Source organism: Taudactylus pleione, unplaced genomic scaffold (assembly GCF_031769625.1).
Source record: "Taudactylus pleione unplaced genomic scaffold, aTauple2 ptg000216l, whole genome shotgun sequence".
Taxonomy (NCBI): Eukaryota; Metazoa; Chordata; class Amphibia; order Anura; family Myobatrachidae; genus Taudactylus; species Taudactylus pleione.
The window spans coordinates 557,326-1,534,083 of record NW_028284618.1 but is presented as its reverse complement, the minus strand read 5'-3'; the positions used below and the strand labels follow the sequence as shown (position 1 = coordinate 1,534,083).

The window sequence follows — 976,758 nt, the reverse complement described above, 5'->3', positions numbered from 1 at the left end:
TTTATCTACACAAGGAAATAGTATAAATGTTTTTTTTAACATTTTGAAGTAGAAAACTTTTGATTTTACTTCCATTAGCTAAAACAATGCATCACAAAAATACATTTTTCTTTAACATTTTGTTACAGTTATAAGACTCCAGTGGTCAGTCACTAGACCTACTCTTTTTCCACCACTGTGAACTCTCTGGGCAAAATTTACCAAGCTGTGGGTTCTAAACTCCAGTGGTTTGGTGGTGGTTTGACGTCAGGTTCCATTCTGTTCTAATCCCCGGGGGTTTGGTGGGGGTTTCGCAGCAATTTATAAATGACAGCCTTGTTCTATTCTATTCCAAAATGTGTTTTGATGGCAGTTTTGCAGCGGTTTTGGCCCTAGTAAATCTGCAGATAACAAAACCGCCACCATACCGCAGTTAAAACAAATTTTAGAATAGAATAGAGCAGGGCTGTCATTTAGAAACCGCTGCAAAACCGCCACCAAACCCCAGGGGTTTAGAACAGAATAGAATCCGCCGTCAAACCGCCACCAATCCCAGGGGTTTAGAACCCGTCGCTTAGTAAATTTTGCCCTCTGACTTCATTAATTTCCCCCTCCCTCTTTCCAACCACCATCTGCTGTCCTTGGACCATTCCCTAACTTCATCACCTCTTACCCTAACAAGGTTTCTCTCACCAAGCACAACTTTGATGATCTCAGCAAACTATCGTACTTTAAAAATCTAACCCCCCCCCCCGACCCATCAATCACCTTCAGACTTTGCTCCCCAACCCTGGCTCTCTAACCTCACTTGTTTCTTTCTAAAATGCTCCTGCACATCTAAACAGTACTAGAGGAAGTCAGGCACTCAAACTAGCTACTTCACTCTTACAGCTCCGTTCAATCACACACCAAACAGTCTTACTTTAAGTTTCTTATCATCTCCCGGCCATCTAACCCACCCTGCCTCTTTGCCACCCTTAATGTGCTTGATTGCTCAACCAATTCCATCTTTCCTCTCTGCCCTTAACTCTTCACTACAAAATCAAAGCTATACGCAATCCTATCTCGTCACCCCTGCCTCCTTCTGTCAAATTGCTTTACTCCCACACCTTCCTTCCAAACCTATCCATCTTCTCCCACACCATCAGAGACAATGTCTACATACTTTTATCGTCATCTCCCCCTCCACTAGCTACCTTGACCCCATTCTTTTCCATCATCTCTGCTCCATCTCTCAAGATGTTTGCTTTCACATCACCCATCTCTTCAACCTGTTCCACTTTTATGGTTCAGTACCCACTTCACTCAAACAATTTCCTTATGCTGTGACTCTCACATTTCATCATCATCATCATCATCATCATCCGAAATGTACCTGCAGTGCCTCTCACATTTCATCATCATCATCCGAAATGTACCTGCAGTGCCTCTCACATTTCATCATCATCATCATCATCATCATCATCAGAAATGTACCTGCAGTGCCTCTCACATTTCATCATCATCATCATCATCATCAGAAATGTACCTGCAGTGCCTCTCACATTTCATGATCATCATCATCAGAAATGTACCTGCAGTGCCTCTCACATTTCATCATCATCATCATCATCATCCGAAATGTACCTGCAGTGCCACTCACATTTCAACATCATCAGAAATGTACCTGCAGTGCCTCTCACATTTCATCATCATCATCATCATGAGAAATGTACCTGCAGTGCCTCTCACATTTCATCATCATCAGAAATGTACCTGCAGTGCCTCTCACATTTCATCATCATCATCAGAAATGTACCTGCAGTGCCTCTCACATTTCATCATCATCATCCTCAGAAATGTACCTGCAGTGCCTCTCACATTTCATCATCATCATCATCATGAGAAATGTACCTGCAGTGCCTCTCACATTTCATCATCATCAGAAATGTACCTGCAGTGCCTCTCACATTTCATCATCATCATCAGAAATGTACCTGCAGTGGCTCTCACATTTCATCATCATCATCAGAAATGTACCTGCAGTGCCTCTCACATTTCATCATCATCATCAGAAATGTACCTGCAGTGCCTCTCACATTTCATCATCATCATCATCATCAGAAATGTACCTGCAGTGCCTCTCACATTTCATCATCATTATCATCATCATCATCATCATAAGAAATGTACCTGCAGTGCCTCTCACATTTCATCATCATCATCATCATCATCTTCAGAAATGTACCTGCAGTGCCTCTCACATTTCATCATCATCATCATGAGAAATGTACCTGCAGTGCCTCTCACATTTCATCATCATCATCATCAGAAATATACCTGCAGTGCCTCTCACATTTCATCATCATCATCATCATCTTCAGAAATGTACCTGCAGTGCATCTCACATTTCATCATCATCATCATGAGAAATTTACCTGCAGTGCCTCTCACATTTCATCATCATCATCATCATCATCATCATCATCATAAATGTACCTGCAGTGCCTCTCACATTTCATCATCATCATCAGAAATGTACCGGCAGTGCCTCTCACATTTCATCATCATCATCATCATCTTCAGAAATGTACCTGCAGTGCCTCTCACATTTCATCATCATCATCATCAGAAATTTACCTGCAGTGCCTCTCACATTTCATCATCATCATCATCATCATCATCATCAGAAATGTACCTGCAGTGCCTCTCACATTTCATCATCATCATCATCATCATCATCATCAGAAATGTACGTGCAGTGCCTCTCACATTTCATCATCATCATCATCATCAGAAATGTACCTGCAGTGCCTCTCACATTTCATCATCGTCATCATCATCATCATCATAAATGTACCAGCAGTGCCTCTCACATTTCATCATCATCAGAAATGTACCTGCAGTGCCTCTCACATTTCATCATCATCATCAGAAATGTACCTGCAGTGCCTCTCACATTTCATCATCATCATCAGAAATGTACCTGCAGTGCCTCTCACATTTCATCATCATCATCAGAAATGTACCCGCAGTGCCTCTCACATTTCATCATCATCAGAAATGTACCTGCAGTGCCTCTCACATTTCATCATCATCATCCTCAGAAATGTACCTGCAGTGCCTCTCACATTTCATCATCATCATCATCATCATGAGAAATGTAACTGCAGTGCCTCTCACATTTCATCATCATCATCATCATCATCATCATCTTCAGAAATGTACCTGCAGTGCCTCTCACATTTCATCATCATCATCAGAAATTTACCTGCAGTGCCTCTCACATTTCATCATCATCATCATCATCATCATCAGAAATGTACCTGCAGTGCCTCTCACATTTCATCATCATCATCATCATCAGAAATGTACGTGCAGTGCCTCTCACATTTCATCATCATCATCATCATCATCATCATCATCATCATCATCAGAAATGTACCTGCAGTGCCTCTCACATTTCATCATCGTCATCATCATCATAAATGTACCAGCAGTGCCTCTCACATTTCATCATCATCAGAAATGTACCTGCAGTGCCTCTCACATTTCATCATCATCATCATAAATGTACCTGCAGTGCCTCTCACATTTCATCATCATCATCAGAAATGTACCTGCAGTGCCTCTCACATTTCATCATCATCATCAGAAATGTACCCGCAGTGCCTCTCACATTTCATCATCATCAGAAATGTACCTGCAGTGCCTCTCACATTTCATCATCATCATCATCATCATCATCATCATCATCATCATCCTGAGAAATGTACCTGCAGTGCCTCTCACATTTCATCATCATCATCATCATGAGAAATGTAACTGCAGTGCCTTTCACATTTCATCATCATCATCATCATCATCTTCAGAAATGTACCTGCAGTGCCTCTCACATTTCATCATCATCATCAGAAATGTACCTGCAGTGCCTCTCACATTTCATCATCATCATCAGAAATGTACCTGCAGTGCCTCTCACATTTCATCATCATCATCATCATCATCAGAAATGTACCTGCAGTGCGTCTCACATTTCATCATCATCATCATCATCAGAAATGTACCTGCAGTGCCTCTCACATTTCATCATCATCATCATCAGAAATGTACCTGTAGTGCCTCTCACATTTCATCATCATCATCATCATCAGAAATGTACCTGCAGTGCCTCTCACATTTCATTATCATCATCAGAAATGTACCTGCAGTGCCTCTCACATTTCATCATCATCATCAGAAATGTACCTGCAGTGCCTCTCACATTTCATCATCATCATCATCATCATCATCATCATCAGAAATTTACCTGCAGTGTCTCTCACATTTCATCATCATCATCATCATCAGAAATGTACCTGCAGTGCCTCTCACATTTCATCATCATCATCAGAAATGTACCTGCAGTGCCTCTCACATATCATCATCATCATCATCATCATCATCATCATCAGAAATGTACCTGCAGTGCCTCTCACATTTCATCATCATCATCATCATCATCATCATCATCATAAATGTACCTGCAGTGCCTCTCACATTTCATCATCATCATCATCATCATCATCAATGTACCTGCAGTGCCTCTCACATTTCATCATCATAATCATAAATGTACCTGCAGTGCCTCTCACATTTCATCATCATCATCATCATCATCAGAAATGTACCTGCAGTGCCTCTCACATTTCATCATCATCATCAGAAATGTACCCGCAGTGCCTCTCACATTTCATCATCATCATCATCAGAAATGTACCTGCAGTGCCTCTCACATTTCATCATCATCATCCTCATCCTCAGAAATGTACCTGCAGTGCCTCTCACATTTCATCATCATCATCATCCTCAGAAATGTACCTGCAGTGCCTCTCACATTTCATCATCATCAGAAATGTACCTGCAGTGCCTCTCACATTTCATCATCATTAGAAATGTACCTGCAGTGCCTCTCACATTTCATCATCATCATCAGAAATGTACCTGCAGTGCCTCTCACATTTCATCATCATCATCAGAAATGTACCTGCAGTGCCTCTCACATTTCATCATCATCATCATCATCAGAAATGTACCTGCAGTGCCTCCCACATTTCATCATCATCAGAAATGTACCTGCAGTGCCTCTCACATTTCATCATCATCAGAAATGTACCTGCAGTGCCTCTCACATTTCATCATCATCATCATCAGAAATGTACCTGCAGTGCCTCTCACATTTCATCATCATCATCATCATCATCATCATCATCATCAGAAATGTACCTGTAGTGCCTCTCACATTTCATCATCATCATCAGAAATGTACCTGTAGTGCCTCCCACATTTCATCATCATCATCATCATCATCATCAGAAATTTACCTGCAGTGTCTCTCACATTTCATCATCATCATCATCAGAAATGTACCTGCAGTGCCTCTCACATCTGATTGGCTCCAAATTTATTCTGCAGCAGAACAACGACCCCAAACATACAGCCATTTCATGAAGAACTATCTTCAGCATAAAGAAGAACAAGGAGTCCTGGAAGTGATGACATGGCCCCCACAGAGCCCTAATCTCAGCATCATCGAGTCTGTTTGGGATTACATGAAGAGACAGAAGGATATGAGCAAGCATACATCCACAGAAGATCTGTGCTTATTTCTCCAAGATGTTTGGTACAACTTCCCTGCCGAGTTCCTTCAAAACTGTGTGCAAGTGTACCCAGAAGAATTGATTTGATTTAGATTTCTGTTCATTCACTTTGCATTTTGTTAATTGATAAAATTAAGCTATTAACACTTCTATTTTTTTTAAAGTATTCTTGTAATGCAGCATTTTTTCCACACCTGCCTAAAACTTTTGCACAGTATATATATATACATACATATATATATATATATATATATATATATATATATATATATATATATACAGAGAGTCTGTACTATTGTAATATTATTTTAGATTCATCAAGCTTGCTTTCTCCTAAGAATTCAATTCCTGTACATGACACTGTACCTGCATCTGCCGAGTACAGTAACTAAGTATAACCTATTTTCGTTCAGAATTCAGGCAAAATCAGTTTAATATTTAGGACTTAATCACATACATAGTGGCTGGAAAAATGAATAAAACACACGAAAACTACAGTGCCCCTTAGATGCCTTTTAGTGATGTTTTTTATGCATTTATTATGCACATTTGATACTTGAGAAATGTAACTGCAGTGCCTCTCACATTTCATCATCATCATCATCATCATCATCATCATCATCTTCAGAAATGTACCTGCAGTGCCTCTCACATTTCATCATCATCATCATCAGAAATGTACGTGCAGTGCCTCTCACATTTCATCATCATCATCATCATCATCATCATCATCATCATCAGAAATGTACCTGCAGTGCCTCTCACATTTCATCATCGTCATCATCATCATAAATGTACCAGCAGTGCCTCTCACATTTCATCATCATCAGAAATGTACCTGCAGTGCCTCTCACATTTCATCATCATCATCATAAATGTACCTGCAGTGCCTCTCACATTTCATCATCATCATCAGAAATGTACCTGCAGTGCCTCTCACATTTCATCATCATCATCAGAAATGTACCCGCAGTGCCTCTCACATTTCATCATCATCAGAAATGTACCTGCAGTGCCTCTCACATTTCATCATCATCATCATCATCCTCAGAAATGTACCTGCAGTGCCTCTCACATTTCATCATCATCATCATCATCATGAGAAATGTAACTGCAGTGCCTTTCACATTTCATCATCATCATCTTCAGAAATGTACCTGCAGTGCCTCTCACATTTCATCATCATCATCAGAAATGTACCTGCAGTGCCTCTCACATTTCATCATCATCATCAGAAATGTACCTGCAGTGCCTCTCACATTTCATCATCATCATCATCATCATCATCAGAAATGTACCTGCAGTGCGTCTCACATTTCATCATCATCATCATCATCATCAGAAATGTACCTGCAGTGCCTCTCACATTTCATCATCATCATCATCAGAAATGTACCTGTAGTGCCTCTCACATTTCATCATCATCATCATCATCATCAGAAATGTACCTGCAGGGCCTCTCACATTTCATCATCATCATCAGAAATGTACCTGCAGTGCCTCTCACATTTCATCATCATCATCATCATCATCATCATCATCATCAGAAATTTACCTGCAGTGTCTCTCACATTTCATCATCATCAGAAATGTACCTGCAGTGCCTCTCACATTTCATCATCATCATCAGAAATGTACCTGCAGTGCCTCTCACATATCATCATCATCATCATCATCATCATCATCAGAAATGTACCTGCAGTGCCTCTCACATTTCATCATCATCATCATCATCATCATCATCATCATCATAAATGTACCTGCAGTGCCTCTCACATTTCATCATCATCATCAATGTACCTGCAGTGCCTCTCACATTTCATAATCATAATCATAAATGTACCTGCAGTGCCTCTCACATTTCATCATCATCATCATCATCAGAAATGTACCTGCAGTGCCTCTCACATTTCATCATCATCATCAGAAATGTACCCGCAGTGCCTCTCACATTTCATCATCATCATCAGAAATGTACCTGCAGTGCCTCTCACATTTCATCATCATCATCCTCAGAAATGTACATGCAGTGCCTCTCACATTTCATCATCATCATCATCCTCAGAAATGTACCTGCAGTGCCTCTCACATTTCATCATCATCAGAAATGTACCTGCAGTGCCTCTCACATTTCATCATTAGAAATGTACCTGCAGTGCCTCTCACATTTCATCATCATCATCAGAAATGTACCTGCAGTGCCTCTCACATTTCATCATCATCATCAGAAATGTACCTGCAGTGCCTCTCACATTTCATCATCATCATCATCATCAGAAATGTACCTGCAGTGCCTCCCACATTTCATCATCATCAGAAATGTACCTGCAGTGCCTCTCACATTTCATCATCATCAGAAATGTACCTGCAGTGCCTCTCACATTTCATCATCATCATCATCATCAGAAATGTACCTGCAGTGCCTCTCACATTTCATCATCATCATCATCATCAGAAATGTACCTGTAGTGCCTCTCACATTTCATCATCATCATCAGAAATGTACCTGTAGTGCCTCCCACATCATCATCATCATCATCATCATCATCATCATCATCATCATCATCATCATCATCATCATCAGAAATGTACCTGCAGTGCCTCTCACATTTCATCATCATCATCATCAGAAATGTACCCGCAGTGCCTCTCACATTTCATCATCATCATCAGAAATGTACCTGCAGTGTCTCTCACATTTCATCATCATCAGAAATGTACCTGCAGTGTCTCTCACATTTCATTGCCTCAGGCCTGTGTTCTGATACCCATTATTGGCACATTCCATTCAGCTATATATTCCCTTCAACTTGTTTTGTAAAATACTGCGACAATAATGAGTGTCTGCAGGCAACAGTGAAGTATGGTGGAGGTTCCTTGTACGTTTGGAGCAGTGTTTCAGCAAATGAAGTTGGGGGATTTGGTCAGGATTAATGGTGTCTTCAATGCTGAGAAATACAGGCAGGTACTTATCCATCATGTAATACCATCAGGGAGGCGTCTGATTGGCTCCAAATTTATTCTGCAGCAGAACAACGACCCCAAACATACAGCCATTTCATGAAGAACTATCTTCAGCATAAAGAAGAACAAGGAGTCCTGGAAGTGATGACATGGCCCCCACAGAGCCCTAATCTCAGCATCATCGAGTCTGTTTGGGATTACATGAAGAGACAGAAGGATATGAGCAAGCATACATCCACAGAAGATCTGTGCTTATTTCTCCAAGATGTTTGGTACAACTTCCCTGCCGAGTTCCTTCAAAACTGTGTGCAAGTGTACCCAGAAGAATTGATTTGATTTAGATTTCTGTTCATTCACTTTGCATTTTGTTAATTGATAAAATTAAGCTATTAACACTTCTATTTTTTTTAAAGTATTCTTGTAATGCAGCATTTTTTCCACACCTGCCTAAAACTTTTGCACAGTATATATATATACATACATATATATATATATATATATATATACAGAGAGTCTGTACTATTGTAATATTATTTTAGATTCATCAAGCTTGCTTTCTCCTAAGAATTCAATTCCTGTACATGACACTGTACCTGCATCTGCCGAGTACAGTAACTAAGTATAACCTATTTTCGTTCAGAATTCAGGCAAAATCAGTTTAATATTTAGGACTTAATCACATACATAGTGGCTGGAAAAATGAATAAAACACACGAAAACTACAGTGCCCCTTAGATGCCTTTTAGTGATGTTTTTTATGCATTTATTATGCACATTTGATACTTTTCCTTTTTATCAGTCCAGTGTAAAATAATGGAATAGAGCATGAATAGTGTAGACAGTGTAATCATTTTAGAATTCTACAACTGATGGAAGAAGCTATAAGGGTTATATCATTATTAGTGCACATTTCAGTCTTCAGTTATCAGTTATCACAAGCGCATTCACAGTAATTAGGTGGGAATGTGCCCTACTGCTGACAACTAATTATGTCACTGTGGGCCTGATTCAGAAGAGAACGCAATTCTCATATTTTCACAGTTGGCTGATGCTTTGTGTCTTAGACACACTGCACGTGCCATGTTGATTTTGCGATGGCGGTCGTAATCTGGTTTAGGATTTGAGTGATTGACAGACAGTGGTTAATTGTGGGAGGTAACGGGGGGGAGGTGGCTAAAAACCCAGGTGTGTCATGAATGTTTCAAGGACGTGCCACAGCAAAGACTGCGTCCTCATATACGCAGCTGTACTGGCCCCGGTGACTTAGTTGTGACGGACATTCTGAGCAACCATAGGGTTGTTCAGAGGTCCGATGGTGCAAACGCTGTTCGTCCGATGTTGAGTCCCTGTACAAAAAGCAGCGGCTGAGACATATGCATATCTGCGTGCAGCAGCGACACAATTAGTGTCCACCTCTGAATCCGCACCTGTACCACAATGATTTACTGACATGATTCTAAAGGACACCAACAAGCATACGTTACATGTAATCGTTACCTGTTTTATGGTAACCAAGTGAGCCTGTTGTGCCATCCTAAGCTGACAAGCTATTGAAGAATAGTGCTTAGTAAATAGAGTAATATTGGCCAGCTGGCACTGCGCCACTACGTCACATAATCTCATACAGTATTTACAAAATACAACGCAAAAATATGTAATAAGGTATAGTATGAAACCAAGATTATGATCTAGATTAGCACCAGTGGAGGCTAAATTCACATTAAATTGAAATAATACCAATAATTGATATAAACTCTAAATATTTTAAAACAGAATTGGATCTGCAGCAAACCTTAATGGCTATGTGTGGTACCCTCATTCAGGAGTAGATGGATTAATTAAAGGCAAAAAAGTTTGCGCTGACCTCTTTCTGTATGTACAGTATAATGAGCCAGGATTGTGCAGCATATAAATTTTTTCACATTTATTTTGCAAATCCAGCAACAGTAAACATACAAAATACGTATAAATTCCTACAATATAATACTAATGAGTAACTTGCAGGTGTTCTTTCAGACTACAATCCATTGGGAGCTGCTTATGTTGTTCGGACAATCCTAATCGAAGTGACATATAGACTAACAAATAAGTCATTATGGTCTATGGACTTCCCTACATACTTATAAAACCTGCAGTGTACTGTGGATGCTCCCATAAACTGATGCACTGTCTCTTTGCCATATATTAACTGTGGACTTTTATACGGACCATTAAATACTTAATGTGTTTTATTACTGCCGATGAAAGTGCAGAGAGATCAGTTGAATTCATGTGCACTTATTGATACAATTCTTACAATTGCATTTTATGAGGGAAATTATATAGATACATTGTGTATAAAGTGATTGTTTTACTACTGTGCTACGAGAACTTAAACAGATATACTGTGTTCTAATCACTCAGTATTAGATTATAGGATTATATACGTGTTTTGTATGTTTGCTGTGGCTGGATTTTCAGAATATATGTGAAAAGTACATACAGAAAGAGATCAGCGCAAACTTTTTTGCCTTTAAGATATGTCTGTTCTCAATGGATACATGGCCACTACCAGACACAGATGAAATACCGACATGCTCAGAATGTCCACAAAACAGTGGGTGCCGGAGGTTCGGTGATTACTTAGCTCTGTTCAGCTCCGGAGGTACATTGGTGTCTTCTGGGTCCGGCGGTGTCAAATTTTGCTGAGTTCTGGAGGTGTCATCTGATCCAGCAATGCCGGTTGTGAGTACGCTAACCCCTATTCCTAAACCTAACCTTCCTCCTGCAACCTAACCCTAATGTCGGCATTCTGCAGATGTCGACATGGTCCATCATCAATGTCAACATAACTGTCAACATTCTGGTGTCAATATTATAACTGCCATCATTTATCTAGATGCAGTCAACATGATGACTGCATCCAGGACCAAGGAATAAATACACTGGTAAGGTCCTTTGTCAATCAGAGTTTCATTCACGGACACTGTTGAAAAAAACCAATCCCCAATTACCGTATGCCTAATTTCTATGTTGGATTATTCTTCTGGAGCAAGGAAGAATAGGGGGCACCATTCAGTATTGGTGTTCCCTGTGTCTGTAATCTGTCTTGGAACTGGAGGCTCAGTAAAACCACTTTACGCGGTGTGCACTGTGGTTGCAGGACAGTTTCTAAATGGTAGATTACTCTGGCTAAATAAATGTAACATTTACTTATAATGTTATAGAGGATGGAAATAGAGTCTTTTATCTCATCCTTGTCTTCTGCAGTGATCTAGAATCATTTTTAGTCAAATTAAAATACACGGTGCACAGTTCTGCGCTGGGCACAGAAATGTTATTTGCTGACAACGAAAATAAATGTATTCTTTGCAAAATGTCCTTGTCTTGGGGCTATTAGTCTAGTCAATGGGTATTGATGATGCATATTTTGTTAAACTGTGACTTCAAATCAGATTTGTAGTTTACAATTATAGTTATAATCTGAATTTTAGGTTAAAAAAAAAGAACTGCAGCCAATTCTGATAGCATGAGACCAGAATTGTAATGTTATGGTTGACTACTATCCAGTGCTTATATAAGCTATCCCAAAGAAACAGCATACTTGTTTTATTACCATTTATATTGCTCTTAGGAGTACATTTACTAAAGTGAGAGTTTTTAGAAGTGGAGATGTTGCCCATAGCAACCAATCAGATTCTAGCTATTATCTTCTAGAAAGTGCTGGTTAAATGTTAAGTAGAATCTGATTGGTTGCTATAGGCAACATCTCCACTTCTAAAAGCTCTCACTTTAGTAAATTTATCCCTTACTGTCTACAATACCTTAAGCCGGGTACACACTGGAGCGATGTCGGGCTGATATGCCATTTCGTAACGACATATCGCCTACATGGCTCAGTGTGTACACAGGATTGCGCGCTCCCGTGGTCGCTAGCGACGGTCGCCAGGTTTGATGTGCTGCACATCAAACCTAGCGATATTGCTAGCAGCCAGTGCATTGTTAATGAATGACGTAACTGTGATCGTTCCGTCGTTCATTAAAATCGTCCAGTGTGGACGCACAATCACTGTTCACGGGCATCCGTTCCAATGTTGGAACGAATGCCTGTCGCTCCAGTTTGTACCCAGCCTTAAGATATTCCTATGCTTATGGGGAACTGATGACCAGAGCCGATATCAGGGATAATCAAAAAAGACGGGCCAGATGTTCTCACAATTCAAATATGTCTCTTGCTGCAAAGTATGCTTAAATATTTTTTTCCACACTCCCAGATTCATTATTGGTTCATATAAGTAGAATTGGAAAATTGTGCAAATAAAGCTCATCTGAAATCCACTGTGGGTCCACCATTGTTTGGGCTGAATCAATATTAAGCTTATCAGTTCATTTGGAACCAAATACACACCACTGGGACATGAAGCACTTTAGCACAATTAGCATACAAGACAGGCTGTTTGTCATACTAGCTGGACTGATTAGTATGCTAAATAGCATGATTAGCATGCTAGTCACCTGACTTACCACAGCTTTCCCCAGGAGAGAAGCCATCAGATTGCCTTGGTTGAGTAGGAATAATAGTCACATTGCATTTAACAATATATCCTCCAGAATTAAAATATTTTCTGTTGAAGATTAAACTGGAAAAGTGGATTTGTGGCTGGAGATATAGGCTACTTACTGACCCCTGTCTGGATCTTCAACATCGGGATGCCGCTGACCGATGGCTTCCCATCCACCAACCAGTGAGGGCCCTGTGTTTTCTAAGGGTGATATAACACAGAACTAGTGTTCTGCAGGTAATACTCTGCCTTTTCCATTACTGTCTATGTCAGTGGCTCCCAAACTCAGCAATCAAGGCACCCTAACAGTTCAGGTTTTCAGGATATCCATCGCACAGGTGACTTAATTAGTACCTCAGTCAGTTTGATTATGCCATCTATGCACAAGAATGGTTACCCTTAAACCTGGACTGTTAAGGTGCCTTAAGGACCGAGTTTGGTAACCCCTGGTCTAGGTAGAGCTGCAAAAATGTTCATATGGGTTGGGTACTGGATGCTGGTGCCTGGGATCCCCACAGGGTTAAGATACCAACAGCTGTCAGTAATTGTCTTAATGCTTCTCCTATCTCTACCCCTATACCTAACCCTCCCCCCCACACCCTAAAACTAACCCTCCTTGCCTAATGCCTAAACCTCCCCCTCTAGTGCCTAAGTTTAACCCTTCCTGCCTAGTGCCTACCCCTAACCCTCCCCCTAGTGCCTAACCCTCCCCCTAGTGCCTAACCATAACCCTCCCCCCTAGTGCCTAACCTTAATCCTCCCCCTAATGCCTAACCCTCCCCCTCTAGTGATTAAGCCTAACACTTCCTACCTAGTGCCTAACCCTAACCCTCCCCCCTAGTGCCTACCCTCCCCCTAATGCCTAACCATAACCTCTATCCCTCCCCCTATCCCCACTACTTACCACGGGGATGCCTGCCGGCAGTCGGGATGTAGGTGTTGGGATTCTGACCCATGTCAAGATTCCGGCGCCTGCATTCTGACCCGCCAACAACCCGCACGCCGGGATATAAACTACATCCCATTCATATCATGTGACTGGCCTAAAAAATAATAATAGTCAGATGAAGAGATACAATGATACACTAGCAACTTGTAGATCTGTCTCATCTTAAGCTCAGTCTAACGGCTGACTCTGATGTATAGCCATTCAAATCAACGCAAAACATGATAAATAAAGCTTAAATGCAATGCGATTATTGAAAGTGAGACACCTGGGCTTCAGTGATGTCTGCTTGTTTTTAGCAGTGATAAGTTGGCTGTAGAAGTCTGAAGCGTATTCACTGTGAGCTCATCACAACCAATCAGATGTTATAATCTATGGCAGTGAAAATACCCTCTCTTGAAACCATTCCCAGATATTCCTGTCCAAACCATTACTTGTCAGTGCTCACAACTGTGTATCAAAGGTGATTTATGTAGGATATCTGCCAATCATTCTGCTTTCTATAAAACTGCTTTCATTAAATGCTAGTTACTTGCATACAATTCCTCAACTCAAATACGTTTTTATTTAGGCTTTTATTATGTTATTATTAAAAAAAGGGCTGGTATAGAATGAGTACTAGGAACAGCTTGTGATTGGCTGATGCAAATACTCTGCCCATACTGATTGGTTCTGTCTTCCACATTCAGGTTTAGATTACGCTGTTGTGTAAGCAAAGTTTTTTTTTTTTATTGTTTTATGTTTGCAAGATGGGGAGTTGTTTCTGGTCTTTGTAGTAGTTTAATTGATACCTATTATTTAGCACAAGTGGGATTTTCTGTGGCATGGAACTGGCATAATACAGACACATATGCTATGGTTGCCGACAAAACGCATTCTAGCTCTGCGTTTGGACTTTTATTTTTTCATGTAATATATAAACATTTTGCGATTAACTCTGCAGCAACCCCAAAGAGAGAACAAAGAAAAATGTAAATTCTTAGCTTGCCCAAAACTGCTTTTTAGACTGATGTTACTAAATAATAAATAATATTTGTTATAAATGTTTTGTATTTGTATGCTAATAAATAAATGTCAATATTTTTTTTATTTTTTTTTATTGAAATTGTATACCTTTATTGAATTATATATGTATATTGTAATTAATTTCCTTTTTTAAAATATACACATCTTTGAGCTGCACTAAAATGACAGGGAATTTAGCAAGAAACAAAACTATTGTAATGTTCTACTCACAAGTGGTTTCTAACCAGCAAAAAATATCTGTTAATATTGATGTTATCCAGCTGTCAGTGAATATAATAACCTTTGGGATCACAATATATAGCTATTAATACATGCATATGAAATAATATTGGAATACATTAACAATAATAATAGTGTAACTATATACACACAGGGCTATGATATTATCTTTCACAGTTGCTAGAGTCTTAGGGGTAAATTTACTAAAGGTCGATTTGGCTTTTTAGTGATTTGAGGTGCGATTTTCATTCGATTTGTATTCGATTTTGCATTTGGGTATTTACTAAAGGCCAAATTGAATGTAAAATCGACTTTCAAATCAAATTTTAGTCAAATCGACCTCAAATTGAACATCGGGAAGACATTGGTACTTTTACATAGCCCAACACACAAAACCCTTATTTATTATCATTCAATTTGAAATTGACCTCAAAATCAGACTTCAAATCAAACTTCAATTTACCAAATGAATAGACCTGCTTCATGCTTTTGTTTTTAGCATGAGCAGGTCGTATTGACACAGATACATGCAGACATCAGTGAGATGCCTGCATGTATCTGACCGTAAAAAGCAAATAAAGAGTTAAATGTTAAAATAAAATGACGCGAGGTCCACCCTCAAAACACAACCAGCCCCGGACTTTTCAAAACCAGTCCTGTTTGACTAAGTACAGGGAAAAAATCACATAGGGTCTCCCTGTTCGTAGTTCAACCAGCACTGGGCTGTGGGAATCAGTCCTGGTTCTGGAATTACAGGGAAAAATTTGTGTATGGTCTCCCTGTAATTCACAGAACCAGCCCTGGACCCTTTCTAGCAGGGAGCTGATGCCACAGCCAGGGGAGCCCTATCACCAGGCCCCCCAGCCGCAGCATCAGGCCTGACCGCTAGTCAGCCCAGTCCAGGGATCCCTGGGGAGTTGGGGACCCCTCCAATAAAGGGGTCCCCATCTACAGGGCACCCCTAGCTTAGGCTGATAGTCCGGCGCTATCCCCACCACCCCTGGATGGTGGGTGGCGGTTTGATTGTGTTAATGTAGTGAAAAAAAAGAATATGTTTAACATTGTCTTTACAGTAGAACTGCAGGTCCCAGCAAGCCTCCCCCGCATGTCGGTACTTGGAAAACCACAAGCACCAGCAGGCGGGGCATTAAGGGCCCACTGGGACCTGTTGGTCACCTGTAAAGAAATGTTGAAAGAAACACACACACACACTGTACACAGTAAAGTTTTAATCCATACATACATACACATTCACACATACTCACCTACATTACCTGGAGTGGCCCCTTGTCCAAGTAGGCATCCATGGTCTTCTTAAAATAAATAAACGAAAAACGCCACCCTCACACTAAGCAATAACCATCCTAACCAGGATGATTATTACTTCCCGAATGAAGCGCTCAGACGCGGCTTCCTCCTTTAAAGGTCCGTGTCTGAGCGTTCATTGGCTGAGAGAGGTCAGCCCCCGCCTCTCAACCAATGAACGGCTCCCTCCATTGAGCTCAATGATGGGAACCGCAGTACAAACTGTAGTTATCCTGCGGCTCTCCATTGAGTTCAATGGAGGGAGCCTTTCATTGGCTGAGTGAGGCGGGGGCTGACCTCTCTCAGCCAATGAACGCTCAGACACGGACCTTCAAAGGAGGAAGCCGCGTCTGAGCGCTTCATTCGGGAAGTAATAGTCATCCCGGTTAGGATGGTTTTGCTTAGTGCGAGGGTTGCGTTTTTTGTTTATTTATTTTACCCACACCCTAAGAGGTTAGGGTTAGGGGGGGAGGTTAGGTTAGTAAATAGAAAAAATACTCACCTATTGGGATCTTCACTGCCGGACTTCCGCTGTCGGCCGGTGGTAAGTCATACTGATTCCACTTGCACAACCCCTTGCCCCTAGTTTCATCTCTCTAGGTGTAAAGTAGGGTAAAGAGTCATAAGCACAAGATCTGTCTGATTCTGGTAAGGGAGAGGGGTAGATATTTTGCAGTATTTTTTATATCTAGAGGGCTGTGTATTGTTTTGTTTTTCTTCAGATTTCATATCTAAATCATAGCAAGATCAACATATTTGTCCCACATGCAGGGCCGGTCCACCCGTTACGCCAACTACGCAGTCGCGTACGGCGCCAGCCAGCAGAGGGCGCTGCTAAGTAACTGGCCTGCAATTCAGTTTCCGGCATGGCCACAGGCACGTTCCGTCTCCCCTTGCCCTGCCTTCATCTCTTCTATGTAGGCACGCTGTGCAAGCAGAGCAGCTCAACGTGGCGTCATAACGTCGCCCGGCGCCACACACAGGCGCCCTCCCACCCATCTGACCGGACTGCTTGTGTGCTGCTTCACCACTGTGACTGCTTGTGATGAGGAGCTACGCTGAAGTGCTCCTCATAGGAATCCCACATTTTTTCTTTAATGAAGGTGAGCAGTGATCACCCACCCGTCAGGCTGCCTGCCACTGTCTTGGAGCCAGGGGGTTGTTGCAGCCTGGAAGGTGGGGGGGGGGGGGGGGGGGTGGGCATTAGTTTAATAATTCAGTAGGGTTTTTTTAAAACTCCCAAATGTTTCTGGTATATTTACAATGTGTGTGTGTGTGTGTATAAAGTGCAGGCATTACCATGTTCATTGGAAAACAGCTGTTGGGAATTATATAATATACATATATATCTTATTTGCCTACAGTAGATCTAGAAACTGGTAGGGGAAGCCAGTGGTGAGCAAGAGATAGCAATGGTGTCTGTAAGAGCTGCATGCAGAATGGAGGAGAGTGGAACCTGAATGGAGCCTTAATGTCACTGGGTCAGCTGTAGGGCACAAGCAGCAGATAACATTGGGCAGGTATTGAGGAAGGGAGAACTCTGGCAGCTTGAACAAAGCCAAGGTCTTGAGTGGTGAAGATGGGCCAAACTGAAGCAAGCCTGGACTTATGTTCAGACATTCAGAAGCAGAGGAGGTCATGGTAGTTGGATGGACTAGTAGGCCCTGCTATAAAGAAGAGGCCCAGGTCAGTGTGGAGATGGAGCTAGAAAAAGGCCAAAACCACAGACTTGATTATTGTTAAATGTCAAAGTGAGAACTGGAGCAGGTAACGAGTGGTGGTGGGAGGATCCAGAATGAAAGAGAAGGCAGATAGGTGGGTGAGGAATCTGGGCTACTCCAGATGAATTTAGGGCCCAGATAATGGTGGCTGCTAGGACCCAGTGAAGAGCTCATCGGCAGGCTTGTCCATGCCTGCTGGAGTCCATCTCAGAGGATCAGAAATGCCACCCCTGATTACCGCATTCTTCAACAGAACTTATAGAATAGAGTTCCGATTCATTCCCTCCAGAAAAATAGCACTACTTATGATATAATGTTTTTATCCTATCACCTCTGTCCACTCTTTCCTATAGGTCTATAGTTATCAATTTAATCTCTACTGCATGTCTTCATGTAGTAGAACAACATATGGCATCCACCAATCACCTGGAATTATACCTGTCAGTAGCAAATGGTTAAAAAAAAGTGTTTTTAAGGTTGTTTTAAGCAACCTTAAAAACATAACATTTCTCATAACATTTTAGTATCTATATCTTGTCAGTAGGACAGTATTTATTTATATAGCGCCAATCATATTTCTAAGAGCAGTACAGAGAATATCTACATCAGTCCCTATCCCAGTGGAGCTTACATTCTAAATCCCCTATAACACACACATTGGTCCACTGTATGAATCCAAAATCCAATTAACCCTAATAGCATGCTGTTGGACTGTGTGCAGAAATCAGAGCATAAACACATAGAGAACATACAAACTCCACATATATAGAACCCCAGCAAGAGCTGAACCCATGTCCCCAGAGCTGTGAGACTACAGTGCTAACCACTGTGTTGCGCTATGGTGCATATTCCTACATGCTACTGTAGTTAATTTTTAACAGTAAACACGTTAAAAAAAATTTATTTAGGTATCTTTCATCATATCCAACCACTTTGGGTTTTCCATCCTTTTTTTGTTTGTTTTTACATCAATGAACATAAAACAAAATCATGTCACCCTTATTTTACTGTCTGAGCAATAGTCTCATTCACGAGATTCTCATTCACCAAAATGGATAACTCATAGGGACAACGTTGCTAGGATTTCCATAAAGTCCATCCCTAATAAGGAAAGGGATCTTCTGATTGGACCAATTTAGGGATTGTGGGAGGAGCCACATGATTATGTGATCGTGGGAGCGTAAGTAAGTAGGGTTTTATTTATCTAACATTTTGTCTGCCACAAACTATTTTTTTTCATTTTGGTTGCTGTTATCCTTTATTTAATGAATATCTAACATGCATTGTGTGACTATTTCAGAGGTTCCCAAAGTCCACCATTACAGTCCACGTTTTAGGGATATCCATGCTTGAGCACAGGTGACTTAATTAGTACCTCAATTAATTTGATTTAACCATCTGGACTCAAGCTTGGATATCCCTAAAACGTGGACTGTAATAACGGACTTTGGGAACCTCTGGACTATTTCATATGATCTGAAATTAACAGAATAAATTAAATTAGAAATGTATATGTCACATTATGTCACCGTAATTGCTGTACTTTACTAAAAGCATTGTGTACTTTTATACAGTACCTTAATCCCTTATTCATTTATAAATAATATTATATTATCATATAACAGTGATTTAATTGTTATGATTTTTCAATTTTTTAACTACAACCTGTATATATTTTTTGATTATATTATTATAAACCACTGATTATATTTAGAAACCACTGATTATATTAATATTTCCCTACAGTCCCATAAATGGACATTTGTTTGCTGCAGCCTATAATTATTTAGTTTATAGCTTGCAGTCATTTTATAAAAGCCAAAAATAAATGTGCTTACACTGACAATGACGACGGCGGTTCCCAGATGCCGGCAGCGAGGAGGAGCGCAGTGCTTATGATAAAGTCGCCAATTTCATACCAGTGCATTTGTTCCCTCTTAGAGAAAGCACAGGCTTTCGGGCACCCATCCATTTAGTCGTTCAGCAGTGACAAAACTCAGCTCACATTTATTTGCTAGGAAAATGGTGCCAGAATTCTGCCGTGATTAAAAAGAATCTGTAGAAAATAAACTGAACAAGTATAATCAAACCAAAATAAATCTACTGATATGTGAATACCTGGTTCCACTCACTGTACAGTTTCCTGGGAAATGTATGTGCGCTCAGGAGCCAAAACTGTCAAATAAATGTATTGCAAGGCAAAGCTTTTACATAAAGAGTGAGATGCAGATACCAGGGCCGAAACTAGGATTTTTGTCCCCCAGGACAAGACAGTAATTTGGCACCCCCCCAGATTCTTTTTATTTTTGGCCCATAGTAATGCCCCCTGCAGCAGTGCCCCTATAATAATGCCCCCTGCAGCAGTGCACCTATAGTAATGCCCCCTGAGGTAATGCCCCTGTAGTAGTGCCCCTGTAGTAGTGCCAATATAGTAATGCCCCTGTAGTAGTGCCCATATGGTAATGCCCCTAGAGTAGTGACAATATAGTAATGCTCCCTGCAGCAGTGCCCCTATAGTAATGCCCCCTGCAGCAGTGCCCCTATAGTAATGCCCCCTGCAGCAGTGCCCCTATAGTAATGCCCCCTACAGCAGTGCGCCTATAGTAATGCCTCCTGCAGCAGTGCCCCTATAGTAATGCCCCCTACAGCAGTGCACCTGTAGTAATGCCCCCTGAGGTAATGCCCCGTAGTAGTGCCAATATAGTAATGCCTCTGTAGTAGTGCCTATATGGTAATGCCCCTGTAGTAGTGACCATATAGTAATGCCCCCTGCAGCAGTGCCCCTAAACTAATGCCCCCTGCAGCAGTGCCCCTATAGTAATGCCCCCTGCAGCAGTGCACCTATAGTAATGCCCCCTGCAGCAGTGCCCCTATAGTAATGCCCCCTACAGCAGTGCACCTATAGTAATGCCCCGTAGTAGTGCCCATATAGTAATGCCCCTGTAGTAGTGCCAATATAGTAATGCCCCTGTAGTAGTGCCCATATGGTAATGCCCCTATAGTAGTGACCATATAGTAATGCCCCCTGCAGCAGTGCCCCTATAGTAATGCCCCCTGCAGCAGTGCCCCTATAGTAATGCCCCCTACAGCAGTGCACCTATAGTAATGCCCCCTGCAGCAGTGCCCCTATAGTAATGCCCCCTGAGGTAATGCCCCGTAGTAGTGCCCATATAGTAATGCCCCTGTAGTAGTGCCAATATAGTAATGCCCATATGGTAATGCCCCTATAGTAGTGACCATATAGTAATGCCCCCTGCAGCAGTGCCCCTATAGTAATGCCCCCTGCAGCAGTGCCCCTATAGTAATGCCCCCTGCAGCAGTGCCCCTATAGTAATGCCCCCTGCAGCAGTGCCCCTATAGTAATGCCCCCTGCAGCAGTGCCCCTATAGTAATGCCCCCTGCAGCAGTGCCCCTATAGTAATGCCCCCTACAGCAGTGCACCTATAGTAATGCCCCCTGCAGCAGTGCCCCTATAGTAATGCCCCCTACAGCAGTGCACCTATAGTAATGCCCCCTGAGGTAATGCCCCGTAGTAGTGCCCATATAGTAATGCCCCTGTAGTAGTGCCCATATAGTAATGCCCCCATAGTAATTCCCCTGTAGTAGTCCCCATACAGTAATGCCCCCATTGTAATGCCCCTTTAGTAGTGCCCAAATAGTAATGCCCCCATAGTAATGCCCTTGTAGTAGTGCCCATATAGCAATGCCCCTGTAGTAGTGCCCATATGATAATGCCCCCATAGTAATGCCCCTGTAGTGCTGCTTACACAAATAAAAACAATAGTTACCTTAAACCCCGCTCCTGTGTCCACCGCCGTCTGATCCGCCCGGCTGGTCCTCGGAACTATGGGAGAGACGTCAAGACGTCTCTCCCATAGTGCGTGTGGGGAGAGCCAGAAGCTGGAGTTCAGGAGAGATCTCCAGCCTCCGGCTACCGCTGCGCTGCGCTGCAGGGAAGGAGCCGGGCGCTCGCTAGTAACACAATCTCAGCGGGTGTCTGGCTTGGAGCTCCCTTCGGCGACGGACTGGAGGACACTGGTGGTGGGTGCAGTGGCACACCCGGTGTACGGTCACCTCCAGCCCCCAATAGTTGCGACCCTGCAGATACTATTGTATAACACTGATTACTCAAAGCATGTTTCATGGACTGAGGGCCTGATTCGGAGATGCCCGCTGATGCCACCGCAGCTGCAAATTCATAGGCAGCGACTTTGCAAAATATGGATTTATATTGAAACGCCCACCGGTGGCTTTGCAAGTCCAACTGGCTACGAACACAGATGCAGCCTCGGTCGCAGACCAGTCGATAATCGGCCTTCTGAGTAAGCCTATGGTCGCACAAGATGGCCGTGGGAACTGAGACGCCGGGGCAGTTTTTACTGTGTATGGGATCACAGCAGCAGGCTGAGACTCCCCATAAATGGTCGCGACACGTCTATTTTTGAGTCACCACCCCCCCTTCCCCATTGCCACCCACAAACGGTCCCTACCTATCAATTACTTTGTGAATGAATCCTCACTGCGAGCGACAAAAATGAAACTTGACGCATGCACAGTTTGACTTAGGGGAGAGATGCTCTAAGCCTTGGATATGGATAATAAGGAGATAAATAAAGTACCAACCAATCAGCTCCTACATCTCCCCCTTGGACACATGCGCAGACCACCGATAATCGCTACTACGGAAACATCAGCATTGCGTCCACCCCTGGATAAGGCCCTAAGTTACCAATACGAAACCGGTAGCTTTATACTTGTATTGTCAGAATATATATATATATATATAAAGCGCAAACAGCAGATGTAAACTGTAGGGAGGTGTGATGATTAATTACTCAGTGTTACAGAGAAAAGGAGAAGCAAACCTTCATTTGTATCTACTCTTAAATAAGGATATGTTAAATCAATACGAGATATTATATTGTAAAAACTGGGGCTTGGGCGACCTACAGTACAAGGCAGTGGTTCACAAATCTGGTGCTGCAGGGCACCTACAGGGGAGCCACGGGTTGATGGTCCACTACCAAGTCAAACATTTTATGATCAATGTGATGGGCAAAATCAGTGCTGGTGGCTGGCAGTCATGAAATACAGAAGTGTCCTCCTACATCTAGCCTCAATACGCCACGCAGCGCGATATGCCTGGCGTGAGTGAGCCGCCAGGTCCTGTGCTACTCTGCTAGTGTCGGGCATCTTTTTATTTTGCCGAAAATGCATCTAAGTCACGATGCGATGTGACTAGGACGCACCAGGAGACTGTGCTGATTAATCTGGTATGCGGCACTTGTATATCTGTGTGTGACAGAGACTGAATACGGAACTTGAGTTGGAAAAAAGCTGCGGCCGCTGCATCGTAGCACTTCACATGCTGATTGAGAGACTCACACAGATATACAAGTGTCACATATCAAATTAATCAGCGCAGTTTCCTGGTGCGTCCTAAAAATGACACAAAAAAAAGATGCCCGGCACTAGCAGTCTCATGGGATCAGGAACGCCAAAAGGAGCTGTTTGATGTGACTGCAGCAAAGGCGAGTGAGAACACATCTATACGTGGATAAACAGAAGGACAACACTGTCCACCACACAACTGACCTAAGGATTACAGATAAGCACAATGTACTAAATATAATCATTTTTGCTGAATTTCTCAGTAAGAGACTAATATTCTAGGGCATCGTGATTCAAGAACATTTGGGAATCACTGATCTAATGCAAGTTAAGTCATACATGCCTACTCTACTGGCCGGGAGGCTCCCGAATCTTGGGCGCTGCTTCCGGCAGCCCGGAAGAGCAGTTACAGTAAGTCTGTCGGTCCTGCACTGCATCCTCACAGTACCACCCACTTCCTGAGTAAAGTCAGCAGTCCAGGTGGCCGATGACGCGATTCACGCTGAATTGCGTCATCGTGGCCACGCTTTACAATGACGGTAATCTTTGCATTGTATAGTGGTGGGGGGAGCCACGATGTTGTAATGGCACCGTTAAGCACCCTGGACCATCCATCTATGTCGCGCCACGCCTCTTGCGTGCCTCATCATGCCCCCTGACTGCACACCCGATTTGCCGACCTAGCTGCCTTCTAGAGGGCATCCAGAAAATAGGCTAGTATAAGTTAACTCCAACAGAATGATAAAGCTCCATCCTTGGAGTTTAATACACTTCATTGTGAAAATGAAGATGGTGTGCTGGCATAGGGATCAGTGATCCTTACAGTACACTGAGCATGCTTTCAGCACCATGACAGCATACTGTATGCACAACATTGGAGCCCAGGCATTCAAAATGATGACGGCAGAGAAAGAGGTAGATGACGCAACTATATACGTTTGCTTCTTGTCTGTATTGTAATAGACATTTAAATAAAGAGCATTTTTATATTCAATACTTAATCATTTTAGAAACAGATTTACAATACATCATTATCTAATTCCGTGTATTTAGAATTTGGTGGAAGGAAACTGGAGAAGGGGCTCTCTTTGGCCTCTTTAGTTTTAGAGTTGAATTATTATGCTCATCAAGGTCATTGTGATGCTGCGTGAGAGAACATCTAGTTACAGGAAGCAGCAATAACCTTCGGTAACTCGACATCTGTAGTTATAAATAGAAATTGCAAAGAGATTATAAAGAACAGGTGCATTTTAACAACACCATAAAAGATGGAAAACGGTAAAACAAAAGTATCAGAGGAATACGTTGCAAAGTTATATTATCTTAAATACTTCATAATATACATATGATATAACATATAATATGCTCATGATAAATGCAAAGTAGACATACTGTGTTTTCAAATATTTATTCAGTAACTGCTTTGACAGTCATAGTGTCGACATGAGAATGCCGACATGTAATGTCGACGGTGGCCCAGTGGTGACTTACCGTCTCCTGGCAGCTGCAGCGACTCCAGCGGCATCTTCTGGGTCCTGGCGGTCATGTGATCATGACTTCCAAGTGAGCACTCCGATCCTCCCGCGTTCCATTAAGTATTTCCCTGCTATACCTAACCCTGATTCCTACCTCTAACCTTCCCTCTAGTGCAGGGATGGGGAACCTCAGACCCGGGGGCCATATAAGGCCCGCGGAATCATTTGGTCTGGCCCTCTGAACTTTTTTCTGCTAGCCTCATCTGGCTAGCAGAAAAAACATGGCACCCTGCAGCCAGAATCTATGCAGCAGTGCCGCCTGGAGCATCCTTAGGACGCTTCAGACGGTCACACCGCTCCCCTTACAGCTCCCCGGAGCATCCTCAGGATGCTTCGGGCATTGCTGTAATCACTGGCGATTGTGGCCCCACCCCATGTGACATCACAGAGTGGGTGTGGCCTGCACCAGGCCCGTGAATAATGTTATACATATCAAAATGGCCCTTGGCAGAAAAAAGGTTCCCCACCCCTGCTCTAGTGCCTAAGACTAACCTCCCCCACCCCACAGCCTAACCCTCCCACCCGCAACCTAACCCTTAATGTCGACATTTTGACAATCTGCAAATGTTGACATGCTGCATGTCAAAATTTCAACAATGTCGACACTGTGGTGTCAGAGTTGTACGCTAATGTTGCCGCTACTGCGAATTTGTATACAAAAATATGCATACAAATATCTAGATACTCCCTTGCACAGAGGAATGTCAGGCTTGTAATGCTTTGCCATTATGCTGAATAAATAAGCCAGGAAAGGACATACTGTACCTGGAATATGACTTTGCTACTTCAAAGTCCATCTGAGCCCCAATTTATTTCTATTTGAATTTACCTAAATCTGTGTATAACAGTATTTTCTTGTATGGATTAGCAGGGGTGTATCTAGGGATCCGAGCGCCCCTGGCAAGGTAATGGACTGGTGCCCCCCTCCCCCCATAATTTCAATAAGTGTCCAGGGTAGTCCCCTCTATGCAGTGCCCCCAGTAGTAGTCCCCTCTATGCAGTGCCCCCAGTAGTAGTCCCCCTTATACATTTCCCCCAGTAGTAGTCCCCCCCCATAACATGCCCCCAGTAGCGGCTCCCCTATACAGTGCCCCCAGTAGCGCCCACCCCCCCATAAAGTGCCCCCAGTAGCGGCTACCCCTATACAGTGCCCCCTAGTAGCCACACTCCCCCCATGTGCTGTACCAGAAAAAAAACACACAGAAAAAAAAAAAGCAACTTACCTGGTCCCCGCTCCTGCCAATGTCTGCCGCTGTCCACTCCTCCGGGCCCGCTCTCACTCTGCACTATGGGATGGGAGAGACGTCATGACATCTCTCCCATCTCCTGCTGCTGGGGGAGCCGGAAAGCGGAGCTCATGAGTGAGCTCCAGCCGGCTCCCTCCGTGGACGATGCAGCAGCCAATGAGAGTCTGTCTGACTCTCATTGGCTGGCTGCTATAAACAAACACACAGCTGCCGCTGACGGCTGTGTGTTTATCTCTGTGTAGGGCAGACCGCTCTCACTGCAGTCTGCCCTACACTTGTGGGCCAAGCCCCTGAGGTTTTCCACACATTAGCTGCTGGTGGCACTGCCGGACAGCGCCCCCTCTTTGGCCGGCGAGTGCCATCCTGACCAATGGGTAGATACGCCCCTGTGGATTAGTTCTCAGTAAAACATAGAAAGAGAGCAGTTCGTCAGTAGGGTAAGGAGCACACATGGCACCAGAAAGCGAGCGGATAATATGAGCTACCTCAGATACATATAGAAATTAACATTGGAAAGATGAAATTTGTCACACAAGGCTTGGAGATTGTGCAAGATGCCATCCGGCACCCGATTATTGAGTATCCAACCTGCCACGGCCCCCGATAATTGAGGATCCAACTCGCCGCGAGTGGCGTCAGTGGATACATAACTACCGGAGCAATTCAGTATTGCTCAGATGCGGGGACAACTGCTCTGAAAAGCAGCTGTCCCTGCCATCCCCTAACACTGCTACCAAAGTAACAGTGTTACTTACCGGACTGTGTCTGCCTCCTGTGCATGCATGAACTGAGATCATGCATGCGCACAGCCAAAGGTCGTGATGTGCGGAGGCAGTGGAAGGTTCCATTTGGATCCCTCTTCACAATCCCAAAACTCCCCCCCCCCCCATTGGAAAGAGCTGTGCCCCAGGAATTAACGTCTTCTGAAGATGATGTTGATTCTCGGAAGAAAACTTTCTGTGTAACCGGCCCATTAGTGATGATGATTAGGCCCCAGTGTGAGAAGATGGTGTGAGAATGGTGATAGGTACATTATACAGTATGTTGTATTTTATTAAAAGGATATGAAATGCGGTGCTGATCTAGATGATGTGGAAGGTCAGCGCAAATATGTCACTTTTGTGTGTTGGAATATTTTTCATATTGGTAGAAATGTGATTTCCTTTACTAAATGTGCTTGATATGAGCTAAATTGGCACTTTGGAAAGTATAAGGTGAGCTCTGAATTCCCCCACCTATGAAATGTGACAGTCAGGTTCTCTTGGAAAACTCTCTACAGCTCCCTAAAGAGGGAATACACCCTAAGTGCACCCACCCTATGTGCACCATCTCACCCTATGTGCACCATCTCACCCTATGTGCACCATCTCCACTGGTCCGAATAAATCTTGGAAATGATCTAGTTCTGCACAACGAAGCCTGATCTTTACACGTAGTGGTAGATTGCTTTGTAGAATAGTCTTTAAAATCAGTAAATGTTAACTGGGCAACTTGAGATCTAATTATTGCAATAATTGAATCAATTATTTAACATTGAGTCAATGATGTGTGACTATTGCGCCCATTACCTTTTAATCGTTACTGAGATCTGTTAGAAAGTATTTGCATGTTATTAGCTTATTTCTGATCACTTAATTGATTTAGTAGATTAAAATTTATTTATTTAATTTTTTTGTTTTTTTAATTTCAAAGTTTTTTCTGTGTTATTACCTTGTAAGTGCTGTTGAAGACAATGACCTAGATTATCTACTATGTAATAATGCACGCTCCTCCTTCTTTTATTGGATTTCCATGTACAGTAACCTGGAATTAAAAACTCAATCTATGGATTAATTAAACGTATTTTTTATCCATCAGTTCATTCATTCAGTCCCCATTCTTACAACAGGAAAAATTTATAAGGATAAAAAAAAAAGTACATTATCACATGGCTGGAACAGATCATTTTGGCAAAACTATAAAGAATGTACAGTAATATAAATAATGCACAATACAGGTAACTTACTAGCAGAGGATACGCTAGAGAAATTGTATAAAGTAAACCATTTTGATGGACTATGTTAAAATATTTTTTTATTCCTTTTTTATTTTTTTTACATAATGGTTTTTTTTTGTGTGACTTTGGTAAGCTGAGATCATATCCACAGAACAATGACATTTGTAGAAATTCGAGCTTCCCAAAACTTTTCACTCACCTCTACCTGTAAGTTGTTGGGTGAGGAGCACTCTGGCGCTACCTCTATCCTCAGTGCAGACAGGTAAGTTGAGCAAGAAGTCTCTGGGATCTGCCGCAGCTTTGACATGCACTAAAGGGCATGCGTGTTGTCTCCGCGTGTCTTTCTCCCTGGTATTCATGCCGACAAGATGTAAATCTGAGACTAACATAATAGTCATGCAGAGCCTATACTAACATCGCAAGTACACTATATCACCGTCCAACACTATAGTGTGTGGTCATATGACTAACATCTGCCGGTGCATTTTCTGCTCAGACACCCAGCGCACAATGCACAGCGATACCCCAAAGCTCCAGGCTGCTTCTATATGCTACAGTTACACCTGTCTTATCCCTGTGTTTTATGCTACTATTTGTTCTACCTGGTTCAATAAAACTAAGAACAAGTTCAGCTGTACCACAAGTGGACTTACTGCAACCAGCACCAAACAACTATACAACAAACTCAACATCATATATACTTTGGCCAAGTGTTTATCGTCCGGGTGGGTAAATTGTTTGGAGGACTACTGCATCCAACATCACCTGCTATGCACGCACTGCTACACAGTTCTGCTACTAGCTTATGAGCCCAGCAGTCTCAATTTAATAGGCTTTGGATCCCCATACACCTACATATATTCTGCTAATATAAGTAGGGATGTGCACCGATCCCCATGTTTTGGTTTTGGATCTGGATTGGTTTTGCCAAAACCTCCATTCCGTGTTTTGTTTTTGGTTTTGGATCTGGATTTTTTCTTAAAAAATCATAAAAACATCTAAAATCACATAAAATGTGCCTGTTTTTGTTCCTACAGTATTTTTAACCTCAGTAACATTTAATTCCCCTAGTATCCAGACAATTCTGACCACCTCACAGCTCACTATATTGTTTTCATCAATTTTAGGCCCAAAATTTGAACCAAGCTAGCTGGCTGACTAAGCTAAGCGGCAGCAGTGGGCGGCACAAACACGTGGCAGTTCAATTTCCAACATAGCACATCAGGAAACAAATGCTTTTATTATTCAAGAGAGGCCTGAGGGAGTTGGAGTATGTATGTAGTTGAAGGCAGGGACAGGAAGGGTTGATTGTTATAAAATTTAATTTCATTTTTTGATTCCGAAGTAAATTTATGAGGGAGGAGGCATATACAAAAAAATATTTTACTCATTCACATCAGTCCTTGCCCCAGAAGAATCCTTGAGCACCATGCCTGCTGCTGCTGCTGGGAGTGGATTTTCTCATCCCAGAAGAGGACCAGGAAGACTTCTAATAGTGCTTTCCACATGAAAAAGCATTTCCCAACCTGTACAGGGACATTAAAAAAACATAGTTAGTTAATGGCCTCCAAACTGCCACTTAACCAGCACAAAGATATTAAGGGGTAAATTTAATTGACTAAAGTGAGAGTTTTTACAAGTGCGTTTTAGAAGTGATATTGCCCAAAGCAACCAATCAGATTCTACTTAACATCATTTACCTAGCACTTTCTAGAAGATAATAGCTAGAATCTGATTATTTGCTATGGACAAGCAACATCACTTCTAAAACTCTCTTCTAAAAACTCTCACTTTAGTAAATTAAATTTACCCTTTAAGGCCTTACATTGTGTCTTTCTTGAGAATCCTGCGCCTGCTTCTGTGGCTAGGAGTGGATTTTCATCCCAGAAGGGGAACAGGAAGAGTGCTTTCCAAAAACAATTGACTGTTAAATAATCCTTTGCAATCCTTCCGTAAAAGCATTTCCCAACCTGTACAGGGACATTAAAAAAACATAGTTAGCGGCCTTCAGTTCAAACTGCCGTTCTACCCACTGTCACCTTAACCAGAGCAGATATTGTGGACAAGCGGAACAGAGCAGCAAATGCAACATTTAAGATTTAAGGTTTAAGTCTTACATTGTGTCTTTCTTGAGAATTGCTGCTGATGGGAGGGGAGTTTCATCCCAGAAGGGATGAACACATTGTTTTTTCTTCCCAATGGACACAGATCTGAAGAGAAAGAGATACATGTAAATAACTACTGGCAGGAAAAAGAGGCAATTTGGAGGCCCTTACACAAAACTGCCTTTGCTTTACTTGAGCTGCCCACCTTCCAGTGTGTACTCAGAATTTTTAGCACAGCCGGGAACCTTGTCAGTGATTGGCCTGAGACTGCTTCCCCAAAATGTGGAAAAGATGATGTCCATCAAAATTAACCACAAATTATACGACAAAGACCTTTACCGTCAATTATGTGCAAAAATTACAGAGACACCTGTAATGGTGGATTCCAGCGGGGACAAATTAATATTGTGTGAAGAAGATGATGTATACATCACCCCAGATAATACCATCACTCAAGCCTATATCGTCATCCCAACCTGTGTTGTGTATAAATTACAGCTGCGCTCCCTGTTAGATTGGGGATTAATTGTCCACTTTAGTGGATGTGAGCTCCATTTTAGTCCATATCATCACCACACCCCCTACACATCTTCTGACCTGGGATACAGGAGGAGCAGCTGCACTCTGGAATACGGTTGCATGGAGTTGCCCCTCTGACTCGCTGTAATTCAGGTAGAGGGACCATGGGTAGGAACTGGGAGTAGGGACACTATAATCAGAGAATGCAATTTTAGCTGCTTTAGTTTATTCTATTTTTTAAACCATATCCTCTATTTTCACCTTTTGAAAATGTTTATGCAGATCACAGCTTAGGTGTTTGTGATGTCTTGGCTAATGCGGACACACACAGAAAAAAAACATATTGATTAATTAATTTTTGGGGGCACTTGGGAGGGAGAGCACCCGAACGAGGAAGCAGCCTCTTGATAAATGACACAGGCAGCACCCATGCGCAGCTACATTGCTGGTGATAACTGTAACTAATGCACACACAGAAAAAAAACACATTGATTAATTATTTTTTTTTTGGCACTTGGGAGGGAGAGCACCCGAACGAGGAAGCAGCCTCTTGATAAATGACACAGGCAGCACCCCTGCGCAGCTACGTTGCTGGTGATAAGTGTGCCTAACATGCACACACACAAAAAAAACCCAGATTGATTGATTAAATGAATTAATTTTTGGGGGGCACTTGGGAGGGAGAGCACCCAAACGAGGCAGCAGCCTCTTGATAAATGACACAGGCAGCACCCCTGCGCAGCTATGTTGCTAGTGATAAGTGTGCCTAACATGCACACACACAAAAAAACCCAGATTGATTGATTAAATTAATACATTTTTTGGGGGCACTTGGGAGGGAGAGCACCCAAACGAGGCAGCAGCCTCTTAATAAATGACACAGGCAGCACCCTTGCACAGCTATGTTGCTGGTGAAAAAGGGCTAATGCACACACACAGAAAAAAACACATTGATTGATTGGATTCAGTTTTTTTGGCACTTGGGGGGGAGAGCACCCCTAAATGAGGCAGCAGCCCCTTGATAAACTACACTGGCAGAATCCCTGTGCAGCTACGTTGCTGGTGATAAGTGGGGCTAATGCGCGTGCACACACACAGAAAAAAACACATTGATTGATTGGATTAATTTGGGGGGGAAAGCACACCTGAACAAGGCAGCAGCCCCTTGATAAATGACACAGGCAGCACCCTTCGCAGCTACACTGCTTATAATTGTGGCTAACGCGCACACACAAAAAATATATATATTTTTTTCACACTGGGGGTGAAGAGCACCCCTGATGGACAGAGCACCCCATGGACAACACAGCAGCACAGCCAGCCAACCAGCCCCTATGGACAACAGCCAGTGCGCGCCTATGGACAGGACAACAACCAACCAGCCCCTATGGACATTAAGCAACCAGCCCCTGACAAGTGACAACAGTAGCCAGCCCATATACACAGCAACCACAGCCCCCTCCTTCCTCTTCACTCTCCACAGCAGGAATGAAAATGGCAGCGATCGTGGGACCTTTTATACTATCCAAAACCTGTGAGAATCCAACAGCGGGATGATAATGTTTTGCCTCGTTTTGAGATCTGAGTCAGGCGGGAAAACCCGAGCTAACTCGGATCTCGGCACAGATCGCTAAGTTCGGGTTTATTCGGATCTCTGAGATCCGAACCCGCTCATCTGCAAATTTGGTACTTATCGTATACACAGTCAAAATTTCTGCAGCTCCCATCCGGTGGCTTGTTTAGGCATTCGGATTGCACAGTGACAACTGACTGAGGGGAGAATATAGAAATCATTGATATTTATGGAATCTAAACTCATTGTGATTTTGTGCTGTCCAGAAAATAAAGCTGCAAATGGTATTTTGTCCAGCCAGAACATTATAAATAATTGTGAGAGATACGTATCCTATAAAGGTTCCTATAAATACCGATGTGTATACTATAATGACCGATGTGTATTCTGTAAAGGTACCTATAAAGACTAATGTATATCCTAGAAAGACCGATGTGTATTCTATAAAGGTTCCTATAAAGACTGATGTGTATTCTATAAAGAATCCTACAAAGACTGATGTGTGTCCTATAAAGGTTCCTGGTGTGTATCCTATAAAGGTTCCTATAAAGACCGATGTATACACTATAAAGGCCTATTTGTAACCTATAAAGACAGATGTGTATCCTATCAAGGTTCCTATAAAGACCTAATTGTAAGCGATCTATTAAGACAGATGTGTATCCTATAAAGGTTCCTATAAAGACAGATGTGTATCCTATAAAAGTTCCTATAAATACTAATGTGTATCCTATAACGGTTCCTGTAAACACTGATGTGTATCCTATAAAGGTTCCTATAAATACTGATGTGTATCCTATAAAGGTTCCTGTAAATACTGATGTGTATCCTATAAAGGTTCCTGTAAATACTGATGTGTATCCTATAAAGGTTCCTATAAATACTGATGTGAATCCTATAAAGGTTCCTATAAATACTGATGTGTATCCTATAAAGGTTCCTATAAATACTGATGTGTGTCCTATAAAGGTCCCTATAAATACTGATGTGTATCCTATAAAAGTTCCTATAAATACTGATGTGTATCCTATAAAGGTTCCTATAAATACTGATGTGTATCCTGTAAAGGTTCCTGTAAATACTGATGTGTATCCTATAAAGGTTCCTGTAAATACTGATGTGTATCCTATAAAGGTTCCTGTAAATACTGATGAGTATCCTATAAAGGTTCCTATAAATACTGATGTGTATCCTATACAGGTTCCTGTAAATACTGATGTGTATCCTATAAAGGTTCATGTAAATATGTGCGAGGTCCAAATGAAGCTCCACCCCTTTTAAAACAAAGCCCCGCCTCCCAGTCGTGCTAAGCTCCGCCCCCTGTTTCATCTGCTGAGCTGGTGACACTGACAACAACTTGACAGTAACGAGGTACTGTACTATAGCTTACTGTCCGAGAGGAGCAGAACGCCAGAACAGGTAAGAGATGGGGGAGGTATTGTACTGTAAGCTTACTGTCAGAGAGGAGCAGAACATCAGAACAGGTAAGAGATGGGGGAGGTATTGTACTATAACTTACTGTCAGAGAGGAGCAGAACATCAGAACAGGTAAGAGATGGGGGAGGTATTGTACTGTAGCTTACTGTCAGAGAGGAGCAGAACGTCAGAACAGGTAAGAGATGGGGGAGGTACTGTACTGTAGCTTACTGTCATAGAGGAGCAGAACGTCAGAACAGGTAAGAGATGGGGGAGGTACTGTACTGTAGCTTACTGTCAGAGAGGAACAGAACGTCAGAACAGGTAAGAGATGGGGGAGGTATTGTACTATAGCTTACTGTCAGAGAGGAACAGAACGTCAGAACAGGTAAGAGATGGGGGAGGTACTGTACTGTAGCTTACTGTCAGAGAGGAGCAGAACATCAGAACAGATAAGAGATTGGGGAGGTACTGTACTGTAAGCTTACTGTCAGAGAGGAGCAGAACATCAGAACAGGTAAGAGATGGGGGAGATACTGTACTGTAAGCTTACTGTCCAAGAGGAGCAGAACGTCAGAACAGGTAAGAGATGGGGGAGGTACTGTGCTATAGCTTACTGTCAGAGAGGAGCAGAACGTCAGAACAGGTAAGAGATGGGGGAGCTACTGTACTATTGATTACTGTCAGAGAGGAGCAGAACGTCAGAACAGGTAAGAGATGGGGGAGGTACTGTACTATAGCTTACTGTCCGAGAGGAGCAGAACGTCAGAACAGGTAAGAGATGGGGGAGGTACTGTACTATAGCTTACTGTCCGAGAGGAGCAGAACGTCAGAACAGATAAGAGATGGGGGAGGTACTGTACTATTGCTTACTGTCAGAGAGGAGCAGAACGTCAGAACAGGTAAGAGATGGGGGAGGTACTGTACTGTAGCTTACTGTCAGAGAGGAGCAGAACATCAGAACAGGTAAGAGATGGGGGAGGTACTTTACTGTAAGCTTACTGTCAGAGAGGAGCAGAACCTCAGAACAGGTAAGAGATTGGGGAGGTACTGTACTGTAGCTTACTGTCCGAGAGGAGCAGAACATCAGAGCAGGTAAGAGATGGGGGAGGTACTTTACTGTAAGCTTACTGTCAGAGAGGAGCAGAACATCAGAATAGGTAAGAGATGGGGGAGGTATTGTACTGTAAGCTTACTGTCAGAGAGGAGCAGAACATCAGAACAGGTAAGAGATGGGGGAGGTATTGTACTGTAGCTTACTGTCAGAGAGGAGCAGAACGTCAGAACAGGTAAGAGATGGGGGAGGTACTGTACTGTAGCTTACTCTCAGAGAGGAACAGAACGTCAGAACAGGTAAGAGATGGGGGAGGTATTGTACTATAGCTTACTGTCAGAGAGGAACAGAACGTCAGAACAGGTAAGAGATGGGGGAGGTACTGTACTGTAGCTTACTGTCAGAGAGGAGCAGAACATCAGAACAGAAGAGATGGGGGAGGTATTGTACTATAGCTTACTGTCAGAGAGGAACAGAACGTCAGAACAGGTAAGAGATGGGGGAGGTACTGTACTGTAGCTTACTCTCAGAGAGGAACAGAACGTCAGAACAGGTAAGAGATGGGGGAGGTATTGTACTATAGCTTACTGTCAGAGAGGAACAGAACGTCAGAACAGGTAAGAGATGGGGGAGGTACTGTACTGTAGCTTACTGTCAGAGAGGAGCAGAACATCAGAACAGATAAGAGATTGGGAAGGTACTGTACTGTAAGCTTACTGTCAGAGAGGAGCAGAACATCAGAACAGGTAAGAGATGGGGGAGATACTGTACTGTAAGCTTACTGTCAGAGAGGAGCAGAACATCAGAACAGGTAAGAGATGGGGTAAGAGATGTAAGCTTACTGTCAGAGAGGAGCAGAGTGTCAGAACAGGTAAGAGATGGGGGAGATACTGTACTGTAAGCTTACTGTCAGAGAGGAGCAGAACATCAGAACAGGTAAGAGATGGGGGAGATACTGTACTGTAAGCTTACTGTCAGAGAGGAGCAGAACATCAGAACTGGTAAAAGATGGGGGAGATACTGTACTGTAAGCTTACTGTCAGAGAGGAGCAGAACATCAGAACAGGTAAGAGATGGGGGAGATACTGTACTGTAAGCTTACTGTCAGAGAGGAGCAGAGTGTCAGAACAGGTAAGAGATGGGGGAGATACTGTACTATAGCTTACTGTCAGAGAGGAGCAGAACGTCAGAACAGGTAAGAGATTGGGGAGGAATTACACCATCTCTTACAAGTGATTCTCTATGTGCAATACTGTTTTAGTGCATTGGAGTGTGATCCTATAATAGGCACATCTAGGAACATGTTGTGTGTACAGTAGCTCATGCACATTTTTTCGTAGCTCATAAATTACCATATAACACAGATAATATAGAGAAGGCTCCGTGTGTCAGAGGTAACACTGATTCTTTGCAGGAGGGCATCCACATTTGTGACAATGAAACAGAAACCAACATAAACACCAAAAAAGTCTTTAGGCCGGATTCAGAGATGGACAAAGTTCACATTGGTGATGCAGGAAGCATCTGAGGTAAAAAGATGCCACCTGTTGGCATCACAGATCTGAGTTCTGCATCCTAAGATGCAGCAGTGGATCATCTGTGAGACCATCAGCAAACTGAGAAACCCTGAGGTTACTCTGTTTGACCCTAGTAGCTCATGTGCGTGTTTATTTCCCGGCATATGGGGCGGAGTGGGGAGGGGGGCGTGATTGCATCATCATGACCCCACCCCCTACTTTACAATGCCGGTAAACTTGGAATTGTGTAGCAGGGGCAGGGCCAAAATGATGTGATCACGTCTCCCGATCCGCCCCTAATGCTATGTGTTAAACCCGCCCGTGCCCCCCAATTCTACGCCATGGCCTCCCGCTTTGCTGACCTGGCTGCTCCCTCCTGGTGGAGACAGCCAGAATGTCCCCATGCATGCTATAAAGTGGTTGAAAGCAGACGCCAGCTATGCATTCCATGGAGATAGCCACACCCACGTGACAGGCCACACCTCAAGTGTAGTCCCTACAAGCACTTGCCCACCCATCCCCCACATCACTAGTCACACTGCTGCAGAGCTTGTCCTAACCCCCTGCAGTGGCAAACAATAGGTCCTTTACAAATTCCAGCTCCAGGCCCATGTGAACATTAATCTGGCACTGCCGATGTGTACCCTATAAAGGTTCCTATAAAGCACAACGTGTATCCTCTAAAGGTTCCTATAAAGCACAATGTGTATCCTATAAAGGTTCCTATAAAGCACAATATATATCCTATAAAGACAGATGTGTACTCTATAAAGGTTCCTATAAAGACAGATGTGTACCCTATAAAGGTTCCTATAAAGACCGATGTGTACCCCAAAAAGGATCCTATAAAGGCCGATGTATATCCTAAAAAGTTCCTATAAAGACCTATGTTTGATGTATAAAGACCGATGTATATCCTGTAAAGACCGATGTGTACCCTATAAAAGTTCTTATAAAGACTGATGTGTATCCTATAAAGACTGATGTATTCCCAATAAAGGTTCCAATAAAGACCGACGATCAGCTTCATTCACCATGTGGTCACTGAACACTGACACAAGCTGCCATATGGAAAGGGCAGATAAATGTGCAGTAGGTACGATCAGTAAGGTTAGTAAGCTTTCTCAGGTTAATGTGCAGTGACCTATTGGAACAGGAAGACCAGGGTGTTATGAAATAAAGTTGACAAAATTGTCTTTAAAAATGTTTTTTTTTAATAACTGGTGCTATACACAAGGTAAAGAATTAACAAATGCTTAGAGATAAGCAAAATTGTCATAACTGTTCTGTGGAATTTTCACCTCATTGCACTTTTGGGCACTGCACAATTTGCTAATACCACTGTCATCACTGCTCTGTTTGTAGGTTACACTGTACATCTATCAAAATGTGGAATTTAGAAATACCACACAAAAGAGCAACAGAAAAGAGGAAGATTGTACGGCCGGTCGGCACCACACTCCACTGTGAATTCGTCTATTTTACCACAAAATTTGATTTACGTGAAAGTCCGCTGCCAATTTCCTCATTTTTGAGAAAGTGATATGATTTGTAAAGCAATTTACCAGAAAGATTACTATTGTTCCAGTATTGCCAATCATTCCAATTGCTACATGATATGCTCATCTCAATTTACAGAGAATAGGAGACTGGTCAGGGAAAGGAGGTTTCACAACGTCAGTCATCTACATTGTGTTTGTATAGCATCTGTCACTTTGCAGAATAAAATAACCATTGTCAATATAACATTTGGATAGGATGCAGGATTGTTACCAAATGCAGATTCCAGGTAAGTACAGGATAATTTGTCTTTGTTTAGTGACAGCATTGCAGGTATGTGTTTTATTTGTTTATAGTATTATTAGCTTATTATAATGATTGCATACTTTTGCTTATCTTTATACGCCTTTCTAGTTTCCATTCATGCAAACCATAATCACCAAATGTACTGATATAGTGTTGAATTCATGTCTGTGTTTGCATTAAATACAAAGGAAAGGCAAATGATTCAGTACCAGGATTTTTGAATATTCCTGACCTGCATCCCCTTACCCCACAGAGGCAGAATGGGGTGGGAAGCCGGGGCATTTTCCCTCCACCCACCAGAGTCAATAGGTCACTATTGTGGCACTAAACAACTCCCACCACATATAATGAACCCTATATACAATAGACCTTTATGGGGAAACAACCTCCAGTGCCAATAAATTCTCCCCAGGGGCATTAACCGCCCCCAGTGGCACTTACCTCCCCCACATGCTGAGCACAGCGGAGCCTGTATCTCAGGTGGGACAGATGATCAGTTCCTCTCTGCTGCAGCTCATCTCTTTGCACTTGAGCTCTAGAATGCTGTTTGCGCGGCATTCTGGGGCGCAAATTTGGCAGTGATGTTGTGATCAGTGACCGCTACACCACTGCCAGGGGGGTTGGATGAGAAGGAAGGAGGAAATCATTTTACATATGTGCAGAATGGATTTGGGATGGAGCAGAGTTGCACGGTTGCATGGTACGTTGTAGAGTCAGCGAAAGCCCAGAGGCAGCGGGTGCACCCATGCAGTTAAGCATTAGTAAAGTTATATTTTGAAAACTAAAAAAACTCTGCTATATTTCTTATCAACACAAATGAAAATGTATACATGTATTGGGTGATTTGAAAATAAGCCTTATTATTACCAGCAAAGTGTCCTGTCATTGTAGCATTAGAACTTTACACCATTTCAGAAATATAGGCCCTCATGCAGAGGTGGAAGCATTGCCGATATTTGCAGTGTTGAGTGATTATACAGTATTTGTACTGCACATCTGCAGGAGCCGCACTGGGCATACACCAAGTTTCATTACCGTCGGCAATCGCAGTGAGGACTTGGATGCAGAGTGAGTGACAGTGAGGAAGAGTTTGTGGGAGGTAACCGCAGTGGTGACTCGAACGCAGGCGTGTTGCGACCGTCCCGGAGGTGTGCCTGTGACTGCAATTACTAACATAGGGCCTCATTCATCAAGGGAGTTTTATCATTCACAACATGTGATAAACTCGCTGTGTATGATAAATGGTGCTCCAGCCAATCAGCTCCCAACTGTCATTTTTCAAACAAATGACAGTTGGAAGCTGATTGGCTGGAGCACCATTATCATATGCAGCAAGTTTTATCATTCGTTGTGAGTGATAAAACTCATTGATGAATGAGGCCCACAGTGGTTAAGGCTCCGGCGGCTTACTTTCGATGGGCATTCTGAGTGACCATAGGGTTGCCCAGGACATCGATGCTGCGGCCGAAGTGCCATCAGTGTGTTTGATGTTTTTGCTTTTTTCCTGGATGTGATACGCCGGAGGTGGACGTCTCTGTGCAAAAGACATCAGCTAAGTCATTAGCATATTTTCATAAGTCTGCTGTGTATATAGAATCGCAGCCGCAAAAAATTTTGCGTCCCTTTCTCGATCAGGCCGCAAGCGGCGAATCCCACAAACTGCTAATTTGCATATTTTTGCACAAACGCTGCGTAAGTTATTGCTGCCGCCATGGTATTTTAGCCTAGCCCTGAATCGGGGTTACAGTCCGTTATCTTACGCACAGTAATCTTAATAAGAAAAAGACAATATTTTCTATAAGAACAATTTAACTCCATTTTTTTTTTAATCTCAGTATATTCACGTCTTGTTGCTGCCATGCTGGCGCTGGAGAACCTCGTACATGGTAATTTTCTGATCAACTAAATTGTTATTATACTAAACCTCAACATATTGTAATTTCCAGAATAAATATGCTGGCTAAAAAAATCTAATAAATCCAATTCTTCTGAAAATATTTTAAACAAAAAAAACAAAACAAAAAAAAAAACCCTAACAACTTTTATAATAGAATCCAGTACCTGGAACGAGTCAGTGCCAATGGAACTCTTATGGGAGAATGTAATAGGTTGCAGGTTTATAGAGACAATATTGTAGGAGGCTGTCTCCCAAGGACAGCTTTTGTCGAGTTTCGGGGGAAACTCACCGAATGTAATAGGTTGTGAGTTAGCCTCTAACTTGGTAGCCGTTAGGCGATAAGTGGTGGGCTAAAAACTCTCACTCGCTATTTTTTTTTTAAAGCCTCACTAAACTCAGCCGCAGGATCCATCTCAACTTCTAAACTTCTAAGCAGTTTGTGACACAAATGTATTGCAAAAACAAAGCAACCAACAATTATGTCGCAGGACAACACTGTAAAGACATCAGGAACGGCTTCTAAGGACCCCAAAGCATACTTGCAGACTTTCTGGCTACTCCTTCTGGGAGGGAGCAGCCAGATCGGCAGGGCAGGGGGGTGTGGCCAGCAAAAGAGGGCGTGCTGTGGCCGATGACTGCCGTTTGTGGGCGTGACGGGGTCGGGGTCATGCGATCACGTGATTTTGGCCCCGCCCCCGCTGCACAATGCCAATAATACAGGCAATGTGAAGCATGGGGCGGGGCCAAAATGACGAGATTCAGTGTGAATCGCGTCATCCCCCCCGCCCCCCGCTGCGGGGGTTTTACAGTTAATCGCGGGGGGATCAGTGGGGGCTGGGAGGTTTGATTGCCTTTCCGGGGGAGCGGGAGCTGCTGCCGATTATCGGGAGGCTCCCGGCCGAATTGGGAGGGTAGGCAGCCCTGCCCCAAAGGTGAGTTCTATAACTGTTCTGCTAGTGATGTGCAATGCTTAGTAACTTTGTACTGCTGCAGTAATAGGATTTGTGAGTGGTATTAGTAGCCAAGGATGGGTTCCATGGATCTCTTACAAAAAGTATACAAAAACTGTTATTACTTTATTTTATTTTAAAAGAAGGGGAAAATAGATATTATGATATTTACATTTTTTTACACAAGAAAAAAACTCACCCAGCAGCCAGTGGTGTGGAAATTCCCCTGCTCAAAATTACAGAAAGACACTAATTGCTGCAAGATATAAGAAAGATGGGGAGATATTAGGGCAGTACGTTCAGTTTGGCATCACTCACAACCTAAACAATCACAAAAGGATTATTCCTACCCGCAAAGTGGTGTGAGTGACACCTGAGTGCAGCCGATAGCACCCAGGACAATTGGTATCTTTACTAGGGTATATAATCTATAATCTCCTGTCAGTCAATCTCACTCCGATGACTTGGAACAAACATCTTGAAGGAGTTGACTGAAAAACCGTCACAGCTGCCACTTTTGGCTTCAAAATTATCACGGGAAAATATAACATACCCAACGTCATTTAAAACAAGACCTGTTATATGTTGCATAAAGTGTAGATGAGCGGTTCGGTGTTACTCTGTTCTTTCTGTCATATTAGTGCAAGTTAGGATTTATCTGTTTGGTTACTCAAAACACGTGATAGCCGGACAGCCAATAAAATTCTATTTTCAGATCCCAACTTAACAAGCCATCTCTAATAAAGGGGGGAATTCAATTATTTGTGGTATTTTACCGCTGGCCAATTGATCCCCCGGGCTATATCAATTAGCCCAGAAGTCGTAACTTATTGGGGGCGTGGCCTAATCATGGGTAGTGTGGCCACACACCCCTTCTGAAAAAAATAAATATCCTGCTGCTGAGGAGGGAGAGCGCTTTGAACCCTTCAGCCGGGGGTAAATCCAGTGGGGCTATGATCAGTGTGATCACACTCCCCCAACCCCACAGAGGAGACTGCTACTGCTGCTCAACAGCAGCAGTCTCCCTGGTCCTACAAAACACATAGGTTCGTGTGTTAATGCTTATCCTATGTGGTTTTTTTTTCAGGTGGTAAAATGGGAACCAATTGAATTGGGTGTTAAACAAAATGCAGTTTTTCACACCTGAACAAATATTGGGTCTAATTGAATTCCCCCCAGTTTTTAGTATTAACCACCAGAATATGTAATATTCTGAATATGATTGTTGTGCTTCAATCAAAAGGACCTTTTAACCAAAGAGCGAAAAGTCCCATTGCCAGCAAATACTGGTAATCTGCAGTTGATAAGGCTGATATTTGCTTCACCCTGCTTCCCGCCAGCAATAACCCTTCTGGTGAAGGCCTATTTATCAAGTATGGTGGTCGTGGTCCTTGTGTAACACTGACACATACAGAAGCCAAAAATGTTATGTACTACAAACATTTTCAGTCATTTTTCTATAAATGAAAAGGGCTACTGCCCAATCCACATTATATATACGTGGGAGAGGGTGTTCATTAAGGCCCAGGCGGAGGGAGACGGCTCCTATCAGTGGAGAGGAGCCTGAGAGAAAGAAGATCAGCTGAGTGAATTGAATTCTCAGTAGAGAACACTGAGGTGGGCAGCCGGTTGATATGGGTGAAAGCAGATTGGGGGGTGGGGTAACAAGGTATATACACTACTTGACCTGCCATAAAGGTGCGCAGCTCTGACTGAGTGCTCACTTATATACACTTTCATTGAATTTTAACAACCAGTGCTGTCTCCAAGCTTGTCATCCTTATTATCAGCACAGAACTCGTACCAGGGGAAAAGCAACAACTTCCAAATCACAGACTACATGAAGAGTATGAATACGACCTTACTCTACACCAGCCCTCTCCTTCCCTCCCCCCACTACGGCGTATTAGGATGCACCATTGGATGCACCATCGAAGATTGCACCAGTCCCATGGAGACGTAGATTCTCCGTCTGAACAGAGACACCTGTGTCATTGCAAATAGTGGCAGTCGCTAACCGTGACCGTCTGGCTAGCTTCCCCTCTCCCCCCACCAGCCAGAAATGCCCATTAACATTGTCTCTCTCTATGTCCAAATTCGATCTATGTCTTCTGGTAGTATCCATCGGGACACAAGCGCAGGGTGACTCGGAAGCATACGCAGTACTTACAACATCGCCCAGCTGTATGAGTATCGTCATAGCGCGCGGTTAGCCTGCACCTCTGACTCAGATCCATGCAGAGCTACACTGAGCAGATGCGTCTCAGTTTGCATACAGACGTAGATAACTCCATCCGCAGTACAGTATGTGAAAACTCATCTTGTGCTTTTGTTTTAGGCTTCGTCCAACTTTATGTGAGCCCCTGAGTCAGCGGAGACTGGATGACATTTTTTTGCCATTTCCACTTGATATTGTAAATCCCGCCATTCATAAGGTCAGCATGCTGAGGCTCACTTCATGTTCTTATACAGTATGTAGCCCTAAAGTTATTGGTAATGTGTAACAGTAACAGCATACAGTACAGTACACTGTACATATACTGTGCGTGTTCTGTTTTACTATACTGTAAGTGCTTTATTGGTAACCAAGTGATAGCTGGCTTCCGGCTTCTTCCAAGGAACACATTTACAGCTGAATTCTGCTCACATTATTAAGCAGATAAGAAATATGGGACTAAACCAGGAAAATAAAAATAATCTCTTTAGAAAACTCCATGTAAGATATACTCGTATAACTAGCTATACAAATCTATGAAAATGATAAATAACTTACACTACATTATATCATTACTACTATGGCCCGTATTCATTTTGAGGCTAAAAGCCATTTCCGCGTGTTTTTGGCGAAAACTTTTCGCTGATGACGTCATTTTCGCCTGTTTTCATTTTACTCCGTATTCATTTTGAAAGACTTTCCGCCTAGACAGAAAGTCAATGCAATGTAATAGATGGAAAAGTTTCTCCTATGAATAGGAGGCGGAAAAAAGTGCAGAATTGGGGTTTTGGGGTGCAACGTTGCGGGAACCCCCGTGCAGCCTTCAGACAGTCCCCCAAAGGTAAACTGTGTCAAATTTAAAAAAGAACCACTTAGGACACCCCAAAAAATTACTTTGAATTTGGGGGCATAAAAAAAAATGTTGGGGGACAAAGTTAAAAACTAGGGAAGTTGACTCTGGGGGGTCCCCAAGCATGCCCCAAGTGTTTTTTTTATTGCAGGTGCTTGCGGCAGGTGGATTTTTCACGATTTTTTCAACTTAACTTTAGCAACTTTTAAATATGCTGACCCCCATTTGCAAGTACCCCAAATTTGCTGGGATAAGTTATTTTATGCAAAAAAAACCTCCTGAATACTATTCTGCACCATGTGTACAAAAACGCTATTTAGCAGCTATGCTATTGTGCCCGTTTAAAAACACCAAATACCTTCAGCAAGCCAAATCAGGGGGTACTATAGCTAACCCCCATGTCAGAGCATCTTTAGGGGGGGTGTCAATCTGATATTCCAAAATCTGACAGTACTTTCCGTCTGTTCAAGTTTCGCCGGCTCCCGTTTTCGCGTACTTTCAAATTGAATACGGGGTAAAGTGGGCACATGCGCGATACTTTTCCGCCTACAAAACACGCGATGCAGGCGAATAGTCTGGGAGGCGGAAAAGTATCGCGGGTCCGCTCTAACTGAATACGGCTCTCTATCTGCTTTTGCTGTCTGGAAGCTGCCATGACGACTTTTTAATGTGCACTGAATATCAACTGTAGCCAGTGTCGGACTTTGGCACTGAAGGGCCCACCAGGGAATGCAGTGGTAGGGACCCAAGCATAAGGGGTGTGGTCAGCCACACCCCTTATGGACTTGGCAAACCATTACAGAGGACATGCAAAGAACAGGACCCCTTTACAAAGGAGGGGATAAGATTGTGTCAAGACCACCCACATTTATTGGCAGCAGGTTAATCTTGGGGTAGTTACCATAGAAACAAACCAAGCACCTAATTTCATCTATGATCCTGCTCCACTAAGCTACTGACCCTTAGAAGAAGGGGCGGGTGGTACCTCAGATAGTGGGGCCCACCGGGAATATCCCCTGTACACCTGTGGGCCAGTTCGACTCTGACTGTAGCAGACATCGCCAATAACTGGGCAGTTTTTTTTTTATGTAGTTCCCAAGTTACTGATTTTAGGTGTGGGATGGAGCCTTACAGAATATATGGTCTTGTGCAGCAAATAACCACAGAATGGTTTTGTGTACCAAGGAAGAGCGAGACAATACAGTAAATTGTCCTCTACAACAAATGTTTTCTTCATTTTATTTCCGCTTTAACACTAATCCTGATGTACTGTATAATATAGGAGACACCCATGACACAAAAAAAAGTCAAGTAACTTAACAGATGTCTGTGTTAACTACGTAAACAAAAAATTGAGAACTTTATTGGATTCCACCCATACTGTGATGACATTGTGCAGCTGTTAAAAGATGACAGAATTATCACACACCGAATCTGTTGTTTTTTTTTTTTTTTCTTTTATCCACCAGAAGATTTCCAACATTAACCGGTCAATTACAGAACTAAAAGTAAAAGTTTTTTTGTTTATACATAATTAATTTTTAAGCATTGTGGAGTGTCTTAAGAAAAACATTTACTAAGCAGTGTTAGGAGACAGAGTGAAAAGTGATAAGGTACCAGCCAATCAGCTCCCAACTGTCATCTCACAGGCTGTGTTTGAAAAATGACAGTTGGGAGCTGATTGGCCGGCACCTTATCACTTTTCACTCTATCTACCAACACTGCTTAGTAAATAGACCCCTAAGAGGGTAAATTTACTAAAGTGAGAGTTTTTAGAAATGGAGATGTTGCCCAAAGCAACCAATCAGATTCTAGCTATTATCTTCTAGACCAGGGGTGGGGAACCTTTTTATTGCCGAAGGCCATTTTGATATATATCACATTATTTGCGGGCCTGGTGCAAGCAACACCCACCCCCCGTGAAATGTCACATGGGGACAGGGCCATAATCGCCAGTGATTACAGCAATGCCCGGAGGAGCCTGAGGATGCTCCGGGGAGCTGTGAGGGCAGTGGTGTGACCGTCTGAAGCATCCTAAGGACACTCCAGATGGCACTGCTGCATAGATTCTGGTGGCAGGTGCCATTATAAGCACCCTGCTAGCCAGATGAGGCTAGCAGAAAAAAGCTCTGGGGGCCATACCACATGATTCCGGGGGTCTTATACGGCCCCAGGGCCTGAGGTTACCCATCCCTGTTCTAGACAGTGCTAGTTAAATGTTAAGTAGAATCTGATTGGTTGCTATGGGCAACATCTCCACTTCTAAAAACCCTCGGTTTAGTAAATATACCCCTAAGGGTCCTTTCATGATACCTTATTGGCCCATTACACATGTGGAAACGCTAGTTGGGGCAACAGGAGCAACAGTGTACGAGGAGGACACATCTGTATATACAGTATGGTATAAAGCATATGCATATACATCTTCTCTGTCCTAACTGTGGAATCTATAAGTACTGATATGTTGATGGTGTTTTCTACGGAAGAAAGGTATGCTGCGCATTTCCAGTTGGAGGGTCGGGTGTATACATTTACTTTTACTTTTATGGGATGCGTCTGGTGGGACACAGCTCTCAGCATTCATGGCCGTCAGGACATACAGTAAGTTCTGATTGTTGGTACAGACCCTCAGAATCAGAGTTGTCCTGCCTAAATCGGGACTGTCTTCAGGTACCGTACGCTTTAATTTCCATTATGCAAATCTGACTGTGAAGTGCACTGCGTCTCCCTGGAGTGCATCAACTTAGGACAAATGTTACAGAAAGGCAGTGTCGGACTTTGGCATGAAGGGCCCACCGGGGGCATGCAGTGATAGGGGCCCATACTTTGGTGTGTGACCAGCCTCCAGAGGGGGTGTGGCCAGTCTCCACAGAGGCTTGGCTAACCATTAGAGAGTGCATGGTCTGGGCCCCTTTAAATATATATTTATATAGTAAATACAGATAGTGCATGCATGATAATGTATCAGATTAACAGCAATGCATTATAGAAAATACACCATAGTCCTGTGCAGTATAATGTAACATATGTATAATGTATTATTCAAGTGCACAGTCTGGAACCTGATCCCTAGAGGAGGGGGTGGGCCCCGAGGCAGTGAGGCCCACTGGGGGTTTCCCATGTTATCCTTTGGGCCAGTCCGACCCTGCAGAGGGCCAAACATGCCAATTTTCTTATCACTGACCGATCTCTTCTTGGGAGGAAAAATATAATCAGATGATGTATAGACAGTATCCCCTGAGTCCCATCTCTTTAGCAGATTTAGAAACACTAAGTATTGACAAGCATGTGTGCATCCTACACACGCTCCAGGGTACTCGCACCATGCACACGCTCCAGGGTACTCGCATCTGACACATGCTCCAGACGGGCGTATCTATAATGGGTGCAGGGTGTGTTGGGCACACGTGTCCAGGGCACCCACGCCGCACACCCTGCACCCATATTTTTAATACTTACCTCTCTGGAGTTCCACGTCGGCGCTATCAGCGCTGTAAAAAGCATTTGGAAAATGTCCGCCACTGCCTATTTCCCTGCGTTTTGTACAAGCACTGTAGAGAAATCGTCAAAAATTGTGGCCATTTACATAAAATGAGAACATTTCCAAATGTATAAACATTGCCAAATGTAGCATATACACAGGGCCAGATTTGTCATAGACATGTAACCCAGGTCCCAGCGCTCATCTTGGAGATATGGGTCCCAAAAGATAAGTAATAGGGGAGGGGGCGCACCAATGCCACATCACGACTGCTACTACTGGTGAGTGTTATAATAACCATATTTTATCAGTATGGATTGTCATTATACATTATACAATGCCATTACTGAATTCCGAAAGTGAACAAACTCCTTAAATCAATGACAATGTCTAATATTAAAATAAGATTGCCTGGAATGGGGCTGACTGATGTCAACAAATTGTCTCCTGGAACCTATACCAGAGCATAGCGACAGGATGTTAGGAAGCGCGACAGTGGCTCAGGAGATCAGGTGGCACCACAGTGCCACCAATGTATTACATTAAATCAGCCCAGCTTGGGTTTTGCCTGCCTTGTACGTAACATAACAACCTGGTTATCATGTATCATAGGTACTGTACTTCGGGTGCAACGTACAAGGGGCACTGGGCACTTTAGCTACACCACTTTGCAGAGCTAATATTTAGGACATTAGCTTTTTAATGTAAGAGAACTTGAATTCATCGTTTAGTGGTCCTTTACTTACCTCTAACCTTTCCACATTGTACTTATCTCTCATTATAGGCTTCTGACGTACATAGCAGAACAATGAAAGAAATCCCTGGAGAGACTTCATCTGTAAATTAAATGTGACATTTAATTATGTGCTGAAATTCCCAACAGAATATATTACAGCAATTAAAAACATCTCATGTGCTGTTCTAACATGGACACTAATCAGTAGATACATTGATGAATATCATTTAAATGAACTGAAGTACACTAATACTAATATAAATTAGAATCAATAATATGTAAGAACATTTCATTTAAAAACAATCTGCTGACATATTGATCAATAATACAGGAATAAGAAGCTGAACAAGCTTATTGATATATCAGCAATAAACAACATACTGTATACAGGTATTATCAGGACCGCTGAGAGCCGCGGCGGGCCCGGGTAATAGGGTGTGTGGCCTAATCGAGGGAGGCGTGGCCACACCCCCTTCCAGAAAACAAAAAAGATTTGCAGCGCCTACTCAGTGGGGAGGGGGGCGCTCCCCCCCACAGGCATAGGAGACTGCTGTGCTGCTGTGAGGGACGGGGAGCGGCGCCGGACCCGGGCCGCCGCCGGGCCCCTCAGGATGCCCGGGCCCCGGTAATCTGTACTCGCTCCCCCCCATCTCTCGGCGCCCCTGGGTATTATTACCCCTATATTAGTAATCTTGAAGACACACACACCTGTAAATCAACCATCTCACATGCAATTAATTACTGAGAAAAATAAGTCCCTAGATTTACTGTGTGGTAAATGCCAGGAGCATGGAGGGAAGGGGTGCAGGTACTAATTACCTAGGATTGTCTGAGGAGCACAGCAGCTGGGCCCGGGCCAGCTGTGAAGGAGAAAAGCCCCAGGATTTAGGACATACATGCCTACCCTCCCAGAATTTGCAGGAGGCTCCCGATTTTTCAGGCAACCCCCCCGCACCCCTGGAAGGGAAGGCATTTCTCCTGCATTTCTGCCCACTTCCTAGTGAAGTGGGCAGAATGGTAAGCATTTCCGCGGCGATCGCGGGTCTCCATGTAGGGGGCGGGGATTAATGGCGCGATTCTTCATGAATTGAGTCATTTGGCCCGCCCCCTATTTAAGTTCGAGCCAATCGCGCCAATTTCACATGAGGGGCAGGGCTTAGTGACATGAATTGCCAGGCCCCACCCCCTTCACCACCCTCCTGTTTTTCTTACCCAGGCTTCTCCCAGGAACAGAAAAAAATAGTGGGCAAGTATGATTTAGGGGTCTATTTACTAAGACTTGGATGTCTGTGACATGGCAGTGACATGTCACTTTCTCTCCATCCAAGGCTTAGTAAATAGACTCCTGAGCCACATCCACCTGTATCACCCAGGTCCACCATACGTCTCAGTGGCCCTGGTAAGATGACCTCTACTTAAAGGCCTGTTCATTAAAGGAGAAAATGAAATGTCTCAGAACTTCTCCATGCCATTTCATTTCTCTTTTCCCCTGTCCATTCTATTGGGATGTAGTCGCCATTCCGGCGTGCAGGATGCCGACGGTCTAAATTTTAGTGCCGAAATCCCAACAGGATGGGATCTCGGCACCAGTATCCCGACCATCGGCATCCCAAAGGTAAGTATCGGGGTGTTAGGGGGAGGTTAGGGTGCAGGGTTAGGGTTAAGCACTAGGGGGAGGGTTAGGGTTAGGCACCGGGGAGGGAGTGTTAGTATTAGGGTGCGGGGAGGGGGTGGTTAGGTTTAGGCACTAGGTGGGGAGGTTAGGTTTAGGCACCGAGGAGGGTGTGTTAGGATTAAGGTACGGGGAGAGGGAGGTTAGGCTTAGGCACTAGGTGGGGGGGGTTACGGTTAGGCACTGAGGAGGGAGGGTTAGGGTAGGGGTTAGGAAAACACTTACCGTTTGTTACTATGGGTGTTGGGATTCTGGCGGTCGGGATGCCGCTGTCGGTATTCTGACCAGCACCATCCCAACAGCCGGGATTTCATACCCAACTCCATTCTATTGTAATATATATTTTGCATACAAATGCTTCACATTTACTCAATCAAATAAACAAAAAATAAAAAAAAACTGAAATACCCAAGGTATTCACATTGAAGTTAGTTATTTTCGATAAGTACTGTAGTACCTGCCTGGGCAGTGTTTATTTATGGAGGGCAGCTGTGAATTGGAGGCTCTGGAGAAGAAGCAGTCTCCTCCTTGCCCTTTGTGCCACTGCACTGCTATACAGCGGCCAGTGGTAGTGGGCAGAGGAGAAGTTTTACAGGTGGTGATGATCGCACGTATCGCACCCCTCCCCTGGATCTGCACAGCAGGACAATGTTACCCTCAGCTCAGCAGCTGACCCAAGCCCTCACCAAGCCCCTCCAACCACCCACGCCCGGGTAAGATGTACACACTCCCTCCCCTGTTTGTGCTCTTATGTTAGTAGTAGCTGGGAAGACTGCATCTCCCAAATTGTGTGCAGGTTGTTGCTCTGTGGCTGAATGTAAAACAAGAGTGAAGAATCATGGTCACAGAGGGTAGGTGCTGTCTCCTGCAAGAAGAAATACAACAAAAGAACAATATGTATTACAATCCTTTCTTATTACAGGCAGTTAAAAGTCTCTGTGATGCTTATGTCAGAAGCAGACAATAAGTAGGTTATATAATATACAGTAAAAGAGACGAATTCTCAGCAATACAGTATATATGAATTCCATACATGAAGCAATGTTACAACAATGGGCTCTATGTAGATTAACACTTCCAGGACCTGAGTTACATAAAATAAAATAAATAATATAATGTAGCGTTATGATGTGATACACCTTAAAATAGAAACTCTTGTTCTCCCTGCCTCTCTGAGGAGTAGCTTTACAGTGTTAGTTTTGTATGCCACAATCGCAGAACACAAAACTTACACAATCGCATCAGCTTAGATAAGTACATTTCATAAGCATAACAAAAATGTTTGTTGTTTGTTATGAATGCAGGAAATACATTCACAATTATTATTATTATTATTATTCTTTTTTACACTAAAAATAAGTACTTTTAAAAAAAAAAAATAATGGTCATTTTCTCTTCTGTAATAATAGAAAGGAACATATGGCTGTAGGGTGGGATGTGCGAGCGGCCCCTTGGGTGGCACTGTCTCTGCCCCATTTGCCTTGCATATGGCTAGTAGGATGCCTTAAACCGCACCCTGCTGTCAGTACCGCTGCTTAATTGTTGCTCCAAGTGTCAGAAACACATTCTGGGCACGCACCCTGCAGTGTGAAGAGCTGACCAGAGAGTCCGGCAGTTCTCCACTTTCTGCTGCCGGGGTCCCTGCCTCCTACGACAGGGCCGCAACTAGGGGGGGTCTAGAGGTGCACGTGCACCGGGTGCCGGTTTGAAGGGAGTGAAAAAAGCTAACTCGAGGTGGCTTTGGGGCTGCAGACTCAGAAAATGGCCATCCAAAAATGGCCACCGCCAAAGAGGAGACACATGCTAGAGGTCCTTACTGGCCCTCTAGTGTCTATCTCCTCCTTGGCGGCGGCCATTTTTGGATGGCCATATTCAGCAAATTCCATGCGGACTAGCATGTAACCCCTAGCAATGAGCATGTAACCCCTGACAACGAGCATAAACCCCCTGTCAATGAGCATAAACCCCCTGGCAACGAGCATAAACCCCATGGCAATGAGCATAAACCCCATGGCAACGAGCATTAAACCCCCTGGCAACAAGCATGAAACCCCATGGCAACGAGCATGTAACCCCTGACAACAAGCAGGTAATTTTAAAGTAATTAGAAGCCTTAATGTGAGGTATAAAATGGTGTTGTGCAAATATGTAAGTGGCACTTTGGTAATAGGCATTACAGTGTGTGGCATAATGTGTAATGGGCATTATGGTGTGTGGAATAATGTAAGTCACTATACCAGGGATGTCTGAGTAGTGCACTGCCTTATGGAGGAGCAAGGACAAATCCAGGTACAGGAAGAGAGGGGGCGCAAAATTGCTGCCTTGCACCGGGTGGCAGATATCCTAGTTTCGGCCCTGCCTACGACATCACATGTTTTGGGTGACAGGGCCAGTACAGGGAGGCATTGAGCCCTGCTCCGATGCTAAAAGGAAACCTTAAGTATTGTGAATAGATGGCTGCAACTTCATATAATAGGTATGATGAATGAAGTCAGCTGGAGAAATCAATCCGGCATTAGTATAGTGGCTAGCTATTTCTCCACGTGTCATCATCAGTATTGTATATTGTAACACCTGCACACTTACATGAGTGGCTTCTAAAATTTGTATCTGTATCTTTGTCCAGGACTAACACACTCGCAATTTCTTGAAGACGTCTTTACAGTACTCGCCTGTCCCTTCCCCTGCTCACTCCTACCTGTCAAAATACTATGAGGGAGATTTATCAAAGCTTGGAAAGAGATAAAGTGGAGAGAGTCAGAGGATTTGCAAGGAGGTATTTCTATATACAGGGGCGCCGAGAGGGGGGGCAGCAGGTACAAATTACCCGGGCCCGGGCTTCCTGAGGGGTCTAGCAGGGGCCTGAGTCCGACGCCGCCTCCCCCTCCCTCACAGCAGCCACAGCAGTCTCCTATGCCTGTGGGGGGAGCAATCACACTGATCACGCCCCCCTGGCTTTGCATCGGGCTGAGGGGGCTCAGAGCGCCCCCCCCTCCCCAGCGCGCAGTACTGCTTCGCAGAGCTGAAAATCTTTTTTTTTTCCCCGAAGGGGGCATGGTCACGCCTCCCGCAATTACGTCATGCCCCCTGTTACCTGGGCCCGCCGTGGCTCTTTGCGGGCCTGTCTATATATATATATACTGAACATATTATATATACTCTATATATATATATTTATACAGTCTATGTATATATATATATATATATATAAAAAAATTTGCAGTGAGCTGGCACTCCCTTGTGTGTATTGATTAACTGTGACCTGGTGTACTCCACATATACTCGTGGAACAACGGAACAAATTAATAAGTAACATCATTTCTCCAAATGGCAGCACTTGTGTCGACTTCTCAAATCATTCACGTAGTCCAGTGTTCGCAAATACGCGCTATATCGCGTATTTGACCCGGGATTGAGCACTTGGGACTCTTAAAATGTAGCCAGGTCCCCTGGGACCCGCTGTGCTGTGGCCAATCCCTGACAGCTGGCTGAAGCACAGTGTGTCCCCCTGCAGAAAAAGACACAACGCTATTTATTATAGCAGCCAATGAGAGTCAGATAGACTCTCATTGGCTGTTGCTGTGGAAAGCCGTGCTGGGATCAAGTGTCTGATCCCAGCATCGGCACAGCTGCAGGGGCAGGCAGAGGAGATGTGTCCCCTGAGGGACACATCCGTGGCCGGCGCTGGGACAGTGTGTTTGTTCCCAGTGTCGGTTAAGCCACTGTTGCGGGAACCTGGTGAAGGGACCGCCTGGTCCCTTCCACCAGTATAAGCGGTAAAGTGGCAGCGGGAAAAGCTTGGCTCTGGGCGCAAGCTAAGCGGAGCTCGCTGCCCGGAAGCCAAGAAACGGTGGCGGTTGTTTGGCACTGGCTGCGATCCAAACACAGCTCGCAGTCCAGCAGTCAATAGGAGGCAGATGCGACGTGCCAATCATGCTTGTCACGTCGTAGCCCCGCCCACTTGCGGCATCTTGCATTAGATGCCGCTGAGCAGGAAAGTTCAGTCCGGTGGCGGAGGGGAGGAGTGGAAGACCTCCAAAAGAGAAGAGCGTTGCGGCAACAGTTCCGGCGGCCGTGCAAGAGCCCAGAAGACCACGTGATCAAGGAGAAAAAAGGAAGATGCGGCACCGCTGGCCAGGACGGGCCAACGGCAGAAGAATGAAGCTGAGGACCGGAGAGGGGCTGTGGGGGAAAAAGAGCTAACAAAGCTCCTCCCACAGCCTCTTCCACGGTACCAGTATTCGGCCTTGGGCCACCGGTATTTAACCCTTCCCTAGACCACCAGGGTTGTTGGGCACTAGGCCCGTGGGATAAATTCAGGCAATAGGCCTGTGAGTATATAGGTGGCCACAAAGCCCAGGCTACATAGGGGGCAATAGGCCCAATTGAAGCTATCTACCCCACAAATAGGTGTGAGTGACTTGGGCATTAGGCCCAGGTCACTAAACGGCAAATAGGTGGGCCACTACTGGGGGCAATGCATAGGGGTCAACTACTGGGGGCACTGCATAGCGGGGACTAATACTGTGGGCACTGCATATGGGGGGCTTACTACTGGGGGCAATGCATAGGGGGACTACTACTGGGGCAATGCATAGGGGGTCTACTACTGGGGGCAATGCATAGGGGGACTACTACTGGGGGCAATGCATAGGGGGACTACTAGGGGCAATGCATAGGGGGACTACTTATGGGGTCAATGCATAGGGGGACTACTGGGGCAATGCATGTGGGGACAACTACTGGGGCAATGCATAGGCGGACTACTGGGGGCAATGCATAGGGGGACTACTAGGGGCAATGCATAGGGGGACTACTTCTGGGGTAATGCATAGGGGGACTACTAGGGGCAATGCATAGGGGGACTACTTCTGGGGGTAATGCATAGGGGGACTACTAGGGGCAATGCATAGGGGGAATAAGGCCTACTATACAGTGAAAAGCTAAACAGCCATCTCTGCTCGTGGGCCGCAGTGACCGGCATGGCATGTATTCACACTGCAGGGAGAGCTTTCCTTGAGGGCAACCCAGCATCTCCTTGAGTGCTGGGGATACCCCTTACAGTGATGAAAAGGGGACGCATCTCAAGGACACGTCCCCTTAACTAAATGACCACTCCACTTTTTTGGGTGCGCTCAAAAGGCGCGCGGAGTGTCCCTTTCTGAAAGACGCCCCCTGCCTGCCCTAACAAGATGACTAGGGCATTGCAGCAGATATCTGGAATATCTGCTGTGGTCTCCTGTACATACATCCCGGTAGTTTTTAATATTTATATACCACCTCTGAAAATGGTTGCCTTCTAGGATATACCACATATATCCTTTGATAAATATGCCTATTATTACCTAAAGCGTTATTCATAGGCTAGCTATACTAACACTTTAAAATGGGACACACATGAATTAATTACACAGGTTCTGTGGCTGGCTGACTTCATGCCTGGATTTCACCTGGTTTTAATGAGCCACAGAACCTGTGTAATCCATGAATGTCCCAGTTTAAAGGGATGATATGATAAGCCTACGAATTCACTATGGGTTTTGTGAACAGACAAGTCATATTACCTGAAATATCATGGAGGCATTAAAAAATGCATTAGGGATATCTGATGCTGTTGGAGGTATCAGATGGGCATTTTACTGTAGTCGGCATGTTGAATATAAACGTTTCAGAATTCTTTTGTTTAGTTCTCGTGTCAGGACACAAATAATACAATAAGAAAGCTTACCTTAAATACACTCTAACACCCATATGTGAACGCCTTATGTCCCACTTAAGCACAGCTGTGTGGATGTCTGGGATTAATTAGTGATAACCCGCCACCAAAGTTAAGAATGTTCGGCTACGGAAGCCTGAACAAGTCAGAAAAGCTCAAATTGCATTTTCAAATATCTAAACCATATAACTTGATACACATGTTCTATAAATAATTTCATAAGCTAGATGTCACATAGTTGCTTTATGACAGATCCGAAGATCCTATTTAGCAACAATGTGTGTCAAAAGAAACATAAAATTGCAATATTAGTCACATGAATGCAGGGTTAAGTGTGGTGCTAATTATCTTATTAATAATTGGCTTAATGCAAACTTGATTACTGTATAAGAAAAAAGGCTTTAACCCTGCATTCATGGGAGCTGCGCGCACATGCAAAAGCTACGATCACAGCCTGTTCGAACTCCAAGGGTGGCCCGATGAGACGGAGACAAAGCTTTCCATCTCACAAAAAAACGCAGCTGCGTTGATGGATCGGCGCTGGGGAGGGCGGGTACTCAGAAACCCACCCTGTATGCACCACTGAGAGATAAAGTACTAACCAATCAGCTTCTAACTGTCATTATACAGGCTTTGAGGTCTATATACTAAGTGGATAAAGGGGAAACGAAAAAGGCAGAAACATTTCCTGTAGATATCATTTCTGAATATGTACTAAAGGGTTTTCTCTGCCTTCAGCCTGCTAGCGCTAAGAGCAGGCTACAATAGCGCACTGCCACAGGGACATATGGCAGCTCTAAGAGAGAGGTCACTTACCATCAGCTACAGCGTCGGCTTCATTACCTTTAGCTGTTGTAATATGCCTCTCCTCACTGTAGAAGCCGGTAGTGGCCTCTCTGTCACTTTGGCCGCTTGTCATTAAAGTTTTGACTAAAAACATCCTCTCTGCTGCAGCTGTGCGGGACGGGGGATAGGTGAGAACACAGTGCAGTTATCACAAAATGTGTCCCCGCTGCCACCGCCGAAGGGGTGACTATAATGTTCACTCTAGAGAGTGTGTGTGTGACCATACAAGAGCCTCAAACAGCAGATAAAGGGGCCCAAATATCACCAATCTCAAAAAACAATTCACAGAGTCTGTGTTTTTTTCCCCAATTTAGAGATTCCACAATCCACCAGTCTGCGCCCATACATTACAGATAGTTTTCAGTGATTTGCAGATAATTTTCAGCAAATCACAGATCTGCTAATCTTGAAAGGCTCATCATTTTATTAGTAACGGTCAGTAAATCGATTGATCGTCTCCATACACTAGCAATCTACAGCACCGATTGATCGATGAAATTCAACATGTTCGATAACCTGATTTAGCGATCCCGATCACTCGTCTGCAAAATGACAAATTGATGTATCGGGTCCTTAAGTCCAGGGACGTGCGGTCAGGGTAGGCATGGGTGGCTAAGCCTCCTCTGTCATACTCCCTGTCAGACTGCAGAGTTTTTACTATAAAAATTATTAGAATAATACAGAGAAGATATTTGTAACTTATAAATATCTTCTTTGTATTATTCTGATCCTTTTTATAGGCAAAACTCACCAAAATTTCAGCACTCCCTGGAAATACAGAGAGAGACGAGAGATGAGGCAGTAAGAGCTCAGCCTCACCTCTGATCGCTTAGATACTGCGTGGAGCTTTGGGCTGGGCCATGAAACAGCCAATAAAACACAGAGAAAGAGAGCTAATGGAGGCATGCCTCACTGTGAGGTGGTGTGCCTTGAGCTCAGATGGACACCTCTGACAATCACGTGACCGGCCCAGGAAGTACTCAGGTATTGGAGGTCAGCAGCAATGAGGAGGGAAGGAAATTGGCATATGCAGACAGAGAAAACACACAAAGGAGAAAAAAGTGAGGAAGGTCTACTGCTAGGGGGAGATCTGCGTGTCTGGGGGAAATCTTTTGTGCTAGGGAGGATCTTCTGTGCTATTGGGAGATATGTGTGAGGGGATCTATGCTACGGGGAATCATTGTGGGGGGGATTTGTGTGAGGGGGGAGATATGTGCAAGTGGGGAAGGTTCGTATACAGTATGTGTGTTTAAATCTGGCTGTGATACTAGCCAGTGCCTCCCCATCCATTGACCTCACCGCACGTCACTGCTTAAATCTCAGTTGATTTTATGACTTCATTATAACCTGTTCAGTCCGTTTCCTCCCTCTGGCACCTTAGGTTGTAAGCAACCTGTTTCTGCATGGATAAAAGTGATTGATGAAAAAAACTACTAAGATACGGCTCTATAATGAAGGGACATTTAGTGCCTGATTCTGAGGCACAATTCCAGATGCCCTCTGTCAACAGAATGTGAAAAGAATGATAAAGTGACTGTATGCCCCTTATTCTGAGTTGTACGCAGCTATGTGATCACATCGCCCCACTCCTCACCCATCACCACAATCTTCGGCACTAATACCTACCCCATGCTGGGTGAGTTTGGCGTCTGCTCTGCATATGCAGAATGGGTAGTTACTATGGCTACACATCCATGATACTTGCACAACATAGTTCTCTTACGTGCATACGCCCTGTTGCCTCACAATTGCCATCCAGTAACTCCGAATCGCTTGTAAGTTTGAAAAGATGAGGCCAGCAACACATGGGCTGTACGATACATATCACCAGGTGAGACTATGGCGTGACTCACAATCAGACCCTTCGTCTGAAAAGTTCAAAAGTAGAAATTAAACTTTTGTGCAAAATATTTCTCACACTAATACAATAACATCCAGTTAGACTCGATGGATCAGAGTGGACATTTCAAATCGAAACTACAATTTTCGTATATTAGAGCGCGCCATCGATAAGCTTCTTCTCATGGATAATAAAGCAGCTGAATACCAGGAACATTCCAAGCATAGAGACTGCACTGCCGGTTGGAGGTTCTGCTGATGGAGTAGACTTTATTGCATATGATGTTGCTCTGGTGTCTTAAATTTCACAGTATGTCATAATATGTCACTGTCTATAATTATTGCGTTTCAATGTTTAATATCAATCTATAACAATCATATTTCAGTGTGCCCATAGGATGCAATAAAGAATACTTCACCTGCACAAAACTTACAGTAAGGTTGCAATTAATAACGCAGCACTTTTTTTATGCGATCCTATATTGTCTTCTCCAGACACAGCCTCGTGGACATGTTATTTGAGGTCGACCAGTCACTTTTACACAATGTGTTTTTACATTGTATGTTCTTGGTACAACATAACCTCCCATAAGTATCAATTCACTTTACTGAACTGGGCTATTGGGAAGCCGGTCAGCTCTAACAATGAGCAATTTGTGCTGACCTTTCTGTAATATCTCCTGGATGACCTAGCTGGCAGGGTGAGGCAGGGGAAAAGACAAGCTTGCAATGCATCACTATGAACCCTGCATGCTTTATGACTTATAAATGTTGCACTACACTACGCTGCTAAAACAAAAATGGATTATGATGAAATTAGGGAAAACTCATAAAACAAAATTACCTTGATTCCAGGACAAATATGAGAAATAACCACCCCATTATATGCTGGCGAAATGTCCCATTGCAGAATGTAATAAAGACACAACAAATGAAATAGATATGATAATATTCCATAAGCTGCATACACACATATTGATTTGCTAAATGAACGATTTTAGTAAACGTTTTTAATTCATTTTTTCAAGGGAAAAATGAACGAAAATCGTTCACTAAAATCATTCATTTACCAAATGTAATGAACGATTTTTACAAACTACAAACGAATTTAGATACTTACCTTAATGAAAATCGTTCAGTTGGACAGTCAGAATGGACGATGAACGATGAATTACAAACTACAAATGTGAACGCGCATGAACGATTATCGTTCATCGTTGTACATCTGAAACTGAACGATTTTTTTAAACAATTGAACGATAACGATTAAATTATAGTTAAATCGTTGAAAAAATCGTTGTGTGTGTATGCACCTTTAGTAATACATTGGTGGTGTGAATAAATATAACTATACACAGCGGTGAAAGATCTATTTCTTTTATGTCACTATTTGTGACTGATATCACTAGTCAACACAGATAATGGCCCTCATTCAGAGCCGCTCGTTAGCGGCAGTACGCTCGTTCCGAGCGATGTTTGCACATCTGCGCATGCGTACGGTTTTTAGTACGCATGCGCGAACCAGTCAGTGCGGCCAAAAATCGTTTGTACGCTATATAGCGAGTGCCTGCTATTTTGAGTGACAGAATGAGGCATATGTGGGTGGTAACAGGGGAAGGTGCTTGAAAATGGGGAGTGGAGATCCGAACGCAGGCGTGCTTAAAGGTCAAAACGGGCGTATTATGGGTGTGCATAATTAATACAGCAGCGTCATTGACCACGTCACTGGGTTATTTTATAGCCAGAACTGCTCGCAAATTTGTGGTAGCAAACACCAACCACAAGAATAGCGAGCAGTTCATACGCTGGTCGATGTACTCGATTAATCTAATAAATAGCGGACATGACGTATGGTGCGAGCGGCCAGGGGGCGTTTTTAACAAATAAACGAGCGTATGTTTTGCTCGCTCGTTCAGACTTAGAGGTGTGAACAGACTGCAATTTGCGAACGGATCATTTGAATAGCCACCCCTTGTTTTTGAACGAACGACCGCAAATAGCGAACGGCTCTGAATGAGGGCCTATATCTTTCAGTATGGCTGCACCATGTTGGGGCCTGCCTCATTCATTCCAATGACAAAATAATATACTTCACTATATACATACACTGTGGGCCTAAATCAGAGATGTGCCGAAGCCCGATGGTTTACGTACATCTCCAATGTTTGTCGATCTGCGTATGCCGAGGATCTGTACTGTGCATGTGCAGGTCTGTGTCTCCGACAACGGTTCCAGTGCCCCCTAAGCCGCAGTGTGATTGACATGCTGCGGCTGTTTTGGGGAAAGGGGCGACAACGCCTAATGTCCCATTATGGGGGCTTGCAGGACCCGTTTTCTGGGCATGATGAGGCCAGTGGCTGTGTCCATGGAAGTAGCCTTACTGGACCTGGCAAACTTAAAACACCGTATTTATATAAATTTGCCAATTTAATACCATATTCAGAGAGATTTTTTTTGTTGGGTTCCAATATAACATGAGCAGACATTACACTTTATAATGAAGAATAACGCTCTGGCTTTTATACTGCTTTCCAATGAGCATCTCAACTAGGTGGCTTAAGTAAAGAAGTGCACCTGTCAAATTCTGTAATTTAATGTTTGAAGCCTTTTTTCATTTTTGTTATACAGGGCAAAGGGTGCAGAGTAATGCCAGAGTACAAGGTGTTATAATCTGATTATAAGACGAGACGTGGTCTCCACCAGCTCAGAGCTTGTGCACAATCCAAGTGTATTTGTTAAAGATAGATGGATTTGTGTCCTCCTCCTGCAAACCAAGGCGTACTGTACCTCTAAAAACTTACCTTCTCTCTTTACCTCATTTTAATCACCGTGCTTCGAAAAATTTTATCTGGTTTTGGCAAAAATAGGTGCACTGGTTCACATACTTAATGAGGACCGCCCAACTCTTACAATTGGCCGATGCAAACTTCTGCTCCTTTGTAAAGGTCGAAGTCTTACTCCGACAATCCATACACCTTGGCAGCAATCAAGACACACCGCGGTTTTATTTTAATAGGAGCGGTTAGTGGTAATTTTTACAAATAGGGGCATTTCAGATAGGGAAGAAACTTGTTATTGTCAAATGAGACATGAAAAATAGACTTAGGTTAGGATATTTGTAGATGTAGGGTATATCTGGAAATGGGCCGGTTATTAATGTGGCTGTTGCAGACAGGGGCGCCAAGAGGAGGGGAGTGGGTACTAATTACCTGGGCCTGGGCTTGCTGGAGGGGTCCGGTGGGGACCCATCCACCACTAACCCCCCCTTCTTGCAAGCCCAGCACATGTATCACACTATTTGTTATCACTATGTTTATTTTGAGTCACTAATACCCCTTTTACACCGAAGCTAAAACCCAGGTTATTGGTCCGGCTTCAGTGGCGCTTGGAGATGACGTCATCTCCAAGCGTCCACTTTCACGGCGGGAAAGCCGGGTCTATGCAGATCCGACTCGAGTGTGAGCGGCGCCGACTCGGGAATATCCCGAGTCGGCGCCAGCTAAATTCCGGGTCTGATCCGGATAGGAACTCTGTTCCAACTCCGGGTCAGACCCGGAATTTTGGTGGAAAAGGGGTATTAATGTGGAGGAATTATTCAAAGTCCTTTTGCACATCTGATATGAATTATCCTGGATAATGGACACACATGTTATTCTAATGCATATGATACGTGTGCATTTGGAATCACTTCAATTCACCAAGTTTCACACAGAAAAGGACATTTTCCGGTTAAAGCACTTTTATACCCCTTTTACACCAGAGCAAAAACCTGGATTTTTGCTGTGTCTACCCAGGTCGCAGCTCAGTGTAAATGGGTCCCTGAAAAATAACCTGGGTCAAGTGACCCTGCAATCCAACCCAGGTAGCTACCAGGGTTGGACCCAGGATGGACCCGGGTAATGGTGCAGTGTAAACGGTGCAACCCGGGTTATCTGACCTGGATCATGCCTAAAATGAGCTGATTGGTGGCTGTGGAGCAGTCACCTCCCACTTTTAATGACCTCACAGGTTTAGCAGGGCAGACCTGAGTTCAGTGTGAACAGGGCTGACCTGGGAGTAACCCGGATGAAAGGTGCAGTGTTATACCCCTTTTACACCAGAGCAAAAACCTGGGTTTTTGCTGGGTCTACCCGGGTCGCAGCTCAGTGTAAAAGGGTCCCTGAAAAATAACCTGGGTCAAGTGACCCTGCAATCCAACCCAGGTAGCTACCAGGGTTGGACCCAGGATGGACCCAGGTAATGGTGCAGTGTAAACGGTGCAACCCGGATTATCTGACCTGGATCATGCCTAAAATGAGCGGATTGGTGGTTGTCGAGCATTCACCTCCCACTTTTTATGACCTCACAGGTTTAGCAGGGCAGACCTGAGTTCAGTGTGAACAGGGCTGACCTGGGAGTAACCCAGATCAAAGGTGCAGTGTAAATGGGTCTGACCTGGGCCTGACCAGGGTTGGAACCATGTCCAAAAACCCAGGTCGGACCTGGGTTTTTGGTGGAAAAGAGGTATAAATGGGTCTGACCTGGGTCTGACCAGGGTTGGAACCATGTCCAAAAACCCAGGTCGGACCAGGGTTTTTGGTGGAAAAGAGGTATAACCCGGTAATTTGCAGAACAACACAGGTTTTTTTCTGTGTGAAAGGATCAACCCTGCTTTTTACCAGGGTCGGAGACCCGGTATTATCGACCCGGGTTGACCCTTTCACACAGAAAAAAACCTGTGTTATTCTGCAAATTACCAGGTAAAAGTGCTTTACCCGGTAATTTCCTTTTCTGTGTGAAAGGGGGGGTAAGTCTTTAATTGGGAAATCCACCCAGCATTTAAATGCTGGGTAAAATCTGGGTTATTTCACACATTCTGTGTGAAAACGGTATTAATTATTACACTAGAATGTGCTATTTGTCTTCATCTTTTTCAGAGTTATTACCTATTTGAATTACATGCCACTGTGAAACAAGCTGCCACCTGAAAATCAGGGAGTGTTTTATGCTCAACCTCTAAGCTAAGAGACTTTGGGCTCTATTTATCAATCTTTTTTTTTAATAAAATAAGGTAAAAATGGAGTTTTCACACCCTTTTGACACTATTTTAGTTTCAGTGGAATGTATTAGCACTAGGGGTGTGCACCGGCCACTTTCCGTGTTTTGTGTTTTGGTTTTGGATCTGGATCTCTCTTCGTGTTTTGGATCTGGATTGGTTTTGCCAAAACCACCCTTCCGTGTTTTGGGTTCTGGGTTTTGTGTTTTGGATCTGTATTTTTTTGGAAAAAAGCATAAAAACAGCTAAAATCACAGAATGTGTGGGTTATTTTGTTCCTATGCTATTATTAATCTCAATAACATTAATCTCCACTCATTTACAGTCTATTCTGAACACCTCACACCTCACAATATTGTTTTTAGGCTAAAAGGTTGCACCGAGGTAGCTGGATGACTATGCTAAGCGACACAAGTGGGCGGCACAAGCACGTGACCAATCTAGGAGTGACACTGCAGTGGCAGACAGGATGGAAGTTTGAAAAACTAGGCCCCAAACAGTACATAATGCAAAGAAAAAAAATAGGTGCAAGATGGAATTATGTTGTACGGTATAAACAGGACATGCACACATTAGCAAACCAATGATTTCAGCGCCAGGGTCTGCCACACGACTGTGGCTGAAATGATTGGTTCGTTTGGGCCCCCAACAAAACAAGTTGCCAATAAATCTGTCCCTGCACAAACTGGCTCTGGAGGCAAGATCTCGTCCTCATCCACTGATTCCTCACCCTCTTCAGTGTTGTGTACATCCTCATCCTCACAGAGTATTAATTCGTCCCCACTGGAATCCACCACCACAGGTCCCTCTGTACTTTCTGGAGGCTGGTCTCCCTGGAAGAACTGATAATTAATTTTGATGATCATCATCTTCTCCACATTTTGTGGAAGCAGCTTCCTACGCCTTTCGCTGACAAGGTTCCCGGCTGCACTAAAAACTCTTTCGGAGTACACACTGGAGGGAAGGCAACTTAGGTAAAATAGAGCCAGTTTGTACAGGGGCCTCCAAATTGCCTCTTTTTCCTGCCAGTACAGGTATGGACTGTCTGACATGCCTACTTGGATGCTGTCACTGATGTAATCCTCCACCATTCTGTCAATGGTGACAGTATCATATGCAGTGACAGTAGACATGTCAGAAATTGTTGGCAGGTCCTTCAGTCCGGACCAGATGTCCAAACCTGGTCCTGCCAGCCCTGCATCACCACCAGCGGGTTGCTTAGGATATCTAAGTTGTCTCCTGGCAGCCCTAGTTGTGGGAGAAAATGAAGAAGGAGCTGTTGATGTGTCATTTTCCGCTTCAGCTGACAGTGTTTTCACCAGCAGGTCTTTGCACCTCTGCAGGCTTGTGTCCGCCGGAAAGAGAGACACGATGTAGGCTTTAAATCTAGGATCGAGCATGGTGGTCAAAATGTAGTGGTCTGATTTCAACAGATTGACCACCCTCGAATCCTGGCAAAGCGAATGAAGGGCTTCATCCACAAGTCCCACATACCAAGTAGAATCACTCCGTCTTAGCTACAGCTTCAGTTTCTCCAGCTGCTTCTGCAAAAGCCTGATGATGGGAATGACCTGACTCAAGCTGGCAGTGTCTGAACTGACTTCACGTGTGGCAAGTTCGAAGGGCTGGAGAACCTTGCACAACACGGAAATCATTCTCCACTGCGCTTGAGTCAGGTGCATACATACCCCCTCCTTTGCCTATGTCATAGGTGGATGTATAGGCTTTAATGGCCTTTTGCTGCTCCTCCATCCTCTGAAGCATATAGAGGGTTGAGTTCCATCGCATCACAACCTCTTGCTTCAGGTGATGGCAGGGCAGGTTGAAGAGTGTTTGCTGGCGCTCCAGTCTTCGGCATGCAGTCGCTGAATGGCGAAGTGGAAAGACATTTTTGGGCCACCCAAAGCATCTCCTGCATGCCCCTGTCGTTTTTCAGAAAATTCTGCACCACCAAATGTATAGTGTGAGCAAAACATGGGACATGCTGTAATTTGCCCAGATGTAATGCCCACACAATATTGGTGGCGTTGTCAGATATCACAAATCCCCAGGAGAGTCTAAGTGGGGTAAGCCATTGGGTGATGATTTCCCTCAGTTTCTCTAAGAGGTTGTCAGAGGTGTGCCTCTTACTGAAACCGGTGATACACAGCATAGCCTGCCTTGGAACGAGCTGGCATTTCTGAGATGCTGCTACTGGTGAAGCTGCTGTTGTTGCTGCGTAAGGCAATATATCTACCCACTTGTCCACATGTCCGTGGTTAAGTGGACATTGGGTACAACCGCATTTTTTAGGACACTGAGGACACTTTTTCTGACGTTTCTGTACATTCTCGGTATCGCCTGCCTAGTGAAGTGGAATCTAGACGGTAGCTGGTACCGGGGACAAGCTACCTCCATCAATTGTCTAAATCCCACTGCACTAATGGCGGATACCGGACGCACGTCTAACACCAACATAGCTGTCAAGGCCTCAGTTATCTGCTTTGCAAGAGGATGACTGCTGCTGTACAGTACTTCATCCTCCTTGCAAAGTACTGTTGGTCGGTCAATTGCTTAGTAAAACAAGTAGTGGTGTTCCAACTTCCTCTCTGGGATGATGAACGACTCCCAGCAGCAGCGGCAGCAGTAGGCGTAGCAATGCAGGATCCTCCGGAGGAATCCCGGATAGGAGAGGAGTCAGTCATGCCAGTGACATGGCCTGCATGACTACTTCCGATCCTGACTGAGGAGGAAATTGACGAGGAGGCAGTGGACGGTGCGGTTTGCAGGCACTTGGATACAACAGGACAAAGGGATTTAGGTGTCCCTGGACTGCTTATGGTCTTAGCCACAGTTTCTGAACTTGGCAGTAACACTTTATGAACGCGCTGCAGGTGACGTTTAAGGGAGGATGTTCCTAGGTGATTAACGTCCTTACCCCTACTTATTACACCTTTACATATGCAACATATGGCTAGACAGTTGTTGTCCGGATTTGGACTGAAATATTTCCAGACCAAAGAGGTGGAATGTTTGATCTTCTGCCCAGGCATGACTGTGATGGGCTTTTTCATCCCACAGACAACAACTGTCTCCCCCAGTGCCTGATTTAAACAAGCCACATCACCATCAGAATCCTCATCAACTTCTTCCTCAGTGCCAGCTACACCAATATCCTCATCCTGTTGTACTTCAACGATGACATCTTCAATTTGCATATCAGCAACTTAACTGTGGGTGCTTTTTCCAGCACTTGCAGAGGGCATGCAAATGGTGGAAGGAGTCACCTCTTCCCGTTCAGTGTTGGGAAAGTCAGGCTTCGCAACTGCTGCCACACTTGGACTCTCCTTGGGGTTTTGTGATATCTTCTTAGAACGCACAGTTCTTCGCTGTGCTTTTGCCAGCTTAACTTGTTTAATTTTTCTAGCGGGAGGAGGGCTTCCATCGTCAAGTGAAGCTGAACTACTAGTCATGAACATAGGGAAGGACCTTAGCCGTTCCTTGCCACTCCGTATCGTAAATGGCATATTGGCAAGTTAACGTTTCTCCTCAGACAATTTAAATTTATTTTTTAAGGTCATTTTCCTGAACTTTGGCATATGGGATTTTATATGCCCTCTACTATGACATTGGGCATCGGCCTTGGCAGACAATGTTGATGGTATGTCATGACTAGTGGCAGCAGCTTCAGCACTTGGAGGAAGTGGTTTTTGATCTTTCCCTATTTCTATTTTATTTTTATGGGACAAATTTTTGTCCTCCATTTATGTGATATTGATACGTGTGGCAAAGGCGCACACAAACACAGAAAAATATATATATAATATATATATATATATATATATATATATTATTTTTTACTTTTTGGGTTACACCACCCTTCAACAGATGAGCCAGCCGGCCCTTAACTTATGACACAGGTGCACGCTTGGCGCTACTACTTTGTTGATGCACGTGCGGCTAAGGCACACACAAGTCACAAACACAGAAAAATATATTTATTTTTTTTCGGCACTTTGGGGGTTACACCACCCTTCAACAGACGAGCCAGCCGGCCCTTGACTTATGACACAGGCGCATGCTTGCCGCTGCTACTTTGTTGATACACGTGCGGCTAAGGCGCTCCGCACACAAGTCACAAACACAGAAAAATTATTTTATTTTATTTTTTCCGGCACTTTGTGGGTTACACCACCCTTCAACAGATGAGCCAGCTGGCCCTTGACTTATGACACAGGCGCACGCTTGGTGCAGCTACTTTGTTGATACACGTGCGGCTAAGGCACACAGCACACAAGTCACAAACACAGAAAAATATATATTTTTTATTATTTGGAGCACTTTGGGGGTTACACCACCCTTCAACAGATCAGTCGGCCCTTGACTTATGACACAGGCGCACGCTTTGCGCTGCTACTTTGTTGATGCACGTGCGGCTAAGGCGCACACGAGTCACAAACACATAAAAATATATATTTTTTTCTGCACTTTGGGGGTTACACCACCCTTCAACAGACGAGCCAGCAAGCTATTGACTTATGACACAGGCGCACGCTTAGTGCTGCTACTTTGTTGATGCACGTGTGGCTAAGGCGCACACAAGTCACAAACACGGAAAAATATATATTTTTTATTATTTGGAGCACTTTGGGGTTTACACCACCCTTCGACAGATCAGCCGGCCCTTGACTTATGACACAGGCAGAAGCTTTGCGCTGCTACTTTGTTGATGCACGTGCGGCTAAGGCGCACACAAGTCACAAACATAGAAAAAAATATTTATTTTTTTTCCAGCACTTTGGGGGTCACACCACCCTTCAACAGACTAGCCAGCCAGCCCTTGACTTATGACATAGGCGCACGCTTGGTGCTGCTACTTTGTTGATGCACGCGCAGCTAAGGCGCATACAAGTCACAAACACAGAAAAAGATTTTTATTTTATTTTTTGGAGTACTTTGGGGGTTACACCACCCTTCAACAGACAAGCCAGGTGGCCCTTGACTTATGACACAGGCGCACGCTTGGTGCTGCTACTTTGTTGATGCACGTGCAGCTAAGGCGCACACAAGTCACAAACACAGAAAAAGATTTTTATTTTATTTTTTGGAGTACTTTGGGGTTTACACCACCCTTCAACAGACCAGCCGGCCCTTGACTTATGACACAGGCAGACGTTTTGCGCTGCTACTTTGTTGATGCATGTGCGGCTAAGGCACACACAAGTCACAAACATAGAAAAAAAAATATTTTTTTTTTGGCACTTTGCCGGTTAAGGTGCGTACACACTGGGCGATAAAGTGGATGACTGAACGATAACGATATCGTTATCGTTCAGTCGTCCACTTTATCGTCCATTTTTAAGCCCAAAAAGATGAACGATAACGACGACGCGCGTTCCTGTGGGTCGTTCGTCATCATCGTTCATCGGGCTGACATGCAGGCCAACCTGACGATCTCATCAGGTTGCTGCATGTCAGGGAATGGGGGAGAGAGCCCGGCGCTGAACGATATCGTTAATGATATCGTTCAGCAGCTGTGCTCAATGTCATAAATGACATTGAGCACAGCCTGCCGGGGACACACTAGACGATATCGCTCAGGGAGCATATCGTCTAGTGTGTATGCACCTTTACACCACCCTTCAACAGACTAGCCAGCCGGCCCTTGACTTATGACACAGGCGCACGCTTAGTGCTGCTACTTTGTTGATGCACGTGCAGCTAAGGCGCACACAAGTCACAAACACAGAAAAAGATTTTTATTTTATTTTTTGGAGTGCTTTGGGGGTTACACCACCCTTCAACAGACGAGCCAGGCGGCCCTTGACTTATGACACAGGCGCACGCTTGGTGCTGCTACTTTGTTGATGCACATGCAGCTAAGGCGCACACAAGTCACAAACACAGAAAAAGATTTTTATTTTATTTTTTGGAGTACTTTGGAGTTTACACCACCCTTCAACAGACCAGCCGGCCCTTGACTTATGACACAGGCAGACGCTTTGCGCTGCTACTTTGTTGATGCACGTACGGCTAAGGCACACACAAGTTACAAACATAGAAAAAAAAATAATTTTTTTTTTCGCCACTTTGGGGGTTACACCAGCCTTCAACAGACCAGCCGGCCCTTGACTTATGACACAGGCGCACGCTTGGCACTGCTACTTTGTTGATGAACGTGCAGCTATTGCACACACAAACAGAAAAATAAATATTTTTTTGCACTTGGGGGGAGCACGCCTGATAGACAGAGCACTCCCTGGACAACACTACAGCACCCCTTTAGGACTACAGCCTTTATGGGACAACAGCACTGCACAACACATTCCAGCCAGCCCCTATGGCCTTTGGACACAGCCCCTATGGACAACAGCAGCATCATCACAGCAAACCCCCACCCTCCCTCTTCACTGTCCACAGCCGGAGTGAAAAATAGCGCCGACGCGGGGACCTTTTATAGAATCCAAAACCCGCGATAATCCGACAGTGGGATGATGCCGTTTTGCCTTGATTTCAGATCCGAGCCAGGTGGGAAAACCCGAGACAGATTCGGTTCCCGTCTTGGATCGGGGGGGGGGTGGGGTTGGGGGGGTTCGGATTTCAGAAATCCGAACCCACTCATCCCTAATTATCGCCGGCTCATGAACAGAGGCACTCTCACTGTATTTATTGCAAAAAATACAGTGAGAATTGTGTGATGAGGATTCGCAGGGACAGAGCATTCTCACAAACTCCGTCCTTGCTTGAGAATGTTGATACAATCTCGTGATAATTCCTAAATTCTTAGATGAAATTATCACACTACAGTCCGCATTTGAAATTTGCATTTTTTTGGACTTAAGCTGGGTACACACGTAAAGATTTTCTGCCCAACCATCCAACTAGCTGATTGGTTGGAATGAAAATCTGGTAACGTATGGGAGTAAATGATCAGCAATTTGCTCCTAAATGCCAGTAAACAGATGAAAATGGTCGGTCAGACCATTGTTAAATGTTTGATCTAAACAATTTGTTCAAACAACAGTTTTTGTCCATTTTCCGGCATTTGGGAGCAAATTGCTGATTGTCATTTGCTTTCATACCTTACCAGATTTTCATTCCAACCAATCAACTAGTTGGATGTGTGGACAGAAAATCTTTACGTGTGTATGCAGCTTAACACTTGATAATTTATATTTGCTCCACTGCTACCACTCACTTTACAAATAACTCAGGTGGCGGAGGCCAGTAACCAGAGAGAGCTGTGTTTGCTTGATCAACGTGATCATACAGTGCGAATCAGAAATGCAACTGAAAAAATGGGAAAGAAAAAAATGTATCATTGACTAAAATTAACAATCACTCTGACTCGATCCGAGTCAGGCTTGACTTTTCCCGCCTGACTCGGATTTGAAATCGAGGCAAAACGTCATCATCCCGCCTTCCGGGTCTCGCAGGTTTTGGATCCTATTTAAGGTACCCGCGTCGGCGCCATTTTCTCACTCGGCAGTGGGCAGTGAAGAGGGAGGGTGGGAGTTAGGGCTGGCTGGGCTGTATAGTGTAGTGTAGTGTAGTGCAGAATAGTGTTGTGCTGTGCTGTGCTGCGCTGTGCTGCTGTTGTCCATAGGGGCTGTGTCCACTACTTCAAAGTCCATAGGGGCTGGCTGTGTTGTGCTGTGCTGCTGTTATAGGGGCTGTGTCCACTACTTCAAAGTCCATAGGGGCTGGCTGGACTGTGTTGTGCAGTCAGTTCTCCATAGGGGCTGTGTCCACTCCAAAGTCCTGTGCAGTGTCCCAGTCCTAAAGGGGTGCTGTAGTGTTGTCCAGGGGGTGCTCTGTCCATCAGGGGTGCTCCCCCCAAGTGCTGTGTTTGTGAATTGTGTGCGCAGTAGCCGCACGTGCATCAACAAAGTAGTGCCAAGCGTGCGCCTGTGTCATAAGTAAAGGGCCGGCTGGCTTGACCGTTAAAGGGTGCTGTAACCCCCAAAGTACACTACAAACCAACTAACAAAATATTTTTTCTGTGTTTGTGAATTGTGTGCGCAGTAGCCGCACGTGCATCAACAAAGCAGTGCCAAGCGTGCGCCTGTGTCATAAGTAAAGGGCCGGCTGGCTTGACCGTTAAAGGGTGCTGTAACCCCCAAAGTACACTCCAAACCAAATAACAAAATATTTTTTCTGTGTTTGTGAATTGTGTGCGCAGTAGCCGCATGTGCATCAACAAAGTAGTGCCAAGCGTGCGCCTGTGTCATAAGTAAAGGGCCGGCTGGCTTGACCATTAAAGGGTGCTGTAACCCCCAAAGTACACTCCAAACCAAATAACAAAATATTTTTTCTGTGTTTGTGAATTGTGTGCGCAGTAGCCGCACGTGCATCAACAAAGTAGTGCCAAGCGTGCGCCTGTGTCATAAGTAAAGGGCCGGCTGGCTTGACCGTTAAAGGGTGCTGTAACCCCCAAAGTACACTCCAAACCAAATAACAAAATATTTTTTCTGTGTTTGTGAATTGTGTGCGCAGTAGCCGCACGTGCATCAACAAAGAAGTGCCAAGCGTGCGCCTGTGTCATAAGTAAAGGGCCGGCTGGCTTGACCGTTAAAGGGTGCTGTAACCCCCAAAGTACACTCCAAACCAAATAACAAAATATTTTTTCTGTGTTTGTGAATTGTGTGCGCAGTAGCCGCACGTGCATCAACAAAGTAGTGCCAAGCGTGCGCCTGTGTCATAAGTAAAGGGCCGGCTGGCTTGACCGTTAAAGGATGCTGTAACCCCCAAAGTACACTCCAAACCAAAAAAAAAATTATTTTCTGTGTTTGTGAATTGTGTGCGCAGTAGCCGCACGTGCATCAACAAAGTAGTGCCAAGCGTGCGCCTGTGTCATAAGTAAAGGGCCGGCTGGCTTGACCGTTAAAGGGTGCTGTAACCCCCAAAGTACACTCCAAACCAAAAAAAAAATTATTTTCTGTGTTTGTGAATTGTGTGCGCAGTAGCCGCACGTGCATCAACAAAGTATTGCCAAGCGTGCGCCTGTGTCATAAGTAAAGGGCCGGCTGGCTTGACCGTTAAAGGGTGCTGTAACCTCCAAAGTACACTCCAAACCAAAAAAATAAATATTTTCTGTGTTTGTGAATTGTGTGCGCAGTAGCTGCACGTGCATCAACAAAGGAGCAGCGCCAAGCGTGCGCCTGTGTCCCATAAGTAAAGAGCCGGCTGGCTCATTTCTTAAAGGGTGGTGTAACCCACAAAGTGCACTACTCTCCAGCAAAAATAAAAAAATATTTTCTGTGTTTAGCCGCACGTATATATCAAATCGATATAACATAAATGGAGGACGAAACTTTCTCCGATAAAAATAAAATAGAGAAAGATCAAGAACCACTTCCTCCTAGTGCTGAAGCTGCTGCCACTAGTCATGACATAGACGATAACATGCCATCAACGTCGTCTGCCAAGGCCGATGCCCAATGTCATAATAGAGGGCACATACAATCCCAAATGACAAAGTTCAGGAAAATGACCTTGAAAAAAACATTTAAATCAGCTGAAGAGAAACGTAAACTTGCCAATATGCCATTTACGACACGGAGTGGCAAGGAACGGCTAAGGTCGATCCCTAGTATGTTCATGACTAGTGGTTCAGCTTCACATGACGATGGAAGCCCTCCTCCCACTAAAAAAATCAAAAGAGTTAAGCTGGCAAAAGCACAGCGAAGAACTGTGCTTTCTAAGAAGATATCACAAATCCCCAAGGAGAGTCCAAGTGTGGTGGTGGTTGCGATGCCTGACCTTCCCAGCACTGGACGGGAAGAGGTGGCTCTTTCCACCATTTGCACGCCCCCTGCAAGTGCTGAAAGTTGCACCCACAGTCCACTTGCTGATATGCAAATTGAAGATGTCACTGTTGAAGTACAACAGGATGAGGATACTGGTGTAGCTGGCGCTGAGGAGGAAGTTGGCGAGGAGGATTCTGATGGTGATGTGGTTTGTTTAAATCAGGCTCCGGGGGAGACATTTGTTGTCCGTGGAATGAAAAAGCCCATCACGGTCATGCCTGGGCAAGGTCCTTCAGTCCGGACCAGATGTCCAAACTTGGTCCTGCCTGCCCTGCATCACCGCCAGCGGGTTGCTTAGGATACCTAAGTTTTTACCTGGCAGCCCCAGTTGCGGGAGAAAATGAAGAAGGAGCTGTTGACGTGTCACGTTCCACTTCAGCTGACAGTGTGTTCACCAGCAGGTCTTTGCACCTCTGCAGGCTTGTGTCGGCCGGAAAGAGAGACACCACATAGGCTTTAAACCTAGGATTGAGCACGGTGGCCAAAATGTAGTGGTCTGATTTCAACAGATTGACCACCCTGGAATCCTGGCAAAGCGAATGAAGGGCTTCATCCACAAGTCCCACATGCCAAGTGGAATCGCTCTGTCTTAGCTCCTCCTTCACTTTCTCCAGCTGCTTCTGCAAAAGCCTGATGAGGGGAATGACCTGACTCAAGCTGGCAGTGTCTGAACTGACTTCACGTGTGGCAAGTTCGAAGGGCTGGAGAACCTTGCACAACACGGAAATCATTCTCCACTGCGCTTGAGTCAGGTGCATACCCCCTCCTTTGCCTATGTCATAGGTGGATGTATAGGCTTGTATGGCCTTTTGCTGCTCCTCCATCCTCTGAAGCATATAGAGGGTTGAGTTCCACCGCGTCACAACCTCTTGCTTCAGGTGATGGCGGGGCAGGTTCAAGAGCGTTTGCTGGCGCTCCAGTCTTCGGCACACAGTCGCTGAATGGCAAAAGTGCCCAGAAATTTTTCGGGCCACCCAAAGCATCTCCTGCATGCCCCTGTCGCTTTACAGAAAATTCTGTACCACCAAGTTTATTGTGTGAGCAAAACATGGGACATGCTGTAATTTGCCCAGATGTAATGCCCGCACAATATTGGTGGCGTTGTCAGATATCACAAATCCCCAGGAGAGTCTAAGTGGGGTAAGCCACTGGGCGATGATTTCCCTCAGTTTCTCTAAGAGGTTGTCAGAGGTGTGCCTCTTACTGAAACCGGAGATACACAGCGTAGCCTGCCTTGGAACGAGCTGGCGTTTCTGAGATGCTGCTACTGGTGACGCTGCTGTTGTTGCTGCGTAAGGTGATACATTTACCCAGTGGGCTGTCACAGTCATATAGTCCTTAGTCTGCCCTGTTCCACTTGTCCACATGTCCGTGGTTAAGTGGACATTGGGTACAACGGCATTTTTCAGGACACTGAGGACACTTTTTCTGACGTTTCTGTACAGTCTTGGTATCGCCTGCCTAGTGAAGTGGAATCTAGACGGGATTTGGAACCGGGGACACACTACCTCCATCAATTGTCTAAATCCCACTGCACTAATGGCGGATAACGGACGCACGTCTAACACGAGCATAGCAGTCAAGGCCTCAGTTATACGTTTTGCTTCAGGATGAATGCTGTCGTACTTCATCCTCCTCGCTAAGGACTGTTGGAGGGTCAATTGTTTAGTAAAAGTAGTGGTGTTCCTACTTCCTCTCTGGGATGATGAACGACTCCCAGCAGCAGCAACAGCAGCAGCGGCAGCAGGAGGCATAGCAATGCAGGATCCTCCAGAGGAATCCCAGATAGGAGAGTCAGTCATGCCAGTGACATGGCCTGCAGGACTACTTCCGATCCTGACTAAGGAGGAAATTGACGAGGAGGGAGTTGACGGTGTGGTTTGCAGGCGCTTGGATACAACAGGACAAAGGGATTTAGGTGTCCCTGGACTGCTTATGGTCTTAGCCAAAGTTTCTGAACTTGACAGTAACTTTTTATGAACGCGCTGCAGGTGCCGTATAATGGAGGATGTTCCTAGGTGGTTAACGTCCCTACCCCTACTTATTTCACCTTTACATATGGTACATATGGCAAGACAGTTGTTGTCCGGATTTGGATAGAAATATTGCCAGACCAAAGAGGTGGAATGTTTGGTCTTCTGCCCAGGCATGACCGTGATGGGCTTTTTCATCCCACGGACAACAACTGTCTCCCACGGAGCCTGATTTAAACAAACCACATCACCATCAGAATCCTTCCTCGCCAACTTCCTCCTCAGCGCCAGCTACACCAGTATCTTCATCCTGTTGTACTTCAACAGTGACATCTTCAATTTGCATATCAGCAAGTGGACTGTGGGTGCTCCTTTCAGCACTTGCAGGGGGCGTGCAAATGGTGGAAAGAGCCAACTCTTCCCGTCCAGTACTGGGAAGGTCAGGCTTCGCAACCGCCACCACACTTGGACTCTCCTAGGGGATTTGTGATATCTTCTTAGAACGCACAGTTCTTCGCTGTGCTTTTGCCAGCTTAACTCATTTGATTTTTTTAGCGGGAGGAGGGCTTCCATCGTCATGTGAAGCTGAACCACTAGTCATGAACATAGGGAAAGACCTTAGCCGTTCCTTGCCACTCTGTGTCGTAAATGGCATATTGGCAAGTTTACGTTTCTCTTCAGATGATTTAAATGTTTTTTTCAAGTCATTTTCCTGAACTTTGTCATTTGGGATTGTATGTGCCCTCTACTATGACATTGGGCATCGGCCTTGGCAGACGACGTTGATGGCATGTTATCGTCTATGTCATGACTAGTGGCAGCAGCTTCAGCACTAGGAGGAAGTGGTTCTTGATCTTTCCCTATTTTATTTTTATCGGAGAAAGTTTGGTCCTCCATTTATGTTATATTGATATATATACGTGCGGCTAAGGCGCACACAAACACAGGAAATTATTTTTTATTTTTGTTGGAGACTAGTGCACTTTGTGGGTTATACCACCCTTTAAGAAATGAGCCAGCCGGCCCTTTACTTATGGGACACAGGCGCACGCTTGGCGCTGCTCCTTTGTTGATGCACGTGCAGCTACAGCCCACACAACTCACAAAGCGGGAAAAAAAAGAAGATTTTTTTATTCTTTGTGGAGCGCACTTTATTTTATTTATTTATTTATTAACAGTTTCTTATATAGCGCAGCAAATTAAGTTGCGCTTTACAATTTGAATCAAGATTAACATTATACTGGGTTGTAAAAGACATACATACATGACATACATAAGGGTAAGAGGACCCTGCTCGCAAGCTTACAATCTATAGGGAAATAGGTGTTGATAAACAAGGAGAGGTGCTATTGCAAATTGGTCCAGCCCGATTGCAGATGTACTTTGGGGTTACACCACCCTTTTACAGACAGACGCACGCTTGGCGCTGCTCCTTTGTTGATGCACGTGCAGCCACAGTGCACACAATTCACAAACACAAAAAAATATATATTTTTATTTTGTTTGGAGTGCCCTTTGGGGGTTACAGCACCCTTTAACGGTCAAGCCAGCCGGCCCTTTACCTATGACACAGGCACTACGCTTGGCACTACTTTGTTGATGCACGTGCGGCTACTGTGCACACAATTCACAAACACAAAAAAATATATTTTTTTATTTTGTTTGGAGTGCCCTTTGGGGGTTAGAGCACCCTTTAATGGTCAAGCCAGCCAGCCCTTTACCTATGACACAGGCGCATGCTTGGCACTACTTTGTTTATGCACGTGCGGCTACTGCGCACACAATTCACTTTGGGGGTTACAGCACCCTTTAACGGACAAGTCAGCCGGCCTTTTACTTATGGGACACAGGCGCACGCTTGGCGCTGCTCCTTTGTTGATGCACGTGCAGCCACAGTGCACACAATTCACAAACACAGAAAATATTTTTTTATTTTGTTTGGAGTGTACTTTGGGGGTTACAGCACCCTTTAATGGACAAGCCAGCCGGCCTTTTACTTATGGGACACAGACGCACGCTTGGCGCTGCTCCTTTGTTGATGCACGTGCAGCCACAGTGCACACAATTCACAGACACAGAAAATATTTTTTTATTTTGTTTGGAGTGTACTTTGGGGGTTACAGCACCCTTTAACGGACAAGCCAGCTGGCCTTTTACTTATGGGACACAGGCGCACGCTTGGCGCTGCTCCTTTGTTGATGCACGTGCAGCCACAGTGCACACAATTCACAAACACAGAAAATATATATTTTTTTTGTTTGGAGTGTACTCTGGGGGTTACAGCACCCTTTAAAGGACAAGCCAGCTGGCCCTTTACTTATGGGACACAGGCGCACGCTTGGCGCTGCTCCTTTGTTGATGCACGTGCAGCCACAGTGCACACAATTCACAAACACAGAAAATATATATTTTTTTTGTTTGGAGTGTACTTTGGGGGTTACAGCACCCTTTAACGGACAAGCCAGCCAGCCTTTTACTTATGGGACACAGGCGCACGCTTGGCGCTACTTTGTTGATGCATGTGCGGCTACTGCGCACATAATTCACAAACACAGAAAAAATATTTATTTTTTTTGCGTTTGGGGGGAGCACCCCTGATGGACAGAGTACCCCCTGGACAACACTACAGCACCCCTTTAGGACTGGGACACTACACAGGACTTTGGAGTGGACACAGCCCCTATGGACAACTGACTGCACAACACAGTCCAGCCAGCCCCTATGGACTTTGGAGGAGTGGACACAGCCCCTATGGACATCAGCAGCACAGCACAACACAGCCAGCCCCTATGGACTTTGGAGGAGTGGACACAGCCCCTATGGACAACAGCAGCACAGCACAACACAGCCATCCCCTATGGACTTTGGAGGAGTGGACACAACCCCTATGGACAACAGCAGCACAGCACAACACAGCCAGCCCCTATGGACTTTGGAGGAGTGGACACAGCCCCTATGGACAACAGCAGCACAGCGCAGCACAGCACAGAACAGCACAGCACAGCACAACACTACACTGCACTACACAACACTACACTACACTAGACAGCCAGCCCTAATGACCACACTCCCTCTTCACTGTCCACAGCCGAGTGAGAAAGTGGCGCCGAGGGTTTTCACACCCTTTTCACATTATTTTAGTATCACCTTTAGTTATTACAAGTCAATTGGAGTAGAATTCGTAAAATTCTACTCCAACCCCTAAGTATCACTTATTTTTTGTAAAGCAGATCGCATTTCCCTTAACTGTAATGGGAAATGTGATCCAACCAGAGTTACTAAAAATAAATGTGAAAAAAATATCGGGGAAAGCCCTGTGATAATAACGCCACCTGGAGGTGGCGTTATCCTGGGTCTCCCCCGGTTACCGGACTCCTGGCCTGCTCTAACGGGGAGAGCAGAGCCGGGAGTCGGTCCCTGTAATCAGCTGTGTGGTCTAAACAGACCGCAAGCTGATCACTGTAAAAAAAAAAAATTACTTACCTGACTCCAGGGACCGGTGATCGGGCCTCCGGTAATGACTCCCCTCCGGTCAGCTGGTCTCCCATAGTGCCCTGCTGCCCAGTCATCAGGTGATCGGGCCCCAGTGCAGTATGGGAGATCACATGACCGGAGGAATGGAGAACATCGCCAGAGGCCCGGAGCATGCAGGAAAGTGTAATTAAGGGAGGGGGGGTCATGGGGGGGCCACGATTGTGAGGGGAGGGGCTTAGCGCCGGGGGCGGGGCTTAGCGCCGGTGGGGGTAGCAGCAGCGGTCGGTCGACGCATGCGTGGGCACTTAACCACGGTATTTTTTGCGAAAATACCTTGATAAGGCTTCGGAGGGGATTCGCAGGGACAGAGCTTTATCACAAGCTCTGTCCCTGAAAGGGATTTGTAGTAAATCCCTGTGATATTGCCTGAATTGCGAATTCAGGCCCTGATTCAGACCCACTCGCAAGCGGCTGTCCGCTCGCAAGTGGGTCGATGGTCTGCACTGAGCATGCGCACGACGGAGGGAGCTCCGTCGTGCTCATGCACCAGACGCAACGAGCGAAGGAAAGTCCTTCACTCGTTGTGTCTGATCAAAGGGGGCGTGCTGTCGATGTTGATTGACAGCACGCCCCCTTTGGTGGGCGTGCCAGGGGCGTGCCTCCCTGACGGGGGCGTTCCCAAGGGAACGCCTCCCATCAGAAGCCGGACCACTGACATCACTAGTGATGTCAGTGGGAGTGATTTTGGCTCTGATAGAGCCAAAATCACTCCGGGCCTTGCGGTTGAAAACCTCAACCGCAGGCTCCGGCTCGCAGTTTCGATGGTCGCGATGGTCACGACCATCGCGGCCATCAAACTGCACGCTCATATAGGCTGTGGGTGGTGACCCACAGCTATACGAGCGTCCAGGAGGACGCTCCATTTTTATGGATGGCGGCCCTCATTCAGAGCGTGCGCTCTGCTCAGAGCGTACGGCTCTGAATGAGGGCCTCAGTCGGTAATATCACACTACAATCTGCATTACAAATGCGGATTGTAGTAAATAGAGCCCATAGAATCCAAAACCCGCCAGACCCGGAAGGCGGGATGATGAAGTTTTGCCTCGATTTCAGATCCGAGTCAGGCGGGAAAAGTCGAGCCTGACTCGGATCGGGGGGGCTTGGGGGGGTTCGGATTTCAGAAATCCGTACCCGCTCACCCCTAATATATATATATATATATATATATATATATATATATATATATATATATATTAGGGGTGTGCACCGGCCACTTTTCGTGTTTTGTGTTTTGGTTTTGGATCTGGATCTTTCTTCGTGTTTTGGATCTGGATTGGTTTTGCCAAAACCACCCTTCCGTGTTTTGGGTTCTGGGTTTTGTGTTTTGGATCTGTATTTTTTTTTAAAAAAGCATAAAAATTTGTAGGTTTTTCTGCTCCTATGCTATTATTAACCTCAATAACCTTAATTTCCACTCATTTCCAGTCTATTCTGAACACCTCACACCTCACAATAGTGTTTTTATGTCCAAAACGTTGCACCGAGGTAGCTGGATGACTATGCTAAGCGACACGAGTGGGCGGCACAAACACGTGACCCATCTAGGCGTGTAACTGCAGTGGTAGACAGGATGGCAGTTTGAAAAACTAGGCCCCAAACTGTACATAATGCAAAGAAAAAAAAGAGGTGCAAGATGGAATTGTCCTTGGGCCCTCCCACCCACCCTTATGTTGTATAAACAGGACATGCACACTTTAACAAACCAATCATTTCAGCGCCAGGGTCTGCCACACAACTGTGGCTGAAATGATTGGTTCGTTTGGGCCCCCACAAAACAAGCTGGCAATTAATGTGTCCCTGCACAAACTGGCTCTATGGAGGCAAGATGTCATCCTCATCCTCCTCATCCACCGATTCCTCACCCTCTTCAGTGTGTACATCCTCATCCTCACAAAGTATTAACTCGTCCCCACTTGAATCCACCACCACAGGTCCCTCTGTACCTTCTGGAGGCTGGTCTCCCTGGAAGAGCTGATAATTCATTTTGATGAACATCATCTTCTCCACATTCTGTGGAAGCAACCTCCTACGCCTTTCGCTGACAAGGTTCCCGGCTGCACTAAACACTCTTTCGGAGTACACACTGGAGGGGGGGCAACTCAGGTAAAATAGAGCCAGTTTGTACAGGGGCCTCCAAATTGCCTCTTTTTCCTGCCAGTACAGGTATGGACTGTCTGCCATGCCTACTTGGATGCTGTCACCGATGTAATCCTCCACCATTCTGTCAATGGTGACAGTATCATATGCAGTGACAGTAGACATGTCAGAAATTGTTGCCAGGTCCTTCAGTCCGGACCAGATGTCCAAACTTGGTCCTGCCTGCCCTGCATCACCGCCAGCGGGTTGCTTAGGATACCTAAGTTTTTTCCTGGCAGCCCCAGTTGCAGGAGAAAATGAAGAAGGAGCCGTTGACGTGTCACGTTCCACTTCAGCTGACAGTGTGTTCACCAGCAGGTCTTTGCACCTCTGCAGGCTTGTGTCGGCCGGAAAGAGAGACACCACATAGGCTTTAAACCTAGGATCGAGCACAGTGGCCAAAACGTAGTGGTCTGATTTCAACAGATTGACCACCCTGGAATCCTGGCAAAGCGAATGAAGGGCTTCATCCACAAGTCCCACATGCCGAGCGGAATCGCTCCGTCTTAGCTCCTCCTTCACTTTCTCCAGCTGCTTCTGCAAAAGCCTGATGAGGGGAATGACCTGACTCAAGCTGGCAGTGTCTGAACTGACTTCACGTGTGGCAAGTTCGAAGGGCTGGAGAACCTTGCACAACACGGAAATCATTCTCCACTGCGCTTGAGTCAGGTGCATACCCCCTCCTTTGCCTATGTCATAGGTGGATGTATAGGCTTGTATGGCCTTTTGCTGCTCCTCCATCCTCTGAAGCATATAGAGGGTTGAGTTCCACCGCGTCACAACCTCTTGCTTCAGGTGATGGCGGGGCAGGTTCAAGAGTGTTTGCTGGCGCTCCAGTCTTCGGCACGCAGTCGCTGAATGGCGAAAGTGGCCAGAAATTTTTCGGGCCACCCAAAGCGTCTCCTGCACGCCCCTGTCGCTTTTCAGAAAATTCTGCACCACCAAGTTTATTGTGTGAGCAAAACATGGGACGTGCTGGAATTTGCCCAGATGTAATGCCCGCACAATATTGGTGGCGTTGTCAGATATCACAAATCCCCAGGAGAGTCTAAGTGGGGTAAGCCACTGGGCGATGATTTCCCTCAGTTTCTCTAAGAGGTTGTCGGCGGTGTGCCTCTTACTGAAACCGGTGATACACAGCGTAGCCTGCCTTGTAACGAGCTGGCATTTCTGAGATGCTGCTACTGGTGACGCTGCTGCTGTTGCTGCGTAAGGTGATACATCTACCCAGTGGGCTGTCACAGTCATATAGTCCTTAGTCTGCCCTGTTCCACTTGTCCACATGTCCGTGGTTAAGTGGACATTGTGTACAACGGCATTTTTCAGGACACTGAGGACACTTTTTCTGACGTTTCTGTACAGTCTCGGTATCGCCTGCCTAGTGAAGTGGAATCTAGACGGGATTTGGAACCGGGGACACACTACCTCCATCAATTGTCTAAATCCCACTGCACTAATGGCGGATACCGGACGCACGTCTAACACCAACATAGCAGTCAAGGCCTCAGTTATACGTTTTGCTTCAGGATGACTGCTGTCGTACTTCATCCTCCTCGCTAAGGACTGTTGGAGGGTCAATTGTTTAGTAAAAGTAGTGGTGTTCCTACTTCCTCTCTGGGATGATGAACGACTACCAGCAGCAGCAACAGCAGCAGCGGCAGCAGTAGGCGTAGCAATGCAGGATCCTCCGGAGGAATCCCGGATAGGAGAGTCAGTCATGCCAGTGACATGGCCTGCAGGACTACTTCCGATCCTAACTAAGGAGGAAATTGACGAGGAGGGAGTTGACGGTGTGGTTTGCAGGCGCTTGGATACAACAGGACAACGGGATTTAGGTGTCCCTGGACTGCTTACGGTCTTAGCCAAAGTTTCTGAACTTGACAGTAACTTTTTATGAACACGCTGCAGGTGCCGTATAAGGGAGGATGTTCCTAGGTGGTTGACGTCCCTACCCCTACTTATTTCACCTTTACATATGGTACATATGGCAAGACAGTTGTTGTCCGGATTTGGATAGAAATATTGCCAGACCAAAGAGGTGGAATGTTTGGTCTTCTGCCCAGGCATGACCGTGATGGGCTTTTTCATCCCACGGACAACAACTGTCTCCCCCGGAGCCTGATTTAAACAAACCACATCACCATCAGAATCCTCCTCGCCAACTTCCTCCTCAGCGCCAGCTACACCAGTATCCTCATCCTGTTGTACTTCAACAGTGACATCTTCAATTTGCATATCAGCAAGTGGACTGTGGGTGCTCCTTTCAGCACTTGCAGGGGGCGTGCAAATGGTGGAAAGAGCCACCTCTTCCCGTCCAGTGCTGGGAAGGTCAGGCATCGCAACCACCACCACACTTGGACTCTCCTTGGGGATTTGTGATATCTTCTTAGAAAGCACAGTTCTTCGCTGTGCTTTTGCCAGCTTAACTCTTTTGATTTTTTTAGTGGGAGGAGGGCTTCCATCGTCATGTGAAGCTGAACCACTAGTCATGAACATACTAGGGATCGACCTTAGCCGTTCCTTGCCACTCCGTGTCGTAAATGGCATATTGGCAAGTTTACGTTTCTCTTCAGCTGATTTAAATGTCTTTTTCAAGGTCATTTTCCTGAACTTTGCCATTTGGGATTGTATGTGCCCTCTACTATGACATTGGGCATCGGCCTTGGCAGACGACGTTGATGGCATGTTATCGTCTATGTCATGACTAGTGGCAGCAGCTTCAGCACTAGGAGGAAGTGGTTCTTGATCTTTCTCTATTTTATTTTTATCGGAGAAAGTTTGGTCCTCCATTTATGTTATATCGATTTGATATATACGTGCGGCTAAACACAGAAAATAATTTTTTTTTGTATTTGGACTGGAGTGTACTTTGTGGGTTACAGCACCCTTTAACGGTCAAGCCAGCCGGCCCTTTACTTATGACACAGGCGCACGCTTGGCACTACTTTGTTGATGCACGTGCGGCTACTGCGCACACAATTCACAAACACAGAAAATAATTTTTTTTTGGTTTGGACTGGAGTGTACTTTCGGGGGTTACAGCACCCTTTAACGGTCAAGCCAGCCGGCCCTTTACTTATGACACAGGCGCACGCTTGGCACTACTTTGTTGATGCACGTGCGGCTACTGCGCACACAATTCACAAACACAGAAAATAATTTTTTTTTTGGTTTGGACTGGAGTGTACTTTCGGGGGTTACAGCACCCTTAACGGTCAAGCCAGCCGGCCCTTTACTTATGACACAGGCGCACGCTTGGCACTACTTTGTTGATGCACGTGCGGCTACTGCGCACACAATTCACAAACACAGAAAATAATTTTTTTTTGGTTTGGACTGGAGTGTACTTTCGGGGGTTACAGCACCCTTTAACGGTCAAGCCAGCCGGCCCTTTACTTATGACACAGGCGCACGCTTGGCACTACTTTGTTGATGCACGTGCGGCTACTGCGCACACAATTCACAAACACAGAAGATAATTTTTTTTTTGGTTTGGACTGGAGTGTACTTTGGGGGTTACAGCACCCTTTAACGGTCAAGCCAGCCGGCCCTTTACTTATGACACAGGCGCACGCTTGGCACTACTTTGTTGATGCACGTGCGGCTACTGCGCACACAATTCACAAACACAGAAAATAATTTTTTTTTTGGTTTGGACTGGAGTGTACTTTCGGGGGTTACAGCACCCTTAACGGTCAAGCCAGCCGGCCCTTTACTTATGACACAGGTGCACGCTTGGCACTACTTTGTTGATGCACGTGCGGCTACTGCGCACACAATTCACAAACACAGAAAATAATTTTTTTTTTGGTTTGGACTGGAGTGTACTTTCGGGGGTTACAGCACCCTTAACGGTCAAGCCAGCCGGCCCTTTACTTATGACACAGGCGCACGCTTGGCACTACTTTGTTGATGCACGTGCGGCTACTGCGCACACAATTCACAAACACAGAAAATAATTTTTTTTTGGTTTGGACTGGAGTGTACTTTCGGGGGTTACAGCACCCTTAACGGTCAAGCCAGCCGGCCCTTTACTTATGACACAGGCGCACGCTTGGCACTACTTTGTTGATGCACGTGCGGCTACTGCGCACACAATTCACAAACACAGAAAATAATTTTTTTTTTGGTTTGGACTGGAGTGTACTTTCGGGGGTTACAGCACCCTTAACGGTCAAGCCAGCCGGCCCTTTACTTATGACACAGGTGCACGCTTGGCACTACTTTGTTGATGCACGTGCGGCTACTGCGCACACAATTCACAAACACAGAAAATAATTTTTTTTTTGGTTTGGACTGGAGTGTACTTTCGGGGGTTACAGCACCCTTAACGGTCAAGCCAGTCGGCCCTTTACTTATGACACAGGCGCACGCTTGGCACTACTTTGTTGATGCACGTGCGGCTACTGCGCACACAATTCACAAACACAGAAAATAATTTTTTTTTTGGTTTGGACTGGAGTGTACTTTCGGGGGTTACAGCACCCTTAACGGTCAAGCCAGCCGGCCCTTTACTTATGACACAGGCGCACGCTTGGCACTACTTTGTTGATGCACGTGCGGCTACTGCGCACACAATTCACAAACACAGAAAATAATTTTTTTTTGGTTTGGACTGGAGTGTACTTTCGGGGGTTACAGCACCCTTTAACGGTCAAGCCAGCCGGCCCTTTACTTATGACACAGGCGCACGCTTGGCACTACTTTGTTGATGCACGTGCGGCTACTGCGCACACAATTCACAAACACAGAAAATATATTATTTTTTTAGCACTTGGGGGGAGCACCCCTGATGGACAGAGCACCCCCTGGACAACACTACAGCACTCCTTTAGGACTGGGACACTGCACAGGACTTTGGAGTGGACACAGCCCCTATGGAGAACTGACTGCACAACACAGTCCAGCCAGCCCCTATGGACTTTGAAGTAGTGGACACAGCCCCTATTAACAACAGCAGCACAGCACAACACAGCCAGCCCCTATGGACTTTGAAGTAGTGGACAACAGCAGCACTACACTACACTACACTACACTACACTACACTACACAGCCCTAACTCCCACCCTCCCTCTTCACTGTCCACAGCCGAGTGAGAAAATGGCGCCGACGCGGGTACCTTATATAGGATCCAAAACCCGCGAGACTCGGAAGGCGGGATGATGACGTTTTGCCTCGATTTCAGATACGAGTCAGGCGGGAAAAGTCGAGCCTGACTCGGATCGGACTCGGATCGGGGGGGCTCGGGGGGGTTCGGATTTCAGAAATCCGAACCCGCTCACCCCTAATATATATATATATATATATATATATATAATATTTTTACACACATATGTATGTGTATCACAAATCAATAAATACTAGTGTATATCTTAATCTATATTTATTGAAACAAATTATATGGACATAGATATAGATATATATATATATATATATATATATATATATATATGCTTTTATTTTGCTTTTATGTTTCATTAAGGGTTTGCACACAGTGACAGGGCCGATAATCTTAAAACGATAATATTGCTGACAAGAAAGAAGTGGAATCTTTAAATGGACAGATCTTGTGTGTTTCCTATGCACTCAGTTATTCAGCTGACAGGAATGTGCACAGTGCAGGAGTCCTCATACATTATTTGCACTATAGATGGCAGCAGGGTCTCAGAGCTTAGTACAGAGATAAACTGATTGCTAGATCACCAGCAGGTGTTTTCAGGATGCCTTGATAATACTGTGGCTTCCAGAGAATACAAACGCCCCGGCTAGTGGATACGTACCATGAAAATCCAATCAGTTGCTATCAGCTTCCTGTGATAGATTATACTCATTTATTTCCCTTCATTTTCTTTATCAGCTAACTACTCAGCTAAGTGCCTTTCATCTGTGTACAAATTCCTGTCCAAAGGCTGCCAGGCTGATTCCACTGAATTCTGCAATTTCCTCTCTGTTTACTGAAAAACTATACAGGTATTGGGTAAGAAGGTACAAATGTGGGGTATTACAAAATCATTAACAAAATATACTTGCTGTGATGTGAATATTAATGATCCCAAAATATTACAGATGATAACAGAATCTATCAAATAACCAATCAACAGAAGATTAACAAATCAAAGTCAGAAAAATCAGAGAGACAGAAGAAATCAGGTATCTGATTTTAATTCCAGGGTGTCCACAACCCCGGTGCATTAACCTCTCGCAGACAGTTTTGCAAGATGGAATTAGTACCTTAATACAGGGGTAGGCAACATGTGACCCTTCAGGTGCAGTGGAACTACACATCCCAGCATTCCCTGCCACAGTTTTTCTAACAGGGCATGCTGAAAATGCTGGCATGTGTGGTACCACAGCAGCTGGAGTTTCACACATTGCCTACCCTAGCCCGAAGAGATTTCATTGTAAGAGAAATTGATGCCAGGGAGATTTCACTATGAGGAATTCTATCAATGCTAAAAAGGGTTTGCCACCAAGGTACCCCAATGCCATCCTAATTATGTGGCTTCCCTGATGGCACCTATAGCATTGCCTTTTGATTTTGTCAAATCTCCAATAGGTCAACATCTCTAACACTGCATAAGCCTCAGTTATACCCCTTTTCCACCTAAATTCCGGGTCTGACCCGGAGTTGGAACAAAGTTCCTATCCGGATCAGACCCGGAATTTTGCCGGCGCTGACTCGGGATATTCCCGAGTCAGCGCCGCTCGCACCGCAGTCGGGTCTGCATAGACCCGGCTATTGCGGAGTGAAAGTGGACGCTTGGAGATGACGTCATCTTCAAGCGCCACTGAAGCCGGACCAATCGGCCGGCTAACAGCGCACTCCAGGTCTTCGTGACCCGGAGTGCGCTGTTCCCATAGCAGGGTTTCACGGGCTACGCCCGTGTTAAACCCTGCTAGTTATCTGGGTTGGATTGCCGGGCCACTCGACCCGGCGATCCAACCCTCTGCCCTTTTACACCAGAGAGCTGCGCGGGTTAACCCTTCAAAAACCCGGGTTTTAGCTACGGTGTAAAAGGGGTATAAGTTAGCGTTAGAGGTAGGCATTTTTTTGGGGTGGGGTGAGAAGTTATGTTTAGGTAGCATGTGGGATTTTAGGTAAAGGATAGATTATTTTTTGTAGTCAGGCTTATGCTGATTGGGGAGGGGGGAGTTTTATTATTATTATTATTATTATTATTATTATTATCCTTTATTTATATTGCTCCAAAAGTGTTCCGCAGTGACTCACAAACCACATGAACTTAACTGAACAAGACACCAGTGACTTACAGTACAATATAGGACAATGATATGCTGCATTAGCGATTATAACACTCAAATTAATCAGCAGGGAGTCAGCAATCAAGTGTTAGAATGCCCTTGTGGGAAGTAATGAGTAGAAGAAAGTATAAGGAGAAGTACATGTGGGAAAAGGACTATGCTTATGAGACTTTACAATCTAAAGGGGAGGAGCAGATAAACAGGCGTGACACAGATGGGGTAGACAGGGAGGAAAGAGCATGTAGTAGTGGATTAGGATGAGAGCTGATAGGCCTTGATGAAGTAATGGGTCTTGAAAGCCCGTTTGAAGTTTTGTAGAGAGGTGGAGAGTCTGATGGGGAGAGGGTTCCAAAGGTAGGGAGCAGCACTGGCAAAACCGTGCATTTGTTGAGCAAATTAGACGGGCCGGAGTGTGAAGGGAGATGAGGTCAGAGCTGTAAATGGGGGATGATTGGGTGAGAGTTTTGTAGGTGAGTGTAAGAACCTTGAATTGGGTTCTGAAGGGGACAGGGAGACAGGGAGCCAGTGTAGGGCTTGTAGGAGAGGGGAGGAAGATGTAAAACATTTGGAGAGGAAGATGAGCCAAGTAGCAGCTTTAAGGACAGATTGGAGTGGAGAGAGGTGGGAGTCTGGGAGGCCAGATAGGGGGGGGGTTACAGTAGTCCAATCTGGAGATGACAAGTGAGTGGATGAGGGTTTTAGTAGCATCCAAGGTGAGAAAGGGTCTAATCCTAGAAATATTTTTGAGATGGAAGCTGCAGGACTGTGAGAGGCTCTGGATATGTGGTTTGAAGGAGAGGGAGGAGTCCAGGATAACTCCAAGACAGCACACTTTAAGGCTAGAGGAGATAGTTGTGCCATCAATTGAAAATGAAATTGGGGGAAGTGAGGTTATGCGGGAGGGTGGGAAGATGATCAGCTCAGCCTTAGACATGTTAAGTTTAAGAAAGATAGCAGAAGAGATAGCAGAGAGACAGTTGGAGATGCGGGTGAGGAGAGAGGGGGAGAGGTCAGGGGAGGAAAGGTAGATCTGAGTATAATCAGCATAGAGATGATATTGGAGGTCAAAAGAGTTAATGGGTTTACCTAAAGAGGATGTACATATGGAGAATAGGAGATATCCAGGAACAGAACCTTGGGGAACCCCTACTAGAAATGGGAGGGAAGACGAGCCATGAGAGGAGACAGAGAAGGAATGATCAGAGAGGTAGGAGGACAGCCAGGAGATGGCAGTGTCATGTAGGCAAAGGGAGTGGAGGATTATAGTTAGAGCTGAACATGCATATTTAGGTTTCAAAAGAGATTTGGCTGTGGGTGTGCTGGTTTGGGTGGGGCTTAGTAATGTGGGTGCAGGGCTGAACACAGTGTTCACATCATTTGCTAATTGGATTAATGGTTGGTGGCCATCCCTATACACACCTAAACTGCTGAAGGACCTGTGGCCAAGTTAATGTCTCCCTGGTCTATTAATAGTTTGAATGGACTAGTTATAGGATACAAGTTAGTGGAAGGAGTAGCATTGACAGAAGCACTTCCTGTTTCTTGTACTGGGCAATGATAATTTCCAATCTCAGTTGCTCATATTTCTGAACCATCTTTTTAACTGACATCTTTCTGTGAAGCTGTTTTCTATGTCCTTTAATATTGCATTGTGCAAACAATTATTGTGTGTGTGGGAACCTTTAGTGTTAGGCTGTGGGGGCGGCTCTATGGAATGAGAGCAATTGCCTTAAGTGCAGTTCTTGACACTATAACTAGCAGCTCAGATTTACATTAAACATTACCCTATTTATCCCACCCTTTACTCTCTCTCCTGCTGTAGCTGTGCGTGGTTCCAACATCCACAGCAACCCTTCAGCTTGATATACATGCATTGAAACAATTCAGTTGATTAAGACTATGGATAACTGATTATCACATATAACTAAAAAATATACAAAAAAATGGGTAAATAAAAACTATAATGTCCAATGTGAACAGCTTATGGTCTATGCACCGCTAACACACAAGGCCTTGACCTATGAGGTCGTCTAACAATCAGGACCTGATAATCTGATAACTGTTACATTTGAACGATTGTCATAGATCTGCTTCTTTAATGAGCCTTCACATCACATAACCCACATCTTACACCTTCTGTTGCCTTATCCCATTAGCTAGTAGGCTCGCAGAAGCAGTCATTATTATATGTGGTGGAGGGGAAAGACAAATAGTCTATATACATAGACTCTGCAACTGCTTTCAGCGGCAATACAGACTGAAGATATGCCGCTATATAGCAAACAGGGGTTCCACTTGGAGGGTTTACTCCTCCTCACCGGCAGCTTAAGGCAGCCGGCAAGCATTTCCTCTAGTATGCGCATGTGTGGCTGCTGGTGTTTGATCCCCCATAGGTAGGTAGATGGTAACGCCATCTCAACATGGTGTTACCAAGTGATGAAAAGCAATATTGCAGTAAGCCTCCATCCCCATAGAGATTTGTTGGGATGGATGTAAGCAGTGGATCACCGGAATGTTGGCAAATAGAGAAAAGTTGACAAAAGTCTTTTCACCAATGAAAATAATCTTTTGATTCTCAAAGTAATGATTTTGATTACAGTATTAGTTATTTTTAATAGCCAGAATTTAAAACAGCACTTCAGTTACATCAGTGTGCAAAATAATAATATTAATGGTAGTCATAATAAATATACTAGGCAAATTCGGAACTGGGAAAGGCAGGGCCGCCATATTATCATCAGTCAAGAACCATACAAGATTCTATTACACTGGTACAGTATCTCACTCCAACACACTCAGATAATACTAAGCCACCCTGGAAGTTTTCTGCTTTTTTTAAAGGATGGTCCAAGTGTGGAAAAGTTTGTGAAAGCCATATCCAGTTGCATTAGACATTTGGAGGATAGTAACTAACCTTATATCTTAGATCATTGGACCTAGGTCTTGGAATGAGGTTACAAGCTCTGAAATGCCCTAAATCCTAGTCCCAAGTTTCACATTTACTTAAGATAGTCTGTATCCTTTTAACTGGCTAAAGTTGAATCACATGTCAGGTATAATGATAATCTGAGTGAAATCCACGGAACATATCTGCCAGGGGCTGGTACAACGGTAATGCTGTAGGGCAGTTTGGATGCCTGTAGATGTTCCTGGCAGTCCGAGTTCTGGCCAGCATCCTCTGCCTGCTTCTCTGCGTCACTCAACCATAAACAACTAGCAATGTCTTCCTTTCTCATTGGCCAATGATCCCAACCCATCTGCCTCCTATTGGTCAGTGAGTTTAGAGAGAGCCTGTAGACTGATTGGTCCAACCTTCATGAGCACAACTTTTGTCCACTGTGGGGGAGATGTATCAAGCTTTCTAAAGAGGACAAGTTAAGAAGTTGCCCATCACAGATTCTATAGAATATACTAGATAAATGGTAACTAGAAGCTGGTTGGTTGCTACGAGAAACTTCTCTACTTTTAGGTTTGATACATCTAAACCACAGTCTGTTGTTACCCAGAGCCCTTCCACCCTCATCTCGCCTTATTGTCCCTCATTTACTTTCTTTAAGCAAACTGTATTTGCTACCCCCAGGTAGTTCTGTATGTGCTGTGTCTCTGACAATTATTTGCACAGAGCAATGCTACTAGTTGTATAGGCTCCTTACACTTTATTTATTTGGAAAAATTTTAACAAAATTGAAATTATAAAAATATTAATAGGCACTTTGAAGATCCACAGACCTTATTACCCAGCCTGCAGCCTTGTACATGACTCACTGTGCTGTACTGCAACTCCTAGGAACCTTGTATGGTAGATGTAAAGCAGAAGGCTCATAATATAACTTGCTGTAAATAGTTATTAATTGATCCTTAAAATTGTCCATAATTACAACCTGGCTTAGATTAACATAAAAGTACTAACATGTCGGGCACTGAGGATTCTTTTGCTGGATGCTTTTAGGAGAGGCCTCTCCCAAGATCTACGCTGCAAAGTACCAGTTTATTGGTTACACAGAGACAGTGTTAGTCACGATTTAGTGATTTCAGCAATATATCCCCAGACGAGACTTATATTAATGTTCACTCCCACTACAAATTGATTTTAATTTCGTGGAATAAGCCCATCATTCGGTGGCTGTGCACACTGATTTTATTTTTTATTATTTAAGTCAAATCCAACAGACTTTTGATTCATTTCCATACAATCCTGGATAAAGAGACAAAAAGATAAAAAGAAAAAACTCACATATCTATACTAACATTTATTCATTGGGAAATATACCCCCTTTTTTATGCATGCCAATTTTTTTGTCTGTTTTTCTGTGGCCACAGTGGTTCGTTTCATAATTTTTGATGAATTTATTTTTATTTATTTTTTATTTCCTTTTGTCATCTATAGATTTTATTTAAGGTCTATTTAATATGTGAATTTTATTATATGTATTTTTGTGATTTCATGACTATATCTGCATACATTAAATTTAGACACTACTAGTGTCATTCAGCGCTCCCAGTTGTTTTCGTTTCTACTAACATAGAGGTCTGTGATTTCGTAGCTAATCTTCCCCTCCCGCAGCTTAACCCTCTCCCCGAGCCTAACCCTAACCCTTCCCCCTGCAGCCTAACCCTAACGCTCTCCCTAGTGCCTAACCCTAAGTCCAAGCCTAATACTTACCGTCGGGATATCAGCGGTCAGGATTCTGGCTCCGGGATTCTGACCTCCGGGATGCTGACAACATCCCTTTGAAATTTATAGTTCATGTTGGAGGTCACCCCCACCTAGTAGAATCAGGGAGCGGTGATCTGCAATCTCTTTGTTAAAGGAATTGCCTAAAAAGTAACAATACAAAGTAAAAGGTCATGACTTTTCAGATGGGATGGACTTCTTCCTCTTCAGAGTTGCAGGACAAATGATCACAGCTTTGTCAATGATCATTAACCGTTTCAGTAAATTATTTTATTGTGAAAGTGTTGCATTCTCTCGTGATTCATTTTATTTAGAAATATTCTCATAGTACTTATAGTATCATTCAGTGATCATAGTGTGTATGTATGACAAGGCCACCAAGTACCAACAGTTGTCTTTTTTCCCCTGTTCTAGTTTTCAGACCTTCGGGATAATGAGTTTCCAGGCAAGAGATCTGTCCTTCATCCTCACTAGCGTTTTGTGTTGATTTAGTGCCTCAGTTGGCCTTAAAGGTTCTGTATACTTGCCTATCCCTTGCTTACTCTCAACTTTATTTCCTTATCGCTACTTTTTTGAGGGCACAGAGAGCCACAAAGAGGCATATGACTGCTTGAGAGTTGTGTCTATCCACTGTGGCAGCCGGTAACAGGCATGTCGTACAGCGCCATAGGTTTGTTTATGGTCCTTTATACTACACAGAATTATAAGTATGACCTCTTTATAGAAACTTGGATTTATTTATGAAACTGCATTGATAAGTCTAATATGGCGATAAAAATTAGTTATTGCTGCAATTTGGTTAGAAACATTCGCCTTGGCAGATGTGCAATACTCAGTTCCTTGGGCGTTCTGGCTGTCAGTGGTAACCACCTTGCCCACTAGAGTTGCTGATTAATGCATGTACAGTGGACTGTAAGCCCATCTTGGACTTCCATCTCCACTTTTGGTGGAAAAAATTTATAACCAACCAGAAATTTTGTCATTCATTTTTTTCAGAATAACTGCTTTGTTTCAAGAATAACATCATCTTATTCTGCTGACTGCCCCTGCTATCACCATCCTGAGATGCTGCCAGAAATTTGTGGAGGTAGAGGTACATATACCGATGCAATCCTTCTTAAAGTGGCTTCGAGCCCATGGGGAGGCTATTGCCAGAGGTAGCCAGCAAATACCATTACCATACTCCTCAATAGTTACCACCTGCTGAGGGGCTCGTAAAATAACGAGAAGCCCTATCTCTGGAGAAATTACCTATTATGCTGAATTTAGGACTTATCTCCCTTTAATAAATAGAATTGTTCCAATTAGGGAAGACAACATGTAATATTTACAAAAATGTATGTAAAAAACATCATGCTATGAGAGTTAAAATGTTAAGCATCGCATACTAATGTTGATATATACTGATTTGCCCTATGTTATAATCTGTTTAAGATTCGATAGGAGCCCTGTGTTGTCCTTTGGGTATATTACTGACAGGAAGCCTTAAATGAATATTGCTGAAAGCATTTTCTAAAATATTATTTTGACTCTTTTCCGTACACATTTGTATATGCTATTAACGTTGCATTTAGATATAATAAATCTAGTACTTAAAATTTGGTGGCCCTTTAAATAGTGTATCCGAGTAGCTGCATCTTGTTCCCTAATGCAGTTCCTCTAACACGTTTAGCAGCGCCTTTCTCCCTTGACTTTAAGGAAAAATGACTCTCTTTTCCTAAAGTTAAAAAGGCGAAAAAGTAATTCAGCTTGAACGTGTTTAGCACGGAGGTGCCAACTCTCCAACAGCAGTGTGAAAATAAAGAATAGAAAAGTTCCTTTAAGCCAAAGGAAAGAGAAATGTGGAATAGGAACAAAATGCTTTCAGTGGATATAAGGTCATTAATCTGGAGCAGTCTACTGGGTGTCCTGGGTCATTGTCTCAGCTTGGATGGCCGCAAAAAGATATGTGGGGAGGAGGATGAGGGGGTATGGTAGAATACCAAACCACCTATTGTATAAAGAAAATCCACTTGACCTCTACTAATAATGAACATAAAGTAATAAACACAGCATTAGCAACCAATGACTGGATGCACAGAGAGCTGTGTAATGAGTATTATAAATGCAGCACATTGTAAAGCATGGTATTACAGGTTGAGTCTCCCCTATCCAAATATTCTGAAATACGGAATAATTTCGGCATGACTGAGATAATTAAACCTTTGATTTTTGATGGTTCAATGTACACAAACTTTGTCTAAGGCACAAATTATTAAACATATTGTATAAAATTACCTTCAGGCTGTGTGTATAAGGTGTATATGAAACATAAATTAATTTAATTTCTGTACACAAACTTTGCTTGAGCCACAACATTATTGAAAATATTGCATAAAAGTACCTGCAGGCTGTGTGTATAATGTGTATATAATACATAAATGCATTCTGTGTGTATATTGGGGTCCCATTCTCAAGATATCTCATTATGATATGCAAATATTCCAAAATACGGAATATTCCGTTATCCAAAATGCCCCCTGGTCCCGAGCATTTTGGATATGAGAGACGCAACCTGTATATTGCACAGTGCATAATCTAGTACAGATAATGTTTCTAGACTGTGAGCTACAGTGCAGTAAATGAATCACCTACAGAGAGATCAGATAGAGTCATGTATAGCAAAGAAACTTCCTAGCAGCAGTCAGGAATGTCCTGCATGGAAAGTGATGAGCTGAGTATTGTGTGTGTGTGTGATTTTAGGCTGGGAACAGAGGCTGCGAGCATGCAGCTGAAGAGGAGGAGGCTGGCTGGAAGGAGGAGGAGGAGGAGGAGGAAGGAGGGAGCATGCCAGTGATTCTTCTTTATTCTTTCTAAGAGCAATCAGCTTGTAAGGTGGGAGAAGAACACAGGCAGCAGCAGTGGCCAGGCAAGAAGACAAGAGGAAAAAAAAAAAGTGCGGGCGGCAGCTCTTGCTCTGCAAACTAAGGGATCTCAACCCATCACACTTTTGAGAGAGAGAGAGAGAGAGAGAGAGAGGTATGAGACATGCTTGTTCTCCAATTGTCTCAGCCAGTGCAAGTGCATCAGTTGCTCGGAGCAGTGAACAAGTGGGGGGAGGAAGGTGCAGTGTGAGGGCATGAGATAGAGGAACAAGGGGGGGCTGAAGAAGAGGGATCAGAGAGGTCTCAGCTTGCAAAGTCCAGAAGTGAGAGAAGGGGTACAACTCCTGCGCACTCTACTGCAGGACTATTTCCCAGCTCCTGGCATCTGGCTATGTGGATGACTCCTGTGCTTACTACAAAATGTGTGGGGGGGCATAGGTGATGGGATTTCTAACTGCATTGTTCCCCATCTCCTTTTCCTTTAATGACATCTGAGAGATACAGGAATCCTCGTCCGCCTCTTCTTCATTCAGCCAGGAGGTGTTATATTAAAAGTTCACTAAGGAAGAGAATTCCCACAGCAGGGGTCTAATTGGTCTCCATTCATTGTTCCTCTCTGACAGTTGTGACAGGATAATTTGTGGCCAGGAGTAACAGACATCCCAAGGAGTTGTCTTCTCTATACAGCCTCAGGATTGTGCCTGGACAAGTTACATCTGCTACACAGAGACCTGATGATCTTCCCCCCTCTATACAGACAATTGGGCATTTGATATCTGATTGCAGCACCTCACCCGGACCGGTCCTATAGGATATATTATTAGGAGATACCCAGAAGGATTGACATCACCTTGGTATTGGGTCCCTGGAAGCTGAAGAAGAGTTTGCCAGCTTTATGGGGAGGATGAAGAAACCCAATTATTTATTTGGAGTTTTATTACTTTGCAAGGTGTTGGTTGATGAGTGTCAGGTCACAGCAGCAGGACTGGAGCAAGGTAAGGGGGGGATTCTGATATTGGGATTATCTGTAACAATGCTGGAATGGGTACTGGACAGTTAATGTGGCCTCAGGGCGAGCTGAGTGCCATCAGGTACTTTAAACAATATAACAATATAACAGTTTCCATTAATGTCACCATCACAATAGAGAATAATTTCCCTGTGCAATGTGCTATAAGAAACCAGTATGAGGAATGTTGGCTGGGATTTATACTGGCTGCTGTACAAATGAGTCTTGCCTTCCTGTGTATAGAGCATAGGACACTTCAAGGCAGACTGCCCTGGAACAGAATTGCAATATAACATGTTCTTCACACCCAGTTATGTTTATGTGATAGCTAAGTACTGAACAAAATAATAAAAAACCCAATAAATTGTTATTTTGGGTTGTAGCTCAGATAGATAGATAGATAGATAGATAGATAGATAGATAGATAGATAGATAGATAGATAGATACTGAAGATAGATATTTCACAAATAAATAACAAACTTGTGATGAGCCTCCTATTTTGAACTGGTAGTCAATGGAAACTAGCACCCTTCCTTATTGGTTTAAAGCATGGAGTATGGTAATGTATATGCACACTGTGTTAGGCACAATTCTAGGTAAGTCCTACAAGTTATATACTGTAGTGCAACTTTGGTTCATTTTTGGGGCGTGAGTCCCCCTGGATTGTGTTGGCTGATCTGTCTCAGGGCACTGCATTATAACTAGGGATGTGCAGGCTCGGATAGGTTCGAGTTTGCACGTGGAGTTCGGATTTTTCCCTCCAAAAAAACGGAACTCAGAACGAGGCAAAACGTCATCTTACATGGACGAACATCATCATTCCTGGTCTTTTCTCCAGGAATGATGATGTTCGTCCATGTAAGATGACGTTTTGCCTCGTTCTGAGTTCCGTTTTTTTGGAGGGAAAAATCCGAACTCCACGTGCAAACTCGAACCTATCCGAGCCTGCACATCCCTAATTATAACACATTTTCCTTTATAACACATTTTAACCCTTCACTGTGTGTTTAATATATATGTACTTCACTTTTTTATTTTCATTCTTTATATGCAGCTGCAGCTGCTCCTAACTATCTCTTTACACTGCACTTTTCTTACTATGGTGGTGCCCTGGGGCAGCTTGGCTGGGCCAGTTTTGGGGGGGTCCTGCGCTCTGCATTTGAACCCTAGTATGTTAGGGACCTACCTGAAAGAGGTTACCTGGATATGGTGGGTAGGCCCATAACCTTGGCCATGATTATGCTAAAAACCTCTATTGACGGCAAAATTTTATTGCATTTATATATATTATTAATAAATTGGAGTTGTGCACCTGAGATTTGTCTGTTTCTGTGCCTGCAATTAAGTCTCATCAGGTAGCACCTCCCATTATATATAGTCAGGTTGTGCAGTCCAGAAATCTTTCCCAAATAGTCAATGGAAACCACTTGAAATATACAACTCTTATTGAATACCCACTGATCGAGAAAGTCAGACATGCAAAGTCAGAGAGAAGAAAACATCCATTAGTTTTTTTTTTCTTATTAACTCCATCCTAAGCTGTCGCCCTGTTGTTGTTACTACCTTGAATTAACTTGAATATTAAAATGTTATTGCCATCTCCTATGCAATTCACCTTTTCTCAGGTTTGTGGATCACTGCAGTTTTGCTGATTGTCGGATTAAACATGGAACCCAAAGGCAGAACTATGGGAGACAATGGAGGCGCCTGCCACCAGGCGCCAGCACTGAAGGGGCACCTCCTCCATTGCCCACAATCTATTCACCCCACTTAAGGCTGTAAATATGTACCCGGAGTGTACCGTCACGGCCGCCCAATATATAGCATTTTCCCTTTTTTTTTAGGGGGAGGGCACCAAATAATAACTTGCCTCCAGGCATCTGGGATGAACTTACGCCACTTCTGGAACCCATCCATTCTTTTATCCCAGATGTAAAGAGATCCTCATCTGGTTTTAGCTACAGTAAATGCTCATTTGCTTTCCCTTTAAACAAGTGAATCAGCCAAACCAGTTCATTTTGTTTCATTTTCTGCCTGTAGTCCTCAGTATACAGTGGCAGACTTTTATTAATGAATGACAAGCTTCATGGGATTTTAAAGTAATGAGGCACTAGTGGTTAAAATACCTCCAATTACACTAATCTTGTACGGTCAATGGTTCAGTTTAATGGCCTTCTATAATGTGCAAGTTGTTGAGAGTTAGGGAGAGCTTATGTGGGATCTATGTTAATCCTTCTGGAGTCAGGCTGGGGGTTACTGTTCAGGTCATCTAAAAAAATGTAAATAGCTTTATAACATATTCTGTCTTTTATTCGAAGTCTGCTGCCCTCTGTGTATTTCAAATTCCTAGTCCGTTCTCTCGCAAATTTGCATAATGGAGGCGTGACATAAACAACGTTTCTACTTCAGATTGAACTTCTTTGATGTGCAAGTAGAAAATGGCCACTGTATCATTGATTACTAACATCTAACACTCACTAAATAAACTTATTCAGTCATCGTTGCCATCTCCCCCTATATTCCTTTTGATTGTCCCAGTTTTGAAGGTTTCTCACTGGAACTTTAATATAGTCTCTGTGGAGGTCACTTTTAGCAAGTGCTATGTCTCTGGTTCTGCGTGTTTGATACAATTGAGAATCGTTATCCTGTAATATATAATTTAAAATTTTTATATTAGTTTTTTTTTTTTTAAATGCTGTAGAATTACATGTGATAGTGCTTGGTGGTAATCTGGCGTTGGAGATGATAACCGTGTATGCTGTGTATATGCTTGTAGAAGAGCAGTCTCAATTGTTATTTGTATCTGGAAAATACATTCAAATGTTGGTCTCTGTGCATCATGATATCATGGTTCAACAGATCTGAATATAATAATAACTTAGCAAATACACGTGGGAGGAAATAAAGGCATTATCTACCTTTGGGCTATTTCTTCTGTTTAAATCCCATCACCTAACTGCAGGGGTGCAACTAGGCATTTGAAAGCCCAAAGCATAAGTTTATAAGGGCCCCTATGTACCACCCAATGGTGAAAAATGTATATAACACATGTAACTTTAACAAGGAAGATGGGCCCCCCTCAGCTCTGTGCCCCATAGCAGCTGCACCCCTGTTTTATGATTGGACAGGAGCTGCAGACATCCAATCAGGTACCACAGTTACTCCACGCTTCCAGTCCTTTCACTTTGAACTTTTGTGATGACTTCATTCCACGTGCAAGAACTGGAATAAACAAGATACTTATCTCTTAAAGGCTTATACTGTAATAAGCAGAGGATGAAGTAATTCTTTTAGAATTTGCACAAATTCCCTTTTGCCCTGTTCTCACATTAACATCTTATGATGTAAAGGCTGAATGTACTACCCACACTGTTATACAGATAATTGTTTTTTTTATGTCGTGCAATTTATTATGTATGTTTAATGAATGTCCGCCACGGGTGCTTTGCTTGCCTATTTTAGAAAGTTGGTGTCCTATGAATGTCTCCGTTCTTTATGCACATCCAGAGAGTACAGCTGTATGAAGATTATACATTTGTTTAAGTTGTAAGATAATGTCAATTATATAAAATACAGTAACATATATTCAAAATGTAAACATTTTAGGGAAGCTCTGAACATTATATTTCCTAAGCTTCTCAAATTATTATGGACGATTAATGTATGGCATTGTAGTATACTGCCAGTGGTGGACTATACAGGGTAAGATGGGTCGACAAGATGATGTCACCCACCCTGGGTACCTACTGTATTATCTGTTTTCATTACTTTTTGAGCTGATTTTCCTTTTTATTTCTTTGGGGAATATTTTGTGTACTTGTATTGTTACAGTGGGTTCATGGGGAGTCGGTTTTGATTAGCTTATGATTATAGAGGCTGACCCTAACACTGGTATCCTTCCTGGCGGCTTTATAAATGTAATGTGGGATTATTAATGTAATGTTGGGTCTATCAATGCAATTTGATATTATTAAATGTGTGGGCTAATCATTTAATGCCAGGGCTGGATTGGTGCAAATGGGATTGTTTTATACATTTGAATGCTATTAATTTAATGTAAGGGCTTATTGGAGGGAAGGGCACCTAATTATTAAACATGGGTGCTATTGATATAATGACTAGACTGGTTGGCTGGAGAACGGTTTAGTGTGATGTTCATCTGTGCAAGAGATGAATAGTAGCTAGAATTTTTTTACAGACAGGGCCCAGCCAGGATCTTGCAAAGCATTAACATAGTATAAGCCATCAGCAGCAGCAGTCAGTCAAACTGTAAGAACAGCTAGAAAAACAACACCTCTGTCTTACTGTTCCAATTCTGTCACATAAGTCCTGTCCACTTACTGTATCTCTTGTCACATACTGTATGACCCCTTCTTCCTTCCTATTATCATACATGATATGTAGCAATGGGAGGGAGGGTGGGCGTTTTATATATCAGTTGAAGTAAAGGTTGAGTGCTTAATGGAAGTTACGACCAGGAGAGGTGAATGTGGCTGGGCCATGTGAGTCTCGACTAGATGACAGGAATAAATTAGGCGTCAGACCACACAGCTCTACATAAGTCACTACGTAATGTACTTTGACACGTAATTGAGACTTGTGTGCAGTAGATTCCCCTGATGCACGTCAGCCCATGGCCCCAGATCATCTTAATTCAGCACTGAGAGCCTGATTCAGAGCCGGACGCTCTTTCAGAGCGCTCGCTCTGAATCAGTGCCCTACCTCTCTTTTTTTAGAGCGGCCTCCTGGCCGCTCGCATAGCTGTGGGTAGCCACCCACAGCTATAGCGAGCGGCCAAAAAGATGGTCGCGATGGTCAAGACCATTGCGACCATCGGGCTTGCGACGAGACCCTTGTGGTAGGGTCTTGTCTGCCGCAAGCCCTGGAGTGCTTTTGGATCTATCAGAGCCAAAAGCACTCCCACTGACATCACTTGTGATGTCAGTGGGGCCGGCCCCAGACGGTAGGCGTTCCCATGGGAATGCCTACGTCTGGCCAGCCACGCCCCCGGCACGCCCACCAAAGGGGGTGTGCTGTCACTCACCATCGACAGCACGCCCCCTTTGTAGCAAGACCCATAGCGAGGGCTTGCCCGTCGCTATCCGAGTCTCGTGCATGCGCACGATGAAGCCGGGTCCGTCGTGCGCATGTGCACTGGCCCAACATCGACCCGCTTGCGAGCGCTCAGCGCTCGCAAGCGGGTCTGAATCAGGCCCTGAGTACGAGTTAGGTATGGGTGGAAAGATTATTCTACCAAAAACAAAACAAATAATTGGAAGCTTGGAAATAAAGCAAAAGTTTTTGTGAAAAATGTATATGAAAATATTACTCGGCTAAAACTATAAAGATCAGCTATAAGCATATTTATTGAATATGAACATGTATGAACATGTTTGTCACAGATTGCAGAGTCTGCATAATCACATAATTATGTAATGCTACTTATGGGTTATGATAAAATATCTTTGTATGTCTCTGCTTGTATGTATTATTTTCTCCAATGCCCAGAATTGGGGAGCTCAGTGTCACCTTCAAAACATACATGCCTACCCTCCCGGTTTTCGCTGGAGGCTCACGATTTTACGGGTAACCCCCCGAACCCCCGGAAGGGTAGGCACTTCTCCCGCATTCTGCCCACTTTCTAGGGAAGTTTGCAGAATGGGGAGAATTTCCGCAGCAATCGTGGGTCCCCGTGTAGGGGGTGGGGCTTAATGACGCGACTATTAATGAATCGCATCATTTAACCCCGCCTCCTATGTAAACGTGCACCAATCACGGCTATTTACCACAAAGGGGGCGGGGCTTAATGCCACAAACCGTCAGTCCCCGCCCCCATCACAACTCATTTGCTTCACCTCCCCAGACATCTCCCAGGGAGGGGAAATTAAAGGTAGACTACTATGCTTCAAAATCAACAGCAACAACAGTAATAATAATAATAATAATAATATATGTATTGTTTTTTCATCATTTTATAGGAGCCATAAGCACAATTTTTTTTTTGTTTAATTAGTTTCCTTTATTTATGAGGATGATTTGCAAAACAATGTAATCCATTTTTTCTGCTGCCTTAGGATCATACATACTGGTGTTTATTTATGTGCATTGAAACCCCCAGTATAAACACCATTGAAAATACATGTCAGTCATATTTGTGATTTGCATGTGGTTTATTAACCTTTTAACTAGTGTTGTAAGGTAAATGGAGGAAGCGTTTGGGGACATACAATACATCTGATCTCTAATGAAAACACAAATAGGTATAGAGTCATGTAAAACAATGGGTTCTATATTTAGATCCAGTTACGTGCATTGTACCCACACTGAAAATGTTAGTAAAACAAGTTCTTACTGCCTTATTGTTATTCAAAGTATTCAGCTTCTTTTTACCACTAAGGTACTTTGAGGAAAGATGCAACATTGTTACTACAATGTAAGAACTAAAAGTTGTCCTGGCCTGCCAAGTTCTATTACAGTTACTAGGAAGGAGAGGGAAATGAGAAAGCTTATGGCGCATATCCACTACACGATGAAAGAACGATTGAACAGTAACGACATTGTTATCGCTCAGTATACTGTGCAGTGGATAATGTGTCCACACTGAACGATATGTCGGTCAGAGCAGACACCTCCCTCATCCCCGAACATGCACAACATGACGATAGCGGCAGGTTGGCCTGCATGTTCAGGCGATGACAGATGACAACGACCAGTGATACCTCAGTTGTAGTACCCAGAAAACAAGAAGATTAGGACTGACAAGAACTCAAACTAACATCTATAATATAGTACTGTATTATGCAGGTAAGTATAAGGAAGGGGGGGGCTAATCGCGGGATGCGTGGCCACGCCCCCTTAAGAAAAAAAACATTAGTGTTTTTGCATTGCCACGGAAGGGGGCACTGTCAGCCGCCAGCAGGCTCCCAGTGCAGCGTGTGCTGGGCTGCTATGATATAGGAGCGGCGCCGAGCCCCCCAGCAAGCCTGGGTAATTAGTACCTGCCCCCCCCTCTCAGTGCCCTTGGTATTATGCTGCACATATTTATAGGCTTTGATACTCTGTGGCCAATTCATTTAGATGCGAGGGTGCGAGTTGCCGTGGAAACGCCAGCAACTGCATCGCAATTTGTCCCCATCGCGGCCCTGGACTCGTGGGTTTTTCTACGCAGCCCCACTGTGAACAAAAATCTGCGAGTCCAGAGGTAATTCGCGGCTAACTGACCCCACTGTGTTGGAGTTTAGGTTTGTTAGAAAAAGTGGCTATAAAGTTCAGTATTTGCTAATTATACATTTACTGAGTGGTGTAACTGCATTCAGTATGTGTTTCAGTAGCATTTTTCAAACAACAAACAAAACCTTATTTCTGTTATTACCAAAGAGCGTTCAGATTCAGTATTCACAATCCTGGCTACATGTCTACAGTAGGGTAACATCAAGCCACATAGATATACTTGGGGCGGATCATATTATTATCCTTCATTTATATGGTTCCACATGGGGTGCGCAGGTACGTCATAGACAGAAACAGTATGAACAAAACAAGAAGAAAAAAGAACAGTAGAGAGAACACTACATGACATGTACAGAATATTGCATGACATGTACAGAACACTACATGACATGTACAGAATATTGCATGACATGTACAGAACACTACATGACATGTACAGAACACTACATGACATGTACAGAATATTGCATGACATGTACAGAACACTACATGACATGTACAGAATATTGCATGACATGTACAGAACACTGCATGACATGTACAGAATATTGCATGACATGTACAGAACACTACATGACATGTACAGAATATTGCATGACATGTACAGAACACTACATGACATGTACAGAACACTGCATGACATGTACAGAACACTACATAACATGTACAGAATATTGCATGACATGTACAGAACACTGCATGACATGTACAGAACACTGCATGGCATGTACAGAACACTACATGACGTACAGAATATTGCATGACATGTACAGAACACTACATGACATGTACAGAACACTGCATGACATGTACAGAACACTACATGACATGTACAGAATATTGCATGACATGTACATAACACTGCATGACATGTACAGAATACTGCAGGACATGTACAGAATATTGCAGGACATGTACAGAATATTGCATGACATGTACAGAATATTGCAGGACATGTACAGAATACTGCAGGACATGTACAGAACACTGCATGACCTGTACAGAATATTGCAGGACATGTACAGAATATTGCATGACATGTACAGAACACTACATGACATGTACAGAATATTGCAGGACATGGACAGGGTTTATAAATATTGCTGCATCAGCAGTCATAATACCCAATTAAGCAGCAGGGAGGCAGAACCCAAAGGTTTGGTGCCATTGTAGGCAGTGGGGAGAGTGTGCTATAAAAGATCGACATTGTAAAGTGCTCTGTAAATCTAGATCATTTCAATACTGCATACTGTAGGTATCTATGGTAAAAGCCTGGCGGCTTGCACCCCTGGATAAATAGACAACAAAACCCCCTCATTTACCAGTCCAATATTTCAACATGTATTCTTCTCATCCTTCATACTTTGCTGTAGGTCTACATATGGATTAGTGATTTCTAAACTGTGTACACACAACATTTCCTAGTGTTGTTTAACTTGTTTCAATTTTCTCAACGTACTGTACTCACATTAAGCTACAGATGAATAATGTGCATACTTACAGGATTTACAGTGTTTTTTTTAGTTAGTCTGCTACTGGAATAGACTGCATACTATATGTCTGTTTATAGCCTAAATCTTCATAGTCTATTAAGGACATTATCACTCTATGAACTAAAATGTGGTTATTATCCTATAAGGTGGATAAGAATGATTGAGGTTATGGCCACAAGGGGGCACACTTTCTAAACCACAGAAAGGTTTGCTTAATGTATGGAAACAGTCACTACTGTAATCACTTAGGAAGTAACGGACTCTCAGCTCAGCAGAATAATATAATTGGCGACTAAGGAACCTCAATGATATTAAACATTTTGGGGTGATATTTTGAGCTATCTGCAGAAATACATATTTCTAATGAGAATACCTGAGAATTGTTGGTAGTTTATATGATAGTAAGTAAGGTTGTAACATTTTACTTACATTATGCAACTTGTTACTCATGTTTATAACATATATACATATATATATATATATATATATATATATAGCGGTCACAGGTTTATGGTACTGCATTTATTTCTCTGTTTTGCTTATGACAACTGGAATATCCCTGAGTCTGTTACTAATCCAATAAAAGCACAATATATGATCTTTGGGCAGGAACATAAAATAAAGGACCCACCCTCAAAATCCTCATGTAAGCCCAGTACTAGATACCTGGACTGGCATCTGCCATAACAAGGGGTCACAAGCATGAAGTCGGTCATGTTTAAAGTTATGTCTCTAACCCCATTACTATGCTTTAAATAATATTACAACAGTGTCGGCATTGTTGCACTGATATCATGCTGTCGACACACTCACTGTTGACAGCATGAACATCGACAATATGTATGTGCCATGGTGAAAGCTAGCCCCAGGCTGGTCAGAACAGGACTTAAAAATGCCATGTTGGAAAACTGGGTGGAGGTTTGGCAAAATGTGTGCCGCCTCCCTCTCAGAGGCTATGAACCCCACGGTGAAAGTCCCGTGGCTCTTCCTGACTCTCCTGGGCTCTCAGGGTTGGGGTAGTGAACAAGATCACAACCTCAGGAGGGGTCCCAGGATAATGACCTCCCAAAATGTTTGTTCATCACTTTATTAAATATAAAATAAAATCTGCTTTCTTGATCCGTTATGAGCGATGCTGCATCCAACTTTAGGTAATGGGGGGAGGGGTATATCGGAGGGAGCTTATATCTCAGAAAGGGTCTGCACTAATGGAACAGGTCCATTTAAATAAACTTTTGGTCTCAGTTGTTGGTTTTTGTCTTTGCAGTAGATAAGATCTGTATTTACCAAATAAGCAAAGTAGGCACATGGCCAGGGTGGCATAGTTCAGGGGGTAGCACAAGAATGGTTTTAAGCTGCTATCTATGTTTTCATCCCTGCTTTGCGATGGTCGGCTTGGATGGCTTCCATGTCCCAGGGACCTTGAGAACTGAAGAGGTACCAGACATGCAGCACAGCCTTGGCATACAGAATGCTCTGAGCAATTGGTTTCTCCTAAGAACTGTAGGTTATTGGACTCAGGACAAACAACAGTTACTCTAAGATACAGGGATGAGTTTCCGGGAATGGACATGGGATATTAATTTGGTGACAGTGAGTTCATCTATAAAAAATGTATACAGGTAAAACGGCAACACTGGATAAACACTGTTGATAGTATAAGGAACATCCATAAGTTTGCTAATAAAAAGAGCATTTGGAAGAGATGTCCAATCTTACAGACAGTAATGGTTGAGTAGAAAACAGGTGTGCGCATTATGATAATGTATTTGTTAACTTTGCTGTTATACAGTACAATAATTGCTTACTGTATATTGCTTTTCAAAGTTGACAAAAATAGTATTGTTCTTCATGTCTGCACTAGTGTAAGTCTTTGTATAAATACATTATGGGCCTGAATCAAAGTATCACAGCGAATCTCTACGCATGCTTAGCCCTGAACAATTCCACCAGTGCGCCTATGACTCGCCCTGGGAGCACTTAGACAATACAGGTATGTCAGTTGCCGCCCAGTTGCACACATTCAGCCTCACGCTGAGATGCAAATGACTCGCCCATAGTTGTGCAATGTTGCCTATGCTTGACTTAGACAAATGCGCAGTATGAAAAATCCCAAGGGCCGTTGGCAAAACGTACTTGCGTGAAACAGGAGAGTCAGGTCGTAAATCTTATTATTTGCCTATGAAAATATGACGACGGTACGATTTGCAAATTACAGTGTGGAAATGATCGACATCAATTGCATTTACTGCTCATTTTTTAGTTAACCTTGTGATATTGTTTTGGTTACATTAGGTCGTGATTCTGAGTCGGACGCAGAAGGTCACGCAGTAGCGTCTATTGGCGGTTGTCCGTCTCTGACTTTATGCAAATGTCAATATACGCTCCTTCCCTTGTGTACAGCCGTGCAGCTGAATGTACAAGGACTGAGATGACCACTTTTAGTGTCCGTGCGTGCTATTGGTGCGTACTCATTGAGCATATTCTCCGTGTAACGCATGGGCCAAATTACTTTGTAGAAATGTTTGTGCATGCGCAGTTGCAGAAAATCGCTCAACTATGTAACATCAGCATTACGTGCGGATTGCGTGTAGCTCTGAATCTGAACTAAATGTGTAAAGTTCCACAATGATAATATTTTTCATATACTTTTGTATTTCTTTTCTTCATTTATTTGTTAATGCTTTATGCAGTTTTAGTCCTGCCATTCCATTAACGAACTTTATAAAAATCTTGATTGCTGTAATGATTTTTACATAGAGATACTGGAATTTCTAATGAAACGATCACTTGATTACGTGTTAATGACATGTGGCATGGGATAAATACAATCTAGCATAATATGTTCCTGGATGTGCTGTGAATCTGCTTTGCATGCTGTGTGTTCTTGTCTCTTGTATAATTTACCCTGTGGACATATCCACTATGCTAATAGCCTGCTCTACGCTGATAATATTACGTGCTACTTACTGGAAAGTAGATAGCCGTTTACAGGACTTTATACGGGGTTGCACGTCTCATAACATAATTCATGAAATTCAGGATACGCTGGAGTGAAATGGATGCCTTTAGGGGCAAGCACAGGAATACTGGGAGTGAAACTTCAAATGTAAAATATATTGTATTGCATTTACATGAACAGTCACAGGGGTAAATAGCAGAATTTGTATGGTCGGTATTCCACCCTTACTTTGTCATATGTTGTACTTTTGATGTGTGCATGAATTATATAGATACACACACGTACCAAATGTATACAACAATTCTACCTCTTATCATCTGAAAAACATAATTTAATAAAATTCCATAGGTTCATACAGTAGTTGGATCATCCATTAGGCAGTCTAGGCCTCTGTCTAGGGACCAGGAGGCACTGAGGGGCCCAGAGTAACCAAACTCATTTTGATGTTTTTTTTAAAGGCCCCACGGGAGCCTTTAATCAGGCTCTTCTTAGGTTGTCCAAATAATTAATCCATCATTTGTATTTTGGTTTGTTTCTTGCCGGCCTGACTTCTTCTTCCCGTCTTTGTTTTCTACTGTATGTTTTCTTTCTGTACCTGGTCCAAAAAACACAACCCCTTCATTAGAGGAGAAACCATCTATTGTTCTTGCATTGTTATAAATGTAGGGTCCTATTTATTAATATATAGTATGCACTGCAGCCAATGCCTGATAGCTTTCATTTGCTACTTGCAGCAATGACTGAATTACCAGGGGTATTTAAGAATAAACTATTCTTATCAGAGAGCTGCTGTCCCGGCGAAGAGTCTGTAAGGCAGCGATGGGCAACTTACAGTCCTCTAAGCCCTCACTTGTTTCCCTCAGCTCCTTCCTGCTTTGTTGTATTTGTTTATTATTGTTTTTAAAGACTGTGATATGTTATTACATAGAGGTGTCTCTTTCACTGATTGAGAGCACTTACTACTGAGACCAGGGCCGCCGAGAGCTGAATGGGGCCCAAGTACTGAGGGGTGTGGCCAAATCAGGGAGACATGGCCACACCCCCTCCAGAAGAAAATAAGTAATTATAGTTTCCCTCCTCAGCAGCACTGCAAAGGGGGACTTCCAACAAGCCCAGGCATGGGTAAGAAGTACCTGCCCCTCCCCTCTCAGCGCCCCTGACTGAGACTAAATGTTATATGTGGCCCTTTTGAAGGTTAGATGGCCGCCCTTTGAGCACCGCAAAGTGTATAAGGTTGCCTATAACTGCTTTAGGGAAAGCTATAACTTTGCTACCATGCATGTGCTAAGAAAATTTCCGCCCATGTGCAAAAAGAATCAAGGCCAAGGTGAAGGAGAGGAACCGAGCATTCTGCCTGGTAGGTATCAGAAGATCCCACTCCAGCACTGCTTCACTCATAGGTAACACTAGTTTAATGGTTAAATAGCTCTTAGGGTGGGTACACACTAGAACGACCGCAATCGTGTAGATGGTCAGGACGATTTTCCTTCGCCCCATACCATCACAGATTGCTGGTACACACTAGCTAGATTTAATGAACGACAGAACAATACCTTGTTCCGTCCTTCATTAAAATGCACTGCCGCACACACAATATAATTTGATTGACCTGCAGCATGGCCAATCAAATGATCTTGTATATTGCACAACCTCGCAATTCCGCGCAATTGGGGGTACACACTAGATGATGTTTGTCGTCCCAATATGTCAAATCGTCCCTATATCTGTTAAATAGTCCCATATCAGTGTTCATAAATAGCCGCAATCCTTTATATTGCTGTAATCCCATGAAAACCTATACGCTGGTTACGCAGCTGAGTAGGACACACCAGCGCTCAGGAGGGATCTGTTTTTGCTAGACCAGTCCCCTGCCGCCAGTCCTCTTCTGCCATTGCTCAGGACAGGAGCTAGCAGGTAAGTGTGAGGGTCTGTGATAAAATGGGCTGTGATGAGGGGGACTGTGATGAGGAGGGCTGTGAGGGGCTGTGATGGAAGGGCTGTGATGAGGAGGATGAGAAGGACTGTAATGAAGGGGGCTGTGAGGGTCTGTGATGGAGGGGCTGTGATGAGGGGGGCTGTGATGAGGGGGACTGTGATGAGGAGGGCGGTAAGGGGCTGTGATGGAAGGGCTGTGATGAGGAGGATGAGAAGAACTGTAATGAGGGGGGCTGTGAGGGTCTGTAATGGAGGGGCTGTGATGAGGGGGGCTGTGATGAGAAGGATGAGAAGGACTGTGATGAGGGGGGCTGTGATGAGGGGGGCTGGGATGAGGGGGACTGTGAGGAGAAGGATGAGAAGGACTGAGATGAGGGGGGCTGTGATGGAGGGGCTGTGATGAGGGGGGCTGTGATGAGAAGGATGAGAAGGACTGTGATGAGGGGGGCTGTGATGAAAAGGATGAGAGGGATTAGGACTGTGATGAGGGGGGCTGGCTTGGAGGGCTTCATAAAAAAGAAGAATTACTGTAGCCTGTGTTGCTAAACAGAAAAGCTTCAGACTTGTCCTAAGTATTAAATGTATGGTTATTCGGCTCCTGTCTGGCTCCCAGCTTTTCTTGGCCTGTCTCTATTGAGGTTTTGTCTTGGAGCACAAATTCATAGTTTTCCAATGTTACAATATACTATTCACAATTTAATTTACAATCATCACTTTAACAAAAAAAAAAAAAAGTGGTTGGTGCTGTAATCATAGGACACATACTTAGTGTATAAATGTATCCGGAGAAAAAGGGAGGACAAAGGATTGCACATTGGGGCTTTTTTAATAACATGGTACAGTGAGCAATATTGTGCTAAAGGATAGGGTTAGTAGTGCGAGGCACTGCAGTGGCTCCAAGTCTTGGGTCGGGCTGGTTATCCTGCAGGTGGCAAATACTACATAGATAAGTGAAGCTGGCCTCAGTTGATTGCTCCGTCTTAGCATGGTAACAACCTACACTCCTTGCTTGTATTTTGTACCTGATTTATTAAGTTGATATCAGTAATATTTTCACAGGCAATTTTTTGAGTGGATTTGCATAGTTGGAATATGATTTATTATTGTTTTTGAAATCATTATAGTTTTCTTCCGTTCAACCCAGGCCCTTTTTGGACCTCTCCACCGGCTGATCTCGGAGGGGATGGTGAACAATCACACAGGGCCAAATTAACGCAATACCCATCAAATCTCATCATCATCATGGACCCGACCCGACCACTTCAGGAGAAAGTGTAGCGGGATTTGAGAAGGTGGCATATTCTTCCAGGAGTCCAGAAAACCAGGGGCGTGTCTATAATGGGTGCAGGGTGTGTGGTGCCCACAGGTACTTGTGTCAAGCGGGGCCAAAACCGCACACCCTGCACCCAGAGACTATACTCTGTGTATAGCAAAATGCATTGGCTCCTGTATGTGAGGTGCATGGTGACTGACACTGGGAGTAGACCTGGTTATTTTGTACCCCTTCCTATGCCTTCTTTGGCCCTGCTGCCATTCACTGCGCTCCTCACATAACTGCTGGAGGAAGCAATGTACGGTATGTGTCACTGTGCGCTTCCTCCTGCAGCCATTGCCTCCCTGCTCCCTCAAGAGAACAAAGCAGGTGCCTCTTCTGAGCTGTAGCAGTGTTTTGAGAGGGGTCTCAGCAGGAGCAATGGTCCCCAGAAGCTTGGGGACCAATCATCATTATAGATTCTCGTAGCGGCCTCATCCACCGCTAGACATGTATTCTAGATGCTTGATGTGTTTTAAATAGTATTTTAGTTTAATCTAATAGTGCAAGAAGAAGACATACAGTAACACACAACTTTTTTTAAGAAATGTTTCACTTAGAATAAGGCTGCTCAGCATATTACTCAAGTCAGATGCGCTCTGAGGGCTGTTGGAAAATTTTATATTTTTCCTAATTCACATCTCTGACTCGGCGTATTTCCCTTTCCTTCTTTCTTTTCAGGTTTAATCAGCGGTGATTCAGCTCCCTTTCTGTGGTATAACCACAGCCCTCGGAAAGCTTAGTCATCTGCATGGATGTTTTCTAAGCTTAATGTTCAATATCTGAATGTATGGAGGTGTTAGGTGGGAAGTTCATCGCTAGTTTCCATATTTTGTTTCCCTTCCTTAAATGTCATTCCAATGGAAATGTAGCACACAGAAAAATCTGTAGATAGCTCTTATCCTGTGACAAGCATGCCAAAATGATGGGAAATGAATAAAATGTATATGATAATACTTATACTGTAGTATAGATATTATATATTTATAACATTATATCAATAACATATATATAACCTAATAGCATACATTTGTGTTAACAAATACTATAAATATTTTATATCTTGTTATTTACTAATAAATATAACAAATTATTTAAATATTATTAGATGTTAATTATGCATTCATAAAAAAATTTATATAATAATTGTGCATGATCTGTCCTGAGAAGTATCCAAATACTTAGCATAAGATAAATAAGCACCTGTTTTTAATAGGAATTTTGTGCAGTCAGTTAAGGGTTAAAAATGTAGGGTGGGGTAGCTGTCAATGGGGCAGATGTATGGAGCTCTGGGAAATGATAAAGTGGACAGCGATAAACGACTAACCAGTCAGCTCCCAACTGTCATTTTTCAAACACAGCATGTAACATGACAGTTGGGAGCTGGATGGCTGGTACTTTATTAACTCTCCACTATATCACTTTCCAGAGCTTCATACATCTGCCCCATGAATTCTAGATCACCTGTCAGGTTAGTTCAGGGAGAAGTAACAGTTTCGTATAAAAACCTTTGGCTGGCAGCCATTTTCCCTCTTTCCAGTTTTTGATTCCCGCCCACTCACCCTATTGGCAATGGTTTGTATGTTTCTTATGTATTTTCGTTGGAATGTTTGTTTTTCTGCAGGTTCTTCCAATAAAAGGAGGTGCAGCTATACAAAAGGCAGTGCACCTCAGCGGCCTGTTAGGGTGCAACAGTGACTGGGGGGCATTTCCCCTATGAGAGCAGCGAGTCGGTCATTGCCTCAGGGATGGACCTGGCCTCTGTCTTGGGGTTGGACCAATGCTAGGCCAGTTTGGGTGAGGTGGTAGCTTCTAGTCCAGTTTGCATTATTTAAACTAATTTAATATTGAGCTGTGGCTGAGGTAGCACTGCTTCTTTTTGCCACCATAACAATTTCCGATTCTTTTAAAATATTTGGCTGCGACCCCTTCAATCCAAGCTACTGTCTCTGTGTCTTTATTTTGGTTAACTGGAATAATAAACCAATGGGTAACTTATCAGACATGCGCAGTGGGAACTGAAGCACATGCTAAGATAAAATTTATATAATAACATATTCATTTGCTCTATAATCTAATACATATAATTATTATTTTATACCGATGTGTCCACATAGGCTTATCCTCAAAGCACTCCACAGACTTTGTGACACCATGCAACCAATCAGCTTTGAAGTAGCATTTATCAATGACAGTCTATAAAATAATAGGTAGGAGCTGATTGGTTGCTATGGGCAGCTTTTCCACTGGATCACTTCTCCACACTTTTCACTGCTTGGTACATAAACCCCTTAAGCTAGAAACACACTTGTACAATTATACTTTCAATGCGATTTTACCTTCGATTACACTAAAGTTCGGATTTCCCTTTGTGCCGATTCATCCATACACAACTATACAATCTAACTTGCGATACAGGAAACTCATCTGTCTAAAATGTCTGCTGAAAAGACACAGAGCTGGCACTGCTGCTGGGGGAGTATGGGCAGAAACATTGGACAGAATAGTTGGCAGTGCCCACACACTTGTCTTTTTGTCTAATATTGTGCCATCGGATCAAAATTAAACTGCACATAAGGCCTGATCTTTCCACGCAACTATTGTTCTTCCAAGAAAATATGATTCTTAACTCTTAATATGCTGCATGAACAGGACGGGAATCAAAAGAATGGCCCTAGCATGGTATAGGTGTGTACCCAGCATTACAGAATATGTATGTTATTAATGCTCTGTTCTCTTAGATTCAACAGCTCTAGATCAAATTTAAAAATACAAATAGATACACTAAATATGTCTACATACTGTACACACCCCAGTCTGAGATAGAGCCAGATAACAGCCAGATGTACTGTAAATATGACAAAGCTCAACATTTTTGTTCCAGTGCTCAGGATCTATCCCAAAGCTCCAAACAGATAATTAGCTTTTCAGAATCTACTGCACACGTGTAAGATCCCCAGGACGGGATGTACTAAAAGATAACTGAGGTTTGGGTTAGAAGAACCGAGGGCACATAAACTTCTAGTCAGCGAGAAGGGTTAATAAAGTTAAGGGTGTTGGTGCTTGTTTTGACAGTGGGTCAGCAGCAGTGATAGGGCAAGAGGTTAGGGAGCATGTTATGTGAGAGATTGTGGGGAATCTACAGTCTTAACACTGCCTCTTAGAATTTGATCTCCCACCCACCCTCCCCTAATGTGTCTTGTGTCGGATTTATTTCATAATAGGGAAAGACCGGCAATATTGAAGCGTCCATCTTGCGGCAGTATGAGCGGTGCTCACCTCTCGGCCGAGCAGGATGAATGGTGCATTGGCATGGGTGTCGGAGGCCGCATCACTTGCTTTGAAAGGGATAGTTGACCCTTGCAAGTTTTAAAATCACACTGGCCCTTGTCTGGGATAGTTGGCCCTCATGAGTTGTGATATACTTTGGCCTAAGACAAGTGGACGCTGGTCATTTGCCGTTCTTTCTCCTGCCACCATACCTACCATTTTAACAAAAAGAAAGCTAACCACTTATTTTTTCAATGGCATAACTTGGTCTCGTGTGTTTATTTTAGTTAAGTATAGTTTAAGTTTATGGGTCACATCTATCATCTGACGATAAAGTTTAGGAAAAATGCAGCGAAAAATCCCAAAACTTTGACCGCATTTTCCATACTGTATGCTCTAAGCTCAAGAGCTTCGACCCGCTGGGCAATGCTACAGTATCTTCAGATGGTGGTGCCCAATAGAAGCTTATGGGTTTATTTTGGCATGCCTCCCAGTGTCCCCTGCTGTGTGCGTGTCATTCTGCGCATGCATAGAAAAGTGCCAGAGGGACTTTTGGGTCATAAATTCGGACGTACCTCTATCGCAAAGGACGGCTCTTACCGGGAGAGCTGTCCATTGTAATTTGAATCACATTTCTAGGTACATACCGGAGTAGTAATTGCTGGTGTTAAGTGTTAATTAATAGAATCCTATGGGCTTTTTATCTGGGACTTCCCGTAGAGGGATCCAATAGGGTCCCTCCCAGGGACCCCCAGGGCTCGCGCATGCACAGAAGGACTCCTGGGTCATAAACCTGGAAGTCCTGACACCACAAATGACAGCTCTTATTGACAGAGCTGTCCTTTGCTTAAACATACATGCATACGGCGTTACTAAACACCGCTATACATGCGATCAGTGGCGGGATGCATCGTATCCAAAATGTCCTGCAAATGCGCAGTATCTGTAAATAGACAACGGGCAGGTTATAATAATAGTTTGTCAATGTGGAGGAGTCTCATAGCTGATCATTTTTAAAAGCGTTTTAAAATGATGCCTGGGACACATTGTGGTCTCCCAAGCCCGTCCTGAGGAAACCCATAAGAGGCCAAGACGTGGGGAATCCCTGCAGAAACAAATAATATAAATAGTGCCATTCAAGTTCGTTTGTGCCATCGTGTTTCGTTCCTTAATGACTTCTGGTTTCAAAAGTTAGCAGATAATGAAGAGGCACGATAGTTGTCAAACTTCCAGCCTGTTCCTATGCGTAAAAGAAAGTCACTTGTGTGACTGTACATTGCAGTCTAATCTGTGATTTGTAAAGGAAAGTTTGTGCACTTAAACAGTGTTGCAGGGAACCAGATATCACGCTGGTGATTGAAGCTAGTCAGCGCTTAGGTAATGCAGCCGGAGCCCCTGCATCTGCGAACTACACTAACTTTTAAAAGCAGAAGTCATTAAGGAAGGATACACACAGGCACAAATGAACTTGAATGACACTATTTACATATGCATCAATTGGTGCAAAGTATTTATATGCACACAGACTTGAAAGATTTAATGTTTATGTTTGTATGCTTCGAGCAAAGCCCATAACTGTTTGACATTTTATCTTGATAACATTAGTAAAGTTTAATATGATTTATACCAGTTATCTAGCATATTACTGCGTGTATTTAGGGGATTGCAGGTTCTATCATACCAACCAATTAATACACCCAGAAAAGACAGCATCAGAACACACACAGCATTATCTGTTCTATTTTCCCAATCTAATTCTAGCACCATTATAAGAAGGGGAAGGGATCCCGCCAATTATCTGGGAAAGGACAGCTGGGATCAGTCAGATAGGAAGCGCAGTCATATACCCTATTGATTTAATTACACTCATTGGACTACAAGTGGAAATGCAGGTGAGTTGTGCACGACTCACCTGTAGTTACAGCTACACCCTGGAGCATGCACAGTAGTAAAAATATTGAGATTTGACCACATAGTGCAGTTGCATGTAACTTCGAAGCAGTCCCTATGGGGGGGGGATGTACTAAGCATCACATCCACGATATCGTACATTCCAACAATTGTCGCGTACATACTGACGATAATATCACCGGTATGTACCTAGAAATGCACACAGGATAGGTCTCCCAGTAAGAGTTGTCCTTCGTGATAGAGGGACGTCCGGGTTTATGACTTAGAAGTAGGGATGTGCGCCGGGCCATTTTTTGCTGGATTTGGATTTGGCTCTGATTCGTCGTCCGGCTTTGGATTTGGTTTTGACAAATCTGCCATGACTGGCTTTGGATCTTTTTTGTTTTTTGTTCCTAGAGTATTATTAACCTCAATAACATTAATTTCCAGTCATTTACAGCCAATTTAGACTACCTCACAGCAGTGCCCCATATACAGTGCCCCCAGTAGTGGTCCCCATATGCAGTGCCAACAGTAATAGTCCCCTTTATGCTGCATTGCCCCCAGTACAGAGTTGCCTACCTTTGAAGATCTCTTCCCGGGAGAAGCCCGGTTAAGAGAAGCAGGAGGGACGCAATGGGGGGCGGGGCCTGATGATTCACATCATTAAGCCCCGCCCCCTTGCGGTAAAATTGCCGCAATTGGCTAAAATTTGCATAGGGGCGGGGCCAAATGACGCGATTCATGTAGAATCCCATTTTAAGCCCGACCCCCTACACGGAGACCCACGATCGCCGCGGGTATTCTCCTCATTCTGCCCACTTCACTAGGAAGTGGGCAGAATGCGGGAGAAATGCCTACCCTTCCCGGGGGTGCGGGGGGTTACCCGAAAAATCGGGAGCCTCCCGCAAAAACCGGGAGGGTAGGCATGTATGCCATAGTAGTAGTCCCCATTATGCTGCATTGCCCCCTTAGTAGTCCCCCTTATGCTGGATTTCCTCTCTTAGTAATCCCCCTTATGCTGCACTGCCCCCCTTAGTAATCCCCCTTATGCTGCATTGCTCCCTTAGTAGTCCCCTTTATGCTGGATTTCCCCTCTTAGTAGTCCCCCTTATGCTGCACTGCCCCCTTAGTAATCCCCCTTATGCTGCATTGCTCCCTTAGTAGTCCCCCTTATGCTGCATTGCCCCCAGTAGTAGTCCCCATTAAGCTGCATTGCCCCCAGTAGTAGTCCCCACTATGCTGCATTGACCCCTTAGTAGTCCCCCTTATGGTGGATTTCCCCCCTTAGCAGTCCCCCTTATGCTGCATTGTCCCCTTAGTAGTCCCTCTTATGCTGCATTGCCCTCTTAGTAGTCCCCCTTATGCTGCATTGCCCCCAGTAGTGGCCCCTTACAAACACACACAAAGAAAAAGAAAAAACTTACCTGAATCCCCGCTCCTGCCGCGACCGCTGCCGTCCGCTCCTGCAGTCCGCAGCCGGGGGAGCCAGAAAGCGGAGCTCATGAGTTAGCTCCAGCCGGCTCCCTCCGTGGACGTAGCAGCCAAAGAGAGTCTTTCTGACTCTCATTGGCTGCTATAACAAACACACAGCCACCGCTACCGGCTCTGTGTTTGTTATGGTGTACGGCAATGTGCCCTACACTTGTGGAGCCCTGACATCGGATCCTCTCACGAGGATCCGACGTCAGGAGGATGACGTTCGGTCCTCATGAGGAAACGAGTCAGACAGGGAACACCCAAACAGCATTCGGGTGGACTTGGATCCCCGATGTTCGGAGCGGTTTGGATGAAACAGAATCCGAACTGCCCACACGCTCATCCCTACTTAGAAGTCCTTCTGGCGTTCTACTGCACATGCGTGGAATTACACGCGCATCGTGGGAGGTGCTAGGAGGATTCCCATTGGATCCCTCTCAGGGAAACAAGAATAGAAGCTCATAGGCTTCTATTGGGTTACATTATCTCACCCACCGTGTCCAAGCTGTGAAATGTCTCGCATTCCGGAGCTTGGTAAATATAGAAATGCAGCCAAAACGCAGAAAACATGGGTTTTCTGCATTTTGACCGCAATATAGGGTTTAGTACATCCCGTCCTACTGTATGTCTGAATTCCAATAATTATATGAAGTGGTAAATCATTGAATAAAAAATTTAATTTGGCAAAAATGATACAAGTGAAAATTAAACTGAGAAAAAAACCTTTTGATTCTTAAAACATTTTTATTATTCTACCTATTTGTATTTCTTCTAATGAATTCTGCTGGAATGTGTAAGGTATATTTCATACAGCAAAAAATATTTTCATTAGAATTTTCCTTTATCAAACTGCAATTTGCACTAGACTTCAGTAATGTTGTGGGTGAGAGTTCTCAGGTTATTCCTACATACCTTAATTAGCTTTGACTGTATGAATGACTAAATGTCTGCCCATAGCACTTCTGATTTCAGGTAAGGTCAAAACCCAACTGGAAACCAATTTTTCATCTGATTATATAATCCGTCCTCGTCATGAGACGGGAGTTAGCGCAGAATTAGAATAGCTCCTGTTTGTTTAATGATTATCTCTTGGCACGAGAGCAGGGTCAGGGGGCTGCCGGGTCAGCTCCAACACATCACAGAGAGGACCATCCACTGGACCTCACACTGGACCTCTGACACATGCAGCTACTGATATGAATGATAATTGCGCGATATCCCACTGAGGGATGAACTTCCACATGCAGCTGTCTCAGGACCATGATATATTATTAAACACAAAAAACGAATAACATGTACTGCATCCGGGCTTTGAGGATGATAATAACAGAAGAAAGCTAGTTTAAGCGTGAGAATAAATAAGAAGAGTGGATTTTTGCTGATGGCAGTGATTGACAGCCTTGTTGGGTCAGGTGACGTAGTGATGTCAGTGGGTCAGATGGTTAGTTTGGGCCTATAGGTGTTTTGGTAAGTGTGGTTGCTTTTGTAGTATATAAGGGAATTCTTTGTCAGGGTTCAGCCGCTTTTGCTGGATTTATGAAAGCAGGCTGAGTATCGATATCTTTGTGATTTTTGCTGTCTGTTTTGCCATTTCTTTGCTTGCACTGTCACATCATGCCCAGTCCACAGCGCTCTGCTCCACCACCCCGTCGGCTTGCTGACTTTGCCCGCCCTCTTCGCTCCGCTGCGGCATGGGGGCGGGAATCCACCCCCCCTTCCTTCACCAGCATGCTTAGCCTTAGTGTGCCCGTTTCCCTTGCCTTATCCCTGACCTCAGCGCTTCCAGCGGGAACACCTTCTGTCACAGTCCCCGCCAGTCAGATCACTCTCTCTCCCTTGTCTCCCTCTCGCGCCAGCGGGATTGTTGGTTTCTGTGGCTCCTGCTGGCAGCTCCACTCAGCTGCCCCTTTCCCCTCCATCCATGTCCGCATCGGCGGGAGCGTATGCTTATGTGGCTCCCGCTGGTCACGTGCATGGCCTCCCACGCCCCCCCTTCCTTCTGCTGCTCCAACACTTGTGTGCACTTCTCCTGCTGGCCACTCTTCTGGGGTGGCCGCCTTACCCTCGCCGTTAGTTAGTGTAGGTAGTGCTGGCCCTGGCGGCCCTGTCTGTGCAGCGGGCCCGGCAGCCATCCCACCCATGGTGGCCATTTTGGGTGGTGCAATCCCAGTGCCGCCCAGCCGTGCTGGTTTCCAACAGGGGCTTTTTTATAATTATTCTGCTACTGCCCCTTGACATCCATTTACCATGCCTGGTGCCCCTGGTCCTTTCCCCTCCTCTGTTGTTCCACAGGTGTCCTGGATGGCCTCTACGGTCACACCCCCTCCCTTTATCTCCTCTGCCCTGGTCGCCTCAATGCCTGGCCCTTCCTGGGGTCAGGCTGCTTGGAGCACCATCGATGGCAGAGCAGTCATCACTACTGTCTGCGGCGCCTCTGAAGACCCAGGGCCCAGGAGGTGGAAGCTTTTGTGGCAACGGACACAAGTGGACAATGTCTTCAATTGGCTCATGCGTACGAGTCTCACTGCGCATGCGTCCTGATGGTTACCGCTGGGGCTGCAGAACTTATTTGGACGCAGTGAGAGACAATTTCTGTGGCCATTCCTGGGAGGTAAAGGGGGGCTTGCTAGCTAGACGCGGTTGCACTGATTTCAGTGGTCATGTTCAGATGGACATCCTTTGTCTTCTTAATGCTGACACAATGTTCTATGGGGCAACCTATGTGCATCTTAATATGCAAAGCGGCAGGTTAGCACCGCAGCTGTTGGGCATCTCTCCATGAATTCCATCTGCAGTCGCGGCTGCATTAACGACCACCTCTGAATCAGGTCCATGGTTTTCCCACTGGCCGAGAAGCTGAACGTCACACACAGAGCAGTCATATCTCTGCTGTACGTTACTGCCTATCTGTCACTCTGTAACAGACCCACCACTGTGATATCACATTGCTTGTATCATTCCAAAATTGCACCAAGAATCGAACCCTAAATATTTTTCAGATACATCAAACGTCGATGTCCATCCCTAACCCTAAGCCACAGCATTTAAAGGCACACATCCACTAGACATCCACTAGACGACAGGCAAAAGACTGCACAATTACAACACTGTAATCGTGCAGTTGTTTGTCTGTCTGTGATGTGGCTTCACTGAACGAGCAGTCGCTCAGTGTAGGCACATCAATCATCTGCAAACATGTTGAACCTGAAGATATTGTCAGGTTGTACAATATATTTGTACGATGATAGATGTCTAAACGACCAGTGGGAGCGCACATCACTGGTCGTTTTAGACATTTTTTAATCAATCTGCAAACGAATATCGAACGATCGAACAATATCGTTATCGTTCCATCGCTCAATTTAATCGTCTAGTGGATGTGTGCCTTAAGTAATAGAGAGTGAGCGAATCTTTATCAGCACGTAGTTGCTATATTTTATAGTTTGACAATAAATGAAAAAATCCAGTGTTTAAAATGAAGAAAGAAGAAACAGAGCAAAATAATAAACAATAATGCAGCAGACAATACTAACAAGGGGCGTTCAGCCTGTAAATAAATAGTACAAAACATAACAGTATCAGAAGCAATGAGTGTGTGCTCAGTAGTGAGTCATACAATGTGGGTGTACAGCTGATGTAGCACATTTTGATCAGTGAAGAATAAGCACATATTATAAATACGTGCAGAGCAGGTATAACAAGGTAGGGAATAAAATATATACAATATGATAAAAGCTCGGCCAAACTGGCTGCACACATATCTGTCACTGCTCAGCGTCTCGCAACAAAATTCTGGAAAAGAGCAAAGTCTCCCCCCCCCCCCAGTTTAACGTGCCACAGACTTTGCGATTTGATCGCGCCATGTCTTGAAATATCCATTCTAGAGCCTAATTCAGAGACCTGATGTTTACATGCATCTCCGATGATTTCAGATCCGCGCATGCATAGAATGCGCACTGAGCATGTGCAGGTCTGAGGCTGCAGTGTCGCTGGCAGTGCCCCAAATGCCACGGCATTATTGACAAGCTGCTGGCATTTGGGAGCAGTGACTGGTTGGCAATATGGAGCGTTTAAAAAAAATGGGGCACGTCAGCCCAGTTTTCTGGGAGTGCCGAAGCCTGTGGCTGCGTCCTTAGAAGCAGCTTCGCTGGCCCCCGGCAACGTGCGGGATTTTCCCAGATATTCTGAGTAATCTGAGGGTTGCTCAGATGTCCAGTGGTCACGCACCCGATATTTATGTACACGACCCTGATGTTTTTAGATCTACGCAGGCCCCAAACACCGCAGCTTCACTGGCACCGGCAATGTGATTTTGCTAGACATCCTGAGTAAGTTGATGGTTACTCAAATGTCCGATGTTCACGCAGTTAATCCGATGCAGCGTTTTTGGATGCAGCAGGGTTACAGAAGACGGCAGTGGGCGTCTGTTAACTCAAGACATCTCTTTCGTACAGTCATTGCGTACAAAGACTGAGCTATAGCCTCCATCTCTGAATCAGGCCCTTATTCAACAAAATGAGCTTGTTCAGAGCCAGCAGTGCACAGCAGATTTGGCTTCCAGACAATGGGGTATATTTATTGATCTTCTGTCTGAGTCAGTCATAGGCCTACAATTCGGACAAGGGTAAAACTATACCATGGACCGTAACTAGGGTGGTACGACCTACGCCATGGCACAGGGCACCGCAGGGCACGGGGCGCAGTTTTGGCCTGTCTTTCCTGTTTATTATCATTCTCACTTGTAGCTTCCTCTTCTTTTATCCGCAGCATCTCCTGGCCGCCCCTATCTCTTCCCTGGTCCTTCCCCATGAGGCCATGGCCCTTTTTCAGGTGCACGATCTTATGTCCCTATTTAAAAAATGGGGGTGGGGGATGCCAATGCTCTCTCTGGCACAGGGCACCAAAAATTCTAGTTACGGCTCTGACTATACCGTTCTTTGGTAGGTTTCTTTACTCTCTCACTCCACTCTCTCTCATTCCTTACACACACCAGTTCCTTCCACCAATATGTGGCATATGGACTGAGACTCACCTCTCTGCCTCATAAAAAATTGCTTGTCTGCTTGTCTCTGCCTCATAAAAAATGGAAAAGCTTTCCAATGATGAACAATGTGTCTATTCCAAAAATCCAAAAGTAACATACAAAATCCAATAAAAACATCAAATAAAACACTCCAATGATCGCACTGAACAGGTAAGTGTGGGCCACAAACACACAAGCTACTCCTTACATGAACCCGGGAAAGTAAAGTGATCTCAGCTGATGTGGAAATGGTAGCCAGATGGAAGAAACACTACTCTGTCAGGCAAATAAAAGTCCCCCACCATAAACGCGTTTCAAACCTTGTGGTCCTTCTTCAGGATGTGATTTGGACTAAACAGGAAATCCTATTTATACCATTTCCTCTATTGGCCAATTAATACTAAAACAAGCTCTTTTTCCGCATAATCTTTCACAGATAACTATAGCCTTCTTCCATAGCTTGTTGACAGTGCAGTTTACGTATACAATATAAAAACATCAATAAAAAGTATAAATCAAATTAAAAAATCCATAATGATCCCCATAATTATACATGACATCTATAAATCCCAGGACAGAAAAAACCTTATGTCAGCTCCCCGTTAATATAATGAAACCAGAACTCTCTTAGTGATCCACCCCTGCTCTTAGAATCTCCACAGGATGGTCCTATTGTCACAGCAGGAAGTGTCCCCTCTTTTTATTATGCTGCTGGTCATAATTCTTTTAGAGATTTGTTCCATGCTTGAGTGATCCCACTATAGCCATCCACGTGTGCATCGGAGTTCTGCAGTCCCACTTCCGATAAACAGACAGGCAAAAACCGGAAGTCATTCATAGGTGGAACGCAAACACCGGAAATGGACCTCAGGTGGAACGCAAACATCGGGGAACCAATAATTATATAGAATCCATGCTCATCAACGATGCAAAACATACAAAAAAACAAAGGAAAACATATCACCATCAAAAATTGCAAACAAATTAGAATCACATAAGTATTACTGTCCATCCATATAGAACCACTTATAGAACTACATAAAAAAAACACTTTACTTCAAATTCTGCATTCAAACCTCTAGGAGACAGGGTTTTTTCTTAATGTATAAATGCTCTTAATTTCAGCTTTCGCTAATCTTACATCCCTATCATCAACTCGCCAAATAGGATGTATTACCTGTATCCCACAAAAAGCAGATAAGTGAGAAATATCACATGTATGTTCCTGCTTGAAGTGTAGTGAAACATTATGGGACACCATGCCCTTTTTGATGTTCAGTTAATCTTTCTTTCAACATACGTTCCCAGTATATTGGGATCCACATGAACACTCCATATGCAATATGCAATATCTCCTATGATAGATTATAAAATCATTTCATAAGAGTGATTTGTTTGTGTGGATCTGTAATGTGTAATCTCAATTGTATTACTTTTACACAAACAACACATGGTACACATCCCACATCTAAAAAAACCTTTAGATTTATTACTGTTAATAGTTTTCGGGATAGAGAGTACACTGCTAACAATCTTATCATTAATGTTCCTTGCTGTACGATAACCAAAACAAGGTTTATTCCCTATATATTTGGTAAGAATTGGATCCCTAGTTAGAATTCCCCAATGTTTCTTAATGATACTCTCCATCTGTTTATTATACTGCCTATGATAACACTGCACAACAATAAAAATGTTTCCGCTGTGAAAATAGTTACTTCTAATTGATTTCAGCATGCAAAGAATGAATGTGATATTTAAAACTCTCAGTTAGCTCTGAGTTCCGAGATATAGGCCATTTATGACGATGTAGGGATATTCCTAGTGAAGTGGGCAGAATGGAGAGAATCTTACCAGCAATCTGCGTTCCACGCAGAGGGGGCGGGGCCTAATGCCTAATGACCCAATTAAATGATTCAGTTATTTGTCCCCTCCCCTATTCAAATATATGCGATTCACAGGATTACCCACACAGGATAACTGTGGTGCACTGAGTGACAAGCATAGTGAGCGATTCCACTAAGACATTTCAGCAATGGAACAAAGATATCAGGGTAGGTGAATCACTACTGTTGGACAGTGACAAGAGATGCCCCAGAAGAGGAGTACAAGCGACAAGTAAAGAGAAAGCACCCCCATGAATAGGCCACTATATTACATAGTACTTTCCTATGCTGTATGTTTGTTTCATATGCTGTATGTTTGTTTCGTATGCTGTATGTTTGTTTCGTATGCTGTATGTTTGTTTCGTATGCTGTATGTTTGTTTCGTTTTGTGTTCTTATTTGTGATTGATCGAATTCAAACAACTGTTATTTATTTTCTATCAAGAAAATATCAGATTATTTTAAAATAGCTTTTCACTATGACTATATTACTAATGTACATACAGTATAGTGCAAGTAGTGTAGCTCACAAAATAGAGCTAGTAAAAACATTCTGAAATCATTTTAGTTTTTCTTGACCTCAAATTAGTAATGTATGGCTATTTTTAGAAAGGAAACAAATTAAAAGTATTAATTTGTTGTACAGTGTATAGCCAGTGATAAAGGGCATTTTAAAATTTTATTTTTGCCTGACAGCCATGACCCCTTTGTTTTCGTAGAACTGTCTCCCTACCTACCTTATGTGCTTGTGCCATGGTCGCATCAATTATCTCGTTATCATACACTTTAGAGGAAAATCATTCCTTAAAACTTATTGCTTGGGATTAATATACCTCCACGTCTGTACAATTTCTTCTAATTCTCTGAAATTGGGGGAATACTCCCCAGCCAATTCTGATGGTGATTACTTTCCGCATTAATAGAAGAATTACAGTCTGAGGGTTTCGTAAAATTCCTGTTTTTTATTTCCCTTTTAGACCATAAGGTCTAAAAAGTTGACCTTCTCCATACTGATATGAAACGTTAGATGAATATTCCATGAACTGTTATTCAAATAAACATAAAATTCCTCCAAGGACTCCCTATCACCCTTCTAAACAAAAAAGATGTCATCTATGTACCGCATCCTGCACATCATGCTGGCCCCAAACTCATGCCCACTCCAAATAGGGTGTTCCTCCCAGGATGCCATAAAGAGGTTGGCATAGGTCAGGGCCAGCCTGCCTATCGCAGTACCAAATAACTAAATATAATGAATCCTTGAACCAAAAAAGTTGTTCTTAAGGATCAAAGCAATCCCTTCCAAAAAAAACTCCTTATATGTATCTGAAAAATCTTCCTTATCCAAAAAAATCTTAGTAGCTGACAAACCCAGTTCTTTATCGTGTACAGAGATGTCACGTCAGCAGTAATCAGAAAACAGTCAGATTCTCACTTTACTTTAGTTAATCTACTAATGGTAGATATTACATCTTTAAGATATGAAGGAGTTTTATTCACCAATGGTTGTAAAGCATATTCTATAAATTGGGACAAGTTCGACAGTATGGAGTTTGTCCCTGCTACAATGGGTCCATAGTTTACAGGTATGGAAGGTTTGTCAATCCACATGTACACTTTATCACTTTCACTTATTGTACAATTAGATGTATATATGGCCAAAAATGTATCAAATTTCTTTATTATCCCTTCCGACCGCTAAGCTTTTTATAGGTACTTTCATCTGAGAGCTGTCTAATAATTTCTGAGTTGTAGTCATCTAAGTTCATAATCACAACCCCGCCCCCCTTATCCGCGGGCTTTAGGCCTATGACTGTCCCAGACAGAAGATGCATAGATATAAGGAGGTTTCAACTGCTGATTTTCTAAAGGGTGTGAATAAACACTGTATTCGATTTACAGACAGCACTTGTGAACTATTACATTTTTGTTTTCTGTAGTATATAGGGTTGGTGTTCCTAGGAATAGTACCTAGCAGCAGTCTTGGGCACAAGTTACTACCTATTTTCTTACATTCTCATGTCTTTCACCTGGTTTGTGTATTGCTGCTCTATCATTATGTTTACACATAGAGATAAATGCACCAGTTGTATTAAGGATGTATTAGCAGATAATAATAATGATGATTATGTGGATTATGATTTGCAAAGTGATATGTATAAATTAGAAATTGTTGTTAAAAGAAGGAAGATTATGGTGGGGATGGCCTCCCCCTGCACCCAGCTCACACACTGACCAAACACAGAGAGATTGCTGGGTAGTGATGGGAAATCAAGTTCATTTTGGTGATTAGTTCATTATGATCTAGTTCACTTAAAAGATTAGTTCAAAAGATTAGTTAATGTAGTTCATTTAGTTAATTTTTCACTGGCTCTGAAACACTGCTGAAAGAAGTGAATGGGAACAGTACTAGTCTATTACACATACAGTAGACTTTTCTACTACTAGCTCATTGTGGGGTCTATTTATTAAGCAGTGTTAGGAGAGAGAGTGAAAAGTGATAAGAAAGTGATAAGGTGCCAGCCAATCAGCTCCCAACTGTCATTTTTCAAACACAGCCTGTGAGATGACAGTTGGGAGCTTTTTGGCTGGCACCTTATCACTTTCTTATCACTTTTCAATCTGTCTCCTAACACTGCTTAGTAAATAGACCCCCTGTATGAGTTATAGTCTTGTTCAAATAATCAGATATTTTAATATGTATGATCTTTTAATACTTTATAAAAGCAATCACTTATACAACAAACTAGTAGTGACATGTTTAGCTCTGCAATGTTAATTAGGTTTCAGAAAGACCCAAACTCAGAATATTGTAACATGTCACTTTTAGAACACAGTATTTAGAAATGAAAACAGTAATTGGAAAAAAAATACTTTTACCCCAATCTTATTTTTTTTTTATTGCACCCATTAATGTCACTATATGCACACCAGGGCTAGATTAAAAATGGGGTGGATGGGACTACAGCTCCAGGCCTCCACATAAATATAGGCCTATCATCATTACAGCATTATGATACCCAGCTGCCTAGCTGGCATACAGTCTGCCAACATCATAAGTATTATAATTGCATTTCTGTTTTCATCACAAAAATATACAATTTTTCTATTTTTAAGTATTTATGGAGATAATGGGGTTGATAGTGTAGGGTTGGTACATGCCAGCTTCTGTCATTTATCTAGCACAGTCTCTAAAATTACAGAAGCTGATTGGATGCTATGGGCAACTTTTCCACTTAATCTCTCTTGAAGGTTTAATACATCTCATCCTATGGCTTGTGGAATAAACATAACTACAGTATATAGCAAGCAGCACTTAGCACTGTGTCTTGGGCTGATGGTTAATGTATCATGTGACTTGTGAACTACATGAGTTACTGATCTAATAGAGCTACTGAACTATATGAGCCAGTGAACTATGTACCAACTCCTCCCACTTGCTTTAGTTCCTGATAAACTAATCTTTGCCAGAGATGTGAACTAGTTCACTTTAACGATTAGTTAATTTTAAACAGTTCATTCATGAACTACCCATCACTGCTACTGGGAGAGACTGATGCTCCAAGCATTCCCTGGTCAGCCAGTGATAATGGAAGATTGAGGGAGGAGGAGCCAACCCGGAAGACTGAAGAGCTGCATGAGACTGTGAGTGTTTCAGAACTCCTGTAAAAAACTATTGATGTCAGTACCATGGGAGTGTAGAGGGGGAGGGGAGGGGGAGATCTATTAATGTGTGTGTGGTAGGGTCATCTATTAATGTGTGTGTGTGGAGGGCATCTATTAATGTGAGTGTGCGTGTGTGTGGAGGGCATCTATTAATGTGTGTGTGGAGGGCATCTATTAATGTGAGTGTGTGTGTAGAGGGCACCTATTAATGTGAATGTGTGTGTAGAGGGCACCTATTAATGTGAATATGTGTGTGTGTGTGTGTGTGTGGAGGGCATCTATTAATGTGAGTGTGTGTGTGTGTAGAGGGTACCTATTAATGTGAATATGTGTGTGTGGAGGGCATCTATTAATGTGAGTGTGGAGGAAATCTATTAATGTGAGTGTGTGTGTTTGTAGAGGGCACCTATTAATGTGAATGTGTGTGTGTGTGTAGAGGGCACCTATTAATGTGAATGTGTGTGTGTGTGTAGAGGGCATCTACTAATGTGAATGTGTGTGTGTGTAGAGGGCATCTATTAATGTGAGTGTGTGTGTAAAGGGCACCTATTAATGTGAATGTGTGTGTAGAGGGCATCTATTAATGTGTGTGTGTGTGTAGAGGGCACCTATTAATATGAATGTGTGTGTGTGTGTAGAGGGCACCTATTAACGTGAATGTGTGTGTTTGTAGAGGGCACCTATTAATGTGAATGTGTGTGTGTGTGTGTGTGTGTGTGTGTAGAGGGCATCTATTAATGTATGTGTGTGTGTGTGTGTGTGTGTGTAGAGGGCACCTATTAATGTGAATGTGTGTGTGTAGAGGGCACCTATTAATGTGAATGTGTGTGTGTGTGTAGAGGGCATCTATTAATGTGAGTGTGTGTGTTTGTAGAGGGCACCTATTAATGTGAATGTGTGTGTGTGTGTAGAGGGCACCTATTAATGTGAATGTGTGTGTGTGTGTAGAGGGCACCTATTAATGTGAATGTGTGTGTGTGTGTAGAGGGCATCTATTAATGTGTGTGTGGAGAAGGTCAAGTAATGTGAATGTGTGTATGTGGAGGGGATCTATTAATGTGATTGTGACAGGGGGATATAGAGTATTAGGGGCCTACTCATCAATTTTTACAAAAGAGGGTGAAAATGAAAATTTTCCCCTACATTTGTAAAAATTAAGGCTCAGGGCTATTCACTAAGCATGTAACCTAGGATATATCACTGATATTTCCTGGTTACAATTCTGCCCCGATAATTTCCACAGTCCCTTAGGGATGTGGAAATTATGTAATTCATCAAGTTCTGAAAAACATTTTTTTTTCAGAAGTTGACAGTGATAGTGTATGCCACCCTGTGATGGCGTACAGCATCCGATAACATGCACAAGCTCCAGTTTACACAGCAGCATGTGCAGCAGAAGGGATCTATTCAGATACATCCTGCGTATTTACTCACCTCCGCCGTCTCTGGCTGTCACTGGCTCCCTCCTGTGCTCTTCTGCTGGAAGTTGAAGGAAGCTCGTGTGGAGGAGGCAGCAGGGGGTGAAGGACACTGGCAGAGGCAGGGACAGATGAACACCGGCAGCAGCTGAGGGAATATGGGACAGATACCAGCCACTGGGAGGAAATGGAGAATGAATGTAAGGGGGTGAAGGAAACCACTGGGGGCAGGGACAGACGAACACCGGCGGCCCCGCCCGGGGGGGTTATGGACACCAATGGTTGCAGAGGGAAGAGGGGCCAGACACAGGCGGGTGTGCGGATGGACTAACACCAGTGGCCATGGGGGGAAGGGGGCTTGATGGACACTGGTGGCCGTGAAGATAAGGGTGGTTAGAAAGGATACTGGCTGCTACAGAGGGAAGGAAGGAGGGCCGGGAAGACACAAACAGCAGCGGGGTCATATAGAGCAGCAGGGGGAGGGTACATAGAGCAGCAGAAGCAGCAGTGGAAAAGGGGAGTTCTGGGTGGACACCAGCGGCCGTGGGGGGGGGAAAGGGGTCTGGGCACTGAGGTAATCCTTATGGATACCTCAGTGGTAAGGGGGAAAAGTATAACTTTTCCAAAAAACTGACTCCGCAAAAAGAGCAGTTTTTCGGAAGTGATACTTTTGTTAGGGAGGCATGATGAATGCCTCCAAAACATTTTTTAAACTCGCAGCGAGTTTAAAACATAATTATTACTTAATATGACTATAATTTTGTAATGATGAATAGGCCCCATAATGTGGCAGGGAAGAGATATATTAATGTCAGTGGGGAGCTTGGGTCTCAGCTCATAGGTATATATACACCCATAAGTGGAGCTAGACACGCCCATTGGGTGAAGCGGTCCATGCCCCCCTCAACGGCCTGCCACGCTATGCGTGTCGCATTCTACTGCCATCTGCAATCTCCCTGAAAGTGGATTTCAAAAGCAGACAAGTATAGTTCTGCTGCATTCATTCATTGAACAAAAGATTGGTTTATTTCCAGTCATAGTCACACTGTGTTCTTATGAAGGCAACAATGCCAGATCGATCCAAAAGATGTAGATGCAAATCAATAGCTGAACCTTTTGGTGGTGGCGGAGGTGTGTGATTGGGGGACAGACTTTAGCTGCAGACCTTTGATTGTGAATTATGGTTTATCCTCCTGCTCACACCCTCGTCCCCATCTGGCTTTTAGCCTAGACGGTGGAATTGAGAACCTCCAGGAAAAATAGCGCAGTGAATCATCCCCTGAGTTCTGGATAAGCGGAGTGGGCATGTTAAGAAACTATTTTTCTAGGTGGCAGTTTTAAGTTGATAAAGATTGTATTTCTATTTATGATGCTTATGGCAAAGTAAAAAGATAGTTAAAGTTCCTGGAAGCTCATAGCTAAAAAATTAGACAGTTTTCTATGGACAGTTTAAACTTGAAATAATCCATGAGCACTATGGGGTCTATTTATGGAGAGACAAAGGTGTCAAAGATGTATCTAGCTTTAATAAATAGACCCCTTTGAGTTTGGGTTTAAAGTCTCTCTCTCTCTTTCTTTCTTTCTTTCTTTCTTTCTTTCTTTCTCATCTCTCTCTCTCTATATAAATATATATATATATATATATATATATATACACAGCATATTATGTATAATATATATATATGTAAAAGTAAATAACACAATGCGCCTCTTAGTGCATTAAAGTATGAAAATCACTAGAGCACAAAGACATCAAACAAAGTGGCCCCCTACCAGTATAAAAGAAAGATAAGGCTTATCCGAAATCTCAGAAGGACTCCTTACATGAACCTCCATGAAACAATTCTTCTTTAAAAAGGTTCATGAGAATCCAGATATAAAAACAGACATAATGTAATTTTATTTAGGTAAAACCAATGACCAAAACATATAATGGAATTACACATACAAATTATATATTAATATATGGCTTAGTCGTAACATATCAGTTAAAGACACCATATACCCAACGCATTTTGTCCTGCCTAAAAAGCAGTGGTGACAGTCAGAATTCCTCAGGGGCATATGCCTCCTCTAATAAAATCAACTAATTTCAAAAACCTCAAATAAATGAGGAAGTCTGAAAGCCAGTATGATGGATTTTATAGATTAAGTCCATCCTAATGTCAAAAATGACAGTGTTACAAGTGTTCTTTTTGACACATGTAAAGGGCTCAGGGATGGAACCTATTGGTTCCAGTGACCCCATACTCACATGTGTTCTGTGGTCAGGGTGGGACATTGCCTACTAATTTTCACCCCGTCATGGGCGTCTGAAAGATTTTATGTTGGGGGGCAACAAAATCGTTCCAAGACCCCTGCGCCCCTCTCTTTCCCTCGCTCTCTCTTACCTGTTCCTGGGTGGCCGCGGAAAGTCGGGGGCTGTGCTTTATAGCAATAGGCTGCACAAAACTGCACTGCACAGAGGAGGAGGTGTCTTTTAACTTAAAGACCGCACATTACACCTCCTCCTCCGTACAGTGCTGTGGCCGTGCAGCCTATTACTATAAAGCACAGCACTTGACCATCAGCGACTGTTGCGCCTTTCAAATGTTTGGGGAGGCGAGCCACCCCCTTTGCCACCCCGTTCTGATGCCCATGTTCACCTTTAATACCCTGCTGGCCACAAATGCAAGCGTTGGTTTCTTCCACATACAGTTTCAATTGTGATTGCACACTGGTGTCAGGGATTCCAGTAGGTCACCTTACTTACCGTAGTTATATGTGATAAGAAATGAAAGGACATATAATAGTATAATAATTCATACTCAGAGTTGCTTCAGTCCTGGAGGACTATAATAGTACTTATCATGGTAAAACGCATAAAAACATAAAAAGAAAATATGAGGAGCCTATCATTTGAGGGGTAAACTGGGGCTAATGACATGCAGAAAAGATGTTTGCCAATACACCATTGTAAACAGGTACTTTATTTGGGGTCCCATTATAGTGTTATGGGGGCCTGTTAAGTATGGACCCAAGTAGTATTAAGTAATGGTCGATTCCCTGCTTGTACAGTACACTTGGAAACAATTCCTTACAGAATTGGGTAATGAAATATATTATCCGAGAAGCTGAAAACTGTTAAAAATCAAGAACTATTGATTACACTAATCATATTACCCTAATCAGTATTCATGGCTGGAAATGTAATTTTGCCCACATAAGTAGACTATGCAAATTATATTCTCATGCTAATAGAGAATATTAATCAAAATATGGAAAAACTGTGCATGTAATTTTATTCTTTTCAATTTTTGAAACTGCTGGGAGAGATATTATTATCATGTATTTCTTATTTATAACATTTCTTATACTGTTTTCATTAATACCTGGTATTCCTCTGTAGCACGATACAGTCTATAATGGAGAGTAGTGTATTATACAGTAGACATGATCCCTTGGACCCCATTGACTGGGACTCACACACAGAAATCACTGTACACTGTTGCCTCTTCCGCAACAAGTCAACGTTTTCCAACTATCTTTTATGGAATCTTACTGATGAAGTAAAATAATGCAAATCAGGGACATTGGGACAAAGTAGGTCACACCCTAATCAAGCTGCATCATGCCTCAGATCCGCACATATCACACAAGTACGTACCCATTTTAAGTAGACCACATCTCATTGGAGCTCAGAAAGTGAAGACTGTAGGTAGTTATTCAAATGATACTACTTAAAACTACATCCAGAAAATATTTTGGAATATTGATGTTTAAATATTTATTTTTATCCCATTATTAATCACAGTGGTTCTCAGACCTGGTCCACAGGACCCAACGCAGTTCACTTTGTTTAGCTCACCTTACAGGTGCAAAGGTGTATTTATTACTCACTGACACAGTTTGAAAGATCCACAGATGTAGCTAATTATTTCACTTGTAAGTCTGTGAGGAGATATGGAAAACATGCACTGTTTGGGGTGCTGACGACCGAGTTTGAGAAACACTGCATTATTGCAATCTAGAGGGACAACACATTGAAACCAGTTACAAAGTAATTTGAGGTAAAATGTCAGACTTATGATATATAACTGGTAATTATCTTACTCAATTTGTAACATCTTGATATGTAAAACAATTATATTTTTGCCATCTTTTAAACAATAAAGGGGTCTATGTACTAAGTCTTGGAGAGAGATAAAGTGGAGAGAGATAAAGTACCAACCAATCAGCTCCTAACTGTCATGTTACAAGTTATGTTTGAAAAATGACAGTTAGTAGTTTGGCTGGTACTTTGGGGTCTATTAATGTATGTTTGCAATATTGAATTGTTACTTTTCACTATATATTGCATCATTTTGATGCGATATATAGCAATTCATGTATACTTACCTATCCTGCGATGTGATCTGGTATCCAGAGCTCCAGCGATGCCGTCTTTTCCTACTGTCCTCTGCATGCGATTAGGCTCTCCTCTTCTGCACCGGCCACCTTGTCTCACTTCAGTGCTACGGCGGCCACAGGTGTGTGGCTGTACGAGGGAGGAATGGGGGCAGCAGGCACTTCAGAGTAAAGATGAGAGATTTGGTTTTACCGCTCATTTATAGTTAAGAGGTGGTGATCCGGCATATGTTGGGTCACCTTACTAATGGCAGTGGGGGTAGGACAAAGCAAGAGGGCACTGGGGCAGCAGCTGGCAGTCAGGAGGAGGTGACCCGACATACGCATATGCCGGGTCACCTTACTAATGGTGGCGGTAGGGCAGTGTGCGTGGGCACAGGGGTAGCAGCGGGCAGTCAGGAGGAGGTGACCCGTCATTTGCATATGTCGGGTCACCATACTAATGCCGATGGGGATATGGAAAAGCAAGGGGCACTGGGGCAGCAGCGGGCAGTCAAGATGAGGTGACCTGGCTTATGCATATCCCCTGGGCTCCTCTGATTGGCTGCTGTCACAGAAGAGGGTGGAGAGAACAGGGAGACAGCTGTCTTCATTGCTCTTCTCCCCTAACAAGCCTCCTTACACCGTCCTTGAGATGGCAATTTGTTTCTTAGAGGTGAAACGGAAAGCTGAGCTCGTACATGGGGAAGCGATATCTACACTAATCAGGGGCACCTCTGGTGAACTGCATGCAGAGTTTTCCTGCTCAAGAAAGAAAATGGTAGAAAATGGCGATGTCCAAAAACATGTAGTTCCATTTACTGACAATAGGTGGTGTCAAGTGTTTACATTCTTTCACTTCCTATTTATTCCACATTTTGGCTTGTAAGTTATTCTTGAGCCTAAATCTACATGCCATTAGACGGGGCAATACTGTATTGTCACATATTTGTCTAGCTTTGTAGAAGAAAGTTTGGTGGATTACATTCCAGATAAGGACATTCAATATGAGAAAAAATAATATTACTATAATATATTGTAGTTTATTGAGCTGCATTAGCTTTGTCATTCACATGTAGCCTCTGCCTGGTGCTTAGTTGCGATAAAATTAATATATAAGCAAATTAACTGAAAGCAAATTGTCTACAGTAGCTTCAGGTGCTTTTGAGATAATACATTTGTCGTTTATTTGCAGTAAAATCCTTTCGAAATAGAGGTTTAGTATTTGGTGGCTAAAATGCAGAACATAATGTAAATAGAATTTATTACTGACTTATACACTCTGCATATTCAGCGTTTCCCAAAAGTGATCTGTTTTATTGCAAATGACTGAGGAAATGCTACAAGCTTTTTACACTATTTAGCAAGACGTATCGTTGGAAATGTGTGAAAGTCATTTGCAAGAAATTGAAAACCTTAACAATGGAATTTCTTTACCATTACTATCAAAGTGATTGAATATCAATACATTCTAGACATAAAACAGACGAATCAGCAGAAAAGCTTTATGAGTTTTCAAGCAGACAGGAAACCTGGATACAAGAAAAGGTGACATTTATATATCATTGCAGTTCCCCCCTTGATAGGACTCCGTTGGGTCTTGTATCATTTCATATTTTAAATCTCTGTGATACAAGAGCCAAGAACAATTATTTCAAAACAATGGCTAATAAATAGCTGAATGTTTTATTGCAAAGTCATAAGTTGCTTAGGACAAAATTCAGAACAAAACAGTGCGGGTCATTTACAATACAGTGGTGGAGCACAAGCACCCTATTTCTTTATGATGGCTGGATGCGCTTGTTCCTCCATACAGCATCTTGTAAGCCAGGATGGTTTCTTTTGCATACACTTTCATGTCATATTTGGGGGCCTATTTATCAAGCTTAAAACCACATGGAAATTGCATATTTAAGAATGAACTAACTAAGAAAACTACAGTCAACATACTAACAGGGTTCCCAACTTTTAGCTCCCTCCTTCCGGGAGGGAGCTGTCAGGCTTCATCAGCGGGGCGGCGTGGCCGGGTAAATGACGTGAAAAGGGGACGGAGCATGGGCGTGACAGCGCGATCGCGTCATTGCGGCCCTGCCCCCTCTTCACAATGGCGAGAATAATGGCATTGTGAAGCAGGTGATGGGGCAACAATGACGCGATCCAGCGCGAATCGCGTCATCGGCCCCTCCACTGCCGGGGTTTATATGGTAATCAAGGGGGACCAGACGGGTCGCCGGAGACCGGGAGGCTTGCCTGCCTTTCCGGGGGGGCGGGAGTGGCACCCAATTTTCGGGAGGGTAGGCAAGTATGCATACAAAGGGGCATATTCAATTAGCTGTGGGAGTTCACCCGCGACTAATTGCCGGGCAAAAGTCCCGCGGCACGGGGAATAGCTATTCAATTTCCCCGAGCCGTTAAAAAAATAGGACTTGCGCGCGTAAACACACTGATTCCGAGAAAACGACGGAATCAGTGTGTTTTTCCCTCGCGCACGCGGCCGAATAGGCCATTTTTACGCAGATTTTAGCTCACACCTCCATGAGGCGTGAGGTAAAGTCTGGCTGCGGGGTCTCGCTCGCGGGTCTCGGGGACTCACTCATGAGGAATCCCTCCTAATTGAATCGTATCAGCGTGACAATTAGCCTCGGGGTGTTCTCCAGAGGCTAATTGAATGTGCCCCTAAGTGGTTGATGTATAAAGTAGAGATGTGCGCTGACCCCCGTGTTTAGGTTTTGGATCTGGATTAACTTTCGTGATTTGGGTTTGGTTCTGGTTTTGCAAAACCACCCTCACATTTTTTGTTTTTGGTTTTTTGGATCTGTATTTTTTTTTTTTTTTTTAAATTGATACAAACAGCTGAAATCACATAATGTGGCCCTTTTTTTGTTCCTACAGAATTATTAACTCAAAAACATAAATTTCCAGTTATTTCCAGTCAATTTTGACCACTTCACAGCTCACAATATTGTTCACCAACATAGGCCAAAGGCTGGCACACAGAATTGCATTGCATCTGTTTTATCCCACTCTGGGCCTGATTCAGAGCCGCTCGTAATCGGCCGCTCGTTCGCTCTGAGCGATGTTCGCACAACTGCGCATGTGTATGGTTCGCAATGCGCATGCGCAAACCAGTCATTGCGATCGGAAATCGTGCGCTCTTAAAACAACGAGGGGCTGCTAATTTGATTGACAGAATGTACCATTTGTGGGTGGTAACAGGGGAAGGTGCTTGAAAACGGGGGAGTGGAGATCCGAACGCAGGCGTACCTAACGATCAAAACAGCTTTTAATGAGAGTGCATAATTAGTAAAGGAGCGTCATCGACCACGTCACGTGGTTGTCTTTTAGCCTGAACTGCTCGCAGTGATAGCGGGAAGTAAATCCTACCACAAGCACTGCGAGCAGTTCAGATGCCTTTCGATGTTCCCGATTAATCTAATAAATAACGGAGATGATGTGTGATGCGAACGGCAAAGGGGCGTCTTTACAAAATAGCGAGCGCATTTTTTGGACACTCGCTCAGACATAGAGGCGTCAACACACCGCAAAGAGCGAGCACTCAATTTAAATATCAGGCCCCTTTTTAAGAACGATGTCCACAAATAGTGTCCAGGTCTGAATCAGGCCCTTTATTCCATTATTCCAGTGACACCAGCGATATCCACTTGGATAAATAGCCACAAGCAATTTATTTAGTTTCCAGGAAAGGAAGCATATAGGACATGAGAAAAGGACCCTTGGCTCTGTGTCACTATATTTCTCCACCATAACTAGTCATCGTTATTGTCCGGATATAATGCCGGATGTTCGCCGGGCAGGTTATTAGCAGGGAGAGCAATGGACTGGATCCACACATACTGTGTTTTTTTTATCTATCAAAGTGGCAGTGACAGGGAAACAGCCATAGTTCTAAAGAGACGCTATCAAGCAGAAAAAGTGTCTGCGGCCTTAAATCCAGAGAACATCATCCTTAGCGGGTCTTTACATTGATGGAAAAAGGCAATCGCTTCCCTGTCACTGGGGTAGGGTTTGCAGTGGCAATTAAAATGACAGAAATAAATGTTTTGTTTTTGCCAATCTTGTGTAGAAAAATGAATGTTATGTCATATAGATACTACAACCGTTGCTCTCTATAAAATGGAAAGAATAGCGTTAAAAACCTAAGATTACTAAAACAAAAGTATTGCAGTGTTGCAGATTGCACAAAAAGGTACTTTTACTTGTTTTATTTTTTGAGGCAAAAGAGATGCATTTTCCAGAGACAAATAGATTGGAAGTATACAGTATAGCAGTGTTGCTGCTGTAAGAAAAACATCATGTAGCCACTAAAATGGGAACATTGCATGAGATATGGTTCCACCTTGGAGCACGCGTCCCCCTCTCCCTCCCGCCCCTCCACTGCTCCCAACACAATCAAGAGAAACAGAGGAAACAAAATAACAAACATTCATCAAAATTATCTTGTTCCTCTGCCTGAAGACATCTTAACAAAAAACAAGGGGTGGAATGTTAGCCTGTGCGTAGTATACTAGCTTTAAGTTTTTACTTGAGAGAATAATAACCATGATAATTTAGCTATTCTAAGGCACCTGTAGGCATAGATTCGGCATAAGGGAAAGCTTCAAAAAGACCAATGCAGTGGATTATGGGAATGCATAAAGCATTTCAAAATGGGTTTTGCTCTTAAATTCGGTGTATTTAGATATAGGGGCCCATTTATCAACAGGTTTTATTATATGCAACAAGTTTTAAAACTCATTGCGTATGATAATGGTGTTCCAGCCAATTGGCTGCCAACTGTCATCTATTTGAAAAGTGACAGTTGGGAGCTGATTGTCTGGAGCATCATTTATCATATGCAACGAGTGTTAAAACTTGTTGCATATTCTAAAACTCATTGATAAAGTATGTGCACTTGATGTATGGCTTTGTGTTTGTGATTTTGGTGGTTGTAAATAAGCAGATATTATATGCTAAAATCCAGGGGATATGTATGCGATTGAGAGCAAAAATTAATCCGTTTAACCTTAAAAGTTGTCATATTTAAAAAGAGCAAAAGAAAAGGTTACTAAAAACATTCACAAATATTTAGGTTAAAGTTAACACATGTTAGCACAACCAAGCAATTTGCTTCTTTACGGGAATATTTATCACTAGATTGCATTGGGAAAAAATCGCCAAAACTTGTATTGCGGAATTTGCCTTTTTCACATGAATGTATGAAATGGCATGTGCCGGGACAGAGCTTGCGAAAAAGCCCCCAACTCTGCGAATAAGATCATGTTGCGGAGAATACAGCCTTCCGCATTCAGCGTGTGCCAGCTCCAACTCTAGCATTTGGGCATGCACAGCAGCACCACACCAATGCCCAACTCCCACCACCCCCACGCAGTATGGACAGATGGAGAACTGATGGATTAGTTACAGTACACTGATTTCCGTCAAACTAAGGTAAATATAATTTTTAACAAATTTTTATCATCATCATTATTATTATAATTATTATCTATTATTTTTTCCTGACCTGGATCACTGGGAAGCGTGCAGGATAGTGATACAATATGTTGCACTTCATTGCAGCTCTGTGTGTGTCGGGTTGTGCTGGGGAAGAGGCCGGGCAGAGAATCAGTGGACGGAGAAGGCAGGGATCTTAGAAGATCCCTCTCTCTATTTACAATCAAAGAAAGCCTCTGATGACGCCATCTAAAGATGACGTTAGCCATGTAGGGCTTCTTGCGACAACATTTCATGGTACAATCAGAATTATCTCATTACAGATAGGGGAAATGCGGTAAGAACACGGACCTGATCCTAATATTACATTTTTGTGAAATCTCCTTCAAAATGCCTGTAATACATTTCTGTAAAATAAGGGAGAAAATTGTAATTTTCTCATTATTTTAGTAAAAGAAAGTTATAATAAATATGCACCTTAAACAGGCTGTGGATTATAGCAATAACGACATCAACTTTTTAATATATGCTAGAAGTACGATACTTAGAGAATGTAAAACAACAAATAAATAACAGTAAATATAGCTGAAATACAGTATACTGTGACATATTTAAAAAATAATTATGAAAAAAACGGAGAGAATACAGAAGGTATAAACTTACATCCGAGTTTATTCATACTATGCCAGGGACTGCCATGGAAAGATGGACAGGTTACAAGGATTGTTTTCCCAAAGACTGACAGTAGCTATTAGGTCATCTGGTCTCTTTATAATGACTTTTTCTCACCCCCAGCTGATGTGGACATCAGAGCATATCTGTGACTCTCTAGCTAGGCTGATGTTAGAGCTTACACCCAGGAATCTCAGCTCAGTTTTTTAATCCCAATGCTTACAATGTTTTACAGAATATTCCTTATGATAAAAAAAACCCAGTTGTATCATTAATCAACCAAGTATAAATTCATCAATGTATAGATATCAAACAGAGCTATGTTAAGTTGATTAAATGAGCTAATAATCGTTTCCTCCCGTTCCCTGCATGACACATAGCTTTACTTAATATATGGGTTGTTTACGTCTCGCTATTTGTAAATGTGTGTTCGGTTACTACTAATATTGATTACAGGAGGTACATTTAGGAGAATAATGTTTTCCTATATAAGGTATAGGATGTTTCCATATGCTCCCAGAACATTTTATTATTATCCTTTAGTTTTATGGTGCCACAAGGGTCCAGTAGCGTCTTATCAATGAGCAACACAAACGAACAGTACAGTATAAAACAATGCAGGACAAGCACATGGTTTATAAACATTGCTGCATTTGCGATCATAACACTCAAATAAGCAGTAGGTTGGCAGCAACCAAGGATTAGGTGCCATTGTTGTAGAGATGTGTGGGTTCGTTTCCCAGAAAACCGACAACAACCGAATTTAAGGGTTCCGAGTCGAACTGAGTTCGAAATCGCTTTGGGGTTCCTAGTCGAACTGAGTCCCGGCTCAGTTTCACGGTCAGCTCGGAACTCGGTTATAAAAACTGAACTCTGGTTTTGGATTGCATGTAAACAGGTCCAAATTACATGATTTTAGCTTCAGTATTTTTCTTTTTTAAAGAAATACAGATCCAAAACCAAAACAAGTGAGTATGGTTTTGGAAAACCAAAACCAAAACATGAAGATGAATCCACATCCAAAACCAAAACTTGTAGGAAGTATGTGATAGTATAAGTAAGGGTAGGAGAAGCACATAAGGGCAGAGAGCTAGATGGCTTTGATGAAGTGGGTTTTTAGAGCTGGTCTGAAGTTTAGTAGAGAGGTGGAGAATCTATTAGGAAGAGAGAAAGAATTCCAGATTTACAGTAGGGAGCAGCACAGGCAAAATCGTGTCTTCTTTGTGTGTTGATTGCAGGTTCTGCTTTGGGACCAAGCCTTGGTTTTCTTATTAGGTGTTTTTACATCATTTAGACCCGACCCGACCCACGATTCCCATTTTTATCTTCCCATTCTGCCCACTTCACTAGGAATAGAGAACCCGCCCACTATTCCGGCGGTGCGGGGGGCTACCCGAAAAATTGGGAGCCTCCCTCAATTTCCGTGAGAGTAGGTAAGTACTGTATGTATTTACTTGTTTAATTCTCTGGTACAGTATTTATAGCACTTTAATGATTTTGTACTGCGGGGCCGGATTAAGGGCCACATGGGCATTGGGCTGAAAGTGTTCGAAGACTTACACTGAGCAGGGGAGGAGCTGTAACCATTACTGTGTGGGTGTGGCCAGAGACATATTTATGTGTACACCCCCTACATTATCAGCCCCAATATCTCCCCAAATATATAATAAATGACAAAGTGCATCATTTTGGGGCGATGTATCAAACCTTGGAGAGAGATAAATTGCCACCCAATCAGCTTCTAACTAAGGCTATGTTTGAAAAATGCCAGAAGCTGATTGGCTAGTACTTTATTTCTCTCCAGGGTTTGATACATCTCCCCCATTGTGAGGAAAATTTAAATACCATTTTAATACTTGTGATTTATGGATGACTGTGTGGCCAGCTAGGCATCTGATCATCATGCTTCCATGATGATGGGCCTAATTTTATGTGGATTCCTGTAGCTGTAGCTCCATCTGCCCCATTGTTAATCTGGCCATGTAGTTATCTTGTTATAATGCCACAAAATTCTTCACTTCTCTTTTTCTCATCTGAACAGCAGTATTAATTCACAAGCATACAGTAGCTTTTTAGTGGAGTAGACTCCTGGGGGTATATTTTCTAAGCCGGGGATTGTCAAAGCCACCAAAGGATTCAAAACAAATTCAAATAACATGCTGACCCATGCTGCATTCATTTCTGCTGCTGCCGCTTTAAATCCATCTGTCAAACCTGGCAATGATCGGCAGCTTTGACAAAAGTAAATGTACCCCCAAACCTTATGACAAGCTTGAAGGTATATTTAAAGAGTATCTGGTAGATCGCCCTCCACACAAAGTAGCTGATGCAGAGTGAGGGTCTCATTTATCAACGAGTTTTATCATTCACAACGAGTGATAGAACTCTCTGTGTATGATAAATGGTGCTCCAGCCAATCAGCTCCTAACTGTCATCTGTTTGAAAAATGACAGTTGGGAGCTGATTGGCTGGAGCACCATTTATCATACGCAACAAGTTTTATCACTTGATTGATAAAACTCACTGATAAATAAGGCCCTGAGTGCGATGCCAATTAGAATAACGTGTCTTTTGTGAATTTGCACTGTGCATGCTCAGGACAATGGGCACACACACGTGCCCATGCAGTTTTGCGTGCTTCTGCTTGCTCCCGCTTGGATAGGCAGATAGGGGCTGGATGGCAGCGTTCTATCTTAGGCCAAGTCCAGTACTGGTGTGTTCATGCAACTCTGCACAGATGCAGACGGGGGAAAATGTACATATACGTCTGAGAAAAAAATATTCATTGAGGTGCAAAAAGTGGATGATGATGTTGATGATGTCGCCAGCACTAGTGAAATACTTGTGATTGTTTGCTAACATTAATTGTCTCTTTCTACATGTGTTATGCTTCTGGAAGGGTGTGGTATGTTAGGTCGACATAACTCATGTCGACATGCATTAGGTCGACATGAGAATGTCGACATGGTCAAAATGTCTACATGGATGACATGTCAACATGATAGAATGTCAACCTAACTTCTCTGTGGCCCAGCGTTTACTTACCTGGTCTGGGCAGCAGTGATGTCTACAGCGTCTTCTTCCAGGTCCCAGATATCATGTAAGCACACTTCCGGCAACGTGATCTGATCCTCCAGCGTTTCGGTAAGTATACCTGACTTATCCATAACCCTGCACCTAGTGTCTAACCCTTGCACCCTTTCCCCCCATTATCCCGCAGCCTAAATCTAACCTCCCCCCCCACAGACTAAAGCTGGGTACACACTACACGATGTGTACCCAGCACGACATTGGTGGTGACAGGACGTGGCAAGTGAATACACACTTGCCGATGTGCCGGGTCCGATGGAGGGGAGCTACATGTCATGCTGCATTCTGCAGCATGGCATCATCAGCGACATCCCCTGGTGGCCCTGCAGTAGGACTGAGTGACCCACGGGAGCGCGCATGTTATGGGTACACACTAGACGCTGGATCGGACAACATACAGTCTAGTGTGTACCCATATTAACCCTGACATTCCCGACGGCACCTAATCCTAACTGTACATTCTGAGGATGTCGACCTGGTGCCTGTTGACATGTCGAACCATGTCAACATTCTAGTGTCTACAATGTGTCGACAATTTGAATGTCGACATGGTAAATGTTGACCATGTGACTGGATACCCTTTTGTGAGTGTTTTAAGCTAATTTTGTTTCTGCTGTAGTAGAGAAGCTTTTTTATTGATGCTTAATAGCGAATGCCTTTGTTCCACATAAGCAACATGGTTTAAATCATGGGGCCAAGTGGGAGCCTAATGTACCTGGCTCATGTCACAAACTACTGTACACACCTCACACTCTTCAAACTCCGCTTATACCTTATTTCTACATGCATTATTTTAAATGGGTTGGGTATGAGAGACCGGCAATCTGAATGCCTGCTGTCAAAATACTGTCAAAATACCGACCGAGTGGCATGCCGGTCCTCAGAATCCCGAAAGGGGGTGAGTAAGTATTCCAACCCTCCCCCCTTCACCCTCCCTTCCTGCATCCTAACCCTAACCCTGCCCCTTTCACCCTAACCCTCCCTAAGCCCAATCCTCCCCCTTTAGTGGCTCAACCTAACCCTCCCCCTTAGTGGCTTACCCTAACCCCCCCCAGTGGTGCCTAAACCCAACCCCCCCTGTCCGCAGCCTAACCCTAACCTCTTCCCTCCCACAGCCTAACCCTAACCCCTCCGTGGTGCCTAAACCTAACCCCCCCATGTGGCTAACGGCTAACCTTGCCCGCTATACTTATTTTCAGGATGCCAGCTGTCGGGATTCCGGCATTCGGCATCTCAGCTGATGTCATGATTCCGGCGCCGGTGTTATGGCCGCGGGTCAGGATTCCGGTGCTCCGTTTTGGACCGCTGGCATCCTGTGGGGCAGTCACCTAACAACCCTTTTAAATAATAAATTACTCTCATTTTGGGTCCGACTCTGTGTCAGTCCCAAAAAGCTAAATGGCTTTATGTTGGCTGGAACATATTTTGTAATGGAGCACAGAGAATTTATATTCTGAGCCTGTTTTCAGAGTTTCAAGGCAGCGCAGTTAGCTGCAGGAAAAGCATCTCGAAGACATCAGGGCGAGCGTAGGAAGCGTAGGAGCTGGAGGCAGGGTCTGGGATCTGTTGTCTGATGTTACCATCTACGGAGCACATCTTAAGGTTTGTATTTGATATGCATAGCTGTAGCTGTGTAACATGTTTAAAGGAAATGTAACCGACAGACATCTGAGCTGAATATTGTTTAGAAAGTCAGTTATCACAGTAAAACTTCAGGAACATCGGCATTACACTCACAATTTAACACAGATTCACGAAAGCTATATTTGTTCACTGTACAGTAAATTACATTTAGGACCCTGCCCCCCAAAAACAATTCTGCACCTTCCTTTCACCTGAGGCCAAATCATTTCCACTGCATCCCTAGCAAAAAGTAAAGTGGCACTTAAAATGACTACAGGGAGAGCATCTTCTGTAGGGCCTGGGTGATAGCTCATTAGAATTATTTGGGTGCTCCTCATGCCATTATTAGAGGAAGAGCGTCACATCATTACTCTGTGCTTTTGGTGGATCCCAATCCTACCATCTTCCAACTTTCAGTCTCTGCTCCTCAGCTACTGGCCCCATGTAGCTGCCACCCCATCTTCCTAGACAGCCGCTTGCAGTGTTCACATACCTAAAACAGTGGTGCCCTTGTATAACCCATTCCTAACGGTGTTGTCTCACTGCTATTGTTGATGCCAAGTCTCATAATTCTTTGTATTAAATAGTATAAAGACTGTCACATTCTAACTAGAATACAGAACCTGCTGGGAAATTTACTAAGCTGTATATAGTATATACTGTACTTCCCCTATGATAGTGCCTATAGTGCCCTTCACTGTGGCAGGCCCCTGCAATGCACTGGCTGCACCACCTCTAGTTCCACCTCTGGGCATGCTGATGAGCAGGAGGGGAACAATGGTAACAAAAAGCCGCTCGAAAGCTAAACACTTTATAAAGAGGCTAATAAAATGTAATTGCATTATCATGAGCTAAGCCATGGAATATACAGGAGCCTAAAGGACAAAAAGATATGGATGGATGGATGGTTACTGCTTGTAAAAAGCGTTTCAATAAGCCTTTCTTGTGCTTTAGTACAATAACTTGCTACGACAGCACTTTACTGCTACGTCTGGGACTCAATATGACTTTATTCTTTAAAATATTTAATTGTAGCAATAACTATTAAGTTTAAGAAACAAGATCAAATCCTGGTATTTTTTTTTTTTTTTTACTAATGTTCTCTTGTAAGTGCTTAAACTTGGCAAAATTATTAGGATAACAGTTTGAGCCAGTGGAATGCTGCAGATGTTCAGCAATTAATTCTGCAACATTGCTTCTGGGAATTGTAAAGTGCTCCAAGATTCCAGTTAGCTCATAGAAAATGTTATTACATCACATCTAGCTCCCCTGGACAATTTAAAAGGGCTTGTACTTTGTCTAAGAAGCTCACTAAATCCTCTCCCTTCTTAGTGATAGTACTTTGGTGGAGGTCTCTCCCCTGGGATTTAGGACCTCATTCAGAGTCGGTCGTTGCGGCCGCACGATCGTAAGGGAAAAGGGGCCGGATATGCAAATGATGCACTCGCAAGTTGCGTCCTTAAGATCGGATCGTTAGCTGGCCGACCAAGGGGAGGATGCAGCCGTAAGACAAAAAATACGCCCCCTTCTCGTACGCATTACACGTCATCTCCGGCCATATAAGGATTAATCGAGACCATCGGTAACCATCGCAACTGGTCATAGAGCTTAAGGTTGACCATACCCTCTCTTAAGCACTATGATCAGGTCAGTGTAAAACCCTCCCATGTCACGTGTGCCATGACACTACTTTGATAATTATGCACTCCCATTAAAAGCCGTTCGCATAATTAGGCACGCCTGCGTTCGGAACTCCACTCCCCCGTTTTCAAGCACCTTCCCCTGTTACCACCCACAAACGCCTCATTCTGTCACTCAAACTACCAACCTGGCTGTATTCAAGGAGAGAGAAATTTCTGATCGTAGCCGCTAGTTTGCACACGCGCATTGCGAACTTTACGCATGCGCAGTTTAGCGAACATCGGTGGCGTACGACCGTGCGGCCGCAATGACCGACTCTGAATGAGGTCCTTAGTTTCCCCAGTCACGATAAGACCCAAAGGGTACCAAATTGAAGGATCCGGTTATACTGTATATAATTTGGTACCCTTTGTGTCTTATCGTGACTGGGGAGACTAGACACAGCAGAGACAACCGATGTCCACTGCAGCACAACTCTATAGCAGTGGTGGCTCATAATGGTACGCTCAGCGCACGCCAAGGTCCAAATGGAAAATAAAGTCTTCACACATATTCGACAGCACTGTACAGAGTATGGTGTACTTAGGGGAAGAGGTATGGAGGAATAACTCTTGCACAGGATTTAGGAAATATTGTATAAATATTTATTTAAACTAGGGATGTGCAGGCTCTGATTAGTTCCCGCCAAATTCAGATTTTTCCCGCCAAAAGTCGGATCTCAGAAAGAGGCAAAACGTCATCTTTCATGGACAAATATCATCATTCCTGGAAAAAATTCCATGAAAGATTATGTTTGTCCATGAAAGAGGACGTTTTGCCCCTTTCTGAGACCCGATATTTGGCGGGAGAAATCCAAATTTGGCGGGAAAATCCAAACTAATCCAACCCTGTACATCCCTAATTTAAACCATCTATTTAATGATAGGTCTAGGATGTTAGCCTACCATCATATCTCCATGTTGGTGGTGCTCCCCGGAATAAAAGCCTTTAGTCAAAATACAATTGGATTCTGCACAGGCAGAATGAAGAGAAATTCCCTTGTGGGGGCACTATTTAGTACAGTAGTTCTAGTACAGTAGTTCTATGATATGGTTATATCTATTAAAACTTAACTTTTAATATGTACCCTTGTAAAATAATCAGTATCAAGTGTATTATTAAAATACAATTAAATACCTTTTAAAAAGGCGAAAATATAAAAAAAAATATATTCAAAAAACATATATATGAATAAATGGTCAAACTTCAATCTTGGACCCCCAACCACACTATATGTTATTATCCATATAGTATCATAGACATCACCTCTGTAAAGAATTAATTATCTAAAGTTGCATTTGTTCTGTGCAGCAAAATAACTTCCAAAAAAAGTTAGAAATGAATAACAACACGTATTCATTATATTTGAATAGTATTAAATAAAGTCAGATAGTTTTCTTGGTCTGCATAGATCTCATAAAGCAACAGTAACCATTCATCCAAAACAGCATATATTCCACATATTATAGATATAAGGCATATGTTCAATATCGAGGCGTGCTGATCATTATCATTTGATGTTTCTCACAATAAATGGACATTACACAGTAACATACCATCCAGTGAAATTACATCTATTCACAATCACTAACTTCACCCAATGCCAATTATATAGTCCTATAAAGGATATTCACCATCCCCTTGAAGCAGCACTGTGTGACACCTTGGTAATAGATATTGCCTTTATTCACGTGTCCTGTGTTGTAGAACAGGTTTAATTCTGCAGTAATATTTTCTTTGTAGGAACAGCAAAACATATTGTTTTGAAAATAATACATCAATCTATTGCTATATTGTTGCACAATCCTATAGCTGCAATTTAATAATATTTATGCAATTAGTTGTCTAATGAGCAGATTGCCACACATGTTTGGTTAGTTTCATTAAACCAGAGGTGATTAACTTCAATTATTATTTCTTATTAGACAGGCAGGTCAATTACACAGATAAAATAAGTAAAGTGAGACACATCAGTGTCCCCTACATCTGCTTTCACCCGTCATACAACATAGAAAGTATAGGACAGGAGATGAGAGAGTAGGACGACTAGTGTCTTTAGAAAATAAAGTACAGTGGTGGTGTGTTAAGGATCTGTATCGGGTGTTAGATGATCACTGATGCCATTGACATTGCTGGAATCAAATTCGCCCTGGGTGTTAGATGGTCCCTGATACACTCTGTATTGCATGGGCCAAATGCACCCAGATCAGTCAGACCACCACCAGAAAGAAGTAATGGATATCACCTTGAGGAGGACCTGCCTGTGGATACTAAGTGTGAGGGGTGAAAGAAGTTGTTCCCCGATGTTTTTTAAATATATATTTTTTTATATTTTTGCCTTTTTAAAATGTATTTTTGTATTTTAATAATACACTTGATACTGATTATTTTACAAGGGTACATATTAAAAGTTAAGTTTTAATAGTTATAACCATATCATAGAACTACTGTACTAGAAATACTGTACTAAAGAGTGCCCCCACAAGGGAATTTCTCTTCATTATGCCTGTGCAGAATCCAATTGTACTTTACAGAGTATGTTTGCCCATCAGTCCCTGCCCCAGTGGAGCTTATACTCTATATTCCCTAACTCATGCACACACACCTACACGCTATGGGTTAATTTGTGTCGGAAGCCACTTAACCTACCAGTATATTTTTGGATTGTGGGAGGAAACCGGAGCACCTGGAGGAAACCTGCACAAGTATAGTGAGAATATACAAACTCCACACAGTTTTCGCCTTTGTTGGAATCAAACCCATGACATCAGTGCTGTGATATATGACCTAGTTCTATGCTTTCTGGCCCTGTACATTGTTGTCTTAATTGTCTACATACTGTAGCTGGTCATTATTGAGCACCATAGAAAAGCCTGATTAGGAGAACACAACTCACAGCAGGGCTGCAGGGAGACGGGGGATGAGGGTGTCTCTTTTAAATGCCATGTTTGTAAACACATTTTTGTGCTTGGGTAAGGGCTGCGGTTTTTCCTAACAATAACAACCTATAATATTGTTGTAACTATAGCAACGATCCAACATTAAACTTTTTAAAGTCTAAATATTGGCTAAAACTTTTTTCTATGGTTTTCTAATTAGCACTCCTCAAGTTTTGAACGCAGGGTCAAATGATGAAGAAATTCCCATTTCATTAAAGAAGTTCTAATTAGGCCCCCGAGCACAGACCAAACAACAGCATTTTACAAGTAAAACCGCACGACGTCTAGATGCACAATAGATTTACGGGACTGCATTCAGTTAGTAACCAACAATTTTATTCTTGCAAAGGAGAATGTTTACATCCCGATACTTTGCCAAACGATCCTGATTTAAGTTGTTAATTATACTGAATTTCTTTACAAAGCGGTTACTCACAGTTTCCAGTTATCCTTCTTTTATATTCTGTATTCATTAATCTGCTGTATTCCCATAAGTGCAAAATGGGTACTTTGCATAAATTAAGTCTCTTTACAAAGGCATGAAATGGGTGAAGAATAAAAAAATAACAAACAGGAAAAAATAAAACAACAAAGTTTATCTGCAATAATAATCTTCAAAAAGACAAAGTCGTATTTGTGTAATTTCCGTTTAGTCGAGCTACTTTTGCATAGAATATTAATCATTGTGACTTTTAAAGGGACTGTTTAGCCTTGAGATACAGGCTCCCATGCTGACTCTGTGTCTGGGCTGCAGAGGGAAAAGTTTGCAATCCGGCAACTGAAACAGGAAAGTCACTGTAGTTATAGGATAATGTATTAATACCGCATTGCTACTCATTTTAATTGCTTTCTGGTAACGGCACCTACATTTTTATATCAAAATTAGCACAGAACATTGTTTCTTTTAATTTACGTACTGAAAAGAATGAAAATATAGGTAGTTTTATTTTGACTTAAACACAGTTTCTGACAGGTAAGGGGTTGATGTTTGTATGAAAGGCTGAGCTGACATAGAGGTGAGGGCCTCATCTCAGGGGGCAGAGCAGACACAAGGTACTCACCTTCTGGCTATCAGCCTGCCTTTCCGTCCTCACTCTCCTTTAGCTGTCAGTCAAAGGAGCGTTGACAGTTAACATGAGACAGCTCCACAATGAAAGCTCCATAAACTCATAAACATGCCAGAATTGTCAACATATCCTGGTGACACATCGTGGTGATCAGCTGTCCAGGGTCCTGACCGTGCTTTGTAGGCAGTGTCTTTCATGTGCCAACAATTTAAAGGTTTTCACACCCTTTTTACACTATTTTAGCATCACTTAAATGTATTAAAGGGCTTTTGGAACAGTTTTCAGAAAAAAAACTACTCCAATCCCTTCAATTTGCTTATTTTTAGTAAGCAAATCGCATTTCCCATACTTGTAATGGTGCTCCGGTGAGGTCCTTTGGGACTCTGGTCAGCTGGTCTACGGGCTCCTGCACTGTGACCCCGGTCAGCTGCTTTATGAAGGCATCTCAGTTTACAGCATTTAGCAGCTGACCGTGGTCCCAGTGCAGGAGTACAGAGAACAGCTGACCGGAGTTCCAGAGGACCTCACCGAAGCACTGATCACTGGGCAGTTAGTGTAAGCTGAGCATGGGGGTGGATCGTAGGGGCCATTACGGGTGATGGATCTCGGGGGGCAGTCCGGGAGGTAGAGGTGGCGAATGCGCGGTCACACTGTCAGGGTATTTTTTGCAAAAAATACCCTGAAAAGTGTGCGGAGAGGATTCTCAGGGACAGTGCCTTCTCGCAAGCTCTATCCCTGCATTTGATATTTCCTTGTGATGTATTCAAATATCGCAATGCAAATATGGCCAATATTATCACAGCCCATCCGCATCTTAGATGCGGAAAGAGAAAACTAGAGAATTATACCTCAATTGGAGTTATGAGCATTTTGGTACGGATTTCAATTTGTGCTCTCTTTCATGTGATGTTTTCTGATGACTTGAACATATGTTCTAGGAAAAGCAGATTATACTAGAACAAATGGATGGAAGTGTAGATAAATTATCTCTGTTTTATTTTTTGTATGCAAAAATGATAAAATAAAAACATTTTTATGACAATGCAACAGGTTGTCCAATCAGATAAAGAGAGATTCTCTATCTTATGCATGTAGTATGTTATTTTATTACTGTATGTCATAGATTTTAGTTTACCAATGGTAACAATGATTATGGTTAATCTAAGACATTTTACTCATTTAATAGTTTTCCAATTTGTTTGCACTTTATCGTTACAACAAGGTTATTATTATTATTATTATGCTTAGTATATTTTTAATATACTTTTGTGGTTAATATGTAAAATTCACATGAGAAACTCATGTCTCCTGCGGGTAACAATTATCCAAAGGCAGACCCATATTTTGGTCAAAAATCTATAACTCACAATCCTGACTTTTCTAGGGTTTATTATTTATGTACTATTTATTTATTAACATTTACTTATATAGTGACAGCATAGTCCGTTGCACTTTACGATAAGGAACAAAACAGTGATAGTATGAGAATGGGTAATCACAGACAGACAAAGAGGTCCTGCTTGAGTGCGTACAATCTATAGGATATTCCTATATACCCAGAGTGTCAGGATTGGTGGGGATGGACATACAGTATATAAAGGTAAAAAAAAAAAAAAAAAAAAACAGAACTAGATCCTTCTGACGTTCTGATATAAGATATATAAATTATTTGGCTGTTGTTGTAAGAAAGGGCTGGCATGACGATGAATAACAAAACCAGCAGGATAGTATGCAAATAGGAGATACTGTAATGCACTAAATGTAAACTTGTGATCTAAAAATCTACAAAAGCTCTATTTCTCCAGGCCAAAATTAGTATGCAAAAAAAAAAGATGTAACTGGGTTGAAAATACAATTAGTAAAACTATATAAATGCTAAAAATATAAATGCTGAGTGAGCAGAGAGAGAAAATGTGAATAGATACACAGCTGTCTTGTGGATAGGTAACAATACAGTATACAGTAATAACCTCCACATTAGGAACTAGTCAGTCCCAGATGGCATTATTGGGGATCTTCAATCAAGGAATATCTTTAAAATAAATGCCCAAATGAGCGAAGTAGGGGGAAAAGCGATTCACTCACAATACACAGTGGGCAACAGCAGGTTCTGGAGAAGGATAATTGCTTTATATAATCCAAATAGGGGCTATGTCAGCTCACCCGTGCCTTGGGAAGCAGCTCCTGCTGGCAGCCCTGTGTTGTCAGTCACGATCAGTGCCTTAGGAAGAAACCTCCTGACCTTGGATACATTGAAGATTCCACAATGCTAACAGTATAAGAACTGATAGATTGTATACCATGTTGGTCATCATTTTATGTTAAATCGGTAAGTTATCTAATGTCATCTCAGGGGGCCACCCAGAGAAAAAAAAATGTTTTATTATTAAAGATTTTTACTATTATTATTATTATTATTATTATTATTTATTTTGTACATATTTAATACTAGACTTTATTTTTTTTATTTTTGTGGGATCTGGAACTGGAAGTCCAAGTCCTGGCTTAAATGTTCCAGGGCACAAATGAGAGCCCATAAACTGTCTATCACCGGTAATCGTTGGCATTTAACTGGACTGGCAGGTGGTGAGGCTAATCTTGCCGCTACCCGCAAGTGTCGACGGATAGCTGACCATCGCCCATCTGCCCCAGTGACTTTATTCTTGACAAATAGCCGAAAAGTGAGATTATTTATTGCTGCGATTCAGAGGGCTTAATAAATAGACCCCAAAATGTGCTAAAAAGAGAGAGTCCTACTTTATTTTAGGGTCTATTAAATAACATTATGAGTTTTCCTGATGAGATCGTATTAAGTTAGGAGTTTGAAATGTTACTGAAAATCTTTTACCAGTTAGATACAGAACATTGATACTGGGATGTAAGCAGGGCTGCAATATACGGCGCAAAACTAAAAAAGGGTGCAGGGAATTTCATTTTTTAGGTTATTTGCTTAGTTGTAAGCTAAGGGCATCAGTTTCCTTCTTTTTCCTTCTAATGTCTCTGATTAGATACCTCTAAACGGGTTTGATACATTAAGTTGACAGTGACCCTAATGTTGACATGAAAATGTCAAGATAATCAGAGTCTCAATAATTTATTTGTACTGTATCTAACTCATAACACTAACCCTAAACCTTAACCCCTAATTCAAACCCTAACCTCTAAACCTAACGCTAATGTTGACATTTTCACTATGTCGATATTTCAGTATTTTGTCCATGTCGACATTTTCCAGATGTCCAGATCATAACTGTTGACATTCTACAGTAGACAGTTATGATGTCGACATAGTGAATGTTGACTATGGGACTGCATAACCTCTAAACCAGTAGATATAAGTTTTCGCAAATGTGATGTAAATTGTATGAACGCAGTTTATTTTGTTTTATTTGCCCACTATAAATTTCGGACCATGTATTCACTACCTGTACATGAAGCCGTTAATTTATTTACACGTATTGTCAGAGCTTTCTGGTTCAAGTCTATCTTTTCTATGATTATAACAGATTCTCTATATAATAATACTGGCATCTAGAATTTATAATGACTTATGCTAAATGAAAAGAAAGAAAAGCCACAAAGGAGGAGACCGGGGCGCCTGAAAATAAATTGCAAGGTGAAGTTCATTAAGCATCGCCAAGATTTGGTTAGCCAATAAAAATGTAAATGTAGCCTGTCTATTTATGGAACTTTCATATTAGCCCCAAACAAAGACCATTGTGACAGCCATGTAACTGTATTTTGCTGCTACAGTTTTACATTATATTGCTCTATTCTGCTATCATCATGAATGTATCACAACATAAGAAAAAAATGTTAAACACAGAAAGAAAAAGAGAGGACATTTACAACTCAAACCTACTAATAATTGTTTTAATAAGGCATTAGGGTGGATATAAAGAGGATGTGCATCTTTAGGTGGGTTATATTGATTGTGTTTATTTCAAGTATCATATTTATACATATTTTTATACATTCGGTTACTTATGCAGAATTAGATTCATTTTTTTATAGGGCAACAGTCATGTTGTGATATACGTAATGGTGCATACACATGGCCCAACTTAAAAGAACAATATAAACGCTAACGAAATGTAATGACCAAATGATGGTCGATGTGCGGGCACGGATGGTCGATATCGACCATCGCCCGTGCACGCTGGCCAACCTGGTCGATATCGACCAGGTTAGCCTGTTGATCGCAGGATCGTTAAGTTGTTAGGGGGCTGGTGCATGTTGCTGGATGTTCGATATCGAACATCCAGCACATGCAGGACGATCAGACAACGATATCTGATCTGACCGTGTGTACGGGCCATAACACAACCAGACTGTTAGCTCCCAAAAGTGACTGCACCAGACTCACCATCGGGGGCAGCAGCATGCAGAAATGACACTTTTCTCCCCCACTGCTTTCTCCATAATCAGAACGTTGGCAGCTTTTGGCCCTGTGTGCCAGCCTCACCCAGCTGGTCACCCTCCACACTCACATGTTAGCTTATTATTATTATGTAACTATCATTTTTCAGCAATTGTCTAAATTGATTCTGTCCTGCCATTATAGCTTGTACTAATTACTTATAAAAATAAATATTGAACTTTAAATGATAGAATGTTTGACTGTGGCCCTGTATTATTTATTATTGTATTTAAACGTTAGTACCCTTTGTAGAATGGATTTATGGATCACTGTCCCATGATACAGGACCCGTTTGTGTCATTACACTTCTACGGCTTATCAGTTTGAAACTAGAAAATGTAGGTAAAATGAGACATGGGTGTTTTTTGTGGCATCTTCTATGTATCACGCCAAACAGCTGACCAGGTGAATGGTTGGTTAAAACGAATAGGAGGGTTGCAGGTTTTCCATCCTCACAATCAGCGGAAACTGAAATGGTATGTGGGGTTATTATTGCAGGACAGGGCCCGGACTGGCCACCTGACACTTCTGGCACATGACAAAAGGGTGGTGGCCTAATGAGCCAGTCCGGTCTTAAAACCCGGCCGAGCAGCTCCTCCTCCCTGCGCTCTGCATGGCCTTGATACTGAAAGACAGGGGCGTGCCACGAGGGTGGGGTCCGCGTGACTTGCGGCACGCCCAGGTGAGACTAAACCAAACCCCTTTTGTGGTGAGGCCACGCCCCTTTTGCGGGGACTGCCACAGCTGATCTGAAGCCCCAGTCCGTCCCTGTTGCAGGTATGGGCCCTGCATGTTGTATGGAGTGTTTATCTGTAAATAGGTTGATCCATCTTTCTGTTTCCAACATGTGACCAGCACTGATTAGTACAGCTGTGTTTCATGTAATATTAGTAATGAATTAAACATATCACCTAAAGGATGGAAAGTATATTCTTGCATCACGTAACTTCCCAGCAATATACTATATATCATCTCTGGGAATCGCAGCATAGTGGCCCGGGGTTAGCTGCATGGTATCCAAGGATGTCTTAGCTAGGTATGAACGCTTCATAGTTATTTCAGGAAAAAGCTTAGATCTTTATTAATTTCCACTTGTGCAGTGACTATTTTTTTAAAGGCAAAGTACATATGAGTGTTAGTTTTCTGTGTATTGCACATCTATAAAGTTTATTATTATATACCTTTGAACACTAATGTAAATGCTAATCTCAGCATCCCTTTGTGCTCCACGTTGTGAAATAGTGTACGAGTGGTAAGACACCCACTTTCAGGCTGCGTGACCTGAGCATTTGTGTTGGAGATTGTGAACACTTAAAAATCTATGCCACATCGGTCACACCATAGACATTTGCAGTAGCCTATGGTCTACTCTAGCTACTCTCTCTAAATACAACTAAACATGGCCTGTAATATATTGGATTGGGAAGGAATGTGGCTGGTTTTTTGACACGCCCGTGACACTCCCAAAACACGCCCACGAAACGCCCTGTTTTGCAATCACTTTAGGATACCCCTCAGTCTCCACCTTGAAACGTCCAGGGATCGCAAACCACTTCTAAAGGGTTAGCAATGCCATACGCAGTTGCGAACGAGATAGGACACTGGGGTTCGCGAGTGCGCAGTAAGGGATTACTAACATTTTTGCTTGTGCGCAGAAGCAAAACCTCACTCAGATCCGTAAATATTGGCGATTCTTCTATCTTAGAATCAGGCGCAGAGTACGTTATCTTCAAGGAATCTTTAAGATGTAGGGATGGTCATCGACAGATTTTCTACTATTGGTCAATGGCTTTTAACCATCGGGAAGAAACCATTGATGGTTAAACCACGCAGCCATGCATCCACAATACTTAAAAACGATGGTAAAATTATTTAAAATTGGGAGGAAACCATCAATGGTTGCGGACTATTGATGGTAAATGACCATCGCTTTTCTGATGTGTAAATAAGTGCGCTTCTAATGCTCTGTTAAAGTAAGGGCAAAGTACAAGAGCCCTTTGTGTTTTTATCTTTGCCATTGTCTGAAATAAACCTGCTAAAGTAAAAAAATAAATAATAATTTAAAAACAAAATAGTTCTGAAGCAAAAGTTTAAGGTGCACAGAACAAAGTTATCTGCCCAAAGTTTCCCTGTAATACCTGGCTGCAGCCGTATATAGTTGTGTAATGTGCGATATTAAACAGGAAGACAGGTTTGTAGCACAGAGTGTCATTTACAATTACTGTAATAACTTAAATGTTTACAACTACGCAGCATCAGATTTGCAGCCCTATCACAGTGTGCAGGCCTCCAGTGGACAAGTTCATTAAAGTTAAATCAAACGGTTGGCATAGAGTGTCATTTTGGCGTTACAATGCACACTGTCTTAGTGTGCTGAAATATTGCTCTCTGAAAGATTTTTGTGAGTGCCATAAAGATAGAAATACCCAGGAGGGAATGCACAAGATTGTTACAGTCTTTCAAATATCATGCAGTATTTAACTGTCAACTCTCTCGGCATAGGAAAAACAAATACATTACGTTTTATTCCCTTGTTGATAGAGATTTTTAGAAAAGCTTTATAAAGTGGTATAGGGGCCTTTTCAGATTGCCTGTTGCCTATGAATACACAGAACAAGCCCGTTGAGCAGAATAGGTGTTATTGCTGGTACCTGGTTATTATAACAACAAACACTAGAGAATTCACAAGAAGGTAATTGCATTTTCATGCTATTTCACTTACATAGTTTCCATTTTTTAAATGGTTTCCAAGCACACATTGCAGTTGAGTCCATGCATCTCCATTCCTCACCCAAATCTAGGGATGGCCATCAACCATTGATGGTTTAGTTAAGATGACCGATGCTTTTGCTATCGATGGGGAATACAAATGTTGTATAAAACCCCCATCCCTTTACAGTATTATGCCGCACTTCTGGTCATTGATCATGCGCAGACCCAAACAATCAATAGTATAACGACTGGTGGTTTCAACCCAATCGTCAGTAACTACCGGCCATTATTATATGCCCCACTGATGGAAAAACCTACCCAAATCACGAACCTTGAAGGGAGTGGAGCTAACCAAAATGGGCAGACATTCCTTTCAAAGTGGGTGTTGTGTCTGTGAAATGTAGGCAGGTTTTCACCAGTTTGCGGACAGGGCTTATTTTGTCCCGTTTCTGCATGTCTAAAGGTGCCTACACACATGGCGATATTTTACCTGATCTGGCCGATTCCAATGCATCGGAACGACAGATCATGTAAAATATGTCCTAATCGTGAGCCCCCACTCATGATCACGATGCCGATGCGCGTCCCCGCTGGTCGCACATCACATCTTCAGATCTGCCGTGCTGTAGGGCAGATCTGACAATCTGGGTGGGACACGATGCACTGAACAAAAAGAAAGGATGCACGATGGACCGTTTGTACATACACCAAATCGTGTGCCAAATCGTGAGCAGGACTGCCAGGGAGCTGCTGGAGGAGTTTCAAGGGAAATCGTACACATCGTCGGATCGGCAGCATATCGCCATGTGTGTAGGCACCTTAAATGTTGGAAAGTATGCATCTAAGCATCTCATTCTTGAACACAAAGAATTACAATTCCCATAAGTGGGAACTCTATTATAATGCACTTCTTGCTTTTAGAATAATAAAAAAAGCTGGAAGGAAGGGTGTGTGACTGGTGCCGCAGCCCAGGGCGTAAAACCTTAGAGGGAAGAGTGGTGGCTTCCCCAGCGGCACCCTGGAGACAGCTCACCACCCTTTGCCACCTTACAGGGTACCTGGTGAGGCGCCCCACTGCATTGAAAGGCACAGGGTGCTTCCTTAGGACATGCCCATCAATTGACTTCCAGCTCCCAATGATCCCACTTTTGTTGGGTGATATCATTACGTAAAGTGTGCCAGGGATGGGGTTGCCAGCCCATGACGGAGAAGCACTGAGCACCAGCACTGAGAGTCCAATGACAAATCTTTGCATCCTGATCCTGTCCCGAGAAACTATGGACAGTTGGTAGCTACTGTATGCACTTATCTTGCCCATTCATTCAGTCATGTAGACCTAAATATCCATGCCACTTCTTATATTGCCTTTTATTATTATGTTGGCCCATCCCATTTGCTTAAACTGGCTACTTATTGGTGAATTTCACACCTGCAGGTAAGAGGCAAACGTATGTTATTTCTGTATGTAAGTAATCATATTGAGTAGTCTGTTGGTGTGAATTACAGTATTTTGGTATGTTTATTGCTATGTACAATAAGTAAGGTATTAAAGGACCCTGAACTAGACATACAGGGCCTGATTCAGAGCCGAACGCTCTGACCAGAGCGCTCGCTCTGAATCAGTGCCCTCCTCCATGAAAATGGAGCGGCCTGCTGGCCGCTCGCATAGCTGTGGGTGTCCACCCACAGCATATGCGAGCGTCCATGATGATGATGGTCGCGATGGTCTTGACCATCGCGACCATCGGGCTTGCGACAGAGACCCTGCGGTAGGGTCTCACTGCCGCAAGCCCTGGAGTGATTTTGGCTCTATCAGAGCCAAAATCACTCCCACTGACATCACTAGTGATGTCAGTGGGGCCGGCTTCAGACGGTAGGCGTTCCCATGGGAACGCCTCCGTCTGGCAGGCACGCCCCCGGCACGCCCACCAAAGGGGGCGTGCTGTCAATCAACATCAACAGCACGCCCCCTTTGGTGCGAGACCCGGAGCGATGGAGAGCCCGTCGCTCGCCGGGTCTCGCGCATGCGCACGACGGAGCTCTCTCCGTCGTGCGCATGCGCAGTGGGGGAACATCAACCCGCTTGCGAGTGTCCTGCGCTCGCAAGCGGGTCTGAATGACCCCCACAGTATCTAAGGCATACTTGCTTGCCTTCCAAGTGGTCAGGCAGTTTGTAGTGCAGTCACACATGACCAAACTGTGGCAAATCAGCTGCAGGGGGCTGTAGAGAGCTGTTTCATTGGCTGCCTGCACTTTTGTATTGCAAACACCTGTTGCTACTGGTGAAAGCAGTTTACTGCTGTTGTGGATCTGAAGCTGCCTTTTTCTTGGAGTTCTTGCCTGGTGCCGCTTATGACCTTTGTCTGCCCTTTTTTATGCCCATATATATGAGTTTCTTATGAGTTATTTTCGGATAATGACTAGCTGAACAGAAGTAGAATGTTTTATCATGTTATCACCTGCATTTTTGTGCATCTGTACACTGTTTTTTACGACTGTATAATGTAAACATAAGCACTTTAATATTTTTAATGTGAGTATGCTTTTAGAGTTTATATGTACTTCAATGCATCCAGCTAGATTTGCCTGCTGTTTATGATTGTAGTTTTGAATAATGTAAATATTAGCACCTTAGTGCTCTTTCAGTGAGTGTGCTACTATCATATTTTAGATTGAGTTCACTCTGTTGAGAGTTTATATGTACTTTCAAAGGTTTTTCTTTTTTTCTGACCATTTTTCAATGAATGACTGTAAGATACAGGCTGACCAGCTAGATTATCAGGTGTTTTAAGATCATTAGGATTGGTTTTCTTGCACCTTGTGATCAGAGAGAAACAGGTACTTAAATTGGTTTCAAACAGGAAATGACACCTCTTGACAAAGAGGGTAAGGCCCCTTGAAACGCGTGGGAGCTATCCTGTGTTCCAGGATCTGAGACGGAAGACCCGGATGGATTGCACTGTTGCGTGCTGACAAGTAGATCGCGTGTGTATTAGTTTAAACTTAACACAGACCTTTCCTTGCTGCCTCTGAGGACTGCAGCTTCACGGCGCAAGTGTTGTTTGGATTGTGGTCTCTGCACAAATTTCAACACCTCCGGTAGTTCCTGGACTTTTATTTTTTTATGTATTCATTCTCTGTACGGCCTTTTGTTGTTTATGGAATATTGTGTGAATAAATTACCTTTTCCCTACATTTGGATCTGGCCCTGACTGACATAACAACAAACAAAATCAAAGAAACCTTGATATGAATGCGGGACAGAATGCTTATGTGAGTGTTGCTGTTATTATATCTTGCTGTTTCCTACCCATTTGAAGAAAAGATACCTGGATGTGTATTGGAGACAGAATGATTATGTAAGTCTCAGTGTATTTACTACAGAGATACATTGTTTCAAAATCAAGGAGTCTGGATTTAAGCAGTAATCTCCTGAAGCTTGCTTTATTAAGTGCTGCTTTTTCACATTATTGGTTTTTCTTTGTCTGTGTGGTGTTTATAGGGGATGTAGTCAGGGTACTGGCTATTCCGGCCGCCGAAATCCCTATACTAAAAGCCCGCTAAAGATAGGCGGTGAAATCCTGATGCCTATCATTAGCCCCACGTCGAAATTCCTTCACCCGGCATACCAAACGAAGGTAAGCCGGGTGTCTTAGGTTCTAGCCAGTGGGGGGGATGGTTAGCTTTAGGAACCCCCCGGGCGGACTTAGAGTTAGGCATCCCCTGGGAGGGTTAGGTTTAGGCTAGGGGAAGGGGGTGTTAGGGTTAGGCACACCCGTGGGGAGGTTAGGGTTAGGCACCCCCTCGGGGGGGGGTAGGTTTAGGGCACGGGAATGGGGGATTAGGTTTAGACACCAATGGGGGGAGGTTAGGGTTAGGCACTAAGGGGGGAGGTTATGGTTAGGCACCACTAAAGGAGGGTTAGGGTAGGGAGAGGGGAGGGATAGCGTACTTACCAACCCCCGTCGGGATTTCGAACCGTCGTTCTTCCGCTATCGGTATTTGATCCGGTGGCTATTCAGCCGCCAGCATTACATACCGATTCCGTTTATAGCACTATTTGTTTGACACTGTCTGGTGGAAGTATATGCTGGAACTTGGTACCTGTTACTTCCTGGTTCTTATTATATATCTGTTCTGTCCAGAAAGATACATTATTATTTTTTGCTGTTCACAAGTAAAGAAGCACATGTGTTGCTACAATCTGAGTGTTGTATCATGTACAAGCATCATCTCATAGATGTAACACGCTGACAAGCACTATGTCTGACGATGACATCTGTGATCACTGGAGATACAGGTTTTTGCTATTTATAAAGGGCTGCCGCACAGATCTCCCACAGGGTTTTAAGTATAAAATTGGTATGCCCTGTTGGCTACTATATTGTAGCTACAAATTGTATATTTAGCTTAATAAATAAAAAAACAGCCAAAAAATGGCATTATCATCTGCGATCACAAATTTCACAAAAAGGGTATTCTCTGAAAGTCTACAGTCTTCTGACTACAACGAGATATAATTTGTGCACATGCTGCATAGAATAAATTATCGATATTGATGTTGGAAGTTGACAAGTGTAATAAGTGGGAAAGCCTTCAGCAGTGAAGGTGTTAAACTTACATGATACAAAAATGTATACTTAAACTAATCACAAAAAAGTCTTGTTAACACAAATTTTATTTATGTGTAACTATTTTATATAGGGGGTGACATTTTTAAAACTGTTCCTCAAAATATTTGCAACATTTTATATTATCGCGCTACATTTTGTATGTTTTGCCGGCTTTTGCTTTGCGTGTTCCTAGTCCTACGCCTCCAGAATTAATTTGCCACCATTGTCCCAGCTTTTAAGACTATAAATTCAGTGAAATGGAAATAGAGCAATACAGTGCGTGGAACTTGGACATTGTTTAGCTGGAACAGTCTGTTGCTATGTGAATCCATCTGACTGTCTTTGTTCTCTGTGTAGAAATGAAGCAATAACTTACAGTAGGTGGGAACAGACAAACACACTTACAATGACTATTTTTCTCTTTGTGTTTGTCTAATGTAATTATTAGCGAATTAGGGATTACGTTCATATAATTATTGTTATTAGAGGACTTTAGCCATCTTCTAGGATTTTGGGAGTAAGGCTGCTTGCCCAGCTCGCCACATAGTATAGTTCCAATCGCTGCAGTCAGGAAATGTTTTTGTAGCACCTGATTCAGAGCCAGTTGCGAGTCTCTTGCAGCTCAGTCTTCACGCTCTGTTGCACACGATCATTAGCAAGGCATGCATGATGCCCCGCTGGTTCGAATCTGCGTGAGGTCATCACAAAATGCCAGAGCGGCTTGTTATTGATAAATATATTTAAATAGCAGTAAGCACTCCTGTAAGAGTAATAAAACATCTATTGATTGCCATGTAGGTCATGATTTAATTAGAAAATAAAAAGCAAGTAATGGAAATTCAGATAGCAATAATGTAATGTAGCAGGTTGGATTCATATGGACAGCAAACGGCTTTGACATTGTGCCACAAATAAGCACATTGTACTGTGTATTCCCATTTGGTGTTCATGTAAAATTATACGTATACCTTGGGCCAAATGTAATAGGGGGAGAGTTTAGAAAATGTGAGAGAAAACTCACATCTTTAAACTCAGCCAATGTAATAAAGTCACAGAACATCATGTTTTTCACACTCAAAAAACTCTCAAAATTTAAACTCTCATCCAAGTGTTTCCTGTATTGAAAATACAACTCGATCGATGTAGTAGTGTGAGAGTTTTACTGCTGAACTCTCACATTTTCTAAACGCTCACCCACATTTGGTCCCTTGTGTTTGAATAGGTGCCTAACCATAACCCTCCCCCCTAGTGCCTAACCTTAACCCTCCCCCTAATGCCTAACCCTCTCCCTCTAGTGATTAAGCCTAAAGCTGGCCACACACTAGACCAACTTACATCCAACCAGCCAACTAGTTGATTGGTTGAAATTAAAATCTGGTAAGGTATGGGAGTAACTGATGATCAGCAATTTGCTCCTAAATGCCAGAAAACAGATGAAAATGTGCCGAAGATGGGGTATGCCTGCATGCGTCTGAAAATGGGGGCGTGACCTAATCACCATATGCCACGCCCCTAAGTGACATTGCTTGGAGGCGTGCCCGTATGGCACACCTCCCGTGTAACGTCAGGCTGGGGGCGAGCCCAGCACTCGTCACTAGCTGGGCTTCCCCCAGCCCTCTCCCGGCACTGAATGGTTGCCGCACCCATGTGTGCAGTATCCATTCAGTTACTCAGGGGTCTGGCACCGCCGCACAGCTGCGGCGGTGGGGGTGTCCAATCTCCTGATTTGACCACCCGCGGGACACTTTGCACCACGGGTGGAAATCGGGATGTTGGGAGTGGGTGGGCCCTCTATGGGGTGGTGCCCCTGTTCAACCGCTCTGGTCGAACACCCAAAGAGCCGGCCCTGTTCTACAGGCACTGATACACACCAGAGCCGATATCGTCTGAAACCAATTAAAGCAGCAATTATTTTGCCAATAAATAACAAGAAGTGCTGCCCATCCATTACATGATGTGGGGACGACGGCATGATTACAATGCCATTGTCTCCCGCGGGGTGAAGTGCATACACTGAACGTTCAGAAGTTCAGTGTATGCAGATCAATCATCCCCGAACATGGCAACCTGACGGCGGTTGTCAGGTTGACCGTCATGTTCGGGCGGTGATTGATGTTAAAAACGACCAGCGGGGGCAGCATCAGTGGTCATTTTTAACCTTTTACTGCCCGATTTGCGGGCGATTACCAAGCGATGGAGCGATAACGACCATCGTTATCGCTCCATGCTAGGTTTAATCGCCTAGTGGATGGGCAGCTTTAAGCACCTTTTAAGCATGCATATAACAGTCACTTTTCTATGCCACCCGACAACAAATCATTATCTCCTTTACAATTCTCTGGATGGCAAACAATGTGGCTTTCAAACAAACATGCAATCAATCTATGCAGGCTTACAGCTCAGTATGTTATGTGCTGGCAGAGTTGGCAGAAGGAGGTTGTTACAGTGCAGACAAAGGGCCTGATTCAACCAGGGTTGCAGTTGCTTATACGCATGCAATCGGCCAATTGCGTAAGCATCGCAGTGCGGGTCGCGAACCGGTCACTGTGATCGGAACTGCGATTGCAGTCACCAGGCTAACCCATCGCAGAGTGATTGACATGAAGTGCCATTTGTGGGTGGTGACATGGGGTGGGGGTGGTTGGGCGAATGCAGGCGTGCCAGTGCGTTTCAACGACATTGCAGGGGCATGCATAAATTAGCCACAGCGATACCATACGCAGCCTGAGGCCTCATAGCGTGCATTGAAGTTAGCAATTCCTGAGTGAGGTCTGACCTGCTTAACTGTGCGAATGGGTCTGATGTTACTTTATGTTACTGATTATTTTGCTATGTTGCCTAAGTATATGGATGTGAGTAAGGGGAAGTGGGCATCTTTATGTTAGGCTGTGATCACAATGCGAATGCAAACATTTACATATCACCGCTGATATTAGCAACTGCGTTGCATGCGTATAAACAGAATAGCGATCCTTGCTGAATCAGGCCCAAAATTCAGAAAGTTATTCTGAATCCTATCTAGTCACTACATCATGTGCCATGTACCAGTGGTTGCCATGGTATTCTAGAGTAAAACAATCAGTAGCAATCTGAGGGAAAAAAACAAACAAACAAAGGGAAAATGCTAAACACCAGTGTTCTTTTTATAGTCTGCTACAGGGATTTATGTTAAAATAAAACCACGCCTAATTTGTTTCATTGATTTGCTGCGTAGACCTTCCAGTATGCCGTTGGACTGGTTTAAATACACTCACACAACACAGGGAGAGCATCCCAGAATTTTCTCAAGGCCAAGGACTGGTGCCAGTCAGCAGCAATAACTATAATTATAAGCACATGACAGCATGCAGCTTTACACTATATAAGAAATCTGAAATATCCATGTTTGAGCATTTGAATTACAGTATGACGGTAATTTAGTCATATAAAGTTGATACAGTTAAGTGTATTTACATTGTTCTGGTGGGTTCTTTGTTCACAATGACACTGTGTTTTGATAGCAGGAATCTAACAGTTACTTAACATACAAAACAAATTTATCACAGCAGCCAACTGGCAGGAAATACAGATGGTGACACACCATGCCTTTTGGAATTAATTCAGCTGGGTACATTACAGTATGGAAAATATTCCTCAAGTAATTTTGCTTATTTGTAATGTGGAAAAGCAAAGATGTTGAATCCAATTGTAAATGTTGAAATTAATTTATCAGAAATATATTATTTGTTTCAAATGCAGAAATTCTTACCTGGGCTCATAAATAATCAGGAAAATGGGGATCATCCCAGTAGTACTGTAGTTCACAAAGTTGTTTGCTTGAAAAGTAAATAATTTTACTTTCTAATATTCCTATTTTGATTTTCATAGCACAGAGTAATGAGCAAACTATACTGTACACGCTTGCTCTCCCAGAACAGCCCTGGAGCTTCCCGAAAATCCGATGGTGCTTGCTGCCCCCCGCAAAAGTAGGCAAGTCTCCCGTATTGGCCGCCGCGCCCCTTTTTACTTGCTCCCGGTTGCTCCCACTTTTCAAGCAAAAGTGGGCGGTCCAGGGGGATTGTAAAGAGGGGCGCGGGGCCGCAATTATGCCGTCATGCCCCCGCACTGCCCACTTATGCCGCTGCCACAGGCCCTGCTGCACCAAACTGGCTGCCTGCTCCCAGAGGGGGCAGCCAGAAAGTCTGTAAGTATGGTCCTCACTAACCTATCCTCATATCGCGTAATAGTCCCATTTGGGAAAACGCTGCGCCATGCGCCCCATCGATCAGTATGCTGTACTGAATTTACACCTATTTTGCACCTCTAATATGATAAAAGCACAAAGTACACGTACCCCGTACACCACTAGAGGATTTGTTTACTATAGCAGTGCGATAGAGACGCTAGTCATAAAATAAAATAATGAAAATTAGAGACCGGCGGCCGATATGACTGAGCCGCAACCTTCGTCCTGCCACGCAGCATTGTGCGAATTTACACTGCCATGATTGTGAGATCAGTACGAATCCTAAGGCCTCAGTACACTACAATCCTGTTTATGTGAGACTGAAGGTGAAAAAGCTGCTGTGCAATGTAAAAAAGTGCAAAAGTCTGAAACTAGTTATACGTGATACAGTGCCAAAGTCACGCCATGCATCATATAGTGCAAAAACACTAGGTGAATAACTACACATCTGTACATGGTCACATTTATGGAAAATTATCTACATACTGTGTATCTGTGTAAAATTAATTGTGTTGTCTACAGCATCCAATCAAATCACAGCTGTCATTTTACTACTGCAGTCTACATAATGGATGCTAACATCTCATTGGTTGTTCTGACAACACCATAATTGTCATATACTTCAATGTTAAAACAGGGTATGGAATATGTGGAAGTGATGACTTGGGTGATTTTGGGCATAAATAAAAGCTGCATGCCTGTGATGCAAAAATGCCCACCTGTACCTCTGGCTGATTCCTTTTTTAAGATAATATATCCATTTTGTGGAGGATCAACAGCCCTGTTGCAATATTTAAAGTATGTAAGTATCATTATACGAAGAAGAACCCCTGTACATTGAGATCAGTAGGGAAGTTTTCAGCTATCATGTTTAATTCAGTTTTACTTGACATGTATGTAAAGATTCATCAACATAATTACTTCTCCAGGGAAACAACATTAAAGGATCACTCCAATTAAATTATACCCTTTCCAAATCCCTCCCACCAACTAGCTAAGCCCTTGGGTCCACCTTGCTTAGAATGTATTCACCTCTGGAGCAGCCCTAAAAGGAATTTGTGCTGGTTGTTGAGTCACTGCTGATAGGATAAGTTACAGAACAGTTCATTATTTAAAATATTAAAGGAACCCTTGCCCTATATTTGTTATTTGTATTTGGGTAATTGTGTAGAATGGGTGGTAAAGGACCCTAGGTGCTAAGTAAAAGTAATGATATATATTATATATGCATTCGTTTGAGGATTTTTCAAAACAGCGGAGAGCTTGTTAAAATGAAAAGAAAAAAATATAAAGCACAATAATGTATTATCTTCGAAATATAACGGAGCATACAGTACAGTTGCTTGTATGTCAGGTTTCCAAGATGCAAAGTAGGTACTAAGAAAAGGTTAATAATTAGCTCATAATAAGAAACACAGTTGTGTATTATTTCCAAAGTATACAGTTTATGATATGCCAAACTGTCCGGTAGAGAGGGACACCATAGATGTAAAAGATAGATTTATTAAATTAGCTCACAAAAAGCACAAATAAAAAGAACAAAGTTGAATAAACAATATAAACCTCTGAATACACACACACAAGAGTAATTTGTTGTTAAATAGAGCATATCAGATTCCAAGCAATAGTTAGGGTTGGATTGCAGTCAGGTTGGTTCCGGATACACCCTGCATGTTCACTGGAAATAAGTACCTTGCAGGTGTAGCATGTAGCAGCTTCTGACGCGTTTCGAGCTATAGCCCAATGCTTTTCAAGGCAGTGTATGCTGGTTCATGTGTTTGGTGTGAATAGGTGTGGCACCCCATCAAGACCCTGTGTACCTACTCACACTGATGTGCCCCTACATAAATGTTAAGTAATAATCTGCTTCCTGCCACTGTCTAATACAGACCATTATATAACTGTTTTCATTGAGGTTCAGGGACTCTTTGCACTGGCTCTCTCAGCAGCGGTGGACATTAGGGGACAGTGGGCCTGATTCAGAGTTAGGAATAGAGAGAGAGATAGCACTTAACTGTGTACCTGGGCAAACCATGTTGCAATGCAAGGGGTGCAAATACAATATTTTTTTTTTTCATGTAGGGTAAATACTGACTGCTTTTACATGTAGCCCACAAATACTGCACGGCTTTATTATTACTCTACACTTTAGATGTCAGTTTGGACACCTCCCTCCCAAATCTAAATCTCTCTGCACATTTTAAATCTGCCCCACCTGCAGTGCAGCATGGTTTCACCAAGATGATCAGTTGAGAGAGATATCTCTCTCTATTGCCAACTCTGAATCAGGCCCCGTGAGTACTGTGGCAGGCTCCAGGATTGAACTAGAGAACATGACAGTTGGTGGCTGCACTGAGGTGAGGTAACGAGCAGTGGGAGCAGAGCTGCACGGTGTGTGTGTGTTTTATCCAATTCTCAGCAGTTCTTCCCGGTCACTGATAGCCGTGAGCGGCTAGACGGACAGACAAACAGCGTCATTACAACTCCCTTATGGAAGTCCGGAGCAGCTGACAGGAGCAAGGTCTGTGAACACCTGCAAACACAACCTCACCCGCTATCCCCACCGCTCAGCCATCAGTTCTGACAGGACATTGTGACAGTTTGCATTAATGCTCCCTGGCCAGGCGGCATATCTCCAGTCTGCCCACATTGTTACTAAGGATGGCATTTGCCAATCGATGATTAGTAACCATCGATGATTTGCCTTCGATGGCCGTTGGTTTTGCCAACGATGACTGAGATCTGATGATTCTCCACCATTGTAAGAGGGAGCTGTGATGGGTTTTGTTCTCGGCGCAGGGTACCACATAGCATAGCTGCACCACCAACATGACACTTAGCTAGCCCCTGTTTTCCTGATTAGCCCCCCACTGGCCTGGTCCCCAAACAGTGCTGGCCACTGATGGTGTAAATCATAAATGTTTCCCTACCAAAAAAACACCTATGCCACCATAGATTTGGACAATTGATGGTTATCCATGCAATGGCCATTCTTAATTGCTACTGTATTGTTAGGGGACCCTACATCAGTTGATGATGACTTGCTTGACTATATCACCCTTCCCCCGATCATGAGACTGCCATTGTCACATGTAGTCCTGTTCTCACCATCACAGCTACTGTATCTGAATAGAAAGGTCAGTCACTCACCCCAATACAACCATATCCCTGTTCGATCCAAGTGTTAGAGGGGTCATATAAGTTGATAATAATTTGCAGCATGTAGCATATTGTTAATTCTCAGTTATTCTCAGATATAATTACCCGTTTTAGTCACTGCAGGGGGTCCCGGAGGTGCAGACTGCCCCGGGGGGACCACTCTGTTTGCAGTACCAGCTCCCTCACTGTGTCAGGAGCTGAGTGTTGAACGTAATGCTACAGTGCAGCACCCGGCTCCTGTCACTGAGGAAGAGTCTGTATTTTGGTGTCACCCCTCAGTGGGTGACACCCTGGTGTGGCCCGCACCCCCTTTGTGATGCCAGTGGGTGTGCAAGAGAAGTAGGTGATGAGAGCAGGAGGGAGGAAGGCCCTAGTCATGGAGGTTATGTGTGGCAGTATGGGGATGTAGTTATAATACCGACAGTCGGATTGTTGGCGCTGGAATCCCGACACCTGTCGGAATCCCAGCGCTGGTATCCTGGCCGCCGACATCCCGCCGGTAAGTAGTGGGGTTAGGGGAAGGATTAGGGTTAGGGGTTAAGGTTAGGCACTAGTGGGAGGGTTAGGGTTGGGCACTGGGGGGGGCTAGGTTTAGGGTGCGGGGGGAGGTTAGGTTTAGGCACTAGGGGGGATGCTTAGGTTTAGGCAGTGGGGAGGAAGGATTAGGGGTAGGGAGAGGGGGAGAGTTTGGATACTGACCGACAAGTGTCGTATCCTAACCCTGTTGGGAATTCTGACCACGAGGATCCCGAGAGCCGGCATCCCATACCCAACCCGTGGTATGATATGTCGACATGCTATAATGTTCACTATAATGTTGACGTTCATCCAAAATGTCGCTATTAGCCATGTCTACAGGTTCAGATTGTGGAAAACAGAAAAGAAAATGCAGGTGCACACTATGAGAATACTGATGGGCAAAACAATTATGATAAACTCTACAATTAACAGGGAGTATAAACGAGGTTCTTAGCACGTTTGGCCAAAATGTATGCCAAATAACTGCTTTTTGAACATGACAACATTATAGTGTGAGAAAAAGCAGACTCAGGGCGGGATGTACTAATGGCAGAAATGTTCTAAAAAGGCCCAAAAATGCAGTTTTCGGGGGTTTTACTGCATTTCTCAAATGTAGTAAGCATCGGATTTTGTCCTGTGGGTAATGCCATTGTCAGAGTTCAGCCAGGGATCGGCCATCCCTTACCGTCCCACCGGCTTCCTCTGACTTCCCGGGCAGTCGGGCGGCTCGTGCGGCGACGTGGGAGGTGCTGAGCATTCTCCCTGATGCTGTGTCCCGGGCGGCCTGATGCGCGGGGATCGGAGTCCCTGTCATGGGCACCGCCATGACACTTCCTGCTCTGACTGCCTTTCCTCCCCTGACAGTCTGGCCGGTCAGCTGACGCTGTGGACCAATCAGTGGGCTTCCAGGGGTATATTTCCGGCTCCTGTGTATCAGGTAGTTGCTGAACAACCATTGTCGCTGCTAGTGTTACTAGTGGTCTCTCGTTACAGGTTCCCTTGCTTCCAGTGATCTATTCCTGTGTACAGCTATATCGTTCATCTCACCAGTGCTTTACCACCTCAGCCTGTGTGCAGCTATATCGTCCATCTCACCAGTGCTTTACCACCTCAGCCTGTGTGCAGCTATATCATCCATCTCACCAGTGCTTTACTACCTCAGCCTGTGTGCAGCTATATTGTCCATCTCACCAGTGCTTTACCACCTCAGCCTGTGTGCAGCTATATCATCCATCTCATCAGTGCGTTACCACCTCGCCTGTGTGCAGTATACCTCCATTCCACCAGTGCGTTACCACCCCCACCTGTGTGCAGTATACTATCCATTTCACCAGTGCTTTACCATCACAGCCTGAGTGTAGTTATACGTACCCACCTCTCCAGTGTTGTAATCTCTGGCTGGCTCCGGTGCCACTACCCACCTCGTTACTGGACTCTGTGGTCCCTACCTACGTGTTACAGTATTGTATCGTGGTGCACTCTTTCTGACCGGCAACCCGGTAGAGTGTGTCCGCAGTGCACACTTCCTTGTACCTCAAGTACAGTGTCCCTACGTGCCCCTTACTGGCACCGACCCTTTGGGGCCACGAGTGTTCGTCTCTCCTTTTTCCCGCAGGCTTTGGTCACCTAGTCAAAGGACCGCGACCTGCTTACGAGGTGCAGCTCAAGCCCATATCCCGATTGGTGGGGTCACTGGCGAACACCATCTCGTGGGTTAGATTCCGCACCTTTGACTAGGTCTCGCCAACGACCAAGACCCGTGGATGCGGAGGTCGTACATTCAGGCCCCTCGCCTACGTTTCCTCCCGCAGCCTCAGGCCTCAGCTTCCAGAAAACCGCCTCCCAGCGTGACAGCCATCTTCAGATGGTATTACCCAATGGAAGCCTATAGGCCACTTTTCATGCGCAGAAGGATGTCAGAGGGACTTTTGGGTGTTAATCCCGGGATTCCCTCTATCCGAGGCTATCACAAAGGACAGCTCTTATCAGGAGAGTTATCCTTTGCGATTTTAATCGCATTTCTAAGTACATATCAGCATAATTAACACAGGTATGTACCGGAAGAGGCGGGATGTACCGCATTGCGGATGGGATGCTTAGTACGGTATACAATCGGGAAGCCGGCTGCCTTAATACCGGCAGCCGGCTTCCCGACTGTCATATCCCGGCGAGGGATGAAATGCCGGACGTCTAGATGTAGATGTCCGGCATTTCCCCGACGCCGGGAGACCGGCGCCCGGCATCCCGATAGAAGGGATGCCGGGCGCCGCGAGCGGACAGCTGCGGGGAAGGAGGGTTAGGTTTAGGCCACCCGGGGGGGACTTAGGGTTAGGCACCCCCTGGGAGGGTTAGGGTTAGGCTAGGGGGAGGGAGGGTTAGGGTTAGGCACCCCCGGGGGGGGGGACTTAGGGTTAGGCAGTTGGGAAGGGGGGGGGGTTAGGTTTAGGCACTTAGAGGGGGGATTAGGGTTAGGCACTTGGGGTGGAGGTTAGGGTTAGGTACCCCTAAGGAGGGTTAGGGCTTAGGTTAGGTTAGAGAATACTTACCTATCCACGATCCGGATTTCCAGCGCTGTCGGGCTTCCGCTGCCGGGAACTCTGCTAATGTCGGACAAGTGCTGCCGGGAATCGAACCATCATACCGATTCCCTTAGTACATCCCATCCTCAGTCACACACAGATGGACAAATGACACACATCAAATTGATTATCCCAAGCTAGCAATGTAGTTGTGTTATTTATGTGAATAAGATGCACATTTTGAGCACGAAAGACTCACCCGGGACCTGATGCACCGAGAGGGGCTATTTGCCGCACCTTGAGCAACAGTGTATGAGGACACATCTGTATACTTTATTAGCACAGCTAGGGGTAAATTTACTAAAGTGAGAGTTTTTAGAAGTGAGTTTTAGAAGAGATGTTGCCCATAGCAACCAATCAGATTCTACTTAACATTTAACTAGTACCTTCTAGAAGATAATAGCTAGAATCTGATTGGTTGCTAAGGGCAACATCTCTTCTAAAACTCACTTCTAAAAACTCTCACTTTAGTAAATTTACCCCCTATAATCATTAATAAAATGTGTATAGTGGATTGATTGAATGAGTTTGCTCATAATATTCCATTATCAGTATAGTACTTGGAAAAAGGTTACATGGGAGCTCTGACAAGATCACTCCTAGAAATTGGGTTCACCAAGCCACAAGCTGACACGTTTCATCACTCAGACTTATATATGTGTGTACTGTATTTTGCAAAGCACAACAATTAATCATGGTCCACAACTTGCCAGGTTCTGATTAAGTGGCTCAATTAACATACTGAATTACAAGACTGAATTACAAGACTTTACTGATAACTGAAATTTATTAATCTTATAAATGTGATTCTTTTTTTATAATGTTATAACAAATATAGATAATAACAAATTGACAGTATAAACAAATCCATTGACACTATTTTTTTGTATCATTTATGTTTAAATCAGAAACAAATGATTTGTAAATGTATTTAATGAAGAAGTGATAACTAATTTGGCAATGCAAAATCACTTTCGTTCCCAGATTCATGTATAGGTGCGATGTGCTCTGCTACTGCACCGATTATGTCTCTTGGTTGAAATGTTTATTTTGGAAAACCAATAAAAAACAAATTGCAGTAGAAAGACAGAACCTTATATAGGGATTATACCTCTGGCGGCATTATATCATTTTTAGGGGTGAGCGGGTTCGGATTTCTGAAATCCGAACCCCCCCGAGCCCCCCCGATCCGAGTCCGATCCGAGTCAGGCTCGACTTTTCCCGCCTGACTCGGATCTGAAATCGAGGCAAAACGTCATCATCCCGCCTTCCGAGTCTCGCGGGTTTTGGATCCTATATAAGGTACCCGCGTCGGCGCCATTTTCTCACTCGGCTGTGGACAGTGAAGAGGGAGGGTGGGAGTTAGGGCTGTGTAGTGTAGTGTAGTGTAGTGCTGCTGTTGTCCACTACTTCAAAGTCCATAGGGGCTGGCTGTGTTGTGCTGTGCTGCTGTTGTTAATAGGGGCTGTGTCCACTACTTCAAAGTCCATAGGGGCTGGCTGGACTGTGTTGTGCAGTCAGTTCTCCATAGGGGCTGTGTCCACTCCAAAGTCCTGTGCAGTGTCCCAGTCCTAAAGGAGTGCTGTAGTGTTGTCAAGGGGGTGCTCTGTCCATCAGGGGTGCTCCCCCCAAGTGCTAAAAAAATAATATAGTTTCTGTGTTTGTGAATTGTGTGCGCAGTAGCCGCACGTGCATCAACAAAGTAGTGCCAAGCGTGCGCCTGTGTCATAAGTAAAGGGCCGGCTGGCTTGACCGTTAAGGGTGCTGTAACCCCCGAAAGTACACTCCAGTCCAAACCAAAAAAAAAATTATTTTCTGTGTTTGTGAATTGTGTGCGCAGTAGCCGCACGTGCATCAACAAAGTAGTGCCAAGCGTGCGCCTGTGTCATAAGTAAAGGGCCTGCTGGCTTGACCGTTAAAGGGTGCTGTAACCCCCAAAGTACACTCCAGTCCAAACCAAAAAAAAAATTATTTTCTGTGTTTGTGAATTGTGTGCGCAGTAGCCGCACGTGCATCAACAAAGTAGTGCCAAACGTGCGCCTGTGTCATAAGTAAAGGGCCGGCTGGCTTGACCGTTAAGGGTGCTGTAACCCCCGAAAGTACACTCCAGTCCAAACCAAAAAAAAAATTATTTTCTGTGTTTGTGAATTGTGTGCGCAGTAGCCGCACGTGCATCAACAAAGTAGTGCCAAGCGTGCGCCTGTGTCATAAGTAAAGGGCCGGCTGGCTTGACCGTTAAGGGTGCTGTAACCCCCGAAAGTACACTCCAGTCCAAACCAAAAAAAAAATTATTTTCTGTGTTTGTGAATTGTGTGCGCAGTAGCCGCACGTGCATCAACAAAGTAGTGCCAAGCGTGCGCCTGTGTCATAAGTAAAGGGCCGGCTGGCTTGACCGTTAAAGGGTGCTGTAACCCCCAAAGTACACTCCAGTCCAAACCAAAAAAAAAATTATTTTCTGTGTTTGTGAATTGTGTGCGCAGTAGCCGCATGTGCATCAACAAAGTAGTGCCAAACGTACGCCTATGTCATAAGTAAAGGGCCGGCTGGCTTGACCGTTAAGGGTGCTGTAACCCCCGAAAGTACACTCCAGTCCAAACCAAAAAAAAAATTATTTTCTGTGTTTGTGAATTGTGTGCGCAGTAGCCGCACGTGCATCAACAAAGTAGTGCCAAGCGTGCGCCTGTGTCATAAGTAAAGGGCCGGCTGGCTTGACCGTTAAGGGTGCTGTAACCCCCGAAAGTACACTCCAGTCCAAACCTAAAAAAAAATTATTTTCTGTGTTTGTGAATTGTGTGCGCAGTAGCCGCACGTGCATCAACAAAGTAGTGCCAAACGTGCGCCTGTGTCATAAGTAAAGGGCCGGCTGGCTTGACCGTTAAGGGTGCTGTAACCCCAGAAAGTACACTCCAGTCCAAACCAAAAAAAAAATTATTTTCTGTGTTTGTGAATTGTGTGCACTGTGGCTGCACGTGCATCAACAAAGGAGCAGCGCCAAGCGTGCGCCTGTGTCCCATAAGTAAAGAGCCGGCTGGCTCATTTCTTAAAGGGTGGTGTAACCCACAAAGTGCACTACTCTCCAGCAAAAATAAAATAATATTTTCTGTGTTTGTGTGCGCTTTAGCCGCACGTATATATATCAATATAACATAAATGGAGGACCAAACTTTCTCCGATAAAAATAAAATAGGGAAAGATCAAGAACCTCTTCCTCCTAGTGCTGTTGCTGCTGCTGGGAGTTGTTCATCATCCCAGAGAGGAAGTAGGAACATCACTACTTTTACTAAACAATTGACCCTCCAACAGTCCCTAGCGATGAGGATGAAGTACGACAGCAGTCATCCTGAAGCAAAACGTATAACTGAGGCCTTGACTGCTATGTTGGTGTTAGACGTGCGTCCGGTATCCGACATTAGTGCAGTGGGATTTAGACAATTGATGCAGGTAGTGTGTCCTCGGTTCCAAATCCCGTCTAGATTCCACCTGCATCCTCAAAGCAGCAGCGACAAGCGTGCGTCTGTCTGTTAAAGGGTGGTGACACCCTCAAAGTGTGCTACACAAACAATTAAAATATTGTTCTTTTTTTTTCTGTCTTTGTAAATTGTGTGGGCTGTAGCCGCACCTGCATCCTTAAAGCAGCAGCGACAAGCGTGCGTCTGTCTGTTAAAGGGTGGTGACACCCTCAAAGTGTGCTACACAAACAATTAAAATATTGTTCTTTTTTCTGTCTTTGTGAATTGTGTGGGCTGTAGCCGCACCTGCATCCTTAAAGCAGCAGCGACAAGCGTGCGTCTGTCTGTTAAAGGGTGGTGACACCCTCAAAGTGTGCTACACAAACAATTAAAATATTGTTCTTTTTTCTGTCTTTGTGAATTGTGTGGGCTGTAGCCGCACCTGCATCCTTAAAGCAGCAGCGACAAGCGTGCGTCTGTCTGTTAAAGGGTGGTGACACCCTCAAAGTGTGCTACACAAACAATTAAAATATTGTTCTTTTTTTTTGGTCTTTGTGAAATGTGTGGGCTGTAGCCGCACCTGCATCCTTAAAGCAGCAGCGACAAGCGTGCGTCTGTCTGTTAAAGGGTGGTGACACCCTCAAAGTGTTCTACACAAACAATTAAAATATTGTTCTTTTTTTTTCGGTCTTTGTGAAATGTGTGGGCTGTAGCCGCACCTGCATCCTTAAAGCAGCAGCGACAAGCGTGCGTCTGTCTGTTAAAGGGTGGTGACACCCTCAAAGTGTGCTACACAAACAATTAAAATATTGTTCTTTTTTCTGTCTTTGTGAATTGTGTGGGCTGTAGCCGCACCTGCATCCTTAAAGCAGCAGCGACAAGCGTGCGTCTGTCTGTTAAAGGGTGGTGACACCCTCAAAGTGTGCTACACAAACAATTAAAATATTGTTTTTTTTTCTGTCTTTGTGAATTGTGTGGGCTGTAGCCGCACCTGCATCCTTAAAGCAGCAGCGACAAGCGTGCGTCTGTCTGTTAAAGGGTGGTGACACCCTCAAAGTGTTCTACACAAACAATTAAAATATTGTTCTTTTTTTTTCGGTCTTTGTGAAATGTGTGGGCTGTAGCCGCACCTGCATCCTTAAAGCAGCAGCGACAAGCGTGCGTCTGTCTGTTAAAGGGTGGTGTAACTCTCAAAGTGTTCCAAAAAATAAAAAACTATTTTTTTAATGTGTTTGTGACTTGTGTGCGATGTAGCCACACTTGCATCCTCAAAGCAGCAGCGACAAGCGTGCGTCTGTCTGTTAAAGGGTGGTGACACCCTCAAAGTGTGCTACACAAACAATTAAAATATTGTTCTTTTTTTTTTGGTCTTTGTGAAATGTGTGGGCTGTAGCCGCACCTGCATCCTTAAAGCAGCAGCGACAAGCGTGCGTCTGTCTGTTAAAGGGTGGTGTAACTCTCAAAGTGCTCCAAAAAATAAAAAACTATTTTTTTAATGTGTTTGTGACTTGTGTGCGATGTAGCCGCACCTGCATCCTTAAAGCAGCAGCGACAAGCGTGCGTCTGTCTGTTAAAGGGTGGTGACACCCTCAAAGTGTGCTACACAAACAATAAAAATATTCTTCTTCTTTTTTCTGTCTATGTGAATTGTGTGGGCTATAGCCGCACCTGCATCCTTAAAGCAGCAGCGACAAGCGTGCGTCTGTCTGTTAAAGGGTGGTGACACCCTCAAAGTGTTCTACACAAACAATTAAAATATTGTTCTTTTTTTTTCGGTCTTTGTGAAATGTGTGGGCTGTAGCCGCACCTGCATCCTTAAAGCAGCAGCGACAAGCGTGCGTCTGTCTGTTAAAGGGTGGTGACACCTCAAAGTGTTCTACACAAACAATTAAAATATTCTTCTTCTTTTTTCTGTCTTTGTGAATTGTGTGGGCTGTAGCCGCACTTGCATCCTCAAAGCAGCAGCGACAAGCGTGCGTCTGTCTGTTAAAGGGTGGTGTAACCCTCAAAGTGTGCTCCACAAACAATAAAAATATTCTTTTTTTTTTTCTGTCTTTGTGAATTGTGTGGGCTGTAGCCGCACTTGAATCCTCAAAGCAGCAGCGACAAGCGTGCGTCTGTCTGTTAAAGGATTACATCGGTGACAGCATCCAAGTAGGCATGTCAGACAGTCCGTACCTGTACTGGCAGGAAAAAGAAGCAATTTGGAGGTCCCTGTACAAACTGGCTCTATTTTACCTGAGTTGCCCCCCCTCCAGTGTGTACTCCGAAAGAGTGTTTAGTGCAGCCGGGAACCTTGTCAGCGAAAGGCGTAGGAGGTTGCTTCCACAAAATGTGGAGAAGATGATGTTCATAAAATGAATTATCAACTCTTCCAGGGAGACCAGCCTCCAGAACGTACAGAGGGACCTGTGGTTCCAGCAGGGACGAATTAATACTCTGTGAGGATGAGGATGTACACACTGAAGAGGGTGAGGAATCGGTGGATGAGGAGGATGAGGATGACATCTTGCCTCCGTAGAGCCAGTTTGTGCAGGGACACATTAATTGCCAGCTTGTTTTGTGGGGGCCCAAACGAACCAATCATTTCAGCCACAGTTGTGTGGCAGACCCTGGCGCTGAAATGATTGATTTGTTAAAGTGTGCATGTCCTGTTTATACAACATAAGGGTGGGTGGGAGGGCCCAAGGACAATTCCATCTTGCACTTCTTTTTTTTCTTTGCATTATGTACAGTTTGGGGCCTAGTTTTTCTAACTGCCATCCTGTCTGCCACTGCAGTGTCACTCCTAGATGGGTCACGTGTTTGTGCCGCCCACTCGTGTCGCTTAGCATAGTCATCCAGCTACCTCGGTGCAACCATTTGGACATGAAAACACTATTGTGAGGTGTGAGGTGTTCAGAATAGACTGGAAATGAGTGGAAATTAAGGTTATTGAGGTTAATAATAGCATAGGAGCAGAGAACCAACAAATTCTGTGATTTTAGCTGTTTTTATGCTTTTTTAAAAAAAATACAGATCCAAAACACAAAACCCAGAACACCAAAACACGGAAGGGTGGTTTTGGCAAAACCAATCCAGATCCAAAACAACGAAGAAAGATCCAGATCCAAAACCAAAACACAAAACACGAAAAGTGGCCGGTGCACACCCCCTAATCATTTTACCTTATGACTTCTCACCGGGAAACTATTTTACTCTCTGTCAACAAAACTTTTATTAATCCTCTAGTAACATATATACACACTCGAGCTTGTCCTCTGACCTCATCAGGAATTTTTTAATAAAACAGCAGGCCGTGAATCTGTACCAAGCTGTTATATTTGATAAACTCCCTTAGGGTTAAGGTTCAGTGTTCTGGAGTTTGCAGTCATTACTAGGACTATACTGTTGTTGTACATGAGTAATCTCCCATATTGCATACAAAATAATTATATCTTTAACACTGCAAAATCACAAACCCTAAAGCTACCATATTAATCAGGGCACATTCTCATTCCTTTCTGGTTAGACAATGCAGTGGTCTAGCATGCATATGCAGTAAAAAAAAAAAAAAAAAAAAAAAAAAAATATATATATATATATATATTGAAAATAGAAGATTAATCAGTGCCCCTGATGTTTAATCTATACAGCGGTTAAGGTACTAGTAATAAAACAGTACTATTAGTTAAATGCACTTTCCCATCCGGTTATAGGTGTCAACTTAGTACAAGAGATGTAAGAATAGTAGTGGTAATCTGCTATTAAGTGATAGGTTTTTAAACAGTGAACTTTGTGCAAATATATATACACAACCTACAACAGGCGGCACTCAGAGACTTTGGAATCAATAAAAAAAAGACTGTGCTTTAAAAGCACAGTCTTTTTTATTGTTTCCAAAGTCTCCGAGTGCCGCCTGTTGTAGGTTGTATATCTGTTGGGGGTGATGTCCTCCTGGGAAGGCACCGGAGCCAGTTACCTCGAGGTGGGTCTTGAGTGCCAGGTCACATATTTGTGTGTGTGTATATATATATATATATACTATATATATATATATATATATATATATATTATATATATAAGTATAGAAAGAACAAAGGAGGAATTAGACAACACTGTGGGCTGGATACCACATGATATATACTGCACCCAACACTGGCAAAGCTCCAATCTCGGCCACTTTCTCCACCAGGACCTGTACACCGTAGCCCTATGCCAGCAACACCAGCCCCGACACGCCAGTTCTGAGCCAGTTCGACCAGTGGGACCCTGTTACACCCATCTACTGTTCAAGAGAAGTCTGTCCAGAAGTGGTCTTCACGGAAGAATTGTGACGAAAAAGCCATTACAAGGCCAAGCGACTCAACTATGCACGAAACATAGGAAATGTGGTGCAGAAGGTGCTCTGGACTGATGAGTCAACATTTTAATATTTGGTTTTAACAGCCAACAGTTTGTTTGCTGAAGGGCTGGAGTGCGTTAAAAATAATGAGTGTCTGCAGGCAACAGTGAAGTATGGTCGGAAGTTCCTTGCAAGTTTGGGGCTGCATTTCAGCACATGGAGTAGCGGATTTGGTCAGGATTAATGGTGTCCTCAATGCTGAGAAATACAGGCAGGTACTTATCCATCATGTAATATCATCAGGGAGGCGTCTGATTGGCTCCAAATTTATTCTGCAGCAGGACAATGACCCCAAACATACAGCCAATGTCATTAAGAACTATCTTCAGTGTAAAGAAGAACAAAGAGTCCTGGAAGGGATGATATGGCCCCCACAGGTGCCTGATCTCAACATCATCGAGTCTGTCTGGGATTACATGAAGAGACAGAAGGATTTGAGCAAGCCTACATGCACAGAAGATCTGTGGTTAGTTCTCCAAGATGTTTGGAACAACCTCCCTGCCGAGTTCCTTCAAAAACTGTGTGCTAGTGTACCTAGAAGAATTGATGCTGTTATGAAGGCAAAGGCTGGTCACACTAAATATTGATTTGAATTAGATTTATCTTCTGTTTATTGACTTTGCATTTTGTTAATTGATAAAAATAAACTATTAACACTTCTATTATTAAAGCATTCTTACTTTGCAGCATTTTTTCCTACACCTGCCTAAAACTTTTGCATAGTACTGTATAAGTATATATATAAAATATATATATATATTAATCAGGATAAAATGCTTTATTTTATTTATATAATATTTTTCCCCACCTTTGCTTCTGCTAAGGATGGTGATGATGGACAGCCAGCAGTACATGAACCATGGCTGTCAATTTCAAATAGGATTTACATGGAGAAGCCTTCATCAGAGATACCCAGCCATAGCTATTGTCAGTCGGGGTGCTTGTAACATACGGAGAAGTCCTACAGTTGTTTTTGACTCTGAAAGATCATTTTTCCCATTCTTACATAGGTGCCTTAGGGAGAGCACATTCCTGATGATATGGTTTAACAGGCTCATATGTCTGATTATAAGCAAGGTAAATATAATAGTAGACATTAATGAAACGTCTGCAGAATTATAGTCTGTTTCTACCTTTTGTTTTCACACCTACAATTGTTTTGTATACCTTATATGTTCCTGTTTTCTATGTTCTATGTTCTCCACTGTGTTGTTGTGGCGAGGAGGAGGAAGAGGAGGAGGTTATTTTTATTTTGCTGTTTAGAAAACATCTGATTGGTTGTTGTGCACAATACCATCTTCTCTTCAAATTTACCTGCAGAACAGCTTTTCCTTAGGACGCTCAGTGCGGCTGTACAGACAGCTGAGGTCTGTGGGCGGTAATTCCGCAGCAATACTGGCTGCAGGCTTCCGTCCCAGGCACCTTGCTAGCCAGAAGCAAGGACTGTGGAGCAATAATGGTGCGCCCACAAAGCCCAGCACTCTGGGCCTGATTCAGACCCGCTCGCGAGCGCTCGCAAGCGGGTCGATGGTGGCCCAGTGCACACGACGGGCATACCGTCGCTGCGGGTCTCTTACCAAAGGGGGCATGCTGTCGATGTTGAGTGACAGCACGCCCCCTTTGGTGGGCGTGCCGGGGGCATGGCTGCCAAGATGGAGGCGTTCCCATGGGAACGCCTACCGTCTGGGGCCGGCCCCACTGACATCTTTGTTAGAGCCGAAAGCACTCTAGGGCTTGCAGCAACGAGACCCTACCACAAGGATCTCGTCGCAAGCCCGATGGTCGTGATGGTCTTGACCATTGCGACCATCTTCCTGGCCGCTGGCTATAGCTTTGGGTGGCCAACCGCAGCTATGCGAGCGGCCAGGAGGCCGCTCTATAAAAAACAGAAGGCCAGCCCTGATTCAGAGCGAGCGCTCTGTCAGAGCTCCAGCTCTGAATCAGGGCCTCTGTGTGATGGCACTGTTCTCACACACCTCTAGTTAACAGCCCTGTCAGGTAGCACCCATGTTTTTTACTGTAAATATATATTGATTTACAATGTGCACGAAGGACAATTAAGTCTCTTTTCCAACAGAACATTAATTAAGAAATACCCCTGTTTGACATCACTTTCTTGCATTGAACACTTTTTTTTGCAGTTCTTCTTCCCATAATGCATTTCAGTTTGCATGTGATGGCTGAGGCGGGTATTGGACTCCCCTCATCTCTGGGCCCCACAGCGACCACATCCCCTGCACTGACGGTAGGGTTAGGTCTTACATTAAGTGGGCTGCAGGACGTCTGACGTCACAACCATGTGACTTGCGACAAAAGAAGGAGAAGCAAGGCTCAGAACATGGGGACCAAAGTGTACCATTGAAGTCACGCATCGCTCGCCACTCTTCGGGAAGGTCACATAATTGTGATGTCAGAGGTCCTTCTGCCAACTTGGTTCTAGCATCAACCTTGACGGCTGTTCTGCCTCTGTGCCTACCATATGTATATATCCTGACTCTGTTTCCTTCACCTCTGCTATCAATTTATTTCTTATCACCACTTTCTTATCACAAAAGGTTCTCACTATTGCGAATTAGCAACAAGGGAAACTTTCATGTGTAGTTTTTCAAACTGTAACTCTTTATTATTTTATCATTCCAGCTCTTATTACCAGTGACGTACAGTGAGGTCAGTGGCTGGGGAGGCACACATGGAGATGTGTCTAAGTGCTAGAAGCCTGTCTCCCCCCCTACTTACTGTATCTCTCCCCTCACTACACTAAGCTTCAGTGTCCATTGATTCTCCTACCTACATCACTGTGTCTTCTCTTGCTGCTTAGCTCCGATCTCTAAACACTGCAGTGCACTTCGTGGTCACATGACACATCCAAGGTGTTCATCAGTGCTCAAAGCATGCCCCCCCATACTCAGAGGCATGCCTCTATAAGTTCTCTTTCTGTGCAGCTTACTGCCTGTGGTGTGGCTCCACCCCCAGCTCTACAAGTAGTATCTGACTATACAGGAGCGAAGCTGAGCTGTTGCTGCCTTATCTTTCATCTCCCTGCAGTCCCAGGGAGCTCCACAAAGCTGGTGAGTGTTACCTATAAAAATGATTACAATAAACAAAGAAGATAAGTTATAAATATCTTCTTTGTAATATTCTAAAAAATTTTATATCAAATCTCAGGAGTATGACAGGGGAGGCTCTGCCTCCCCTGTCTAGCCTGAATTAATGTCCCTGCTTATTACAAGCATTGTGCATAAGCCGAGAACGCACGCTAGCCAACGCATGCGCCGAGCTGCTGCGACAATATGCCAATCAATGCATACGTACAGAGACCGCAGCACACGATGCAGACGCCCAGTCCCATGTTAAACGGCCCATATTCCTTTACTCAAAGCCTGAAGAGTACGCAAGATAGCGTAAACATTGGTAACATTGAGAACCATTGACCACATTTGCATAATAGTGGCTGACCAGACCTTGCATAGGATCTTGGCAACTTCCTGTGTGCACGGAGTCTCATCACAGCGTCCGTCGCCACACTGGCTTATTTAAGGACGCCCTTAAAATGGCGTCCCAATGCACAGGCACGCCTGCATTCGCCCGACCACCCCGCAGTCACCACCCACAAACAGTATTTCCTGTCAATCAATATCGGAAGGGGGCTGCGTGCACGTTGCGTGTAGTTTACGTATGCATGCGCAGTATGCAAACATCAGCAAGTGCGTGTGTTCTCTCCTGTGCGTTCCTTGCTGAATCAGGCCCTTGGTGCAGGCTCAGTCTGATACGCTGGTAATGAAGTCAAGTCAGGTACGGAAATAATGTATTTTTGTAGTGCTAAACTTGTTAATTTTTCAGCTCATTCGCACATTGATTTCTCTCTCTAAGGGGCTTATTTAATATGCCTGCAGGTTACGGTGGAAATTGTTAGGTGATTTTTCTGATCGCCAGAAATTTGCAGTCAGTTCAATACAAGGCCCATTTCTGTCCCAGTGGTACGTTATTGATCCAACCCTAAGCAACCAAGCATAAGGCAATTCCATGCTCATTTGTAAGACAGAGTTACATCATTTGTTTTATATCAATATTATTGAGGAATAATATCATTATACTCAATGTTCCAAATAAATATGTTTTTTTTCATATGACACAAGTAAAACGATTGTCTCCAAAATAATGAAACAAACCCACATTTGCCCATTCATTATTCTGCAGTGAAATTTGTGATTTAGGGAACTATTAATTAGCACTATATGGGCCCGTTACACATGCGGAAATGCAAGCTTTCTGCAAGTTTTCAGTAATGGGCCCAATAATAATTAGGGACCCAATAGGGCCGTCTAGTATTCAGCAAGCCCTGAAAACAGAAATTTTTCGGAGTTTGCCTGCAGGTACCAAAGTTGACACTGACTCACAGCGCTACGCTCCTTTCTATGGGAAGGAGGTCTGGAGTTTGCGAAAAGGGATCCAAGCAGATCTTTCACAGTGAGTGACCTACGGGCGTGTGCATGCACACTGGGAAGCAGGGCCGCAGAGTGCTGGTCCAGGCCCCGGTACTTTTCGTTTGGTGTGGCCTAATTGCGGGAGGCTTGGCCATGCCCCACTTAGAAAAAAAAAAAGATTTTGCAGTGCCGGGATGTGTGCTGAACAGGGTGGGGGGAGCGTGATTAGGCACGATCGCCCCCCCATCACGACATTCAGAGGAGACTGCTGGGTGTGCTGCCTGGGGAGAGAGGCTGCTGACAAGAGAGAGAGGGGGTGGCGGCGGACCCTGGCCCGGGTAATTATTAGTAACCGATTCCCCCCACCCCCCTCTTGGCGCCCCTGCTGGGAAGACCCGGACACCAGTAAGTATCACTGCTGTGTTACTGATTACGGGAACAGCTGCTATTTGGAGGAGCTGTCCCCACAGCGAAGCAATGCTCAATCAAATTCTAGCTATTATCTTCTAGAAGGTGCTAGATAAGTGTTAAGTAGAATCTGAGTGGTTGCTATGGGCAACATCTCCTCTTCTAAAAATCCGCACTTTAGTAAATATACCCCTGAGGGTCTGATTCAGAGGTGAACAATAATGCAGTAGCGGCTGCGACTTTATGCTAATGCCACAGCCGATGGGCAGTCTACTGAGACACCCACCTGGTGTTGCTGTAATATGCTGCACATATAGTTGCACCATAACCGTAACAAGGGCTCTGAGCTGCCTGTGCTGCCCACCGTCACATGGAACTGTTATGGCATGGTACCTGCCTGTGGAATCCAAAAAATGCTACAGTCAGCACAGCCACAGAAATACTGGCTGCAGCAAGTCCGGCGCTACCATTAGGCAGCTGTCTAGGGCGCCGGCCACTAGGGGGCGCCACTGAGGCCGCCTACCACAAAAGTAAAGGATGACTCTGAAAGAGACACCCTTCTTCTAGAGTGACATTGTTTGCGACAACTGCAAGTCTTATTAGATGCAGCTGGCACTATCTAAACACTTTTCTCTGCTCTATGCTCCCTGGCCCTTACTTATTACATGTGTGCTGTACAGCCCCAGTGCAGCACTGCAGTTTCTCCTGAGTACCATCCGTCTCCGCTCCTGCCTCCCCTTCCCTCCCAGCCATACAGGAGTTCCCCTTCTTAGATGAGGAGCTGGCAACTGCTGCTAAGAGTGATAGGTCTCAGAAGGGGGGCTCTGGGGGCATATGTACCTACCAGGCCACTCTCCCTCAAGGACCCCCACTCAGTCATTATTTCGGCTAAACTGCCTTGTAAGCAGAAGGACGAGTAGAATGATGAGGCAGTGCCCCAGCAGGGGTTACCCAGCAGAACATACAACACTGACTCCTGCAATGTAACATAGGAGATAGGAGGGATGGAGCTGTAACAGTCCATTATCAGTGACAACTCCCAATAGGTAAGGTATGAAGGACATTAAATTATATTGTATTGCCCCAGTCTGTGGGCCTGATTCAGCAAGGATTGCAGTTGCTTATACGCACGCAATCGTCCGATTTTTGCATTCTGCTCATGCCTATGCATCACAGCGTGCGTGTGCGAACTAGCCACTGCGATCGGGACTTCGATCACTGAGGTTACGCAGACCCATGGCAGAGTGATTGACTGGAAGTGCCGATTGTGGGTGATGACGGGAGTGGTCGGGCGAAACGCAGGCGTGACAGTGTGTTGGAACGCCGTTGCATGGCCATGCATAAATTAGCCACTGCGATACCATATGCAGCCTGAGGCCTCATAGCGTGCGCTAAAATGAGCAATTCCTGAGTGAGGTCTGATCTGCCTTAACTGTGCGAATGGGTCCGATGGTGCTCGATGTTACTGACTGTTTCGCTATGTTGCCAAAGTATACGGATGTGAGTAAGGGGAAGAGGACGTCCTTATGTCAGGCTGTGTTTGCAATGCGAATGCAAACATTTACATATCATATCTGATATTAGCAACTGAGTTGCGTGCGTATAAGCAAAATAACGGTCATTGCTGAATCACGCCCTGAGTCTGTTTAACTGTATCTGTGTATATATGTGTCTCTCTAGATGTGTCTATGTAACTGTCTGGAGGGAGTTCAATTGTTTTTTTGAGCGTCTTAAGTAATGGGCGTCTACTATCTGTCCGTTTAGAATGTGTCTATGTAACTGTTTATGAGTGTCTGTGTAACTGTTTATGTGTGTCTATGTAACTGTTTATGTGTGTCTGTGTAACTGTTTATGTGTGTCTGTGTAACTGTTTATGTGTGTCTATGTAACTGTTTATGTGTGTCTATGTAACTCTGTGTATATGTGTCAGGATTGTGTTATGCTTGTACAACCTGAAGAAACTCCAATACTGGGAATTAGGGTTGGTAGAGTTGCATGTTTGTCTTTTCTCATGGCATATCTTTACACAGCCGCAAGTCTGACTTGTGAATGTGTACGACTGGGGGATTGGGGTGGGTGTGTATGTGGGGAACTGGGTGGAGGGTATTGGGGGGAGCAAGGGCAGTATTTACATATCTTTGGCTAGGGCAGCTAGAAACCTTGCACTGGCCCTGGGCTGCAGGGTGCCATTCCAGGCACCCTGCAGCCAGAAGCAGGGGCCGTGAGGCGGCGACCGTGTGCCCACGGAGCCCTTCGCTCTGTCTAACCCCTCTAGTAACGGTCCTGAGTTGCACCATTGACCAAATATTGGCCATACCATTGGACATCAGAGCAACGTGTCTGACGTTACAGGGGCACCGCTGCCAGTGGAACTGCATCTTCCTACCACCTCTAAATTTGGCCCTGAGTGGCAGGATCACTGTCTCCTACTGAACTGTACTGTTCTGTATAGATTGGCGGTATTATATATACATATTATCATGCATGCTAGATTTCTTAATAAGTTTTTTGTCCATTGCTTTTTTATGACTACGTAAAAAGTTTGGGGTATTTTTACTCATGATAATATGCAGTGATATTTCCACATTCTGATATTTCATTGAAAAAAAGAAAACATACAAGTCAGAAATCATATAACTACTGTATCATACAAATAGGGGAGGAATTTGAGGATATACACAGTCAGCTGCACCATGCATGTTACCTACTGTACATGCCTCATAAATCAAAATGTCAGGGGTACCCCACATTATTCCTAATGGGAATATAGGGATAAATTAGACAATGCCCCAATGCACCCAAACCATCCTGTTACCTGGTCAGGTTCCTTTTTGTTGCTGAACGGCATCACACATCCTATTTTCTGACCTCTTCGCCTAAAGGTACAATTAATTTCCCATATGCCCTTTATTACTGCAGTTGTATTTAAATGTATGCATACTAATGGCTTAAAGATAATGGCTTATCTTTATAATGTAGCTTATATTTAAGTTGTCCCAATTTAATGTTAAGGGCACCTTATTTTCCATGAATATGGTTTGCATGACCCCATTTTATTTAGTACACTGGAGAATGTAAGAATTAATGGAGAGAAAAGTAATTTCGTCGCTAGCTGCCAGGAGATGATAAATGAGGCCTGTGACACTTGTGAATGAGGATTAATGCAATTAAGTACCACAGCTGACCCTACTGCTTTTATGACAGTTAGCTTTTGCCAGATTGGGGGACTGTATTTCAGCGAGGTACTTGACAATTTAGACAGTAACCCCTCATGTGTGCACACATGTACATATGTACGTATCCACAGAACAATCCTGATTTAAAAAATTGGGACACATTAGAGAACCCCCAACAAAAATTATACAAAATGTTCAAAAATTGTAGCCCAGGGTGCTGGATAAGAACTTTAAATCAGTTTGGTTATAAAAATCAGACATCACACCATCTCATTCCTGTACACGGCCATTTCCTCATTCTATGGTTGGCTTATACTGTAATTGCATCTCTCTATGGGGAGTTGACCTACTGATCATATAAGAGCTCACACACTACACACAGGAAGTGTTATACGCAAACTATAGGAGCGTGTTTATTAGGAAGCTACTGAGGCATTAGGTTCCAGACCTAAAGAGGGCAGATGAAGACGTTACCCAGAGCAACCAATCAGCTTCTAGCTATAATTGTACTTGATACATGGTAGCTAAAAACTGATTGGTTGCTATGGGGACAAATAGGAAAAAAGAACCCAGGCGCTTTTTAGAGTTATAGAATCCTTTCAAACTCAATGCGGCTGAATGAGGTACTCATAGAAAATAGGTATATATAAGAAAAGCAGTCGCAGAGATTGAAAGTTAACAATTATTAAACTAAAGCAAATGAATCAAGATTAATAATGCATAACGTTTATTTATAAAAAAGAAAATCACACACAATTCACAGTAAAATTGTATGTTATATACTAATAATAATAAACTTGTAAAAAATTATGCACACAACTAGGCATTAGTTCATGTGTGACTACAGTAATGATCTCAGGATATGGCTCAGAATTTTTAAGTCTTTCCTCAGAGAAATAGAAATATGTATATAGTAATAGTCTTGTATTACAAGCCACTGGATGTTTAATAGGCTGAATGAGTCCTTATTGTGTTACCTGCAGACTCCAATCCTGTGCAGCATGGAGAATGAAGAGGGTTGCAGCACCCTAGTACCCGACTGGTACTGCGCTCAACCCGGCCAGCGGGGAGCGACTGACAGTGAGTGTTATTGATGAATCCTGAAAATAAGGAGAATACAATAAAGGGGATTATTCCCCATTCCGTTTATTCTGCTCCAGCAGTGCAAATCATAGGCAAGTTCTTGGAGAATGCCCCAGGGCGTACCTGATGCTCCTGTCCCGTATTCCAATGCCGCCGGGAATATAATGAGATCCGTTCTTCCTGCTCAGACTTTGCTGGATTCTGATGTGTGAGCGAGAGGCGTAGCGATCGGCACTTGGAGGCTTGTATAGCCGGATGTGGGCCAGGACACGGCACCGGGTCTTTTTTGAATCGGAGTCAGGCAACTGAGGTGAGCCGTGTCCTTGAGATCCTGAGACTGTAGGAAATCACCTACTTCTCCGCTTGTCCTCTTTAGCAGGTGTGATACTGTACGTCTTCCCCATGGTGATACATTCCCCACTATATATTTGCACGTAATCTATTTAAATAGACAAGGGTTTCAAAGCAGCCAGACCAGCGGCCGACATTTGACATGTATAGTGTTGCATGATACATATTAGCTAAGTGACTATATGATTGAGGTCTCACAGTTCCCAGGCAAGTATTGATGGATTGCTATGTCTCTGACATTTAAAGGCTGTTAAAGTCTCTCTTTAGTACCAATGTCCTACCAGGAACAGTTACAGCAGATGTGATGCGGTTACACAACTCAGCTTGTTCCTCTTGACAATCAATGAAACATGCTACTGCTACACCTTACGCTCCTCTGGATCAATCCAGAGTTCCCAGAGACTTGCATGTGTGATTAACTCACTGGCTGAGTGAATTTCCAAACAGTCGTTGTCACTTATCTTGCTACGTTTTTAGTCTTTTCGGTCTGAATTGTTTTTTTGCAGGAACATCTGTACACGCCAAGCTTAAATATATGTCTAATTAAAAAGAACTAAACCTTGTGTACATACAGTATCTTACAGCTAGCCTTGTAAATGGTGATTTTCATGTAGGGTTTGCAATAGGATTTGTCCAGGTTGTGTTTTGGGATTTTATTTATTCATATTAGACCTTTTGACCTCGCAAACAGGCTGTGCTTGATCAGTCCCCTTGCACCCAGCATCTAATGGTCAGGGTTCTTCCCTTTTTAATCACCAGGAAGTAAGGACTAATTAGACAGTGACCTTTTCTGATCGATGCTTGTGCAGCTTTGACAACGTTTTTAAATATTTTTACTGACGGTTTTATAAAAAAGCTACTGACAAACAAGATATTTTCTACAATAATTGCAAAAAGTAGCTGTTGCAGAATGTTCTCTTGCTAAATATGGTTTTCTGATCAAGCATCGACTTACAAGGAAAGATTTAGGAATACAGTAAACTTTACAATGACAAATGAATGTAACACTTTATTACATAATGTAAACGATTTTGGAAGACAGTACACTAAAATAACAAAGAAAATGACAACATCAACAGTTTAAGGCACAGCGCCATCTACTGGATCTCCAATACTGCTCATCAAGCAATGTCCAGCCTGTAGCTGTTGCCATAAATGAAAACCACTCTTCTGTAGCTGAGAGTCCATTAAACCCATTTTTCTCAGTATGTTGTGATGTCTTTCCCAAGGTAGAGGCATTCTACTGCTTAACCTTGCCATCTGCATTAAACTTATCTGAAAACGTCCATTTGCAGCTTATGGCTTTTCTCTCTGCTGGCAGGCCAGTGAGTATCCAGGTTTGGTTGTTGGGCATGGACTTTATTAGCTCTCCATCTGCTTTTATCCATTTGTTGCCTTCTCTTTCTCAAACAGGAGATATGTTTTCCCAAGATGTGGATCAACATACAGTATATTGCAATAGCTTTCAATGAGAGGCATACACGTGGTTTACCCTTGTCTTCACTCGTTGAATGATGCCCTCTGTTCTTGACTCGTGGCCTGACTCAGATGTGGATGGATTTAGCAGACACAGCAGCGATGCTAACATAGGCAGAAGCAGCAGGAGGCGACTCTAGTAGAAAGACGCCTTCTGCATGCTTCAGAGATCCACAGCTGCGTTTGAGGACATTGCCATCAGATCACTAGAGTGAACATCGGCCATCTGAGTAACCGTCAGGCTACGCAGGATGGCCGGTGGTTTCAAGGTGCCGGGGCCAGGAAGTGACCCGGGTCTCGGCACTTCAACAAAACAGAAGCGACCTGTGGAATGGACCCGGCTTCCGCCCTCTCAACGCCCCCAAATGGCCACAGTCTGTCAATCAGACTGCGACTCAGGAGGCACTGTGAGTGATCACGCAGGACCCGCTCTGCAAATGCGCCGAATGGATCCTGTGCATACGCAGATGCCCTACCATTGGATTTGTTTATAAACGATCAGGTTTGCATACAAAACCGAATCAGGCACATTGTACTGTCATCCATGGTACCTGTCCCTATACTCATCTCAATCATGTGTTCACAAGATGTATTAGAGGTCTGTTTAGTGTTGGATTTCTCATATGTATCTTAGTATAGTAATGCCATGGCATCATACTCTAAGGCTCCAACAAAAGTCATAATCACTTTATCTGTTCTTAGGTATAAGATTCTGTACTGTATTCTTTGGAACTCACTATATCCATGAAGAATCAGTTCCACAGCTCAGTTTTGTAGCTTTCTGAATATAAACACCTAAAAACTCTGACCTGCTATACGCTAGGTTTCTCACTATGCTAAACTTCAACTGTAGATTTATTCACCATTCTGTTGAATAACCTGTTTTGCATGTAATTAGCTGTCACTGCATCTACAAGTATTTTTTGGATGATCTGGAGGGGTGTGATATGTATTACCGCCGGTCGCATGGCGGTTCAATTCCCGACAGCGGCTGCCCGACAGCGTAGGAAATCCCGATCGTCCTAAAGGTAAGTATATACTAACCTAACCCCCCTAACCCTCCTTAGGGGTGCCTAACCCTAACCTCCATCTGGGGGTGCCTAACCCTAACCCTCCCTACCCCTAGCCTAACCCTAACCTCCCCGGGGGGTGCCTAACCCTAAGTCCCCCCCCCGTGAGCCCTAAACCTAACCCTCCCCCCCGCGCGGCTGTGCGCTGCGGCGCCCGGCATCCGCTCAATCGGGATGCCGGGCACCGGTCTCCCGACGTCGGGCAAATTACAGGCATCTACATTTAGACGCCTGTCATTCGTCCCTAGTCGGGATAAAGCAGTCTGGAAGCCGGCGGTCGGCACTTAGACCGTCGGGTTCCAGACTACATCCCATCTGGAGTTTATTAGTATGCAAAAGATCATTTTGGTCTGGGTTCTTCCTTTCAGCTACTTCATCTGGTATAGTGTATAGTATGTTAAACTGTCTTTTGATGCTCTATGCTATGTTGTCTTGAGAAATTCTCTATTTTATGTAATGTAAATTTACCTCCACTTTTACTTCAAAAGCTGAGTGAATCTTGCTCAACCTTGTTACTTGTCTTGTTACTGATTCTGAGTTGGGGACAAATCAAAAAAAGCATGTAACCATGCACCTGGAACAAACCATTTTGCAATGCAAGGGATGCAAATACATTTATTATTTTTGCATGCAGGGTAATTTCTGACTACTTTTGCATGTAGCCCACAAATGCTGGCCAGCTTAATTGTTACTTTGCAATTTAGATTTCAGTTTACACATGTTCTACTGACATCTAAATCTCTCTGCACATTTTACATCTGCCCCACCTGCAGTGTAGCATGGTTTTGCCAACGTGCAAAGTTATTTGCTTTGCTCCCAACTCACAACCAGACCATACTTGCCAACTCTCCCTCACTGTCAGGGAGACTTACTGAAATAGTAGTAATCTCCCTCTCTCCCGGAAAGAGTCAAGCTATCTCCCTGATTATACCTTACCCCCATTATGAAGCTGTTATATTAAAAAAAAACAGAGATATACATTCAAATGGGATCATAATTATCATTTCCCTGCATTGGTTATAAGGCACAATGGTCCCTATGCATTTTCTGAAAAGAACCCGTGTGTTTTCATCAACAAATAGATCTTACTAACTGCTTTTTCGGCTGGCTTACAATTGGATGTAAGTCAATTTTATGATGCCTCTCAGATGTAGCAGTACACGACCACTGTAATACGCCCTCATACGTGTTGTTTTCACAATCTCCCTGAAATGTTTTTTCAAAAGTAGGCAAGTATGAATCAGACCTATAGTTCTGACATTTTCAAAAACATCTTTGTTCTGCATTAGATAAGTGATTGTAAATGGTGTATAGTTTTCTGATTATGTAATTGTTGTCTCATAGTGTGGGTAGTTTTATATAGCATTGTGTATGAAATCATGTCATCTTGAGACTCCACTCTCTTTTATTTAAAAAATTGTTTCTCTTGTCACTTAACTTTTATGCAACAACTGCACCACGTAATTGCTGGACAAGCTGATAATATAAGATCCTTTGCCAGTCACCGCTTGTACAGTTCCTATATGGTTTCCGGATGTCTATGCTTCAGACATCTGTGCCACATATGAATGCAATTATTGTGTCTACGTGTGACTTTAAACCATACTTACCGACTTTTAGGCTTCCCCCCCAAGGAAGGAGCAGCCAGGTCGGGTCTCCCGTCACAGCAGATGGGCGGTGCGAGGGGCGTGGTGGTTCAATCACTTCATTGTGGCCTCCCGCTGTACAGAGCCAATAATACAGGCACTGTAAAGCGGGCGGCAAGGTTACGATGACGCGATTCAGTGCGAATCATGTCATCGGCTCCCCGGACTACCCACTTTTCCACAGTAAGTTGGCAGTCACGGTGGAAGTGCAGGCAGCAACGGGGTGGTGTGGGCCAATTCCGGGAGACTTGCCTAGTCTTCCAGGTGGTCGGGAGCACCACCCGATTTTCGGGAGGCTCCCGACCATTTCGGGATGGTAGGTAAGTTTGGTTTAAACTCACCTGTTCCTTTGGAGTGTTGACTCAATACAGGTGTTAATCTGCTTTGGCTTCTAGCTGTCACTTTTCCTCCATGCAGAATACTATACTTGGCATCTTGTAGATTTAAGGGCACATCCTTGACAGGTATTGCCAGATTGTTCCTCTATGTATTGGAGCACGCGGGTAGCCTGTATACCCAATTCCTTCAGCAATGATTCTACTTCCATTCGCAAGCTAGATCATCTCTTGGTGATACAGGTCAATTACTGTGAAGAAGTTTCTATCATCTGACTTGTTGCTCCCAAATTTTTGCACCAGAAATGGAACATAGGATTTTCTGTTGCTTTAAAAGCGCAGTTCCACTGATTTGTTCATGCATCAATGAATGTGATTCCTTATTGTGTGACTTTATAGTAGGGATGTGCAGGCTCGGATTAGTTTGAATTTTCCCGCCATTTCGGATTTTTCTGGCCAATAAAAACGGGACTCAAAAAGAGGCAAAATGTCATCTTTCATGGACAAACATCATCATTCCTGGACAAAAGTCCATGAAAGATGATGTTTTGCCTCTTTCTGAGTGCCGATATTTTTGGCGGGAAAAATCAGAACTTGGCGGGAAAATTTGAACTAATCCGAGCCTGCACATCCCTACTTTATAGTAAAGACTTTAGGAACCATTCTGGTGTTATTTTACATGTTGTCATGTTTGAGCTCCTTTCTATGCTTGTGTTCAACTATAAGCCTGGTTTTCACAAATTCTAGTGTTATTTCTTCATGTCTTGTTTTCCAGTGCACTGTCTGTGTCAGTGACAGCATGGAAGTGTGGCCACCATGTGACTACAATTTATGTCCTAAGAGTTGTGCAATTGTCACTAGTATTCCATTTTGTGTATGTTTGACTTTCTTATCCAGCTCCAGGTAATTAACTTCTAGGGATAAATTTACTAAAGTGAGAGTTTTTAGAAGTGAGTTTTAGAAGAGATGTTGCCCATAGCAACCAATCAGATTCTAGCTATTATCTTCTAGAAGGTGCTAGTTAAATGTTAAGTAGAATCTGATTGGTTGCCATGGGCAACATCTCTTGTAAAACTCATTTTAAAAACTCTCACTTTAGTTCATTTACCCCCTAGTCTTTTTGTAGTAATAACCTTCTACAAGTCATATCTGCATAACAGCATCGCAACCTTACATTTTCACAGCTGATTATTGCTCTCTTCAAATTATCCACTTTTAGTGTACGATCATAACATATCTTTAAGATTGTATTTTTCCTTCTTTACTCCTTTGAAATACAGTGTTGAGTTACTTGCTATTGTCAGATATTACTGAAAAATTGCTTGTATTCTTCTGTTGTGTTGTGCCTGGACTTATTGACCTGTTGCAGAATATGGTTCTCTTTTTAAGCATCAGCTTACAGGGATTAATGTAGGATAAACTTTATTGTGATCATTACATGTAAAACTTTGTAAAATAACGTGGTTTATTGAAAAACAAGATTCAGGAAAACCGCACACTTTAACAACAAAGAGCAACTACAACAGTGACAATTAAAAACAGGTTGGGTACAGGATGCTGGAGCTTGAGATTCCAGTGGCCAGAATCCCAATGCTGGCACCCAGACAGGGTTAGGATACCGAAACCTGTTGGCAGTGGCGTAACTTCATCCCAGGTGCCCGGAGGCAAGATAAATGTTGGTGCTCCCCCAAACGAAAATGTACCACCCCAGCACCTATGCCAGCCCCAGCTGCCGCCGCCCCCCCTCATGCATTTCCTTTTATATAATGCCCCCAGTAATGGTGCCCCTATGCAGTGCCCGCCTATGTAGTGCTCCCCAGTAATGGTCCCCCTATGCAGTACCTCCAGTAGTGAGCCCCTGGTAGTTGCCCCCAGTAGTGAGCCCCTGGTAGTTGCCCCCAGTAGTGAGGCCCCTGTAGTTGCCCCCAGTAGTGAGGCCCCTGTAGTTGCCCCCAGTAGTGAGGCCCCTGTAGTTGCCCCCAGTAGTGAGGCCCCTGTAGTTGCCCCCAGTAGTGAGGCCCCTGTAGTTGCCCCCAGTAGTGAGGCCCCTGTAGTTGCCCCCAGTAGTGAGGCCCCTGTAGTTGCCCCCAGTAGTGAGGCCCCTGTAGTTGCCCCCAGTAGTGAGGCCCCTGTAGTTGCCCCCAGTAGTGAGGCCCCTGTAGTTGCCCCCAGTAGTGAGGCCCCTGTAGTTGCCCCCAGTAGTGAGGCCCCTGTAGTTGCCCCCAGTAGTGAGGCCCCTGTAGTTGCCCCCAGTAGTGAGGCCCCTGTAGTTGCCCCCAGTAGTGAGGCCCCTGTAGTTGCCCCCAGTAGTGAACCCCCAGTAGTTGCCCCCTGTAGTTGCCCCCAGTAGTGAGGCCCCTGTAGTTGCCCCCAGTAGTGAGGCCCCTGTAGTTGCCCCAGTAGTGAGACCCCTGTAGTTGCCCCCAGTAGTGAGACCCCTGTAGTTGCCCCCAGTAGTGAGCAGCCTGTAGTTGCCCCCAGTAGTGAGGCCCCTGTAGTTGCCCCCAGTAGTGAGGCCCCTGTAGTTACCCCCAGTAGTGAGGCGTTATGACATCACTCCCATAGTACACTGCGGGACCCGGAAGACAGAGGGAGCTCCGTCCTCCGGCTGCCGCCAGGAGTTTCAATAAGAGACGGGCGCCCGCTGGTAACACACTCAGCGGGCACCCGGCAAATGGAGGGTGCAGGGGGTGCGACCGCACCCCTTGCACCCTCCGTAGTTACGCCAATGGAGGTGGAGCGCCGATCAGCGGCGCTCCTTCTCCATGCAGCTCCCGGGGACAATGGAGCCAGGTGCCCCCTTCAGGGCTGACGCCCGGCGGCAAATGACTCCATTGTCTCCGGGAGTTCCGCCACTGCCTGTTGGGTAAGTATCCTAACCCTACCCCTAACCCTCCCTCCCCACACTCTATACCTAACCTCCTCCCCTAGTGCCTAAACCTAACCCACCCCCCTTGTGTCTAAATCTAATCCTCCCCCCCCTAGTGCCTAACCCGAACCCTCTCCCTAACCCCACTACTTAACGAAAGGATGCCGGTGCCGAGATCCTGACTGGTGTCGGAATTCCGGCACCTGCATTCTGAGAACCGGAATCCCGACAGCCAGGATTATGACTACATCCCCTTAAGACACAGCACATGTATATATCATTACATATCATTACATACAGTTAATGATTATAAAAAGTTACTGTTGTGTTCATTTATGAAGACACATTTACATGGAATATTCTAATTAGGCATTATTTAAGGTTTCAATGCACCCAAACCCAGCATCAAGCATTTGACATGTATAGTGTCACAGGATACATTATAGCTAAGTGACTATATGATTGAGGTCTTGCAGTTCCCAGGCAAGTGCTGATGGATCTACTATGTCTCTGCCTGACATTTAAAGGCTGTTAAAGTCTCTCTTCAGAAAATCTGTCCTACCAGGAACAGTTACGGCAGATGTGATGCGGTTACATAACGTACTGAGCTCCTTCCTCTTGACAAGCAATGAAACATGCTACTGCTACTCCTTAAGCTCAACATTTTGAGAATCTGTCAACATGGATCGATCTAGATTTCCCCGGGACTCGCATGTGTGAACGATTCGCTGGCTGAGTGACTTTTCAAAGGGTGATCTCTGCCAACAATCATTGTCATTCCGCTTGCTACGTCTTTAGTTTCTTCCTCCTGAATATTTTCCTTGTTTGAAGATCTATACATGCCAAGCTTAAAAAATACGTCTATTTATTATGTTAAAAAAAGGAAGTTCTGGAACTGGTGTACAGTGCATATGTCACTTTTTCTTTAGAATAGTGATTTTTATGTTGATTCTGCAATGGGATGCTATGAGAGTAGGACTGGTAGCATTAGAATATAAGGGTCTTCAGGAAGGGAGAAAGGGCTATACAAGTTTCACTCTTTCAAAATATTTCCTTTTGTAATCTGTTCTGTATAGCAATCATGATTGGTGCTTGTTCTGGGGATGCCCTAGTTGGCACCCAGATTCCCATCTGGTGCTGGATCCATTTCTGATCTGGCCCGCCAAGAGCCATGGTAGGCCCAGGTAACAGGGGGTGCGGCCTAATCGAGGGAGGCGTGGCCATGCCCCCTTCCCTTAAAAAAAAAAAGCTGCGTGCTGGGGAGGGAGGGGCTCTGAGCCCCCTCAGCCCTGCTCAAAGCCAGGGGGGGCGCGATCAGTGTGATCACTCCCCCCCACAGGCATAGTAGACTGCTCTGGCTGCTGTTCAGCAACCACAAGCAGTCTCCAACTGCAGCACCGCACACGCTGTGTGCTGGGCTGCTGTGAGGGGAGGTGGCGCCGGACCCGGGCCCCCACTGGGCACCTCAGGAAGCCTGGGCCCGGGTAATCTGTACCCGCTCCCCCCCCTCTCGGCGCCCCTGTTTCTGATGCTTCTTTAGAATAGAATAGAATAGAATCTTTATTGGCCAAGTATACAAACGTCTACCCGGAATTTAACTCCAGTTACTGCATGTCAAAAACACACATATATAACAATTCACAGCCAATCATAAATAACATAAAAACCACACAGAAATGATTACCACAACACTAAGCAAATCCTCCCGTTAGTTATTCAGCAAACGAACAGCCTGCGGATGAAAACTTTTATAATGTCTGGAAGTTTTTGCAGGCAGTGTTCTATAATGTCTGCCTGACGGAAGTAGTTTGAACATGGGAAAACCAGGAGAAGGTGTGGTTGCATGGTTGTACCTATAATGGCTGCAAGAGGTGTCATTGCTTAGGGGGTCTCGTACTCAGCTCATATAGTTGTCTACCAAATTCCCCAAATTACCTGCTAAGAAATTGGTTTTGGCCAATTGTGGGGACTGAAAAAAGGGGACTCATCAGAGATGATCCCTGTCTTTCCTTCTCAGTACAGCTGCACACTAATCTCATCCATCTCTCACACTCCTGTTTCACACTCACAGACACAGCTGTGCTAATCAGTAAGGCCAGCGCTGTTGGTGAGTAGACTTTTCCTTGTTTACAGCCTGGGGACCAATAATTGAATTCCAAGAATAGGACTGTCTCAGAAAGAGTGCCTAAACTAAGAAGATCCTAACTCAAAGTGGAATTTTCTGCATTAGGAAGGTAGCAGCTGGTTGGTCCCCACCTCCTGCTTGGCATAATGTGAACTGGAGGCACAGGGGGTGATTCAGACCCACTCGCGAGCGGCAGTAGGCTCGCAAGTGGGTCGATGTTCCCCACTGCGCATGCGCACGACGGAGGGAGCTCCATCATGCGCATGCGCGAGACCCGGAGTGCGACAGCCAAGCTGTCGCTCCGGGTCTCGCACCAAAGGGGGCGTGCTGTTGATGTTGATTGACAGTACGCCCCCTTGGTGGGTGTGCCGGGGGCGTGCCTGCCAGACGGAGGCGTTCCCATGGGAACGCCTACCGTCTGAAGCCGGCCCCACTGACATCACTAGTGATGTCAGTGGGAGTGATTTTGGCTCTTATAGAGCCAAAATCACTCCAGGGCTTGTGGCAGGGAGACCCTACCGCAGGGTCTCCGTCGCAAGTCCGATGGTCGCGATGGTCAAGACCATCGCGACCATCTTTTTGGCCGCTCGCATATGCTGTGGGTGGTCACCCACAGCTATGCGAGCGGCCAGGAGGCCGCTCCATTTTCATGGAGGAGGGCCCTGATTCAGAGCAAGCGCTCTGGTCAGAGCGTCCGGCTCTGAATCAGGCCCACTGTGTACTGGCAGCTCTACAATGTGGCATATTTTGAACTGGGTGATACAATGTAGCATAATGAGAACTGGTGGCTCTGTGTGGCATAATGTGAACTGGGGCACTTCTATGTGGCATAACAATAACTAGTGCACTACTGTGGGACATAACAATAACTTGGGCACAGTTACTGGATAGTGCATAAAATGAACTAGGGCAATATTATTGGGCATAAAAGTTGACAACCTCTGTGAAGAGAGTTGTCTCTGTAGAAGCAGTGTGGTGGGGCCCCTCCTAAATGTTGCTATGAGGCCCACAAAGTTTTGGCTACACCACTGTGTGTTTGGTTCCTCAGTGGGAGCGTGGGACTGAGCTGCGACATTATAGCCAAGCATGGGGAAAGAGCATCCTTGTCCTCCCTCTTAAGGAACTTGTTGTTTTTAAGATGGTAGTGTTTGCTGTTGTTTAAGGTAAGAAGAGGATCCAGAAACCCCAAAAGAGAAAAGTGTCCCTTTTGGTGCAGGTTCTATCATATAAAAATAAATCCCATAGTATGAAATAAATTCTAATTTATTTTCATCAAAGGTAAACATGATTGGTCCTGATATCCATATAGTACATTAGAGTACATAAACTTTATATTGGTACAGTATGTAGACATGTGGCATAAACATGTTACAGATTTCATGGGTTCACTACCCCCTTCTTCAGACTTGGTTATTCTGACATTTATCAATTGATCATAAGTAAAGTTCTGATGTCGTACTTGTAATTTAGGTCATGGCACAGTCCTGGACCAAGAAGATGTAGCGTTTATACAGCAGCTTAACTCCTGATTCCCCCATCTCGTGTAAGCCAAGCACCATAGTCCCATAACAGGGAGCTACTGGCTGCTTATCCTCCATGACGGGGTTCTACAGGGGAATTTAAACATCTAAATTAGTAACATTTCATTTTTAATTCTCTATTTTAAATGCACCCTAAACTGGCACCTTAGGATGGCACCCTAGGCAACCTCATAGCTTCACCTAATGGTAGAACCAACCCTGATAGTAATGTCTGATTTTCCGTTACCTCTATTTATTATTACTGTAGTATGAAAGTTTATCTGTCAATAAATATATTCATGCAACCATATGCTTGGGCTGTGCAGTAACTGTCAGTAAATGTATTCATGCAACCATACAGTATGCTTGGGCTGAGCAGTAACTGTCAGTAAATGTATTCATGTAACCATACAGTATGCTTGGGCTGAGCAGTAACTGTCAGTAAATGTATTCATGCAACCATACAGTATGCTTGGGCTGAGCAGTAACTGTCAGTAAATGTATTCATGCAACTATACAGTATGCTTGGGCTGAGCAGTAACTGTCAGTAAATGTATTCATGCAACCATACAGTATGCTTGGATTGAGCAGTAGGATCAGCATTAACCTTCCTATTGCTGAAACCTTCTTTTACTTGTTCTAACCTTTATTCTTGCCTTGCCCTGTACTATCCTTCTGCCTTTTTCCTATCCTGCCCTATCCTTTTGCCTTTTTCCTGACCTGTTCTATCCTTCTGCCTTTTTCCTGTTCTTTCCTATCCTTCTGCATTTTTTTTGTCCTGCCCTATCCTACTGCCTCTATCCTGTCCTAAACTATTCTTCGTCTTTTCCTGCCTTGCCCCGTATTCCTGCTCTATGACTAAAAAGCATCGTTATTATAATATACTGCACATTTAGAGAAACTCTAATCCTAGGGGTTTTTTTAGTTTTTGCTCTCCAGTCTGCATGTAGATTTTATCATTCAGTACAGTTGCCATTATTTCTCTTCGCTTTGCCATGAATCATTTATGTCTTTCCATTTCTCTCCTGTCAATCTTATTGATGTGATAATTCACAGTACAATAGCCTGATGTCAGGGCCTCGTGACAAGAGAAATGTATGATATCACTGAGGCGGGACATGACACTTCTGAGGATGTGCTCAGTTGTGGAAAGGACAGGTGGTATCATAGCGGGTAGGAATAGAAAGCAGTCATGGCTCGCTGAGTCCTCACATAGCCTGCACAGGGGGATAAAATGAAACTAAGCGCCTGATTCAGAGATTTGCGCTAATGCCACCCCAGCTACGAATTTGTACGCAGCGGCTGTGAAAAAATAAATGTCGTAGCCGGGATTTGTATTAAGATGCCCACCGGCGGCTTTGAAAATCCACCTTGGTCGTAGATCAGTCAATTAGCGGACTTCTGAGTAACTATGGTAACGCAGAATGGACGCGGGAATGCAGACGGCGGAACAATTTTGACTGCGTACGGGATAGCAGTCGCAGGCATAGACACACCCCGAGTCGCCATCTCCCTGTTGCCACCAACAAACGGTCCCTGCCTGTCAATCAATCTGCAAACAATTCCTGAATGTGAGCAACACTGGTAAAGAAACTTGATGCCTGCTTAGTCCAACTCAGGCGCATGCGTAGATTACGATAATCGCTCAAATGACGTAAACAGCAGTATTGCACACATATCTAAATCAGGCCCTATGTCCATATATTTACTTTTGCTACTGTATATCTTATTAAGCAGAATCATTTGAGGTTACAGACTGTTAAATTATTGTTGTTAGAAAAGTCATAATTATTTTAACCCTCTACACAATCACAATTGTGACACTTCACACTACTAAAATAATTAAAACAAACATTTATTATTAGCCGAGTACTAGGTTTTTCAAAACAGCCATACACATTATAATCCTTTCTCACTATCCCAAATACTAGTAAATAAGTTGCATACAGTACTTTCTTTGGTAAAATTTATTTTTATTTGAAATACAGTATAATCGTATCCAACTATATATGATCAGTGAGAAAAGTTTTTAGACCATTCAATTATATTCTCTTTTTTTTTTCCATCATAATGTAACATTTATAGAACATTTTCCCATCCTCTCTGTGAGCATTTGGAACAGCTACTAAAGGTAACAGGTGGAAACATACAATTTATAGTTCTTAATTATATCAATTTTTAATTATGTTTTCACTTTCTATCTAGACAGTGATGCAATTATGCTTTTAAATTATATTAATTTGTCAGAGTTCCTGCACAGAAAGGCATTTGCAAATGTCATGTTCCTGCAGCACTGGAAACTGGTTTATATGAGGTCTGGATACAATGGAATTACTTTTCATTTCTGCTAATAAACAAATCAGCCTTTTGTTTTGGCCACTTTGCAGTCTACATTTAGCTATTTGCAGCCTACGTATTCTCAAAGGAATTAGATATAACCTATTCACATTACTGACAAAAAGTCTGAAATTTGACTACTATTACTATTGTTCATTTCTAGAGTGCCGATCATATTAGACAGAGAATATGAAATCATTCACAGCAATCCCTGCCCCAGAGGAGCTTACAGTCTAAGGGGGAGAAGTATCAAACATTCTAAAGATTAAAGAAGTAGACAAGCGGCGAGGTTGCCCATAGCAACTAATCAGCTTCTTGCTAGCATTTATGAAGTGCAATCTATGAAACGACAGGAAGAAGCTGTGATTAGGAAACTTCAATAGGTGCAAGCTATGGGCAACTTCACTCATTAGGAGGCTTGATCCAGACCAATTAGTTTAGCTGCTGTGGTACAATAGTTCTCTATAAACTCTGGGCTTCATCTAGATATGTGTGTGGGTGGGAGGGGGTGGGGTGTTGGAGTCCAGGTCACATGACTGAAGGGGTCCATACACTAGTGACAGGTCACCGCGATATTGCGATCCTGCAGCCCGGCATCTCAGGATCGGTGAAATCCAACACGTTTTCACTGATTTGCCGATCACAATCACAATATGATCGTGATTAGCAAATCGGTGAAATTTAACATGGAGAATTTCACTGATCCTACGATGGATCGTGGAACATTGATGGCTCCCTGTCGGCGTTTCCGACCGGTAGATCGGCGTTTCTGATCCCATCACAGGATCCAGCGATCCATGAGTAGGTGTATGGGGACCTTAAGATCATTTGTCTAGTGCCATGTAAATGCTAATAGCTCCTATCCTCTAAAGGGTCTCCCACAATATAAAGAAAATATGCAAATATGTGGTCCGCACATCTGAACCCACCCACCTATTCTCCTTCCTTCCTTCCTTCCTTCCTTCCTTCCTTCCTTCCTTCCTTCCTTCCTTCCTTCCTTCCTTCCTTCCTTCCTTCCTTCCTTCCTTCCTTCCTTCCTTCCCTCCCTCCCTCCTTATCGTTCTCATGATTTGATGTTCATCTTTTTGTGTCTGGTAACATTTAGATGAGTCTGTAGAACTTGTTGGCAAGCACTGGGACTCCAGTCTAAGCGTAATGATCTGTGTTTACCATTATTATTCATGTCTGATTTCCCCTGCTCCATTCCTTCTGCCCAAGGCAGAATTATGTCATTCACAGTTTCTAAAAAAAACCCACAAACATAAGAGACGTTATTTGAATTGAGAGAAGAAGCTTTATTCTGTGTGGCCATGGCTGGCTCCAGGGGTCGGAGCACCCTGTGCCGGCCCTGTGTGTGGCTTTCTGATGAATCAGGTATATTCCCGTTAACTGAGTGAAGTATGGTTTATATAAGTCTTTAGGACGGATGGGGCATCCCTACAGCTGGGATAATGACTACATCCCTTTAGGACATATCAACTATTTATCTGTCTGTATGTGATGGAATTTGAAATTTCGTTGAACAATATATTTGAAAACTAATCCCAAAATCTGTATAATATAATTTATTGAGCAGTGTATGTTGGTGTACTCCATGCATTTTTTCTGTCAATACAAATTTACTCTGAACCCGAGAAAAGCTCCTGGCGCCTTCTCCATTGTCCCTAATGATTCTAAACAGTTATCTGAGAATGTCTAATAAGGTATATTACATCACAGCATTGGCTCCACAATTGTTACTTTTCAACAGCTTTTAGTGTGGGGCCAAATATCTCTCATGGCGACGCTGTGTATGAGTACCAGGTTATTAGTCATGTATAAATGTATAAATAACAAAGCAGTAGAGATGTGCGCTGATTTGGATTTTTTTTTTTTTATATTGCTAAAAAAAAAAACCCAGCTAAAATCGTGTAATTTTTTTCAATCCAAAACCCAAAATTTGGATGTAAAATCTGAATTATGAACAGCGAGATCCGAACTGCAACTCAGAACTGTCCAAATCTCAGTAGATCAGAACCGCGGCTTAGATCTGTCCGGATAGACGAAAATTTGGGTGGATTCTGATTTCTGGAGAACCGAACCGCCCCAACTCTACAAAACACTAAAGCATATTGTAAATCATGCCTGAAAGATGTCCACCTATTTGTTTAATGATATTGGCATTACTTAATACAATAATACAATGATGATTAGTTTGTGTATCATACAATATACAGTACTGTATTATTTTTGAATTTCCATTGTCTATTATACAGGTATAATCAGGCATGTCAAGGCACTAATATACATTAAAGGGTCTTCAACAGGGCCACAAACATCATGCTAAACCCATTTTTGATTAAGCAGCTTTAAACCCCAGCTTGCGCCTCCTGTTGGATGGGCTTATTGCTGATTCTTACAAAGGAAATATATTTTGCAGTGAATAATGACTTTTTAAACGATAGTTGCCTACTGTCCCAGGAATGGCCAGGAGGTTGCTAAATTAAGGGGATCCCCAGCTCTCACACTCCACTTTTGTGAACATTGAGGGCATGATTTAGAGGTAAACTCAATGTCAGTGCCGCCTGCAGTTTGCCAATTTCTTAAGTCTACCCATACATCAGAGTCACCCTGAGAATGCATCCTGATGGTTACCCAGGGGCGTTTGAAGAGAGGAGGGGGCCCGTGTGCACTCCTCGTGTGGGGCCCCCTCCTCTCTCCCTGGTGGCTGGCAGGCGACTGACGCGGCTGGCCAGCACCGGAGTATTAGTAGACTCCGGGCACTAGAGTGTGCAGCCATTTTCTGGCGTTCTGTGCATGCGCAGTAGACTCCTGGCACACTCTAGTGCCCGTAGTCTACTGCGCATGCGCATAACATCGGAAAATGGCCACGGCGGCCATTTTTCCGGTTTTCTGAGCAGCAGTGACACCCGACGCGGGATCTCGGACAGGTAAGTTTAAGAAAAATATGGGTGCAGTGTGTGCGGTGCGGGGCCCCCCTGGTCACAGGGGTCCGTGTGCCCCACACACACTGCACCCATTATAGATACACCACTGTGATTACCGCTGAGAGACACAGAACAAATTTGTACCCAAGAGCTGTGGATTTCAGTGGGCATTTCTGAGAGGTAACAAGGGTAGTTAAGCAGATGCGGTCGTGTCGCTGACAGCGTCTGCATGTAAAGATGTTCACGCAGATAAATTGCATCGGAACGAGACTGACCTTTTCCAAGCAGTCACAGGGTAGCCACCCAGAAGCACCCATTTCACATACGGGGAGATCTGGATACCGGCGGCTCTTGTAATCTCCGTCAAGTTGCGTATACGTGATGCGGATAATCCGGAGCTGCTTTCAACACTTGGACAACCCAATCTGTCTCAGCTGTAACATCACTCACTGAGAAGCGTCCGATGTTTGTATTGTGTAATTTCCTTTTTGCGAATGCTATCTAGTCATCAGGTGAAAACCAGCAATATATAAAGGAAATCAGGAACTTTTTAAAATCTTTTCAAAAGTGAACAATAAACAGAACGTAATTAACAGCAACATACAGTATTAAACAATCACTGGCTCTGACTTGCAGAAGTATATCTAGGTTTACTGTATTGGCATTTAGCCACAAACTCTTAAGGAACTTATTGGATCAGACGATTGCACACGTAGATTAATTAATAAAACGGTCGGCCTTAAACTAATTGGATCCATTGCTGTTTCAATGGAGTCCTGGGGGCTTTCCAATTTTTAAGTAATGTGTTGAGCACATTAAAACATTAGTATCCAAGGAACAAATGCAGAATTTGTACAGGGTGGTTTCTGAATGCTTAATTTTAGAAGAAAGCAATGCACAAACATTGTTTTGTAGTGATTTTTCTATATAAATAACAAGGTGCAGAGTCAGAAAGTGTTGCTTATACATATATAAACATCTACAACCGAGTAAAAAAAATATTGTAGTTATTTTCCTGTTTATTTCAGGTCTGTATCTACTTTCCAACAATGCTCTCTGTAATGGTGTATAGTTATACACACGTAACGATTTTTTCAACGATTTGTCGTTAACGACGTCGTTATAGTTAAGTCATTCATAAAATCGTTCAGTTTCTGAGTTATAACGATGAACTAAAATCACAAATGCGCGCTCCCGTTTGTAGTTTGTAGTTTTCATTCATCGTCCCTTCTGACTGTCCAACATGACGATTTTCGTTCAGAAAATCATTCATGTTTGACAGAATGAACGATGAATGACGGCCACTCCCTGAACTGATTTTCTATTTCAATTTCATTTTACATCTAATTTCGTACATCGTTCATCATTCAGGAACTCGTTGAAAAAATCATTCATTACTTATTAAAAAATCATTCACCTTTTCAAGGGAAAAAGTGAACGAAAATCGTTAACGAAAATCATTGGTAACAAAAATCGTTACCTGTGTATGCACCATATGTCATCAAAATTACCTTTCTCACCCAACTTTGTTTTGTAGTCCCCTAGATTTCTCTTTTATCCCCCTACTTTTCTCTTTTGTCCTCTACCCTTTGATTTTGTCCCCTACCTTTCTATTTTGTCACCTATCTTTCCCTTTTGTCTCTTCACCTTTCTATTTTGTCACATAGCTTTATCTTTTGTCCCTTCACCTTTCTATTTTGTCACATAGCTTTATCTTTTGTCCCTTCACCTTTCTATTTTGCCACATAGCTTTCTCTTTTGTCCCCCTACTTTTCTTTTTTGTCCTCTACCCTTTGGTTGTGTCCCCCCTAATTTTCTCTTTTGTCAACTACCCTTCACTTTTGTGCCGATTACCTTTCTCTTTTGTCACCCTACTTTCCTCTTTTGTCCTCTACCCTTTGATTTTGTCACATACCTTTCTCTTTTGTCCCTCCACCTTTCTGTTTTGTTACTTACCTTTCTTTATGTCATCTACCTTTCTCTTTTATCTCTTATGTTTCTCTTTTATCTCTTACCTTTCTCTTTTATCTCTTATGTTTCTCTTTTATCTCTTACCTTTCTCTTTTGACCTACTACCTATCACTGTTGTTCCTTTACTTTTTTATTTTCCCCCATTAGCTTTCTCTTTCCTTACCAATTTTTTCCTTTTCTTCCACATCTTTCTTTCCTAACCATTGCTGTGTTTTTTTATAAGCCACACTGTCTTTGTTCTCTCCTAGCTCACTCTTCATCTTTAGATTTTTTGCAGTAATTATAGATTTCTTTTTCCTGAGCGTATTTAATAATCTTCTTCACTCAACTCTTTCACAGCTCTCTATCTGTTTTCCCAGCTTTTTTTTTCATTGTTCCTCCACTTCCAGACCCCGTACCTGGCTGTCTCCCTCCCACTTTGCCGCATTCCTTACTGATAGCAGTCCAGCAGGGTGTCATCCTTCTTTGTACTTCTTTGACTCTGCAGTGAGCTACAACCAAGGCAGCACAACGCAAGTCATATCGCCCAATCACAACATGTCCTCAGATTGGTCCACATGGTACAGTAGGTTACCCCACAAATAGCTCCTGTCTGAGACAAGCTGCTATAGCCAAGCACTGTACTGGGTAGAACAAAAAAAATGCTAACAGATGGTAGTTCTGCCCCTGACAAATAGGTCATAGGATTCAAGCTCTCAGGAAAGGGGGCAATATGATAATGAGACTAGAGGGGACAAATGCATTTTAGTATCATTAGCAATATACACAATACAAGTTTATTTTGTTGTAATAATGTCCTCAGCTGAAAGGCATACTTTCAGCCCATTCACTTAAGGCAAAATCAACCTGTATTAAACAAAATGAATGATATCTCCCTAGTAGACCTGTACTGTTAGAACACTGTCACCATGTTGAATAGAAGACATATACAGGGGCACTGAGAGGGGCATGCAAGTACTAACCTGGGCCCAGGCCAGCTGGAGGAGCCCAGATCAGTAGCACATCGGACAGGGAGAGAGAGGAGACAGCAGCTGCTCAGTGGCAGCAGTCTCTACAGCTGTGTGTTAGGCTGTAGAAGCTCCAGAGATGTTCCTCTCTCCCCCTGCAAGTGTTACAGGGGGGGGGTTGATCACACTATCGCCCCCACCCCCGTGGATCTGCCCCCTGACCGAGGGGGACAAATCTGCCCCATTACCTAGCACTCACAACACTGCTAAAAAAAATTGTGGAGGGGTGTGGGCTCTTCCCCTAAAATTTACCACGCCTTCACCCTAGTACCCAGGCCCTCCACAGCTCTTGGTGACCCTGGACACATACAGTAGTTCCATCATTATACGTACCTTTTCAGGACCAGGATAAAATACAGAAAATAGTAACTATTTTTAAGTTTGGCACAAATGTATAACCCCCATTGGTCCTACATCTACGGGCCCAGTAACTCTGTTTAGGGATAGCAGTTTAAGTTGCCTCTGTCATATGGTTTATTTTTTTATTCTCCAACCTACAAGCTATGATGAATAATAATAATAATAATAATCAACACATTTAAACTCCTTGTCCACTACTGCTAGTCACCACTAATTTGTGGAGGACAGGAGCCCAACAGAAAGGAAAACATTTTATTTTGGGCAGCTAGTGTTCGACAAATGAAAACTACCACGTTTTCACACACACTACACATACTCATTAGGGTTTTTTTTTAATTGGAGCCAGTTAACCTACCAGAATAATTTTGGAGTGTGGGAAGAAATTGGAGTGCCCAGAAGAAGCCCATGCAAACATGGGGAGAATATACAAACTTTGCACAGTTAAGGCCATGGTGAGAATCGAACCCAAGACCTCAGTGCTGTGAGGCAGTAATACTAACCATTACACCAACTATGCTGTCCATGCGCATGTTCGCCATATGGTTCCCACAGTTCGACCTCAACTGTCTGGTCAATTAGTATAATACCATCCTGATCAGGAAGATGTAACAGAGGCCTGAAACCAGGATTGTACTACGGAAATTCGGCAGTTGGGAGCACATGGAGAGGAGTCAACAAAGATGCTGGGACATATAGTTCAACAGCAGTTAAGGAGCCACAGGTTGGTTTAATCTTATTTATGGTCCTGCTCTTTATTTAATAAAGTACGTAGCAGGATTGTTAATATGAATGGCGAGCAGCAGTCATTAGGAGGCCTATAAACCGTCCCTCGTTTGTTCTTCCCTGCGACAGAGAAAAGCTTTAAAGTCTGCATGTACAAACAAACTCCATTCATTATCTCCCATCTTTACTGTTATCTCTTTGTGAAATACAGTAACTGACTAACAAAACAAAAAAAACAGTAGTTTATTAAGAGAGAGAAATGATGATGAAAACATTTTCCGCTGATTTGCGTTTCCTGGTAATTACAGTCTTTGTTTCCTTATCCTTAATTACAAATGTTTCATACTTTAAAGGATAGTCCTCACTTCCCCTTGACAGGAGGTATAATTCCATGCAGGTGAAGGTTAGGGCAGGAGATGAATCTTCCAATCCCTGTTTGGCAGCCACCATCCACTAATCCAGTGATTTTCACAAAATGATGTTGCGCGCACCGCGTTCTGCTCACACTCAGAAATTGCAGGACAGTGATAGCCATAGGTGTTACAGTACTTCACTGCTAAGCGTATCAGACATGCTGTCCCAGAACAACTACTTTGAAAAATTGGGCCAAACAAGTATTCAATCTTCCTAGTTTCTGCTATATCCAGCCATAAGGAATGATAATTAACAGTCGCACATTTTAATAAATACGCCCCTTAGAAGGGAATTTTGCTCTTTGCCAATATTTTTAGATGACCACAATTGTGTAACAAATACCAGCAGCATTCACTTTTATATAGTTCTATTGAACTATCTATTGGATTAGGAAGATCGCTCACAATTTATTCATACTATCGTGGATGTCGACAGATATGTTGATAGTGATATAATGTCGACGGTTTTAAAATGTCGACATTGGTATTGTCAACAGTCACAATGTTGACAGATATATTTTAGCCTAAAACTAACTCTAATTGCAGCTTAACCCTAACCTTATTTATAACCTAACCCTAATTATAGCCTAACCCTAATTATAGTCTAACCCTAGCCTTAATTGTAGCCAAACCTTAATCCTAATTATAGCCTAACCCTAGCCTTAATTGTAGCCTAACCGTAACCCTAACCCTAATTATAGACTAACCCTATCCCTAATTGTAGTCTAACCATAACCCTAATTATAGCCTAACCCTAATTATAGCCTAACCCTAGTCCTAATTGTAGCCTAACCCTAACCATAGCCTAACCGTAACATTAATTATAGCCTAACCCTAAATGTAGCCTAACCATAACCATAATTATAGCCTAACCCTAGCCTTAATTATAGCCGCACTCTAATTATAGACTAACTCTAACCCTAATTGTAGCCTAACCCTAATTATAGCCTAACCGTAACCTTAAATGTAGCCTAACCCTAATAATAGCCTAACCCTAATTATAGCCTAACCCTAGCCCTAATTGTAGCCTAACCATAACCCTAATTATAGCCTAACCCTAACCTTAATTATAGCCTAACCATAATTATAGCCTAACCCTAATTGTAGCCTAACCCTAATTGTAGCCTAACCCTAATTGTAGCCTAACCATAATTATAGCCTAACCTTAATTATAGCCTAACTCTAATTATAGCCTAACCCTAGCCCTAATTGTAGCCTAACCCTAATTATAGCCTAACCATAACCTTAAATGTAGCTTAACCCTAATAATAGCCCAACCCTAATTATAGCATAACCCTAGCCCTAATTGTAGCCTAACCATAACCCTAATTATAGCCTAACCCTAACCTTAATTATAGCCTAACCATAATTATAGCCTGACCCTAGCCCTAAATGTAGCCTAACCCTAATTATAGCCTAACCGTAGCCTAACCCTAATTATAGCCTAACTCTAACCTTAATTGTAGCCTAACCCTAAATGTAAATGTAACCTTAATTATAGCCAAACTCTAACCCTAATTGTAGCCTAACCCTAATTATAGCCCAACCCTAACCCTAATTATAGCTTAACCCTAATTATTGCCCAACCCTAATTATAGCTTAACCCTAACCTTAATTGTAGACTAACCCTAATTGTAGCCTAACCCTAATTGCATGTGTCGACCTTCACAATGACAATATTGTAAACATGTCATCACTGTATGTTAGTATCAACAATTTGGATGTTGTCATGTTATCTGTCAACAATCTAAACATAAAGTCTGTTCCCTACTATGGAAACATACAATCCGAATCAACCATGGAAAGTAACAAAGTATTTAATAATAACAACAATATATAAAAATAGATATGTGTATGAAAACAGATAAAATAAGCACTTAAAATAAATTATGCAATCAACCTTCCAATAAATGTGTAAATAAATACTGCACTGAGGAGGTAATATAAGTCCAGTTCTTATTCTGCACAATCTCTAAGTAATAACCCTTCACTATATTGCACTGAGTCTTACATTGTCTGGATGTGAATCCGTCCGATGAAAGGAGTATCCTCCAATGGTAGACTGAAATCCGGATCACAACTGCTGTAGGTAGAACGCCTGGGAACGCGGTCAGCATATACCTGGCGTCCGGCAAGATGTATATCCAGGAGCTCCAGTATGCTAGTAATAAGCATGGTATAGTGCAGTCAGCCTTTGGTTCACATCAGATCATGTTAGCCAGGCCTGCCGAGTCTCAGGAGCATCTGAGACTCAGTGGCAATCAGTCTATGACCTGGGTCAGCGGAATACTGAGTTTGGATGAGAGATGCAATCAGCTAGTGTGTCTTGCAGAGTCACTTGTTCCGTAATATGTGTGAATGAGTCTGTCTGGAAGGTAACAATGAAAAATGTGCTGACGTGTTTCTTTACCATCAGATAATTTCATCAAAGGACAAGGATCCGTTGTGTGGGTGGTGTTTTTTGGTAGTCAGTCACATTTATAATGTTGACACCACAATGTCGAAATGGTACAACATGTCAACAGGCACCATGGTGACATTTTCAGAATGTTGACATGTTCACAGTGTTGACATCTGAAATTTCTTCATGTGAAATGTCAACTTATCAGAATGCCGATGGTTAGAATTAGGCGCTTTAAAGAAAGGTTAGGGTTAGGCTGCAGGGTGAGGTTAGAGTTAAGCAGATTAGGTTGGTTAGGGTCAGGCGGCAGGGGGAGGTTAAGGTTAGATTGCAGGGGAGGTTAGGGTTAGGCAGCAGGGGGAGGTTAGAGTTAGGCGACAGGGGGAGGTTAGGGTTAGGCTGCGGGGGAGGTTAGGGTTAGGCACTTTAAGGGAGTGTTAGGGTAAGGCTGTGGGGGGAGGTTAGGGTTAGGCTCTGGGGGAGAGTTAGGGTTAGGCTGCAAGGGGAGGTTCGGGTTAGGCTCTGGGGGAGGGTAAGGGTTAGGCTGCAAGGGGAGGTTAGGGTAAGGCTGTGGGGGTAGGTTAGGATGCAAGGGGAGGTAAGGGTAGGGCTGCGGTGGAGGTTAGGGTGTGAGGAGAAGTTAGGGTTAGGCTGCAGGGGGAGGTTTGGGTTAGGTTGCGGGTTGAGGTTAAGGTTAGATTGCGGGGGGATAGATGGGTTAGTCTGTGGGAGGAGGTTTGGGTTAGGCTGCGGGTTGAGGTTAGGGTTAGGCTGCAGGGGGATGGTTGGGTTAGGCTGTGGGGGGAGGTTAAGGTTAAGGCTAGACACTAGAGGGAGGGTTTGAGGTATGGTTTAGGGATAGGGGAACATTAATTACCCGAATGCTGGTGGAACAAAGGTTTGCTTCGGCAGTGATGGTCACATGCCTGCTGGAACACGAAAACCGTTTTGGAGCCACTGCAGCCATCAGGAACAGGGACATTAGTTCAACATTCTATCATTTCGACATGTCATCCATGTAGACATGATGAATGTCGACATTGTCACTGTCGACATGCTAAGTATGCTGACATTGCGATCATGTCAACCTTATGCAGTGTCTTTTATTCCCAACTCAATTAGGTCAAATTAGTAGAAACATGTATAAAACATTCAAACCAGTTGGCTGGGATTCATTACTATTACAATTGAAAAAATACAAATAGATATATTTAACCCAGTGGCAGATCCAGGGGGGCGGGGGGGTTGCGATCAGGGCGATCACCCACCCTAACACACAGCCACTGTGACTGTGTACACAGTAGTATTGGCAGCCTCCTACCTCTAAAGATGGATTGAGTGATTGCATTCTGCAACGGTTACCTCAATGCATACATTTCTGAGCACAGGGACATGCCGCACCACGCTGCAAAAAGTGTTTGTTTTTCTCCCTAAGGGGGCATGGCCATGCCTCCCACGATTAGCAGGTGACACTGACAAGGATGGGAAACAGTCAAGGCTGCTGGGTATGTGCAGGAGGAGTGGCTGAGCTCGACGATCCAAGCAGACGGCAGACGGGCAGCCCTCCAAGGGACTGGTAGAGTATGGGGGTGCTGCCATCATGTATGTGTATCTATGTGTGTGTGTGTGTATATATATATATATATATATATATATATTAGGGGTGAGCGGGTTTGGATTTCTGAAATCCGAACCCCCTCCGAGGCCGATCCGAGTCAGGCTCGACTTTTCCCGCCTGACTCGGATCTGAAATCGAGGCAAAACGTCATCATCCCGCCTTCCGGGTCTCGCGGGTTTTGGATTCTATATAAGGTACCCGCGTCGGCGCCATTTTCTCACTCAGCTGTGGACAGTGAAGAGGGAGGGTGGGAGTTAGGGCTGGCTGGGCTGTGTAGTGTAGTGCAGTGTAGTGTTGTGCTGTGCTGCTGTTGTCCATAGGGGCTGTGTCCACTCCTCCAGTCCAAAGTCCATAGGGGCTGGCTGGACTGTGATGTGCAGTCAGTTGTCCATAGGGGCTGTGTCCACTCCAAAGTCCTGTGCAGTGTCCCAGCCTAAAGGGCTGGTGTAGTGTTGTCCAGGGGGTGCTCTGTCCATCAGGGGTGCTCCCCCCAAGTGCAAAAAAAAGAAATATTTTTTCTGTGTTTGTGAATTGTGTGCGCAGTAGCTGCACGTGCATCAACAAAGTAGCGCCAAGTGTGCGCCTGTGTCATAGGTAAAGGGCCAGCTGGCTTGTCCGTTAAAGGGTGCTTTAACCCCCAAAGGGCACTCCAAACAAAATAAAAAAATATTTTCTGTGTTTGTGAATTGTGTGCACTGTGGCTGCACGTGCATCAACAAAGGAGCAGCGCCAAGCGTGCGCCTGTGTCCCATAAGTAAAGGACCGGCTGGCTCATTCCGTAAATGGTGGTGTAATCCACAAAGTGCACTAGTCTCCAACAAAAATAAAAAATTATTTTCTGTGTTTGTGTGCGCCTTAGCCGCACGTATATATCAATATAACATAAATGGAGGACCAAACTTTCTCCGATAAAAATAGAATAATGAAAGATCAAGAACCACTTCCTCCTAGTGCTGTTGCTGCTGCTGGGAGTTGTTCATCATCCCAGAGAGGAAGTAGGAACACCACTACTTTTACTAAACAATTGACCCTCCAACAGTCCTTAGCGAGGAGGATGAAGTACGACAGCAGTCATCCTGAAGCAAAACGTATAACTGAGGCCTTACTGCTATGTTGGTGTTAGACGTGCGTCCGGTATCCGCCATTAGTGCAGTGGGATTTAATCAATTGATGGAGGTAGTGTGTCCCCGGTTCCAAATCCCGTCTAGATTCACCTGCATCCTCAAAGCAGCAGCGACAAGCATGCGTCTGTCTGTTAAAGGGTGGTGTAACCCCCAAAGTGCGCTCCAACCAAAATAAAATAATCTTTTTTTCTGTGTTTGTGTGTGAAATGTATGCACAGTAGCCGCACCTACATCCTCAAAGCAGCAGCGACAAGCGTGCGTCTGTCTGTTAAAGGGTGGTGTAACCCTCAAAGTGCACTCCACAAAAAATAAAAAATTCTTTTTTTTTCTGTCTTTCTGAATTGTGTGGGCTGTAGCCGCACCTGCATTCTCAAAGCAGCAGCGACAAGCGTGCGTCTGTCTGTTAAAGGATTACATCAGTGACAGCATCCAAGTAGGCATGTCAGACAGTCCGTACATGTACTGGCAGGAAAAAGAGGCAATTTGGAGGCCCCTGTACAAACTGGCTCTATTTTACCTCAGTTGCCCCCCCTCCAGTGTTTAGTGCAGCCGGGAACCATGTCAACGAAAGGCGTAGGAGGTTGCTTCCACAAAATGTGGAGAACATGATGGTCATAAAAATTAATTATCAACTCTTCCAGGGAGACCAGCCTCCATAACGTACAGAGGGACCTGTGGTGGTGAATTCCAGCGGGGACAAATTAATACTCTGTGAGGATGAGGATGTACACAACACTGAAGAGGGTGAGGAATCAGTGAATGAGGAGGATGAGGACGACATCTTGCCTCCGTAGGGCCAGTTTGTGCAGGGACAGATTAATTGCCAGCCTTGTTTTGTGGGGGTCCAAACGAACCAATCATTTCAGCCACAGTCGTGTGGCAGACCCTGGTGCTGAAATGATTCGTTTGTTAAAGTGCGCATGTCCTGTTTATACAACATAAGGGTGGGTGGGAGGGCCCAAGGACAATTCCATCTTGCACCTCTTTTTTTTTCTTTGCATTATGTACTGTTTGCGACCTAGTTTTTCAAACTGCCATCCTGTCTGCCAGTGCAGTGTCACTCGTAGATGGGCCACGTGTTTGTGCCACCCACTCGTGTCGCTTAGCATAGTCATCCAGCTACCTCGGTGCAACCTTTTGGACATAAAAACACTATTGTGAGGTGTGAGGTGTTCAGAATAGACTGGAAATGAGTGGAAACTAAGGTTATTGAGGTTAATAATAGCATAGGAGCAGAAAAACCCACAAATTCTGTGATTTTAACTGTTTTTATGCTTCTTTTTCAAAAAAATACAGATCCAAAACACAAAACCCAGAACACAAAACACGGAAGGGTGGTTTTGGCAAAACCAATCCAGATCCAAAACACGAAAAGTGGCCGGTGCACACCCCTTATATATATATATATATATATATATATATATATATATAATACAAACACACCACCAGCCCTAAAGCAAGAGTCTAGATCCGCCCCTGATTTAACCCCTTAAAAAAAATAAAGTTTAGGGGAATTCATACAATAATTGCATTTCAATTAATAATGTGTATACGACATATGCCAAAAATTGTTTCACTGAATGTCTTCATAACAAAGCAAGCAGTGTTTTAGCATGTGATAGCAAAATTGCGCAAATTTAGAATGCAATAGTAAATCTGCATTAATCGTATACAGTATGATCGCACTGACCAACATGTACAAGCTGAGTTTTCTAAAATTATTTAATCCCACATTATTAGAATAAATATCTCAATGAGTCCTCCTGGGTGTTAGATAATGCTTCATCTACATTTAGAGGTGGAAACTGTTATTATGTTTCAATAATTTGTAATAGACACCCATCATTCTTTCTAGTACTTTTTTGACATTCTAAACATGTAAACATCCTGAATGTCAACATTCATAAAATGTCGACATTATGATGTCAACATTTTAATTGTCAACACTCTAACTGGATCCCAAGGAATTGATACCATTTTAGATACATGACAACACTATGGGCCGTATTCAATTAGAGACAAAAAGCCATTTTCAGGCAAAAAATATTCGCCGATGACGTCATTTCGGCAGGCGGAAAAGTATTGCCGTATACAATTCCAAATAGTTTTCGCGGACGCGAAAATGTAATGCAATGTAATAGGCGAAAAAGATTCGCCTATAAATAGGTTGCGAAAAAAGTGCAGAATTGCGTTTTTGGGGTGCAAACATCGGGAATCCACTCAGCACCCTTGGGACAGCCACCCAAAGCATAACTGTGTCAAAAAAATCCACAAAAAACACCCCCAAAAATTACTTTGAAAAGGGGGCAAAAAAAAATCAAAGTCGGGGTACAAACTTAAAAACTAGCTAAATAAGCTTTTGGGGGGTCTGCAAGTATGGGGGAGGTGTTTTTTTGATTGCAGGTGCTTGCTGAAGGTGCATTTTTGATGTTATTTAAAACTTCACTTTTGCTTATTTGAACCGTGCTTGCACCCATTTTCATGTACCCCAAATTTTCTGGGACTAGTTATTTTTGCCTTAAAAAACTGCTAAATGCTATTCTTCACCACTTGTGCAAAGATGCTAATTAGCAGCATTGAGAGCATTCAAGTACCTCATACACCTTCAGTAGGTCTATTCGGGGGCATCTAGATTGATCCCCAATGTCAGTGCATCTTTTGGGGGGGGGGGTGTCAGGCTGATTTCCCCAAATCTGACAGCACTATTCGCCTGTTTGCATTTCGCCAGGTCCCGTATTTGCGTCCTTTGAAATTGAATAGGATGAAAAGCAGGGCCGCCAAAACACACGAAGTCAGCGAAAAGCACATTCCGCCGATGGCTAATTGAATACGGCCCTATCATGGTCAATACTGGCTGTATCAGTTCTATCTTATATAATGATTACAAACTGTTGGACCACAATACCCAGAGTAAAGCATGATGGTAAATTGTTAGCAGTTCAGCAAAGGATTTACATCATTATGAGATGCTGCCATGATGGCAAATTGCTGTCTTATGGACTAAGTATTTGCCACATTAGGGACCTACTGTAGACATAGTTTTGAAAAAAAAAATGTTAAGAGATCCAATAAAATTTTAAAAATAGAATGGAAAATGCAAATGTAAACATTTTAAGGTTTTATGCTCATTCATACAACACTTTTAGCATTTTATGGCAAAAACTTTTACATTCCCGTTCAGAGATAATATTACTCAGGAGTCTTATGATAGAAAAAATTGGAGTACATTGAAATGAGTGAAGCAGCCTCATAAATTAAAGAATGACAGTTTTTGGCATAAACAGAAACATAATTTAACGTGTTCCCTAGTTTGTTTGCTTGCGAAAATGTAATTCCAGAAATGTTACATTCTACCACATGCTGAGTATTATTTGCAACTGCCGAAATATGCAGAGATTTAAATATTCCCAACAATATTTTCTCACCTGGGTTTCAGCTGTTATATTTTTCATTCTTTTATATGCATTTAACTTCTATCCTTATAAACTAGTACTGCGATACTTGTTCTTTTATTTCAAGTCTAACCTCATTTATTCTGTGACTTTAGTAAGGGAAATAATACATGCTATTTATAATATATGATGTACTGAGCTGGTCAAAGAGATAATAAAGAATTTAGGACATGCATGCCTCTCGGGAATGTCCAGGTGACTCCCATGTATTTGTCAGCTTTACCGGACTCCACGTAGGCTCCTGAATCCAAGGACTGAACTTGATGAGTTGATTTGCGGTGGATATCGTCGCCATAATCACCCACTGCACAGTGGCGCAAATCACAGTATTCGATCAGTAATGCATTCATTATAAACCACGACTTCCTGAAAGTATTATCAGTTATTCAATAAAGCATTATTTTACTGCTCCATGAATACATTTCCATATTCGCACCACAAATGATCAGATTAGACAATGTTTCAGATGACCAGTGATTAGTGTAGAGAGGTATTTTAATTAGTCATATTAAAAGTTCTAGACTCGCTTTTTCAATTTATGTTACCATCTTGTACTTGACTGTCAAGTAGCAACACAAAAGTGAGTTATTAAAGGTAAAGAGTTATGTTTTTAATCTAAATGGCTGAAAATGGTTCTTTGTGATGCCTAGAATGGGGGTGTGAGGGATACTTTCCTGCATTTTCAAGTTTCCCCAGGAGATGCCAGGGGATAAGCGCGGGATGTATGAAGACATTACTTGCATCATCTTACATCCATCCCTACTGCATAATATCGCAATTTTCCATAATGATGCATTTTGCATTGAGTTAAGTTATCAATGCCCTGACTTATCCAACTTCAAGTCTCACGGATTTTCCAGGAGAGTAGGCAGGTATTGGGTGAGTGGGAGGAGCAATGAGAAGCACCAATCCAGGGTTTGCAGCTTCCTCTTGCTCACACACCCCCTTCTGGAGCCACTGAAAACAACTGTGTGCTGCAGCCATTAGTGTGTTGCAATTATTGTGTAAAATGGATTTGGTATAACAAAAAGAAAATAAACTATAAACCAGTCAGGCAATGCTGTAGTACTCTTTCAACTGTGTAACAAATGCATTGTGTAAATCAATGTGCAGTACTGGGATTCTAGTGGTCACTGTCACAAACAATATCTGAAAACGTTATCCCATAGTACAGTATTGTAAGAATGTGGCTGTAAGGGTATGCAATCGGGAAGCTGGCGCACGACTGCTTTATCCCGGCGAGGGTTAAATGACAGGCGTCTAATTCTAGACACCTGTCATTTTCCCGACGCCGGGAGACCGGCGCCCGGCATCCCGATTGAAGTGATGCCGGGCGCCGCATCGGACAGCCGCGCGGGGGGGAGGGTTAGGTTTAGGGCTCCCGGGGGGGACTTAGGGTTAGGCATCCCCCCGGGAGGTTAAGGTTAGGCTAGGGGGAGGGAGGGTTAGGGTTAGGCACCCCCGGGGGGGACTTAGGGTTAGGCACCCTGCCGGGGGACTTAGATTTAGGTGGCGGGGAAGGGGGGGGTTAGGGTTAGGCACTGGGGGGAAGGTTAGGGTTAGGCACCCCTAAGAAGGGTTAGGGTTAGGGGGGTTAGGTTAGTTCATACTTACCTGCGGACGATCGGGATTTTCAGCCATGTCGGCCTGCCAGTGACGGGATTTGAACCACCGGACTTGTGTCCGGCAGTAAATTGTATGTATTCCATCTGTAAGCTCCTTTTACAGGGCTTGAGACATGTGACATTTATTGCTGCTTGCCGATTGGTTCCTTTGTGTTGCTTGCACTGTGATTGGCCTGATCCTCCAGTACGTGATAACAGTTCACTGACTTATTAGTGCACCATAATCTATTTGAGCATTAGTTCGGTCAACAGTAAACCTCTGAAGTTTTACAAAAATTAAAATTTTGCCAGATTGATTTACTTATCTCTAGTTAGCGAGGTTACAAAAACTACCCAAAGACCATCAAGTCCAACTTTTTAAATATATTTAGGCTGCGTGTTGATGCAAATGAAAGAAGAAGGAAGAGCACAGCAAGTTACCTGTAAACCTATAGTGAATGGAGAAAAATTGCCAGCCATCCATATGTGGAGGGGATACCGCCGGCCATGGTGGTATAGGACTTTAGGCCATTTTAGAATGTTGCCCTTTTCCAGCTACATGAATGCCCCACTCTGAAGCTGCTGTACTGACACAACACTGTAGGGAAAACTAGTTTCCCCTATCACATGGAGGCACTGCTCTGACATCTTTTACATGTGGTAGGAAATGTGCAGCGTATCACTATGGGAGATTCAGGGGTAGATGTGCTAAGCCTTGGAGAGAGCTAAAGTGGAGAGAGCTAAAGTACCAACCAATCAGCTCCCAACTGTCATTTTTCAAACACAACCTGTAACCTGACAGGAGCTGATTGGTGGATACTTTATCAACATCCACTTTACCTCTCTCCAAGGCTTTGTTAATAGACCTCTCAGTGTTGTACAGTGCCAATGTGATAAAATGCCTATAAAGTTCGGAACACACTTGTGTACTTACCCCCTCCATCCTCCCCCCTCTCTGGGTCCTGCTTACCAAGCCGAAGGACAGATGCAGCACTGTGGGGTATGGGTGCTTCTCATCACTAAGCCTTGCACCTTGCGGCATAATGACATGCATCGTGGGTCGGGACTAAGATGACATGAAGTGTGAGGGGGGGCCTATTCTTTTGGGAGTCTGAGGGGCTCTCCAAAAATTCATAAGTCCCCAGACATTCAGGGAAAGTAGGCAAATATACTTCACGGAGAGGGGAGTTGCAGGTGGCCACTGTGTGTGTGCGCGGGAGGGGGGCTAGGGGGGGGGGGGCGGTTGATGTGTTCTGGCTTGAGCGTTCCATGTTAATGAAAACTATGGCTAACAGTTCACAGGTATGATTTATTTTAAGCCACTGTGTTAACACATTTCATAATCCTTTGCCGGAAAGGTTGGTCAAATGACACATTTATGAGGCAATCAGAGTAAGCCCTTTCACATTTGTTCGCTATTCCAGTGCAATGCAAAGCAGTCTCATTAGTAGACTCCTGCTCTAGATAGGGCAAGGGAGGAGGGAATACATGTAGCAGAGAGTGTTCGCTGCCGTCCTGTCATCTTGAGATTCTGTTTGAAGGAGCTGAGGAAATTAAATGAACTCTCTGTCAAAGTGTCTCTTTTCTCCCGTGTTTGATGACCCTTCTGCTGCGCTACAGTCTTAATTTTTTTTTTTTTAGAAACTGATTTTCATAGCTATCCAGGTAACATGCCCGGAAACCATGTAGCAGTTTTCTTTTTGTTAAAAATGTTGGGGGTATAGCTTTTAAAATGCAGATATAAACAGAAGTGATTTATTCACCTTGTATTATTTTCTTCTACTATCGCTGTTCCCTTTTAACCGTCTGCTCTGGAAATAAAATTATCAAACACTTAAAAAAACCTCAGGATTGAACTAAAAAAACACCACTGATGGGGGTAATTTAAAGGGACCAACGGTCCCCTAACTCTATAACATAATGACACGGGCTTGGCGATACAAACTCCCACGTAGTTAGTTTGGTTGCCCCCTTTTGGCAATCAATAACAGTTATAGTGTACAATGTATCACAATTGTGCAGGCTCAGTGACACAGACTACCATGCAGTTAGCTGGTGTGCCCCTTGCTTCTAGCAATCAATGGGGCATATTCAAGTCAGCATGCTGTGAATATCTCCGGAAGTTAGTCCTGGGGCTGTTCAATTCAGCGCGCTGTTTCCGACTATTACAACTTAAGTTGGAGAATGTCGGTTCTCGTGACATAACCTGGGTGTTTAGTTGCGAGAACCAGCATTCTCTGACTAAAGTGCTGGCCGCGAGGCTGTTAGGACTGCACTTAGCCGCCAAATAGCACTTTAGTTGAATTTCTCCTTGCATCCTTCAGTCGGCTTTACAGCGCACTGAATTGAATAGGTCTGGGACCAACTTCTCAGAGATCTTCAAAGTGCCCTATATTGAGTCGGCCCCAATAACAGTTATAGCGTGCCTTAGTGGTCTAATAGTCTCTCAAAGGCTGGGTTCTCGAGCGTACTGTATATAAATTAGGCAAATAAATAATACTTTATTTACAAAAAAGCATACAATGCTTAATTACAGAAATGTTGCAAATAAGAAGGTTACATGTTACATACATGTGTTGCAATTTAAAATGAACAGAAAATACACTTACAGAATTAACATGCAGCTAATCTATGCTGTGGCACAGTGGAAGTGATGGATCGGTCTCTTAACCACTTAACTGGAGGCATCGCATGTGATGCGACCGCAGCCAGTAGGGCTTCAGCTGGCAACGTTGCATCACATGTGACCGCGCCGCCCCGCTGCTTCCCCTGGCTTTTCGAGAGGAGATCCGTTCTGCACTTGGACCCACCAGAAGTGATGCGGCGGACTGTGACCGTTGTCATCACTTCCAGAATCACGCCCCAGAATGCTGTGTGCCAATGAGGGTTGGGAGGTATCTAGCATCAGTGGGAGTGGGGTAATATATATATATATAGAAATATTGACACTGGAGGGGGTAAAATAATTAAAAAACATACAGCACTAGTCACAGTAGGAGGGGGGCAAAGAAAAATTGTGTTTTTACGGGGTGGTTGGTTTAGAAAACAGGTATATTTTTTACTGCTAATGGGGTTAGGGGGGGTATTATTATTATTATTAGGATTTGTGACCCCCTGGGGCATCTATTACCTATAGGGGGTGGGAAATTATTTTATAATGGGTGACTATGGACATGGGGGGATGGGCAGGATGTAAAGCAGCACTTAGATATACATATAAATAAAATATTTAAATATATTAATAAAAAATATTTTTAAACTTAATTAAATAATTTAAAAACCCGACAATTTCTGTGCAGTTTACTGGGAAAGCATTGTCAGTTAAGTGGTTAATCAGATTGATACCCATAGGCTGAACATAGGACATGCTCATACTTTTTATCCCCTGTGCCTCCAACCTAGGATGTCCTAGCTAAGTCTCTGATGACTGGCTGACCAGGTAATTATATTTGGGACCAACCCAGAACTGATCACATCACTTTTACTTAAATCCAAATAATTGTTTATAACTCTCCCGGGGTAAGGACTACCTAAAATTTGTTTTTCTCACATTAATCTCTGTTATTTTAGCTGTAATATGAGTATAAATATGTTGCATTGTGATGCGAGAGTGTTGAGATGCCTCATATCTCTGAAGCCATATACCTGAGGGATATTCAAATAACACCTAACATTTTAATTGATTTCAGACATTTTTATATGATTTTTCAAGCTCTCAGTTATCATAGAAATATAAATTTTATGTTTAAACCCAGAACAAATATGGTGAAGCTTTTGATCTCTGCTCTTGTGTGTATACCTTTGCAGCCAGACAGCTCTTTGTTTCCCCATTTATATGCATACCTACACTACAAGAAATGGTTTGTGTACACATGGGCTTTCAGGTTAATGACATCTTCCTGCTGATATGGTTAATATAATTGAATGTACATTCAGATTGGCACTACCCCTAGACCATTTCTTTAGGGTTTCCAGAGGAACTAACATGCTAGTGGAAACTTTGCCTTGCTCTTAATTCAATCACCTTTGCTCTTATGACACAACTTAACAAAAGGCTCTGCTATGCCTTTATACATATACAAAAGCAGTTATCCTGTGAGCCATAGAAATTAACATTATATGGATCTGCATGGGGCAGAGTTTTACCAATACATAAACAAGAAAGATTATGTCCTAATATCTATATTCTATACACCTATCAATTATTGTTTTATGAATATTAAAGATGAAGTGGTTCATTGATATCTCTGCAAATTGATGCAGTGGATTCTCAAAAACAGTAGTTGGTGCCACAAATTCCCTGTTCTCCTCTGAGACATGACAAGAGGCACGTGGCCCCGCTCCACACATTGACCAGCTGCATCACCCTTCTGAGAGCTCTCCCAGCGGTGAAAACTTTAAGTTGCTGAATATGGTTTTGATACATCACATACATTTTTGTGCAGCTCTTTCGTTTTTTCTGCCTTATTACACAAGACACACAATACGACACTACATGTACACGTGATAAGAATATTTGTATATAAGTGTCCTGGAAAGAAATTCTGTTGAGCCATTTTGGGTCAATGACTTCAACTTTTGGTGGAACCAATATTGAACATTTTGAAATAATAATAATAACCCCTATAATATAATATTTACAAGCTTTATTTAAACCTGTTTGTGCTGTTTGAGATTAAATGTCCGCATTTTACAGATTTTTTTCATTTTTGAATTCAAATAGTGAACTTAATGATGTCGGGAGTTAAAAATGTGTTACAAACACTATACCATGCAGCAGGAGTGTACTATTTATTATTTATTTATTACCAGTTATTTATATAGCGCACACATATTCCACAGCACTGTACAGAGAATATTCGTCCATTCACATAAGTCCCTGTCCCAGTGGAGCTTACACTCTATATTCCCTACCACGTGCACACACACATACACACTAGGGTAATTTTGTTAGGAGCCAATTAACCTACCAGTATATTTTTGGAGTGTGGGAGGAAACCAGAGCACCCAGAGGAAACCCACGCGAGCACAGGGAGAATATACAAACTCCACACAGATAGGGCCGTAGTGGGTATCGAACCAACAACCTCAGTGCTGTGAGGCAGTAATGCTAACCATTACACCGTCTGTGCTGCCCTTACTAAGAGAGGAGGGTGACCCAGAGTCGGACTGACCCACAGGGTTACAGGGAAATCCCCGGTGGGCCCACTGCCTGAGGACCCCACCCCCTCCTCTAGGGATCATGTTCCAGACTGTCCACTGAATTGTACTGTACATTGTTACTCTATTGGAGGGTCAGTTACCTGGTGGAGCAGGACCATTGATAAACATAGGTTCTTGGTTTTCTTCTATAGAACCTACACCAATATTTGCTTAATGGTTAACCAAGCAACTGTGGTAGCTGGCCACACCCCCTCTGGTGGATGTCCACACCCTTCAAGCATGGGCCCCTGCTACTGCATTCCACCGGTGGGCCCTTTATGCCCCAGTCCGACACTGGGGTGACCCATGTGTATTCTCCGTACGGTCCACCTCCTCTCTAGTAGGCGGCACAAGGTCTCTGGAAAAATATTGCGGTGGGCATTTTTCCAGCTACAGTATTTTACTAATGCATGTGCGCAAATAGCCAGGAAAATGTCCGCCACGCCTTTTTCCCAGTGATTTGTGAAGCACTGCCATCTCGGGACTCCCGGAGAGGTAAGTATTGAAGAACATGGGTGCAGGGCCCGTGTATATTGTACACCCTGCACCCATTATAGATACGCCACTGCCATGCAGTCATTTAAACTGGGACAAGCTGGAACGCAAGCTAGTTAGTTGGCCTTGTCGAATTTTAGAGCAGATGGGCCGGCTTGAGAAAACCCCTTTCAAACTATTTCTTTTTAATCTCTTTTTAATTATTAATGGCAGCAGCAATAATACAATTAACTCTGTTATTGTGGTTCAGGGGTTAATACAGATTATATCTCTATGTAATTCCTTATGGTCTGTACTAGGTACATTCTGCTTTGTTCCAAAGAATACTGAAATATGAAACAGAAAAAAATTGTGACCTTTTATTTTGACACAGTTTGGCCATTACTCATATAATGCGCCAATGATCAGCCAACCAGAAGGTTACTTCACCTCTACATCATCCTATACGACTTTCTATGCTGATCGCCAGGAATATTAGTGCAGGACAAAACACAGTATGTTACTCTGTAGATTTACGGATGAAATAATAGTTTGTGTAGGAATATTGGGAAAGGGCATGAGGAAAACAAAATATTTAACATTAAATATTTGTATAACACATAAGTGTATTATTTATTATCATTATTATTTTTACTATCATCAGACTTCAGTGTGAGCTTTATACATTTGATGCTGCATGGGATTATAGCCTTAATACAGTACAAATTAATGTGTCAGACAAATTTATATTTTTAATGAATATCTTTACATTATTTCAAACTTGGAAATATAAATAAGTTGCAGCAATATAGTAACTTTATCTTGCAGAGTTGAGTATGTGTATTTATGAATTACCAAGCCCCCTATCCCTCACCTTTGCATTACATGTAAAAATGCACAATATAGGCATTATATATTGTATCATCCATCACATGGTCACATTATACAGGCCATGACCATATCAGATTATTCGGGGCTCTGTGCAGCTGTCACTGGTACCTGTGATCTAGTCGGCCTAGATTGGGACAAATAGGAGGTATTCATTGGTAGATTTGCAGTGTCTTATCGCCACTATTTGATGGAATAAAGAAATTAATCATCGCCGGGATATATCAAGTTACACCTGCAGGAACACGGGCTCCAAAGGGCATGCGGATCCCACTCCCGGTACTTTTCGCGGAGAGTAGCCCATAGGTTACAATCGCAAATCTCAACAACAAGCCCCGCCCACATCAGCAAGAACAAACAATGCAGCAGCCTGATGAGATAAATCGCTGTCGTAAAATGCACCTAAAATAGAATCAAGGTGCATTCTGAACTGTAAGGCTACGTATCAGTTCTGTGCCATGAGAAACCAGTAGTATGTGCCCCAGGTTTACTATAAGATACACAGTAGCATCTGCGCCTGGTATTAGGGATGGCCATCAGTGTGGTTACCATCAATGGTTACCATCGATTGCAAAATAGCAAGTAGCCATTGATGGTTACCAACTATGCAATGGATGACTATCGATAGTTTCGCCAACCGATGGTCATCCCTGTTGTTTTACTGACTGGCCTGTGGGCCAATCAGAACCTGTGGGTGGGGCTTCGCGGGTGCCAGAGGCAGATTTTTGGTCACCTTGTAAAAAAGACAACATTCGGTTATGCTTAGACATCAATGGGAGGAAACCATCTGGTTCTCCTCATCAATGGCAAAAACATTCGACATCAGCCATAAAACATCGATGATTATTAATCACGGATGGTCGATGGACATCCCTACCTGGTATACGACTAGAGATGTGGCTTGTCAGTGTTAGTGGTAAACTCTAAAGTTACAGGGCCTGATTCAAACCCGCTCGCAAGCGCTGAGCGCTCCGTCGTGCGCATGCGCGAGACCCGGATAGCGACGGTCATGCCGTCGCTCCGGGTCTTGCTACAAAGGGGGCATGCTGTCGATGGTGAATGACAGCACGCCCCCTTTGGTGGGCGTGCCGGGGGCGTGGCTGCCCAGACGGAGGCGTTCCCATGGGAACGCCTACCGTCTAGGGCCGGCCCCACTGACATCACAAGTGATGTCAGTGGGAGTGCTTCCGGCTCTGATAGAGCTGAAAGCACTCCAGGGCTTGCGCCAACGAGACCCTACCACAAGGGTCTTGTCACAAGCCCGATCATCGCGACCATCTTCCTGGCCACTCGCTATAGCTGTGGGTGGTCACCCACAGCTATACGAGCGGCAAGGAGGCCGCTCTAAAAATTAAGAGGGACGGCCCTCATTCACAGCGAGCGTTCTGTCACAGCGTCCGGCTCTGAATCAGGGCCACAGTCCCCTATTTGTACAAAATATAGTAAGTTATTGAAGTGTCATATACATAAGGTGTCTGGACAGTGTTTCCTAAACATATTTAAGTTGCATTTACCGCATAAAATACAATGCAAATACAAAATAAAAGTACTAAATAAGTTCAGTTAAATACAAACATCCATTCTGATTCTGTTAGCTGTTAGCATCGCTGCTGTGTCCTTGGATGCAGAAGGATGAGTCTAATGTAAGTAGACGCCTCCTGCATGCGTATGTGATCTGAAGATACATCCGAGGACGCAGCCATTGGATCATTTGTGAGACCATTGGCCATCTAATTAACCCTCAGAATACTCAGATGGCCGTCTCAGAACCGTAGCCGAGACCAGGAAATCTGCACCTTCTGACGCAGACCCTGGCCTCAGGACTCCCAGAAAAATGGCGGCGAGAAGCCCCGTTTCTGCGATTGTAGGCTGGGCCCACCCACTCCCTGCCCCCAAACAGCAGGAACTGAGAGAGAACTCGCAGTACAATACCAATTCTAACATCAAACCATCGGGTTTGTGTACAGCTCTGAATCAGGCCCATAAAGCAAATAATGTAAATAGAGTTTAGAAGCCACACGAAAATTGTATATAGTATCAGTAGGAGAGCGTCCCCTCTTTTCCTACCTTGCCTTAGGTAGGAAACAAAGTCACATATGATTTACACAACAATTGTACCAGAGGAGTTAACCAATGGATTGCTGAAAGCAAACAGACAAACAAAAACCAAATGTTTATTATTATTATTATTATTATATTATTTGGATAAAACATTAGCTAGATGTATACATTTTTATTGACACATTAAATAATAATGACTGCGTTCGTTCAACGACTGGTTGTCCATGATGCAGCACGTACAGAGGTGGGGGCTAGGTCAGTGTACCAATAGACTGATCGCCAGCCACGTGCCACTTTCCCGTTTACAACAGGATGTTGGCAAGGCTGCAGTCATTGCTGGTTGGAACTGTACCAGACAGACAATCTCCACTCTGCAGAAATGCTATCTTCCATGCTGTTAATTAAAGGAATTTAATTAAAATTCTGCTTGTTTAATAAACAACTATCTCTCCCCTGAATAGAAGAACCTCCTTAACATACAATATTTCCTTCCCGCTGTCATAGACTTCTCCATATAGAATATTTTATACAATGCATTAGACTGGACAAATTGCTTATTTTTCTCTGTGTAATGAAATTTAGCAGCAGCAAAAACACTTCGAAATGATATTCTGCAGATATTTAAATAAACATCTATGATCTTTTGTCTTATTTATTTTGTGCCCTGATGAATTAGTCTGGGAGCAGTGCCCTAATCACTGACATAATAATTAGCTCAATAACAATATTTGCATACTAATTGGCTTGTTTTGGTCCCATTTTCATGAAAAAGCACAATAAGGCATATGACAAGACTGAGAATGTCTGACTTTTTCTATTACTTATACTAACACAGCTGTACCTTGTGGTTATCTACCTTTTTCTACTAAATTTTTTTTAACAATGTTGACTCATAGTTGGAAACAATCCTCACCTAACCCACCCGCACCCACCAGGAGATAATGCATAACTTATGATATATTTCCAAGATGGAGTATATTATTGCTCTCCCAAATTATACTGTAGACACATTTCACAATGTTAGGGGACCAGGTACTGCCACCATAACGCCCAGCCTGTCTAACACCCACTGACCAGCTACCCTAAGTTTGCACTGACCTTATTTAAACAGTTGATCCCTTGGCTCAATATTACCCCCCCACCCCCTCCCTCCTTAATTTCTACCTCCCACGTCCGCACTGTGCAAGTCTTACATGCTGGATGGACCACTACCCACCTCCCCTGTCCCTCCTGCCCACCTAGATTCTCATTCTCGTCTACACCTTTCATCATTATTTTTATTGTTCAAATATTTTTGCTTTGTGTTCTGTCACTTGCAGTTTTTACACGTTTTATGAAAGCCGTTGCATCAATCAAGCAGAATTGTTCACTTTTTTTTTACCTTGAATATGATCTAAATGTGCTTAGCCAACGATATACAATGCTGAGCGCATATCTGAGCTGTTCTGTATGGATAACATCTGATAACCACCTGTCACTCCTGCCTCCAAGATGTCCTCTTGTGGTGCTGCTCAGTTATGGACCCTCCCCTGACAAGATTCTTTCCCAACCTCCCATTTATCAAGCGCTCATCAAGATTCACCTCCTAACCACAGCCTATCCTATTCCCACCTTACGCAACTCCTAAACGCTCTACTTGCCTCATTCACTCCGCGTCACTCTTGTCCCAGTGGTTTCTATTTTATCTATACTTTATCCCATCTAGGGGACTATTTAGTATTTATCAAAGCAATTTCTCATAAAATTATGGAAAACCCATAGGGCGGGATGTACTAATGTGAAAAATGCGGCAAATTTCATTTTCGGGGGTTTTACCACGTTCCTCAGCAGTACTAAGTACTGGACTCTGATGCATTCTGGTGCTTTATCCAGGTGGGTAATGCCATTTTCAGATGGCGTTACCCTATAGAAGCCTATGAGCTTCTTTTCGGGACGCCTCCCCTGAGAGGGATCCAATCGGATCCCTCCCATCTCCACCACACGGCCTGCGGCCTTCTGCACATGTGCAGACGGGCACCATGGAGTCTTCTGGGTGTTAAACCCGGAAGTCCCTCTCTCCTAGGACATTGAAAAGGACAGGTCTTAACTGCCGCGCTAGTCAACCGATGAGAGGCGGGATGCAATCCATCGCGGATGCACAGAGCCTGCCCGGTGCCAGAAACAACATTTCCCCCCTTATTTTTAAAAAAGGGTCATGGCCTCATGGGGAAGGGCAAATAAGAAATAGGGGAGGCCAGAACATACTGGGAATAAAAGAAGAGGAAGTGAGAATGATCATAAACAGAAAATTGAGAGGCCTGGAACAGCGCCCCCTGCCCTGCGGTGTCCTGTGCCATGGCACATGTTGCACCACCATAGTTACCGCCCTGCGGATGCAATGCTTAGTACATCCCGCCCTTAGTGACAGATATGTTTTAAGGTGGTATTCATCAAAGTATGGAGGGATATAAAGTGGAGAGAGGTAAAGTGCCAACCAATCAGCTCCTTACTATCATTTTTCAAACACAGCCTGTAAAATGAGAGTTAGAAGCTGATTGGTTAGTGCTTTATCTCTCTCTATGCTTTGATAAATACCCACTTTCCTAGTACCTAGACTGTAAACACACTAACACAAGCAGTGCCCCTTTGTATCATATCTGCTCCTCTATTGTCTACCTCCTAGGTACTCATTATTCTGGATTGTTGAAGCTGTATTTATATGACTTAATGCACCTCCTTTGTCTTCCTTGTAGGTGCTTGCCACGTCTTAAGCTGGGTACACTACACACTGACAGATATATTGGCTAATCAATTGATCAGCCAATATATCTGCTGCCCGTCGGCCAGTGTGTACCAGCGATATGTCTGTGAACGAACGTTGTTCACAGACATATCGCATTGGCTGTGCTGCACAGCCGATGGTCAGCTATATCTGCAGACCGCCCATACACACACAGCGGCAGCCGCAGGGAGGGGGGCGGGACCCGTGACTGCCGGGAAGATCGTATCTGCAGATCACACCACCTGCATATATATCTGCTAGGTGTGTACCCACCAGAATCGTTATTTATAGTGTATATGACATGTAATGCTGACTGTCCGGCATTGTGGTGTCTGTTTGGGGCCTTATAAATAAAACATCAACAGCTCTGCCTAGAAGATACAGGGCCAATATATTATTATGGCCTACATTTCTCACTGGTAAGGATAATTTGTATCAGGAGAGCGGCAGGTACTGACCTCCCCTGTATACTCCCCTGTCACCATGTGTGTCCCTACTACACCAGCTACACCTTACACCTCCTCCTTGGGCTCTCTGCCCCTGGACTCCACTACTCCCATTGTTTTCACTTCTCCAGGTGACCTAGACCCATTATCTGCACCAGCGCCAATAGCTACAGGTCTCAGCTTACGCTGAATATCTCCATTGCAGCCCCTTGCATCAGTGGCTGTGTTGAGATTTGTAGTGCTATTTGTTACTTGTCTACTGCACTGTACCGTACTGTTTTGCCCTGTACTGTCTTAATATTTTGTCCTCTGGACAACGTTGCTGACCACTTGTGGCACCCTATAAATAATGTTTATTAATACTAATAATAAATAATAATAAAAATAATAATAAACTGCCATCTGGGCCCCTACTACCTCCAGTGCCGCCAAGAGCCGCTGCGTGCCCGGGTGACAGGGGGGCGTGGCCTAGTCGTGGGAGGCGTAGTCACGCCTCCTTAGAAAGCTGGGTACACACTGCGAGCAGTCTCCCACTGCAGCCCATTACACAGCAGCGTATGCTGGGCTTCTGTGATGTAGAAGAGAGGGAGGGCGGTGCTGGACCCGGGCCTCCGCCTGGCCCCTCCAGCAAGCCCGGGCCCGGGTAATTTGTACCCGCTCCCCCCTCTCGGCGCCCCTGACTACCACCCCCAAGCATTCCCTACTACTGCTTCCACCACCCCAGTTGTGCCCATGCTACTACTACTACACATGCCATGGCATCATCTGTGCATCATTTGTGTCCCTACTACTAATACTAACCTCCAGTGTACCTACTACTGCTACACCAACCCACTTATCATTTGTCCCTACTACCACTCCCACCCACCTATTATGTGTCCCTACTATTATTACTACTAAATCTTTGGATGTATAATGTGAACTAATTATTAAAACTTTTATAGTTCCGGTAAATTATTAAAATTATTTTTAATTTTTAAAGATTTCCTTTTTTAAATAATCTTATTTGCTTTCATATATTTCATCCAATTTTGTAACTTATTTTTCTTTTAAGGAACGGATACACCTGCTCTAGTAAAATTTTAGTGATAAGTTTTAGTGACAAAGGATTTTCTTTATTGCTGCAATAAGTGACAATGACAACATTTTTGTTTACACTGTAGAAATCTCTTTGGGCCAAATGTAATAGGGGGAGAGTTTAGAAAATGTTAGAGAAAACTGTTACATTTTTAAACTCAGCCAATGTACTAAAGTCACAGAACAGGCAAACTCGCATGTTTTTCAGACTCAAAAAACTCTCAAGATCTAAACTCTCATCCTGGTGTTTCCTGTTTTGAAAATACAACTCGATCAATGTATTAGTGTAAGAGTTTTACCGCTAAACTCTCATATTTTATAAACTCTCACCCTATTACATTTGGCCCTTTATGTTAAACCACTTTTTGAAGAGCAGGCTGCTGCTCGTGGTCCAGTGTTGTGAGCTTGACCCCCGGGCTAATATTTGCCAGCCAGTCCCCGATGAGAGCTTGTACAAACTAATATATTAAAGGACCCTTTAAGTGGGCGAAGCTTCCATTATGTGCACATATAGACAAATAGCCAACTATTCATCCACTCAAAGGTGATGATGATAGAAATGATTCAAACTAGTGCAGTGGTTCCCAAACTTTCTCAGTTCGAGGCACCCTTAGGGTCTCCATAAGTTTTTCAAGGCACCCCTAAGCCAAAATAATTACAGAATAGTCCCTTTCTAAATAGAAATAGTGTAAACCTTTTAAAAAAGAAGAGAAAAAAGAGAGAAAAACCATGCTATTCTTACCCATTCTGACCCTCCGTCTCTCTCCCTTTGCCCCCTCGTCCCTCTCCCTTTGACCACTCCATGTATCTACTTTTGTCCCCTACATGTCTCTCCATTTGACTGGAACAAAGGAGAGTTCCTACACCGAACCTTGGGCATCCGATACCAACTGGTAATGGGTGACAGCTGACTATAAGCAGATAGGCCACACTGAAGGGGTAAAGAACGGGAGTGACAATGGAGTATGAAAAGGACACTAGAGCAGGATACAGGAAAGGCACCAGATGTCACCCTCCGATATATAGACACATCTGCATCCTCCAATATATAGACACAGTCCGTGATGCAAAGCACCTCACCAGGCTGCGCTCAGAGCAATTATAATCCAGCTACTGGTTCACTGCTACTCTCTCCCCTCCAGTGCTGTCTCCATCAGGCGCAACAGAGAAAATCCTCTGCTCAGGGACTCTATTCCCTCCCAGTGCCCTGTTTGTCTCCAGGGATCCTCGCTGGGCAGGCGCTGGTTGGGACTATCAAGTACACTGCCAGGGATATCCGGGTCCACAGGTCTATTCAGTAGAAGGGCTTCAAGACAGGGTCCGGTCATCATCGGCAGGTCCTGAGTGAAGTCTCCGGGATTCCGCCTCTCTGGTAGTCAGCTCCTCTTCCTGGGTCTTCTCCGGGGTCCTCCTCTTTGGCAGGCAGCTCTCTAGTCCCCTGTCCAGCGGCCACGTTAAGCGACTATGGGTCCTCAGCAGCGGCAGGTCCTAAGGGGGGTCTTCTCCCGTCAGCAGGCACACCTAAACCCGACTCTCTGTCTATCTTGATCCTCTGGGCGCCGGCTTATACGGACAGCTCCGCGTTCACCCACTTTCCCCTTCCACCTGTGTAAAAAAAAATAAATATATTAAACAAAAAAAAAACACTGGCCGGCCACGGCCGCGGCTCCACCGTGATAGTGCTGCAGCACCCCAGGGAGCTGCGGTGCACAGTTTGGGAACCACTGGACTTGTGATTAGTTGAACACCTCAATCTGATACTTTGGAACATATATACAGTCTTCCCACCTCCTATTTTTCAGGCATTTAAATGTGTAGTTTGTTTTATTGTTTGTTTAATATTTGTCATTAAAATTTTTTATTTGATTGGTCGTGACAGAAAAAACAGTTTTCATGATGACCAACATTACCCGTGGCAGGTATGAATCTGGGTGCCCTAGTCCCCTCCTGGTGGCAGGTCAGAATATTCTATTTTTGGGAGTGTTACACATTACAGCACAGCATCCCCAGCCCATTACAAACATGGAGAAGCAGGAACTGGCATCCTCACAGCTGTTGCTTGAACAATTTCACACACAACTTTATAAATGAACCTTTGTGTCAGGGGCGGATTAAGAGAGGAGGGGGCCCGTGTGCAGCCTCCGTGAGGCCCCACTCCTTTCTACTCAGCGCGGTTGCGAGTAGTCTCTGGCAGTGTGCCAGAGTCTAATGCGCATGCACGGATCTCTGGGAAAATGGTGGCCACGCCATTTTCCCAGTGATTTGTGCAGGAGTTGATGCAGGACTCCGTAGAGGTAAATATACTAAATGGGTGCAGAGTGTGTGCGGTGTGGGCCCCCCTGGACCCAGAGGCCCATGTGCACCGCACACCCTGCACCCATTATATACACACCATTGCCTTTATCCAACTATTGTCCCATCTGATATGAAGGCATTGTTTAATTCACACTTTGCATAATGGGTTTATGGATGACTGTATCTGATAATTTATATCGTGTTCCCGTCAAAGGGTAGAAAACTTTGGCTTACACTTGTAATCTCAATTTCTGTATACAGCCGAAGTGTACAATAAGCACATTACAGACTTCTTCAAACAAATTGATCTGCTTTTAATTACAAGTTAATGCTTTCCTGGTGCTCTATTTTATTGAAGTGATCATAACATAACCCATGATAGATAAGTTTGTTGGCACAGGCAGGGAAAGTAAGCGAGATATAGTATTTATTGCTGTGCGCTGTGTTTCTTTTTATTAGGGATAAAAGGAACATCAAACAGCTAAAGCCTTATCAAAGCCACATTGCAAAGCTTCACATTGAGTCTCTGTTTCTCACAGCTATGAACATTAGAAGGAATAATATATACACCAGAGGTACTGTATAAGTAAACAGGTCTGGGGTTTGAAAAATACAATACAGTAAAACCCTCCCACTTACTCTTTTTGGAATGGAGGGAATATGCTGTAAATTCATGTAAAAACTAAACTCTAAAGGTGCGTACAGACTGGGCGATTAAAGTGGACGACTGAATGATAACGATATAGTTATCGTTCAGTCGTTCACTTTATCGTCCATTTTTTTTACCTAAATGATGAATGATAATGATGAACGACGAACGATGCGCGTTCCCGCAGGTCGTTCGTCTTTATCGTTCATCGGGCAAACATTCAGGCCAACCTGACGATATTATCAGGTTGCTGCATCTGGGGGAATGGGGTAGAGAGTCTTGTGCTGAATGATATTGTTAATGATATCGATCAGCGGGTGTGCTCAATGTCATGAACGACATTGAGCACACCCTGCCAGGGACACACTAGACGATATCGCTCAGGGAGCATATTGTCTAGTATGTATGCTCCTTAAAGGTGCGTACACACTGGGCGATTAAAGTGGACGACTGAACGATAATAACGATATCATTATCATTCAGTCGTTCACTTTATGATCCATTTTTTTTACCGAAATGATGAACGATAAGGATGAACGACGAACGATGCACGTTCCCTCAGGTCGTTCGTCTTTATCGTTCATCGGGCAAACATGCAGACCAACCTGACGATAGTCAAGTTGCTGCATGTTGGGGAATGGGGGAAAGAGTCCGGCGCTGAACGATATCATTAATGATAACGTTCAGCGGGTGTGCTCAATGTCATGAACGACATTGAGCACACCCTGCCAGGGACACACTAGACGATATCGCTCAGGAAGCATATCGTCTAGTGTGTATGCTCCTTAGGACAATTTAAAATTAAAACAAAATATCAAATAAGCTATACTTGGACAAACAAAATGATAGTTTAACAATGTCATACATAGGGGCACTGAGAGGGAGGGGTGGCGAGGCCATATCAGGTCTATAATGTGCCATGTGCTGGCCCCGCCTCCCCAAACATGTGGTGTCATGATGTGACCTCAAAGGGGTGGGGTCACCGAGACCAGAAAGAACAGTATGCTACGGAGCGACTCTGCAGCGGTTTTCTAGGCTGCAGGGTGCCATTCCAGACACCTTGCAAGCCAAAAGAAGGTGCCATGGGGCAACGACATTGCTGCTCTTGGGACCTGCACCCTGGGCCGTGGCACTGCTCGTCCCAGTGGCGTATCTATAATGGGTGCAGTGTGCACGGGGCACACGGGCCCCCGGGTCCAGGGGGGCCCCGCACCGCACACACTGCACCCATATTTTTTTTAAACTTACCTGTCCGAGGTCCCGTGTCGGATGTCACTGCTTTTCAGAATGCCGGAAAAATGGCCGCCGTGGCCATTTTCCGGCGTTCTGCGCATGCGCAGTAGACTCCGGGCACACTTTAGTGCCCTGAGTCTAGTAATGCTCCGGTGGCTGGCCAGCCGCATCAGTCAGCTGCCAGCCACCAGGGAGAGAGGAGGGGCCCCGCATGAGGAATGCACACGGGCCCCCTCCTCTCTTAAAACGCCCCTGGCTCATACACTGCTAGTTCTGGCCCTGGAGAGGGGGTACAAATCATGCGGGCCTCTCTGGGGACTACTTTGCCACCCCGACAGCATTAGGGCCTGCCAGATGTCTCAGTTAATGTCTAACAACAATAGGTCAGTGGCAGTCGGACCTTGTGAACTATTATTTGTTATGGCCATGTTTGCATACTACATTTGATTTCTCTCCAGAGGAGAGAAAATATATATCACATATTAAAAAAACACATAAAGTCTCTATATTTAAATCATCCAGCACAAAAAACAATATTCTCTCATAATAAATCATATAAAAATAGAACAGACTATAAGCCTAATTCAGAGGTGGTGCTAATTCCTTCACTATAGTGTTCAGATGGGAGAGATGGAGATAGCCACAAAACATAATAGGTCGCACCAAAGAAATTAATTTATTATAATCAACACGACACAACCTTCCCTAATTATGATTACAATAGATATTCTATATAAATTTGAAGGGTGCTATCCCTGGACAATAAACCTAATAAACAACAAAAAAAAGGAGAGAAAGTAGTCCATATAATGGAATGCACTAATGTGTCATTGGATACTATAATATAGGTTTAAAGTATCATGAGGGTAAAAGTAAAGGATTGCAGGCATTTGGAATGGAGAAAATTCAGTTGGGCCTAAGAGGGGGAGACTTGTGAACTCCTTAAAAGAGAGGCTAGATTGATATTTTTAATGGATAGTGTGACACCTCAAGGTCTTAATGAAAATATAAACTTTTCCATGTTTCTATAAAAATATGAATTTTTCTCTTATATATAAATTTACCTATATACTTATAAATGTACTTTACCTATATATAAATTATTCTCTTTATGCCACATATTACGTTAACACTATTTATAATTTAGGTTAAGTTTTATTATAATATAATTTATTGCATTAGTTATGCACTTTATTATAAGGAAGGATTTTATTGTTTATTATAATACTTTATTGTTGGGCATAATCTGTAGTCAATAATTACTTTATTATTGCACAAGTATAAATATTTTATGTTTTTAGATATTTTATAATGGTAATATTTATTTAATTGAGATGTATCACTGTTAACATTATTATTATATACACTAATTCACAAATATTAAATGCTATAGTTATTTATATATTTTGAGACAGAGTTTATTTATGATATATGATATATTATATAGGGATAATAATGGGTATTTAATTTAGTATCTAGTCAATATTTGATAAATGTATAGGTTTGTATTAGGCACTACATATATGTATAATTTATATGTATTTTACACAATTAGATTATGGATTAAAACAACAATAATGTTATTTATTTAATAATATGGGCTATTTATGGTTATTAAACTAATATAGTAGATATTAATAATTATTAACAATAATATGATTATTTATTAATATATAAAATTAATTACTCACTGGTAGATCTATGATTGTTTTTATAGTTATAATTTATTTCTATTATATAATATTTATTATGCATGATTTATTATTGTGGTATATATGAGATATAATAAATAGGAAGGGTTAGATATTATTATGTAAGATCTATGGCTTTTGCCTAACATTGTCTTCAAATTTGAATGATTTGAGACCAATTAGATTTGCCTCTTCTCTTTTTTTCAAATGATTGACAGTTACTGATTGGTGGGTTGAAGTATAAAAAACCCGGGAAAAGTAACAGTTGGCTTGCCTATTGAAAAAGCTACAGCGAAACGTGCATCGGCGTTAGGCTGTAGTATAAATATGTGTGCCCAGTCAAATTGAGAAAGTAATGATATACTAATATGTGTCTTAAATTGTGAATGTACAAGCCGCTACTAACCTCCTGTATTAAGGGGGTCTGATCGCGGCACTAGCGCTGCACGCTGTGACTGCCAGTATTTAGGCATAGACTAGCCAGCAATAGTAACGGCTAATAGCTGACCGTGGCTACGGGGTCTGATTGCGGCAAGAGTGCTGCACGCTGTGACTACCAGCATTTAGGCAGATATTAGTCGATAATAGCAGCGGCTAGTAGCGGACCATAGCTACAGCAGTATCTCATATACAGCTAGTAATATATACTGTGTCTAAATATGTTAAACTATGTACAGTGATGCACTAGTCGGTAATATCAGCAGCTTACAGTGGATAGATAGCAGGGCAGATGTAAGGACATATGGCAGGTAACTAGCTAATGATGGATATGTGAATTAATGATTAATCTGAGAATCAAGGGATATACAGTGACTTTATTATATAATCATTTGTATCCTTACATCTAGATCTGATTATCAGAAACTATGTAATACAGAAAACAGGACGTGTTTTCTTAATATTTCTGGTTAAAGATTGGCTCTGTGCGGAGCAGTCTTTTTAGGATTATAATTAATGAGCAGTCTTGATACTAAATATATCACTGTTTAGTTTCTTCTTTTACAACTCAGATAATTCTGCCTGCTGCCTAAATTGATACATCAAATGAATAAATAGTTTCAATATTCCTATACAGTTTCTCACTGCATTGTTGGGACACATAAATACTACAGCCCTTATTTTAATGTTTTCCTACTTTACTGTCATTTTACTTTGCTGATTTTATATTATTTGTGTGTTTAAATTTATATTGAATAAAAGTTATGTTTTAATATTATAGTATCCAATGACACATTAGTGCATTCCATTATATGGACTACTTTCTCTCCTTTTTTTGTTGTTTAAGAGATGGAGATAGATTGTATACAAATTGTAGCAGAGGGTCTGATTCAGCAAGGAAAGCCGATGTGAATGCAATAGCGATTACACTTGCAGGCTCACTACGAAAGTTTGCTAATCCATCGCAATGCAATCTCAGCACAACATAAGGACGCCCACTTTACCATACACTTTACCATACACCTACGCAACAATTGGCCGATTGTGTGCATATTAGCAACTGAGTTCCCTGCTCAGGCCCAGAGTTAATAAAGTATTTGCTGGTCATAAGGAACAGATGCAGCATAGGAGACTGTATTAGAATAATGTGCAAGGTATTACCAGGATTCCAAAAACTTTAGGTTCTCTGGTTAGAGGCACCATGGTAAGATCACACAGCGCTGGTGGAAACTCATGTGCGCCGCTTTCCAATAAATAAATAGTTGATTTTCCAAAAGATGATTGTTTCTCTGTCAAACTTTTGGTGTAAATTTTGCGAACATTGTGGTGTGAAAGGAGTGCAGTGTTGAAATAGAAGACTTTCAAATTTTCTTCCAGAAATGTCTTGTTTGATTTCTTTAGTGTGTATCAGGCACTAGAATCATACTTGCCCACTCTCCCGGGAGTCGCGGGAGTAGGCAAATCTCCCGCATCCCGCCCACTTCCTTGTGAAGTGGGCAGGATGAGATTTTCTGAGAAAGTTGTGGGTCCATAAGGAGGGATAGAGCCCCCTCCTCACTGACTCACAAATCACTGGGTTTTCCTGTAAAAGGGGGCAGGGTCTAATGATGGCTAAAGTGAGGCCACGCCCCCCGGAGATGAGAGCAGCAGGTCCTCTCCGGGTGCTCCCGGAAAGGCGCCCTGAAAAGTCGGTAAGTATGACTAGAATTCTCTGTAGGTGTCAGTACAATGATCTCTGTATTGTATAGAAGTCAGTAGAATGCTCTCTGTATTGTATAGAAGTCAGTAGAATGCTATCTATATTGTATTCTATAGTAGCTATACAGAATAAAATACTTTGTGAATTATATAGCAGTCATTATCTCCACAGTGTATAAAAGTCATCAGAATGCACCATGTACCAACTCCACTTATAGTGGAGGAAAAGCCTCCCCTGCATCGCCTGCTATCATTGAGAAGCATGAGACGGCCACCACAATTGTTACTAAGAATAGCCCCCCTCTTCCCAGGAGAGTGAACAGCAGGGACACATGTTGTGCTGACTCCAATGTGCTCTCCCCCATCCGGTGCAAGCTGCAAAAGAGGATTTTTTATCAAACCTTTATTAACAAGAGGTCTAAGTGACAAATAGTTCTCTTCCTGCTTCTACAGTGAGGGGAGGCAGATAATGGCAGGTAGATGTGAGGAAGCCGGGGCTGGAGAAGACAGCTGTCAGTAAGCAACCATTCTCCTTAATAACACCTGGGACACTTGGAGCTGCCATAGGTGCCTATCGCAGCACTAATATTCTAGTCTACTAGTAGGCTGAAGGCAGAGAAAACCTTTATTACATATCGAGAAGCAATATGTACAATGGTTTTCTATGCCTTTATGTATTGTACAGAAGTCAGTCTAATGTTGCTTGTATTGTATAGAGCTCAGTAGAATGGTCTATGTATTCTATAAAATCAGTGGTCAGTAGAATGTTCTCTGTATTGTATAGAGCTCAGTAGAATGGTCTATGTATTCTATAGAATCAGTGGTCAGTAGAATGTTCTCTGTATTGTATAGAGGTCAGTAAAATGCTCTTGAATCATAAATAACTCAGTACAGCGTATTGTATCAGACACAATATTATGTAAGTCATTAGAAGAGGCTCTACATTAAATACCAGGGTTGTTCTTTTGGCATATTGCATATTGTCATATTGCTCATTTCCAGCTTTACTCTAGGAGGTATTATCGATAGAAACTGTTCTGCACCTCTATCTACATGTGCCTCCAGGTGAGTTAGCTCTCAATTTAGAAATATATAAATATATGTGCTATTATCTTGTAGCAGAAGAAAATGCATAAATATTTGACCCAAAGTGGGTGCTATTATCATGTAGCTTTATGACCACCAAAAACAGGGATTTCTTGGCGTAGCTGGTGGCTTAACTATATGTTTGCAAATATAGGTACTGAAGGCATGATTCACTACAGAAAGCACACATTTCAACTGCAATAGTATGTTAATCCATTGCAATCGCAATGAAATCTCATCACAACATAAGGACGCCCACTTTACCTTACACACATCTGTAATATTTAGCAGGACTGCAAAAGCATCGGTACAATTGAGTACCATCGCAGCCTCACGCACACTTGCACAGGCTCTGACCTTACTCAGAAATTGCTAACTTCCACGCTATGATACCTCAGGCTGCATAGAGCATAGCAGAGGATAATTTATGCTCGCCCCTGCAACGACGTTCAAATGCACTGGCACGCCTGCGTTCGTCCGACTACCCCCCCATCACCACCCACAAACAACATTTCCTGTCAATCACTCTTCAATGGATCTGTGTAGTCACTGTGATCGTAGTCCTGATCGCAATGGCTAGTTCGCGCACTGCGATGCATACGCATGCGCACAACGCAACAATCGGCCGATTGCGTGCATATTAGCAACTGCGTTCCCTGCTGAATCAGGCCCTGAGATCTCTACATTTACTAGCATTATATTATGTTGGGGAAAACATTTTCTGTCTGTTATTTCTTGTCTAGATTAAGCCCTCCCTTACACGCACCTATGGTGGTCTTTCTAAATTGATTTGAGCAGCTGACATTTTGTGTATTAATCCTCCATCTCCATTTTTTTTTAAGTAGATGAGGATTAGCCAACATTAGACCAAAAATTAACAACTGCACAGAGAAGTGATATGAGCAGGTGCATAGCATTCCATCACCGGGTCCCATATCAACATTTCGGAGGGGCAGAGGCAGGTGGAAATGCCAATCCTTTCCCTTCTGCTCTCTGAGCAAGGGCAGCAGTTGGCCTATGCCCATTGAACACAGATTTGGACTTTATGTACTCAAGCTGAAAGCACAAATGGGGCCTCACTGAGCATTTTCCGTCTTTACACATTCTCCTGAGCAGAACAGAGGCCTCCGGTGCAGATAGGAATCGCGTCTGTCCTTTCACCGCCAATCTGCATATCCACACTTCCCTCACACCTGTGGTAGTTTAATACTAAGGTTGATGTAACAAGCAGTGAAAAGAATGGAGAAGTAGGCCAGTGGAGACGGTGCCCATAGCAACCAATCAGCTTCGAGGTAGCATTTATCAAGGGTTTCCATACAAATGGTCGACAAAGCAAAGGTCGACATTGATTTGGTCGACACTAGGTCAACATGGAAGAAGGTCGACATGCCAAAAGGTCGATAGTACAGAAGATCAACCGGTTCAAAAGGTCGACTGGTTCAAAAGGTCGATATGAAAATGGTCAATACAGAAATGGTCAATGCATTTTTTTAAAATTTTAGGGTTAGGGTTAGGCATTTACCGGAGGGTTAGGGTTAGGCACCAAGGGGAGGGTTAGGGTGAAGATTAAGGTTAGAGAAAAAAAACATGTCGCTCCATTTCTGTGTAGACCATTTTCATGTCAACCTTTTGAACTTGTCGACCTTCTGTACTGTCTAACTTTTGTCATGTCAACCTTTTGCCAAGTCTACCTTTAGGTGCCGACCAAATTATTGTTGACATTTCTTTGTCAACCTTTTGTATCGCACCCTTATCAAGTACATTCTATAAAATGATAGTTAAGTGCTGATTGGTTGCTATGGTCACCTTATCCACTGGTCTACTTCTCCAGTCTTCACTGATTGATACATCAACCCCTATAAATCCAAATTGTTTTCTGGCGCACATTGTATTTCTCAAAAAATAAAGGTTTATTTTCCTTTTAACATAAACATTGTTAGTCTGGAGGAAATGTATGATTTGGTGTTATTAGTTTTATTTCAGGCATAAAGATATATGGAGTTTTGATCTGTCTTACTTAAAAGTGATCTTTGAGAGAGAAAATCCTCCTCTGGGCTGTACAGATGAATTATCTCTGGGAAAGTACTATTACTTTTATAAGATACAGAATACAAAAATGTAATTATTTTCTTTTCACCAGTTTTCCAGAGATAAAAGAAGAGCAGGGATTAGGAAGAAGAACCTGAGTGCATTTAAATACCAGGCCGCCTGATAGTGATAAAGGATTTCATACTACTTGCAGCTGAAAATATTATTTTGTGTAAAATGCAGCTATTCTGATCTACTAGATGATGAAGAAAGCTGTATGTAAGCCTTTTATGAGATTATTTCTGGTAATTCTCAAGAGGAAGCAGCGTCAGTGTTGGAATACAGTGTACCCGTCCCTTAAACATAGTGGTGGCAGCCGGTTTGTAGGTTCAACCACCGTTCATGATTCGTGCAACCTACCCGCCAAACAATTCCAATAAGGGATAGACAAAAGCGTCGTGACCTAACATTAAAGGGGTACCACCATTCTTAATGGATGTGGTTTATTCGCATATACAGTAAATAGGTTTTAGGTATATGGGGGTGTGGCTTAATATGGCATGAATTTCCATTTAAGACTCTTCGTAGGTGTAAAGCAGTTTATTTACTGGGAACTGGTCAGCTCACTGAGGCATGATGAGAAACAAAGTGAAGCATACAGTATACACCTGATTATGTATTGCCCAGGCAGTCACATACTAGTTTAGAAAAGTGTATCTTGACCAGAACCTGATTGAGATCCCATGGGGTCCTTGGCAAGATACCGGTATGGTGCCTCCCTTCCTCTGATCCATGCATAACCTACTATTTACATTAGGAAAGTGCTATACACACAATAAACACAAGATACAAGTACCAATTTATAAACACGCAGGGTACAAGAGCTTCTGCCTCTCTGATAAATGACAGAGGGAGGAGGAGAATAGGGCAGTGGTTAGAAGGTGAAACTTATCATTTAAAACCAAAAATTTTTAACAAAATGAAGCGGTCGGCTTCGGAAACTCGCCCACATTTCCAGGCGACCGGGAGTACCATCTAATTGTTGGGTGTTTTCCGGCTTTTCTACGAGAGTAGACAAGTATGACACATACTGTATGTGATAGAAAAACACACGTAAAGGGAGATTCACATTGGGAAGCACATGCATATACTGTGAGATGCAGATACACACACACACATATAGAGACACATACACGGGGATTACATAAAGATACACTCATACACAGGGAGGGTCACATTTAGAGATACTTCCATATACAGTGAGGGGGACACACATTTACAGGGGGGATTACATAAAGATACACTCATACACAGGGAAGGACACATATAAAGACACACCCATATACAGTGAGGGGACACACATTTACAGGGGGGATTACATAAAGATACACTCATACACAGGGAGGGTCACATATAGAGATACACCCATATACAGTGAGGGACACACATTTACAGGGGGATTACATAAAGATACACTCATACACAGGGAGGGTCACATTTAGAGATACTTCCATATACAGTGAGGGGGACACACATTTACAGGGGGGATTACATAAAGATACACTCATACACAGGGAAGGACACATATAGAGACACACCCATATACAGTGAGGGGACACACATTTACAGGGGGGATTACATAAAGATACACTCATACACAGGGAGGGTCACATATAGAGATACACCCATATACAGTGAGGGGACACACATTTACAGGGGGGATTACATAAAGATACACTCATACACAGGGAGGGTCACATATAGAGACACACCCATATACAGTGAGGGGACACACATTTACAGGGGGGATTACATAAAGATACACTCATACACAGGGAGGGTCACATTTAGAGATACTTCCATATACAGTGAGGGGGACACACATTTACAGGGGGGTGTCACATAAAGATACACTCATACACAGGGAGGGTCACATAGAGCCACACATACACAGGGAGAGTCACGCATAGAGACACATTTACCATAAGGGTCACACACAGCCAGGCAGACTGGGGCAGGCAACATTGTGTTTCCCTACAGTCTCCCCTCCCTCTCTCCTTGCTCTGGAGACAGAAGCACCCTCCTTCATGCTGCCTGTGCAATGGTCTGAGGCTGATGGTGAGCGATGTCACCATCGATAGCCAGCAACTGAATATAGATGGCTGATCCTGACGGTGAATCACAAATGCGTTTTGTGCCAAATGCATATGTTCAAAATACTCACCATCAATGTCTGATGGTTTAAATCCATCAATCATCGATGGTGGAGTCATTTTAAGGTAAACACTATCACATGCCAGTGTAGCCCTACCCCTCTGCTCAGGTTAGAGGAGCATGTGCTCACCATAGAGCTGCAGGAAGGAGCTGCAGTAAGGGATTTATCCCCACCATTATCCCTACCCCAAATTGGGAGAACTGCAGGCCCCACGCCACGGGATATGGTCAGGCAAATGTCTTTTTTTTTTTTTTAAATATTGATATTGACAAATTCTAAATAAGAAAAAATAGGACGCCCTGGGCACTAGGCAGCATCCTGCACTGCATAATAGATAACCAGGCCGTGATCTTGACAAGAGGCAGGCATTGTAATTGGTGTATAGACTGATGGGTGGCTGGTGCCAACTTATGAAAGAATTTTCCCAAGGTTGCAGCCAAGGAGAAGTTGAGGGCTTCCCAAATACCCCAACAAAATGATAATGTAATGATATTGCATCTTTGTCGCTAACAAGGGTATTTCTAAACCACAATGCAATAATCACAATATATCACTTGGCAATACTCCTTACCAGGGCTATTTTTTAGCAGGAACAAGCAATTCAGCTTGGATCGCAAGGCTGCGTACACATACCTGTTAGCTGCGAAAATATGCTAAGGAATGCAACCGCAGCACTATACCAAGACGCCCATCACTGTATAAAGCCGCCCACTTCTCATGACATACATCCGCAAGTCAGCAAAAACATCGGTAACATCGCACCCATACGCAGAGTTGTGGTTGAGCTTGACATGCCTCACAACCTGCGAAGCTTCCTGTTGCCATGTAGTGCTCTGGCTGCATATGCCGTCGCTGGGGCTTAATTATGCACACCCCTGTAACGGCATTTAAACGCACAGACATGCCAGCGTTTGTCTGAACACCCCCCTGTCCCCACCCTCAAATGGTCACTTCCTGTCAATCACTGTGTGAAGACTCTGCGTGTTCACTGCGATTGCTTCCTGATCACAGCGGCCAGTTCGCACGTGCGCACATGCACTGCGACTTATACACATGCGTAGAATGCAAACATCGGCTGGTTGCGTGCGAATGCAGCCTTGCGATCCAACCTGAATCAGGCCCTCAGTTCCTGAACCTCTCACTAACTATGACGTAATGTACTGGGCCAAAATTTTTTTTCCATAAGATTAGTTTTATTTCAAAGTCCCTTTTGAGTGCCTTCTTTTATAAATACTATATATATATATATATATATATATATATATATATACAATATATATACATATACAATATATAATTATTTTTCTACAGCTCCACCCCTATTAGCTGCATCCACATTTCCTGAACCTATTTTTCCAGAAAAATAGCCTCGCTCCTTACTCAAAACTGAGCTGATTGTAAATGAGAGAATGACCATTCCATGTAGGTATCATAAAGTAACAAGTGGTTTTATTAAAATATTGTATACATTTCTCAATGTCCTGAATATTATATCTCCTATTTTAGAGTTAATTATAATTTGCTTCACAATTTACAGCTAAACACTTATGGCATAATATACAATCATAAAATTGGCGTAGATGTATACTTAAAAAATATATATTTTTAATAAAAAAAATCATATAAAATATTTTTAGATATAGTTTGAAGCAGACACTTAACAAAAAGAAAACATAAAATAAAATTTATAACGCCAGTGGTTTTTACAGCGCGTTTCGCCGTTGGGTCCACTTACTAAAGACAGTGACTGTAAGAATGGCAGAGTTGTACTGATATAGGCAGATGTATGGAACCTTAATTGGTAATATAAGAGATGTATAGAACACAGGAATTACTGCCCGCTACACTATGCGGTAACCCCCAGAGGGTGCACTTAGCACAAATTTTTTCCTCACAGCTCCTGAGGATGTGTGGAAAAATCCCCGTTAAGCGCACCCTTGAGGCTTACTGTGCAGGTTAGCGGGCAGTGGTTGAACTGCTCAGGGCAGAGCTGCAGCTGTGTGGCAAGTCCCACATCTAATTGAATCTGCCCCCTAGTCATAGTTGTTTCAGTTATTAGAAGCAGGTGAGGCGAGAAGGAGGGGGCTCGACTGTGCAAGAGAGATGTAGCAAAACCCTCAAGATGGTTCGGCCACTCTCCATGGTGACGCACATCTTATGAAGAGGGTCCCCTGGCCTGTGGCCACCCACTAAGTGCTGGGGTCCGGCCCTTTTCTTCCTAACCCCTGATTAGAAGTTATCTCACATATCTACGGCCTGTATAGAAACCTGCAGCCTCATGCCTTTATAGGGTCAACGAAATAAGAAATGCTCGGTAACATTAAAGGCTTATAATTTAGAGAAAAAGATACATTATGCAACATATAAGACATTTCTAATACTTGTAGCTAATGATTGTTACCAGTTGTTTCAAATCAGAATTATTCTCAAAACAAGAGATCAGGTGATATATGTATGTACAGAGTGATGTAATGTCTTCGCTGGCACAATATAGCCCCATAAGAGTAAACATAATAAAGTATATTTATACGTCTGACAACACATGCAGTTGAGAAATTTCAGAATCTAAATTTATATGTCTCAGGACAAGACTTGTCTACAAGGACATTCATAGGAAAATAGGAAAAGTAATGTAACAAGCAGCTAAACTCTAATAAAACAATACACAAATGTCTCTGTGAAGTCAGTAATGAAATCATAATGAGGGTTTTTGTTAGTGGTACTGAATGTGGTTTTGTATTACTGTAGTTAGTGCATTTATATTTTCTAGGTGTACAGCTCACTGGATCCTAATGTAACACGCCTGATTTTTCTTATCTTCTTCGAGTGTGTTTTGTTTCTCTGAGCAAAATTCATCAACAAGGAAATGTAAAATAATATAAATGTATGTTGCAGGATAAGTGATAAAATAAGTTTATAGATGACAGCATACAGGACCTGATTCTGAATCGGACTCTGCAGCGTCTTCTGCATCTGTGACTTCATGCAAAGGCCGCAGTCTCCTTCCCTGGTGTACGCCCGTGCATCTGACTGTGCGAGGACTAAGACGCCCACTTTGAGCGCCTTTAGACGCTTAAATACTGCTCAGTGCGTCTTTGATTCAACCACCAGCCGCACCATCGTCTCTTGCGTCAGCCCGATGCTTGGTGCAGATTGTCAGTCAGAGTACGGCCTCCAGTGTAAGCGATTATGCATCTGAGTTTGCAACCAGTTCAGTGACGCTCCCATAACACGCCTATAAGACAATGTTGGCTGCCAGTCATTGTCCAGGAACGCCCAGTACATTTTCAAGACACTTGAGAGATGGCGCTTGTGAATCAGTACTGCGACTTGGTGCATACAGACTCAGGATGCATGGGCTCAACGTCGACATTACGGCCGACTCAGAATCAGGTCCACAGTCTTAACCTATGGAGAGACTTTAGATTCTAATCAGATTTGGGGGTAAATTTACTAAGCGTTGGTTACCAATGACTATAGATGGTGTTTATGTCTAATAAATGTGTTTTTACTATCCGTCCATGTTGGGCGGTTTTGTCGTCGGCTTTAACATTGAAAGAGACACTTCCTGGTACGTTGTTTACAGGGTAAAACATAAACATACCACATGCAGTTTCTACATCACAAACCCCCTATACGCAAATCAGCCCCCACCAGAACAAGTATTGCTACAGTACATGGTGAGGGTGTAGTTTGGTGGTTGGAGGTAGAAGGTGAGAGGTGAATTGTTAGAGGAGTTTGATGAGTGTTACTACGATTTCTGAAAGTAGCCTTGTTATTTAGGGGCCTATTCATGATGATAATTATCGGGACCCCGATAATTAACATTCTAACTCGCCGCAGACGCCGGAGCAATGCATCATTGCTCCGGCACAGAGACAGCTGGTGCGAAATCAACTGTCCCCGCGAGCGGCTTCACTGCTCCTTTCGGAGCAGTGATGCTAGTGTGCATGCGTGACCTGCTGGTCACGCATGCGCACAAGAGCCCTGATGACCAGTGGAAGGAATTGGACAGAGGCGAAGGGATCCCCCATAGTGAAGGAGCGGGTTGCGAACCCAGAGCGGGAGCAAACGCCATCTGATGGCATATTATATTTTTGGAGCTTGGTGTATGGGGACAGCGGGCCATTCCGCCAGAGGAAGGTGAGTAGGAGATTCCTGCTTTACCTTCTTGATGAATGACTCGATAACTTAAGTTTTACAATTGCAGGTGAAAATTTTCATTTTCATCTGCTTTTGTAAAAATTAAGTGATGATGAATAGGCCCCTTACTGAGTAGTCTGGTCTGAGTTTAAAGTTTGTCTTATTTTTTGTCTGGTGTCACTTTTATTGTCCATATTGCTGCACAAGGGGCTCATACCAGATACTGATAGAACATCGGCTTGGAGAAATGTTACCCCATTCCTCCGTACAAAACAGCTTCAACTCTGTTATATTGGTGGGTTTCCTCCCATGAACTGCTCGCTTCAGGTCCTTCCACAACATTTCGATTGGATTAAGTTCAGGACTTTGATTTGGCTATTCCAAAACTTTCAATTTATTCTTCTTTAACCATTCTTTGGTCGAATGACTTGTGTGCTTTGGGTCATTGTCTTGCTCCATGACCCACATTCTCTTCAGATGCAGCTCATGGATAGATGTCCTGACATTTTCCTTTAGAATATTCTGGTATAATTCAAAATTCATTGTCCCATCTATGATGGCAAGTCGTCCTGGGCCAGATGCAGCAAAACAGGCCTAAACCATGATACCACCAACTTGTTTTACAGATGATATGAGGTTTTTATGCTGGAATAGAGTACTCTGCTTTCTCCAAACATAACGTTTCTCATTTAAAAAAAAGCTCTATTTTGGACTCAAAATATTGTTCCAGTAGTCTTCAGGCTTGTCCAGGTGATCTTTAGCAAACTGCAGACGGGCAGCAATGGTCTTTTTGAAGAGCAGTGGCTTTCTCCTTGCAATCCTGCCATGCACACCATTGTTGTTCAATGTTTCCAGATGGTGGACTCATGAACATTAACATTAGCTAATGTGAGAAAGGGCCTTCAGTTGCTTAGAGATTACTTTGGGTTCCTTTTGTGACCATGCAAACTATGAGATGCCTTGCTCTTGGCGTGATAATTGTTGGTGGACCACTCCTGGGGAGAGTAATAATGGTCTGGAATTTCCTCCATTTGTACACAATCTGTCTGACTGTTGATTGGTGGAGTCCAAACTCTTTAGAGATGGTGTTGTAAATTTTTCCAGCCTGATGAGCAACAACAACTCTTCTTCTGAGGTCCTCAGAAATCTCCTTTGTTTATGGCATGATACACTTCCACAAATGTGTTGTGAACATCAGACTTTGATAGATCCCTGTTCTTTTAAAAAGACAGGTTATCCACTCACACCTGATTGTCATCCCATAGACTGAAAATACCTGACTCTAATTTCACCTTCAAAATATCTGCTAATCCTATTGGTTCACATACTTTTGTCACTCACAGATATATGATATTGTATCATTTTCCTCAACAACAACAAAATTAGCATGTCTAATTTTTTTGTCTCATTTGTTTGATTTGGTTCTCTTTATCTACTTTTAGGACTTGTGTGAAAATCTGAGATAGTTTTAGGATAAATGTCAGCAGAAGTATAGAAAATTCTGAAGGGTTCACAAACTTTCAAACACCAACATCATTAGATACACCAATGATGCCAGTCCTTTTCACCGTGTTAAATAACCAGAATCAAATTAAGGTCCACATGGGCAGATGACCAGTGTGGTGTGGCCAGTGAACTAATGCTGTCTATCCCAGCCCAGCCTTGTAGGTGACCTTGGACTTCTGCCATTGTCCTGTGGCCATGGGTGGGCCCAAAAGGGAAGTGTATGTCATCTAATGGATGATTGGGTTGGGTATGAGATCCCGATGTTCGGGATGCCACTGATCATAATACTGCAAGCGGCATCCCAACAGTCAAAATCCTGACACCCATAAGGAAATAAGGTAAGACTAACCCTTACCCCTACCCATCCCTCCCTGGTGCCTAACCCTAAACTCCCCCCTTGTGCCTAAACCTAACCCCCCCACTCCCCGCACCCTAAACCTAACACTCCCTTCCCTAGTGCCTAAGCCTAACCTCCCCGCACCCTAAGCCTAACCCTCCCCTCTAGTGCCCAACCCGAACCCTCCCCTAATGCCTAACCCTAACCCCACACCCTAACTCGCCCCCTAATGTCCGATACTTACCTTCGGGCAGGCGGGATTCTGGCGCCCAATCCTGGCAGGATTTCATTGCCGGTATTTCGCCCGTTGGCATTCTGCACGGAATGATCTGATGTCCTTGGATTTTGCGTCCGGAGCTATTCAATTATTCAGCATTTTCCCCATGCGGTAAACCCTTGGTTAACATCAGATGTGGTATAATGAAAAGCCTCACGGGAACTAAGATGCTTCTATATGATCACAGATTATTATGGTGATTTTTCATATCTTTATATTTCAAACTAGAGAGTACTTTATTCCTTGCAATATAATTGTTTATATACACTGACAAGCACTGAGCCCTTCCTCTCTCATCTCCCATGTGGGAAAACAAACTGTGCATTTATATATATGTTGTCTCCTGGGTAACTAGGTGGCTTCGATAAGCACCAGAGCCATAAAGTTAATGAAGGCTAGAGGGGAGAAGAAGGTACAGTACCAGGGCCGGATTAAGGTTTGTGAGGGCCCAAGGGTAACTAAGTTGCCGGGGCGTACTTCAATAAAATTGACTCCCACTCCCACAACTATGCTATGTTGTGGTGCCCCTTACCTTATATCCGGACGACACACTCTCTACTGAAACTGCTATCACAGACCCTGTGGTTGTCTCTCTAGTCAGATACTGCCCAATGAGATGACGCCGCCTTTTGATGACGTGTGTTTGGCTTTCTCTCCCCCTCCCTGGCCCACATGCAATGACAAGAAAGCTGAGATAGAAACTGTGGGGGGAGGCTGCGCCGAGAAGAAGTCTTGGTCCTCACTGCAGCAGGCTGCACTGACCGGACTGGCGCTCTCATTGGCTGCCTCAGGACTCACTACTTTATCTCTCTACAAGAGTTGATAAATCTCCCCCTAAATTCTGTATATACAGTTGGATTTTAGAGGCAATATATCCGCCCTACTTTGTTTTTTCATAAGTGGGGCATTCACATTAGGAGTGTATAGAAGACAAGTCTAGACGGTTCCAACAGAATTATTTTATCAGATGCCCAACCGAAAATTCATGAGGCATTTTGGGTCCAAAATCAATGTGCTTTGTAGATTTATGACAAAATAAACATTTAGGATGATTTCTTTTGGTGCTGGTGAAGGAGATGTCGCCGCCTGTGTTTACTTTATCTCTGTTTGCCAAGCAGCTCTGTTTAATAGGAATATTTGTCAGCAGTAATAAAATATGTTATGACCTTCCGGTTTAATAAACCGTAAAAACTGTCTATATCTCCTTTAAATATGGAGGCAGAGAAACAATAATTCCAGAAAATTGTTTACTTAAAAGAAAAGGCAATAGGAAAAGTGATTTATTTTGTTGACTGTTAGTACTCAGCACTTTGCAAAATACAGTCTCCATCATTTTTTATAAAACTTTAAAAGAACAAATGTGCACTGTGTAGTGTCTGTCTTTTATTTGTTTATTTTTGTTTATGGATTTATGACGCGTACACACAGTCAGATAAGCTGCCAGATTTGTACGATAACGATCCTATCGTTATCGTTTAAATCTGACAGCTTCTGGCCCCTGCAAATAACCAAACGATGGTCGATGCACGGCCACGTATGGTCATTATCGACCATCGTCGGTAGTCCGTGCAAGCAGGCATACCTGGTCGATATCGACCAGGTTAGCCTGTTTACTATAGGGTTGTTATAGTTGTAAGGGGCTTGCAGCATGTGTTGGATGTTCAATAACGATCATCCAACACATCGTTATCGTTATCTGATCGTACCCCCATCGTACCGTGTGTACGCACCATTAGTCTGTCCTTGATTGGATTCATTCAACTGTAAAGAAGATGTGGAGTAGATGATAAACAGATGGAAACCTCTTTAAGATTAATAAAGACAAGGTGAAAGATTTATTAAACCTTCTAAAGTGGAGACGTTTCCCATAGCTACCAATCGGATACTAGCTATATGTATCTAGTAAAGTCTCTAAAATGATGGCAAGAATCTAGGGTAACTAAGGTATTTGGAGCCCAGGACAAGATGAATGGGCGTGGTCATATACCACAAGTGGTGTGGCCACTGAAAAATGGGGCGTGTCAACATGACACACTCCCCTTACTCGTCACTCTGGGAACATTCCTTTCCATTCCATATGCACCTTAATGCCCGAGTAGTAGTGCCCCTCTTGCAATGCCCACTGTAATCATGCACTTTATGCAATGTCCCCAGTAGCCCCAGTAGTGCACCCTTATACAGTGCCCCCAGTAGTGCCCTATATTCAGTGCCCCCAGTAACGCACCCTTATACTGTGCCCCCCTATGCAGTCCACCCTATGCAGTGCCCCCAGTAGTGGTCCACCTTATGCAGGCCCCCAGTAGTGCCCCTTATACAGTGCCCCCAGTAGAGTCCACTATACATTGCCCCTTATGAATTGCCCCCAGTAGTGCACCCTTATACTGTCCCCCCTTATGCAGTGCCCCTTATACAGTCCCCCCTATGCAGTGCCCGCAGTAGTGGTCCCCCTTATGCAGGCCCCCAGTAGTGCCCCTTATACAGTACCCCCAGTATGCAGTGCCCCCAGTAGTCGTCCCTCTTATGCAGGTCCCTAGTAGTGTCCCTTATACAGTGCCCCCAGTAGTGGTCCCCCTTATGCAGGCCCCCAGTAGTGCCCCTTATAGAGTTCCCCCAGTAGTGATCCCCCCTATGCAGTGCCCCTTATACAGTGACCCCGTAGTGGTCCTCCCTATTGAGTGCCCCCAGTTGTGATACAGTGCCACTGGCCAGTAGTGCATAATACACACACAGACATACATACACAAAACACCGACTTATCTGAATCCCTGCTCCTGCCGCGTCCTCCCACCTGCTCGGTACTATGGGAGAGACACCATGACATCTCTCCCATCGCCCACTGCAGGAGCCGGAAGGCGGAGCTCATGAGTGAGCTCCAGCCCGGCTCTGGCAGTGGGCGCAGAAGCCAATGAGAGTCTGCACTTACTGCGGTCCGCACTACACTGACTGACTAGGGCGGACCTGTACCACGGCGCCCTGGGTACAAGCCCCGATGGCCCTGCCCTAGTTACGCCACTGGTGCGACATAATGTAAAAGGGAACATTGTGCCTTATAACTAATGCCGGGAAATAGCACTGATTATGCCATTTGAATGTATATATCTCTGTATTTTATAGAAAAACATGTCCATCCTAAGAAAGACACAGGCGCCACTCTGGGACTTGAAAAAACTTTTGTATTAAACACCAACGTTTCAGAGCCACACTGGCTATTTTGTCAATGTACAAAATATAAAAGCATGTTACTCACCTAAATAGAGGAGCCCGCTTACCGACAGCATGTCCCCGCATCCGAAAACCGGAAGAGACCACACTCGGAAGTGACGTGTGTGGGTCAACTGGCCCGGAAGTAAGTTCAGTTTCCATGTAAACCTACAGCGATACAACAGACACCAAAACTAGTATACTATAAACAGAGATCACAGCAATTTTGAAGAGAAGGAAACAGTGCTACACCAACAAAAGAAATAGACAAAGAAATAACAAAACACATACAGTATTTACATCAAAATGTAAACAATAAAAAAGATAAACAAATTAATGAAAAAAGCACAAAAATAAATATAGTCAGTCACTGGATAAATACTAACACATATCCTATAATGTATGGGAAAAACTAAATAATATTTATGAAGGTAGCTAATAATTAAATATAACCAAGTCTCCAATGCTAATATAGTCACTACTTTAGTTTAGAGCACTCAAAGATATTTTTTCATTGAGACCATTTGGTTGTAAAATATTAAGTTCCAGGAACTATCTGGTCTCCAAACGCAGCAACTTGGCAATCCTATTACTCCTACTAATGATCTCAGGATGTGGTCAATGGCTTTATATCTCAAGCTGGCCAAATTGTGATCAGCAGTTATGAAATGCCGGGCCACTGGTTGATCGATATTTTTTCCATCTAAAATGTCACGAATGGCCGACCAGTGAAGAGCCATTCTTTCCTTAAAGGACCTACTGGTTTGCCCCACGTAATACAATACGCAGGGACAAACAATGTATAAAACTACAAATTGTGTAGAACAGGTCAAAACATGTTTGATATTATATGATCTGCCCATATGTGGATTCTTAAAGGTGGATCCCGGAATCAAATAGGAACAAGTGACACAGTTCAGGCATCAGTAACATCCAGGTTTTTTGCATAGAAAACAGGAAATTACCTTCACTACCACCCAGGCCTGTGATGTCAGTTCTAACAACGTGATCTCTTATATTTCTGTCTCTATGGTAGGCTATTAAAGGTCTCTTATTTTTCAATGAATGTAAATCCTTATCTAATGCCACGATTGGCCACAATGCTCAGGATGCCCTTTGTACCACCGGGCTCATCTCTGTGAACTCAGTGATCCAAATAAGATGACCCTCATTTTTCTGTCAGATGGACACAACAGGTGTTGTCTAGACATAGATAACAACTCATCTTTTTGTTCCCGTAATAGCTTTAACGGGTAACCCAGATCAAAAAAGTGGTCCACAACAACATCTAATTGATGAGATAATTTGTCTGGATTACTACTAATGCGGACTAGCCGCATAATCTGAGATTTTGGTAATCCACGTTTAAGAGCTCCTGGGTGATGGCTGGAGTACTTCAATAAAGTGTTGCGATCCGTAGGTTTATAGAACATTTCTGTGGAGATCTCACCATTGTTCAACCGCACTTTATTGTCCAAAAAATCAATCTCCAAAGGATGACATTTACATGTAAATTTAATCGGTGTATCCTGAGAATTGATATTATCCATCCAAGCAAAAAATTCAGTTTCTTGACCCAACCAGATTACAAACAGGTCATCAATGTACCTTTTATATAATAATATCTTCCCTTGTGCAATAGAATGATGTAAAACAGCTCTTCTTCAAATTAAAACATAAAAACATTTGCATATGATGGGGCCACACTGGACCCCATCACTCACCCAGGTAATTGCAGGAAGAAGTGTCCATCATGTAAGAAGTAGTTCCAAGTTAAAACTAATTCCAATAACTGAAGGAACAGTGGTATACTGATATGTACCTGTTGGGAAGAAGACTCCATGAACTTTCTCATAGCAGCCATCCTCAGATTATGTGGAATAGCAGTGTATAGGCTGCTTATGTCCATCGTGCACAATAAGGCATTTTTCGGAATATTGCCAAGTTCTTGTAAACCTAATAAAAAGTTGGTAGTATCATTAAGTAAATATGGATGTAGTACAATCAGAGACTGCAGGATGGAATCCAGGAACTGCGACACCACCTGAAATAAGGAACCCCTGGCAGAAATGATCTGTCTGCCAGAGGGATTAGTTTGATTCTTATGAAATTTTGGGATGGTGTATATCACAGGCACCACAGGGAATTCTTGTATAAGGATCTTTGAGATTTTATCATTGAATTCACCTGTCTGCTACCAGGATGGTATAAAGTTCCCTTGTATATGGTTGTTGGGTCACCCGTTTGTATGTGCATACATCTGACAATTGATTATTTAATTCCGCCCTGTAAGCAGCAGTATCTAGAACGACAATGCTGCCACCCTTATCTGCGGGTCTGAATATCACATTGGTAAATTGACTCAAATTCTTTAAGGCTTGGTATTCCTGTTTGTTCAAATTCCTTTTGGACTGGTGTGGAACACTGACATATTTATCCACATCATCGTCCATTAAACAAGAAAACGTCTTTATGGAAGCATTGTTAGACATCGGATCGAACAATGATCGTGACGCTTTGGACAAGAAATCCACAAAGGCATTGTTTTGTGTGTCAACCGGTCTGGATTAAAAATGTTCTTGTAAGCGCAATTTTCTTATTTTTTATATATATAACAGCTACATAATGTGGGTAAGGTGCAATCAGGGATATTGCTAGACTCTTCAGGGAGATTGCTTCTACTTCAGGGAGTTTACCTGACAATCAGGAAGAATAGGCAAGTACAGATGCGCTCAGTTACATTGTGGCTAATCGTACCACAAACGTGCGCACGCATCGTGCCATTCAATTCCCTGTGCCTGCATACGCTTCGGTACGCTATGCCGCGCATTGTTCTTGTACAATTCATTCCTATGGATTAGCCACGTCAAAGGTAAGGGTGCAGCTGGGCAGATCTGTATGAATAAAAGTCTTTTGAAATAATATCTCCAGTTTGCAATGCTTTGTGATATACTAAGATAATCAATTTTCCATAGCAATCACTTTTAGAACTGCAAAGGACATTCTATATATACAACGGATATCTTACAGTATATAAAAAAGAAAATAGTGTTAATAATAAGAGTAGGGGTCCTTTACCTGCAATTTTCACTGTTACCTCCATATTGTCACTGACATTTGTTTAATCAATTTTCATCTTCACTGCAAACAGCCCTTTGACAACTTTAGAATCTCTATGACTACTGCATCATCCTCTTGTCCTGAGGCTACTGGTAGACTCTATATAAATAGGGGTGCGAATAAGGACTATGACCTATAGTAAAGTATAGTATATATATATATATATATATATATGTGTGTGTGTGTCTGGGTTTCCGCCGGGTGTTCCCGTATCCTCCCACAATTTAAAGGCATGCCACATAGGCTTAACCCGTTTGCACTGGCTACTTACCAGGATCGACCGACACCGATCCTGGCAATCCAGAAGTGATATCGGCGGGTGCTCCAATCCAGCGCCACCACGTCATTGTCCGGCCCCCAGGAACATATTTTAATCAAGAGAGGGAAGCTTAAAATTTTAGGAAATACTCCAATAAAGTCTTATTATAATTGAAAATAATATCAGTATTATTATTGTATACTGTATAGGTATTACCTAACGCATATACAGTCTGACAATTTTTTTTACCGAAGCCAGGAAACCTCGATAGTATTATTTTTGCTCATTTCACGATAGAGCAGAGTTTCCCAAACTCAGCCATACAGTCCAGGTTTTAAAGATATCCATGTTTGAGCACAGGTAACTTAGGCGTCTATGGGCTTGATTCATTACGAATCGCAACTGCAATTACGCACACAATCGGCCAATTGTTGCGATCTGTGCATGCGTATGCATCGCAGTGCACGTGCGCGAACTAGCCACTGCCTTCGGGACTGCGATCGCAGAGACTATGCAGACCCATCTCAGAGTGATTAACAAGAAGTGCAGTTTGTGGGTGATGGCAGGGAGGTGGTCGGCGTGCCAGTGCTTTTGAACACCGCTGCTGGGGCGTGCTTAAATTATACACTGCGACGCCATACGCAGCTCGAGTACACAGTGTGTGCAATGAAGTTAGCAATTCCTGAGTGAGGTCAGAGCTTGTGCAAGTTTCGCAGTCTTGCTAAGTATTAAGGATGTGTGTAAGGTAAGGTGGTGCTCCTATGTAGTGCTGCGACGGCATAGTGATTGCAAGATTAGCATATCATCACAGTCAGGCTACGTGCGTAATCGCAGCCGCGATTGAAGTTGTGATCCGTAGTGAATCAGGCCCTATGTACTAAAATTTCAATTAGCACAGGGAAACAGCCGCTCCAGCTGCGCCTGTTACCACTTTGAAGCAGGAGTCGGCTATTGCAACTGTTACCAAAAGTAGACCCGCCGAGGAGAGTGAATTTTAAAGCTGGATACACACTTAACAGATATATCTGCAGATAATGGTTGTTCATACACACTGAACAACCATCATCGGTCTTCTGCCTGCAGGTCCCACTGGCCCGAGTGGGCGTGTAGTGCCCCCCTCCCCACGGCCTCTGCAGCAAGTGTACGGGCAGTCGGTAGATCGCCCGTACACACGGCACAATGCCCCAATATATCGCTGTTTGCGGTCTGTTCACGCCTCTAGGTCTGAACGAGCGAACAAAACTTGCGGTCGTTTTTTGGGAAACTACGCCCCCTGGCCGCTCGCATCCTACGTCATGTCCGCTATTTATTAGATTAATCGAGTACATCGAACAGGGTATGAACTGCTCGCTATTCTTGTGGTTGGTTTTTGCTACCACAATTTTGCGAGCAGTTCTGGCTAAAAAAAAACCCAGTGACGTGGTCAATGACGCTGCTGTTTTAAATATGCACACCCATAAAACGCCCGTTTTGACCTTTAAGCACGCCTGCGATCGGATCTCCACTCCCCGTTTTCAAGCACCTTCCCCTGTTACCACCCACATACGCCTCATTCTGTCACTCAAAATAGTAGGCATTCGCTATTTTGCGAGCACATGAATTTCGGCCACACTGACTGGTTCGCGCATGCGTATAACGATCCGTGCGCATGCGCAGTTGGGCAAACATCGCTCGGAGCGAACGAGCTGCCGCTTACGAGTGGCTCTGAATCAGGCCCTATGTTGTTCACAGACATATCGCTGGTAAACACTGGCCGACGGGCACCTGATATATTGGCCAATCAATTGATCGGCCAATATATCTGCTTAACCTCCAACATGACCCTTTCCATCAGGTACAAATTGCTCTGCTTTTGGACTTCCCACCTAATTTATGATTGCAGCCACCTGTTTTGAGCCAGGTAATAGATGAGACAGGTGTTTCCCCACAGGTGTCTGCAATCATACATTAAGAAGGAAGTCCAGGAGCAGAGCATTGTGTACCTAATGGAACGGGTCATGTTGGAGGGTCTATATCTGCCAGTGTGTACCCAGCATAAGCCTACCCTTCAACATGACCCCTTCCACTCGGTACAAAATGCTCTGCTCCTGGACTTCCTACCTAATTAATGATTGCAGACACCTGTGTTGAACTAGGTAATTGATGACAAGGGTGTTTCACCACAGGTGTCTGCAATCATACATTAAGAAGGAAGTACAGGAAAAGAGCAATTTGTACTGGATGGAAGGGGTCATGTGGGAGAGTCTGCATAAGTCACTCCCTCAGCGGTAACAGCTGAGATCCCTTGCCCCTGGCTGGCAGACCCTGTTTGTGACTCACCCTGTCTCCTGGCTGGCAGCTGCAGCAGTGACCTTTTTTTATGTGAAAACTTTGTTAACAAATGAGCAAAATGACAACAAGCACTTCCTGCTTCTCCAGCTAAGGGGCATATTCAATTAGCTGCGAAAAGTCGGCAGCTTTTTGCATGCTGGACTTTTCGCCGTCATCGCTGGTTTTACCAGCGGAAAAGTTTTGCGCGCGTTACCGCTTATCCTTGTATTCAATTCCAAAGGACGCGAAAACGGGAACCCGGTGAAACTCAAACAGGCGAAAAGTGCTGTCAGTTTTGGGGAAATCAGCCTGACACCCCCCAAAAGATGCACTAACATTGGGGATCACTATAGATACCCCCGAGTAGCCCTACTGAAGATATTTTGGGTTCTTAAATGCTCTCAATAGCTGCTAATTAGCGTCTTTGCACAAGTGGTGAAGAATAGCATTTTGCAGTTTTTTGGGGAGAAAATAAGTAGTCCCTGCAAATTTGGGGTACATGAAAATGGGTGCTAGCATATTTTAAAGTTGCTATTGTGAAGTTTTAAAAAAACGTAAAAAATCCACCTGCTGCAAGCACCTGCAATCTTAAAAACTCCTGGGGCATACTTGGGGGCCCCCCTGGAGTCTATTTCACTAGTTTTTAAGTTTGTCCCCCAACTTTGTACTTTTCTCCCCCTTTTTCAAAGTAATTTTTTTGGGTGTTCTTAAGTTTTTTTTACAGTTTACCTTTGTGGGGCTATCCCAAGGGTGCAGGGTGGTTCCCGCAAGTTTGCTCCCCAAAACCCCAACTCTGCACTTTTTTTCGCCTCCTTTTATAGGCGAATCTTTTTCGCCTATTCCAATGCATTGACTTTCCGCACCTACGAAAAGACTTTGGAATTGAATATGGGGATAAGTTTTCTCCGGGCGAAATTACGTCACCGGGGAATATTTTTTGCCGGAAATGGCTTATCACACCTAATTGAATATGCCCCTAAGGAGAAGCAAATAACGGCAGCAAGAGGAGGCGTAGCCGGCGCTGGAGAAGACACCCAACGGTAAGTGACTTCTCCTCTTAGTAACAACTGGGGCACTTAGCGCTGCCATAGGTAGCTATTGCAGTGCAAGGTGACCCAGGTGCAATGCGATATTGTAGCCTGTACTTAGCGCTGGCAGCCTACAGACAGAGAAAATCCCTTTAGTACAAAAGGGGATATGTACTAAGCCTTGGAGAAAGATAAAGTGGACGGAGATAAAGTACCAAACATTTAGCTCCTAACTGTCACTTTACAGGCTGTATTTTAAAAATGACAGTTAGGAGCTCATTGGTTGGTACTTATTTATCTCCGTCCACTTTATCTCGTCAGTTTCACAAAAACAGCATTAAATAGATGAATGAATTGTCTACTTCACAGGTTATCAAACTCGGTCCTCTGGACCCCAAACAGTGCATGCTATCCAGGTCTCCCCACAGTATCACAAGTAAATAGTTAGCTCCACCAGTGGAACTTTTAAAATGTGTCAATGTATAATGAATTCACCTGTGCACCTGCTGGGTGATCTGGAAAACATGACCTGTGTGGGGTCCTGAGGGCCTGATTCAGAGATGGACACTAATGCGATGGCAGCTGCGATTTCCCACACAATGCAGCATCGAAAATATGCTAATGTCTGCAATGCTCACCGGAGCATAAAGACGGCCACTACTGCCTTCTTACTTGTTTGCGATAAAGCATACCAGCGTAAATATCGGTAACATCGATGCACATCGGCGCCCATCTTGGCTTTTAGGCAGGTCTGACCTGCCTCAGCCTTAGGAGCTCTTCAGATATGCAGAGCTGCGCGTGCACTCTCAGTGGCTAATTTGTGCACACCCATGTAACAGCGTTTAAACGGACAGACACGCCTGCGTTTTTCTGACCACGCCCCTGTCACCACCTCCAAACGCTGACAACCTGTCACTCACTCTGCCACAGATTCCTATGTGCATCTGCGATCGCAGTGCAAATGCTTTGCACGCGCAGTGCGGCTTATACACATGCACGATGGCAAACCATTGCTCAGTTGCATGCGCAATTGCCTCTGTGTCCGTCTCTGAATCAGGCCCTGACTTTGAGAACCTCTGGTCTACTTATTCCGGACACTGGGAGTGAACACAGCACAACACATCGAGTCATAGATCTTGTGGATTTGGCTTTATGAATTTAATGCAATCCCATCGATGTATAATTATTGGTGGAGCTTATTCCACCATTGTTCAGGCTCCATTGAACTGTGAACTGTGGGCCTGATTCACTACCGATCGCAACTGCAATTTCGCACGCAATCGGCCGATTGTTGCGTTCTGCGTATGCATCACAGTGCGCATGTGCGAACCAGGCACTGCGATCGGGACTGCGATTGCAGTGACTACGCAGACCCATTGCAGTCATTGACAGGAAGTGCCGTTTGTCGGTGGTGACAAAACGCAGGCGTGTTCAGCAAAACGCAAGGGTGCCAGTGCGTTTGAACGCCGTTGCAGGGGCGTGTATAAATTATCCACTGTGATGCCCTATGCAGCCTGAGGACTCATAGCGTGCGATGAAGTTAGCAATTGCTGAGTAAGGTCAGAGCTTGTGCAAGTGTGTGTGAGGCTGCGAGCGATGGTACTCGATTGTACCGATGGTTTTGCAAACTTGCTAAACATTATGGATGTGTGTAAGGTAAAGTGGGCGACATTATGTTAAGCTGCGATGGCATAGCGATCACAATGGATTAGCATACTTTCGCAGTTGAACTGCGTGCGTAATCGCTATTGCAATCACAGTTGCAATCCATAATGTATCAGGCCCTGTGTCACTTCATTCAGAAAGAATACAAGACCTAGAGATATTTGAAAACATAAAACGAAAATGAGCCTTATTTCAACAGTGCTCCTCCCACACTGTGATCTCAAATCAGCCAATCACGCCCCTGTTTTGCTGACGCCACATCCCATTCTGATATGACACTCCTCTTTTTGGATAAAAAAATATGAAGTGCCCTACGAAAAAAAAAAATTGGTCTATTATTATTGTGAGGTATGGAGAACAGAGATTCACTGGTATCATTTTATCTAATAATTCACGGTTTACTGTAACAAGTAATTTCCCAGCTTTATACAGTCAGCCTATTGTCCATGCCAACTAGAAATATTTTTAAGGTTTCCAAAAATGTCCAATACATTTCTCTCAATTCTGCCTATGGCCATCTTGTTTTATGCCTGTAATTTCTGGTATGTTTACAGAGCACTTTTTTTGTTCTTACGCATCTTTTTCTAAGAATGTTATTGTACAGTACTGTAGTTTGCATAAATGAATTAGTAAAAAAGAGTCATGTACTGTATACCATACTTGCCTACCCTCCCGATTTGGTCGGGAGCCTCCCGAAAATCGGGTGCTGCTCCCGACCTCCCGGGAAGGCAGGCAATCCTCCCGGCCCCCGGCGATGTGCCCGCACCCCCCCGCGCCTTTAGGTACAAACCCCGGCAGCAGGGGGGCCGGTGACGCGATTCGCGCTGAATCGCGTCATCATGGCTCCGCCCCGCTGCACAATGCCATTAATCACGGCATTGTGAAGAGGGTGCGGAGCCACGATGACGCGATAGCGCTGTCACGCCCCCATGCTCCGCCCCCAATGCTGCGTCATGTGCTGGGCCCCGCCCCATTTGGCCGCGTCACGCACCCAGCCCTGTAAGCCCGACAGCTCCCTCCCGGAAGGAGGGAGCCAAATGTCGGCAAGCATGCTGTATACTGGGCCGTAGCTAGGGTAGTGCGGCCGGTGCCATTGTACAGGGCACCACAGGTCAGGGGGCGCTGTTTGGGCCTGTCAAATTTCTGTTTATTATCTCACTTGTAGCTTCCTCTTATTTCATCCCCAGCAGCTCCTGGCCTCTCCTAACTCTTCCATTGCCCTTTTTTGGGTGCATTATGTCCCTTTGAAAAATGAGGGGGGCGCCAATGCTCTTTCTGGCTCAGGGCACCAAAAAGTCTATTTACAGCTCTGACTGTTATGAATACCCCTAAGTCCATATACCCAAAATGATGCTATTTAGCATTGTTAGTTGCACAAGAAATAATTGCTTTCCAGACTTTGAGTGTGGTTCCAAAGCACAAAAAGTTATTATTCACATAAAAGAATTTAGTTACACGCCTTGATCTAAATACAATTAGCGCACAATATTATGCATTCACAAGGTACAGTCGATACATACGCAAGCGCTCTGGATCCAGATTTCCTGGCATCAAAGGTGAAGCCTCCGTCAAAAGAAAGAATATGATGACTAACTACTGGACATAGAGCGCTTGAATATATACCGTACAGAGTGGGCAATACAATAGAAACGAGTTGGCATAATCCCATTGGTTCTTCCTCTTGGTTCTTCTGTTACGATACAGTTCATAGGTCAATTTGTACAGTAGTGGTTCAGGCCTCCAACGGCTCTTTGTGTGTGTTCTCCCGCCGATTAACTAATCAATAGACACTACATACAAAGTACATTCTATCACCTAATTCTCTATGATCCATAACTTGCAGACGCATGTTGTGATCTCCTTGCCGATGGAACCGGAGATCTGCAAATAAACAGTGGTATAGAATGGCACCAAACATGGTTGAATAAAACCTCTAATAGTAACCTTAATGCTAGGGAACCTTTTAGTGTAAGTGAGCACTGTGTAAGTGTGGGGATGTTAAGTAAAGATGCTAGTATGCGTTGTGCGTCTACGTGTGCTTTGATAAACAGCGCAACTGTGCGTCTTATATATTATATGTATGATTTAATGTGCGTATGGGGTATGGTAGGACTTTTAACAATATGCGGTAGCAATGCAGATGCACAACGCTAATAATAACATATTAGCATCGCACACAATGGTTTCATGCTGACGTCGCAAGATGGCGTCATCAGGGGCAACATAAGATGGCGTCGCCCTATATTAACTTGAGATCTGGTCATCCGACTTCAACACTGTATATACCCTATGTAGACATGGGGAGTGTCCAATCACTATTATTTACTGCACATAGTGTAGATATACGCATGGCCGGCGGTTCAAATACCGACAGTGGATTTAGGTAAGTAATGCTAACCCTACCCCCTCCCTAACCCTCCCTTAGGGGAGCCTAACCCTAACCTCCCCCCCAGTGCCTAACTCTAAGCCCCCGCTAAGTGCCTAAACATAATCCCCCCGTTCCCGCAGCCTAAACCTAAGTCTCCCGGGAGGGAGCCTAACCCTACCCTCCCCCTGGGGTGCCTAACCCTAACCCTCCCTTTCCCTAGCTTAACCCTAACCCTCCCGGGGGGGGTGCCTAACCCTAAGTCCCCCCGGGACCCCTGCAAATGTAACCCTCCCCCCGCGGCTGTCCACGCCCAGCGCCCGGCTTACCTTCGTTCGGTATGCGGGTCGTCGGGCTCCCGGCGTAGGTCTAATGACAGGCGTCGGTCATTAGTACCCTACTGGGATTTGACAGCCGGGAAGCTGGCATTTGGCATTTTGACCGTCGGCTTCCTGTCTACATCCCGTTATAACTGCTTTCCAAGCCTGCAATGATAGTATGCTAAATTTTGTACACAATTTTTTTTGCAAATATTAGAAATGATTTATTGCCTGCTTTTTAACCAAAGTGAATAAAATTAATAAAAGTATGCAATTCTCTGTAATCTAGGATGCTCATTATAATTTACATTGGAATGAATTACATGTCAAGAAAATCATGGTTGAAACGTCCAATAGTTACAGTAATTAAACCCTAAGGGTCTTCAGCAGCAGATACTTGTCTAAATGTTATGCCATTTTTTATCTCCAGTTCTTCATACAGTAGATATAACGTCAAATCACAGTTTTATATTCTTTCTTTTAATTATAAATTTAGCTCTGAAATTCCCATCATCCTGTGACATCGCTAATAATAGCTCAAGTCACCCCACCAGGTGGCTACAGCTACTGGTGACTCCAGGTTCCTAAGGTCTCAGCATTTATGTGGTACAAGTAGATGATAAAGGGGTCTATTTACTAAGCAGTGTTAGGAGACAGAGGCCCTGATTCAGAGCCAGACGCTCTGACAAAGCGCTCGCTCTGAATCAGGGCGTCTTTTTTTTTTAATGGAGCGGCTTCCAGGCCGCTCGCATTGCTGTGGGTTGCCACCCACAGCTAATGCGAGCGGCCATGATGATGGTCGCGATGGTCAAGATCATCGCGACCATCGGGATTGCGATGAGACCCTTGTGGTAGGGTCTCGTGGCCGCAAACACCAGAAAGCTTTCGGCTCAAACAGAGCCGAAAGCTCTCCCACTGACATCACTTGTGATGTCAGTGGGGCCGCCCCCAAACGGTAAGCGTTCTCATGGGAACGCTTCCGTCTGGGCTGCCACCCCCTGGCCCGCCTCAACATCGACAGCACGCCCCCTTTGGTGCGAGACCCGGAGCGACGGATTGCCCGTCGCGTCCCGGCGTCTCTGATACCGGATGTCCCTATCACTTGGTCAGAATCTGGGGTGCAGAACCCCAAAAAAGCCGGCGATAGCCAGCCACCCCAGTGAAGCACAGCAGTGAGAGACTAAAGTGTTAGTACGAGATTAAAGCCGTGACGCGGCCCGGAGGCTTAGCCATATCTTTGCAAAAATATGCAACTGAGATCTCTGAATTATCTACCACCATGTAGTTTTTCAAATCTTATTGCTGATATCATTCAGTGTGCTGGGGGATTACTTTTTGTTGTCTCTTGTATAGACTAACCCCTCCCTTACATGCACCTGAGTGATATTACTGAAGTGATTGAGCAGCTACCAACATGTATTGCTGTATTGAGAGGCATAGATGGGACAAGCGTTAGGAGGGCATGCTGGTTCTTGTAGTGCCATTAGGAGGACTTAGGGGTGACTCCAAGGTAAGCTGGCTCTCAATTCAGGTATATTTGTATGTGCCATTATCATGTGGCCTCATACTGGGGAACTATTACCCAAATTGGATATAGTTATCAGTTTTGGGGATGAGTTTGGGGTGCGGTGCCCCTCGGGGTTGGTGTGGCTGGGCTGCCCTGGTGTGGCACACATTAACACTTTATTTAGCACTTTCACACCTTCAAATTATATTTTTTCTATTATATTGTGTATATATATTTTTCTTAAATTAAATAAATGGTGATTAGTATACATTAGGTATCAGTGCTTAAAGTGGTCCTAGAGAAGTGGTGGAATTCACCTCTCCCCACCCCCCCGTTCGGCGCTCTCTCAATAAAGAAACAGTGCTTGCCTACAGCCTCTCTGGATCAGGCCCTTATCGCAGAATTTTTTTTACTGGGGGGGGGGTTAAATCAAGCTTTTGGAAACCTCCATGTAGAAATCCTGTATTTGCCTTCAGTTTGCGTTGTTATTCTCCATACGAAAGCATGGCTTCCCGCTGGTGTTAATCATTTGAGCAGAACTAAAAAAACAAAAACCAAAAACCTACTGTATTCCGGTGAAAACTCTTGTCATCTTTCGCCCTTTGATAAACCCCTCTGCATACTTGTATATTTCTGTGCATAGTGTACAGCATTTACATTTTTTGCCTTTATTCACAGATATCCTACAGGAAACTCATTAGTGCTATATAAAGTACACACAGTTGGGAGTGTTACATTGAGAACTCGAGCCCTGAGCACTGTGACCTCTCTGCGGCAAGGCTTCGGCTGACTCGTTATCCATTGTTGCTATCATCTGGTGTAATGAGCGTCTTTCCATTAAACTGCTCACACTTGTTATGATGTTGAGGATAGATCAGTTTCCTTGGGCAGAAAGCACATTTCAATTTGACCTCCAGTTTCTAGAAAAAGGAATTTTGTGTATGAAATAAAAAAAGACCTTTAAATCACAAAAGCTCTCCAGGTAATGGATACTAGAAACATATCATATGAATATAATGTCACACATAGGGCCCTATTGACTGGTAAGTGTGATCTGCTTCAAATTTACCAAAGCAAATTGTAAAACAAATACTGTGATAATAACGCCACCAGAAGATGGCGTTAAGTAGGGTTCAGCGCCCTAGTACGTTCCAGTCTGTGTGTCTGATAGGCCACAGCGCTGATTACAGTGAAAAAAACATTAGAAAAAAAACAATTACCTGCATCCAGTCCGGTGATCAGTGATCGGCACCATGATCCGGGCATCTGATGCTGTGACCCAGGAAACTGAGATGCTGTGTTCCAACCACAGTTTACTGCATCAGATGACTGGGAACAAAGCCAACAGATGACCAAATCAAGGAGGACCTCGCTGATCACCTTAACAGATGTTAGTGTAAACTGAGTGTAGGGGAGAGGTCGCAAGGGGGGGATGGTTGGGAAGCCGGAGGCGCATGTGCGATACCCACTGTCAAGGTGATTTTTGTGATAAATACTCTGAAAAGAGGGTATAGGGAGGAGGAGGCATCAATGTTGGCAAGTATGGGTAAAGGACTAGTACTAAACTTGGTAAAATAAGTTTTTCATGACTTCTGAGTATCAGCAGAAAAACGTATTATCAATACAGGTTGAGTCTCCCATATTCAAAATGCTTGGGACCAGGGGTGTTTTGGATATCGGAATATTCCGTATTTTGGAATATTTGCATACCATAATGAAATATATTGGGAATGGGACCCAAATGTAAACACAAAATTAATTTATGTTCCATATTTACCTTATACACACAGCCTGAAGGTAATTTTATACAATTTTTTAAATCATTTTGTGCCTTAAGCAAAGTTTGTCTACATCGAACCATCAAAGAGCAAAGGTGTCACTGTCTCAGTCATGCTAAATAAAATTCTGTATTTGGAATATTCCATATTTCAGAATATTTGGCTATGGGAGACTCAACCTGTATACACTGTATATATTCTTTATTTGCAGGCCTGAACATTGAGGGGATCGTGACACATACATACAGTGATATGAAACAGAAGCTAAACATGCTTTTGCTTAAATGAGATCATGGGGTCTATTTACTAAGCCTTGGATGGAGGTAAATTACCAGTCAATCAGCTTCTCTAACTGCCATGTCACAGGCTGTGTTTGAATAATAACAGTTAGGAGCTGGTTGGCTGGAACTTTATCTCAGGCTTGCCTACCCTCCCGATTTGGTCAGGAGCCTCCCGATTCTTCGGCCCCCCGGAAAGGCAGGGAAGCCTCCCGAAAGCCTGCGATCTCCCGACCTCCCCCAAGAAAAAACTAGAAACCCCCGCAGCATGGGGGGTGGTGACGCGATTCACGCTGAATCGCGTCATTGTGGCCCCGCCCCCTGCTTCACAATGCCGAAAATAACGGCATTGGGAAAAGGGGGCGGGGCCACGATGACGTGATCGCACGGCCCCGCCCCGGCTCCACCCCTAATGTGACGTAAATGGCCGGCCCCGCCACGGCTCTGCCCCCAATGTGACGTCAATGGCCGGCCCCGCCCCCCGTAGTTAGCCGACAATCAGCTCCAGCCTTCCGGGATCTTTATCTCCATCCAAGGCTTAGTAAATAGACCCCTATGAGAGGTGTGGGGAATGCTTGAGACATTGGGTAGGGGAATAACAGTTGTAGCTGCTGCTGTGGAAAGTGAGTAGATCTGTAGGGCAGTCGCCTCATCAGCCACCAATAGTAAAGCAGCTTATGGTGATTGGCGTTTCTGTGCAGCTGCCGGTGGTGTGGTACAGTACAGTTGTAGGAAAGTGCAAAGTGGAAACAGAAACTACCCATTTATTTAATTATGAACAGTTTATATAGCGCACACATATTCCGCAGTGCTTTTCAAAGAATATTTAGTCATTCACATCAGTCACTGCCCCAGTGGAGCTTACAATCTACAGTATGTTCACTACAACACATACAGTACATACACACATACACGCTAGGGTTAATTTTCTGTCAGAAGCCAGTTAATCTACTTATATGTCTTTGGTGTGTGGGAGGAAACCAGAATACTTGGAGGACACTCACAAACAAAAACCCCAGAAAGAACATACAAACTCCACATATATAGCGCCTTGGTGGGACTACAAACCAAAGACGTCAGTGCCCTAAGGCAGTAAGCTAATCATTGTGACAACGTGTAGAAGCCTTTTACAAGTCAGTCAACCATAACTGTGTTTAACCACTTATCATAAGTGAACTTTCATCCTCTTTTGACTTTAGAGATGACTGTTGTTTATTTGCTACATGTACTGTATTTAATGTAATGTCTGCTACTAATCTCTACCAAGAAAAAGTGGTTTCCTGTCTGATGCCACAATTATGTCACTGGTTCATACATAGTAAATGGATAGGCTGCATTCTTTGAGATGTCCATGGCTCCCAGAGATTTGTTAGGCTACATTCTCAGTGATGTCACGGTTTCCTTGTGAACTTGTAGGCTGCATTCTCAGTGATGTTACCGATTACATGCGAACTGATAGGCTGCATTCTCAGAGATGTCACTGTTTCCCTTTGAACTGATAGACGGACTGCATTTGATACATGTTGTTTCAACCCAGTTGCTGATTTTTCTACCTTCAAAAACCATTCAAATTTGGCACACAAAAAATATTATCTGTGGGTTAATATATCAAGCAGGACTCATTTCCAAACTTCCAGTTAGACACAGTAATCTGACAATTGCAGCTAGCTAAGCATTTTCTTTGCTTTGCTTTTCCAATTCAGCTTTTAGACTTGGTTGCACCCTGGTATTTCCATTACAGATTATTTTGTCAGCTGAACGTTATTCTTGATGTTCCTTTGCTAGATATGTGAGTGAGTTCCATAAACCGTTAAATGTTTCTATGCTTGTTTTCCGATCGTATCTGGATCACTGTGACATTGTGGGTATGTATTGGTTTCTGCCTGTGTTACATAGCATCCAAACTGAAAATATTATATTTGACGTCCAGTAGGAAATTATTATTTCCAGGAGGAAGAGATAGAGGTTGAAATGTTTCCTGAATTTAGCTGGAAAGCGACATTGGCCTTATTACATACACATGCATGATAACACCTACACAATCTCAGGGGTATATTTACTAAAGTTAGGTTTGTTAAACTCACCAATCATTGGCAGCTGTGACCGATTGCTTTAATATGGCAATAGGAATAAATGTTAAACAAACCTGGTTTAGCATTTATTTCTATTGCCGTTTTGAAACTATCAGTTAAAGCCGCCAATGATCTCCAGCCTTGACAAACTGATCCTTATATATTCCTCAGTGTCAATAAAACTGATTGGAAACTATGTGACAGCCGCCCATCCAGCTTTATTGATAACTTTACAGCGGACAAGGGTTAAGCACAGACACAGTGACAGATTGGAGTAGAACAATAGGCACCAGCAATATTGTGAAATAGAGAGTAGGCCAGGCAGTTTATTCTCAAGCAGGCATGCAGGTTTATTGGCATAACAGCGGTAACAGATATACCAATGGATATCAGCAGTAGTACAGAGTAAGCTGTAGTATAACTGGAGACAGCGGTGGTAACAGCGGTAATGAGGTACACAGGTACTTACACCCCAGAGGAACATGTGATGCATGTCCATGCAGCACATCACACAGATCAGAGATCATGCGCAGTAAGTGGTCTGGCGTCCATCTTGGTGAAGATGGCTGGCAGTGGTGGCTCCAGAGGTGGGGCTGCAGCACAGTCCAAAATTCAAATAGGGGAACCACACCAACTGCCAATACAGTTGTTGCCAAACATCGCCGGCTGGGACTCACTGGCAGTTGGTGTGGCTCCTCTATTTGAATTTTGGACTGTGCCTCTGGAGCCTCTACTGATGGCTGGCCGGATTCACTACAGGCAGGAGACAATGCTGGGCGCACTCCTCACGATCACCTCCCTGCAAGCGGTCCCTGGCTGTACACAATATAATTTACATTATCTTGTAGACCTTTTTGGTAAATGTCCTGTAACCGGAGGCAGGGGTTATGTGTCAAAACATGAACAATAAAAACATCAAAAACATATCAATATATCAAGTACTTTTTAGCTCACATTTCCCTATGAACATATGGCATGATTCAGGAATGTACGCTGTTCCGTTCAGTTCAACAATAATGAGCAATCTGCGCTTGCGTCTGAGTCACAGGGCGCATACCCTAAGGTACATTACACGCGCAGTCAGGTCCGCCTAGAGGGGGGTGGGAGCGGGTACTAATTACTCGGGCCCGCTGGAGGGGCCTGGGTCCGGTGCCGCTCCCCTCTCCCTCTTACATCACAGCAGCCCAACACTCGCTGCTGTGTGCTGGGCTGCACTGGATGACTGCTCACGGCTGCTAAGCTGCAGCTGCAGCAATCTCCTATGCCTGTGAGGGGATCGTTCACAGCACCCCCCTCTCCAGCGCACAGCGCCGCTTTGCGGTACTGCAAAAATGATTTTGTTTTTTAAGGGGCTGTGGCCACACCTCCCGTGATTAGGGTACGCCCTCTTCACCCGGGCCCAGCATGGCTGTCGGCGCGCCTGCTTGCAGTTTGATTTACAGTCAGGGAGCGTTTGTGGAGGTAACTGGAAGTGGCGGCAGAGAACACAGGTATGTCGCCACCGTTTTGGGGTGTGTCACATCCTTCATCTGCGATATTGTACATAGGAAAATGTCTCCAGCATCTCAGTTCCCGCGGCCAATCTGCGTGGCCATGGGGTTACTCAAAAGACTGATAATTGAAGGATCCGAGACCCAAGGCTGTACGCAGATGCTTTGGATTTGCAATGCGGCAGGTGGGCGTCTGAATATATCTCTTGGCATCTGCAGTGTTTGCATATATTCGCACAACAGCTGTGTATAGAATCAGTCTACAACTCTGAATCATACATGCCTACTCTCCCGGGAATTGTGGGAGGCTCCCGATTTTTCGGGTAACCCCCGAACCCCTGGAAGAGTAGGCATATCTCCTGCATCCCGCCCACTTCCTAGTAAAGTGGGCAGCATGGGGAGATTTTACCTGGAATTTTCGGGTCCGTAGGGAAGGGGCAGGGCTAAATGTTGCAAATCTTGAGATTTAGCCCTGCCCCCTCCACACGGACCCGCGGATCGCGGGTGTTTTCTGTAAAGGGGGCGGGGCATAATGACATCTATTGTCTGATGCTGCCCCCCAAGAGGAGAACAGCAGTTCCCCTACTGCTGCTCCCGGAAAGCTGCCCAGGAATGTCGGTAAGTATACTCCGAATCTGATTCAGAGATGTACTGTACGTTATTCCTATGTTTACGCAGTCGAGCGATTATTGGGCGACTGCGCATGTATTACAGTGGCACTGAGCAGGTGCCAAAGTACCTATGCTACTCCGCTCACTGTGAGGATTATGGACCATCTGTGGGAAGTAACCGGAGAGGCGACATAAAAAACAGGGAGCAGGGGAGCCCCGGCCATTTTCAGGACGTGTCGTAGCCTGCGTCTGCGATCCTGTACACAGATAAAGTGGTTCTGACATCTCAGTTCAGGCGGCCATTCTGCATGGCCATAAGGCTACTGAGATGGCCAATCATCGAATGATCTGCGACGGTGGCTGCATATCTGTATGCACTTCCTTGGATCTGCAAGCCACCGGTGGATGTCTCAATACCATTTCCTGCCGGCTACAGAAATAGTTTTGCGCAGCAGCTGCGTATGGGATCGCAGCTGCGAATACACTAGTGTCCACATCTGAAACAGCTATTATCTTCTAGAAGGTGCTAGATAAATGATAAGAAGCATCTGATTGGTTGCTATGGGCAACAACTCCACTTCTAAAAACCTGCACTTTAGTAAACATACCCCTTATGAGTACCTTGTTTTTATGCGCTGTCTGCAGGTCTGTCCACGTGTCAGATAGCAAAAAGTTGCAAACGTAACTTTTTCAGCCACAATAAACAATTGGTGGGATTAATGAATTTGACCCTAGTATACCGGAATTGGTATGACATACCGCTGGACTTAAGCCCGGCGGATGTAATACCGATGCCAGAAGGCAGAAAGCTGAAAATCCTGACTAAGGTAAGATTTAACCCTCTCCTCCCCCCCTAACCCTCCCTTAGGGGTGCCTAAACCTAACCCCCCCCAGGGGTGCCTATACCTAATCCCCCTCCACGCACCCTAAACCTAACCATCCTGGGGGGGTGCCTAGCCCTGATCACCCCCCCGGGGGTGCCTAACTCTAACACCCCCTTCCCCTAGCCTATCCCTAACCCTGCCTGGGGGTGCCTAACCCTAAGTCCCCCTGGGAGTCCCTAAACCTATCCCCCCTCCCGCAGCTAAGAGGTCCCGACGCCCGATTTACCTTCATTCGGTATGCCGAGCGTCGGGATTTCGCCGTCTGGATAATGATAGGCGTCGGTATTTCGATGCCTATCATTAGTCCCAGGGGCAGAACTATGGGAGACAATGGAAGCGCCAGCACTGAAGGGGCACCTTCTTCATTGCCCACAATATATTCACCCTACTTAGGTCTTTAAAAATTTACCCGGAGTGTACCGTCACGGCCGCTCAATACTCGGCACCTCTTCCCGGCACCTGAGAAGCCACCATAACCATATATTAGTGGAGGGCTCCGTGTCAGATCATTAGTTGCCGCTTCCATCTCTCTATATAGCCTGTCCCTGCTCATTGGTGTCGTTGCTCCTCAGCAGCTTCTTATGCCAGTGTGACACGTCCGAAAAGGAGATTTTTGGGGGATGTCCTGCAAATTTACTTTAGTAAATAGTAGGGGTGAGCGGGTTCGGATTTCTGAAATCCGAACCCCCCCGAGCCCCCCCGATCCGAGTCCGATCCGAATCAGGCTCGACTTTTCCCGCCTGACTCGGATCTGAAATCGAGGCAAAACGTCATCATCCCGCCTTCCGAGTCTCGCGGGTTTTGGATCCTATATAAGGTACCCACGTCGGCGCCATTTTCTCACTCGGCTGTGGACAGTGAAGAGGGAGGGTGGGAGTTAGGGCTGTGTAGTGTAGTGTAGTGTAGTGCTGCTGTTGTCCACTACTTCAAAGTCCATAGGGGCTGGCTGTGTTGTGCTGTGCTGCTGTTGTTAATAGGGGCTGTGTCCACTACTTCAAAGTCCATAGGGGCTGGCTGGACTGTGTTGTGCAGTCAGTTCTCCATAGGGGCTGTGTCCACTCCAAAGTCCTGTGCAGTGTCCCAGTCCTAAAGGAGTGCTGCAGTGTTGTCCAGGGGGTGCTCTGTCCATCAGGGGTGCTCCCCCCAAGTGCTAAAAAAATAATATATTTTCTGTGTTTGTGAATTGTGTGCGCAGTAGCCGCACGTGCATCAACAAAGTAGTGCCAAGCGTGCGCCTGTGTCATAAGTAAAGGGCCGGCTGGCTTGACCGTTAAGGGTGCTGTAACCCCCGAAAGTACACTCCAGTCCAAACCAAAAAAAAAATTATTTTCTGTGTTTGTGAATTGTGTGCGCAGTAGCCGCACGTGCATCAACAAAGTAGTGCCAAGCGTGCGCCTGTGTCATAAGTAAAGGGCCGGCTGGCTTGACCGTTAAGGGTGCTGTAACCCCCGAAAGTACACTCCAGTCCAAACCAAAAAAAAAATTATTTTCTGTGTTTGTGAATTGTGTGCGCAGTAGCCGCACGTGCATCAACAAAGTAGTGCCAAGCGTGCGCCTGTGTCATAAGTAAAGGGCCGGCTGGCTTGACCGTTAAAGGGTGCTGTAACCCCCGAAAGTACACTCCAGTCCAAACCCCAAAAAAATTATTTTCTGTGTTTGTGAATTGTGTGCGCAGTAGCCGCACGTGCATCAACAAAGTAGTGCCAAGCGTGCACCTGTGTCATAAGTAAAGGGCCGGCTGGCTTGACCGTTAAGGGTGCTGTAACCCCCGAAAGTACACTCCAGTCCAAACCAAAAAAAAAATTATTTTCTGTGTTTGTGAATTGTGTGCGCAGTAGCCGCACGTGCATCAACAAAGTAGTGCCAAGCGTGCGCCTGTGTCATAAGTAAAGGGCCGGCTGGCTTGACCGTTAAAGGGTGCTGTAACCCCCAAAGTACACTCCAGTCCAAACCAAAAAAAAAATTATTTTCTGTGTTTGTGAATTGTGTGCGCAGTAGCCGCACGTGCATCAACAAAGTAGTGCCAAGCGTGCGCCTGTGTCATAAGTAAAGGGCCGGCTGGCTTGACCGTTAAAGGGTGCTGTAACCCCCGAAAGTACACTCCAGTCCAAACCAAAAAAAATTTATTTTCTGTGTTTGTGAATTGTGTGCGCAGTAGTCGCACGTGCATCAACAAAGTAGTGCCAAGCGTGCGCCTGTGTCATAAGTAAAGGGCCGGCTGGCTTGACCGTTAAAGGGTGCTGTAACCCCCGAAAGTACACTCCAGTCCAAACCAAAAAAAAATTATTTTCTGTGTTTGTGAATTGTGTGCGCAGCAGCCGCACGTGCATCAACAAAGTAGTGCCAAGCGTGCGCCTGTGTCATAAGTAAAGGGCCGGCTGGCTTGACCGTTAAAGGGTGCTGTAACCCACAAAGTACACTCCAGTCCAAACCAAAAAAAAAATTATTTTCTGTGTTTAGCCGCACGTATATATCAAATCGATATAACATAAATGGAGGACCAAACTTTCTCCGATAAAAATAAAATAGAGAAAGATCAAGAACCACTTCCTCCTAGTGCTGAAGCTGCTGCCACTAGTCATGACATAGACGATAACATGCCATCAACGTCGTCTGCCAAGGCCGATGCCCAATGTCATAGTAGAGGGCACATACAATCCCAAATGGCAAAGTTCAGGAAAATGACCTTGAAAAAGACATTTAAATCAGCTGAAGAGAAACGTAAACTTGCCAATATGCCATTTACGACACGGAGTGGCAAGGAACGGCTAAGGTCGATCCCTAGTATGTTCATGACTAGTGGTTCAGCTTCACATGACGATGGAAGCCCTCCTCCCACTAAAAAAATCAAAAGAGTTAAGCTGGCAAAAGCACAGCGAAGAACTGTGCTTTCTAAGAAGATATCACAAATCCCCAAGGAGAGTCCAAGTGTGGTGGTGGTTGCGATGCCTGACCTTCCCAGCACTGGACGGGAAGAGGTGGCTCTTTCCACCATTTGCACGCCCCCTGCAAGTGCTGAAAGGAGCACCCACAGTCCACTTGCTGATATGCAAATTGAAGATGTCACTGTTGAAGTACAACAGGATGAGGATACTGGTGTAGCTGGCGCTGAGGAGGAAGTTGGCGAGGAGGATTCTGATGGTGATGTGGTTTGTTTAAATCAGGCTCCGGGGGAGACAGTTGTTGTCCGTGGGATGAAAAAGCCCATCACGGTCATGCCTGGGCAGAAGACCAAACATTCCACCTCTTTGGTCTGGCAATATTTCTATCCAAATCCGGACAACAACTGTCTTGCCATATGTACCATATGTAAAGGTGAAATAAGTAGGGGTAGGGACGTCAACCACCTAGGAACATCCTCCCTTATACGGCACCTGCAGCACGTTCATAAAAAGTTACTGTCAAGTTCAGAAACTTTGGCTAAGACCGTAAGCAGTCCATGGACACCTAAATCCCGTTGTCCTGTTGTATCCAAGCGCCTGCAAACCACACCGTCAACTCCCTCCTCGTCAATTTCCTCCTTAGTCAGGATCGGAAGTAGTCCTGCAGGCCATGTCACTGGCATGACTGACTCTCCTATCCGGGATTCCTCTGGAGGATCCTGCATTGCTACGCCTACTGCTGCCGCTGCTGCTGTTGCTGCTGCTGGGAGTCGTTCATCATCCCAGAGAGGAAGTAGGAACACCACTACTTTTACTAAACAATTGACCCTCCAACAGTCCTTAGCGAGGAGGATGAAGTACGACAGCAGTCATCCTGAAGCAAAACGTATAACTGAGGCCTTGACTGCTATGTTGGTGTTAGACGTGCGTCCGGTATCCGCCATTAGTGCAGTGGGATTTAGACAATTGATGGAGGTAGTGTGTCCCCGGTTCCAAATCCCGTCTAGATTCCACTTCACTAGGCAGGCGATACCGAGACTGTACAGAAACGTCAGAAAAAGTGTCCTCAGTGTCCTGAAAAATGCCGTTGTACACAATGTCCACTTAACCACGGACATGTGGACAAGTGGAACAGGGCAGACTAAGGACTATATGACTGTGACAGCCCACTGGGTAGATGTATCACCTTACGCAGCAACAGCAGCAGCGTCACCAGTAGCAGCATCTCAGAAATGCCAGCTCGTTACAAGGCAGGCTACGCTGTGTATCACCGGTTTCAGTAAGAGGCACACCGCCGACAACCTCTTAGAGAAACTGAGGGAAATCATCGCCCAGTGGCTTACCCCACTTAGACTCTCCTGGGGATTTGTGATATCTGACAACGCCACCAATATTGTGCGGGCATTACATCTGGGCAAATTCCAGCACGTCCCATGTTTTGCTCACACAATAAACTTGGTGGTGCAGAATTTTCTGAAAAGCGACAGGGGCGTGCAGGAGACGCTTTGGGTGGCCCGAAAAATTTCTGGCCACTTTCGCCATTCAGCGACTGTGTGCCGAAGACTGGAGCGCCAGCAAACACTCTTGAACCTGCCCCGCCATCACCTGAAGCAAGAGGTTGTGACGCGGTGGAACTCAACCCTCTATATGCTTCAGAGGATGGAGGAGCAGCAAAAGGCCATACAAGCCTATACATCCACCTATGACATAGGCAAAGGAGGGGGTATGCACCTGACTCAAGCGCAGTGGAGAATGATTTCCGTGTTGTGCAAGGTTCTCCAGCCCTTCGAACTTGCCACACGTGAAGTCAGTTCAGACACTGCCAGCTTGAGTCAGGTCATTCCCCTCATCAGGCTTTTGCAGAAGCAGCTGGAGAAAGTGAAGGAGGAGCTAAGACGGAGCGATTCCGCTCGGCATGTGGGACTTGTGGATGAAGCCCTTCATTCGCTTTGCCAGGATTCCAGGGTGGTCAATCTGTTGAAATCAGACCACTACGTTTTAGCCACCGTGCTCGATCCTAGGTTTAAAGCCTATGTGGTGTCTCTCTTTCCGGCCGACACAAGCCTGCAGAGGTGCAAAGACCTGCTGGTGAACACACTGTCAGCTGAAGCGGAACGTGACACGTCAACGGCTCCTTCTTCATTTTCTCCTGCAACTGGGGCTGCCAGGAAAAAACTTAGGTATCCTAAGCAACCCGCTGGCGGTGATGCAGGGCAGGCAGGACCAAGTTTGGACATCTGGTCCGGACTGAAGGACCTGGCAACAATTTCTGACATGTCTACTGTCACTGCATATGATACTGTCACCATTGACAGAATGGTGGAGGATTACATCGGTGACAGCATCCAAGTAGGCATGGCAGACAGTCCATACCTGTACTGGCAGGAAAAAGAGGCAATTTGGAGGCCCCTGTACAAACTGGCTCTATTTTACCTGAGTTGCCCCCCCTCCAGTGTGTACTCCGAAAGAGTGTTTAGTGCAGCCGGGAACCTTGTCAGCGAAAGGCGTAGGAGGTTGCTTCCACAGAATGTGGAGAAGATGATGTTCATCAAAATGAATTATCAGCTCTTCCAGGGAGACCAGCCTCCAGAAGGTACAGAGGGACCTGTGGTGGTGGATTCAAGTGGGGACGAGTTAATACTTTGTGAGGATGAGGATGTACACACTGAAGAGGGTGAGGAATCGGTGAATGAGGAGGATGAGGATGACATCTTGCCTCCATAGAGCCAGTTTGTGCAGGGACACATTAATTGCCAGCTTGTTTTGTGGGGGCCCAAACGAACCAATCATTTCAGCCACAGTTGTGTGGCAGACCCTGGCGCTGAAATGATTGGTTTGTTAAAGTGTGCATGTCCTGTTTATACAACATAAGGGTGGGTGGGAGGGCCCAAGGACAATTCCATCTTGCACCTCTTTTTTTTCTTTGCATTATGTACAGTTTGGGGCCTAGTTTTTCAAACTGCCATCCTGTCTGCCACTGCAGTTTCACGCCTAGATGGGTCACGTGTTTGTGCCGCCCACTCGTGTCGCTTAGCATAGTCATCCAGCTACCTCGGTGCAACGTTTTGGACATAAAAACACTATTGTGAGGTGTGAGGTGTTCAGAATAGACTGGAAATGAGTGGAAATTAAGGTTATTGAGGTTAATAATAGCATAGGAGCAGAAAAACCTACAAATTCTGTGATTTTAGCTGTTTTTATGCTTTTTTTAAAAAAAATACAGATCCAAAACACAAAACCCAGAACCCAAAACACGGAAGGGTGGTTTTGGCAAAACCAATCCAGATCCAAAACACGAAGAAAGATCCAGATCCAAAACCAAAACACAAAACACGAAAAGTGGCCGGTGCACACCCCTAGTAAATAGGCCTAATACTGTAGAAACCTAGGCCCTCATTCAGAGCCACTCGTAAGCAGCAGCTCGTTCGCTCCGAGCGATGTTTGCCAAACTGCGCATGCGTACGGATCGTTATACGCATGAGCGAACCAGTCAGTGCGGCCGAAATTCATGTGCTCGCAAAATAGCGAATGCCTGCTAATTTGAGTGACAGGATGAGGCGTATGTGGGTGGTAACAGGGGAAGGTGCTTGAAAACGGGGAGTGGAAATCAGAACGCAGGCGTGCTTAAAGGTCAAAACGGGCGTTTTATGGGTGTGCATATTTAAAACAGCAGCGTCATTGACCACGTCACTGGGTTTTTTTTAGCCTGAACTGCTCGCAAAATTGTGGTAGCAAAAACCAACCACAAGAATAGCGAGCAGTTCATACCCTGTTCGATGTACTCGATTAATCTAATAAATAGCGGACATGACGTCGGATGCGAGCGGCCAGGGGGCGTAGTTTCCCAAAAAACGACCGCAAGTTTTGTTCGCTCGTTCAGATCTAGAGGCGTGAACAGACCGCAAACAGCGAACGGTTCATTTGAATAGCCACCCCTATTTTCTGGACGAGCGAGCGCAAATAGCGACCGGCTCTGAATCAGGGCCCTAGTCACATATTCAGGGGTGAGGGCACAAATGATAACTTGCCTCCGGGCGTCTGGGATGAATTTACGCCACCGATATCATTAATCCCATACCAGGATTTCACAGTCGGGAAGTCAGCGGTCGGCATTTCGACCGCCAGCTTCCTGACTACATACCAGCATACCATTGCAACTATTAGGTGCTTCATTTTGTACTAGGGTTTTACATACTAGTTTGTTTACTAGACTGGCCACTCCTCAGGTGTGATGTCTGCTCCCATTCCCCGAGGTCACTGTGGAGCAGTGCGTAACAGAGATTACAAAGAGGGGATGTGTAAAGAATGATATAAAAATCAATAATACAGATAATAATGCAGTAAAGAAGAAATAGAAACTGTAGAAAAAAATAGAAAGATTAATTAAAATTATGTGATTTTAAAAGTGAATTAACAATGCTGGGCTACTGGCTGCTCGATGACCCAGCCAGATTTGCCCTCTCCACATGGTGACTTTGGGGTCTATGTACTTTGCCTTGGAGAGAGATAAAGCAGGAGGAGATAAACTACCAACCAATCAGCTCCTAACAGTCATTTAAAAAAAATAGCCTGTAAAGAGACAGTTAGGAGCTGATTGGTTGGTACTTTATCTCCGTCCACTTTATCTCTCTCCAAGGCTTGGAACATAGGGGGTCATTCAGACCCGGTCATTAGCGCCGATGCGCTCGGACCGGGTCGATGGCCCCCACAGAGCATGCGCACAACGGCGCCGGCGCCGTCGTGCGCATGCGTGAGACCCGCTACGACCGACAGCGCCGGTCGTAGCGGGTCTCGATCCAAAGGGGGCGAGCTGTCGATGTTGATTGACAGCTCGCCCCGTTTGGAAGGTGGGCCGGGGGGGCGGCATCCCAAACAAAGGCGTTCCCATGGGAACGCCTACCGTTTGGGGGAGGCCCCACTGACATCACTAGTGATGTCAGTGGAGAGCTTCCGGCTCAGGCAGAGCCAGAAGCTCTCCGGAGCTTACGACAAGGGAGACCCTACCATAGGGTCTCGTCGTAAGCCCCGAGAGACCATCACCGACCATCACCGGAGTGGTCGTTAGAGCTGTGGGTGTTAACTCACAGCCTAACGACCGCAACAGAGGCGGGCGGTCAGGATGCAAGTGGCCGCCCAGTTTCTGAGCGACCGCTTGCATCCTCCGACCGCCTCTGAGTGAGGATAGACCCCATAATCAGAAGTCCACCGCTCACTCTTTCCAACCAAACTCTGTTTGGCTAGTGTCTTTACTTAGGGCCCGATTCAGAGCCGGGCGCTTTTTGTGAGCGCTCGCTCTGAATCTGGGCGGACTGTTATTTTTGGACGGCCTCCAGGCCACTCGCTAAGCTGTAGGTGACCACCCACAACTTTTGCGAGTGGCCAGGCGATGGTCGCGACCATCGGGCTTGCGACATGACCCTTGTAGTAGGGTCTCGTTCCCGCAAGCTCCAGTGAGCTTCCTGCTCTAATACAGCAGGAAGTCCACCTACTGACATCACGAGTGATGTCAGTAGGGCAGCCTTCAAACGGCAGGCATTCCTTCAGGAATGCCTCCATTTGACCAACCACCCCCCTCGCCGCTTACTAAACGGGGCGAGCTGTCGATCAACATCGAGTGAATTTCTCGCTCGCTCCGGGGCTCGCGCATGCGCAGTGCTCCACCATCGACCCACTTGCGAGCGGGTCTGAATCAGGCCCTGAGCCTGCACATCTAGTCACTGCATCTGCAATGTACGGGGTGATTACAGAGGGATTTTGGTAGGTGCACAGCTGGTGTGGATACAGCGGAACACCCACCATGTAACTGAGGACTAAAGCCATAGGCCCAGGAGCCCCTCTACTCCAGTGAGAAGCGCCATGCCTGCCGACATTAGGGTGTGCCTGGGCACAAATAGCACACAATGTGCACATGCCTATAAATATGATATTTACTGTATATAGTGTGTGTGTCGGTGTGGGTGGTGGCAATGTAAATGCAAATAAGTACGTAATAGGCTTCTAACTCGAACAGCAGCTACTTTCCTGCATCGTCCACTGGCCATCCAAAAAAAAAAAAAAATGTACATTGTAATTTTGTCTTGATACGTAAATGCCCCAAAAATTACTACAGCTTACGGGGAAAAAAAAGCCTTTTCTGTAAAGAACCCTTCTTATCACATTCTCATAATCACTAAACTAGTCTACATTAAGGTCTACGTCTTCTGCGCCCATAATCAGCTTCATCCATTCCTCTACCATATCCTAACAATACTGCCAGCTGGAAGCACTTTCTGTCCACCAAGCAGACATCTGACCCGAGTTAAATTAATCATCACATAAACCTTGTGCTACAATGTATCAACTCTATTCTTTCTTATTGAATTATTATGACTCACTTGACTTTTTGTCAATCAATCCATTTGTGCCCATATGTCTTTTCCTTTTGTGCCAGCAAAATTACATCAGAGTTCTGGCTCTATGTTGCGCCTGTAGGTGATTGGCTTTGAATTACTGTGGTTTTTCCAGATAAATTATTATTGCTGTTCTGCCCTGTACTTTATTTTTATGCAGTAATAGAATATTCTTTTATTGTCTTTTTACATAGCAATGATTTTTGATTTGAACAATATAGCTACTAATTTGTGTGAAAATTAGGGGTCTGCACCGGCCACTTTTCGTGTTTTGTGTTTTGGTTTTGGATCTGGATCTGGATCTTTCTTCGTGTTTTGGATTGGTTTTGCCAAAACCACCCTTCCGTGTTTTGGGTTCTGGGTTTTGTGTTTTGGATCTGTATTTTTTTGAAAAAAAGCATAAAAACAGCTAAAATCACAGAATTTGTGGGTTTTTCTGCTCCTATGCTATTACTAACCTCAATAACTATAATTTCCACTCATTTCCAGTCTATTCTGAACACCTCACACCTCACAATAGTGTTTTTATGTCCAAAAGGTTGCACCGAGGTAGCTGGATGACTATGTTAAGAGATACGAGTGGGCGGCACAAACACGTGGCCCATCTAGGAGTGACACTGCAGTGGCAGACAGGATGGCAGTTTGAAAAACTAGGCCCCAAACAGTACATAATGCAAAGAAAAAAAAGAGGTGCAAGATGGAATTGTCCTTGGGCCCTCCCACCCACCCTTATGTTGTATAAACAGGACATGCACACTTTAACAAACCAATCATTTCAGCGCCAGGGTCTGCCACACGACTGTGGCTGAAATGATTGCTTCGTTTGGGCCCCCACAAAACAAGCTGGCAATTAATGTGTCCCTGCACAAACTGGCTTTACGGAGGCAAGATGTCGTCCTCATCCTCCTCATCCACCGATTCCTCACCCTCATCAGTGTTGTGTACATCCTCATCCTCACAGAGTATTAATTCGTCCCCGCTGGAATCCACCACCACAGGTCCCTCTGTACGTTCTGGAGGCTGGACTCCCTGGAAGAGTTGATAATTCATATTTTATGAACATCATCTTCTCCACATTTTGTGGAAGCAACCTCCTACTCCTTTCGCTGACAAGGTTCCCGGCTGCACTAAACACTCTTTCGGAGTACACACTGGAGGGGGGGGCAACTCAGGTAAAATAGAGCCAGTTTGTACAGGGGTCTCCAAATTGCCTCTTTTTCCTGCCAGTACAGGTATGGACTGTCTGACATGCCTACTTGGATGCTGTCATCCACCATTCTGTCAATGGTGACTGTATCATATGCAGTGACAGTAGACATGTCAGAAATTGTTGCCAGGTCCTTCAGTCCGGACCAGATGTCCAAACTTGGTCCTGCCTGCCCTGCATCACCGCCAGCGGGTTGCTTAGGATACCTAAGTTTTTTCCTGGCAGCCCCAGATGTGGGAGAAAATGAAGAAGGAGCTGTTGACGTGTCACGTTCCGCTTCAGCTGACAGTGTTTTCACCAGCAGATCTTTGCATCTCTGCAGGCTTGTGTCGGCCGGAAAGAGAAACACCACATAGGCTTTAAATCTAGGATCGAGCACAGTGGCCAAAATGTAGTGGTCTGATTTCAACAGATTGACCACCCTGGAATCCTGGCAAAGCGACTGACGGGCTTCATCCACAAGTCCCACATGCCGAGCGGAATCGCTCCGTCTTAGCTCCTCCTTCACTTTCTCCAGCTGCTTCTGCAAAAGCCTGATGAGGGGAATGACCTGACTCAAGCTGGCAGTGTCTGAACTGACTTCACATGTGGCAAGTTTGAAGGGCTGGAGAATCTTGCACAACACGGAAATCATTCTCCACTGCGCTTGAGTCAGGTGCATACCCCCTCCTTTGCCTATGTCATAGGTGGATGTATAGGCTTGAATGGCCTTTTGCTGCTCCTCCATCCTCTGAACATATAGAGGGTTGAATTCCACTGCATCACAACCTCTTGCTTCAGGTGATGGCGGGGCAGGTTGAAGAGTGTTTGCTGGCGCTCCCGTCTTCGGCACGCAGTCGCTGAATGGCGAAAGTGGGCAGAAATTTTTCGTCTCCTGCACGCCCCTGTTGCTTTTAAAGAAAATTCTGCACCACCAAGTTTATTGTGTGAGCAAAACACGGGACGTGCTGCAATTTGCCCAGATGTAATGCCCGCACAATATTGGTGGAGTTGTCAGATTTCACAAATCCCCAGGAGAGTCTAAGTGGGGTAAGCCACTGGGCGAAGATTTCCCTCAGTTTCTCGAAGAGGTTGTCTGCGGTGTGCCTCTTACTGAAACCGGTGATACACAGCGTAGCCTGCCTTGGGACGAGCTGGCGTTTCTGTGATGCTGCTACTGGTGACACTGCTGTTATTGCTGCGTAAGGTGATACATCTACCCAGTGGGCTGTCACAGTCATATAGTCCTTAGTCTGCCCTGTTCCACTTGTCCACATGTCCGTGGTTAAGTGGACATTGGATACAACCGTATTTTTCAGGACACTTTTTCTGACGTATTTGTACAGTCTCGGTATCGCCTGCCTAGTGAAGTGGAATCTAGACGGGATTTGGAACCAGAGGCACACTACCTCCATCAATTGTCTAAATCCCACTGCACTAATGGCGAATACCGGACGCACGTATAACACCAACATAGCAGTCAAGACCTCAGTTATACGTTTTGCTTCAGGATGACTGCTGTCGTACTTCATCCTCCTCGCTAAGGACTGTTGGAGGGTCAATTGTTTAGTAAAAGTAGTGGTGTTCCTACTTCCTCTCTGGGATGATGAACGACTCCCAGCAGCAACAGTAGCAGCGGTAGCAGTAGGTGTAGCAATGCAAGATCCTACGGAGGAATCCCGGATAGGAAAGTCAGTCATGCCAGTGACATGGCCTGAAGGACTACTTCTGATCCTGACTAAGGAGGAAATTGACAAGGAGGGAGTTGACGGTGTGGTTTGCAGGCGCTTGGATACAATAGGACAACGGGATTTAGGTGTCCCTGGACTGCTTAAGGTCTTAGCCAAAGTTTCTGAACTTGACAGTAACTTTTTATGAACGCGCTGCAGTTGCCGTATAAGGGAGGATGTTCCTAGGTGGTTAAGGTCCCTACCACCTACTTAAATCACCTTTACATATGGTACATATGGCAAGACAGTTGTTGTCCGGATTTGGATAGAAATATTGCCAGACCAAAGAGGTGGAATGTTTGGTCTTCTGCCCAGGCATGACCGTGATGGGCTTTTTCATCCCACGGACAACAACTGTCTCCCCCGGAGCCTGATTTAAACAAACCACATCACCATCAGAATCCTCCTCGTCAACTTCCTCTTCAGCGCCAGCTGCACCAGTATCCTCATCCTGTTGTACTTCAACAGTGACATCTTCAATTTCCATATCAGCAAGTGGACTGTGGGTGCTCCTTTCAGCACTTGCAGGGGGCGTGCAAATGGTGGAAAGAGCCACCTCTTCCTGTCCAGTGCTGGGAAGGTCAGGCATCGCAACCACCACCACACTTGGACTCTCCTTGGGGATTTGTGATATCTTCTTAGAACGCGCAGTTCTTCGCTGTGCTTTTGCCAGCTTAAATCGTTTGATTTTTTTAGCTGGAGGAGGGTTTCCATCGTCATGTGAAGCTGAACCACTAGTCATAAACATAGGGAAAGACCTGAGCCGTTCCTTGCCACTCCGTGTTGTAAATGGCATATTGGCAAGTTTATGTTTCTCCTCAGATGATTTAAATGTTTTTTTAAGGTCATTTTCCTGAACTTTGTCATTTGGGATTGTATGTGCCCTCTACTATGACATTGGACATCGGCCTTGGCAGACGATGTTGATGGCATGTTATCGTCTATTTCATGACTAGTGGCAGCAGCTTCAGCACTAGGAGGAAGTGGTTCTTGATGTTTCCCTATTTTATTTTTATCGGAGAAAGTTTGGTCCTCCATTTATGTTATATTAATTTATACGTGCGGCTAAGGCGCAGACAAACACAGAAAATATTTTTTTATTTTTGTTGGAGATTAGTGCACTTTGTGGGTTACACCACCCTTTAAGAAATGAGCCAGCCGGGTCTTTACTTATGGGACACAGGCGCACGCTTGGCGCTGCTCCTTTGTTGATGCACGTGCAGCTACAATGCACACAATTCACAAAGACAGAAAAAAACAGAAGAATTTTTTATTTTTTGTGGAGCGCACTTTGGGGGTTACACCACCCTTTAACACACAGACGCACGCTTGGCGCTGCTGCTTTGAGGATGTACGTATAGTGCACACAATTCACAAACACAGAAGAAAATATTTATTTTTGTTGGAGTGCACTTTGGGGGTCACACCACCGTTTAACAGACAGAAGCACACTTGTCGCTGCTGCTTTGAGGATGCAGGTGCGGCTATAGCCCACACAATTCACAAAGACAGAAAAAAAAGAAGAATTTTTTATTCTTTGTGTAGCCATATGAATTTATGGCTAAAAAGATACATGAATATAGGCCAGTGGTACAGGACACACACAAGGGTTAATATATAAATTATCTGAATGTTTAATAATAGGTTTATACTATAATCATTATAGAGAAATGAATGTAAATAATATAAATGTATGTAATTACATTTCCTTATTGTGAACATATAGGTCTGGGGTATTAGCCAATGCAGCGGCACAAGGTAGTTTAGAAAGCGCCAGAAATGGCATGAGCTCTGACCAGTGGCAGTTAGGTGGCCAGTGGCAGTTAGGTGGCCAGTGGCAGTTAGGTGTGGTAGGGATGCTTGTGTTGCGGGGGATATAGGGGTGCTGATGCAGCGCAGAGTCCAGTCTGCAGTTCCCCCAACAGTGCTCATGCTGGGAGTCTCTCTGGCACTACTTAAGGAGTGAGCACTAGTAGCGACAGCGGCCGGGAGTTCCAGCACTAAAGCCAGAGTGGGCATTACCTTTGTGTTTGCCGGAGACAGAGCTGTGTGTTCTGGCTTGGCTCCAGCGGTAAGCAGCAACAGGAAGCCGCATTATCGGAAGGGGCATCCCCTGATCTGAGGTCACGCAGGAGGCGGAGAGAAGGAGAGGCGGACCCTGATGTGTGAGCAGGAGCTGGAGATACGCTGACAGCCTGAGAGCTACGGAGTGTAGCCAGTGCTTCAGCAGTTTATACAGTGTAACCCTTTCAGTCCCTGACAGCTATCCAGAGTGGTTGTGAGTACTATAAAACCCCACACCACACTTACAAGCATCATTAGTAAAGCAGACTGGCATAATTTATAAGTATACAGCAGGGGATATATCAGAGAGAATCCCTTTCTTGTCAGCAAGGCACTATGAATTAAGGGATATAATACTGCTATATGCACCTGTATAGCCAACGCAGGAGAAAAGTATCAAATAGAAGGATACAATTCTAGCAAGACTTTACACGTCTATAGTACAGTGTGAATTCTGATCTCAAGTTTGGAATTCAGAATAGGAGTATTGCAGTAGATAAAGCACTGGCTACTACACTCTAGAGACTTATATGTATATCTTTATGTAAGTTACAGAGTCAGAGGATTTTCGTACATATATATAAGCCCTAAAAGGATGCATAAACTTGGATAAATCTGGGACTCATCCTATAAACTTATTCTTTTGCCTAGGATAATCCTGGATTCTACTCTTTAGGACTAAAGAGCTGCTCGTAAGCGGCAGTACGCTCGTTCTGAGCGATGTTCGGCCATCTGCGCATGCGTACGTTTTTTAATACACGTGCGCGAACCAGTCAGTGTGGCCGAAAATCGTTTGTTCGCTATATAGCGAATGCCTGCTATTTTGAGTGACAGAATGAGGCGTTTGTGGGTGGTAACAGGGGAAGGTGCTTGAAAACGGGGAGTGGAGATCAGAACGCAGGCGTGCTTAAAGGTCAAAACGGGCATTTTCTGGGTGTGCATAATTAATACAGCAGCGGCATTGACCATGTCACTTGGTTGTTTTATAGTCAGAACTGCTCGCAATATAGTGGTAGGAAAAACCAACCACAAGAATAGCGAGCAGTTCATACGCTGTTCGATGTACTCGATTAATCTAATAAATAGCGGACATGACGTATGATGCGAACGGCCAGGGGGCGTATTTTTCAAATAAACGTCCGCATGTTTCGTTCACTCATTCAGACATAGAGGTGGCAACAGACTGCAAAGAGCGAACGGTTCATTTGAATAGCCACCCCCTTTTTATGAATGAGCGAGCGCTAATAGCGTCCGGCTCTGAATCAGGCCCTAAGACATTTTAGTTGAAGAGACAGGACTCTTAATATAGACTCATCTTCATTTATTCTCTTCACAGAATTGACTATTATATATTTTAACTGTGAATGTTATTTACAGAAATCCATCAGTATAGTTTCATTACAGTATAGCAGATTTATTGCATGTGGAGGGAATGTTCATGGGAATTGTATTGTGATATTACCTGTATATTTATGCGTATACTTTGTAAGGCCTGATGTATGATGACAATATATGTATAAAAACAATAACCGTGTATAGAGCTACTTACCTTAAGGTATCTGACGGACATCTTTCATCGGGAAGCTGTGAAGGAAGAAAGGAGACAGGTGTTGATTTAAGTGCAATGTATAAATGTCGATTTATAAGTGCTGATATTTGAATCCAAACAAAACATTTCATCATACAAATTATATTTTAGGGCAACCCTAGGATAGCCCTTATAAAATAGCCTGGGTGGAGGCACACAATATAAGGATAAAATATATATATATATAGCTACCATCCTTAGAATTGGTGGGGCTACATTTGTGGAGCGCACATTGAGGGTTACACCACCCTTAGACAGACGCACGCTTGTCGCTGCTGCTTTGAGGATGCAGGTGCGGCTACTGCGCATACATTTCACACACAAACACAGAAAAAAAGATTATTTTATTTTGGTTTGAGCGCACTTTGGGGGGTTACACCACCCTTTAATAGACAGACACACGCTTGTAGCTGCTGCTTTGAGGATGCAGGTGCAGCTACAGCCCACACAATTCACAAAGACAGAAAAAAAAGGATAATTTTTTTATTTTTTGTGGAGCGCACTTTGAGGGTTACACCACCCTTTAACAGATGAGCCAGCCGGCCCTTTACTTATGACACAGGCGCACGTTTGGCGCTGCTCCTTTGTTGATGCACATGCAGCCACAGTTCACACAATTCATAAACACAGAAAATATTTTTTATTTTGTTTGGAGTGCACTTTGGGGGTTACAGCACCCTTTAACGGCCAAGCCAGCCGGCCCTTTACTTATGACACAGGCGCACGCTTGGCGCTACTTTGTTGATGCACATGCGGCTACTGCGCACACAATTCACAAACACAGAAAAAATATTTATTTTTTTTGCACTTGGGGGGAGCACCCCTGATGGACAGAGCACCCCTTTAGGACTGGGACACTGCACAGGACTTTGGAGTGGACACAGCCCGTATGGACAACTGACTGCACAACACAGTCCAGCCAGCCCCTATGGACTTTGGAGGAGTGGACACAGCCCCTATGGACAACAGCAGCACAGCACAACACAGCCAGCCCCTATGGACTTTGAAGTAGTGGACACAGCCCCTATGGACAACAGCAGCACAACACAGCACAACACTACACTGTACTACACTACACTACACAGCCCAGCCAGCCCTAACTCCCACCCTCCCTCTTCACTGTCCACAGCAGAGTGAGAAAATGGCGCCGACGCAGGTACCTTATATAGGATCCAAAACCAGCGAGACTTGGAAGTCGGGATGATGACGTTTTGCCTCGATTTCAGATCCGAGTCATGGGGGAAAAGTCGAGCCTGACTCGGATCGGCCTCGGATCGGGGGGCTCGGGGGGGTTCGGATTTCAGAAATCCGAACCCGCTCACCCCTAGTGAAAATCAGTTTTTATCCACAAAATTTCACCCGGGTAGACCATGGATATTTTCATTTCCTTCGTACCATCTTAATTTAAGTAATATGCTATGTTTATTTTATGCTTCTGGTATAAAGGAGCATGCTTGTATCAAGATTAAGGGGTCTATTTACTAAACAGTGTTAGGAAACAGAGTGAAAAGTGATAAGGTACCAGCCAATCCTCTCCTAGCTGCCTTGTCAGAGGCTGTGTTTTAAAAATGACAGTTGGGAGCTGATTGGCTGGCAACTTATCACTTTTCACTCTATCTCCCAACACTGCTTAGTAAATAGACCCCTAAGTAAATTAAGTTTTCTTTAGTCCTTAGCAGTGGCATCTCCAAAAGGTGAGGCTGCAGCGCAGTCCAATAATCAAATAGGGGAGCCACACCAACTGTCACTCCAAATGCTGCCAAGCATCACTGGCAGTTGGTGTGACCCCCCCTATCTGAATATTGGACTGCATTGCAGCCCCACCTCTGAAGCTGCCACTCGACCCAGACAAGGAGTTTACAATCCCACAGCACTTGGGACATATTGCTTTGTCACCCAATCACCTTGATGGAGAGGAAACATTTTACCACTTTTCACTCCTCTAAGGGGTTGAATTTTGAAAAATCCCTGCTCAGTGGTTGCTTACATTATGGAAGAAATATACCACCTGAATTTCATGTTTTTAGGTCAAGGGGTTTGGGCAGGGTGTTGACAAGTCAGTCAGTCAGGATATTGCACAGGGGGACAAAACATTTTAGCCCTTTTCACCCCCTTATGAGTCGGATTTTGAAAAATACTTGCTAGGTCGATGCCTACGTCATGGAAGGCATATACTCCCCAAATCACTTTCTAGGTCCAAGGGTTTGGGCTGAGCATTGTTGAGTCAGTCAGGACATGTGTTTACATACGTGTGTGTATATCAGGGGCAGAACTATGGGAGACAATGGAGGTGCCCGCCGCCGGGCTCCAGCACTGATGGGGCACCTCCTCCATTGCCCACAATATATTCACCCCACTTAGGGCTTTAACTATGTACCCGGAGTGTACTGTCACGGCCGCCCAATACATGGCAGAAGAGAAATCTAAATCAAATCAATATTTGGTGTTACCACCCTTTGCCTTCAAAACAGTAAATTCTTCTAGGTATACTTGCTGCACAAAGTCAGGGATTTTGTAGGATTATAGTCAGGTGTATGATTAACCAATCATGCCAAAAATTATCATCATATTCATGTAAGTTGTTTTTTTTGCCCAAAATTTGCGCGGTCGTTTTTCGCCAAATTGCACAACTTACGAATTTTTTGGGGGGTAATTTATCATTAGGGGGGTGTCCAAAGGGTTCTGACAGAAATCCCCCAATTTTTTGCCAAAAATAGGGATTTTGTATTTTTTTTCGCCTGGTCTGGAATGGAGAAATTTTCTCTCTAGTTTATTTTCGCCAATTGTGTTTTTGCCTGTTTTTTTGGCCAAAATATCGCCCTTTTGGCAAAAAAAAGTCAGCTTTTGACAATGGCAAAAAAAATGGCCGTTTTCGCCGCTGATTGAATACTGCCCAGAGTCACAGTGACACACATTTTCACACTGACCATGGTCTAGCACACAGACTCACAATAACAAGCAGATTCACACTGTCATGGAGTAATGCACAGACTCGCAATGACACAGATTAACATTGAAATAGACTAACACACAGACTCTTAGATGCACAATGATGTAGACAATCACAGAGACCCTCAATGACAGTCACACTGACATAGACTAGCACAAAGATCCACAATGACAGACTAAACACAGACTGTCAATGACACACAGATTCACACTGACATACTGTATGTAGGCTAACACCCAGATTCACATTGACAGATTTACACTGACATAGACTAACACACAGACTCACAGTGACACACAGATCCACGCTTGCATGACAGATTAACTAACTAACACAGACTCACAATAACAAGCAGATTAGGTTAACACAAAGATTCAAACTGATAGATTTACACCATACTTGCCTACTTTTGAAAACTAGTTTTAGGGAGATTATATTCAGTAATTAAATACGCTGCATGCGCCGTTGAGGGGGCATCTCTAGCTCCACCTATGGGTGTATCTATTGCCACTCAGGGGTGTTTCTTGCAGTGTCATTTCCCACTTAGCCCAACTCTCCAGGTCTATCTCCTCCGGCAGAGTCATCAACCCGCTGACCAAAATCTTCTGCCCCACACTGATGTTTTCTGACTCAAAAACACTGAAACGTCTCTGCCTCCCCTGTCCTCCAACTCATATCTTGTTTTCTGTTTTCTGTCACCCAGCACTGTATCACTTGTCACAGCACCCTATCTGTGGCACCCAGCAAAGCTCCCCCTCTGTCAACCAGTACAGCTCCCCCTTTCTGTCACCCAGTACAGCTCCCCCTTTCTGTCACCCAGCGCAGCTCCCCCTCTCTGTCACCCAGTATAGCTCCCCCTTTCTGTCACCCAGCACAGCTCCCCCTTTCTGTCACCCAGTACAGCTCCCCCTTTCTGACAACCAGTACAGCTCCCACTTTCTGTCACCCAGCACAGCTCCCCCTTTCTGTCACCCAGCGCAGCTCCCCCTCTCTGTCACCCAGTACAGCTCCCCCTTTCTGTCACCCAGCACAGCTCCCCATTTCTGTCACCCAGTACAGCTCCCCCTTTCTGTCACCAAGCACAGCTCCCCCTTTCTGTCACCCAGCGCAGCTCCCCCTCTCTGTCACCCAGCACAACATCCCCTCTGTCTCCCAACATATCCCCCCTCACCCAGTGCAGCTCCCCCTCTCTGTCACCCAGTGCAGCTTCCCCTCCTCTGTCACCCAGTGCAGCTCCCCCTCTCTGTCACCCAGCACAACATCCCCTCTGTCTCCCAACATATCCCCCCTCACCCAGTGCAGCTCCCCCTCTCTGTCACCCAGTGCAGCTTCCCCTCCTCTGTCACCCAGTGCAGCTCCCCCTCTCTGTCACCCAGTGCAGCTACCCCTCTCTGTCACCCAGTGCAGCACCTCCTCTCTGTCACCCAGCACAACATCCCCTCTGTCTCCCAACACATCCCCCGTTACCCAGTGAAGCTCCCCCTCTCTCTCACCCAGTGCAGCTTCCCCTCCTCTGTCACCCAGTGCAGCTTCCCCTCCTCTGTCACCCAGTGCAGCTTCCCCTCCTCTGTCACCCAGTGCAGCTCCCCCTCTCTGTCACCCAGTGCAGCTCCCCCTCTCTGTCACCCAGTGCAGCTCCCTTCCTCTGTCACCCAGTGTAGCTCCCCCTCTCTGTCACCCAGTGCAGCTCCCCCTCTGTCACCCACCACCACCATTACAGCACCCTCCCATGGCAGCCTGCACACAAATCAGCATTATCCCTGCCACTTACTCAACCCACTAGCTGAGATCCGTGTACCTGGAGGAGACGTCGCCCACTGCAGCACCTCCTCTGTGTCACCCAGCACAACACCCCCTCTGTCACACAGCACATCCTCTCTGTCACCCAGTGCAGCTCCCCCTCTCTGTCACCCAGTGCAGCTCCCCCTCTCTGTCACCCAGTGTAGCTCCCCCTCTCTGTCACCCACTGCAGCACCTCCTCTCTGTCACCCAGCACAACACCCCCTCTGTCTCCCAGCACATCCCCCGTCACCCAGTGCAGCTTCCCCTCTCTGTCACCCAGTGCAGCTCCCCCTCTCTGTCACCCACTGCAGCACCTCCTCTGTCACCCAGTGCAGCTTCCCCTCTCTGTCACCCAGTGCAGCTTCCCCCTCTCTGTCACCCAGTGCAGCTCCCTTCCTCTGTCACCCAGTGCAGCTCCCTTCCTCTGTCACCCAGTGCAGCTCCCTTCCTCTGTCACCCAGTGTAGCTCCCCTCTCTGTCACCCAGTGCAGCTCCCCCTCTCTGTCACCCACTGCAGCACCTCCTCTGTCACCCAGTGCAGCTTCCCCTCTCTGTCACCCAGTGCAGCTTCCCCTCTCTGTCACCCAGTGCAGCTTCCCCCTCTCTGTCACCCAGTGCAGCTTCCCCCTCTCTGTCACCCAGTGCAGCTCCCCCTCTCTGTCACCCACTGCAGCACCTCCTCTGTCACCCAGTGCAGCTTCCCCTCTCTGTCACCCAGTGCAGCTTCCCCTCTCTGTCACCCAGTGCAGCTTCCCCCTCTCTGTCACCCAGTGCAGCTTCCCCCTCTCTGTCACCCAGTGCAGCTCCCTTCCTCTGTCACCCAGTGCAGCTCCCTTCCTCTGTCACCCAGTGCAGCTCCCTTCCTCTGTCACCCAGTGCAGCTCCCTTCCTCTGTCACCCAGTGCAGCTTCCCCCCCTCTGTCACCCAGTGCAGCTTCCCCCTCTCTGTCACCCAGTGCAGCTTCCCCCTGATGTCACCCAGTGCAGCTCCCTTCCTCTGTCACCCAGTGCAGCTCCCTTCCTCTGTCACCCAGTGTAGCTCCCCCTCTCTGTCACCCAGTGCAGCTTCCCCCTCTCTGTCACCCAGTGCAGCTCCCTTCCTCTGTCACCCAGTGTAGCTCCCCCTGTCACCCAGTGCAGCTTCCCCCTCTCTGTCACCCAGTATTAGGTCTCTGTGGTTCCCCCAATTATTTATCCAGAATGCTCTGTTTCCACACAATAATACCTGGTGTAGTCTGCTCTTCTGAATTCAGAAGAGCAGACTACACCAGGTGATTTTGTGTGGGAACAGAGCATTCTGGATAAATAAGAGACCTAATACTTTGAAGGCAACTGTTAGTACCCCAAATTTATGTCTACTTGGGTGTGTGTTATTCTACACCCCACACATTCTGGTACGCTGCTATTTTTATCAGATTGTCTTTTTGTATATATATGTATTAAATTTGAATAAACTATGCTTCACTATATTGTGAATATACCTTCTTTTTGAGGAAAAATACCTATTCGTTTGAAGAAACGCTTTATTTAAAGAGGTTGAGAAGGTCTTTGAAGAGGACTGTGAAATATATTTTTAAGGACAAGGGCTCCTGGAATTTGCCTGTATCTTGGGAATCCCTGTACCCCGGAGGAGCGCAATTGACTGCAAGTTGTTCGTATTTCGGTACTTTTTTTCTGAAATAATGGAGGAGCCTAATGCTGGGTACACACTTAAGCATCCCTGGCCAACCAACCGCACCCGAAGACCAAGCGACCGATTTGGTAAGCTATACACACTTCCCAATAGGCCACTCGATATATCTGACCAGACATCACAAGTGGACGTGCCCAGTTGTGATATCAGTGCCGCCAGTGTACGGGTCGGTTTGTGGATCACCCGTACACACCAGCAGATGCGCAGGGCCGAAACTAGGATATCTGTCACTCGGTGCAAGGCAGCAATTTTGCGCCCCCTCCCTTCCTGTACCTGAAGTTTGTCCTTGCTCCTCCATAAGGCAGTGCACTACTCAGACGTCCCTGATATAGTGACATACATTATTCCACACACCATAATGCCCATTACACATGCCACACACTGTAATGCCTGTTACCACAGTGCCACTTACATATTTGCCCGACACCATTTTATACCCCACAGTAAGGCTTCTAATTACTTTAAAATTATCTGCTCGTTGCCATGGGGTTACATGCTTGTTGCCATGGGGTTTCATGGTTGTTGCCAGGGGGTTTCATGCTCGTTGCCAGGGGGTTTCATGCTCGTTGCCAGGGGGTTTATGCTCGTTGCCAGGGGGATTATGCTCGTTACTAGGGGTTACATGCTCGTTGCTAGGGGTTACATGCTCGTTGCTAGGGGTTACATGCTAGTTGCCATGGGGTTTATGCTTCTTGCCATGGGGTTTCATGCTCGTTGCCAGGGGGTTTATGCTCGTTGCCAGGGGATTTCACAGGAGAAGATGCAGCTTTCAGCATCTTCTCCCGGCAGCGCCAGCGTTCCCGGTGCTGGGAACGCTGTGTGCACTGCGCTGGCCTAACAGACACTAGCATCTGTCTCCTCCTAGGCGGCGGCCATTTTTGGATGGCCGTGTTCAGCAGAGTCCATGCGGACTAGCCGTCCGCATGGACTCTGCTGAACACGGCCATCCAAAAATGGTCACCGCAAAGGAGGAGACAGACACTAAAGGGCCAGCAAGGACCTCTAGCATTTGTCTCCTCTTTGGCGGCGGCCATTTTTGGATGGCCGTTTTCTGAGTCTGCAGCCCCAAAGCCACCTCGAGTCAGCTTTTTTCACCCGCTGCAATCCGGCACCCGGGCACGTGCACCTCTTCTAGCCCCCCCCCCCTAGTTGCGGCCCTGAGATGCGCACAATACATCTGCAAGATACAGTATATCGCATCTACCGTGCTGTAAGGTCGACACAAAAGTGTTCACAGATATATTGTGAGTACAGATAAGATGACACACTTAACAATATATCGTTAGTCAGCTGAACGAATGATATAGTGCATAGTTTATACCCAGCATTTGGTTGATTAGGTGTTAAGCTGGGTTCACATCATGCGATGGTGCAACCCAGCGATGGTGTGATGCAATGTAACGATACATCGCATGTGCCTTACACACTACAATCCGGTGTACAACGGCGCAATGCGTCGTTACATGCTGCATGTAATAGCACCGTATCATTCATCGTATCGTCCCATCTGCCCTGCAGAACACTGCCCGATGAACGATTGTGGAAAATGACGGATCAGGCGTACACACTATACGATGTTCCGCATTGGAACTATATATCGTACGATACATCGTATAGTGTGTACCCAGCTTTAGATAAAGCCTCACGCTATAATGTTGGGAGATCAGTGTGTTGGAGCATTACCAGGTTAATAGAACAGCTCAAACTGTTTTTGTCTGCACTGACAGTACTGAGCTCATGTCCAATCCCATGCATTAGAAATTCTCCTGCCCACGGTCTCACACTGGCAGCGCTGCTTAAACACAGCTGGAGGAAGCTGCTGAAATATCAATACTGCTATAGCTACACACTAATAATGCACACAGCTTCTCAGGCTCAGCAGGCTCCTCCATGTCACCTGCGTTTGCTACTCACAAATCCCTAACTCACAATGCACAGAACAATCAGCCGGTTTCTCTGTCTTCTCTTGTCCCAATATATATACAGTGCAACAGCCAGACCTAGCATTGCAGCCCATGTCCTCAAATTACTATATAAAGACCAGGACATGAGACTATCCCCTGTTTTATACAGAGTTCACTTTCACAGCTGAGTGATGGCGTCTTTTCTGTTTATTGGGTGAGATTATTTACAATATAGATGACAAATTCTGCACATTTTATAAACCTAAATTATGAATGCGGCTATTAACATTATAAATGAGTCTAAGATAAAATAAAAAATATGGAGATTGCATTTTTCATGGACATTGCTAGGCTCAGTCACTTACAATTACTCACAGGGAAGTGGCTGGAGTTATAACTGAATAATTATAGTGTTGCTAGAGCCAGACTACATGTAATAAACAGAAATGTCCTTTTAAGGTTCCTTGGATACATCCTAACATATACTGTGGATGAAACAGGAGAACAGCGTGAGTCCCGCCCCTTCCATCAGGATGAGAGGGGGCGTGATTCGCTTCACTGGGGGGATGCACAGCTGTCCCAACATGCGCTGGACCACCCTCTATATCCTATTCCTTTTGCTTTCAATGATGACTGCCTCCGACTGGCTCAGCAGTTGTGTAGGTGAGTCCCAGTGGGATCCAATCAATAGATCTACAGTCAGTGGCATCAGAACAATTTTATGTTGGGGGGCAACATAAAATTGTTCCAACACTCCTGCCTCTATGCCTTGCCCCCCACTTCCAACTTACCTGTTGCTGGGACGGCGTCCACGGACGGTCAGGGGCTGCAGAGCCCCTGCACTGCACGGAGGTGTAATGTGCAGTCTATAAAGACAGCACATTACACCTCCTCTTCCATGCAGTGTAGGGGGCTGTGCAGCCTATTGCTAGAAAGCACAGACCCTGACCGTGAGGAGCACCTTTCAAATGTTTGGGGGGGAGAGCCGCCCCCTTGACCCCCCCATTCCAACACCCATGTCTACAGTAAACAGGGTCGACAATGTCTAAATAGACACCAAAGCCCGTATTCAATTAGTTTTGCGTAAGCAATAAAGTTTCGCCTGATGGACTTTTTGCCTACATCTCGTATTTTAGCCGCGTACCCGCTATTCGCCCTATTCAATTCCAAAGGACGCGAAAACGGCAACACGCGAAGTCAGAACAGGTGAAAAGTGGTGTCAAAATCGGGGAAATCAGCCTGAGCCCTAAAAAGATGCAGAAACATTGGGGAACAATGTAGTAGTGCCCGATTAGCCCTAATAAAACTATTTGGGGTGCATAAGTTCACACAATTGCCACTAATTTGCGTCTTTTCACAAGTGGTGAAGAATGGTATAAAGCAGTATTTTTTTAATAAAATAAGTAGTCTTATCAAATTTGGGGTACCTGAAAATGGGTGCAAGCATCTTTAAATGTCTCTAAAGTGATGATTTAAAAAATGCTAAATTCCACCTTCTTAAAAGCACCTGCAACCCCAAAAACACTTGACCCCTCCTTAGAGCAGCCCCATAACCTTATTTCGCTAGTTTGCAAACTTGCCACCCCCACTTTGTGCTTTTTTGCCCCCAAATTCAAACTAAATTTTTTGGCTGTTCCTCACTTTTTTTTAGGGATTTTTTGACGCAGTTATCCTTTGGGGGGCTGTCCTAAGGGTTCTGAGTGGTTTCCCCACCTTTGCACCCCCAAATAAAAAAAAATACATTCTTTTCTCCTGCTAATCAGAGGTGAATCCTTTTCGCCTATTATATTGCAGTTTTCCGAGTATGGGAAAAGCTCTGAATCAGGACCGGTCTGCATAACTGTGGGTGACCACCCACAGCTATAGCAAGCGGCCAGGAAGATGGTCGCGATGGTCAAGACCATCACGACCATCGGGCTTGCGACGAGACCCTTGTGGTAGGGTCTCATTGCCGCAAGCCCTAGAGTGCTTTCGGCTCTAACTAGAGATCACTTGTGATGTCAGTGGGACCAGCCTCAGACGGTAGGCGTTCCCATGGGAACGCCTCTGTCTGGACAGCCACGCCCCCGGCCCACCCACCAAAGGGGGCGTGCTGTCACTCAACATCGATTGCACGCCCCCTTTGGTACGAGACCTGGAGCGACGGCTTGCCCGTCGGTATCCGGGTCTCGCGCATGCATACGATGGAGCCGGCTCCGTCGTGCATATGCGCGCTGGGCCACCATTGACCCGCTTGCGAGCGCATAGCGCTCGCGAGCGGGTCTGAATCAGGCCCAGAATATGGAGTTAAGTTTCCGCCTAGCGAAAAGTCGCAGTCAGCGATACTTTTTCGTGGATCTCAGCCTTTCGCTTCTAATTGCGTACTGGCCCAAATGGTAGACAGTCAATAGGTAGACAGGGACAAAAGGTTGACACACAAAATGTCAACATGGATAAGGATAGACAGGTACAAAAGGTCGACAGGGTCAAAAGGTCGACATTGAAATGGTCATGGTCAACACAAAAATTATTTTTGGATCAGCTGTCTCCACGCCGGAGCATTTATGAATTGCTCCAGCGCTCGCGGCGAGATGGACTATTAGTTATCGTGGTCCATGTAGTGAAATAAACATAACTTTATTGAAACATCCCATCCTCCAGCACAGAAAGCATAACGGTTGCAAGCAATTCTTCGCTAACTTCCTCCTGCACAGTACTTTCAGATAAAGTTATATTTAATAGGGCCTGATTCACTAACAATCGCAACTGCGATTACAATAGTGATTACACACGCAGTCTCACTGCGATAGTATGCTAATCCATTGCGATCGCTATGCCGTCACAGCACAACATAAGGACGCCCACTTTACCTTACCCAAATCCGTAATGTTTAGCAAGACTGCGAAACAACCGGTACAAATTAAATCGAGTACCATCGCAGCCTCACACACACTTGCACAAGCTCTGACCTTACTCATGAATTGCTAACCTCATCATACGCTATGAGTGCTCAGGCTGCGTAGGGCATCGCAGTGGATAATTTATGCACGCCCCTGCAATGGCGTTCAAATGAACTGGCACGCCTACATTTCCCCAACCACCCCCCCGTCACCACCCACAAACGGCACTTCCTGTTAATAGCTCTGCGATGGGTCTGCGTAGTCTCTGCGATCGCAATCCCGAACGCAGTGGCCGGTTCACTCACTGCAATGCATACGCATGTGCAGAATGCAACAATCGGCCGATTGCGTGCGTAATCGCAGTTGCGATCGGTAGTGAATCAGGCCCATAATCTCCTTTTCCATCTGCACAATATTCTTAACGGTTGATTTAGAAATAATATTGCAAACTTCCAACTTTTCTCTAACACCTCCACATAGTCTTACACATTTACATCACAGCAGTAAAAAGGCAGCACCCCCACTCCCCTCATTATAGGGGTACTTATTAAGGTATGCATTCGGGCTTCCTACGGTCTAAGTGGCGACCGTCTGCATCCCGATTGAAGGCCGGGGGGAGGGTTAGGTTAGGGGCTCTCAGGGTGGACTTAGGGTTAGGAACCACCCCCCGGGAGAGTTAGGGTTAGGCTAGGGGAAGGGAAGGTTAGGGTTAGGCACCTCCACGGGTGAGTTAGGTTTAGGCTGTTGGGAAGGGGGGGTTAGGGTTAGGCACTTGGGGGGAGGTTAGGGTTAGGCACCCCTAAGGGAGGGTTAGTGTTAGGGGGGGTAGGTTAGTTAGTACTTACCTTAGCTGCTGTCGGGATCTTCATTGGTGGCGGTCTTCCGGCATCGGGATTTGAACATGCGTCTGACGGTAAATCATGCCGATCCCCCATGGAATCCCCCACTTCATTACATACTGTATGGGGCTTTTGGGCAGATTGTGGCAATGTTTTGTCTGGATATTTTTTTTTACCTGTAACATTGTAACATATGTCTTTCCTTGGGTCAGGTCCTGATAGTTTTTTTTTTCTTTAAGTTTTTTTTTTTTAACCCTATACAGTCACTAAGTATTTGTAAACTAACTCAACTGCAGCTTTGTAACTTTTTGGTGGAAATATACGTTATATGTTATCCTATCTATTTTTTCAGTTGGTGATTTCAGATGACACAAATCAAGCGAGTTTATAAGATATATTCTAGTTTCTCCCATCCCTCTCCCTTTCCTATTTCCCACCACAGACCTGGGCAGGCGGCCAGGATTGCTGATACTTTTCATTTTCCTGTAGCAAGATTCTACTCTCCCCACAACAGAAAACCCTTAGTGCTGCACAGAGAAGCTGACAGCCATATATGTCACATGCCCAGCATGACGGAGCAAAGACACAAGAGAGGATAGATAGATAGATAGATAGATAGATAGATAGATAGATAGATAGATAGATAGATAGATAGATAGATATGTGTGTGCTCTATAAATTACTGGTAATAAATAATAAAATAATAGATAGATATGGATATATGCAAGTATTCAAATCATCGTAAAAACTGGTAAATAAGAGTTTTCAAAATAAATAAACTGAGCTTCACTTTTAAGAGATCACTGCACACGGATCTGGCATATGGTTACATCTTTACATTATGAAAGTAGGGATGAATACACGAGGGAGTGCCATGCGTCATAATAGATGTGGCAATAGTGAGAGCCTGATTCAGAGGTGTACGCGGTCTGTATGGCAATGCCGTGGCCGATGTATGTGTAATACCCCGCTATGGGGTCTATTCATGTACATCTGCGATATTGAATTGTTACTTATCACTATACTGTATTTCGCATCATTTTGATGCAATATATAACTTGTCTAAGTAGCAATTCATGTATACTTACCTGTCCTGCGATGTGAACCGGTATCCAGGGCTCCAGCGATGCCATCTTCTCCTGCTAGCCTCTTCTTTAGCCTCTTCTCTTCTTTGCATGCACCGGCCGCTGCACTTCTATCTTCAGTGCTGCTTGTGGGGCTGTGCAAGGGAGGAAGGAGGAGGAGGAAGGAGGAGAGAGGGCGGTTAGGGCAGAGGAGACCGGAGGCAGGTGATAGGAGCGGGCGGTGGGGAGTACTGGAACAGCGGCGGACAGTAAAGGTCTCGGTATACGCATATGCCGGGTCACCTTTGCGACAGGAGGGGGGCACTGGGTCAGCGGGCAGCAGGGGTAGTGCAGAGCGAGGGGGACTGGGCAGCAGCAGGCAGTCACGAGGAGGTGACCCAGCATATGCCCATGGTTCCTCTGATTGGCTGCTGCCGGTGAAGGGGGCAGGGAGAAGGCAGGGAGACAGCTGTCTGCCCTACTCTTCTCCCCTCAGGACGCACATTACGCCATCCTGAGTTGGAGAAATGATTTTTAGAAGTGAAACGTAAAGCTGAGCATTCCGTGCTTCTATGAATCACTCTCCCCATACTACTGTATGGGGAAGCAATATGAATACTTAGCAGGGGAACCGCTGGAGAAATATCAGATTTCTCAATGCTGATCCCTTCTATGTTTAAGGAGAAGCAGTGAAAAGCCCTTTTAGCACTGAAAAATGGCTTTTCACTGCTACATGAATAGACCCCTATGTGTGGTATTACATCTGATACTGTACACCGCATGTGTATGTCATTACACAGGCAGACAATTCCCAGCAGTCTCTCCAGCTGCTCAAGAGTTCAGGTGCAGGTCACATGACCAGTGTCAGGCCAGTGAGAGTTGGAAGTGAGCGGCAGTTGGCCGGTGCAGTTTGAGGTAATGGTCTGATAGTAGGACGCCGGCGCTGCTAAAAGGCTCCTGACATGAACCAGCAGCTGTGTGCAGGTGGTGTTACAGGGACAGGCAGCTGCGCTGTGAGGCAGAACGGTGGTGTCTTCTTGGTGCTGACAACTACACCTTGCCGTCGAGGAGACAGGTCTGTCTGAGAACATTCAGCCCTGGTATTAGATTCACCTTTTTCACCAGACACTTTCATTATACAGTACTAGCTGATGTACCCGGTTTCACCAGGTAGACCTTAGATATATACTGTTTCTATTTGCATCTCACCACTCTTATAACACATTAATCCTTCACTTCTATAGTAATTCATCACTGCTATAGTAAGACATTACCTTCCCCCACCTGTGTACTAACACATTCCACTCCCTCACCTCTGTAATAACACGATTTCCTCCCTTACCTCTGTAGTAACACCTTTCCGCCCCACGCCCGTGTTGTAACACATTCGACATTCACCTCCTTCGCATGTGTAAAAATACAATCCCCCCTCACACCTGTAGTAACACATTACCGTCACTTACACTTGTAGTAAGTTATTCCCCTCCTTCACCCCTGTAGTAACACATTATCCTCCCTCTCCCCTGTATTAACACATTATCCTCACTGACCTCTGTAGTAACACATTCCCATCCCTCTCCCATGTTGTAACACATTCCCCTCCCTCGCCCATGTTGTAACACATTCCCTTCACTCCGTAGTAACACATTTGACATTCCCCTCCCTCCCCTATGTAGTAACACACTTCCCTCTCTCACCTATGTTTTAACACATTTTCCTCTCTCACCTCTGTAGTAACATATTCTCTTTCTTCACCCCGTAGTACCACATTTGATATTCCCCTCCCTCACCTGCGTAGTAACACATTTTCCTCTCTCACCTCTGTAGTATCACATTCCCTTCCCTCACTATTCAAATAGGGGAGCTACACCAACTGCCAGTGATGTTTGGCAGCACTTGGGGTGACAGTTGGTGTTTGCATATGAACTGTGCTGCAGCCACGATGAGACAGTCAGTCAGGACATTGCACAGGGGGAGGAAACGTGAGCACCTACGTCATGGCAGGAATATACTCCCCGATTTTAATGTTTCTAGGTATATATATATATATATATATATATATATAGATATATATAGATAGATAGATAGATAGATAGATACATACAGTGTGGAAGACAATGACTATTCAAGACAGGAATTTGATACCAAAAATACAAAGGACAAAGTTCCAGTGCTACAAGGCTAGGGAATAGACTGGAGCTGGCTGGCAATAATTAGCAGGACCGTGTGTGACTTCAGAGTATCCACACTAGTATTATAGACTAGAACACTACCAGCAGGTTATGTGGATTGCCACACAACAATTCTTCGGCACCCTAATGGAAAGTTTATGTCAATGATTAACAGATTCACATTACCCCTGCTAGACTGCATTCTGCATTGAAATAGCCTGTCTGTATTTATGGGAGAAAGCACACTGCATTCGGTCAAGGGAGTAGCTCAAAATACAGTGTACAGTGGGGGGTGTATGCGACCCCTCACCTTTAAAGACATTGGCCCTGATTCAGAGCCGGACGCTCTGACAGAGCGCTCGCTCTGAATCAGGGCCGTCCTTCTCTTTATTTAGAGCGGCCTCCTGGCCGCTCGCATAGCTGTGGGTGACCACCCACAGCTATAGCGAGCGGCCAAAAAGATGGTCACGATGATCAAGAACATCTCGACCATCGGGGTTGCGACGAGACCCTTGTGGTAGGGTCTCGTTGCCGCAAGCCCGGAGTGCTTTCGGCTCTATCAGAGCCGAGAGCACTCCCACTGACATCACTTGTGATGTCAGTGGGGCCGGCCCCAGACGGTAGGCGTTCCCATAGGACCGCCTCCATCTGGGCAGCCACGCCCCCGACACGCCCACCAAAGAGGGCATGCTGTCACAAAGTGGCCGTCGCTATCCGGGACTCGCGCATGCGCACGACGGAGCCGGGTCCGTCGTGCGCATGCGCACCGGGGGTAACATCGACCCGCTTGAGAGCGCTCAGCGCTCACGGGCGGGTCTGAATTAGGCCCATTGTTCTATCTATCCTAAGGTAATATGTTTTCTACACCTTAGTCAAATATTCAACTTTAGGACCTATTCTTCAAAGAAAGTGTACCATCATTGGCCAGGCAGAACTACAGGCTTAGCCTGGGGTAAATGTATATTGCAGTGACAAATTATATTGAAGTGAAGCGCTATAGGAAACCACCAAAAGCATAATCCTTGTGGTTAAATCTTAAATTTTAAACACGTACATGTAAGATTATTGTAATGGTATCAGTGTTAACACTGGTAGTAGTTAGTTAGTGTAATGGAACCATGTATAGGATAGCTTGTCACTAAATGTATTGTAACTGTTTTCCTAAAATATATATATTTATATGTTATAGTTACATTTTCCCTTGCAGTCTGGTCACAGTAATTCTAGCAGATATTTAAGTAGTACATTGAAATAATAACTAAGGTTAGGTTATCATACAGTTATTTTGTAATTGTAATAATATACTGTGGCATTGTACAGTATGAAGTGTTATTTTTAGACAAATTCTGGTTAAAAATAAAAAGGAAACCAGAAATTGTCAGATACATAATTTCACTTATTGTGTAATTACTGTGTTTGAATTGGGGACCACCTATCTCTCTGCTATGAGGTGGGAAGAAGAAGGAACAGGAACAACTTAAAGGTGAGAAATCCCACTTGCTACAGATTCCGAAACTACAGTACACTAGGGGGTAAATTTGCTAAGAATCGAGAGAGGTCGAGATGACCATCTCGGGTGATTTATTGATTTTTTTCCCTGCTTGCAAATTTACTAAAGGCAAAGTCGGGTGAGTTAGATAGAGATTTCTCTCATCTCACTCGTAAAACTCGGGTGAGATAGCAATCTCGATTCATATCGCCATCGGGCCAAATCGGAAGTACTTTTCACCTAAAACATACATCTCTCAAATTTACCAAAAATCAGGATGACAAGCTCGGGTGAGATAGGAGCAAACTCTCTGTCATATCACTTTTCAAACTCTCAACCCCCTGAGCTGCGAGATGGTCAGAAACATACACAAATCATTGTGATTTGTGTATGTTTCTTTCTGTAACTTGTAAAAATAGGGATAATTTGTAAAAAAAAAAATTACGTGAGGTCCCCCCCCAAATCACTAACCAGCCCCAGCTTGCCAGCCTGTCCAGGTTCTTAACATTACACGGAAAAAAATGAATAGGGATCCCCTGTAATGTAAGAACCAGCACAAGGCAGCAGGGACAGTGGGCCCTTAATGCCCCGCATGCTGGTACTCCAAGTACCAGCATGCGGGGGAGGCTTGCTGGGACCTGTAGTTCCACTGTAAAGACAATGTTGAAAAATCAATTTTTTACACTACACCTAACATAACCTGCCACCCACCACCCAGGGGTGGCGGAGATAGCCCCGGGATATCAGCCTAGGCCTGGGGTGCCCTGGAGAAGGTGACCCCTTTATTGGGGGGGTCACCAACTCCCCAGATCCCTGGCCTGGGCTGTCTAACAGTCCAGGCCGGGACCATCTCGAATCTTAGTAAATTTACCCCTAGGTGGCAATGGAACTGCATCTTCAGATGCAGTTCCTGACACCAACATGCCTGCCGACATGCCCTCCGCCAATAGCCACCCCCTTGCACTGCCTAGGAACACAGATCCATATGCAATTCCAATCTGCATTCCCTGGTGGATTGGTGGTAACCATCAGTGCGTCTTGGATGCATGCGAAGAAGTAAAACATTGGGAGCTTGCATCTGGTCTTACTTGCATCCACCTCTGAATCACCCCCTGGGTGAGGCAAAACCTCTTGGGGCAGGCTTAGCACTTTTCTAGTACTGGGCGATGCCCAGCCTCTCTCCTTCCTCCTTTGACATGCACCAATTTATGGATTTGAATCCCACCTGTTTATCTTACGAAAGTGCCAGTTAGGGATAAATACACCTGTGCACCAGCTATGTGGTCTGGAAAACGTGAGCCATTAGGGGTCCTTTAGGACCGGATTGGTCACCCCTGTTTAACACCATTATTAATTCTAATTTGAACTAATGGTTTTGCTGCTACCTAGACAGCAGTAAAAGCTTTTTTGCAAAAGGTTCAACTGTCACTTTAAAAATAAATCTTGCAGTCAGAGAATGAGGTTAGAGCTTAATGCGCTCCTCATGTTTCCAGCACTCCGTGTCCAATGTGTCGGTCACAGATGATATACGACATTAAAACTCCTTCAAATATTATCAGCTTTATAACAGGTGACCAGCTACCTGTGACACCCTGACTCTTCGTGCGCTGTGGAATGTAGTCTGGTAACGCAGAAGACAACAGGTAGGAACGAACGCCTGGGCACACACTTCCCAGCAACAGATGGCTCAATATACTCTTTGCCAGAAAGCTTTACCAGTGTGGAAATGGCAGTGTCTAAATTGAAAACAGGTGGTAAAAATTTCACTTGGAGACTTGGCATCTGTGAGTAATCAGTTACTGTAGCAGCCTTGGTCAGGCACAAATTAGCTTCATTGCTGATGACATTTCTAATATCGTAAGGAGGATGCAGCTGAGCTTAATTACAATCATAGTACACAAAGTAAAAGGGCTGGTCACCTATGGCGCTGCGGTAATTCTGTACATATAACTGTGCTTTACAGTCTAAATTGAACTCGTTACACTCTCTAAATTGAGGTGACAGAAGTCAGTTGAAAAGCATGTTTTGTAGGAAATAGTAAAGCAACGGGACATTGTACAGAGACATTGCTTTATATGTACAGAGCCATATTCACATCCTTATCTGAAATGTCTTCAGTTCGGCCAAGCTTTAATAACATTTATATTTGTGAATGGTCTAACCCACAGGTTCTCAAACTCGGTCCTCGGGACCCCACACAGTGCATGTTTTCCAGGTCTCTTCACAGAATCAAAAGTGAAATAATTATAACCACATGTGGATCTTTTAAAATGTGTCAGTGAGTAATGAATATACCCACTGGGTGACCTGGAAAATGTGACCTGTGTGGGGTCCTGAGGACCGATTTTGAGAACCACTGGTCTAAGCAGATTCTCTGTGTTTCAGGTTTAATGTTGATGCTGATAACAACAATCTAATATTAACTTTTTTTTTAGTGTAGGTCAACTGACCCAGAATCCAGCATATTAAGATAGGTACACACTATAAGATTATCTGTCCACTCTGACTGGTTGGAACGAAAATCTGGTAATGTATGTGAGCAAATGACAATCAACCATTCGTTCCCAAACACTGGAAAATGAACATTAATGGTCGTTCAGAGAAATTAGTTAAATCCGCTTGATGTAACCAATTTGTCCAATGATGGGCTGAAATGGCAATTTCTCCACTTCTCCACTCTTTAGAAGGCTTGATTCATCTCCCATACTATACCAAGGAGAAAAAAAATATATTATTAAAATTAGGGATGTGCGCCAGACCATATTTGCTGGATTTGGATCTGTATCATCGTCCAGCTTTGGATTTGTATTTGCCAAACCTGCTGTGACTGGTTTTGGATTTGGATTTAGGTTTTTTACAAAAATTGCCAAAAAAAGGTAAAATCACATAATTTTTTTTTTTCGTTCCTAAAGTATTATTAACCTCAATAACATGAATTGCCAGTCACTTACAGTCAATTTAGACCACCTCACAGCTTACAATATTGTTTCCACCATTATTGGCCAAAGGCTGCAGTGAGCTGGTTGGTTACTAAGCGACAGCAGTGGCACAGACACCACAGTTTAAAGCACATTTATGAAACATTGGGGCAGATGTATGAAGCTATGGGAAGTGATAAAGTGCAGAGTGATAAACGACCAACCACTCAGCTCCCAACTGTTATATTTCAATCACAGCCTGTAACATGACAGTTGGGAACTAAGTGGTTGGTCGTTTATCACTCTGCACTTTATCACTTCCCATAGCTTCATACATCTGCCCCAATGCCACACATCAGTGGCAGAAATGAAAGGTAGTGCAAGATGGAATTGTCCTTGGGCCCTCCCACCCACCCTTATGTTGGATATTAAAAAGGACATGCACACTTTAGCAAACCAAGCATTTCAGCAACAGGGACTGCCACTTTTGTGGCTGAAGTGTTTGGTTTGTTTACAAAAAAAGCTATCAATCAGCTGAAGGCAACAGCTCTACAGTGAGAAGATGTCACCACCATTGCCATCCTCACCCTCATCAGTGTGTACATTAACCTCACACAATATGAATTCATCCCCGCTGGAATCCACCATTACAGAAGACTTTGTACTGTGATGTAATTGCCGGGAAAGGTCTTCCCCATGGAATTTTGAGTTCATTTTGAGGAACATCATCTTTTCCACATTTTGAGGAAGTAGCCTTCTACACCGTTTGCTCACAAGGTTCCCGACTGTGCTAAAAACTCTCTACAATTGCACACTAGGGGGTGAGCAGCTTAAGTAATGCAAAGCCAGTTCATACAAGGACCTCTAAATTGCCTTTTTTTCCTTCCAGTACTCAAAGGGACTCTGTCACATGTCTATTTGTACGGTGTCATGAAAATAATCCTCCACCATTCTTTGGATGCTGATCGTATCAGGTGTCACTAATGTTGGGCAATTCTTTTAGACCCGACCAGATGTCAAAATGTTGGGTTGACTTATCTGCATCACCACTGGGTCTTTTGGGAAAGCTGAATTTTTTCGGGCTGCTGCTGAAGAAACTGAAGGAGGAGACATCATAGTACTTGTGACACTTGCCAACTTGCTCACCAGTAGCTCTTTGCATCTTTAAGATCCAGGTCAGTTTGAAAGAAAGACACAGCATACAACTTAAACCTAGGATCGAGCACGGTTGCTAAAATGTAGTGATCAGATTTCAAGATCATGGCCACCCGTGGATCCTTGTGATGCGAATAAAGGACCTGAACTACAAGTCTGGCATACTTTGCTGATTTGCTTTGTTTAATCTCCTCCTTGAATTTCTACAGCTAATTTTCCAAAAGCCTAATTAGAGGAATCACCTTACTCAAGCTAGCAGTCTGGCTACTTCAAATGGTTTGAGTACTTTGCACAAGACAGAAAGTACTCTCCACTGTGTTGGGCTAAGGTACATTCCCCCTCTTCTCCCAATGTCATGGCTTGTTGTGTAGCTATGGATTGCTTTTTGCTGTTCCCCCCATCTGCTGAAGCATATAAAGGGTGGAGTTCCACCTTGTTACCACCTCTTGCTTCCGTTGATGGCAGAGCAAATTAAACTGTTCTTGCAGGTGCTGCAGTCTCCTGCATGATGTTGCTGAATGTTGAAAATGTCCCAAACTTTTTGTGGGCCACAGACAGCATCTCCTGCACACTCCTGTCATTTTTTAAAACCCTGCACCACTAAGTTGATTGTGTGAGCAAAACAGAGGATGTCATGGTGCTTGTATATACAGAGAGCTAAGACCCAAGGAGTCACGGTGCTTGTATACACAGAGGGCTAAGGCCCAAGAAGTCACGGTGCTTGGATACACAGAGGGCTAAGGCCCAAGGAGTCACGGTGCTTGTATACACAGAGGGCTAAGGCCCAAGGAGTGACGGTGTTTGTATACACAGAGGGCTAAGGCTCAAAGAGTCACTGTGCTTGCATACACAGAGGGCTAAGGCCCAAGGAGTTATGGTGGTTTTATACACAGAGAGCTACTGCCCAAGGAGTCACGGTGCTTTTATACACTGAGGGCTAAGGCCCAAGGAGTCATGGTGCCTGTATACACAGTGGGGTACAGCGCCAAAAAATATATTTTTTATAACATTTTTTTACTTTTTAAACTTTTAACTTTCTTGAAAGTTTTTTTCACTATTTTAAACTTTTTTTTTTGTACACACAGCCACTTGTGAGTCTCAACAATTTAATCAGCAGAGTATAGCGCATCATACATCAGCATACAGTGTGCCCCCTATACAGTCACTTTACCAGCACAGCCACTTGCGAGTCTCTGTACACAGTCACTTTCAGCAGAGCATAAGGCACCCTGTCTCGGCGCCTTATGTAGAGGCGATCTCTCACGAGAATCCGATCAGGAGGATGATTTTCGGCCTCGCAGCGGGATCCGAGTCAGACGGGGACACCCATCTTAAAAATTTATTAAAATATACTGTATATATTTTTTATTTTTTATATGTGTGTGTGTGTATGTATGTATATATATACAGTCAGATCCATAAATATTGGGACATTGACAGAATTTTCAGATTTTGGCCTCTGTTCACCACCACAATGGTTTTGAAATGAAACAAACAAGATGTGTTTTAATTGCAGACTTTCAGATTTAATTTGAGGGTAATTACATCCAAATCGGGTGAACGGTGTAGGGATTACAACAGTGTCAATATGTGCCTCCCACTTTTTAAGGGGCCAGAAGTAATGGGACTATCAACTCAAAAGCTATTTCATGGACAGGTGTGGGCTATTCCCTTGTTATTTCATTATCAATTAAGCAGGTAAAAGGTCTGGAGTTGATTCTAGGTGTGACATTTGCATTTGGAATCAGTTGCTGTCAACTCTCAATATGAGATCCAAAGAGCTGTCACTATCAGTGAAGCAAGCCATCATTAGGCTGAAAAATCAAAACAAACCCATCAGAGAGATAGCAAAAACATTAGGTGTTGCCAAATCAACTGTTTGGAACATTCTTAAAAATAAAGAACGCACCAGGGAGCTCAGCAACACCAAAAGACCCGAAAGACCATAGAAAACAACTGTGGTGGATGACAAAATAATTATTTCCCTGGTGAAGAAACACCCCTTCACAACAGTTGGCCAAATCAAGAACACTCTCCAGGAGGTAGATGTATATGTGTCAAAGTCAACAATCAAGAGAAGACTTCGCAAGAGTGAATATAGAGGGTTCACCACAAGATGCAAACCATTGGTGAGCCACAAAAACAGGAAGACCAGATTAGAATTTGCCAAACAACATCTAAAAAAGCCATTACAGTTCTGGAACAACATCATATGGACAGATGAGACAAAGATCAACTTGAACCAGAGTGATGGGAAGAGAAGGAAAGGAACTGCTCATGATCCAAAACATACCACCTCATCAGTGAAGCATGGTGGTGGTAGTGTCATGGCATGGGCATGTATGGCTGCCAATGGAACTGGTTCCCTTGTATTTATTGATGATGTGACTGCTGACAAAAGCAGCAGAATGAATTCTGAAGTGTTTCGGGCAATATTATATGCTCATATTCAGTCAAATGCTTCAGAACTCATTGGACGGAGCTTCACAGTGCAGATGGACAATGACCCGAAGCATATTGCAAAAGCAACCAAAGAGTTTTTTAAGGCTAAAAAGTGGATTGTTATGCAATGGCCAAGTCAATCCCTTGACCTGAATCCGATTGAGCATGCATTTCACTTGATGAAGACAAAACTGAAGGGAAAATGCCCAAAGAACAAGCAGGAACTGAAGACATTTGCAGTAGAGGCCTGGCAGAGCATCACCAGGGATGAAACCCAGCGTCTGGTGATGTCTATGCGTTCCAGACTTCAGGCTGTAATTGCCTGCAAAGGATTTGCAACAAAGTATTAAAAAGTGAAAGTTAGATTTAGGATTGTTTAGTTTGTCCCATTACTTTTGGCCCCTTAAAAAGTGGGAGGCACATATAGAAACTGTTGTAATTCCTACACCGATCACCTGATTTGGATGTAATTACCCTCAAATTAAATCTGAAAGTCTGCAGTTAAATCACATCTTGTTTGTTTCATTTCAAAGCCATTGTGGTGGTGAATAGAGACCAAAATTTGAAAATTCTGTCAAAGGGCCTGATTCAGACCCACTCGCGAGCGGCTGTCCGCTCGCAAGTGGGTCGATGTTATGGACTGAGCATGCGCACAACGGAGGGAGCTCCGTCGTGCGCATGTGCCAGACGCGACGAGTGAAGGAAAGTCCTTCGCTCGTTGTGTCCGATCAAAGGGGGCGTGCTGTCAATGTCGATTGACAGCACGCCCCCTTTGGTGGGCGTGCCGGGGGCGTGCCTCCCTGACGGGGGCGTTCCCACGGGAACGCCTCCCGTCAAAAGCCGGCCCACCGACATCACTAGTGATGTCAGTGGGAGTGATTTTGGCTCTGATAGAGCCAAAATCACTCCGGAGTTTGCGGTTGAAAACCTCAACCGCAGGCTCCGGCTCGCAATTTCGATGGTCGCGATGGTCTCGACCATCGCGGCCATCACAATGCACGCTCGTATAGCCTGTGGGTGGTGACCCACTGCTATACGAGCGTCCAGGAGGACGCTCCATGAAAATGGAGCCCGGCCCTCATTCAGAGCGTGCGCTCTGCTCAGAGCGTACGGCTCTGAATGAGGGCCAATGTCCCAATATTTATGGACCTGACTGTGTATATGTATATATATATATATATATATATATATATATATATATGTGTATATATATATATATATATATATATATATATACATATTATTACGATTCTGCTATTCTGGTTCAGTGTTGGGCCACACATATGCAGAAGGGGCCCCCAAATTTTTTTGGGCCCAATTTGGCGCTTTAAGACGGTATCGCACGGCAGCCATGGTGATTTTTTTTCTCATTTTGCTAAATAACCCTGAAACAGATTTTCTATCACTGACACGAGTGGCATGCTATTTGATTAATATGTCCCTTAAATTGGTATTGTCATCCACATATGAAACTATAAGACGCACGCCCAGAAGCATCTTGTTAAATTCTGGCCAATGTCTCCATCTGTCACCTTAACAGCACAGTTTTTTCATCAAGTTGCCTGCAGTAGTCACTTTTTATCATATCTATCGCTGTTTCCTTCGTTACTTAGAGGTTAATCTGTCATATCCTTGTACGACGAGTTTATTATAATTCCTATTACATATAGTATAGTTTTCCAGCCTCTCCCAAAGTATAGAGGCAGCAGCTATTTAACAATACTGAAACCATCTCTCTTCACACTGGACACAATGGCCTACAGCAGCGGTTCCCAAACTGGGTGCCGTGGCACCCTGGGGTGCCTCAGGGCACTTGCAGGGGTGCCTCGGGTTGGTGGTCCAGTCCCAAATAAAGTAATTTTTAGTCAGTGTGATATGCAAAACCAGTACTAATGGCTAGCAATCAAACCATGTCAACCTCTACATAACCGAACCTAAGGGTGACATATTAGCACAGATTACTTCTAATTTTTGCTGAATTTCTCAATGAGAAACTTTTGGCCCAGGAGTCCATGCAGTCCATGCATGGACTGCATGGACTCCAGCTAAAGCGGAGCCTCTGCCCCTAATCTAAGGGCTCATCTGTACCTGCTGCTCTATCTTGGGCTGAGCACCCGGCTGATCCGGGTAGCCACTGCACACTTGGACACTGCCGCACCATGTGCTGAAAGCACCTGGTTGCTCCCGCTAACAGTTCCTTCTGCCACTGGCGGTTTATACGGTTTGCATGGACTGCATGGACTCCAGCTAAAGCGGAGCCTCTGCCCCTAATCTAAGGGCTCATCTGTACCTGCCTCTCTATCTTGGGCTGAGCACCTGGCTGATCCGGACAGCCACCGCACACTTGGACACTGCCGCTAGTGGAGCTCTGGTCCCTGCATTGTTCCGAGGACCAGGTATCTATTACTGATTACCCATTTGGGATCTCAATGTGAACACACGCTAGTTATAGTGTGAAGAATTTTTTTGATTACATCCAGCCCAGGTTTATTACGGCAGATATCAGGATCCCAGGATGTATTTGTTTTAAATGGGAGTGCCTTACACCAGCTGGTAACAACGGGACTTATCAGTACGCTAATTGAGCCCCTTGCCTTTTTTTAAGGAATCAATTCAAACTACAAATAGATCTATTTGTTTTCTCTCATAGGGGATGCATGATTGATTTGAATATAAGATACTGGGGTATATTTACTAAGGTGCGAGTTTTTAGAAGTGGTTTTGTTGCCCATAGCAACCAATCCGATTCTAGCTATTACCTTCTAGAAGGTGCTAGTTGAATGTTAAGTAGAATCTGTTTGGTTGCTATGGGCAACAAAACCACTTCTAAAAACCCACACCTTAGTAAATATACCCCACTGTGTTTTTCTTCATATAATGAGATACATTGTTTGATTGCTACAATTGAGAACCTTGGATTTCTGGTTTAGATCCTCATTTCAATCTATGTTACGATACTGTACTTTTTATATGATCCATAAAGAGTTTTTTTAATATTGATGCTATCGATATCCTTCATTTTTAGTTTATATATTTATGTACTATATTATTAATTAATATTTTAATAATTTATTAAATTTTTTATACTATTCCTAGCAGCGCAAGACCTGTGTTTGTTTTTGTGCTTGTGCAGTGGAAAAAATGCTGATAATTGAGGGTGGCGTGATTTCAAAACCACTGGCCTATAGCATGAAATCCTAGCAGGGCTGAGGAAACAAGCAAACCAATGCATATAAAACATTTGTGTCTTGGATGGGTAGCAATGTTTTTGAATCTGAAAATTGGGGTTATTATGAGATCAGGAGACAGGGTTACAATGTTGTGAGCTTTTTTTTATTTATTTTGCTTATATATATTATATTCACGCAGTTCTACTGTCCTTAAAGTATTCATATGTTTGTTTAATTGTCATTTTCTTTGTTTCTACAAGAAACTTGCAGCTATTTTGTGTTGTTTATCTCTTTGTAGATTCAATGCTAAACTTTGTTACTGTGCATGGTACATAGAGATTGTTCTTATATTTTATGTTATACTTGAATGGCTCTTCTATTTGCCAAATAATTATGTTATTACCAAATATTGGTCTGACGTGAATTGGTTTTAAATGCTTATTTACTTTGTCGTGTTTCAAGTTTAAATTATCAATTGGTTTAATCAGGCTGCGAAAGTCATTAGCTTCTGTACTAATCATTTTCACACACAGCTGTTGATCTATTGGGTACAAAGCAAGTGTTTGATTCAGAAGTGTTCATGTTTTAATTTATAATGACATGTGGGTATAGCAGTTGACTGTCCATACAGTATGTGTTAGTTACTCTTAGAGATGTTCATTTAGGTTCTCCAGAAATCCGAATCCACATGAGTTTTGTGAATCCGGACAGATCGACTCGCGGTTCTGATCTTGCCACGTTTTGGAATCCAAATTACAGGTTTTGGATTGTAAAAATGTCTTAGTTTTATCTGTTTTAAAAAGCTTTTTCTCAGTATTAAAAAAAAAAAAAAAATGAAGATGAGTCCAGTTACAAAACCAAAAACACGGGGGTCAGCGCACATATTGCACTGTGGACTTGATTCAGACCTGCTCGCTAGCAAGCGATCGCTCGTTGCTGGCGATGTTTGGAAATGTGCGCATGAGTATAGTGCGTAGTGCGGGTGCGCAAAGACAGCCCAGTGGAATGAGTGACAGGAGAGGCCGTTTGTGGGTGGTAACAGGCAGAGCAGTAGTAACGGGGGAGTGGACTTGCGGACGCAGGCGTGCCTGAGTGTTTCAACGCCGTTTCAGAGGCGTGCATAGTTAACAGGTAGCGTCATAGTACACATCACCTGCTTAAATAATACACTGAAGTGCTCGCAGTGCTTGCGGTAGGGTACAGTCAACGGCATGCACTGCGGTCAGATCCGATGGAACCCGATGTACCGATGGTTGGATATACTTCCTGGAGATGACGTATGCTAATGGGCGGCTAAAGACAGGCTAGTGGGCGTCTGAAAACACAAAGTGATCGCCCGCCGATACGTAGTGGGCGTGCTTATACCTTGCCGTGCGAGCGGCTGCCTTGACGTCACTTAGCTGCATTTCCATACGCTGGGAGCAAGCGGTCGCATCTAGCGAGCAGGTCTGTATCAGGCCCTGTGTGTATACTATTATAGGATCGCTAACACCAATACAGTTTGAGGGAAATTCACCAAGCAGCATTTATTAGACAGTTCATCTAAACTGTGATAAGCTTATGGTAAAAGTGAATGCAGTTTGCATATGAGGAATGAACTGTGCCCAGCATGACGGACTGTGTGTGTGCCTCTCTGTCAGCCTCACTAGCTTTATCACGTCTTATGGTGGGTACACACTGGGCGATATTACTGAGCGACTGCACGATTACGACATCGTAATCGTGCAATCGCTCAGTAATCGTGCACAAATCGTGCACTTTTATGTCGGAAACGACCAGCGATGCGCACTCCCTCTGGTCGTTTCCGACATTGTCCATCGCCTGAACATGCAGCACAATCTGACGACCTCGTCAGGTTGCTGCATGTTGGGGAATAGGGGAGAGAGCCCGGCGCTGAACGATATCGTTAATGATATTGTTCAGCGGCTGTGCTCAATGTCATGAACGACATTGAGCACAGCCAGCCGGGGACACACTACACGATATCGCTCAGGGAGCATATCGTGTAGTGTGTACGCACCTTGAGGCAGTATTGTGTGAAATAGTTTCTACATGTGCCAGTCATACAGTAGGTGGGGAATCAATAATCGCTTTCTATATAATGTGGTGATTGAGAACCACGATGCTGCTGAGAAGTCTGCCGGGAGTGGGCCTGAGATATGCAGCAGGTAATTTATGTGTTGTGCTTTGGGAGATGTTGGTGGTGGTTAGATAGGAGGAATATGGAGAGAGTGAGGAGTTGCAGGACAGCTGGTGTAGTTATTTGTCTGAAGCTATATAGGGCCTTATTCAGAGTCTGAAGCAAAAGGACACTGCGACTTACTCCCCTTCATGTACCTGGGCCCAGTGCTTAAAGTGGTCCTAGAGAAGTGGTGGAATTCACACCCCTCCCCCCGGCACTTATTTAATAAAGAGACTGTGTGCGCCATAGACGCGCGTTGCAAACAGGGGTGTGGTCTCAAAATTAAAGGGGCGTGGTCACACAATAGTATCCCCAATTCAAATTACACCACACAGTAGCACAATCTTATTCACATTACACAGCACATAGTGCCCCTGATTCACATTACACCACATAGCAGTGTCCCTTATTCATGTTATGACACACACTATTGCCCCTTTTACACAATGCTCACATTAGTGCCCCTTATACAATGCCTACAGCAGTAGTGCCAATTACACATAATGCCCACAGCAGTAGTGCCCCTTATGCAATGCCCACTGTAGTAGTAGTGCCCCTTATGCAGTGGCCATAGTGCTAGTGCAGCTTATACAGAGCCCATAGTAGTGGTGCCCCTTATGCAGTGTCCCCAGTAGTAGTGCCCCTTATGCAGTACCCCCAGGAGTGGTGCCCCTTATGCAGTGCCCCATTAGTAGTGCCTCCAGTAGTAATGCCCCCAGTAGTAATGCCCCCAGTAGTAATGTCCCCAGTTGTAGTGCCCCCTGTAGTAGTGCCCCCTGTAGTAGTGCCCCCAGCAGTAATACCCCAGTGGTAATGCCCCCTGTAATAGTGCCCCCAGTAGTAAAGCCCCAGTGGTAATGTCCCCATTATTAGTGCCCCCAGTAGTAATGCCCCCTGTAGTAGTGCCCCCATTAGTAGTACCCCCAATAGTAATGCCCATATTAGTAGTGCCCATGGTGGTTATGCCCCCATGAGTAATGCCCCCAGTAGTTATGCCCCCTGTGGTAGTGCCCCCAGTAGTAATGCCCCCAGTAGTAATGCCTCCTGTGATACTGCTTCCATTAGTAATGCCCCCTGTAGTAGTTCCCCAGAGGAAATGCCCCCATTAGTAGTGCCCCATTAGTAGTGCCCCCTGTAGTAGTACCTCCAGTAGTAATGCCCCCAGTAGTAATGCCCCCAGTAGTAGTGCCTCCAGTAGAATTGTTCCCTGTAGTAGTGCTTCCAGTAGTAAGGCCCCCAGTAGTAATGCCACCTGTAGTAGTGCCCCCAGTGGTAATGCCTCCATGTGTAGTGTCCCCATTAGTAGTGCCCCTTACACAAAACCCCCCACAATACTTACCTTAAGCCTTGTTCCTGTGTCCGCTGCCGTCTGTCTGGCCGCACACTCCTCGGAACTATGGGAGAGACATCATGGTGGAGTGAACTCCAGCCTCCGGCTGTCGCTGTAGGGAAGAAGCCGGGTGCCTGCTGGTAACAAAATCTCAGTGGGTGCCCAGTATCTCCCTGCGGCGCCAGGCTGACATCCTGAGTTAGGTGGGCTGGAGGAGGCAGACTGATTCCGTCTCCAATTGGAACTGACGGAATGCAGTTCCACCCCATTCTGGCCCACTTTATCTAGTGCCTGGGCCAGACGCGGCTGGAGTACTAATATACTTGCCGACTTTTAAGTCTTCTCTCTGGGAGAAGCCCGGAGAGGAGACGTAGCTGGCCACTTTGGGGGGCAGGGCCATGCTCCTATGTCATTAGGCCCCGCCCCTGTCATGGCAAACTGCCGTGAAACGTGGTACCGCAAGGAGGAGGTAGGGTTAAATGATGTATATTTGCGTAATTTAGCCCTACCCCATCCATTCGGAGTCACGATTCCTGGTAATTATCTAACATAAATATAAGTTGGCGGGATGTGGGAGATCCGGACACTATTCCGGGGTTGCGGGGGGCTACTTACATTTTTTTAGCTTCCCGCAACTTCCCGGGAGAGTAGGTAAATATGAGTATGACTGGAGGAGAGGTTTCACTGAGAAAAGTTAAAATGCTACACAATGGGAACACAGGCCCTGATTCAGAGCTGGCCTCCTGGCCGCTCGCTAAGCTGTGGGTGACCACCCACAGCTTTTGTGAGTGGCCAGGTGGTGGTCGCGACCATCGTGGCTTGCGACGAGACCCTTGTGGTAGGGTCTCGTTCCCGCAAGCCCCAGTGAGCTTCCTGCTCTAAATAGAGCAGGAAGCTCACCACTGACATCACTGGTGATGTCAGTGGTGCCTCCCACAAACGGCAGGCGTTCCTTCTGGAATGCCTCCGTTTGTGTAGCCACCCCCCATGCCTGCCTCCAAAACGGGGCGAGCTGTCAATCACAATCGACAGCCGCCCTGTTTTGGTGCGAGACCCATAGCAACGGAGCGCCTGTCGCTGGCTGGGTCTTGTGCATGTGCACGCCGGATGCGGCGCATGCGCAGGGGGAAAACATCGACCTGCTTGCGAGCACATAGCGCTTGCGAGCACATAGCGCTTGCGAGTGGGTCTGAATCAGCCCCACAGTACAGTTAATGGCCAGATAGAGCAACTAATATAGGTACTGTAGTAGATTGGAGCATTTGAAATGCAGGGCAAAGCAGAGGCAAATAGGATTGAAAAATATCTGTGCAGTCTTCCACTTCCCCAGCTGACCATGAAGCATCTTCATCTGTGTAAAAGGAATGTGCACTGTAGTATGAAGTGATGTTTAATACACTGTTCCAGCAGTTTTACTGATTTTGCTTATATGGGAGTGTCCTTAAAGCATGACCAATCAGACACTGTCATCATCAGTCTTGCACCCACAAGTCAGACTCCTCCAGGCCGCTATAGGGTCTATGTACTAAGCCTTGGAGAGAGATAAAGTGTATGGCGATAAAGTACCAACCAATCAGCTCCTAATTGTCATTCTTTAAACACAGCCTGTAAAGTGACATAAGCTGATTGGTTGGTGTTTTATCTCCATCCTCTATATTTCTCTTCAAGGCTTAGGTGACCGCAGCAGATATCTGTAATAGACATACGCGCTCAGCAGACCGTTCACGCGCAATAGTGCACCCAGCTCCCGAAGTGAAGGGACGGAAATGAGCCCCTGTCCTTGCGGGTGGTTCTTAATACATTCCGGTGAGATCATTAATTTCTTATTGCTGTGAATAGTGGCTATAAGAAATTATAATTATTAGGTCCTAAATATGTCACATGACAAAGAACAATAAAACAGTAACTATGCATATATTATACATTATATTACTTTACAGACAAACATGACAACTCTGCACAGATCCATCTGTCCCATGAATTCATCACACTCCACCTTTCAGTGATTACTCAGCATACATGGGAGGGGACTTATAGCCTGCAGTTTGTGAACTATCATCTATCAGAACGAAGTATGCCTAGAACCTGGGGTGAGCCTTGGGGCCACAATCTAGTGGTGACTCGCTGCATCACTCCTTGCAGAGGTCCCTGCATAAGCTGAACACTATTACACTACAGGACTCAGGGACACCAGCATCACCCTTAGCAGTAGCGCTGGTTCCACACTCTCAGACAGTGACATCTCCCACAGTGAGTGACAGTTTGCTGAAATCATTGACCTCACTGACATTGTGTTATCCACCTCAGCAAAGCCAAACCTCTCTGAATGGGTGGAAAAGCAGGAAGCCAAGCAAGACCACATTATTCAGTTTCTGAAAGGTCTGTCTACCTGCTCGGATTCACATCAGGCATCATTTTCTATAAGCATCTGTCTCCTAAATCAGTGAGAAATCTAATTTAAGTTACAGCTTGGAAACTTCATCCCTTAAAATGCTACAGTCAGTCTATTGCTGCATTGTGAAGACTTCTCCGACGAGTCAGGTTGACTGGGCTTCCGCAAACCTGTAATGCAGTATGCAATTCAGGGTGGCAGACTGGCCTTATACAGTATGTTGCCTTGAATTATGAAATCCTTTCTGTGATATTGCAGCATAACTGTCACGCCTACATTATGTGTGAGTTACTTTATTCAACAGAAGTGTCACCATTCAGGAGTGGATTTTATGTGACCACTTTTGTTGTGATACAATGTTATGTGACCACTTTTGTTGTGATACAATGTTATGTGACCACTTTTGTTGTGATACACTGTTATGTGACCACTTTTGTTGTGATACACTGTTATGTGACCACTTTTGTTGTGATACACTGTTATGTGACCACTTTTGTTGTGATACAGCAGTAACACACAGGCAAAACAGTGCAGTGGCTGGAGAGGAATTCAGCCGGGTAATCAGGGAAGAGGAGACAGAACAATATACCCAGGCTGCATAAGCTGAGGCCGGTTACACATAGTCACAGCATTGGCTGGTGAGAATACTGAAAAGTCTCAAAATCACTGGACTAACAAAACTAGTAAAGCTGGGCACACATTATGCAGTTATCCAGGCTGTTAGATAAAATGTCTGTCTTTAGCTGGGTACACACGTAAAGATTTTCTGTCCAACCATCCAACTAGTTGATTGGTTGGAATGAAAATCTGGTAACGTATGGGAGTAACTGATGATCAGCAATTTGCTCCTAAATGCCAGGAAACAGATGAAAATGACAAGTTTGTTAAATGTTTGATCTATACAATTTGTTCAAAGAAGAGTTTTTGTCCATTTTCTGGCATTTAGGAGCAAATTGCTGATCATCAGTTACTCCCATACGTTACCAGATTTTCATTCCAACCAATCAACTGGTTGGATGGTTGGACAGAAAATCTTTACGTGTGTATGCAGCTTTACAGATCAGTGGTGGCTCCAGGAAGTTGGGGCCGATCAGTGCGATTGCCCCCACCTGTAATGCTTCTACTTTGCCCACAATCTGTGTATAGCAGCGCAGCCGCCCAACAGTGAGAGAGAGGGAGGCTTCTGCTTCTGAGAAACAGCAGTCTCCTCTCTCTCACTGCTGGATGTGCTACTACTGTATACTATATGCATATGGGCAACTATGCATTTTTTCCGCATATTTTTCTGTAGATCTGTATAGGTCTAATTTATTGTACTTCCAAATCCGTGTCAGGTCCTGTGGGGCTTAATTCTAAGGTGGAAGCAAAGTACAAACATTTTGTATCTAGAACAAACCATGTTGCAATGCAAGAGGTGCAAATACATTTATGTTATTTTTGCATGCAGAGTAAATACCAGATGCTTTTGCATGTCACCCACAAATGCTGGATATTATATTTAATTTTACACTACAATTTAATTTAGAGTTTGTACACGCCCCTCTCACATCGGACTGTGGGTATACACTGAGACTATGTCGGCACGATATGTCGTTTCTGGCCGAATCAGAACGACATATCGGCTGCATCACTGGTTGGCCGCGCTGCACATCCAATCGGACGATATCACAAGCGGCCCTGTTGCAGGTAATAAAGGACGGAACAAGGTATGGCTCCGTCGTTCATTACCTCATTTTGATGTGTACCCATGATCTGATACATCGGGCCGACATATATCGTCAGGATACACATCGCTCAGTGTGTACCCAGTTTTTAATCTCTCTGCACATCTTACATCTGCCCTACCTGCGGCGCAACATGGTTTTGCCCACGTGCAAAGTTACTGACTCTTTTTTGCTTTGCTCGCAACGCAGAATCATATCCTGTAACAAACTCCCAGAACCAGACAAAATTTTGCGCAGTCAAATCCAGCTCATACTGTTTTACTCATCAAATATCCAGCTTTAAAACAAAATCTAAGAATCTTCCATTTGACACCGTCTTTTGAAAATCTAAATGTTGAAGTACACACCGATTGGCTATTAGTAGCATTTAAATGCTTTATTCACACCAGTAGCACCAACAGTGTTTAAAGATAATGATCCGGCTACTGTATCTATAGGTTTTATGTTTGAATAAACTAATTTGTCATTGGATTTCTATTACATGAAGCAAAGATTCACAGAGGTAAATTTACTAACGTATAAACATTAATTGCTGTTAATTGAATGACAGTGTGTAATTAGAATTGAAATGCCAATGCAGCAGCCCTCTCTGGCTCCATCTACTGTTTATGAAGTGAAATGCACCATAACATACTAACATTAAAGATACAAAGTAGCCACTGCCTATTGCTGCCATAAGCAAGTTTATTTTTCCAAATAACACCATACATCAGATATAAATAATTTGGTACAAGATCTGCAGTATGTAAAATCGAAATAAGAAATATTATCTCTAAAGTTTTTATTCACCTAAAGAAGACATATCCTTGTTTTATTTTATTTATTTTTTTCATTAGAATGGCTGGAAAAAATCTGTTGCATATGTGATCATTTGCCATCTCTGCAAGTAATATTTGTACTAATATACAGTATACATAATGGGGCTCTGAAAGGCTGTACATAAATGTAGCATATTTGTTGATAAGGGAGTGCATTAATGTGCAGGCTCCAATATGTTCCTCTAGGGAGGCTTCATTCCCAGTTCCAAGATGGCCACCGAGGTTAGTACTGCGCATGCAGTGTGCCATCTTCCCACTATGTAAGAGTGACACAGTGGGAGATGGACATCTCCCACTTAGCTTAGACCTGTGAGATCAACGGTATTACCGCTGTTCCAGCATCCTGCACAGCTACCCGCTAGAGGTGGGCAATAAGCAGCCCTCCAGCTGTTGTTGAACTACATATCCCAGCATGCCTTGCCACAGTTTTAGCATTAACAAGTAGCAAAACTGTGGCAGGGCATGCTAGGATGTCTAATTTTACAACAGCTTGGGGACGCTTATTGTCCACCCCTACGCTAGAGCTATACACTCACTGGTTGGGAAGCTGTATTACACCCTGCTCTGCAAAAGCTCCACTCCATAACAACCAGCGTATAACAGTGAGTACAGCTGTACATCACCTATCTCCAAATAAACGATTCAACTGGTTAAGCAACTGGGCTGTATGTAGTGATAAAGCATTCCGCTGGTATGTGTATAATACCCCTTTTACACCAGAGCTCAAACCTGGGTTTTTGCAGGGTTAACCCGGGTAGCTCCTTGGTGTAAAAGGGGACAGGGTTGGATTCCCGGGTCGAGTGACCCAGCAATCCAACCCAGGTAACTTGCAAGGTTTAACACGGGAATAACCCATGAAACCCTGCCATGTAAACGGTGCAATCTGGGTCACGATGACCTGGAGCGCGCCGCATCCCATCCCCTTCCACACCGGAAGAGCCGGGTCACTACAGACAGCGCCGACCCGGGAATTTCCTGGGTCGGCACCGGCTAAATTCTGGGTCTGATCTGGTTTGGAACCCGGGGCTCGATTCAGACCCGCTCACTAGATGCGTTCGCACACTAGATGCATTTGCAAATTTCGCCAAGGCAAGCAATTGCACTGCAAGGCATTAGCACGCCCACTATGTCTTAGCGTGTGATCGCTCTGTGTATGCAGATGCCCATCAGCCTGTCTTAAGATGCCCACTTGCACACATCATCTGCAGGAAGTGTATGCAACCATCGGTCCATCGGGTACCATCGGAAGGGAACTCAGCTTCTGGCTGACCAGACCCTACCGCAAGCAGTGCGAGTGCTTCAGTGTGAAATACAACCAAGTGATGTGTACTATGACGCTGCCTCTTAATTATGCACGCCTCTGAAACGCCGTTACAACGCTCAGGCACTCCTGCGTTCGCACCTCCACTCCCCCGTTTATAGTGGCCAGCCCCTATCACCACCCACAAACGGCCTCTCCTGTCACTCATGCAGCTGGGCTGTCTCTTGGCGGCGAGCATAGGCTTCCCGATCGCTCGCACTAGTTCGCGCACAGGCATTGCGATGTGTACGCATGCGCACAATGCAGACAATTGGCTGGCTGCGTGCAAATGCATTCTAGTAAGCGGGTCTGAATCAGGCCCCCTGTTCCAACCTCCGGATCAGACCCAGAATTTAGGTATAACAGCAGTATAACTCTGCTATACCACTGCATCTGTACACACATTTCCAGCAGTATTTATGCCCATATGCTGAGTCGTAGGCATCTGAAGATACATCCCATAGGCAAATACAGGCTGGTTTCCGGTTGGCTGATAACCTCCCTCCCCAGCCCTCACTATGGGGGGTATTCAATTTGGAGTGAAAAGTCCAGACTTTTCGCTCCACCTCAGAGGTTTGGCAGAGGATAAAGTATTGGGCGTGTGCCCGCTTATCCCCGTCTTCAATTCCAGAAGCTGCGGAATCGGGACCCGGTGGAAAGGTAAGTATAGAAAAAATCAGGGAAGTTTCGGGAATTGATTCTGGCACCCCCCTAAAGATGTCCAGACATGGGAGATCACTATGGTAACCTCCATTTTTGCCTGCTGAAGGAGGTCAGGTTTTGTAATAGCCGCGGCAGGTGCATAAATGCGGCTTAAGAAGAAGGGATGAAGAATAGTATTTAGATTTTTTTTTTTAAATAACAATTTCCATCATGGGGTACATGAAAATGGGTGCAAGCATATTTGTAAGTCCCTAAAATTATTTAAAAAAATTCTTCAAAAATGCACCTGCCGCTACCACCTGCAATGAAGAAAACACCTGCCGCATACTTGGGAACCCCTCTGGAATAAATTTTGCTACTTTAGGATTTTGTCCCCCATATTTTTTACTTTTAACCCCAAAATTCAAGTTAATTTTTTGGGGTGTCCCGATTTTTTAAAAAAAACTTTTTTTGACACACATTAATTTTAGGGGACATTCCCAGGGATGCAGGATATTTTTTTTAAGCCTGCACCCCTAAACCCCAATTCTGCACTTTTTCCGCCACCTGTTGTGTGGAGAAAAGTTATTCCCATTTCTCTACAAAGACTTTTCACGAAAAGTCTTTGAAATTGAATACAGGGATAATTAAAACAGGCGAAAATGATGTAATCGGCAAGATAACGGGTTTTAGCCTCAAATTGAATACTGTCCTATGACTACAGTAGAAATAGTAATATAATAGAATGTTACTAGTGTTGCATGTTCTTCTCACTATCACAAATGAAATAATTAGCACCACCTGTGGATCTTTTGACATATGTCAACCAGTAATAAATCCACCTGTGCACCAACTAGGAGAGCTGGAAAGCCTGCACTGATATGGGTGCACTGTTATAGACCATCAATAGGGTTAATTATCAATGCCATATAATAATACACTATTCAGTGCATAAGGAAACCAATATGTTCATATATGTCCACAGCAGTGCTAGGTTCTGCTGCTCTCCCAGGGCGGTATTCAATTGTTTCTACCCCCCATCACGCCCGACTGAGCTATTCAATTTTTGCTCCTGTCGGGAGCGATAAGCTGCCAGCGCTCCATTTCAGCTCGCAGTCCCAGCGGGGTGCAAGCTGAAATGTGCGAAAAGTGACCTGTTTGTGCGCCCAAACATCACTTTTTGTGGTCGCACCCAGCACTTTGGTAGGGGGTAGCTGCTTAACGCGGCTAAACCTGACCACTTTGGGCGCGATCAGTGTGAAAAACGGCAATAATTGAATAGTGGCCCTTGATTTCCTGTCACTTTAGATGGGAGATCCGGACCGCGTAAACAAATGAATACTGCCCCCAAACTCTTGGACTTGCTCCAATGCTCTGGAATGGTGCCCACATCTGAAATAAACACATTCAGCTGAGGCAGGATGACCCTACTGCCGCATTTAATGGATTACTGTGATCGCTGGTCTTGTATATGCTGGAATTATGACACACAATACACTTTGTATGATGCATATATTTAGGGCCATATTCAATTTGATGGCGAAAAGGCCAAGGTCGGACTTTTAACCATCATCGCAGGTTTTTCAGGGATAAAGTATCGGGCGCGTGCCTGCTTTATCCCCGTATTCAATTAGGATCCAGCGAAAATGGGACTCGGCAGAAAGGTACAGTAAGTATCGAAAAATCCTGGGAATTTTCGGGAAATGTTCTGACAAGTTGGTCACCACATTAACACAGACAGTGATAGCAACACGTCTGTTCAGTTCACCATCCACACCCGGAGTGAAAAAGGCGCCGATCACCGGGACCATTATAGAATCCAAAATCCGCAAGAATCTGACAGCGGGAGGATGACGTTTTGCCTCATTTTGAGATCTGAGTCACGCAGGAAAACTCAAGCCTAGCTCAGTTCTTGCCTTGGATCTGGAAGTTTGGGTGGGTCTGGTTCTTTGAGAACCGGACCCGCTCATCTCTGCTTTAAATTACAGTGTTAAAGAAAAAAAAATGAAAAGTTAGGTGTAGAGAAATAAAAAATTGTCAATATGCCATTTACTACACGAAGTGGCAAGGAAAGGATAAGGCCTTGGCCTTTATTTCTAACTGGTGGTTCTGCATCTTATGATGATGTAAGCCCTTCTCCCTGTAGAAGTATCAAAAATGTTTAAATTGCTAAGGCACATGAACCAACTGTGTGTTCAGAAAAGTCCCAGATCCCCGAGGAGAGTCTAAGTGTATCCGCAGTTGCCATGTGTGAGTCTGACCTTTCTAATACTGTACTTGAAGAGGATCCTCCTTCCACCATTTGTGTGCCCTCTGCAAATGTGGGGATGAGCAGCACAAGTCAACATGCTGATGTAGAAATTGAGGATGCTTCTGTGGAATTGCACCAGGAGGAAGAGGATATTTCTGTAGTTGTCGCTAACAAGGATAATGAAGATGTTGATGATGATGAGGATGTTGATGCCGAGGATGTTGTTTGTGTAAATCAGGTAACAGTTGTTGCCCATGGTAGGAAAAAGGCAAAGCCCATTGCTGTCATTACAGGGGCAAAAGACAAAAAAATGCACTTCTCATGTGTGGAATTATTTCCACTCAAATCCGGACAACAGTTGTCAAGCCATCTGTAACCTTTGCCAAACAAGAGTGAGTAGAGGTAAGAACCTTATCCATCTAGGAACCTCCTCCCTGTTACGTCACTTGCAGCGCATTCATCAAATTGAAAAGGGTTTTTCAAATTCAGAATCTTTGGCTTAAAAAATGTAACAATTAGTCCAGTGTCACCTAGCTGCTCCCTTCTCTCTGTTGGATCCAAGCACCTGCAAACTTCACCACCAACGCCTACATCATCATCAACATCCTCAATCATGATCGGAAGTAGTCCTACAGTACATCCAATTTCATAAGAATGACCGTAATTCCTCAGAGGGATCCTTGAGTGCTACGCCTGTTGCTGCTGCTGTGAGTGGATCTTCATCCCAGAAGGGGACCAGGAAGAAGACTACTTTCAGCAGTTGACAAAACATTTGCCTGTCAAACAATCCTTTGCAATGGGGAACAAATGTGACTGCATACACCCAGTTGCACAGCAGAATACTGACGCCATAACAGCTATGCTGGTACTAGATGTGCGTGCAGTATCCGCCATTAATGAAGGGGTTTTAGACAGTTAATTGAGGTCCTGTGTCCCCGCTACCATGTTCCTTCTAGATTCCACTTCACTAGAATAGCAATTCCCATCCTGTACAAGATTTCCTCCTCCGAAATGCCGTTGTGCCCACTGTCCACTTAACCACAGATATGTGGACAAATGGGACAGGGAAAACTAAAGATTACATGACTGTGACAGCCCACTGGGTAGGTGTATTGCCTCCAACAGTGCAAACAGCAACAGCAGCTAACAAATGCCAGCTCATTCAGAGGCAGGCTACTGTGTGTGTCACCGGTTTCACTAAGAAGCATACCGCTGAGAACCTCTTAGAAAAACTCAGGAAAATCATTGCAAAATGGCTTACCCCACTTGGATTCTCCTCGGGATTTGTGATTTCTGACAATGTTACCAATATTGTACGAGCAATACATCTGGGTGAATTCGAACACGTCCCATGTTTTGCTCACACAATTAATTTGGTGGAGCAACATTTTTTAAGTAATGACAGGGGCGTGCATGAGATGCTCTCGGTGACCCGAAAGATTTTGGGACATTTTCGACATTCAGCAACTGCTTGTCGAAGATTGCAACACCAGCAAGTACTGTTGAATTTGCCCTGCCATCAGCTGAAGCAAGAGGAAGTAACTAGGTGGAATTCTACCCTCTATATGCTTCAGCGGATGGAGGTGCAGCAATGGCCTATGACATAGGGAAAGGAGCGGGAATGCACCTTAGTCAAGTGCAGTGGAGAATAATTTCTGTGTTGTGCAAGGTTCTCAAACTCTTTGAGCTTGCCACACGTGAAGTTAGTTCAGACACTGCCAGCTTGAGTCAGGTCATTCCCCTAATCAGACTTTTGCAAAAACAGCTGGAGCAACTGAAGGAGGAGCTGAAACTGAGTGAGTCCGCTAAGTATGTCGTACTTGTAGATCAAGCCCTTAATTTGCTTCACCAGAATCCAAGGGTCGTCCATCTCTTGAAATCAGATCACTATATTTTGGCGACCATACTTGATCCTAGGATCCTTGTGTCTTTCTTTCCGACGGACATAAATCTGGTTGGGTCTGAAAGAACTGCCTACAATTTGTGACATGTCTACCGTGACTTTGTCTGATACGGTCACCATTGAGAGAATGGTAGATGATTATTTTAGGGATAGCATCCATATAGGCATGTCAGACAGTCCGTTTCACTACTGGCTATGAAAAAGAGGCAAGTTGGAGTCCCTTACACAAACTGGCTTTGCTTTACTTCAGTTGCCTACCCTCCAGTTTGTACTCGGTGTAGAAGGTTACTTCCCCAAAATGTGGAAAAGATGATGTTCATCAAAATGAATTACAAATTCCACAAGGAAGACCTTTACCAGCAATTAAGTAAACAAAAAACAGAGGTGTCTGTAATGGCGGATTCCAGCGGGGACAAATTAATATTGTGTGAAGAAGAGGATGTACAAACTGATGGGGATGATGATGATGATGACATCTGATCTTACCTATGTTGTAAATGTAAAGCCAGTTTGTGTATGGGATTATTGCCACCAATGTCCACTGAGCATTAGCAGCTTGTTTTGTGGGGTCCAAACAAACCAATCATTTCAGCCACAAGTGGCAGTCCCTGTCACTGAAGTGATTGGTTTGTTAAACTGTGAATGTCCTGTTTCATATATATAACATAAGGGTGGGTTGGAGGGCCCAAAAACAATTCCATCTTGCAACTCTTTTCTTTGCATTATTTGCTGTTTGGGGCATTGCTGCCTGATATTTTTAATTTTATGGTTTATGAATGTCCAGAAATTGTAATGGCCACAGACAGCATCTCCTGCATGCCCCTTTTATTTTTTGAAAGAAAATTCTGAACCACCAAGTTGATGGGGTGGGAAAATATGAGCAGCAGCACAGAGCATCTTCCTGCCAGGATGTGTGCAATAATGTGCAAATATGTTTAATACAAAAATTAGTTCTGTATATTGGTCACATACATATTTACATGGTACATACAGTGCATAAAGCAGGCTGAGGTAACCTGAAGCACGCCACCTGTTGTTGTCAAATAACTTCCAGTAGGCCCAGCAAACATCACAGATGCTGGGAGTTCTAGTTCAGTCTGAGAACTACAGGCTACTTTTCTCTGATGTAAACAGCAAGTCTTGGTCCCATTATCCATAACAACCTCCCTGAGTACAACTATAAACTAGTAAACGTCTGTTTACAGTATGTTCTAGAAGCACCTCCACAAGCAAGGCCACCTCATGTTTAATAGATGTATAAAAAATTTAAAAACCTCCTCCAGATCAAAGATGTAATTTAGGAACTGAAGAACTTGATCCTAGATTGATCTTCTCTCATACATATTTTTAAGAATCAAAACATTAAAATAAATAAATTAAAAACTGATCCGTCCTTTCCCTGTCTTCAGTCCATAAACATATTCCAACTCCGTCGAGCCTCTGACCTAGTTAAGGAAAACATTCTTGGTTTGTAAAATTCCTAAGGGTTGTATAGTTTATTAAACTGCCATCCTGTCTACCACTGCAATGCCACTCTGTGCCGTCGTGCGCATGCGTGAGACCCGCTACGACCAACAGCCGCTTGCATCCTCCGACCGCCTCTGAATGAGGCCCTTGATACCTACGTATCTTTAAACAGTACACAATTACACGGACCACAGGCGAAATCCACCTTTGAGGCTAACTTTTGACCTTATTCTTATATATGTTGTCTGTTATATCACAGGCCTTTCTTTTGCAATATTTAGTTTTTTAATAATAATTAATAAAGGTTATATTTTAGATACAATAATTTAAGTAGAACCATACTTGCCTACCCTCCCGATTTGGTCGGGAGCCTCCCGAAAATCAGGTGCTGCTCCCGACCTCCCGGAAAGGCAGGCAAGCCTCCTGGCTGCCGCAGACCCCTCCTATCCCCCCCGCAATTCCATGTAAAACCCCTGCAGCGGGGAGGGGGGGCAAGGACGTGATTCACGCGGAATCGTGTCATTTTGGCCCCTCCCCCTGCTTCACACTGCCTGTAATATCAGCAGTGTGTAGCGGGGGCGGGGCCAAAATGACGCAATCACGTGGCTTCACGCCCGCAAACACTTGTCATCTGCCCGGCCCCGCCCTCATGTGCTGGCCACGCCCCCCTGTGATGCCGATCTGGTTGCTCCCTCCCAGAAGGGGCAGCCAGAGAGTCGGCAAGTATGGGTAGAACTTGTGCCCCAAACCATAGAGAGTACTTTCTTTCCTTTTTCCTATACTCATTTTACTCCCATGGGTGCACCTCCAAAAAAATGAGAATTTTTGGTAAATGATTACCACTATTAATAATTTAATTGTGGCGTATTTCTACCTTAAATCCATTACTTTTGTTGTATTTGGTACCAGGGCTTAGGGTATTCCACTTTCCCCTTCCTTTATTCTTATTTTAGTGAATGCAAATTATGTCTGAATTTTCGGTTAGAATTTCAGACAACAATGCATCAGCCCCCCAGTGTTATTAGATGGTGGTACAGACGGTAGCACTGATTAATACATTTATTATTAATTTCTCAAAATGCAATGAAGACCCAACACAGGCGAATTAAGCAAAGGAAATCTGTGCTCTTCACAGATAGCAAAAGCAACAGTGCCTAGGACACAATGGGGGCAAATTAATTTTAATCTTTATTTGATTGTTTCTCTTTGCAAGACTTACTGATATATTGCTTGTGCAAGTAATGCGGCTAATGCCATGGAATAGGGATGTTCAGCAATGCGGTATGAGTGCCAGATTCAGCAAGGATCGCAAGTGCTAAGACGCAAGCAGTCGGACGATTTTCTCAATGTGCGCATGGATATGCAACGCAGTGCGCGAACTAGCCACTGCGATCTGGGATGAGATTGCAGTGTGTATGCAGACCCATTGCAGAGTGATTGACAGGAAGTGCCATTTGTGGGTAAGGGGGCGTGATCGGGCGAACGCAGGCGTGCCAGTGCGTTGGGCCGGCATTGCAGGGGCATGCACAAATTAGCCACTGCAATACCATACGCAGCCTGAGGCCTCTGAGCGTGCGCTGAAGATAGCAATTCCTAAGTGAGGTCTGACCTACTTTAACTGTGCGTATGGGTCCGATGTTACCGATAGTTTCGGTATGTTGCCAAAGTATACAGATATGAGTAAGGGGAAGGTGGCGTCCTCATGTTAGGTTGAGATCACTTTGCGAATGCAAACATTTACATAACATCGCTGATATTAGCAACTGCATTGCGTGCATGTAAGCAGAACAGTGATCCTTGCTGAATCAGGCCCTGAGTATGTGGATCAGGTACACAATGACTAACTTAAATTATGATCATTATAACAGGGAATTTCTGACAGGGATTACTATTTGCTTCCTGAAAAGCAGATGCATTTTATAGAACACGCTTACAGTACAATATACACTGAGTGACTTACACCGGCAAGCCAAGCAATGAGTCCTTATGCCTGGTCCCTCATCACCGTATTCACAAATCTCAGCAAGACATAAAAATATATCTAAATAAATAATCCAAGCTCAGGAAAAAAAATCAATATTGAAAAGCCGCAATTCCCACATTTTTTTATTTATAACATAACATCCGGTCTCATCAGTTTTACATGTTACATTCTCTGTGGCACCAGCAAAAATAATGCAGTCACTTATGATGTGGATGTTTATAGACAGTACAGTATGCGCTCAGCACTCTGGAATTCAATTACAGCGTCTATGTAAAGCATTCTGGCTCTTGCACATAACAGGAATCAATGAAATATAGAAGAAATATGATGTGTAGTGTTGTTCTCAGTGCTGACATGAGTCTTTTACCCGCTTGTACTTCTCTCCAGGGGAAGAAAACAGTCTATAATAACTTGGTTCTGGTCTGTGCTAACTTTATATACAGCCATGAGTGTAAATAATATGGGTATTAAAGGTGGCTGCAGAATATGATGATCTTCCAGTGATTACACTGATGCTATACGGGTTATATTATATAAGTAGATAAGCATTACAATATATGTGACAAGTAATTGTGTCAGATGTATACTATTTCTTAAATATATGTATCATTAACTTCATATATGGAGCAACATTTGTGTTTGTATGTAATATGTATACAGTTTTAGTTTTAAAAAAAATATATACATGTGCTGAAATGAGCAGTATAAAAATGAAAGTGGTCACACTGTCACTCAATATATATAATTGCCAAGTTCTTATTGTGAAGGAACAATTTCTAAGATTTAAAAAAAAGTAGTTCACGAATAAGTCCCTGTTTGTTCAGTGTAGGCCAGCAGCGCAGTACTACTGCTCTTATTCTATGAATGTATTTTATACTATGTTTTCTAAGGCAAAGATCTTTAGGAGGTCATATTTATTAAAGAAGTACATATGTTTTTTAAAATAAAAATAATCACACTGTAATTTAGTGTTGGACTGGGACATAAAGGGTCCAACAGGGAGATGTAGGAGACCATGATTAAGGGAAGTGGCCAGCCACCACAGAGGAGGTGTTCAGCCATTCCTGGAGGTGTGTCCAGCCACCACAGGGGTTGTGGTCTGCAGACAACATGGTGACTATATTGCAGAGTTGGGCACGGGGCCACACCATGGGCAGTAAGCTGCAAAGAAAGAGAGCTATGAGAGGCATGCCTCTGAGTACAGAGGGGCATACCTTGAGCACTGATGGACACCTTGGATGTGTCATGTGACCAGGAAATGCACTGCACTGTTTAGAGATTGGAGCTCAGTCAGCACCAGCAAATGAAGACACAGTGATGCAGGTAGAAGAATCAATGGACACTGACATTTAGTGTAGTGAGGGGAGAGTTACAGTGAGTGGGGGGTGAGACAGGCCCTCAGCACTCAGACTCATCTCCCTGTGTGCCTCCCCAGCCACTGACTTCACCGCATGACACTGCTTTGTACTGTAGGTCCACCACGTGAAGTGATTACGGCAGACAACCTACTTGGCAAACTGTCCACAAGTTCATTGACAACAGCAGGCGGTATGGTTTTTCCATTCCGCCTTAAGTACTACACCTAGTAGTCACCTATGTCTCCCTACCTTCATATATATAGTGTAGGCGAGTGTGAGAGGAAAGACCCAGATCCTGTATACTAATATATCATACATGCCTACTCTCCCAGAAGTCGCGGGAAGCTCCCGATTTTTCGGGTAGCCCCCCACACCCCCGGTAGAGTAGGCACTTATCCCGCATTCCTACCCACTTCCTAGTGAATTGGGCACATTGGGGAGAATTTTCTGAGATCGGGGGTCCCCGAGTAGGGGGTGGGGCTTAATGACTTGATTCTAAAAGAATCACAACATTTGGCCCTGCCCCCTATTTAAATATGCGCTATACTCAATTTTCCCAGAGGGGGCGGCACTTAATGATGCGAAACATCAGGCCCCGCCCCCCACAGGCACCTACCTGCTTCTCCTCCCCGGGCTTCTCCAGGGGAGGAAAAATGAAAAGTAGGCAAGTATGTAATATATGTATGCATGCATGTATGTATGTACGAGAGAGAGAAAGAAAGAGGAAGAGAGATGTGTGTGTATAGTGTGATCATACTGTATAGTCAGTTACTTATGTTATATGATCTAGAATTAGTTCTTCTTCAGGTTAAATAAACTGAAGGGCAAACCTTAAGTACAAAGTATATCTATATGCGTTGGAAGGGCACACCTTTCATGGAAATAATGTATTAGTACATCTAACCTTCAAATAATTGGTAAGAAATGTCAAGCTTCAGCAGGCATAAGTAATAAAGTTCATTATTTTTCTTGCAGATAGTTTCTTCTGTGCTTCAGAAACTCATTAACCGTTTTCATCTTTCGGAAAAAAAAAAAGAAATTAAAAAGGCTGCAACTACAGTTCCCGCTTTTTGTATCATTTTTCACATGTCTAATTACTAGACTTTGTTCCAATGGTTTGAAGAATGTATTGCTACTTCAATTATTACATACCAGAAGCGATGTGATTATTATTTTAGATTAACATTTATGTTATGCATAATTTATAACTTTGGACCTTTTGAAATACAGATTTTTTTTTTTTACTCTTCTTATATGAACTTCGTAAATTTTTGTGCAGTTATTCCATAACTGCCTTAGCTTGTTCAGGAAACAATTTATATTTGGTCATGTATTTTTTGTATTTTTTTCTTTTCAGCACATTTCCAAATTTCATAAATAAGGATAAGCAATACATTTAGCTAGGATCAAAGGTTGGTGGGTTTTGGCCAATTATCTGGTTTCCAATTAATTTGCAAAATACATCACTGATAGAAGGTTATATTGCATCATAGGTTGAATTGCTCCAACTTTTACTTTATTTATTTTTTTAGTAAACTTGAAATTCTATAAATAAAATTCTACAACGTAGACAGTTTTTGCCCTAAAGACATCTTAAAAAAAAAAAAAAGAAAAAAGAAAAAGGAATCGAAAATTTTTTAACCATTGGAATTTTGCTCATCTCTTCCCTTAAAACCCATGGGAATTTCTGAACTCAGTGAACCTACAATGAATGGAAAACATGTATACTGTACATAACGTAGATGCTAGAGAAGGTGCATGGTAAATCAATGTTGCATCCATTATTTTTTCTGTTATTTATTCATTATTTTTTTAAATGTTCCCCTCAGGCTCTTTTACACACTCCCTCTAAAAGCTGTATATGAACTCACACTGCAGCACAGAAAACAATAATTCCTATTTCTTCAACCTCTATCTCTATCTATATGAGCTGAACATTACACACGATACAGCTATAAAAAAAAAAAGAGTAATAATTATCTGGCAGAAGCTTTGCTCAGGGGTCCTGGTGATCCATTCTAAACAATATTTCCAAGGTCTATAAGTTAACTCAGCTCATGTACCTACGCAATCAATTTAAATATGATATGATTTATAAGAAACCATGGCCCTTATGTACAGATGTGTCCACATACACTTATTCCCAAATCTAGTAGCCCTGTTTGGTGTGCCACCGAATTTGCAACTAAGCCGCCATACTTCTCGCCACGTATCGATGGGCTTAATCTGCGACTTTAAACCAATTCAATTGCGACAAAAGTAATTATCTAGTGGGCCTAGTACACTATAAGCGTCTTTGTATGCAGCTATGAAGCGAATAAGACGCTAAACTTAGGAAAATGTACAAAAGTTCTGGAATCGCTACCCATGACATAGAATTAAGGTCACGCTATGCATCTCGCGCCATGTAGCACAAAAAGGATAGGTGTAATGGGGAACTATCTGTAATCGCCTGCGAGTTGCAGGACCTGGCCCATTTCCGGCAATTTGGCCCATAGGTATAAATCGGCAATAACTTTAAATTGAAAACCAACCTAATTTTGCTTTTTAAATCATTGCCATTTTAAATCTACAGGCTAAATAATTGGAATTACAGGCAATTACATAAGGGCACATGCCCTGTATCCTATTGATAAAAAAGGCAATGATCATTGTTCTAGCAGCTATGGCAGTTTAAAGAATTTAGAAAAATGTGAGCAATATAATAACAAATAAATACAATGTATTATTTAAAAAAAAGAAAACAAGTTCTTTATTTTATAACTCTTTAGTAGCAAATCTGCACTTTATAATGCCAATTTGGTGCTGTTCTGAAGGTGGTAGGATTTGCCACAGAAGATCAAGTAGTCCTAAATATGTCTACTACTGTAACCAGGCTTAGAGCACTTACTGACTTTTACAAAATATAATTAAATAAAGGTAAAATATGGTTTTAAAAGCAACTCCAAATTAAACACAGAACCAATTAAGGACTTCTCTTGGATAGACATATATAGAGGAGTGTTAGTAAATCACCACAGCCGAGCAGTGTCTTCCATCCCATGGGCAGTATTTTTAGAGGAAGGTTTCCCAAAGCAAAACAAAAATCTGTTGCAAATATACTGATGGTGCAAAGTTCAGTCTAGTCTCATGGCACACTTGCCTACTCTCCTGGAATGGCGTTGCACTCCAGGCTGGCTGGAAGTGTAGGCAAGTCTCCTGGCCAGCCACCACCCTTCCACACCCCACAGCGGTCATCCACTTCCCTTCTCAGCCGCCCACTTATAGAATACAAGCTGATTACGCAATTTGCAATAAATTGTGTCCCCGCTCCCTGCTGCACAATGCTGGTAATCTTGTCATTGTGTAGCGGGGGCAGGGCCATGATGACGCAATCATGCAGGGGTTGCTGACGGTGTCCTCAGTACGTGGGGCAGTAGTGCAGGGGTGCTGGCAGTGTCCTCAGTGCAAGGTGCCGGCAGTGTCGGCAGAGCAGGGGTGCCAGCGGTGTCCTGAGTGTGGGGGTCCTGGCGGTGTCGGCAGTGCATGGGTGCTGGTGGTGTCCTCAATGCAGGGTGCAAGCAGTGTCTGCAGCGGGGGTGTCGGCAGCATGGGGTGCGGCCAGTGGGTGGTGACAGTAGCGGGGGGTGCCGGTGGTGTTTGCAGTGGGAGCAGCAGAGTTGTCAGGCAAGGGGGATGGGCGGCATCTTCCTACCTTCCTGTGCCCATTGAATTCAATGGGCTTAACGCAGATTGGCTCAGAGCCGTGACAGATGGCTTTCTCAGCCAATAAGCGTTAGGGCCATTGAATTTAATGGGACTTTGTAAAATGGGTGCTCGAGGCAAAACCTTGAAATCCGACGGCGGGATCGCAAGGTTTTGCCTCGATTAAGGATCCCAGGCAGACAGGGAGATCCAAGCAGTGTCTCGGATCCCCCTGGATCCCCGAAATTCGGGTGGGTCCAGTTCCCGGAGAACCAGACCCGCTCATCTCTAATTTAAACCACACTTGCCAACTCTCCCTCATTGTCAGGGAGACTCCCTGAAATAGCAGTAATTCCCTGTCTCCCTGAAGAGTCTATCAATCTCCATTATTGCACCCTACCCCCATTATGAAGCTGTTATATTTTTAAAAAGCATATATATATATATATATATATATATATATACACACATTCAAAAAGGATCATTAGTATAATTCCCTGCATTGGTTATAAGGCACAATGATCCCTACGGCTACATGTATTTTGTAGAATGTATTAGTGTGTTTTCAGCAACACATAGATCTTACTAACTGCTTTTGGGTGCATTTACATTTGGATGTGTCTATTTTATGACACGCCTCTCAGATGTAGCAGTACATGCCCACTTTACCGCCGCACTCATAGGTGTTTCTTTTACAATCTCCCTGAAATACTTTTTCAAAAGTAGGCAATTATGATTTAAACAGAAGCTGTGAGTGAGGAGGGATTTTGCCAGCCACAGTATCAAAGAAGTAATAATGCCCCTGTATAGGTCTCTGGTACGGCCTCATCTTGAATACTGTGTTCAGTTCTGGAGGCCATATCTCCACAATGATATAAATACATTAGAGACTGTACAAAGAAGTGCAACTAAAATGGTGAAGGCCCACCAACACAAAACTTACCAGGAAAGACTAAAATATCTTACTATGTATAGTTTGGAGCAGAGAAGGGAAAGTATTCACCCCCCCCCCCCTTTGCATTTTTCATGTTTTGTTACCTCACCACCTGGAATTAAAATGGATTGTTTGAAGATGTGCATCATTTAATTCACAGAACATGCCTACAACTGTGAAGTTGTGTTTTTTTTATATTGCGAATCAAACAACATTTAGGACAACATAACAGAAAACTTCAGCATGCATAACTATTCACCCCCCTAAAGTCAGTACTTTGACGAGCCACCTTTTGCGGCAATTACAGCTGCAAGTCGCTTTGGATAAGTCTCTATGAGCTTGCCACATCTTGCCCCTGGTATTTTTGCCCATTCCTCAAGGCAAAACTGTTCCAGCTCCTTCATGTTGGCTGGTTTCCGCTTGTGAACAGCAACCTTCAAGTGTGACCACAGATTCTCAATTGAATTGAGATCTGGGCTTTGACTAGGATATTCCATCACATTTAAATGTTTCCCTTAAACCACTCGAGTGTTGCTTTAGCAGTATGCTTCAGGTCATTGTCCTGCTGGAAGGTGAACCTCCATCCCAGTCTCAAATCACAGGCAGACTGAAACAGGTTTTGCTCAAGAATATGCCTGTATTTAGCACCATCCATCTTTCCCTTGACTCAAATCAGTTTCCCAGTCCCTGCTGCTGAAAAACATCCCCACAGCATGATGCTGCCACCACCACGTTTCACTGTGAGGATGGTGTTCTTGGGGTGATGGGATGTGTTGGGTTTGTGCCAGACATAGCGTTTTCCTTGGTGGCCGAAAAGTACAATTTTAGTCTCATCTGATGAGAGCACCTTTCTCCATACATTTGGGGAGTCGCCCACATGCCTTTTGGCAAACTCAAATCGTGTCTTCTTATTTTTATCACTAAGTAATGGCTTTTTTCTGCCCACTATTCCATAAAGCCCTGCTCTATGGAGTGTACGGCTTATTATGGTCACATGCACAGATACACCAGTCTCTGCTGTGGAACTCTGCAACTCCTTCAGGGTTACCTTTGGTCTCTGTGCTGCCTCTCTGATTAATGCTCTCCTTGCGGGGTCTGTGAATTTTGGTGGGACAGCCCTCTCTTGGCAGGTTTGTTGTGGTACCATGTTCTTTCCATTTGATGATGATGGATTTGATGGTGCATCAAAGATTTGGATATTTTTTTTATAACCCAACCCAGAATTGTACTTCTCAACAACTTTGTCCCTGACTTGTTTGGAGAGCTCCTTGGTCTTCATTGTGTGATGCCTCTTGCTTAGTGGTGTTGCAGCCTCTGGGGCATTTCAGTGTCACATGATCTGTCAGTATAAACACACCTTTATACTGACAGATCATGTGACACTTAGATTTCACACAGGTGGATGGAATTTCACTAATTATGAGACTTTTGAAGGTAATTGGTTGCACCAGAACTTTTGAGGGGCTTCATAGCAAAGGGGGTGATTACATATGCACATGCCAATTTTCAGAATTTTATTTATAAAGATTCTTTTTTATATATATTTTTCTCATTTCATTTCACCAAATTGGACTATTTTGTGCAGATCCATCACATAAAATTCAGGTTTCACAAAAAAAAGTTGTAATGTAACAAAAAAGGTAAAAAGTCAAGGGGGGTGAATACTTTTGCTAGGCACTGTATATCAAGGGTCGGCTCACAGGAAATTTGTAGAAAAATGACTTCACGGAAAGGGCAGTGGATAAATGGAATAGCCTCCCATCAAGGACAGTAGAGCAATTTAAACATGCTTGGGATAGGCACAACAATATACTTATAAAGAAATAAGGATCAAATAGGGTTGAGGTCACCAAAAGGCTAAAAATTCTATCTTTCATCACTTCTCTCATGCTCTAAGGGCCATGAAAAGTGCCATTTGGAGAAAAGTTTTCGGCAATTTACGCTTTTCGCCTGGGCAAAAACTCCATAGGCAAAAACAGGCAGAAAAGTTTCTCCAGTAAAAGGCAGGACAAAAGAAGTGCAAAATCCATATTTTGGGGTACAAATGTAGGGACTTGGTTCAGAACCCTTTGGACACCCCCCTAATGACTAATTAGTCAATATAAATGAAAAAATATCTTAATTCACCCCAAAATACATTATTTTTGGGGGCGAAAATTTAAAAAGTGTTGGAAAATGGGTAAAAAGTGGGGGGTCTGGTATTTCGGGGTGCTATATGGTTGGGACAGGTGTCTTGGGGATTGCAGGAGGCTGCAGCAGGTGTATTTTTGAGATTTTTAAAATCTTCAATTTAGAGACATCAAAATATACTAGTACTCATTTACATGTACGACAAATTTAACTACGGTACTTATTTTTCAGAAAAAAACATCATTGCTTTCTATCATTTCACATATGCACATATAGCAGCCCATTGCAACAAAATAAGGGTCTGATTCAGAGCCGGACGCTATTTGCGCTCGCTCGTTCACAAAAAAGGGCTGGATATTTTAATAGAGTGCTCGCTATTTGCGGTCTGTTGACACCTCTATGTCTGATCGAGCGAACAAAATATGCGCTCGCTATTTTGTAAAGACGCCCCCTGGCCGTTCGCCTCATACGTCATCTCCGCTATTTATTAGATTAATCGAGTACATCAAAAGGCGTCTGAACTGCTCGCAGTGCTTGTGATTGGATTTTCCTACTGCAATCATGCGAACAGTTCAGGCTAAGAGACAACCAAGCTGCTTTGTTAATTATGCACACCCTTAAAACGTCCGTTTTGACCGTTTCGCACGCCTGCGTTCAGATCTCCACTCCCCGTTTTCAAGCACCTTCCCCTGTTACCACCCACAAACGCCTCATCCTGTCACTCAAATTAGCAGGCACTCGCTATTTTGCGAACACATGATTTCCGACCGCACTGACTGGTTGGCGCATGCGCATTACGACCCATACGCATGCGCAGATGTGTGAACATCGCTCAGAGCGAACGAGCGGCCCCTTACGAGCGGCTCTGAATCAGGCCCTAAGTTCACTAAATACTTTTATTAGGGCTACTACTATTCTATATTGATTCCCAGGGTCTTTGAAGCTTTTTATGGAGTGCAGACTGAAAAAAAGAGGCAATTTTCGCTAGTTTTGCTTTACAAAACATTTGCCTGTCCGCGTTTTCACCTGTTTTACAATGGAATAGGGAGAAAAGCGTGTACACGCATGGAGAAAACATTGCCTCAAAACAGACGAATGAGGCGAATTCAGTCAGCTTTTCGACAGAGGGCACCTTTTGCAGCTAATTGAATTCGGCCCTAAGTGTGCATCATATATGTTTGTCACATGGCTTCACTCCAACCCCACCCTCAGTGAAAGGGAGCAATACAATAAGGCTTATAGTTATGCACCTACTGCTTCAAATGAAGGAATGTAGAGGAGTACAGGTTATTTATATTCTACATTTATTTATTTAATGTATATATGCAGTGTCGGACTGAGGCCCTGATTAAGAGCCGGACGCTATGAAAGAGCGCTCGTTCTGAATCAGGGCGTTTTTCTTTTTTTTTGTGCGACCTACTGGCTGCTCGCATAGCTGTGGGTGACCACCCACAGCTATAGCGAGCGGCCATGATGATGGTCGCGATGCTCAAGACCATCGCAACCATCGGGCTTGCGACGAGACCCTTGTTGTAGGGTCTCGTGGCCGCAAGCCCCAGAGAGATTTCGTCTCTAACAGAGCCGGAATCTCTCCACTGACATCACTTGTGATGTCACTTATGATGTCAGTGGGGCCGCCCCCAAATGGGAGGCGTTCTCCGTTAGGGCAGCCACCCCCGTGGCCCGCCCACCTAAGGGGGCGAGCTGTCACTCAACATCGTCAGCTCGCCCCCTTTGGTGTGAGACCCGGAGCGACGGATTGCTCGTTGCTATCCGGGTCTCGCGCATGCGCACGACGGAGCCGGCTCCGTCGTGCACATACGCTCTGGGCCACCATCGACCCAGTTGCGAGCACTCAGCGATTGCGACCGGGTCTGAATCAGGCCCTGGGGCATGAAGGGCCCATGGGGAATGCAATGGTAGGGGCCCACCGGATGGAAACAGTTTTGGCCAGCTGCATGAGCATTGCAGTGACCACCATATTATGCATGTAGTGTCACAGCGATCATATAATGCAGAGAGCGTCGCAGTGACCGCCATATAGAAATGTGCGTTTCAGGTTTTCTGAAAACTGAACACACTCAAGCTTTGAGATTCTGAGGCGAACCGAGTCCCAACTCTGATTACTTTAAGGGTTCCGAGTATAATCAAGTTCCAGCTCTGTTCTGCTGTAAATTCGAAACTTGGATCTATAAACCGGATCTCTGGTTATGGATTGCATGTAAACAGGTCCAAATTACTGATTTTAGGGGGTAAATTTACTAAAGTGAGAGTTTTTAGAAGTGAGTCTTAGAAGAGATGTTGCCTATAGCAACCAATCAGATTCTAGCTATTATCTTCTAAAAGGTGGTACAGGTTGAGTCTCCCATATCCAAATATTCCGAAATACGGAATATTCCGAAATACGGAATAATTTTGGCATGACTGAGATAATGAAACCTTTGCTTTTTGATGGTTCAATGTACACAAACTTTGTCCAAGGCACAAATTATTACAAATATTGTATAAAATTACCTTCAGGCTGTGTGTATAAGGTGTATATGAAACATAAATGAATTTCATTTCTGTTCACAAACTTTGTTTGAACCACAAAATTATTGAATATATTGTATAAAATTACCTGCAGGCTGTGTGTATAAGGTGTATATAACACATAAATGCATTCTGTGTGTATATTTGGGTCGTATTCCCAAGATTTCATTATGGTATGCAAATATTCCAAAATACGGATTATTCCGTTATCCAAAATACCCCTGGTCCCAAGCATTTTGGATATGGGAGACTCAACCTGTAGTTAAATGTTAAGTAGAATCTGATTGGTTGCTATGGGCAACATCTCACTTCTAAAAACTCTCAGTTTAGTAAATTTACCCCTAGGTGCGTTTTAGGAGTTTTTATCAATTTTAAAGCAATCCAAAACTGAATCTGAATCAAAACATTTGAGGGTTGTTTTTTTTCCAAAATGAAAACACAGGAGTCCTAGCACAGCTCCACCACTATATAATGCAGGGAGTGTCACAGTGACCGCATTATATTAGACAGGGAGGATCGTACTGACCGCCATATAATTCAGGGAGCTTCTCAGTGTCCATCATGTAATGCAGAGAGAATTGCAGTGACCGCCATGTAATGCAGGGAGAATTGCAGTGACTGCCATGTAATGCAGGGAGAATTGCAGTGACCACCATGTAATTCAGGGAGAATTGCAGTGTCCGCCATCTAATGCAGGGAGAATTGCAGTGACCGCCATATAATAATATCGGAACAAATTAAAGCACTTGCAGGAAGAATTGCAGTGACCACCATGCAATTCAGGGAGAATTGCAGTGAGTGCCATGTAATGCAGGGAGAATTGCAGTGACTGCCATGTAATGCAGGGAGAATTGCAGTGACCGCCATGTAATGCAGGGAGAATTGCAGTGACCACCATGTAATTCAGCGAGAATTGCAGTGACCGCCATGTAATGCAGGGAGAATTGCAGTGACCGCCATGTAATTCAGCGAGAGCTGCAGTGACTGCCATGTAATGCAGGGAGAATTGTAGTGACCGCCATGTAATTCACGGAGAATTGCAGTGACCGCCATGTAATTCAGGGAGAATTGCAGTGACCGCCATGTAATGCAGGGAGAATTGCAGTGACCGCCATGTAATTCAGCGAGAGCTGCAGTGACTGCCATGTAATGCAGGGAGAATTGCAGTGACCGCCATGTAATTCAGCGAGAATTGCAGTGACCACCATGTAATGCAGGGAGAATTGCAGTGACTGCCATGTAATGCAGGAAGAATTGCAGTGACCGCCATGTAATGCAGGGAGAATTGCAGTGACCACCATGTAATGCAGGGAGAATTGCAGTGACCGCCATGTAATGATATCAGAACAAATTAAAGCACTATTTTTACTTTCACTTGCTATGTTAATGTTTTAGTCCAGACAGATTACTATATTATTATTGCCTGGTATTATTTATATTAAACTGCGTTAGTCACAGCTGGGTCCAAAAAAAACCTGTCCTTCTTTGTAAAAATGATAACATAAGGTCTGAATCAGCAAGGATCGGAACTGCGATTATGTTCGCAATCGGCTGATTGTTGCATTCTGCGCATGCGTATGCATAGCATTGCTCATGTACGAACACTCCGCTGCAGTCGGGACTGCGATCACAGTGACTTCGCAGACCCATCGCAGAGTGATTGACAGGAAGTACTGTTTGGGGGTGGTGATGGGGGTGGCGAAATACAGGCACTCCAGTGTGTTTGAACGACGTTACAGGGGCGTGCATAAATTAGCCACTGCGATGACATACGCTGCTTGTGTACTCACTGCGTGCAACAAAGTTAGCAATTCCAGAGTAAGCGTGTGCAAGTGTGCGTGTGAGGCTGCGATGGTGCTTGATGTTACCAATGGTTTTGCAGTCTTGCTAAGTATTACGGCTGTGTGTAAGGTAAGGTGGGCATCCTTAGGTTGTTCTGCGGTGGCATAGCGATCGCAGAGAATTACCATATGTTCGCAGTGAGACTACGTTCGTAATCGCTATTGCAATCGCAGTTGCGATCCGTACTGAATCAGGCCCCTAGTTATTAATACATTATACATATAGGCATTGCAATTTCTAATACTTGGTAAATGTTTATGTTGATATTAATCTGTGTAATAGCATTTAATTTTGTTTTTATCAGAGCAGACAGGGAAGATACTTACAAAGTATATTTATTCTTCTCTTCTATTCCGTACAGAACCGCAGCCTAATTTAATGTTCTCTTGTACAAGTGAGACTTGACAAGCTCATAATATGCTTTGAATGTCTAAGCCGACACTTTCAATTATAAACTACATGTGCTGCTTCCCCAAGATACAGAGAGTCATTTAAATTTCATATATCTTAGCAATATTCTGTGTACTGTACGGCCTGTTTGTTGTATTTCTGTCAGCCTATATTTTACAAAACAAAAAATGATAAGCAGGGGCCCCACTAATCCAGGCCCCCCATGGTTGTGTCTGTTTTCTTCTACTGCTTCTACAGAATAGAGTGAGATAGTGGGTTCCAAATTCTAAACCACTGTATCAGGCATTGGTCTTACAATGGAATGGGATTGAAATGCCGGCGGCTGTTTAGCCGGTTCAAATCCCGACAGCATCAGCCCGACAGGAGGAAATCCTGACAGCGGCAGGTAATTCACCTAACCCTCCCCTCCCCCCCTAACCCTGACCCTCCCTTAGGGGTGCCTAACCCTAAACTCCTGGGGTGGTGCCCAACCCTAAGACCCCCCCAGGGGTGCCTAAACATAACCCCCCCTCCCCCGCTCCCTAACCCTCCTGGGGGGTGCCTAACCCTAACCCCCCATTCCCCTAGCCTAACCCTCCTCGCAGGGGGGGGCTAAACCTAAGTCCCCCCAGGGTTGCCTAAACCTAATCCCCCCATGATAAGTGCTAGGGATGGCCGGACTCACCTTGATCGGTCCGGCGTCCTTCGGCACATCGGCGGCGGGATGAAGATAGGCGTCGGTATTTTAACACCTATCTTCTGTCCCTTGCCGGTCTTCTGGCATTTAGTCCACCAGTCTATTAACTACATCCCCTTACAACATTCTGTGAAATTCCACTACTTCCACACTGTACGCACAGGGTTAGGTGGATAGCTGTGTGAACTATATAGTACAGTCGCTATAAAATATGGAATCAGCTGTCCCTGGCTCAAACAATAGTTCACACAAATTTCCTTGCTTATGGTTTGAACTAGGGGTGTGCACCGGCCACGTTTCGTGTTTTGGTTTTGGATCTGGATCTTTCTTCGTGTTTTGGATCTGGATTGGTTTTGCCAAAACCACCCTTCCGTGTTTTGGTTTCTGAGTTTTGTGTTTTGGATCTGTATTTTTCTTTAAAAAAGCATAAAAAACAGCTAAAGTCACAGAATTTGTGGGTTTTTCTGCTTCTATGCTATTATTAACCTCAATAACATTAATTTCCACTCATTTCCAGTCTATTCTGAACACCTCACACCTCACAATATTGTTTTTAGTCCAAACCGTTGCACCGAGGTAGCTGGATGACTATGCTAAGCGACACGAGTGGGCGGCACAAACACGTGGCCCATCTAGGAGTGACACTGCAGTGGCAGACAGGATGGCAGTTTGAAAAACTAGGCCCCAAACAGTACATAATGCAAAGAAAAAAAAGAGGTGCAAGATGGAATTGTCCTTGGGCCCGCCCACCCTTATGTTGTATAAACAGGACATGCACACTTTAACAAACCAATCATTTCAGCGCCAGGGTCTGCCACACGACTGTGGCTGAAATGATTGGTTCGTTTGGGCCCCCACAAAATAAGCTGGCAAGTAATCTGTCCCTGCACAAACTGGCTCTACGGAGGCAAGATGTCGTCCTCATCCTCCTCATCCACTGATTCTTCACCCTCTTCAGTGTTGTGTACATCCTCATCCTCACAGAGTATTAATTCGTCCCCGCTGGAATCCACCACAACAGGTCCCTCTGTACGTTCTGGAGGCTGGTCTCCCTGGAAGAGTTGATAATTCATTTTTATGAACATCATCTTCTCGACATTTTGTGGAAGCAACCTCCTACGCCTTTCGCTGATAAGGTTCCGGCTGCACTAAACACTCTTTCGGAGTACACACTGGAGGGTGGGCAACTCAGGTAAAATAGAGCCAGTTTGTACAGGGGCCTCCAAATTGCCTCTTTTTCCTGCCAGTACAGGCACGGACTGTCTAACATCCCTACTTGGATGCTGTCACCAATGTAATCCTCCACCATTCTGTCAGTGGTGACAATATCATATACAGTGACAGTAGACATGTCAGAAATTGTTGGCATGTCCTTCAGTCCGGACCAGATGTCCAAACCGGCCCTTGACTTATGACACAGGCACACGCTTGGCACTGCTACTGTGTTGATGCACGTGCAGCTACAGCGCACACAAGTCACAAAGACAGAAAAAATATTGTTTTTTATTTTTTGTGGAGCGCACTTTGGGGGTTACACCACCCTTTAACAGACTTATGGGACACAGGCGCACGCTTGGTGCTGCTCCTTTGTTGATGCACGTGCAGCTACAGTGCACATAATTCCCAAAGACAGAAAAAAAAGAAGAATTTTTTATTTTTTGTGGAGCACACTTTGGGGGTTACACCACCTTTTAACAGACAGATGCACATGCTTGGCGCTGCTGCTTTGAGGATGCACGTACAGTGCACACAATTCACAAACACAGAAGAAAATATTTTATTTTTGTTGGAGTGCACTTTGAAGGTTACACCACCCTTTAACAGACAGACACACGCTTGGCACTGCTGCTTTGAGGATGCACGCACAGTGCATACAATTCACAAACACAGAAGAAAATGTTTTATTTTTGTTGGAGTGCACTTTGGCGGTTACACCACCTTTTAACGGACAGATGCACGCTTGGCGCTGCTGCTTTGAAGATGCACGTACAGTGCACACAATTCACAAAACAGAAAAGAAGATTTTTTTATTTTTGTTGGAGTGCACTTTGGCGGTTACACCACCCTTTAACGGACAGACGCACGCTTGGCGCTGCTGCTTTGAGGATGCACGTACAGTGCACACAATTCACAACACAGAAAATAATAATTTTTTTATTTTTGTTGGAGTGCACTTTGGGGGCTTACACCACCCTTTAAGAGATGAGCCAGCTGGCCCTTTACTTATGGGACACAGGCGCACGCTTGGCGCTGCTCCTTTGTTGATGGACGTACGGCTACAGCGCACACAATTCACAAACACAGAAAATTATTTTTTATTTTGTTTGGAGTGCACTTTGGGGGTTACAGCACCCTTTAATGGTCAAGCTAGCCGGCCCTTTACTTATGACACAGGCGCACGCTTGACGCTACCTTGTTGATGCATGTGCGGCTACTGTACACACAATTCACAAACACAAAAAAATACCTTTTTTTACTTTTACTGGAGTGCACTTTGGGGGTTACAGCACCCTTTAACGGACAAGCCAGCCAGCCCTTTACTTATGACAAAGGCGCACGCTTGGCGTTACCTTGTTGATGCACATGCGGCTACTGCGCACATAATTCACAAACACAAAAAAAAAAATTTGTATTTATTTTGGAGTGCACTTTGGGGGTTACAGCACCCTTTAACAGACAAGCCAGCCGGCCCTTGATTTATGACACAGGCGCACGCTTAGCACTACTTTGTTGATGCACGTGCGGCTACTGCACACACAATTCACAAACACAGAAAAAAATTATAATTTTTTTTTGGAGTGCACTTTGGGGGAGCACACCTGATGCACAGATCACACCCTGGACATCACTACAGCACCCCTCTAGGACTACAACCTTTATGGGACACTGCACAACACAGTCCAGCCAGCCCCTATAGACTTTGGAGTGGACACAGCCCCTATGGACAACTGACTGCACAACACAGCCCAGCCAGCCCCTATGAACAACAGCAGCACAACACAGCCCAGTCAGCCTCTATGGACTGAGTGGACACAGCCTCTATGGACAACTGTAGCACAACACAGTCCAGCCAGCCCTAGCTCCCACCCTCCCTCTTCACTGTCCACAGCCGGAGTGAGAAATGACCCCAACTATCTCCTCTAGCCCCAAAGTGCACTGTCTTGGAGTTATCCTGGACTCCTCCCTCTCCTTCAAACCACATATCCAGAACCTCTCACAGTCCTGTCATTTTTATCTCAAAAATATTTCCAAGATCAGACCCTATCTCACCCAGGGTGCTACAAAAACCCTCATACACTCACTAGCCATCTCCAGATTGGACTTCTGTAACCTCCTCCTATCGGGCCTCCCCAACTCCCATCTTTCTCCTCTCCAGTCTGTCCTCACTGCTGCTGGTCGACTCATATTCCTCTCCAAATGTTCTACATCTGCCTCCCCTCTTCTACAAGCCCTCCATTGGCTTCCCTTCCTCTTTAAAACTCAATGGAAGTTTCTTACACTCACTTACAAATCCCTCACCCATTCCTCTCCCATTTACATCTCTGAGCTCATCTCCCTTCACTCTCCTGTCCGCCCTCTTCGTTCAACAAATGCACGCCGCCTCTCATGCCAACTGATTACTTCCTCCCACTTCCACCGCCAAGACTTTGCCCGTGCTGCTCTCCACCTTTGGAACTCTCTCCCTCTCCCCATCAGACTCTCCACCTCTCTACAATCGTTCAAACGGGCACCCAAGACCCACTACTTCATCAAAGCCTTCCAGCTCTCATCCTAACTTGCTGCTACATGCTCCTTCCTCCCTGTGTGCCCCAACTGTGTCACCCCTGTTTCCCTTTCCCTCCCTTTTAGAATGTAAGCTCTTAGGACCAGGGCCCTCTACCATCTTGTGCTTCTCCTTACTTTCATCTACTCCTTACTCCCCACTAGGGCACCTAACACTTAGTTGCTTATTTGGGTGTTATAACTAGCAATGTATATTATCCATGTCCTTGTCCTGTATTGTATTATACTGTAAGTCCCTGGTCACTTATTATTGTTATTTTATTATTACCAGTTATTTATATAGTGCACACATATTCTGCAGCGCTTTACAGAGAATATTTGGCCATTCACATCAGTCCCTGCCCTAGTGGAGCTTACACTCTATGGGCCAATTCAGACCCACTCGCTAAATGCGTTCGCACGCCGCCAAAGTATGCAAAACCTGTGATCGTACGGCAAGGCATTAGCCCGCCCTCTATGTCTTGGCATGTGATCGCGGTGTATATTTAGACGCCCACCAGCCTGTCTGAAGACGCCCACATATACACCTCATCTACAGGAAGTATATGCAGCAATCGGTAACATCGAGTACCATCAGAAGCGTACGCAGCACTTGTGGCTGACCATACCCTACCGCAAGCACTGCGAGTGCTTCAGTGTGTAAATCAACCATGTGACGTCTACTATGATGCTGCGTCTTAATTATGCACGCATCTGAAGTGGCATTAAGACCCTCAGACACGACTACATTCGCACCACCACTTCCCCGTTCCCATCGACCAACCCCTGTCACCACCCACAAATGGCTCATCCTGTCACTCAAGCTAGCAAGACGTCTGTGCGCAAGGGGCGATCGATTCGCGATTGCATGGACTGGTTTGCACACGCGCACTGCGATGAATATGCGTGCGCACATTGCAAACATTGGCAGGCTACATGCGAACACAGCCTAGCGAGCGGGTCTGAATTGGGCCCTATATTCCCTACCACATGCACACACATACACACTAGGGTTAATCTTGTTGGGAGCCAATTAACCTACCAGGATATTTGTGGAGTGTGGGAGGAAACCGGAGTACCTGGAGAAACCCACCCAAGCACAGGGAGAATATAGAAACTCCACACAGTTAGGGCCGCAGTGGAAATTGAACCCACAACCTCAGGCGTTGAGGAACACTTGTGGCACCATATAAATAAACGATAATAATAATAATAATAATAATAATAATGATAATGATGATAATTTTAGAGATGCATATTTCATGAATTGTATATTAATTATTTATATACACAAATATTCCACAGTGCTTTACAGAGAATATATTAGTCATCCAATCCCTATCCCAATAGTTTACGATCTATGAGGCTGATTCACTACGTATCACTATTGTGATTGTGGCTGCGATTACACACGGAGGTCTGCTGCGAAAATATGCTAATGATTGCAATCGCAAAGCCATCGCACAGCCAGCATAGAGACGCCCACTACCGCTATCTCACATTCGTAATACCTTGCAGTCCTGTGTATACATCGGGAACATCAAGTAACATCGGCCCCTCACGCAGAATTACAGCAGGTCTGACCTTTCTCAGAAATTGCTAACCTCATCGCACGCAGTAAGTCTCAAGCTGCGTACTGTATGCCGTCGCAGTAGCTAATTTATGCACGCCCATGCAACGGCGTTCAAACGGACTAGCACGCCTGCGTTTCTCCAACCACTCCCCCGTCACCACCCCCAAACACTGACCTCCCGTCACTCACTTTGCGATGGCTCTCTTTCTGCGTGAGTGATTGCCCTTCGATTGCAATGCTAACTCACGTACGTGCACTGTGGTGCACACGCATGTGCAGTATGCACCATCAACCGATCTGCGCACGCGGATGCAGTTGCGATCCGTGATGAATCAGGCCCTATATTCTCTATGGACACTAGGGTTCATTTTTTGTCAAACGCCAATTAAACTACCAGTATGGATTTGAAGTGTCGGAGGAAACCCACACAAACATGGACAGAATGTACAATAGTTTAAAAGGCAAATATACATTAAAGAATGGTAATTAGTTTTCTAATGCAAGTTAATCAGTCTAATGCAAGCTAGACAATCAAAAACATTTTACAAAACAAAGTTCCTGCTCATTTACACTTTTTTGGCAAACAACCCCCATGGTCACCTCAGATTGTCTTAGATGGAGAGAATAATTTATATATATATCTGGCTGACTGGTCAACATTAATGATACCACAATGGATCTAGTCATTTAACATTGAGAAATTCCAACAGTGGCCATAGGTCTGACGTTTAGCAATCAAGTTAAAATGTCCAGTTCTTAGTGGGTGCAGACACCTAGTTATTATATTCTATAGGTAAAAAGCTAATTCTTGCTGTGTTCAAGGGTGTCCACTGTCTGTGACCGTCATCCTCTATGTTGGATCATCTTGCTGACATCACTGGATTTGAACAGAGCAATGTGCGTGAAAGTCTATTTTGTTCAAATCTGTTTATGATCAGTTTGCGAAACAACAATAGTGGTCCGCCGAAGACTGATGACACACAAATCCCATCTCCAAAGATGGCAGGAGATTTAGGATAGCTCAGTGCTGTATACACATTACTAGAGAGTATCTAGACCAGGGGTCAGGGAACTTTTTTACCTTTTACCCCAAAATATATTTAGATACGCCGACATTACCCCCTTGATTTGAAAGGAAGGAAATCATATAGTAGTGCCCCCATATATTGCCCCTGTAGTAGTGCCCCCACAGTTATGCCCCTGTAGTTGTGCCCCCATATAATGCCCCTGTAGTAGTGCCTCCCATAGTTATGCCCCTGTAGTAGTGACATCTCTCCCATAGTGTGCATGGAGAGAGCCGGAAGCTGGAGTTCAGAAGAGAACTCCAGCCTCCGGCTAACGCGGTGCTGCAGGGAAGGAGCCGGGCGCCGCTGGTAATAACATCTCAGTGGGCGTCCCGCTTAGAGCCTCCCTGTGGCACAGCCGGGCATGCATATGAATCATTCTGTATTATAGAATGATTCATGTGCATGCCCGGCTGTCCGTCCATTACCCCCAGGAATTTAATTTTTACCCCATGTGAGGTAATTTACCCCTGTTCCCTGACCACTGATCTAGACAATATGTTTACAAATAGGTTTGGTGATATATTTGCAAAATAAATACTTTGGCGGTTATAAATTTATTTTTTCATATACCAATTAATACATATACTGTAGTCTTATAGAACACCTTGATTGCAATTATTCTGCTTGTGTTTCATTTTACTATATATTCACAGAGTTCTGTTGTGCCTAATGTGGATATCTTACTTTTGGATTTAATGGAAGCTTGAAAAGACATTTACTGCTGATTAACCACATTAATTGTATTATTTTATCTTAATTTTGCGCTTCTGTTTCTTACAGATGTGTCATATTCAATCAGCCCCATTGTGTCCGGACTCGATGAAGGTATTTCCGTGCACTTACAGACATCCCGACATCGGTGGAGGAGGCATTCTGTGGACACAAACCGACCCAGCTTTGGCCACGATTTCTCCGATGGTACCCGTCTGTCAGATTTATTTCTGGACAGTGGGAATGACAATGGCACCAACATTGAGGTGAATAATTACATATCAAAATTTGGTTTTGGTTTCTGAAAATAGATAAACTATTTGAAATCTTAATGTATTTAACACTGCAATTAACACTTTGGGTCCCATTCAGAGATGGACACAGTTAGTATCACCTTTGCGTCTTTATGCTAAAAAATGCAATAGCCGCAGGAGGTGTCTTGAGTTATAAGGTGCCCACTGCCAGCTTCTGTGTGGACGCAGCATCGGTTCAACTGCGTGACCATCGGACTTCTGAGTAGCTCTCAGGTTACTCAGGATGTCCGGTTAAATCACACAAGCAGGGACCAGTGATGCTGCGTCCCAAAGATGCAGCTATTGGCTTGGGCACACCCAGAGGCTATCACTCCCCGTTTTCTGTAACGTTTCCTGATGCAAATCTTGCTGTGAAGTTTGGGGCACTGCTAGCGACATCGCAGACCCAGTCCTGCACGTGCACAGTGCAACTTCTCAGCATACGCAGTTGCTGCCTTCTGGTGGGAATAAAATAAGCATATAGGGTTTGATGTAGACACACATGCTAAATGTCATAGTTGAGCGATTATTTGCTACTGCGCATTCGCAGATATTCTGGTAACCCTTACGCCGCATGCGTTACCCTGTGTGTACGCACCTATGCGCTGTTGCATTTGGAAACACTGGTAACAAAGAGGAAGAGGCAAAACCATGAGTGTTCCTGGGTGGTGACTGGGAGGTGGCCTGAAGTGAAAGCAAAAACTTCTGTTGCGTGGGCGCATAGTGGGAGTGTCACGGGCATGTCGGTGAAGGCAGCTGCATTCTCAGATGCAGAGCCGCAGCCACAGAGGCCATAGGGCAGGATGCAGTTAGGAAGCCGGCGGTTGAAATGCTGACTGCCTACTTCCCGACTGTTTAATCAGGGGCAAGAGACTAATGATAGGCATCAAAATCCCGACGCCTATCATCAGCCCCATGCCGAAATCCCGATGCCCGGCCTCCTGATTGTAAATAAGCTGGGCATCAGGAGCGGGTAGCCGCGGGGGGGGTGGGAATGTTAGGTTTAGGTGCTCCCGGGGGGACTTAGGGTTAAGCTAGGAGAAGTAGGGGCTTGGGTCAGGCACCCCAGGGGAGGTTAGGGTTAGGCATCCCTCTGGGACGGTTTGGTTTAGGGTGCGGGGGGGGGGTTAGGTTTAGGCACCCAGTGGGGAGGTTAGGGTTAGGCACCCCTAAAGGATGGTTAGGGTGGGGGGGAAGAGGGGAGGGTTAGATGGTTTACTTACCTCCGTCGAGATCTCCTGCTGCCGGCCTTCCGGCATCGGTATTTCATCCGCCGGGCTTAGGTCCTATAGGGCAGGTATAAGTGTCGATGGTGCATGAAAGGAAGGCTGAAAGTAATATTTGAATATTATTGCCACCGTGGCTCTGCTATTAGAGTCGTGGTGGCTACATGTGCCTTTGAATCAGGCCCATAGCGTTTATGTAATAGCCTCCGAGACACAGGGTTTAGCAAGATTCCTGCAAACTTGGCCATACAGTATCTTTAATATGGCAATCATTATTGTTGTCTTTTGAATGTTTTAAAATGATTGCCGCTTTAAAAAAAGGGGCAAATGGGCAGGAATCTCACAGGCTATTACATAAACCCCATAATGAGGTATTGTTACATCCATTTATCTGTGAGATGGAGATTCCCACTGGCATGTTCTGCATCAATAAAGGATAACATAGTAGGCTGGGTTTACACACGTCTTCCTATTCATCACAGTGGGATCTGGCAGGTACATGTAACACTTTTTTTTTTTTTTTTTATAACGTTGAATCAATGTTGCTGCTTTCTGCTAAACAGTTAATCAATAGTGTTGCAGAGAAAGCAGCTGAGTTTTTTCAATATTGTTTCTGAGCCATAAAAAGCCACAGAAAAATCGATAGATTATTGAATATGATTAGCAATTATAAATTAAAAATAAGTTTATGATTCCTCAGAATTTATTTACTGAGTAGTATTTCCTTGTTGTTCTTTGTAATCGTCGTGGCAACAGATTTGGCTTTGTTGGCAAATTTAAATGCCTCTTCTCTAACGGGCATATTTATCACAGAGAAAAAGGCGCAGGTGATGAAACACCCTACAAGCATCATTGCAGAACAATACTTGTTCTGTTGCCATCATCTCAGGATGACGGTAAAATAGGAAAATTGAATATGCCGCATTATTTGAATGAAGCAACTTTTTCAATAGACAACATATTTGAAATATATATATTTTAAATAGTTTGATCAACTTTTTTACAATTTGTCTTTTACAAGTTTGGCCTGTCGGTTGTATTTCGCATGAGTGACCTAGTAAGGCATATGCCTACCCAGTAAGACTAGCCTGGCAAAGTAGGATATTGAAAAGGCTCCTTTATCCCTGGTTTAATCAGCCACAGTCACAGGAGTTTAGGGTTATCACCACGTAATAATAAGAAGGCCTGTGACTGTCAATCTGTGGTACATTCACCTAGGACAGGACATCATAGAAATATTTAGAGGAGGGCCCAGTGATGTTTCATTCAGAAGAACAGCAGTGGTGGCATCATCTGATCTTCTGTGTGTCCAACTTATGCGCAGTAAAGCCCTTACCAGGGCTTCATTGCACGTACGCTGGACCAAGGCATGATGAGCGCATACTCAGTACTGTAGAGGCCCCTGAAATTTCTCTGAGAACAGAGCGAGAGCCAAACTCAACTCCAAGCCCCACTGCAATTCCTGAAGTGATAGCACTTCTGCCACTGCATAAACCCAAGTAGTGTCTCATCCAAGGTGTAAACTGTACAGCCATGGCCAAATGTTTTGAAAACGACACAAGTATTGGACACAAGTATTGGACACAAGTATTGGCTTTCACCAAGTCTGCTGCTTCAGTTTTTATGATGGCAATTTGCATATACTCAAGAATGTCATGAAGAGTAATCAGATGAATTGCAATTAATTGCAAAGTCCCTCTTTGCCATGACAGGATGTAGTCATGAGACCAGCATCCGCAAGGCCGCCGGGGTCTATGCTGATGCTGAAATCCCGACAAGGGTTAAGATATGCATCAAAATACCGACGCCTATCTTAATCCCGACGCCGGAATCCATAAGGACTCGTGCCCGAATGAGAAATGTCTGGGGCGTCTGTCCTGTTAGCCGCGGGATGGGGGGGTGATTTAGGGCAGTTAAGGGGTTAGCATTAGGTTTTGGGGGGGAGGTTAGGGTTAGGCACCCCTAGGGGGGTGGGTTATGGTCAGGCACCACTAGGGGGGTAAGGTTTAGGCACTAAGGGGGAAGGGTTAGGTTTAGGCATGGAGGAGGGGAACTTAGGTTCAGGAACTAAAGGGGAGGCTTATGATGTGGGGTGAGAAGTGTTAGAGTTAGGTTACATGAAGGGAGAGTTAATGGGGGGAGGGTAAGTATACTTTTCCGTCCCCTGTTGGATGCCGGCATTACATACCGATTCCGCCATGACAATGAACTCAGGGCCTGATTCAGAGCCGGACGCTCTGACCAGAGCGCTCGCTCTGAATCAGGGCCCTCCTACATGAAAATGGAGCGTCCTCCTGGATGCTCGCATAGCTGTGGGTGACCACCCACAGCTTATGCGAGCGTCCATGATGATGGTCGCGGTGGTCAAGACCATCGCGACCATCGGGCTTGCGACGGAGACCCTGCGGTAGGGTCTCGCTGCCGCAAGCCCTGGAGTGATTTTGGCTCTATCAGAGCCAAAATCACTCCCACTGACATCACTAGTGATGTCAGTGGGGCCGGCTTCAGACGGTAGGCGTTCCCATGGGAACGCCTCCGTCTGGCAGCCACGCCCCCAGCACGCCCACCAAAGGGGGCATGCTGTCAATCAACATTGACAGCACACCCCCTTTGGTGCGAGACCCGGAGCGACGGCATGCGCAGTGGGGTAACATCGACCCGCTTGCGAGCATCCTGCACTCGCGAGCGGGTCTGAATGACCCCCTTAATCCCAAAAACAACATTTCCCCTGCCACAAAAGGACCGGATAACATCATGTCAGTGATTCTCTCATTAACACAGGTGAGAGTGTTGACGAAAACAAGGCTGGAGATCACTCTGTCATGCTAATTGATTTCAAATAACAGACTGGAAACTTTAAAAGGAGGGTGGAGCTTGAATTATTGTTCTGTTAACCATGGTTACCTGCAAGGAAACACGTGCAGTCATCATTGCTTTGCACAAAAATGGCTTCACTGGCAAGTTTATTGCTGCTAGTAAGATTGCACCTAAATCAACCATTTATCGGATCATCAAGAACTTCAAGGAGAAAGGTTCAATAGTTGTGAGAAGAAGGCTTCAGGGCGCCCAAGAATGTCCATCAACCGTCAGGACCGTCTCCTAAAGTTGATTCAGCTGCGGGATCGGGGCACCCCAGTGCAGAGCTTGCTCAGGAATGGCAGTAGGCAGGTGTGAGTGCATCTTCATGCACAGTGAGGTGAAGACTTTTGGAAGATGGCCTGGTGTCAAGAAGGGCAGCAAAGAAGCCACTTCTCTCCAGGAAAAACATCAGGGACAGACTGATATTCTGCAAAAGGTACAGGGATTGTACTGCTAAGGACTGGGCTAAAGTTATTTTCTCTGATGAATCCTCTTTCAGATTGTTTGAGGCATCTGGAAAAAAACTTGTCCAGAGAAGGAAAGGTGAGCGCTACCATCAGTCCTGTGTCATGCCAACAATAAAGCATCCTGAGAACATTCATGTGTGGGGTTGCTTCTCAGCCAAGGAAGTGGGTTCACTCACAATTTTACCTAAGAACACAGCCATGAATAAAGAATGGTACCAAAACATCCTCCAAGAGCAACTTCTCCCAACCACCCAAGAACAGTTTGGTGACGAACAATGCCTTTTCCAGCATGATGGAGCACCTTGCCATAAGGCAAAAGTGAAAACTAAGTGGCTCGGGGAACAAAACATCAAACTTTTGGGTCTATGGCCAGGAAACTCCCCAGACCTTAATCCCACTGTGAGTTTGTGGTCAATCATCAAGGTGCGGGTGGACAAACAAGAGCCCACAAATTCTGACAAACTCCAAGCATTGATTAGGCAAGAATGGGCGGCCATCAGTATGTGACCCAGAAGTTGATTGACAGCATGCCAGGGCACATTGCTGAGGTCTTGAAAAAAAGAAGTGTCAACACTGCAAATATTGACTCTTTGCATAAACGTAATGTACATAATTTCCAATAAAAGCCTTTGACACTTATGAAATGCTTGTCATTTTACTTCAGTATACCATAGTAACATCTGACAAAAAGGTCTAAAAACACTGAAGCAGCAAACTTTGTGAAAACCAATACTTGTGTCATTCTCAAAACTTTTGGCCATGGCTGTACACATTAGGGGATACTTGTCATAAATAAATACATTTTCGGGGTCACTTGGTAAACATTAACCTTTATACAACAAAAAAAATGGTCAGAACTCTTTAATATGTCCAACGTCTATTTGCTATTTGCAGAGATAGTACATAAAAGTGAGCAGCTGTTGGCATTAGTATTACCTACTGTGTACAATTATTTCTCTGTTAATTGCAGCAGAAGGCAGCAAATGCTCAGAGACATGATTTGCTACATCTGAGCTGGCACCTTCTAGAATTTGTCATAACTATAAAGATTTATCTTTAGTTGGTTTAAAAATGCAATATGTGAATTTCCAGTCTGGATCATCCAGCAGCAATCAGGAACCTTACAGGGTATTACTATATATATATATATATATATATATATATATATATTTTCTGGGAACCTGCCCCTTGCGATTCTCCTGACACCGTCTCCTCTCCGCTTTCTACAGTAAAAACAAGATAAATACCAAACTAAATGGAGTTTTTTAGTTTTTATGCTACATTTATAGCATGTGGGAAAGTGCTACAAGAATTTTAACCATCAAATTCCCTGGAAGATAAACACTGAGAAGCAGACACACTGTATAGAGTTCAGTTACAGTTTTGAAAAATAGAAATATTGTATTTTTGTATAAAGTATTTATAGTATATACCCTTTCTGCAGTACTTGAAAAACAATATACAGTATATTGTCCATATTTCACTGGAAATCAAGTTATTATTATTATTATTATTATTATTATTATTATGGGAAGCAATCGGGAAGCCGACTGCCTAAATACCGGCAGCCGGCTTCCCGACTGTCATATCCCGGCAAGGGTGAAATACCGGGCGTCTAGATGTAGACGCCCGCATTTCCCGCATTTTAGGCTAGGGGGAGGGAGGGTTAGGGTTAGGCACCCCCGGGGGGGACTTAGGGTTAGGCACCCCCCCGGGGGACTTAGGTTTAGGCAGCGGGGAAGGGGGTGGTTAGGGTTAGGCACTTAGAGGGGGGATTAGGGTTAGGCACTTGGGAGGGAAGTTAGGGTTAGGCACCCCTAAGGAGGGTTAGGGTTAGGGGGGTTAGGTTAGGTTAGTACATACTTACCTATCCACGATCGGGATTTCCAGCGCTGTCGGGCTTCCGCTGCTTCTAACTCTGCTCTTATCGGGCTGCCGCTGACGGGAATCGAACCTCCGGTGGTATTTCATACCCATTCTATTATTATTATTATGGCAATATATTACATAACTGTACAATTAAAGTTAAAAGCTAAATACTTACAAGAGCAAAACAATCACAATTTTAGTGGCCGATCGGTGCCCGGGATCGCTCACAGTGCCCTCTAATCTGCAGCATGGGTGACATACTGTGAAAATGGAGGATGTCAGCATCGTTTTCTCGGGCCAGCCGAGGCCATTGCCTGCGTCTTCTAACGCAGCTTCACTGGCCCCGGCTGCCCATATGGCTGATGTTCACGCAAGTGATCTGATGTCTGCATCCTCGGACGCAGCAGCGGATCACAGAGGCCGGTAGGAGAGTATGTTTGGACAAGACTCCTCCTGCGCTAATGACACAGCAGCGATGCTAATTTGCTAAAATATGCTAATGCCGCAGGAAACATCTCGTGCTAAAAGCGTACAACTGTGAATGAGGCCCATAGGGTGATAGAGGCCCCTGGTAATCAGAGATTCATGTTTAATATAAATGATGCTCTGAATGGAATTCTCTCTACAGGAACACTGTCTTCCTCAAATAGACGTCTGTTGAAGGTCCCACCTTTTGCACCCCATCCTATACCTCATGATTGCTGCTTGTGCAAAAGTAAAAGCCACATTAATTCTTAGCCATTAAATGGAGCGGGTCAGAATATACTGTACCACGTAATTTCATACTTACCACCATTGTATCCTCCCCTATTGGAGTTCCCTGTGGGGGAAGTCCAAGCAGGACATTTGGGGTCTGTGATGATGAGTCTCACCTCATTAAGGGGCCTATATATCAAAAATATTTAGGGGATATTCCCCAAAACAGCTGTTTTCGGTGGATACCTGCAAATATTAAGTATCCCCTGAATGTTATATGGAGGGATCGTAGCAGAGATCTCCGATATTTGCCATGGTCCCTCTGTTTCCAACAGCAGGTTTCTATGGGGGCTGCAAAACTGTCAGATGTACCAAGATCTGGAATGCATAGTCTAGAAAAGATCAATGAAATTTGGGAGTCTCCTGGATATTCTGAGACTATGCAAGTATGGGTAACATGGAACGGGATCCGGTCTATAGATGGACAGTAAAAATGTCGCCAATGCCTAGATAGACACCAGACAGGCAATAGTTCGACAGGGACAAAATGTCGACAGGGACAAAAGGTTGACACACTAAGGTCGCCTTTTAAGAAGGTCGACATATACATTTGGGCGACATGGTCAAATGGTAAACACAAAAATTTTCGACAAACAAAAAATGGTCGTCACATTTTTTTTTTGTACGGTTAGGGTTAGGTTTAGGGTAGGCACTTACCAGAGGGTTAGGGTTAGGCTCTTACCCCGACTGTTAGGGTTAGGCACTTATCCTGACAGTTAGGGTTAGGCACCAGGTGGGAGGGTTAGGGTTAGGCACTTACCGGAGGGTTTGGGTTAGGCACTTACCGGAGGGTTTGGGTTAGGCACTAGATGGGATGACTAGGGTCAGGCACCTACCCCAACGGTTAGGGTTAGGCACCAGGAGGGAGGGTTAGGCAACAAGGGGAGGGTTAGGGTTAGGATGAAGATTAGTTTTAGAAAACAAAAAAATCATGCGTCAACCATTATTTTGTCAACCTTTTTTTGTGTTTAATCTTTTGACCCCGTCAATCATTTGTACCTGTCAACCCTCTTACATGTCGACCTTTACTGTGTAAACATTTTGTCCCTGTCGTCCTTTTGTCCCTGTTGACCTATTGACAGTCTAACATCTGGAGGTAAATTTATCAAAGGTCGATTTTGCATTTTGAGTGATTTGAGGTGCAATTTTCATTCGATTTGTATTCCATTTTGCTTTTAGGTATTTACTAAAGGCCAAATCAAATGTAAAATTGAATTTAAAATTTAATTTTTAGTCAAATCGGCCTCAAATCGACCATCGGAAAAACATTGGCACTTTTACATAGCCCAACACACAAAACCCTTATTTGCTATCATTCGATTTGAAATCGACCTCAAAATCGGACTTTGATAAATTTACCTCCTGGTGTCTATGTAGACATTGTTAACCTTTTTACTGTCTATCTTTCAATCCACACCCCATGGAACTGACTGTGAACAGTTAATGCACACCGGAAGCATTGCTAGAAGAGTCACTGTCCAATCAGGAGCCGTTTTCACCGTAAACATCCCTTTTTCACAACTTAAGTCTTGCTTTGGAAAATGTTCTGTTTAAGTACAGGTAACAATTGTAAAGAAGGCGTTGGGTTTGCAGGGACGGCCACTGTAACTTACCTTTTCATTGGAAATATTTACTCTTTATTCAAGGTACAATATATTTCTAAAGTGTCATATATCATTAGTAATAAGAGCGTTAGAGATGTCAGGGGCTTATGTAATACTTGCGAGATGCAGCTGCTGCAGGAACTCCTACCAAGCTGGTTTTGCCTTTAAAATGATTGCCGCTTTAAAAATACAGGACGACTCGCAGGAGTTTCTGCAGCGACTGCATGTTGCACCTTATTACTGTACATAAGCCCCATCATCTCAGAACCTGGCATAGCCATATATAAGATATAACATCAGAGAATATTTAATCTGACCGTTTCAGTAAATTTGGAATAAGCAATCATCCCATCATGTTTAACCTGAGTAGTCAGAATGTGATTACCAGACAGACTTTCAGGAAGCTGAGTGCGGCCGCAGTCAATAGGTGATTATTTCAAACCGTATGATCCTGCCAGACAAACATAATTATTCAACTCAACTACTGGGAAGGGAACAGCAATCATTGTTCTTTTATTATGCTAGAAATTTTGACGATGCCATTTGCTTTTTAGTAGATATACTGTACATCCTGGTCAAATGTGTGAAAACGAAAAAGATTATATTTATTTGTATTATTTTAAAACTTAATTTGAATTTACTGCGGACAAGGGTGCTGAATAGAACCCTAACGTCCTCACTATAATGTTTTATATATGTACATTATAATATACATATACTATTTGTTAAAAGTGAAAAACTTGGCATCGCGTAACAAAAAAAGGGAATTAATTGCTTTGCAGAATGAGGGAATATGGTGCTGCAGAGGGTGGAAATGTGCTGCTGCAGGAGGGGACATGCTAATACAGAGGTGAGGGGAGTATGTATTACAGGGTGAGAAGAAATGTGCTGCTGCAGGAGGGGACACGCTAATACAGAGGTGAGGGGGGTACGTATTACAGGGTGAGATGAAATGTGTTACGGGAGGAAGGGACATGCTAATACAGAGGTGAGGGGGGTACGTATTACAGGGTGAAAAGAAAGGTGTTACTGGAAGATGGGACATGCTAATACAGAGGTGAGGGGTGTTCGTATTACAGGGTGAGAAGAAAAGTGTTACTGGAGGAAGGGACATGCTAATACAGAGGTGAGGGGAGTATGTATTACAGGGTGAGAAGAAATGTGTTACGGGAGGAAGGGACATTCTAATACAGAGGTGACGGGGGTACGTATTACAGGGTGAGAAGAAATGTGCTGCTGGAGGAAGGGACATGCTAATACAGAGGTGAGCGAAGTATGTATTACAGGGTGAGAAGAAATGTGCTGCTGCAGGAGGGGACACGCTAATACAGAGGTGAGGGGGGTGCGTATTACAGGGTGACAAGAAATGTGCTGCTGCAGGAGGGGACATGCTAATACAGAGGTGAGGGGGGTATGTATTACAGGGTGAGAAGAAAGGTGTTACTGGAGGAAGGGACATGCTAATACAGAGGTGAGGGGTGTATGTATTACAGGGTGAGAAGAAAAGTGTTACTGCAGGAGGGGACATGCTAATACAGAGGTGAGGGGTGTATGTATTACAGGGTGAGAAGAAAGGTGCTGCTGCAGGAGGGGACATGCTAATACAGAGGTGAGGGGAGTACGTATTACAGGGTGAGAAGAAGTGTGCTGCTGGAGGAGGGGACATGCTAATACAGAGGTGAGGGGTGTATGTACTACAGGGTGAGAAGAAATGTGCTACTGCAGGAGGGGACATGCTAATACAGAGGTGAGGGGTGTACGTATTACAGGGTGAGAAGAAATGTATTACTGGAGGAAGGGACATGCTAATACAGAAGTGAGGGGGGAAAGTATTACAGGGTGAGAAGAAATGTGCTGCTGGAGGAAGGGACATGCTAATACAGAGGAGAGGGATGTATGTATTACAGGGTGAGAAGAAATGTGCTGCTGGAGGAGGGGACATGCTAATACAGAGGTGAGGGGAGTATGTATTACAGGGTGAGAAGAAATGTGCTGCTGCAGGAGGGGACATGCTAATACAGAGGTGAGGGGGGTACGTATTACAGGGTGAGAAGAAATGTGCTGCTGGAGGAGGGGACATGCTAATACAGAGGTGAAGGGGGTACGTATTACAGGGTGAGAAGAAATGTGCTGCTGCAGGAGGGGACATGCTAATACAGAGGTGAGGGGGGTACGTATTACAGGGTGAGAAGAAATGTGCTGCTGGAGGAGGGGACATGCTAATACAGAGGTGAGGGGTGTATGTATTACAGGGTGAGAAGAAATGTGCTGCTGCTGGAGGGGACATGCTAATACAGAGGTGAGGGGTGTACGTATTACAGGGTGAGAAGAAATGTATTACTGGAGGAAGGGACATGCTAATACAGAGGTGAGGGGGAAAGTATTACAGGGTGAGAAGAAATGTGCTGCTGGAGGAAGGGACATGCTAATACAGAGGTGAGGGATGTATGTATTACAGGGTGAGAAGAAATGTGCTGCTGCAGGAGGGGGCATGCTAATACAGAGGTGAGGGGGGTACGTATTACAGGGTGGGAAGAAATGTGCTGCTGGAGGAGGGGACATGCTAATACAGAGGTGACGGGGGTACGTATTACAGGGCGAGAAGAAATGTGCTGCTGGAGGAAGGGACATGCTAATACAGAGGTGAGGGGAGTATGTATTACAGGGTGAGAAGAAATGTGCTGCTGCAGGAGGGGACACGCTAATACAGAGGTGAGGGGGGTACGTATTACAGGGTGAGAAGAAATGTGTTACGGGAGGAAGGGACATGCTAATACAGAGGTGAGGGGGGTATGTATTACAGGGTGAGAAGAAAGGTGTTACTGGAGGAAGGGACATGCTAATACAGAGGTGACGGGGGTACGTATTACAGGGTGAGAAGAAATGTGTTACTGGAGGAAGGGACATGCTAATACAGAGGTGACGGGGGTACGTATTACAGGGTGAGAAGAAATGTGCTGCTGGAGGAAGGGACATGCTAATACAGAGGTGAGGGAAGTATGTATTACAGGGTGAGAAGAAATGTGCTGCTGCAGGAGGGGACACGCTAATACAGAGGTGAAGGGGGTACGTATTACAGGGTGAGAAGAATTGTGCTGCTGCAGGAGGGGACATGCTAATACAGAGGTGAGGGGTGTATGTAATACAGGGTGAGAAGAAAGGTGTTACTGGAGGAAGGGACATGCTAATACAGAGGTGAGGGGGGTATGTATTACAGGGTGAGAAGAAAAGTGTTACTGCAGGAGGGGACATGCTAATACAGAGGTGAGGGGAGTATGTATTACAGGGTGAGAAGAAATGTGCTGCTGGATTAAGGGACATGCTAATACAGAGGAGAGGGGTGTATGTATTACAGGGTGAGATGAAATGTGCTGCTGCAGGAGGGGACATGCTAATACAGAGGTGAGGGGGGTACGTATTACAGGGTGAGAAGAAATGTGTTACTGGAGGAAGGGACATGCTAATACAGAGGTGACGGGGGTACGTATTACAGGGTGAGAAGAAATGTGCTGCTGGAGGAAGGGAAATGCTAATACAGAGGTGAGGGGAGTATGTATTACAGGGTGAGAAGAAATGTGCTGCTGCAGGAGGGGACACGCTAATACAGAGGTGAGGGGGGTACGTATTACAGGGTGAGAAGAAATGTGTTACGGGAGGAAGGGACATGCTAATACAGAGGTGAGGGGTGTACGTATTACAGGGTGAGAAGAAATGTGCTGCTGCAGGAGGGGATATGCTAATACAGAGGTGAGGGGGGTACGTATTACAGGGTGAGAAGAAATGTGCTGCTGAAGGAGGGGACATGCTAATACAGAGGTGAGGGGTGTACGTATTACAGGGTGAGAAGAAATGTATTACTGGAGGAAGGGACATGCTAATACAGAAGTGAGGGGGGAAAGTTTTACAGGGTGAGAAGAAATGTGCTGCTGGAGGAAGGGACATGCTAATACAGAGGAGAGGGATGTATGTATTACAGGGTGAGAAGAAATGTGCTGCTGGAGGAGGGGACATGCTAATACAGTGGTGAGGGGAGTATGTATTACAGGGTGAGAAGAAATGTGCTGCTGGAGGAGGGGACATGCTAATACAGAGGTGATGGGTGTATGTATTACAGGGTGAGAAGAAATGTGCTGCTGCAGGAGGGGACATGCTAATACAGAGGTGAGGGGTGTACGTATTACAGGGTGAGAAGAAATGTATTACTGGAGGAAGGGACATGCTAATACAGAGGTGAGGGGGGAAAGTATTACAGGGTGAGAAGAAATGTGCTGCTGGAGGAAGGGACATGCTAATACAGAGGTGAGGGATGTATGTATTACAGGGTGAGATGAAATGTGCTGCTGCTGGAGGGGGCATGCTAATACAGAGGAGAGGGGGGTACGTATTACAGGGTGGGAAGAAATGTGCTGCTGGAGGAGGGGACATGCTAATACAGAGGTGACGGGGGTACGTATTACAGGGTGAGAAGAAATGTGCTGCTGGAGGAAGGGACATGCTAATACAGAGGTGAGGGGAGTATGTATTACAGGGTGAGAAGAAATGTGCTGCTGCAGGAGGGGACACGCTAATACAGAGGTGAGGGGGGTACATATTACAGGGTGAGAAGAAATGTGTTACGGGAGGAAGGGACATGCTAATACAGAGGTGAGGGGGGTATGTATTACAGGGTGAGAAGAAAGGTGTTACTGGAGGAAGGGACATGCTAATACAGAGGTGACGGGGGTACGTATTACAGGGTGAGAAGAAATGTGTTACGGGAGGAAGGGACATGCTAATACAGAGGTGACTGGGGTACGTATTACAGGGTGAGAAGAAATGTGCTGCTGGAGGAAGGGACATGCTAATACAGAGGTGAGGGAAGTATGTATTACAGGGTGAGATGAAATGTGCTGCTGCAGGAGGGGACACGCTAATACAGAGGTGAAGGGGGTGCGTATTACAGGGTGAGAAGAAATGTGCTGCTGCAGGAGGGGACATGCTAATACAGAGGTGAGGGGTGTATGTATAACAGGGTGAGAAGAAAGGTGTTACTGTAGGAAGGGACATGCTAATACAGAGGTGAGGGGGGTATGTATTACAGGGTGAGAAGAAAAGTGTTACTGCAGGAGGGGACATGCTAATACAGAGGTGAGGGGTGTATGTATTACAGGGTGAGAAGAAAGGTGCTGCTGCAGGAGGGGACATGCTAATACAGAGGTGAGGGGAGTATGTATTACAGGGTGAGAAGAAATGTGCTGCTGGATTAAGGGACATGCTAATACAGAGGAGAGGGGTGTATGTATTACAGGGTGAGAAGAAATGTGCTGCTGCAGGAGGGGACATGCTAATACAGAGGTGAGGGTGGTACGTATTACAGGGTGAGAAGAAATGTGTTACTGGAGGAAGGGACATGCTAATACAGAGGTGAGCGGAGTATGTATTACAGGGTGAGAAGAAATGTGCTGCTGCAGGAGGGGACATGCTAATACAGAGGTGAGGGTGGTACGTATTACAGGGTGAGAAGAAATGTGCTGCTGGAGGAAGGGAAATGCTAATACAGAGGTGAGGGGAGTATGTATTACAGGGTGAGAAGAAATGTGCTGCTGCAGGAGGGGACACGCTAATACAGAGGTGAGGGGGGTACGTATTACAGGGTGAGAAGAAATGTGTTACGGGAGGAAGGGAAATGCTAATACAGAGGTGAGGGGTGTACGTATTACAGGGTGAGAAAAAATGTGCTGCTGCAGGAGGGGACATGCTAATACAGAGGTGAGGGGAGTATGTATTACAGGGTGAGAAGAAAGGTGTTACTGGAGGAAGGGACATGCTAATACAGAGGTGAGGGGAGTATGTATTACAGGGTGAGAAGAAAGGTGCTGCTGCAGGAGGGGACACGCTAATACAGAGTTGAGAGGTGTATGTATTACAGGGTGAGAAGAAATGTGCTGCTGCAGGAGGGGACATGCTAATACAGAGGTGAGGGGTGTACGTATTACAGGGTGAGAAGAAATGTATTACTGGAGGAGGGGACATGCTAATTCAGAGGTGAGGGGTGTATGTATTACAGGGTGAGAAGAAATGTGCTGCTGCAGGAGGGGACATGCTAATACAGAGGTGAGGGGTGTATGTATTACAGGGTGAGAAAAATTGTGCTGCTGCAGGAGGGTACATGCTAATACAGAGGTGAGGGGTGTATGTATTACAGGGTGAGAAGAAATGTGCTGCTGCAGGAGGGGACATGCTAATACAGAGGTGAGGGGTGTATGAATTACAGGGTGAGAAGAAATGTGTTACTGGAGGAGGGGACATGCTAATACAGAGGTGAGGGGGGTACGTATTACAGGGTGAGAAGAAATGTGCTGCTGCAGGAGGGGACATGCTAATACAGAGGTGAGGGGGGTACGTATTACAGGGTGAGAAGAAATGTGCTGCTGGAGGAGGGGACACGCTAATACAGAGGTGAGGGCGGTACGTATTACAGGGTGAGAAGAAATGTGTTACTGCAGGAGGGGACATGCTAATACAGAGGTGAGGGGTGTATGTATTACAGGTTGAGAAGAAATGTGCTGCTGCAGGAGGGGACATGCTAATACAGAGGTGGGGGGGTATGTATTACAGGGTGAGAAGAAATGTGCTGCTGCAGGAGGGGACACGCTAATACAGAGGTGAGGGGAGTACGTATTACAGGGTGAGAAGAAATGTGCTGCTGGAGGAGGGGACACGCTAATACAGAGGTGAGGGGGGTATGTATTACAGGGTGAGAAGAAATGTATTACTGGAGGAGGGGACATGCTAATACAGAGGTGAGGGGTGTATGTATTACAGGGTGAGAAGAAATGGGCTGCTGGTGGAGGGGACACACTAATACAGAGGTGAGGGGAGTACGTATTACAGGGTGAGAAGAAATGTATTACTGGAGGAGGGGACATGCTAATACAGAGGTGAGGGGGGTATGTATTACAGGGTGAGAAGAAATGTATCACTGGAGGAGGGGACATACTAATATAGAGGTGAGGGGTGTATGTATTACAGGGTGAGAAGAAATGTATTACTGGAGGAGGGGACATGCTAATACAGAGGTGAGGGGTGTATGTATTACAGGGTGAGAAGAAATGTGCTGCTGGAGGAGGGGACACGCTAATACATAGGTGAGGGGAGTACGTATTTCAGGGTGAGAAGAAGTGTGCTGCTGCAGGAGGAGACATGCTAATACAGAGGTGAGGGGAGTATGTATTACAGGGTGAGAAGAAATGTGCTGCTGCAGGAGGGGACATGCTAATACAGAGGTGAGGGGGGTACGTATTACAGGGTGAAAAGAAAGGTGTTACTGGAGGATGGGACATGCTAATACAGAGGTGAGGGGTGTTCGTATTACAGGGTGAGAAGAAATGTATTACTGGAGGAAGGGACATGCTAATACAGAGGTGAGGGGAGTATGTATTACAGGGTGAGAAGAAAGGTGTTACTGGAGGAGGGGACATGCTAATACAGAGGTGAGGGGTGTACGTATTACAGGGTGAGAAGAAATGTGTTACTGGAGGAAGGGACATGATAATACAGAGGTGAGGGGGGTACATATTACAGGGTGAGATGAAATGTGTTACTTTGTGGGCAAGCGGGAGTATGCGCTAATACAGAGTAAAGTCTATTTACTAGGTAGAGAAATGCCTTATCTCCAGGGATGTTGGGTATGTTGGGTATGGGATGCCGGTGTTCAGAATCCCGACGCCGGCATCCCGACTGGGTTACAATGCCGACACCTGCCGGTAAGTAAGCTAACCCTACCCCTAAACCTAACCCTCCCTGCCCACAGCCTAAAACCTAACCCTCCCCTCTGCAGCCTAATCCTAACCCTCTCCATGCAGCCTAATCCTAACCCTCTCCATGCAGCCTGACCCTTACTTTCCCCCCACAGCCTAACACTCCCTATGCAGCCTAACCCTTACTCCCCCCCCACAGCCTAAACCTAACCCTCCCCCTAGTGCCTAACCCGTACCCCTATTCCCAATACTTACCATTGGGATGGTGGCGCCGGGATTCTGACTGTGGTCGGGTTTCCGGCACTGGCTTTCTGAGCACTGGCATTCCTACCACCAGAATCCTAACTACATCCCCTACACTTGGGTGTATTTGCCAGACATAGGGCTTCTGGCTGTATATTAAAGGCTAAAACCATGCTTTTTCCACAGAAAGCTTTCTCGTGAAGCTTAATCACGCAAATATCTTACTAGGGACTGACATGGCTTGCTCCATGTGACCACACCCACTAAATGGGATGGCCACTCCCGCTCTACTTTGCGGTGATGTACAGGAGTATATTTACTAAAGTGTGGGTTTTAGGAAGTGGGGATGTTGCCCATAGCAACCAATCAGATTCTAGCTATTATCTTGTAGAAGGTGCTAGATAAATGTAACTGTAACTAGAATCTGATTGGTTGCTATTGGCAACATCTCCAATTCTAAAAATCCGCAATATAGTAAATATACCCCACACACTTCTATCCTCCAGCGGACTAGTGATTACCGTAGATGGCAAAAAAATCTATGGTGGAACATCAGTGGTTTGCACTACTCAATGGCCACCACTGCTGGGGGGCACTGTGGGCCACTGAACAATCAGAATAAGGGGTGGGCTTAGCGAGCTGCCCAGGTGTGGGGATAATCTCTATGACATTAGCAAAAAGAAAAAAATATCGGGTCAGACTAATTGGATCTCTGCCATCAATGGCTAAACCATTGCCCTTCATTAGTACTGTGGACAATGTTGAAAGGGGATGCATTCAGAATACCGGCACCGACATCCCAACCGCCGGGATGACAAAGGTAAGTAGCGGGGTTGGGGGGAAGTTTAGGGTTAGGTTTAGGGGATAGGGTTAGGCACTAGGGTGAGGTTAGGGTTAGGCACTAATGGGGGATGGTCAGGTTTAGGGTGCTGCAAGGGGGAGGTTAGGTACAGGCACTGGGGGGGGGGTGAGTAGTGATCACCGGAGCAACAGAGTCAAAAGCAGAAGTAAGGGAGGCATAGTATAGGGAAGTGGCTTGTTCTTGGCAAGAGAGAGAAAGGATAGGGAGAGAAGAGAGTCAAGCAGGGAGGAAAAAACAACAGTGTCGATAGCCTCAATGTTATGCTTAGTAATGGTAGCCTTAGGGGTAGAGGAGGGCAGAGAGAGAGGGGGAAGTTTAAAGAGAGAAGGTAATGGTCATGGAGGGGGAATGGGGAATTGGAGTAATCAGAAATATCACAACGGTGAGTGAAGACCAGATCAAGTGAGTGCCCACTCACATGGGAGGGTGAGGAGGCCCTTTGGGAGACATCAAATGAAGATGTGAGGGTAAGGAGTTTAGAGGTAGAGGATTCTGTGGGAATGGCAAATGGAATGTTAAAAATACCTATGATAATGGAGGGAAGGTCAGAGAAGAGAAAGTGAGGGAGCCATGAAGCAAAGTTGTCAATGAATTTGGATTTGATAGCTACTCGGAGGTGTACTGGTTGGAAGAGGCGTATAGCATGAATTTCAAATGTAGAGAATGTAAGGGATGCTTCTGAGAGTATGAGTTGATATGAGTAACTGAGGGATAGAAGGACCCCAACACCACCACCATGGCAACTTCCAGGCCGGGGGGTATGGGAGAAGGTGAGGCCCACAGAGGAGAGAGCTGCCGGAGAAGTGGTGTTAGATGGTGAAATCCAAGTTTCAGTCATGGCTAGGAGATTCAGGGACTTGGAGATGAAAAGATAATGGGTGGGGACCAGTTTATATTACACTGGTGGAGTTGCGCTAGTTGGACTTGTAATTACAAATAAATACTTAACGTGGCAGAAATTAATTCAAGACAGCAAATAAATCTAACATATATTTAATAAACACACAATAAGCATGTCAATAGTGGTATACAAATGACATATAACAATCACCTTAATATTGTAAAAGTCTATACAGACTATCATGCATTACCATGGAACTTCTTAGTTCCTAATAAAAACCTGCATAACTGGCAAGTTTACTAAAGGAAGCAAAAAACATTAAAAAAAAATATATAAAAATTGTATATTTCATATATAATGTGACCAATCTTGATCTGACAGTTCTAACCCGATCAAAGTCCACATGTGAGAGTCCTAATATCCCCTTGATTCTACCTCTCACCGTCCTGAGAGATAATCAGGCGGTCATGTGTTGACCATATTACAGCCTCAGGATTTCCCCGTCAGAGGATAACCTTGTCCATTGGCCAGGCGGTAGGAGATACCAATAACTGCTATACCTCTTCAGGATATACAGGTGGATTATACGTACGCTTCAAATTAGCGTGAAGTCCATGTTTCCTAAATAACATTATACTGGTTACATCTTTGGAAATCATTTCAGCGTTACCCCTTGTTTAAAACCCAGAGGTAGGTTCAAGGGGATATTAGGACTCTCACATGTGGACTTTGATCGGGTGAGAACTGTCAGATCAAGATTGGTCACATTATATATGAAATATACAATTTTTATATATATATTTTTTTTTTGTTTTTTGGTTCCTTTAGTAAACTTGCCATTTATGCAGGTTTTTATTAGGAACTAAGAAGTTCCATGGTAATGCATGATAGTCTGTATAGACTTTTACAATATTGAGGTGATTGTTATATGTCATTTGTATACCACTATTGACATGCTTATTGTGTGTTTATTAAATATATGTTAGATTTATTTGGTGTCTTGAATTAATTTCTGCCACGTTCAGTATTTATTTGTAATTACAAGTCCAATTAGCGCAACTCCACCAGTGTAATATTTATGTTTGGGATCATCAGTAGGTGATCTTTTATTGGGTTTACACAGACCCATAGGAGTTTGCAGCTGTGGTCTATTCTTTAATTGTAGTTTATTAGCGCCAGGCTGTCATTTGGTGGGACATAAGGGGACCAGTTTATACCAGACCGATCTGGCATTCCAGAGGGCACAGGATAGAGGGACAGAGATAGTGGGAAAGATGTGAATAAGATTATCAGGGTTGCCATAGCGTGGAGGTGAGATTAATTTGGGGGACCGAGACGAATAGAGTTTAGTGATCATTTTGGCTCAACTGCTAGGAGGGGAACCTGTAGGAGGTGGGCAGGGAGGGAGTTTAATGAGATGTTGATGGAGGTGTGGTAAAGTGACAGGGAGAGGAGGGTGGAAGGAGAGATTAGCAGTTGGGGAGTAGAACCCTGGTGTGAGTAGAAGAAAATGAAAAAGGAGTAATGGGAAAAGAGAAGGAGGAAGGCAGACAGAGGAGGGGCGATAAGGGGAGAAGGAAATGAAAGAGACCAGGGAAAAGAATAAAGGTGGAAGCAGGGGGGCAGAACAAAGGTTTAGGTAGACACTGAGTAAAAGGGTGAGTTGAAGAAAACATGGTCATGGTGAGGATGAGTTGAATAGGGGAGTAAAACGGAAAGTAGGAGATTTCCAGAAATGCAAGTAAAAGTACAGTGAAAGAAAAGGTGTCAGCACAACAACAACAGTTTATTATTGAGTGGAATAAAAGTGGAGATTAAGTGGGAGCAGAAATTGAATATTAAAGTAGACAGTGGTACTAGTAACTAGATGATGTGAGACTAGGCAAAAGAGCTAAGGTTAAAAGACATTAGTAGGGAGTTAAACTGATTTTGGCACAGATACAGTATGCATTGAGATAATTATGTAAACCAGAGAGCCAGCACAAATAGAAGCAAGTGAGGCACAAGGTTTTTGTAGCGACCACTGATGAATGTCCTGGTTATGTAGTCAACTGGAACTTGTAGTAAAGAGATTTTGAACTCACATTTGATAAGCCAACTTTGTCCACAATAGTTTAGGTTGTGGAAAGAGTGAAGTTAAATTGTTTTCCTTCTGTTTCACTTCGGTTTAACGCCGGTATAACGCCAAAATTAGATTTAAAAAGTAAAGTGCCCTTTTGACTTCAGCACTTATGATATTCAGCACTACAGCCAAGGCCTACAGCCTAATGATGAACTATGATAATGTTCCCTGACACATGGGCAGAGCGATGGATAATATTTGCTCAGCTGCGAAAACATCGGCATAGCGTACAACTCTGAATCAGGCCGACAGTGCAGTTATCCAGTGCTGAGGATGGTGCATTACAAATCGCCATGCAGTCAGACCTGGATTAAGGGGAGGCACAGGAGACATGTGCTGCAGAGCCCCTTCTCTCAGGGGCCCCCCAGATTTTCATTACAGTTGCAGAGCAGGACTGCACTGCGAACTAGGGTTGGCCATCGACCATAGATGGTTTAGCAGCCATCAATGATCAGAAGCTGATGGTGAGTGATTTCACCATTGATGGGCAGCCAATGATGGTATAATATCAATGGCTGAGCCCGATAGTGAAACACGCGCATTTTGCACGTGCACCGACTGCGCATGTGCAATACACAAACCATCGATGGTCAACACTACTGTGAGCTAATAAAGAGGAGAGGGAGTTGGAGTCAAAGCAGGGAGCGGGGCTACTTGGCACTGTACAGTCAGTGGCAGCAGCATGGGAGAAAGGGAAGGAGCTATGGTCGCGATGGCTGCAATAGTGATCCCAGACAGCATCTATGGACGCTGTACTCTGATCACAGATACATGTAGGAGGTGTCTACAGACACCTTTTGCTGCATTTGTATTTAGTTGTATGGTATTACACAGCTGCTTCCTTGCAGCTGTGCAATACTGTCCATCTCTGAATCAGGCTCGCTGTACCTAGAGCAGTGGTTCTCAAACTCAGTCCTCAGGACCCCACACAGTTCACATTTTCTAGGTCACCTAGCAGGTGCACAGGTGTAGTCATTACTCAGACACTTTTTAAAAGATCCACAGGTGGTGCTAATTATTTTACTTGTGATTCCGTGAGGAGACCTGGAAAACATGTACTGTTTGGGATCCTGAGGACCAAGTTTGAGAAACTGTGACCTAGAGTGATAACTATCCAGCAGCCATCCTATAAGGTAAGAGGGATACTATATTGTCTGTCTGTCTATCTGTATGTATGTGTATACGTGTGTGACTGTACATATCTTTGCATGGGTGTGATTATGGTCTGCAGTGTCCCGAGGAAAAGTAGGAAGGGAACTCTCTTACCTGCTGTGCATGTGATGCATGTGATGTTGGGGGCAGCCCAGCTAGTGGGGAAGCAATGCACGTGCCCCCAGTGTGACAAGATATGGGGGTGTGACATGTGTCCATAAACCCTTACCATGTGCACGCCATAGGCTTGCGAACAAGGACTCCATCCATGCATCCCAAATGTTGCTCTTTAAGGGCCCCCCAGTCTTAAGTGCTTTGGGCCCCCCAAAATCTTGATCCAGCTAATTTCAGCATAGTGGAAGCGGGGCTACGATGACATGATTAGCTGATAAATCGTCCAACCCTTTTCATTGGGAGGGTGACCTGCTCTCCCGGGAGTCCGTGGGGACTTCCTGATATACTGGAGTCTCCAGGATGTTCCATGATAGTAGGCAAGTAGGATTTTATTTATACATCCTGCTTTTTAAAGGCTACTTTTAACACTCTTTCCTAAGGCCTAGAAAGGACTGTGAAATTCATTTTATTAGTAATTAGTTGGGATACCTGGCGTTGCCCGGGTTGAAGACTGGACCCTGAAATACATCTGCAGCCTTCATTTTTATACTTTGACCTATCCTATAACCTGCAAATTAGGAGTAAATGACAGTGCAGGCAGCGTATTCTCATACCATTTGGAATGAGGTTTATCAGGGGAATCAGTATGTAATACTGCCGGCCGCATGGAAGCCCGGCAGGGGTGAAGATCCCGATCGCTAATATAGATAAGTACCCCTAACCATTCCCCCTACCCTAACCCTTCTTTAGGGGTGCCTAACCCTAACGTCCCCCCTAGTGCCTAAACCTAACCCCCCCTTCCCCTAGCCTAAACCTAACCCTAAGTCGTCCCCCCCTGGGAGCCCCTTACCTAACCCTCCACCCCCGGCACCCGGCTTACCTTCGTTCTGTATCCCAGGTGTCGGGCTCCCGGCGTAGGTCTAATGACAGGATTTCGACACCTGTCATTAGTAGCTTGCTGGGATTTGACAGTCGGGAAGCCGGCGGTTGACATTTCGACCGCCGGCTACCTGACTGCATCCCATATCAGGGGCAGACTGACTTACAGAACAGAAATCAGTATAGCTTCCAAAATCACATGAGTTTCAGAAATCACTGCAAAATAGTTTGCTGCTGCTAACTTGTTAGCAGCTGCAATAGCTGTGATATGGTAGTGCAGCAGGAGGCATTACTCTTTCTGCATTCATTACTGATTTGAGCTGCATCCAAGGATTCAGCATTGGATAATCTGTGATCCCTTCGGCCGGCTGAGTGACCATGAGGTCATACAAGCCAGATGCAGCAGATGAGTAGAAGAGGCTAGGAAATCTCTGTCAGCCTATGGAGATCCTGGCCTCTCCACTCCCCCCCAACGGTGGCGACACGCCTACATTTAGAGAAACAGAGGCCTTTGGCGCCCCCTTCCTGGTAAGAAAATGCAGCAGATTGTCAAACACTGACAATATGCTGCCGGACCAGGTGCGGGATCACAAACCCGTACTGCACATGCCTAGTACCGATTGGGCGCATGGGCAGATTACCGATAATAGGGAATCTACGTGATCCATGTCACTGCATCTGCAGCTGAATCACCCTGAAATCACTCTGCAGACCAACATTAAAGACCGCAGGGCTGCCATAAAGAGAGGAATGCAGGGACAGGAGACCCGGTCCTGGACAGAAGGGGGCCCGCCCCGCAGTGACACTGTGTGGCTGCAATCAATCTTCCCTGCTGTTTGTAATCTTCGTATGCTAAACTTTGTCAGGATCAAAGATTGTGGATTGATTATGCTGTCTGCCACAGTCTGAATGTATCAAGTGCTGAGCTGCTCATGAGCCTGCCAGGCACTGTGACAGTGTGTGGATGAATCCACCCCCTCAGCCCCCGAACCTGTGTAATTTAAGAGTTTCCCAGTTTTACGGGATTGTGTGACAGTGAGTGGCCTGAAGATTTTCAAACCTAGACAAAAACCTAATCTTGGTCAAACTACACAACCACCCTAAAGTTGTCAGAGCTAGGTACAAATCTCTGGCTGTGCATAAAGGACAGACAGACAGACACACTTTGTTGCTTATTATATAGATATATTTATTCATAACTCTGGTTTAGAAGGTGGATTCCAAGCAGCTATCCCAATTTAAGGGCTTATACCATGTGGACAGGAATGGCGGACATGACCCTGCCATTATGTTATTTTGGAATGCCCCTGCTTTCTAAAACTTTGTTCAATGGCAGGGCCATGATGATGCAATTCAACGCATATTGCTTCATTAAGCCCTCTGGACCACCCACTTCATTCAGTAAGCAAACGCAGGAGCTTTGAAAGCAAAAAGAAGGTAACGGCGCAAGGTGTGTTTCACCATAAACATATAATAATCACCAAAATATGTATTTATAAAAATACTATAGAACCATTTGAATTTTAAATAAAATTACATCAATATTTAATATAAAATAGAACGCAGGAGGTTCGCCTACTCTTCCCGGAATCTGGGAGAGCTATCCAATATTCTGGAGTCTCCTGGACATACCGGAAGAGTAGGCAGGTATGGAGTGGAGTAAAGGGCAATTTGTACAAATCTCCACATAAATAATTTTTTTTAAGCAATTTGTGCAATTCACCATATTTGCTGCCATTCCAACATGGGACAAAAAAACGTGGGGTTCACCTGCTAAAGTGGTAGCCAGCGCTACCAAATAGGTGTCTGTCAGGATTCGGCCTAGGATCGGCCGTTACTTAGCCCAGCACCAGCTTCCCCTGACTTCTCGTGCAGTCAGACATCAGGTGCGGCGGCGGGTGACACGCTGAGGTTTCTGCCTTAGGTGCTTCTGGACTTCCATATGTGGCTCCATTTCTTGGTTCCCGAGGTCGCTGTCATGGGTGCCGCCATGTTGGTCTTTCTCACCTGACTGTCCGCTTAACCAATGGTAGCGTAGTCTTGATCAGCTGATGCTGTCATCCAATGAACTGCTACTGTAGGGTATATAACTGGGCTCTGGACACCAGGGAGTTGCCTGTGCAACGTCGTCACTTCCCATGTATGCTGTTTGTTATTCTGTTCCAGGTTCCTGTTCCTCATTCTCTAAGTTTTGCTACTACTTCCCGTTACCATCTGCATGTGCGTCTGGAGTCGCACGTTGTGTACACAGTACACACCACAGTGTACAATTACCAACCCACTTCTGGTGCTTCTGGAGTCGCACATTGTGTATACAGTACACACCATGGTGTGCAACTACCAATCATCTTCTGGTGCATCTGGAGTCGCACATTAAGCACACAATACACACCTCTGTGTACAAAGTTCCCCATCCATCCTCCAGTGCACCTGGACTCACACTCCGTGTACACAGTACACACCTCTATGTACAAATTAAGAAACCATCCTCCGGTGCATCTTGAGTCGCACATTGTGTACACAGGGCCTGGTTCAGACCCGCTCGTAAGCCCACTGCGCTCGCAAGCGGGTTGATGGGGGCCCAGTGTGCACGCGCGGCGTGTGCACTGCGCGTGCGCGAGCCCCGGAGCGAGCGTAAAAAGCACTCGCTCCGTGAATCACTACAAAAGGGGCGGCTGTCGATGTTGATCGACAGTTCGCCCCATTTTGTAGGGGGGGTGGCTTCACAAATGGAGGCTTCCATGTGAATGCCTGCTGTTTGTGGGCGGCCCCACTGACATCACCAGTGATGTCAGTGAGAGAGCTTCCGGCTCTATTTGAGCCAGAAGCTCTCTGGGGCTTGCGGCCACGAGACCCTACCACAAGGGTCTCGTCGCAAGCCCGATGGTTGCGATGGTCTTGACCATCGCGACCATCATCATGGCCGCTCGCAATAGCAGTGGGTGGTCACCCTACAGCTATGCGAGCGGACAAGAGGCAACAACTAAAAATACTTGCGCCTGCCCTGATTCAGAGAAAGCGCAGGCTTTTTGCGAACGCCTCTGTATCAGGCCCACAGTACGCACCACAGTGTGCAATTATCAACTACCTTCCGATGCATCCGGAGTCGCACTTTTGAGTACTCAGTAGTATACACCACTGTGTACAATCATCGCAACCATCCTCTGGTGCATCTGGATTCGCCCCTTATGTTCTCTGTTCTCATCACGGAGTACAATCACTGAACCACCTTCTGTAGCAAAGGATATACAGTAGTATACGTTAGTAGGTCTCCCAAGTACTTCTCTCTGGGCCATAGTGGTGTATTTCTCTCTGTTTCCCACTTGTATAGGGTACCTGACCAAAGGGCCGCGACCTGCTTGTTGGGAGCAGCTAAACCCATATCCCGCCTGGAGGGGTCACTGGTGAACACCTACCGGCAGGTTAGACCATGCGCCTTTGGTCAGGTCTCGCCAACACCCTATACTTGTGGATGAGAAGAACTTATATTCAGGCCCCTCGCCTCCGATTCCTTCCTCATCCCAGGACCACAGCTTTCAACCGCTCAGAAGGGGATTCCTCAGAGTCGAGCGTGACAGTGTCCCTACGCTAACAGGATAACCCACATAGCGGAGATAAACTATAATTCTGGAAACCAGTCCCAGTCTATTCCCCACAGAATGGAAGCCTTTGGGGGTGAAGAATGCAATCAGCTAACATCCCCCAATCTTCTCCCCCAAAGCCTTCAGTGCCGGGGCTTTGGATAGGAAAAGACTTAATTATTTTTTTTACATAAACTTCAATTAGAATCACAGTCAGAGAATTGAGAACTATCTCCTCTTATCTGTTTAGGCTGCAACTAACATAATTCTAATCTCCCAGGATATAAATGGACGGCTCACTAACTACCAACACAACAGCTTAATATAACCCCTTAGACTGTGCTCTAGACCCACATGGGCACTCTCACTCTCTGTATTACTAACCTACTGTGACAACTTGGTATCGCTGGCCTCCTAATTGTCCGTATATAGTTGTGACCTAATTTCTAAAGGTTTTACTAGAACATTACAGCAAATGGTTTAAAGTATGATCTAATTAGGCATTCCATTTCTATGAAGACGGCGTAACTGAACAATCAAGCTCAAATTAGAAGTTGGTAGCTCTGCAGCACTTGTCATCATGGTTGAACGAATAGGACATGCAGAAGATAATTTGGGATGCAGGAAACTGTGGAGCTGCTTTGATTTTTATTTTCGGTAAATGCACCTATGTACAAACATTGGATCGGGCCCCTGTTACAATTTCTGATGTTTGTGCAGACTCGGGGCCATTTAATGAAAGATGTATGTCCATTGTTTTTATTTGCCTATGATACACACACTTTCTCATATTGCACATGGTCACCAAAAAGTGTGCACGCATACATCCATAGTTTTTTGTGTAGCATCCCCCTATGGAACTGTTTATCAGTATTTGCTGGTATGCTTGCTAATTTATGTATGTATGGGGGACCTCAGAAGATATCTCGGTTATCTGCTGCGGTCCTCCGGTGTCAAACGTAAAAGCAGCTATTAAACTGCTATTGTTAAATTGCAAAAGTGATCTTAAAACTGTGGGAAGTTAAAAGTTTCCCTGAGATCTAGCTTAATGTATGTGAATATGGTGTTAAATTTGCATATCCTCCTAAAGAGATTAACGTTTTCTTTAAACACTTTAATGTAGCTGCACAATTATACCCCTTTTACACCAGAGCAAAAACCTGGGTTTTTGCTGGGTCTACCCGGGTCGCAACTCAGTGTAAAAGGGTCCCTGAAAAATAACCTGGGTCAAGTGACCCTGCAATCCAACCCAGGTAGCTACCAGGGTTGGACCCAGGATGGACCCAGGTAATGGTGCAGTGTAAACGGTGCAACCCGGGTTATCTGACCTGGGTCATGCCTAAAATGAGCGGATTGGTGGTTGTGGATCAGTCACCTCCCACTTTTTATGACCTCACAGGTTTAGCAGGGCAGACCTGAGTTCAGTGTGAACAGGGCTGACCTGGGAGTAACCCAGATCAAAGGTGCAGTGTAAATGGGTCTGACCTGGGTCTGACCAGGGTTGGAACCATGTCCAAAAACCCAGGTCGGACCTGGGTTTTTGGTGGAAAAGAGGTATTAGAGTGTGAGCATAAGGACCAATGAGAAGTGCCTGTGAATAATGCTTCTCACTGTTCTACCAGCTCACAACCCCATCGCACATTTTAGATGGTTTCCAGATATATTGGACTAATTGCAGAGCCTGGGGAAAAACAGATGCACTTAACAGCCCTGCCTTGGCTCTGTGAAGGGGCTGAGCTATATTGCTCCCTTGCTAAGGATGAGATTTATCAAGCTTTCTAGCAAACAATCAGATTCTAGCTATCATTTATCTAGTACATTATAAAAATGATAGCTAGAACCTGATTGGTCTTTAGGTTTGATACACCTCCCCTAAAGTGCTAGTGCTTAGAAAATGTTTAGATGTAGAATATTTGTGCAGACTTTGCGCATTTGATTATTAAACATCATTTTTTGCATTTTTCCATTTTAAAAATTTGACACAATCAGTTGGCTGTTACTCAACAATGTCAAACATATTCCTGGACTTCTTCAGGTATGCTGCTTGTACACAGGAAAAATGCTGAGAATTACATTTAGAAATCAGAAACATTTTAACGTGGAATGGAATATAACATTCTGGACGTGATCAGGATCAGGGAAAATGCAGTATAGGAAAGTACGGTGAGCAAAAAATTATTTGCATAAATATATAAATGTAATACTGTTTTGGAGTGGCTAAAAATGAAAATAAAATAAGTGACTTTTACAAAAAGCAATGAGCCCTCAAAACAGCTCAGGAACCAACACTGCAATGTACAACCAGCAATTCTGACTATTGTTATGATCTCTGCAGGTGAGATCACTTGGGGTAATGAAATCTCAGGTTTAAGAAAACTCAATAGACAACATATACCCCTTTCACACACAGCCTAAATACCTGGGTTTTTGCCGGTGCATGCACACCGAACCGGGTCTAGACTATGGGTTTTATTTACTAAAGTGCTGGTTTGTAAAAATGAAGATGTTGCCCATAGCAACAAATCAGATTCTACTTAACATTTATCCAGCACCTACTAGAAGATAATAGCTACAATGTGATTGGTTGTTATGGGCAACATCTCCACTTGTAAAAACCGTCACTTTAGTAAATATACCCCTATGTGTGAAAGGGGCTGACCCGGGTCGGAGTCCCAGGTTCAAGACCCTGCTCTGTATCATGGTCGGGGACTGAGGCCTGGGAAATTCACAGGTTGTTAGACCTGTCTATTTCCCGTGTCATTGATCTGAAAGGGGCAATAGGCAGCAAAACAGCCACTGTTGACTGAAATAATTATATATACTTAATAATTGCCGCAGAGAACACAGCAGTGATATTTATTACTAAGAATAATAAATGAGTGAAAGACAATGGGCCTGATTCAGTACGGATCGCACGGCTGTGTTCACGCGTACCCGGCTGATGCAAAAATTTGCTAATCTACAATCGCACGCCAACCACAGCACTATACCATTCGCACAGTTGTGGTTGTCCTGACCCTGCCGCACAAGCTGCTAAACTTCCTGTCGCCATCTAAACCTCTGCCAGCGTATGCTGGGGTTTAATTATGCACGCCACTGTAACGGCGTTCAAACGCACAGGCATGCCTGCGTTCCACTAAATCACCACCCCCAAATGGTCACTTCATGTCAATAAATATGTGATGGGAGTGTGTGCTCTTTGCGTTTGCTTCTCGGTCGCATTGGCCGGTTCGCGCACTGCGATGCATGCGCAGAATGCAAACATCTACCGGCTGCATGCGAACGCAGTCGTGCGATCCAACCTGAATAAGGCCCAATATACGATTTGGCCCTCTATCTCTAAATATTGCTGGAGAAACGGTGGATGCGTAGGGGATATCTTCCACGTATTTTGGCCATGCCCTCTTATCCAGCCACCTTAGACTCAGGTGTTTGACATGATTCATAAAGTGACAGGGGTTATGTATTTCAGCAGACCCACTAGTTGCCTTTTTCCATTTTTACCCGGATGACATACAGCAGCAATAGGGGTATAACTACATTATGGCCCACATATTGGTGACTACTAAAGCCAATATCGCGCAGCTTTAGAGGACCACCTGTGTACCTAGTATATTGTCTATCGAGAATAAGGTGCAAAAACATTTTGTCTTTGAGATGGCGAATTGCAAATACTCTGCTTCTGCCACAATCCCCATGTGAAATGGTTCAGATGTAGTGAATATAATAAGACTATTGATGTTAGGATTCTACTCTCACCTAGCTGTCATTCATGATGTTTTCTGTCCAGTATTTTGACGTTGTCAAACATTTATGATCATGTTGTGTAAATTGCTACCCCCTGTATTGTTTCCCCTCTTTTCTTATTGTATTCCCTATTTTTCATGTGTTTAAATTCAATAAAAAAACTATTTAGTAAAAAAAAAAGAGTAAAAGATTAAATACAGAGCAGGAAACAATACTGAAACAGCAAGGACCTCAGAGGACCAGAGTATACAATAGGCTGGGTATGGAGAACAGGTTGCAAGAAAAGGCAAAAGATAGCAAACAGGATAGTAGACAAGATAGTATGGGCAAGGCAATAGAGCAGTGCTCAGTGAACTTTTTTTTATATTTTACCCCAAAATATATTTAGATACGCTGATGTTACCCCCTAAATTTGAAAGGAAGGAAATCATATAGTAGTGCCCCCATATAATGCCTCTGTAGTAGTGCCCCAATATAATGCCCCTGTAGTAGTGCCCCCATATAATGCCCCTATAGTAGTGCCCCCATAGTTATGCCCCTGTAGTAGTGCCCCATATAATGCCCCGATAGTAGTTCCCCCATATAGGGCCTCCTTCAGAGGCGGTCGGAGGATGCAAGCGGTCGCTCAGAAACTGGGCGGCTGCTTGCATCCTGACCGCCCGCCTCTGTTTCGGTGGTTAGGCTGTGGGTTTACACCCACAGCTCTAACGACCGCCAGGGTGATGGTCGCGATGGTCAGAGACCATCGTGACCATCGGGGCTTACGATGAGACCCAGAGAGCTTCTGGCTCTGTCAGAGCCGGGAGCTCTCCACTGACATCATTAGTGATGTCAGTGGGGCCTCCCCCAAATGGCCCCCCCGGCCCGCCTTCCAAACGGGACGAGCTGTCAATCAACATCGACAGCTCGCCCCCTTTGGAAAGAGACCCGCTACGACCAGCGCTGTCGGTCGTAGCGGGTCTCACGCATGCGCACGAAGGAGCCGGCTCCCTCGTGCGCATGCGCACTTGACAAACATCAAGGCGGCCGTGCGGTCGTGGACCGTACAGCCGCCTCTGAATGAAGGCCTCAGTGCATCAGTAATAGTGCCCCCATATAATGCCCCTGTAGTGCCGCTTGTAAAAAAAAAACACTTATCTTAATCCCCGCTCCGGCATCCGCCGCCGTCCTATCCGCCCGGCTGCTCCTCGGAACCATGGGAGAGACGTCATGACGTCTCTCGCATAGTGCGCATGGAGAGAGCCGGAAGCTGGAGTTGAAGAGAACTCCAGCCTCCGGCTAACGCGGTGCTGCAGGGAAGGAGCCGAGCGCCCGCTGGTAATAACATCTCAGCGGGCGTCCAGCCTGTGGCACAGCCGGGCATGCATATGATGCATGCCCGGCTGTCCGTCCATTACCCCCAGGAATTTAATTTTTACCCCATGTGGGGTCATTTACCCCTGTTCCCTGACCACTACAATAGAGCAACTCATAGGAAAGCACAACAAACAGCTACTCAAGAAGGAGTGAACAGGACGCTCAGGAAGAGGCCAAAAAGTAAAGTGGGAGTGACAGTCTGAGGTAGGGATGGCCATCAGTGGGCTGTCCATCGATGGTTACCAATGATAGGTCCATTGATGTTTAGTAGCCATTGATGGCACTAAATTATCTATGGTGAACCATTGATGGTTTGCAGCACTCGATGGCCACTGTTGCTGGGGGGCACAGAGGCTTGCGTACCAATTAAAATAGGGGGCGGTGCATAGCGGCCGCTGGGGGTGGATCAGAATGATATATCGTATACATCTTGTAATGTGTATGCCTGATCCATCTTTCCCGGCCGTAATACATTACATTGTCTCATCTGCTGTCCTACACAGCAGATGGGACGATGCAATGAACAACGAGGTGCTGTTACATATATTGCACCAACGTATGGCGGACTATGCAGTGTATACAGCTTGCGCAATGTATTGTGGGTTGCACTATTGTATGGTGAGTATTCAGCTTAAGAAGCGGATAGCACTGTGGTCCTAATATACAAGTGTCTTGAAGGACGAGCAGTATGCAACTCCAAGCAGGACCATGAGAGAAGCAAGCCGCCGGCAAGTGATGTCATCACCAGCCGCTGTGGCATGCTCCAGTCAGATCCCCGCGGAGTATCCCGGACAGCAAAGGAAGAGAAGATCGCATGCTGCAAGAGTCCCAGAGTAACCCACAAGCAGTCAGGGACAGTAGCTAAAATATCTCGATCCCTCCTAATCATCCGGACATTGAATATCATTTCACCTCCTGCTCTAACATTGTTTTTAAAAGAGTTTTAAACATTGGAGTCTCTTTTTACCTATCCTAATACCCTCTTCCCCTCCCTGCTTGTCTTGCTGGCGCATACTGTTTTTATTAATTAATTAATTTATTTATTTTTATTTATTTTTTATTAATATTTTTTTTAAATGTTTTTTATTTTTTATTTTTTTAAAGCTTTTTTTATATTTTTTATTATTTTACTTATTTTATTTACTATTTTTAACATAGATCAATAGGAATTAACTAACAATAATACTTAGCGCTCAGTCATCCTAATACCTTGTCTAAATCGAACTATACTGAGCTAATTGCATATACACAGCGCAGCATACTATTATCTACCTCACATCAATATCATTGAACGATATATCTTTCAAATCGTCCAGTGTGTATGAACTTAACGACGAAGGATACGCACTCCCACAGGTCATTAACGATATCTCCAGTCGTCTGTACATGCAGCTCAATCTGGGGATATCGTTAACGATGCCATGCTGCCGAATGCAGCATTGCCCTAACCCCCCCTTGCCGTCGTTCGTTGTTGCTGGCATCGGCAAGTGTGGATGCACTTAATGATGCCGGCACTCCCGCTGGGCCCACCGCGTCCAATATCAGTGAATACACACATCGTTTAGGATTTACCAGGCAGCTCCTTATCGCAGCAACAGTGCGAGGTAAACTCAGCACAAATTGCAGCAAATGTAATTGAATTGTTGCACAGCTAAATTACCTTTCTGGATAAATAGGCCCCTTGGTCACTGCCAGTGGACTGATACTTCTACTCATCACAGCATTAATATTTTTTTTCTCCAAACATTCTTCAGTTTATGATTAAAAAAAAAACAAAAAAACTTTTTTTCCCTCTTTCATACTGATCACCCACCAAAATTAAGCCTACCCATATCACCCCAGAAATCTCATTTATATTATTTTTCAACTCCTTTCCACCTGTCCATAATAATAACCTCTCTCCCGGATCTTTATAATCTCCTTTCCTAATGTGGCAGTTCTACATCTTAATCACAGCCAGCGACAAATCATGATCAAGTGGTTCCAGCTTTTCTTTGTAATCTAGATTGATCACATTTTAGCTCTGGTAGACAACGGAAATATGCTGCCTTCAAAAACTGTCCTGGAAAGTACAGATGTGCGTAGACATTAGACACCCATGTATTAGTTTTAGGGATGTGCAGGCTAGGATAGGTTTGAGTTTGCACGTGGAGTTCGGATTTTTCCCTCCAAAAAAACGGAACTCAGAAAGAGGCAAAACGTCATCTTACATGGACGAACATCATCATTCCTGGACTTTTGTAGTAGTGCCCCCATATAATGCCCCTATAGTAGTGCCCCCATAGTTATGCCCCTGTAGTAGTGCCCCATATAATGCCCCTATAGTAGTTCCCCCATATAGGGCCTCCTTCAGAGGCGGTCGGAGGATGCAAGCGGTCGCTCAGAAACTGGGCGGCTGCTTGCATCCTGACCGCCCGCCTCTGTTTCGGTCGTTAGGCTGTGGGTTTACACCCACAGCTCTAACGACCGCCAGGGTGATGGTCGCGATGGTCAGAGACCATCGTGACCATCGGGGCTTACGATGAGACCCAGAGAGCTTCTGGCTCTGTCAGTGATGTCAGTGGGGCCTCCCCCAAATGGCCCCCCCGGCCCGCCTTCCAAACGGGGCGAGCTGTCAATCAACATCGACAGCTCGCCCCCTTTGGAAAGAGACCCGCTACGACCAGCGCTGTCGGTCGTAGCGGGTCTCACGCATGCGCACGAAGGAGCCGGCTCCCTCGTGCGCATGTGCACTTGACAAACATCGAGGCGGCCGTGCGGTCGTGGACCGTACAGCCGCCTCTGAATGAAGGCCTCAGTGCATCAGTAATAGTGCCCCCATATAATGCCCCTGTAGTGCCGCTTGTAAAAAAAAAACACTTATCTTAATCCCCGCTCCGGCATCCGCCGCCGTCCTATCCGCCCGGCTGCTCCTCGGAACCATGGGAGAGACGTCATGACGTCTCTCGCATAGTGCGCATGGAGAGAGCCGGAAGCTGGAGTTGAAGAGAACTCCAGCCTCCGGCTAACGCGGTGCTGCAGGGAAGGAGCCGAGCGCCCGCTGGTAATAACATCTCAGCGGGCGTCCAGCTTAGAGCCTCCCTGTGGCACAGCCGGGCATGCATATGATGCATGCCCGGCTGTCCGTCCATTACCCCCAGGAATTTAATTTTTACCCCATGTGGGGTAATTTACCCCTGTTCCCTGACCACTACAATAGAGCAACTCATAGGAAAGCACAACAAACAGCTACTCAAGAAGGAGTGAACAGGACGCTCAGGAAGAGGCCAAAAAGTAAAGTGGGAGTGACAGTCTGAGGTAGGGATGGCCATCAGTGGGCTGTCCATCGATGGTTACCAATGATAGGTCCATTGATGTTTAGTAGCCATTGATGGCACTAAATTATCTATGGTGAACCATTGATGGTTTGCAGCACTCGATGGCCACTGTTGCTGGGGGGCACAGAGGCTTGCGTACCAATTAAAATAGGGGGCGGTGCATAGCGGCCGCTGGGGGTGGATCAGAATGATATATCGTATACATCTTGTAATGTGTATGCCTGATCCATCTTTCCCGGCCGTAATACATTACATTGTCTCATCTGCTGTCCTACACAGCAGATGGGACGATGCAATGAACAACGAGGTGCTGTTACACGGACTTTTGTCCAGGAATGATGATGTTCGTCCATGTAAGATGACGTTTTGCCTCTTTCTGAGTTCCGTTTTTTTGGAGGGAAAAATCCGAACTCCACGTGCAAACTCGAACCTATCCGAGCCTGCACATCCCTAATTAGTTTTAGCAAAACCACCCTCAAGTGTTTTGTTTCGGATTTGGTTTTTGGATTTCTTTAAAATTGATAAAAACGGGTTAAATCATGTAATTTGAACCTGTTTACATGCAATCCAAAACCTGAGATTCGGTGTTTACATCCGAGTTCCAAACTTACTTGAGACTGAAGCCAGGACTCAGATCAACTTAGAACCCCAAAAGTGATCCGAGCCGGGACTTAATTAGACTTGGAACCCCAAAGTTTGGGTGTGTTGGGTTTTCAACAAAACCGTACTGCTCATCTCTTTTCGAAAGTACAGTAGAACATCAGTAGTACCTGCGTTGTCCTTTGGACGGTCCTGGCACGCACCCTTAAGAGATGCTTGGAGCATCCTTTGAGCACACTGGTTAGTGCTCTACTTCCTGTTGCTAGCGGCCTCAACCCCTCCGTGTGACGTCATGCCATCAAATGTTTGGTGGCGGGACCAGTACATGGTGGTAAAGAGGCCTGCTCCATCAATGTCTATGTAGTTCACTCAAAGGAACATAAACCTCAAATCATAACTGGTTCATATAGAGCCACTAAGCGCTCTTTCCAATTGCAATGTGGCTGGAAAAAAACACAACATCTGGCCCTTGGCATCATGTACTAAAATCCTTCTATCCTCTTTGTAAATACCCAGTCTTGTTTTATTACTACGTTTGACTTTGTTCCTAATTACAAAGCACTGTGAAGTTTGCTGTTGCAGCATAATACATGATGATAATAATAATAATAATAATAATAATAATAATAATAATAATAATGTGCCAGCAATCAGATTAATTAGCCAGAAATATAAAATACTGAGATTCAAGCAGACTGTCTCCAATTATCAATAGAAAAAAGACAATGTATATACTCTCAGACAAAAAGGGGGATGCTGGTCCCCCACTAAAAGTACAATAAGAAATATAAAGACAGAGATCGCTGGGTTTAAGTTATTTTGAATGTTAATAGTGCATAAGATATCAAATGAATCTGTTTTATTCAGTAAAAATAAATAAAATAATTAATAAGACTCATATATACTATAACAATAAAATAACAAGTCTGTTCACAAATGACAACATCAACCATACGTCTGCTGGCTGCTACTTACGGACTGCTTTTATGTGACTGCTTGCTTCATGAAGCTTATATCACTAATTCATAAATTAATACAGCTATTTCCATAATCCCCATACACCTGGGTTTGTGCACAGACTTGTTATGTTATTGTTATAGTATATATGAGTCTTATTAATTATTTTATTTATTTTTACTGAATAAAACAGATTTATTTGAAATCTTATTCACTATTAATGTTCAAAATAACTTTCCGTTAAACCCAGCGCTTTCTGTCTTTATATTTTTTATTGGCTCCAATTATCCACCTACAGACCGGATGGCAGACAGTAGAATCTGTACAATGATGTGCTGCCACCTATAGGAGACATATACATAAGGCATCCCATGACATAACCTTTTATAATGATTTTAATTAATGATATGCTTATAAATTGACATGGGGGCCTGTTTATTAATTATTGAGATATTGATCCGATAATTATAATTTCTTATCGCCACTATTCACGACCATAAGATATTATCTACTGCAGGCATGATTACAAGAACACATACAGGGACAGAGGCTCTGGTAGGTGCCCATCCCTGTGAGGTGTAAGAGTAAATTGCATGTGCGGTCCTCTCCCAGTACTTTTTGCGATCTGTAGCCCATAGACTGCAATGACTAATGGCTTCTTCAGATGGCGTTAGCTCCCGGGGCCAAGCTTCGGAATGCTTGGTAAATTCGGCAACAAAGCCCCCCCAGAGATTTCCATGGAGACTGCTTCTGCTGTTGAAAGTGGGAGACCACAGCAAATATCTCCCCCCCTGTAGATACATCCGGAGGATACATAATATTTGCAGAATATCACACAAATATTAATTGACAAATAGACCCCTTAGTACGTTGTACACTTGTTTGCAATGATGTAAGGCCCTGAATTACACAGGGTAATACGGTGGCATTATATATATATATATATATATATATATATATTCATGATCTATAAAGAGAGCTTGAAATAGACAAATTTGCCTTGGATTATATTGACATGAGTAATCATATAAGACGTGGTGCGTTCTGCTACAAATCCGTTGTCTAATTGTACCAGCTAATGCTCTTTAACTAGAATTTGTGGCAAAGCTTCTCTTCACATCTATTATTTAAGTTGATTTTGTTTTTTTGCCAGCAGGCTCACTAGTTTCTACTATATTATTAAAACTGATGTTGGCAGCAAATCTTTTGGATCTTCAGGGTTGAGGAGAATTTGACTAAGGTCAGAGTATTTGCTGTATTCATTCTTTAAAACCTGGGCCAGCCGGACATTCAGTACAGGAAATCAATTGGGTGGGGCTATAGCAACCAATTCACAATCAAAATATTAGAATGTTAAAACCTGAGCAAAGATTACAGTTCATTCTACTCTAAAGAGAATATTTACTAAACTGCGGGTTTTTAGAAGTGGAGTTGTTGCCCATAGCAACCAATCAAATTCTAGCTATTATCTTCTAGAAGGTGCTAGAGAAATGATAAGTAGAATCTGATTGGTTGCTATGGGCAACATCTGCATTTCTAAAAACCTGCACTTTAGTAAATATACCCCTAAGTGAGAGGGTTAAGACAGAATATAGTCAATCACAGCATCTAAACATCAACAGCAGCACAGAGTACTAATATGTTGTCCTACTGATAACTCTATTTGGAACCATACTTGCTTATCTTGAATATAAGTGTCAAGAGCAGTGGCCACAGTATTGTGGATCTGCCTGCTGCTGTACAAGGAATGTTTTTCTGGGAAGTAGTCAACAGTTAAAATCCTGATGCGCACTACACCAGCTGCGGGATCCCGATGGGTCAAAATGCAGACTTCATACGGTAAGTATTAGGATTAGGCTGCAGCAGGGGAGGGTTGGGGATAGGCTGCTGGAGGAGAGGGTTAGGGTACCGAAGGGTAGGGTTAGGATGTGGAGGAGTGGTGGTCATGGTTAGGCTACAGTAGGATGAGTTAGGGTTAGAGTTGGGATCAGGGTTAGCCTTAGAATAGTTACCGAAAATTACCTGCATTTTAACGGTCTGGATTCCGCTGCTGGCATTCCGACCATCGGGATTTTGACCGTCTGGATGCCGTACCCAACCCGTTTTTATTACTGTGATTTATTTATAGCACTTTTCATTTTTGTATGTAAAGTTTCTACACTCTTTGGGAATTTCTCACACGATATTATCTTTGATTAGTAAAACAGCAGCTGGCCGGAGAGGTAAGTAAACACAGAACCTCTCAGGTGAGCTAATTTTGTCAGCCCGGATTTGGAATATTGCTGATGCTAAGTGGACTCTTTCCTTTCTTGCACATTGTGCAAACGGCAATGCATGCGCACAAAACAGTCTGGCTGATTATGGACTTCATTGCCTTTTGAAAAAAACCTGCAAGAGGGGAGAAACGCGTTGAGATGTATTTGGACTGCTTTTTATCCACTTCAATTATATTCCATCATTGCACTTTAGTACCATTTGTATGACATTTTGGAAAGGAGATCTTGTTAGCAATCCTGTAACATACTTTGCATTTTAGTAAAAAGAGTAGACGAAAGCCAGTGAGGCTTAAGGCTATATGAGTCCAGGCTTTTTTGTGATTGGTTAGCATTTTAGCCCTGTCACAAGTTAGGCTAAACAAATACCTGACAATTATTCTATCGGTTTGTAGAGGTGTGGTATAAGCTTAGGTTATAAGCAGGCTGGTTTGAGTTTTGTTTGCACAATTTTGTTATTTTGGGGCCTATTCATTAACACATAAAATTCGATGGAGGTAATTAGGTTTAGAACTCGCATGAAGTTCTACCTAATTACAGGAGGAATACATCATTCCTCCTCCCTATAACTATCTATTTTTGCGATGACAGCTTTTCGGGAAATCGATAGTTATCCCTCTCTACACTGCATTACCACAGCTGGAATCCGTGCTGCGCATGCGCTGTTACATTCGTAAACCCAGCGCCTGCGCAGCACTACTTAGAGCTATGGTAATTTTGTGTACCACCTCAACCCCCCCTACCCCCTCCACTCACCTCCCCCCCGTCCCGCACTTACCTGCCCGCGCAGCAGCCTCCGGCTCCGTCCTGCTGGTCTGACACGTGGTCTCCCAGCAGACCACAGTGCAGTTTAGAAAAAAAAAAAGTTTTTTTTTCTAATCTTTTTTTGTGTTCTGCTGGGAGAACACAGTGTCCGACCAGCCTCCGGAGCCAGAGGACGCACCAGAGCGCCGGATGGAGACGTCGGGGGACCTGTCCAGCTTTAAGCAGGTAAGTTTCACCTGCTATTCGCCACCTCACAGTGGTGGATAGTACCTCCATCAAATTCCGAAAATACATAATTTTCGGAATTTGATGAATACCATAGTTTCCACATCCCCATACTAATGTATGGGGAGTGTGGAGATTAACGAGGAACTTAACCAGGAGATATAAGTGATATCTCCTGCGTTAAGATACTTCATGAATAATAAAATAACGTTATTTAAGGAAAATAGGCCCCTTTATCAACTAATTAAGTTTATCTCAAATCAGAGTAGATGCAGCTAGGTGCTACAACTCAGTGGCCATCTGAAGGGTAATTATCCTTTGAAGCGCATTACGTTTGTCCTGCCTATGAGGTGGGTTGTGGGCTCTTGTTTGTGGAGGCGTTCACGTAAAGGGAAGTTAGTCTTCCACAACACCGGTTGTGTGTTTGTAGTGCCTTCTTGGCTACCCATATACAATTACCAATTCGGTCATCAGTACCAACAAGTTGCAGCCATCAACCTTCCCAATGTGGCGTTACCACTTTCATTTTCTAAGGTTCATTTCAAAATACTATGGGTTCCATCCAATTAGGAACGAAGGGGGGCGAATTGCTGTTGGAATGGCATAGGAACACGCAATTTGCCCCCCTTGCGGCCCGATCTCACCACGGACTCACACAGAAATGACAGCTGCACTTGCGGGGGCAAGAACATCTCCTAATTGCATTGAACCCTATAAATTAAATTCTGCCATATATTAATTTTCCAGTAATTATCTGTAAAAGGAACTATCTGTTATTGGTCTTATTATTAATGCAGACAATGATCTCTGTTGCTTTCCTGGGTCAAGAAAATGACAGTTGATCTATTGTGCTACCTCCTACCTCTGCCCCCCTTAGCTGTGTAACTGTAATATCTTCCTGGTTGAGGTGCCGGACAGAAGCCCCAAAACCCTGTTAGCTGTCATCACTGACAAAATAGCTGAGGGCTCCATCAGTTATTCAGATTCCTGGCGTGGTTACAAGACCAAGGAACTAGAAGAATCAGTCTTCAAGCACTTCCAGGTAAATCTCAGGTAACTTTTTGTGGACCCAGACAGCAGCGTCCACACACAGAGCATGTAGAAATTATGTAGGGGTCCGGTCAAGTGGCGCAACAAAAAGCACAGAGGTACAGCAAGACAGCACCTCAAATCCAACCTAGTCAAATTTCTGTGGCTGGCGAAAACCGGGGAGAAAAAAACTTTCAAAGCCATCCTTGGTGCAATCCATTGATTGAAGGCTTCGGATATACAGTACTAAGTAATACTTAGTATTTGGTTAAATAGAATTTCAAAAATGCTACAAACCAAAATATTGTCTGCTATCACAGTCTGGACTGGCAGTTTCAGGAGAAGAAAACACCCCCCCCCTGGGACTGCCTGTGTACCTTGTGATTAGCAGGCAGCTAATGGGAAGTCACTGCCCTGTGGGTGCAGCCCCTAGGTGAAATCCATTGCTGGTTATTTCCATTTGGCGTCAGGATTAGTTTAAAGAAAGCAAAAGATCTCAATGCTGCTATGTGGAAATAGTGCACCCTGTCCATGATCCTGTGGAGGTTGTCCACATTCTGACTTGAGTCTCAGAGTGAGAAAAGTTTTGTCCATTAGAAAATCCTTATCAGTCACTTTCTGTAAAATATATATAAATAGGCTCCAGAGTCAGTCAGGTGAGGCAGAGTATCTGATGAATTCCTGGTAATCTTTTATTACTTATGATTTTTAGGGGACGATTCAATTCAGCGTGCTGCTGATAGCACATGGCGGGAGCTCCCGGAGCTATTCAATTCGGCACACTGTTAGGCCGACTAAAGGATTTCTTCTCACACCCACCTGAAAGTGTATACTGTAGCTCATGGACAAAATTCCTGGTGCTTTTCAACTAACTCTTATACCCCTTTTACACCTACTGAAATATCCCGGGTTGATGCACGTGAACGCGCAAAGCCACTTGATTTTAGTCGGTGTAAAACGGATCAACCCGGGTCCAGTGACCCGGGGATCCGACCCTGCTTAATTGCAGGGTTTAGCACTGGTTGCTCCCGTGTCACCCTGCAATGTAAACTGTGCAGCCCGGCTCACGATGACCCGGGTCGCACCGCATGCCGCCTGATTGGCCGGCTTCAGTGGCACTTGGAGATGACATCATCTCCAAGCGGCCACTGCAAGCAGCGCCGGCCCGAGCGGCACGAAGCAGCGCACCCCACCTGCTCTCCCTGCCTCTGGACCGCTGCAGGATAAGGTAAGTAGGTCGCGGAGGGGGAGGGAGACGTAAAAGCGCTGGTCACCTTCGCCGGACAGCCGGGTCAGTCCTGACCCAGGTCAGGTGTGAATGGTGCTGACTCGGGCATAGCCCAGGTCGGCGCCGCAGTGTAAAAGGGGGTTGTCCCGGGTCTGATCCGGGTTGGAAACATGTTCCCGCGGCTAATTGAATATGGCCCATAGATGAGCAGGGTATTGTAGACTGTTGTTTATTACAAATAGGGGCGTAGGCAGGGTGGTTCCACTGGAACAAGAGCTCCTGGTGCCAAAGTCACCAGAGGGCACCACGCTGGCTGAAGTTGGACTACGGTAGCAGCTGTCAAACAGCTGACTTCCTATTGGGTCCATGTTCTGTTGTGTTGTTTAGCCTGCCGGGTGCTGTGTTCATGAATGTGACATCACACGCAGTAACGTATGATGTCAGTGTTACACGGAGGGATAGAGGAGCTGTGTCGCACCTGGGAACAGAGGTATAGCGCGGAGCATGCCTATGCTATGGCGCCCTCCCTCCATTACTGACTTTTGCTAGAGATGGCGTGGGCAGCATGTGAGGCTAATTTCACATTTTGAAATGAAAACCAAATCATGTTGGATGGATCCAATTAATGCATAAAGATAATGCATCCAAAATAAGTGTGTCCCACTGTAATGGCATTCCATATTACCTTCTGGCATACCGAAAATGACCACACACAAGGGAATAATGATCGGCAAACGATGACAAACGGGCAACACCACAATGTGATCATCCTTCACCAAAATAATTGCCTTGTACAGCTCTGAAGAGGTAAAATATCCACATTAAATATAAAATCCATCTCAGTCCCGCCCTCTATGTCTTGTATTGTCCCCCTCCCAGCTCCCCATGCCTTGTTCTGTCCTCTCCCCCTTGGGTTAAGTTACCTCTTTCCTGTCCTCTTCTGCTCCTATACACTGCGGCTTCTCCAGGTACAATGCTCTGGGTGCCCTGGCCACATGCTACACCTCTGATTACAAATATCACTAGTAAGCACCGTATAGTACTTTATCACTTGCTGAATCATAGTTGGTGAATTATAATAATGCCTCCATGAGGTCCTGGAGGAAGAGGCCCAGGTGGGAGGTGTGGGGAGCGTGGTGCAGGAAACCGCATCTATATGGACCCCTCCCACTGCTGGTCTATACTATCAGGAGCCTGGGAGAGCGCAACCCAAATGCTGGAACAGCCACCACTCTGATCGACGGATAGTTCTGTCCTTTCATAAACCATATTGTTGGAAAGTTGGGAGCCATCTATTGTTTAAAATGCCATTAATATTAGTTTATTAGTTGATTTCACACAGTAGCTCTGCAAAAGCAACACTATCATGCTTAATGAATGCCTTAGGAAAAGACATTTGTGTAATAAATCAGGACAAGACAATAGCGTCTGAGAGAGGTAAAACATCAATCATACAACAATTGACATTTCTCCTTATTTTATAATTGACTTTACAACCTGACTGAATTTCTCTGAATTACTATTACTCTCTGGAGCATTGGTGATATGGGGCTGACAATTTGTGTCCAAATAGGTACGGTGATTGATTTTATAGGCCACTGATATTATAGGTCACAGGTTAAAGGTTAACAATCCTTGAGAGGTGGGCTTTTTGGCCGTCATATACTGATATAGAGCCTGATTCTGAATCGCGCGCAGATCTGAATGTGATCTTATATTGTTATTTTATTGACAATTCATTGTATTGTTTTGTGTAGCAAGTTTTAACAAATAGTGCATGCGCACTTGTGAATACACACATATTAATGTATCTTCAGGCAATTCTGAGACAAATGGATCTTGCCCATTTCTCTCTGTTCCTGAAATGGGCATTTCTGGGTGGCAACTGAGCGGCAGTTATAGGGACGCATGCTAAAAAAAAAGTCTCATGAGAGTATTGTAGGTGGGTAACCAGTGTTCTGTACTATTCTAAGTCCTGTGCATGGCAAAGGGATACCTGTTACAGACAGACCTCTTGCAAGTCGCAATACTAATGATGAGACCTTGCAGCTGCATATGGAATAACAGTAGGCAGCGCACCTATACGCATATTGATGTGTAACCGCATTAGCATATGGTTCCAAAGCTGGTTGCAGTGGATGTTCAGATTTGGGTCTACTTTGTCTGCAACTCAGAGACAGGTCCATAATGTGCAAGCAAGACTAAATATATAAAGTAATGGTCTTTACTCAAGTACAGTAGCTAATCAAAACTGGGATGTAGTTATTATTACGGAGGTCATGATGCCGGCGTTCAGCGTTAGGGGGAGTATTAGGTTTAGGGTTAGTAGTTAGAGCTAGAAACTGGGGAGAGGGTTAGGCTGCGTGAGGGGGGGGTACGGATAGGCCGCGGGATGGGTTAGTGTTAGGGGGACAGTTAGGTGTTATGGTTAGGCTACTTACCTTCAGGTGTCGGAATTCTGACCACAGGGATCCTGTACCCAACCCTTAAACTACCCTGGATCATGGGTGGTACAAAAACTATGGATCCCCCACTCTATACAGTTTTCAGTGATGTGTTACATATGCCAAGCTGGAAAGACTGTGTCAAACACACTACTCTGTGAAATAAAGGTCAAACATCCAAATTACTTAACAAAGTTTGTATCAGAAAAATCGCTGTTTTGTCATTTTTACTGAAAAAGCGTTACTCTTACTGTTTTCAGAATAGCTATTCCAAATGGGGTCATTAGCGGCTCTTGTACTGTGTTTGGCATTTTGAACTGATGAAAATTGAATAATTATCTTGAGAATGATCTTATAGACTCAGCTAGAAATGTATAGAATAGAAAACTAGGCACAGACAGCTGGTTCTGAAATAGTACATGCAGGGGAAAATGCGGCTGCACTGCTGGGTCACAGGAAATAACTCATTTTCATATATTTTCATTTGTGCAATTCATGTTAGAATAGTTAATTTTCCAAAATGCATTGCAATATAAACTGCAGTAATGCATAAAAACACCATACAATTCATTGACTATGAATTAAACACAATGAACTGATTAAAGCCGCCACTAACCAAGTTGCCATCTGTGAGTAGTTGGTACTGAGCCAAATGATCAGGAATCATGTACAATGCATAGGACATTTCCTTCTCTTACACGACTGAGAGCCGTATTCAATTTGAGCCGAGATGCGTTAAGTTAACCTGGCCCGGACTTAACGCCGACTTCGCCTGTTTTGGAGGCAGAAAAGTATTGCGCGCGTGCACGCTTTACCCCGTATTCAATTTGAAAGTGCGCATAAACGGGAGCCGGCGATATTTTAACAAGCGGTAAGTACTGTCAGTTTTGTGGAAATCAGCCTGACACCCCCCAAATGATGCACTGACATAGGGGTTTGCTATGGTACCCCCCGATTTGGCTTGCTGAAGGTATTTGGTGTTTTTAAATGGGCTCAATAGCTGGTAAATAGCGTTTTTCTATACCTGATGCAGAATAGTATTTAGGAGTATTTTTTCCAGAAAATAAGTTATCCCAGCAAATTTGGGGTACTTGAAAATGGGGGTCAGCATATTTAAAGTTGAAAAAGTGAAGTTGAAAAAATCATGAAAAATCCACCTGCTGCAAACACCTGCAATCAAAAAAACACTTGGGGAATACTTGGGGACCCCCCAGAGTCAAGTTCGCTAGTTTTTAAGTTTGTACCCCAACATTTTTTTTTTCACCCTCTTTTTCAGAGTACATTTTTGGGGTGTCCTTAAGTTTTTTTAACATTTTTTTGACACAGATTACCTTTGGGGGGCTGTCTGAAGGCTGCACTGGGGTTCCCGCAACGTTGCACCCCAAACCCCCAATTCTGCACTTTTTTAAGCCTGCCATTCATAGGCGATACTTTACCGCCTATTACATTGCCTAGGCGGAAAGTCTTTCAAATTGAATACAGGGTAAAACCAAAACAGGCGATAATGACGTCATCGGCGATAACAACGCAGATTGAAATCGGGCCTAAGGGCCGTATTTAATTGAGAGTGCCTTGACTTACGCCATCACTGTATGGTGTGGCATTTATACTGCTGCCAAGCGAGGTGCGCTGGAACGTTTTGTTAGGACTGCAGGAAAACTGATCAGGGTAAAGTTGCCTTGTCTTCAGGGCTTCTATGGGAAAAGTGCTTTAAAGAGAACTAGGGGTATTTTATCTGAAGCGAGCCATCCAAACCATAGGTTCTTTAATAGATTACCATTAAACAGACACTATAGAATTATGCTGATATGTACAAAGTGTCTACTTAATAGCTTTTTTCTTCAGCTGTGTGTATGTTAAATTGTCAAAATGAACTGATTTTAATTCTTATGTAAGAATGAGTTGTTTTGCTTGTTTGATGTCGGTATGTGTTACTGTTGCTGGGGTGATCTCATATTGTTATTTTATTGACAATTAATTGTATTGTTTTGTTTAATTACAATAAAGTTGTATTGTACTTATACAACAATACTTGCGGCCTATCCCCCCAATAACAGCTGTTTTCCGTGGGTATCTGCAAATCTTAAGGATCCTCTGAATATATGATGGAGGGACAGCTGCAGATATCTCCGGTATTTGCTACGGTCCCTCCAATTCTGAAAGAAGTCGCTGTCAGATTTACCAAGTCGCACTCCAGAGCTTAGTCCTGCCAGGTAACACCCTCTTCAGATGTCGTGAGTCTCTGTATCCTATGGGCTACAGTTCAGAAAAATGATACAACGTTCATACACAGTAGTGAGCAGAGGTACTGAAAGAGGAGGGAAATGATTGCATCAGTGATCATTTAACTTTTTACACATCACAGGGACACGCTGCTTTTGGAGCTCCTGTCCCTGCATATTTGTACATTACAGCAAAAACTGATAATTGATAAATATGTGCCTAAGGCACGATTCAGTCAGGGACAAGCACGTTATATTTATGGAGGGGGTTCAAACTCTGCCCTTCATTCAACTGCAAAAAAAAAATTATCTGCAAATAGTACGTACTGGATACATAGCAAACATTTTACATCCTATGCTAGAAAAGCTAGATACTGTAGCAAACATTAAATGTATATTTGAGGAGGGATTGTTATTTCCTTGAACAGCTCCTTGTTGAGTCATCGTAGTGCATGGTCTGATATTCTGACCCCTTCTCTGAGAGTAGTCTCCTTCTCTAATGCTGGGTACACACTGCCAGATATATTAGCCGATTAATTGATCCATCAATATATCGGGTGCGTGTCGGCCTGTGTATACCAGCGATATGTCTGTGAGCGATGTCGTTCACACACATATAGCGAGTGTGTACGGGCGGTCTGCTGGCCACCCGTACACATGCAGCAGAGGCCGCGGGGAGGGAGGGCGGACATGTACCCGCCCCACCCCCTGGCCAGCGGACCCACGGTGAAAGAGACAGATGATGGTTGTTCAGTGTGTATGAACGACCATCATCTGCAGATATATCTTTCCAGTGTGTACCCAGCTTAACTCACCTCTTGGTGATCAGTTGCAATGTGTGTGGTATATTATGCTGACATTTAGAATATAGACAATCATAATATAGACACCATAATGTTGACAGGTATTTATGAAGACAACCGAATTGTGGACTTGGACTATATGTCGACAATCAATATGTAGACAGTCAAAATGTCAGTGGGAGTAAATTGTAAACATGGTCAGAATGTCGACAGTCAAAAGTATAGACATGGGCACAATGTAAACAGTCAAAATATAGACGTGGGCAGAATGTAAACAGTCAAAATATAGACGTGGGCAGAATGTAAACAGTCAAAATATAGACGTGGGCAGAATGTAAACAGTCAAAATACAGACATGGGAAGAATGTAAACAGTCAAAACACAGACATGGGCAGAATGTAAACAGTCAAAACAGACATGGGCAGAATGGAAACAGTTAAAATTTAGACATGGGCAGAATGTAAACAGTCAAAATATAGACATGGGCAAAATGTAAACAGTCAAAATATAGACATGGGCAGAATGTAAACAGCCAAAACAGACATGGACAGAATGTACAACAGTCAAAACATAGACATAAGCAGAATGTAAACAGTCAAAATATATACATGGGAAGAATGTAAACAGTCAAAATATAGACATGGGCAGAATGTAAACAGTCAAAATATAGACATTGGAACAATGTAAAAAGTAAAAAGTGGGTTACGGACTATAGACAGACAGTAATTAGTTAGACAATGTCTAGATAGACACCAGATGTTAGACAGTTAATAGTTAGACAAGGATAAAAGTTCTACACAGACAAAAAGTCAGACACACTAAAGTTAGACATGTAAAAAGTTCGACAAGTACAAAAGATCGACAGGTTCAAAAGTTTGACATGAAAAGATCGACATATAAATGGTCGACACATTAAAAAAATTTTTTAGGATTAAGGTTAGGTTTAGGGTTAGGCACTTACTGGAGGGTTAGGCACTTACCCCAACGGTTAGGGTTAGGCACTTACCCCCATAATTAGGGTTAGGCACTAACTGGAGGGTTAGGGTTAGGCACTTACCCAGACAGTTAGGGTTAGACACCAGGAGGGAGGTTTAGGGTGAAGATTAGGGCTAAAAAAAAAATTGTCAACCATTTTTGTGTCGACCATTTTCATGTCGAACTTTTGACCCTGTTGATCTTTTGTACCTGTCGAACTTTTTACATGTCTAACTTTAATGTGTCTGACTTTTGTTTGTGTCTAACTTTTTTCCCTGTCTAACTATTGACTGTCTATCATCTGGTGTCTATCTAGACATTGTCTAACTAATTACTGTCTATCTCTTATACCACACCCGTAGAAAGTATAGACATGGGCAGAATGTAAACAGTCAAAATATAGACATGGGCAGAATGTAAACAGTCAAAATATAGATGTGGGCAGAATGTAAACAGTCAAAATATAGACATAGGCAGAATGTAAACAGTCAAAATAGACGTGGGAGAATGTAAACAGTCAAAATATAGAAGTGGACAGAATGTAAACATGGGGAAAATGTTGACAGTCATAATATAAGCAGTTGAGTTGATATCAAACCCAATATTGTACCCCCGTGACTTGTTTAAGTTAATTAATAAAATTATTTCATATTGATATTCAGAAATGCCCCAGGTGCATAACCTTACAGAGTCCATATATATTAGAGATGAGCGGTGCGGTTTTGACTTGGATCTTCTCTCCAAATTCGAATTTCAGAACGAGTCAAAACGTCATCTTTCACGGACAAATAATATAGCAGAAATAATGGTCTATTAATTACTGAACTTAATTCCTGTTGCACACATCAGGGGATTTCATTTTGCTTTTCCTGTCTCAGAGGCATATTTATTATTTACCAGTTTTTTCTATCCTATAAACAACGAATGCATTTACATTGGTTACGTCCAATTTCTCTGAGCTATTTATCAAAGTTTGCACATCAGAAAAGGAGCCGTTCTGGTGGTGCACTTTCCCAATCGTAAAGTCTTTAATTGAACTTAGTGCAGTCGTGAAAGACTTTCCCTTCTCAGTTGTCTTTGGGCCACACACGTGCAGAGTGTCAGAAGTACCCGGGACTTATGATGGTGTTACCTATCAAGACCGTGCTCTGTAAAGTTCAAATTTGGTAAATTGGCCCAGGCCGTAGTCCCCATTAGTAATAATGGGGCTGCAGGTTCCTGCCTTAGTTTGCCTAAAGCATTAGATATTTCTGATACCGCCTGCATTAGGCATTTGTTAAATAGCAAGTACAATAAAAATTGCCTAAACCCTGCAGACACAGCTGTTTAGGCATAACTGCACAGACGGTGTAATGGTTAGCGTTAGTGGTTAGTGCCTCACAGCACTGAGGTCGTGGGTTTGGTTCCCACCACGGCCCTAACTGTGTGGAGTTTGTATATTCTCCCTGTGCTTATGTGGGTTTCCTCCCACACTCCAAAAATATACAGGTAGGTTAATTGGCTCCAAACATAAAAAAAAATTAACCCTAGTGTGTATGTGTGTGAGCATGTGATAGGGAACATAGATTGTAAGCTCCACTGGGGCAGGGACTGATGTGGTTTACTATTCTCTGTAAAGCGCTGTGGAATATGTGTGCGCTATATAAATAACTGATAATAATAATAACATCCTCCTGTGCTAGACAAGTAACATGTAATGGTACAGTATATATCACTACACATTCTATTTCCTACACTATTTTGTTCCTTTATGATCACACATAAAAACAAAAAAGTACATTTAAAAAACTAGATTAATTTTCACTTTCTACAATGAGTTTCAACATGTTGACATTCTGAGAATGCTGACATGCAGTGGCAGCGCCAGAGGTGGGGCAGCAGCGCAATCCAAAATTCAAATAGGGGAGCCACACCAATTGCCAGTGATGTTTGGCAGCATTTGTGGTGACAGTTGGTGTGGCTCCCCTATGTGAATATTGGGCCATGCTGCAGCCCCACCTCTGGAGCCGCCACTGCTGACATGGTGCCTGTCGACATGTTGAGCCATGTTGACATTCAGGGGCGTTTCTAGAGAGGAGGGGGCTCGTGTGCAGTCTCCAACACGGGCCCCCTCCTCTCCGCCTGGTGGCCAGCAGCGGACTGAGCTGTGCAATGCCAGCGCCGGAGTTATAGTCTTTGGGCACTAGAGTATGCCCAGAGTCTATAATGTATGCACAGGTCACCGGGAAAATGGCCGCTGCGGCCATTTTCTCTGTACTGCGCATGCGCAAACAATGGGTAAATGGCTGCCGCGGGACTCCGGAGAGGTAAGTAATTATGGGTGCAGGGTGTGCGGTGCGGGGCCCGTATTTTCCACACACCCTGCTCCAATTATAGATACATCCCCGTTTACATTATCAATGTCGACATGGTAACTGTCAACCATGTGACTGGATCCCATTTCTCCCTAGTTTACGGTGCAGAATTCTTTTAAAGGTTTAGTGGTGCAGGGACTGAATAAAGTTGTCTGATGGCACTTGGGACCTGAGCTATGCAACTAAGTTGGCCATCTTGAAGTTAAATGTTCGGGGTGCATCGCCATCAAGGAGAAATGTTGATGCTACGTGGACCGAATATATTAAGCTAATATTGTGCAACGTGTGTTTAAATAAATATGTACATCTTTAATGATACAGTATGTTACAGTATATGTAATGGGCTGGAATAGTTAATGTCTATTGCTGCAGTTGTATATATGCTTTTATAATAGAGATGTGCGGATCTGGATTTCTGAAATCTTAACACTCTCGAATTTAGGGGTTCCGGATAAAACCGGGTTAAGGTTCGAGTTCACTTTTGTGACCCGGTTAGAACCAATTCCCGGTTCTGATCTGTTGCCGGTTCAGAATTCGGATTTAAAAACCAACCTCAGGTTTTGGATTCTGACATGTTAACCGTTTTTATCGATTTTTATTGATTTTTTATCGATTTTTATACAATTTTATCTGAATCCAAAACCAAAACACTTGAGGGTGGTTTTGCAAAGCCACAATCCAAAACCAAAACACAAAAATTAATCCAAAACGAAGCCAAAACACGGGGGTTCGTGCACATCTCTAATTTATAATGTATTTGATTTATAAGGTATTACTATTTTAATGGTCACAGCGTTCTGGGTCTTAACAGACATTTTACTGTTAAATTGACCGAACACATCTCATTAGCTTGAATGGACACCAGAGGGGATCCCGTGTGTAGAATTGAATGTGATTATTGTATCAGTAACAGACAGCAGGTAATTTGGAGTAAAGCACAGTTTGCTGTTTTTAGAATTTCCTGTACAAATGAGGAAGCATATAGTTTGATATTGATAATTATATTGCTTTTTAAATCCCAATATATAATTTGATTTAATGTGGTATCTTGGCATAGAAGCACCACAGGGGATAATTCCTTGTTTCCTATATTCAAAGGATGAACGCCTTTGCTGACAACTGAGCTAAGGGTCACTTTTTTAAGGCATCGTATCCCGATGCAAGATCAGAAATGTGGATACTGTGTTTCTGAACTGAACTTAATTGGTTTATAGAGGCTGGAAGCTAGTTTACCCACTGCCAACATGTGTGATGAAATGGGCTCTGCGGGCTCAGAAAGTGTGTGTGCATCCTTTGAGGAGTGTGGCATTTGTATGTTGTGATAATCCTAGAACCTTCAACTGGAAATAATCTACTGTTAAAAATATTTATTTGGAGCAAATGAACATCCAAAGACGCCTGCATCTGCTTGTTTCCTATGACTACCAGATAAGCTCCAAACACTTAATCATTCTCCGGCTGTCCTAAAGTTGAGCCCAGTGTGCCCAAGCACAGCCCTATGTCCGCTACCTGGGCCATAATAAGTGCCCAGTCAGGAATTGTCCTTCACCAAACAGGAGATATTGCAGCAGCGTGACCACATATAACCAGTAGGAAGCTGTTTCAGGTGCTGGTGTAGGAGCCTGGTGGTGGCAGGTTGGGTACAGGATCCCGGTGGTCACAATGCCGGCTCCGCAATCCCGACAATTAAAATCCTGATGCATGTTAGTAAGTATTCTAACCCTTCCCTTAACCCTAACCCACCCCTCCCGCAGCCTAACCCTATCCGTCCCCTTTGGCAGCCTAAAGGTGTGTACAGACTTGGCGATATTACTGAGCGTTTGCATGATTAAGACATTGTAATCGTGCAATCGTTCAGTAATCGTGCACAAATCATGCACTATAATGATGGAAACGACCAGCGATGCGCGCTCCCGCTGGTCGTTTCCGTCATCTATCATCGCCTGAACATGCAGGCCAATCTGCCGATAACGACGGACTGGCCATGTTCAGGAATGATGGAGGGTGCCTACACTGAACAACACATCATTCAGTATAGGCACTTCAGGAGATCAGGAACGACTGTACGATTAATATGTCGTAATCATACTGTCTTTCCTAATCGCCTAGCGTGTACGCACCTTTAGGCTAACCTTCCCTTCCCGCAGCCTAACACTAACCCTCCCCTCCTACAGACTAACCGGGATTCTGACTGTTGGGATTCTGGAGATGGTATTCTGACCATGGGAATCCTGACCGCCGGGATCCTGACCGCCAGGATCGTGTGGTGGTAGCTAGTTAAATCCATATGATGCAGTGGTAGGAGTCACTAACAGGGAATTGAGAGATAATTCTTATATTCCAAGAGTGGATCCACTTCGGTTGAAGAAAACATGACTTCCCTGCAATCTGTACTGGCTAGCTGAGTACGGCCACCCGATCACAGTATTGCATGCACAATATGTTGGTGTTATATGAAAATAAAGCAAACAAACAACTGTTCATTCTACTGTTATCAGAAGAACATATATTCATTTACCATACATTTTCAGTTTACAGCAAAAAATATTAATAAAACATAATAGTAGTATTAGCCTGATATAGCTCTGATTATCACCAGTTAAATTTTTTGTTATAGAGGATAATATTGGAATGGCCTACCAGTTAAAGGCATGACCTTGCAGAAAATGGTTGGGGCATGGGTAGATTGGATATACAGGTCAAGAGCATGACATACAGTAATCCTATCCTAATTTTCCAGTTGGGAATGCTGTGAGGGAATGTAGTTACCCTCCCGGCAGATGGCATAAGTTATACTTTCCAAATATATTGCAGTAATCAAAGACTGAGACACAAGGGCATACTGTATTTATTCATTATCTGGTTTTAAACCGATAATTTGTTATTGTCGCTATTCATGGCAATTAAAATAACACATGCAGCGGACAGAGGCTCAGAAAGGAGGGAAGTGGTCACCAATGTGATCACTTTACTTCTCTTCGGAACCCCGCAGTGCTACTACTGCACAAGTGGCCAATGTCTGCGAAGTGTGCCCCATAGGCTACAGCGGCTTTCACCATCTGAAGATGCTTTGCATTCCAGAGCTTGATAAATCGGACATTCTAGCAACCCCCATAGAAACAGGGGGCTGCTTCTGCTGTTGGAAATGCAGGACCACGGCAGATGTCAATGATACTATATCTACTGCTGTCCTTCCCCATTACATTCAGGGTACACTTAATATGTACGGGTAGCCCCCGAAAACGGCAAATATTATCCAGCAAATATTATATGATGAATAGGTCCTGTAAGTACTTACATCCGAGACTTTTATAGTGAATTATTAAACTTCAGTGAAATCCAGAACCTTTTATTAGACTGATTTATACCTAGCTTAAATGTTTCAATTGTATTTTTATATAATCATTTAAAACAGATGATCAAATACACTTCACCAAAGTTAAGCAAAAGAGGAGCAAAATAGTGATAATCACAATAAAATAATAAAAAGTGTTATCAATCGTATATAGCATTTTACTGACAATTAATTTTTTTTTATCAAGTGTTGGAAGGATTTAACCTTCAGAATGAAAAACGATTGCAGTAATTGTGCACACAAGGAACACAGGCCCTGATTCAGAGCCGAACGCTCTGACCAATTTCGATGGTCGAGACCATCGCGACCATCGAAATTGCGAGCCGGAGCCTGCGGTTGAGGTTTTCAACCGCAAGCTCCGGAGTGATTTTGGCTCTATCAGAGCCAAAATCACTCCCACTGACATCACTAGTGATGTCAGTGGGCCGGCTTTTGACGGGAGGCGTTCCCGTGGGAACGCCCCCGTCAGGGAGGCACGCCCCCGGCACGCCTACCAAAGGGGGCGTGCTGTCAATCAACATTGACAGCACGCCCCCTTTGATCGGACACAACGAGCGAAGGACTTTCCTTCGCTCGTCGCGTCTGGCGATTGCGCACGACGGAGCTCCCTCCGTCGTGCGCATGCTCAGTCCAGAACATCGACCCACTTGCGAGCGGACAGCCGCTCGCGAGTGGGTCTGAATCAGGCCCATAGTGCATTGTGTTATGCGTTGTTTAGTCTTGTCACTAATATGTTGTATTCAGTGCCGTAACAGGGCTCAACTGCTCCCTGTGCTGGCCCCGCCCTTTGAGTGCATGATGTCATTATATCGCACAGAGGGGACTGGTTCACCAGCTCTGGTAAGCACAGTGTTGACCGGAGCATCCTCAGTACACTCTGATTGGCTATTCAGACAGCAGTGTGGCACTGCAGAAGCAAGGGCTTGTTGGGCAGCAATGGGGGCAACCACAGAGCCCTACACTCTATGTGGGGGCACCACTCGCACAACCCTAGTTGCGGCCCCAGTTATAGTGTTACTGATGATTGTAACCTTATTAAACTTAAGTGAAACATTGTCCTTGGCTGAGTGACTCACTGATGGTTGCTACATTAAGACTTGTGACCTCCTTCTTTGCTGCCTTGGTGTGGGTATTGGATTAATCATGAATGTGTATAGTGTAGTATTATTGATATGCGGCAGCAGTAATAAGATTGCGTCCAGTGATTGACCTCATTGCTTCTCATTTGGGCAATGACATTTAATTGGAAAATGATAGTGATCTGTTTAAGCATACTGTAGGATCCTACCAACAGACCCTATTGTCATAGGATAGCCAAAAATAGGGATTACTGAGTTAAGGCCTCAACAAAATTGGGACATGGCTGAACTGGTCATGAGATTTGATGGGGGATGGTCAAATTATATCCCTGGAATGTTAAATTCCATTTAAATTTAGCCTGAGGCCTCCGATATTATACTATAGCCTTATCCTCAGACTGCAAAACCCCCTGCAATTCTTTTTATATACTGTAAAGCACATAGTATAGTTTTACAGGCATAGTTTTTGTGTCAAATAGATTACGTTGCACAGGGAGACAAAGTGGTTTTCTCAACATCAAAAGTAACACACACAAGTATTTGATCTGTTACAGTCGAAATTTTGAATGACAACCCGTCACTGAAGGACTCTCCCATGACTTATGTGTGAGGTCATGGGCTAACTCATAGCTGCCTACCCTCCTGTAATGTCTGGAAAACTCTTGGAATAGTGGGAAACCTCCCAGTTTACTTCCACGATCCCGCTGACCCTCCCAGTTGTACACATGGGTGCGTAGATGGTCCCCAAGAAATGCAGCTGGGTTTCCTGCCAGTTGCCAGAGGTCTCTGAAGGGTCTGGTTGCAGTGGGCATGGATGATCTCCATTTCTGTACAGGCTTCTCGGGTAGATAAGGTCAGTGGAAAGTAAAGCATTGTCCTGTCTTCCTGCCAGGGTAAATTATTATTATTATTATTATCTCACGACTCTGCACGTGAAAAACTGTACACATGACATGTGGGTGCGTGACTGTTCCTGAGTGATTGATTTTATATTCAAGTAATAATAGCGTGGTTGAAAACTCCTAATATACAGTGCATCCGGAAAGTGTTCACATCGCTTCACTTTTTCCACATTTTGTTATGTTACAGCCTTATTCCAACATTTAATAAATTCATTTTTGTCCTCAAAATTCTACACACAATACCCCATAATGACAACGTGTAAAAAATTTTTGGGGATATTTTTGCTAATTTATTTAAAAAAAAACCTAAGAAATCACATGTCCATAAGTACTCACAGCCTTTGGTCAATACTTTGTTGATGCACCTTTAGCAACAATTACATCCTCAAGTCTTTTTAAATACGGTGCACAAGCTTGGCACACCTATCTTTGGGCAGTTTCTCCCATTCCTCTTTGCAGCACCTCTAAAGCTCCATCAGGTTGGATGGGAGGCGTTGGTGCACAGCCATTTTCAGATCTCTCCAGAGATGTTCAATCGGATTCAAGTCTGGGCTCTGGCTGGGCCACTCAAGGACATTCACAGAGTTGTCCTGAAGCCACTCCTTTGATATCTTGGCGGTGTGCTTAGGGTCATTGTCCTGCTGAAAGATGAACCATTGACCCAGTCTGAGGTCAAGAGCGCTCTGGAGCAGGTTTTCATCCAGGATGTCTCTGTACATTGCTGCATTCATCTTTCCCTCTATTCTGTCTAGTCTCCCAGATCCTGCCGCTGGAAAACATCCCCACAGCATGATGCTGCCACCACCATGCTTCACTGTGGGGATGGTATTGGCCTGATGATGAATGGTGCATAACAAAACGCCTGGCATTCACGCCAAAGAGTTCAATCTTTGTCTAATCAGACCATAGAATTTTGTTTCTCATTGTCTGAGAGTGCTTCAGGTGCATTTTGGCAAACTCCAGGCGGGCTGCCATGTGCTTTTTACTAAGGAGTGGCTTCCGTCTGGCCACTCTACCATACAGACCTGATTGGTGGATTGGTGCAGAGATGGTTGTCCTTCTGGAAGGTTCTTCTCTCTCCACAGAAGAATGCTGTAGCTCTGATAGAGTGACCATCGGGTTCTTGGTCTTCCTCCCTGACTAGGGCCCTTCTCCCCGAATGCTCAGTTTAGACGGCCGGCCAACTCTAGGAAGAGTCCTAGTGGTTCCCGAACTTATTCCATTTACAGATGATGGAGGCCACTGTGCTCATTGGGACCTTCAAAGCAACAGATATTTCTTTGTACCCTTCCCCAGATTTGTGCCTCAAGACAATCCTATCTCGGAGGTCTACAGACAATTCCTTGGACTTCATGCTTGTTTTGTGCTCTGATATGCACTTACAAGTGTGGGACCTTATATAGACAGGTGTATGCCTTTCAAATTCATGTCCAATCAACAGAATTTACCACAGGTGGACTCCAATTAAGCTGTAGGAACATCTCAAGGATGATCAGTGGAAACAGGATGCACCTGAGCTAAATTTTGAGCTTCATGGCAAAGACCATGAATACTTATGTACATGTGATTAGTTTTTGTTTTTTTAATTAAAACTGCAAAAATCTCCAAAAATCTTTTTACATGTTATCATTATGGGGTATTTTTTTCCAATTTAGAATAAGGCTGTAACATAACAAAATGTGGGAAAAGTGAAGCGCTGTGAATACTTTTTGGATGCACTGTATACTGGAAGGAGTTTATTTAACTAATTAATGGTTATATTGCAGTTAGCTGCAGTACAACTCTGTACAAATGAATAGGCGTTCGGCATACAGATGTGTCCTCATAGACATATCCTTTTTGAGCCATATGACACGAGACGCATAGAGTGACTTAAGGTGCCTACATACTAGACGATATTTTACACGTCGCCCGATTTTGACGCATTGGAATGATACATCGTGTAAAATATGTCCAAATCGTGAGTGTCCACTCACGATCACAATGCCGATGAGCGTACCTGCTGGTTGTACAACGCATATTCAGATCTTCCCTCCTGCAGACAAGATTTGCCAATCTCATACACGATTTTGTGCACGATAGATCTTAAGTCAGATTGGACCCTTTTTAGCACCATATCGTGTCCTAGATAGCTGGGTAGCTGCTGGGGAGAGTAGAAGGGAAATAGCTCACGATATTGCATCGTGAGCACATCGTCTAGTGTGTACGCTCCATTACACTGTAGAAGCTTTCTGGGATGACTAATGAAATTGGATGAAAAATATGCTAATGTTAGCAGCGATCACCCGAGCATAAAGACGCCCACTGCTGCCTTCTTGCCTGTGTGCGATGACACATACCCACGTAAATATCAGTAACATCAATGGACATCGGCGGCCATCTTACCCTTTGCGGAAGGTCTGACCTGCCGAAGCCTAGGGGGCTCTTCTGACACGCAACAATGCACATGCACTCTCAGTGGCTAATTTACACACGCCCATGTAAAGGCATTTAAACGGACAATCATGCCTGCTTTTTTCTGACAACTCCCTGTTACCACCCCCAAATGCTGACAACCTGTCAGTCACTAAGTGATGGGATCCTCTGTGCATTCTTGATCGCAATGCGTTTGCTGCACACATGCAGTGTGGTGCATGCGCAATGGCAAACAATCGCTTGATCTGTGTGAAATTTGCATTAGCGTCCATCTCTGAATCAGGCTCTGAGTCTGTACACAGGCCCCCTCCTCTCATCTCCCCTGGTACCCATGCATTGTAATTATATTGCATTAGCAATATACGTGGCTTTACAAAAAGTAAATGTAGATAATCACTTGCGCCCTCACACTGGAGGAAAGCTGCATGTACCAGAGTGATAAGCACCAAATCACAGAAACAGTTATACCAATAAAAAAGGGTCCAAGCGCTCCACCTCAAAAAGATACAAAAAACCCGATTTTCACGGGCGAGAATCATAAATCTGGTACACCCAAAATTCGATGCACATATATAATAAGAAGAGAATTATTAATAGTAATAGTCATGTGATTTGAGGAAGAAATTTCCTCTAGATGGTCTTGACGACGATGATTCAAACAAAGGTTCCCAAAATTTCCCCCATATGCATTATATTGTACCTTTTCCAGAAAAGGACTCATATGGTACACAGTCACTTGTTATGTGTGCTTTTATTTCAATAAATGTTTTACTGTTTTACACTTGGGGGTCATTCAGACCCGCTCGTGAGCGTCAGGACGCTCGCAAGCGGGTTGATGTTCCCCACTGCGCATGCGCACGACAGAGGGTGCTCCGTCATGCGTATGCGTGAGACCCGGGGAGCGACGGGCTTTCCATCGCTCCGGGTCTCGCACCAAAGGGGGCGTGCTGTCGATGTTGATTGACAGCACGCCCCCTTTGGTGGACATGCCGGGGGCGTGCCTCCCAGACGGAGGCGTTCCCATGGGAACGCCTTCTGTCTGAAGCCGGCCCCACTGACATCACTAGTGATGTCAGTGGGAGTGATTTTGGCTCTGATAGAGCCCAAATCACTCCAGGGCTTGTGGCAGGGAGACCCTACCGCAGGGTCTCATCGCAAGTCCGATGGTCGCGATGGTCAAGACCATCGCGACCATCTTTTTGGCCGATCGCATATACTGTGGGTGGTCACCCGCAGCTATATGAGCGGCCAGGAGGATGCTCCATTTTCATGGAGGAGGGCCCTGATTCAGAGCGAGCGCTCTGGTCAGAGCGTACGCTCTGAATCAGGCCCTATGGCTATGTTCCCCTTATATTTTTTATGACATCTTCACGAGGAACAATAATGCTTTAAGGGACACGTAGTTTACTTATATTGAAGCATTCAGGATTGGATTATTTTTGACTTTTTTATTGAGAACCTTTATTTGAACCTTTATTTGAATCGTCTAGAGGAAATTTTCTTCCTCAAATCTCGTGACTTTTACTATTAATAGTGTTCTTCTTATTATATAGTCTCACCCGTTAAAATCGGGTGTTTTGTATCTTTTTGAGGTAGAGCGCTTGGACCCTTTTTTATTGCTATGACGTGGCATTAGTCGCAGTCTGTGGTGCATCACACAGAGCTATTTGTGGTAGTTTTAAGATACGTATACATATGATTGGATGTACAGTAATTAATAGTATCAGAACAGTGCGGACCACTACAGTATACTTATCTATTAATAACTATTTGCCTGTCTATCAAAAAACAATTCCACTGCCTGATTGGGACAAGTAGCAGTAAGTCTGTACAGACACAAGTGCACAAGGTTCTGAATGACAGATTCCATAACTGTAGCTCATTAATATTGAGTGATGTTTATAGAGACGCTGCAGATGATCAGTGCATAAATAGTCTCCCTAATTGAAGTTATTTATATATATGTACTATCCACCCACATATGTGGGCACTTGGAAATGTCTATAATACTGATATTAAAACGTTAGCTCATAACCAATAATGATTTCTATAATACTTTACATAAATGGTTTGAAATTTGAGTGACTGTGATTGCTGAAGTGATTGGAGTGTCTACAGACATTTATCCAGTTCCCACAGCCGCAGTATGTTAATTGTGGCACATAGGAGCTTTGTCTTTAACTATAGGTGGAGGGTACATTTGAGCATATATGAACTCATAAGAGATCATATACAGTACATCAAAGGAAGTGGCCTTATTGTGTGGAAACTGTGTGGATGTTGCTAATACAGTCCTGATAGACTGTCTCTTTAGACTGCAGCTGAATCAGTGGCACAATTTGTGAGATGTCCTTGTGCCATTTCTTCAAACTGGATAGTTACAATTATTCAGAGCAGAAACACCATTAGCTGTCTGGCATACAATGTAACAACTGCTGCAATACCAGCTCTGCAACACTGACATTTTTCAGTATCTTATTACCCATTTTAAGTGTCTAGATTTGAATCTAGAATATGTTATTGATTTATTTTTTATTTGAATATGTTATAGAATATGTATTGTTGTTGATTTCATGATTTTTACTGACCTATCATATAATTTGTGAAATACTGTACATTTCCCTGTCATAGACCATTTCAACTTAATTTTTACATATAGTGAAAGTTCTTTATTAGAATGAACACTAGTATTTTAACCCATCATTTGCCGGGTTGCTAGCTAGTGTGGCTGCCATATTGTCTTATCCCCTGTGTGTCTCTCCAGCTCCAGCCCTAATTGTTCTCTCCAGTCCTCCTGTCTCATGCTCCCCCCTGTGTATCTCCAGCCTCATGCTACCCCCTGGTTCTCTCCAGCAAAAATGCCACCCTTTTGTTCTCTCCAGTCTCACGCCCCCCTGTGTATACCCAGCCTCATGCCACCTACTGCCTCTCCAGCCTTATGCCACCCACTGCCTCTCCAGCCTCATGCCACCCCCTTGTTCTTTCCAGTCTCATGCTCCCCCTGTGGATTTCTAGCCTCATGCCACCAACTGTCTCTCCAGCCTCATGCCACCCCCTGGTTCTCTCCAGACTAGTGCAACCCCCCCTGTTTCTCTCCAAAATTATGCCACCCTGTGTGTCTCCAGCCTAATGCCATCATGTATCTCTACAGCCTCATGTCACCCCCTGTGTTTCTCCAGCCTTATACCACCCTGTGTCTCTCCAGCCTCATGCCACCTCAGGCAATTCCTTTGGTGTATGCGCCTTCCATCATGTTTTCTTGAAAGAAAACAGGTCGCAAAAAAAGATCAAGTTTTATATGCAGTTTCATTTTTACCCTATTCGATGGTACAATATCAGACAAAATATCAGACAAAAAATGAAGTGTGTATGCACTTTCAACTGTTCTGCTCACAAACCCCCAGCAGCAACGCCGCCTTTATGTCTTTTCAGCAGGTATTTTAGACAGATGAGTTTCCTGGATCACACGATAGATTGTAAAAGTGTGTACGCATGAATCAATACTTTGAACAGGACTTCCGAACATGTAATCGAAAGTAAAGTGCTGTAGCATTGAAATTATGATTGTACAAGTTTGTACCTAGCTTTAGATATTGGATGCTCAGACTTATTAGTTAAGAGTTAGGCATATTCAATGCATGTCTGTATTTCTTCCAAATTGACTTTCACCAGCTAATTATATGAATACTGCACAAGTAATCAGGCATTTAATCTTCTGAACAATACACCAGTGGGTGGGGCTAGACACAATGACGTCACTCTGGGTGGTGACACCAAGTGGGTCACCTACCAACCAAAATTGGGGTGTGGCCTTGTGACTACAAGGCCATTTCCAATTGTCTGCAGTTAAAAGGGCAGCACAGACGGTGTAATGGTGGCATTACTGCCTCACAGCACTGAGGTCATGGATTCAATTCCCGCCACGGCCCTAACTGTGTGGAGTTTGTATATTTTCCCTGTGCTTACGTGGGTTTCCTCTGGGTACTCCGGTTTCCTCCCACACAGGGGCGTATCTACCCATTGGCAAGGATGGCCCTCGCCAGGGGCGCCGACCAAAGGGAGGACACCACCCGGCAGTAGCCAAGGGGTGGACAAGTCCCTGGGTCCCAACAGTGTAGGGCAGACCGCAGTGAGAGCAGTCTGCCCTACACAGTTTGTAATAGCAGCCAGCTACTGAGAGTCAGACAGACTCTCATTTGCTGCTGCATCGTACGCGGAGGGAGCCGGCTGGAGCTCACTAATGAGCTCTGTCTTCCGGCTCCCTCTGCAGCATGTGATGGGAGAGACGTCATGACGTATGATGTCTCTCCCATGCAGGAGAAGAGCGGGCGGGACTGAGCGGACAGCGGCGGTCACGTCAGGAGCGAGGATCAGGTAAGTTTTTTTTTTTCTTTGTGTGTAGGGGAGGGGCACTGAATTAGGGGGTGGCCGCTACTGGGGGCAATTTATGGGTGGGTGCCCACTACAGGGGGCTCTGCATAGGGGTGGCCACTCCTGGGGCACTCTATAGGGGAGGCCACTACTGGGGGCAATTTAGGCACTGAAATAAGTGGTGGCGGCTACTGGGGGCACTTTATGGGGGGGGTGCCTGCTACTGGGGGCTCTGTATATGGGTGGCCACTACTGGGGACAATTTAGGGGGGTGGCCACTACTGGGGGCACTCTATAGGGGTGGCCACTACCAGGGGCACTCTATAGGGTTGGCCACTACTGGGGGCACTGAAATAGGGGGCGCCGCTACTGGGGCATTTTATGAGGGGGGGTGCCTGCTACTGGGGGCTCTGTATATGGGTGGCCACTACTGGGGACAATTTAGGGGGGTGGCCACTACTGGGGGCACTGTATAGGGGTGGCCACCTGCTGGGGGCACTGTATAGGGGTGGCCACTACTGGGGGCACTGTATAGGGGTGGCCACTATTGGGGGTAATTTAGGGGTGTGGCCACTACTGGGGGTCATTTAGGGTGGTGGCCACTACTGGTGGCACTGTATAGGGGGGACTACTACTGGGGGCACTGTATAGGGGGGGCTACTAATGGGGGCAATGCAGCATAGGGGGATTGCTACTGGAGGGTTACTACTGGGGGCACTGCATAGGGGGGGCGCCAGTCCATTACATTGCCAGGGGCGCTTGGATCCCTAGATACACCCCTGCTCCCACACTCCAAAAATATACTGGTAGGTTAATTGGCTCCCAACAAAAATTAACCCTAGTGTGTATGTGTGTGTGCATGTGATAGGGAACATAGATTGTAAGCTTCACTGGGGCAGGGACTGATGTGAATGGCCAACTATTATCTGTAAAGCGCTGTGGAATATGTGTGCGCTATATAAATAACTGGTCATAAAATAAATAAATAAATAATGATTTCTCCGAGCACAGTGTGAATTCCTCTGATGCAATCTTGTACAAAAATGAAGGATGTTTCTATTCTACTCAAAGCAGGTGGTGACCTGTCCATGTGATGTTTATTTTCTTTTTGTGAAACAGACACAGAAATATTAATAAATAAATTTTACATATTAAAAACTAAAGGGGGTATGTGAGATTTTGGAAATAGGGCACGTGGGTTGGGCAGGGGCGATAGGAAGTAGCTTTGCCTAGGGTTCCTGGAAACCTTGCACTGGCCCTGAAAGCGTTTTTATTTACACAATCTCCCTAAAATTACTTTTCAAAGTTAGAATGTGTGGCTAACCTTGGGCGGAGGAGGTAGGGTACTACAGGCCTGATTCCGAGTTGTACGCTGTGCCGGTTTTTACGCAATTGGCCGATGTTTTTATTACAGCACATGCATTTGTCGCACTGTGCATGCATCCTGATGCCTCTGCGATGTCGCTCTCAGAGAGGATTGACAGTTAGGGACTGATTGTGGGTGGTAACGGGGAGGTGTGGTTTGAAAAATGCAGGCATGTCCCAACTGTTTTATAGGCATGTCAGATCTGTGTCTTTCACTGGCGCTGGTGTCTTAGCTCGTAGCCATGGGGTTACTCAGAAGGTCGATGATGGTTTGAACTGCGACCGATGCTGCCTCATTATACTCAGTTGCTGTGACTTTTTACGCAGCCACTTGGATTTACAAACCCTCCTGTGGGCGTCTCAATACATATCCCGGCGGCTGCAGCATTTGCATATTAACTGCCAGTATAGGCTTAAAAAAGCATAGTTGCAAAGGGATAAGCATACTACTCTGATTAGCGTTCTACTCTGATTAGCGTACTACTCTGATTAGCGTACTACTCTGAAACAGGCCCTAAGTGCGGTTATTCAGCCTCTCCCACAAACATCTGTTCTGTCCAAATAGGATTTGGTACTGTATGTCCAATTTTAGACAAAAGAAATCTGTTGCGATCATATTATTATATAATACTTTGTTTATAATTTTTCTCCTAGGAGGACAGGGGACTGTGACAATGCAGAGGCATGTATTAGATAACATAATGGGGATATAAGAAATAAACCGCTCTCTGCTTTTCTAGAGATAACTGCTGTGATTGCATTCTGAAACATTTCCGGAGGCACTTTTAGACAATGGAGAAAATTGTTTACCAAACCCAAGCCACGCTCATAACAAATAAAGCAAATTAGGTAATTCTGCTACATATTATATAATAATGGGGTATTTAAAGCCTCGAATGATAGAGTTTGTAGCAATGATTATGTCAACATTATATTTTAATATTTTCAACCATATTAATGTCTTCCATTAGAGTGGTTGTTTATATACATACTAAAATCTTATCCTTTTTATACTTGTGTCACCAAAACTAATTGTGTCACCAGATGTTCTATTATTACATAGTTAATTGCTTACTGTAGTTTTTAGATGTAGCGCAAGTTGTATTAGCTTAGCATATATTTATTTTATATCCCATCCTTTTTTATATAACATTTTTATATGTGTACATCAATTGTTTATACAAGAGCTTATTGTTTCATTATAGCCACTCCGAATAACCAAAGGGGAAAGCATTGACTCAAACAGTGACCATATAAACATGACCTTGAGTCCACCATTATTTATTTTGTAGAAAGCCTAATGTGTTAGTATTAAATTCTATCCTCTTTTCCCATAGTTGGTAGGTTTTTCATTTCACTGAGACTCTCTGGCTGTTTGCCTTTGTCCTGGATTCTGGCCACATACAGCAGCTACAAGCATAAATAGGCATAAGTAGGTTTTGACTGTGCAAGTGCACTCTCAACCTTATTATTTAGGATATCTAATGATTTAATTGGTGTGTGTTACTGTTATTACAGGGCCTGCTTCAGCACGGAACGCAAGTCTGCATACGCACGCAAAAATATGCTAATGAACCCAATCGCAATCACTCCGCAGCACAACAAGCAGACGCCCACCACTACATAATGCCGCCCACTTCCCTTTACTCACATCCGCAATACCTCGCTAGACAGGGAAAACATCGGTAACATCGAGAACCATCGAACTCCATTAGCATAATAGTGGTTGACATGACCTCACATGGGATTTGGGCCGCTTCCTGTGTGCATCTAGAGCTCTGGCTGCGTCTTCCGTCACAGAGGCTTAATTATGCACGCCCCTGTAACGGCACGCCTGCATTTCTCTGACTACCCCCTGTCACCACCCACAAACGGTCACTTCCTGTCAACCAATGTGTGCTGAGACTACGTGCTCCCTGCAATCACTACCCGATCACATCGGCCGGTTCGCGCATGTGCACGAATGGGTGCGTGCAAAATTGCGCCTGCATTCCTTGCTGAATCAGGCCCACAATACCATGGAGATTGAGGGTAACATTACAAATGATATCTTAAGATACAAAAACCCCAAAAGTACTAATTGTAAATAAATATCCAGTGGTGATCATTGTAATGGAACCGGGGAACCATTCTCCTTAATACTTAAGAATTACCATTAGGAGGAAGCAAATTTGTCTTTGACAACAATACAATTCAACCTACACTTACATCAGCTTCCAAAAGTACAAGTGTAAGCTATGAAGATTCTACTCTCTCGTAACATCCTCCTGGTTCCCACCCACTTCCCTTGCAAAGTGGGTGGGGTCATATTGACAGGAATCATGCCACTACTCATCTTGCACTTGCCTCTTGTACCTACCCTCCAGGATCTCCTATGGGGGGTCCCAAATGTATGATGTCATGAATATGGGGGATATTTACCGAACCCTCTAAAGAGGATAAATGGAGGTGTAACCCATAGCAACCAAACAGATTCTAGATCATTTATGTCTATATAACTGAAATATATAATATACTAATATACTTACACATAAGGCTATTAACCAAACCATACCAACACCAACATACACTCACTCATTTAAAAATATCTCCCAAACCGACCTCTCCGCTCAGCACAAGATCTGCATTACTTGCTCCCATTCACAGTTACAGGACTTTCTTCGTGCTGCACCCACTCTATGGAATACCTTACCAAGCACAATAAGACTTTCCTCTAGTCTCCAATTCTTCAAGCGTTCCCTGAAAACTCACCTCTTCAGGCAAGCTTATCAGATTCCAGAACCCCCCACATAACCTTCATAGCTTCCATATCTAATTACATCTCCTTTCACAGTCCACACATAACCTCACACATCATCTTTCTCTCACATCCTCCTGATATTTGGCCGACATTCCTGTGTGACTGCATCATGCAGCCCACCAAGAAACTCTGCATTCTGGTTGGATCAAAATGCAATATATAGCACCTATCCTTATGTATCAATGCCTATTTCCATATGGATTGTAAGCTTACGAGCAGGGCCTTTCTACCTATATATCTGTCTGTTGTTACCCAGTTTTGTACTATTTATGTTTCCAATTGTAAAGCGCAATGAAATATGTTGCGCTATATAAGAAACTGTTAGTAAATAAATAAATATACTGCTGTAGCTTCAGAACTCCAATATACAAACTTCATAGCTCCAATGGAAGATAGTGCACTGATCTGCCGCTGTTTCTGTTATATATATTCATCATCGGTGTCATTTACTTTTTCCATCACTGTTTCTACCTACAGTACATATCACATTTCTGTACAGATACCTGTTATTTTTCTGTCAGTCACTGTCACGCAAGTCTCTGTTCTCCTGGTGCTGTCATTACAATTATATTCTCTACTGCCATATTCACCTCTGCATTGTACAGCTCTATTCTCATTACTAATATCTAGGTCCCTGTTTTATTATCGACTACATTTTACTTTCAGCTTATGTCATTATCCCACTTTTTCATCATCTTTATACAGCATTCAGTCACACTCCATAGTCACCGTTCAGTATAAATGCGATAGGTTAGATGTTTTCCTTATCTGGAATTAAGCATTACGACCAGAGCTTGTTTTGCCCTATAAGTGTTTCACAGTCCTAAACTTAATGTGTTTTATGCTTTTATTTTACTAGCTGAAAGTTTGGCTTTCTAAATATTTTAGACAAGCTAATGCACCGCAGTAATAGGAATGCAGGGAATGCAATGTCTCCCAATGGCACGGTCTGTAACAACATATAAACAACACACTTCAGGCACTTTCTAACATATTTCGGTAATAAAAACAAAATACTTCAATAAAAATGGGTTCATTTTATGAAAACCCCCAGGGAAGCATTTGTGTGGCCATGGAGGTGACTAGTAGCTTAAATCAATAAACGCGTCAAGCATAATAGAATGATGCTCGTCAAAATAGTCACAACAAAAGTTGACAATGTAGCACAGGCTCTGGCCACAATGCAGCTGTGCTGGTCTGTAATGTAACGCACCACTGGCGAAATCTTGATGACATCATCACATTAAAAGTATTGCATCTCTGTTCCCTGCACAAAATTAAGGCAGCCACTCGGTGGTGTGATTCAGAATTGTGCGTTATTAGCACAGCAGCTGCGTCATTGGAAGAAGCTGTTGCGTGAAATAATATGCTAACGCTGCAGGAAGCGTCTGGTGTAAACAAACGCCTCCTGTCAGCTTCTGCGATCTTCTTCTGTGTCAGAGGACGCAGTCATCAGATCACTTGCACGAACATCGGCCATCTGAGTGACCCTCATGTTACTCAGGATGGGCGTGTATTTCACGCTGCAAGGGCAAGCGAGGCTGTGTGGCAAGTTGCTGACAGTGGCCTCGGCATACACAGAAACTGGAGTCAACACCCCCCTGTTTTCTGGGAAGCTTGTGATCACCGCCCCATCCCCACCTCCAAATGGCTACAGCATGTCAATCATTTTGTGGATTAGGTGGCACTGCGAGCGATATTGCAATGCAAGATAAAAAACTATCGAAGTTGCACACAAACATCATGTTAGCATACAACTCTGAAATATATTCACAGGACTGCAGTCTATCAATTCACTAGGAGCAGCTCACATCCCTGAGGCATGAGGTGGGTCATGCCTCAGTGATGTTATTTGTTCATTGTGTACATCCCTGAGGCATGAGGTGCTTCATGCCTCAGTGATGTTATTTGTTCATGATGAATTGGTTCAGATGATTGCCTCCATTATGAATTCCAATTGATAGATCTTCAATAAAAAGGTTGACAGTTTCTAGGCAGACACCAACTGGTAGACAGGCAATAAGTTCTACAGGAACAAAAGGTCGACATGGTCAAAAGGTCACCATCAAAATGTCTGGAACAAAAAAATTGGTCAACACATTTTTTTGGTTTGTTTTTTAGAGTTAGGGTCAGGCACTTACTGGAGGGTTAGGATTAGGCACTAAGGACAGTTAGAGTTAGGGTTAGGCACTTACTGGAGGGTTAGGCACTAAGAAGGATAGTTAGAGTTAGGGTTAGGCACTTACTGGAAGGTTAGGGTTAGGCACTAAGAAGGACAGTTAGAGTTAGGGTCAGGCACTTACTAGAGGGTTAGGATTAGGCACTAAGGACAGGTAGAGTTATGGTTAGGCACTTACTGGAGGGTTAGGCACTAAGAAGGACAGTTAGAGTTAGGGTTAGGAACTTACTGGAGGGTTAGGGTTAGGCACTAAGAAGGACAGTTAGAGTTAGGGTTAGGCACTTACTGGAGGGTTAGGGTTGGCACTAAGAAGGACGGTTAGAGTTAGGGTTAGGCACTTACTGGAGGGTTAGGCACTAAGAAGGGCAGTTACAGTTAGGGTTAGGCACTTACTGGAGAGTTAGGGTTAGGCACTAAGAAGGACAGTTAGAGTTAGGCACTTACCCCAACAGTTAATGTTAGGCACCAGGAGGGAGGGTTAGGCACCAAGAGGAGGGTTACGGATAAAAAAAAAAAACAGGTGTCGTCATTTTTGTGTTGACCTTTTGAAAATGTCGACTTTTTGTACCTGTCGACCTATTGCCTGTCTACCAGTTGTTTACCTAAGCATTGTCAACCTTTTTATTTTTGTAGATCTTCTAATCCACACCCCTCCATTATGTGGTGGTAGACATAAGTCTTCTTTTATTAATTTCAATATTCAGAATGTCCTTATAATGCTGTTTTATCTATTAAAGTGTCAGTGAGATAAAAGTTATATTTGTAAGTTCTCATTCCTTGGATTGGTATGTGGTTCTCCAGGGGGTATATTCACTACAGATCGAACAGAGGGCCTGATTCAGAGCCGGATGCTCTAACCAGAGCGCTCGCTCTGAATCAGGGCCCTCCTACCTAAACTTGGAGTGGCCTCTTGGACGTTACCACCCACAGCTTATGCGAGCATCCATGATGATGGTCGCGATGGTCAAGACCATCGCGACCATCGGGCTTGCGATGAGACCCTGCGGTAGGGTCTCGGTGACCGCAAGCCCTGGAGTGATTTTGGCTCTATCAGAGCCAAAATCACTCCCACTGACATCACTAGTGATGTCAGTGGGGCCGGACCCAGACGGTAGGCGTTCCCATGGGAACGCCTCCATCTGGTAGCCATGCCCCCGGCACGCCCACCAAAGGGTGCGTGCTGTCAATCAACATCGACAGCACGCCCCCTTTGGTGCGAGACCTTGAGCGACGGCTTCCTCCATCGTGCGCATGCACGCTAGGGCACCATCGACCCGCTTGCGAGCGCTCAGCGCTCGCGAGCAGGTCTGAATTAGGCCCAGAGGCCCTGATTCAGAGCCGCTCTCAAAAAGCGAGCGCCCGCTCTGAATCAGGGCGGGCGCTTTTCTTTTTTAAACTGACCTCCTGGCTGCTCACATAGCTGTGGGTGACCACCCACAGCTTTTGCGAGCGGCCAGGTGATAGTCGCGATGGTCTCGACCATCGGGCTTGCGACGAGACCCTTGTGGTAGGGTCTCATTCCCGCAAGCCCCAGTAAGCTTCCTGCTCTAATAGAGCAGGAAGCTCACTACTGACATCACTAGTGATGTCAGGGCCGCCCTCAAATGGCAGGCGTTCCTTCAGGCCTCCGTTTCGCCAGTCACCCCCCCTCCCCGCCTACAAAACGGGGTGAACTGTCGATCAACATCGACAGCCACCCCATTTGTAGCGAGCTCCAGAGTGAGTTAATTTCTCACTCGCTCCAGGGCATGCGCACGCCACGCATGCGCAATGCACAACCATCGACCCGCTTGCGAACGGGTCTGAATCAGGCCCAGAAATCTGAATTTTTCACTCAAAATCGAATATAGGCAAAATATTGATGTTTTCCCATAGTCTAATAAAGGATCCTTTAATTTACTAACATTTTATTTGCAAATCAAACATACCGTATATACTCGAGTATAAGTCGACCCGAATATAAGCCGAGGTACCTAATTTTACCACGAAAAACTGGGAAAACTTATTGACTCGAGTATAAGCCTAGGGTGGGAAATGCAGCAGCTACTGGTGGTAATCCCCCCCCTGGTACAGTCCCCAGTAGTAATCCCCCCCTGGTAGTGCCCCCAGTAGTAATATCACCCCCTGGTAGTGCCCCCAGTAGTAATAACCCCCCTGGTAGTGCCCCCAGTATTAATCCCCCCCTGGTAGTGCCCCCAGTAGCAATATCCCCCCCTGGTAGTGCCCCCAGTATTAACCCCCCCTGGTAGTGCCCCCAGTAGCAACATCCCCCCCTGGTAGTGCTCCCAGTATTAATTCCCCCCCCTGGTAGTGCCCCCAGTAGCAACATCCCCCCTGGTAGTGCCCCCAGTATTCCCCCCCTCCCTGGTAGTGCCCCCAGTAGCAACATCCCCCCCCTGGTAGTTCCCCCATTATTAATCCCCCCCCTCTGGTAGTGCCCCCAGTAGCGATATCCCCCCCCTGGTAGTACCCCCCGGTAGTACCCCCCTACAGTAGAAAGAAATGTAAAATAAAAAAACACCTACCTGTAACCCCGCTCCTAGTCCCGACGCTGCTACAGGCTCCTCCGCCGCTTTGCATAATGGGAGAGACGTCGTCATGACGTCTCTCCCATTACCCACTGCGGGAGCCGGAAGATGGCTCCCGCAGTGGGAGCAGCAGTAGCCGCTGAGAGTCTGACAGACTCTCAGCGGCTGCTGATTACACCAAACACATTGCTGCCGGCTCCGGCGGCTGTGTGTTTGGCAGTGTGTAGTGCTGACCGAACTCCGTCCGGTCAGCACTACACACGCGGTGCAAGCTGTGACACAGTCTGCACCGCGGCCCGCATGGTACGCTACTCAGCAGCGTACCATGCGGGCATGACTCGAGTATAAGCCGAGGGGGTGCTTTTTCAGCACAAAAAATGTGCTGAAAAACTCGGCTTATACTCGAGTATATACGGTAAATCAAATTCAAAATGGAACTTCATATCCCCAAATGAATAGCATAATGAGACAGACGATTTGAGGTTCTGAACACAATTCTATTGACTGGAAATTGTGATGCCTTCAAAAGTTCCCAAAAGCATATGGGGCAGTCTGGCTGTATGAGTACTGGCTGCTCAAGGCTATGCTGTGCACCTACCTGTGTAATCAGGGGCGTAACTAGCTCTTTGGGGGCCCCTTAGCAAAAGAGCACACAGACCCCCCCCCTCCTCTATGTTGAGGTTCAGCTGACATAGCCAGACTAACAATTTTTTTTTATGTATGCAGTATATATATCCATATAAATGTGTGTATATATATATATATATATATATATATATATATATATATATGTATGTATTCAAAATGAGCATATTATATTTTTTAAGAAATTATAAATCACTCACTTTTCTAGAGTGGGAACAGTGTTTCCAATATTTCCCCTGTTAATTAGTGTGCATGTGATTTAGCCCAATAGGAAGTAATGAGATAGTTGAGTTCAATTTTGCATTCTATTTTGCATCCGATTTTAATGGGGGATTTGAGGTTCGATTTTGGAGGGGATGTCATAAACTGAACACAAAACCCTTCTTAAAATCGACCAAAATTTAATTCATTTGAAAATCGAATGCAAAATTGAATATTAGTAAATGAGGGATTTGTTAAAGAATTTTGCAGTTTGATTTAAAGTCGATTTTATCGATTCATAAAATCGAATACCGAATCAAATCTTAGTAAATTTACCCCCAGGTCTTTTTCTGTTGGCTCTCCTTTATTAGGCTCCTTCAATGGTTCACCTGTGCTGACAATAGTTAGTTCTGACCCAGTGTGCAAAATCTGCTTTTGCCAGTGTATATCTTTGTACTGTGACCTCAGATTGTCATTTGGATTCTGCTCTGGATAGGGCTACCTAGACATATATCCCAGACCCAGGTTATTTAGGGGGCACAGCCAAATACAAGAATTATGGCCATGCCTGCTTAGAATAATAAATGTTAGCTACTATCAGCGGCATCACTTACTTGGGTGACACCCGTTGCGGCTGGTGGGACTTCTTTCATGCACCTAAGGCATGCACAAAAGGGGGCGTGACCTCTTTCCACAAAGCCACCCCCCTTATGTCTGCCGATCTTGGGCCCCCCGTTCTCAGCACACAGTGGGCTTACCCAGCACTTCGGCAGCTGCTGGGGCAGCCCACAGCCTCTCCCCTGCCTCTCTTTGAGTTGCAGCTGCTTGGTGACACCACCCGATGGGGTAACACCAAAATAGCAGAGGAGCTCTGTGATGCCAGTGGCTATTTGCCATGGGAGGGAGGCTTCGTTCCTCCTCCACAGATGGACGCGGCCCGCGCTGGATCCTGGTAATTTGTACCCACCTCCTCCCCATCTTGGCACCTCTGCCTAACCCTGACCTTGACCTGTCGTTTGGACTTTATTCTGATTAATACCAACTTCTGATTCCTGTCCTAAAAGCTTTCTGTGCTTATTATTTATTATTTATTACAAATTATTTATATAGAGCACACATATTCCGCAGCGCTTTACAGAGAATATTTGGCCATTCACATCAGTTCCTGCCCCAGTAGAGCTTACAATCTATATTCCCTATCACATGCACACACATACGCACTAGGGTTAATTTTGTAGGGAGCCAATTAACGTACCAGTATATTTTTGGAGTGTGGGAGGAAACCGGAGTACCAGGAGGAAACCCATGCAAGCACAGGGAGAATATACAAACTCTGCACAGTTAGAGCCATGGTGGGAATCGAACCCACAACCTCAGTGCTGTGAGGCAGTAATACTAACCATTACACCGTCTGTGCTGCTTATCCAAATCCATCTTTTCTATGAAACTACCTCCCATCACCTCGTACCACGTTCAATCCATCTTGACTGAATCGCAATAACCAGAGCTAATAAGCTCATACTACATGGAGCTGGAAGCCCTGGGGGCATCCAAGTACCTGGGAGCAAATGTTGCTACTAGGAGACTTATAATCTGAGCACTTATTGCCCTAAAAGCTTTATGTTAACATATATTATGAAATTATGACCGAATCTAATGATTACAAACCTAATTGTAATTATATTACATGAACAATGTGCAAACACTTGTCTAATAGCTGTGTTTAGTTGGTTCTTTATATTGATTCTTTGGTGTTTGATGCCATATTGGAAGATTCAGCCATTCCCCGGTCCTGAAGAGGCATATTAATGTCCCCTCAGAGATCTGTGAGTCATATCATTTCTGACGATACAGCGGAGCAAGTCTCCAAGTGCCTCATTAACGAGGGCTTCAAGACAAAACCAATAAGTGTTCTGAAATGGAATAAACGAACAAATGGATAATAAGAGTAATGAAACAAAAGATTCACGTTTGGGGATTTAATAATTATTAGAAGTTGAGAAACCTGTTCTATTTACTGTGATAATGACTTACTGTAAATGTGAGTCATAAGAACAGACATTAGATGGTCCTAAATCTATGTTGTTTCAGGAACAGATACAGTATGTGCAAGAGAAGATCTTGGCCTTACTACTGTCAGCACGTGTAGGGCTGGAGTGTGAAACCTTTCATTATAGTGATGAGGGCTTACTGGATATATTTTAAATGATTGTATGATTTTCATTTTAATAATTAAAGGACATCACTAGTAGCTTACTGTATGTCTGCCTCTGTCCATCAGCCCCCCTGAAAATGTGTCCTTTTAATGATGCAACATGCAACAGCTGTTTTAGGCAGCAAGTCCGGTGGGCAGCAAAATGTAAAGTAATTCAATTTAAAAATGACAGTGTTCTTGATGCAAATGATACATTAATTATATGTACCTTGTTGATAGATCGAATAATACTTAAACATTCTAAAAAAAAATAATTTTAAAAAATTGTCTTTTGCAGATTGAATCATCAGCGTTTATGAGCCAGGCAGTTAGAGCTTATGGTATCTGCTACTGTATGTGCACTGAAGAGCAGAAAAAACTAGTTTGCAAACTCACCTAGTCCATGCCTGACCAACCTGTGGCTCTCTAGCTCCTGTGAAACTACATGTTTTACCAGCTGATTGGTGGGAGGCATACTTGCCGACATTCAGCTCCCTCCTTCAGAGAGGGAGCTGAATGTCTGCTGACAGCAATGATGAGGCATTGGAAGCAGGGCAGGAGGCATGACCGCGCGATCGCGTCATCGTGGCTCTGCCCCCTCTTCACAATGCTGAATATAACGGTATTGTGAAGCAGGAGGCAGGGCCACAATGACGCGACTCAGCGCAAATTGCGTCACCGGCACCCCCCTCTGCGGGAGTTTCTAGTTTACTTCAGGGGGGTCGGGAGGGGAGGCTTGCCTGCCTTTCCAGGGGGGCGGGAGAGGCACCCGATATTCGGGATGCTCCCGACCAAATCGGGAGGGTAGGCAAGCCTGGTGGAAGGGAATGCTGGGACTTGTAGTTTCACAACAACTGGATAGCCTGATCTAGTCACTGGTGTCCTGAACCAGATTGTAAATTTGTTAAATGAGTGTTTGCAGTGAAGATGACACTTGATTAAACAGAAGCCAGTGACAATATGAAGGACAGTGCAATTTCCAGGTGATGGACCCCTCCTCTTCTGCTATTAGTCACACTTTTTTCTTTTTCTTCATATAAGATTTCCGTTGCATATATTGACAATGTCCTTTGCGGCTCTAAAAGTGATTGCTGTGGAAATTTGATTATTTTAGTATACAGTATCACAAACCATTGCAAACTACTAGCCCTTGGAGTTAGATATTTCAAGAGACTTCTAATTTTTCTCATTTTGTGCTAAGCAGTGCTCTGTAAAAATACATTTGCAGGTTCAGTAGTCTGATCCCAGAAAAGCATGCAGTGTGATCCCATAGCTAATATAAATATAAGTCCAATTTGGTGATGCAGAGAAGTATTGGGGAATGTAAACGAACTTCACAAGCAATGCAATGCAAACACTGGTCATTTCACAGGCTGTACTGTACCTCTGCACCTTTCTACAGTACCTGTATGTACCTAACTGTGTGACACCATCATGGATTTACTAGACAAGATATAGCAGCTTTTATGCAAGATCATGATGACAGGTGGATCGTATACCTCTCTCAAAAGGATCACACATTAATCTTAAGGGCCCTAAACCAGCGCAGGGTGGTGCGAGATGTGCCCCGCAGGGCAGGGGGTGCTGTTAGGGCATGTACATTTTCTGTTTATAATCATTCTCACTTGTAGCTTCCTCTTCTTATCCCCGGCATCTCCTGGCTGCCCCTAACTCCTTCCTAGCTTACTACCCCTCCATCTGGCCACCTCCCCAAGCACCTTCAGTCACATCCTCTTTTATTTACACACACATTTCATAATACTGCCCTACCCGGGACTTAAACCCATCACCTCTCACATGGAGCTATCTGCCCCACAATTTCGGATAGCAGCCCATGAGGCTGCCATCAGAGATTGTGGAAATTTTGGCTTTGTGACTATGGACCTCATTCAGAGTCGGTCGTTGCGGCCGCACGGTCGTATGCCACCGATGATCGCTAAACTGCGCATGCGTAAAGTTCCCAATGCGCATGCGCAAACAAGCTGCTACGATCAGAAATTTCTCTCTCCTTGAACACAGCCAGGTCGTTAGATTGAGTGACAGAATGAGGCGTTTGTGGGTGGTAACAGGGGAAGGTGCTTGAAAACGGGGGAGTGGAGATCCGAACGCAGGCGTGCCTAATTATGCGAACGGCGTTTTATGGGAGTGCATAATTAACAAAGTAGTGTCATGGCACACGTGACATGGGTGGTTTGTACACTGACCTGATCGTAGTGCTTAAGAGAGGGTATGGTCAACCTTAAGCTCTACGACCAGTTCTGATGGTTACCGATGGTCTCGATTAATTCTTATATGGCCGGAGATGACGTGCAATGCATACGAGAAGGGGGCGTATTTTTTGTCTTACGGCCGCATCCTCCCCTTGGTCGGCCAGCTAACGATCCGATCTTAAGGACGCAACTTGCAGGTGCATCATTTGCATATGCGGACCCTTTTCCCTTACGACCGTGCGGCCGCAACGACCGACTCTGAATGAGGTCCAATGTCCCTATTTGAAGGAGGGAGGGGGGGGGCGCCAATGCTCTTTCTGGCCCTGAGCACCAAAGAGTCTAGTTACGGCTCTGCCCTAAACACCTGAGCTGTGAATCCCCCTTCTGCCGACACTGACACAATCTGCTGACTGGCAAGCAAAACCGCCTATTCGCAGACATATGGGAAATTCAACTTGTTATAAATATTCCAACCATTTCCAGGTCGGTATCAGGGAATCTAGATTTTTCAGCATGTTGGATATCCCCCATCCCCTGACGTCGGCAGAACAGGGAATTGCAGCAATCCGTCACGGATATATGGGACCCTAAAATCCTGGGTATAACATTTAATCAAAGAACGAGACACATATGTACAGTAATAACATATCTGCAGGCATTTTAAACAAGCGTTACAGCTATAATAAACAAATGTAACAACAAAGCATTAAGGAACTAGGGGCCACAATCAGAGGTCCGCATATGGCCATAGAGCCACCTGTTTCCCATCAATATTCTAGACACATATAAGGGGTCTGATGATGACTTGCCCTCAATTGTGCCTGAAATTGCAGGTGTAAAAATGCATTCACTAAAAAAAACTGCAATTGATGCAAAGTTGCATTTATTAAATATGTGCCTCGTTTATATCAGATATACATCACATGTTCTAACCATTTGTTTTGAATGATGAATTCATTATAAGGCTTCAATAAAACATAGGAAAGGTCTCTAATACATCAGATACAATTCTCTGTCTCATGTATGAAAACCAAAGGAGCCTTCAGCCAATCAGCAACAGTTTTCGTGTGCTTGTGCCTGTCATCATTGTAATCATCCTGTATTTGCATCTGCCCTCAAACACATGCAAATAATATGGCTTGCGTCTCTGTGCCAGTCCACAATGCACAATGTTATTACTAGGGATGTGCGCCGGACCATTTTTGCCGGATTTGGATTTGAATTTGGATTTGCCAAACTGCAGTGACTGACTTTGGATTTGGATATACACAAAGCCCACAGTAGTAGTGCCACTTATACAATGCCCCCAGCAGTGGTGTCCCTTACACAATGGCCCCAGTAGTGGTGCCCCCTATGCAGTCCCCTTAGTAGTAGGGCCCCTATGCAGTGCCCCCAGTAGTAGTATGCCCCCCAGTAGCAGTGCCCCCATTAGCATGCCCCCAGTAGTATGCCCCCCAGTAGTAGTGCCCCCATTAGCAGGCCCCCAGTAGTGGTGCCCCCATTAGCAGGCCCCCAGTAGTAGTGCCCCCATTAACATGCCCCAAGTAGTATGCCCCCAGTAGTAGTGCCCCCATTAACATGCAGTGCCCCGATTAACATGCCCCCAGTAGTAGTGCCCCATTAACATGATGACCATTTTCCTCTGTTTTCTGGCATTTAGGAGCAAATTGCTGATTGTCATTTGCTTTCATCCCTTACCAGATTTTCATTCCAACCAATCAACTAGTTGGATGGTTAGACAGAAGATCTTTACGTGTGTACCCAGCTTAACATTCATCATGTTGACCAGCTCAGCTTCTGGCTGCAGATCTGGGGAGGATCTAGACTTTTTAATTAGGTGGAGTGTTTTAACTATTACAATTAATGTAGACTCCTGCCCTTTCCATTACTGACTCCTCCTACTTCTTAGTCTATACTCTAATAATACAAATATAATTAAAATTAAAAAAACTAGTGTATATCATTCCCTGTATTAAAGTCAACATATCCTAGCTCTTGCTGTAGGAGATTCAAACTCCAGATCACAAGTGCCATAGTCAGACATTTAACAGGAGGGCTACTGTATCTGTAAATATGTAGCATATGCTTGCACCAATGTAATGATATCCTTCACTGGGACTTACAGGCATATTTATCAATATTATTTTTACTAAAATAATGTCAAAACTACTCCAAGTCCTTAAATTTGCCCTGCTATAATAGCGCTATCTGGAAATGATGTTATGAAGGGTTCCCCACCCTCCATTTCACCTACTCCAGCTCAACCCTCCCTGTCGGCTGACAGGGAGAGCAAAGTCCAGAGCAGACTTCTGTGATTAGCCTGTGTGTCTGATAGCCCACTGGCTGATTACAAAGAAAAAAAATAGAATAATAAAAAAAAAATTGTGTGCAGACCCCGGTGTTTTGGTTTTGGCTCTATTTCATCATCGTGTTTTGAAGCCACCCACACATGTTTTCGTTTTGGATCTGAATTTTATTTTATAAAAAAAACTAAATAAATAAAAACAGCTAAAAACATGTAATTTGGGCCTGTTTTTGTTCCTACAGTATTATTACTTTCCAATAATTTTCAGGCAATTTGGCCACCTCACAGCTCACATTATTGTTTTCACCAGTATTGGCCAAAGGCTGGCTGATCTAAGCAACAGAGAAGCGGCCCATAGATGTGTGTTTGTGGGGTGTATTATAATAGATAGACCGTAAAAAGGTCGACAATGTCATGATAGACACCAGATGTTGAACAGTCAATAGGTCAACAGGGACACAAGGTCGACACACTAAATGTCAACATTGAAGAAGGTCGACAAGTACAAATGGTCAATATGGTCAAAAGATTGAGACAAAAATGGTCGGCACACAAATGGTTGACACTTTTTTTTAGGGTTAGTTTTAGGGTCAGGCACTAGTAGGGACGGATAGGGTCAGGTACCTACCCCGACGGTTAGGGTTAGGCACCAAGGAGAGGGTTAGGGTGAAGATTAGGGTTAGAAAAAAAACAATGTGTCGCCCGTTTGCGTGTCAACCATTTTTGCTGACATTTTACCATGTCGACCATTTGTACAGGTCGACCTTCTACCATGGCAACCTTTTGTCCCTGATGACCTATTGATTGTCTAACATCTGGTGCTTATCTAGACACTGTCAAACTTTTTACTGTCTATCTATTATACCACACCCCACAAACACACATCTATGAAACATTGCAACACAGCAATGGCAGTCGGGATGGCAGTTTCATAAACTATGTGACCCCATAGTGCAGAAAGTTAAAGGACACCCTCTAAAATACACAAAATGGCAGCCTTCACCCCCATGTGGTGAGATGGTGACTGACGGACTCCAAGGCAGAGCAGGTGGCCGACCGAGGGAGTGACGGTGGAGCCCGGCATCTACCATGAATATACTTACCAGGTGAGCGGACTTATACACATGCAGCGGCTCCCTGGCCTCACTAATTGACAGCCGGTGTTGACGGTGATCACTAAGTCTCGCTCCTTTGACCATTCATTGTGCAGCAATAGCTAAAGGGCTGCCATTATTCCCACAGTACTGTAACTAATTCTATACAGTATGTAACTTTTTATTGGAGCAGCTGCCCGTTAAGGGCCAGGAGAACAGCATTGGAACTCCCCATAGAAGCAATTAGGAGTAACCCTGATCATATACTTTGTATAAATTTCAGTGCAACATTGATATATATTCCTGCTACTTTGTATCCCACACCTCATATAGAGAACAAGGAATGTAATAGAGACAACCAGAGACTCTCACTCACATAATTTGTGGAATATACAGCAGATGCTCCACCCAAATTTAACCTGTGGAAGAAGGTCTAAGAACTAATTTTATATATATATATATATATATATATATATATTCTTTCAAGTATTCTGCATGCAGAAATCGGTGACTGCAGTCATTTCCAATATCTTGTTGGAACCACTGGATTATAATGGTTTTTGTGAATTGAGTTTTTTAAAATGATGATATTGTACTTTATGTGATATGAGCACAGGATTATTATAGTCCCTTTTGAGAAAATTGCTTATGAAAGCATTTGTCCTTTTTACTATAAATACATTTATTGTTATATTACATTTGGACTTTGTATCTCTTTGGTCCGGGAAAGGCTTTTGGCACTATCACTCATCTATCTATGTGACCGCATAGAAAGAATGTTCTATTTAGTCAATAACTAAATCAGAGCCCCGAGAGCAGTACATAGAAATGGAGGTGGAGTATGTCGTAGAAGGCAGGTAAAGCACTGATTGATTGATTGATTGATTGATTAGGAAAAATAAATTTGAGACATGACCTTGTGAGAGCTGTTTTGCAGTAACTGAGAAGAGAAAAGGCTATCAAAAAATACATTGTTAATAGCCTAGGATTACTCAAAGGGTTGCAAGAGAAGCTGGCCATACTACCCCCTCCTTCCTAATTGTGTGCCACACACCTGTAGTACATTTATGAGGTGCACCGCAGATTGTTCATATTACCAAATAATACTAACTTTGCTCCATAATTCTATTATTTTTTTATATTTTGTGAGGCACCACAAATGTGTTGCAAATTAGTAATGTGTAAGAGCAATAACCAATAAAATAGACCTTTGCCAATGCCGCCAAACAGCCCATAATGAAAAGAAAAGTGGTGCATGATGGTATTGTCCTTGCGCCCTAATGTGTCTGAACACACAACAACCTACCTCACAGCGCCCCTAGTATAAGCCGGGTGGCACACTAATAATGATGTTATATTTTTGAATACACAATTTTTATACTAAATATGTTTTAACAGTGCCTGAACACACAGCAAACTGCCTCACAGAGCTCCTAGTATAAGAGTGGCACCCTAATAGTACTGATGACGTTATATTAGGTTTTTTTGCCCCAGTTGGTTTTTTTAGTAACACAGTGCTGCAGTACACTAGTATGGCGTTTTTAATTTGTGAGACACAGAGTGCTGCTGCCAGCCCACAGTACACAATGCCCCTGCCTTAATAGTGCTCCTAATTGACCCTATACCCACTCCCTCTCCCTTTGGTCCCCAGTGTGAAATTGTGTCCAATCACGAGGGAGGGAAGATTAAGTTTTGCCTCATTATGAGATCCGCACATGGCGGGAAGACCCGAGCCCCGCCTTTGTTCGACTCAGAACCCCTATGTTCATGTGTGTTCAGTTTCCATGGAAAATGAACCGCACATTTCTAAAAAAAAATTATTTCACTTCCCTGCACCAGGAGCCAGTGATCGGTGAGCTCCTCATTGTCTCAGGTCAGCTGATCGCTGAGCTCCTGCACAGTTACCACGGTCAGCTGCTCTGTCCTGTAAACTGAGATGCCGGTTCACAGTACAGTGCAGCTTATGGGCAAACCCAGGATTTTTACAGGGGGGTTTCCACACACACACACATATATATATATATATATATATATATATATATTAGTATAAGAGCTTTCTCACAAACTCTGTCCCTGCATGAGATATTTAATACATCCTTGCGATGTATTGAAATATCGCATTTTGTGAGGCATGTCAAGCTCAACCACAACTCTGTGTATGGGTCCGATGTTACGCGATGTTACCAATGTTTTCGCTGACTGGTATAGTGCTGCAATCGCACTGTGATATTCATTTGCATATTTTCGCTACATGCTGGTGCGTGCGATTGCAGACCTGCGATCCATTCTGAATCAGGCCCTTAGACCACTGCAGCTAAGCAGGTCTATGTAGTTAGCAGCTACAGGCTAGTAGGAGTTCTTAGGATCCTTAAGGTGGTCAGCTTCTCTCTGGTAACAGCAGAAAGCTGGCACAGGGCTGCCCAGAAAGTCCTTACGATGCTCAAGTTCTCCCTTGTCCCGGACAGCAAGCCCTCAACAGAGCTGCCTGAAGTGTCCTTAGGATGCTCTGGGTGCTCAACTTCTCCCTGGTCCCTGCAGTCCCAATCCCTCATTGTGCCGTCATGGTGTCACATGTTTGGGGGACAGAGGACCTGATTCAGACCCGCTCGCAAGCGCAATGCGCTCACAATCGGGTCGATTGTTAGGCAATGCTCACGTGCGGCGTGCGAGAGCCCCGGAGCGAGCGAGAAATAACTCGCTCCGGCGCTCGCATCCGAAAGGGGCGGCTGTCGCCCCATTTGGTAGGCGGGTTGGGGGGGTGGCTTGCCAAATGGAGGCATTCCCGAAGGAACGGTTGTCGTTTGGGGGTGGCCCCACTGACATCATGAGTGATGTCAGTGGTGAGCTTCCGACTCTATTAGAGCCAGAAGCTCACTGGGGCTTGCGGGAACGAGGGTCTTGTCGCAAGCCCGATGGTCGCGACCATCACCTGGCCGCTCGCAAAAGCTGTGGGTGGTCACCCACAGCTATGCGAACGGCTAGGAGGCCGGATTTAAAAAAACATGCGGCTGCCCTGATTCAAGGCGAGCGCACACTTTTTGCGTGCGGCTCTGAATCAGGCCCAGAGTCAGCACAGGGAGCATTTTTGCCCTGTTAGGGCCCTGTGGGAAATGACCTAGTATTTGCGGCTCATGCGCCCCTACTTTTTCAAATTTTGCTTTAATTTACGAACTGCATTTAAATTATGGACTTATGAAGAATCTGAACTTAAATATTTCATATGATGAACAAGTTATGGGGGTTTCAGAGTCATCTCCTGGGAAAATGATCAAGGCTCTTATTGAGCTGCTGTTTTATTATGATCTCTTGTTGGATAACACTAGCCATAATAATTGGATCATTCTTCAAGCTGACATGTGTATTGATTGCTGAGAGTTCAGGAATATGACCCCTTGCGAAATAACTAAAATTAAATATCCTGGAATACCATATTCTTGTTGCAGGATTACATCTTGTTTTACTCATGACGATTTTTCCTACTATATGGGCCGGCATTGTGCACCTGTTATTGTTATAGTCTGTGTTATTATAATCTTTGTTGCAGTTGGAACCATGTAATATTGATTTGTATTAACTACGTGATTTGCATTGACCTTAATAGATGTGTTGGTGCAATAAAATGGTAACAGAAACACCCAGGATACACCTGCGACGCTGTAATCGACAGAAAAATATATAGACCAGTTACTGAAATATTTATATCCTTTCCTACAATGTAATATCTTGGCATGCATGATACTTAATTGATGATCCGGAAACAGTGAACACCACCAAATTGCACTACTTTAACAAATCTATTATAAAATAAATTCTTTAAAAAATTATCTAAATAATCTAAAAGGTGACAGTTGCAGAACACCCAGACTAATAAATATTACCGAATACGATGGGTCCTTGCAATTAAAGGAAGGGGAAGTGGTGCAGTGTACATTGGTTTTGATTCAGAGATTTATGGAAATCCGAAGTTCACATACATCTCTGATGATTAAAGAGCTGCCTGTGTGCAGGAGACGCACTGGGCATGTGCAGATCAGGTCCTGCGATGTTGCTCACTGTGCCCCAAAACTGCAGCTTGATTGACATGATGCTGGCATTTGGGAGCGGCGATAGGGCAGCTGTGAGCAGCGTTCTAGAAAACATGAGGGTGCTGGCCCCATTTTTTTTATGTTTTGGGTGTGCCAAAGCCAGTGGCTGCATCCTTAGGCTCAGATTCACTGGACCCGGCTGCGTGATTTTGCCGCACACCCTGTGTAACCTGAGGGTTACTCAGATGTCCGATGGACACACAGTTGATCTGATGCTGCATCTTTTAACACAGCCAACAGATCGCAGAAGCCAGCAGTGGGTGGGCTTTTGCATGTTTTAGCGGCTAAAGTGGGACGGAACAGGGCAGAACTGCTTTCAGGCATTTCTATTTGGAGATGGAACCAGTTCTGCCTCCTTCAGCCCACCCAACCCGGCTTGTCAGCACTGCACCGCCCGCAGAAACTTTGTTGCCAGCGAGCACCAGAGGCTGGAGTTCACTCCTGAGCTCCAGCTTCCGCAGTGTTTACTATGGGAGATACATCATGACGTCTCTCCCATAGTTCCAAGGAGCGGCGGATGGCAGCAGACGCAAGAGCAGGACTTAAGGTAAGTATTGTGTGTTTTTTTTATTTTTGTGTAAGGGGCACTACTATTGGGGGGCATTACTACAGGGGTCATTACTACAGGGGGCATCACTACGGGGGGCACTAGGGGGTGTTACTACTTGGGACACTACTACTGGGGCATTACTACTGGGGGCACTACTACTGGGGACACTAGAGGGCATTACTACTGGGGGCTCAAGTGGGCATTATTACTGGGGGCATTACTACAGGGGGCATTACTACTGGGGGCACAACTATTGGGGACATTACTACCGAGGACACTACTACGGGAGGCACTACTACAAGGGGCATTACTACAGGGGCCATTACAACTGGGGGCACTACTACATAGGGGATTTCTACTGGGGGCACTACTAATGGGGCATTACCACTGGGGGCACTACTAATGGGAGCATTACTAATGGGGGCACTGCATAAGGGGGCATTACTACTGGGGGCATTGCATAAGGGGCACCACTATAGGGGGCATTGCATAAGGGGCACTGCTGCTGTTGGCATTTTATAAGGGGCACTACTACTGAGGGCATTATGTGTATTAGGGGCACTACTACTGTGGGCATGTGTATAAGGGGCACAAATGTGGCCATTGTGTAAAAGGGGCACTTCTGTGTGTCATAACATGAATAAGGGACACTACTATGTGGTGTATTGTGAATCAGGGGCACCATGGACCTCATTCAGAGTCGGTCGAAGCAGCCGCACGGTCGTACGCCACCGATGTTCGCTATACTGCGCATGCATAAAGGTCGCAATGCGCGTGCGCAAACTAGCCGCTACGATCAGAAATGTCGCTCTCCTTGAACACAACCAGGTCGGTAGTTTGAGTGACAGATTGAGGCGTTTGTGGGTGGTAACAGGGGAAGGTGTTTGAAAATGGGGGAGTGGAGATCCGAACTCAGGCGTGCCTCATTATGCGAACGGCGTTTTCTGGGAGTGCATAAATTACAAAGTAGTGTCATGGCACACGTGACATGGGAGGTTTTACACTGAGATGATCGTAGAGCTTAAGAGAGGGTCAGGTCAACCTTTAGCTCTACGACCAGTTCCTATGGCTGTCGATGCTCGCGATTAATCCTTATGTAGCCGGAGATGACGTGCTATGCGTACGACATGTGGGCGTATTTTTAGCGGTCCGACCGCATCCACCCCTTGGTCGGCCAGCTAACGATCCGACCTTAGGGACACAACTTGCGAGGGAATCATTTGCATATCCGGCCCCTTTTTCTGTACGACCGTGCGGCCGCTTCGACCGACTCTGAATGAGGTCCTATGTGCGGTATAATGTGAATAAGATTGTGCTACTGTGTGGCGGGAGGAGAGGCAGGTGGGTTGCGACAGAAGCGGGGCCTGATGGGCCACGTCATTAAGCCCTGCCCCCTTCGTGGTAAATTACCATGATTGGTGCTAATTTAAAATAGGGGGCAGGGCTAAATGACGCGATTCATGGATAATTGCGTCATCAAACCCCACCCCCTATACGGGGACCCGTGGAAATGGGGGAGAAGCGCCTACCCTACCGGGGGTGCGGGGGGTTACCCGAAAAATCGGGAGCCTCCCGCGAATTCCGGAAGGGTAGGTATTTATGGATTAGGGGGTTAAGGAGGGAAGGTTAGGGTACTTACCTCTCCCCTGACAGGATTCTCAGCATCGGGATGCCGCTGTCAGTCTTTTGACAGCAGGCATCCCGAGGGCCGGGATTTCATACCCAACCCATTGTGAAAAGCTTCTATAATCTCCTGCCCAATAGCATGGAGCAAAAATTAGATTATATTTTAAGAGTTCCTGTTTTATAATATTGTTGGTTGGTTTGTTGGTTACGCTGATTTTTTACAGATTAAAGTACAGTCATACCGCTTTCCACCTAAGTCCTAGGTCTGACCAGAGATTTGTAACACAGGGCCTGATTCAGACCCGCTCGCGAGCGCATAGCGCTCGCAAGTGGGTCGATGGCCAGGCAGTGCGCACGTGTGAGCCCCGTAGCGAGTGAATTTTCACTCGCTGCTGGACTCACTACAAGACGGGGCAGCTGTCGATTGTGATTGACAGCTCTCCCCGTTTTGTAGGCATGCAGGGGGGTGGCTCAACAAACGGAGGCATTCCTGAAGGAACGCCTGCCATTTGTGGGCGGTCCTACTGACATCACCAGTGAAGTCAGTAGTGAACTTCCTGCACTATTAGAGCAGGAAGTTCACTGGGGCTTGCGGTGGATGAGACCCTACCACAAGGGTCTCATCGCAAGCCTGATGGTCGCGATAATCACCCACAGCTTAGCGAGCGGCCTGGAGGCCGGTGAAAAAAAAAACCAGCCCGCCCTGATTCAGAGCAAGCGCTCGCAAATAGCTAGCGCCACTGAATCAGGGCTGCAGTTCAAAAATGGGTCAGACCCAGGACAGACACCTTTTCTACTGCGGCGCTGATCCGTGTTCAGTACCTTTCACATGGGTGCAGAGGACACCAGGAAGCCCTGTGCTAGGCAGCTGAAAATCTGCTTTAAAATATCAATGCAGAAAACAAGCAAAACTTTTTTAAAGTCTCATTCCCCCAATACATTATATTTTAAAAATAATAAATGTTGATATACTGTACTCAGTTGTGCATAGGAACTGGGAAGCGTTTTTGTCTTTCTAAAAGTATAGAACCAAACCTGCTCTATGCCAGCTATAAGATGATGCAAAATTCAATTCCTTGTGTAGTGGTGCTCTCTCTGCCCTTTAATCTCCAGTGATTGCAAAATACGCGCTATAGCAAAATCACAGGTAACATCTACCCCAAGTGCTGTCTACCCTTACCCCCTCCCTACCCTCAGTACTGCCCCAGCTGCTATCCTGTCCCCATCCCATCACTGCCTCAGTATTGCCTGCCCCTAACCCCCTCCTTGCCCCCCAGTACTGCCCTAGTTGCTATCTACCCTTACCCCCTCCCTATCCCTGGTACTGCCTGCTCCTAACCTCGTCCTTGCCCCCAGTACTGCCCTAGCTGCTATCAACCCTTGCCCCCTCCCTGCTTTCCATACTGCCCTAGCTGCTATCCTGACCCCAGCACTGCCCCTAACCCCCTCCTTGCCTCCCCTGTACTGCCCTAGCTGCTTTCTACCCTTGCCCCTTCCTTATCCCCAGTTTTGCCTGCCCCTAACCCCCACCATGCCCCCCAGTACTGCGCCAGCTGCTATCTACCCTTGCCCCTCCCCTACCCCCAGCACTACCTGCCCTTGGCCCGCTCCTTGTCCCCCAGCACTCTCGCAACTGCTGTCTGCACTTACTTCTATCTAGCCCTACAGTAGCTCTGTCTGCCCTTACTCCCCTCTAGCTCCAGCTCTAACCCAGCTTCTCTCTGCCTTTGCCCCCAGCTCTACTCCAACTGCTGCTTGCCCTTAACCCTCTCTATCCCAACTGCTACCTACCCCCAGCACTGTCTTAGCTGCTTCCTGCGCTCAACCCCCATAATATATGATGGGACCCAGAAACAGTGGAGTAGGACCCCAAATTTTCAAAGTGAGGGGTCCCTGGGAACCATATTTTGTTCCCGCTCAGTGCGATCACTGCTCTCATTATAATAATATTACTCTACTAAACTTAAATCTCATTTCTGCATTGCTACATAATGAGCACATAATTGCTACATAATGAGGAACACTGGTGCGCCACTTCTGTACTTCAGTTAGAGACTCTTTACTTCTCAGTACACTTCCCCACACAATCTTCTGCTGCTTTGTAAGTACGGCCATTCTGCTTCACAAGTTTACGCTCCCCGGTCGAAAACTAGGTGCAGAAGATTAAGGCAAGAGTAGGTCCGTTTTGCTTTTTGCAAATGACCACTTTAATGCTTCAAAGTTACCTTAAATGTGCAAATAAACTAATTTTGGTTCAAGCTTTTAACTTTTCCATGTATTTTGCCAAACACATTTTCCTTTATGTGATCACGGATTCATCACGGTAGGAAAAAGACAATGCCTAAATCTTGTTTTTCTTTTGGAATACAAGGACATTTTGGGGTTTTTTTCAGAATGGAAGGACATTTCGTACTGCTCTGTCTTCTGTTCATTGTTTTCCATACTATTGTTATTAATCCACGAAATCCCATCGAATGGCAGCCAGTTCTATTGGTTCCAGCCATCTCATAGAATGATTCCTAACACCACAGTCTGTTTGTGTGGCTCAGACTTTTATGTCCGTTGCCAAGACGTTTCCAGTGGGTGAAAGACAATGTGTACACAGCTTTTTAAGAAGTGTGCTCAATCTGAAAAAAAATCATTTTCATTTGTATGCCTTTATTAACTGCTAAACTTTTATTCTTTGTGAATGTGGGCTGTTTGCAGAAAAATATAATGTCATTTGTAGTTAACTATGCATTAGCTGGGTTTAAGTCAATAGATCTACACTGAAAAGGTTGACAATGTCTAGATAGACATCAAATGGTAGACAGTCAGTAGGTAGACAGGGACAAAAGGTTGACAGGTACAAAAGGTCAACACACAAAAGATCGATACGGATGAAGATAGACAGGTACAAAAGGTCGACAGGGTCAAAAGGTCCACATTGAAATGGTCAACACAAAAATGGTTGACATCTTGTTTTTTTTTTTTTAGGGTTAGGCACTTATCGGAGCTTTGGGGTTAGGTTCAAGGAGGGATGGTTAGGGATAGGCACATACCTCAATGGTTAGGGTTAGGCAATAGGAGGGATGGTTAAGGTTAGGCACCAGGAGGGAGGGTTAGGCACCAAGGGGGATGGCTTGGGTTAGGGTGAAGATTAGGGTTAGAAAACAAAAAAAACATGGGGCGACCATTTTTGTTTCAACATTTTTTGTCTCAGCCTTTTGACCCTGTGGACCTTTTGTACCTGTCAACTTTATTGTGTGTCGACCTATTTCCCTGTCGACCTTTTGTCCCTATCTACATATTGACCATTTGGGATCTATCTAGACATTGTCTATCTTTTTTTCTGTAGATCTTTTATACCAAACCCGCATTGGCTATTGCTATATAGATGACTCTTCAAATGTTTTTAGACATAAAAAAAGCAGATAAATAATTCATAATAGACTTACTTCATATTCTAAACAACAGTTGTATTCAACATTTATCAACCTAATTGTGGACCCGCACTGGTTAATTTCAGTGATAGTACCTTATGTCAGGTAAATATATATACGTATTAGACCCACACTCATATGTCGATTTTAATATGTTGTTTTAAATGATTCAATATATTGCTGAAGTGCTACCGTTAACTCAACTGTTACTGTAATTTCCTGTTAACTCCGTAAGTTACTTTTGTATAGGCTGAAGAAGACTAAGAAGAGTATATTAAACGGTGCACAAAATAGGGTCTATGTCAAAAAATGTGTTATACTGTATGTAATGTATTATAATTCAATGAATCTTTATTTGTTTCATCAAATTCTGTGTTCAATATGAAGGCGAAATATTAATTAAAAACCAAAAGATAGTATAGATAATAGAATTGTGTTAGAAATTTTACAGAAAGGTGCTATTACAAATCCTTTCACCGCTGGTCACTTAGGGGTAAATTTACTAAAGTGAGAGTTTTTTAGAAGTGAGTTTTAGAAGAGATGTTGCCCATAGCAACCAATCAGATTCTACTTAACATTTAACTAGCACCTCCTAGAAGATAATAGCTAGAATCTGATTGGTTGCTATGGGCAATATCTCTTTAAAAGTCACTTCTAAAAACTCTCACTTTAGTAAATTTACCCCTTAATGTCTTAATATCTATCCAATACAACTGATTAATTATTGTATATACTCCTGATTAATATTTCCATAAGTGTAGTATTCTTCATTACTAGGGTCACATTCACAATATCACTTCTGTTATCTTTAAGATGATTGTGTATTCAAATCAATCTTATAATTATGTGTATTATTATTATTATTATTATTATTATTATTATTATTATTATTATTATTATTATTATTATTTATACAGATCTTATTCAGGTTGAACAGTCTTAGTATAGTGGATAAGCATAGGATATAAACATTATTTTGTGTAGTGATTCTCTTTTAATGGTAATACTGGTATAATATATTTATGTCTGATATTGCTGGCTGGCTAATTCTGATACCTGTGTATCTATTGTGCCAGATCTCATATTTACATACATAAGTTTAGAAAATGTATTTGTGCTGTTTATACAAATGTTGCTCTTTGTGTCTTCCTTAAAGTTCAAATATAAGGTTTTTTTTTCTGTAACCAGCACCTCTGAGGGATTTACTGATAGAGTATTTATGATACTGAGACTTTCATTAATGTCTCCACTATCAGTGCCTCCTATCTATTTTATCAGTCCCAGGAGTATATTTCTCAATGGCTGTATTTCTGTCTGCAATATATTATACTATCTCATTCATCCACTTTATTATGAGATCCACTTATTACGTATTTGTAACCCCGTGGCTATCTTTAACATCGCCGCTATTAACACTTCTGTTCGACACTATCTGGAGTCATAATCAGTTATAGGCAATTTCACATATTCATTATTCTTAGCAATATTTTGCATATGATAATGCAGTGACCGGCGGCTATATAGGAAACACCAATGCACGTTTCTCCTGTCGGCTGCTTTGTCAAGGCAGTGCAACCAGAATGTCTCCCGTGTCCAGCTTTTATGCTTATGTCATGGTTCTCATTGATTTATTCTAGTGATGTGCAGGCTCGGATTAGTCCGGATTTTCCCACCAAGTTCGGATTTTTCCTGCCAAACATCGGGTCTCAGAAAGAGGCAAAACGTCATCTTTCATGGACAAACATCATCATTCCTGGATAAAAGTCCATGAAAGATGATGTTTGTCCATGAAAGACGATGTTTGTCCATGAAAGATGACCTTTTGCCTCTTTCTGAGACCCAATTTTTTGGCGGGAAAATCTGAATTTGGTGGGAAAATCTGAACTAATCCGAGCCTGCACATCCCTAGATTCAAACCCTAGTTATCTACTTTGTTTCTGATTGGTTGATTCAAATTCTTTGCTTAGCCAACAGATCCACTTGTGCAAACCAATAGCCTCTAAGGTAATAGCGCCTCACGAGTGGCTTTGTGCTCACAACAGCTGACATGATGTGAGTGTTATAGTGCCAGCTTTTAATTAGCCACGCTATTAGCCAACTGGAGGCCAGCAGTGCATAGGTCATACAAGAGGGGAAATGTATCAAACCTTCCAAGGAGATAAAGTAGGGAAGTTGCCCATAGCAACCAATCAGCTTCTAACTGTCACTTTATAGACTGTGCTAGATAAATGACAGCTACAGTAACAGCTGATTGGTTGCTATAGGCTTGATACATCTCTCCCGACACGAAGTTTACATCTGAACAGCAGTGCTGACACTCAAACCCCTCTCATCCTCCTCTCGCCATCCGAAATCATTACCCTTCCCCATCATTTGTATAGGTGTGGAGACTAAACATAAGTTCTCAGCACATTTTCTCTATCACTTCTGCCTGGATGCCATATTAAAAATGTCAAGCACCAGGCCGCAGGGAAAGTACTGTTTGGCCAAATGCGGCCTGCAGGCTGCCAGTTGGACACCAGGGATCTAGGTACTCACTACAATGTATATTTGTTTTTATTTCTCCTTTGGAACCGCTCTCTTAAGTGGCCTCACTGGAAATTGAGCTTATAATGGCATTAAGTGGACTGGAGATGTTAGGAGGCATTTGAGGATATTAAATTGCTTCTGGGCAAAACTCCAGCTCTCAAAAATTCCCGATTTCAGAATTTATTGTGTCTTCTGTGAAAACACCTTTTGGCTTGGATTTGTTGCTCTGTAATTATATTCCAATGGAGCACAATGATTTATTTAAATATAAACTTTTCCCCTAAGATACCAGCTATAGATGCACAAAAAGTTTTACTTGCCAGTCAGATGATCAACTGAGTCATGCCTCCTGTTGTGATAAGTGGAATACAGAACATACACACCCTGACTGTGAAGAGAGGACCTGAAATCAGCCAAGTCTTTCGCAAATTCAACTTGCGATGGAAATCCGGTGTGCGTTGCACAGGGGGCAGGAAGGTGATTGTCCCTTGAGTTGCACTTATTTAAGAATATTATAAGCAGGGTCAGGGCCATTAAGATATCCACAGGGCGAGGGTACATGATGGGAGCATGGCCTGGTCTGGGAGACGTGACCATGCTCTCTCACAAAAAAAATAAATATAATTTGTCCTCCTCAGTAGCTGGATCCCTTAGGGCCCCTCCAACAGGCTAGGGGCCAGGTAATTAGTACCTGCCCCCATCTCTGTGCACCTGATTATAAGATGCGGGCCAGCTCTGAAAGAATATTGAGGCTTTTTTCCATGCAGCATAGTCAAATGAGCACATACATGACTACCTGTGTGCAAATATACTGTAGCAGGTGTGGATATTTGTTACATATTACAAACTGCAGTTAGAGCTGCCGACCTCGGGCGTATGTTAATAAGGGAGACATAGTCAAGGGGTGGAGGCAAGGTTATACCTACCTGCCTCCTTCCTCTCTGTGTCCCTGGCTATAGCCATATCTTAGAGCGCAGAACATGCCATTCCTGCAGGAAGAGTGCACCGCCAAATCATAATGGTTAGCTACTTTTTTTTATATAATAGCTGCAAGTTGTGCTTAAATACCATGGGGGCAGATGTATGAAGCTCTGGGAAGTGATAAAGTGCAGAGTGATAAACGACCAACCAATCAGCTCGCAACTGTCATGTTACAGGCTGTGTTTGAAAACTTACAGTTGGGAGCTGATTGGTTGGTCGTTTATCTCTCTCTACTTTATAACTTCCCAGAGCTTCATACATCTGCCCCATGGTCACTTACTTGCTCTTACTCTTTGGCCCAAAAGTTTGACAATATAATGTCTTGGAAAGGGACCTGCATGTAACTTTAAATAATCTCCTTATTAGTGTCTCTCTCTGTACATGCACATTATATCAAATTCCACACTACTGTGGTGACATGGCATTGGTGACAGAGGCTCATTTACCACCAAAGTCAGTCCCCTTATCATGAATTAGGGGTACCCCATTCCATGCTTTCTGCTGCTAAGGAGCCTATTTATCTATATTCTTTTATTAACATAATGTGAAAACGGGTATTTTCACACCAATTCACATTATTTTAGTATCACTTAAATTTATCAAATGGCTTTTGGAGCAGTTTTTCGTAAGAAACTACTCCAAGCCCTTAAATTTCCATTATTTTAGTAAGCAGATCGCATTTCCCATACTTGCAATGTTAGTTAAAAATATGGGAATTTAGGTGAAATATCACACCACAAACACATTTTAAATACGGATTGTGGTAAATAGGCCCCTAGGACTCAGCAGTGGCCCAATTAGTACCATGATCACAAACTTTTTTTTACCAGAAAAGCAGATGTAATCCTCTTACATAACACTTTGCAGTAAAGTACATGCATGACATGAGGATGGCCATTAAACCAAATATTCTGTAAATGTGGAACATCGGTGTCATGGACTATGAACCTGTACTTACCTACACGGCCAAAAGTTTCTTGAACTCTTCTGGTATACATCTTCTTTTCACTTTTTTTTTTTTTTTTTTAACATAAAGATAAATCTTTCAGTGATTTTTTCCTAACAACAATAAACATGATAATTTACATTATGGCATTATGTGGTTATGAGTTTTGAGATGTCACAACGCAATATTAATTTGTATGCTGTTTTTTTCTGTCAATCATATTACCTGTTACTGTTTTTGCGTCAGTCCAACTGCCTGAGCCTCATGGAACGTAAAAGGCCAGCCAAAACCTGGAGGACAGCAGACATTTCGAGATGTGTACAACTCTACTTACAGATATACACTCTTTCTCCCGTGGCACACAGTTTGGGAGCAAGATACACCTCCATTCTGTCATCAGGCACCATGTGTTTAATCCAAAACCATGTAATGATTCTCTGCATTCTGATTGGTTCCTTCGGGATTACATTTACCAGCAGTTTTTAAGGATTATCAATAGAATTTGTCGACCCTGGACCCACCAAAGCTTGATGAATTTAAAGTATTGGCAATAAATTCATTTACAATGAAGCATTTTATTTTCTGACTTAGCATGAAACATTTTAAGAATTTCAGGTGCTTCATTTACTGTCTAATTGCATTGCAAAGTTTCAGGCTATGTCGCTCATTTCTATTATTTAATAGGTTAATTGTAGCTAAAATCTTTATTCTCAAATATCTGTATAAGCTAATTAACCTCAAGAAGATTATCCTTGGAACTATAAATGATTTTTGCCAGCTATCTTTTAAGACGGATAATTAATAATAAATAAATTATCATGACCTAAATGAATGAGATACTTAGTAACTCAAGAGCTGAATTCTTTGTGATACCTTGCATCATTTCATCAGTCAGGGTTATCATCCCAGTATGAGGGAAAAAAATTAAATGATAAGGGATCACATTTGAATATGACAAATCTGCATAGATGTGCTGAATATCTAATGATTCTTCTATTTACACATAGGTTTTGTTAGCACTAAACAATGATGTCTAGTGTGTGTGTGTATATATATATATTATATATATATATATAGTATAGATATATGTTTTGTGTCAACCTCAATTGTACTTGTTCTCTTTTAATGTATATTGTAAGATTTATACATCTGATAGTCCATCGCTGCAAATGGCTCCTCACAAATATATAGTGGTGATGATGATTATACATACTGTACATAGATCAAGCCACACTTATCAGGGCAATGAGGGGAGCAGGGGGCAGAAATGCCAGATTCTTCAAAGGTAACTACAATATAGTCACATTGCCCTTTAGCACACTATGGACCACTGTGAAAGAAAGTGATGTTATCGGGCTCAGGGGTGGGGAGGGTACTGATTACTTGGGCCCCAGACTTGCTCGGAGGGCCCGGTCCAGCGATGGATGAGATGGAATGCCCTCCTTGTAAGCGCATGCAAAGAAGAAGCATAGTATTTTAAGTCAAAGTTTAACAAGTGAGTGAAGCCATCTCCCTGATTGGCCACATCTCCTCTAGCACCCAGGCCCACCGTATGTCTCGGTGGCCCTGATCAGGCTACAAGTTGGTGGGACCAGTTCAATAAATACAGATCTAGTACTTCCAGTCTTTTACATAACACACCAAGAAACACTTTCATTATTCACGTCACTTATCTGGTAATGCTAATAATGGCTCTTTAATTCTCAAGGTACGTCAGCATAAGCAATTTCCAAATCATATTTTGTGACTAGAAATTAAGTTTCTCAGAGAGTGACTTATAATACATATTTCTGTGTTACAGGAGGATATGGATCATAAGTATTATATTTCTAGAATATTTGGTCCATTGGATTCTGCCAGTCGGGATTTATGGGTCAACATTGATCAAATGGAAAAAGAAAAAGTAAAGATTCATGGGATCCTGTCAAACACACACCGGCAAGCAGCAGTAAGTCATTTCCTATGCACTGGTTCTCTTGTGAGCTCATTACAATAAGGATTGGCAAACATTATATACATCTAATGTAACACTTACAAACTCACTGCAAGTACAGTACATTATGGGTCTCATTTACTAAAGTGTTTTATCATCAAAACGAGTGATAAATTTCACTGCGTATGAGCCAATTAGCTCCCAACTTTCATCTGTTAGAAAAATGACAGTTGGGAGCTGATTGGCTGGAGCGCCATTTATCATACACAGGGGTCTATTTACTAAGCATTGTTAGGAGACAGAGTGAAAAGTGATTAGGTGCCAGCCAATCAGCTCCCAACTGTCAACTGTTAGAAAAATGACAGTTGGGAGCTGATTGGCTGGAGCACCATTTATCATACACAGTGAAATGTATCACTCATTTTGGTGATAAAACTCTTTAGTAAATGGGGACATATATACTGTGTATATAAAATATTTCCATGATGCTATTTATGTTATTGTTATTGTTTAATAGGCTAATACAGAAGTTCCCAAAGGCGGTCCTCAAGGCACCCCAACAGTTTAGGTTTTAGAGCTATCCATGGTTGAGCACAGGTGGTTAAATCAAGTTGACTGAGGTACTAATTAAGTCACCTGTGGTCAAGCATGGATATCCTTAAAACCTGGTTTGTTAGGGTGCCTTGAGAACCGAGTTTGGGAACCTCTAGGTTAATATAACTTTTTCCTACATGTCTTCTAATTAAAAAAATAAGGAAAAAAAAATCACAGTCGGATGCAAAACTGCGCGCTGCCCATCTGCGACTTTATGCAAAGGCCACTACAGATTCCTTCATTATTGTATAGAGCTGTGTGGCTGGATGTGCGTGGACTGAGATGCATTAATACCGATTGCTGCGTCCTAAGATGCCACCATTAGTTGCACCATGAAACATTGCACCAGCACTATTTCAGTAATAATAACGCCGGTATGTACCTAGAAATTCACAAAGGGGTTTTTCGAAGATTTGACAGCATTTCACCCTTCAGGACATCCCATCCTCTGTGCATCCCACCCTCTGTTATATTACCATCCAGTCACTATCTGCTGTATGAACTGTGTGACTACACTGTGCTCACTTTTGCCCCCATTTACCAATGAAGCATAACCCTTTTAGCGCTCGCTAAAGGGGTTATTTCCTCGTTTCTGCTTTTAACAAACATTGGTAATCTAGGATTACCGCTGTTTGTCACAGCATCGCTCTTGCCATCTTTTAGATGGCGAGAGCGATGCGGTCCCCATTGCCGGCAGTGGAGACCCGGCGGTGCCTTTCCAGCTTCGGCGAAGCCTTCCAGGCACTGCCGGGTCTCAGAGTCATGCACATGTGCAGATGAACAGTCGCACATGCGCATAACACCAGAGACACTTTGCTGCATTAGGCTGCCAGTAGCCCAGCGGAGGACCTCACCGAGGACTTTGTGGGACCTCGCCAGAGAGGTAAGTATTGGTAAATACCAGTGAATTTATTGTTTAGTAACACAGTGATAAAAAACAACAAATTCCGCTGGTATTTGCCTTCATTGATAAATAGGGGCATCTGTTACATCACCATCCAATGTGACCAACAGCTCCATACTCTGTGTGACTGCACTGCGCTCACTCTTTGATATCACCATCTAATCACTGACTAACCTTCTCCATATGTGTGAGAGCGCTGTGCTTACTCTGTGATATCACCATCTAATCACTGACTAACCTGCTCCATATGTGTGAGAGCACTGTGCTTACTCTTTGATATCACCATCTAATCACTGACTAACCAGCTCCATATGTGTGAGAGCGCTGTGCTTGGTTTGTGATATCACCATCTAATCACTGACTAACCATTTCCATATGTGTGAGAGCACTGTGCTTACTCTGTGATATCACCATCTAATCACTGACTAACCAGCTCCATATGTGTGAGAGCACTGTGCTTACTCTGTGATATCACTATCTAATCACAGACTAACCAGCTCCATATGTGTGAGAGCACTGTGCTTACTCTGTGATATCACTATCTAATCACTGACTAACCTGCTCCATATGTGTGAGAGCGCTGTGCTTGGTTTGTGATATCACCATCTAATCACTGACTAACCAGCTCCATATGTGTGAGAGCACTGTGCTTACTCTGTGATATCATCATCTAATCACTGACTAACCAGCTCCATATGTGTGAGAGCGCTGTGCTTGGTTTGTGATATCACCATCTAATCACTGACTAACCAGCTCCATATGTGTAAGAGCACTGTGCTTACTCTGTGATATCACCATCTAATCACTGACTAACCAGCTCCATATGTGTGAGAGCACTGTGCTTACTCTGTGATATCACCATCTAATCACAGACTAACCAGCTCCGTATGTGTGAGAGCACTGTGCTCACTCTGTGATATCACTATCTAATCACTGACTAACCTGCTCCATATGTGTGAGAGCACTGTGCTTACTCTGTGATATCACCATCTAATCACTGACTAACCTGCTCCATATGTGTGAGAGCGCTTTGCTCACTCTGTGATATCACCATCTAATCACTGACTAACCTGCTCCATATGTGTGAGAGCACTGTGCTCACTCTGTGATATCACCATCTAATCACTGACTAACCTGCTCCATATGTGTGAGAGCACTGTGCTTACTCTGTGATATCACCATCTAATCACTGACTAACCTGCTCCATATGTGTGAGAGCGCTTTGCTTATTCTGTGATATCACCATCTAATCACAGACTAACCAGCTCCATATGTGTCAGAGCACTGTGCTTACTCTGTGATATCACCATCTAATCACTGACTAACCTGCTCCATATGTGTGAGAGCACTGTGCTCGCTCTGTGATATCACCATCTAATCACTGACTAACCTGCTCCATAATTGTGAGAGCGCTGTGCTTACTCTGGCCGGGATGTACTAAGGTTGCGGTCACCATTCCGCCAGTCGCATATGTACTAACATATGCGATTAGTATCGCAAAGGGCAGCTCTTGCGATGAGAGCTGCCCTATGCGAAGCAGTCGACGCCAGGTGACGGGGTCTCCGTGGGACCCCACCCCCTCCGAGCCCCTGGAGCTTCCTGCTGGTGACCTGTGCAGGAAGCCCCAAGCTCCTTCTCCTCCTCCCTGCACCCAGAAGATGATTAGGAGGAGGAGGCGGAGGACCCAGGAGGAGCGCAGGCCTGGAAAGCAGGTGAGTGGGGGCTAGCACTGGGCGACGGCGGGGCGGTGGCGAACCATCGGGAGCAGGGTGCGGTAAGAAGTGCATAGGCTTCTAAAGGGTAACTCCAGTTTTTTCTGGCATTACCCTCTGCACCGATAAAAGTGCGATGTGGTAAAAGCCCCGAAAACGGGGTTTTTACCGCATTTTTCCTTTAGTACATCCCGCCCTCTGTGATATTACCATCTCATCTCTGACTAACCTGCTGTATATGTGTGAGAGCGCTGTGCTTGCTCTGTGACATTACCATCTAATCACTAACTAACCTGCTCCATAGACTATCAGGGGTATTCAATTTAGAGCGAAAAATCTGTGCTGGACTGATTTTCCTGGGATAAAGTATCGGGCGCGCGCCCGCTTTATCCCCGTATTTAATTAAAAACGGGAGCCGGCGAAATAGGATCGGTGAAGAAAAACGGGATTTACCTGGAATAAATTGTAGGACCCCCCTAAAGCTGTCAAAACATGGGGGATCACTATGGGTACCCCCGTTTTAGCCTGGAAATGAAAGTCGGGGTTTTAAATAGCCATGGCAGGTGTTTTTTTTCTGACATTGAAGAAGTGATGCCGAAGAGCACTTAGGTTATTTTTTTTGTTTTTTTTAAGTGGTCCCATCAAATTTGGGGTACATGAAAATGGGTAATAGCTATTTTTAGGTCCCTAAAGTGTTTTTTTTTTAATTCTGCAAAAATGCACCTGCCACTAATAATCTATTCTAGAAAACACCTGCCGCATATTTGCAGAATAGCCCTGAACCTATTTCCCTATTTTTAAACACTTTTTTTTTCCTTTTTTTTTTCTCTTTCACCCCAAATGTTTTAATTAATTTTTTGGGGTGTCCCTATTTTTTTAAAAACTTTTTTTGACACAGTTATTTTTTAAATGTCATTCCCAGGGGTGCAGGCTATTGTTTTTAAGCCTGCACCCCTAAACCCCAATTCTGCACTTTTTTTCGCCACCTATTCAGTGGTGAAAAGTTATCCCCATTTTTTTTCAAAGACTTTTCGAACCTGCAATTTTTGCTCCAAATTGAATACCCCTGTATGTGTGAGAGCACTGTGCTTACTCTGTGATATCACCATCTAATCACTGACTAACCTGCTCCATATGTGTGAGAGCGCTTTGCTTACTCTGTGATATCACCATCTAATCACAGACTAACCAGCTCCATATGTGTCAGAGCACTGTGCGTACTCTGTGATATCACTATCTAATCACTGACTAACCTGCTCCATATGTGTGAGAGCGCTGTGCTTGGTTTGGGATATCACCATCTAATCACTGACTAACCAGCTCCATATGTGTGAGAGCACTGTGCTTACTCTGTGATATCACCATCTAATCACTGACTAACCAGCTCCATATGTGTGAGAGCGCTGTGCTTGGTTTGTGATATCACCATCTAATCACTGACTAACCAGCTCCATATGTGTAAGAGCACTGTGCTTACTCTGTGATATCACCATCTAATCACTGACTAACCAGCTCCATATGTGTGAGAGCACTGTGCTTACTCTGTGATATCACCATCTAATCACAGACTAACCAGCTCCATATGTGTGAGAGCACTGTGCTCACTCTGTGATATCACTATCTAATCACTGACTAACCTGCTCCATATGTGTGAGAGCACTGTGCTTACTCTGTGATATCATCATCTAATCACTGACTAACCTGCTCCATATGTGTGAGAGCGCTTTGCTCACTCTGTGATATCACCATCTAATCACTGACTAACCTGCTCCATATGTGTGAGCGCACTGTGCTCACTCTGTGATATCACCATCTAATCACTGACTAACCTGCTCCATATGTGTGAGAGCACTGTGCTTACTCTGTGATATCACCATCTAATCACTGACTAACCTGCTCCATATGTGTGAGAGCGCTTTGCTTATTCTGTGATATCACCATCTAATCACAGACTAACCAGCTCCATATGTGTCAGAGCACTGTGCTTACTCTGTGATATCACCATCTAATCACTGACTAACCTGCTCCATATGTGTGAGAGCACTGTGCTCGCTCTGTGATATCACCATCTAATCACTGACTAACCTGCTCCATAATTGTGAGAGCGCTGTGCTTACTCTGGCCGGGATGTACTAAGGTTGCGGTCACCATTCCGCCAGTCGCATATGTACTAACATATGCGATTAGTATCGCAAAGGGCAGCTCTTGCGATGAGAGCTGCCCTATGCGAAGCAGTCGACGCCAGGTGACGGGGTCTCCGTGGGACCCCACCCCCTCCGAGCCCCTGGAGCTTCCTGCTGGTGACCTGTGCAGGAAGCCCCAAGCTCCTTCTCCTCCTCCCTGCACCCAGAAGATGATTAGGAGGAGGAGGCGGAGGACCCAGGAGGAGCGCAGGCCTGGAAAGCAGGTGAGTGGGGGCTAGCACTGGGCGACGGCGGGGCGGTGGCGAACCATCGGGAGCAGGGTGCGGTAAGAAGTGCATAGGCTGCTAAAGGGTAACTCCAGTTTTTTCTGGCATTACCCTCTGCACCGATAAAAGTGCGATGTGGTAAAAGCCCCGAAAACGGGGTTTTTACCGCATTTTTCCTTTAGTACATCCCGCCCTCTGTGATATTACCATCTCATCTCTGACTAACCTGCTGTATATGTGTGAGAGCGCTGTGCTTGCTCTGTGACATTACCATCTAATCACTAACTAACCTGCTCCATAGACTATCAGGGGTATTCAATTTAGAGCGAAAAATCTGTGCTGGACTGATTTTCCTGGGATAAAGTATCGGGCGCGCGCCCGCTTTATCCCCGTATTTAATTAAAAACGGGAGCCGGCGAAATAGGATCGGTGAAGAAAAACGGGATTTACCTGGAATAAATTGTAGGACCCCCCTAAAGCTGTCAAAACATGGGGGATCACTATGGGTACCCCCGTTTTAGCCTGGAAATGAAAGTCGGGGTTTTAAATAGCCATGGCAGGTGTTTTTTTTCTGACATTGAAGAAGTGATGCCGAAGAGCACTTAGGTTATTTTTTTTGTTTTTTTTAAGTGGTCCCATCAAATTTGGGGTACATGAAAATGGGTAATAGCTATTTTTAGGTCCCTAAAGTGTTTTTTTTTTAATTCTGCAAAAATGCACCTGCCACTAATAATCTATTCTAGAAAATACCTGCCGCATATTTGCAGAATAGCCCTGAACCTATTTCCCTATTTTTAAACACTTTTTTTTTCCTTTTTTTTTTCTCTTTCACCCCAAATGTTTTAATTAATTTTTTGGGGTGTCCCTATTTTTTTAAAAACTTTTTTTGACACAGTTATTTTTTAAATGTAATTCCCAGGGGTGCAGGCTATTGTTTTTAAGCCTGCACCCCTAAACCCCAATTCTGCACTTTTTTTCGCCACCTATTCAGTGGTGAAAAGTTATCCCCATTTTTTTTCAAAGACTTTTCGAACCTGCAATTTTTGCTCCAAATTGAATACCCCTGTATGTGTGAGAGCACTGTGCTTACTCTGTGATATCACCATCTAATCACTGACTAACCTGCTCCATATGTGTGAGAGCGCTTTGCTTACTCTGTGATATCACCATCTAATCACAGACTAACCAGCTCCATATGTGTCAGAGCACTGTGCGTACTCTGTGATATCACCATCTAATCACTGACTAACCTGCTCCATATGTGTGAGAGCACTGTGCTTGGTCTGTGATATCACCATCTAATCACTGACTAACCTGCTCCATATGTGTGAGAGCACTGTGCTCGCTCTGTGATATCACCATCTAATCACTGACTAACCTGCTCCATATGTGTGAGAACGCTTTGCTTACTCTGTGATATCACCATCTAATCACTGACTAACCTGCTCCATATGTGTGAGAGCACTGTGCTTGGTCTGTGATATCACCATCTAATCACTGACTAACCTGCTCCATATGTGTGAGAGCACTGTGCTTGGTCTGTGATATCACCATCTAATCACTGACTAACCTGCTCCATATGTGTGAGAGCACTGTGCTCGCTCTGTGATATCACCATCTAATCACTGACTAACCTGCTCCATATGTGTGAGAGCGCTTTGTTTACTCTGTGATATCACCATCTAATCACTGACTAACCTGCTCCATATGTGTGAGAGCACTGTGCTTACTCTGTGATATCACCATCTAATCACTGACTAACCTGCTCCATATGTGTGAGAGCACTGTGCTCGCTATGTGATAACATCATCTAGTAACTGACTAACCTGCTCCATATGTGTGAGAGCACTGTGCTCGCTCTGTGATAACATCATCTAGTAACTGACTAACCTGCTCCATATGTGTGAGAGCACTGTGCTTACTCTGTGATATCACCATCTAATCACAGACTAACCAGCTCCATATATGTGAGAGCACTGTGCTCGCTCTGTGATAACATCATCTAGTAACTGACTAACCTGCTCCATATGTGTGAGAGCACTGTGCTCACTCTGTGATATCACCATCTAATCACTGACTAACCTGCTCCATATGTGTGAGAGCACTGTGCTTACTCTGTGATATCACCATCTAATCACTGACTAACCTGCTCCATATGTGTGAGAGCGCTTTGCTTATTCTGTGATATCACCATCTAATCACAGACTAACCAGCTCCATATGTGTCAGAGCACTGTGCTTACTCTGTGATATCACCATCTAATCACTGACTAACCTGCTCCATATGTGTGAGAGCACTGTGCTCGCTCTGTGATATCACCATCTAATCACTGACTAACCTGCTCCATAATTGTGAGAGCGCTGTGCTTACTCTGGCCGGGATGTACTAAGGTTGCGGTCACCATTCCGCCAGTTGCATATGTACTAACATATGCGATTAGTATCGCAAAGGGCAGCTCTTGCGATGAGAGCTGCCCTATGCAAAGCAGTCGACGCCAGGTGACGGGGTCTCCGTGGGACCCCACCCCCTCCGAGCCCCTGGAGCTTCCTGCTGGTGACCTGTGCAGGAAGCCCCAAGCTCCTTCTCCTCCTCCCTGCACCCAGAAGATGATTAGGAGGAGGAGGCGGAGGACCCAGGAGGAGCGCAGGCCTGGAAAGCAGGTGAGTGGGGGCTAGCACTGGGCGACGGCGGGGCGGTGGCGAACCATCGGGAGCAGGGTGCGGTAAGAAGTGCATAGGCTGCTAAAGGGTAACTCCAGTTTTTTCTGGCATTACCCTCTGCACCGATAAAAGTGCGATGTGGTAAAAGCCCCGAAAACGGGGTTTTTACCGCATTTTTCCTTTAGTACATCCCGCCCTCTGTGATATTACCATCTCATCTCTGACTAACCTGCTGTATATGTGTGAGAGCGCTGTGCTTGCTCTGTGACATTACCATCTAATCACTAACTAACCTGCTCCATAGACTATCAGGGGTATTCAATTTAGAGCGAAAAATCTGTGCTGGACTGATTTTCCTGGGATAAAGTATCGGGCGCGCGCCCGCTTTATCCCCGTATTTAATTAAAAACGGGAGCCGGCGAAATAGGATCGGTGAAGAAAAACGGGATTTACCTGGAATAAATTGTAGGACCCCCCTAAAGCTGTCAAAACATGGGGGATCACTATGGGTACCCCCGTTTTAGCCTGGAAATGAAAGTCGGGGTTTTAAATAGCCATGGCAGGTGTTTTTTTTCTGACATTGAAGAAGTGATGCCGAAGAGCACTTAGGTTATTTTTTTTGTTTTTTTTAAGTGGTCCCATCAAATTTGGGGTACATGAAAATGGGTAATAGCTATTTTTAGGTCCCTAAAGTGTTTTTTTTTTAATTCTGCAAAAATGCACCTGCCACTAATAATCTATTCTAGAAAACACCTGCCGCATATTTGCAGAATAGCCCTGAACCTATTTCCCTATTTTTAAACACTTTTTTTTTCCTTTTTTTTTTCTCTTTCACCCCAAATGTTTTAATTAATTTTTTGGGGTGTCCCTATTTTTTTAAAAACTTTTTTTGACACAGTTATTTTTTAAATGTCATTCCCAGGGGTGCAGGCTATTGTTTTTAAGCCTGCACCCCTAAACCCCAATTCTGCACTTTTTTTCGCCACCTATTCAGTGGTGAAAAGTTATCCCCATTTTTTTTCAAAGACTTTTCGAACCTGCAATTTTTGCTCCAAATTGAATACCCCTGTATGTGTGAGAGCACTGTGCTTACTCTGTGATATCACCATCTAATCACTGACTAACCTGCTCCATATGTGTGAGAGCGCTTTGCTTACTCTGTGATATCACCATCTAATCACAGACTAACCAGCTCCATATGTGTCAGAGCACTGTGCGTACTCTGTGATATCACCATCTAATCACTGACTAACCTGCTCCATATGTGTGAGAGCACTGTGCTTGGTCTGTGATATCACCATCTAATCACTGACTAACCTGCTCCATATGTGTGAGAGCACTGTGCTCGCTCTGTGATATCACCATCTAATCACTGACTAACCTGCTCCATATGTGTGAGAACGCTTTGCTTACTCTGTGATATCACCATCTAATCACTGACTAACCTGCTCCATATGTGTGAGAGCACTGTGCTTGGTCTGTGATATCACCATCTAATCACTGACTAACCTGCTCCATATGTGTGAGAGCACTGTGCTTGGTCTGTGATATCACCATCTAATCACTGACTAACCTGCTCCATATGTGTGAGAGCACTGTGCTCGCTCTCTGATATCACCATCTAATCACTGACTAACCTGCTCCATATGTGTGAGAGCGCTTTGTTTACTCTGTGATATCACCATCTAATCACTGACTAACCTGCTCCATATGTGTGAGAGCACTGTGCTTGGTCTGTGATATCACCATCTAATCACTGACTAACCTGCTCCATATGTGTGAGAGCACTGTGCTTACTCTGTGATATCACCATCTAATCACTGACTAACCTGCTCCATATGTGTGAGAGCACTGTGCTCGCTATGTGATAACATCATCTAGTAACTGACTAACCTGCTCCATATGTGTGAGAGCACTGTGCTCGCTCTGTGATAACATCATCTAGTAACTGACTAACCTGCTCCATATGTGTGAGAGCACTGTGCTTATTCTGTGATATCACCATCTAATCACAGACTAACCAGCTCCATATATGTGAGAGCACTGTGCTCGCTCTGTGATAACATCATCTAGTAACTGACTAACCTGCTCCATATGTGTGAGAGCACTGTGCTTACTCTGTGATAACATCATCTAGTAACTGACTAACCTGCTCCATATGTGTGTGAGCGCTCTGCTTAAGCTGGCCACACATCTAAAGATTATCTGTCCAACCAACCAACCAGTTGATTGGTTGGAATGAAAATGTGGTAAGGTATGAAAGCAAATGACAATCAGCAATTTGCTCCCAAACGCCGAAAAATGGACAAAAACTGTAGTTTGTTAAATGTTTGATCTAAACAATTAGTGCAAACTTGTCTGAACGACCATTTTCATCTGTTTTCTGGCATGTAGGAGCAAATTGCTGATCATCATTTAATCCCATTCCTTGCCAGATTTTCATTCCAAACAATCAACTAGTTGGATGGTTGGATGAAAGTTGGTCTAGTGAGTGGCCAGCTTTATTCTGTGATAACACCATCTAATCACTGACTAACCTGCTCCATACTCTTGATTAAATTTACTAAGAATCGTGTTTGTCTTCTATTTAAGGGGCCTATGTATCAAAGCTTGATGAGAGAGAAAATTGTGAGATATAAATCACCAACCAATCAGCTTCTAACTTACATTTTATAAGATGTGTTTGAAAAATGACAGTTAGGAGCTGATTGGTTAATACTTTTTCTCTCAAAATTTTATCTCTCATCAAGCTTTGATACATAGGCCCCTAAATCTGCTGGACATCACCGGCGGATTGCTGATGTTTTTGGGGGGTGAGATGATCAGCTAAACGGAAGGGATTAAATTAAACCAGGCAATTATAAGTAATAGCAATTCATTAGTGGTATTTACCTTGTTGGTAGGCCTAATACATTTTAAAGATGTTTGTCTTTTATAGATTTTTATATAGTAGTTGCTAGGCTGTGACTTTACCCACACAGGGATTGGTTTTACACACGTCAGGGCCTTACTTAGAGACGTACGCTAATGCAGCCGTCACTACTGCAAATTTGTACGCAGCAGCTGTGCGATACTGTCTCAGCCACCTGGATCTTTATAGAGATGCCCATCGACGGCCTTACAAATCCATGCGAGTTTGTGCAAAGACGCAGCACCAGTAGCAGATCAGATGATGATCGGCCTCCTGAGAAACCATACAGTAGCGCAGAATGGCTCACACGGGATGCAGTTACAGGCTCACATGCCCTAAAAATAGTCACAACGCGCTCGCGTTTGAGCTGTCAGTTCTCCGTTACCCCCACCAAACACTCACTGATTTTCAATCACACTGCGAGCAAATACTCACTGCGACAGCCGATGGTAATGAAAATTTGACGCATGTACAGTGCAACTCAGATGCATAGCAGACCACCAATAATCGCTCAACTGCGCCAACATGGCTGCTCACATTGGAGTTGTTTTTACACATTTTCGGACTCAGTCGCACACAAATGTACAAATGTCGCAAACCCCAATGGTCAGTGGGCCTGATTCAGACCCGCTCACGAGCGCTGAGCGCTCGCAAGCGGGTCGATGGTGCCCTAGTGCGCATGCGCAAGACCCGGGGAGCGACGGGGAAGCCGTCGCTCCAGGTCTCGCACCAAAGGGGACGTGCTGTCGATGTTGATTGACAGCACGCCCCCTTCGGTGGGCATGCCGGGGGCGTGGCTGCCAGGCGGAGGCGTTCCCATGGGATCGCCTACTGTCTGGGTCCGGCCCCACTGACATCACTAGTGATGTCAGTGGGAGTGATTTTGGCTCTGAAGGAGCCAAAATCACTCCAGGGCTTGCGGTCACCAAGACCCTACCGCAGGGTTTCATCGCAAGCCCGATGGACGCGATGGTCTTGACCATTGCGACCATCATCATGGACGCTCGCATAAGCTGTGGGTGGTAACCCACAGCTATGCGAGCGTTAAGAGGCCGCTCTAAGTTTAGGTAGGCCGGCCCTGATTCAGAGCGAGCTCTCTGGTCAGAGCGTCCGGCTCTGAATCAGGCCCAGTGTACGCTAGCTGTGCAGTTTTGCTGCTTCCAGTTGTTTTATTCAAACAAATAAGACACACATTTAAAGCAGAAAAGATGCTCAGCGCGGTTGTGTCGCACGGGACCTTGCACGCAGAGAGGGAGTATTTGGCGACTGAAGCCACAGTATAAAATAACATATATAAAGTGGAGCGCTCAAACTGACACAGTTGATGAGTCTATAATTGCTCTTTTATTAAAAAAAAGGAAAAAAATTTACGTGTTTACACATAACATAAAACATATACTCCAATATAAAAAATCTCTGTCCTGGCTTATACTGTATATGATTATTGTGACATTGCTATTGTCTTAGAGCCGCGGCGGCCATTTTCCCGTCATTTGCACATGCGCAGTACAGAGAAAATGGCCGTAGCAGCCATTTTCCCGGTGACCTGTGCATACTCTATAGACTCTGGGCACACTCTAGTGCCCAGGGTCTATAACTCTGGCACTGGCCGCGCACAGCTCAGTGCGCTGCCGGTGCCGGGCGGAGAGGAGGGTGCACGTGTCGGATACTGCACACGGGCCCCCTACTCTCTAGAAACACCCCTGGACACAGCTGATATTGGGAGTATCTTACAGCGCACCTTGTGTTGTTTTCACTAAAATAACATATCTGTACAATTGTTTAAGGTAGTTAAAAATGTGTTATTGAGCCTTCAAACACCACCATCTCTATGCATGAATAATAAATGTCTATATTAGATATTAATCTCTATTAAACCAAGTTAGTTTTGCCTTTTAAAATATTGACACTTTAAATGTAGCGGGTAAATCGACAAATTCGCCCTGATGCCTACAACTTGCAGGCTATTACATTTGGGCATTGATTTTATATAAATACTTCACCATCAACCATACTGTAGCAGTTTTGTTCATTTCTTTAGTCAGGGGACCAATGAGTAGCTGCAATTTATGTGATTTAGGCTTCTTTTTGGTCCTCCTGCTCAACCTCCTTCACTAAAGCAGTCACACAGCTCAGATTTTCATCCAGGGCTAACATACTAACCATGAGCCCCGGGAAAAAATGGCAGCAAAGAGCCACCCCCCCGGAACTCTTAAGAGGCATCTTCTGCCTTTTTAAGTACATTGGAATAGACTACAAAGTAACTATATGGTCAACTTAGTTTCCAGCCTGGGGTGTGCCCAGCACGTAACAGGGCTTTTCTGCGCCCTGTGCCGGATACGCCTCCTAAGCACATTACATCATGAGGAGGGGGTGGGGTAACTATATGGGAGGGGGTGGGGTAACTATATGGTCAACTTAGTTTCCAGCCTGGGGTGTGCCCAGCACGTAACAGGGCTTTTCTGTGCCCTGTGCCAGATACGCCTCCTAAGCACATTACATCATGAGGAGGGGGTGGGGCCGGCAGTGCCGGCAATTACAGCACTGTAAGAGCTGCAGTGCGAACATCTGGAATATCCTAAGGATGCTTTTGGCGGCACTGCAGCAGTGATTCTGAGTGCAGGGTGCTGTTCCAGACACCCTGCTAGCCAGGTGCAGGGGCCATAGGTGAACGGCTGTACCGCTCACAGGGCTCTTTATAGTGGCACTGCTTGCACACCTCTAGTTACGGCACTGGGTGACTCTCTCAACATGGTTCCTGGCATAGTCATACTATCTTGACTCCAGGGGCGGATTGGGATGGAAAACCAGCCCGGGAATTTATGGAAGCAGCCCTAATGGGGGTGGGGTCTGTCGAGGGGGTGTGATTCCTTCTCATAGAACCTGATTTTGAGTTGGACATAGTTGCAGCCGTCCTTGTGTGTTTGCGTCTGTGACTTTAAGCTTATACCGCTACAATGTCATTCCCTGGTGTACAGTCCAAATATGCAAGGGCTGAGACGCCCGCTTTCAGTGTCTAAGGAGTCTATTCACTAATCCATGGAGAGAGATAAAATGGAGAAAGATAAGTCCCAGCCAATCAGCTCCTAACTGTCAGTTTACAGGCTGTGTTTTAAAAATGACAGTTAGGAGCTGATTGGCTGAGACTTATCTTTCTCCATTTATCTCTCTCCAAGAATTAGTGAATAGACCTCTAAGACTTTAGACACCACCATCGGTTACACCATTGGAAACTTCAACAGCCCTATGCTAGGCGCAGATCATCCATCTAAGTATGGCCTCCAATTTGAGCAATTCAGCGTCTCTATAGCCAACCCCCTGTAACCACCTAGGAAAACCCAACACATTGCGACTGAATCTGCACTGCCACTCACACACAAAAATAAAAACACTTTGGCCCACACAGAAAAAAAAACACATTATCCTCCACAGGGAAAAATAAAAAAACATTGGTCCCCACAGGAAAATAATAAAAACACATTGTCCACCACAAAAAAGAAGACACATTGGGCTCGATTCAATTCAACGCAAATCGAATAGCACCAGGAAGAAGCTCCAGGAGCTAATCAATTCAGCACGCTGTTAACCCCGACTAAGGATTTCTTCTTGCATCCCTCCTGGGGTGTGAGCAGAAATCCGACGAAAGTACAGGCGCGATGCTGTTTTCTGCCCTTAGTGAGGTGGAAACAGCATCGCGCCGGGAAGTTTAATCGGAGAATGCTCGTTCTCACGACTAAACACCCTGTTTAAGACACGAGGTGCGGGAGAACGGGCATTCCCCGACCTAACAGCGTGCAGAATTGAATAGCTACAGGAGCTCCCTCCCTCCGCTATTCAATTCGTGTTGAATTGAATCGAGCCCAATGACACCCGACAGAAAAAAAATACATTGGCCTCCACAGTAAAGAATAAAAACACATTAGCTTCAACAAGAAAAAAATAAAACACACTGCCCCCACAGAAAAAAACAAACACATTGGACCCCACAAGAAAAAAAAACACATTGGTCCTCTACAGGAAAAAAACAAATTGGACACTGCAATAAAAAATTTAAAACACCTTGTCCTCCACAATAAAAAAAATAATAGGGTGCGCATTGTACGCCCCCACCAGAACTAGCACCTGGAGCACAAACTTCATAAACTCCACCACCGCTGGGGTCGGCATGGGAGTAGCAGTAGTGGGAAGCAGGATGGGAGTAGTAATAGTAGTGGGACACATGGGGCAGGATGAGAATAGTAGTAGTGGGAAGCAGGGGTTGAATGGGAGTAGTAGTAGTAGTGTGGATCTGAGGGCAGGATGGGAGTAGTAGTAATGGCAGAGCAGGTGCAGGCCTGGAGTAATAATAGTGTGGGGCAGGCTGGGAGTAGTAGTAGTTCAGAACAGGAGGCAGAATAGGAGTCATAGTGGAAAGCAGGGGCAGGATGGGAGTCATAGGGCAGGATGGGAGTCCTAGTGGGAAACATGGATCATTTTGTAAACAGCTGAAATGCAACCTACTTTGCAGGCTTTAGTAAAACATGTATAGCTTCCATTACCTGCGTGGTGGAGCTGGCGGCCGGCGACAGAGGTTGAGGAAAGGAGGGGACACGTAGTGGAGCCCAAGAACTTGTGGTTTGCTTCTGCTGTCTGTGTAGGAGGCTGGAGGTAGGGCCGAGGAGGGGATGGGGGTGGGGCCGTCAGTGTTGACTGACGCCTTCGGGCTCCGCAAAGGTTTATGGGAGGAACTGCTGGGGCTGGGCATGCGCAGCAGCTCCCCCGTCAGCCATTTTTTTATTTTTTTTTAACGTCATTAAGTTTTGTGCAGCTGAGCTGCCCGATCGGAGCTCATCTCCGATCGCGGCAACAGAGGCCTGGGCGAGGGGGAGGTTAGACTATTGAAGGGCAGGCCCAGGGGTCACCGCCACTAAGCTGCTGCTCTCTGCAGCTGCCCAATCGGAGGATCGCAGCAGTGGGACGGGGGTCAGTCATTGAAGGGTGGGCTGGGCGGCCGCCGGCCACCAAGGGGACCGGCCCAGCCAGAACTGGCCCAGCCTCCTAGGGGCCCAATCCGTCCCTGCTTGACTCCATCCCTCTATCTTGTCAGATTTCTATTTAAAAAATGCCATGCGCAGACCATACTTGCCAACTTTGCCTGATTGTCAGGGAGACTCCCTGAAATAGTAGCTATCTCCCTGGTTCCCTGAAGAGTCTAGCAATATATATATATATATATATAATTATATATATATATATATATATATATAAAAACACAGATATATATACATTTAAATGGCATCGTTAATATAATTTCCCTGCATTGGATGTAAGGCACAATGATCCCTATGGTTACATGCAGTTTTTGAAAGTATCAGTGTGTTTTCATTAACAAATAGATCTTACTAACAGCTCTGGGGCTCATTTACATTTGAATATAAGTCGATTTTATGACACACCCCTCAGATGTAGCAGTACACGCCCACTTTACCGCAGTGCTCATAGCATACTTGCCAACTCTCCCTCATTGTCAGGGAGACTCCCTGAAGTAGCAGCTATCTCCCTGACTCTCTGAGGGGTCCAGCAATCTCCCTGATTGTACATTACCCCCATTATGGAGCTGATATATTTAAAAATAAAACAGAGATATATACATTCAAATGGGATCATTAGTATCATTTCCCTGCATGGGTTATAAGGCACAATGATCCCTATGGCTACATGTATTTTCTGAAAAGTATCAATGTGTTTTCATCACCAAGTAGATCTTACTAACTGCTTTGGGTCTCGTTTACATTTGGATATAAATCAGTGTTATGACACGCCCCTCAGATGGAACGGTACACGCCCACTTTACCGCCGCGCTCATAGGTGTTGTTCTCACAATCTACCTGAAATGCTTTTTCAAAAGTAGGCAAGTACATACCTCCCAACATGACCCTCTCCAGGAGGGTCACAATGCTCTGGTCCTGGACTTCCCTGGTAAGAGGTGGAGCTGCAGCGCAGTTCAAAAGTCAAATAGGGGAGCCAGACCAACTGTCATTTCACACCATGCCAAACATCACTGGCTGGGACTCACTGGCAGTTGGTGTGACTCCCCTATTTGAATTTTGGACTGTGCTGCATCCCCACCTCTGGAGCCTTCACCAATCATAAATTACCAGGGAAGACCAGGACCAGAGCATTGTGTCCCTACTGGAGAGGGTCATGTTGGGAGGTATGCTTCAAGTATGGCGCAGACTATATATTCCGCGTAATGTTGAAGGATACTTAACACTTCAAGACTGTAAATCATGTGTCTCCTATAATGTGTAGCATGTCCTCCATTAGCTATTACTGCATGTCCTACTTTTCCTATCTAACCAATACTACATAGACACATGCAGAGCCTTTCGCTTTCCATTTCTGTGATGCTTCTAAAGGCAACACTTTACAGAAGGCAATATGCAACATGACTGAATTTGCTTTCCTCAGACATAAAGGTTAAACTATTTTGACGAAGGGAAGGAAATATGTTCACAGTATGCTAAGCATTTCCTGTTGCCGAAATTCACTTTCAATTACATCGGCTGCTTTGTTTCCATGACAACCCCTTCAAAATGGATGTTATTAGGAGCTAAACTGAAGTAGTATACTGAGGAAAAAGCAGGATATGTAATGAATAAAACAGACTCTGACATAAAACTTTAATTTAGCATTTTCCTCTGTATACAAAAATGACTTTGTGTCCTGTGATTGTCCCTTGCAGAGAGTGAACCTATCCTTTGATTTTCCATTTTACGGCCATTTCCTACGTGAAATTACGGTGGCAACTGGAGGTAAGTACATCTCCACTTGTCTTCTTGAGAAATTGTGTATGGATCTGCTCCAGGTCCTGAATAAAATAATATACCCATGGTGCTTCTTACTGTTGAGAACAAAAAGTAGCATACTTTTAGAAATCCATTCCCAGGAGAAGTTCGGAGTTTAAACCTGGGTAGAATAATTCACATGCTTCATAATAGTGAAATGATTGGAGGCTTTTAAGCAGAAAATTCATTTCTCACAGTTTTCTATCAATGATTATATTTTCTTTGCCTGTGCTTTCTGGATATATCCTAGGGAGCGAACACGGCATCCATTGTGTGTGAGAAAATTCGACATACATAATCTTCTATAAAGCACAACACTGTAAGAAAAAAATGTCTTGCAATATATGTGTTCTACCCTTTTCAGAATCTGGTAGATTTATTATTTTGTCTTTTTATTAGAGACATAGGGGTCTATTTACTAAGCAGTGTTAGGAGACAGAGCGAAAAGTGATAAGTCTGTGATAAGGTGCCAGCCAATCTGCTCCCTTCTGTCATCTCACAGGCTGTGTTTGAAAAATGACATTTGGGAGCTGATTGGCTGGCACCTTATCACTTTCTTATCACTTTTCACTCTGTCTTCTAACACTGCTTAGTAAATAGACCCCCCTAAAGTTTCAGAGCATGCCTCAAGTGTCTCTATAATATCTTGGAAGCTACTGACCTACCAGAAAAACTCCTGGTGTGACCTACGGCCAATCCACCCCTAGTACTTTATGTCAAACTTGCCCACTTTCCCAGAATGGCCAGGAGGCTCTCGAATCTCGGTGCTGCTCCCGGCCACCCAGAAGCATTCAAGTCTCAGGGCAGATGCACTAAGCCTATGAGAGTGGTAAAGTGGAGAGAGATAAAGTACCTATCAATCAGCTCCTAACTGTCATGTTACAGGCTGGGTTTGAAAAATTAGTTAGGAGTTAATTGGTTGGTACGTTATCACTCTCCACTTTATCACTCTCCAAAACTCAGTCCATCTCCCCCCTGATCCACTACCATGTCCGCCCGGTGCTTCCCACATCCTGAGTAATGTAGGTGGTACAGTCAGTCATGCCCCATGCACCGCCCAAATATGCCGAGCAACACCCCTCACTGTGCCGACTTGGCTGCCCCCTCCTGGTGGGGGCAGCCAGAAAGTTGCAGGTATGCATTATGTTGTACAAAGAGGAGCATTGTATTACAACCTATATCCTACTGTATATACTTTGCTATTTGTCAGTTATAGGCTTACAGGAAAATATTGCATTAATACTAACCGATATTATTGACACTTACCCTAATGTATACCGTAGGCTGAAGACACTATTGCCTCTGATTGGCCGATTCACCTCTATAACTGATTTAAGTAGTTATGTACATATATGATATTATTAATTATGTGGGTGTATATTAGCAAATTTATTTATTTTCTATTTGTACACCAACACGAGAGTTATACCTGGATATGAAAGTTATTTTCCATTATAATCTAAACAAATAGTAAATTAATATTTTTCTATCAAAGCCAACGTTAAAAAAAATGTGAATGCAAGTGTATCTGATAAAAGCCGGACCTAAAGCTGACATAACCATTGCTGGCGCACAGCTACATGCGTCTTGTGATTTTTCCATTATGTCTGTTACACATCTGACAATGCAATCCAATGTAAATGTAGGTTGTTGAAAATGCATCCTTTTAAAATTTGGCTAATGCCATTACATATATTGCTGGGAATTTGTACTTTAAACCTTTCACGCATTTATACAGTAACATGTATTTATGGTCGTCAAGATTTCTGCTACATATGCATTTTTAATCAACGTATAAAAGCGTTTAGATTCTTGTCTCTGTTACTCTATTCTGTTATCATGCATAGATGTCAGTGTGTGGGTGAATAAGATATCAGCAAGCCTGACAGCCAGTGCTAGGAAATCTGCGCTGGCCTTAAGTCATGAACTTCAGTCTGTCAAACTGGCTCTGTAATCACTGAGTAAATCAGCCTACAGATCTTATACAGTTTCCAAAACATTATGCATGTAAACTGGGCTCTGACCCCCCTCCCAGTCATAGAACCTGGTTGCTTGTCACTTCTAAATGCAGGTAATCTAATCCTCTGCGGATATGACAACTAGCAGTAAAAAAAAGATTGAATAAGTCTGAAAGTACTGTATGAAACACACTGTTATAATGTGTATCTATGGGATCACTTTACAGGAAATATAGAAATAATGTAATTTAAGGAGATGCCTATCCTCCAATTCACAATGAGATAGTCTGCATTCATTTGATTGTGTTTTCTGTTTCCTTATCTTGAAAAAAAAAAAACATAAGATGACCATTTTCTCTATAAGGGCTTGTTCATACAAGCAGGGGTGGATTAAGTGAGGAGGGGGCCTGTGTGCAGGCTCCGTGCAGGCCCCCTCCTCTCTGTGGTGCAGTATACTTTGACATTCTGCCAGGGCATGCACAAGTCTCCGGGAAAATGTCCGCCACTCCATTTTCCCAGTGACTTTGTAGAGGTGAGTATAATTATATGGATAGCTACAGTAGCATCTGATTGCCAGCTCCTCCAATTGATTTCTTTAGATTATTTGATAAATCTTCCCTTGAATCCCACAGTCATTGTGATTACCACATTCATATTATTGCACACAATAAACATCAGGAATGCTAACAAGGCATTTCTGTCATCATCATCATCCTTAGTGAGTTTGCTGTAGAAAGGGGAACCAAAAGAGGGTTGGGCGAGAAGGGACAGGTGTGATGCTTCACAATGGGTTGTGGCCATACACCCCAGGACCACTCAATGTCTAATGCCCATGTCTATAGTATGAATAGGTCACTCAATGATCCCTAAGTTACTGTGTGCATAAGGATCAATGATTCCTAGGTCACTGTGGGTGAGATGTATTAAGCTCTGGAAGTGATAAATTAGAAAGTGATAAACTACCCGCCACTCAGCTCCGATCTGTCATGTTACAGGCAGTGTTTGAAAAATGACAGGAACTGATTGGTTGGTAGTTTATTACTCACCAATTTATCACTTTCCAGAGCTTACTACATCTGCCCCACAATGTTTTCCAACACCCTTTCTAATAGATTACTGTCAGGGCCGGATTAAGGGGGGGGGGGGGGGCGACAGGGGCGGTTGTCACTGAGCCCCCACACATGGAGGGGCCCCCACTAGCAGTGGTGCGCTGTCTACGCCTGTGCTAGTGGGCACTGCATAGGGAGGACTACTACAAGGGGCACTGCATAGGGGGGACTACTGTAGGGGGCAATGCATAAGGAGCACTGCATAGGGGGGACCATTACTGGGGACATTGCATAAGGGGCACTTCTACAGTGGGCATTGCTAAAGGGGCATTAAGGTGAATAGAAAGAAAAAAAATCCTAGGGTGATGAGAAACGGTGGTATATAGGGGCCCCCACAAGTTTGTTGCCCAGGGGCCCCCACAGACCTTAATCCAACCCTGATTACTGTCATGCAAAGCTGCACTCCAAGGAAGGTCATCTGGCTCTGCCCATACTGAGTGAGGTCCTCGCACAGTGAAGGCAGGAAATCGAGGTCCAGTCTGTGTCATTAAGGTCCAGCCCATTTCATAAGAAGAATCAGCATGAACTGGATGGGTGGTCTACTTTCCCAGTAGTTCGGGAGGACTCCCTTAAATTTGTGTGTCTCCTGCACATACTAGAGAGTGTATGTAAATAAGTTAGAAAGAACTAATATACTGTAAGTGTATTTTTCTGCAAAAGGTAGGAAAAAAGTTACAATAACTCTAAGGGCTTCATTTAGTAACGAGTTTTATCACCAGAACGAGTGATAAATTTCACAGTGTATAATAAATGGTGCTCCAACCAATCAGCTCCCAACTGTCAACTGTTAGAAATATGACAGTTGGGAGCTGATTGGCTGGAACACCATTATCACTCGTTTGGTGATAAAACTTGTTACTTAATGGGGGCCTAAGTGTAGTGCCACCTTTTAAGTATCTTCTATAACAAATGCAATGCTGAAACATATCTGGTTCTGTTTACTCTTACAAGACATGTATACCTAACTAATAAGCTTGGCCTTAAAAATGTTACGCTGAGTGGTTTATATTCGCTGTCAGCACCTATGAAGGTGACTGTGTTTGCGCTGTGACATTAGAGAGCTGTGTCCTGTCACAGAGCTTTTACTTGTGTTAAGTTTACTGTGCATCAATTGTTTGAGGGGGATATGGGATTTGAACCGGCGGCAAATCAGCCTCTGGCTATTCATACCCAACCCATTGAGGAACATGAAATTATCGCCATAAGGATGTAACCGGGCAGAAAAGGTAATGATTCTTTGTCCTTACAATAAGAATATCACAAAAAGAGAGAAAGCAAAGGGTTGTCCTCCTATGTGGCGCACTTTTGGAAACTTATATAAAATATAACATCTTTATTGGATATACATTAAAAAAGTCCAAACGGAATTGTTTTCAGCGAAATAAAATAAAAAAGAGAAAATTGTGAAACTATTTGTAAAAAAGATGTGATATTAAAATGAGAGAAAAAGCCTTGCCGTGTGAGTTTATTTCATATTATTGTTGTCATTGATACCCATGCAATATTAAAGTAAGTAATATAATTTATAGGGCTACTGTCCAAAGTAGCAGCATAAAAACAGATAGCCCATAAGACTGAACGCGTTTCTCCAGGACTGGACTCCCAGTTTCTTCAGAAGGAGGGCATAAATAGTCTGTAATACCAGAACAGGTTTATATAGGCCTATGGGCTATCTGTTTTTATGCTGCTACTTTGGGACAGACTTACACTGAAGTGATCTCCTCCTTTTGTTCTGGAAACCATCCATATCCCTGGGAGCTTCTCACGTCACACCTATTTGGATACAAACCAACAGCGGCTGATGGCCATCCAGGCACGGACACAGACGCAGGGTGTCAGCCGACTTCATCCAGGAGCTTCAAACGGAGACTGTGTAACAAGAAGCCGCCCAAGGCTGAGGTGAGCCACAGGACCAGACGGGTATTATTCCACAGCATCCTCAATTATCTTTATACTCCGGCAGCATCTACATTAGCTGATATACAATTGGGAGGCTTCCCGACCGTCATATCCCGGCGAGGGATGAAATGCCGGGCGTCAGCAGACGCCTGACATTTCCCAGACGCCGGGAGACCGACGCCCGTCATCCCGATTGAAGGGATGCCGGGCGCTGTGAGCGGGCAGCCGCGGGGGGGAGGTTTAGGTTTAGGGCACCCGGGGGGGACTTAGGGTTAGGCACCCCCCCGGGAGGGTTAGGGTTAGGCCAGGGGGAGGTTAGGGTTAGGCACCCCCGGGGGGAGGTTAGGGTTAGGCACCCCCCCGGGGGACTTAGGTTTAGGCAGTGGCGAAGGGGGGGGTTAGGGTTAGGCACTTAGAGGGGGGATTAGGGTTAGGCACTTGGGGGGGGAGGTTAGGGTTAGGCACCCCTAAGGAGGGTTAGGGGGTTAGGTTAGTTAGTATTTACCTATCCACGATCGGGATTTCCAGCACTGTCGGGCTTCCGTTGCCGGGAACTCTGCTGTTGTCGGACAGGCGTTGCCGGGAATCGAATGGCCATGTGGCCGACGGTATTTCATACCAATTCCCATTAGCTCCACTGTGCTGTGCATACAGTTTGTTATAGAGACTTTATTCTCAAAGCATAATTCTATATATTGGATTTGACATTTCAAACATTTCCTATTAGGTGAGATCCCATATTAACTGGAATTTGTTTCCATATACCATCTGGAAAGATATACCTCAGAAGTGATACATTGGGGAGATTATTGATACCATTCTGTCAGTATAAGCAGCTTGTCCTTTTTAACTACACTGTTACAGATTATTTGTCTATCAGCGCTACCTTTTTCTTTTATAAAGGTAAGAGGTATGATAGGAGGTTGCACTATTGATGTGATGTCTACACATTACACCTCCTAAAGCTGCTTCTCCTGTCCTCCCCATAGAGATGCTGTTTGCCGATTGTGCGGAGAAGGCATGCACCTTGGTGGTGTGTCCTGGGCGGACAATTGAGGACAGTGGTGCAAAGCCAAGGTGTTTTCTTGTGTGAATTAGATGTGCTTCATAAATGATTTCTTCTAACTTCATTACAGCCATTTGGAAAGCTCTCATTTCCTACAGCTTTCTCTCTTCTATCTGCAGATTTAATATGATCACTGAAGCACCTGCTAAGTATGTTCTTATTGTTATTTCTTTAAAGGGTGTAAATAAATGAACTTAGACGGAAGTCAATGTATTCCTACACTTTATATATGGAAGGATATCATCTCTAGCCGTTACCTTCCCAAGATAGCTGATCTGCTGTACAAGGCAAGAGAAGGGACCCGATAGAGGAACATACTTACACTAATTTGCCTGCTAGCTTTTTATAATCTTATTCAAAGAGTTTGTGTGAATGAGCCAAGATCCAATGCGATTCACTTTATGTATATTAATGATGATGACAAAAGGGTCATTACTGAATGGCTGCAAATGGAATGACATTGCTTGGCAGTATCACATTGAAAATATTGAAATTAAATTAATAGCTTCCTTTAGAGTTATTCAAGATCTGAAATTGCCTCCGCACCTGCATTAGACAGAAGGAAAAGTTTCATTGCTTGTTATAAACTCCTAAAACACCAGCCGCAGTATCATCGGGAAAGCAGTGTAGGGAAATGATTAAGATGGAATTGATAAAAGTACTAAGATACGGATGTAGCAATGCTGAGGAATAATGCTTCCTTAATATAGTATGATTTCTACACTCGGAAAGTTTATCATACCTGTGATAAGTTTTATGTCAAGTATTGTGGCTAACAGCATGAATATTTGCAAATAAGAGAGGTCACTGTGTAAACCGCAGTTTACACCGAACGACATGCTAACCATAATTAATTATTTAAATACTTCATTTTAAGGGGTCTATTCATTATGTTAATTATCGGGGTCTGAGCTGACCCCTATATCTAACATACTAACTCGCAGCAAGCGCCTGAGCAATTCATCATTACTCCGGCGCGGAGACAGCTGATCTGAAAATCGGCTATCTCCCCGAAGCAGCTTCACTGCTTCTTTCGGAGTAGTGAAACTTATCATTGCTGAGTCGACTCACATAAAGCCTCGGTGTCTGGCGGAAGGAGCAGGACAGTGGCGGAGGGATCCGAAAGGAACCCTCTTTGCAACCCGGGACTTCTTCCCATAGGGAAGGAATGGGGTGAGCACAGAGGCCCTCATTCAGAGGTGGTCGCAAGAAGCGAGCGCTCGCTCTGAATGAGGGCGGCCGCTTGTCTTTTCAAGTGCGGCCTCTTGGTCGCTAGCTAAGCTGTGGGTTACCACCCACAGCTTTAGCGATCGACCAGGTTGATGGTCGCGATGGTCAAGACCATCGCGACCATCGGGGCTTGCGATGAGACCCTAAGGTTGGGTTTCGGCAACCGCAAGCCCCAGGGAGCTTCCTGCTCTGATCGAGCAGGAAGCTGCCCACTGACATCGCTGTTGATGTCAGTGCGGCCGCCCACAAAACGGCAGGCGTTCCTTAAGCCGCCCCTTTTGTAGTCAGCTCCAGGATGAGAGAATTTCTCTCTCGCTCCGGGGCTTGCGCACGCGCAGTGCGGCCGCTGCACAAGCGCAGGGCCTAAACATCGACCCGGTTGCGAGCGCTCAGTGCTTGCGACCGGGTCTGAATGAGGTCCAGAGTGTGGGAGCAAATGCCATCTAAAGATGGCGAATGCTCCCGCAGTCAAACTCCGAAAATATTGTATTTTCGAAGCTTGATGAATTTCTGTCCCCATACTAGTGTATGGGGACAGCGATACGTGTGATATCTTCTGCTTTACACTGCTTTTGTAGAAATTAAGTGATAATGGATAGACCCCTAAATGAGTGAATCAGCAGCCTCTGTGGTTTGAGTTGGAGGTAATTGTCAGTAACTTACAGAAAAAAAACACACATGAGGGAATAGCAGTAAACTGCAGGTGATTGACAGTTACCTCTGCTCAAGCCATAGATTCTGCATTGCGACATACAGTAACAATAAAAAAGGCCGGTAAGCCCCTACCCTAAATATTGAACCACCCCCAGAGTTAGACAGTCTAAGCTGGTTTCCCCTATAAATGGGAGACCATGTACAATGTAGCGCTGTTTTGTATGAACACTTGGGTGTGGTTAATCTAATATATTTTTTTGATTCACTCTGTAGAACTATTGATATTGTGTTACATGCTTATCACCACTTGCTACAGTATATGTAAGAAATTTATTTTTTTACGCTCATCTACTGAAAGTTTTACCTTTTTTTGTGCCAATATTTTTTTTTTAATCTATAATTCTCTTTTCTGACATTAACTTTAATTTAGCTAAATGTGCTGTCCCTTGCGGAAAACAACCACTGGCTGCAGGGCTCCCTTGTTATATATAAAGTCATCCACAGGTGCAGGGTCAGCTCTAGGGGTCGCACAGAGCCACCACCCATAGAGGGCGCACCCTTCCCCAACATCCCGATTTCAGCGAAGTGGCCCGCAGGTGGTCAAATCGGGAGGTTGGGGACTCCCACCGCCCCAGCTGTGCGGCTGTGCCTGACCCTGGAGTCTGAATGGATGCTGCGCATGCGCACGGCATCCATTCAGTGGCGGGAGAGGGCTGGGGGAAGCCCAACTAGTGAGGCTCCCCCCAGCCTGACGTTCCGTATGGCACGCATCCAAATAATGTCACATAGGGGGTGTAGCCTATGGTAATTAAGCCACACCCCATATTCGACCCGCGCGATGTAAGGGCGCCCTATTAAGAGCCGGCATAGGGTGCTCTGACCCCTGGAGCCGGCTCTGCACAGGTGCCTCTCTGTTGGGAGAGTGACCATCAAAATCAAAATTGCCTACCCTCCCAGAGGCTAACAGCACATGTTGAGAAAGTTCTGGTTGGTAATTAAATGGATTGGGAACCTTTGCACCCCAATGGTCCCAGCATAAAGGGCAAGGATCCCTAAGACCTTTGCCTAAATTGCATAAGAAAAAAGTTTCACAAAAATGAGACTTCAACAAAACCATATGCTTGAGCAGAAGCGGCACGGAGGGACCGCTCACCGGGCCATGAACCACTCTTCCACCCTCCGGGACATAGATTATCACTTGTGTGACCTGGGTGGTAAGTACTGTGTGTCCCAGAGGGTGAGAGGGGGTAGTCCGTGATCAGGTGGGAGCGAGGAGGTCCTGTTGTGGCACTCCCTGTGCCGGCTTCTGCATACGCCTATGAACAAGACACAAGACCCTTGGTCACTGAGTTATTTTTTTCATGAACTTTTAATAAACATCATACATATCTTTATAATAAAAAATAAAATCAATGCAGCGGTAGAAAAAAATATGGTAACTTGGTAAAAAATAAATTTAATTACCGGTAACCTAATTATAAATTCTCAAACTTGGTCTTCAGGACCCCAAATAGTTCATGTTTTCCAGGTCTCCTCAAAGAATCACCACTGAAATAATTAGCTCCACTTGTGGATCTTTTAAAATGTGTCAGTGAGTAATGAATACACCTGTGCACCTGCTGGGTGACCTGGAAGACGTGACCTGTGTGGGGTCCCAAGGACAGAGTTTGAGAACCACTGCTCTACATGCATCTTCAGAATGCACCTTATGGCATATTTTTATTATCTTTTATTTATATTGTGCCATCTAGCATCCGTAGTGCTATACAGGGAAAATGACTATAATGCACACAATCAATATACTATATAAAGGTTCAAGCAGACAGTGCAAAAGTAACAATCAAGTGAGGTATTAAGTTATAAACAAGTGTCAGTTATAAGCAGTAGCATTCGATGAGCCAGTGCCTTAGGAAGGGCGGAAAGATAGGATTATTAGATAATGTGTACCCAGCCCGAAATCTTCGGCGGTGGGACCCACGGGGGAGCCGGCATCGGCAAGTTCATACACAGCTAACGACATCCCCCGTCGGCTCTGCATGTAGGGACGACGGAGGATGACGCTTTCTTCTTACTTACCTACTTGTAGTTATGTAATCTCTCTTTCTCTTTAAATACATATGTGCAAAGGTGACATAACCCAGAGTAACTGATCAGCAGCTAGCTTTAATTACAGTCAGAGCACACAGGCAATGATAGCTGACCACATATATATTCAGGGAATGGGTATGATATACCAGCAGCTGAAGGCTGAAGATCTCGACAGGGGTGGTAAGTATACTATTCCTACCCCTCTCCCCCCCTAACGTCTCCTCTTTGGTGCCTAACCCTAACATCCCCCCCTAGTGCCTAACCCTAACCTCCCCCCAGTGGTGCCTAAACCTAACCTACTTACCGCACCCTAAATCTAACCCTCCTGGGGGGTGCCTATCCCTAACCTTCCCACCGGGGGTGCCTAAAGCTAACCCCCCCCTCTGTGTAGCCAACCCAAACCCACACCAGGGGGGGTGCCTAACCCTAATCTCCCCCCCAGGGGTTCCTAAACCTAACCTCCCTCCCATGCCTGCGATCCGGACATTCGGGATTCTGAAGTTTGGGATGCCGACGCTGGTATCCTGATCTCCTTCGGGATATCGGCGTCGGCATTTTGCCGGGGCGGCGATATTCCGGTGTCGTATTTCGGCGGTCGGCAACCCATCCGCCGGCAATCTATCTACATACCTATATTCAATTAACCACTTTTTATTTATGTAATGTATTTCCCTTTAAGTTTCTTCAATAATAAAAATTATGGATGTGGACGCTAATGTCATCGCAGCAGCAATATCTCACAGATCGTATTGTGAAAATATACTAATGACCCATTCGCCATCCAGTGCTTAGAGACACTCACTGAAAGCATTGTACATCCGACGACATGCACAAAACTGGAAACATCGGAATTAGGCTGCCATCAGCCTTTTAAGTCCAAGCGGTTGCAGGCACAGCGGGTCACCAGACACACAGAAGGCTCTCCTGAAGCGAGCAAGGACGCAGTTGCTAATTTATGCACGCCTAGAGAACAGTGTTTAAACAGTCCGAGGTGTCTGCGATTCCCTAACCACCTCCGTTACCTCCACCAAACGCTGACTACCTGTCACTCACTTTGCAAATAACTCCTCTACGTTAGTGTAATCGTAAAATAATCGCTGCGTGTGCACAGTGCGGCTTCCACGTATGCGCAATGACAAACAATCGCTTTATCTGCGTAAATATCATCATTGGGTCCACATTTGAATCAGGACCTATAACACAAACTTTCGATAACTGTTAAATAACTAGTTTTTACATATTAAGCAGTAATCATTTCAAGAACTTGCACTCCTCGATTCTGTGTAGCAAATTGCAGAAGACAGCTCCATCCAAAGACTCTCGTCTATTCCTCCTTGTATCAGCTCTCCAATTTATAAGGTAGATCACGGAAGGACAAAGGAATAAAAGACTAAAATTGCAATTTATACTGGAACATACTGAGGGCATCAAGATAATGAACTGGGAGATTTTTTTGTCTTGCATCAATTTGCAGCATAATAAGACAGAGGAAATGTATTATATGTCTCTTTATTGATCTTACACATTGTATCGTAAAAGAGAACAGAATCTATATGTTACACCTTCTCAGTAACATTTGTTAGCCGTTGAGAAGTCATTTATCAATGCCTGAGCAAATTGTAAAATAGCCACAATCAAAATGTTGTGTTCCCGAATTTCCTAGACAGGTGGCTGATTGTTCCTCACAAAAACATCTGAATCATAAAGTATATTTTTATTCACATACATTTTAATGGCATCAGGTTTCTATATCAAAGTAACATATTCACTATTTATTTTGTAATCTTATATACTGTATGCGAGTGAGTGTGCAATATATTAGGAGAGGAGATATGCAGGTGCATACTATAAGCACTAAGAATTCTAATGATTAAATTATTTATAATAAACTCCAACAATTAACATGGTTTTTAAAGTAAGGTTTCTTAGTACATGTTTGGCCAAAGATGTTTGCCCACCTACTACGTCACAGTGAATCTTATAAGGTGGGACCCTAAAGGGGCATATCCACTACAAAATATAATGAACGATTGAACGATAATGATATCGTTATCGTTCAGTCGTTCACTATACTGTGCAGTGGATATTGTGCCCACACTGAACGATATGTCGTTCAGTGCCGACACCCTCCCTCATCCCTGAACTTGAACAACCTGACGATACCGCCAGGTTAGACAGTAGGTTCGGGCGATGAAAGATGCCGTCAATGACCAGCATAACTGGTCATTGACGGCATATCCACTGCACGAAATTGCGAACGATGAACGATAATGATGTCTTTATCATTCAAATCCTCCAATTTATTGTGTAGTGGATACTTGGCATAACCATACTTGCCGACTCTCCCTGATTGTCAGGGAGACCCCCTGAAATAGTAGAAATCTGACTCCCTGAAGAGTCTACAAGAAAAAAAGGGAACAGAACAACAATAATTGCTTAAATTTGTCCTTTCCCCTCATAAACACCGTCAAAATTATTATTAAAACACTGACAATGGGGAGGTGCACCCAAGAATATAAATAAACATTCGAAAACACAAAAGAAAAAAGTATTCCTATATCGGGGCACTCACAAAACAAATTAATGTTCTGTTGAATCTCATAATACTTATAAATTCACTAACAACAATACAATAGCACTGACTAATCTAAAATATAACCTTTAATGATTCCTTAAAATGAATTTGCGAAATATTATTTTTAATTTTATATTTTATAGTAAACACAAAACATATATTGTATAAAAATTATTATAGTGTCATTCACAATATCAGATCTATTCTCATTTGTTAACTCATAACATCGTCAAGTTATTCATAATTCCTGGGTGTCTATAGGCCAGGGACATATATTGCCAATTTCTAATTGCTATATGCAAATAATATACATCAAGGATTTATTGAGAGTCTCACCAAATATGGATAGCCCTTATTAATTGTATTGTAAATCTCAACACCAAAAACCATAACCGGGATATTTATTATCAGCTATCATCTCTCACTTGATAGCTTGTACACACATACCACATACAGTGCTAATATGAACAGTGATGGGGAATTGCTCTATATCCCATAAGTATATTATAGATCCAAATCACTTAGAAAATATCCATAGCATGTACCAACCAAATTAGATTCTGGTATATGTGATTTCTAGTTGGATCCTCAATTAGTTGTTCATATTAGACACAGTGGCCCTCATTCAGAGCCACTCGCTAGCGGTAGTACGCTCGTTCCGAGCGATGTTCGCACATCTGCGCATGCGTACGGATCGTTATGCGCATGCGCGAACCAGTCAGTGCGGCCGAAATTCATGTGCTCGCAATATAGCGAATGCCTGCTATTTTGAGTGACAGAATGAGGCGTATGTGGGTGGTAACAGGGGAAGGTGCTTGAAAATGGGGAGTGGAGATCCGAACGCAGGCGTGCTTAAAGGTCAAATCGGGCGTTTTATGGGTGTGCATAATTAATACAGCAGCGTCATTGACCACGTCACTGGGTTATTTTATAGCCAGAACTGCTCGCAAAATTGTGGTAGCAAAAACCAGCCACAAGAATAGCGAGCAGTTCATACGCTGGTCGATGTACTCGATTAATCTAATAAATAGCGGACATGACGTATGATGCGAGCGGCCAGGGGGCGTTTTTATCAAATAAACGAGCGTATGTTTTGCTCGCTCGTTCAGACTTGGAGGCGGCAACAGACCGCAAAGAGCGAACGGTTCATTTGAATAGCCAGCCCCTTTTTCTGAACGAGCGAGCGCTAATTGCGAGCGGCTCTGAATGAGGGCCAGTGTTTGCTGCTATACAAACCAGCAGCAGTAATTGTGTTTATAGTACACAGAGCAGTGTGACACATATTACATACACTTCTAGCAAGTGTTGGTGTACATAGATTCTTGGACAGCAATTGCTGATATAAATGATTAGATGCTGATGGATTTAATACGATAGATGCCTCAGTAACACAGCGTTTCTGGGTACAGAAATACACTGATAAATAATGCTGAATGCCCCTGGGAACCTAACAGTATTAGTTCTCCTCTATCGTGCGAAAATATGCTAATTTGTGCATCTGCAAAATTAACTATATTTCGTTCTTAACTGAAGAGTCTAGCAATCTCCCTGTTCGCACCTTACCCCCTTTATGAAGCTGTTATATAAAAAAAAAACAGAGATCTATACATTCAAATTGGATCATTAGTATGATCCCTATGGCTACATACATTTTCTGAAAAAGTATCAGTGTGTTTGCATCAAAAATAAAGGATAATAATAATAATAATAATAATAATAATAATAATCAACAAGTAGATCTTTCTAACTGCTTTGGTGCTCATTTACATTTGGATGTAAATACAATTTATGGCAGATCTCTCAGATGTAGCGGCACACGCTCACTGTAACGTGCGCTCATAGGTGCTGCTTTCACAATCTCCTTGAAATACTTTTTCAAAAGTAGACAAGTATGTCCCTAACATCCCTAAAACTGACACATTAACTAATTTAGCTTGGACTTACCTTTAATAGAGCCCATTAAATGTGTGTACTGCAATGCAAAGGACCCATACCAATTAAAATCACCTGGGGTGCTAGCCCAAGAGAAGGGGTCTGACCAGGGCAGGGGCAAACGCAGGATTTGTAAGGGGGGGTTTCCAGATACAGATTAGCTCCCACCTGACAGCACTACCCTCCCCGCTATATATACACAATATATATATATATATATATATATATATACACACACAGTATATATATATTTATATATACATATGCACATATACTGTGTATATAAACAGTATATAATTGCCATATACATTCAATATATACCAATAGCACATAGTATACAACCTGTAATATAAATATACCCCACCACAGAAAATATTACTGCACAAACCCTGATGCAGTACTACAACCCACCTAACCCCCCCAAAAAATATTAGCTTATTAAACACAATACATTACTACATCCCCCCCAAGCTACCTCCCTTACCAAATAATAGGATTATAACCCCCTCCCCCCACCCTGATAATTTACACCTCCTAACCTCCCCCATAGCATCTGTTGGAATTTACCTGTGATTGCAGCACTGTAGTAAGCTCTGCCTGTCTGTCTTCCCTCACACACCGGAAGCTGCCTGCAAGGGAGAAGTACAATCCTTGCAGAGCAGAAAGGGGCAGGGACTCGTGGTGGGAACTGGATGGGGGCAGAGAGATGGCACTGTTTGCCGGGGAGGACATACCAGGAAGAGCAGGAGAGGCGTGGACTCGTGGTGGGAACTGGATGGGGGCAGAGAGATGACACTGTTTGCCGGGGAGGACATACCAGGAAGAGCAGGAGAGGCGTGGACTCGTGGTGGGGACTGGAAGGGGGTAGGGAGATGACACTGTTTGCTGGGGAGGACACACCAGGCAGAGCAAGAGGGACAGGGAGAGGAGACTTCCACTCTCCTAGTTTGCAGACACCTGACACAGGGTGAGAAGCTAAGTATGTGGACATTGCACAGGTCGGGCAGAGAAGCTCTACTTTTCTCTACTATGAGAAGGAGGGTCCAAACTCCGCAGCTGCCGCTAGTCAGTAGTCATAGTGACTGACACTGATGGGGGCCCGCAGCTGCTGATCCTAACATCATCCTGCAGATAATCCTGCCTGCTTTGTACTCGCAGGCAGGATCATCTGCACTCTGCGGGCTCCCTCTGAAGCCACTGCAGAGCTCAGTTCAGTTGACTATTCACCGCTGCTGAGTGCCCGCAGTTCCCCTCAAACTAAAGGGAGCTCTAATCTGAGCAGAGCTCTCTGTCTGATCTGATAGTGGCTGCAGCATCACTGTAGAGATGGAGACAGAGCTGTGTCCATCTCAAAAAAAAAAACCAGCCCATCAGGGGGGGTTTCTAGGTACTCGGAAACCCCCCCTGCGTGCGCTACTGCAGGAGCAGAACTATGGGAGACAATGGAGGCGCTTGCCGCCAGGCTCCAGCTCTGAAGGGGCGCCTCCTCCATTGTCCACATCATATTCACCCCACTTAGGGCTGTAATTATATACCCGGAGTGTACCGTCACGGCCGCCCAATACATGGCACCCCTTCCCGGCACCTGAGAAGCCACCATACTCTAGTGGAGAGCTCCATGTCAGACCATCAGCTGCTGCCTTTGTCTATCTATAGCCTGTCTGCATGCAAATTGCTACATTACAGTGTCAGCGGCTGTGACGGGGGGGGGGCACCAAATTATAACTTGTCTTCGGGTGTCTGGAATGAACTTACGCCACTGGGTCTCACCTTCAAATGTACCTTAAATACATACATACAGTACATTTAGGATAAAACACATGTGGGCAAACATCTTTGGCCAGACATGTACTAAGAAACCTTACTTTAAAAACCATGTTAATTGTTGGAGTCTATTAGAAATATTGTTAACACTAGAATTCTTAGTGCTTATAGTATGCACCTGCATCTCCCCCCTTCTATTCTGCTGTAGAACTACAGGTCTCAGCATGGTAGCACCTATTATTATGTTTAAGAGTAGGATGTGCAGCCCAGCCCCTCCTTTTTTCCTATTTGTATTAGTTATCTGCTATTACAAGCTCATTGGATTTTTTTTCATAGTAGAAATAATTTATATTGTGAGTCAGCAAGGATGTGGGTTTTTCACACTATTTTGAGAGTGTATGTATGTATGTATGTGCCTTTATATAGATATGAAAGATAATTTATTGGCCGTTGGATATGTGCAGGCTCGGCGACAGGGGGGGACTATGGGGACACCCGTACTGGCTCCTGAGGGGCCGAGGTCCAGGCGGAAACCATAGCCACCGCTGCCCAGACCCAGCTTCTTTGTAGATGGCCTGGCCAGGCATGGGCTCAGCTGTGGCCCGGGCCGGGCATTACCTTTACATTTGACTGCAACGCGGCGGCGTGACATCATAGCGATCGCAATGATTTAGCGTACTATCGCAGTTGAACAATAGCAATACTTGCTAAATCAGGCCCTGTATTCCTTTAATAAAGACATGTTCTCTGTAGCTTTGCATCCTGACATGTTTTAGTGATCCAGCATCATCTACAGTGACAATGAGACACCTGGGTAAATTTTCTAAATATAAAATTTTTTCTTTTTTCTAAGTGGTTTTAAAACGGTTGACAACACTGGCGCTCTTTACGTCTAATCAGCTGGATTTACTGCTGTGGTTTGTAATCCCTTCATTTGCATAAGGTTTAGGGGAAGCTAGCATGACTAATGATAAAAAAAAAAACTCTTCCCTTCACATACTGTATTAATATAAAAAGTGTGTCCCCGGTATTGTAAAAAGTGTAACAATTATAACAGGCCATATATATTTGAAAAATAGTTATAATGGGCCACCTTTAACTATTTAATAATTATAGTGTGCCCCCTATAATTTTAACAAAGTTATAATGGTCTACTTTAAAAAAAAAAAAAAAATATTATACTGGCCCCCTTCTTTATAATGTTACCCATATTTTTTGTAATATTATTGGCACCCACAAGATTTTGGGCAATTTAGCCACAAGATTTAAGACGGCAATAAGTTAAAAGGCAAAAATCAGGTTGGTTTTGCCCTAAATTATTGCTACTTTAATTCGAGTGGCTAAATCGCCAAAATCTCATTGGTGTCTGCAACTGTCAAGCTATTACTTTTACCCCATAATCATTCCTTATTTAACAAACTCCATTGCATAGATCCCCATTGTCACATGTCACAGACCCAGCTATGCTAACTCCAATGTCAGCCGCATTGCATGAACTAATTTGGCTGTCATATCGCACTAATCAAAGTTGCATCAACACTGCAATACGCACATTATATGTACAGGTATGTGCACGGGAGCCAGCATACAGTATGAGCATGGCAGAACGGGCAATAACCAGGGTCCCATCTGTTCGGTTGCCAGACAACATGTTTCTCCCTTCAATTATTTTTTGTGTCCTTTTCCATAAATATATAATTGTTGGATGCTAAGGGGTATATTTACTAAAGTGCAGGTTTTTAGAAGTGGATACATTGTCCATAGCAACCAATCAGATTCTACTTATCATTTATCTACCACCTTCTTGAAAATAATAGCTAGAATCTGATTGGTTTCTATGAGCAACATCTCCACTTCTAAAAACCTGCACTATAGTACATATACCCCTAAATGTTTAGGTATACAGTTTGAGTAGGCAGGGCGAAGACAATGGGGAGAAAGGAGAGACCTGGGACTGGGAGTGGAGACTACATGCAGGGGGAGAGGTAGGGAGCTGGGACAACATGGAGAGGAGTTGATTTGGGTAATATGAGCAATGGAAGAATTCACATGAGAAGGCCAAGAGGTAGCACATAGCGTGGACAGGCTAGTGTAAGGCAGCGGACGCTGTGTTAGGGCATGTGTGTGGATGGGGTTAAATTATTTTTTAAACATATGTTACTCACTTTCTCCAGCAAATTACACATCAGTTTCTCTTGTCAATCACTGAGCCTAATACCAGTGAGTGGAGGATACCCAGAGAGATGCATTTCTTCCCTCGAGAAAATGTTCTGTAAACAACATTTGTTATCATTAGTGTATATCTAGTGTGTTACTGCTGCGGTGTGCCACAGGAAGGGAGCAATTAGGTGTTGGACCAGACGTACGAGTATCTGGCTGTTGTCAATGTTATATGGGCTTTCAGTCACTGTGGATGGATAGTAATAACTCCATTTTATTTGCATGTAGCAAAATATTCTCATGTCTCTTAAGAAAATATAATAATAATAATATACTGTAGATCAGTGGTGTCAAACTCGGGCCCTTGAGCTGCAGTGGAACTACACATCCCAGCATGCACTGCCAGAGTTTTGCTATTAAGGCATGCTAAAACTGTGGTAGGGCATGCTGGGATATGTAGTCTCACAGCAGCTGGAGGGCCCGAGTTTGACTCCACTGCTGTAGATGCACTGACAAGCAGCCTGTTTAGAGAAACAAGTTCAGTTGATAAGTTCACTGTACACATCTGAAGATGTGAGTGTCCGAATGTGCAAGGACTGAGGCTCCCACTGTCAGCACCCATATGCGCAGTTATACAAATTGGTGCGTCATTAGATGCACCATCAGTTGCGCCATCTAAACTTGCACCAGTCCTATGGCAGGTGCAGTTTCTTCATCTGCGAGCGGTCGAGCATCTGTGTACTAAACCACTGTCACCGACGCGTGACCCTCCCATAACATAAGATGGACCATTTCCGTGCAAGCGCTATGACACCTCCCTGTCACCACTCACCTCCTCGCATTACATGATTCTGTTCAGCCAATGAGAGGATCTGTGCATTCGCAAGAGGAAAGCTGAGACGGCCACTGGTTGTACGCCAGCAGTTTCTACCACCATCACTAGTGTATGCACTGACATCAGCCCCATTCCAGGTGCAAGAGATCCGTTAGAAACAGACTCGCTGTGTGTGCGACTCAGAAACACATGGAGCTTTAGCTACACGCCCACAAAGCTTCCACAAGTCAGGGCAGTTTCATGTGATTGCATTGCCACCACCCAGTTCCCTCCCTGAGATGCCCAATTTCACAGAAAGAAAGATTCACCCAAGATCTGTCTGTCTCAGAATAGGACAGAGATACGCACAAATGTGTAAAATTGTATCTCTATGCAACAACTCGTCAATTGCTTCTATGCACAAAGATCCGTCCGACTCACAATCAGGCCCAATGGCTGGATAGAAGCAGAAGTACCTAGTGGGTTGAGCACCTGCAATGTGAAGCCGGCTTCCCCTTCCACAAATGAGTGTTGGTGCGGTGCTCCCTAGAGTCAGTACATCAGCACTGAAAACAAAGAAGGGACAGAGAAACTCTTTCTGGGGCACACTTGAGAAAGATTTTTGTAAATGTTAATACGTAGCATTTATTAAATACGGTGAATACGTTTATAACAGACAACAACTATAAAAAAAACAATCATATGTATAATATTCTCACCTGAGAGTTTATAGTAGCCAAAATAATCTAAAATATGACTAATAAAAATATATGATTATACCACAAAAATGTGTTGCCTCTTTTTGTATATGTCCACTCAGACAATTTCTACTGGTATATAATAATTGTTATATACTTGGTATTAACAGAATCCTATAATATGAAAAATTGCTGGATGAAGTCACTTAAAATGAAACTCTGAACTAACTTGTAGGATATTATATGCCGTTCAGTGTATATATATCCTCAGGTTACTCAGGATAGCCATGTATTTCACACTTCCAGGGCCAGTAAAGTTGTGTCCAAGGGTACAGCTACTGGAATCGTGTATGCCCAGAAAACGGGGCCGGTATGGCCCCATTTTCTATAACGCTGGCCGTCGCCGCCCCTTCGCTGTCCCCAAATGGCCGCGTACTGCGGTTTAGGGGGAACTGCAGAGTAGACTCTCCATGTATAGCCTTCTTTTTGGGATATACAGTACTGTGCAAAAGTTTTAGGCAGGTGTGGAAAAAATGCTGCAAAGTAAGAATGCTTTAAAAAATAGAAGTGGTAATTGTATTTTGTTAATTGATAAAAATAAACTAAGTGAATGAACAGAAGAGAAATCTAAATTTGGTGTGTCTACCCTTTGCCTTCAAAACAGCATCAATTCTTCTAGGTACACTTGCACACAGTTTTTGAAGGAACTCGGCAGGGAGGTTGTTCCAAACATCTTGGAGAACTAACCACAGATCTTCTGTGCATGTAGGCTTGCTCAAATCCTTCTGTCTCTTCATGTAATCCCAGACAGACTCGATGATGTTGAGATCAGGGCTCTGTGGGGGCCATATCATCAATTCCAGGACTCCTTGTTCTTCTTTATGCTGAAGATAGTTCTTAATGATATTGGCTGTATGTTCGGGGTCGTTGTCCTGCTGCAGAATACATTTGGAGCCATTCAGATGCCACCGTGATGATATTACATGATGGAGAAGTACCTGCCTGTATTTCTCAGCATTAAAGACACCATTAATTCTTTTTTTTTTTTTTTAAATTGAGTACATTTTTTATTTTAGTTTAAAAACATACCATACAAGCATAAAATTACATACATATTAAAATGTACATAACATGCATACATATCAAATAATATCAGTAGTAACAGGCATATACAAATAGTTAGAGTAGATATCTCATCCTACTGACTTGAGTGATTACAAAAAAGGAACAGAGTATAGATATGCATATAAACAGATATAATTTTCTTACACATACATACTAACTAATAACAGTTTACAACTGTGATGTACTTAGCACACTTAAAAAAAAATAAACAGTGTTAATGTTGTTATTATTGATACTGACATTACCGCATAATAGAGAACTTCCCAATAGAGCATTAGAGCCAATTATGAGTCACTGGGTGTCTCATAGAAACTAGATTGAAGCCATCTATTCCATATCTTCTCAAACTTAGACTCAGACTTTCGTGAGATATAAATATATTTCTCATGCATCACCGTAGAATTAACAAGTGATTTCCATGTCGCATATTCAGGTCCCGTAGAAGCCAACCATGATCTAGCTATGACAACTTTTGCCAATGTACACAGATTAATAACGTATTGGGTAGTATGTTTATCCAAAAAATCACAAGGTATTATTCCTAGAACACATGCACTAGGTGTTAGTATAGAGATAGGGACACCAGTAGTGGCCATAGTTTGTAGAATTCTGTTCCAGAATGTACTTATGACGGAACACTCCCAAATCAAGTGCCAGAAAGTACCACTGAGTATAGCACACTTAGGACAGATATCATTTATCCTTCCAGCAAACTTCATAAGCCTAACGGGTGTGAGATAAGTCCTATGCAGAATGAATAGCTGTATCTGTTGAAATCTAATTGATGCAGTAGAGCATCTCGGAGACCCCATGGCAAGGCTCCAGGACTCATCACTCACAGGACCCACATCAGAGATCCAACGTTCCCGAAGACCAGGAAGGTCCGAACAATGATGAGCGGACATAAGATAAGAGTATATACTAGATATAATTTTACGGGACCCCGTAGATAACAATAACTTTTTAATAGGAGAGTCTAATATATTTGGCGAAGAGTCAGAGAATTGGGCAGATAGCGCATGTCGCAATTGAAGATATCGGTAAAAATAGGAGCTAGGTAAACAAAATTCATCCCTTAACTGAGTAAAGGATTTAAGAATACCATTATCATACAATTGTCCCAAAGAGAACAACCCTTTAGAACCCCAAACTCTATCTGTTTGTAAATAAGACAACTCATCTAATGATTTGGAGTTCCACAGTGAAGTGTCTGGGTCTATACCTTCATACTTGACCATTTTTGAAATTAACCTCCAGATGTAAATAGCTTGATAAAACACAGGAGGAACATTTTTAGCGTATCCCTCTGCAAGTAATGCCTGTAGAGGGGAGTGTCCCGGCGAAGCCTGGGAGACCATTACAGATATCAAGTCACCCACCGGGCCACCCTGCAACCATATTCTCAAATGCGCCAATTGAGACGCAAGATAATATAATCTAAAATGAGGGAGAGCGAGTCCACCCAAATTCCGGGATCTAGTTAGAGTATTCAATTGAATCCTGGGACGCTTGTTCATCCAGACCAGAGAGGAGATCAAACTGTTTAGTTTCCTAAATATGGATAGTGGTATATAAATAGGAGATTGTTGGAATACATATAGGAATTTAGGCTGCACGATCATTTTTACCAAATTAATTGTACCAGTCAGTGTCAAAGGAAGTTTAACCCAGGTGCGAGATTTCATTCGGAGATATTCCAATAATGGTTGAATATTCAGAGAGATATAATCCTGCGGAGAATTAGTAACCCAGATTCCCAAATATTTAAAACGGTCTACCCACTTAAGGGGAAGAGGTATACTGGGAGATGCGGGAGGGGACCCCCTAAGTGGAAGTATGTGGGATTTCCCCCAATTAATCTTTAGTCCAGAGTATATACCGAAGGCTGTAATAACCTGGAGCATCGCCGGCATGGAGAGAACATAGTCAGCCAAAAACAATAAAAGGTCATCTGCGTATAAGGCCACAGTGTCATTTCCATTGTCTACCCGAAGACCCACTATATCAGGATGGGATCGCAGTACACATGCCAGCGGTTCCATTGCCAAAGCAAATAGGGCTGGAGACAAGGGGCAACCCTGTCTCGTTCCCCTAGATAAATGGAAGGAGGGTGAAACATAACCATTTATTGAGATCCGTGCACTAGGGGCCATATATAGTAACTGGACCCATTTGATGAAGCGTGGACCTATCCCGAATGCTCGCATAACTTCCCATAAGAACTGCCATTCTATGGAATCGAAGGCTTTAGCCGCATCTATTGACACTACAACTGATGATGATTCATCACCATGGGAGATCTGTAGATGTGTAAATAATCTCCTCAGATTCTCAGAAGTTGATTTCCCGGGCATAAATCCTGTCTGGTCTGGATGAACTATAGTAGCAATAACTCTATTAAGTCGCATAGACAGGAGTTTAGCTAGAATTTTAGCGTCAGTGGATATCAGGGATATCGGTCTATATGACTCTGGAAATAGGGGATCTTTTCCAGGCTTCGGAAGTACCACTATCACCGCCTCAGACATGGAGGCAGGGAAGATCCCCTCCTCAAACAAAGCATTAAATATGTCCAGTAATTTGGGAGCAAAAAATAACACATGTTTTATATAAACTTCAAGGGGAATACCATCAATTCCGGGAGCTTTGCCACTCGGAAATGATTTAATAGCTGTGTTAATCTCTTCAATAGTGATAGGGGCCTCCAATATGGCGCTGGCCTCAGTAGTAAGGATAGGAAGCTTGGCATTATTTACATAATTCCGCAGTTCTGCCTGGCTACATTTTAAATCAGATGAGTAGACATTCTTAAAAAATTTCAGGAACACATCCGCTATTTCAGGGGTTGTATCAACTACCAAGCCATCAGCTGATCTCAACTTAGCAATAGTGTTACTAGGTCTGTCTGAGTTAACCAAGTACGCTAGATAGCTTCCCGACCTGTCACTTTGATAATATCTGGAATGTGAAGTAAATAATAATCGACGGCTAGTTCGGTCCTGTAAATGAGTAGTCCATTCTTTTTGAGCATGTAACCATGATGCCCTGGAGGATTCTAGCTTATCCACCAGATATGACAACTCTAAAGCTCGGCATCTGGCTTCCAATTCAAGTTCCCTTTTCCTATAGAATAGTTTCAGCTCTGCCACCCTCTTTATCAGTGATCCTCGCATAAAGGCCTTGAATGCATTCCATATCATATCAATAGGAGCAGAACCCATGTTATTAGCAAAGTAGCCCTGCCATGCCGCCTCCAGTTCAGACCCCGCCCCCATTTGCAATAACCAGGAGGGATGTAGCTTCCAAAAATGCTGACCCTTATCTATTTTAATATCTAACTGCAAGAATAGCGGGGAATGGTCAGATATGCCCCTAGCCTTGTACTCTATACCAGAGATGCGGGGCAATAGGTTTCTGGAGACCAGGGCCAAGTCTATTCTGGAAAAAGAATGATGGGAATGGGAGAAACAAGAATATTGGTGTGTATTTGGATGTTTTTCCCACCAGGGGTCAATCCAGCCAATATCCGTCACAAAATTCGCCAGCCCTCTACCTGATGAGACGTGACAGGCGGAGGATTCACGCCACCTATCCATAGCAGGATTTAGTACATTGTTGAAGTCCCCAAGACACATAATTGGGGTATCAGGAGAGGAAGCTACAAATTCAGCTGCACGCTTCAAAACCTCATACGAGAAGGGTGGAGGAATATATACTGCTAAAATAAATATATTAAATGAATAAATGCTGCAATCTAAGAAAACATATCTCCCTCCAGGGTCAATTTTAACGGTATTGCAGACAAATGGGACTGTTTTACTTATAAGAACAGACACTCCTCTAGAAGAGGAGGTAAATGGGGAATGAAATGCCCAACCCACCCACGGTCTCTTAAGTGATAAAAGTTTCCCACCCACCAGGTGCGTTTCTGTAAGACAGGTAATCTCTGATCCATAGTGTCGCAGCTGTCTAAGTACTAAGGAGCGTTTTATCCTATCATTAATACCCCTCACATTCCAAGTCAATATTTTAGTCATATATAGGGAAGTAAAAAGAGTTTCAGGATATCCCCCAGCAATTTACTAGAAACATTGTGTAGACTGACAGAACGGATATATAAAGTCAATATGGCAATACAGTACATCACTTTACCAAACATAGAAATAATATCAAATAAAAATAAAAAAAGAGGAAATAAATCCTCCCAAATCCCCCCCACCCTGTACACCAACCCAACCAAGGCATACTTGGATCCCTAAACATTAGACTCTCCCTCCCTACAAACTAATAGTAACACAACCCACCCAGCTACACAATTACTCTGATAGCCAAAAACAAGCTGAGAGTATTAGGAGCAATGAATTCTAATGACCACCAAAGAACATGATGGGCTCCCCAGTATAGAAATAATATTGAAGCAACCGTACCATATTCACTTAAACTTATATGAACTGACATATTGTAGAGTGATTTTATAGCAGAAGTATTATATAGTGAATACTATCCTCCGTAATTTATTATTTATATCCAGTACCTACTTAGTGTATATATTGCAATCGATGAAGTAACATATTATATCTAAGAACATCGATTCCAAAAGCAATACAGATATATATTCACAAAATTATATATTATTCATAATCACTCTGGTTCCAATTGTCGAAGACCAGGTGATCTACGATCCAGCCAAGCCGCCGCCTCTTTTGGGGAAGCAAAGAACTTGGTCTCCCCATCCGCCACCACCCGTAGCTTAGAGGGGAAAAGCATTGCATATGATAGATTAAGGTCACGGAGGCGACGTTTAATAGGGAGAAATCTTGCTCTGTCCTTCTGTACCTCCACCGCAAAGTCTGGAAAAATAGAAGTTTTAACTCCATTTCGTTCCAATGGACCTTTAATGCGTGCTAACTTGAGAATAGTGTCTCGATCTTGGTAATGTAGGAGTCTAGCAATAAATGTGCGTGGAGGAGCACCAGGAGGCAAAGGTCTAGGAGGGACACGGTGTGCCCGCTCCACTGCAAATTGGGCTGAAAAAGAATCTCTGCCATAGAAATCGATGAGCCACTTTTCAAGGAAAGCCTCAGGGGCGGAACCCTCTTCTTTCTCAGGAAGCCCCACAATTCTCACATTATTACGACGGAGTCTGCCTTCAATATCAGATATTTTGTTCTGCAGAGTAGCCATTTGCGTAGTCAGAGAAGCAACTTGTGATTGTAATGGGGTGTGCAAGTCTTCTAGATTAGAAATACGGGTTTCTGCCTCTCCGACCCGTTCCCGCACCCGTTGTACATCATGTCGTAGAAGAGACAGATCAGACTGAACACTTTCGATTTTGTCAGCTAGTCTAGCTTCGCAGGAGGTGACTGCCTCCAGCACCTGCTGTAGGGTGACCTCCGAAGATGTAGTGGAACCCACTCCAGTGTTAGGTGCGACAGTTGGTTGTCCGGATGTTCCTAAGGGGGCAACGCTCAGAGGCACAGGTGGTGTTGATGAGCGGACAAAGCGCTCTAGTTTAGCCCCCGCCGCCGCACCATGTCCGGACTTTCCCATTATAACGCCAGACAATAATGTAATATCAGGTCCCTCAGTAGCAGTTCACTGCACAATAAACAATATCTTGAAAGAATGGTATTTGTAATAGGGATGCTATAAAGACTAGGCTGAAAGAGAGATCCAAGAGAGCTCAGTCACAGAATCATCCAGCTAGGTTTAATTAGTATATTAGGTGACGATACTGACTCACAAAAATTGCAGGGAGTATAGATCACGCAGGACACCACACTCCGAATGCCTCCTCTGATATAATCAGGAGCGGATACCAGCCACCTATCGGGGTCAGCAATGGCGCCCAGCACAAGCCCCGGCGGCGTCACGTGACTGGGAGGCCCAGTCAAGCATCAGGCCAGCACGAGGCACAGGGGACAGAGATCCGCACTCACCGGAGTCTTCTCGACTGCCCGACCACAACGAGAAGGGTCAGTCCGGATGTGGAGGTTACTCCCGGCCAGCACAGCCGCGTCTCAGCGGAGGCACCAAACAACAGCCGAGGCTCTAAAGTCCAGCAATGGCGGCGGCAGGGCCCAAAGTCTCGGCGATCCCGCCAGGCGCCGTATTCGGTCTCGACGCTCAGGACCAGCACAACAGTATCCCGGGAGGGTAAGTGCTCGATGGCGAGCAATTTTATCGGGGTAGCTGTGCGCAGGATAGATATGCAGGATATAGCACTGGGGAGCCTACAGGACCAGCTGCCTACACCAGATCCGCCGTGGCCACGCCCCAAGACACCATTAATTCTGACCAAATCCACAACTCCATTTGGTGAAATGCAGCCCAAAACTTGCAAGGAACCTTCACCATACTTCACTGTTGCCTGCAGACACTCATTATTGTACCACTCTCCAGCCCTTCGGCTCAGAACTGGCAGGAACCAGTGGGACCCAGGTACACCCATCTACTATTTGGAGCAGTCTGGCTAGAAGTGGTCTTCATGGAAGAATTGCAGCTAAAAGCCATACCTTTGACATGGAAACAAGGCCAAGCAACTCAGCTATGCTCGAAAATATTGGAACCGGCCAACTGCAGAAAAACTGCAGCAGGTGCTCTGGACTGATGAGTCAAAATTTTTAATATTTGTCTGTAACAAAAGGCAGTTTGTTCGCCGAAGGGCTGGAGAACGGTACAATAATGAGTGTCTGCAGGCAACAGTGAAGCATGGTGGAGCTTCCTTGCAAGTTTGGGGCTGAATTTCAATCAGAGTTGGGGATTTGGTCAGGATTAATGGTGTCCTCAATGCTGAGAAATACAATCAGGTACTTATCCATCATACAACACCATGAGGGAGGCATCTGATTGGCTCCAAATTTGTTCTGCAGCAGGACGACTCCAAACATACAAACATACATACAGGCAATCTAATTAAGAACTATCTTCAGTGTAAAGAAGAACAAGGACTCCTGGAAGTGATGATATGGCCCCCATGGGTGCCTGATCTCAACATCATCGAGTCTGTCTGTGACTACATAATAAGACAGAAGGATTTCAGCAAGCCTACATCCACAGAAGATTTGTGGTTAGTTCTCCAAGATGTTTGGAACAACCTCCCTGTCGAGTTCCTTGAAAAACTGTGTGCATGTGTACCTAGAAGAATTGATGCTGTTTTGAAGGCAAAGGGTAGTCACACCAAATTTAGATATCTCTTGTGTTCATTCACTTTGCATTTTGTTAATTGATAAAAATAAACTATTACCACTTCTATTTTTTAAAGCATTCTTACTTTGCAGCATTTTTTCCACACCTGCCTAAAACTTTTGCACAGTACTGTATATCCCAAAAAGAAGGGTATGCACGGAGAGGCTACTGCTGTATGTGTCTTGTGTCAAATATCAGTATAAAACATTCTTACAGTACAATGTGCTAGATCATTGCGTATTGTTCATGTAGATATCCCCTAAAACAGAATAACGTTGTGCTGTACTGGATAAATCCATAACTTAGAACAAATGAAATCTTAGTAATACAACTTCTAGTAGAAAACAGATTGTGTTATGACTAATAGCTATTTATTTGCAGTGTAAATTGAATTCACACAGACCATCTCTTTGCTTATTATATTTAGCTTTTCTTATTATGTGCTATGATTTTTTATTTTTTTAAAGTGTAGAATGAACATCTCTAAGGTAATTTTCTCCTCCAAGGACTTTTAACTTGATTGCAATTTCAAGTTCCTTTTCCATGTTGCGTACAAGGGACTGATTATAAGACGTTCTTTATATTTCTTTTTCCTTTTATTCTAAAAGGATTACATTTCTAATCATTTTTCCAACTGTTTGACGGGTCTTCTGGCAGATTGGATGTGTATAATTTGCTTTAATTTGTGCTAAATTACAGAAATTAGAGCTGCTTTATACAATTGTACTCAGCATCAATTCAACTTATCCCATTGTTTTGTGCAAAATAATAGAGTCAAAAATAGCCCACTTAGGGTTGGAGGCAGTAATGTTCCGGCTTGTAAAATAATGGTTAATACAGTGCATGGTATTATAAGATTTGGAGAGAATGTGCGTTTGACCCCTGGTTTATGTATTGCATATGGGATATTAGATTAAAATGCTTTTCCTTAAACATCAGTGGGCCTGGTGGTTAAGATGAATGATAACTGGGCATAGACTCGCCCGCATTTTATACACAGAAGAAGTAAATTAGCATATTTGCCCATTTGTAGAGTTACGCATACTTTTTTGTTCACCCGCACCATCTGTACACTTGTTTTAATACTGGTCGGTGCAGTTGGCATAGAGGTAGCATTACTGCCTCACAGCACTGAGGTCTTCGGTTCCGTTCCCACCAAGGCTCGATCTGTGTGGGATTTGTATGTTCTCTCCATGATTGCGTGGGTATCTGACGGGTGCTCCAGTTTCCTCCCATAAGTCAAAAACATAATGGTAGGTTATGTTTTTGCTTATGTCCAAATCTAGCCCACAGTTACATTGATGCACCCCCACTAAACTACCAGTTACTCAAGATATGCAACTGAAAAATGTTCGCCTCTGCATCGCCTGTACCTGCATAGACTTTGCTCCAGAGCTTGCGCGAAAACATGAAAGACCGGCATTTGTTCTACTCAGCATGTTTCAGGGACTGCAATATTATTATTTCCGCCTTGTACGCTGTGATCTCCAACTTCCCATGTAAGTTACCATTGCAGCTACCTGTTCAATTATTTAATTAACTGCATTGAAATCAATCTCAGTATCAGATGGGTGCACTGCCACTTTCTGATAGGAAACTGCGGAATTCTATAGAATTCATTCACATTGTCAGTGTATCATTAGAGTGTTTTCCTCTCACACCAGAATGATTCTGCTGTGGACACCACCAATTGTCTTCATTAGCAAGTCCTCAGGTAGCGTCTGAGTGTTGCTTAGGATTGTAGATAAGGCATAACATGCTGAGTTTAGGGCGACTGTGGTTTAATTTAAGGGCTAGACCAGAGTTTACCAAACTCTGCCATTACAGTCCAGGTTTTAGGATATCCATGCTTGAGTCCAGATGGTAAAATTGACTGAGGTGCTAATGAAGTCAACTGTCAGGGGTATAACTAGACCTAGGGGGGCCCCATAGCAAATTTTTCATGGACCTCCCCAGGTCTCCTGTCCCCCTTCCATCTGCCCTCCCCCCTCCACAACTTACCTCTCCTCCATGGTCATCTTCCTTCAGCATGTCCTGCGCAGGACGGGCACATCTCCTCTCCTGGTCAGCTCCAACTGATGCCGCCTCCAGCATCAGTCAGAGAGGAGAGACAGAGCTTACTGGGAGGGCAGATGTGCTTGCGCTGCGCAGCACACTGCTGACGGAGGATGCGGGCTGGCCTGCCAGCATAGGTGCAGGGGGAGGGCCAGCCCCCGAGGTGTCCCGGGCCCCATTGTAGCTGCACCTACTATAGTTACGCCAGTGTCATCTGTATTCAAGCATAGATATCCTTAAAGCCTGGACTGTAATGGAGGTGTCTGGGAAACTCTAGGCTAGACAATCAGGTTTTGAAACCTTAGAATAAAAAATATTAATCAACTGCAAGGCTACCCAAATGTTTTTGACATGCCACATTCACAGTTTATTTTTTGTCTCTTTGCCTATTCATGATGTTAATTATTTACTGGGGTCCGAACGGTCCCCGATAATTAACATTCTGTCTCGCCGCGGCTACCGGAGCAATTCATCATTGCTCCGGCACAGTGATAGCTGTCCCAGTAAGCCGCCTCACTATTCCTTTTCAGAGGAGTGAAACTTTTCAATGCTCCCAACGGAGCAGTGACGGGACTGCACATGCGTGACCTACAGGTCACGCATGCACACAAGAGCCCCGACGTCCAGCGGAAGGAGCTGGTTGCGATGCCGGATCAGGAGCATTCGCTATCTGAAGATGGCAAATGCTCCCGCAGTCAAGCTCCGAAAATATTATACTTTCGGAGCTTGATGAATTCTGTGCCCATACTAGTGTATGGGGACAGCGGGCCATTTCACAAGAGTAGGGTAAGCAGGAGATATCTGTGATACTAGTGTATGGGGACAGCGGGCCATTCCGCCACAGGAAGGTAAGCAGGAGATATCTGTGATACTAGTGTATGGGGACAGCAGGCCATTTCACCAGAGGAAGATAAGCAGGAGATATCTGTGATACTAGTGTATGGGGACAGCGGGCCATTCCGCAAGAGTAGGGTAAGCAGGAGATATCTGTGATACTAGTGTATGGGGACAGCGGGCCATTCCGCCACAGGAAGGTAAGCAGGACATATCTGTGATACCAGTGTATGGGGACAGCGGGCCATTCCGCCACAGGAAGGTAAGCAGGAGATATCTGTGATACTAATGTATGGGGACAGCGGGCCATTCCGCCACAGGAGGGTAAGTAGGAGATATCTGTGATACTAGTGTATGGGGACAGTGGGTCATTCCGCCAGTGGAAGGTAAGTAGAAGATATCTACCATATTTCCTGCTTTACCTTCTTCATGAAAGGCCCGATAACTTAATTTTTACAATTGCAGGTAAAAATGGGCCTGATTCAGAGCCGGACGCAATTAGCGCTCGCTCGTCCCGAAAATAGGGGTGGCTATTCAAATGAACCGTTCGCTCTTTGCGGTCTGTTCACGCCTCTAGGTCTGAACGGGTGAACAAAACTTGCGGTCTTTTTTTGGAAAACTACGCCCCCTGGCCGCTCGCATCCTACGTCATGTCCGCTATTTATTAGATTAATCGAGTACATCGACCAGCGTATGAACTGCTCGCTATTCTTGTGGCTGGTTTTTGCTACCACAATTTTGCGAGCAGTTCTGGCTATAAAATAACCCAGTGATGTGGTCAATGACGCTGCTGTTTTAATTATGCACACCCATAAAACGCCCGTTTTGACCTTTAAGCACGCCTGCGTTCGGATCTCCACTCCCCATTTTCAAGCACCTTCCCCTGTTACCACCCACATACGCCTCTTTCTGTCACTCAAATTATCAGGCATTCGCTATTTTGCGAGCACATGAATTTCGACCGCACTGACTGGTTCGAGCATAAGTATAACGATCCGTACGCATGCGCAGTTGGGCAAACATCGCTCGGAGCGCCCGGCTCTGAATCAGGCCCTAAGTGATGATGAATAGGCCCCTAAGTCTGATAAATACAGCAAATAAATAATAATTGTTCATTGTAATGTTCATAAATATGTAATGTTTTTAATTACCTTGCAGAGCTTGTGTTCATTTCTTTTCACTTAAATATTTAGTGGAAGATGTAAATTTACTAGAGGTGACTAAATTATTGCATACAACTGTATAATGATATGTTTCTGTTAATTGGAGTTGGTCTTATGGCCCTGATTCAGAGCCGGACGCTCTGACAGAGCGCTCGCTCTGAATCAGGGCTGTCCCTCTGAATTTTGACCACCGACAGCTATAGCGAGCGGCCAAAAAGATGGTCAAGATGGTCGCGATGGTCAAGACCATCGCGACCATCGGGCTTGCGACAAGACCCTTGTGGTAGGGTCTCATTGCCGCAAGCCCTGGAGTGCTTTCAGAGCCGAACGCACTCCCACTGACATCATTTGTGATGTCAGTGGGGCCGGCCCCAGACGGTAGGCGTTCCCATGGGAACGCCTCCGTCTGGCCAGCCACGCCCCCGGCACGCCCACCAAAGGGGGCGTGCTGTCACTCACCATCGACAGCATGCCCCCTTTGTAGCGAGACCCATAGCGACGGCTTGCCCGTCGCTATCTGGATCTCGCGCATGCGCACGATGGAGCCGCCTCCGTCGTGCGCATGCGCACTGGCCTAACATCGACCCGCTTGCGAGCGCTCAGTGCTCGCAGGCGGGTCTGAATTAGGCCCAATGTCCCATGACTTTGTCCAAAATTAGCCACTATCCCGGAATTTCTGGGAGACTCACAATTTTGGTGGAGAGAATCTCCGGGCCCCCAGGAATGCGAACAAGTCTCCCACATCCCTGGCTTTCCGAGTAAAAGATTACATTTTATACAAAATTGTGGCAAAAGGTTGTGGGGATGGGGCCGTAATGACTTAATTTGCTGCATCACGCATAATATCCTTATTGTATGAATTATTCCAATATGAGTTCAGTTCATTAAAGGCCAGTGAGACAATGTATGTCCATAATAGCTGTAACTGCTGACAATTTGGCCCTCACCATCTGCAGAGTGATATCTATTGGCAGTGTATAGATGGCAGTGTATAGATGACAGTGTATAGATGCTCAAGCCAGGCATCGGGATCAGTATTTGGATAAGTATAGTACTTACCATTTTAATTCTCTGGACTGTCAGTAGACATTTATGACATTTCAGATTTAAATATATATTTCCAGGGTCACGGTTACCCCTAACCCTCCTTTCCTAACCCTCCTTGCCTAACACTAACTTCCCCCTCCCCACACCCTAAACCTAACCCTCCCCCTTACCTTCGGGATGCCGGCGGTCAGGATTCTGGTGTCGGGATCCTGATGCTGTCGGGATTTCAGCGCTGGTAATTCGGCCGTCAGCATCCTGCATGGAGGGATGCTGACTACATCCCTTACAGACCTCTCTATCTGGCCTCAACATCTTTAAGGTCCTTCAAGTGTAACATCTCTAAGCAAGTGATATAATGCACACAAAGCAAAGGTTTGTTAGTGGATTTCAATAGTTCCGACGGCAGAAGACCGACCCGGGACTATCTTTAGCACCACGCCGAAATCTCGATGCCTGGCATCCCGAATGAGCTTAGCGGGGGATAGTTAGGTTGTAGCCGCGCGGGGGAGAGGGTTAGTTTTAGACACCCTGGGGGGACTTAGGGTTAGGCACCCCACAGGGAGGGTTAGGGTTAGGCTAGGTAAAGGGCGGTTAGGTTTAGGCACTCCCCGGGGGAGGTTAGGGATAGGCACCCCCCGGGAGGTTTAGGTTTAGGGTACGGGAAGGGGGGGTTAGGTTTAGTTTCTCCCGAGGGGAACTTAGGGTTAGGCACCACCCCGGGAGTTTTAGGTTTAGGCACCACCAAGGGAGGGTTAGGTGGGGCGAAAGGGGAGGGTTAGACTACTTACCGGCCGCTATCGGGATGTCCTCCCTTCAGACTTCCGGCGTCGGTATGGGAACCGGAAGCTATTCAGCCATCAGTATTTTAAGGGGTTTTGGAGCAGTTTTCATGAAAAACAACTCCAAGCCCTTTAATTCTCATTTCTTTAGCAAGCATATCGCATTTCCCATACTTGTAATGGGAATAGTGAACTGCTTAAAATGTACTAAGGGGGAATTGTGAAAAAATACCGGGTTGAGCCCTGCTATAACATCGCCATCTGGAGATGGCGTTAAGCAGGGTTTCCCCTGGTTCCCCAACTTCTGCTCCATCCTGAGCTGATGACTGCAAAAAAATTAAAAAAGTAAACCCCCCCCAAAAAAACCTCAAACACTTACCTGCAGCTGGGGGGTCTACTGCTCAGTGAACTCTCTCCTCCAGCCAGCCGGTCGCCGGAGCTCCTGCACTGTGACCCCGGTCAGCTGTGCTGTAAACTGGCATCTCAGTTTAGAGCACAGCTGAGCGAGGTCACAGACCAGGAGCTCAGAGACCTGCTGACCGGAGGAGAGAGCTCACCGATTACCGAGGGTAGTGTCAGCTGGAAGAGAGGGGGGAAGTCGCGGTGAGGGGGGGTTGAGGGGGTTTGCGGGTGGGGGGGGTCTGGCGGTCACACGGGGTTATCTTAGTAGTTACAAAACTACTTTAACCAACATAAAAATCATAATTTTTCAATCCCCCCTCACACTACAAATTAATAACCCAATTTTTCATTATAAAGAATAGAAACCACCATATTTCTACTTCAGGGTCCATAGGGTATCCACAGGATACCTTGGGGTATAGGTGTGACGTCAGTCGCAGGGCACCAAAGAGTTAAGCTTTCAGCCTCCCAGGATGCACTAGGTCCCCCTCCTATACCCCGCCCCCGGGCCAAGGCACCTCAGTTTAGTTTGGTGCCCGGCCGGAGTCGGGTGCACCTGTTGGAGTGGGGGCTAGAAGAGCCCCTGAAGCTTATTCTTCATGCAGCTGTGGCTGCACATCTGGATGAACAGCATGGACAGTCAGTCCTGACGTCCATGCTGTCTTCCCTACACCCCGCCGGTACCAGAACGCCGGTACTGATCCGGGGATGCTGGTGGGCGTCTGGGGTCACAGCTAGCGGTGACCCCAGATGCTCCGGACCATGGCCGGATTCAAGGGGGACAGAGGTAAGCAGCGGGGTCCCGCGGTGGGTCCCCGCTGATCACATGGTCCTAAGTCCCCAGGCAGGGGGCTCCCTGGGGACTGGCTGCAGCGTGGAGCCAGGCGACCAACCTGCGCTTCCACTACCCCCTGGGACAGCGGACCGCAGCAGAGCGGTAGCGCTGCGGCGTCCCAGGGGTTAAATGCATGCCAGGGGAGCGCGCCTTCCCTGTCTCACAGCCGGCGCCTCCCCCGCTGCACACAGCCCTCTCTGCATGCTGCCGACTGGTCCTGTGGCAGCGCTCCTCCCCCAGGCCAGCCTCCTCTCTGCTCCTCGGCGGCCATCTTCTCCAGAACGCATGGTGAACGCTGCTGGAAGCGCTGGACGGAAGCATCGTGGTCTGGGTCCCCCCGCATACCTCTCCTCCGCTGTGGTCAGGTCTGTGTATGCAGCGCTGTGTCCTACCAGGCCCTGTGTCTGTGTAGTTGAGTGATCAGCGCTGTTAGTGCAGGAATTGTTATTTTTCTGCATTGTATGTGACTGTGCTAGCGCTGCTGCCTGTAATCTTTTCTTCTCTAAACTGTCAGCTTTATTACTGTCCCTGTTCTTTCTGCTAAAGCCCTTGCGGTGCGGTGCTGCAGGGTGGTCTCTCGCCTATTTAATACTTAATTGGTGAGAGAGGTCACATACGTGGTGCCATCATGTCTGAAAGTGATTTTCCCCTCCGGCTACAGTGTACCACGTGCAAAGTACCGTTAGCGGAGGGGGAGGGTAGCGCGGAGGGCCTTTGCCGGCAGTGTTTGTCCATGGCGCGGCCTATTACGGTTACAGCACCGGTACAGGAGCCGCCCTGGGCTTGTTTCGCTCAGGCGTTAACAGCTTTAGTGGGCCAGTTAGCTCCGCAGCCCGCGTTTACTCCGATGGGTTTGTCCCAGCAGTCTGTGGTGTCGTCACCCATGCAGGGGTTCCCACGACAATTGGTGGTACCCCACAGTCTCCCTATTTCCCCGCTCCCGGGTTCTCAGGAGCCAGCGTGGGTTAACTCCCTGACAAGTTCTGTACAGCACTTGTCGGATGTGTTGCAAGGGGAGTCTGTGATGCGGTCTCATAAAAGGCCGGTGGCGTCTCTGTCCGCTCCTTATGAGGATGACGAAGGGACGTCTGATGATGGGGAGATTCTAGATCCTTACGATCAGGAACCTCTCCATACTAAGGACGCTGATGCTAAGTCCAAAGTATATATTCCTGGACTTATTCGGGCGGTCCGCACAGCCTTGGTGATTGAGGACGAAGTTCCCCCAGCGGCTAAATCTAAGTATGCCTTTTTCAAAGATGTGAAGGGCGATGCCACAGTCTTTCCTCTTTCGGGTCAGTTGGTGGACCATTTAGAGGAGGCGTGGAAACAACCTGGCAAAAGATACCAGCCGCAGAGACGCCTGGCGGTGGCTTATCCGTTCGCGGATAATTATTTTGCTAAGTGGGAATCCCCTCCACAGGTGGATTCTCACGTGACCCGTCTTGTCCGTAGTGCCACATTGCCGATGCCATCCATGTCCTCCCTTAAGGATGCTACGGACCGCAAGGTAGAAATCTGCCTGAAGTCCGCTTATTCCCTTGCAGGGGGGGCAGCACGGCCGGCTATGGCCATTTGCTGGGTTGCCAGAGCGATGGAGCGCTGGGCGGATTCATTAGAGGCTTCTTTTGAATCCGACTGTCCGGCCGATCAGGCGGAGTTGATTGGCAATCTCCGTGATTCGGCCACCTACATCAACGAGGCGGCTCTAGACATTAGTACTCTGGTGTCTAGAATTTCTTCAGCAGCGGTAGCTGCTCGTCGCACCTTGTGGCTGCGATCCTGGAAGGCGGACGCAGATTCCAAGAAAGGTCTGGAAGCGTTGCCGTTTACCGGAGAAGTTCTCTTCGGTCCGGATCTGGATAAGATTGTGGCCACGCTGGCGGCAGCCAAATCTGCCTGTCTCCCGTCGGCCGCTGCTCCTTCTGGTTCGGGACCATCGTCCTTTCGGTCATCTAGGGCCCAGGGCAGGCCCAAACCACAGTCGTTTCCTCGACAGGCTGGCCCTAAGAAATCGGTCAAGCCCCGGAAGCAGGCATGGAGTACCAGACGTCCGGCCCCCAAGCCAGATGACAAGCCTGCGGCCTGACGGTCCGGGCCTCCCTTTGGGGGATCCCAGGGTGGGAGGCCGCCTGCTACAGTTCGCCCAGTGTTGGTCGACCACTACGACAGACACTTGGGTTCTGGAGGTGGTTTCCCACGGATACGCCCTCTCCTTCCGGCACAGACCCCCGGCTCGCTTCTTCACCACGGGTCTCCCATCAGACCGGAACAAGGCTACGGAGCTGCGGAAGGTATTGCACACTATGCTCCAGGCTGGAGTTATAGTGGCGGTTCCATTCTCCCAGAGGGGCCAGGGTTTCTATTCAAATCTATTTTTGGTACAGAAACCCAATGGGTCATATCGTCCGATACTCAACCTCAAAGCACTCAACAAGTCTTTGCGGGTCCCGAAGTTTCGGATGGAGACCCTACGGTCCATCATTCTGGCGCTGGAACCTGGGGACTACTTGGTGTCATTGGACATACAGGACGCTTACCTGCATGTCCCTATTCTTTGGCGCCATCAACAGTTCCTCAGGTTTGCAATCAGCAGCGACCACTTCCAGTTTCGGGCGTTACCTTTTGGCCTGGCAACAGCACCACGTGTTTTCACCAAGGTGATGGCGGTCATGGCGGCTTCTCTGCGGCTGCAGGGAGTCCGCATGTTGCCGTATTTGGACGACCTGTTATTGGTGGCAGGATCTCCAGAGCTCCTGTTACGCCACTTGGACCTGACCATTGCACTGCTGCAACGGCACGGCTGGCTAATCAACTGGCAGAAGTCCACTCTAATCCCGTCTCGGAGGATTCTGCATCTTGGAGCCTTATTGGACTCGGGACAGCAAAGGATCTTCGTGACGGAGGACAAGATCTCTGCTTTACAGTCAAGGGTGCGCAGTTGTCTGCACAGCCGCCGGGTGTCCTTACACTCGGCGATGAGGTTACTGGGCTCCATGGTGTCGGTGTTCGACATGGTGGAATACGCCCAGTTTCACTCCAGACCTCTGCAGCACCTGATCCTGTCCAAGTGGAACGGGCTGACTCAGTCTCTGAAGTCCCAGACGATTGTGCTCACCCAGGAGGTTCGCCTGTCCCTTACGTGGTGGTTACAGACGACCCACCTCAACAAGGGACGTCCGTTCTGGGTTCCAAATTGGGTCCTGTTGACAACGGACGCCAGTCTTCGGGGCTGGGGAGCAGTTTCGGGTCCACACTTGTTCCAGGGCAGGTGGACGCCGACAGAAGCGGAGCTTCCAATAAATATCTTGGAACTCCGTGCGGTCTTCAATGCTCTCCAGCAGGCACAGCGGTTTCTCCAGGGTCGCCCGGTGCAGGTCCAGTCGGACAACGCTACCACCGTGGCCTACATAAACAGGCAAGGAGGAACTCGCAGTCGGGCGGCTCTCGTAGAGGTCTCTCGGATCCTGGTTTGGGCGGAGCGCAATCTTCCGGCCATATCAGCGGTCTTCATCCCGGGAGTGCTCAATTGGGAGGCGGACTTTCTAAGTCGCCAGGACGTTCATCCGGGGGAATGGTCCCTGCACCCGGACGTTTTTCAACTACTGGTGGACAGGTGGGGTCTTCCAGAAATCGACCTCATGGCGTCCCGGCACAACAACAAGTTGCCGGTGTACGGGTCTCGCACAAGAGACAAAGGGGCGTCTCTGGTGGATGCTCTGTCCGTCCGGTGGACGTTCCGGTTCGCATACCTGTTCCCTCCGGTCTCCCTTCTTCCACGGGTAATCCGGAAATTCAAACAGGAAGGAGGGACGCTCCTGTTGATAGCTCCCGCGTGGCCCAGACGGCACTGGTTCTCAGACCTTCAGGGTCTGTCCGTGGACATTCCTCTGCGGTTGCCGCTACGACCGGACCTTCTGTCTCAGGGTCCTTGCCTTCACCCGGACCTGACTCGGCTGTCTTTGACGGCGTGGCTGTTGAGACGGCCATGCTGAGGTCCCGGGGGTTTTCCAGCTCTGTGGTGCGTACCATGTTACGAGCTCGGAAACCGTCTTCCGCGAGGATATACCATCGCGTGTGGCATACGTTCTTCCAGTGGTGTCGACCGAGAGGTTATGCACCGCGGGAGTTTCGTCTGTCTCGGATTCTCGCCTTCCTGCAAGCGGGACTAGATCATGGGCTTCGCCTTGCTTCTTTGAAGGTACAGGTTTCGGCCCTATCTGTCTGGTTTCACCGTAGGATTGCTACAATCCCGGATGTGCGCACCTTTATGCAGGGTGTTCTCCGCATTCAGCCGCCCTTTGTTCCACCTGTGGCGCCTTGGGATTTGGCTGTGGTCCTGAGGGCTCTCCAAGGACCGCCGTTTGAACCACTGGGCTCAGTGGATCTTAAATGGCTAACAGCTAAGACTGTTTTCCTTCTGGCTATTGCTTCGGCCAGACGTGTTTCTGAGTTAGGGGCTCTTTCTTGTAGACCCCCTTTCTTGGTTTTTTATGGGAACAGGGCAGTGCTCCGCACTCGGCCCGAGTTTCTTCCCAAAGTTATTTCCCAGTTTCATATTAACGAGGAAATAGTTGATCCGGCCTTTAACTCACCGGGTCTTTCCGTGGGTGAGGCCTCATTGGATGTTGTGCGGGCCTTAAGGACTTATGTTGACCGCACTTCTTCGTTTAGGAAGTCGGACGCTTTGTTTGTCCTCTTTGGCTTCCGTAAAAAGGGTTGGCCTGCTTCAAAGCAAACTTTGGCAGCCTGGATCCGTATGGCTATTTCTGAAGCTTATCTTCATGAAGGCCTACCGGTCCCTCCTTCTCTGAAGGCTCATTCCACTAGGTCTGTGGGTCCTTCGTGGGCAGCTCGACGTGGTGCCTCGGCAGTTCAGATCTGCAAGGCTGCTACGTGGTCTTCTGTCCATACCTTCGTGAGGTATTACAGGTTTGACACCTTCGCCTCTCAGGATGCTTCCTTCGGGCGGCGGATTCTCCTTTCTGCACAGGAGCGTCCCCACCCTTAAAGGATACTGCTTTGGGACATCCCCAAGGTATCCTGTGGATACCCTATGGACCCTGAAGTAGAAAATATGAGATATGGTAAGAACTTACCCTTGTTATCTCTATTTCTACGAAGTCCATAGGGTTCCACAGGACTCCCGCCCTGTCGCACCTGTGCTGCAGATGGGCTTTGCTCTGGTCACCGGTTTTCCGTCTCCCTCTGGTGAGAATGTGATTCTTGTATGTGTCCAGATCTTTGTTCTCTCTCTTCCTTCTCCTCCTCCGGCCTATGGCTTGGTAACTAACTGAGGTGCCTTGGCCCGGGGGCGGGGTATAGGAGGGGGACCTAGTGCATCCTGGGAGGCTGAAAGCTTAACTCTTTGGTGCCCTGCGACTGACGTCACACCTATACCCCAAGGTATCCTGTGGAACCCTATGGACTTCGTAGAAATAGAGATAACAAGGGTAAGTTCTTACCATATCTCATATTTTATCAAGTTGCGGTTTTGCAAACAGTAAAGGTGACTCTGATAAGTGAGATAGCGGCCTATTTGGCCAAACAGCAGATGAGGGGGTTCAATATATTTATTATGAGACCAATCATTATGTGCTGAATAAAAGGACAAAAACATTAACTATTATTTTATGAGAAATTGGGGCCATACAAAATTAATTAATGACAGAGACAACAATTATTGTTTTATGATGTGAACACCATTTATAGTGTCATGAAATAATAACTATTGCCCGTCATCATTTTTTTCCCCCAATAATATTTCCAGCTTAATTATTCAATATTATTGCTGTTAATATAATTACACATTAATTTGGACCCATAATATACTAATTTAAATAAAAATGCACTGAATAGAGAATTGTTTTTTATCTTCTTTAGTTGTGTACACACTATGCTATCCGTCTTACGATATATCATTCCGACGAGTATCAGAACAATATATCGTGCAGACCACATAGTGTGTACGTCCAATTGCGCATGTATGCGGGTCGCTCATCGCATGCTTCCATCTGCTGTGCTGCACAGTAGCTGGGCAGATGCGAAGAACGACACCATGATGCTGCTAAATGCAGCATGGAATAATACCTTATATTTTTTATGACCAAATTGTCACAAATCAGGTTCTTAGTCCCCGTTAACGGGTCCGGTGGTATCATTGCCATCCATGCCCCTCCTTGTCACTCCTGGTGATTCTGAGACATTGGCTGGCACATCTCCACGTGGGCCTGGCAAATCCCTTCTGATGGTACCCGTGGTGGTGGAACATGGGTGCCACCATCTTGGATTTGTTTTTGTGACTACATCAACCTACCACGCTCACATGACCTGTATGACCAATAGGTGCTGGGGGTGCCTTATTTAAACCTCCTCTGCTGGCATGCACATTGCCAGAACAACACTGTTCTTCCTGAGATCAGTATCCTGGCTCCTGACTGCAGTGGCTTCCAGCTCCTGTACAGTTCCTGTTACTGTACCTATGGTTACCACTGCATTTACCACTGTATTCAGTTTCTGTTATCTGCAGTTACTAAGTGCACTCTGCTTGTTCTTCAGTCTACACTGCTCTGCATTCAGGTGCACTCTGCAGCTGACTAACATCAGCATCCACAATTTACAAGTGCTCTCCATTATTCACAGATTGTGCTACATTGTCTCCAGCTGCCTGCATTGTCAGTGTTTTCTGTATTTGCTTCAGTCCACATTCCATCAACAGGGCTTCCCTCTGCACTTCAGGTGTCATCCTACCTGCACCTTTGTCTACAATCTGTTCCTGGGGTTCACAGCATTCTTTGTGCCTACACCATCTACAGGCTGCCACAAATACACAGACCCACACTAATCAAATTAGAAATGTGAGGGCGCACGCCTCTATGTGGCCGGATTATGGCCGGCAGCCTTCCTATGGGTCCGCCAACACCCTAAAACTCAAGGTAAGTTGTATATAATAAAGGATACCTTTAATAGGCCTATCCCAGACCCAAAAGACAAGTCAATGCTGAATAAATGTAAACAACAATTTATTATATTATAAACTTCAGATGTAAATAGAAATCTAAATAGCAGTGCATGTAAAGCAATTTAAAATTGATGAATGGACTATTTCAAATCAATGATGTACGGTCTTATCCAGGATAGTATATAAGGAGCACCAGCTGTGTGTTCCAATAATAGACAATTCAAGGTGTTTTAAAGTATCAGTCAATCTTTGAATGCAGAAGATAAAAAAGTAACATATGCCTATGATAATGAAACAATGTAACACTTTCACTGGTGTGATGTTGCCAGCTCTGACCCACTTATAAATGTTGTTTACATTTATCCAGCATTGACGTGTCTTTTGGGTCCGGGATAGGCCTAATGGCGCTATCCTGTATTATATACAATTTACCACACTTATCAAAGACTGTATTAATTGTGCTGCTGGCACTCCAATCAGTGCATCTACAGACTATACCTGTACTCAGTCTCTACCCTGGGTATCACTATATCCATATCTGTTCATTTACTATATTCCATACCTACCTTATGTAGCTTTGGTCCTTATGTCTAAAGACTTAATCAAGGCCTCAAGCTTTGTAATCTCTCTTACCAACAAAGTAAGGGTCCCGTTCAGAGTCTACAAAACCCTAGTGGCATGGCAAAAATGTGTGGCCAGGTAGGCAGCTGGTCATGCTGCCATGATGATGGGCCTATTTTTATATGGAGGCCTTGAACTGTAGCTCCACCCATTGTTAATCTGGCCCTGCACATGCTGAGTGATAAAATTCACTGTGAATCACATAGTCATGGGTCCGGTTGCAGTATTGTACATCGGGGTCAAGGTTGCCCCCCCTCCTGAACCTCCCTCCTCTGGGACCTCCCCAGCAGGGATGCAGAATTGCTGGTAAGTATGATTATTATTATTATTATTATTATTTTTATAAAAAATTTTTATTTCTAGGGTACCAGAAGGGTCCTAAAGCAACAAACTGTTAGTAGTGGAGTTCTCTACTGTGCAGTCTCCAACAATGGCTCCTCAAGGGATACTTCATTCCCTTACCAAGATGGCCACTGATAGTGTATCTACACATGCGCTGCGGCATCTGGTCACTGTGTATGAGCTGAAAACAGGAGAGTATCTCCGGCACTGAGATGGGTACAAGCGCCCAGAACACTTCACTACAGAAGGAACACCTCAATATATAAGTGAGAAAAGAGGGATCAGAGCCTATAGAGTGTGTACAGAAGTGCCCCAGGCACAGCGGGAAGTGTGTAACAAATGCCAGACAAGCACTGAAGTGCCATCTTGGTCACATGTAAAGTAACTGAAAGCTGCTGCAGCACAAAGGGAGAAAAGCACAGTGCATTGCGAGTTAAATGGTGTCACAGAAAACATGTGCTCCTTATAGCGATATAATGGCTATAGGGAGCACAAGCATATGAATAACATCTATAATGGGTTTCATTAAACTAAAAGGTGCAGAAAACTACACAACATGGAATTTGCTAAGGAAATGCAACTTAAGCGGGAGAGACTGTGGAAAGTAAAAGTAGATCCTAGTGACAATCCAACCCAGATGAAGTAGAGAGAGCCATGGGTACCATAGACTTGACTGTAGAGCAACATGTATACTTAATCATACATGGAAAAGTGTAATTTAAAGACATGTGGACTGCATTGCAAGACAAAGGATAAAGGCCTCATTAGGAGAATAAACTTAAGATGTGTATTATATAGAGATGAGCGATTCAGATTCTGTGGAATCCGAACCACTCCGAACATAGGGGATTCGAGTCCACCTGAACCTTGTTCGGGTGTTCCCTGTCTGACTCGGATCCCTGTTCGGGGCTAAACGGCGGCCTCCTGATGACCCATTCTCGCGAGAGAATCCGACATCAGGGCTCCTCTAGTGTAAGGCAGACGGCTGTGATAGCGGTCTGCCCTACACAGACACAAACACACAGCTGCCAGTGGCAGCTGTGTGTTTGTACTAGCAGCCAATTAGAGTCAGGCAGACTCTCATTGGCTGCTGCATGGAGGGAGCCGGTTGGAGCTCAATCATGAGCTCTGTCTTCCGGCTCCCGCCACGCGTAATAGAGGAGAGCAGAGCGGACGGCGGCAGGAGCGGGGATTCAGGTAAGTTTTTTTCTTATTTATTTTATTTGTGTGCTTGTAAGGGGGCATGCTAATGGGGACACTGCTACTGGGGGGCATACTACTAGTGGGAGCCTGCTAATGGGGGGACCTGCTAATGGGGGCACTACTACTGGGGGCCTGCTAATGGGGGCACTACTACTGGGTGCCTGCTAATGGGGGCACTACTACTGGGGGCCTGCTACTGGGGGCATGGCTACTGGGGGGCATACTACTACTGGGGGCACTACTACTGGGGGCCTGCAACTGGGGGCATACTACTGCTGGGGGCATGCTAATGGGGGCACTACTACTGGGGGCATACTACTGGGGGGCATACTACTGGGGGCATGCTAATGGGGGCACTGCTACTGGGGGGCATACTACTACTGGGGGCATGCTAATGGGGCACTACTACTGGGGGCCTGCTATGGGGGGGTATACTACTGGGGGGGCATGCTAATGGGGGCACTTCTACTGGGGGGCATACTACTACTGGGGGCATACTACTGGGGGCCTGCTAATGGGGGCACTACTACTGGGGGGCATACTGCTACTGGGGGCATACTACTGGGGGCCTGCTAATGTGAGCACTACTACTGGGGGGCATACTACTACTGGGGGCACTGCTAATGGGGGCATACTACTGGGGGCACTACTAATGGGGGCCTGCTAATGGGGGCACTGCTACTGGAGGCCATACTACTACTGGGGGCACTGCATAGGGGGCCCTACTACTAAGGGGACTGCATAGGGGGCACCACTACTGGGGGCATTGTGTAAGGGACACCAATGCTGGGGGCATTGTGTAAGTGGCACTACTACTGTGGGCATTGTATAAGGGGCATTACTACTGTGGGCTTTGTGTATAAGGGTCACTACTGTGGGCATTGTGTAAAAGGGTCACTACTGTGGGCATTGTGTAAATGGGTCACTACTGTGGGCATTGTGTAAAAGGGGCACTACTGTGTGTTGTAACATAAATAAGAGACACTACTTTATGGTGTAATGTGAATCAGGGACACTATGTGCAGTGTAATGTGAATAAGATTGTGCACTATGACTCCTTGGGCCATAACCCACTTTGTAAAGAAGTACTGTGATTCTGCTGGCCGTACCCCACTGGGTTGGTGCACTACTTTTTATTTCTGCCACTGCTGTGTAGCAATGTGTCATAGATGTGCTTTAAATTGTGGTGTCTGTGCCGCTGCTTTGTCGCTTGGTAACCAGTCAGCTCACTGCAACCTTTGGCCAATAATGGTGAAAACTATAATTTAAACTGTGAGGTGGTCTAAATTGACTGTAAATGACTGGAAATTAATGTTATTGAGGTTAATAATACTCTAGGAAGAAAAAAAAGCCCAATTTATGTGATTTTAGCTTTTTTTTGTCAATTTTTGTAAAAAAATCCAAATCCAACGCCTGTAATGGCAGATTGGCAAATCCAAATCCAAACCGGATGACGAATTAGGACCAAATCCAAATCCGTCAAAAATGGTCCGGCGCACATCCCTAGTATTATATAACACAAACTTACATGAATGTAGAAGTATTAATGACTGTTTCTCAGAAGTTAGCATCTGTTGGTGTAAAGACAGAAGATGAGGAAATTGCAACAGCCATGCTTCAGAATCTAACACCAGACTTTGACTTCTTAGTCGTAGCATTGGAAGCAAACAGTGCAAAGTTGATAACAGACACAGGTAGAGCAAAGCTATTGCAGTTCCAGGTACGTGTACCCTGTAAAACTAGTTCTGAGACAACTGCATTACAAGCATGAAAATTTTGAAAATTTAAATTCAAGTTCAAGTGCTATAATTGCCACAAGATAGGTCACAAGCAATTATTGCAAACTGAGGCCCTCATTCAGAGCCGTACGCTCTAAGCAGAGCGCACGCTCTGAATGAGGGCCGCCCTCCATAAAAATGGAGCGTCCTCCTGGACGCTCGTATAGCTGTGGGTCACCACCCACAGCCTATACGAGCGTGCAGTTTGATGGCCGCGATGGTCGTGACCATTGCGACCATCGAAACTGCGAGCCGGAGCCTGCGGTTGAGGTTTTCAACTGCAAGCCCCGGAGTGATTTTGGCTCTATCAGAGCCAAAATCACTCCCACTGACATCACTAGTGATGTCAGTGGGCCGGCTTCTGACGGGAGGCGTTCCCGTGGGAACGCCCCCATCAGGGAGGCACGCCCCCGGCACGCCCACCAAAGGGGGCGTGCTGTCAATCAACATCGACAGCACGCCCCCTTTGATCAGACACAACGAGCGAAGGACTTTCCTTCGCTCGTCGCGTCTGGCGCATGCGCACGACAGAGCTCCCTCCATCGTGCGCATGCTCAGTGCAGAACATCGACCCACTTGCGAGCGGACAGCCGCTCGCGAGTGGGTCTGAATCAGGGCCCGAGAAAGGTGAATCCAGTGCAGAGCCAGAAATGTGATGACAAAGATCAGTCAGTCCTGAGTGTAACAGATAACCACAGAAAAGATTCATGGTATATTGATTTAGGTGCAACAAGACACTTCAGCTGCAATGAGGAATGGTTCACTAAGATAAGTGAGCGTTATCTTATCACAATTAAAGGAGCGGCTTGATTGAGGATTCCCAGAAATGGGAACAAATCTTATTGCAATTAGTATCCTAGAACAGGTTTGTAATTAGCTCTGAATAATCACATGGGATTACAATTATCTGCCAACATGATCGTCCACAGGAAATGTTACTTACAGTAAATAATATCTGATGCATTAGAACAGGAAGTACAAAATAGAGAGAGTTGGACGTAGTTTATAAATGGTTTTCTTAAGAATAGTAAGTTTGTTAATAACTGTACATTGCAATCAAGTTTTTACCCAGTCTGCTATTACTGATACGTTTTAAAAACTGCATGAAAGGCGCATCTTAGAGCTCTAATTCATGGAAAACGCACATAAAGTTTATTCATTTCAGCTCAGGCAAATTTCTAATATTATGATTTTTGTCATAGTCAAATAAAAGTTATGTAAATGTGAAGATAGGGTGTTTCATGCAGGGCTATTAAAGGTTTTTAGAAATATTCAGTATAAAAAAAAATAGAAATATTCAGTATAGAAAAGCATGAAGCCCAGTAGTTAAAGCAGCATAATGGATTTAGTTCATAACACAGTCACTAAGCCTAATGGCTAGAATACTTGTATTCTGCTCCACAATACAGATAAGGCTGATGCACTCCTTAATGCATGTTAATGAAGTGTTCAGTGGCTATGCAAGTGCATGAGCGACTCTAATGAATAATCCTGCTGGAGTGTCAGTGGATGGGGGTAGATAAATGCTGATTCAACCTTCTTCTCATCTCACAGGTTATACCAATTTGTTTGTTTGTTTCTTTTCTGTATTTGCAGTCTTACTGGCACACTGCCTGGTATCTACTAAACGGAAGAGAGCCTTTAAAAATTCTGCCAACGTAGTAGTAACATCATTGTTTGCAGCCACTGGACAAGCTATTTTGGAATTCAAGTTGAATCTACCATTCTTACTTTTCACTTATTATACTAAGTAAATAGCATTATTTTATTTATTAGCAGATATTTATTTACTGCAACGCTTTGCAGAGTATATTTCAGTCATTGCCAGCAGTCCCTTCCTCAGCGGAGCTTACACTCTATATTCCCTATTACACATAGGTGTGTGCAAGGTCTTCATAAGGAGGGGGGTGCATTTTTAAAGACAAAATCAATCAACCATGCATATAGAATATACCTTGGTCTGTCACTCCAAGGCTCAAATCAACATACCTGCTGGGTGTCCTCCTCAATTACAGCAATCTGCTGCACAACTTCAGTGAATAGGGATCGGCGGCACTCCGGACTAATAAATAGGACTCAAAATAGCTTGTTCATCAAGTTCAACGTTTCAATGCCTTTATTGTGGCTTCAGGAACAGCATGTTTATACATGACGTGCTCATTTTTTTATTGAGGAAAATCATACAATATCTCATATCTGTGAGTGGCAAAGTATGTGAACCTTTAGGCTTAGCAGATATTTTGAAGGTGATATTAGAGTCAGGTATTTTCAATCTATGGGATGACAATCGGGTGTGAGTGGACAACCTGTCTTTTTAAAAGAACAGGGATCTATCAAAGTCACAACACATGTCTGTGGAAGTGTATCATGCCACGAACAAAGGATTTCAGAGGACCTCAGAAGAAGAGTTGTTGATGCTCATCAGGCTGGAAAAGGTCACAAAACCATCACTAAAGAGTTAGGACTCCACCAATCTACAGTCAGACAGATTGCGTACAAATGGAGGAATTTCCAGACCATTCTTACCCTCCTCAAGAGTGGTCGACCATCACTGTATATGTATATATATATATATATATATATATACACACCTATATTTATATATATATATATACACACCTATATTTATAAATATATATACACACCTATATTTATATATAAATATATGTGTGTATAAATATATATATAGGGAAAATGAGTGGATAAAGCGCCAGTGAATATTATACCCCTACATCTTATATAGATAAGATGACTCATCTGCAAACAAGGCCCAGGTGCGGGCGTCAGCTCTTTATCAATAAATAACTAGTAATGGTAAATTGCTAACAGTATAAATATTTGTACATAAATGTTGATGTATATGTGTATATATATGTGAGGGTATATATGTGAGGGTGTGTATATATATATATATATATATGTGAGGGTGTGTATGTATATATGTGTGTGAGTGTGTGTGTCTGTGGTACAGTATCTGCATGTTTATCTTATTACCAAGTCCTATAAATATGGGTGGCGTACCTAACACTCCCACTATTTGCTCAAATCATCTGCATTCTTTCCCTATAAACTGTGTTAAATAAAAGTCATCTATAAATATGACTAATCTGCTTCTTCTAATCTTCAGCAGAAGAAAGGTCACAGATGGTCCCAACAAGGTCAAAATAAAAATGATTGCTTTGCATCTCAAACAACACCCAGCTCTAAGAATATGAAGAAACCAAAAGAAAAATACAGAGACAAAATATACTTTTCTCTGGCCCGTCAATTATCAATTATCCATCAATTATCCCTATTAATTCATTAATTTTACAATAGCATTTTACAGAGAAAAAGACTGGACTTAACAATCGGTCCTAAAATCCATAAATCCAATGCCCATTTCCAATCCATCTCACGCACCTGTCTAGTGATGTAACTAGAGACCCAATAGAACCATTTTTGTGGCACACCCATGCACATTTTACTTCACTGATATTATATATTCATTTGCACCTAATACAGTATGTTGGCTCGTACAAGACTGAGCCAATATGATGAACAATGTCCAAGCATAACCAATCTGATCTGCAGTCACCAAACGTTGTAACATTTTTAAGCTTCGACCTCAAAAGATGGTGAGAATTGCTGCAGGTTGGAGACTGCAGATCATCCTGAACTGTGATTGGTAGAAATTCTGGCTACTGCTTTGTTATTATTTCCAACAGCCAGCTGGTTTTTGAGACTTACGATAGGGGAAGCAGTCGTCATTCCTACCAATCACAGCATTAGTAAAATCAGATTGTTGGTAGTGCTGGATTTCTGTCCTCTCCATCCCCAACAGCAAATCAGTGCAAATCCTCTGTACAAGTTGATGTTAAGAGACAACAGTAAAAATAGCAACAGTAAAGATTTTTATATTCACTGCAAAAGGAGTTGAAGCTTGAAATTGTTCAGGACCCATTGCTGTGTATCAAAGTCCCCAGAGTGTTATAGTCAGGTTGAATTTGCTATAAATTTTATTTTTACGAAATTAAAAGCTTAAACTGTACAAAAAAATGTAAAATTTTTCAGACAGCCTCTTTCATATATCAATTTGTCAGACAACAATTCACTTTATGTTTGCCTTGTGTTGCATTTTGTATTTGGGAGCTGTAGACAGATTCATTCTTCTAAGTGGTTTTTGGAAGTTTTTGTTTTCCCAGGAGAATTAATGCCGGGCATCTACTGAGCCGCTTCAGCTTACAGGCTCTGTGATGTTGGGATAGAACATTTATATATTCTATTTTATCAGCCACTGTGGTTGAGGAATGCTCCACTTGTTTCTACAAAGTCAAACTACAGAGAAGATGGACTCATCATTTTACATTCATGAGGAAAACATTCACGGTAAACTTTTCACTCGAGCTGTTCAGTTTGCAGAGAGCTGAGGCGACAATGAAACGCGTAATGAGATATAAAAAAACTGTTAATGTTAAGCTTTATATATTGAATTTGAGCCAATGTTATAATGGTTCTAATTAAGTAAAATTAGTCGCTCTAATCTTTTTATCTGGTGTGTCAAACATTGGTGCTTGAGCAAGAACTTTTTTATGTCACACCCTTTTTTTTCTAGGAAGAGTTTGTCACACCCAGTAGTTAGCTAACAAATTTTGACCTTTGGGGCAAGCAGAAGTTAGTGGCCCTTGCTGCCATGGCAGTACCTACATGTTCACAATAATAGGCTGCCATAGGGAGGAATGCAGATGAAGTGAGCAGTGATGAAAAAACAAACATATCTGTGCGCTGCATCCTGGAAATTTTGCGAGCGAATGTACTAAGGTGGCCTGACCCTTTGGGTAATTCATAAACTTAGTTTATGCTTCAATGAGCCTAGTTTGCCATAGTATGATATTTTATTTCACACTCTGGCTTTAGGTACTGTAACATTAGCGGCAAATTTTTTTCACTCCTGATGCCACCCAGCATTTCTTATTTAACATACATGCACCTTCTGTCAGTGTTGTCAGTCGGACCAGAGCTGTAACTAGACTTTTTGGTGCCCTGTGCCAGAGAGAGCATTGCCCCCCCCATTTTTTTATTAGGGACATAAGATAGTGCACCTGAAAAAGGGAAGAGATAGGGGTACTCCTGGGGCAGCTAAGAGATGCTGGGGATAAAAGAAGAGGAAGCTACAAGTGAGAATGATAATAAACAGGAAAATTGACAGGCCCAAACAGCGCCCCCTGCCATGCGGTGGTACCCTAGTTACGGCCCTGGTCAGTCCTATCACAATCCCAAGAAATTGGCAACAGTTAGAAGTTGATTCGTTAGTTTGGACAACTTCTCTACTTTATCAATCTCCAAGGCTTGATACATCTTCTCCTTAATCTTTCTCTACTTTATCTCTCTCCAGGACTTGCTAAATGTCCCCCTCAGAATCACAACTCCGTTGTCAGGTCATCCTTTTGTATAGAAAGCACTGTATTTCATCACCAGAGCAGTAATTACCGCCTGTTCTTCATTTTTCTATTCTAATAAAACCATATTTTTATGAACTTAACCGCACTCCTTGATCATTGTAAATCATATATCTCATTCTGTTCCTCTCAAGTGTTTACTGTCTGCACCTCTTCTTGCAAAGTTCTGTGTCAAGGAAATATCCTACTATGGTTAATTACTTCATGTTGTTTTTAGAGAGTCTCTGATTTGTCTCTAAGTTTTGGAGGTGGTTCTCTGGACTTCTTCTAGCATAACGTTCTTTGTCTAGTGGACAGACAAAGAGGCTCCTTTGGACTATGGCCCTGATTCAGAGCTGGTCGCTCTGACAGAGCGCTCGCTCTGAATCAGGGCCGGTCTTTTTTTTTTTTTTAGAACGGCCTCCTGGCTGCTCGCATAGCTGTGGGTGACTGCCCACAGCTATAGCGAGCGGCCAGGAAGATGGTCGCGATGGTCAAGACCATCACGACCAACGGGCTTGTGACGAGACCCTTGTGGTAGGGTCTCGTTGCCGCAAGCCCCAGAGACCTTTCGGCTCTCACAGAGCCGAAAGCTCTCCCACTGACATCACTTGTGTCAGTGGGGCCGCCCCCAGACAGTAGGCGTTCTCATGGGAATGCCTCCATCTGGGCAGCCGCCCACCAAAGGGGGCGTGCTGTCACTCAACATTGACAGCACGCCCCCTTTGGTACGAGATTCTGAGCGACGGATTGCCGTCGCTATCCGGGTCTCGCACATGCGCACGACGGAGCCGGCTCCGTCGTGCGCATGCGCTCTGGGCCACCATCGACCCGGTTGCGAGCGCTCAGCGCTTGCGACCGGGTCTGAATCAGACATTGAAAACTCAGCAGATTTGCTCTACTGGGCAGGACCTGTGCACAATTATTGTCAGACTACTGAGGCATATAGGTGGATTCTTGCGTTAGCATAAAGCATAAACTAGTAACTAGGCTGCCGCGGACATACAAAGGATCGGCTACAGATGCATATGAATTAGCCCCTTTGCATCTAATGTGAGCCACTGCCAATGAGATTTTAATTGTATTTCTAGATATCATATATGATTGGTTGTGTGCCACATTTCTTCCTTAATCCATGAAATTGTCATTCCCATGAAGGGAGTTACAGTTTGAGCCTTTGATATCATTTTTTATTGATTTGATATAGATGCGGTCCAATAGGGATCTTTTACTAACATTGCATTTAGGTGCAAATTGCAGCCAGTCAGCATTTAGTTTATCTAGTGAAAGTTAGAATATAAAACCGAGGGTCTGATTGGTTGCTGTGGGCTAGAGCAAGTTTTGCACCTGTAAGTAAGTGAGCCCCAGTGGTTTTCCTGTGTGTTATTAATCATGTCTGTGACTTGAATATAGTGAGGACAATAATGACTTTGGACTTGTAAATGAAGAAAATACAAGTCACTCTTCTATATCCATTGCAATTCGCTTTATTTATCAGTGTTCCGACTCTGGCATACAGTACAGCTGGGACTATATTAGCACCACTTAGATCTCTTCGGAGTCAGGGATGACCTGATACAGCAGCTATATAAGGCTTTCCATTACAGCTGCTGCAATGAAGAGCTATGCATGGATTATAGTACTTGCAATGCTGCTGAGAATATGATTTAGTACCTGGCTACAGATAACAGGTGGGGTGCCTGCGGGAGCTCCTCATGGGCTGGCATGTTAGATTGAGGAGTGATTCACCAACACTGCACAACCCCTTTAATAATTATATTACATAGATGCGTTTCATTTTAGATTTGCCTTAATAGAAAAAATATGTCATTTTTTTAATAACACATTGATTGGCTGGTGCAGAGTGAGTACTACGGCAGAACAGTGGCAGAGATTTACTAAGCCTTGGAAAGAAATAAGGTGGAGAGAAATAAAGGCCCTGATTCAGAGCCGGACGCTCTGACAGAGCGCTTGCTCTGAATCAGGGCCGTCCTTCCTAATTTTAGAGCGGCCTCCTGGCCGCTCGCATAGCTGTGGGTGACCACCCACAGCTATAGCGAGCGGCCAAAAAGATGGTCGCGATGGTCAAGACCATCGCGACCATCGGGCTTGCAACGAAACCCTTGTGGTAGGGTCTTGTTTCCGCAAGCCCTGGAGCGCTTTCGGCTCTATCAGAGCCGAGAGCACTCCCACTGACATCACTTGGGAGTGCCTCCGTCTGGGCAGCAACGCCCCCGGCACGCCCACCAAAGGGGGCATGCTGTCACTCACCATCGACAGCACGTCCCCTTTGTAGCGAGACCCGGAGCGACAGCTTGCCCGTCACTATCCGGGTCTCGTGAATGCACACGACGGAGCCGCATCCGTCGTGCGCATGCACACTGGGCCAACATTGACCCGCTTGCGAGCGCTCGCGTGCGGGTCTGAATCAGGCCCAGTGTCACTTGTTCCTATTTGATTCTGGGATCACTCACCATCGACAGCACGCCCCCTTTGTAGCTAGACCCATAGGGACGGCTCTCTGTGAGAGCTGAAATCTCTCTGGGGCTTCGGCAACGAGACCCTACCACAAGGGTCTCGTCGCAAGCCCGATGGTCGCGATGGTCTTGACTAGGGGTGTGCACCGGCCACTTTTCGTGTTTTGTGTTTTGGTTTTGGATCTGGATCTTTCTTCGTGTTTTGGATCTGGATTGGTTTTGCCAAAACCACCCTTCCGTGTTTTGGGTTCTGGGTTTTGTGTTTTGGATCTGTATTTTTTTTTAAAAAAGCATAAAAACAGCTAAAATCACAGAATTTGTAGGTTTTTCTGCTCCTATGCTATTATTAACCTCAATAACCTTAATTTCCACTCATTTCCAGTCTATTCTGAACACCTCACACCTCACAATAGTGTTTTTATGTCCAAAACGTTGCACCGAGGTAGCTGGATGACTATGCTAAGCGACACGAGTGGGCGGCACAAACACGTGACCCATCTAGGCGTGAAACTGCAGTGGCAGACAGGATGGCAGTTTGAAAAACTAGGCCCCAAACTGTACATAATGCAAAGAAAAAAAAGAGGTGCAAGATGGAATTGTCCTTGGGCCCTCCCACCCACCCTTATGTTGTATAAACAGGACATGCACACTTTAACAAACCAATCATTTCAGCGCCAGGGTCTGCCACACAACTGTGGCTGAAATGATTGGTTCGTTTGGGCCCCCACAAAACAAGCTGGCAATTAATGTGTCCCTGCACAAACTGGCTCTATGGAGGCAAGATGTCATCCTCATCCTCCTCATCCACCGATTCCTCACCCTCTTCAGTGTGTACATCCTCATCCTCACAAAGTATTAACTCGTCCCCACTTGAATCCACCACCACAGGTCCCTCTGTACCTTCTGGAGGCTGGTCTCCCTGGAAGAGCTGATAATTCATTTTGATGAACATCATCTTCTCCACATTCTGTGGAAGCAACCTCCTACGCCTTTCGCTGACAAGGTTCCCGGCTGCACTAAACACTCTTTCAGAGTACACACTGGAGGGGGGGCAACTCAGGTAAAATAGAGCCAGTTTGTACAGGGGCCTCCAAATTGCCTCTTTTTCCTGCCAGTACAGGTATGGACTGTCTGCCATGCCTACTTGGATGCTGTCACCGATGTAATCCTCCACCATTCTGTCAATGGTGACAGTATCATATGCAGTGACAGTAGACATGTCAGAAATTGTTGCCAGGTCCTTCAGTCCGGACCAGATGTCCAAACTTGGTCCTGCCTGCCCTGCATCACCGCCAGCGGGTTGCTTAGGATACCTAAGTTTTTTCCTGGCAGCCCCAGTTGCAGGAGAAAATGAAGAAGGAGCCGTTGACGTGTCACGTTCCGCTTCAGCTGACAGTGTGTTCACCAGCAGGTCTTTGCACCTCTGCAGGCTTGTGTCGGCCGGAAAGAGAGACACCACATAGGCTTTAAACCTAGGATCGAGCACGGTGGCCAAAACGTAGTGGTCTGATTTCAACAGATTGACCACCCTGGAATCCTGGCAAAGCGAATGAAGGGCTTCATCCACAAGTCCCACATGCCGAGCGGAATCGCTCCGTCTTAGCTCCTCCTTCACTTTCTCCAGCTGCTTCTGCAAAAGCCTGATGAGGGGAATGACCTGACTCAAGCTGGCAGTGTCTGAACTGACTTCACGTGTGGCAAGTTCGAAGGGCTGGAGAACCTTGCACAGCACGGAAATCATTCTCCACTGCGCTTGAGTCAGGTGCATACCCCCTCCTTTGCCTATGTCATAGGTGGATGTATAGGCTTGTATGGCCTTTTGCTGCTCCTCCATCCTCTGAAGCATATAGAGGGTTGAGTTCCACCGCGTCACAACCTCTTGCTTCAGGTGATGGCGGGGCAGGTTCAAGAGTGTTTGCTGGCGCTCCAGTCTTCGGCACGCAGTCGCTGAATGGCGAAAGTGGCCAGAAATTTTTCGGGCCACCCAAAGCGTCTCCTGCACGCCCCTGTCGCTTTTCAGAAAATTCTGCACCACCAAGTTTATTGTGTGAGCAAAACATGGGACGTGCTGGAATTTGCCCAGATGTAATGCCCGCACAATATTGGTGGCGTTGTCAGATATCACAAATCCCCAGGAGAGTCTAAGTGGGGTAAGCCACTGGGCGATGATTTCCCTCAGTTTCTCTAAGAGGTTGTCGGCGGTGTGCCTCTTACTGAAACCGGTGATACACAGCGTAGCCTGCCTTGTAACGAGCTGGCATTTCTGAGATGCTGCTACTGGTGACGCTGCTGCTGTTGCTGCGTAAGGTGATACATCTACCCAGTGGGCTGTCACAGTCATATAGTCCTTAGTCTGCCCTGTTCCACTTGTCCACATGTCCGTGGTTAAGTGGACATTGTGTACAACGGCATTTTTCAGGACACTGAGGACACTTTTTCTGACGTTTCTGTACAGTCTCGGTATCGCCTGCCTAGTGAAGTGGAATCTAGACGGGATTTGGAACCGGGGACACACTACCTCCATCAATTGTCTAAATCCCACTGCACTAATGGCGGATACCGGACGCACGTCTAACACCAACATAGCAGTCAAGGCCTCAGTTATACGTTTTGCTTCAGGATGACTGCTGTCGTACTTCATCCTCCTCGCTAAGGACTGTTGGAGGGTCAATTGTTTAGTAAAAGTAGTGGTGTTCCTACTTCCTCTCTGGGATGATGAACGACTCCCAGCAGCAGCAACAGCAGCAGCGGCAGCAGTAGGCGTAGCAATGCAGGATCCTCCAGAGGAATCCCGGATAGGAGAGTCAGTCATGCCAGTGACATGGCCTGCAGGACTACTTCCGATCCTGACTAAGGAGGAAATTGACGAGGAGGGAGTTGACGGTGTGGTTTGCAGGCGCTTGGATACAACAGGACAACGGGATTTAGGTGTCCCTGGACTGCTTACGGTCTTAGCCAAAGTTTCTGAACTTGACAGTAACTTTTTATGAACGCGCTGCAGGTGCCGTATAAGGGAGGATGTTCCTAGGTGGTTGACGTCCCTATCCCTACTTATTTCACCTTTACATATGGTACATATGGCAAGACAGTTGTTGTCCGGATTTGGATAGAAATATTGCCAGACCAAAGAGGTGGAATGTTTGGTCTTCTGCCCAGGCATGACCGTGATGGGCTTTTTCATCCCACGGACAACAACTGTCTCCCCCGGAGCCTGATTTAAACAAACCACATCACCATCAGAATCCTCCTCGCCAACTTCCTCCTCAGCGCCAGCTACACCAGTATCCTCATCCTGTTGTACTTCAACAGTGACATCTTCAATTTGCATATCAGCAAGTGGACTGTGGGTGCTCCTTTCAGCACTTGCAGGGGGCGTGCAAATGGTGGAAAGAGCCACCTCTTCCCGTCCAGTGCTGGGAAGGTCAGGCATCGCAACCACCACCACACTTGGACTCTCCTTGGGGATTTGTGATATCTTCTTAGAAAGCACAGTTCTTCGCTGTGCTTTTGCCAGCTTAACTCTTTTGATTTTTTTAGTGGAAGCTGAACCACTAGTCATGAACATACTAGGGATCGACCTTAGCCGTTCCTTGCCACTCCGTGTCGTAAATGGCATATTGGCAAGTTTACGTTTCTCTTCAGCTGATTTAAATGTCTTTTTCAAGGTCATTTTCCTGAACTTTGCCATTTGGGATTGTATGTGCCCTCTACTATGACATTGGGCATCGGCCTTGGCAGACGACGTTGATGGCATGTTATCGTCTATGTCATGACTAGTGGCAGCAGCTTCAGCACTAGGAGGAAGTGGTTCTTGATCTTTCTCTATTTTATTTTTATCGGAGAAAGTTTGGTCCTCCATTTATGTTATATCGATTTGATATATACGTGCGGCTAAACACAGAAAATAATTTTTTTTTTGGTTTGGACTGGAGTGTACTTTGTGGGTTACAGCACCCTTTAACGGTCAAGCCAGCCGGCCCTTTACTTATGACACAGGCGCACGCTTGGCACTACTTTGTTGATGCACGTGCGGCTACTGCGCACACAATTCACAAACACAGAAAATAATTTTTTTTTGGGTTTGGACTGGAGTGTACTTTGGGGGTTACAGCACCCTTTAACGGTCAAGCCAGCCGGCCCTTTACTTATGACACAGGCGCACGCTTGGCACTACTTTGTTGATGCACGTGCGGCTACTGCGCACACAATTCACAAACACAGAAAATAATTTTTTTTTTGGTTTGGACTGGAGTGTACTTTCGGGGGTTACAGCACCCTTAACGGTCAAGCCAGCCGGCCCTTTACTTATGACACAGGTGCACGCTTGGCACTACTTTGTTGATGCACGTGCGGCTACTGCGCACACAATTCACAAACACAGAAAATAATTTTTTTTTTGGTTTGGACTGGAGTGTACTTTCGGGGGTTACAGCACCCTTAACGGTCAAGCCAGCCGGCCCTTTACTTATGACACAGGCGCACGCTTGGCACTACTTTGTTGATGCACGTGCGGCTACTGCGCACACAATTCACAAACACAGAAAATATTTTTTTTTTTGGTTTGGACTGGAGTGTACTTTCGGGGGTTACAGCACCCTTAACGGTCAAGCCAGCCGGCCCTTTACTTATGACACAGGCGCACGCTTGGCACTACTTTGTTGATGCACGTGCGGCTACTGCGCACACAATTCACAAACACAGAAAATAATTTTTTTTTGGTTTGGACTGGAGTGTACTTTCGGGGGTTACAGCACCCTTTAACGGTCAAGCCAGCCGGCCCTTTACTTATGACACAGGCGCACGCTTGGCACTACTTTGTTGATGCACGTGCGGCTACTGCGCACACAATTCACAAACACAGAAAATATATTATTTTTTTAGCACTTGGGGGGAGCACCCCTGATGGACAGAGCACCCCCTGGACAACACTGCAGCACTCCTTTAGGACTGGGACACTGCACAGGACTTTGGAGTGGACACAGCCCCTATGGAGAACTGACTGCACAACACAGTCCAGCCAGCCCCTATGGACTTTGAAGTAGTGGACACAGCCCCTATTAACAACAGCAGCACAGCACAACACAGCCAGCCCCTATGGACTTTGAAGTAGTGGACAACAGCAGCACTACACTACACTACACTACACAGCCCTAACTCCCACCCTCCCTCTTCACTGTCCACAGCCGAGTGAGAAAATGGCGCCGACGTGGGTACCTTATATAGGATCCAAAACCCGCGAGACTCGGAAGGCGGGATGATGACGTTTTGCCTCGATTTCAGATCCGAGTCAGGCGGGAAAAGTCGAGCCTGATTCGGATCGGACTCGGATCGGGGGGGCTCGGGGGGGTTCGGATTTCAGAAATCCGAACCCGCTCACCCCTAGTCTTGACCATCGTGACCATCTTCCTGGCCGCTCGCCATAGCTGTTGCTATGCGAGCGACCAGGAGGCCGCTCTAAAAAACAAGAAGGCCGGCCCTGATTCAGAGCGAGCGCTCTGTCACAGCGTCCGGCTCTGAATCAGGGCCAGAGTGAAAAGTGATAAGGTGCCAGCCAATCAGCTCCCAACTGTCATCTCACAGGCTGTGTTTGACAAATGACAGTTGGGAGCTGATTGGCTGGCACCTTATCACTTTTCACTGTTTCCTTACACTGCTTAGTAAATAGACCCCTTGGTGTCCTATCAACAAATTATGGTCCATAAGAAAAAGACGTTGCTAGGCAACAGTCACCGCCTGAACCAACATGTAATAAACAAATGAGTCACACTTATCAGGAAATAGGGATCGTTACTTATATAATAACAAAATAGACTTTGCAGTCTTCGCTGTAATTTTCTGCTGTCATGTTTTGTTACATGAACAGTTTAGTTGTCAGACAGAGAGCAATAAAATGATATAGAAACCCACTAACATTTAAGTACCTATAACTGTAACAGAGTGTCAGCCTATGCTGCACAGTAGCCGTACTGCATTTATAGCTATAGAAATGTTATTTAATTTATCCCGCGTGCCTGATATCTTCCCTATTTTCTTAGACCTGTGCATTAAATTTACACAGTATTCCTACAATTATGTTTAATAGCCAATGAAAAAAAAAAATAGCACAGCGCTTTGATATTTTAAATCCATGGGTGAAATGACTGTGCAATAGGTTGTGCAATAAAAGGTGTCAGGCGTACATTACACTTTATCTTACATGTTACAGAGCTGGAGTTGGCTCAGTGGGTTACATTAAAATGTCTGTATTATTAACCTTTATATTACGCTGTAACTTCAAACCTTTTGGGAAAAATTGACAAACGGTGGCTATTATTTTGGAATCTATTTTATTGGCTTTGTTTTTTATGTACTTGTGCTGTTTTGTATAGGGCTGATCTGGTTGGAAATATAGGGAGGGACTGATTCTGAGTTGCACCAAAGTGTCTGTATTTGCCAAAAGCCGCGAAAGAAAGATTTAGCGCGGGATGTACTAAGCGCGAAATTGCGGTAAAACTCCAGAAAATTTAGTTTTCAGGGTTTTTACCGCATTCCCCATATGTACAATGCACCAGAATGCGCTTTGTCCCGATGGGTAACGTCACCTTCAGGTGGCATTAACCTATAGAAGCCTTTGGGCTTCTTATGGGGATGCTCTTCCTTAGGAGGGATCCGGTCGGATCCCTCCCATCATGCCCCGTGGCCCGCTGCCTTCTGCACATGTACAGAAGGGCGGCAGAAGAATTTTTGGGTGTTAAACCCGGAAGTCCCTCTGACTGGAGCCATCGCAATGGGCAGGATTTATCAGGAGAGCTGTCCTTTGCGATATTCTAGGTACATGTCATGGTATGTACCCAAAGATAGCGGGATGTACCGCATCGCGGATGCGATGCTTAGTACATCCCGCCCTTAGTACCTTATGCTAATGCGAGAATCCCTAGTGCTAATGCGGGGGTCCGAGCGTCTGCAAGCGGGAAGCACTGATTTTATACCAGCTGGCGCAGTCATCATCATTAGTATCAGCACTTGCCTCAGCCCCACATTAGGTGCAAGTGATCCGTCAGACACAGGCTTCCCTTCCTGGTATGCATGACTGGATCACACGGGGCATTAGCTATACTCCCCTCACACTCCCATGACCCTCCCACAAGTCAGGCCAGTTCAATGCGATTAAATTGTTGCCCTCCAGTTTCCTCACCGACATGCCCAATATCACGGAAATGCAGTTCCAGCCAAGTTTCGTCCCACTCAGAATAGGAAAGAGATGCGCGATGGGACGTAAATTCACATCCGACCAACTCTAAATCAGGCCCACGGTGTGTATGTGCCAGTGGTGAATTGGTATGGGCGCTGGGGGATGGCTGCCGTGCCTGCACTCAAATGAACCAATAGGCTAGCAAGATACTGTACACCCTGTGGCAGCATAATTGTAGGAGCATTGTGTACATTTATTTAAATAAGAAACTAACAAATATATCGCTTAATGCTAGAGATGTGCATTGACTCCCGTGTTTTGGTTTTGGATACGGATTCATCTTCATGTTTTGGATACGGATTCATCACCCTTACGTGTTTTGGCTTTGGATCTATATTTTGTTTTTTAAATAGAAAACAAAGTTAAAATCATGTAATTTGGACATGTTTGGACCTGTTAGCATGCAATCCAAAACCCCAGTTCGGTTTTAAATCCGAGTTCCAAACCGACTGTTGAACCAAACTGGGACATGGGTCGACTCGGAACGCCTAAGTGATTCCGAACTCGGACTCTGTTTGACTCAAAACCCCTATTTAACAGTAACCAGCACCAAGCTGAACCAGCCAGGAGGATTAATGCTATAACAGGGGGTACACTCAGTGTGGGGTCCCCCTGCCATCACATTAACCAACCCTAAACTAGTCAGCCCAGGGCTGGAATTCCTCGGAAAGTGGGGATCCCAAAATGTTTAAATTGGGTCCCCCCTCCCAAGCAACAACCAAAGCCCAGTGTTATGCCTCGCACCCCTGGTGGCGGTGGGTGTGCGGGGTTCATGGTATCATAATATTGTTCTTTACAGGTGGCCTACAGGTCCCAACAAGCCTGCCACAGCATGCTGGCTCTTGGATAACCACAAGTGCCTACATGCCCGGACATTAAGAGCCTTCTGGCACCTGTAGTCCGCCTGTAAAGAAAATATTAAAATAAATACAATACATGTTTTAATAAAAGTTTATCATACAGCATCTTCACCTGGGGGGGTGGCCTTTAAGCTCTTTTATATGGCCGCCGCCTCCCCACGGCTTCCGTCATCTTTACCTGGGGGCAGCTGCCTCCCCAAGGCTTCTGGCATCTTTACCTGGGGGGCGGCGGCCTTTAACCACTTAACTGGCCAATATTTTTTTCCAAAACTGCTCCGAAATTGTTGTTTTTTTCTAACTGAATTAGGTCAAAAACATTGCGCAGCCAGCTCTATTGCATGGCCGCCGCCTTCCCAGGGCTTCCATCGTCTTCTATCTTCGGGAGCTCTTGCACGCTCCTTCCCCACTGGTGGACTGCCAGCCACTGCCTCGCGCTTCCAGCCAGAGGGGGCGGGGCGATGACGTGGCGAGCCGTGAGTGTCTCAAGGCAGCCATCTTGAATTTCAAAAATGACGCTGAGGTGCCATTTTTGAAATTGGAACCACTGCTGAACTTTGCAGAATGGTTGGCGGGGACTGGATCCCCTCGCGTTCAGGCCTGCTGCTGTGCTAGTTATATCCGCTGGGTCCCACCGCCGCTAACACCTGCACCTCCTCCATGTCCCTCCGCAACATATGTTGACAGTGATGGATCAGCTACCCAATCACATCTGCCTGACTGACAGGGGCATATTTTCATGTGGGCTGAAAGCACATCACTGTCAATGAGGCATCTGTATAGGTGCTGCTTTTCCCTACTATTTCAATGGTCTTTTACAGCCCATGGCATGGCCCCGCCCCCCGTTTCAGCGCTTTTCTATTGTCAGCGGGAGGCAGCGCTCTCACTGCCTCCTGACTGATTTTTACTATAGAAATGATTAGAATAATGCAAAGCAGATATTTATGATGCAGAATCTGCCACCCCTGACTGCATGTCCCTGCTACTTAATGCATATGCTGATATTCTGTTACATTTATACTTACCTGTTCTATAATCACTACTGGAGTTAAATTCACCAGATAACATGTATTTTTCCTACTAATGATGCTCTGGAAAGTTGGAAAAGCTGTGAATTTGGCAGGAAAATACTTTATGCTGTTACATAGCAGTTTCCAGACACTATAAACTCAGTGGTGGGACATTGATCATAACATTGACTGTGTTTAGGAATATACTGTATTCTCAGAGAAATGATCTGTCTGTGTTCATTATATTCAGGCCAATAACTGTACATTTAACCTTTTACAGACAGCTAAGAACATTTTCAAGCAGTATTACTATTGAAAGTAATATGTAAGCATGGGGATATCAAATGTATAATTAATTACTATCAAACGTGTAAACGTTTTAATGGCATTCTAATGTTTTAGTCTAAAGCTGTGGGCCTGATTCAGTGCCGGACGCTATTTGCGCTCGCTCGTTCAGAAAAAGGGTCCGGCTATTTAAATTGAGCGCTTGCTCTTTGCGGTTTGTTGACCTCTAAGACCTCTAATACCTGAAAAGTGCTGAACAGAGCCCCAGGGACAAATAGGATTTTTGGTCAATTCCTGGCAATGACCCTGTTAGTGTTGGCTGTAATAAACAGAATCTGACATCTTAAAAAGAGGAATTTTTAAAATTTGTATTTGTAAAATTATTAGTAAGGAAATACTATAACATGCACTTTGTAGAATAATTTACAATTTATGTAAAGATGGAAAAACTTTGAATGATATAGATTTTATTTGGTGAATGTTTTTGGGTGCTATTTGTGCCTTATGATGGAAACGGTGACCGTGGGTACATGGAGAAGGGCCCTAGACTGCACACCCTGAATATAAATAGTGGGAGGTGCTACCTGTTGAGACTAATGTTGCAGACACAAAAGGAAAAATTACAAGTGCACAACTCCAACATTACTAATTACATATATAATACATTTTGCAATAAAATAAAATCTATTTATTGCAAAATATTTTTGCAAAATATATTCTATAAATGTAATTCGTAATGTTGGAGTTGTGCACGGTATGCAGTCGGGAAACCGGCTGCCTTAATACCGACACCTGGCTTCCCGGCTGCTTTATCCCGGCGTGGGATAAATGGCCGGCGTCTATATCTAGACGCCTGTCATTTACCCGATGCCGGGAGACCAGCGCCCAGCATCCCGATCGAAGGGATGCCGGGCGCCGCGAGCGGACAGCTTCGGGGGGGAGGGTTATGTTTAGGGCACCCGGGGGGTAGTTAGGGTTAGGCACCCCCCCCCCGGGAGGGTTAGGCTAGGGGAAGGGGGGGTTAGGGTTAGGCACCCCCGGGGAGAGGTTAGGGTTGGCACCCCCCCGGGGGACTTTAGGTTTAGGCAGCGGGGAAGGGGGGGGGGCGAGGCACTTAGAGGGGGGATTAGGGTTAGTTACTTGGGGGGGAGGTTAGGGTTTGGCACCCCTAAGGAGGGTTAGGGTTAGGGGGTTAGGTTAGGCTAGTTTATACTTACCTTAGGGACGATCTGGATTTCCAGCGCTGGGCTCTGCTGATCTCTTGGGCTGCCGCTGTCGGGAATCGAACTGCCGGCCATGCGGCAGCCGGGATTCCATACTGATTCCTTGTGCACTTGTAATTTTTCCTTTGGTGACCGTGGGTGTCTACAATAGATCTATGTAGGAATTGTTTTTACAAATTGTCCCTATCTTCATCATACAGTACCATGTATTTCATTCAGTTGTGTAGTATATCTAAAAGCCATTGCTTCTGTACTTGTCATTACATATATAGGTACTGAAACACCCCAGGCAATACATGGCTTTCTAATGCTGCTTGAAAAGTTGTATTTTTAGAGACACTGACTGTCAGGAAAGCAATTCTTCTCTGCACCTGCCTTTCGCTATCTAAGGGCCTGATTCAGAGATGTACGCAATCCCTTAAGGGGGACGGCACACGGGCCACTGCTACCCTATTATGACAATGTGTGTGTGTGTATATGTGTGTGTATATGTGTGTGTGTGTATATATGTGTGTATGTATGTTTGTATGTGAGTGTGTATTCACCTGTCAGCCATTAATGTAAAACCAACATTGATTATCTCGTTACAAGGCACCTGTCAAGAAGGGGTGGGATATATTAGGCAGCAAGTGAACACTCTTGAAGTTGGTGTTTTTGAAGCAGAAAAAATGGGCGAGTGTAAGAATCTGAGCGACTCTGACAGGGGCCAAAGTGTGCTGGCCAGGCGACTGGGTCACAGCATCTCCAAAAAGGTGAGTTGTTCCTGGTATGCAGTGCAGTGGCGGAACTAGCGGTAGTGAAGCCGGTGCTTTGCACCGGGGCCCGCTGTCGTGCAGGGGCCCATAGCTGCCTGCATCCAATAGCGCTGCTGCACCCGGCGCTAGTGTCCCCCGGGCCCCACAGTATTTAAGTGTAGTGAGAGCAGTCCGCACTACACAGTAACACTACACAGTTGTTATAGCAGCCAATGAGAGTCAGACAGACTCTCATTGGTTGCTGCGTCCACGGAGGGAGCCGGGCTGGAGCTCACTCATGAGCTTCACCTTCCAGCTCCCGCAGTGGATGATGGGAGAGATGTCATGATGTCTCTCCCATCGTGCAGAGCGGGAGGACAGAGGAGCTGACGGTGGCGGGCGCAGGAGCGATGATTCTGGTAAGTGTGTGGGGTTTTTTTGTGTGTGTGTTTGTCTTATATATGTAGGGGAGGCCACTACTGGGGCACTATATAAGGGGCACTGCGTATAGGGGACCACTACTGGGGGCACTGTATAAGGGGCACTGCATATAGGGGACCACTACTGGTAGCAGTGTATATGGGGCACTACTGGGAGCACTGTATAAGGGGCACTACTGGGAGCACTGCATAGGGGGGACCACTACTGGGGGGACTGCATGGGGGGACTACTACTGGGGGCACTGTATAAGGACCACTACTAGGAGCACTGCATAGGGGGAGACTACTACTGGGGGCACTGTATAAGGGGCACTACTAGGAGTACTGCATAGGGGGGGACCACTACTGGGGGCACTGCATGGGGGGACTACTACTGGGGGCACTGTATAAGGGGCACTGCTTTGGGGGACCACTACTGGGTGCACTGTATAAGAGGCATTACTGGGAGCACTGCATAGGAGGGACCACTACTGGGAGCACTGCATAGGGGGTACCACTACTGGGGGCACTGCATAGTGGGGACTACTACTGGGGGCAATGCATAGAGGGGACTACTACTGGGGGCACTGCATAGGGGGGACCACTTCTTGGGGCACTGTATAAGGGGAACTACTGGGAGCACTGCATAGGGGGGACCACTACTGGGGGCACTGCATAGGGGTACCACTACTGGGGGCACTGCATAGTGGGGACTTCTACTGGGGGCAATGCATAGAGGGGACTACTACTGGGGGCACTGCATAGGGGGGACCACTTCTGGGGGCACTGTATAAGGGGAACTACTGGGAGCACTGCATAGGGGGGACCACTACTGGGGGCACTGCATAGGGGTACCACTACTGGGGGCACTGTATATGGGGCACTACTGGGGGCACTGTAGAATGGGCATTACTGAGGACACTGTATAAGGGGCACTACTGGGGGCACTGCATAGGAGGACCACTATTGGGGGCACTGCATAGGGGGGCCCAAAGCATATTCTTGCACCTGGGCCCACCACTCTCTAGTTCTGCTACTGATGTAGTGGTTAGTAGTGCACTGGATAGATATGAATCTACGCATATTTTCTCGCTTTATGCACAGGACATTGCCTACTATAAACTATAAACTATATATTTACGACATTTTCATAGTATGGAAAAGTGATGTGACAGCTTTCCATGATATGCAACATCATTTGAATAACATCAATAGCCCGGTCTGGTTTACAGCAGAAATATGTGACAAGAGCATTAATTTCCTTGATGGTCTACTGGGAAGGGAACAGATTGGCTCACACACTTTATAGGAAACCCATGGACCGCAACACACTACTTTACTCAACCAGTCATTATCTGGATTTCCTGAAAAGTAGTCTCCCAGTGTCACAATTCGTGGTGGTGCTACAGAATAACTCTCATACATCTTGCAGATGCACAGAATGAAGAGATCAAAACATGTTTCCTTGAATGAGGATATGATGCCAAAACGTTTAATAGATGCCTCACCAGAGCAAAGAAATTACACATATGTCCACACATGAGAGGAAGAATACAAGATGGTAGAATAATTTTCAGCATCAAATGTGAGGGTTGTCCAGAGATCCATCATGAAAAATTGGTCACTCCTCAGTACTGACCCACACCTTAAAAACTTTGGCCATCACCCACCATTTTGAGTATAAGGAGGGGTCCTAACTTGAAGGATCTTTTATATCAGACTGGTAGAAGATGTAAAAAGACACCAACCACCACTTGGCTTGCATCACAGAAAGGCTGTTACAAACACCTGTGGTGTATGACATGTAGAGCATTGATTCCAGATACATGTTTCACTCACACACACAGTGGAAATGCCATGGTCCGCTAAAAGGGTTTCCTCAGTTGGAGGACTGGGAGCTAGGGGGTCACGGTGGCTAGGAGGCAACTGATGGAGTGTCAGAAATAATGTCCTCTTTATTGGTCAAAACCAGGTGTTGGCGAGACCTAACCAGAAGTGCGGATTCTAGCCCACTTGGTGGTTTTACCAGTGACCCCTCCAATTGGGATTTGGGTTTTTTGGGTCACCAAGGGAGCAGGTCAGGTACCTGGGAGTGACAAGAAGAATACTGTGGGTACGTGCACAGGACTACAATGGTCAAGGGTACTTGAAATGTGAGAACACTGGTGATCTGGACACAGGACTGGAGCAGGAGAATGACACTAGGGAGTAAATTTACTAAAGTGAGAGTTTTTAGAAGTGAGTTTTAGAAGAGATGTTGCCCAAAGCAATCAACCAGATTCTACTTAACATTTAACTTGCACCTTCTAGAAGATAATAGCTAGAATCTGATTGGTTGCTATGGGCAACATCTCTTCTAAAACCCACTTCTAAAAACTCTCATGTTAGTAAATTTACCCATAGGAGTTAGTACACGGATGCTGTGCTGCGTACATACGCTGGTGAGCCAGAACTGGTGCAGAAGTTGTTAAACTGGAGTTTCAGCACAAAGACAGGTGCTGGCATACACACAGGAGAACTAGAGCTGATTGTGCTGAAGCTCCAGTTTAACTACTTCAGCACTAATCAGCGTCTAGTTCTCCAGTGTATATGTCAACACTTGTCTCTGTGCTGAAATTCCAGTGTAACTACTGTACTTCAACACTAGAGACAGGTGTTGACATGATGCTGATTAGTGCTAAAGGAGTGCATAAAAGATTCCTTCCAGACAAAACTTAGGAACAAAACTTAGGAACTCAAAATTTTAGACAACAAAAAACTTCTTAAATCTTGATCGACCCTTACGGATGTCTTCCCAACATTTGTATCTAAGAAAATTATCTTTGTCCCCGGAACAGGTGGACAACTCACCCTCACTGCAAATGGAACTTTCCTCACCTAGGAAATCCATAGTAACACCAGTTTGAGGACCTTCTTCTAGAAGCAAAGTGCATAAAGACTTGGTACGTGGAGCTGTAGATTTACCAATCTTCATTTGATATCTAGTATGGTAAGAAGAATCTTTCTTCCTGACTCATAGTTCTCAAGGGTAATTGTTGGGAAACACATGGCTATGAAGAACATGGTCAAATAACAAATGGTCACAAGGAAAAGGAGTATTGTCATGTACAGGATTTAATTCATACTCAGAGGGGCCGATTCAGACACGGACGCCTAGCTGAAGGATGCCCTTTATGTCTTAGAGAGTGACGGCATAATGAACGCTCGCCGGTGTAATGACATCCACTTTTCTTTCTTAGCACATGTCATCTCCAGGAAGTGCCTGATTATTCAGTAACATCGAGAGCCATCGAAGCTGCTCGCAGCCCTTGAGGTAGACCCTACCCCGCCACAAGAACTGCGATCACTGCAGGCTGAAAGACAACCAGGTGATGTGTACAATGACTCTGACATGTTAATTATGCACACCCAAAAAACGCCATTTTGACGCTCAGACACACCTGCATTCACACATCTACTCCCCCGTTTTCCCGGACCTTCCCCTGTTACCACCCACAAACGGTACTATCTGTCACTCAAAGGAGAGGCCCGTCTGTGGGCTTCGAATGAGCACTTCCCCATCGCACAGACTGGTTTGCGCATGCATATTTTGCTACAGGCACAGACGTGCGACAATCGCCCATAGCGAGCAAACGTGGCTTAGAGTTCGGGTCTGAATCGGCCCCAGAGTCCGTATCCAAAGGAAGAATGTGCGAGTTAATATAACTTGAAAACCCAGAGGATTTCGGAGATGAACAAAGGGAGGCATAACCAATTCTTATGGTATCAGGCTGTTGGTTTCTAATAGTTCTTCGAGTCTTTTTTCCATTCCGGACTGATTGATCCTGCTTCATACAGTTATGAGAAGGAACTAAAGCAGTGTACCTGAGTTTAATGTCTGAGGGTGGTAAGTTTAAACTAGAAACTTTGTCAGAGAAGGTATTTGAAGGAGGACACATAGCAGTAAATTCTTTAATCAGGGCTGTACTGAAAGCCATCACATCTTGAAGAATTGGATCTTTGAACTCTTTGAGTGGAACAGCCCACTCTAAAGCGTTTCCTCTGAAGTTCAAGAGAAGAAACTTAACCAGGTTGGTGGAATTGATACCACCTTATGGATCAGCTCTCATTAGAGCGTCATATTGTTTAAGTAATGCAGTGTAACCGTCTGGGTAAGTGCCTAACTCTAACCGTGGGAGTAAGTGCCTAACCCTAACCCTCCAGTAAGTTTCTAACCCTAAACCTAACCCTAATCCTAAAAAATAAAATAAAAAAATGTGTCGACCATTTTTGTGTCGATCTTTTTCATGTCAAACTTTTGACCCTGTTGATATTTTGTACCTGTCGAACTGTTTACATATCTAACTTTAGTGTGTCTGACTTTTGTCTGTGTAGAACTTTTATCCTTGTCTAACTATTAACTGTCTAACATCTGGTTTCTATCTAGACATTGTCTAACTAATTACTGTCTGTCTGTAGTCCGGAACCCCCATAGAAGACAACGAGTGCTGGAGCATCCAAGTATGCCTGAGTAGTAGAATCCTCCTCAGGAGCAGGAATTAAACCACCTTGAGATTCCTTAGACTGGAGAGAAGATAACACAACTGGAGTTAATTGATGTTCCTTACACGGAATAAACAGATGAAACCAGATGATAACCAGCAGGATTGGAGACAGCAGTAGTTGAAAAGGACTTAAAACAGCGGAGTGGAACCAAATTGAAACTAGACACACTAGAAATTGTTGTAACTAGAGAAGGTAAATTCTGAAGAGTACCAGAATGGGTGGAATCCAATGAAAAGGTAGAATTAGTGTCACACAAATCGTTGTTCCCTGAGATGATATGTTCAGATGATGATTTCTTGCTAAATGTGGTGTTAATTAATTCAAACAGGCCATCCACATCAATAACCTTGGTCCCAAAACTCTTTGCTTTCTCTCACTTGGATTCTCCACCTTCACAACCCATGATAAGGTAATTGGTTTTACTGCTAATATTTCCAGAAACTTTGCCTCCACAGCTCTCTATTAACTACTTGGCTTCATCATTTTTTATAGTTTCCAAGACCCCTGTGACCATGAATGTTAAGCCCTCCATGCTATTATCTGCTCCCTGGGGAATTTGCTTGATATAAAAAGCTTTAGTTGCAGGACTGATCTTTACTAATGGGGTCTCAATTTTAAGATAAGGTGATGGACCAGACTGATTACATAAAGGCTTCTTGGTATTAAATGTTGAATCTTTCCCCTTCTGAGACATGGATTCCTTCTCAGACTTAACACTGGAAGCCCCCACCTAGGGTGTAAAACATGACACCTCCTCCAGGGGTATGACATTCAGAACTCCCTCCTGGGGTGTGAAACTCGAAGTCCCCTCCTGGGGCACAGAACTTGAAACCCCGTTCTGGGGTACAAAACTTGAAACCCCCTCCTGGGGTATGAAACATAAAACCCTTTCCTGGGGTACAAAACTTGAAACCACCTACTGGGGTGCAAAATTTGAAACCCCCTCTTGGGGTTTGAAACTTGAAACCCCCTCCTGCTGGGGTATGAAACATGAAACCCCCTCCTAGGGTATAACACCTGTAGACCACCCTGGGTTATGACATTTGAAGATCCCTCAAGGGGTATAACACCTGAAGATGCCTCCTGGGGTATAACACCTGAAGACCCCTCATGGGGTGTAACCTTAAGACCCATTCTGGGATATGACACTTGAATACCTCCCCCTTTGGGGTATAACACCTAAAGACCCCTCCCAGGGTATAACACCTGAAGACCTTTCCTGGGTATAACACCTGAAGACCTCTCCTGGGGTATAACACCTGAAGACCCCTTCTGGGGTACAAAACTTGAAACACCCTCCTGGGGTGAAAAACTTGAAACCCCCTCATGGGGTGTGAAACTCAAAATGGAGGAAATAAAATTTGAATGTACAGACGACCCTTGAACTTGAACCTTGTCAGTAGTTAGAATAGTGGCACAGAGTACACCCACTGGCGCTGAGGACTCAGACATGTCTCTTGGAGGTAAATAGCCAGGTGCTCCCTCTGAAGGTATTGGTGCAGAAGCCTCCTCTGGAGTTGCTGAAGCAAATACCCTCTTCCGAGCTGCAGAGTGAAGTATCTTACTAGGAAGAGGAGAAACTGTGCTGAGTGTGGAACCCACATCATCCGGATTGAGACCGGAACAAACAGAGTGTGATAACTTTAGAAGTTTGGAATATTATACCTAAATTCCCTAGATGAGGATAAAAGCATCTTGTAACCAGACCCCAATCATAAACATGAACTCTGTTCTGTATGGTAGATGTGACCCCTTTGCCCGGAACATAAGAACTCGGAATTGCAGTTGGCAGACGAGAACTGTGATGTGGACACGTCATCACTCCTGGGTTTGCGAAGGGAACAGTCCTTCTTAAAGTGATCTGCACTTCCGCAGTATAAACAGAGTTGTAACTCCCAGCGCCGCAGATGTTCAGCTTCAGTAAGCTTAGGGCGCGGAAAACTACAATGTCTCACTTTAAAAAGTTTTAATCAATTCAGAGGCAGAACCAGGAAACTTGGGAAATGCTTGAAAAAATTTAGGGAGAAGATTTTGAAGTTGTTCTAGAAGTTGGTGGAGGAGGATGGCTTATCCATTCAGGAGGAATTTCTTCGGAAGGAGTCGATGATATTTGAGAATGAACATCTGGAGAAAAAGACCCTGGAGGTTTCACCAAACGGAATTTGAGATGGAGCTGAAATTGAAGTAGCAAGAACGGAATGAATGACTTTCAGTTGAGAGAAAACGTCTTGCAACTGCTGTCCTATGAGTTGCTGGGCTGCTTCTAGAGCACCCATGTGAAATGGTAGAGCTTGAAAAACCGCTTCACCCTGGAACCCGGCAGCTTGCATGTTATTGGCTGTTCAAACTGTCACAGCCTGCTACAAGGGTTTGCTCAGTTGGAGGACTGAGAGCCAGGGGGTCAGGGTGGCTAGGAGGCAACTGATGGGGTGTCAGAAATGATGTCCTCTTTATTGGTCAAACCCAGGTGTTGGCGAGACCTAACCAAAGGCACGGAGTCTAACCCACTTGGTGGTCTTCACCAGTGACCCCTCCAATTGGGATTTGGTTTTGCTGCACCAGGTGAGCAGGTCGCGGCTCTCTGGTCAGGTACCTGGAAGTGATGAGGAAAATACTGTGTGTACATGTACTGGACTACAATGAAGGGTACTTGAAATGTGTGAACACTGGTTATCCGGACACAGGACTGGAGGAGAAGAATGACACAAGGAGTCAGTACATAGATGCTGTGCTGAGTACACACTCTGGTGATCCAGATGCAGAACTGTTGCAGAAGAATGACACTAGGAGTCAGAACATGGATATTATACTGGGTACACACATTGATGATCTGGACGCAAGGTGCAGGAGAATGACACTAGGAGTCAGTACACGGATGTTGTGCTGAGTACACACGCTGGTGATCCAGATGCAGTACTGTTGCAGAAGTTGTTAAACTGGAGTTTCAGCACAGAGACAGGTGCTGGCATATATACAGGAGAACGCTGATTAGTGCTGGAGCTTCAGCACAGAAACAAGTACTGAAGAAATCACTGGAGGAGTCTGATCCTGAGTAGCACTGGAAGGAGTCGCTGGAAAAAAATAGTATAAAACTAGGAGCAAATCCAGACACTAGGATATAACACTGGTAGGAAAGAACGTGGAACCTGGAAAGCTGCAACAGCTAGTAATCACTGGAAGTAGCAAAGTTGAACAGCAGCTTCCTGTTCCTGGAGTCAGACTAAATACCCTTAGGTAGTTGGTCATTGGATCAGAAAATCAGCTGAGTGACCGCAGGACAACCATTGGGAGAGACTAGTCAGGTGATACGGACCAACATGGCTGCGCCCATGCCCGCCACCATGGGAACCAGGATGCATGCATGAAAGCCCTAGCAGATCCCGGGGAAACTACTCAGGCCACCACTCACCTCCATCCCCGGCGACTGAACACCTGAGCTCAAGGACGCCGGTGCAGTGGTGAGTAGTGGCCGATCCCAGGCCGCATCCTGTCAGGAAAGATAATCTATATTAAGCACCAATTTACGTGCCAAATGGATTTTGTCATCTATTTCCTGAAATGCCCATGTGGGTTGATATACATTGGCAAAACAACACGTACTTTTTGTGAACGGATGGCTCAACATAGGTCTTCTATCAGATTGGCCTATGCCAGAAACGGTTCTGACAAACCCATGGCAGCCCATTTTCTTAAAGCAGGTCATCAGATTTCCACCATTCCTTACATGATTATTGATTGGGTGCCCCCTTCCAAGAGGGGAGGACACCGGGGACTTACTTTGTTGAATCTTGAGACAAAATGGATTCATTGTTTGGACACTATAGCCCCATGCCGGCTTAATGAATACAACCATCTTAACATCTTTTTATGAAGTTCAACTCTTCCTGCAAGGTGATGTTTTTATGACCAACCTGTTTCTGCCAATATTGGAGACAGCATAATCAATCCACAATATTTGATCCTGGCGAAGCTTAGCATATTGAGATTATAAACAGCAGGAGAGATTGATCACAGTAACACAGTGCCACTGCAGGGTGGCCCCCTTCTGTCCGGGAATGGTAATCCAGTCCCGGGATTTCCCCCATGATGGGCAGCCCTGCTAAACATGGTCTGCAGAGTGAATTCAGGGGGTGATTCAGCTGCTGACGCAGTGACAGGGATCATGCAGATTCTTGATTATCTGGAATCTGTGCATGTGCCTGACCCGTACTGTGCATATGCAGTATGGGTCTGCGGATCCTGCACACAGTCTGACAGCAGACTGTCAGTGATTGATAGTCTGCTGCCGTTTCTTGCCGGGGAGCGATGGCCAGCTTGGGTGACCCCATGGTTACTCAGCCGGCTGAAGGGATTGCAGATGAGCCGATGCTGCATCCTTGGACGCAGCTGCATCAGTAATGCATGCAGGAGGCGTAACGTAATATTACAGCTATTGCAGATGCTGATATGTTAGCAGCTGCGATAGCTTACTGTATGCATCCGTAACTGTTCTGCAGTGATTTCAGAAACTCAAGTGATTTTGGACGCTATACTGATTTCTGTTATGTTAGTCTGCCCCTGATATACCCAATTCCAAACGGTATGAGAATACACCTGCCTGCACTGTCATTTACTCCTAATTTGCATAGCTAGACAGGTTATAGTCGAGGACAATTTAAAAAAATGAAAGTTGCAGGTGTACTCCAGGGTCCAGTCTTCAACCGGGGAAACGCTGGGAGGGGAAGGCGGCTGGGGGGGAGAGAGAGAGAGAGAGAGAGAGGAAAAAAGTTCTCATTGTCTTTTTCAGTATTGGTTTTGGCAGTGATTAATGGGGTTGAAACAGTTGATCGCCAGCGTAGCCATCAGGTATTTCGAGACTGAGAGCATCACATAATCGACTCACATCCAATTTAGTGACGACTTCTCTGGCCAGCAATTGCCTCTGTGTTAAATAATATCTCCACCTATTTCATCAGGTATAATCAGGAACACATTTTAAACTATTTTGGAAAAATAAATATTTACCACTTCTGCCTATCCTAATTAATGTCAAGAGATGCCAATGTGTGTTTTCTAAACTACTGTGCAGTCATAACATTGAGATAAATTGGCAGGTTGCAGAGTTTAAAATTGTTTAGTACTCATTATAAATAATATTAGTATTAATTTATGAAGCGCACTCCATGCGCACCACAAAACACCAAAATGTCTACCCTCAGCAATTAGGCAATGTATCTGCAAACTGAAGGTGCATCTTAGGGGTATCTTTTCCCATAGCAACCAATCAGATTCTACTTAACCTTTATCTAGTTCCTTCTAGAAGATAATAGCTAGAATCTGATTGGTTGCTATGGGCAACATCTCAACTTCTAAAAACCCACACTTCAGTAAATATATCCCTTAGTGTGAAAATCAAAAGAGAGTACGAAGAAAAAAAGTGGACACATCATATTATCCTCCTCCTGTACAACTGTGGTGCCACTGGGTCTTATTCGAAGTCGGAGGCAAGTGGGTTTGTGGATGCATCTTGTGGATTTTAGCATGTGCCGTAGAAACAAATCGTTGTTCGCGCATGCACCAAATCAGGCATACACACACAGATGGAGATCCCAGATGTGGATGGATTGATCTGACCGCGCTTTCTGTGTGGTAACTGTGCTGCGACCATGCGGAAACATGGAACTGTTCCGTCTAGTGGGAGTGTCATGGGATTAGCGTGGGTGTGTAAGACAGAGATGGCATCTGTTTCATGGAGCATGGTGTGAGTGCATGTATAGATACAGATGACAGTTGTGGCGGCAGGTGGAAAAATAACGGGCGGGATGGAATTTCACATGGAGACCTAGTAAGCTATTAAAAATAGTAATCAAAAAAAATTACAGAAGAGACGCAGATGCGTCCGACTCAGCCCATCTGTCTTTATTACATCATTTACATGTGGTCATTTTGCGTGTGTGCGAATCTTTAGACCGCACTGCTCAGTGTGCACCTAGAAATACAATACTCCGCCGAAGTGCAACATGGAGGTGCAAAACTCGTCCCATTAAAGGTATAGGATGAGCCATGAGCTCTGCCTCTCCTGAGAAGGTGAAAAATTTAATCCAAGTGACAATCCCCACGCAGCAAGGTACGCCCCTGCAGATGCGATCTATCCGCTTTTTTCTCATATCATTAATCTCACTTCGCCAAAGATAACCGGTGCACTGATTCACAAAACTAGGCCCGGGCTGCTACTTATTATGATTTTATGAGAAGACATTAAAGCATGAAAAGTTCTTAAACTTTGAAAATTAAATTTTTGCTATAGTGTAATGGCCATAAACTAAAAAAAAATTAATAACCGATCTTCTTGTACTTTTCTCTTAAGTTGTAACTTAACACAACTGAAGTTATGTAATAATCTGTTATATAGGGTCATCTTTTATCCACATCAACGAATAAATTAGGCAAATTTTCAGCATCTCTATTGGAGTTGTGTACGGCATGCTGGTGTTCGGAATACTGGCAGTAAGAATCCCAACACCGGCATCCTGACAGGGTCAGGATACCTACACCTGTCGGTGAGTATCCTACACCTAACCCTCCCTCCCCGCAGCCTAAACCTAACCTCCTCCCCTAGTGCCTAAACCTAACCCCCACAGCCTAAACCTAACCTCCTCCCCTAGTGCCTAAACCTAACCCCCACAGCCTAAACCTAACCTCATCCCCTAGTGCCTAAACCTAACCCCCATAGCCTAAACCTAACCTCCTCCCCTAGTGCCTAAACCTAACCCCCCCCCCACAGCCTAACCCTAACCCTTCTCCCCAGTGCCTAACCCCTAGCCCTAACCCTCCCTCTAACCCCACTACTTACTACCGGGATGCCGTCGCTGGGATTCTGACTGGTGTCTGGATTCTGCCGCTGGCATTCTGCCCGCTGGCATCCCGACAGCTGTAATTAAAACTACATACCTTCTATTGTTGTCCTCAATGCACCAAGGACATCCACCTAGACCAGGGGTGGGGAACCTTTTTTCTGCCAAGGGACATTTTGATTTTTAGAAAATCATTCGGGGGCCATACAAAATTATTAACTTAAAATTTGCCTCCTATACTTGGTTAAAAACGTTATTAACTCTTAATGCGATGGCTGTAAGTAACTGCTTCTCTTTGGTATGTTGCCAGGCAGAGTCTGGAGGGGCAGTCCCTATGAATGTGTGACAGGTAGATTGATAAGGCAGCCCTGGGGTCCTCTCAGTCCTAACCAGCCTGATGACAGCACTGACTGTACACACCCCCTGCTGTGCCACCACTGCCTGCTTGTCCGCGCTGTTAGGGTGAGACCCTGCACACCCCTGCACTAACCACCTCAATGGCAGCCATATGACAGCCGTGATTCCCCCCCCCTTGTGCGCTGCCTGCCTGTCGCTGCTGATGGGGAGAGAGCCCTGCATGCCACTCAATGACAGCCCTGGCACCCTGATCCCCCCCTGTGCTACCTGCCGCCGCTGATAGGGAGAGAGCCACTGCACTAATCCGCCCGATGACAGTCCTGACACCCTCCACTGCTGCGCTACCTCCCACCGCTGATAGCCGATGACAGCCCTGACACACACACCCTCCCCCTGCTGTGCTACCTGCTGCCGCTGATAGCTCAGCGGGGGGAAGGGGTGTGTCAGGGCTGTCATTGGCTACCAGCCGCCAATGACAATCCTGACATCCCCTCTCCCCCGCTGCGCTACCTGCCGCCGATGACAATCCTGACATCCCCGCTCTCCCGCTGCGCTACCTGCCGCTACACTACGCTGATTCTGCTGCTGCCGCTGACAGCCGGCCGGGCCGGATGATTTCACCTTGCGGGCCGTATATGGCCCGCGGACCGGAGGTTCCCCACCCCTGACCTAGACCATGCAGCCTGATTGATAAGCTCCCCCTCTTTCTCAGCATCGGGAATTGGGACTGGCCTATATTCAGGACTTTTTGAGGGTATGCATTTTAAGACGCAGAAAGTGTTCAAATGTAATTGTAATAGCCTGAGAGATTTTAGTGAGTTACAGTAGCCGCTAAAACAAGCCAAAATGTGCGCTAAGGTCCCAGGGCACAAAAGAGATTGTGCCAGCTCAGAAGCTAACCTATGACACAGTATATGAGGCAGGTTTCCTAATCAACAATCTTTTGGAGGGCAGTAAATGTACTGCATTGAAAATATGTGTGTGTTATTGTTACAGTAGTTTAAATGACAAATCCCTCTATATCAGGGGTTCCCAACCACGGTCCTCAAGGCACACTAACAGTCCAGGTTTTAGGGATAGCCATACAGTACTTGAGCACAGGTGACTTAATTAGTACCTCAGTTATTTTGATTTAACCATCTGTGCTTAAGCATGGATATCACTAAAACCAGGACTGTTAGTGTGCCTTGAGGACTGAGGTTGGGAATCACTGCTCTATATAGATCTAATTAGGATTAAGTCATAGTATTTGGCAAATGTCTATGATGTAAATTTCTAGATGACACCGGTATGGAAGTCTCAGGGGCAAGTGTGAAGTTTAGGGAAGGTGAGCAGGTCATTGTAACGTGATCCATACCATGAGGCCACTCCCACCAGTGCACAGTGATGTGATTACATTATCATGGATCACACCTGCCCATTTCACAAGAAAGTGTTAGGATCTTGAAGGATGTCCTACTATCCAGCCATACCCACACACTCAGGTACAGGGGCAAGCAACAAAGAGCAGGAATTCATTTAGTAACTGTTGCAGGAGGAGTTTGCTTGAAGCTTCTGCATCTTACAATAGTTAACCTGTTAGTAGCAATGTAATCTCTGAGCATATATAAAATGTCCTTGGCTCATGGTGCGTGTATGTGCAAGTGTCTCTGCTCACTGGCTAATTATGTCACCTGTTGTTTTTATTGTCCTCATAATAATGGAAAGCACTGTGATGCAGTTTTCCCCTCACACAATAAGGCGCACACATCGGCTGTAAATAAGCTGTATGAATCTGGCATGTTTTCCATTTGTTCCATTCCCGTGAATCCATCTTCTCTCTTCTTTTATGTGATGTGTCGCTGGTTGCAGTTTTAAGGTTGAGAAGATCTCTGATTAAACAGCTCTATGTCACTTGCCTATGATTCAAATGAATGCATTGAAATTAAATTAAGAAAATATTGCGGAATTGGATTAAAACAAAAAGCATTGTCTAGAATGCGTAATACTATTAAAAATTCGAAGAATTGTTTTCTCGCCAGACTCTGCAAGTTTGTTCTGGGCAAAAAAAAAAAGAACAAGTGATAAGAAAATTGAATTTAATATTTTATGAGAGGAAATCAATTACATTTCTTTTTGAGTAATATTTTTTCATAAGTGAAAATGGCTGTATAAGCTTCAGAAAAGTAACTAAACGGTTTTGTTTTGAACGCAGCAAAAATATTATACAGTATTTTCTATTCTTGATGCATTAAGTAACATATTAAGTGTATTTGTCACCTACCCGCAGAGGGGAGGGGGGAATTAGTTTGTGGACTTAACGTTCATGAGAAAACAACCTGTCAGCTTAAAGGAGGTTGGGATTTGAGAAATAAATGCTGTGAGTGCCTCTGATATTTATATATGTGGAAAAGTCTGTGTATAAGGCAAAACGCGTCAGCAAAACTACCTACGAGAGGAAAAGGTGTGCTGGTACTACGGTAATAACAAAATGCATACTCTTCAGGCTCTGAATTTGGATGTCTTCCCTATATGCCTTTATCATGAGCCCTTACAGTAGACAATTACATGGCCCAGAGTGGGTACTGTTATCATGCAGTGTAGGGACCAAAAGTATCGGAGAAGCCGTGAAGTTGGCCTGGTGGCTTACCTTTTATTTGCAAATGCATGCAACAAATATCTCAGAATTTTTATTACCAAATAGTTTTCAAGTATTGTTGCCAGTACAAGTTAGTGTACTGGGGGACATCTTGGGGTAACCCCCCATTTCTGATTTTTTGTTTAGTGTGACCCCTCCTTACATGCACCTGCAGAGTATTGCCAAATTTATTTGCGCAGCTTCCACTTTGTTTAAGAGGCATAGATGGAACCTGCATTTGGAGGGCATGCTGGTTCTTGAAGTGCTAATCGGTGGTCCCATGGGTGACTCCCAGGTAAACTGGTTCTCAATTTGGATGTGTTTCTGTATGTGCCTTTATCATGAGTCCTTATAATAGACAATTACATGGCCCAGAGTTGGTACTGTTATCAGGCAGTGTAGGGACCACCAGTTATCAGAGAAGCCATGAAGTTGGCCTGGTGGCTTCCGATGTATTTGCAAATGCATGCAAAAAATATCTCTGAATTTCTATTACCACATAGTGTTCAAGTATTGTTGCAGGTACAATTTAGTATGCTGGGGGACATCTGGGGCACCCCACCCCATTTCTGTCTTTTTGTTTAACATTTATTAATACCTGGTGAAAGAAATTAAGACCACAGCTTTTGACATTGTGGACACCGTATGATTGACACTGATAACAATATGATTGACACTGATAACAATATGATTGACACTGATAATAGTCTGACACTTTATTCCAAGCTGGATAAGAAACAAGCTACTCAAGAGTTTCTAACATGCCATCCAGTATATGAGATCCAGTTCTGTTAATCAGCATGTTCTAAATATTTAGGCACAATGTTCTATACGGTTTTACTTTAGAGCTACTGTACAAAGTGTGACAGATTCAATTTATTATTATTTTTCTTAACTAGTCTCTAAGGGGCCAATGCAGAGATGCATGGTAAAATGGGCATATATTACCCAAAAGCAAAGTGCATGGAGAAAAGCGTATTTCTGCAAATGTACACTTCTGCACAGGCAGTATGTGCAACAAGTTTACTCCAAGTCATTGTCATTAGTGTGCACCTGCTCTTTAGTACCTCCTAACAGGCTCATACACTGTATGGCTACCCGCTGGCCTGTATGGGACAAATTAGTGGAAGCACACTGTTTCCTATGTGAGAACATTCCTTCTCACACCCCTAAACTCCCTATCGTCAGATAATGCGTGCTACCATAAAGTTATTAAAACCAAGCTTAAATAAAATAAAGAGACAGACCAAGTATATATGCGATCAAAAATATATGGTCAGCTTTATTTAATTTACAATCAGAATATGGTGGCATAAGAAAGAACGGCCAGTAACCTGACGCCCCAAACTTGACATATGCAAGGATGTAAAATACTCACTGAACGGGCCAATATCCCAATTCAAGTGTAATAGTGATATAAAACTTGCAAGGGCCGATATCCCTCTCTGGCAAGTTAAACGGTATCCAGCCCCATCCCAAAGCACTATTTTAGCCCTCTCCGAAGAGAGGTGCCTCTGACCCCTGTAGGGTAAAATCAGCCTAACCAGTGCATTGAAGGGGGCGCACCGCTCGTACTGCAGCAAGGTGAACGCTTTATAGACACTGCCGTTCTTTCCCGCCCTGGAAATAAAGCCGACACAAGTCACAAGAGGAAAAAAGTGGGAGGGAGGGTGGGAGATCAGATCCAAAGAGGCAGTTTAACCTTACAGACCTACCCATACTCCTGTTAACCACACCCCTTGCACAACACTCCACCAATCCTAACCTAATGTCAATCTGACCATAAAAAACGAACACTCCCCTACCTAACTTTATTAACCCCACGCATCCCTGACTAGGGGTTTATGTGCCCTCTGATCTATCCGAACTTCGGTTATCTTAAACTCCCTATCGTCAGATAATGCGTGCTACCATAAAGTTATTAAAACCAAGCTTAAATAAAATAAAGAGACAGACCAAGTATATATGCGATCAAAAATATATGGTCAGCTTTATTTAATTTACAATCAGAATATGGTGGCATAAGAAAGAACGGCCAGTAACCTGACGCCCCAAACTTGACATATGCAAGGATGTAAAATACTCACTGAACGGGCCAATATCCCAATTCAACTGTAATAGTGATATAAAACTTGCAAGGGCCGATATCCCTCTCTGGCAAGTTAAACGGTATCCAGCCCCATCCCAAAGCACTATTTTAGCCCTCTCCGAAGAGAGGTGCCTCTGACCCCTGTAGGGTAAAATCAGCCTAACCAGTGCATTGAAGGGGGCGCACCGCTCGTACTGCAGCAAGGTGGACGCTTTATAGACACTGCCGTTCTTTCCCGCCACGCATGTTCCCAGTAATGGAACGTGCCCGCCACCATACCACCTACTCTCTAAACCTCTCAACACTGACAAAAAACACTCTATAATTGAAATTTGCCCCTACTCCACGAGGTGAACCCCACCCCTGCGAAATAGCTAGGCATCTTGTACCCCCCATCAAAGGTGGATGCACTACAATTCTACTCTCCCCCCGACCATATACCTCCGTAACCAGGAAAAACCTAGCACAACATCGGACAGTATCATAACAGCTTCAGGCCCAAAGACCAAGCAAACTACTCAAATCACGCACCATAGTGCACCGCAAGTCAAGCGATATCCACCGGTACAAATCAATCCCTCCTAGGTGAATCGCTAAGACCAAAAGAGAACCAAAGTCCTCCGCTGCTGTCTAAAAACAGGGCACTAACGGCTTCCAACCCATACTAGCAAAACGGGCTGACCCGACCAATATAAACTAGTGTCCGATAAACAAAATTAGCTGCAATCCTGGAAACCACCTGCCATACATGAAATACACATGAGTACGGTGACTATGACGTATAGCATAGGGAGGAAATGGGGGGAGGGGAAGAGGGGGGGAGGAGGACTTGACCCGAGGTAAAAACCTACAAAAAACCTGCTGGATCTTTTATTTTCGTAGATAATGTCATTCTCATGTTCATTTTGTTATATGTCATGCAGTTTAACTATTTGTATAAGCCAAATGTTGTCCTGCGCAGGGCAAAAAATAGGGCAAAATCCCTCGAGACCCCCACCGTAAAGGTGGCAAGTTGGCCGGAGCACTCAAGTCCACAAACAAACATTATACATCATTAGTCCACATGAATATAGGCACAGGACTTCCATCATCATAGAGACAGAATCTCCTGCCGAGCTGAGACTGCCAGAAAGACTCTCACTGCTGCCACAAAGTCTGATAGGCAATCATAGGACTGAGGAGCCAAGGACCATCATGCGAAAAACTCTCCATGGCGGCTTGAGGAGTGAAACAGGGTATCATCTGCGCTGAGGACTCCATGCCTGGCAACCACAGAAGCGATAATATCGATCCCTGGTGTGGCGGTAGGAGAGGACCCGGTCCCATCGATGCCTGAAACAAAAGAAAACATGGGCAGTATCGAAATTCAGGGTCCTTTGCATTAGGCAATAACTGTATGCGCAGGCGTAGCAGTGTAAAGAGCAAACGAACACAAGAACAACAGCCTACCATCATAACGAGCTACTTAATTAGTGGGCTCAGCACGCCGACATATCGGATGCTGGGGGAGCAAACAATGACAACCCTTGTTGTAAACATCGCCCCCGACTGTTATGACAGCGGGGGCCTAAAAAACACCCCCATCGATACAAGCAACACAGCGATGGCTCCTGAATCCAAGGATGTAGTAATCCCCGATATATGCAACCCCGCATAAACAGTGACCGGGCTACTCCCAGCCATTAGGAGACCACAACCCACGGCCCGGGGAAACCCAAGTCAGGGGCGTGTCCCGTCATTACATAGGGCTGTGTATAAGATATGGTGTGCTTAGCAGAACGTTATATGTGGGGGTGGTGGACTCGGGTCAAACCTGTTTCTTTATGTAAGATTTATATATAAATATATGATTAGTTATATATGAATGGGGATCAGATGCAATGTTAGCTGTGTAGCTCACCTAAAATCCTATGAACATGTATTTGTGGGGGGGTGTGTGTGTAGAAAAAATAAGCTGTATTTGAAGAGCGTTGCATATGGGTATGGACTCGGGTCGAATCCTGTGTCTGTATATAAAATAAATATATATGAGTAGGTCTCAAATGGAATAGGGATGAGACTACCATGCAAATGTGTAGCTCGCCTGACCCTATGAACCATATTTGGCATATAAAAACATTTTCAACACCCAGATGTAAAGAATAAAACAAATATTCCCAAAAGCCAGATACTGAGTCTGAGGAGGAACTGGACCACTGAGGGAATAATTGAAATCCCTCCAGCAGTTATCACATAAATGTCCTATGTATGACCTCACAATGTATCAGGACAAAGCTCCCCAATTAAAACGGTATGGAAAAACACCCACTCATGGGCAAGCAAAACCAACCGCGGGCGCCGGTTATAGGGAAAGGGCCAGAAAACCCTACGTGAATAAAATGCAATAAACTACTGACAGTATGAGGTAAATTTATATGGACAAAAAGAAAAATTACCCCAGAACGAAGTGGTCCGTAGCGTGCACAAGCACCAGCTACAGGTAAAAGGCATAAAATACTGTACAGGGATTATACAATTCGACAACCAAAAGTATAAGAGTAAATCATATGGATCCAAGAAAAATTACGCACCGACACGTGGTATTCCTATGTATGCACACTTATGACCAAAAGGTGGCCCCAAACATTTTATACCAGGGAAAGTGAGTAAACAAGTGAAAAATAACAGAAGGGGAGATGATAGGCTCCTGATACTTAATTTTAGACAATGAGCTCGTGATACCATTAACAGGCTGGCTCCCCCTTGAGCACATGGATGGAGGGGGAGAGGCGCACGCTGCAAGTCCCTACGTGGTCATAGGGTCCCAAGACACTCCCAACTCTATGAAACTTAGGGATACCCATGTAATGTAATTTAGTACATTTATGAAATAGAATGAATGTAATAGCGTGAAACTAGTAATATTGTACAATCACGCATTTGTGATCGATTAACTGATGAATACTCCATGATACATATTTTCTTTCTACATACTTCCCTGCCGCACTTAATTTCTTACCTATGTGCATGACCAAACATGAATGTTTTGCTGTAAAAATAAGTTTAATGGACGATACTGTCTTATAAATTCTGACATAATTAATTGCTTGCATTAATATAATCAATGTATCATTAATGTGCGCACTGACTTATAATTTTTGAATGTCAACAATGTGCATGCCTATAACACGGATGCTTGCTGTAAGAAATGAAGGTAATATGCCAAAATCTTACACCATAATATAATGAAGAACCGTGCAGAAGCACCAAAGAACAAAGCTCCAAAAGCACCGTGGTTCCTGACATGTTGGCTTATGATAACGTGTGCTATAAAGCATTGAACATGTATCAAACATCACTGCATAATTTATGAAATAAGTGCTCTACCAACAGTAATATGACTAGATGAATAAAACTGGTTTGTTGCCAATGACGATCCGGCTGCAAATAGACCAAATACAGTATGTTTGGAGTTGGGCTGGAAAAACTACTGAGGTAACGGCATATGGTAGAGAAACTAGATACACCACGACCTTGAAGTCGTGGGTTATGCATGAAATGAGCCCTCACAATAACAAAAAACAACAACCGAGCATAAAGCCGCCGTCTCCTGAACCTCCCAGCACTGTATATATATATTCCCCCAGCTCAAGAGCTGCGGCTGGCATGAGCGCTAGCGAAAATGCTTTTTGACTGCAACCAGATATAAATATAAATGCTTCCCTACAGTTGTATATATAATATATAATACGCTGCGGGCTTACCAATACATAACTTGCCACAGGCATAACCTTATACTTAAATAATGCCAGGATGGACCACTTAAAAAATGCCTTTACTGCTGTATGTATCATTCAGCCTGTCATTATTGAATGTGCATGCACTATCAATACTTTTTGTTTCGTATAAAAGAAAAAAGCGGAGGGCGAGGCCGCACGCATTTTTGAAATGCTGAGCTCGTATAACTTATGCCGCCGGCCCATTCGAGGTGCTAAAAGCCTACCCCATACCCCCAGACTGCGGAGACCGTAGGGGTGTAAGAGCACCCCCACTGCCACCAGCTGTCCGGCAATATACCTCATCTACATGACGGCATCACCAGCGTAACCATCTGGAACTATATTATGATTGGAGACCATGAGATGAGAAACCCATGACAGCAAGCATGCCTAGCTGCGCTGTGAGGGCACAGGGCTGGTAAAATCTCACCCAAAGACAACTCATGCGGAGCTAGCTCACACAGAGGTAGCTCATTAACAGATTGGGATATGGAGGGCTGCCATGAGGGATCCCATGTCAGTAAGCAGACCATGCTGCCCTTTATTTTATATTTTAAGATGGCTGCTGGCCTCTCCCCCCGGCCTAATAAGATGGCTGCTGGCTCCACCCCCCCACTGTTATGGAGTGAGCCGGAGCCATGACAGGCTCCTGACTGACTCCTTAGTGCTGGCGCTTGATCCCCCGGCTGTTTGGCACCCCGGCTTTAGCGGGAGTCAGCCGGGGTGACCAGCACTGTTGTGCTATACTGGGCAGGTCGCGCGCGTCTGTGCGAGCAGCGCCCACGAGGCCTCTTGACTTCCGGCCCCCGGCTGATTAGATCCCCAGAGCTGGACTCAGCCGGGGTGACCAGGGTCCTTCAGGGAGTGAGCGCCGTGCCGCACGCGCCCATGAGAGCGGCGCGTGCACAAACTGAAAAGGCAATGCCACTTAGTGTCTGCCAGCACCTCCAGATCTATGGGAGGACCGGCGGGGCTAACTAGTGAGGAACGGGGGTGGGGTGCTGATGACTAAGGGCATGAGCCCCAGCCCGGTATTATCCACCACCCGGGCGGGGACCGAATGAGCACGCTGGGGGTGAGACATAGCTGGACCCAAAGCAGCCTACAGGATAGGAAAAGAAAAGACAGAGTAAATAGGGAAAAGAAAGATGTAAGATAAGATGTTAGAATAGAGAGAGGAAAGAATAAATAAATTTTGAAATGTAACAATCAAAAAACACAGAAATCTACAACCTGTGTCTGTACAGCTAGGAGATCAGATCCAAAGAGGCAGTTTAACCTTACAGACCTACCCATACTCCTGTTAACCACACCCCTTGCACAACACTCCACCAATCCTAACCTAATGTCAATCTGACCATAAAAAACGAACACTCCCCTACCTAACTTTATTAACCCCACGCATCCCTGACTAGGGGTTTATGTGCCCTCTGATCTATCCGAACTTCGGTTATCTTTCTGCCTCTCTCGTTGTAAAGGTTTGATACATGCAATAAACATGAAGGCCGCATTGAACATGCTCATTGCAGATTCATGCAACAAGATACAGTAAGCAATCTGGTACTTACTATACTGTGTATATATATATATATATATATATATATATATATATATATATATTAGGGGTGAGCGGGTTCGGATTTCTGAAATCCGAACCCCCCCGAGCCCCCCCGATCCGAGTCCGATCCGAGTCAGGCTCGACTTTTCCCGCCTGACTCGGATCTGACATCGAGGCAAAACGTCATCATCCCGCCTTCCGAGTCTCGCGGGTTTTGGATCCTATATAAGGTACCCGCGTCGGCGCCATTTTCTCACTCGGCTGTGGACAGTGAAGAGGGAGGGTGGGAGTTAGTGCTGTGTAGTGTAGTGTAGTGTAGTGTAGTGCTGCTGTTGTCCACTACTTCAAAGTCCATAGGGGCTGGCTGTGTTGTGCTGTGCTGCTGTTGTTAATAGGGGCTGTGTCCACTACTTCAAAGTCCATAGGGGCTGGCTGGACTGTGTTGTGCAGTCAGTTCTCCATAGGGGCTGTGTCCACTCCAAAGTCCTGTGCAGTGTCCCAGTCCTAAAGGGGTGCTGTAGTGTTGTCCAGGGGGTGCTCTGTCCATCAGGGGTGCTCCCCCCAAGTGCTAAAAAAATAATATATTTTCTGTGTTTGTGAATTGTGTGCGCAGTAGCCGCACGTGCATCAACAAAGTAGTGCCAAGCGTGCGCCTGTGTCATAAGTAAAGGGCCGGCTGGCTTGACCGTTAAAGGGTGCTGTAACCCCCGAAAGTACACTCCAGTCCAAACCAAAAAAAAATAATTTTCTGTGTTTGTGAATTGTGTGCGCAGTAGCCGCACATGCATCAACAAAGTAGTGCCAAGCGTGCGCCTGTGTCATAAGTAAAGGGCCGGCTGGCTTGACCGTTAAGGGTGCTGTAACCCCCGAAAGTACACTCCTGTCCAAACCAAAAAAAAAATTATTTTCTGTGTTTGTGAATTGTGTGCGCAGTAGCCGCACGTGCATCAACAAAGTAGTGCCAAGCGTGCGCCTGTGTCATAAGTAAAGGGCCGGCTGGCTTGATCGTTAAGGGTGCTGTAACCCCCGAAAGTACACTCCAGTCCAAACCAAAAAAAAAATTATTTTCTGTGTTTGTGAATTGTGTGCGCAGTAGCCGCACGTGCATCAACAAAGTAGTGCCAAACGTGCGCCTGTGTCATAAGTAAAGGGCCGGCTGGCTTGACCGTTAAGGGTGCTGTAACCCCCGAAAGTACACTCCAGTCCAAACCAAAAAAAAAATTATTTTCTGTGTTTGTGAATTGTGTGCGCAGTAGCCGCACGTGCATCAACAAAGTAGTGCCAAACGTGCGCCTGTGTCATAAGTAAAGGGCCGGCTGGCTTGACCGTTAAGGGTGCTGTAACCCCCGAAAGTACACTCCAGTCCAAACCCAAAAAAAAATTATTTTCTGTGTTTGTGAATTGTGTGCGCAGTAGCCGCACGTGCATCAACAAAGTAGTGCCAAGCGTGCGCCTGTGTCATAAGTAAAGGGCCGGCTGGCTTGACCGTTAAGGGTGCTGTAACCCCCGAAAGTACACTCCAGTCCAAACCAAAAAAAAAATTATTTTCTGTGTTTGTGAATTGTGTGCGCAGTAGCCGCACGTGCATCAACAAAGTAGTGCCAAGCGTGCGCCTGTGTCATAAGTAAAGGGCCGGCTGGCTTGACCGTTAAGGGTGCTGTAACCCCCGAAAGTACACTCCAGTCCAAACCTAAAAAAAAATTATTTTCTGTGTTTGTGAATTGTGTGCGCAGTAGCCGCACGTGCATCAACAAAGTAGTGCCAAGCGTGCGCCTGTGTCATAAGTAAAGGGCCAGCTGGCTTGACCGTTAAAGGGTGCTGTAACCCCCGAAAGTACACTCCAGTCCAAACCAAAAAAAAATTATTTTCTGTGTTTGTGAATTGTGTGCGCAGTAGCCGCACGTGCATCAACAAAGTAGTGCCAAGCGTGCGCCTGTGTCATAAGTAAAGGGCCGGCTGGCTTGACCGTTAAGGGTGCTGTAACCCCTGAAAGTACACTCCAGTCCAAACCTAAAAAAAAATTATTTTCTGTGTTTGTGAATTGTGTGCGCAGTAGCCGCACGTGCATCAACAAAGTAGTGCCAAGCGTGCGCCTGTGTCATAAGTAAAGGGCCGGCTGGCTTGACCGTTAAGGGTGCTGTAACCCCTGAAAGTACACTCCAGTCCAAACCAAAAAAAAAATTATTTTCTGTGTTTGTGAATTGTGTGCGCAGTAGCCGCACGTGCATCAACAAAGTAGTGCCAAACGTGCGCCTGTGTCATAAGTAAAGGGCCGGCTGGCTTGACCGTTAAGGGTGCTGTAACCCCCGAAAGTACACTCCAGTCCAAACCAAAAAAAAAATTATTTTCTGTGTTTGTGAATTGTGTGCGCAGTAGCCGCACGTGCATCAACAAAGTAGTGCCAAACGTGCGCCTGTGTCATAAGTAAAGGGCCGGCTGGCTTGACCGTTAAGGGTGCTGTAACCCCCGAAAGTACACTCCAGTCCAAACCAAAAAAAAAATTATTTTCTGTGTTTGTGAATTGTGTGTGCAGTAGCCGCACGTGCATCAACAAAGTAGTGCCAAGCGTGCGCCTGTGTCATAAGTAAAGGGCCGGCTGGCTTGACCGTTAAGGGTGCTGTAACCCCCGAAAGTACACTCCAGTCCAAACCAAAAAAAAAATTATTTTCTGTGTTTGTGAATTGTGTGCGCAGTAGCCGCACGTGCATCAACAAAGTAGTGCCAAGCGTGTGCCTGTGTCATAAGTAAAGGGCCGGCTGGCTTGACCGTTAAAGGGTGCTGTAACCCCCGAAAGTACACTCCAGTCCAAACCAAAAAAAAATTATTTTCTGTGTTTGTGAATTGTGTGCGCAGTAGCCGCACGTGCATCAACAAAGTAGTGCCAAGCGTGCGCCTGTGTCATAAGTAAAGGGCCGGCTGGCTTGACCGTTAAAGGGTGCTGTAACCCCCGAAAGTACACTCCAGTCCAAACCAAAAAAAAATTATTTTCTGTGTTTGTGAATTGTGTGCGCAGTAGCCGCACGTGCATCAACAAAGTAGTGCCAAGCGTGCGCCTGTGTCATAAGTAAAGGGCCGGCTGGCTTGACCGTTAAAGGGTGCTGTAACCCCTGAAAGTACACTCCAGTCCAAACCAAAAAAAAATTATTTTCTGTGTTTGTGAATTGTGTGCGCAGTAGCCGCACGTGCATCAACAAAGTAGTGCCAAGCGTGCGCCTGTGTCATAAGTAAAGGGCCGGCTGGCTTGACCGTTAAGGGTGCTGTAACCCCCGAAAGTACACTCCAGTCCAAACCAAAAAAAAAATTATTTTCTGTGTTTAGCCGCACGTATATATCAAATCGATATAACATAAATGGAGGACCAAACTTTCTCCGATAAAAATAAAATAGAGAAAGATCAAGAACCACTTCCTCCTAGTGCTGAAGCTGCTGCCACTAGTCATGACATAGACGATAACATGCCATCAACGTCGTCTGCCAAGGCCGATGCCCAATGTCATAGTAGAGGGCACATACAATCCCAAATGGCAAAGTTCAGGAAAATGACTTTGAAAAAGACATTTAAATCAGCTGAAGAGAAACGTAAACTTGCCAATATGCCATTTACGACACGGAGTGGCAAGGAACGGCTAAGGTCGATCCCTAGTATGTTCATGACTAGTGGTTCAGCTTCACATGACGATGGAAGCACTCCTCCCACTAAAAAAATCAAAAGAGTTAAGCTGGCAAAAGCACAGCGAAGAACTGTGCTTTCTAAGAAGATATCACAAATCCCCAAGGAGAGTCCAAGTGTGGTGGTGGTTGCGATGCCTGACCTTCCCAGCACTGGACGGGAAGAGGTGGCTCTTTCCACCATTTGCACGCCCCCTGCAAGTGCTGAAAGGAGCACCCACAGTCCACTTGCTGATATGCAAATTGAAGATGTCACTGTTGAAGTACAACAGGATGAGGATACTGGTGTAGCTGGCGCTGAGGAGGAAGTTGGCGAGGAGGATTCTGATGGTGATGTGGTTTGTTTAAATCAGGCTCCGGGGGAGACAGTTGTTGTCCGTGGGATGAAAAAGCCCATCACGGTCATGCCTGGGCAGAAGACCAAACATTCCACCTCTTTGGTCTGGCAATATTTCTATCCAAATCCGGACAACAACTGTCTTGCCATATGTACCATATGTAAAGGTGAAATAAGTAGGGGTAGGGACGTCAACCACCTAGGAACATCCTCCCTTATACGGCACCTGCAGCGCGTTCATAAAAAGTTACTGTCAAGTTCAGAAACTTTGGCTCAGACCGTAAGCAGTCCAGGGACACCTAAATCCCGTTGTCCTGTTGTATCCAAGCGCCTGCAAACCACACCGTCAACTCCCTCCTCGTCAATTTCCTCCTTAGTCAGGATCGGAAGTAGTCCTGCAGGCCATATCACTGGCATGACTGACTCTCCTATCCGGGATTCCTCCGGAGGATCCTGCATTGCTACGCCTACTGCTGCCGCTGCTGCTGTTGCTGCTGCTGCTGGGAGTCGTTCATCATCCCAGAGAGGAAGTAGGAACACCACTACTTTTACTAAACAATTGACCCTCCAACAGTCCTTAGCGAGGAGGATGAAGTACGACAGCAGTCATCCTGAAGCAAAACGTATAACTGAGGCCTTGACTGCTATGTTGGTGTTAGACGTGCGTCCGGTATCCGCCATTAGTGCAGTGGGATTTAGACAATTGATGGAGGTAGTGTGTCCCCGGTTCCAAATCCCGTCTAGATTCCACTTCACTAGGCAGGCGATACCGAGACTGTACAGAAACGTCAGAAAAAGTGTCCTCAGTGTCCTGAAAAATGCCGTTGTACACAATGTCCACTTAACCACGGACATGTGGACAAGTGGAACAGGGCAGACTAAGGACTATATGACTGTGACAGCCCACTGGGTAGATGTATCACCTTACGCAGCAACAGCAGCAGCGTCACCAGTAGCAGCATCTCAGAAACGCCAGCTCGTTACAAGGCAGGCTACGCTGTGTATCACCGGTTTCAGTAAGAGGCACACCGCCGACAACCTCTTAGAGAAACTGAGGGAAATCATCGCCCAGTGGCTTACCCCACTTAGACTCTCCTGGGGATTTGTGATATCTGACAACGCCACCAATATTGTGCGGGCATTACATCTGGGCAAATTCCAGCACGTCCCATGTTTTGCTCACACAATAAACTTGGTGGTGCAGAATTTTCTGAAAAGCGACAGGGGCGTGCAGGAGACGCTTTGGGTGGCCCGAAAAATTTCTGGCCACTTTCGCCATTCAGCGACTGCGTGCCGAAGACTGGAGCGCCAGCAAACACTCTTGAACCTGCCCCGCCATCACCTGAAGCAAGAGGTTGTGACGCGGTGGAACTCAACCCTCTATATGCTTCAGAGGATGGAGGAGCAGCAAAAGGCCATACAAGCCTATACATCCACCTATGACATAGGCAAAGGAGGGGGTATGCACCTGACTCAAGCGCAGTGGAGAATGATTTCCGTGTTGTGCAAGGTTCTTCAGCCCTTCGAACTTGCCACACGTGAAGTCAGTTCAGACACTGCCAGCTTGAGTCAGGTCATTCCCCTCATCAGGCTTTTGCAGAAGCAGCTGGAGAAAGTGAAGGAGGAGCTAAGACGGAGCGATTCCGCTCGGCATGTGGGACTTGTGGATGAAGCCCTTCATTCGCTTTGCCAGGATTCCAGGGTGGTCAATCTGTTGAAATCAGACCACTACATTTTGGCCACCGTGCTCGATCCTAGGTTTAAAGCCTATGTGGTGTCTCTCTTTCCGGCCGACACAAGCCTGCAGAGGTGCAAAGACCTGCTGGTGAACACACTGTCAGCTGAAGCGGAACGTGACACGTCAACGGCTCCTTCTTCATTTTCTCCCGCAACTGGGGCTGCCAGGAAAAAACTTAGGTATCCTAAGCAACCCGCTGGCGGTGATGCAGGGCAGGCAGGACCAAGTTTGGACATCTGGTCCGGACTGAAGGACCTGGCAACAATTTCTGACATGTCTACTGTCACTGCATATGATACTGTCACCATTGACAGAATGGTGGAGGATTACATCGGTGACAGCATCCAAGTAGGCATGTCAGACAGTCCATACCTGTACTGGCAGGAAAAAGAGGCAATTTGGAGGCCCCTGTACAAACTGGCTCTATTTTACCTGAGTTGCCCCCCCTCCAGTGTGTACTCCGAAAGAGTGTTTAGTGCAGCCGGGAACCTTGTCAGCGAAAGGCGTAGGAGGTTGCTTCCACAGAATGTGGAGAAGATGATGTTCATCAAAATGAATTATCAGCTCTTCCAGGGAGACCAGCCTCCAGAACGTACAGAGGGACCTGTGGTGGTGGATTCAAGTGGGGACGAGTTAATACTTTGTGAGGATGAGGATGTACACACTGAAGAGGGTGAGGAATCGGTGGATGAGGAGGATGAGGATGACATCTTGCCTCCGTAGAGCCAGTTTGTGCAGGGACACATTAATTGCCAGCTTGTTTTGTGGGGGCCCAAACGAACCAATCATTTCAGCCACAGTTGTGTGGCAGACCCTGGCGCTGAAATGATTGATTTGTTAAAGTGTGCATGTCCTGTTTATACAACATAAGGGTGGGTGGGAGGGCCCAAGGACAATTCCATCTTGCACCTCTTTTTTTCTTTGCATTATGTACAGTTTGGGGCCTAGTTTTTCTAACTGCCATCCTGTCTGCCACTGCAGTGTCACTCCTAGATGGGTCACGTGTTTGTGCCGCCCACTCGTGTCGCTTAGCATAGTCATCCAGCTACCTCGGTGCAACCTTTTGGACATAAAAACACTATTGTGAGGTGTGAGGTGTTCAGAATAGACTGGAAATGAGTGGAAATTAAGGTTATTGAGGTTAATAATAGCATAGGAGCAGAAAAACCTACAAATTCTGTGATTTTAGCTGTTTTTATGCTTTTTTTCAAAAAAATACAGATCCAAAACACAAAACCCAGAACCCAAAACACGGAAGGGTGGTTTTGGCAAAACCAATCCAGATCCAAAACACGAAGAAAGATCCAAAACCAAAACACAAAACACGAAAAGTGGCCGGTGCACACCCCTAATATATATATATATATATATATATATATAAAATCCTTTATTTATATGGTGCCACAAATGGTCCGCAGCGCCTTACAAAGAACATAGATAAGTGAACAAGAAACCAGTGACTTAAAGTACAATACAATGCAAGACAAGGTTTATATACATTGCTGCATTAGTGATAATAATACTCAAATAAGCAACAGGACATTAGCAACCAAGTATTAGGCGCCCAAATGGGAAGTGAGGGGTAGATGAAAGTATAAGTAAATTTGATTTTATATATATATATATATACATACATACATACACACACACACCTCGATCTGCCAAACCCCCCCCCCCCCCATACTCAACCCAGCCCCACTCTGTCTGGTCCAGCTCCTCTTTCTCAGGTCCTGTCCTGACTGCTGCTTCCCCCTCCTCACCTGCTCTGTCCTGTTGCACCCCACTCCCATATTTACCCCATTCCTGATGTCCAACTGGGTCCTCCTCTGCTGTGGTGCTACTGTAGGTCTGTCCTGTGTCTCTAGCAGTGAGGGCTATTAGGGCGCATGCCCCGGCTCCCAGTGCGCATGCATGTTGGAGACAGGACTGACCTTAGCAAATTATTATATATGGTGCCCTTGGATGCTACACATACTTACAGAGGTGTCATAGAACATTTCAAATTTGTACCACCCTAACAGTTCTTGAGATGGTGCAACATTCCTTTCCATAGCGTTCTAAATTCCGTTGCTAACTGCTACAGGTCAGCTATAGGCAACATTTCCTTTTTAGATGTTTTAGTAAATCTACCCCCTACAGATGTGCCCTCATAATCCTAGAGTCTATACGCCATATGGCTCGACTGAGATTCACATAATTCATTTATCTTTAAAGTTTGTGTCTTATTTGCATCCCATGTACAAAGTCGCAGATGAAGCACAACGGAATTGGCGTGTGAAAAAAACAGGGATGCTCGCATGGGAGCCCTTCTTACACAGATTCAGTCACACATCAAATTGATCAGTTAAAGCGAGTATTGTAGATTTTTTGCTCCCAGTTGTTTTATTTTGGTGAATAAGTTGCGCATTTTGAGTTAGAAAGATCCTGGGCGCAGCCAAATCACCCGGGACCTGGCACGCCGAGAGGGGCTATTTGCCACAACAGTGAATGAAGACAAATCTGTAGGTCTTTTTATGCACATAATAATCCTTTTGTGATGCTAAAATGGCTCTATTAAAAATAGTCATCTTACAAAAATAGAAGGCAAACTCAATATACATCCAAATGTCTCAGTGTTTGTGTTCTGTTTTTCTAGTAGTAAATGATTTATTGTTGCACTAAACTATTAGGGTGTAAAAAAAAATCTAAATTTCAAAAGATGCTGGGCGCAGCCAAATCACCCGGGACCTGGCACGCAGAGAGGGGCTATTCGCCGCGACTTCAGAAACAGTGAATGAAGACAAATCTGTAGGTCTCTTTTATGCACATAATAATCCTTTTGTGATGCTAAAATGGCGCTATTAAAAATAGTCATAAAAAAATAGAATTTATAAAAAGACAAACTCAATATACATCCAAATGTCTCAGTGTTTGTGTTTTGCTTTTCTAGTAGTAAATGATTTATTGTTGCACTAAACTATTAGGGTGCATAAAAAAAACTATTTTCTCTTTTGTTAATTTTGGGTTCATTGATGTTTCCACAAACTCCACCATAAAAAGAACAAATAACACACAGTAGCTGCCATGTAACATAACACATTTGAAAGGAAGAAAATTATTTAAAACTGTCCCATTTTATTAAACAAAATAAGCAAAGAAGATGACTTGATGTCACTTTGCCCCTTCCCTAAGCTTACTATTGAAAGATGGAATCACTCCTCAATCAGGGTGGATATCCTAACAACAGACTTACAGTCCACAAATCCTGACATTCATAATGGGAAGCTCGAGACTAGGGGGTAAATTTACTAAAGGGAGAGTTTTTAGAAGTGAGTTTTAAAAGTGATGTTGCCCATAGCAACCAATCAGATTCTACTTAACATTTAACTAGCACCTTCTAGAAGATAATAGCCAGAATCTGATTGGTTGCTATGGGCAACATCACTTTTAAAACTCACTTCTAAAAACTCTCACTTTAGTAAATTTACCCCTAGGAGTCCCACACTGTATGTGCGGTCGGTCATCTTGTTCTTGCAAATGCTTTTTTATTTCTCATCTATCATGATTTAATTTATTATCGAGGCTGCCATGCTTATTGGTATATTTGTAGAAGGCTTATTTGGCCATATATATTGAAAACATAAAGACTTTGCATTGACTCTTTATTTTTCCCTTCCTCTATTCTTCCATATCCCTTAATAAACACATTTACTAAATTGCAAAGGTTGTTCCCTACTAAAGCAGGAATGTATAAATTCTCACTTTCACCATAAGCCCTTACGATCCTGTCCTTTGCAGGACAGCCCTCATTTTCTGCATTTAGAGCATGTCTAGGTGGACAGAGGCCAGGCTTTAGCTGTGGCAAGGGGATGAGATAAAGTATTCATATTCTTCAATTGGGAAATTTAATAAATGCACAAGATTGAATTTCTATACTGGTCATACCCAAAGTAACATGGGGGGGGAGTTCATGAAACCATCACAAACCAGGACACCGACAGGCATCATTGTGTTGTTCAAAGGCTTAACTAACAACCTTCTTCCCACAAGGGGCATCTGTTTATGTGATCAGAATATAAGATTAGAGCACCAGCATGAAGTGTCCGCATAGCACAGACAGTATGTTAAACTATTTACAACAAGTCATCACTGTCATGTCATTGAATATTCTGCTACATAGACTGTGAACATGGATTATGGGGGTCATTCAGACATACTCGCAAGCGGCAGTACGCTCGCAAGTGGGTCGATGTTCTCCACTGCGCATGCGCACGACGGAGGGAGCTCCGTCGTGCGCATGCGCGAGACCCGAACTGCGACAGCCGAGCTGTCGCTCCGGGTCTCGCACCAAAGGGGGCGTGCTGTCGATGTTGATTGACAGCACGCCCCCTTTGGTGGGCGTGCCGAGGGCGTGCCTGCCAGACGGAGGCGTTCCCATGGGAACGCCTACCGTCTGAAGCCGGCCCCACTGACATCACTAGTGATGTCAGTGGGAGTGATTTTGGCTCTGATAGAGCCAAAATCATTCCAGGGCTTGTGGCTGGGTGACCCTACCGCAGGGTCTCCGTCGCAAGTCCGATGGTCGCGATGGTCAAGACCATCGCGACCATCTTTTTGGACGCTCGTATATGCTGTGGGTGGTGACCCACAGCTATACGAGCATCCAGGAGAACGCTCCATTTTAATGGAGGAGGGCCCTGATTCAGAGCGAGCGCTCTGGTCAGAGCGTCCAGCTCTGAATCAGGCCGTATGTACTGTATGCAGATTCTGAAACACTAGAGAGGGGAAGCATCTCTGGTCTTGCAGGCTACATACGTCTTGTCGAAAAGAGCTGTTTGTGGTTCCTGAACCACCAGCCCACTACTGACCTAGAGCTTTCAAGAATTATAATTTACTTATATTTGTTTACTTATATATTTATGAGGTTTTGAAACGGGTTTTGTTCTAATTGAAAATAAAATCTATAAAATATCATCTCTGCAGTATGGATTAAAAAACAAACCATGTTGACAGAAACACTGCTTAGTAAATGAAATGAAGAGCATTAGAGACTTTAAGTACCAGGAGGAAAGCGATATAATACACAGTTATTACTGGAGAGCAGATTTATAGATGATACGTCTGAAGGACAAATATGATAAATGAGGAATGAGCGACATGTTTGGCAAACAAATAATTTGCTATCCCCACAGGAAAATACTTGATAAGATATTGGTTTGACGAATACGTGTATATTTATAAAATTGGCATTCTGAAAAATAAATCACATATTCAGCTTGCGGGACACTTAGGGTAAAAAAGGTGTTTAGCATGATAAACAGGTTTAATGGGAATAACCATGTAGACTGTGTTTAACTGGAGGCATTAAATAAATATATTGTGTTCAGTGCAAACACAAGATTAAAGGTAGGAAAATCTGGGAAAGAATGAAAGCGTTACAAGTGACAAATACTAACAGTGATAGTACGGCCTAGTTAGTGTTTTTAAGGCAATTTAAATGTGTGTTTTGCCGACAAGTGATTTTTTAATGCTGAAATATTTGTCTAGCTTAGAAGACAATTTTAAAATAAAACTTAATGAAAGCAATCACTTTTTATCACACATGTCTCAGTGTAAATCAGAGGTGGGGAACCTTTTTTCTGCCGAGGGCCATTTTGATATATATAACATTATTTGCAGGCCACGCCCCTCTGTGTGATGACACTCAGGGGCGGGGCCACAATCACCGGTGATTATAGCAATGCCCGAAGCTTGCTGAGGATGCTTCGGGGAGCTGTGAGGGCAGCGGTGTGACCATCTGAAGCGTCCTCAGGACACACCAAGTGGCACTGCTGCATAGATTCTGGCTGCAGGGTGCCATTTGGTTCGTGAGTGCCCCGTATTGGGAATCATTTTCTTTTTTGTTTTGTGCAGGGTGCCATTCTAGGTACCCTGCTAGCCAGACGAGGCTAGCAGAAAAAAGCTCAGAGGGCCAGACCAAATGATTCTGGGGGCCTTATAGGGCCCCCGGGCCTGAGGTTCCTCATCCCTGGTGTAAATGAACAACTTTTAAAGGCAAACTTTGTAATCGAGGCTAGTTCCAATCTACAGTTATGGGTTACAGGCTCAATTGATAGAGTAAAGCATGCCCATATAAAGGTGCTGTCATATTTCTGACCAGTCAGTAATGAATTGAGCAATCTGTACAAAATAGTCCTTAGCCAGGAGACTGCAAGTCAATCACATACCTTCCAGCCATACCACTTTCAGAGGCACAGTCCTCAGACAATCAGTACTGCATTGTCCTGATCTGCTTGGGAGTTGGAAGGCATGACCCATTGTTGGGAGTTGAAAGGCATGACCCATTGTTGGGAGTTGAAAGGCATGACCCATTGTTGGGAGTTGAAAGGCATGATCCATAGTTGGGATTTGGAAGGCATGACCCATTGTTGGGATTTGGAAGGCATGACCCATTGTTGGGATTTGGAAGGCATGACCCATTGTTGGGATTTGAAAGCCATGACCCATTGTTGGAAGTTGGAAGACTTGACCCATTGTTGGGATTTGGAAGGCATGAGCCATTGTTGGGAGTTGGAAGGTGTGACCCATTGTTGAGAGTTAGAATGCATGACCCATTGCTGGGAGTTAGAATGCATGACCCATTGCTGGGAGTTGGAAGGTATAGCCCATTGCTGGGAGTTGGAAGACATGACCCCTTGCTGGGAGTTGGACGATATAGCCCATTGTTGGGAGTTTAAAAGCATCACCCATTGCTGAGTTGGAAGGCATAGCCCATTCAGGCTGCTTTGCATAGCAGAGTAGCGGTGAATGGGGGCTGCACACACCTGCAGCTGGTGCATGTGCCATACAAGGGGTGATAGGAAGGGGACTAGAGGAAGAGGAATGGCAGTCTAGCACTAGGCAGGCCCCTGGGGGTGTGGCTATACCCCTCTGTGACACAGATATGCACCCTTTGTAGCCACTCCCCCAGTCCTGATTAGATTACCCCTAGTGTTGGAAGGGATGCAATCATTCCTGAATAGCAGAATCATAAAAAACAGAGCAGCACCCTCCTATGTAGGGCATCATATCTGTCAGCTTTTAGATATGGGGTGGAGCAGACTGAATGTTAGACACTTTCAGCAAATGATTCCTATTTCCATACCTTCTAGCATTTAAGAGTCTGGAATCAGGAGTGGGCACTAATTGAGGCTATGGCCACGTCATAGTGGAGCCGGAAGTGACCTCTGTGGATGTGGCTATGCAACCTATTGCCATTCTTTGAAATATTAATACTCAGATTGTGGTGAGAAAATGCCAAATAACTGCTGAGGTCTTTATAATTATAACAATTAAAAACTTACATTTTTGCATATGTCTAGTCAAATATGACTTTTTGAGGCACAGTAGATATTACAATAATGAAATCGTTTCAGCAGCTATGCATGAACATACAATACAATAGGGCTTTAAAATTTAAAAGAGCACATGTACTGTAGTGTGGGAGATTGAGTACTTGGTTGAAGTCTTTCTTGACAGGCAATCACTAAGAGTCTCATCAGTAATATATTCCCCTACTTATTAGCGCTACCATATGGAAAACCACCAGTGATTTATCACTGACGTTATCCCTAATGTTAATATTATAAATCACCACTGTGATTTATCCCTAATGTTATCTACATTATATATGAAGCTACTGTGCAAAATAATCCATCATCACTACTATGTCAATCGCACTTAACTGTACCCTTTAAACCAGACACCACAGATGCAACATCAATATTTAATGCTGGCCTGTCTGGTCTGCGAGGATGAGTGATGACTGACCTAAACTGAACCACTGAAGATCAGAAGCCCTTCTGGTTAGAGGTCAGAGGGCATGCAATGGATCTATAACGTATGGGCGAAAACTTGTTAGAACTTAAACAAACTGTGCAACCTGAAAGTGGTACTAGATGGTGATTTATCACTCGAGAATCAGGTGTGAACTACCACCAAGCTCTTTTCCTTGCACCTTAGGAGTATTGGTAGAATGTAACATCTATTTCCAATTAATGATTACTATTTTTGTTCTACCTGCAAGTCTGGATTACTGTAATGTCTCAACCTTGCAGAAACAAACAAACAAACAAACAATTGCAATGATTGCAGAAGGTGTGGTTCTAGCCAACCCTTATCTTTACACATTACACCATTCCCTACACTGGTAACCTGTCGCGTGTTCAGATTGATTTTCTCACCTCCAAAGAGCTAGATAATCTGAGCCTCAGTTACTGGACAGAACGTTTGATCACTCATATACTGTATGACCACATAATCTCTTTAGTTTCCAGCTGCCATGGCTGCACTACTATTTCCCCAGCCCCACACCCGGATATTATATCTTATGCTGTGCATACATCATACCTCCCAACATGACCCTCTCCAGGAGGGACTCAATGCTCTGGTCCTGGGCTTCCCTGGTAAGAGGTGGGGCTGCAGCACAGTTCAAAATCCAAATAGGGGAGCCAGACCAACTGTCATTTCACACGCTGCCAACCATCACTGGCCGGGACTCACTGGCAGTTGGTGTGACTCCCCTATTTGAATTTTGGACAGTACTGCAGCCCCAGCTCTGGAGCTGCCACCAATCATAAATTACCAGGGAAGTCCAGGACCAGAGCATTGTGTCCCTCCTGGAGAGGGTCATGTTGGGAGGTATGCATACATTATGCAATGATCTGGCCAGATATCGGAGGACTGGCCAAATAATTGTACAGTGTATTTGCACAACCACAAATTATTGTTCTGACGGACATGTGAAATCGTCCCTGAAAGATCCAATAATTTGTGAGCTGCTAATTGGCCCCATCTGGCAGTGTGCAGTATGTGCTGCCACCAGCTAAGCAACCGACAATATTCCCTGTTCCTTCACAGGGGAGGAGCTGGGAAATGTTTCCTCCCCAGGGGAGGAACCCAGATATTATGCACTGTGACATACTGTATTTCAGACTGTCATATACAATGTCTGTTGGTCTGACATACAGTTTACCTCACAGTATATTCCCGGCTTTACTGACCACTGTCCCCCATTGTTGCTCACTTTTTCTTTAATTTAAAGCTACTAATTATCTACATAGCAATTTGCAGAGCTCAGTAACTATCAGAATCACCTGGGAAGGTAAATAAATTATGTAATGTTTTATAAATAAAATTACTTTTAAAATATACTGTACAGTAATTATATTAGGGATGGGGTTTGTTCTAGATCAAGGTTACACATCTCCAGTCTTCAAGTGCTCCATTTCAGGTCATGTTGTGAGGCTTTCTGCAATTATCAGGGCCGGCTCTAGGCATGTTCCACCTGAGCGGCCGCACAAGGGCGCCACCTACAGTGGGCGCATCGATTTTCTTCCACCATTTTCCCTGTCTGACAGCCCTGTCACTCTGGCTGCCTCTAAGAAAAATTCGGCTGCCCACCCCGCTTCCATTAACTTTTGCCGCGGCCGCCGTCCTATTCTAAGCCTCCAGTGCCAGTATTGGGCAGTGCTGGGCACGCCGGGTGTGATGTCACACGTCACCCCTGCCCGCGCAGTCTTTGACTCCGGCAGCAGTGGAAGTTACTAGTGGCTGGGATGCCGCTAGCAGGCGAGCAGCAGCCATCTGCGGCCACAGTACCAGTGAGCGGACTTTGCGCACACTGAGGTTGGTCACGTCGACGTTGGTGCCCTGATGCCTGACCCCAGGATGGAGAAGACAGACCGCAACCACCGGCCCAGTGAGTGGTTGCTCAGAGACTGCTGACTGCGTCACTTCAACAGTGCCCTGCGTGAAATAAGAAAAGTAAAACCGCGCTCTTCGGTCACGAGGAGTGTGAATGAAGCGGATGTGTTGATACTCTGTGTGGTGTTCAGAGGTGAAAGACAGGGGAAGGGGGAAAAATGTATGTGAGGGATGGGAGGAGAAGGGGTTATATGGGTACAAGGGGTGGGTATGGGTATATATGAGTGCTACACTATATGCAAGAATACCTAGTGCTGTATTAAGGCTAGAAATAGGAGACGTGTGTGTTCTCTAAGGACAGTGGTTACAGGATTGGGGGGAATGGAGAGACACGGGGAAGGGGTGGATGTGGTGTGGTGATGTGAGGAACAAGGTAGGCATAAAACAAAAGTAGGAGGCCAAACCGTTTGAGAAGACACAATTTTGCTTCGGATGGCGTTAGAATATTTAGGGGTCTATTTACTAAGCTGTGTTAGGAGACAAAGTGAAATGAGATAAGGTACCAGCCAATCAGCTCCTAACTGCCATGTCACAGGCTGTGTTTGAAAAATGACAGTTGGGAGCTGATTGGCTGGTACCCTATCTCCTTTCACTTTGTCTCCTAACACAGTAACACTGCTTAGTAAATAGACCCCATAGTCATGGATGAACCTTCCCACTGGTGCCATCAGCACCCAGCCATGATATAGCTAACACATTGTTTTAACAGTGGGAATAGTTATCCATGACTATATATTATAACGCCATCCGAAGCAGCATTGTGTCTTCTCAATAAAAGGTTTGGCCCCTTACTTTTGACTTCTTTGTGTTTTTTGGTTCCTGTGGATTAATTTATTTAATTAAAATATAGGAAACATATTAATTTTGTTCAGTTAATAAAAGAATTGAAGGGGGGGGCGCGCCAACATTTCTCGCACAGGGTGCTGGTAGACCTGGAGCCGGCCCTGGCAATTATACACTGGCCCAGTAATTATCCTACCTGTGCCCACAGACAAAAATCCTTAATACTGTGGGGTCTGTTTTTCAAACACAGCCTGTGAGATGGCAGTTAGTAGCTGATTGGCTGGTACCTTATCACTTTTCACTCTTTACTTTTCACTTCTCCTAACACTGCTTAGTAAATTGACCCCTGTATATTACCTGTCCGGGGTACTGAGAACCAGAGGGACACTAATCTGCCAGTTACAGGATAATACACAGTAATAAGAACATTAGTGCTGTAACCAACCAAAACCCTGTTTGCTTTCCCTGCCAACTTTATAATGAGTTAGTTATGAATTTAAAATATATAAGTGAGTATTTAGGTTGTTTAATTTATAATTCCACATTGACATATACTATACACTTCATTGTCACTGTCACTATGTAACAGTGATAATGTATTAAATACTGTAAGGCGCTGCGGAACATTTGTAGCGCCATAAAAATAAAGGATAATAATAATGGTCATTTACAAAAATGTAGACCCTCAGCGCAAAGCCATTTTGTTTCATAATGCACCTATTGTGGCACAAATATGCCCGTTTTATATAGATATCACACAGATTACCAGTCAAAATGACACTATCTGTTGATCTGCAATATTCTTGGATGGGAAGAGCTGGGATTTACTTGCTGAATGCAGGCTTGGCTCAGTCATGCTCTTTGTACTGCTAAGTGAATTTTAAGCTGTGTAGATTGCGTATTAGTGGGGTTATTTCTGTTGCCTGTTTAAGAACATCTGTATGTGCTAGCAACTCTAATTCACTACATTTACTGTATTAAGTTAACATTTACAATGTCAATATTTGTTAGGTCCGCATGAGAATGTTGGCATGATTGTACAGTCGACATTGAACATGTTTACATGTTCATAATTTTGCTATTAACCATGTTAAAATTAATTTTGTAGGCATGTACAGTATGTAATGTCGACATTGGCCCTCATTCAGAGCCGTTCGCTATTTGCGTTCGTTCGTTCGTTCAAAAACAAGGGGTGGCTATTCAAATGATCCGTTCGCACATTGCAGTCTGTTCACACCTCTAAGTCTGAACGAGCGAGCAAAACATACGCTCGTTTATTTGTTAAAAACGCCCCCTGGCCGTTCGCACCATACGTCATATCCGCTATTTATTAGATTAATCGAGTACATCGAACAGGATATGAACTGCTCGCTATTCTTGTGGTTGGTTTTTTCAACCGCTATTTTGCGAGCAGTTCTGAGTTAAAAAAAAAACAAGTGACGTGGTCAATGATGCTGCTATATTAATTATGCACACCCATAAAACACCCGTTTTGACCTTTAAGCACGCCTGCGTTCTGATCTCCACTCCCCGTTCTCAAACACCTTCCCCTGTTACCACCCACATACGCCTCATTCTGTCACTCAAAATAGCAGGCACTCGCTATATTGCGTACAAACGATTTACAGCCGCACTGACTGGTTCGCGCATGCGTACTAAAAACCGTACGCATGCGCAGATGTGCGAACATCGCTTGGAACGAGCGTACTGCCGCTAGCGAGTGGCTCTGAATGAGGGCCATTGTTCCAATGTCAATCTGCTTTTAGTTTAAATCTAATCCTAATTCTAACAGTAACCCTAACTGTAATGGAAAGGTTGACATACAGAGCAGTTTCATAGTATCACTCGCTCTAGTCAGCTGAGCTGTGACACTGAGAGCCGCAAGGGCTGTGCCTCTCTGCTAGGCCCGGCTCCTGTACTCTTTAATTTACCCTTTCGACACCCTTGAGTGCCAGAAGTCCTAGATAAATAAAAGTGCCAGGTCCCTGATCAATAGTACAAGTGATGTGAGTCCCGGTGACAAGATCGCCAGCATTGTACTATATTGGGGAAGGCAGCACATTTCATTAAAGGATGTAGAGAAATGGAAAATTCCTTTCAGGAAAGAGCTGGTACTAAGGGGGAGAAAGCTGGACTTTGGAGTGAAGTTTTCACTCTTGTCACCTTGCACTTTTTCAGACTGGTCCACAATACCGAGGATGAGGTTGATTTTCCATTGGGCAGTTAATAAAGCATGAATGGGCACCCTGTGGCATTGTGTGGCAAAATAGGCAAATATGCGCAAAATTAAAAGCTGTACATATCCGTATGTTTGTGCCTTTTGCAACTTGTATTAAGTTTTTATGCCTTAAACTGGGTACACACCAAACGATGGTGCGACCCAGCAACGGTGCGATGTAACGATACATGGCACGCATCGTACACAGTGCACGATGCATGTGTACAACAGTGCGATGTATCGTTGCATGCTGCATGTAACTGCACAGCGTCGTTCATTGCATCGTCCCATCTGCCATGAAGAACAGCAGTTGGAATGATGCAATGAACAACCGTAGTGAACAACAGATCGGGTGTACACAATATACGATGTGTGCAATATATCGCTCCAATCCGTGCAGGGCGATATAGTATGTACCCAGCTTTAATCTCTTTAAGGGCCTGATTCAGAGGTGGATGCAAAGCCGTCGGTGCTGTCTTCTTGCGCAACAGATCTAATAAGTTACGCAAAAGTCGCAGCCGCTCTCTTTTGTAAAAAGACGCCCACATCAAGCTTCTCAGATCCACCAAAGATGCAGCATCGGACAAACAACGGAAACATTGGTCGCACCATCAGACCTCTGAGCGACCCTATGGTTGCCCAGAATGCCATTGCATGACCACAAGACATTGGTCTAAACTGTGTCCACCTCTGAATCAGGTCCTAAGTACAGTGTAGGGATGGACATCGGAAAATAAGGTTGCCAACCATCAAATGCTTCTGTCCAATGATGAACTGATGTGTAATGATGTCAGTGCCGCTGCAGATGCCCAGAAGCTGTGTCCACAGCACATCACCTTGGCACGTGCATGAATTTCTGTTTCAGGCTATGCATTAAATAAACATCAATGGTTAAACCATCGCCTGTCGTTACCTTGCAGTGGCTACATGCTACCACATGACATGTTGCGATGGCGGCAATGCTGACACTTCAATGGCCATCCCTAATTCAGTGATTAGCACAACCCTTTGTAGGAGGAGCAAATTACTTTGGAGGTGAAGCACTACCTAGTCATGTGATTTGCTGGTACTGTTAAATAGCTATCATGTGACTGCAAGTACTGTTCATAATGATAGTTCTAAGTGACAGAAGGTAAGGAGAAATGCTGCGGCATAGAGTGGCTGGAATCTGTCTTCTGTGCCAGAATATGAAAAAAGTTTTCCTAGTGGTGTTAAATGTAAACTCTTACATTGGCTCTCTTTCAGCGGAACGTAGACTTTTCCAGGAAAGGAGAATCGGTATATAAAGTGTATAGTTGGTTGTAGGTTGACGTTGTAAAGGGAATCATTATATAATGCCGGTTGTCGGGATGCCTCCTGTCAAAATACCAACAGCGGGACCCAGATGGTTGTTAATCCGACAGGGGTCAGGTAAGTATACTTACCCTCCCTTCTTGTAGCCTAACCCTAACAATCCCCACCCCGCACCCTATCCCTCCCCGTTAGTGCCTAACCCTAACCCCCCCAAAACCTAACGCTAAACCCGCTATGGTACCTAAACCTAACCCTCCTAGCCACCCCTTCCCTCCCTCCCCATGGCTAACAGCTGCCTTTGTTCCGGTGTCTATCTTAAGTCCCGTGTCGGACTTCCGGAGTCGAGATTCAGACCGACGGCATGCCCTCTGAGGGTCTGATCACTACCTCCCTTATAAAGTAAGAAAAAACATATGCACAAGGCAAAGGAGGAACTGTTCCTTATAGGAGTTCTGTGCTTGTCTCTGTGTGAAGTGGAGGTATGAGGGGTGAAATGAAGGCATGATGGTGGGGCTATTGTAGATATCAAATAGGCTGGAATGTATCAACTTATAAGTCGTCACATATCTCAGAGCTTTTCCGGCGATTTTGACCTCCAGATGTAATAGCCGCCGATTTGGAGTGTGAGAAACCAAGTTTCCGGCAATGTGCGGCAGGTTTAAAACCCAGACATCTCTGGTGACTTGGGCACTGCGGTGACTGTCAGGTGTAAAATTACACCTTTCTTGCAATTTTCTTAGGTGTTTTACTATGATACATACGGCGATTTGCAATTCAACAAAATCCCATTATCTAGTCATTACCAGAGGCTATTACAGTCCACCAATGACAACTATAAAAAAGCTAAACCCTGCCTTGATATATTAGCATGCCATGGTTAACTAGGTGTAGCTGTAGGGGGCAGTTGCCTACAGAGCTCTAGTATGTATTAGTACAAACAGAAAAGGGAATTCTCTGCAAAAGATGAAACATACGAATCTATGCAATATAAAATCTATAGTGTCATACCCCCAACTGTCCCATTGTAGTGCAGCTCATTAGATTGCTAGCCATGGGTGAAATGTGCACTACACCGGAGATTAGCAACTACTCTGATAAGGAATAATAATGTTTTATTCTCCACGTTCTCATCCTTCATTGCTGTAATTAAAGAGCACATATGGTAAAAGTCAATACGAGTGCCAAGTAAGAAATGCATTGCTTGTCAGATGTGGGATATTAAAGGCACAGTTGTGAGCAGGATAAATTTCTCACTTCAGAAAGAATGGATGAAAAGCAGGAATGATGCGGACAGTAAGGAGGTCTGTGAGCACCGATACTATAACTTCAGCAATGAGCTGTCTCCTCTCAGAGCAGAACCTGTTCATATTGTTACATTTCCATTGTAGAAAAGAGATGACTGGATGTCTACATTGTTAAGTCTATAGTTACCAAACCTTATAGCCGTTCGGCTTAGTTTAGTTAATCACTTTAATAAACCAAACCAATGGATTTCTGCGCAAAATGTATCTATTCTATTAACAGGTAATTGCTTGTGCATTTGTCTGTATGCCTTTTATTCTGTAGGAGTTGTATAATAACGGGACATTAATGTCTGTCTATTGTGCAGTAGAGCTTCTGCAACACATAACTGCTACATTTTAACTGTATTTTTTTCTAACAGACTTTAAAAAAAATAAAACAATTTGTGTCACTCAATGGGGCATATTCAATTAGCCACGGGGTTTACCCTGCGACCAATTGCCACCCAAAATCCCCGCGGCGCGGGGAAAAGCTATTCAATAAAATAGCCTTTTTCCCACCCCGAAAAATCGGGACTCACGCACGGAAACACACTGATTCAACGTAAACTACGGAATCAATTGTTTTTCTCCCCGCGCGTGAGTCCGATTTGGTGGTTTTTAAGTGGATTTTACCTCTCACCTCCATCAGCTGCGAGGTAAAGTACGACTGCTGCGACTCACTCACGGGGTCTCGGGGACTCGCGCATGGGGTATCCCCGCTAATTGAATAGGTCGGCACAGCATTTAGCCATGGGGTAAACCCCGCGGCTAATTGAATATGCCTCACTAAGGGGTCTATTTACTAAGCAGTGTTAGGAGAACTGAAAAGTGAAAAGTGATAAGGTGCCAGCCAATCAGCTTCTAACTGCCATCTCACAGGCTGTGTTGGAAAAATGACAGTTGGGAGCTGATTGGCTGGCACCTTATCACTTTCTTATCACTTTTCACACTGTCTCCTAACACTGCTTAGTAAATAGACACTTATGTCTGAAGGGCCATCTAAGAATGAATAGGAAGGTCAAATGGTTTTAGTAATAAATGTGCTCCTGTCGTACATCTCAAACAAAATGTTGCCCTTATATGTATTTCTATAGTAATAGTAAGGACATACTTGACCAAAAAAACAGTTACGGTTCTGCTGCATAAAATGTTCCAGGTTTACATTACTGCAAAATGCGTTGGTGTGTGACTGAGCTGATTACTGGAGTACATGGTCCTGAAGTCATTGATCGCTAGACATCGGTAAAGCAATGTTAACATATATGATACAAACACAAGCCTAACCTGAGGCCAAACCATTACAGCAGGGATTCTAAACCTGTTTCATTCTTAAGCCACACATCATGCTTTTATGTTGATAACAGCAGTTGAAAGGGACCTTGGGATGGTGTTATATAGTGTGCGTCTGATTATATGAAGGACAGCCGGCAATGTAGTGAAGGGAAAAGCCAGTATAATATTTGGTTGTCTGATAAGATGTTTTCATTTTCTGTTTGCCTTAGAGGAGATTTCAGACACAGGGGTGCATGTGTATAGGAGAATTCTGGGGCATGGTGCATGCTGGAAGGCACAGACAGAAAATAGAACATTTTAGGGAATATCTGGGAAGAGAGGAACCCACACAGGGTAGAGGAGGATGATTAAATGATGGGAAAGACTGGAGAGAGGAGGAAGTTAGATTGAGATGTTAGAGCAGGGATGGGGAACCTCCTGCCCGGGGACCGTATAAGGCCTGTGGAATCATTTGGTCTGGCCCTCTGAGCTTTTTTCTGCTAGCCTCATCTGGCTAGTAGGGTTTCTAGAATGGCACCCTGCAGCCAGAATCTATGCAGCAGTGCCACCTGGATCGTCCTTAGGATGCTTCAGATGGTTACACAGCTGCCCTTACAGCTCCCCGGAGCATCCTCAGGATGTTCTGGGCATTGCTGTAATTACCGGCAATTGAGGCCCTGCCCCATGTGATGTCACGCAGAGGGGCATGGCCTGCACCAGGCCCGCAAATAATGTTATATTTATCAAAATGGCCCTCGGCAGAAAAAAGTTTCCCCACCCATGTGTTAGAGGATCAGAAGAAAGTACAAGGGAGAAGGGGGAGATTGGTATAAGAGGGAGGGGGGTATGCATTCCAAAATTAAATGTCTTCTCTGAGAGATCCTGGAGGTAAACGTCCATATGGGTAGTGTCGGAGGCATGGCGGCACAGTGTGGTACAAATCTTATACTCTTAGACCGCTCCCCACTGTATGCAGTGATTGCAGTATTCTCCCGGGAGTCTGGGACAACTCACCGGAATCCGGGTCTCTCCTTGACATTTTGGGAGTGTGGTAAGTATGATGTACCAGCTCTCTTTCCACTGTCACTGGCTGATGGACATCAGTACATGTAGAGGGCCTCATTTATACAGCGCAAAATATCTGAGGTACAAAATCCGTTTATATGTTGCTTTTGTGATGTAGCAGAAGTTTGTACCGGCCGATAGGTATTCCTTGTACAGTACAGAAAAGGCGCACAGGTGTAACTGGTTTTGCTGAGCATACCTAAAAGTAAAGGCTTCAAACGCAAAAAAAAAAAAGATAACAATAATAACAGTTACAAAATAACAGACATTCCCAAGGTCCCTAACACCTTACTGCCTACACACAGCAATGTTGTAGGACAAAAACTGAAATGTTTAATGAAAAGTGTTGTTTACAAACACAGTAGTAGGCGGTTGGAGTCTTCATGTGATATTTATATACCTCTGGGGGTATATTAACTAAAGTGCAGGTTTTTAGAAGTGGAGATGTTGCCCATAGAAACTAATCAAATTCTAGCTATTATCTTCTAGAGGCTGCTAGTTAAATGTTAAGTAGAATCCGATTGGTTGCTATGGGCAACATCTCCACTTCTAAAAACCTGCACTTTAGTAAATATACCCCTAGTGTGTGGTGGACATGTCTCCTGAGAGCAGAGAGTGGTATGTTTATGGTAAATCCAGGTACACTGGTGCAAAACCAAGATGTTTGCTTCATAAATAGGATATTCATCTGCACTATATTATATTCTTCACTGAGCAGCTCCTCGATAGGCTGATTGTTTCCATGACAGGACAGTATTCATAATATCCAGACTTAGAACTTGCATTTAAATTAACATTTTACATTCTTCTCTAAACTAAGTGATGTAGAAAACACTAGTTTGCAGGAACTATGACCTGCAAACTGGATTTGTTCTAGGAAAAAGGATTACCATCAAGCAACAGCAGGTGGGTTAGGCAGCAAGCCTCCCGAAAACGCTGAAGCAGGGGAAAGTGAAAGAATTTTCACTTCCTCTGCCTGTGAATAACGCGGTGTGCGCACCCTCGGGTCACGTGCACGCACGCTGTCACGTGGGCGCGCGCCTGAGCCGCGAATTTAGATTTTTTTTCCGAAGCCCCAGAGTGTAATGGTGTGAGAGAAGGTAAAACTGTATGCCTGATACCTTATGCTTTTGTTTGACCTTTGACCTTAGTTTGAAAGGGAAAAAAAGGATGAAACCGTAAATGCTTCACAAAAAGAACAATTTTTATTGAACTGTAACTGATGATTTTCTGGAAGGTAAAAATGGTTTGAACAGTGGATTCTACACTGGCAGGGAACAGCTATTCCAGACTTAGGCTGGAAATCTTGTCCGGAGTACCGGGTTACTTCTGTTCTTTATTGGTGGTTGCTTGAGGCTTCTTTGGGTCCCTTGCTGCGCCTTAAGGACGAGAAAGGTAAGGTTAATAGACATCAAGTGAGAGTCTCCAGAGGAAACAACAGACCTAGCAAAGGAGAGTAAGAAAAGGGAGGGTAGGGTAGGAGCTGTTGCTAGGTGGCAATCCTGTTCTCTAGAACGGTGTAATGGTTAGCGTTACCGCCTCACAGCACTGAGGTCATGGGTTCGATTCCCACCACGGCCCTAACTGTGTGGAGTTTGTATATTCTCCCTGTGTTTGCGTGGGTTTCCTCCGGTTTCCTCCCACACTCCAAAAAAAATATATATATACTGGTAGGTTAATTGGCTAAAAAAAAACAAAAAAAAACATAAAAATGTACCCTAGTGCGTGTGTGAGCATGTGATAGGGAATATAGATTGTAAGCTCCACTGGGGCAGGGACTAATGTGAATGGCCAAATATTCTCTGTAAAGCGCTGCGGAATATGTGTGCGCTATATAAATAACTGGTAATAAATAAATAATAAATAATAGAACTAATCCAGTTTTCAGGTCATAGATTCCTGAAAACTAGTGTTTTGTTCTTCGGGAGGCTTGCCACCTAGCAACAGACTACCACATACCTGGTGGTTGATCTGAGAAACTCGATCTTTTGTAGATCGTTGGTCTAAAATAGTGCTTTGCAAAGGTACGGGCCGAGGCCCACCTTGCTGCTAGCATGATTGAGCTTGGGGCATGCCTTTAGCTGCTGCTCTTATTGCAGCTGCTCCCCTTAACAAATGGTTTTTGAAGTGGTCAGTATCTATCCCAGCTTCCCTCGTGGATGTCACAATCCATCCTCTAATAGTAGAGGATCTTGCTGGGCGAAATGGTTTCCTGCAAGTGATGAATAGCTGTGTGATATTGTCCCTTATTGGTGTCATGAGGGCCAACTAAGATGATAAGCATGAAGCCACGCACAGGTTAGGTTCTGAAGTGTCATGTATCAAATCGAATTCTACTATTGGGCTATTGAACGAAGATGTTTTTGTATGACCTTTAAGAATGATGTGGTACCCTGTAGGAGTCTGTGATAACCATGGGTCTGAGGTATGTATAAGGTTTAATTCAGCCCCTCTGGCTGCTATCACTAAAGCTAGCAAGGATGCCAACTTATGGGATAACAGGGTAATGTTGTTCTCTGTCTCCCAAGAGGCTAGGGCAGAGAGGAAGGGCCTGGAGAGGCAGAAACCACTTAACAGATGAAGGTAAAGTTTATTATCTGTTAGATTTGGGATCATGATGGCTAAGGCAGAACCATATGACTTTATGGTGGCCGATGCTAGGCCTAATTGGTATTTAGAGGCTAAGAAGTCTAAGGCTAAATGTAGTAGAAAGGATTGGTCAGAAAATGACCCTTGGGACTGCCAGAGGCCAAATTCTTTAATTATCGCTGCATACCTGGCTCTAGTTTGGGGTCTTAAGGATGCATTGATTAGGGCTTTTGTGGGGGATGCTAGGGCTGGATCTGTTAGCAACCTAGTAATATTGCCATCCACATGCACTGGGGAAGTGGTTCCAGAATGTCTGGAGTTCCCTGGAAACAGTCCTTGGATAACCCCAGGGGAATCTTGGGTCCTATGCGTAATTGGCTTATCAGGGGGAACTATACCCTGGATGGCCATACCGGAAATACTACCACAATACTGGGTACTCGCTCCTCCCTGATTTTCTGTAGGACTTTCAAGAGGAGGGCAGGGGGTGGTAAGGCATAGGGGCGAGACAGGTCTGTCCAAGGGAAAGACATCGCATCCATTCTCCATACCCCTTTTGTCCATATTCTGGATATGAAACATGGAACTTGGGCATTCGTGGGGCTGGCGAATAGGTCTATTTCTAGGTTTCCGAATGTTTGGAGTATTTTTAGGAATACCTGGTTTGTCAATGCTGTGGATCCCAGGGAGATTCTTTCTTGGGATAGTGAGTCTGCGAGTTCATTGAGCTCCCCTGGGATGTGGGTTGCCAGTAAAATTATGTCCCTTTGGACTGCCCAATCCCAGATCTCTAATGCTTCTTTGCATAGGGATAGTGATTTGGTACCCCCCATTCTGTTTATTTATGATACCGCGGTTGTATTGTCCAGGCATAGCTGGATATAGGGCTTTTAGAGCCAGTTTTGCTGCGCATAACTCTAGTACGTTTATGAAGAGACTGGATTCTTGGGGTGACCAGGTGCCCCTGACTGCTTTCTCTTGAGAGAAGCCTCCCAACCATTTAGTGATGTGTCTGTAGTGATCTTAGGAGCGTTTGTAGCTCTCTGCATGACAAGGGCACATGTCTGAAACCAGGGGACATAGCAATCATTTTCCCAATAATCCTTGCTAAGGAGCGGAGAGATAATCTGCGCTTCTGGGAAGTCCTTTGTATGTACTCTTTTGTATCTAGCCATTTTTCTAGAGGAACTGCCAGGGAGAAAGAATGGGTATCTAGATCGAAACCGAGAAATGTTATGTTCCGGGTTGGAGCTACTTTGAGTAGTGGTGTGGGTATATGTGACCCTGGGCGCTCCCTGAATGTAAACAGGCCTGGTGGGTAATGTGTTTTTCTAGTAGGAAACTGAAGTGAATGGCAATAAAATGGGTTTTACCTACTCTAGGCACTATTCAGTATTTAACCATATGAGAACATATGAGAGGTTCCAGTTATAAAGTGAAACAAATATGACATTTATTCATCATAGTAAATAAAAAAACATATGAAGACGTATGAAAACATGAAACATTTAGCATACAAAATCATGAATGGGGGGGTACCCAAGGGTTATGGGGTTGGTCCAAAAATTCTTGGGGTTGGGAATGGTGGGCAAACACCATGACAGAACGAGTAGATTCAGTCAGATTTACCAGCATGTGGATTGAAGCTGGATGGGTGAGTGGGATGGACGAGTGGAATGTCCAGAGTATTCTTGGGATTGATGATGGTATAAAAAATAACCCACAGGATGGGTATATATATTCAATTATTCCAGTTAAAAGATAAAACTGGATACATGAAGTATTTAAAGTCGTACCGGAGGAGGGGTGGGGACACCAACACCCGCTGGCTCCCCACACTTCCTTAGGTACCCCTAAATTCAAGATTTTGTATGCTAAATGTTTCATGTTTTCATACGTCTTCACATGTTTTTTTATTATCACATGTTTTTTACTATGAATAAATGTCATATTTATTTCACTTTATAACTGGAACCTCTCATATGGTTAAATACTAAACCTAACCCTGCCCCCTTAGTGCCTGACCCTAACCCTCCCCTAGTGCTTAACCCTAACCCCTAACACTAATTTTCCCCTACCCCGGTACTTACCTTCTGGGTTTCCAGCTATCGGGATGCCGGCGTCGGACTTCTGACAGGTGTCAGGATTCTGGCACCTGCATTCTGACCCCCAGAATCCCCTCCTTTGGTATTTTAACGGCATCTCTTACAAACAATAGACAATACATTTGTTGCAATTCAAATAAAAAGGATAATTTGCAGCAAAATAGAACATGAAGATTGTATCACCTGATAGCTGGGGCACAGCAAGGATAATGGAGCAGCTCTCAAATTCAATTAGATCCCCCAACAGACTGACCCAGAGCACAAAGCTCCAATACCTTTTAAAACCTACAGTACACAACACCTCTATAGGTATGTCACGGCCAACTCCTCTGTGACTGGCTAGTTGGTTTACAACCTGGATTCCATGCTAGGGCAGCCCTCCTAGTTGTAATGCCAATATCTCTATAACTGTAGACCCAGACCCACGCTTTGCCTTTAATGTAATGGGAACACATGCACATATATATATATATATATATATATATATATATATATATATATATCTTAGAAGAAATTCCTTTAGATACAATCAGTTTTATTTAGAAGTTTGCTTCTGTATACCGTGATGTATCAGCCTATGGGTCTATTTGTTGGTTACAACTATAATAACTTCTCCTCCAACACTTGTTTTGTAGGTATGTCGTGTTAATTAGAAAAATGACCACAGCGAAAAAAAAAAAAAAATGACATTACAAAGCAATTATTATTTTTTATTATAAATTATTATTTTAGAACCAAATAGAATATTGAAATGCGCCACAAATTGGCGCTTAATTAGCTTAAACCCATTACAAGTGTACAAACCATATATTAGTTTTCATTATATTGTAAATCAAATTGATGTGGCTGTTAAACTAAGGACTAAAAATGAAGTGAAGAGCTCCAGCCATTTATCATGTTCTTTCTTCCTAATTTACACAAAATAGGAAGGGTGTTTTAGCCTCTATTATAAATCTTGGTTCAATATTTTATTTCAATTAGTTTGTACCGCGAGCAGCCTAACCAATACATTTTAAAAATGCATTAGAAGTTATTGTACTCTGCCCTGCGCTAATTTATTAGTTGTTATCTTCAAGATACTTTTAATCAGCGTTTTCTTGAAATTAAGTAATGGTTGGAATTAATACAGCAACTATCAGATTGCAGCAATGTTGAACAAAGACAAATTAAAAGGTTATTTAAAAATGCAAGCAAGATACTTTGAGCTTATTTGTGTTTACTCTTCACAAAGGGAAACCAGTTTTATTGATTTCTTTTTTGCTAATGTTATTAACGTCTGCGGGTCGGATTCTGAGTTGGATGTGAGTGTAATTGCGCATAGATTTTGCAGATATCTGCACACTGTGCATGCCCATAGAAAGAGATCGCCGCCTGCGCATACGGCAGAAAAAGCATATGCACGAGGACAGAGATCGCAAGTGTGAACTGATTGAGCCGCTTGTTGATGGACTTAGTCGGATTATAAGGACAACATAGGCCTGGGGCTGAAAGGGTCTATACTAAGAATGGGAGGAGTGACTATTGCCATGTGGGTGTGGTCAGTGCCATGTGGATGTGGCCAGTGCTGTGTGGGTGTAGCCGGTGTCATGTGGGTGTGTACATCCCTACACTACCAGCCCCAATGTCTCCTTAAATACATAAAAATAGAAAAATTGCATAATTTTGTGCCAAACCAGAAATATAATTTAATACTTATGATTTATGGCCAACTGTGTGCCATCTAGGCAGCTAGTCGTCATGCTGCCACGGTGATGTGCCTATTGTTGTATTGAGGCCTGAAGCTCCATCCACCCTTTTGTTGATCTGGCCCTGCGGATGGATAAACAGTGGATGGGATGGCATTCAGGGATGCAGGGATATTCAGGACACACTGGCGGAATCTCGCATTAGCATAAGGAGAGCGCTCCAACTCACAATCAGGCCCTGTATGGGTATTTTACAGTCTGATGAAGATAAGTTCAAAAGCGTAATATGAAGCACATAAATGCATTGAAAATAGTTAAAAACAGTAAAGAGTATAACAAGCAAACGACAATGGGCAAAATTTTGTAACATGTTTTTTGCGGGTTTTATTTCTATAGAACAGATGTGATTCCTTTTGTTTTGCAATTATCAAACCTCTGTAATCCAGCAGAACACATATAGAGTATATTTAATTGGCAAACTTGTGGCACATTGTAGAAAGATGAATAAGCTCTAACATGGAATGCACAAAGCCTGTGTTAGCATTGTCAATTCCCTCTTGCTAAACTGGTAACAAGTTAACTGCTCTGAAATCCCTGTGTTTCTGCAGGTTTTATATATACAGGAGAAGTCGTGCATCGAATGCTCACAGCAACACAATATATTGCTCCCTTGATGGCAAATTTTGATCCAAGCGTCTCCAGAAATTCTACCGTCAGATACTTTGACAATGGTATGTAGAACGGAGTTTGTAAATTAATTAAGCAATTGGTTATGAAATTGATAATATTGAGGTCTTCATATCCTAACTTTGTTAATAGCTGTGCATCTCTTTTGATCTCTTTACAAAGACTGTATTTAGAAGTGACATTTGTACTGAACCAAATTAGACACTTACTTTCATTGCTTAACTTGAACTAGATCGATAATAGCTTATTGCTCATTGGTTGCTAAGTGTCATTGAAATTGTTGTTATCTTTAGTGTAATTTTTCTTTTGTTGTGTGTGTGTGAGTTTTCATAAATAGTTTTACAACGGTGGCTATGTCAGCGGTAATGCAGGTACTATACAGCGTGATGTCTGGATGAGTTCATATACTGTAATTGCATACATTAAACTTCCAACAGCAATCTTACAAGGGATTTTTCTCATGTGTTCTATCTCTACCTCGCTTGTTGGTGACATGGCTTTTGTTAGTTTTGTGCCTCTGTCAAGGGAATACTGACTGGTTTTGCATCTGACATTCCATACTTTGTGCGTCTAACTCACTTCTTGAACCCTCTCTATAAGGGTGCAGCTAATCTGCCAATAAAGTTTCTCACAGTCTCCGTGCCTTCCCTGTATCCTCCAGGTATACAGTAGGTCCTGGCTTCCTCAGCCTGCAGCCCCCGCTGCTTCAATGTCACACAGTCTGAGAGGTTTATGGTTCCCCCTTGCCTCCTGCAAGGTCCAGACACAGGCCTCCTGGCCCCCATGGCTGGCTCAGCTTCACTGGGCTCTCTGACTGCCACAGTCCCACATAGACTATTCCAGCAGCAGCCTGACTGGTCTGCCTTCTCACCAGCCCACACCTGAGCTCTCTCCACAAGGCAGCAATTAGGCATCTTCCCACAATGCTTTTCTACTCTGTGTGGGCGGATCTGTCCTGCCCCACACAGAATCAGCTGCTCACCAGTGTTATCTCTGGTGATACTGCCACACTCTCTATTTAAGAAAGTTGAGCCAAAGTCTATTTGGTACAACAACAAACCATGCATGGCAGATATGGAAATAACTAAACATAATGTACTGCACCATTCCTCAGATGAGAAGATTTTATCGTAGTGAATCCAGGATTTCTGTGTATATTCTTTAGTGACAAAGCAGGCATTATAACAGGCAATGGTTTACACTGCATTTTCACTTTTTACAAAAGACCTTCTTGTTCTTGACTGTCCTGCGGTGACTCAGTCTGTTAACAACTATTCATGTATTGTTCCCCTGGGGGATAAGCATTCAACAGGGTGGGTGCAGCCTGAAAAAAGTCAAGTCCTGAGTGTGGACGAGTGATACAGATCTTGTGCACATCGGAGGGTTGAATTGAGATTGTCATGCTCCGGACTATTAAAACCAGTTTCTTACCACTCCAGTACCTGTCCAGGCTAGTACTAAAGTCTACTCGTACTGTGCATCACTCCAGGATAGCACAGAGGTCCGCTTATGCTGCACATCACTCCCGGCTGGTGCTGAGGTCTGTCTGTGCTGCCCCTGTCCCATCTGCTCAGTGTCTTGTTACTGAGCATGGAGATGGCTCTCCGCAGTCCCTTGCTTACATCGTGTCTTCCCAGCATGATGGCACACAGGCTGCATGCCAGAGTCATAGGCAAATGCAGGGGGGGGTTCCGTCTGCCTGGAAACCCCCCTCCCCAGCACACACCATGACCACAACAGAAATAGTAAAATAATACAATGTTACTAGTGCTGCATGTTTTTCTTAGTATCACAAATTAAATGATTAGCAACACCTGTGGATCTTTTGAAATGTGTCAGCCAGTAATAAATATACCTGTGCACCAACTAGGAGATGTGGAAAACATGCACTGTTTGGGGTGTACTGCTATATACCATCAATAAGGTTAATTATTAATAATACACTATCCAGTACATAAGGTGACCAATATGTACATATATGTCCAGGGCAGAGCTCCCGGACGTGCTGCCATGCTCTGGAATGATGCCCACATCTGAAGAAAAACATTCTGCTCAGACAGGATGGACCTACTGCCGTATCTAATGGCATACTGTGATCGCTGGTCCTGTATATGATGGAATTATGCAACACAATATACTTTGTATGATGCATATCAAAGCTGGATAAGTGCTAATTATACCCTCTTCATGGACTGGCCACATTCACTCTAAAATCAAGCATTTGAAAACCCCCCTCTAGAAATGCTGCATTTGCCACTGAGAGTTCCCTCCTAAACAGCAGTATGGGAACAGCCATGTTGGTTTCTGTGACCTGACGCTCTTCCTCCACTCAGAGTGCTGCTCCCAGACCAGCTGATTGCAGCATCCAATCCCTGGGTATTCTCCCCTATATATTTAATTTGCTGACTGGCCTCTGTTGCCAGTACAACGTCGCTTCTTGCTGAAGTTACAGCTCAGTACTGAGCTCCCAGGTACTCTGTATCTGAATGGTCCCAGTCCATTATATCCAGTTCCTAGATCTGGTAAACATGTCTCCTATACCATCTTGCACACTAGTCTGGTATTAGCACTGAGACATTTTCTGACAGCCACCATCAGTTCCAAGCCGATCCCTCCAACCATCGGTCTCATCCGATGCTTACAACATTTGGACTCATATTAATTAGTTCTTCAATTCATCAACATCGGACTTTTATCAATTAAGTTCTTCAATTCATCAATATTAGTCTCAAACCGATCAAGTTCATCAATTCTTCAACATCGGTCTCAAACCGATCAAGTTAATCAATTGTTCAACATTGGATTAAAATCCATTTAGTTCTTTAATTCTTCAACATCAGTCTCAAACCGATCCAGCTCTCAATCTAGCATCATTGCTCCCAATCAGATTCTGCCCATTCATCCTATATTATATATCCAGTTCCATTCCAACCTGCTGTTCAATAAAGACATTCTATTCTCGCCCTCGCCTTCGGGCCCATCATCCACTGCTGTATCTCTACCTCCTCATATCATTACATGAGGAGGTCCTGGCTCAAGCCACCTAAGCTCCTTCACGTCTCTCTTAACTCCTCTTCAGCCTCCCAAGCCTGCTCCAACCCAAACCAACCCCCAGGCGTGACAGGGATTAGTAAAGTGATGTATGTTTGTGTAATTGTGTTTATTGCTTTATATGTAAGTAGCAGTGTGTTATATTGAATTCAGTAATAATGTAGGTATTGACAGAGCAGGACAACAGAAGGACATATTGCGAGAAAGATCAGACTTGCTGTTGCATTTAAAATAGATTGTAGGGACGAAAGTCTGTTTAGATGAACACCAGTAAGGAGATTATTGTGGGATATAGTTAGTGTCTTGGGTGAGACATGTGCGTATAAAGTTTGAAATTTGAGCATAGATGAGAATTTGGACAAATATTTGTTTGGCACAGTCCAGTATCTTTTGACAGTAGACGTAGATAGCTTTGTATGTGAGGAAGTCATTACGCTAATGACATTCTACTTTACCTTCTGTCTTCCTTCTGCCTCATTTTTGCGAATCTACTTTCTAAAGTGCCCCAAACACTGAACCAAAATCCATGTATTTGAGCATACATGTGTTAACAAGTGATCAAAATACTGTTTAGGGAAAACTGCCATTTTTTTTACCAGATATATTATTGAAATAGAAAGACAAAAGAATCAGGGAAACTATCTGGCCCAGGGTTTTACTGAAATTGCTGAAAATAGCAAGTGGTGAATGTAATTCTAAACAGATATGATTTTTTCTTTCTTCTGTCCAATCAAGCACATAAATGTTGAAAGAAAGGGTTCTATTTTTCCCACAAATGAACTAAGTGAATTGGATCAGGAGCTGGTGGCATGTATTAATAGGCATGTGCGCAGGGTGTGCGCCCGTACCCTGTTAAGTAGCATGAAACTCTGCCTTGAGCCCCACATCTCAGTTGGTTCTGACTCCTCCCCTCATCTCAACCAGCTCCCACGGAAGAGGCAGTCTCTTTTTGAATCCAAGATGACCAATGTGAAACCGCTCTATCTCTATCCAGTACTGTCCAGTTCAGTAGTTTATGTACCCTATGTCCCAGGGGCAGGTTTGGTAGTCAATGTCCAGTAGTGTGGTGGGGGGTTTGGTAGTCCATGTCCGTGGAAGGGGGGTGTTAGTCTATGTCCCATGAAGGAGAAGAGTATGTCAGTCTATGTCCCATGGGAAGGGGTTGCACACACCTTACCCACCACCTGGGCACATCTATGGATGCACTGTTTCCGGTATGTTGATTATCTTACTGGCTTCCATGTGTAATTCAATTATGAATATAAATAAGCAAATAAAGTAAAGAAGAAGCAACTACATTATATCTTAGAATATAAGAGTCTGAGCTTTTGGCACAAGGCTGAACAGCACTAGCTGAATCTTATACTTTGGCTATAGTCAAAGCTAAAAACTGAAGACACCAAACTTACCTTCTCATGTACATAATCCTATTCTTACCAGACTAACATTAGATTAGTAACTGTGACACTGCCCAAGTCCAGACTGGCCATGAGTCAGAAACCTGGGCACATTTCTATGGGAAAACTAGAACCTTAACTACAATTTAGTAGGAATAAGGACCTAATTAGGATTAGTAAGGCCAAGCCATGTTTCTTCTGATTCCTATATTTGACCCTATGTGAACCTACAGTAAAATCATACACTGTCCTCATACAATGAGCATCTTTACGCCATACGGTGTGAGACACCAGGCAAGACTGAGGTGCTCTGAGTTGAGTAACCTACCATATTTTACATCAAATTTTGTGTCTTAGTCACATCGCAGGCGCAGCAAAAAGTCCCTCACAGTATACCAGAGATGCTAGACTACAACTTTAGCTGCACAGTTATTGGTATAACACACAGACTGTACAGAGTCGCAGATGAAGCACAGTGGAACTTTGTGTGAGGAAAAGCTGTGGCTCCTCGTAGCCCTTTTTAGCTTTACACAGATTCGGACTCAGACAAACGTACAAATGCCGCCAGCCCCAGTGGTCAGTGTACGATAGCAACACAGTTTTGTCGATTTTGGTTGCTTTATTTATGTCAATAAGATGCACATCTTAAACAAAAAAGACTCTTGGCACGGCCGAATTGCACCTAACCTGGTGAGTCAAGAGGGACTATTTGTTGCAACTTGAGCTACACATTTATATACAGTATCCCAATGTTAGTCTACAAAGGATGGGCTACACATATGACGTGTTGGCGATGGATGTCATTGAGCTTTGTTTATAATAAGGATTTCATTTCTTTTTTCATATGAAATACTGTGACATGTACATTATTACAAATTGTTGCTTTATAGGATTATGTACCCCACATGTAACTAAACCTACAGTGGTGAGCAAATTAATTGGTACAAAGAATGTTTTGTGGTTTTAAATATGGGGGAAGATTAAAGGGGATCGGTATGAAATACAGACAGTGGGGATCCTGGCGGTCAGAATCCCGACACCGGGATCCCAACAGAATTAACATACCGCCACTTGTTGGTCGGTATGCTAACCCTTCCCCTCTCCCTACCCTTACCCCTAACCCTCCCTCTTTGGTGCCTAACCCTAACCTCCCCCTAGTGCCTAAGCCTAACCTCCCCCTCCCCGCACCCTGAACCTAACCTTCCCCTATTATTGTATAACCCTAACCTTGCCCCTAGTGCCTAACCCTAACCCCTAAACCTAACCCTCCCCCTCACCCTGCTACTTACCTTTGGCTTCCTGGTGGACAGGATGCTGGTGCCAGCGTCGGTATTCTGGCGCCAGTAATGTAAGTGTCGGCATCCTGAGCTCCGGGATGCCGAACACATCCCGATTAAAGCATACATCATTGTTTGGGATTTTCTTGACACAGTCAATTTAGCATTTGAAGCCTGCTTAAAACTCACAGTGAAGCCAGAAAACTGTTATTTGTAAAGAATAAAATGAGCAAGGACTTACAAAGCGACTTAGCAGCTGCTGGTGTACTGACTAATTCCTCAAAAGTGCAGTGCAGACAGTGTCTTAGCTAGCCGATACTGCTCCCTGCTGCGGCCACACCCCCTGACCGGATGATGCCATGACATCTTGCCGAGGGGGTGGGGTAAGTAAAGCGCTATCCAGAGTATCCTGAAGATGCTCTGGGAGGCTGTACAGGTTGCAGTGTGCATGTGTGGGGCGTCCAGAGTCCTGCATTCTGTGCGACGGCAATGCTTGCACACCCATATTTACGGCCCTGAGTGCAGACTAGTAGTGGGAAGAACTGTAAGAAGAATGGAAAAAAACAAGAGTGCTTAGAATAATATGTAAACCATTCTATGTATTTTTAATAAACAAAAATAAAACACTTCCCCAATGAATTTGCACACCACTGTACTTATAGGATTATGTAATGTATAAATAACCATGCAATATATACCTATGTATAGGGCTGTTTAACACATTGGTGACCATATATAGTGTATGTTGTTTATATTTAGTTTTATTTTCCAGGCACTGCACTTGTGGTTCAATGGGACCATGTTCACCTGCAAGATAATTACAGTCTTGGGAGTTTCACTTTTCAAGCTACTTTAATCAATGACGGCCGCATAGTGTTTGGATACAAGGAAGTAAGTGCAATCAAAATTAAATTCATTTTTATTTACAGCTACAGCAGAGTCAAATATGTCCTACCTACCAACATCAATTTTCAGACCAATTTTTAATTACTATAAAACTAATTCTACCTAGTTTTAATCTTTAATCGTCTGTTCTTAATTTATTTAACGTACAATTATTGACAAGGATAATCACAAAGGATACAGATGCTTTTATAGTTAGAAACATGTTAACTTTTTTTTTAATTTATATCACAAACGCTGGTTTACAGTAGGTTTTTGTCAGGTGCTTGCAAGCCGGCCTCTTGGGACTATTATTAAAGCAATGTGCAAGGTATCTATAGTAGCAACAGGTGATTAACAACCAACAGTATCTGTATCTGGAAACTTTTTTTTCTCTCTTTTTTAACTTTTTATTTTGGCAGGACATAAGCATGACTTGGAAACATTATGGAACACATCAAGTACATGGCCAAAGTTTGTAACAAAAGCATACAAAGACACAAACAGATAGGCAATAATAATGCAGATGAAAGTCATAGGGGAAAGGTAAAGGGGTGGAGTGAACGGTGGGGAGGAAGAGGGGCAAAGCTAGCAAGGAGCGTATTACAGGTGAAAATGTGCGTGGTAGGGACCTTCGCTTTATCGAATTGAGAATAATAACTATTACAGGGGAATGGTGGGAGCATGAAAGGGGCCATAAGCATCTTTCTTTCCAACACTGTGGAGAAGAGGTTGGGTCTATCATGTAAATAATAAGTAATCTTGTTGACGTGCCAGATGCGTGGTACTTGACCGCTGAGATAGAGGGTGGTCCTGACCATTATCTGTGAACATTTCCTAAACCAGACCTGTTATGTTATACTGTGTTATAATTTTTTCATATGAATCAATTTGTAACATTTCACATAGTTCATTTTTACTTCTGTTAAAAATCTTTAATAATAATATAAATGTTCCTATCAGTCACTACAGATTTATTGCATTGAAGTGGAAGAGAACCCTAACCCTTACCTTACGAGAGACACTTGTCCTTACTCACGCAAGGCATACAGGACTATTTCAGCATTTTCTTTATTAAGAATTGCCTTAATGGAAACTGTATAATACTGGGAATTTTATACTCCATTTGTCTATTTATGGAAAGGTGCGTACACAGTAGACAATATTTTGCATGATTTGCCAGATTTCGACGCATCGGAACGACAAATCGTGTAAAATATGTCGAAATCGTGAGTGTCCAAATCGTGATTGGACAGTTTATGCAAGACATCGTTTGTCTAGAAGTGCAAGGGAGTTGCTGGGGGAGTTCAAGGGAATCATTGACGGCACTGTATGTTTTGCAGGTCGTCTAGTGTGTAGGCACCTTAAGTGTAATACTTAAGCAGGTAACAGAGATGGAAAAATAAAGTCTACTCAAGGATATGTACTCTACATAGTCTAAAAGTAGCTCCATTCCTGCTGGGGCACATGGGTTTTTTTTTTGGGAAAAAATAACAGGCCATTTGCAAAGATGGGAGGGTAGAAGGAGTGGGCAGAGAGTAGATTTTCCCAGCAAAGCACAGTTTGTGGAACAGAGATAAAGTATTTTTCCTTTTAAGGTTGAGATTATGTCAGTGAGATAAATGATTGGAGAAGTTGCTTTAATAGGAACATTCCTTGTGGAGCAGACGGGATCTTGGCCATTCCATTCCAGGGCAATTCATAGGCAAACGCAGGGGGGGGGTTCCATCTGCCTGGAAACCCCCCTCTCAAGCCCACACCATGACCACAATAGAAATAGTAATGTAATAGAATTTTACTAGTGCTGCATGTCCTTCACAGTATCACAAATTAAATAATTAGCATAGCCTGTGGATCTTTTAACATGTATCAGTCAGTAATAAATAACCTGTGCACCAGCTAGGAGATCTGGAAAACATTCACTGTTAGGGATGTGCTGCTATAGAGCCCAATATGTACATATATGTCCAGGGCAGTGATAGGTTATTCTGCTGCTCCCCCAGACTCCCAGACTTGCTCCCATGCTCTGGAATGGTGCTCACATCTAAAATAAATACATTCAGCTCAGGCAGGATGGCACTACTGCCGCATATAATGGCTTACTGTGACTGCTGGTCCTGTATATGCTGGAATTATGACACAATATACTTTGTATGACGCATATTAAAGCTGGTTAAGTGATAATTATACCCTATTAATGGACTGGCCACACTCAAGCATTTGGAAACCCCCCTCTAGAAATCCAGCGTTTGCCACTGCAATTCTTCATGTTTATCCTCCTATTCACATGCCTAGGCATTCCCAGACTGAGAGTGTAGACATGCACCTTGATGTCCACAGGGAGGACCTTCCAGGCGCATTGGTACATAGCCATGGTGCAGGGGTGGCCAACCCTGGTCCTCGAGAGCTGCCTACAGTGGATGTTTTCCAGGTCTTCTCACAGAATCACAAGTTAAATAATTAGCTACACCTGCGGATCTTTTCAAATGTGTTAGCGAGTAATGAATACACCTGTGCACCAGCTAGGTGGTCTGGAAAACGTGAACTGTTAGTAGCCCTCGAGGACCGAGGTTAGCTACCTCTGCCATAGGGTTTTGTATTGTGCATTCTGCTTTAAGTAAAAAGTCTTGTTATTCTGCTAGTTAATATATAAGGAGGGAAGCATATTTGCTGATCTAATGTCATTGTCATCCAGCCCAGATAATTCTCTTTGCAGTGCTTTGATTTTCTTTAGAATGTGCATTTTCCTTAATAAGTCACAACTGAGAGGTTTTGCAATTTAAACTTCTTGTGTGCTCAGCTAGGGATAATACGGCTCCAATAGAACATATCGTCATTTCTGATTTATCCCCCTAAAATGTGAACGTAAGGTCATTTGTTTCCATGTCTACGAGTGTTTCTTCATTTAGATAGCTTAGTGAAATGACTTTGTCTTTACTTCGTGCTTATTTGCATGATCTGCCTTTAGGCAACAATTTGTTATGGAGTAAATGAAGATGAGACCTATATATCTGATTATGAGCAGTTGACAAACGATCACCCTCCCAAGGACATTGTTATGCTCTCTGCTCAGGTGCCTCTTGTGAGCGTGGGGCTTCACCGCATAAGCTCTGCACTCGCGCCTGCTCAGGATAGCAGAGTATGGGTGGGATGTACTAACCTTGCGGAGTACTTCCCACCAGTCACCGCATCCCTACTGATCGCATATGTATTAACATCTGCGATCAGTACCGCAAAGGACAGCTCTTCCGATAAGAGCTGTCCTATGCAATCAGTGCTGCTCCCTGGACTTCCGGGTTTATGACCCGAGAGTCCATCTGCGCATGCGCAGAGTGACGCGGCGGCCGCGGGGCATGCTGGGAAGGATCCAATTGGATCTCTCATACCAACGCAATGCGGTAGAAGCCCATAGGCTTCTATCAGTGCCATAACTAGACTTTTTGGTGCCCTGTGCCAGAGAGAGCATTGCCCCCCCCCCATTTTTTAAATAGGGACATAACAGTGCACTTGAAAAAGGGCCATGGATTAATGGGGAAGGGCCAGGGAAGAGATAGTGGAGGTCAGGAGATGCTGGGGATAAAAGAAGAGGAAGTTACAAGTGAGAATCATAATAAACAGGAAAATTTACAGGCCCAAACAGCGCCCCCTTTCCTTTGCCATTTGCTTACACATACATACTTTCCAACAATAGAGGTCTCCTAGCAGGACAGGGGGCGAGGCTGCGACACAGAGGAGGTGTGGTCACATCGGTGGCTGTTTACAAATTTTAACGCTGTGAAGACACCTGCCTCCACAGCACCTCCTTACAACCCCACCTGCCCACATAGTCTTAAAAAATTGGGACTGACTGATCACAGTTGCGAGATATGCATCGGTATGATTTACCGGCAGATGGGATGCTGGCGGTCAGACCGACAGTGGCATCCTGATTTTGCAAATCCCCCTCTCCCTCCATAACCCGAACCCCCCCCGATGGTGCCTAGCCCTAAGGTACCTAGCAGTTGAGATGCCGATGTAGGTATCTTGATCCCTTCGGGATTCCGGCATTGGTATACTGATGCCCGGCATCCCATCGGCCGGCATGCTGACTGGATCCCCTTTACGCAGAGATCAGCACATGACAGCACAAAACAGCATTTGCTTTTTTGACTTTTTGTGAATGTCCCTTGACTCTTTGTGTTTCTGAAGCAATAGTAACACTTATAAGGTCATGTACTGTACAAATGCAAAAATTGAGTGCAGTATATAATGCTAGCTTGTAGAAGCATTCACCAAAGAGCCTTGGCCAAAGCTATAGTCGGACTTAGTGCTTGTTAAACAGGGTCAATCCCTATCTCCAGGGAAAACAGCCCATTTTCACTAGAGAAAGGAGTTGGCTCCCTTTCATAAATAGGGGCCCATGTGCCAATTGTTATGGGACATTGAGGCTGAGGTAAAGAGACAAAAAACCATGATGAAAATGAATATGTCAATTTTTTGTAAAATCTTTATACAAAATAGCAATCTCATATATGTTTATTAAGGATTTCTCTAAAAATACATTTTAAATGATAAAATTCACTTTCCTCATGTAAATTTCACCTCACAGACGGCACCCATAGCATATTAGGGTCACAGTTATATATTCTTTTATGTGGAAAATTATCTTTTTATATCAGATTTATACCACAAACAGCGTTTACCTTTACACAGACTTGTTACAAACTACTCTGGCAGAACATTTCAATGTTTTCTTAAGAGACCTATCACTGGTATATCTGTTCAAGTGGAAACTGCAGAATCTACAGGCACAATCAATGGACTGGGTACAGAAGTATAATACGTTCAATAAGGGAATTCATTAAATGCTGAATATTTGATAACTATTTACTTAAAGAGCCCCAGTAAAGCAGTAACAATAAAAAGTGCCAATGTGAAGATTACTTAAACCACTTTTCAAATGTACCGACTTTATTCTCATTAAGGGACATAATCGTAATTTGCAAATTGCGCTCACCGCCTCCTGCGAGCATCCCACAGAATGACTGACACCTGTATTTACGAACCTTGTGCTGTTATATTCAGGATGGCCACCTTGTGCCATGAGTACATTCATCATGAGAACAGATGATTGATGCTCCAAACAGCCGCTAAATTATGCATCTTCATATGCACTTAATTTTGTTTTGCAGGCCGGGATAGTTAGATGAATGGTAATGGTTGACATTTGCGGACATATTCAGATGGTTTTCATTTTGCAGGATGCCCAGGTTTTTTTAGCTGTACAAAAGATCCTAATACAAATGACCTCAGTAGAAGAAAACAGAATTTTTCATGCAATTTTTAGTCCCTTACAAACTAAACTGACAGAAGGCGCTGTTTTCTCGACCATGAAAATGCGCCCACCTCTGCTTAGATGATTTTGACTTGTCATACATAGCAAAACAGCTGAAATTAACACCCTTGCAAGTTACAAAAATGATGTAATTGAGAATAAAAACATTTTCAGGTTTCAACCTATCAACTCTTTATCAGTAGAATGGATGTAACACACAGTAAACATGTCCAGGCTATACAGATGTGTCTACATACATCTAGCCTCCTTGCGCTTTACACAGCCCTTCTAGTTGCGCCTTGACGTGGCGTAACCTGATAGTGCTGACCGTCTTTTTGTGCCACTTTCCCCTTCAAATGTATATTATTTGCAAACTGATCCAAATGGGACACACAAGCAGCTTCAGCTGATTAAAATGATATGCGCCATGCCTATATTCTGTGTGTGACCGGGTGTATCTGCATCTGTATTTTATGTGTTTTGATATACGGTATTCCTATGGATTAGACCAGGGGTGGGGAACCTTTTTTCTGCCGAGGGCCATTTTAATATATATAACATTATTTGCTGCCCCGATGCAGGCCACACCCCCTCCGTGTGACGTCACACGGGCGCAGGGCCACAATCGCCGGCAATTACAGCAATGCCTGGGAGTTGTTAGGGCAGCGGTGTGACCATCTGAAGCGTCCTAAGGATGCTCCAGCTGGAACTGCTGCATAGATTCTGGCTGCAGTGTGCCATTCTAGGCACCCTGCCAGCCAGATGAGGCTAGCAAAAAAAAGCTCAGAGAGCCAGACCAAATGATTCCAAGAGCCTTATACGGCCCCCGGGCCTGAAGTTCCCCATCCCTGGAGTAGACTAAATACTACTGATTTGCTTATATAAACAAACTAAACTGGAGACAATTGGAGATTAAAGTAATACATTGTTTTAGAGACTGGATACAAACAACATAATTTAAATTTTTTTACAAGATATCACAGAGCCTTTTGAGCTGAGCTGTGAGGACTTAATGAATGTCTGGAATAAGCAGTCCTTCTGTTTACAATATATTATCTTTTCAGTAGGGAAACCGTTTTGTTAATTAATTTATATGTGAATATATGTTTTATTTTATTGCATTTTATTGATTTTTTACACTAATGGATGTAGTATATACTAATTAAATGTGCTAAAATTTACAGGGCCTTGAACTGCTTGCAGATATAACACATAACATAGGCATTGCGCATATCATTTTAATCAGCAGAAGCTGCTTGTGCATCACTTTGAAAATAAGACGCATTTGAAGGGAAATAGTTGCACGAAAAGACGCTCAGCGCTACCGAGTCGCACTGTGCTCACGCATTATGTGTAACATGTAGCGCATGGAGGTTAGATGTATGTGGACACATCTGTAGCTCCATGTTGTTTAGTTTTGTAGGGGTTTTCATTACACTCATTGCCATAAGCATGGGCATAGAATTTTTGGAAGCTCTCAATACATGCGTTGCCCTTGAGGACATCTATTATACTCTTTGGTACATTCTGTGCAGAAGGCGCGAGTGCCAAACATCAGTTGCCAATGAGATAATTGTACGATGCCATCGCTGTAAGGTGCAGGCTGCTATAATAGGTGAAGCGTTTTCATCTTAAACATTCATACTTTGGAAGTATAAATCAAACGCATAATACGGCCCTTTATATGTGGTATTATGCCGCATTTTGTCCATGGAAACAGTTGGAAATACTGCCACCTGAATTAAATCTTCTAATTAATCAGGATTACTTATTTTCTAAATTACAACAGATGTTCCTTTATCTAAACCTTGGCCTAACTACCCAGACTGCATTTTGCATTCTAGTTTCTTTGTACACAGATGGAAGGTTTTATCCTCATAAACTCTGCATTGTCCATGGAACAATTGCAATACAGGGAATTTATCCTTTTTAGGCCGAACTTGGCATTCCGTTCCACCTTACCTGGCAGGGCTGATGGAGTTTGTTTGGTTGCTCCTGTGTGGGTTTCTGGCTTTCCTTCTGTGTATTTCAATGTGGATGCTTGAAATCCCAACATACATCTGAAAGAAACCAACCGGCATTGTTAAATCTCAGAACAGGCTTCCCAGTTGATCTCAGTAGTAGCTCATTTACTTATCTGTGCGAGGAAAGCATTGATATTTTCAGTAACCTTCACGCATAGTTGGTTGCCTTTTCAAATTTAAATCAAAAGTGATATCTTAAAATTAAATATAATCACCAGAGTATTATTGTGTGATTCTGATGCATATGCATAGGTTAACTTAAAAAGCAACACTAAATTCTAATATAACTAAAAAGCTTTAATGAGGGGGATCTTAAATATATGAAAGGCTTTGTTTTTGTTTATTGCGTGCTGTTTTTTTGTTGTTTTGGAGTCTATTTAACAATATGCAGCAATAGTAAAGATTTTCTATAGCTGAAAAGCTTCTTTTGTCGTAATGTACCATTAAAACTAGGAAAGCTATGCTGGCTGCCCGCATTAAGGGGCTGATTCAGAGCCGGACGCTCTGACAAGAGCACTTGCTCTGAATCAGGGCCCTCCTACCTAATATTGGAGCGGCCTCCTGGCCGCTCGCATAGCTGTGGGTGACCACCCACAGCTTATGCGAGCGGCCAAAAAGATGGTCACGATGGTCAAGACCATCGCGACCATCGGGCTTGCGACGAGACCCTTGTGGTAGGGTCTCATCTGCCGCAAGCCCGAAGTGCTTTTGGCTCTATCAAAGCCAAAAACACTCCCACTGACATCACTAGTGATGTCAGTGGGGCCGGACCCAGATGGTAGGCGTTCCCATGGGAACGCCTCCATCTGGGCAGCCACGCCCCCGGCACGCCCACCAAAGGGGGCGTGCTGTCACTCACCATCGACATCACGTCCCCTTTGGTGCGAGACCCCGAGCGACGACTTCCCCGTCGCTCGCCGGGTTGTGCGCATGCGCATTTGGGTAACATCGACCCGCTTGCGAGCGTACAACGCTCACGAGCGGGTCTGAATGAGACCCTAAGACTGTACTTACCGCTTTGAGAGGCCAGTGCGGAAAACATTGTGCAGGTATGACCTGGCTTATGGCTCACAAATCAGCAGTAGACTACGCATTTATGAGAGATAAATATGTATAAAAAATACTTTTAATAATTCATTCTATCTGCTGCCTAGCAGGGCTGGAGATAGTGATAAGAGGCTTGTGCGGGTACAACATACCACTTAGTACTGTATTCTTCCCTGTGTCCCAATCCCTATGTATGCTCAATATAGCAGAGTAGATGATTCTCCAATTGTTGGGCCCAACCTACCACTGGGCCCCATAACAGCCTTCTGGACTACACTGCTGTCTGTCACTCATCCTAATTTTGCCTTCTAGTCTTTGTTCCTCCAATTCCAATTTGTGTTACTTTGGTCTAGGAATCCCCCTTTATCCCTTATCTCCCTATGTTGTATCCAGGTGTAGTATGAGATGGTGACAGTCAGGGGCTGGCTGGCAACTTTCAGCCTGGGGGGCAAACACAAGCAAGTTGCCCTGGCACTGTATGTATGTGTGTATATATATATATATATATATATATATGTGTGTGAGACTCAAGTGAATACCTTTTTGCATCTAAGTCCCGGAGTGCCACCTCAGTTTGTCCTAGGATCGACAACTGTATATTATATATATATTTACCTATATATAATGTACACACACAAATATACATATATACACACATATATGTATATATATATATATATATATATATTATATATACACACACACACATATATATATATATATATACATATATACACATATATAAAAAAATATATATTTATATATGTACACATATATATGTATATATATATTACATACGTATATATATATCTCACACCATGCAATGCAAACTGCATGTTATATATTTAAATATAAGAGTGACAGACTGGTGAAGGTGACGCACTGTGAGGGGAGAGCTGCAGCTTACCTTACCAAGGCCCTGGTCACACATACACGGGGAGGCCATCATTAGTCTCAACGCACCCAGGTAGCTTCCAGCGCTGCTTCCGCTCCCAGTCCAAGAGAGAGACTCACGAGATGATGATGTCATCACCCCGCGAGGCCACAGTAGCTCCTCCGCAGCAGCCCTGGTGACTGCGTGGAGGATAAGGAAGGATCACAATACAGTCTAGTAATCGGTACTCGTCCAATGACTGGACCGGAAAAGCCCCTCAGCCCGACAGCAGTGCAGCAGTGGCCCTTGTGCTGCACAATTGTTGCGGCCTGGGGGGCAGATGGCACCCTGCCCCCCGGCCCAGTCCGTACCTGGTGACAGCGTAGCTAAACTATGTTTTACCTGGCGAACTGGATTCTTGTACCTGGTCCAGGTTCTTTCCACTTTTCAGAGAGGTGAGGAAGATCAGTCCAGACAAAGGGTCATTCAAACAGTCTCCTCCGCAGAGAGACGATTTATTAGCGGTAACTGCAGTTTTGTAAAAATGAGAACTGGCTTCCAAACACAAGCTGCTTACCAAAATATTCAGTTAACTACAATCTGGTTTATATCAGAACACTCAGCAATATAATATGCAAATACAGTAACACATTAAATTCAAATACGGTAGGGCAATTAATTTCAGATACGTATTCACTTCTCTGTCAATACTGTAAAAATTCAATAATTAAGATGCCACCATGTAAGGGAAAGCGCAGCCTGGTATGGTGGTATCTGATGTGACCATGCCAAGCAAGTGGTTAATAGCATTTTCTTATATATCCAGTCATTTGTTTTACATCTACGGTTTTAAACCTCATTACCAACATACTTATAACATCTACGGGAAATGGTAGTTTGGGGAAAACTGTATCAAATTCCTTGTTAATATCTGAATAAGTTAATATTCACCCTTATCTACTGTTTAACTTATAAGCAACAAATCCATGCTCGCTTAGATCTTATCATGTGTATGACTCTTAATAGTCAATAAGAATTCTGTGAAGGGATTCTATTAACTTCCCTACTATTGACCTGAGACTCAGTCTATTGTCATATTGTGGACTATTGGCAACATTTGCTTAAAAAGTTTGGCGCATAGCGATGAAGCGCTACCTGTTCCTTTAATACTCTCTGATCTATTCTATATGGATCCATTGTCTTATCTACATATCATTTTGATATTATATTTTGATTACTGGACAGTAGCAATAAAGGTAAAGTCCAACTGTAACCCCCTCTCATCAGGAATAATCGTAGTGACACTTCACCATGTTTCTAAAATGCTGCTATATGTTTGTGATATGTTGAAACATTATTATGTATACTGTAGGTTGCATTATTCCTTGATATAGGCAAATTATCGCTGGGGATTCCATTTCGAACAAGAGTCTCTTGTGCGCACCTTGCTAAGTACTAGGAGCAAGAGGGATCTAGCAAAAATACCAAAAGGTTAATCGGGAATGGAACCACAGTAATTTAACTTAGCTCCTTTGTTCCTGGTGATCAAAATACTTAGTGGGGGCCACTTATCTCTTGGTGGTACAGGTCCAAAACAAGTAAGGAGACCTGGGGAGAAGGAGACAAAAACCAGATACTCAACCAGTGATAGGCAGAAATGCAGACTTAGGGCTAGATTTATCAATGAGAGATATTCTCGTTATCACTCATTACTAAACTTAAATAGTGCTCCAACCAATCTGCTCCTAACTGTCATGTGTTTGAATAATGATAGTTAGGAACTGATTGAGTTGGATGTCAGATGTCACTGGTTTAGTCTTCACTGGTTGGTGCAGGTAGGTAACATCTAGACCAGGACTTCTTCAAACTTGGCCCTCCAGATGCTGTGGAACTACACATCCCAGCATGCACTGCACATAGTTTTAGCATGCTGTTATATCAAAAAGGTGGCAGTGCATGCTGGGATGTGTAGTTCCACAGCAGCTGGAGGGCCAAGTTTGAAGACCCCTGATCTAGACTATACAGTATCTTGACAATCTATTGTGCAGTAAATATAGTTGTGTAGTACAATAGATCATACATTTCCCCTCTAGTGTACGTGACCACTTTGAAGTTGGAACAATAAATACAAAGCTAATATAGATATTTAATCAATCTACATTTTCTGTCTCCTTCAACATATCCACCCTCTTTGTTTTTCGTTTGGCTTTTTCCTTTTACTAATGTATATACAGTAAATGTTTGATCACCTGAAATGAGCATGCGCCGCGCAAATTTCATAGTATACAAGTTCTCAAGAACAAGGACTTAGATAGACAACTACTTTCATGGCTCAGCAATGAGCAGCTCTGTTGTGAAGCCAACAAGTCCATAGGTCAGGTCCTGCGTAGTCCTATTCTCTGGTGTCCTATGGTTTCATTGCTGCCAGAGGTATCTAAGGCTTCTGTAGTAGTAGGGATTGTTCTGTAGTTGTTTGAAAAACTCCCCAACATGTCACTACTCCTGGGTGATATAGAAATTACTTATTCTAGTCCACGTGAGACATTTTAATATCTCCCATGATCAATCACTTTTTGTAAACAGATTTCCTCTATTATTAGTCTATCTTCTCCTAGGGCTCTATAAATTGCTTCTATTTGATAAACCTCTCGCCCAACAATTCATTTAATTACCATATGGAGTCAACCCCCCCTGCGGTGTCCTGTATTAAAGGTGCTTTTTTATCTCCTTTGCTACATGTGAAGTAAACCCATCTCTTATTTATTCTACTTACGGTGCTTACACACTTAATGATTTGCTCCATGAGCGATATCGTTAAGTGTTTGCCGTGCTGAATGATGTTAACGACATTGAGCCTATACACTGAACGATATTGTTAACGATATTATTCAGTGACGTCCCTGAACATGCTCACCCTGACGATATCATCAGGTTGGCCTGTATGTTCAGGCGATGAAAGATATGGTTAACGATCTGAGGGAGTGTGCATTGTTAACTACATCTTGCATACACACTTGACGATATTGTGAACGATAACATTATCGTTCAATTGTACACAATATTGGCCAGTGTGTACGTGGCTTTAGTTTTTCCATACAGGATATAGCCGGTAATCTGCGAGCATTTGCAAAGCATTGAAAATTGTACCGATTGGCCTTAACCTGCCATTATTACAAATACATGCTTCATCATCTTTGAAGGGGGCAGAGAGATCTAGCGCTCTTTTGGTTGCCCCCCTTAGACATTTTACATAACCACTAATTAAACACTTCTCAACAGGGCTACCAAGATATCTCAGAGGTTGATGTATCAAGCAGTGAATAGAGTGGAGAAGTGGACCAGTGGAGAAGTTGCTCATAGCAACCAATCAGCTTATACCTAATATTTTATAGAATGTACTTGATACATGTTACCACAAAGCTGATTGGTTGCCATGGGCAACTTCTCCATTGGTCCACATCTCCCCTCTTTTCACTGCTTGATACATCAATCCCTGTGTCTTATGCTCCCACACAGCACTGCCATGGCTGACCAATCCAAACTCTTCCTGATCGTGCCATGCGCGAAAATGTGTGAGAACCCCATACGGCACATGCGCTACATAGAGAGTATGCACAATGGTGCTGTTGTGATCGATGATATCAGAAAGATGAAGGAAAAGTGATGGGCGGTGAATGAGAGCTGGCTACTAGTGCATACAAAATGGACCATTCTGTGGGCGTATTATGGGAGTGGCGTGGGCATGTCAATGCTGGTGGCTGCGTTCATAGACTCACAGCCCCAGGCATAGGAGGCCATGGTCAGATGGATAAACTGCACCTGCCATAGGCCCGGGGCAATTTTTGATGGTGCAACCGATGGTGGCGTATTAGGACGCACCAGTCTGTAACACAGCGTGTACAGGTACTAAAAGTGGGCGTCTCAGTCCTTGCACATTTGCCTGCACAGATGTACACAAGGGAAGGCGTTTGGAGGCCATTTGCATATTACCAAACCTTCATACTATAGGTCACAGATCTATAAAACAAGAATACATTCACAGTGTACACAAATATTTTATTACACATATTGTGCCATTAAAAGCACAATAGAATCCCATACTTAGACCTATAAAACTTAATGCATTATGAGGTGACCCCTTATTAGTACCAACATGTACAACAAAGTCACCAGTTCAATAATCATTACCAAGAGCCTCCTCTTCCTCTGAGCTGCAGCTCCTGGCAGGCACTTCCTTTCCCTATTTCTCAAGCTTCCAGCTGCCAGATTGAACCATTTTTACATAGGAGTTTATTTTGTATTTATTGTTTTAAATGCAAATGTAAAGCACTTTGAGTCTTATTGGGAGAAAAATGCTATATAAATAACATTATTATTATTATTATTATTATTATTATTATTATATAACAAGTTTACCGCATTGCATGGATTCTTCTTGGGGAGCATCACTGCTGCCAGAACCATCAGTTTTCTGGTGTTTGTACATCCTCTGCTGGAACCACTATTTCAATGTCACTTGTGTCCTCAGTGAGAAGAGAAAATGAATGATATAAGTATTATCTGCTGGAACATGTGTGAGAGCTATAATCTTACCTATTCCAGATGCTGCAGTGGTCTCTGATGGAGTGGTCACAATGTAGATGGTGACTGAGATGTATTGGGTATAACCATTTTTGAGTGAGAGCTGTATACAGATTGGACAATCTTTACACCTCCATAATGTTGAATGTTTCTTTTTATATTTGATATACTTCATTAAAACTTAAGTTTTAGCATGTATTGAAATTTACTGATTTCATGTGTTGGATTAGTGCCCCACAAAGGAGAGTACTCTCTCTTTCTCCTTACTATGTATACTCTATTTTACTCTCATGGGAGCACCTCTGTGTACTAATTTTGAACCAATATTGGGTTAATGTTTTATCACGGTAGCATATCCACCACTATACTGTCTCTGCACATACCTTTTACTAACTAAGAGGTTTCATACCAGTGCTCAGGTCTTATCCCCATTCCCCATTCCAATCATAGCACCAGGCTCTTCTAATTTGTGCCACTGGCTAGAAAGGAGGGAGCACACACAGAGACTGCACACGGGCCTCCTCATCACTTAATACTCCCTGGGTAGATTTACTAATATGTCTCAAAATAAAAAGTGTAGGTTTTGCCCATAGCAACCGCCCAGGGATTAGCTAACATTTATCTAATAGTTTATAGACAATTGTAGCTACAATCTGATTGGTTGCTATGAACAATACCTCCACTTTTCTGTTAGTAATTCTATCTCTAAATCTAAACGTGAACCTTAAATCTAAACTTAATGATTTTAACACAGGTAACAAAGAAATGTTACAATTTACAACAAAATTAAAAAGAACACTTTACCTGATCCAAAGTGATGATATAAAAGTCTGCTCTCATTGGGCTCTATTTATTAACATTATTTTTACTAAAATAAAGTGAAAAAGGGTGTTTTCACACCCTTTTCACATTATTTTAGTTTCACCTGTAGTTATTACAGGGCAATTGGAGTAGAATTAGTAAAATTCTACTCCAACCCCCAGTATCACTTATTTTTAGTAAAGCAGATCGCATTTCCCATAATTGTAATGGGAAATGTGATCTGTGTGCAAGTTACTAAAAATAAATTGTAAAAAAATACCGGGGGAAGCCCTGTGATAATAATGCCACCTGGAGGTGGCGTTATCCAGGGTCTCCCCCGGTTACCGGGCTCCCACTCTGGTCTAACGGGGAGAGCAGAGGCGGGAGCCGGTACCAGTAATCAGCTATGTGGTCAAAGTAGACCGCAAGCTGATTACTGTAAAAAAAAGAAAAAAAAATTAAACATTTTTTTTTTCCTTACCTGAATCCAGGGACCGGTGATCGGGCCTCCGGTGATGGCTCCTCTCCGGTCAGCTGGTCTCCCACAGTGCACTGGGGCCCGGTCATCAGGTGATCGGGTCCCAGTGCAGTATGGGAGATCACCTGATCGGGAAGCCCGGAGAAGATCACCGGAGGCCAGGAGGTGCAGGTAAGTGTAATGAAGGGGGGGCGGGGCTTAGCGTCGAGGGGGGTAGTAGCGACGGTAGGTCGGCGCATGCGCGGGCTCTTAGTCGCGGTATTTTTTCCGAAAATACCGCGACTAGAGTGCGGATGGGATCCGCAGGGACAGAGCTTTATCGCAAGCTCTGTCCCTGCAAGGGATTTATAGTAAATCCCTGTGATATTGCCTGAATTCGCAATGCGAATTCACTCGGTAATATCACACTACAATCCGCATTCAATATGCGGATTGTAGTAAATAGAGCCCATTGTGCTACAGTTTGTGTCTTCCTAAAAGAACTGTCTTTGTGATGTCAAAGGTAATATACTTATGCCACATCCACCCTTTCTCTCTCTCTCTCTCTCTCTCCAACTGCTGACCCCTATGATTTAACACCTGCTTTCGCCCTGTTCTTCCCTCCTCTCACTAGGGTACTCTTGCTAGGAAAAAAAATCTAGATACCCTTAATACATCTAGTTTTTCTTCTTTTCTATACCCTCTTTTCTCTCCAAATACCACCCTCTTTTGCCCTGTTCAGGCTGCCCCCCTCTATAACTGAGTCCTCACCTCTGCCCCAGACTCTTCTGCATAAGCTGTCACTATTAGCTTATAATGATCTCCTCCTCCACATGGAATCCATATGATTTACTGCCGGCCGCATGGCCGGAGGTTCTAATCCCGACAGCGGAAGCCCGGCAGGTGTGAAGATCCTGAAGTTAGAAAGGTAAGTATTAACTAACCTATTTTTACCCCTAACCCTAAACCTCACTTAGGGGTGCCTAACCCTAATGCTTGCCATACACTTGCACGATTTCGGGCCGATTGCCCGATTTTCTATGAGTCATAAGATGGATCTTGTGAAAATTGCATGTTTTTTTTAGTAAGATACGATCTGATGTGCGCTCCCGCAGCTCCTATAATTGGATCTTATGATCAGATGTGCAGCACATCTTGTCCATCGTATCGTGTGCAGATCGTGCCATTTATTTTGTTCATGCGATCCATCGTGCGGAAATTCAAGTCATTTCAATGACTGTTTCCCTTGTGAGCCTGTGAGAGACAGGATCGATCTTACGACATATTGCGTGCTAAGAAAAACAACAAACATGCTGCCGGGACTGCCAGGGAGCTCCGGGGAGTCGGAGGGAAATCGTATGATGAATCGGATCTTATGCTGGTCGTGTAGGTGTATGGCCAGCTTAACCCTTCCCCCAAGTGCCTAACCCTAACCCCCCCTAAGTGCCTAAACCTAACCCCCCTTTCCCGCAGCCTTTCCCTAAGTCTCCTGGGTGGGTGCCTATCCCTAACCTCCCCCGGGGGTGCCTAACCCTAAACCTCCCTTCCCCTAGTCTGACCCCAACCTAATGGGGGGGTGCTTAACCCTAAGTCTCCTCTGGGAACCCCTAACCTAATCTTCCCCCCCCCCGCTGCTGTCTGCACCAGGTGCCCAGCTTACCTTCGACCGGTAAGCTGGGTGTCGGGCTCCTGTAGGTCTAGTGACAGGCGTCGACGCTTGTCATTTGTACCTTGCTGGGATTAGACAGTCGGGAAGCTGGCGGTCGGGATTTCGTCCGCCGACTTCCCGACCGCTTCCCCTCCACATGACACTCTACTCTCACCCACTGATTCCAATAATTATATCACATTGCTGAGTGCTTTTTGCAGGAAATCTTGTCTCCTACTGACTTATTCCATGTTAAATTCATTCTCACTCCCTACAGCTCAGAGCTTTCACTTGCTAAATAGTCTTGCTTTAAGTCTCTTATTTCCTCCCAGTGTTCCAACCATTGCTGCCTCTTTGCCACCTTTACCTTCACCACCTTCCCTCCTCCCTCTCTGTACATGACTTTATCACCATTTTATCTCCAAAATTGGTTCTGTCCACCAGGACGATGCCTTCCTTCAGATTCCACTCCATCCATCCTTCCATTAGAACTACTGACCTCTCATCACTCCATCTTCCCCTTGAAACAATCCCTTCTCACGTGCTATGGTTCCTCCTTCCTAATACCTACTTAAACATCATGTACTTGGTCAACATCTCTCTACCCTGTTCCTTACACTTGTCCTTCAAACATGCCCTGGTCTCCCACGTTCTCAGTAAACTATCCCTTGAACCTTGTCTTCTCTCTAATTACTGTCCCATCTCTCCTTCCCTACAACTCCAAGCTCCACAAGATGTTTGTTTACAACCACCTTGCCTCCCCCCCCACCTTGCTGAAGTCCCAGTGAAATAACTCATTTTAAACAAAATTGCCTCATGAAGCTTGCTGATGACCTCCTTACTGACAAATTCTGAGAAATTTCTCTATTCATATCTTCCTTGACCTCACAGCGGCATTTGAAACCTTCTCATGCAAATTGTCCATGCTTTACTGTTATGGTTCTGTACTTGTACTGTCCAACTGCTCCTTCTCTGTCTCCACACCTGAATCTGTAGTTAAAATTTGTGGGTTGTTTCATTTGTTTACATTTTGTATTCAGTGATCATGTTGAAGGTCCACCATTTGAGATTTAACAACGGAGTTAAAAATTGTGTTATCGTGTTTTACATATCAAATTGTATATAATTGTACAGAAAGTTCATAACTGGATAGAATAAACTAGGAGCATTTGGAAGGTTATTCTGGGATTTTTTAAACTTGCCTGAAGAGGGGATTTTTTTAGGGAATACTTGAAGGCTTGGAGGTGTCATTTTATAGGGGTAGAATTGCTACCTAAAGAGTTCTGGAGAAATCCTCAGTAGTAGGAACTTTCAGGAGGTATGGCAGTAGGGAGTGAGCAACCAAGTATGCAGGTGTCTTTAGGCTGATATGTATGTGTTTAGGAGAGAGAGCTGACTAAAAAAAAGTCTGAACAGTCCTGTATTCGTTACACATACGAGGTAATGGCAGGCAAGGGCTAAGGCGGTATTGTAGTGAAGTTAATTTCCTGGGTCTACAACATGGATGTTTGATATCAGATGGAGAATAGAGGGAGAATACAGAAGCTTAGCAAAACCCTGGTGTACAACTTCGGGTAACAGGGGGCGTGGCCTAATTGTGGGAGGCATGGCCACGCCCCTTCGTGAAAAAAAAATGCTGTGCTGGCGAGGGGGGCGCTCTGAGCCCCCTCAGCCCTGCATAATGCCAGGGTGGGCGCGATCAGTGTGATCGCTCCCCCCCACAGGCATAGGAGACTGCTGTGGCTGCTCAGCAGCCACTAGCTGTCTCCCACACTGTGTATTGGGCTGCTGTGAGGGAAGGGGGAGGCGGCGTCAGACACGGGCCCCCGCTGGGCCCATCAGGAAGCCCGGGCCCGGGTAATTTCTACCTGCTCCCCCCCCTCTCGGCGTCCCTGCTTATGGCAGCCTTTTGTTATTCTTCCAAATAAGCTTGTGCACTTTACACAGGCTCACTCAGGGCCAGAACAGGGCTCCATTCTGCCCTGTGCCGGCACCACCCCCTAAACCTGTGACGTCAAGATGTCACATATAGGGCGCAGAGCTACCGGCTCTAGGAGGTACTAAGGACGCTTTAGGCAGCTCCACAATCTGCAGGATGCCTGCACATAGCATCCTTTGAATTCTCCGATGCCGCCTCCAGGGCCTTGCACCCTGGGCGACAGCACTGATCCCACACCCATAGTTACAGCGCTATTCTGAGTGCTGCAAATAGAGCAGATATAGAAACACGATAAGCAGTCGAAAGATGCCGGAAATCACGACAATATAATTAGATTAATGCTTCAGGAAGCGGGGCCCATGGGCTGACATTTTAATGCATCATTTAAACATGGTCAGAAAATAAGTGTGTTCCTATTTTCTAGTTTTCTTTCTGAGCAGCATAGGAGCAGATCAGATCGGGGAGCGGCCGAAAAAATGGCCTTTTGAGTTGGCAGGAGGTATACAGTACATTTCAAGAGTACATTAACCATTATTTAATTTGGGCTAATTTATATGAAAATAGTAATCACAGGGTAGGAAAAACATCCTATTAAAGTGTATATGTAGAATATTTCCTTAAAGATTTATTTAACAGCTATTTTCACCTTCTATTGTATCTTCCATAATAGAAAACATCTTTTATTTTTTTTCTCTCCAGCAAATCTTGATTTAAGACTGTTAGAATACTGTATTTTTTTTTCATTCTAAGTCGTATGATGGCCAACATTCATCTTACAGACAGTTACAAGGTCATTCTGCCCACGACTGAGCTGTGTTAGTAGCCTGGTTAAGAATTTGCATTTGGCCTTGAAGAGCAAATTGTGTACATTAATTAATTACAAAACATGATGAACTATTGTACATACATATATCAAGAATAAAAATTGATATTTGCTTTGTTGGGTGTCTTGCATTTGTTATTTAAAAAAAAAAAATTTATAGGCAATCACCATGGATGCTCGAAGGCTATTTGATCCGTATTAATTGAGTCATTTTCTTATGCTGTAATCTGTTTAGCAGTCATTTACCTTCAAACCGAATCCTGTCAAGGTCAGAAAAGCAATATAGGTTTTATTTAGAGAAATGTCATCATGTGTGCTTTAAAAATGTAATACTTTTATTATTTTTTTTAAAATAAAATTATTGCCATCTAAAAGCCAATAATGACCATGGCGCCAGACGTATTCCACAAGTCCAACTATAAATATTATTACAAAAGATGTGCACCATCTATCCTCCACTCTGTGAGAGTGACAGCCCAACTTGTAAAACCTTGCTCCGACAAGATGAATTAAGGAAAAAAAATAAACAGGAATTAAATTTGGCGTAATTAAAGCTGGAGGCAAAACGTTTGGAGAACAATTCAGGGTTGGAACTCTGTGTCCGCACTGTGGAGGACCAAGAGATACCAGGGTTTATTTACAAAGTGTTGGTTTGTAAAACCCAACACTTCTGTTCGTGCTTGTGCCCGATATTTAATAGGGCAGTGCTTTTATTAAGCAAGAAATGGCTAGTAAAAGCACCGCCCTATTAAATTTCGGGCATACACGCAAAAAGAATTTTCAGGTTATACAACCCCACACTTCCTAAATGAACCCCCTCATGTGCAAAGTGGTCTAAGATAGATGTCTCCACTGCTGTTGGAATTAAGATACGCTGTTCTAAATCTTTTATATTGTATGTGTGATATCTATGCTTGCTAATAAAATCATATACTACACTAAGATTGCCATTATTTCCCTCTGGGCTAGAGTATCGATTCAAGTTTCAGCATCCACAGTTCTAGTCCTTATGTGGTTTACATAAGCACATATTTTTCATTTTAGTATGGAGACACACATTTTCTTATAATATAAATCACATTGGTGTGTGTAACACAGTATTAGGTGCGAAGGGTGCGATGTGCCGTTGCAGTGGCGTTTAAACGCCGGCAACGGCACTGCATCTCGCACCCTTCGCTATCCTACCCAAGCCTAGATTCACATAAATTTGCTCTGAGCCCTATGGGGCCGCGAGCAGGGCCGGATTAAGGCTATAGGGGGCCCGGGGCACATCAAACAGAGGGCCCTATTACAGAGGTAGGCAGATTAATTATCTCTCTCTCACTCTCTCCCTAATATGTATTTTGTTACCATATAATGTGTGTGTGTGGGTGTATGTTCTGCCGTATATGCTCCCAAATGGTATTACTATACCCCTCACCCCACATAGTGAGCCTGATTCCGAGGTGGGTGCAGCTATGGTTACCAACGGGGGACGCATATTGGAATTGCACGGAGATCTATGCAATTTCAATAGGTGTTCCTGGGCGGGGACGTAAATGGCGATGGGCGTGTTGGTGTCGGGCGCAGTTTCACTGGCACCGCTGCAGACATTCTGAGCAACCATAAGGTTGCTCTAATGTCTGATGGTGCAGTTGATGTTCAATTGATGGTGCGTCTTCATGTGGGCATTGGCGGATTTGTTTTGCGGCCGGTGGGTGTCTCAATAAGGTGCCTACCGACCGCGGCATTAGCATCAAGCTGCTACTGCAAATCCATCCACCTCTGAATCAGGCCCAGTATTACTACACCCCCACCTCATCACCCAGATGGCAATAATATACCACCCATAATATTACTGCACCCCACCACCCAGAAGGCAGTAATATCCCCCCATAATATTACTGCACCACCACCCAGATGCCAGTAATGTACCCCCCATAATATATCTGCACTCCCACCCCACCACCCAGATGGTAGTAATATACTCCCCATAATATTAATACACCCCCCATCCCATTAACAGTACCCCCACAGATAACATTAATGCACCCCACCCCCAGACTGTATTAATATACACCATACACCTTCTCATACACTGTACTTACCTCAGCAGGAAGATCATGGTGTCCTGGTCTCAGCAGACTGTCACTGCAGAGCTCGGAGGAGGAGAGAGACAGGCTGCCCTACACAGACAGGGGACACGAGGGAGAGAAGAGGACTGGGTGGTGGGTGGAGACTAGGGGAGGAGAAGGCTAAACACAGGGTAGAGTGGGGGAAAGGGACGGGGCTTAACGGAGGCAAAGGGGCGGAGTCTCAGCCGGGAGGCCTCAGGGAAGAAAGAGGCTTCCTTACTGCAGCGCACTCACAGCCCTGCATAGTTTACTGCATACAGGGCCAGGACTGGCAATACAAATCCCGGTACACTGATATCTCTGGGGGACCCTCCCTCCCAATCATCTCTTACCTCCTCTCCCCCCTCAACCCGACCCCTGTGGATGGCTTAAAAAAAAAAAAAAAGATATAGAATATATATATATATATATATATATATATATACACACACACACAGGAATATCGTGGGCGGCACTCAAAGGACTTCAATATTTGAATAGTAAAACAGGAGACAGTACTCCAAGCGTAGCTTAACGTTTCAGTTGCTTTATCAACTTTCATCTGACGAAAGTTGATAAAGCAACTGAAACGTTAAGCTACGCTTGGAGTAGTGTCTCCTGTTTTACTATTCAAATATTGAAGTCCTTTGAGTGCCGCCCACGATATTCCTGTATACACCTGAGTTGTGTACTTGCGTCACTGCCCGGGAGGGATGGCACCAGGGCCAGCTGTCTTTGAACGGAATTGAGTGCCGGTATTGTGGAACTGTATATATATATGTGTGTATGTGTATATATATGTGTATGTGCATATATGTATGTGTGTGTGTGAATAGATAGATATATATATATATATGAGTATATGTGTGTGCATATATATATATATATATATATATATACACACATATACACACACACACATTATATATATATATACACATACATAGATATATATACACACACACACATACATAGATTATATATATATATATAAACACACATACATATACACACACACACATAGATATATATATAAACACACATACATATACACACTCATATATATATATATATATATATATATACATACATACAGACACACACATGCATTATATATATACATGCATGCATACATACACACACACTCATATATACATACACACTATATATATATATATATATATATATATATATATATACACACACACATATACATACACACATATATATGTACACACACATATACATACATACATACATACATACATACATACATACACACACACACAACATCCACTCTGCTTATACTCATTTTTATATAGTATATAATTGGAAGTAGCAGCAAAAGGAAAAATAAGCTGACTTACTTACCAAACTGTCTGTTGGTTGCTGCGTTGCCAGTGGAACTGCAAGGGAGGGTGTTTGTAGTGGGAGAGGTGGTGGTGCTGCAGGCCTGCAGTTGCTGTGCTGTATCTGACAGTACACGCGGGAGCCAGTTACTTTGTGCTCCCTGCCCTGGCTGGGGAGTCGGACTGCAGTCCCAGTGTTGCTCTTCTCAGGCCGCGACAGCAGGGAAGAGCCGGTGCCTGGAGGGAGCAGCGTGATGACGTCGCGCGTCACACGCCAGTCATAAGCCCAGGCCAGTACAAGACTGCCGGACCAGACCAAGTGACAGCGGTAAGGGGGGTGTTGGGCGGCTTAATATTTTTTTTATTTTTGCCTATTTGGATGGGCAGATGGACCATTCAGTGTCTAAATAACTATTATGTTGGAGCCGACCACAAAGTTTTCTACAGGTCCAGGGGGGCCCCTTGTGAGAGGGGGGCCCGGGGTTACTTGCCCCCTTTGCCCCCCCCTTAATCCGGCTCTGGCCGCGAGCAATATAAGGCGAATCCAGGCTGCTGTAAAGTGTGGTCACTGCCACTATGACTCACACACACGAGATCATCGCACCTAATAGGATTAACCAACAAGTCTCATGATAAATATATGACCTAAAACTTGTGAATTATTTATCATTTATGTTGGTATATTTTGTAAATATCTGATCCAAATACTGTACATTGGCATATATTGGTTTATGAGGGCAATTTTAGTCGTATGGGCCTCTACCGAAAGCTAAATGTAGCATAAACATTAAGACAGTAAATACAGAGCAACAAATAATATACAGATGCATGTGGAGTGATTTTGGGTTTTTAAAAACAAAATAATATTGTCTGATGTTTTTCATGAAGAAGGGCAGAGTTAGGCAAAGGCACAGTTAGGCTTGGAGCCAAGTGGCGAACATGCTGGTAACTTTAATTGGCAATTGGAGCCTGGGTAAGCTAGATAGCAACTGGGAATCTAGAGGTTTTAATAAATATCAAGAAGTTCAAAAGATGAAGGGAAGAGAAAAATAATCTTTACAATATGGTGTTTTTATTTCATGTAGGTCATGCAAAATTATATGTTTCAAAATACAGATCAATAATATGCATGTTAGATATTAATTAAATCCTACTTTCAGATATCTACAATATACAGTACATGTAGTAATAGTTAACAGTGCCAGACTGTCTAGTTTTGTTCTGTATTTAGCACATGGTGTTGCAGTAATTATTACAAATGAAACAGTTCCAGATAATCAATATAGCAAACACCACATAAATACATTTCAGTGAACAATAAGAACCCCATACTGTAGGGGGCTGAAAATATTTTGGACTGATTATAGTTAGAGAGTATAAACTTTTCCCTACGGGAACTGAATGTTTCTATCCATGAACTATTACCATCAAGAACTCATTAGCTGATATTATGCAAAGTACTTTGCAGTAATTACACTAGTCAACAAGGTTTCGGCAACATGGATGAAAACTTTTGTTTTCTGTTAACTTTTATGTACTAATTCAGAATATGACACTACAATTAACCTGTTTAGATACAAGCAAAAAGAGCTTGAAAATGCTTAAATATTTATGATGTCATTTGAACTCGGACTAAGGGCCTGATTTAGACCCTTTCGCTAGCAAGCGGTCGCTCGGAGCGAGCGATGTTTTTCAATGTGCGCATGTGTACACTTCATTTTGCGCGTGCGCGAATTAGAACGTGCGATGGGGAAACTCTCGCTCGGCCAGCATAGACAGCCCAGCTGAATGAGTGACTGGTAAAGTCATTTGTGGGTAGTAACAGGGGCAGGCCACTGGAAATGGGGGAGTGGAGGTGCGAACGCAGGCGTTTCAGAGGCATGCATAAGAGGTAGCGTCATAGGACATGTCACTTGCTAGAAATATACACTTGAAGTACTCGCAGTGCTTGCGGCAGGGTATAGTCAACCTCAAGTGCTGCGATCGCATCCAATGGTGCGCGATGTACCAATGGTTTTATGCACTTCCTGGAGATGACGTACGCAAGTGGGCATCTTAAGACAGGCTGGTGGGTGTCTACAAACAAAAACTGATCGCTCGCCAATACATAGTGTGCTTATGAATTGCCCTGCGAGCGGCTGCCTTGATGTCACTTAGCCGAATTTCCATACGCTCGGAGCGAGCGATCGCATCTAGCGAACGGATCTGAATGAGCTCCTAAATCCCTTTCTGTGTTGAATTTATTTATAAAATTGGACACTAACTTTGCGGTTTACGTGTGGAGGGATGACTGCAAATAATGGGGTCAATCCAATTGTCCGCAAAGGGTAAGAGTTGCCGTTAAAATGCCGTCAATGACACCTGAACTCTCACCCCTCGCAGCCCGCTCAGAACTCAAATTTTCACATTTTTGCTTGGAGCCCTATGTAGCTGCGATCACTTTTATGTGAGTTCAGGCTGCCGTAAAGTGCGGCTGTTGCAGTGATGACTTGCATCCGTGAGATCATTACGGCAAATTAGTTTGAGCCCAATATGTATTGTTAAAATCCTTATTATGTAAAAACACGTAATAATCTGACCCACCCCCATCCAGGGCTTAAAGTGGTCCTGGGGAGGTGGCGGAACTCATGTCCCACGCTAGATGGAGCTACTCTGAGAGGCCAGAACAACTGTGAAAACTTTTCTTTACACTTACACTACACACACACTATTGTGTATAGGAAACTTTAAAGTGAATGGGTGGGGGCCTGGGGGCCGTCTAGGCCCTCATAAGCTTTGGGGGCTATGACAGTGTGAAATATATTTTAGATGCTTTTTTTGTAGCACTCTTGCCGTCAGCTGAGACTACAATGGTATGTCACTTAAAAAGAAAAAAAATGTTATATATCATCAGTGTAACTCTTAATTATTTTTCTGCTGTGCCTCTGAGTTTTTTTATGGGGTCCCCACAAATAAGTCTGTTACTTGGGTGCCCCATGTTTTTTGCAACCCCTATGTATCACCTGCATTTGAATCTTTTCTTACGTATAAGCTGGTTTCTCTGCAATGAGGGACCTCTGAAAAAATTGAGCTTCTCTAAGCAGACAGTGTCTTGAGTAAGTGTTTGGTATGCATATAGGAGATAATGTGGTACGGTAGCCACCTGGGTAGGAATAATATGTAATCTTCACACAAGAGGTACAACCAGATAATACATAGTAATATACGTATTGAGGTACAGAAAAATGTTAACTTCCCTGATCAAACATCCTGGAGAGACATCCTCCTACATCTCTCCAGCGTCATCCCCCTGTATCTCTACAGTGCCACCCCCCCCCTGTTACTAATCAGCGCCATGCTCCCCTCATCTCATCAGCCCCCTTGCATCTAACCGGCAGCTCCCTGCCACTGCATCCCCCACTAAAAGCTCCCTGCCCCTGTGTCCCCCAACAGCAGCTCCCTGCCCCTTTGTCCCCCAACAGCAGCTCCCTGCCCCTTTGTCCCCCAACAGCAGCTCCCTGCCCCTGTCCCCAAGAGCAGCTCCCTGCCCCTGTGTCCCCCACCAGTAGCTCCCTGCCTGTGTCTCCACTCACACCAGCAGCTTATCTCACCCCCGTGTCCCTCCTGCAGCAGCAGCTCACCTTCTACTTCTGAGTGCCTGCCCGGGCCACTGCTTCTCTTGGCAGCACTTTGCAGCGACGCAAAAGGTGCCGCCGGGACACAGGTGAGTGCCAGGAGGGGTGGGCCACAGCCGGAGGAGGAACTTGGGGCCGAGAAATGAGGAGGGGGGAGGCGGCTGCTGCTGCCAGTGACAGCAGCACTGATGCGGGTGGCTTCTGTGCAGCGATGTAGCGGAGGCGGAACCAGTTCCACCTACCATTAGAGGTGACAGAATGCAGTTCTGCCCCGTTCCGGCCCACTTTAGCCCATCTAAGTTAAGTGACTTTCGGGAAGGTATTAATCAATAAAGCTTCTGTACATTTCAACCAAATAGAATACAAATGTTTACTTCAGGAGATAGTTTTGTTTTATCAGCTGCAGGGGCAGGTTGTCTAATATGAGTGTGATGTTTGTTTTGGGAAATATTTAAAAATGGAGCGAAAATTTTTCACATATATAAATTCACCATTTTGTTATATTTGTGTACAATTTGCAGTGGAGTCACAACGTCAGTCAATCACACAGAGGCTAATGCAAGTTTATTATATTTATTTTGGCTGCCGTGTGGCTGATCAAGATAAAAGCTAGGCACCATATACAGTATGTGCTGTATAGCGTGCTACAGTATGTAAGTCTGATGTAATGGATGAAGGGGAACAAAAACATTATGGCTTTTGCAGCTCCAATGGTCTAACGAGAACCGACCAGTCACTTAGCAGAGTATATATTGATATTCCTTTATCTACTCAGATATTAAATATTTATCAAATAAACACCACATAAAAAGCCAACCCAGAACATTTAAGCATACAATTCAAATTTGTTAAATCTGTGGCCGCAGTATCAAAATGAAATATAAATTAATAATGTGTGGAAAAGAAAACAGTCTGATGTCACATTCAACTGTGTTAGTAAAAAGCTGCTTTTGGCAGGACAATTAGATGTTATAGAGCTTGATTCAGAGATCTACACAAATACCATCGCAGCTGCATTCCCATACACAGCTGCTGTACAAAAAAATTTCGCAGACGCTGAGGATTGTATTGAGAATGTATTTGCAATTCCAAGCATTTGCGTCAGGGGCGTCTTAAGAGAGGAGGGAGCCCGTGTGCACTTCCCCTGCGGGGCCCCCTCCTCTCTTCCCGGTGGCCGGCAGCCGACTATCCAGCCACTGGAGCATTAGTAGACTCCATGCACTAGAGTGTGCCCGGAGTATACTGCGCAGCGCCCATTTTCCGGTGTTCTGAGCAGCGCTGACACCCGCCTCGGGACCACAGACAGGTAAGTTTAAAATAATATGGGTGCAGGGTGTGCGGTGCGGGGCCCCCCTGCACCCATTATAGATACGCCACTGATTTGCGTACAAAAGACACAGCATCGGTTGCAGATCATTAGATTATTGCAGTTCTGAGTAACCCTATGGCTGACTAGAATCGTCGTGGGTGGGAGCTGAGGTGCCGTAGCCACTTTCACTGCATACGGGATCGCAGACGAAGGCTGTGACATTCCCTGGAAACGGTCCCGACTCGTCTTCGTTCGCCATTCCCCTGTACCTACTGCAAATGCTCCCTGACTGTCAATCACACTGCGAGGACAAAGTCACTGCATGCGCATGTACATGACTGACAATCCTGATAGCAATAGTGGGTAAAGCAGCGAGGGCAAGGCAATAGGAACACATGCAGTAATGTATATATTCTTAGTATGTTTATTGAGAATAATTTAATTCATTACTGTGTGTGATGGTTGCACATGCAAAATATACTGCAACAGCAAAACGCTTGCCTTTTTATAGAGCTGCTTCTGGGACCATAATACTGGATCTAGGGTAAACTGAAAATACTAAAAATATCTATTTTAGGTCTATGATCCCTATACACTGTGGGCAGGGCCGCCATCAGGGGGGGACTGCCGGTACTGCAGTACCGGGCCCGGACACTCGGGGGGCCCGCCCAGCACCTGCTACATACTGCCAGCCACTACTACTAACCCCCTGGCCGCAAGTGCCACAGTGACAGGTCTGGCGGCATCCTCTACTATACATCTGCCGCCGCCGCACATTAGTCACAGTTAAGTGACTTGTCACCTCACCCAGCCGGGCCCGGCAGCTAATGGTGTAACTATGGAGGGTGAAGGGGGTGCGGTTGCTATGGGGCCCGCCGGCCCAGCGATTGCACCCACTGTACCTTCCTTATGCCAGGCGCCCGCTGAGATTGTGTTACCAGCGGATGCCCGGCTCCTACTCAAACCCCCGGCGGCAGCCGGAGGACGGAGCTCACTCCGTCTTCCGGGTCCCACAGTGCACTATGGGAGTGACGTCATGACGTCACTCCCATAGTGCCGAGGAGCGGGCGACGGGGCGGTCGGTGGCTTCACAGGAGCGGGATAAAGGTAAGTTTTTTTTTTTTGTTTTATTTTGTGTGTGTGCGTGCGTGCGCCCGCGCGCGTGGGGGGAAGCTACTGGGATCTCACTACTGGGGGCTCATTACAGGGGGCTCACTACTGGGGGCAGCTACAGGGGGCTCACTACTGGGGGCAGCTACAGGGGGTCACTACTGGGGGCATTACAGGGGGCTCACTACTGGGGGCAGCTACAGGGGGTCACTACTGGGGGTATTACAGGGATCTCACTACTGGGGGCAGCTACAGGGGGTCACTACTGGGGGCATTAATGGGGGCTCACTACTGGGGGCAGCTATAGGGGGTCACTACTGGGGGCAGCTACAGGTGGTCACTACAGGGGGAAGCTACAGGGGGTCACTACAGGGGGCTCACTACTGGAGGCAGCTACAGGGAGTCACTACTGGGGGCATTACAGGGGCTCACTACTGGGGGCAGCTACAGGGGGTCACTACTGGGGGCATTACAGGGTGCTCACTACTGGGGGCATTACAGGGGGCTCACTACTGGGGGCAGCTACAGGGGGTCACTACTGGGGGCATTACAGGGCGCTCACTACTGGGGGCAGCTACAGGGGGTCACTACAGGGGGGTCACTACTGGGGGCAGCTACAGGGGGTCACTACTGGGGGCATTACAGGGCGCTCACTAATGGGGGCAGCTACAGGGGGTCACTACAGGGGGTCACTACTGGGGGCAGCTACAGGGGGTCACTACTGGGGGCATTACAGGGGGCTCACTACTGGGGGCAGCTACAGTTGGTCACTACTGGGGGCAGCTACAAGGGGCTCACTACTGGGAGCATTACAGGGGGCTCACTACTCGGGGCAATTACAAGGGGCTCACTACTGGGGGCATTACAGGGGGCTCACTACTGGGGGCATTACAGGGGGCTCATTACTGGGGGCAACTACTGGGGGCACTGCGTAAGGGGCACCATTATATATATATATATATAATATTGTGTATAGGTATGGTAGCGGGGGAAGGGGGGTTGTGGGAAGTGGTGGGGGTTTGTGAAGGTTGAGGGGGGCCCTGCCTATTATGACAGTCCCGGGCCCCACCATTTCTGATGGCGGCCCTGACTGTGGGTCTGATTCAGCTTCAGACAGAATAGCTAAGCTGCTCGCAAGAAGCTTTGCAATTCCGTCTGTGCTGATATGGTAATGCACAGGAGGCATCACGCCTCCTGCTGCATTACGTATCCGAGCTGCGTTGTCCAACGCAGCATTGGATTATTTTCGGGACATCGGCCGGCTAAGGTGACCCATGGGGTCACGCAGCCGGCCGCCACAGTTGAGATGAAGAAGCCAGGAAATCTTCATCCACCGACAGAGATCCTGGCTTTTTCCCTGCCCCCCAATGGAAGCGACACGCGTCCGTTTCAGGGAACGGAGGGCATCGCCGCCCCCCACTGCTGAATCAGGCCCTGTGTCTACTTTTATACACAATAATCCTGACGGTCATGCCCATGTCGCTAAGGCAATATGAGTGAAAAGGTGTTAGGGTAGGTGCTATAACTGTGATCAGTCTATGGGCACAGGGATCATACATTTGGTGATTAGCAAATCTTCTCCTTGGCAGGAAGGATGGAATTAAAGTATGTTCTGTAATTCAAGATCTATATTTAGACCATTGGGTCTAAGTGTGGCTTATGATGTTATCCATCAGATTTCTGCTTTATTGATTTTTTTGTTATAGTCTCCCCCTATCCAGTTCGGTTCTATTTTCTGAATTGCTGTATAGGTGAGGTAGCTGGGGAGGACGTGACCATGTTTAAGTTTGAAATGCTGAGAAACACTGTGCATTTCAAAACCATTGGAGATGTTTCTTCTGTGTTCTCTATATATTTTGGTTTAGAGGTCTTGTTGTCTTGCTCACGTATTGCATACCGCAGGGGCATTCTAGCAGATAAATGATACCCTTTGTCATAAAATGTTGAATCTGGAAAGTGTGTTATAATAAGGATTCTAATATGCCAACTGTATTCAACAGTATAGAAACTTCATAGCGTACGGAGGAGCCAATGTATCCAAAGTCTCTTACCATCTGTTTTTGCCTCTTGCCACTTGGTCATTTAACCGGAGCTCCTCAGTGTCCATGTGTTGCAATAAACTGGAAATCACAATTTCTCCACTCGCAGAAATCACTGGGTACATGGCGCAAACCCTGTGTACACAGAGACCCCATGTACACACAGACCTGCACATGAGTAGTAGAATCTGGCACAGCGGCAAAGTCTACTTACCTGTGCCAACCATGAGAGATGAGGGGCCTGCACGGACACTGCACATGGGGCCCCTCCTCTCTTAAGCCACCCCTGTCAGTGCTACCCTAAAAGATCATTTTGGAAGAGCAAAAACAGTGCAAAGCTTTAAATTTCCTAGCTTTAAATACTTGTACCTAGGCCTACACTTTTGTAGATATGAAAATGACGATGTTTGAAGATAGTAGACAGATCACTGTTTGGCATATTTGAGGTGTGGGCCATGATTGTCACACAATTTCAATTAAAGATTGTTGGCTGTGTATCCCTGATTGTTAAATGAACATAAGAACTTTTGAGGAGATGTGTGATCTCCAATGGGTTGCTGGAAACCCAGACTTATCCATTGGAAGCTGTGTACTTGGTACCACAAATGGAAATTTAAAAAAATGCTATGGAAAGTTTAAAACAATCAAACCTGCCACATAAATTAGGGATCCAGTCTATAGATCTACAGTAAAAATGTTGACAATGTCTAGATAGACACCAGATGTTAGACAGTCCATAGGTCGACAGGGGCAAAAGGTCAACATGTAAGAAGGTCGACATATAAAAATGATCAACATGGTCAAAAGGCTGACAGAAATGTTGTTTTTTTAGGTTTAGGGTTAAGCACTTACCCTGGCAGTTAGGGTTAGGCACTTACCCCTATGGTTAGGTTTAGGCACCAGGAGGGAAGGTTAGGTTTAGGTACTTACCGGAGGGTTAAAATTAGGAACTAGAAGGGACAGTTAGGGTCAGGCACCTACCCCAATGGTTAGGGTTAGGCACCAAAGGGAGGGTTAGGTTAGGGTGAAGATTAGGGTTAGAAAACAAAAAAAATGTGTCAACCATTTTTGCGTTGTCAATTTTTTGTGTTGACATTTTGACCATGTGTACCTGTGGACATTCTTACATGTCAACCTTTAGTGTGTCGACATTTTGTCCCTGTCGACCTTTTGTCTCTGTTGACCTATTGACTATCTAACACCTGGTTGTCTTTCTAGACATTGCAAACCTTTTTACTGTCTATCTTTCACACCACACCCATAAATTAAGCCCAAACATTCATTCATTTAATTTCTCAGGTTGTTTAATGATATAATATGATTGAATCAAGCAGTTATACAAAAGTAGGAATCAAGGGTCCGGGTTTCCAAAGATGGTCACCCAACACCAGAATCTGTACTATAATTAACAACACTGAAATCATCATAGAGAATAAACAGTGGTCAGTGACAGCGCTAATAAAACAGTTATTACAGAAGACTCTTTGACAATAAAGAAACATTAAGGTATGTGTTTATCTGTCACCAGATGCCTGCCATTGGGTACGAAGACACAACTGCTTACAAAATCAGGCAAAGATATCCATTAAGTTAGTGGTTCCCAAACTTTTTTTACTCGCTGCACCCTAGAGTGTCAGAATTGTCTACACGGTACCCCTGGGAAAATAAGTTTCTTAATGAGAAATTAGGCAAAAATAAAATGAAGTAAATTGCGCTTACATATCACCCTTAGGTTGAGTTATGTGGTGGTTGTCTGGGCTGTGCTTCTTTTTTCCACATAATTTTTGATTTGCAGCCATTAGCACTAGTTTTGTCTATAACACGGACTAAAAATAATTTTATTTGGTAATGGACCACCAACCTGTGGCACCCCTGCAAGTGCCCAAAAGCACCCTAGAGTGCCACGGGACCCAGTTTGGGAACCATTGCATTAACTGCTTAATTCTGCCATAAACTGCACCTGGCTGGAGCAATAGGTCAAACATTCCTTAGACCAAAAGACTAACAATTTACACAACTATATTGTAAGAAATATGAGACATTAGAATGGCAATAATAGAGCACTTGCAGTACTTGACATTGCTTGGACTTTTGGTGGCAAATATTTTTTTCCAGTGATCCAGTAAAAGGCTCCAAATGCCGCTATGAAGCATAGATTGAGAATGAGCTGGGAAGCCTTTGTTCCTCTAGGTCAGGGGTCTTCAAACTTGGCCCTCCAGATACTGTGGAACTACACATCCCAGCATGCACTGCACATAGTTTTAGCATGCTGTTATATCAAAAAGGTGGCAGTGCATGCTGGGATGTGTAGTTCCACAGCAGCTGGAGGGCCAAGTTTGAAGACCCCTGCTCTAGGTGGATATTTTTGTTAGAGATGTGCGGTTTGGTTTTATTCGGTTCTTATCGCCAAATTAGCACAAGTTTGGATTAATTTGGATTTATCTTATTGGCTATCCAAAACACGTGAGAGCCGGGTAGCCAATCTGATGCCGTTTATGAGAACCAAGCATATCCGAGTAAAACCGAACCGCACATCTTTAATTTTTGTAAGGACAGGGTCTGTATATTGTATTTTCTCATTGCTCACTATAGTGACCAAGAGCTCTATTTACTACAATCTGCATTTGTAATGCAGATTGTAGTGTGATGTTATCGACTGAATTCGCATTGCGAATTCAGGCAATATCACAGGGATTTACTACAAATCCCTTGCAGGGACAGAGCTTGCAATAAAGCTCTGTCCCTGCTAATCCCCTCCGCACACTAGTCACGGTATTTTCGCAAAAAATACCGTGACAAAGTGCCAACGCATGCACCGACCGACCGTCGCTGCTACCCCCCCGGCGCTAAGCCCCGGTGCCAAGCCCCGCCCCCAGCGATCGAGGACCCCCCCGCGACCCCCTCTCTCCCTCAATAGCACTTACATGCAGTCATTGATGCTCTGGTGATGTCTTCCATGCCTTCGGTCAGCTGACATCCCATACTGCACTGGGACACGGTCACCTGATGACCGGGCCGCAGTGCACTATGGGAGACCAGCTGACTGGAGGGAGAACATCACCGGAGCCCCGATCACCGGTCCCTGGAGTCAGGTAAGTACATTTTTTTTTTTACTTTTTTTTTTTTTTTTAGCAGAGATCAGCTTGCGGTCTGTTTAGACCACACAGCTGATCACTGGGACCGGCTCCGGACTCTGCTCTGCCCATTACAGCAGAGTAGGAGCCCGGTAACCGGGGGAGACCCTGGATAACGCCACCTCCAGGTGGCGTTATTATCACAGGGCCTCCCTAGGTATTTTTTTCACTATTTATTTTTAGTAACTACCAGGCAGATCACATTTCCCATTACAATTATGGGAAATGTGATCTGATTACTAAAAATAAGTCATACTTAGGGATTGGAGTAGAATTTTACGAATTCTACTCCGTGCCTTGTAATAACTATAGGTGATACTAAAATAATGTGAAAAGGGTGTGAAAACACCCTTTTTCACTTTATTTTTAGTAAAAATAATAATAAATAGAGCCCCATGTCTTTTAGTTCTGTCAGTTTCCTAAATAATGTGACCACCACTGTACTGCTGTGATATTCAACACTTCAAAATTATGTTATCCTAAACTACTAGCTACCACGACAAAACATCTTCAGACTGATGTAACTGTTTTGATGTTATAGATGCTTGAAAATGTCAAACTGGTTCCAAATTTAATTGAATTTCACAGGTTTTACAGTTCGGAATATGATCACGGAACAATTGTCATACTACTCCAAATCTAATTTTTGTTCAACATTTACGGCTTGAGTTCTCCATCATCAGTTTGTGTTCCCCTTTTCCGTGCACCATTCTGGGTTCATGTTAAAGTTTGTGTTTTTGGTTCAAGAATCAAAATGCCGAACACCTCTCTGGTATACATACAGTAAGAACAGTAAACCAATCGAGATTTAAGCTGGGCATCCACTATACAATTTTCTGTAAGATATCTGTCCAATCTGGCTGGTTGGAATGAAAACCTGGTAATGTATGGGAGCAAATGACAATCGTCCATTAGCTGACAAACACTGGAAAATAGCCAAAAATGGTTGTTCAGACAAATTGGTTAAAACACACAAATTTAACAAATTTGAACAATTTTTTTTGTCCTTTTTTCAGTGTTTAAAACCATATGATCGACTGTCATTTGCTCCCATACATTACCAGGTTTTCATTCCAACCAGCCAGAATGGACAGATATCTGACAGAAAATTGTATAGTGGATGCCCAGCTTTAGTGGCATAATCAATTAGGTGCGAAAAGTCCCGCTGCCGAGCTTTTCGACGTCATCGCTGGTTTTCAATGCGGAAAAGTATCGCACTCGTCGCCGCTTATCCCCGAATTCAATTCGAAAACGGCGAAAAACGGGACTCGGCTAAATGCAAACAAGTGAAAAGTCCTGTCAGATTTGGGGAAATTAGCCTGACACTCCCCAAGAGATGCACTGACATGGGGGATCACTATAGATACCCCCGAATAGCCCTGCTGAAGGTATTTGGGAACTTAAATGATCTCAATAGGTGCTGTTTTGCCTCTTTGCATAAGTGGTGAAGAATAGCATTTAGCAGGGTTTTCTATGAGAAAATAAGTAGTTCCAGCAAATTTTCTGGTACCTGAAAATGGGTGCTAACATATTTTAAAGTTGCTAAAGTGAAGTTTTAAAAATAGTGAAAATTCCACCTGCCGCAAGCACCTGCAATCAAAAAAACACCTGGGGCATACTTAGGGAATCCCCTGGAGTCTATTTCTCTAGTTTTTATGTTTTTGTCCTCCAACTTTGGACTTTTTCGCCCCAAAACGAAAGTACTTTTTTGGGGTGTTCTTACGTTTTTTTAACAGTTTACCCTTGCGGGGCTGTCCCAAGGGTGCAGGGTGGTTTCTGCAAGTTTGCAACCCGAAACCCCAATTCTGCACTTTTTTCCGCCTAGTTTCATAGGTGAATCTTTTCGCCTATTCCAATGCATTGACTTCCCGCACTGGGCGAAAAGTCTGTGGAATTGAATACGGGGATAACTTTTCGTCTGGCAAAATTACGTCACCGTCTAAACTTCTCGCCGAAAACGGCTTATAGCGGCTAATTGAATACGGCCCATAAAGTGGAAGTTACACTGAATCCATTACTAATCAATCATCTCCAATGAGAAGACCTCATGATCACCAACCAATAAAGGATTACAAAGCTCTGCCGGCTGTATAAATGTTATGTGCCGGCACAATGGGACAATGTGATTAGTAGTATTCCTAGAATAAAGAAAAGATCAGAACTACGAAACTCACCATAATTTTAGATACTCCTGTTGTTCACATGGAGATGGTATAAAAGTGACACTAGTAGAAGAAAATGTGTTTATTATTATCTCCATCCAGTTTCTGAAGTCGCACAGTTTAAGTGCTGTATGCCAAATAATTTTTGTATAAATCAATTCAAAAATATTAACACAAAGTACTTTTTTATTAATTATGAGACCAAGGCCTCTAGACTGCTCATTACACTACATTAGATGGGCCATTAGTAAGCAGGATTTTCACAGGACAGGTGTATAGAGAGAAAACAATTTATGGTGGGACATACTGGGCAGAAAGGAACCACAGAAGAAGATAGATCGTTGATCAAAGGGTTGAATGGATGGTAATTGCTAGCAGTGGTGTCCCTAGGTGGGTGTGGGCCACACCGGGTGATGCCATCCGAGTGGATGACACCGATATAGCAGAGTTGCTCTACTATTTTGGTGTCACCCCCTCAGATGGTGCCACCAAGCATTGGCGATATCGGTGATGACTCTCATATGCACTGTACCCAGAGAGGCTGGGGGCTGCCCAGCAGCTCCCGGACTGCTGGGCAAGCCCCAGCATGATGAGGTTGGGGGCGTAAAATGCTGTCACACCCTCAAGAGGTCAAAGGCACACCACTGCTTGGTTATTGTTATAATGTGGATCTAAAAGTAGTGGTAGTATGTCTGTATTGCGCTTTATTACAAGAGTGAAGTTGCTTATACAGAGTGGAGGCAGCCATTTTTTTCGCTGAATCATTACACAGCTCATTATTTTTCCTAATGATACAGGACCGGCTCTACGGGTGTTTGACAAGTGCGGGCGCACAGGGGCGCCACCCGTAGAGGACGGCACCCCTCCCCAGCATCCCGATTTCAGCGGGACAGTACTGTCCCGCTGTTCCACCCGCGGGCCGAAGTGGCCCGCGGGTGGTCAAATCGGGAGGCTGGGGACCCCCACAACCGCAGCTGAGTGACACGCCTCCAAATAACGTCACAGGGGGCGTGGCCTATAGTAATTAGGTCACGCCCCCAAATTTGGTGCACGCGAGCCTGCACAGGGTGCTCAGAACCCTGGAGCTGGCCCTGTAATGTTGACATCTGCCCAGGCCACTTTTTTTAATGCGAACAGGAAAACTGACATGTTATAACTTCTCTCCTTTATGTGTTCCTTCCATTGTGTAACATATGCTATTGTCTGTTTTGCAGATCCCGGTACCAGTGATGGAGATTAGCTCTACCAACCATCCTGTGAAAGTTGGCCTCTCAGATGCTTTTGTGGTAGTGCACAAAATTCAGCAGATTCCCAGTATGTATTGTGCGATATAATAAAATGACTGCCTGTGGGGCTATAACTTCACAATGGTTGTCTTTTTAATGTCAGCATTCCACTATACAGATTTTGCATTTAGTCTAAAATTCCTAATTTTGCCTAAATACATTTTTGTATGCAGAAATGATGCAAGTGACTGCTGATATACGGTCTATGTAATGAAGCAGTAATGTGAGATTATGAGTAATTATATGCTATAGAGCAGGTGCAACACTTTTATTCAAGTACAGCAAGTTTAGGAGCAACAACAATCCAATGATACAGTGCAAATATTGATTAATTTACAGCAAACTCACTCAACCTGACGCTCTGCGACTGTTGAGAACGACAAGTCCCAGCACTCCTTGACAACCAGTGGAATGCAGGCATGTCGTTTCCCAAGAACTAGTCTCAGATTGCTGAGTACTTTCACAATGTGTACCTCAATTATGCATTGTTGTGTTCAGATGCATCTCATTAGAATATTTATTATTCATTATGTGTTTAAAACCATTTTCCAGGTCACTTCCCTGTGTATAGAATGCGCACTGTCTTGCTTTAGATGGATGTTTGACTAAATTTACAAATAGATTACTAATGTTTATCACCTTAGACTGTGAACTGGCAAATTTGATTTTTTTTTATGTGCAGGTTTTAATTGTCTTGTTTAATCATTCAGAACTATACATCTTTGAGAAAGGCTAACTCTGAGGTCATGGAATGAACACATTCTGTTTACCTAACATTTCTCCATGCAGTCTTATTATAGAACCAGTCCACTTTTTTGGCATCGCTCCTTTTTAAAGTGTTTTTAATTGGTTAATGTACTGTTTAACATTGCTTTCAGCTATACATTTATTTATTTTCAATAAAATAATAAGTATAATTTTGCCATCTGTAAAATAGTGAAAATAGGGAGCAGTAAAATATGATGTCCTACTGGCTTTAATAAGAGACATGGAAGATCACTGAAGCTAGAAGGAAAAAAAAACTTTGCCTCTTTCCTATTCACTAATATCCTTTTTACACCAGAGATAAATCCCGGGTTATTGCAGAGTCTACCCGGGTCGCATCTTAGTGTAAAAGGGTCCCTGAAAAATAACCTGGGTCAAGTGACCCGGCAATCCAACCCAGGTAGCTACCAGGGTCAGACCCAGGATGGACCTGGTTAATGGTGCAGTGTAAACGACGCAACCTGGGTTATCCAACCTGGGTCATGCCTAAAATGAGCTGATTGGTGGTTGTGGAGCAGTCACCTCCACAAGTTTAGCAGGGCAGACCCAGGTTCAGTGTGAACAGGGCTGACCTGGGAGTAACCCAGATCGATGGTGCTGTGTAAACGGGGTCTAACCTGGGTTGGAACCATGTCTGAAAACACAGGTCGGACCCAGGCTTTTGGTTGAAAAGAGATATTACTGTGCCACAGAAAATTCTGAAGGTCTGACCGTAATATTATGCATCCATCTAATGACCCTTACATCATTTAACACTTCCCCATAAAATGGCACTACTAAAACGTCATTATACTTTAATTACACTGGTTTTGAAATCACGCTACAGTTTATATAAAACTAAACGATTGCTAGAAATCAATAATAATTTTTTTTTTAAATATCTGATTTTAAAATTGACATGGGGCACTAAGCCAAATCTTGGACCTGAACAATCTACTGCCCAGTAGAGGACATCCCAAGTTCCAACATGGCAGCTCACGGTTTGCAAGTTTAAGGCCGGTTATGCTCACTCCTATATTACAGCAAATATGAAGCAGTTGGCCAATGATGAAGCATGTATGGCCCTTACACATTGCAGACTACAGTAATGCCACATGTGATCCAACTGCTTAGCCAATTTGGCCTTTAACATGTAAAAACTGATCTAGTCACTTGGCGATGGCCTGGATGGACAGATTTGGCCCTAGTGTGGTCAGCGTAACAATATTGAATTGGTGAAGGTGTGAATTGCAATATTCTGACACTATCATTTGTGAGAGTTGAATTATTTGACTAAAAATACTGACATACTGTAAGCCCAGTTTTAGTTGGGCTTTAAAAACTGGGGTTTAAATGACCATTGTACATTTTATATATGTGAAATTGCCACAAAGTTTTGTACAAATCAAGTATGGCAGATAAGGCCATTCCGGCATTACAATTTTCATTTTATCATTGGTTGTTTCAACATTCCTGTGGAACGCTATTCCATACTGCCTTTATAAGTTTGTATTAAATTTGAATGCCTAAAACTACATTTAAAAATTACCAATGCCTTATCCAATAGTGTCCTTGACATACAACTCTTCATTAAAATGTTTAACATCAATTTTCATAGGAGTCGTTTGTGTGATTATGTCTTTGACTAAAACATTCCTCATTATCTTGTTTAGCAGTTCTCTACATAGTGATAAGAGGAGGTGCTAAGTGATCCTATCTGTGTGTATGACATTTCCCTCCTCATTACCTTGTATAGCACTGATCCTCACACTGACTGTTAGAGGAGGTGCTAAGTGATCATATCTGTGTGTATGACATTCTCTCCTCATTACCTTGTATAGCAATGCTCCTCACACTGACTGTTAGAGGAGGTGCTAAGTGATCATATCTGTGTGTATGGTATTTCTCTTCTCATTACCGTGTATAGCAGTGCTCCTCACAGTGACTATTAGGGGAGGTGCTAAGTGATCATATCTGTGTGTATGACATTCCCTTCTCATTACCTTGTATAGCAGTGCTCCTCACAGTGACTGGGGTGGTGCTAAGTGATCATATCTGTGTGTATGACATTTCTCTCCTCATTACCTTGTATAGCAGTGCTCCTCACAGTGACTGAGGAGGTGCTAAGTGATCATATCTGTGTGTATGACATTTCTCTCCTCATTACCTTGTATAGCAGTGCTCCTCACACTGACTGTTAGAGGAGGTGCTTAGTGATCATATCTGTGTGTATGACATTTCTCTTCTCATTACCTTGTATAGCAGTGCTCCTCACACTGACTGAGGAGGTGATAAATGATCAAATCTGTGTGTATAGTATTTATCTCCTCATTACCTTGTATAGCAGTGCTCCTCACACTGACTGAGGAGGTGCTAAGTGATCAAATCTGTGTGTATGGTATTTCTCTCCTCATTACCTTGTATAGCAGTGCTCCTCACACTGACTGAGGAGGTGCTAAGTGATCAAAACTGTGTGTATGACATTCTCTTCTCATTACCTTGTATAGCAATGCTCCTCACAGTGACTGTTAGAGGAGGTGCTTAGTGATCATATCTGTGTGTATGGTATTTCTCTCCTCATTACCTTGTATAGCAGTGCTCCTCACACTGACTATTAGAGGAGGTGCTAATTGATCATATCTGTGTGTATGACATTTCTCTTCTCATTACCTTGTATAGCAGTGCTCCTCATACTGACTGTTAGAGGATGTGCTAAGTGATCATATCTGTGTGTATGACATTCTCTTCTCATTACCTTGTATAGCAGTGCTCCTCACAGTGACTGTTAGAGGAGGTGCTAAGTGATCATATCTGTGTGTATGACATTCTCTTCTCATTACCTTGTATAGCAGTGCTCCTCACAGTGACTGTTAGAGGAGGTGCTAAGTGATCATATCTGTGTGTATGACATTCTCTTCTCATTACCTTGTATAGCAGTGCTCCTCACAGTGACTGTTAGAGGAGGTGCTAAGTGATCATATCTGTGTGTATGACATTCTCTTCTCATTACCTTGTATAGCAATGCTCCTCACAGTGACTGTTAGGGGAGGTGCTAAGTGATCATATCTGTGTGTATGGTATTTCTCGCCTCATTACCTTGTATAGCAGTGCTCCTCACACTGACTGAGGAGGTGCTTAGTGATTGTGTGTGGAATGACATTCCCCTTCTTCACCATATTACGTTTAGACATTTGCTGATTGTGTCTGTGTGTATAACATTTCCCTCCTCATTACCTTGTGTAGCAGAGCTGCATCCATTGTGTCGTAGGGGGAATCAGTATGACTTGCGTGGTGTCACAATGTCGACAAACAAATTGTCTGCAATTTAATGTCGAACACAATATGCCATAAAGCATCATGTTTAAAGTTATTGTGCTGATCCGTTTACAATGCTTTATCTAACATTAGTACTGTGTTGGCATAGTGTGCTCGACATTACACTGCCGACACATTGTGATTGTTGCATGATTAACTACATCCCATTATAGGTACAAGCAAAAATAAAGAACAATAATTCAAGCTAATAAACAGCTGTCTAGTGCATGGACCTTCCCGCTCTACTGGTCTCTACAGCTGTGTTTAAGTTTATCCTCTTTTAATAAGATAAATATAGTGTTTGGGAATGCCATCAATCATTCCTGTGACAGCAGAATGTTGCTTTTTTAATTAAAATGTGTCTCAATTCAATTTCCATGTTTTGCTAGATGTTCGTAGGAGAACGATTTTCGAGTATCACCGAGTGGAACTTGAAATGTCCAAGATTACCAACTTCTCTGCGGTCGAGATGTGGCCCCTACCAAGTGAGTGAACCGTTGGCCGGGTAATCAGCCTCAGGGGCAGATGTACTAAGCTCTGGAAAGTGATAAATTGGAGAGTGATAAACTATTATTATTATTTATTTATTAACAGTTTCTTATATGGCGCAACAAATTCCGTCATGCTTTACAATTTGAATTAACATTATACTGGGTTGTAAAATACATACATACATACATACAGGGCCGGATTAAGGGGGGGGCGGCAGGGGCGGTTGTCTCTGGGCCCCCACACTCGGAGGGGCCCCCACTAGCAGCGGTACGCTGTCTTCGCCCGCCGCTAGTGTCCCCTCCGCTATTGTAGTGTAGACCGCGCAGTGAGCGCGGCCACACTACACAGCGACATACACACAGCCGCCGCCGGCAGCTGTGTGTATTTTACAGCAGCCGATGAGAGTCAGACAGACTCTCATTGGCTGCTGCACAACGAAGGGAGCCAGCTCCCCCCCGCAGCTGGTGATGATGGGAGAGACGTCATGACGCTGATGTCTCTCCCTACTGTGCAACAGACTCGCGTCAGGAGCGGGGATTCAGGTAATTTTTTTTTGTGTGTGTGTGTGTGTATGGGCGGCACTGTCACTGCATAGGGGGGGAGCATTACAGGCGTCCCTGTATAAGGGGGCAGCTACAAGGGTCACTGTATAGGGGGGCCACTTCATGGGGGCACTGTATAGGGGGGTGTTTGCTACTGGGGGCAATGCATAGGGGGGGCTACTACTGGGGGCAAGGCATGGGGGACTACTACTGGGGCACTGTATGGGGGGGATTACTACTGGGGGCAATGTATAGGGGGGACTACTACTGGGGCAGAGCATGGGGGACTACTACTGGGGGCAATGCTTTTGGGGGAATACTACTGGGGGCATTATATAAAGGACAATGCATAGGGGGGAACTACTACTGAGGGTAATGCATAGGGGGACAACTACTGGGGGCACTGTATAGGAGGGACCACTACTGTGGGCATTATATAAGGGGCACTGCATAGGGAAGACAATACTGGGGGCACTACTACAGGGGGGACTACTACACGGGGCACTGCATAAGGAGCACTGTATAGGGGGGACCATTACTGGGGACATTGCATAAGGGGCACTTCTACAGTGGGCATTGCAAGAGGGGCATTAAGGTGAATAGAAAGGAAAAACAAATCCTAGGGTGACGAGAAACCGTGGTATATAGGGGCCCCCACAAGTTTGTTGCCCAGGGGCCCCCACAGACCTTAATCCGGCCCTACATACATAAAAGACATACAAAAGGGTAAGAGGGCCCTGCTCGCAAGCTTACAATCTATAAACTATCACCCAATCAGCTCCTGTCATTTTTTAAACACAGCCTGTAACATGACAATTAGGAGCTGATTGGTTGGTAGTTTAGCACCACTTCCCAGAGCTTAGTACATTTCCTCCTCAGATGGAATCTATAATCCATCAATTGAATGACCTGAGAACTGAAGAACTCAAATTGATTGTAATGCAAAATAATATTGTAATAAACAATTAAAAAGTATATCAGACTCATTGGCTTTCTAGCATTTAAGGTCAGAATATAGATGTATGTGCAGATGTTGATAATGCAGAGTTATGCAGAGTTATGCAGGCACACACCAGCAGATGACTCAAACTATGAACAGCCCAGTTGCTTACCAGTGGTGTTGGTTTATCGATAGCTAGCAGGTAAAGCCGTACTCACTGTTACATATACACTGGTAATAGATTGGAGTGTGGTTGTATACAGCTCACCAGCCGGTGAGTGTATGCTGCTTGCAGGTAGTGGTGCAGGATGCAGGAACAGCGTTATATGCAGGTTTTAGCCAGGTCTCTCATAGGAGTTAAGTGGTAGATTTCTGTCTCCCACCATGTCACTCTACACAGTACACAGCAAAGGCAAGATAGCCCCTACACATGCTCAGTAGTGACCTTGGTTGTCATCTTGGAACATGGCATGCCTGTAGAACAGGAAAACTGGAGTCTGTTCAGTAGCGCACTCCTCTTTCAACAAAAGTTTTTGCTGTGGGTTAATCCCTTCAGTAAATCCCTGAACTTCTTCTAAAACTTTTCGCTTCCTTCATTAATTGTTCTCTTAAAGATCAGCACTTTTAATATTGCTTTTAGTGATATTACCCACTGGGGCTGGTGTTTCAATTCTGCGTCTGACTTGAGGAATGCATGTAAAAATAAAGGCCATTCTGTTCTGGGTATTCAAAGCCATTTGCGTTCATAGGGCCTGATTCAGACCCACTCGCGAGTGGCTGTCCGCTCGCAAGTGGGTCGATGTTCTGGACTGAGCATGCGCACGACGGAGGGAGCTCCGTCGTGCGCATGCGCCAGACGCGACGAGCGAAGGAAAGTCCTTCGCTCGTTGTGTCTGATCAAAGGGGGCGTGCTGTCGATGTTGATTGACAGCACGCCCCCTTTGGTGGGCGTGCCGGGGGCGTGCCTCTCTGACGGGGGCGGTTTTCAACCGCAAGCTCCGGAGTGATTTGGCTCTGATAGAGCCAAAATCACTCCGGAGCTTGCGGTTGAAAACCTCAACCGCAGGCTCCGGCTCGCAATTTCGATGGTCGCGATGGTCACGACCATCGCGGCCATCAAAATGCACGCTCGTATAGCCTGTGGGTGGTGACCCACAGCTATACGAGCGTCCAGGAGGACGCTCCATTTTCATGGAACCCGGCCCTCATTCAGAGCGTGCGCTCTGCTCAGAGCGTACGGCTCTGAATGAGGGCCATAGTGCCTGATTCAGTCTCGGGAATAAAGTAAGAAAGAGCAAGTAACTGTGCAACCTTGGTAAGACCATGCTGCACTGCAGGTGGTGCAGATGTAAAATGTGCAGAGATATTTAGATTTTGGAGGGATGTGTCAAAATTGAAATTGCAGTGTAAAAATACAGCTGTTCAGGATTGGTGGGTTACATGCAAAAGCAGCCAGTATGGTAAATGCACAATCCACATGCAAAAAAAACTATGTATTTGCACCCCTTGCATTGCAACATGGTTTGTCCAGGTACACAGTTATCTTACTCGATACCAAAAGCGGAGTCAGGCCAATATTGCATGAGTTTGTGCCTGGTCCATTCATTTCAGTGGATTGATTTGCTGCATGTAGAAACTTCATTGAAATGAATAGGCCATTTTGTGAACTGATCCAATATTCAGTTACAACGAGTGAAATCTGTGGTGCACCATAAGTAGGCAGAATGTACACTATGTATATTACAGCTGTCAATATAAAGTTGCTAAAAATCAGCATAATATCAGTGAAAACGATGCCTAATATGTGTGTGCTACATATATAATAATAATAATAATAATAATAATAATAATAATAAATAATAATAGCTATAAATAAATATATTATAGGCAAGGGAATTATATTAATTATTGAAAATTTTGTATGTGTCATAACATACCTCCCAACTTTGGAGTGCCAAGAATTAGGGTAAGGGCCATGGTCACACCAAGGATAAGGGTGTCTCTAGCCCTTTTTGGCCCTTATTTTATGTCAAGTACAGGCACAAAGTTCGACTAAGCACGTTGCAATAGAATATGGAGACCCAACTTTGCCAATTTTCCAGTGAATGTCTGTAAAATTGGTCCCTGACTGCTTTGGTGATATTGTTGCTAAAGTGCTAATGTTCCTACGGTACCAAAGACACTTTGCGGCCACTGACTTGTACCCTTGAAGCACTAGGCGTCCCTCCTATTGTCACATGTTGCCTATTTCACTGCAATGTTGTTCTGTCTCCTAACTTCCTAACCCGCGGAACAAAACTACATCGGGACAGTGTTGTTTAGAATGGTTGATAAATTAATAGTATTAAGCTAATTTAAATAAGATATTGGTTAATTGTATCAATGATACTGTAGATTTGAAGTAGCTAATTAATATAATGTTATAATATAATATATTATTATTATTATTATTATTATTATTATTATTATTATTATAACTGAATTACACATCTCTGACAAAAATTATGCATTATTTCATATCTTATAAAATAGCATTAAAAAGGCAAATGTTATCTATGGTTAAATAATATGGCTAAGCCATAGTGTACTTTAAATCGTTGCATCGGTAATGTAGTCGCATTGTGGAAAATATATTTAAATGTTTTATAGATCACAGATAAAGCACTCTAAACATTCAGTGCTGTGTGAGTGCTTCAACAGGGATACCACGGGGTGAAAACAAATGTCTCCCTGCTTTTGTGTTCACATGAGTGGGTGTAGCAATACATTACAGATACATGAGATTTTTTGATTGCAAGATTATATGGAAGAAGAATGTGATAATGCAAAGTAAAAATCAGCTATAGAAGATTTGTTTTTAAATTTTAACGTTCACTTTATAGTTTACTTTTAGCTGTAAATATAAACATTAGCTAACATAAATGGCAAATTAATTATTCCTAATAATAAACAAAAATATAATAATGTATAAAAAATATCCACTAAGGGTCTTTTAAAATGGGGGACACATAAGTCATTTCTTTCTTGTTTTCCTGCTGACCATACAGCATTTAGGTACAGAAGGAAGATGTTGGCTTAGGGTTGGGTACGGATGCCGGCGCTCTGGATCCTGGCACTGAGAATCCCGACGCCGGCATCCCGTCTGGGTTAAAATACAGACAGCAGCCGGTAAGTACACTAACCATTCCCCTACCTCTAAACCTAACCCTGCAGCCTAAACCTAACCCTCCCCCCCTGCAGCCTAACTCTAACTAATACTGTATATGTGGGGGTCATCTCAGCCATCCCTGCTGTCCCCCCTGTTACTTCCGCTGGTGTAGTGGTCCTTGTCCTCCCCGGGTGGTCTGTCCCATCGATGCAGTAGGAGCCACTGGAGGGGGGGGGGGGGGGTACCATAGCTCCCACTACACATGATACAGAGAATACAGCTTAGGGAATTATATAATAGATGACAATTAAAGACTGGGTGGCACTGATTTGCCATCTGTTTGTTCCTTAGAGTTCGGGATCCTCACGCATAGGTTCAAAAATGTGTGGGGACACGTCTATCTGCAGCTCAGGACAGGGCTCAGGAGATGTATGTCCTGCAGGTAGCAGGAGAGCAGGGGATGATCAGTTGAAGACAAACATATATATTTTTCAACAATTCCACATATTAAAAGACCTTATTGTTTATTTATCACATTATTGTCCTCGTATAAGGATTATGTTTTATTGAAATAAATGTGTGTTTTATATATTTAAGCCATCCAATATTCTACTCATTCATATTTTAGTACATAGCACTTTAAGCGATGTCTCTACATATTTTTTTTTTTAACTCGCATAAGAGCAATCTGCAGTCTGCACTAGGGAGAGCTTGCTCTCCAACAAGCCGTAACTGCAAGATTAGCCAACAATGTGGAGGCAGAATTGTGCCCGAAATAGCAATGAAGCCTCCGGATAATAAATAGCAGGATCAACCGTAAAGTCTTGCGCACGTGCACACATGGATCACTCACAGTTCCTTAGGCCCTTACCTGGCCATTGCATGATGAGAGTGCGTTTATCTCAGCTATCCGGGGAAAACATGGTAATCGCATCATTCGTTATAGTCTGCACAGAAATACAGAAATTGTTAGTGCTCATCGAAACCTCTATTACTAAAGTAATAAAGAAAAATAAAACGCTTCCCTTTATATTGACCTATACTGTAGTAAAATGAAATATGTATATCATTGTATTGCAAATATGTAATAATATTGCCCTCCTATATATTAGTAATAATCATCTTGGCCCTCATTAAAATTATTATCATGACCTATCATATTGTTTTAATAATTATAATGCTGCCCTAAATGTTTACATTATTATAATGCCCTATATATTTAATCCACCTATATTTTAAAATAATTTTAAGGGCCCTCTATATTATTTAATAATTATAATGGGCACCATATATTTTAATCATTTATAATTGACCCCTTTTTTATCTTTACAATGACTCTCATAATTTAGTTATTTTGTTGTCTGCACCAATTTTTAAAGTAACATCTCCCAATTTGCAGGACAGTACAATTCAGTCTGGTATTACAGATTCAATGGCTACATACAACTGGATTAGAAATGGGCCATAAAAAAGGCGTATATCTTGCTTTAAAAATATTTGTGCCGAAGTACATGGCACCAGGTACAGTGTGCCTCAAATAATTGCAATTTTTTGTCACATCTAAAATGTCAATTTGTTATGTGTTAAAAAATCAGTCAATCAATAAATAAATAAGTAAAACTTTGCACCACTTAATTTTAATAATCAGTTAAATATACAGGTAAACATTCTTGTGTTATACAACTTCTCAAACATAGAACCCTTGTCATGACCTTATATAATTTGTTTAGGAATGTGTACTGTGAAACTCATGCTGTTAACCTTTCCTTTTGCTATTTATTCTTGTGTTAAAGGCCTCTGCTCTACATGAATAAATGTGTCAAGAGGATTAGAGACTGAAATATTTATTAAAGACTAAAATTGAATTTCAGCAAAATTCATTTAAAATATGATGTCACTGAACTCTCTATACAACAGCAGAGATTTCACATTAATGAGATGCTTTAAGGCACCATCATTTTTCAATATATTTGCAGTGATGTATATTACAAATAAAGAATCCACTTATTTATCCACAAAGCTTTGGTTATCTCTATATACATAAAGTAAAGTCCCCGGGTTAGGAGTCTGTCTGTTCATTTGGGCTAATCTCTTGAACCACTGGATGGATTTTGATGGGGTTTTCAAACTTTTCACTATTCTATACAGCATTGACCAATAAGCTGTAACAAAAAGGAGCTGAGCAGTGACGATTTTAGTGAAGCAAGTCACAGAAAACAATCTTGCACCAAGCTGCTGTATAGGTGCTGGCCAGGATGCTGAAACAGCAAGAGATCATCTGAAACTGATATTTGGAATGAAACAAGTCACAGAAAAAAGTGTTGTGCTGTGTGAGTGAGTAACTGCTGCTGCAGGGCCAAGGGCTGCACTCTAAGTAAGAGCCAATCAGAGATAGCAATGTGCCCTCTTGCTTAGCAGCAGCCTAGAGAGAGGGGGGGGCAGTCAGGGACTGAGCAGGGTCATGTCTAAGGCAGACAGAGAATGAGAGACAGCCTCCAATGAACCCATAAAGATGCTCTGATGCAGACACAGTAGCCAGTAAGGAGCAATGGGGGGCATATACAGTATTTGCCACCAAATGTGTCCCAAGCTCACTCACTAACACTACATTTATGTGCCGATTCTGCACTTAGATGTAACCTATCAGAGACTTACTTTCATTATCTTACTGGCACTTGACAGATATGATCTTATTGCTAAATGGTTGCTATAGCTGAGTGCACCGAATTGTAATGTTAGTAAATTATCCCTTTAGACCAGTGATTCACAACCTCGGTCCTCAAGGCACATTAACAGTCCTGGTTTTAGTGATATCCATGATTGTGCACAGATGGTTAAATCAAAATAACTGAGGTACTAATTAAGTCACTTGTGCTCAAGTATGGCTATCCCTAAAACCTGGACTGTTAGTGTGCCTTGAGGACCATGGTTGGAAACCCCTTTTTTAGACTCTCGTTTCAATATTTTTCATGTTTACACTATTACAATTTAGGACATGCCTTGCCTATGTTATATACCTCTAAATGTGCCGACTAGGGGAACCCTAGTTAGCTGCAGCAAGTAAGCCAATTATTTATTTATTTACAGTTATTTATACAACGCCATAATATTCCATTGTGCTTACAGTTTGAGATGTCACTGCAGGGGAGGGGGTTATTCATGTTTTACCCACAGAGTTCAATAGACACGCTTCTGTTGGAGTCTATGGAAGTCACAAAGCTGGACACCCACCTATTAATGATCCACAGCGATTACCAGGGCCCCCTAATTGATACACTTGACTCCAAGCAAAATAGACATGACTTGTCCATCAATGAATATGTCCTTTCCATTTGCAGGTTATATATATGTTTTATGAAAGTCAGTTTTTCCTACCTCAATATTTTACACTGCATAGTTTTCATGATAAATACACATTCAGTACACCGTAATTTAGCTAAGTTCAAAATAAACAGATCTGTAAGGGAACAGATTATGGAGGTCAGGGGGTTCATGAAGGGTTGTAACTAGAGATGTGCAGTTCGGTTTTCCTGAGATACAAAGACACCTGAACTTAGGTTTTCTGAGTCAAATCGATTCCCATTTTGGAATCACTGGGGTTCCGAGTGGAACCAAGTCCTGGTCTTCTGTCCGTTTGGAACTCGGGTTATTTTTATAGGTTGCTAGCGATTTTTAGAGAATCCAAAACCGAACCAAATCCAGATCTGAACCAAAACACTTGAGGGTGTCTTTGCCAAAACCAAAACATGATGATGAATTAGAACCAAAACATGGGGGTCTGCGCACATCTCTAGTTGTGACCAAACTTGAATTTACAAATATGGGAAAAATACACTTAATTCATAGTTTATTTAAATTGTCTTTATTATAGAAGCATTCTGGCCATCACCGTGACCTTCTTCAAGCTGAATAAAAGCTCTCTCTCTCTCTCTCTCTCTCTCTCTCTCTCTCTCTCTCTCCCTCTCTCTCCCTCTCTCTCCCTCTTTATTGTAGATTAGCATCACAAGTGTATTATATGGCATTATATGCTATATGTTGTACCAGACCTTATATTTATTTTATTTTTATTTCTCCTCAGCTTGTCTGCAGTTTAACAACTGTGGTTCCTGTGTTAGATCCCAGATTGGTTTCAACTGCAGCTGGTGCAATAATCTTCAAAGGTATAGTGACAATGGCTGTTCTCTGTGATTTGAGATAAAGTGATTGGATATCAGCTAAGATTACTTTTTAAACCCTGGAGTGTTTAGGACCATTGCTATATGGCTAATATCAACCTACTATTCATTCCTATCTCTTGTGGCAGTAGAGAAGACTTATTTTTCTCTACTCGCTTTACCCAAGTAAAGCATTATATGAGACAAAGGTAATCTAATATAATATAATGTAATCAATCTAGGATAATTGGACAGAGTAGACAGACAGAGTAGTCAGACAGAGTAGACAGGATAGACAGACAGACAGACAGGGTAGACAGACAGGCAGAGTAGGCAGACAGAGTAGACAGAATAGACAGACAGGGTAGACAGACAGACAGAGTAGACAGACACGGTAGACAGACAGACAGACAGAGAAGACAGACAGAGTAGACAGATAGAGTAAACAGATAGATACGATAGATACGATAGATAGATAGATAGATAGATAGATAGATAGATAGATAGATAGATAGATAGAGAGAGATACGATAGATAGATAGATAGATAGATACGATAGATACGATAGATAGATAGATAGATAGATAGATACGATAGATACGATAGATAGATAGATAGATAGATAGATAGATAGATAGATAGATAGATAGATAGATAGATAGACAGATAGATAGAGTAGATACAATAATTTAGGACATATGAATGAACATACAGTATGAGTATAATCTTACAGAAATAAGGTAAAATATATTAAGGCTTATAACAAATGAATTATGAGCAGAAATAAATTATTATTTAACATAATTGAACTCAACAGGTTTATTCCAGCCTATTTGTAGACCATGTAGGTGGTTATCCAAAAGACAAAGAATGTATTCTCTTTGTACCAGCATGTTTCCCAGCATTATGATCACAGCTATTTGAATAAATTCAAATTTGTGTCACTATTCCATGTAAATATTTTGAATCTTAAAGGAGAACAAGCAACAAACCATGTTCTGTATATGTTGCATGAAGTGACATTTTAATTATGTAAATTAATAATGTGCATCCGACAGGCAAGACACAACAGTCTGTTTGAATCAGTAAAGGAACATTTATACTCAATTTATCTTGAAATTATTTTGAGTAAAGATTTGTTTTATAGAACTCGGCTGCACAATGGTGCTATCGGGATCGTCAGCAGCCATTACTAGCTTTGTCTGTAAGGGGTAGATGTACAAAGCCTTTGAGAGAGATAAAGTACCAACTAATCAACTCCAGTCATTTTACAGACTGTGAGCGGAGTGTACTATCCTTTATTATGCGTGCCAAACCACCAAAAATGACATTTTCAGGGGTATGACCGAATTTCTCATATGCACCAAACTTCGGAAAGTAAAGCGTTCCGCAATTGGAGCTGATGGGCAATGCCATCTTCAGATGGCGCTGCCAAATAGAAGCCTATGGGCTTCTCTTCGCAATGTTCACTGAGAGGGATTCATTTTGGATACCTCCCAGTGTCCCTGTGGTGCACATGTCATTCTGCACATGCGCAGAACCCACAAGTCCCTCTATCACAAAAGACGGCTCTTATCGGTAGAGCTATCCTTTGAGATTTTCAACATGCATACCAGCCAGCATGTATTCGTTTAGTGGCTGTATGCATCGCATGTAAAATGATTGCATCCTGTCCTGTGTTTGAAAAATAACAGTTAGGAGCTGATTGCTTGGTACTTTGAGGTCTATTTACTAAGCCTTGGATGGAGATAGCGTGGACAGAGATAAAGGACCAGCCAACCAGCTCCTAACTGTCATTTTTCAAACACAGCCTGTGACATGGCAGTTAGGAGCTGATTGGCTAATACTTTATCTCCATCCAAGTAAATAGACCCCAAAGTATCTCTCTCCACTTTATGGGAAGTATGTATTAAAGGAGGAAATGTGGTAAAACCCCCGAAAATTCTGTTTTCGGAGGTTTTACCGCATACCCCATATGTACTAAGCAGCAGAGCGATTAGTCCCAATGGGTAACGCCATCTTCAGCTGGTGTTACCCATTAGAAGCCTACGGGCTTCTTTTTGGGACACTCCCATCACCCACCCCCCCAGCCCCCGCGCGGCCTGCAGCCTTCTGCGCAGAAGGACATCAGAGAGACTTCTGGTTGTTAAACCTGGCAGTCCTTCTCTCCAGAGCCATCGCAGAGGACAGCTATTATCGGGAGAGCTGTCCTTTGTGATATTCTAGGTACATACTGTGGTAATCAACCGCAGTATGTACCCGGTGAGAGGCGGGATGTACTAAGCATCGCATCTGCTACCCATTTCTATAGGAGGCTTGGTACATTTGGCCCTAAAAGATATAGGCCATATTTTAATGCCTGATTGGGATTTAATATTAAAGGACCAACTCTTTATTTTCATAATACCACGCCCGGAGTAGTTTCCTGTCCCCAGTACGCTCTAGACTATTGCTGTTCTTGGTTACTTCCATTGATACATAAAATGACAACAAAAGAAATTCACTTTGGCGGCAAAGCAGGATATTCACACCTGTCAGGCTGGACTTGTGTAATGAGATGCGACATACGACTGAATATGGGTTGTGGCTTATTGAAATGTGCTTGCTGTAAGTAGATGTGCTTGTGCACAGAAAGTGAGAGCATTGCATATCCATGGTTTTTAGTGATTATAGAAGGTCTTATGGGCATGTTCAGCTAAGTTTGGATTCCATGGGCTGGAAGAGATGCAGCAATTGGTATATAGAAAAAGAGTTGCTTATACCACAGTACACAGTTTTTCTTTTATTTATTATTTCATGTATGTTGCTCATACAGCAAATGCAATATTATAATTTAACAAATAATAGGTATGGTGTAAAGATATAGTAGTATTCATACTTTGCATTGATGCTATGTACTGAATCGTCTTGTGTGCTTTGCTATACCATAATGAAGAGTCAAACATTTGTAGCAACCCTAAGTGTATATAGAGGCATGTTATATAGAGTATCATTGAGTGCTGAACTGACTCTCTCTCCCTATGTAACACACCACTGCATGCTATACTCGCCCACCCTCCTGGAACAGCCGAGAGGCTCCCAAAATTTGGGTGCTGCTCCCGGTCACCCAGAAAGGGGGCAGGCCGGCTGGCTGATGATGTGTTTCGAGCTGAATCATGTCATCATAGCCAATGCCATTATTATCAGCATTGTATAGTGGGGGAAGGGCCCACAATATTGCCATCATGCCAGCACGCTTCCCGCTCAGTGCGCCTATGCTGCGCCAAGAACAATATGTAAACCTGGCTGCCCCCTCCCAGAGGGGGCAGCCAGAATGTTGGCAAGTATACTGCATGCTCCTTGTGGCAACAGCAAGTTGACCTTCTCTTGCCCCTGTTACTTGTACTACCTAGTCTGTAAAGTTACAGTGATGTTTGGCAATTATTATACGTACTTACACTATGGTCAGTCATCGTGTATTGCACTTGTGCTCTGTTAGGGGTCTATTTACTAAGCAGTGTTAAGAGACAGAGTGAAAAGTGATAAGAAAGTGATAAGGTGTCAGCCAATCAGCTCCCAACTGTAATTTTTCAAACACAGCCTGTGAGATGACCGTTAGGAGCTGATTGGCTGGCACCTTATCACTTTTCACTCTGTCTCCTAACACTGCTTAGTAAATAGACCCCTTAGTCTGTTATATTGCAATGATTTTATATTTACCCTCTTGCATAGCATTGCTGACACTATGTGGTGCTTTATATATAAAAGGTAATAATAAAATAATAATATAATAATAACAAAATGGTGCAGAAAGCAGTAATATGCTATAATCCACTTCAGTCACATAACAACTTTCATTTGTTACAGCAGAACAATGGTTTTCAACTCCAATCCTCAACTACCCCCATCAGTTCATGTTTTCAAGATTTATTTCTTTGTACACAGGTGTGATAATACTAACCAAACAAAATAAAATAAATAAAATAACTTGTACATAATGAAAGAAATCCACAAAACCTTACCTGTTGGGGTACTTAAGTATTGGAGTTGAAAACCACTAAAGTAAACTGCTAAATTCAGTTGTATAACTGGCTATTAATGGCAGGGCCGTAACAAGAGGTATGTTGCCTGGGTTCAATCAAGGCCGTGGTGATGGCCTGGTTGCTGTCATATAGGCACCTGTTTTCAGCTTGAGAGGCACCCAGTTCCATACAAAAATGCAGGGACCTTCTTTAGGACACGGTCGGTGCCCATCTTCCTGCTTGCGGTGCTTCTTCTGTGATGTCATGATATCATGTGCACCTGGGAGGGGGTTGGAGGGAGCCAGCCTAAGGTGCCTCTGCACTGGTTATTGGTTACATCACACTGCTTCTATTTTCAACATGTTTTTAAGTAAACCTTCAGTGTTACATTAATGCATTGTGGCACCATATAAATGAATGATGATAATAATAATAATAATAATAATAATAATAATTATTATTATTATTCCATGCTATAGTGGTAGCATGTCCTTAGAGCTACAGTGCTAGAATGTACATTGAGCTACAGTGCTAGCATGTCCTTAGTTCTACAATACTAACATGTCCTTAGTGCTACTGTGCTAGCATGTCCTTAGTGCTACAGTGCTAGCGTGTCCTTAGTGCTACTGTGCTAACTTGTCCTTAGTGCTACAGTGCTAGCATGTCCTTAGTGCTACTGTGCTAGCATGTCCTTAGTGCTACAGTGCTAGCGTGTCCTTAGTGCTACTGTGCTAACTTGTCCTTAGTGCTACAGTGCTAGCATGTCCTTAGTGCTACAGTGTTAGCATTTCCGTAGTGCTACAGTGCTAGCATGTCCTTAGTGCTACAGTGCTAGCATGTCCTTAGTGCTACAATGTTAGCATGTCCTCAGTGCTACAGTGCTAGCATGTCCTTAGTGCTACAGTGCTAGCATGTCCTTAGTGCTACAGTGCTAGCATGTCCGTAGTGCTACAGTGCTAGCATGTCCGTAGTGCTACAGTGCTAGCATGTCCGTAGTGCTACAGTGCTAGCATATCCTTAGTGCTACAGTGCTAGCATGTCCTTAGAGCTACAGTGATAGCATGTCCTTAGTGCTACAGTGCTTGCATGTCCTTAGAGCTACAGTGATAGCATGTCCTTTGGGCTACAGTGCTAGCATGTCCTTAGTGCTACAGTGATAGCATGTCCTTTGGGCTACAGTGTTAACATGTCCTTAGTGCTACTGTGCTAGCATGTCCTTAGTGCTAATGTGTTAGCATGACCTTAGAGCTACAGTGGTAGAATGTCCTTAGTGCTACAGTGCTAGCATGTCCTTAGTGCTACAGTGTTAGCATGTCCTTAGTGCTACAGTGCTAGCATGTCCGTAGTGCTACAGTGCTAGCATGTCCGTAGTGCTACAGTGCTAGCATGTCCGTAGTGCTACAGTGCTAGCATGTCCTTAGTGCTACAGTGCTAGCATGTCCTTAGAGCTACAGTGATAGCATGTCCTTAGTGCTACAGTGATAGCATGTCCTCACTGCTACAGTGCTAGCATGTCCTTTGGGCTACAGTGCTAGCATGTCCTTAGAGCATAGTTGCCTACTTTTGAAAAAACTTTTCAGGGAGATTGTGAAAGCAGCACCTATAAGCTCGCTGTAAAGTAGGCGTGTACTGCTAAATCTGAGAGGCGTGTCATGAAATTCATTTTTATTCTAATGTAAACGAGCCCCAAAGCAGTTACTAAGATCTATTTGTTGATTAAAAACACAGTAATACTTTTCAGAAAATGCATGTAGCCATAGGGATCATTCGGCCTGATTCACTACGGATCGCAAGTGCGATCGTGGCTGCGATTACACACGCAGTCTGACTGCGATGATATGCTAATCCTTTGCGATTGCTATGCTGTTGCAGCACTACATAGAGGGACCCCCACCTTACCTTACACACATCCGTAATCCTTAGCAAGACTGCAAAACCATCTGTAACATTGAGTACAATTGCAGCCTCCTGCACACTTGAACAAGCTCTGACCTTACTCAGGAATTGCTAACTTCATCTCACGCACTGTGTACTCGAGCTGCGTATGACATTTGCAGTAATTTATGCATGCCCCTGCAACGGCATTCGAACGCACTGGCACGCATGCGTTTCGCCGACCTCCCCCGTCACCTCCCACAAACAGCTCTTCCTGTCAATCACTCTGCGTAGTCTCTGCGATCTCAGTCCCAATAGCAGTGGCTAGTTTGCGCACGTGCACTGCAATGCATACGCATGAGCAGCTCGCAACAATCGGCCGATGGCGTGCGTAATCCCAGTTGCGATACATAAAGAATCAGGCTCATTGTGCCTTAGTTATAATCAATGCAGGGAAATCATACTAATTATTACATTTGAATGTATACATCTCTGTTTTTTATATATAACAGCTTCATAATGGGGTAAGGATGAAATGAGGGAGATTACTAGACTCTGCAGGGTCAGGGAGATTGTACTATTTCAGGGAGTCTCCCTAACAATCAGGGAGAGTTGGCAAGTATGCCTTTTAGAGCTACAATTGTAACATGTTGTTAGATCTACAGTGCTAGCATGTCCTTAGAGTTACAGTAATAACATGTCCTTAGAGCTACAGTAATAGCATGTCCATTTAGCTACAGTAATAACATGTCCTTAGAGCTACAGTAATAGCATGTCCAGTTAGCTACAGTAATAGCATGTCCTTAGAGCTACAGTAATAGCATGTCCATTTAGCTACAGTAATAACATGTCCTTAGAGCTACAGTAATAGCATGTCCATTTAGCTACAGTAATAGCATGTCCTTAGAGCTACAGTGCTAGTATGTTCTTAGATCTACAGTGCAGGTATATCCTAAGAGCTACAGTGCTAGCATGTCCATAGAGCTACAGTGCAAGCATGTCCCAAGTGCTATAGTGCTAGCATGTCCTTAGTGCTACATGTACTTAGAGCTACAGTACAGTGCTAGTATTTCCTTAGATCTATAGTGCAGGCTTGTCCTTAGAGCTACAGTATAGTGCTAGCATGTCCTTAGTGCTACAGTGCTAGCATGTCCTTAGTGCTACAGTGCTAGCATGTCCTTAGAACTACACTATAGTGCTAGCATGTCCTTAGTGCTACAATGTTAGGATGACCTTAGTGCTACAGTGTTAGCATGTCCTTAGTGCTACTGTGCTAGCATGTCCTTAGTGCTACAGTGCTAGCATGTCCTTAGTGCTACAGTGCTAGCATGTCCTTAGAGCTACAGTGTTAGCATGTCCTTAGTGCTACAGTGTTAGCATGTCCGTAGTGCTACAGTGCTAGCATGTCCTTAGTGCTACAGTGCTAGCATGTCCTTAGTGTTACAGTGCTAGCATGTCCTTAGTGCTACAGTGCTAGCATGTCCTTAGTGTTACAGTGCTAGCATGTCCTTAGTGCTACAGTGCTAGCATGTCCTTACTGCTACAGTGCTAGCATGTCCTTAGTGTTACAGTGCTAGCATGTCCTTAGTGCTACAGTGCTAGCATGTCCTTAGTGCTACAGTATTAGCATGTCCTTAGTGCTACAGTGCTAGCATGTCCTTAGTTCTACAGTGCTAGCATGTCCTTAGTGCTACAGTCTTAGCATGTCCTTAGTGCTACAGTGTTAGCATTTCCTTAGTGCTACAGTGTTAACATGTCCTTAGTGCTACAGTGTTAGCATGTCCTTAGTGCTACAGTGTTAGCATGTCCTTAGTGCTACAGTGTTAGCATGTCCTTAGTGCTACAGTGTTAGCATGTCCTTAGTGCTACAGTGTTAGCATGTCCTTAGTGCTACAGTGTTAGCATGTCCTTAGTGCTACAGTGTTAGCATGTCCTTAATGCTACTGTGCTAGCATGTCCTTAGTGCTACAGTGCTAGCATATCCTTAGTGCTACAGTGTTAGCATGTCCTTAGTGCTACAGTGTTAGCATGTCCTTAGTGCTACAGTGTTAGCATGTCCTTAGTGCTACAGTGCTAGCATGTCCTTAGTGCTACAGTGCTAACATGTCCTTAGTGCTACAGTGCTAGCATGTCCTTAGTGCTACAGTGTTAGCATGTCCTTAGTGCTACAGTGCTAGCATGTCCTTAGTGCTACAGTGCTAGCATGTCCTTAGTGCTACAGTGTTAGCATGTCCTTAGTGCTACAGTGTTAGCATGTCCTTAGTGCTACAGTGCTAGCATGTCCTTAGTGCTACAGTGCTAGCATGTCCTTAGTGCTAGCATGTCCTTAGTGCTACAGTGCTAGCATGTCCTTAGTGCTACTGTGCTAGCATGTCCTTAGAGCTACAGTGCTAGCATGTCCTTAGTGCTACAGTGTTAGCATGTCCTTAGTGCTACTGTGCTAGCATGTCCTTAGTGCTACAGTGCTAGCATGTCCTTAGTGCTACAGTGTTAGCATGTCCTTAGAGCTACTGTGCTAGCATGTCCTTACTGCTACTGTGCTAGCATGTCCTTAGTGCTACAGTGTTAGCATGTCCTTAGTGCTACAGTGTTAGCATGTCCTTCTTAAACTGTCCATGGTGCTGAAATGCAAAAAGCGTCAACTCTAAACTCGCTGAGAGTTTTCCTTTACCTAAACCCAACTCCATTCCATGAACAATAAAAGTAAGCTCTTTTAAAAAAATTTATCTTTATAAATTCAGAAAAGTTTATTCTATATGATATTTTAGAAAATCTTCCCAACTAACCATAAATGAAACTAATTTATATTCTTTAAATCCTTGTCTTGCTGTGTAATTTATTCTCTTGTTCCAAGGCAATGCATTCACATGTTTTTGTATACCCTATCATGCTTCCATTTTTATACTTTCATTTGCACCCATTCTGCATCACCGCTAATGTACAATGCACTGCCCAGGAATGGCAGATGAAGACTTCTCCTATAAATAAAACACAAGCAGACAGTAGTTTCTTTCCTGAGAGGAGATCATAAATATTTTAGAACAGAGCCGGACAATCCTCAGTTGCCAGTTGTCATGGGGGTTTTATAGTCTACTGCTGAATTCTTACTTTCCTAGCTGTTTTCTATAGTAGTTTACTGGTGTACATATTTTGGAAAAATCTAATTTTTAAATCTGCCTAGATTGTAACACATTATATGTATTTTGTGTTTAATTCTCATTTGTTTTCCCTAAACAATTTACAGGGAATCATATTATATTCACAAGTATCGTTCATGAATAGAACATGTTCTTCCTTGTCTCGGTTTGACAGGAAAACACACAAAATCATTTGTTACTTTTTCAAATACACTGACCAGTACCCTTTATGCTTTGTTATCCACTTTCTAGTGCTGTGGTCCATCCCCCTTCCCCCCCCCTACACAACATCATGACATCATGTGCTCAGGGGGCGGGGCAGGCACAGGGTGCCCGATCAGCTTGTTATAGTGCTGGTATTATGATTATGCCCAGTAGTCAATTCATGTTGGGGGTATAGCATAGTTTAGCATAATTATATTGGATGTTCAATGATCAGTTCATGTTTTGGGTGTAATAAGGGAAGATCAGTATCTTTGTAAGTTCTCTATATATGCAAATACTAGTAAAGGGACCCGGCATACAGATGTGTCCACATACATCTATCCTCCATGCGCTACAAGTTGCGCCACACATAACGCAGGAGCTCTGTGTGCTTTGGTAGCGCTGAGCGTCATTAGTGCAACTTTTTACCTTCAAATGCATCTTATTCACACAGTGATGTGAATATCTAGCACCAGCAGCTTCTGCTGATTAAAATGATATGTTAGCGGCTGTAACACTGTAACGCAGCGTTTCGCCTGCAGAGACAACCACAGTTGCACACAGAACATAGGCATGCTGCATATCATTTTAATCAGCAGAAGGTAAAAAGTCGCACAAAAAGACGCTCATTGCTAGCGAGTCACGCCACGGCATGGCCCCGCTCTGTCACCCCCCCCTCTCTAGCCATTGCTCCACCTCCCTCTCTGCTGCTCTGTGTCCACTGCATCGCCCAAACCCCCCACTTCAGCTCAGTCGCGCCCCCATTTCCATATTCACCCATTCCCACTGGCTTGCCGGGTCCCCTCCTCCTAATCTAGGTCTGTCTCGTCTACAGTGCATCCGGAAAGTATTCACAGCGCTTCACTTTTTCCACATTTTGTTATGTTACAGCCTTATTCCAAAATGGAATACATTAATTTTTGTCCTCAAAATTCTACACACAATACCCCATGTAAAAGTGTTTTTGAGATTTTTGCAAATTTAATAAAAAAAACCCCTAAGAAATCACATGTACAAAAGTGGGACGTTGGCGGAGAGGTAAGTATTAAAAATATGGGTGCAGGGTGTGCAGTGTGGCTCCGCACACCCTGCACCCATTACAGAAACACCCCTGAGGTATTAGTCCTTACATCATAGGTACCTTCCCTCTCAGAATGTCCTGAAGACTCCAGAATTTCAGGATGTTTGATGATGAAATTTGTGGTTGCCACCCAACTGCACCGCCCACATGAAGAAAAATGTGTGGCATGCCTTAGATATATTGTAAATGGCCACCATAGTGTAAGATATTATCTTTAATTACTAATGATGTCAGAGTGTGGCAAAGAGAATGATGTATTTGAACTCCACAGCAGTTTATACACCTAGTTACACCAGTCATAAATTAGAATAAAATAACACAGGTGTCCTTGTTAATATATACTAAAGAACCTGTAAAATGTCACCAGCGAAGAAACCAAAAATAGATCATGTGTGTGGGCAGCACATGTTCTGTATTTAATATATAATTATACTTACTGTACATCTACTTCTGAGACATGCATTGCAAACGGCAATTATTTGTGGCAGTAAATAACTTTTTGTGGAATATATATATATATATATATATATATATAAAAATATATATATATATATATACTGTGTACATATATATATAAACTAAATGTGATGGTTAGCGGCACTGGAGGTCTTATTCAATCAAATTATTATAAAACCACAATCTTACCTATATACTACCCGAGTGAACGGCTTAGCCCCCAGAGTCGCCCACGTCTGCACGCTATTAGACATTCCAGTACCTTAAAAAGGTGATGTAACCAATAGTAACCTTTCAGATTCTTATTTTTGTACTGTAGTTTACAAAAGGAAAAAAAGAAAAAAGAAAATTTCCGATTTGTTTAATCTTTTTTCCTGTGCACCACTTTAAATTAGAGATGTGCGCGGATCCCTGTGTTTTGGTTTGGGTTTTGGATCTGGATTTATTTTCGTGTTTGGTTTTTGTTTTGCAAAACCACCCTCAAGCGTTTTGGTTTTGGATTCGGATAAAAACTGATAAAATTCTATAAAAATTCATAACAACAGCTACAATGTCCGAAACCAAAACACGAGTTTGGTTTTTAAATTCGAGTTCCAAGCCAGCAACAGATCCGAACCGGGACTCGGTTTGAACCTGGTAACAAAAGTGAATCCGAACCTTGATCTGGTTCTACTCGGAACCCCTAATTTGGGTTCTGTTAGGATTTCAGAAATCCAGACCCGCACATCTCTACTGTAAATAGATACTTCCAACTGGTTGACTTTGTAGTCTTAAAATTTCTTTTGAAAGCTATTTACATTTAGTTTTAAATAAACCCAATGTCATGGACACAATGCTTATACATTGGTACAATACGGACAACATAATCTTCTATGGTAATTCTCTCTGGGAGTTTTTAATCACCGTTTTGTGCTATACTCATCCCTAATTCTGCTGAACCGAACTATGATCATTTGCTAAAAAAAAAACATATTTTAAAAAGGTATATTATAAAATACTGTGTATGAAACATAACTCTGATAAGAATAGATAACGCGAGCGAGTTTATGGAGCATAAAATTGTTCTCCACCCAATATCTTCAAATCCTTTGCAAGTTGTGTTTTAATGTAAGAGGATAATTTGTGTGCACAACCTGCATAAAACTGTATGGAAATTTACATTTAATAATGAAAGATTTTATATTCAAGGCAACCTTCACGCAGAATGGCAAAAAATAGCAGCTCTGGAAAATGTTAAATGAACAATGTTCTGTCATTACAGCCTCTTGGTAAAGATGTTAATACCAGTAGCTGTAAAGAGTGGGGGTAAATGAGATGACAGGTTTAATAATTTGTATTTAATTTCATATTCTCATGCTATGCGGTATTGTGCAGAAAGAAGAGAGTGGAAAAGAAATAGGATGCACGTATATATTTATTTAAAGCCTTCTTCCTTGGTAAGGTGAAAAAAATACCAGGAGCCTTGTTTTCTCCAAGGTCTTCTTCGTTCCCCTTACAGTCTGGGCAGTAAGAGGACAGAACTTATTACACTGTGGGTAGGGAAGCAGAGAGGGGGGTGTCTGTATGCATGCCTTTCAGCATTACAAAATCCAGCACTCTGCAATAAGCCAGTAAAAATAGCTGTATGTAAATAAAATGCAGAAGACTCAGTTTACACACATTTGCAAAATATACTTTAAACCACAAGACACATAGAGGCGCTTCTGCTAAGAGTAGTCCTAACTGTAAACTATGAGGGTTGAGCCCCTATATTGGGACATACAGTACATGCATGTGTTTTTACTTGAGAGCTAACTTACCACGTGGTACCCCAAGTCTCTCCAATATAGCACTACAATGACCAGCACTCCCTGACAGCTACTGATCCCATATATACTTCTCAAAGCAGTGTGAATGTCAATATGGATATTATGTCAAAATGTGAAATATCAACATTCACTACGTCGATATTGACATAATATCGACATTGCTACAGTGCATGTTGACATAACATTGTTAGTGCATTTTAGCCCTAACCCGCAGCCTAACCCTAACCGCAGGATAATACTAAGCACAGCCTAAGCCTAACACATTCCACAGCTTAACCCTAACACTAACCACAGCCTAACACTTACCACAGCCTAACCCTAAGACTAATCACAGCCTAACCCTAACCACAGCCTAACCCTAACCACAGCTTAACACTAACCACAGCCTAACACTAACCGCAGCCTAACACTAACCGCAGCCTAAACCTAACACTAACCACAGCCTAACACTAACCGCAGCCTAACACTAACCACAGCCTAAACCTAACACTAACCACAGCCTAACACTAACCGCAGCCTAACACTAACCACAGCCTAAACCTACCACTAACCACAGCCTAACACTAACCGTAGCCTAACACTAACCACAGCCTAAACCTACCACTAACCACAGCCTAACACTAACCGCAGCCTAACACTAACCACAGCCTAAACCTAACACTAACAACAGCCTAACACTAACCACAGCCTAACACTAACCACAACCTAACCTTAACCACAGCCTAACACTAACCACAGCCTAACCCTAACACTAACTTCAGCCTAACACTAACCACAGCCTATCCCTAGCACTTACAACAGCCCAACCCTAACACTAACTACAGCCTAACCCTAACACTAACCACAGCCTAACCCTATCACTAACCACAGCCTAACCCTAACACTAACCACAGCCTAACCCTAACACTAACCACAGTCTAACCCTAACACTAACTACAGCCTAACCCTAATACTAACCACAGCCTAACCCTAACACATTCCACAGTTTAACCCTAAAACTAACCACAGCCTAACCCTAACACATTCCAACTAGCCTAATCCTAACACATTCCACACTTAACCCTAACCACGGCCTAACCCTAACCCTAAACACATTCCACAGTTTAACCCTAACACTAACCACAGCCTAACCCTAACACCTTCCACAGCTTAACCCTAAAACTAACCACAGCCTAACCCTAACCACAGCCTAACCCTAAGCGACAGACTAACACCAACATTCACAATGTTGACATTTTGACTGCATACCTAATATACAGTGCACATGATTTTTTTTTCTGTCTTTCTGGTTTACAGACCTTTACCTGTGGTTTGACAACAATCACACCTGATTATTTCTTTTAAAATTTATAAGGGAAAAGTTGGAAAAGCTTATTATCCTAATTACTAATTGGACAATGTATCACACTTAAAAGAAATATGCATTAGGATAAATGGATTTCTGTAAAAAGAAAAAAAAAGTTACTGTATCAGATGTTCTGTATAATAGTATTTTGGCAATGACTGCTAAATAGAATATAATAGGGCTAATGTAAAGCTGTTCTTAAGCTTAATTTTCATACTGCACATGAACAGAAAGAAAAATCTTACTCCTCCATCCACAGGGGCACCGAGGGGGGGGAGCGGGTACAATTTAACCGGACCCGAGCTTCCAGAGGGGCCCGGGTCCGGCGCCGCCCCCCCTCCCTCCTCACTGTCTTCCAGCAGCCCAGCAATGGATGCAGTGGGAGATTACTGTGGCTGCTGCTTAGCAGCCGCGAGCAATCTCCTATGCCTGAGGGGGGGAGCAATCATACTGATTGCGCCCCCCCCTGCCTTTGCGCCGGGTTGAGGGGCTCAAAGCGCCCCCTCCCCGGCGCTCTGCGGCGCTGCAAATGTATGGGTTTTTTTTCTTCGAGGGGGCGTGGCCACGCCTCCAGCGATTAGTCCACACCCGCTCTTTACCGGGGCCCGGCGGCACTCTCAATGGCCCTGTCCATCCGTATGCTGATGCGGTCATATTTTGCACTTTTCACTACTTAGGTTTAGAGAAGCAGAAAGTGTGCAAGCATCAGCTGAGTAGAGCGTCAGTGCAGGGCTCCCTGGCACTCTGTGCCGGTCCCTGAACACGTGATATCAAGCGAGGGGGTGGTACAACCTGCAGGAGAAAGTGCAGAGCTGCCCATGGCTCAGGTCAGCTCTACACACTGGAAGGTGACTGCCTAGTGCCTCCGTTCCAGGCACCCTGCTAGCCGGATGCAGGAGCCATGGGGCATTGAAAGCATTTTTCCCTGGATGATGGCACCGCTGGCACACACCTCCCTTGGCCAGACCACAACAAAGATGCATAAATTGGCATATCTATAATGGGTCTTGGGGGGTCCATACCATACACTCTGAACCCATATAATTATACTCACCTCTCTAGAGTCCCTCGTCAGCGCTGCAGCAATAGCAGCAATTATCACTAAAAAAAGGCGCGGTGGCAATTTTCCCATGCACAGTAGAGAAGTCACCAGTGATATGGAGCAAGTACCATGTTCCCGGAGTCCCGTGCATGCACTAGAGTCCACTGGCCGCAAAGAGGAGGGGACACGCATGGAGCCTACACATGGGCCCACTCCTCTCTTAAACCGCCCCCCATTCCTCTCTTAAACCGCCCCTGAATGCATACTGTTTGCAAAATTCAGGAGTCTTATATCTGGTGGATCCTCGACCCATGTCACATAATACGCAGTAGTGATGATGAGAATCGGCTGACACTTCTGAGCATCTATTTGCATTATCTCATTAGTATTTGCATTTAGTCCGTGGCCTTATAACAATCTCTTAAAATTTTAAATGTTTTAGATTTAAACTCTCACTGAAATTACGCTGGTTCCAGCAAATCGCAGTCTATTACATACTAGTTGTACTGGCTGAGGCTTCGTCCACGATGAAATCACTTGTGCCAACATTTTTTTATTTGTTTTGTTCTAGTTGTATTGCTTTGCAATGGGGCGCTGTCGCGAGAGTGGCCCATGTGACCAGCAGCGCTATACAGACTATTAGCAGCAGCGCTTTCACTCACCACTCACACCAATGTCACTGTGTGCCCTGTGCACAGACTGCTATGTAGCCTATACTATTCACCCACCACTCACACCAATGGCACTGTGTGCCCTGTGAACAGACTGCTATGTAGCCTATCCTATTCACCCACCACTCACACCAATGTCACTGTGTGTCCTGTGCACAGACTGCTATGTAACCTATACTATTCACCCACCACTCACACCAATGTCACTGTGTGCCCTGTGCACAGACTGCTATGTGACCTCTCCTATTCACCCACCTCTCACACCAATGTCACTGTGTGCCCTGTGCACAGACTGCTATGTAAACTATCCTATTCACCCACCACTCACACCAATGTCACTGTGTGCCCTGTGCACAGACTGCTATGTAACCTATCCTATTCACCCACCACTCACACCAATGTCACTGTGTGCCCTGTGCACAGACTGCTATGTAGCCTATCCTATTCACCCACCACTTACACCATTGTTACTGCCCTGTGTACAGACTGGTATGTAACCTATCCTATTCACCCACCACTCACACAATGTCACTGTGTGTCCTGTGCACAGACAGCTATGTAGCCTATCCTATTCACCCACCACTCACACCAATGTCACTGTGTGCCCTGTGCACAGACTGCTATGTAACCTCTCCTATTCACCCACCACTCACACCAATGTCACTGTGTGCCCTGTGCACAGACTGCTATGTAGCCTATCCTATTCACCCACCACTCACACTAATGTCACTGTGTGTCCAGTGCACAGACTGCTATGTAGCCTATCCTATTCACCCACCACTCACACCAATGTCACTGTGTGCCCTGTGCACAGACTGCTATGTATCCTATCCTATTCACCCACCACTTACACCATTGTTACTGCCCTGTGTACAGACTGCTATGTAACCTATCCTATTCACCCACCACTCACACAATGTCACTGTGTGCACTGTGCACAGACTGCTATGTAACCTCTCCTATTCACCCACCTCTCACACCAATGTCACTGTGTGCCCTGTGCACAGACTGCTATGTAGCCTATCCTTTTCACCCACCACTCACACCAATGTCACTGTGTGCACTGTGCACAGACTGCTATGTAACCTCTCCTATTCACCCACCCCTCACACCAATGTCACTGTGTGCCCTGTGCACAGACTGCTATGTAGCCTATCCTTTTCACCCACCACTCACACCAATGTCACTGTGTGCCCTGTGCACAGACTGCTATGTAACCTCTCCTATTCACCCACCTCTCACACCAATGTCACTCTATGACTTGTGCACAGACTGCAATGTAACCTCTCCTATTCACCCACCTCTCACACCAATGTCACTGTGTGCCCTGTGCACAGACTGCTATGTAACCTATTTTTTTCACCCTCCACTCACACCAATGTCACTGTGTGCCCTGTGCACAGACTGTTATGTAACCTCTCCTATTCAACCACCACTCACACCAATGTCACTGTGTGCCCTGTGCACAGAATGCTATGTAACCTATCCTATTCACACTCCACTCACACCAATGTCACTGTGTGTCCTGTGCACAGACTGCTTTGTAACGTATCCTATTCACCCTCCACTCACACCAATGTCACTGTGGGTCCTGTGCACAGACTGTTACTGTATGTAGCCTATCCTATTCACCCACCACTCACACCAATGTCACTGTGTGCTCTATGCACAGACTGCTATGCAAGCTATCCTATTCACCCACCACTCACACCAATGTCACAGTGAGCCCTGTGCACAGACTGCTATGTAACCTATCCTATTCACCCACCACTCACACCAATGTCACTGTGTGCCCTGTGCACAGACTGCTATGTAACCTCTCCTATTCAACCACCACTCACACCAATGTCACTGTGTGCCCTGTGCACAGACTGCTATGTAACCTATCCTATTCACACTCCACTCACACCAATGTCACTGTGTGTCCTGTGCACAGACTGCTATGTAGCCTATCCTATTCACCCACCACTAACACCAATGTCAATGTGTGCTCTATGCACAGACTGCTATACAAACTATCCTATTCACCAACCACTCACACCAATGTCACTGTGTGCCCGGTGCACAGACTGCTATGTAACCTATCCTATTCACCCACCACTCACACCAATGTCACTGTGTGCCCTGTGCACATAATGCTATGTAACCTATCCTATTCACCCACCACTCACACCAATGTCACTGTGTGCCCTGTGCACAGACTGCTATGTAGCCTATCCTTTTCACCCAACACTCACACCAATGTCACTGTGTGCCCTTTGCACAGACTGCTATGTAGCCTATCCTTTTCACCCACCACTCACACCAATGTCACTGTGTGCCTTGTGCACAGACTGCTATGTAACCTCTCCTATTCACCCACCTCTCACACCAATTTCACTGTGTGCCCTGTGCACAGACTGCTATGTAACCTATCCTATTCACCCACCACTCACACCAATGTCACTGCCCTGTGCACATACTGCTATATAGCCTATCCTATTCATCCACCCCTCACACCAATGTCACTGTGTGCCCTGTGCACAGACTGCTAAGTAACCTATCCTATTCACCCGCCACTCACACCAATGTCACTGTGTGTCCTGTGCACAGACTGCTATGTAGCCTATCCTATTCACCCACCACTCACACCAATGTCACTGTGTGTCCTGTGCACAGACTGCTATGTAGCCTATCCTATTCACCCACCACTCACACCAATGTCACTGTGTGCCCTGTGCACAGACTGCTATGTAGCCTATCCTATTCACCCACCACTCACACCATTGTCACTGCCCTGTGTACAGACTGGTATGTAACCTATCCTATTCACCCACCACTCACCACTCACACCATTGTCACTGCCCTGTGCACAGACTGGTATGTAACCTTTCCTATTCACCCACCACTCACACCAATGTCACTGTGTGTCCTGTGCACAGACTGCTTTGTAACGTATCCTATTCACCCTCCACTCACACCAATGTCACTGTGGGTCCTGTGCACAGACTGCTACTGTATGTAGCCTATCCTATTCACCCACCACTCACACCAATGTCACTGTGTGCTCTATGCACAGACTGCTATGCAAACTATCCTATTCACCCACCACTCACACCAATGTCACTGTGAGCCCTGTGCACAGACTGCTATGTAACCTATCCTATTCACCCACCACTCACACCAATGTCACTGTGTGCCCTGTGCACAGACTGCTATGTAGCCTATCCTATTCACCCACCACTCACACCAATGTCACTGTGTGCCCTGTGCACAGACTGCTATGTAGCCTATCCTTTTCACCCACCACTCACACCAATGTCACTGTGTGCCCTGTGCACAGACTGCTATGTAACCTCTCCTATTCACCCACCTCTCACACCAATGTCACTGTGTGCCTTGTGCACAGACTGCAATGTAACCTCTCCTATTCACCCACCTCTCACACCAATGTCACTGTGTGCCCTGTGCACAGACTGCTATGTAACCTATTTTTTTCACCCTCCACTCACACCAATGTCACTGTGTTCCCTGTGCACAGACTGCTATGTAACCTCTCCTATTCAACCACCACTCACACCAATGTCACTGTGTGCCCTGTGCACAGACTGCTATGTAACCTCTCCTATTCACCCACCTCTCACACCAATGTCACTGTGTGCCTTGTGCACAGACTGCAATGTAACCTCTCCTATTCACCCACCTCTCACACCAATGTCACTGTGTGCCCTGTGCACAGACTGCTATGTAACCTATCCTATTCACCCACCACTCACACCAATGTCACTGTGTGCCCTGTGCACAGACTGCTATGTAATCTATTTTTTTCACCCTCCACTCACTTCAATGTCACTGTGTTCCCTGTGCACAGACTGCTATGTAACCTCTCCTATTCAACCACCACTCACACCAATGTCACTGTGTGCCCTGTGCACAGACTGCTATGTAACCTATCCTATTCATCCACCACTATCACCAATGTCAATGTGTGCTCTATGCACAGACTGCTATGCAAACTATCCTATTCACCTACCACTCACACCAATGTCACTGTGTGCCCGGTGCACAGACTGCTATGTAACCTATCCTATTCACCCACCACTCACACCAATGTCACTGTGTGCCCGGTGCACAGACTGCTATGTAGCCTATCCTATTCACCCAACACTCACACCAATGTCACTGTGTGCCCTTTGCACAGACTGCTATGTAGCCTATCCTTTTCACCCACCACTCACACCAATGTCACTGTGTGCCCTGTGCACAGACTGCTATGTAACCTCTCCTATTCACCCACCTCTCACACCAATGTCACTGCCCTGTGCACATACTGCTATATAGCCTATCCTATTCACCCACCCCTCACACCAATGTCACTGTGTGCCCTGTGCACAGACTGCTAAGCAACCTATCCTATTCACCCGCCACTCACACCAATGTCACTGCCCTGTGCACAGACTGCTATGTAACCTTTCCTATTCACCCACCACTCACACCAATGTCACTGTGTGTCCTGTGCACAGACTGCTAAGTAACCTATCCTATTCACCCGCCACTCACACCAATGTCACTGTGTGTCCTGTGCACAGACTGCTATGTAGCCTATCCTATTCACCCACCACTCACACCAATGTCACTGTGTGCCCTGTGCACAGACTGCTATGTAGCCTATCCTATTCACCCACCACTCATACCAATGTCACTGTGTGCCCTGTGCACAGACTGCTATGTAGCCTATCCTATTCACCCACCACTCACACCAATGTCACTGTGTGCCCTGTGCACAGACTGCTATGTGACCTCTCCTATTCACCCACCACTCACACCATTGTCACTGCCCTGTGTACAGATTGGTATGTAACCTATCCTATTCACCCACCACTCACACCAATGTCACTGTGTGCCCTGTGCACAGACTGCTATGTAGCCTATCCTATTCACCCACCACTCACACCAATGTCACTGTGTGCCCTGTGCACAGACTGCTATGTGACCTCTCCTATTCACCCACCACTCACACCATTGTCACTGCCCTGTGTACAGATTGGTATGTAACCTATCCTATTCACCCACCACTCACACCAATGTCACTGTGTGCCCTGTGCACAGACTGCTATGTAGCCTATCCTATTCACCCACCACTCACACCAATGTCACTGTGTGCCCTGTGCATAGACTGCTATGTAGCCTATCCTATGAAAGTGAACACAGGCCCAAAACACCCCTACCCCCACCCATTACTGGCCGCGTGCATGGTGCCACCCCTGTCTTTTGCATTGATGATGTCAATACATTTTGTTTTTGTTATTGCTCAGCTTTAACTTGACGGATGGAGATGACGCAAAGTGCAGGTTATTTCTAGGAGTATCCATTACACAATGATGCCATTTTCATGAAAATTAGTTCAGTAGTTGTTGTGCCAACTTGGGACAAACAGACACAACGTTCAATAAAATAGTTTTATAAAACACAAAACAACAACATAGTATCCAGTCTGCATCACTGCATTTATTACATATACATGATATAAACAGTTATAACTCACTTATTATAGATACCCCAGTCTGTTTTATGTGGATGACATTTAATTAATGTACTACAGAGTATAGTGTACAAGTGGGATATGGTAACTTTAACAATTAATACTAGTACTGTGAAGCCACATGTCCTGGTGTAAACCAGGCGCTTATCCTACTTTTGTATCCTAGTGTCAACCTGGTGCATATACTGTACAACTGTTTTATCCTAGAGTAAAACTGGCCCATATGTTACTCTGGCAGAGCTGGATGCATCCAAATATGTGAATAGCGCTGCGTGCTGTGCAAAATGCGTATTTTGTCCTGGCGCAGCTTACGCGAAATGCGCCCAACTCTACTACAGCCCCAATATATGTACTATAGCTGCCTAATCATGCATTATTGCTTCTTAAATCACTAATAACAACCACATGAATTAGATAATTATCACAGTGTATTAGTCCTGTTTTTCTTTTCTATTAATAATACTTTAACTTGAGCCCTCAGTTATTGTATTTCAGTGCAATCACTCATGTTAATGATATGACAAAATGAGGGGTTATTTGTCACACTTAGAGTTTATGACCTCTAATGCAAATTAGAAATGACAGGCCATTTAATTCAATTGATCAACAACGGACACATATTTTGTTCATTAGGGTCATTCTGTCATTAACATTTGAATTTGAAATGGCAATACTATATTTGTAAATATAATCCATTATTAACATTGGTCATTTCATTGAATAAACATTTCTATAAGGTCAGGTTCTTACATAGATTTTAATTTAAATGTGCATTACTGTGAGTGCTGTCTGGGTAGCTCCTATTTCAGGCAATCCATTTATTATAAGATAATGGAGGGTTAGATCAGTATCAAAGTTCGCCTTCTACGTTCTCCCTGAGGAAAGAAGGCAATATCACTGAGCGTGTTTGTATTATAATACCTGCTAACTGTATTTACTTTGTCATCTAACAGATGCTATATATAGCTTTACCGGTCTAGATTGATGCTTTGCCATCAAGTTGCAGAGAATTGTAAATCGATAAAATATATTAACCGGAAAATATATATTTTACAGAAATAAATAATACACACAATAAATAAAGCTCTATCCTGTGGCTAAATGGAAACAATAAAGCCTTTAGAGTATAGCAATATCCCAATGGCAACAAAAGTGATTATTGAGTGTTATAATATTTTAGCGTCATTATTAGAAGAGAGGATGAAACACATTCATCATTTTGGAACATTTAAGTTGTTACAACAGTCATAATGTATACTCTGAAGAAGTGCAAGATATCTAAAAGGCACCTACATATAGAGCAGTGCATTTGTTATGAACTGTTACCCTAGTCAGAAGTTTTGCAGTCTCGAAAGTCCACTCTGGCACCAATCATTCCAAGGGTGTGGAGTCCTAACTCAAGGCAGGTTTTCATCAGAGAACCTAGGCCGAGCTATAATGGTCTTCCCTGCTGCTCTGTGCAAGTTGCGGCCCGACGTGCTGGGGAAGACTCGGGGGTCTATTTACTAAGCAGTGTTAGGAGACAGAGTGAAAAGTGATAAGGTGCCAGCCAATCAGCTACCAACTGTCATTTTACAAACACAGCTTGTGAGATGGCAGTTAGGAGCTGATTGGCTGGCACCATATCACTTTTCACTCTGTCTCCTATCACTGCTTAGTAAATAGACCCCCATTGGTCTTGGCAGGTGGCAGGAAAAGAATGGTCAAAGTTGGTTCAGAGGTCAGGATTGGGAGATGTCAGAGTGAACAAGGGGCAATCCAAGTTCAGGGCAGGCACATATCCAAAGGGAAGTCCAAGAGCAGGCTGAGGTTATGTTTGGATAGGTCGGGCCTGTCAGCAAAGAGTCTGGGGAGATAACAGAGATAACAGAAGTTTCAGGCAACAGTATCGGGTGAGGCACACAGGGACACATAATATCACCAGTATGAGGTGAAGGGGGAATACTTATTTATTCAGTGCTGGACCAAAGGGAGAAAAGCTCCAATCACTGCCCCGTGACATCTGTGTGAGCCTGAGAACATAGAAGACTTTAAAATATCACTAAATGCTTCTGAAACAAAAGCTGAACCCACCCTGTGACTAGCCCCACCATGTGATTTGAATGCAAGCCGGAACAGTATTGTAGATAGTATCAAAATATGGAGGTGATACAAATGATCATAGGTTATCTTTAGAGCGAACCTGGGAGCGGCACATACTAAACACAACTGTTTCTAACCGCTGTAAAGGGAATATACGTCTTTATCCCCTGGTACACAGACATGCTTGCACTAGGGTGATTTTATTTCTTCATGTTCAATTTTTTTCAGTGTAAATTCTTTACTTTGGATTTTAGTAAGTATTAAATTTTATAGAATGATTACACACACACAATACATACATTAATGTACTGCCATTTCTTTTATAAAACAAGTGCGCATAATTGCCAGGGGATTCTTAGGGGTCTATTTACTAAGCAGTGCTAGGAGAAGTGAAGAGTGAAAAGTGATAAGGTGCCAGCCAATCAGCTTCTAAATGCCATCTCATAGGCTGTGTTTGAAAAATGACAGTTGGGAGCGGATTGGCTAGCACCTTATCACTTTTCACTCTTCACTTTTCACTTCTCCTAGCACTGCTTAGTAAATAGACCCCTTAATAATTTGCGGGTATTGGTCACAACTTGTTTTTTTCAGCTTTTTTAATATTTAAGTAGAAGTTGAGTAGGAATGAGCAGCCCCATCACCCCCTGCTTAAAAATATAATTATTTATTGTTTGCACTCATGAGTTTGCACTCATGAATGAGCCGCCCCATCACCCCCTGCTTAAAAATATAATTATTTATTGTTTGCACTCATGAAGTGTTTAAACTTGTCATATGCAGTTGCACTAATGTTCAATAGAAAGTACATAGTATGGAAAGGCCCCGGTGTAAGGTCACAGTACTGCAAACTTCCATTTCTTAACACTTTTATATTGACGGAATCGGTTCTATTTAAAACTACAGAAGTTATAGGAACTAGACGATTCGATTATCTACACAAAGACTCCAATATTTAAATGACAATCTTTTCCCTAATATAATTGTAAACTTTATGTTGGTTGATGTGTATAGGGAGGTGCACCTAAGAATAATTAATAAGTCTTACAAAAAAAAAAGGAAAACAGATATTCTTGTGTAGGGCACACACAGATTTTGTCTTTTATATTTACATATCAGAAATTTGGATAAAGTATTAAAACGTGACTTTTATTAAATAATTTATAATCGGCAAAATGATGTGCAGAAAATCAGCCTATCCAAGTGTATTGAGGCTCTTTTTCAAATATAGCGGTTCACTAAAGTACAAACAAAAATATAATTATTTAAACTTTATTGTAAATAATACATAACAAAGGTTTACAGTCATAATTTTAATTAATAATTTCTGTATACACAATTAGGTCACGCCCCCTGTTACCCGGGCCCGCTGCCGCTCTTGGCGGGCCTGGATATATATTAGGGTTCTGCTCAGCCTCTAAGGAGAGATAATGGTATGTAGTAAATATCGGTTGACTCTTATCAATTGTTGCCACAAACCTCGGGATATATATATTCTCCTAAAGGTTATATCTGTGGGAGTCACTAATATAGTTCTCTCCTAATTATATTAAATTATTTTTACTCCATTCCTGTTATGTCCAGATCATCAGGAGTTCTACCTTGGACTCAACTGGTGAATAAACAGATTACAAGATCATTGACACTGCATATAGGTCTAATACAGATTTAATGACATGTGATAAGAAACAATCCCACTCAATTTTATTATCAAACGGCTCAATATATTGTTTCTAAAATTGTTGCAACACACTGAAACATTTCAATCATATTAATTGCTCTTATATTGTGACTCTGTTATTCTCAGAACTCCAAAAGTGATCCAAGTTAGGACTTTGTTCTACTCAGATCCTCAAAAGTGATCTGTGCCAGGACTTGGTTAGACTCGAAGCCCCAAAGTTTAGGTGAGTTCGTTATTCAGGAAAACCGAACGCACATCTCTTTTTAAACAGGTCTAAAACAAAATATAGACAACAAAAATGTTGATTCCAAAGTAAACCTAACCGTAACCCTGTTTTATCTGCTCCATAACAGTGTTGATGTTTTGACTGTAGACTTTGTAAATATTGACCTGATGACCAGCACTTGTTTAAGCTAAACTAGAGTTGAGCAATTTGGTTTTGGCTCGGTTGTTTTCACCAAATTTTCATAAATAAAACTCAGTTTTATCTTATTTACTATTCAAAATGCCTGAGAGTTGGATATCCAATAAGTTGCCGTTTTTGAGATCCGAACATACAGTAACCCAGTAAAGCAGAAACCGCTAATCTCTCATTTAAACTCACAAAATTGAAACAATGATACCCATATCCAAGTATTTTGCCAATAGAAACAATTATAATTTTAACCAAGTTTATACATTTAAAACTTCCAATTTCCCTTGCTTACAAAAACACACACCATAACCAACAAATTATTTTTGATTTTTAACCACAATTGTTGTTAAGTAGAATTCTGGCAGTGAAAAATATATATAAATTCTCTTTTCCATAAACTAGAATAATGTGGTTGCCAATGTGTAGATTGACCAAAGTGAATGTTGATATTAGTTACCCGAGAAGACGATCAAACTTGACTATCTAGAGGAAGTAAAAGTCGTAACAAGGTTTCTGTAGGTGAACCTGCAGAAGGATCATTTGTAATTCAACCTTTTTCTTTCTAATATCAACTTTCCAACACTGTTTTATGGTTGAGCATTTTCCATGTTTGTGCACAAAAATTAGGTGGAATTAGCTTTAAAATAGCGTTTTTCAGCTGTTGAGCACATGTTGGCATAAGTTTAACTAATGGACTTTTTATATTTTCTAACTTCTGAGCTCTGTGGCAAACTTTTGGTAAGTTCCCCCTTAGCATTGGGCCTACCAGCCAAGTCCTGCTATTAGATGCCAGCATCCTAGCCCCACTATTACTGTACCTGCTTTTACCCACATGTATTTGCACATAAATAGGCGCATGAATGATATCACAAAAGGCTGTTTGCATCTCTTTTTGCACCTTTGTAAATGCCCGTTGATACAAATGAATTTCCTTACCAAACTGGTATATTTTCACTCAAGTTCTGACAATGAACAAAAGAAGACAGATTCAGCACTCTTATGCCACGCCAAGTAACATTTCCTTGAATTATGGAAGTAATTTATGCAACAATACTGTATTTTTCTTTTTATTAAAGTTTTCCCTCTATATTAGTACATTGTAGCATTTATTTGCTTTAATATAATATACCAGTAGTGTTTATGTTTTTTATGCATCTATTGGAAGATTAGAAAAAAATATAGCAGATATAGCTGGATTTTCAGACAAAAAGTGTTAATTTAATTTTGCTTAGTGTCAGCAAGTTGCTGCCGAGCGCTTGTAGACTGAAATAATGATTATATCCTGCACATTCTAGAATGAACTTTTTTTCAGCACCACAGAAACATAAAAAGCAATCCGCCACTGATTGGTAGCACGAAAGAAAATCATTTCCAACTCTCACGCTAGAGGTACACAGGGAATATTGTCTCTTCACATCAAGTCCCATTAGGAAAACACATTCTCGTGTCATGCAAAAGGAGCATTTTTTTACCAAAATATTTCTCTCTTTCCTTTTGGTTACGATTACAAGGTCTAACTTCTTTAAAAGTCAAAGGAAGCTTGCAGATTCAGAATTATAGTAACAGCAACAACAGTTATCCACTAGTCATCCTTTTATTTGGCTCTGTGGAATTTAATGAGGGTCAATCAGAAATTGGACAGACTACAAATGTACAGTACATCACAGTTGGAGCTGATGCAGAGTATTGCCTGTTTGCGTGTGTTCAGCATATGCTCTGCAACGGAGCTTAGGCAACTACAGACAATGCAGAGCCTTGATCGCTTCTACACTTAAGTTAAGACCAAGGAGGGATAACTGGTTTGTAACGGGGGGCTATCTCCTAGGCAGTGTGGCCACATTGGCTATGCAAAGTTTGACATATGTATGAATACGCCTATTTGCATGGGTATCTTTTGCACCTAATAGAGACATAATTGCTGAGGACCACAATGGGGGAGGTGGTGCAAATAAGTTGGTGGTTCTGACACTGTGATTGCATTATCACGCCCCACCCTCCCAATATAATACTGTGATTGCTGGCATTAAAAGCCAGGGGGCGGAGCCACTAGGATGTTATTCAGCATGTATTGCATTATAAAGTTGTCTGGACCACCTACAGTACTTCAAATGTGTAACTGGTCCGTATGGGATAATGAATAGGCTCCTTAATGCAGAGAGACATTAATGCTTACAACATACTGTATGTATATGTAAGGTTCTCGCCATACTCCTTCATAACAGCCCACAAATGGAAATACTTCAATAAATCTGGCAGCAGATCACCAATCACAATCCCAGGATTCTACAATTAAATAATTGCCCCTGTCTAAGGCATTTCTAAGGCAGTTCCAGTTTTCATCAGAGGAATGTTTTGGAGGGGAATAGCTGATGTTTAAAAACCCCCTCTGTTCCAATCAATATATTAATGATATAAGCCATTGGATCAACATTAATACATCATTCTTTCAGTATGCAGCAATGCATCGCATTTCAAATTTAATATCACATATGACAAATATGTAGCATAGTAATCACCGTGGTCAAAATCACAGTCCCTGAAAATCATTTATTATTAAAAAACCCACTTTTATAACGAGTGTTAAACTTGTAATCACTATTAGGCTACATGTTTTATATTGTTCAGTATAAAGTATAATTGTGCTATCTTTGTTTTTACACAGCACCGTATTAGGAACGGTAGCAATCCGCATTCCGGTTTTTAATGAGAGACACATATTGGAAGCCTGCTCTTAATTATCCGGCATTTATGTGAAACATCTGCAAAATATAAATGTAAAAATAATGAACTGTAAATACTGTCTACAGTCACACTTGGAAAATCTTTGTTTGACATAGAGATAAGCAAAATGTTCAAAATTGTTCAGAAAAAATATTCACCATTCTGGGTGCAGAATTTCATATTTTGCTCCAGCTGGATTTGGCCTTAAGTGTTCCACACAGTAATTCCCCAATCACACCACAGAGCAGCTCTATTTATAGACTATAAATTCTGTAAAATGTGTCGTTTAAATACAAAGTGGACAGTAGTGTGGAATTCCACAGAAGAGCGAAGTGAAAGTGTAACTTGAAAATTGTATTTCTAGAACATCGTGACTCTGCAAAGTGGCCTGTTCCAACATGAATTTTTATTTGCTCAGCACTTATTTGAAAAAGACCTGTCTGGGACTTGAGCACATTGTGTGGGGAGATGTACTGTATCAATCCTTAGAAAGAAATAAAGTGGAAAAGTTGCCCATAGCAACCAATCAGCTTCTGTCATTTTATAGACTGTGCTAGATACATGATAGTTGCAAGCTGATTGGTTGATATGGGCAACATCTCCACTTTATCTTTCTTTAAGGTTTGATACATCTCCAACAGGTAGACCACATTTCATGTCTCCTTCTTACTTTGACCAGTCCAGCCTTGCATAGCTTAATGCTGCTTGCAGCTTTCCATGCAAACCCTTTTTTTGTCCCCCTGCATTAGTAGTAACCAGCCCAGGCTAAAAGCACTGCTACTGGTTACTGCAGTATGTTACTTTTTCTTTTTTAACTACTGTAGTAAAAACCATACTTGTCTAATCTCCCGGAATGTCTGTCAGACTCTTGAATTTCGGGGAGCTCTCCGGAGATCCTGGGAGAGTAGATGACCCTCCCGCAATTAGAATCCAGAAGAAACACAGTTCAGCAGCTCCTAGTAAGGTTGGTTCTAGTGGCTTCAATCAGTCTCCTGGCAACCAGTCAGGTGTGCAGACCAAGAATCATCGTGCTGGGCTGTGTTCTGAATCTTGATTGCTGCAGCTAAATTCAGAACATTGCTGGTTTCTAGACCTGTGAAGATTGGCTGTTCAGCCTTTTTAGGGATTTCCCTCTGATACTAATTTGTGGGTTGTAATCAGCCTGATCCTGTCAGTCCTGGCGTTTACTTAGATACCTGGTCTGTACTGCTTAGTGGAGCTTATTTGTCTGTGCGATTTGGAAGATCTGCCAGCATTTCTCCACAGTGCAATTAATCTGGGTTATTCAGAAGACCTACCCAGCATCTCTCTACAGTTTAATCATCTGTGCTATTTGGGAGATCTGACTAACATTTATTTACAGTATTATTACCTGCGATATTCAGAAAACCTGCTACCTGTCAGTATTTCTCTATTGTGCAAACTACTTGTGCTATTTGGAAGATCTGCCAGTATTTCTCCACAGTTCTATTAATCTGGGTTATTCAGAAGATCTTCCCAGAAAATCTCTACAGTTTAAACATGTGTACTGTTTAGAAGTCTGGACACCTGTTAGTATGTTTCTACAGTGCAACTAGTCTGGGTTATTTTAAAATCTGTACAATGTCTCTTTAGGTTATACATCATCTGTGCTATTTGGAAGATCTGCTCAGTATTCTCCTGCATTGCAATTATCTGTGCTATTCCAAAAACCTGCTGGCATAGTCGTCAGTGTACAATAATTACCAGTGCTATCCTGATGATTTGGCTTGATATTTTCTATGTATAGTTTTAGGGGTCAATCCAATTAGGTGCGAGTTGCTATTTTCTCTTCGAATTTGCATAGCAAATTCATTCTGCAATCCAATTAGCAACTCGCACTGAATCAGGCAGACTGAATTTGCATCTTTCCATTTGCACCTCCCTGAGGGTGAAAGATGGGAATAAAAATCTTTATTTTAAGGCTAAAATGTCATAACACTGTGCTGTACCCATGGGACACCCCCCCCCCCTCCCTAATGACTAATTAGGCATTTGAAAGTTTCCAATTAGCTTAATTAGTCCAATAATTACATGTCATTTTTTGGGGTAAAAAGTTAGTTTAGGTGCCCCAAATTTAATTACAATATTTTTTAATTGAAAAATTATTGTTTTTTTATAATTTTTTTACATTTTTCAAGATGCCCTCAAAGTACCCCAAAATCACCCTTTTTACTACTTTTTTTTGCATTTTTCATTTAAATTGTTTGAGATTAAATGAAAAAAGTTTGTTTTTTATAATTTTCTTGCATTTAAAAAAGAAAACACAAATCAGCCATTTGACACCATTTCAAAACCTACAGTACCTTCCTAATGCCCACAAACAGCCTTCTATACAGTCTTGCTAATGAAATTAGCCATTTTGGGGGGTCCAGGATGGTTTCCCCACTTTTTCATGCACTTCTTTCAAATCTCATTTGGCAGTCAATACGCACCCTTCCATTGCGAGTAGTGCGAATAGGCATTTTTAATTGGATTGGATAATTCTCAGAAGCGTGCTTCGATGCGAAGTCTGCGAGTTTCTGGAATCTAACTCGCTACTCGCAATTTGCAACTAATTGGATTGACCCCTTAGTATCATCTTGTTATTCTTATTTAGTTGGCATATCCAGCAATTAGTTTAGTTTCTTATGCTATTTAGTCATTTAAGTATCCTGTTCCCTTTGAATATATGTGTCTGTGATCTTAAACCTGCACTACTTTTAGAGTTTAAGTCCTGGTGGAGGTCAAGTTCCCATGAACAATAGTAGTTCCAGGACAGGATTGTTATAGGTGAAGCACTCTGCAAGTTGGTTCTGCAGGCTCATTATCACGATGGACACTCATAACACCCGCACCACGTTCCCACTCCTCCCAACATTGTCTAAATCAGGATGTGGAGAGTGACCACATCATAGCGAGGCTTGCATCTAGCTAGCAGCGAAAGACTTCACAATGGGGAAAGTGCTTCACTTCGACATCCTCTTTTTAGATGTGCTGTCCCAGCAAGCAAAGTTTGTTAAATTGGTGATAAAGATCCCATAAATAAAGAATAGTCCTCTGAAGCTGTTTATTTCTGCTTTGTGGCATAATATGATTTTACAGTTATTGCAGAAAAATTGCAATAATTTGTAGGATGCATACATATTTGCTCAGTGTAATGGGTGAACTTTGATCAATATAGGTGCACTGGGGCATTTCATAAAAAATACTAGATAGTTGTACTAATGCCTCTGTTGCAACACAGAAATGCTAGCAGGGATATAATTACCACCACTGCAGCTGTTATAGGGTACCACTCATAAGAGCCACACATGTTCAGAGTGCCCTTCCCCAAATTTTGCTGTGCAGTATGGTGATGCCGTGTTCCTCTCATAATGCAAACATGAAAATTAATTTTGCAGGATTAAATATTCTAATTTGTTTCAAGGAATGGAATTTGTGCATAGTTGGAGGATTAGCAAGGATCTGATACAGCAAACTTTTACACCACCTCAGATATGGTGATTAGACAGTGGTTCCAACTAGATATTCTGTATTCTCATGTATAGTGGTTCAATAAACTAGCTGCCTGCACTATATGCTGGAGACAGGTGTGCTTTAACCTCTAATTTTTCTTAAATAATGAGTCTGTTCTAGAACATATATTTGGATTTGTGCCACTGTCTACTGCTGGAAAAAAATATTTTGCTTGATTTAGGCAGCTGTCAGCTGTTCTTTCTTCTTTATTAAACAGGGTCATTTTCTTGTCAGATTAGTATAACTTTTCCTCCATTGTGGTCTACCTACCGAATGCTTCTAAATGACATTATATATATATATATATATATATATATATATATATATATATATATATATATATATTTGTATTCCAGGAGAGACTATTATAAATTATTTTTCAAGTTATTTTAAATCTTCACTAAGTACATAAGTTCTAAAGTACAAATAAAGTAAATACTGATGCAGGTAATATTGTTATATCATCATTTTGTTGTTGTTTTTTTATGGATGTTTAGCTGATGTCCCTGTCTGCGGAAATCTTATATTTATGTTTTATTTTTTTTATATTCTCAGATATGTATTTTACTTTACATTTCTCTAATTAGTAAATGTTTTGCCTTGGCTTTCTCATTAGATTAAACTCTCTACTATAAACATTTACACAACTCCCCAGTACTCAACTAGTTAAACAGCAGGGTTAACGCCCACTTGAGTTCAGAGTTAAACAATAAAAAGTAAATCCATGTTACACTGGCTACAGCCTCCCCACACCCAACCCCACCCCCTAGTAACCTCTCACACTCCAGTCATTTCCTAACAGTGGCAGTGTGTTCTCATTGGATGGGCTCCCCGCTAATCACAAGATAGATAGGCTGTCCCAGCACGAGGTGTTTTCTTTCACTGGGACTGTCTGTCTAGACTGCAATTGGCAGAGAGAGTGCTTCCAATGGGAAGCCACTTCCCTGTTACAATGGAGCCCTACTTGGCATCTAGTGGCTGCAGGTGATGCAGTCCCTAGAAGCCCGCTTGTTAATATTTGCACTTGTGCAGGCTGGCAATCCAACACATGTGCACATTTTGGACCAGCAGAACTCCTGGGAATTAGATGTAAGAGCCACCACTGTACCTGTCCATGATCACCCACAAGTAATACAGCTTTCCCACTTGTAATTATGTCTTTTTGTTGGTCTGTATGTGGCTTGTGGCGTTCATCTCTGGTATATGCAGGACCGGAACAGGGCTCTATGCAGCATTGTGCTGCCCCGTCCCCCTAAACAAGTGATGTCATGATGTCACACCTAGGGATGGGGATGCTGGCTCTAGGAAGCAGAGAACTGGACTCTCTGGGCTGCTCTGCAACAGTGCTACTGGCTGCAGGATGTTTTTCAGGCCTTATGCAGGTGCTGTCGGGCAGGCCCTGCACATTCACCCCTAGTTATGACCCTGGGTTATGTGTGTGTGTCTGTGGAAGATGGAGGGGAGAGGTGTGCAGGGGGACCCTGAGAGGAAAGGAGGAACCTGCATCCTTTATGTTCTAGGCCACACACTCTGCCTGTAGATTTTTAAAGAAATAGCATAGCCATTTACACAGTGTGTTCTCATCCCCTTGAGCCTGGAATGTAGATGTGAGTATCCAGGTAGGGGGGTCAGATAATCTTGTCTCTGGGCGCTGAGGCCGAAGTCCTACCAAACCTCCCAAGATTTGGGCTTGGAAGCAAGGGACTCCTTGGGCGCGCCTTTGCCAAACGGCCTAAAAGAGGGCACGGTCACACGTGGAAAAGGGCGTGGCCTTGTGACACGCCCCACTTTTTACCACTTTGGGCCCATGCCTAGCACTCCCAGAAAAGTTGGGCAGCCCCCAGGCTCACCTCGGCATGTGCACATCATCTATTCACCAGCAGCAGTGCAGTGGTTCCCTCAGCTCCCTCCCCAAAGGACACTGCGGCCCTCAGGTGGGATTGCGGGACACCCCCCGAAAAGATAGTTGGGAGGAATGGTTCCACCTTTGTTTCTTATTAAACTACACCTACATAAGAATAGCCCAAGTTCCACCCATCCAGGCAGAAACAGGTATAGGTAGCAGAATCAGATAAATCTTCAAGGGCACTGAGCACGCGCAGGGCAAATTCACACAAGATTCTAATTATTATTGTAACCCATGGCTAACTTTACTGGTGTTGGTAAAATCCTGGCTTTCTCTTGCTCTTTTTTTATTGAAGCTACTGTAGTAGGTTCTTCTATAGAGTAAAAGTGCAGTGCTCCCTGTACACAAGATTTTTTAGATAATGATTTACTCGTGTTTTAGATATTAGTTAATATAGTTTGTAGTGGAATATGTCAGTATAGTCAATCCCATTAAAACATCAAATGGGATATTTTATGGAAAATCTGTTATAAACAATACAAGCTTTGATCTATAAAGTAAGCTTCCTAAAAGTGATTTTAGATTTTTAATTAATAAAGAAACAATAAAACCACAGGTACCTTCATAGTTTCCCAGTCTGAATGCTTCGTATAAATATTACATTACTTTCAGATTAAACAGAACAGTTTTATGTTTTGAAATTAAACATTGTATTACTTAGTTAAATTATACATTCTTAGTTAAGGTTTATGTTTTATTTACCAATGTTTAAAATACAGCTTATCTGTACAGAGGTGTTACATTTCCTGTGTAGGGGTGGCCACCAACCATAGATTCTTAACAGCTATTGATGGTCTTCTATCAATGGTCGATCATTGGCACAGAAAGTGACAATGTTTTTTTTTCCCCTTTCCGGAACTGGGGCAGGGAACTTTGCTCTGCCCCCGACGGCTCACTCAGTACCACCACCTAATCAGATTGGATTGTCAGTTAAGCCAGTCCCCATTAAATCCCACCACCACTTCCCTGGTTTCCTGTCAATGGTTTCATGCCATAGATGTAAAGCACTGATGCACTATTGATGGTGAACATTGATGGTGATTACTTTGAGGCCAACCCTATCACCGTGTCTCAAAGCAACATTTTGAGGGTGGTGGCGTTGCTGATCCATCCTCTGGGACTGCACATGCACTGAAAGGTGCACTGAGAGAGTGGATACAAATTACATGGTCATATCCTAGGATTATCCATATGCATTCCCGGATGTGCCGCAGGGAGGCTCTAAGCTGTTGTTACCAGCGGGCACCCGGCTCCTTCCCTGCAGCGCCGCGTTAGCCGGAGGCTGGAGTTCTCTTCTGAACTCCAGCTTCCACCTATCTCCATGCGCACTATGGGAGAGACGTCATGACGCCATAGTTCCGAGGAGCAGCCGGGCGGACCAGGAAGGCGGCGGATGCAGGATCGGGGAATAAGGTAAGTGGGTTTTTTTTGTACAAGCGGCACTACAGGGGCATTATATGGAGGCACTACTACAGGGGCATTATATGGGGGCACTACTAAAGGGGCATAACTATGGGGGTACTACTACAGGGGCATAACTATGGGGGCACTACTACAGGGGCATTATATGAGGGCACTACTACAGGAGCATAACTATGGGGGCACTACTACAGGGGCATTATATGGGGCACTACTACTGGGGCATAACTATGGGGGCACTACTACAGGGGCATTATATGGGGGCACTACTAGATTATTTCCTTTTCATATCAAGGGGGGTAACGTCGGCGTATCTAAATATCTAACTATATTTTGGGGTAAAAGATAAACAAGTTCCCTGACCCCTGTATTATAGGGTTCTGAATACTGACATCCATATTAGTTCATATTCCTGGGATTGAGTAAGAAAAGCAGGACTGGGTTAGACTGATTACTAGAATGGGATCCCAATGACCAACTGTTGACCTTAATGCAAAAACATTGAGTGGTTTTAAACTTTAGATAAGGACAAGCAAAAGAACTGCGGGTTCATACTCTGTGATGGGAACAGACGCGTGAACAATTTATTAACATTTATTTATTACCATTTACTTCTATAGCGCCAGGAAAAGCCGCAGCACTTTATAATTGCGAATTTGATGGATTCACTTGTTAAAGGTGAATATGTATTAAGTAAACATAGTAAATCATGCTGACTTAATAAGATGCAGAATGTGGTGACTGAAAATAATTATGCTCCTTTAAAAGTTGTCTACAAATAAAACTAGTAAACTAAGAGAGCATCAAGTCTGAACGACGTGGACAAAATATATATCAGGACTGTTGGTCTCTCTGGAGTGTGCTGAGACACTGAACACGGCCATAATTAAAGTAACACCACTCCATGTGATGCAGCCATCGCTTCATATAATTATGGGCTAAGCCCCCCCCAAAAAAAATATATATATATATATTAACCCTACAGGCACTGTCCCTCCTTCAGCTTCAGTGAGTGCTGTATTGTCATGTTGGCTCACAGTAAGGGGGCCCCCTTATATGACTGGACAGATGAGTTCACATTTACACTGTGTGACCCTGCTGTCACTTCTCTCAGCAGAGCATCTTTCTATACTCCACGTAAGGCCTGTATTCAATTAGGAGCGAAAAGCCGTTTTCACCCGTTTTTTTGTGATAATTTTGCCTGAAAATGTATCTCTGTATTCAATTCCAGTCTGTTTTCGCCTAAGAGAAAAGTCAATAGACTGAAATCCCGGAACACCCCAAAAAACACCTTCGAAATTTGGGGCGATAATGAAAAAAGTGGGGGGACAACTTCAAAAACTAGCGAAATAAACTTCTGCGGGAGCATTAAGAAGGGGCCAAGTGTTTTTGAGATTGCAGGTGCTTGTATGACGGAGGAATATCTCTTTTTCTAAAACTTCACTTTAGAGACATAAAAATATGCTAGTACCCATTTTCAAGTACCCCAAATTTGATGGAACTACTTATTTTCTATAAAAAAACTTTTTTGCCGAGGCGAAACTGAATACGGCCCTAAGGGTTTCTCCAAATATCACTTTTTTACAATAACAATGACACTAATCATTTGCTCTGTTGTGCTGAATATGCTGATGCCTGGCCACTCATCTCTGGTGGTTGGTCACACCTTGTGGTGTCTGGCCACACCCCTTTGTGGGTCTCCATGATGACATTTCCCTTGTGTGCCCTTCATGCTTCAGTTCATTACTGAATTTATGTTAAAAAAAAACAACAACATTCTATACATCTGACTTTATTTTAATGGCTTTAACCATCTTTATATAACACTTGCACTTTACATGTGAACACCAGTAGCTAATGTAGTGTGTATCTCAGCACTGGAGATGAACTAGAGGAAGACTAAAGAAACATGTGACAGTAATGGGGGGCATCCACTAGACGATTTTAGCAGGCGATTGAATGATAACGATATCGTTATCGTTCAATCGTTTAAAAATCGTTTACAAATCGTTCAGAGTGGAAGATAAAATTTCAAGGGAAAATTCAAGGGAAAATCGTTTAGAGATTGGACAGGGAGTAGATTGTCTAGTGGATGTGCCCCAAAAGGCACCACTAGATACACCTTAGTAGAGAGTGCATCTAACATACTAAAGCAGTGAGCCAGGGCATTAATTATGAAAAAAATATCCTTAGGAGCCATATATGTAAAATATATATATAAGAAAATTTATTTATTCTTTAATGCTGTTTCACCATTTGTTAAACTCCAGAAAAATAATTTTTTGGTTCATATTGGTTCATATTTGATATGCGGCTGCAACAATTTGAGATAATGTATAATTGTGTGATATATTAATATCTTACTATTTGGCATCATATTGGGTAAATATGATGCTGTTTGATGTAAAGACGCTTTCCACTTTCGAATGATTTTTATTTATTGAATTATATCATAGTCTTTGACTTATTGGTTGCCCTCTCTGGGAGGGGGCAGCTTGGTCAGTGATGCGGGGATCGAGGTGCAGCCAAGTGGCAGCCCTGGGGGTTGGCGAGATTGCTCTATCGTGTTATTATCGCACCACCCCCTGCTGTACAATGCCATAGTCACCGGCGTTGTGAAGCAGGGGAAAGGGCCAAGAGAACATGATTCAGCACAAATTGCATCATCGGCCACTCGGACCATGGGCTACAATAGACATGCCTACTTTTCCAGGCATTTGGGAGAGCTATCCAAGGTTCTGGAGACTCACGGATGTTCCAGGGATGTAGGCAAGTTTGGATTGCATATGTCTGTCTGAAACTTTGACTACATTATTTTGTCCTTCTGGCTTAATTTTTAATCTAATAAGGTTGCTAGCAAAAATGCAATCTTTTTAGATAAAAAATTCAGGATATATATACAAGTCTATAAGGTTCTATGAAGGTGGAAAACCGTGTTAAAAAAAAAACAACTTGATTAAGAGTGATCACTTCATTATTATCACATTTCGAGGGCATTTCATGTTCTTCTCTGCTCCTTCAGTGAGCTGGAGCCTCTTTTTTTTTCCACATACTGTAAGTAATGAATACATATGACCTATAGTAGAAAGTTCCCAGAAGTTCATAACAATTCTTGTTTTTGAAAAAGAAAAATTCTCTTTTAATCTAAGGGACTTCGACAAGAATAATAAATGACTAAACTTTACAGACAGTTTTAGATCCATATCTTAGCGAAAGGTTACTCTGTGATATATTTGAGTAGCTCTTCTGCTGTTAGACTTCTTATAAATATTTTCTAAGGTACTTTTGTCATTCAGGAAAGTATTCTTCCATTTCACTGATGAGACTGGTTTATCCATTTCTAACAAAGTTTCACTGACAGTTATTGATGTAATTAAAGCTAATGGCTCTGTTTGGGAATTCCAAAGAACATTAAATAAATTCCAAATCACTCGCCTAATATAACAAATGTAATTACTTTAGGCAAGAACATTTGCACAAGTTTGGTTTAAATGAACAAATGTAATTTTCTTTTACCGATTTCCATGCAGATTATCCAAGCAGGAATTACACTTTAATAAAACTGGTCCAATCCATTACAGTACATTTTGTAGAGTGCGTGGGGACTATTGCAAATCCAATTATGGCTTTTCTTATTCAAAAACCAGTTAATGATGTTAATTCTCCTAACTCGATGGAACACAGTTGGTGACAAGTTGGAAACTATTAAAGATGTGGGAAAACAAGTAAATTGGCTTTTATTTTTTCGGCTGGCCTTCTAACTTTGATCTTTGTAGAACTGCTACATTTATGAAAACTCTTAAAAGAATTCCTTAACTTTTGAAGGGTCTGTAAAGTTTGCTCCGTATGAAAAAAATGCACAATTTTCAATCTCATCTCGTTTCTGGAAAAAATAAATAAAACAAGACTTTTGACCCAACATATCCTTTGACGATTGCTTTATAGGAAACTATTACTACTAGGTACATTTTGTATAACACTGGTCACCTTTTTGATTGCTTTTGCTCCACTTTGCTACCATGCCACATATATTTCCTCTCAGACAGCATCAATCATTTAGGCTTTCCTAATACACTTTGGCTTTTCAATCATGCATTTAAATATCAAATAACGTTTTTTTTTATTTGCAATGATTTGAAGAATGTGCTTAAAATATGTTTTCTAAATCTGAAAGAGCTATGAAGCATAAACTATTATTTTTTTACAATGTATCTGAACATTTTTAATAGGAAGATTTGAATAATTTTCCTTTCTTTTCCTCTGACAAACCTCCACCCAATTCACCCAAAAATATGGTTGCCCAAATTTGTTTGTGGATTTTCTAGTCCTAGAGAAAGGTAGGATAGTTAGTAACTTCCAAGTTGTTGTGGTGGTTGAGTCATAATGAAATGTATTTAAATTAAGTAAAAGTATCAATTATATTTACAGGTTGAGTCTCCCACATCCAAATATTCCGAAATATGGAATATTCCAAAATACGGAATTATTTTGGCATGACTAAGATAATGAAACCTTTGATTTTTGATGGTTCAATGTACACATACTTTGTCTAAGGCACAAATTATTAAAAATATTGTATAAAATGACCTACAGGCTTTGTGTATATGGTGTTAATGTAACATAAATGAATTTCATGTATGAAGACAAACTTTGTTTGAGCCACAAAATTGTTGAAAATATTGTATAAAATTACCTGCAGGCTGTGTGTATAAGGTGTATATAACACATAAATGCATTCTGTGTTTATATTTGGGTCCTATTCCCAAGATATTTCATTATAATATGTAAATATGCCAAAATACGGAATATTCCGTTATCCAAAATACCCCTGGTCCCAAACATTTTGGATATCGGAGACCTGTATATTTGAGTTGACCTTAATTTTTTTTTCTAAATATGTATTTATTAGGTTTTACAATAAAAAAAACTATAATACAATATAAAACTGTATTGATGACAAATTGTACAAATGCACAAAAAACAGGTATACATTAATATACTGTACATACGTTAGTGAGCACAATACATTGGAGAAGGTGTCTAAAAGTGACATAATTATCTTTCCAACAAAAAGTAGCTCAGGATGAGATACAGCCAGTGCTCTCCACCATGCTTGTAATGGATAGACCCACTAAATCGCATTATTAAAACTAAGTACAATAAAACAATAATGGTATATTCGGAACACAGACACCGATGAGCATATGGGGGTATCACAGAAGGGGAAGGTAAGTGGGGGAGGGGGGTGTAAGATCTGTTGAAGAACAGCTTAACATAAAAAGAAAGTAGAGTAAACCAAAGAAAACAAAAACAAATACAGCAATGAACACCATCAGCATAGACAACCCTAATTTATTTATAGGTCTATTAATAATTCATTAGCCTGCTTTTTGGAAGAATACCATCCTTAATCTGCAGGTCCATTTCTTGTTAAACAAATGGAAATAACACCGGCGCTGACAGGGTTGTCTCTCTAAGCAGCTGCTAGAAAAAAGGGATAGTTAGTCCCTTAGAAGAGCCAAAAAACTAAATGTAAAAAGCAGCGCTAAAACTTAAACTCATTTATTGGATAATATCAAAAACACATTAATACATAAAAAATGAAATGACATTAAATGTCAATCAATCTATGCACAATACTTGCCAGTAATGAAAAAAATACATATAATGAAATAAAAAATGAAAAAATGAAAAAATAATATATCAAAAATTGAAAAAAAGGCACTAATGAGTTAAAAAATCGACATGCATGTCAAAAATCGTGAACTGGATAACCTCAATAAATACCCATTTCAGGCACTACACAATGTACCGCACTATAGGTGAACATGAGAATAGTTCTGTTGGTAGAACCAGATGAGTTGATCAGCCAAGGATGGAAATCCAATAAGGGACTGAGCACATATAGTCCTCACCGCTAGGACCTCCTATATGGACAAATATTACCTCTGTGAGTCTCTGAGGAGTGGTCCAATATGTAGTGGCGGTGGTCTGGGAAGGAGTGCTCACAGTCACAAGTCAATATCCACAGTTTCCTGGTGCTGGGCTGGTGGTCATAGAAACTTCCAATAAAGAAAAATCCACAGATGTTAAACTTCCAAATGAAGTGCAGGGATGTGTAGGTGCAGGTGCTGGTAGTGCCTGAATCCTGGTGGTACACCAACGCATTTCACTGCCCCTCTGGCAGCTTTTTCACCACAGAGGGGCAGTGAAACGCGTTGGTGTACCACCAGGATTCAGGCACTACCAGCACCTGCACCTACACATCCCTGCACTTCATTTGGAAGTTTAACATCTGTGGATTTTTCTTTATTGGAAGTTTCTATGACCACCAGCCCAGCACCAGGACACTGTGGATATTGACTTGTGACTTTGAGCACTTCTTCCCAGACCACCGCCACTACATATTGGACCACTCCTCAGGGACTCACAGAGGTAATATTTGTCCATATAGGAGGGTCCTAGCGGTGAGGACTATGGCCTTCATTCAGAGGCGGCCGTACGGTCTACAACCGCACGGCCGCCTCAATGTTTTTCCAGTGCGCATGCGCACGAGGGAGCCGGCTCCTTCGTGCGCATGCGTGAGACCCGCTATGACCGATAGCGCCGGTCGTAGCAGGTCTCTTTCCAAAGGGGGCGAGCTGTCGATGTTGATTGACAGCTCACCCCGTTTGGAAGGCGGGCCGGGGGGGCGGCAGCCCAAACGGAGGCGTTCCCATGGCAACGCCTACCGTTTGGGAGAGGCCCCACTGACATCACTAGTGATGTTAGTGGAGAGCTTCCGGCTATGACAAAGCCAGAAGCTCTCCGGGGCTTATGACAAGTGAGACCCTACCCTAGGGTCTCGTTGTTAGCCACGATGGTCGCGATGGTCTCTGACCATCGCTACCATCACCCTAGCGGTCGTTAGAGCTGTGGGTGTAAACCCACAGCCTAACGACCGAAACAGAGGCGGGCGGTCAGGATGCAAGTGGCCGCCCAGTTTCTGAGCGACCGCTTGCATCCTCCGACTGCCTCTGAATGAGGACCTATATGTGCTCAGTCCCTTATTGGATTTCCATCCTTGGCTGATTGACTCATCTGGTTCTACCAACAGAATTATTCTCATGTTCACCTGTAGTGCGGTACATTGTGTAGTGACTGAAATGGGTATTTATTGAGGTTATCCAGTTCACGATTTTTGACATGCATGTCGATTTTTTAACTCATTAGTGCCTTTTTTTCAATTTTTTATATTATTTTTTCATTTTTTCATTTTTTATTTCATTATATTATATATTTTTTTTTCATTACTTGCAAGTATTGTGCATAGATTGATTGACATTTAATGTCATTTCATTTTTTATGTATTAATGTGTTTTTGATATTATCCAATAAATGAGTTTAAGTTTTAGCGCTGCTTTTTACATTTAGTTTTTTGCCATTTCTTGTTAAACACTTTATATTGCCATCATGATAATGTACTAATTGCGTAAAGCAGTGGAGTGACCCAAAGTATATACACAATAGACTGTGATGTGTTCATCAAAGCATCCTCTCCCCCTAATAATATGTATATAGAGACAAAAGAAAACTAAATGTGGTTTCCTAGGAACCCACTTAACCAACAATAGGAAAACACACAGCACTTGATGCAATAATGAATGAATTATATAAAAACTATGCAAGAGACCTGAGTGCAAATTAATGATACAATTTATTATAAAAATGTCACATTAAAATATGTCCACTGTTTATGTGTCTGTATATTTCAAACAGTTAAACTACATACCCAATTAGTACCTATGTACATAGATAATTACCAGCAAATCCACGTGTATTGCAAGCAGGAGTCCAAATTAGCAAAGGGTCCTTCACCTTAAAAGTCTATAATCCGCTAGTACAGATGATCTCGCTGATGTACTGTACTTCTTGAACCAGTACTTATTGAAATGGTAGTATGAATGTGAATCAGTAAATCCTGAATGACTGGCCTGTGCAACCAGGCTACTATTGTTAGCAGAGGTGAAGGGTTCCCAAATGCAGCCTCCAGGCCGTGCTGTGGAGTGGATGCAATCGACACCTCCGTGGGTCACTTGTCCTCTCCTATGCTGCCAGCATCTGTCATAGCGCCATCTGACAGTGCTGAATGGTGAAGTGTAGGCAGGCTGGATTCCCGTTGCCTGCGTCGGTTCACAGCACCGGCTCACAGTGTAGAGATGGTAGATGGTGATAGGTGAGCAATGGCAGGTGCTGAGCCTTAGAATAATTCTAACTGCTGGCGGTGAGGTCCTTGAATACAAAATCTGCTAGGTGTGAGAATAATTAGAAGTTCATGAATCAAGTAAACTTCCCTAGCAACTTTTTGCTATTTTAGTAAATTCACCAAGTTTCATGAGATTTGGTGCAGTCTACATCAGTCCAATGGGTCCACCATGACCTGTGTAAGAAGTCCTTCCTCCGCTATTACTTTAGAGCAACTTCTCTCTACTCCAATCCAGGCCTTATCCTGATAAAACAGTTCAAGTGAAAAACTTTTAACACTTTATTTAATGCATTTGCTAATTACTGTTAACCCCTGCCCTGTCAATCCCAATGTGGTACTGGCCATGGTCATCAACTACTGTAATATCTTATATGAAATGGGTCTCTAGAGAGGGAAATGAAAAGAGCTGTAAGAGAAAAGGGGAGATATATCAAACATTGTCAAGAAGGCAAGTGGACATGCAAGTAGAGTTGTTGTCCATCCAATCAGATTCTAACTATTCATTTATAGATTGTACTAAATAGATGATAACTAGTACCTGATTGGTTGCTATGGGCAACTTTACCTATCCTCTGCTTTTCTGAATTACTTTGACTTGAAATGTGATTGGATACCCTTTATGTCCTATGTTCGGTGTGGTACCATCCTTGACTAAGTGATGTTAGATATAAGGCTTTATATTTATGCTAGCATATATACAGCACAGGAATCAGGGTTTGCAATTGAGATATATAGGTATGTCTTTCTCCAAAATTCCTTAAAGGTTAATTTTGATATCTCATTTGGGGGTTTTGAGAGACAGAGTTTTTTTATTTTATAGATGTGTCATGAAAATAAATTACTGTATCATACATTTACTGAATACAATAAACCAACAGTCACTGTCAGCTACATAAAGGGGGTTATTTGAAGCAGATGTTTCAGTCAGTGGAATGGAAAACATGGGACTTCTGCCTGTAGGAAAACACAAGCTTTGGCCGTCACCATCATAGTCTGCCCTTCACAACAATGATTTGTGGAACTGAATCATTCCCTGATTACTAAAGACCTAAGAAACGGAGCTGTTGATGCTCAAACAGCCGCTCAGCTTTACAAAACTACTACTAAGGACTGTGATGTTCCTTATAACACACTCCTAGGGGCAATTCAGTTCACGCTATGATCAGTTCCAAAACAGCACATCACAGACAGCACGTCACGCAGCTGAACATTGCGGTGATGTTCTGTGGCATACTGTATGCCACCAAATTGAATCGGTCCCCTGAAGTCTAACTTTGTGGAACTATAACGTAGTCCACCTCTACAACATTCCTACTTCTCAAACAAGAAAAACTATGTAATGAACATGCAATGAAGTTATTAGACCCATATATAAATTAATTCTTTAGACCACAGGTTCTCAAACTCTGTCCTCGGAACCCAAACAGTGTAAGTTTTGCAGGTCTCCTCACATACTTATAAGTGAAATAGTTAGCTGCACCTGTAGATCTTTTAAAATGTGTCATTGAGTAATGAATACACCTGTGCACCTGCTTGTTGACCTGCAAAAAGTGAAATGTGTGGGGTCCTGAGGATCGAGTTTGAGAACCACTGCTTTAGACTATAAATTGAGTCTTTAAGGAGGTCTCCTTTGCCTTTCAGGATAATGGCTGTGAAACGCTGGTACAGAGACAGTTGTACTTCCTTTGGAGACTTTGTGACTCTCTGAAGTGCACTAGAATCTCTTCTTGTATAACTGGTGCAACAACTATAGTCTCTGGAATTACATCTTGTTGAACAGACATTTCTGTGGAAGCAACCTGAGGTTGATCAACTAACATTACTTTTGGCTCTTGAATTGATTTAACATTTGAGATCGTGACCTCCCTCCCTTGAACAGTAAGAAATTGGTTTACATGACATCGTCGTAAGCTTCTATAACATCAACAATATACATTAGTGATCAGACCTTGAAATTGTTTTTCATGGTTGCCATTTGCCAAGTCCTTAATCTTTCTGTATGCTAACACTTCCTGACCTAAACCTGGTTACAAAAAGTCCCAGCCGAGGAACATCATTGTTGGGGTTTGTCCTCTGGTAGTATGTTCAGCAATTGGATAATCATATAATAATATGTTGATTTTGTGTTGTAGAGTAATTTATGAGTCATTCGTGATATAATTTGTGAATCAGTTGGTGGCTGGGTGGTTTGGTGCTTAATGCCAGTTCTTATCAAGAATCTCTGGAATTCTTCTGTAATTAGCTGATGTCCATAATCACTACAGACTTGTTTGGGTAAACCATTTCTGGATATTATAGGGCCTGACTCATTGCTGATCGCAACTGCGATTACGCATGCAATCGGATGATCGTTGCATTCTGTGTATGCGTACGCATCGCAGGGCGCGAAGACTTCACTGCAATCGGGCTGCAATCACAGTGACTACGCAGACCCATCGCAGAGTGATTGACAGGAAGTACCGTTTGAAGGTGGTGAAGTGGGGGTGGTTGGTGAAACTGAGGCGTGCCAGTGCATTTGCACGCCGTTACAGGGGCGTGCATAAATTAGCCACTGCAATGCCATACGCAGCTTGGGCTTTCACTGCGTGCAGTGAGATTAGAAATTCCTGAGTAAGATCAGCCCTTGTGCAAGTGTATGTGAGGCTGTGATTGTACTCGATGTTACCGATGGTTTCCAGACTTGCAGAGTATTACGGATGTGTGTAAGGTAAAGTGGGCGTCCTTATGTTAGGCTGCGATGGCATTGCGATTGCAATCATTAGTGTATTTTCGCAGTGAGACTGCGTGCGTAATCACAGCTGCCATCGCAATAGCGATCTGTAATGAATCAGGCCCATAGTTCTCAAAGCAGCAGTAGTTTTCTAAGATAAAATAGGCTTCATCATGTGGGCTTGAGGCCACTTAGTATGTGCACCCACCTGTATCAGAAAAATATGATCTATGAATGAAAAATCTATTTGAATGCTGTGCTGTAGGGTGAGGGCCATTGCTAAAGGTGTAATGGAGCTGGTGGCATTTTGACATTGTTAACAATCTACAGTACAGGTAGAGTCTCCCATATCCAAAATGCTTGGAAGCAGGGGTATTGTGGATATTGCAATAATCCGTATTTTGGAATAATTACATACCATAATGAGATATCTTGGGAATGGGACCCAAATCTAACCACAGAATGCATTTATGTTTTATATACACCTTATACACATAGCCTGCAGGTAATTTTATACCATATTTTCAATAATTTTGTGGCTCAAAGTTTGTGTATATACACGTCATCTTGCACGGACGAACATCATCATTCCTGGACTTTTGTCCAGGAATGATGATGTTCGACGTTTTGCCTCTTTCTGAGTTCCGTTTTTTTTGGAGGGAAAAATCCGAACTCCACGTGCAAACTCGAACCTATCCGAGCCTGCACATCCCTACATGAAATTAATTTATGTTTCATATACACCTTATACACAAAGCCTGAAGGTAATCTTTTTCAATATTTTTAATAATTTTGTGTTTTAAACAAAGTTTGTGTACATTGATCCATCAAAAAACAAAGGTTTTACTATCTCAGGCATGCTAATAATATTCCGTATTTCAGAATATTCCATATTTCAGAATATTTGGATATGGGAGACTCAACCTGTAGTTGTATATTCAGCCTAACCATCCATTCCAAGCCACCATACTTAACTTTTAGCTAACCTAGCAAAACAAATTTGGTTTTGCCTTTTAAACGATTGCCAGTTTAAAAATATCAGGCAGACTCATTGAAATTGTGCCGGTGCCTGCATCTCGCAGACTATTACCTTTCTGCCATGTCTTCACCAGGGTTGTCTTCACAGCAGTGTGGGCCCTGGGCAAAGCAATGCACTGGGGCCCCTACCCATCCATTCACGAGAAAACATTTTAAATGGTCAATAAAATTAAACCCTCCTGCATGCCCATCAGACCACCCACACATGCAGAGAGACTCTGTCTAAAGCTGGCGGATGAAGTGAAACTGGGACTACTCGTCACCGGGGGGGTTAGATCAGAATACAGTGCACCAGCAGCTGACTTATAAAAATATCACAAATTTACCAACTGGCCGGGCTGCAGGGGGGCAGGTTGCTGGGCCCCTACAACCTTCGGGCTCTTGGGCAACTGCCCAACAAGCCCAATGGAAGAGATGGCTCTGGTCTTCACACCCATTGCACCCACTAAGTTTATTTGGACCATAATAAAGTTCTCTTCTTAATACATATGTGGCCCAATCAGTGGCAAAACACGGGAGGGTGGGCAGTTGGTCTGATGTAACTTGTGCTTTAGGAGCCAGGTGTTGGTGTGTGCCAGCAGGGGTGTCAATATGAGAAGGTGGGGCAGACACTGTTCCTTTATTGGAACTTTAGCCCGTGGAATACTAAAGGCAGATGGAAAGTTATTAGTGCTAATCTGACTGATATTTCCAAAAGGACATCAGGCATCCCCACAACCCCATGTTCAGAGTGGGAATGTTGTTACTTCCTGTCTAAGCAGCATATGATGGAGAGTGAAGAGGAACAGTAGGAAAATGAATGTGTCTTCCACTTTAAATTACTCTGCAGAGGGGCAGAGAGAGGTTTGGAGAGCAGTGAGAGCCATAGAGGGACAATGAAAGTTGAGAAGGGAGAGTGGGCCTGATTCTGACCCGCTCGCAAGCGGGTCAATGGTGACCCAGTGCACACGCGCAAAAAGCACTCGCTCCGTGGCTCACTACAAAAGGGGCAGCTGTCGATGTTGATCAACAGCTTGCCCCGTTTTGTAGGCGGGGTAGGGGGGTGGCTTCACAAACGGAGGCGTTCCCATTCGAACGCCTGCCGTTTGTGGGCGGCCCCACTTTCACCAGTGATGTCAGTGGGAGAGCTTCCGGCTCTATTAGAGCCAGAAGCTCTCTGGGGCTTGCCGCCACGAGACCCTACCACAAGGGTCTTGTCGCAAGCCCGATGGTCGCGATGATCTTGACCATCGCGACCATCATCCTGGCCGCTCGCAATAGCTGTGGGTGGTCACCCACAGTTATGCGAGTGGCCTGGACGCCGCTCTGAAAAAAAAAAACGCCCTGATTCAGAGCAAGCGCTCTTTCAGAGCGTCCAGATCTGAATCAGGGCCAGTGAGTACTATGGAGGGGGACTGTGAGTGTTTTAGGAACAGTGAGAGTTATGAGGTTGTGTGAGAGCTGTGGAGGGGCAGTGAGAGATTTGAAGGGGCAGGAAGAGATATGGACGGGCAGTAGGATATGGATGGAGGGGGCAATGACAGAGATATAGACAGGCAGTGAGATATGGATGGAAGGGGCAATGACAAAGATATGGAAGTGGAAAAGAGAGGGCTATTAGGAAGGGGGCTTTCAGAGAACTATGGAAGAGGCAATCACAGAGATATTTAGGAGGTAGTGAGAAAAATATGGAGGGGTCAGTGAAAGGTAAGAAGGGATGAGGCAATGGGAGATGTACATATGTATAGGTTATGGGTCATTAATGGAAACCATTATCATGGCTTCTTACTGCTTATTTAATTTAGAAGTCAGGTGAGTCAAATTGGCCATTTCTAAACCTGGTACTGTATGTGTCAGATTTATCATTGACTATAATCCATAACCATATTACTAGGGGCTTGGAACTGGCTGGTGCAAGAGATTAGATGTTATGCTTGGTTGAACGCACACTTCATTGTCTGTATTGCTGTATAGTACACTATTGTTGGTTGTCAGTTATTTGTGCTTACTTGTGCCTTTCTGGTTTCTACAAATCATGTCTTTTCTGCGACGTATCCAATTCCCTGTCATGCAGGGTGTGATATGTCTTCTGCTCAACTAAATGTCAGCAGGTACCTTTTCAAAATCTTCCACTTTTGGGCTCAAAGTTCCCTGTCTCAGTACACCTGATTAACTGCTTAAATAATCTCAGATATTTACAAAACATAATAATTTACAGTGTATAATATTGCGATTTTTTTATGTCTACTATTGGGAGCTGTGGTAATCCTTAACTTACTGTTACATAAAGCCTGCTGAAATGCAAATGGACATCTAAACGTCCAAGTGTCAATTTACACTAGTCTGAAGGATCTGTATGACTAGTTGGTACATCCTTGGTACTGCTAAACGAGGGAGAATGAATAGGGACAGTAGTAACAGCATTATAGATGATGGTGGGTGAGGGTGCCAAGCTGAGAGGTTTATGTATCAAGCAGGGAAAAGCGTGGAGAGATGGGCCAGTGAAGAAGTTTCCCATAGCAACCAATCAGCTTTGAAGTAGAGTACAGTCTATAAAATAATAGGTAGGAGCTTGGTGGTTGCCACGGGCAACTTCTCCACCGGTCCTCTTCTCCACACTTTTCACTGATTGATACATTAACCCCTGAGTCTTTTGTCCTGGATAAAATAAATTATATCCTAATCTTCTATAACACCATCAAACAATGACACTGTGGCAATGTATCATGACATTTTTATAAACATGTAATTGTTGATGGGGAGCCCTTTTACCTACTCTCATGTAAGTAGTTATGACTAGACAAGCTGACCACTTGGGAATATGAGAAACAACAACCGCTGAAGCCTTTATTTCAGAGCTGTAATAAAAAAATGCTTGCTAAATATATAAATGTGCTCACATAAACAAGTAGCCTTGGGGTGCTGTACCTCTGGGTGTCCCGCAACCCTGACAATAAAATATAACAATACAACAGTGGTATAAAAATATTAAAGCAATTAGCGTAGAAGCAAAAGTATCAAAGGCAGAGCAATAACTAGACTTTTTGGTGCCCTGTGCTAGAAAGAGCATTGGCGTCCCCCCCCAGGAAATTTGACAGGCCCGAGCAGCGTCCCTTGCTCTGCGGTGCCCTGTGCCATGGCACAGGTGGCACCACCCTAGTTACGTCCCTGATCAAAGGTAACAGTGTTGAAAAATGAGCTCTATTTAAGAGCACAACATTTGGAATTAAATACAAATATATGAAAAGTGTCCAAAGTAATGGACCCGTACCAGAGGGTGATGAAATAACTAGCGTGTTGTTTGCAAGCAGGGGGTTCTGCAATTACCCCTGCGTGACTCACTGTTAACGGTACCTCTGGATTGGGGTCTGGTTCCACAGCATGCAGTAGACTGACGCGTTTCGAGCTGTATGCTCTTTTTCAAAGGCCACTTTTCATATATTTGCATTTTATTCCAAATGTTGTGCTCTTAAATAGAGCTCATTTTTCAACACTGTAACCGTTGATACTTTTGCTTCTAAGCTAATTGTTTTAATATTTTTATCAAATAAATAAGGAATTACCCTTTTATAGCTATATTGCACCATTGTTTTCTTCCTTTCTCTATTTTATATTGCATGTCTCTGCTGCAACTGAGCCTTTACTTCAGAGCACCTGTGAATACTCTAAATTGTTTTTGAAGAAGTTTGCATACTTGAATTGATGCATAGGCCCCTTACTGCTAAGGCCCATCTCTAATGATGCTTGCAAGGATGATAATCCCTAGTTTTAATTATTTAGTTGTGTTGACATTAGAGATAAGCGGTTCGGATTCTGTGGAATCCGAACCGCTCCGAACATTGGGGATCCGAGTCCACCTGAACCCTGTTCGGGTGTTCATCGCCTGACTCGGATCCCCGTTCGGGGCCGAACGGCGGCCGCCTGATGTCGGATTCTCGCTAGAGAATCCGACATCAGGGCTCCTATTGTGTAGGGCAGACAGCTGTGATAGCGGTCTGCCCTACACAGAACAAACACAGCTGCAGCTGTGTGTTTGTTACAGCAGCCAATGAGAGTCACACAGACTCTCATTGGCTGCTGCATGGAGGGAGCCGGCTGGAGCTCACTCAGGAGCTCCGTCTTCCGGCTCCTTCCTCAGCGCGTGGATGCAGAGCGGACGGCGCGGGAGCGGGGCTACAGGTAATTTTTTTATTTTTTTTTACTTGTGTAAGGGCCGGGGGCGCTACTGGGGGGGTCTGCTACTGGGGGGGTCTGCTACTGGGGGTGCCGGGGGGGGCCATACTACTGGGGGGGGCCTGCTACTGGGGGGGCCACACTACTGGGGGGTCCTGCTACTGGGGGGGTCTGCTACTGGGGGGGCATACTACTGAGGGGCCTGCTACTGGGGGGACCTACTACTGGGGGGGCTGCTACTGGGGGCCATACTACTGGGGGGGCCATACTACTGGGGGGGCCTACTACTGGGGCAGCCTACTACTGGGGGGGCCTGCTACTGGGGCAGCCTACTACTGGGGGGGCTATACTACTGGGGCCTACTACTGGGGCGGCTGCTAATGGGGGGCATACTACTGGGAGGGCATACTACTGGGGGGCCTGCTAATGGGGGGCATACTACTGGGGGGGCATACTACTGGGGGGCATTCTACTGGGGGCACTGTATAGGGGACCCTACTACTAAGGGGACTGCATAGGGGGAACCACTGCTGGGGGCATTGTGTAAGGGACACCACTACTGTGGGCATTGTGTAAAAGGGGCACTACTGTGGGCATTGTGTAAAAGGGTCACTACTGTGGGCATTGTATAAAAGGGGCACTACTGTGTCGTAACATAAATAAGAGACACTACTTTATGGTGTAATGTGAATCAGGCCCTATGTGTGGTGTAATGTGAATAAGATTGTGCACTGTGACTCCTTGGGCCGTAGCCCACTATGTAAACAAGTACTGTGACTCTGCTGGCCGTACCCCACTGGGTGGGTGCACTACTTTTCATTTCTGCCACTGCTGTGTGGCAATGTGTCATAGATGTGCTTTATACTGTGGTGTCTGTGTCGTTGTGCCGCTGCTTTGTCGCTTAGTAACCAGTCAGCTCACTGCAACCTTTGGCCAATAATGTTGAAAACAATATTATAAGCTGTGAGGTGGTCTAAATTGACTGGAAATTAATGTTATTGAGGTTAATAATACTCTAGGAAGAAAAAAAAGACCAATTTATGTGATTTTAGCTTTTTTTGTCAATTTTTGTAAAAAAATCCAAATCCAAATCCAAAGCCAGTCACCGCAGTTTGGCAAATCCAAATCCAAAGCCGGACGACGAATTAGAACCAAATCCAAATCCGGCAAAAATGGTCCGGCGCACATCCCTAGTTGACATGCCGAGATACTGCACTATTTACAAGTATAGCACTTTCACATTTCCCAAACTGATCCATAGCAGAAGAAGTGATTTATAGGAAAAAGATAAGTCCCATCTTCCACACTACCAAAACATAAAACATCTCACTGAATAACATAGGAAAGCACAAGAGTATCAGCCCACCATCCTGATGAGATATGAGAGCAGGAAGTTTCTACAAGAGACTGGTCAATGATCCTGACCTATTCTTCGAAAACTCTTCTAAAATTAATTTTGTACATTTATCAAAGTGACAGTTTTACTGTCGTTCCCGGTCCTCACTGTGTGGAAATTGTGAACACATTTATAACAATAATTCCATGGTTTATAGCCTAGGGGATTAGTTCTAGTGTACTGTATACACATTTAGCAATATTTAACACCACTTTTTGGTCATAACTTTACTTTGCTCTTAATGAATGAAAATCCATTATCATATATAGATAGGTCAGGAACTCTGCACATTTCTGAATAATATTATTTACTATGGGGCCTGTGTTTCGGAGCAGATCAGAAATATTTCTCTACTTTCTAAGCATTAGAACAGGTCTACCAAATACTATCCAATGTAGAGAAAAAACTTATAGCAGTCTAGATAAGTACAATTCCAGTTTGATTGATGACCATTGTGGGAGCTGTAGTTCCATAGAGAAATATTGAAAGTGTTGTTTTTTTAGAAACCCTAACGGTAACCCTAACCCATTAGAATGTCCACATATTTTAACAACACAATGTCGACATCTTAAATGTCGCCATGTGAAATATGAACATTCTGAGGATGCTGACTGTTAGGATTAGACACTGCCGGGAGAGTTAGGCTACTGGGAGAGGTTAGGGTTAGGCTGTGGGAAGGAGGTGGGGGAATTGGGTTAGGCACTAGGGAGTGGGTTAGGTATTCGGATTAGGGATAAATAGTAGACATCGCTGTCTACTCCCACGCGACCGCCGGGACCTGGAAGAAGATGCTGGAGCTGTCACTGCCACCAAGAGAAAGTAAGACACCACTAGACCACCCGGGATGATTTATCGGTAGTTCATCATGCCGACATATATTCCGTATACACATGATGAATATCGATGTGGTCACTGTCAACACGCATGTCGACAGTTCAATCATGTCTTCATTCTCATGTCAACCTGATCCAAGTCAACATGATAACTGTCAACCAATTATCCCACACCCCAACCATAACGGCAACCCTATAACTAACTCTGGGTCTCATTCAGAGCCGCTCGTAAGCGGCCGCTCGTTCGTTCTGAGCGATGTCCGCACATCTGCGTATAGGTTTCAGTACGCATGCGCGAACCAGTCAGTGCTGTCAGAAACCGTGTGCTCGCAATATAACGAATGCCTGCTATTTTGAGTGACAGGATGAGGCGTTTGTGGGTGGTAACAGGGGAAGGTGCTTAAAAATGGGTAGTGGAGATCCGAACGCAGGCGTGCCAAACGGTCAAAACGGGCGTTTAATGGGAGTGCATAATTAAGAAAGCAGCGTCATCGACCACGTCAGTTGGGTGTCTTTTAGCCAGAACAGCTCGCATGATTGCGGTAGGAAAAACCAACCACAAGAATAGCGAGCAGTTCATACGCCGTTCGATGTACTCGATTAATCTAATAAATAGCGGACATGACGTATGATGCGAGCGGCCAGGGGGCGTTTTTTACCAAAAAAACATCTGCATGTTTTGTTTGCTCGTTCAGACCTAGAGGCATCAACAGACCGCAAAGAGCGAACGGTTAATTTAAATAGCCACCCCCTTTCTCTGAACGAGCGAGCACAAATAGCGTCCGGCTCTGAATCAGACCCTCTATCCCTAATGCTAACCATAACCCTAACGGCAACCATAAGGTATCCAGTCAGATGGTCGCAAAACCATGTCGACATTCATAATGCAATGCCGACATAGTTCAACATGTCAACAGGCACCATGTCGACACCCTCAGAATGACATCCTGACTGAATGCCAAAGTAGTTTACTTATGTACCTTCCAGATCGTTCAAGTGTGGATTTTTTAAAATTGAATATCTATTCAAACACAAATCATAGTGGACTATAGTCATCTATAACCTGCGACTAAGCCATATAATCCTGTGAGCTTGCGCAGCTCACATAGTATGTCTGTTCCCCAAACATGCAAAGTGGCTGCAATGAGTGAGTACTGAATGGAACGAGATCTCTTGTGAGACACTGAATGGCTCCTAGGTCAGGTAACTTGGTGATCAGGCTCTTGAGAGATTTCCGCTCTATCTACTAGATGGTGGATGGTCTCCTTATTTGCTAAATAACAGTGGCAGGTAAAAAACAGCAGAGGTGTATCCAAAATTGGACCTGTTCTTTAAATCTGGTGAAATTGGCAGAATTAGGTATTAGACTTACATACATTGATTAAATAGTATTGTTTATGTGACAAACCTATCACAATATAATAGCTTAAAGTGGGACATAATTAAGGATGTGGTTTAGAGATCAGAAAATGTGATTGCAGTAAAGAATATGGCAGATGCAGCTCCACATGACAATTCCTACACGTTTTTTTGCAAGATATCACACAGATTACAAACATAAGCAATGCTTTTATATTCAGATTGAGGCTGGTCTGCACACTGGCTTTTAATGTTAAGACCTCACCGAAGCATAGCAGCTATGGGGCTGGGTATGTTTTGTTGACATTCATTCATAATGTCAACACTGAGGAAATGTTGACATGATTATAATATAAACAAAACTGTTTGTCCAGCAGTGCTTCACTTACTTGGTAGCAGATCCGGAATTGCTGTAGTGTCTTCTGATCTGCTGCCTAACCCTCACTTCCCGCAGTCTAACACTAACCCTCCTCCCGTAGGTTAACCCTAGCCCCCCCATAGGCTTACCCTAACCCTCCCCTATGCCTGACCTTAATCCTCCCTTCCCACAGCATAACCATAACCCTCCGTTCCCACAGCCCACCCCTAACCCTCCCTTCCCACAGCTTGTCCATAACCCTCCGTTCCCACAGCCCAACCCTAACCCTCTAACCCTCCCTTCCTTCAGACTAACCCTAGGGGCTATTTCACCGGCTGGCAAAATACCACCCAGTTTTTTGCCGTCTACTATTTTTATTGAAGTATGTAAATAAATGGGTCCTTTTAGACACTATGGACACGGCATGGGTGCTGTGTTACCACTGACAAGGATGGCTGCCGTCCATGGTTTCAATGTTAAATATTGGAAAAAAAACATACACACGGCAAAACCAACACACGGCACGAAACTGTTGCGTCTGAAAAGAAAATATGAAAAAGGAATAAAAATGCCCAGAATTTTTTATGGCCGGTAAAAACCTGCTTATGTGAAATAGCCCTAACCCTCCCGTCCCACAGCATAACCCTGACCCTTCCTATCTGCAGCCTTACCCTAACCCTCCCCGAGTACCTAGCCCTCCCCCTAGTGCCTAATCCTATCCCTAACCCTCCCGCAGCCTAACCCTCCTTTCCTGCAGCCCAACCCTAACCCTCCCTTCCCACAGCCCATCCCTAACCCTTCCTGCAGCCTAACCCTCCCTTCCCGCAGCCTAACCATACCCCTCAGTTCCCGCAGCCCAACCCTACACCTTCTTTCCCGCAGCCTAACCCTAACCCTCCATTCCCGCAGCAAAGCCCTAACCCTTTCTTCCAGCAGCCTAATCCTAACACTACCCCTAATGCCTAATCCTAACCCTCCCGCCTGCAGCCTAACCCCAACCCTCCCATCCTGCAACCTAACCCCAATCCTCCCATCCTGCAACCTAACCCTTCCTTTCCACAGCATAACTGTAACCCTCCCCCTAGTGCCTAACCCTCACCTTCTCTTCCCATGCCTAACCCTGCCCCTCCCCTCCTGGAACCTAATCCTAATGTTGGCAGAAAAATGTGACCACAAAAAAAGAAAATAGATATACAAAGGCATTGATCCACTACACTCTCCACTACCATATCTGGGTGCAAGAGGGATGTGACCTCATTGTTTAAACAATAATAATATAGCATCACTGCACACACCATGAACACCCCAAGCTACATTCTGTGTAAAACAGTGTTTGTGCTACATATCTGAATGCCCTGATACAAACCTTAGTGTAGGTTTATGTGATATCCACTAGAAAATAAGTGTAGTACTTGTCACGTCTGCATTTCTGAGTGACAGCGTAGGACTGGCCTGAGACTATTTGTTACAGTGTGGTTCATGGGAAAACCGAGAGCTGATATATTTTAACAACAGAGTCCATAACTTTGTAGCTAACATGATTTCATTTTCTCTCAGTCTGAATCCTTAGAGAAACATTTGTCCAGACACAGTGGTTTAGAATTGCAGTATAAAGCAGAGAGTATGAGTGGTAAAATGTGTTGCTAAGTAAAACATTTTAACTTTTTAGGATGTGAATAGTGGTTATTGTAATAGTTGTTATTCTAGTTACAGTTTAGAGGATGAATAATTATATATGAGGGGGAAGAAATAAAGAGACATTTTTATGTCTGTTACTTTCTGTGTCTTGTTTGCTAAATGGCAGAACTGGTAAATAATTGTAGCATTTGTGCATATAAGGTTGTTATAGTGTATGAGATCATTGTTCTTAGCTGTCATTGTCATAACTCCCAACATCATCCGATGGTAATCCAAGATGGAGGCAAGGCAACGGCATGTTGGGGACATGACAACATCATAGAGAGTGTGGTCACATGACCGCTGTGCATTGCCGCACCACTGTTGACATTTTTCACATAAAAACACTATTTTAATGGTGTTTTATAGAAATACCTCCTAACCTAGAGCAAATCAGTATGAACATCCTGGGGCAGCTCCCGAAATTGGCACAACCATGCTGTGATCAGAACCTTTGGCAGATATACATTGCTCTGTGACTAGTAATAAGATAATAGTGACTTGTTCTTCCAGCTGATGTGTGGGGACATATGTACTGTTGTAGACCACACACACATAGACCTGGATGTAATAAAGCCTAGTGCAATTGACACAATATATTCTATTGATATTTGTATAATCACAAAGCAGGTTATAGTGACACATGCAATTATAGGCATGATGTAACATGACAGGAGGGGCATAGGACATTCAGAGCTATTTTACAATATGGGCAAGCTAGTAATGGTCTATATTTTGTTATTCTCATTGAAACAATAAATAACATTACTAAAAGTCAACTTTTTCAGAAATGAACCATGAAGTGAAATACACTGGACCTCATTTATCAATAAGTGATATTCTTGTTATCACTCATTACAAATCTTAAATGGTGCTCCAACCAATCAACTCCTCTCATATGTTTGAAAAATTACAGTTAGGATCTGATTGGTTGGAGCACCATTTACAATTAGTAACAAGATAAAAGATAAATTAGTAACAAGAGAAATGATAAATGAGACTCATTGTTCAGTGTTATCCTGGTGGCAGCTCTGACAGAAAGTAAACCATTATCCCCAAACTCTGTTACAGGCACCTGCAGCCCCTCCCATTTATATAGGACATTGTTGTAATGGGAACTAATACAGACCAAAATGCTGAGACTACAGTCATCTGTACTACTGAGATCCCTGTGCCCGCCCCTTTCTATAAATCCACCAACCCACACAGTGCATACCTGCAAAACATGTTTACTGTGCTATCCATTAATTCTTTCCCATGTACTTTGAGGCACACCTCCCACGTATCATGGCAACTTGCTGAATAGAAACGATGGCATAATAGAATTATTGATTTAAGTACTGTATACATGCTTCTCTATTCTGCTCTGGAATACACAGACTTTGGTATGTATTAAAGTTAATTATAGGCTTTACTTGCTCTTTAAAGCAACTCATATAGACAAATATGCAAATATGTCAATCCATCTGTGTAGTATACACTTCAGGGTATGCCATGCAATTCTGCATCTCTCAAGTACTTGAACCACAGATCAATACCAAATGAATATGTAAAATTCAGAGACAAATGTAGTGTTGTTATAGAAATATAGGAATATAGAATGGTTGTATTACAGGAGAATAAGATACAATAGATTGTGTAGTTGACCTTCCATTATTTATATTTTAGTTACATAATTACATACATAGTACTTTATGTTGGGGAAAAAAATAACATTTTCCATTGAGGTTAACTCTTAATCCCCAAGTAAAGAAGAAAACACTGTAATAAATATGACTATTATTTTATTGGCTGTCTTTTCTAGCATGCAATCTCTGCTTCACTCTAAATATTTTATCTTTTTAAAGATGTTCCAGTGGATTTGACCGACACCGGCAGGACTGGGTAGAAAACAGCTGTCCTGAAGAGGTAATGTGAAAAAAAAATGCAATATAAATGGATAAGATACTGACAAGTTAACAATGTTCATATAATCAAATTATAACATTAATTAGATTAGAGAATCCAAAACTGGGAGAAAATAAATCATCTTAATATACATTTACTGTATAAAGAGTCTCTTACCCTCCAGATGTGAGTCTTACTTAATACTTACTCCTAAAGCCAAGACTGGATTAAAAGTGAGACATGATCAGTGCCAAATTAAGGCAACATGGGCCTGAGGCTGCAAATGATCAAGGACCTATTGTGGAAAGTGAAGGAGATGTGACCTGTGCTGTGTGGGTGTGGCCAGATGCATGTGGGTGTGGCAAGTGTTGTGTGGGTGTGGCAATAGTCATGTAGGCATGTACACCCCCTGAACTGTCAGTCCCAGTGTTTCCCTAAATACATAATAGTACAAAACTTGCATAATTTTATGAGGAAAATAGTAATAAAATTCTAATACTATTTATGCCCAACCGTGTGGCCAACTGGGTGGCTGGTCATCACTATGTTATCATGATGATGGGCCTATTTTTATGTGGAGGTCTGGAGCTGTAGTCCCATCCACCCCATTGTTAATCTGGCCCTGGGCATGATGTCTCTTTAGGTCTGTGACACAAGAGTGGCTGACCTCTGCTTCGGTCCTATCACATTCACCCAAGTATCAGCCCTCACCTGCATTAACGTGTCAAGTGATGGGATAGTGATGAAACCGACATGGAGGAAGAAAAATCAAACCTTCTGAAGAGTGAAGTTTCCAATAGCAACCAATCAGCTTCTAGCTATCATTTATTTAATACATTTTATAAATGTTTGATTGGTTGCTATGGGAAACACCTTCACTAGTCTTCTTTAGAAGGTTTGATAAATATTACCCTTAATGCTAACAGGTGAATAAATTTAATGGAATAGTAAAACCCTTTTAATAAGAGTGGATCATTTTCATTGTTTCTTGTTCCTTGAAATATATATATAAATGTAATTAATTTACCTGCGATAAGACTACCTCTTGTTTTAACTCTGTGGAATGTGGTGCTTACACTCGGATTTACTGGAATATATATTTTACGCATGCTTTAGTGACAGTAACTCAATGCTACGACTGCTGCCTACTAGTAGCAGAAAGCGACTGTGTTACATTAGTATTACTGTCACTGAAACCTTGTGCTTACTCTTTGCTAATTATTCCAAGTCATCTTTCTGCACCATGCCCCTTTAAAGACTTTTATATCCAGTACTTTGCTACCACAGTATAATTATCACTTGCTTTGACTTACATAAAACATAGGGCACCAGTATCACTGCAGAACAAATTAATGATTTCTTAGCTCCCGATAACAGGTTGTATGTGCACATAGTGAGCACAGTTTGTATTCCAGACACGCTTTGTGCTACTTTTTTTTTGCCGCTTCAGACTAAAAAGCATTCACATATGACCCAGTGCACTGTACAGGAGGCTGAAAGTGAACACTTCAATATGTACAGACTTAATGCAATCATAATGGAAGTGCAGTGCAGGACAAGATAATGTAACTTTTTAACCTTGCATAATTAAGCTGCATAAATTATGCATGCATTGATTTGTTTATTTCTCTAAATTAAGGATTGCATTTGTTGCCTGTATTACTGTAGATCTGTTTTTATGACAAACAAATGCTACTTGATTTTATTTTAGGGCTTTAGAGATACTTTATACATTGTTTTGAATGTTTTGCCTAGGACTATTGTAGTTTTGGAAAGTAGAAAGACGAGGTTTCAGTTTTGGGTTGAACTAAATTATTCTCTATCACAGAGTATTATTTATAAATAGTATGATGTTCCTGCTGATCCGGCGAGCCTCCCATTGCGTGCCGGCAACTTCTCCCCTGGATCAGATGAGCCCCCACTGTGTGCCCGGTGACTTTCTCTGGGATTATGCCAATTTGGGCATTTTTTCATATAGGCAGCCAATTGCCGCTGCCAGGACAAGCAAGGATAGCATCACGGCACCATGGAGATCATTGGGGGACCTGATGATTTGAGCGGAAATGTGGTAGCGAGTTCTGCATTCAAAACGTTGACAAAGAGAATGTGGAAACTGTGAGGTCAGACTCGGCATGCCGACATGCTAATAATACAATTTAAAGCATTTTAACACTGTCGGCTCTAAAACATCAGACATGATGCCTTACCTACGATATGTTAGAAGTTGTAAAGCCAACACTGTTAAAATGCTTTAGATCACATTTTTAACATGTCGGCATGCCGGGACATTTTGAATGTCAAGCTCACATACGGAACTCATTATATGTGTTAGTAAATAATATGTTAGTAAAACAACTAACAAGTCTTATTTGCAAGCAATGAGAGACTCTAAGCAGTGGTTGTACCTATAATGAGTGCAGGGTGTACGGTGCATGCAGGCCTTTGTCTCCAGGGAGACCCACACTGCACTTCCCTGCACCCATGTTCTCCAATGTGTACCTCCCCATAGTCCTGTGTTAGCAGTTGCGACTTGTGCATGTGTAGTAGAAAAATCACCAGGAAAATGACTGCAGCACCATTTTCCTGGAGACCTGCGCAGTAGGCTCTTACACAGCATCAAGCCTATTTAATTACACTGTCGGCTAGAGAGAAGGGAGCTGGAATGGAGACTGCACATTGACCCCTAATTTCTTAATACGCCTGTAACTCTGTGGCTGCTATATAAATGTAAAACCCTGAAGGAGCAGATTACTTTTAAGTCCAGTTTACTGTACTGTACTTTGTTTTTTAACACTTGTAATTCACTTTGAATAGGCCATTTGACTATGACTATTCTGAACATGCTTTTAAATAACTGTGTGTTAAATAACTGCGCACGTATCAATGGGGAGATCCATTTTTTATTTAAAAACTTTTCATTTAACTCCGCTTCTCCAAACACTTGAAATCCTGTTGCCTACAAACTTTTTATTTGTTCTTACTCCAGTCCAAAGAAAAACTGTGTGAAGACTTTTTACCAACGACCGAGGTCCCGCGTCACACCACTACCACAGCAGCCTTCAGGCACTCTACTACAACCCCTAGACTAACAACATCACAACTGCCAAGCAGCCTGCCTACTGAGGGTAAGTCACACACATGATACATCTGCAGCAGTTGCCCGTCATTCAGTAGGTGAAATTAGACAAATGTATTTCCATGCATGAAGCAAGTAAAAAAACCTTCTTCGACTTAACTTGTGTCGGACTAAACAGAGCGCTGAATTGAATCGGCCCCAAGGAGACAGAAAAAAATGAGAGGTAACTAGATAGAGAACATCCTTTGCAACACAGAATCTGTTGCAAATAATGTTGTCGAATAATTCAAGCGTATATCGTAGTACATGTTAGAACAACTGAGCTAGCAGACTCTGGTTAAACATTCATGAGCTATGTTTTCCGGTTATCTCTTAAGAATTCTATTTTATTTTTAAATAACAAGAAACAATAAACTCAGTTAAGAAAAAATCGAGTAAAGAGAATTCCCTGCACATGAGTTTCTGCAGAACCAGTTGTCATTGCATATCCCCCTATTTGATTGATTAATGCCTACATTGAAGTCTCTGGCTAAAACGGTGTGCAACACAATAACCATTGCAAGCATATAGATAGCTAGGCAAACTGTCTCATGACACTAAGGGACTTTTTTTTATTAAGCCACAAAATTAGGTCAGTCCACACAAAATGGCTGTTTTTGAATGATTGCTGGATATTTGGGGCTATAAAATTAGTTAAGGCACCTTTAGCTGGAGTAATCCCATTGTAGCCTATAGGCTACATTTAGAAAATGTTTTCAGAGAGGGGTCCGTAGTACAGGTCTGGCCCAGGGGCATATCTATAATGGGTCCAGGGGGTGTCCACACCACACACCCTGCACCCATATTTTCTAATACTCACCTCTGCGAGGTCCCGCGTCGGCTGTCTCAGCCCTGCACAAAATGCCGGGAAAATGGCGGGCGCACCATTTTCCTGGCGATCTGCATGTGCAGTACACATTGGGCACACGGTCAGCAGTTAGTCTGCTGCCGGCCGCCTGGGAGAGAGGAGGGGGCCCCAGTCAGGGAATGCACATGGGCCCCCTCCTCTCTTAATACGCTCCTGGTCTGGCCAACCTGTGGCTATCCAGCTGTTGTGAAACTACAAGTCCCAGCATGCCCTTGTACACTTTTGCTATTAGGGAATGCTAAAGCTGTGGTAGGGCATACTGGGACTTGTAGTTTCACAACAGCTGGAGAGCTACAGGTTGGCCAGGCCTGCAGTAGTAGCTCAGTTGGGTCCAAATCCTTAAGTGATCACTTTACTGTTTACCACATCCATGTGCTTCTATTGAAGACCGTGTCCAAGTGTCTGATACTTGATACATAGGGCCTGATTTAGACCCGCTCGCTAAGAAGTGTTTGTACGCAGACTGCCGATGTTTGCATTGTGCGCATGCGTACATATCACAGTGCGCATGCGCGAACCAGTGCCAGAGATCGGGAAGCGTATACTCACCGAGCATAGACAGCCCAGCAGAGTGAGTGACAGGAGAGGCCGTTTGTGAGTGGTGACAGGGGCTGGACGCTAGAAACTGGGGAGTGGAGGTGCGAACGCAGGCGTGCCTGAGCGTCTCAGCGCTGTTTTAGAGGCATGCATAATTAAGAGGCAGTGTCATAGTACACGTCACATGGCTGATTTTTACACTGAAGCGCTCGTAGTGCTTGAGGTAGGGTATGGTCAACCACAAATGCTGCGTATGCATCCGATGGTACACGATGGTAACGATGGTTGCATACACTTCCTGGAGATGACGTGCGCAAGTGGGTGTCTTAAGACAGGCTGGTGGGCATCTGCATACACAAAGCGATCGCACGCCAAGACATAGTGGGCATGCTTATGCCTTGCCATGCGACCGCCTGGCTTGCCAAATTTGCATACGTATCTAGTGAGTGTACGCATCTAGCGAGCGGGTCTGAATCAGGTCCATAGTCCAGAAATAAAAAAGTGTAATGCTGATGTACAGTATGCTGCAATGACAAATAATCATTTTGGGGATTTTTATGTGAAGTTCGATAAATACAGTATGCTCCAAACTACAAAACCTATTGACACTACTGTAGCTTCTCCCATATTATTATTATTATTATCCTTTATTTATATGGCGCCACAAGTGTTCCGCAGCGCCTTACATAGTACATAGAACAAATAGGTGAACAAGAAACAAGTAACATACAGTACATTACAGTACAGGACAAGGACACAACTTATATACATTGCTGAAATAGTGATTAAAGCACTCACAATAAGCTGCCGGGAATTGGCGGTCCCGTGTTAGGTGCCCTAATGGGGAGTAGAGAGTAGAAGAAAATGTAAAGAGAAGCACATGAGGGAAGAGGTCCCTGCTCGTGAGAGCTTACATTCTAAGGGGAGGGGCAGACAGACAGGCGTGACACAGAAGGGGAAGATGGGAAGGAAAGAGCATGAGGGGGGTTAGGAGTGAGTGCTGGAAGGCCTTGATGAAGTAGTGGGTCTTGAGAGCCCATTTGAAGATTTGTAGAGAGGTGGAGAGTCTGATGGGGAGAGGGAGAGCATTCCAAAAGTAGGGAGCAGCACGGGCAAAATCTCGGATGCGGGAGTGGGAGGAAGTAATCAGTTGGCAAGAGAGGCGGCATGCATTAGTTGAGCGAAGTGGGCGGGTGGGAGTGTGAAGGGAGACTAGGTCAGAAATGTATGCGGGAGAGGATTTGGTGAGGGCTTTGTAGGCGAATGTAAGAACCTTGAATTGGCATCTGAAGGGGAAGGGGAGCCAGTGTAGGGCTTGAAGGAGAGGGGAAGCAGATGTAGAACGTCTGGAGAGGAAGATGAGCCGAGCAGCAGCATTAAGAACCGATTGTAGTGGAGAGAGGTGAGAGACTGGGAGGCCAGCTAGGAGAAGGTTACAGTAGTCCAATCTGGATATGACCAGTGAGTGGATGAGGGTTTTAGTGGCATCCTGGGTGAGGAAGGGTCTAATCCTGGAGATATTTTTTAGGTGAAAACGGCAGGACTGCGAGAGGTGCTGAATGTGAGGTTTAAATGAGAGGGAGGAGTCTAGGATAACTCCAAGACAGCGCACTTTGGGGCTAGAGGAGATAGTTGTGCCATCAATAGATAATGAAATTGTGGAAAGTGATGTAGTGGAAGAGGGTGGGAAGATGATCAGCTCAGTCTTAGACATGTTAAGTTTAAGAAAGCGTTGGGACATCCACAAAGAGACAGCAGAGAGACAGTTGGAGATACGGGTAAGGAGCTCAGGGGTGAGCTCAGGGGTGGAAAGGTAAATTTGAGTATCATCTGCATAGAGATGATACTGGAGGTCAATGAGTTCACCCAAAGAGGATGTATATAGGGAGAAAAGGAGAGGTCCAAGAACAGAACCTTGGGGAACTCCTACCTTTAGTGGAAGTGGAGGGGAAGAGGAGTCATTAGAGGACACAGTGAAGGAACGATCAGAGAGGTAGGAGGAAAGCCAGGAGAGGGCAGTGTCACGTAGACCGAGAGAGTAAAGGATTTGCAGGAGGAGAGGGTGGTCTACAGTGTCAAATGCAGCAGAGAGGTCAAGGAGAATGAGCAGAGAGTAGTGGCCCTTGGATTTGGCAGCAAGGAGGTCATTGCTGACTTTCGTGAGGGCAGTTTCAGTGGAGTGGAGAGATCGGAAGCCAGATTGAAATGAGTCAAGGAGGGAGTGGGAAGAAAGAAAGGTGGTAAGGCAGTTGTAGACAATACGCTCAAGGAGTTTGGAAGCAAAAGGGAGAAGAGATGGGTCGATAGTTGGAAAGTATGTTAGGATCAAGGGTAGGTTTTTTAAGAATGGGGGAGACAAGAGCATGTTTGAATGCAGAAGGGACAGTGCCAGATGATAGGGAGAGATTAAGGAGGTGAGCCAGATGGGAACAGGCAGAAGGAGACAGGTGGGAGAGGAGACGGGAAGGGATAGGGTCAAGAGGGGAGGTGGAAGGGGGGGAGGACCGGATGAGGGCCATGACTTCCTCTCCAGAAGCAGGGGAGAAGGATGTCAGAGTTGGGGAGACAGAAGGGGAGGGGTGGTAAGGGCAAGGAGGGGGAGGAGTGCTGAGGGTCTGATGGGATATGATGTCCTCACGTATGGAGTCAATTTTAGATGTAAAGTAGGTGGCAAAGTCGAGGGCAGAGAGCGAGGAGGGAAGGCGTCCAGCAGGTTGGAAAAGGCAACAGTGTCAATAGCCTCAATATTACGCTTAGTAATTGTAGCTTTAGGAGTTAGAGGAGGGGAAGGAGAGAGGGATAGGTTAAAAGAGAGAAGGTGATGGTCAGAGAGGGGGAATGGGCAATTGGAGTAATCAGAAATATCACAACGGTGCGTAAAGACCAGGTCAAGTGAGTGCCCACTCACATGGGAGGATGAGGAGGTCCATTGGGCGAGACCAAATGAAGAGGTGAGGGTAAGGAGTTTAGCTGCAGAGGATTCTGTGGGAATGTCAATAGGAATATTAAAATCACCTAGGATAATGGAGGGAAGATCTGAGGAGAGAAAGTGAGGGAGCCAGGAAGCGAAGTTGTGAAGGAATTTGGAGGGAGAGCCAGGGGGATGGTAAATGACAGCTACTCTGAGGTTTACTGGTTGGAAGAGGCGCATAGCATGAACCTCAAATGTGGGGAATGTAAGGGATGGTTCAGAGGGTATTAGCTGGTAGGAGTAACTGGTGGATAGAAGGACCCCAACACCACCACCATGGCGACCCCCAGGCCGGGGGGTGTGGGAGAAGGCGAGGCCCCCAGAGGATAGAGCAGCAGGAGAAGTGGTGTCAGAGGGTGAGATGCAAATTTCAGTGATGGCTAGGAGATTCAGAGAGTTGGAGATAAAAAGGTCATGGGTGGGGACCAGTTTATTACAGACTGACCTGGCATTCCAGAGGGCACAGGATAGAGAGATAGCATTTGTGGGGGAGATGTGAATAAGATTATCCGGGTTGCTGTAACGTGGAGGTAAGCTTAATTTGGAGGACCGATATGAAGCAAGTTTAGTGATGGTGCGGGCACCTGAGCTAGAAAGGGAATATGTAGGAGGTGGGTAGGGAGGGAGATGTGGATGGCAATGGGGTGAAGTGACAGGGAGAGGAGTGTAGGAGGAGGGTTTGGTGGTGGGGTAGTAGGACAGAGGGGGGGTAGAACAGGAAGAAAGTGGAGTAAAGGGAGAGGAGTGAAGAGTAGGCAGACAGAGGAGGGGGGAGAAGGGGAGGAGGAGGTGGAAGTGATAAGGAGGAAAGGATAAAGGTGGAAGCAGGGGGCAGAATAGAGGATTAGGTAGAGACTGAGTGAAGGAGGGAGTTGACGAAAACCTTGTTATGGTGTTTATAAGTAAACAAGAGGAATGAAATTTGGAAATGTAAATGAGGTATGAGTGCAAGAGATTTGTAGGAATGCAAGTGATGTATCAAAAAACAGTGTATCAATATGTATGCAGATTAACAAGATTGTTATAGGGAGGATTAAAAGTGGGGTTCAAATGTGTGCAGAATATGAAAAATAATGCAGATTGTAAGCAGATAGAGGATGTGAGGCTATGCAAGAGAGCTGAGATAAAGGACAGTGTTTCAAAGTAGATAGATGTAAACTGACATGCTTGGGACCAGGAGTATTTTGGATATCGGAATATTCCGTATTTTGGAATAATTGCATGCCATAATGAAATGTCTTAGGAATAGGGCCCAAATCTAAACACAGAATGCATTTATGATTTATATACACCTTATACACACAGCCTATAGGTAATTTAATACAAAATTTTGTTTGTGGCTTAAACAAAGTTTGTGTACATACATGAAATTCATTTATGCGTCTTCTACACCTTATACATACAGTCTATAGGTAATTTTATACTTTATTTTTAATAATTTTGTGCCTTAAACACAGTTTGTGTGCATTGAACCTTCAAAAATTTAAGTTTTCACTATCTCAGTCATGCTAAAAATATTCCGTATTTCGGAATATTTGGATATGGGAGACTCAACCTGTATTCTTTTAGTAACCATGAGATAGAAATTATGGAGGGTTTAGCTGCATTGTATAGAAACCTAATAAATGTGTATAGAATAGAAGTAAAGATGAATGGTACAAAATAGTTTCACATTTAATCTTTAAAAAGGTGTAATAAGGTATTATACAAAAAACTGCTTTATTCACTGTAAAAGGCTAACCTTCAGAATGCTTCAATACATTAACTGTTCATTAGAGAAGGCAGAGTAGGAGAGAATAGGGAGGTGGGGTGCCTTTATAAATGAAGTATTAGATAAAAGCAGTTTTAATACAGGGCACTGCAGATAGGACTGAGAGTATTGGGAAACCCTATAGACTGGTGAGAGAGATGTTGTCTGTATAGGAATAATTAAAAGACCACTAGGAAATGATGAATTATTTGATTGATTAAAGAGTGTGGGGCCTATTCATTATACTTAAAATACAGATGGAGGTAATTACTCGCATGGAGTTCTACCTAATTACAGGAGGAATTCATCACTCCTCCTCTCCAAAACTATCTATTCCCGAAAAGCTGTCATTTTTGCGATGACAGCTTTTCGGGAAATAGATGCTTTTCCCTCACTACACACTACACTAACTTACCGCAGCTGGAAAGAGTGCTGCGCATGCGCTGTTACATCTGTAAAACCAGCGCATGCGCAGCACTACCTACAGATGCGGTAAGTTAGTGTCCCGCCCCCCCCAACCCCCCCGCTCACCCCCCCCCCCCCCGTTCAGCACTTACCTGTCTGCGCAGCAGCCTCCGGCTCCGTCTACTATGCTGTCACATGGTCTCCCAGCACAGCACAGTACTGTTTAGGAAAAAAAAACACAATAAAGTTTTTTCCTAAACTTTATTGTGTTCCGCCTGGAGAACACAATGTCAGCATAGCAGACGGAGCCACCAGAGGAGATAACAAAGCGCCGGGGGACCTGCACACGCTGATACAGGTAAATGTTACCTGCTATTCGCCGCCTCACAGTGGCGAATAGTAACTTCATCAAATTCCGAAAATACATAATTTTCGGAATTTGATGAATACCGTAATTTCCATATCCCCATACTAATGTACTAATGTATGGGGAGTGTGGAAATTAACGCAGGGGGGCTTAGCAAGGTGTGTTCATGAATACCAAAATAACGTTATTTAAGGAAAATGTCCTTAAAAACGTTATTTTAGTGTTGATGAATAGGCCCCTAAATCTCTTATATGACAAATTAGGTAATTTGTATGAAATATATCAATGTGCTGATGTGAATAATTGTATAATACTAGTGTAAAGGAGACTAAACACAATAAAACATGCTAAAACACAAATAGAAGATGTTATTGCATGGTCAGTAAGGAAGGATGACAAAGGTTTCTTTTAATACAGGAATTTAAAAAAAAAACAAAGGAAAAAAATTGTAGACTGACTATTTTTATACAGTATTTGTGTTTTCCATTGAAATGAAGGGCTCGTGTACACTAGAGGAGAAAGATACACCTTGCTGTATGCTGTAGACACAAACACATTTAATACATAAGACACATTACTTTTAATCACAAAGTTAAAAGTAGATAAGCCAATGGGTCCATATGGTATACATTCCAGAGTATTAAAACAGATAGGAGATGCTGGGGATGAAATAAGAGGAAGCTACAAGCAAGAATGATAATAAACAGAGATTTGACAGGCCCAAACAGCGCCCCCTGACCTGTGGTGCCCTGTGCGATGGCACCGGCCGCACTACCCTAGCTACGGCCCTGGGAGGGGCCAGGGTGGCTGCAGTTGTTGATTTGGAGCCACCCACAGCAGCCCTTAAGAGCGCGATACAGTGCTGCAGCTTTAGCTTTCTAAGGTGGCACCAGTTGTGAACCAATAGGAGCTCACAGACCGGCAGTAAATCAGCAGCATCCGGGAGCTCTGATTGGCTCTTGACTGGCGCCACATTAGAATGTCTGCAGCGCTGTGTCGCTCTCTCAAGGGCTGCGGGCGGCTGCCTGCCAGTGCGGCTCCAAATTAACACCTGCTAATGCAGGCACGCTAAGAGGCTCATAGAGGGGGAGAGGGGAAAGGTAAGAGGCTATTAGAGGGGGAGGGGGAGAGGCAGCTGGAGGGGGAGGTGCATAATGAATAAGGGACATTACTGTGTGACAACCTGTAGTGTGTAAAAGGGATTACTGTGGCATAATGTGTAAAGGGCATTACTTAGTGGTGCATAATGTGTAAGGGGCATTACTGTGGCATAATGTAGAAGGGGCATTTCTATGGCAAAATGTGTAAGGGGCATTACAGTATTGCACAATGTGTTGTAAGGGGCATTACTTAGTGTGGCATTATGTGTAAGGGGCATTACTGTGGCATAATGTGGAAGGGGCATTTCTATGGCATAATGTGTAAGGGGCATTACGGTATTGCACAATGTGTTGTAAGGGGCATTGCTTAGTGTGGCATAATGTGTAAGGGGCATTACTGTGTCACAAAACCACACACCCTTTTTAGGAACGCCCCTCTTTTTTTTGCGATGGGTGCACCAAATTACTGTCTTGCCCCGGGTGACAAAAATCCTAGTTTCGGCCTGTCCTCTAACCCGTTTATTGCTGTGCTGAATTAGATAAAAAATAGTTGCTTGCCACTGAATGCTATAGCAAAATGCATTTTGTAGCAAGTTTGGGGATTTTATCACGAATTTCATATCCTGGCCAATTCATCCTTCAGTAATTCTATTTAAAACCTTTGGACCTGATTCACAGAGCTGATTTTTGCTGGAGACAGTTGTAGTATTGGAGCTTAAGGTTTAGTTATTACAAATGATTACCTTTCGAGCTGTGCTTTTCTGCAGTGTATGACTGAATTGTTTGTTTTTCAGATGACACAAAGATCGCACTACATCTAAAAGACAATGGGGGTAAGATTTTTTTATTTAATAATAATAATAACAATAATAATAATTAAGAAACAATTGACAAAAGTTAAACAGCATGGTATCCTGCCGGCATGTCACACTGTGTATTTTCCTTTTAACTTTCAATGCAATTACTATATCCCTTTGTGGAGTGGGCCAGGCACAACAGGTGACTAATCAGAGAAATGCGTTCAAAGAGCAGGAGTGTTAGAATGCTTACATGACTATACGTTTATGCTGCATGGTCACCTTTATCCAGGTTGTCTAGACATTCAACTGTAGTAAATCAGACCAGACCTTTACCCAGAGTAATAAAATGATCCCAAGATTAGAATAGTCATTCGGAGCATTACAGCATTCATGAAACTTGTAGCCAATCAGTGCATTAGAACATAGGTTCTCAAACTCGGTCCTCAGGACCCCAAACAGTGCATGTCTACCAGGTCTCCTCACAGGATCACAAGTGAAATAATTAGCTCCACCTGTGGATCTTTTAAAATGTGTCAGTGAGTATTGAATATCCTCTGCACTTGCTGGGTGACCTGGAAAGTGTGGAATGTGTGGGGTCCTGAGGACCGATTTTGAGAACCAATGCAATGGAACAATCACATGGCTAGAACCAACCTGAAGTTAATCAGAGATATTTAACTCACAACATAAAAAGATAACAGATACAGTAAGATATTTAAGTAAAGTTTGACAATGTGATATATCATATTAAGATGAAAATTTAATTTGACTCATATTTGCCAATCCAATATTTTAGTTGCCCCCTCCGGCTAGAGGAAAGTGCACAGGGGGAGGGGCGTGGGTCAGAGATCGCAAGATTGTGGCTCCACCCCCACTATACAATGCAGCAATTTAGTGATTAAAGGCATTGTAAAGCGTGAGACTGGGACACAATGGCCCTCATTCAGAGCCGTTCGCTATTTGCGTTCGTTCGTTCAAAAACAAGGGGTGGCTATGCAAATGATCCGTTCGCACATTGCAGTCTGTTCACACCTCTAAGTCTGAACGAGCGAGCAAAACATACGCTCTTTTATTTCTTAAAAACGCCCCCTGGACGCTCGCACCATACGTCATGTCCGCTATTTATTAGATTAATTGAGTACATCGAACAGGATATGAACTGCTCGCTATTCTTGTGGTTGGTGTTTTCAACCGCTATTTTGCGAGCAGTTCTGAGTTATAAAAAACCAAGTGACGTGGTCATTGACGCTGCTATATTAATTATGCACACCCATAAAACGCCCGTTTTGACTTTTAAGCACGCCTGCGAACGGATCTCCACTCCCCGTTTTCAAGCACCTTCCCCTGTTACCACCCACATACGCCTCATTCTGTCACTCAAAATAGCAGGCACTCGCTATATAGCGTACAAACGATTTTCGCCCGCACTGACTGGTTCGCGCATGTGTACTAAAAACCGTACGCATGCGCAGATGTGCGAACATCGCTCGGAACGAGCATACTGCCGCTAGCGAGCGGCTCTGAATCAGGCCCAATGGCGCAATTCAGTGAGAATTGCCTCATTGAGTCACACAGGAAGTGGGCGGTTTCAGGCAGCCTCTGGTAGACTTGCCTACCCTTCTGGGCATGCGGGAGCGCTACCTGAGGTTCTGGAGTCCCCCAGACACTCTGGGAGAATAGGCAAATACTGTATGATTTCGTTATGCAGGAAAAGTTGACAACAAAATGTATAAATTGCATGTTCTATAAAACTCTATTAAAAGGAATATACAAATTAAAAATAAAAATAAATTGCACCTCAAAACATTCCAATTTGAGTAAAATCAAGTAGGGTATGTGTTTTGTACACTAGGTTTGGTTCAGTTGTGGTGCAGGAACAAATGCATACAGAAGGTTTTTTTTTTGCAAAGTGCAACTCTACCCGTGGTAATACTCCCATGTAGTAGAGGACAATACTAAATTTACTCTAGCTTGGCGAATCTGTGTTTGCTTTTAAAGTTATGCTAAGAAAAAACATTTAAAAAGCCAATATTTATACATTTTCCGTAGTATCAGTGGAGGCAAAAGCCGTAAGCAAACTTGAAAGCAATTAGGCAAGCCGGGGTAGGGATGGCCAACAGACATCAATGGTTTTTAACCATCGATGTCTATCTCCTGATGATAAATAACTTCTCCATCTATAGGTGTGGTCCACTTTTAAGTACTGTGGATGAGGGACTGCCCAATTCCTTTGTGCAGACTTGAACCATCGATGGTTTCCCCTTGATGGTTAAAAACCACCAATCATCCACGGTTATCCCATCGATGGCCATCTCTAAGCAGGAGTAATACTTGAACTTTTAGTACATCACTTTTGTATCTTTGTTCCATGCAATATACAAAATAATCAAGGGTATTTCAGCTTTAAATGTTTCAGCATAACTGATCAGTGTCTGAAAATAAATAGAAAAAAATATATATCAATATGATACGCAAAGGGGTTACCAAGACCTGTCTTTCTTTCATGTGAGTGAATATGATTTATGAGAACATTTACCGTGACTGAACTGTATCAAGACCTCACCTCATTATAGATTCACGTCCTGAGGGCAGATCACTTATATTTGATACAATACAAAGTCTGTAAAGCTGAACGGTAGCAATCAGTAAACAGGTTTTCCCATTTGTGTTTTAATACATACCTTCAAATCTGAGAAGTTGTTCTTCAAAAAGATTTCAATTATTCATGGCATTTTGTGCCAGCAAAAGATTTTTAATCAGATAAAAATGTGTTGTTTTGCCAGAGGGCAGAACTTTAGTGCAATGTGTGAGGCTTGCAGGCATCTTTAGCAGTTCCGAACTTGATGAATGTAGAGTCCATAATCCCTTCAAGGCGAGATTCTTTATTAAAGCACAATCAGAAGGACCTGAATCGGAGCAGTATAATATGTATTTATAGTAATTAATGAGAGCCCATGGGGAGGTTCTTGAAAACCATTTGGCTGGGTGCTGGGTTGTCTGCAAGTTTCATCCATTATAGTGACCAGTTTGTGAGCAAGCTAATACACATTTCATCTTAATTACATTTTTTTTCTTTGCTCAGTGCTTATTTTAGTGGGAAGTAAATACTATTAGACCATAGCACTTAACATCTTTAACATATTTGTGAACTATAAAGCTAAGTAGCTGAGCATGCATTTCCTATTTCCTTTTATATCGCTCGTCAGGGGAGAGATGGATGCTCAAATGGAGATCATCAATTCAACCGATTTAGCAATGTAGATGGTACAGTATCTGCTGTTATAAGTCAACTCTAAAAGATCTGCATAGGTTTATTGCTTTTACACCATACACCTTTATTAGCTTACTTAACTTACTACAAATAAAGACACGGACACCAAGAGCTTGGCTAAAAAGGTCACAGCTTTTATTTATAATTAGAATTAATGAACCTAACAAGGGTGGCAAAGAGACGCTGCAAGCCCAGTTCTAGCTTTCACTTCGCTCAAAAATACTCAGGGGATGACTAAAACATCCCCACTCTAGACACACTAACGTTGTGAGAGTCTCAATTCCCTCTTGGGCCAATCCGAGGCGCTTACACACAGAAAAGCCTCCGGGTCCCCCCGCACGGAGAAGGACAAATTCAACAGGGGCATCGAGGGCAAGTGCCCCCACAAAGTTATCTAACGCCACCTAAAGCCACTGAGCTACAGTGTACTCCCGCCAAAGCCAGGGCCTAAAGGAGACTGGCCCGCCACCCAAACTAACTAGCCCAAAAAAGAAAGCACATCCTTCACAAACAAACCAGTACCTAGAGTATTTAAATGTACACCATCATGCCGAAAGAAACAGCCAATATCACCCACCAAAAAGCCATGACTCACAACCAAGCCACCAATGGACTTGACATGCTTAGCCACTGCAACATTTGCCTTCTTCCGTGCCTGGTCTAACGCACCATACTTACGCACTCCTCTCCAAGTCAAACGAGGCATCATCTCAGACCATACAATCTGCACAGACGGCCATCGTAAACTAACCTCCTCCCAAACCTCATGCATATGCACAATCAATTCAACACCCTTCATTTTCCCTAAGTCATTCCCTCCAACATGCAAAACCACATATTCTGGCACTCCCCATTTAGCCACAGAAGAAACAATCAGCTCCAAAACCGACTCGACACGCAAACCTCTCACTCCAATACAATGTATCTTCCGACCACCAAACAACATACTAGAATGCTGAGCCCACACATGCTTTTATGCCCAAAAAATATAAGAGTGGCCCACAAGCCACACCTGGCCATCTTCTGTTGCCATCGCTTTGGAAAAAGAAGAACCCTGACCATGAGAAACCACACCAACCCGAGTCGAAACAACACAACTTATGAAAGACATAGCAACTAAGTAGCAGGGATGCATAACAGGGGAAACAGGAACCCGAGTGAAGAAGAAAAACTGAAAAACCTACCTGTGAACCAAAGTGGGTCAGATCATGGCTCCCGGGAGGAAAAATGTAAAAAATCCCTTCACAACCCCAATTGTTGACTGCTAGCTGTTCAACAATTGGCGGGTAAACAACGTTTTCAGGTTGGCACCAGGTGCGCACCTACAGCTTATCGCAACACACATATTTCTTATATGCAGCTGACTTTCAGCGCCCTACCATCTGAATGGATGCAGGCAATGCCCTTGCCAGAGCTGCGCATGTAGCAGCCCCAATATGAAAATAATGTGTACCATAATCAGTAGGATTTACAACTAAGTCCACTAAACCCTGTTTAAAGCCAGCGGCAAACTGAAATTTAGTGAGGGGCTTAAGATCTGCATGCAGCAACCATTTTGACCCCCCAATTGGACGCAACGCCAGGTAATTAGAAGCTTAGTGTACCAGACAGGTAGTCAAATCCTGATGCTGCGCTAGAGTAACCCATTTACCCCTACCTGTTTGGTCTGTCTTAGAGAATCGGAGTTTACAAAAGCCCAGAGGAAGTGGATGCTTTATTGACCGCCACCAATTCACTAACCCTGAAAGCCCCAAAAAATGCTACAGAGAAAGCTAGACGAAAAAGAGAGGCATCAAAACCTGTCAGAAGCCACTTTTTCCATAACGGCTAACATTTGAACGTCAACAGGCCGACGGGAGTCGGTTCGAGCGGGGGACCCCTTTGCCCATCCTTTCAGCACCTTCCCAAGTTAAAAAGTGGGATCACGTAAACCTTTCAATTTACAAAAAAAGGAGACATCCGCAAGCGCCGACCCCATAAAGGCCCTGGATCTACCTTGCTGGTATCTTTCCCAAACAAAGGAGGAAAGTAACTCCTTTGAAGACTTACCACCATATTCGGGAGCGCTCAATGGGCACACCAGTCCCGCCAGGTGGCAGAGTACGTTCGGAGAGTGGATGGAGCCAGCGATTGTAACGCCAAACTTTCTAAGCCGGCCTGATGATCTGCCACACAAATGAGGGGCACACCAAACCAACATTAGAAGCTGACGGTACAAGCATCAGCAATCTCATTAACAACCCCTGGTACATGTCTAGCCCTAAATCTAATATTTGCCTCCAAGCAGTGCAAAAGTAAATGATGGAATAAACGTAATACAAAAGGTGAAGACGAGCGCTGGTTGTTGATGGCGTGAACCACACCCAGATTGTCGCACCAAAAAATTACCTGATGGTTACTCAGTAGTGCGGACCAGAGTTCCACTGCTATGACAATTGGGAACAGTTCCAAAAGGAACAAATTATTCATCAAACCCTCCTCGCACCAATCTAGAGGCCACGGAGCAGTATACCATTCCCCATTGAAAAAGGCCCCAAAACCGGACGATCCAGCCGCATTGGTAAAAAGTTGTAATGGCCTGTTCGATACTGGAGGTGAAGGCCATATACATTCGCCATTGAAATGGACCAAAAACCTGGCCCAAACACGAAGATCATCTTTTATCTCCGTCGATAAGCGAACATGATGATGCGGCTTGACCGATCCGGCTGCGGCCCTCTCCAATTTCCTGCAAAATACTCTAGCCATGGGAATTATCCGGCAAGCAAAGTTAAAGGAACCCAGTAGCGACTGAATCCTACTTAATTTAACTGAGTTCACCGCTAGACAGCTCACAATTTGTTCCAGCAACTTATCTACTTTGTCTCGCGGCAGCCTACAGCAACCTGCAACCGTATCTATTTCAATTCCCAAATATGATAAGCAAGAAACAGGACCCCCCATCTTCTCATGAGCGACGGGCACTCCCAAGATCCGAAACAGGGCATGAGCAGAAAAAAGACATCACTCTCTCCCAGGCATATAAAGAGAAAATCATCCAAATAGTGAGCTACGCCCGCTTGCCCTGTTCCGGCATGGAGACACCATTGCAAAAAGGAACTGAATTTTTCAAAATAGGCACAGGAAACCGCGCAGCCCATGGGCAAACATTTATCCACAAAATAACCTGAATCTAATCGAAAACCCATAAACTTCATAGCCTCCGGGTGCATTGGTAATAAACGGAAGGCCGACTCTATATCCAATTTCGCCATCAAATCACCATGTCCAAAACTGCGCACCAAACCCAAAGTCTCGTCAAATGATTGATATACTACTCTACAGAAAATCTCAGGGATGGCATCATTGACCGCCAGGCAGATACAACAGATGTTGAATTAAACAAAATTCTCCTGGTACCTTATTGGGAACAACACCTACAGAGGTCCTGCAAGGGCGGACAGGGAAAAGGACCCTCCATTCGCCCAAGCAGCACATCCGTTCCCACTTTATCCCTTAATGCTTCAGGGAAATCTCTGGTGGAGCGCAAGTTACTGGATGCCCTAACTAGCAAAAGACCATCTATAGGTAATTGAAAACCAAATTAAAAACTGTTCAACAAGAGCAAGGAATCTTCCCTATGGGGATATAACTGTAGCCATCTGGTTAGAGAAGCCAAACAGAATGGCGGACTAGCCTTAACAAGCTCCTTTGGACCCGTCTCCCCGGTCTTGCGAAGCCCCTCCCGCCCCACGTCGATAGTCCTTGGCCAGATGCTCACCCCAGCAGAGATGACAGGAGTGGCAAAAACGACAGCCCGACCCCCGCGTACACCGGGAGTCATTATAGGAAAAACATTTCCCTCTCGCCCAGTCCTGTCGTCCCCGGCGTACTGGCTGTAAAGTTCCTCCGGGGCTGCACCGAATCCAAGGGGGGTCCATGCTGTTGTGACACCTCTAGCCAAACCTCCACGTCTTTTACCCCAAATGGTATGATCAGACTGCCGTCATGTTTCTTCCTAAACTGAGTATCATATTTTCGCCATGCCAAATTACGAGACCGAATGAACATGTCTAGTACCAAGAATAAATATCTAATAATATTTACATGTTCCTCCGCCCGAGTCTGTGTCAGCACTGGCCTCCTGCTCTTTATTCCCTATCTCCGCGTCCTTCCTAGCTTTGCTACCTGATTTTCTAGCCAAACAACGCGCAACCATTCTGGCTATCTTACGCGGGCGCGCTGGGGAACCAGAAGAGTGGGAATAATCAGAAGAAGAATCAGAAGATGATGATCTAGCCACATCATACTCACCAGAACCAGAGGGTCCTGGAGTCGACTCGTCAACTGTCACCTGTGGAGTTCTCACTGGCTCGACTGCTGTGATCGTCTAAACCGGACCTGGCACAGGAATTGCCTGAACCAATGACTGCTCTCCGATGCGACCTCCCGCGACTTCGGGACCTGAAACTGGAAGGGACGGTTGAGGTACTGACAAAGGGTTTGACCTAACAGGTGTGGGGGTTAAAGGAGTGGGGGGACAAGTGGTAGGGTAGGAGGTGCAGACATAGTGGTTAATGCCCGTGCGGACCTGGACTCTGCAGGGGCCAAGAGATGATTGAAACCCATGTGAGAGGACAACAGGGGCTGAGTAGGAGGTGGCACGGAGGCGGGGGTGTAACCTTGCCAGGGAGGTAGGTATGTGTAGGGGGGCTGGGGCTGCTGAAAATATGGCAAATATGATAAAGGAGAGGACGACACAGGAGGGGCATAATAGGTGGCGGAAGGAAATACAGCAGCAGAAGAGAACACGGGGGGCGCCATCACGGAGCTCCATGAAGCCTGGCCCCAGGAAGGGCCACTCATGGAAAGGGGTACCTGAGTGCTAAATGTTGATGACTGGCTGCTAGAGGCCGTGTACCAGGGGGGCTGTGAGGGAGCAGGTGCTATAAAACTAACTGGAACACCCAAACTCTGTGCAGGGTGCCAACTAGTGGGAGACAAATGCGGAGACAAAACGCTGGGATGCTGGCTGCTGATGCACGCTACAGAAGGAGAAGCAGGTCCCAAAATGCCTGTCTGCGGCAAGACGGCCGCCGGGCCCGCCGCATGAGCAAGGCCGGCGGTTCCACCATGGTCCCGCGATGGAGAGGGCGCTAGCTGCGGGGAAACAGAGGCTGCCTCCGACCCCGTGACCGGCAATGCAAGGGCAGAAGAAAAGGAATGCGGATCAGAGCCTGAGGCCGTCACCGCCGAAACACCGGAGGAAGCGGAGTCGAACAGGTGAGGAGGAGAAGGGGGGTGGGTGGCTTGAGGAGGGGTAGCGGAGGGGAGCGGCGACTGCACCCGAACAGGAAAGCCTGTGGAGAGGCTGAGACTGGAGGGCACGGGGCTGGAGGTGGTGGGGGCAGTGAACCATGGAGCTGCTGGCCCGGAGAGAGAGGTGGCCGGAGGTGAGAGCGGGGAAGAGGGGGCCTCATAGCCAGGAACCACGCCCGTGACAGGCACATAGGGCGGGGAGATGGAAGGTGCTGGTGAAGCATGGGAGAAGAGGGTAGGTCCGGCCGGGAGCAACAGTAGAAGTGAGGTAGCAGGAATATGGGATAAAGGTCGGGCCGGGGACACAAGCAAAGGACAGGAAAACTCAGCCAGCTGGCTGGGAGGGGGAGCATTGGGAAGGAAGAGGTGAAGGGGCAGAAGTGGGAAATGAATAGCAGACGATGCTACAGATCAATGCAAAAAATATAAAATATACACAGATACTGAGCTATCTGTGAAGATCCAGCAAAAGAGACTGGTTAGAAACGAACTGGCCAATATATACTAGCATTCTAACCCCTCCTACCATTAATATCATTGGCTCATCACACCAGCTGACCACAGTAACTTACTCAGCAAGAAGGCTGTCATACCTACAACATCCAGCAAAAAAACAGCAATCTTATTTATCCTCTACACTTCTATAGACTCTATAGAATAGTTAAGATTTTTACATACATTTATCTTTTCTTTTCTACCTACAGTAACTAGTTAGAGAATTTTGATGTCAAATGCTGGGTTAACTTTTTTAATGAATTTTAACTAAAACACTATCATGTCCTTATTTTCGTGTCATTCAGAAAAGCACTTTTGCATCTTAATGTTCTTGAAAAGTTGGTATTTTGGCAAAGGTGGAAGTACACAAACCTTTACCCAAATATTACCGTAATTAAAAGATATTCGCAATTTTATACTTGCTGACACTTAATACCAGCTATCAGAGGGGGAATCCCGAGCACCGGTACAGGAGGCTGACGCTCGGGATCCTGGCGGTCAGAATCCTAACGCTGGCATCCCGACAGGGTTAGGATACTGACACCTGTCGGTAAGTATCCTACCCCTACCCTTAACCTTCCCTCCCCGCAGCCTAAACCTAACCCTCCCCCCCAATGCCTAAGCCTAACCTCCCCCACCGTAGCCTAACCCAAACCCTCCCCTTCTAGTGCCTAATAATCCCCCTAGAGCCTAACCCTAACCCCGCTACTTACCGTTGGGATGCCGGCACCAGGATTCTGACTGGTGTTGGCATTCCGGGTGCAGTCATTCTGAGCACCGGCATCCCGACAGCCAGGATTAAAGCTACATCCCATCAGAAGGAGGTAACATAACTCAACCCATTTCTCCCTTGGCTCCATTTCATATACCTGAAGTAGAGCTGTTTCTATAACCCACACACTCAGTGGCGGCTCCAGAGGTGGGGCTGCAGCGCAACCCAAAATTCAAATAGGGGAGCCACGCCAACTGCCAGCGAGTCCCAGCCATCTATGTATGGCAGCACTTGAAAGGACAGTTGGTGTGGTTCCCCTATTTGAATTTTGGACTGCGCTGCAGCCTCACCTCTGGAGCCGCCACTGCACACACTACGTTGTATTTATCATAGACTCAGTTGTGGGCTCGCTTCATCCATTCAGATGATTGCCATTAGGATAAGTCTGTCATTTCAGAATCTAAAGTATTCATTTTGGAAGATCTCTAAAAAGTGTTGTTATTGTTCGTATAAAGGATAATAAAGGCTAATATGGACTCCACTGTATAGGTACGTCCTACTATAGAAGTGTATAATGGTGGGCTTCAAGAGCCGTTGGTCTTTGCAGCAGGTGTGAGGACAGGAATATGTATAAAGATTTATGCCCAGTCCTCACCTTATTCTCTTTTAAGGTACAAACTCCACTAAAGTTGGGATAGGGTTACCACCTGGATTGAATTTTACTCACCTGGGTAGTATAAATGGGAATGTGCATAACTGTTACAGAAACACACAATTCCCAGTAATATTGTGTCATAATCAGACGCCAACGTACTATACAAAGTATGGCTATATTTTACTGGTCATCATAATGCTGTTCATTTTCTAATAATATTATCAGTTTTTTTTGCCTATCACCTTAAGATCTACAGTATCAGATGTGAGTGACAAATAATGGCAGTAGGGTGCTGTCGGTAAGTATCCTACCCCTAAACCTAACCCTCCCTCCCTGCATCCTAAACCTAACCCTCCCCTCCACCACCGAACCCCTAACCCTCCCCCCCAGTGACTAACCCAAGCCCTCCCCCTAGTGCCTAACCCTAGTCATCCCCCTAACCCCATTACTTACTATCGGGATGCCGGCGGTCGGGAAGTTGGGATATAAGCTACATCCCCTGGAGACGTTTGGGTGCTAGGACCTTTAACCAGGAGTTAGCGTCTATTTTATTTCCTATAACCTGCCTAAACCTGAACCTGCCCCAACCTTTATACCTAGACCCAATATTTTACTGAGACATTACCTAACACCCCTACTTAGGCTACTATGTGCCCAACATTCTCCCAACTTCTTAATATGAACCTAACCCAAGCTTTATCCCAAGGCTGTATTCCTAATTAAGGACTAAGGCTTACCATGAATCTAGCTAAAACTCCAAAACTATCCTCTATAAGTTTAAAAAAATATATATTTGTTTTCTCATTCTGCTTAAGAAGAACAAGAGCACTTGTACTGTTGGAATACAGGTGACAGTTAATTCTTCTGTTTGGCAAAGAGTTGCAAGGGCCCACTAATGTGATTCTTTCCCACTCATGTCTTAAAGCAACATTGCCACCATGTCATCTGGAACAATTGTGAGACATATTAAGGTTAACATGGGTCAGGATTCCTGTATCACAGTTATTTATACCTTGCTGAGCTCAGGATGAATGAAATATTACTAGTTTTCCAGAAGAAAAATGTGCGAGCCACTGGTTATTAAGTACAGTAGCTGTACCTAATAAAAGGGCCCACTTTATTTACATGGCATTTACAGAATGTATATAGTTTACTGGTTGTATTTTTGTTTAAAATTAACGGCCTAAAAGCTTTTTGCTTCGTTTTCTATTTTTTTTTATTTAATGTATCTGTTTTTAGGTTCTGCCTAAGACCTGCAATATCTATTATATTTCCATTTTAGAATTCCATTAAGCTGCTTTTACTGAAACATTTAAATACAGCAATTTACTGCACATTTTAAAATACATTCCTAACTAGTTATTAAACGGTGCAGAGAAAATTCATTGCAATGGAGAAGAAAAGGTGGCTTAGGGCACGTTCATACATATGTTAAAATGAGTAAATTTAAGGAACACAAATGTGTGCCTTAAACACATTTTATTAGTGCATAGTAATTTGTTTACATGCACTTTTTAAGGAATTTTTTAGACAGTATATTGTACTGGTAATAGTGTTAACGTATAAGAAATGTTGCATTTTAAAACTATATAAACTATATAATGCCGTTGTGACAACATACAGTATTCATAAGAAATAATTAATTTTAATTTAATGCCATTTATGGGCATGACTTAGCATCTGAAAAGCACATTAGCCCTGGATACAATAAGTATGAGCAGACCCTTTATTATGAATTTTCTATGCTCACAATCAGAAACCCCAGTGTTCTATTTTATGACTTTCTTTTTCTGAACAAATAATTTTTAGCTAAGGAAGGAAACAGTTTAAAATACTAATGCCAAGAATGAACATCAATTACTAAACTTCTATATATAATCTGTTAATTACACTGCATTCTACAATTTATATGACAGTTGACAGGACTTGAATTGTGAGTTTGCGGCTAAGTAATGTAGCTTTCACACTAGAGAGTTTCCTGGGAAAATGTAATCTCTTATTTCGCTTTCTTTGCTCATATTGTTAAAAGTGTGTGTGTGTGTGTGTGTGTGTGTGTGTGTGTGTTAGATTTCCAATTAAAACTGAAGCTTATGATGATCTCCTGGATATTTTGTCAGTGATGATGTCTCTCAAAGAGACGAGGCAAGTAGTTTAGATGTGGGACATTAAAATGCAGCTCTGGATATCAGGATCAGAACGCTGAAATGTACTTAATTGGAGACACATTATCAAAACCGCACATAATATGTCATAAAAGAAAGAGCCGGCCAGCAATTCCATCTGCCTCTGCAGGTAGAGGAGGAATCACTTATAAGGAGATGGAAATATTCAGGTCAATTACATTAATTATTAAATGTCCCAGGGGCAGTGAGACAGGAAGATAACGTCTATGTGATTTAGGCTTAAATAGGTTGTCCATTTTTGAATTACCCCTTGTAAAAAAAAAAATACAGCTGTTTTGTGACGCAAAGAAGGGTTCGCCCTGTGACTTGAATCCACATTCCAAACTATATTTAAGTACATTGCATGCTGTCGATAGTTCTGCAATATTTATTTAGTAACAGATATTTATATAGCGCCTACATATTCTGCAGCGCTTTACAGAGTCTATTTATTTAATTCACATCAGTCCCTGCTCCAGTAGTGTATGCGGTGAGGAAGCCAGCGGTCGAAATGCTGACCACCGGCTTTCCGACTGTCAAATCCCGGTATGGAACTATTGATAGGCGTCAAAATCCCGACACCTATCATTATCCACCAGCTGTAATCCCGACACCTAGGCATACCGAACGAAGATAAGCTGGGCATCGGGAGCGGACAGCCATGGGGGGGGTGTGGTTAGGTTTAGGGGCTCCCGGGGGGACTTAGGTTTAGGCACCCCCTCGGGAGGGTTAAGGCCACATACATGGGGCGATAAAGGAGGCGATCCGACTGATTGGTGCAATTTGCCTGCTATATATCGCACCCTGTATGGCTCTGATGTCGGGCCGAGCACGCTCCCGTCTAGTCGTACATCGCACCCCCTGATCTTTCTGCAGGACCAATTGATCAGGGGATGAAAAGTGCGGTCCCATGGATTGCCATGCAGGTGAGGGAGGAGGGAGCTGGCATATCAGGCGGTCGGCCACTCGATCGCACCGTGTGTGTGGACCACCCGATATGTGGGACGACGGATCCCCTGTCGACTCGCATGGTGCCACCGGACTGTGTATAGGAGCCTTTAGGGTTGGGTTAGGGGAAGGGGGGGTTAGGGTTAGGCACCCCCTGTGGGGAGGTTAGGGTTAGGCAACCCCCCAGGAGGGTTAGGTTTAGGATGCGGGGAGGGGGGGTTAGGTTTAGGCACCTCTGGGGGGAACATGGCTGAAAATCTTGTTGGTGACCAAAAATATGTTTCTGAAATGTTCTATACAGTATTATGAGCCAAGAGCATTACCTTTCCATGTTATGTTATTACCCCTCAGAGCCGTGTCTTTCACCACAGAGTAATATATAGCATAAGGATTCTGATATTGGCCTCACAGGTCTGTCTCATACTTTCCTCATAGTTTTCATGATTTTACTGTTTTGAAGGATTGCTGATACCCTGCTTAGCCTCATATCATTGTAACCCAGACTTCATTTAGGGCTCATTAATGCAAGGCTGATTCTTTCTTACGCTTCTTTATAAACAGGCTCAGTAACAATTAGGTCCGTATTCAATTGCCGGCGAAAAGTCCCGGACTTTTCGCATGCCGGAGTTTTCACCATCATCGCCAGTTTTGCCTCCGGAAAGTTATTGGGCTCGTCACCGCGATTCACCCTATTCAATTGCAAAGAACGCGAGAACACGTCCCAGCGAAATTGAGATCGACGAAAAGTACTTTCAGATTTGGGGAACTCACAAAAGATGCACTGACATGGGGGATCACTATGGATACCCCCGAAGAGCCCTGCTGAAGGTATTTGGGGTGCTTTAATGCTCTCAATTGGTGCTATTTAGCGTCTTTACACAAGTGGTGAAAAACCGCAATTAGCATTTTTTTTAGGAAAAAATAAGTAGTCCCAGCAAATTTGGGGTACATGAAAATGGGTATAAGCATTGTTAAAAATCGCTAAAGTACGTTTTTAAAAAACTTAAAAAATGCACCTTTAGCAAGCACCTGCAAACAAAAAAAAACAGCTTGAGCATACTTTGGGGACCCCCTGGAGTCTATTTCACTAGTTTTTTAGTTTGTCCCCCAACTTTGTTTTTTTTTCCCCAAAACGAAAGTACTCTTTTGGGGTGATCTAAAGTATTTTTTCTCTACTTTTTTTGAGCGCAGTTTACCTTTGGGGGACTGTCCCAAGGCTGCAGGGGTGTTCCCGCAACTTTGCACCCCAAACCCCCAATTCTGCACTTTTTTCTGCCTCCTTTCAGAGGTGAATCTTGTCCGCTGGTTACAAGGCTCAGACTTTTCGCACCAGCGGAAAGTCTTTGCAATTGAATACGGGGAAAAGTCTCTCCTGGCGAAATTACATCACTGGCGAGAACTTTTCGTCAATCTCGGCTTTTCGCCAGCAATTGAATACGTCCCATAGTCATGCTCCCAGTCTGATATAATAACTATGTAGGTCACCAGCTCTTACAGGTCTGTGATTCAAGGAAGTACCTTGTTCAAGATAATCTGTTAATGAAGTAATGCAATGTATGTACACGTTTAATAATTCAGTAATGAATGTATGCATACATTTAATGATTAAGCCTTTCACTGTAATTACACACTTAATGATTCAGCCACTATTAGTTATGTTAAGAAACGCAGGCTATCACCTGTTCACAACACCATTTATTCTCAATAATTTGGGTTTTTTTTTGGAGTTGAAAGCCCATCCATATTTTGTTAAAGGCAGTATGGAATAATTCTTATTCCTATGGTTTTATTGTATGTTTTATTAAACAGGTTATGCAAAACTCTGGACTCCAGAATAGACAAAGCCATGCCCTATTCAGTGAATGGGAATAATGTCTCTGCTACTATCACAGGATTAACCTTGCCACTAAAACTTACACATTACACTATCTAATATGTTGCTTCTTTAAATTTAGCCACAATCGCGCAGTAAAACAGACAGCCCTGTGAAATCAGACCCTATTACATGAGCCCCCATAATCTCCCTTTACATTTTTAGAAGATACTGTCCCCTATTAGAGTTGATTACAAAGAATTTCCAGGCTTCAAGGAAACTTTTTGTACCGGTGGTGGACAGGATAAATGTAATTAAAATCTTACTGCCAAATTACTGTATGCTATTGAGAAATTCTATAACACAAATATTCTGAATGAATATCTTCATGTCATCATTCACATTGGGAGCAGGCAGAGCAAAAGCAATGCTGTCCACTCTGCATTGTGACAAGGAATTTGCAGTTCAGGCATTCTCAGACTTCAATTTAAACAGCTTAGCAGGACAGCTGAGATATCCTGAGACATGAGATGATACAGTCTCACTTTATATTGCATAACAACCTTTTGTAATATTCAGAAACTATTACCATTTACCAAAAGGAAACTTTCTCTTGAATAGATTACTGTAGCACCTAGCATCTGGCAGAAAATCTACAGTGATGAAAAGTTGCCTCCTTGAAGCATTCTTATGATACAATCAGGAGCGTATGATGAGAGGGGGGCCACTATGCACTCCGTCCGGAAGCCCCTCCTGTCTGCCCGGCAGTGCGGTAGACTCTAGCGTTGTGCCAGCGCCTACTGCACATGCGCAGGTCTACGAGGAAGTAGAGCGGCAGTAAATTTCCAGGCAATTTGCCTACTGCACATACGCAAAATGTCGGGAAAATGGCTGATGTGAAACTCCGGAGAGGTGTATTGAAGGAATGGGTACAAGGTGTACGGTGTGGGCCCCCCTGGACCCAAGGGCCTGTGTGCACCATATAGCCTGCACCCATTATAGATACACCAGTGGATACAATCCAAGATTTCCTCAGTTGGCTTCATTACTTCAGCAGCTGCTTGGGTAAGACAGGGGGGTCTTAATATTTGGGCTGACCATCTCAAATCATGAGTTTGCACTTGCACCTATTATATACTAGTTACAAGGGAAACACTTCCAAACAGGCGTATTTACTTAGGCCAGCCCTGCATCGCCTGTTGTCCCATTGATACGCCATCACTGAATTTTGTCTAAGCCTACTGTATATATGCACAGTGCAGAATAATTCAAGATACACCTTTCCTACAGGTGTACATTAAACTTTGCATCAACTCCTACATCTACTTATTTTCATGCAGTCCGAGTGCCTAGTCTGCATGCAGTAATGACTGAGCCCATCCAACATGCTCATTCTATCAGAAGGTGTAAGATTTGGCATCCTTACATATGACAGAATAAGCCATGTCCTTACCGGGATGTAGTCGGCATCCCAGCGTGCGGGATGCCGACGGTCTAAATATCGGCTCCAAAATCCCGACAGGTCAGGATCCCAGCACCAGTATCCCAACAGTCGGCATCCCGAAGGTAAGTATCGGGGTATTAGGGGGAGGCTAGGGTGCGGAGTTAGGGTTAGGCACTAGGGTGAGGGCTTGGGTTAGGCACCAGGGAGGGAGTGTTAGGATTAGGGTGCGGGGAGGGGGAGGTTAGGTTTAGGCACTAGGGGGTGTTAGGTTTAGGCAACAGAGAGGGAGTGTTAGGTTTAGGCAGTAGGGATGGGGTGTTAGGGTTAGGGTACGGGGAGGGCGAGGTTAGGCTTAGGCACTAGGGGGGGAGGTTAGGTTAGGCACCGGGGATGGAGGATTAGGGTTAGGTTAGGGGTTAGGAAAACACTTACCGTTCGTTCCTATGGGTGTCAGGATTCTGGCTGTCGGGATGCCGCTGTCGGTATTCTGACCACCGGCATCTCGACAGCTTGGATTTCATACCCAACCTGTCCTTACCATATATGCAGGCTTAGGTGCAGAAAAATAGGTGCATGGTGTAACCAAAAGTGCATTTGCGCTGCATGTGTGCATTTTCTAGTTATGTAAATGGCCCATTAATGGCCCTTTAAACAAAATGATATATCATATTTTTGACAGCTTACAAGAGAACAAAACAGTAGTAGGTACACTTTCAGACTCAGGAAATGTTATCGCTTTTTCTGATTTAAAATGTACAACTCAGAAATGTAATTTTTTTTCAACCAGCCAAAGTACACAAAGTTACCCTTTCTTGTAATGCTAACGGCACAAAGGAAGGTGTTACTGAGTCTCCTTCAAAAAGAGATACATGCTCAATTTGATGATTAAATAGATTAATCATTACTTTTTATAAGGCATATCAGGAAGCCGCTTTGAGATATACAGTAGCCATAAGTCAGCCTTGCGTCTAAGCTGGCATTTTATTTCGTTTTGATAGAAACGTTTCAGGTTATTCGAGTGAAATAGACATTCAAGAAGATTAAAGAACATTCTGTACCAGGGACGGACTGGGGCTGTATTTCAGCCCTGACAGTCCACCCTGCATTCGCGTGTAAAGGGGTGTGTGGTTTAATCAAGAGGGCGTGCCGCGAGTCACGCCCCCGGCTCTCCCCAGCCCAGCACAGCAGCCGCCGGCCCATCCATGCCTCCACCCCTTCCGTCTCCGTGAAATTATAGTTATTCCGGAGCCGTGGGGTGGAGGGTGGGGAACTTTTCCTTTTCCCCTCCTTTAGCCGGTCCTTAGGCCATCGACCCTTCTGGCATATGCCAGAAGTGCCCGATGGCCAGTCCTTGAAGACAAGGAGTTTGTGATTACAGAAGATAGAGAGTCTGATTCAGAGATGAACCCAATGGTGATTGTGTACGTATATCAAGCGATTGTTTACCATTGCACATATGTATAAGCCGCACTGCGTGCACGCTGCATTCACATTGCCGTAACGGACACACTTCAGAATACATCGCACAGTGATCGACAGGTTGTCAGCGTTTGGGGGTGGTGAAGGGGGGGTGGCAGAAAAACGCAGGCATGTCTGTCCATTCAAATGCCGTTTCATGGGCGTGCATAAATTAGCCACTGCGAGTGCATACGCAGCAAGAGAGCCCCCTGCCATGAGAGGAGAGCTCCCGAGTCTGCAGCTGGTCAGACCTTCCACAAGGGCAAGATGGCCACCGATATGCGTCGATGTTACCTATATTTACGTAGGTATGCGTCACCGCATGCAGGTAAGAAGGCAGCAGTGGGCGTCTCTATGCTAGGGTGATCTTTGCAGACATTAGCATATTTTCGCAGCTGCGTTGCGTATGAAAACTCTGCTGGGATCGCATTAGCCTCCATCTCGGAATCAGGCCCAGGGTTTCCAGGCCACACAGGATTACGTATTAAATCTGCCGCTAAATTAGAAAAATATATAGATCTGGGAATGTTCTGCACGAAGGAAACAACCATATTATTGAGTAATGCATAATGTGTATCAAATTGCAACAACATATTCCAATTAACAGAAGTTTCATTGGATTAAAGTTATAGTAAAGTAACTTACTCTAGCTGGCAGGGGGGTTGTCCAGATAGCAAATCTTGACTCGCGTTGCAGTAAAGTTATCAGTGGCACGGGCCCACTTGGGGGGGGGGGGATCGCGTTACTTCTCATATAATGTGGATAGTCACAATTTTGAATGTCCCTCAATGGTTATGCAGCAGATACACTATAAGATGCAATGAAGGTAAAAGAATATGTTTTATTTATAAAGTGCCAACATACTAAGCAGCACTGTACATGAAGAGGATCATGGTATAAAGAGCTGAAAAAAATGACATGTTACAAAGTAAAGATGGCCCTGCTCAAATGATGATTCAGTCTAAGAGGTGTGTGGTACACTTGATGTATAAAGGTAATGGAATAGCAGTTATAGCTGTTACATATCCGGGGACACAGGCAGCTGATAACCATATGCACAGGACTAATTCCTGACTCTGAGGACCCGGTTACCACAGCCACTGTGTTAGTCCATGTCTCTGAGCAGGTGTTCCCTGGCTGTGGGCAGTTGTTGATCATAGGTACAGACAGTGCTTCTTCCAGTCTCTGGGCAGTTGTTGAATATAGGTACAGTGCTAGTCCCTTTCTCTGGGCAGTTGTTGATCATAGGTATAGTGCTTCTTCCGGTCTCTGGGCAGTTGTTGATCATAGGTACAGCACTACTTCCAGTTTCTGGGCAGTTGTTGATCATAGGTACAGCACTACTTCCAGTCTCTGAGCATTTGTTGAATATAGCTACAACGCTACTTCTAGTCTCTGGGCAGTTGAAGATAGCTACAGCGCTACTTCCAGTCTCTGGGCAATTGTTGAATATAAGTACAACACTACTACCAGTCTCTGGGCAGTTGAATATAGCTACAGCGCTACTTCCAGTCTCTGGGCAATTGTTGAATATAAGTACAACACTACTTCCAGTCTCTGGGCAATTGAATATAGGTACAGCGCTACTTCCAGTTTCTGGGCAGTTGTTGAATATAGGTACAGCCCTACTTCCAGTCTCTGAGCATTTGTTGAATATAGCTACAACACTACTTCCAGTCTCTGGGCAGTTGAATATAGGTACAGCGCTACTTCCAGTCTCTGGGCAGTTGTCGAATATAGGTACAACACTACTTCTAGTCTCTGGGCAGTTGAATATAGGTACAGCGCTACTTCCAGTCTCTGGGCAGTTGTTGAATATAGGTACAGTGCTAGTCCCTTTCTCTGGGCAGTTGTTGATCATAGGTATAGTGCTTCTTCCGGTCTCTGGGCAGTTGTTGATCATAGGTACAGCACTACTTCCAGTTTCTGGGCAGTTGTTGAATATAGGTACAGCCCTACTTCCAGTCTCTGAGCAGTTGTTGAATATAGGTACAACGCTACTTCTAGTCTCTGGGCAGTTAAATATAGGTACAGTGCTACTTCCAGTCTCTGGGCAATTGTTGAATATAAGTACAACACTACTTCCAGTCTCTGGGCAGTTGAATATAGGTACAGCGCTACTTCCAGTCTCTGGACAGTTGTTGAATATAGGTACAGCGCTACTTCTAGTCTCTGGGGAGTTGAATATAGGTACAGCGCTACTTCCAGTCTCTGAGCAGTTGTTGAATATAGGTACAGTGCTAGTCCCTTTCTCTGGGCAGTTGTTGAATATAGGTACAGTGCTAGTCCCTTTCTCTGGGCAGTTGTTGATCATAGGTATAGAGCTACTTCCAGTCTCTGGGCAGTTGTTGAATATAGGTACAATGCTACTTCTAGTCTCTGGGCAGTTGTCGAATATAGGTACAATGCTACTTCTAGTCTCTGGGCAGTTGAATATAGGTCCAGCTTTACTTCCAGTCTCTGGGCAGTTCTTGAATCTAGGTACAGTGCTAGTCCCTTTCTCTGGACAGTTGTCGATATTATTTACAGAGCTAGTTCCTGGTTTTGGGCATTTGGTGATAACAGGCAGTCCCTGGCTCCATGCTGTTCATAATTGCTGGTACATATATTTCTCTTTTTCTTTCTTTCTTCACTTTTCTTTGGATTACAAAACCAAAAATCTGTCATGTCCTTTGCCCTTGATAGGCACTCAGACGTGTATGTACAGTAGATCAGACTAAGGCCATACCTATTGACATTAAACACCTAGTTCTCAAAAATGTATGTATTATCCCACTTTCAGAACCAACCTTTTCGTAATGTTATCCTTTAGGAACATTACTTATCCTTTAGGATAAGTAAAACAATTAGAATACTTCCCATCTCTATTGCTCCTTATCTACCAATGAAACCACCAATACATATATGCAATAATACATTTATGACAAAGTCTTATTAGTAAAAAACATTATTGGGACCAAACTTATGCTTCATATCTACAGCCCCTTGGGGTTTATACTAAAGTATCAAAATAAACCTGGGCCAACACCCAATCAGTTACTAGCTTATTACTAAATAATGCAATATCCCCACATGTATGCCTACCCTGTGTTTCTTCCCAATATCTACCCTACATTTTCCCTGCAGTACTGCTTAGTGAATGCATAAATTGGTGTTACCAATTCTGGAGTCTTGTTTTACACATTGTTAAAAGTGTTACTAACCTTCTAGATAGACAGTTTCAGAGGATCATAGAGACCCAAGGAAACCCAAACTAAGAGGCCTCCCACCACCTCTTTCTTAAAAAAAAAAAAGCCCATTGAAAATGTTTTCTTAAATTAATTTTAATGCTTAACTTTATTAAAATTTACAAATAAAATACTGTATACATTTATTGATGTACTGGATTATTGCAGTGGTGTCCCTCCCCGTGGTGACAGGCAGTGCGGGGAGGGTTGTAGTGCGCGCCACAAAGCCATGCCCCAGAAAAATAGATGCGTGGCTTCGTGGGTAGGGGGCATGGCCTCATGACCCGAACCTCGTTTTAGTCACTCTGGGGTCCCAGAGATGTGGACTGCCCCCGGGGACCAGTCTGTGTGCAGTGGTGGCTCTCTCACTGTGTCAGGAGCCGAGTGCTGCACGTAATGCTACAGGGCAGCACCCGGCTCCTGTCACTGAGGAGGAGTCGGCACTTTGGTGTTACCCCTCGGCGGGTTACACACGGGTGTGGCCCTCACTCCCCGCACCCCTCTTGTGGCGCCACTGGATTCTTGGAGATTTCAAATTAGAAGTGCTTTTCTAGCTTTTTTTCTGCAAATGCAGCAATCAGTTTGGAAAATTCCGACTTTCATGCCACATCACAGTTAATACTGAGAATGGCCAACCCCATAGCTGAGAAAACAGTCCAGTTTCCCAATTATAACCAAACTATTCCTTTGCGAAGTTGCGAGTCACTCACCCCAGCAAATCTCAAGGACAAGTGACATCCTCATATCTCTGTGTGTATAGATGCATCATGCATATAGTTATAAGATATAACGACCCATCTACTGATACTAGAAATCACATTGGATTTCTATTGCCTGTATAACACCACATAGCACAAGCCTTGTACTTTTGTAGGGTCATGGAACTTGGCATCAGCCAGCAGCAGAACTATGGGAGACAATGGAGGCGCCTGCTGCCGGGCACCAGCACTGAAGGGACACCTCCTCCATTGCCCACAATATATTCTCCCCACTTAGGGCATTAAATATGTACCCGGAGTGTACCATCATGACCGCCCAATACATGCCACATCTTCCTGGCACCTGAGAAGCTACCATAACCATATACTAGTGAAGAGCTCCGTGTCAGACCATCGCTTCCGTCTATTATAGCCTGTCCCAGCTCATTGATGTCGTTGCTCCTCAGCAGCTTCTCATGCCAGTGTGACTGGCACCCCCCCTAACCCACAACTCCCCGTCCCACTCCTCCCTGGTTGCAGCTCTAGCTGCGGACCTGTGCTGCGGGCCCAAGCATAAGCGCGGCTGCAAATCTTCCAGGAGCTGGATGTTAACAAGGATGCACCAGATGGAGCTGGCGGTCTTACAGTATCTTGACTCAAACTCGGGGCCTGATTCAGAGCCAGACGCTCTGACCAGAGCACTCGCTCTGAATCAGGGCCCTCCTACCTAAAAATGGAGCGGTCTCTTGGACGCTCGCATAGCTGTGGGTTACCACCCACAGCTATAGTGAGCATCCATGATGATGGTCAAGACCATCGCGACCATCGGGCTTGCGACGAGACCCTGCGGTAGGGTCTCGCTGCCGCAAGCCCTGGAGTGATTTTGGCTCTATCAGAGCAAAATCACTCCCACTGACATCAAATCTGATGTCAGTGGGGACGGACCCAGACGGTAGGCGTTCCCATGGGAATGCCTCCGTCTGGTTGCCACGCCCCCGGCACGCCCACCAAAGGGGGCGTGCTGTCACTCACCATTGACAGCACGCCCCCTTTGGTGCGAGACCCCGAGCGACGGCTTCCTCGTCACTCCCCGGGTCTCGCACATGCGCACGACGGAGCTCCCTCCGTCGTGCGCATGCGCATTCGGGCACCATCGACCCGCTTGCGAGCGTCCTGCACTCGCGAGCGGGTCTGAATTAGGCCCTCAGTCCTCAAAGCCCCCACATCAGGTGGTTTTCCCCTCTGTCTGGGGTATCAGGAGGGCTCCCCACCCACATCATGTGGCTTTCGCTTCCATTAGGAGGAAAGCCTCATTCTAATTGCACTATACAGGTCACTATCTTATCTGTGACTAACACATAGCTGTATATACCCGAAAAAGGGGAGGATATCTTGCAAATTGACTTTAGTAAATAGGCCTAATAGAAACAAACTCATAATCTATATATTAGTGTTTTTGTGCATATGAATAGATAGATAGATAGATAGATAGATAGATAGATAGATAGATAGATAGATAGATAGATAGATACATTGGACCTCATTCATGTACGATCAGCCAGGCCTCGAACCTGCTCGCAGAGTGACGTTTTACTTCTTCCGGCCTTCTATGTCGGTCGTAGCAGGTAAATTATGTACGCCCCTAAAACGCCCTCAACACGCTGAGGCACGCCTGCGTTTTCAGACCACCACCCCCGTCAACACCCACAAACGGCCTTTCATGTCAATCAACTCTTGGAAGCCACTTCCTGCTCGTAAGCCGTACGATCTACAGCATTTTGGATCGCAAAGCCTCGTACGCACATGCGCACAACTAACCGTGTGCATGCGTGGTTTGGAAACATCGGATGCGTACGACTGAGCGGCCACTTACGACCGACTCTGAGTGAGGTCCATAGATAGATACATAGATATGCACCATATTTATTTTCCCTTTTTTTAGAGGGGGGGCACCAAATAATAACTTGCCTCTGGGTGTCTGGGATGAACTTACCCCACTGACGACAGCTAGCTATTACTATAAATGAAAGTGCATTATCCTATATACTGTATATATATGAATCATATTAATTTGTTTCCTAGTTGACCAGGATAATGTGTTATTTTTGTCCAGATGCTATTCTTTGTGTTTTTGCATTATGCACCAGAACTCTAACACCATATGTGTGTTACGGTCCAGAGAAATAAAAGTCTCAAGTAGTTTAATTATATTTTTGACATTCCACCCACCATGTTAACCTTTAATTTGCAACAACAGCTGCTCAGTAATGATTGTAATAAAGTTTTTCCCCTTCCAGGAGCCTGTTGGTAGCCTCATACTTAGGACCTGTCACTATGTATATGTGGCATGGCTTATTTTCAGATGTGACAGTCTTGTTTATTGTCTCAGTGAAAACAGATTGAAATCAATTTCTCTTGAGAAGAGTAACCTTGAGGTGAAAGAATGGAGTTCTGATTATGGAAATCACCAGTTACTTATTGTCGCTTTCATTATTTTTCGGTGCTGTTTTAGAAAACTCTTTCCTATGTGCATATTTTTGATTTCATTAACCTTCTCCTGCAGTTATTGCACCTCTGGTAATTCGGGTGCAAAGGGCCTTTGTTTTCACCTCCAGCCGCAGGCTATAAGCACATCCATCTCACGAACCGCGTTGTCACTTTGAAGTGACAGAATTGTCTCACAGCTAAACACAAATAACATATCACTATAGATTACTGTGATATCCTCTTTTATGACCAGATCTTAAATCTATGACTCTCCATGCCCCCGTCCTTCTCTTCGTATCCTGACTGTTTTTAATATCTTTACCAACTGGACCGCAGAGAGTTCTCTATTTGAATTATAGATAGCTAGCTAGTATTAACAAACATTTGTTGTACATGTAGAAATACTGTTGCCTTTGCAGAGAACAGATGTGTTTTTTTTGTCTTATAAGCAGGTGTTTGTTAATATATATATATATATATATATATATATATATATATTTAACTTCAGTTCTTCTCACTATTTAAATATGTAAATAGTCCTGGCCACTCAGTACTGGAATGACTCTATCTTAGGCTTTGTGTGATGCCACACAACTTACTCAACGAAACGCGTCTTTTTATCATTTGCGCTGTAGATCACTTTGAAGTTTACTGTACATTTTCATTAGAACACACGATAAGCCTTTCTCCCCAAGTGGATAACAATACACTCAGCGAGCCCATTCTCCGAAATGTGCATGAGGTTTGGACAAAGTATTTTGCTAAAAAAGAATTAAAAACAGCAATGGCTCTCCAGAAATGATCTGAAATATGCAATATACTCCCACCCAAGTCCCATGTTATAATTTGTCAAGGTCACTCTAGCACCACTGAATTTGAAGAGGGAAAGTATGGTCCCTTTCCAGCCTTGGCCCCTGTGTCATTCCAATTATAATCCGCCACTGTGGCACCAGGCAAAAGGATTACACCTGTGAGCAGATAAATCTGCAATGTGACTGTTTGGCCATTATGCCAGAACAAGTCCAGACCATACATGCCTACTCTCCTGGGATGCACCCCTGGCCCCCTAGGAAAAGTAGACAAATCTCCTGGCTGCCGTAACTCCCCTGCAACCCCCCCACATCACCCTGAAACCCCCCACCCGCAGCAGGGCTGGCCGGTGAGGCGATTCGTGCTGAATTGCATCATCGCGGCCCAGCCCCCTGATTCGCAATGCAATTAAGCTCTGCCGTGAAGAGGGGGCGGGGCCACAATGATGCAATCACGCGGTCTAGTCCCTGGCCCTGAAATACATCATCATCATCCAGCCATGCCCCCACTGTATATAGACATTCAGCTCCCTCCCGGAAGGAGGAAGCTGAATGTCGGCAAGTATGGTCCAGACCAAGCATAGGCCTGAGAGTTTGCCATAGGCCGATATTGGTCATCTTCTGCATTTACAAACATGCCCCATAATGAGGAAATCAGTTTCAGTTGAATTATTTTTTGGGTTGCACTAGTTTTGGAGCCTTGCACTAGGCAATATCTGGGGAATTGTTTGGCCAGTATACGTGTACCTGTGGGCACTAAAATTCAGATATATTTTTTAAAGTTTTTTCCACTCATAATCAATAGGTGGTTACACTATATACTATGTATACTATGTATGTATATAACACCACCAGCGTGTACAGCGTCATACATGAAGTTAGAGACAGGGTAAAATGTGCATCATATAACGTAATATGTGTGACAGTAAAAAGAGGACACTGTATTTCAGTACCTCGATATCTTACAATCTAATATATTGAGAACAATACAAGGGTTTTTTTGTTCATACAATTTATGTACATATTCAGTATTTCATTTATTATCATAGTACAAACAATTGTATTTGTATATGGATAGAGAGGCATATAAAAAAATCCACCCAAAAAATGTACTATAGCTTATAATAAATATAATAATAAAATATATTAGTAATGAGTCTGTGTTCTTCATACTGATGTCTGGTATATGATTCCTTTAAAATGACCTACAGTATGTCACAACCTCCATTGTCTTCATGTATCCATGCTTTTACCTAGAGGGTATTACATGATTAGCGCTTTCACATACAGGGCAAGATGTACTAAGCGGTACATTGCACCCCTGATCGGGTACATCTCCTGATAAGAGCTGACTTTTGCGATGCCCCCGAATAGAGGGAATTCCGGGGTTAACACCCAGAAGTCGCTCTGGCGTCCTTCTGCACATGCGCAGAAGAACGCCAGCTCCACGGGAGAGATGGGAGGGCCCTGAGTGGATCACTCTCAGGGGGCGTCCCGATAAGAAACCCAGAGGCTTCTATTGGATAATGTCACCTGAAGATGGCATTACCCACCGGGACAAATTACCGGAATGCATAGCATTCTGGTGCTTATAACATATGGAAAATGCGATAAAACCCCCGAAAACTGCATTTTCAGGGGGTTTTACAGCATTTTTCACTTTAGTACAACCCGCCCATAGTATGTATGAACTGAGGGAGGCGCTGACGGTATATAATGTATCTACATAAACGGCAAATCGGCCCGACATTGCTTCAGTGTGTACCCAGCTTAATCTAAAAAACAGCATCCTTTCATAGAAAATGTACTAGTTATCAGAATTTTAAATAAAGTAAAAAATCAACAATGCAAATTTGAACTATGAAAAATGGGAAAACCCACCTCAGAGCTTTACATACACTCCCTTAAATTATACTACACCCCAAATTACCAGAACAGCAGGAGTCTGATGACTGGGACCAGTGCCGTTCATGAAATAATATCCCCCATCCTGGGCAGCTCTGTAATGGGTGACTTTACTGCTACAGAAGGCAGAGTTTTATTTACTCCTGGCAGAATTTAAAGACAGTTGTGAAAATAACACATTATGTTAAGTTTTTTTTTTTTGTACAAGTTAGAAAATGAAAGGAAACTTCTGATTTGTTGAATTTTCCATAAAACCATTTTGTACAGCAGTTATTCATAGAGCAGTTTTCATAAACATCCCTGAATTGTATGTATGTGAATGGGACATACCCCCTAATTTTCCCACTGCGGGACAGGTCCCTCAAATTGGGCCTGTCTCATCAAAATCAGGAGAGTTGAGCGGTAGGGTTACATGCTTAAAATGAATACCTGTGTGTACAAGGCCTAAGAGAGGCCTACTCATAAATCCCATATTACTCTTTGCCTCTGCTTTTATATCCCCAACAAATGACATAAAGTATACTGGACTATATTACTAGCAGGGAGTATAATGGGATCATGAACAGATCCTAGATGTACTCTATATATAACACTGTAGCTACAAACTCAATCTTCTTTTCTGACATCATTCTCCCTGAGAAATATTTCTTTGCTTTCCTATTTCCCATTTCAATATATGATCTGCAATGGAACTGCTTAGAGGATTATTTGTTTTGGAAATGTGAGTTACTGTATATTGAAGCGGATGAGATCTGAAATGTTGCAAGAAAGAAAGAAATACTACAGTAAGAATAAACTGGATTGTTAAAGTTTATGTTAAGTCTGATATAGCAAAATGTTTAATATTCCCATTTGTATGCACACATATACTGTATATATATATATATATATATATTGTGATAGGATCACTGGTAGTGGTCTGTGACAGGGACATTTATCCCAGATTCCTGTCTTATGTGTTTTAAATCCCCAGGAGAAAGTCTGCAGTGTAGCAGGCTTGAGTCTCGGCTTTTTGAAAAGCCGGTTTGGGACCTGGGGGTTGTGGGTGAGAGGAGAGGGAGGGCTCCACCCACGGCCACTCCAGGTTTTGGTTCTCGCAGCCTGGTAACAGGCTTGTTAGGGTTTCCACCTGAGAGTGGCCAATATAAGCCTAGTGTGTTTAGGGCTGAGTGTCTCACCTGGGAGAGCAGACAGGGAGTTTGCTCAGAGACACTGGAAAAACCTATCTGTGAGTGTTGTGCTGTGCCTTTGTTGCTGGTGAGGGCATTAGGCCCTGCCAGGTTCTGGTAGTGAGGGAACCACCTGTGAAGTTAGTGCCCCGACAGGGCTAGGATTTATGTTTATGTTTTCTTTATGTTATTTCTGACATTGTACAATAAAGACTGGCGCCGACCAGCTTGTACTTGCATCCAGACTGGTGTGCTGCTTCCCTGCTGCTGTGGGTGTGTGTAAGAAAGGAGTCCTTCTACCCAGGAGAGGGAACCCCTAATCTGACTGTGTCACTATATATATATATATATATATATATATATATACATACATATATATATACACACATTAGTTAACACTCAAAAATGGTCTTTACCATGTTTGACATGGTACGCAATGGCCCTCTGTAAAAGACAAAGGGCCTTATTCAGACCCGGTCGCTAGCAAGCGTTGGCTCGTTGTTGGCAATGTTTGCAGTTGTGCGCATAAGTATGCATCGCAGTGCGCAAACTAGTCCGAGTGATCGGGAAGCGCTCGCTCACCCAGCAAAGACAACCCAGTGGAATGAGTGACAGGAATGGATGTTTGTGGGTGATGACAGGGGCAGGCCAGTAGTAACGGGGGAGTGGAGGTGTGAACGCAGGCGTGCCTGAGTGTTTCAACACTGTTTCAGAGGCATGTATAATTAATAGGCAGCATCATAGTACACGTCACCTGGCTGGTTTTTACACTGAACTGCTCACAGTGCTTGCGACAGGGTAAAGGCAACCTCAAGTGCTGCGAATGCACCCGATGGTACCTGATGTACCGATGGTTGCATACACTTCCTGGAGATGACGTGCGCAAGTGGGCGTCTTAAGACAGGCTGGTGGGCGTCTGCATACACAAAGTGATCGCGCGCCAAGACATAGTGGGTGTGCTTATGCCTTCCCGAGCGATCGCAGGCTTTGCTGGGTGTGTTCTGAATTTGCATACGCTGGGAGCGAGCGTACACATCTAGCGACCGGGTCTGAATCAGGTCCGAAATGTACAGCTACTAAAGTGCGTTTTTGTCTATTTTATGTGTTGTCTTCAAAACGTGAGATTTATTAATGACCAAACTGCACATAGAGGCATATTTAGTAAAAAATATTTGTGCAATATCCTCCCGTTACCTGTTTTTGGGGGGATACCCACATATATTAAGGATCCGCTAAATATAACAAGGAGGGGCCACAGTAGATCCCCAATATCTGCCACTGCCCCTCCACTTTCGACTGTTAAACTGTTGGAATTACCAAGCTGGCAAATAGCATTAGCCCATAGTGGCCTATGAGCTACTCTAACGCCAATTTTTTTACAGAGAGGGATCCTCCGGATAGTACATACGTCTGCAGGAATTGGTTGTTCTACAAGTGTCAGTATGTAAGAATCTAACACAATGTAGGCTAAAACCAGGTGGTTTTTAGGAGTTTTCATTCTGCCAGAAATCAGTTGCGTTCTGAGTTTTTAGGCTCAAACCCGCAGGTGGTTGCCAGTTTCAGATGAAAACATCTTTTAGTACCCCAACGAGAACCTCTCCTTAGTAAATTATTTCTGTTCTAATTGGATGGATTTAGGAGATTGTGGGGTCTATTTACTAAGCAGTGTTAGGAGACAGAGTGAAAAGTGATAAGGTACCAGCTAATCAGCTCCCAACTGTCATTTTTCAAACACAGGCTGTGAGATGGCAGTTGGGAGCTGATTGGCTGGTACCTTATCACTTTTCACTCTGTCTCCTAACACTGCTTAGTAACTAGAACCCTCAGCTCTTTAAGGCTGTAGTGCAGTTCATCCAGGCTCTGCTGTTTATCTGAAGACCAGACAAAACAAGGCAAAGAAAGGGGGAGAGGGAGGCAGCTGAGACGTAGCAAATGTGCCTACAGTATGTGAATATGAGGAAAGAGTTAGGGTTTGTAAAACTAATTTTTCTTTCCTTGTGTAAGTTTTTTTTTTTTTTTGTTATTCAAAATTCTGTAATCTAGTTCTTTGTGAGAGTAGTTTGATCAAGAGAACTTTGGGGGCTATTGGCTCCATTCATTGCAGTGAAAAGCCCTGTACCTGTGATAGAAGGGCTCTCCATCACTTCCATCATTTCATAGAGCAGCCTACCATTAGATTTCTCCAGCAGTGTCCTAAAGTGTTGCAATTTCCACTCCCCCCCCATATATAGGTAAGGTACTGTATTTATAGAGGAACAGAAGAACGCTTCTTAATCTCATTTCGCATCCTGAGATGTTGAAATGTGCTGAAAAGTACCTCACTGGGGGGAGATGAGCAGTGAAGTTCATTTGGAAATGTGAAGTGAGCTACTGCACAATCTCCATAACTCTCCTATACTGTAGGTGAAGCATTTCACTTTACCAAGATGGCTGTCGTTTAGTATTCTGCGCATGCATGGCGCCATCTTGTCACTGTGTATGTGCGCCAAAGTGGGACATGAACGTAATCCACTTAGCTCCAGAGACCTTGCCACATTATCCTGCAAGTATCCTGTATATATCGCTAGATTGCTGCACCGCTACCTTCATACAATTCATCTGTTCTGACCAAGCTACGCCCCATCCAGATTACTAAGTGTATATCTGTGAGTACGGCTGTACAAGCAACTTCTACTATACCTCACACTTGGTTAAGTACTTGGACTGTCTAGTGCATCTGGACTCCGCTGTTGTTTACTATAACAACCTGCATTCCACCGCCAATAGTACACACATATCAACAGTTCACTGCTCCTGCGCCATCTTCAGATATGGCTCCGCTCCCTGTGTTCAGCGTCTGCCCTGTGATGTGAGCGGGCTCTGTCGTGCAGGGCACTGCTGGCACATGCGCAGTCTGTAAATATGTGACTATGGGAATTGTAGGGCCCCAAACTCTTCCTAGACACATGTAGAGTGGATGCATGCATATTTATTGGCCACTTCTGATGGGCTTAGTAATGAGTGTCTCTCTCACCTATACTATTATTAATGTGGCTGCTGGGGTCTATTCACAATATTTATTTGCTATTTGCAATCATGAGCCCCATGATGTGCTAAGATGCATTAGTCCAGCATAAAAGTGTCACTGGAACACAAAGTGAAAACAGCCATTTTGTAATTGTATAGAGGTCCTGATTCAGAGCCGGACGCTCTGACAGAGCGCTTGCTCTGAATCAGGGCCGTCCCTCTTACTTTTTCTAGCGGCCTCCTGGCCAAAATGGCGAGCGGCCAAAATGATGGTCGCTATGGTCAAGACCATCGCGACCATCGGGCTTGCAACGAGACCCTTGTGGTAGGGTCTCGTCTTCCGCAAGCCGTGGAGTGCTTTTGGCTCTATCAGAGCCAAAAGCACTCCCACTGACATCACTAGTGATGTCAGTGGGGCCGGCCCCAGACGGTAGGCGTTCCCATGGGAACCCCTCCGTCTGGGCAGCCACGCCCCCGGCACGCCCACCAAAGGGGGCATGCTGTCAATCACCATCGACAGCACGCTCCCTTTGGTGCGAGACCCATAACGACGGTTTGGCCGGCGTTATTTGGTTCTCGCGCATGCTCACGACGGAGCCGCCTCCGTCGTGCACATGCGCACTTGGGCAACATCGATCCGCTTGCGAGCGCTCAGCGCTCGCGAGCGGGTCTGAATCAGGCCCAGAGTGTGCATCCTATTAATTCACTAGAGACCAATCACATCATGTGGCATTTCACAATCTATATACATGAATCACTGGCTAGATAGCATTCTGGTGATTATTGGTTTATCCCACAAAATGGCGGCCTCCACCATGTTTTGGTAATAAGTTCACATGAAAATATGTTTTTTTTAATGTAAGGACAGTTTGTATTTTAACTATAATTGACTAGTCCTTTGTGTCTTCACTGATTCTACCTGCCTGTTTCACCAACTCTGACCAGTAATGTTTTGTGCAACTGGGAATGTTTGTTCATTTGCACTAGGGATGGCTCGGATTAGTTTGAATTTTCCCGCCAAGTTTGGATTTTTCCCGCCAAAAATCGGGTCTCAGAAAGAGGCAAAACGTCATCTTTCATGGATAAACATCATCATTCCTGGACAAAAGTCCATGAAAGATGATGGTTGTCCATCATCTTTCATGGAAAGAAACTTTCTCAGGAAAATTCTAACTAATCCGAGCCTGCACATCCCTAATATGCACTAGTATCTACTGTCAGGGCCGGATTAAGGGCAACATGGGCCTGGGCTGAAAAAATGTTGATGGGCCTATTGTGGGAAGCGGAAGAGCTGTGACCGGTGCTGTGTGGGATGGGTGTGGCCAGTGCCATTAAATGCTTCTGTCTCTACCAGTTCATCTCGCTGATCATATAAATATTTTAAAACACTGCTCAATTTAAAGTTGTAAATTAAACTGAAATGACAATCAGAGGGCTAAGACTGTCTGCAGGGGAAACTGTGTTGATTTATTGTAGAAAAAAAAAGACAAATTAAATTCATTATCTGTGTAATTAGGGAACTCGCTGTGACCAAATTGCTTTCAAAAAGAAAGATATTTTGGTTGCATGGCTGGAGGTGGTAAGACACCTGAGGAGGGAGCAATATTACCTCTATTTAACAATTTACTAAGCGTGGGAATGTGACATTTGCCCTTAATTGGGGTGGCAATAATATTAAGGACAAGTCACATCAATCCACATAAGGAAACTATGGGGTCTAAGCAGTGTTAGGAGACAGAGTGAAAAGTGATAAGAAAGTGATAAGGTGCCAGCCAATCAGCTCCTAACTGTCATTTTTCAAATACAGCCTGTGAGAGGACAGTTGGGAGCTGATTGGCTGGCATCTTATCACTTCCTTATCACTTTTCACTCTGCCTCCTAAAACTGCTTAGTAAATAGACCCCTATACCCCTATATCATACCTCCCAACATGACCCTCTCCAGGAGGGACACAATGCTCTGGTCCTGGACTTCCCTGGTAAGAGGTGGGGCTGCAGCACAGGTGAAAAGTCAAATAGGGGAGTCACACCAACTGTCATTTCACACGCTGCCAAACATCATTGGCTGGGACTCACTGGCAGTTGGTGCGACTCCCCTATTTGAATTATGGACTGTGCTGCAGCCCCACCTCTGGAGCCGCCACCAATCATAAATTACCAGGGAAGTCCAGGACCAGAGCATTGTGTCCCTCCTGGAGAGGGTCATGTTGGGAGGTATGCTATATCCAGACCTGGGCAGAGGTGAAAAGGGACCCAATCTTGAGATGGGTTATTTTATTTTTTTTTCCATAGTTACATATGTGCTACCTTTAAGAAACGAACCCCTATGTTTATAATGACATTCTCCGAGTTAAAGTGTGAATTTGACATGTACGTTTATTTTTCATTTTTGAGAAGGACATTAAAATGACATTCTGTATGAGATAGTGTATTACCATTCTGTATGAATAGAGTGGCTAAAGGCTGCATCTGGGGAATGCACAGCATCACAGGAAAGCAATGTATTATTTTTTTTCATTTTATTCTGTCATGTTTTCTCCACTTTCAGCCTCGACAGATGACAGCGCAGCAGAGAAGCAGCGTGGCACTCTGCACACAGGATTAATTATAGGAATACTTGTGCTGGTTCTGGTTGTTGTAGCCGCCATCCTTGTTACAATTTACATGTACCATCACCCGACATCATCTGCTAGTCTCTTTTTCATTGAGGTAAGGTTTTACTATTTTATCTAGAGGTATTAAATCCATAAAGTACCTGAATTTTTTTATTGTAGTCATGCAGTTATCACTGACACCCTAATGGTCTATGCGCCTGGGCCTAAAGCAAACTTGAGCTTGTTCTGTCTCTTTGCCAAAATGCTCAGTGCCAGGATCACTTTCCCACTTGGCCAGACAATTAACACATTCAGAGAATAAGTTGTACACCTCAGTGCTTCTGGTAGTGAGGGAATGTTCAGTCTTGTCTAGTAGTCATAGAGTTGGCACCTCATCTATCACTGGAACACCACAGCTCATTATAGCAGATGAACCTCACCGAAGCATAGGTGGCAGGTATCATTATTTCCAATGAGACTACTGTGGTAGACAGTGATCCTAGCACTCTCTCACACACTAAATTCCCTCTAGCGATTCTTATTTGACTCCATGATCAGATGGGGACTATTATTTAACAAATATAACATATATATATATATATATATATATATATATATATATGTACAGGTTGAGTCTCCTGTATCCAAATATTCCGATATACGGAATATTCTGAAATACAGAATAATTTTGGCATGACTGAGGTAATGAAACCTTTGAGATTTTTGATGGTTCAATGCACACAAACTTTGTCTAATGCACAAATTATTAAAAAATATTGTATAAAATTACCTTCAGGCTGTGTGTATAATGTGTATATGAAACATAAATTCATTTCTGTACACAAACTTTGCTTGAGCCACAAAATTATTTAAAATATGTTGTAAAATTACCTTCAGGCTGTGTGTATAAGGTGCATATAACACATAAATGCATTCTGTGTGTATAATGGGGTCCGATTCCCAAGATATTTCATTATGATATCCAAATATTCTAAAATACGGAATATTCCTTTATCCAAAATGCCCCCTGGTCCCAAGCATTTTGGATATGGGAGACTCAACCTGTATATAAATATACTGTCCTAACTATGATATTATATTATCTGGATGTGGTGTGGAGTATACTATAATAACGGGATGCGGTTAATATCACGGCATGCGAGATGCCAGTGCTTAGAATACCAGCTCCGGCATCCCGAAGGGAAGTAGCAGGGTTAGGGGTTAGCCACTAGGAGGAGGGTTAGGGTTAGGCACTAATGGGGAGGGTTAGGTTTAGGATGCGGGGAGGGGGAGGTGAGATTTAAGCACTAGGGGGGAGGTTAGGGTTAGCAGTAGGGAGAGAGGGAGGGTTAGGATTCCGTCCGACAGGTGTCGGTATCCTAACCCTGTCGGGATGCTGGCATTGGGATTTTCACCGCCGGGATCCTGAGTCCCGGCATTCCCTACCCAACCCATAATAACCCATGGTGTATAGGAAGAGGGGATTCTTTAAAATAGCACCACCTGCTGCTGTTGGGGGCTGGGGAACAATAATGTAAATATGAGTTTTGGGAGGCTTCCCTTCCCTATGAAGGTGGTGAGGAATGAGGTAAACTGATGGCCCCTGCTCTTATGCTTTGGTCCTGCACACCCCATAGGTGGAGTGCTGCCCTCTGACTAATGGTTGCAGACCTACCAGCTCCCTCTTGTATTAGAAGACATTGGTGGGTGGGTTGGATAAGCACGTCTCTGGCACTCTAGTTGCTGTGGAACTATGAATCCCAAAAATCTGGAGAATCATAGGTCATCTAAGCCTGTGTTGTTTAAGTAAACATATTTGAATGAATAAGGGAAAAAGTTTTTGTTTTTGATTTTTTCAAATGCAAATGTCCAATTGAATAGAAAATTATTTTTAGACCCCCAAAGTGCTAACAAACCCCAATTTTAAGTATAGTCAATCAAAGCAATTATCAGTCTTCATCAGACGTACTCTACAGCATACATTAACTGAAGTCCTTTCTTTCCTGGTCCAAAAACATCTATCACATGGCAAAAAGATCACTATCAAAGGGGGTTTACAGGCAACACTACCCCGTATAACGTGCATAAGATGAATCAGGATTAGAGCCCCCAACTCTAGGCTAATTTGCCGGCAATTTTATTGTCCCAAGTGGAAAATCACAGTGGGGACACGCAGGTGGGAGGAGCAGGCACCATGTACAATGGCATTGTACAATGCTGCAATTTGTGCCTCTGACCAGAAGGGGGGCGCAATGACGTGAGTCACCCCAACCACCCGCTTCCTTGACAAAATGGGCAGGATCAGGGGGAGCTGATCTACTCTACTGAGAGTTCAGGAGAGCTCTTGGAAATGAGAGAGTCTTCCGACATTCTGGGAAAGTAGGTCAGCATGCTCTAGACTGAAGACTGGTCTATTAACTAGGTCTTGGATGGACATAAAGTCCCAACTAATCAGCTCCTAACTGTCATTTTTCAAACACAGACTGTGATACGACAGTTAGGAGCTGATTGGTTGGGACTTTATCTGAGTTCATTTTATTTCCATCCAAGGCTTAGTATATAATATTTTCCTAATATTTTACTACTACTTCTATTATTGTTATTATTTAAAGTCTTATTTTTAAACAGTGCTATGCACTTTTACCACTATCCTATGTGCTGTAGTTGAGACTTGTTTCTCTTGAGGTTCAAAGATGTCTGGATTTTGTAGTCTGTGCTTTACCTATATTTTTATTCCAAAACTGTAAACATTTCTTCCTGTGTATGTCTCTCAGTACTGAAACATGTTTCTTTCATGAACATCAGATCTGTCTTTTGTTGGATAAAGGTTTTCTATCTGACTTTACAATAATGTATTAAATATCTGTCAAATCTCATGACCTTGTGCAGACTGTTGATCACGACCTTGTGCAGACTGTTGATCACTCCCGAGACCTAAAGCAGCAGCTCACTGTTTGCAAGATAATCTCCAGTTTTACTGCATCTTCACAGCACAAGGATGCAACACTTTTTATCTTAAAGATAACCTGTCACATTTCAGATACTTTGTTTGCATAGTGTCTGGTGCACTAGTGTCAAACAACAACATGAATGTGGGAATTTTATTACATATTGAGGATGAATTGACATCATAGTCCTCCTGCATTATGGAGCATACACATGGTCCGATTTGTCAGATCTGTCAGACCTGTCAGATGAACGATTTGAACGATTTTACCAAAGATTTGAACGATTTTTGACTGCTTTAAAATGAATGGAATCGTTCAAGTCTGACTGCAAACACAACAGATGTCAGATATCGTTATCTGACCATCGGGAACGCGCATCGTTCAAATCGTTCATCTGACATATATGTCAGATATGTCAGATTTTCCTTCAGATATGAACGATTGAACGATTTTTTAAATCGTTATCGTTCAGATCTGAAGAAAAATCTGACCGTGTGTATGCACCATTAGTTTGATGGAGGCCTGACTTCCCATTCAAGATTATGGAGTTATGTCATTACCAATAATTAGGGTTTATGATGCTCTCTAACCATTTTACTTGGTGTGAAAGAGATCACAGGAGGCACACAAAGTACTGCAGGACCGTGCACAGCAAAGATGCTAAACAGGGTGAACAAAGTACCAAAATTACAAATATACATGTATATTTATTTTCACATTGTACAGCGCACAGTGGGCCTGATTCAGCAAGGAACGCTAGTCTGCTTATACGCACGCAACGCAGTTGCAAATATCAGCGGTGGTATGTAAATGTTTGCAATCACATCGCGATCGCTACCTAACATAAAGAAGCCCACTCCCCCTTACTCACATCCTTATACTTTGACCACATAGCTAAACAATCGGTAACATCGAGTAACATCGGACTCATGCGCACAGTTAAGGCAGGTCAGACCTCACTCAGGAATTGCTTATTTCAGTCCTCAGGCGGCATCTGGTATCGCAGTGGCTAATTTATGCATGCCCATGCAACAGCATTGAAATGCACTGGCACGCCTGCGTTCGCCCGACCTAGCCCCCCTCACCACCCACAAATTGCAACTTCCTGTCAATCACTCTGCCATGGGTCTGCATATTCTCTGTGATCGCAGTCCTGACAGCAGCTTCTGGTTCGTGCATGCACACTGCAATGCATACGCATGCGTTCCTTACTGAGGCCCAGTGTACCATATTCCTGCTATTGCCTACTTTTTTTCCCGCGGAATCCTGCTGCCCATGTCCTAATTATTATCCCTACCAAATCTGGTGACATTCTGGTTCTTATATCAAGCTACAGACAGCTTTGAATAGGAACGTCTAATTACGCCCACCCTGTATATCTAAAATTTATATAGTTACTACTTCTAATGTAAAGATGTTCAGCAACTGTCATACAACAAGTGCCAGCATTCCTAAACCTAACTGAGCCACATGTAGCTTAGCTCTGCTGTAGTGTATTTTTTTTTAAATGGGACAGCATAGTTGCAGACCGTCAGTAGATTTACTGGCGGTATAAAATTAGTCAGGTTTGCCAGCTAGAAAAAAATATAGATTTGCAAAAACAAAATACATGACAACCTCTGACAACAGTATAGTAAATTTCAAATTGAACTTGCCGTACATATATAGGGGCAGATTTACTAAGCCTTGGAAAGTGATAAATTGGGGAGTGATAAACTACCAACCAATCAGCTCCTAACCAGCGGCGGCTCCTACCCTCTTAGATGAAAACCACTCAACCGGCTTCTACTGGCCCGGGTCCCGGCACCTGTGCAATCGATCTGACAGTCGCCAGGACCAACTCATGCGCACTAGCGGCAGGGCGCAGCGCATGTCACCAGCTACCAAAGGGCTGCATCATCTGTAGCCCCAAGGAGCCGGGTAGGGCTGGCGGAAAGGCAGAGAAGCGGCTTCCTACTGGAAGCTGCTCTCTGCTAATAGCAGCCCAGACTGGCAGTCCTAGGGGCTGGAGACACCTCCCCCTAAGACTGCTTGTTGTTTATGTGACTGGCAGGTAGCTCTTCCAATAGGAATCCACTGCCAGTCACACAGTGTAGCCAGTGCAGTCACGGACTGCTCTGACTACTCTGAGGTGGTGGATTTTACAGGGGGGCTGCAGCCCCTAGGCAAAATCCACCACTGCTCCTAACTGTCATTTTTGAAACACCTGTAAGCCTGTAAGATGACAGTTAGGAGCTGATTGGTTGGTAGTACATCAATCTCCAATTTATCACTTTCCAGAGCTTAGTACATCTCCCCCATATTGTGATAGCAAATAATATTGTTCATTAGTACATGTTAGAAGGCTGTCAATAAAGAATACCATGGAGGATCTATAGTATATCCCTGGGGTACATGTATACCATTTATTCAAAACTAAACTCTGCTCATAGAAAATTATGACATGGAATAATGGCACAGAGCTGGAGAAACGTGCAAGTCTTAAAGAAAGTGCCAATGGCACTTTACCCTTTTTAAAAAATAAAAAAATAGAAGAAATTTAGGCTGATTCTGTGCCAGACAAAGCTGCATCCTTGTCTGCGTCTCTTGGCGGTCACCCATCGGTGACATTATGGTAATGCCGCTACAATGCCCACTGTCAGCATTCATAGATGCTGAAATACTGATTGGCGCATCTTTAGACACCATCATTGGTCGCACCATCGAAACTTGCACCAGCAGGTGGCAGATACAGTGCCTCTGGCCTCCCATAACAAGCCCATAGGATGGACCATTACCATGCATGCGCTAGGCCATCTCCCTGATACCACCCAGAAACCCCCACTACATATCCAACACATTTCTGAGAGAGCGTGTCTCCGTAGCGCCTCAATCTCAACTCCACATGCGCAGTGCGACATAGACGCATTTCGCAGAAGTAAAAATAAAATGCTCCACTGCGTCCGACATCGGCTGTGCGTCCTACTCAGAATCAGCCCCATTGTGTTTTGCATTATCTAATATTGATCTATATGTCGTCTCTACTTTACAGCGACGCCCGAGCAGGTGGCCGGCAATGAAGTTCAGGAGGGGATCCGGGCATCCTGCCTATGCGGAAGTTGAACCTGTTGGGGAAAAAGAAGGATTCATTGTATCAGAGCAGTGCTGAGGGTTTTGGAACAATGCACCAGTACTGGTTTCTGGTGGAAGACATTGAGTTTTTGCATATATTTTCCAGGAAAAAAAAACATACAATGCTGTGAGCCACCTCTACAGAGACACGAAGAGGGTTCCTCACGATTGCTGATCCAGGAGAAAGACTTCTTTACTCTGAAATTCAAATGCCGCTCACGGTAGTCTTCCTATTGTGGAAATATATAGTACGTCCCCGGCAATATAGCTGGACAACAGTAGTAGAACGGACTGGAACTCTTCTACTGGCTTGAGAAGAGCATCGATTCGAGGACAAACATTTGTACTTATAAGAGATTTCCATGTTCCTTAATCATTCTTGAAGAGTTAAGGAATAGTAATTATGCATTTGAGTATCTCATATGAACAAACCCATGTGGTATAGCAAATGCAACAGTCCAGACACGGGCAACATGTCAGTATTAAGGAATAAGTTGTACTTAAGCGTCTGGAAAAGTGATTTTTTTTCAACCATTTCTACAGAGAGTGTACACAGGCATTAATGACCCAGATACATAACCATGATACAACGTGGTTTCTTGCTGTCTGCTAAATATTGTGCTTTACATAAATATTCCAAAATGTGGATAAAGTGATATTCCTTTTCTTGTATTTATGTCTAAAAATGTTCCCACAGGTAACTTCTACCACTGACAAAAGCTGTCATCATGATTCCAGGTGCATTAAACAGGATTGTGAATGAATGTTGAGTGGCAGTTGGCAGGCGATGGCTGACATTTCCAAAAGATTGATGTGTTCTTGATCTGAAGTCATCTGCGTTTTGACCTCTGGTGTAGCGATGCTAGCCTTGGTCCTGAACTTATTTTTAGGTGCATGGTATAATAAAAAAAGGAAATATTTATTTTTAGAACTGATGGGGCTAAAATAAGTTGTTTCAGAGATACTGTGCTTTGCAAACATCGGGAATTAAATGAAGCACCAAACTTCCAGTTTTGCAATACTCCAGATTATGAATGGGATGCATCAGTCTTTGTGCAATCGTTTCCTTACAAAGGCTCCATATAGCAGACAGGTTGCATGCTGTGTTGTTGAAACATTTTCCAAAAAACAATGATGGGAACATCCACGGTACATACGTGTTTCTGACCTATACATATATAACTGCATTAAAAATAAAATCCACTAAGCAGACCTTTGCAAATATTACCCAAAGTCTTCTCAGGAACCTTTGCAGAAATGTTATGTTAATAACCGGTCAACTTATAATAAATACAGTGTAAACATTTTTAAGCCTACATAATCTATTTACATTGGTAATCAAGTGTCATACGCATTTATTGTGTTACCTGTGAGCCTCATATATTTGTATGAGTACATGTAAATATATTCCTCTTTATTATGAAATAATGTGTCAACATAAGAGCTTATTAGAAGCTACTGTTCATAATTGAATGGGCCAAGAGGTTGAAGTTGCTCAAGTGGTATTTTCCTCTCTTGCAACCTTTCCATATAATTCACATAGAGCAAACTCTTCATTGATCAAACCATAAATTCAGCTACTAACGTCCAACAGGAATTCCTCCAGGTATTTTTTGTAGCCTCTCAATAAAGTTAAATATCACTTCAACAAACACTTTGCTAGCAGTCAGTAAGTAGTTGTTGTTTGACGAGTGGTCTGGTATAGTCACACATGGGGGTAAATTTACTGAAGGTCGTTTAAGCATTTTGAGTGATTTGAGGTGCGATTTTCATTCGATTTGTATTCAATTTTGCTTTTGGGTATGTACTAAAGGGCAAATCGAATGTAAAATCTAACTTCAAATCAAATTTTTAGTCAAATCGACCTCAAATCGACCATCGGAAAAACATTGGTACTTTTACATAGCCCAACACACAAAACCCTTATTTACAATCATTCGATTTGAAATCGACCTCAAAATCGGACTTCAAATCGAACTTCAAATCACCAATAGAATAGACCTGCTTCATGCTTTCGATTTGAGCGTGAGCAGGTCGGACTGACACAGATACATGCAGACATCAGTGAGATGCCTGCATATATCTAACTGTAAAAAGTAATGAAACAGTTAAAATGTAAAAAAAAATTGACGTGAAGTCCCCCCCAAATCAGAACCAGCCCCGGACTGTTCAAACCCAGGTCCGGTTGACTAAGTACAGGGAAAAAATTACGTAGGGTCTCCCTGTACTCAGTACAACCAGCACTGGGCTATGGGAACCAGGGCTGGTTCTGGATTTACAGGGAAAAGTTTGCATAGGGTCTCCCTGTAAATCACAGAACCAGCCCTGGTTTATCCTAAAGCTTATCCTGTGGCTCCCACCATTGAGTTCAATGGAGGAGCCGTTCATTGGCTGAGAGGCGGGGCCTAACCTCTCTCAGCCAATGAACGCAAAAACACGTAGCTTCAAAGGAGGAAGCCATGTTTGTGCGCTTCATTCGGAAAGGAATAATAATTCTGGTTAGAATGATTATTCCTTAGTGCAATGGTTGGGTTTCTCATTTTGTTATTTTAACTCATGGATGCCTACTGGACAAGGGGACCACTCGAGGTAATATAGGTGAGTATGTATGAGTTTGTATGTATGTATGTATGTATTAAACTTATACTGTGTAAGGTATGTGTTTTTCTTTAAACATTTCTTTACAGGTGAACTACAGGTCCCAGTGGGCCCTTAATGCCCCGAATGCTGCTACTTGTGGTTCTCAAAGTACCAGCATGTGGGGGAGGCTTGCTGGGACCTGCAGTTCTACTGGAAAGACAATGTTTTTATACTTCTATTTTTACACAACACTCACACAATCAACCCGCCATCCACTGCCCAGGGGTGGCGGGGATAACCCCGGGCTATCAGCTTAGGCTAGGTGTGCCCTGGAGAGGGACCCCTTTTTTTGGAAGGGTCTCCAACTCCCCAGGGATCCCTGGCCTGGGCTGACTAGCGGTCAGGGCTGATGCTGCAGCTGGGGGGCCCGGTGATAGGGCTCCCCTGGCTGTGGCATCAGTCCCCCGTTAGAAAGGGTCCAGGGCTGGTTCTGTGATTTACAGGGAGGCCCTACGCAAATTTTGCCCTGTAAATCCAGAACCAGCCCTGGTTCCCATAGCCCAGTGCTGGTTGTACTGGGTATAGGGAGACCCTACGTAATTTTTTCCCTGTACTTAGTCAATCAGACCTGGGTTTGAACACTCCGGGGCTGGTTCTGTTTTGGAGGGAGACCTCACATAATTGTTTTTTTTAATTTGAACTCTTTAGTCACTTTTTCCAATCAGATACATGCAGGCATCTCACTGATGTCTGCATGTATCTGTGTGAGCATGAACTGCTCATGCTGAAAGTGAAAGCATGAAGCAGTTCTATGGTGTCAGGGATTTGCAGTTCGTTTTGAAGTGTGATCTGCCGTTTGATTCGTACATGAACATGCCAAATCGAACAGCAAATCACTGTTCAAAACCGACTCAAATCGAATTTATTTTGCAAATCGCAAAACAAATTGAATAATAGTAAATGCAGTGAAAAAACGGTTTTCACCACATTCGATTTGAGTCGATTTGAGAAGAGCTAAATCACTCCTCAAATCGCCTGCAAATCGACCTTTAGTACATTTACCCCATGGTCTAACAGTGTTTGTAACTCCAGGTACTTTGATTGACAAGTGTTAGTCAGCAAATATATAATGCCAAGACAGATTTATAAAAAGAGAAAATACAGTTTATTTGGTTCCAAAAACTGATAATAACAAAAATATGCAATCAATTATATATACTCAATTTTGGGTTTGGTTTCAGTGTCCAATAAGTCCTTTAAAAATCCTCACTCAAACCAACTGAGGGGAATCTATCATCAACCTTGACACTCAGAATTCGATAGTCATCTATATCAGGTTAGAGCTACTAAGAGCGATACTTTTTTTGTAATCATGTATTTTTTTTATAAAAAAATTCTGCATGTAAGAAACAGAACAAGAAAAGAAAAAAGATACAAATAAAATTACAAAAGACATGTGAGCATTGCCGACAAAGAGCACATCATTAAATAATAAATTATACAGTCGAAGGGATATCAGTATTAGGCCCATGGGTGCAGAGTGGTTTCCGCACCTTTGCACCCCAAAACCGCAATTCTGCACTTTTTTCCGCCTCCTATTCATAGGCGAAACTTTTCTGCTGATTACATTGCATTGACTTTTTGCGTACACGAAAAGTCTTTGCAATTAAATACAGCGGAAACTTTCCGCCTGGCGGAATGTCGTCATCCACAAAACTTTTCCGCGGATTCGGACTTTTCGCCGCTAGTTGAATACAGCCCTTAATATGAGTATGTTTTTAACCTAAGAGTAAAGAGATCCCTGACAGCATACAGGGAATGGGGATGGGGAAATCGACGCACAGGCAATTGATTTACTTCTGATCTATTATTGTGAAAGGCCGCTAATTCCTACTCATATGGCTAATATTATGGTAATCAGTTAGCGTTAGGCTGCGGTGGTGCTCACTAGAGTAATATACAATTTAGGTAAGAAAAATTAAGAGAAAAAATAACTCTGTTTTGTGAGCACTATTGATATATTAATTTTTTAAAACATAACTTTTAATGTAAATCAATATTTTAAAATAAATAACGTAATATACACCTGACAAATACCTATCACACACTCTTACAGAGTTATTAGTTCCTGCTGGTATAAAATAATCAATATTCAATAAATAAATAAAGAAATAGGAGGTACACGTGCCTCTTCATCTGATCAATTAGGCAAAATGTCCAAACAATATCTATTATTATATGTGGCTTCAATAGCACAATTCTAAATTAATTTAATGTTTTAGACATTTAATTTTTAAATAAGGAGATACTGAAACACCGCACTGCAACATTAAATATACATAGGTGACCACAATTCACATAAATTGTGGCTGGCGCACGTTCAACACATATAGAGCCGTATTCAATTAGTTTCGCACCCACTATACTTTTTCGCAAGCCGGACTTTTCGCCTACTTCGCGTGTTTTGGACGCGAAAACTTTTCATGCGCGTCCACACTATTCGTTGTATTCAATTCTAAAGGACACGGAAATGCTCAAACAGGCGAAAAGTGCTGTCAGAGATGGGGAAATCAGTCTGACACGCCCCAAAAGATGCACTAACATTGGGGATCAGTATAGATGTCCCAGATTAGCCCTCCTGAAGCTATTTGGGGTACTTAAGTGCTTTCAATTGCCTCTATATAGCGCCTTTGCAAGTGGTGAAGAATAGAATTAAGCAAGTTTTTTGGGCGAAAATAAGTAGTCCTGTCAAATTTGGGGTACTTGAAAATGGGTGCAAGCATGGTTTAAATTCGCTAAAGTGAAGTTTTAAGTGACATCAAAAACGTACCTTCAGCAAGCACCTGCAATCAAAAAAACTCCTCCCCCATACTTGCAGACCCCCCTAAAGTCTATTTCGCTACCTTTTATGTGTGTACCCCCACTTTGTATTTTATCTCCCCCATTTTCAAAGTAATTTTTTGGGGTGATCCACTTGATTTATAAGGATTTTTTTGACGCAGTTATCCTTCGGGGGGCTGGCCCAAGGGTGCAGAGTGATTTCCGCACCTTTGCACCCCAAAACTGAAATTCTGCACTTTTTTCCGCCTACTATTCATAGGCAAAACTTTTCCGCCGATTACATTGCTTTGACTTTTCGCATACGCAAAAAAGTCTTTGCAATTGAATATGGCGGAAACTTTCTGCCTGGTGAAATGTCGTCATCCGCAAAACTTCAGCGGATTCAGACTTTTCGCCGCTAATTGAATACGGCCCTTAATATGATTATGTTTTTAACCTAAGAGTAAAGAGATCCTTGACCGCAAACTTGCAATGTCATGGAAGACCGGTGTCCATTTTAACAGCTTGGATTGCAGAAGAAATGTCCTTACCCCCTTACAAAGACGTAACTATTTGCCATATGTTATACGTTGACTTGGACAAAAAAAAAGGAATAAAGATGTGTTATGTCTATAACAAATCCTACACATATTAAGAAAGATGTCCTGTGTCAACTTTGTTTGGAGTGCTCCTAATTTTTCTCCACTTTCCACCACCCGATGTCCTTACTCTTCTCCACCACCTTCAGCCCATCTAATGATCTGTGAATGTGGAGCCTCTTTCCACAAGGGACAACACTCTTGCAGTACTTCACTTAGTGCACCGATTTCATTTACTTCCACAAACCTGTCTTCGTACAGAGATGTCCTTGTTTTATGACCTAGGGTGCACCGTGAGGCAGGGGCCATTCCAATGGGAGGGGAAGCATTATCTAGGGACCCTCCAGGGCATGCAACGCACTCATAAATAGGAACATATAATTGAATTTCAAATTACTTTTATTAATGTATGTTTGTGGCTCAGGTGTTCTTTTTGGGACTATAATTTTGACCATTGATAACTGTGAAAATATATTTTTATCCCTATTGGTATTTGTAGTTATTTCTGCTGCCGTTATAAAATGCATGGCGAGTTATTTATCTGGTAAGGTTCTGGAAGATGCTGTAATTCCTTGCAGCAAAGAGTTCCTGCACCCTGTGGTTTTAGTTCAAGACATTAAAAGCAGTAACAGATAATTTTATGTTTCTTTTTTATACATCCCCCAAAGTAAATTAGAATATACACAAAGGACATAATAAAACACACAAAAAATGAGCGGATGAGAAAGCGATTTTTGGCATAAAGCAAACATCCATCTCCCGTCTGCTCCCTACCATGTAAGGGGAACAGCCAAGGGCAGTAAGGGGCCTATTTATCAGGAATAAAAATGTAGTTTACAGCAGTCTTTGGAGGATCGCAGAATTTTTGAGCATAGATAGGAATTAAGAAGGGGCTAAGGAAGCCAATATCAACAATATCTGCTCCATTGCCCCTCTTTACAACCGCAAAATCCATCTTCATACTGTAGTTACATTTTCTTGCCCTGCAAATGCATGACATGGCGATCGCACATGTGCAGTGGCTTTATGTGGTCTTCTTATCCTGCAAGTAAAAGCAATCACCTTTAACTTTTAAACTTTGCTGGGAGCCAGTGTCCCTGCAACAACATAATGATAAATTGCCTCAATGCATCATTTCTTATTGCCACAATGTGGTGATAAGAAATTATAGTTATTCGTGCGTCTCCATGTGTAATGACTGAGATGCCTACTGTCCCGCTGTCAGTGTCTGTAGTTGCTGAAATACCACTTGGTGCATCTTTAGACATCAACATTGGTTGCACCATTGATTCTTCCACCAGCCCCATGGTGGGCGCAGAGTATTCCTCTAAATATGAACTCCTATGGGAATGAATCTGCATCTCTGTAAGGAACCACTATCAGTGACTCACCCACAACACTATACTCCTGTATGACGCAGCATCTCCATGCGCCTGTTCAGCCACCCCCGTTACCTCCCAGCCACTATCCAGGAACGCCCCTCACATTTCTGCAACTCTGCATCTAAATTTGTACTGTGACTCTGAACCAAGGACGTGCAGTCAGGGTAGGCAGAGCCTCCCCTGTCATACTCCTGAGATTTGATATAAAAATTATTAGAATAATACAAAGAAGATATTTATAACTTATAAACATTATTTGTTTATTGTAATCATATTTAATAGTTAACACTCACCAGCTTTGTGGCACTCATTGGGACTGCAGAGAGATGAGGCAGCAACAACTCAGCCTCGCTTCTGTAGTCAGACACTACTTGCAGAGCTGAGGCGGAGTCACACCACGAGAAGTAAGCTGCACAGAAAGAGAGCTAATACAGGCATGCCTCTGAGTATGGGGGCGTGCCATGAGCACTGACGGACACCTTGGATGTGTCATGTGACCAGGAAGTGCACTGCAGTGTTTACAGATAAGAGCTCAGTCAGCAGAAGCAAGAGAAGATACAGTGATGCAGTTAGGAGAATCAATGGACACTGAAGCTTAGTGTAATGAGGGGAGAGTTACAGTGCTCCCAGAACTCAGATCCATCTCCATGTGTGCCTCTCCAGCCATTGACCTCACCGCACGTCACTGCTCTGTACCAACAGCATCAAAAAGCATGCACAGACAAAAAACATCTCTCCACGGCGTCCGAGCAGGTCCCAAGTGTCACAAAAGTGAAGGGACCCAGAGACAAACAGCCTGAGCAAGAGAATTGGACATCACTTAACACTCTGCTAAGGGACTGTATGACAGGCAGTCCCTGGTGGGTTTTACCTAGGGGCTGCACCCCCTGCCCATTACAATACTCCACCTCCAGTGAACCAGTAGCAGTCTGTGTACTGGGTGCAATGGCAGTGACTTCCCATGGGGAGCACTATCAGGATAGATAGTAGCAGGGGGAGATATTTTCTACTCTTGGGACTGCTAGTTTGGAACGCGATTAACACTCACTCCCGTCTTTCTGCAAGCCCTACCCAGCTTCTAGGGGCAGCAGTGGAAGTAGTCCCTAGATGCCGGTGCCTCTGTGCCATTCTGCCAGTGTTTGTGCGCATGGGCTGTTCCCAGCACCCGCCAGGCGGCACGAGACGGGTAGACCGGAACGCTGAATGTCCAGACTGCAGCAGAGTGGGCAGCCCTCTCAGCAAGAAGTGTAGAAGTTGTCAGTGCAGTCAGTATATTGCTAATTCACCGATCTGATGGTAGAGATGGAAAAGTGTGAATTTCATGCAAATTTTGAGGGACAAGTATATTTCTATCTATATGTCATTTAACCTGTGTTTCTTACTCAAACTACAAATTCCCTCAAATGCCTGCATCTACTAATGCATTCATTGAGAAGATGTAAGATTTCTGTTTTGAATACATAAATTAGCTGCCTTTGAGAAGACATAATTTAAGTCATAGGAAGCTTGCATGCTGTGACAGTAATGTGGATACATGATAAATGCCTCAGGGAAGTCAGGATCTGTCTTGTGCTGTCTGTTTTTCTGAGAGAGATGAATTTGTTTTGCAGAAACAAAAATCATCAGGTCACCTTTGCAGGAAGGAAAGCCACTAGTTTCATGGATGTTTTTTAATAACACTTTCCATATCCTTATTCACAAACCTTTTGCAATACACGTCTGGAAAATAGTGGAAGATATGGGTTGGGTATTGGATGCCGGCAGACGGGATCCTGGCTGTCAGAATCCTGGCACCAGCATCCAAGGGCGGATTGGAATTTAAAGTGGCCCTGGAAAAACTCTGAAAGTGGTCCCATGTGCGCATGTCTAAAAAAGTGGGTGTGGTCTTGTGGCATGGGGTGTGGTCTGATGTGAAATGCCATGCCCGCAAGCAACTCCCTCCATTTTGGTCATGCTGGGGGCATGCCTACCACTCCAGGAGCCATGCCCACAGTCCCTCTCTGTAGTGAAAAAGCACAGCAAGCATGTGAATGCGTATTTTCTTACCTATATGATTTCTCTGCAACGAGGGAACCTCTGAAGAAATTGGTCCTCCCTGGACAGGCAGTGTCTTGAGTCGATATTTACTATTCATGCAGGAGCTGCCTGTTTGTGTTGTAATAAAGCCAATGTCATCATCATGCAACATTATAGGTTCAACCAGATAATAACAAAAGTTTTTATAGCAGGACAAATGAGAGTTTAGGAAATATATTTGCTCATTTGGTTTCATTTGCATCAGTAATATGGCTTCATTAGAATTGTTGTCTTACTTAAGATTACTGTCCCCCAGTTTTTTCTTCTAATAATACCAGTGGTCGTACCATCCTTTGTGTGTCTCCAGCACCATCGCCTTGGGTGTACCCAATGACATTATCCTGCGTTTTCCCAGCACCTTCATCCTGCATCTTCCCAGCGCCAATATCCTGCATCTCTCCAACACCATAATCCTGAGTCTTCCTGCATCCCCCCAGCACCATCCTCCTGCCCTAGCACATAATAGCCCCCTCCCCACAAATCTCCCTCTAGCACAGAAGATCCCCAGACAGATCATCATCCCCCCAGCATAGCGTAGCCACCCTCAGAGATCATCCCCCCTTACTATAGTATAACCCCCCAGACAGATCTTTATCTCCCCTTAGCACAGAATTACCCCTCCTCACAGACAGATCATCATCTCCCCTAGTAGAGCAGATCCCCCCTCCCCCTCAGACAGATCATCATCAGCAATTGGCACACCTGGATTTTCCCCTCTTAAGGATAAGGGCCAATCCGCCCCTGCCGGCATCCCAACAGGGCTAGCATACCGACACTTGTTGTTTGATATGCTAACCCTCTCCCTCCCCTAACCCTCCCTCTTTGGGTCCTAACTCTCGTAATGCCTGAACGTAACCTCCCCCTCTCTGCACCCTAAACCTAACCCTCCCCCTTTAGTGCCTAATCCTAACCCTCCCTCTAGTGCCTAACCCTAACCCCTAAACCTAACTCTAACTCCCCCCCCACCCATCACGCTACTTTCCTTCGGTATCTCAGCGGTTGGGATGCCGGCGTCGGGATTGTGAGAGGCGTTGGGATTCTGGCGCCGGTAATATCAGCGCCAACATCGCAGCCGCTGGAATATTGACTGTATCCCCCGGATATGCACCTTAGATATATTGCCTGTTCAGTGGCCAGGATGAAGTTATTCACAGAAATTCTGGAGTTTCCCATATGTTCCAGGAAACCAGATATGATGTTTCTGGTATCACCCACAGGCACTGCATTCCTAAAACTTCATGGGGGGGCAGCTTGCCTGTGGTGTGGCATTGGACTGTGACATCATAACCCAGCACCACTCTCCAAAAACATCACTGACATAGAGGAGCAGCAGCTTCACAGATATGTGGGGAAGCTGCATGTAAAATAAAAGCACTGAATGAGTGACCTTGGGGGCAGGATTCATCAACACAAAAAATTAGGTCAAACCTCAGAAAATGCAATTTTTGAAGGTTTAAACACATTTCCCATATGCACCAAGGTCTGGAAAGCAAAACATTTCGGACCTAGGACCCAATAGGCAACACCATTGCCTAATAGAAGCCTACAGGCTTCTATTTGGAGACTTCTATTTGGAGCTGTCCTTCACTTAAATTTAAATGCACAGGGCTATAATAAATTACGCTGTGCATTTGATCAGTAGTGGGATGCATCACTATCAAAATGTAATGCTTGATGCATCCCACCCATTGTGTCATTGTATTCACTGTTCCAGGTGTCCCTTTAAATTAGGTACCCTAAATCAGCAAGTATTAGTGCCCTTCCTGGTCATATAAATCCTAATGAGGAAGTGCTAAGCTAATTAAGGAGGATCTAAGGTCACTTTACCACATGCTTAAGGCAGGGCCACAACTAGGGGGGCTAAGGGGGCACGTGACCCGGGTGCCGGACTTAAGGGGCACCGGGGAGAGACTCCAGGGAGGCTAGATTGCTGCTCCTGTGGGTTTGTAGCTGCAGCCCGGCCTTGAGAGGCACAGAGACACCAAATGTGGTGCCGGTTGCAAGCCAATCAGTGCTTGAGGACCGGCAGCCAATCAGCAGAGGCTGATATTCAGGCCATTCATTATTGTGGCTGCCTAATATCCTGTCCATTCATTATTGGGGCTACCAAACTAATTTGCCCGTGGTAACCTCCTGTATGCTTTCTTCCGCTGATGTAGGTTCCCAGAACGCTGCTTCTTTCTATAGGAAGGAGCATCAGGTTGCAAAGAGGGATCCATCTGGCCCTGCGTCCTCTATGAATGTGCATATATGTGAACTTAGGGTACTGGGCAGGATCAGCAGTGGTAAGTATCACTACTTTCAGTAGCAGTATTAGAGATCACATGGACAGCTGATTTTCAGATCAGCTGTCCCTGCACTGGAGCAATGCTGAATTGCTCCAGTACAGTAGTTTAGTATGCCACACTGGATACTTAATAATTGGGGGGCCAATAGACCCCGTGAAAATGAATAGGTCCCTTTGTGAACCAATTGAAAACAGCACATTGAAATAGCCTGATTCCAACACATAAGACTTGTTTGGTAATTGAAAGAAAACATGTTATATAGTGGTTCTTGAAAATTTGTGAACCCTTCAGAATTTTCTATATTAATGTAGAAATTTGGCCTACAATTACCTCAGATTTTCACACAAGTCCTAAAAGTAGGTAAAGAGAACAAAATCAAACAAATGAGACAAAATAATCTTTTTTTTTTTTTTAGGAAAATTATACAATATCACATATCTGAGAGTGGCAAAAGTATGTGAACGTTGAAGGGAAATTAGAGTCAGGTATTTTTAATCCAGGGGCTGACAATCAGGTGTGAGTGGACAACCTGTCTTTGTAAAAGAACAGGGATCTATCAAAGTCTGATGTTCACAACACATGTTTGTGGAAGTTTATCATGCCACGAACAAAGGAGATTTCTGAGGACCTCCGAAGAAAAGTTGTTGATGCTCATCAGGCTGGAAAAGGTTACAAAACCATCACTAAAGAGTTAGGACTCCACCAATTAACAGTCAGACAGATTGTGTACAAATGGAGGAAATTTCAGACCATTATTACCATCCCCAGGAGTGGTCAACCAACAAAGATCACGCCAATAGAAAGGCATCTAATAGTTTGCAAGGTCAAAAAGGATCCCAAGGTAACCTCTCAGCAACTTTTTCACATTAGCTAGTGTTAATGTTCAAGAGTTCACCATCAGGAGGACACTGAACAACAATGGTGTGCATGGCAGGATTGCAAGGAGAAAGTCACTGCTCTCCAAAAAAAACATTGCTGCCTGTCTGACAGATGAGTCGAAAATAGAGCTTTCTGGTTTAAATGAGAAGCGTTATGTTTGGAGAAAGCAGAACACTGCATTCCAACATGAACACCTCATACCATCTATGAAACACGGTGGTGGTGGTGGTATCATGGTTTGGGCCTGTTTTGCTGCATCTGGCCCAGGATGACTTTCCATCATTGATGGGACAATGAATTCTGAATTATACCAGAGTATTCTAAAGGAAAATGTCAGGACATCTGTCCATGAGCTACATCTCAAGAGAATGTGGGTCATGCAGCAAGACAACGGCCCAAAGCACACAAGTCATTCGACCAAAGTATGGTTAAAGAAGAATAAATTTAATGTTTTGGAATGGCCAAGTCAAATTCCTGACCTTAATCCAATCGAAATGTTGTGGAAGGACCTGAAGCGAGCAGTTCATGGGAGGAAACCCACCAACATAACAGAGTTGAATCTGTTTTGTACGGAGGAATGGGGTAAAATTCCTCCAAGCCGATGTTCAGGACTAATCAACAATTACCGGAAACATTTAGAAGCAGTTATTGCTGCACAAGGGGAGCATACCAGGTACTGAAAGCAAAGGTTCATATACTTTTGCCACTCACAGATATGTGATATTGGATCATTTTCCTCAATACAAAAATGAGCATGTCTAATTTTTTTGTCTCATTTGTTTGATTTGGTTCTCTTTATGTGCTCTTAGGACTTGTGTGAAAATCTTAGGTAGTTGTAGGCCAAATTTCAGCAGAAATATAGAAAATTCAGAAGGGTTCACAAACTTTCAAGCATCACTGTATCTGACCATACAGTTTAGAGAGTGAAGCATTTTTTATATATATTTCCCCCTTTCACAGGTATAAGTCCTGTAAATCCTGCTGCACCATTTGTGCTGTTGCACCGTAGTTTTGCATTTCATAAATGAGCTTTTCTTTTCTATTGAAGAACTTGGGAACTGCCACAAGCATTTTCTGAGCACTTACTTCTTTAAAAGCAATCCTGTCTTTCTAATCGTGCCATGAGAATTAACTAGAAATCAAATGCTACAGAAACATCAGAATCTTTGTAATACATGATTAAGTTTGAAGTGCCATTTGGTCTGGAGCATTTGAGTAGAAATAATTGAAGTAGAATGAAATGACTGGTGCAGATTTGATTCACTGATTTATTTACTGATCCATATTCACAATGTTCCCAGGTTCAGCTGTTTGTAACAGTCACATTAAACTCCCTTAATTGATTTTGAAGCTCCCATGTTGGAAACTGTGGTGCTTTTAAATAACTTCTTACTGCCTTGATTGCCCTCCCCAGCGAGTGTGTCCACATGTCTGTTCTACACTATAACGCACTGTAGTCTAATTCATTGCTTTCAGTTACAAAAACTTTCCAAGAAGCTAGGAAAGAACAGAAAATACCAGGGCAGGGCCACAACAAGGGGAGGCTAGAGGTGCACGTGCAGCGGAATAGGGGGGTGCTGAAGGGCTGACTGAGCCCCCTCAGACCCCGCGGTGGCTTGGGGGTGTGGAGGCTTGTGGGCTGCAGATTCCATGCTGATTAGCCATCCGCATGGAATCTGCTGAAAACGGCCCTCCAAAAATGGCTGCCGCCCCGGAGAAGACAGATCTTAGAGGTCTTACAGGACCTCTAGTGTCTGTTAGGCCAGCGCATAGCACATAGCGTTCCCGGAAGGTGGTGCAGGGGGGAGATTCAAAAAGCTACATCCTCTCCATTGAGCGTGAAAACCCTGACAATGAGCATTGAACACCTGACAACAAGCATGAAACCCCTGGCAACGAGCATGGAACCCATGGAAACGAGCATGGAACCCCTGGCAATGAGCATGAAACCCCTATCAACGAGCATGAAACCCCTGGCAACGAGCATTAAAACCCCTTGGCAACAAGCATGAAACCCCTTGGCAACAAGCATGGAATACCTGGCAACGAGCGTGAAACCCATCACAACGAGCATGAAACCCCTGGCAGCGAGCATGAAAGCCAGAGCACGAGACCCCTGGCAAAGAGTATGAAACACCTGACAATGAGCATGAAATCCCTGGCAACGAGCATGAAACCCAGAGCATGAGACCCCTGGCAACGAGCATGAGGCCCCTGGCAACGAGCATGAGACCTCTGGAAACGATCATGAAACCCCTGGCAACGAGCATGAAACCCCTGGTAATGAGCATAAAACCCCTGACAACGAGCAGGTAATTAAAACAATTAGGAGCCTTACTGTGGAGCATAAAATGGTGTATGGAGCAAATATGTAACTTTGGTAATATGCATTACAGTGTGTAACATAATGTGTAATGGGCATTATGGTGTGTGGAATAATCTAAGTCACTATACCAGGGATGTCTGACTAGTGCACTGCCTTATGGAGGAGCAAGAACAAACTCCAGGTACAAGAAGGGAGGGTACTTTAAAAGATTAACCCAAGCGCAGAGCACATAAAAGAATAAAGACCAGCAGCTGCTGTCAGGTGGCTGCTACCACCTTAATGACAAAAAAACTACAATGAATATACACAGCAGCGCTGGGTCCTAGTCTATTAATTCTATATACACTGGCATGTACATTTAGGAAGATATATGAGACCATAGAAAAATGTATGTGTGCATAAAAAACATATAAATTGAATAAAAAACAAGCAATAAATTAATTAATTGATTGTGACCATGAAAAGAAACATAAAAATAATAATAATATATATACAAAAATTTAATTCATCAAAACAAATCAGTCATACCCAGTAAATACATAATATTTCATAAGTAAAAAAACATAATATAAGAAAGACCTTAGTGGAGACAAGTTAGCAGCATAGTCTGATACTTCTTGTTATTATATTGAATTTTCTTTTGTTATAATTCAGAGTTTAACAGAGTTGGCACTTCTCTGTAAATATGTGTCACCAATGTCTCACGTTGATAAAAGTGTCTCTGACCTCCTATTGTTGGAAACAGGGAGGTAGGAACACAGAACCCTCCACAGTAAGAATCTGACAGCGAGGTGATAGTGTTAATTAGACTACGTTCAGCAAATTGCTCCATACAATCAAGGTACCACTCACCCGCTGGGCACGCTGAAAGGCACTCTCTTCTCCTCTCCGCCGCCACCTGTGTAGTGATGGACGGGAACGTCAGCAGGAGTCAGCCTGGTTAACTGGCATCTAGCCTTGCCAAGAAGGGAGGGGGCGCAAAATTACTGCCTTGCCCCGGGTGACAGATATCCTAGTTTCAGCCCTGACCAGGGTGTTTAATATATCTAGATCTGAACAGCACAATCAGGGCAGCTACAATGAGAATGATTCCTAAATTCCTAAAGGATTATAATGAATTGGTTTAAAGGGTACACACAATAGTGAAAGTCATTTTGTGGATCAAACCCAAGTGCAGAAATTAGAAGAGATGTGCGTGGCAAAACCACCCTCAAATATTTTGGTTTTGGCAAACCCACCCACAAGTGTTTTGGTGCTTTTCTGTTTTGGTTTTGTATTTCTTTAAAGTTTAAAAAACATGGGCATGTTTACATGCAATCCAAAACCCAAGATTTGGTTTTTAAATACTGAAATATGAAAATATGAACACACCCAAATTTAGGGGTTCCGAATCAAATCGAGTCCTTCTTCAGTTCTGCAGTCAGATTGGAATTCGGATTTGAAACTCAACTTGGATTTTGGATTGCATATAAATAGGTCCAAAATAGCTGTTTAATCGATTTTTATTGATTGTTTTATCGATTTTTATAAAGTTTTAAGTAATCCAAAGCCGAATCTCTAACAAAATACTTGAGGGTGGTTTTGCCAAAAACAAAACACAATATGATGAATTAGAACCAAAATCCAAAACACTGGGGTCAGCGCACATCTCTAATATGAACTTTCCTGTTTCCTAAACAACTAATCCATTCATTCAATAAACAGTGTCAGCTTTGTGAATGGTATAAAGCATAGAAAACCCAATAGACCCCTTTTTTTTTGTAACATACTCTAATAACTTCTTGAATCTTCTTTGAAATCTCATAATATCAACAAGTCATGAAGTCTGTGTCACATCTTTAGGAATGTTCTTATCTTGTAAAACTCTACATTAGACAACTTTACTCCTAGAGGACAGTGTTCTGTAGCTGTTCTATACAGTACTCTTCTTCTGTCTTCTTGGTAGCAAACCAATTCAAATGGAATCCTTGTGCAGCTGTTATTTTACAGTACATGAGTCCTTCTCCAATAGCAAGCATGGTAGGTCACATTTTCAGTTCTTGGTCAGCATAACAGTTTTCTGCAATTTCTCCGACCATGGTTTGGATACAAGCAAATCTTTTGTTTAGAGCTTGTTGCATTGTAGCTTCAGCTCCATCATGGCTCTAGCACCATCAGTAGTGTCTTTGCAGTGATTTGCACACCATAATCTCTAATCAGTTCAGTTATTTGCACACCATTCAAGATATAGGCCTGTGTATCAGCATGTCCCACATTGTTCTTCCAGTGTTGGACAGCAGTCCATATAGGCTTCTTGTCAAATGTCCATTTTTTAGTGTGAAGATTTACAGGGCCTTTAGTCTTTTCAGTGACTCGGAAAAATTCCAAAGGTTCAACAAGTTGGCTTCCTTCTCCTGTCTGTCTGCTGACAGCCTGGAAAGATGGTTGCATTGCTGCAGCAAAAGTCCATAAAAGTCTTTTGACATCGAAGGACCCAATATTGCTCTCTGTCTTGCGGACTGTCCCACCATTGATAGCTCTGGTATCTCTGGCCATTTAAATTTCACCAGTCCAGCAAGTAGATCTGGATCAGCTTTCATTCATCTCCTTTTTCATGTGTACTATTTCCTGTTTATCTAAGTATTTTTCTGAGCCATTCTGTAATGCACAATCAATTTCTCTGTTTTGCTTTCTCCAATCAATAAGAGAATCTCTGCCATTGTCATTGGCAACTGTGCATCTTTCAACTGTTTCAAACCCATTGACTGGTAAAGTTTTATCAGGACATACACTGGGTTTCAAATTTCATTAACAAACACAAAATCAAAATCCTCAACTTTGTCACTAAATAATCCTCCAGTCAGTGTGTCTGTAATGCATGTAAGCCCCTTGTGGTTTATTATTGTGTACCCACCAAACCCTCCTTCACAATTAGCAGGTAAACCATAAACATCATTTGCAAGGGATGTATCCTCGTTACAAACATTCTCAACACTCTGTTTCTGTTCATTTTCAGTGTCTCGTAAAACAGTGATGTGATCTGAGTGGGTGTTTCAATGTAATCTCAAAATAATGTCATGGGGCAGTCTTCAGTCTCAGCGGTATGGACTGAAATCTCCCACATCCTGGCTTTTGGTAACTCGCCTCATTGGGTGAGGCAAAAAACTTCACCACCACCCTACCAGTTGACTCCACCTCTTCTAATGCAGTTTCAGCCACTTCCTGTTTCTCGTTCCATTCACTACACATTGCAAACTGGACAGATTCTAATAACCCAGGCAGGCGTACCATCATTCATCTCATAAGTAGCAGCATTTTGCCAGAAACCTCATTTGTATGCAATTTTAATAGTAATCTATTGGCATACTCTCTGCCTTAATGGATTTCAACATTTTGCTAACATACTGTCAAATAATCACATATAGGTTTATATAACGATTTCATCACACAATCACTAAACTGGTCAGATATATTTTCTGTATTGTGATTACTGTGTGATTACTTTCTTAATTTTTTATCTCACAATTCTTTCTTTCAGTTAGGGCTGTCTCTGTGTGACGCATTCCTTCTCTTTCAATAGACGCATCTGAGTGTGCTAAAACATCACACTCTTGTTTGTGGGCAGCCCCTCCCCCCTCTAAATAGTCGACCATGGCTGTTTTCTTCTGTCTAAAGGGGGGTATCCACTAGGTGATTTTAGCAAGCGATTGCACGATAACGATGTTGTTATCGTGCAATCGCTTGCAAATTGCGCAATGCACCGGGCATGTTTTGGTCGGAAGCGTCCAGCGATGCGCGTGCACACTGGTCGCTTCCGACATCTATCATCGCCCGTACATGCTGGTCAACCTGACGATCCCGTCAGGTTCAGCATGTGTGGGGATGAGGGATGTGCTTGGACTGAACGAGTGACCGTTCAGTCTAGGCACATCACTAGATATACAAACGAGAGCACGAATGCAATGTCGTAATCGTGCTCTCGTTTGCATATCTAGTAGTGGATACCCGCCTTAAGTTCTGCCTGTGTAACCTCACACACTTCTCTGTGTATTTTAAACTCCCAAATCTCTGTACTGACTGTGATATGTAAATCAGTACCTAAAATTTCAATTTTCACTAGTGAAAGTTTAGTACGCCTCCCTTCTGAATTTTCTTAAAGGGGAACTGTCAGAATTCTCAGAAAGACAAAATTATATCATTTCATCATCTGATTCAAAATCAATTTATTTTAAAAACTTCCAATCCCTAAATTGCATAGGCGTCTCCACACAAATCAAATTAAACTGAGATTTTTGCGCACTTTTCTGAAATTTCACAAACTGATTCTCTAATTTAACCTTAACAAATTTAACACAGTTTAACAACATGAAAATATATTTTTTTCTTTTTTCTTTTAAAAGACATATAACATTGTTATTTTTCAACTAATCACAAACCTCTTCTCATATGGGGCAATGAGACAAAGGAAAATATACATATACAATGTATAGGACAACAAGGGAAAAATCAAAACATTATATTGCCTATTTAAAGATTCAGTCAATCAGTCAAAAAATTATTTAACCCCGTAAATCCCACTTTAACACCAATTGTATTTGGTGGGGCTTAGCTCAGGCTTGCCGACTTTCTGGCTGCCCCTTCCGGGAGAAAGCAGCCAGATCGGCATTACACGGGGGGCGTGGCCTTTGTGAGGAGGAGGGGGCCAGCTAGATGATGTGTGTTTGTGGGTGGAGTGGGGGCGGGGCCATGTGATCGCGTCATTTTGGCCCCGCCTCAGCTACACAATGCCGATATTACAGGCATTGTGAAGCAGGGGGCAGAGCCAAAATGACGCAATTCGGCGTGAATCGCGTCACGGCCCCCCTGCAGCGGGGGTTTCTAAGGTAAGTGCGAGGGGGATAAGAGGGGTGCGGGGCAGCCAGGAGGATTGCCTGCCTTCCCGGGAGGTTGGGAGTGGCACCCGGTTTTCGGGAGGCTCCCGACCAAATCGGGAGGGTAGGCAAGTATGGCTTAGCTTTATCAATATTTAAGTTATACACATAACCAATGGAGTGCGTACAAATCAACTTACACTTTATTACAAGTAATAAACAAACAACAAACAGAGTATATACTCAATGTTTGTCTATTTATTTAGACAACACCGGTTAATAATTTTCTTCATAAGATGTAGTTCATCCAGGGAGCTTCATTTCTCAATGCCTGATTTAAAATATTTAAGCAGGCACCATGTACTATAGTTCCCATGTCCTGACAGAAGCTGAAGGCTATTGTGTAAGGACCATGCATATGTACTAGAATCTGGGTATTGGCTACAAGATGTCCATCCCATATTACTTGCAGGTTGGGTACCAGCGCTAGGCTGGTACATCATAGGATACAGGGACGTATCTACCCATTGGCCAGGATGGCACTCACCAGGGGCGCCGGCCAAAGAGGGGGTGCCATCCGGCAGTGACCCCAGCAGCCAATGGGTGGACTACCCTGCTAGTCCCCCGGGCCCCAAGTGTAGGGCAGACCGCAGTGAGAGCAGTCTGCCCTACACAGTCAGCGGCGGCAGTCTGTTTGTTATAGCAGCCAGCCAATGAGAGTCAGACAGACTCTCATTGGCTGCTGCATCCATGGAGGGAGCCGGCTGGAGCTCATTCATGAGCTCAGTCTTCCGGCTCCCCCCACAGCGAGTGATGGGAGAGATGTCATGACATCTCTCCCATCCCATAGTGCAGAGCGAGAGCGGGCCCGGAGGAGTGGACAGCGGCGGTCGTCGGCAGGAGCGAGGATAAGGTATATTGCTTTTTTTGTATAGGGGGGGATGGACGCTACTGGGAGCACTGCATAGGGTGGACTACTACTGGGGGCACTGCATAGAGGGGACTACTACTGGGGGCACTGCATAGAGGGGACTACTCCTGGGGCACTGCATAGGGGGACTACTACTGAGGGGCACTTCCTGAAATGATGTGGGGAGGGGGACGCCAGTCCATTACCTTGCCAGGGGCGCTCGGATCCCTAGATACACCCCTGATAGGATACAAATTCCAGCATATGCACAGTAATGTAATATATATATATATATATTAGGGGTGAGCGGGTTCGGATTTCTGAAATCCGAACCCCCCCGAACCCCCCCCGATCCGAGGCAGATCCGAGTCAGGCTCGACTTTTCCCGCCTGACTCGGATCTGAAATCGAGGCAAAACGTCATCATCCCGCCTTCCGGGTCTCGCGGGTTTTGGATCCTATATAAGGTACCCGCGTCGGCGCCATTTTCTCACTCGGCTGTGGACAGTGAAGAGGGAGGGTGGGAGTTAGGGCTGGCTGGGCTGTGTAGTGTAGTGTAGTGTAGTGCAGAGTAGTGTTGCGCTGCGCTGTGCTGCTGTTGTTAATAGGGGCTGTGTCCACTACTTCAAAGTCCATAGGGGCTGGCTGGACTGTGTTGTGCAGTCAGTTCTCCATAGGGGCTGTGTCCACTCCAAAGTCCTGTGCAGTGTCCCAGTCCTAAAGGGGTGCTGTAGTGTTGTCCAGGGGGTGCTCTGTCCATCAAGGGTGCTCCCCCCAAGTGCTAAAAAAATAATATTTTTTCTGTGTTTGTGAATTGTGTGCGCAGTAGCCGCACGTGCAGCAACAAAGTAGTGCCAAGCGTGCGCCTGTGTCATAAGTAAAGGGCCGGCTGGCTTGACCGTTAAAGGGTGCTGTAACCCCCAAAGTACACTCCAGTCCAAACCAAAAAAAAAAATATTTTCTGTGTTTGTGAATTGTGTGCGCAGTAGCCGCACGTGCATCAACTAAAGAGTGCCAAGCGTGCGCCTGTGTCATAAGTAAAGGGCCGGCTGGCTTGACCATTAAAGGGTGCTGTAACCCCAAAGTACACTCCAGTCCAAACCAAAAAAAAGAATATTTTCTGTGTTTGTGAATTGTGTGCGCAGTAGCCGCACGTGCATCAACAAAGTAGTGCCAAGCGTGCGCCTGTGTCATAAGTAAAGGGCCGGCTGGCTTGACCGTTAAAGGGTGCTGTATCCCCCAAAGTACACTCCAGTCCAAACCAAAAAAAAAAATATTTCTGTGTTTGTGAATTGTGTGCGCAGTAGCCGCACGTGCATCAACAAAGTAGTGCCAAGCGTGCACCTGTGTCATAAGTAAAGGGCCGGCTGGCTTGACCATTAAAAGGTGCTGTAACCCCCAAAGTACACTCCAGTCCAAACCAAAAAAAAAATATTTTCTGTGTTTGTGAATTGTGTGCGCAGTAGCCGCACGTGCATCAACAAAGTAGTGCCAAGCGTGCGCCTGTGTCATAAGTAAAGGGCCGGCTGGCTTGACCATTAAAGGGTGCTGTATCCCCCAAAGTACACTCCAGTCCAAACCAAAAAAAAAAATATTTTCTGTGTTTGTGAATTGTGTGCGCAGTAGCCGCACGTGCATCAACAAAGTAGTGCCAAGCGTGCGCCTGTGTCATAAGTAAAGGGCCGGCTGGCTTGACCGTTAAAGGGTGCTGTAACCCCCAAAGTACACTCCAGTCCAAACCAAAAAAAAAAATATTTTCTGTGTTTGTGAATTGTGTGCGCAGTAGCCGCACGTGCATCAACAAAGTAGTGCCAAGCGTGCGCCTGTGTCATAAGTAAAGGGCCGGCTGGCTTGACCGTTAAAGGGTGCTGTATCCCCCAAACTACACTCCAGAACAAACCAAAAAAAAATATATTTTCTGTGCTTGTGAATTGTGTGCGCAGTAGCCGCACGTGCATCAACAAAGTAGTGCCAAGCGTGCGCCTGTGTCATAAGTAAAGGGCAGGCTGGCTTGACCGTTAAAGGGTGCTGTAACCCCCAAAGTACACTCCAGTCCAAACCAAAAAAAAAAATTTCTGTGTTTGTGAATTGTGTGCGCAGTAGCCGCACGTGCATCAACAAAGTAGTGCCAAGCGTGCGCCTGTGTCATAAGTAAAGGGCCGGCTGGCTTGACCGTTAAAGGGTGCTGTAACCTCCAAAGTACACTCCAAACCAAAAAAATATATATTTTTTCTGTGTTTGTGAATTGTGTGCGCAGTAGCCGCACGTGCATCAACAAAGTAGTGCCAAGCGTGCGCCTGTGTCATAAGTAAAGGGCCGGCTGGCTTGACCATTAAAGGGTGCTGTAACCCCCAAAGTACACTCCAGTCCAAACCAAAAAAAAATATATTTTCTGTGTTTGTGAATTGTGTGCGCAGTAGCCGCATGTGCATCAACAAAGTAGTGCCAAGCGTGCGCCTGTGTCATAAGTAAAGGGCCGGCTGGCTTGACCGTTAAAGGGTGCTGTATCCCCCAAAGTACACTCCAGTCCAAACCAAAAAAAAAATATTTTCTGTGTTTGTGAATTGTGTGCGCAGTAGCCGCACGTGCATCAACAAAGTAGTGCCAAGTGTGCGCCTGTGTCATAAGTAAAGGGCCGGCTGGCTTGACCGTTAAAGGGTGCTGTAACCCCCAAAGTACACTCCAGTCCAAACCAAAAAAAAAAATATTTTCTGTGTTTGTGAATTGTGTGCGCAGTAGCCGCACGTACATCAACAAAGTAGTGCCAAGCGTGCGCCTGTGTCATAAGTAAAGGGCAGGCTGGCTTGACCGTTAAAGGGTGCTGTAACCCCCAAAGTACACTCCAGTCCAAACCAAAAAAAAAAATATTTTCTGTGTTTGTGAATTGTGTGCGCAATAGCCGCACGTGCATCAACAAAGTAGTGCCAAGCGTGCACCTGTGTCATAAGTAAAGGGCCGGCTGGCTTGACCGTTAAAGGGTGCTGTAACCCCCAAAGTACACTCCAGTCCAAACCAAAAAAAAAAATATTTTCTGTGTTTGTGAATTGTGTGCGCAGTAGCCGCACGTGCATCAACAAAGTAGTGCCAAGCGTGCGCCTGTGTCATAAGTAAAGGGCCGGCTGGCTTGACCGTTAAAGGGTGCTGTAACCTCCAAAGTACACTCCAAACCAAAAAAATATATTTTTTTTCTGTGTTTGTGAATTGTGTGCGCAATAGCCGCACGTGCATCAACAAAGTAGTATCAAGCGTGCGCCTGTGTCATAAGTAAAGGGCTGGCTGGCTTGACCGTTAAAGGGTGCTGTAACCCCCAAAGTACACTCCAGTCCAAACCATAAAAAAAAATATTTTCTGTGTTTGAGAATTGTGTGCGCAGTAGCCGCACGTGCATCAACAAAGTAGTGCCAAGCGTGCGCCTGTGTCATAAGTAAAGGGCCGGCTGGCTTGACCGTTAAAGGGTGCTGTAACCCCCAAAGTACACTCCAGTCCAAACCAAAAAAAATAAATTTTTCTCTGTTTGTGAATTGTGTGCGCAGTAGCCGCACGTGCATCAACAAAGTAGTGCCAAGCGTGCGCCTGTGTCATAAGTAAAGGGCCGGCTGGCTTGACCGTTAAAGGGTGCTGTAACCCCCAAAGTACACTCCAGTCCAAACCAAAAAAAAATATATTTTCTGTGTTTGTGAATTGTGTGCGCAGTAGCCGCACGTGCATCAACAAAGTAGTGCCAAGCGTGCGCCTGTGTCATAAGTAAAGGGCCGGCTGGCTTGACCGTTAAAGGGTGCTGTAACCCCCAAAGTACACTCCAGTCCAAGCCAAAAAAAAAAATATTTTCTGTGTTTGTGAATTGTGTACGCAGTAGCCGCACGTGCATCAACAAAGTAGTGCCAAGCGTGCGCCTGTGTCATAAGTAAAGGGCCGGCTGGCTTGACCGTTAAAGGGTGCTGTAACCTCCAAAGTACACTCCAAACCAAAAAAATATATATTTTTTCTGTGTTTGTGAATTGTGTGCGCAGTAGCCGCACGTGCATCAACAAAGTAGTGCCAAGCGTGCGCCTGTGTCATAAGTAAAGGGCAGGCTGGCTTGACCGTTAAAGGGTGCTGTAACCCCCAAAGTACACTCCAGTCCAAACCAAAAAAAAAATTATTTTCTGTGTTTGTGAATTGTGTGCGCAGTAGCCGCACGTGCATCAACAAAGTAGTGCCAAGCGTGCGCCTGTGTCATAAGTAAAGGGCCGGCTGGCTTGACCGTTAAAGGGTGCTGTAACCCCCAAAGTACACTCCAGTCCAAACCAAAAAAAAAAATATTTTCTGTGTTTGTGAATTGTGTGCGCAGTAGCCGCACGTGCATCAACAAAGTAGTACCAAGCGTGCGCCTGTGTCATAAGTAAAGGGCCGGCTGGCTTGACCGTTAAAGGGTGCTGTATCCCCCAAAGTACACTCCAGTCCAAACCAAAAAAAAAAATATTTTCTGTGTTTGTGAATTGTGTGCGCAGTAGCCGCACGTGCATCAACAAAGTAGTGCCAAGCGTGCGCCTGTGTCATAAGTAAAGGGCCGGCTTGCTTGACCGTTAAAGGGTGCTGTAACCTCCAAAGTACACTCCAAACCAAAAAAATATATATTTTTTCTGTGTTTGTGAATTGTGTGCGCAGTAGCCGCACGTCCATCAACAAAGTAGTGCCAAGCGTGCGCCTGTGTCATAAGTAAAGGGCCGGCTGGCTTGACCGTTAAAGGGTGCTGTAACCCCCAAAGTACACTCCAGTCCAAACCAAAAAAAAATATTTTCTGTGTTTGAGAATTGTGTGCGCAGTAGCCGCACGTGCATCAACAAAGTAGTGCCAAGCGTGCGCCTGTGTCATAAGTAAAGGGCCGGCTGGCTTGACCGTTAAAGGGTGCTGTAACCCCCAAAGTACACTCCAGTCCAAACCAAAAAAAATAAATTTTTCTGTGTTTGTGAATTGTGTGCGCAGTAGCCGCACGTGCATCAACAAAGTAGTGCCAAGCGTGCTCCTGTGTCATAAGTAAAGGGCCAGCTGGCTTGACCGTTAAAGGGTGCTGTAACCCCCAAAGTACACTCCAGTCCAAACCAAAAAAAAAAATATTTTCTGTGTTTGTGAATTGTGTGTGCAGTAGCCGCACGTGCATCAACAAAGTAGTGCCAAGCGTGCGCCTGTGTCATAAGTAAAGGGCCGGCAGGCTTGACCGTTAAAGGGTGCTGTAACCCCCAAAGTACACTCCAGTCCAAACCAAAAAAAAATTTATTTTCTGTGTTTGTGAATTGTGTGCGCAGTAGCCGCACGTGCATCAACAAAGTAGTGCCAAGCGTGCGCCTGTGTCATAAGTAAAGGGCCGGCTGGCTTGACCGTTAAAGGGTGCTGTAACCCCCAAAGTACACTCCAGTCCAAACCAAAAAAATATATATTTTCTGTGTTTGTGAATTGTGTGCGCAGTAGCCGCACGTGCATCAACAAAGGAGCAGCGCCAAGCGTGCGCCTGTGTCCCATAAGTAAAGAGCCGGCTGGCTCATTTCTTAAAGGGTGGTGTAACCCACAAAGTGCACTACTCTCCAGCAAAAATAAAAAAATATTTTCTGTGTCTGTGAATTGTGTGCGCAGTAGCCGCACGTGCATCAACAAAGGAGAAGCGCCAAGCGTGCGCATGTGTCCCATAAGTAAAGAGCTGGCTGGCTCATTTCTTAAAGGGTGGTGTAACCCACAAAGTGCACTACTCTCCAGCAAAAATAAAAAAATATTTTCTGTGTTTAGCCACACGTATATATCAAATCGATATAACATAAATGGAGGACCAAACTTTCTCCGATAAAAATAAAATAGAGAAAGATCAAGAACCACTTCCTCCTAGTGCTGAAGCTGCTGCCACTAGTCATGACATAGACGATAACATGCCATCAACGTCGTCTGCCAAGGCCGATGCCCAATGTCATAATAGAGGGCACATACAATCCCAAATGACAAAGTTCAGGAAAATGACCTTGAAAAAAACATTTAAATCATCTGAAAAGAAATGTAAACTTGCCAATATGCCATTTACGACACGGAGTGGCAAGGAATGGCTAAGGTCTTTCCCTATGTTCATGACTAGTGGTTCAGCTTCACATGACGATGGAAGCCCTCCTCCCGCTAATAAATTCAAACGCGTTAAGCTGGCAAAAGTACAGCGAAGAACTGTACGTTCTAAGAAGATATCACAAATCCCCAAGGAGAGTCCAAGTGTGGTGGCGGTTGCGAATGCCTGACCTTCCCAGCACTGGACGGGAAGAGGTGGCTCTTTCCACCATTTGCACGCCCCCTGCAAGTGCTGATAGGAGCACCCACAGTCCACTTGCTGATATGCAAATTGAAGATGTCACTGTCACAACAGGATGAGGATACTGGTGTAGCTGGCGCTGAGGAGGAAGTTGGCAAGGAGGATTCTGATGGTGATGTGGTTTGTTTAAATCAGGCTCCGGGGGAGACAGTTGTTGTCCGTGGGATGAAAAAGCCCATCACGGTCATGCCTGGGCAGAAGACCAAACATTCCACCTCTTTGGTCTGGCAATATTTCTATCCAAATCCGGACAACAACTGTCTTGCCATATGTACCATATGTAAAGGTGAAATAAGTAGGGGTAGGGACGTCAACCACCTAGGAACATCCTCCCTTATACGGCACCTGCAGCGCGTTCATAAAAAGTTACTGTCAAGTTCAGAAACTTTGGCTAAGACCGTAAGCAGTCCAGGGACACCTAAATCCCATTGTCCTGTTGTATCCAAGCGCCTGCAAACCACACCGTCAACTCCCTCCTCGTCAATTTCCTCCTTAGTCAGGATCGGAAGTAGTCCTGCAGGCCATGTCACTGGCATGACTGACTCTCCTATCCGGGATTCCTCCGGAGGATCCTGCATTGCTACGCCTCCTGCTGCCACTGCTGCTGTTGCTGCTGCTGGGAGTCGTTCATCATCCCAGAGAGGAAGTAGGAACACCACTACTTTTACTAAACAATTGACCCTCCAACAGTTCTTTAAGTACGACAGCAGTCATCCTGAAGCAAAACGTATAACTGAGGCCTTGACTGCTATGTTGGTGTGAGACGTGCGTCCGGTATCCGCCATCAGTGCAGTGGGATTTGGACAATTGATGGAGGTAGTGTGTCCCCGGTTCCAAATCCCGTCTAGATTCCACTTCACTAGGCAGGCGATACCGAGACTGTACAGAAACGTCAGAAAAAGTGTCCTCAGTGTCCTGAAAAATGCCGTTGTACCCAATGTCCACTTAACCACGGACAAGTGGAACAGGGCAGACTAAGGACTATATGACTGTGACAGCCCACTGGGTAGATGTATCACCTTACGCAGCAACAGCAGCAGTGTCACCAGTAGCAGCATCTCAGAAATGCCAGCTCGTTCCAAGGCAGGCTACGCTGTGTATCACTGGTTTCAGTAAGAGGCACACTGCTGATAACCTCTTAGAGAAACTGAGGGAAATCATCGCCCAGTGGCTTACCCCACTTAGACTCTCCTGGGGATTTGTGATATCTGACAATGCCACCAATATTGTGCGGGCATTACATCTGGGCAAATTCCAGCACGTCCCATGTTTTGCTCACACAATAAACTTGGTGGTGCAGAATTTTCTGAAAAGCGACAGGGACGTGCAGGAGACGCTCTGGGTGGCCCAAAAAATTTCTGGCCACTTTTGCCATTCAGCGACTGTGTGCCGAAAACTGGAGCACCAGCAAACACTCTTGAACCTGCCCCGCCATCACCTGAAGCAAGAGGTTGTGATGCGGTGGAACTCAACCCTCTATATGCTTCAGAGGATGGAGGAGCAGCAAAAGGCCATTCAAGCCTATACATCCACCTATGACATAGGCAAAGGAGGGGGTATGCACCTGACTCAAGCACAGTGGAGAATGATTTCCGTATTGTGCAAGGTTCTCCAGCCCTTCGAACTTGCCACACGTGAAGTCAGTTCAGACACTGCCAGCTTGAGTCAGGTCATTCCCCTCATCAGGCTTTTGCAGAAGCAGCTGGAGAAAATGAAGAAGGAGCTAAGACAGAGCGATTCCGCTCGGCATGTGGGACTTGTGGATGAAGCCCTTCTTTCGCTTTGCCAGGATTCCAGGGTGGTCAATCTGTTGAAATCAGACCACTAAATTTTGGCCACCGTGCTCGATCCTAGGTTTAAAGCCTATGTGGTGTCTCTCTTTCCGGCCGACCCAAGCCTGCAGAGGTGCAAAGACCTGCTGGTGAAAACACTGTCAGCTGAAGCGGAACGTGACACGTCAACAGCTCCTTCTTCATTTTCTCCCGCAACTGGGGCTGCCAGGAAAATACTTAGGTATCCTAAGCAACCCGCTGGCGGTGATGCAGGGCAGGCAGGATCAAGTTTGGACATCTGGTCCGGACTGAAGGACCTGGCAACAATTTCTGACATGTCTACTGTCACTGCATATGATACTGTCACCATTGACAGAATGGTGGAGGATTACATCGGTGACAGCATCCAAGTAGGCATGTCAGACAGTCCGTATCTGTACTGGCAGGAAAAAGAGGCAATTTGGAGGCCCCTGTACAAACTGGCTCTATTTTACCTGAGTTGCCCCCCCTCCAGTGTGTACTCCGAAAGAGTGTTTAGTGCAGCCGGGAACCTTGTCAGCGAAAGGCGTAGGAGGTTGCTTCCACAAAATGTGGAGAAGATGATGTTCATAAAAATGAATTATCAACTCTTCCAGGGAGACCAGCCTCCAGAACGTACAGAGGGACCTGTGGTGGTGGATTCCAGCGGGGACGAGTTAATACTCTGTGAGGATGAGGATGTACACAACACTGAAGAGGGTGAGGAATCGGTAGATGAGGATGAGGACGACATCTTGCCTCCGTAGAGCCAGTTTGTTCAGGGACAGATTAATTGCCAGCTTGTTTTGTGGGGGCCCAAACGAACCAATCATTTCAGCCACAGTTGTGTGGCAGACCCTGGGGCTGAAATGATTGGTTTGTTAAAGTGTGCATGTCCTGTTTATACAACATAAGGGTGGGTGGGAGGGCCCAAGGACAATTCCATCTTTGCATTATGTACTGTTTGGGGCCTAGTTTTTCAAACTGCCATCCTGTCTGCCACTGCAGTGTCACTCCTAGATGGGCCACGTGTTTGTGCCGCCCACTCGTGTCGCTTAGCATAGTCATCCATCTACCTCGGTGCAACCTTTTGGACATAAAAACACTATTGTGAGGTGTGAGGTGTTCAGAATAGACTGGAAATGAGTGGAAATTAAGGTTTTTGAGGTTAATAATAGCATAGGAGCAGAAAAATCAACACATTCTGTGATTTTAGCTGTTTTTATGCTTTTTTAAAAAAAAATACAGATCCAAAACACAAAACCCAGAACCCAAAACACCGAAGGGTGGTTTTGGCAAAACCAATCCAGATCCAAAACACGAAGAAAGATAAAGATCCAAAACCGAAACACAAAACACGAAAAGTGGCCGGTGCACACCCCTAATATATATGTAGTATATATATATACATATATATATATATATATATTGTGTGTGTGTATATATATATATATATATATATATATATATAATATAATATATATATAGCCATGCGAAGGTGCAGCACTCTCAATAAATAAAACACGACAACTGTGTCTTCAATAATGATTATTGAAGATACAGTTGACGTGTTTTATTTATTGAGAGTGCCGCACCTTCGCATGGCTATATTACTTTATATGTGAGGGCACCTCCAAACATTGGTGTCAGTTATTGGGAGTGCCGGACCTCTGCTGGACTATATATATATATATATATATATATATATATATATATATTCAGCGGGTAAAATAAGTATTGAACAACATCAACATTTTTCTCAGTAAATATATTTGTCATTTTTACCAAAAGTCAGCAACAACCCATGCAATCCACACATGCAAAGAAATCAAACCAGAGATGTCCATAAATTAAATTAAGTTACGTGTAATAATGTGAAATGACACAAGGAAAAAGTATTGAACACATGAAGAAAGGGAGGCGCAGAAAAGCATGGAAAGCCAATGCACCAGCTGAAATCTATCAGTATCTATCAGCCCCTGTCAGTGTAAATTAATATAAGCTGGTTCAGTCCAAACTGATGGCCTATAAAAAGGTGTCTCATTACCAACCTCATTATGCAAGAAACGTCTCATGATGGGTAAAAGCAAAGAGCTCTCTCAAGACCTTCGCAACCTTATTGTTGCAAAACATACTGATGGCATTGGTTACAGAAGGATTTCTAAACTTCTGAATGTTCCAGTGAGCACCGTTGGGGCCATAATCCAGAAGTGGAAAGAACATCATTTCACCATAAACCAGTCACAACCAAGTGCTGCTGGCAAGATTTCTGACAGAGGAGTGAAAATAATTATCAGAAGAGTTGTCCAAGAGCCAAGGACCTCTTGTGGAGAGCTTCAGAAAGACTTGGAATTAGCAGGTACAATTGTTTCAAATAAAACAATAAGTAATGCACTCAACCGCTATGGCCTGTATGCACGCTCACCAGGTAAGACTCGATTGCTGAAGAAAAAGCATGTTGAAGCTCGTTTAAAGTTTGCTGCACAACATTTGGACAAGCCTGTGAAATACTGGGAGAATATAGTCTGGTCAGATGAGACCAAAATGTAACTCTTTGGATGCCATAATACACACCATGTTTGGAGGAGAAATGTCACTGCACATCACCCCAAAAACACCATACCAACAGTGAAATTTGGAGGTGGGAAAATCATGGTGTGAGGCTGTTTTTCAGCATATGGTACTGGCATACTTCATATAATTGAAGGAAGGATGAATGGAAAAATATATTGAGACATTCTTCATAAAATCTGCTGCCATCTACCAGGATGAAGATGAAACGAGGGTGGACATTTCAGCAAGGCAATGATCCCAAACACACAGCCAACGACACTCTCAATTGGTTTCAGAGAAAGAAAATAAAGCTGCTATAATGGCTCAGCCTGACTTGAATCCAATTGAAAATCTATGGAAAGAACTAAAAATCAGAGTTCATAGAAGAGACCCACGGAACCTTCAAGATTTGAAGACTGTGTGGCAGAATGGGACCAAATCACACCTGAGCAATGCATGCGATTAGTTTCTCCATACAGGAGGCGTCTTGAAGCTGTCATTACCAACAAAGGCTTTTGTACGAAGTATTAAATACATTTCAGTAAGCGTGTTCAATACTTTTTCCCTGTGTCATTTCACATTATTACACATTAATTTATGGACATGTATGGTTTGATTTCTTTGCATGTGTGGATTGTATGCATTGTTGTTACTGACATTTGGTTAAAATTTCCTTCAATAGCCCCATTACAAATATATTTACTGAGAAAAATGTTGATGTGTTCAATAATTATTTTACCCGCCATGTGTGTGTATATATATATATATATATATATATATATATATATATATATGCTTATTGAAAAGTGATGAGACTGTCTCTGTTTTTCTGTCCCATAGGTAGATGTGGCAACTCTATGCTGGTTATTGTGAAGCTCATGCATTGATGTGTCTGAACCTGCAGTTGGACTGCCGTAGTCCTCTTTGTTTAGTCACAAGATCTTCATATGTTTCGTCATGGCGGATGAGGAAGACGTGCATGTGAGATTACATCAGAGATGTGTGATTGAATTTTGTGTAAAACTTGGAAAAAGCAGAATTGAAACTCATGAAGTGTTACGGCAAGCATACGGTGGAGAAACAATTAGCCATGCTACAGTATATCGGTGGTGGGAGCACTTCAAAGACGGCAATATGCGAGTGACTGTTGAAGCGAGTTTTGGGAGACCATCCACCGAGATTACAGATGTAAACATTGCCAAAGATGCCGAGATGTTGCAAAATGACAGAAGGTTATCTTTACGCGAACCTTCGGCTTCACTTGGCAGCTCATTCGAAAGGGTTCAGCTTATTGCGACAAAGGAACTAAAAATGCATCACGTGTGCCAGGGGGTACCCAGAAATCTCACAGAAGAGCAGATGCGATGGCGAGTTGAATCGTGCAAGAACACAGTTGGAATGTCGGAGAGGATACCCGATTTCCTGATATCAATTGCGACATGTGACGAATCATGGATTTGTCATTATAATTCGGAATCCAAACAACAGATCGGTGTGATTCCCTCGGCGTGTAAAGTCATGCTTCTGCTGGATGCGCACAATATGATCTTACAGCACTGGGTTCCCCGTGGACCGTCAAATAATGGTGACTATTATAGAAACGTCCTGAAAACCCATGTGCGTTGAGTCATGAGGAAGAAAAGACCACATCTGCTGAAGAAACAGTGATTTTTGCTCCAAGACAATGCCCGACCGCATGTTGCTGCTGTTGCATTGGCAGCACTGACTGAGATTAATGGGACAGCGCTGAAACACCCTCCATATAGCATGAACTTAGCGCTCTATGATTTATGGGCATTTCCAACCCTGACAAAACAACTGCGCGGAAAGAAGTTATCAACATATGATGAAGTGAAAAATGCCACAGCTGCAACACTAAACGTGATGTTTACAAAACAGTCTACTGCACGTCTCTAAATTGTTGTTGAAACGCTGCAGAAAATTTATTGAATGTGAAGGACGGAATGTTCAGATCCTGTGGAGTCATCTGATTCTGAATAAAAAAATCAGTCTAATTACTTTACAGTAATCCTTTGTGTATATATATCCAAGACCCAGATATATAGCATTGACGTGTCCTGGAATGTCTAAAGTTACACTATCTTCTAAAGCCCCTTTGTCTAGGGAATATGGGGGTAAAAGTCAAACCACAGTTGTTAACATATAATGTTTAGCAACTCTATATCTCAATGCTCATTCTTTGGAATGTGGCTCTACTTACCATACAAGCTACTGCTAACAATCTCTTAAGCGCTCGTTAACTATCTGATGTCAGTGTTAGGTACAAGAAGACACAGGAAAGTAGGCCTCAATTTATGTTTTGTCTGACCTTAAAGGTTTAGTTGACCATTCTCTGAATATATGTATAGAAGAACTGCATAAATACAATCTAATTTTTAAACCTCAATGGGGCCTGACACAGGTTCTAAAACTTATATGGTATGTAAGAGTTAATCTATCTCTTATACCACACCCTATCAGCACATATAATCAGCTTTCCATTTCTGCTTTTGGTTGTTATACCTTTAAGCATTGAACAGCCAATGAAGCACTTAGTTGGTGTTGTGACTGATAGAGAAGGAGCATAGAGTAGATTAAACAGTATCATCATAGGGTTAAAGATTTAACTCTTACATACCATATAAGTTTTAGGGGTGTGGTGTAAGAGATAGACAGTAATTAGTTAGACAATGTCTAGATAGACACCAGATGTTAGACAGTCAATAATTAGACAGGGAAAAAAGTTAGACACAAACAAAAGTCAGACACATTAAAGTTAGACATGTAAAAAGTTCGACAGGTACGAAAGGTCGACAGGGTCAAAAGTTCGACATGAAATAGTCGACACAAAAATGGTCGACAATATTTTTTATTTGTTTTTTTAGCCCTAATCTTCACCCTAACCCTAACACTCCCCTTGGTGCCTAACCCTAACCCTAGCTCCTGGTGCCTAACCCTAACCGTCTGGGTAAGTGCCTAACCCTAACCGTGGGGGTAAGTGCCTAAACCTCCAGTAAGTGCCTAACCCTAAACCTAACCCTAAAAAAAATAAAAAAAAATGTCGACCATTTTTGTGTTGAACTTTTTCATGTCGAACTTTTGACCCTGTCGATCTTTTGTACCTTTCGAACATTTTACAAGTCTAACTTTAGTGTGTCTGACTTTTGTCTGTGTCGAACTTTTATCCTTGTCTAACTATTAACTGTCTAACATCTGGTGTCTATCTAGACATTGTCTAACTAATTACTGTCTGTCTATAGTCTGAAACCCGTGCTGATACTGGCTGTTGTTTCTAAGGGTAACCTGCTTCAAATATATCTCTCATTATATGTGCAAAGCTCATTTCTAGTGGCCATAAGGCAACGTTATCATTATTGTATACTTTGTGCATTTTTAAATTTGTGTTATTTGCTTGTGTATATATATATTTTGTCATTACCTTGTCACCTTTTAGGAATTAGGGACAACATATCCCAGATTTCTTCCCCCCACTTTCCAGCAAATGCACTTTACTATGTTATTATGGTGTCTTTTGTTAGTCTATTTTAACTAGATATCGAATTTTGTATTAAAAGTTATTGTTTAGCCACTGTCTTATTTGTTAAAGAGTGCTCCTCTATTAGAGTTTTTTTCTTCTTCTGCTTCCTAATATGGGTAACATTGGTAATCAGCTGGATTTGCAGGTGCTGTAGCTCAGGAACGTTGTCCAGTTTGCAGTTCCCAGTGTGTAGCATTGGCCCACAGTCCAGTCTGTAAAAGTTCAAGATAAAGCAATTGCGCACAAGAGGAGACCACTCGTTTTGTACAGTACATCTATATGAGATCCAGTGATAAAACTCACACTGCAGTATACTTTAACAGTTTTCACGGAGATAATGGGAACTTCATACTAGTGCCAATAGGGTTTTAAATAGTGCCAGTGGGCTCCAAGTGGGAATTGCAGTTCTTAACAGTGATTTGACAGTTTGATAACATCACAGTTCTGTGGGTAACAGAGCCAAATTACAATTGCTACTTCTATTAAACTTATTCCAGTTATTTTTTGCATGCTGCATAGCACAACTGCACTTCAATAAAAAACACAGATAGGACAAACAACCAGTGGTGGCATCAGAAGAACCACACCAACTGCCACCCTAAATGCTGCACTGGCAGTTGGTTAACTCCACTATATGAATTTTATACTGCGCTGCAGCCCCACTTCTGGAGCCACCACTGCAAACAACAGATGTTTTCACAGCACTGAACAGGTTGCTCACTTCACGGCTTTATTAAATGTAAGTTCAGTATATTCAGTTTGTTAAAAAGTTCCTTGATGGGGTCATCCTGGGATTTCTGACAGCTTTTTGTTACAAAACCTAATGCCAGTATCATATTTTGCAGTTTTCATCATCACATATCTTTCATTTTTAATCTGTACCAAGGGAAATAGATCAGATTCAAAACCTCTGCAATACTGTACATGCCACTTGTGCCCCAGAGAACATAATTACATTTTGCCGTGACTGAACGTTAGACCAAAACTGGCAAACAAACTGAAAAGATATAAAGCTTAAATGGGGCATCCATCAAAATTTCAGCTGATAAAATATCTGGAAATACAGTCCTTCCAGAAATAGCAATGCTGATTTCATCAAAATATTATTTCAAGCTTGGAAGTTATAGGCGCTGCTGTATGAGCCTGTATGCGTTCCGCTGCCAGGAAGTTCTGTTAACAAAGTTTAAAAGTAAAAAATTGGAAGAAGAATATATTCCAGAAAATATTTAATGCTTTTACTGTACATTTGGTCATTTAAAACCCCAGTAGGATAATCAATTGTCGAAGCACAATGAACTTGGAAGCAAAAGATAGAAAAGGAAATTGAAAACAATGTTGGATAAAAATAAAATTATGGCAACTACCGTATATACTCGAGTATAAGTCGACCCGAATATAAGCCGAGGTACCTAATTTTACCACAAAAAACTGGGAAAACTTATTGACTCGAGTATAAGCCTAGTGTGGAAAATGCAGCAGCTACTGGTAGTAATCCCCCCCCCTGGTACTGCCCCCAGTAGTAATATTCCCCCTCTGGTAGTGCCCCCAGTAGTAATACCCCCCTGGTAGTGCCCCCAGTAGTAATACCCCCCCTGGTAGTGCCCCCAGTAGTAATACCCCCCTGTTACTGCCCCAGTAGTAATCCCCCCCTGGTACTGCCCCCAGTAGTAATATTCCCCCTCTGGTAGTGCTACCAGTAGTAATACCCCCCTGGTAGTGCCCCCAGTAGTAATACCCCCCTGGTAGTGCCCCAGTAGCAATATCCCCCCCTGGTAGTGCCCCCAGTATTAATCCCCCCCTGGTAGTGCCCCCAGTAGTAATCCCCTCCCTGGTACTGCCCCCAGTAGTAGCCCCCCCAGTAGAGAGAGATGTAATTAAAAAAAAAACACTTATCTGAAACCCCGCTCCTGGTCCCGACACTACTTCTGGCTCCTCCGGGCGCTTTGCATTATAGGAGAGACATCGTCATGACGACGTCTCTCCCATTACCCACTGCGGGAGCCGGAAGATGGCTCCCACAGTGGGAGCAGCAGCAGCCGATGAGAGTCTGACAGACTCTCATCCGCTGCTGATTACAACAAACACACAGCTGCCAGCTCCGGCGGCTGTGTGTTTGGCAGTGTGTAGTGCTGACCGAACTCCGTCTGCACCGTGGCCCGCATGGTACGCTACTCAGCTGCATACCATGCGGGCATGAATCAAGTATAAGCCGAGGAGGGGCTTTTTCAGCACAAAAAATGTGCTGAACAACTCGGCTTATACTCTACCAATAAAATGTTCAATATGATATGCCGGCGACGTAATTATGTAAATACTCCCAGCACCACAAACATGTCAAACACACTGTAGTGTCCCCAGTTCACATTATACCACACAGAAACCCCAGTTCACATATGCCGCAGTGTACCCTAAGATGGTGATGTAGCCATGTGTTGGGGCTCCCCAGTGTGGGGTCACTGGATGACTGCCCTGGTTGCATTATTGTTACTCTGGTAAAGGAAAAATCATAAGTGGGGAAAACTCAGAGTGGGAGGCAGAAAAAAGCTCCTTGTTACCGGGTACGGCGGTGTCACTTAGTGTCCATTTGTGCCCCCGCTGGCCACTTACAGCATCCCAAGTTTCTATGTCACTTATCTGAAATGTGACTGGCATCCTCGACCTGGCAGTTCCCTCCATTCTGAACTATGAGCATCGCCATCTTGGACAGTGTCACATGATTCGCTTTGCCAACCAACTTTCAGCAACTTCCGGACACATGATCCACTCAGCACCTAGGACGCCCTATTTAAACCAGGAAGTACTGGCAGTACATTGCCAGTGCAACTTCTCTTCTAGTATCCCGGCTCCTGGTTCTTTATTGCTTCCTGCTTCCTGAACAAGTATATTATGGCAACCTGCTACAGTTTTGCTTCACAGCATTCTGTTTAAGTACATTGCTGCAGACTCCTCCACCTAAAATAGAATCTCCCCAAAAGCTTAATTTTCTAATAATATCCGTAGGTTTACATTATATGAATTTGAAGTCACACATCGAAGGAGCTTCCAAATCTAACCTGATCAAATACTCTTTTACATTTGACGAAGTAAGTTCAAATGCACAGGTTCAGACACATAATAAAAGGTATAAATTAGAAGTATGGTATCTGGACTTAAATGACCTCTATTGGCAAACTTTTAGCATCTGTTCTGAGGGATGTTAATAGTTTCAGGTTTTGCTAACAAACATAGAAGAAGACAACATCTGGACCTATTGCCAGCAATAGAAAAGTTACTGCCTTAAGCAGCCAACTAGTTGATTGGTTGGAATGAAAATCTGGTAAGGAATACAATCAGCAATTTACTCCCAAACACTGGAAAATGGACCAAAACTGTTGTTTGAACAAATAGTTTAGATCAAACATTTAACAAACTTGTTTGAATTACCATTTTCATCTGTTTTCTGGCATTTAGGAGCAAATTGCTGATCATTATTTACTCCCATACGTTACCAGATTTTCATTCCAACCACTCAACAAGTTGGCTGGTTGGATGTAAGTTGGTCTAGTGTGTGGCCAGCTTTACTCACAGTTTTTGCAGATAGTGGTAATCTAAAATTACCTTTGCTTATTATTCGAGAAAAGAAAACATACAGTGAAAGAAAGTTTGTGAACCCTTTAGAATATCTGTATAAATGTGCCCATAAGGGGTCCATTCATCAAGTTAATTAAGATAATTAAGTATCCAACTCGCTGTCAGTAGCCGCGGTGGATACAAATTCACCTGAGCAATTCAGCTGTCTCCACGATGTCTTTCACTGCTGCTTCCCGCTGCTTTATGATGAATGGCCCCAAAACTTAATATCTACAAAAGTAGGTGAAGATGTTCATTTTCATGTGCTTTTATAGAAATTAAGTGATGATGAATAGACCCCTTAAATGTGTTCAGATCTTCATCTAAGTCATAAAAATAGATACAGAGAATCTAAAAAATAAAATAGCACAAAGAATGTTTTGATCGATTTGTCCAAAAAATTATTCAAGACTAAATTATGTTATGGAAAAAAGCATGTGAACCTCTAGGATTCAGTAGTGGGTGTGATCCCCTTAGGATGCAATGACTTCAATCATAGTTAATGATAATTATTGTTTAGTCACGCACAGAAGCTTGCAGGAATTTTGGCCCTTTCCTCCTAACAAAACTGCTTTAACACATGGATGTTGGATGTTGGTGTTCCCTCTATTGGATAAAGGTCTGGATTTTGACATTCCAAAAAGCAAAATTCTTCTGCTTCAATAATTTTTTGTAGACTGACTTGTGTGTTTACGGACGTTGTCTTTCCGCAAGACCCACCTTCTGTTTAGCTTACCGACAGAAAACTGACATTCTGTAAAATTGCTGGTACAATCACCTCCTTTCACTCCCACATCCAAGATTTCTCCCATGCTGTTCCTCTACTCTGGAACTCACCCCTTTCCTCTGTCAAACTTTGGCCAGACGCCACACCTTCACATGAACCCTCAAGACTCACTACTCTCTATTCAGCACCTCTTGCAACCCACTTACACTCTCTCCCAGCTAAACCTCCTGGTTGCTCTCATTCCTCTTAAGGTGGGTACACACTAGACGATATGTCGCCCAATACAGCGGATCAGGCCGACAAACTGTCCACATCGTCAAGTGTGTACCCACTATGAGCGATCATGGTGTGCTCCCGCGGGGTCGTTCATCGCATCGACAATCTGTCAATTTGATGAATGACCCCTTACTTGTGGATGCGGCTGGTTGCTGACCTGGTTGTGCAGTGTCAAATGACCGCACGATATGTCGTTCATTGCACTGTGCATCGCCCAGATACACACAACGTATAGTGTCTACCCGGCTCTATACTGTAAGTCCTCAATGGCCTGGTGCTGTTCCCTCGGTCTTTCCTAGCACCATTGCTGTCACCAGTGCTCCTCTGTTCTGTCTGTCTCCATTTTTCCCACCGGTGACTCTGATCCTACATAGTGGGTATGGTCTCATTAAGTGCTGCTTGTTCCCTACTCACCCTTATGCCATTTATCAATACTGGCTTCTATTAGTCTTGTCCTACCCTCTACTCCCACTCACCTTGGTTGTGTAATTGTGTTTATGGTTAGTCTATGTACTTTTTCAATATTTATGTAATTGTGTTATACCTACACAGCACTGGGGACACTTTGGGGCCACAAAGTACAGATAATAATTATAATAGTAATAAAGAAAACACAGATACACACACACTTTTTAAAGCGAACACTGCGTGGAAAGTAATTAGGATTTTCTTATTGTATGCTACACTGTAACAGTTCTAGTAACTAATTGAGTATCCAGAATGTAGCATTTTCCTGACTCGATATAAGCACAGACCCACAGGAAAGACAAAGCTGTTTTCCCATCTGCTGCACAGGTGACACTGACAAGCAAGTGAAATCCCAAACACAGAATTATCTTCCTCTAAAATGACAGAATGCCTTAAAGTGTTATACGACTACAGCCCGATTTAACCAGAATAATTTGTCATTTCTCAAAGGTGAAAATGCCATGCCATCTGTCGCTCCAATGGAACAAATTAAATTCACATAGTGCACGGGTATGTAAATTAGGATGTTTTCCCACTCATGATGATTTCATTTGCTAGTGATTGAGGTATTCTACCTCTTTTGCTGGGAGGTAAAGCACCTCATGCAGTGTTTTCCCTATGGATGGAAATACATTCTCATCATAACTGCAGTGAAATATTTTTTTTTGTAGGGTATGTGTTCTCCGCTGAGCACAAGGCTGACACCGCGAATGGTTCGCTGGTCTCCGAGGTCTACTTCTGAAAGCAAAACACACAAAACGACTTCTTGCCTCCAGAAACAGTTCATCATTTTCATTAGACGCCAGTTCCTGGTGAGACCATGTGCTTTAGACAAAAGGAGAGAAATTAAATTGTCCAAAGCCAAATAGGGATATGGATTTTATATATGTTAAATAAGTTGCAACTTTTTTTTTCCATTCAAGCGGCATCTTGATGTATTTTTGAGGTTACAACAGAACCTTGACGCTAATTGGATCTCCTCGTAAATAACCCTCGTTTAAATTTTACACTGAAAATACAGTTTTTGGCTTAGTGTGCCTATTTAGTGTATATTGAAGGTAGTTATTCTCTCCCCGACACTCTTGATTTCAATGTGACAGAATATCAAAGTTAATGAAAAATGTTTATTTTACCGATATATCAAACTACAGTACTTAACTGTAGAGGGCCTGATTCAGAGATGTCTGTTCATCCGAGTATGACCGTACATCTCCGATTGCTAGGGGTCTGCACATGCGCAGGAACCGTTCTGTGCATGTGCAGAACGGATCCTGCAATCTCGCTCGCAGACCCCCTCTCTGTCGCCCCACGGCCCTTGTTTCTAGCTAACAGGGTGCCTGGAATGACACCCGCAGCCGGAATCACTTGAGCAGTGCCATCAAGCATCTTGTGGACACTCCAGCCCAGCACACTGCTGTCTGTGCAGCTGACCAGGCATCCTTAAAACGCCCGGTCAGTGTGGCATTTACCAGTGCTGCAGACCCTGCCCCTTTTGCATGATGTCATGTGTGTGACATCATGATGCCGTGCACTCAGGGGTTGGGGCCAGCACAGGGCGCATTTGTGCCCTGGGTATTACATAGGAAATCTAAAACATAAACGTAGTTCTATGTAGCTACCAGGACTATTTGATTTGAAAATACTATAATATATCAATATTGAGTTGAGGGCCTGATTCAGAGTTATACACTATGCCGATCACAGCTGCGCTTTTGTAGGCTGCAGATGTGAGAAAGTGTAGCAGCCGCCCATAAGTGAATAGAAACGCCGATCGTAGCATCACAAAAAATACAGCAACTGTGTATATATCTGCAGTGCATGCACAAATTCTCTGATGATCAGCCACTCTATAGCCACACAGCATGTCTACCTGAACTGAGATGCCGGAACCATGCTAGTAGCGTATGGGATCTCAAACGTAGCCATCGGCGTACCCATAAAACGTTCGCTACATGCCTGCGTTTTTTCCACCTCTTCAAAGCGGTGCCTTCCTGTCAATCAACCTGCATGGAGGAAAGTGATCCATGCTGGATCGCAGTTGGGCTTTAGCGCACGCGCATTGAGATGGATGTGCAGTGTACCGATAATCGCTCATTTGCAAATACATTGGCATAGCGTACAATTCTGAATCAGGTCCTGAGTAATTAAAGGCTTATATAATACACAAAGTTGTGACCATTTTCATTTCCAAATGTATAAGTATTAGAGATGTGTGCCGACCACCCGTGTTTTGGTTTTGGAGCCGTATTCATCTTCGTGTTTTGGATTTGGATCTGTATTTAAAAATAAAAAAAAAACAGCTAAAATTACGCCATTTTGACCAGTTAGCATGCAATCCAAAACCCGAGTTTGGTTTTTAAATCCAAGTTCCGAACTGCAGGAAGATCCGTACCGGGACTCGGTTTGCCTCGGTACCTTAAGTGATTCCGAACTCGGACTCGGTTTGACTTGGAACCCGTAAATACGGTTGTTGTCGGTTCTCTGAGAACCATACCCGCACATCTCTACTAGTAGTGTTCACTCTAGGTCCGGAAGCAGGCAGGGTGCCAGATGTCGAGATAGGACACTTCTGCGCACGCCAAATGCGCGCGATTGGCCAAAAAGGGGTCATGACCAAATAAAAGGGGGCATGTCTTTATGACGCGTCCCCTTTTCTTAACCCCTGGGGGCGTGCCTGGCACTTACGGACATGGCGGGCAGCCCCCAAGCGCTGCAGTCACTGTGAATGGATGCCGGGTGCATTCACCGGTGGTGACTGCTGCGCCACCATTTTGACCACCCACGAGACACTGCGAGACAGAACCCGCAGGTTGTCTTCAGAAATCGGGCAGGGCGCAGCTCCCCGCTGAAACAGCCTAGCGGGAACGCTATACTAATAAGACAACATCCACCATACTCAAATACCAGACGTTTGTTAATTCTCATCAACAGGGTATGTGACTCAAACTGCTGAATTTATTAGGGTCTGTGGACTGTATCTTGGTTATGTGTTTTCAGTTAATAATTTATTTTATACCAAAGCTAGTCCAATGCAGAGCCTTGTGCAATTTATTTGATCTATCTCAAATAGTCCTTTTTTTATTTGCAACTGATTTTATGATCATTTTATGTTACGTTGTATATTTTGTGACTTATCTTTCTTGAATAAGCTATTTATAATAATGTGTTGTAAAACCAAGCTTATGCCTTTTTTCAGTATCACATTATTTTAACGAAATTGTAGCCAGTTTATTTAATACAAACAAATATGGTTTTGTTGTTCACCTGCTCTTAGAGCCTGATGCCGAGACTTAAGCAATGCTTAGAGTTACGTAGCCATTGCGCCTGCTTGAAAGCTATTCTGCGCACGTGCAGCGGTTGGTATGCGATTACGCTTGCACAGAGGATTCACTTGCAAAGTGAGTGACAGGTAGTCAACGTTTGTGGGAGGTAACGGTGGTTGGCTAGGCAAACGGAGGCGTGTCAGGGCTGTTGAAATGCCGTTTCATAGGCGTGCATAAATTAACCATTGTGATGTCCTTTGCCGCATCAGAGCTCACTACAGCCCAACTTTGTTGCCACTGGTTTCTACTGTATGACTGTTTCATACAGTGCTTGTTTAAAGGGTACTTTATGAGGTTGCATAGGCACTCTCTCAGTAATAACTACTGTTGCCAGCACAAGTACTGCATTAATAATGAACCAACTTTCTAAAAAATGTATATGAATATATTTTATATAATGCTGCATCATTACCCCAGAATGTCTGCACTTTACTGGGGTTAAATTAGGGGTGGGTGGGCTTATTTAATTTGTCTGGAAAAATAATTTTTGCACAGACAAGGGTGAGGGCCCCAAACTAGAATCTCGCCTAGGGCCCCATAGGGTCTTAATCTGGCGCTGATGCAGGGATGGACATAACACACAGGTTTTATTATTAGGCTGCCTTTCATTGATTTGTCTGGTTTGATAAAGTTAGGAAAGCAGACGGTTTTGCATTGCATGATGGACTCTGTGGTCCTAGAGCGAGGCTCAGTGCACCATAGCGCACCATAGCGATAAGCTCCTAAGTCTACGCTAAACTACAACTCCAGGCAGCACGCGGGTAATTGTGCTCCTCCACTCCCAGTGATGGTCAGGCCCGCCAAGAGCCGTGGCGGGCCCCGGTAATAGGGGGCGTGGCCTAATCGCGGGAGGCCTCAGCGCCAGCTACACCAGTATCCTCATCCTGTTGTACTTCAACAGTGACATCTTCAATTTGCATATCAGCAAGTGGACTGTGGGTGCTCCTTTCAGCACTTGCAGGGGGCGTGCAAATGGTGGAAAGAGCCACCTCTTCCCGTCCAGTGCTGGGAAGGTCAGGCATTGCAACCGCCACCACACTTGGACTCTCCTTGGAGATTTGTGATATCTTCTTAGAACGCACAGTTCTTCGCTGTGCTTTTGCCAGCTTAACTCGTTTGATTTTTTTAGTGGGAGGAGGGCTTCCATCGTCATGTGAAGCTGAACCACTAGTCATGAACATAGGGAAAGACCTTAGCCATTCCTTGACACTCCGTGTCGTAAATGGCATATTGGCAAGTTTACGTTTCTCTTCAGATGATTTAAATGTTTTTTCATGGTCATTTTCCTGAACTTTGTCATTTGGGATTGTATGTGCCCTCTACTATGACATTGGGCATCGGCCTTGGCAGATGACGTTGATGGCATATTATCGTCTATGACATGACTAGTGGCAGCAGCTTCAGCACTAGGAGGAAGTGGTTCTTGATCTTTCCCTATTTTATTTTTATCGGAGAAAGTTTGGTCCTCCATTTATGTTATATTGATATATATACATGCGGCTAAGGCACACACAAACACAGAAAATAATTATTTTTTTTTGTTGGAGACTAGTGCACTTTGTGGGTTACACCACCCTTTAAGAAATGAGCCAGCCGGCCCTTTACTTATGGGACACAGGCGCACGCTTGGCGCTGCTCCTTTGTTGATGCACGTGCAGCTACAGCCCACACAATTCACAAACACAGAAAATATTTTTTTATTTTGTTTGGAGTGCCCTTTGGGGGTTACAGCACCCTTTAACGGACAAGCCAGCTGGCCTTTTACTGATGGAACACAGGCGCACGCTTGGCGCTGCTCCTTTGTTGATGCACGTGCAGCCACAATGCACACAATTCACAAACACAGAAAAAATGTTTTTATTTTGTTTGGACTGCCCTTTGGGGGTTACAGCACCCTTTAGCGGTCAATCCAGCCGGCCCTTTATTTATGGAACAAAGGCGCACACTTGGCACTACTTTGTTGATGCACGTGCGGCTACTGCGCACACAATTCACAAACACAAAAAAATATATATTTTTATTTTGTTTGGAGTGCCCTTTGCGGGTTACAGCACCCTTTAACGGACAAGCCAGCCGGCCTTTTACTTATGGGACACAGGCGCACGCTTGGCGCTGCTCCTTTGTTGAAGCACGTGCAGCCACAGTGCACACAATTCACAAACACAGAAAAAAAAATTTTATTTTGTTTGGAGTGCCCTTTGGGGGTTACAGCACCCTTTAGTGGTCAATCCAGCTGGCCCTTTATTTATGGGACACAGGCGCACGCTTGGCACTACTTTGTTGATGCACGTGCGGCTATTGCGCACACAATTCACAAACACAAAAAAATAGATATTTTTATTTTGTTTGGAGTGCCCTTTGCGGGTTACAGCACCCTTTAGCAGTCAAGCCAGCCGGCTCTTTACCTATGGGACACAGGCGCACGCTTGGCGCTGCTCCTTTGTTGATGCACGTGCAGCCACAGTGCACACAATTCACAAACACAGAAAAAATATTTATTTTTTTGCACTTGGGGGGAGCACCCCTGATGGACAGAGCACCCCCTGGACAACACTACAGCACCCCTTTAGGACTGGGACACTGCACAGGTCTTTGGAGTGGACCCAGCCCCTATGGACAACTGACTGCACAACACAGTCCAGCCAGCCCCTATGGACTTTGAAGGAGTGGACACAGCCCTTATGGACAACAGCAGCACAGCGCAGCACACTACACTGCACTACACTACACTACACAGCCCAGCCAACCCTAACTCCCACCCTCCCTCTTCACTGTCCACAGCCGAGTGAGAAAATGGTGCAGACGCGGGTACCTTATATAGGATCCAAAACCCGCGAGACCCGGAAGGCGGGATGATGACGTTTTGCCTCGATTTCAGATCCGAGTCAGGCGGGAAAAGTCGAGCCTGACTCGGGTCGGCCTCGGATCTGGGGGGCTCGGGGGGGTTCGGATTTCAGAAATCCGAACCCGCTCACCCCTAGTGTAAATGCAGATTCCCGTCCATCCGGGCTGACAGCGGCGGGGAAGTCTCGGCAGGAGCTGATGCAGCTGTAGAGGGTGCAGTGAGGAGCCGATGCGCACCAGGCAGAGACCACCATGACCACAGCGACAGGAAGCCAACATGGTGCCACAGCCAGAGGAGGGGCAGGGCATAAAGCAGTGGCAGAGTGAGTAGTCTGCAGGAGGGACACGAGCAGGTAGCCTGTGTTCGGATGATATGTGGATCATGTCTGGATGGGTAAAAGGACACAGTCAGTGCCTGTAGGGAGGAGCATGGTGGCCGGGGTCAACTGCTGAGGGGGTCAGTGTCCCCCTGTGCAACCGCTGGTGCTTCCGCCGGCGCTGCTTTTTTTAAACTTTTTTAGGGGGTGTGGCCACATCTCCTTAGACTTGGTCACGCCCCCTCACTACCATACCCCCACTTCTAAATTCTCAATTCGACCACTGCTTCTTAATCAAAATGCAGACGTGAAAAATATCACCCTCATATTCTGGATCTTCCCTACTAGCTTCCATCAGACATCTTTCTTTTACTACAATAACATTGAACTCGTCAGCTGGAAAGATCCATTTAATTTATCTGGTCTTCCAATTTTCTTATCAATTTCATTTCATATGAATTACATTATATAAGCTGCATACATTTTTAAGATCATTTCCCTATGGTTTTAATGTGGATTCCATTCACTCAAGTTAGCTGGCAACTCTGCAATGATAATAGACATTTTTATGTATGCGAAAACAGCTCCATATCAATTATATATAGCAGAAGCTTTTACCATCTTGCATTTAAATGATATAACCTTTATTAAAATGATGATGATTGATATCAGCCATATAACAAACACAAGTACGAGACTCTGCATTTCTTTAGCTATAGAAAGTGTTATTTATTCATTGATCTGAGGACACATGGATACAACAGGCAGGAATGAAAATAAAATGCTGAGGTAACTGCACAAGTTCTGTCCCAGTGATTGATAGAATCTTATAAGCACAAACCAGTATGGAGCAGGAGACTGTGGACCTCATTCAGAGGCGGTCGCAAGAAGCGATCACTCTCTCTGAATGAGGGCGGGCACTTCTTGTTTTTTGGTGCGGCCTCCTGGTCGCAAGCTAAGCTGTGGGTTACCACCCACAGCTTAGCTAGCGACCAGGGTGATGGTCGCGATGGTGATCACCATCACGACCATCTGGGCTTGCGACCAGACCCTAAGGTTGGGTCTGGGCACTCGCAAGCCCCAGGGAGCTTTCTGCTCTGATGGAGCAGGAAGCTCCCTACTGACATCACTGATGATGTCAGTGCGGCCGCCCACAAAACGGTAGGCCTCCGTGTTGGAAACCACCCCCCCCGGCCCGCCTACAAAAAGGGGCGAGCTGTCGATCAACATAGACAGCCGCCCCTTTTGTAGCGAGCTCCGGAGCGAGAGAGTTTCTCTCTCGCTCCGGGGCTTGCGCATGTGCAGTGCGGCCACTGCGCGTGAGCAGGGCTACCCATCGACCCGGTTGTGAGCACATCGGTGCTGTATCTGAAATGCTGAGATAAGAACCCAAACCAATCTAGAGGCAACTGCTCTGCAGATTCTGGGGGGTCAGGAGCATTTTTAGAGAGGAGCGGGCCCGTGTGCAGTCTCCGACATGGGCACCCTCCTCTCTGTCCGGAAGCTGACAGTGCACAGAGCTATGGGCCTGATTCAGACCCGTTCGCTAGATGCGGCCGCTCGCTCCCAGCATATGCAAATTCAGCTAAGTGACATCTAGGCAGGCGATCGCACGGCAAGGCATAAGTACGCTCACTATGTCTTGGCGAGCGATCACTTTGTGTTTATAGATGCCCACCAGCCTATCTTTAGCCGCCCACTAGCGAATGTCATCTCCAGGAAGTATATACAGCCATCGGTACATCGGGAACCATTGGAACAGACCGCAGCACTTGTGGTTGACTGTACCCTAACGCAATCACTGCAAGCAGTTCTGTGTAAAAATCAACCAGGTGACGTGTACTCTGACGCTGCCTATTAATTATGCACGCCTCTAAAATGGCGTTGAAACACTCAGGCACGCCTGTATTCACACCGCCACTCCGTTACTACTGGCCTGCCCCTGTTACCACCCACAAACGGCCTCTCCTGTAACTCATTGCACTGGGCTGTCTTTGCTGGGCGAGCAAGCGCTTCCCGATTGCTAAAACTAGTTCTTGCATGCGCGCTGCGATTCATACGCAAGCGCAAATGCATAACATCGGCAACGTATGAGCAAACGGCTGCTTGCAAACGGGTCTGAATCAGGCCCTATGTGAGGCCAGCGCCGGAGTTATAGACTCTGGGCACTAGAGTGCGCCCAGAGTCTATAGAGTATGCGCAGATCACTGGGAAAATGGCCACGACAACCATTTTCCCAGGACTGCGCATGCACAAACGACAGGAAAATGGTCACAGTGGCCATTTTCCAGACGTCTTTACAGCGCCGAACCCCCGCGCCTATGTGGGACTCTGGAGAGCAGGGGCAGAACTATGGGAGGCAATGGAGGCGCCTGCCGCCAGGCTCCAGCTCTGAAGGGGCATCTGCTCCTTTGTCCACAACATATTCACCCCACATAGGGCTGTAACTATGTACCCAGAGTGTACCATCACGGCCGCCCAATACATGGCACCCCTTCTGGGCACCTGAGAAGCCACCATACAATAGTGGAGAGCTCTGTGTCAGACCATGAACTGCTGCCTTCGTCTATCTATAGCCTGTTTGCATGCAAATTGCTACATTACAGTGTCAGCGGCTGTGATGGAAGGGGGGGGGCACCAAATTATAACTTCCCTCCGGTCGTTTGGGCTGAACTTACGCCACTGCTGGAGAGGTAAGTAATACTATGGCTGCAAGGTGTGTGGTGCGGGGGCCCCCTGGACCCAGGGGCCCGTGTGCCCCGCACACCCTGCACCCATTATAGATATGCCCCTGTGGGGTGTCATTTATAGTGGATACAGGTACCATTGTTGTGCTTACAGTAAAACATGCTTTTTCTTAAACTGTACATGTGGTACAAAATGCAGATCCCTGCATCCATATAATGCTTTATACGCATCTAGACCTACGCCTACTAACATCAGGAGCGGTGGAACCAGGCCAAGTACAGTACATAACTCGCAACCTTCCCATTTTTGACGGGACAGTCACGATTTTGAAGGATTGTCCCTAGAGGGTGCTGTTGGTGTGGTCCGCTTTTGATGACACCATTGGAGGGGGTGACACCAAAATAGCAGACCTGCTATCGGAGTCACCAAGCAGCGCTGCAGTGGTGATGGAGGACGCGCACATATGTGCGTCATCCACTATGCTGGGAGAGGCTGGTGGCTGTCCAACAGCTCCCATTGTGATGATAACTGGGGCGTGATATGTTCACACCCCCAAAACAGCATACATTAGGGGCAAATCTTGAATACATTAGGCCATGTCCCCTTTATTGCACACCTATTGTGTGCGCTATAAGTTTATTGGCGCCGCACTGGGTGTCAACACCCACAGGGACGCCACTAGACTGTAATATGCTATATTGTACCACTTTTCTTTTATAGCAAGTTTTCCTCTGTAGACAGTAGGTAGGTTATTCATAGAAGTAAAAGTTGTTATGAGATTTAGATTATCTAAAGAGTGAATATAAAAAAAAGTGGTATTATAGAAATCATAAGGAGGGTGAAGACAAACACACCAATATTTTGAGGACTAAGGGGTCTATTTAGTAAGCAGTGCTAGGTGAAGTGAAAAGTGAAGAGTAAAAAGTGATAAGTGCCAGCCAATCAGCTCCTGTCAGTTTTCAAACACAACCTGTGAGATGGCAGTTAGGAGCTGATTGGCTGGTACTTTATCACTTTTCACTCTTCACTTTTCACTTCTCCTAACACTGCTTAGTAAATAGACCCCAAAATCAATAAGCTACTCATATGGTTCAGTTGAGGACCCTAATGGCATGAGTTTAGAAATGGTATGTAATCTGATATGGCAGGAGCAAGGAGGCAATGTATACAGAACAGATGCAGTGAAGCAGGGATGCATTAATACTGAAACTGGTGATACAGATGCTAAGCAAAGAGAGAGAGATTAGTAAACAGTATAGCATGGTTTAAGCAAAAAGTGTTGTCTGATACAATCCAAGAGCCCCATTTAGCAACAAACCTTAATACCAGCAGTATATGTTGTTCAGTACTTAGTGAGTGCTAAAGGGGTTATGTCTCGTTGTTAAATAGGGCCCACGTCTAGTACACTTACAGTATAGGCAGCTATAGCAAGAGCAAGACAAAAGTAAAGTCTAGGACAGGTACATTGGTCTGAGACACAGTGTCGGCAATCATTACAAAAAGGGTTAGGCAAAATCATGGCCTGATCAGTACTGAATGTCTGATACACAGTGTGGGCAAACAGTAGCAAAAGGAGCAGGCAGAAACATAGTTTAAAACCATTGCAGAGATCTAATACACAGTGCAGGTAAACAATATTGGGAACAGATAGAGAGAGAGAAAGTAGGAATTAACAGAGAAATTGGTAAACAGGAAAACTTTAGGAGCGTAGAGATCAGTAGGTGGACTAGACACAGAATAGACAATCACCTAGCACTGACCGCTAGGCTGAGAAGTGCTTTAAACCCCATACAAAAGTTGCAAAAGACTGTCAGCAAACTCAAGCATGCACATTCCAGCCTCAGAGACGCATGAGCATAGCAAGGGAAAGACCTGCTCATCTTCACCATGCGGCTAATATTAAATATTTGTGATCCATATTGCTCTGCCAGCTTAATGTAGTGAATGGTACAAAAAGTAAATGATTAGGATACAGCCTAAGACTGGATCAGATTCTATTAAATGCCATGGGGGCTAAAGTTTAGACTTAGGTCTTGTAGAAGGCAGTCAAGTTCCAGATTTAGTGGATATTGGGCCCATAGATCTTGCAACCTTGGACCATTTAGTACCTGGGATCTACCATTTATGAGATTTTGGTAGTTGTATCTCTTAACATGTTGTATGTTAAAGGTAGACCGAGCTCAGGGAGAAAAACTTCAGTGAGTGTCATGAAGTTTTTCCTAATATGTGGTCAAAATGAGAAAGTGGAATCCCAATCTGTATTTGTTGTTTGTAAACATCAGATCTTACTTTTTTTTGCCAAGTCAGAGGAGATGTCCTGAAATATCTGTCATGTGTTTTCAAAGAACACAGATTTGATATTACAAGCCTAAGGATATCTACTTTTGCTTCATAATAAAGGAGTCTCAGGATTATGTCTTAGATTTGTGAAGGGTACAGTTATCGTGGGCTAAGCACCCAGGTTTTGTATATAAAAGTTGAGAAATTTTGGTCTAGGTGTTTCACTCACTCATTGGATTAAAATGGTCTTCTTGAAATTCTTGCATGCTGTTGTGCTACATGATGGTGCATCTGAAGAATGTCTGATTCTACATTTACTTGATATGAAACTACCTCTTTAACTCTTTCTACTAGATCTGTCTTATCGTCGTTTGAGGTCATTTTTGCCTTTAAGATGTGGACAGCTTTTTAAAAATTTTAGTTTCAATTGACGTCTGCATTTCTTAAATTTCTTACACAAGTCTGTGTGTGTTATGGGGAAAAAGTAATGGGCTAATTTTTCACTGGTTGCCTTCTTCACCTTCAGTATGTTGCTTGGAGAATAGGGAGGATTAATCATTAAAATATTTTACAGCAATAGGACACAAGGTTGGTTTTTCTCAGATCTAAAGGTGGGTACACACTATCAGGGCTGCCAAGAGCCAAGGCGGGCCCCGGTAATAGGGGGCGTGGCCTAATCTCGGGAAGCGTGGCCACGCCCCCTTGCTTAAAAAAAAACGAAATAAAAAAGATTTGCAGCGCCGCGAAGGGGGGCGCTCTGAGCCCCCTCAGCCCGGCGCAAAGCCAGGGGGGGGCGCGATCAGTGTGATCGCTCCCCCCCCACAGGCATAGGAGACTGCTGTGGCTGCTGCTCAGCAGCCACGAGCAGTCTCCAACTGCAGCTCAGCACACGCTGTGTGCTGGGCTGCTGTGAGGGAGGGGGGGCGGTGTCGGACCCGGACCCCCGCCGGGCCCCTCAGGAAGCCCGGGCCCGGGTAATCTGTACCTGCCCCCCCCCCCTCTCGGCGCCCCTGCACACTATACAGATATATCTGCAGATGTGCAGAACACCCAATGCGGTAGAACAGATGCAAGAGGTATTGGTAAATACCAAAGTGGCGCCACCACTGGATGTTGTTCTTGACCCTGTTGCGAGCAGCTGTATGAAAAGGAGGATAGTCAGTCCTCACAAACAAAGATAGATAAATACTGCGCTGTGCTAAACGGGGTACAGTTAATCATGTAATAGATTTATTCCATGTAAATATTGGCAACACACACAATGAATGAATGAACACAATAAAATACCATTCAATAAAAAAATGGAAAGAAATAATAAATATTAAAATGGTGTAAGTGTCACTTAATTCCACTTGAGAAACAAAATCCCAGATATATGGATTAGGGAGCCTTAAGTATATGTCCTTGTAGAATACACTCTTGATGTTGGGCTTAAATCAGCATGCCATAGTGTTAAACCACATCCAGTGTAAATAATGGTAGTCCTTAAACAATGCTAGCAAGGTTTGGAAATCCAAAATACCTCAAATGTAGTCATTAAGTATAGAGATATCTCTTTTTACCGTAATTCCCGTAAATCGGGTTCAGTCAGCTGGCGGCATGTGGAATCGCCTCTCCTGCCATCACAGCCTGTACCTCAAATGTAGTCTCTACTGTTTATGTGGGTAAACAGGTAGGTATTGCATTTTCAGTGGTACTCCAACCCTATTCATAGCATACAGTTTAGAATTATACAGTAAGTTTTCAAATGGGATGTCTATAGTATAATTGGATTGGATAATATATATATTTTTTATCACAGACATAAAATACATTGGATAGATAGAGATGTCCTTTAAACTTTATTTCTCATATAGGGGTCTATTCATCATAACTTAAAACTCTCTGGAGGTAATTAGGTTTACAATTTTGTGTGTCACCCCCCTCCAAAAACCTCCCCCCTGTCCCGCACTTACCTGCCCGCTGCAGCTGCCTCCGGCTCCGGTGGCTGTTCAGACACATGTTCTCCCGAATAGTTTCGAAAAAAAAACTTTTATTTTTTCTAAACTTTATTGTGTTCTGCTGGGAGAACACAGTGTCCGGACAGCCACCGGAGCCAGAGGACGGACCAGAGTGCCGGAGGAAGACATTGGGGGACCTCACCAGCTGGAAGCAGGTAAGTGTCACCTGCTATTCGCCACCTCACAGTGGCGGATAGTAACTCCATCAAATTCCGAAAATTCATAATTTTCGGAATTTGATGAATACCATAATTTCCATATCCCCATACTAATGTATGGGGAGTGTGGAAATTAACTCTCCTGTGTTAAGATACTTCAAGAATACTAAAATAACGGTATTTAAGGAAAATATCCTTAAAAACGTTATTTTAGAATTGATGAATAGGCCCCTTAATTACAAACATCACTTTTAGTTATTTTTTTCTTTAGGAGTCCCATTGTGCAGCTATATATTTTTAGGTTTTTATTTCTTTATTAATACAATATGATACAGTAGGACAACCATGGCAAGCTGTACTTTTTGATGGAGTCCAGCAGTGTATACTGGTATGCAGGGTTGGACTGGCCCACAGGGATACAGGGGAATCCCCCGATGGGCCGCACTGCGTGAGGGCCCACCTCCTCCTCTTGGGATCATTACATATGTTATATTATACTGCACAGGACTATGGTGTTTTTTTCTACAACGCTTGCTGTTATAGATCTGATACATTATCATGCATGCATTAGCAGTATTTACTATATATATTTTTAAGGGGACCAGTCTATGCACTCTCTAATGGAGGTTGGCTACACCCCTAAGTATGGACCCCTATCAGTGCATTCCCCTTATACGCCCTTCATGCCCCAGTCCAACACTGCTGGTATTCCTCTTCCTCGTACTGGAGCTGGACTGGGACGTTTCCTTCCACTGTACTGGATAACCTTCAGCCTGTATCATTCATATTGTTTCATAATGAAGTTGCCTTTCATGTAAAGGTAGAATATATCCACATAAACACCTTTCTCAAGACCAAGGAACAAGCTAGATTGATTTTTGAGCAGAGGCAATGAATTTTTGACGCTACTGTTTTATATTTCCATATTTTGATTATACTCTTCATATAAAAACATCAAACCATGCTGCTTTGCTCAGTGCAAGTCATAAAGTGATGGACGGTACCAGATAAACAGATCAATATTACCTGCTCTGACTAAATATTTTATACACTACTCCAGTCCTAGCATTCCCCAGTGCCAAGGAAAAAGTAATAACTAGCAAATGTCAGGTTTCATAAAACAACTCTTATACTCTAATACTTTTTATTCATACAGCTACTGTATCACCGCTAAATGGAAGCTTACCCTTGTGAAATCGAGTCAGGCAAGTGGGAAGAAATCTCTCCTCTGAGTATTTCGGAAGAAAAGAAATAAAATGGCATCGAGTTCTCACTCAACCTTCAGGTCACAATCAAAAACCTTGGATTCTGAACCCATTTCTTCTCGCAGAATTGTAATTATTTCCGGCTCTGTGCCCAGTCCCTGCTGTATCTCTAGCATCATCTCACTTCCTTTTCATTTAGATTAACATCAAATTCTGAGGATTATAGAAGAAAAAATGCTCTTGCCAGCCTGGTCTTCCCGGTCTATGAGGGTAAATTTTTGTGTTTTTGTGAAATTGGTGCGGATTCTGATTCAGGAGCAAAGAAAAAAGCATGTAACTTTCACTTTCACCATGTTGCCCAGCTGGTGGGGCAGATGTAAAGGGAGCAGAGAGATTTAGAGGTAGGAAGGGGGGCATCCAAACTCAAATCTAAATTGCAGTGTAAAAAATAAAGCTGTCCAGTATTTGTGGGCTACATGCAAAAGCAGCCAGTATTTACCCTGCATGCAAAAGCTATCAATAAATGTATTGGCACCCCTTGCTTTGCAGCATGGTTTTTCCAAGTCAGTGGCGTAAATTCATGCCAGATGCCCAGAGGCAAGTTATAATTTGGTGCCCCCCCCCCCCCCCCGTCACAGCCACTGGCACTGTAATGTGGCAATTTGCATGCAAACAGGCTATAGATAGAAGAAGACAGCAGCTATGGTCTGACATTGAGCTCTTCTCTAGTGTATGGTGGCTTCTCAGGTGCCGGGAAGAGGTGCCATGTATTGGGCGGCCGTGACGGTACATTCCGGGTACATAGTTACAGCCCTAAGTGGGGTGAATATGTTGTGGACAATGGAGGAGGTGGCCCTTCAGAGCTGGAGCCCGGCTGCAGGCGCCTCCATTGTCTCCCATAGTTCTGCCCCTGGTCCGAGTGCAAAGTTACTTCAGGGCCGTAACTAGGGTGGTGTGACCCTATCTCTTCCTTGGCCCATCCCCATGAGGTCATGGCTCTTTTTCAGGTGCGCTTCTTATGTCCCTATTTGAAAAATTGTGGGGGGGGGGCATCAATGCTCTTTCTGACACAGGGCACCAAAAATTCTAGATAAGGCTCTCAGTTAATTTCTTTGTTTGCTTTGCTCCCAATTTGGATTAAGCCCCTTTATGGATTAATTAAATTATTTGCAACAGCTTTTGGAAATTGTTATTGCTATTGTAGCTGAGTGCACTTAACTTGCAAATAATATTCTGGTCTCCTGTGCAAATCTTTTCATCATTAAAAACTGTGCGGCTGTATGGAGAGAGGGCTGCGGGGACACTGTGCTGCTGTATGGAGAGAGGGCTGCGGGGACACTGCGCTGCTGTATGGAGAGAGGGCTGCGGGATAATGTGCAGCTGTATGGAGAGAGGGCTACGGGGACATTGCACTGCTGTATGGATAGAGGGCTGCGGGGACATTGCACTGCTGTATGGAGAGAGGGCTGCAGGGGTTTGCATTGCTGTATGGAGAGAGGGCTGCGGGGATACTGTGCTGCTGTATGGAGAGAGGGCTGCGGGGACACTGCGCTGCTGTATGGAGAGAGGGCTGCGGGGATACTGTGCGGCTGTATGGAGAGAGGGCTGCAGGGACACTGCGCTGCTGTATGTAGAGAGTGCTGCGGGGACACTGTGCTGCTGTATGGAGAGAGGGCTGCGGGGACACTGTGCTGCTGTATGGAGAGAGGGCTGAGGGGACACTGTGCGCCTGTATGGAGAGAGGACTGCGGGAATACTTTGCTGATGTATGGAGAGAGGGCTGCAGGGACACTGTGCTGCTGTATGGAGAGAGGGCTGCAGGAACACTGCGCTGATGTATGGAGAGAGGGCTGCGGGGACACTGTGATGATGTATGGAGAGAGGGCTGCGGGGATACTGTGCGGCTGTATGGAGAGAGGGCTGCGGGGATACTGTGCGGCTGTATGGAGAGAGGGCTGCAGGGATACTGTGCGGCTGTATGGAGAGAGGGTGGGGATACTGTGCGGCTGTATAAGAGAGAGGGCTGCAGGGATAGTGTGCAGCTGTATGGAGAGAGGGCTGTGTGGGACACTGCGCTGCTGTATGGAGAGTGGGCTGCGGGGATACTGCACTGCTGTATGGAGAGAGAGCTGTGGGGACACTGTGCTGCTGTATGGAGAGAGGGCTGTGGGGACACTGTGCGGCTGTATGAAGAGAGGGCTCCCGGGAAACTGTGCTGCTGTATGGAGAGAGGGCTGCGGGGACACTGCGCTGCTATATGGAGAGAGGGCTGCGGGGACACTGCGCTTCTGTATGGAGAGAGGGTTGCAGGGACACTGCACTGCTGTATGGAGAGAGGGCTGCGGGGACACTTCGCTGCTGTATGGAGAGAGGGCTGCGGGGACATTGTGCTGCAGTATGGAGAAAGGGCTGCGGGGACACTGTGCGGCTGTATGGAGAGAGGGCTGCGGGCACATTGTGCTGCTGTATGGAGAGAGGGCTGCGGGGACACTGCGCTTCTGTATGGAGAGAGGGCTGCGGTGACACTGCACTGCTGTATGGAGAGAGGGCTGCGGGGACACTTCGCTGCTGTATGGAGAGAGGGTTGCGGGGTCACTGCGCTGCTGTATGGAGAGAGGGCTGCGGGGATACTGTTTGGCTGTATGGAGAGAGGGCTGCGTGGACACTGTGCTGCTGTATGGAGAGAGGGCTGCGGGGACACTGCGCTGCTGTATGGAGAGAGGACTGCGTGGACACTTCGCTGCTGTATGGTGAGAGGGCTGCGGGGACACTGTGTTGCTGTATGGAGAGAGGGCTGCGGGGATACTGTGCGGCTGTATGGAGAGAGGGCTGCGGGGACACTGTGCTGCTGTATGGAGAGAGGGCTGAGGGGACATTGTGCTGCTGTATGGAGAGAGGGCTGCGGGGACACTGTGCTGCTGTATGGAGAGAGGGCTGCGGGGATACTGTGCTGCTGTATGGAGAGAGGGCTGCGGGGATACTGTGCTGATGTATGTAGAGAGGGCTACGGGGATAATGCGCGGCTGTATGGAGAGAGGGCTACGGGGATACTGCGTGGCTGTATGGAGAGAGGGCTGCGGGGATACTGTGCTGCTGTATGGAGAAAGGGCTGCGGGGATACTGTGCGGCTGTATGGAGAGAGGGCTGCAGGGACACTGTGCGCCTGTATAGGAGAGAGGGCTGCGGGGACACTGCACTGCTGTATGGAGAGAGGGCTGCAGGGACACTGTGCTGCTGTAAGGAGAGAGGGCTGCGGGGATACTATGTGGCTGTATGAAGAGAGGGCTGTGGGGACACTGCGCTGCTGTATGGAGAGAGGGCTGCGGGGACACAGCGCTGCTGTATGGAGAGAGGGCTGCCCGGAAACTGCGCTGCTGTATGGAGAGAGGGTTGCGGGGACACTGTGCTGCTGTATGGAGAGAGGGCTGCGGGGACACTGCGCTGCTGTATGGAGAGAGGGCTGCGGGGACACTGCGCTGCTGTATGGAGAGAGGGCTGCGGGGATACTATGTGGCTGTATGAAGAGAGGGCTGCGGGGACACTGCACTGCTGTATGGAGAGAGGGCTGCGGGGACACAGCGCTGCTGTATGGAGAGAGGGCTGCCCAGAAACTGCGCTGCTGTATGGAGAGAGGGCTGCGGGGACACTGCGCTGCTGTATGGAGAGAGGGCTGCGGGGACACTGCGCTGCTGTATGGAGAGAGGGCTGCGGGGACACTGCGCTGCTGTATGGAGAGAGGGCTGTGGGGACACTGTGCGGCTGTATGGAGGGAGGGCTGTGGGGACACTGTGCGGCTGTATGAAGAGAGGGCTGCTGGGAAACTGTGCTGCTGTATGGAGAGAGGGCTGCGGGGATACTGTTTGGCTGTATGGAGAGAGGGCTGCGTGGACACTGTGCTGCTGTATGGACTGCGGGGTCAGTGCGCTTCTGTATGGAGAGAGGGCTGTGGGGACACTGCGCTGCTGTATGGAGAGAGGGCTGCGGGGACACGGTGTTGCTGTATGGAGAGAGGGCTGCGGGGATACTGTGCGGCTGTATGGAGAGAGGGCTGCGGGGACACTGTGCTGCTGTATGGAGAGAGGGCTGAGGGGACATTGTGCTGCTGTATGGAGAGAGGGCTGCGGGGACACTGTGCTGCTATATGGAGAGAGGGCTGCGGGGATACTGTGCTGCTGTATGGAGAGAGGGCTATGGGGATACTGTGCTGCTGTATGGAGAGAGGGCAACGGGGATACTGCGCTGCTCTATGGAGAGAGGGCTGTGGGGACACTGCGCTGCTCTATGGAGAGAGAGCTGCGGGGACACTGCGCTGCTCTATGGAGAGAGAGCTGCGGGGACACTTTGCTGCTGTATGGAGAGAGGGCTGCGGGGATACTGTGCTGTATGGAGAGAGGGCTGCGGGGATACTGCTCTGCTGTATGGAGAGAGGGCTGCGGGGATACTGTGCTGTATGGAGAGAGGGCTGAGGGGACATTGTGCTGCTGTATGGAGAGAGGGCTGCGGGGACACTGTGCTGCTATATGGAGAGAGGGCTGCGGGGATACTGTGCTGCTGTATGGAGACAGGGCTATGGGGATACTGTGCTGCTGTATGGAGAGAGGGCTGCGGGGATACTGCGCTGCTCTATGGAGAGGGCTGCGGAGACACTGCGCTGCTCTATGGAGAGAGGGCTGCGGGGACACTGCGCTGCTCTATGGAGAGAGAGCTGCGGGGACACTTTGCTGCTGTATGGAGAGAGGGCTGCGGGGATACTGTGCTGTATGGAGAGAGGGCTGCGGGGACACTGCGCTGCTGTATGGAGAGAGGGCTGCGGGGACACTGTGCTGCTGTATGGAGAGAGGGCTGCGGGGACACTGTGCTGCTGTATGGAGAGAGGGTTGCGTGGACACTGCGCTGCTCTTTGGAGAGAGGGCTGCGGGGACACTGTGCTGTATGGAGAGAGGGTTTCGGGGACACTGTGCTGTATGGAGAGAGGGTTGCGGGGACACTGCGCTGCTGTATGGAGAGAGGGCTGCGGGGACATTGTGCTGCTCTTTGTAGAGAGGGTTGCGGGGACACTGTGCTGCTCTTTGTAGAGAGGGCTGCGGGGACACTGTGCTGTATGGAGAGAGGGTTTCGGGGACACTGTGCTCTATGGAGAGAGGGCTGCGGGGACACTGTACTGCTGTATGGAGAGACGGCTGAGGGGACACTGTGCGGCTGTATGGAGAGAGTGCTGCGGGGACACTGTGCTGCTGTATGGAGAGAGGGCTGCGGGGACACTGTGCTGCTGTATGGAGAGAGGTTTGCGTGGACACTGCGCTGCTCTTTGGAGAGAGGGCTGCGGGGACACTGTGCTGTATGGAGAGAGGGTTTCGGGGACACTGTGCTCTATGGAGAGAGGGCTGCGGGGACACTGTGCTGCTGTATGGAGAGACGGCTGAGGGGACACTGTGCGGCTGTATGGAGAGAGGGCTGCGGGGACATTGTGCTGCTGTATGGTAGAGAGGGCTGCGGGGATACCATGCGGCTGTATGGGGGGTGTACGGGGGCTGGATGCACTGGTGATATAAGCAGGTTGGGGGTAGGAGTGCAGAGGCTGCTGAACTGTAGAATCAGGGTATTAGGACATAGGGGGGAAGTTAGCTGGATGGAAAAGGGGACAGTGAAGAAGCAGCTGGAAATAAAGTGGAGCAGAGAAATGCACTATAAAGTGGTGATACATATACCAGCCTGGTTCCAAAACTGGAAAAGAGGAAGAATGCTCCTCTTCAAGACTATTTATAATGAATATTAGGGGCCTTGCCCCTTGTTACTGCCATAGGCTACCATTTTGATGGGCACAGTCCTGGATTCGCCCCCTCCTCTCCTTTAACCCTTGGTGAACTAGCAATATTCCATCACTAAACAGGGTGCTTATCTTTCCTCAAACGTATTCAAGTATTTGGATCTATTATTCTTTGTAAGGCTGAGCATTAAGCTTCAATGGAACATATGATTACATTTTATATTTATTTTGCAATGTGTTATTTAATTTTACATATGTACCTGTAAATACATTTGTGGTATTCTTTCATTTCTCCATATGTCCTTGAAACAAACTGATACATTCTTTTGATATTTTAAAACATGTTGTGTACCACCTTAAACTTGTTGAGATCACTAAAATAAAAATGACTGCCCTAAATAAAGACCTAACAGGGTCACCTCGACGGAATTGCAAAGCCACACAGGAGCAGCTTTTACGTCCTTGCAAATATGCAAATGCATCAGCAAGCGTCTGACACCCACTGCCTTGGTCGCGATGGTAGACTTCGCCAGCCAGCTTACACAGGCTGGCTCTCTTTTGAGGCCAGGAAACTGTGTCAGTGGACGGAGATCCTGGCCTTGCCACTCCCGGAAAACGAGAGCTGGGAACGCCACCTGTCCTTACCCCAGCAACGCCCCTTAGCGTGCAATGCTGGATCAGCCCCACAGTTATTAGTACGAACTGTCAGAACACAGTCATTAGCGCATATGGATTTGCAAAGAACGAACCATAAGCAAATGATATTGGGAGTAGAGAGAAATGTTATAGGGCTTCTATAACTTAATTAGGGTTACTTAACTGCAAAGCTAATTACTACTTGTTACTATAAGACCTATTTATTAAAGGATATTTGCAGCCTATCCTCTAAAAATACCTGTTGTCAGCGTACCCAGAAATATTAAGTATCTCCAACATGTAACTAGGAGGGGGCCGAAGCAAATATCTCCAATATCTCCTGTGGTCCCTCCATTTCAAACAGCAACAGCATCCCCCATAGGTTTCTATGGGGGCTGCTGTGCTGCCAGATTTACCAAGCTTCAGATGGGGTTAGCGTGCAGCAGCCTATGGGCTACCCTGTGCAAGATTTTTCTGTAGAGGGATCATAAGAAACCCTCCCCTGTGGCTCCAGCTTGCGCATACTCAGAAATGATTCATCATGGCGAATAAAGATTCCTTATTGCCACACATTGTGGCAAAAAGGAATATGTATTATCAGGGGATGGCCGCAAATGGTAATAAATATGCCCTTATGTCTATGTTTGTCTTGGGATAAAGTAGGAAACATGCTTCAGGCTCACTCCTTTAATCATATGTGTGGGGCCCCCAAAACTATTGCCCGGCACAATCACTCTTCCATCTAACTGGATGTGGTCAGAGAGCTTCAGCCCCTGTGGCACCAATTTCTAGGGGATTTCTGCAATTTTCAGCATCCCCTGAATGTATCTAGGTGGGCCATAGCAGATATCGGAGGTATCTGCTGCAGTTCACAGTTTTCGCTCGCAATAGCAGTGCCCATAGGTTTCTATGGGGACTGCTTTTATGCTAAATTTACCAAGCTCTGAAATGTTAAGCATTCCGGAACTTGACCCCGGCATCTAATGACATGTCCAGATGGCATTAGCTGCTGTAGCTTGGTGCTACACCGGGAGTTACCGGAAGAAGGATCCGCAGTATTGCGCCCGAAGGAGAATTGATCTCATTAGCGAACACATCACTTCTAATTAGAGATAAGCGGTTCGGTTTCGCTGAAAACTGAAAACACCCCAACTTTGGGATTCCGAGTTGAACCGAGTCCTGACACAAGTCACTTTTGAGATACTGAGTAGAACCGAGTCCCGTCACGAGTCATCTTTTGGGGTTCTGAGAAGAACTGAGTAATGGCTCGGATCTTCGGAACTCGGATCTAAAAACTGGATCTTGATTACTTTTGATTACAACCCCACCCTTGGTATTTCAGGTGCCAAAATTGGTCAAAATTTACTGAAAATGAATGTTATTGATGCTAATAATACTATAGGAACAAAACAGGTCAATGTTATATGATTTTAGCTGTTTTTATAAAAAAATTTTAAAGAAATTTAAAATGCAAAACACCTGTGGGTGGTTTTGCTAATACCAAAACACAAGTGTTCGTACACATTTCTACTTTTAACACCACAGGAGCAGGCTCCTAAAGGTGTATTTTAATACATCCTGGCAGCAAATTATATTTATCGGATCTAGGACCCAATAATTGATAAATATGCCCTGTGTGTGCAGTAATAGGCCAGCAGTTAATGTGAGGACTGTGGCGAATTGGCCCACTCTTTACCCCCATGACTGGATATGCCCTATTATGCCAATGTGTATGGTTACATTTATCATGTATCTGGTAGTATGGAAACTGGGCTGAAGGATATCTGATGCTGCTTCACCCAAGTATGTGTACGCGCCGAAGGTGCAATTAAAAAAAGTGGGGGCATGGTCACATGCCAGAAATGGCGTGGCCACTGGAAAATGGGGGCATGTCAACATGACACACCACCATTTCTCGTCATTCTAGGAACATTTCTTTCCATTTCATATGCACCTTAATGCCCCAAGTAGTAGTGCCCATCTTGCAATGCCCACTGTAAGTAGTACCCCTTATGCAATGTCCCCAGTAGCAGTGCCCCTTATGCAGTGCCCCTTGTAGTGGTTCCCCCTATACAGTCCCCCCAGTAGTGCTCCTTATACAGTTCCCCTTATGCAGTGCCCCCAGCAGTGCCACTTATACAGTGCTCCTTATGCAGTGCCCCTTATACAGTGCCCCCAGTAGTGCCCCTTATACAGGTCCTCCAGTAGTACCACTTATAAAGTGCCCCCAGTAATGCCCTTTATAACGTGCCGCTAGGAGTGGTCCCCCTATGCAGTGCCCCCAGTAGTAGTCCCCCATATGCAGTGCCCCCAGTAGTGCCTCTTATATAGTGCCCTCAGTAGTAGTCCCCTATGCAGTACCAGTGCCCCTTACATATACAGTCAGGTGCATAAATATTGGGACATTGACAGAATTTTCATATTTTGGCCTCTATTCACCACCACAATGGCTTTGAAATGAAACAAGCAGAAGGATCAATTCTGCGAGTGTGCAGAATGGGTCCTGCTAACTCCCTCGCAGACTGGCAGTAGACTGGCAGTGATTGACAGTGATTGACAGTGATTGACAGTTTGCTGCCATTTGTGGGCGGGGAGGGGGCGGCGATGTCCTCCATTTTCCAAAACTGAGGCGTGTCGGTGCCGTTGCGGGGGAGGGAAGAAGCCAGGATCTCCGTAGGCTGATGGAGATATCCTGGCCTCTTCCTCTAAACTGCAGCGGCCAGTTGCGAAACCCCATGGGTTACCGCAGCCGGCCCATGGTGCGCAGATTATCCGATGTTGCGTTGGACAACGCAGCTCGGATAAGTAATGCACAGGAGGTGTGATGCCTCCTGCTGAATTACCATATCTGCAAGGGTCGCAATTGCAAAGCTGCCTGCATGCATACATCATATATCTATAGCCTGCGTGCATACATCATATATCTATAGCCTGCGTGCATACATCATACATATATATATAGCCTGCGTGCAGCTTTGCAATTACGATCCTTGCAGAAACAGGCCCTCACTATGGTCCGCACTACACTGACTTTAACGGACCTGGACCGCGGCTGGCGGCGCCCACTCCACCCGCGACCCCCCCTGGTTACGCCACTGCCTATACGGCCTAAACAGAATCCAAGTCAATCCAGCATAACACTGTTTTAGTGCATTTGTCATCCAAAAATAATGCATTTGTTTGTACTTATGGGTTGCATAAAGTGTATACTACAGTACATGAGTGCACAAGTTTCTGCTTGAATAAATAGATCCTACATAATGTACCTGTGAATATAACACATCTATTTATCCTACCCATGTTATTTTAGTCAATATATTTTATAATTAATTTGTTTGCTTGGCTCCTGAAATCATTATTACTGTAAGCAGAGTAACAACATGTTGACCTATCATTTTATTTGCATTAGATGAACAGTTGAAAGGATTTTCCTTGGCTGGTAATCTAATATGTAATGACCTTTAAGCTCAATCTAAATGCCAGTAAAGGTTATAAATTTGTGGAAGCTTAAGCAAAACTCTAATAATTGTTCCTGAGAGAGAGAAAGAAACTTTAATTGTCTGTAGCTCAGGCTCAAAGCTAAAGCCCCAAACTTTGATAATTAATAAATCTGCTTGCAGTATATCCAGGCTGTTGGAACACTTGTAGTTGATATATTGTAGTGAACACATTACACAAACAAAAGTAAAAATTGGTAATTTGAAAGATGAACACAGTTAATTTCTTGCTCTTCTAATGCTAAAAATGTATCAAGTGACCAAGAAATTATCCAATAGACACTTTGTGACAATCACTCAAGATAAAAGTTGGATCTCTTGGGGGTTTGGAACCTCAACGTGCAGATTTAGGGCCTGATTCAGACCCACTCGTGAGCGCTCGCAAGTGGGTCGATGGTGGCCCAGTGCGCATGCTTATGACGGAGCCGGCTCCATCGTGCGCATGCGCGAGACCCGGATAGCGACGGGCAAACCATCAATCTGGGTCTCGAACCAAAGGGGCGTGCTGTCGATGTTGAGTGGGTGGGTCCCTTTGGTGGGTGGGCCGGGGGCGTGGCTGCCCAGACGGAGTCGTTCCCATGGGAACGCCTACCGTCTGGGGCCGGCCTCACTAACATCACAAGTGATGTCAGTGGGAGAGCTTTCGGCTCTGTTAGAGCTGAAAGCTCTCTGGGGCTTGCGGCAACGAGACCCTACCACAAGGGTCTCGTTCGCAAGCCCGATGGTCGCGATGGTCTTGACCATCGCGACCATCATCATGGCTGCTAGCTATAGCTGTGGGTGGTCACCCACAGCTATGCGAGCGGCCAGGAGGCCGCTCTAAAAAACAAGAAGGCCGGCCCTGATTCAGAGCGAGTGCTCTGTCAGAGCGTCCGGCTCTGAATCAGGTCCTTAGAGCCTTATATAACGGCCTGTTAGGTGCAGGCAAAAGCGCGATGCTGGTGAATTAATCTGTATTTTTAAAGCAGCAATAATTTAAAAGGCAAAGCCAACCTGGTTTTGCCTTTTAAGTCATTGCTGCTTTACGAATTGCACTCTTGCCTGCATCTCGCAGACTAAGACCTTAAACAGTCTGTATAAATGTAATAAACTCTTCATAATAAGACTGAGGGAGTGATTAAGCTTAGGATGGAATTGCAAAGCTGCACGCAGGCTATACAGTAGATACAGTATATTATATATGCACTAGGCAGCTTTGCAATTCCATCCTTGCAAATAAGCAAATGCAGCAGAAGTTGTATGACACCCCCTGTATGACACCCCCTGCTGTATTTGCGATCCCAGCACTGCAAACGAGGTTGTAGGCTGGGATCACCATCGCGACCATTGGTCACAATGGTGGACCGCATCGGGCCGCCGGTCAGCTGAGTAAGCCTGAGTAGACGAAGCGCCTTGCCACTCCCGGAAAATGTTGCAGAAACGCCTAGTTTCCGGGAATGCCGGCCGTCCCCGCCCCACGCCTTAAATGCCTCTGCCTGCACACTCGCAGACCAGGTTCTGCGCACACACAGATTCCTGATAATCGGGAATCTGGATTCAGCAGTGAACATATGTACAGTACGTACAATGCTGAATCAGCCCCTTAGAGAATACATCTCAGAAATGAAATGCTTTGCTCTGGTCCTGCTTTTATTTAGATGTCTACTCAAAATGATGGCGAAAATAAATGACGCTGCTAAATGTTTTTGAACGCTAACTGCTGCAATGCCGATACTCACATACTTGAGCGATTATCTGCTACTGCGCATGTGCAACAAGTTCAGAAAAACCCTACGATGCATGCGTTACACGGAGCTCACGCACAAATGAGCGACTGCTTTCAGGACCGCTAGTAACAGCACTGGTGAGGGGAACCATGGGTGTCCCTGGGTGGTGACTGGGAATTAAAGCAAAAAAATCCATTACATAGGTGTGTTATGCGAGTGTCCCAGGTGTGCCACTAAAAGTGGCTGCGTTCTCAGATGCAGAGCCGCAGCCACGGAGGCCATGTTTAGACGGAGACACTGCATCTGCTATAGGCAGTCTTGCACCGTACAGTACCACTGAAAGTGGGTGTCTCAGTGCTTGCACATTCTGCCACTCACTAGTACACAAGGGGAAGGCTAAAACTATCATTTGCATGTCATTTGCATATTATCCCCACTGCGACTAAACAAACATGCAGCACGCACCAGCGGCTGCAATAGTGTGCTCCTCTGAATCAGACCCTAAATGTTCTACTGACACTGAGAGTGGCATACAGACACATGAATGGATTGGGCAACTTCAAATGATTTCCTTTATCTATGATTAAATAAACATCTGAAAAAGCAGCACAAATAAATCACCTCGTGCCTCCTTGGTATGCACCCTCATTTCAGACTTTGGAACTACCCCGGTAACAGCAGTGTCTGCGGGAGTGAGGATGAAGATGAGCACTAGGAAAAGTGGAAAACTCCTGTATAGTAATAAGCTTGTTCATTACACACAGGGCCATCACTAGCTATGGGTGACTAGTGCTGCTGCACCAAATGCAGGGGCTCTGTGGGCAGCACCGGTGCCGTCCCACGACCTTTGCTTCTGGCTTGCAGGGTGTCTGGAATGGCACCCTGCAGCCAATATCAATGCAGCAGTACCGCCCGTAGTGCCCGTTGGACGCTACAGGTAGGCTCCCTGCCCTGTTTGATGCCTGGAGAGTCTTGAAGACTCTCCATGCAGTGCTCCGCCCCCTATGCGCGACATCATAATGTTATACACAAAGGGGCAGGGTTGGCACCGGGCAGCCAGAGCGCTAGTTGCGGCACTGATTACACGCAAGCATTGTTTTTACTCCTAATATACTTATGTCTTATGACTTTGAGGAGACATCAGGTCATTTTTACATGTGTCACTTATGTGTGTTTGAATAATGTTATGCTTTATAATGTATAATTCTAGAAGTACGCAGATCCCCTTGTTTTTGGTAATGCTTATTCTTTAAATGTATAAAATGCTAACTCCATGCTCAGTGTTCTCCCCAGGCTGTTTGTTGTGGGTACACCACCCGACAAGAAATAGCCTACCACCCGGCACTTTGGGAACCTGCAAGTGGGGACAGTATCTGGGAGCTGTATAAAATGGACCAGATCCTACAGACTTTGCAGCTGTTTTATAATCAGACAACTGGGCCTCTAATAAGAAGAGGAGAATTAATATATAAAATATTATTGCAAGCTTAAATCATTATAAGGTCAGGGTTTAAAACATATTATTATGAAGGTCCCCACCCGGCTACTTCTTGATGCAACCTGGCTGGAAACATTTTCTAGGTAGAACACTGATGCTACCATGTTTCTTTCAAAGTAAGCCCCACATCTTAAGTCACTGAATTTAAGCAATAAATAAACCATAAAAAAATGTATGCATCATTACTGTATACTAGAGATGTGCCGGTCCAAAATTCTGAAATCCGAACACACCCGAATTTAGGGGTTCCGAGTAGAACTGGGTCATGGTTCAGATTCATTTTTGTGTCCCGATATTTATACCAAGTCCCGGTTCAGATCTGCTGCCAGTTCAGAATTCGGATTTAAAAGCTGATCTGAATCCAAAACCAACACACGGGAGGGTAGTTTTGCAAAACCAAAACAGAAGCGGTCCATGCACATCTTTACTGTATATTGATTGTAGCATTAAGTACTACACTGCATTGTTACCTTGCCTAACCGCGGCATTAGCACATACAGTATTAGCTGTACTGCTACATACAAAGACGCAGTCGCAAATCACATACCGTTCACCTCTGAATCAAGCCCACAGTAGCAAAATCCATGAATTATCCTTTGCCACCCTGTGACAGATCTAACTAAACCTGTAACCTCATATCAGCCCTGTACTGGAGAGAGAGACTCATTTGCCCTTTTTTCTTCATTTATTTAAGCCCCTCTCAAGTTGTTGGAGAGGCTTAAGATGGGCAGTCCCTTAGTGCATCCACCTTGGATTAGATTTCCACTTACCTGGGGCTCCCAAGGGCTTCCCCATTACTCATTTCACTTGAAATATGTGACTCCAGCATATCTGCTAAAGCAGGATGGATCTCAGTGGGGCACCTGCTGTTTCAGTAAATTTAAGCATAATGGACATAAAATACATATGTATAGTGTTCTCTCCAGGCTTTTTAATGCGGGCACATCGCCCGGAAGAAACATTCTACCGCCCGGCACTTTCCCCCACCAACCCCTGCTGTGGAACGCTGGCCTCTGAAGTGACCGGAGGCTAAAGAAGCCTCCGATCGCTTCAGAGGCAAGCGTTCCCAGTGATGCCATGCGTGGGTGATGTCACCCCTGATGTGAGGAGCCTGCCCCGTGCGCCTGCTGGATCTAGTTAGATCCAGTCAGAGCAAGACAGCGGGAGTGGGAGTACGAGCGGCAGGCAAGTTAAGGTAAGTTCTGGGCTGGGTCTGGGACCGGGATCAGTCTGGGGGCACTGCCTAAGGGGCACTATTTAAGCCTGGGGTCACTGCATAAGGGACCAGCTTGGGGGCACTGCATAAGGGACACTATTTAAGCCTGGGGGCACTGCATAAGGGGCCAGTCTGGGGGCACTATTTAAGTCTGGGGACACTACATAAGGGACCATTCTGGGGGTATTACTTCAGCCTGGGGGCAATGCATAAGGGCAAAGCAAAACTACAGGGGGCAATGCATAAAGGGGAAAACTACAGGGGGCACTGTATAAAGGGGAAAACTACAGGGGGCAATGTATAAAGGGGAAAACTACAGGGGGCACTGTATAAAGGGCACAAATACAGGGGGCACTGCATATGGGGATAACTACAGGGGGCACTGCGTAATGGGCACTTTTGACTGAGAGCCAATGGGGGAGCAGCCTGAGACCTGTCGGGCTGGAATGGTAAGGGAGATACCCCTTTTCCCAGCAAGCACATAATTGCAAAGGCCCCCACCCGGCTACTTCTTGATGCCACCCGGCTGGAAAAAAATTCTGGGGAGAACACTGTACTTATATGGTGAGCACAAAAAAATATAGGCATTGTTAAACATGGTTTGGATGAGAAGATGTGTCCAAGATGCTAAACCCCTATTTCCAGTCTCCTCTCATCATAGGAGGTCTCTACAGGTCATTTGCTGTAACCGTCTAGAATGATTTGATTGGACAAGTTTGGCCATTGGCCTTCCAATCAAGAGCTTACTGTCATTTTGAACCTGTGTATTGACAAAACACCAAGTAGCGATAAGTAATTGCTTCCATTTTTGTTCATAGTTTAAAATTATGAATTACAAAGTCTACCCCAGATTAGGGATGTGCAGACTCGGATAGGTTCGAGTTTGCACGCCGAGTTTGGATTTTTCCCTCCAAAAAACGGGACTCAGAAAGGGGCAAAACGTCATCTTGCATGGACAAACATCATCATTCCTACATATCCCTACCCCACATGATCAATATTAGGCACAATGATAACAGCATTATGTGTAATATTATTTTCAGAGGGGGAAGAATAGCTGTCCAATTCAAACTATGACTGTACTATAGACACTGAGAGAAAGGAGTCCATCTGTAGTATATTACTGGTGCACAGCAGGTTGGCTGGAGCTTTACCTCACAACATATGGAGAACTCAGCCTTCCAAGTGTAAAGAGCCTCTTTCACTGTGAGTTTGTCTTTACTCCACATCCTCATGTTGCTATTCCCATTGTTATTCATATGACCTGGCATAATATCAACAACAGTGTACAATGTAAATCCTTCTTAAAAATTAAATGTGTTACAGAAGATGCTGTAATGCACATTACACATAGACTGTTTCCCCTCTGAGTTGCAGAACGTTCTCACTTATGTTATCATTTCAGAGACTATTTTTTATATTTGTTATTAGTAAGTATAGCCTTCTTTTAAATGCTTATGTTAGCCTTCTTTTAAATGCTTATGGTTGCAGGAGGTTATATCATAGCAGGATGGAATAGATTTTAGTAGTTTGTTAGGATTTAGGAGCAAATCCAGCTCAAGGTGAACATTTACAACATAACTGACCATGTGTAATGGAAATGCAAATGCATTATTTTTGCCTGCGGTAAACATACTAATCTTACATGTATATAACATGTTTTTTATACATATATGGGGCATTAATATTGCCATGCAGCTGGTACCATGTACAATATAGGAAAACCAAATGCGGGCATATTTCTGTTCTGATTTTGCATATAGCACATAAATAATGAGAAGGTTAATTTTTACACTGAAATTAAAAGTTGACCAAGACACACACAGCCTCCCAATTCTAAAGCCGTCCACACATTTTAGATTTGCCCCTCTGCTGTGCAGCATGGTTTGCCCTATTGGCAGATTCCTACAAGTTCGTATGTGTGTAGCAGATGTGAGCAAGGAGGTTAGTCCATGCGTTGTTTCCGAACCAAAGTAAGATTTATTGAAGATAACAGGATACAGGTGATTGAAGATAAACAGCAGTCAAGGTAATAATCTCTTTTGGGCTAAGTACTGTATAGACGTACAGCACTGTGAGGCTCCAATAACACAGTGGCAGGCTTGGGAATATGCACACTCTTTTATAGAGCCAAGTATATAAGTCTTGCACCTGCTGTCTTAATTGGTCTCACCTTTAAGTCTGGTGACTCAGACACGTCACAAGTCATGTATAATAGACATGTGATGTTATTGTGGCTGATGAGTCCTACACAGTCAGTAAAACAGATATGTGATGTTGTTTAGTCAGATGATTCATACACAGTTAAGAGTCAGCTTCTAGCATTTAACCATTTAACTACATGTCAACATGCCCAGGATGAAACGCATTCGGTATGATTTACCGGCGGTTCAAATCCTGGCAACGGCAGCCCGACAGAGGAGGAAATCCCGATCGTCCTAAGTATAAACTAATCTAATTCTACCCCTAATCCTCCTTTAGGGCGCCTAACCCTAACATCCCCCCTACAAGTGCCTAAACCTAACCCCCACTTCCCCACTGCCTAAACCTAAGTCCCCCGGGGGGTGCCTAACCCTATCCTCCCCCCGGAGGTGCCTAACCCTAACCTCCAAATCATGGCTTTGGTGATTCTCATCCATTAAGCACAAGTGCATTAAGGGGAAATGTATCAAACCTTGTAAAGATGGCTTCTAGCTATCATTTATACAACACAGACTTTAAAATTACAGTTTTAATGCTGATTGGTTGCTATGGGCAACTTCTCCACTTTATCTCTTTACAAGGTTTGATACATGCCCCACGTAGTGGTATTGTGCACTAATGTTTTGTGATAAAGCCTGGCTCCCAGCCAGCATTCCATTTTGCATTTGATAGGATTGTGGACCAGGCTTTGTGTAGGCCAGTCAAGTTCTTTCATCATAAACTTGGCTAACCAAGTGGGGCATTGGGCTTTGTCATACTGAACAGGGCTGTAACTAAGGAGGTGCAACATGTGCCATGGCAGGGGGCACCGTGTGAAGGTGCCTGTCAATTTTCTGTTTTTAATCATTCTCACTTATAGCTTCCTCTGCTTTTATTCTGGCATCTCCTGGCCGCCCCTATCTCCTACCTGGCCGACTCCACCTCCATCTTACCACTTCCATCTGACCACCTCCACAAGCACCTCCAGTCATATTTCAAAATATTATCATACACTGGACCCAAACCCATCACCTCCATAAAATAATTGTGTATCATCACTGCAGCCATATGATTTACACTGTATTCGGTAGTGAAACCTGGATAACAGTAGTACAAAGAGATTGGTATCCCTTCATCATTGTATAAGACAAATCAGATTTGACAAGTCCCTTCCCATGAGGCCTCACCCCTTTTACAGAGGCCCCTCTTATGTCCCTATTTAAAAAAGCCCTGGGCTCTTTCTGACCCAGGGCACCAAAAAGTCTAGTTACGGCTCTGATACTCAAACATGGAGGGCTTTCCCCAAACTGTTAGCACAAAGTTTGAAGCACACAATTCTCTAGAATCTCATAACATGCTGTAATATTAAGAATTAAATTCACTTCACCTAAGGGGACCAGGATAACGCAAGAAAAAAAGCCCCTGCTCATTATTTCTCCTCCAGCAAACCTTACATTTGCCACTATACATTCCAGCAGGAAGCATCATCCTGGCAATTTGCCAAACCCAACTCCGTACATCAGACTGCTAGATGGTAAAGTGCAATAAATTACCACAGAGAAAAACATTTCCACTGCATCAGAGTCCAATGGCAATGGGCATTACACCACTCCATCCAACGTTTGGCATTGCACATGGTGATCTGGGTCTGGTGTGCAACAGTTCAGCCATGGAAACAAAATCCATGTAACTGCTGACAAACAGAGACACTTTGGAACATGGCAGTGAGTGATGTTACTCCAGACAGATGATTGTTGTGCAATATTGGGGCTATGAGGGGCTTTCGCACTTGGTGGTCCTATTCTGTGAGCTTGTGTAGCCTTTTCCATCACTATTGCATATGCTCCTAGACATTTCCACTTGACATGAACAGCATTTACAATGCATTGCGGCAGCCCTAGAAGGGCATACATTTCATGAACTGACTTGTTGGTACTGTAAGTTGACATCCTATGGCAGTGCTATGTCAAAAGACACTTAACTCTTCAGTATGGCCCATTCTACAGCTAATGTCTGACTATGGAGATTGCATGGCTTTATGCTTGATTTTATGCACTTGTTATCATGGGTGTGGTTGCAATGGTCAAACACATTACTTAGGAGGGATGTACCACATTCTTTTGGCCACTTATTGTATGAACTAAACTTTGGATAAGTATGATGACATTCTAGTTTGTGTAGATTGATTAAGATCAAGAGAGCGTAATGCTGTCACAAACCCTGCTCAATGTGCTTTACATTCATAAAGGAGATGGAGAGGAAGCAAGCAAAACCTACTATAAATAAATTCAGATACAGTATATGCTGCTGCACCACCCCCATCCATTTGCTTGTGAATGAGCAGTAATGACTATATGGAGGTGATTCAGCAAGGATCACAATTGCAAAGTTGCACGCAGGCAGCTTTGCAATTACGTCCTTGCTATTAGGCAAATGCAGCAGGAGGTGTATGACACCCCCTGCTGCAGGTGCGATCCCAGCACTGAGGAGGAGGCACGGCTATGATGACATCCACGGACCATGGCCACGCCTCCTGCCAACTTCAGTGAGGAGAGATGGAGCGGTGCGCTGGGCTCAGGAGGAGGTAAGTAGTGCGGGGCTGGAGGGTGGTGCGACGGGGGGCATAGGTAGACCTATTGGGGGCCCAGAGGAAATTTTGCTATGGGGCCTCCATACCTGTGGTTATGCCCCTATCTGAATTGCACAGCACCTGGAGCTCATTCTCAAGCTTCCCGATGCAGATACATAACACAGCTATCCTTGTATGCAGTGTGAGTCCTTACGATGGCCATCACCAGCAATACCCAGTGTAAGCCATTGCAGGCTGTAGGGATAAATATATATGGAAAATTAGGACTCTTCTAAATTGACCCTTCATTCTATTATTTCTGGTATTTCTTCTCTAAACTACTGTATGTTTGGTTAGCAGTGCTGCTTTCTTCCACAGTATGTTTCAACATTTCACTGTCTCACAGTCACAGCCCACTCTGTCATATATATTACAGTGTTTTTATAATAAATCAATTGTGTATATTAGGGGTGAGCGGGTTCGGATTTCTGAAATCCGAACCCCCCCGAGCCCCCCCGATCCGAGTCCGATCCGAATCAGGCTCGACTTTTCCCGCCTGACTCGGATCTGAAATCGAGGCAAAACGTCATCATCCCGCCTTCCGAGTCTCGCGGGTTTTGGATCCTATATAAGGTACCCGCGTCGGCGCCATTTTCTCACTCGGCTGTGGACAGTGAAGAGGGAGGGTGGGAGTTAGGGCTGTGTAGTGTAGTGTAGTGTAGTGTAGTGCTGCTGTTGTCCACTACTTCAAAGTCCATAGGGGCTGGCTGTGTTGTGCTGTGCTGCTGTTGTTAATAGGGGCTGTGTCCACTACTTCAAAGTCCATAGGGGCTGGCTGGACTGTGTTGTGCAGTCAGTTCTCCATAGGGGATGTGTCCACTCCAAAGTCCTGTGCAGTGTCCCAGTCCTAAAGGGGTGCTGTAGTGTTGTCCAGGGGGTGCTCTGTCCATCAGGGGTGCTCCCCCCAAGTGCTAAAAAAATAATATATTTTCTGTGTTTGTGAATTGTGTGCGCAGTAGCCGCACGTGCATCAACAAAGTAGTGCCAAGCGTGCGCCTGTGTCATAAGTAAAGGGCCGGCTGGCTTGACCGTTAAGGGTGCTGTAACCCCCGAAAGTACACTCCAGTCCAAACCAAAAAAAAAATTATTTTCTGTGTTTGTGAATTGTGTGCGCAGTAGCCGCACGTGCATCAACAAAGTAGTGCCAAGCGTGCGCCTGTGTCATAAGTAAAGGGCCGGCTGGCTTGACCGTTAAGGGTGCTGTAACCCCCGAAAGTACACTCCAGTCCAAACCAAAAAAAAAAATATTTTCTGTGTTTGGGAATTGTGTGCGCAGTAGCCGCACGTGCATCAACAAAGTAGTGCCAAGCGTGCGCCTGTGTCATAAGTAAAGGGCCAGCTGGCTTGACCGTTAAAGGGTGCTGTAACCCCCAAAGTACACTCCAGTCCAAACCAAAAAAAAAATTATTTTCTGTGTTTGTGAATTGTGTGCGCAGTAGCCGCATGTGCATCAACAAAGTAGTGCCAAGCGTGCGCCTGTGTCATAAGTAAAGGGCCGGCTGGCTTGACCGTTAAAGGGTGCTGTAACCCCCGAAAGTACACTCCAGTCCAAACCAAAAAAAAAATTATTTTCTGTGTTTGTGAATTGTGTGCGCAGTAGCCGCACGTGCATCAACAAAGTAGTGCCAAGCGTGCGCCTGTGTCATAAGTAAAGGGCCGGCTGGCTTGACCGTTAAGGGTGCTGTAACCCCCGAAAGTACACTCCAGTCCAAACCAAAAAAAAAATTATTTTCTGTGTTTGTGAATTGTGTGTGCAGTAGCCGCACGTGCATCAACAAAGTAGTGCCAAGCGTGCGCCTGTGTCATAAGTAAAGGGCCGGCTGGCTTGACCGTTAAGGGTGCTGTAACCCCCGAAAGTACACTCCAGTCCAAACCAAAAAAAAAAATATTTTCTGTGTTTGGGAATTGTGTGCGCAGTAGCCGCACGTGCATCAACAAAGTAGTGCCAAGCGTGCGCCTGTGTCATAAGTAAAGGGCCAGCTGGCTTGACCGTTAAAGGGTGCTGTAACCCCCAAAGTACACTCCAGTCCAAACCAAAAAAAAAATTATTTTCTGTGTTTGTGAATTGTGTGCGCAGTAGCCGCATGTGCATCAACAAAGTAGTGCCAAGCGTGCGCCTGTGTCATAAGTAAAGGGCCGGCTGGCTTGACCGTTAAAGGGTGCTGTAACCCCCGAAAGTACACTCCAGTCCAAACCAAAAAAAAAATTATTTTCTGTGTTTGTGAATTGTGTGCACAGTAGCCGCACGTGCATCAACAAAGTAGTGCCAAGCGTGCGCCTGTGTCATAAGTAAAGGGCCGGCTGGCTTGACCGTTAAAGGGTTCTGTAACCCCCAAAGTACACTCCAAACCAAAAAAATATATATTTTCTGTGTTTGTGACTTGTGTGCACTGTGGCTGCACGTGCATCAACAAAGGAGCAACGCCAAGCGTGCGCCTGTGTCCCATAAGTAAAGAGCCGGCTGGCTCATTTCTTAAAGGGTGGTGTAACCCACAAAGTGCACTACTCTCCAGCAAAAATAAAAAAATATTTTCTGTGTTTGTGTGCGCTTTAGCCGCACTTATATATATCAATATAACATAAATGGAGGACCAAACTTTCTCCGATAAAAATAAAATAGGGAAAGATCAAGAACCACTTCCTCCTAGTGCTGTTGCTGCTGCTGGGAGTTGTTCATCATCCCAGAGAGGAAGTAGGAACATCACTACTTTTACTAAACAATTGACCCTCCAACAGTCCCTAGCGATGAGGATGAAGTACGACAGCAGTCATCCTGAAGCAAAACGTATAACTGAGGCCTTGACTGCTATGTTGGTGTTAGACGTGCGTCCGGTATCCGACATTAGTGCAGTGGGATTTAGACAATTGATGGAGGTAGTGTGTCCTCGGTTCCAAATCCCGTCTAGATTCCACCTGCATCCTCAAAGCAGCAGCGACAAGCGTGCATCTGTCTGTTAAAGGCTGGTGACACCCTCAAAGTGTGCTACACAAACAATTAAAATATTGTTCTTTTTTTTTCTGTCTTTGTGAATTGTGTGGGCTGTAGCCGCACCTGCATCCTTAAAGCAGCAGCGACAAGCGTGCGTCTGTCTGTTAAAGGGTGGTGACACCCTCAAAGTGTGCTACACAAACAATTAAAATATTGTTCTTTTTTTTTTGGTCTTTGTGAAATGTGTGGGCTGTAGCCGCACCTGCATCCTTAAAGCAGCAGCGACAAGCGTGCGTCTGTCTGTTAAAGGGTGGTGACACCCTCAAAGTGTGCTACACAAACAATAAAAATATTCTTCTTCTTTTTTCTGTCTATGTGAATTGTGTGGGCTGTAGCCGCACCTGCATCCTTAAAGCAGCAGCGACAAGCGTGCATCTGTCTGTTAAAGGGTGGTGACACCCTCAAAGTGTTCTACACAAACAATTAAAATATTGTTCTTTTTTTTTCGGTCTTTGTGAAATGTGTGGGCTGTAGCCGCACCTGCATCCTTAAAGCAGCAGCGACAAGCGTGCGTCTGTCTGTTAAAGGGTGGTGTAACTCTCAAAGTGCTCCAAAAAATAAAAAACTATTTTTTTAATGTGTTTGTGACTTGTGTGCGATGTAGCCGCACTTGCATCCTCAAAGCAGCAGCGACAAGCGTGCGTCTGTCTGTTAAAGGGTGGTGACACCCTCAAAGTGTGCTACACAAACAATAAAAATATTCTTCTTCTTTTTTCTGTCTTTGTGAATTGTGTGGGCTGTAGCCGCACCTGCATCCTTAAAGCAGCAGCGACAAGCGTGCATCTGTCTGTTAAAGGGTGGTGACACCCTCAAAGTGTGCTACACAAACAATTAAAATATTGTTCTTTTTTTTCGGTCTTTGTGAAATGTGTGGGCTGTAGCCGCACCTGCATCCTTAAAGCAGCAGCGACAAGCGTGCGTCTGTCTGTTAAAGGGTGGTGACACCCTCAAAGTGTGCTACACAAACAATTAAAATATTGTTCTTTTTTTTCGGTCTTTGTGAAATGTGTGGGCTGTAGCCGCACCTGCATCCTTAAAGCAGCAGCGACAAGCGTGCATCTGTCTGTTAAAGGGTGGTGACACCCTCAAAGTGTGCTACACAAACAATAAAAATATTCTTCTTCTTTTTTCTGTCTATGTGAATTGTGTGGGCTGTAGCCGCACCTGCATCCTTAAAGCAGCAGCGACAAGCGTGCGTCTGTCTGTTAAAGGGTGGTGACACCTCAAAGTGTTCTACACAAACAATTAAAATATTGTTGTTCTTTTTTCTGTCTATGTGAATTGTGTGGGCTGGAGCCGCACCTGCATCCTTAAAGCAGCAGCGACAAGCGTGCGTCTGTCTGTTAAAGGGTGGTGACACCCTCAAAGTGTTCTACACAAACAATTAAAATATTGTTCTTTTTTTTTTCGGTCTTTGTGAAATGTGTGGGCTGTAGCCGCACCTGCATCCTTAAAGCAGCAGCGACAAGCGTGCGTCTGTCTGTTAAAGGGTGGTGACACCCTCAAAGTGTGCTACACAAACAATTAAAATATTGTTCTTTTTTTTCGGTCTTTGTGAAATGTGTGGGCTGTAGCCGCACCTGCATCCTTAAAGCAGCAGCGACAAGCGTGCATCTGTCTGTTAAAGGGTGGTGACACCCTCAAAGTGTGCTACACAAACAATAAAAATATTCTTCTTCTTTTTTCTGTCTATGTGAATTGTGTGGGCTGTAGCCGCACCTGCATCCTTAAAGCAGCAGCGACAAGCGTGCGTCTGTCTGTTAAAGGGTGGTGACACCTCAAAGTGTTCTACACAAACAATTAAAATATTGTTGTTCTTTTTTCTGTCTATGTGAATTGTGTGGGCTGGAGCCGCACCTGCATCCTTAAAGCAGCAGCGACAAGCGTGCGTCTGTCTGTTAAAGGGTGGTGACACCCTCAAAGTGTTCTACACAAACAATTAAAATATTGTTCTTTTTTTTTTCGGTCTTTGTGAAATGTGTGGGCTGTAGCCGCACCTGCATCCTTAAAGCAGCAGCGACAAGCGTGCGTCTGTCTGTTAAAGGGTGGTGACACCCTCAAAGTGTGCTACACAAACAATTAAAATATTGTTCTTTTTTTTTCGGTCTTTGTGAAATGTGTGGGCTGTAGCCGCACCTGCATCCTTAAAGCAGCAGCGACAAGCGTGCGTCTGTCTGTTAAAGGGTGGTGACACCCTCAAAGTGTGCTACACAAACAATAAAAATATTCTTCTTCTTTTTTCTGTCTATGTGAATTGTGTGGGCTGTAGCCGCACCTGCATCCTTAAAGCAGCAGCGACAAGCGTGCGTCTGTCTGTTAAAGGGTGGTGACACCTCAAAGTGTTCTACACAAACAATTAAAATATTGTTCTTTTTTTTTCGGTCTTTGTGAAATGTGTGGGCTGTAGCCGCACCTGCATCCTTAAAGCAGCAGCGACAAGCGTGCGTCTGTCTGTTAAAGGGTGGTGTAACTCTCAAAGTGCTCCAAAAAATAAAAAACTATTTTTTTAATGTGTTTGTGACTTGTGTGCGATGTAGCCGCACTTGCATCCTCAAAGCAGCAGCGACAAGCGTGCGTCTGTCTGTTAAAGGGTGGTGACACCCTCAAAGTGTGCTACACAAACAATAAAAATATTCTTCTTCTTTTTTCTGTCTTTGTGAATTGTGTGGGCTGTAGCCGCACCTGCATCCTTAAAGCAGCAGCGACAAGCGTGCGTCTGTCTGTTAAAGGGTGGTGTAACCCTCAAAGTGTGCTCCACAAACAATAAAAATATTCTTTTTTTTTTTCTGTCTTTGTGAATTGTGTGGGCTGTAGCCGCACTTGAATCCTCAAAGCAGCAGCGACAAGCATGCGTCTGTCTGTTAAAGGATTACATCGGTGACAGCATCCAAGTAGGCATGTCAGACAGTCCGTACCTGTACTGGCAGGAAAAAGAAGCAATTTGGAGGTCCCTGTACAAACTGGCTCTATTTTACCTGAGTTGCCCCCCCTCCAGTGTGTACTCCGAAAGAGTGTTTAGTGCAGCCGGGAACCTTGTCAGCGAAAGGCGTAGGAGGTTGCTTCCACAAAATGTGGAGAAGATGATTTTCATAAAATGAATTATCAACTCTTCCAGGGAGACCAGCCTCCAGAACGTACAGAGGGACCTGTGGTTCCAGCAGGGACGAATTAATACTCTGTGAGGATGAGGATGTACACACTGAAGAGGGTGAGGAATCGGTGGATCAGGAGGATGAGGATGACATCTTGCCTCCGTAGAGCCAGTTTGTGCAGGGACAGATAAATTGCCAGCTTGTTTTGTGGGGGCCCAAACGAACCAATCATTTCAGCCACAGTTGTGTGGCAGACCCTGGCGCTGAAATGATTGGTTTGTTAAAGTGTGCATGTCCTGTTTATACAACATAAGGGTGGGTGGGAGGGCCCAAGGACAATTCCATCTTGCACCTCTTTTTTTTCTTTGCATTATGTACAGTTTGGGGCCTAGTTTTTCAATGCCATCCTGTCTGCCACTGCAGTTTCACGCCTAGATGGGTCACGTGTTTGTGCCGCCCACTCGTGTCGCTTAGCATAGTCATCCAGCTACCTCGGTGCAACCTTTTGGACATAAAAACACTATTGTGAGGTGTGAGGTATTCAGAATAGACTGGAAATGAGTGGAAATTAAGGTTATTGAGGTTAATAATAGCATAGGAGCAGAAAAACCTACAAATTCTGTGATTTTAGCTGTTTTTATGCTTTTTTTAAAAAAAAAATACAGATCCAAAACACAAAACCCAGAACCCAAAACACGGAAGGGTGGTTTTGGCAAAACCAATCCAGATCCAAAACACGAAGAAAGATCCAGATCCAAAACCAAAACACAAAACACGAAAAGTGGCCGGTGCACACCCCTAGTGTATATATAGATTGAGTACTTTCTATGTCCCTTTTATTTTTTGCTGTGATTTAGATTAACTGACTGTACAGTACATCTCGTTCCCCCTATTCAGTGAAAACATGGCATCAGATCTAATGGCTCTTACCAGTTTTCCTACTTGTCCCAGGTCTATCATTATAGAAAATTGATTTCATCATTTTTCCACTCCATCCTGTACTTACTTTTGAATGAAATTTCCAGCATAACCTGTTGCTGATATCAGATACTGTATGTATTTAATTTAAGCAATGTCCTTCCAGCTCAAAGTGAAATAGCGTATTTGTCATTACCAGTCTTGTACACGCTCTTCTGTAATCCAAGATGCTCCATAAACCCACTAAGGTGCAGCCATAGAGTGCTTGAGATAATTGCTGGAACTCTTAATCATACATTTAAAAGAATAAAGTTATTATTTTATTCAAAGTAGTTATAATGTAGCTTCTTTTATCTTTACTAATAAATGCATCAATTTAAAGCATGGTTGAATGCATTGTTAGAAATAACAGAGTATATTATTGCTGAACGACTCATTAATTGTGGTGGAATATGTCTCCAAGCATCCACATTGTGATGGGCAGGTAGTAATTACAAAAACACAGCTGACAATGTAACATGAGAAAGACAATCATTTTTCTGCAGAACCACACTTTACACATCCAAACGGGTTGGGTAGCCGCCGGGAAGCCCGACAAAGGAGAATCCCGATGAATCAGTTAAGTCCCATAACCCTACCCTCCCCCCCTAACCCTAACCCTCCCTTAGGGGTGCCTAACCCTAAAACTCCTGGAGTGGTGCCTAACCCTAAGTTCCCTCCAGTGGTGCCTAACCCTAACCCCCCCCTTACCCTAGCCTAACCCTAACCCTTCCCGAGGCTTGCCTATCCCTAACCCCCCTCCCGTGGCTAAGTGCTAAGGGGACTTACCTCGATTGGCCCGGCGTCCTTCAGAATTCTGGCGTCGGGATTAAGATAGGCCTCAGTATTTTGACGTCTATCTTAAGTCCCTTGGCGGGCTTCTGCTGTCGGGATATAGACCGGCAGCATTTAGTCCGCCGGTCTATAAACTACATCTCATCCAAACAGTGCCACTGAGCTCATCTAAACTACACACAGACATACAGGATAGGACTGGTCTCGCCATGGTCGTAACAGGGCTTAACAGCACCCTGTGCAGGTTCCACCCCTTTTCTGCATGACATCGCTCATAAGGGGGTGGAGCATCCAGCACTGAAAAGTACAGCAGCTCACGGAGTGTCTAGATGCTCTGTGCAGTTGTGTACATGGCATGGTGCCTGTCTGTGGCATCCAAAGCACTGCCGCAGCAATACTAGTTGCAGGCACCCTGCTAGCTAGAAGCAAGAGCCATGGGGAGCGACAATGCCACCCACTGAGCCCTGTGTTCTATGCATCTGCACCGGTTGCACACCCCTAGTTTTGGCCCTGGGCTTTGCATCCAAACTACACACCCTGGGCCGGTCTGTGAGCCAGACATGAAGTGGCAGTAATTGCGGGAAACCAGAAAAGCCAATTTACTACCTTGTGCTAATGAGAGCAACTTTCCGGCTTGAAGCAAGAAGCCACGCTGCCCACTGTGTTTCCATCCACAGCCACAGTCATCATCATTAGTATTTTTCTCTAGCCCTGCAGTGTTTCCCTAACCCCAGCCAGTCACCCTCTGTCTCTCCAGCCCTGTTTAGCCTCTCGTCTCCACTCTCCAGCCAGCCCCTGCTTTCACATGGTGGTCCCTTACCTCCTTAGTCTGTTCTGGGCCTGGCTGTTCCGTCCTCATTGTGCCGCAGTTCCCCTCTCTTTCAGCGCCTTGACGTCAGGTGCGCCCTCTCACAAAAATATAAAAAACTTTATTACACAGTCACCCGCAGAGTTCGGAGATGGTGCGGCGGTAGGAGGCAGAGTGGCCGGCCCCCCGTCACTCACTTTTATGCGGTATGGGGTAGTAGCAGGCATTGCGCCTCTAGGATCAGGGCCCATTGTCACTTTTAATTCAAGGGGGTGGTAGCGGGCGCTGGTAGGAGTGGAAGGGCCACCCCCTCTCACTTTGTTGAACGGTGCAGGGCGGTAGGAGCGGACAGGTCCTTGCTCTCTGTCTGTGCGTCCAGGCCCGTGACGCCAGTACCGGCAGTCCCCCCCTGATGGCGGCCCTGTTGGCAATTGCAGCTGCCCCAATAGCACAGAACTTCAGCTACATGCCAAACAACACTCCCATCATGCAGATCTTTTGTTGCCGCCCAGTTGCTGCCTACAAATGCCCATTTACTATCCAAGATCTGTCCAACTCAGAATAGTCCAGAGATATGCAAAAATTTGTAAATTCACTTCTGCTTGTGCGCAGTTTGCTAAAACTCGCTATATGGGGCTGTATTAACAAGCTGAGTCTGACTCAAAATAAGGCCACCTCAGTCCACATTGGTTTTAACCTGTCTGAAAGGTTCTTCCACAAAAGGAGTATACAGCACAACATACTGTATACTTTTTATTTTTTAATTATCGAGGAGAAATATCTAAACAATTTTTTATTGTTTGCATATTAATGTTGTACCTGGTTTACCTCCATATATACAGTGCAATGGAAAAATGGTACTGCTGACACATTAATTATAATAAACTTTAGGCTTTTAGTTCAGTTGAAATGTTATATGTATCCCATAAACAAGCTTAATGTCCCATGTCACTGCAGATCCAACTTGTTTGTGTGATGCAGTATTGTAATTTACCAGTTTAGCTTGTTAAATACCTCGGCTCGTGACATGTAAAATAAATATACAAGCTACCCCAGAAAATACACATGAAGAAAGTATATGATTAGTTTGTTTGCTTCATAAAAAGAAAAGTTAACGATTCTACACTATTGATTCCAGAGCGGAGAAATTAGGCCATTCTTCTGTATTTATAACCTGAACTGTAGAGCAAATGTAGTACAATAAATGATTTACAGGTAGAACTATGCTCTGTCCATAAACAAAACAGCACTTTTCAATGATCTTGTCTGAGCTAATTAGTTCTATCATAAAAGTGTAATAATTAGAGATGAGCGGGTCCGGGTCTCAGAGAACAAGAACCTGCCGAACATAGTGAATCCGAGCAGTATCCTAGTCAAGCTTGGGTTTTCCAGCCTGACTTGGAATCCAAAACGAGGCAAAACATCATCAATCCCGCATCGGATTCTCGCGGGTTTTGGATTGCATATAAGTCCCTCCCTGTGGTGATCGGCGCCATTTGCTGCTGAGTCTCCGAGAGGGCAGGATGGTGGGCTGTGTGTGCTGTGCTGTGCTGTCCATCCAAGGGTGTGCTGTCCATCCAGGGGTATGCTGTCCTTCCAGGGGTGTGCTGTGCTGTCCATCCAGGGGTGTGCTGTGCTGTCCATCCAGGGGTGTGCTGTGCTGTCCATCCAGGGGTGTGCTGTGCTGTCCATCCAGGGGTGTGCTGTCCATCCAGGGGTGTGCTGTGCTGTCCATCCAGGGGTGTGCTGTCCTTCCAGTGGCTGAAAAAAAAGTCAAGAAAAGTTTAGAATATTTTTTTAAAAATAATAAGTTAAAAAAAGTTAAAAAGTAGATTTTTTTTTGTGCTGTACCCCAGTGTATCCATATAAGCACTGTGACGCTGCAGGCCGTACCTCCAGTGTATCCATATAAGTACTGTGACGCTGCAGGCCGTACCCTAGTGTATGTTTCCTACCCCAGTCTATCCATACAAGCACTGTTACGCTGCAGGTCGTATCCCAGTGTATCCGTATAAGCACTGTGACGCTGCAGCCCGTATCCCGGTGTATGCTTCCGTATCCCATTGTATGCATATAAGCAATGTGACGCTGCAGGTGATACCCCAGTGTACGCTTCCATATCCCAGTGTATCCATATAAATGCTGTGATGCTGCAGGCTGTACCCCAGTGTATCCGTATAAGCACTGTGATGCTGCAGGCCATACCCCAGTGTATGCTTCCATACCCCGTTGTATCCATATAAGCACTTTGATGCTGCATGACGTACCCCAGTGTATACATATAAGCACAGTGATGCTGCAGCCCGTACCCGAGTGTATCCGTATAAGCACTGTGACGTTGCAGGCATATATTTGCACATCATTCTCTGTATTAAAATACACATACTACAGAGCTCATCCTGCAGGGGATTCAAACATGTACCATAGTCAGACATATGGTAGGTTCTGTTAGGACAGGGGTGCTGAACGCAGAACACTACATATCTGTGCGCAACAAAACTGAGCCATTACTATACATTTTGGTGCCCTGTGTACATAAAGAGCATTGGTGCCCCCATCCATAAACGAAGCAGGGAGAGCGCACACCGAAAAAAAACAGGTGTGGTCTCGCTGAGAAGGGATGCGACCAAACAATAGTACCCCAAATGCAAATGATGCCACACAGTAGTAATGCCCCTTATTCACATACGCAATGCAGTAATGCCATGCAGAAGACATCATGCCACACAGTAATGTCCCCCAAAAGACATCATGTAATGCCCCCCAGAAGACATCATGCCACACAGTAATGCCCCCCAGAAGACATCATGCCACACAGTAATGCCCCCAGAAGATATCATACCACACGATAATACCCCCCAGAAGACATCATGCCACACAGTAATGCCCCCCAGAAGACATCATGCCACACAGTAATGCCCCCAGAAGACATCATGCCACATGGTAATGCCCCCCTGAAGACATCAAGTAATGCCCCCCAGAAGACATCATGCCACACAGTAATGCCCCCCAGAAGACATCATGCCACGCAGTACAGAAGACATGCCATGCAGTAATGCCCCCCAGAAGACATCATCCCACGCAGTAATACCCCCCAGAAGACATCATGCCACACAGTAATGTCCCACAGAAGACATCATCCCCCTATGGAGGCTGCTACTGGTCCAGGCCCTGCAGGCTGTCCTACTTTCTACGGCCGCCACTGGTCTCATAACCATGCCTGTCCGCGCGGAGAGAGCTAGAAGATCCGACAAGACCTCATCTCCTCGCGCCAAACACAGTGCCACCCATAAGGTGGCCTTGCACACCAGGTCACAGACTGTGCCGGAACTTGAAGATGCCGTCCGGCTGTCCAATCTGACTCACCCCTGCGCTGCACTTTTCATACCCGGCGGCCGCGTCATGATGTCAATAACGCAGCGGTCCGCACATGAACTGGCTGAGGCTAGTATAGCGCAGTATAAGTAGTGCTGCCGTGCATGCTTGCGTACGTCCAGATCAGCCCCTCCGGCATTTGTCAGAAGTGTCAGATGGCCAGACCGGCCCTGGTAATAATATACACAACACAAATTCCTATCCTACAGCTTTAACAACTGAAGTGTTAGTGTGATATTAATCTTTTACTCAATATTGTGACAAAATATTGATTAGTTTAGTGATTAGATAAATATATCTGGAATCAAATTATAGCAGGCAAAAGCTAGATGAAATAAAAGGCTCACATTTTCCAAAGCAGACTGTATAATATTTTTCACAATATTCCATGTTCATTTAAAATACTAGGTAGAATGTATAAAAATATTAAAATTAAGAGTAACTAATATTTTCCCTTAAGCGTTTATTGTTTTTATTTATGAATATAACTAAACACAGGAACTTGGATGTCACTACCAGGAGAAAAACCTGATGTCCGTACTCTAATATTCACTTTCATACAGGTTACAGATACAGTACAGTTGAAAAAAATCCCAAAGCATATATTTCACATTCATACACACCTTTTCACTGTGGCCACCTATTTTATTTAGAATAATAGGATCCCAAACCACTCAGAAACACAGTATGCTCCTTGTTAGTTAAAATTCACTACCGTATGCAACTGTATATGCAGTAGCGATTACGTACGCAATTCAACTGCGATAGTATGCTAATTCATTGCGATCACTATTCCCTCGCAGCACTACACAAGGAAGCCCACTTTACTTAGCACACATCCGTAATGTTTAGCAAGACTGCGAAACCATCGGTACAATCGAGTACCATCGCAGCCTCACGGACACTTGCACAAGCTCTGACCTTACTCAGTAATTGCTAACAACCACGCACGCTATGTAGGCCGTCGCAGTGGATAATTTATGCCCGCCCCTGCAACGGTGTTGAAGCGCACTGGCACGCCTGCATACGCTCGACCTCCCCCCCGTCACCACCCACAAAGGGCACTTCCTGTCAATCACTCTGCGATGGGTCATGCGTAGTCTCTGCAATCGCCGTCCCAATCGCAGTGGCTAGTTCGCGCACTGCGATGCACACACGTGCAGAATGCAACAATCGACCGATTGCTTGCGTAATCAAAGTTGTGTACGGTAGTGAATCAGGCCCATAGTCAAGGTATTATAGAGTTAGCATGGCCAAGCAATATTTCCCTTCATATGGGGCTTATGGATTTGTCAGTGTAAGGACGGAATGTATTACATTATAGATTTAATATAGTAAAGTACATGGCATTGACTATAACAAAACATGTAATAAACAACATACAAAATGCAATACAGTCATAAAAGCAAAATGGATTAAAAATAAAATGACTGAAATGTGAACTTACAAATTTATTTTGACTGCATACCTGGGACAATGCAGAATAAAATGAGCAGCTCTTCATTTTTCACCCAAGAACTGATATTTTTCCATAACATGAGGGGGTTCTACTAGGAGATCTCTCGGAGGAGCTGTGTTTATGAGAATAAGGGATAGAATACCCTTGGGTGTGTGACTCACAGATTCATAACTTCATAATCTTTTCCCTTCCATGGCTTTCCCCTAACTCATGATTAACCATTTAATAAGCATGTCATAACCTACCGCATATGAAATATGATATTAATATGACATTAATAACCCACATTTCAGAAGATAGGTGATTAATGTAGCTTCTCTGCACATCAGGTTTTGATAATTCACACTCTTTATTCAATGTCAGTCCCTGAGTGTAAGTTGGCACACAGATTTCATGAATTATGAAGAAATGTGTTTTAAAGTTTCATATTTTTCTTGAAAAGTATATAGGCTACTATGTATCTGTGTATAGCTTGCACATAAATTATACTGAGCTACACCGCTTTGTTAAATGGAAGGAAAGACAGCTGCAGATATCCATCCTCCTATCTGGGCAAACTCTCATTTATCTATTTATTCTAGACTTGGGCAAAAGGCAAAATTAATTTGAAATTCAGAGACTTATTGGCTGCTTGGCCTCTGGCATGGATCTATTAATCTAATAAACTGGCCAGTTGTCCACTTTCAAATGGTTAAAAATTGTATTCCCCCTGGGGTGTTTCCTAGCCTCATGCCAAAAGCAATTTGATTTTAATAAACTCTCTTTTGTCAGATGATGGATGTAACCAAACATTTTTTAAACCATATTTGCTAAAATAAAGACACAGACCAAGTTTATGCCATTCAAATAATAGGTGTGCTTTATTTATTTTACAATAATGAGTATGGTGGCATAGGAAAAAATGGCAAACCACCGACGCCCACTCAACTGAAGCAAAAGATGTCCAAAAGTTACCAGGGCCAACTATCCCAATTTAATGGTAAGCGAGCTATAAAATATTTGCAAGGGCCAAGTCTCCCTTTCTAAGCAAGTGAGGCGGTATCCAACACCCATACTAATGCACCATTTCAGGCCACTCGGTTGAGAGGTGCCACTGACCCCAGTAGGGTGAAATCAGCGTAACCAGTGCATTGAAAGGGAGTGCACCGCTCCTACTGCAGCAATATGTGCGCTTTACTGATTGCCGGTCTTTCCTGCCACACATGGTTCCCAGTAAGGAACCAGGCCTGCCACCATACTACCTAGCTCACTAAACCTACCAACACTGAAAAATGCTCTCCAAGGAACAAAAAATTCCCCTCCTCCTTGAGGTTAACCCCATCCCTGTGTTAACAAGATGGACATCCTGGATTAGTTGATGATGCACCACCATCCCGCCCAACTCCAAAACGTGTCTGGCCACCCACTTGTTCACCATTTTCCAGGCCCTGTCAATCACAACCCCACTGAACCTGCACCGCCAAGAAAGCCTGTGTCGGACCACACTATTACACAATCAGGCCACCACCGTGCCACCTCCTCCAAGTCACGCACGATAGCATGACGCAAGTCTAGAGACATTCACTGGCACAGATCATTCCCCCTTAGATGTATCACTAACACACAAGGGAACCCAAAGGAAAATGCTGCCGTCTGTAGACCGGGCAACAAAGCATCCCACAACAAACCCCTATGTCCTAACCACTGCACCATATCCCACCATGGGATAATAGAGGAATCGAATGGAAAACGAGACTGTGCAGCCCAAAATATAAAAGAGTGACCAACTAGTCAGATGGGCCTAGAATCCAGGAAATCACCAGCGATACACTCAAACAAATTTATTAGGAACATGTAACTATGGAAACCATCACAGACAGAGGATGGGGAGGGGGGAGGGGGGAAGACTTGACCCGAGGGAAAAACCTACAAAAATCCTGATGGATATTTTTATTTTGTTAGTAAAGCCATTCTCTTATTCTCTGCTGTGTATTTGTCTCCATTCATTTTAATATTTTTTATTAGCCAATCGTTGTCCTAAGCAGGGCAAAAAAAGGGCAAAATCCTTTGAGACCCCTAACGCGGAAAGATGGCAAGTCGGTCGAAGCACTGAAGTCCACAAACCAAATTAAACATCATGATTCCATGCGAATATATCTCCGATAGGGGTTGGATTTCCATATTCACAAAGCCTGGATCAACTGCTGAGCTTTGACTCTGCAAGAAAGTCTCTCACTGCTGCCATGAAGCCTGATAGGCAAACAAGGTTGAGGGGCTAAGGACCAACCAGCGAGACTCTCCATGCCGGCTCAATAATTGGAAGGTGTACCGGCTGCACTGACAACTCCAGGCCTGGCAACAAGAGCGACACCAGAGGGTCCCCTGCATTCAGGCTATGAACCAGCTGCGCAAGCGCAGCTGTGAAGGAGCAAAAGAGACAGAGGGAGCAATAGGCAAAGAAGAGAGAGACAGACCACAAATCCTACCTAACTGCTGAATGAGTGGACTCAAATGCGCCTACATGGTGGATGCCGAAGGCGCAGATGAGGACACTCCCTGTCGCAACACCGCCCCCGACTGCTGTGACAGCAGGGACATCGGAGCACCCACTACTGACACAAGCAATGCTGTGATGGCTTCAGTATCCAGTATCCAGGGACATAGTATTCCCCAATAGTGGCAACCCTGCATTAAAGTTGCTACAAAAGGCTGCCACTGCTCCTCCAAGGAGGAACACGCAGCATCTGGCATGGGGCAGTGCCTTAACTATACATTTTGCTCCCCCCCTGCCAAAAAAGTTTCAGGCGGTCCCCCCCTGGGCCATAAAACAATCACACCCAAAGATGACACACTAAATATTGCCACTTTTAACACATTATGCCACACTGTAACCCTTATAACAAATTATGCCACACCTTAATGCCCCTATAACACATTATGCCACACCATAATGCCCCTTCAACATATTATGCTACACAGTAATGCCCCTTACACATTATGCCCCTTATAACGCATAATTCCACACAGTGCCATTTATAACACATTATGCACACTAATACCCCTAATAGCATATTGTGCCACATAGTAATGCCCCTTACACATTATGCCACACAGTAATGCCCATGACAGCCCACCCTGAAAGAGCTACTTCACCAACCATCCTCTCCACTCCTGCCAGTCTGTCACCACAGCTCAAGACAGGTTGCACAGTTTCTATGTCCGTGTAGAACAAGATTATTGGGAACATAGCTTATAACCTGTAAACTATGTGTATCAAGTTAGTACCCCTTATACAGTGCCCCCTGTAGTAGTGCCTCTTATGTAATGCCCCCTGTACTACTGTCCCTTATACAATGCCTCCTGTAGTAGTGCCCCTTATGCAATGCCTCCTGTAGTAGTGCCTATTATGCAGGGCCCCCTGTAGCAGTGACCCTTATGCAATGCCCCCTGTAGCAGTGTCCCCTGTTGTAGTGCTCCTTTTGCAATGCACCCTGTTGTAGTGCCCCTTATGTAATGCACCCTGTTGTAGTGCCCCTTATGTAATGCCCTCTGTTGTATTGCTCCTTTTGCAATGCCCCCTATAGTAGTGCCCATTATACAGGGCCCACTGTAGCAGCACCCCTTATGCAGGGCCCCCTGTAGCAGTGCCCCTTATTCAATGCCCCCTGTAGCAGTGCCCCCTGTTGTAGTGCTCCTTTTGCAATTCCGCCTGTTGTAGTGCCCCTTATGCAATGCCCCTTATAGTAGTGCCCATTATCCAGGGCCCACTGTAGCAGCACCCCTTATGCAGGGCCCATTATTCAATGCCCCCTGTAGTTGAGCCCCTTATGCAATGCCCCCTGTAGCAGTGTCCCTTATGCAATGCCTCCTGTTGTAGTGCTCCTTTTGCAATGCCTCCTGTAGCAGTGCCCCTTAACCAATGCCTCCTGTAGCAGTGCCCCTTATGCAATGACCTCTGTAGCAGTGCCTATAATGCAGGGCCCGCTGTAGCAGCGCCCATTATGCAGGGCCCCCTGTAGCAGCGCCCCTTATTCAGTGCACCCTGTAGCAGTGCCCCTTATGCAATGCCCCTTATGCAATGCCCCCTGAAGCAGTGCCCCTTATGCAATGCCCCCTGTTGTAGTGCTCCTTTTGCAATGCCCCTTATTGTAGTGCCCCTTATTGTAGTGCCCCTTATGCAATGCCCCCTGTAGTTGTGCCCATAACCATGTCCCCTGTAGTTGAGCCCATATGCCATGTCCCCTGTAGTTGAGTCCATATGCCATGTCCCCTGTAGTTGTGCCCATATGCTGTGTCCCCTGTAGTTGAGCCCATATGCTGTGTCCCCTGTAGTTGTGCCCATATGCTGTGTCCCCTGTAGTTGTGTCCATATGCCGTGCCCCTGTACTTGAGCCCATATGCCATGTCCCTTGTAGTTGTGCCCATATGTCATGCCGCCTTTAGTTGTGCCCATATGCCGTGTCCCCTGTAGTTGTGACTATATGCCATGCCCCTTGTAGTTGAGCCCATATGCCGTGTCCCCTGTAGTTGCGACCATATGCCGTGTCCCCTGTAGTTGTGCTCATATTCCGTGTCCCCTGTAGTTGAGCCCATATGCCGTGTCTCCTGTAGATGAGCCCATATGCTGTGTCCCCTGTAGTTGTACCCATATGCCGTGCCCCCTCTAGTTGTGTCCATGTGCCGTGCCCCCTGTAGTTGTGCCCCTTAAAGTAGTGCCCCCCCCCGTACTTACCTGACTCATTGTCCAGGCTGTCGCTCCCGCAGGCTCCACACATTGCGGGTGACGTCACCCACGCACTGCATGACTGGGAATGCCAGCCTTCACAGTAGCAGTGGCAAAACAATGGCCCCCAGCGCCCCAAAGCCACTGCGTGGGCCATAGTCACGCCACTGCATGGGGGAATCTTCAAATGGGCTCTCAAGACCCACTACTTCATCAAGGCTTTCCAGCACTCATCCTAACCCACCTCATGATCTTTCCTCCCTATCGTCCCCTTCTGTGTCACGCCCGTCTGTCTGCCCCTCCCCTTTAGAATGTAAGCTCTCACGAGCAGGGACCTCTTCCCTCATGTGCTACTCTTTACATTTTCTTCTACTCTTTACCCCCCATAAGGGCACCTAACACGTGACTGCCAACTCCTGGCTGCTTATTGTGAGTGTCTGACTGCTATTGCAGTAATGTATATAAATCGTGTCCTTGTCCTGCACTGTAATGTACTGTGAGTTACTTGTTTCTTGTTCACCTATTAGTTCTATGTACTATGTAAGGCGCTGCGGAACACTTGTGGCGCCATATAAATAAAGGATAATAATAATAATTTTGTAAATCACCTAAATTCTAATGATTTAGGCCTTAACTAGTGATTTTCATGAGCAAAGTATCAATTTCTTGCATAGCAAACTTTCAATGATACAGTAGACAATAAATTACAGACAGCCACATATATCAAAAAAGTAGATTATAACACATATTTGAACTATAAAAGCTGTCATCACAAAAAGTGTAACAAATAAAATAATATTCCCAAAGGCCAGTTCCTGCATCTGAGGAGAAACTGTTCCAGTGAGGAGATGTTTGAACAACAATCCAAGCAGATGTATCAGTCCTTTGTGGAACACGGATAACCCCATAATGTTTTAGACAAAGCTCTCAAAATAGTCAGTGGTATAGAAAGACACACTCTTGTGGGTAAGAAAACCATTCCAGGGGCAGAGGTTACAGAGAACATGAGCCTAGCTTTCGTGACTCAATACAATTCAGCTGCAGAAAATATTAGGAAAAATGCTGCAATGATGAACCGGTTTTGGCACCTACCATAGTAGATGTTGATAAAGTGGTGTTTAGAAGATATAATAATCTAAAACGACTTTTATCTCTGAGTCAGGGGCGCATCTACCCATTGGCCGGAATGGCACTCGCCAGGGGCGCCGACCAAAGGGGGGGGCACCGCCCGGCAGTGCCACCAGTAGCCAAGGGGTGGACAAGTCCCCTGGCCCCACAAGTGTAGGGCAGACCGCAGTGATAGTGATCTGCCCTACACCGTTTACAAACACACAGCCGCCCACACACCGGGAGCTGCGGCTGACAGCAGTGCTTGAAAACTAATTTAGACTGCAACCCGATTTGATACCACTGCTTCTCTCTACAGTTATCTCTAATATATTTATTCTGCTGGTTTAAAATCTATAACTTGTGACTGACATTATTAATATACCCCTAATTAATACCAGAAAGGTTTATATAAATTAGAGCTTTTTACCACAATTTTTATCATCTTTAGACTTTTATTATTGAATGTGCATGTACTAATAAAATGACATTGTTTATGAATGAATTACTAATTGCCACTTGGTGTATAGGGCCTGATTCAGACCCACTCGCGAGCGGCTGTCCGCTCGCAAGTGGGTCGATGTTCTAGACTGAGCATGCGCACGACGGAGGGAGCTCCGTCGTGCGCATGCGCCAGACGCGACGAGCGAAGGAAAGTCCTTCGCTCGTTGTGTCTGATCAAAGGGGGCGTGCTGTCGATGTTGATTGACAGCACGCCCCCTTTGGTAGGCGTGCCGGGGGCGTGCCTCCCTGACGGGGGCGTTCCCACGGGAACGCCTCCCGTCAGAAGCCGGCCCACTGACATCACTAGTGATGTCAGTGGGAGTGATTTTGGCTCTGATAGAGCCAAAATCACTCCGGAGCTTGCGGTTGAAAACCTCAACCGCAGGCTCCGGCTCGCAGTTTCGATGGTCGCGATGGTCACGACCATCGCGGCCATCTAACTGCACGCTCGTATAGCCTGTGGGTGGTGACCCACAGCTATACGAGCGTCCAGGAGGACGCTCCATTTTCATGGAGGCCGGCCCTCATTCAGAGCGTGCGCTCTGCTCAGAGCGTACGGCTCTGAATGAGGGCCATAGTCAGTGTTCCATTTTGCTATTTAAAATCCTGTATATAAGATTGCTGGTTCTGCCAACAGCCTGGCTTCACCCCCCGACCACAGAATATGGCCGCCACAGCAGTGCGAGCCGGCACCATGAACGGCTCCCAACCCGTGCGTCCATGCGGCTCCCCGCTGCCCCCTGAAGCCCCACTGTTTGCAGCCCAGTGCGGGACACAGCTGGGGGAAGGGGAGCGGGCACTGCTGGAACCTGCGGCCAACACTTGTGCCTGCAGTACCGGCGCATGCACGGCGCACAATCAGGAGAATTTGTACTTGCCTCACCGGATCGCAGAAGGGACCATAGTAGGCAAGAGAGGCAGGGGGTCTGGGCAGGCACCACCTCAAATCTGGCTGCATCAGACAGACAGGCGGGGACGACACTGGGAGCGAGACATAGGAAGAGAGGAAGATGAGAGACAAGAGGAAGTGGTGAGGGAGGAAGGGATCATACAGAGACAAAGAAGTGAAGTAAGAATGCAGAAAGAAGAAAGAGGGAGGTTAGGGGCAGAGGGCCTGATTCAGACCCTCCAAACATCGACCCGCATAGCGCTCGCGAGCGGGTCGATGTTTGGCCACTGCCCATGCGCACGCCGGAGCCGGCCCCGACATGCGCATGCGTGAGACCCGGCTAGCGACGGGCACTCCGTCACTACGGGTCTCGCAAAAAAGTGGGGCAGCTGTCGATTTTGAGTGACAGCTTGCCCCGTTTTGGAGGTGGGCAGGGGGGGTGGCTGGCCAAACGGAGGCGTTCCCGAAGGAACACCTGCCGTTTGGTGGTGGCCCCACTGACATCACGAGTGATGTCAGTGGGTGAGCTTCTGGCTCTAATAGAGCCGAAAGCTCACTGGGGCTTGCGGGAACTAGACCCTACCACAAGGGACTCGTCGCAAGCCCCGATGGTCGCGATGGTCGGGACCATCACGACCATCACCTGGCCGCTCACAATAGCTGTGGGTGGTCACCCACAGCTAAGCAAGCGGCCAGGAGGCAGCACAAAAAAAAAAAACGCCCTGATTCAGAGCGAGCGCTCTTTCAGAGCGTCCAGCTTTGAATCAGGCCCAGAGTTAGAAAGAAAAGAGTACCATATATACTCGAGTATAAGCCGAGTTTTTCAGCACATTTTTTGTGCTGAAAAAGCCCCCCCTCGTCTTATACTCGAGTCATGCCCGCATGGTACGCAGCTGAGTAGCGTACCAAGCGGGCCGCGGTGCAGACTGTTTCTCTGTGAGATATTGCTATTGGGTTGGATATTGCTACTGGGGGCACTACCAGGGGGGTATTACTACTGGGGGCACTACCAGAGGGGGAATATTACTACTGGGGGCAGTACTGGGGGGGATTACTACTGGGGCAGTACCAGGGGGGATTAATACTGGGGGCACTACCAGGGGGGGTATTACTACTGGGGGCACTACCAGGGGGAATATTACTACTGGGGGCATGGCCGGCGCTAGGCTGTGCTGCGCCCAGTGCCATCCTGTGTTGCCGCCCCTTCCCTCCTCCGCTCCCCCCTGAGCTTAAATATACCCTATAGTGCTAGGTGGGAGGTGGGCGTTTCCTGCGCCCTCCGGAAACAGTAGCGCTCTGGGCAACGGACCGGCTTGCCCGTGCCTGGACCCGCTACTGACTGGGGGCAGTACCAGGGGAGGGATTACTACCAGTAGCTGCTGCATTTCCCACCCTAGGCTTATACTCGAGTCAATACATTTTCCCAGTTTTTTGTGGTAAAATTAGGTACGGTACCTTGGCTTATATTCGGGTCGACTTATACTCGAGTATATACGGTATATAGAAATTTAGTCTTTATAAGTGACAAAATCAGCTCTACAACCTGCAACCATTCAGCTTGCAGATGAGAATCTTATCAAAGAGGCAGAATATCCTTACAGACATTACCCATACTCCCAGTAACCACTCCCCCTTAATAACAACAACCTATCCCTGTAACCTTAACAACTGTCAATCCTAAATAACCCCATCCATCCCTGTCTAGAGCTTTATATGCCCTCTGGCCCTTATTCAGAGCCGGACGCTCTGACAGAGCGCTCGCTCTGAATCAGGGCCGGTCTTTTCATTTTTAGAATGGCCTCCTGGCCGCTCGCATAGCTGTGGGTGACTATAGCGGCCATGATGGTGGTTTCGATGGTCAAGACCATCACGACCATCGTACTTGCGATGAGACCCTTGTGGTAGGGTCTCGTGGCCGCAAGCCCCAGAGACCTTTCGGCTCAAACAGAGCCGAAAGCCCTCCCACTGACATCACTTGTGATGTCAGTGGGGCCGCCCCCAGACGGTAGGCATTCTCAAGGGAACGCCTCCGTCTGGGCATCCACCCCCCCGGCCCGCCCACCAAAGGGGGCGTGCTGTCACTCAACATCGACAGCACGCCCCCGTTTGGTACGAGACCCGGAGCGACAGAATGCCCGTCGCTATCCGGGTCTCGCGCATGCGCACGACGGAGCCGGCTCCATTGTGCGCATGCGCTCTGGGCCACCATCAGCGCTTGCGACCGGGTCTGAATCAGGCCCTCTGTTCTATGCAAACCTCAGTTATCTTTCTGTAATGGGACCTCTTATCATGATAGTTATTATAACATTATGGGGTCTATGTACTAAGCAGTGATAAGTGACAGAGTGAAAAGTGATAAGTCTGTGATAAGTGCCAGCCAATCAGCTTCCAACTGTAATTTTTCAAACACAGCCTGTGAGATGACAGTTGGAAGCTGATTGGCTGGCACCTTTTGAGAGACTTATCACTTTTCACTCTGTCACTTATCACTGCTTAGTACATAGACCTCTATATATGCTATATACATTATATAGATCTGCATCATTGGAAACGAGTAACAGCAAACAGTGAACATTGGGCCTGCATCTCCTTTCCGGGCTTCATCCGGAGAGGAAAAACAGAAAGTAGGTGAGTATGGGGTAAAACCAAGTTGCACTGCAGGTGGGGCAGATTTGTAATATACAGAGAGATTCAGTTTTCGGAGGGGTGTGTCCTATCTTAAATCTAAATTGTAGTGTAAAAATAAAGCTGTCCAGCATTTTTGTTAGCTACATGCTGAAGCAGCCAGTATTTACCCTACATGCAAAAATAATAAATGTATTTGCACCACTTGCATTGCAACGTGGTTTGTCCAGGTACACAGCTAATTGCTATATCTTATTTCCAAATCAGAATCAGGCACATAGTGGCACAGCAATTCCTAATTCTTCTATTCCTAAATCTCCCTGATGGTATTCAAGTTTTGTTCCGGATTACCAAACAACGGTCAATGTGCATATGGGACTGAGGTTCTGCACTAGCAATTGTCTTTTCTATACTGATTCTGCCCATGAGTCACGATTGCAGCTCAGATAATCTCTGCCTGAACGTGCAATTATACCCTCACCCAGGGCAACAGAAATCTTGAGGCACGTTACACTGATATCTCTGGGGGGCTCACCTCGACCCCTCCTCCACAACACCCACACATCCCTCCTGCATCTATATCGATGCATGCAGTCTACACGCATATACATATATATATATTATATATATATAAATATATATAGACAGTATATATACAGTGCTTAACGTGGTCCTAGAGAAGTGGTAGAACTCACCCTCCCCCCACCTAGCCGTAGGCACGTGCAAAGAATGGTCATGGTTTTAAAAGAAAGGGCGTGGTGACAACAACATAGTAGTGTCCCTTATTCATGTATGACACACAGCAGTGACCTTTTTACACAGTGCCCACATTTTTGCCCCTAATACACATAATGCCCACAGTAGCAGTGCCCCTTATACAATACCCACAGCAGTAGTGCCCCTTACACATAATGCCCACAGCAGTAGTGCCCTTTATGCAATGCCCATTGTAGTGGAGCCGCTTATCCAATGCCCACAGTAGTGGTAGTGCCCCTTATTCAGTACCCACAGCAGTGGTAGTGCCCCTCATGCAGTGACCCCAGTAGTTGTGCCCCTTATGCAGTTCCCCCAGTAGTGGTAATGACCTTTATTCAGTGCCCACAGTGGTAATGCCCCTTATGCATTGCCCCCAGTAGTGGTAGTGCCCCTTATGCAGTGACCCAGTAGTGGTAGTGTCCCTTCTTCAGTGCCCCCAGTAGTGGTGCCCGTTATGCAGTGCCCCCAGGAGTGTTGCCCCGTGTAGTAATGCACCCTGTAGAAGTAATGCCCATTAGTAATGCCCCCTGTAGTAGTTCCACCTGTAGTAGTGCCAATAGTAATGCCCCCTGTAGTAATGCCCCCAGTATTAGTGCCCCCAGTGGTAGTGCCCCTGAGTAAATGCCCCCAGTAGTAGTGCCCCCGAAGTTATGCCCTCAATATGAAGCCGCTACACAAAAAAAAAATACTTACTTAAGCCCCCGCTCCCATGTCCGCTGCCTCCGGTCTGCCTGGCTGTTCCGCTGAACTATGACGTCTCTCCCATAGTGCCCGTGGGGGGAGCCAGAAGCTGCGGGGAGGGAGCCCGCTGGTGTCGGTGTTAGGTGCGTCGGAGGAGGAACTGGTTCCATCTCCAAATAGAAGTGACGGAACGCAGTTCCGCCCCACTTTAACATATATATATTAGGGGTGAGCGGGTTCGGATTTCTGAAATCCGAAACCCCGATCCGAGGCCGTTCCGAGTCAGGCTCGACTTTTCCCGCCTGACTCGGATCTGAAATCGAGGCAAAACGTCATCATCCCGCCTTCCGGATCTCGCGGGTTTTGGATCCTATATAAGGTACCCGCGTCGGCGCCATTTTCTCACTCGGCTGTGGACAGTGAAGAGGGAGGGTGGGAGTTAGGGCTGGCTGGGCTGTGTAGTGTAGTGTAGTGTAGTGCAGAGTAGTGCTGTGCTGCGCTGTGCTGCTGTTGTCCATAGGGGCTGTGTCCACTACTTCAAAGTCCATAGGGGCTGGCTGTGTTGTGCTGTGCTGCTGTTGTCCATAGGGGCTGTGTCCACCACTTCAAAGTCCATAGGGGCTGGCTGGACTGTGTTGTGCAGTCAGTTGTCCATAGGGGCTGTGTCCACTCCAAAGTCCTGTGCAATGTCCCAGTCCTAAAGGGGTGCTGTAGTGTTGTCCAGGGGGTGCTCTGTCCGTCAGGGGTGCTCCCCCCAAGTGCTAAAAAAAATAATATTTTTTCTGTGTTTGTGAATTGTGTGCACTGTGGCTACACGTGCATCAACAAAGGAGCAGCGCCAAGCGTGCACCTGTGTCCCATAAGTAAAAGGCCGGCTGGCTTGTCCGTTAAAGGGTGCTGTAACCCCCAAAGGGCACTTCAAACAAAATAAAAAAATATATTTTTTTGTGTTTGTGAATTGTGTGCGCAGTAGCCGCACGTGCATCAACAAAGTAGTGCCAAGCGTGCGCCTGTGTCCCATAAATAAAGGGCCGTGGGATGAAAAAGCCCATCACGGTCATGCCTGGGCAGAAGACCAAACATTCCACCTCTTTGGTCTGGCAATATTTCTATCCAAATCCGGACAACAACTGTCTTGCCATATGTACCATATGTAAAGGTGGAATAAGTAGGGGTAGGGACGTTAACCACCTAGGAACATCCTCCCTTATACGGCACCTGCAGCGTGTTCATAAAAAGTTACTGTCAAATTCAGAAACTTTGGCTAAGACCGTAAGCAGTCCAGGGACACCTAAATGCCGTTGTCCTGTTGTATCCAAGCGCCTGCAAACCACACCGTCAACTCCCTCCTCGTCAATTTCCTCCTTAGTCAGGAGGAAAAATGCCGTTGTACCCAATGTCCACTTAACCACGGACATGTGGACAAGTGGAACAGGGCAGACTAAGGACTATATGACTGTGACAGCCCACTGGGTAGATGTATTACCTTACGCAGCAACAGCAGCAGCGTCACCAGTAGCAGCATCTCAGAAACACCAGGCAGGCTACGCTGTGTATCACCGGTTTCAGTAAGAGGCACACCGCCGACAACCTCTTAGAGAAACTGAGGGAAATCATCGCCCAGTGGCTTACCCCACTTAGACTCTCCTGGGGATTTGTGATATCTGACAACACCAGGGCATTACATCTGTAATGCGGGCATTACATCTGGGCAAATTCCAGCACGTCCCATGTTTTGCTCACACAATAAACTTGGTGGTGCAGAATTTTCTGAAAAGCGACAGGGGCATGCAGGAGACGCTTTGGGTGGCCCGAAAAATTTCTACCCACTTTCGCCATTCAGCGACTGCGTGCCGAAGACTGGAGCGCCAGCAAACACTCTTGAACCTGCCCTGCCATCACCTGAAGCAAGAGGTTGTGACGCGGTGGAACTCAACCCTCTATATGCTTCAGAGGATGGAGGAGCAGCAAAAGGCCATTCAAGCCTATACATCCACCTATGACATAGGCAAAGGAGGGGGTATGCACCTGACTCAAGTGCAGTGGAGAATGATTTCCGTGTTGTGCAAGGTTCTCCAGCCCTTCGAACTTGCCACACGTGAAGTCAGTTCAGGCAGCTGGAGAAAGTGAAGGAGGAGCTAAGATGGAGCGATTCCGCTCGGCATGTGGGACTTGTGGATGAAGCCCTTCATTCGCTTTGCCAGGATTCCAGGGTGGTCAATATGTTGAAATCAGACCACTACATTTTGGCCACCGTGCTCGATCCTAGGTTTAAAGCATATGTGGTGTCTCTCTTTCCGGCCGACACAAGCCTGCAGAGGTGCAAAGACCTGCTGGTGAACACACTGTCAGCTGAAGCGGAACGTGACACGTCAACAGCTCCTTCTTCATTTTCTCCCGCAACTGGGGCTGCCAGGAAAAAACTTAGGTATCCTAAGCAACCCGCTGGCGGTGATGCAGGGCAAGCAGGACCAAGTTTGGACATCTGGTCCGGACTGAAGGACCTGGCAACAATTTCTGACATGTCTACTGTCACTACATATGATACTGTCACCATTGAGAGAATGGTGGAGTATTACATCGGTGACAGCATCCAAGTAGGCATGTCAGACAGTCCATACCTGTACTGGCAGGAAAAAGAGGCAATTTGGAGGCCCCTGTACAAACTGGCTCTATATTTTACCTGAATTGCCCCCCCTCCAGTGTGTACTCCGAAAGAGTGTTTAGTGCAGCCGGGAACCTTGTCAGCGAAAGGCGTAGAAGGTTGCTTCCACAAAATGTGGAGAAGATGATGTTCATAAAAATGATTTATCAACTCTTCCAGGGAGACCAGCCTCCAGAATGTACAGAGGGACCTGTGGTGGTGGATTCCAGTGGGGACGAGTTAATACTCTGTGAGGATGAGGATGTACACAACACTGAAGAGGGTGAGGAATCGGTGGATGAGGAGGATGAGGACGACAACTTGCCTCCGTAGAGCCAGTTTGTGCAGGGACAGATTAATTGCCAGCTTGTTTTGTGGGGGCCCAAACGAACCAATCATTTCAGCCACAGTTGTGTGGCAGACCCTGGCGCTGAAATGATTGCTTTGTTAAAGTGTGCATGTCCTGTTTATACTATGGGAGGGCCCAAGGACAATTCCATCTTGCACCTCTTTTTTTTCTTTGCATTATGTACAGTTTGGGGCCTAGTTTTTCAAACTGCCATCCTATCTGCCACTGCAGTATCACTCCTAGATGGGTCACGTGTTTGTGCCGCCCACTCGTGTCGCTTAGCATAGTCATCCAGCTACCTCGGTGCAACCTTTTGGACATAAAAACACTATTGTGAGGTGTGAGGTGTTCAGAATAGACTGGAAATTAGTGGAAATTAAGGTTATTGAGGTTAATAATAGCATAGGAGCAGAAAAACCAATACATTCTGTGATTTTAGCTGTTTTTATGCTTTTTTTAAAAAAAATACAGATCCAAAACACAAAACCCAGAACCCAAAACACGGAAGAGTGGTTTTGGCAAAACCGATCCAGATCCAAAACACGAAGAAAGATCCAGATCCAAAACACAAAACACGAAAAGTGGCCGGTGCACACCCCTAATATATATATATATATATATATATATATATTATATATATATATAGCATATACACACATGTGCACACACCTATCCTTTTATAGCACAACTCTTGCAGCTCCTGTCTACAAACTTTATCTTTTCAACACATTCTCCATTTTTAGTAAAAATATTCCTGCAGCAGAAAATCACATATATTTCAATTAGCATACAATTTGCATACAGATTACATTTTTAATTTAATTATGCAATTTTGTAATGCGCATTTAGCACATCTTCAGTCCACACTAACATATGATATAATGTGCTCATTTGTAGTGAGATCTGTTTGATGCTTCTTGAGAAGCTCTAAATAAAAAAAAAGGGAAATTCATATTCCCCAATTAAAAGGAGCACATGCAAATTATTGCTAATAACTTTTTTTTTTCTGGTTGCTCCAGGAACAAAAATAAGCACATGAAAAGGGAGAAATGCATTTTAACCAGAAGTGCTAACAGGAATTATTGAACTCTTTGAAGAAATAAATCCCCTATTATATTGGTCCCTTTTGTTTGTCAATAAGGTGCTGATTTAGAGTTGTACTCAAACCTGATGGTTTATATACAACTCCCATGTTTGGAGATCTGTGCAGGATCTGTACGGCACATGTGCAGTCGGGATGTACTGTAGCTATGGATGCCGCCAGTCTCAATGCCGACGCTGGAATCCCGAAAAGGGAGTTGAGATAGGCGTCGAAATACCGACACCTATATTAACCCCGACTAGGGATGAGCGGGTTCGGTTCCCTGAGAACCGAACCCACTCAAACTATGGAGATCCAAGGCAGATGCGAGCCGGCTCGGGTTTTCCCGCCTAACTCGGATCTGAAAATGAAGCAAAACATCATCATCCCGCTGTCGGATTCTCGCGGGTTTTGGATTCCATAAAGGTCCCGCGATCGCCGCCATTTTTCATTCCGGCTGTGGAGAGTTAAGAGGGAGGGAGCTGGGACCTGTGCTGTGCTGTTGTTGTTGCACGCTGACGCATCGGGACTGGCTACTGTTGTCCATATAGGGGCTGGCTGTTGTCCTTTCCATAAGGGTTGGCTGACTGTTGTCAAGAGGGGCTGGCTGGCTGTTGTCCTGTCCATAGGGGCTGGTTGTTGTCCTGTCCATAGGGGCTGGCTTTCTGTAGTGCTGTGTTGTCCAGGGGGTGCTCTGTCCTTTAAGGGCGCTCTTCACCCACCTCCAGTGTGAAAAAAATTTAAAAAATTAGTGTTAGCCACACCTGTCTTCAGTGCAGGAGTGCTATGCTGCTGTCTGTTAAGGGGTTGCTGCCTCTTTCAGGGGTTCACCTGTCATGGGCGTAGGTGCACAGGAATGCTGTGCTCCTGTCTGTCAAGGGGCTGCTGGCCAAAAAATAAACAAACAATTTTTTTGTGTGCGTGTTAGCTACACCACCAGTGAAAAAAATAAAAACAATTTTTTTGTGTGTGCGCATTAGACACATTTATCAGCAACGTAGGTGCGCAGGGATACTGTGCTGCCTGTGTCATTTATCAAGAGTCCGCTGGGTCTTTTGGGTGCTCTCCCTCCCAAGTGCCTCCTAAAAAATAATTAATCAATCAATGTGTTGTTTTTTCTGTGTGTGTGTGTGTGCATTAGCCATGGCATCACAAATGCCTCTGCTAAGATTTGCATAAACATTTTCAAAGGTGAAAATAGAGGATATGGTTTAAAAAAATGGAATAAAGCAGCTAAAACTGTGTTCTCTTATTATAGTGTCCCTACTCCCTACCCATGGCCCCTCTACCTGAATTTCAGTGAGTCAGAGGGGCAACTCCATGCAACCGTATTCCAGAGTGCAGTTGCTCCTCCTGTAGCCCAGGTCAGAAGATGTGTAGGGGGGTGTGGTAATGATATGGTCTAAAATTGAGCTCACATCCACTAAAGTGGACAATGAATGTCCAATCTAACTGGGAACGTAGCTGTAATTTATACACAACACAGGATGGGATAATGATATAGGCTTGGGTGATGGTATAATCTGGGGTGATGTATACATCATCTTCTTCACACAATATTAATTTGTCCCCACTGGAATCCACCATTACAGGTGCCTCTGTAATTTTTGCACGTAATTAATGGTAAAGGTCTTTCTCGTAGAATTTGTAGTTCATTTTAATGGACATCATCTTTTCCACATTTTGGGAAAGTAGTCTCAGGCCGATCACTGACAAGGTTTCCAGCTGTTCTCAAAACTCTTTCTGAGCGAGTACACACTGGAAGGTGGGTGGGCAGCTCAGGTAAAGCAAAGACAGTTAATGTTCTTCATGTTGCTCATAGCAAGTGGCAACATGAACACTTTTAATTTTTAGTTAGAAACTTAATTTAGCCCCAAATTGCCTCTTTTTCCTGCCAGTAGTTATTTACATGTATCTCTTTCTCTTCAGATCTGTGTCCATTGGGAAGAAAAACAATCTCTTCATCCCTTCTTGGATGAAAATCCACTCCCAGCAAGCAGGCATGGTGCTCAAGAATTCCCAAGAAAGACACAATGTAAGACTTAAACCTTAAATCTGAAATGTTGCATTTAATGCTCTGTTCCGCTGTTCACATATCTGATCTGGTTAACTGGACAGTGGGAACAATGGCAGTTTGAAGCCCACTACCTAAAAGGTGCATATACACGGTACGATCTGTACCACCAACGACTTGAAAGATATCTTTCAAAGATATCTTTCAGTGAGTCATCCTGCCACATCTCTGAACAGGGAAAATTGACAATATCGTCCAAGTTGGCCTGCATGCATGGACAATGAAAGATATCTTTATCGTCCATGCGGGAAGCGCATCGTTGGTTGATCGTTCACTGCCTAAAAATGAATGATATGAACGATATATCGTTCAACGATATCATTATTGTTCATATAATTCAGGAAAATCGTCCCGTGTGTATGCAGCATTACTTTGTGTTTTTAAATGTCCCTGTACAGGTTGGGAAATGCCTTTACAGAAGGTTTGCAAAGGATTATTTAAGTCAATTGTTTTTGAAAAGCACTCTTCTTGGTCCCCTTCTGGGATGAAAATCCACTCCTAGCCGCAGAAGCAGGCACAGGATTCTCAAGAAAGACACAACGTAAGGCCTCAAATCAGGGGTAGCCAACCTCGGTCCTCGAGAGCTTCTAACAGTTCACATTTTCCAGACCGCCTAGCAGGTGCACAGGTGTATTCATTACTCAGCACCACATTGAAAAGATCCACAGGTGGAGTTCATTATTTATTACAGTTGTGATTCTGTGAGGTGACCTGGAAAACATGCACTGTTGGTAGCTCTCGAGGACCAGGGTTGGCTACCCCTGCCTTAAATCATAGATCCTATGCTTGTCCACATATCTGTGCTGGTTAAGTGGCACTTTGAGGCCACTAACTAGCTATGTTTTTTTTAATGTCCCCGTACAGGTTGGGAAATGCCTTTACAGAAGGTTTGCAAAGGATTATTTAAGTCAATTGTTTATTTGTTTTTGGAAAGCACTCTTTCTGGTCCCCTTCTGGAATGAAAATCTACTCCTATCCGCAGAAGCAGGCGCAGGATTCTCAAGAAAGACACAACGTAAGGCCTAAATCAGGTATAAAAGTGTTTGTGCTACCTGCAAATCCGCTGGAGAGTCAGCCTGCTGTGACCTGGCCTCCTCTGCATGACATGCTGTCACATGTGTGGGGGCGGGGTCAACCCAGGTCACATTATTGCCCTTCTACGGCCCTGCCTCTAATGGGAGGAGTTGAGCATATTGGGGGCATTTTATTCTGCACTGAAGCAGAAAAACAAGGTTTCATTTTTAACCACTTAACTAACGAATTAGTTTTTCTAAAAACTGCTTAGATAGTGTTTGTTTTTATTATTTTATGAGTAAATTAGGTGATGAACATCTATTTCAGTGTATCCAAATCAAATATCGGAACATCGAATCACCACCATCGGAAACATCTGCAACATTGCGACCATCGCGACTTTCCATTTCACAGCGGCTTCAGGCACCAGGTACACTTTAGGGGGTGAGGAGGGGGGGTTATTTACCTTTTCCCAGCAGCTGTTAATCTCTGCAGCCACTGGTTTGGGGGTCCTGTTGTGCTGACCGACCAGCAGTGATTGGAAGCACAGCAGACACTGGGGGAAGGTGCAGGCAAGCAGAGGGACCGGAAGGTCCCTCTGAGAGCAGCAGCTGCGGAAAGATTCTCTTCCTGCAGCCCCCACACTGTTTATCTGACTGGTCAAAATACTGCGGCCAGATCAGATAAAGCACTGAATGGTGAAGTCGGAAAAGTGTGACCATGCCAGGCAAGTGGTTAAGGACAGCAGTATTGATACATATGAGCTGGTAAGGGTGAAGAAGGCACATTGTTGGAACATTGCCCGGTTTCATTCCCAATAACAGTAATTCCCTGGCTAATCAGAGTTGCTAAAAGTCCAACTTTAGCCCGTATTCAATTTGAGGCGAAAAGTCCAGGACTTTTCGCTTGCCGGACTTTCTGCCTACATCGCATGTTTTTGGAGAAAAAACTTTACGCGCACGCGAAAGCTTTTCGTCCTATTCAATTTCAAAGGATGTGAAAACGGTACCCGGCGAAACAGGCGAAAAGTCCTGTCAGATTTGGGGAAATCAGCCTGACACTCCCCAAAAGATGCACTGACATGGGGGATCACTATGGATACCCCAGAATAGGCCTGATGAAGGTATTTGGGGTACTTAAATGTTCTCAATAGGTTCTAATTAGCGTCTTTGCATAAGTGGTGAAGAATAGCATTTAACAGGTTTTTTATGTGAAAATAACTAGTCCCATCAAATTTGGGGTACCTGAAAATGAGGGGTAGCATATTTAAAAGTTGCTAAAGTAAAGTTTTAAATTGTGAAAAATCCACCTGCCGCAAGCACCTGCAATCAAAAAATACCTGGGGCATAATTGGGGACCCCCCTGGAGTCTATTTCGCTAGTTTTAAATTTTGTCCCCCAACTTCGGGGGGGTTTTTTCGCCCCCAAAACGAAAGTACTTTTTTGGGGTGTTCTTAAGTGGTTTTTTTTTATTATTTTTGACGTAATTTACCTTTGGGGGACTGTCTTATAGCTGCATGGGGGTTCACGCAACGTTGCACCCCACAACCCCAATTCTGCACTTTTTTCCGCCTGCAATTCATAGGTGAAACTTTTTCACCTGTTACATTGCATTGACTTTCCGCCTAAGCGCAAAGTCTTTGAAATTGATACGGCGATACTTTTCCGCCTGGCGAAAATGACGTCATCGGCGAAACTTTTTTGCTGATCTCGGCTTTTCACTCCAAATTGAATACGGGCCTTTGGGTCAAATGTAATAGGGTGAGAGTTTAGAAAATGTGAGAGAAAACGCTCACATTTTTAAACTCAGCCTATGTAATAAAGTCACAGAACAGGCAACCTTGCATGTTTTATAGACTCAAAAAACTCTCAAGATTAAGCATATGTATCAAAGCTTGATGTGAGATAAAATTGTGAAATATATATCACCAACCAATCAGCTCCAAAATATAATTTCTTAAGCATAGCCTGCAAAATGTAATTTAGAAGCTGATTGGTTGGTGATATTTATCCCACAATTTTATCTCACATCAAGCTTTGATACATATGTCCCGAGTGTGGAAGTTTTACTGCTAAACTCTCACATTTTCTAAACTCTCACCCCATTACATTTGGCCCTTTATCTCTATAGATTTATTGGGATAAATTGCAGTTTTGCAGAAAAGCACATTTTTAGGTGACTTTAACTAATGTAATGTAAAATGTTAAATAACATAAAATAGACTCATGTAATGAATAGAGCCCAAATGTCCCCTCAATTTCTTTATTAATTTAAGCTATAAATGGTGATAACCTGAGTCTTATTTATCGAGGAAAACAAATAAATGAATGAATTAATTATGTAGTAATAAAGAAAAGAAAAAATAAGGGTCGTTAAAGATCTACTTATGTAGAAATCACAAAAGACATAAAAAAGTTGTGATAAATAGACAAAAAACCATAGTAATAGGCTGGAATTTCAAACAACCTTTCGCAGTTTTATTACCATGCGTTTGAAATAAATGCAAATTATTTTGCTGTTTTGATCTAATGTGTGGACAATCTGCCAGCTTAGTTGACATATGGAAAAGGGCCCTAGACTGCACAACCTGAATATAAATAGGGGAAGGTGCTACCTGTTGAGATTAATGTTGCAGACACAAAAAGAAAATTACAAGTGCACGAGACTCCTTCAACCTAAACTAGCACCCCTCCCCTGCTGTCCACCATTGGTTTTAAGCAGCGATTCTGGTATGTTTGACTCCACTTTTGAAAAAGGCACACTTTAGTTAAGTCCTATAAATTTGTTTAGTGCAGCTATGGGTTGATTTTTGGGGTGTGGGTCCCCTGGATTGCTTTCGTTGGGCTGCTTCAGGGCATCGCATTATAACACATTTTTCCTTTTTTGTACTTTTAGCACCTTTATTTGTTTATTATGTATGTAACATTTTCACATTACTATTTTTCACCTCACTTCTAACATTACTAGCTGCTCCTATCTAACACTCTTTTATACTTCATCTTTCTCACTAGAGTGATGCCACAGGGTGGCTTAGCTGGGCTGGTTTGGGGGTGTCCTGCTCTCTGGACTTTAACCCCAGTGTGTTAGGGATCTACCCTACAGAGGTTATCTGGACGTGGTGGGTTGGCCCATAACCTCCGCCATGATTATGCAAAAACCTCTATTTATTGCAAAATGTTATTGCAATATGTATTACAGTATATGTAATTAGTAATGTTGGATTGTGCACTTGTAATTCATCTTAGTTAACATACAAGGTTTAAATAAATGGTGATTAACATATAGTAAGTATTATAAAAGAAAATATATATTTAGAAAAATAATAATAATGATATTGTCTCCCTAATCTTAATTGTGTATGATATATCATGGTGTCTAAAATAGCTAAAATACACTCAATGGCGTCACTTCACCCCTGTCGCCCGGAGGCAAGATAGATGTTGGTGCCCCCCCCATGCCGACTCTTCAATTTACACGCCCTTGACTTCCCTATGAAAATAAGTTGTATAATGTGGCTCAGTACTCCCCATGCAGTTACAGCTCATTTCCCGTTAACCTGTTACTGCTCGCGTTCACAGGTTGATGCAGATCCATGTGATTTTTGACTGCCAATCTGCATGCGCAGAGTGGGATCTCAGAAAATCACGCATGTGCGGTAGTGTAAAAATCGCTAATTTCTCCTGCAATCTTTGTGACTGCCAGACAATACGGAGAGCATTTTAGCGACCACCAAATAATGCAGAGAACATCACAGCAATCACCATATAATGCAGAGGATGTAGCAATGACTGCCATATAATGCAGAGAGCATCAGTAACCTCCATATAATTCATAGAAAGTAGCAATAACTGACAAAAAATACAGAGACCATCAGTGCACACAATATGAAGATAGTGTAATTTAGAAAGCGTTGCAGTGTCCGCCATATAATGCAGAGTGTTGTGCCATATAATGCAGAGTATTGCAGTGCCTTCCATGTAATGCAGGGAGTGTCGCAGTGACACCCACATAATGCACAGTGTTGCAGTGCCATCCATGTAATGCAGGGAGTGTTGCAGTGACCCCCATATAATGCTGAGTGTCGCAGTGCCCGGCATGTAATGCAGAGAGTCTTGCAGTGCCTGGCATGTAATGCAGTGTCATAGTGCCCGCTGTGCAATGCTCTCTACATGTGCTGCAATGACTGCCATATAACACAGAGATCGTCAGCACTGTAGTGACCCACGTTTAACACAGATAATATGAATACTGTCCACCACACACACAATATTAATACACACCCCCCCACACACAACATTAATATACCAACCCCCCACCACCACAGACATTATTACAACACATCACCCCCAGAAAATAAATAATGAGACACACACACATGCTCACACACACAGATAGATGTCCCTGCATGCGAGCAGCGTTGGGGGGGGGGGGTGCTTGAAGCCTGCAGGGCCGGATTAAGCCTTTGGGGGGCCCGGGGTACATAAGGCAGGAGAGCCCTCCAGTAGCAGGGGAGGTTTCCAAATGCCTGATTTTAGAGTGAGTGTGGCCTGTCCATGAAGAGGGCAGAATTAGCACTTAACCAGCTTTAATATGCGTCATACAAAGTGTATTGTGTGTCATAATTCCAGCATATACAGGACCAGCGATCACAGTAAGCCATTAGATGCGGCAGTAGGTCCATCCTTTCTGAGCAGAATGTTTTTTTTCAGATGTGAGCACCATTCCAGTGCATTGGAGCAAGTCCGGGAGCCTGGGGGAGAACCTAGCACTGCCCTGGACAAATATGTACATATTGGGCTCTATAGCAGCACATCCCTAACAGTGAATGTTTTCCAGATATCCTATTTGGTGCACAGGTTATTTATTACTGGCTTATACATGTTAGAAGATCCACAGGTGGTACTAATTATTTAATTTGTGATACTGAAAAGAACATGCAGCTCTAGTAAAATTCTATTCTATTACTATTTCTATTGTGGTCATGGTGTGGGTTGGGGAGGGGGGTTTCCAGGCAGACGGAAAGCCCCCCTGCGTTTGCCTATGCCCTCACACTCTTTTGGACACCACCACCCTGGCTGTGCCTGCTATGCTGCTATGTGTGTGCCAGATACACAATTATCTCTCTTTCTGCACCGCATAATAGTATAATAGTCAGGAGAAGAATTATGAAGAATACAGTATGTAGTTCTCAATACTGCAATCATTGACCTGCAGGGGCATCCATCTCCCAGACAGACAGTACAGCACGGTTCCAACTTCCAACATTACTCACCTCCTGAAGTGTACTGGCTCCCACGATGCTGGTTGCTGAGTAAGTGGGGCAGTGAAGTGCAGTCACATCCTCTCTATAAATCTTCAAACCTGCAGGCTACACACAGAGGCACGCTGAGCCGGCTATGATTGGAAGCTGGCTGAAGCAGAAAAGACACGTGTCCCCTGCTTCAAAACGACATCAGAGAACTCTGCTAAACAACGCTCTCTGTCCGAGGAGCTGTCACACATGCGCAGCACCTCCAATCATGCACCCCAGTCCCTGGCCAGTGTGAGGAGACGAAGGTGTCTCTATTGTCTCAAAAAAAAAATTTGATCCCTCACAGCTCTAGAAGCTTGAGAGAGAGGGGCCTGGGGGGTACTCGCCCCCTGTGCCCCCCCTCCCCTCCCTTAATCCGGCTCTGTAAGCCTGCCTGTTGCTGCAAGGTGCTCCGAGCACCCTGCAGCAACTTGTCTCCTCTCGGCTACCCCCATGACTCAGTGGTGAGGTGGTGCTGCTGCTGAACACAGCCACACACACAGAGAAGGCAAGCAGCTGCACTGTGCCCGGCAGGCCAGTCCAACCCTGGCGCTGTGGGCAAAACTAATAGGGGACGGAGGCAGCTGGCTGGGACAGCGGAGGAGAGGTGCCGCCTGCAGGGCTGGCACCCGTTGACCACCGCCTCCGTTGTCTCCTGCAGTTATGCCCCTGAATACACTAAAAAAATCAGCCAGGTAGTTATGCTCCTTGCAGAAGACATGGGTGAATGCGTAAACTTGTGTCCACAACCACACGACCTCCCAGTGAGGAGAGACAGAGCCGATCTTGGCAGCCACACCCGGTGCAGTGTCAGATTAAGGTCCACATGGGCCTGCAGCTGAAATTTCTGAAGGGCCTATTGTGTGCCACCACAGGGGGTTTGGTCAGTGCCACAGGGATGTGACTAGTGATGTGAGGTGCATGACCAGTGCTGTAAGCGAGAGGGGCTAGCAGCATGGAGGTTATAGCTAATACATCAAAATATATACACATCTATACAAACTAGTAACAAGAGGAAATTCACACCCACAAACAGCTTTAACTCACAGTGGGTGCTTAGTCAAAAACATAGAGATCCAGACTGACACAACAGCAAGTAGTAAATATCATTGCTAAATGGTTCACAAGACGAAAAAAATCCAAGTCATGATATTCAAACAAGTTCAGTTAATAGTATACTTATTATATCTCTTATGGACAAAGGGTCAAGGCAGTGAAATCATTAGCCCATCGGCCATTCCATAGTATATCTACACCTTTATTAAGGGCTCGTAATGTTAGCATAAAAATAGGGGCCTCATTGTAGATGTGGCCAAATTGTCAGTAGACAGGGTCAAATCAATACTAGGCAGGCCGCAGGTATGGGTGCCGCCAGGGAGCCGATTGTGGGACTGATCAGCACACTGGAGTTATTGATTTAAACCAATTCCCTTTCAAGCACATACAGAAGGCAATGTGAACACACCACTGTAATGTGCCTGTACGGTAGCTCCCCATTAAATAGCTCACATGGGGGCGTATTTTTTAATTATAAAGTTTTACATCCGATAATTGTAATTTATTTTCAAGTACAGCTGTGATGTATTAATAACCACATGCAGGGACAGGGGCTCTGATAGTAGCCCATCCCTACGATGTGTTAGATGTGAAGTGATTGCTAATGTGATCACTTCACTTCTTCTGGACCCCACCACGCTACTACGCATGTGCAAGCGGCCATTGCTGGGGAGGGATCTGGATCCTGTTGCAAAATGTAGCCCATAGGCTACAATGCCATTAGCTACCAGGGCAAGCTCCAGAATGCCATGAAATAAAACAAGTAGCGCTAGTGATATAGTTACTAACATAACATATAGACTGTGGTATATGAATATATAAAACAATTTATTATAAAAAATGTTGCTGATTCCACAATATAATATTGCCTATCAGCATTTAACAATAAAATCACAAGTTCTCACCCATAATCTCAAGTCTGTATTAAACTTTGATATAAGATCCTAGTGGGGTACCATCGATGTTGCCTCAATTGGGGACTGTTCTTTAGATGTTGGTACTGGTTGCCGCTAGAGGAGTGTCCCTTAGGTATTATAATCCAATTGGTGGGTCCTCAAGTGATGCGGTTTCCTATATATTATAGTTGCTGTTTGGTAAAATGCCTGGTGCCGCTAGAGGAATGTCCCTTGTATAGAATAGTTCCAGTGCTGGGTCCTCAATTCATGCGGTAGCTAAATAGCAAATTACTGAATGCAGCATAAATGATGTTAAGCATATCACTGAGTCCTTAGCTCCAAGGGCTAGTGTGGTAATTAAGCAGCAAAGTCTACTTGTATATGAAGATAGTCACCCAATCTCCAGGTCCTTAGCTCCAAGAGCTGCTGGGATGAGAGATGATGGTGCAAACGATGTTGCGTTGAGGATCTATAAAGTAGGGTGATGTATAAGAAAAATCCTGACGCGTTTCCCTGCGTCTAGGCTTCATTAATTCCCTCCGTCCTTCATTAATATCCACTGCACCGCATGCGATATCGTGTGATTGACTGTGCAGCACAGCCAATTACACGATATTGTATGCGACCTGCGGGAGCGAACAGTCGGGCAAACACACTGCACGATATGCCCGATTTGAAGCTCGTATACAGCAAATCAGGTCAATATCGTGCAAGTGTGTACCCACCCTTAGTTGTTGTTTGGACAATCCTTGTGTTTTGGGCCATGATTGTAAAAGAGATAGGTAATGTGCACCTTCTGGAGGGCTAAGTAGTGATTAAACACTCTAGCCCCTCCAACTAGCTCCAACACTGGTTTAATTTAATAGCATTACAATTTAACAAATAGGTTTATTTCTCTTAAAGAACACCCAACACTACATTACCGGTGTAGCCCTGTTACATCCATATTATATACACTACATGATTATCCCACACATTACAGCAAACAACATTACCCCCCTCATATAACAGCAATAGTCATCCACACACATTACAGAAATACTCCTACACCCACCCACACACATTACAGCAATACCCCTACATACACACATTACAGCAGAACCTCTCCATACACATCCATACACACATTACAACAATACCCCCCTCCCCCCACACACACATACACACACAAACATATTACAGCTATATTATATGTGTATTAACGTACAGTATATCTCTAAGAACACATGGATATATATTATTTTTTGTCAAGCTAACCTGAGGTTTTATTGTGCCCAGACTGGCAGCCAGATCTCACGCCCCAGGGGACCCCTTACATGCAGGATCAGCAGTCGTAGTGCAGACCCAACCCTCAGCAATATTGGGTACTTTACCCACTTCTTCATCCTCCGCAATAGTGCGCAGCCTGTAATATTGGAGAGGTAGTACCTGCCCCATATGGCATGGCTGCCGGTGTTTCTCCATCTCTGCACCCCGGCAGATGCGCCCACCAACGGGCGCCAGTGTTACATTGGGGCAAATCAGAGGTGGTGCTATGGAGGAAGTAACTAGGAGGAGAAGGAAGATGTATGAGAGGGACAGTTAGATGTGTGTGCCACTGTCTGGTGGTGTGTCCATGAAGACCCGTCGGGTTCTAGGTAATCCGGTTCTGCCTGCACAAGACTGTGCCTTAGCTATGTGCCAGAACCTAAGATGCATCTCCTCTACAAACATGGGAGGGATGCGCCATGGTCTTGTGAAACTCAGAGAACGAAGAAGTTCTCTGGATGGGCAGGGGGGTGTGGTGACGGGGTTGGAATGGGCGGGGCTTAGGACAGAACCACCGGCACTGGCTGGGACAGGAAAAAAAATTCCTGTCGTTATTATAAAACTCCAGTGGATTCTGTGGGCCTTTCTTTTATGAGAGACCAGGAGCTGCAGCTCCATCTGCCCCACTGTTAATCCAGCCCTGCTTGTGAATCACCTCCAACGGTAGATACAGCCGCTGAATCGGGATTAGGCCAGACTGCAGCCGCTGAATCGGGATTAGGCCAGACTGCAGAGGTGATAGCAGGGCTGCAGATGACAGGAGGACAGCTGTGGCTGCTGTCATCTGGCTTGTGGGGCCCTCTATCATGGCTGACTGCCAGGGGGCACTGCACAGCCTTAGGTTGGTCTACAGGCACCCCCAAGGCAGCTCTGAAAAGGTCAGAGTCCCCTCTATTAAGTGGATGGTGAACCGACACCTGAGGGGGCTCCTGTGGGGCCCCCAGGACCACTTTCTCATGACCTCCTGCTTACTTATCCACAGGACTTCCAGTGGGCATCGGGACATTTCAGGTGGGGATGACACACATCACACCTGTAATTAAGCAGCCCTGCTGCCATGTAAACGGCATCTTGTAAAGCGATTCGGGGACTGCACGCCATCTCAGAATGGCGTACAGTTTCATTTTCAAGTTAAAAAAGCAATTTCAGAGCTTGATGAATCACATAATCTACATCCCCATACTAAAGTATGGAGACTGGAGAATTGTAACCAGGATATATCTGTGAGGGGGGCGCTGTGAGCTCCTCAGCCCGGCTCAAAGCACGATCAGTGTGATCTCTCTCTCCCACAGGCATAAGAGATTGCTGCAACTGTTGCTCAGCAGTCGCGAGCAGTCTCCCACTGCAGCCCAGCACACAGCAGCATGAGTTGGGCTGCTGTGAGGTAAGAGGGAGGGGGAGTGGGGTGGCGCCAGGCCCATCCAGAAAGCCCGGGTCTGGGTGAATAGTACAATACATACTACATACATACAAGCAGATTCAATACATTTCTGAGACTGTGCCATGCAATCGCTACTGCTGCTCTTTGTGAACACAATTTGGGACATATGCACTGTGCGACTTTAAGTTAGATAGATGCATGTGCAGTTGAATAACATAATTTGCTCAAATATTGGCATTGTGTACAATTCAGAATTGTAGATGCATTTTTGGGTGAAAAAGATGCAAAAAAGACACCAGACGCTAGCAGAGTTGCACAGGACCTGGTGGCTCACTCATGCAGGGCATCTCGCGCCACATGGCATATTTAGACTAGATGCATAAGGGCACATATGTACATACAAGCCATAATGTGGGTGTGCCCTTTGTTATCCACAAACCAGACAATTATGAGCACGTTTGTATTGTGAGTTGCTCCGTGCTGGCATATTTTCGTGGGTCGTAAATTACATTTATTCACTTTCAGATTTTTTTTTTATGGTTTAAATTCGTTACATTGTGACACAAAAAAGTAACTTAAGCTGTACTAAACTGTTCATAAACTTTAATAGGAAAACACAGTGGTTCCCAAACTGGGTGCCTTGGCACTCTGGGGTGCCTTGGGGTACTTGCAAGAGAGCATTGGGTTGGTGGTCCAGAACCAAATTAAAATATTTATTGTGAATATGATAGGAAAAAACAGTGATGGTGGCCACCAATCATAAAATATATGAATAAGCAGAGCACAGCCCTGCAGTGGCGTCCCTCCCCACGGTGTCACCAAGGGCGGGGAGGGACGCTGGATGCCGAAAAAGAGGCGTGTCCTTCTGAACGGGGCGTGGTCTCGCGGCCCGAACCCCCGTTGTCCCGTTCTTCTTACCGGTGGGGCCGTGGGGGAACTTAAGTCAGGTGTGCACTGTGCAGGAGGGGAGGTGTGGACTGCCTTGTGGATGTCAGGAGCCGAGTGCTGCACTTAATACTACAGTGCAGCACCCAGCTCCTGTCACTGAGGGGGGAGTCTGCACCTTGGTGTCACCTCTCGGTGGGTGACACCCAGGTGCGGCCTGCACCCCCCTTGTGACGCCACTGCAGCCCTGTCTACCACCACATAACTGGGGTTTTTAGAAGTGGAGATGATGCCCATAGCAACCAATCAGATTCTAGCTATTATCTTCTAGAATCTAGAAGGTGCTAAATAAATGTTAAGTAGAATCTGATTGGTTGCTATGGGCAACATCTCCTCTTCTAAAAACCAGCACTTTAGTAAATATACCCCTAAGAGTAACAGGTAAACACAATTTATTTAATTTAATAATTTTTGCTAAATTTCTTAATAAAAAACTTTTGGCCTAGGGGTGCTGTGGAAAAAATGCTGGTACTTTAGGGTGCTGTGATTCAAGAAAGTTTGGGAACCACTGGGATAATACATTTCTTTGGAAAAAACTGATAAGGGCTGATCATTAGCTGAGTATTTTCGATTAATGCAATTCTTAAAACTAGATGTGTTTCTTACTTATTTTTTAAATGTAGCCCTGGCACCTGCAGTAAAATAAATGCCTGGTAAAATACATCTGTGAGAATATACGAAGAAAAGCAATATTATAGGAGTGAAAAACATATTTTCTTCACACCTTATATTACTGTGTGTCTTAAAACCGCTGAGATAATGATGTTGAGTCATTTATAATTCAGACTGTAAAAGAAAGTCCATTTTCTGCTGAAGTCTTTGAAACTCTATTCTAAGTAATTATGCAAATCATCCCACTGAATAAACTGTTGCAGACTTCACTCCTAACATATTGGTAGTACTTTGTAGAGCTTCCCAAGAAAATACATTTGATAGTAAAAGCCCAAGGCTTAATCTAATAATAAAAAGTGTGAGGCCCAGTGTGGACGATGGCTCAGCTAAAAATGCATTGAATTTGCAGATATCAGCAATAAAAGCTTTTCAGACATCTCTCCAATACACCGATCTACCCTCAGGCCAAATGCAGCAAAGCCAGGCTGCCTTAAGGCCCCCATACACCTACACGATCTCTAGACGATCACACGATTTTCGACTCGATTTACGTTCAGTCTTGTAGAAATCGTGCATTTTTTCATCCGATGGGTTCTCCCGTGGGTCCTTCAATTGTATCTTATGATCATATGTGCAGCAAATATGTTCCATCGTTACGTGTTCAGATCGTGGCATTTTTTTTTACATGCGATCTATTGTGTGGTAATTCAAGTCATTTCAATGACTGTTTGTCCCTATTCCCATAATGAGCACGTGAGGCACAGGATCGATCTCACGACAGATCCTATGCTAAGGAAAAAAGAAATGGTGACGATTGGACTACAGGGTAATCTATATGTGAATCGGATCGGATGCTGATCGCGTAGGTGTATGGGCCCTATTACAGTGTGAGGAATGGTGGAAGTGCTCATACCGCTTTTCCACCAAAATCCCAGGTCCTGCACAGGACACTGAACAATGGTTTCAAGCCCATCACAGTGTCTTGAACTTTGTTTACACCGCAGGCTGGACCCAGGGGTTTGGGTAAAAGATATCGGCTCAGAAACCTGGCGGTGAAAATCCCGATGCCAGCATCTCGATTGGGTTACAATCCTGATGCCTACAGAGAAGTCTCCTACTCTAACCCTACCCCTCCCTCCCCCCAGCCTAACCCTAACCCACCATCTCCGCGGGATAACCATCCCCATAGTTCCTAACCCCTAACCTTCCCTCTAGCCCCAATACTTACCGTCGGGATCCTGGTTGTCGGGATCTGACGCCGGGATTATGACTGTGTCGGGATTCCGGCGTCTGAATTCTGAGCGCTGGCATCCCAACCGTCGGGATGTCAACTACATCCCGGACCCAGGATATTGCCACGCTTACCTCTGCCTGTGCTTGGAGTTTACACCATTTCCAAGTGCCGGGAATGCGACTCTGCCTATGCTGTGAATTGGTTTCCACTGAGCCTTACCCAGGTCTTTCCCGTGCAAAACCCTGCTCGAGACCCAGAAAGGAATATTTTTCTAGGAGCCGTCTCCACTGAGCTGTGACCCGAGTTGATGCGGCAATAACCAGGGTTTTGGCAGCAGTGGAAAAGGGGTATTAGGCTGGTGTTAGGAAAATGTCAGACACCGTATACTTAAAGTGATCTCAATTGACATGTAATGGCAACCAGAGCTAGTGCCTGCATTAGATGATGGTCCTAGGAGCATATTATACTGACCACAGCGAATACAAGTAAATAGAGCAGACTGTGAGCCTGATTCAGCAAGCAATGCACATGAGAGAATGCACGCACACACTTGGCCGATACTTTTGTACGCATCGCACAGCGTGTGCGCGAACTAGCCAGTGCAGTCGGGTAAGCATACGCAGACTACACACAGTGAGCACGCAGACCCCTTCTGATATTGATTGACAGGAAGTGCCGTTTGTGGGTGGTGATGGGGGGTGGTCGGGCAAACGCAGGCGTGCCTGTGCATTGGGACGCTGTTTTAGGGGCGTGCATAAATTAGCCACTGTTGTGCCGCACGCAGCGATGAGAGTCCGTGCACACAGGAAGTTGCAAAGATCCTGCGCGAGGTCTGGTCAACCACTATTATGCAAATGTGGTCAATATTCTCGATGTTACCGATGTTTACGCTATCTTGCGTACTCATCAGGCTTTGAGTAAAGGGAGATGGGCGGATAATATAGGGCTGGGCGTCTGCATCTTATGCGGCTGTGTCCATATCCTCGCAGTGGCCGGGTGCGTGTGCGTCTGCTAGCGTGCGTTCCTTGCTGAATTAGGCCCTGTGTTCTGCAGATACTATAAATGCTTCCAAATGCCGAGTCAAGTGTATGTGGGTATGGGGTCACTGACAGCAATAGTTCCACCCCTTCCACATTTACTTGATTTTACTAACATTAATAAAACACAAGAATAAGCATTAAAACAGTGTGTAAGGGGCAGGAACCACTGATTTTCACCTAATCTTACAAATAAATGACAATACTTTAGAGGTCTATAGTATGTACAATACTTATCCTTAGCGAAGATAAAATGTAGAGAGATAAAGGGATCTATTTATTATGCCTTGGATGGAGATAAAGTGAACGGAGATAAACAACCGACCTCAACTCCTAACTGCTATGTCACAGGCTGTGTTTACAAAAATGACAGTTAGGAGCTGGTTGGTTGGTACTTTGTCTCAGTTCACTTTGGGGTATATTTATCAAAGTTCGATTTTACATTTCGATTTGATGTTCGATTTAGCTCACCTCAAATTGAATCAAATCAAATGTACAAATCCCTCATCAGATCCCACATTTACTAAAATTCGATATTAGAAGCATTTTCTAAATCGAATTCGATTTGGTTCAATTTTGAACAGTGATTTGATGTTCAATTTTGCATGTACATATACAAATCGAACACCAAATCCCACTCAAGATCGAAATTCAAATCCCCAAATGAATAGACCTGCTTCATGCTTTTGAATTTAGCATGAGCAGGTCTGATTGACACAGATGCACGCATACATCAGTGAGATGATGCATGTATCTTAGTGTAAAATGCTAATTATTTTTAAAAAAATTACGTGGGTCTTCCCCTCTAAAAGCACAACCAGCCCCGGACTTTTCATAGCCAGTCCTGGTTGTGTGTATACTGGAGACAAAATGCGTAGGGTTCCCCTGTACCTGGTGCAACCAGCACCAGGCTTTGAGCCGGTCCTGATTTTGGAAATACAGGGGAAAAAATGCATAGGGTTCCCCTGTAATTTCCATAACCAGCACCGGACTTTTTCTAGCGGGGGGGGGGTAATGCCACAGCCAGAGAAACCCTATCATCGGGTTCTCTAGCCAAAGCATTATGATCGCTAGTCAGCACAGGCTGGAAATCCCTGGGGAGTTGGGGAACCCCCAATAAAGGGATCCCCCTCTCCAGGGTACCCCAGACCTAGGCTGATAGCCCGGGGCCACCCCCAGCCCCCCTGGGCAGTGGGTGCCGGGTTGATTATGTAAAATGTGTGTAAAAATCTAAGTGAAACATCAGCCACGGCACTTCTAATTGAAATGCCATGGCTGAGCCCGTCATTTGGGAGGTACCATCCTTCGAGGATGGTACTGAGTTCGTGGGTCGGGACTTTTCGGGGGCGTGCCTGCCAGACGGAGGCGTTCCCATGGGAATGCCTACCGTCTGAAGCCGGCCCCACTGACATCACTAGTGATGTCAGTGGGAGTGATTTTGGCTCTGATAGAGCCAAAATCACTCCTGGGCTTGTGGTTGAGAAACCCGACCACAGGGTTTCACTCGCAAGTCCGATGGTCGCGATGGTCAAGACCATCGCGACCATCTTGTTAGACGCTCGTATATGCTGTGGGTGGTGACCCACAGCTATACGAGCGTCCAGGAGGACGCTCCATTTTAATGGAGGAGGGCCCTGATTCAGAGCGAGCGCTCTGGTCAGAGCGTCCGGCTCTGAATCAGGGCCAATGTTTTCATTTATATTTTTACACACATTTTACACAATCAAACCGGCACCCACCACCCAGGGGTGCCGGGGTAAGCATTGGGCTATCAGCCTAGGCCTGGGGTGCCCTGAAAGGGCATCCCCAGGGATCCCCAGCCTGGGCAGAGTAGTGGTCAGGGTAATGCTTTGGCTTGGGAACCCGGTGATATGGTTTCCCTGGCTGTGGCATTACCCCCCGCTAGAAAAAGTCTGGTGCTGGTTATGGAAATTACATGGGAACCCTATGCATTTTTTCCCCTGTATTTCCAGAACCAGGTCCAGCTCAGAGCCTGGTGCTGGTTACACTAAGTACAGGGGGACCCTATGCATTTTTTCCCATATATTTACACAACCAGGTCTGGCTATGAAAAGTCCGGGGCTGGTTGTGCTTTTAGGGGGGGACCCCATGTAATTTTTTTTTTAAATGATTAACACTTAACAAGCATTTTACACTAAGATACAGGCATGCATCTCACTGATGTATGCATGCATCTGTGTCAATCAGACCTGCTCATGCTAAACTCGAAAGCATGAAGCAGGACTATTCATTTGGGGATTTGAAGTTTGATTTTGTGTTCGATTTCAAAATGAATATTAGTAAATAAGAAAATTGTGTGTTGGTCTATGTAAAAGTACAGATGTTTTTCTGATGTTCGATTTTGAGTGGGATTTGAGTGAAATTCAGTTTTATGTTCAATTTGACATTCAATTTTGTCTTTAGTAAACCTTCAAATGCAAATTCGAATCAAAATCGAATCAAGATTGAACGTAAAATCACACTAAAATCAAAATCAAACATTAGTAAATATACCCCTATATATCTCTCCTAAGGCTTAGTACATAGACCCCTAAATCCTGTATGAAATTTTATTTTCTAATTGTAGGCCTATAGAAATTGCTACCCAGAACCAGCCACATGTACTGGATATCAGATGTGTTGGGTCATACAGGCATTTCGATTACCTTAGCCAGGAAGTTTGGACTGTATTAAAAAAGGATGAAATATTGAGGCATTTGCTATTTGTCCTCTATTACACATTACTGTTTTGTGATTTGCCAAATTGGCACCAGCGCCCATTAGTGTTATTTTTCCCCTGGACCCACTAATCATGTCTTTACATAACGTGCTGGCTACAGTCTCGGACACCCTAGAGTCTTAGGGGTCTGTTTAGTAAATCTAATTATTGCATTTCTCTAGCATAATAGCTGGAGAATGCAATACATTTAGGTTTTCTACATATTTAAGTCATGCTTGCCTACTTTTGAAAAAGCATTTCAGGGAGATTGTGAAAGCAGCACCTATGAGCGCGGCGGTAAAGTGACCTGTACTCAGGGGCGTATCTATAATGGGTGCAGGGTGCGTGGTGCACATGGGCACACCCTACACCCATATTATCTAATACTTACCTCTCCGAGGTCTCGTGTCTCTTGTCTCAGCCCTGCACAAAACGCCGGCGTTTTGCGCATGCGCAGTGAGGAAATCACAGGGAAAATGGCGACCTGCACTTTAGTGCCCAGGATCTACTGATGCTGTGGTCGGTGGTCAGACGTGTCAGTCTGCTAACGGACGCCGGGGAGAGAGGCGGGGGCCCCGGACAGTGAATGAATACGGCCCCCCTCCTCTCTTAATACGGCCCTGATTGTACTGCTACATCTGAGGGGCATGTCAGAAAATTAATTTTCATTCAAATGTACAGTAAATGCGCCCGAAAACAGTTAGTAAGATCTACTTGTTGATGAAAACACACTGATACTTTTAGGAAAATGCATGTACCCATAGGGATCATTGGGGGAGATGTATGAAGCCCTGAAGCGGTATCAGCGCACGTTATGTGTGCTGATACCGCTTCTCCCCGATGTATGATCGGGGGTCTGGGCGGTAAATGACGCCCCTGTCATTATCGGCGCTGCTATCTTGCAGGGCCATGTACGAACGGTCATACCGCATGACCGTTCAGCCGGCTGTAGCTGTCGTTATTGACAGCTACAGCCTGGTGCTAGCCTATCCCCACAGCAGGGACAGCGCTGTCCCTGCTGCCGGCTCCAGGCTGCGCGTGGGGATCTTGCGATACTTGCGAGATCCCGCGCATGCTCAGTGGAGCCGGCCGGGACAGAGACACAGCGCATCAGCACTAGGCTGATGCGCTGCTGTCTCTAGCGGGTGGCGCCGGAGGGGGGAGTTAACGGGGAGTTAACGCTCCCCCCTTACATCTCATCGGTAGTGCTTCCTGCTGCGCCTCGGTAAAGAGGCGAAGCAGGAAGCGGTATAGAGGCACGTTAAGTGCCGCTATCATACATCTACCCCCATTGTGCCTTATAACCAATGCAGGGAAATTATACTAATGATCCCATTTGAATGTATATATCTCTTTTTTATATATATAACAGCTTCATAATCGGGGTAAGGTCCAATCAGGGAGATTACGAGACTCTTCAGGGAAATTGCTACTATTTTAGGGAGTCTCCCTGACAATCAGGTAGAGTTGACAAGTACAATATGCTTTAAGTGGAATGAAAAGCTAGAAGCAATCACTGATTTCTCAAACTTTTCTCTGTTTACTGAACACACGGCACCCCCCATAGGATGGAATGGGGGCCTGAGCCTGCCGATATTTATATAAAGTTGTGAAGAGATGCTTATCTCTTTATTTTTAAACAAACATAACTCAAACGCTAGGTGGCGTCATGTATTCTCCCCTGCAGTACCTTTGCTCTCAGATGGGCAGTGACTCAGGGACTCTTCTCTTCTTCCTTTCATTCATTGCTTCACAGGCTCCTCCCCTCAGCTGAGCTTACTGTGCCCTATGTGTGTGCAGTGTCTGAGTAGATGCATTTTCTGATAAATCGCTCAATAAAACATAAACGATAAAGCAGTGATTGAGCATAAATCTTACCAACGGGAGACTTACCTACTCTTCCGAGTGGTCGGGCGCGTCACCCGTCCATTTTCGGGAGATTAGGAGAGTATGTCTCACACACCACTTTCAGTTACAGAAACAGAACTCAAAATCAGGGCAGGACTGGCCTACAGGGTACTAGGGAAATCCCCGGTGGGCCCCACTGCCTTAGGGGCCCCACTGCCTTGGTTACCTGGTGAAGCAGGACCATAGATGAACATGAGTGCTTGCTTTGCTTCCTTGGAAACTACACCAAGATGTGCTCGGACTGTAGTAGCCATGTTGGCTGCAGGTTATGAGCCTGATTCACTGCCGATCACAATTCTGCTTATACACACACACACTGCAGTTGCTAATATCAGCGGTGCTATTTAAATGCATTCACATTGCAAACACAGCCAGACATAAGGACTCCCACTTCCCCTTACTCACATCCGTATACTAGGGGACAATAGCAAAACTATCGGTAACATCGAGTAACATCGGACCCATAGGCACACTTGCACAAACCCTGAACTTACTCAGAAATTGCCATGCAGGCTATCAGTGCTATGGCTGCTTATGGCCACGCAGTGGATAATTTATGCATGCCCCTGCATTGCAATGCACTGGCACACCTGCGTTCACCTGACCCCTCCCCCCCACCCAAATGGCACTTCCTGTCAATCATTCTGCTCTGGGTCTGCATAGCCTCTGCAAATGCAGTTCTGTTTGCAATTGTTAGTTCACATACTGTGATGCATACGCATGTACAGAACGCAACAATCTATCAATTACGTGCGTCTTTGCAACTGCGATCCTTGATGAATCAGGCCCTGTGTCATTTCTAATGGTTACCCAAGCCACTGTGGTGGCTGGCCACACCCATTAAGCATGAGCCCTGCAATTCCCCAGTGGGCTCTTCATGCTCATTCTGATACTGCTCAACATTAGTGTGCAGAGGAAGAGGGTCCGCATGTCTGAGGGCAGGACCACCAGACAGGAGCTCTGTAGCCACTACCTGTAAAACAGAAATGGGAGGGATTATTATAATATGGTGTCCAGACAACCACGGACATGCCCAGATGACCCCTCCCCACTTTCCCCTCCCTTAACAGCAGCTGAAAAATATATAAATCTGTCAGGTAAATTCAGCACCATAATTCCTCAATTTCACCTTTATACGTTCCCAAATTTTAATATTTGCCACAGCATGTAGAAATATCCTGTACATAGGAATTGCCGACCCTCTGGAAATGTCCATTTGCACCTTGAATAGGGGGCCTGATTCAGACCCACTCGCGAGCGCTCGCAAGCGGGTCGATGTTGCCCAAGTGCGCATGCGCTCGATGGAGGCGGCTCCATCGTGCACATGCGCGCGACCCGAATAACGACGTCATTATGGGTCTCGCACCAAAGGGGGCGTGCTGTCGATGGTGATTGACAGCACACCCCCTTTGAAGGGCGTGCCGGGGCATGGCTGCCCAGACGGAGGCGTTCCTATGGAAATGCCTACCGTCTGGGGCCGGCCCCACTGACATCACTAGTGATGTCAGTGGGAGTGCTTTTGGCTCTGATAGAGCCAAAAGCACTCCAGGGCTTGCGGCAGCGAGACCCTACCGCAAGGGTCTCGTCGCAAGCCCGATGGTCGCGATGGTCTTGACCATCGCGACCATCATTTTGGCCGCTCGCTATAGCTGTGGGTGGTCACACACAGCTATGCGAGCGGCCAGGAGACCACTCCAAACAGTAAGAGGGACGGCCCTGATTCAGAGCGAACGCTCTGTCAGAGCGTCCGGCTCTGAATCTGGGCCAGGATTCGTTAGTTTAGGTAAAAATTCATAATTTTGGCATGTTCATCAGCATGTCAGCACTGATGGAATGTCAACATGGTCAGTATGTTGCCAATGTGGTTTTAAGGTCAGTTTATGCCAAACCACAACCCCTAAATCTAAGCCTAAAGCTAGGTAAACATTAAACGATGTATACAAAGAGGCAACCCCCCGCCTACATAGCGGTCAGCCGGCACACATTAGACAATCCGGTGGCTGACCACCCAATATGTCGGCCCCTGCCGCATCCAGCTGCATGAGGTTATCAGTCACATCGTCAAATTGAGCTGCATGTAAAGACGACCTGCCGATGTGGCCAGGGACACCATCAGGGGGGACTGCCGGGACTTTAGTCCCGGGCCCAGGTACTCGGGGGGCCCGCCCGCCTGCCTGCCACTATCCCCCTGGCCCACAGCGGAAGGAGTGACAACTGACAGGCTGAGCTGGGGGCTCACTCCTATCATCACAATGCAGCAGCCCACGTCCAATGCTAGGGACCCGGCCATGCCCCGCCCCCCGCGCTGCTACTGCCGCACAATAATATGAGTAAGTGACTAATAAGTCACTTCTCATCCAGGCACCCTCCAGCACTAGCGCACGGAGGGGGGGTTTCTAAGTACACTGACCTACCAATTTACATTTTTTTCAGAGATGGAGACAGCCTTGTCTCCATCTCTGCACCATCTTCGGGCACCACCCACGATCGGTGCTGCCCGGCCGCTGCCTGTTCAGATGTCAGCGCTTCCACATCAGGTGGCTTTCATACCACCTGACGCGGAAGCGCTGTCAGCTGAATCGGCAGTGTGCCATGTTCACAGCCCTCCCAGAGGGAGTTAGACAGAGGGAGACACTGCTGGCGTCGGGCTCCGACAGTGTTTCCTTCTGTCTAGCTCCCTCTGCAGGGCGGGTTGGCCCGGAAGATTGGAGGAGCAGACGGCGGCGGGCACAGGAGCGGGGATACAGGTAAGTGGTTTTTTTTTTGTCTGTGTGTGTGTCTTTGTCATTATATATACTGTATATAAGGGGCACTGCAGGGGGGAGGCACTACTGGGGGCACTGGCACTGCTGGGGAGGGCATTATATAATGGGGGACAACTACTGGGGGCACTGGCACTGCTGGGGGGCCATTATATAATGGTGGACAACTACTGGGGGCACTGGCACTGCTGGAGGAGCATTATATAATGGGGGACAACTACTGGGGGCACTGGCACTGCTGGGGGGGCATTATATAATGGGGGAGAACTACTGGGGGCACTGGCACTGCTGGAGGGGCACTATATAAGGGGGGACCACTACTGGGGGCACTGGCACTATATAAGGGGCACTGCATAGGGGGGACCACTACTGGGGGGCACTGTATAGGGGGCACTGCATAGGGGGGACTTCTACTGAGGGCACTGCACAGGGTGGACTACTACTGTGGGCACAATATAAGGGGCACTGCATAGGGGGGACCACCACTTGGGGCATTGTATGGGGGACAGTGTGTGTAGATATACAGTATAATGGTCAGTCTTTGACAAAGATTTTTATTGTGCATAAATAAGGTAGTGGGGAAGGGGGGTTGTGGGGGGTGAGGGAAGGGGTTTGTAGGGGGGAAGGCAGGTTGTGGGGGAGGGGCGGGTTGAGGGGGGCCCTGCCCATTTTGACAGTCCTGGGACCCACAATTTCTGATGGCAGCCCTGGATGTGGCTGTCGACCCTGCGGGAGCGCACTACGGCCGATATAGTGGTCGGATCTGGCGAAATATCGTTAAGTGTGCACCCAGCTAAACACTAGCCCATATACAAATGTTGATATTTTGGTAATGTCGGCATTTCACATGTTGACATTTTTCCAGGTGTCAACATTTAAAGATTTCAACCATGTCAACACCACGAATGTCGACTTTATGGATGTCGATATTATTATAGTCGACAACCTGACTCACACCTTTGACTACACAAGATAAGGTGCGGTTATGTGCATATTATCGGTTGGCCACATCTGAATACATCCAGCCATAAACACAGCAGCATTTGTGCTAGACCAGTGGTTCACAAACTTTTTTGAACTACGGCGCCCGCCTAGATTATAAGCATTGTTTTCCTGGCACCCCTAAGCCAAAAGTTTGTTAAAGAGAAATCAGAAAAAAATTGAAAGTGAAGTAAATTGTGCTGCCTGCCATCCTTAGGGTCAGTTATGTGGTGATGGACAGGTTTGTGCTTCTGTTTGTCAACATAATTACATTACATTGACCATAAATAATTTCATTTGGTGCTGGACCACCAACCTGAAATTGGAATTTCCTTTCACTGTTAGTTATAAATAGGAAAGTCGCACTACCCTAAGATAATGAAATCATCTATACATATCCAAATACTATAGATGAAAATAGGCAGCCAAATTGATATAATGGTGCTGTGATTTAAGGGCCTGATTCAGAGCCGGACGCTCTTTCAGAGAGCTCGCTCTGAATCAGTGCCCACCTATTGAATTTTTAGAGCGGCCTCCTGGCCGCTCGCATAGCTGTGGGTGATCACCCACAGCTAGTGCGAGCGGCCAGGATGATGGTCAAGACCATTGCGACCATCGGACTTGCGACGAGACCCTTACAGAGCAAGAAGTCCACCCGCTGACATCATTTGTGATGTCATTGGGGCCTGCCCTAGACGGAAGGCGTTCCAATGGGAACGCCTCCCTCCGGGCAGTCACGCCCCCTACCAAAGGGGGCGTGCTGTCACTCAACATCGACAGCACGCCCCCTTTGTAGCGAGACCCGGAGCGACGGCTTGCCCGTCGCTATCCGGGTCTCGAGTATGCGCACGATGGAGCCGCCTCCGTCGTGCGCATGCGCACTGGGCCAACATCGCCCCGCTTGCGAGCGCTCAGCGCTCGAGAGCGGGTCTGAATCAGGCCCTAAGTATGCACAGGTAAACAGCCTAACAGAAGCAGCTGCTAGATAGAGCTGTTGATAATCATCATCCCCACTGTGTATATTTGCACCTTCCCTCCACCACCTAGAGCAGGGGTGTTCAACATGTGGCACTCCTGCTGCTGTGGAACTACACATGCCAGCATGCCCTGCCACAGTTTTTCTATTAAGGCATGCTAAAACTGTGGCAGGACATGCTGGGATGTGTAGTTTTACATCAGCCTGTGGCGCTTGTTGAATACCCTTGACCAGTGGCGGCTCTAGGTGTGGGGCTACAGTACAGTCCAAAATTCAAATAGGGGAGCCACACCAACTGCCAGTGAGTCCCAGCCAGTGAGTCCCAGCCATCTGCATTTGGCAACATTTGAAATGGCAGTTGGTGTGGCTCCCCTATTTGAAATTTGGACTGTGCTGCAGCCCCACCTCTTGACCCAACCACTACCCCAGACCAAGAGTAAAATGGGTTGTGTATGGGATGCTGGCGCTCGGGATCCCGGCGGTCAGAATCCCAATGCCGGCATCCCGACAGGGTTATGTTGGCAGCACTTGTCGGTCAGTATCCTAACCCTACCCCTCTCCCTACCCCTCCCTCCCAGAAGCCTAAACCTTATCTCCCCCTAGTGTCTAAACCTATCTCCCCCTCCCCGCACCCTAAACCTAACCCTCCCGCTTTAGTGCCTACCGCTCCCCCCCCAGGGGCGTTTCTAGAGAGGAGGGGGCCCGTTTGCACTCTCCGACACTGAGCTGTGCGCAGCCAGCGCCGGAATTATAGACTCTGGGCACTAGAGTGTGCCCAGAGTCTATAATGTATGCACAGGTCACCGGGAAAAAGGCCGCGGCGTTTTACAGCACCGGACCCCCGCGCCGACGTGGGACTCCGGAGAGGTAAGTAATATTATTGGTGCAGGGTGTGCAGTGCGTGGTCCCCCTGGACCCAGGGGCCCGTGCTCCCTGCACACCCTGCACCCATTATAGATACGCCCCTGCTCCCCCCTTAGTGCCTAACCCTCGCCCTAGTGCCTAGTCCTAACCCTTAATCCCAACCTTCCACCTAAGCCTAGTACTTACCATCGTGATGCTGGCGCCGAGATTCTGACAGGTATCGTGATTTCTGGTGCTGGCATTCGAAGCGCCAGCATCCCGACCGTCGGGATATTGGCCACTTCCCAAGTAAAAGGTGTATGATGTACAGCGTCCACATTTGTGTTCCAATTAAGTAAATGCGCTCTTACAGTACTCAGCTTATGCCTGCCTGCCCCTGCCCCTGCCTGCCCCAGCTTTGTCTTTCCTGGCGTATGGAGATGCAAATCAAAGATACACAAAAACATGCATATAAACAACATGTATTGTCACGTGCATAACTACATACGCAGTACAACAATGTATACATTACTCAAAAAAACATACAATAAATTATAGCCACCAGCGCTACAAAAGAATACCCAATTTTATCAGTTATACAACTTTAACAGATGTTCCACACTGCTGTTAAAGGTCGCTAACCAAAAATAAAACAAAAAAAAAAAGTAACAGCGCTGTGGAACACCTTGATGTTTAATAATAAAAAGGGATTTCAGCTATGCCACAATATATGTTTTAATCTGTTTATTCATGTATAAGAAAAGGAGTTTCATTTTCTTTACTAATAAAAAGCACACTTGAATGTACATATAAAATGGTCAAAATACTATGCTATATCTCAAAGAGGGTAACATCAAATATAAAAAAAATGACCAATCAGTATTGGTTGTTATTAGAAATAGATAACATTGAAACAAGATAGCTGGTTTAGCCAAATCACCACAATGTTCTGTATCAGCTGAATCGTTAATGCTGATATATTAGTTAAAAGGAGATTTTTGTCATCCTCATTATTCAGGATCCTTTACATATATATATATATATATATATATATAGCAAATCCATAGGTGCAGCACTCCAATAAAGAATACACTCAGGCGGCAATGGTATAATGGCAACGTTTCAGTGCCTATATATTAGCGGCACTTTCGTCAGGACAAAGACATTAAACAAAGTCTCACCTTATATACACGCTGATCAACCCAGTGCACCCACGCGCTTCCGGAATCGGGACACAGCACCCGGTCCGGCGGCGCGTACAATGTGACGTCATCAATTGATGACTCATCACTGTGCTCCCATCACCAAGGTTACACATATACAAACTAAAAAACCAAAACAAAACAGCAAGTAGCGGCAAGAGCATGATCACATATAAATAACCAATGATTAATGCACTATTATGAACAATTATAAAGCTAATTAGCAGACCTAGGAATACACCCAGGATCATATAAATACATAATGCAAATCGTACAGAAGCATGTAAAGGGGGACAAATAGACAAACACTAATATGTATACTGACAAGTAATGTATACAATCACAATCGAAACAACATCGATAACAATATCAAAAAACAAATACATCGTAATGTGCTGGAACATCTAAAGACTTATAGAGATCAAATAACTTAAAATCTATATAGTGCTGAAGGCCTAGATGATCGTTAAGTCCCTTAGGTGCAAGGGTCCCTAATAAAAATATCCATTTAGTCTCACAGCGCAACAATTTCCCAGCACGATTACCACCCCGAATGGATGCAGGTATGTGGTCAATCATACGATATCGCAAAGACGCCAAAGTATGAGCTGCTTGGCAAAAATGACGAGCAACCGGTTGCTCACTGGTACCTAAACCTATGGCAGTGCGAATAGCTGACCTGTGAGCTGTCATACGTTCCTTAAAGGTCCGTTCAGTCTTACCCACGTATGACAGCCCACAGGGACATATAATTTGATACACCACATATTTTGAATTACATGTGAGATGATGTTTAATATAATACGTTTTCCCCGTGTGCGAGTGTTGAAACGTGTTTCCAGGAATCAAAAATTGACATGTGGTGCATAAACACTTAAAGCAGCCCAATTTGGCATGCAAAAAATTTCCAGTAGGTCTATTAATACCGGTTATATCAGTTTTAACCAACATATCACGTAGATTCCTACCACGTTTATAGCAGGGCATCAAACGAGTATGTTTCAAAGGTAACTCCTTATCAGATTGTATTAATCGCCATAGTTTTTTCGAAACACGATTAATATCATCACTAACTGTGCAATATTCTAAAACCCAGGGAAGACATTCATCATTATTCACAGTAGCACTACTAGACAATAGTGTGTCCCTATCAATCTCAAGGACCTTTCATTTAGCCTCCTCCAACAATTTAATAGGATATCCACATTCCCAAAATTTTTTAATCATTATACCCATTTCTTGCTCCGCAATAACTGGATCAGAAGTGATCCTCTTAATGCACAGCAATTGTGAGTAAGGTAATCCCCGTTTAAGGGAAGGGGGATGGAAACTCTGCATATGAAGAAGAAGATTGTTCCTGTCAGTAGGTTTAGAGTAAAGACAAGTTGATATAATGCCATCTTTGAGTGAAATTTGTACATCCAAAAAATTGATCGAACTGTCACTGATGGAATAACTCAGTTTAACAGGATGTACTCTTGCATTATGTGTCTCTATAACAGAAATAAACTCATCCCTAGTTCCCTGCCAGAAAATTAACAAGTCATCAATATAGCGACAAAAAAATACAATGTGTTTGGAAATTGTATCATCATCAAAGAAAATCTCTTTCTCAACTTGAAACATGTACATGTTGGCGTACGATGGGGCCACACAGGACCCCATCGCACAGCCAACACGTTGCATAAAAAATACACCATCATATAGAAAGAAATTTTTGGTCAAAATCATTTCAAGTAAGGCCATACAAAATTCAATATCAGGTCCACAAAACAACGGATGTCCCATGACAAAATATTTAGTAGCAGTCATACCCGCACTGTGTGGTATAACAGTGTATAGGCTATTTACGTCAACACTGCATAGCCAAATAGGATTATCAAATTTCTCCAAAGCACTCAATTTCCTAAGCAACATAGTGGTGTCTAGTAAATATCTCGAATGTTGTTGTATACAAGGTTGGAACAATGAATCCAATAACAAAGCAGCAGGTTGTAATAGTGAATTCCTAGCTGCTATGATAGGGCGGCCCGGCGGTTTATCTAAGGATTTATGTACTTTCGGGATAGTATAAAGTACTGGCACCACTGGATGAGATGGAATTAAAGCATCAAATAATTTCTTAGGAATGATATGTTTATCAAGTGCCGATGTTAACAAAATCATAAGTTCTTCTGTAATCTTAGTCGGATCCTTGGGGAATCTAGCATAAGTCACAGTATCTCCTAATTGTCTCTGGATTTCTTCTTTGTAATGATGAATGTCCTGCACCACCAGGGCTCCCCCTTTATCAGCAGGCCTGAATATTAACTCTTTATTGGACGACAATTTTCTCAATGCTAACCATTCAGCTTTATTCAAATTACTTCTAGCTGTAACAGTATTATTGACAACATGCTCATCAGTCTCTTGTGATAATAATCTCATGAACGTTTTGATGGAGGCACAATGTGATTGTGGATCAAAAGAAGATTTAGGTAAAATCTTACTAAGCTGAGACGGTAATACATAATCCACAGATGTCTGCGGTGGATTTTTAAAGAAGAACTCCTTCCTCTTAAGTTGTCTAGTCAGTTGGTATTGTTCAATCTGCATTGAAGTGGCTTCATATAATTAGTAGGCACAAATGAAAGACCTTTATTAAGAACTTTGGTCATTGCTACTGTATATATATATATATATATATATATATATATGTGTGTGTTTGTGTGTCTTTTCCTTAATATTTTTCTCCGGTCTATATAGAATGTAGAAAGGCACTTATACCCCTTTTCCACCAAAATTCCAGGTCTGACCCGGAGTTGGAACAGAGGGCCCAATTCAGACCCGCTCACGGGCAAGCCGTCGCTCCGGGTCTCGCTACAAAGGGGGCGTGCTGTTTATGGTGAGTGACAGCACGCCCCCTTTGGTGGGCGTGCCGTGGGGCGTGGCTGCCCAGACGGAGTCATTCCCATGGGAACGCCTACCGTCTGGGGCCGGCCCCACTGACATCACTAGTGATGTCAGTGGGAGTGCTCTCGGCTCCGATAGAGCTGAAAGCACTCCAGGGCTTGCGGCAATGAGACCCTACCACAAGGGTCTCGTCGCAAGCCCGATGGACGTGATGGTCTTTACCATCGCGACCATCTTCCTGGCCGCTCGCTATAGCTGTGGGCAGTCACCCACAGCTATACGAGCGGCCAGGGGGCCGCTCTAAAAATGAAGGACGGCCCTGATTCAGAGCGAGCGCTCTGTCAGAGCGTCCGGCTCTGAATCAGGGCCAGAGTTCCTATCCGGATCAGACCTGGAATTTAGCCGGCGCCGGAATTGGTGCGGCTATTAGAATACACCTGTCGTGTCCCGACTTGTACCGTCTTTATCTTGGTGAAACAATAGCTGTGCTGGATGATGGTATCCACAGTGATGATCAGGCCACGCTAATAAAAATTCTCTAACGCATTTCTAGACAATGTCTAGTGTGTACCGACCTCGCTCACGGCGGTGTGCCAGCATCTGCAAGTGTGTATGCAGTGTAATAACCCAACTTGTGATACTATGAATCAGGGTCGAGTAGATCAGAGGCAAGCTTAATAAGGAGTTTTCTCTATATACAGGCACAATGACTGACACATATTATCAGGTACAACGCTATTTTATTTAAAACCAAAGAATTAGCGATACAATATGAGAGTTAACATGCAAAGACATAACAAATGTACCAGATCAATACACATTAATACAACAATAGTGAACAAATCAGTTGACAAATTGACAAGGTAAATTTACAACTAAATAGAGTTAACAATTCATAGTGTGACAGAACTAGCAGTAAATGTGTCAAATGAGCACACATAAAGTCACTTTTGCTTTAACTGCTGACAATAAACAGTTTTAACCAGACCCACAGTATGAAATGTCAATATGAGCTGCAATCAGGTGATATATATGAAGTCAAAGTTGACAGCAGGTACACACATAGGACCTCATTCAGAGGCGCTCGCAAAAAGCAAGCGCTTGCTCAGAATCAGGGCAGCTGCTTTTGTTTTTTAACCCGGCCTCCTGGCCACTCGCTAAGCTGTGGGTGACCACCCACAGCTTTTGTGAGCGGCCAGGTGATGTTCGCGATTATTGCGTCCATCGGGCTTGCGACGAGACCCTTGTGGTAGGGTCTCATCTGCCGCAAGCCCAAGTGAGCTTCCTGCTCGAATAGAGCAGGAAGCTCACTACTGACATCACTCGTGATGTCAGTAGGACCACCCACAAACGGCAGGCATTCCTTCAAGAATGCATCCATTTGGCCAGCCACCCCCAGTCCCCGCCTACAAAATGGGGCGAGCTGTCGATCAACATCGACAGCCACCCTGTTTGTAGCGAGCCCCGGAGTGAGTGAATTTCTCACTCACTACAGGGCTTGTGCACGTGTACGGCAGGCTCGGCGCATGCGCAGTGTCCCACCATCGACCCGCTTGCGAGCGGGTCTGAATGAGGTCCATAGTTCTTTAGCTTCAACTTGTGGCAATAGTAAGCTTTAAACAGACTAAATGCTTTCCTACTAAAAGGGCGTCAGAATGGGAGCATTCTCTTACAGCTTATCTTTACAAAAAACTTTATGCACAGTCCAACTAATCAATAGCTCTTGTTCTCTCCACCCTATTCCTTCCAGAAATAATCAGCCCCCTCCTCCACTACAGCAAAAGTTGATCTCACCCACAATGGCAGTCCAAATCCTTCCTCCATGCAGCACTGAATTCCTTGGCAAATGGGGCAAACGGCGAGGGGCCATTTCATGGGCGCACCTTCTCCAGCCACGGCTCCCTGGCGGCAAGAACAGAACCCGCAGAAACGAACAGCGTGCACCATCCATAGCAGGGGGCTTTGGGCAATATGCTCCGCTGTCGATCCTCTGGCCGGTCTCCAGACCCAGGCCCTAGCAGAATCCACTGGACATCATCCCCTTGGACTGTGCCCACCACTGATCCCTGAATCATGCTCTGCAGCTGCTGGAGCGTAGCTTGTGCCATCCTCCAAGTCCCCTGCCAGCCCACACAGACTCTACCCTGGGCTACATGGCTGATGCTGCTGCACAACTCTCCCCCATCTGTGCCTCCCCTGTCTATCTGGCTGTCATACTTTTATAATCTCCTGCTGGGTAATATCGCCTCCGCTGCTTGAAGACCCTGTATATTATTGGCCAGGGTCCACTAGCCACAGATTGCCCCAGGGCTCCTCTACCCCTCAACTCAGGCTTCCAATAAGTGCAGGGAATTTTTCCTGGGCAAAAGTTGTTACTGGCCTGCCAGGGATCTGCCACACTCTCCTGCACATGCTCAGTACAGGCCAGGAGGGAAGAGTCACTGAAAGTTTATGCTGACAGCTACTATAGGGCTTAATGGGAGCAGCATTTTCACTACAACGAAAGCTACAGTGGGTTAGATAAGAACAAGGGGTGACCTTAAATTAGGGATACCACAGCCGGGAATGATGGCGTGGCCATGCTGCATTCGGCAGCATGGCTCCCGCTAACGATATTGGTCACTGACGATGCGCAGAACTCACATAATATAACCAGGAACGGCGCTTCCCCTAGGCAAGATTAGGCAGCTTCCTAGGGGCGCCGGCCACTAAAGGGCGCCTGGCCCTCCGATCACTTTCCCCCCCTATTTGCCGGGGGCCCGCTGAGATTGTGTTACCAGCGGGCACCCGGCTCCTTCTCTACCTCAACCCGCAGCCCCCGCCTCCCCCGGCACTGGAGGACAGAGCTCGCTCCTGAGCTCCGTCTTCCGGGTCCCGCAGTGCACTATGGTAGTGACGTCATGACGTCACTCCCATAGTTCCGAAGAGCGGGCGCTGGGGACGGACGGCAGCAGGCACTGGAGCGGGGTTTTAAGGTAAGTGTTTTTTTTATGTGTTTATGTATGTATAATGTGTGTGTGCTCGCACAAGCGCGTGGGGGGCTTATTACAGGGGCCGCATTACTGGGGGCACTACAGGGGGCATTACAGAGGCCGCACTACTGGGGGCATTAAAAGAGGCACCACAGGGGCCTTACTATTGGGGGCACTACAGGGGCCTTACTATTGGGGGCACTACTGGGGCCGCACTACTGGGGGCACTACAGGGGTCGCATTACTGGGGGCACTACAGGGGGCATTACAGGGGGTATTACAGGGGCCGCACTACTGGGGGCACTACAGGGGCCTTACTATTGGGAGCATTACTGGGGCCACATTACTGGCGGCACTACAGGGGGCATTACAGTGGCTGCACTACTGGGGGCACTATAGGGCCTTTTTACAGGGGCCTTACTACTGGGGGCACTGCAGGGGGCATTACTACTGGGGGCACTACTACAGGGGGCATTATTACTGCTGGGGGCACTGCGTAAAGGGCACCATTACAGTGTGCATTGCATAAGGGGCACCGTTACAAGTGGGTATTTAGCATTTAGTGTTTTAGTAAGACCTAAGTTAGAGGGGGACCCTTAAAAATGTTGCTATGGGGCCCAAAAAGTTACACCCCTGATGCTGTGTGTGTGTATATATTGTGGCAGTATCAACGGAGATGGCGCTGGTGAGCAGCAGATTCTGTGTGGGGCAGGAGAGATCCACCCACACAGAGAAGAAAAGGATTCTGGGAGAGGTGTAAGGGCTGCCGAGTGAACTTAGGGCCTGATTCAGAGCCGGACGCTCTGACCAGAGCGATCGCTCTGAATCAGGCCCGGCCTACCTAAAATTGGAGCGGCCTCTTGGACGCTCGCATAGCTGTGGGTTACCACCCACAGCTTATGCGAGCGTCCATGATGATGGTCGCGATGGTCAAGACCATCGCGACCATCGGGCTTGCGATGAGACCCTGCAGTAGGGTCTCGCTGCCGCAAGCCCTGGAGTGATTTTGGCTCTATCAGAGCCAAAATCACTCCCACTGAAATCACTAGTGATGTTAGTGGGGCCGGACCCAGACAGTAGGCGTTCCCATGGGATCGCCTCCGTCTGGCAGCCACGCCCCCGGCACGCCCGCCAAAGGGGGAGTGCTGTCACTCACCATCAACAGCACGCCCCATTTGGTGCGAGACCCCGAGCGATGGATTCCCCATCGCTCGCTGGGTCTCGCGCATGCGCATGACAGAGCTCCCTCCGACGTGCGCATGCGCACTTGGGCACCATCGACCCGCTTGTGAGCGTACAGCACTCGTGAGTGGGTCAGAATCAGGCCCTTAGTCCAGGGAGGACTGAGGCAGACCAGTCAGACAGAGCTCACTGTGCTAGCAAGCCAGTGAGGGCCAGGAGGCCTGAGCCTAGACCTGTGAGATACAGGGAAGGTTATCCAACTGTGGGACTGAGCTATGGTACCTGCAAGAAAGCAGGCCAGACTGTGAGAGGTGGCAGCCAACAAGCTAAGGAAGCTATACCAGGCCAGGAGGCCAGTGTCCAGTCCTGCATGTGGCAGGAAGGACCACCAATCTCAGAGACTGTGAGAGACTTTCATGCAGAGTAGCTGCTTCTGTAGAGAGGGTTCAAGAAGTGAGCTAGTGCCCTAAGAAAGGGCTAGGCGTTTATTATTTTCTGTTTGTTCCTGAACATGTTGGTAGTAAAGCACCGCGTTCATTTGTTTTACTGGAATTCCATGTGTGGAGTCTGATTCTGCACCTAATCACTGCACCACTGACACTAGTCTACCAGGCTAATTACCCCAAGTATCACAATATATATATATATATATATATATATGTGTGTGTGTGTGTATATATATATATATATATATATATATACATACTTCTGCCTGCGCCCCCATCTTCGTACTAATTTAGCCCCTCAGGTGAAATTGACTTTGCACAGGTGGAGTGGCGGATATGTTTTGTGTTTAATACATATATAAATATATATATATATATATCAGAGCTGTAGCTAGACTTTTTGGTGCCCTGTGTCGTCTAGTGTGTACCCGGCACTGTAGTGACCCGGTTCAGTGGGCATCTCATGCCATCTACAAGCGCCAATGTCTCCAGCCAATAAATTTCTTTTAGGCATGACCTGGGTTATCAAGACCCGGATCGCATCTTCCAGACTTGAGCCTGGTTGTCGACCCAGATTGCAAGTCCCGGGAAAAACCCTGACAGTGACCAGAGTCATGGACCCGGGACTGTCAACCTGGGTCTGACCTTCACAGATATGTCAGATCCGGGTCGATGCACATTCACATGCAAACACCCGGTTTTTGGCTTATGTGTGAAAGGGATATTAGTTTGATTTTTGTTTTTGACAGGTGATTTCTGGTTGTATTTTAGCACCAATAGTTTGCAGAACCCACGCAAACATAGTGTTTCATTTTTGAGTGGAATTCCCCTTTAAACAATATTATTCTCTGACTTCTAGATACAATAAACAATAAGTTGCATGCAGTTAGTAATGTTATCGGCCCCACTGACACTAATGATGTCAGTGGGGCCGGCTCCAGACGGAAGGCGTTTCCATGGGAGCGCCTCCGTCTGGGCAGCAAAGCCCCCGGCACGCCCACCAAAGGGGGCGTGCTGTCAATTACCATCGACAGCACGCCCCCTTTGGTGCGAGACCCATAGCAACAGCTTGGCTGTCGCTATGTGGGTGTCGCGCATGCGCACGACGGAGCTCCCTCCGTCGTGCGCATGCGCATTAGGGCACCATCGACCCGCTTGCGATCGTCCTACGCTCGCGAGCGGGTCTGAATTAGGCCCTTAGTTTCACCAACATGGAAATTGCTAAAATTATGGCAGATTTTATATATTTGTGAGTGTTACAAGCATCTGTATAATCTAAAGCCAAAACCTTGTTCTCAAAATTGTTCTTTTTTTTCTTTTTTTGCAAATACCTAGTAGAGGTTATGTGAAATAGAAAAACATTGCAGTGACTACCAGACTGGTACGTGTAACACTGAAATGCCCCAAGTAATATGTCTAGGATCTGTTCCTGACTGCATAAAAAGAAAACCACTGAGAAACATACATCCTACAGGGATTAATGAACTATGCTGTAGTTTAGGTTATAAACTTTATAAGACGTTTGGAGGCAAGAAAGAGTGAGTAATAGTTTGCAATCAAATGTGCCTCAGTGTAATAAAATAATAATAAATAAAATAATTGTAACCATGTTTATACTTCATTTAAATGCATGCAGCTCAGTCAAGAATGGAAAATAATGGAAACACTTTTTTCTTTACAGGAATTAAACATTTTGGTTTACAAGCTGAAGTACTTGGCGTTGCAGGGTTTAAATCTTCAAGTTATAAAGTTAGGCATCCCAGACCATTTGCCACCCCGTGAAGGGTGCCTCCCTGCGTTTTCACTCCAGGAACAGTCACAGCATCATGACAAAAGATCCCCAGCACCGGCAGCAAGAGCAGGACGGCCTCAGAGAGTAGGCACTGGCAGAGAGGCAGAGCCGGCGGGGAGAGTTGAGGGAAGGAGACTGGAGGGGGCAATCCTCCTCTTCTCCAACCAGACTGCAGCCCTTTATTGTTATGGCCCACGGCGCAGTGGCAGCGTACTATAATGAGTCAGCCTGACTCATTATAATGCTGCCAGCTGCCGGCCCCTCCTTGTGGGAGGCCTCAGTGTAATGCCCCGGCTGCACCTCCGCTAGTTCCGCCCCTGAATGCAAGCAATTCTGATGGCACAGTATCTATGAAAAGCTTTGCTACTAGAGTCCATGATGCATTGAGTATTAGTAACTAAGCTAAACCACCTGTAAAAGTTAGGATGATCATCGGCAATAATGAATTTATCTAGTGTAGAGAGGGTAAATATACATGTTCTCCCCACACTTTATTTCTCGGATGATACGCCCAACAACATCCCCTGCTGCGAAATTCACACTGCACTGAAATTTCATATAGAATTGTCAGCGCACCGCAAATTATTGGCCGCGTCACAGTGTCGGGCAGCATCCCAATGTCAGACAGTGTCAGAGTGGAGGGCACAGCAGATCCCCCAGCTATAAAAGAAAGGGCGTGACTGCCCAATCTATGTGGCGGTGAGAAGCTGTACCAGTGACTACTGCAACCACTGTACTACCACCACACCTCCAAGATGCTGCGTCTGGAGGCCCACTGGACAGAGCATTTCCTTTTACTCAATTCGGCACCCCCCGAGCTACCTTTATGGTGCCACCAAGTGTCTGGAGATTTCTGAGAACACTGTATTTATTTATATTTATTTATAATATTCAGTTACCTCAGCTCCCCTTAGCCTATGTTCAAATGTCAGGGGGTAGTTTTACTAACGGTGATTTGTTTGAACATCGGTGTCTTCGACCAATAGTTTTATAACGGTGTGAGGAGTCAATGCTAAATCAGGCTGGTTATATTTACAGGACCTATGTTGATAGGACAGTGGTGTTTGACAGGGGCCAGTCTGCATGAAGAATAGCTTAACCAGGGATTGGTTTATTAACCAGGTAGAATGCAGTATATGAGACAACACAGGGTTAATGCAGCACAATGCAGGAACATACAGTATGAACAGATCCAGCCAGGAGCGGGTTAATGCAGGCAATGAGCGTTTCCCACCATTGAATACAATGGTGAGAACCGCTGGTTACTAAAGGTTCACAGCGGATCACAGAATTGAAGTCAATGATGAGAACCGCTCATTGGCTGAGAGAGGCGGAGGCCTACCTTTCTCAGCCAATGAATATTCAGCCAAAGGATTTATATTGGAAATGCAGCCACTGAGCCCGTCATTCACGTGGGTTTGGGTAATTGCTATGGGCAACATCTCCACTTCTAAAAACCTGCACCTTAGTAAATATACCCCTAATAGTGTGAGAGTTAAACACTCGCACTCTATTACATTGCCCGACTTGTATATGTCATTCACAGACATAGTGCGTTGGCTGTGCAGCATAGCCGATGCCCAATATATTCTGCAGATATTTTGGTGCATCGTGCTGTGTGCATGGGCATGACACATCTGGCAGACGATTGGTTAGTGTGTATATCCTTACCAATCGTCAGATAGGACGGTGGATCGGTCATCCTAGTGCAGTGTTGCCCAACCTCGGTCCTCAAGGCACACTCACAGTCAAATTTTAGTAATATCCATGCTTGAGCACAGATGGTTAAATCAAAATAACTGAGGTACTAATTAAGACACCTGTGCTCAAGTATGGCTATCCTTGAAACCTGGACAGTAAAGCTGGCCATCCACTATACAATTTTCTGTCAAATATCTGTCCAATCTGGCTGGTTGGAATGAAAACCTGGTAATGTATGGGAGCAAATGACAGTCGATCATATGGTTTTAAACACTGAAAAAAGGACAAAAAAAATTGTTCAAATTGGTTACATTTGTGTGTTTTAACCAATTTGTCTGAACAACCATATTTAGCTATTTTTCAGTGTTTGTGAGAGAAATGGATGATTGTCAGTTGCTCCCATACATTACCAGGTTTTCATTCCAGCCAGCCAGATTGGACAGATATCTGACAGAAAATTGTATAGTGGATGGCCAGCTTTAGTGTGGCTTGAGGACCATGATTGGGAACCCCTGTCCTAGAGCTCTATTTACTACAATCCGCATTTGTAATGCACATTGTAGTGTGATATTACCGACTGAATTCGCATTGCGAATTCAGGCAATATCACAGGGATTTACTACAAATCCCTTGCAGGGACAGAGCTTGCGATAAAGTTCTGTCCCTGCGAATGCCCTCCGCACACTTATCACAGTGTTTTCGCAAAAAACACTGTGACAAGTGCCGACGCATGCGCCGACAGACTGTCACTAAGTCCCGCCCCCTGGTGCTATGTTCCGCCCCCAACGATCACGGACCCCCCATGACCCACCCTCCCTTAATTACAGTTACCTGCAGTTATCGGTGCTCTGGTGATGTCCTCCGTAGCTCAGGTCAGCTGACATCCCATACTGCAGTGGGACTTGGTCAGGTGATGACCGGGCACCAGTGCAGGCTGGGAGACCAGCTGATCACCGGTCCCTGGACTCAGGTAAGTTTTTTTTTTTTCCTTTTTTTTTCCTTTTTTTTTAGCAGATATCAGCGTGTGGACTGTTTAGATCACACAGCTGATCACTGGGGCCGGCTACTGGCTCTGCTCTGCCCATTAGAGCAGGGCAGGAGTCCGGTAACTGGGGGAGACCCTGGATAACGCCACCTCCAGGTGGCGTTATTAGCACAGGGCTTTCCCTGATATTTTTTCACATTTTGTTTTTAGCAACTTTGGCCAGATCACATTTCTCATTACAATTATGGGAAATGCGATCTGCTTACTAAAAATAAGTGATACTTAGGGGTTGGAGTAGAATTTTACGAATTCTACTCCAATTGCCCTGTAGTAACTTTAGGTGATACTAAAATAATTTGAAAAGGGTGTGAAAACACCCTTTTTCACTTTATTTTTGTAAAAATAATGTTAATAAATAGAGCCCCTAGTGTGTACCTAGCTTAGAATCAGGCTCACTATCTGTAAAAAAATAAATGGTGGAAAATCCTGGAAATAATGTTTTGCGCACTTAACCGTCCCCTTATTTCCACAACTTTTATTCATAGAAAGTGAAACATGTTTTAGCATAATATAATGATACATTATAGCAAATAAAACTTTAGTTTTGGTTAGTTACACGCAGAGCCGTAACTAGACTTTTTGGTGCCCTGTGCCAGAAAGAGCATTGGCGCCCCCCTCATTTTTCATAATGCACCCAAAAAAGGGGAATGGCTTCATGGGGAAGGGCAAGGGAATAGATAGGAGAGGCCAGGAGATGCTGGGGATGAAATAAGAGGAAGCTACAAGCAAGAATGATAATAAACAGAAATTTAACAGCGCCTTCTGCCTTGTGGTGCCCTGTGCGATGGCACCGGCCGCACTACCCTAGCTACGGCCCTGGTTACACGTGTGATTTAATTTACCAGAAATAACCTTTCATGATTAACTGAAAAATGCAAGGCTGCCGTTTTGGAAAGAACATTTATTTTTCTGATTAATATTAAACTTTGCGAACCTGATTTTAATACTTTATTTACTTTGGCTAATTTGATGTTTGCAATCTTAGTTTACTTGTTTCTTTGAATTAGCTAATGGCAATATTTGTTGAATTACACTAAAATAATATTATCACAGCTGTTTGCTCTATTCTTCTTCCAATTAATGTTTAATTTGCTTTCCTTTGTTCCCTCTCCTCTGTTTCCCTTACTATCGGTGGGTAAACCTGTTGGTTTTATTCTAATAACAGAGTACCGGATCAATTACAGTCCAGCAGATGCAAGTAAATAGTAAGTAATAGCTGCTCAACTTTATTTTATATAGCCATCAAAAAGAAGGTATACTACCGTATGTTCCCCTGCAGTGTACAGCTGGCCGTCCATAATGCCATTGGGAAGAGTTGTATATATGGATTAATTCATGATATACAGTAGATAAAGTACTGTAGGATCACTAAAGATTATTTGTCCTTTTCCCAAAGTGGAGGATGACATGGTGTAGACTGGACCATTATTTATTAGCAGTTATTACATAGCGCACAGATATTGTGCAGCGCTTTACAGAGTACATTTGGCCATCCACCACAGAACCTGCCTCAGTGGACTTTACAATCTATATTTCCTACCACATGTACACGCACACACATACATGCTATCAGTATATTTTTGGATGGAGAGAGGAAACCAGAGTACTCAGAGGAAACCCACGCAAGCATGGGTAGAATATAAAAACTCCACATAGTTAGGGTCATGAGGGGGAGTCAAAACCATAGGGGAGATTTATTAAAGCTTTCCAAGCTTTGATAAATCTTCCCCATGACCTCAATGCTGTGAGGCAGCAATACTAACCATATAGCACCAACTGTACCATATTTATGAAATAAATAGTGGGGGCCAGTTAGGTGCAAGCACTTTTAAACTCCAAGTCTTTTGGATAGGGGGAAATTTTCCTGTACATGAATGACAGGTGGCATGATATTTACCTGACCAATTGGATAGTTTACAGGAAGGGCCTAGGCCAGAGGTTCCTAAATGCATTTCGGAACCTTTGGACTAGGCTCATTGTGAGCTCACGGGATTGTTTGTCTTTTCTTCCTGTTGTATTCCCTTCCCAACTGGCCTTTTTTTACATGCTTCATGTGTCCTGTTGGTCTATGTTTTTGTCATGTCTGTTCTCCCATTAAGTATTGCCTGACAGGTCAGGCGGGAAAGCACAGGTCGCTAGCGGCCATATTGGGTGCTAGAGAGGATGCAAAGCATTCTCTTTTGCTCCAGTGTAGGTTTTTGCCTCCACCTCAGTTGTGGGGTAGATACTTCATAAGAAAAAGGTTCAGGACCATGTCAAAGAGGGGCAGTGGTACCCTGACATACCCAGTTAATGCCGGAGTCTGGGATCTACCTCCTATTTTTAAATATTAGTTGAGATTGGCTGTTGAAATAAAAACTCTATCCATTTCAGGCCAATCCAGGTGTCAGTGTCTTTATTTATTTCTAGTTATTTACTTGTAAGGCATACATTGGTATACCTGCCGACATTGTGGTAGCCCCCTCCGGGAGGGGGCAGCCAGCTCGGGGGGGGGCATGGTAGAGGGGGCGTGTCCGATGATACTGCCCAGCAATGGGGGCGGAGCGGGTGGCATGACCATGGAATCACGTCATTTTTGCCCCGTCCCTGCTACACAATGCCGAGATTGTGAGGCAGGGGGTGGGGTCATAATGACGCGATTCAGCGCAAATCGCATCATCGCCCCCTGCTGTGGGAGATTGTCTGGGATTTGCGGGGGGGTCGGTGGCCGGCCGGGAGGTTTACCTACTTTTCCAGGGGGCCGAGAGCACCACCAGATTTTTGCCCAAATCAGGAGAGTAGGTAAGTATGTAGATTGTTATGGTGGTATGTTTAATTTATCAACCTTTAAAGGGTTCCGGGACATCAATCGCTAGGAGACTAAATTCAATCTACCAGTTCACAATTGACAGCACTGGAGCATTTCAAGTCCAAAATTCATGAGGCTTGGCTAGTAGTAGAGTGGGTGTTTGTCCACCTTAATAATAAACCGCTTTGAATGCATTTGACACCAAATCTAAATTAGAAAATGAAATGAGGCTGTGATATGGGAGGAACACTGGGAGGATCACTGAAAGAATTAGCTTACGACAATGAAGTTCAATCTTAATATTTTATTAAACAAATACATATATATAAAATGGAATGGGTATGCTATGTCGACAACCATCATGTTGTATTTATCAAGTCGATGTAAGAATGTCAACATGGTTAAAGTTTGAAATGTTAAAACGTCGATATATCGTGGCCCAGTGGTGACTTACCTTCTCTCGACGACTGCATCGGCTCCAGTGGAATCTTCTGGGACCCAGTGGTTATGTGACTGTGACTTCCGGGTCAGACATCCGATCCTACGGAATTTGGGTGAGTATTTCTCCCTAATCCCAGGCCTGGCGACAGGGGGGACTAAGGGGACACCAGTACCAGGCCCCGAGGTCCAGGGGGGCCCCGAGGTCCAGATGCAGTGGCGTAACCATAGAGAGAGCATGCAGTGGGTGTGATTGCTATGGGGACCGGCGGCTTAGGGGGCCCGCCGGCCCAGCAAGCAACCACCATGCACCCTTCCGAATTTTTTTTTTACAACTTAACTTTTAAACTTCCCCGGGTGGCCGGGCAAGCGGTCAGGGGAGGGGGGTGGGAGCAAGCAACGATGGGCTGATAATCCTTACTGATGTCAGATGCTCGGGCTCCGCCCCCGGTACTCCCTCCTCACCTCATGCAGCCCATGCGCCCCACGCACACTAGCCCGGTGACAAGCAGCAGGCCATCGTTCCCGGCATCTTCTCCATGCGCGGCGCACAGCACTTGGCCCGCCCTAGTTAGCCAGTGTAGCGCCAACCGCAATGAGTGTGGTCAGCGCTACACATTTACACAGGACCGGCGCTAGGCTTCTAGGACCTCTACTGGGGGGGGGCTACTACTGGGGGCACTTAATCGGGAGGGTGAACCTCTTCTGGGGACTACTACTTGTGGGGGGGAACTACCACTGGGGGCATTATAAAGAGGCCTACTACTAGAGGCACTGCACTCGGGGGACCACTACTGGGGGCAATAATAGGAAGGGCCACTACAGGGGGCACTGGATAGGGGGGATCACTACTGGGTGCCTGCATAAGGGGACCACTACTGGGAAAACTGCATAGGGGGGGACTACTACTGGGGGCACCATATAAAGGGCACTGCATAAGGGGATACCGCTACTGGGTGCACTGCATTGTGGGGACTGCTACTGGGGGCACTGCATAAGGGGGAACACTACATGGGGCACTGCATTTGGGGGGGCCACTACTGGGCGCACTGCATTGTGTGGACTGCTACTGGGGGCACTGCATAAGGGGGAACACTACATAGGGCACTGCATTTGGGGGGCCACTACTGGGGGTACTGAGTAAGGGGAACTAATTGGGGGCTGTATAAGGGGGACCTCTACTGGGGATACTGTATAAGGGGCACTACTATGGGCCTGCATAAGAGGGACCACAACTGCATACTGGGGGTACTGTATAAGGGGTACTACTGGGGTTAAGGTGCATATGGATAGGAAATGTTAAGTGTGAAAATAAAGGGGTGTGTCATGTTGACACGCCCCATTTTTAAGTGACCACGCCCATTTTTTTGCCGCGCACGCCTTCGGCACGTGCACATCGGGGGAGGGTGCTCCCTTTTCAAATGTGACCTGGGCTCCAAATACCCTAGTTACGCCACTGCTTGCAGGGCTGGCACAATGTGCTCAGCCTACTCCATGTGCCAGGCACCCGCTTAGAATTTGTTACCAGTGGGCACCCAGCAGCTCCTTCCCTGCAGCGGCAGCCATAGGCTGGAGCTTACTCCTAAACTCCATCTTCCAGCTCCCGCAGTGGGTGAAGGGAAAGACGTTATGATGTCATGACGTATCTCCCATAGTGCCATGTGCGAGAAGCAGTCAGATGGTGGACTGCGCAGGAGCGGGGCTTTAGGTAAGTTGTTTGTGTGTCTGTGTGTAATTTTGTGTAAGGGGCACTACTATTGTGGGCATTGCATAAGGGGTGCTACTACAGTGGACATTACATAATGGGCACTACTACAGTGGGTATTGCATAAGGGCTTCTACTACTGTGGGCATTGTGAAAGTGGCACTTCTACTGTGAACATTATGTGTATAAGGGGCACTACTGCTGATGTCATTGTATAAGGGGCACTACTACTGTGGACATTGTATAAGGGGCACTACTACTGTGGTTATTATGGGGGAGATGTACTAAACTCTGGAAAGTGATAAACTACCAGCCACTTAACTCCTAACTGTCATGTTACAGGCTGTTTGAAAAAGGAGCTGATTGGTTGTTAGTTTATCACTCTTCAATTTATCACTTTCCAGAGCATAGTACATCTGGCTCTATGTGTATAAGGGGCACAACTATTGGGGGCATTGTGTATAAGGGGCACTACTGTTGGGATTGTGTAAAAAAGGGAACTACTGTGTGTCGTAGCGTGAAAAAGGGACACTACTATGTGGTGTAATGTGAATAGGATTGTGCTACTGTATGGCGTAATTTGAATTCGGGATACTATTATGTGACCACGCCCCTTTTTGTGAGACCACGCCCTTTTTGCAGCACGTACCTACGGCACACGCTGTCCCTTTATAGAAAAATAGGAGAGCGCAAAGTTATACTTTGCAGAGGGGCGCCAAACACTCTAGCACTGCCTCTGCATCCTTGCAATGTATTCAAATATCGCATTACGATATAAGGCACAATTTTTACATCCTATCCTGAGATGCGAATTGTGATAAATAAGTCCCTTGATCTCTGAAAAGTTGTATTCATTTCTCATGAATATGTCTGAATAGGTTGCAAAAATAAGGTCGTTTATATGGAATCGGCATGAAATACAGAAGGAGGAGATGCCAGTTGTCAGTGCACTGACAGCGGCATCCCAATGGTTCTAATCCCGACAGGGGAACGGTAAGTAATGTTCCCCTGTCCAATTTACTCTCTAACCCTCCTTTATGTACCCAACACTAACCCTCCCTACCCCGCACCCTAATCCTAACCCTCCCGGTAAGTGCCTAAACTTAACCCCCCTTAGTGCCAAACCCTAACCTCCCCCCAGGGGTGCCTAAACCTAACCTCCCTTGTCTGGAGCTTAACCCAAACCTCTCCCCTCCCGCAGCCTAACCCTAAGTCCCCCTGGGGTGCCCAAACCTAACCCCCCCCCCCGCGGCTGATACTTACCTGGTCCCTTTCTCCTTACGATCTGGATGCCAGCTGCCGGGATTACAGAGTTGGCATCTTCAGTCATGTTGGGATTCTGGTGCCAGTGTTCTCTTGGTGATCGGGAGCGGAGATTTCAGCGAACCAACCCCACCCGAACATATGGGATCCAAGTAGGATCCGAGTCCAGCCTAACTCGGAATCCAAAACAAGGCAAAACATCATCATCCCAGTGTCGGATTCTCGTGGGTTTTGGATTCTATAAAGGTCACGGTGATCAGCGCTATTTTCACTCTAGCTGTGGATAGTGTACAGAGAACAGACGTGCTCTATGCTGCTCTGTCTTTTCAAGGGTGCAGTGTTGCCGGGCTGGGGATGAGTACATAAAGGGGGGTGCTGCTGTATCACTGTTGTCCTGCCAATCAAGGGTCTGGGGCGTCTGCAGTAAATAAAGGCCTGCTGCTGTGTTGTCCATAAAGGAGCTGGGGTGTCAGTATATAAAGGGGGGTACTGCTGTCCTGTCAATCAAGGGGATGCAGTACATAAAGTGCTGCTGCTGTGTTGTCCATAAAGGGCCTGGGTCTGCAGTATATAAAAGGGGGCTGCAGTACATAAAGGGGTACTGCTGTGTTGTTGTGTTGTCATGTCCATTAGAGGACTAGGGCTGTAGTATTTAAAGGGGTGCTGTGTGGCCCAGGGGTACTCTGTCAATCAAGGAGTGCTCTTCCCCAGTGTAAAAAAAAATAATAATAATTAATTAAAATGAATAATTATCATTCCACAAAAATGTGTTAGCTATGCTATTATTGTTTAGTGACACTGCCGGCCAGACCGCAGTTTATCATCCAAGTATTTGTGACTCTGCAGGTGGTCCGTCCGCACTCTGCAGGGGTACTTTGTTGTCCATAAAGGGGTGCTGTGTTGTTCCTCAAAGGGCTGCTGCCTCCTCCAGGAGTGTTCTTCCCCAGTGTAAAAAAAATAAAAGTTAAATAAAATTAGCATTCCACAAAAAAATTAAAATTATTTTTTCAGGTTGTTTTTGTGTGTGCTAGCTACACTATTATTGTTCAGTGACACTGCCGGCCAGAATGCTGTTTATCGTCCACATATTGTGACACTATAAGTTGTAGCACAGTGTGTTATTCTTATGCATAAAAAATCGTGTGACACTGTAAGTGATAGTGCAGTGTTTTACTTATAAAAAATCTTGTGTCGCTTTAAGTGGTAGCGCAGTGTGTTATTCTTTTCTTAGTCATAAAAAAATCATGTGTCACTGGAAGTGGTAGCGCAGTTTTTGTTCATAAAAAAGTGTGCAGTGTTTTACACATAAAAATCTTGTGACATTGTAAGTGATAGTGCAGTGTTATTCTTTTCTTATTCATAAAAAATCTTGTGACACTGTAAGTGGTAGCGCAGTGTTTTACACATAAAAAATCTTGTGACACTGTAAGTGGTAGTGCAGTGTGTTATTCTTTTCTTATTCATAAAAAATCTTTTGACACTGTAAAAGGTAAACCAGTGTTTTAATTATAAAAAAATCTTGTGACATTGTAAGTGGTAGAGCAGTGTGTTATCCTTTTCTTATTCATAAAAAATCTTTTGACACTGTAAAAAGTAAACCAGTGTTTTAATTATAAAAAAATCTTGTGACATTGTAAGTGGTAGCGCAGTGTTTTACTCATAAAAAATCCTGTGACACTGTAAGTTGTAGCACAGTGTTTTATGCATAAAATAATCTTGTGACACTAAGTGATAGCAGTTTTTTACTCATAATAAATCTTGGGACACTGTAAGTGGTAGCGCAGTGTGTTATTCTTTCCTTATTCATAAAAAATCTTGTGACACTGTAAGTGGTAGCGCAGTGTTTTTTAAAAAAAATCTTGTCATACTGTAAAAGGTAGAGCAGTGTTTTACTTATAAAAAAATCATGTGACACTGTAAATGGTAGCACAGTGTTTTACTCATAAAAAAATCTTGTGACACTGTAAGTGGTAGTGCAGTGGTTTACACATAAATATCTTGTGACACTGTAAATGCTAGCACAGTGTTATTCTTTTCTTATTCATAAAAAATGTTATGACACTGTAAGTGGTAGCGCAGTGTTTTACTCATAAAAAATCTTGTGACACTGTAAGTGGTAGCGCAGTGTGTTATCCTTTTCTTATTCATAAAAAATGTTATGACACTAAGTGGTAGCGTAGTGTTTTACACATAAAAATCTTGTGACACTGTAAGTGATAGCATAGTTTTTAACTCATAATAAATCTTGGGACACTGTAAGTGGTAGCACAGTGTGTTATTCTTTTCTTATTCATAAAAAATCTTGTGACACTAAGTGGTAGCTCAGTGTGTTATCCTTTTCTTATTCATAAAAAATCTTGTGGTACTGTAAGTGGTAGCGCAGTGTTTTCTCATAAAAAATCTTGTGACACTGTAAGTGGTAGCAGTTATTTACTCATAATAAATCTTGTGATACTGTAAGTATTCGTTTTTGTTGATATGGAGAATCAGTTGAGAGGAGAGCAGGAACCACATACTAGGGTTGCAGCTGCTGCCAGTGCCTCCTGTCATGATGATACTAGTCTGTCTACATCATCTACTAAAGTGGATGCCCAAAGGCATACAGGGCTTAAGACAGGGCATCTAAAATTAAAGAACCAATCTTTTACATTGGTTAAAAATAAACATCAAAGGGAAAGTTAGCTGCAGAAAGACATAACATTGGCAATATGCCTTTCACCACATGAAGTGGCAAGGAAAGGCTAAGGCCTTGGCCTTTATTAATGACTGGTGGTTCTGCCTCTTATGACGATGTAAGCCCTTCTCCCTGTACACGTTTCAAAAAAATTGAAATCGTTAAGGCACAGGAACCAACTGTGCGCTCAGAAATGTCACAAATCGCTGAGGAGAGTCTAAGTGTGTCGGCAGGTGCCATGTGTGAGTCTGAACTTTAAAAAACTGTACTTGAAGTGGAGCTTCCTTCCACAACTTGTGCATCCTCTGCAAATGTGGGAATGAGCAGCAGAAGTCAACATGCTGACAGAAATTGAGGATGCTTCTGTGGAAGTGCACCAGGATGGGGAGGATATTTGTGTAGCTGATGCTAATAAGGATGTTGATGATGAGGATGCTGATGATGAGGATGTTGTTGAGGAGGATGTTGTTTGTGTAAATTAGGCCCCACTGGAAACAGTTGTTGCCTATGATAAGGAAAAGCCCATTGTCATACCTGGGCATAAAACAAAACAATCCACTTCTTATGTGTGGAATAATATCTAACCAAATCCGAACAACAATTGTCAAGCCATCTGTACCCGTTGTCATACCAGAGTAAGTAGAGGTAGGGACCCTAACCATCTAGGAACCTCCTCCCTGTTATGTCATCTACAGCGCATCCATCAAAAGTGTTTGCAAAATTCAGAAACTTTGGCCAAAAAAGTAACAACAAGCAGTCCAGCATCAGCTAGCTCTCTTCTCTCTGCTAGATCCAAGCACCTGGCATCTTCACTGCCAACACCTTTATCAACAATATCCTCAATCATGATCAGAAGTAGTCCTGCATCCAATTTGATAAGGCTAACTCAGCTCTAACCTATCTTGGATTCCTCAGATTAATCCTTGAGAGCTCAGTGGAAAATACTTTCCATGTTGTGCAAAGTGCTGGTACCCTATGAAGTAGTCAGCTGTGAAGTAAGTTCAGGCACTGCCAGCTTGAGTCAGGCAACTCCCTTCATTAGATTGATTGAAAAGCAGCTTGACAAACTGAAAGAGGAGCTGAAACAAAGTGATTCCGCTAAGCATGTTGTTGTAGATCAAGTCTTTTATTCGCTTCACCAGGATCCAAGGGTTGACAGCGGACAATCGGAGCAATACATTTTGGCGACCGTGCTCTATCCTTGGTTTAAGCCATAAGTTGTATCTTTCTCCCCAATGGACACAGATCTGAAGAGATGCAAAGATCTGTTGGTAAGCAAATTGTCAGCTCAAGTGGCACATGATGCAGCGATGGCTCCTGCTTCAGTTTCTCCAGCAAGTGTGGCTGTCAGGAAAAAACTAAACTTTCCCAAAAAAAGACCCACTGGTGATGAAAATGAGTCAACACAATGAAATTTTGACATCTGGTTGGGTCTAAAAGAATTGCCTACAATGAATGAAACCTCTACCATGACTCCATCTGATATGGTCACCATTCAAAGAATGGTTGAGGACTATTTTAAATGATAGCATCCAAATAGGCAGGTCAGATAGTCTGTTTCACTACTGGCAGGAAAAAAGGCAATTTGGAGGTCCTTGCACAAACTGGCTTTGCTTTACTTGAGCTGCGAACCCTCCAGTGTGTATTCAGAAGGAGTTTTCAGCACAGCCGGGAACCTTGTCAGCGATCGGTGTAGGAGGCTACTTCCTCAAAATGTGGAAATGATGTTCATCAAAATGAACTACAAATTTCACGAGGAAGACCTTTACCGCCGATTACATCCAAAAATTACAGAGGCACCTGAGGTTTTAATGGTGGATTCCAGCGGGGATGAATTAATATTGTGTGACGATGATGTGAGGGTGAGGAATCGAATGATGATGGTGACAACATCTTGACAGTTTGTGCACGGAGAGATCATTGCCAGCAATGTCATCTCCCCATTGGTAGACTGTTTTGTGGGGGCCAAAACAAACCAATCGCTTCAGCCACGATAGTCAGTCCCTGTCGCTGAAGTGATTGTTTTGTTAAACTGTTCATGTCCTATATACAACATAAGGGTGGGTGGAAGGGCCCAAGGACAAATCCATCTTGCACCTCTTTTCTTTGCCTTATGTGCTGTTTGGAGCATTGCTGCCTGACATTTTAAAATTTATAGTTTATGAATCTGCAATCCTGTCTTACACTACTGTATTGCAAAAGTTTAATAGTTGTCCTATATTTTTTAAAACTGCCGTGCTCTTGTGCCGCTGCTCTGATGTTTACTTTTTTTTATAGTTTCATACTGTATTTATTTCAACTAAAATCACAAATAGGTACACAGTACTTGCAAAATACTCTTCTGCCATTTTTCAACCTTGATTTGTAGATACCAACCTGGTGGGCTTGGTTTTCCTTGATCATAACAGCCATGTTTGGTCAGGCTATTGTGTGATGGTATCTGGAGATGTTCTCTCTCCTCCCCTCCCAACCTTCCCAGCCAGAATGCCAGAAGAACAATGATAAGATTTGTTTAGTGCCAGACTTTAAAAGTCCCTCTGTCTCCTTCCTGTTCAGAGCTTCTGTTTTGTGTGCTGCCACTAACAGCATCTCCTACATGCCCCTTTCATTTATAAAAAAAAAAATACTGGACCACCACAAGAGCTTAAATGGGGCAAGGAATGATGTGAATGAGTGAAATATTCTTTGAATATGACTCCCCGCCTCCCTCCCTCAGAAATTTGCTTTGGAATAAAAAAACTTAAATTATATTTACTATGAATAAACCCTTCCTTTCCCTGCCTTCAACTACATACATACTCTATACTTGTTTAATGAAAACATTTGTTTCCCTATGTGCCATGTTTGAAGTTGAACTGGCATGTATTTGTGCCGCCCACTGCTGCCACTTAGTTTAGTCAGCCAGCTACAGTATTTTGGTGCAAATATGGGCCTAAACTGGATGAAAACAATATTGTGAGCTGTGAGGTGGTCAAAATTGACTGTAAACAAGTGGAAATTAATATTATTGAGGTTAGTAATACTGTAGGAACAAAACAGGCCCAAATTATGTGATTTTATCTGTTTTTATGATTTTTTTTGTAAAAAATACAGATCCAAAACCAAAACACGCAAGGGTGGTTTTGATAAAACCAAATTCAGATCCAAAACACGAAGGAGATACAGATCCACAACCAAAACACGTGGTTGGTGCAAATCCCTAGTTTATATCTATTGCAGAACATGCCTTGGTATACTTATATACTGTATAGTAGACAGATACCTATTTTACACTAAATCCCAGGTCTGACCTGATATTTGTAAACCATGTCAGACCCGGGACAGATCCCCTTCAGACAGCGGCGTCGGCCCGGGTTATTCCACGGGTGCAGTGGAATTGGTCTGCCGGCAATTGGAAATGACATCATCTCCAAGCGCCGGAAAATACAGAACTCAACATCCTTTAAACTGGACCCGGATCAGACGTCCCGGGTTACCCATTTACACTGCAGGGTTACACGGGTCGTTCCTGTGTTAAACTCTGCAAACTACTCGGGTTGGATTGCCGGGAATACAACCCTGGCCACTTTTACACCCAGCAGCAACCCGGGTTAACCAGGCAATAACCTGGGTTTTAGTTGCGATGTAAAACGGGTGAAAGAGACACATAAATAGCTATAATGCAGCATGATCATAAGAGAAGCTTCACCGTCACAGAATTTTTCTGCAGGTTCGATGGATCTGGGGATGCGATGTGTGATCCCATACAGCGCTATTTGGGTGGGGGAGGGAGAGCCGGGATATATTGGGCAGTTGGCCACCTGATCGCACCGTGTGTGGGGACCGCCCGATATGCTCGACGTCGTATCCCCTGTTGCGTCGCACGGTGCATATCGCACGGTGTATGGCCAGCGTTAGATCTGACAACAGATAATCCCAGGTGACCATAGAAGCTATACAGCAGATCTGTTATATCTAACGGCAGCAAAAATAATCAAATCTACCTGGATAATGGTCTGTGATGCCAGATATCCCTTTATATTATTCAGAAAGTCAAAATCGATTTTCACGTCCCTGATTTTCTCCAAGGATTGAACAAGTCTTCGAATATAACATGATAAATAACATTGTTATTCAAATTAAATATGTTAAAATATAAAATTTCCCATACCTTATGCACAAACATTATAATGTGCAGTTTCTCTGCATTATGATAACTTATGTTCCAGAAGGTGAAGAGGCTGCATAACCTTCTTTTTATTAACATATCTTAATTATTGGTTCTTTGGTACATAGTGATGCAATGAAAGTATGAGAGTATTTCCAGGTCACAGCGAAATGTAGTTAAGGATTTATTTCTGACTCTTTCCTCTGTAATTTTCCACAAACCATAAATGTTCCGACATTTGGCAAGAATTGATGCTGCCCTTAATGGGCACTTATGGCATTCAGCAAATGCAGAATTTTAGCATTGCAGCAGACATAAAGCATATTAATTGTTGTCAGCTACATTTCTTTCAAGCAGCAGTAATATTCATGATGGTTTTGTGTTGATAATATAGGTACACTGACACTCAAAGTCAAAGAGGTTATCGATAATGCTTATAAGTATGTTTATAGTAGTTACTTAACAGTTATGATGTAATAGTTGCAAATGAATAAATAATACATAAAGGGGTCTATTCATCATCGGGGGCCGTATAGGGATACTTAACACAGGAGCAATTCATCACTGCTCCGGTGCATGGACAGCTGCTCCGAACAGCAGCTGCCCCCACGATTAGTAATACAGCTACAGAAGTAGCTGCATTACTTACCTGTCCCCAAGGCCATCTTCTGTTCTGCGCATGAATGACCTGCGATCACACATGCGAAAAGCCACTAAGAGTCAATGAGGAGGCGGCGGAGGGATCCGCTCGGACTCTCTTCGCATCCCCAGAACGTCTTCCCATAGGAAGGAGCGCAGCTATGAGAACAAGCGCCATCTGAAGATGGTGTTTGTTCTTGCAGGGATACTCTGAAAACATTCAGTTTTCAGAGTTTGCTGAATATCAGGTAGTCCTACTTGGACACCTGATGATGAATGGCCCGGTAACTTAAATATGCAAAAACTAGAGTTTCTGTATTGTTACTGGGTCATTTTTACGTATGATGAATTGGTCCCTTAAACACACGGTGCTCTATTTAGAAGAAAGACATATTGATAACCCCTTTAGCACTAATGGGGTTATGACATCTGTACTGTATTCAGCAAACAGCTTAGCTTACCGCTGTTTATGACTGTACCACCAGGGTTGGACTGGCCCACAGGAGTAATCCCCGGTGGGTCCCTCATCTAGAGGTCAGGTTCCAGACCATGCACTAAAATTATGCAGTGTTACTCTACTAGATGGAGCAGTACCATGGATGAACTTGAATGTATTAGCCATCCGGCCATCCAAAATGGGTGGTCCTGACACACCCATGTTCCCTACTGGAGTCTGCTACTGGGAGACTCACTAGAGGATCTGAGAGACAAAACTGCAGACTTGCAATTTACAGACACAGTTTGGGTGAAATAGTGCTGCACCTGCAATGTTGGATATGGACTTGATTGTGGAAGGCCAGCTACTCAGAATGCAGGTGGGAATACTGTTGAACCTGCAATGCTGGATATGGACTTGATTGTGGCAGGCCAGCTACTCAGCATACAGGTGGGCGTTTGTAACAGAACCAGTACTTGATATGGTTGAACTGGCAGGTGGATGCAGGTTGGAGTTTGTAACGGAATCAGTACTTGAAATGGTTGAACTGGCAGGTGGATGCAGGTTGGAGTTTGTAGCAGAACCAGTAGTTGATGTAGTTGAACTGGCAGGATGAATCCACAGGTACATGCTGGGACTAGACACAAACCGGAGGAGACACAGAAGGTAAGTTGGAGGGTCTTGGCAAGACAGAGGCACAGAGCTGGGATGGACATGGGAACAGGGCAGAATCCAGCAAGACACAGGAGTAGGCATGCCAGTGACAGGACACTGAGGACTGAGTCTGGGAGCAAAGGTATACAATGGCAGGATACTGGAAACAGGAACAAAGGTTCAGGAGCAAGGAACTACATTACTATAGGTGGCCACATGAACATCCACTAGGTGCAGAAACCGTATTATCACCGGCAGGCAGGAGCTGACTTGAATCCCTAATGAAGGGAGAGGTCTCCTGTAATTGGTCCATCAGGCTGAGGCCAGGTAATGAGACTTTCCAACAGGTGAGTAACTGCACGTAGCAGCCAAAGTCCAGGTAGCTAGGATAACAACTGAGAGCCAATCCGGCAGAGAATCGCAGCGGCACATGTAACAGTCCCCCCCTCCTTGGGGGTGGACTCTCCAGAAACACCAACAGGACAAAGAGGAACTGAAAACAAGAAAACAAATGGACAAGGCAGACTTAAAATTTACATTGAGACTTCTTCTTTCTGCGAGATTGCTGAGGTCTGACTATGGTAAGTCCAAAAATATTGTCAGAACTGATGGTACCTTCAATCAAAGGCGTTTCTTCAGCTTCAGAGTTGTAATCAGACTTAGAATCCACATTCAAAGGAAGGATTACAGTGTTCTTCTCAGAGACAGATGGTACCAGAAAAGAAACAGGATTAGATTGGGCACAGGCAGAATGTTCAATGGCCTGCATGGGTATTGGATACAATAGATCAGATTTGTTCAAAACTCCTTTACAAGATTAGGACAAAGAGGTAAAGCCAACAGTTAACTTCCTGGTTGGAGATCTTGAAGAAGATAACCCTGTGCTGTGATTGACCTGAGACTGAAAGTCCTCAAAAGCCTGGTTCTTAGAAGCTTGATTCTTTTTGTTGGTGCGTTGGTTAATCAAAGATTTTCTGAGCTCAGTGATAGGTGGTTCTTTGGCCGACAAGGCAGAATTTCCAGAAGAGTCAGAAAGGATTATATCAGGACCGCCTAATCTTCTAATAAAAGCATTATTGAAGGCTTGTAAATCTTAAAGAACAGGATAATTGGACCGAGTAAGTGGCTTAACCCATTTCAAAGCCTCCCCTTTGAAGGACATAGTTAAGCATCGTATGTTCTCAGCTGGAGTAAGAAGTAGACACTGAAGCATCAGATCATGATATTGTTCTAATTTTCCATAGAAAATGACTAAGTCAGGGTATTGATTTGGAACAATGGATTGAGAGACTTTAGGAGGATGCTGTGAATTCCCTGCTGAAATACTGTAACTGGTTGGTATTTCTTCCCAGACTTTACAGGGTGCGGTGCCCCTCCCAGCTAAGGTTAGAAGTTTTTTCAGAAAGTGAATGTTTAGAAGTCTTTTCAGAAGCTAGATAATCAGAAGTCATTTTCAGAGACAAGGGATGAACCACCCTTCCTGGAGTTTTGACTGGAAACACACCTTCAGGAGACTCGGCAGGATCTTCCCCTCCTGGGGTCTCAGATGGAATCTCCCCTTCAGGTAACTCAGCAGGATCTACCCCTTCTGAGGTCTCAACTGGAATCTCCCGTTCAGGGAACTTGGCAGGATCTACCCCTCCTGGGGTTCAGCTGGAATCTCCACTTTAGGGAACTCGAGGGAAACTACCCCCCTTCCTGGGGTCTCAGCTGGAATCAGTATCCCTCCAGGGGCTGTGGGACTAGACTTGAAAACAGGTGCCCTTTCTGGGGCTTCAGGACTTGACACAAAATCAGATACCCCTCCAGGGGCTACAGGACTAGACTTAAAGACAGATGCCCTTTCTGGGGCTGCAGAGTCAGATGTCTTTTCTAAGACCACAGAATCAGATGTCCCTCCTGGGGTAGATAGATCTGATATTGTTCCTGGAACTGGAGACTTAGATGCCCCCTCAAGGAAGTGGACATTATCCCCATTATCTGAGGTTGGTATTTCAGGCTCCCCTTCTGGAGTCAGTACTTCAGACAAGGCAGACATGGACCTCTCGGACTTCTGGCAAGGCAGACAGCTCTCGGACCCCTGGCAAGACAGATACCTCTCGGACCTCTGGCAAGGCAGACACCTCTTAGACCTCTGGCAAGGCAGACACCTCTCAGACCTTGGCAAGGAAGATACCTCTCGGACCTCTGGCAAGGAAGATACCTCTTGGACCTCTGGCAAGGCAGACTCAGACCTCAAGTACCCCTTCAGGATTCTGTACTTCGGGTACTCCTTCTGGAGATTGGTCATAGGCTAGGATATCGGTAATGGTATTTAAGACTTCTCCAAAGGTTGTTGACAAATGAAATGCCCCACTTGAGGCAGCAGAGCTAAATGGCCCTCCACGAATGGTAGTGTTAGATTGTCAGGATTCTGCCTGGAATCAGCTGTTACTTACCGCAGCACCTGCTTCCCCTCATTAGTGAGAGCAGTGAGACGTCAGGTGAAGCGGTAGGTGACTTGCTGAGTATTCCCCCCGGGGCCCAGGTGACTGTCACGCAATCCTCCATATCAGAGTTCCTGCTGCAATGGTCATGGGCGCAGCCATCTTGGCTGAATCATCTGATAGTTCCTTATCCAGTGGTAGCTGTGTCAGTTCTCAGCTGACTTGCTCATCCAATGGACAGCTACCTGGGGGTATAAACAGGACTCCAGGTGAACAGGAAACTGCCTGATTAACTTTGTTAATCCCAGATGGTTGCTGTTTGCTTCATCCAGGCTTCACATGCAATCTTCCAGAGACTCTTCTAAGTGGTATTTCCTGTGTATACTGTACTCTGTACATCTCCTATGTACTGAGTCCTAGTGATTATTTACAAGTGCTTTATCCTTGTACATCAGTGTGACAGAACACCTTGCCTGTTTGCTATTTACCAGTGTCATATCCTTGTGCATCAGTGCGATAGAACACCTTGCCTGTGTGCTATTTACCAGTGTCATATTCTTGTGCACCAGTGCGACAGAACACCTTACCTGTGTGCTATTTACCAGTGTCTTATCCTTGTGCATCAGTGTGACAGAACACCATTACCTGTGTGCTATTTACCAGTATCTTATCCTTGTGCATCAGTGCGACAGAACATCATTACCTGTGTGCTATTTACCAGTGTCTTATTCTTGTGCATCAGTGTAACAGAACACCGTTACCTGTGTGCTATTTACCAGTGTCATATCCTTGTGCATCAGTGCGACAGAACACAGTTACCTGTGTGCTATTTACCAGTGTCATATCCTTGTGAATGTTCAATTCCAAGAGGGTTTGTTTACTGGCACTGCGATATGCTGTTAGTCCTAGCAGCTAAGAATAAAAGGGGTAGTCAAACCCTTACCACATAAATTAATCAAAAGTACATAGTTAGCACTATAATGAAAGAAAAAGTATAATAAACAGTATTTATAGGCAATTTACCAAATACTTTCATAAAAATATATAGTAATACACTAGTAAAATTTTTTAATAATAATAATAGTATTAAAACAATTCTAAAACAAGCAACTGCCTAACCCACATTCAGTCCGCACAATTATGTCTGTTCCTATTAGCACTTCCGGATGTATAGTAACACCAAACAGATAGGCAATGAACACCTCTCTCATTTGGAGAGACACAGGGACTTTCCAGTTGATATATAATTACCAGTTTCCTTCACCGATAGTGGAATGTTCCTTTAGGTGTATAGTCCATATACTACATTCAGGACTCCTCAAAGTAAGCAGTGTATGGGTCCAAACTGGGCAGATGAATGAAGTCCCAAGTGCACTTTAGATCTTTATGGTGTATCCGGCAAGTTGGTTCAGGCTTTTGCAGGTAAGGTTGGCAATTGAGGAAATTCACTTGTGGGTAGGCTGGGTCACCTGACGCATCTCGCTGTCTTATTGTGGCAGCTTTTACAAAGGTGGTAGCAGAGTGTCCTGGAGGGTTCTTATATGTCCCTCTGATAATTACTGCTCGTTTACACATGGAGAACAATCATTATCTAACTTTTTTAATAATACTTAGTGTAATGATCATATGATGATCATGTTCCTATAAAATGGATTTACCATCCCTATATATGTTACAACCATGTTAAATATCTTAGGACTATATTGAACTACATTTCCCATAATTCCCATTTTCAAACAATAAAATTATTGGCTAAGGGCGGAATCACATGCACAACCTCACATGATCTGAATATTGGACCTGCTTCAGACCTGCTCGCAAGCGGCCACTCACTAGTACGCGGTCAATGTTGTCAGACCGCGCATGCATACGCTTCGTTCTGCACGTGCGTGAACTACTCGGAGCGATCATAATCCGCTCACTCACCGAGCAAAGACAACCAGTGTAATGAGTGACAGGAGAGGCCGTTTGTGGGTGTTAACAGGGGCAGGACACTAATAACGGGGGAGTGGAGGTGCGAACGCAGGCGTGCCTGAGTTTAGCAACGCCGTTTCAGAGGCGTGCATAATTATCAGCCAGCGTCATAGTACACGTCACCTGGCTGTTTTTTACATTGAAGTCCTTGCAGTGCTTGCGGTAAGGTAAGGCAACAACAAGCGCTGCATGCCCTTCAGATGGTCTTCGATGTATCAATGTTTTAATACAATTCCAGGAGATGACGTGCGCTAGTGGGCGTCTCTATATACACTAATGGGCATCTATAGACACAAAGTGTTCGCTCACCAAAACAAAGTGAGCGTGCTTATGCCTTTCTTAGCGAGCGCCTGCCATGCCGTCACTTGGCTGAATTTGCATACGCTGGGTGCGAGCGATCCCATCTAGCGAGCGGCTCTGAATGAGCGCCATAGTCTCTGCAGTATCCAGAGTACACAGATGTCACTGAATGTGATCACGTAGCTCTGAACACATGACCACGGAGGCTGATGGCTAAACAAGTGATCTTCCAGACCAAATCAGTATGCAGGAATAAAATCTCCTTGGAAACAGGGAGTTATACGATCCGAAATGAACACTAATCCAGAGTTACATGATACAATATGTACAGATCTGCCCAGCTATTTTGTTGCTCATGGCGTGGCGTGAGTCGCGCCATGGACTTGTGGCGTGGCGTGCAGGCCTCTGAGTCGCGCCATGGACTTGTGGAATACCGTGGTATTCTTCAACGAAGGATATGCTACGGCATGTAATACAGTGCTTAACCGCTGGGTGGCGAGAGCTCCACTTTTGTAATTGCATGTAATATAGTGCTTAACCGCTGGGTGGCGAGTGCTCCACTGTACTGAATGTCTATCATATTCACAGCATTTGCATGAACGCACAATCCATACTGTATTTTTAATGTCGCATAATATACATATACAGTATATAGTACTGTACCGTACTGTACGTAACATCTTATAACAGGATGCAAATCACTGCACATACTGTATTGTACATACGGTACGGTGCAGTAACTGAATAGTAGAGAAGTTGCCGGAGTTGTTGTCACGGTATAACCGATACTGTAGAATAATTAGATGCACGCACAGCTTTCACTGATATGGGATGCATTACAGTATGACCATTTTTTTTTTTTTAATTAAAAAACAGCAGCGGGAGGAGTGTACAAGGATGAGGCCACTCTCTGTGGTTCACTGTAGCTGTCCTTTGTGGTTCACTGTAGCTGTCGTGTGGGCTAGTGGTTAGGTGATCACTTTGGTAGAATTATGGTCCGGGGTTCGATCCCTGGAAAAGAATATACTGTACCGTACTTTATATTTTTTTTTTGTCACTGTCTGCTCTGGACACTATAGTATATAGTATATATAGCCTCACATTACCATAATAAAGGAAGCTTTGTTAATCCATTTACTGTAAGCAGTCAGCTCTGCCCTAGTGTCCTGAAAAATGCTTCGAATTGTCACCATTGCCAAAGACACCATCCCCCGTCTGCTAGGACAACTAGTGTGCCGCTATGAATATGCCTGTACTGAATATTCAAAACTGACGGTGCCGTACAATTTAGCACCACAGAATAGTGATTTCATAACTGCAGGAACTGTTAGTGAAACTACTGTCTAGAATGTGAGACAGGCCTCTGCATCACAAACTGTGCACCCAGAAACCGCAAAACGCAAACATGCGACAATGCATATGCGGTCTCAGCCTCGTGCACTATGGCTACGTCCCTTGGACTGTGTCTGAGAGTGGATTCCGTCTATGAGAGAGCGCTCTGTGTTCAAAACTGACTGTGCGTTTGATGCGCAAAATAGCGTTGCATCCCAAACTGATGACATTGGTGATGCTGCTCCAACCTTGCACACTAAGGGCCTGATTCAGAGCCGTTCGCTATTTGCGGTCGTTTGTTCAAAAACAAGGGGTGGCTATTCAAATGATCCGTTCGCAAATTTCAGTCTGTTCACACCTCTAAGTCTGAACGAGCGAGCAAAACATATGCTCGTTTATTTGCTAAAAACGCCCCCTGGCCGCTCGCACCATACGTCATGTCCGCTATTTATTAGATTAATCGAGTACATCGTACAGCGTATGAACTGCTCGCTATTCTTGTGGTTGGTTTTTTCAACCGCTATTTTGCGAGCAGTTCTGAGTTAAAAAAAACCAAGTGACGTGGTCAATGACGCTGCTGTATTAATTATGCACTCCCTTAAAATGCCCGTTTTGACCTTTAAGCACGCCTGCGTTCGAATTCCACTCCCCCGTTTACAAGCACCTTCCCCTGTTACCACCCACATACGCCTCATTCTGTCACTCAAAATAGCAGGCACTCGCTATATAGCGTACAAACGATTTTCGGCCACACTGACTGGTTCGCGCATGCGTACTAAAAACCGTACGCATGCGCAGATGTGCGAACATCGCTCGGAACGAGCGTTCGGCCGCTAGCGAGCGGCTCTGAATGAGGGCCTAAGTACGGTAGTAGTGGGATCTGTATGAGAGAGAGCTCTCTGTATTACACGGTTGGCGCTATGGTGGCTGTCAGCCATCTGCGATGGATTAGAAATGGAGGGGGGTACAATGGGATCTGTGGCGCCAAGCCATATGCCATGTAGCGCTATGCTATCACTGAGCATGCGCAGTTGGCTGTATTACTGCAGTCGGTACAGTATTGTATTCTGTTGCATTTCCATCTCTGGCGGGCGCATGCCCAGTAGGAGGGTTGCGATGGGATTTCTGGCGCATGCCCAGTGGGCCGAGAGTCATACACAGTGCATCAGGTCCCTTCCCCCAAAGCAAGCCAAGAGCCTCACATTACCATAATAAAGGAAGCTTTGTTAATCCATTTACTGTAAGCAGTCAGCTCTGCCCTAGTGTCCTGAAAAATCCTATGAATTGTCACCATTGCCAAAGACACCATCCCCCGTCTGCTAGGACAACTAGTGTGCCGCTATGAATATGCCTGTACTGAATATTCAAAACTGACGGTGCCGTACAATTTAGCACCACAGAATAGTGATTTCATAACTGCAGAAACTGAGCATGCGCAGTTGGAGGGCGCCGTGCGTCGTGCGAAGTACGACGTGCGTCACTGGCTAGTCAAAATGGCTTCGATGAGGGCAAGACGGTACTCGTCCGGCGAGCTCTTTGTGTTGGTTAAGTGGCGGGACCAAACGTTCACCGCTAACCAAGACAAAGAGCTCGCCTACAGAAGTGCGAGCCGTGAGATCCACCGGCTATACGGCCTGCGCCGCAATGTTCGCTCACTGCAGCGCAGGTGGAGTGACCTGCTGCGGAGGGATAGGCCTCGCCTACAGCGCATCCGGAGGCGTATAAGGCGAAGTAAATACAGTATTGCTGTATAATCACATGAATTACAGTATACTGTACAATAACGAATACAGTACAATGCACGACTCTGACATACTCTACATTACTGTACACTGCACTGTAGGGTGTTGGATAGTACAGTATCTGACGATGACTGACAGTTGTTAACACATACTGACATGACTGGCAGACATTTGATTGACAGGCTGATTAAATCTACAGTACTGTACATGGACTAAAGGGTTACACACTATTGGTCGACATGGCTTGTTTGATTAATAAACCTACAGTAACAAAAGGCAAGTTGATTGATCCACCATTCTAATCTCTGTCGACCAAATCTATGTTAACCTACAGTACTATACACACTATTTTTCTGTGCTGGCCCTGCCCCCTTTAAGTCTGACATTATTACTGTACGTCATGGACAGAATCAGGGGTCTCCAATCAGCTCCCAACTGTCATCTCACAGGCTGCCCCATTTACAAACGAACGGAAATACCAGGGGGAAATTTTGTTTGGTATCACTGTGATACAAACGAAAATTCCACTGGTACTGTATTTATTCATACCGTACGTACCCCTTCGTGGGGTGGCGACAGTGCCACCCACATAGCCTACAGTATGTGTGACGCTGCACCACTTGGTCATACAGTACTTTACTGGACTGTATATTTTTTTATATACAGGACAATACAGTACCATACTGTTTTATGTTGGGCCCAATGCCAGCTTCACAGACTACAGTAGTTTTTGTACTACAGTATACTGTATTGGTTTGTATTTTAATCAATAGCTACAGTAATTCCCTAAGGCCATCTACAGTACTGTACCGTAATCCCTCTCCAATTTGGAATAGAGGTCTGAACTCTTGTTTTCAAATTCTCCTTAATGACGACATGTATTTTTCCCCACAGGGTGAGAAGCCCCCCCTGCCCCGGCAGCGCCACCACCGCCGACTCAACCACCACCACCACCACAACCGGCAGCAGCCGGGCCCAGTGGGGTGAATTTTCGGAGTAAGTACAGTACACACTACTCTACACTGTTCTCTTTCTCTCTCTCTCTCTCTCTCTCTCATTTGTGTGTTTGTTTTTGGTGTTATGGAGACTCTGGACAAAATTTGTACAGTTTATTTGTTTAAAAATGGTTTTGAGGGAAACTGACAGTACAGTGTTCTTTTTCCACAGTCCTACCTCTACGACCACCAGCACCACCAACTTCTGCAGCCTCCTCAAATGACAGTGGTAATGATTACAACAGTTACAGTATGGACACAATAGTGTCATGCTACTGCCTTTTTGATTTTTTGTATAATATTTTTTTTCTTATACTGTACACACAGACAGACTTGTCATTGATGAGGAGGCTGCAGGAAGCCCCCTGCCCTGTAAGTACAGTACACCACATTGTTTTCTACAGCACTGTAGATCTCTCCTTTTCTTGCCTTGTCAGTCTCTCTCTACCTATGGTATCTCTTTCTCTCTCTCTCTTTATCCCTCTCTCTCTTTCTCAGTGTCTCTCTTTTCTGTACTAGTGTAATAGTAACATTATTTTTTTTCAACAGTATCACCAACGGAAGCCTACTGTCCTGGCCCCAGTGGCCTCATCTTGCCTCGTAAGTACACTACACCACATTTTTTTCTACAGTACTGTATCTCTCTCTCTCTCTCTCTTTATCTCTCTTTCTCTCCCTCTGTTTTTCTCTCTTTATTTTTCTCTCTCTCTCTTTATCTCTCTCTGTTTCTCTCTCTCCCTCTTTCTTTCTCTTTATCTTTCTCTCTCTTTAATTTTCCTCTCTCTCTTTTTCGCTCTCTTTCCCTATTTTTCTCTTTCTTTCTCTCTCTCTCTCTTTCTCTCCCTGTCTCCCTCTGTTTCTCTCTCTCTTAAAACATCTCCAACGTCTTCTCCTTACACAATTACTGTTTCTGTCCTTGTGTATTTTAGTTGAAGACATTGAAGTGCCCTCCCCAGGGCAAGAGGAGGACCCAGACTCCCCTCCCCAGCCAAGTAAGTACTGTATACAGTTTTATACTATAGGACATTTTGTATTAATACTGTAATACAGTACAGTATATACTGTTGTAATGTTAAAGTTGAGTATGTATCTCTCTCTCTGTCTCTCTCCTGTTTCTCTCTCTTTCTTTCTCTCCCTCCCTCTCTCCCCCCCCCACTCTCCCCCCCTCTCTCTCTCTCTTTTTCTCTATCTTTTTTCTCTCTTTTTCTCTCTCTCTTTCTCTCCCTCCCTCTCTTTCTTTCTTTCCCTCCCTCTCTTTCTCTCATTCTCTCTCCATTTCTCTCTTTCTCTATCCCTCTCTCCCCCTCTATCTTACTCTCTCTCTCTCCCTCTCCTTTCTCTCTCTCTCTCTCTCTCTCTCTCTCTCTTTTTCTCTCTCTGTCTCTTTCTGTCTTTTTTTTCCTCTCTCTCTTTTTCTCTCTCCCTTTCTTTATCTTTCTCTCTTTCTCTATCCCTCTCTCCCCCTCTATCTTTCTCTCTCTCTCCCTCTCCTTTGTTTCTCTCTCTCTCTTTTTCTCTCTCTTTCTCTCTCTCTTTCTCTCCCTCCCTCCCTCTCTTTCTTTCTCTCCCTCCCTCTCTCCCCCCCTCTCTCTCTTTTTCTCTATCTTTTTTTCTCTCACTTTCTCTCTCTCTTTCTCTCCCTCCCTCTCTTTCTTTCTCTCCCTTTCTCTCTCTCTCTCCCTTTCTCTATCCCTCTCTCCCCCTCTATCTTTCTCTCTCTCCCTCTCCTTTGTTTCTCTCTCTCTCTTTTTTTTTCTCTCTTTCTCTCTCTCTTTCTCCCTCTCTCTTTCTTTCTCTCCCTCCCTCTATTTCTTTCTCTCCCTCCCTCTCCCTCTCTCTCTGTCTCTCCCTCTCTCTCTCCCTCTCTTTCTATCTCTCTTTCTCTCTCCCTCTGTCTTTCTCTCTCGCCCTCTCCCCCTATCTCTCTCTCTTTCTCTCTCTCCCTGTCTCTCTTTTTTTCTCTCTCTCTTTCTCTCTCTTTACATGTTTTTTTTCCCACAGTGCCAGAGACGGTACCCCCAGCCGCCCCCAGCGAGAGTCTGCATAAGTACAGTACTGTACACTACAGTACATTGTTCTCTCTCTCTCATTTTCTCTCTCTCTCTCTATTTTTCTCTCTCTGTCTCTTTCTCTCTTTTTTTTCTCTCTGTCGTGTGTTTTCAATAATTTTTTGACTTGTCAACATTTGTTTTTCTTTGACACACAGATGATTGCTTTATCGTGGAGGCAGGCAGCAGCCCTGCCCTGATCTGTAAGTACAGTAGTGTACTGTACATTACATTGTTCTACCACTGTATACTTACTGTCTCTCTCTCTCTCTCCATGCATCTCCAACCTCTTCTCAATACACACTAATTCTTTCTCTCCTTGTGTTTTTCTTATTTTCCAGTACTGTACAGTATGTTGCGGTGACCTGTCTTTAAGTGCATACACACTAGACGATTTGGATGAATGCTAACAATATTGTTCAATGATACAGTACAGTACATTATACAGTGTTGTTCTTATCATTTAGTTTGTACTGTATGCAGTAAATCACCAAGGATGCGTGTGCGACATTTTTCCATAGTGTTTTCATGCAAAATGACAATTTTTTGTTACCCACAGTGCAAGGCACAGAAGGAACGACCAGGGACGACTGGAAAAGGAGGCAATCCATTTTGTGTAAGTACTGTACCGTCCACTACTGTACATTGTCTTCTACTGTATCGCACTCCTTATTTTTATGTTCACAGTGTCTCTCTCTCCCTCCCGTACTACAAAGACCCATCTCACTTGCTCCGGTGCTCGCGTGCACTGCCGGACAATCGACCCGGTTACGCGCGGATCAGAATCACGCCCTACTGTAATTCTTTCTCTACTGTACTTGTATAACAGGAAAATTCTGTTTTTTTCCCACCACAGTTCTGCAACAAGGAAAGCCTCGCCGCCAGTCCCCCACTGACCAAAATTTGGGTTTTTGCCCGCGTAAGTACTGTACCTTACACTACTACAGTATACAGTACTATAAATTGTCTTCTACTGTATCACTCTCGTTTTTTCTGTGTTTGTATTGGTGTTATGTACAGTATGTAGGTGTTATTTTTTCTACCGTATCATCTTTTTTTCTTAAACACACAGTTAAAAAATTCAAACAGGAGCAGCCGGAGCCACAGCTCCCTGGCCTCTGTACGCGTAAGTAGAGTACTGTATCTTTTTCTCTCTCCCTCTCTGTCTTTCTCTCCCTCCCTCTCTCTTTTTCTCTCTGTTCAAGATTAATGGTGCATACACACTAGGCGATAAAGTGGGCGACTCAGGGAGCATATCGTGTAGTGTGTACGCACCATTACACAGTTTATTTGTTTCCAAATGTTTTTGATGGAAACTGTTGTTTGTCCACAGTGCTACCACCACCAACACCAGCACCCACTGGCGGCGTCTCCCCGGCGACTACTCCTCCACCACCCACTCGCGTCTCCGTGCCGCGTAAGTAAAGTACACCACTTTGTTTTGTACAGCACTGTATCGCTCTCCTTTTTTACCCTTGTCAGTCTCTCTCTCTCTCTTCCTCTCCCCCTCCCTCTCTCTTTTTCTCCCTCTGTCTGTGTTTGTTTTTTGTTGTTATAGAGGCTCTGTTCAAGATTTATGGTGCGTACACACTAGGCGATAAAGTGGGCGACTCAGGGAGCATATCGTGTAGTGTGTACGCACCATTACACAGTTTATATGTTTCCAAATGGTTTTGTTGGAAACTGTTGTTTGTCCACAGTGCTACCACCACCAACACCAGCACCCACTGGCGGCGTCCCCCCGCCGACTACCTCTCCACCACCCACTCGCATCTCCATGCCGCGTAAGTAAAGTACACCACTTTGTTTTGTACAGCACTGTATCGCTCTCCTTTTTTACCCTTGTCAGTCTCTCTCTCTCTCTCTTTCTCTCTTCCTCTCCCCCTCCCTCTCTCTTTTTCTCCCTCTGTCTGTGTTTGTTTTTTGTTGTTATAGAGGCTCTGTGCAAGATTTTTGGTGCGTTCACACTAGGCGATAAAGTGGGCGACTCAGGGAGCATATCGTGTAGTGTGTACGCACCATTACACAGTTTATTTGTTTCCAAATGGTTTTGATGGAAACTGTTGTTTGTCCACAGTGCTACCACCACCAACACCAGCACCCACTGGCGGCGTCTCCCCGCCGACTACCCCTCCACCACCCACTCGCGTCTCCGTGCCGCGTAAGTAAAGTACACCACTTTGTTTTGTACAGCACTGTATCGCTCTCCTTTTTTACCCTTGTCAGTCTCTCTCTCTCTCTCTTTCTCTCTTCCTCTCCCCCTCTCTCTTTTTCTCCCTCTGTCTGTGTTTGTTTTTTGTTGTTATAGAGGCTCTGTTCAAGATTTATGGTGCATACACACTAGGCACACTAAAAAGTTTTGCCTACTGTATGAATAGCAGGCGAAAAAATTTGGTGAATAGGGGTACAATGTTGCAGTACCTAAAGGTACTGTAAATTGCGTAATTTTTTTTTAAAAAAAAATCAGAACACACTAAAAATTCACTTTCATTTTGGGGGGCGGAAGAAAAAAAATTGGGGGGAAAAAGTGAAACTTGTAGGGGTAAATTTACTAAGATGGGAGTTCTATTTAAGAAGTTACTGTACTGTATGTTGCCCATAGCATCCAATCAGATTCTACTGTACTTAGCATTTATCTACAGTAGCACCTTCTAGAAGATACTGTACAGTAATACCTGGAATCAGATTGGTTGCTATGGGCAAAATCACTTAATAGCACTACCATCTTAGTACATTTACCCCCTAATATATAAAATGTACTGAGTTTAGTAAAAAAAAAAAAAGTGCTAAATGGGTATACAGTAGATCTGGGCATGCGCCTGAGATACGATGACGTACAGTATTGTAGGAAACACTCAAGCCAGGTGCAAACTTGGTATTGCAGGTGGCTGTAGTGTAATGGTAAATAATCAAACCAATACATTACGCTGCCTGTACAACCCTTTTGTGGGTTCGAAGCTTGAAATGTTACACTTTTTATTTTTTATTAACAAGGTTAGACTTTTTGGTCAAAGTACTGTGGCATAGAAATACCAGAATTTCTGGATAATGTACTGTATTAGTGAAGATTTAAAACAAAATAAAATTGCCGTATAAAGTATGTACTTTAAAGGTCTCGAACCAGCGGGACAAGAAAATGGTAGATGCAGTAGGGCTAGGCATTAGCCCCCTAGACTACTGCATCTACTGTACTGTAGTTCCTAGAGTCAGGGAATCACTACAATGTCTACCGTATTGTACTTACAACTACAGTTACTGTATAAGTACCGTATAATACAGACAACTGGGCATGCGCAGTGCTATGAGACTCAATATGCCACAGTGTAGCGCGCAACAATGCGGTATACTGTATGGCGTACCGTATGGAGCAACAAACTACAGTACTGTAGCTGGGCACATATACAGTACAATAGATTGATTTTTGTAAGGGTTGGATAACAAGACTGAACAACATTACTATAGTGAACATTAACAAAAATACATTAAATTATAAAGGTCTCGAACATAAGGAGAGAAGTGTAAGCAAGACGGATCACCTAAGCCCTTGCTCACAAGTCTCTCCTAGTCCTCTACAGTACTTTATGTGACATCTACAGTACCATACGATGAAGTACAGTACTCAGGCGTCTGTAGCGTAGAGGTAAGAAATCGAACTTCTACATTGCAGACATCTGTACAACCCGGGTTCGAAACCAGGAAGCTTAATAATGAAGCTTTTCATTGTTATTAGACAGTCAAGGTTACACTTTTTATTTTTAATATTATTATTACACAGTCAGTGTAATAACACACTTTCACTGTGTGTTAATCATGACCTGGTACTGTACAGTATGATATTCCATACTGTACGCCAAGGCGTACAGTACATAGCCATAGCGCTACAAGGGTATGGCTATGGCGCAGCACCACTGGCAATGCATTGCAACCCCGCCACTGGGCACAAGACAGAGATCCTATTTGTACCGTAACCCATCAGAACTGGCTATAAGTTACCACAACGCAAACTGTGCTGACATTGACGCAATTTTGCGGTTTTAAACGCCGAGTCAGTTTGTACTATAGAGACCCCTCTCTTGTACACAGTCAATTAACAGTTACTAAACATATTAAATTACTAATGTTACCAAGTCTAAGACACTATTTTCATTGATGCAAGTTTGCGCTCTGCATCTGCCCTACAAACTGCTGTTAGTCCACTACTGTAGCACCTTATGTACTGTAGTAATGAATTTACTATTGTGTATACTGTGCGGTACTGTAAGTCTCGGACAGTGCAGAATGGCACTAGTGTGAAAAATCAACAGTACTGTTAGCAATACAGACAACTGGGCATGCGCCATAAAATAGCACTACTTAATGTACGGCTTGGCTCCACTGGACATGGGGCACACATTCCATTGTGATTAAAATCCGACCACTGGGCACGCGCCGACATTGACGCAATTTTGCGGTTTAAACGCGCAGTCAGTTTGATATACAGAAACCAGTCTCTTTAACAGGGCCCATTGCCACTTGATGGTCATAATAAATCACTATAATGTCCGCGTACATGTCAGCGCTGGCATTGACACAAGTTTGCGTTCTAAGGTACAGCACTGTATGTACAATAATAAAAATCCTAGTTTCGCTGTTTGACTCCCGAAGCACTGGGCAGACATGCGCTCCACATGTACTAAATTGAATACTGAATATTTTAAGTGAAGATTTTAAAAATAAATTAAAAAAACATACTGTATTTTCATGGTCTCGAACCCACGGAACAAGAAGAGAGGAGAAGCAGTGAGACTAGGCATTAGACCGCTAGGCCACACGCTTTACCCATTAATAGAGTTCTGTAGTTTGTAAAGTCTAATGTCTAAGCTTCTGTCAAACAATCATCGGCCAGTGATACAGAACATACCGTACGGTACATTGGAAAGTGACACCTGGTGGGCAAAATGTTGTATTACACGTAATGAAATCACACGCATGCGCTATGTAGTTTAGGAAAAGTGACACCTGGTGGGCAAAATGTTGTATTACACTTAATGAAATCAGACGCATGCGCTATGTAGTTTAGGAAAAGTGACATCTGGTGGGCAAAATGTTGTATTACACGTAATGACTTTTTTCACTAATAAACTTTCTTTGTGGCGCGACTCATGGCGTGGTGTGTGGCGCGCCATGCGTGGCGTGAGAGATAGCGCTGTGATGCCACGTTATAGCTGGGCACATCAGTATATCATGTGACCAGATAGAGAGCCGAAAAATGGCAGAAGGTAATACTGATTTTCATATGATCTAATGAAATTATTACTCAAATTGTATTTTTATGTAATTAGCAAAATTAATTAGGCATATAGGGCTGCCTCCTCTATATCTTTGAATTGTTTTTATGATTGAAAAAGTTAATTAGGTAATGATTGTTCTCCATGTGTAAATTAGCAGTAATTATCAGATGGGCATATAAGGACCCTCCAGGACACTCTACTACCACCTTTGAAAAAGCTACCACACTAAGACAGCAAAACGCGTCAGTAGACCCAGCCTACCCACAAGTGATTTTACTCAATTGCCAACCTTACCTGCAAAAGCCTGAACCAACTTGCCCGATACACCATAAAGATCTAAAGTGTACTTGAGACTTCATTCATATGCCCAGTTTGGACCCATACACTGCTTACTTTGAGGAGTCCTGAATGTAGTATATGGACTTAACACCTAAAGGAACATTCCTCTACCAGTGAAGGAAACTGGTAATTATATATCAACTGGACAGTCTCTGTGTCTCTCCAAATGAGAGAGGTGTTCATTGCCTATCTGTTTGGTGTTACAGGTTGAGTCTCCCATATCCATAATGCTTGGGACCAGGGGTATTTTGGATAACGGAATATTCCGTATTTTGGAATAATTGCATACCGTAATGAAATATCTTAGGAATGGGACCCCAATATACACACAGAATGCATTTATGTGTTATATACTCCTTATGCACACAGCCTGCAGGTAATTTTATACAATATTTTCAATAATTTTGTGGCTCAAACAAAGTTTGTGTACATAAATGAAATTCATTTATGCTTCATATACACCTTCTACACAAAGCCTGAAGGTAATTTTATACAATATTTTTAATAATTTGTGCCTTAGATAAAGTTTGTGTACATTGAACCATCAAAAATCAAAGGTTTCATTTTCTCAGTCATGCCAAAATTATTCCGTATTTCGGAATATTCCGTATTTCGGAATATTTGGATATGGGAGACTCAACCTGTACTATACATCCGGAAGTGCTAATAGGAACAGGCACAATTGTGCGGACTGAATGTGGGTTAGGCATTTTCTTCGTTTAGAATTGTTTTAATACTATTATTATTATTTACATTGTTTACTAGTGTATTACTATATATTTTTTTAAAGTACTTGGTAAATTGCCTATAAATATTGTTTATTATCCTTTTTCTTTCATCATAACGCTAATTATGTACTTTCGATTCATATCCTTGTGCGTCAGTGCGACAGAACACCTTGTCTGTGTGCTATTCACAGTGTCATATCCTTGTGCATCAGTGCGACAGAACACCTTGTCTGTGTGCTATTTACCAGTGTCATATCCTTGTGCGTCAGTGCGACAGACCACCTTGCCAGTGTGCTATTTCCAAGTGCCACCTCTTGGTGCAGCGGTGCATCAGAACACCTTTCCTTGTGAGTCACTCCAGGTGCCACCTCTTGGTGCAGCAGTGCTTCAGTAGACCTTGTCCGTGTGCAACTCCAAGTGCCACCTCTTGGTGCACCAATGCATCAGAAGTCACACGTTGTGTATTTTGTACTCGACTCAATGTACAGACACCACGTCATCAAAACTGGTGCAATCACCACTCTCCTTCAGTGACAACAGCATATCCTTAAATTCCCTCGTGTTAGCAGCATACCCTCACTTCCCTCCAGTGTTAGCTGCACAACCTACTCCTCAGTGGTTTCTCTTTCTCAGGTCTCTCACAGTGCCTCTACAGAAAACTTTTCCAGTGTGCTTCTTTGTACTATTTGTACAGAGATTATTTTACCAGTGGGCCATAGTGGTGTGTCTTTCTCTATTCCCACTCACATCGGATCCCTGACCAGGGGACCGCGACCTGCTTGCCGGGTGCAGCTGAAGCCCATATCCCGATTGGAGGGGTCACTGGTGAACACCTCCCGGCAGGTTAGACTCCCCACCCTTGGTCAAGTCTCGCCAACATCCGATCCCCATCCGTGGATGGGGAGAACGAACATCCAGACCCCTTACCCCTGATTTCTTCCATAACCCAAGCCACAACTTTCAGCCCCTCAGTAGGGGGCTCCACACGCCAAGCATGACATAGATGTATCTCCTAGGGCTATAGGATCAGGGAATACCCTGGGAATGGGAGATTTGCATTTCTTCATTTGGTTTCCAAATCTTAACTTGGGGCTCCGGGTCAGAAGACCCCAGTTATAGACCTGATCCCCTTCTTGGGAACTTTTGGCACCATTATTGGAAGTTCGGTAGTCTGGAATAACCACTTGAGGTGACATGTCGGTCTCGAGATGCTGGGTATCATTTTTTCTTGAGCTGCGGAAGCAGCAGTCTTTAATGAAGTGACTTGTGCTTCCACAAAACATGCATAGCAGGTCATCTTTTCATTGCTGACGCTCAGCCTCGGAAAGTTTGGGATGCCAAAAACTCTGAAATCTCCTTTCCGACAGCACAGAAGGAGTCACCCCTAGACTAGGGGAACCAGAATCTGTGGTCTATTCTGCCTCAGTAAATAGGGAAGGGACTTTTGTGGTATCTGAAGAATCTCCAAATAATTCAAAAACTTGCTGACTTTGTTCAGGGAATGATATCATCAACTGCTCAATAAAAGCCTGTAACATCCCCAGTTGTTCAGGACTCCGATTACTGGTAAACTGAGGGGGCAGAGGGCCTGATTCAGAGGCGCTCACAAAAAGCGAGCCCTCGTTCTGAATCAGGGCAGGCGCTTCTTTTTTTAGTTGCGGCCACTTGGCCGCTCGCATAGCTGTGGGTTACCACCCACAGCTTATGGAGGCGGCCAGGTGATGGTCGCGATGGTCAAGACCATCGGGCTTGTGACGAGACCCTTGCGGTATGGTCTCGTTGCCGCAAGCCCCAGTGGACTTCCTGCTCTAACAGAGCAGGAAGTCCACCTACTGACATCACGAGTGATGTCAGTAGGGCCGCCCACAAACGGCAGGCGTCCCTGCAGGAACGCCTCCGTTTGCCCAGCGCTCCCCGTCCCCGCCTTCCAAACGGGGCGAGTTGTCGATCAACATTGACAGCCGCCCCTTTTGGATGCGAGCGCCAGAGCGAGTGCTTTTTGCGCTTGGTCTGGGGCTCGCACGTGCGCACTGGCCCACCATCGACCCGCTTGCGAGCGGGTTTGAATCAGGCCCAGAGAACAGTCATTTTGAAAGGTGCCAAAAACTCTATGTCCACATGATTGACAAAGCTTAGAATGGTCAGAAAAAAAATGATTTGCAGAAATCTGCTGCTGCAGAGCATCCACACGAATGGAAAGCCCTAGGAAGGTTTGTGATGTGAGAAGTTGCATGGCTTCACAGATTTTCAATCTGCTGAACAGGACCGGAACTGGATCCTCATCTGGATTCTGACTTGAGGTGGCCTGGCTTGAGGGTGAAGACTGGACCGGATTTTGCAGAGCTGGACCCATCTTGCTATACTCCAGTGATTGACCAGTGATAATGTTAAGGATGAATCTGCCCTGTTTGCATGAGACCCCTAGAGCTCGCTGATGGGGTTCATGCAATAGGCAGAGATCCACAGAGAATTAACCTGGAGTTAGCAGCAGGCAAGACAAGAGTTAACTGCAGGGGCAAACAGGTGCAGGTGTGTACTGGAGTCTGCTACTGGGAGACTTGCTAGAGGATCTGAGAGACAAAACTGCAGACTTGCAAGTTACAGACACTGGACCTCATTCAGAGCCGCTCGTAAGCGGCAGTACGCTCGTTACGAGCGATGTTTGCACATCTGCGCATGCGTACGGTTTTTAATACGCATGCGCGAACCAGTCAGTGCGGCCGAAAATCGTTTGTTCGCTATATAGCGAGTGCCTGCTATTTTGAGTGACAGAATGAGGCGTATGTGGGTGGTAACAGGGGAAGGTGCTTGAAAACGGGGAGTGGAGATCAGAACACAGGCGTGCTTAAAGGTCAAAGCGGGCGTTTTATGGGTGTGCATAATTAATACAGCAGCGTCATTGACCACGTCACTGGGTTATTTTATAGCCAGAACTGCTCGCAAAATTGTGGTAGCTAAAACCAACCACAAGAATAGCGAGCAGTTCATACGCTGTTCGATGTACTCGATTAATCTAATAAATAGCGGACATGACGTATGATGCGAGCGGCCAGGGGGCGTTTTGATCAAATAAACGAGCGCATGTTTTGTTCGCTCGTTCAGACATGGAGGCGGCAACAGACCGCAAGGAGCGAACGGTTCATTTGAATAGCCACCCCCTTTTTCAGAACGAACAAGCGGCCGCTTACGAGTGGCTCTGAATCAGGCCCCCAGTTTGGATGAAATAGTGTTGCACCTGCAATGTTGGATATGGACTTGATTGTGGAAGGCCAGCTACTCAGGATGCAGGTGGTAATACTGTTGAACCTGCAATGCTGGATATACACTTGATAGTGGTGAGCCAGCTACTCAGGATGCAGGTGGGAGTTTGTAACAGAACCAGTACTTGATATGGTTAAACTGACAGGTGAATGCAGGTTGGAGTTTGGAACAGAGGGCCTGATTCAGACCCGCTTGCAATCGGAAATAGTAAAATATAACAGACAGCGCTGCAATAAATAGGATTATCCGCATAAATAGATTAAATTTGGAATATACATATCTATTTTTAATAAAGATAAAAAAGGCCAGAATGAAAATAAAAAAGAAAACAAAATAACAGTAAAAATTTATATATTTATACACATAGAGCAGACCTATATATTTGTTCAATCACCTGATCTAGATAACAATAAATTTGGACTGCTCCGAATGTTAAAATGGAACACCATTAATATAATACCATCAATTTGTGGTTAGTTGCTTCCACATATACAAAGACCATACATTTACAAGCAGGTAAATAGATTTCAAATCGTCAGCTTTTTGTAAATCCTGCTTAATTGCAAAGCTGTTGGAGAATTAAAAATAATAATAATAATACTTGTCCAAACACTGAAGTGTTGAATAATATCAATCGGGTTGATGGCCGGGCAGTGCGCACGCGCGAGCCCAGGAGCGAGCGAGAAATCACTCGCTCTGGGTCTCGCAACCAAATGGGGCGGCTGTCGATGTTGATCGACAGCTCACCCCATTTTGTAGGTGGGGAGGGGGGGTGGCTGGCCAAACGGAGGCCATCGCGACCATCACCTGGCCGCTTGCAAAAGCTGTGGGTGGTCACCCACAGCTTAGCAAGAGGCCAGGAGGCCGTTTTTTTTTTTTTTTTTTTTTAAAGTGGCCGCCCTGATTCAGAGCGAGCGCTCGCTTTTTGCGAGCGGCTCTGAATCAGGGCCAGAATCAGTACTTGAAATGGTTGAACTGGCAGGCGGATGCAGGTTGGAGTTTGTAGCAGATCCAGTAGTTGATGTAGTTGAACTGGCAGGATGAATCCACAGGTACACGCTGGGACTAGACACAAACCGGAGGAGGCACAGAAGGTAAGCTGGAGTGTCCTGGCAAGACACAGGCATGGAGCTGGGATGACACAGGAGTGGGACTGGCAGTTTTGGGAGCAAAAGTATACAATGGCAGGAGGATACTGGACACTGGAACAAAGATTCAGGAGCAAGGAACTACATTCCTACAGGTGGCCACTGTGCACGTGCATTAGTCAGCTGCCAGTCATTGGCAGTGCAGGCTGTCAGCAACATCCCGCAGAGGAGAGAGATTCCACAAGACCATGTCAGACAGGTAAGTTGTTATAAATACCGGCAGCATATTTGTAGGTATCACTGTGATACTAAACTAAATATGATGCCCATATTTGGTATAGTTATTAAATGGAGTACGTAAACCGTTACATTAAGTACTGTAGATAACCAGGTGTAACTATCATAGTTGCATTTCTTTCTAGCTATTACTGACAAAAATGTTGCTATTGATCTCTCTGTGCTATGCACTGTACTGTACTGCTGAACAATGGCTATCATAGAACCAGCTTATCCATAGATATAGATGGACTAATATTACTTCAGTGACTGTCCTAGCTTCTCCTAGTTTTCCTATACCAGAAGCCTCCTAGGATAAGACTCTACTACTGCATGAACAATTCCTAAGGACAACTGAGTAAAGCTAAACATGTTCAGATCCATGTAAGCAGTATGCTAAAGGAAAATATGATTATCCTATATTATGGATTATACAGTATCAGTTTGAATTATAAAATACTGTAATAAATAAAAATATACCTGAACAAATAAAAACTGTCAGCGTAGCCAACAAAATAACCATAACCAGTCTTTTATTACATACATAGGGATGGCCACATCTTGGGATGCCCTGTCTTAGAGCAATGTGATCTAGCAGTCCCCTTTCAGTACAAGACGCCTATAATGGGTTCCGGGCGTCATAGGTAAAATCAGGACTCTGTTGTGGAAACTATGTCTGCTGTGGCAACTATGAATACCTAATAATCTTTATACCCAAATGTTGCTATTTAGCATTGTAAGTCGCACAAGAAATAATTGCTTTCCAGACTTTGCGTGTGGTTCCAAAGCACATAAAGTTATTATTCACAAAAAAAAAGCATTTAGTTACACACTGTGATCTAAATCCAATTAGCGCAAAAGATTGTACATAAACAAGGTACAGTCGATACATACGCAGGCTCTCTGGATCCAGATTTACGGCATCAAAGGTGAAGCCTCCGTCAAAAAAAAGAATATGATGACTAACTAATGGAAATAGAGCGCCTGAATATATACAGTACAGAGAGTAGGCAATACAACAGAAACAAGTTGGCATAATCCTATTGGTTTTTCTTCTTGGTTCTTCTGTCATAGGTCAGTTTGTGCAATGGTAGTTCAGCCCTCCAATGGCTCTTTGTGTGTGTTTTAACTAATCAATAGACACTACATACAAAGTACATTCTAACACCTAATTCTCTATAATTCATAACTTGCAGATGCGTGTTGCGATCTCCTTGCCGATGGAACCAGAGATCTGCAAATAGACAGTGGTTTAGAATGGTACCAAACATGGTCTGCTTATCATGTACTAAACCTTAGATATCAAATACATACATTTTACATCATAATTAATAACTTTAATATAACCATAATGTGCAGGAACCTTTTATGAGTGCATGTATATATTTATGATTAAATGTAAGTATGCGTTGTGTGTCTACATGCAGCGTAAAAGGTGCGTTGTGTGCAGGGGTTGTGTACAGCGCAAAACATGCGCTGTGTGTGTTTCTATTTACAATTGCAACTGAATGTATATGTGTGCACGCATTGTGGATACCCATGTGCATGTGTGTGTGTGTGTATATATATTTATATATATATATATATATATATAGCTTCAAACAGTAATATTACTTCAGTCTGAACTAAAAAAATTACAGACAATGGAGTTTGTCCTGTTCACAGGCGGAGCAAGCTTTGGCAAGAAGTCTGATAACTTTAACAAAAGGCTTTCCTATGTTTATTCAGAATACAATTGTCAACAGCATGGGACAGAAGGCCTACAATTGCTAACGATAGCTAAACATCCGACAATTGTTTCTAAATCCACATTCAGAACACTCCCTATGAGCATATCAGTGTCTGTGTTATACTTCAATTGCCACAGACATACTGTATCTGTATGCGAAGTAAACACTCACAGTATCTTTGTGTATTCCAATTACTAGTCCCAGACATGTCCACAAGACTTGTCTGTCATCACTGAATATATAAAGTCTTTAAATATGTGTATTCATGATTATGTAAAGACTTTAACAGTGTGCAGTAGCACGGCAGATGTACATAACGCTAAAATAGCGCTGTGCACAATAATATTATACTGACTACGCCAGATGGCGTCATGCAAATATTATATTTACAATTTAGGTCTCAGCCAACCATCCGGCTTTGACACAACTTTGCCGTTCCAGTTATACTAGTATAATTTTATTGAGGTCACTCTTATCCATCTAAACTAATATACTGTATACGAAAAAGGCCATAACAAAAAAGTGAAAAGGCAATTCACAGCAGTGGTGGAACTAGCGGCGGCGGTGCAGCCGGTGCCTTGCATCGGGGCCTGCTGTGGTGCAGGGCCCCATAGCCACCTGCATCCAACAGCGCTGCTGCACCTGACGTCTCTCCCATCGTGCAGAAAGTGGGAGGATAGAGAAGCTGAGGGTGCGGGCGCAGGAGCAGGGATTCAGGTAAGTGTGTTTTTGATTTTTTGTGCGTTTGTCAGTGGAGGCGGTGTGTTTGTTATAGCAGCCGATGAGAGTCAGACAGACTCTCATCGGCTGCTGCATCCACGGAGGGAGCCGGGCTGGAGCTCACTCATGAGCTCTGCCTTCCAGCTCCCGCAGTGGGTGATGGGAGAGACATCATGATGGAGCAAAGATTCAGGTAAGTGTTTTTTTTTTTTTGTGTGTGTTTGTCATATATGTAGTGGGGACCACTACTTGGGGCACTGTATAAGGGGCACTGCATAGCAGCAACCACTACTGGGGGCACTGCATAGGGGGGTCAATGTATGGGGGGACTACTACTGGGGGCAATGCATAGGGGGGACTACTACTGGGGGCACTGCATAAGGGGGCCCACTTCTGGGGGCACTGTATAAGGGGCACTACTGGGAGCACTGCATAGGGGGGACCACTACTGAGGGCACTGTATAAGGGGTACTGTAGAAGGGGCACTACATAGTGGGACCACTACTGAGGGCACTGCATAGGGGGCCCAAAGCATATTCTTGCACCTGGGCCCACCACTTTATTTCTGCCACTGATTCACAGTATACATTTATATTTTATAGCAGCTTTAAAAACCAAGTTTATGTGTATCATTCTAGTAGATTATTAGCTAAATGCCAACACATTCCAGAAAGTATTATTATTATTATTAACAATTCACTGCCAATTCTCGAAGGAAGTGATAATGCCATCCCACATGGGGACTATGTCAGAGTGGTGGCTTGGCCAAAGGCATTCACAGATCAAGCATCCGAGAGTGAACAATAAATAAGAAACTCACCTCAAATGCGCACTACATTTTTTTTTTTTTTAATGCTATGGCATAGCATGGGGCATACTGAGATCGTGGGAGTGCATCTCCATTCAAACATATGGAGATGCACCCGCGCGTCCCCGATGGCTGGAGTGCGTCTCCACAGGATTGAAAGGAGATGCTATTGCGCGACCCCGATCGCAGGAAGGCATCTCGCGCCACGCATGACGCAACTCGCTGAGCTATAAGCAACAATGAAGCTGGACCCATCTGTACTAACATTGTGCGGTACATCCTGCCAGACATCGCATCCTTACTGATCACATATGTACTAACATATGCGATCAGTGCTGCAAAGGGCAGCTCTTCTGATAAGAGCTGTCCTTTGCGATCATCGCTGCACCCTGGACTTCTGGGTTTATGACCCGGTAGTCCATCTACACATGCGCAGAGTAACGTGAGGGAAGAGCATACCAGCGCGATGTGGTAAAAGCCCATAGGCTTCTATAGGGTAATGCCAGCATTACCCTCCGCATCGGAGCCTCGGCGGCCGCCCAATAGTGCATATGGAAAATGTGGTAAAACCTGAAAACTGGGTTTTATTGCATTGCTATTATTGATGTGGTACATCCCGCCCGTCTTCGGGTACACACCGCGGTTCATTATCACGGTATGTACTAAGAATATTACAAAGAACAGCTCTCCCAATAAGAGCTGTCCTTTGCGATTCTGCCGGGCAGAGGGACTTCCGGGTTTAACACCCAGAAGTCCCTCTGGCGTCCTTTTGTGCATGTGCAGAAGGCTGCTGGGGGCTCATGGGGGGATCCGACCGGATCCCTCCCAAGGGGGAGCATCCTGAAAAGAAGCCCATAGGCTTCTATTGGGTAATGCCACCTGAAGGTGGCGTTACCCACTGGGACAAAGCACTGGAATGCGATCTTTGTACATATGGGGAATGCGGGAAAACCCTCACACTGCACTTTCGGGGTTTAACGCATTTTCCTATTTAGTACATCTCGGCCATAATGAGATACATAGGGCCAGAGTTACACGTAAGCCCGCTCTGCTGACAAATCTTCATATTTCCAGCTACTCTGCACGTACAACTTTGAGCAACTACAGGCGTTTCAGAGCAGAGCGATCGCAGCCACAACTGCATTTGCAGCATAGTAGGTATTACTGCGGCAATTGGGCTTTCACAGATAGGGTAAGTGTGCTGTGGGCGTATCGAGAGATGAGTATATGCAGAGGTGCATTTTATTTCAGACCGATCTGAAATAAGGAGGATAGGGCTGGTGCAAATCCACACTAATACTCTAATAGCAATGATGAATACTGTCTCCAGTGGAAAGATGGGGGCAGTTTGCTCCCAAAGATGCAGATAATTCTGAATACAGGCAGATATTCATATTTATTTCCCAGCAAATTGCATGCAGCTGTGAATCAGGTCCATAGCGTATAGCTGTCACATACAACATTGTGAGCTCAACTGACCAGTGGTGACTTCCAGTAATCTCATTCATTTCAATGCAGTCATTCATGTCAGTAATGTGATTTTGTGTGGCCCCCATCCCCAGGCATACAGAAAGAGCGCAATAGTAAAGTGCAGATGAAATGTATTACCATAACACTAGTTCAGGGTTGCCTACCCTCCCGGCAGTCGCCGATCCCCCCGACATCCCCCGCAATTTACTCTTAACCGTCATTTTGGCCCCGCCCCCTGCCTCACAATGCCTGTATTATCAGCATTGTGTAGCGGGGGCGGGGCCAAAATGACGCGATCGCGTGACCCCGCCCCCGTGACGCCTACAAATGTCAGGCACCCGTCCGGACATGCCCCTTTTTCGGCCACGCCCCCCGCTTCCCTGCCGATCTGGCTGCTCCCTCCCGGAAGGAGCAGCCAGAAAGTCGGCAACTATGCACTAGTTGGCTTTCTCTTCATCCACCCATCTCCTTAAAGCTGCTTTACCACCTATAGTGATATCATTCTACAGTATTTAAATGTCATTTCTATGCTGTATCTGGCTGTATTTTATACAATATTCATGCTATATCTACTCATAATTGTAACTGTAAAGGATAATAAGAAATTTAAACTACTTGCACAACTGTGTGTATATAATATATATACTGGAATCGGTATGAAATACAGGGCCTGATTCAGCTTTGAAAATAGAGTGAGAAAGAGCATGTAACTGTGAACCAGGACAAACCATGTTGCAATGCAGGGTAAATACTGGCTGCTTTTGCATGTAGCCCACAAATACTGCACAGCTTTATTCTTACACTGCACTTTAGATGTCAGTTTGGACACTCCCCTCCCAAATCTAAATCTCTCTGCACATTTTACATCTGCCCCACCTGCAGTGCAACATGGTTTCACCAAGATGATCAGTTGCTTGCTGTTTCTCACTCTGGGGTCTATTTACTAAGCAGTGTTACTAAGCAGTGTTACTAAGCAGTGTTAGGAGACAGAGTGAAAAGTGATAAGGTGCCAGCCAATCAGCTCCCAACTGTCATTTTTTAAACACAGCCTGTGAGATGGCAGTTGGGAGCTGATTGGCTGGTACTTTATCACTTTTCACTCTGTCTCCTAACACTACTTAGTAAATAGACCCCTCTATTCCCAAAGCTGAATCAGGCCCACAGATGGCTAAACAGCCGTCAGTGCTCATACTAACGCCAGAAGCTTGATGAAGATATACCCTGACAGGGGCACTTGAGTACCCTAACCCTCCGCTCTCCCCCCCCTAACCCTAACCCTCCCTTGGTGGTACCTAACCCTAACCTCCCCGGGGGATGCCTAACACTTTGACAGCATTAAAATATATGATAATTGATCAGGTGCAACCAAGGCCGCGTGGAGGGGATGCAGGTAAAGATCTATTGAAGCTGGAAGCACGTTGGATTATCCGTCTGGAAACTCTTCATCCCAAGGGGCTCAATGAAAAAATAAACTGAGCAGTACTGTGAGGTAGCTTATGCATATATTTATGAATGGGACTATTAGAATCAGGACAACAGTTGCCTATTACCTCTATTATCTGACTTTACATTTATATTTATGCCTTGAGTCATTTTTCTAAGTTTATTGTTATAGCAGTAGCTAGATGGTAGATGTTTCTCACAGCCCGGTATGTATTCCACATGTTTTTTTATTTCGGTTTTCATTTCAGTTATGATATTTGGCAGCATCTGACGTTGCTATGGCAACAGACAGACTCCTGTAGCTGATGTCATTGCTGGGCGCGCTCAGGGAGACGGACACGCACTGCCGGGCTCTGATGCTGACACATACGTTATTTGGGATATAAGGTAAGCTTGTTTTTACACACACTTATTGACATGTATTCATCCTGAGGACAGGGCTCTGCTTAGCCCGAAACATTGATGCTAATTTATTGAGATAAAGTTTTTCTCACAAATCCTGGAGTTCCAAGTTCGGTCTGTACGAATGTAGTACTACCTAATATCCTATATATCATTTTGACTGAGGCACCCAGGTACTGAGCTTTACACAGCAGGAGTGCCGACTTCAAAGAACATATAAATAATATATATATATTTAAATATATATATGTGTGTCTCATTTGCATATTTTGATATTTGGTAAATGTGATTTGATGTATTATTTTATTTACAGCATTACACAATGTATGCTGCATATTGACATTTAGCTCTATTCTATAACCAGATAAGGGCCTGGGAGGCATTACTGTGCCTTATGTGACACTTTGTTATTATTTATTTCTGTTTTAGTCTTTTGTAGTCTTATGAAGCCTTGACAAAGGCTCCGGAGTGGAACCGAAACGTTGGCAACTATGGATTGTGTGCATGCCTGGCGAGTGCCTTTATCTCTACGTATAGTAGATATACAGTATATATAGACACACTTTTTATATACACACAAAAGGGCAGACACTACACTGACCTTGAGTAGGTTCTCTGGTTATGCGTTTTGGTTATTCCTCATGGCTGGTGACAGCTGCCTTCTTTCCTGTGCTAAGCAACTCAGCCTCTGCACTCCTCCCGCTGTGCTGACTTTTCTTATGATTACAGTGCCATACTGCCAACTCAGTCGTTAAGAGAGGGGTGAATGTGTGTTTGGGGGGTGGCGGGGGCGGGGGCTTCAGATGATTTGGGGGATAGAGCTTTGGATGACCAGTGGACACAGCTTTGGATGAATCAGGGGGCGTAGCCTTTGACTGAATCAAGGTGGAGCATCGGACAGCATGTGGGACGTAGCTTTGGGCAGCAGTGGCAGAGGTCGTGGCTTCAGACAATTGGTTGGGGAGAGTGAATGGGTGATGCTTCAGGTGGCCGGGAATGTTGGTGGTGACAGGATTTTTTTTTTCCTGTCAGCACTGCACTGCAGTGGATCCTGTAAACCTATTTTTATTGGGGGCCTGGAGCTGCTGCTCCACCCACCCCATTGTTAATCTGGTCCTGCACTAATCAGGGCCATAGCTAGGGTAGTGTGGCTGGTGCCATCACACAGGGCACCACAGGTCAGGGGGCGCTGTTTGGCGCTGTCAAATTTCTGTTTATTATCATTCTTGCTTGTAGCTTCCTCTTATTTCATCCCCAGCATCTCCTGACATCTCCTATCTCTTCCCTGGCCCTTCCCCATGAAGCCATGGGCCTTTTTTGGGTGCATTATGTCCCTTTGAGAAATGAAGGGGGTGCCAATGCTCTTTCTGGCACAGGGCACCAAAAAGTCTAGTTACGGCTCTGGCACTAATATATGGTGAAATGCAAATTTCTTCTTTTCTTTGGTGTGGTGTTACCTTGGTTCTTCAGATTCTCCCAGAGCCAAACTGCCCAGCACTCTGCTCCTCTCTACTACTACTGTTAGGATGATTTAATCAGGCTGCAGTGTTGTTACTTAAGTTATTATTAATGCATTTTGTTTCTGAACCTATGATTTAAGCATAGGAGAGAGAATTACGGTATAACCTACTAAAGCCTGTTGGAACCTTCAGAGGAGCCACCACATAATAATAGCACCACATCAATGCCAAGTAGATTTATGGCCCAGATTTATCAATGAGTGATATATTCTTGTTGTCACTCGTTACTAATCTTAAATGGTTCTCCAACCAATCAGCTCCTAACTGTCATGTTGGTTGGAGCACCATTTAAGATTAGTAACGCCTAATGAGTGATAACAAGAATACCACTCATTGATAAATCTAAGCCTGTGTATTTTATCTTAATGAACATCGCTCAGTACCTCTTCTTCATCTGAAATGCATGTGTGATATGACTAGGAAGCATCAGGAGACTGCACTGATTACTTTGATATGCAGCACTTGTATATCTGTGTGCGACTACATCTGAATCTGTATCTGAAGTGCGACGATGCAGCAGCAGCTTTCTTCCATGCCAATTTCCATTGTGCTTCATTTACAGACTCAGGGCCTGATTCAGAGCCGGACGCTATTTGCGAACGGTCGTTCAGAAAAAGGGGCCGGCTATTTAAATTGTGCGCTCGCTCTTTGCGGTCTGTTGACGCCTCTATGTCTGAGCGAGCGAACGAAACATGCGCTCGCTATTTTGTAAAGACGCCCCCTGGCCGTTCGCATCATACGTCATCTCCGCTATTTATTAGATTAATCTAGTACATTGAAAGGCGTCTGAACTGCTCGCAGTGCTTGTGGTAGGTTTTACTTCCCGCAATCACTTCTCGCAGTTCAGGCTAAAAGACAACCAAGTGACGTGGTCAATGACGCTGCTTTGTTAATTATGCACTCCCATTAAACGCTCGTTTTGACCATTTGGCATGCCTGCGTTCGGATCTCCACTCCCCGTTTTCAAGCACCTTCCCCTGTTACCACCCACAAACGCCTCATTCTGTTACTCATATTAGCAGGCCCTCGCTGTTTTGCGAGCGCACGATTTCTGACCGCAATAACTGGTTGACGCATGTGCATTACGACCCATACGCATGCGCAGATGTGCGAACATCGCTCGGACCGAGCGAGCGGCCGCTTACGAGCGGCTCTGAATCAGGCCCTCAGTCGCAAATAAGATATTAAGCAGTGCAGTCTCCTGATGAATCCTAGTAGCACTGCATAATTAGCATCTAAGATGCCACTTGGCGTATTGAGTCTAGATGTATGAGGACACAACTGTGTTAAAACGCCACAGTGGGAGACCTGCGATTACCAGCCTACCAATCCATTTCCAGTGATCCTGCACCATTACCTGACAACTGCATATGCTCACCGGCTGGTGAGCTGTATGAAACCTCGCTCTGCTCCATTACAAGTTAGAACCAGTGTGTATAATAGTGATCATGGCAGTACCTCATATAACATCAATAAACCACTCCACTGGTTAAGAATTTGGAGTCAGGTTATATGCTGGTATCTATATTAACTCTGCCACATCATCCACCTGTACAGATACATATCCAACTGGTTATGAACCAGGCACACACATTTTAAGTACACAGGCTTCAATCTACTAGAAAGCCCAATGGCAGCACACAGACACTGTCTTAGGCACATGCAAGACACAGACTGCTATAGAACACAGAGGCCCTCATTCAGAGGCGGTCACAAGAAGCGATCGCTCTCTCTGAATGAGGGTGGCCGCTTCTTTTTATAAGTGTGGCCTCCTGGTCACTAGCTAAGCTGTGGGTTACCACCCACAGCTTAGTGACCGACCAGGGTGATGGTCGCAATGGTCAAGACCATCGTGACCATCGGGGCTTGCAACGAGACCCTAAGGTTGCTGATGTCAGTGCGGCAGCCCACAAAATGGCAGGCGTTCGCTTGGGAACGCCTCCATTTGTGTAGCCACCCCCCGCCCCGCCTACAAAACAGGGCGAGCTGTCGATCAACATCGACAGCTGCCCCTTTTGTAGTGAGCTCCAGAGCGAGAGAGATTCTCTCTCGCTCCGGGGCTTGCACACGCGCAGTGCGGCCTCTGCGCATGCGCAGGGCCTTAACATCGACTCTGTTGCAAGCGCTCAGCGCTTGCGACCAGGTCTGAATGAGACCCAGGGTGAGAACAACACAGAGTATTTTCAGCACAATGTGTCAGCACAGAAGCTGATAGAGTACAGAGGCTGCATAATTATGTCTCTAAGAAGCATGCACACAGAAGTTATACCTATAATGGGGTTTACCAAGCTAAAAGGTGCAGAAAATTATACAACATGGAAGTTTGCTATGGAATTGCAATTAAAGCATAACAAGGTTGTGGAAAGTTACAGCAGATCCCTGTGACAGTCCAAACCCAGATGATGTAAAGAGAGCCATGGATAATATTGGCTTAAGTGTAGAGCAACACATGGAGGTATTATAAGAAGGATTAATTTAAGATGTGGCATTGAAAGCAAACACGGCAAAATTAGCCACAGGCACAGTCAGAGCAAAGTTACTACAGTTCCAAGAAAATGTGCCTTGTGAGTCAAATGCTGAGAGTAATGCATTACAAACAAAGGGCCTAATTCAGACCCACTCGCGAGCGGCTGTCCGCTCGCAAGTGGGTCGATGTTATGGACTGAGCATGCGCACGACGGAGGGAGCTCCGTCGTGCGCATGCGCCAGACGCGACGAGCGAAGGAAAGTCCTTCGCTCGTTGTGTCCGATCAAAGGGGGCGTGCTGTCAGAAGCCGGCCCACTGACATCACTAGTGATGTCAGTGGGAGTGATTTTGGCTCTGATAGAGCCAAAATCACTCCGGAGCTTGCGGTTGAAAACCTCAACCGCAGGCTCCGGCTCGCAAATTCGATGGCCACGATGGTCTCGACCATCGCGACCATCACAATGCACGCTCGTATAGCCTGTGGGTGGTGACCCATAGCTATACGAGCGTCCAGGAGGACGCTCCATGAAAATGGAGCCCGGCCCTCATTCAGAGCGTGCGCTCTGCTCAGAGCGTACGGCTCTGAATGAGGGCCAAAGACTGAGAAAGTCAGACAATTCAAGTTTAAGTGTTACATATGCCACACTATAGGTCATGAAGCATTTGAGTGCAAGAAAAATAATGTAAACCCAGAGCATAGCAAGAAATGCAACAGCAAAAATGAACCAGCCCTGATTGTTACAGATAGCGGCAGAAAAGATTACCGGTATATCAATGCAGGCACGACAAGGCATTTTAGCTGCAATAAGGAATGTTTCACCACATTAACCAAGTGTGCCTTTATCACAATAAAGGGATTGGCAATTATGTGCTTACAGCTACAAGAATCTGCAGAATTAAAACCTGCTTGAAGGTTGAGACTAGAACAAAATTCACATAAATCCACAGATGAAAACAAATCTTATAACCATCAGTGTCCTAGAACAGAGAGACCACAGAGTTCACTTCGCTAAAGGAAAATGCAATGTGTGACATAGAAAAGGGACCATAATAGCTACAGGCACCCGGTATCATAAATTGTATGTCCTTGATAGATACAGCACTTATGCAATGATGACAACCAAGTCACAGTCACTGGAACTCAGTCACAGAAGATTTGGTCACCTTGGATACAACAGTGTTCATAAACTGCTGAACGGAATGATCACAGGAATGTCAGTGACTGACACAGAAACCCGTATGTGAAAGCTATGTATAAGGAAACAATGCTGTCAGCCATTTCCCAAGTCAGCAAACAGAGTTGCAGCACCATTTGAGTTAGTACATCCAGATGTGTGTGGTACAAGTAAAGTCAGTAAGTGGATACAGATACTTTGTGACTTCACAAGAATGACACATATAGTTCATAAGAGAGAAGTCTGAAATAATGAAGAAGATTGCAGACTACAAGAGACTTGTAGATAATCAAATGGTCACAAACTCAAGACCCTGAGATCTGATAATGGTGGACAATATATAAACAGAGAGGTGGAATTCTTCTTGAGAAAATATGGAATAGAACATCCTATGCAAAATGGTGCAAGTGAGCGTGCAAATCATACACCAGTGGAGAAAGCAAGATTTATGCTGACCTAGACATGCAGTTTTGGGCGGAAACCATGTCTACAGCAGCTTATCTCAAAAACTATTTTCCCACAGTTACCATAAAGGACAAAACACCTATTGAAGCGTGGTCAAAGAGAAAAAGTGCAAAACATCTCAGAACTTTTGGAAGTACTGCTTACGTACACATACCAAAGGACAGAATTTTGGAAGCTGGATTCAAAATCAGTCAAATGCATGATTGGCTATTGCCATAAAAGTAAATGCTACAGATTATGGAATCCAAGTTACAAAAGGCTTGTCAAGTTAAGATATGTCATATTCAAAGAAACAGCATGTTACAGAAAACCTGGAAGTTGATATGCAGAACACATATTTGTCACTGGATATGCCAGCAGCTGGAACCAAAAACTACCAGTGTGGATGTTCAGCCACAAAAAAGGTCTTCTGCAAGATCAAATATTAGAATGCCACCTAAAAGATATGATAAAGAATTATCAAATATTGCATTTAGTGAGCCTCATGATATCCAGAAGCCAAAGTCAAAATCCAACTGGTGTGAGTGTAAGTTGCAAGCAGGAAAAGAGACTTTGCTATATTTAAAAGAGTGAAAGACATCAAAAAGTGACAGCAGTTTGTGAGTCAAAAGACTGTTGTTGTGGTCCATACTGTCAGTGAGGGGCATATTGCTGTGTATCTACCAAGAAGAGTGGATGAAAGTCATGTGATATGCTGATGTTTTCTTATGTGTCTAACCCTGTATTTTATTCCAAGTTGCTATGAAGAAGCTTTCAGTAAATGTTTGTGCAACATGGAGAAGCTTGTAGCCAGGCGTGCTGACAGCTGCCCAGTGCCCTGGTGAAGAGGGTGTGGCCCATCGTGGGAGGTGTGGCCATGTCCTTAGGAAGAAAAAAAAATTACAGCGTCGCGAAGCGGCGATGTGCGCTGGGGGGGCGCTGTGAGCCCCTCAGCCTGGCGCATACCTAGTGGGGGGCGTGATCAGTGTTATTGCTCCCCTTACAGGCATAGGAGATTGCTGCAGCTGCTGCTTAGTAGCTGCCAGCAGTCTCCCAGTGCAACCTAGCACACGTGTGCTGGGCTGCTGTGATGTAAGAGGGGAGGGCAGCGTCAGGCCCCTCCAGCAAGCCCGGGCCCGGGTAATTAGTACCCACTCCCACCTCTCTGCGCACCTGCTTGTAATGAGGAGTGGGGGGGTGCAGAGCAGACTCCATGTTGCTCCTCCAGGGAGGCTTCACTCCCTTTACCAAGATGGTTGTCATGGCTACTACTGTGCATGTGCGATGCCATCTTATCCACTTGCTAGAGTGCCACAGTGGGAGACGCAAGTCTTCTACTTAGCTCCTAAGAGACCTACTAATTAAAAATCTGGACTGTTCATTGTTTCAGGGCATCCACTGGTGTGAACAATAACTCTGCCACATCGTTAACCTGTACATTCACATTTCCAACAATATGAAGTACCCACCATTATGTATTAACAGATATTTAAGCACAAGTTTTTCATCAACCCCACTATAATGTATTGCAAGTATATTAACCAACCATTTATTCATCCTTTCTCTCAGTTATCATAAACATAAGGACAAATGCATAGCACAAATTTGTTTTACTACACAAAGATAACTTAGAGATCATAAATACGGTGTATGCAGTACTGTATAATCTTTACATTCAATACATATAATACATTACAGTTTACTAGGCAAGATGTTATCAGACATTACTAAGCCCCTTTCAGAAGTGAGTTTATACTTTAAATCCCAGTAATGTGATATCCAGCATGTGCATGTATAAGTGGATCTGACATTACTGGGATTACCAAAATCGCCTTTTCACAGTAAGAGAAAATGCTAAATTGTATTTACTTTCAATGCAGTGTTACCCTGATCCACCAGGTCTTCCTAAAGGCTCCAACTGTCCATCTCTGACCTCCTCTTTACCACTACTATTCCCGAAACATGCAGTAGTGCTGACAATATCTTTTATATGTAGGATTATTGGAGCCACCATACTACTAAGGAAACAGTATATAGATGTATTTTATCTTATCTTAGTGAACTCTGGAGCTCATTCAGACCCGGACGCTAAGTTGCGCTCTCTCGCAGCTAAAAGGGGCCGGGTATGCAAATTCCGCGATCGCAGTGTCTGGTGTAAGGACGCCCTCTATGTCTTAGAGAGCGATGGCAGAGCGAATGCACGCCAGTATAAAGACACCCACTTTTCTCTCTTAACACACGTCATCTCCAGAAAGTGTATGAACAATCGGAACCATCGAGAGCAATCGGAGCTGCACGCAGCGCTTGAGGTAGACCTTACCCCGTTGCAAGCACTGCGAACACTGCAGGCTGAAATACAACCAAGTGACATGTACAATTAAGCATATTTGCTAATTATGGGCCTGATTCAGACCCACTCGCGAGCGGCTGTCCGCTCGCAAGTGGGTCGATGTTATGGACTGAGCATGCGCACGACGGAGGGAGCTCCGTCGTGCGCATGCGCCAGACGCGACGAGCGAAGGAAAGTCCTTCGCTCGTTGTGTCCGATCAAAGGGGGCGTGCTGTCAATGTTGATTGACAGCACGCCCCCTTTGGTGGGCGTGCCAGGGGCGTGCCTCCCTGACGGGGGCGTTCCCACGGGAACGCCTCCCGTCAAAAGCCGGCCCACTGACATCACTAGTGATAGAGCCAAAATCACTCCGGAGCTTGCGGTTGAAAACCTCAACCGCAGGCTCCGGCTCGCAAATTCGATGGTCGCGATGGTCTCGACCATCGCGACCATCACAATGCACGCTCGTATAGCCTGTGGGTGGTGACCCACAGCTATACGAGCGTCCAGGAGGACGCTCCATGAAAATAGAGCCCGGCCCTCATTCAGAGCGTGTGCTCTGCTCAGAGCGTACGGCTCTGAATGAGGGCCTATGCACACCCATAAAGCTCTGTTTTGATGGCCAGACACGCCTGAGTTCGCAGCACTACTCCCCCGTTCACAAGCACCTTCTGTCACTCAAAATAGGGTCCGGTCTGTGCTCTATGAGCGCACGATTCCCGGACGAAGTGACTGGTTTGCGCTTGCATACTTTGATGCATACGCATGCACAAACGTGCGATAATTGCCCATAGCGTGCGTCCGCACCTTAGCGAACGGGTCTGAATCGGGCCTTCTGTCCAATGTTAAATTTTTTAAGTGTGGTTGAGCTATCCTTTAATACCATATACATTTAAATATGAAACAGCAGCACATATTATTGGCCCAAAACAAATGTGCATTGGCTATAACTCTATATTTATTCAGCAGTATGTGGCATCTGACTTTATTAAAGAATGGGGGGTCATTCAGACCCGGTCGTTAGCCCCGATGCGCTCGGACCGGGTCGATGGCCCCCCACAGAGTATGCGCACGATGGCGCCAGCGCCGTCGTGCGCATGCGTGAGACCCGCTATGACCGACGGCGCCGGTCGTAGCGGGTCTCGATCCAAAGGGGGCGAGCTGTCGATGTTGATTGACAGCTCGCCCCGTTTGGAAGGCGGGCCGGGGGGGTGGCAGCCCAAACGGAGGCGTTCCCATGGGATGTCAGTGGAGAGCTTCCGGCTCTGACAGAGCCAGAAGCTCTCCGGGGCTTACGTCAAGGGAGACCCTACGCTAGGGTCTCATCGTAAGCCCCAATGGTCGCGATGGTCTCTGACCATCGCGACCATCACCGGAGCGGTCGTTAGAGCTGTGGGTGTTAACCCACAGCCTAACAACCACAACAGAGGCGGGCGGTCAGGATGCAAGTGGCCGCCCAGTTTCTGACCCACCGCTTGCATCCTCCGACCGCCTCTGAATGAGGCCCTAAATCCTGCTGATAAAGGATAAATCTTTTCTCTGGCAGAACTGAGTAACTTCAATCTTTTAGCAATATAATAAAATAAAGAGTAATCAATCATATCATTTGGAATGAATACGTGAAATTACTCAGCTTTAAAAGTAGTAAGAAAGTGATTTTATTTCTAAGGTTCATCAGATTCTAACAATTTTGTTGTTCAGAGATATTGGCCCTCTTTCAGAGCCACTCGTAAGCAGCAGCTCGTTCGCTCCGAGCGATGTTTGCCAAACTGCGCATGCGTACGGATCGTTATACGCATGCGCGAACCAGTCAGTGCGGCTGAAATTCACGTGCTTGCAAAATAGCGAATGCCTGCTAATTTGAGTGACAGGATGAGGCGTATGTGGGTGGTAACAGGGGAAGGTGCTTGAAAATGGGGAGTGGAAATCAGAACGCTGGCGTGCTTAAAGGTCAAAACGGGCGTTTTATGGGTGTGCATATTTAAAACAGCAGCGTCATTGACCACGTCACTGGGGGTTTTTTAGCCAGAACTGCTCGCAAAATTGTGGTAGCAAAAACCAACCACAAGAATAGCGAGCAGTTCATACCCTGTTCGATGTACTCGATTAATCTAATAAATAGCGGACATGACGTCGGATGCGAGCGGCCAGGGGGCGTAGTTTCCCAAAAAACGACCGCAAGTTTTGCTCGCTCGTTCAGACCTAGAGGCGTGAACAGACCGCAAACAGCAAACGTTTCATTTGAATAGCCACCCCTATTTTCTGGACGAGCGAGCGCAAATAGCGACCGGCTCTGAATCAGGGCCATAGTTCATGTCTGTTTTGTGCTGACCTGAAAATAAAAGAAACTGATTGAGTTTCAGTTTAATTGTATCAGCTTTGACTCTGTTTTTTACCGTATGTTTCTTGCTAAATTTTAGCACATAACACTAAAAATGGTATCTGGTCGACTTGTCAAAAATCAAAAGGTTGACATTCAGAAGGGCGACACTAGAATGTCGACATGCTCTGAATGTTCATTAGATCGACAACAAAATGGTAGATATGCATTCAGGTATGCATCACAGTGCGCATATGCGAACCGACCACTGTGATTGGGACTGTGATCGCAGTGACTACGCAGACCCATCGCAGAGTGATTGACAGGAAGCACCGTTTGGGGGTGGTGACAGGAGGGTGGTCGGGGAAGTGCGCTTGAATGCCATTGCATGGGTGTGCATAAATTATCCACTTTGTTGCTGTATGCAGTTTGAGGACTCATAGAGTGCAGTCAGCAATTCCTGAGTAAGGTCAGAGCTTGTGCAAGTGTGTGTGAGGCTGTGATGGTGCTCGATTGTACCGATGGTTTTGCAGTCTTGCTAAACATTACAGATGTGTGTTAGGTAAGGTGGGCATCCCTATGTTATGCAGCGACGGCATAGCGATCGCAATGGATTAGCATACTATTGCAGTGTAACTGCGTGCGTAATCACTATTGCATTCACAGTTGTGATCTATAATGAATCAGGCCCAATGTAAACAAATAAAGGCTTCAGGTGTACTTCAAGGGTCAGTCTTCAACCTGGGCAACACCAGGTATCCCAGCTAGTATATAATAAGCGAGAAAGTGTGTCTGTCAGTTTGTCCTTTATGCACGAAAAGAGGTTTGGACCTAGCTCCCCCAAATTTGGCAGGGTGGTGTAGTTTGACCAGGATTAGGTTTTTGCCTAGGTTTGAGCTTCGTCACGGCCACACAATCCCTAAAAATGGGGACACACAGGTTGCGAGACTGGCTCAAGGAGAAATTGGCAGTCTGCCAAAAACCTGTGTGAAAGCCACAAAGGTATCCTTTTAACCTCACAGTCTGAGCAACTGTCAAGCTCATATTATTTCCAGAGTTATGGCGCATATCCACTAGACGATTCGCTCAATAACGACATTGAGCACACACACTGAACAATATAATTCACGATATCGTTCAATGCCGGCACCCTCCCTCATCCCCGAACCTGCAATATCTGACGATATCGTAAGGTTGGACAGCAGGATCAGGCGATGAGCCTCGTTGTCAACGACTAGTAGTAGCGCGCATCGCTGGTCGTTGATGGCATATCCACTGGACGATATAATGAATGATTGAATGATAATGATATTGTTATCGTTCAATATATCGTTTAGTGGATACACGGCTTTAGTAATTTTTAAAGTGACCAGCCCTCTGTGTTTGCATGCAAGGGCATAACTAGAACTTTGGGGCCACATAGCAAGATCTTAAAAGGCCCCCCCAGAGGTAAAAAAACACATACATTTGCCCCCACACAGAGCCAATTCATGTTATGCCACACAGAGCCAGTTCAGGTTATGCCAATCAGTAGTACCCCTTATACACATTATGCGACGCAGTAGTAGTGCCCCTTAAACATTATGCCACACAGTAATGCTCCTTACACTACACAGTAATGCCCCTTACACATACCACGCAGTAATGCCCTTTACAGATTATGCCACATAGTAGTTGATCCCCATATAACACATTATTCCACACAATAGTAGTGCCCCTTACACATTATGCTACACAGTAATGCCCATTATAACATTATTACACATTATTGTTCCCCCAGCAACTCACCTCCCCGTGTCCCTCCAGCAACCTCTCGACTCCCCTTGTATGCCATCAGCAGACAGCAGGTGTGGATTTGGGGATGGGCCACCAGCTAATTACAGCTGCCACAGTGGCAGGCAGCAGCAGACATGGACAGACAGCACTGGTGCAATTTGAATCTGACACCGGTCGTAGCTCGCAGACCGACAGACAATCAGGAGCTGCACTGCTGATTGGCTGCCGATCCGCGAACTCTGATTGCCTGGAGACCGGCGGCCCCGACTTTTCATCTCTGCCTGCCAGGTGCGCCATCTGTAAACAGGTGGCGGACCAGGACCGATTAAACACTGCTGTCACCCGGGTCCCCATCGGCAGCCATGGTAGTTATGCCACTGTTTGCATGCATGTTAGCAAACAGTGGGGTCCTTTTCAGAATCAATGGAATGAGCTTACAGACGAGGACAATGTAAATATATAAAGGCTGCAGGTGTACTTCAGGGTCCTGTCTTCAATCCGGGCAACGCCGGGTATCCCAGCTAGTTCATAGTAACAACAACATAGCTCTATGGGATGATTAAAGCATATATAATTAATATGCCACACTGCAATAAGTAATGTACCGCAAGTTGATGGGAAGTACAGTATAAGACCCATTGGCTTGATTCACGCTTCTCCATAAGGGGTTGGGTACGGGTTGCTCGGTCAAAATCTAGATGCCGGCATCCTGACAGGGTTAGGATACCGACACCTGTCGATAGGGATCCCTTGCCTTCTCATACCCTCCTTCCCCGGTGTCTAAACCTAACCTCCCTCTAGTGCCTTCACCAAATCTCTCCCTCCTTGGACCCTAAATTTAACCCTCTCCCCTAGTGCCTAACCCCCACCCTAACCCCGCTACTTACCCTCGGGGTGCTGACGGTTTAGGTGACTGCACCGGGATTCTGACAGGTGTCGGGATTCTGGTGCCGATATTCTAAGTGCCGGCATCCCCTTTTCCAGGATATTGACCGTATCCCCTCCATAAGGTCTGTAGTTCCACTGTGAATATTTAAGTATGAACTAAACAGTCCTACTAGACTACTGGTATATTGTACCTTAAGGTATCCGATTTTAGGGGGCAAAGTTCTCTAAATCAGTGGTTCTCAAACTCGGTCCTTAGGACCCCACACAGGTCACGTTTTCCAGGTCACCCAGCAGGGGCACAGGTGTATTCATTACTCACTGACACATTTTAAAAGATCCACAGGTGGAGCTAATTATTTCACTGATTCTATGAGGAGACCTCCAAAACATGCACTGTTTGGGGTCCTGAGGACCGAGTTTGAGAACCTGTGCTCTAAATCATAATCGGCTCCTAAGGTATTGATCACTATGTTTTAGGTACGTAGGGTTGAGTGGCTGCAGTGTGCACTGCATGATTCTCTGTCCGAACACAGGATGCCTGTGATGTAGTTCCTAATTAAATTTGAGGGGATGGAGGAGATACGGTCAATATCCTAGCAAAGGGGATGCCAGTACTTAGAATACAGGTGCCGGAATCCTGACACTTGTCAGAATACCGGTGCCGGCATCTCGACTGCTGGCAACCCGTAGGTAAGTAGCAGGGTTAGGAGAGGGTTAGGGTTAGGCACTAGGGGGAGGTTTAGTGTTAAGCCATGGGAGGAAGAGTTAGGTTTAAGCACCGGGGAGGGAGGGTTAGGTGAAGGGTTAGGATACCTACAGACAGGTGTTGGTATCCTTACACTGTCGGGATTTTGGCCCTGTGCCCCTATTGATTACATCAACATTGCCCCTAATACAAGAAGTGTACTGATATTGCTTATGCTCAAAGTATGCCATACTGGGTACACCAGCAGCACCCACATATTATTACAGTATTATCCCGTATCGGTTATAACAGGAGTTCACTGTTCCCACAGTACCATCATTTGTCCAATAGTCATTATTACAGCACTGTCCAATATTGAATGCAACTGCACAGCAGCACCCACATTGATTATGGACCTAATTCAGGTTGGACCGCAACTGCGATTATGTACGCTATCGGCCAATTGTTGCATTCTGCGCATTCGCAAACCAGTGACTGCAATCGGGACTGCGATCACAGTGACTATGCAGATCCATTGCAGAGTAGTTGACAGGAAGCATCATTTGTGGGTGGTGACGGGGGTGGTCGGTCGAAACACAGGCGTGCCAGGGCGTTTGAACACCGTTGCATGGTCGTGCATAAATTATCCACTGCGATGCCATACGCAGGTGGAACTCTCACTGTGTACCCCAAGGTTACAATTTGTGAGTAAGGTCTGACCTTGTGCAACTGTGCGTGAGGCTCCGATTGTACTCTATGTTAACAAATGTTTTCGCAGTCTTGCAAAGTATTACGGATGTATGTAAGGTAAGGTGGGAGTCCTTGTGATGGGCTGCGATAGCATAGCGATCGCAGGGAATTAGCATAGCTTTGCATATTATCAACAAAGTCCCTCATAATTCACTATCTTATCAAAATACAATTAATTGGGAATGTACTATTCTGAATATCACCATACTTACAGGGCACTACGTGCAGATTTTAAATAGTATAGGAATTACATATACTTGATTTGATACTGTATATTTATGCAATCATTTTGTATATATGAAAAACATAAGGATTCTTTAAAATATAGCTATATTAAAAGGACACTATGGGCCTCATTCAGAGGCGGTCGGAGGATGCAAGCGGTCGCTCAGAAACTGGGCGGCCGCTTGCATCCTGACCGGCCTCCTCTGTTTCGGTCGTTAGGCTGTGGGTTAACACCCACAGCTCTAACGACCGCTAGGGTGATGGTCAATGACCATCGCAACCATCGGGGCTTACGACGAGACCCTAGGGTAGGGTCTCACTTGTCGTAAGCCCCGGAGAGCTTCTGGCTCTGTCAGAGCCGGAAGCTCTCCACTGACATCACTCCGTTTGGGCTGCCACCCCCCCCTGGCCCGCCTTCCAAACGGGGCGAGCTGTCAATCAACATCGACAGCTCGCCCCCTTTGGAAAGAGACCCGCTACGACCGGCGCTGTCGGTCGTAGCGGGTCTCACGCATGCGCACGAAGGAGCCGGCTCCCTCATGCGCATGCGCACTAGACAAACATCGAGGCGGCCGTGCGGTCGTAGACCGTACGGCCGCCTCTGAATACAGCCCTATATGTGGATCCTACAAATATTAGGGACTACATGTATTTAATTTTAATTCTACAGACCTTTAGTATAATTATGTGTAATAGGATTCCTTTATGAACAATGATATCATCCATATCATAATAAATAAACTATTGAAAACATGATAATATCCTACTCCTGAAATCTGGCAGCAGCCATTGGGCTTGATTCATTACTGATCGTAATTGCGATGGTGGCTACGATTACGCACGCAGTCTCACTGCGAAGGTATGCTAAGCTCTGCAATCGCAATGCAGTCTCAGCACAACATAAGGACGGCCACTCTCCCTTACTCACATCTGTAACACTTAGCAAGTCTGCAAAAGCATCGGTAACATCAAGTAATATCAGAGCCTCACGCACACTTGCACAAGGTCAGTCCTTACTCAGAAATTGCAGTGGCTAATTTATGCATGCCCCTGCAACAGCGTTCAGAAGCCCTGGCACACCAGTATTTTGCCAACCACTCCCATCTCCTCCCACAAAAAGCACTTCCTGTCAATCACTCTGCGATGGGTCTACATAGTCGCTGCAATCGCAGTCCCGATCCCAGTGGCTAGTTTGCGCACTGCGATGCATACACATGAGCAGACCACAACAATCGGCCGATGGCGTGCATAATCGCAGTTGCGGTCCTTGCTGAATCAGGCCCTTTGTTCTGATGCGATGTGTTACACATCTACCTTAGGTATGAGGGGGAAGCATACACAGGCCCATAAATAATAGCCTGCCACTTGTGGGCAGTTCTGACAAGTATCTGTTAGATTCAAACCTAGTGATTACATCCATGAACTCTCGCCACTCCCCGCACCTCACAGGTTAGTACATTAGAGCTATAGTTGGTAGTTCTCTTGTGCTTATTAGAGATCTATTTTCCCAGTCCACGTGGCATCCAATAAAGTACATAGCAGTTTAAACCAAAATAAGAGATATAAATAAACTACTTCATCCAAGGTACAATCCATTCATTTGTAAAACAAAACAAAAAAATTCTAAATGAAAATCATTTATTGCCAATTATCAACAGGTTTAAAATTACTGTATACCAATGGAAGAGTTCAGTGAGTATTGTTAGACGAGCAATATAATACACACCTATGCATACAGCTACATGAATATCTAATGCAGGTATTTTTCATTTTCTGTTTAGTTCCGTATTTAATATACAGTATATTGACAATAATGCTTGCACTGATATTGTGCAATGGAAATATTAGGGAAGTAATAGGCCTGTTAAGCTTCAGATATTACTACAATATACTGTAGTACAGTAATTCAAGATGCTCCATTACTATTCTATATAATTCCAATTACAAAGACTTCAACACGATGACCAATAGCAGCAGACGGAGACGGCACTGCCTCGCTGAATTCTGACATTAATCTTATTAAACTGCAATTTGTTTTGAGACAGCGATGCTGATTTATAATACACCATCTTGGAGATGGTTCTGCCATAGATGATTTCAATATAACGGGCTTTGTCTCAGCAGCAAACACATCAAAAGGTGGAAAGGAGTTGGGTAAAAGCCAATATAGAAAAACCTATACTCAAAAAGCAATGAGAATAAATGGGAAACTAATGGCAAATGTACAGGGCAGGAAATAAATGAAATGAAAAAGGACAGCAAGGCAGCAGAAGCATGTTATACTGGATAGAGAAATTACATTTTGGGTTCTAGTTTTAATTTTTGGGGAACAGTAAATTCACAATGTATATTTAGTTTGCGAAGCATTAAGCTTTTTACTATTTCAGCGCAGACTATTGACAGTGAAGCATCTGGCTGTGTTATGACAGTGGCGTCACTAGGAACGTACAGGCTGAAGTGGGTAACACTATCCAAGGGAGTTACCCCAAAATAAAAAAGCTGCTCTGCTATTTTGGGGTCATGCTCCTGAATGGCGTCACCGAGCAGCAGTGACACCAGGGAAAGGCTGGGGGCAGCCCAGCGGTTTCCGGGGTGCTGGGAAAGCCCCCAACATGAGGTAAACGTAGGCTCAACACGAGGTCAAACCGCAAAATGGTTTACAACAGGGGGCGTAGCTTTGCTGACACAAGGCCACGCCCATGTCATGAATGCAGGCCCCTTCAGCGTTCGCAAGAAGTCCAGGAATAGGGGTGACAGGGTGAGTAGTCGCACTGGGTGACACCCACCCTAGTGACTTTACTGGTTATGAGTTAGTAGTATCAACCGCTAACAGCGTGACTTCAAGCAACATTTCCTAGGTTGGAATTATGAGGTCAGGGAAGTAATTATTGGGCCTGATTCAGCAAGGATTGCTATTCTGCTTATACGCACGCAACGCAGTTGCTAATATCAGCGAGGATATTCAAATGTCTGCATTCGCATTGTGATCGCAGCCTAATATAAGGACGCCCACTTCCCCTTACTCACATGTGTACACTTTGGCAACATGGCAAAATAATCGGTAACATCGAGTAACAACGAACCCATATGCACAGTAAGGCAGATCAGACCTCACTCAGGAATTGCTTACTTCAGTGCACGCTATGAGGCCTCAGGCCAGAGCCGTAACTAGACTTTTTGGTGCCCTGTGCCAGAAAGAGGATTGGCGCCCCCTCATTTTTCAAAGGGACATAATGTACCCAATAAAGGCCCATGGCTTCATGGGGAAGGGCCAGGGAAGAGATAGTAGAGGCCAGGGGATGCTGGGGATGAAATAAGAGGAAGCTACAAGCAAGAATGATAATAAACAGAAATTTGACAGGCCCAAACAGTGCCCCTGACCTGTGGTGCCCTGTGCGATGGCACCGGCCGCAGTACCCTAGCTACGGCCCTGCCTCAGGCTGCGTATGGTATCACAGTGGATAAATTATGCACGCCCATGCAACGCCGTTGAAACGCACTGGTACGCCTGCGTTCGCCCGCCCCCCATCGCCACCCACAAACGGCACTTCCTGTCAATCACTCTGTGATGGGTTTGAGTAATAAAAATATATATATTATTTTCTCTTTCACAGTTCACAGCAATATAATGTGAGGCTCCAAACCACAGCTCTGATACACTCTCAGTTGAATGGTGTCCTACTAACAGCAGGAAAACATGTAACCCCAGATGAGTTTTGGAAAAGTGTTTCAAGGTCTGCATGGGCATGATTCCAAATTTGGTGCAAAGACATCAGACGGTCTATTAGGAAAATTTTTAATTAATCACACACACTCATAGGCATTGGGGGGCAAAGGGGCAGCTCGTCCCCCCACTAACATTTGAATGGCGCCGGGCTGGCCGCGGACAGTCAGGGGCTGTGCTTTACAGCAATAGACTGCACAGCCCCTGCACTGTAAGAAGGAAGAGGAGGTGTACTCTGCGGCCTTTAAGTTAAAAGACCGTACATTACACCTCGTCCTCCTTCATGCGGTGCAGGAGAACACAGCCCCTGACCGTTTGCGGCCGTTTTTCTCCAGTCCTGACCCGAGCCGGACATGACGTCGCATGAGGGCAGAAGTGTCCTTCAATGGACACAGTGGGGTTTCATGCCCACGGAGCTCCAGCAAACAGGTAAGCTGCAGTTGATGTTGGGGGGGTGGGTGGCGAAGAGAGAATCGATTTTCTGTTGCCCCCAGTGGCATCCTTCCCCGCGATGTCACCCAGTGGGGGGAGGGATGCTGAGTGCGCTGCGAAACCGCGGGTCGCTGGATAGTGAGCGTGGCCTAGCAGACGGGCGTGGCCATACATGAAGGGGCGTGGCCTCATGGACAAACCCCTGTGGCCCCGTCACCGTGCTAATTACTGGGGGGGCAGGTGGGGTGACGGAGGTGCGGACTGCCCTGTGTACAGTGCCGGCCGGCTCCCTCACGGTGTCAGGAGCCGATTGCTGTACTTTATCTCTTTCCAATTTATCTCTCGCCAAGGCTTAGTACATCGACTTTTAAAACAGCTGATATCTAATTCTGTGGGGGACTGCAACACATCTGATGACTCATTTCTGGGCCGAAACTAGGATTTTTGTCACTCAGGACAAGACAGTAATTTGGCGTCCCACTGGTAATTACCCCATAGTAATGTCCCCCTGCAGCAGTTCCCCTATAGTAATGCCCCCTTCAGCAGTGCACCTATAGTAATGCCCCTGTAGTAGTGCCCATATAGTAATGCCCCCATAGTAGTGTCCATATGGTAATGCCCTGTAGTAGTGCCCATAAAGTAATGCCCCTGTAGTAGTGCAAATATGGTAATGCCCCTGTAGTAGTGCCAATATGGTAATCCCCCCTTCAGCAGTGCACCTATAGTAATGCCCCTGTAGTAGTGCCCATATAGTAATGTCCCTGTAGTAGTGCCCATAAAGTAATGCCCCTGTAGTAGTGCCAATATAGTGATGCCCCTGTAGTAGTGCCAATATGGTAATGCCCCTGTAGTAATGCCCCCATAGTAATGCCCCTGTAGTAGTGCCCCCATAGTAATGCCCCTGTAGTAGTGCCCATATAGTAATGCCCCGTAGTAGTGCCCATACAGAAATGCCCCCATTGTAATGCCCCTGTAGTAGTGCCCATATGTCAATGCCCCTGTAGTGCCACTTACAGAAAAAAGAAAAAAACATTACTTACCTTAAACCCCGCTCCGATGTCCATCGACGTCCAGTCCGCCCGGCTGCTCCTCGGAACTATGGGAGAGACGTCATGAGAGCTGGAGTTCAGGAGAGAACTCCAGCCTAAAGGCTGCCACGGCACTGCAGGGTAGGAGCCTGGCGCCCGCTGGTAATAAAATCTCAGCGGGCGTCCGGATTCGAGCCTCCCTGCGGCGCCGGTCTGGAGGACACTGGCCGCAAGTGCAGCAGCGCACCCGGTGCAAGTGCACCTCCAGCCCCCCTAGTTGCAGCCCTGCTTATTTACAGAGCAGAGCCACATCTAAATACCAGTATACAGTGAAGAATCTATTTCAGCGCTCATTCTTATTGCAAATATACAATTTTTTTGGTGGCAACTATACAGAGAATCCTGGTGACCAACATACATTGCTTTATGCACTTTACAATGTAAGCCATCCATGGTAACAAACACAGCAATACCCCTTTCACATCACATATTGCAGGTCGCACCTGGGATTTGTACACACGTCCATCTCGGGTGCAACCCGGCTGAGACCTGTTATAGACTGGTGGCCTGACCTGGCAATAATGCCGGGTCGGTGAATTAGCCGGCATCACTGCTGAGCCAGCGCCAGCTCTTCCTATGCAGTGGGCCCGGGACCCGGATCATCTCGACCTGGGTTACCCGTTCACACTGCACCGCCAGCCAGGTTGAACTCATGTTCGAACCCTGCTAACTACCCGAGTTGAAATGCCGGGTCACTCGATCTGGGTTATTTCAACTGGGCCCTTTCACACTGCAAAGTATCCTGGTACGCTGCGTGTTCATGTGCAATAACCCGGGTTATTTGCTGGCAGCAGGGCCGGCTCCAGGAGGAGCCGCACCCTGTGCAGAACAGGGTGTCCAGAACAGGACTGAGACACCCGTTACTTGTGTGTAGCCCAGCACTCGCCCGAGCGCAGCATCCATTCTCTTCTCCGGGGTCCGGCACTGCCGCACAGTTGCGGCGGTGGAGGTGCCGAAGTGTCTCGTGGGTGCAATATCCGAAAAACGGGTCTGTCCCGCTGAAATCAGGAATGGTTGGGAGGAGTGCACCCTCTATGCTGTGGCGCCCCTGTTCTCCGCACTGGCTGGCAGTGTGAAAGGGATACAAGGTGCCTAATCGCTGGATTGCACACAGGTCAGAGTAGATCCCTAAGATTCTTGTAGCTAAATAAAAAACACAACACATTCCAGAGGAGTAACCGAGGTCAGGAGTAGTAATAGTGGTGGCCCCAGAGGTGGCGCTGCAGCGCAGTCCAACATTTAAGAATAGGGGAGCCACACCAACTGTCACCCCAAGCGCTGCCAATCATCGCCGACTTACTGGCAGTTGGTGTGGTTTCCCCACCTCTGGAGCCACCACTGGTTGTTAAGGAATGCATGTTCATTAATCATGGTCACACACTGAAGAGCATCACACCCGGGAACCATGGAACACTACCTATAATTGGACAGTGAGCAAGATATAATGCCAGGCTTACAAAAGCCCCAACAAGATGGCCTCCAAGTGAACATTAGTCAGCCATGTTAGTTGAGAGCAGACATTCTTGCAGTTGTAGGGAAGATCTCTATTATGTAACAGTAGTTATTGTAGTAGATCTGTGCAGAGCAAACAGGAATTGGCTGCAAAAAATTCCCTCAACTTTCACTATTGTTGGTTTGTAATGCTCTGTATTTTTCTTGCAGTGATCTCCAGTTGGCTACCAAAGTTTACTGTTGGGAAAGCAATAAGTATGCTATCACATAATGCATGGACTGGTCATTAGAAGCTCCAACAACTGGCAGGCTTAGCCCAAAGGCATGGAAGGTTAAGGTGCATACACACACAACGATTTTTTAAACGATAGTAAATGAACAACTTTAGTAAACGATTTTATTTTTCAAGGTAGAAAATCGTTTACTAAAATCGTTCATTAACTCAATCGTTGTGTGTGTATGCAGCTTTACAGATGAATGTAGTGTTGGCACTCTGCCCTTCTTGCCCACCAAAAAATGCCTTTGTAATTTGTATCACTCTGGCCCTTATACTGTACGTCACTGCTTGTACTTTTTCTTGTAAAGACTGGTGTATAATTTAGATTTATCACCTGCCATTCCAAACATAATTCAGAAAACATAGGGTGTCTCACCAATAATTCACATAACCAGTTTTTTTATTTATTACTATAACAGTGTGTTGCAGAAAAATAAAAATCTCTCTTTTATAGAATAACATTTTTGCCGTCTTGTTGTACTGATTTTTCTGGTCTGACAAATCAGCTGTGCTCAGGAACACTGCACGCACCAGTACTTTTCAGTTAACTCTATAGATTTCTTGATTAAAGCTATTTATTTTATTGATTAAAATTTCATTCCAGGAGCCCAAAGTTAATCTTCCAAACATGCACCTTTTAAACTCCTACAAAAATTAAGAGGTTCTTATCACAGAGGTCACAAGTTCGAATGTGTTTACTGTTTACTGTGGAGATGTAACAACAGCTCTAATAAAAATGTATATAGCATATATGGGAAGCTAGTGTTCACTAAGTCACCCATAGTTTTATTATTTTACCATACTTAAATTAAACTTAACACTAAAATAAAGACACTGACAACGATATAGATTGCAAAAAATAGGTCGCAGCCAAATTTATTGAAATCAGATTATGAATTAAGATTGTAATGATCGAGCATGGTGGCGAAAAAGCAGTGCTACCTCGGCTACAGCCCATCTAAGAGTATTACTAAGAAGGAGGTGGATAATCCACCACCCGATGTGAGCTGCCTTGAGTAGTACCATCCCCCCTTAATCTAGCACAGTGCTGATACCTCCATAAAATGGAGACCTGGTCCTCCCCTAAGGCAGCAACCGACTCGCCTCTCTCAAAGGGGGGATGCTAGCCAAGTTCAGCTGCACTAAATTGAGCCGCCGAGGAGCACTGCTTTCCGCCAAACGGTGTCCCTAGACAACGAACCGCCATCAGCTAACAGGACCACTAACTTCTAGCAATGCCTGACAAAAGAGCCGAAACAAACAATGCCAAACCTTCCCCTGCCAAATGCACTCCATCTTCCCTGTAAAAATCAACCTCCTCGAAACGTATACGGGGGTGTTTAATGACACGCCCCCCCAAACCCTCTACATGACAAGACACTGCGGCATTCAATTTCCTCCTCACCCTATCCAAAGCCGCGCCACCCTGTTCCCCTCGCCAGAACCTACGAGGAATAACCTCCGACCACACCAAATGCACCTGCGGCCAACGCTCGGCAATTATTTGGAAATCCTTTTTAATGGCAAGGATAACCTCAACGCCTTTACAAGTGCCCAAATCATTGCCGCCTAGATGTATAACCAAGCAATCCGGGGCACCCCATTTCTTCTCTGAGTCCCAAAGAAGAGACAAAAGACCACTCCAACGAAATCCTCGCACCCCAATCCAGCGCACATTACCGTGGCCAACACGAGCAAGGGGGTGCCTGCAAGCCCAAAAAACATACGAATGGCCTACAATCCACACCCTATCAAACACCCTACCACCACCTGTAAGGGGAAATTATTTAAAAGAACATTAGTCTTTAAGTCGAATCTCAAATAACCAACAACAGGTCGGAGAAACTGAGTTATTTGAGTGACCCAGATGGAGGTGAACAACACCAAAACCTCAATGGAGGGCAAAAGGTGAAAAGAACTCCAACCCCCCCTAGCGGCGGGTAGCTTAAGGCACTGGGTTTCCCAAAAAACAAACTCGCCAGAAGCGCTGTCTAATTTGGCAGCATGTCGCCTCTCACATAACCTTTATAAGCGGAAGACCTCCAACGACCCAACCGTTTGATTGCGTCGCTGGAAGAGCCCGCTGCTGCCGCACAAGTAGAATGTGTGCCGTAAAGTTCAACCGGCAAATCCAGCGCCACCAAACATCGCTTAAAAATTGCAGCAAACTGAAAACGCATCAGTGGCGAAAGGTCCTCATGAACAAGCCATTGCAAACCGCCTTGCGGCCGCTGCAAGTTGTAGCGCCTAGCTATGCTTACTGGACATATGCTCGGGTCCGGATGCGCAGGGATCGACAGCCAATGCCCCCTACCTAATTGGTCGGTCTTTGATCTTTGAAATTTTAGCAAGATCAAATCCGACTTAACCATCACGTTCTTCAACAGAATCCCCGAGCCTGTTGCCCCCTTGCTAGCGGCCGCTAACTCGCCTACCCGCAGCGCTCTGAAGAAAGCCAAAACAAAAGCTAATTGAAACAAAAATGCCTCATACTGTCCTAAGGCTACTCCCGCTACTGCCACCAGTAGATTTCTCAACAAACCGGTGTCAACCAGCCTCCGAGAATCGCCTGGCCCTGCCTGTTCTCTAGCCCATCCTTTCAAAGCCTTGGTCAAAAGGAACGACTTAGTTGGATCTACCAATCCCCGCAAGCGCGAAAAATATGAGATGCCGGCTAAGGCGCCGGACATCGCGGCCCTAGACTGGCCCCGCTCATGCCACATCCAAACAAATTGCAACATGCTATCCTCAATATTCTTACCCCGATCTACTTCGGCTAAGAAAGCCAGCCACGAATCCCACGCTGCCGTATACGACTTTAAGGTGCTTGGTGCCAAAGCTCTCAATGCGAGTCCATCGATGCCGGCCCGATGATCTGCCAGACATGAGCGGGACAAGGTAAGCCATTAACGCTAGCTGCAGGCGCCAATAACCTAAACCTAGTCCATTGAAAACGAGATAAAGCATCCGCTATCTCGTTATCAACGCCCAGGACGTGCTGCGCCCTGAAATCGATGTTCCCCTGGAGACACTAAAGTATCAGATGCCTCAGTAAACTGAGAGCCTGAGGGCAGACTGACCTCTGATTGTTAATGGCCTGGACTACCCCCAAGTTATCGCACCAAAAACTTATGCTCCGATTGCTAAGCTGCGCAGCCCAAATCTCCACTGCCACCACAATCGGGAAAAGCTCCAAAAGGAGCATATTAGATGTCCAACCGGCATCCTGCCAGCTTTTTGGCCATGGCTCAGTGCACCACTGCCCCTCGAAAAAGGCCCCAAAACCGCAAGCTCCGGACGCATCAGTATAAAGCTGCAGCTCGGAGTTGGCCACCAATTTGGGTAACCAAATCCTCACACCATTGAAATCCCATAAAAAGGCACACCACAAATGTACGTCCTCCTTAAGCTCCCTGGTCAAACGAATTAAATGGTGTGCCTTTTTAACGCCCACCGTGGCCCTCTCCAACCGACGGCAGAAGATCCTACCCATAGGGATCACTCGGCAAGAGAAATTAAGGAGGCCGAGTAATGACTGCAACTGCCTCAATGAAATTTTCTTTGCAGAGAGGCAGAGCCCTAAGTACTCGCGCATCTTAGTGACTTTATCCTGGGGCAACCGACATAAACCCAACACGGTATCAATCTCGATACCTAAATAGGACAAAACTGTGGTAGGCCCCTCTGTCTTTTTCGCCGCGATGGGTACGCCCATAACGCGAAAAAGAGCCTGCACCGATAAAAGCAGCTCTCCGCAGACAACGCTATCAGCTGGACCAACTAATAAAAAATCATCTAAGTAATGGGCTATCCCAGTTTTTCCCGAACCCACTCGAATGCACCATTGCAGGAATGAGCTAAAGCATTCGAAAAAGGCACAGGAAATGGAACAACCCATCGGCAAACATTTGTCCACGAAATATGAACCCTCGAACTTAAAACCCATGAATCTAAAAGAGTCGGGGTGCAATGGAAGTAACCTGAAAGCCGACTCTATATCTATTTTTGCCAATAGCGCTCCCCTACCAAACCCCTGCACTATCCGGAGGGCGTCCTCAAAAGATTGGTAAGTGACGCTGCAGTCCTTTGGGTCCAAAGCGTTGTTAACTGATCCTCCCTCCGGGTAGGACAGGTGCTGGATCAACCGAAATTTACCTACCTCCTTCTTGGGAACAACTCCCAAGGGAGCAATGCACAAATCCACCAAAGGAGGAGATGAGAAAGGGCCGGCCATGCGGCCCAAGTCCACCTCCGCCATTACTTTGGCCCTCACAATATCAGGATAATCCCTAGCCGATTTAAGGTTCCTTTTTGCTAACGCCGCAACTGACCTAAATATTGGTAAACGAAAACCCTCCCGAAAACCTTGCAACAAAAAGGCCACTTCCGTCCTAAACGGATAGCGGCCTAACCATCGTTCCAACACATCTAACTGTATTGGCGAAAGGGCTCTATTTAGCATTTCGCTGCTCGCCCTGCCCCGCTGTCTGCCCGCCTGTGCGCTTGCATTCTTTAACTGTGTGATTGCTTCCACACGACAGACAGATGTGCTTAAAACGGCAGCTGGCTCCTCTGTTACATTGCCCGTTATTAAAGGCAAAGCACTTTCCCTTTCCTGCCGTGTTAAAACCTGGACGGGCAACAAAGGGCTGCTTACGGCCCACTGGTGCTTCCGTGGTGGGTTTGTTCTGCTGAGTGACCTCAAGCCAGACCTCCACGTCCTTAAAGCCGAAGCTAAGAATTTTCTGGCCATCCTGCTTTTTACGAAAAGCCTCGTCATACTGCCGCCACACGTTGTGCCTAGCGGACAACTGAATACTGTGCACGAGGTGTAAATACTTCAGGATGTTCAGAAACTCGGCAGGCCTAATTTCGGTATAGCAAGCCGCAAAAATATACATCCCGCAAAGCCAATTGGCGTAGCTGCGCCACGCTTCTTCCGCTGCTGCCCCCCCCAGATTTAGCTGTATACAACGCTTTTTTGGCGTCATGCGTAATGGCAAACATGTCTACGTATTTGCTCTTTCTAATACGCTCCCTCACTTTCAACCTAACGCCTCTTAATATGGCAGTGTTAGAGCAGTGTACTGCGTCACCCGTCGCATCCGGAACCGAGCTGCTTGCAGAACTACGCGTCCTATTCGGGCTTTTACGCTTCCCTTTCAACTGCTGAACGAAATAGCGCATTAGCTTACGCGGTTTATCAGCTGAACTGGAGGAGTCGGAGGAATCCTCCGAGTGTGACAAATCAATGTGGCTGTGGTGCAATGTTATCTCACCTGCTCCTGAAGTCGACGGGGTAGCTGACACCACGGCGGAAACCGCCTCCTGACTTGCGTTGCCCGTTCGGTCCATCACATTCGGGGTTGACGACGGCTGGGCATCCTCTGTAGGCACAGCATCACCAGCAATGACGGCCGAGGTAGATGAACCCTGTGGACTTGGGACGACAGCGTTAGACACGATGTTGTGCGCAACAGCGGCCGCTGCAGGGGCTTGGGTTGTGACCACAGCTAACAGGGAAGCCCTCGCCTGCGCGTGGTTTGAGCAAGGGGGGGTGAGTGGCCTAACCGGAGGAGGGGTCGCCGGCAGAGGGGGCTGCTGGATTGGCTCCCGCCTTACAACATAGTCCGGCGCCTGGCGTGAAACCGGATGTTGCAAGTGGAACCATGAAGTGGCAGAATAAAAATGCTGCCCCGCATAGGGCGGCATCACCTGATGCGTGAACTGACCCGCGGCCTGAGACAGGCGCGGGTCGAAACCTTGCTGCGTAAACGCTGGTGGGATAGTTGGAAGCACCTGCTGCGCTAGGCCCTGAGCAAAAGGGGACCACTGCGCCCCCAATGCCGGGCTGTGCAAAGGCAAATTATGCCATGCCGGGCCATAAAACACGACGCTGGGAGCCTGCGGCAATGGCGCAGCGAGAGGTAACCCATACTGCTGATTTATGGGGGTGCTGCGAGCGGAGACACCACCGCGTCCATCCGCCGCAGTACCACGCCTAATAGAAGATGCCTGCAGCCCAACCGGGCTGGAAAAAAGCACAATACCCGAGGGGGTTTGCGCTCTGCTATGGGTGTTGCGCTCCGTCCTCCCTGCCCCTAAAGCAGTGGAGGTCACGGAAAAAGGTGTGCGCAAATAATGTGGCTCCGCAGACGCTTGTGGACTAAAGCCTGCGGGGCCGAGTAGTGGGGTCAGCGATCCCGCCCTCCCCACATCCGGCGGCCATTAACTCTGGGCTCTGCTGTCCCTGCCTATCTAAAATGGGCGCCGCTGTAATGTGGGCGGGGCCAACGACGGGAGCCGCGGCCACCGCGATTATGCTCCCGCCGCCAGCCCCTGTTGTGTTGAGAACATGGGGGGAAGGGCCCTCCCGGCGGTACAGCCAGTCCTGTGGGCCCGGCGGTGAGGGCACAAATCCCCCCATCCTGGCGCTGCCAGCCGGGTCCTCTGCGAGCCCTGTGCACCTAAAATGGCCGCCGCCGCCACTAGAGCGGGGCCAGCGACGGGAGCCGCGGCCGCAGCAGCGACGCTCCCGCCGCCAACCCCTGATGCCTGGGATGGGCTCGGGGAAGGCCCCCCACCGCGGGCCAGCCATGCCTGCAGGCCCGACATTGAGGGCGCAAAGACACCGCTGCCCGCGCTGATAGCGGGCGCCGCCGGCGCCCGCGATGACACACGCGTGGGCACTGTGCGCGCGCCGCGCGTGTAAGGGGAGGCAGCAGCTAATGAAAGCGGCCTGGCTGCATCTGCCAGCCGCTGGGGGGGGGCATTGCGTCGCGGGCGCGGCATGGCGGGTGGGGCACAGCAGGGGGAGGTTTTTCAGATAGCTGAGGAACAAACGGAGGGGAGTGAGGAGCTTGACAGAGAGAAGGTACACAAGTAGGCAGGAATCAAAAGAAGAGAGATAGTATGGTTAGGAGGAAAATAAGATGCAGAATAATGTGATAACAGACAGTGGCAAGAGGAATTAACAAGCCTTATGACACTGGGTACTTATCCAGAGGAGATCACAACTGGAAAAGAGAAAGCTGACTCCTCCCAGCGCCCTAATATTCATAAACAGAGCCCGCCCAAACAGGTCTCTGATAGGCTGACACAACTGATTGACCCACTACCTAACCTATAACGAGACTGCAACCCCCCAAACCAGTTTTAACCAGTATTAGCACAATAAAAAACAGGGCGCTTATGTCCTCTCATGCTTATTCTAGCATTCGCGTGCTTTAGGAGAGCTGCTGTAAATAATAACCATGCCTCCATAACTGAATTAGCTAGATAAATCCATAAATTATCGCCTGCGAATTTGTCACTCTTATCGACTGTTTCAGTGTGATATTTCCGCCTATCCCAGTAATGCGCGCTCACGTTTTTCACCAAATCCTATTGCAAAACAGGCGAAAACACATAATTTTTCATGGCAAAACCTGCTAAAATTTCTCCACATTTTGGTAAATCAGTCTGTACCCCCAAAAAAAGCCTAACTGGCATAGGAAATCAAAAGTGTATCAATGGCCGTAATAAAAGTATTTTGGGTTCTTAAATTGTGTCAATTGGCGGTTAAAGGCGTATTTGCATAAGTGTTCAAAAATGACAAAAAGCAATATTTTTTGGAGAAAATAACTGCTGGACATAGATTTGGGGGCATTAAAATGGGTTCAAGTATATTTTTGTGTCTATAAAGTGCACAGTTAAATTTTTTTTAAAATACACCTGCTGCAGCCACCTGTCCCATCCATACAGCCCCCCAAAACACCAGGCCCACTAACCCAGTTTCCACTACTTTTATTTTTTTCCGACCCAAAATTGAAATGTAATTTTTAACCAAATTTAAACTAATTAAAAAAAAACTTTTTGGCTAATTTATCATTAGAGTGTCCAAAGGGTTCTGAAACAAATCCCCACATTTTTAGCCAAAAATATGGATTTTGCATTTTTTTTTTTACCTGCTCTGAAATGGTGAAAACTTATTGCCGGTTTCTGTCTATGCAATTATCGCACATGCGATAATTGATTTGCGCAAATTCGAAATTATCACGAAAGCGATAATTTATCGCAAAAGAGGGGCTTTTCGCGTCTAATTGAATCTGGCCTATAGTCAGATAAATACAGATGTGTCCTCATTCACTTAGTGTTTTGGCACAATATGGTGCAAGATGATTGGCGTGACTTAGACACTTTTACGTTTCCCTTACTGTCATATATTTTCCTGAATTTTGGGCATTGTAGCTGCATAAAAATTAGCTTTTAGTGTCCTAAGTATTTTGGATCAGTATTTTTGTCACAGAGGAAATGGAATAAGATTAGAAGAGTTAAAGATGAAGCATAACGATACGTGGCATGAGGCATTGTGCAGGTCACTCGTAACAGACCTCCATCCCTTGCCTTTTTACCCAGATTAGCGACTGAGGGCCTAATTTATCAACGAGTTGTATCATTCACAACGAGTGATAAAACTCGTTGCATATGATAATGGGGCTCCAGCCAATCAGCTCCCAACTGTCATCTGTTTGAAAAATGAAAGTTAGGATCTGATTGGCTGGAGCAGCATTTATCACACACAACAAGTTTTATCACTCATTGTGAATGATAAAACTCGTTGATAAATTAGGCCATATGTCATACAGAAGCTGCATAAAATGCCAGTGTCAGGAGTGAGGATTCAAGTGGATTGTACTTTTGTTGCATCAGTGATTAAAAAAAGACGCATATTTTTGTGTAAAAGTCTCTGGCAGGACGCTTGGCGCAGCTAAGTCACAAAGTTTGTGGTGCTCCAACCAGCGCTATTTGGTGCAATTTGAGAATAGGTGTATGTGGACACATATGTACAATACAGTAGTATGACAAAGTTTAATGATACAGCAACTATATACTCCAATTATACTGTGAATCTGGGCCTCAAGTAGAGTTGGACATGTTTAATTTGCAATCGGGTTTCAGAAATAAAAATATTTAAATACAATTCATCTAGAAAAAAAAAACCATTAGAACCCCACCAACACATTTACAATGAAAATTTACAAAGTCACCGTGGTTACAGCCCCAATGGGCCAAGCCATTCCATGGCCTACCGTGACCCAGACCGCTGTTTCAAAACTACTACAGCCAGGGCCGGATTAACAATGGGGTGGATGGAGCTTCAGCTCCAGGCTTCCCCATGAAAATGGGCCCACAGCATCCTTGGCACAGCACAGCAGTGATGACAGGCATTTTATTTTCTTCCTGTCACCACCAAAATCATTCACCTCCCGACTGCCAGTGCCCAGCTCCAGGCTGAACTGAAGCATCACTAGACACTAATTCACCCCCAACCCCCGGCTGCCTAAAGCCCCGCCTACCCTCGGGGCCACGCAAAGCTCCTCCCCACTACCCCGATCATTCACCTCCCAGCTGCCCAGACTGAAGTATCACTAATTCACCCCCAATCCCCGTTCGCCTAAAGCCCCGCCCACCCTCGGAGCCACCTTAAGCCCCGCCCTAACCAACCTGAAGCTCCACCCCCGGATCATTCTAAGCTCCTCCATCGGTCAATGGAGCAAGGCATAGTGGCAGTGCTGTCACTCTTTGGTGTGGACGGGACCCTGCAGTGAGTGACATATTGGTGACAGCCTGAGATGGCATCTTTCACAGCCGAGCCACGTCTACTGATTGCAACTCTGCCGGCAGGTAATGACTGGGATATGGAGGAGGAGTCAGGCAAAAGAGAGGAGCAGGGAGAAGACGTGCAGGAGGGAGCGGAGCAGATGAACCAGCTTGTAAGAACAGCTCAAGGGACTCATAAGAGAGAGACCCTCTGTAGGAGAGTGTGTGCATGGAGTGGGATTGTGGGAACCCATGAGAAGAGGTGAGCAGAAAGAGGGGTGCTGGGAG

The 976,758-nt window shown here is 44.4% G+C and overlaps 1 protein-coding gene across 1 annotated transcript; it reads left to right on the top strand.

Moving 5' to 3' along the window:
• Positions 1-95,964: 95,964 nt before the first annotated feature.
• PLXDC2 (plexin domain containing 2) lies at positions 95,965-760,537 on the top strand. Its single transcript, XM_088478640.1, has 14 exons — positions 95,965-96,943; positions 358,319-358,515; positions 454,735-454,881; positions 472,782-472,851; positions 590,943-591,065; positions 597,519-597,637; positions 635,161-635,260; positions 639,681-639,776; positions 648,492-648,573; positions 707,061-707,121; positions 710,087-710,225; positions 719,008-719,046; positions 753,118-753,278; positions 759,143-760,537. The coding sequence occupies exons 1-14, from the start codon at positions 96,844-96,846 to the stop codon at positions 759,257-759,259; spliced, it is 1,551 nt and encodes a 516-aa protein (XP_088334766.1). The 5' UTR covers positions 95,965-96,843; the 3' UTR covers positions 759,260-760,537.
• The last annotated feature ends 216,221 nt before the right edge of the window (positions 760,538-976,758 follow it).

Bases quoted from the DNA above. Each gene is read 5' to 3' on its own strand.
- PLXDC2 (XM_088478640.1), top strand. From the start codon at position 96,844: ATGGGGAGGATGAAGAAACCCAATTATTTATTTGGAGTTTTATTACTT. The intron at 358,516-454,734 runs GTGAATAATTAC...TCTGTGTTACAG, and splicing joins ACAATGGCACCAACATTGAG to GAGGATATGGATCATAAGTA. The intron at 719,047-753,117 runs GTAAGATTTTTT...CTCCACTTTCAG, and splicing joins ACATCTAAAAGACAATGGGG to CCTCGACAGATGACAGCGCA.